The 974,908-nt window shown below is 37.1% G+C and overlaps 17 protein-coding genes and 1 long non-coding RNA gene across 24 annotated transcripts; 15 read left to right on the forward strand and 3 right to left on the reverse strand.

Annotated features, from left to right (window-relative positions):
• The first annotated feature begins 2,882 nt into the window (after positions 1-2,882).
• Positions 2,883-6,729, forward strand: LOC141390342 (circadian clock-controlled protein daywake-like). The gene is made up of 3 exons (XM_073963256.1): positions 2,883-3,017; positions 5,825-6,305; positions 6,376-6,729. Exons 1-3 carry the CDS (start codon positions 2,957-2,959, stop codon positions 6,572-6,574), a joined length of 741 nt encoding a protein of 246 aa, XP_073819357.1. The 5' UTR covers positions 2,883-2,956; the 3' UTR covers positions 6,575-6,729.
• Positions 6,730-32,261: 25,532 nt separating this feature from the next.
• Positions 32,262-112,380, forward strand: Dhc93AB (Dynein heavy chain at 93AB). 3 transcript variants are annotated; one of them, XM_073966627.1, is made up of 28 exons: positions 32,262-32,389; positions 43,984-44,876; positions 44,936-45,147; positions 45,208-45,449; positions 46,574-46,856; positions 53,044-53,309; positions 53,373-53,824; positions 54,342-55,912; positions 56,145-56,417; positions 71,237-71,266; positions 71,807-73,795; positions 74,882-75,594; positions 75,659-76,011; positions 76,075-76,898; positions 81,549-82,067; positions 82,133-83,482; positions 84,406-84,575; positions 84,637-84,940; positions 85,055-85,248; positions 85,321-85,690; positions 85,748-85,888; positions 85,961-86,131; positions 88,224-88,540; positions 88,597-89,011; positions 89,075-90,076; positions 90,153-90,301; positions 102,843-102,975; positions 112,034-112,380. In XM_073966627.1, the coding sequence occupies exons 2-28, from the start codon at positions 44,003-44,005 to the stop codon at positions 112,193-112,195; spliced, it is 13,479 nt and encodes a 4,492-aa protein (XP_073822728.1). In that variant the 5' UTR covers positions 32,262-32,389; positions 43,984-44,002; the 3' UTR covers positions 112,196-112,380. The 3 variants fall into 3 exon arrangements, with proteins under 3 accessions (XP_073822728.1, XP_073822747.1, XP_073822738.1); XM_073966637.1 differs by lacking the exon at positions 32,262-32,389 and adding an exon at positions 33,047-33,072; XM_073966646.1 differs by lacking the exon at positions 71,237-71,266.
• Positions 101,995-157,325, reverse strand: LOC141393568 (uncharacterized). Its single transcript, XR_012410123.1, has 3 exons — positions 157,228-157,325; positions 102,177-102,242; positions 101,995-102,109 (listed from the first exon to the last, which is right to left on the reverse strand). It is a non-coding gene; the product is annotated as an uncharacterized lncRNA (long non-coding RNA).
• On the forward strand, positions 121,018-141,551 carry peg (pegasus). The gene is made up of 3 exons (XM_073966545.1): positions 121,018-122,226; positions 140,634-140,810; positions 140,884-141,551. The coding sequence occupies exons 1-3, from the start codon at positions 122,199-122,201 to the stop codon at positions 140,916-140,918; spliced, it is 240 nt and encodes a 79-aa protein (XP_073822646.1). The 5' UTR covers positions 121,018-122,198; the 3' UTR covers positions 140,919-141,551.
• An 8,452-nt stretch (positions 157,326-165,777) lies between the features above and the next one.
• On the forward strand, positions 165,778-179,255 carry LOC141393527 (odorant receptor 2a-like). The gene is made up of 3 exons (XM_073966587.1): positions 165,778-166,646; positions 176,133-176,499; positions 176,787-179,255. The coding sequence occupies exons 1-3, from the start codon at positions 165,862-165,864 to the stop codon at positions 176,835-176,837; spliced, it is 1,203 nt and encodes a 400-aa protein (XP_073822688.1). The 5' UTR covers positions 165,778-165,861; the 3' UTR covers positions 176,838-179,255.
• A 19,086-nt stretch (positions 179,256-198,341) lies between these two features.
• On the forward strand, positions 198,342-205,680 carry LOC141393535 (protein takeout-like). The gene is made up of 4 exons (XM_073966597.1): positions 198,342-199,163; positions 199,336-199,576; positions 204,793-205,038; positions 205,103-205,680. The coding sequence occupies exons 1-4, from the start codon at positions 199,094-199,096 to the stop codon at positions 205,299-205,301; spliced, it is 756 nt and encodes a 251-aa protein (XP_073822698.1). The 5' UTR covers positions 198,342-199,093; the 3' UTR covers positions 205,302-205,680.
• Positions 205,681-248,788: 43,108 nt separating this feature from the next.
• Positions 248,789-255,161, forward strand: LOC141393539 (protein takeout-like). The gene is made up of 4 exons (XM_073966613.1): positions 248,789-248,949; positions 254,221-254,455; positions 254,580-254,719; positions 254,801-255,161. Exons 1-4 carry the CDS (start codon positions 248,883-248,885, stop codon positions 255,103-255,105), a joined length of 747 nt encoding a protein of 248 aa, XP_073822714.1. The 5' UTR covers positions 248,789-248,882; the 3' UTR covers positions 255,106-255,161.
• Positions 255,162-280,085: 24,924 nt separating this feature from the next.
• Positions 280,086-290,960, forward strand: LOC141393555 (protein takeout-like). Its single transcript, XM_073966658.1, has 5 exons — positions 280,086-280,268; positions 289,943-290,026; positions 290,132-290,282; positions 290,361-290,500; positions 290,580-290,960. Exons 1-5 carry the CDS (start codon positions 280,187-280,189, stop codon positions 290,876-290,878), a joined length of 756 nt encoding a protein of 251 aa, XP_073822759.1. The 5' UTR covers positions 280,086-280,186; the 3' UTR covers positions 290,879-290,960.
• Positions 290,961-301,794: 10,834 nt separating this feature from the next.
• On the forward strand, positions 301,795-319,005 carry LOC141393563 (protein takeout-like). The gene is made up of 5 exons (XM_073966672.1): positions 301,795-301,955; positions 317,976-318,059; positions 318,173-318,323; positions 318,391-318,530; positions 318,615-319,005. The coding sequence occupies exons 1-5, from the start codon at positions 301,889-301,891 to the stop codon at positions 318,917-318,919; spliced, it is 747 nt and encodes a 248-aa protein (XP_073822773.1). The 5' UTR covers positions 301,795-301,888; the 3' UTR covers positions 318,920-319,005.
• Positions 319,006-327,325: 8,320 nt separating this feature from the next.
• Positions 327,326-336,886, forward strand: LOC141393596 (protein takeout-like). The gene is made up of 5 exons (XM_073966793.1): positions 327,326-327,492; positions 332,386-332,469; positions 332,528-332,678; positions 336,302-336,441; positions 336,502-336,886. Exons 1-5 carry the CDS (start codon positions 327,423-327,425, stop codon positions 336,801-336,803), a joined length of 747 nt encoding a protein of 248 aa, XP_073822894.1. The 5' UTR covers positions 327,326-327,422; the 3' UTR covers positions 336,804-336,886.
• A 6,926-nt stretch (positions 336,887-343,812) lies between these two features.
• LOC141390343 (protein takeout-like) lies at positions 343,813-345,168 on the forward strand. Its single transcript, XM_073963257.1, has 4 exons — positions 343,813-344,025; positions 344,358-344,592; positions 344,650-344,789; positions 344,862-345,168. The coding sequence occupies exons 1-4, from the start codon at positions 343,965-343,967 to the stop codon at positions 345,158-345,160; spliced, it is 735 nt and encodes a 244-aa protein (XP_073819358.1). The 5' UTR covers positions 343,813-343,964; the 3' UTR covers positions 345,161-345,168.
• An 8,354-nt stretch (positions 345,169-353,522) lies between these two features.
• Positions 353,523-354,729, forward strand: LOC141390344 (protein takeout-like). Its single transcript, XM_073963258.1, has 4 exons — positions 353,523-353,799; positions 353,860-354,094; positions 354,161-354,300; positions 354,363-354,729. The coding sequence occupies exons 1-4, from the start codon at positions 353,739-353,741 to the stop codon at positions 354,659-354,661; spliced, it is 735 nt and encodes a 244-aa protein (XP_073819359.1). The 5' UTR covers positions 353,523-353,738; the 3' UTR covers positions 354,662-354,729.
• An 11,019-nt stretch (positions 354,730-365,748) lies between these two features.
• Positions 365,749-366,968, forward strand: LOC141391518 (protein takeout-like). Its single transcript, XM_073964396.1, has 4 exons — positions 365,749-365,865; positions 365,927-366,149; positions 366,461-366,600; positions 366,670-366,968. Exons 1-4 carry the CDS (start codon positions 365,805-365,807, stop codon positions 366,966-366,968), a joined length of 723 nt encoding a protein of 240 aa, XP_073820497.1. The 5' UTR covers positions 365,749-365,804.
• A 16,919-nt stretch (positions 366,969-383,887) lies between these two features.
• Positions 383,888-409,500, forward strand: LOC141391528 (uncharacterized). The gene is made up of 9 exons (XM_073964404.1): positions 383,888-384,029; positions 384,093-384,327; positions 384,394-384,533; positions 386,374-386,671; positions 405,826-405,877; positions 407,842-408,109; positions 408,173-408,407; positions 408,528-408,661; positions 408,735-409,500. The coding sequence occupies exons 1-9, from the start codon at positions 383,972-383,974 to the stop codon at positions 409,034-409,036; spliced, it is 1,722 nt and encodes a 573-aa protein (XP_073820505.1). The 5' UTR covers positions 383,888-383,971; the 3' UTR covers positions 409,037-409,500.
• LOC141393604 (uncharacterized) lies at positions 404,866-406,716 on the reverse strand. Its single transcript, XM_073966805.1, has 2 exons — positions 405,316-406,716; positions 404,866-405,241 (listed from the first exon to the last, which is right to left on the reverse strand). The coding sequence occupies exons 1-2, from the start codon at positions 406,414-406,416 to the stop codon at positions 405,233-405,235; spliced, it is 1,110 nt and encodes a 369-aa protein (XP_073822906.1). The 5' UTR covers positions 406,417-406,716; the 3' UTR covers positions 404,866-405,232.
• A 4,997-nt stretch (positions 409,501-414,497) lies between the features above and the next one.
• On the reverse strand, positions 414,498-418,991 carry bam (bag of marbles). Its single transcript, XM_073963259.1, has 4 exons — positions 418,897-418,991; positions 418,198-418,837; positions 417,748-418,127; positions 414,498-415,077 (listed from the first exon to the last, which is right to left on the reverse strand). Exons 2-4 carry the CDS (start codon positions 418,827-418,829, stop codon positions 414,638-414,640), a joined length of 1,452 nt encoding a protein of 483 aa, XP_073819360.1. The 5' UTR covers positions 418,830-418,837; positions 418,897-418,991; the 3' UTR covers positions 414,498-414,637.
• Positions 418,992-435,205: 16,214 nt separating this feature from the next.
• On the forward strand, positions 435,206-436,332 carry RpS27 (ribosomal protein S27). The gene is made up of 3 exons (XM_073963260.1): positions 435,206-435,344; positions 435,903-436,122; positions 436,195-436,332. The coding sequence occupies exons 1-3, from the start codon at positions 435,339-435,341 to the stop codon at positions 436,221-436,223; spliced, it is 255 nt and encodes an 84-aa protein (XP_073819361.1). The 5' UTR covers positions 435,206-435,338; the 3' UTR covers positions 436,224-436,332.
• Positions 436,333-451,907: 15,575 nt separating this feature from the next.
• Teh1 (tipE homolog 1 phospholipid transfer protein) lies at positions 451,908-959,494 on the forward strand. 5 transcript variants are annotated; one of them, XM_073967243.1, is made up of 4 exons: positions 451,908-452,035; positions 452,106-452,167; positions 581,472-584,992; positions 957,212-959,494. In XM_073967243.1, the coding sequence occupies exons 3-4, from the start codon at positions 584,223-584,225 to the stop codon at positions 957,279-957,281; spliced, it is 840 nt and encodes a 279-aa protein (XP_073823344.1). In that variant the 5' UTR covers positions 451,908-452,035; positions 452,106-452,167; positions 581,472-584,222; the 3' UTR covers positions 957,282-959,494. The 5 variants fall into 5 exon arrangements, 4 of the variants coding, with proteins under 4 accessions (XP_073823344.1, XP_073823336.1, XP_073823352.1 ...); XM_073967251.1 differs by lacking the exons at positions 451,908-452,035; positions 452,106-452,167 and adding exons at positions 519,912-520,372; positions 552,922-553,088; XR_012410187.1 differs by lacking the exon at positions 581,472-584,992 and having other exon boundaries at positions 452,106-452,162; positions 957,212-957,739.
• Positions 959,495-974,908: the final 15,414 nt, after the last annotated feature.

A 974,908-nucleotide genomic window follows, 5' to 3' on the forward strand; every position in this document is an offset into this window, starting at 1 on the left:
TCCTGTTCAGGTCCGTAAATAACAAATGTTTCAAATTTCCTTGAGTTTTGAACAGTTTGTTATTTCCAGACCTGAGCAGGGGGAAAAGTTAAAAATAATTCAATTGTTTGTAAATTTCAGCTTAAACAATCATTCCTAGAAACTTCATATGTTCTAAAAAGTTGTTCATTGAAATCTTAGGAAATATTATGGGCGACGCTGTTTTAGAGTTGTGTCAATAAACATGTAAGAAAAGCGTTAAGTTCGGTCGGGCCGAACTTTTTATACCCTCCACCACAAATTTCAGCCATTTTGGTGGATTAATGTGGCCACAACCTTCAAAATACCGAAATTCGGAAGGTACCGTTCTATGGGGCTATATGATGGCGTGGACTTATACCTACGAATTTCTGGGGGAAAGTTTTATACGCCTAAAGAAGACTAAATACCAAATTTCAGCCATCTCGGTGTGATAATGAGGCTAAAACGTTCAAAATATCGAAAATCGGGAGATATTGTATTATGGGGGCTATATCAACACGTGGACCTATATAAACATTTTATGGTAGAAATGTTTCTTAGCCTCTGGAAACACAAAATACAAAGTTACAACCGATTCTTTGGTCAAATGGGTCTAATACATTCAAAATATATTAAAATGACGCGTACTTTATAAGGGGCCTTATGTAGGGCCTATACCAAAACGTGGACCTATATAACCCAACTTTGGTAGGAATGTTTTCTGGCCTCTGAAGACACAAAATACCAAATTACAACCAATTCTGTGGTCAAATGGGTCTAATACATTCAAAATATATTAAAATGACGCGTACTTTATATGGGGCCTTATATGGGGGCTATACCAAAACGTGGACCTATATAACCCAACTTTGGTAGGAATATTTTTTGGCCTCTGGAGACACAAAGTACCAAATTACAACCAATTCGGTGGTAAAATGGGCCAAATATCTTAAAAATTCCTTAAAACGACGGCGCGTCACGCGTCATTTTGTATGGGGGCTATACGAAAGCGTGGACCTACATAGCCCGCTTTCAATACCAAAAGTCCTACGTAAATATAACATATTTTCCCAAAATTTCATCAACCTACGTCAATCCGTTCGGACGCTAGAGTGATTTCCACAGACGGACAGACGGACGGACATGGCTATATCGATGTAGAATTGCACGCTGATCAAGAATATATATACTTTGTGGGGTCTACAATGATTATTTCGAGTAGTTACAAACGTAGTGACAAACTTAATATACCCCCATCCTATGGTGGAGGGTATAAAAAGTCGGAGAACAAATTCTCAGAGAATGCTTGGTTTACATTCGGCGTCGTTTCGTGATTTCGTGCGGAATCAAGCAAAATTTATCATGATTTCGCATACAAAAATGAAATCATCTCATTTCGTGATTTCTGCGAAATCAACATCGAAATCACAGTACACATGTGGTCTGTTCCTTTACTTTTGAAAATGGTAAAAACGGCAAAAGTAGTAAAAGTTGCAAACTGCTTCCATATGAATTGTATTGTGTCTGAAGTAAAGGAACGCTTTTCGAGTAAAAAGTGGTAAAACTTGAAGATTCTTGAACGTAAAGGAACAGAGCTATGATATACAACCTTGCTTTTGCCTAAAAAAGTACCAAAAGTTGCAACACTTTTCACGTATCACAATAAACAAGGTAGATGTGCGAATTGCTGCAACAAAAAATGTTAGTATCAAAATTTGTAAACAAAGTGATAAAAATATTAAATTACTTTGTTAAAATGCTATTTTTCATTGTGTTCCCGTACTTTTTAATGGTAATATTAGAAAATAGGGCGAATTGTCAAAAATTGCTTCCCCATACAAATTTCTTAAAAAAGACGGGAACGGAAAAATGACGGAAATTGCAAAAACTCTAGCAGAAATGTCAAAATCAACGTATCAGCTATAATATTAGATACCAATTAACATATGAACATGCTTGCTGCTAGTTTTTACTAGGCCAAAGTTGTATGCTAGAAAACAGGAGAAGAGGGTGTTATTCGGCGCTATTTTTGTTTAAAGAAAAGTGCTAGTCTTGCTAGATTTCGGAGTACGGGAACGCATTTTTAGCACTAAACAGGAAAACTACTGCAAGTACTAATATTTTGCAGGTTCTGAGCACAACTTTTATCTACCAAAATTTATTATTATGATGTCTCAACGATAAAATCATTATTTATTTTTTTATTTGTTGGTACTATACACAATTAATAAGATATATAGATAATTTTACGATAATTTTCCAAATAAAGTTGTAAATTTCTATATTGTCGTACATTTTTGATGATTAATTCATATTACAACAACTTGCTTTTCTTGCTTGCTTTTCATGTTCGATCAGCTGCGCATATGCATCTACCTTGATCATTGTGATATGTTTGAAATCAACGAAATATAAGTATAAACACCGGGGTGTATTTCAGGATTTCGTGAAATCCAGTGGATTTTGGAGCGCAAGTGTAAACTTGGCAGAAAGCAGTATTTTTCGCATTGGGAACAGCGTTCATAATATTCATTAAACTGAACATTGGCAACACTTTTTGAACGCCATTCATAACATATTCATAATATAAAAAAAGTGTTGCCAATGTCCATACACAACACAAGAAAAACTAATTTTTCCTCTACGATATCAAAACAAAAAAAAAATTGTAAAAATTAGTACATTCTTGCAGTTCTGGAACAGACCAAATATATATGTATGTGTAAATTGTTTTTTTTCTCGGTGTAGTATTATATCATACAACGTTAAACAGAATTTAACTTAATACATTTTTAATTGATCTTTCTAGAATATATAATTTATTAAATGTAAATTTATCTCAAAGATTTCTATAAAAACGAATGCATATCTTAAGCACTTTTAAGTTTATATTGATCGGTAAACGGTTGAAGATAGCTGAGGAGATAATTCATAAACAAAATAGAAATTCCCTAAAATGTTATTTTATTTTACAATACTTTTGAGTTTAATAGTCGGTTCCTGTTTTGGAGATTTGCGTGAGTGAAGAAAATGCAATTTATTGCAAAGAATGTGACTCCTGAATCAAGGGTGACCAAGAAAAGTGTAGACCAATATGTCAATGTATTCAAACTATTGGCAACTTATGACAGTTTGTTCGTGAGCTTGTACCATGGTGGAATAAGAAGGTGTTACATCAAATCCATGGTGGAATAAGAAGGTGTTACATCAAATCATACAAAACGTCAAATTTGCTCACAATAATGCATTACTGTGAATTTCTTATTTACATTTTGTATGTGATTTTATTCACAATAATGCATTTTGACAACTGGTATGAAGATCAGCTGTTTTTGCCGCTGTACCTGTATTATTGTGCCATGGCTTGTACGCACGCAAGCTGCAACACAGTAACTAGTCAAAATACAGTTTGACAAGTAATTGTTTTCAAACTGAGAAAACGAACACTTTTCATGCATTAATTACTAAAAAATGACAAATAGTTGTGATAAAAATGTCGGGTTTTTTTTGCAAAAATTAGTTGGTCTACTTATTTAAGACCAAAATGAATGGATAAATAAAAAATTAACCCGCTTAGTTCAACAATAATAACCAAAAGAATAATTAACATGTAATGCAAGGTGCCAAGAAAATGTTTTCAAAATGTAATTGAGGTTCCAAAATACCCCATGTTTTCGGTAAATACTTAAAAATTATGACAGTTTATGAATTGTATTCTTAACAAGGATTAGTTGTTGTTGTAGTTGTCCCCACTAAGAGGGTTACCATATGGACCAAGGGGGTACCAGACCGTATTACATGTAAACGATGTCCTACAGGTCTCAAACCGGGAATATCTGAAAACTAAGACATTTTATGAGTATTTTTAGTTCACCAGGATGGACTTCCATCAATTACAATAAATATTGCCTACAGAATAGCTCGATCAGGAGGGTTGCCAAATCGACTAAAAAAGTACCAGGTCTTATTAACAGTAAAATGGACCAACTAGGCCCACAACCACAGCCTACAAGTGGTTCATTCAACTCAAAATTTATTAAGAGATAAGAATATTTTATGAAACAGACAAAAATAGCACATTTGGTGACTAATATTCCTTAGAAATTTGTGGGGTACAGATTTCTACAATTTTCGCAAATGCTAACTATGACCTACTGGAGACATTTCGTGTACTGTAAAGTAATACTGTGACAAAAATTTCTAAGTGACGGGGAAATAATGCTACAGTGTTACCATCAAAGCCAAAAAAACTTACGGGAATTCCTCAATCTGGCTGTTAATAGATAAAATTGGATGTCTATAGCAAGCTCAGTATAATTTAGCAATATCTTCCATATGCATTTCCAACCGACTTTTGTACTTCTTGGTTATATTTTGGTTTGTTTTAGTAAATATCCTTATCCCTAAATTAAATTTCAGTTAAATAAACCACTTTTAAGATCTAATTGTGGGCCTAGGAGGTCCAGTTTACTGTTATTAAGACCTGGTACATTTTTAGTCGATCTGGCAACCCTCCTGATCGAGTTCTGCTGTAGGTAATATTCATTGTAATTGATGTCATACCATATTGGTAAACCAAAATACTCATAAAACGTCTTAGTTTTTAGATATTCTCGGCTTGAGACCTATAGGACACTGTTTACATGCAATATGATCTGATACCCCCTTGGTCCATATGGTAACCCTCTTAGTGGGGATATCCCATGCCTAATATTGCTGATACTTGTTAGCAACTAATCCATGTTAAGAATGAAATTCATAAAATGTCATGATTTTTAAGCATTTACCGAAAACATGTGGTATTTTGGAACCTTAATTACATTTTGAAAACATTTTCTTGGCACCTTGCATTACATGTTAATTATTCTTTTGGTTATTATTGTTGAACTAAGCGGGTTAATTTTTTATGTATCCATTCAATTTGGTCTTCAACAAATCGACCAACTAATTTTTGCAAAAAACCCGACAATGTTATCACAACTATTTGTCATTTTTTAGTAATTAATGGATGAAAAGTGTTCGTTTTCTCAGTTTGAAAACAATTACTTGTCAAACTGTATTTGATATCTCGGGTCGTGTGTGTACATCATAGATGAACAAGATGAGCACTCGCCTTTACGTTTTCGTACGATTTGCCATACAAATGCTCTCTTCCTGTTCATCGTTGGCGTAAATTGACGAAAAACTTCGTCACCACCGTGATATGTTGTACGCTCCTGGTGAAAGGACTGTGTATGGCACAATAATACAGGTACAGCGGCAAAAACAGCTGATCTTCATACCAGTTGTCAAAATGCATTATTGTGAATAAAATCACATACAAAATGTAAACAAGCAATTCACAGTAATGCATTATTGTGAGCAAATTTGACGTTTAGTATGATTTGATGCAAGATCTATTTAACAGGTCACGTAAGTAGCACAAATACAACCCTGTTTTTGCCAAAAATTCTTCAATATGTCAAAACGTTTGTTTACGTTTTCATACAATTTATTCACAATAACAAAAAATTTGACAGATTGAAACCAATCATCTGGTCATTTTACGCCACCTTATTATTTCATCATGATTTGATGTAACACCTTCTTATTCCACCATTGGACTTGTGTTTATTAGAACTTGTATTTAATAAAACTTCAGATTCGCCAACATCATAAATCAGAAAAAAAAATTGTTGTGATCACTAAATAAGAATAAAAAGAATCAAAAGTTCACTACGAACTTTTACTTTTCAACACAAGAGTCGATTATTTAATACACTTCGATGTCGATACGCTTTTGGAATTACTTTATATTATTGTTTGTTCTGTTTCTTCTTTACAGCATCGGATGTTGAAAAATGTAAAGTAAACGATAACGAGTGTGTTGCCACCAAGATTATGGAAATCTTAAAGAAATTTCCCAATGGAAATTCAGACTTTGGTATGCCAAAGATATCGGCTATGCAACTGAAAAATGTTACCGTAGCTCGGGCCTCAGACAACTCTCCAATAAAATTAAATTTTCGATTTGAACAATTTATTGCAACGGGTCTAGAAAATTCCATAGTATTGAATACTAGCGGTTGGACAAAGACTCCCAAAAATCTTGAAGCCAACATCATCATACCGAAATTAGTTATAAATGGAGATTTTGAAACTGATGGGCGAATTTTACTTTTGTCATTGGAGGGTAAGGGCAAGGGATTCATCGAATTAACCGATTGTTATGCAAACATCAAGGGCAAGGTAGTATTGGAAAAACGAAGCGATGGTAAAAACTATTTGAAATTAACCAAACTAAAAGCTGTTATGCAGCCAAAGAAGTAAGTTCCGAGCAAATGAATGGGAAATGGAAACACATGAATTAATATAATCATTGCTAATTTATTCAAGGTTCTTTATGAAAATGGACAATTTGGTCAAAGGTAGCCAGGAGCTGACACAAACGCTTAACGATGTCTTGAATGATAATTGGATCGAAGTTTGGAACGAATTATCGGCTGGAATCAATGATGCCTTGTCCAAAATATTGTTACAATTAACCGTTGATGTTTTTAATAAACTCTCCTATGATGATTTCTTTGTGGAATAAATGCCAACTAACTCCTAAGATGGTTTCCAGCCGAAAAGTGTTCCAAAGAAGATATAGAGTTACAAACAAAAAAAAAAAAAAATAATAATTCAAATAAAGTTAGTTTAAAACACACACCAAAGCAAGTTAAATAAAACACTGTAAAAACGAAATAATGATGCGGACGTGCGTATTCTTTGTATAAAAGATCTTCTGTGTTGAAATGGTGCTTATTAGGACCATGTCCTGTATAAAGGAGGCTTCTAAGGACCCTCTCTTATAGAGATGGTGCTTCTACGGACCCTTTCTTTTAGAAAAGGTGCTTCTAAGGACCCTTTCTTTTAGAAAAGGTGCTTCTAAGGACCCTTTCTTATAGAAAGGGTGCTTCTAAGGGCCCTTCCTTATAGAAAGGGTGCTTCTAAGGACCCTTCCTTATAGAAAGGGTGCTTCTAAGGACCCTTCCTTATAAAAAAGGTGCTTCTAAGGACCCTTTCTTATAGAAAGGGTGCTTCTAAGGACCCTTTCTTATAGAAGAGGTGCTCCTAAGGACCCCTTCTTATAGAAAGGGTGCTTTTAAGGACCCTTTCTTATAGAAAGGGTGCTTCTAAGGACCCTTTCTTATAGAAATGGTGCTTTTAAGAACCCTTTCTTATAAAAAGGGTGCTTTTAAGGACCCTTTCTTATAGAAAGGGTGCTTTTAAGGACCCTTTCTTATAGAAAGGGTGCTTTTAAGGACCCTATCTTATAGAAATGGTTCTTCTAAGGACCCTTTCTTATAGAAAGGGTGCTTTTAAGGACCCTTTCTTATACAAAGGTTGCTTCTAAGGACCCTTTCTTATAGAAAGGGTGCTTCTAAGGACCCTTTCTTATAGAGAGGGTGATTCTAAGAACCCTTTCTTATAAAAAGGGTGCATCTAAGGATCCTTTCTTATAGAAAGGGTGCATCTAAGGATCCTTTCTTATAGAAAGGGTGCTTCTAAGGACCCTTTCTTATGGAAAGGGTGCTTCTAGTGACCCTTTCGTATAGAAAGGGTGCTTCTAAGGACCCTTTCTTATAGAAAGGGTGTTTCTAAGGACCCTTTCTTATAGAACGAGTGCTTCTAAGGACCCTTTCTTATAGAAAGGGTGCTTCTAAGGACCCTTTCTGTTAGAAAGGGTGTTTCTAAGGACCCTTTCTTATACAAAAGGTGCTTCTTATGACCCTTTTTTATAGAAAGGGTGCTTCTAAGGACCCTTTCTTATAGAAAGGGTGCTTCTAAGGACCCTTTCTTATAGAAAGGGTGCTTCTAAGGACCCTTTCTTATAGAAAGGGTGCTTCTAAGGACCCTTTCTTATAGAAAGGGTGCTTCTAAGGACCCTTTCTTATAGAAAGGGTGCTTTTTAGGACCCTTTCTTATAGAAAGGGTGCTTTTTAGGACCCTTTCTTATAGAAAGGGTGCTTTTTAGGACCCTTTCTTAAAGAAAGGGTGCTTTTAAGGACCCTTTCTTATAGAAAGGGTGCTTTTAAGGACCCTTTCTTATAGAAAGGGTGCTTTTAAGGACCCTTTCTTATAGAAAGGGTGCTTTTAAGGACCCTTTCTGTTAGAAAGGATGCTTCTAAGGACCCTTTCTCTTAGAAAGGGTGCTTCTAAGGACCCTTTCTCTTAGAAAGGGTGCTTCTAAGGACCCTTTCTTTTAGAAAGGGTGCTTCTAAGGACCCTTTCTTTTAGAAAGGGTGCTTCTTATAGAAAGGGTGCTTCTAAGGACCCTTTCTTATAGAAAGGGTGCTTCTAAGGACCCTTTCTTATAGAAAGGGTGCTTCTAAGGACCCTTTCTTATAGAAAGGGTGCTTCTAAGGACCCTTTCTTATAGAAAGGATGTTTCTATAGAAAGGGTGCTTCTAAGGACCTTTTCTTATAGAAAGGTTGCTTCTAAGGACCCTTTCTTATAGAAAGGTTGCTTCTAAGGACCATTACTTATAGAAAGGGTGCTTCTAAGGACGTTTTCATATATATAGAAAGGACCCTTTCATATATATAGAAAGGACCCTTTCTTATAGAAAGGACCCTTTCTTATAGAAAGGGTGCTTCTAAGGACCCTTTCTTATAGAAAGGACCCTTTCTTATAGAAAGGACCCTTTCTTATAGAGAAAGTGCTTTTTAGGACCCTAATAGATAGGGTGCTTCTTAGGACCCTTTCTCATAGACAAATACCAAAAATACCAATTATCTTCCTCTGTCGTATCTTCCTTACGAATGTATTTTATCACGCTTTTGAAAGTTTTCCGACACTGTTATCAGTCTGTTATTAATGATGGAAGAAATTTTGTAAAAATATATTTAAATAAAAACCGTGGAAATAGTAAATGTCAGTGGTTTGAAAACAATCAAAACAAACTAAACAAAATTCGTGAAAAATAATGCACCTATATTAACAAATTAAAGAAGAATTAAAAAAACCAGGCGTTAAACCACAAACCCATTATTATGCAATAATGTCGGTCTAACATGAAGACCACTGCCTACCGACCAACATTGATCAGGGGAAATCATTCAAGTGTTACTTCCATAGCAAACAACGGTAGCTGCGCCGCTCCCACTGGCCCCACTGGCAACATCGATGAAACCATTGAAAACATAAAACTGGTATTAGATTGCAACGGAAGCTCAAGTTCATTGTAAACCTGCGAACGGTAAACATGTCTAAGAAGTTGGTAATTGTTTTGCAAATATTAATCGGTATCATGCAACAATTGGACATGGTGCAAAGCATAATTGTGGAAAGGAATTTACACTCCTACTATCGTCTACCCATATCGGCTGTAAGGCGTACAAATGCGACCCAGGAATATTATATACTTCAGTGTCCGTACAGGTCCTCACTGCAGATACCCAAACCAAAGGATATGGATATTTGTGTAATTGCGGGAAGATATAAAGATGAGGAGAAGGATAAGGAGGAAAAAATTAAACCCGTTGTGGAATTGGGAAAATCAGCCAAAAAGCATGGAATGCACAACAAAGCGGAACACCGAAATCTCAAGGAACCGTCGCAGGAAGTGAAATGGATAAAAATCAAAAAAAGAAAACCCAAGAAAATTGTAATGCTGGTAAAGAAACCGTCGAAAAAGAAAGAATACTACAAACGTCCATCAACTGAAATAACCGAACAATATAAGGCTACTAATGTCCGGTTGTATTTGGATAATCCAGCATCAGCATCGGAGCCTAAAATTACAGTAAATGGTAAACCAGTGCAGGTACATGATTCCACGCCGTCTAGTTCATCAATGAAACCGAAAGTGCTAATGAAACCACAAACACCAAATAAAAAGCCCAGCTCAGAGGAAGTCGATTTCCTTGACTACGACTCTTCAGAATCAAGCGAAGAAGAGGAAGTGAGGCGGCGACCTATGGCGACAAGTCCTTTAAAATATTTGACAACAAAAAATGTTTTAAAGAAACTGCAATTGCACCATAAACCCAAACCGAATCGCAACATGGACAAATCCGAAAAATTCTATGCCCAATCGAAAAAATATAAAAAAGGCTTCAAAACGAAAGGCTACCAAAACATGTATCACCGTGATGAAATCTATCAGGATCACATTTTTTACGATGATCTACATGAGCGGGGGAAATTTGATATTCAAAAAAAGTCGAAAAAGAAATATTAAATAAAAATAAAAAAGTTTTTTTTTTTTTGCGATTGTGTGTTTAGGGATATGGGAATAATTTCTGTCAAAGCTGGAAACTCTCCTAGGCATGCAATCAGCACCAGTTTCTATTGTTAAGGGTTTATTTGTGGTAAGCGGTTTTTTGCACCGCACTTTGGGGAAGTATAGCTGTAGGCGTTCGCAGTTTACGGATATTAGAATATACAGCCAATTTATTAAATAATGGTGCATCAAATAAGTAATCACTAACAACTCAGCTGATCTGTGGGAGAGTGTCTCAGGAAAATACTGACGAGGCCAGTCTTTAGCGTCCCTAAAATATCCAATATTACGTTTATCTATGAGACGAAGCAAAGTACTAACAAAGTCTCCTTATGTACTCGGCTCCCGAAAACGTTTTAAGAACGATCACCTGTGAATCTGCACCAGGAATATCCGGGCTCGTTATTTAAGCAGATATTACTACTTTGCAAGAAGTGCGATGAAATGCAAAAACATGTCAAGTTGGAACTCAGTATTGTATGTAGTTGCCACACAATTAGACATGAGTTTGATTGTGTATTTGTCGTTAACAGGAGGCTTAAGATCTCGTCTTCAGATTATGAAATTTCGGATAAAAACACAATTTTTGGTGTAATTATCTAAAAATTTAGCCTCCACAGTGAAACATTCAACAATGGAGTTAGACTGAAGTCTTCACGTAATATAGGGCTACTGTGCAATCAGTACCAGCACTTAGCACACGAGAGGGGTATAGGGAGAAAAAGAGGGAGTAGAAATGTCAGATGTACAGATAACTTTCGAACAGATTAACCGATTTGATCTAAAATTTGACCCTCGTAATATTTTGTCAAAACATAAAAGCAGTTCGAAGATAGGCAATATCGGTTTACTCCCTCAGGTACCTCTCCCACAAAAATTCAATGTTCGCAAATATGGTGTTCACGATAACTCTCGAAGGGAGTAACCGAGTTGCTTCATATTTTGCATATCGTAATATTTCAATCAGACATAGATTAGTATCGAATAAGGACTATATCGGTTCACTTCTTCAGTATAAGGAGAAAAAGTGGGAGTAGAAAGGTCAGGTGTACAGTAGCCAGGTAACAGATAACTTTTGAACACATCAACCGATTCCGTCTAAAATTTGGCCCTCGTAATACGTTGTCAAAACATAGATTAAATTCGAAGTTTGGCAATATCGGTTCACTCCCTCGTGTACCTTCTCCACAAAAGATAAACAAATTTCGCAAAAATGGTGTTCACGATAACTCTAGAAGTGAGTAACCGATTTGGTCCATACTTTGCACATCGTAATATTTTTACCAGACATAGATTAGAATCGAATATGGACTATATCAGTCCACTTCGTATATTACCTCCCACACAAAATTTCGGAAAAATGTAGTTTAAGGCCTGCTTTCGAATCGCTATGATCTTTGATGTGACAACTTGAATTCCCTGCCCCCATTACGGTGGTACACCTTTTTTCTGGGGCAAGTCCATAGTCCACAGCCCGAAAGCAGTAAAAACTCCTATGGCACAATGAGTAGCGGCTGGAGCGCACGGTAACTCTCGAACGGATCAGCCGATTGGGTGCAAAATTTGGCCTTCGTAATATGTTGTCCAAACTTAGTTTAAGTATGAAGATGTGAATTATCGGTACGCACTTTCTGGTACCTCCCTCCCAAAAATTTCCACTAAAATAGTACACGCTGTACCTGTTGAACGGAGCAACCGTCCAAACTTGAGATCTCCTAATATTTTGTCCAATTTCTACTTCAGAAATGGTCTTCTCCTAAGAGTACCTCCCTCACAAAAATTCAGCATTTTTGTTTAACAGCAGTATGAGGTCTGTTCGAGGATCCTTTGGACATTATTACCGGTCCTGTTTACAGTGATATCATGTCTTTCATGGGCAAGTTCATGCTTCCTGACATAATGGTCCAAAAGCTCAAAATCCTACGGTCACCAACTGAAATGACTGGTGGGTGCCATATTCATCGAGAGGAATGACTCCCAAATAATACCCGCTTCTAAAAGGGACTATGTTGATCCACTTTTTCAGGTACCTCTTCCGCAACACTTTTGGGCTTTAATCCAAATTTGAATACCCTCAAAGCTGTAAAGAACCTCCCGCTATGGGCACCATTTGTACACGCAGAAAAATATATGTTAGAAATATGTTTGGATCCAAACAAATATTTGTTTGCAACATTTTGTAACATATCTCAATTTTATTGTTTTGGTTACCAACATATTTTTTATGTTAGAACATATTTTTTATGGGTGGAGAGAGGATTTTTGTCAAAGAGAGTAACAACAGGGCTCTCGCTGCTGCGGAATGCTGGTTTATAATAAAGAGCTGTGTGTATGATGTAATAGGAGACGCAGAAGCTTTGGTGGGGCTTTGTTGTTGTTACCAACGTTGCAAGCGAAGAGGTAAAGAAAAAAAATGATATTATGTTGTTCTTTTTTCTTCAATTTTCTAAATACAATCGTTGAGTAAAGACGTTAAAGTGAGTGAATAAATCAGTGTTTTATGTTTTCTTAAAGAAATGGTGCTTTTCAGTAAATTAAATGCCCAATACATTTTATAATTGAATCAGAAAGGTGAATGAAAATATTTTATTGGACAAGGATTTAATATTGATAATTACATCAACTTTGAGGAAAATGCATTTTATTTCATAACTAGGGAGAATCGTTCAACGATGTTTCTATATAATTTTTTTGAGTGCGTCTTTTTATAAATTATTTCATCCAGTTTTTCTTTTATTAAAGTCTGTTATGTATTTCTTTGGAATTTTTTATGTACCTATGTGTCTGTTGTTGCTTTTGCTTTTTTCTTTGCCTTTCAATAAACCACCACCATTTTTAAATGTGTGTAGTGTAGTGGTTTCAAGAAGTATTCAATTCTGCATGTGGGAAAAAAATTTGAAACTTTAGCTTCTCTCACGATAAGACCGCGAATTGGGTGTAATATAAGACCACGCTGAGTGTCCGGGTTCGATTCCTAGGCCAGGCAAAATCAAATTTTCAACGGTGATAAAATACCCATCAGTAGAATGTTGGCGAGATTTTCTGAGTATTTTAACCACGTCGTCTTAAGACACGTCGTTCGAACTCGGCAATAGACTGTAGTTCCCATATTATAGAGCTAGTATGAATCGAGGTGCACTGATTGATATGAAAGAAGTCGACCTTGTGCCTTCGGCAATGTGAGTGAGAACCTATTAAGTCAATGTGATATATAATATACGAGGAGAACTAGAAAAGTTTGCGGCCTAGGCAAGACGCCATTTGACATTTATTTTGGATAGTTTGGCAGTTTTTAGCCTAAACGTACTCAAGACAGTTTGACATACGATCATGTGTTGTGTTGTTTAAAGTGACTTGATCGAGACACCTCCAAAACATGGGTTTTAAACGCCTTTACAGCACCTTCTGGTGACGAAAATCGTTGACAACGCATTTTTTCTTGTACAGCGGATGGATGACCCATCAATTCCATGTTTTGTCCAGTCAAAAAGGCGTTGTTTTGAATCGATGCGTGGCGCACAATTATTCGTCGTGTCTGGGTCGTTTTTCGAATTTCTGAAGAGACTTCAGGCAAACAAATTGTAGTGCACCACTCAGAATTAACCGTTCTACCTTGCTCAAGCCATATAATTGCCAAATTTTCGGTTTTGCCGAAGAAACAGGCCACCATTTATTTAAAAATGGTTCTTCCATGAACAACTTTCGTTGGATTTGGCTCGCCTTCAAAGACCCACAAGATCGATTGCTGTTTTTTTCGGACTCATATGCATAAACGCAAGATTCATTGTTTGTGACGATCTCAGAAACGTCGTTGGAAGCACTGCGATCGTATTTATTCACAATTTCTTTGCGCCAATTGATAAGAGCCTTTTTTAGAACGATCTAACGTGAAACCCCCATTTTTTCGGCCAGGTGTTCCTGCAATATCAAATGTTAGTTGGTGGAAAAAATGCACAAGGAAGCCTCTATCTCACGGCGATCTTGCATAATCCGTTCACGCACGACTTTTTTTCTGACGCAACGGCCATTTCTTGCCGTCCCATACGACCTTCGTTTTTTAGCGAGTGTAGGCCACGATTGAATTCATTCAACCAATGTTTCATAGTGCTATAGGATGGTCCTTTATCGACATATAAAGATTTAATTTCATCGACGCACTCTTGCCGTGATTATCCACTCCAAAATTTGTGAAAAATAATCGGACGAAAATGTTCAAAAGTAAATTCCATTTTTTTGCAAAGTGATTTTTTCAGGTCACTGTAAACAACACAACACATAGTCGTATGAAAAACTGTCCTGAGTACGTTTAGGATAAAAACTGTCAAACTTTCCAAATAAATGTCAAATGGCGTCTGGCAAGGGCAGACATTTATCATGCAGCCTTCGTAATGTCGAATATCACAACTTTGGTGTTGAGAGAATTTCGAAAAAAAAATTGCCGGAAACGTTCAGCTATCCCAATTTGAGGAATTTTATTTCTCCTTCTGTAGGACAATAAATTTTGATCCGTGAAAAGCTTACACAGGGTAGTGGTGTACATTAGGACGGCAAAAAAAAAACGACATTTTTTTTTTGCTTTTCAAAATAGTCAGGCTTAATCCCATAATCGTTGTTTTAATATTTTATTAAAACAACTTTAATTTATTAGTGGGAAAAATTGGCGATGTTTACAAAGGGGTAAGGCAGGGAAAAATAATAAACAAGGGAACTGATGAGGATCTGTGGAGAGATCCGAAACTATAGTCTTTCCTGCCTTACCCCTTGGAAAACATCGCAATTTTTTTTTTCAAAACAAAAAAAAAAAAAAAAAATAAATAAATAAATATTTTTTGTATGGCTTTAGTTGACCTTTGGACTTAGTCTTCCTTCTTAATTTAGTTTGGCTTGAGGTCAGTGCAATAAAAACAATTTATAATTTGTGTTTTTATATCTTTTTAATTTTCCAATATTTCGATCGACGTCGTCGATCATCATCAGGGATTATACTTTAAAAAGAACAAGTAACAATCATTTTATAATTATAAAAACCTTTTATATTTTATGACAATAATTACATTTCTTTTTGTTCTCGAAAAACAGACTTTACTTCCACATCGATTCACAGGTATTTTCCAACTAAACTTTTTGGTGTTTTTCTACTATGTTTCTATAAATTTGTGCACAGTGTTCTGTGTCTGATTTAAAATTCATTCTCTTTTCAACTGGGACATTGATAATGTGAAGCATCTCTAACATATATCTTCGCTTATAATTGTTTTCTTGGGTTAAAATGTCAACATTTTTAAAATCAGGTGCATGTCCTGTTGTTGCACAGTGTGCGGCCAGTGCTGTTTTCTGTTCCAAAGGTTTGCCTTTAGCTTTCTGGTCAGATTTATGGGCGCTTAACCTAGTTTTTAGTTTTGATTTAGTTGTTCCAACATATACTTTTTGGCATATGTTGGACCCGTCACCATTGCATTTTATTTTGTATACGACGTTGGATTTGTCGTCTCGAGGAATTTTGGACTTCATTCTACTAAAAAGGTTGTTATTTGTGTTTGTACTTCTCAATGCCAATTGATATTGTTCTTTATTGTATAGGTTTGAGTTAGATAGTCTTTCAGAAAAACCAGGTATATAGGTTGAACGCTTATAAATTTTAGCTGGCTTTTGCTCAATGTTTTCCCTTCTTTTGTGTCTAACATGTCCGATAAGTTCCTCAACCGTACGTGTTGGAAAATCATTCATCTTTAGAATATTTTTGATTTTGATTATATTTTTGGTGTGAAATTTATCGTCACTGATATTTAGTACCCTTTGTATGAAATTGGTGGCCGTATTTATCTTAATTCTGCGTGGATGTTTAGAATGATAATTAATTAATCTACCTGAGGAAGTAGGCTTTTGGTACCAATCTACTAATAGTACGTTGTCTTGTCTTAGAACTACAGCATCAAGGTAAGGTATTTGGAGGTCTGATTCACATTCCATTGTAAATCGTATGTGTTTGTTGTACATATTTAGTGTCTTCAATGTGTTATCTATTTGATCCTTCTTTATTATGCAAAATAAGTCATCAACATATTTTGTTAATAACCTTGGTTTTACAGGTAACATTTTCATCGTTTCATCTAGTAACTCTTCCATCACGATATCAGCAATAATAGGGGAAATTGGTGAGCCCATTGGCATCCCTTTTAATTGCTCAAATATTCTGTCGTTGTTTACAAAGTACCTTGAGTCTTTTATGCATATTGTTAAAATTTCTATAAATAGATTCATGGGGATTTTAGTGTGTTCCTTGATAATATGCCACTTTTCTTTTATAGCGTTTATTGCCAAGTTCACAGGAATACTGGGAAACAAGGATATAACATCAAAGGATATTAGCATCTCACTATCGTCAATGTGTTGGTTGTTTATCCTCGATTTAAATTCCACAGCGTCTTTTATATTATAGTTAGATTCCATAGTTAGGCATTTTAGAATAGATGCCATGTATCTAGACAGCTCGTAGGTTGGTGAGTTCGTGAATGAACATATTGGGCGCAATGGGATCCCTTCTTTGTGGATTTTTGGTAATCCATATATTTTTGGGGGAACAGCAGTTCTTGTTAATAACCGATTTTTGTCCGTTTCAGAAATTACGTTTAGGTCGAATAATTTCATAACCATCCTGTTGTTCTTTTCCTGCAATCCTGTTGTAGGATCTTTTCTTAGCCGTCTATACGTACATATATCCACTAGAATTTGATTCATTTTTGCCTCATAGTCCGTTTTTAGCATCGCTACAGTTTTGCCTCCTTTGTCCGAATTTAGTATTAGTATTTCTTTATGTTGTTTTAAAAATTTGGTTGTTTGTCCTACTGCATCCAGTATGAATCGATCTCTTTTACTCATCGTTGTGTTTTTCATGTGATCATTCATGAGTGTAATAAAGTTTATTCTAGCTTTCTCTTGAGTTTCTTTGGTGTCCAATGTCTGAATTAACTCTTCTCCCTCAGCGATTACATTGAATAAGGGGAATGTCGTCTTTGTTGTTGGCAATGAGAATTTAGGCCCAAGCGAAAGCAGCCACTCAACATTCGTTGGTATATCAATGTTCGTAACGTTAACGAACCACTGTTCGATAGACGATAGTGAGATGCTAATATCCTTTGATGTTATATCCTTGTTTCCCAGTATTCCTGTGAACTTGGCAATAAACGCTATAAAAGAAAAGTGGCATATTATCAAGGAACACACTAAAATCCCCATGAATCTATTTATAGAAATTTTAACAATATGCATAAAAGACTCAAGGTACTTTGTAAACAACGACAGAATATTTGAGCAATTAAAAGGGATGCCAATGGGCTCACCAATTTCCCCTATTATTGCTGATATCGTGATGGAAGAGTTACTAGATGAAACGATGAAAATGTTACCTGTAAAACCAAGGTTATTAACAAAATATGTTGATGACTTATTTTGCATAATAAAGAAGGATCAAATAGATAACACATTGAAGACACTAAATATGTACAACAAACACATACGATTTACAATGGAATGTGAATCAGACCTCCAAATACCTTACCTTGATGCTGTAGTTCTAAGACAAGACAACGTACTATTAGTAGATTGGTACCAAAAGCCTACTTCCTCAGGTAGATTAATTAATTATCATTCTAAACATCCACGCAGAATTAAGATAAATACGGCCACCAATTTCATACAAAGGGTACTAAATATCAGTGACGATAAATTTCACACCAAAAATATAATCAAAATCAAAAATATTCTAAAGATGAATGATTTTCCAACACGTACGGTTGAGGAACTTATCGGACATGTTAGACACAAAAGAAGGGAAAACATTGAGCAAAAGCCAGCTAAAATTTATAAGCGTTCAACCTATATACCTGGTTTTTCTGAAAGACTATCTAACTCAAACCTATACAATAAAGAACAATATCAATTGGCATTGAGAAGTACAAACACAAATAACAACCTTTTTAGTAGAATGAAGTCCAAAATTCCTCGAGACGACAAATCCAACGTCGTATACAAAATAAAATGCAATGGTGACGGGTCCAACATATGCCAAAAAGTATATGTTGGAACAACTAAATCAAAACTAAAAACTAGGTTAAGCGCCCATAAATCTGACCAGAAAGCTAAAGGCAAACCTTTGGAACAGAAAACAGCACTGGCCGCACACTGTGCAACAACAGGACATGCACCTGATTTTAAAAATGTTGACATTTTAACCGAAGAAAACAATTATAAGCGAAGATATATGTTAGAGATGCTTCACATTATCAATGTCCCAGTTGAAAAGAGAATGAATTTTAAATCAGACACAGAACACTGTGCACAAATTTATAGAAACCTAGTAGAAAAACACCAAAAAGTTTAGTTGGAAAATACCTGTGAATCGATGTGGAAGTAAAGTCTGTTTTTCGAGAACAAAAAGAAATGTAATTATTGTCATAAAATATAAAAGGTTTTTATAATTATAAAATGATTGTTACTTGTTCTTTTTAAAGTATAATCCCTGATGATGATCGACGACGTCGATCGAAATATTGGAAAATAAAAAAGATATAAAAACACAAATTATAAATTGTTTTTATTGCACTGACCTCAAGCCAAACTAAATTAAGAAGGAAAAAAAAAAATAAATAAATAAATAAATAAATAAATAAATAAATAAATAAATAAATAAATAAATAAATAAATAAATAAATAAATAAATAAATAAATAAATAAATAAATAAATAAATAAATAAATAAATAAATAAATAAATAAATAAATAAATAAATAAATAAATAAATAAATAAATAAATAAATAAATAAATAAATAAATAAATAAATAAATAAATAAATAAATAAATAAATAAATAAATAAATAAATAAATAAATAAATAAATAAATAAATAAATAAATAAATAAATAAATAAATAAATAAATAAATAAATAAATAAATAAATAAATAAATAAATAAATAAATAAATAAATAAATAAATAAATAAATAAATAAATAAATAAATAAATAAATAAATAAATAAATAAATAAATAAATAAATAAATAAATAAATAAATAAATAAATAAATAAATAAATAAATAAATAAATAAATAAATAAATAAATAAATAAATAAATAAATAAATAAATAAATAAATAAATAAATAAATAAATAAATAAATAAATAAATAAATAAATAAATAAATAAATAAATAAATAAATAAATAAATAAATAAATAAATAAATAAATAAATAAATAAATAAATAAATAAATAAATAAATAAATAAATAAATAAATAAATAAATAAATAAATAAATAAATAAATAAATAAATAAATAAATAAATAAATAAATAAATAAATAAATAAATAAATAAATAAATAAATAAATAAATAAATAAATAAATAAATATAAAAACAAACAACAATTTTTTTTCTGCGCCGCCCTAGTGTACGCCCAGAAAAAAAATTAGGCCATACGTGATCAAACTGACCATATCCGTTGTTCATAGTGTATCAACACCGTTGGTGAACCCCAAATGATTCTATTCATTTTTGGATCCAAAGCATGTCATTTACATCAATGCTTTGACATGTCATTTTCACCAATGCTTTGGCATGTCATATCCACCAATGCTTTGGCATGTCATTTTCACCAACACTTTGCAATGACATTATCATACGACGAGAGTTTTAACAACGTTGGTTGTGATTTCGAGTCTCCGACAACATCAAGCCTATTCTAAATAATTAATCTTATATATTTAGAAAAATGTGTATAATTAAAAACTCAAAATTCAACTATATTGGATCGATGGAATGGGTTCAAATGCTGATGAAAAGATCTTATCTTTCACGACTTCCTTTACATGGGTTCAAATGCTTGAGAAGAAGATCGGATCTTTCACGACTTCCTTTGCATTGGTTCAAATGCTAATGAAAAGATCGGATCTTTCAAGACTTCGTTTGAACCAATGCAAAAGATGCCATGAAATCACGTCATCGCATGGAACCCCTTCCTTCAAATTTTGCTGGGTTGTCAACGGTTTCGAGAATTGATAACGTACCGTAATCAAAGGGAACAATATTATAAATTGAGCACGCATGAGCTCATATTTGTTGGTCAGATTTAAAAAAAATAGTAAAAACAAAAATTGAACACGCCTGTGCTCATGTTGACACCACATGGTGTTGATTTTGAATCGATTTTCCCCCTCTTTGTAGGTTATCACATAATTGGCCGGTTCCGACCACTTACTTCTTCAGTATGCAATGTTACACTAAAATATTCTGTGATTCCTCACCATTAAACTCTGATAAACTTCTTAATTATATCACATTTAATTGACATCAGTTCACTTCCTACCTCAATATCCAACATTTCTCTAACTTATTCAACAAAAACCCCTCAACAGGTTGGTGTCTGCTAAACGATTTGCAAAACTTTGTGCTAATATTGGCAGTCATTAGTTGTCAGTTGAGAATAACACAACTTTGTTGCCTGAGCAAATCAATTAAGAAACTATGAATTAAGCGGCAACATTGAATTGAAAGATTATCGTGCTAAATAGTTTATGAAACACTTAACTTCTTAGTGCGATAAATAATTACATCAAAACCGGCAATAATAACAAGAATAACGAAATGTTGGTAGACCACATTGGTGTTGACTAAGGTATGTTTGTTTCATGGGTAACTTTTGTTTTGGGTAAACAAGTTAGATGGATCAAGTGATTTTGCAATAGAAATTAGTTTGCAACACGCAATCTATATTAGATGGGGCAGAGAAGCAACATGCCAACCAGCTGGCAGAAGTTCATGTTCATGTAAATCAATGTTTTCAAAAATGTTTTTTGGAAGTTCGAATGAGTGTAAAGTGATGTGCTGAAAATAAACAAAATATGTAAATGTGATGGATAATTGAATAACCGATGTTAATTTGTGTTTTTGCCGGTGTTAGGTTTTGGAGTCGACGCTATTAGAAATAAACAAAATTACTCAACTGTTGATAATACACGAAGAAGAAGCAGTTCATTTACATTTCAATAAACGAAGCCAACGTTTTTTGATGTAGTCGCAAGTCTGAACAGCTGATTGTCGGAAATGTAATGTTTAGCACTATACCTAGGTGTATTAGTCCGGTCAAAATAGACATTGAAATAGCAAAAATTCCCACAAAACTGAATTTTGGTGGAGAGCTAGGGTTTGCCATTAGAAGCAACGTCCTAAAAGTCCCCATCGATCCCATGTGTGCAAAAAAAATTATTCGGGGTCAAAGGTCAAAATTTAAGGGTTTTTAGGTTTTCGGATTTATTTTTTGAAAACGGTTAATCTAATCAAAAAGTGACTACGGTAAATATTGTAGACAGAAAAATTATCTACAAGTTTGACCCTTACAATTTTTTTCTTAGAAGGAACCATTCTTGAGATATAGCTGTTCTAAAAAACACATGATTTTTATGCACTTATAAGGGAAATATGCACATATTCAGACGAACCGGCTAAAATAAGCGAAGTAATCGGGTCTGTCCCCCAAAAATATATATATTTTCTTGAAGAGCTATCTTCTAAAAAAATTCCAACAAAATCGGAGTCTGTTTAGTAGAGTTATTCAATGTTAGAGTCATTTTATGCAAAAATAGCCCATTTAACCCACATGTATAATCGAAAGCCCAACGGGAACGACCCCAACGAAAACTCTCCGATTTTTTTCAAGTTTTGTCCGAAAGTAGGGTTTGTTGCGCTGATTACGGAAATGTATAATTTTCAACGGTTGCGGATCCGGTTCGCCGGTTATTAGACCCGAAAGGCCAAATTTAAAAACCGGGTTAGACCCGGTTCTACTGAACCGATTACTGCAAAGTGGATATCGTTTGAAAGCTTACGGAAGTATCTAACACATAGTGTCGTTACTTTAACCGGTTCGCCTCATAATGTACTTACGCGGCTAATTTTTTATTTGACCTTTAGATCGAGATATCTCGAAAATGGTAAGTCTTTTTTAAGAATCCCAAGACAATTATTGAATCTACAACTTTTACTTTAGCGGGCTTTTGCTAAGTATTACCGTTTTTGAGAAAAATTAAAAAAAAACTGAATAATGCCTCCAAAAATGACCTCTGACCCCGAATAACTTGTTTTGCACACATGGGATCGATGGGGACTTTTAGGACGTTGCTTCTAATGGCCAACCCTAGCTCTCCACCAAAATTCAGCTTTGTGGGAATTTTTGCTATTTCCCCCTTATACGCATGTCTATTTTGACCGGACTATATATGTATTTGTGAACAATAAATTGGACCCCTCTTTAGACCTGTAATGGTGCTATATGTATATTTTTATACTACAATACTATAGTCGTACTAATAAAGGAGAATTTTGTAACATTTTTGAAACACCTGTTTTAATATTACACCAATATCTTCGCATTTTTAACAACATCTAAATTATCGTAAAAATTTTAAAATATTCTAAAAAATATTTATTTAAAAATTTAAATTTCTAAAAAAAATTGCGGGTAAAGCCGGTTAAAATGGAATGTTAACATGGTATACCAAAGAAACAAAATTACATGGGTTATGATATTCTCAACCCTTACCGAAAATAGAACCCCTATATGGAAACAATAACAAATTCCTCTTATTGTTTATTATCGTAAAGTTGGTATCGTAACCATGGTAGTCGGCAACTTGTTGCCTTTGCTATAAACAAATTCTGCCACACCTGTTACATACATTGAACTTGATTTGTTGTGTGACCCTCTTCGTGACTATATCGGCGAATTAAAAAAAAACACAATAAAGTTCGAAGTAAACAAACAAACTATAAACGAGCTGTTTGCCAAAAAAGATATGACACGCAGGACTTTAGTAAATAAACAATAACAACAGGATACGGGAAAACGGAAATGTTGTTAAGCAATGCAAAAGGTTTTTCTACTATGTATAACTGTTTAAACCTATCGTGATAAAAGTGGCAGAAATAATAGATAACGGATACGGAAATTGACTAAATAATTAAAATATATAGGTTAGAGTAAAGAAACACATGGTGAAGGAGAACAAGTAACAATTAAAAAAGTATCAGTCGGCTTTGCCGACAGAGATATACCCTCAGCCTGTATATATTGAAAAAAATTTTCCCAAAAAACGTATGTATTTGGGTTTTTTTAATTTTGGGAATTTGAACCGACAAAAATGTTCATTAGGATTAGAGTTCAAATGTTTTGCGGAGGAGATACTAAAAGGAATGGATCTACATTGATCATTATGGAAGTGGATCTCCAGGCACTACATATGGTGCCATAGGGGGTTTTTACACCCTTCGGGATGTTTGCTCAAGAAGTATGGACTTGCCCCTGAAAAAACGTTTACCGTGGTAATTGAGGCAGCGAATGCAAGTTGCTTCAACAAAAAATTAAAGTGATTCGATAGCAGGTCTTAAAGTGAACTTATCCAAAATTATGTGTGGGAGGTACCAGAAAGAGTGGACAAATCTAGACCATATTTGAACCTGATCTATATCTAGTAGATATATTAGGATGTGTAAAGTATGGACCAATTCGGCCATTCCCTTCAAGAGTTACAGTACGAACAAATTTTCCGAACATTTTTGAATTTTTGTGGGGGAGGTACCTGAAGGTGTGGACCGATATGGCTTATCTTCGAACTTAAACTAAGTTCGAACATAATATTACGAAGGCCAAAATTTGGACCGAATCGCTTGCGCTCCAACCATCTCACACGGTGTCATAGGGGTTTTTTGCGACTTTCAGTCTATTTTCTCAGGAAGTATGGACTTGCCCCTGATGAAACTTGTACCGTCGTATGGGGGACAGTGAATACAAGTTGCTAAAACAAAAATCAAAGCGATTCGCGAGCAGGTCCTTATCTTATCCGAAATTTTGTGTGGGAAGTACCCGAAGGAGTGGACCGATTGAGTCCATATTGGAACCTCATCTAAGTCTGGTAGACATTTCACGAGTTGCAAATTATGGGCCGAATCGGTTACTCCCTTTAAGAGATATCGTGCGCACAAATTTTCCGAACATTTTTGTACTTTTGTGGGGGAGGTACCGGAAGGAGTGGACCATCTTCGAACTTAAACTAAGTTTGGACAAAATATTACGAAAGCTAAATTTTGGACCTAATCGGTTCATCCGTTCCCTCCATCACCAGTTTTATTGAAGTAAAATGGAACATATAGTTTCCTTTTGTTTATGAAAATACAAAGCTCTTCCGCCGAATTGACTAAATTAATTGAAGAATATCGCTTTCTTTATAGTGAGACATCGATGTTTTGTATCCGAAATACCAAGTTACAGTTACTACAGTAGACTTATCCTTTAAAAGACTTCACATCGACTTCACATCATAGTACCTTGCAATCTGAGAACCCGCAATACCTCTTATCTGCAATTATATGTACACGCAGAAAAATATATGTTAGGAATATGTTTGGATCCAAACAAATATATGTTTGGGACTGGTTGCAAACAAATACATATATGTTTGCTACATTTTGTAACATATCTCAATTTTATTTTTTTGGGTACCAACATATTTTTTATGGGTGGAGAGAGGATTTTTGACAAAGAGCGTAACAGCAGAGCTCTCGCTAATTTCATAATAAAGAGCTATGTGTATGGTGTAATAGAAAACGTGGAAACGACGACGGGCGGGTGGAAAAGTTTGTTTTTGCTTTGGTGTGGTGTATGCGATTGCGGCCAATCACGTGTGTTCCGTTCTTTGTTGTTGTTGTTGCGATTCATTCAACAACAAGCCGTAATTTTTTTATACCCGCAGCATTTATGCTAACGAGGGTATATACACTTTCATACGGCAAAATATGCCTAATCGAAATAATGGTTTTAGACCCCATATATGTTTGGACGAAATGTATTTCAGAAAATTTGGAGTCGATTGAGCAATGTCCGTTCGTCTGTCTGGCTGGCTGGAGCGCACGATAACTCTCGAACGGATCAACAGATTCGGTCCAAAATTTGGATTTCGTAATATTTTGTGCAAACCTAATTTAAGTTCGAAGATGGGTTATATCGTTCCACTCCTTCCGGTACCTCCTCCACAAAAGTTCGAAAATGTTCGAAAAATTTGTGGCACGATAACTATTGAAGGGTGTAACCGATTTGGCCCATACTTTGCCCATCGTGAAATGTTTAACAGACTTAAATAAGGTTTTAATATGGACTCAATCGGTCCACTCCTGCGGGTACCTCCCACACAAAAAAAAGTTCAGTTTAGGGCCATCTCTCGAATCGCTTCGATTTTTGTTTTAGCAACTTGTATTCACTGCCCTCCATACGACGGTACAAGTTTCATCAGGGGCAAGTTCATACTACCTGAGAAAATAGCCTGAGAGTTGCAAAAAACCCCTATGACACCGTGTGAGGTGGTTGGAGTGCAAGATAACTCTCGAACGGATCTGCCAATTCGGTCCAAAATTTGGCCTTAGTAATATTTTGTCCAAACATAGTTTAAGTTTGAAGATAAGCCATATCGGTACACTCCTTCAGGTACCTCCCCCACAAAAGTTCAAAAATGTTCGTAAAAATTGTTCGTACGGTAACTCTTGAAGGGAGCGGCCGAATTGGTCTATACTTTACACATCCTAATATATCTACCAGATATAGATCAGGTTCAAATATGGACTATATTTGTCCACTCCATCAGGTATCTCCCACACAAAATTTCGGATAAGTTCACTTTAAGACCTGATATCGAATCACTTTGATTTTTGTTGAAACAACTTGCATTCGCTGCCTCAATTACGATGGTAAATTTTTTTAAGGGCAAGTCCATACTTTTTGAGTGAACAGCTCGAAAAGTTTAAAAACTCTCTATGGAACCATATGTAGGTTGGAGATCCACTTCCATAACGGTCAATGTCGATCCATTCCTTTTAGTATCTCCTCCGCAAAACTTTTGATCTTTAATCCTAATCAACATTTTTGTCGGTTCAAACGCCCAAAATTTTTAAAACCCCCTAAATACATACGTATTTTGGGAAAAAAATTTTCAATATTCACAGGCTGAGGGTATATATCTGTCGGCAAAGCCAACTGATACTTTTTTACTTGTTCTTTCTAAAAATGGAAAATTTGGAATTTTGTATGTATCTGTTATTGCTTTTGTGTTTGGTATTTCTATACATTTCAATAAAAGAAAAATAAGCACCATTTATAAATGTGTGTATGTCGGAGTAAGACAATGGGTCTCCGTGGGCGTAAATCTACACAGGTTGTGAGCGAGAGTAAATTAACGCTCACGGGAGACCCATTGTCTTATTATAGTGTATGTGTTTTTGTGGATTTTGGGTTTGTATTTGTATGTCATCTGAACAAATATTTGTTTGCACCCAAACATACATATATTTGTTTGCAGAACCCAAACATGTATTTTGTTTGGGACATATGTTAGAGAGACCCTTTTTCCACCGTGTATACCCATCTCGAAAAATTAAAACCAAATGTCAGTCATTTCGGTAGGATAATGACGGTAAAATCTCCAAAATACCGAAAATTGGGAGGTATCTTTTTATAGGGGCTATTTCAAAACGTGCACTTAAGCCGACAATTCTCTGCAGGAATGTTGTATATTCCCAAACTTTACCCATTTCTGTAGGATAATGCGGCTAAAACCTTGAAAATACCGAAAATCTGGAGGTACCTTTCTATGCCAACACGTAGAACTATATCGACAAATTTCTGGGAGAAAGTTTTGTAGACTCAGAGAAGACTAAATTCTAAATCTCAGGCATTTGTTATGATATAGCCACATTATTCTTCAAAGTACCGAAAATTAGGATGTATCGTTCTAAGGGGGCTATATCAAAACGTGCGAACTTTAGTGAAAAATTTGGGGGAAAGTTTTGTAGCCCCCAAAGAAGACGAAATACCAAATTTCAGCCATTTCATTGAGAATATGTGACTGAAGATTGACAAAATACCTAATATCGGGAGGTACCTTTCTGTTGGGGCTATATCAACACGTTGCCTATACTGACAAATTTCTGGGAGAAAGTTTGAATACAATATACCAAATTGCAGCCACTTCGGTGAGATAATGTGGCTAAAGCCTTCTAAATACTGAAAATCAGGAAGTATCGTTCTATGAGGGCCATATAAAAACGTGGACCTATACTTACAAATTTCTAAATACCAAATTTCAGCAATTTCGCTGAGATAGAGTGCCTAAAACCTTCAAAATGCCCAAAATCGGGAGATACCCTTTTATGGGAACTATAACGAAAAGCTTGACCTTTATTGACAAATTTTCGTAGCCCCAACGAAGACGAAATACCAAATTTCAGCCATTTCGGAGATAACTTGGCGAAAACCTTCAAAATACCGAAAATCGTGAGGTACCGTTATATGTGCGCTATATCAAAACATGAACCTATACTGACAAATCTCTGGGGAAAGTTACGTAGCCCCTTCTTTATCTAAATACCAAATTTTAGAAAGTATTGCAGCTCCAGATAAGACTAAATGCCAAATGCCATCCATTTCGAAAATCGGGAGGTGCCGTTCTATCGGGGATATATCAAAACGTGGATCTATCTAGTCCATTTTCTATACCAAACATTCTAGGAATAAAAGAAATTAAAAGCTCTATGTTAAATATTGCGAGCTATATCTTGATTTCAACAGACAGACGGACGGACAACAAGAAGATACATCTACTTTAAAGGGTCTCCGACGTATATTTCGATGTGTTACAAACGGAATGACAAATTTCATTATACCCTCCATATTATAGTGGAGGGCATTAAAATATATATTGAAAATAATAAGAAATTAATAATAACACTGTGCAACAACATGGAGCTCAAAGTTTGGGGGGTGGAAAATTTATTTTTGGAGATGAAAGCCCTTGGTTATTTTAACTTACTTTTAAGATGACGCGTCTGCTGTGAATTCACATTCGAAACTTTTTAATACTGAACCATGAACAACGTTTAATTTCTAAATACTTACTTACTTAGCTGGCCCATTACAGAACATTTGTTCCATAGACCGAACTAAGAAAAGATCTCCAATTCTCTCTGTTTTTCGCTTCGCTCTCTGGAATACCGCGCCTTGTCATTTCTTCATCAACTTGTTTGCGCCATCTATTATTTGGCCTGCCAATTCTGCGTGCACCGCCATGTGGCTCGAATTTATACGCCTTTTTAGCGGGTTCATCATCGCTCATTCTTATTATATGGCCTAGCCAACGCAATCGCTGCATCTCGATACGTTTAACTACATTGATGTCGTTGTACAGCAGATACAGCTCGTTGTTCATACGACGTCGAAATTCACCGTCAACGCAGATTGGTCCGTAGATCTTTGGAAGAATTTTTCTCTCAAACACGCCAAGCACTGCCTTATCAGCTTGTGCAAGTACCCAGGCTTCGGAACCATACATCAGCACGGTTAGTGTCAGTGTTTTGTAAAGCGTTATTTTTGTTTGAAGTGCTTAATTTCCTAATATTGTCAATAAAAAGGTGAGTTTTGCTATATGTTTTATAGTTGACCACAATCGACAACCTATTTGAAACGGATTTTAAGCTCTGCTTTGATTTGTGGATTAAATTTTTTGAGCAGACATTATAGAAACATAAATATTTTTCCATAACAATAAACATTTGAAAATATATTTTGCAATAACTAGATACCATAGACTACCATCACATTTGGTATTGAGAGTACGGGTATTGAGGTTCTGAGAGTAGGCTATGGTAAAAAGCATAAATATATATTGTTGCCGCAACTAGATATTTTGTGGGAAACAGAAAAAGTGGCACAAAATACATGGCTGATCCAACAATATACTTACTTACTTAGCTGGCCCATTACAGAACATTTGTTCCATAGACCGAACTAAGAAAAGATCTCCAATTCTCTCTGTTTAGTGCTTCGCTTTTTGGAATACCGCGCCTTGTCATCTCTTCATCCACTTGTTTGCGCCATCTATTCTTTGGCCTGCCAATTCTGCGTGCACCACAATGTGGCTCGAATTTATACGCCTTTTTAGCGGGTTCATCATCGCTCATTCTTATTATATGGCCTAGCCAACGCAATCGCTGCATCTCGATACGTTTATCTATTTTGATGTCGTTGTATAGCAGATACAGCTCGTGGTTCATACGACGTCGATATTTACCGTCAACGCAGATTGGTCCGTAGATGTTTCGAAGATTTTTTTTCTCAAACACGCCAAGCACTGCCTTATCTGCTTGCGCAAGTAGTCAGGCTTCGGAACAATACATCAGCACGGTAGTATCAGTGTTTTGTAAAGCGTTTTTTTTTTTTGTTTGACGAGTTGTGGCTTTGTTTTTAAAGTGCTTACTTAAGCGAAAGTAGCATCTGTTGGTCAATACAATTCTTCTTTTTATTTCACAACTGATGTCGTTTGTTGTGTTTACGGCGGTGCCGAGGTATACGAAGTCTTTTACTGCCTCAAAATTATAGGAACCAACTTCAACAGTTGGTCCGATCTCAATGGACGCATTGCGGGTCGACACCATCAACATGGTCTTCTCGCCGTTTACCGCCAGACCCACTTGAGCAGATTCTCCTTCGACCTTCATAAAGGTATCTTATTTTACTGATCGTCCCATGATGTCTATATCATCAGCATTTGCCATTAACCTGTGGCTATTGGTGTAGATTGTGCCACTTCTTTTGACGACTGCCTCTCGTATAACCTTTTCTAGAAGGATGTTGAAAAGATCACATGAAAGGCCGTCTCCTTGCCTGAAACCTCTTGTGGGACACAACTCTTCGGAGAGGTTCTTTCCTATTTTAACTGAAGATCTTGTGTCAGTTAGAGTCATTTTACAAAGCTGAATGAGCTTTGCGGGGATACCAAATTCAAATTCGAAGGCTGCTTTATAATCGACAAAAAGGTGGTATGTGTCGATCTGCATCTCTTGGGTCTTCTCCAGGAATTGCCGCAGGGTAAATATCTGGTCAATGGTGGACTTGCCAGGTCGTTCGCACAATATCCCTGACACTATCTTGTAGCCGATAGGGAGAAGACTTATGCCCCTATAGTTGGAGCATAAAGTCTTATCTCCTTTCTTATGGACGGGACACAGGATGCTCAGGTTCCAATCGTCGGGTACGCGTTCTTCCTGCCAGATGGAGCTAACTAGCTGATGCATACACCTTATCAGCGTGTCGCCTCCGGTTTTAAACAGTTCGGCTGGTAGGCCATCAGCTACTGCTGCCTTATTATTCTTCAGCCGGTTTATTGCTGTCTTTACCTCATCTTGGCCGGGTGGTATACATTCAATACCATCTTCTGGGATTTGTCGTCTTCGCTGCTATTGGATACTAACAGTTTTGAAAAATGTTCTTTCCATATCCTGAGTACACTATCTGTATCAGTTACCAAATTACCTTGCTGGTCTCTACAGGAGAATGTGCCTGTACCAAAACCATCAGTTTGATGCTTGACTCTTTGGTAGAATTTTCGGACTTCATTCTGGCTCCTGTACATCTCGATTTTTTCACACTCCCGCTTTTCCATCTCTCTCTTTTTCCTGCGGAAAAGACGTGTCTCCTCTCTCCTTTTCTCCCTGTATCTCTCTCGTGCGCTACGCGTTGCTACGGATTGTAAAGTAGCCCTATATGCCGCATTTTTCTCTTTGGTGTCATACCATGGATTCCTTGGTGGAGGTCTCTGGTATCCAAGTATGGATTTTGCGGCTGTTTGCATGGAGTGGGCAATGCTTTGCAATTGCGCTGATATGTTATCGGGATGAGGAGTGCTTTGATTAAGCAATTGGGCTAGTTGGGTGGAATATGCTGTGGCTATCTGTTGTGTTTGCAGCCTATCGATGTTCAACTTCCGCGTTGTGTCTGTTCGTGCTTTATTTGCAACGTTTAGACGGGTACGTACCTTTGCTGCAACAAGGCTGCGTCACCTTTAGGTGTTGTTGTGACGCCTTTCCCAATCCATCGTATTTCCTGTATGGCAGGAAGTCCCAATTTACATTAGGCAAGTTTACTTGCGGCATGTCTCAGTTTGTAGGAGAGACACGTAAGGGGAATGGAAGTGGAAAAAAATTGTTCGTACCAGAATTTTCAGGCAATTCCTTTTATATGTTTTGTTTTTGACATTATTTCCAATGTTTTGAAAACAAAACTTGCCGAAATAGAATTGTATGTATAAACGCAAGAGGCAAGTTTAAAAAAGAACGAGAAAAATTGCCGCAAGAAAAAGCTCCTAATGTAAATTGGGACTAATGTCGGCCTTGTACTTTTCAAGTACAAGTATAGTTTGGCAGAAGGCCATTTAAAGACTGTTTTTTATTTGGTTGGTTTAAATGTTATTTTCAATATTTGACTACGACAATCATCCTCAGGGATCTGAATTTATTTATGGAAGAGGGCGACTATTGTCTTTCTAATGTAAACGCCAACTAAAGTTTCTAATAATTGCATTTAATCTGTTATTCAACCACCGATGTATCAAAAATTCAATCGTTTTTTATCTCTCCTGAACAATTTTATTTTTTAAGATACGAAGTTGAGGAATTAATGCAACTTTACCACCAAGTCGCTAAAATTCCGAAAAACATTGTTAATTATCGAAATTATAAGCATTTTATAAAATGAGTTAGAGAATCGCACTACTGGATCCTAAAATAATAACTAACAACCTTAATATAGCAATCTTTGTTTATTATATAAATTTATGTATTGTCGTAACCTTGGTTTTCGGTAAACTTATTGTTCTTTCGAATATCACCTGCAACAACAGTTGCATGATTCGTGATTTGGTGTCGTCTACCAGCCATGAATGACACTCTTCGTGAGCGCATCAATAAAATAAATATAAAAAAGATTCAAATAAATAAATAAATAAATAAATAAATAAATAAATAAAGTATTTAAGCGACAAAGACCCAAACATATAAGCAGATACTTAGGTTGATGGACAGACAGACATGTATGACACGCAGGACTCTTCCTTATAAACAAATCAACAATAACAACAGGATACAGAGAAACGGAACTGTTGTTAAGAAATGCAAAAAGGTTTTCCTATCACAACTGTTTTAACATTTCGTGATAAAAGTCGCAATTCGAAAAGACAACGGAAACGGAAATTGACTAAATAAAACCAAAAAAAGTGAAGGTAAAGATAGTCATGGTGAAGTGAAAATATAGTATAATGAAGTGGAAATAAGTTATGTAATCTATGAAAAATTCATGAAAATCGCAAAATTTCTTAATAAAACGCATAAAATATAAAACGAGTTAAAGGAAATTAATAAGAAAAAATTATTTGTGGGGAAATGAGTGCAAATTGTTTATAATTTTAGTGTATTTTAACAGTTATGAAAAGATGTGACAAATAACGGAATGTTATGTAACAAGCGAAAAAAGTGAATGGATTATAAAATATTGAAAAGTTACTGAAATTTTATAAATATAAAGAATAAAGAAATGTATAAAAAAGTTGGAAATACTATTTTAAAATAAAATATGTAATAACAAAACTAAAAACAGATATATATGCCAAACAATTACGTAATGATAGCAAGATTTTATGTTTTTAATAAAATAAAGAAAAACGCAAATAAAATAAAAAATTTATAATAAAATAGTTTTCCAGAAGAAATGTTAACAAAAAATATTATTTTCGAAAATTCAACAAAGACAATATTATTTACAAAAATATTACGTAATGATAAAGAATTTGCAAGTTTGAATCAAAAAATGATAACAGAATTTATTCATCTTATTTTGGTTCTTTAATTTACTTAAATTCATTGCAAAAAAGTGTCACAATAGTTGATAATATCGATAAAACATTGTGTAATATATAACCAATATTATATAGAGTATAACAACAATACATAGTACATAGTAAAGGCTTCGGAGTGTTATGCAATAATATGAAAAATAAAAAAGCTTAAATAAAATGAATAGCCGTGACCTATAATATAATTTTATTTGCAATTTTTCCAATCTTTCCTTTGTATTATTTAAGAAAAATGACTTCTTGTATTTAATAAAATAAGTTTATTGTCATAACACATGCAGATATTAACATGTACATTGGGTTGTCCCAGGAAACAAAGTTGTTTGTTCCTTTCCGGTACACGCAGAGAAAAAATATGTTTGATCCGACAATATATGAAGACAACAATGTTTGTTGTATGGATACTCCCTGTAATATTGTCCCTGCAACAATACATTTTGACCTAGTTGACAATATTATACTAAAAACATTTTATTATGCTTTAGCTAAATAAACATACGTCAACACAAAGTGTTGGCCCAATCATTTCACTGTTATGTATGATCACATCAACAATATATACAGTTTGGATATCGTTTTTCAATTCGAGGGCTACTAGAAAAGTTTCTGGCCTATGCAACACTACATGTTGGGTTGAATTAACTCCTGAACCTTTTCGTACGGTTATGTTTCACAACTTTCGACGTGGATTACACTGTGCAACATTTTTAAGGTGATCTTGTGCAAACAATTCGAATTGATTATTTTTTGAAAGTACAGACCCAAAGGACAAGAAACCCTACTTGGGTTTTGTTGTGTCAGATCCAGATCGGATTTTATGGCCCCATCTAAACAGGGTTAAATATTGAGTTTTTAAAGAAATTCGGGGCTATATCTCTAAAACCACTGCAAATCTTCTTCTGACCTCTGAAGCAAATTTGTAGGATAGGACAAGAATAAAATATTTGTAGAAATATTCAACTCGAAAAACTACTTTTATTGCCTCAAATTGCAAAATATATGCAAAAATGCCACAATTTTAATACATTTCGCACCGTATCTCCAAAACCGTTCATTTTTTCTGAATATTTTCTTTGGAAAAATATTCCCTGGAATGTAATACACAACTCTTCAGAACATATCATTGTTGTAAAATGCCTCTACCCGTTGTTTTCAGAACATTTTTCAACGACGATTTAAAAAAAATGTCAATAATGTAGTGAAATCCGAAATGCGAGAATTAGCTGTTGGTGTGAACTGTGTTTGAAATACATGTTGTAAAAGATAGGGTGCAAAATACCGCTGAAACAACATGAAGTAAGCATTTTAGAGTTTCAGAATGTTCTAAAGAATTGTTGAGAACTTTATTTGGAAGATTTTTGCAACAGTTTACTTGGTTCAACTCCCAATAGCTTAGCCGATACTGACCAGAATTTCAGCAATTATGTAAAATTTTTTTTTATTTTATAGATTTTGATGCCCTAGATGGCGTTTTTCTTATGTGGTTTTTTCAAAAGATAAGTTCTACTAGTTTAGGGCTACAATATTGCTAAAGACAGCAAGGCCAAATTCCTATTCGTTTCTGAGATAAAGGCCTGATAAATGCAAAAAAGTGTGGATTTAACCCGGTTTAGATGAGGCCATAAAAACCGAACTGGATCTGACGGGACAAAACCCTACTAGGGTTTTTGTAGTCTAAATATTTACTTTCAAAAAATGCAGACTAGAAGTTGTTTGCATTTTCAGTGTTGCATAGTGTTATCACAACAAGAGTGCACCGCTAAAATGGTAGTCTTCTCTAAAAAATAATGTAGTTACAAAGGGATTTGACACTTCATTTTGGTAGCTAGGGGCGAAAAATATTCCTACAGAGAATTATTGGTATTTGTAAACGGAGGAAAAAACGCCTCTCTAACATATGTCCCAAACATATTTTGCAGCATACATATATTTGTTTGGAATCAGTCCCAAACATAACATATGTTTGGGCCCTGCAAACAAATTATATGTTTGGGTGCAAACAAATATTTGTTTGGGTGAACACAAACACAATCCCAAAAGCCAAAAAACAAGTAAAAAAGTATCAGTCTGCTTTGCCGACAGAGATATACCCTCAGCTTGTGTGGATTGAAATACTTTTTTCCAAAAAAAAACCTATGTTTTTAGGGGCGTTTTTTTAATTTTGGGCGTATGCATCGAAAAAAGTATGGAAAGGATTAAAGCTCAAAAATTTGCGGGGATATCGATAGATAGGGCAAGACAACTATTGGACAGATATGGCCCAAATTTGAACATAAACTAATTTTCGCCAATATTTAGAGATCCAAAGTTTGGACCAAATCGGTTGCTACGTCTATGAGAAATCACGCGTACCATTTTAGCGAATATTTTCGAACTTTTGTGGGGGACGTACCGCAAGGAGTGGACCTATAAGCACCACCTTCGAATTTCATCTAATATTGGAAGAAATATTACAATATCCAAAGTGTGGACGAACGCAGTATTCGGTTCGAGCTCTCCAGTCTGTTTTCTCAAGAAGTATGGACCTGCTCCTGAAAAACTTTTACTGCCGTAATTGGGGCAGCGAATGCAAGTTGCTTCAACAAAAATCAAAGTGATTCGAGAGCAGGTCTTAAAGTGAATTTTGTCCAAAGTTTTGTGTTAGATAGGCGAAGGAGTGGACCGATTGAGTTCATATTGGAACCTCATCTAAGTCTGGTAGAAATTTCACGATGTGCAAAGTATGAACCAAATTGATTACTTCCTTCAAGAGTTATCGTGCGCACAGATTTTCCGAACATTTCCGAACTTTTGTGGGGGAGGTACCGGAAAAAGTGGACCGATATAACCCATCTTCGAACATAAACTAAGTTTGGACAAAATACTACGAAAGCCAAATTTTGGATCGAATCGGTTGATCCGTTCGAGAGTTATCGTGCGCTCCAGCCAGACAGACGGACATTGCTAAATCAACTCCAAATTATCTGAAACACATTTCGTCCAAACATACTTGGGGAAAAAAAGAAAAAAAGCAAAAGCAACAACAGACACATACATGGGTACATAAAAATTTCCAAAGAAATACATAATAGACTTTAATAAAAGAAAAACAGAATGAAACAATTTATAAAAAGTCACACTTTTTAAAAGAAAAAATTATATAGAAATATCGTTGAACGCTTCTCCTTAGTTGTGAAATAAAACACATTTTCCTCAAAGTTGAAATCATCAGCGGGAAATCGGCATCTGGAATCAAATGATAATGTAATAAATAGGTACATCCATATTTCAAATATACATATGTATGTATATGAAAAATGTATTGATGTAATTACCACTATTAAATGCGATTTCTTCCTTGTCCAATAAAATATTTCCGTTCACCTTTGATTCAATTATAAAATGTATCGGACATTTAATTTACTAAAAAGCACCATTTCTTTAAGAAAAGACAGAACACTGATTTATTCACTCACTTTACCGTCTTTATTTAACGATTGTATTTAGACAACTGAAGAAAAAGGAACAACATAATTAATACCATTTTTCATTTCCTCTTCGCTTGCTACGTTGGTTAACAACAACACACATTCCGGAGACACGAGAGCCCTGATGTTACTCTCTTTGACAAAACTCTCTCTCCACCCATAAAAAATATGCTCTAACATAAACCAGTAAGAAAACGTTAAGTTCGCCCGGACCGAACTTTTTATACCCTCCACCAAAATTAAATTGAAAGAGAATGGAATAATTAGTTTCCTTTCATCTACGAAAGTACTTAGCTCCGCCTAATTACCAAATTTCAACCATTTTGGTAGGATAATGAAGCTAAAACCTTCGGGAGGTACCGTTCTATGGGGGCTATATGAAGGTGTGGACCTATATCAACAAATTTCAGGTGGAACGATTTGTTATATCCTCAACGAAGACGAATTACCAAATTTCAAGCATTTTGATGGGATAATGAAGCTTAAACCTTCAAAATACCGAATATGGGGAGGTACCGGACTATGGGGGCTATATGAAGGCGTGAACCTATACCAACAAATTTCAGGTGGAAAGTTCTATACACTCAACGATAACTAAATACCAAATTTCAGCCATTTTGGTGGATTAATGAAGCTAAAACCTTAAAAATACCGAAAATCGGGAGGTACCGTTCTATGGGGGCTATATCAAAACGTGGACCGATATATCCCATTTTCAATACCAACCATCCCGCAAGTAATAAAAATTTCTGTACCAAATATTGACTCTCTATCTTTAAAATTGCGAGCTGTTTCTTGATTTCAACAGACAGACGAACGGATGGACAGACGGACGGACATACTGACATGGTTAAATCGACATAGAATTTTATGCTGATCAATAATATATATACTTTATAGGGTCTCCGACGAATATTTCGATGTGTTACAAACGGAATGACAAATTTAATTACACCCTCCATATGGTGGAGGATATAAAAATATGTTGGTACCCAAACAAATAAAATTGAGATATGTTATAAAAAGTTGCAAACATATAATTGTTTGGGCACAAACAAATATTTGTTCGGATCCAAACATATTTCTAACATATATTTTTCTGCGTGTAGGTGAACGTTTCGATATAACCCCTATAGTGGTAACGACCAATTTTCTGTATTTTGAAGAATTCTAACAAATTATCCAATTGAAATGTTTTAAATTCCATTAAGGCTTTGTTAGGTGTACAAAACATTCTTTAAAAACAGACAGTATAGGTCCACGTTTTGATATAATTCCCAGAAGGTAGGAAATACTATCCAAATAGGTCCAGGTTTTATATTGCCCTCGTATAACCGTACATCACGATTTTATATATTTCTCGGGGTTTTTTACATTTTCGGACCGAAATTTCCGTAATTTGGTATTATGGGTTTTCAGAGGGTACATATATAACTTGATATTGTATGGATGTAACTTAATATTTCGGATTCTCAATGGGTAGAAAACATCAACATTGGTATTAAACTTTGTTTAAAATAAAATGATGTTCACCAGTTAACATATTCTGCACCTGCTAGGAATTAGTTTTACCGTGGCAAAAAAGCTTAGTACTTTCATAAACGAAAGCAAACAAATTGTTCAATTTTATTTCAATGCAAATTGTTATTTCTATTATGACCACTAAATGTATACTTATAGCTCAAAACATATATATTCCCTTATTAGAACTTTTAGGGTGAATTTATATTAAATATCACCACAGTTTTAATTTTTATTTTATCCGCTGCTGGGGGTTGACCATGCGAACTTCTGATTTGTACCTAATAAACTCTGTTACATGGGTACGAAATTTAGGGGCTTAACCGCTTACATGTACATCGTCCAGCAAACATTTCGAAGCCACATGAACAGTAAAAACCATTTCAATGTTATATAAACAACCTACTTTCTGCATTACCAGTAAGCTGAAAAATAATGGGTTATTTATAATGGGTTAGACAGAAACTCGTTTTATTACAAAATAAAACGAATTAAGCCCAGAAATTTCTGCATATTTTGCAAATCGTGCATATTTTGACATATTTGCATAAAATGAGCATATGCAAAACCATATGCAAAAATATATTCAAGGATTTGTGGTCTAAATATCCCACCGACATGGCTGAAATTTGGTTTTAAGTCTTCGTTAGTGGTATGAAACTTTACAACTGAAATTTGTCCGCATAGGTCCAGGTCTGCATATAGCCTCCATAGAACTCTACCTCCCGATTTCCGATATTTTGAAGGTTGTGGCCTCAACATCACACTAAATTAGTTGACATTTTGTATTAAGTCTTCGTTGGAAGTATAAAACTTTCCACCTGAAATTTGTCGGTGTAGGCCCACGCCTTCATATAGCCCCCAAAGGACGGTACGTCCCGATATTCGGTATTTTTAAGGTTGTGGCCTCAATATCCCACCTGAAATTTGTCTGTATAGGTCCACGTCTTTATATAGCCGCCACAGAACGGTACCTCCTGATTTTCGGTATTTTGAAGGTTGTGGCCTCAATATCCCACCGAAATGAAATGAAATTTGGCATTTTGTCTTCGTTGGGGGTATACAACTTTCCACCTGAAATTTGTCGGTATGGGTCCACGTATTCATATAGCTCCCATAGAACGGTACCTTCTGATTTTCGGTATTTTGAAGGTTGTGGCCTCAATATCCCTCCGAAATGACTGATATTTGGTATTAAGTCTTCGTTAGGGGTATAAAACGTTCCACCTGAAATTTCTCGATATAGGTCCACGTCTTCATATAGACCCCATAGAAGGGTAGATACCGATTTCCGGTATTTTGAAGGTTGTGGCCTCAATTGCTGAAAGTTGGTATTAAGTCTTTCTTGGGGGCAAAAAAACTTTCCACCTAAAATTTGTCGGTTTTGGTTAAGGCCTTCATATAGCCCCCATAGAACGATACCTCTCGATTTTCGGTATTTTGAAGGTTGTGGCTGTGGTTATACATTTCTCTATTTTATTGACTAGTCTGAAGAGAATTTTAAACTGAAAAATTGTACACACAAACATTTTTGTACCTATTATTGAAATATTTGTTGCATAAGAAAATATGTTAAATGCATAAATTTTGCATATCCAAAAATTTATGCATTTTGCATATGTCATATGTTTCAATTGCAATTTAATCAGAAGCTAAAAATATTTCCAGTCCCAAAATTTGACATGAATCGGTCCAAAAATAGGGGTTGCATAAAATTCCACTAAGTAGACACTTATCAAGTATTGGCGGAACACATGTAAGCTTTTAAAGAACCCTTTATGTTCGTACGCATACCCATCAAAAATTTGGGATCCACACATGAGTCGAATAACATATTACAAAGATATATAAACAAGATACTGTCTGCATTACTAGGAAGCTGAAAAATAACGGTTTGTTTCTAAAAAATTTACAAGTCAAAACTACTTACTTTAAATAACCCTTAATTTTAATAGTTCGTAGTACACAGAAAAAAATATTTCAAGAATTTTCACATATTTTCGTTCGTGATGTAGTTTTTTTATACTGTATAAGATACATGTGCAGTTTCTTATATCCATCCTAATGTCACTATTTTTTTTCCATGCCACTATTTACCCCTACATTCCCATTATTTGCTCTCATATTTCCTCCCTTGTTTGGTAAATGCTCTCAACTTTTTCTATTTTTCTTTTGAATGTTTTCATCGTCTCACCATCACATTGACACTGTGTCAACAAACCACAACAAAACACAACCTGACTGAAATACACCTAAAGGTGATTTTTCCTCCCCGCCATCGTCTCACCATCACATTTAGACTATATCCACAAACCTCAACAACACACAACCTGACTGAAATACAACTAAACGCCTTACGCTAAACTACCACCGCCGTAACAACTGACAAAGCAAACAACTACAGAGCGTTTGGTGTCGAAAAAACAAAATGATTGGCTGTACGATATAGTTCGCATCTAAAATTTTTTTAATTTATTTAATATAAAGGCAACATCTAATATCTCAACCTAGTGCTGATGCTGACTCAACATGAATGTACATATGGTTCATATTGTTCTGCTATGCTCACAAGACGATAACAACTACAGTACAAATCATTAGAAGAAACGGTAAATTACAATAATAGAAAATAAAAGCATTATGAAAAGCAGCAAAATTTGTCTTTGGTTGGTTGGTGGTTGTTAGTTAATAAAAAACAAAACCACTCGCCAAAATAGTTTAGGACTATATCTTCCAAACCGTTAGGTACATTTTTGTGTTTGACTGTATCCTTAATTTTTGGGCGCTTGCGTATCTTTTGACCAGAGTCGGAGAAAAAAGTATAAAAATTGGATATTTTTAAAAGATTTTTGCTATTTTTACCATTAAGAACCGTTCATAGATATTTGGCATGTTCCAGAAAGTTGTTTATTGATGCCTTTGCTACACTATTGTGGTTGATTGTTTTCTTGAATTTTTAACGGTTTAGTTTAGTATTAGGAGCAGAAACCGAAAAAAGAGCATAAGAATCGCAATTGTTTTGCTATTTTGACCATAAAGATCCGTTTCTACAGAGTTCGTATATTCTAGCAAGATGTTTATTGAGAACTGAGGTACATTTATGTAGTTGGTTGTTTGATTCAAATTTGATCGGTTTGATTGCTGTAAAACAAAACTTGAGAAAAAAATTTTAAAAGGAATTTGACCATGGCGATTTGATGGATTATATGTGTTCACAATTTTTGTTCTTTAAAACAAGAGCTACAACTTTCCCTCTGAGTTAAATTCAAATTTCCTAACGGTTTGGAAGACATAGTCCTGACTAAATAACCCTTTCTACATCAAAGCCTCAAACCTTTGGAGGCCTATAACCGCGAAAGTTGATGAGATACGAAAAAACGGCGAGACACGTGTCCTCTCTTTTTTGGTCTTCTATCACGCTGCGGTGTCACAATGTGGTTAATAATTTTCGTGTTGCACAGTGTAATGGTCCGAATAGAATTTTTTTTTGTATTTTTTGCTGTTTTATCAGCTGTCTAATAAAAATATAAAAGAATTTTGCACAGTGGGCTTGGATTGAATTTTTGCGATTTAAAATGTGAAATCAATTTTTATCAATGATTGTACTCTTCGATTATCTTGAAATTTTTTTGTATTAATCTACGATTAATTACAAAAATTCTAAGACCTATTTGGTAGTGGGATTCGAATGATTACTATTTTTTCTTAATAGTTTAAAATTTTTAAATAAAATTTTTCTTTTATATCTGTGAGAAACATTTGTGTTTGGCTACAAATCAGAAGTTCATATGTTCAAATCAAAAAAAGGGAAAAAATAAAAATAAAATGTGGAGTGTGTTGAATTTGAACATAATCTCACCTCAAATGTTCTGAATATAGAACATATGTTTTTAGCTTATTTTTCAACTTCTAGTGGTTATAGAAATACTAGCTATTCAGTGCGTCATGCCCTTGTTAAAGTAATGGGTTAGTAAGTTGATTAGTAAGTAATTTTGACTACCAAAAAGTACTATAAAAACCCGTTATTTAATAATGATCTTGTTCTGAACAAATATTTCCTAAACCAAAATTGGTCGAGCGTTAAACTGACACACTCTGTGCCACCCTTACTCAGTACTACTTAGTAATGACAAACTAAAGCTGAAAACACATCCAACGTTTGAGTAAAGTTTTGTGTTGGGCGTTGAGAAAAAAAAACAACAACAACAGGGCGACGCCGATACCAAAGCCCAGCGTTGATCTGTTTGCCGGCATATATTTCAAATGAATTTGAATTTTTCGGCATCATGCCCAACAGTGTAAAAACGGCCAAAACGACCCAAACGTTGGATGTGTTTTCAGCTTAAGTGATTTTGCCTTATAACATTACAATATAACCCATTATTTCTTAACCCATTGGTAGTACATTATTTTGTATTGGATTATTTGACTCATGTGGATCCCAAATTGTAGGTTCAAATGGACCCAAAAGATGTTGTTGAAACTAAAGCTGTGTCTGGTTACCCTAAAATTTGTAACAATTTGTGCCAATTGTTGCTGGAAGTCGTCTGTTAACACAAAAAACCAGCAAAAGAGAGCGATTCGAGAGAGACATTTTGACAGTTCTTTCACTGAGAGCTTGCAAATTCTTGCTGGACAAATTTCTTCTAGCAAGCACTTGCAAGCTCTTCTTCTTCTTGAAAACAATCAATCAGCCGTTTTTAGTTTTTTGTTGATTTATGTTTGTGAACATTAAAAACAATTTTATTGTGGAAATAACATAGTCTAATTGTATTGTTTTATGGAGAATAAATTTCTAATGTGGAAAAATACTTTTTTGTTTCATTTTCTTTTTTATTTTTAATAAAATACAACGTGTTTGCTTCCTTTGTTGGCCGGCAAATTGTTCTGTTTTGGCAAGTCAGCTGATTGCTTGCTGGTTTTTGCTGGGAAGGTGTCTGTTTACTTTTTACAATTTTCTAGCAAAAGAGAATAAAAACCCCTTACTCTCTGAGAAAGTTCTTGCTGGACAATTCTTGCTGGCAAAAATTTTAATGTAATTTAAAGTCTGTCTGGTTACTTTCCCAGCAAGAATTGTCCAGCAAGAACTTTCTCAGAGAGTAAGGGGTTTTTATTCTCTTTTGCTAGAAAATTGTAAAAACAAACAATTTTCTAGCAAAAGAGAATAAAAACCCCTTACTCTCTGAGAAAGTTCTTGCTGGACAATTCTTGCTGGGAAAGTAACCAGACAGACTTTAAATTACATTAAAATTTTTGCACGGTGTAATCGGCGATTTTGAAACAATATTTGGATGACTAGGATGTCTTGGATTTTAATAATATTTACAGGCCTATCATGACGCTCTCAATGATCGATTGCTTTATTAAACTGCCGCTACTGCCGTTGTTGCTTAGTGAAATAAACAGTTTCACCGCCCTCGCCAAGCAGCATTTCATTGGAAAGTCACGCCAATGTTCGTAACTTCTTGCCTCGTAACCTTGGTGTTGGCAAACTTGTTGTCTTCAACATAAAACAATATCACCTACACCAGTTGCATGTTTCGAAATTTAGTGCCGTCTAGCGATTGTGACAGTTTTCGTGAGCGCATCAATAAACTATAAATTATGATTTGTACGATATGCAGATACAAACAGACATTCAAAAAGGTTCATAGGCAGAAAACTACGGCATGCAGGATGGTACGAATAATAAAACAATAAGAACACGATATTGGAAAACGAAGAGAATTGCCAAGTAATGTAAAAAGGTGCCACTATTATAACTGCTAAAACCTTTCGTGATAAAAGTCGAAATGTTAAAAGATAACGGAAACGGATATTGATTAAATAAAATAAGTTTAGATAAAGAAATGTAAATATTAGATGGAAATATAACACAGTAAAGAAAATGGAAAAAATCAGTTATTCGATTAATGGAAAATAAAAAGATAAACAATAATTTTAATTTTTATTTTAATTTCCTTCACTTTTATGTAGCCCCCTATTTTCTTACAAAATGGATGGACCTTCGACCAGTGCCGAAGCAGCGGCTGCTGGCAATGGTCCCGATCCACGTCTAGAGTTGATGGGATCCTTTGTTATCAAATCTCTCAAATTAAAACCCGAAAAATGGACACGTGTTATCACCGTCGAAGAGACCAAGGGAATTATAAAGGAATTCCTGGATCGACCCACACCTGTAGTGCTAATCATAATTCTAACACAATCTGCACAGCTATTGCCCTCGACCACATTTCCACTGACACAGTTAAAAAGTAAAGGCGTTTATTTTATTAAAAAGCACCCGGAACCAATACCACGAGAGGATTGTAACAACTTTATAATATGTGGAGATTTGGCCACCAGGACAATCGATCAACTATCCGCCCTGGTGGAGGAAGTGTTGGTGCCTTTATTATCGAATGAAATCAATTACAAGAAATGGCCATTTATGGTGGCTCAGGATGTACAGAAGCATGTGCACAGTTTAAAAAGTACTGTACATCAAGTTAAGGGCCAAGTAAGTGGTGAGACTATACTCGCCATGCCGGTAGGAGTTGAAAAGATTGTCAAGGCAGCCAATGCGATAAGCGAAAATCCTCAATTACAAATTGATTTATATCTGAAAAGTGCCATAGAGGGTGTTGTCATCAAATGGGCCACCCAGGTGCATGAAGTGATAAAAGAGAATCCGGCAAATGCATTTTTGAATGGCCAAAATCCAACACCAACTGTGGAATTTACTTTTTGGAATAATCGTTTGAAAAATCTCTCCTTTATATTTGATCAGTTGCGTAATGAGCGCATACGAGCTATGGCCCTGGTATTGGAGCATTCACGTAGCGCCTATTTCCCCTGCTTTCAAACACTCTTTAAAAATGTAGTTACAGGTAGGTGGTAAGGTTAAATTATCAAAAATATATTAAATACAATTCCCCTGAAATTCCAGCACTTGCCGAAGCCAAGGATATTACCATGTATTTGAATCCTCTAAAGAAATGTGTGCAACAATTGGAGGAAATGGACTTTGCCGAATGTAAACCCTTGTTAATTCCTTTAATGCATGTAGTCTGCACCATCTGGGGTAATTCCCGTTACTATAATCACTCGTCGAAAATAACTATACTACTTAGACAGATTTGCAACTTGATAATACATCAGGTAAGCCGGGAATGTTGTTCTTTGTTGGGAAATATCACTCTCTGACTCTTTTTGTTTTAGGCCAAACGCTTTTTGGACCCCTCTTCAATATTCCACAGCGACATTGATGAAGCCATGCAACGCCTGACATTGTCCATCGAAATTTTGAAATTCTTTCGTGCTCTCTTTGATCACTACAAGGAAAGAATTGCCGATTATTTTAAAGAGCCCGAAGAGAGGCCACCGATTCACTGGACTTTTCATCCTAATTCAGTTTTCAAACGCTATAATGCCTTTCTCGAGCGTTTGACAACTATACAATGGTGAGTATTTTGTTATTATACTGAAGTATTCCGACAACTCGCAACGACAGATATTTTGTATGAATTATCGAAGTTGTAAAGGAAAAATAAATATGTTAAAGAGAAGGTTATTTGTTACAAATAATTGAGGTTTTTGGCCTATTGATTAACAAATGATCGGGATTCTACTGTAGGATACACTACATGAACATATTTTCCATTTCAGAGCTGGATATTTGATTAAGAGCAAGAACGTGAGTTTTCTTTAAAAAATATGATTGGCGCCCAACGTGTCATCGTAACATATCCAGCTCTGAGTGTCAAATTTAAATCCAGGGTTTAAAATGCTAACGCCATATTAGCAAAAGCACCGAATATTTGCAGCTTTGCCTGCTAAAATTTCTTCGAAATATGTTTAGCAACAATGAACAACGGCAACATGTAGCAACAAATTTCACAAAAATATTGCTAGCGATGCTGATGCTATTTGATATTGTTGCTTTAATAAAAAAGCATCAGACACACATACTCATATTTTGCAGCACACATGATCAACACATATCAGAAAAGAGAATAAGCAACAACGTTTCATCGGCTTAGCCATGTTTTCAGCAAACAATTGTTTTTGAGATCAGGGTTACCAGAGTAATGCATTAAAAGTCACGATATAATTAATTCCACTTTTTCGTTCAAAAGACATGTGAATTTTTGGCGAAGCCGTTCAAAATATATTTTTTTTATTTTTAAACAATAATAATTAGAATTCTTTAGGTTCTACCATATGATGGGAGCATTTTGACATTAAATGACATCTTTTTTATTACTGCGTTGGCAACTCTAATGACAAAAAAACACCCTCTCTGGCTAATTCGGTGCGACGAATGGTCAGCCGACTGCTAAATATGTAGCGTGGTTGTCGATTATGCATAACGAAAAAAAGATTAGGCGTAAAAAACGAAATAAGCAAAAATGTACAAAAATAAATATGCGTTCGGTTGCTCATTTAGCCGTGTGTGTGAATATTGTGTAGCAGTTGAAGTGTACAGCTAATGCTAATGTTTTTAGATGCTGGCTTTTAAACCCTGTTTAAATCCAATGCCTTTCTATATAATATTTATTTATGGTTAAATTTTTTTGCATCACAGGTTCTTCTTCACAGTGATTGAATTCTTGAAGTTGGAGAAAGTTGAAATCGGTGGTCTACGCGGTCGCCAACTGAGTACACGCATTACGGCCGTTTATGTTGAGTTCAATCAATACTTTACGGCCTTCGCATCGAAAAGTTATGATGTTTTAGATCCTGATGATCTTGAGTTCGATGTGGATTTTGAAAATTTTCAAATGCGTATACTAGAGTTGGACATGAAATTGGCAGCGATACTGTGTCAGGCATTCGACGATTGTTACAATTTGGAGAGTATATTTAAGGTAAGTTGGACAAAATAAAGAAAAATATTATGCCAACAATGTGGAGCTGCTGAAGACCGTTAAAAGGTCATCTGAATATAGAAGGCCCTTAAGGGACCAAGAAGACCGTGAAGATTTCTCTCCAGTTGTATTCCATGCAAATAATACCCACAAAAGATCTCCTATAAATAATTCTGTCAAGATTCCGTATAGAGAAGATCTTCAATGGGTCTACCATGCATACAGGAAACATAAAGATGCCTTCCATGTTTGGAATACTGTGAAGAGTTCATAGAGTTCTCCCAAAAGGTCTTCCATGTATAGAAGACCCTTCAGAAGAAGATCTTCTGGATATATAATGATTCTCAAAATGTCTACTGTATTTCGTGTATCGAAGACTTTCAAGAGGTCTACCATATATAGCAGGCATTCAACGGATCTCCTGAGGTCTTGTATATACTTACTTACTTAGCTGGATCATTACAGAACATTTGTTCCATAGTCCGAACTAAGAAAAGATCTCCAATTATCTCTGTTTAGTGCTTCGCTTTCTGGAATGAGAGAAGTCTCCCTTGTCCCGTATGGGATGTTGTGGAACAATGTTTTTTTTCTGGAATACCGCGCCTTGTCATCTCTTCATCCAATTGTTTGCGCCAACTATTCTTTGGCATGCCAATTCTGCGTGCACCGCCATGTGGCTCGAATTTATACGCCTTTTTAGCGGGTTCATCATCACTCATTCTTAGTATATGGCCTAGCCAACGCAATCGCTGCATCTCGATAAGTTTAACTATATTGATGTCGTTGTATAGCAGATACAGTGGTTCATACGACGTCGATATTCACCGTCAACGCAGATTTGTCCGTGGATCTTTCGAAGAATTTTTCTCTCAAACACGCCAAACACTGCCTTATCTGCTTGCGCAAGTACCCAGGCTTCGGAACCATACATCAGCAATTGTAGTATCAGTGTTTTGTAAAGCCTTATTTTTGTTTGACGAGTTGTGGCTTTTTTTTAAACTGCTTACTTAAGCCAAAGTAGCATATGTTGGCCAATACAATTCTTCTTTTTATTTCACAACTGATGTCGTTTGTTGTGTTTTCGGCGGTGCCGAGGTATACGAAGTCCTTTACTACCTCAAAATTATAGAAACCAACTTTAACAGTTGGTCTGATCCCAATGGACGCATTGCGCGTCGACACCATCAACTTGGTCTTCTCGCCGTTTACCGCTAGACCCAATTTAGCAGATTCTCCTTCGACCTTCATAAAGGTATCGGTTACTTGTTTTACTGATCGTCCCATGATGTCTATGTCATCAGCATAAGCAAGTAACATGTAGCTATTGGTGTAGATTGTGCCACTTCTTTTGACGTTTGCCTCTCGTATAACCTTTTCTAGCAGGATGTTGAAAAGATCACACGAAAGTCTGTCTCCTTGCCTGAAACATCTTTTGGTACAAAACTCATCGGAGAGGTTATTTCCTATTTTAACTGAAGATCTTGTGTCAGTCAGAGTCATTTTACAAAGCCGAATGAGCTTTGCGGGGATACCAAATTCAGACATGGCTTGGAATACCTTTAAACGTAACGGGCTGTCGAAGGCTGCTTTATAATTAGACAGCGGAATCCTATGCAAATGCATATATGGCTAGGATGGTCGTTTTATTACAAAATAAAAAGAATTAGGCCCAGAAATTTTTGCATATTTTGCATATTCTGCATATCGTGCATATTTTGACATATTTGTACATATCTGCATAAAATGAGCATATGCAAAAATATATTCAAGGATTTGTGGTCTAAATATCCCACCAAAGTGGCTGAAATTTGGTATTAAGTCTTCGTTAGGGGTATGCAACTTTACAACTGAAATCTGTCCGCATAGGTCCACATCTTCATACAGCCCCCATAGACGGTACCTACCGATATTCGGTATTTTGAAAGTTGTAGCCTCAATATCCCACCGAAATGACTGAAAATTGGTATTTAGTCTTCGTATAAAACACTCCACCTGAAATTTGTCGGCATAGGTCCACGTCTTCATATAGCCCCCATAGAATGAGACCTCCCGATTTTCGGTATTTTGAAGGCTGTGGCCTCAATATCCCTCCGAAATGGCTGCCATTTGGTATTAAGTCTTCCTTGGGGGTATAAAACTTTCCACTTGAAATTTCTCGATATAGGTCCACGTCTTCATATAGCCCCCATAGAATGGTACCTCCCGATTTTCGGTATTTTGGAGGATGTGGCCTCAATATCCCTCCGAAATGACTGAAATTTGGCATTTTGTCTTCGGATTTCTGGTATTTTGAAAGTTTTGCCCTCAATATCCCTCCGAAATTGCTGAAATTTGGTATTAAGTCTTCGTTAGGGGTATAAAACTTTCCACCTGAAATTTATCGGTATGGGTCAACGTCTTCATATACCGATTTTAGGTATTTTAAAGGTTGTGGCCTCAATATCCCACCGAAATGACTGAAATTTTGCATTTTGTCTTCGATTTGGGCTTCATATAGCCCCCATAGAACGGTACCTCCCGATTTTCGGAATTTTGAAGGTTGTGACCTCAATATCCCTCCGAAATGGCTTACATTTGGTATTAAGTCTTCCTTGGGGTTAAACAACTTTCTACCTAAAATTTGTCGGTTTAGGTTCAGGCCTTCAGGTAGCCCCCATAGAGCGATACCTCCCGATTTGCTGTATTTTGAAGGTTGTGGCTGTGGTTATACATTTCTCTATTTTATTGACTTGTCTGAAGAGAATTGTACACACAAACATTTTTGTACCTATTATTGAAATATTTGTTGCATAAGAATATATGTAAAATGCATAAATTTTGCATATGCAAAAATTTATGCATTTTGCATAATTTTGCATATGTCATATGTTTCGATTGCAATGTAATCAGAAGCCAAAAATATGTCCAGTCTCAAAATTTGACAAGAATTGGACCAAAAATAGGGGTTGCATAAAATTCCGCTGTCTATTTATAATCAACAAAAAGGTTGTAGGTGTCGATCTGCATCTCTTGGGTCTTCTCCAGAATTTGCCGCAGGGTAAATATCTGGTCAATGATGGATTTGCCAGATCTAAAGCCGAATTGGACTTGGCCGAAGGGAAGACTTATGCCCCTATAGTTGGATCATAAAGCCTTATCTCCTTTCTTATGGACGGGACACAGGATGCTCAGGTTCCAATCGTCGGTTACGCGTTCTTCCTGCCAGATGGAGCTAACTAGCTGATGCATACACCCTATCAGCGTGTCTCCTCCGGTTTTAAACAGCTCGGCTTTTAGGCCATCAGCTCCTGCACCCTTATTATTCTTCAGCCGGTTTGTTGCTGTCTTTACCTCATCTTTGCCGGGTGGTATATATTCAATACCATCTTCTGGGATTGGATCTGTGGTATCTTCGTCGACTTCGCTACTATTGGATACCAACAGTTTGGAAAAATCCTTAGCACACTATCTGTATCAGTTACCAGATTACCTTGCTGGTCTCTACAGGAGGATGTGCCAGTTCCAAAGCCATCAGTTTGAAGATTCACTCTTTGGTAGAATTGTTGGACTTCATTCTGTCTCCTGTACATCTCGATTTTTTCACACCCCCGCCTTTCCATTAGCCTTATATGTCGCATTTTTCTCTTCGGTAGCAGCACGACACTCCTGGTCATACCATGAATTCCTTGGTGGAGTTCCCTGGTATCCAAGTATGGATTTTGCGGCTGTTTGCATGGAGTGGGCAATATTTTGCCATTGTGCTGATATGTTATCGGGACGAGGAGTGCTTTCATTAAGCAATTGGGCTAGTTGAGTGGAATATGCTGTGGCTATCTGTTGTGTTTGCAGCTTTCCGATGTCTAACTTTCGTGTTGTGTCTGTTTGCACATTGTTTGCTACGTTTAATCTGGTACGTACCTTTGCTGCAACAAGGTAGTGGTCTGAGTCTATGTTTGCACCTCGGACACGCTTGATGCATATCTTCCATCTATCACAACGTGATCAATTTGATTTCTTGTTCTTTGATCTGTCATTAGCCAGGTGCGCTTATGAATATCGAGATGCTTAAATCTGGTACTGCTAACTACCATGTTTCTTGCAGCTGCAAAGTCTATCAGCCTCATACGATTGTCAGATGTTTCACTGTGGAGACTGAATTTCGCGACTGTTGGGCCAAAGATATTCTCCTTTCCTATTTTAGCATTAAAATCGCCTAGAATGATTTTAATGCACTGGCCAGGGTAGTCATACGTTTCTTCTATGCGTTCGTACCATTGCACAGTGTCCGATTTTCCAAAAAACCTGGCCAAAAATCGAAAAAAAAATTATCAATTTACACTAAAAAGGGTCAGATATTGTTTATAGGATCCCAGTGCGTGTAGTTATGAAAAAATATATACATTTCTTGTTTAATAAGTGGGTATAAAAGCAGGTCGAAGTGACCCTATTTGGAATATTTTTTCTTTTCAATATTTAAGTTGTTTTTTATAAATCTATGATAATATGCAAAATAAAAAACGGTTATTAAATATTTTCTTTTTGTAATTGTAATGAAAGGTATGTGAAACGTATTTAAGATGTTCAGTGTCGCCAATGAATTGTGCGTTCTTTAATAATTGATGTCCGTACTTGCTAATTTTTTTTCAAGATCAATTTTCACAATATATTATGAAAATAGTTGTGAGTAAGATCGAGTTGGGCCGTGTAATTTACCATTTCATAAAAAAGGAAGGGTTTTTTACCAATTTCCATCGAAACATCCTGCACATATTTGCACTTTTTGTTTTTATGTAATATTTTGTCTTGCAGGTATGTACAGATTTTCTTTCATTCAGAATATAGTATAGGGTCACTTTCTGGCGTTTGGGTATAATTTGGAGTTTTGGCATATTCTAAGACCTATAGTAAAATTTTATGGCGAACAAATTTCTAGAATATTTTGGTCTGATCCGATCACATTTCATAGGAGATTTTAAAGATTTGTGGAAAAAGGGACCAAAAGGACCCCTTTTATGACTCGCACGAGGGTTAATTTTTTTAAGAAAAATATTCCTCGCATTCTTGTCAGTATAGTTACCAAAGACATTATCCACATAAAGTGCAAGGAATCCAAGTGATCTTAACTCAAATATTTCCAAAACTGTGGAAATTGTGGAAGCTTGCAACCCTATTTTAGTTTCTTGGTTTTTTGGCAAAATTGATACCGATATTTTCTTGGTATGTAATGCAAATAGAGATTTCTTTTATTTGGTAACTTATAGTGAAATTTAGCAGAGAACATTTTTGTCTTTGACGGCATTCTTCTAAAATGATGCTTTGTATGACAATTTTGCCAAAACTCACATGAAGTACGCCCTTAACCCTAAAATGTGTTTATAATTTTGCATATTTCTGGAGTTTAGGTAAGGTATAGAGTTTTGGTGTATTCTAGTACCCATATTAAAAATTGATGGCGAACAAATTTGTAGAATATTTTGTTCCGATAAGATCACTTTTTATAGGAGGAGGGACCAAAAAGACCCCTTAGATGACCGCCTGAGGGTTAAATAATATCAAAAATGTAATCAGCGGCCGGAAAAACATAAGGACCAAAGGTTAGGTCAAAATCTATTCATTTTTAGAGTTTTGGCCAGGTTTTTCGGAAAATCGGACACTGTGCATTGGTCTGTTCCTCCTTGTTTTCAGTGGGAGCATGAGCGCAAATAAAGCTGATGTTGAAGACTTTTGCTTTTAAGCGAACTGCAGTGAGTCTTTCATTCACTGGGGTGAAGCTGGAGACTAGATGTTTTAACCTCCGACATGCTTTGTATCATGGCAGCTATAATACAATGCGTCACATTCACTACCTTTAACGGGTTATAAAGGCAGCTACCCCAGGTGACACCACGGGGAGGTCAGTGTCCACTTGAGATGAGAGAGGGACCAAGATAAATCCTGGACTTTGCCATGTTAAAGTCGGTCAAGACCCTTCCTTGGTATCTTTCATCCCCTACGTCACCCAAGGTGTCACTAATAAGTTAAAATTCTATGTTGGGCGCCAATAACCATTTCGCATGGGGTTTCAATTTTTTCTTATGACCAGCCTTATAATTGCGCTTATTCTCTTTTAGTGTTGACTCAGTCAACTTCACTGTCATATCTAGCATCAAGGATGGTCTGACTTTAAGCTCGACTAATCTCGATTCTCTCTCTCTCTCTTGTATATTAGCTTATAAACATTGTTGGAAGTGTATTGGAGAGACCCAAAATCAAGGAACAGTTTACCCAGAAATATACCGAAATTGTGCGCATGCTGGATGAAGAATTGACAGTGTGTGAAGATATCTATGACAAACAAATGTTTATGCGTTATGATAATTTGACACTCTATCCAGAATATAATTGTCCACCTGCGGCAGCGTTTATACGCTGGTGTGGTCAATTGGAGCGAAGGATAACCATACCCATGAAACAATTTCAAGCTCTGCAACATGAGTGAGTAAATATAATTTAGTGCTGTAAGGACCTATATCCTGATATGTCTTCTATTCCTTTTAGAATTACCAAATCTGAACAATCCTTGGACATAATTAAACGTTATGAACGTCTGCTGTTGAAAATCGGTGCCAGCCGTTCATATGTCTTTGAGGAATGGACGGAGAAACTAAATGAACAAATCGAAACTAATTTGGACAAATCGCTGATCAAACGTGATCCCACTACAAATCTGCTAATACTCAATTTTAGTGCTGAACTATTCTGCATACTTCGTGAGGTACATTACCTTAAACAAATGGAAGTTGAAGGTGTACCACAGGTCGCTTTAGATTTCGCTGATAAAGGTGATGTCTTCCGCACGTATACATTGAATTTGGAGAAAACCATTGACTGGTACAATGCCATTCAAGAGAATAGTTCGACGGTGGAATTGAAAATGATTGAGAAAGAAATTCGTCAAATTGATGATTTGGTAGAAGTTGGCATAAATGAGTTAGTGTGGAATTCGGAAGGTGAGTATAAAGGAAATCTTTTTGTTGCATGGGATTTAAATAAATAATGCAAGACGGTGGATGATGAGAACCAAGGTCGGATCAGATTTTGAGATAACTTCAATATGGAAATTTGGCCGATTTCAGGGGATTTGAGGGTTTGCAGGATTCGTTTTTAATCACTGCAATGAAAATGGTCTCTCGAAATATTAAAAATAACCCAAATATATAATCAACAAGTCAATAGAATTAAATTCGAATAATGAAAACATTGGGCGCCAAATGTGTACTTTGAAGTCCACTTCTCTTTACTAAAGTTGATGACCAGAAGAGCGATTCTGAAATTAGTTTACAACAAAATTACCTAAAAACAATTAAAGATCATTTCTGCTGGTATTTGCATTAAAAGTTCAAAGTTCGCTGCTGTGTCATTATCAAATACTTATAATATAAGCTCTAAACGTTGGGCGCCAAATTTATTTTAATTGAATTTTTTAATAAATTATTTAAAATTTCTCCCTATTGCAACCTTTTTTAGACATTCTCACCTATCTCAATAAGCTGCGACAACCTGTTGCCGCTCTTCAAAATCGCATGGATCACACGCAGGGAAATCTCAAACAAATTCGTGACATTATGTCTGTGTGGGTGAGACAACCGTTGTTCGAACGACGTGATGGCAAAAAAGATTCTGTGCTGTGTATTGACGAACGTCCAGATCGTACCGGCAAACGTTATGCTGAAATTCAAGAAGCCTCAGAAAAAATTCATCAGCTGTTACACGATAATATGATACAATTTGATATGCAGGATAAGCAGACGGATGAAATGTGGCTGAACTATGTAGACTTTGTCGATAACATTGTCTATGAGTATTTGTTGAAAACCGTGGGCGTGAGCGTTGGTTATATTGTGGAAAATATGGATCCGGAAAATAATTACGCACCGCTCTTTGAGGCCCGCCTTGAGTTGGTTGAACCAAATATGGTATTTGTACCCTCTTTGAATCCCGCCGACAGTATGGGTTTCAATAACATGCTAATCGAATTGGTGCGTGACATTTTGAAAATGGGCACCCTGGTGAAGCGGCTAAAGAAAAATGTCAAAGAAAATTACGGCGATATGATCAAGGCCAATCAGGACATCATCGATATGCGTAGGGAAATTTTGAATGGTGTGGACTTGGTAATGGAGGAGGCGGCCATGTTTTGTCGGCAATTCGAAAGATATTCGTATTTGTGGTTGGACGATCGCCATGAGTGTATGGAATATTTTTTGGAGTATGGTCGCATACTCGATGCCGATGAGATCGAATTGGTCATGCTGAATGATCCGGCAGCTCCCAAGCCTAGTCCACCCACCATCGAGGCCTTTCGCGAACAAATCGACAACTACGAAAGTCTCTACAATGAAATTGAAGATATTGCACCCTTTCAAGTATTCAGCTCCTGGTTTCAAGTCGATGTGCGTCCCTTCAGACAGGCTTTGCTGAATACTGTGTGCAAGTGGGGCAACATGTTCAAGACTCATCTGGTCACGACAGTGACCTCAAATCTAATGGATTTGAGTAATTTTATTCGCAAAGCGGATGAAGGTCTGTTGCAGACGGTCAAAGAGGGCGATTACGAGGGTTTGGTTAGCATTATGGCTTACCTGATGCAGGTGAAAGAACGTGCCGTAAAGACAGATGAAATGTTCGAACCAATGCAGGAGACCATACAGCTGCTGAAATATTACGACATGGATATACCGGAAGAGGTGAATGTTCTGCTACAAGAATTACCCGAACAATGGGCCAATACCAAGAAAATTGCCAGTACGGTTAAGCAGCAAGTATCACCGCTACAAGCCACCGAAGTGGTAAGCATTCGCAATAAGGTGGCCGCCTTTGAAATTTATATGCTGCAGTTTCGTGATACCTTCAAACACTACGACTTCTTTCGCTATGATTGTGCCCAGCCGTATCAGTTATGTGATCGCATCAATGATGACATGTATCGCCTGGAATGTGAAATGGCTGAAATCCAAGAGTCAGGTGGTCTGTTTGAGGTTAATATACCGGAATTTAAGCTATTGAAACAATGTCGCAAGGAATTGCGTATGCTGAAGGTAAGTTGGGGGGTTTTATTTGTGCCCTAAAATGTAAATGGACATTTTGTGGAGATTTGTTTTTTGAGATATCTAAGGGTCCTTTAATGGGTTTTTGCTTTGCATTTTTGAAAGCCAAGTTTTTGAATTTTGTCATAAAAGAAGGCTCAAGTATTGCATGCTGCCCTTTTTCTGCCATATAACGGTTTTTTATAATACATATTTCCATACTTCTTACCTTATAAATATTTAGCAATTGTGGGATTATGTTTTCATAGTCCAAACCTGCATTGAAGATTGGAAGACAACACCCTGGCGCAAGGTGGACGTTGAAAACATGGACATCGAGTGTAAGAAATTTGCCAAAGATATACGTCTCCTGGACAAGGAAATGCGCACATGGGATACTTTCATCAATCTGGAAGCGACCGTAAAGAATATGTTAACATCACTGAGAGCTGTGGGTGAACTACAAAATCCTGCAATTAGAGAACGTCATTGGAATCAACTGATGAACTCAACAAAGGTTACTTTGATTTATTTATTATTTTTTCAATATTTAATGCGAATTTTCAATGAAATGAAATTGGTTACTGTAAATATGTGTTGAAAAACATTTGAAATTCGCAAATTTGTAAATATTAACATTAATTATTTAATATATTTTTAGTTTTAATGTTTATCATTTAAGTTGTAGTAAACAAATATGGTGTCATTTCTGAATTGAATTTTTATACTCAATTATTAGACGTGAAGACTTTACATGTCAAAGGTTCACGAAAACCAGATCCAAATCGGTTCCTTTGACGACAGAAAGATAACTTCAATGGCAATTTTAAATCCACTTAAAGTGTGTCACAGTGGATGTGTATTGGAACCCGTTTTCAAATAATCGCTCAAGATCCATAGAAAAATTATTTGAGTTGTCAGAAAAGGAATTACACTTTTAAATCAATCTTAAATTAACAGCGTCTAAAGGGAGGCATCAATTATAATCACTGGTGCAACGAAGAGCTTTCCACATCCTTTCCTAAATGTGTTAATGGATCTCCACCAGTAGAGATGCAGTAGTGCAGAAATTGACATCTGAGAGTGCACTTCGCCTGAAGAAGCTAAATTTATGATACTGTTCCCAATATAGGCTGCGAGCAGGCATCTACACTGTAGATTCTACAGCAATACCCTTAACCTGTGAAAAGTGTGGTGTCTTTCAAGCCGAAATCTTAGCAATCAAAAATGCTGCAGAAATGAAATACAATAGGATAGCCAGGCGGCCTTAGAGCATTTAAATTTGTGTATGTATATTATACCGCCAAGGAATAGATGTGCCCTGCATTATATGCCTAATATAAATTCGCTTTTGGAAGATAATAACCGTCTGGTGCTAGGCGATTTTAATGCTCATCATGAGCTTTGGCCATACATTAACGCTGTGACACCGGTCTGATAAATGACGTGTCCTCTCAACCTGTAATTTCTCTTGGCTCAGACCATCTCCCTATCATCGTCTATGTTTACAGACCGATTACATAACCTCTGGCCACCATGAACTATGGAAAAGCTGATTGGCAAGCGTTCAGATTTATGTATCAATCATCACTTCAGAGATCTGTTTATTCTCTATCGCCGGATAGCTGAAACAATTTTCCGGACATCATCAGCCGCTTGTTACATACCTGGTGTGCGAATATCGGAAATTAGACCAAATTATGTTATGAGTTTCGCCATACGAACCCTGAAGACCCAAGGATTAGGGAACATACTCTTGAAGTCAACAAGCAAGTAGGCGATTACACCACCTGAAGCAATGCGACATTTATACAGGATCACTTTCGAATCAGGGAAAGATGAATGATAAAACGGTTGTTATTTCAACGGCGTGACAATGTCAGCACCGAAGCGGTGCGCGTGTTATATCCACCGGCAATTAATAGAATAACCCTACCCAGCAAAAATTTGGTAAGCACATGTCATTACTTCATGCATTACAGAGTAATGAGTGTGTAATGAGCACATTATCAGGCAGTACATATATAATGGTTTACACATAACTAATTACTACCTTACTTACTACTTACTAAGTAATGAGTACCGTGGCACAGAGATAGCGTGTTCGACTACAAATCCTAGGGCTGTGTGTTCAAAGCTCACCGTTGTTGTTGTTGTAACAGTGTTTGTTATTATGTTTGTATGTTCGTTCTTCTGTTCAATCTGGCTCTGGGTCTATCTCCAGTTCCAGGAAAGTGGCTGCTTCGATGTGATGTAACCACAGATCCACTGGAGTTAGATGAGTAGGTTTGGCTGGGCAGTTGAAAAGGTGTTTTGTGTCGTGCGGGCCCATGCCACATACTGGGCAGATGTCTTGCACGGCGCGGTCGATTTCCGCCCAATAAAAATTTAGGCTACTGCAATATCCCGAGCGTAGTTGAGCCAAAACTACTCTAGTTTGCCGTGGCAGCTGACGCTCCTCAGCTGCAATAGATCGGGGATGTATTTCAAGGACTTTATTCACACTATAATTGCTTAAGGCCTTGGCAACTGCATCCGTGTGAATACTATTTAAACCTGCTTGATACGCTTGTTGATCGAGGGGTTCTCTCCTGTATTATTGGACCTCTGCCTCTAGAGCATGTACTGCAACGAAAGCATTTCATTGTGTTGCTTTACTGGAAGAATCTTTGCCTCCTCAGGTAGATGGTCCACTGAAGATTCGGGGAGGCATCCTGCTGCTGTTCTCAGGGCGGCATTCTGGCAAGTTTGAATCTTTTTCCAATTCGTATCACATAATCTCGGGAACCAGACTGGCGCCGCATAGCTTACCACAGACCGACCTATCGCGTTATATGTGGTCAACAAGGTTTCTTTATCTGCACCCCAAGTGCTGCCGGATAGGGACTTGAGGACCTTGTTCCTACTTTTCAGTTTGTCGCAGATAGCTGTGGCGTGCGCGCACGACGTGAAAGTAGTGTCGAATGTGACCACTAAAATTTTGGGGCAGTTTGTGGTCGGAATTCTGCTACCGTCGACCACGACATTCAATTCTCTTCCAAACTGGGCTGTCCATGTGGAGAACAGAGTGGCTGTTGATTTTGTGGCGGAAATCTGCATATTCCTCGAATGGAAAAAGGTGGTAAAATCGGTTAAATAGTTGTTCAGTCTTTCACAGATGTCATCAAGATAGGTACCCGACGCCAGGATCGTGCAATCATCCGCATACATTACGATCTCGATGCCGCCTGGAGGGGGCGGAATACAGGAGATGTAGAGGTTCAACAGTTCCGGAGATATCACCCCACCTTGGGGAACTCCCTGTTTCACTCTACGGGGTTTAGACTTCTTGTTCCTGAATTCCACGTATGACTGGCGTCCACACATATAATTGACTACCCAACGTTTCAAGCTTGGCCGGAGGGTTGTCTGCTCAATGTCCTCAAACAGCGTGGAGTGCCTGACTGTATCAAAGGCTTTTGATAAGTCAAGCGCCACCATCACTGTTCTATCGCACGGCAGTATCTGGTTGAGTCGTGCTGTGCTGCTTACGGAATCCATGCTGGTGATCGGTAACTTGATAGCTGTTCTGATACTGGTGAGGACTAAGGCCTGAAGGGTCTTTGCTACGATTCACTTTTGCTGGCATCCTTGCCAGGCTTCCGTAGTGGGACCACCCTGCCCATTTTCCAGACTACGGGAACAATGAGGGTAGATAGCGACAAGTTGATAACTTTAGTGAGATACTCCACTCCCGGCTCATCCAACTGCTTCAGCATTACCATGGAGACTCCATCAGGTTCCAACGCTTTGGATGATTTAGTGTTCCTGATGGCATTGGCAACATCATCATTTTAAACTGTGGTGGTTCCTCCTCAGCAGGAAGAGATCTGATGCGACTTAAAACTCTTCTCTTCGCCCTGTCACTCTCGTGGTGCTCAACAAACTGTCGATTGAAATAACTTGCGCACCTCTTCGGGTCAGTCAACGTAACGTCGCCAAACGTCACTGAGGTCCTATCTTCCCTTCTTCCAGGGTTCGAGAGTGACTTAACCGTTGCCCACAATTCACCTATACCGGCTCCAATGTTGCAACTCTTCAGATGATTTAACCACTTGTTCCGCTTATGCTCGCCGACCAGCCTGTTAACTTCCAGTGTCAGTTCCCTGTCTCTGGGGTCATTGGGGTTGGTTCGGCGAAGCTCATCACGCTCATTTGCTAATCCCGTCGCCTCTGCTGTGAAGTGTGGTCTTACTTTGGGTATTCGACCAGCAGGGATATGGCGAGCGGCTGCAGCAGTGATAATGTCTCGGAACGTCCTTTCCGCTACCCGAACATCAGAAGGATTGGGCAGGTCTCTGAAGCGGTGATTGATGAACTCTCTGAAACCCGGCCAATCAGCTTTCTTATGATTGACGAATGTGCGGCGTTCAGAGGTAATGAAATCGGGTGGTCTGCTAATGGAGACAATTATGGGGAGATGGTCTGATCCAATGGAAATGACGGGTTGCCAGGTAACGTCATTTATCAGACAGGTGACACGATGGTTATGTCTGGGGAGCTGTGACGCTCTCCTCTAATTCTGGTAGGTAGAGCTGTCAATCTGCTCAGCCAGCGCTGTACCACTCTGGTCGTTTCCGATGGCCGAATGCCACATCTCATGATGCGCATTAAAGTCCCCCAGGACCAGACGATTATGACCTTCCAAAAGCGGGCTAATGTTAGGCACGTAATCTGAGATACAGCTATTTCTCGGCGGGATGTATACGTTCAGCAACTCTATCTCGACAGTTCCACACCTGACTGCTACCCCCATACACTCCATGTACGGGTCATTAGAGACAGGCTCAAGCGAGATATGTCTGTGTTGGACAGACTGGTGCTGTGTTCAAAACCAGCGATAATCTCTGGATCAACGAGCCTATCAGGACAGGACTGAATAGCATTCACACTTATGCAATTGCGCATTCAGTATAAAGCTACAGTTCAAATGCTGTAGTCGGGGATCACCCTCATCCATCGCAGCTAAAAAACGCCAGCAGCCAATGTAAATACGAGAGGCCTCAATTCATATGGGGACCGAATTAGTGACATTATCCCGAACACATGTCCCGCATGAGGATTGGGACCGCACGACCCTTTGCATTTGCTTAAGTGCCCACTTAATGTCACTCACCGGTCTCCTGATTCTTTATATACGGGCTGACTTCCGAAACGTCAGTTGCTTTGTATTCGTGCATGAAACAAGGGGTTCTTAGATAGAGTAATTTTATGAAATTGCAGTAGTGGGGAACTCGATGTAAGAACCCCTAGTTTCATGCACGAATAAAAAGCAACTGACGTTTCGGAAGTCAACCACGCTGTCAGTCCATGTTGCAGAATTTTATGAATCTGGACAAATGGGGAGGAACTAAAATTGTCGACTACTGCAGGCTAGCCGAAGATGAAGAAGAAACAAAGGCAATCGAGAAACATATTGAATCATTGGTCTCTGTACTTCCATTATTTCCATCATTTGAGCCGATGATATTTCGGCCAGTGTGACGACCTAATTTGACTTTGAAGCTGGGGTAGGTTGAGTGGGTCACAAGAATTTATTTGTTATAGGGCATAAGAGAGAGAGGAAAGACACACAGTTAATTTTTCTTTGAAACGCTATAAACAATCCTTCATTTATTATTAAAAAATATACTTTACACAACACTGTATTGAGCATTATTATGACGATGAATAGTTGGCAGAGGTTTGCACCGATGGGGGTTGATGGCAGATTAGCGCTGCTAAGCTTTGGCTCGGTAGCGGCCCGATGATTGCTGACGGTAAAATAGTTTGCGACGGCTTGGGCACGGTAGCGGCCCGATGAATGTTGATGGCAGGATATTTGACACGGAGCGGCCCGATGAATGTTGATGGCAGAATAGTTGGCGACCGCTTCGGCAGAGCAGAAGCCAGAGAACATTGACCTGGAACCACAGTTGTGTATATGTCGGAAGCCAAGGGCACGACAATCCCCCACTTGACTTCAAATACACACACTACACAAATAGGTCTAAAGTCAGGGGCAGGCAATCCACCACCTGACTCTAAACGCACACACAATACACAAATATGTCCAAAGCCAGGGGACGGCAATCCCCCTCCTGACTCTAAACCAGAATGCGGCACACAACAACAACAATTTGAGCAAACACTGTTGTCAGTGCATGGTTTTTCAATTAGTGAGTGGAGAGAGAAGCTCTCTTTGCTTGCTCGTGAGTAAAGAGGTGCCGCATTCTGTCGGTGAGGGCACGGTAATCCCCCACTTGACTCCAAACACATACACAAATATGTCTACAGCCAGGGGCACGGCAATCCCCTCCTGACTCTAAACACACACTCACGTTCCACCAAGGGCACGGCATATAACACAAACTAATTTTTGTTTCGCTGAGGGCATGGCAATCCCCCACTCAACAGACTAATGCTACACTACGTCCACGTTGGCCACGGGTATGGCAATCCCCCACATGACGCAACAGCCATCAACAGATGACTAGAGTTGTGTAGTTCCGGAACGAACTAGTTCCAAGGAACTATTGGAAATATATCCAGCTCTTGCGTTTATATAGTTCCTTTAGTTCATATAGTTCCTTTCGTTTTTCTGGTTCCTTCAATTTAACGCCTACGTCGATCTTAGGTTGTTGCTGTTTGTTCGCTGCAATTTATTTATTTTTATGTCAATTCATCCACCAAACCATGAAAACATTTCGGTCTCGGAACTATTTGGAACAAAGGAAACAAAAAGAGCGACGAAAGAGAAAGGTTCATTGAACTATTTCGGTCTCGGAAATATTTGGAACGAAAAGAACGATGAAAGAGAAAAATTCGTTGAACCATTTTGGTCTCGGAACTATTTGGAATGAAAGGAACGATGGAACTATGAAACTATATTAAGGAACTAGTTCCTTTTGGGAAAAGGAACTAGAAAAATCGATCCGCTCCGATAACTAAATTTCCCAACTCTACAGATGACTGTCCCGAGTGTCTGTTTGCCGCCTCCTTTTATACCTGTTGGCGGCAGGCCAGCACAGCAACACAACTGATTGTGCGATGACGTTTGGTAGTTCTGGTAATTGCCGCCAGGGTAACCGATGTTTTTTTGCTGTTGGTTAGTGCCTCCCATTGTCACTTGGTAATACATTTTTCCGTTAATTCAAATAATTTAAGTATTTTATTATTTCAATGGAAGTACGAAATAAATAAAATACTGATTGTAGTCAAAAACAAGTAAAAAAGTGTCAGTCGGCTTTGCCGACAGATGTATACCCTCAGCCAATGTGAAGTTAAACATTCACCTACGAACAGATCGAAGGTATTTAAGGTCTCTTCAGAATTTTGTGGCCCTTTTTGGACATTTGAAATTGCCGACAAAAATGTGGATTAGGAATTAACTGCACTAAGACATAAATGTTGAACTTTTCTGGGGGAGGTATCCTTAGGAAGGACCGAAATGGGCCATTTTAGAAGTTAAACTAAATTTTGACAAAATATTAGGAGATCCAAAGTTTGGACCAAATTGGTTGCACCACTCAACTGATATCGTCCTATCATTTTAGTGACATTTTTTAAATATTGGGGAGAAGTACAGGAAGTTGTGGACCGGTATTGCCCCATGAAACTAAGTTTGGATATAATATGACGAAGACCAAATGTTGGACCAAATCCGTTGAACAGTTCGGAAGTTATCGTGCTCTCCGACCGCCACATAAGGTCACATAGGGGTTTTTTTACACCTTTTGGGCTGTTTTCCCCAAAAAAATGGACTTGCCCCTGAAAAAACTTTTACCGTCGCAATTTAGGTAGCGCATGCAAGTCGCGTCAACAAAAATCAAAGTGATTCGAGTGCAGGTCCTAAAGTGAACTTATCCGGAATTTTGTGTGACACGTTTGGATATAATATGACGAAGACTATTTTCAACTTTTATTAAGCAAAAAATTACGTATGGGCGAGGGAAAGTGACAGTTGCTATGCATAAATACATATCGTCTGCTCCGTCGGAAAAAGTCGTAAGTCCACTTTTTTGAAAATCGCGTTTTTGTTACAGGATGATAGTACAAGTCGAAACACGTCGTATGATACAAAAAAAAAAAATGGTAGTATGTATGTCGCGTTTTTCTATACGTTTTGCCCTTGTCGGAAAAGGTCGTAAGTCCACAAAACGTACAAATTTGAGTACGAAAAGGTCATAAGTCCACAGGAAAATGTATACTTTAAAAGAATACCACAGCTAATGTAGTTCAGATACAATGTTTAGCGTCATCCATGGTTGGGGTACAATGTAAAGAACTAGCCTACACCTTTGGATGATAATGGGATGATATTTGGCGGAGCCTGTGGACCAAACTTTTGAACAAAAATGTGATAATTTCTATATTGAAACGAAAATTTACATTTGAAATCTTTTTTCCCCTATAAGCGAACTGATTATGAAAGATGGACTTCTGGCCTTTTTATTGATACAAATTAGGATGCTGTATGTGTTCAAATGCCTCATATATTGAAACATTTTTGAAAAAATCAAAATTTTTACTGTTTTTACTGTCGTATATCTTACTTAACTTTATCAACTGGTAATTTGTGGTTACTCTAGGGACATTTATTCATATAACGGGATTAGTTTGTATTCTGAATTCAATAAAGTAAACCTTCTAATGGACGGGTAAATGCAATGTTTATATTATTAAATGATTCTAAAAAAATAATTGATTGAAATATTATTAAAGTAAGAAGACATCATGGTTTTTGCTAACAAAGAGTACGATGAATTGGGAATGGAATTAGACGATGGTGTCATGGGTCTGGTTCCCTATGGTTTTCACAGTGATTCTGAAAGCTCTGATGATAAACTTCCTAAACCGCAATTTCAGTAAAATAATGTGGCTAACATTCAATATACCGAAATTCGGGAGGCACCGTTATATGGGGCTATATGAAGGCGTGGACCTATATAGACAAATTTATGGGAGAAAGTTTTATACCCCAAACGAAGAATAACTACTAAATTTCAGCCATTTCGGAGGAATATTGAAGTCACACTTTAAAAATACTGGAAATCGGGAATACCGTTCTATGGGGGCTATATGAAGGCGTGTACCAATACAAACAACATTTAAGGGGAAAGTTGTATACCCCCAACGAAAACTAAATACCAAATTTCAGTCATTTTGATGGGATAATGAAGCTAAAATCTTGAAAATACCAAACATCAGGAGGTACCGCTCTATGGGGGCCATTTCAAAACGTGGACCGATATACACCCTTTCCAATACCAAACATCCTAGAATAATAGAAACTTGTATACCAAATCACGAAGATCTATCTTAAAAATTGGGAGCTGTATCTTAATTTCAAAATACGGACAGACGGTCATGGTTATACCGACATAGAATTTTACTCTGATAAAGAATATATATACTTAATAGGGTCTTCGCTGAGTATATCGATATGTTACAAACTGAATGACAAATTTAAATATACCCTCCATATTATGGTGGAATGTATAAAACTCTTCAGAAATGTTGGTGTCGATATGCAATTTTAACATACCGCCAAATAACTGATGACTTGAGGCATGCCGACTGTGTCCACCTATAATGTAGCTTATATACCTGATGAAACTATAGCTATCGATATGTTGCCTTCAAATCTAAACACTTGCTTTCCAATAAGACCAAAGCTTCGTTATGCATAACATCTGCTATTTCTATTGATTTGTAGCATATTTAAGAAAGTGGGAGTGGTCGGGTCTTATTGCTAAAATATGTACCCAGGATTGGGGAAACGGAATCGTTCGTAAGTTTATATATAGCGCATTTAAAAAATAGGGCACAGGTGTAACCCGCTCCTCCGAAATTCAACAAAATATATAGCCTACTTCAACCAAGGGACATCTCTGTGCATAATCTGAAAATTACATGGAATAAGTACTTAGGGTCGGAGATTCAACAACCGTTGCCTCGCAAATAAATTTTTTTTACCTATACTTTCATAACTTTTGCAAAAAAGCGTTTTTTTAAATAGGGCCAGCCCTCGCCCCCTCCGAGATTCAAAAAATATAAAGTCTATTTTCACCTCGGTTGTTCCTTGTATATTATTTGAAATCAAATCGGTTCAGCCGTTTTTGAGTCTATGCGGAACATACAAACACACACATTGTCTTTTATATATAAGATTTCACCCAAAAGTTTTGGTCCATTAAACCCGCTAATAATTATCCGTCACCATGTTAAATTGCAAGCTTCGTCTCTGTCTTAAATTCAATTCATTCTTAAAATTTCGACCCGATCGGATTATTACTGCGATTTACAGGATAGCTACAAAGTCGGGTAAAAATTGTAAGTTTGGTCCATTTCACACCTTTCGATCATAACCAACATCTAATGGGGACACTTCTGGTCGGAACCCGACCTCTCCACGATCGTGAGTTTTATTACAATTGTTAATTGATGGACGGACGTACATAGCTAGATCGCTTTATCTTGTCAAGATATGAAAAAATGGCATGGGGAGGGGGTCTACGATGAATAATTCGCGATGTTGCACGAATATTGGACAAAACAAACTTATAATACCCTTTCCACATTGTCTTGTAAAGTATAAATATTTAAATTGTGGGAAAAGGTCGTAAGTCCCTACAAAAATACAAAACTGTACAAGGAAAAGGACGTAAGTCCAAAGACATCCGATTATCTCCCAAACGCGACGGTATTTTATCAAACAAAGTACAGACATTGAAGCGGAATAAATAAACGAAGAATACTGCCTTTATCACCATAATAAAATCTTTAATATAGAAAGCGCTGGAATGTTTTTTCTTCCTCCTGAACAATTTATTGAGAGGGACTTACGACCTTTTCCGACGGAGCAGACGATATATGTGTTTAAACAATCCTAACTGTTTGTACGAGTGGCCTAGTGTGTTTGGCTACAAATCAGAAGTTCGTGTGTTCAAAACCAGCAGTGGGCGAAAAAAAAACAAAAATGTTCTATTTCTAGAAAAATTGAGGTGAAATTATATTCAAATTTGAATATAATTTCACCTCAATTTTTCTAGAAATAGAACATATGCTTTTTAGCTTTTACGACTACCGGTATGTGGTTAAATTTATACTTAAAAACATATTTAAGGAAGTACTTCCTTTCTATGACATCCCCGTGTAAAAATAATGACTTTTACCCAGCAGAAAAACACTCTCTGTTGCTATTTCCCTGCGACGAATGGTCAGCCGACTGCTAAATATTTAGCTTGGTTGTAGATTATGCCTAACGAAAAAAAGAGTAGGCGTAGAAAACGAAATAAGCAAAAATGCACAAAAATAAATATGCGTTCGGTTGCTTATTTAGCCGTGTGTGTCAATATTGTGTAGCAGTTGAAGTGTACAGCTAATGCTAATGTTTTTAGATGCTGGCTTTTAAACCCTGTCCCGAACACATGCCCCGCATGACGATTGGGACCGCACGACCCGTTGCATTTGCTTAACTGCCCAGCTAATGGCACTCACCTGTATCCTGATTTTTTGTATACGGGCTGACTTCCGAAACGTAAATTGCCTTGTATTCGTGCATGAAACTAGGGGTTCTTAGATAGAGTAATTTTATGAAATTGCAGTAGTGGGGAACTCGATCTAAGAACCCCTAGTTTCATGCAAGAATACAAAGCAACTGACGTTTTCCCCAACCAAAGCTGTGATATTCGTCATTATAATTAAAATCGCAAAAATTAAAAGTTGGGTTTTATTTGCGACTATTGTGATATCTTCGTTGTTTGAACACGTACGAGAACCTACTTTCCATCATTAGAAAGGTGATATGTTCTACTTTCATTGTCAGGTTGTGCTTTTGGTATGCCCCTTATAGAAGCTGAGATATTTGCTTTGGAAAAAACGTTGTCTTTTTATCCAAATAAGTTTTTTGCCCATTACGACCCCTAAATATTATCCGACCATCACCAAAATCAATAGGGTTCTTCCCCTCCGGGACCCCCATCAACATCCAAAATTTCGACCTGTAGCGTGATTACAAGGTTTAGATGGACAGACGAACGGACGGACTTACATAGCCAGATCGACTCAACTCGTTGAGACATTCATTTTGGTATATATAAGTATGGGTCTACGATCATTATTTCGACGCGTTACAAACTTTTTGGCCAAAACCAACTTAGAATACCCTCCCCACATAGTGGTGTAGGGTATAAAAACAAAAATGTGGAGTGTTGAATTTGAATATAATTTCACCTCAATTTTTCTAAAAATAGAACATATGCTTTTTAGCTTTTTTTCGACTATCGGTATGTGGTTAAATATATACATATAAACATATTTAAGGAAGTACTTCCCTCCCTTGCCCCGTATGGGATGTTGTGGAACAATGTTTTTTATGTTTCCGTTCTATGACATCCCCGTGTAAAAATAATGACTTTTACGGTCAATTTGTAAGTAGTTACTACTGCCTAAATTTACCGAATAAAGTCATTACTTCATAATGACTTTTTTGCTGGGTAGATTGATATGCCGAAGAGGAGCCCTTTCAGCCGAGGAGGTACCATTACAATTTAGGACGAGCGATTTTGCTAATGTCGTCCGAAGCGCAAAAACATCCAAAGCACACGGAATCTCAATGACAATGCTTAAGCATCTAGGTGAAACCGGGGTTGAATGGTTTCTAATTGTCATAAACTGGCACACTGTTCACCACATGGACGGCTGAAATAAGGCCTCTTTTGATTCCGACCAAAAACAACGCCAAAATATTAGGTATACCGTTCGATAGCATGTTTCAGTCGTTCGCACAAGCCACATATATTTGTGACAAGATTGAAAGTGGGAATAAGGTCCTCAAGTCGCTGGCCAGTGACACTTGGTGTGCAGACAAAGAAAACTTATTGACCTCTTACAAAGTAATAGGCCGTGCTGTGGTAAGCTATGCTTCGCCAGCGTCGTATGCTAATGTTAGCGCTTCGCACTGGAGTAATGTTCAACCTGCCAGAATGCCGACCTAAGGACTGCAACATGGTGCCTCTTCATGACACCAGTGAACCATCCTCATGAGGAGGCTAATATTTTAACTGAGCATCAGCACAAAAATATGTTGTTAATGCAGAACCTGATTATCGCCGTGACATAATCTAGTATACAAGCTTCCCCAAGTCAGGAGCGATCTTCATGATCGAGACAGAGAGGACAAAAGGTACAAACGAGAACCTTATTCTGACCACAAACTACCCTAAATATTGGGTGTAGCGTTTGAGAGCAATTTTTGAGTTGTCCGCGCAAGCCATTGCTATTTGCGACAAGATCGCAAGTAGGAACAGGGTGCCCAAGTAGCTGGCCGGCAGCACATGGGTTGCTGACAAAGAAATCATGTTCACTTCTTACAAAGCAATAGGCCGGTCTATGGTAAGATATGCGGCGTATGTATATGTTAGCACTGCGCAGTGGAAGAATGTTAAAACCTGCCAGAATGCCGCAATGGGGACTGCAACTGGTTGCCTCCTCATGCAAGAAGTGGATTTACTTATGCATTAGCACAACACGATGGTATTGATGTACAACCTGCTAGGTTGTTATCGTCATGAGCATCTATCTCAGCTACAATCTAGTGCGCAGGCTTCCCCAATCCAGGCACGTAGGGAGAGATCTTCATTATCTACGGAGATGTCCAAATGTACAAACCAGATTCTCTGGATCAACGAGCCTATCAGGCAGGACTGAATAGCATTCACACTGATGCAGTTGCGCAGGCAGTGTAAAGGTACAGTTCGAGTGCTGTAGTCGGGGATCACCCTCATCCATCGCAGCTGAAAAACGCCAGCAGCCAATGTAAACACGAATTGATGACATTATCCCGAACACATGCCCCGCATGAGGATTGGGACCGCACGACTAGTTGCTTTTGCTTAACTGTCCTGCTAATGCCACGCTAATGCCGAAACGTCAGTTGCTTTGTATTCGTGCATGAAACTAGGGGTTGTTAGATAGAGTTATTTTATGAAATTGCAGTAGTGGGGAGTTCGATCTAAGAACCCCTAGTTTCATGCACAAATACAAAACAACTGACGTTTCGGAAGTCAGCCACGCAGTCAGTCCATGTTGCAGAATTCTGAATTCAGAATCTGGACAAATGAGGAGGAGCTAAAATTATCTACTACTGCAGGCTAACCGAAAATGAAGAAGAAAGAAAGGCAATCGACAAACAGATTGAATCTGTACTTCCATTATTTCCATCATTTGAGCCGAAGATATTTCAGCCAGGCAAAAGAATTAGTAATGATAGCCTTGGTAGATCATTAAATTCCGATGGTAATCTTCTTCGCATATAAACTAGTCGTTGAAATGTAAGTAAGTATGTAGATAAGACTTCGTCTATAGGACATTAGCAGCAACTCTCTTCCAGGTGATCCTGGAATCTCTATGATGAATAGTTTGTATAACACTGATTATTGAGCCTTTTAAGTCTTTGGGTCAAAACTGAATGTATGCATTTTGTATAAGATGACATTTTTAAGGCAAACAGCAATCGGTTTCATTTTATTTTTGAAATTATCTGCCACATATGTTAAGTTGGAAGCTAAGGCATGTCCTGATTTATGTTCGCACTGTCAGTCCTTCAGTATTTCCCCCCCTATTGATGACATGAGTGAAAAAATTAATATTATTTTCGAATGGGCGACTGGAGGGAAATTCGTTAATAACTTAAGTCCCGAAATCTTGAATTGCTTTCAATTCGTTTCACGGCCACATCAATGAGGTTGCTTAAGGTGAAGTCAACATTTCTTCGGTTTATATGTATTCAATAATATTTGAATTTGAATATGTTTTAATAGGTTTCCTATTTCAGCTTTTATTAAACAGAAGATTGCATATGGGCGTGTGAAAAGTGACAGTTGCTATGAATAAGTATGTAAAATGCAGACCATGTAAAAACCGCTTTAGTGCTCGTATTTATGTAAACTACAGTGAATTACCTCTTTATTTAGGAATCCATTTGATTAAAGTAAATGGGAAGTATTGTCATACATTGTGTTGTTAACAAATATGCCATAGTATGCGACACTCCCACTTTTCGATTCAGAAATAAACACCATCTATTTTTCACAACAATGCAATAGAATATCCTTAAAGCAAAGAAAACAAGGATATTAGCATGTATTTGCGTGATTGTAAATACACCAATACACTCTCTCTTTCTTTTAAGTCTTCCTTTCCCCTCAAAATTTACTCATCCATACAATTTTTTAGTTTTAAGTTTCCTTTTGTAAATATCCTTATCTGTACAGTTTCTCTCTTTCTTGTAAATATCAAACATACTTTTTACAGAGTTTAGCAGCGCTCCCCAAGGAGATAACCGTAAGTTTCTTCATTAAAACTCATTGTAAAATATCTCTTTTTTCTCTCTCTCTCTCGTTAATTGTGATGTCCTCACGTTGTTATCTTTCATACCCACATACATATCGCTCATTTACTCAAAGGGTGTCACATCTCAAAAAAAAAAAAAAAAAAAAAAAATAAGTTTCCCAACTTAAAAGTATTATTACATATTATTTTATGAGTAAAGTCACTCCTCTTTGAGCAAATGAGCGATTAGTAACATTTTTGTGTGTGCCTGTGTTTTGTATTTTTGTAAAACATTTTTTTCTTCATGTGGCATTGCACACTTACCTAGAAACTTGTACAGCACCAACCAGCAGCAAATGCCAAATTGCTCTGCATGATCCATTATTTTAGAATTTGCATGACATTTTTTTCAATCTTTCGCAATTTTGTCTCTCTCACTATCTCTGTGTGTGTGTGTGTGTAAATGTTTGATCACTCGAAATAGATGGAGTGATCGATTTCGTTTTGATTCAACCAAATTTACCCTTTTTGAATTCCATAATTCACATTCAGGTCAAATTCATAATGGACCATGATACAACATTAGCCGAACTGCTTGGCCTGAATCTGCACGAGTGCGAAGAAGAAGTCAAGAATATTGTAGACAAGGCCGTCAAGGAAATGTCTATGGAGAAAATTCTCAGAGATTTGAACACGACATGGTCTGCGATGGAATTCGATCATGAACTCCACCCACGCACTGGATGTAATCTCCTAAGAGCCTCGGAAGAACTCATAGAGACTCTCGAAGATAATCAAGTTTGTCTCCAAAATCTCATAACATCCAAGTACATCGCTCATTTCCTCGAAGAGGTCTCAGCGTGGCAGAATAAGCTGATGATCGCCGATCAGGTAATAACGGTTTGGTTCGAGGTGCAACGCACTTGGACACATCTCGAGAGTATCTTCATGAGTTCGGAAGATATTCGCAAACAGCTCCCAGTCGACTCGGATCGCTTCGATCGCATTGATACCGAATTTCGCATACTGATGGATGAAATGGCAAACTCCTCGAATGTCGTCACATCCACCAACCGACCCGGGTTGATTGAACGCTTGGAAAGTCTGCAAAAGGAGCTTACACTCTGTGAAAAGGCGCTGGCAGAGTATTTGGAAACAAAACGTTTGGCTTTTCCTCGTTTCTACTTTGTGTCGTCGGCGGACCTGCTGGACATACTGAGTAACGGTATCCAACCGGACATGGTGACGAAGCACTTGACAAAGCTTTTCGATTCGATTGCCCGCTTGAAGTTCAATCGCGATGAAAAGAATGAGGTTGACACGGCATCGGGTATGTATGCCAAAGACGGGGAATATGTGGAATTCCACGAAGTCACCAATATGCGAGGTCCCGTAGAAGTATGGCTTAATCGCATACAGGCAGCCATGCGAGTTTCATTGCGTCACTACATCGGTGATGCCGTGGTTGCCTATGAGGAAAAGCAACGTGAACAATGGTTATTCGATTATCCTGCCCAAGTATCGCTCTGTGGCTCACAGATCTGGTGGTCTACAGAAGTGAACATCGCATTTAGCCGCCTGGAAGAGGGTTACGATAATGCCATCAAGGATTATTACAAGAAACAGATCTCTCAGCTGAGTTTGCTCATCACTCTGCTACTGGGCGAACTCACGAAGGGAGATCGCCAAAAGATTATGACCATCTGCACAATAGACGTTCACTCCCGCGACGTCATAGCGAAAATTATTCAGGCCAAGTTAGATTCAGGTTCGGCTTTCATGTGGCAATCTCAGTTGCGACATCGTTACGATGATGCGGAGAAGGATTGTTTTGCCAATATTTGCGATGCTGAGTTCCGCTACAATCACGAGTATCTAGGTAATACGCCACGTCTAGTTATAACACCGTTAACAGATCGCTGTTACATTACACTGACGCAGAGTCTGCACTTGGTAATGGGTGGTGGTCCAGCGGGACCGGCAGGTACGGGTAAGACAGAGACCACCAAGGATTTGGGTCGGGCCATTGGTATTATGGTCTATGTATTTAATTGTTCGGAACAAATGGATTATCAATCGTGTGGTAACATCTATAAGGGTTTGGCCCAGACAGGGGCCTGGGGTTGTTTTGATGAATTCAATCGTATCACAGTCGAGGTGTTATCGGTGGTGGCGGTGCAGGTAAAGGCGGTCCAGGATGCCATACGTGATAAGAAGGAAACCTTTAATTTTATGGGGGAAATTATAACGTGTGTCCCCTCGGTGGGTATATTCATTACCATGAATCCAGGCTATGCAGGACGTACGGAGTTGCCGGAAAATCTAAAAGCTCTATTTCGTCCCTGTGCAATGGTGGTACCAGATTTTGAGCTGATTTGTGAAATTATGTTGGTTGCCGAAGGTTTTCAAGATGCTCGAGTTCTGGCCAGGAAGTTTATTACTCTCTATACGCTGTGTAAGGAGCTGTTGTCGAAGCAGGATCATTACGATTGGGGTTTGAGAGCGATTAAATCGGTGTTGGTCGTTGCTGGGTCATTGAAGGTAAGTTGAGAGTTTGTAAACAAATGTTGTGTATTTAAAACTAGTAAAAAATAAAAGTTAGGAGTTCCGGTATAGTAGTATGCTAAGTCGACTTAGCATGTTTTCAAGTTCTTTACATTTTTATATTTAACGTCCTTTAACTTAAATTCTGTCAAATATTGGTAATGATCGGACAATCCGAACAGAAGTTACAAACAAATATTTACTTAGCATAGTAATGAAGGTCAAAGAAATTTCCAAATTTTTAGAGCTTGTCCTGCAAATCTCGCTTTTCAGAATTAGCAAACTATTGTTTGGAGGTGTCGAACGTCCTTTAACTTAAATTCTGTCTAATTTTGGTAATGATGGGTCAATCCGAACAGAAGTTATAAACAAATATTGACTTAGAATAGTACTGAAGTTCAAAAAAATTTCCAAACTTTGAGAGCTTCTCCTGCAAAACTCACTTTTTAGACTTAGCATACTATTATTTGGAGGTGTCGATATGTACAAAAAAGTACCGTCCATTACGCGGTTTTAGCATAACCAAACCAAACCAAACTACGACTAATGGTCGACTACGAATAATAGTTGACTCCGACTTTCGAAAGCCGATTAAGAATAATCGGTTATACGGTTTTCGCACAGTCAATAGTCGACTACGATTTTTAGAGATTTTACGGCTAATAACCGATTAATCGATAAATCGAAATCGGTTTTACGTATCGCTATTTCTTAGGTGGCACTAGAGGTTCGGAATTTCCTACAATAACCACAAGCGGAGCACATAAAGTCCATCTTCAAACTTCAAACAGAATAGTCCACCTCCGAACTTGAAAAATTATATATTACGTTGTGCAAAGTTTGGACCAAATCGGTTACTTCTTGAGTTTTATTTCTACGCAGAGAACTTTTCAACCTCTGACCAGATCATGTATACCGCATTTTCCTCAGGAAAAATATCCTGAGCCCCAATGGATATGTTTCACTCTTTATAGTCAATATACTCTTCTATAGAAATCCATGATAAACTCTGACATTTTTCCCATAAACGAATTCTCTTCACTTATACACCATTTTCTTTTTCCACCATTCTCCCCCTTGCAGCGTGGTGATCCCGGTCGTCCTGAAGAAGAGGTACTCATGAGAGCTCTGCGTGACTTTAATATACCCAAAATTGTTACCGATGATATGCCCGTGTTTATGGGTCTAATTAGTGATCTCTTCCCAGCTCTGGATGTGCCGCGAAAACGTGATCAAGATTTTGAACGGACCGTAAAACAAGCTGCCTCCGATTTGCTACTGCAAACCGAAGATACATTCATACTGAAAGTTGTACAACTGGAGGAGCTACTGGAAGTAAGACATTCCGTTTTTATTGTTGGTAATGCTGGCACGGGTAAGACCCAAGTATGGAAGACCCTATTGCGCACCTACCAGAATATCAAACGGAAACCCATCTTCAACGATTTGAATCCCAAAGCGGTGACCAATGATGAGCTGTTTGGAATTATCAATCCCGCCACCAGGGAATGGAAGGATGGTTTGTTCTCGGTGATAATGAGAGATCAGGCAAACATAACGGGCGATCAACCCAGGTGGATTGTGCTCGATGGTGATATAGATCCCATGTGGATTGAGAGTTTGAATACCGTAATGGATGATAACAAAGTGTTGACTTTGGCCAGTAATGAGCGCATTGCGTTGACGCCTTCGATGCGTTTGCTCTTTGAGATTTCGAATCTGAGAACAGCCACTCCTGCAACGGTGTCAAGGGCGGGTATACTTTACATAAATCCCCAGGATTTGGGTTGGAATCCGTAAGTTGTCCATATTTAATTGGAATTGCTTTCCACAATTAATTACTTTATTGTGTGTTTTTAGCTATGTTACCAGCTGGGTAGAGACCCGTAAGATACCCTCGGAAAAATCCAATTTGGTAATGCTGTTCGACAAGTACATTCCCGCCTCGTTGGAGACCATACGCGTACGCTTCAAGAAAATCACACCCATTGCTGAAATGGCCCACATACAAATGCTGTGTCATCTGCTGGAATGCTTTTTGACCCCGGCTAACACACCAGCCGACTGTCCCAAAGAGTGGCACGAACTGTATTTTGTTTTTGCCTGCATTTGGGCATTCGGTTCGGCTATGTTCCAGGATCAAACCATTGACTATCGTGTGGAGTTTAGTAAATGGTGGGTTAATGAGTTTAAGACCGTGAAATTTCCACAAGGTGGGTTCGCTTAAGGAATTCCGCTTCCAAACATCTAATTAAAATTACCATTATCTTACCCAGGAGGCACTGTTTTCGATTATTATTTGGACACGGAAACCAAACAATTTCTCCCCTGGACTGAGAAAATACCAAAATTTGAATTGGATGGTGATTTACCTTTGCAGGCGGTACTGGTCCACACCTCCGAGTCAATACGCATAAGATTCTTTCTGGATTTGCTGATGGAAAAGAAACATCCGGTCATGTTGGTGGGCACAGCGGGATGTGGCAAAACTGTGCTAATCAATGAGAAATTAAATTCGTTATCGGAAAATTATGCCGTGGCCACGATACCCTTCAATTTCTACACCACATCGGAGATGTTACAGAAGATACTAGAAAAACCTCTGGAAAAGAAGGCAGGTCGTAATTACGGTCCACCGGGTAATAAGACACTGATATATTTCATTGATGACATGAATATGCCGGAAGTGGATTGTTATGGCACAGTGCAACCACACACCTTGATGCGTCAACATTTGGACTATGGTCATTGGTATGATCGCAACAAATTGACCCTAAAAGATATTCACAATTGTCAATATGTGGCCGCCATGAATCCCACTGCGGGTAGTTTTACCATAAATCCCCGCTTACAGAGACATTTTTGTGTGCTGGCTGTTAGTTTCCCTGGCACGGAATCAATAACAATGATGTACTCCTCGATTTTATCACACCATTTTGCCAATGCAGAGCAGAAATTCAATCCCGTGGTTATGAAAATGACTCCTAACATTGTGGCAGCAACCTTGGCTCTGCACAACAAGGCATCGCAGGTGTTTTTGCCAACAGCTATCAAGTCGCATTATATCTTCAATTTGAGGGATATCAGCAATGTTTTCCAGGTGAGTATAGAACGATAAAAATATGCCAAAAATATAAATGAATCGATCCTGCTGAGATCCAACAGTTGGCCTCATTCAGAATCATGCCCCTCCATACCCACCTTTCCCAGATACTAATCCTTTCCATTAGGTCGACGATATATCTGCTCATGCGGTGAAAGAGTGATGATGGTCCGGATTACTTCTTGTGGATGCAGTTTTACATCCGGTGATAATCTTCCTTCTTTCTAGACTTCGGTAGCACATAGTCCCCGTGCCAGCAGAATTCGAGCCTATGGTGTAGAATAATTCCAAACTATTTCATTCTTTCTTGAAGATCCTATTATTTTCTTACCAACTTTAATGGTTGTTATGTATATCCGGAAGCTCTTTGCTGTAGACTTCCGTTTCCCCTTAAAAACCACAACGTTAAAATTGACTCCCCACTTGTTAAAGTAATTATGAAGTGCATCCATATACGCATTCAGGCTTCTTTCCACTGTGTTCCCAAAGCGTTCTCGCACCGCCAATCATTCTTCACGTGGTCCGGGTATATCTCTGAAGAACAAGTTATAGATCAGACTGGTCCCAGTAGTAATTTTTGAGCATAATTTCTGAAAGAAAGGTTGTTTCAATAGACCCTTACTTTTAGAAAGGGTGCTTCTATAGACAAATTTTGAAATAAAGGGTGCTTCTACAGACCCTTTTTGAACAAAAGGTTGCTTCTACTGACCCTTTTTGAACAAAAGGTGCTTCAATAGACCTTACTTTCGGAAAGGGTGCTTCTATAGACCCTTTCTGAAAGAAATTGTGCTTTTATAAACTCTTTCTGAAAGAAAGGGTACTTTTATAGTCCCTTTCTGAAACAAAGGGTACTTTTATAGTCCCTTTCTGAAACAAAGGGTGCTTCTATCGACTCTTCTTTCGGAAATGGCGCTTCTCTTAGAGACTTTCTGAAAGGAAGAGTGCTTCTGTAGACCCTTTTTGAAAGAAAGGGTGCTTCTTCTGAAAGAAACGGTGTTTCTATAGACCCTTTCTGAAAGGAAGGGTGCTTCTGTAAACCCTTTTTGAAAGAAAGGGTGCTTCTTCTGAAAGAAAGGGTGCTTCTATAACCCTTTCAGAAAGAAAGGGTACTTCTATAGACCCCTTCAGAAAGAATGGGTGCTTCTATGGACCCTTTCAGAAAGAAAGGGTGCTTCTATAGCACCATTCTGAAGGAAAGGGTGCTTCTGTAGACCCTTTCAGAAAGAAAGGGTGCTTTTATAGCCCCGTTTTGAAAGAAAGGGTGCTTTTATAGCCACTTTCTGAAAGAAATGGTGCTTTTATAGCCACTTTCTGAAAGAAATGGTGATTTTATAAACTCTTTTTGAAAAAAAGGGTACCTTTATAGTCCCTTTCTGAAAGAAAGGGTACTTTTATAGTCCCTTTCTGAAAGAAGTGGTGCTTTTATAAACTCTTTCTGAAAGAAAGGGTACTTTTATAGTCCCTTTCTGAAAGAAAGGGTGCTTTTATAAACCCTTTCTGAAAGAAAGGGTACTTTTATAGTCCCTTTCTGAAAGAAAGGGTGCTATTATAGACCCGTTCTGAAAGAAAGGGTGCTCTTATAGACCCTTTCTGAAAGAAAGGGTGCTATTATAGACCCTTTCTGAAAGAAAGGGTGCTTTTACAGACACTTTCTGAAAGAAAGGGTGCTTTTATAGACCCTTTCTGAAAGAAAGGGTGCTCTTATAGACCCGTTCTGAAAGAAAGGGTGCTCTTATAGACCCTTTCTGAAAGAAAGGGTGCTATTATAGACCCTTTCTGAAAGAAAGGGTGCTCTTATAGACCCTTTCTGAAAGAAAGGGTGCTCTTATAGACCCTTTCTGAAAGAAAGGGTGCTTCTGTAGACCCTTTCAGAAAGAAAGGGTGCTTCTGTAGACCCTTTCAGAAAGAAAGGGTGCTTCTATAGAACCTTTCTGAAAGAAAGGGTGCTTCTATAGAACCTTTCTGAAAGAAAGGGTGCTTCTATAGAACCTTTCTGAAAGAAATGGTGCTCTTATAGACCCTTTCTAAAAGAAAGGGTGCTCTTATAGACCCTTTCTAAAAGAAAGGGTGCTCTTATAGACCCTTTCTGAAAGAAAGGGTGCTCTTATAGACCCTTTCTGAAAGAAAGGGTGCTTCTATAGACCCTTTCAGAAAGAAAGGGTGCTTCTATAGACCCTTTCAGAAAGAAAGGGTGCTTCTATAGACCCTTTCAGAAAGAAAGGGTGCTTCTGTAGACCCTTTCAGAAAGAAAGGGTGCTTTTATAGCCCCGTTCTGAAAGAAAGGGTGCTTTTATAGCCACTTTCTGAAAGAAATGGTGATTTTATAAACTCTTTTTGAAAAAAAGGGTACCTTTATAGTCCCTTTCTGAAAGAAAGGGTACTTTTATAGTCCCTTTCTGAAAGAAAGGGTACTTTTATAGTCCCTTTCTGAAAGAAAGGGTACTTTTATAGTCCCTTTCTGAAAGAAAGGGTGCTATTATAGACCCGTTCTGAAAGAAAGGGTGCTCTTATAGACCCTTTCTGAAAGAAAGGGTGCTATTATAGACCCTTTCAGAAAGAAAGGGTGCTTCTATAGACCCTTTCAGAAAGAAAGGGTGCTTCTATAGACCCTTTCAGAAAGAAAGGGTGCTTCTGTAGACCCTTTCAGAAAGAAAGGGCGCTTCTATAGAACCTTTCTGAAAGAAAGGGTGCTTCTATAGAACCTTTCTGAAAGAAATGGTGCTCTTATAGACCCTTTCTAAAAGAAAGGGTGCTCTTATAGACCCTTCCTGAAAGAAAGGGTGCTCTTATAGACCCTTTCTGAAAGAAAGGGTGCTTCTATAGACCCTTTCAGAAAGAAAGGGTGCTTCTATAGACCCTTTCAGAAAGAAAGGGTGCTTCTGTAGACCCTTTCAGAAAGAAAGGGTGCTTCTATAGAACCTTTCTGAAAGAAAGGGTGCTTCTATAGAACCTTTCTGAAAGAAAGGGTGCTTCTATAGAACCTTTCTGAAAGAAAGGGTGCTTCTATAGAACCTTTCTGAAAGAAAGGGTGCTTCTATAGAACCTTTCTGAAAGAAAGGGTGCTTCTATAGAACCTTTCTGAAAGAAAGGGTGCTTCTATAGAACCTTTCTGAAAGAAAGGGTGCTTCTATAGAACCTTTCTGAAAGAAAGGGTGCTTCTATAGAACCTTTCTGAAAGAAAGGGTGCTTCTATAGAACCTTTCTGAAAGAAAGGGTGCTTCTATAGAACCTTTCTGAAACAGACACTTTCTGAAAGAAAGGGTGCTTTTATAGACCCTTTCTGAAAGAAAGGGTGCTCTTATAGACCCGTTCTGAAAGAAAGGGTGCTCTTATAGACCCTTTCTGAAAGAAAGGGTGCTATTATAGACCCTTTCTGAAAGAAAGGGTGCTCTTATAGACCCTTTCTGAAAGAAAGGGTGCTTCTGTAGACCCTTTCAGAAAGAAAGGGTGCTTCTGTAGACCCTTTCAGAAAGAAAGGGTGCTTCTATAGAACCTTTCTGAAAGAAAGGGTGCTTCTATAGAACCTTTCTGAAAGAAATGGTGCTCTTATAGACCCTTTCTGAAAGAAAGGGTGCTCTTATAGACCCTTTCTGAAAGAAAGGGTGCTCTTATAGACCCTTTCTGAAAGAAAGGGTGCTTCCGTAGATCCTTTCTGAAAGAAAGGGTGCTTCCGTAGATCCTTTCTGAAAGAAAGGGTGCTCCTGTAGTACCGTTCCTTCACAAAAACTTACTACCGTGGGTAAAGTTTAACGATCGAAGCCAAACGATTGAATTTTGTATATAATGCTCATTCTACTATGCCGTATTGAAAGCTGTGGCGAAATCCAGGCATACCGCAATGGTCCCTTTCTCGTCTTAACACCTTCTGTTGCGTATGTGGAGAATGCTAAAATATTCGAAAAAAATCCCAATGGACGATAATAGTGAAGTCAGCCTATAGCATCGACGCAGAAGAGCATCAGCTCCAGGTTTCAGGATAAGTATCGAGAAATAGGTTAATGTTACGACAGTGGTTAAATAATAGAGTGACGTGCAACAAGGCTTCTTCGACGGATCCGACCATGTCTGGATCAACAAGCCCGTTGTCTTCCCATAGAGATTTATCACCTGTTGAAAATACATCTGCTTTTAGTTCGTTGCTAAATTCAACCATCGACGTGTGATTTTTCGATTCGTTCCACAGCAATGCTGATCTGTTTGAGAAACGATGTGTCCATCGTTGCTAGGGACTGGTGAATATCCTGCAAATGACTTCCCGTTATCCGAAAAAGCCAATACATCGTTGTTGTTGATTCCTTTGATGTGCTGCCGGAAGGATAGGGCCGCAACTCTCTTTACATTTGTAGGTTTTAGACTTTACCTCGATGTACCTCGACATTTTGTTCCGCATTTTCTCAAACATATTAATGAGTTGTCTCATTATAACGCTAAGGTTCCTGATGTCCGCTTTGTGGATTGAATCTTGCTCAGATCTTCGATGCATCGCAAGATGTTGGGTGGAAAATCTGCCAGGAAACTTCCTCGCCTCGGCTTTTCTAAAGACAAAGCACAGTCCAGACGTTCCTGCCATAAGTGTTGGCCCGAAGCTCGCAAAAATAATGAACAATTCTTACAATTTCACTCTCCTTTTATATTTTTCCTTTTCAGGGCCTACTATTCAGTTCAGCCGATTGTCTACCCATGCCCACGGATTTGATACGCTTGTGGCAACATGAAACACAAAGAGTCTATGCCGATAAGCTAACGGATGAAAAGGACATCGATAGCTTTACCAAAATGCAACACGATATAGTGAAGAAATCCTTTGAAGAAATTGACGAATCGGTGATATTTGATAAACCCAACATCTATTGTCATTTCGCTGGAGGAATTGGTGAACCTAAGTATATGCCAATACAGGCATGGACTGAGCTTCACAAACTCCTCCAGGAGGCAATGTCTTCATATAATGATTTGGTGGCGGCCATGAATTTGGTGTTATTCGAGGATGCCATGATGCATGTGTGTCGCATCAATAGAATATTGGAATCGCCAAGAGGAAGTGCTCTGTTAGTGGGGGTGGGCGGAAGTGGTAAACAATCATTGTCCCGGTTGGCGGCGTTTATATCCAGCTTGGAGGTGGTTCAGATACAATTGAAAAAGGGCTATGCCGTGAGTGATCTTAAGGTAAGTTTGCAAGGCTTTTGGAGGGAGATCTTGTCAACTATTTTTATTATTCATTTATTCCCTAGAGTGAATTCTCCGGCCTGTATCTGAAATCGGGTTTGAAAAATGTGGGCATTATGTTCCTCATGACCGATGCCCAAATACCCAGCGAAGACTTCTTGGTGTTAATCAATGATATGCTGTCCACGGGTGAAATCCCTGACCTCTTCCCCGATGATGAAATTGAAAACATTATTGCTGGGGTACGCAATGAGGTGAAAGGCGCTGGTTTGGTTGATACCCGAGAAAATTGCTGGAAATTCTTTATAGATAGGGTACGCAAGCAACTGAAAATCGTTTTATGTTTTTCCCCTGTGGGTTCCACGCTGCGGGTGCGCTCCAGAAAATTCCCCTCCATTATCAACGCCACTTCCATAAATTGGTTCCATGAATGGCCCCAGGAAGCCCTGATTTCGGTGGCCATGAATTTCTTGTCCCAAAACGAAGTCTTGCCCGATCATCATCGTGATTCGGTGGCCAAATTTATGGCATATGTTCACACCTCGGTGAATGCAACCTCCAAGGTGTATCTGCAAAATGAACGGCGTTACAATTATACCACCCCCAAAAGTTATTTAGAACAAATTAGCCTGTATCTCAAGCTCCTAAATGGCAAGCATGAGGATTTACAAAGTAAAATTGTGCGTTTGGAGAATGGTTTGGAAAAGTTGCGTTCCACAGCGGTACAGGTGGCTGATTTAAAAGTAAAGTTGGCAGTCCAGGAAGTGGAATTGAAAGAGAAAAACGAAGCAGCCGATGCTTTGATTGAAATTGTGGGCATTGAAACGGAAAAGGTCCAGAGTGAAAAAGCCCTTGCCGATGAGGAGGAAATGAAGGTGGCCATTATTGCCGATGAGGTGTCAAAGAAACAAAAAGATTGCGAAGAAGATTTGCTGAAAGCCGAACCTGCCTTGGTAGCAGCCCAGGAAGCTTTGAACACATTGAATAAGGCCAATTTGACAGAACTGAAATCATTCGGCTCGCCACCCGGTGTGGTGACCAATGTTACAGCTGCTGTCATGGTTCTGTTGGCTCCTGGTGGTAAACTACCCAAAGATCGTTCATGGAAGGCGGCCAAAATTGCCATGGCCAAGGTGGACAGTTTTTTGGATGCTCTCATAACCTATGACAAGGAAAATATTCATCCGGAAATTATTAAAGCCATACAACCGTATTTAAAAGATCCAGAATTTGAACCGGAATTTGTTCGTTCCAAGTCGGGTGCTGCCGCTGGTCTCTGTGCCTGGGTTATAAATATTATTAAATTCTATGAGGTCTATTGCGATGTGGAACCGAAACGCAAGGCTTTGGCGGCAGCAAATGCTGAATTGGCAGCAGCCCAAGAGAAGTTGGCCGGCATCAAGAGGAAAGTTGCGGTAAGTTAGAAAACTCTCAATTCAATATTTTTAGGTTCAGGAAATACTTTTTTTGAGAAAAGAATGCATCACCTGATTTTCAATATACGAACAGCACAATTGGTTGATAACTTAAAGCCTCGACACATAAGAAGCATGGCATTCTTGCTTAAGTCATATCTGGTAAATGACTAAAGACCAAGTTCGACCTAATTCAAATGTGATTCTGAAATCTTTTTATTAGGTCGAACTTGGTCTTTAGTCATTTACCAGATATGACTTAAGCAAGAATGCTATGCTTCTTATGTGTCGAGGCATTTAAGGCCTGCGTACATAAGCTGCCTTGCCTGCTTACCTTGCTTACTTCTGATAAAAGAATAAAAAAGAAAAGGGCAGCCCAGTTCGAAATTTCCTCGGCCTTCTTTATTCTCTTATTTTTTTTATGTCTAAAATGAAGCAGGAAAGCAAGGCAATCAGGCAGAGCAGCTTATGTACGCAGGCCTTTAGGTCTAACAATAGCTCGTAAAATTACTTAGCATATTTCCATTTTTCTAAGTTTATGTGAATAAAACATACATAAGTTGCATCGGATATAAAGTATATTTTTACCCCCAGTTTTTGTAACTTATTTTTGTTCGTTCGTCTATATTCGTAATAATTTAGGCATTCATAGCTCAGCCCCCAGATGACATACACATCTAATTTTTAGTATACCCGTTCCATATATCGTGAAGGATTCCTCATTTAAAAATCAGCGCTCTACATTTGCGCTAAAGCGAGTAAATCGATCTACAAAATTTGACAATTCGTGTGAGAAGAATAAAAATTTTTACAAAAACTGGGGGTTAATACTAGGATTTTAACATTAAGTCAAAATTAATTCAAAACTTCTCCCAAAAATGAATCATTTGAAAAGGAGTCCTAATATTTTGTGTTCTTTCTAGAATTTGGAAGAACAATTGGCCAAGCTAACAGCTGATTTTGAACAGGCAACAGCTGATAAAGTGCGTTGCCAAAAGGAGGCCGATGCTACACAGGCAACGATTGCATTGGCAAATCGTTTGGTTGGTGGCTTAGCTAGTGAAAATGTTCGCTGGGCCGAGGCGGTCAACAAGTAAGTGAATTATTTCACTAATTATTGATATTGGCAATCGCTTACTGATTTTCTTCCGCAGTTTTGTTAAACAAGGCATCACCTTGCCAGGAGACATTCTGCTAATTACCGCCTTTATATCCTATGTGGGTTGTTTTACCAAACAATTTCGCATAGATTTAATGCAAAAAATGTGGACACCATTTTTGAAAAATTTGGATCCACCCATACCGACCACAGAGAATTTAGATCCTTTGTCGCTGCTAACTGATGACACCACAGTGGCTGTGTGGACCAATGAAGGTCTGCCATCGGATCGCATGAGTATTGAGAATGCCACAATTTTATCGAATTCTGAAAGATGGCCTCTAATGATTGATCCTCAGGTAAGTTGGAATAAACTGCCGAAGATATGAAGATATCTGATGAATTAGCTCGTCTCGAAAGAGAAAAATAACAAAATTAAAAATATCAAAGATTAATTGCAATTATTAAATTAGTTACAAGGTGTCAAATGGATCAAAGAAAAATACGGTGACTCCCTGACAGTTATACGCATGGGCCAGAGAAGTTATTTGGATACCATTGAAACAGCCATTAACAAGGGTCACACCGTGCTCATAGAGAATATAGATGAAAATTTGGATCCAGTATTGGATTCATTGTTGGGAAGGAATCTCATTAAGAAGGGAAAGTAAGTTGATAAGCAGCTTGAATATACATTCTCTTAATTTGATAATAATTTGTCCATTCCCTTCCCTTCCAGAGCCATCAAGATCGGTGACAAAGAAATCGAATACAATTCCAATTTCCGTTTAATATTACACACAAAACTAGCTAATCCTCACTATAAACCTGAAATGCAAGCACAAACCACTTTAATTAATTTCACCGTGACCCGTGATGGCTTGGAAGATCAACTTTTGGCCGAAGTTGTTAAGGCTGAGAGACCAGATTTAGAAGATTTAAAGGCCGAATTGACCAAGCAGCAGAATGACTTTAAAATAATGTTGAAAAAATTGGAAGATGACTTGCTGTCCAGGTTATCTTCGGCCGGTGAGAATATTTTAGGTGATACAGCCTTGGTGGAAAATTTAGAGACAACAAAGAGTACCGCTTCGGAAATTGAGCAAAAGGTAGGTGAACACTTTTAAACAAAATGCAAAGTGCTAATTTAATTTTATAAATTACAGGTTGCCGAAGCCAAAATCACCTCCAAAGAAATTGACAAGGCCCGAGAATATTACCGTCCTGCGGCAGCCAGAGCTAGCTTGCTATACTTTATACTTAATGAGTTGAATACCATCAATCCGATTTATCAATTTTCGCTAAAGGTAGGAAACATCTTTCAATTTTTACGAATGATTATAAAGTTAAAATTTTCGAATTTATTATTAATTTTCTAGGCTTTTAGTGTGGTCTTCCAAAAGGCCATAGCCAAAGCTGAGCCCGGGGATACACTAGATAAACGTGTAACCAATCTCATTGATTGTATAACTTACTCCGTGTTCCAATACACCAGCCGCGGACTGTTTGAGTGTGATAAATTAATATTTGCATCACAAATGACTTTCCAGGTGAGTAGAAAGACGAATTTCTTTCCCAACCCGTGTCCACAAGGCGTGGATAATGTATCTACTTTACGACAAAGCGTGGATAATGTATCTACTTTACCCACAAGGCGTGGATAATGTATCTACTTTACCCACAAGGCTTGGATAACGTATCTACTTTACCCACAAGGTGTGGATAATGTATCTACTTTACCCACAAGGCGTGGATAATGTATCTACTTTACCCACAAGTCGTGGATAATGTATCTAGTTTACCCACAAGGCTTGGATAATGTATCTACTTTACCCACAAGGCGTGGATAATGTATCTACTTTACCCACAAGGCGTGGATAATGTATCTACTTTACCCACAAGGAGTGGCTAATGTATCTACTTTACCCACAAGGCGTGGATAATGTATCTAATTTACCCACAAGGCGTGGACATGTATCTACTTTACCCACAAGTCGTGGATAATGTATCTACATTGCCCACAAGGCGTGGATAATGTATCTACTTTACCCACAAGGCGTGGATAATGTATCTACTTTACCCACAAGGCGTGGATAATGTATCTACTTTACCCACAAGGCGTGGATAATGTATCTACTTTACCCACAAGGCGTGGATAATGTATCTACTTTACCCACAAGGCGTGGATAATGTATCTACTTTACCCACAAGGCGTGGATAATGTATCTACTTTACCCACAAGGCGTGGATAATGTATCTACTTTACCCACAAGGCGTGGATAATGTATCTACTTTACCCACAAAGCGTCGATAATGTATCTACATTGTCCACAAGGCGTGGATAATGTATGTACTTTACCCACAAGGCGTGGATAATGTATCTACATTGCACACAAGGCGTGGATAATGGATCTACATTGCCCACAAGGCGTGGATAATGTATCTACATTGCCCGCAAGGCGTGGATAATGTATCTACTTTACCCAAAAGGCGTGGATAATGTATCTACATTGCCCGAAAGGCGTGGATAATGTATCTACTTTACCCACAAGGAGCGGATAATGTATCTACATTGTCCACAAGGAGTGGATAACGTATCTACATTGTCTACAAGACGTGGATAATGTATCTACAATGTCCACAAGGCGTGGATAATGAATGTACATTGTCCACAAGGCGTGGATAATGTATCTACATCGCCTACAAGGCGTGGATAATGTATCTACATTGTCCATAAGGCGTGGATAATGTGTCTACATTGGCCACAAGTCGTGGATAATGTATCTACATTGTCCACATGTCGTGGATAATGTATGTACATTGTCCACAAGGCGTGGATAATGTGTCTACATTGGCCACAAGGCGTGGATAATGTATCTACATTGTCCACAAGGCGTGGATAACGTATCTACACTGTCTACAAGGCGTGGATAATGTATCTACAATGTCCACAAGGCGTGGATAATGTATGTACATTGTCCACAAGGAGTGGATAACGTATCTACACTGTCTACAAGGCGTGGATAATGTATCTACAATGTCCACAAGGCGTGGATAATGTATGTACATTGTCCACAAGGCGTGGATAATGTATGTACATTGTCCACAAGGCGCGGATAATGTATCTACATTGTCCACAAGGAGTGGATAACGTATCTACATTGTCTACAAGACGTGGATAATGTATATACATTGTCCACAATGCGTGGATAATGTATGTACATTGTCCACAAGGCGTGGATAATGTATCTACATCGCCTACAAGGCGTGGATAATGTATCTACATTGTCCATAAGGCGTGGATAATGTGTCTACATTGGCCACAAGTCGTGGATAATATATCTACATTGTCCACATGTCGTGGATAATGTATCTACATTGGCCACAAGGCGTGAATAATGTATCTACATTGTCCACAAGACGTGGATAATGTGTCTACATTGGCCGCAAGGCGTGGATAATGTGTCTACATTGGCCACAAGGCTTGGATAATGTACCTACATTGTCCACAATGCGTGGGTAATGGATCTGGAACCTCCTGAGAGGTGATTAAATCTCTAGTTGGGGTTTTAATGTGACCGTGTTTACACCCAAAGAAGTTGCCTCAAACTTGATTTTTTATTTAATTTCTCTTTCTTTCAGATCTTATTAATGAGCGAAGAAATCACTTCTGCGGAACTGGACTTCCTACTCCGCTTCCCGATAAAACCACATGTTACTAGTCCGGTGGACTTTCTATCGAATCAATCGTGGGGCGGAATATGCAGTCTATCGTCCAAGGATGAGTTTCGTAATTTGGATCGTGACATAGAGACCTCATCGAAACGTTGGAAAAAGCTAGTAGAATCTGAATTGCCGGAGAAGGAGAAGTTTCCACAAGAATGGAAGAATAAAACAGCATTGCAAAGGTTATGCATGATTAGGGCCCTGAGACCGGATCGCATGACCTATGCTTTGGCGTAAGTGAAAAGTTTTTATACCAAATTTTCCATTGTTAACATTTTTTATTTCTCAGAGACTTCATTGAGGAAAAGTTGGGTTCGAAATATGTTGAAAATCGTGCCATGGAGTTTGCCAAATCCTTTGAAGAGGCTTCACCCTCCACACCGATTTTCTTTATACTCTCGCCCGGTGTGAATCCCCTCAAAGATGTTGAGGCGTTGGGCAATAAATTGGGTTTTACCATGGATTTGGGTAATTTCCACAATGTGTCTTTGGGTCAGGGCCAGGAAGCAATTGCCGAGGCTGCAATGGATATCGCGGCTAAAAATGGTCACTGGGTGGTATTGCAAAACATTCACTTGGTACGCAAATGGTTGCCCACACTAGAAAAGAAATTGGAATATTATGCAGAGGGATCACATGAAGATTATCGCATGTTTTTAAGTGCTGAACCGGCCTCAACTCCCTCGGCCCACATTATACCCCAGGTAAACATACATTTCGGTTGGTATATCGACTTTGAAAACAACAAAGTTTGAATTTTCTTTCAGGGCATTCTGGAATCTTCCATCAAAATCACCAATGAACCTCCCACAGGTATGTTGGCCAATCTCCACAAAGCTTTGGACAATTTCACCCAAGAGACCCTGGAGATGTCTAGCAAAGAAGCAGAATTCAAGGCTATACTTTTCTCCCTGTGCTATTTTCATGCCGTGGTGGCGGAACGTCGCAAGTTCGGGCCTCAGGGTTGGAATAAGGTCTACCCCTTCAATGTTGGAGATTTGAATATCAGTGTATCGGTATTGTATAATTATTTGGAGGCTAATGCTAAGGTACCATGGGAAGATTTGCGTTATCTGTTTGGCGAAATTATGTATGGCGGCCACATAACAGATGACTGGGATCGCAAGCTGTGTATCATGTATTTGGAGGAGTATATGCAGCCAGATTTGGTAGATGGTGAACTGTTTTTGGCTCCTGGTTTTCCTGCACCACCAAATACCGATTATCAAGGCTATCACAATTACATTGAGGAGAATATGCCGGCAGAATCTCCCTATTTATATGGCCTACATCCAAATGCTGAAATTGGTTTCTTGACGACTCGAGCGGAAAATGTTTTTCGCACAGTGTTTGAAATGCAGCCCCGAGATGCTGGTGCAGGTGGTGGTGCCACTGTGACCCGTGAAGATAAAGTCAAACAAATTGTTGATGAAATTATTGAAAAGTTACCGGAAGAGTTCAATATGGTTGAAATTATGAACAAAGTAGAGGAGAGGACTCCCTATGTCATTGTGGCCTTCCAAGAGTGCGAGCGCATGAACTATTTGACAAGTGAAATGAAGCGCAGCCTTAGAGAATTGGACTTAGGTTTGAAGGGTGAATTGACCACCACTTCAGATATGGAGGTATTGGAAAATGCCTTATTCTTAGACCAAGTACCACCATCATGGGCTGCTCGTGCATATCCCTCATTACTGGGTTTGAATAATTGGTTTATCGATTTGTGTTTGCGTTTACGTGAGCTGGAGACATGGTCCACAGATTTTGTGGTAAGCTATGCGAGAATATTCTTCTCATTTCCAAATTGAATACAATTTATTATTTTTTTTTTTTTGTTTTGCTTAGCTCCCCTCAGTAGTTTGGTTGGCTGGCTTTTTCAATCCGCAATCTTTGCTTACAGCCATTATGCAAAGTACAGCCCGGAAGAATGAGCTGCCATTGGACAAAATGTGTCTCGTCTGCGATGTGACCAAGAAACAAAAAGAAGACTTCACGTGAGTATTGAAATTTCAATTAATAAAATGGTTATTGAACGGAATGATCGATCGATCAGTCAGTCGCCTTATCGACACTGAAAGTGGCGACAAATCGTACACTTTCCCATTATATGAGTGGGTTTTTGTTGTTGTTTGTTGCTGAAAAAATTAACCATTGTATGTATGCATGTGAATGTATGTAAGAGCGTTTGTTTCGTTATTCAATTGACACTTCTACTTGGCCTTTTCCAGAGAAAATTATTAATTTCCTCTCCTTGCAGTTTGGCTTGTCTTTCTCTACGTGTTGCCTCTGCATCTGAGGTCATTCAAGTTATGACCGATAATTGATGGGTATTGAGAAAAATTCATTTCACTGTTTTTTTTTTATTTTTCAATTTTTTTTCGAACTTATAGCAGATTTAATTCATTTTTTAATTTAATCACTTCTTCTTTTTCATTTGCCTTTTGAAGACTTGGAATGCCTTTATACCACATAAAGGTGAAGGTGGTATATCCAAAAGTGTACATACCCAGGAAAACAAAAAAAAACCCATTACCATGGGGTACATCCCTCACAAAAAAAAAAAAATCCACGGCCGCGGGTTCTTCGAAACCGAATTGACCCGGAACAACATATGTCAATGTACATTTGTTTGTATTTGTATAGTTTATCGGTGTAAGGAGCATCATATTCCAGAATACCTGCTTCGGATTCTTTTCGTCCGTGGACTCTGAGGTAAGGTGGAGGACATATATGACTCCATTAGCCCGCTGTTAGAAGGTCATAACCGACTGCTCTCAGTTGGCTTTAATCCATCATAGGTAAGAACCAGAAGGGTATAGCGCTGGCTGAGTAAATTGATAAATCTACGTTTTGCACGATCAATATCAGAATTAGCAGAGAGTGCCATAGTTCGCCAACTGTAACCATCGTGTCATCTGGTCTGACAAATGACCTCACCCGTCGTTTTTCATAGGTCAAACCCATCTTCCTATAATCGTCTACATCAAGAAATCGTCTGACTTCATCACCTCTAAACACCGCACTTTCACCAGTCACCGTTTCTGAGAACTGTCTGGATGTTTAGATAACATATAGGTGGTTTCAGGAAATCACCACAGCTGCAGCCGCTCTCTATAAACCTGCTGGTCGAATACCCGAAGTGGGACCAAATTTCACAACGGAGGCGGCGAGAATAGCGATCAAGGTGATACGTTTCGTCGAGTCAACCCTAGTGATCCCACAGCTAGTTAGGTGACACTGGGCGGTAAGCACAAGCGGAACTTGTGGAAACATCATCTGAAGAGTTGGAACATAGCAACCGGAATTAGTGAATTGTCGGCAACGGTTAAGTCACTTTTGAAACATGGAAAGAAGGAAGATAGTACCTCAGTCAGTTACGCTGACTGATCCGAAGAGGTTCCCCAAGTTATTTTAATGAAAAATTTGCGGAGTGATATTGCGAAGAGTACTACGTCTCATTGCTCATATTGCTGCCGAGGAGGAACCACCATAATTTAAAATGGATGATATTGCAAATTCCATATAGAAGACTAATTCGTTTAAAGCGTTGGTCCCTGAAGGAATCTCTATGGTAATGTTGAAGTAGCTGGATGAGCGGTGAGTTGAGTATCTAACCAAAATTCTCAATCTGTCACTAGCAATCCACATCGAGCCTGAAGTCTGTAAAATGTGCAGGGTGGCCTCTCTATTGTAGACAGGCAAGGATGCCAACAAAAGTGAATCGTACAGACCGATTTAGTTTTTGTCGCCCGCAGCAAAGACTCTTGAGGTTTATAGCGTCAGAAATACCTATCCAGTTGCAGCACTTCAACAGCGTTACCCGCCATCTCCACACACATTAGTAGAGGACTCAATCAGAACAATCCGTTGGTAGCGCTCGACTGATTAAAGGCCTTTCATACTTAACATTGTTTGAGGACATCGAACAGACTATCCTCTGGCCAAGTGTCCGGATGCCAGTCGTACGTGAAATTTAGAAACAAGAAGTCGCAGCCGCGTAGAGTGAAATAGGGAGTTCTGTAAGTTGGGCTGATATCTCCAGAACTGTTTAATCTCCAGTACGGCATGTTCTCGTTGCAGTACTTGCTCGTGTATTACGTGAGAGTCATCATCCCATATATCACCATATGGTGGATTGGAATCCTCCAGGGAGGTGCCTATCAATCAGATTTGTATAGCATTCACACAGATACTGTTCGCAGATGCCATAAACCACTATCGTTTGAATGCGTTCCTCGAAATCCATCCCCATATCTATCTCAACTGATGAACGTCAGCTGCCACGAAAAACCAGAGTAGTTTTGGCTCAACTACAGCCGTCTAAATTTCATATAGGCAAGGATTGAAGATGCCGTGCAAAACAGCATGACACTCATCACCCCTTAAACTGACCTACCGAACCTTCTCAACTAACTTTAGTAGCTTTGTGGTTACAAATAATCGACCTGGAGATAAAGCCAGAGTTGGATTAAGCAGAACATTCAGTCATATCCTATGCAGTTACAACAACAAAGTGCAGGATTGTTTTGAAATTTTTACCGAGGGTACCCTTTGGGGTCCTGTTTAAAGCGATATAATTGTTTTCGTAGTTTGGGAATCATTCATTTCGTTAGATATTGTGTCCACCAGTCATTTCAGTTGGCCCCCGTACAACTTAGAGGTTTTGGACCACAATGTCAGGAAGCATGGACTTGGCCACGAAAAACATAATATCGCTGTAAGCAGGACCACACGAAGTTGCATCGGTAGAATTTTCCAAAGGATCTTGGAACAGATCCTAAACTGCACTTAAAAAAAAATTTTGAACTTTTGTGGGGGAACATACCCTAAGGAGAAGACCGATATCGACCATTTCTAAAGTAAAACTAAATTGCGACAAAATATTAGGAGATCCAAAGTTTGGACGGTTGCTCCGCTTCGTTTAACAGATATAGCGCGTGCTATTTTAGTAACATTTGACTAAGTTCAGAGGGGTGCGGGGGGTGAATTACCGAAATGTGCGCACCGACAGTGACCATCTTCAAATATAAATATTACTATGACCAAATTTTGGTCGGATCGGTAGATCCGTTCGATAGTTATCGTATGCTCAAACCACTACACATGGTGCCATATTGGATTTTTACAACGTTCTGGCTATTTTCTCAGGCAGTATGAACTTGCTCCTGATAAAATGTGTACCGTTTTTATGTAACTGGGACGCGCATTCGGATATTTCGAAAAACCAATTATAGGATTAAAGAACTCTCGATTTCGCATAATCTGATATGTATATTGAGTATGTAGCCCACACAGCAGCAGAGTAATCTACTGCCAAAGGCCAAAATATAGTGCGATATTTTTTCTAAAAAAACCTATTTTTTTGGTACAGTATTTACAATATCGTTTTGAGTGTGCTGGTACCCCGCGATATTTTAGTTTTTCGGCGGTCCGGATCATATAAATCATAGATCGTGAAAATCCATCCCCTAGAACGGCGAAAACAGCAACTGCAAAAACCGAAAAATGTGCGAAAAATGTTTTTAAAAATATCGCGGATTTAGTCGCATTTTCTGTAGATCTTTTTCTTGTCAATGGAAAAACTGACACATCATTCGCGGTTTTGCGAAAACAGCGGTTTAAAAAATTTAGTGGCATGTGAGCTGTATCCGATTTATCCCAAAAATAGTGTGTGATGCTACATCCATGGTTCTTGATGGATTTTATTGAAATATGTTTAGATCGATGTATTTTTCACGGTTGATAGTGAAATCGGATGCGCATAAAAAGGGTATGCACTTTGTGCAAATTATAAGCGTTATACAGTTTGTTGCACACTAAACTGCAGACGATGCTACATCTTAGCGGCCAAAATAAATCCTAGCAAATGTGTACAAATTAAAAAGAAGAATTCGCTGTGTTGGTAAACCGCATGCGCATCAAGTGGTTTTGAGGATTTCGCGATTTACACGCATTTCAAAATGAACATTACCCGATACAGTTTTATTTCAAGAGCATACCATATTAAAAGGAACCCAACATTTGAACGATACCCATATCTTCCGCTAGATGTTAGTGTGTATTCGAGAAGTGATTAGAATAAAAAATTTGATTTTTTGCGTGAAATTAAACTAAAATAGAAGAATAACTCCGACCTATTTTTCCTACATTTTTTCAACTAACTCACAAAATAAATTTTAATAAATATTTTCTCTTACAAAAATTTTATAAATTTCCTCAATATATTTTTTTGTTTTTGCTATAATATGAAAACCACTAAACGGATTTGTATAGTTTTGGTTTCATTTGAATCTTCGCGATGTATAGATTACGTACATACAAGTTGCAAAGTACCAATTTTTTAAACTCTTTCTCAATTTCCGCGAAAACTTAAAACTTTTTCATTAATGTTATGGGGCCTCAGTAATCATATATTACGTAGGGAGCCCCTAATTAAGAGAGTTTCTCAATATAATGATTAGAGTCTTTTAAAGATTTTTTTCTTTTTATCAGAATTGAAACCGCCATAACTTTTGCGCGCAACAACCAAAATTAGTATCTCGAACAGATTTAAGAATGGGATTTTTTTCCCAATCTATGTACCAAAAATCTTTCATGTAGCTTAAAAAAAATTTTTAATTTTTTTTATGGAAAACTAAAAAATTTTGTCTTTTCTTCATATACATATCCTCGTTAGCATAAATGCTGAGGGTATAAAATGAACGTACGGCGAAGTTCCCATAGTTATTTGTGTGGGACCAAAGGCGAATTTTCACGAAATCGCTGTACAGATTGTAAAAATCGGCTCGGAATTTAATATTATCTATATAGGGCCCAAGGAAACTTTGAGGCTACAGTGACACGTGTTAACATATTCCGATTGTGCTCAATCTTTGGCAATCTTAAAATCTAACTAAACACTATAGGGGCGTGCCGAACAAAAAAATCCGACATCAATTTTTAAAAATAATGAAAGGAGTAAATTAAATTTGGCCAAACTTCGACCATTGTAATATTTTTTCTCATAAGTGCAGTTTAATGGCTGTTCGAAGTATGTTTCCGCATTTTCATCGACGATAGTCTTTATTACAATGATATAGTTTTTCGTCGGCAAGTCCATGATTGTTTTTTTTTTTTTTGGAAAGCCAATACATTCTGAGATATGAGCCACGAAATGTTCCAATATTTGGAACACTTTTTCAAACACTATAATTTTGTTCTCCATAGTGCTAACGATCAGCCTTATTTTGAACGTAAATTCCTTGTCAGTTTTTTTCATTCTCTTCTTTTAGTTAAAACGCCAAAGAGACAAAACTCACGGCGCGAGTTCATATTAACTGTGGCCAAAAATAGTAGGAGTTATCGTAGTTGCCTCAATTTTAGTACACATACCTACTATTGACTTACAATCTACAGGACAAAAAATTGGGATGGCCGGTTGACGTTTTGATATAGACCCCATATAACCGTAGCTCCCGATTTTCGGTATTTTGAACGTTTTAGGCACAATGACCAACCGAAATTACACCAATTTGGTGGTTAGTCTTCGGCAGAGGTATAAAACATTCCATTACACGGTGCTCTTGAATCAAATTTAAATGGAAGGTGCTTACACCTGAGAAGATTTTGCGGATTCTGAAACTACAATGTTCATAGATGAGAAAAATTAAAAAACAAAAAAATCGCCGGAGCGCTTTTTAAATAAATCGCGATTCAAGTTGACATTTTTAGGGGTTGTTTAGGTTTTTGCGACTTTGCTTGGAAACTGCAAGTCCTATCAAAATCGGAATAAAGAAAATGTTGTTGCTATGAAAATTCTCTACAAGATTGACCTTAATGATATTTTCGTAGGATTTACAACTTTTGAGATATAGAAGTTGAAATTAGGACAATTCAAATTCAATTCAATTCTGTATCGTCTCCTTATAAAACAATGTAATGACTGCAATTTCCCAACTTAAACTAGGAAAATCATAAACGTCATTTTCTTTAGCTCCATTTCGATAGGACTTGCGGTTTCCAAGCAAAATCGTAAAACCTAAAAAACATCTACAAATGAGAATTTGACCGCGATTTATTTGAATTGAATTTTGAATTTTTCTTGTTTTTCTCATCTATGAACATTGCTGTTTCAGAATTCACAAAACTTCCCCTGTGTAAGCGGATTTCACTAAAAGTTAGTTAAGGCGCACCCTTCATGACATTATTTTATAAGGGGGCGATACAGTCAATGCATTGTCCCAATTTGAACTTCAATATCTCAAAAACGGTAAAACCTACGAAAATACCGTGAAGGTCAATCTTCTAGAGAATTTTCATAGCTACAACATTTTCTTCAGCAAAATCGTGAAAACCTAAACAACCTCTAAAAATGTCAACTTGAATCGCGATTTATTTAAAAAGCGCTTCGGCGATTTTTTTTTTATTTTTCTCATCTATGAACACTGTAGTTTCAGAATCCGCAAAAATTTCCCAGATCTAAGCACCTTCCATTTAAATTTGATTCAAAAGCACCGTGATTAAAGAATTGTGTAGGTGTAGGTCCACGTTTTGATATAGCCCCTATAGAACGGTACCTCCCGACTATCTGTATTTTGAAGATTATAGTCTCATTATTACACCGAAATTGCTGAAATTTGGTATTTAGTCTTCGTTGGGGGTATAATACATTCTCCTTGAAATTTGTCTACATAGGTCCACGCCTTCATATAGACCCCATAGGACGGTACCTCCCGACTTTCGGTATTTGGAAGGTTTAAGCATGATTATCACATCGAAATGGCTGAAAATGGGTATTAAGTCTTCGTTGGGGAGTTATAACTTTCCACCAGAAATTTGTTGGTATAGGTCCTCGTCTTCCTACAGCCCCCATACAACCGTGCCTCCTCATTTTCGGCATTTTGAATGTTGTGGCCTCAATTTCCACCCGAAATTACTGAAATTTGGTGTTTAGTCTTCATATTTTTTGTGAGCTTATTGAATACATCAAACTTTTGTCTTTATATACGAGATATTTAATTTAAAAACATTTTAAACGAAACATTAATATTCAAAAACCGTCCACTTGTTGTATAAAATCGAACTTTGACTTTCGCTGTTCACCATTTTTTTTAAAAAAATATATATTTTTAAAAGTCTCTCGTTTTAAAACAAGATTATCAGGTACTTAATAAGCCCACAAAAATATATGAAAATCGGGTTATTCGTTTGCGCGCTATAGCCAATACCGCAAAACCCTTTGTTAAAAAAGGGAGTAACCCCTGAGTGAGGTGGTCGCTGAAAAAGAGAAATAACATGTTCGTCTGCAAACCTCTGCAGCTGGAACCTTTATACGTTTGAAGTACTCACTTTTCACAACTCAAACAGCAAATAATATCGATATACACTTTTATTCAATTTCTTCCCCACTCCACTAATTTTAAAAGTTGGTTCACAAAATCGATTTACTAAGTACCACAGACTTGGGTAGCTGTAAACACCATATGATCACTATTTACTCCCAAACAAAATTAAATCTATGTTTATTACATCCAAAGCAATCTTAAAAATTTATTTGGTGCATAATACAAGTTATTAATTTAAGTAAAATAAGGACAACACACATTTCCAACAATTATCGGATTTGAACCTTCACATGGACAAAACTACTTGACAAACCAATACTATAATTAAAATTCCTTCAATGTTTATATTCTTATCAATAAATTTGTATTCCGTAGTACTTGATTTTGACCATTTTTGGCCATAGTCGTGACCAGCCGCGACGGGTTTACATTCAGAACATGTTTATTAGGGTAAACACTTTTTTACAACCTCATAGATACATTCTTGAGAAACACGGTTTGATATTTATAACTCTCAAGCTGTTCAGCGTCAAACTGCATGTTCTTTTTTCCAGATAAAGCGGGCTTGCAAACTTTTTTGTAGATACCCAGCAAAAAAACTCTCACTAAATAATGGATTTTTATAATACTTTCGGTAGTCGTAACTACTTAAAAACCCCCTACTAACTCTTTATTTTAACAAGGGCATTTCGCACTGAATTAGTAGTCATTCTATGACCACTAGAATAACTAGTTATTCTATGGCCAGTGGAAGTTGAAAAATAAGCTATAAGATAAAAAGAACAAGTAAAAAAGTATCAGTCGGCTTTGCCGACAGAGATATACCCTCAGCCTGTGTGGATTGAAATACTTTTTTCCCAAAAAAGCTTATATATTTAGGGGGGTTTTCAAAATTTTGTGCGTATGAACCGACAAAAATATGGATTGGATTAAAGTTCAAAAATTTGCGGGGGATATCGATAGATAGAGCTTTTGCACCATACTAGCCCACGAGAAACAAAATATCGCTGTAAACAGGGTCACTAGGAAAATATCCAAAGGATTTTCGAACGGACCCTTATCAAACAAAAATGTTGAACATTTGTGTGGTTGGCACCCTAAGGGCCATTATTACATGTGTTCTTTTACTATCTGATGGATTTGAAAAAGCAAAATAAACCAATTTGGAGGCATTAAAAATATAATATTTACATTAAATGTTAATGCCAAGAAGCTCCTCTTTGAAATTCAATCATCACTTATAACTTCAGGTTAACCGAGACGCTATAAATCTGTTCGGTAAATCCAAAATATAACAAAAGAAGACTTATAATAATGGGGGTAAGGCTTGTACAAAATATTTCGATATCCAAAGTATGGACCAAATAGGTTGCTCTGTTTGTGAGATATTGCGAATATTTTCGAACTTTTGTGGGGGAGGTACCGGAAGGAGTGGACCTATAAGCACCACCTTCGAATTTCATCTAATACTCGAAGAAATATTACGATATCTGAAGTGTGGACGAACGCAGTATTCGGTGCCATAGGGGTTTTTAACACCTTTCGTACAGTTTTCTCAAGAAGTATGAACTTGCCCCAGAAAAACTTTTACTGTAGTAATTGATCAAAGTTTGTCAAGAGCAGGTCTTAAAGTGAATTTATCCAAAATTTTGTGTGGGAGGTACCCGAAGGAGTGGGCAAATATAGTCCATATTCGAACCTGATCTATATATGGTAGATATATATATTAGGATGTGTAAAGCATGGACAAAAGCGGTCACTCCCATCAAGAATTATCGTGCGCAAAAATTTTCCGAACATTTTTAAACTTTTGTGGGGGAGGTACCTGAAGGAGTGGACCGATATGGCTTATCTTTAAACTTAAACTATATTTGCACATAATATTACGAAGACCACATTTTGGACCGAATCGATAGATACGTTCGAGAGTTATAGTACGTTCCAACAACTACACACGGTGTCATAGGGGACATGGACTTGCCCCCCCCCCCAACCCCCTGAAACATGTACCGTCGTATGGGGGCAGTGAATACAAGTTGCTACAACAAAAATCAAAGCGAGAAGGTCCTAAACTGAACTTTTGCGAAATTTTGTGTGAGAGGTACCCGAAGGAGTGGACCGATTGCGTCCATATTAGAACCTCATATAAGTCTGGTAGAAATTTCACGATGTGTAAAGTATGGACCAAATCGGTTACTCCCTTAAAGAGTAATCGTGCGCACAAAGTTTCCGAACATTTACGAACTTTTGTGGGGGAGGTACCGGAAGGAGTAAACCGATATAACCCATCTTCGAACTTAAACTAAGTTTGGACAAAATATTGCGAAAAGCAAATTTTGGACCGAGTCGGTTGATCCTTTCGAGAGTTATCGTGCGCTCCAGCCAGACAGACACACGGACGTACTTTGCTAAATCAACTCCAAATTGTGGCACATTTTGCCCGTATGAAAGTTATCATAAATGCGGAGGGTATACAAATATTTTCTATTTTTAGAACAGTTGAGGTGGAATTTGTTTTCAATTTCAACACACTTTCGCTCTTTGCCGGATATGAACACACGAACATCTGCTTTGTAACCGAACACACTATGCCACGCATACGAACATTAAGGGTTGTTTAAAAGCTTGCATGTGCTTACATGTGCACCACCAACTGTTCTTTGTGTTGTTAAAAAAAGTAACCGGCCGACGGTGAGCGTTTAACACACAACCCAAGGATTTGTTGTTGGAAGCACACGCTCTATGCCACCGTACTCATAACTTAGTAAGGAGAAAATATAACTAGTTATTTTTGCTTATATTACTTTGTAATGGGTTACATAATTACTAACGGATCCAAATTTTTGCTGGGTACCCTTGTGGATTCCTGAGAGATATGGTGTGGGGATTTTAATGTTCTCAGCGGAAAGTTGGTGGCACACCGTTCACATTTCTGGGAAGAGCTCAAAACAAAGCGTCTGCTAATGCCTGTTGGGTTATGCTTTTGGATGAGTTGGTGCTACATTCGGAACAATCAAGTGTCGATTAGTGGAAGGTATGGATACCAGCAGGTTTGCCGCTGGAGTAACCAATGCGGGCTTTATGAAAATACGCAAATCCCCGTTAAAACTTCCATTTGGGAGGGCTTTATAAAAATGTTCGAATATTACTTTTTTATGATTCATTAAACGACTGTCCCAATTTGTTGTTAGGTTATGTATGTGCGTATGTATATTCTAATCATTGCAAATAAACAACAATAATATTGATTTATGAAAATTCTTAAGAATTTTAATAAATCAAAATAAAATAAAACAAGTAAGAACAGACTATAGTCGGACGGGGCCGACCATGTGATACCCTATACCACTATCCCTGTGCACTAGCTTTCCGGGCTAGCTTTTGATAAATGATAACTTTTATTTAAATGTATACACAAAAGTTTTGATCAATTGAACCCGCTAAATATTATCCGATCATACCGTTGACTTGCACGCTACTTCTTCATCTCAAACCAAAACTACGTTTAAAATTTCGCGCCGATCGGACTATTATTGCGACCTACAGAGCGGCTACAAAATCGAGCAAAAATTTTGTTTTTGGTCCATTTCATCCCTTTAACATTTCACGATCATCGCCAAAAACTAATCAGTTCTATTCTGGTCCAAACCCGACCTCCATACTAAATTTCGTGACAATCGGTCCATAATTGCGGCCTCTAGCTTGATTACAATTTTTAATGGACGGACAGACGGACGGACGGACACACATCGCTAAATCGCTTTATCTCGTCGAGATATGAAGTTTGGTATACCACATGAGGGGTCTACGACGAATATTTCGCGGCGTTACATGAATTTTTGGGAAAACAAACTTATTATACCCTTTTCCACATTGTGGTATAGGGTATAATCAGTGCCGCAATAACAAATGTTGATCGCCATAGAGCAATTATAAAATAATAAATGTTGTTGTTTTTTTCTTTTTTCGAATAAGAAATAATAATCAAATATTGCAGTGAAATTTATTCAAATTTTCAACACGACTGATTACTACAATGACATCAACAAAAACAAGAAAAGAGCAAAATACAGTGACGACGACGTTGGGATGGCGACAATTGGCCGTTATCTTTGACGGATGGAGCGTCATCAATTTAGAACATTGGCTCCAGCCAATTATTACTTTGTGTCTGAAAATTGAAAACTTAACGCCAAAGCTATCATTAAATCGCATCGAAACGTGGCGTCCACGATCGTAAGTGGGATTTTTTCTCACGACAAATATTGAATGATTTTATTAAAGAGTTCTAGGCATAGTGATACGAAATAAAACAAAATATATAAAAATTACAAAAAATATTACTTACCATTAAGTACGATGGCTTTACATTGCAAACATAACGTTTTGTTGCAGAAGGCGAACTATGAATACATTTCTAACCACTCCGATCATGTTTCGTGATACCATCTTCATCTTGGTTCTTCTTCTGCATAATATCTGCAAAAATATAATACTAAAAGTTATGCATAAGACAATTTTGTTGCAGAAGGCGACCTATGAATACATTTCTAACCACTCCGATCATGTTTCGTGATACCATCTTCATCTTGGTTCTTCTTCTGCATAATATCTGCAAAAATATAATACTAAAAGTTATGCATAAGACAATTGTCAATTATTAATGTACATATTTAGATTCGATTAATTAATATTTTATGTCAGGTTTAAATAATTTTTTTTTAATCTGGTAAAAAGAAATCCTAGCTAATCAAAAACCCTATAACCAACATTAATCCTAGTGTTTTGCCTAGGTATGTGTTTATATATGTATATACATACACATACACACCTCATCTACCGTACCAGATAATATAAAAAATCACGTGTTTATGTTTAATCTCCTTTTCCAAACACTGTGCTTCGCTTTAAGTTTGCCGCCCCAGTGGCAACATCCCCACCTCCTCAATATTACAAAATTGTGACTTGTAATCATTAATCGATTGAACGTTGAAAGTTGTTAAATATTCTATTTTTAGAAATTAAATATTTAATTTGTAATTGCAAACAAACATCCATACATACAAACATATTTACATATCACCGCTGTATGAATGAAACTAAAACAGGCAGACAATCGTTTCATGTAATTACTGTTTATTTAGTTGAACAAAAAAATCGATAATTAATTTTGTCTACTACTGTTTTTTGTTTGTTTTGTTTTTAATTTTAGATCAGCGCCAAGAGAAGGCGCCTACATTCATGGAATATTTATGGAAGGCGCCAGATGGGACATACAGCAGGGTATAATTATGGAGTCGCGACTTAAAGAATTATATCCACCAATGCCGGTAATTAATATACGGGTAAGTTAGAAAGCAATTAAGCATTCAATACTTTGTAACAATTCTTAGAAATCCGATAAAAGCTAGCATGCCATGTAAGAGTAGTTTTATATTATCGCTTATTACACCGATAAACTAATCTCGATTTGCGACAGACTATGTCGCGAGTTAATATTAACTGGGGCCAACAATAGAAGGAGTTATCGTAGATGCATTCATTTTGGTACAGATACTTATTACTGACTTACAATCTCGAGGACAAAAAACTGGGATGGTCGGTCCACGTTTTGATGTAGCCCCCCATAGAACCGTACCTCACGATTCTCGGTATTTTGAAAGTTTTGCTCACAATGTCTAACCGAAATGACTGAAATTTGGTGTTTAGTCTTCGGCAGAGGCATGCAACATTCCAACAGAGAATTGTGGGGTTTAGGTCCACGTTTTGATATATCCCCCAGGGAACGGAACCTGCCGATTTTCGGTATTTTGAAGGTTTTAGCCTCATTATCACACCAAAGTTGCTGAAATTTGGTATTTAGTCTTCGTTGGAAGTATAAAACTTTCCTCTTGAAATTTGTCGGTCGGGCTATACGTCGGGCTAGGGCTGAAGGCGTGGATCTAGCCTTCATACAGCCCCATAGAACGGTACCTCCCGATTTTCGGTAATTTGAAGGTTTTAGCCTCATTATCACACCGCATTGGATGAAAATTGGTATTTAGTCTTCCTTGGGGGCATATAGCTTTCCACATGAAATCTGTCGGTGTAGGTCCTCGACTTCATATAGCTCCCATAGAACGGTACCTCCGGATTTCTGGTATTTTGAAGGTTATGGCCTCATTATCCCTCTTAAATGGTTGAAATTTGGTATCAAGTCTTCCTTGTGGGGTATACAACTTGTAACCTCAATATCCCTCCGAAATGTCTGAAATTTGGTATTAAGTCTTCTTTGGGGGTATAAAACTTTCCACTTGAAATTGGCTTGTGTAGGTCCACGTCTTCATATAGCCCCTATAGTACGGTACCTCCCAATTTCCGGTATTTTTAAGTTCGTGGTCTCAATATCCCGCCAAAATGGCTAAAATTTGGTGTTAAGTCTTCATTTGTCGGTATAGGTCAATGCCTTTATATAGCCCCCAATTTTAGGTATTTTGAAGCTTGTGGCCACAGTATCCACCCGAAATGACTGAAACTTGGTGTTCAGTCTTCATAATTTTTGTGGGTTTATTGAATACATCAAATTCTTGTCTTTAAAAATGAGAATTTTCCTTTGACAAGTACAAAAGTATCAGTCGACTTTGCCGACAGAGATATACCCTCAGCCTATGTGAACTGAAACTTTCATCTACGGACAGATCGCCCCGTTCAAGAGATGTCGCGCATACCTTTTTAGTGATATTGGGGGCGAAGTATCGGAAGTTGTGGACCGGTATTGCCCATCTTCGAAATAAATGTTGACAACATATCGTCGGTGTCATGCTTAAGTGTTCCATACGCCATTTTTGACTTTTTGAGATACAGGTGGTTTCTAGGGTTTTCCGGTATGCTCTTTCTGAATTTCTAGTCGGCTTTCTCCTATCTGCTCTAGTTTCCGAGATATCCACACCTCGACGGGAAAGCATAAAGTTTTTCAGTTATGAAATAAATATTTTAAAAACTTACAAGTTTAAAAACACATTTCAAAAATCAGAATTTCAATTTTCGATTTAGAAGTATTTAATTTATTGAGGCAAAGATGGAAAATTTTTTTTGTCACTTTGTTCCATTTGATTTACGATATTTCACATTTGTGTCATAAGTGCGGATATGGAACAAATCGACAAAAATTCTTTTTTTACACACACGGTGTCATAGGGGTTTTATGCAACTTTCAGGCTCTTTTCTCAGGAAGTATGGACTTGCCCCCCCCCCCCCCCTGAAACATGTACCGTCGTATGGGGGCAGTGAATACAAGTTGCTACAACAAAAATCAAAGCGGGAAGGTCCTAAACTGAACTTTTCCGAAATTTTGTGTGGGTGGTACCCGAAGGAATGGACCGATTGAGACCATATTGGAACCTCATCTAAGTCTGGTAGAAATTTCACGATGTGCAAAGTATGGACCAAATCGTTTACTTCCTTCAAGAGTTATCGTGCGCAAACATTTTTCGAACATTTCCGATTTTTTGTGGGGGAGGTACCGGATGGAGTGGACCGATATAACTAATCTTCGAGCTTAAACTAAGTTTGGACAAAATATTACGAAAGCCAAATTTTGGGCTAAATCGGTTCATCCGTTCGAGAGTCATCGTGCGCACCAGCCAGACAGACAGACGTTGCTAAATCGACTCCAAATTGTCTGAAACACATTTCGTCCAAACATACTTGGGGTCTAAAACCATTATTTCGATGAGGCACATTTTGCCCGTATGAAAGTGTATATACCCTCGTTAGCATAAATGCTGAGGGTATAAAAATATTTTTTAAGGACTTAGAAAGCGTGGATTTTTAAATAGTTGGGTATGTTCTGAGACACATTTCACCTCTCACTTCACGCTTCAAACACCCAATTGTTCACCCAATTTACTTCTATTTTTTGCGAATTTCTTGGGGCTAAGATTCATTAGGGTATTTAAAAAGAAGAGTACACCCTAGTCCATCCATAAAATACTCGACAAATAAGCGTAAATGTGGTGAACAAAATGCTTGAGGCGTAAAGTGAGAGATGAAGTGTGCCTCAGAACATACCTGAATATTTAGAAAACCTTGTTTTTTTAATGATGTTTTATTGACGAATATATTTAAAAACCTCCACAAATTGAATTTTTTTAAATATTACTAGCAAAGTGCCCGCTACTTCGTATGCGTTGAATATACAAAACAATATATAATATAGAATGGAAACATTTGTGTACTAATACGTACCACTTTAGTTCGATTTTCGTCACGCCTACACATCAAGAGCGATCCACATTTTTTGAGATATTTTAATTAAATACGGCCTAACCCAACAACCGCCATCCTCATTTCCAGCTCTATCTTTCCCCCAAAATCAATTATAGAACTATTTAGTACTTTACATGTAAATACATAAATACGAACCTCCTCCTATTATTTCAAAATTCCCTTTACACAATAACAAATTGTACCAAATCCTGTGCCATTTACAACTTTTCGTATATTTATGGCACATATTTCTTAAATCGGACGTTATAAGCAAATGATAACAGTAATCTTAATTCCAAATCTCACGAATCCAGATATATCCGTTCATCCAATACAAAATTGTACCTTACATGGAACCATTTCGTACCCCTAAGTGTACCTAATTCCACATTTTAGGATTCGAGCGAAATTATAGCGCAAATCCTAATTGTACAAAATGTAGTACTTTTTGTAAGCATAAGTACGCATTTCCAAAACTAAGTACGCATTTCCAAAACTAACCCCAACAGTAATATTAACTCCAAAATTCAAGATTCCAGCTCTAACCGTTCGCTCAAATCCAAGTTGCACCAAATTTAGTACCGTTTAGTACTTTTCATACATATAAGTACGAATTTCCAAAACTTCCTCAATCCTACACCCCAACAGTAATCTTAATTCCAAACTTCAAGATTCCAGCTCTAGCCGTTCACTCAAATTCAAATTGTACCAAATTTAGTACTTTTCGTACTCATAAGTACGAATTTCACAGACTACTTCCATATCTCAATCCTACACTCCAACAGTAATCTTCATTCCAAATTTCTTGATTCCAACTCTATCCGTTCGCTCAAATCCAAATTGTACCAAATTTAGTACTATTTCGTACTTTTCCTACCCATAACTAAAAATTTCCAAAATTTTATCAATCCTACAATTCAACAGGTATTTTAATTCCAAACTTGAAGATGGCAGCTGCATCAGATCACCGAAATCCAAATTGTACCAAATTTAGTACCATTTAGTACTTTTCGTACACATAAGTACAAATTTTCAAAACAACCTCAGTGCTATGTTCAAACAATAAGCTTAATTCCGAATTTCAGAATTCCAGATACATCCGATAACTCAAATCCAAATTTGGTACCATTTAGTACTATTCGTATCCAAAGTACGAACTTCCAAACCTACCTCTATCAACACTCCAACAGCAATTTTAATTCCGAATTTCACGATTCCAAATGTATCCCATCATTGAAATCTAAGTTGTACCAAATTTAGTACCATTTAGTACTTTTCCTACCCATAACTAAAAATTTCCAAAACTTTATCAATCCTACACTCCAATAGTACTCCTTATTCCAAATCTCGGAATTTCAGCTATATACGTTCACCCAAATCCAAATTTGGTACTATTTAGTAATATTCGTACCCAAGAGTACGAATATCCACAACTACCTCAATCCTACACGCCAACAGTAATCTTAATTCCAAATTTCAGAATTACAGCTGCATCAGATCACCGTAATACAAATTGTACCAAATTTAGTACCATTTAGTACTTTTTGTTCCCATGGGTCCGAATTTCCAAACCTACCTCTATCCAACACTCCAAAAGTAATCTTAATTTCGAATTTCAGGAGTCCAAATGTATCTGTTCACCCAAATCCAAATTGTACCAAATTTGGTATCATTTAGTACTTTTCGTTGCCATAAGTACGAATTTCCAAAAGTATCCCAATCCCACACTCCAATAGTAATCTTAATTCCAAATTTCACTATTCCAGCTCTATCCGATCACTTAAATTCATATTGTACCATTTGGTACTTTTCGTACCCAAAAGTACGAATTTCCAAAATACCTCTATCCTACACCCCGACTGTAATCCTTATTCTAAATTTCAGGATTCCAGCTCCATCCGTTCCCCCAAATCTAAATTGTACCTTACTTGGAACTATTTAGTACCTTTCGTACCCATATGTACGAATTTCGAAAACTACCTCTATATCTCAAACCTACGCTCCAACAGTAATAGTAATTCCAAATTTCAGAATTCCAACTTTATCGGTTCGCTCAAATTCAAATTGTACCATTCGTACACATGAGTATACATTTTCAAAACCACCTCCTTATATCAACTCATCTTCTAAACCTTGATTTTCATTCCAAATTTCAAGATTTTAGCTCTATCCGTTCACGTAATACCAAATAGTACTAAATTTAGTAACTTTTAGTACTTTTCGTACACTTATAGTTCGAATTCTAAAAACCATTTGGTACACCTTTCTAGCTCTCCATCAGTGACCCTCATTCCAAATTTCAGAATTCTAGCTCTTCGCGTTTGCCTAATACAAAGGGTACCATATTTAGTACCTTCTAGTACTTTTAGTACAGTTAGAATTTTCAAAAATCCAGCCTTATCTGACACCTTCGGACCAGGAGTGACCCTCACCCAAAATTTCAAGATTCTAGCTTTAGCCGTTTAGTCTGGGCGTTGATTATCAGTCAGTCAGTCAGTGAGTCATCATTACTGAATTCTTTTATAAGTATAGATTTTCAAGGACCTCCAGAAAGTGGCGTTATTAAAGAATATTTTCTCAAGGAGCTAGAAAGAGTGATTCCCAGCAAAATGTTCGATGCCAAGGATGCTATTGAATCATGGGTGCAAGTGATCTGGCATGTCATCTTTTTAGCATTTTCACTCATGAATTTTATATGAGCGTGACCATCATAAGATGACATTCATTTTCGGATCCTAAGCATGTCATTTTGACCAATGCTTTGACATGTAATTTTCACCAACCCTTTGGCATGACATTTTCATGTCTTGTTAGGAAAATGGAAAATTCTGTATTGAAATATGATTTTCATGACAAACCAAACTCTTCTTTATTAATTCAAATTAATTCATGAAATAACTAGAACTAATTTATCAGCATAAAGTTTACACCCAAAATTTCAATTTAATCACCGCCGCTGCACCGCAACAGAGTTTACTTCGTCCACTCTCAGCCACTGATTTTGTTTCATCTTACAAAAGCTTTTCTATTATCTTCTCACCACCAGTTCAGATTTCAACATGGACTCCAACAGCACTCCTTTAAGAATTTCTCATTTAATTTGTAATTTTGTAATTTTATAACAACAATTTTGGAAATGTATACTCTTTTGTTTTGATTTCGCTACATGTAGGGATGTACAAATCGACTTGTTTGTTTATAGTGATGCGTACAAATGATTCAAATGCTGATGAAAAGATCGGATCTTTCACGACTTCCTTTGAACCAATGCAAAATATGCCATGAAATCACGTCATCGCATAGAACCCCTTCCTTCAAATTTTGCTGTTTTTTTTATACCCTCCACCATAGGAGGGGGGTATATTAAGTTTGTCACTACGTTTGTAACTACTCGAAATAATCATTGTAGACCCCACAAAGTATATATATTCTTGATCAGCGTGCAATTCTACATCGATATAGCCATGTCCGTCCGTCTGTCCGTCTGTCCGTCTGTGGAAATCACTCTAGCGTCCGAACGGATTGACGTAGGTTGATGAAATTTTGGAAAAATATGTTATTTTTACGTAGGACTTTTGGTATTGAAAGCGGGCTATGTAGGTCCACGCTTTCGTATAGCCCCCATACAAAATGACGCGTGACGCGTCGTCGTTTTAAGGAATTTTTAAGATATTTGGCCCATTTTACCACCGAATTGGTTGTAATTTGGTACTTTGTGTCTCCAGAGGCCAAAAAATATTCCTACCAATGTTGGGTTATATAGGTCCACGTTTTGGTATAGCCCCCATATAAGGCCCCATATAAAGTACGCGTCATTTTAATATATTTTGAATGTAGTAGACCCATTTGACCACAGAATTGGTTGTAATTTGGTATTTTGTGTCTTCAGAGGCCAGAAAACATTCCTACCAAAGTTGGGTTATATAGGTCCACGTTTTGGTATAGGCCCTACATAAGGCCCCTTATAAAGTACGCGTCATTTTAATATATTTTGAATGTATTAGACCCATTTGACCGAAGAATCGGTTGTAACTTTGTATTTTGTGTTTCCAGAGGCTAAGAAACATTTCTACCATAAAATGTTTATATAGGTCCACGTGTTGATATAGCCCCCATAATACAATATCTCCCGATTTTTGATATTTTGAACGTTTTAGCCTCATTATCACACCGAGATGGTTTAGTCTTCTTTAGGCGTATAAAACTTTCCCCCAGAAATTTTTAGGTATAGGTCCACGCCATCATATAGCCCCATAGAACGGTACCTTTCGAATTTCGGTATTTTGAAGGTTGTGGCCACATTAATCCACCGAAATGGCTGAAATTTGTGGTGGAGGGTATAAAAAGTTCGGCACGACCGAACTTAACGCTTTTCTTACTTGTTAAGATTATTTTAAGGACCTCCATAAAGTGGATTTTTTAAAAATATTTTCATAATAATATTTTTTTATTAAAGGGTTGTGGCCACTTACAAATTGTACAAAATCGAATTTTTTATTGGCTAATTTTAAAGTACAGGTTGAAAAGAATATGCAAACATTTCGAGTCGATCGGACAAAAATTAGCTGGGATATGAGCGTTAGAAAGAGAAAATTCATTGTGATTTGTATGTAACATCGAAGTTTGAAATGCGGTTTTCTCAAAATGACATTTTGGAATGCGGTACCATAGACTAATTAAGCAGAGACAACGAACGCTCTCATTTTTCATTTCCTACCAGATATTGCACGAAACGATTTGGGGCTAGTCCTCTGACTCAAGCCAGACTGGGGCTAGTCAAATGACTCAACTTCGAAAACAATTTATTTGTTTTTCTACCAATTAGGGTCTTTGTTTGCAAACTTCGCCACTTTAAAATGTACTTTACATATGAAATTAACTATGCCACTCTTTTTGATAGGCATATAGTTCTTAAATGTTAATATTTTTAGGAGTTTTCGTTTGAGTGAAACAAGTAGCTGTCACTCAAACCAAAAACATGCGTAAACGACATCACTTTCACCGCAGATAAATGGTGAGAGCCATTCTTTGTCTCTACATTAATTAGTCTATGGCGGTACCCACTGTAGCTCGAAAACGGATGATTCGATCTTCATATGTTTTTGTGGGATTATTATACATGGATTTTTGGCGAAAAGCTATAAGTTTTTTAGTTAAAATCGAAATTTTGACTTTGACAGTTAATATTTTTTAAATGGTTACTTCTAATTCCGTGTCGCTTAAGTACAAGATTATTAGGTTCTTAATGATCCCGCAAAAACATATGCTGATCGTTTCATTCGTTTTCGAGGTACAGTGGGCACCGCAAAATGCATTAGTAAAAATAATGTTTCGTAGGCGGCCATTTGTCAGAACACTGTGCAATATTTTTCAACAAAAAAATTCCGAAATTAGCTCAAGGTGTGATCTATCTATCAGATGAAAATAAAGTCTTCTGAAAAAATTTGGTAGATTTTTAAGAAAACTTTATTTTCATCTGATAGATCATACCTTGAGCTAATTTCGGAGTGGCCAAAACACCTTAAAGTATATTTGTTCAAGGGCCTCCACAAAGTGGATTTTTTAAGAATAATTTTTAAGGGCCTTTACAAAGTGGATTAGTGATATTTCGCTGAGGCACATTTTGCAGCGTATCAAAGTGTATATACGCTCGCTAGCCTAAAAATTGAGGGTATACAAATAATAAGGGAAAGTCAATTATGAATTAGATTTTGTCTAACATTTTGTCGATTTTTATTCTTTAATGTCTATTGCATTTATTTGCTTATTTTGTCGTCTATATTCCCTAATAAATAAAACTCCTACCATACTGAAGAAATTAACACAAACATAAAATGGCACCAAAAATTCCCATTTGAATTGCATGTATTCAAATCCATGAAATACTGAATTCAATTATATCGGTTATTCAAGAATCCAACAGAATCAGATTCAAAAAACAAGCAATCTATAGTTTGCACTAACACTTAATATTTAAAATTTCAAAAAAAAAGTTGTTTAAAAATTCATTTATGCTGGCGTCGCACTGACTTCACGTGTCACTTCGTTTGTCACTCTATGTAATTTATGCATCACATACATACATACATATGTATTTGTGTATGTAGATATATTTGTCAATGATATTTTAAATTTGTTCTTTCTTTTCATTTCTAGGCCATTACCCAAGACAAGCAGGATTTACGCAACATGTACGAATGTCCCGTCTACAAGACACGGACCCGAGGTCCCACCTATGTGTGGACATTTAATTTGAAAACCAAAGATAAACCAGGAAAATGGACACTGGCCGGAGTGGCATTATTGTTACAAACATAAATTGACAACAAATGTTGTCTTCTTCTTCTTTTTCTTCCTTCTCTCGTTAGTATTATTCACATAGATTAGTTTTAAAAAAATTTTGTTGGCACATTGTAGAGAAAATGTATTTAAAAAAAAAATTTAATTTTTTGCAATTCCTAATCAAAATGTTGCCTTAGGGCAAATACACTACAACGGAACATGAGATTAAAATGATTTGATTTTCTTAACGGTAAGTGTTCTTCTTTTTTGCAAACAATTAACATTCTTTGAGTGGGGTGAAAATTATTTGGAAAAAAAAACTTTCTGATGTGATTTGAATTTTTTGGTTTGCACGTGTTGAGTATTAAATGGGTTTAAATGCGAAATGCTTAATGTTTCTTTACCCCACAGAGTTTGATAATCCTTAATAATGGTATATGAGAGTGGGTCACCAAATGTAACTGGTGTGTATATCAATTTTATATAGGTATACATGCCAATTATAATAAAGATATTTTGAAACTTTTTGAGGTTAAGTATCGTCTTACTTGTTGTCATATTTGAATAAAAGGAAAAATGGCAAAATGAAGCAACAGAAGCTTTCAATACCAGGCATTTTCCTACGTATATTGTCTTTTCTATTTTTATGGTGTATCTTTTCCTTTCCTTACTTTTTTGTCGAACATTATAATTTATTTAAAAACTTTCAGTTGATATGTTTCCATTCGTAGCTTCAAATAAATGAAACTGGTAAAGACAAACCTATTTCAGTTTATTTGAATTTCGAATATCTTTTCTTCTTGCCATTATTGTTTCCAATGTACTTACTTACTTAGCTGGCCCATTACAGAACATTTGTTCCATAGCCCGAACTAAGAAAAGATCTCCAATTCTCTCTGTTTATCGCTTCGCTTTCTGGAATTCCGCGCCTTGTCATCTCTTCATCCACTTGTTTGCGCCATCTATTCTTTGACCTGCCAATTCTGCGTGCACCGCCATGTGGCATGTATTCATACGCCTTTTTAGCGGGTTCATTCATCATCGCTCATTCTTATGATATGGCCTAGCCAACGCAATCGTTGCATCTCGATACGTTTAACTATATTCATGTCTTTGTATAGTTGATATAGATCGTGGTTCATACGACGTCGATATTGACGCAGATCGGTCCGTAGATCTTTCGAAGAATTTTTCTCTCAAACACGCCAAGCACTGCCTTATCTGCTTGCACAAATACCCAGGCTTCGGAACCATACATCAGCATCAGCATTGTTTGACGATTGTGGCTTTGTTTTTAAAGTGCTTACTTAAGCCAAAGTAGCATCTGTTGGCCAATACAATTCTTCTTTTTATTTCACAACTGATGTCGTTTGTTGTGTTTACGGCGGTGCCGAGGTATACGAAGTATTTTACTACCTCAAAATTATAGGAACCAACTTCAACAGTTGGTCCGATCTCAATGGACGCATTCCGCGTCGACACCATCAGCTTGGTCTTCTCGCCGTTTACCGCCAGACCCACTTTCGCAGATTCTGCTTAGAAGGTCTAAGGTAAAGGTATCAGTTACTTCCTTTACTGATAGTCCCATGATGTCTATGTCATCAGCATAAGCAAGTAACATGTGGCTATCGGTGTAAGTTGTGCCATTTCTTTTGACATTTGCATCTCGTATTACCTTTTCCAGCAAAATGTTGAAAGGCTGTCTCCTTGTCTGAAACCTCTTTTGGTACTGAACTGTTCGGAGAGTTGCTTTCCAATTTTGACTGAGGACCTAGTATCAGTTAAAGTCATCTTACAAAGCCGGACGAGCTTTGCGGGGATACCAAATTCAGACATTGCGTGGAATACCTTTGATCGGAGGGGACTGTCGAATGCTGCTTTATAATCGACAAAAAGGTGAAATGTGTCGATCTGCATCTCTTGTGTCTTCTCCAGGATTTGCCGCAGGGTAAATATCTGGTCAATGGTGGACTTGCCAGGTCTAAAGCCACATTGGTATGGTCCAATTATTTCGTTGACCATTGGCTTTAGTCGTTCGCACAATATCCCTCACACTATCTTATAGGCATTAGGGAGAAGATTTATGCCCTTATAGTTGGAGCATACAGTCTTGTCTTCTTTCATGTGGACGGGACATAGGATACTCAGGTTCCAATCGTCGGGTACGCGTTCTTCCTGCAAGATGGTGCTAACTAGCTGATGCATACACCTTATCAGTGCGTCGCCTCCGGTTTTAAACAGCTCGGCTGGTAAGCCATCAGCTCCTGCTGCTTTATTATTCTTCAGCCGGTTGATTGCTGTTTTTACCTCATTTTCGCCGGGTGGTATACATTCTATACCATCTTCTGGGATTGGATCTGTGGTATCATCGTCTTACTATTGGATACCAGCAGATTAGAGAAATGTTCCTTCCATATCCTGAGCACGCTATCTGTATCAGTTACCAGATTACCTTGCCGGTCTCTACAGGAGGATGTGCCTGTACCAAAGCCATCAGTTTGATGTTTCACTCTTTGGTAGAATTTTCGGACTTCATTCTTGCTCCTGTACATCTCGATTTTTTCACACTCCTGCTTTTCCATTTCTCTCTTTTTCTTGCGGAAAAGACGTTTCTCTTCTCTCCTTTTCTCCCGATATCTCTCTCGTGCGCTACGCATTGTAAAGTTGCTGTACATGCCGCATTTTTTCTTCGGTAGCAGCACGACACTCCTGGTCATACCACGAATTCGTTTGTGGAGGTCTCTGGTATCCAAGTATAAATTTGGCGGCTGTTTGCATGGAGTGGCAGCAATAGGGCTAGTTGAGTGGAGCATGCTGTGACTATCTGTTGTGTTTGCAGCCTATCGATGTCCAACTTCCGCGTTGTGTCTGTTCGTGCTTTATTTGCAACGTTTAGACGGGTACGTACCTTTGCTGCAAGAAGGTAGTGGTCCGAAGCAATGTTTGCGCCTCGGAACGATCGTTCATCCAACACGCTCGATGAATGTCATTCATCTATTACAACATGATCAATTTGATTACTTGTTCCATGATCAGGAGACAGCCAGGTGCCCTTATGAATATCGAGTCTATCAGCCTCATACCATTGTCAGATGTTTCATTGTGGAGACTGAATTTTCCGACTGTTGGGCCAAATATATTTTCCTTTCCAATTTTGGCATTAAAATCGCCTAGAATAATTTTAATGTCATGGGCAGGGCAACGGTTATATGTTTCTTCCAAGCGCTCGAAAAATATATCTTTGGTCTGTTCGTCCTTTTCTTCAGTGGGAGCATGAGCGCAAATAAAGCTGTTGTTGAAGAATTTAGCTTTTATTTGAATTGCAGCAAGTCTTTCATTCAAATCCGCAACCAAACTTATGGTTTACGTCATGGCAGCTATAATACAGTGCGTCACCTTTAGGTGTTGTTGTGACACCTCTCACAATCCATCGTATTTCCTGTATGGCAGTAATATCGGTCTTGTACTTTTCAAGTACGTCTGCTAATGCGAAGACTGCACCTTCTCTATAAAGAGTGCGAACATTCCAGGTATAGATTCACAGATCATGGTCCTTAAAACGTTTGCGGGGTTCGTCAACTTTAGAGGGGTTTGTTTTTCGTTTCTTTCATTTTTTCATAGGGGAGGGTTACTAACCCGACGCCCAAACCCAAGTTTTTAACGTTCTTATGGGTGAACGCGCGGCACATGTTAGCTCACTACCTTTAACGGGTGTTAAAGGCTGTTCCCCAGGTGACACAACGGGGAGGTCAGTGTCCACTTGAGATGAAAGAGGGACCAAGATAAATCCTGGGCTTTGCCATGTTAAAACCGGTCAGGACCGTTCCTTGGTATCTTCCATCCCCTACGTCTAATGTAACCCACTCTAATAATCATTCAATTACTTAAAATGAAAATAATTAAATTTAATCTTTAGTTTTTTTTCGCACCGAGTTCTACAAGTTCATTACGCGTTTTATACTAACAACAAATACATCAATCACCACCAAATAACACCAACTGATAACGCGAATAGCTAACCAACCACAAAAAAAAAAATGCGTGCGTATGCCGAATCCCAGAGAATTATACAGACGTTCTGACGGAACCTGACCAAGCAAAAGCAGGCCACCACATGTGGCATAAAATCGACAAAAAATGTTATTTCGTAGTTTAGAATTCAAATAAGAGCATTGTTGTTATTGATGTGATATTTTTTACCCAGATTCGATTTCAATTGTTTAGATTTGAAATTTAATTTAAAATGACGGCATAATTGACCAATCACAATGCCCACTGTGTGTGTGTTATGAGATGACTGACATGCATTAGCCATCATCCAGATAATGATTATTTTATTAAAAAACACTGTGTGTGTTTTTTTTTTATTTTAAATAAAGTGAAATTTGAAAATATTTTAATTGTAGGTTTGTATTGCTAGTAGCCGCTGTTTAGTTGATAAGAACTATGTTGTGTTAATCTTTTTTATTGAATAGTAAAGAAATTCGTATTTTAGAATGGTAAACTGAATTAGAAAGTGGAACCTGTTATTCGTAATGAGAGAACATATTTGTAATATGAAGAAAGCAGATAGTTTTAGAATCGAAAATAAACCATATCCGACCACGTTCGGTCCCCATACAAAAGTTCCGCCCACTATTTTGGCATTTTTAAGCAAATTCTCCAACAGAATTGACGCAATAACTAAAAAAATCTTTCAAATGAATATTACCCATATAGATTTACGTGTTGGTGTATCCCAAACATTTCAACTAAATATCTCACGACGGCCAGTTCTATGCACGGTATTAACCCAGAGGAATCTTTGACCAGGTGCCGTCACATGAACAATATTTATGTGTTTGTGTTAGTGTTTTTTCTCACCATGGGAGCGGCAATATATTATATATACAGGATTGCTTGCTCCTTGTCGGGATCATCGGATACTTTTGAAAAAGTGGTTTTTGATTTCCCTTATTTTTGCTGTATTGACGCTGCTCCTCAGCAAAACTTTTCAGTTTTTTTACGTGTCCCTGCAGTATGTCAGACCACCTTTCTATCATTATCTTCGTTAACCGACCATTCGACTTCATAACCCCGGATCGCCGTATTTCCTCAACCATGAAACAACTGATTGGTAAAAGTACAGAGAACTTACCAATCACGCTTCTGTAGAGCTTCATCAGTTGTGATTATGTCGCTGAGAGAATTTTCCGGGACATCATCACAGCTGGCGAAGCTCTTACATACCTAATTGGCGAATACCACAGGAATGAGAGATATCTCCCTTGCCCCTTCGGATATGTTTGTGGGGTCATATGTATCACAGCTGCAGTCGCTCTTACATACCTGCTGGTCGAATACGCGAAGTTATACAAAATTTCCCTGCAGAAGCGAAGGGACCAGAAAATAAGCGTGATGAACTTCTTAAACCCTGAACAAAAAGTGTAAGGGGACTTTAACAGGCTTGTAGGCGAGCATAAACGCAAAAGGTGACTAGAACACCTGAAGCAATGCAATATTGGTACAAGATTGACTAAATTGTGGGTTAAATCACTCTCGAATCCGGGAAAGAAGAATGTTTTATCATCCTGTTACTTTCACCGACCCAGAAGTGACAGATCTGAACACAGTTGCTCATATTATTTTAACCGGCAGTTTAAAGAACTCATGTTGAGTGATATGGCGGATTTTGCCACTTCGTATAAGAACACTCTCAACCGAGAAGGTAGCACCACAATTTACCATGATCGGTGTTGCGAAACGCGAACCATCCAAAGTGTTGGACGCCACACGGAACCTCAATGGCGATACTTAAGCAACTGGATGAAACCGGAGTTGAGTATTTGACAATTTATTGTTAGCCACCCGTATTGTACTGAAGCCTGGAAAGTTAGCGACGTAATCCGCTACTGAACCGAGGCAAGGAACGAAAGCGAATCGACCGGGCAGATTTACCTCTTGTCACCAGTAGGGAATATTCTAGCTTCACTATTCCTTTGGAAAATACACAATACCACAACAGCATTACACGAACAGACATGGTGGCTCTTCATCTATAGAATGACTTCGATACCGTCAACCATGTCAAGCTATTCGAGGACATAGGGAAGACTTTCATTCAACCGTGTTTGAAATGTTGGATAATCAACTATAGGAGTGGACAGCAGTTGTCTGTGGAATTCACAAATAAGAAGTGGAAGACCTGTAGAGATCGTCGATGGCATATGTGATAGGTTATATGTCTGAATACCTCACCATTTGGATGACTGAAATGAGGATCTTCTTGAAGATATTGGGTGTAACGTTCGGTAGTATTTTTAATGAGCCTGTGCAAGCCACTTTTATTTACGACGAGGTCGGATGTAGGAACAAGGTCCTTGAGTCACTGAGCGACAGCACATGGGGTGCTTATAAATACCCTTTTTTACTTCTTATGAAGCAAAAGGCCAGCAAACCAAATGTAGGATGTCCGATACGTCTGTATAATGTCGGAATAACCTTCCGAAAAAAATACCGATTTCTATTTGATTTTCATAAGGGATTTTTTCACCTATTTTGTTCAGATTTCGTTTCGAATTCGGCGAGAAATATCGGAAACACATTTAAAATTCGGACCGACATCCAAAATGCGTTTCTTGGAAATCTATGGGTCGCCAGTATCGTATTGAAATGTTAAGACTATCGCCGTGAAAATCCGTGCCACAATCTTGTGGACACAGGTACGTCAGGAGAGATCTTCATGATCTAGAGAGAGGTCCAAAGGTACAAACGGTAACCTCAAGATCAATGCGGCTATCAGGCATGCTTAAATAGCATCCATAGTGTTGCAGTTGCACATACAGTTCCTAGGTATAGTGCGAAAGCCATACTCGGAGGCCACCATGATTTTTGCACAATTAAGCGTCGGACGGTGCAGCCGCCTGAATTATCGGGATCGAATTGACATCTGTTTAACTGCCCAGCTAAACTCATACATCTGCCCCCCGATTATTTACGGACGGAGCCTGCCCAAGTTTCAGATTTCTTGAACCGGCACCACACGCAGAAAAAAAATTATGATTGATCCAACAATATTCGAAGAGCAAAATATGTATTGTAAAGATATTGTTAGATTCCGCAGGTAGTATTGTGAGTCCAACAATCGTTACTGTCATACCCAACAATAGTTTTTGTCTGCTGGACAATATTATTCTCTTTTCTTCGACAATTTTATTCTCTTCTATCGGTATTCGATGTCGTGGTGAAAAAACAATTTTGGTGAGTTTTGTTTGTATGAGTTCCTCTGATATTTTTTCTTCTTATTTCTCATTCTTCTTTGTGTTTTAATAGTTGAGTTATACCACAAATCTGAGAAGTGTTTTTGGTCGTAATTTGAGTTTTCTTTTCATATTTGTTGTGGTTTTATGGTATTCCCTATGTTCGGGTTGTTGTTTGGAGGATGAACACAATGGAGTGTTAAGTTCCTTCATTCAATTTGTTGTCTTAGTAGTTAGACCTGGCAAAACCTGGCCATGTATAGTTTTTGTCAATGCTCATAATATTATACGTGACATTTAAACCAAAGTTATGTGGAAAGTGTATATGAGAATTATATACTATCAAATCAAAAATTTAAGTAACAGGTTTTCTGGGTTGACAATAGTTTTTGTAAAAATTCTAGATTATGATAGTTCTTACCATAGGTATTGTCAATGATTTTTACAATATTGAGGAATTTCGCAAGTTGTTTTTGTTTTGTATGTTTGGAGCAAACGATGGTATTTTTGGATTTGAAATTGCAATGCTTGAACAAAACCCATGACTTGTTGGAATAAAAATAGATATTGTTGTTCCAACAAAAGGGGAAAATATTTCTTCTCTGCGTGCAGATAACAGAAAAAATATACGAATGAACATATTTGCTTTGCTTCAACAACAACAACTGGACTTCTATGAGGAGACCTTTTAAATTTATACGCGAAGAGCTACTGCTTTATTCAAATTCTTCTGATCTTCTATAAGAAGACTTTTGACTTCTTGCATTTTTCTAGGAGGAAATAGATTGGCCTTCCAGGAAAGACCTTTTGAAGCACTAGTTCCTGAATGTGAAGACCAACTGGCTTTCTACATGCTTCTTGTTGAGAAGACCTACTGGTATTCTATAAGAAATCCGGCTGTTCATCAATGAGTCGTCTTGTTGTCGATTTGGCTATATCATGGCACGGATGGTTATGTTTGGGTTGCATAATAACATTCGAATATTTGAACGAAATTTTCCCAAATATAAATTAAAATGCTCAGTTTGTGTTAATATTCAATTTTCTTATTAAATCTACGAATGGATTTTCCTTTTGCGTATCATAAGAATAATTGGCAATTCCCCTTCGGAAAACCCCATCCTTAGACAAGCATCTATCTACCTGTGCCTACTTAAAATCCAGATGTTGGTTTCCAGCAGGGAAATATTTTGTGTTTGATTGGAAATTTGGCATTCTTAAATTGATTGCTCAGACGACTCTTAAGTACATCAATGTTTGTAGTTGTAATTAGTTCGGCTAGTTGTAGAGCAGAACATTGCCAATTTCTTTCTTCGCCTCATTTGCGGCAATTATTCGAGTCACTCTTATAAAAACTCCATGACAGATTTATCAAGAATTCTTACACCACTCATTGAATTCTTAAAAATTTACCACAGACATTTACCACACCACAACACAACGAAATCTATGGAAACATGAATGGATTAGCATACCTACGAATCGCTTTTCATTTTCCCCAGTGGAAAGTCACGATTTTAGACATCTTGTGTGGCAAAAATCCATACATTATTCATGAAAAATGCCGGTTGTGATCGTATCGTGGTGGTAAACAGCAGATCGGCTTCTCGCCGACAGAACAGAGTTGGTGTAAGACGACTATAAAACCGGCAACCACTCCATAGGCGCTCGTAATTCGTTGACAGAAATTTAAACCGCTTTGTGGCTGTTATATGAGAAGTCCTTAAAATTCCCGAAGGTGATCTCATTGATAATCAATTCCAAAAAAAAAAAAAATTGCAAAGAAGAAAAACAACTGAAGAAAACCATAACGTTTGTCGGTCCATCGCTAACTTATGGATGTGAATTCAAAGTTGTTTCTAACTGAATTTTAAACAAATTCCATTGCTCTACGTGTCTACGTCAAGCTGTGCCTGTGAGGATATTAACTCAAACTGTGTATCTTTGGAAAAGTTTAACATTCACCGCCAACACCTTCACTACCTACCTACCTATCCAGAAACTACGAAACTTGTGGCGGTCATCATCAATCGATTGAACTTTCTACACACAATCTGCAAGCATCTTCCACGGTGTCCATAAGAACTCTGGGACTTGCTGATGCTTATCCCCATTTCGCATGGCGACGAAAGCAACAACAAAAATCCACAATTTTCAAGTAGTTTCGCTGCTTTCGTTTATGTAGCCGGACTGGCTGTTGGGTTCGTGGTTGCCACCATTAGTACCACTACAGCAACAGGAACACACACACACACCCATCCACAGAAAGTGTTCTCTTGCGGCAGGCAACGTCGATCGATTGTCGTATCATTCAACAACCAGAGTCAGTCAGTTGTCGGCTTTTTGGTTTGTATCGATTCGATCAGTTTGCAATTTGCTGTGATTCGTGTACGTTTTATGATTCGGAAAGATTTCGCGCAAGACTTGAAACATTTTTTATTCAAGAATAAGACAGATATTTTTGTGAATATTTCTCGAGATTTATGAATGAATTTGGTGAAATAAAAAAAATTATTTTAATTATCACTAAAAACACAACATTGAAACAATTTAAAATCACTCAAAGAGTGTAAAAGCAGAAAGAACAAAAGCAAAAAAGAAATTTATAATAACCAAGATTAAGAAGTGCAGTGTTAAAAGAAGTGATCCCAGTGCTTAATTATCGTTTTTGACCCATATTCTGTGGATTAAAAACTTTTCTTTGGATTAACAAGGAAATAAAAGCGGAACAGGGGACCTCCACCATTTGGATTATCTATATTTAATTTTTGGATTACTGTGTTATCTCCAGAGGCATAAACATGAAACTATTTCCTCTATTCTTGGCAAGTAAGTATTGAATGTTTTAGGAAGTAATGTTTCAAGACTAAAATGTTATGTTGAATTTAAAAATATATTTTTGCCAGACAATCTAAGGTCTGGATTTATGTTAGGCAATCGTAGGTAACTCAATCTTCAGTTTGTAAAGTGCATAAGAAAATTATAAATAAATAAATTGCAGCAAGTAAAATCGCCAATCGTAAATCAGGACATTCAAGGTGCTTTAAAAAAATGGGAAATATAATCTGCAGACCCCAACTCAATTTCAGAGAGGATAATACATTAATTCATTATGGCGATAATGAGTTGAAATGTGGTTAAATGTAAATATTAAGCAATAAATTAATACTTTTTTAGTTTAGGGGAAAGTGATAAGATAAAGGAACTCTTCCAAATCCGTTAAATTAAATAAAATATTCCAAAAGTTTGGACTAAATGATTGAAAATTTGGTAGTGACTTTCTTTAGCAATGTCTGTATTTGGTCGCTCATAAACAACTGACTGTTTTTTTTTTTTGGTTACCGACAGAAATCGGTAAAATTAAATCACAAAATTATAAACGAAGAGTATCAGGGCAATCATGAATATTTCCCTCGGAATTATTCAGCACTGAAAAGAATTTAAAAGGTGAAGTTCTTAAAAACTCAATATTTTAAAACGTAGAATCACCTAATTTTGGAAAATTCTTGCCTGATCGACAAAAATATTCCCTTTTTGGACATAAATACGGAAATAAAAAATTGTGAAAGTGGGGAAAGGGAACCAATTCCGCAGGGAATTTTTATTCATGATTGAATAAAGGTTGACATCACTGTTGCTATCGGTAGATCTTAGCGACTACTTTATTTCTGACGCTATGTTACCGAAAAAATTCGGTAATATAAAAAGTGTGTGTAATTCTGTCGTTAACTAGTTACAGAATCGACCTACTGGATATGTTTTTTTCGTGTCTAATATGTACGTTAAACCTTCAGCTTAATGCTAGATGTCGTACTTTGTCCAACACGTCGCACAATGGTACAGAATTCCAGTTTCCTGGCCTAAACCTCAGTTTTTATCATCACCGATTTAATTTACATTTCGAATTCAACAGTAAACATATTAAAACTAAGGAAACAAAAATTTAGGCCAAAATATTGGAAGGTGTGGGCGTGGCGTGACCGAAAATACATCTATTTTTTCTATTTAAGAAAATACGTAATTTTTGCAAATTTTTGGAAAAAGAAATATCTCGGAAAATACATATATGGAAAAATGTCTAAAATCGTCTTTTCCATTCCAAAAAAATCCGAAAAAAAAATTAATGCTACATCAATGATTTTTAGATTAAGAAAAAAATCGTCATTCCAAATCTGTTTTCGTTACCAACTTTGATCGTTGCGCGCAAAAGATTTGACCGTTTTAATTATGATAATTAGAAAAAAATTCTAAAAAAATCGCGGCTTAATATGGTTAGCTGTTATATCCTATTATCGTTAACTGAATTCGTAACCTTGGCGATGATGAAAAAAAATCGAAAAGTCTCAAGGGATTCGCGAAAAAACAAATTTGTTAAATAATTTCACATATTTACAATCGAATGACGTTTGTAAATTTTTAAGTAAAAAACAGTTTTTTTTTTTAAATTACGCACAAAAATTTCGGGTTTGGGCGTAGATTACTGTGATCCTATTAAGGCTACACGCTCATGTTATACATTAAAAACGCGAAATCGCCAGTACTAAAATCGAATAATATGCTTTTAGATAAACCCAGCTGCGCTTCCCGATTAAAGCAAAAATTCAAAAGGGGCATGTGACCTTCCCCGCATATTGACACTTAAATACGCGAAATCTCTGAGATTTTTAGACGTATTGGTATTTATTTCAATGGTAAATGTGGTCTGTATCATTATTGGCTGTTTTAAAAGTAGAAATTCGCGATCGCGTCCGGTTTCTAAAAATTTTATAATTACAGATGAGAGCCCTAAATTTAGTAAGTGGGACTACAACAACGATGTGAGCATAGATTTCAATGATTAGAAGAACTCGATAAGGACCATAGTTTTTAATACAGTAAAGTCACGATAATTCCAACTTTCGTTTAAAAGTTTTTATCAATATCTTTGTCATTGCGTTTATAACACATCGAAATATTGGTCTGAGACCCTACAAAGTATGTGTATTCTTGATAAGCATAAAATGCTAAGTCGATATAACCTGTTCGTCTGTTGAAATCAATATGCGCTCGCAATATATATGTAGGATAGAGCTTTATAATTCACGGTGCTCTTGAATCAAATTTAAATGGAAGGTGCTTACACCTGGGAAGTTTTTGCGGATTCTGAAACTACAATGTTCATAGATGAGAAAAATCAAAAAACAAAAAAAAAAAAAAATCGCCGGAGTGCTTTTTAAATAAATCGCGATTCAAGTTGACATTTTTAGGGGTTGTTTAGGTTATTGCGATTTTGCTTGGAAACCGCAAATCCTATCGAAATGGGACTAAAGAAAATGTTGTAGCTATGAAAATTCCCTACAAGATCGACCTTTATGGTATTTTCGTAGTTCTTACCATTTTTGAGATATAGAAGTTCAAATTGGGACAATGCACAGACTGTATGACCCCCCTTATAAAACAATGTCATGAAGGGTGCGCCTTAACTAACTTTTGATGAAAACTGCTTACACAGGGAAAGTTTTTGTGAATTCTGAAACAGCAGTGTTCATAGATGAGAAAAATCAAAAAACAAGAAAAAATCGCTGTAGGGATTTTTAAATATATCTCGGTCAAAATTCACATTTTTTAGGTGTTTTTTAGGTTTTCACGATTTTGCTTGGAAACCGCAAGTCCAATCGAAATGGAGCTAAAGAAAATGTTGTAGCTGTAAAAATTCTCTACACGATTGACGTTTATGATTTGTTCTCAGGCTGTACCATTTTTGAGATAAAGAAGCTCAGTTTACATTTTTAGGTTTTTTTGTTAGGGTTTCGCGATTTAGCTTATAGCTGTGAAAATTCTCTACAAGACTGGCTTATTTAATTTTTCCTAGGTTGTTAAATTTTTTTTATATATATAAGTTTAAGTTGGGAAATTGCAGTCATGACATTGTATTATAAGGAGACGATACACAATTGAATTTAAATTGATTTGTCCCAATTTCAACTTCTATATCTCAAAAGTTGTAAAACCTACGAAAATATCATTAAGGTCAATCTTGTAGAGAATTTTGATAGCTACAACATTTTCTTTTTTCCCATTTTGATAGGACTTGCGGTTTCCAAGCAAAATCGCAATAACCTAAACAACCCCTGAAAATGTCAACTTGAATCGCGATTTATTTAAAAAGCGCTCTGGCGATTTTTTTTTTTGTTTTTTGATTTTTCACATCTATGAACATAGTATTTTTAGAATCTGCAAAAACTTCCCAGGTGTAAGCACCTTCCAATTAGATTTGATTCAAGAGCACCGTGAATTTCGTTCAGAAGTTTATATTACTCTTAAGATGCTCGGTATTGAAAATAGACCTCGTCACTCCCTTTTACGACTCCGCCTTATGTGAGTTATAGTACGTTTATATATAACTGGATTTAATAAATCCACTGGATTTCCAATGTAAAACTCATTGTGTATACGTCAAATAAATCCTCATGAAGAACTTTAACCTGGAACAAGCTCTAATGGTGTTATTTTGATAAAAAAGAGGCTGTTTCTTGGTATTTCGGGTTCTTAATGAATAGAAAACTTCCACAAACACAACGATTAATATATGTTCATTTTGACGATACCTCCCGATTTAACGTGTTTTGATTTTGGTATTCCGTATTCTCCTTGGGTAAAAACATCGAGACATTTTATGAATTATTTAAAATTTCTGTCTTAAATCTAAAGATATCACTGTATGAGGGTTATGCCAAAACGTGGATTTTTTAATTTTTTACTTGTTTCGAAAATTCATCTGAAAATTAAATTCAAAATAAATAAAATCTTTAGGTATCGAAACTTGGGCCTTTTTGAAATAGAAAACCTTTTTTTTAGGGATTCTTTTCCAAACTAAAAAGTTTTGTAGGCAGGTTTTGCACCTGCTAAAAACCAGGAATGCTAAATAAGATTGATAAATACCTAACTAAGGTTTACACGGAGAACCCAAACAACGGACCAGCAACGCGGACCGGGTCAGCTAGTATAAAATATGAAATCCTTCTTTTTAGTGCAAAACTTAACCCAGCAAAAATTCGGATCCGTAAGTCATTATGTAAGCCATTACAAAGTAATGTAAACACAAATAACTATTTAAATTACTCCTTATTAAGTTATGAGTACGGTGGCACAGAGCTAGTGTGTCCGACTACAAATCAGAGTGTTGTGTGTTCAACGCTCACCGCCGGCCGTGTACTTTTTGTTAAAAAAGCAATGAACACTTGGTGGTGCACATGTAAACATTGAAACAACCATCAATGTTCGTGTGCGTGGCCTAGTATGTAGTGTGTTCGGCTACAAAGCAGAAGTTCGTGTGTTCAAATCCAGTAAGGGGCGAAATAAAATAAAAATATGACGTGTGTTGAAATTGAAAACAAATTCCACCTAAACTGTTCCAAAAATAAAAAGATTTTTTTGATCATATAACTTCCCAGCAAAAAGTTTGCCTCCAAAGAGGCAGTTAAATGATATGTACAAGTGATCTGGAAGTGCATCAAATTATGCATTTTCACTCATGATCTTTACAAGAGCGTGACTACTGAAAGAGGCACTCCATTGCACTGTATTTTAACTGACCCTTTGGCACTGCATTTTAACTGACCCTCTGGCACTGCATTTTAACTAACGCTTTGGCATTGCATTTTAACTAACCCTTTGGGGTAGAATAGGAGGCAGTCCAAAGCACGTGTTTTGATACAGGCATTCTGCGGAAATTGTGCAAGCAATTACAAAATATGCCAGAACAAATAAAATGCATTTATTATTTGTGTAAAACAAAAATATTAAGAACTTTATTACATTAACAAAAATTATGAAAATTCTCCATTAAATTCAATCGCAAACATGTGTGTTTCCTCCGCTCTCCATTTGTTCCAAGCTTAACTGTTTTTGCTTCATTTGCTAAATGGATTGTCTTCCCATCACCAGTTAAGATTTCGACATGTACTCCAACAGCACTCCATTCGGAAATTTTCTTCTCCTGAGTTACCGGAAAAATGTTCACAAATTAAATATTATTTAGTTTGTTTTAACAAATGTTTGGAAAAGTTAACACGCTTATCTCTTATTGGAAAATGTATGCCGCTGCCTGTAGAGATGTACAAACTGATTTATGTACTTTTGGACTGCATCCGGATGCTGTTAAATTGTGAGGAATTGGAGTGCCTTTTTCACGACTCCGCTGAACTGCATCCGGATGTTGTTAAAATGTGACAAGTGGATGTGATTCTTTGGATTGCATCCAAATGCGGTTATAATGTGAGGACTGGAGTGCCTTTTTCACGACTCCGGTTGAACTGCATCAAAACATGCCGTGACAGAACTAGTCCACATTGCACTACTTCCAATTTATTTTGCTGGGTTATTTTTCAACTTCCAGTGGCCGTAGAATAACTAGTTATTATAGTGGTCATAGAACAACTAGTAATTCATTGCAACATGCCCTTGATAAAATAATGGGTTAGTAGAGGGATTTGTAAGTAGTTATGGCTGCCAAAAATCTCTTACAAAACCCACTATTTTGGGTGGATTTTTTTTTTGCTGGGAAACAACATTCGAAAGTTCGATTTTCGCTTTAATTTTCTCAGGAACCACTTGATCGAATATTTATTGAAAGAAGTTTAAGATGTTACCTGAAAGAAGTTTTAGATGTTATAGTGGGAACATAGATTTTCGTTTGTACCAACAAATATTCATCATTATTGGTCTTGGTCTTATTTCGTTAAGACCAAATTGAATTACTCCTTTAGATATGTACCTTCCTTGCACTATTTGTTTTTTAATCCAGTTTAAAACCGTTTCTTTTATAGCTTTGAATTGTATATGTCAGTCGTCATTGACTCATAACTCATTTTTTGAGTTACCGACAAAGATCGGTAAAATTAAAACACAAAATTGTGAATGAAAACTTCCTGAGATATGAGCAGCGAATTTACCTTAAAACCCTACAGCGCACATAGAGGAAATGTATGTCAAAGGTTGATTAAAACTCTTAAATACTGTATGCAAAACTCATATTCGAACACCCTTCAAAACTGAGTAAAATCGGTATTTATGGCATGCTTTAATTAATTGGATAGAGCATATTTAAGAATAATTTACCTGAAACAAAGACTTATTTTAATTAGTTCCATCATTTACGGTAGATGGCGTTCAGAGTCGAGACAAAATTCATATTCGAACACCTTAAGGCACTACATTTTTGCAATTTTTGAAGTATTTTTCTGGGTAAAGTTCGACATTTTTGTACTTGACATAAAATGTACAGAAACATAAAATTCAGTAAAGTTAACGTTCGAATTTTTTTTAAAAAATTAAATTGTTTATAAATATACTAACTTTTCTACAAAACTAAGCAATATTGTTCAAGAAATAAATTTGAGTGGTACATTTTGGATGGACATTGCTAATAATAGCTAATCTAAGCTGTTCTATGACAAAATAAGTGGTCCTTATTAAAAATAAATGGTGCTAGCTCCTTAGAATTTAAGCCTGTCTAAGCTTATGACAGGACTTTACTCATTTATACGTATGAAAATTAACACGTATCCTTCACTAAGTTGTTTAAAATTTATTATAATATTAGTGTACAATTCAAAAATTCATTCTACAACAATAATTATGGATAATTGCAACGAAAAAATTGTTTTTAAAGTCGTAATATCGGCAGACTAGAACTTAATTTTTAGGTAGGTAATGAAATGGGGTAATCTCCACAAAAACGATTGATTTATCTGAAAGGTAGCTCATTGGTTATAGAAAATTAAAAAAAATAAACATTAATGTTTGATATGCATGAAAAAATGGCGAAAAAAGTCGTGGATCACAGGCAGAGCGAATAAGTTTTGTTTAGATCGCATTTCGACATTTAAATAGGATTCAACTAGTGATTTTCCATAATTATTGCAGTGACGTTAATTTCGGAGTCCTTCTCAAATATTCAAAACCGATTTTGCCCACTTAGTGAAGGATACGTGTTCATTTTCACACGTATAAATGAGAAATGTCCTGCCATAAGCCTAGACAGGCTTAAATTCTAAGGAGTTAGCACCATTTATTTTTAATAAGGACAACGTATTTTGTCATAGAACGACTAAGATTATCTATTATTAGCAATATCCATCCAAAATTTGCCATTAATATTCATTCCTTGAACAATATTGCTCAGTTTTGTAGAAAATTTAATTTATTTGTAAACAATTTAATTTTTTAAGAAATGCATTATATCTGCCATAAATACCGATTTTACTCATTTTTGAAGGGTGTTCGAATATGAGTTTTGCATACTGTAGCTCATTTGTAGTCCGATTGACATAAAATTTGGTACACATCATATTTTCCATCTAAAGACTAACTTTACAGAAAATAGCGAAAATTGGTCCAGGGCCCTATTCCACGAAACAACTTATCAACTTTTCATTTTGCACTTATCAATATTTTTGACAATGCTCAAAGTTAAGTGTTCCACAGAACCATTATTTTTTGATAAGTGATAAGTTGTTAATTATAAAGTGAGTTTGCTTACTTTTCAAAATAATGTAGCTCTTTTTTTGATTTCTGTTCCACAAACGTTATTTCTGCTAAGTGAAAAGTTGTAACGGCAAAGCGTATTTTGCTAAGATTTTGCAAAAAAAATTTGCTCTTTCGTTCCACAGAAAACTCTGCATTTTGATTTTGCAGATCAAATTTTGATAAATTTGCCATAAATTTGCGAGGTAAACGTTCTCTTTGCCAATGTACATTGTTAAAGCGAGATTTTGTTCGGAAATACTGAAAACACGGTTATGACAAGAAATTGTAAAGATTTTTCCGAACTTCTACCCTCTGAATCAACCATCCTACTTCGAACTCTCACTATCCGAAATTCCACCCTACGAACAACCCCATTCCGAACTTCCACCCTGCGAACAACCTCACAAATCGATGTTTCTCGATTTTACATTTAGACTAAACTCTATTTGAGAGACTATTTTTATTTATTACTATACCCTCCACCATAATATTTCATTTGTAACTCATCGAAATAATCATTTTATATTTTATATTTATATTTTTGATCAGCGTAAAATTCTAAGTTGATTCAACCACATCCGTCCGTCTGTTGTAATCACGCTATCTTCCGAACGAGTTGAGATAGGGGGATGAAATGCTGTTCACACGTGTCTTAAATCAAGTTGGAAGTTGAGCTTTGTTATAGCCCCCATATAGCAGTGCCGTCGATTTCAGCTATTTTAAGGCTTTTAGCTACATTTTCAGAACGAATTAGTCTTAATATGCTTCCAAAACTTACCGACATAGGCCCATCTTTTATTTTAGCCCCCCATATACCGCCCTATTTCAGCTAATTTGTGGTTATTAGCTACATTTCCAGGCCGAATTAGGTATAATTCAGTCAATCACCAAGAAACGTCTCCACAAAAAATTATGGATATAGGTCTACGTTTTTTTATAGCCTCCATATAGCAGTACCGTCCGATTTCAGCTATTTTAAGGTTTTTAGATACATTTCTAGAACGAATTAGTTATAAATTGACAAGTAACTTCTCTACTTTGTGGAGAAAGAAAACTAATTACTCTATGCCGAACATAACGCTTTTTACTTGTTTGATTTCGCTTAATTTTATTGTATTTTATTTTATTTGTATTTCCCTTCATTTTATTTTAGATTATTTTATTTCACTTAATTTTATTTTACTTTATTTTATTTATTTTTTAACTTTAATTTTATTTTATTTCACTTCTTTTATATTGTTTTATTTTTTTATTTTATTTTATTTTACTTCATTTGATTTATTTTGATCTTATTTTAATTTATTTCGTTTAATTATTATTTAATCTTTATTAAAATTATTTTATTTTATTTTTATTTCATATTAGTTCTTTTTGTTTTATTTTATTTTAATTTATTTTATTTTATTTTATTTTATTTTATTTTATTTTATTTTATTTTATTTTATTTTATTTTATTTTATTTTATTTTATTTTATTTTATTTTATTTTATTTTATTTTATTTTATTTTATTTTACTTTATTTCATTTTATTTTACTTTATTTCACTTAATTTTATTTTATTTTATTTCACTTTATTTTATTTTGTTTTATTTTAATTTATTTTATTCTATTTTATTTTACTTCATTTTATTTTATTTGATCTTATTTTACTTTATTTTAATTTAATTTCATTTATTTCGTTTAATTTTATTTTATTTTATATTATTTTATTTTAGTTTGTTTCATTTTATTTCAGTTTAATTTAATTTATTTAATTTTATTTTATTTTACGCTCGCCTCAATTTTACATGTCTTATTTATTATTGCCAAGTAAAAAATAATGCAAAGATGATAAAACGTTCTGTGGAACAAATATCATTCACACTTTGCAAGAGAACTGAGAGACTTACCAATATGGCGGAAAAATTGAGCAAGAGAGCACAACAACTGTGCTAAAAGAACAGTGATAGACAAATTTGCTAAGTGCAAGGGAAATTGAAAAGTAATTTTGTGGAACAAAAAAAGGTTATCACTTTTCAAAATAACTACTTTTTGATAAATGCAAAATGAAAAGCGATAAGTTGTTTCGAGGAATAGGGCCCAGGTTAGGATATAGCGTTTGATACGACTGCAGGAGCGTGAATTAAAATCACATTTACAGTTGGGGACATCGGATGCCAGGGGTACAAATAACATACATAGAATTTGAAAATTCTAATTTCATTTGAATAAAATTTATTTTTTGCTGTTTATTTGGTTAAAGTTTACTCTTTCACGTAAAACATTTCCAAAAAAATAAAAAGTTCTGGAGAACGCTGAAACCAAAATCTTTTTATATTTTGAAAAGTGTCATGCCTAAACTTTTTAAAATTTTGTCATAAGTTGAGAAAAACATGCGCAATTGTTTATGTTTGAATGAAACGACGGGGAAGTAGACTTTTCCAACTTTTCATTTTGACTTATCTTAAAAATTATCATATAAAATATGAATGAAAGAGCAGATGTAGCACCGCTGCTAAAGAGTAAAGTTGCAAAAATAATTTGAAATTTTGAAATGCTTATCTTGATCGCAGTCTATGCAAAAACAACAAATTTTGAATAATATATATTTCGCGAAAATATTGTCACATTCATATTCACCCAATTTCTTAGTATTCGAAAATGTACTTTTTTGCTTTTATCATGGCTGAGTTCAATCGACTATGGCGTTGGATTAGTTAACCTCAGAAAGTTGCGGATGGTAATAGCGAATGGAGAAAAGTGTAGGATTGCTGATTACCAACAGTTTGTTTTTAAAAATGCGATTTCTATACTAAGAGTTTTGGGGCGGTTAACAAGAGAGAGTTAAAACAAAGAAAAAGTTAAAAATAATTGGAATGGCGTTAACTATGTTTGGCCGCGCCGAACTTTTTATATCCTCCATCACGAGTTATATTGAAGTAAAATGGAACAACAAAACATGGCATCCAAAATTGGAGAAGTAATGCAAAAGATTGGTGCGTTTGGAAATCTATTCATTTTAAATGAAAACTTTTATAAAGGAAATAAATGCCAAATGAAAAAAAAAAAAAAAATAAAGAAAATATTTTTCGTTTCAAATTTTCATCCTTTCAATCCTGCCCCAGGAAGATATTCAGGGCAATTATGAATATTTCCCTCGGAATTTTCTGCACGGAAAATAATTTTATAAAGTGAAAATCAAAACTATTAAAATCACTTAACTATGAAATATTCCCGCCGAAGCGGCGAAAATACTAACTTTTTAGACATGAATATGGAAATAAAAATTTGGGGAAAGAGAACAAATTCCGCGCGGAATTTTTATTCATGATTGCCCTGATTACACTGTGAACACAAATTTGGGGCAGAGATAATTCCTTTTGGAGATGAAAGCCCTTGGTGAGTATATTAAGAACCCCGAAGGACAGATCCGCCGTGAGTCGAACTTTCGCGTTATGGCGTGATAAAGTTTTTGTTACAGACACTGTAAGCCATCAGGAAATAGCGTTAAATCTTTTTTCACTGTTGCTTTATTTTATTTTTGAGATGACATGTCTTCATAAATTTAGCTGCAAAAATGCTAAAATGGCCACACTGTCACCATGGCCTTTCTTCCCCAAGAGAAAGTTTCCGTGCCCCAGACTTTCACCTCCATTTTGTTGCACAGTGTTATAAGTTGGTTTTGGCCAAAAAGTTTGTAACACATCGGAATAATGGTCGTAGACCTATACTTATATATACCAAAATTAATGTATCGACGAGCTAAGTCCATCGTCACGAAATTTTGGGGGCTGATGGGGGTTCCGGAGGAGAAGAAGCCTATTGATTTTGGTGATGGTCGGATAATATTCAGGCCTCCGAATGGGCAAAATCTTATTTGGAGAAAAAGTCAACGTCTTATTACAAAGCGAATATAATATCTCCGCTTCTATAAATTATTAATTTGGAATATTCTATAAAGCAAAACCTGGCAATGAAGAAGAATATATCACGTTACAACCATGTAAACTAGGTGGTTTATGTTGGTCAAACAACGGAGATATCGTTAATCCAACACAAGTTTTAATTTTTGCAATTTTAATTGTAATGACGAAAACCACAGCTTTGGTTGGGGACATTCCAAATGCAAAGTAGAAAATTACGCCTTTACAACGATGCAAGGTGGGTTAGAGTAGGTGGTCAAACAACGGAAATATCGCAATAGTCGGTTATACATCCCATTTTTCCATTTTCTTTGTAATCACGCTACAGGTCGCAATTTTGATCGAATTGTCACAAAAATGTTGGTGGTTAATGGGGGTCCCAGAGAGGAATGATCACATTGAGTTTGGTGGTAGTCAGATAATATTCCCTAAAAGAAATGTTTACCAGTGAAAAGCTTATGTTGTTGGTGTTGTTGTTGTTATAACAGTGTTTGTTATTATGTTTGTATGTTCGTTCTTCTGTTCAATCTGGCTCTGGGTCTATCTCCAGTTCCAGGAAAGTGGCTGCTTCGATGGGATGTAACCACAGATCCACTGGAGTTAGATGAGTAGGTTTGGCTGGACAGTTGAAAAGGTGATTTGTGTCGTGCGGGACACATGCCACATACTGGGCAGATGTCTTGTACGGCGCGGTCGATTTCCGCCCAATAAGAATTTAGGCGACTGCAATATCCCGAGCGTAGTTGAGCCAAAACTACTCTAGTTTATCGTGGCAGCTGACGCTCTTCAGCTGCAATAGATGGGGGATGTATTTCGATGACTTTATTCACACTATAATTGCTTAAGGCCTTGGCAACTGCATCCGTGTGAATAATATTTAAACCTGCTTGATATGTCTGTTGATCTAGGGGTTCTCTCCTGTATCGTTGGACCTCTCCCTCTAGAGCATGGATATCCTTCCTGATCTGCATGTATGTGTCGGGCCTACCCACAAGATGGTGATTGGGATGGCTCACACGGTAACATCCAAGCAGGTACTACAACGAAAGCATCTCATTGTGTTACTTTACTGGAAGAATCTTTGCCTCCTCATGTAGATGGTCCACTAAAAGATTTAAGGAGGCACCATGTTGCTGTTCTCAGGGCGGCATTCTGGCAAGTTTGAATCTTTTTCCAATTCGTATCACATAATCTCGGGGACCAGACTGGCGCCGCATAGCATACCACAGACCGACCTATCGCGTTATATGTGGTCAACAAGGTTTATTTATCTGCACCCCAAGTGCTGCCGGCCAGGGACTTGAGGACCTTGTTCCTACTTTTCAGTTTGTCGCAGATAGCTGTGGCGTGCGCGCACGACGAGAAAGTAGTGTCGAATGTGACCCCTAAAATTTTGGGGCAGTTTCTGGTCGAAATTCTGCTACCGTCGACCACGACATTCAATTCTCTTCCAAACTGCGCTGTCCATGAGGTGAACAGAGTACATATTCCTCGAATGGAAAAAGGTGGTAAAATCGGTTTAATAGTTGTTCAGTCTCTCACAGATGTCATCAGGATAGATACCAGACGCCAGGATTGTGCAATCATCCGCATACGTTACGATCACGATGCCGTCTGGAGTGGGCGGAATACAGGAGAGGTAGAGGTTAAACAGTTGCGGAGATATCACCCCACCTTGGGGAACTCCCTGTTTCACTCTACGGAGTTTGGACTTCTTGCTCCTGAATTCCACGTACGACTGGCGTCCACACATATAATTGACTATCCAACGTTTCAAGCTTGGTTGGAGGGTTGTCTGCTCAATGTCCTCAAAGAGCGTGGAGTGCCTGACTGAATCAAAGGCGTTTAATACGTCAAGCGCCACCATAACTGTTCTATCGCACGGCCGTCTCTGGTTGAGTCCTTGACAAATATGTGTGGTAATGGCGTGCAGCGCAGTTGTCGTGCTGTGCTGCTTACGGAATCCATGTTGATGATCGGCAACTTGATAGCTGTTTCTGATACTGGGGAGGACTAAGGTCTCAAGGGTCTTTGCTACGGGCGACAAAAGCGAAATCGGTCTGTACGATTCACTTTTGCTGGCATCCTTGCCGGGCTTCCGTAGTGGGACCACCCTGCCCATTTTCCAGACTTCGGGAACAATGAAGGTGGATAGCGACAAGTTGAGAACTTTAGTGAGTTACTCCACTCCCGGCTCATCCAGCTGCTTCAGCATTACCATGGAGATTCCATCAGGGCCCAACGCTTTGGATGATTTAGCGTTCCTGATGGCATTGGCAACATCATCCATTGTAAACTGTGGTGGTTCCTCCTCGGCAGGAAAAGATCTGATGCGACGCAATACTCTTCTCTTCGCCCTGTCACTCTCGGGGTGCTCGACAAACTGTCGATTGAAATAACTTACGCACCTCTTCGGGTCAGTCAACGTAACGTCGCCAAACGTGACAGAGGTCCTATCTTCCCTTCTTCTAGGGTTCGAGAGTGACTTAACCGTTGCCCACAATTCACCTATACCGGTTCCAATGTTGCAACTCTTCAGATGATTTAACCACTTGTTCCGCTTATGCTCGCCGACAAGCCTGTTAACTTCCAGTGTCAGCTCCCTGACTCTGGGGTCATTGGGGTTGGTTCGGCGAAGCTCATCACGCTCATCTGCTAATCCCGTCGCCTCTGTTGGGAAGTTTGGTCTTACTTCGGGTATTCGACCAGCAGGGATATGGCGAGCGGCTGCAGCAGTGATGATGTCGCGGAAAGGATTCCGCTATCCGAACATCAGAAGGATTGGGCAGTTCTCTGAAGCGGTGATTGGTGAACTCTCTGAAACCCGGCCAATCAGCTTTCCCATGATTGACGAATGTGCGGCGTTCAGAGGTAATGAAATCGGGTGGTCTGCTAATGGAGACAATTATGGGGAGATGGTCTGATCCAAGGGAAATGACGGGTTGCCAGATAACGTCATTTGTCAGACCAGGTGACACGATGGTTATGTCTGGCGATCTGTGATACTCTCCTCTAATTCTGGTAGGGGCGTCCTCATTGACCGTGCAAAACGTAGAGCTGTCAATGCTCAGCCAGCGCTGTACCTCTCTGGTCTGAAATGTCCAAAGACGTAACCCTCATAGGCTTACGTTGAGGGTCACGTCTTTGGGCATTTCAGGTGACGATTTGTACATCGTAATCTTTCTTCCAAATATACATCAAATTGGAATATGGGTTATATAGGTACACTTCTTCCGCTACACCTCCCCCACAAAACTTAAAACATGTAGGATTTTTTAAAATTTTATGGAATTGTTAATCAAATGCAAATAAAAGGACAGATACAATTATAGGCATTTTGTCAATTTGTCATTCGAATATATAGATAAATACATTTTCATAAACATTTTCCCTTAGATCATTCATTATTTTTTTCAAATCAGATCATCTCTCAATTAGTCATACAGAAAAGATCCACTTTGTATGCAAATCTTCTACAATTTTAACTATTTTATATTACAATTTAAAACAACAACAAAACATTGTAATTATCAAATGATGGGAATACTAATTGTCGAATGAAATTAGATAACCGATAATCAGTGTCGACATTTAAATGCAGCCGAGACCAATGTTGATGATGGAATTCATCTCCATGGAACTCATTGCCGCCACTAGGTCTGGTCTTGTCTGGTTTGTTTGCATTTCAGTCGTAAAAGATATGCGTCATTAAAAATTGTTGTGTGATGTTTTTTTTTTTCAAAAGTGCAATATTAAATATTCATAACAGCTCCTCTGAGCATTATACGACCGAGCGAGTTGAATGCATGGCAAATAGGATTCTGAAGCAGTGCAAATGCACTTGTATTTTGTGATATGGATCACGTGAGAGTGTGTGTGTGCGTGTTTTCAGTTACTCAATAGTCATAAAAATCCAATGAAATTTGCATGTTTATTCTACGAATTATTCTATCGTTATTCAATAATGGGTGTGTTTGGGAATGTTTTTAAAAATTTCACTTCAACCAAAATAATAAAACCATCATTTCACACACACACAGACAGAGATTTTCTTTTCAAGTGTGTTCATCTTCTCTGACGGCAGAATTTTTTAAAAAAAAAAAAAATAAACTCTTCTTGCAAACTGTGTTATCAGGAAATTATTCATTGATGATGATTTCATTGCCTATTTGGCGATTAGAAACAATTTGCGTAAATTCACAAGTATTCTATGTATGTATGTACAGATGCTTGTATAAACATACATATTTCGTATGATTTGCTGAAACATTACTTTGCTTCTTTCTTTTCTTTTTTTTCAAATAGAGGTCGGCCAATGAACTTTAAAATTCGCATAGTAAAATGCCAATGGAAAATTTTGAAATGTTTTAAAACCTTGACGATTTTTTTTTTTTTGCAAAAATCGTGTGTAGATTGGAATCAGTTGTTGTATAATGCAACAATGTGTGTTTGTTGGTAGTTAAATAATTTAGTTTGTCATTCAAAATTCTTTGGGTGATGAAATCCTTTAGATAGTATATTCAGAGTCTCAATTTCTTGATCAATTTCTTGAGTTAATGGCGTAATGATTTTTTCGATTTTCCTCCGAAAATGCGCTGAACCGGCAAAAGTATGGGTATGATTAAAGCTCAAAAATTTGCGGGGATAAAGATAAGTAGAGCTTTTTTATCACACTAGCCTACGAAAAACATAATATCGCTGTAAACAGGGCCACTAGGTAAACCTTCGGTAAAAATGTCCAAAGGATCCTCGAACATACCCTTAACCATAAGGATTGGACAGATAGGGCCCAAATTTGAACTAAACTAAGTTTCGACAATATTTAGAGATACAAAGTTTGGACCAAATCGGTTGCTATGTCTAATATTCGAAGAAATATTATAATATCAAAAGTGTGGACGAACGCAGTATTCGGTTCGAGCTCTCCACCCACTACATATGGTGCAATAGGGGGTTTTTACAACTTTCGGGCTGTTTCCTCAAGAAGTATGGACATGCCCCTGAAAAAACTTTTACTGTCGTAATTGAGGCAGCGAATGCAAGGTGCTTCAACAAAAATCACAATGATTCGAGAGCAGGTCTTAAAGTGAACTTAACCGAAAATTTGTGTGGGAGGTTCCAAAAGGAGAGGACAAATATAGTCCATATTCGAACCTGATCTATATCTGGTAGATATATTAGGATGTGTAAAGTATGGACCAAACCCAACACTCTCTTCAAGAGTTATCGTGCGCACAATTTTTCCCCACATTTTGGAACTTTTGTGGGGGAGGAATCTGAAAGAGTGGACCGATATGGCTTATCTTCGAACTTAAACTTAGTTTGGACAAAATATTAAGAATTCAATAAACTCACAAAAATATATGAAGACTGAACACCAAATTTCTGTAATTTTAGGTGGATAATGTTGCTAAAATCTTAAAAACCCGAAAATAGGGCGGTACCGTTCAACGGGGGTTATATCAAAACGTGAACCAATACCAACAATTCTCTGTAAAAATATTTCGCAAGACCTGGCGAAGACTAAATACCAAATATCAGCTACATTGGTTGTTTAATGTGGTTAAAACCTTGAAAATACCGAAAATCGGGCGATACCGTTCTATTGGAGCTATATCAAAACGTGAACCTATGTACATAATTTTTATCAGAAAAGTTTTTTGGTCCATTGGGAACACTCCATGTAAAATTTCGGCGTATTTGGGCGTGAAACATATTTAAAATCTTCAAAATTCCGAAAATCGGGAGGTACCGTTACATGGGGTCTATATCAAAACGTGGACCTATGTCCATAAATTTTATCGGAAAAGTTTTTTGTAAAGTGAAAACCCCGCATCTCAAAGTTCAACCAATTTGGTTGATAAGTTTAGCTAAAATATTCAAAATACCGAAACAATTAGAAGTACCGTTGCATGGGGACTATCCCAAAACGTGGACCGACCTTCCCAATTTTTTGCTCTCGACATTGTGAGTGAACTATAAGATTTATACCAAAATTCATCTGCCAACGCCAACTCCTTTTATATTTGGCCACCTTTGCAGCGTTTTTTTGAGGTTATGCGCCATTATCTCAGGAACTATGGACTTGCCCTCGAAAAAAATTACAATGACGTAACGGGGGCCGCAAGAACATTCTGTTACAAAAAATTTCACAACGATTCGTGTGGTGTCACTAAACTGCAGTTATTTCAAATTTTGTGTGGGAGGTACCTGAAGGTGTGGACCGATATAATCCATATTCGAACCTGATGTATGCCTAGAGGTAGTATTACCATATGCAAAGTTTGGTTCAATTCGGTTTCTCCCTTCGAGAGTTATCGTGCGCACAAGTTTTGCGACATTTTTTTGCATTTGTGGGGGAGATACCTGACCTATATGGCCCATCTTCGAACTTAAATCAAATCAGGACAAAATATTTCGATACCCAAAATTTGAACCGAATCGATTGATCCGTTCGAGAGTTATCGTGCGCACCAGCCAGCATGACAGACAGACGGACGGAAATTGCTAGATATACTCAAAATTGTCTGAAACGGATATAGTACAAACATACTTGGTGTCTAAAACCATTATTTCGATGAGGCACATTTTTGGTCGTAGCAAAGTGTATATACCCTCTTTAGCCTAAAGGCTGAGGGTATAAAAACGCGTTTTTCGAACCGGGTTCAAATACACGATTATTCTTATCTTTCTTTTGGGTTCTTAATAAATTTACCAAAGGTTTACATTCTCAAAATGAATTATCCAATTTTTGTTTTAAATTTTTAGTGATATATTTTTTTTCAGTATTATATTTTTCAATAAATGTTTCTCTTTCTTTTGCAGTGGCCATTTTCATTGTTTCCTTCGTGCACTCAGCTCCAGCACCCGGAGATTCGGAATGTGAGTTCAATTGCGATCTGCAGGACTATAAACCGGTGTGCGGTACAGACGATAGTGGCGATACCAAAACTTTCAACAATATGTGTATAATTAAGACAGAAAATTGTTTGCGAAAGACCTGTAAGTCTTTATTCTTCACACTTTTTTATTATGTTCGAAAGAATTTTCTAACTATATTTTTATTCTTTTACAGCATATCAGAAAACTGGCGACGGTGATTGTCCTTAGAAGAAAATGTTGACCCAATACTTTACTTCTTAATTTCATACTTTAAATATTTCGAAATAAAAAATTACCATAATTCTATTTACTATTTCTAATATTAATTATTTAGATTTAAGATCAGTCAATCAATCAATAATCACTGTAATTATTTGTATGTATATCTTTGTATTTCTTTAATTTTCATTGCGTAAATCATTTTTTTTTAATATTTTCACAGTCCAATTAGAGCTAGAATAACACACACATCTGTCATGTCTAATAGTTTTAACACTAAAAAATAAAACACATTTAATTTAATACAGCACCTCAAAATTACTATAGGACCCACCACAACACAATCGCCACCAACACCACCAAAACCACCAATTGAAATACATACATAAAACATTATTCTTATAACAAATCCGAATTTCAGAAAAATCAAAACCATTAAAAAAATTATGATGATGAATTTGATTTATCTAAAAAAATGTCTTCAATTTGTACGATGATGATGGTATTGTGTGATATTTTTAAGAGAAAACAAACAAAATAATAAAAACAATTAAAATTTCATTTATTTTATAACATTTTGTGTAACTCATAATAAGCTATTGTATACAAATGAAAATTTAAATAAAAAACAAACAAAACAAATTCTTCAGGTTTCTAAACTTTTTTAATTGAATTATTCAGATATCAGTACATAATAAAAAAAACGGTACACCCAAATTCACATGCACCTTCTTTTATTTTCATGGACTTGAATATAACATAAATGTAACACAATTACAGCATACTTTTAGGAGCTCCATGAACAAATATCAGTTGCTATAAATTGGCTCATGGAAGTATGTTGTCGAATATTACATATTAATATTTAATATTAACTAAATATCTGTTTACAACTATTTTAGCTGGAGCACGTTTATCCATTCACGGCACATGACCTAGCCAGCATTTTTTTGTGTAATTTAAAACGACTTTTTTCTCAGCAATACTCATTGTCTGCCTAAAAATACAAATGCTTCTAAGCCATTGAACAATACAACAGTGTTTCATATATGTATATATATTTAATTTATTTTGTATATATGTTAGACCTGGGAGTATGCTCCCACAATCTGTCAAACACATAATCTAAGATGGCATGAAAATTAAAATCGGAGCACTACTGAACATGAGATAAGTTTAGCTGTGCTGCTTACGGAATCCATGCTGATGATCAGCATCTTGATAGCTATTTCTAACGCTGGGGAGGACCAAGGCCTCAAGGGCCTTTGTTACAGCTTTTTTAAAGATTTTTAGGAGCAACTAAAAAAACAATAAGCGTGGATTTGTTTAAAGATTTTTAGAAGCAACCAAATGGGAAATAAGCGTAGATTTTTATAGTAACCAAAAATGACAATAGGCGTGAATTTTTTAAAGATTTTTAGGGGCAACCATAGAAGACAATAGGCGTGTTTTTTTTAAGATTTTTAGGGGCAACCATAGAAGACAATAGGCGTGTTTTTTTAAAGATTTTTAGAGTTACCAAATAGGCGTGGATTTTTTAAAGATTTTTAGGAGTTACCAAAAAGGACAATAGGCGTGGATTTTTTAAAGATTTTTAGGAGTTACCAAAAAGGACAATAGGCGTGGATTTTTTAAAGATTTTTAGGAGTTACCAAAAAGGACAATAGGCGTGGATTTTTTAAAGATTTTTAGGAGTTACCAAAAAGGACAATAGGCGTGGATTTTTTAAAGATTTTTAGGAGTTACCAAAAAGGACAATAGGCGTGGATTTTTTAAAGATTTTTAGGAGTTACCAAAAAGGACAATAGGCGTGGATTTTTTAAAGATTTTTAGGAGTTACCAAAAAGGACAATAGGCGTGGATTTTTTAAAGATTTTTAGGAGTTACCAAAAAGGACAATAGGCGTGGATTTTTTAAAGATTTTTAGGAGTTACCAAAAAGGACAATAGGCGTGGATTTTTTAAAGATTTTTAGGAGTTACCAAAAAGGACAATAGGCGTGGATTTTTTAAAGATTTTTAGGAGTTACCAAAAAGGACAATAGGCGTGGATTTTTTAAAGATTTTTAGGAGTTACCAAAAAGGACAATAGGCGTGGATTTTTTAAAGATTTTTAGGAGTTACCAAAAAGGACAATAGGCGTGGATTTTTTAAAGATTTTTAGGAGTTACCAAAAAGGACAATAGGCGTGGATTTTTTAAAGATTTTTAGGAGTTACCAAAAAGGACAATAGGCGTGGATTTTTTAAAGATTTTTAGGAGTTACCAAAAAGGACAATAGGCGTGGATTTTTTAAAGATTTTTAGGAGTTACCAAAAAGGACAATAGGCGTGGATTTTTTAAAGATTTTTAGGAGTTACCAAAAAGGACAATAGGCGTGGATTTTTTAAAGATTTTTAGGAGTTACCAAAAAGGACAATAGGCGTGGATTTTTTAAAGATTTTTAGGAGTTACCAAAAAGGACAATAGGCGTGGATTTTTTAAAGATTTTTAGGAGTTACCAAAAAGGACAATAGGCGTGGATTTTTTAAAGATTTTTAGGAGTTACCAAAAAGGACAATAGGCGTGGATTTTTTAAAGATTTTTAGGAGTTACCAAAAAGGACAATAGGCGTGGATTTTTTAAAGATTTTTAGGAGTTACCAAAAAGGACAATAGGCGTGGATTTTTTAAAGATTTTTAGGAGTTACCAAAAAGGACAATAGGCGTGGATTTTTTAAAGATTTTTAGGAGTTACCAAAAAGGACAATAGGCGTGGATTTTTTAAAGATTTTTAGGAGTTACCAAAAAGGACAATAGGCGTGGATTTTTTAAAGATTTTTAGGAGTTACCAAAAAGGACAATAGGCGTGGATTTTTTAAAGATTTTTAGGAGTTACCAAAAAGGACAATAGGCGTGGATTTTTTAAAGATTTTTAGGAGTTACCAAAAAGGACAATAGGCGTGGATTTTTTAAAGATTTTTAGGAGTTACCAAAAAGGACAATAGGCGTGGATTTTTTAAAGATTTTTAGGAGTTACCAAAAAGGACAATAGGCGTGGATTTTTTAAAGATTTTTAGGAGTTACCAAAAAGGACAATAGGCGTGGATTTTTTAAAGATTTTTAGGAGTTACCAAAAAGGACAATAGGCGTGGATTTTTTAAAGATTTTTAGGAGTTACCAAAAAGGACAATAGGCGTGGATTTTTTAAAGATTTTTAGGAGTTACCAAAAAGGACAATAGGCGTGGATTTTTTAAAGATTTTTAGGAGTTACCAAAAAGGACAATAGGCGTGGATTTTTTAAAGATTTTTAGGAGTTACCAAAAAGGACAATAGGCGTGGATTTTTTAAAGATTTTTAGGAGTTACCAAAAAGGACAATAGGCGTGGATTTTTTAAAGATTTTTAGGAGTTACCAAAAAGGACAATAGGCGTGGATTTTTTAAAGATTTTTAGGAGTTACCAAAAAGGACAATAGGCGTGGATTTTTTAAAGATTTTTAGGAGTTACCAAAAAGGACAATAGGCGTGGATTTTTTAAAGATTTTTAGGAGTTACCAAAAAGGACAATAGGCGTGGATTTTTTAAAGATTTTTAGGAGTTACCAAAAAGGACAATAGGCGTGGATTTTTTAAAGATTTTTAGGAGTTACCAAAAAGGACAATAGGCGTGGATTTTTTAAAGATTTTTAGGAGTTACCAAAAAGGACAATAGGCGTGGATTTTTTAAAGATTTTTAGGAGTTACCAAAAAGGACAATAGGCGTGGATTTTTTAAAGATTTTTAGGAGTTACCAAAAAGGACAATAGGCGTGGATTTTTTAAAGATTTTTAGGAGTTACCAAAAAGGACAATAGGCGTGGATTTTTTAAAGATTTTTAGGAGTTACCAAAAAGGACAATAGGCGTGGATTTTTTAAAGATTTTTAGGAGTTACCAAAAAGGACAATAGGCGTGGATTTTTTAAAGATTTTTAGGAGTTACCAAAAAGGACAATAGGCGTGGATTTTTTAAAGATTTTTAGGAGTTACCAAAAAGGACAATAGGCGTGGATTTTTTAAAGATTTTTAGGAGTTACCAAAAAGGACAATAGGCGTGGATTTTTTAAAGATTTTTAGGAGTTACCAAAAAGGACAATAGGCGTGGATTTTTTAAAGATTTTTAGGAGTTACCAAAAAGGACAATAGGCGTGGATTTTTTAAAGATTTTTAGGAGTTACCAAAAAGGACAATAGGCGTGGATTTTTTAAAGATTTTTAGGAGTTACCAAAAAGGACAATAGGCGTGGATTTTTTAAAGATTTTTAGGAGTTACCAAAAAGGACAATAGGCGTGGATTTTTTAAAGATTTTTAGGAGTTACCAAAAAGGACAATAGGCGTGGATTTTTTAAAGATTTTTAGGAGTTACCAAAAAGGACAATAGGCGTGGATTTTTTAAAGATTTTTAGGAGTTACCAAAAAGGACAATAGGCGTGGATTTTTTAAAGATTTTTAGGAGTTACCAAAAAGGACAATAGGCGTGGATTTTTTAAAGATTTTTAGGAGTTACCAAAAAGGACAATAGGCGTGGATTTTTTAAAGATTTTTAGGAGTTACCAAAAAGGACAATAGGCGTGGATTTTTTAAAGATTTTTAGGAGTTACCAAAAAGGACAATAGGCGTGGATTTTTTAAAGATTTTTAGGAGTTACCAAAAAGGACAATAGGCGTGGATTTTTTAAAGATTTTTAGGAGTTACCAAAAAGGACAATAGGCGTGGATTTTTTAAAGATTTTTAGGAGTTACCAAAAAGGACAATAGGCGTGGATTTTTTAAAGATTTTTAGGAGTTACCAAAAAGGACAATAGGCGTGGATTTTTTAAAGATTTTTAGGAGTTACCAAAAAGGACAATAGGCGTGGATTTTTTAAAGATTTTTAGGAGTTACCAAAAAGGACAATAGGCGTGGATTTTTTAAAGATTTTTAGGAGTTACCAAAAAGGACAATAGGCGTGGATTTTTTAAAGATTTTTAGGAGTTACCAAAAAGGACAATAGGCGTGGATTTTTTAAAGATTTTTAGGAGTTACCAAAAAGGACAATAGGCGTGGATTTTTTAAAGATTTTTAGGAGTTACCAAAAAGGACAATAGGCGTGGATTTTTTAAAGATTTTTAGGAGTTACCAAAAAGGACAATAGGCGTGGATTTTTTAAAGATTTTTAGGAGTTACCAAAAAGGACAATAGGCGTGGATTTTTTAAAGATTTTTAGGAGTTACCAAAAAGGACAATAGGCGTGGATTTTTTAAAGATTTTTAGGAGTTACCAAAAAGGACAATAGGCGTGGATTTTTTAAAGATTTTTAGGAGTTACCAAAAAGGACAATAGGCGTGGATTTTTTAAAGATTTTTAGGAGTTACCAAAAAGGACAATAGGCGTGGATTTTTTAAAGATTTTTAGGAGTTACCAAAAAGGACAATAGGCGTGGATTTTTTAAAGATTTTTAGGAGTTACCAAAAAGGACAATAGGCGTGGATTTTTTAAAGATTTTTAGGAGTTACCAAAAAGGACAATAGGCGTGGATTTTTTAAAGATTTTTAGGAGTTACCAAAAAGGACAATAGGCGTGGATTTTTTAAAGATTTTTAGGAGTTACCAAAAAGGACAATAGGCGTGGATTTTTTAAAGATTTTTAGGAGTTACCAAAAAGGACAATAGGCGTGGATTTTTTAAAGATTTTTAGGAGTTACCAAAAAGGACAATAGGCGTGGATTTTTTAAAGATTTTTAGGAGTTACCAAAAAGGACAATAGGCGTGGATTTTTTAAAGATTTTTAGGAGTTACCAAAAAGGACAATAGGCGTGGATTTTTTAAAGATTTTTAGGAGTTACCAAAAAGGACAATAGGCGTGGATTTTTTAAAGATTTTTAGGAGTTACCAAAAAGGACAATAGGCGTGGATTTTTTAAAGATTTTTAGGAGTTACCAAAAAGGACAATAGGCGTGGATTTTTTAAAGATTTTTAGGAGTTACCAAAAAGGACAATAGGCGTGGATTTTTTAAAGATTTTTAGGAGTTACCAAAAAGGACAATAGGCGTGGATTTTTTAAAGATTTTTAGGAGTTACCAAAAAGGACAATAGGCGTGGATTTTTTAAAGATTTTTAGGAGTTACCAAAAAGGACAATAGGCGTGGATTTTTTAAAGATTTTTAGGAGTTACCAAAAAGGACAATAGGCGTGGATTTTTTAAAGATTTTTAGGAGTTACCAAAAAGGACAATAGGCGTGGATTTTTTAAAGATTTTTAGGAGTTACCAAAAAGGACAATAGGCGTGGATTTTTTAAAGATTTTTAGGAGTTACCAAAAAGGACAATAGGCGTGGATTTTTTAAAGATTTTTAGGAGTTACCAAAAAGGACAATAGGCGTGGATTTTTTAAAGATTTTTAGGAGTTACCAAAAAGGACAATAGGCGTGGATTTTTTAAAGATTTTTAGGAGTTACCAAAAAGGACAATAGGCGTGGATTTTTTAAAGATTTTTAGGAGTTACCAAAAAGGACAATAGGCGTGGATTTTTTAAAGATTTTTAGGAGTTACCAAAAAGGACAATAGGCGTGGATTTTTTAAAGATTTTTAGGAGTTACCAAAAAGGACAATAGGCGTGGATTTTTTAAAGATTTTTAGGAGTTACCAAAAAGGACAATAGGCGTGGATTTTTTAAATATGTTTAGGAGTTACCAAAAAGGACAATAGGCGTGGATTTTTTAAAGATTTTTAGGAGTTACCAAAAAGGACAATAGGCGTGTTTTTTTAAAGATTTTTAGGAGTTACCAAAAAGGACAATAGGCGTGGATTTTTTAAAGATTTTTAGGAGTTACCAAAAAGGACAATAGGCGTGGATTTTTTAAAGATTTTTAGGAGTTACCAAAAAGGACAATAGGCGTGGATTTTTTAAAGATTTTTAGGAGTTACCAAAAAGGACAATAGGCGTGGATTTTTTAAAGATTTTTAGGAGTTACCAAAAAGGACAATAGGCGTGGATTTTTTAAAGATTTTTAGGAGTTACCAAAAAGGACAATAGGCGTGGATTTTTTAAAGATTTTTAGGAGTTACCAAAAAGGACAATAGGCGTGGATTTTTTAAAGATTTTTAGGAGTTACCAAAAAGGACAATAGGCGTGGATTTTTTAAAGATTTTTAGGAGTTACCAAAAAGGACAATAGGCGTGGATTTTTTAAAGATTTTTAGGAGTTACCAAAAAGGACAATAGGCGTGGATTTTTTAAAGATTTTTAGGAGTTACCAAAAAGGACAATAGGCGTGGATTTTTTAAAGATTTTTAGGAGTTACCAAAAAGGACAATAGGCGTGGATTTTTTAAAGATTTTTAGGAGTTACCAAAAAGGACAATAGGCGTGGATTTTTTAAAGATTTTTAGGAGTTACCAAAAAGGACAATAGGCGTGGATTTTTTAAAGATTTTTAGGAGTTACCAAAAAGGACAATAGGCGTGGATTTTTTAAAGATTTTTAGGAGTTACCAAAAAGGACAATAGGCGTGGATTTTTTAAAGATTTTTAGGAGTTACCAAAAAGGACAATAGGCGTGGATTTTTTAAAGATTTTTAGGAGTTACCAAAAAGGACAATAGGCGTGGATTTTTTAAAGATTTTTAGGAGTTACCAAAAAGGACAATAGGCGTGGATTTTTTAAAGATTTTTAGGAGTTACCAAAAAGGACTATAGGCGTGGATTTTTTAAAGATTTTTAGGGGCAACTAAAGAAGACAATAGGCGTGGTTTTTTTAAAGATTTTAGGGGCAACCAAAGAAGACAATAGGCGTGGTTTTTTTAAAGATTTTTAGGGGCAACTAAAGAAGACAATAGGCGTGGTTTTTGAAATACTTATTACAAAAGATTTTAGGGGCAACCAAAGAAGACAATAGGCGTGGTTTTTTTTAAAGATTTTTAGGGGCAACTAAAGAAGACAATAGGCGTGGTTTTTTTAAAGATTTTAGGGGCAACCAAAGAAGACAATAGGCGTGGTTTTTTTAAAGATTTTTAGGGGCAACTAAAGAAGACAATAGGCGTGGTTTTTGAAATACTTATTACAAAAGATTTTAGGGGTAACCAAAGAAGACAATAGGCGTGGTTTTTTTAAAGATTTTTAGGAGTTACCAAAAAGGACAATAGGCGTGGATTTTTTAAAGATTTTTAGGAGTTACCAAAAAGGACAAAGGCGTGGATTTTTTAAAGATTTTTAGGAGTTACCAAAAAGGACAATAGGCGTGGATTTTTTAAAGATTTTTAGGGGCAACGAAAGAAGACAGTAGGCGTGGTTTTTTTTTAAAGATTTTTAGGGGCAACGAAAGAAGACAATAGGCGTGGTTTTTTTAAAGATTTTTAGGGGCAACCAAAGAAGACAATAGGCGTGGTTTTTTTAAAGATTTTTAGGGGCAACCAAAGAAGACAATAGGCGTGGTTTTTTTTAAAGATTTTTAGGGGCAACCAAAGAAGACAATAGGCGTGGTTTTTTAAAGATTTTTAGGGGCAACCAAAGAAGACAATAGGCGTGGTTTTTTTAAAGATTTTTAGGGGCAACCAAAGAAGACAATAGGCGTGTTTTTTTAAAGATTTTTAGGGGCAACCAAAGAAGACAATAGGCGTGGTTTTTTTAAAGATTTTTAGGGGCAACGAAAGAAGACAGTAGGCGTGTTTTTTTTAAAGATTTTTAGGGGCAACGAAAGAAGGCAGTAGGCGTGTTTTTTTTAAAGATTTTTAGGGGCAACGAAAGAAGACAGTAGGCGTGTTTTTTTTAAAGATTTTTAGGGGCAACCAAAGAAGACAATAGGCGTGGTTTTTTTAAAGATTTTTAGGGGCAACCAAAGAAGACAATAGGCGTGGTTTTTTTAAAGATTTTTAGGGGCAACCAAAGAAGACAATAGGCGTGTTTTTTTAAAGATTTTTAGGGGCAACCAAAGAAGACAATAGGCGTGGTTTTTTTTAAAGATTTTTAGGGGCAACCAAAGAAGACAATAGGCGTGGTTTTTTTAAAGATTTTTAGGGGCAACCAAAGAAGACAATAGGCGTGGTTTTTTTAAAGATTTTTAGGGGCAACCAAAGAAGACAATAGGCGTGGTTTTTTTAAAGATTTTTAGGGGCAACCAAAGAAGACAATAAGCGTGGTATTTTTAAAGATTTTTAGGGGCAACCAAAGAAGACAATAGGCGTGGTTTTTTTAAAGATTTTTAGGGGCAACCAAAGAAGACAATAGGCGTGGTTTTTTTAAAGATTTTTAGGGGCAACCAAAGAAGACAATAGGCGTGGTTTTTTTAAAGATTTTTAGGGGCAACCAAAGAAGACAATAGGCGTGGTTTTTTTAAAGATTTTTAGGGGCAACCAAAGAAGACAATAGGCGTGGTTTTTTTAAAGATTTTTAGGGGCAACCAAAGAAGACAATAGGCGTGGTTTTTTTAAAGATTTTTAGGGGCAACCAAAGAAGACAATAGGCGTGGTTTTTTTAAAGATTTTTAGGGGCAACCAAAGAAGACAATAGGCGTGGTTTTTTTAAAGATTTTTAGGGGCAACCAAAGAAGACAATAGGCGTGGTTTTTTTAAAGATTTTTAGGGGCAACCAAAGAAGACAATAGGCGTGGTTTTTTTAAAGATTTTTAGGGGCAACCAAAGAAGACAATAGGCGTGGTTTTTTTAAAGATTTTTAGGGGCAACCAAAGAAGACAATAGGCGTGGTTTTTTTAAAGATTTTTAGGGGCAACCAAAGAAGACAATAGGCGTGGTTTTTTTAAAGATTTTTAGGGGCAACCAAAGAAGACAATAGGCGTGGTTTTTTTAAAGATTTTTAGGGGCAACCAAAGAAGACAATAGGCGTGGTTTTTTTAAAGATTTTTAGGGGCAACCAAAGAAGACAATAGGCGTGGTTTTTTTAAAGATTTTTAGGGGCAACCAAAGAAGACAATAGGCGTGGTTTTTTTAAAGATTTTTAGGGGCAACCAAAGAAGACAATAGGCGTGGTTTTTTTAAAGATTTTTAGGGGCAACCAAAGAAGACAATAGGCGTGGTTTTTTTAAAGATTTTTAGGGGCAACCAAAGAAGACAATAGGCGTGGTTTTTTTAAAGATTTTTAGGGGCAACCAAAGAAGACAATAGGCGTGGTTTTTTTAAAGATTTTTAGGGGCAACCAAAGAAGACAATAGGCGTGGTTTTTTTAAAGATTTTTAGGGGCAACCAAAGAAGACAATAGGCGTGGTTTTTTTAAAGATTTTTAGGGGCAACCAAAGAAGACAATAGGCGTGGTTTTTTTAAAGATTTTTAGGGGCAACCAAAGAAGACAATAGGCGTGGTTTTTTTAAAGATTTTTAGGGGCAACCAAAGAAGACAATAGGCGTGGTTTTTTTAAAGATTTTTAGGGGCAACCAAAGAAGACAATAGGCGTGGTTTTTTTAAAGATTTTTAGGGGCAACCAAAGAAGACAATAGGCGTGGTTTTTTTAAAGATTTTTAGGGGCAACCAAAGAAGACAATAGGCGTGGTTTTTTTAAAGATTTTTAGGGGCAACCAAAGAAGACAATAGGCGTGGTTTTTTTAAAGATTTTTAGGGGCAACCAAAGAAGACAATAGGCGTGGTTTTTTTAAAGATTTTTAGGGGCAACCAAAGAAGACAATAGGCGTGGTTTTTTTAAAGATTTTTAGGGGCAACCAAAGAAGACAATAGGCGTGGTTTTTTTAAAGATTTTTAGGGGCAACCAAAGAAGACAATAGGCGTGGTTTTTTTAAAGATTTTTAGGGGCAACCAAAGAAGACAATAGGCGTGGTTTTTTTAAAGATTTTTAGGGGCAACCAAAGAAGACAATAGGCGTGGTTTTTTTAAAGATTTTTAGGGGCAACCAAAGAAGACAATAGGCGTGGTTTTTTTAAAGATTTTTAGGGGCAACCAAAGAAGACAATAGGCGTGGTTTTTTTAAAGATTTTTAGGGGCAACCAAAGAAGACAATAGGCGTGGTTTTTTTAAAGATTTTTAGGGGCAACCAAAGAAGACAATAGGCGTGGTTTTTTTAAAGATTTTTAGGGGCAACCAAAGAAGACAATAGGCGTGGTTTTTTTAAAGATTTTTAGGGGCAACCAAAGAAGACAATAGGCGTGGTTTTTTTAAAGATTTTTAGGGGCAACCAAAGAAGACAATAGGCGTGGTTTTTTTAAAGATTTTTAGGGGCAACCAAAGAAGACAATAGGCGTGGTTTTTTTAAAGATTTTTAGGGGCAACCAAAGAAGACAATAGGCGTGGTTTTTTTAAAGATTTTTAGGGGCAACCAAAGAAGACAATAGGCGTGGTTTTTTTAAAGATTTTTAGGGGCAACCAAAGAAGACAATAGGCGTGGTTTTTTTAAAGATTTTTAGGGGCAACCAAAGAAGACAATAGGCGTGGTTTTTTTAAAGATTTTTAGGGGCAACCAAAGAAGACAATAGGCGTGGTTTTTTTAAAGATTTTTAGGGGCAACCAAAGAAGACAATAGGCGTGGTTTTTTTAAAGATTTTTAGGGGCAACCAAAGAAGACAATAGGCGTGGTTTTTTTAAAGATTTTTAGGAGTTACCAAAAAGGATTTTTTAATGATTTTTAGGAGTTACCAAAAAGGACAATAGGTGTGGATTTTTAAAGATTTTTAGGAGTTACCAAAAAGGACAATAGGCGTGGATTTTTTAAAGATTTTTAGGGGCAACCATAGAAGACAATAGGCGTGGTTTTTTTAAAGATTTTTAGGGGCAACCAAAGAAGACAATAGGCGTGGTTTTTTTAAAGATTTTTAGGGGCAACCAAAGAAGACAATAGGCGTGGTTTTTTTAAAGATTTTTAGGGGCAACCAAAGAAGACAATAGGCGTGGTTTTTTTAAAGATTTTTAGGGGCAACCAAAGAAGACAATAGGCGTGGTTTTTTTAAAGATTTTTAGGGGCAACCAAAGAAGACAATAGGCGTGGTTTTTTTAAAGATTTTTAGGGGCAACCAAAGAAGACAATAGGCGTGGTTTTTTTAAAGATTTTTAGGGGCAACCAAAGAAGACAATAGGCGTGGTTTTTTTAAAGATTTTTAGGGGCAACCAAAGAAGACAATAGGCGTGGTTTTTTTAAAGATTTTTAGGGGCAACCAAAGAAGACAATAGGCGTGGTTTTTTTAAAGATTTTTAGGGGCAACCAAAGAAGACAATAGGCGTGGTTTTTTAAAGATTTTTAGGGGCAACCAAAGAAGACAATAGGCGTGGTTTTTTTAAAGATTTTTAGGGGCAACCAAAGAAGACAATAGGCGTGGTTTTTTTAAAGATTTTTAGGGGCAACCAAAGAAGACAATAGGCGTGGATTTTGTAAAGATTTTTAGGGGCAACCATAGAAGGCAATAGGCGTGGTTTTTTTGTAAAGATTTTTAGGGGCAACCATAGAAGACAATATGCGTGGATTTTGTAAAGATTTTTAGGGGCAACCATAGAAGACAATAGGCGTGGTTTTTTTGTAAAGATTTTTAGGGGCAACCATAGAAGACAATATGCGTGGATTTTGTAAAGATTTTTAGGTGCAACCATAGAAGACAATAGGCGTAGTTTTTTTGTAAAGATTTTTAGGGGCAACCATAGAAGACAATAGGCGTGGATTTTGTAAAGATTTTTAGGGGCAACCATAGAAGACAATAGGCGTGGTTTTTTTGTAAAGATTTTTAGGGGCAACCATAGAAGACAATAGGCGTGGATTTTGTAAAGATTTTTAGGGGCAACCATAGAAGACAATAGGCGTGGTTTTTTTGTAAAGATTTTTAGGGGCAACCATAGAAGACAATAGGCCTGGTGTTTTTAAAGATTTTTAGGGGCAACCATAGAAGACAATAGGCGTGGTGTTTTTAAAGATTTTTAGGGGCAACCATAGAAGACAATAGGCGTGGTGTTTTTAAAGATTTTTAGGAGTTGCCAAAAAGGGCAATAGCCTGTGCAAATTGAAACACTTTTTTCACAAAAAAACTTAGGTATTTAGGGGGTTTCAAAATTTTGGTCGTATGAACCGACAAAAATGTTGATTAGGATTAAAGTTCACAAATTTTGCGGAAAATGTACTTAAAGGAATGGACCGACATAGACCATGGGGGTGCCATAGGGGGTTTTTACACCCTTCGGGCTATTTTCTCAAGAAGTATTGACTTGCCCTGAAACAACTTTTACCATCGTAATTGAGGCAGCGAATGTAAGTTGCTTCAACAAAAATCAAAGTGATTCAATAGCAGGTCTTAAAGTGAACTTATCCAAAATTTTGTGTGGAAGGTACGGGATGGAGTGGACAAATATAGTCCATATTCGAACCTGATCTATACCTGGTAGATATTATGAGAATGTGTAAAGCATGGACCAAATCGGTCACTCCCATAAAGAGCACAATTTTTCCGAATATTTTTTAACTTTTGTGGGGTAGGTACCTGAAGGAGTGGACCGATATGGCTTATCTACGAACTTAAAGTAAGTTTGGAAACAATATTACGAAGGCCAAATTTTGGCCGGAATCGAAATTTCCGTTCGAGAATTATCTTGCGCTTCCACCCATAAACATGGTGTCATAGGGTTTGTTTTTCAACGTTCAGGCTATTTTTTCAGGAAGTATGGACTTGCCTCTGAAGAAACTTGTACCTTCGTATAGGGGACAGTGAATACACGTTGTTACAACAAAAACCAAGGCGATTCGAGAGCAGGTCTTAAACTGAACTTTTCCGAAATTTTGTGTGGGAGGTACTCGAAGGAGTTTACCAATTGAGTCCATATTGGAACCTCATCTAAGTCTGGTAGAAATTTCATAATGTGCAACGTATGGACCAAATCGGTTATTCCCTTCAAGAAGTATCGTACGCACAAATTTTCCGAACATTTTCGAACTTTTGTGGGGGAGGTACCGGAAGGAGTGGACCGATATAATCCATCTTTGAACTTGACATAATATTACGAAAGCCAAATTTTGGACCGAATCGGCAGATCCGTTCGAGAGTTATCTTGCGCTCCATCCACTACACACGGTGTCATAGGGTTTTTTGTAACTTTCAGGCTATTTGCTCAGGAAGTATGGACTTGCCCCTAATGAAACTTATAGCGTCGTATAGAGGACAGCGAATTCAACTTGCGTAAACAAAAATCAAAGCGATTCGAGACCAGGTCCTAAACTGAACTTTTCCGAAATTTTGTGTGGGAGTTACGCGAAGGATCGATCCACGATTGAGTCCATATTGGAACGTCATCTAAGTTTGGTAGAAGTTACACGATGTGCAAAGTGTGGACCAAATCGGTTATTCCCTACAAGAGTTATCGTGCGCACAAGTTTTGCCACAATTTTTGAACATTTGTGGGGGAGGTACCTAAGGGAGTGGACCTATATGACCCATCTTCGAACTTAAATTGAATCTGGACAAAATATTTCGATACCCAAAATTTGAACCGAATCGATTGATCCGTTCGAGAGTTATTGTGCGCACCAGCCTGCCAGACAGACAGACAGACGGACATTGCTAGATCTACTCAAAATTGTCTAAAACCATTATTTCGATGAGGCACATTTTTGGTCGTATCAAAGTGTAAATACCCTCTTTAGCCTAAAGGCTGAGGGTATAAAAATGCTTTTTGATAAGTGCAAAGTGAAAAGCGATAAGTTGTTTCGTGGAATAGGGCCCAGGTGACACGATGGTTATGTCTGGTGAACTGTGACACTCTCTTCTAATTATAGTAGGGGCGTACTTATTGACCTAGCAAAACGTAGAGCTATCAGTCTGCTCAACCAGCGCTTTACCCTAGAGCTGGCAAACTATCGATATTCCCAACATTTGATATTTTCGATATTTCGTTTCAAAAAATCTATTGCTATCGATATGGTCGTTAATTTGTCACCAATATTAATTTGAAAATGGCGGAAATGTGTTTTGCTTTTGTTTAATAAAAATATACAAAAATACATTTTACTTTCCGAAAAATTTTTACGCATGACTACGGACTTACTTTCTCACATCCACAAAATTGAAAAGCCGCGACATTTCTATTTATTTCAATAAATTTTAGATTTGGGGTATTTCCCATAATATCGATAGGCAAAACTACTTATCGATATTGAATTTTTCAAAAAAAAAAAATCGATATTATCTATAGTGCCATCGATTTTTTGCCAGCTCTACAGTACCCCACTGGTTGTTTCCGAGGACCGAATGCCACAACTCATGATGCACATTAAAGCCCCCCAAGACCAAACGGTTACGACCTACCAAAAGTGGTCTAATGCTAGGCTTGTAACCTGAAATACAATCCCACGGCAGCGAGTTCTATGTACCGGATTGACCCGGAACCACACGACATCCATGTTCCGGCCAGCGGCTGCCACCTCAGTGTACATATGTTTGTATTTGTAGCGTTCAGTTCATGTTTGTGAAGACCATTTGTGTTGTAAGAGATTTTAATGATATTTCTAAATACTAGTTTTTATGGCTTTGATAAAAAAAACCATAAATATTTGATGTTGTTACTTTCGATTAACATTAACACATCGGTTAAATATGCATTAGGAGATATATTAAAACCGTTTGCTGTATCACTATTTGGTCGCAATTAAATTAAACTAATGAAAAATTATGAAAAAACATGACTATTATATCTTTACTATAAATTAAACCTGTTGGTAATCTGACTCATTGAGCCGCTTAAAACAGTTACAAAGTAGAAAACCGAATTCGACAACGTAATTACTAGGGCTCTATTTGTCAATTTAGATTTTTATGGAAATAATATAAAAAATTACAGTTCTCTAGAACCGGTTTGTTGAGAAAATTTTGAGACTAGTCTTAAATTAATTTATTTATATTTTAACAAATTGGTTAATGTTGCTGATTATCGTCGTACGTAATGGAAAGAAATATGTGTTGCTGGCGCCAGAGAAAAAAACGAGATTTACGAAAACAATTTGTTGGATATAATGTATTATATGTATATGTATTCAAATGGGTAATAAAACTTTCATGATCATGATGATGAATAAAAAAGAAATAATTAAAACAAAGAAAGTTACTATGTTTCGTTTATAAATGCGCTAAAAATATGTATTTATAATGCGCTAAAATATTTATATACTTATTGAGGCTAAGAGAAAAATTATTTTCTACTTTTTTATTGCATTTATTTATAAAATACTGTAGCTTTGTTTTTTTTAATTATTTGTTTATTATTTTTAGTAAATACATTTTTTGCATATACATACATGTATTAGTCAGCTGCAACTATGTCAAAATGAGTTACTCCTCATACAACAAAGCAAGTTAAATAAGACACTGTAAAAATACATAAAATTTTCCAAAAACAAAACGAACGTACCTGTGACACAATATTATAACATACTGCTTTTGATTTCATTATTTTCGTTTTACATATTACTAAATTCTTGGGAGATCAATAATAAAGGCTGCATGCGTAATAAATATCGGACTGAAAGAGAAAACATTTAATATTACATCTGATTTATCACTGTAATAAAAATTTACTAAAATATGAGACGGCATTGTAACTTAACCGCTCTAATAAACTTACATGTTTGAATGTATTTATGTATATTTATGATATGTAAATATTTTATAAATTTCACTAACTAAAATTAAATTATTGGCATGGCGCCGTATAAAATATTATAAACATAAAGAAATTTGTCATCCACAAATTCTTTGCATATTTTTTGTCTGGATTGTCTGTTTCAAATGTTTAGAAACAAAAGAAGCCATTGAACTTGTAAATAAATGTAAATACGAGTATTCGAACTGGTTTTGTGAGGCATCCAATATTTCATTAAGGCACGCGATTATAATGCTACTTGTTCTACCATGCTATGCTTAACGGGGTGAAGATATTATTATAAATTGGTCTGGTATACAACAATAATAGGTGTGTTCGTTTACTCAAGAATTTGTAACAAATTTAATGGACTTTAAGTGTCAAATTTTTTTCAGATGTTGATAATTAGGATGCCAACCAATTAAGATCATTGTTGATGTGCAGGGTTGAATAAATCATTCGTCTATGGAACTAAAAAATAATACGATAGTAACGTAGGTAAATGCGGCGGAACAACGAAAGTAAGGAGCACGCTTAACAGAATTTAGTCTGAGATATTAGCGAAGCTAATTCCGGCGAAAAATGATAATCCTAAAGCTTAATAGTGCGACAGGTGCATTTTTTATTGATGTGTGTTTTTCCATTGGCTACCTCTTAGGTACGAAACCACACAGAAACCATATTTATTATTAAATGCCCTATGAAGCAAAACATTAAATTTGTCACATACATATGTATATCTAATAAACCAAGTTGTGTAAAGCTAACAAAACTTCTGGAAGACTACGAGCGGTGTAGAAAACAAAACAAAATGTTGATTCATTGAAAGAACTAACCGATATAACCAAGGTAAATAAAACGTAACGTGCAAAGAGGAAAATAACATTTACAAACTTGAAAGACCGTGTTCGTTATTTTAGGGGCAAATCTATTGAAGCCATCCACGCATCCAAGCAAAAAAGTATAATGGAAGCGACTGTGTCCAAGCTTATCAGCTCAGCACAGATTCATTCGGTACAGATAGTCCTTGGGAGGGTGACAATGCATCATCAACGAGCAAAAAGAAACATATCCCAACAGGCATTGTCATACGCTTTGTTATGAGCTCAAAGCTGTCGACCCAAAAATGGCATTTAAATCCCAACCCCATGTCAGTCAAGAATACATAAGGCTATCTACAGGGGAGCTGCTCGTGAAAATGAGAACTTGGTAAACACGATTTATCGAAGGAAGTGGAACATTCACTGTGACGGCAAACACTTTGAGGGCTTCAAATATCAGACCGAGGTCCAAAAGAGTGAATCAATAGAAATGCTGCGCTCAACCCTGCGTTTACAAATGCCAGTATTGGCAAGACAATAGCAAAAATACAAACCTTTTTCACAAATACATTTATAAATTTTTAAATATGTATAGAGAAAAGTATGAATGTATTGGTGAAAATGGTTCGTAACTTTGCTATTGTCTTGCCAATACTGTATGTGTGTAAAAGCCTAGTTTAGGATGGCAAAAAATAACAGAAGGACTCCAGAATGAAAAAGAAAGAAAGCCAGAAGGGGCCTTCGGTGCTTTGGTGGCGTGTATGCGTCAAACACATGTGTTCCATGTTTTGTTGTTGTTAACAATCGTAGCAAGCGAAGAGTAAAAAAATGTATGAATTATCTTGTCCTTTTTTCTTCAGTATTTTAAATGCTATCGTAAAGTAAAGACGGTAAAGTGAGTGAATAAATCAGTGTTATGTGTTTTCTTAAAGAAATGGTGCTTTTTAGTAAATTAAATGCCCAATACATTTTATAATTGAATCGAAAAGGTGAATGGAATTATTTTATTGGACAAAGAAGAAATCGCATTTAATATTGGTAATTACATACATACATATGTATATTTAAAATATGGTACATCCATATTTATTTATTACATTACATAATCATTTGATTTCAGATGCCGATTCCCCGCTGATGATTTCAACTATGAGGACAATTTGTTTTATTTCACAACAAAGGAGATGCGTTCAACTACGTTTCTATATATTTTTTCTTTTTAAAAGTGTGACTATTTACAATTTATTTCAATCAGTTTTTCTTTTATTAAATTGTGTTATGTATTTCTTTGGAATTTTGTATGTACCTGTGTGTTTGTTGTTCTTTTGCCTTCCAATAAACAACCTCAACATTTGTGTGTATACTATAGAGATAGCCAGTGAGTTCTTACTGAGAGCAAGTGAGCACACATTTTAAAGTGTTTTACATTGAATTTTACGCTACCTTGCTCTTAGTAAGCGCTCACTGGTGCATGTGTTTGTTTTTTTTGTGCCTTTTGGGTTTGTATTTTTTGCACCCAAACATAAAATTGTTTCCACCCAAACATAAAATTGTTTGCACCCAAACATAAATATCTTTGCATCCAAACATATATTTGTTTCCACCCAAACATATATTTGTTTGCAGACCCAAACATATATTATGTTTGGGACTGTTGCAAACATATATATGTTTGCTGCGAAATATGTTTGGGACATATGTTAGAGAGGCCGATTTTTTTTTGCGTGTGGGGTGAAGCTGGAGACCAGATGTTTTAACCTCCGACCAACTACAAATCCGCAACCAAACTCATGCTTTACGTCATGGCAGCTATAATACTAACCGATATAACCAAGGTAAATAAAACGTAATGTGCAAAGAGGAAAATAACCTCTGCAAACTTCAAAGACCGCATTCGTTACTTTAGCAGCAAATCTACTGATGCCATCCACGCATCCAAGCGAAAGAGGATAATGGAAGCGACTGTGTTCACGCTTATCAGCTCAGCACAGATTCATTCGGCCGTAGTATAGATAGTCCCTGGGAGGGTGACAATGCATCATCAACGAGCAAAAAGAAACATATCCCAACAGGCATTTTCATACGCTTTGTTATGACCCAAAATCAGCAACGGTGTGCCACCAGCTGTCCGCTGAGGTCATTGAAATCCCAACCCCATGTCAGTCAAGAATACATATGGCTATCTACAGGGGAGCTGCTCGTGAAAATGAGAACTTGGTAAACACGATTTATCGAATGAAGTGGAACATTCACTGTGACGGCAAACACTTTGAGGGCTTCAAATATCAGACGGAGGTCCAAAAGAGTTAATTAATAGAATTGAAGTTGGCTGCACTCAAATTAAAGGATGAAAAATAAGGGCAGAAGGACTCCAGAATGTGGTAGATGTGTTCAACCAGTGGAGATCAATTGTGATGACTGTCGCCGGTGCAACAGACGTGAGTATCAGCTAAATAAAAGCGATAACAGAGAAGCCACTCCACAGGTGATTTGTCTGATGAGCCGCTACCAAGGGCGAAACAGGTCACATAATGGTGGATGTGTGAGTTCGAATCTTCGGCTTTACTTTTCACATGCAAAAAATCATCGGTTATTAAGCTCGACTCCAACGAGAATTTAATTGAAAAGCATTGTAGTTTGGCTGCACCAAATGTTCACAGAAAAAGGTCACCCCACACCAGCGTACATAAAAATACTTAAATAGCATTTCCAATCGTTTCGTTTCGTATTTTCCATAGGAACAATACAAAACGAAACATAACCCACGCTGGCGGAGTTCGCTGTTTAGTTTCGTTTTGTTTACATTCGTGAGTGCGAACAAAACGAAAATCGAAAAGTACTCAACTCCACAAGAGCAGATAGAAAACTAAATAGTACTAAACACATGTGAATAAATCAAAAACGTTTGGTGGTTGATAAAATATTCACTGTGGTATGTTGATGTTAGTTTATAGGGTTGTTAAGCAATCACATGTGTGTGTGCCTGAGTGTGTCATTGACCATAACGGACGGCAAACGTTTCCCAAAAATTCTTTTTGTTTCGGTGGTGAATGAAGCAACACGGCAAAGCATAGCCGAAGTTACATTTCAGCAATCGTACGGTTGCCATCTTTTTACAATGAAAAGTTTGCGGTTTTGTTTTGGTTATGAGAATGAAACGATTCAGAGAAGCTGAAAAGTTTGTGGCTTTGTGTGATTGGTACGGGAATCGTTTTGTTTGTTTACATTCATTGCCCCACACCCAAGTTCTGCAGTATGTGCTGGATCTCGTTTTTTGCGTTCTCATGGAAGATGAGCTCCATGAGTCGACTAAATCAACAAACAGCGAGTACTTCTTAGTGCAGGATTTGATAAGCCTGTAAAACAGAGGTAAGAGAAACAGGCATTTGAAGAGACGACATAAAATTTTCCTTCCATCACTTCACTGAGAGAGTAAACTCCCTTTTGTAACTTTTAAACAGATCTAAAAAATCTGTAATGCACGCTAGAACTCTCGTGCCATTCTAGTTGTTCATGCGTTTATTCTTATTCCTGAAACCCGGATCAAGGCCAACTGGAAAAAAGTAGAATCTTGAGATTCTTTCTCTACAATGACAACGTGAATATGTAACATCCACGTGTGTTTGATAATGGAGTGGTAAGCACGTCCGTCTTGCACTCAGAAGGTCAGCGGTTCAACCCGGACCAATACACGCAGAAAAATATATGTTAGAAATATGATTGGATCCAAACAAATATTTGTTTGGGACTGGTTGCAAACAAATATATGTTTGGATCAAAATATATATTTGTTTGTGTCCAAACAAATAACATACCTCAATTTTATTTGTTTGGGTACCAACATATTTTTTATGTTAGAACATATTTTTTATGGGTGGAGAGAGGATGTTTGTCAAAGAGAGTAACAACAGTGCTCTCGCGGCTGCGGAATGCTGTTTTATAATAAAGAGCTGTGTGTATGTTATAATAGAAGACGTAGAAGCGAAGAAGGGGGCTTTGGTGCTGTGTTTCTTGTTTTGTTGTTGTTAACCATCGTAGCAAGCGAAGAGGAAAAGAAAAAATGGTATGAATTATTTTGTTCTTTTTTCTTTAGTTTTTTCTTTAAATACCACGTAGAGTAAAGACGATAAAGTGAGTAAATAAATCAGTGTTTTCTTAAAGAAATTGTGTTTTTTAGTAAATTAAATTCCCAATACATTTTTTAGTAGAATCGAAAAGTTTATTGGACAAAGCAGAAATAGCATTTAATATTGGTAATTACATACATACATATGTATATTTGTATATATATTTGAAATGTATATTTGAAATATGGTACATCCATATTTATTTATTACATTACAAAATCATTTGATTCCAGATGCCGATTCCCCGCTGATGATTTCAAGTTTGAGGAAAATGTGTTTTATTTCACAACTAAGGAGAAGCGTTCAACGATGTTTCTATATATATTTTTTTCTTTTTAAAAATGTGATTACAAATTATTTCATTGAGTTTTTCTTTTATTAAAGTGTGTAATGTATTTCTTTGGAATTTTGTATGTACCTATGTGTCTGTTGTTGCTTTGCCTTTCAATAAACAACCACCATTTATAAACGTGTGTATATAATGGAAATGGTCAGTGAGCGTTTACTGAGAGCAAGTGAGCATACATTTCAATGTGTTTTACATTGAAATTTACGCTCCCTTGCTCTCAGTAACCGCCCACTTGTGCATGTGTTTGTTTTTTTTGTGGCTTTTGGATTTGTATTTGTTTGCACCCAAACATATGTTATATTTGGGACGGCTTGCAAACATATATATGTATGTTTGCTGCAAAATATATTTGGGACATATTTTAGAGAGGCCTTTTTTCTGTGTGTAGTTCTGTAACTCATTATACCTTCAGCATTTAAACTAACGAGGGTATATATGTACACTTTCTTACGGGCAAAATGTGCCTCGCCGAAATAATGGTTTTAGACCCCAAGTTGAACGAAATCCGTTTCAGACAATTTGGAGTTGATTTAGCCATGTCCGTCCGTCCGTCTGTCTGTCTGGTTGGTATAACTCTCGAACGGACCAACCGATACGGTCCAGAATTTGGCTATCGTATTGAGTTACCGACGAATGCCGCTGAAATTAAAATGCTTGTGATTTCGGTAAATAACGATATTATAGCAACAAATAAAAAGTAGTCGTAAAGTTCTACCGATAGCAACAGTGTTGTCAACTTTTATTTTAACTTTTCATTCATAATTTTGCGTTTTAATGTTAACGATTTTTGTCAGTAACTCAAAAATGAGTTAGAAAATCGCTCTACTGCTCTCGAATAGCTTTGATTTTTGTTGTAGCAACTTGCTTCACTGCCCCCCATTTGGTCCATACTTACACATCCTAATATATCTACTAGATATAGGTCAGGTTCGAATATGGACTATATTTGTCCATTCCTTCGGGCACCTCCCACACAAAATTTCGGATAAGTTCATTTTAAAACCTGCTCTCGAATCACTTTGACGGTAAAAGTTTTCTCTAGAACTGATCAAACGACTTGGTCCAAATTTTGGCCTTCGTCATATTTTTTCCAAACTTAGATTCAGTTCGAAGATGAGCAATACCTGTCCACAACTTCCGGTACTTCCCCCAATATTTAAAAAAATATAACTTAAATAGTATGCACGATATCTCTTGAACGGAGCAACCATTTTGGTCCAAACTTTAGATCTACTATTTCTCCAAATTTAGTTTAACATCTAAAATGGCCCATATCGGTCCTCCCTTAGGGTACCTCCCCCATAAAATTTCAAGATTTGTGTCTAAGTGCAGTTTAGGGTCTGCTCGAAGATCCTTTGGAAACGTATACCGATGCTGTTCGTTGTGGTCCTGTTTGCAGCAATATTATGTTTTCCCTGGACAAGTCCATACCTCCTGGCATACTGGTCCAAAAGTTAAACCATGAACCGATATCTATCGAAAAGTCACGCCTCTCAAAATTAGATCCACTTCCATAATGAACTTTGTCGGTCCATTCCTTTAGTTACCTTAATCCTAGTCCATATTTTTGTCAGTATTTTCTAATGACGAAAAATTGCCACAAAATACTGAAAAGACCCTAAACACATTCGATCTGTAGATGAAAGTTTCAATTCACATAGGCTGAGGGTATATCTCTGTCGGCAAATCCGACTGATACTTTTTTATTTGTTTTTTTTTTTCTTTTTTAGTTCGGTAAAATTGTCCTTCGGATGTTGTAATTTCACATGCGCATACATATTCGAAAGCTTGGGCTCAATTCTAGATCTACTTACAGTGACTTTAAAAATTGCCCAAAAATAACAATTTTTAAATCGTTTTGTGCGTGAACTTTTTTTTTATATGTAACATTTTAAATAATATTAAATCAAAACTCATTAAAATATCATAGACCCTAGTAGACTTTTATTGAACTGTAGGTACATTTGGTAGAAAATTTACGATGTGGAAATTTTCGGCCGAAACGGATTTCGCGCTCATCAACCGGCATGGTTTATAGAGCTTTTGGGAAATTACATTCGGAAATGGGTTCCACCGTGGTGCAATGGTATGCACAGCCGCCTTGCCCGTTGATGGTCGTGAGTTTTATTCCCCGGCCAGGCAATACCCCTCAGTAATGTTGGCGACATTTCCTGAGTATTTCAGCCATGTAAAACTTCTTTACAATGTGGTGTCTTAAGACACGCCGTTCGGACTCGGCAATAAACAGTAGGTCCCATATCATTCAGTTAATATGAATCGGGGTTCACTGATTGATATGAGAGAAGTCTTCCTTGTCCCGTGTGGTATGTTTGTGGAACAATTATGATATATTCGGAAATGTGGAATTGCTCTCGAAAAACAAATTACCTTCGTAATAGGGGTCGCGAGCAGTATGCTGTAGAAATATCAAAATTTCCGACACAGGTATTTAAACTGCACCTTTGTTAAATTATGCGTAGGAGGTACCCGAAGGAGTGAACCATTATAGTTGATGTTCTACCCTGATCTAAATGTGGACATAATATTACGGGGCCAAATTTTGAACCAAGTCGGTTGATCTGTTCTAGAGTTATCGTGTGCTTCAGCTAGCTGGCTGATCATAAAACTTAAGAATTTTTTATACGAAGGAAGGTCTTATATGATACCTTAAAGCACAGTTCGTGTGAAAATGCATCTGCGAATTAAAATCTTTCCATGCAGATACATATATAGGTATTTGAAGGGTGGGTTAATTTCCCTTACCAAATAGAGAAACCCCCAACATTAGAACCTTCTTTGGACAAACTTTCAATAGTTGTCAAAAATAACTACATGGGAAAATATTCAATGACGCATATGATGTTTTCCAGCTGATAAGTCACACTTCAGCAGCGGTATTATATTAAATACCAATTAAGCTTTAAAATTGTTATGCAAATATTGTGTTTGCAAAATTGAAAACAAATTAAAACTTTTTTCGAAACGACCAACAAAATTACCACAACTACCTTCAACGGGAAGACAATTCCAAGTTCTTGCAAACGCAATCAAATGGATATCACTCATTGTCGAACCTAACGTCTTGCAAACAAGTCGATGAGAAACAATGGCCAACGCTGTAACCAATTTTGAAACTCACTCTAGCCTCGACACCAATGTGGCATTTCGTTATCATTGGAAAGTGTGGCGTTGGACAGGCATCAAACCACCCCACAACATAAATCCCCAGTTATATAAACTTTACGCCATCGTCGTGAATATTTTGGCCACCTTCCTGTTTCCTCTCTCGTTAATAGTCAATGTTTTTTTGACCAAAACTCTGCAGGAATTGTGTGAAAATCTAACAATTACCATCAGCGATTTTCAGTCAAACCTAAAATTCATTAACGTTTATTTGGTGCGCCGTCAATTGGATCGCATCAGAAGCATTCTAAGGAAATTGGACAGGCGTGTTCAAAGTGAAGAAGAGTTTGCGGTTTTAAAATCAGCCATATCTACGGCAGAATCGTCATTTTTGATATTTTTCCGTCTCTATTCGTTTGGCACAACACTGAGTGTTGTAAAAGTCCTGCTGGCTGAAAGTCGTTCTTTATTATTTCCCGCCTGGTTCGGTGTGAATTGGGTGGATAATTTGAGTACCTATATGGGGGTGATTATTTATCAATTCTTTGCTTTGGTTGTTCAGGCCTTGCAAAATGTTGCCAGTGATTCATATCCACCAGCGTATTTGGTTATTTTATCAGCTCACATGAGGGCGTTGGAAATTCGCGTCAAAGCCGTGGGCCAATTCAAGGATGAAATGCAGCAACCAATGTCTTTGACACCAGAGGAACAGAGGAAATGTTTAAGGGAATTTAATGAATGCATTAAGGATTATTTGAATATTTTAAAGTAAGTAATGGACATGTTTTGTTTTATATTTTTTGATGGAAAAAACATAGATCAACCATTGGAATATTTACACGTAGAGAAACAAGTAAAAAAGTGTCAGTCGGCTTTGCCGGCAGATATGTATATGGCGAAAACCAAAAATCCATTGCAATTCCATTTGAAAAAAATTAAAAAAAAATTTTTGCGAGCACATCTACATTTTTTGGCACAGAGGTTAAGAAAAAAATTCTGGTTTCAAATCTGTTCGCGTTCACAAAATTGGACGATGCGCCCAAAAGTTATATATATTTGTTGATATGAGAAAATGTGTGCATAAATCGTTAACAGCATTCCATATCTATTCATAGATGTTTAAATAGTTATTAAATTTATTATTATTTTCGCGGAAAATTAACAAATAATAAAAAAATTTGAAGTAAATTCAAATTATCCTGTCCCAGAGTTCGTACAAACCCTCAAAAAATAAATTAAAAAAATATATGCGGAATCTGGACAATGCGTAGAAAAATATGATACCAAATGTATAGAGATTGGGTACATAAATTGCATATTATAGCAACAACAAAAGAGAAAAACTTATTGTTGGAAAATATTGTTGCAAATATATTTTTTGGTTTGATTCGAAAAATTAGAAAAAAAAATTTTTGGGAGTTCATCAACTATTTCGCTAAAATCCCATACAATAATTAATGTGTACTGCTAAAACTTCGTCAAGAAATATGGTTTACCATCGTGAAAGCTGTTTGGCTTACTGTTATAACTTATAAGTATAGGAAAATAAAGAGTAATATTGAAATTACAATCATTAAAAAAAAAAAAAATGTTGATGCGCATCCGTTTTTGGATACAGCGAATCAATCTTTTTCAATATTTATGCATATTTCGATGTTACACTCAGCGGTCAAAGTGTGCCGCCAGTTGCATCACACAATGCAATAAACCTTAAAGTGGATGAACATCGCGCAATTTGCATACGATTTTGATGCGCATCCGGTTTCAGTAGCACCCATCAAAAATTCGTCTTGAATGCCTCCACATTCTATTTTTGGTAAAAAAAAACCATATTACTCGCGAATCTGTGCAATTTATGACACGCGTTTTCGCAAATATTATAATCGCGTATAAAGGATTCCATTTACGTAAAAAAAATTAAAGAAAATCGCGGATTTGTCAAAATAAATTTTTGCTGATTTGCTATTTTCAGGGTATCTATATCCGCGGTTTTAGTGGATGGATTCGATCGCGGATGGGCTCATTAAATCCGTCGCGTAAAAAAAACTAAATTCACGCGGGGTACAAAGAAATTGAATGGCACTTGTAAATATTAAACGCAAAAAATAGGTTTTTTTTAAAAAAAATCACGCATTAAATATTGGCCTTTAGACTCCAATTACTAGGATGCTGTAAGGAGCACACTCATGAGATATGCATTAAACGACGTAAAATCACGAGTTCTATTATCCTATTATGAGTTTTGAATATTATCTTGTTGCGCGTCCGAATTATTAAAACAATTCAAAAAACCCCGAAATTCCGGCTTCAAAATGTTAGCATCAATTTTAGATGGATGCAGTGGATATATCGAAAAATGATACACTAGTATCATATTGCCTATGAAGTATTCTTTGAGTCATTCTTTGGGCATATGTCTATAAAATAAAAGGTTAAGCCAGAAATTGGAAGGGAGCATAAGAAACTTGTTGGCTTCAACCCATTTTTACCTATTTTTCTACATTGATGCCAACACAGCTTCCACGTAAATTAATTTTAATGGTCGACCTTATGGGATTCCTCCTAAAACACTTGATTTTAAAGAATTTCAATCACATTACATAGAATATGTTAACAGTTCACCAATTTTGAATGGGTGAAACTCGGATTCATCGATTGTAAAACATTTTTGGTTTTCGCCATATCTCTGTCGGCAAATCCGACTGATACTTTTTTACTTGTTTTTTTTTTCTTGTCTTTTTTGGTTCGGTAAAATTGCCCTTCGGATGTTGTAATTTCACATGTACATAGTTTGTGATTCGAAAGCTTGGGTTCAATTACACTTTGCAACATTTTTTAGGTGATCTTGTGCAAACAATTCGAACTGACGATTTTTTGAAAGTACAGACCCAAAATAACAAAAACCCTGGTTGGGTTTTGTTGTGTCAGATCCAGCTCGGATTTTATAGCCCCATGTACACATGGTTAAATATTGAGTTTTTAAAGAAATTCGGGGCTATATCTCTGAAACCAATGCGAATCTTCTTCTGACCTCTGAAGCAAATTTGTAGATAAGGACACGAATAAAATACTTGGAGAAGTAATGAACTCGAAAAATACACTTATTGCCTCAAATTTTAAAATATATGCAAAAATTCCACAATTTTTATACATTTCGCACCGTACCTCCAAAACCGTTAATTTTCTCTGAATATTTTCTTTTGGAAAAATATTCCCTGGAATGTAATACACAACTCTTCAGAACATGTCATTGTTGTAAAATGCCTCTAGCACGTTGTTTTCAGTACATTTTTCAACGACGATTTAATAAAAATGTCAATAACGCACAGTACGAAATATGAGCAATTTAGCGGAACTTTACTAATAACTTTTAAAGTGAAGGGCGTAGATTTCTAAAATTTTGCAAAAATGTTTCTTATATTAGTGGATATTGTGGGGCTCAACTTGGGCCACATAGGTCCGCGGTTTCCCGTAGCGTTCATGTAACGGCGGCTGTCGTTTTTACGTTTTACATTTATGTTTCAATCGATTTTGCTGCAAATTGATGTATTGAGTTTTCAGCTTATAGAAAACTTTTATACAAAATATTTGCAAAATATAGGTTCGCGTTTTGGTATAGGCCCCAATGAACGATAGCGGTTGATGGGACATATTTTAAATGTTACAGACACATTTTCCAACGTATTTGGTTGTATTTTGGCATTTTATGTTCTTCGTAGATAGAAAACCTCTGTGCGAAATATTAACATCGTAGGTACGCGTGTTTGGTATAGCCCCCATATGACGGGTTCCCTCATATTAGGTATTTTAAATGCTGAAGACAAAAATTGCAACAGATTTTGATGCAAATGTAAATTTTAAGATGTTAGCGAATAAAAATCCTCCTCACATAAAAGCTGTCAACATACGGGGGCGGTTCGGAAACTTCTTAGCCTATCAATGAAAGAGAATAGTTAGTTTTTCAAAAATATTTTTATTTTTCAATATAATCTCCTGAAACTTCAATACACTTAGTCCAACGCTTTTCTAGCAATTCTATCCCTTGATTAAAATAGTTTTCCTCAAGGTCTTCAAAATAGTGGTTTACAACTGTAATTGCATCTTCATTTGAGGTAAAACGCTTGCCAGCAAGGATTTTTTTTAGATTTGGGAACAAGTAAAAGTCACTGGGAGCTAAATCAGGAGAATAAGGTGGGTGGTCAAGCAACTCGTACTTTAATTTGTTGATTTTAGCCATTGTTAAAACACTCTTGTGCGCTGGTGCGTTGTCTTGATGAACAATTATTTTTTTGTGATGTAAGCCAGGACGATTTTCTCGAATTTGTACATTTAATTGATCCAAAAAGGTTGCAATAGAACTCTGAATTTATTTACCCTTTTGCAGATAGTCAATCAATAAAATACCTTTGAAGTCCCAAAAAACCGTTGATATAACCTTACCAGCCGATTGAATTGTTTTTGCCTTCTTTGGGGCACTTCCTCCAGCTTCAATCCATTGTTTGCATTGTTCTTTTGTCTCTGGAGTATAGTGGTGGATCCATGTCTCATCAACAGTTATGAAACGACGCTTAAAATCCATTTTATTTCGCTTAAAACGATCCAAACAAGCTTGAGAAATGTTCATTCTTATGCGTTTTTGATCGACTGTTAACAAATGCGGCACCCATCTTGCAGAAAGCTTTTTCATCTGTAGTTCTTCATGCAAAATTAAATGGACTCGATCATTTGAGATGCCCATGATATTAGCAATTTCACGCACTTTTATTCGTCGATCATTTAATACCATATCATGCCAAAGTGCATTTGTGCAATTTCTGTTGTTGTTGCTGTTTTTGGACGTCCACTACGTGGTTCATCTTCAATGCTTGTACGACCACGTTTAAATTCAGCAACCCAATTTTTACTGTTGCATATGAAGGAGCACTTTCACCTAACACATTCACCATATCATTATGAATTTCTTGTCCCGATAAACCTTTTTTATGTAAATATTTAATGTCAGCAGGCATTTCTAAGTTTTCCATTGTAAAAAAATTGCGGATGCGTCTTTTTTGAACACCTGTTTCTATATGAAGGAGTTGCCAGATCGAAAATTTAACATGTGTTCATAACAGAGATGGAAGTTTCCAAAACACTTAACTTTTTTCTGTTTATACCGCGCTTTTTGTACTAGGCTAAGAAGTTTCCGAACTGCCCTCGTAGGGTATAAAAACTTGAATTTCTCCGAAGACTGCACGTTACCGCATCTGCTTTATGGCTTTGTGAACAGAGGAGACCCCAATCTTCAGATCATATATATCTTAAAACGTGAATGTACGGGAATCACTTTTGAAATATCCACGGAAAATAAAAAAAGATATTTTGAAAACTTCAAAAAAGCACTTCTTTCCGATTAAGATTGCACGAAAACATTAAGAGTTTCTGCTTTTTTTAAGAGTAAAATATTATAATAGTTTTGTAAAATATTAAGAAAAATAGATCATGGCATACTGACTTACCATTTGTCCGCGCCACGCTATTTTTTTAATGAACCCAAATTATATTTTTTAGAAAAAAAAATTATGAAGCAAAAGTGCAACTTTAAGTGAATTTTTAAGTCGTTTCGCGGAGTAAATCGCCAAACTGAGTATGGGTCATTAGCTAACGAATTCAATTAAAATTTAATTAATTTTATGTACTTTCAAAATTCCTTAAAGTTCCACTAAACTTCCCATATTTCGCACTGTGTAACGTAGTGAAATCCAAAATGCGAGAATAAACTGTTGTTGTGAACTGTGTTTGAAATACGTGTTGTAAAAGATATGATGCAAAATACCGCTGAAACAACATAAAGTAAGCATTTTAGAGTTTCAGAATATTCTAAAGAATTGTTGGGAACTTTATTTGGAAGATTTTTGCAAAAGGTTACTTGGTGCAACTCCCAATAGTTTAGCCGATACTGACCAGAATTTCAGCAATTATGTAAAATTTTCTATATTTTATAGATTCTGATGCCCTACACGCAGAGAAAAAATATTTTTCGCTTTTGTTGGAACAAAAATATTTGTTTTGGTTCCAAAAATGTATTTGTTTTGTTCAAACATTGTAATCCGAATCCAAAAATACCATCTTTTGTTTCAAACATAGAAAACAAAAACAACTTTCGAATTTCCGCAATATTGTAAAAATCGTTAACAATACCGATTGTAGGAACTATCATAATCTAATTTTGTTTACAAAAAGTATTGTCAACCCAGAAAACCTGCCCAGAAATTTTTGATTTGAGTGTATATACTTCTCATATACACTTTTCACATGACTTGGATATAAATGTCGCGTATAATATTGCAATCATTGATGAACACAATACATGGTTTGCTACATTGGCTGACAACAAAGACAAACAAAACGCCACAAGCACACACCACAACATAAGGAATAATTAAACACCATAGCAAACTCCGGTATAACACCAAACCTCAAATCACAATGAAGATAGAAGAATGAAACAAAACAGAAACAAATAAAAACAAGAGTCTCATTGTTGGTATACATACACACAAAAAGAAAGATAAAGGCATCATGTCATACAAACAAAACTCACCATAGTTGTTTTTTCAACACGGCATCGAATAGCGAGAGAAGGAAAAAAAAAAATTGTCGAAGAAAAGAGAGAACTATTGTCCAGTTGACAAAAACTATTTCTGGATTTAACAAAACCCAATTGTTGGAATCACAATACTACATTTGGAATTTAACAATACCTTTACAATACATATTTTGCTCTTCGAATATTGTTGGATCAATCATATTTTTTTCTCTGCGTGTAGATGGAGTTTTTCTTATGTGTTTTTTATTCAAAAGATAAGTTCTTCTAGTTTAGCGCTACAATATTGCTGAAGACAGCAAGGTCAAATTCCTATTCGTTTCTGAGACAAAGGCCTGATAAGTGCAAAAAAGTGTAGATTTAGCCCGGTTTAGATGAGGCCATAAAATCCGAACTGGATCTGACAGGACAAACTCCTGCTAGGGTTTTTGTAGTCTAAATATGTACTTTCAAAAAATGCATACCAGAAGTTGTTTGCATTTTCAGTGTTGCATAGTGTTATAGATCTATTTACAGTGACTTCAAAATTGCCCAAAAATAACAATTTTTAAATCATTTTGTGCGTGAAGTTTTTTTAATATGTAAGATTTTATATAATATTAAATCAAAACTCATTAAATATCATAGCCCCTAATAGACTTTTATTGAACTGGATGTACGTTTGCTAGAAAATTTACGATGTGGAAATTTTCGGCCGAAACGGATATCGCGCTTATTAACCGGCATGGTTTATAGAGCTTTTGGTAAATTACCCGCCTTGCCTGCTGATGGTCGTGGGTTCGATTCCCCGGCCAGGCAATACCCCTCAGTAATGTTGGCGACATTTCCTGAGTATTTCAGCCATGTAAAACTTCTCTACAAGTGGGGTCTTAAGACACGCCTTTCGGACTCGGCAATAAACAGTAGGTCCCATATCATTGAGTTAATATGAATCGGGGTTCACTGATTGATATGAGAGAAGTCTCTCTTGTCCCGTGTTGGGATGTTTGTGGAACAATCATTATATATTCGGAAATATGGAATTGCTCTCGGAAAAAATTACCTTTATAATAGAGGTCGCGAGCACAGTATGCTGTAGAAATATCAAAATATCCGACACAGGTATTTAAACTGCACCTTTGTTAAATTATGTGCAGGAGGTGTACCCGAAGGAGTGAACCAGTATAGTTCATGTTCTAACCTGATCTAAATTTGGACAAAATATTACGAGGGCAAAATTTTGAAACAAATTGGTTGATCTGTTCGAGAGTTATCGTGCGCTTCAGCTAGCTAATCAGAAAAATTAAGAATTGTTAATACGAAGGAAGGTCTTATAAGGTACCTTAAAGCACAGTTCGTATGAAAATGCATCTGCGAATTGAAATATTTCCATGCAGATACATAGATATATAGATATTTGAAGGGTGGGTTAATCTCCGCTGTAACCAACTTTGAAACTCACTCTAGCCTCGACACCAATGTGGCATTTCGTTATCATTGGAAAGTGTGGCTTTGGACTGGCATCAAACCTACTCGCAGTATAAATCCCCAGTTATATAAACTTTACGCCATCGTCGTGAATATTTTGGCCACCTTCCTGTTTCCTCTCTCGTTAATAGTCAATGTTTTTTTGACAAAAACTCTGCAGGAATTGTGTGAAAATCTAACAATTACCATCTGCGATTTTCAGTCAAATCTAAAATTCATTAACGTTTATTTGGTGCGCCGTCAATTGGATCGAATCAGAAGCATTCTTAGGAAATTGGATAGGCGTGTTCAAAGTGAAGAAGAGTTTGCAGTTTTAAAATCAGCCATATCTACGGCAGAATCGTCATTTTTGATATTTTTCCGTCTCTATTCGTTTGGCACAACATTGAGTGTTGTAAAAGTCCTGCTGGCTGAAAGTCGTTCTTTATTATTTCCCGCCTGGTTCGGTGTGAATTGGGTGGATAATTTGAGTACTTATATGGGGGTGATTATTTATCAATTCTTTGCTTTGGTTGTTCAGGCATTGCAAAATGTTGCCAGTGATTCATATCCACCAGCGTATTTGGTTATTTTATCAGCTCACATGCGAGCGTTGGAAATTCGCGTCAAAGCCGTAGGCCAATTCAAGGATGAAATGCAGCAACCACTGTCTTTGACACCAGAAGAACAGAGGAAATGTTTAAGGGAATTTAATGAATGCATTAAGGATTATTTGAATATTTTAAAGTAAGTAATGGACATGTTTTGTTTTATATTTTGATGAAAAAAACCAAAGATTTTTTTTTGAAAATGTTTGATTCAAGTTTGTTATCGATCGAACAAAAATTTTCTACAATAACATAAGTTTGGTTGCAATTCGAACGAAATTGAATTTAAATCGTCTTATACCCTAGACAGACGTGCATTATCCACATTATTAATACACAAAATCAAACTGAATTTACCCTGCGTTTACACATGACGGGACAGTTTAGTACATGTACTGATTGTCAAAAACTTGCCTGTGTGACGTAGGCGTCCAGACAACTGCAAAAACAGTTGTAAAATTATAAATGAAAATCTTCGATTTATTTTTGTGAAAGAAACTGTCTGTGAAAAAAATGATGGACAGCTGGAAGACAGCCGACAAATGTATGTATGTGTTAGTAAATCAGAGTTGTATTTGAAGACAAATTGTCTGGCGTAAACGACTAGTAAGGTATTTCAATATGACAATACTGAAAAAGAGAGCCCATATTCATGTAAGAGAGAGAGAGCATATTCATGCTCTGAGACACAATTTACATTTCAAACAACAACAGAACAGTTGTTTACCAGCAATCAGCTGTTTCGTAAATGCAAAGACTGTCGTCTGTAAGGGTAAAATGAAATGCATTTCTTAATGCAAACTAACTGTGCCGTCTGTCTAGGGTATTAGAGAAACAGGCCTTAAAAATTGAAATACACGTAGAGAATAAATATGGTCATATTTCGGGAGTAACTTGTAACTATAATAGTAATACATATTGTTGTCTGAAACCATATAATGCACTCCGATTTCAAATATATGTAACTATGCCAAAAATATATATTGTTGCTGCAACCATATATTATGTATAAAACATAATATCCCAGCAAAATGTTCGATGCCAAAGTAGCCATTTAATCATGGGTGCAAGTGATCTGGCATGTCATCTTTTTAGCATCTTCATCGATGAATTTTATATGAGCGGGGACCCCCAAAAGATGCTATTCATTTCTGGATCCAAAGCATGTCATTTACACCAATGCTTTGGCATGTCATTTCCCCCAAAGCTTTGGCATGTAATTTTCACCAACCCTTTGCAACGACATTATCATTACGACGAGAGTTTTAACAACGTTGGTTGTGATTTCGAGTCTCTGACAACATCAAGCCTATTGTAAATAATTAATCTTATATAGTTAGAAAAATGTGTATAAATAAAAACGCAAAATTCATCTCTATTGGATCGATGGAATGGGTTCAAATGCTGATGAAAAGATCGGATCTTTCTATGCAAAAGATGCCATGAAATCACGTCATGGCATGGAACCCCTTCCTTAAAATTTTGCTGGGATGTATCTCTCAATTATATTTAGTGTTTTAACATAAATTTCTCAAAATATGATTGCAGTGACCATATACTTTATCTCTGTGTAAATTCAATCTATCTTTCAAAATGTTACTCCTCTTTTTTCAGACTACACTCCATCATACAGCGAATAATTTCGAAAGCCTGTTTGGCACAGTTTGCCTGCTCTGCATTGGTACAATGCACTGTGGGTTTGCATTTTTTGTATGTCGTTGATGCTGCCAATTATGAGGCTCAATTAATGTCCATCATCTTTTTTGTTGCCGTGACATTGGAAGCTTTTGTAATTTGTTATTTTGGCCACATGATGAGTTTGCAAAGCTCGAATTTGACGTATGCCTTCTACTCGTGCGGTTGGTTGGCTCAATCACCGGAATTTAAACGAAATCTTATCATCACGTTGATGCGCACCCAGAGGACATCGACCATACGTGCTGGCTCATATATTCCCGTGGATTTGCCGACATTTGTTATGGTAGGTAATTTGAAATGTCAATGGTTTTGAACTCATAAATGGGGCTTCAGTGAAGTGATAAAAACAATGAAAAAAATTTACTGCCCATATAATCTAGGAGTGTAATTTCCATTAAGGAATTTGTTATTATAGAAGGGTGTAAAAGGTCTCTACTTTATATTGCATTCGACGGCAAAAGTTTATAACATAATTTTAATTAAACTGCAAGCTCAATTTCCAGTTGTTCGAATTATTTTTAAGTGTTTTTTTGTCATTCTTAAGTGTGTATTATTTCAATTTCATTTCAGCTCATGAAGTATGCCTATTCGGTTTTCACTCTACTTATACGTTTCAAATAAGATGAATTTTCAAAGAAGATGACGTATCCTAAATTACGATTATTAAATATAACAGTATTCATTTTACACAGTAGTAGTAGTTTGCACATGAAGTTTACTAGTAGATTTTTCTCTGAATATGCAAAAACAAAAACAATATAACATACTATTAAGGCCAACTTCCGAATCGTCAGATGGCTTGCTTGAGCTTCGTCAAAATATTTCAGTTGCACACTTCATCGAAAATGTAACTAAATCAGAATTAAAAATTATACATGTTTGTTGTTTACCTGCGTTCAAAATGTGTGATTGCGACGTTTTGACGTACATAGCTTAGCATTTGTTAGGTATTATGACGTTGTGAAATACAATACTTAAGACATTTTCAGACATTTACAAAGCATCTGACAATACGGAATTCAGTCTAAGAGTTTATTCTTACACAATTATTTTTTCTCAATAAAGATCTTAAAATTCTCCACTACTAAACCAAAGTGGAAAATTGGTATTGGTACTTAAAACAACAATTATTTTAAAGTGGGAAGTAGTTAAAATTGGTTTACTTTCGGGAAAGACAGTGAAGACTATAGTTTCGTTTATGGCCACAAATCAAAAAGCTATCGAAAGTACAGTTCTGAAACAGACCATATATGTATTGTTGATGAGAACTTCCAAACTATTAAAGGAACCAGTGAAATGACTGGTCGAAGGAACAAATATATTACTGGCCAAAATCTTTAAATTCTGGAATTGATAATACATATTCATTTTAGTGTATTGTCTCTATGAAGAAAAAACTATTTTTGTGGAGACAATATTGCATACTGAATCTGATAATATCTTTACCATACATATTACTTACTTAGTTGGCACTCTACAAAAGAAAAGATTTGCATTCCTCGCGCTCTTCGATCTTGCGTTCCACTTGTTTACTCCATCGAAGAATTGGCCTTCTAATTCCGCGTGTACCGCCATGCCCGCTCATTCTTATGACATGGCCTAGCCAACGCAGTCATTGTATCTCTATACGTTTAAGTACTCTGATATCTTTGTATAGCCGATACCGCTCATGGTTCATACGAAGTCGATATTCACCGCCTACGAAGAATTTTTCTCTCAAACACACCAAGCACACCCTTTTCTACATGCGCAAGTACCCAGCCTTTGGGAGCATGGGTAGTATCAGTATTATGTAAAGTGAAATTTTTGTTTGACGAGATGTGGCTTTGTTTTTAACCCACATAAAGCTACTGGTCGTTTAAACGCCACAAAAAATGGCCCAATTATTTCGTTGACCACACACAGAAAAAAAGCCAACCCGAAAATTTTGATTAAAAGCTTTATCACTATATTTTTGTCGAATGGCGATAAAATATTACGAATATATTAAGAAAATGTTTATCAAACATGAAAATGTTACTACTAAGCGATCGATAAACGAATTCAAACAAATAATTTATCGAAATTTGTTTATGGTTATTAATGAATTTCTGTTGTTAAAATGGTTTTCAACGTTTTCGCATGTTCTCGCTCTCAAGAGCGGGAGAAAAACCCGTTTTACGGCATAGGGAGAGAGAGCGCTACAACAATGTGCTGTGTTTTTTCTTGAGATGTGAGTGTCGTTGCTATGTATATTTCAAAGCATGGTGATGGAATTTTTGCGGCATGGAGGGATGGTGCGTTTGTGTGGCATTTGGCTTGTTTATTTATTTGTGCTCGGGGAAGGCTTGTTACTGTTTTAAGTTTGTTACTGTTTTTTTTTGTTGCTGACTTTTATGAACCTAACAAACGAAGAGTAAAGAAAAAAACGGTACGAGTTCTCATGTTTTTTTCTGTTTGGTGGTTAAGAAAGGCAGATAACATTTTTTAACCATCAGTTTGGTTTATTTTGGTAGTTTCTTTAAAGCAGTCGTTGTATGTGGATCGGTAGTGCAAAAATAAATCTGTGTATGTGTGTTTTCTTAAAGTAAAGATGCTTTTCAAGTAAATTAAATTAAATAAAATTAAACACATTTTATAATTGAATTCACGAATATGAAAAAGGATAATAAGAATATTTTATTGGACAAAAACAACCGCATGTGATATTGGTAATAACATCAAAACATTTTATACAATATTTGAAATATGTATGGATGTACTATTTCTCACATTACAGATACCCATTTTCCGCTGATAATTTTCAATGTGGTAGAAGAACGTGTTTTATTTCACAACGAGAAGCGTTCAACGATGTTCCCTGTATTTTATATTTAAAAGTTATTTATTTGTTTTGTTGTATTAAAATTAAAGTGTGACACTAAATAATTATTTACTTCTGTTATTAATTATTCCATTCCGTTTTTCTTCCTTTCATCTGTTATTTTTTTTTGTACCTATGCGTCTGTTGTTGTTTTTGTACTTGGTATTTCATTTAAATAAATAACCACCATTTATAAATGTGTGTATGTATCTTTTTTTGTGGCTTTTGGGTTTGTATTTAACAAAAAAAAAAAAAAACAACAAACTATGAATATTTTTTATCGATTGGAAAAAATGCATTCAACAATTTTTTAATCAAGAAAATATTTTGTTTATATCAAGCAAAATGTGGAATATTATGATAAATATTTTTGTCAATATGTGAAATATTTTATCAGTTTAAAAATAATAATTTAATAATTGTTCCACAAACATTCCATATGGGACAAGGGAGACTCCTCTCATACCAATGAGTGCACCCCGATTCATATTAGCTCAATGATAAGGGACCTACTGTTTATTGCCGAGTCCGAACGGCGTGTCCTAAGACACCACTTGTAGAGAAATTTTACATGGCTGAAATACTCAAGAAATGTCGTCAATATTACTGAGGGGTATTTTGCCACCGTTGAAATTTTTGATGTTGCCTGGCCGGGGAATCGAACCCACGACCTTTAGTGTGCAAGGCGGTGTGCATACCATTGCACCACGGTGGCACCCTAAAAATAAAAAATCAATAAATATTTCAATCTATATTACAAATTTATTTTATCAACCTGTATTTTTACTTTGTGATCGAATAATTTTATCGAATTTTGACAATATGAAAAATTTTTTATTGCCGGAAAATCGATAAATTTTTGATTAAATATTTGAATTTTTTTATCAAATGGCTACAATTTTTTTCTGTGTAAACCATCGGCTCCTGGTGCCGTATTATCCTTCAGCCTGTTTATCTTGCCCGGGCGGTACACATTCAATACCATCTTGTATTATTGGATTTGTGGTATCTTCGACGTCTTTGCTACAATTGGATACCAACAGTTTGAAAAAATTCTCTTTCCATATCCTGAGCACACTATCTGCATCTGTTGCTGGTCTCTGCAGGAGGATGTTCCGGTACCAAAGCCATCAGTTTTATGTTCGTTCCTCTCTTTGGTAGAATGTTCGGAATCCATTCTGGCTTCTGTACATCTAGATTTTTTCACAGTCCCACTTTACATCGTAATATTTCTACCAGGCATAGAACAAATTCGAATATATAGTCCATATGATTTTTGTTGTAACAACTTGAAATCACTGCCCTCCATACGACGGTACAAGTTTCATAGGGGGCAAGTCCATACTTCCTGAGAAAATAGCCTGAAAGGTACAAAAACCCTATAACACCGTGTGTAGTGGTTGGACCGCAGAATAACTCTCGAACGGAGCTGCCGATTCGGTCCAAAATGTGGCCTTCGTAATATTTTGTGCAAGGTTAGTTTAAGTTCGAAGCCATATCGGTCCACTCCTTCAGGTACCTCCCCACAAAAGTTCAAAGATGTTCGGAAAATTGTGAGCAAGATAACTCTTGATGGGAGTGATCGATTTGGTCCATACTTTACACTTCCTAATATATCTATATAATCGCTTCAAAACATTCCAAATTTTTCGCGGTTCTTAAGGGGAAAAGCTTCACAAACATGACCAATTTTGTAGAAAAAATGGATTTCAAAATGAGAAAAAATAGTTATATTCTAAGCAAATTTATGAAACAAAGGACTATTATTAACGCCTTAACTTAAGTTGAGTCATTTATTAAATTGTCTAAGCTTCATTTTTCTAGTTATGAAAATTCCTCTAAATTGCTAGGGTTGCCAAATATTTTGGTTATAATATTGGTCAAAATTAAAATATTTAATATAAATGTATGGATTTCCTTAAAGTTTTAGTTACTTTCCACAAATTCGCACAAATGGCCACTAGTACCAAATTATAGCCCAGCGCCTGTAGATTTCAAAACTGTATAGACTTTTTGCGGAAATGTGCGGTTTTGGCAGTTATGACCAAAAGTTTAACTCCTTTTTTTAAATTATTTGTATTATCCTTTCTTATATTTATGTTTAATATAATGTTTTTGTACTATTAGAGATTTCTATTGTCATGGTAACTTAGAGCCGCATTGAAAACTCGTGAAAGAAAAAGACAAAGTTTTGGACGTGTTCGCTTCAACAAATAATTTTTCTTTTTTGGGACACCCTAATGTTGGGCCACGCCAAGACGTGGAGATTTTCCCTGCACTGAGGACTAAAAATACATTATTACAAGTATATCTGCAGAAAAAGGTGATTAAAGCTGATAAAGTACCGAAAAAGTGTGGCAACCCTATATGGAGGCTGTAGTCAAAAGTGAACCGATAAAAAATTTTTTTATAAGGTGGTGTTCTGAACTCTGAGTTCATTACACTATGCAACACTGAAAATGCAAACAACTTCTAGTCTGCATTTTTTAAAAGTGCATATTTAGACTACAAAAACCCTAGTAGTGTTTTGTCCTGTCAGATCCAGTTCGGATTTTATGGCCTCATCTAAACCGGGCTAAATCTACACTTTTTGCATTTATCAGGCCTTTATCTCAGAAACGAATAGGAATTTGGCCTTGCTGTATTTAGCAATATTGTAGCCCTAAACTAGTAGAACTTATCTTTTTAAAAAAACACATAAGAAAAACTCCATCTAGGGCATCAAAAATCTATAAATATAGAAAATTTTACATAATTGCAGAAATTCTGGTCAGTATATTGGGAGTTGAACCAAGTAACCTTTTGCAAAAATCTTCCAAATAAAGTTTTCAACAATTCTTTAGAACATTCTGAAACTCTAAAATGTTTACTTCATGTTGTTTCAGTGGTATTTTGCATCATATCTTTTACAACACGTATTTCAAACACAGTTCACAACAACAGTTTATTCTCGCATTTCGGATTTCACCACATTATTGACATTTTTATTAAATCGTCGTTGAAAGATTTACTAAAACCAACGGCATAGAGGCATTTTACAACAATGACATGTTCAGACGAGTTGTGTATTACATTCCAGGGAATATTTTTCCAACAGATACGGTGCGAAATGTATAAAAATTGTGGAATTTTTGCATATATTTTGAAATTTCAGACAATAAATGTAGTTTTTCGAGTTCATTATTTCTTCAAATATTTTATTCTTTTCCTTATCTACAAATTTGCTTCAGAGATCAGAAGAAGATTCGCAATGGTTTCAGAGATATAAAAACTCAATATTTAACCATGTTTAGATGGGGCCATAAAATCCGAGCTGGATCTGACTCAACAAAACCCAACTAGAGTTTCTTGTCGTTTTGGTCTGTACTTTCAAAAAATCCTCAGTTCGAATTGTTTGCACAAGATCACCTTAAAAATGTTGCACAGTGTTATTAAAACCTATTCGGTTAGAATATTTGGTTGACATATGCCCAAATAAATCGATATATAAATCACATGGGCAGTAAACTAAATCATGGACCAATACTGACAATTTTTCGTGGGGATCCTTACTATGCAATAATAACTCCTGGTACCGGATTACAGCAAATTTGGTTGAACAATGTCTTGGTAACAGTAAAATACTTAAATTTAAGAAATCTTGGACGTAGGACTGCAATATTTTTGTTAGAGTGTTTTTTGGCCACGAGGACCCATTGATAAAAATTTCAGTTCGATACGTTATCTAGAAGTATTTTTGTCACACCTTCACATGTAAGTGCCACCACTGTGCTATGGCACCATATGTAGTGGCTGGAGAGCTCGAACCGAATACTGCGTTCGTCCACACTTTGGATATTGAAATATTTCTTCGAATATTAAATGAAATTCGAAGGTGGTGCTTGTAGGTCCACTCCTTCCGGTACCTCCCCCATAAAAGTTCGGAAATATTCGCTAAAATGGTACGCGCAATTTCTCATAGACGTAGCAACCGATTTGGACCAAACTATGGATCTCTAAATATTGTCGAAATGTAGTTTATGTTCAAATTTGGGCCCTATCTGTCCAATCCTTGTGGTACCACCCACACAAATAATCAACATTTTTGTGTGGTTAAGGGTCTGTTCCAGCATCCTTTGGACATTTTTACCGAAGGTTTTCCTAGTGGCCGCGTTTACAGTGATATTATGTTTTTCGTAGGCTAGTGTGATAAAAAAGCTCTATCTATCAATATCCCAACAAATTTTTGAGCTTTAACCCTATCCATACTTTTGTCGGTTCATACGTCCAACATTTTGAAAACCCCCCTAAATACATAAGTTTTTTTGGGAAACAAGTATTTATATCCACACAGACTGAGGGTATATCTCTGTCGGCAAAGCCGACTGATACTTTTTTACTTGTTAAAATCTAAAAGCTTTTCGACGACTTTCATAGACAATTTTCAATTTTTTTTAAGTCGTTTGCAGACTTTTGCTGTATGGTGTATGTTATAAACAATGAAACTTCAAATCATGATTTTAAATTTAAAACGTCATTAAAATATCATAATATGGACATATGAGTATGTATGTATATACATATGTAGTTTATGCTTTGCTCTGCTTTAATTATTGGTTTGATTCCATTGTGTGGGGTTTAAGGTGTTTTATATTCGACAAAGCTTTAATATTTTGCATTGTTATTTTTGCAAAGCCAATTTGTCTGACCATAGGTGTTGTTGTGTTTTTTTAGCGTGATTATTAATGGCTTAACAGCTGTTGTGTTTGAACGTTAATAACAACAGCATTTGGTAGTATTATTTACTCTTTTTTGCCATTTGAAAACAAACATAATAATCAGGTTGGGCAGCAAAAAAAGAAAGAAAACAAAGCAAAAAAAATGTGTAGAAATAGATTTAAATGATCAGGAAAGATTTGACAAAAATCAATTGGTAATCAATTTATTATTATTACCGCCAGCGAGCGACATGAGTTCCGACTGCTTTAAGTGACGTTGAACCGGAAGAATATATTTGAAATGGTTTAGCAGACAGACGTACACGCTTTGCCAGCTGTCATTTGATGTTTGGTAGATATTAGAATTGTGTCGAATGAATATTTTAATCAACTTAAATGACATTCCCGTTATTAGATAATAATTTCGATAATGTCTACTATTTTAATTTTCTTCTCTCTTCATTGATTTGATTGGCCAAAAATGACAGATGATAAAATATTTCCTTATTAAAATTGCTGTTAATCGGAATTCCACGCACCTAATAATTTGTGTGAATTTGAATATTAATTGAAAAATGGCAATTTTGTTTTGTATCGAATTACTTTTCGTAGAATCAAAACTATGAAACCAGTTACTCAAACCACAAGCCAAACACGTGCCTCTACACTTATCTCCATGAGAACTTTGAACTGCTACTTAACGCAAAGAAGGCATTAAGTGTTTTTTCTATTCAAAATTTCACTTTCACGAAATGAAAAGAAACAAAAATATTGTCATGTAATGACGATTTTAGAACTGTTTATTGCCCCTTGGCTAGGTATTAACTTGGCTTTGAGCTTTCAAAACATGAGTCAGTGTTTTTGGTATTTTTGAAGTTTGATCAATAACAACATCTAGACAAAAGTAAATATTGTCGATTGGATGTTCAGTTTATTTAGCAAATTCTTTGTACCCTACCTTATTATTGTATCTAAATTATGGTACAAGAGGATTAGGCAGGCGTTTGTAACAAATATGGATTTTTGTTTTTCGGAATGAACCAGAGGTATCATGAGCATACCTAGAAAAATTAATCCGAAGGGAAAGGATGCTTATCAGCCTGTATCTGGCTGGATTATAAAGAAAAACCATAAGGATTAATCGGATGGATCACTTTGTTTCATAAAGACTATAAATAAATTGCGGTTCGTGGTCTGCGAATAACCGTCCTACATAGGTAGCCACAGCGACTACCTTTGTAAAGACAGATTTTCTGTTGCAATGGCTCTTGAAGACTAAGGGCACTACATGTACATGTGTTTGCATTTGTTTCGTTTTTCTGTGCTGGGAGCGGCATATCCCGGAATGTCTGCTCCGGATTCTTTTGGTCCGTGTCGGGACGGAGGAAAACACAGGACCAATATATTTGTGCTCGGTTTGTCACATTCGCATCTTCACCCATATCCAATCTTCGGTGAGATGCAATAGATGTCAGGAGTGGGTGCATTTAAGGGGTTGCTCTGGACTTGCCCAGGCGAGGGTCTACGATTGGGACTATGTCGCTGCATGATGCGCGAACACCGCCCTCAGTGTGTCGTCGTCGTCAGACTACGAAACTCCTTCGTCGTCGGATTATGAAACTCCCCCGCAGTCCCCCAAACAGCAGCCGCACGCGCAGGATTCAACACCAGCCGTTGTTGTTCCAATCCCAGAAAATGCATCCTTTTTGCAATTTAATTGCAATGGGCTCCGAGGTAAGATCGATGAAATAGTGGACTTTATGAATCGGAAGAAGATCAAGGTCGCGGCGGTGCAGGAAACCATGCTGAACGACCACAGCTCAGTACGTTGTGATGGTTACAACGTAATAAGGAAGAATCGCACCAGATGTGGAGGTGGGGGATTAGCTTTCCTTTTGCACCAGTCTGTTCAATACAGACCTATCTCGCTTGAGCCTGCCTCTAATGACCCGTACATGGAATGTATGGGGGTAGCAGTCAGGTGTGGAACTGCCGAGATAGAGTTGCTGAACGTATACATCCCGCCGAGAAATAGCTGTATCTGATATTATTAGCTGACATTAGCCCGCTTTTGGAAGGTCATAATCGTCTGGTCCTGGGGGACTTTAATGCGCATCATAAGATGTGGCATTCGGCCCTCGGAAACGACCAGAGAGGTATATCGCTGGCTGAGCAGATTGATAGCTCTACGTTTTGCTCGGTCAATGAGGACGCCCCTACCAGAATTAGAGGCGCGTGTCACAGTTCGCCAGACATAACCATCATGTCACCTAGTCTGACAAACGACTTCACCTCGCATCCCGTCATTTCCCTTGGATCAGACCATCTCCCCATAATTTTCTCCATCAGCAGATTTCATCACCTCTGAACGCCTCACATTCGTCAATCATGGAAAAGCTGATTGGCCGAGTTACGGAGAGTTCACCAAGCACCGTTTCAGAGAATTACCCAATCCTTCTGATGTTCGGGTAGCGGAAAGAACGTTCCGAGACATCATCAATGCTGCAGCCGCTCGCCATATACCTGCTGGTCGAATACCCGAAGTAAGACCAAATTTCCCAGCGGAGGCGACGGGATTAGCAAATGAGTGTGATGAGCTTCGTCGAACCAACCCCGACGACTCCAGAGTCAGGGAGCTGACACTGGAAGTTAACAGGCTGATCGGCGAACCTAAGCGGAACAAGTGGTTAAATCATCTGAAGAGTTGCAACATTGGAGCCGGTATAAGTAAATTGTGGACAACGGTTAAGTCACTCTCGAACCCCGGAAGGAGGGATGACCGGACCTCAGTCACGTTTGGCGACGTTACGTTGACTGACCCGAAGAGGTGTGCAAGTTACTTCAATCGACTGTTTGTCGAGCACCCCGAGAGTGACAGGGCGAAGAGAAGAGTGTTACGTCGCATTAGATCCCTTCCTGCCGAGGATGAACCACCACAGTTTATAGTGGATGATGTTGCGAATGCCTTCAGGAACGCTACATCATCCAAAGCGTGGGGCCCTGACGGAATTTCCATGGTAATGTTGAAACAGCTGGATGAGCCGGGAGTGGAGTATCTCACTAAAGTTCTCAACCTGTCGCTAGCCACCCTTATTGTTCCCGAAGTCTGGAAATGGGCAGGATGGTCCCGCTACTGAAGCCAGGCAAGGATGCCAGCAAAGGTGAATAGTACAGGCCGATTTCGCTTTTGTCACCTGTAGCGAAGACCCTTGAGGCCTTAGTCCTCCCCAGAATTAGAAATAGCTATCAAGTTGCCGATCATCAGCATGGATTCCGTTAGCAGCACAGCACGACAACAGCGCTGCACACCATCTCCACACATATTTGTCGAGGACTCAACCAGGAGCGGCCGTGTGATAGAACAGTGATGGTGGCGATTGACTTATCAAAAGCCTTTGATACTGTCAAGCACTCCACGCTGTTCGAGGACATCGAGCAGACAACCCTCCGGCCAAGTCTGAAACGTTGGATAATCAACTATATGTGTGGTCGCCAGTCGTATGTGGAATTCAGAACGGATGACATCTGTGAGAGACTGAATTCCTATTTAACCGATCTTACCACCTCTTTCCACGCGAGGAATATATCCGCCACTAAATCGACGGCCACTCTGTTCACCACATGGACGCCGCAGTATAGAAGAGAGTTGAATATCAGGGTCGATGGTAGCGGAATTCCAACCACAAACTGCCCCAAAATTCTAGGGGTTACATTCGACACCACTTTCACGTCGTCCGCGCATACCACAGCTATCTGTGATAAACTGAAATGTAGGAACAGGGTCTTCAAGTACCTAGCCGGCAGCACTTGGGGTGCTGCTGGGGTGGAGCAGTTGGGCTCCAAACAGCCCCGAACTAGTGACCTCCACCAACTCAACCAGCGGAACAACAACACAGGATCACAAACAATTAACATGCTGTCCTCACGGACTGCACAATGGGCCCACAGGGACCGCGGCAACGGACAACACAACATAAACAATTAACGAGGCCAGCCTCACGAGTGACTGGCACGACATCCACACCAAACCACGACGCTGCACCAACTCCACCAACTCTCCTCCAACACCCACACACCCAGAGATGAGTATGTGGAGGGATTACCTCCACTAAGTCTAGACCTTCTACTATCAAACACTTGACGCGCAAAACTACTTAAACCACTAAGGGTCGGGGTGTGTCGAAGTGCCCTACTGAAATCCCACACCGGCCCTCCATACGTGATACACATATTGACTAAATCTCTAATGTCATCATAGTACCGGCATTCCGTCAGTATAAGCCTCCAGTCCTCAGTTATCCCACAGCCATAGAAATCTTTCCCGGATATGCCTCTTGCATGCCAGACTGTATTTAGAGAGCCATGGACCGTCAGTAAGAATTCCAGACTCATTCTAAAGCCGAAGTCTGGGCGGTCCAGTACGAACGTAACGTCACGAATAAATTCGTATGTCACCCTCCCTTTGACATTGTTCGTCCACCTAGTCCGCCAGTGATCAGCAGCACGCTCCCGAACATCCGAACATCCGCCTAACATCTCCATCCTCCAAATCAGAAGGCCAGAGCCAATGATCCTTAGACAGCTGCAAGCCAGGCTCCAACCTATACAGAACAGGCCTACATCTCGCTTACAGATCTAAAGGTAGGCCACCATGTAACACCTGCATTGCGTCCGTGGACACAGTGCGACACACCGGCAGACATGCTAACATGACCACATGACCAGGCCCCCACGACGTTCCAGGTCGACACGAGTCTCCCCTTCGGTCATGATAAGCAGGTCATGTGCATACGCACAGATCCTGAATGTGGCCGCTAACTCCCGCAACAGAGAGTCCATCATGAGGTTCCAAATAAATGGACCACAGATGGACCCCTGTGGGCAGCCGCGTCCACATCTGCCCAGACCGTCTCATTGGCTCCCACGACACAAGCCATTCTTCCACTAAAAAAAAAACTCGACCAGAGAGCAAACTCCCGACACCTAATCTCAGACAGCTTAGCGAGCACGCTATCCCACGAAAGGAAGGAAGACTCTAGCACTTTTCCAAGTAGGGGGTGGAGGCTTATTCCCCGATACGAGCGAGGATTACTTCTCACCCGATCAGGCGACTTAAAGAGCACCACGACGCGAGCTTGTTTCTACGCACGCGGGAAGTACCCCTGGACACTAGTAGGGGTACTACTGAATGTAACATACCTTGCAGTCTTAGTTCACACCAACAAAGCCTTGCTGCAGGGTGTGTTTTTGCATAGCGTTAACTGTTTGTTTATAATTCAAATTATAAATTCACCCTGGACCTGTTTATTCCTATTCCTTTTGCTAATTTGTATGTATGAAGGTGTTCATTAGTATTATTATCATAATCATCAATTTTATGATGATGATCATCATCTACATAAACATGGAACAATGCTTATGTTGTTGTCAGATGACGTTGATCACATCGATATTCTCCGATAAAGATCTAGAATATTGTCTATAGGCAGCCAAACAACCTACTATTCCATCCACCCATTCATCCATCTTTCCATATGCACAATATCGCTGTGGTGGTCAGTCGGTACGTTGGTTGGTTGCTATAAACATTTTTTATCGCCTATAATAAGAACCAACTTATAAATGTATTTATGAGCGAAGCTAATGGATGAAGAAAGATTGTATAAAGATTTCGTTGGTTTTGTTGTTGTTATTTCTGATTTTGCCAACATTAACGCAGCGAACAGGTATTTTTTTTTCTCAGTTGTCTGTTATTCATTTTTGCCTATAAAAGTTCTCCAATTTTTTTCTGCACAAACAAACGCAATGGGAAAAATTCTAATCGGGTTTTGACGAATTTGTTGATCACTACAGAAATCGATGATAGACCATAGTATGGAGGGTATATTAAGTTTTGTAATAATCATTTGCGACCCTATAAAGTAAAGCTTCGTTCCAGAACTAAAAAGTTTTTACAATTTTTACCACTTTTACACATTTTACCCCAAAAACCGTTCCGGTAACAAAAAAGTTGTAAAATGTTTACTTCTCTTTAAACAAAAACGGCGCTGAATGACGCTCTCTTTAAAAACTTTTTTCACGACAAATTTGTGCGTGTAAAAAATAGTAACATGGTTGCCGGCGTCTCATTGGCTAATACGCCGACTTTGACATTTGTTCCAGTCTTTTCCATTTTTCCGTTCCCGAATTATTTCAAAAAACTTTTGCGTGAGAACAATGTTTTTACAGTTCTCCCTTTTACAAGTTTTTCTAATAAAAAATACGGGAACTGAGCTTATGTATATATTCTTGATCAGAGTAAAATTCTGAGTCGATCTTTGTATGTCCGTCCGTATGTTGTAATCACTCTAGCATCATAAAAATGGATATAGGAGACTGAAATTTTGGGAAGATGCGTCTTTTGTTTGCAGGCATCAAGTTCGATGATGGGCTATACCGGTCCACGTTTTGGTATAGCCCCTATATAACGGTACCGCCCGATTTTAGGTGTTTTGATGTTCTTAGTCACATTTAGGGATTCTAGTGATCTTATATTTTTATAACATTATGGACAGAGGTTCATGTTTTGATATAGCCCCCACATAACGGTACCTCCTGATTTTCAGTATTTTGAGGATTGTGGCTACAATTTTAAATGGAACTAGTTGTGAATTGACATTTGAAGTTCCCAGTGGTCACGGAACTTCTCCAAAAAACATACGTATATGTTTCGGTATAGCCTCCATATAAAAGTACCTGCGGATTTTCATACGTCCACGTTTGGGTATAGCCCGCATATAAAGGTACCTCCCGATTTTCGGTATTTTGAGAATCTTAGCTACATTGTTTAATGGAACTACCCGTAATTTGGCATTTGCGATTCCCTGCAGTCACAAAACTTTCCACAAAAAATGTTCACTTTAATATAGCCTTCATATAAAAAATGTACCATCTGATTGAACACATTTTTTTAGATTAGATAATTTAATTTAAGACTGGAAAGGAAAATAATTATTCCATTTTATATAAGAATATTTTATGGTGGAGGTTAAAAAGGCCGAACTTAACGATTTTTTTACTTGTTATATCTTCAGCTTTAGGTTATACGCTTTGATTCCACTTTCTTCTATGGGTCGATGACCATTTGAATTATATTTTCAGTTGTTCTTCAAGAGGTCTTATATGGTAAGGAGTACATGTAATTTGACCGCTACATTGCATAATAAACACCATTACCACATAATTTCAAAACTATCTTATAACTAGCAGTAGTACTGAAATTTAAACTTTAATGCCCAATCTGGAAGTTATGTCCCGGCATAGTTCCCAATCACGACGGATAAAATATTATTTTCATAGTCAATTTTGTCATCCTTATTCGATTTATATATGAACGGCGACATCCTAATAAAGGGTGACTTAAATGCCAAACACTCTTCTTGTATTGGAAATAAATGGTAGGGCCTTGGTTCTATATCTGGCAGACTGCCTCAATTTTGAAATCGTAGCGCCAGCTGGTCCACGATCCCAATGGCACGAGCGGTTCTTTCATTGATGTTTTATACCAGGTATACCCCAGGTATAGAGGAATAACTTCAGGGCAGGAATAAGGCTTGCTTTTGCAGAATTTTTTGGTTGGTAATCTAGAAGTTGATTTTTAAAATACCACTGATGCTTGGCTTCCAAAACTGAAATCAATTGGCTCTATTCAAAAGGTAAGCAGAATCCTCTGTACTCCCAATTCCCTGCACCAAGAGTTGACATTCGAAACCAAGACCTCACAAGCCATGATTCGATACGAATATTCAGGGTTTCCTAGAGGTAATCAAAATAGATAATAGAAAACGGCTGCTGGGCTTGCCTCCAAGGACCCAATTGGTTACCTAACTGACTCAGATGGCGAATCCATCTACAGCGATGCATTAATGGCTGAAGCTTTGGCAGACCATCTGAAGCGTGTGCTCGATCGACCATTCCTTCCAAAGTTCAGTTAATCGGATGGTTCTTTAATTGGCAGTTGTTGTAGCAACGCATGGGTGACGTAGGGGATGGAAGATACCAAGGAACGGTCCTGACCGGTTTTAACATTGCAAAGCCCAGGATTTATCTTGGTCCCTCTTTCATCCCAAGTGGACACTGACCTCCCCGTGGTGTCACCTGGGGAACTGCCTTTAACACCCGTTAAAGGTAGTGAGCTAACATGTGCCGCGCGTTCACCCATAAGAACGTTAAAAACTTGGGTTTGGGCGTCGGGTTAGTAACCCTCCCCTAGAAAAAACAGCCTACTATGAAAAAACGAAAGAAAAGAAAAACAAACCCCTCTAAAGTTGACGAACCCCGCAAACGTTTTAAGGACCATGATCTGCGAATCTGCACCTGGAATGTTCGCACTCTTTATAGAGAAGGTGCAGTCTTCGCATTGGCAGACGTACTTGAAAAGTACAAGACCGATATTACTGCCATACAGGAAATACGATGGATTGGGAAAGGCGTCACAACAACACCTAAAGGTGACGCAGTGTATTATAGCTGCCATGACGTAAAGCATGAGTTTGGTTGTGGATTCGTAGTTAGTCGGAGACTAAAACATCTGGTATCCAGCTTCACTCCAGTGAATGAAAGACTTGCTGCAATTCGAATAAAAGCTAAATTCTTCAACATCAGCTTTATCTGCGCTCATGCTCCCACTGAAGAAAAGGATGAACAGACCAAAGATATATTTTACGAGCGCTTAGAAGAAACATATGACCGTTGCCCTGCCCATGACATTAAAATCATTCTAGGCGATTTTAATGCCAAAATTGGAAAGGAGAATATCTTTGGCCCAACAGTCGGGAAATTCAGTCTCCACAGTGAAACATCTGACAATGGTATGAGACTGATAGACTTTGCAGCTGCAAAAAACATGGTAGTTAGCAGTACCAGATTTAATCATCTCGATATTCATAAGGGCACCTGGCTGTCTCCAGATCAGAAAACAAGAAACCAAATTGATCATGTTGTGATAGATGGAAGACATTCATCGACCGTGTTGGATGTACGATCGTTCCGAGGCGCAAACATTGATTCGGACCACTACCTTGTTGCAGCAAAGGTACGCACCCGCTTAAACGTAGCAAACAAAGTACGAACAGACACAACACGAAAGTTAGACATCGGTAAGCTGCAATCACAACAGATAGCCACAGCATATTCCACTCAACTAGCCCAATTGCTTAATCAAAGCCCTCCTCATCCCGATAACATATCAATGCAATGGCAAAGCATTGCCCACTCCATGCAAACAGCCGCAAAATCCATACTTGGATACCAGAGACCTCCACCAAGGAATCCATGGTATGATGAGGAGTGTCGTGCTGCCACCGAAGAGAAAAATGCGGCATATAAGGCTACTTTACAATCCGTAGCAACGCGTAGCGCACGAGAGAGATACAGGGAGAAAAGGAGAGAGGAGAAACGTCTTTTCCGCAGGAAAAAGAGAGAGATGGAAAAGCGGGAGTGTGAAAAAATCGAGATGTACAGGAGCCAGAATGAAGTCCGAAAATTCTACCAAAGAGTCAAGCATCAAACTGATGGCTTTGGTACAGGCACATCCTCCTGTAGAGACCAGCAAGGTAATTTGGTAACTGATACAGATAGTGTACTCAGGATATGGAAAGAACATTTTTCAAATCTGTTGGTATCCAATAGCAGTGAAGACGACGAAGATACCACAGTCCCAATCCCAGAAGATGGTATTGAATGTATACCGCCCAGCCAAGATGAGGTAAAGACAGCAATAAATCGGCTGAAGAATAATAAGGCAGCAGGGGCCGATGGCTTACCAGCCGAGCTGTTCAAAACCGGAGGCGACACGCTGATAAGGTGTATTCATCAGCTAGTTAGCACCATCTGGCAGGAAGAACGAGTACCCGACGATTGGAACCTGAGTATCCTGTGCCCCGTCCACAAGAAGGGAGATAAGACTGTATGCTCTAACTATAGGGGCATAAGTCTACTCCCTATTGCCTACAAGATCGTGTCAGGGATATTGTGCGAACGACTAAAGCCAATGGTCAACGAGATTATTGGACCATACCAATGCGGCTTTAGACCTGGCAAGTCCACCATTGACCAGATATTTACCCTGCGGCAAATCCTGGAGAAGACCCAAGAGATGCAGATCGACACCTACCACCTTTTTGTCGATTATAAAGCAGCCTTCGACAGTCCGCTGCGCTCAAAGGTATTCCAAGCCATGTCTGAATTTGGTATTCCCGCAAAGCTCATCCGGCTTTGTAAAATGACTTTAACTGACACGAGGTCCTCAGTTAAAATAGGAAAGAACCTCTCCGAAGAGTTTGGTACCAAAAGAGGTTTCAGACAAGGAGACAGCCTTTCGTGTGACCTCTTCAACATCCTGCTAGAAAAGGTTATACGAGAGGCAAACGTCAAAAGAAGTGGCACAATCTACACCAACAGTCACATGTTACTTGCTTATGCTGATGATATAGACATCATGGGTCGATCAGTAAAAGAAGTAACTGATACCTTTATAAAGGTCGAAGGAGAATCTGCTAAAGTGGGTCTGGCGGTAAACGGTGAGAAGACCAAGTTGATGGTGTCGACGCGCAATGCGTCCATTGAGCTCGGACCGACTGTGGAAGTTGGTTCCTATAATATTGAGGTAGTAAAAGACTTCGTCTACCTCGGCACCTCCGTCAACACAACAAACGACATCAGTTGTGAAATAAAAAGAAGAATTGTATTGGCCAACAGATGCTACTTTGGATTAAGTAAGCAGTTTAAAAACAAAGCCACATCTCGTCAAACAAAAATAACGCTCTACAAAACACTGATACTACCCGTGCTGATGTATGGCTCCGAAGCCTGGGTACTTGCGCAAGCAGACATGGCAGTGCTTGGTGTGTTTGAGAGAAAAATTCTTCGAAAGATCTACGGACCAATCTGCGTTGACGGTGAATATCGACGTCGCATGAACCACGAGCTGTATCTGCTATACAACGACATGAATATTGTTAAACGTATCGAGATGCAGCGATTGCGTTGGCTAGGCCATATCATAAGAATGAGCGATGATGAACCAGCTAAAAAGGCGTATGAATACATGCCACATGGCGGTGCACGCAGAATTGGCAGGCCAAGGAATAGATGGCGCAAACAAGTGGATGATGAGATGACAAGGCGCGGTATTCCAGTGTGCAAAGCAACAAATAGAGAGGAATGGAGATCTCTTCTTAGTTCGGCCTATAGAACAAATGTTCTGTAATGGGCCAGCTAAGTAAGTAAGTAAGTAGCAACGCATATACGTGCGTTCGTGTATTATTTCAGTAATCAGGTTCGGGTTCCTCTGTATCCACACTCATAAACTCTGTAAGCTGGACTGATTGCGTCCATAAAGAATCAGGAGGCAGATGAATCGTGTGGTCCCAATCCATGTGTTGGATATTGTGGCATCAATTCGAGCCTACTAAGAATTGATGCGGCTGCATCGTCAGGATCATAACTGGGCTAAAACCACCCGTGCTTGCCTTGGCAACTGGCGTTCTTCTGCTACTGCATGCGCAACCGTCTCAGGGTGAATGCTATCCAAGCATGCCTGATAGGCTCATTGGTCTAGAGGTTCTCCTTTATACCTTTGGACCTCTCTCTCTCTATTATGAATATCTCTCCTAACGTGTAAGGGTGGGGGATGCCTGTCTATTAAATCGTGACAGGGATGCTCACGGTGATAACACCCTGCTAATGCATCGGCACCCTGTTGCAGTCCTCAGGTCGGCATTCTGGCAGGTTTAAATATTCTTCCACTGCATAGCGCTAACATTTGCATACCACGCGGGCTATCGCTTTGTAAGAGGCCAACAAGGTTTTTTTTTTTTGTCAGCATGATGAGCTCATTCCTACTTCTGATCTTATCGCAAATAGCTCTGGCTTGTGCGACGACTTAAACATGCTATCGAACGTTACACCCAACATTTTGGGGTAGTTATTGGTCGGAATCCCTACACCATCGACCAATATGTTCAGTGGGAGCCTCATTTCAGCCATCCAAGTAGTAAACAGTGTGGCAGTGGATTTAGCGGCTTGTATTTTCATATTCCTCAGATGGAAGAACTGCACTAGGTCAGCTATGTAGACATTTAATCTATAACATATGTCATCGACGATAGGACCCGACGCCAGGATCGTAAAATCATCCGCAAACATTACGATATCTATACCGTCTGGAGTGTGTGGAATTTCAGAAAGGTAGAGGCTAAACATTTCCGGAGGTATTTCCCTGCCTTGGAGAACTCCCTGTTTCACTCCACGGGTTCGGCCTTCTTGTTTCTGAATTCCACAAACGACTGGCGTCCGCAAATATAGTTGATTATACAACGTTTCAAACATGGCTTGAGATTAGTCTTCTCTATATCCTCGAACAGCTTAGCATGGTTGACGGTATCGAAAGCCTTCGATAGTTCAAGTGCCATCAGGACCCGACGCCTGGGTCGTACAATCTTCAGCAAACATTACGATCTCTATACCGTCTGGAGGGTGTGGAATTTCAGAAAGGTAGAGGTTAAACAGTTCCGGAGATATCACCCCTCCTTGGGGAACTCCCTGTTTCACTATACGGTGTTTGGACTTCTTGTTTCTGAATTCCACAAACGACTGGCGTCCGCACATATAGTTGATTACCTCACCTTTCAAACATGGCGTTTCGAACAGCTTAGCATGATTGACGGTATCGAAAGCCTTCGATAGGTCAAGTGCCATCATAACTGTTCGGCCGCACGGCCTGCTCTGGTTCAGTCCTCTACTGATAGATGTGGATACGGCGTCTGGAAAACAGTTTCTCATTGTGGGGGGAGTAGTGCCTCCAGGATATTTGCTACTGGAAACATTAGTGAAATCGGCCGATATGATTCACCTCTGCTGGCCACGCGGGACCACCCTGCCAACTTTCCAGACTTCTGGTACAATATGGGTGGCTAACGATAGGTTAAGGGCACTTGTTAAATACTCAACTCTTGGTTCATCCAGTTGATTAAGCATTACCATAGATATTCGGTGTGGGCTCAACGCTTTGGATGATTTCGCGTTTCGGATGGCAACTACAACATCGCCCATCGTAAGTTCGTGTGGTAACTCCTTGGTTTGGAGGGCTCTTCTTATCCGACGTAGCACACTCTTCACCCTATCATTCTAGGGGTGCTCTATGAATTGCACACCTCTGTAGGTCAGTTACAGTCACCCTGTAGAGAGTAACGGCGGTTCCGTCATCCTTCTTTCCCGGATTCATGAGCGATTTTACCGTTGCCCACAATTTACTTAATCCTGTACTAATTTTGCATTGCTTCAGGTGATCTAGCCGATTTTCCCGCTTATACTCACCTACTAGCCTGCTGACTTCAAGAGTAAGCTCTCTAACTCTTGGGTCTTCAGAGTACCACGAAGCTCATCACCTTCATTTGCTAGTCCCGTCCTTTCTGCTGGGAAATTTGGTCTTATTACGGATAGTCCACCAGCAGGTTTGTAGCGAGCGGCTGCTGCATGATGTCCGGGAAGGTTCTCTCAGCTAAATTCTCTGAACCGTTGGCGATCAGCTTTCCTATGCTTCAGGAAAGAACAGCGTTCAGAAGTTATGAAGTCGGCTGGTCTATTTACGGAGACGATGATAGGAAGGTGGTCTGCGCCAAGAGAAATGACGGGTTGTCAGTATACGTCACTTATTAGACCTGGTGCCACAATGGTGAAATCTGGCGAACTGTGGCAATCTCCTCTAATCCTCATAGAAGCGTCTGCATTCACCGTTCAAAACCTGGAGCTATCAATTTGCTCAGCCCATATTAAGCAGCTTTACCTCGGCAATACCACACTATACTGCTACCCCCACACATTCCATGACTTGACTTTTTCCGAATTTTGTGTGGGAGATACCCGCAGGAGTGAACCGATATAGTCCATATTCGAACCCGATATCTATCTAGAAGGTATAATACGATGTGCCATGTTCCCTTCGTTAGTTAACATTCACACTATTTTACAGGAAAAATTTTTAACTTTAGTGGGCCATCTTCGAGCTGGAACAAAGTTTGGCCAAAATATTAGGAAGTGTAAATTTTGGTTCGAATCATTTTGTCTGAAAGGAATTTCATCCAAACATACTTTTTGATGAGGCACACATTTATTTGGTCGTATCAAAGTGTATATTCCCTCGATAGCCTAAAGGATGAGGGTATAAAAAACAAGCCTAATGTTGGCGATATTTCCTGAGTATTTCAGCCACGTAAAACTTCTCTAAAACTGGTGTTCTATGACAGGCCTTTTGGATTCGGTTATAAATTGGGGTGTACTCACTGATATGAGAGAAGGCTCCCTTGTCCCCTCTGGAATGTTTGTAGGAAGATACATTCATTAATACATTTTAAAAATAAAAATCATGTAACAAACGCTTTACCCAACTAACAATACCACCCCTTCATCAAGCAGCTAAAGGGCTCAAAAGAATATAAAAAATAATTATAATTAATTTAAGCACAAAAAAATAAAAAATATATATATGAATAAAACGAAATATTGGCGATTTTAAACGTTGGTGAGAACCAAAGCCCAAAATGGCTCAGTGGAAGTTTTGCCAATCCAGTAAGTTAACGACGTGATGCGATGCGTTGTCGTCATAACTGCTGCTGGTGGTGATGTCTACGTCGACTACGTCGCTGATGATTGTTGTTGTTTTGGTTGGTTAATTTAGCCAAAAATTCGAAATAAAGAACGTTTTATTCTAGACAAGTAGAAAATAGCTTGGAGAGGGGGTTGATTGGTCAGTTTTATTGGCCGCATTCGATTAACGGCCGAATGTAAAGAAAACACAACACAGAACAAATATCAGAAGAAGCAGAAGAAGCAGGGAGGCAGGCGGATAAATGGACATACAGACGACAACAATGAAGGCTTTATAAATGCTAGTGAAGTTCTGAAAAATTAATTCAGTTTAACATTGGCATTGGTTCAGACATTTTGCAAAAAATCGACCGCCCTCCCACCAAAGAAATTAAAAGAGGGCAAACAAAACTGGCGGAACTAGACGGATACCAAAAAATTTAAAAACTCCTTTTAAAGAAAAATTCAACTTACATTTTGTGAAACGTAGACGTAGTGTTCTCCAGTTTAAGAAATAATCAAAATTCTAAAAATAACCGTTCCTAAAAAGTGATGCTTGTAGTGAACCAATAAAAAATTAAAAAAAGAACATTCCAAAAAAGGCTAAACTAAACAAAAAAGAAGAAGAATAACAAAAATTCGCATACCAAACAAAAGTTTGTTAGTGTTACGTTACCTTTCAAAGATTTAAAGTAAAATAAAAAACAACAAACATGCGTGCCTTTATGTTAGCTTTGGGCCTAATGGCTGTCTCGATTCCCTTTAACAAAGCCGCACCATTTCGTAAGTATTCCATGGCTGCCAGTCTCCACAAACTGTCAAACTCAATTTGACTTTAGATTTTAAGATTTTAAGGAAGGCTTTAAACATACCTTCCCCACTCATATGTAGATGCCTTCGCCTGTGAGTGTGTGTGTCCATATTAACTTTTGTCTTGTTTTTTGTTTCTTCAAAGCTCCCGAAATTAAACGCTGCCATCCCGGTGAAACAGACTGCATTGTACGCACCTCTAATGAATTGTTAAAAACGTATGCCCGCAAAGGATTCGCCGCTGCCTTCTTTCCCGTTGTCGAACCGTTCCATTTGAAAAGGATCGAACTATCAGATGGCCGCAGTGCTTCTTCGTTAGCTTTGAAATTGTCACTTCGTGATGTTGATGTGATGGGTTTATCTGGCGTGAAATTCAATCGTGCTGTGTAAGTTGAAAGAAACATAAAAAAGTGCCGCCAATAACACAAATTATTATTGACAGCGGGATTTGTTGAAAGATGTTGCAAAGTTAAAAAAAAATATATTTTATGTTTGGGATAAGATGAGATGAGATTTTTCGTGGAATTCAAATTTGAATAACTTAGCCAAGCATAACGCCTAATATTCTATTTGAAATTCATGTTTTGTGACATATTTAATTTAACATTCTGGGAAATGATGGATTATCAGTTCGAGAGTGAATATATGATGTAGGGATCATTTTTACAATGACCTCTCCGAAGAACTTTTGTTATAATTTTAGATAATTTTGGGTCGATTTAACCCTGTCCATTCGTCTGTCTGTCACAACCAATTTGCACCTAGTAATATCTTGAAAAACTTAGATCAAGTCCGAATATGGGCCATATCGGTTCATTCCTCCCGCAAAAATGAAAATGTTTCGCTAAAACGGTTTGCTGACGGTAACTTTCGAAGGGAGTAGCCGATTTGGACCAAACTTTACACATCATAAGAATATGGACTGTATAGGTGTTTTCTCCTACCTTCCACAAAAAATTTCCAAAATGTTAATAAAATACAGGCAGTCCTCTCGCACTTATCACAACATTATAACTTTTTTCATGAGAACGTTACCAAAAATGTTTGGCTTTTGTCAATTTGTTGCTATAGCCCCATACCAGATTTCACGTATTTTGGCTTAAGCACTTTTTCCGCTTGTCAGGTTTTCTTTCGACAGGAAATGTCCTCTCATAATATTGTTATTGGTTATAACCAACCGCATATATAACCAAAATTAGACAAAAAACATCTCGACTGTATAGTCAGTTTACTGTCAGTCCATAGAAGAAAGTCTCAATTTCTAGCCGAAGGTCTAACTCATAAGAAACTGTGATTGTAGGTTGAATGGCTCATAATTATCCGTTTTTCGATTATGTATTATATTAACAGAACGGAATTAGCTGAAAAGTTTTGATTAAAAATCAACATATTTTATATACGTCGGGACAAAGATATGGATATGCTTTTCTTTATGTCGCATCCTGAAGATATATCTCTGTTGATAAAGCCGATTGATATGTTTATATCTAACGATGGTATGTCCCAGTGATATGACGGTTTTAGACGCCAAGTATGTTTGGGCTTGATCAGTTTCAGACAATTTGGAGTCATTTTAGCCATGTCCAGCTTTTACATATGTAGATAAGGTTCGAATACGGCCTATATAGGTCGGTTTAAGCTAACTTTGATACGAATCGCTATATCAAGACGTGGACCGATACAGCCATTTTTAATATCAAACATCCTAGGAGTAAGAGAAACATCTGCCCCAAATTACAAAGATATATCTTAAAAATTGCGAGCTGTATCTTGTTTTCAACAGACAGACGGACATCGTCATATCGACTTAGAATTTTATGCTGATCAAGAATATGTATACATTGTAGGGTTTCCGACCACTATTTCGATGTGTTACAAACGGAATGACAATTTTAATTATACCTTCCATATTACGGTGGAGATAATCGGTGTAGACTCCAATTATGTTTGGACGAAATCAATTTCAGACAATTGGGAGTCGGTTTAGCCATGTCCGTCCGTCTATCTATTTGGCGGTTTGGAGTGTACGATAACTCTCGAACGGAGTAACCGGTTGGTTCCAAATTTTGCACATCCTAATATTTTCAACAAACTTAGTTTAAGTCCGACGATCGTCCCTATCGGCCACTTCTTCGGTTACCTCCCGCACGAAAGCTAAAAAATGTTCACTAAAATTTGTCCAAATGGATGGAATATGCACTATATCGGTACCTGTACCTCCCACACTAAATTTCCTATTACGACGGTACAGTTTTATCGGTGCAAGTCTGTACTTCCTGAAATAATTGAAAAAACGCTGTAAAACCGATCAGCACCAATTTAAATTACTGCGGAGGACGATGACTTACGAAATGAGTAACCGATGTCTTCCAAGCCCCCTATTCAGTAACTTTTTAACAACTTTACTCATTGTTTATTTTACAACAATTTCATTTGTTTTGTAATTGTTACAAAAACAAAAGAAATTTTAACAACTTTTTAGTCGATAAAAGTTACAGAATAGGTCTACAAGTGTACTTTAACCTCCCTTACAAAAGATTAACGGGTGCCACCGTGGTGCAATGGTATGCACGCCCGCCTTGCACGCAGAAGGTCGGGGGTTCGATTCACCGGCCAAGCAACATCAAAAATTTTTCAACGGTGGCAAAATACCCCTCAGTAATGTTGGCGACATTTCCTAAGTATTTCAGCCTTGAAAAACTTCTCCATAAGTGGTGTCTTAAGACACGCCGTTCGGACTCGGCGATAAACAGTAGGTCCCATATCATTGAGCTAAATATGAATCGGGGTGCACTCATTGATATGAGAGAAGTCTCCCTTGTCCCGTATGGGATGTTGTGGAACAATGTTTTTTTTTTTTTTTGTTTACAAAAGATTAACATTTCGTTTAATTGCAATTTAAGGGCTGTCTAAAGACAGTTTTGAAAGTTTTACTGGTGATCCTGTTTTCAGTGATGCTATGTTTTTGTGGGCATCTTCATGCTTCCTCACAGCTCCAAATACTACGGCGACCAACATTCCCAAAATTAGTTCCACTTTCAAAGTGGACTATGTTGGTTCATTCCTTCAGGTACATTATCTGCTAAATTTCAACACTTTTGCGCTTTAATCCGAATCAAATTTATAAGCAAAAGGTAAGCATTCTAAGAACCCCCTAAATACATATTTTTCTGGGGTAAATGATTCAATTCGATCTGTTCATTAAGTCTCAATTCACACAGCCTGAGTATATACATATACATATGTGCCGGCAAAGCCGACTGATACGTTCTTCCGTGGTTTACCTGTATTTTGGCCTTTGGGGGTAGAAAAGGCTAATTTTCGATGTTTTTATTTTCGTTCACGTTTTAGGATATAAGCTATTTTAAATGTCTTAACCAAATTTTTGAATTTGCAGTGATTTTGGATTACAAGTTCTCACTGCATTGAAATACTTCTTATACAAATGTTTTATTACGGCTGTATCTTTTTTTGTTAAGTCCTCATATAATTGTCCCACCGATTTGTTATGCCCTCAGCATTTATGCTAACGAGGGTATATACACATTCATACGGGCAAAATGTGCCTCATCGAAATAATGGTTTTAGACCCCAAGTATGTATTCACGGTTTCAACTTGTATTCATCAGGGGCAAAACTATACGTCCTGATAAAATAACCTGAAAGGTTTTAAAACCCCCTACGGCACCCTGTGTAGTGGTTGGAACGCAATATAACTCTCGAAAGGATCTGCCGATTTGATCCAAAATTTGGCCTTCATAATATTTTGTCCAAACTCAGTTTAAGTACGAAGATAAGCCATATGGGTTCACTCCCTCTGGTACCTCCCCCAAAAAAGATCAAAAATGTTCGGAAAAATTGTGCGCACGATAATTCATGAAGGGATTGACCGATTTGGTCCATACTTTACACCTGCTAATATATATAACAGATATAGATCAGGTTCGAATATTGACTATATTTGTACACTCCACACCTTCGGGTACTTCCCACACAAAACTTCGGATAAGTTCACTTTAAGACCTGCTCTCGAATCACTTCGATTTTTGTTGCAGCAACTTGTATTCGCCAACCATATTACGACAGTAAAAGCTTTTTCAGGGGCAAATCCATACTTCTTGAGAAAACAGCACGAAAGGCATAAAAAACCCTATGGCACCATATGTATGGGCTGGAGAGCACGAACTGATCAACCGATTTGGTCCAAATTTTGGCCTTCGTCATATTTTGTCCAAACTTAGTTTCAGTTCGGAGATAGGCAATATCGGTTCACAAATTCCGGTACTTCCCCCAATATGTGAAAAAATGTCACTAAAATGCTATGCACGATACCTCTTGGACGGGCTGAGGGTATATCTCTGTCGCCAAAGCCGACTGATGCTTTTTTACTTGTTGAAGTCTTTTTCTATATCACGTCACTCTAGTGTCTTGTCTAGGAATCATTTTCTCAATACATTTAATAAATAATAAAATAATACATTTAATTTAAAGTAGTTTTTGAAAGATTTTCGAAAAAGGGCCAACAAGACCCCTTTGGTGAATCGCATGAGGGTTAACATTTTCAACAAAAATATTCCCCACGTCCTTCTCTGTAAAGTTACCAAAGACACTATACATATACCTAAAATGCAAGGATTCCAACATATCTTAAATCGAATATTTCGAAAAAAAACTAGAAATGGCCGGAACTTGCCCCGCCTACTTTGGTTACTTTCCGATGTAAACGTTAAAAACGCCGAAACGCGTGTCTCATATTTTTAGCTCTACTTTCATAATCTACTCAGTTTTCCTTGTCATTTTTTTTGTCACACAGTGTTTTTTTGGTTCAGTTCGCCTGCCATTTGGTATAAAAGCCAGATAGGTGAAAACGTTAGTATCTCCCTAACAAATGTTTACATAGTCGACCCCGTCCCGACTGTAGCCTTTTCTCACTTGTTTTCCTTTTTTTGTGTAATCCTCATATAATTGCCACACAGATTTGTTGAATTTTTACTGGTTATCACATATTTATAAACTGGTTTTTTGGCGGGCTGAGCCGATCTGACTGTGCGTGTTCGTCAGCCCATCTAAATCTTGCTACTACTATTTACTGAAAAAAGTCATTACATGGTAATGACTTATTTTGCTAAGCTACTCCCATTTTAATATATATTTTTTGTATCGCAAATATTTAACCTGGTAATCAAGATAATCGTGTGCTAAGCTATCCAAAATACACAAAGTTATACCAATTCCATTTGTGGGCTTTTATTGTAATTCATTTTTTATTGACATTTTTAAATATTAGACGTTACTCGTTACTACTAGCGGATGTTGCAGGGCTAGTTCCTCGAGTTCTTTATAGGACCATAGTTTTAAAGTAATCGATGTACATTTACCAGAAGTGTAGGGTGATTTAGGTCAATGTGTGTGGGGAAATAAGGATCAAGTTAAAGAAGACTGATACTTTTTAACTTCATTTTATATAGCTAATAACTGTCTACAAATTATCGACCGAAAATCTTTTCCGCGTCTCCTATACAAACAATCCCTAACTCTTTATTTTCTAATGAACCTTAAAGCCTAATATTTTGTCTAACATATTTTCAAAAATTCTTTACAGTGGCTTTACACCAGATCCAGCCACAAGTAAATTCGAATTGTATGGTGACCTTGGCAAGATGACCATTCGCAGCAAATACAATGCTGATGGACGCATTTTGATTCTGCCCATTCAAGGTGATGGTGATGCTGATATTGGTTTTGAGAAAATTAAGTTCTCCTGCAAGTTCAAGCCCTCTGTACACCCCAAGAATGGTAAAACCTATTTGGCTGTAGACAAGCTTAAAGTATTGCTTGAACCACAAAGGTATGGCAACATTTTTTTATTTGTTTAAGAATATAATTTAATTTTTCTATTGTCTTCCCCCTAGAATGACCATGAAGCTGACAAATCTCTTCAATGGTGATCAAGCCCTGGGCAACCACATGAATCAATTTTTAAATGAAAATTGGAATGATGTATGGTTGGAATTGCAACCAGCCGTTCAGAATACCATTTCAAGTATTATCAGAAATATTTTGGATACAATGTTTAAGGAGTTTGCCTATCAAGATTTTCTGGAGTTTTAATCTCCTCCTCCTAGAGACAACATTAGCTTTTAGGTATTTAGTTTTAAGAAGCACTTTTTACATTATGTACACACGTCAAATTGCATTTGTTTGTGGTTATGTCATTAGTTTAAAATTCATTCATTCGTTCATTTGCTCATTCGTTCTTTCATTTACTCATTAATTCCTCATTTGGAAGTGTTTTTTTTTCTTTGTATCCGACCTCTTTAGTTTTAGAAATAAAAAAAAAGAATTTCCGGATTTGGTAGCATTAAAAATGCGGAAATTTGATGTTCATTTATAAATATGTAGTTCATAAGAAGTCAGTCATAAATACATTCATGTTTAAATATAAATTCACAAAATAAAATAAAGTAACCAAATTCAATCAAAAAATAAATACGAAATTAGATTGACTTTTGAATACAAAATCAGGTTGTTGCTATCTATCACACGCATGCCCCACCTCCAAAAAGTGAATTAATGAAATATTGGCTATACAAATGAACATGTCATAAAGCGTCATAAAAATAATGAAAATGTTATGGCTAGGAATACTCTATTAGAGCCAAAAAAAAAAAAAAAATAATAATAATAATAAAAATAAAAATAAAAAATAACAAGTTGACTAAGTGCTGACTATATTTTGGCATTGGAATTGAGAATTCGGTAACGGTAGCAGCATGGTGCATTAGTTCTGAATCTAGTGCTGTTTAATACCGAAATTTTCTGGCGTCTCGAAGTCTATCTGCCTACCCAGCAAAAATTCGCATCCGTTAGTCATTATTAGACAGCGGAATTTTATGCAACCCCTATTTTTGGTCCGATTCATGTCAAATTTTGGGACTGGGCATATTTTTGGCTTCTGATTACATTGCAATCGAAACATATGACATATTCAAAAATATGCAAAATGCATAAATTTTTGCATATGCAAAATTTATGCATTTTACATATTTTCTTATGCAACAAATATTTCAATAATAGGTACAAAAATGTTTGTGTGTACAATTTTTCTGTTTAAAATTCTCTTCAGACAATTCAATCAAATAGAGAAATGTATAACCACAGCCACAACCTTCAAAATACCGAAAATCGGGAGGTATCGTTCTATGGGGGCTATATGAAGGCCTGAACCTAAACCGACAATATTTAGGTGGAAAGTTTTTTACCTCCAAGGAAGACTTAGTACCAAATTTCAGCCATTTCGGAAGGATACTGAGGGCACCACCTTCAAAATACCAGAAATCCGGAGGTACCGTTCTATGGGGGCTATATGAAGACGTGGACCTATACCGACAAATTTCAGGTGGAAAGTTTTATACCCACAACGAAGACTTAATATCAAATTTCAGCTATTTCGGAGGGATATTGATGGCACAACCTGCAAAATACCAGAAATCCGCAGTTACCGTTCTATGGTTGCTATATGAAGACGTGGACCTATACTGACAAATTTGAGGTGGAATATTTTATACCCACAACTAAAACAAAATTTCAAATTTCAGTCATTTCGGTGGGACATTGAGGCCACAACCTTCAAAATACCGAAAATCGGGAGGTACTATGTATGGGTATATGAAGACGTGGGGGCTATATGAAGACGTGGACCTATACCGACAAATTTCAGGTGGAAAGTTTTATACTCCCAACGAAGACTTTATCCAAAATGTCAGCCATTTAAGTGTGATGTTGAGGCCACAACCTACAAAATATCGGAAATCGGGAGGTACCGTTATATGCGGGCTATATGAAGACGTGGACCCATGCGGACAAATTTCAGGTGTAAAGTTTCATACCCCTAACGAAGACTTAGTACCACATTTTAGCCATTTCGGTGGGATTTTTAGACCACAAGTCCTTGTATATATTTTTACATATGCTCATTTTATGCAAATATGTAAAAATATGTCAAAATATGCACGATATGCAAAATATGCAAACATTTCTGGGCCTAATTCGTTTTATTTTGTGATAAAACGAGTTTCTGTCTAATCAGATTTTCTCTACGACCATCCTAACCATATATGCATTTGCATAGGATTCCGCTGTCTAGTAATGGCATCAGTTGAGCACGGCTGGACCGATTTCGATAATTCTTTTTGTAAAATGTTCACCATAACCCGACTTAGGTTTTATGCAAAGAAAATTTGACCACGCCAACTTTTTCAATTTTCAATTTTTATCATTTCTACAAAAACTACTGAACCGCTTTTCTTGAAATTGTCAGGGAATGTACAGGGATGGCCCCCGAAAAAGGCTACATATTTTGTTAAATTCCAGAGGGGGCGTGGTGCCTCTCCTATTGCGATATTTTTAAAAAAAAAGCGCTATATTTGCAAAAATTACTCATGTATCGGTTTAACAATTTACGGATTAATCTACAATCTAGGTACTTCTTTGAGGGCTAAACACCCGACCACGCCTGTTTTTTGAATATGTAATATTCATTCCATTACTACTCCCAGCAAAAAAAGTCATTACCAAGTAATGACTTTATTCAGTAAATTTTGGCAGTTGTAACTACTTACTAATTGACCGTAAAAGTCATTATTTTTACATGGGGATGTCATAGGAAGGAAGTACTTCCTTAAATGTGTACACAAAGTACATATTTAACCACTTACCCGTAGTCGAAAAGGACGCTAAAAACATATGTTCTATTTTTAGATCAATTGAGGTGAAAATATATTCAAATTCAACACTGCACACTTTTTGCTTTTTGTTTTTTCCTTTTCTTTTATTTCGGTTCCTTCTAGTTTCGAACACACGAACTTCTGATTTGTAGTCAAATACACTACACACTAGGCCACTCGTACAAATAGTAAGGGTTGTTTAAAAACATTCATGTACATCAACATTTCTTCGTAATTTTGTCAACAAAAAACTCAATGCTGACGGTGAGCTTTGAACACACAAACCTAGGATTTGTAGTCAGACACACTAGCCCTGTGCCACCGTACTTATTCCTTTGTAAGTAAGTAGTAAGTAAGGATGTAACTAGTTATATGTTAACTGTTATATATGTACTGTCTGATAATGCGGAGGGTAATGAGTACTCATTACCTGGTAATGCAGAAAGTAATGACATGTGCCTACCAAATTTTTGCTGGGCTGTACCGAATTGCCTCAAATTTGCAGCAAAAGCTGAATGTTTGCCGTTGTTATATATAATATAATTGTTCCACAAACATCCCAGATGGGACAAGGGAGACTTCTCTCATATCAATGAGTGCACCCCGATTCATGTTAGCTCAATGATATGGGACCTACAGTTTATCGCCGAGTCCGAACGGCGTGTCTTACGACACCACTTGTAGAGAAGTTTTACATGGCTGAAATACTCAGGAAATGTCGCCAACATTACTGAGGGGTATTTTGCCACCGTTGAAAATAGTTTGATGTTGCTTGGTCGGGGAATCGAACCCACGACCTTCAGCGTGCACCACGGTGGCACCCATTATGTATGTATATTTGATGAATTTCAGAGGAGATGGGGTACCTTCCCTACGGCTTTCTTTTAAACGCTGTATGTATAAGCCAAACTTATGATTATATCGGTTTCAGCATAAATTTGCGGAGGCAATGTTGTTGTGAGTGCCCTAGGTACATATTTGGAGCTAAAATACCGGAACACGGCCACTTTTTTAAATATGTTATATCTTGAAAAATTTTGACAACGCCCACTCTTTTCAATACATTACTACTGAACCTAATTTCATGCAATGTTCAGAAAATGTTCATGCCCAAAATGCTATATATTTTTAGACTAGGGTTTTGGGTAAGGAAATCCCGCACCGCGAATTCCCGGGAATTCTCGCTTTTAGGGTTTCGGGATTTTCCCCGCAAACAAAATTATATTTCCCGGGAAATCGGAAAATATCATTTTACATTTATCGCAAATAATATTGAATGAATGACTAAACTATGCCCCTCACTGTTATATCATAGAATCAGAAATCGATTAGATTTTACAGAATCAATAAATTACAAAAGATTTGAAAATAACTTTAATCTACAAAAGTGTTTTCAGGGAAAAAGTTATAAGAGCCGCACCAAAAACATGGACTGTAACGACGGATTTTTATTCTGTTCCTTATAAGTGCGAAAGAATATTTTCTATTTCAAAGTCCCATTTGTATACCCTCAGTCATTGGGCTAAAGAGGGTCCGGCTGGCTGGTGCGCACGATAACTCTCGAACAAAGGTATTGATCAGGTCAAAAATATGGCATTCGAGATTTTTTCAAACTTAGTTTGAGTTCGAAGATGGACCACATCAGTGGTCCACTACTTCCGGTACCTTCCCACAAAAGTTCAACAGTTATCACTAAAATGGTGCGTTTCGTATACAACTCTCGAAGGGAGTAACCGAATCGGTCATAATTTTGCATATGGTAATATTAGTTCCAGGCATAGAACGGGTTCCATTCGGAAAAGGTGAAGTTTAGGAGATTCTCTCGGATCGATTTGAAATTCTTTTTAGCAGTTTGTCTTTACGGCACCCTTTACGACGGTACACATTTTTTAGGGGGCAAGTCCGCACTTCCTGAGATAATGTCTGAAAAGCTCCAGGAAACCTTGACGGCAATACCTAAAATGGAAAATTGGAAAGATAACTCCCGCAGGAAGTCTCTAATTGGTCCAAATTTTGCACATTCTATTATTTCATCTAGTCATGTATCAGGTTGGAATATAGACTATATCGGCCCAGCCCTTCGGGTACTTCCAACACAAAATTTTGGAAAAGTGCAGTTTATCAGCTCATCTCAAATCGTTTTGAAATTCTTTCCAAAAAGTTCTACTTGAAGGCCGAGTTACGACGGCGTAACTTTGTTTGGGAGGTAAAGGCCCAAAATCTCAGAAAAAGCCTGCCGGTACCAACTACATAGGGTAGGTAGTACGTACGATAACCGTCGAAGGGAGAAATATCCCACACTCTCTCTTATAAATGTTTGGCAACATGTTTTGTATGCGACCCTAGTTAAAACGGTACACATTTTTCGGGGCAAATCCATACATCCTAAGAAATTAGTTCTAAAGCTCAAAAAGCCCCTAGAAACGTCAGAAGTATTGTTGTATTGATCCAATCTCTTATTTTTAAATTTCCCGGGAATGGCGATTTTATGATTCCCGTTTCCCGGGAATGATAATAACCGGGAAAACCCAAAACCCTATTGTAGACGAATTTTAGAGGGCCTATTGTTATATAATCGCTATATTTGATAAACTTATGAGTGCATCGGCATGCTAATTAATTTTCAAGACAACGGTGGTTGCGCCCTCGATCAAGAAAAACGATATATTTACAAATTTCCTTAAACGGTGAGATTCAACGGAAAATATTTTGTAAGAATATTTTACACGCAGTGAGAACACGGAATGCAAAATTACAACCAAGTCGGTTGAAAAATATTGCCATGATATTGAAAATACCTTAAATCGGGAGGTACGGTTATATGGGGACTATATCGTGCACATACATATGTCCATAATTTTGGTGGAAATGTAGTGTGTTCTACTACAAAGGAAAAGTTGTATTCAAATCCAGCAAAGAGCGAAATAAAATTAAAATACGAAGTGTGGCGAAATTGAAAACAAATTCCACCTCAACTGTTCTAAAAATAGAAAATATTTTATTTACCTTATAGCTTATTTTTCAACTTTCAGTGGCCATTGAATAACTAGTAATTCAGTGTGGCATGCCCTTGTTAAAATAATGGATTAGTAGGGGGTTTTGTAAGGTGTTACGACTACCAAAAAGTACTATAAAACCCCATTATTTAGTAAGGGTTTTTGCTGGTAGATATATGCCTTTTCCGCACAAACAACGATCCATCAGTGCGTAAACCCGACCATCTTTGTAAAGTGTGTGAATCTTGCTGTGGTCATTCTAATGCTCCAGATTTCAAATGAATTTTCCAAATTTCATAAGTTTAAATGCTATAACATTACTTGACTCATAACGCTTTGTGACAATAATATGAACAAGTATGCATATAGTAGCCCCTTACGTTGTCCTGTTGTGTATTTCCAACCTCCATCAACCTTCAAATATCTCGACTGAAAGCCTGCCTGTAATTCCTTTTGTATTACAACTTTTTCTGTTTTTAATTTCTCCAACGTTTTCGATAATTACCTCCCGTACTCACTCCACTGATTAAATGACGTATTTGACGAAAGCACTTGTTTAAGAAGCCAATGTAAATTAGGGTTTTGTTAATAATTTAATGTTTATTTATTTAACGGAGCAGTAAACATTTAGCCAGAATTATTAATAAGTTATGCAAAAAAAATTTGCACATTTGTCTATACATAAACAACAGAATTAGCAATTTGAAATATTTCGCATATAAAAACAAAACATCCAGACATAATTAACACAAATATAAACTGGTTTAACTTTAAACCATTTTTTATGGTTATTTTCAATCTTTTTGTTTAACATATTCACAACGTTACAAATGTTTGCGAGAAACGCAACATAACCCCACAGCCGCTATAGTGATGTCATAGAGTGCCTGCCATCGACTGTTGGTGGCGGTCGTGATCAATAATTGAATTCTAATATATTTCGAATATTCAAATTTTCAGACACGCTCGCATTATTTTTGTTTTCAAAACATTTCTTTTCCGTTTAACTGGTCATCGCAAAGCCGGCATTAGGGTCTGGTTTTGCGTTTTGTTATTATGCACGGTTCGTTGTTTGAATAATCAATCAATGGAAGAAGTGACCAAAATATAAACAATTTCACACATTTACTACGAACATACATACATACAAATAAACAAAATATGTGCACATTATTACCATCTAGATAAAATAATAATAAAATTGTATGTAACTTATAGGGTGCCTCGTACTTCGTAGACATACTACGAGTATGTATAACATTATTGTACATTAGGGTCTCCATCAAAAAAAATTGTTTTCATATGATATAAAAATCCTTACAAAATAATGGGTTTTTATAGAGCTTTTTGGTAGTGCTAACTACTTACAAAACCCACTACTAACCCATTATTTTAACAAGGGCATGTCGCACTGTACAACTAGTTATTCTATAACCACTAGAATAACTAGTTATTGTATGATCACTAGAAGTTGAAAAATAGCTAAAAAACATATGTTACGTTTCTTGAAAAGTTGAGGTGGAATTCGTATTCAATTTCAACACACTTCATATTTATACCCTCCACCATATGGAGGGTATAATTAAATTTGTCATTCCGTTTGTAACACATCGAAATATTCGTCGGAGACCCTATAAAGTATATATATTATTGATCAGCATAAAATTCTATGTCTATGTCCGTCCGTCTGTCTGTTGAAATCAAGATACAGCTCGCAATTTTAAAGATAGAGAGCCAAAATTTGGTACAGAAGTTTTGTATTACTTGCAGGATGGTTGGTATTGAAATTGGGATATATCGGTCCACGTTTTGATATAGCCCCCTAGAACGGTACCTCCCGATTTTCGGTATTTTTAAGGTTTTAGCTTCATTATCCTACCAAAATGGCTGAAATTTGGTACGTAGGGTATAGGGTAGGGGTATAAAACTTTCCCCCAGAATTTTGTCGGTATCGGTCCACACCTTCATATAGCCCCCATAGAACGGAACCTCCCGATTTTCGGTATTTTTAAGGTTTTAGCTTCATTATCCTACCAAAATGGCTGAAATTTGGTACGTAGTCTTCTTTAGGGGTATAAAACTTTCACCCAGAACTTTGTCGGTATCGGTCCATGCCTTCATATAGCCCCCATAGAACGGTACCTCCCGATTTTCGGTATTTTGAACATTGTGGCCTCAATATTCCACCGAAATGGCTGAAATTTGGTATTTAGACTTTGTTGGGGGTACTCAAACTTCCCCTTTAAATTTGTCGGTATAGGTCCACGCCTTCATATAGCCCCCATGGAAAGGTACCTCCCGATTCTTCGTATTTTAAAGGTTGTGTCTTCAATATTCCACCAAAATGGCTGAAATTTGGTATTTAGTCTCAATGTGATATAAAACTTTTCGCCAGAAATATGTCTGTACAGGTCCATGCTTTCATATAGCACAATTTCTGACTAAAATTCGTCGGTATAGGTCCACGTTTCGATATAGCCAGCATAGAAAGGTACCTTCCGATTTTCGTAGTACTGAAGATTGTGACGTCAATATCCAACCGAAATGGCTGAAATTCGTTATTTCGTTATAGAGTTATAAAATATTCCAGAAGAGTATTATCAGTATAGGTCCACGTCTTCCTATATCCCCATAGAAGCGTACTTCTTGATTTTCGGTATTTTTTTAAGTTTTAGCCACACTCTCTTACCGAAATATAGGAAATTTGGTATTTAGTCTTCTTTGAGCCTAAAAACTTTCCGTCAGACATTTGTCGGTATAGATCGACGTTTTGAAATAGCCCCCATAGAATGGTGCCTCACACTGTTTTAACGAAATTGCTGAAATTTAGTATTAAGTCTTCTTCATACACGAAAGGAAACTAATTATTCCATTTTACTTCAAAACAACTTGTGGTGGAGGGTATAACAAGTTCGGCAAGTTATGTCGCTCTCTGCTGGACTTGGTCATGCGAACTTCTAATTCGTAGCCGCGAACACTGTACTCTGTGCAACGCATACGAACATTAAGGGTTGTTTAAACGCTTACATGTGCACCACAAACTGTTTTTTTATATTAAAACAAAAAAAATCTCGGGTGCCGAAGGTGCGGTTTGAACACTCAACCCTAAGATTTGTAGTCTAACACACACGCTCTGTGTCGCCGTACTCATTACTTAATAAGTAGTGAAGTAAGTAGTTTTAGCTTGTTACATTACTTTGTAATGGGTTACATAATGACTAACGGATCCGAATTGTTGCTGGGTACCAAAATATTATGGAATGTATGGGTTAGCAGTCAGGTGTGGAACTGCCGAGGTAGAGTTGCTGAACATATACATCCCGCCGATAATTAGCTGTACTGCAGGTTATTGGTCCAATATTAGACCGCTTTTGGAAGGTCATAACCATCTGGTCTTGGAGGACTTTATTGCTCATCATAAGTTAGTCAGACAAATTATGTCACCTGGCAATCCGACTTTTCTCTTGGATCAGATCATCTCCCCATAATTGTCTCCATCAGCAGACCGTCCGGTTTCATCGCCTCTAAACGCCGCACTTTCATCAATCATAAGAAAAGTTTCAGAAAGTTCACTAATCTTTCCAACCCTTCTGATGTTCGGAAAGCATAAAGGACGTTCCGAGACATCATCGCTGCTGCAGCCGCTCGCCACATACCTGTCGGTCGCATACCCGAAGAGAGACCAAAATTTAACAAACGAGCGTGATGAGCTTCATCATGCCAACTCCAGTGACCCCAGAGTCAGGGTGCTGACACTGGAAGTTAACAGGTTGGTCGGTGAGCACAATCGGACCAAGTGGTTAAGTCGTGCGATGATTTGCAACATTGGAGCAGGGTGGCTATTCTGTAACTTTTTAACAACTTTACTCATTGTTAATTTTACAATAATTTAATTTGTTTGTATTGTAGTTGTTACAAAAACAAAAGAAATTTTAACAACTTTTCAATTGATAAAAATTACAGAATTCCTATACAGGAATAAGTAAAGTGCTGGCGACGGCTAAGTCACACTCGAACCCTGGAAAGAAGGAAGATAGGACCTCAGTCACGTTTGGTGACGTTACACTGATTGATCCTTAGAGGTGCGCATGTTATTTCAATCGACATTTTGTCGAGCACCCCGGTAGTGATAAGGCGAATATAAGAGTACTAAGTCGCATTAGATCTCTTGCTGCCGAGGATGAACCACCACAATTTACAATGGATGATGTTGCGAATGTCATCAGAAAAGCTAAATCATCGAAAGCGTTGGGCCCTGATGGAATCTCCATGCTAATGATGGAACAGCAGGATGTGCAGGAAATCGAGTATCTCACTAAAGTTCTCAACCTGTTGCTAGCCACCGACGTCTGCAAAATAGGCAGAGAGCTCCAGCTACTGAATTCCGGGCAAGAATGCCAGCAAATGTGAATCATATAGACCGATTTCGCTTTTGTCGCCCGTTGCAAAGACCCTTGACGCTTTTGTCCTCCCCAGCGTCAGAAATAGCTGATTAGTTTCCGATCATCAGTATGGGGTCCGTAAGCAGCACAGCACGACAACAGCGAGGCACGCCATCTCCACACATATTAATCGCGGACTCAACCAGAGCACGTCGAGTGATACAACAGTGATGGTGGCGCTTCATTTATCAAAAGCCTTTGATACTGTCAGGCACTCCAAGCTGTTTGAGGACATTGAACAGACAACCCTACCGCCAAGCTTGAAATATTGGATAATCAATTACATGTGTGGACGACAGTCATACGTCCAATTCAGTAACAAGAAGTCCAAGAACCGTAAAGTTCCCCAAGGTGGGTTGTTTAACCTCTACGTAACGTACGAGGATGACTGTACGTTCCTGGCATCAGGTATCTTCCCTGATGTCATTTGTGAAAGCCTCAACTCCTGTTTGACTGTTTTTACCACATTTTTCGCACGAGAAATATGCAAATAACCGGTACTAAATCTACGACCACTCTGTTCACCACATGGACGGCAGAGGTGAAAACAAAGTTCAATGTCATGGTCGATGGCAGCAGAATTCCGACCACAAACTAAACTAAAAACTGAGAACTGCAACAGGTTACCTCTTTATGCCTTCAGAGGCCCATCTACATGAGGAGACAAAGATTATTCCGGTACAGCAACATAATGGCATGCTTTCGTTCCAGTACTTGCTCGGGTGTTACCGTGAAAGCCATCCAGTCACAATATGGGGGATATGACACCCCCAGACATGTCAGGTGGGATATTCATGATCTAGAAAGAGAGGTCCAACGTTACAAGATATAACGCCTAGATCAACAAGCATATCAAGCAGGTTTAAATAGCATTCACGCGGATGCTGTCGCAAGTGCCATAAAAAACTACGGCGTGAATGCGGTCCTCGTAGAACATCCCCCATTTATCGCAGCTGAGGAGCGTCAGCTGTCACGACAAACCCGAGTAGTTTTGACTCAGCTATGCTCGGGATGCACTGTGGTCGAACTTGTATGGGAAGAGCGGCCAAAAATACTTCCTGTGCAGATATCAATAAGAAAATTTCAGTAAAGATAGGTTTAGCAACACAAATGAAAAAAAGCAAAAAAATCAACATAAGTCCAACATTAGGTACTCCCGATACTCCATTGTGTAAGAAAACCTTCTTGCGAAAAAAATTTTGAATTGGTTCCACGTTTTGATAGGATCCCCATATAATAGTACCGCCCGATTTTCGAAATTTTCAAGGTTTTATATAAATTATTAATTCGAAATGGCCGAAACGCCACTTAGTCTTTCCAGGAGGTAGACTTACTCCAGAAACTTGTCGATTAATTAAGGTACACTCTTTGATGTTGTCCCCATAAATCGTTACCGCCCAATATTCAATATTTTTAGGGTTCTAGCCATAATAACCAATTGAATTTTCGAAATTTTACATTGAGGATCACATTTTGACGTATCCTTTATATAACTGAACCGCACAATGTCTCTTCTATATATTTAAAAAGCTGAAATGTGTCACCTGCACATTTGAAAAAATGACAAAAACACACTGAAAGTTATCCTTAGTATTTTGGGAACAAGTTCCAAAGATGCGGAAAGATGCAGCTGATATTTTGAAAATAGAATCTGTTCTCAAAGACTACAGTAAGAACTAATCCATAACAAATTTATTTTAGAGACATTTAACATGTTAGGAGTAGATATGAACACATTTGGTACCAAAAATAGGACTTTAATTTTTTTTAATTTTGGCTAATGGGATGGTGCAGCCGTATGAATTCTTATAGACACATTCCTAGAACTGGAGATAGACCCAGAGTCGGATCGAGCAGGAAAACGAGCATACAAACATATCAAATCGTGTTACAACAACAACTACTTATCCTCACAGATTGAAAATACAGACACGTTCTGGTGTCCTTTGTTTGAGCTTTTCCATCTTTCAATTTGAGCGCAGCCAATTTAATTTCTATAAATTCATTCTTGCAGACCACGGTCTGATATTCAATGCTCCCAAGGTATTTGTTGTGAAAGTCCATGCTCCAATACTCCAAATGAAGCGTTATTACCAAGTACTCCTTCGCCCGAGCAGCTTCCTGGCATATAGCCTTTTGGATTCCTGACTGGCATGGGATTGGGATTTCAATACCCTCAGCGGAAATCTGGTGGCACGCCATTGCTGGTTTGTGGGAAGACAGCTTTGGGCTTATAATAAAGCGTTATGCAATTCCCTTTGGATTATGCTTCCTTTTTCAAGTTGATGCTGCATTGCCATGTCCCAAGGACTATCTGTACTTCTGTCGAATGAACTCGGTACAATCAGTACTGCGATTCTCTAACTCATTTTTTGAGTTACCGACAATAATCGGTAATATTAAAAAGCAAAATTATAAATTAAAAGTAAAAATAAAAGCTGACAACATTGTTGCTATCTGTAGGGTTTAGCGACAACTTTCATTTGCTTGTTAACTTACCGAAAATTTTATTTAGTTACCGAAATTATAAGGATTTTAATTTTACCGATTTTTATCGGTAACTCGAAAAATGAGTTACAGATTTCCACTACATGTGTCGCTAAGCTAAAAAGCTTGAACACAGTTTCCAATGTCCTCTTTCGCTTGCCGCTGGAGTAACCAATGCGGCCATTGCTCTCAATTAGCCGTTTTCAGAGGATCAACCCCTCTTTACACATCCATTCACACTTTCCTTTTCTATACCATAAAACAACCCGCAGATAAATTCGGTAGAGTATTCTGATTTGTATTTACAAAGAACGCATTTCCAGCGTTATTAAGTTCCCCACATAATGATATACGGTACGTTTCGCCATTACTTAAGCGGCTATCTTATCCAATAAAAGCTGGGATAAAAAAAGAAAACAAAAATGTCGTTATATTGTGGTGTGATGATCTTTTACTGGCATCCCTGAACAAATTTTCAAATACACCAAAGTTTAACATACTTCTAGGCTTGAGCTCAGTTTTCAAAAAAATACTTTATACTCAAGCTTATTCTAAGCTTTCAAGTTTGTGAACATTAGTTCGTATCATGAATAAATATGTTATAGACATTTGTCATATATATTGGAAAGATGTTCTTGTATTATCAGCAAGATTTGAAATCAAAGCGATTCGAAGCTATTATTGTCTGACTCAGTCCATTATTAATTTTTAAAGTTATTTTCCTTCGATAAACAATTTCCTTACCGATTATCTACGAGGACCACAATATGAGATGGTACTATAAGTTGCTTTCGTCTCAAAACATTTGTAACACATCGAAACTTTTACTTAGATCCACCTTTATATATACCAAAATCAATGTCTACAGGAGCTGTATCGATTTGGTTATATACCTTGTCATACAAGACGGAATCACGAAATGGTTGGTAGAGATATGAGTCCCTGAGAGGGAGAAAGAAGCCTATTGGTAATGATCTTTACACTGATGTAAATTAACCTAGCGTCGGGGTTTAAATAACACTGATATCGCAACAGTCCCTAAAGCATTTTTGGATTTCCACTTTCTGGAATTTTAATTGTAACATTAATTTTTACGTATTTAATGTAAGCACAACATTGCAAATCCTTTTTGTAAAAATGTTTGTTTTATAAAATAACTATTGCTGGTGCCACGGGTGCCACCGTGGTGCAATGGTATGCACGCCCGCCTTGCACGCTAAAGGTCGTGGGTTCGATTCCCCGGCCAGGCAACATCAAACATTTTTCAGCGGTGGAAAAATACCCCTCAGTAATGTTGGCGACATTTCCTGAGTATTTCAGCCATGTAAAACTTCTCTACAAAGTGGTGTCTTAAGACACGCCGTTCGGACTCGGCGATAAACAGTAGATCCCATATCATTGAGCTTAATATGAATCGGGGTGCACTCATTGATATGAGAGAAGTCTCTCTTGTCCCTTCAGGGATGTTTGTGGAACAATTATATATTATTGCTGTGATATATTTATATATTTTGTAGATACCCCTGAAGATGCAATTTAAAAATTGCGAAATATTGGGAAAATAAAATAAAAAAACAACAATATAGACCTCAAGCTCAAAAAAAAAAAACAATACTCGTATCATTTAAAAACTAATTGTAATGATATTTCATTTGTACCAACTATCAGGAAATGGCTATTGTCGGGTGGGCCGACCATTTAATACCCTACATCACAGTGATTTTAGTGAAGTAAATGCAAGGTAAAATTCTTGAGTTCTGCGCCAGTCTCAGACAATAACCTTAAGATGGCCCCCTTTGCACTATGGCAAGGTTTATCAGACCTAACGAATCTACACACAAAATGTTATCAAATTTGGTCCAGCCGTTTCAGAGGAGTTCTACTTAGAACATCATGGCAGATCTGATGAATTATTTATTTATATGTAGATATATATAGCTGAACCGATCAGAACCAACATTTTCCGAACGTGATTCTAAATTGAACAGGATTTACCATATCATATTTTAAAGCGCTCGGATACAAATTGTGACCTTTTTGCGGCTTAAATATTAAATCGCATAAAATAGGATGAAACATATATGTATATGAAAGCTATATCTACATATGTATATCAGACAGAATCCTACCAAATTTTGCAGATGTGTTTTTATGTTCATTATAAACATTTGTTTGCATCAAAATCCTGTCATTGGGCCCATAGCGTTTTGTAAGTTAGTTTTTTTAGGAAACTTGAGTTATATTTATTTTACACAAGATGCTTTATGAAAACTTTTTTAAGTTTTTGTGAAAAATTTCAACAGAAATCCCGATAAAGATAAGCATCCGTTACATCGAACGCGGTGGTTTCCAGTAAGGTGTTCATCTTGACTCTTAGTCTTAAGGCGAACGATCTCCTTTTTCAAACACTGTCATTTATATTGTGATATTCAATCAGGATACGAAAATATAACATAAAGAGTTGAACGTTCACCGCACAGTGGTGCAGAATCGCTTTTCCTGGTCAAAACTCTGTAACTTTTAAAATAGAGATATTTTCATAATTTTTTTTTTTGTTAAGCTATCAAATTCGGTTAAGTAGTTGCAGAGGAATTCAAGGTCAAAGATAAAATTTTGATTTTTTTTATATTTTGCATCAAAATATGAATGTTTTTTTTTAATTTTTCATATGTATGTTCCAATCTATTAAAAATAGCCAAACGTCAATAAACAAACCATAAAACACAGAAAAAATAAAAAAAGTAAACAAATTTTTCAAATTTTTTTCCAAAAATTTAAAATTTTTTAAAAAATTAAGAAAAATGCTCCTTGGTTTTTAATAAAGCTGATATAAAAAGTCATTTATGTAAAAAAAATATTTTGTAAAAAAGCTATAATTCATATCAGAAAAATAAATTTAAAAAAGTGTTCAACAGACGGAATGAGACGGGTACAAAAGTATATAAGGGCTGAAAGAGGACACTCTCATGCATAATTCTGTGAAAACGAAACTGTTTTGGCGCTGTTTCCTAAATGTTATAGTCCACTAAAGTTGGAATTTGATTAAAATTTAGTACCTGAGGAAAAATGAAATGGCTCACTTCGTGTCAACGCTATGGTAATTTATTAAAACGATTCTTACAGACAACAACCCTACCTACCTACCAAAAACCAATGAATACAATATCTGTTATAGTTTCAAAGAAATATCTATTTCTTTTTCCAGAAATGTACAAAAACTACGTATTTTCCTAAATTGGGGAAAAATTGTAGTCTTTAGGAGCGGCCACGCCCACACCTTCCAATATATTTACCTAATTTGTTGGTTTCCTTAGTTTCAATATATTTACTATCAAATCCCACACATAAATTAAAGATCTATGACAACAAAAAATGGGGATTTTGACCATGAAAATCGATTCCTGGACCACTGCGCACCGTACAGCCGAGATCACATACAAATTCAATGTTTTGAGGCAAGTTTTTTTTTTTTAAATTTTTTGTGGAAATTTTCAATCGAAATAGTGGGAATTTATACATCATTGTAAAGATAATTATCCACTCTTTAGTAATAAGGCAATTTCACTAAAAAAAGGTTGCCCAAAAATTGACATTTTTAAAATTTTGAAACCTATTGATGAGACGACTCCTCGATCTCATCACAAGTGCACCCAAGAGAACTGGAAAAAAAGAAATGAAACCGCCGCGAGATGTTACTTGCCTCGTGGTTGTAGAGAGACTCATTTTTTTTTACTACTTTATTACAAAAATACCTTACATCTCTACCCAGCAAACCAAAATCGGAATAAACATCCGAATTCGGACCGAATTCGATCCGAAAGTCGGAAAAAACATCCGAGTTCGGATGCGAATTCGGTCCGAATTCTGACCGAAAGTCATATGGCGTGGTTGACGTGTTCTCTGACCGAAATTCGGATGAAAATCGGAAGTTTTTGCAGACTTTCGGACCGAATTCGGTCCGAATTCTGATGAACTGTCGTATGAATTTCTGATTTATTAAACGACGTTCGGACAGATATCGGTCCGAATTCGGAAGAAAAATCTTATGAAATTCGGAAGTTTTGGACGACTTTCGGACCGAATACGGTCCGAAGTCTGATGAACTATTGTATGAATTTCTGATTTATTTACCGCCGTTCGCACAGAATTTGTTTTTATTATTTAAAAGTGTAAAATGTACACAGTTAATTCATGAAAACTTAAAATCCTTAAATTTAAATGTTTGTTCACCTACTATAAACATATGAAGCCTGTTTATATTATAGGGTAAGTGCACCTAATGTCGGCATGTAGCAGTAGTCGGCACCTTTTGAATTTCAACTCAAATAACTGAAAATTAAGAAAACAAAATAGGAAAATAATCTTACAAATACTTTAACAATATTGTCAGCTAACTTTATATAAAATTTCATTGAGCTAGGACCAATTGTTATATCGAAATTTAAGTTTTTGTCAGTGAAGGGTTTTCACCACAACCGAAAATGCATGTTTCTTAAGAAAAAAATTGTGGAGATGTTAACCTTATAAGCTCTGTAATTATATTAAAATGAAGAAATTTTCCACAACATTTTTGTTATATAGCTAGAGAACAGTTAAAAGAATACTATAGAAAAAGAAATTTTTAAAAAATATTTATAATTGTGCAATTTTTGCTGATGCCGACATTAGGGACCAAAAAATATAAAATTTGCCTGAAGTCGGCTTGGGGTTATAAACATTGGGTTTTATCCATTACTTTTAGCTAAAAATTATAAAAAAATATTAAACAAATACTTTAAAGGCTAATTAATAAAAAATTGTTTCAATTTGAAAGGAACTTTAGCGATTTGAAGCAATATTAGCGATGATTTGAAGTACGTACTTTGTGGGGTGCCGACAACTGGGTAATAGATGCCGACTATTGGTACAAAATAATTTCTTTTAAACAATATGTTTAAATTTCCTTATTTTATGAAGTAAAATCAATAGAAATGTATATGATAAACTAGAAATGTATAAATAACTAATGTTTATGCTATTGTTCTTTCAAAAATTTTAGAAAAAATATAAAGTATCCATTATTTCTTTATTTAAATATGACATGCCGACTACTGGATCATATCATGCCGACTATTGGGTTATGGTGCCGACTACTGGTGAAAAAGCAGTATTTCACAAACATTGTAATTTTTGCATGTTGAATAGAAATAATCAAAAAAATTGTTTATATAATCTAAAACTACACAAAATAACGAATCATAACAACTTAAATTCAAGTTGATTGGATATTTAGACTCGGAATTACATACGGCTAAAGATACGAGAATCCTTAAAGTGCCGACTACTGGTGCACTTACCCTAGATTTTTGCAAGGTTAACCTTCTCTATGAGGACTTATTTGACCTAACGGAATTGATATTCGAAACCCAGTGGTTTTCTTAAATCCGTACGTCCCCACCAGCAGTGGGAACAACAAATTTATCAACAGGATCTGTGAAATATGTAAAACCATTTTATTAATATATGAAAAAATACATGTCTTCACATACAAAAGTTGATATACATGAAAGTATAAAGAAACTTAACTTTGGCAATATTTATAAAACATATGACTTTCCACGAAATGGCGTTGAAGTTTGACGAAAAAATATTTACTTTCATTAACTTTATAAAAATAAACAAATGTGTATACAACGGTTCACTATGAATGATCATTAAACACTATCATGCATCAACACGCATAACAAAAATAAACTAAATTTGTTCTCCGTCACAGAAATTAAAACCCGAGCACTCATTTTTTCGTTCGCACTTCATCGGCACATCAAGAAATACACACAATTTGCCCAACATGTGCGAGCGCAACATGTACAATTCTTTTCTCTCTGCTTATTTACAATGAATATAGCCAAAGCAGCACAGGAGAAAAAATAAGAAAAATCCCTTCAGAGAGAGAGAGAGAGAGAGAGGGAAAAAGTTCGTCAGACTAATCGGATAGAGTTCGGACCGAATTCGGTCAGACGTGTCGGAAAAAACTTCCGACTTTGAGCAGACGTGTCGGACGTCCGACATTGTGTTTGCTGGGTAATCACTAAACAATACACATGCACTTATTTACTAATGCACGATGTGCCTAAAGGTACTATATGCACTCCACGCAGTGTGTGCGTTGAGGGGGATAAGGAACATAGATATTTTATTACCGACCCTTTCTATTTATGGCCGACAGCTGTTATGTGTAAAGATAGATTAATAGCACATTGGTGGGTTGACTGAAATCTACCTGACACCCTTAAAAACAATTCTACAAAATTGTCCACCTATATTAACCCCTTAGCTATTTCATAAAATTAATATATTGACAATTGCAACTGCTTTTTTCATGCAAATTTTTGGGATTTACATTCTTCAGTAGTTGTCTTCTAACGGTATAAAATGTGTTTTTGGTATCACCAGAGTTCGAAAATAAACAGTACACGAACATAGTGTACCGCTCCGAGAACAGTATCACTAAAATATTTTTAGCGTTAGTGTTCCGGAACACAAACACTAAAAAATATTTTAGTGATACTGTTCCGGAGCACAACGAAAAACGTAGTGTACCACATTTTGGTACACTAAAAACGTTGGGTACCGCAGTCGGAACACTAAAAATCGTAGTGCTCCGCAGTCGGAGCACTAAAAATCGTAGTGCTCCGCAGTCGGAACACTAAAAATCGTAGTGCTCCACAGTCGGAACACTAAAAATCGTAGTGTTCCGCAGTCGGAGCACTAAAAAATCGTAGTGTACCACATGTCGGAACACTAAAAAATAACGTAATGATAATGTACCACACACGAGTTTATTATGATTTGGGAGGAAAATTAAATATTTATAATTTTTGAATTAAGTACAAATTACGACATAAAAACACAGATACACCTGTTATATCCATGTATGTATACATATTAATTAATAACGTTGGGAACTTAAGTAGAAAATATGACAAACTTTAATTCTGTTCTTGTACAATGGCGCACTAAAAATTGTAGTGTTCTGACTGTGTATACATAGAAAATACCACAAAGGAGTTTATTATGATTGGTGAGGAAAATTAAATATTTTATAATTTTTTTTAATAAATACAAATTAAGAAATAAACTATAATAGAACACGTGAAAAACGTCTGATTTGATTTTTGGAGAATGGATCAATAAAAATCGTAGTGTTCGGCTGCGGAGCACTAAAAATCGTAGTGTTCCGACTGCCGGATCTCTAAAAATCGAAGCAATGGATCAATAAAAATCGTAGTGTTCGGCTGCGGAGCACTAAAAATCGTAGTGTTCCGACTGCCGGATCTCTAAAAATCGAAACAAAGGATCAATAAAAATCGTAGTGTTCGGCTGCGGAGCACTAAAAATCGTAGTGTTCCGACTGCCGGATCACTAAAAATTTTAGTGTTCCGCATGCCGGATCTCTAAAAATCGAAACAAAGGATCAATAAAAATCGTAGTGTTCGGCTGCGGAGCACTAAAAATTGTAGTGTTCCGACTGCCGGATCACTAAAAATTTTAGTGTTCCGACTGCCGGATCTCTAAAAATAGAAACAAAGGATCAATAAAAATCGTAGTGTTCGGCTGCGGAGCACTAAAAATCGTAGTGCTCCGACTGCCGGATCACTAAAAATTTTAGTGTTCCGACTGCCGGATCTCTAAAAATCGAAACAATGGATCAATAAAAATCGTAGTGTTCCGACTGCCGGATCTCTAAAAATCGAAACAAAGGATCAATAAAAATCGTAGTGTTCGGCTGCGGAGCACTAAAAATCGTAGTGTTCCGACTGCCGGATCTCTAAAAATCGAAGCAATGGATCAATAAAAATCGTAGTGTTCGGCTGCGGAGCACTAAAAATCGTAGTGTTCCGACTGCCGGATCTCTAAAAATCGAAACAAAGGATCAATAAAAATCGTAGTGTTCGGCTGCGGAGCACTAAAAATCGTAGTGTTCCGACTGCCGGATCACTAAAAATTTTAGTGTTCCGCATGCCGGATCTCTAAAAATCGAAACAAAGGATCAATAAAAATCGTAGTGTTCGGCTGCGGAGCACTAAAAATTGTAGTGTTCCGACTGCCGGATCACTAAAAATTTTAGTGTTCCGACTGCCGGATCTCTAAAAATAGAAACAAAGGATCAATAAAAATCGTAGTGTTCGGCTGCGGAGCACTAAAAATCGTAGTGCTCCGACTGCCGGATCACTAAAAATTTTAGTGTTCCGACTGCCGGATCTCTAAAAATCGAAACAATGGATCAATAAAAATCGTAGTGTTCCGACTGCCGGATCTCTAAAAATCGAAACAAAGGATCAATAAAAATCGTAGTGTTCGGCTGCGGAGCACTAAAAATCGTAGTGCTCCGACTGCCGGATCACTAAAAATTGTAGTGTTCCGACTGCCGGATCTCTAAAAATCGAAACAAAGGATCAATAAAAATCGTAGTGTTCGGCTGCGGAGCACTAAAAATCGTAGTGTTCCGACTGCCGGATCACTAAAAATTTTAGTGTTCCGACTGCCGGATCTCTAAAAATCGAAACAAAGGATCAATAAAAATCGTAGTGTTCGGCTGCGGAGCACTAAAAATTGTAGTGTTCCGACTGCCGGATCACTAAAAATTTTAGTGTTCCGACTGCCGGATCTCTAAAAATCGAAACAAAGGATCAATAAAAATCGTAGTGTTCGGCTGCGGAGCACTAAAAATCGTAGTGCTCCGACTGCCGGATCACTAAAAATTGTAGTGTTCCGACTGCCGGATCTCTAAAAATCGAAACAAAGGATCAATAAAAATCGTAGTGTTCGGCTGCGGAGCACTAAAAATCGTAGTGTTCCGACTGCCGGATCACTAAAAATTTTAGTGTTCCGACTGCCGGATCTCTAAAAATCGAAACAAAGGATCAATAAAAATCGTAGTGTTCGGCTGCAGAGCACTAAAAATCGTAGTGTTCCGACTGCCGGATCACTAAAAATTTTAGTGTTCCGACTGCCGGATCTCTAAAAATCTAAACAAAGGATCAATAAAAATCGTAGTGTTCGGTTGCGGAGCACTAAAAATCGTAGTGTTCCACGAGCCGCAACACTTAACAAATAACGTAAAGGTAATGAACCACACATATGGTTCTTATGATCTGTGTGGAAATGTTAGATTTTTTGATAGGCATTTTACATGTAAATGTGTCCAAAATTTAGTGGCATAATAATGTTCATTTTTGTTTTCATAATAACACTATCTTGTTATGAATACAAAAATAAACATAATTATGTCGGGTTTTTATATAACACATAGCAAAGTTGCCTGCTACTTTGTGGTACCAATAAAAATATCTAAAATATATAAATATTTCATCTAAAAACAAGATTTCTGTGCGGTGGAAAAATCCTTTTGGAGATGAAAGCCCTTAGTGAGTATATTAAGAATCCAAAAGGAAATTTTCCCCATAGGTCAAGTTTCTGAGATATCGCGCGATGAATTTTTTGAATTTTCGCCTATGATGCTTGAGAAAATAGCTTTATATCTCTGTTTGCCGTTATTGTAGCTTCGTTTTGAGATTACATGTCTTCAGTCAAATCGAATGGCGAATCTTTTTGTAGAACATTTCATTCTTCTAACTCAATTACTTTCATATCCTTTTCGTCCTTTCTTTCTTGAACCGTAGTAAAAGTACCACAAGATGAGATTTTACAGCATCCAAATATTCCACAAAAATATTGCTCAGAGAATTTTAGGTAAGGTTCTCATTGACAACTAATCGATATTGTCACGTTTTCATTGTCCTTTTTGACATTTACCTGGTTTTTGTTCAGAAAAACCTATGTTTTGTTTTTCTGTATATTCGTTATTTGTTATGTATTGGTAAGTAGACATACCTATTGGTTATCGCTTATATTGACATCTGGGATGTATCTGAAATATTTACCATGTATAGCTCCCGATATGCTGAACACGTTAATGACAAATTTTCTTGGAGAATAGATCCGGTTATATAATATTTTGAACCGGATATAGCGATATAAAACCCGGATTTTGTACCGATTTTAAGTAACCGAATAAGCTTATATGTATACCATTAGAAAGCTAATAAAATTGCCAATCAGGGAAAATAATTTTTTTGACAGCATCTTACCTAAGTTCGGTGCTAAAACAAAAAACCCGTATTCTTGAACCGTTTATAAGGAAAAATATCACTGCGCGTAAATATGAAGATAAAAGCTTGGTGGGTGAAATATTCTTTTTGCCGATGAAAGTCGATTAAGTTAATATTATGAACCCTGAAGGACAGTATTGCCATAGGTCAAACTTCTGAGTTATAGTGAAATGCAATTTATGTTACGGGTTTATTGTCGTGCTTTTAAAGTTCATCAAGAATGTATGCAGCACGCCATAACTCAGAAGTTTGACCTATGGCAATACTGTCCTTCCGGGTTTATAATATTAACTTAATCGACTTTCATCGGCAAAAAGAATATTTCACCCACCAAGCTTTTATCTTCATATTTACGCGCAGTGATATTTTTCCTTATAAACGGTTCAAGAATACGGGTTTTTTGTTTTAGCACCGAACTTAGGTAAGATGCTGTCAAAAAAATTATTTTCCCTGATTGGCAATTTTATTAGCTTTCTAATGGTATACATATAAGCTTATTCGGTTACTTAAAATCGGTACAAAATCCGGGTTTTATATCGCTATATCCGGTTCAAAATATTATATAACCGGATCTATTCTCCAAGAAAATTTGTCATTAACGTGTTCAGCATATCGGGAGCTATACATGGTAAATATTTCAGATACATCCCAGATGTCAATATAAGCGATAACCAATAGGTATGTCTACTTACCAATACATAACAAATAACGAATATACAGAAAAACAAAACATAGGTTTTTCTGAACAAAAACCAGGTAAATGTCAAAAAGGACAATGAAAACGTGACAATATCGATTAGTTGTCAATGAGAACCTTACCTAAAATTCTCTGAGCAATATTTTTGTGGAATATTTGGATGCTGTAAAATCTCATCTTGTGGTACTTTTACTACGGTTCAAGAAAGAAAGGACGAAAAGGATATGAAAGGAATTGAGTTAGAAGAATGAAATGTTCTACAAAAAGATTCGCCATTCGATTTGACTGAAGACATGTAATCTCAAAACGAAGCTACAATAACGGCAAACAGAGATATAAAGCTATTTTCTCAAGCATCATAGGCGAAAATTCAAAAAATTCATCGCGCGATATCTCAGAAACTTGACCTATGGGGAAAATTTCCTTTTGGGTTCTTAATATACTCACTAAGGGCTTTCATCTCCAAAAGGAATTTTCCACCGCACAGAAATCTTGTTTTTAGATGAAATATTTATATATTTTAGATATTTTTATTGGTACCACAAAGTAGCAGGCAACTTTACTATGTGTTATATAAAAACCCGACATAATTATGTTTATTTTTGTATTCATAACAAGATAGTGTTATTATGAAAACAAAAATGAACATTATTATGCCACTAAATTTTGAACACATTTACATGTAAAATGCCTATCAAAAAATCTAACATTTCCACACAGATCATAAGAACCATATGTGTGGTTCATTACCTTTACGTTATTTGTTAAGTGTTGCGGCTCGTGGAACACTACGATTTTTAGTGCTCCGCAGCCGAACACTACGATTTTTATTGATCCTTTGTTTCGATTTTTAGAGATCCGGCAGTCGGAACACTAAAATTTTTAGTGATCCGGCAGTCGGAACACTACGATTTTTAGTGCTCCGCAGCCGAACACTACGATTTTTATTGATCCATTGTTTCGATTTTTAGTGCTCCGCAGCCGAACACTACGATTTTTATTGATCCTTTGTTTCGATTTTTAGAGATCCGGCAGTCGGAACACTAAAATTTTTAGTGATCCGGCAGTCGGAACACTACGATTTTTAGTGCTCCGCAGCCGAACACTACGATTTTTATTGATCCATTGTTTCGATTTTTAGTGCTCCGCAGCCGAACACTACGATTTTTATTGATCCTTTGTTTCGATTTTTAGAGATCCGGCAGTCGGAGTACTAAAATTTTTAGTGCTCCGCAGTCGGAGCACTACGATTTTTAGTGTTCCGGCAGTCGGAACACTAAAATTTTTAGTGCTCCGCAGTCGGAACACTACGATTTTTAGTGCTCCGCAGTCGGAGCACTACGATTTTTAGTGCTCCGGCATGCGGTACACTACGATTATCGTTGTGTTCCGGTACAGTATCACTAAAATATTTTTTAGTGTTTGTGCTCCGGAGCGGTACACTATCGTAGTGTACCTATCCACCTTGGTACGGTACAGAACGGTACGGTACGATATTATAGTGTTTATTTTCGAACACTGGGTATCACAAAAGGTAAAGAAGATATCACAAAAAATACTTACCATAATTATTTTTCCCAATACCCTGAAAACACAAAATCGCGTGCGTCCGCTATCAAACCAATGACACAACTGCCAACTTTTGGGAGATGATAAACCTTCATTAAACTCACAATTTTGCTTTTAACGGATTTTTTCTAGCACTTGTAATTTGGGAGAAAATCGGCGCTGGCGTAGTCGCCCCATGTTACCATATTTGAAAATTGGAAACAATTTTTGAATACCATTCATAAATTGAATGAATTATTTTTTTCTGTGCATTATAAAGTTTGAAATTTCGGTTAACTGAAAAACGTTTTGTTTGGAAACCCAGAATTTTTAGACACCCTAATGCTGTTGTTCCTCGATGAGAAGAGATGAAATGAATTTTTGATTAAGTATAATTCCCATATCAGGCGCAATTATATGTTTTATAATAGAGTTTAATAATAGAGTTATCAAAAGAAAACATTTTTAAAAAATCGAAGTAAAATTATGGGCATTGGGATGGTGGATATATTATGAGGGTTGCACAGTAAATTTCTGGTCTAATAATGAAAACGCGAACATTTACCATCAAAACTAGTTTTATTGTTTGCTTAAGTAGTCTCCAGCATGATTTATACTCTTTTTCATGCGCACAAACCAATTGTTGAAACACGAGTGAATTCATTAAACCGGTTTTCGCTATAGGATGGTGCTTATCGCCATACAAAAAATTTATTTCATCGATGCACTCTTGCCGTCATAATCCACGTCGAAAGTTGTGAACAATGATCGGACGAAAATGTTCACAAGTAAATTCCATTTTTTTTCGCAAAGTGTTTTTTTCAAAACAACACAACACATGGAAGGAGTGAATTTGACCTCGGCATTTTGAACCTTGGAGATGAAGAGCTACAACTTTGCCTCCAAAAGAAAATCAAAATGCTTAAAGGTTTGGACAAAATGATCCCTCAATCGGTAGGTACATTTCTATATAGGCTATATAAAAACCAAGACCTGTACTGACAGTTTCTTGGGGGAAAGTTTTGTGGCCCCAAAGAAGACAAAATACCTAATATTAGTCAAATTAACTAAAATTGCCTATGGGCAAATGGACAAATTTAATGCAGACAGTTTTATACCACCAACGAAGACTAAATACCAAATTTCAGCCATTTCGGTTCGATATTGAGGCCACAATCCTAAAAATACCGAAAATCGGGAGGTACCATTTTATGGGGGCTAAATGAAAACGTGGACATACATATTTTGATAATCCTCTTCTGAATTATTTTATACCCCCATCCAAGTCTTCCTACCAAATTTCATCCATTTTGATGTAATACTGATGCTGAAACCATCAAAATACCGAAAATGGGGAGGAACCGTTATATGCGGGGATATACGATAGAGCTGGCAAAAAATCGATGACAATATCGATAGTATCGATTATTTTTTAAAAATTCAATATCGACAGATAGTTTTTTCTATCGATATTATCGGATTAAAAATCCCTAACCTAAAATTTATTGAAAAAATTAGAAATTACGCAGCTTTTCGGTTGCGTGGATGTGAAAAAGTAAGTCCGTTGTCACAGGTGCAAATTTTTCGGAAAAGTAAATTGTATTTTTGTGTCATTTTGCTAAATAAAAGTAATTATTTTTTCCTTTATATTTATATATTCTGTACTTGTACAAAATGTCAACAAAAGTATAGACTTTTCAGCCAACTTATTTCTAAATTAATGATGATGACAAATTAACGATAATATCGATAGTTACCGATTTTTTGAAATAAAATATTGAAAATATCTAATGTTGGGAATATCGATAGTTTGCCAGCTCTACTATATGAATACGTGGACCTATACCAAAAAATTGCTGATGTAAGGTCTTAGACCCAAAAAGACTAAATACCAAATTTCAGTCATTTCTGTGGGTTATTTAGGTCACAATCACCGAAATACCGAAAATCGGGAATTGCCGTTCCATGGGGGCTATACCAAAAAGGTGGACATATACTGAAAAATCTCTGGGGGAAAGTTTCGTAGCCCCAAAGAAGACTAAGTTCGAAATTACAGCCATGAGATAATGTTGCGGAAACCTTCAAAATACCGAAAATCGGGAGGTACAGTTGCATGGGGGCTATATCAAAACGTGGACCGAAATATCCCATTTTCAATGCCAAACATCCTAATAGTAATAGAAATTATAAATAGTAATACAAATTATAAAGCTCTATCTTAAATATTGTGAGTTGCTGGGACGTACGCAGGGTGTTTTCAACTTTTGGTACAACGTGTTATCAATTCAATTCTTTCTTAAGAAATTTGCTCAAGAAGAACAGCGACACATCCACACCTTCAAATATTTTGATCTTATTTCAATCTTAAGGCCAGATCAGAATCAATCATCGATTGCTTTGCTTGCTTCCCTAAATTATAAAGGAATGCCAGAGCCTCTTTGCAAATCCGCCTGCGTTCTCCTTTAGGAGGCTCTGGAATTCCTTTATAATTTGACATTTGGGAAGCAAGCAAAGCAAGCGACGATTGATTCTGTTTCTACCTTTAGTTTTAATATGTTCGATTATGCCAAAATGACAACGCCAGTGAAATCGAAATCTTAATATCGGTGCGGTTGGTTCGGATGTCTATTTTAATTTCGGTTTATGGGACAACTTGTTCGTTCTATAATGTAATGTTGACAAGTTAATATTGTAACAGATATTTAAATATTTTACCCCGGAAGATTATGGAAATGTTGGCATTTAAAAACAGAATTTGTTTATTTTTTTAACACATTAAACTGACAGAGATATCAAATTAGGTTTACGAATAATCAACATGCTCATCCATACGACACAAGACGTAATGTCAATCTTATAACGATTAAGAAGTTCAAATCTTAAGTTCAAGATCAGGTTTGAGAATGTTTATTAATCGGTTAATATGTTTTTGTTTGTTTTATAATCTCGGTGTGGACAAACTATGTTAAAAAAAAAACACACATAAAAATTCTCACGTGCTTGTGAGGCAACAACAACATCTACATCATATGTATGTTAACAAAGGAACTGTCTGTCAGCATCGTCTAAATCAGTAGCAGCTGCTAGCTACTAACTACTATTACTTAGCGCGAATCATTACACTGAGCAACAAAATTCAATTTTTTTTTTTCAAAATGATGGGAAAAACTGAGCAGATTATGAAAGTAGGGCTAAAAATATGAGACACGTGTGTCGGCGTTTTTCACATTGACATCGGAGAGTAACCAATGTAGGCGGAGCAAGTTTCGCCCATTTCTTGTTTTTGCGAAATATTCGATTTAAGATATCTTGGAATCCGTGCATTTTAGACATATAGTGACTGTGGCAAATATAAAGACAAGAGTATGGGGAATATTTGTATGAAAAATTTTAATCCTCATGTTGTTCATTAAAAGGGCCTTTTCGGTCGTTTTTTCGAAAATCGTACAAAATCTTTTCTTTTTTAGATATTCCTGGCTATTAGAATAGATTTACGGATTTGGTGTATTCTGAGACCTACAATCAAATTTTATGACGAACAACTTTGTAGAATATTTTGATTTGATATGATCACATTTTAATTGAGATTTTGAACGATTTTCGAAAAAAGGACCGAAAAGACCCTCTTAATGAAAAACATGAGGGTTAAAATTTTTAATACAAATATTCCCTATACTCTTGTCTTTAAACTTGCCACAGACACTATATGCCTAAAACGCACGGATTCCAAGATATCTTAAATCGTATATTTCGGAAAAACAAGAAATGGGCCGAACTTGCCCCGCCTACTTTGGTTACTTTCCGATGTCAAGCTGAAAAACGCCGATACACGTGTCTCATATTTTTAGCTCTTTTTTCATAATCTGGTCAGTTTTTCCCATCATAATTTTTTTCGTAGCACAGTGTTATTAGCTTCTGCTGATTTGTTTAACAGTCAAAAGTTGATTGCATTTAAAGTGTCAACTGTCACCATAGTACTAGTGTCACTTTATTAGTTCTAAAAAATAGAATAATTCGTTTGTTGTTGTGGATGACTTCATCATCGTAATTCCACAAAAAAGAGTAACAATTAAGAATGAAACATTAAACAGAGTTCACATTTTAAACATTACGCTTTTACGACACTACGTGCTGATGCTTCAAACTTTTATAACGCCAAACAAACAGTGTTGCAAAACTGAAATTTTTTTAAAGTCTCTAAATAAAGTTTGTAAGTTAATAAGAGGATATTGAAAGGTATGTTTGTTGATAATAACGGTTAATAACGAGTTATAAAACAAAACTCAGAAATCTGTTATATGGTTGACCTCGCCCACGTTAACAACTATTTCACTTATCAAATGGTTAATTTTCTTTAATACATATAATATTAAACCGTCAATGGGATTAAGTTCGAATTTCCGGAAAAATATAAAATAAGAAATGGTATCCCAAATTGAAAAACCAACACTACTCTTTTTGAAAAGTCTTCTTACAAAATATTGTTATAAAGGTCGACGTTTTGAACGCCGTTGCTATAGTTAACAAATAATGGGATAGGAATAAAAATACAAAAAATATATATTTTTAATCGAAAATCAATGTTTTGACCCTTAGTAATGGGAAAAGTATTTTTGGCATACTTTTTTTAAGCTCTAAGATTTTTCCCAGATTGTTGTCAAGAAAACTGTACCCGAAGCTGTGGACCCTATTGGAAGTTGACATACATTTGGAAGAAATGTTTCGGCAAAATCGAATATTTAATTTGTAAGTTATTATGCGCATCAGTCATTTACGGGTTTTTAGAGCTTTTGGTCCGAAGGAGTTTTGTCAGTTCAACTACCCGGTCGCGTCCCCACCGGCGTTTAAGCATTAAACGACAAAAATCACAAGTTTGGATCATCTGCCTCTGAAAACTTTCAAGTTCAAGTGGAAGCAGAACAAGTGTTATTAAAATTATGATTTAGGGCCTAAATAACCCACTAACGGCTTGTTCTAGTGATCTGATCTGCCGAATCACAACTCATCGTCATTTTATATAAGCCCCAACATAAAGGAAAAAAGGAAGGAGGATACAGGAATGCTTTGGGAACGCTTAATCTTGACCCAGTCGTCAAAAACTTGGAGCTACTGGGAGAATCTGACAGCAATAGCAAAATAAATACAACCGTTGGGAAAATCCTCACTAAAGAGAATGTCCACAAGATGGTGTATGAATGACCGAGAGTATGGCAAATCTCACAACGGAAAGGAAACAGTTGCCTGGGGCTCAACGACGGAAGTTCTATAAGAACTAGTCGTGGCTAAATAAAAACCAGTAAGGAAAGGATCATATTCGGGCGGGGTCGAATTCGGAATGTCTATCCAATTTTGTGTTTGTTGCGTCAACTAAAAGAAATGGGCAAACATCTCCAAAATGTCCTATATCCAAATCTGATTCGTTTTCAAAATTCTTTGACGAACATATTTCTAGTCGCCGAATACCTACAATCAGGGGAAAATATGTATGGGACTATATCCAGATTTGAACCGATTTCAAAATAATTTGGCAAACTTATTTCTAGATCGAATTCCGCCAAACATTTCAAATTTCATCAAAATCGGACATATATAGCGTGATTGGTGGTGCACCAAATACTTAAAATCGGGCGAAAATATTTGTTGGAGCTATATCAAAATCGAAATCCGATTTCAATATAACTTGGCAAACTCATTTCTAGACCAATTTCCGAAACACGTTTCAAATTTCATCAAAATCGAACAGGATTTGCGTGTTTGGTGAACCCAAAGACCTCAAATCGGGTGAAAATATCTATGGGAGCTATATCCGGATTACTGGTATCGGTACCGGGAGTATTTCCGCGAGTAGAAAAAAGAAATCGAGTATACTTCATTTTTACTCGTCACTAGCGAAGCTTATTTCAGACTTGCTCGTTTTTACTCGCGAGTGAAAAATGTTTGCGAGTACGAGTACTTGAAGAGTACGAGTTTTGCAAGAAAAAACGAGTGGGAGTGAAAATGCTCGAAATAGAGTACGAGTTTACTAGTGAGTAAAATCGAGTGAAACAAGCAAAAAAGTATCAGTCGGCTTTGCCGACAGAGATATACTCTCAGCCTGTGCAAATTGAAACACTTTTTTCATAAAAAATCTACGTATTTAGGGGGTTTCAAAACTTTGGTCGTATGAACTGACAAAAATTTTGATTAGGATTAAAGTTCAAAAATGTTGCGGAAAGGTACTTAAAGGAATGGACCGACATAGACCAAGGGGGTGCCATAGGGGGTTTTTACACCCTTCGGGCTGTTTTCTCAAGAAGTATGGACTTGCCCCTGAAACAACTTTTACCACCGTAATTGAGGCAGCAAATGTAAGTTGCTTCATCAAAAATCAAAGTGATTCAAAAGCAGGTCTTAAAGTGAACTTATCCAAAATTTTGTGTGGGAGGTACGGTATTCCTACTCGAATATACTCTTCGAGCAAACTAGTACTCTATTTCGAATATTTTAACTCCCACTCTAATTTTTAAACCCCGAGTACTCGCGAGTGCTCCCAAATAAAACAATAGAGTGGAGAGTAAACTCCTTTTAAAACTCGCACTCTTCGAGTACTCCCACTCGCAGGTTCTTTTATTCGCGAGTAAAAACGAGCAAATTGGAGCTCTGATTGAAGTAGCTTTGGAAAGTGGTACTTATATGTATTAAATGTACTAAAGTGTACTAAATTTGGTACTATTTGTATTTGATTGAACGAATTCTAAAATTTGGAAATAAAATTACTGTTGGAGTATAGGATTGAGGTAGTATTGGAAATTCGTACTTATTGCGTACGAAAATTACTAAATGGTACTTATTTGGTTTTGGGTCCACGGATAGAGCTGGGATCCTGAAATTTAGTATAACGATTACTGATTGAGTATAGAATTGAGATAGTTTTTTGAATTTCGTGCTTATGTGTACGAAAAGTACTAAATGATACTACATTTGCAACAATTTGGATTTGGGTGAACGGATAGAGCTGGAAATTTGGAATTAAGATTACTGTTGGAGTGTAGTATTGAGGTATGGAGCTATGTTTGTACTTAGTACTATTTGGATTTGATTGAACGGCTAGAGATTGAATTCTCAAATTTGGAAATAAGTTTGAGATAGTTTTGGAAATTCGTACTTATTGTGCAGGAAAAGTACTAAAGGTTCTAAATTTGGTACAATTTGGATTTTGGTAAATGGATAGAGCTTGAAATGTGAAATTTGGAATTATGATTACCGTTGCTTGGAGGATTGAAAAATCTCGGAAATTCGTACTTATGTATAAAAAAGTACTAAATGGTACTAAATTTGGTGAGCTCGAAAATCCCGAAATATAGAATAAAGAATACTGTTGGAGTGGATGATTGAGATAATTATTTAAATTCGTACTTTCGTACGAACAGTATTAAATGGTACCAAATTTGATATATGAATAAATGTGGAATTCTGAAATTTGGTATTAAGTCGCTGTTGGTGTGTAGGGTTGAGATATGGATGTGGTTGAAGATATACCATAAGTGAACAAAAATTATTAAATGCTACAAAATTTCGTTCAAATTGTTCAGATAAAGCTGTAAATGAGTATCGCGGTTGGGATATAGTTTTGGTTATAGCGATGTAATTTTTGAAACTTATACATATTATAAGTATTAAATTTGATACCGTTTTGATGTTGCATAAATGGATATAGCTGGAATTCCGAATTTTTTTATTAGGGTCTATGTTTGTGTTCAGATGAGGAGTTTTTGAAATGCTTACAAATTCAGCTACAAAGTAGAGGGCATTTTGCTAGTCGATAAATACATATTGTCAATAGTAATATTATTAACCTGAAGAAAGAGAAGAATGCAGTAAATAGAACTCGTATTTCTATGAGATGTCTGTAAATAGTACAGTCAAGATGGATTTAAATGAAACCCTAACGGAAGTAAGTCTTAATATAAGGCAATTGTATATATTTCAAATAAAAGTTTTCCATAATGAACTTGTTTTTCTCCTGCCAATACAATTCTGTCATACTAGCAAAATGCCCGCTACTTTGTATGCAGAAAAGGAATAATATACAAATAAATAATATTTGATATGAAAATGGTGAACACTGAAAATTTTGATGTACCTCAGTGCTCTTGAAGCTACTTTAAATGGAAGGTGCACCTGTGAAATTTTTGGGGATTCTGAAACTAACATGTTCATAGATGAGAAAAATTAAAAAAGCAAATCGTTAAAACCTAACAAAAAAGCTAAAAATGTGACCTGAACCTCAAAAATGGTAAAACGTATGAACAAATCATAACGGTCAATCCTCTAGAGAATTTTCACAGTTACAACATTTTCTTTAGCCCCACTTCGATAGGACTTGCGGTTTCCAAGCAAAAACGCGAAAACCTAAAATAAAACTAAAAATTTGAATTTTAAGCGCAATTTATTTAAAAATTCCTCCAGCGAGTTTTTCATATTTTCGGATTTTTCTCAACATTGCTATTTCAAAATCCACAAAAACTTCTCAGGTGTAAACGGTTTTCACTTAAAGTTATGGTAGAGTTACATTAGGCAAATATTTGCTCCAGCGACCGGCAGTGTGCGCTTACTGAGAGCAAGTTAGCATAAATTCAATGTATTATTAACACTCACTTGGTCTCAGTAAGCGCACAATGCTGGTCGCTGGAGCAAATATTTGCCTAATGTGACCTTACCTTTAGTTAAGGCGCACCATGTATGAACTTGTTTTATAAGGTTGTAACGTGACCATTACATTTATTTCTTTTCCTTAAAAATATTTTATTTTGTGGTTAACCCACCTCATTATATGTCCCACCTTAATGTGCATATTTCTACGAGTCCCGCTATCTACGAATTTACCATTGGTCAATACATACTCTGCAATTTTCATAAAATACCCTCAGTCAAAACCCTCCTTGTAATGGAATTATTTCACTCCAATGCACATAATTATGATTATTTCTAAAGTGTGGAAAGTAATTCTCATTCACTTCGCATTGCCCCCCGAATGAGTACTCCAGGTTTTGACACCAGAAGTTGTGAAGTGCCGGAGTTAACCGAAGATATACGAAGTTGACGTGTGGCAGTGTCCGCAGTCGCCTGGTACCCAACACAACCGAAGCTTCCTGCGATTCGATACACTGCGATTCGTTCGCTTCCGCGACTCGTTCGCTTCCGCGATTCGTTCGCTTCCGCGACTCGTTCGCTTCCCTCTAAATACGATCGTCTTCTCGTTCCAGGCTGACTAAACCGAAGGGCCCCAACGAGTCCCTTCAACCCGACTACCACAGCCGAATCCAAAGCCGAGTATCATCAACCCGAAGACATCAACCCGAGTCGCTTCAACACGACTACGCTAAGCCGAGTATCATCAACCCAATACATCAGCCCGAGTCCCTTCAACCCGACTACCACAGCCGAATCCAAAGCCGAGTATCATCAACCCGAAGACATCAGCCCGAGTCGCTTCCACACGACTACCCTAAGCCGAGTATCATCAACCCGAAGACATCAGCCCGAGTCGCTTCAACACGACTATGCTAATCCGAGTATCATCAACCCGAAGACATCAGCCCGAGTAGCTTCAACACGACTACATCAAGCCGAATAACATCAACCCGAGTCGCTTCAACACGACTACAAAAACCTAGAATACAACAAGCCGAGTCGTTGGGAACGAGTACTACAGCCGAGCACGCCAACCCCTGCCACCAGCGCTACAACTACAACTTTACCAACAGCACTCTTTCTCGCGTCGCCCGAAGACGCTTGACTACGAGTCCACAGTAAGATTCCCCCCAGCTGAGACGAATAACCATCATACATAATTGCATATTTCACATAAATATCCACATGTTAATCATTGATTAAGCACCAAGGGGTGATAATAAAGAATTGAATTGTCATCACTCGTGTTTATACCCTCAGCCTTTAGGCTAAAAAGGGTATTTACACTTTGATACGACCAAAAATGTGCCTCATCGAAATAATGGTTTTAGGCCCCAAGTATGTTTGTACGATATCCGTTTCAGACAATTTTGAGTAGATCTAGCAATGTCCGTCCGTCTGTCTGTCTGTCTGTCTGTCTGGCAGGCTGGTGCGCACGATAACTCTCGAACGGATCAATCGATTCGGTTCAAATTGTGGGTATCGAAATATTTTGTCCAGATTCGATTTAAGTTCGAAGATGGGCCATATAGGTCCACCACTTCAGGTACCTCCCCCACAAATGTTCAAAAATTGTCGCAAAACTTGTGCGCACGATAACTCTTGTAGGGAATAACCGATTTGGTCCATACTTTGCACATCATGTAATTTCTACCAAACTTAGATGAGGTTCCAATATGGACTCAATCGGTCCACTCCTTCGGGTACCTCCCACACAAAATGTCGGAAAAGTTCAGTTTAGGACCTGGTCTCGAATCGCTTTGATGTTTGTTTACGCAAGTTGTATTCGCTGTCCTCTATACGACGCTGTAAGTTTCATTAGGGGCAAGTCCATACATCCTGAGAAAATAGCCTGAACGTTACAAAAAACCCTATGACACCGTGTGTAGTGGTTGGAGCGCAAGATAACTTTCGAACGGATCTGCCGATTCGGTCCAAAATTTGGCTTTCGTAATATTTTGTCCAAACTTAGTTTAAGTTCGAAGATGGTTTATATCGGTCCACTCCTTCCGGTACCTCCCCCACAAAAGTTCGAAAATGTTGGGAACATTTGTGCGTACGATAATTCTTGAAGGAAGTAACCGATTTGGTCCATACTTTGCACGTTATGAAATTTCTACCAGACATAGATGAGGTTCCAATATGGACTCAATCGGTAAACTCCTTCGAGTACCTCCCACACAAAATTTAGGAAAAGTTCAGTTTAGGACCTGCTCTCGAATTGCTTTGGTTTTTGTTGTAACATCTTGTATTCACTGTCCCCTATACGAAGGTACAAGTTTCCTCAGGGGCAAGTCCATACTTCCTGAGAAAATAGCCTGAAAGTTGAAAAACAAACCCTATGACACCATGTTTATGGCTGGAAGCGCAAGATAATTCTCGTACGGATATGCCGATTCCGGCCAAAATTTGGCCTTCGTTATATTGTTTCCAAACTTAGTTTAAGTCCGTAGATAAGCCATATCGGTCCACTAATTCAGGTACCTACCCCACAAATGTTCAAAAATGTTCGGAAAAATTGTGCACACGATAACTCTTGATGGGAGTGACCGATTTGGTCCATACTTTACACATTCTCATAATATCTACCAGATACAGATCAGGTTCGAATATGGACTATATTTGTCCACTCCATCCGGTACCTCCCACACAAAATTTTGGATAAGTTCACTTTAAGACCTGCTATTGAATCACTTTGATTTTTTGTTGAAGCAACTTATATTCGCTGCCTCAATTACGATGGTAAAAGTTGTTTCAGGGGCAAGTCCATACCTCTTGAGAAAACAGCCCGAAGTCCATACCTCTTGAGAAAACAGCCCAAAGGGTGTAAAAACCCCCTATGGCACCCTCATGGTCTATGTCGGTCCATTCCTTTAAGTACCTTTTCCGCAAAATTTTTGAGCTTTAATCATAATCAACATTTTTGTCGGTTCATACGACCATACGACCCTATATACATAAGTTTTTTTGTGAAAAAAGTGTTTCAATTTGCACAGGCTGAGGGTATATCTCAGTCGGCAAAGGCGACTGATACTTTTTTACTTGTTTTATTACTAAATTTATTTTTTTATTATTAAAATGTATTATTAAAAATATAAAATTTGATAAAATATCAAAGGTTTTATATAAAACTAGCAAAATGCCCGCTACTTCGTATGCGGAAAGGGAATAATATGCAAATAAACAATATTGCATATGAAAATGGTGGACACTGAAATTTTTGATGAACTAATACCTATTTTAATTTCTTTTAAGTACTGCTCATATACCTTAAGTTCGAATTTCCAAAAAATACCTATTTTAAATTCCAGTCCATGTTTTATTAGAACGGTACGGGCATTTTGAAGATTTTATTCACATTTTCCAACCGAAGTATCTGTAATTTCGGCATTTGTGATACCAACATGTAGAAAACCTGTAGTCACTTACTTAATGCGCACGCTTTGTTTGACATGGCCCCTATATAACAGTAATTTTTTACTCATTTTAATTTAGCCCCTTTTGTTCACAGGGGATAACATATCTTCTTGTAAAACAATAGTCGCATAGATCTACGTTTTCAAATGAACTTTTTAAAACGTTCAGAATAAAAAAGAAATAATGTTTGCACACATAAGAACGAATTTCCAAAATCTGTCCCAATCCTCCGCGCAAAAGTAATCATAATTCCAAATTTCACGATACTTTTCGTACACATAAATACGAATTTCCAAAACTACCTCAATCCTGTACTCAAACAGTAATTATTATTACATATTCTAGGTTCCCAGCTCTATCTGTTCACACTAATCCGAATTGTACAAAATTTATTACCCCTTAGAACTTTTCGTACACATAAGTACAATTTTCCAAAACTATTTCCATAACTAAATCCTACCCTACAACAGTAATCGTAATTCCAAATTTCCGGTTTGCAGCTCTATCCGTTCACCCAAATCCAAATTGTACTAAATTTAGAACAGTTTAGTACTTTTCGAATACATAAATACGAATTTCCAAAACTACCACAATTCTATACTCTAACAGTAATCCCTATTCCAAATTTTAGGATTCCGCCTCTATCCATTAATCCAAATCCAATTTATACCAAATTTAGTACACTTTATTACTTTTCGTATACATAAGCACGAATTTGCAAAGCTACCTACATAACTCAATCCTGCACTTCAACAGTAATCCTAATTCCAAATTTCAGGTTTCCAGCTCTATCCGTTCACCCAAATCCAAATTGTAGCAAATTTAGAACAGTTTAGTTCTTTTTGTACACATAAGTACACATTTTCAAAACTACCACAATCCTATACTTCAACAGTAATCACTACTCCAAATTTTAGGATTCCGACTCCATCCATTTATCCTAATCTAAATTGTACCAAATTTAGTACTATTTAGTACTTTTCGTACACATAAGTACGAATTTCCAAAGCTACATACCTCAATAATCCACATTTCAGGTTTGCAGCTCTATCTGTTTACGTAACTCCAAGCTGTATCAAATTTAGTACCATTTAGTACTTTTCATGGACATAAGTACGAATTTACAAAACTACACCCATATCTCATTCTTACACTTTAACAATAATCATAGTTCCAAATTTCTGGTTTCCAGCTATATCCGTTCATCCAAATCCAAATTGTACTGAATTTAGTACCATTTTAAACTTTCCATACACATGAGTACTAATTTCCAAAACCATTTCCTTTTATAAACACCACTTGCCAATCTTGATTTCCATACCAAATTCCAAGTTTCCAAGCTAAATCCCTTCAAAATATACAATTGGTACTACATTTAGTACTTTTCGTATACTTACAGGTCGAATTTTAAAAAACCCTTTCGTACATCTTTCTAACTCTCCATCAGTTACCCTCATTCCAAATTTCAGAATTCTAGCTCTTCCCCTTTGTCTAATACAAAGGGTACCATATTTAGTACCTTTTAGTACTTTTCGTACCTTTCTAGGTCGAATTTTCAAAAACCCAGCCTTATCTCACTCCTACACAGCGACAGCAATCCACAGTCAAAATTTCAGCTTTCTAGCTTCAGCGGTTTCGTCTGGGCGATGATATGTCACTCACTCACTCAGTAACTCAGTCACTCACTCACTAAACTCTTTTATATGTATAGATTATTACTTCCTTTTATAAACACTACTTCCCAACCTTCATTTACAACCCAAATCCAAGTTGTACTAAATATAGTACTTTTCGTTCACATAATATACGAATTTCCAAACCTATCTCAATTCTACACTCCAACAGTAATCTTTATTTCAAATTTCAGGTGTCGAACTTTATCCGTTCACCCAAATCCAAGTTGTACTAAATTTAGTACCATTTAGTACTTTTCGTACACATAATTACGAATTTCCAAAACTACCCCCATATCTCAATCCTATACTCCGTCAGTAATCTTAATTCCAAATTTCAGGTTTCCAGCTATTTCCGTTAACCCAAATCCAAGTTGTACAAAATTTAGTACCATTTAGTACTTTTCATACACACACATATGTACGAATTTCCAAACCTATCTCAATCCTATACTCCAACAGTAATCTTAATTCCAAATTTCAGGTTTCGAACTCTATCCGTTAACCCAAATCCAAGTTGTACTAAATTTAATACCATTTAGTACTTTCCGTACACATAAGTACGAATTTCCAAAACCACCCCCATATCTCAATCCTATACTCCGTCAGTAATCTTAGTTCCAAATTTCAGGTTTCCAGCTCTATCCTTTCACCCAAATCCAAATTGTACTAAATTTAGTACCATTTAGTACTTTTCGTACACATGAGTATGAATTTCCTAAACCATTTCCTTTTATAAACACCACTTCCCAACCTTCATTTACATACCAAATTCAAAGTTTCTAGCTAAATCCGTTCAAAATATACAACTGGTACTAAATTTTGTAACTTTTAGACATTTTCGTACACTTAGAGGTCGAATTTCCAAAAACCCTTTGGTACATCTTTCTAACTCTCCATCAGTTACCCTCATTCCAAATTTCAGAATTCTAGCTCTTCCCGTTTGCCTAATACAAATGGTACCATATTTAGTACCTTTTAGTACTTTTCGTACCCTTCTAGGTCGAATTTCCAAAAACCCAGCCTTATCTCACGTGTACACACCAACAGCAACGTACAGTCAAAATTTCAGCTTTCTAGCTTCAGTGGTTTCGTCTGGGCGATGATATGCCAGTCAGTCACTCACTCACTCACTCACTCAGTCATCACTAAGCTCTTTTATATATATAGATTCGATATTTTCTTTGTCTTAATTTGTAGCATTAGGCTGGTTTTAACTCAAAGGGAACAAATCGATGTCGGATTTTTTGTTAGATTTTGAGATTGCCAAAGTTTGGGCACAATTGGAATATCTTAACACGTGCTACTGGGGCCTCGAAGTTATGAAAACCTCGATTTTTTGGCTATTTGAGGACTTCGGCGACCCATATTTGTGGAACGGTTAAAGCTATTTGCCCGTATTAGGCATTAAATTAAATTAGGCCATTCTATTCATTTTATGTTAAAAACAAAATACATAAATACTACTAAATTCGAGATAATAAGCCAATGTCCCGAAAAACTTGACTAGTTACTCCTTGGAATGGAATCTATTAAAAAAAACATTTTCTAACATTTTTTTCAATTTTTGGAATGAACACGTCTTTTAAATTTTATTCTAATTTAAATTTATTCAAACGTCAGACATCGTGTGGTTTTGAAGCTATCTGTGTACAACCAACTACTTGGAGAACGCATTGTTTTAGTTGTTCGTCCTTTGTAATTAATTGGTTGTAATCTGTGATGAGCTCAACTCCTCGCTCTGCTATGTCGTTCGAAACTTTCAAGTTGTTTACCATCCTTTGCGCCTCCTGGAAATTCGTAGTTAATTATGCCAGGTAGACCTTTTTCTAGGAAATTCGGCAGTTGCTCTTTTGTAAGTTTGGATTGAATATTTCTGGAGCAATTTCCATCTTTGCTTTGTTAAGATTTTTGTCGGCTGTCGGATCAAACAATGCCAGGTCAACAAGTTCAGGACTAAGATAGCACAGATTACACTATGAACACACATATTAGGGCAGAGATAATTTCTTTTGGAGATGAAATGCATTGGTTAGTATATAAAGAACCCCGAAGGACAGATCCGCCGTGAGTCGAACTTCCGCGTTATGGCGTGATGAAGTTTTTGCTAGAGACCCTGTAAGCCATCAGGAATTAGCGTTATATCTTTGTTCGCTGTTGATTTAGCTTATTTTTAAGATGAAATGTCTTCAGTCAAATCGATTGCGGATTATTTTCGTAGAGCACTTCGACCTTCTAACTCGCTTCCTTCAATGTCCTTTTCGTCCTTTATTTTAAGAACCGCTATAAAAGTACCACAAGATGTCGTTTTTCAGCTTCGAAATGTTCTGCAAAAATGTCGCTCAGAAAATTTTAGGTGTGGCTCTCATTGACAACTAATCGATTTTGTCATCGATTTTTGCATATGCAAATATGGAACAAACTTCAAAATATAACCCTGTTATTGAATTCAGTTTTCTTTGAAACGAATTTTGGTCCAATCAGAATCTTCGTTTATTTATTATTAAAAAATATTCAAATATGCAAAATCCGATGTTTAGTCATGACTAGACAGCGGAAGTTTATGCAACCATTATTTTTGGTCCGATTCATGTCAAACTTTGGGACTGGGCATATTTCTGTCTTCTGATTAAATTGCAATCGAAATATATGACATATGCAAAATTATGCAAAATGCAAAAATTTTTGCATATGTGAAATTTATGCATTTTACATATTTTCTTATGCAACAAATATTTCAATAATGTTTGTATGTAAAATTTTTCTGTTTAAAATTCTTTTCGGACAAGTTAATAAAATACAGAAATGTATAACCACAGCATCAACCTTCAAAATACCGAAAATCGGGAGGTATCGTTCTATGGGGGCTATATGAAGGCCTGAATTTAAACCGAAAAATTTTAGGTGGAAAATTGTTTACCCCAAAGGAAGACTTAATACCAAATTTCAGCCATTTTGGTGGGATATTGAGGCCACAAACTTCAAAATACCGAAATCGGGAGGTATCGTACTATGGGGGCTATATGAAGATGAGGTCCTATACCGACAAATTTCAAGTGGAAACTTTTATAACGCCAAGGAAGACTTAATACCAAATTTCACCCATTTCGGAGGGATATTGAGGCCACAACCTTCAAAATACCAGAAATCCGGAGGTGCCGTGCTATGGGGGATATATGAAGACGTGGACCTATACCGACAAATTTCAGGTGGAAAGTTTTATACCCCCAACGAAGACTAAACACCAAATTTCAGTCATTTCGGTGAGATATTGAGGCTACAACTTTCAAAATACCGAAAATAGGGAGGTACCGTTCTATGAGGGGCTATATGAAGACGTGGACCTATACCGACAAATTTCAGGTGGAAAGTTTTATACCCCCAAGGAAGACTTAATTCCAAATTTCAGCCATTTCGGAGGGATATTGAGGCCATAACCTTCAAAATACCAGAAAGCCGGAGGTACCGTTCTATGGGGGCTATATGAAGACGTGGACCTATATCGAGAAATTTCAGGTGGAAAGTTTTATACCCCAAACGAAGACTAAATACCAAATTACAGTCATTTCGGTGCGATATTGAGGCTACAACTTTCAAAATATCGAAAATAGGGAGGTACCGTTCCATGGGGGCTATATGAAGACGTGGACCTATACTGATAAATTTCAGGTGGAAAGTTTTATACTCGCAACGAAGACTTTATACAAAATGCCAACCATTTAAGTGTGATGTTGAGGCCACAAACTGAGGGTACCGTTCTATGGGGGCTATATGAAGACGTGGACCCATGCGGACAAATTTCAGGTGTAAAGTAACATACCCCTAACGAAGACTTAATACCACATTTCGGTCATTTCGGTGGGATTTTTAAACCACAAATCCGTGTACATATTTTTGCATATGGTTTGGGATATGTTAATTTTATGCAAATATGTAAAAATATGCACGATATGCAAAATATGCAAACATTTCTGGGCCTAATTCGTTTTATTTTGTGATAAAACGAGTTTCTGTCTAATCAGATTTTCTCTACGACCATCCTAATCATATATGCATTTGCATAGGATTCCGCTGTCTAGTCATCACAAACTCCATATTTACATTAGGCAATTTTCCTTGCGGCAATTGTCAGTTTTTCGGTGAGAGAGGGTGTTGTGAGGCAAAGGGTTACCATATGCCCCCACCTTCCTCTCCATCAAACTGACAATTGCCGAAAGGAAAATTTCCAAATGTAAATATGGACTAAGCTCTTTTATATATTTAAATATTTTTAATTCTCAAAACAAATGCATCTAAACAAATGCACGAGGCATATATTGTAAAACTAAATAGAACCGGGTATGCTAATTATTTTCAGTAGCACATCTTTAAAAATCTGATTAAGACCAAAAAATGCCCAAACCTGATCAAATTAAATAAACAAAAAAATTTTAATTAATTGGTTGTTAGTACGTCTATTAACATTTTAACGATTTTTTGTCTGGCAATTAAAACTGTTTAATATTATTTCAAAGATATTTAGATGTAAAAAAAATATTAAATAATTTTAAGCAACCACAAAACTATAATCTTACAATTATAACATTTACAACTTCCCCGCTCTCAAATACACACATACGCTTACTTGTACATACATACACACATACATATGTATTATGTACATACTTGTCTCTCCATAGAAGAAGAACAACACAATAATTGAATCAACATATTAGCAGCGTTGTAGGCAAATCTTAACCAAATCCAGTTTGCAATTGATTCTACTATATAAAGCTGAGATGTTTGTTTCCAATTAGCAGTCGTTCTCATTAGTGTTCTAATAAAAGTCGAACAAATTTGATACAAAAACAAAAGAAAAAAACAGAAATTAACAAAAAAAATGTTCCGTTTCCAATTAAGTTTTTTCGTGGCGCTAGTCGTCTGCCTAAGTGTAAATGCCAAATTTCGTAAGTTTCGGAAGTGAATTCTAAATATGGAAAACTTTTAAAATATTAGTGTAAACTGAAAATATTTTAACATTTTTAAACAAGTATTTTGTTAAAATTTAGTTAAAAAATTAACGAAAAAATAGAAAAAATAAAGCAAGAGAAAAAAACAAACATCCTTTTGATAAACTTATTTAAAATATGGATTTTTAAATGGACAAAAATGTGGATAGAATCGTGCAAACAAACATTCCAATTACAAAAAAGTCTCCATTAAAAAAATTCTCAAAAAGAAATCAAAAAATCACTGGAATCCTTCTGTGAAAACTTTTAGTATTTTAATTATTTTTTTTTTGTAAAGCAGTCGTTTAAAATGAAAATAAATGGATTTATGCATATTGCCCCAGCAACAATTTGGGAGCCTCATGAACCGAGTAACCCATTACAAAGTAATGTAAACAAGCTAATTTCTGCATTACCAGTAGGCTGGGAAAAAATTATTTCTTAAAAGTTTAGTAGAAGGGAATCTTTATAGACGATCTGAAGGGAGTCTTTATAGACGAGCTGAAGGGAGACTTTATAGACGAGCTGAAGGGAGACTTTATAGACGAGCTGAAGGGAGTCCTTATAGACGAGCTGAAGGGAGACTTTATAGACGAGCTGAAGGGAAACATTATAGACGAGCTGAAGGGAGTCTTTATAGAAGAGCTGAAGGGAGAGTTTATAGACGAGCTAAAGGGAGTCCTTATAGACGAGCTGAAGGGAGACTTTATAGACGAGCTGAAGGGAAACATTATAGACGAGCTGAAGGGAGTCTTTATAGAAGAGCTGAAGGGAGAGTTTATAGACGAGCTGAAGGGAGTCGTTATAGACGAGCTGAAGGGAGTCGTTATAGACGAGCTGAAGGGAGTCTTTATAGACGAGCTGAAGGGAGACTTTATAGACGAGCTGAAGGGAGACTTTATAGACGAGCTGAAGGGAGACATTATAGACGAGCTGAAGGGAATCCTTATAGACGAGCTGAAGGGAGAGTTTATAGACGAGCTGAAGGGAGTCTTTATAAACAAGCTGAAGGGAGTCTTTATAGACGAGCTGACGGAAGTCTTTATAGACGAGCTGAAGGGAGTCTTTATAGACGAGCTGAAGGGAGTCCTTATAAACAAGTTGAAGGGAGTCATTATGGACGAGCTGACTGAAGTCTTTATAGACGAGCTGAAAGGAGTCTTTATAGACGAGCTGAAGGGAGACATTATAGACGAGCTGAAGAGAGTCTTTATAGAAGAGCTGAAGGGAGAGTTTATAGACGAGCTGAAGGGAGTCGTTATAGACGAGCTGAAGGGAGTCGTTATAGACGAGCTGAAGGGAGTCTTTATAGACGAGCTGAAGGGAGACTTTATAGACGAGCTGAAGGGAGACTTTATAGACGAGCTGAAGGGAGACATTATAGACGAGCTGAAGGGAATCCTTATAGACGAGCTGAAGGGAATCCTTATAGACGAGCTGAAGGGAGAGTTTATAGACGAGCTGAAGGGAGTCTTTATAAACAAGCTGAAGGGAGTCTTTATAGACGAGCTGACGGAAGTCTTTATAGACGAGCTGAAGGGAGTCTTTATAGACGAGCTGAAGGGAGTCCTTATAAACAAGTTGAAGGGAGTCATTATGGACGAGCTGACTGAAGTCTTTATAGACGAGCTGAAAGGAGTCTTTATAGACGAGCTGAAGGGAGACATTATAGACGAGCTGAAGAGAGTCTTTATAGAAGAGCTGAAGGGAGAGTTTATAGACGAGCTGAAGGGAGTCGTTATAGACGAGCTGAAGGGAGTCTTTATAGACGAGCTGAAGGGAGACTTTATAGACGAGCTGAAGGGAGACTTTATAGACGAGCTGAAGGGAGACATTATAGACGAGCTGAAGGGAATCCTTATAGACGAGCTGAAGGGAATCCTTATAGACGAGCTGAAGGGAGAGTTTATAGACGAGCTGAAGGGAGTCTTTATAAACAAGCTGAAGGGAGTCTTTATAGACGAGCTGACGGAAGTCTTTATAGACGAGCTGAAGGGAGTCTTTATAGACGAGCTGAAGGGAGTCCTTATAAACAAGTTGAAGGGAGTCATTATGGACGAGCTGACTGAAGTCTTTATAGACGAGCTGAAAGGAGTCTTTATAGACGAGCTGAAGGGAGACATTATAGACGAGCTGAAAAGAGTCTTTATAGAAGAGCTGAAGGGAGAGTTTATAGACGAGCTGAAGGGAGTCGTTATAGACGAGCTGAAGGGAGTCTTTATAGACGAGCTGAAGGGAGACTTTATAGACGAGCTGAAGGGAGACTTTATAGACGAGCTGAAGGGAGACTTTATAGACGAGCTGAATGGAGACTTTATAGACGAGCTGAAGGGAGTCGTTATAGACGAGCTGAAGGGAGACTTTATAGACGAGCTGAAGAAAGACTTTATAAACGAGCTGAAGGGAGACTTTATAGACGAGCTGAAGGGAGTCGTTATAGACGAGCTGAAGGGAGACTTTATAGATGAGCTGAATGGAGACTTTATAGACGAGCTGAAGGGAGTCGTTATAGACGAGCTGAAGGAAGACTTTATAGACGAGCTGAAGAGAGACTTTATAGACGAGCTGAATGGAGACTTTATAGACGAGCTGAAGGGAGTCTTTATAGACGAGCTGAAGGGAGACTTTATAGACGAGCTGAAGAGAGACTTTATAGACGAGCTGAAGGGAGAATTTATAGACGAGCTGAAGGGAGACTTTATAGACGAGCTGAAGGGAGACATTATAGACGAGCTGAAGGGAGTCTTTATAGACGAGCTGAAGGGAGAGTTTATAGACGAGCTGAAGGGAGTCCTTATAAACAAGATGAAGGGAGTCTTTATGGACGAGCTGACGGAAGTCTTTATAGACTAGCTGAAAGGAGTCTTTCTAGACGAGCTGAAGGGAGTCTTTATAGACGAGCTGAAGGGAGTCTTTATAGACGAGCTGAAGGGAGTCCTTATAAACAATCTGAAGGGAGTCTTTATGGACGAGCTGACGGAAGTCTTTATAGACGAGCTGAAAGGAGTCTTTATAGACGAGCTGAAGGGAGTCTTTATAGACGAGCTGAAGGGAGTCGTTATAGACGAGCTGTAGGGAGTCTTTATAGACGAGCTGAAGGGAGACTTTATAGACGAGCTGAAGGGAGACTTTATAGACGAGCTGTAGGGAGTCTTTATAGACGAGCTGAAGGGAGACTTTATAGACGAGCTGAAGGGAGTCTTTTTAGACGAGCTGAAGGGAGTCTTTATAGACGAGCTGAAGGGAGTCTTTATAGACGAGCTGAAGGGAGTCCTTATAGACGATCTGAAGAGAGTCAATATACGAGCGAGTCTTTATAGTGGAGCTGAAGGGAGTCTTTATAGAGGAGCTGAAGGGAGTCTTTATAGACGAGCTGAAAAGAGTATTTATGGACGAGCTAAAAAGAGTCTTTATGGACGAGCTGAAGACAGTCTTAATCGACGAGCTAAAAGAAGTCTTGATAGACAATCTGAAGAGATCCTCTATGGACGAGCTGAACAGAGTTTTTATGGACGAGCTGAAGGTGTCTTTATTGACCAGCCGAATGGAATTTTTATAGACGAGCTGAAGGGAGGTTTTATTGACGAACTGATGCGAGTCTTCATAGACGAGATGAAGAGTGTTTTTATAGACAAGCTAAAGGTAGGATTTTTAGATGAGCTGAAGGGAGTCTTTATAAACGACCTGATAGGAGTCCTTATAGAGTTGAAGGGCGTCTTTATAGATGATCGAACTGAAGGGAGTCTTAATAGACGAAGTGAAAAAGTGTTTTTTGGACGAGTTGATAAGAGTCAAGCGCAAGGGATTCTATAAAGACGATCAGAAGCGAGTTGGATAGACGACGAATTGAAAGGGGTCTTGATAGACTAGCTGAAGGGAGTCTTTAGAATGGAGTATTTTTAGGCGAGCTAAAGGGAGTCTTTATAGAAGAACTGAAGCCAGTGTTTTTTTTTTTTTGACGAGCTGAAAGAAGTCAAGCTCAAGGGTTTATAGACGAGCTGAAGGGAGTTTTGATAGACGATCAGCAGCGTGTTTGAAAGACGAACAGAAGCGAGTCTGTATGGACAAGTTGAAGGGATTGTTAATAGACAAGCTGAAAAGAGCCTTTATGGACGAGCTAAAAAGAGTCTTTATGGACGAGCTGAAGGCAGTCTTTATCGACAAGCTAAAAGTAGTTTTCATAGACAAACTGAAGAGATTCTTTATAGACGAGCTGAAGGGAGAATTTATAGAGGAGCTGAAGTTTACCGGAGCACGTTCTGGTACTCCAAAAGAAAAGATTTTGTAGAATTCCTTCTGGTTTTTTTTTTTATAATAGACCGTTTGGTCTTCTATAAGAAGAAGATCATAGACGAACTGAGGGGAGTCTTTATAGACGTGATGTATAGGAGTAAAAATATAGAGGAGCTGGTACGCACTCTTTACAGTGTAAGAGAAATAAATGGAGCCTGTACAGACGAGTTGCCAGGAAATTTGTAGACATAATCTGAAAATAAATCACAATACACAAAATTAAAGGAAGTATCTATGGATGAACTGAAGTGGAGTTTCTATATCTATTAAGAAATCTTTCTGTTCGACTACAAAGTCACCCTTGCTGCTGGTCTATGCAGACTTTTCTTATAGAAGACTACAAAGTCAGATGAACTGAAGTAGAGTCTCTATGGACGATTTGAGAGGGAGTCTGTGCCGACAAGCGATACATTATAAAAGCAATAACAAATGTTTACCCCGTACTTTTCATACGGAGACTTCACGTTTATCAATGAATGTAACCGATTCTAATTTATTCTAACTCGTCGTAGTTTGAAACAATGTTTGCCTTTCCGTAACCTCTGTTGAATATCAAAACAATAAAACACACCATCAAAACAGATTATAACTATTATAAATTGAAATGTATCGGAGAAAAGTTCACACACACTAAATAAATTAAAACATTAATTCAATAGAAAAAACTGTTGTTACTTTTTTCGCTTTCATTGAAACTGGATTTATTTTATTTTTATGTGAAATCACAGCTTTAATTATTGCGAAGTAATGGCTTTGATAAACTGGATTTTTATGGCATAAATTAATTGAGTTTCTAGTTTACAATTTGTTGGAACAACTGAATCCTGAATAGAATACAAAATGTTTTAAATATATTATCTGACTGAATTAAATTGCAGTTTTTGCAACTCAATTAGAAATGAGCTAATCAAGAGAAATTCTTCTTTTTAATTGCAGCCGATGAACCCAAACCTTGTCCATTTGGTGACACTGATTGCATCGCCAAGGCAGCGGAATATTTTCTAAAACAAAAGAACCAAGGTGATGGATCCATTAATCTAATTGCCATTGACCCCTTGGTTATTAAAGAAATAAGCATTAAACAGGGTGCGGAGAGCCCCGTCAATATCGATCTGCAGTTTATCAACAACAAACTGACGGGTTTGAAAAATGCCAATGTAGTCAAAATTAAGTGAGTACTTTATTGCCATTTTAAAGTTTAATATTATTTTTTAAATTTTCAATTGCTTATAATTTTCGGAAGTCTATTCCATGCTTGCTAAAATAATCCCTCAAAAATTATTTCGCTATTACAGGGGCTTTGGCAATGATATGACACAGAAACATGAAATTCATCTTTTAGTTCCCGAAATTGAATTGGCCGGCAATTACAAGGTGAATGGTCGTATTCTGGTTTTGCCCATTACTGGTACCGGTACCAACAGCATCAAACTAAGTAAGTAATAAAAGTCAAAGTCGTTATTGTGCTTACTTTGTAATGAAAATGTATGAATCCCTCCCTCCTTCCCTCCTTTAGAAAATGTTGCTGTTAAAATGCAATTTGCCGGTGTACCAATGGAAAAAGACGGCAAAGTTTTTATGAATCTTGACAAATTCCGCATGGATTTGGAACCAGCAGGAATCCATTTTAAAATTGATAATCTATTCAATGGCGATGAGGCTTTGGGTAACAACATGAATTTGTTTTTGAATGAAAATTGGAAGGAAATTTATGGTGAATTGCGTGGCTCCATTACATCAGCCTTTGGTAAAGTTTTCCAGGCTGTCATTGGTCATGTTTTTAAGAAATATCCTTATGTAGAATTATTTGCTGCACAATAAAATGTGATACTCGTAATTAGTTTTAAGAAATAAATACCTAAGTATTTTATAAGAAAGATTTTTTTTTTAGGAAAGTTAAGATGATTCTGTAACAGTGGGAAGGATAAATGTGGGGACATGGAAGAAGAGCTGAAGGGAGTTTTTGTAGACTACATCAATAAAGTTTTATAGATGATCTGAAGGGAGTTTTATAGACCAGCTGGAGGGGATCTTTGTAGAGGCGCTGGAGAGAGTCTTTATAGACGAGCTGGATGGGGTCTTTATAGTCGAGCTGAAGGGAGTCTTTATAGACGTGCTGAAGGGGGTGTTTTTAGACTAGCTGAAGGGAGTTTTTATAGACAAGCTGAAGGAATTCCTTGTAGACAAGCTGAAGGGAGTCTTTATAGACAAGCTGAAGGGAGTTTTTATAGACAAGCTGAAGGGATTCCTTGTAGACAAGCTGAAGGGAGTTTTTATATACAAGCCGAAGGGATTTTTTATAGACAAGCTGAAGGGAGTCTTTATAGACGAGCTGAAAGGAGTCTTTATAGACAAGCTGAGATTCTTTATAGACGAGCTGAAGGTAGTCTTTATAGACGACCTGAAGGGAGTTTTTATAGACAAGCTGAAGGGATTCTTTATAGACAAGCTGAAGGGAGTCTTTATAGACGAGCTGAAGGGAGTCTTTATAGACAAGCTGAGATTCTTTATAGACGAGCTGAAGGTAGTATTTATAGACGACCTGAAGGGAGTTTTTTTAGACAAGCTGAAGGGATTCTTTATAGACAAGCTGAAGGGAGTCTTTATAGACGAGCTGAGGGGAGTCTTTATAGACTAGCTGAAGGGATTCTTTATAGACGAGCTGAAGGGAGTCTTTATAGACGAGCTGAAGGGAGTTTTTATAGACTAGCTGAAGGGATTCCTTGTAGACAAGCTGAAGGGAGTCTTTATAGACTAGCTTAAGGAAGGTTTTATAGACAAGCTGAAGGGATTCTTTATAGACAAGCTGAAGAGAGTCTTTATAGACGAGCTGAAGGTAGTCTTTATAGACGAGCTGATGGGAGTCTTTATAGACGAGCTGAAGGGGGTCTTTATAGACGAGCTAAAGGGAGTCTTTATAGACAAGCTGAAGGGAGTCTATATAGACAAGCTGAAGGGAGTCTATATAGACGAGCTGAAGGGAGTCTTTATAGACAAACTGAAGGGAGTCTTTATAGACAAACTGAAGGGAGTCTTTATAGACAAGCTGAAGGGAGTCTATATAGACGAGCTGAAGGGAGTCTTTATAGACGAGCTGTAGGGAGTCTTTATAGACGAGCTGTAGGGAGTCTTTATAGACGAGCTGTAGGTAGTCTTTATAGACGAGCTGAAGGGAGTCTCTATAGACGAGCTGAATGGAGGCTTTATAGACGAGCTGAAGGGAGTCTCTATAGACGAGCTGAGGGAGGCTTTATAGACAAGCTGAAGGGAGTCTTTATAGACGAGCTGAAGGGAGGCTTTATAGACAAGCTGAAGGGACGAGCTGGAGCTGAAGGGAGTCTTTATAGACGAGCTGAATGGAGTCTTTATAGATGAGCTGAAGGGAGTCTTTATAGACGAGCTGAAGGGAGTCTTTATAGACGAGCTGAAGGGAGTCTTTATAGACGAGCTGAAGGGAGTCTTTATAGACGAGCTGAAGGGAGCCTTTATAGACGAGCTGAAGGGAGTCTTTATAGACGAGCTGAAGGGAGTCTTTATAGACGAGCTGAAGGGAGTCTTTATAGACGATCTGAAGGAAGTCTTTATAGGCGAGCTGAAGTGAGTCTTTATAGGCGAGCTGAAGCTATGCCAAGAGTCTGATAACAAACACAATTACTGATGACATTTTCATGAAGGTAATGGTTAAAGAATCTGCCTATGATGTTTGGCAAGCTCTGCACAAGCAATTTGAAGCAACTTCCAAATATCTGTTATTCAAGATGTGCACCGAGCTATTTTCTTTTGAAAGTTTATGAAATGAACTTAATGCTGGATTGGTAATAAAAGGAGAAAATGAGGTACCAGAATTGCTCCTGATATGCAAGATTTTACACGTATTACCAAAATCATTTGAAATGTTCAAATCAAGTTGAATGATGCTGACACGAGATGAAGATAAGTCATTAGATGAACTTCTTATGCAGCTGTGTTTATTTGAAAGAAATTTTAAGAAATCTCAAGGCACTAATTTGGAAAAATAGGAAGCTTTAAAAATGAAAGGATAAACCGAAATTTGTCACTACGGCCAGAAAAGGGGGCATTGGATTAAAGATTGCAGAAAGTGGGTAGCAGATGGAAAGCCAAGTAAGCCAAAACCATCGGATACACCTCACTCAAATGTTACTCTCTTTGTCAAATGAAGTTAATTTGAGTTTATCTACCAGTGATTGGTGGATTGATTGATAATGGTGCAACTAGGCACGTCACAAATTCAAAGGAACTTTGGTACGGAAAGAAACCGAGAATCAAACAACTACGAATAGGGTGACAAAAACCGGTTTTTCCAAACAAAACGCTTTTCGGTTAACCGAAATTTTCTTTTTTTCCAGAAACCGGTTTTCGGTTTTCAAAAATTTTCAAAACCGGTTACCGGTTTAAACTGGTTTTGTAAAACAGGTGCAAAATTGCTCATAATTGATAAATATTTGATTCAAAATGTGCGGAAAGGGGTAAATTAAGTATAACGACTTCGTTATTATATAATTATCTCATAATATAGCTGTTATTTGACATTCAACATCGAAGTGGGGACAGCAAAATTAAGACTGTGCTCTAAGAAAAGTAAAACCTCTTACATATATAAAATTGTGTACCAAAAGAATTAAGTTTACATTTTATTAAGTCTGGATTCTCCCTCATGCGTTGAGAACCTCAAATTATCGTGCCGGAATCAAGCATGTATTTTAATCGATACCCTTTACAACCTAAAATTCGACAAGTTCTTTGCTTACTGTACTAATTCAAAAACGTATGAGTAACGTCATTCAAACTACATTGTGATATTACGTATACGCAGTTGTTTCATAGATCGTTCAGTTGAACTAGATTAACACAATTATACATTTTACACAAAATATTTTTCAAATTTAAAGGTATCTGACATTTACAACTTGGCCCGTTCCTTGTGTTAGTTAAGTTTAGTTTACTTTCAAGAATACAATTTTAATTTTATATTAAAAATATTATTATTATTTTAAAACCGGTTAACCGACACAAATAACCGGTTTTTTCGGTTAACCAAAAATGACGTTTTTGGCAAAAACCGGTTTCGGTTTTGTACCTCAAAACCGGTTAACCGGATAATAAATTATTATTTGAACAAAATGTTATGTTCACGTTCCTAGTCAACGTCGGAAGAAGATGGACAAGAAGGCAATAATCGGGTTTCTTGTTGGTTATGACGGCGATGAGAGATATCGTGTCTACATTAAAGAGCGAAATATGGCAGAAGTATCAGGAGATGTTATATTTTCAGAAAAAATCAATGGTTGTCCTAATGAAGAAGTTGAAAAAGACGATATAGTAAAACAGCAAAACGAAGAGAACTCCAGTAGTATTCAAGATCCACAGGGAGATGAAATATCAATACGCATTCGTCCGCATGACAACCAATCAGATTATGGCCAAGATGCTTAACCCCAGAAAGAATTCAAGAAGAAGCGGTGCAAGATGCCAAACCGCAAGAAGTGGATAGTGAAACTCAAGACCAATATTCAATAAGTGACTCAGAAGATTTTGATGGCTTTGATGACACATGTGATAATATCGATGTAAAACGGTTAAGAAATCGAACAATTATTATTTCAACTTGTATCACCGATGAGTTTGTAATGATGTCACATGATTTCGTTAACCAGAGCCGCCAGTAAGCTATTCAGAAGCTGTTGAAAGTGCTGAGAGAATTAATTGGATACAAGCAATGAAATCGCAGATGAGTTCATTGATTGAGAACAAGACATGCGTACTCTCAAAACTACCGAACGGAGCAAAGGCACTCCCTTCAAAACGGGTTTATCGAATAAAAAGTAAAATAGGTATCAGTCGGCTTTGCGGACAGAGATATACCCTCAGCCTGTGTGGATTGGAATACTTTTTTCCCAAAAAATAACTTATGTATTTAGGGGGGTTTTAAAATATAGGGCATATGCACCGACAAAAGTATGTGGGATATCGATAGAAAGGGCTTTTTCATCTAGCCTACGAAAAACATAATATCGCTGTAAACAGAGCCACTAGGAAAACCCTTAAAATTTCCCAAGGAGCCACGAACCACACAAAAATGTTGAACATTTGTATGGGTGTTACCACAAGGATTGGAACATAAACTAAGTTTCGACAATATTTAGAGATCCAAAGTTTGGACCAAATCGGTTGCTACGTCTATGAGATATCGTGCGTACCATTTTAGCGAATATTTTCGAACTTTTGTGGGGAAGGTACCGGAAGGAGTGGACCTATAAGCACCACCTTCGGATTTCATCTAATATTTGAAAAAAATATTACAATATCCACAGTATGGACGGACGCAGTATTCGGTATGAGCCCTCCAGCCACTACATATGGTGCCACAGGGGTTTTTTTTATAACTTTCGCGCTGTTTTCTCAAGAAGTATGGACTTGCCCCTGAAAAAGCTGTTACTGCCGCAATTGAGGCAGCGACTGCAAGTTGATTCAACAAAAATCAAAGTGATTCGAGAGCAGGTCTTAAAGTGAATTTATCCAAAATTTTGCGTGGAGGGAACCCGAAGGAGTGGACAATTATTATAGAAATTCTAACTTGATCTATATCTGCTAGATATTTTAGGATGTGTAAAGTATGGACCAAATCGGTCACTCCCATCAAGACCCAGCAAAATTTGAAGGAAGGGGTTCCATGTGATGACGTGATTTCATGGCATCTTTTGGATTGGTTCAAACGAAGTTGTGAAAGATCCGATCTTTTCATTAGCATTTAAACCAATGCAAAGAGAGTCGTGAAAGATCCGATCTTTTCATCAGTATTTGAACCCATGCAAAGGAAGTCGTGAAAGATCCGATCTTTTCATCAGCATTTGAACCCATTCCATCGATCCAATAGAGATGAATTTTGTGTTTTTATTTATACACATTTTTCTAAATATATAAGATTAATTATTTACAATAGGTTTGATGTTGTCGGAGACTCGAAATCGCAACCAACGTTGTTAAAACTCTCGTCGTAATGATAATGTGATTGCAAAGGGTTGGTAAAAATGGCATCCCAAAGCATTGGTGAAAATGACATGTCAAAGCATTGGTATAAATGACATGCTTTGGATCCCAAAATGAATAGCATCTTTTGGGGTCCAAGCTCATATAAAATACATCGATGAAGATGCTAAAAAGATTACATGCCAGATAACTTGCACCCATGATTGAATGGCATCTTTGGCATCGAACATTTTGCTGGGGAGTTATCGTGCGCACAATTTTCCCGAACATTTTTGAACTTTTGTGGGGGAGGTACCGGAAGGAGTGGACCGATATGGCTTATTTTCGAACTTATACTAAGTTTCCACAAAATATTACAAAGACCTAATTGTGGACCGAATCGACAGATCCGATCCAGAGTTGTCTTGTGCTCCAACCAATACCCAAGGTGTCATAGGGTTGTACCTTTCAGGCTATTTTCTCAGGAAGTATGGACTTGCCCCTTATACCGTTATATGGGGGGCAGTGAATACAAGTTGCTACAACAAAAATCAAAGCGATTCGTGAACAGGTCCTAAACTGAACTTTTCCGAAATTTTGCATGGGAGGTACTTGAAGGAGTGGACCGATTGAGTCGATATTGGAACCTCATCTAAGTCTGGTAGAGATTTCACGTTGTGTAAAGTATGGACCAAATCGGTTACTTCCATCAAGAGTTATCGTGCGAACAAATTTTCCGAACATTTTCGAAATTTTGTAGCGGAGGTACCGGAATGAGTGGACCGGTACAGCCCATCTTCGAACTTAAACTAAGTTTGCAAAGTATTACGAATGCCAAATCGGTTGATCCATTCGAGAGTTATCGTGCGCTCCAGCCAGCCAGACGGAAGGACATTGCTAAATCAACTCCAAATTGTGTTTTTTGTGAAAAGAATATACAAATATTAAACTAAAACTATTTCATGTAGTTTTTATGTGTACAGTTGTTTTATGTGAATTTTTTATGTTGTATCCCAACATCATGGACGTACATAGGGGATGACTCAACGGCAAAATATTAAGGTAAGTTATTGTTTAGCAAACAAGTTAATTTGTTAACAAATTGTTTATTCTTTCAATTTTACTTAAATATGACAAAGTCCAATGGTATCATTAATGTATGTAGTTAAAACTAATTGCAATAAAATGAATTAAACATACATATTTAGCATTGACTTAATTTTTATTCATTACGTAAGTATGAAATGACTTCATACATAAATGAAATCGTACGTTACATCAATGAAATGTATCATTGATTGGGCACCAACGTAAGGCATCATTGCATTCATGAACGTATTTCATTACATTAATGAAAGTATTTCATTGTATTAATGAAAAAGTTTCATTGCTTTAAAGAAACGTTGCATTGCATTAATGAAGAAGTTTCATTGCATCAATGAAGAAGTTTCATTGCATCAATGAACAAATTCGTTAATTTTACCTCAATGAAACTTTATTCGTTTATTCAATGAAGCTCTACGTTGGTTTAAAATCAATGGCAAATTTCATTGATGGTACGTAAGATTTCGTTCCTATTATGAAGTTTTTTCTTTCAATGAAGTGAAGCCACAAAAGAAGTTTTATGGCTTAAACTGCTTTTCAAGGATTTAAGCAATTACAATTGTATTTCAGTTATAAAAATTGAAAATTGAATTTCAAAAGCGAACAAATCAGATTGATCTTAAACACTTCTCCTTGGGAGAAAAGGTCATCTCTGCACCTCACGTGTATCGAACACACCTAAAGCTGTTCTGCAACACACTTTACACCCAATTTTGGTGAATTCGACATATTGTGATTTTTTTGGTGAGAGCCGGCTGTATTCTTGATTTTTATACAAACAACGAAAAGTAACCGCCAAAAAAAGCTTTAAGAGTAAACATTAATATGTTCTTTAAATGTATGCAAAAATTCAATCCACAAAAATAACAAATTCGGGTAAAAAATCAATTTTTCTTGAAATGTCACAATCCAACTTTAAATTTGTAGGCACAAGTTTTGTTTACGTTTGTATACACACAAAACAAACACAAATAAATTTGATAGTTTTACACACATGAAAGTCAGAAACACCCCAGCAAACCAAAATCGGAAGAAATGTGAAACGTCCGAGTTCGGATCCGAATTCGGTCCGAACTCTGACCGAAAGTCATATGGCGTGGTTGACGTGTTCTCTGACCGAAATTCGGATGTTTTAGCCGACTTTCGTACCGAATTCGGTCCGAACTCTGATGAACTATCGTATAAATTTCTTATTTATTTACCGACTTTCGGACAGATATCGCTCTGAATTCGGAAGTAAAATCTTATGAAATTCGAAGGTGTTTGCCGACTTTCGGACCGAATTTGCTCCGAAGTCAGATGAACTATCGTATGATCTTCTGTTTACCAGCATTCGACCAGAATTTGTTTTTATTATTAAAAGATGTTGAAAATACACAGTTAGTTCATGAAATATCCAAATCCTACAAAAGTTTATATACTATAAACATATTAAAGGTGGAAAAACAAACTGTGGAGAAGAACAAATTAGTCAACACGATCTGTGAAATATGTAGAACAATTGTTATTAATATATGAAAAAATACATGTCTTCACATGAAAAAAATGTTGATACACATAAAAGTGTTAAGAAACTTAACTTTGGTCATATACAAATATAAAACATATGACTTTCCACGGAATAGTGTTGAAGTTTGTACGAAGAAAATCTTTACTTTCATTAACTTCATAAAAATAAAGAAATATGTATGCAACCGATCACTATGAATAACATTTAAACTCTATCATGCATCAACAAGCATAACAAAAATAAACCAAATTTGTTCTCCTTTACACAAATTAAAACCCGAGCACTCAATGTTTCGTTCGTACTTCATCAACGTCGGCACATCAACAATTACACATTTACAATGTGCGAGAGCGAAACATGTACAATTCTTTTCTCTCTGCTTATTTACACTTAATTTTGCCAAAGCAGCACAAGGGAAAATAGAAAAATTCCCTTCAGAGAGAGAGAGAGAGAGAGGACGGTAAAAAGTTCGTCAGACTAGTCGGACAGAGTTCGGACCGAAGTCGAAGTGAGCAGACGCGTCGGACGTCCGACATTGTGTTTGCTGGGACCTTGGTGGTGCGCGGTGAGGTGTGTGTAATGTGTATCGAATACACGGTGAATCCCAGAACATGCCTGATTAATTTATTAAACAATTAATAACACTGTGATACAAAAGTGGACAAAATTTTGCAGGATTTCTGATGCACAAATTCGGTTTTGTGGGAGTCACTTCGGGTTTTGTCACGGGTTTGGGACACTTCGGGTTTTGATTTTATAACGGTAAATGTAGTGAAAAATGGGCTTTCTTGGATTTTCAAATTTAAACGGACATTACTTCTTTTTTCCACAACCGATTTGCACACTCTGTTTTTCATTATAAAGGGGAGAATAATGTCTTTCGAACAAGCCATAGAGCACAAGGAAAAACATTTTACTGTTTTTTAATGCGTTTTTGTCACACTTAAACCACTATTAATTAGCCGTTTGTTAACCAATTTTAAATTTTAAATCTATGGCTTGTTCGAAAGGCATTACTCTCCCCTTTATAATGAAAACAAGTGAGCCAAGACTATAGTCGGGTCGGGGCCGACTATGTGATACCCTACACCACTACCCCTGTTCATAAGCTTTTGACTAATAAAATTCAAAATATTATAATTGGGATAGCTTAGCGCCTTTGCTCTGAATGTCTTCATTAACACAGGTCAATTTTTTTTGAAACACATTTAAGTGCATCGACAGTACAACCCAAATAAAAAATGCAAAAGTGGGATGTATGCCAACCATCAATAGGCTTCTTTCTCTGTTAGACCCCCATCAACCCCCAAAATTTCGTGAGGATCCGATCAAAATTTCGTAGTGTGATTGCACAAAAATGGAAAAAGGGATGCATTACCGACTATTGCGATATCTCTGTTGTTTGACCACCTATGACAACCTACTTCACATCGTTGTAAAGGTGATATTTTCTACTTTCCTTGCCAGGTTTTGCTTTTGATATACCTCCTACAGAAGGGAGATATTAACTTTGAAATAAAACGTTGGTATTTTTTCCAAATATTTTTTTTGTCACATTCCGACCCCTAAATAATATCCGACGATTATCAAAAATTAAAAGGTTTTTTCCTCTGCGGGACCCCCAATAACACCCAAAATTTCGTGACGATCCAATTAAAATTGCGACCTGTAGCGTGATTTCCAAAAAAGTGGAAAAATGGGATGTATTACCGACTATTGCGATATCTCCGTTATTTGGATACCTACGCCAACCTGCTTTACATCATTGTAATGATGGAATTTTTTACTTTTATTGTCAGATTCTGCTTTTGAAAAAGCTGTGATATTCGTCATTATTATTAAAATCGCAAAAATAAAAAGTTGGGTTCTATTAGCGGCTATTGCGATATCTTCGTTGTTTGATCACCTACGAGAACCTACTTTACATCATTAGAAAGGTGATATTTTCTACTTTCATTGTATCATTGTCAGTATCGGCTAAACTATTGGGAGTTGAACCAAGTAACCTTTTGCAAAAATCTTCCAAATAAAGTTCTCAATAATTCTTTAGAACATTCTGAAACTCTAAAATGCTTACTTCATGTTTTTTTCAGCGCTATTTCGCATCATATCTTTTACAAGACGTATTTCAAACACAGTTCACAACAACAGTTTATTCTCGCATTTTGGATTTCACTACGTTATTGACATTTTTATTAATTCGTCGTTGAAAAATGTACTGAAAACAACGGTATAGAGGCATTTTACAACAATGACATGTTCTGAAGAGGGAATATTTTTCCAAAAGAAAATATTCAGAAAAAATTAACGGTTTTGGAGATACGGTGCGAAATATATAAAAATTGTGGAATTTTTGCATATATTTTAAAATTTGAGGATATAAATGTAGTTTTTCGAGTTCATTATTTCTCCAAATATTTTATTCTTGTCCTTATCTACAAATTTGCTTCAGAGGTCAGAAGAAGATTCGCATTGGTTTCAGAGATATAGCCCCAAATTTCTTTAAAAACTCAATATTTAACCATGTTTAGATGGGACCATAAAATCCGAGGTGGATCTGACACAACAAAACCCAACTAGGGTTTCTTGTCGTTTGGGTCTGTACTTTCAAATAATCCTCAGTTCGAATTGTTTGCACAAGATCACCTTAAAAATGTTGCACAGTGTTATTTTACGAGATTTTTTAAATGTTTCTGATGAATTCGCATTTAAACGAATTCATGGGTAACGTTTATTCTTGAGCTCTGGTCGTCATAAAATTGGGAAGAGTTCTTTGTTTCAAAACAAAGAACTAAGAGAACTGATGAGTCCAATTGGCGTTGGACGAAACTAGTATTCTTTGCCTTTCCCGAAATTAAATCAATTTTAACTACATCCACTTTAAATAAAACTTGTTGTTTTAAAAATTTAAAAACAACAAAACCCCAGATTAAGCTGAAATTATTTTACAACAATAAAATAATACACATCTCAACAAAAACTGCCAAAAGTGATTTTGAAGAATTATGTTTGATGAAGAACTCTAAATACAGTACATATTAATTGGTTAAACGCATATTTCAACACTCTCCCTTGTTTAATTAATTAATCGAGCATGTTCTGGGATTCACCGTGTTTTCGGTACACATTACACACACACTTCACCGCTCGCTAAAATTGTTCAACAATAATTAAAATTTATTGTCTTCAAATTAAAATGAATGTATTCATTAGAATATGATCGGCAATAATGTATTACACTATGCGTCACGAAATAGAAGAACAAAAAATATAAGAGACGTGTTTCGCCGTTTTTCTCTATCTCATCAACTTTCGCAGTTATAGGCCTCCAAAGGTTTAGGGCTTTGATCTAAAAAGGAAGCATTTTATCAGGATTATATGTTCTAAATCGTTAAGAAATTTGATATAATCTCAGAGGCAAATTCGTAGCTTTTCTCATAAAGATTAAAAATTGGGAACATTTAAAATCCATCAAACTTCATCTTCAAGGTCAAAATCGTCAAGGTAAAATTTCTTTAAACATTTTTTCTCGGGTTTTGGTCTACAGATATGAAACATGGTTGAAGCAAACAACCAACTACAAAAATGTACCTTAGATCTCAATAAACATCTTTCTAGAACATACGAACTTCGTATAAACGGTTCTTAAAGGTCAAAATACAAAAGCATATTCCATTTTTATCCTTTTTTCTCTATTTCTGGTCCATAGATACTAAACCATTCAAAATTATAAAAAACAATTAACTACAGTTATGTAGCAAAGATATCAGTAAACAACTTTCTGAAAAACATATACTGTCTGCGACACGTTCTTAAAAGTCAAAATTGCAAAATACTTTAGAGAATATTAGATTTTTATACTTTTTTCATTGATTCTGGTCCATATATTCCAAAATCTTCAAAATTCGAGAATACAGGTCCGTTAATTACAAACCTTTCAAATTTGTTTTAGTTTTGAACAGTTTGTTATTTCCAGACCTAAGCAGGGGAAAACGTTAACAATAATTTAATTATTTCTGAATTTCAGCATAAAGAATCATTCCTAGAATGTTCATTGTTCTAGAAAGTTGTTTATTGAAGTCTTAGAGAGTCTTTATAGATGAGCTGAATAGAGACCATATAAATGAGCTTAAGGGAGGTTTTTCAGACGATCTGAATGGAGCCTTTATAGACGAGCTGTAGGGAGTTCCTTTTTTTAATAAAATACTTTTTCAACATTATTAATTTCAATAAAATATTCCAATCTAATACAGACAAGCTGCAAGGGAGTCTTTATAGACGAGTTGAAGGGAGTCCTTATAGACGAGCTGAAGAGAGTTTTTTTTAGATGAGCTGAAGGGAGTCTTTATAGATGAGCTGAAGGGAATCCGTATAGACGAGCTGAAGTCTGTATAGACGAGGTGAAGGGAGTCTTTTTAGACGAGGTGAAGGGAGTCGTTTTAGACGAGCTGAAGGGAGTCTTTTTAGACGAGCTGAAGGGAGTCTTTTTAGACGAGCTGAAGGGAGTCTTTTTAGACGAGCTGATGGGAGTCTTTATAGACGAGCGGAAGGGAGTCTTTATAGACAAGCTGAAGGCAGTCTTTATAGACGAGTTGAAGGGAATCTTTGTAGACCAGCTTAAGGAAGTCTTTTCAGGCGATCTTTATGGAGGTTTTATGATGGTATCGTATGGAACAGCTTCCATCAAATTTTGCTGAGAAGTCTTTGAATGGGTGCTAAAGTGTGTCTTTATAAATGACCGGAACAAAGTGTTCAAGAAGAGCTAAGAGAGTCTACAGCTATATAGAAGCGTAAAAACGATTAGGCGATTTAAATTACATTTTTAAGAATGTACCGAAGCTAGTTTTATAGCCCAATAGAGAAAATCCAAAGAAAAGCCTTTTTACAAAAAAATATTCAACTGCTTTTCAGCGACTAAGTCTAAACACGCGCAGCAATGTTTTATATTGTTGAATTAAAAATGGGTAAGTGATTAATCTGTATTGTACATGTGTATATTGTTCCTTAATTTCTGACATTCTGAGATAAGGAATAATCACATTACACGGTGATTTGTCAATTATATGTCGAATTTCTAAACACCGATAATAAATAACAAAATTTTCCAATTAACTTTGATTCTATAGAATTTAATTTATTCAATAATCCCTTTTCTTTGTCGTACGACAACTTCTGGGCCGGGGCTGGCAACCTTAACAAGATAACCGCGATAAATGACAGTAATGTAAATGCAATCTGTAAATGTAAATAGGATTGATGATAAGCTATTAACACTTTACACGAAACATGAATATGACAAATTATCATTGAATGTGGAAGGTAAACAAAACGAAGGAGTAAAAACAGATTATGAAGACATGGAATATATATTTCCATATTACCTTTGTTATAACTAAATATGTTTATTAGGGTGATGACTTTTCGACTTTGTTCTCAAAAAATATTTTCTGTTGCACGAATAACAACGAAGTGGAAATTGAAAACAGAGGCTGCATTCGTTAGTTAAGCGGCAAACAGGCAGATGCCAATACAAACCACCCCAAGCGAAAGAGGACAATGTAAGCGACAGTGTCCAGGCTTACCAGCTAAGCAATACCTGTTTGTTTCGAAAAAAAAACAATAGGCTGCCATAATTTGTCACAACTTTGAACGTGGATTTTCACAACAAGAGTACATCGATGAACTTGTATCTTTGTATGGAGATGAAGCCCCATTCAATAGCTCTATGAACAAGTAAGAAAGTATCAGTCTGCTGAGCCGACAAATACTTCTGACGTCTTAAGGGGTTTTTGAGTTTATGGGTCAATTTCTCAGGACATGTGAATATGTGGATTTGCCCCTGAAAAAAAAATTTAAAAACGATCTCAGAACAAAATCTCAGACGAGTACTTAAACTGCACTCTTTTTAAACTTTGTGTGGGAGGTACCCGAAAGAGTCGTGCGATGTAGTCAATATTCGGACATAATTCGAGACTTGAAGATATAATACGATGTACGACGTTTGGACCAAATCGGTTTCGAGGGTTATCTTACGTAATACTACGTAATTTAGTTGATATCGGCAGGCTTTTTGGAGATTTTGGGCCATTATCTCAGGTAGTATGGACTTGCCCCCCAACCAAATTGCACCGTCGTAACAACAATTTCAAAACGATACGACATGAGTTGTTAAACTTTCCCAAATTTTGTGTGGGAGGTACCCGAAGGACGGGACCGATATAGTCCATATTCCAAACTAATACATGACTAGATGAAATAATATGATGTGATGTGTTTGGATTAATCAGAAACCACCTGCGAGAGTTATCATGCGAATTTGTCATTTTAGTTGGGCCGTCAAGGTTTTTTATTGGAGAATTTCACCATCGTAAAGGGGGCCGCAAGGACAATCTGAAGAGAAAAAAAATCAAAACGATCCGAAAGGAGCTCTTAAACTTCACTTGTTCCGAATTTTGTGTGGGAGGTGCCCAAAGGAGTGGACCGATTGCCCGAAAGTAATATTTCCAGATGCAAAGTTATGACCAATTCGGTTACTCCCCTCGAGAGTTTTAGCGAAAAATTTTGAAGTTTTGTGGGGAAGTACCACAATCACCATTTTCGAACTTAAACTAAGTTTGGACAACATATTACATTTTGGACCCGAAAACGGCTATTGTGCCAAAGAACATTGATGTCGTGCGTTATTGATAACTGATAATGCAAGATCGTCATGTGATATACATATCATGAGATATTGCATGAACACCTCGCCATAAAAAATGGTTTGTTTCGTTGTATCCTGCACAATTTGACAATCGGAGCAAATAAATTTTGAAAACATAAGATTGCGGTGCTTGGATTATGTTTCTATGCATATGATCCCGAAACAAAACAGTAATCGACGTGTGGGTCTTCGAAGATGAGCCAAATCCAATGAAAGTTGTCCGTGGTAGATGGACTTCGAAGCAAACGGTCGGCTGTTTCTTCGGCAAAACTGGTCATGTGGCAAATGTTGCGCAAAGTAGGACCCCCTAGTCTGAGTGGTACACCACAATTTGTTGCTTAAAGACTTCGAGGAATTCGTGAAACGAACAACATAACGCGAATTCTCACACATCGGCTTAAGCCAGAGCCTTTTTGACCGGCCAACACGTGGAATTGATGGGTAATACGTATACAGCCCTGACTTGGCCAATGACTTATTTTTATTCCCGCACATCAAGACAAAATGCGTGATCAAAGATTTTCGATTTCCAGAAAATGCTGTTGAGGTGTTTCAATCGGTGTGGAAAAAGTCCTTCGACAATTGGTTTCAGTGCATGTAAAGCAATAAAACCATTTCTGATGATAAATATTCGCATTTTCATTATTAGGTCAGAAATATATATAATAGTCCTTCTATTTGTGGTTCTAGAGCTTGTGTTCAATTATATAGCCGCTTACACACGGTTCTCATGAACCAACTTTAAATGAAACGAGCTTACACCTGGGAAGTTTTTGGGGATTCTGAAGATACAACAAAAAATCGCCGGAGAGCTTTTTAAATAAAGTCCACATTTTTAGGGTTTTTTGGTTTTCACGATTTTGCTTGGAAACCGCAAGTCCTATCGGAATCGGAATGGAGAAAATATTGTGGCTGAGAAAATTCTCTACAAGATTGACCTTTATGATATTTTCTTAGTTTTTTACCATTTTTATACCCTCAGCATTTATGCTAACGTTCATATGGGCAAAATGTGCCTCATCTCAATAATGGTTATAGACTCCAAGCATGCTTGGACGAAATGTGTTTCAGACAATTTGGAGTTGATTTAGCCATGTCCGTCCGTCTGTCTGTCTGGCTGGCTGGAGCGCACGATAACTCTCAAACGTATCAACCGATTCGGTCCAAAATTTAGCTTTCGTAATATTTTGTCCAAACTTCGTTTAAGTTCGAAGATGGGTTATATCGGTCCACTACTTCCGGTACCTCCCACATAAAAGGTCGAAAATGTTCGGGAAATTTGTGCGTACGATAACTCTTGAAGGGAGTAACCGACTTGGTCCATACTTAGCACATCGTGAAATTTCTACCAGACTTAGATGACATTGACTCAATCGGTCCACTCCTTCGGGTACCTCCCACACAAAATTTCGGAAAAGTTCAGGACCTGCTCTCGAATCGCTTTGATTTTTGATGTAGCAACTTGTATTCAATGCCCCCTATACGATGGTACATGTTTCAGCAGGGGCAAGTCCATACTTCCTGAGAAAATATCCTGAAACGTGCAAACAACCCCTATAACACCGTGTATAGTGGATGGAGCGCAAGGTAACTCTCGAACGGACCTGCCGATTCAGTCCAAAATTACGCCTTCGTAATATTTTGTGCAAACTTAGTTTAAGTTCGAAGATAAGCCATATCGGTATACTGCTTCAGGTACCTCCCCACAAAAGTCCAAAAATGTTCGGAAAAATTGTGCGCACGATAACTCTTGATGGGAATGACGGAATTGGTCCATACTTTATAACCATAATATATCTAGCAGATATAGGTCAGGATCCAATATGGACTCTATTGATCCATTCCTTCGGGTACCTCCCACACAAAATTTTGTATAAATTCACTTTAAGACCTGCTCTCGAATCACTTTGATTTTTGTTGAAGCAACTCGCATTCGCCGCCTCAATTACGACAGTAAGGGCAAGTCCATAATTCAGGAGAAAACAGCCCGAAAGTTGTAAAAAACGCCTATGTCACCATATGTAGTGGCTGGAGAGCTCGAACCGAATACTGCGTTCGTCCTCACTTTGGCTACCGTAATATTTCTTTGAATATTAGATGAAATTCGAAAAGAATTAGGTCCACTCCTTCCGGTACCTTCCCCACAGAAGTTCGAAAATATTCGCTAAAATGGTACGCGCGATTTCTCATAGACGTAGCAACAGATTTGCTACAAACTTTGGATCTCTAAATGTTGTGGAAACTTAGGTTATGTTCAAATTTAGGCCCTATCTTTCCAATTCTTGGGGTACCACCTACACAAATGTTCAAAATTTGTGTGTGGTTATGGGTCTGTCCGAGGATCCTTTGGACATTTTTACTGAAGGTTTTTCTAGTGGCTCTGTTTACAGCGATATTATGTTTTTCGTAGGCTAGTATGGTAAAAAAGCCCGATCTATCGATATCCTCGCAAATTTTTGAGCTTTAATCATATCCATATTTGTGTCGATTCATACGCTTAAAATTTCGAAAACCCTCCCGAATACATAAGTTTTTTTTTGGAAAAACATTATTTCAATCCACACAGGCTGAAGGTATATCTCAGTCGGCAAAGCCGACTGATACTTTTTTATTTGTTGAGATATATACCCAGCAAAAATACTCATTACAAATTGGCCTACTTTCTCTTTATTTTAACACGGGCATGTCATAGGGAGTAAGTACTTGTTTTTTGGCACTTAAAAGTAAATACATAAGTACTTAAATAAGTAGTTACGACTTGAAGTAACCAGGGAGTAACTACTTATTTATCTACTTTTTAGTGGCCAAAAAATAAGTACTTACTCCCTATGACATGCCCGTGTTAAAATAATGAGAAAGTAGGCCAATTTGTAATGAGTATTTTTGCTGGGTAAGTTCAAATTGGGACAATGCACTGACTGTATCGCCTCTTTATAAAACAAACGAATGACTTGGTCTTTCAGAGATTTGACCTTCCCTTGGGGCGTCAATTGGCTCATATTCATATGCCTTTCTGGCGGGGGCATCTTTATACAACCTTTATATAACCAGCCAACGCAATCGTTTTTCACTATTTTTTCGATATCATAAAGAAAAAATTGTGGTACAGCTCGTGGTTCATACGACCGGGTCTCATTTATAATTCACTTTAATATCCACAAAAAGAAAATGGTTTCCAAACACACAATATATTTTTCTTTTGTTTTATAACAATTTGCAGAGTTTTTTTAATTAAAATAAATAAACTTTTGCCTTTATAGATCACTTTTGGTTCTCAAAAAAAAAAAAAAATAAATAAATAAAAATAAAAAATTGACATGTTTATTTGCACATTAAAGTTGTTTTCAATTTGCACAAACATAAATCACCGAATAATTTAAATCAGCTGATTTATTGTTGAAGGAAGAAGAAGAAGAAATTTGCAAACTCTCAGTAAAAGAATGGTCAAAATGTCTCTTTCAAATCGCTCTCTTTTGCTGGACTTTTGTGATTACAGAATACTTCCAGCAACAATTGGTACAAATTGTTACAAATTTTATGGTAACCAGATAAACCTAATAAAAACTACTTTCACCCAAAACATTCTTTTTTGGAACCATCGTACCGCTTTGCACTTAGGAGATCGATTCCCAGGCCAGGCAACATCAAATGTTCAACGATGGCAAAATACCCCTCAGTGTAATAATGGCCACATTTCCTGAGTAATTCAGCAATGTAAACCTTCTCTACAAAGTGGTGTCTTAAGATACGCCGTTCGGACTCGGCGATAAGCAGTAGGTCGCATGCCATTGAGTGAAGTCTCCCTTGTCCATTCTGGGATGTTTGTGGAACAATTATATTATTACACTATGCAACACTGAAAATGCAAACATCTTATAATGTGAATTTTTTGAAAGTACATATTGAGACTACAAAAACCCTAGTAGGGTTTTGTCCTGTCAGATCCAGTTCGGATTTTATGGCCTCATCTAAACCGGACTAAAACTACAGTTTTTTGCATTTATCGGGCCTTTATTTGAGAAACGGTTTATAATTTGGCCCTGCTGTCTTCGGCAATATTGTACTCCTAAACTAGTAGAACTCAGCAATTGTTCAGAACATTCTGAAACTCTAAAATGCTTATTTCATGCTGTTTCAGCGGTATTTTGCATCATATCTTTTACAACACGTATTTCAAACACAGTTCACACCAACAGTTTATTCTCGCATTTCGGATATCTTTAAATTTGCTTCAGAGGTCAGAAGAAGATTCGCATTGGTTTCAGAGATATAGCCCCGAATTTCTTTAAAAACTCAATATTTAACCATGTTTAGATGGGGCCATAAAATCCGAGCTGGATCTGACACAACAAAACCCAACTAAGGTTTATTGTCGTTTGGGTCTGTACTTTCAAAAAATCCTCAGTTCGAATTGTTTGCACAAGATCACCTTAAAAATGTTGCACGGTGTTATTATAAGGTGTCTTTCCTAGCGATAGTTTTCTAATTCCCCTGTCTGACTGAGTCCTTTTTCAGGAAAATATACACACACCCCCTTACTTTTAAGATTCCCTAAAATACAGACAATTATTTCTTGGTGTTTCACAGGGTTAATAATGTTCTTCTTTCGTTCTTTTTAAACAAAGTAATTTGAACTTATAATAAAAATATATGATATTTTATTACCTCATAAAAATTATTAATACATCAAATCGGAAGTCAATGTTCTCTAATAGTAATCTGTAATTTATGCATTTGAATAGGAAACCAGCGGAATAGTCGCTGTACTTGGACTGAAAAGCAAACAAAAAAAAAAAACACAACAATTGTCATTTATAACTATTTTAAATTAAGAGATACAAAATCTATAAATTCTACATCTAGAAAAGCCTTTCTAACAGTTTACTAACAACTTCTGATTAGTTCGGGTTGTCTCTTGAAAAGAAAAGTCAACAACAACGTCAACACCAATTAAAAAACAACAACAATAATGCGTTTCCGTAATTCTGTTAATTGTTTATTTTTAATGTCACTGATGGTGACATTGTGTGCAGTTGCCAATGGCGGATTTCGTAAGTGAATCTATGAAGAAAAGCAATCGGAATATAATAATGGAATACAAAGTAAATGAACGAACAAGGATCGGATCCTTTTAACAATGAATAAAGGTGCCGCGAGAAATCAAACCGTAAAACTTAAGTTTTTGTGAATATGGTGCTCAATAACGTGTTTAAAAAAGAAAAGTTCCCCCGATTTAACGAGGCCCCATATTGGATATATCCTGAAGAAAAAAAGTTCAAACAATGTTCTTTACTTATAATGTGCAAATTCCCCCCCACTCCTTAAAGACATTATTGGGGTCAACTCTATAAAAATTAAAACATAGGTGGACGTATATTCCAAAGTGCAATATGGAATTGTCCAACCATAAAATGACATCAGAAGCATTTCTTTACTGCTTGATACAAATTTATTTAGTTTCCTTAGTAGACGATTTTAAATTAAAGATGAGATTGAGCAAATTTCCGTAAAATATTTAATAATCGGTTATATAAGTTGTAAAAAGTATATTTATTTATTCCCGCTTCCGTCGATTTCAAGATAGAATTTTTATTCAATAATTTACAATAGAAGCGAAATTAAATTGTATATTGTGTTAATTAATTTATTTTTGTTTTATATTTTCACCCGTCTGTTTTGTATTTTTTTTATCATCTAACATCTTGATCAGTTTAATTACGGCGGTTTTTATGTGACCTCAAAGGTTCTCCAGTAAACAACCCTTAGGTGTTAACGTTAGAGTTTTTTTTTCACTTTTTGAATCAAAGCAATTCTCGTAGCAATTTTCGGTAAATTTTTGTAGGAATTCAGTGCGATTTCGAAATAAGACCGAATTTCGTTCTAACTCAGAAACTTTGAATGCAGAGTTAATAAATGTATTAAAAGGATAGTGAAATATGAATTTATAAGACAGATATAGAAAAGTCAAAAATAATCTTGTTAGAGCGAACAAGTAAAGAAAGTATCAGTCAGCTGTGCTGACGGAGACACACCATCAGCCACTGATGGTGTGTAAAAAAAAAACACACCACATTTTCTTTAGTCCCATTTCGATCCTGAAAACCTAAAATAAACCTAAAAATGTGAACTTCAACCGCGATTTATTTGAAACCCCTTCAGCGATTTTTTCTTGTTTTAAGATTTTTCTCATCTATGAACATTGCTGTTTCACAATCCGCCAAAACTTTCCAGGTTTAAGCGGTTTTCACTTAACGTTAGTTAAGGTGCACCATGCATGACATTGTTTTATAAGGAGGAGTCAGTACATTTGTCCCAATTTGAACTTTTATATGTCAAACAAGTGAGCAAAGGTTATAGTCGGGACGGGGCCGACCATGTGATACCCTACACCACTACCCCTGTGCATAAGCTTTTCACTGGTAAACATTTCTTTTAGGGAATATAATCCGACTACCACCAAATATAATATGCCACTTTCTCTCTGGGACCCCCATAAGCAACCAAAATTTCGTGACCATCCGATCAAAATTACGACCTGTAGCTTGATTGCAAAAAATGGAAGAATTGGATGCATTACCGACTATTGTGGTATCTCCCTTGTTTGACCACCTTCGCCAACCTGCTTTACACCAATGTAAAGGTAATATTTTCTTCTTCCATTGACAGTCTTTGCCGTTGGAATACCCCTACTAGAAGCCGATATATTCACAAAGAATAAAACTTTGAATTTGTCTCCAAATGAGTTTTTCCCCATTTCTACCCCTAAATATTATCCGACTATAACCAAAATCAATAGGCATCTTCATCTGTGAGACCCCCATTAACCCTCAAATTTTCATGACAATCCGATCAAAATTGCGACCTGTAGCGTGATTTCGAAAAAAATAGAAAAATGGGATGTATTACCGACTATTGCGATATCTCCGTTATTCGGTTACCTACGCCGACCTAGTTTGCATCATTGTAAAGACGGGATCTTCTACTTTCATAGTCAGACTTTGCTTTTGGAAAATTTTCAACCAAAGCTGTGATATTCGTCAATATAATTAAAATCGCAAAAATGAAAATTGGGGTTTTATTTGCAATTTTGTGATATCTTCGTTGTTTGATCACCTACGAGCACCTATTTTACATCATTAGAAAGGTGATATTTTCTGCTTTCATTGTCAGGTTTTGCTTTTGGTATACTCCATATAGAAGCTGAGATATTTGCTTTGGAAAAAAACGTTGTCATTTTATCCACCTAAGTTTTTTGCCCTTTCCGACCCCTAAATATTATCCGACCATCACCAAAATCAATAGGCTTCTTCCCCTCCGGGACCCCCATCAACATCCAAAATTTCGTGACGATCCGATCAAAATTGCGACCTGTAGCGTGATTACAAGGCTTAGATGGACAGACGGACGGACGGACTGACGGACGGACACACATAGCCAGATCGACTCAGCTCGTCGAGACATTCATTTTGGTATATATAAGTATGGGTCTACGACCATTATTTCGATGCGTTACAAACTTTTTGGCCAAAACCAACTTATAATACCCTCCCCACATAGTGGTGTAGGGTATAAAAATGGTAAAACCTACGAAAATACCATTAAGGCCAATCTTTTAGAGAATTTTCACAGCTACAACATTTCCTTCAATCCCATTTCGATAGGGCTTGCGATTTCCAAAATCGTGAAAACCTCTAAAAATGTGCACTTTTGCCGCGATTTATTTGAAAATCCCTCCGGCGATTTTTTTGTTTTTCGATTTTTCTCTTTTATGAACATTGTAGTTTCAGAATCTGAAAAAACTTCATTTAAAACAAGTAAAAAAGTATCAGTCGGCTATGCTGACAGAGATATACCCTCAGCCTGTATAAATTGAAGCAATTTTTTTCCAAACCGACAAAAATGTTGATTAGGATTAAAGATAAAAAGTTTTGATGAGGAGATATTAAAAGGAATGGATCTACATTGACCATTATGGAGGTGGATCTACAGCCACTACATATGGTGCCATAGGTGCCGTTCGAGAGTTATCGTGCGCTCCAGCCAGACAGACGGACGGACATTGCTCAATCGACTCCAAATTGTCTGAAACACATTTCGTCCAAACATACTTGGGGTCTAAAACCATTATTTCGATGAGGCACATTTTGCCCGTATGAAAGTGTATATTAGGGATATAACTTTTTGCACTTTTTGCAAATATCGAAAATACCACCACATAGCCGTGTAGAGCATGAAAAACTATTACGAAATAAGGTGTAATTTTTTCTCTATCGCGAAAAAAGTTTCCGCACCAAATGCATTGAAATTCAGTAATGCATTTTTTAATTTTATCTGTTATAACAACATGTTTGCTTTTCATTAAAATTTTTATTTTTTTGTAATCTAATTTAAAATCTTTATCAAAGCGTTCTGGACCAATTTGTTCTCAAATCGCGCGATTTCGGAGCATTTTAGGAATTTTTGACACTATTGCAATTATTGTTTTTTCTTTATAAACTCGTGAATTTTATGTTTATATTTATTGTACCTATCGGACAAGAGAATATGGTGTCATTTGCAACAAATTCGCGAAAGTTACAGACAGTTTTTAATGACTTTGCCTGTGAGAATTGTATTTTTTTCTATAAATAATTATTCAAACAAAGCAAATTTAAAATTATAAGTAGAAAAAATATCAAAAGGGTTTTAGTAATTACAGTCGGCGCGGAAACTTTTTTCACCGAATCGATCTTAGAAACGCGTTTTCATTATTAGGACAAAATTCCCCACGTGGTACTGGTGTTGTATTTTTGTAAAAAACATATACGATTCTCACAGGCAAAGTCAACAAAAACAGCCTGTAACTTTCGCGACTTCGTTGCAAATGACCCCATATTCTTTTGTCCGGTAGCTACAAAAAATATAAACATAAAATTCACGAGTTTATAAAGAAAAAGCAAAAATTGCAATAGTATCAAAAGTTCCTAATATGCTCCGAAATGGCGCGATTTGAGAACAAATTGGTCCAGAACGCTTTGATAATGATCTTAAATTAGATTACAAAAAAATAAAAATTTTAATTAAAAGCAAATATGTTGTCATAACAGCTAAAATTAAAAAATGCATTACTGAACTTCAATGCATTTGGTGCGGAAACTTTTTTCGCGATAGAGAAAAATTGACGCCGTATTTCATAATAGTTTTCCATGCTCTACACGGCTATGTGGTGGTATTTTTTTGGTTATAGCCCTAATGTACATATTGAGACTACAAAAACCCTAGTAGGGTTTTGTCCTGTCAGATCCAGTTCGGATTTTATGGCCCTATCTAAACCGGACTAAAACTACAGTTTTTTGCATTTATCGGGCCTTTATCTGAGAAACGGTTTATAATTTGGCCCTGCTGTCTTCGGCAATATTGTACTTCTAAACTAGTAGAACTCAGCAATTGTTCAGAACATTCTGAAACTTTAAAATGCTTACTTCATGCTGTTTCAGCGGTATTTTGCATCATATCTTTTACAACACGTATTTCAAACACAGTTCACACCAACAGTTTATTCTCGCATTTCGGATTTCACTACATTATTGACATTTTTATTAAATCGTCGTTGAAAAATGTACTGAAAACAACAGCATAGAGACATTTTGCAACAATGACGTTCTGAAGATGTTCTGAAGAGTTGTGTACTATATTCTAGGGAATATTTTTCCAAAAGAAAGTATTCAGAAAAAATTAACGGTTTTGGAGATACGGTGCGAAATGTATAAAAATTGTGGAATTTTTGCATATCTTTTGAAATTTGAGGCAATAAATGCAGTTTTTCGAGTTCATTATTAATCCAAATATTTTATTTTTGTCCTTATCTTTAAATTTGCTTCAGAGGTCAGAAGAAGATTCGCATTGGTTTCAGAGATATAGCCCCGAATTTCTTTAAAAACTCAATATTTAACCATGTTTAGATGGGGCCATAAAATCCGAGCTGGATCTGACACAACAAAACCCAACTAAGGTTTATTGTCGTTTGGGTCTGTACTTTCAAAAAATCCTCAGTTCGAATTGTTTGCACAAGATCACCTTAAAAATGTTGCACAGTGTTATTATAAGGTGTCTTTCCTAGCGATAGTTTTCTAATTCCCCTGTCTGACTGAGTCCTTTTTCAGGAAAATATACACACACCCCCTTACTTTTAAGATTCCCTAAAATACAGACAATTATTTCTTGGTGTTTCACAGGGCTAATAATTTTTTTCTTTCGTTCTTATTAAACAATGTAATTTGAACTTATAATAAAAATGTATGATATTTTATTACCTCATAAAAATTATTAATACATCAAATCGGAAGTCAATGTTCTCTAATAGTAATCTGTAATTTATGCATTTGAACAGGAAACCAGCGGAATAGTCGCTGTACTTGGACTGAAAAGCAAACAAAAAAAAAAAAAACACAACAATTGTCATTTATAACTATTTTAAATTAAGAGATACAAAATCTATAAATTCTACATCTAGAAAAGCCTTTCTAACAGTTTACTAACAACTTCTGATTAGTTCGGGTTGTCTCTTGAAAAGAAAAGTCAACAACAACGTCAACACCAATTAAAAAACAACAACAATAATGCGTTTCCGTAATTCTGTTAATTGTTTATTTTTAATGTCACTGATGGTGACATTGTGTGCAGTTGCCAATGGCGGATTTCGTAAGTGAATCTATGAAGAAAAGCTATCGGAATATAATAATGATATACAAAGTAAATGAACGAACAAGGATCAGATCCTTTTAACAGTCAACAAAAGTGCCGCGAGAAATCAAACCGCAAAACTTAAGTTTTTGTGAATATGGTGTTCAATAATGTGTTTAAAAAAGAAAAGTTCACCCGATTTAACGAAGCCTCATATTGGAAATATCCTGAAGAGAAAAAAATTCATTGGGTCATTGGGGTCAACTCTATAAAAATTAAAACTTAATTGGACATATATTCCAAAGTGCAAATATAAAATTTTTTAACCTTAAAATGATATCAGAAGCATTTCTATACTGCATGATACAAATTTCTTTAATTCCCTTAGTAGACGATTTTAAATTAAAGATGAGATTGAGAAAATTCCATAAAGTATTAAATAACACTGTGAACCGAAATTTTGGGGGGTGGAAAATTCCTTTTGGGGATGAAAGCTCTTGGTGAGTATATACAGAACCCAGAAGGACAGATCCGCGGTGAGTCGAACTTTTGAGATATGGCGTGATGAATATTTTGCTGGAGACCCTATAAGCCCTCAGATATTAGCGTTATATCTTTGTCCGCTGTTGTCTTAGCTTATTTTTGAGATCACATTTCTTCAGCCAAATCAAGTGAGGATTATTTTCGTAGAGTATTTTGACCTTCTACCTCGCTTCCTTCAATGTCCTTTCAGTCCTTTATTTTAAGAGCCGCTATAAAAGTACCAAAAGATGACGTTTTTCATCTTCGAAATGTTCTGCAAAAATGTCGCTCAGAAAGCCTTTCTAACAGACAAAATCGATTAGTTGTCAATGACAGCCGTACCTACAATTTTCTGAGCGACATTTTTGCAGAACATTTCGAAGCTGAAAAACGTCATCTTGTGGTACTTTTATAGCGGCTCTTAAAATAAAGGACGAAAAGGACATTGAAGGAAGCGAGTAGAAGGTCAAAATGCTCTACGAAAATAATCCTCACTTGATTTGGCTGAAGAAATGTGATCTCAAAAATAAGCTAAGACAACAGCGGACAAAGATATAACGCTAATATCTGCGGTCTTATAGGGTCTCCAGCAAAATATTCATCACGCCATATCTCAAAAGTTCGACTCACGGCGGATCTGTCCTTCTGGGTTCTGTATATACTTACCAAGAGCTTTCATCCCCAAAAGGAATTTTCCACCCCCCAGACTTTGAGCTCCATTTTGTTGCACAGTGTAATCGGTTATATCAGTTGTAAAAAGTATATTTATTTCTTCCCGCTTCCGTCGACTTTAAGGAAGAATTTTTATTCAATAATTTACGCTTGACGGGAAATTAAATTGTATGTTGTGTTAATTTATTTATTTTGTTTTATATTTTCTCCCGTCTGTTTTGTTTTTTTTTTTTTTTTTTATCATCTAACATCTTGAATTACGGCGATTTTTTGTGACCTCAACGTTTCTCCAGTAATTCTCAGATTCCTTCGAATTCGGAACAACCTTTAGGTGTTGACGTTAGAGTTTTCACTTCCGGTAGCAGTTTTCGGTAAATTTTCTTAGGAATTCAGTGCGATTTCGAAATAAGACCGAATTTTGTTATAACTCAGAAAGTTTGAGTGCAGAGTTTATAAATGAATTAAAAGGATAGTGAAATATGAAATTAGAGCCAACAAGTAAGAAAGTATCAGTCAGCTGTGCTGACGGAGACATACTCTCAGCCACTGAACAAACAAAAAAAAACCAAACACAATAGTTATGCCGTATATTTAATACGAGTATATGTATATATTTCAGGCTATACCAAATCATTGACATATACCAAACATTTTTAGTAGCCAAACTTCTTCATAAAGTACTCGAAATATTAAATTCCGTTAAACTAAGTTTGAGACGAATTTTTTAAAAAGTTTTAGAGTTATCTTGCACAATAACCATTTTAGTATGTGCCGGCAGGGTTTTGGAGCTTTTAGGCCATTATCTTGACTTACTCCGGAAAAAATGTACCGTTGTTAATGAGGCCGCTCGAACAGCCTACTGAAAAAAGAATCAAAACGGCGCGAGAGGAGCTCTGAAACTTCATTTTATCCGAATTTTGTGTGGAAGGTACCCGAAGGAGTGGACCGATATAATCCATATCCCAACCTGATACATGACTGGATGAAATAATACGATGTGCGTAGTCTGCACCAATCAGAAACTCCCTGCAAGAATAATCTTGCGGATCTTGTGGATTTACCTCTTAAAGGGAGCCGCAATGAAGGAATAATACGATGTGCAAAGTTTGGAACAACTCGATTGTTCCCTTCTAGATTTATCGTTCACACCATTTTACAGAAACATTTTGAACCGTTGTGGGGGTGGTACCCGAAAGAGTGGACCGATATGGCCCATCTTCGAACTTAAGGGGTTATCCCTAGTTGTACTGGCCAAAAAAACTCAATTTTCATAATTTTTTCTGAGAAAACTACCAATATTTTTAGGTAAATCTTTTATTCCTATGGAGGAGCACATCTTAAACTACCTTTTTAATTTTTGTTGTTGAAAAATATTGCACAGTTTTGTGGTAAATGGCTACCTGTGAAACCCATTTTTTGTAAAAGCGTTTTGCTGTGCCAAAGCTTGCTCGAAAACGAATGGGCCGATCTTCATATATTTTGGTGCGCGCTTTAAGAAACTAATAATCTTGTCTTTAAGCGAGACAGAAATATCAAAAATCTATTTTAACAAAAATAGTGAAAATTTCGATTTTAACGAAGAAAATGGACGGATTTTTGCCCAAAAATCGGCACAAAAATATTAAAAAAAAAAACTGTCTCGCTTAAAGGTTTTATGTATTTAATGAGCTCATCAAAATATACGAAGATCGGTCTATCCGTTTTCGAGCTATCGTTGGCACCGACTTCAAAAATGGCATTTCGGGAAAAACGAGTTCTAAGTTTTTATTTCGGTTTACATGAATAAAAAATTTATTTTTGGTAAAATTACAAGGAGTCATCTATTCCTGGTCCATACAATATCTCTTCCGACGACGATGCAGCTTGTAAAATCGAAAGTTGGTGTTGCCTTCGCAACATTCTTCCTTCACGAGTGCACTCGACCGCACGTCTCTCTGCCAGTGCAATTCGTGCTTGGTCGATTTTTTAGCATATTCGTGTGTGTTTTGTCCACAGCTCACTTCGGTCGAGCTCAAATAAAATAACAATGATTTTGTACCTTCGTTAAAAAGACAAATCGCAATGTAAGCAATGTAAGCTGCTAAATTTACAATGAGTGCTCCACTTGAAAGGTTTTGGGGCAAATTTTCCAAATAAGTTGTTTGAAGCTTTCGTTGCTATTTTTATTGAAGCCGCCGACGCATCTTTACTTAGATCGTTGTATATAGGTCTAATATCATCCAAAACATTTGATCGTGTATGAAATCCTCTTTTCATGCCCGAGCCCGTTGATATGAACACCACGAGTCTTCACCAGTTGGACATCCTTCGTGACGTGGATTTGTATCGCTTGAACTGTAATGATCAAATGTCGTCCATATTGCCTCATGCATGCATCGTGAATTGAATTCGAACGGAGTCGAATTGCAAGTCCTAGTATGCAGTGAGCTTTTCAAGCAATTTCCCCGTCAACATTCCTTTGCCTCCAAGCTTTTTGTTACATTTTACTAAACTTCGAAGTCGGGACCCCATACGCTTTTGGACGTGTCCGATTCATTCCTTCTTTACGACTTCTACCTCGTCATATGGATTAGAATTTAATAAGCCAGTGTACGTCTTCGAGTCTCCGTCTCCAATATAGTAATGGTACAGGACATTAGTATATTTGGCTATTGAGCGTTTGAAGATTTCTATAATAGAGTTCACCTCCATTTTTCCCGAAGAGCCTTCATGATTTGCACTGCAATTGTCTTTGTGTGTGTTCGTACCATTCTTCGTATTCCGCATCGCTCAGTTTATGTTTCCACGATTCACACATTTTACAATAAGCACTTTTTACCACAATAGCAATAACTTTTCGACTGTAGTATCCTAGGACAGTTGTAACTCCAAACAACGACGAAAATCCTCGCTTCCTCCATGATCCATCTCTGGATACTGTTAATTTCGAAATGTCGTCGAACGATATATTGGGAGTATTTTCAATTTCTTCTCGTACGATATTCAACATCCGGATCACGATTAACCGTCACATCAACATTAGTTAGCAGTTTCTTGGCAGAGGTACCGCAGTTTTCAGCTTGCGATTCGAATTATGCAAAAAGAAGTGGTATAATAAACCAATAAAGTACGCCTAAACCACTACGGGTTCTCCACTTTGAAAGGTCATATCTCAGCCAATTTTGCTCTGATCGACTTGAAAATGTTTGCGGCACACTCTATACTACCTGTACTAAAAAATAAGCGAATACTTTTTTTTCGGTTTTTTGAAATTGACAAGTAGGGATAACCCCTTAAACTAAGTTTGGACAAAATATTACGCTATACAAAATTTGGTTCAAATCATTTGATTCATTCGAGAGTTATCGTGCGCCAGACAGACAGACGGCTAAATCGACTTCAAATTGTCTGATACGAATTTCGTCCAAACATACTCTGGGTCAAAAACCGTTATTTCGATTAGGCACATTTTTGGTCGTATCAAAGTGTATATACCCTTTCTAGCCTAAAGGCTGAGGGTATAAAAAAGGATAAAATAGTGTCGCAAGGTTTAATTAAATAAATGGGCCATGTCATAGCGCCTTACGCGAAACCTCTGATCGATACATCTCTTTGTCGACTACAGGACTGCATTCCACAGATCTATTCAATGAAAATAGCTGCTACAGCCCGATACCCTCTTTGATCTACATACCGAAAATGCAGCAAACAAAAATGCCTAATTTGATTCTGGTCTGAGTGAGGAGAGTAACTTTTTTGTGGATGGGTATAGGATATTAAACTTCCAATCATATGGTCTAAGTTCCTCTCATCATATGGTGCTAACTAGCTGATTCATACACTTTATAACAGTGTACATACACTTTATCATCAAAAATGGTTTAATTGTTTTTTTTTTTTAAGTATTCTCTAGCATGATTTATACACTTTTTCATGCATTCAAACCAATTGTTGAAGCACTTTTTCCACTCAGATTAAGACATCTCCAAAACGTGGTTTTTGAACGCTTCAACAGCATCTTCTGGCTACAGAAATCGTTGACAACACCTTTTTTTCTGGATGTGTGGGAATAAAGGGAAATGAAGTCATTGGGTTTCGTGCCAAGGCTGTACGGCGGATGACCCAATAATTCATCGTTCTCTCAGGTTAAAAAGGCGCTGCACAGTGGATCCACCCATTGGCCAAAAATAAAAAAATGAATGTCAAAATTTTGGTACAACATCTGGCAACTCTGAAAGCTATAACATGGACCTTTTTAAAAATATATTAAGTTTTGTTTCATTCGAACGCGATCTTCTTAAGAATAGCTTCAAAAGTCGGAACATTTGACTAATATTTTTTGTTGTGAGTACAACCTATGTTTTAAGTGCAAGTAAATATATTCAAAATATCGCGAAACTAATACGTATATCAAAATATTATAGTGGATTTTGAAGGAGGAGGTAATAGCTCAATTTTCATTAAAAAATAGTGTTTTAGCGTGTTGTGGAATTCTAGTTAGCTGCATATTTCCTTAGTGTATTTTGTAATGCTAATTCGATCATATACTTAAAATTGACATAAGGTTTTAGTCATGATGCCCACCAGTGCCCACCTCGGGAATAATTTTCCAAAGTAGGTCATGGGTTTAAGATTATTCAGTATTAAAATCAGCTGCCATCTAGTGCCAGACTATAAATGGTGGGCCGCTGACTAAAGCTGCCCTAGAATAGGGTTTCTATGGATATATTGGCGTATAACTCTGTTATCTGACCACGTACATTAACATAATTGGTATCAGTGGCAAGATGAAGAAATCTTCTTCCATATTTGTCTTACGTTAGCGGTAAGTGCCTTCCAGGAAGAACGCTATAAGATCTATATTAAAAATTTTACCAATTTTAAGACAAAATTTTTTTTTTTTTAATCCGCTAAATTGTTTGGATTTTATGTTGTTTTGGAGATTGTTTTGTTTCCCCAAGCCTATTTTTGCATCATAAGATAATCGCGACCTCTGTCCATGTCATTTTGTATTAACAGCATAAAACAATTCTTACCGTATACCCCCTCCAGAGGGGAGAATGTTACGCTCGTGGTTTCTTAAAACACTCTTCGCAGCAGCACAAAGCTATAACCAGCGCATTAGCTTGATACTTACACGGGAAATATTTTTGGCCACTTTCTCCATACAAGTGGATCCACTGTGCGCTGGTTTAAATCGATGTGTGAGAGCTCACATTGTCATGGTGTACAATGATTCGTCTTCTCCTGTTCGTTTTTTAAAAATCTCAAGAGCCTTTTATTTATTTATTTTTTTTTTTTTTTTTTTGAGCGATTGTCCAATTTTGCTGGATCTAACGAGAAAACCCAATTTTTGCGGCCAGTTGTTCATCCAATATCAAATGTTATTTGGTGGAAGAAATGTCCCTGGATGTCTCTATCACACAGTATATAACAAGGCAATCTTGCATTATCCGTTCTTTCACAGCTTAATTTTTTCTGGCACAACGACCGTTTTTGGACGACCCTCACCACCTTCGTTTTTAGCGAGTGTCGGCCATAATTAAATTCATTTAACCAGTTTTTCATAGTGCTTTAGGATGGTCCTTTATTGACATACAAAATTTAATTTGATCGATGAACTCTTGACGTGATTATCCACGTTGAATGTTGTGAGCAATCAAATTTCACTTTTTTGCAAATTGATTTTTTTAAGACACTGTAAGCAACACAACACATAGTCGTATGTCAAACAGTCGTACAGTCCATAGTCGTATGTCCTGAGAACGTTAAGGCTAAAAACTGACAAACATTCAAAAAAGAAATGTCAAATGTTGTTTGGCATCACGCGATATTGTTTACGCCAGAAAGCTATTGTGTAGCCATTGTAGTTTTTCAAAAACTTCAGCGCAGAATAATTGACTACTGAACCCAATGATCCGAACATGAAAAAAACGAATAAAGAGATTTTACACAACCTGTGCTGCACGCAGAAAAAATGGCCTCTCTAACATATGTCCCAAACATATTTTGCAAACATATTTGTTTTCAAGCAGTCACACAATATAGTTTGAACTTTTCTCCAACATGATTGTGGTCTGAGTGGATATTTGCTTCTCGAATCGATCGTACGTCAAACACCCTTGATAATGACCAGAAGACAGTCAGTGCCTTTACATATTTCGAGTTGTTTACATCTGAAGCTGCTAACTACATATTTTTTAAGTGAAGCCCATTAACTTATTCCGTTGTCATATGATGATTAACAGTGGAACCTTAATATACTGACCCTTAATAATTATACCCTCGGGTACCTACCACACAAACTTAGGTTTAAGATTCATTTTAATAGCTCATCTCGCATCGCTTTGAATTTTTATCAGCAGGTTCTCCTTGCGGTCCCTTTACGACGGTAAAACGTCCATACTTCCTGCGTTGAGAGGCCTAAAAGCTCCAAGAAACTCTGACGTCACCAACTAAAATATTAAATCCGCAAGATAACTGTCGCAGGGAGTTTCTGATTGGTCCAAACTTTGCACATCGTATTATTTCATCCAGTCATGTATCAGGTTGGAATTTGGACTATATCGGTCAAATCCTTCGGGTACCCCCCACACAAAATACGGAAAAAGTGATGTTTAAGAACTCCTCTCGGATCTATTTGAAATTTTTCAGCATGTTGTCCTGGCGGCCCCTTTACGGCGGCACAATTTTTTCTTGAGCAAGTCCATACTTCCTGCGGTAGGGCCTAAAAGCTCCAAGAAACCCTGACGGCACCAACTAAAATGGGAAATCCACAAGATAACTCTCGCAGGGAGTTTCTGATTGGTTCAAACTTTGCACTTCGTATTATTTCATCCAGTCATGTATGAGGTTGGAATTTGGACTACGAGTATATCGGTTCCATCCTTCGGGTACCTCCCACGCAAAATTCTCGGATCTATTTGAAAATGTTCAGCAGGTTGTCCTTGCGGCCCATTTACGGCGGTATAATTTTTTCATGAGCAAGCCCACTCCTTCGCGTATTTCCATACAAAATTAAGAATGAAAAAGAAAGTTTAGGAGCTCCTCTCAGATCGTTTTGAAATTTTTTCCAAAAAGTTCTTCTGGCGAGTCCTGTTACGACGGCGCAATTTTTTCTGGTCCTGGCAAGTCCATCCTCGAAGTGAGAAATCGATTTGGTCCGAACTTTGTACATCGTATTATTTCTTACAATCTCAAATTATGTCCAAATATTAGCAACATCGGATCACTCTTTCGGGTACCTCCCGAACAAAGTTTGCAGTTTAAGGACTCGTCTGGGATCTTTTTCAAATTTTTGGCAACATGTAGTGTATGCGGCCCACAGTGGTTCAGAATCGTCAAACAATGTAACAATGTAACCTTTGAACAGATATTTTCATAACTTTTGTTCGACAGATAACATAGTCAGCTTTCCGATGCATTAAAAACATTCGAATTCGGTTTAGTAGTTGAAGAGTAAATCGCAATTTGAGTTGTTTTTTTTTCATATTTTGAGACAATTTAAAAAATAATGAAAAAATTTAAATTTTTTCCAAATTAAAAAAAAATATATTCCTTGGGTTTTCATATAACTCTTCTAAAAATTCATATATTAACAAATTTCCATTTGTGTAAAAAAGCTATAATTTATATGAGAAACGGTATGGAAAAAACACAAATTTGTACCCATGCAATTTCAAAAAATTAAAAAAATGTTAAACGGACTGGGTACAGAAGTATATGTATATGGGCTGATTATTCCAAGCTGTTCCCTAAAAGTTCTAGTCACCAAAAGTTGGAATTTTACTAAAATTGGTACCTGAGGAAAAATAAAATAGCTCACTTCATGTAAAGACAACAATCCTACCTACCAAACAAAAAAACAATGAACACAATATCTGTTATAGTTCCCAAGAAATAGCTATTTCTTTCTCCAAAAATTTGAGACAAACAATTGGTCGTATTTAAGGGCGCGCCGCCACGCCCTCATCTTCCAATATTTTGACCTATTTTTTGGTTTCCTTAGTTACAATATGTTGACTATCGAATCCCATATAGAAATTAACAATCCGTGACGACAGGTGTTTGGGCAGGAAAATCTATTCCTGAACCCTATTTTAGACGGTATAATTTTTTCGGGGACAAATCCATACATCCTTAGAAATTGTCCCCAAAACTCAAAGAACCTCCATAGACGCCAGAAGTGTGTTTTGTATTTGCTTCTTTTCTTTAGATCCGAGGCTCACCTGACTGATACTTTCTTAATTGTTTCATTTTTTTCATTTCTCCTGTCCATTCCTTCCTTTTCTTCCCAACTTCTCTCGTGTGCTATTTGAGTCCAAAAAGTATTGGTATTCTAAATCTCAGATGATTTGACCTTGACTTGGAATAGGCTTTTCTGATATTTCTCAATCTACACTCCATGGCCGTCATTTAAGCACATAAATGTTATAAAAATTGTATATGCATTAAATTATGACAATTATTGTTTTCAATTTATTGTTAATAATTTATTATTATTTTTTTCAATATTCCAGCTGATGATCCAAAACCTTGCAAACATGGAGATGAAAAGTGTATTGGAAAAATTATTGAATTTCTTGCAAAGGAAAAATTTGCAGGTAAGCTGCAGGGATAACACACACATAATCACTTAAAGCTGGTTCTACTGAAATTAAAATAGTAGTATAAATTGTATAGATAATTAAATTTTATTTGTTTTTTAGGTGATGACAGTTTAAATTTGAGTGCCATTGACCCCATACCAGTTAAGAAATTGCACATCAAGCAAGGCAGCGATAGTCCCGTCAACATCGATTTATTGTTCACCAACAATGTGGGTATTGGTCTGAAAACGGCCAAATTTATAAAAGCAAAGTAAGTGGAGAAGAAGAAGTTTGGAGAAATTTCTAAATTGATTTATATTTATTGTTAATAACGAATTTTGATTTCAAGGGGCTTTGGCAAAGATTTAAAAACAAAACATGAAATTGTGTTCAAGACCGACATAATGGCATTGCAGGGGGACTACAAGATTTCGGGCAAAGTTTTGGTATTACCCATACGTGGTGAGGGTAAAAGCAAAATCACAATGTGTAAGTTTGTCAAGAAGATATACAACAAATTACAAATTATTTTATGGGTACTAATTGTTGGGTGTTTTGTTTTTTTCAGTTGAACCTTTGATAACAATTAAGTGGGTTGGGACACCAGTTGAGAAAAACGGCGAGACCTATATGAAAATGGAAAAATTCGCCGTTGATCTGGAGCCAAAAGATTTCAAATTTGAGTTGGATAATCTTTTCAACGACAAGACTCTCAGTGATAATATGAATAAATTACTAAACGATAATTGGAAAGAAATTTATCCTGAAATACGTGTCGCCTTGACTCAGGGTTTGGCCACGATTGCCCACAAGGTGATTCAGGGTGTTTTCGATAAGTATCCCTATGACAAATTATTTAGTCAATGAATTCATTAAAAAAAAATAGTTTTTAATCTGTTGTAAACTATGAAAATGGAATAAATAGCAAATGAGATAGAATATAAAAAAATGTGCAATGGGAACGTTTAATATAATTTTTATCAAAAGTGAAACATGGTTGTCTAGTATATATCACGTTTTGGGCCATAATAAATATTATATATTTTATATTTTCGATTTTGGAACCACATCTCACTACTAATCATTGATGTCAACGCCTGCACGTTGTCGTAACAACAGATAATAACGAATCGAAATGAGAGCTATGTCAGCCGTTGTTTAACAACGGAACATTACTCTCCCATGAATTGTCTCTCAATTACTTTGTACATCAATACTAATAATACGACATCCAGGCATGATTTAAAATTCCTGGCCTACAACTTTAATACATGTCCTGAAGATCAAGCATCCTGATGACATCTGTGAGAGACTGAACAACTATTTAACCGATCTTACCACTATTTTCCATTCGAGGAATATGCAGATTTCCGACACAAAATCTACAGCCACACTGTTCATGTGGTGACAGCGCAGTTTGGATGTGAGTTGAATGTCGTGGTCGACGGTAGCAGAATTCCGACCACAAACTGCTCTAAAATTTTAGGGGTCACATTCGACACAATATTCGCGTCGTGCGCACATGCCACAGCTATCTGCGACAAGCTGGAAAGTAGGAACAAGGTCATCAAGTCCCTAGCCCTGATGACATCTGTGAGAGACTGAACAACTATTTAACCGATCTTACCACCTTTTTCCATTCGAGGAATATGCAGATTTCCGCCACAAAATCTACAGCCACTCTGTTCACCACATGGACAGCGCAGTTTGGACGTGAGTTGAATGTCGCGGTCGACGGTAGCAGAATTCCAACCACAAACTGCCCTAAAATTTTAGGGGTCACATTCAACACTACATTCACGTCGTGCGCACACGCCACAGCTATCTGCGACAAGCTGAAAAGTAGGAACAAGGTCCTCAAGTCCCTAGCCGGCAGCACTTGGGGTGCAGATAAAGAAACATTGTTGACCACATATAACGCGATAGGTCGGTCTGTGGTAAGCTATGCGGCGCCAGTCTGGTCCCCGAGATTATGTGATACGAATTGGAAAAAGATTCAAACTTGCCAGAATGCCGCCCTGAGAACAGCAACAGGGTGCCTCCTCAAATCTTCAGTGGACCATCTACATGAGGAGGCAAAGATTCTTCCAGTAAAGCAACACAATGAGATGCTTTCGTTGCAGTACCTGCTTGGATGTTACCGTGTGAGCCATCGCAATCACCATCTTGTGGGTAGGTAGAGGTTCAACAATACAGGAGAGAACCCCTAGATCAACAAGCATATCAAGCAGGTGAATAGCATTCACACGGACGCAGCTACCAAGGCCTTAAGCAATTATAGTGTGAATAAAGTAATCGGAGTACATCCCCCCATCTATCGCAGCAGAGGAGCGTCAGCCGCCACGACAAACTACAGTAGTTTTGGTTCAACCACGCTCGGAAGATTACAGTCGCCTAAATTCTTATTGGGAGGAAATCGATCGCGCCGTGCAAGACATCTTCCCAGTATACGGCATGGGCCCGCACGACACAGAACACCTTTTCAACTGCCGCGCCAAACCTACCCATCTAACTCCAGTGGATCTGTGGCTACATCCCATCGAAGCAGCCATTTTTCTGAAACTGAAGATAGACGTCAACCAAGTTGTTGGCCAAACTTATTCAAAATTTGGCATCCTTTGGATAGCTCATGCGTTTACTCCTCTTCACATACGACGACTACTCGCAAAAACTTTTCTGGCACACGGCTTAATATATGGTAGAGAGTTGTTTGCTAACTGTGGCTCAGTAATCCGACGAAAGTTAAATGTGGCTTTCAACAGTATCATACGTTATGTGTACGTCATGAGAAGATATGACCATATTTCACTTTTTCTAATTTACTCTATGGCTTTAGTTTTAATTCCCACATCAACATAAAAGCTTTAGTATTTGTGCATAAAATTATCTACAAACAAAGGCCAAAATACCTATTTGAAAAACTTAGTTTCTCTAATAGAGGCAGACAATTTTTCCCTTTTAGACGTCGCACAGTGGTTCAGAATCGTTTTTTCCTGATCAAAATTCTGTAACTTTTGAACGGATAGAGATATCTTTTTTTCTTTTTTACAGATAACACAATCAGCTCAGATGAATTACAAGCGGTCAAATTCGGTCTGGTAGGTGCAGAGAAACTCAAGGTAAAAGTTAAACATTTGAGTTTTTTATACTATTTTTCATGAAAATATCAGTGTTTTTGTGTTTTTAGGGGATGGAAGATACCAAGGAACGGTCCTGACCGGCTTTAACATGGCAAAGCCCTGGATTTATCTTGGTCCCTCTTTCATCTCAAGTGGACACTGACTTTAAAACCCGTTAAAGGTAGTGAGCTAACATGTGCCGCGCGTTCACCCATAAGAACGTTAAAAACTTGGGTTTGGGCGTCGGGTTAGTAACCCTCCCCTAGAAAAAACAGCCTACTATGAAAAAACGAAAGAAAAGAAAAACAAACCCCTCTAAAGTTGACGAACCCCGCAAACGTTTTAAGGACCATGATCTACGAATCTGCACCTGGAATGTTCGCACTCTTTATAGAGAAGGTGCAGTTCACGCATTGGCAGATGTACTTGAAAAGTACAAGGCCGACATTACTGCCATACAGGAAATACGATGGATTGGGAAAGGCGTCACAACAACACCTAAAGGAGACGCACTGTATTATAGCTGCCATGACACAAAGCATGAGTTTGGTTGCGGATTTGTAGTTGGTCGGAGATTAAAGCATCTTGTATCCAGCTTCAACCCAGTAAATGAAAGACTCGCTGCAAATCGATTAAAAGCAAAATTCTTCAACATCAGCTTCAATTGTGCTCATGCTCCCACTGAAGGACGAACAGATTAAAGATATATTTTTCGAGCGCTTAGAATAAACTTATGACAGGCACAGCACGGAAGTTGGACATCGGTAAGCTGCATTCACAACAGATAGCCACAGCATATTCCACTCAACTAGCCCAATTGCTTAATCAAAGCACTCCTCATCCCGATAACATATCAGCGCAATGGCAAAGCATTGCCCACTCCATGCAAACAGCCGCAAAATCCATACTTGGATACCAGAGACCTACACCAAGGAATCCATGGTATGATCAGGAATATAGGGCTACTTTACAATTAGTAGCAACGCGTAGCGCACGAGAGAGATATCGGGAGAAAATGAGAGAGGAGAACGTCTTTTCCGCAGGAAAAAGAAAGAGATGGAAAAGCGGAAGTGTGAACCAATCGAGATGTACAGGAGACAGAATGAAGTCCGAAAATTCTACTAAAGAGAGAAACATCAAACTGATGGCTTTGGTACAGGCACATCCTCCTGTAGAGACCAGCAAGGTAATTTGGTAACTGATACAGATAGTGTGCTCAGGATATTGAAAGAACATTTCTCCAAACTGTTGGTATCCGATAGTAGCGAAGACGGCGAAGATACCACAGATCCAATCCCAGAAGATGGTATTGAATGTATAGCTAAACAGGAGGCGACACGCTGATAAGGTGTATTTATCAGCTAGTTAGCGCCATCTGGCAGGAAGAACGAGTACCCGACGATGGTCCACAAGAAGGAGATAGGACTGTATGCTCTGACTATAGGGGCATAAGTCTTCTACGTATTGCCTGCAAGATAGTGTCAGTGATAATGTGCGAACGACTGGTTAATGAAATAACTGGGCCATACAAATGCGGCTTTAGACCTGGCAAATCCACCATTGACCAGATATTTACCCTGCGGCAAATCCTAGAGAAGACCCAAGAGATGCAGATCGACACATAACAAAGCCGCCTTCGATAGCCCCCTACGTTCAAAGGTATTCCAAGCGATGTCTGAATTTGGTATCCCTGCAAAGCTCATCGGGCTTTGTAAAATGACTTTAACTGACACGAGGTCCTCAGTTAAAATAGGAAAGAACCTCTTCGAAGAGTTTGGTACCAAAAGAGATTTCAGACAAGGAAACAGCCTTTCGTGTGACCTACTCAACATTTTGCTGGAAAAGGTTATACGAGAGACAAACGTCAAAAGAAGTGGCACAATCTACACCAATAGTCACATGTTACTTGCTTATGCTGATGATATAGACATCATGGGCCGATCAGTAAAAGAAGTAACTGATACCTTTATGAAGGTCGAAGGAGAATCTGCTAAAGTGGGTCTGGCGGTAAACGGTGAGAAGACCAAGTTGATGGTGCCGACGCGCAATGCGTCCATTGAGCTCGGACCGACTGTGGAAGTTAGTTCCTATAATATTGAGGTAGTAAAATACTTCGTCTACCTCGGCACATCCGTAAACACAACAAACGACATCAGTTGTGAAATAAAAAGAAGAATTGTATTGGCCAACAGATGCTACTTTGGTTTAAGTAAGCAGTTTAAAAACAAAGGCACATCTCGTCAAACAAAAATAACGCTCTACAAAACACTGATACTACCCGTGCTGATGTATGGCTCCGAAGCCTGGGTACTTGCGCAAGCAGATATGGTAGTGCTTGGTGTGTTTGAGAGAAATTCTTCGAAAGATCTACGGACCAATCTGCGTTGACGGTGAATACCGACGTCGCATGAACCACGAGCTGTATCTGCTATACAACGACATCAGTGTATATAAACGTATCGAGATGCAGCGATTGCGTTGGCTAGGCCATATCATAAGAATGAGCGATGATGAACCCGCTAAAAAGGCGTATAAACACGGACCGCTTGGCGGTGCACGCAGAATTGGCAGGCCAAGGAATAGATGGCGAAAACAAGTGGATGATGAGATGAAAAGGCGCGGTATTCCAGAGTGCGAAGCAACAAATAGAGAGAATTGGAGATCTTTTCTTAGTTCGGTGTATGGAACAAATGTTCTGTAATGGGCCAGCTAAGTAAGTAAGTATATTCTGAGAGCAAAACAGGGTAAAAATATGGAAAATATATATTGTTCAATCAACCATATATTTTTGTAATCTTATGTTGTTTGTCACAAAATACATGGTTGCTGCAACAATATATGTTTTTTCATATTTTGTTCTCAAAATATAGTCGTATAAAAATTCTTTCTCTGTGAGTAGGCATCATAGTTTATACTGTTTCGTCTGTCATCAGTCAGTCATTTAATCAATGATTAAGGAAATATTCTCTTAACTCTGTATAAATTGCTCATGTCAATCAATACCAGTGCTTGCATGAAAATATAAACCATTTTTATTGAGAATGTTTATTACAGAAGCTAAGATGTAAACTAGCTTTGGTTATTTAAAGATTATTGTAATTATTTTCATTAAATGAATAAAACCAACTAAACAAACAATAATTTTTACTAAATTACATCCATTACATTGAACATTTTTAATTATTCAAAATTATTATCATTAACAAGATTATCGTTAGATATGCTGGACTTTTTTCTAACAGATTAAAAAACGAGATCAAATTGCGAATAGAAATTAGCTTACGATTACGATTTAAGCTCAATTCAAGAGAGAAACAGAGAACATGTTCATAGAAAAATTGATTTTCTTTTATTGGCTCTGTTCCAGAACATGCAAAATTTAATAAACTAGCAGAACATGCACTTCACTGTAAACAAAATTGCGCTGAATGACACTCTCTTTTAAAACTTTTTACTAGGGGGATGACATTTTGACTTTTTTTCTCAAAATTTCAAATATTTCCTGTAGCAGTAACGAATGAAATTTTGCCTATTAATTACACGAAAAAAATTAACCATATTCTGACACTGCAACGTGATAGAAGACAAAAAATAACAAGACACGTGTCCCGGCGTTTTTCCCTCCTATTTCGACTTTCGCGGTTATGGGCCCCCAAATACCTGAGACCTTGATGACTAAAGGGATCACTTTGTCAGGCTCATATTTTCTACACCGCTAATAATTTTGGTTTACTCGTGGAAGCAAAGTTGTAGCTCTCATCTTAAAGAATAATAATTGTGAACACATAAAATCCATTCAACCTCATCTTCAAGTTCAAAATCGTTAAGGTGAAAATTCCGTTATAATATTTTCTCGGATTTTGGTATACAGTTAGCAAACCGATCAACATTAAATCAAACAACCAAACATAGAGCTACCAATCTGTTCTTATCCCATTACAGAACATTTGTTCCATAGGCCGAACTAAGAAAAGATCTCCATTTCTCTCTATTTGTTGCTTCGTACTCTGGAATACCGCGCCTTTTCATCTCATAATCCACTTGTTGGCGCCATCTATTCCTTGGTCTGCCAATTCTGCGTGCACCGCCAAGCGGTCCGTATTAATACGCCTTTTTAGCGGGTTCACCGTTGCTCATTCTTATGATATGGCCTAGCCAACGCAATCGCTGCATCTCGATACGTTTAACAGTATTGATGTCGTTGTATAGCAGATACAGCTCGTGGTTCATGCGACGTCGATATTCACCGTCAACGCAGATTGGTCCGTAGATCTTTCGAAGAATTTTTCTCTCAAACACACCAAGCACTGCCATGTCTGCTTGCGCAAGTACCCAGGCTTCGGAGCCATACATCAGCACGGGTAGTATCAGTGTTTTGTAGAGCGTTATTTTTGTTTGACGAGATGTGGCTTTGTTTTTAAACTGCTTACTTAAACCAAAGTAGCATCTGTTGGCCAATACAATTCTTCTTTTTATTTCACAACTGATGTCGTTTGTTGTGTTTACGGAGGTAGACGAAGTCTTTTACTACCTCAATATTATAGGAACCAACTTCCACAGTCGGTCCGAGCTCAATGGACGCATTGCGTGTCGACACCATCAACTTGGTCTTCTCACCGTTTACCGCCAGACCCACTTTCGCAGATTCTGCTTCGACCTTCCTAAAGGTATCAGTTACTTCCTTTACTGATCGTCCCATGATGTCTATGTCATCAGCATAAGCAAGTAACATGTGATTATTGGTGTAGATTGTGCCACTTCTTTTGACGTGTGCCTCTCGTATAACTTTTTCCAGCAGGATGTTGAAGAGATCAAACGAAAGGCTGTCTCCTTGTCTGAAACCTCTTTTGGTACCAAACTCTTCGGAGAGGTTCTTTCCTATTTTAACTGAGGACCCCGTGTCAGTTAAAGTAATTTTACAAAGCCGGATGAGCTTTGCGGGGATACCAAATGCAGACATGGCTTGGAATACCTTTGAACGCAGCGGGCTGTCGAAGGCTGCTTTACAATCGACAAAACGGTGGTAGGTGTAGATCTGCATCTCTTGGGTCTTCTCCAGGATTTGCCGCAGGGTAAATATCTGGTCAATGGTGGACTTGCCAGGTCTAAAGCCGATTGGTATGGTCCAATTATCCCGTTGACCATAGGCTTTAGTCGTTCGCACAATATCCCTGACACGATCTTGTAGGCAGTAGGGAGTAGACTTATGGCCCTATAGTTAGAGCATAAAGTCTTATTATTCTTCAGCCGATTTATTGCTGTCTTTACCTCATCTTGGCTGGGCGGTATACATTCAATACCATCTTCTGGGATTGGGACTGTGGTATCTTCGTCGTCTTCGCTGCTATTGGATACTAACAGTTTTGAAAAATGTTCTTTCCATATCCTGAGTACACTATCAGTATCAGTTACCAATTTACCTTGCTGGTCTCTACAGGAGCATGTGCCTGTACCAAAGCCATCATCTTGATGCTTGACTCTTTGGTAGAATTTTCGGACTTCATTCTGGCTCCTGTACGTCTCGATTTTTTTCACACTCCCGCTTTTCCATCTCTCTCTTTTTCCTGCGGAAAAGACGTTTCTCCTCTCTCCTTTTCTCCCTGTATCCCTCTCGTGCGCTACGCGTTGCTACGGATTGTAAAGTAGCCCTATATGCCGAATTTTTCACTTCGGTGGCAGCACGACACTCCTGATCATACCATGGATTCCTTGGTGGAGGTATCTGGTATCCAAGTATGGATTTTCCGGCTGTTTGCATGAAGTGGGCAATACTTTGCCATTGCGCTGATATGTTATCGGGATGAGGAGTGCTTTGATTAAGCAATTGGGCTAGTTGAGTGGAATATGCTGTGGCTATCTGTTGTGATTGCAGCTTACCGATGTCTGACTTTCGTGTTGTGTCTGCTCGTACTTTGTTTGCTACGTTTAAGCGGGTGCGTGCCTTTGCTGCAACAAGGTAGTGGTCCGAATCAATGTTTGCGCCTCGGAACGATCGTACATCCAACACGCTCGATGAATGTCTTCTATCACAACATGATCAATTTGATTTCTTGTCTTCTGATCTGGAGACAGCCCTTATGAATATCGAGATGATTAAATCTGGTACTGCTAACTACCATGTTTTTTGCAGCTGCAAAGTCTATCAGACTCATACCATTGTCAGATGCTTCACTGTGGAAACTGAATTTCCCGACTGTTTCCCGACTGATGTTGAAGAATTTAGCTTTTATTCGAATTGCAGCAAGCCTTTCATTCACTGTGGTGAAGCTGGATACCAGGTGTTTTAGTCTCCGACTAACTACGAATCCGCAACCAAACTCATGCTTTACGTCATGACAGCTATAATACAGTGCGTCACCTTTAGTTGTTGTTGTGACGCCTTTCCCAATCCATCGTATTTCCTGTATGGCAGTAATATCGGCCTTGTACTTTTCAAGTACGTCTGCCAATGCGAAGACTGCACCTTCTCTATAAAGAGTGCGAACATTCCAGGTGCAGATTCGCAGATCATGGGCCTTAAAACGTTTGCGGGGTTCGTCAACTTTAGAGGGGGTTGTTTTTCTTTTCTTTCATTTTTTCATAGTAGGCTGTTTTTTCTAGGGGAGGGTTACTAACCCGACGCCCAAACCCAAGTTTTTAACGTTCTTATGGGAGAACGCGCGGCACATGTTAGCTCACTACCTTTAACGGGTGTTAAAGTATGTAGTATGGTAAAACTTCTCTCAATTGCTACTGACATAATTTCCTTTTTAAATAGTTTTATGAAATCAGGAGGATTTTGTGGATACTTCGGCATTGGTTGGCCCTTAGTCCTTCTCAAATGTATTATTACGCTTACATTCTTACTACTTCTCTATACTTTATAAAATTTTTCTTAATTATAAATTTTAAAATTATGCAAAGAGATAATTTTGAAATTAACAAAAAATCTTTGGGAGTTATTTTCCCTTTTTTTTGGACATAACTCCAAACAAATTTTGGGAGTTATGTCCGGGGCGGGTTGGGGGTGGATTTGTTATGTCCGGGCACACGCATCTTCCATGTAGATAGAGTCAATACCTTTGGATGGTTTAGCGTCCCTGATGACATGGGGTGCTAGACAAACTGTCAATTAAAACAACTTCCACACATCTTCGGATCAGTAAGCGTAACGTCGCTAAACGCGACTTTCTTCTTTCCACAGTTCGAGAGCGACTTAACCATTGCCAACAATTCACTTATTGCGACTCCAATGTTGCAGCTCTTTAGATGATTTAGCCACTTGTTTCGCTTGTGCTCACCGACCTACCTTTTAACTGAGAGCAAGTGAGCACACATTTCAATGAATTATTTACGCTTCCTTGCTCTCAGTAAGCGCACACTGCCGGTCGCTGGAGCAAATATTTGCCTAATGTGACCATACCTTTATACAATTAGTGCCACAGGAAGAACAGCCTCTGACTGAGGTTCATCGTCTCCAATGACAAAATGTTTCTTGTGGGTTTGATGATCAAATCTATGTAATGTAACTTGCATGTAGTTCTAAGGTTTGTGTTAAATTATAGATCCGCCTATAGTGACTTAACAAATTGCCCAAAAATATCAATAACAATTTTAATATAATTTTGTGCGTGATGTTTTTTATCGAATCACCTTATATGTAAGATTTTAACTAATCTTAAATAGAAACTTGTCAAATATATTAGAATGAATATGGGTTTGTGAAAAAGTCATCACCCTAATTTTTACACGACAAATTTGACAGAACAAAAACTATAACACATATTTGCTGGATAGTCGATTGCAACTTTTATGTTAGAGTTCTTGCAATTTTTACCATTTTTCCGTTACCGTACTTTCTAAACAATTTTTTATGTAGAAGCAATTCTTTTAGATTCATCCTTTGCTAGTTTTACTCTATTATAAAAGTACTGGAACGGAACTGTTAAAGAGGAATATCGACCTAACGGGCATCATTTAACCGGCGTCTTCAATTACCCGGTTACGAGATGTTCTCAATGAACTTTGCAACATTGAACATGTAAACGAATAACCTGTTTAACAAAAAATAACAAAGAGGTTATCCCGTACACTAGTCTTCAATTGTTTAAACAAATTTCGAATATGTTATTGTACATATGTCATCGGCTGATGAAGATTCATAAAAATAGTCTTAATTTTATATCAAAATGTGTTGATGTTTGTTTCTGTGGGTAAGATCCCATTACAAAATAATGTAAACAAGCTACCTTTTGAATTACCAGTAAAAAATTTACATGGCAAAACTACTTATTATACACATTACTAAATAGTGAATACGATGGCACAGAACGTATGTGTGAATAGTCGGCTAACAGTCGGCACAGTGTGTAGTGTGTTTAGCTACAAATCAGAAGTTTGCATGTTCAACTCCGACAGAATGTTAAAAAAATGTGGATTGTGGTGATATTGCGCAAATGTTTCTTTTTTAGCAAATTTGTGGACTTTTGGAGGTCATAGAATAACTTCTTATTTCGGGTGATATGCCTCTGATAAAATAAGGGATTAGTAGTATAATTTGTAAGTAGTTAGGTTAACAAAAAGGAAATGCAGTTCTTTATTTCTATTTTTGTATACCTGTGTCATTGTTATTACACAATTTGATGGATTAGCTTTTTTTTTTTTTTAAATGGACCAATGCGATATCATATAAAAAGAAAGTGTCTTACTGCAACTTGGTATAGTTTAGAAAAAATTTAATATTCAACAGAACGTCTTATCCTTGAAGCGCAAAAAAAACATGACGGTTAAACTGACTATTATATTTGTTGCAGTGTTTATTTGCGGCGGAATAAAGTGTGATTTCCGTAAGTGTAACGCGATTCTTCTAAACTGATAGTGTTGTGGCTGCAAAAAAGGGGTCAACGATATTTCTAACAGACCTTCTGAAGGAGGAAAATAATAAAAGTACATATTATAAGAGTGATCACTATAAAATATATTTTAAGAAAAATTCAAAACGCTGTCGATTTATGCGAGAACCGACGGGATTCCTTAAGCACTGCGAAGCCGTAAACGAATAGGCTAAACGGCAATTTGCAAGAAACACGAAACTCCATATTACCAATTCGGTTGTAAAATGGTGATTAAGTGAAAGTTATACTCCAAACGATGATCTACATTGAGAAGGTCCTTTAAAATATACGTATGAATAATCGATCCGAAAGTGAAAAATTACTACAATATTTGTTTTTAAATGTGACTAAAATATCGGTTATTCTGTATACAGACTGAGCTGCCAAAACAAGTTCGCACTTATCATTAGTGTTTTTAGTTGTCAAAAGAAGTTGCTCTTAAGCATCATATTCAGTCCCACCTTTCATGAGATGGATCCGCAAAGCTTTTGGACACAACATTATCGAACAAGTAAAAAAGTATCAGTCGGCTTTGCCGACAGAGGAGTACCCTTAGCCAATGTGAATTGAAACTTTCATCTACGGACAGATCGAATGAATTTAGGGTCTTTTCAGAATCTTGTGGCCCTTTTTGGACATTTGAACTTGCCGACAAATATGTGGATTAAGATTAAAATTCAAAAGTGTTGCGGAGAAGATACTTGAAAGAATGGACCGACATAGCTAATTATGGAAATGGATCTTATTTTGGGAGTCATATCTTTTCGATAGATATCGCTCCCACTAGTCATTTTTTGGGTCAACCAGTGGACCAGTATGCCAGGAAGCATGGACTTGTCCACGGAAAACATAATATCGCTGTAAACAGGAAAACGAAGAACAGCATCGGTATACATTTTCGAACAGACCCTAAACTTCACTTAGACACAAATGTTGAACTTTTGTGGGGGAGGTACCCTAAGGAGAAAACCGAAATGGACCATTTTAGAAGTTGAACTAAATTTGGAAACATATTAGGAGATCCAAAGGTTGGACCAAATTGGTTGCCCCGCTCAAGAGATATCGTGACATTTTTTAAATATTGGGGGGAAGTACCGGAACTTGTGGACCGGCATTATCCATCTTCGAACTGAATCTAAGTTTGGACAAAATATGACAAAGGCCAAATTTTGGACCAAATCGGTTGATCAGTTCGTGGTCTCTAGCCACTACATATGGTGTCACAGGGGCCTTTTACACCTTTCGCGCTGTTTTCTCAAGAAGTATGGACTTGTCCCTGAAAAAACTTTCTGTCGTAATAAAGGTAGCGATTGCAAATTGCTTCAACAAAAATCAAAGTGATTCGAGAGCAGGGATAAAAGTGAACTTATCCGAAATTTTGTGTGGGAGATACCCGAAGGAGTGGAAAAATATAGTCCATATTCGAGCCTGGTCTATAGATATCTTGTAGATATATTAGGGTGTGTAGAGTATGGACCAAATTGGTCACTCTCTTCAAGAGTTATCATGCGCACAATTTTTCCGAATATTTTTGTTTTGTGGGGGAGGTACCTAAAGAAGAGGACCGATATGGCTTATCTTAGAAATTAAACTAAGTTTGGACAAAATATAACGGAGGCCAAGTTTTGGACCCAATCGGCAGATCCGTTCGAGAGTTATCTCGCGCTCCAGCCACTACCCAAGGTATAGGCACAAATTTTCCGAACATTTTGGACAGAATCGGTTGATCCGTTCTAGATTTATCGTGCGCTCCAGCCAGACAGACAGACGGACGGACATGGCTAAATCGACTCAAAATGGGGTCTAAAAGCATTATTTCGATGAAGCACATTTTGCCGGTATAAAAGTGTATACACCCTCGTCAGCATAAAGGCTGGGTTTTTGGAAATTTGAACTAGAACGAAAAGTACTAAAGGTACTAAATATGGTACCATTTGTATTTGGCGAACAGGTACAGCAAGAGTTCTGAAATTTGGAATGAGGATCCCTGATAGAGAGTAGGATAGATGTACTAAAGGGTTTGTGGATATTCGAAATATAAGTGTACGAAAAGTACTAAAATGTACTAAATTTGGTACCAATTCGTATTTTGAGAACAGATAAAGCTTAAATTTTGAGTGAGAATCAAGGATAAAAAGTACGGTTGACATAAGGAGGTGGTTTTTGGAAAGGTGTACACATGTGTACGAAAAGTACTAAATGGTATTATATTTGGTACAATTAGGGTTTGGGCGAATCCTGAAAATTGGAATTAAGGCTACTGTTGAAGGGGTGTAGAATAGGGTTATGACTTTTTTACAACCTCAAATCCCTGTATCATAGCGTGATGAGTTTTGCCATAAGATTACATAAAATCATAATTATAAGGTGATTCGGCGAAAAAACCTCAGGCACAAAATCATTTTAAAAATTGAATTTATCAAAATTATGGACAATTTTTTGAAGTCAGTGTAAGCAGATATACAATTGAAAATAAACTTTAGAGTCACATGAGATAATTAAACTGACATGACATTTATTTCTCACTAATTTTCTGCAATTCTGAGAATCGTAAAAATGTCGTAAACGCTTTTATTTAAAGATATAATTTTTTAACAAAAAACAAAAAATTAAAAAATTTTTCAAAGTGGTTTATGCATAACCTTTTCAATATTTGAATGAAATAAACATTATTATAGTTATTAGTAGGCTTATATTTATTCATTCGTGCAACAAAAAGTAATTTTTTAAAAAAAAAAAATTTTTTCATCTCATACATTTTTTTCAAAAAATTATATTTTTAAAATCGATTTGTGCGTGAACTTTTTTTATATTTCAATGGAATAAACGATAGCGTAGTGATTATTAGGCAAAAGTTCATTCATCCCTGCTACAGGAAATCATTTTTGAGAAAAAAAGTCAAAAAGTCATAACCCTAGTGTAGAATGGAAGTAGTTTTGAAAATTCGTCCTTATGGGTATAAAAATACTAAATGGTACTAAATTTAGTACAATTAAGATGTGGGTAAACGGATTGAACTGGAATCCTGAAATTTGGAATTAAGATTGCTGTTGGAGTATAGGATTGAAGTAGTTTTGGAAATTCGTACTTTTGGTTGCGAAAATACTAAATTTGGTACAGTTTGAATTTTGGGTGAACGGATAAAGCTGGGATCCTGAAATTTGGAATTAAGGCTACTGTTGTAGTATAGAATGGAAGTAGTTGTGAAAATTCGTACTTATGGGTAGAAAAAGTAATAAATGGTACTAAATTTGGTACAATTAGAATTTGGGCGAACGAATAAAGCTGGAATCGTGAAGATACTTACTTACTTAACCCATTACAGAACATTTGTTCCATAGGCCGAACTAAGACAAGATCTCCATTCCTCTCTATTTGTTGCTTCGCACTCTGGAATACCGCGCCTTTTCATCTCATCATCCACTTGTTTGCGCCATCTATTCCTTGGCCTGCCAATTCTGCGTGCACCGCCAAGCGGTCCGTATTTATACGCCTTTTTAGCGGGTTCATCATCGCTCATTCTTATGATATGGCCTAGCCAATGCAATCGTTGCATCTCGATACGTTTAACAATATTGATGTCGTTGTATAGCAGATACAGCTCGTGGTTCATGCGACGTCGATATTCACCATCAACGCAGATTGGTCCGTAGATCTTTCGAAGAATTTTTCTCTCAAACACACCAAGCACTGCCATGTCTGCTTGCGCAAGTACCCAGGAACTGCTTACTTAAGCCAAAGTAGCATCTGTTGGCAAATACAATTTACAACTCATGTCGTTTGTTGTGTTTACGGAGGTGCCGAGGTAGACGAAGTCTTTTACTACCTCAATATTATAGGAACCAACTTCCACAGTCGGTCCGTTCTCACCGTTTACCGCCAGACCCACTTTAGCAGATTCTCCTTCGACCTTCATAAAGGTATCGGCTACTTCTTTTACTGATTGTCCCATGATGTGGCTATTGGTGTAGATTATGCCACTTCTTTTGACGTTTGCCTCTCGTATAACCTTTTCCAGCAGGATGCTGAAGAGATCACACGAAAGGCTGTCTCCTTGTCTGAAACCTCTTTTGGTACCAAACTCTTCGGAGAGGTTCTTTCCTATTTTAACTGAGGACCTCGTGTCAGTTAAAGTCATTTTACAAAGCCGGATGAGCTTTGCGGGGATACCAAATTCAGACATGGCTTGGAATACATTAGAACATAGCGGGCTGTCGAAGGCTGCTTTATAATCGACAAAAAGGTGGTAGGTGTCGATCTGCATCTCTTGGGTCTTCTCCAGGATTTGCCGCAGGGTAAATATCTGGTCAATGGTGGATTTGCCAGGTCTAAAGGCGCATTGGTATGGTCTAATTATCTCGGTCCAATTATAGGCTTTAGTCGTTCGTACAATATCCCTGACACGATCTTGTAGGCAATAGGGTGTAGACTTATGCCCCTATAGTTAGAGCATACAGTCTTATCTCCCTTCTTGTGGACGGGGCGCAGGATACTCAGGTTCCAATCGTCGGGTACTCGTTCTTCCTGCCAGATGGTGCTAACTAGCTGATGAATACACCTTATCAGCGTGTCGTTTTGAACAGCTCGGCTGGTAAGCCTTCGGCTCCTGCTGCCTTATTATTCTTCAGCCGATTTATTGCTGTCTTTACCTCATCTTGGCAATACCATCTTCTGGGATTGGGACTGTGGTATCTTCGTCGTCTTCGCTGCTATTGGATACCAACAGATTTGAAAAATGTTCTTTCCATATCCTGAGCACGCTATCTATATCAGTTACCAAATTACCTTGCTGGTCTCTACAGGAGGATGTGCCTGTACCAAAGCCATCAGTTTGATGCTTGACTCTGTGGTAGAATTTTCGGACTTCATTCTGGCTCCTGTAAATTTCGATTTTTTCACACTCCCGCTTTTCCATCTCTCTCTTTGTCCTGCGGAAAAAACGTTTCTCCTCTCTCCTTTTCTCCCTGATGTATCTCTCTCGTGCGTTACGCGTTGCTACGGATTGTAAAGTAGCTCTATATGCCGCATTTTTCTCTTCGGTGGCAGCACGACACTCCTGATCATACCATGGATTCCTTGGTGGAGGTCTCTGGTATCCAAGTATGGATTTTGCGGCTGTTTGCATGGAGTGGGCAATTCTTTGCCATTGCGCTGATATGTTATCGGGATGAGGAGTCATTTGATTAAGCAATTGGGCTAGTTGAGTGGAATATGCTGTGGATATCTGTTGTGATTGCAGCTTACCGATGTTTAACTTTCGTGTTGTGTCTGTTCGTACTTTGTTTGCTACGTTTAAGCGGGTGCGTACCTTTGCTGCAACAAGGTGGTGGTCCGGATCAATGTTTGGGCCTCGAAACGATCGTACATCCAACACGCTCGATGAATGTCTTCAACCTATCACAACATGATCAATTTGATTTCTTGTTTTCTGATCTGGAGACAGCATGAATATCGAGATGATTAAATCTGGTACTGCTAACTACGGTGTTTTTGCAGCTGCAAAGTCTATCAGCCTCATACCATTGTCAGATGTTTCACTGTGGAGACGGAATTTCCCGACTGTTGGGCCAAAGATATTCTCATTTCCAATTTTGGCATTAAAATCGCCTAAAATGATTTTAATGTCATGGACAGGGCAACGGTCATAAGTTTCTTCTAAGCGCTCGTAAAATATATATTTGGTCTGTTCGTCCTTTTCTTCAGTGGGAGCATGAGCGCAAATAAAGCTGATGTTGAAGAATTTAGCTTTTATTCGAATTGCAGCAAGTCTTTCATTCACTGGGGTGAAGCTTGATACCAGATGTTTTAGCCTCCGACTAACTACGAATCCGCAACCAAACTCATGCTTTACGTCATGGCAGCTATAATACAGTGCGTCACCTTTAGGTGTTGTTGTGACGCCTTTCCCAATCTATCTTACTTCCTGTAAGGCAGTAATATCGGCCTTGTACTTTTCAAGTACGTCTGCCAATGCGAAGACTGCAGCTTCTCTATAAAGAGTGGGAACATTCCAGGTGCAGATTCGCAGATCATGGTCCTTAAGACGTTTGCGGGGTTCGTCAAAATTAGAGGGGTTTGTTTTTCTTTTCTTTCGTTTTTTCATAGTAGGCTGTTATTTTCTAGGGGAGGGTTCTTATGGGTGAACGCGCGGCACATGTTAGCTCACTACCTTTAACGGGTGTTAAAGGTAGTTCCCCAGGTGACACCACGGGGAGGTCAGTGTCCACTTGGGATGAAAGAGGGACCAAGATAAATCCTGGGCTTTGCCATGTTAAAACCGGTCAGGACCGTTGCTTGGTATCTTCCATCCCCTACGTCATCCAATCGTGAAGATAAACAATTTTAATTTTAATTATAAGGTGATTCGATAAAAGAGGCTCACGCCAATGTAATTTGAACATTTTTTCTATGTCAGCTTTTTTGACAAGCTATTGAAGTCACTATGAGTAGATATATAACTTAACAAGTAAAAAAGTATCAGTCGGCTTTGACGACAGAGATATACCCTCAGCCTGTGTATATTGAAACATGGTTTCCCCAAAACACGTATGTATTTAGGGGGTTTTGAAATGTTGGTCGTTTGAACCGACAAAAATGTTGATTCGGATTAAAGATCAAAAGTTTTGCGGAGGAGATACTAAAAGGAATGGATCGACATTGACCATTATGGAAGTGGATCTCCTGCCACTGCATATGGTGCCTATGGGGTTTTTACACCCTTCGGGCTGTTTTCTCAAGAAGTATGGACTTGCCCCTGAAAAAAACTTTTACCATCGTAATTGAGGCAGCTAATGCAAGTCGCTCCAACAAAAATACAAGTGATTCGATATCAGGTCTTAAAGTGAACTTATCCGAAATTTTGTGTGGGAGGTACCGGATGGAGTAAACAAATATAGTCCATATTTGAACCTGATCTATATCAGGAAGATATATTAGGATGTGTAAAGTATGGACCAATTCGACCACTCCCTTCAAGAGTTATCGTACGAACAATTTTTCCGAACATTTTTGAACTTTTGTGGGGGAGGTACCTGAAGCAGTGGACCGATATGGCTTATCTTCGAACTTAAACTATGTTTGGACAAAATATTACGAAGGTCAAAATTTGAACCGAATCGGTTGATTCGTTCGAGAGTTATCGTGCGCTCCAGCCAGCCGGCCAGCCAACCAGACGGACATGGCTAAATCGACTCCAAATTGTCTGAAACACATTTCGTCCAAACATACTTGGGGTCTAAAACCATTATTTCGATGAGGCACATTTTGCCCGTATGAAAATGTATATACCCTCGTTAGCATAAATGCTGAGGGTATAAAAAAAGTTTTGGAGTACGGATAGATAAGTCGATTTTCGATTAAACGACTTTTTGTTGTCTAAAGTCTAAAAGTCCTGGTCAACTTTTGTTTGGAGTGAAAATCGCATGATCGATTTTCTAGTTTGTCCATAGATTATTGACTTGGCGGCTTTACAATTTCAAAATAAAACTCCAAAATTGACGAATAGCCGAAAGTCGAGATTTTAGAAAACTGAAAAAAATCGAAACCTAAAAATCAGATTTTTAGTTTTAGACTAAAATCGAAAAGTCGAAAAATCGATTATTGCCACTACCTGTCCCTATTTTGGAGCCACTCTACATAACCAAAATAGCATGCACGTTTGTTTCGCGCTAAACTTATCATCATCTCTTTGCATATATATAATTTTATATCATATATAATTTTACTTGATATATCATATCAATTAAAGGTTGTTTGTGCGGGAGCTTTTTCAATATTTATATGGAGTAAAAGTTATTTTAGCCAATAATAGGCAAAACGCCATTCTTTCGTGCAACAGGAAATAATTTTTTGAGAAAAAAATTTAATTTCATAGTATTTTTTCAAAACATATATTTTTTTAAAGTGGTTTGTGCGTGGCCTTTTTTAATACTTAAATGGAATGAACGTTATTAATAGCCAAAAGTTCATTCCCTCTCGCTACAGGAAATCACTTTTCAGAAAAAAGGTCAAAAATGCATAACCCTAATGGACATTCCGCTTAAAAAATAGGTTGAAAAATGTTGAAATTGTTTTTGTGTAATATAATCCATATTCGAACTCTTCGACAGCTATCGGGCGCCTCATTTTTACGAAAATATTTTAACCTTTGTTGAGTTAACCGATATGGCCCATCTTCGAACTTAAACTATGTTTGGACAAAATATTAAGAAATCCGAAGTTTGAAACAAATCGTTTGATTCGTTGAGAGTTAATGTGCGCACCAGCCAACCAGACATGCAGACGGACGGACAGCATGTTAAGTTGACTCCGAATTTAAACATACTTGGCGTGCAAAACCATTATTTCGATGATAATCAGATTTCGGAGGAAACATTTATTGCCTCAGCATTTAATAAGCAAAATAAATATTTACCAAAATTCATAATAGCTGGTCTAGCTAGCGCCCAGAAGAGTTTGTACCACATTGATATATAGATTGTGATACAATGTTATAACATTTTGTCTTTCCCCTGAATTTTGAGCTGTAGTGAGAAATTGTGCAATCGTGAGGACATGATGATCAAAATTGTGGGTATATGTTTATTGCAAGAGTCCTGGAAGATAGGATTTCTTTCAGAGCCACTACTCTCATTACACCCTTGTTTGCCGTGATTTATGCCTACTTTTGTGAATAGTCTGTCTGTACTGACGAATTAAAATGTGTTGATCAATTTTACAAATATGTATGTATATAAATCTTTACTTCAAGAAAAAGTAGTTAATTGGTTGTTTCGACAGCTGCCATATTTGTATCAATTCATTCATTAAAGTGGAATTTATTTGTTATTTTACTGATTTAATAATTTATTTGCTTTTTTGTGTTGCAAAATACTTGAAATAATTTATCGCTACCTTAACCTTTAACCTTTGCCGTAATTTCAGCTATAATTTTACAACACTTCATGTTACACTTGCGAATTCTAAAAGTTGACCCTATTACATTCAAACTAATCACTGTTATTTGAAAATACTTTAGAGTTTCAACAACATTTAGTGTCATGATTATCAACTAATTTTCAAATTAATTGGAACAACGAAATGCCCACTACAAATGCTCATACATACCTGACCTGAAATTTACGTCATTGTGATTTGACAGGTAGTAAAGGGTAACTGAAAATATAAAAAAAATAATATATTAAAGTTATTTTTTGGACTCACATTGACAGTTTTGTTGAGATGTATATTACTTTATTATTGTAAGGTAATTCCAGCTTAATCACAATTTTTGTGTCGTTTTTAAATTAAAAAAAAACACATTTTTTAAAGTGGGATGCAGTTGACGTTGATTTAATATCGGCTACGAGAATTTTTAGATTGTTCTGTTGAATTCGCATTTAAACGAATTCATCGGTCACATTTATTCTTGAGCTTGTATCGTCATAAAATTGGGAAAAGGTTCTTTGTTTCAATAAATGGAACTAAGAGAACTGATGAGTCCAAGTGGCGTTGGACGAAACTAGTCTTCTCTGCCTTTCCCGAAATTAAAGCAATGTTAACTGCGTCCCACTTTAAACAGTTTGTTGTTTTTCTTTTTTAATTCAAAAACAACAATAATAACTGATATTAAGATTCATCACTTTACAATAATAAATATATTAAAGTTCTACTAAATACACAATTGATTCATAATGAAAAAATAATTCTACTCTGGTGTAAAATTGTGCGCTACAACTTTTTATACATAAATCATATATTTGTGTGGTAAAATAAATTATATACAGTTAATAAATTGATGCTATGTATATCGTCGGGGTAATGCTTAAATGTTCCAAACTTGAGAAAATATTTATATTTTTTACTAAATTTATTAGTAATAGTATATAGCTGACTAGAGAAAATAGTATATGTTGACTAAATTAATTGGTAGTAGTATATAGAACACTGTGGTGCAATGCCATGCACACCTGTCTTGCACTCTTGCCAGGCAACATCAAACATTTTTCAACGGTGTCAAAATACCCCTCAGTAATCTTGGTGACATTTCCTGAATATTTCAGCCATCTAGAACTTCTCTACAAGTGGTGTCTTAGACACACCGTTCGGACTCGGTGATAAACAGTAGGTCCCATATCATTGAGCTAATATGAAACGGCGGGGTGCACTCATTGTTATGAGAGAAGTCTCCCTTTTACCTTCTGGGATGTTTGTGGAACAATAGAACATCTTTGCCAAAAGTTAGAGTAACATCTGTTGAAATAAAACAGTTGTAGACAGGGTTTAAAATGCTAACGCCATATTAGCAAAGGCATCGAAAATGTGCAGCTTTGGTTGCTAAAATTTCTTCGAAATAGGTTTAGCAACAATGTACAACGGCAACATGTAGCAAAACATTTCACAAAAATATTGCTTGCGAAGCTAATGCTATTCGATATTGTTGCTATAATAAAACAGCACCGCAAAAGCATACACATATTTTGCAGCACACATGGGGCCTAATTATGTGATTCGATTCGATCGATAATTTTTGCAACAATGTACAACGGCAACATGTAGCAAAACATTTCACAAAAATATTGCTTGCGAAGCTAATGCTATTCGATATTGTTGCTATAACAAAACAGTACCGCACATGCATACTCATATTTTGCAGCACACATGGGGCCTAATTATGTGATTCGTTTCGATCGAGAATTTGCTCGTGAATAAGTTTTGGACACGATGCAAAAACTGCATGATAAGACTCGATTGAAATCGTTCAAGCAATGTTATCGATTGTTTCGACTATGGAAACCTATATGTTCTTCAAGAAAATTTATTAAGGTAGCCGTCAATAATATGTTTATTTTAAAACAGAAAATAAAAAACAAAGTTATGAATGAACAAATAGGAGAAGCATTAAGTTCGGTCGGGCCGAACTTTTTATACCCTCCACCACAAATTTCAGCCATTTCGGTGGATTAATGTGTCCACAACCTTCAAAATACCGAAAATCGGAAGGAAGGTAGAGTTCTATGGGGGCAATATGATGGCGTGGACCTATACCTACAAATTTCTGGGGGAAAGTTTTATACCCCCAACGAAGACTAAATACCAAATTTCAGGCATCTCGGTGTGATAATGAGGCCAAAACCTTCAAAATACCGAAAATCAGGAGATATCGTCCTATGGGGTAGAGCTGGCAAAAAATCGGTGGCACTATCAATAATATCGATTATTATTTAAAAATTCAATATTGATAGATAGTTTTGCCTATCGATATTATCGGAATAAAAACCCCTAACTTGAAATCCATTGAAATAAATAGAAATTTCGCTGCTTTTCGGTTATTTGTGTGTAAGAAAGTAAGTCCGTAGTCACACGTACACACTTTTCGGTAAAATAAAATGTATTTTCTACAAATTTTATAAAATAAAAGCGGTTGTTTATTCATCTTTACATTTCTGTGAACTACTTTTGCATAATTTCAAGAAAATCATTGACAGTTCCGCCATTTTCATCCCCAAATTAATGGCGATATCGATAGCAATCGATATTTTAAAACATTATATCGAAAATATCTAGTATTGGGAATATCGATGGTTTGCCAGCTCTACTATGGAGGACCTATATAAACATTTTATGGTAGAAATGTTTCTTAGCCTCTGAAAACACAAAATACAAAGTTACAATCGATTCTGTTTTCAAATGGGACTAATACATTCAAAATATATTAAAATGACGCTTACTTTATATGGGGCGTTACCAAAACGTTGAACTATATAAATTCACTTTGGTAGTAATGTTTTTTGGCCTCTGGAGACACAAAATACCAAAATTTCTTAAAACGACGACGCGTCACTCGTCATTTTGTATGGGGGCTATACGAAAGCGTGGACCTACATAGCCCGCTTTCAATACCAAAAGTCCTACGTACAAATAAAAGATTTTCCCAAAATATCATCCACCTACGTCAATCCGCTCGGACGCTAGAGTGATTTCCACAGACGGACGGACATGGCTATATCGATGTAGAATTGCACGCTGATCAATAATATATATAGTTTGTGGGGTCTACAATGATTATTTCGAGTAGTTACAAACGGAATGACAAACTTAATATACCCCCATCCTATGGTGGAGGGTATAAAAAATGTATATATTTGTGAAATTTGTTGAACAATACATTGAATAATGATTTCGGAATGAAGTAGTGCTAAGAAAATAAATTATATTGAAAACATAGACGAAGGAATACTCAATTTTGCGCCGTCAAGCTACTCAAACACGAAAACTCAAAAAAGTTCGAAGACGATTTTTGGGGAAAATGGCAATATTTTTATGCATATTTTTGTCTGAGGATATTGTTCCCATCAAAAACTAACCCCAAGTTGCCTTTTGCCAGAACAAAATATTTATTAACTTGTATTTTTTGGCATTTTATTTTGAGTTGCTTTTTCAGCATACTCAATTCGAACATACTCGGTGAGAGCATTCCGTCGTCTATCTTTTCATTAGTCTATGTCATTAGTCCACTGTTGGGCAGAAATGCTCGGCCTCATACACAAAAGTGTAAAAAATACATGAGTCTCTCGCAATTTGCCCACCATTGCATTAGTCTATGCTTTAGCCTTTCTGAGAGAGCCTTACCTTTGGCCATAGACTAATGAAAAGATAGACGACGGAATGCTCTCACCGAGTATGTTCATTAGTCTATGCTTTGGCAAACAACGGCGGATGAGATCTTTAAAATGTATTCTCTTAAATATTGTTCACCAGGGTTGCCCATTGTAAGGCATTAAAAATCAGAATTCCACTTCTATTTCTTAGCCCAATAACAAATTTATTGCCCTATATAACTTTTCGCACACTAATTATATAACTCCAGCTTCATTGCTACACCCAACACCAAATTTTGTACCATTTTAAACTTTTCGTATTTCTAACACGACCTGAATAACTCAGCCCTCAGCGACCTCCATACCTTATTTCAGAATTTGTATGTATGTATTTCGAAAACTCCTTATCTAAACACCAACACAGATCCTAATATAAAAATTCGAAATTCCAGCTATATCCCTTCATGTAACACCAAAACGTTATCAATTTCAGTACTTATAATAGGTGTAAATTTCAAAAATTACAACCCTATATCCAAAACTATATCCCAACCGCGATACTCATTTGCAGCGTTCATACGTTCTCCCAAAACCAATTATAGTAGTATTTAGTACTTTTCGTATACGTCAACCGATATCCTTAAACCGAATTTCATAATTTCAGCTCTACCTTTACCTTTAATAACAATTTAAACAAAATTCTGTGCGATTTAGTAACTTCCGTTCACTTATGGTACGTATATCCACAACCAAATCCATATATCAACCCAACACCAACACTAATACCAAATTTCCAAATTCCACCTCTATTTCTATACCAAATTTAGTACCATTTAATACTTTTAGTACTAAAGTACGAATTTCAAAAACTATCTCAATCCTCCACTCCAACAGTAATCTTAATTCTATATTTCAGCATTTTAGCTTGCGCCACATCCAAACTGTAACAAATTTAGTACCGTTTATTATTACTTTTTTACACAACAGTAATCTTATTTCCAAATTTCAGAATCCCTTCAATGAAATCCAAATAGTACCAAATTTAGTACCTCTTAAATGCGAATTTCCAAAAATACCTCCATATCTCAATTCCACACTCCAACATTAATCTATATTCAAATGTGAGGATTTCAACTCCATCCGTTCTACAAAACCAAAATCGTACCAAATTTAGAACCATTTAGTACTTTTGGTACACATAAGAACGAATTTCCAAAACCATAATTATATCTCAATCCTAGATCTCAATAGTAATCTTAATTCGAAATTTCAGGTTTCCAGCTCTATCCCAAATCCAAATTGTACCATATTTAGTACCATTTAGTACTTTTCGTACACGATAATCTAATTTCCAAAGCTACCTCCATATCTCAATCCTACACTTCAACAGTAATCCTAATTCCAAATTTCAGGATTTCATCTCTATCCGTTCATCCAAATCTCAATTGTACCAAATTTAGTACCGTTTAGTATTTTTCGTATACATAAGTACGAATTACAAAGACTACCTCAATCCTATCTCCAACAATAATCATTATTCCAAATTTCAGGATTCCACCTCCATCCATTTATTCAAATCTTACTTACTTACTTAGTTGGCCCATTACAGAACATTTGTTTCATAGACCGAACTAAGAAAAGATCTCCATTCCTCTCTGTTTTTCGCTTGACTTTTTGGAATACCGCGCCTTTCCATTTCTTCATCCACTTGTATGCTCCATCGAAGCTTAGGCCTGCCGATTCTGCGTGCACCGCCATGTGGCATGTATTCATACGCCTTTTTAGCGGGTTCATCATCGCTCATTCTCATGATATGGCCTAGCCAACGCAATCGTTGCATCTTGATACGTTTAACTATATTCATGTCTTTGTATAGCAGATAAAGCTCGTGGTTCCTATGACATCGATATTCATTGTCAACGCAGATTGGTCCGTAGATCTTTCGAAAAATGTTCTCTCAAACACGCCAAGCACTGCCTTATCTGCTTGCGCAAGTACCCAGGCTTAGGAACCACACATCAGCACGGGTAGTATCAGTGTTTTGTAAAGCGTTATTTTTGTTTGACGAGATGTGGCTTTGTTTTTAAATTGCTTACTTAAACCATAGTAGCATCTGTTGGCCAATACAATTCTTCTTCTTATTTCACAACTGATGTTGTTTGTTGTGGTTATGGCAGTGCCGAGGTAGACGAAGTCTTTAACTACCTCAAAATTGTAGGTACCAACTTCCACAGTTCGACCGAGCTCTATGGACGCTTTGCGCGTCGACACCATCAATTTGGCCATTTCGCCGTTTACCGCCAGACCCACTTTCGCAGATTCTGCTTCGACCTTCCTAAAGGTATCAGTTACTTCCTTTACGGATCGTCCCATGATGTCTATGTCATCAGCATAGGCAAGTAACATGTGGCTATTGGTGTAAATGTGCCATTTCTTTTCACATTTGCATCTCGTATTACCTTTTCCAGCAAAATGTTGAATAGGTCACACGAAAGGATGTCTCCTTGTCTGAAACCTCTGTTGGTACACAATTCTTCGGAGAGGTTCTTTCCAATGTTAACTGAGGACCTAGTATCAGTTAAAGTCATCTTACAAAGCCGCATGAGCTTTGCGGGGATACCAAATTCAGACATTGCATGGAATACCTTTGATCGGAGGGGACTGTCGAATGCTGCTTTATAATCGACAAAAAGGTGAAATGTGTCGATCTGCATCTCTTGGGTCTTCTCTAGGATTTGCCGCAGGGTAAATATCTGGTCAATGGTGGACTTGCCAGGTCTAAAGTCACATTGGTATGATCCAATTATTTCGTTGACCATTGGCTTTAGTCGTTCGCACAATATCCCTGACACTATTATTCAAATCTTAATTGTACCAAATTTAGTGCACATAAGTACACGATTTCGTACACATAAGTACACGATTCCAAAACCACTCCATATCTCAATCGTCCACTCCAACAGTAATCTTAATTCCAAGTTTCAGGATTTCACCTATGCCCATTCCCCCAACTCCAAATTGTATCAAATTTAGTACTTTTCGTACACATGAGTACGAATTTCTAAAACCATTTCCTTTCGTAAACACCACTTCCCAACCTTGATTTTCATACCAAATTCCAAGATTCTAGCTATAGCCGTTCAAAATATACAATTGGTACTAAATTTTATAACTTTTAGTACTTTTCGTACAGTTATAGGTCGAATTTCGAAAAACCCTTTGGTACACCTTTCTAACTTTCCATCAGTGACCCTCATTCCAAACATTTTTCTATGATCTACCTTAGCTAATTAAATGATAAAGGAAGAATATGCTTAAAGGCAAACCTTCTGCCACAAAGCTTAAGATTATATGTAACGAACTTTAAAATTCGAAAATTTTTCTTGTCTTTCAGCGGAAGATCCCAAACCTTGCAAATATGGCGATAGCGAGTGCATTGGAAAACTATTTGATTACTTTATGAAAGAAAAACACGAAGGTAAGCAATACCTTAAAAGTATTTTCTTTTTCTGACAGCCTAATGTGTACGGAAAGAATGGCTTTAAAGTTTAAAAATATCTGTTTTAATTATAAAAAATGTTTTTCCCACAGGCGATACAAATTATAATTTAGAATCAGTCGATCCACTAAACTTCGGTATAGTGCATATTAGTCGTGGTAGCGACAGTCCAGTCAATATTAACTGTGAAATGGCAAATGCAGTGGGTTATGGCATCAAAACTTTAAGATTTGAAAGAATGAAGTAAGAACATCCCATGGATACCTTTTTTAAAAATATTTTAATAACATTCACTTATGACACTTTAAAGGGGTTTTGGTAAGGAGATTGCCGGAAAGCATGAGATTTCAGGTAATGCCGATTATCTTGAATTGAAGGGAGATTATAATATCACTGGCAGTGTATTGATTTTACCCATTAAAGGAACGGGTAAATTTTCCATTTATATGGGTAAGATTTGTTTTTTTTTTATTAAGCAAACAAATAATAACTTTTATCATTTCATATTTATTTATTGTTTTTTTTTTTATTTAGATAAACCAATTGTTCGTCTCGGCTGGACTGGTGCGCCATATGAAAAAGATGGCGCCACCTATATGAAAGTTCAAAAATTCTACGTTATTTTGGAGCCCAAGAATATGAGGTTTTCCTTTGAAAACCTCTATAACAGCAAGGAATTGAGTGATAACATGAACAAATTTTTAACCGAAAATTGGATGGACATATATCCGGAGGTAAAAGCACCCCTGTTCCATGATGTTAGCATTGTTGCTGGGAAAATTGTGAATAGGCTCTTTGCCAAGTACCCATATGAAAAGTATTTTATCGATACAAATTAAGCACAGGAGAATGTAACAAATTATATGATTCTTTAATAAATTTAAATGTTGCAATAGCCGCCGAAAAGAGGGGCAAGTACTAAAAATGATTTGATTATATTTGCATGACGCAGGATATTTACAATGAGAATTGAGGTATATAGGGATTTCCGGGTGAAATCGGACACATTTGCAAAAAATGGTTTTTGACTAAAGGTTCCAGGGATGCCTCGTCTTTAAGTAGTTGAATTCAGTAAAAACTATATGCAAAGAAATACTCGTAACTTCTTTAATATCACTGTGTGTAATTTCTTTTAAAATTTTGTCTCAAGTTTTGTTATACAGCTATCAAACCGATCAACTTTGAAGCAAACAACCAACTACAAAAATGTACCTCAGATCTCAATAAACATCTTTCTAGAATATACGAACTCTGTAGAAACGAATCTTAATGGTCAAAATAGAAAAACAATTGCGATTTTTATCCTCTTTTCTCGGCTTCTGCTCCATAGATACTAAACCGCTCAAAATTCAAGAAAACAATCTACCACAATAATGTAGCAAAGTAATCAATAAAGAACTTTCTGGAATATGCGAAATGTCTATGAACGGTTCTTAATAGTAAAAATAACAAAAATCTTTTGAAAATATCCAATTTTTATACTTTTTTCTCCGACTTTGGTCCAAAGATACGCAATCGCCCAAAAATTAAGGATACAGTGAACCACAAAAATGTACCTATACAAATGAATGACTAAGTTTACTCCAATCACATTAAGCAAAATATAATAAAACTTAAAAACTTCATATCATGTATAATTCGGAAAAAATGGAGGTTGAAAAAAATTTTGCTCTGGCATACGTTGGTGTACATTGCTATATACATATGTATAAGATTACATGTAACGGGGACGACACCAACGTATGCCAGAAGGTATATGTTGGTACGACAAAAACCAAACTCAAAACTAGACTATCCGGACACAAGTCGGATGAAAAAACTGACAAGCCATTAGAAGAAAAAACAGCATTAGCTGCCCATTGTGTCTTAACTGGACATAAACCAAACTTTAAAAATGCTAAAGCAGCATCTGTTGGGCAATATAATTCTGCTGATGTTGTTTGTTGTGTTTACGGCGGTGCCGAGGTGGACGAAGTCCTTTACTACCTCAAAATTGTAGGAACCAACGTCCACAGTTGGTCCGAGCTCTATGGACGCCTTGCGGGTCGACACCATCAACTTGGTTTTCTCGCCGTTTACCGCCAGATCCACTTTAACAGATTCCCTTCCAAAGGTAACAATTACTTCCTTTACCGATCGACCCATGATGTCAATGTCGTCGCACTTCATTTGACCTTCGCATCTTTTCCAACAGGATGTTGAAGACATCACAAGACAGGCCGTCTTCTTTCTGAACTTAACTGAGGACCGAGTATCAGTTAATGTCAACTTACAAAGCCGAATGAGCTTTGAGGGGATACCAAAATCAGACATGGCTTGGAATATCTTTGAAAATATGGTAGGTGTAGATCTAAATATCTGGTCAATGGTGGATTTGCCGTCTAAAGCCGCACTGATAGGGTCCAATTATTTCATTGACCATAGGCAATATGCTAGATACTATATTATATGCAATAGGCAGCAGACTTGTGGGCCTGTTATTGCAACACACAGTTTTATCTCCCTTCTTGTGGACTGGGTGTAGAATGATCACGTAACAATCGTGGTGTATGTGTTCTTCCTTGCAGATGGTGATAACTAGCTGATACATACACCTTCTTATCAGCGTGTCGCCTACGGTTTTGAACAACTCGGCTGACTCATGGGCAGGGCAACGGTCATACGTTTCTTCCAAGCACTCGTAAAATATATCTTTGGTCTGTTCGTCCTTGTCTTCAGTGGGAGCATGAGCGCAATTGAAGCAGATGTTGAAGAATTTAGCTTTTATCCGTATTGTGGCAAGTCTTTCATTCACTGTGGTGAAGCTGGAGACCAAATGTTTTAACCTACGACCAAACTCGTGCTTTGTGCACGGTGCGCCTTAACTAACTTTAAATGAAAGGTGCTTACACCTCGGAAGTTTTTGCGGATTCTGAAACTACAAAACAAGTAAGAAAGGCTTTAAGTTCGGCCGGGCCAAACTTGTTATACCTTCCACCACGCGTTATATTGAAGTAAAATTAGTTTCCTTTTGTTTATGAAGAAGACTAATTACCAAATTTCAGGAAATTTCGTCGATCCATACCGACAAATTCCTGCGAAATGTTTTTAGACTCAAGAAGACTAATTACCAAATTTCCGATATTTCGGTAAGATAATGTGGCTAAAACCTAAAAAATTCCAAAAATTAAGAGGTATGCTTCTATGGGGGATAAAGGAATACGTGGATATACATATACTAATAATTCTTTTCAAGAATACTTTATAACCCCCTGGAAGACTAAATAACAAAAATCAGTCATTTCGGTGGGATATTGACATCACAACCTTAAGAATTACGAAAAGCGGGAGGTACCGTTCTATGGGGCTACATAAAGGCAAGGACGTATACCGACAAATTTCATATGGAATATTTTATACCCCAAATGAAAGACTAAACACCAAATTTCAGCGAATTCGGTGGAAAATTGGGGAAACAACCTTCAAAATACCGAAAATCGAGATTTACCGTTCTATGGGGCTATAGAAAGACGTGGACCTATACCCACAAATTTCATGTGGGAAGTTTCATACTTCAAATGAAGACTAAATACCAAATTTTAGCCATTTCGGAGGAATATTCAGGTCACAACCTTTAATATCGGTAGGTACCGTTCTATGGGAGCTATATGAAGGCGTCAGTCATTTCGGTGTGATAATGAAGCTAAAACCGTAAAAATACCGAAAATCGGGTTTTGCCGTTATATAGGGGCTATATCAAAACGTGGACCGATATAGCCCATTTGCAATGCCAAACATCCTAGGAGTAATAGAAACTTCTATACCAAATTACAAAGCTCTATCTTTAAAATTGCGGGCTGTATCTTGATTTCAACAGCCGGACGGACAGACGGACATGGTTATATCGACTTAGAATTTTACCCTGATCAAGAATATATATACTTTATAGGGTCTCCGATAAATATTTCGATGTGTTACAAACGGAATGACGCTTCATATTATGGTGGAGGGTATAAAAACAAAAAAATCGCCGGAGGGAATTTTAAATAAATCGCGGTCAAAGTTCACAAGTCCCATCGGCATCGGCACTAAAGAAAATGTTGTAGCAGTGAGAATTCTTTTTTTTAACCCATTTCGAAAAAACCTCCTGAAAATGTGAACTTCGACCGCAATTTATTTAAAAATCCCTCTAGCATTTTTTTTTGTTGATCTTTGTTTTTGGATTTTTCTCATATATGAACATTTTGTCTGCAAAAACTTTCATAGTGTCCGCAAAAACTTTCATTTAAAGTTAGTTAAGGTGCACCGTACATGACATTGTTTTATAAGGAGGCGATACAGTCAGTGCATTGTCCCAATTTGAACTTCTATATCTCAAAAATTGTAAAACCTACGAAAATATCGAAAGTGTCAGTCTTGTAGAGAATTTTCACTGCTACAACATTTAATTTAGTCCCATTTCGAAAGGACTTGCGGTTTCCAAGCAAAATCGTGAAAACCTAAAAAACCCCTAAATATGTGAACTTTGACCACGATTTATTTAAAAAGCGCTTCGGCGATTTTTTTTTGTTTGTTTTTTTTTATTTTTCTCATCTATGAATAATGTAGTTTGCAGATCCGCAAAAACCTCGCAGGTGTAAGCACCTTTCATTTAAAATTAGTTAAGGCGCACTATGTGTGTCTTGGCAGCTATAATACAGTGTGACGCCTTTTTCAATCCATCCCAGCAAAAAAAGTCCTCCGAAAATCATGGGTTTTGTAGGGGATTTTTGGCAGCCGTAACTAATCACAAACCCACTTTCTTCCCCATTATTTTTACAAGGGCATGTCGCACTCAGTTTCTAGTTATTTTATGACCACTAGAATAACTAGTTATTCTGTGGCCACTAGAAGTTGAAAAGTAAGGTGAAAAAAATTCTATTTTTAGAACAGTTAATGTAGAAAATTTGTTTTTTAATTTTATCACACTTCTTACTTTTATTTTACTTTATTTTATTTCGCTGTCTGCCCGAATTGAACCCACGAACCCTCTGATTTCTAGCTAAAGACACTATACACTGTGCCACGCACACGAATATTAAGGATTGCTTAAGAACGGACACACACACTGCACCACCGTCCTCATTACTTAGTGAGGAGTAAAGTAATTAGGTTTCCCTTGTACATTTTTTAAGAAGTAACCCATTACTTTTCAGATTACTTGTAATGCGAAAAGAAGCTTGTTTACATTACTTTGTAATGGGTTACGTAATGACTAACGGATCCGAATTTTTGCTGGGATCGTATTTCCTGTTTGGCAATAATATCGACCTTGTATTTTTCAAGTACATCTGCCAGTGCGTAAACTGCACCTTCTTTATAAAATATGCGAACATTCCAAGTGCAGATTCGCAGATCATGGGGCTTGAAACGTTTGGAGGGGTCGTCAACTTTAAGAGGGTTTTGTTTCTTTATAGTATGTTGCATTTGCATGGATGGGTTACTAGCCCAACGCCCAACCCATGTCTTTCACGTTCATATGGGTGAACGTGCATGTTAGCTCACTACCTTTAACGGGTGTTAAAGGCAGCTCCCCAGCTGACATTACGGGGAGTTCAGTGTTCACTTGAGAAGAGAGAGGGACCAAGATAAATCCTTGGCTTTGCCATGTTAAAGCCGGTCATGGCCGTTCCTTGGTATCTTTCATCTTCTACGTCACCAATTGAATATCCGATTGGCCTTGAAACTTTACACATATTTAACATTCTTCCAAATGAATACCCAACAAAAAAAATCCTCCCAAAATCATGGGTTTTGTAAGGAATTTTTGGCAGCCGTAACTACTCGCAAACCCCCTTTCTTCCCCATTATTTTTACAAGGGCATGTCGCACTCAGTTTGTAGTTATTTTATGATCACTAGAATAACTAGTTATTCTGTGGCCACTAGAAGTTGAAAAGTAAGGTGAAAAAATTCTATTTTTAGAACAGTTGATGTAGAGATTTTTTTAATTTCATCACACTTCTTACTTTTATTTTATTTTATTTTATTTTATTTCGCTCGCTGTGCGAGTTAAACACACGAACCCTCTGATTTCATGCCAAAGACACTACATACTATGCCACGCACACGAACATTAAGGGTTGCTTAAGAACTTAAATGTGCAGTGCACATGTGCACCACGAACTGTTATTTTTTAATTAAAAAAACTCGCGTGCCGACAATGAGCGTTGAAAACACAACCCTAGGATGTATAGTCGGACACACATTCACTGTGCCACCGTCCTCATTACTTAGTGAGGAGCAAAGTAAGTAGGTTAGCCTTGTATTTTTTTAAGAAGTATCCCATTACTTTTCAGATTACTTGTAATGCGAAAAGAAGCATGTTTACATTACTTTGTAATGGGTTACGTAATGACTAATGGATCCGAATTTTTGCTGGGTATAAACTTGTTCGATTAAAATTAAATACACATATTCTCTTAAGAGCTGTTCGAGCATAGTTTTGAAATTATTACGGGAGATACTCCTTGTGTTGACAGAATTATGTTTGGTTTACATTCGGCGTCTTTTCGTGATTTCGAAGGCGTTTCGTGATTTCGCGCGGAATCAAGCAAAATTTATCATGATTTCGCATACAAAAATGAAATCATCTCATTTCGTGATTTCAGCGAAATCAACATCGAAATCACAGTACACATGATATACAACCCTGTTTGTGACTGAAAAAGTACCAAAAGTTGCAACACTTTTCACTTATCACAATAAACAAGGTAGATGGTCAATTGCTGCAACAAAAAATTTTGGAATCAAAATTTTTAAACAATGTGAAAAAAATATTAGATTACTTTGATACAATGCTGTTTTTCATTGCGTTCTCGTACTTTTTTAATGGTAATGTTAGAAAAAAGAGCGAAGTGCCTAAAATTGCTTCCCCATACAAATTTTTTAAAAAATACGGGAACGAAAAAATGACGGAAATTGCAAAAACGTATCAGCTATCGTATTTAGATGATAATGAACATGTTGCTAGTTTCTACTATGCCAAAATTGTATGGCAGAAAACAGGAGAATAGGGTGTTATTCGGCGCTATTTTTGTTTAAAGAGAATTGTAAGTCTTGCTAGACTTCGGAGTACGGGAACGGGTTCTATACACAATTAATACGATATATAGATAGTGCTACGATAATTTTCGAAATAAAGTTGTAAAGTTCTATATTTTTGATGACTAATTCAATTTGTAACAACTTGTTTTGAAAATTCATGTTCGATCAGCTGTTCGTATGCATCTACCTTGATCATTGTGATATGTATGAATTCAACAAAAAAATAAGTATAAACACCGGGATGTATTTCAGGAATTCGTGAAATCCAGTGGATTTTAGAGCGCAAGTGTAAACTTGGCATTAGATCAACTTCCAAAACACTTTTGCACTTTAATATAGATCAAATTTATCAGCAAAATGTGTGTATTTACTCGGAAGTCCACAATCGTTAAGAAAAAAGACCCAAAAAGCACTGGAATTCTGAAGACCCCTAAGTACATAATTTTTGAATTAAAGGGTTTTGGTTGTGTTAGCCGGAATGAATGAAAGTCCCAATTCACACAGGCTGAGGATATCTTTGAGTCGGCAAAGCTGACTAACACTTTTTTACTGATACTTTTTTATAGTGGAAACTTCGTTCATCGTGAGGACAGGATGACTCAAAATTGAAGATACGTTATGTTGAATTCATGAAAGAATCCTTGAAGATACAATTACCGTGAGAGCCACTTCTCACATTACGACTTTTAGTAGAGATATATGACTATTTATGTGTATAGTCCGCTTGTATTGAAGAATTAAACCGTGGCAAATTATATTTCAACTTCAACAAACAGTAAAAAGTAGCAAACTATCGATATCGTTCTGATAGCTGTCATATTCGAATTAATTCATTCATTTATGTATAATTTATATTCTTCTTCACTGATTTAATAATTTATTTGTTTTTTTTTTTTGCAAAATGTTTGCCGTAATTTCAACTATTATTTTACAACACTTCATGTTACAATTGCGAAGCTGACCCTGTTACATTCAAACTAATCACTGTTATTTGAAAATAGTTTAAAGTTTCAACTACTTGTTAGTATCGTGATTATCAACTAATTTTCCAATTAATTGGAACAACGAAATGACCAATACAAATGCACATACACACCTTTGTTCATGACGTCATTTTTTGATTTGACGGGTAGTAGCCAGTACCTGAAAATATAAAAAATATAAATATATTAAAGTACTTCTATGTAAACAATTGATTCAGAATGAAAAAAATTCTGGTGTAAAATTGTGCGCTACGACTTGTAATGGGAATTCTCGATATTTTGGCTACGGGGTTTTCCCGGGAAACATAATCATATTTCCTGGGAAATCGGGAAATATATATTTACATTTAATCTATATTAGGCAATTTTCCTTGCGGCAATTGTCAGTTTAAAGGAGAGGGAGGTGAGGCATATGGTAACTCTTTCACTCTCAACAACCTCTCTCATCAACAAACAGACAATTGCCGCAAGGAAAATTTCCTAATGTAAATATGGACTTATCACAACTGATATTGAATGAATTATGATGAAATGGCAAGAGACTTGGAAAGAAGTTAAATCCACAAAGTTTTTTTTTAGGAAAAATAGGTAATCAGAGCTATCCTTATAAAAAATCAAATTTCGTTCGTTGGCAATTGCATCAGTTGGGAACGGCTGGATCGTTTTGGATAATTATTATTATTTTTTTTTTTTTTTTAAATGTTCGTCATAGCCGAAATTGGGTTTTTAAAAAATTTGGCCACGCCCACATTTTAAAATATGTTACATCTACAAAACTACTGAACCGATTTCCCTATAATTTACAGGGAATGTATTTTCTTGAATTTCGAAAAGCCCCGCATTTTCCCTTTGCCATATTAAAAAAAAACCATATCTTTATGAATAAAAATCAAATGCCGTTATAACCCAACTTAGGTTTTTATAGAAAGAAAATTTTGCTTTTCGACAACAAACATACTGCAGAAGTTTGGTGTTTTTTCGGCATCCGTAATTTCGCCGTCCTCTTCGGTGGGTGTATAACACTGGTGGTGGCCAATTCCAGATACTGACCTGAAATTACGAAACAATTGAACAATCAAACTTCAATTTCAATGGATTATAACTGTCTATTTTGTATTGACACGAATATATTCGTCAATTAAAACTTTTTAAACGTTTCAGTTGGACACCTATCAAGTAAAACATGCAGGAAGATGGTATTCTATGAAAATATAAATAGCCTAAGCTGAACAAAACCTACAGTTTATTTATTATTCGAAGATAATAGAAAAGGCAACAAAGTAAAGCTAGCGAACATGGATAAACTGTTCACAATTTTATTTTTTATAATAAGTGTTTTTATTGTTTGTATCCTGGGTGAATTTCGTAAGTGTGAAAAAGTGAAAAGGATTAAGTTATGGTCTGATTAGATCGACCTAAGATTATTGTTTTGATTTTTGTACAATTTACCGTTATTTGTATTATAAAATATACTTTTGTTGTATTAAATATTGTGTATTAGCCAGAAGAAATAAAACTCTATACTTTGAATTTCATAAAAATCATTCCTTACCCTAAAACCCGAGATTTATGGGGTGTATGTAAACTTTTGTCCCTGACGTATGTAAATGTCATCGAATGACTTTTTTAATTATTTTCCCGTTAGAGTCAAGCGTAGTGACCGATGATTTTTTGCAAGTGAAAAAGGAAAGCCATCTATTCGAACCCACACATCCATCATGTTGTGACATGTTTCGCTGTTGGTAGCAGCTCATCAGACATATCGGCTTCTCTGTGATCGAACTTTTCATTTCTCACAGGCAAGTTGTTTTTTACAGTCATTTAAACTGTACGACTTTAAACGCTTTTTTAGTGATTTTTTAGCGCAGCCTTCGGAAGCTATGAGTTTGGCTTTGAACGCTAACACGCCGTGACAACACTTTTTCATATATTTTTCAAGGACGTGGATTCAAACCCCCGCCTGGCTCAAGGTGATTTTTATTTATTTGAATGTTTGTTTATTGGGGCGAAAATCATTTTAATATTAATTTTTAATTAATTTCTCGTTAGAGTCGAACTTAATGACCGATGATTTTTTGCAAGTGAAAAAGGAAACCTGACGATTCGAACCCACGCAACCACCATTGTGTGACATGTTTCGTTGTTGATAGCAGCTCAAAATTTAAAAATTTTACGACAATGCCAAATGTTCTCCACTAATAAATTCGTTGTTTTAAAATACATATTAAAACAACAACAATGGGATTAGGCCAGACTAATTTGAAAAAAATAATAATAATAATAATAATAAATAAATAGATCATAATGTAATTTTAAAATCTATATATATAAAAGAACTTAGTGATAAGTGAGTGAGTGAGTGACATGTATATCATCGCCCAGACGAAACCGCTGAAGCTAGAAAGCTGAAATTTTGACTGTGGGTTGCTGTCGGTGTGTAGGGGTGAGATAAGGCTGGGTTTTTGGAAATTCGACCTAGAAGGGTACGAAAAGTACTAAAAGGTACTGAATATGGTTCCCGTTTTTATGGGGCAAACGGGAAGAGCTAGAATTCTGAAATTTGGAATGAGGATAACTGATGGAGAGTTAAAAAGATGTACCAAAGGGTTTTTGGAAATGCGACCTATAAGTGTACGAAAAGTTACTAAATTTGGTATCAATTGCATATTTTGAGCGGATATAGCTACAATCTTCATATTTGGTATGGGAATCAAGGTCGGAAAGTAGTGTTGATATAAGGAAATGATTTTGGAAGTTCGTACTTATGTTTAGAGTAGTACTAAATTTGGTACAATTTGGATTTGGGTGAACGGATAGAGCTGAAAACCTGAAATTTGGAATTTAGATTACCGTTGAAGCGTACGATTGAGATATGGGTGTAGTTTTGGAAATTCATACTTATGTGTACGAAAAGTACAAATGGTACCAAATTTGGTACAATTTGGATTTAGATAGACATGGAAACCTGAATTTTGGAATTAAGATTACTGATGGAGTGAAGGAGTGAGGTAGTTTTGGAAATTCTTACTTATGGGTACGAAAAGTTTAAACGATACTAAATATGGTACCCTTTGTATTAGGCAAACGGGAAGAGCTAGAATTCTGAAATTTGGAATCAGGGTAACTGATGGAGAGCTAGAAAGATGTACCAAAGGGTTTTTGGAAATTAGACCTCTATGTGTACGAAAAGTACTAAATTTAGTACCAATTGTATATTTTGAACGGATTTAGCTAGAAACTTGGAATTTGGTATGGAAATAAAGGTTGGGAGTGGTGTTTATAAAAGGAAATGGTTTGTGAAGTTTGTACTCATGTGTACAAAAAGTACTAAATGGTACTAAATTAAGTACAATTTGGATTTGGACGAAATGACAGAGCTGGAAACCTGAAATTTGGAATTAAGATTACTGACGAAGTATAGGATTGGGGGTAGTTTTTGAAATTCGTACTTATGTGTACGACAAGTTCTAAATGCTACTAAATTTTGTACAACTTGGATTTGGGTGAGCGGATAGGGCTGGAAAATTGAAATTTGGAATTAAGATAACTGTTGAAGTGTACGATTGATATATGGGGTAGTTTTAGTACTAATGTTTACGAAAAGTACTAAATGGTACTAAATTTGGTACAATTTGGATTTGGGTGAAAGGATAGAGCTAGAAACCTGAAATTTGGAATTAAGATTACTGACGGAGTATAGGATTGCGATATGGCGGTAGTTTTCGAAATTCGTAATTATGGGTACAGAAAGTACTAAATGGTACTATGTTTGGTACATTTTGGATTTGGGTGAACAGATAGAGCTGGAATCCTGAAATTTATAATTAAGATTACTTATGGAGTGTAGGATTGAGGTAGTTTTGGAAACTCGTACTTATGGGTACGGAAAATACTAAATTTGGTACAATTTAGAGTTTGGTGAACGGATAGCGCTGGAATCCTAACATTTGAAATTAAGACTGCTGCTGGAGTGTAGGTTTGAGGTGGTTTTAGAAATTCGTACTTATGAGTACGAAGTACTAAATGGTATTAAATTTGGTTCAATTTGGATTTGGGAGAACGGAGAGAGCTGGAATCCTGAAATTAAGATTACTGTAGGAGTGTAGGACTGAGATAGATTTGGAAGTTCGTACTTATGGTTATGAAAAGTACTATATGGTATAATCTAGATTTGGGTGGACGGATAGAGGTGGAATCCTGAAATTCGGAATTACTGTTGGAAATAGTTATTAAAATACATACTTTCATACGAAAAGTATTAATGGTATTATGATAGAGGTGGAATTCGGAAATTTGGTATTATAGTCGCTGTTGGTTTGTAGGGTTGAGATATGGATGTGGTTGTGGATATACGTACAATAAGTGTTCGAAAATTACTAAATGACACAGAATTTGGTTCATATTGTTATTGTGTTTTCAAATGTACTTTCTAAGGGCCAACCCTATTTCAAATTGAAATACATGTATTTTGTTTTTGTATTTTTAACCGCACACGAAACACGCAGAGTTATAGGTATGGCCTTGAAACGTTCAGAATAAAAAAAAACAATTTTGTTCAAAAGATACGTTTGACTTTTTAATTTCAGTACATAATTTAGAAACCGAATTCGTGTTAACCTTTCCAACAAATTGTTTTTATTTTTGTTATCTATTCTGAACGTTATAGTAAGTTCATTTGAAAAAGTAGATCTATGCGCCTAATGTTTTACAAGAAGGTTTTTACACTCTGGGAATAAAAAAGCCTAAACTAAAATGTCTCAAAAATTAACTGTTATATAGGGTAACATCTTTTGAATGTCACAAATTTCAAAATTAGGTTTGAAAATGTGGATAAAATTTTCAAAGTGCCCATACTGTTCAAATAAAACATGGACTGTTTTTTTTTTTTTTTAAATCTGAACAAAATGTGTACGAGTAGTACTTGAAAGAAATTAAGTATCATTTGAAATAGGTATTGGTACATCAAAATTGTCAGTGTTCACCATATTAAATATTGTTTATTTGTATATTATTCCTATTCCGCATACGAAGTAGCGGACATTTTAATAGTTGCATTATAAATATTTAAAGTTTTAACGCACTTTTGGTTTAAATTTTAAAATAATCAATTGTTTTTAAATCGAGAATATTAAAATGTTGTCGGTGCTTATGGTTTGGCCGACATTTGTTAAAATTATGTCTGTTCCAAAACCTACAAAAATCTACAACATTTTTTATGATATCGAAAAAATAGTACAAATTAGTAGATTGTTGAACCCAACATACCAGAGCTACCGAAAACGATAACGTTTTCAAATGAATTTAAAATGATTCATTCGTCGCTCAGTTTGTGGCAGGAAAACCTTCGACTTCGAATACCGTTAATTATTATTAGCAAATGAATTGACCATAGTTTTTACGATATGGAAATGGAACAAAAACATAAATTTTAAAATTGCATTTTAATTATTTAAAGCGATAATCCTATCCACAACGCTTTTGAATCTAAAAGATGTGAAATTGTGAAATTTTCTTGATCAAAAATGTTAACATATTAGGTCTGTTTGATAACCCAAAAGTTTCTTCAAACTTTTACAGAATGCTGTTCGATAACAAACTCGTTCGGTAAAAGAGAAATGAGAAGTAGTTGCAAGAACTTGCAAATACTTTTTACTTGCGAAATTATCGAACAGACCTATTAAGTTGTTTACATTGAACAGCTAATTAAAAGTCAGCTGGCCAATCTTACAAATTTTTACCGGACAAATTTTCCCAACAAAAAAGTTCTCAGTCACAGAATTGTCAAAAAATCTCTCTCACCCCGCTCTCTTTTACTGGACAATTTTGTTACCGAACAGCATTCAGTAAAAATTTGTACGAATTTGTACAAATATTGGGGTTTCGTACAAACCCATTATTTGAAAAATGCTAATTATTTTTAAAACAAAAAAATTCAAAGTAAATAATTTTTCTCGAAACAATTTTTCTTGTGAAGAAAAATGTTAAAAAATGATTTCATTTTCGAAACTTGTGGCGAACATTCGAAAAATATCAGCAACTGGTAAGGTGGGCAGTTCTGGAATTGACGTTGTTGTATTGATTTTTTTGTTTTCGGGCCCTTGCTTTAGTTGTAATGATTTGTATTATTACAAATTATTGGATTATCAAACACATGGCTTGTATTGTATTATAAAATATTGCATACTTTAGGGCGTTCACTTACAAAACACGATGTCTCCAATAAAATAAAATAAAATAAATAAAATTATTTGTTTGCAGCTAATGATCCCCAACCCTGCAAATTCGGCGATACTGAATGCATTGGAAAACTTATCGACTATTTGATGAGTGAGAAATATGACGGTAGTTTAAATAAAATTTCCCCCAAAAAAGGTGATAATAAAAACAAAAATAATTACAGGTGACGATTCCCTTAATTTGAAACAAATTGATCCATTATTTTTGAAAAAAGTTCGAATTCATCAAGCCGAAGATAGTCCTGTAAATGTTGATTTAATATTGACGAATAACTCCTTATATGGCTGGAAAACTGCTAAAATTCAAAAGGTCAAGTAAGTAAAAAATAAAAACGAGTAAAAAAGTATCAGTCGGCTTTGTCGACAGAGATATACCCTCAGCCTATGTGAATTGAAACTTTCACCTACGGTCAGATCAAATGTATTTATGGTATTTTCATTATTTTGTGGCCTTTCTTGGATATTTGGATTAGGATTAAAGTTCAAAAGTGTTGCAGAGGAGGTACTTAAAGGAATGGACCGACATAGTCCATTATGGAACTGGATCTTTTTTTTTTGGGATATATCGCCCACTAGTCATTTCAGTGGGTCATCGTATAACTTATGGACCAGTATACCAGGAAGCATGGACTTGTCCACGGAAAATATAATACCGTTGTAAGCAGGGCAACAACGAACAGCATCGGCATACATTTCCAAAGGATCTTCTAACAAACCTTAAACTGCACTTAAACACAAATGTTGAACTTTTGTGGAGGAGGTTCCCTAAGGTACCTCCATTTTAGAAGTTAATCTAAATTTGGACAAAATATTAGGAGATCCAAAATTTGGACCAAATTTGTTCAAGAGATATCGCGCATACCATTTAAATGACATTTTTAAATATTCGGGGGAACTACCGGAAGTTGTGGGCCGGTATTGCCTATCTTCGAACTGAAAGTATGACAAAATATCAGGAAGGCCAAATTTTGGACCAAATCGGTTAGTTCGAGAGTTATCGTGCTATCCAGCCACTACATATGGCGCCATAGGATTTTTTACAGCTTTCGGGCTGTTTTCTCAAGAAGAATGGACTTGCCCCTAAAAAAACTTTTGCCGTCGTAATTGAGGCAGCGAATGCAAGTTGCTTCAAAAAAATCAAAGTGATTCGAGAACAGGTCTTTAAGTGAACTTATCCGTAATTTTGTGTGAAAGATACCCGAAAGAGTGGACAAACATAATCCATATTTGAACCTGATCTATATTTGGTAGATATATTAGGATATGTAAAGTATGGACTAAATCGGTTACTCCCTTTAAGAGTTATGGTGCGCACAAATTTTCCGAACATTTTCTAACTTTTGTGGGGGAGGTACCGGAAGGAGTGGACCGATATAACCCATCTTCGAACTTAAACTAAGTTTGGACTAAATATTACGAAAGCCAAATTTTGGACAAAACGGTTCACCCGTTTGAGAGTTATCGTGCGCACCAGGCAGCCAGACAGACAGACGGACGGACATAAATCGACCCCAAATTGTCTGAAATACATTTCGTCCAAACATACTTGGGGCCTAAAATCATTAAATCATAATGAGGCACATTTTGCCCGTATGAAAGTGTATATACCCTCGTTAGCATAAATGCTGAGGGTATCGTTAAAAAAAATCTACTTGAGCCATCAAAATATGGTTTAAAAATCGGGCAGAAAGTGCGTAGATTGCTGATTTAGATTTTAAAATATATTATTCTGATTTGAATATAGTAGAACCGAAGTGTGACCAAACTTTCCACGGGATTAGCAAATGAACGTCTTGAGCTTCGTCATGCCAACCCGAGTGACCCCAAGGTCAGGGAGACACTGGAAGTTAACAGGTTGATCGGTGAGCATAAGCGAAACAAATGCTTAAATCATCTGAAGAGTTGCAACAATGGAGCCGGAATAAGTAAGTGTAAGCAACGGTTAAGTCACTCTCGAACCCTGGAAAGAAGGAAAATAGGACCTAAATCACGTTTGGTCCCTTGAGATGCGTAAGTTATATGAATCGACCTGGATTAACCGGACGAAGAAAAGAGTACTGTGTTACAGCAGATCTCTTTCTGCCGAGTATGAACCACCAAAATGTTTCGAATGTCATCAGCTGAAACAACATGCGGCGCCAGTGTTATCCGCAAATATAAGTGCAGTTAGCGCGATGGAAAAATACTCAAACCTGTCAGAATGCCGCCCTGAAAACTGAAACATGGTGCCTCCTCATGTCTTCAGTGGGCCATCTAAATGAGGAGACGAAAATTCTTCAAGTATAGCAACACAATGACATGCTCTCGTACTTGCTCGGGTGTTAACGTGAAGGACATCCTACCCAGCTAACAATTTTTTCCGAGGGCTCTGATTTCCGATTTTTTCTGAGATTTTCTGAATATTTTTTTTAGAAATTTGCCGATTTCTCTAGTATTTTCTTAGAAATTGGACCGATTTTCTATAAGTTTTTTTTTTAAAGAATCTCTGCACATTTTCTGAAGAATCTTAAGAATCGTCATTCCGAATTCGTTCCGATTTCTAACCGATTTTCTAAGGGATTTCTTTTTCGGTTGTTGTCGAAAAATAAAATGACTAGTCATAAAATTCGCATATACAATTTTAACATTTTTTTAATATAAATGCGAAATTATAATAATTCTAGCTAGTGTTGATAGCTTCGATATACTTCTGCACATTGTTCTACTATTAATCACAAAATGATGACAACAGGCTAAATCAATAGAAAGTTTTACATTAGAATCTTCCATAAATAGCACATTAAAAGAAAATTGTCTCTGAGTGAGGTTTGTTCTGAACAGCACGACACGTGTTGTGTCAATATCAAAGGTGTCAGAGTCAGAGTTGTTTCCGATTTTTTTCAGAAAATCTGAATTTTCTTCGAATTTCTTTCTGAATTCGGACCGATTTTCATTATAAAATCTAAAATTTTCACCGAATTTTCCAGAATTTTCTTCCGAATTCGAACCGAATTCTGTCAGAAAATCTAATTTTTTCTCTGAATTTTTCAAGAATTTTACCGAATTCGGACCGATTTCGTCGCGAAACTCTAATATTTTTTAAGAATTTTATTAGAAAATTCTTTCCGAATTCGGTGACCACGTCCATACAACTTTCGTACCGAATTCGATACGAATTCCGCATCAGAATCGGATATTTTTTCAGAAATTCTGTCCGAATTCGAAGCGAGTTCGGAAACAAATTTTTGCTGGGTAGTTACCCCACACACACACAGTCAGAATGGATCTTCATGACCTAGAAAGAGATGTCCAAAGTTACAGGAAAAAACAACCCGAGAAAAACGAGCCTATCAAGGATGTCAATCGTGTCCATATGGTTCTCGGTAAACATCATCCATCTATCGCACCTGAGCCACGACAAACCAGAGTGGTTTTGGCTCAACTAAGCTCGGGTTGGTGCAGTCGTCTAAATTCCTATAGGCAAGTATAGATCACACCGCGCAAAACATCTTCCCAGCATGGGGCACATCGCCGCACTATTCACTGCACGTTTTCAACTGCCTTGCAAAACCTATTCAAGTAAGTCCAGTAGCTCAGCGACTTACAAACATATAATAAATATACTGTTACAACAATTTATCCTCACAGAGTGAACACATCTAACAACTTCTGGAGTCCTTCTGCGATTGTTTAAACTATGCCACCTTCCAATTTGAGAGCAACCAACCTAATTTCTATAGATTCATTCTTGAGGACCACGGTCTGATATTCAAAGCTCTTAAGGTGTTTTTGAGAAAATGCATTACCCTATTATACAATCGAAGGCTTTCTTTTCTAGAACGTCGGTAAAACTTTCTGTACTTTCTGTTGGTTGGCGAAGACCTAGGTCCAACTCTTTGCTCATGCTAAATATTATTTTGTGATATTTTTAAGTAATTCAAATATTATTTTTCTTCCAGAGGTTTTAACAAAGACATGACCAAAAAGAATCAACTTATCTTCAAAGTTGATTACTTAACTTTGGTCGGTGACTATTCCATAGATGGCAAGATTTTAATATTACCCATAAAGGGAAGTGGACAAAGCAATATTACCATGAGTAAGCAGATATATTTAACCAACAATAAATACCCATTAACCCGCTTTGGTTCTTTTGCAGTTGATGTTACCTTACAAATGGATTTTGTTGGTACACCCATGGAGAAGGATGGTGAGACCTATATGACCATTAGAGAGATGCAAATGGATGCTGAACCAAAACAAATAATCTACAAAGTTGACAATCTATTCAATGGCGACAAAACTCTGGGAGATAATATGAATTTATTTTTAAATGAAAACTGGCCGGATATTTATCAGGAAGTGAAGGAGTCGTTGGCAAAGGGTTTCAGTGAAATTTATGCCGATGTTATAAATCAAGTTTTAAGCAAATATCCGTATGAGAAATTTTTCGCAGAGTAAAAAAAAATACTTTTTGTAAAAAGAAACGAAATAGGGTGTTATTGTGTACTTAAATATAATCGCTAAACATTTTTGTAAGCATTTTTATTTGTTGTTTTATTAAAGTTGTACTAAAAGTACAAAAATGTAAACAATGTAAAAATCACTGTAAAAATCAAATGCTAATTACACTGTACAACACAAAAAAAAAATTACAAGATAATTCGGTCCTAACATCCATGGTTTTGACATGGTCCTAAATACTCTAATGATGGCAGCTACTCCTGCTCTGATAAAATTGACTGAATTAACCCTAGGAACTGACATACATCTGTGTATCATGAGGCAGCATAACAAATTTACTTAGGATATGGCTAGTTACTTCGATTTCAAGGGTTAATTCAGTCAATTTTATCAGAGCAGGAGTAGCTGCCATCATTAGAGTATTTAGGACCATGTCAAAACCATGGATGTTAGGACTCGTATGTCAGATATATATTCACTGGACAATAGCCGTAGACTATCCCCGCATTTTCACATACAATATCAGGAACCTATGACTTATCCTGATGACGTTATTTTAGTTTATAGTCTTAAAATACGTAATTTTTCAAAGTCCGATCTGGGTTATCAATATTTTACCTATATACAGCTGTGTTCAAAATAATAGGAGTGCTCATTCACACCAAGGGAATGGTAGAATAAACATGGTTAAACTTACCCATTTTGGTTTATTTTGAACGCAACTGTATATTCACAATAGATATTTCAAAAACAGTTGGGATCGAGCACACATAATCTTCTGAAAGAATTTATTATGAAAAACATCAATAAAATATATTTTGTGACCGCAGATAATGAAAATGTGAATAAAAACGGTAGAATATGGTCCTAAATCATATATAAAAAGCTAAAGCTTCTGGAGACGTTAAATATTATAGCTACAAATTTCTTTTGTTCAGAGACTCATAATAAAATTTAATTTGGATCATTTCTTCTTTTGGCACAACCCCCAAAAAGTGAGGTATTTTAGGAGATATTGGCTCAGTATGGAATACATTTTAATTAAGAGTCTAAAATTGTAACAAATAATTTCTACCTATAATATCTAATTTTGTAACGTCATTTTCTTAACAAAGTATTTTACCTAGATATCTAGTTTGTTCTGGGACTTACAATGAAATTTTGTGTAGAATATTTCTTCTTTTAACACGTTTCGTCTAGATCTAAATTTCATGTTATTTTCATGCATCAACTCGAAAAAAGAACAAAACAAATTTATTCAAAAAATATTTGGGTGTTTTGTTGGCAAACTTGATGTATATATTTTCTTGATATATATTGCAAATACATATTTTATTTATTCAGAGACTTATATTGAAATTTGATGGAAATTATTTTTGTCTTTGACGTCTTCCATCTAGAATGAAGTTTTGTTGGACAAAACTTAATAAACTCAGATAAAGTACAACATTAACCCTAAAACGTGATTTTACTTTTGGCAGATTCCTGGCGTTTAGGTACGATTTAGGTTTTGGTGTTTTCGGGGACCTATAGTAAAATTTTATGACAAATAATTTTGTAGAATATTTTGATCTGATACGATCACATTTTGAAGGAGTTTTTAAACGTTTTTGAAAAAAGGGACCAAAAAGACCCCTTTGGTGACTCCCATGAGGGTTAATTTTTTTCATAAAAAGATGCCCCGCATTGTTGTCAGTAATATTGCCAAAGACACTTTATACCTAAAATGCAAGTATTCCAAGGAATCTAATGTCGAATATTTCGAAACCTGTAGAAATGGGTGGAACTTGCCACGCCTATTTAGGTTACTTCACGACGTAAACTTTCAAAACGCCGATACACGTGTCTTCTTTTTTTCGGTCCTCTTTCATAATATGTGCGGGGTTTCTTGTAATTTTAAAAAAAGTTCGATTTTGTTGTACAGTGTTATAAATCGCAATAATTACAATAATAACACAATAAATTATTGATATTTTCATATATTCCCGATTTTAACGCCTCAGAATATTGTTGCGTCAGTAGACCAGATTAGCAATAAAAATTTTATTTCATTTCAATTACAGATTAGACTGTTTTTCCTATATTAGTATACGCGTAGCAATAAAACAAGTTATTTTTTTATTTTTGTAATGTTAATAATATCCCTTCGAAAGAGATCGGGTTCATTAAAATTATTTTTTAATTAATTTTTATAACTTAAAATTGTGCAAAATATTCCGTTAATTTGAAACATCTTTAATGTCTGAGAATCTTATACAACTGTTTCTTCTTCTTTTTCTAGTGAAAAAGCCCCTATAAATTGTTGATTTTTTGTTAAATTAAGTATGTGAATTTGTGCTATAATAGCAGATATTTGAGTACAGACACTAACTTTCCGTTATGCTATTCCATTCATTGACCTCTAATTTCAAAAAATCGACAAAAAATATGGGCTTAAATTGAAGTGCAGCTAGTATAGACTATGCAGCAACAAAATTTAAGTCGACCGGAGCAAAATTGGCTCAGTTCAAAGTGAAGAACCCGTTGTGCTTTGTGTGTGTGGAATCGCAACTTTAAACGCAATGACACTTTTGAAGTCGGTGCCAACGATAGCTCGAAGACGAATAGACTGATCTTTATATATTTCGGCGAACTTATTAAATACATAAAAATCTTGTCTTTAGACGAGACAGCTATTCTTTAAATTTTGTACAAAAAAGGTCAATCTTGTACCTTAAAATCGAAAATTTTGTCATTGACAGTTCCCAAGTTTTTCAAAATAGTTTTTTAAAGTTCTGTTTAGCTTAAAGACAAGATTATATAAGACTTAAAATTCCCACAAAAATATACTGTTACGAATGTAACTGTTTGGTTTAAGTTAATTTAGTTTAAATTTCGTTAATTTAAAAATTTGAATTGTAACGTAAAGTTTTCTATTACGTAGTTACTTTATTTAAGCAACAACAACTACCATGTAGAATTCTCTTCATCATTCTAGTTCTTACTTTACCTTTCATGAATGTGCTTTTGTTTGTTTTGCCATAATCATGCAATTATCGTTTAGTTTGCTACTTCTTTATTTCTTGCATTTGTTTGTTGTTGTAATTACGTCATTAGTGTGCTTGTCCACTTGTATTGATCTTCGCCCATGTATGTGAGTCTGGTTGTTCGCTTAGTGCGAACAACAAATATATTTGGTTTGAAGCCCAAAAGTGTTGCGGATGATAAAGGAATGGACCGACATAGTCCATTTTGGAAGTGGATCTTATATTGGAAGTCACCCCTTTTGATAGATATTGTGCTCTCCAGTCATTTCAGTTGGTCTGAAGGAATTGACTTTCCCACGAAAAACATATTACCGAACGTTTTTCCAGCTTTCGGGCTATTTTCTCAGGAAGTATGGACTTGCACCTGAAAAAACAGTTACCGTCGTAATGGCAGCGAATAAATGTTGTTACAACAAATATCAAAGCGATTCGATAGCAGGTCTTAAAAGCTACCTGAAGTAGTGGACCAATATGGCTTATCTTCCAACTTAAACTAAGTTTGGACAAAATATAACGAAGGCCAAATTTTGGACCAAATCGGCAGATCTGTTCGAGAGTTATCGTGCGCTCTAACCACTACACTTGGTGCCATAGGGGTTTCTTACAACTTCGAATTCACTCATTATATGGAATGAATTCAAATGAACTCATAAAAATGTTAATCACCAATTTCTAATTGGAAATAAAATAATTCGAAGAAAATTAAAACATTAAAAAGTTAAAAAGTTTCAGTTCGATTGGTCAACTGCAATTGTGTTAAAATGAGTTACTAGATTTGGACTAAACGGACACCAAAGCAAGTTAAATAAAACACTGTAAAAATCGTTAAGTTCGGCGGGACCGAACATTCTATTTTCCTTTCCTATCCTAAATTTTAGGTGCAAAAAATTTAAATTATCTCATCTAATCTAATCTAAACAAGTAAAAAAGTGTCAGTCGGCTTTGCCGACAGATATATACCCTCAGCCAATGTGAAGCAAAACTTGTCCGATCGAATGTATTTAATGCCTCTTCAGAATTTTGTGGCCCTTTTTGGACATTTGAACTTGCCGCAAAAATGTGGATTAGGAATTAACTGCACTAAGACACAAATGTTGAACTTTTATAAGGCAGGTACCCTTAGGGAGGACCGATAGGGCCATTTTAAAAGTTAAACTAAATTTTGTAAAATATTCCAAATATCCAAATTTTGGACCAAATTGGTTGCCTCATTCAAGTGATATCATCCTAGCATTTTAGTGAAATTTTTTAAATATTGGGGAGAAGTACCGAAAGTTGTGGACCGGTATTGCCCATGAAACTAACTGGATATAATATGACGAAGACCAAATGTTGGACGAAATCGGTTGAACAGTTCGACCGCCACATATGGTGACATAGGGGTTTTTAACACCTTTCGGGTTGTTTTCCCAAGAAAACTGTTACCGTCGTAATGGAGGTATCGAATGCAAATCGCTTCAACAAAAATCAAAGTCATCCGAGAGCAGGTCTTAAAGTGAACTTATCCGAAATTTTGTGTGAGAGGCACCAGAAGGAGTAGACAAATATAGTCCATTTTCGAACCTGATCTATATCTGGTAGATATATTAGGATGTGCAAAGTATAGATTACATCGGTCACTCCCTTCAAGAGTTAGTGCGCAAAATTTTTCGGAACAATTTTGAAGTTTTGTGGGGGAGGTACCTGAAGGAGTGGACCGATATAGCCCATCCTCGAATTTAAACTATGTTTTTAATAAAATATTACGAAGGCCAAATTTTGGACCGAATCGACAGATCCGTTCAATAGTTATCTTGCGCTCCAACCACTACACAAGGCGTCATAGGGGCTTTTTGCAACTTTCCGGGCATTTTCTCAGGAAGTATCGACTTGCCCCTGATGAAACTTGTACTGTTGTGTGGTGGGAAGTGAATACAAGTTGTTGCAACAAAAATCAAACCGATTCGAGAGCAGGTCCTAAACTGAGCTTATCCGAAATTTTGTGTGGGAGGTACCCGAAGGAGTGGGCCGATTGAGTCCATATTGGAACCTTATCTAAGTCTGGTAGAAATTTAACGATGTGCAAAGTATGGACCAAATCGGTTACTCCCTTCAAGAGTTATCATGCCCCCAAATTTTCCGAACATTTTGGAACTTTTGTGGGGGAGGTACCGGAAGGAGTGGACCGATATAGCTCATCTTCGAACTTAAGCTAAGTTTGGACAAAATATTACGAAAGCCAAAATTTGAACCGAATCGGTTCATCCGTTCGAGAGTTATTGTGCGCACCAGCCAGCCAGATAGACGGACGGACATTGCTAAATCAACTCCAAATTGTCTGAAACACATTTCGTCGAAACATACTTGGGGTCTAAAACCATTATTTCGATGAGGCACATTTTGCCAGTATGGAAGTGTATATACCCTTTCTAGCCTGAAGGCTGAGGGTATAAAAATGTGTGAAATATACCACCTACACAGAAAAAAAATTTTTCGATTTTCCGGCGATAAAAAATTTGTCATATTGACGAAATTCGATAAAATTATTTGATCACAAAGTAAAAATACAACTGATAAAATATTTCACATATTGAAAAAAATATTTTTCAAAATATTCCAAATTTTGTATCAGCATTCAGTGGTTGTTAGAATGACTACCAATAAACATTAGGGTTATAACTTTTTTGCAATTGTTGCAAATATCAGAAATACCACCGCATAGCCGCGTAGAGCACGAAAAACTACTATGAAATACGGTGTCATTTTGTCTCTATCGCGCAAAAAGTTTCCGCACCAAATTCATTGAAGTTCAGTAATGCGTTATTTAATTCTATTTGTTAAAGTGACATATACCCTTTCCGTAATAACTTATTAATAGTTTTAATCTAAATTAAACCCAATATCGAACCATTCTCGACCAATTTGGCTCTTGGGTTTGTATTTAACAAAAAACAACAAATTAATTGTAAATATGAACATTTTCTTATCGATTGAAAAAATGTATTCCACAATTTTTTTTCAGCGAGAAAATATTTTGTTTTTTATCAAGCACAATGTGGAATATTTTGATAAATATTTTTGGCAATATGTGAAATATTTTATCAGTTGTATTTTTATTTGTGATCAAATAATTTTATCGAATTTTGCCAATATGACAATTTGTTATCGCCGAAAAATCGATAAATTGTTCATTAAATCTTTGAATTTTTTTATCAAATGGCTAAAAAATACCGAAAATCGGGAGATACCATTATATGGGGGCTATACCAAAACATGAGCCTATGTTGACGATTTTTACTGAAGTATCGTGACCACTGAGAGCCTCAAATGTCAAATTGCAGCTAGTTCAGTTAAAATTTTTAACTAAAATCCTCAAAATACCGAAAATCTAGAGAAACCGTTATATGGGGGCTACACCTAAACAGAGACCTATGTTCGCAGCTAGTTCGAATAAAAATAGTAGCTAAAACCTTCAAAATACCGAAAATCGGGAGTTACCGCTATATTGGGGCTATACCTAAACATGGACCTACATATGTTGACATAGCCAGATCGGTTAATAATTGTAGCTGAAACCCTCAAAATACCGAAAATCGGGAGGTACCGTTATATGGGAGCTATACTAAAAAAAATTGGACGATATGGCCCATCCTCAAACTTGACCTGCCTATGGAAAAAATATAGTCGGGTACAAAAATTTAGCCCTATAGCTAGATTTTTGAGGACGCTAGAGTGATTACAACAGACGGACATGCCTAGATCGACTCATAATTTTATCCTGATCAAGAATATCGCAAATGGTTATTTCAATGTGCTACAAACGGAAAAACAAACTTAATATACCCTCCATACAATGGTGGAGGATACGATATGGAATTACATTTATAAAATATGTAGGTCTTATACCTATACAAAAATCTAAATTAAACAAATTAACCAATTTATTCGAAATTGGGTTTCGCAATTTTAAATAGCAACAAAAGTATCAATTACAATACATTTGGCATGTTTGATGTCATTTACCTTCCTAACTCGTTTTCTCAATTTACAGATATGACGTTTCAAATATTCTAAAAAGAAATTTTGGTATAAAAAGCAAACAACGTCTTGGCTTTGTTGTAGTAAAGTCAGAGTTTCAGAGAAAGCCGTGAAAATGAAATTTACAACATTTATTTGCGGCATTTTTATTTTTGCGGCGGTAAAGGCCGAATATCGTAAGTAAAATATATGGATATATTTAAAACAAACAAAAGACAATAACAATAAAAAAGAAATACAATAAATTAAATATATACATTGAGTGATGGTATTAGATTGAGTTATCTGCAAAAACACCCCCTGTTCATCAGTAACATTTAAATACGTGCTACGAACTCTCAATCGGGACGCATGTGTACACATAGCCGAATAACTTCGTGACCCATGCAATGTTAACGATCATCCATGATCGTAATTATATTAGGGAAAATAAATTTTGTAATGTTCATTATTTTAAAAATATTTTCTAACAAAACAAACATTTTTTGTAATTTTTCTTTGTCTTCAGCTGCCGATTTCCCAAAATGTAAAAACGGTGATAGTACCTGTCTCAAGAATGCTGCCAATGAAGTGGTGAAAAAATTTTATACCGGTAAACGTGAGGTGAATTTAGTTTCTTTCGATCCATTGCGTATTAAAATTTTCGAATTGGAAAGGAATCCCTCAAGTCCAGTTAATGTTGGTTTCAAATTTACCAATGTCGAATTGCTTGGCCTCAAGAACATGCAGGTCACCTTATTTGAGTAAGTTCCAAAACAAACATTTCCAAAAGACAGAGATTACAACAAAATTGATTTTAGTGGTCTAAATGCCGACATGAAGGGCCGCAATCACTTTGAGGCAACTGTACCTGAGGTTACACTAAAGGGTGACTATGATTTGGAAGGTAATGTTCTGGTGCTACCCATTGTTGGTAAAGGAAAATCTGAAATTAAGATGCGTAAGTGAGAGTTTTATTTTGTGTTAATCTTAAGAGAGACTCACAACGAACAACATCACAATTTTTCCACAGAGAATATCCAAATCAAATACAGCTTCGAATTTGCACCCTACGAAAAGAATGGCCAGACTTATGTCAAAATTGAACGTGTTAAATTGGAACTCATTCCCGGTAAAGCTCATTTCTATTTCGGTAATTTATTCAATGGAGACGAAGCGTTGGGGGCTAGCACGAATATGTTTATTAACGAGAACTCAGCCGATATTACCAAGGAAATATTACCGAGCATTACCAAATCGTTAAGTTTGCTGATACAACAATTGATAAATGGTTTCTATCAGCATAGACCATATGCTGAACTTTTTGCGTGATGCGTAAAATGTTGGTGTAAAGTACATATATACATATGTACAAGTATCTATGTATGTGAAATTGTTATAAATACAATAGTAAACAAATCTTATATTGATAGTAGTTTTATTGCGAAATTATTTTTCCGGGGGACAGACAAGGTTATGCAACATGTATTTTATGTATTAAAATGCAGTCGCAAATTACTATTGGCGTTGCAATTTTTTAAAATATCGAAGGGAACTGATGAGATCCAGTGGCGTGGATCGAAACTATAGTATTCCCTGCCTTACCCCTTGGCGAACAATGCCAAATCTTTTCCACTAATAAACTAGTTGTTTTAAAATATTAAAACAACAACAATGGGATTAAGCCAGACTATTTTGAAAAAACAAAATTGAAAAAACAAGGTCCGAACAAAAAATAACATTTTTAATATTTTGAAATCCTAGATACATTTTTCCCGTCACCTCTGATGGGAAATTTGGTCTAATTTCGGAAATTCGGTTAGCAGTTATGTTGCGAACGGTTTCGGGTGTGACGATGTCCCGAAGGTCTGAGGGGCAGCTCTCTGAAGCGGTGATTGTTTAATTCTCTGAACCCTTGCCAATTAGCTTTTCCATAGTTCAGAAAGTTACTGCGGTCGGGTGTTCTGTTAACGGAGACGATTATGAAAATATGGTCTGAGGCAAGAAAATGACGGGTTGCCAGGATACGTCATTTATCAGACCGGACGCCACAATGCTGATGTCTGCCTAGTTGTGACAATCTTCCCTTATCTTCGAATGAACATCTTCGTTCACAATTTGCTCGGCCAGCGCTATAGCTCTCTGGTCATCGCCTAGAACGGAATGCTAAAGGATTGATGCACCAGACGGACTGTAAAAATATAAATATGAATATGATGCCTCAGCATTCAACAGACAGCCGCAGCTCGCCTGGGTACAAAATAAGGACAGAGACCAATACGTCTATACAATTTGAGTGTTTGTAAGACACACCGAACGTCTACACCAAGTGAGTGGTTGTGAGCCACTATTTTCATTTGAATAACTGTGACAATACATTCGAATTCTTAACCTGTTCTATTGCAATTCATAATTCTTATCAACTACATCGGCGCTCTAAAAATACAAACAATTAATAATTGAAGAATTTTCTCACATGCATGTGCCATTAAAAGGGTCATAAAATCTTAAGTGCTACTCAGCAGCAGCGCACATAAAACAAACAAGTGATAATAGCTACAACTGAGTGTGGGATCTTCAAGTCTTATCTTCAATGATAAGTCCTCCTTCACCGCCTCTTCAACGATCCTTCCCCAAAATGTTGTAACCATCACATTGCGTTACAAGCTACAGGTGAGGTGTTTCCTGGATCGCGGCGACTATGACATATGCCGATTCATTAATTCTACAGTTTCGCTGACTTTGTTGCGGATATCGTTGCAGGAATGATGCATTTCCTGGGCGCTGAATAACACCATGCTGCGGGTGTTGTTATTGTTGGAGAGATTGAGATTGGGTGTTTCGTATTTGGACAACGAAGTTTAAGACAGTTTTGGAGATCTTTTTGGCGCAGCAGATAGCAGCATAACTCCTTTCGCATTAGTACTGGAGCTAAGACTACAGCAGTCAGCTAAGACTAGAGCATCATTCCCTACATCTAGCTCACCGATGTTAACATATAGTCGATGCGAATCTGACAACCGGTACATAGAACCCGCAGCCGTGGAATGGACGAAATCCGTTTCAGACAATTTGAAGTCTTGAACGGATCAACCGATTTGGTCCTCGTTACATTTTGCCCACATTGGCCACTCCTTCCGATACTTTTCCCACAAAATATCAAAAATTCTCGCTAAAATGGTGCACACGGTAACTCTCGAACAATTTGACGATGTGAAAAGTGTGAACCAAATCGGTTACTCCCTTCCGAACATTTTTGAATTTTGTAAGGAAATGTACCTGAACTATTTGAACTTAAACTAAATTGTCAAAAATATTACGAGATAACATTTTTCCGTTCGAGAGTTATCGCGCGCTCCAGCCAGCCAGACAGACAGACGGACGGACATTGCTCAATTGACTCCAAATTGTCTGAAACGGATTTCGTCCAAACATACAAGAGGTCTAAAACCTTTATTTCGATGAGGTAATTTTTTTTTGGCCGCATGAAAGTGTATTTACACTCGTTAGTCTAAATACTGAGGTTATAACTAGTTTATAGTATTAACACGCAAGACTCGGACCAATTGTGGACGTTGAAAATTACAAATTCGCAGTAGTTACTGACTTTATTTACATCGGCATCGCCATAAATAAAACCAAAATCAGTTTTGAAATAAAGGAACGAATAATATTGGCCAACAGATGCTGCTTTTAAAGCAAGATCACTACTCGTCATACAAAAATTGTACTCTACCATACACACTGATACTACCCGTCCATGTGTATGGAATCGAAAAGACGCACAGAAGTTTAGAATCGTTTTTTCCTGTCAAAACTCTGTAACTTTGGACCGGATAGAGATATTTTTATAATTTTTTGTTCGATAGATAACATAATAAGCTTTCCGATACATTAAAAGAATTCGAATTCGGTATAGTAGTTGCAGAGGAATTCAAGGACAAAGTTAACAAGTTAAAAATCGTTAAGTTCGGCCGGGCCGAACATTTTATACCCTCGACCATAAAATAGTATTTAATAAAATTAAATAATTAGTTTCCTTTCACAATTTTAGATGGAACAATTTTTCAACCATGGATAGCCCAAATGCCTAAATTATGTAATCTAATCTAAAAATGTGTTCAGCCAGGTGAAAGGTAAAACCTACAGGGCTATATCAAAGTCTCGACCTATCTTTACAATTGTTGACGGAAAAGTTTTATAACTGCAGGGAACCTCAAAACACAAATGACGGGTAATTCCGTAAAACAATGTAGCTAAGACCCTCAAAATACCAAAACATGGACCTACATTGACGATTTTTAGTGAAGAAGTTTCGTGACCACTGAAAATTTAAATGTTAAATTACAGCTAGTTCGGTTAAAAATTTTAGCTGAAATTCTCAAAATACTGAAAATCGGGAGGTACCCTTATATGGGGGCAATACCAAAACATGGACCTATATTGACGATTTTTGTCGGAGAAGTTTTGTGAACACTCAGAACCTCAAATGTCAAATTAGAGATAGTTTGGATAAAAACTGTAACTAAAATCCTCAAAATATCGAAAATCAGGAGGTACCGTTATATGGGGGCTATACCAATACCTAGACCTATGTTGACGATTTTTATTGGAGAAGTTTCGAGAACACTCGGAACCGCAAATGTCAAATTACAGCTAGTTCAGTTAAAAATTGTAGCTAAAACCCTCAAAATATCGAAAATTTGGAGGTACCGTTATATGGGGGCATTACCAAAACATTGACCTATATTGACGATTTTTGGCGGAGAAGTTTCGTGAACACTCAGAATCTCCAATGTTAAATGACAGCTAGTTCGGTTAAAAGTTTCAGCTAAAGTCCTCACAATACCGAAAATCGGGAGGTACCGTATATGGATGGGGGCTATACCAAAATGTACACCTATGTTGACCATTTTTACTGGAGAAGTTTCGTGAACACACAGAACCTCAGATGGCAAATTGCAGATAGTTCTGTTAAAAAGGTTTGCTAAAATCCTCAAAATACTGAAAATCAGGAGGTACCGTTATATGGGGGCTATACCAAAACATGGACCTATACCCATCATTTTTGGAATATAAGTTTGATGATCACTAGGAACCCTAAATGTCAAATTATAGCTAATTCGGTTTGAAAATGTGAATACAAACGTCAAAATACCTGAAATCGGGCAGTACTGTTATATGGGGGCTATACCAAAACGTGGATCTTGTCCTGCCTGCAAACAAAAGATGCATCTTCCCAAAATTTTAGCGTCCTATCTCCATTTTTGTGGATGCTCGAGTGATTACCACAGACGGACGGACGGATATGCATAGATCGACTCAGAATTTTACCCTTATCAGGAATATATCGTCACCATAAATGCCAATAGTTGTAACTAACAAACTAATAACTTTACAGGTGAAGCAAAAAACGTTATAAAATGAAAAACTGTTTTATGGAATATCAATCTTATGTAGGCGAGTATATGGTATATTATCAATCATACACAAATGGGAGTAAGTAATGACACCAAAACCGCGAAAACGCTTGGTTTAGATCCGTCATTACAACAAAATTACTTTTCTTGAACAGGATCGTTATTTTTTAACGTAGAAGTTTGAAATTTTATATGAGCATGTATTTTAGTCTTATGTATTAGATTCAATCATAATACTAATTTTGACTTTTTTGGAGATACGACTTCGGTCATTTATGGTGACGATATATACTTTATTGGGTCACAAATGATCATTTCAATGCGTTACAAACGGAAAAACTATTTTAATATACCCACCATACTATGGTGAATTTGAGTTTTTTCATATTTTACATCAAAATAAGAGTGTTTTTGAGAAACAAAAAATATAAAAAAAATTAAAAAAACAATGTTTTTCCAAAATTAAACAAATACTCCTTCGATTTACATAAACCTCATATAACTCTTATAAAAATTCATATATTAAAAATATTTTGTTTTTAACAAGCTATAATTTATATGGGAAACGGTATGGATAAAAAACACACATTTTAACCATGTAATTTAAAAAAAATTTAAAAACTGTACTTTTACAAAAGTTTAAATGGGCTCAAAGCGGACACACTCAGATATCTTAATGCGAAAACAAAACGTTGTTCCATATTGTTCCCTAAAAGTTCTAGTCCACTAAAGTTGGAATTTCACTAAAAATTAGTACCTGTGGAAAAATAAAATAGCTCACTTCGTGTAAACGATACGGTATTTTATTGAAACGGTTCTTAATGATAACAACCCTACATACTTACTAACTTACTTAGCTGGCCCATTACAGAACATTTGTTCCATAAGCCGAATTATGAAAAGATCTCCAATTCTCTCTGTTTACTGCTTCGCTTTCTGGAATACCATTTGTTTGCTTAGGCCTGCCAATTCTGCGTGCCTTTTTAGCGATTCATCGTCGCTCATTCTTATGATATGGCCTAGCCAACGCAATCGTTGCATCTCGATATGTTTGACAATATTGATGTCGTTGTATAGCAGATTCAGCTCGTAGTTCATGCGACGTCGATATTCACCGTCAACGCAGATCGGTCCGTAGATCTTTCGAAGAATTTTTCTCTCAAACACACCAAGCACTGCCTTGTCTGCTTGCGCAAGTACCCAGGCTTCTGAACCATACATCAGCATCAACAGTTGTCCCGATCTCTATGGACGCAATGCTCGACGACACCATTAACTTTGTCTTCTCAATGTCATCGGCATAAACAAGTAACATATGGCTGTTTGTATATATTGTGCCACTTCTTTTCACCTTCGCATCTCATATAACCTTTTCCAGCAGAATGTTGAAAAGATCACACGAGAGGCCATCACCTTGTCTGAAACCTCTTTTGGTACCAAACTCTTAGGAGAGATTCTTTCCTATTTTAACTGACGATCGAGTATCAGTTAATGTCATTCTACAAAGCCGGATGAGCTTTGCAGGGGTACCAAATTCAGACATGGCTTGGAATACCTTTGAACGTAGGGGGTATCGAAGGCTGCTTTGTAATCAACAAAAAGGTGGTAAGTGACGATCTGCATCTCTTGGGTCTTTTCCAGGATTTGCCGCAGGGAAAATATCTGGTCAATGGTGGATTCGCCAGGTCTAAAGCCGCATTGGTATGGCCCAATAATCTCGTTGACCATAGGCTTTAGTCGTTCGCACATTATCCCTGACACTATCTTTTAGGTAATAGGCAGAAGACTTATGCCCCTATAGTTAGAGCATACAGTCTTATCTCCTATCTTGTGGACAGGGGACAGGATGCTCAGGTTCCAATCGTCTGGTACTCGTTCTTCCTGCCAGATAGTGCTAACTAGCTGATGAATACACCTTATCAGGGTGTCACCTACGGTATTAACAGCTCGATCGGTAAGCCATCGGCTCCTGCTGTCTTATTATTCTTCAGTCGACTTATTGCTGTCTTTACCTCATCTTGGCTGGGCGGTATACATTCAATACCATTTTCTGGGATTGAATCTTTGATATCTTAGCCGTCTTCGCTACTATAGGATACCAACAGTTTGGAGAAATGTTCTTTGCATATCCTGAGCGCACTATCTGTATCAGTTACCAAATTACCTTGCTGGTGCCTGTACCAAAGCCATCAATTTTATGTTTCACTCTTTGGTAGAACTTTCGGACTTCATTCTGGCTCCTGTACATCTCGATTTTTTCACACTTCCGTCTTTCCATTTTTCTCTTTTTCCTGCGGAAAAGACGTTTTTCCTCACTCTTTTTCTCCCGATACTTCTCTCGTGCGCTACGCGTTGCTACTGATTATAGAGTAGCCCTATATGCCGCATTTTTCTCTTCGATAACAGCACGATACTCCTGGTCATACCATGGATTCCTTGGTGGAGGTCTCTGGTATCCAAGTATGGATTTTGCGGCTGTTTGCATGGAGTGGGCAATATTTTGCCATTGTGCTGATATGTTATCGGACGAGGAGTGCTTTCATTAAGCAATTGGGCTAATTGAGTGGAATATGCTGTGGCTATCTGTTGTGTTTGCAGGTTACCGATGTCCAACTTCCGCGTTGTATCTGTTCGTGCTTTATTTGCAACGTTTAGAAGGGTACGTACCTTTGCTGCAACAAGGTAGTGGTCCGAATCTATGTTTGCTCCTCGGAACGATCGTACATCCAACACGCTTGATGCATGTCTTCCATCTATCACAACATGATCAATTCGATTACTTGTTCTTTGATCTGCAGACAGCCAGGTGACTTTATGAATATCGAGATGCTTAAATCTGGTACTGCTAACTACCATGTTTTTTGCAGCTGCAAAATCTATCAGCCTCATACCATTGTCAGATGTTTCACTGTGGAGACTGAATTTCCCGACTGTTGGGCCAAAGATATTCTCCTTTCCAATTTTGGCATTAAAATCGCCTAGAATGATTTTAATGTCATGGGCAGGGCAACGGTCATATGTTTCTTCTAAGCGCTCGTAAAATATATCTTTGGTATGTTCGTCCTTGTCTTCAGTGGGAGCATGAGCGCAAATAAAGCTGTTGTTGAAGAATTTAGCTTTTATTTGAATTTCAGCAAGTCTTTCATTCACTGGGGTGAAGCTGGATACGAGATGTTTTAGTCTCCGACTAACTACGAATCCGCAACCAAACTCATGCTTTGTGTCATGGCAGCTATAATACAGTGCGTCACCTTTAGGTGTTGTTGTGACGCCTTTCCCAATCCATCGTATTTCCTGTATGGCAGTAATGTCAGCCTTGTAATTTTCAAGTACATCTGCCAATGCGTAAACTGCACCTTCTCTATAAAGAGTGCAAACATTCTAGGTGCAGATTTGCAGATCATGGTCCTTAAAACGTTTGCGGAGTTCGTCAACTTAAGAGGGGTTTGTTTTTCTTTTCTTTCGTTTTTTCATAGTAGGCTGCTTTTTCTAGGGGAGGGTTCTTATGGGTGAACGAGCGGCACATGTTAGCTCACTACCTTTAACGGGTATTTAAGGCAACTCCCCGGGTGACACCAAGGGGAGGTCGGTGTCCACTTGAGATGAAAGAGGAACCAAGATAAATCCTGGGCTTTGCCATGTTAAAGCCGGCCAGGACCGTTCCTTGGTATCTTCCATCCCCTACGTCACCCAACAATCCTACATACCTAACAAAAAAACATTGAACACAATATCTCTTATAGTTTCCAACAAATAGCTATTTCTTTCTCCAGAAATTTGCAAAAATGACGTATTTTCCAAAATTGGAAAAAAATTGTCATCTTTAGGAGCACGTCGAATACCATATAGAAATCGAAATACGATTCCTGAACCACTGTACCACGTTTAGAAAATATTTGAAACGATTCGAAGTTTAAACCAATTTGATAACGTTCTGCTGAAACACACACTCCCGTCAATTTTTATGCCAAAAAATGTAAGGCAATAATTTAGATCACCTGATAATATAAATTGTGTAAATCTCTTCCTGAAGCACTTATTTCAAAAATTAAACTCTGCCTTATATTCTACAAACCAAGCAATTTGGCATGTAGTTCGCTGCCCGTGTTGACAACATGCAGGCAATTAAAATAAAATAAACGAATGTTGCTCGTGTTGGAATATGACTTATGACACATGAGGAGCTGGTGATGTATTACGCTTAAGCAGAGAGATTAGCAAGTGGCATCGAACAACTTTTGTTGCTGGTTGACTGCATGTAACATTTACAAGTTGTAGTTATTAGTCGTTGCCTTTGTCATATTGTCCAGCCATGTAGGAAGGGTTGTGTCTTGTAGATAGTTATGTGTATGACAATGTATTTTTAATAAAGAACACAAGTAGAAGGAACAAAAACTTTCATATTTAAAATTATATAAAAATTGTAATGTTTCAAAATAAGACTACAGTTGAAGTTAAACTAAAGAGGCGTTAAGTTCAAATTATTCGCTATGAATTTCCTTACACTTCTTGGGTTCTTAACTATTTTAGTTGCGGCACAGAGCGAGTTTCGTAAGTGATTGCTTGTAGTAATATCCAATGCTATTCCGAATTTAAATCATATATTTTTAGCTCCCAATTTTCCCAAATGTAAAAATGCCAATGAAACGTGTATTATCAAGGCCACCAATGAAGTAATACAAAAATACTATGGAGGTCTGCCACAAATAAATTTGGCACAATTCGACCCATTGCATATAAAGAAAATGACCCTAAAAAGAAATCCCAACAGTCCTGTAAATGTTGAAGTTAAATTAAGTGATTTGGAATTGGAGGGATTGAAAACATTGCAAATTTCACAATTTCAGTAAGTTTGGAAATATTTAAAACTTCTTTTTAATAATTATATGTTATTTAATAATTTCCCTAACAGAGGATTTAAATCCGATATGAGCGGACGTAACTCCCTAACTGGAACAATTGATCACTTGAATTTTAAGGGTCATTACATTATCGATGGAAAGGTAATGATATTGCCCATCAAGGGTGAAGGTACCTTGACATTTAGATGCAGTAAGTAATACCAATAATATATAATAATACTTTGTTTATAAACCTTTTTTTCAATCCTCTAGAAAATCTCCGTTTCAAATATGCCTTCGATTTAAAGCCATTGAAAAGAAATGCTCTCACCTATGCAGCTTTGGAACATGTCAAGTTGGAAGTTGAACCGGAACATGTTGAATTCCACTTTGATTCGCTGTTTGATGGCGACAAAGCCTTGACAGCGAGCACCAATGAATTCATCAATGCCAATTGGAAGGAATTGTATCGTGAGGTACAGGCAGATATGTCAAAGTCCATAAGTTTGATTGTGAAATCTTTAATGAATACATTTTTCACCAAATATCCTTATTCCGATTATTTTCTGTAAATAAAAAAATAGAAAAATTTTAATAATTTTTGTAAATAAAGAAAGTTATTGTATTTTCGACCGACTAATAATCCATTATTTTAACAAAGGCGTGTCCCCTAAAAATACGCGTACATCCCTGATTCCACCAATTCTCCGCAACAAAGACAGCGAAATTGCAGACTTTAACTTATCATGACCATTTGGAATCCGTCCTGCTCAATGAGCAGAAAAGTACAGTGCTGGCCAAGCATAGCATGCATGGTGAATGGAGGGGCTCCTACGAGAATAAGAGATAGATTGCCACTGCTCACATGACATCTCCACTGTGACACCTGATCTGATAAATGACATGCCCTGGCAACCCGTCATTTCTCTTGACTCAGACCGCTGTACTTTTCTCAAAACCACGAAAAAGCTGACTGGCAAGGGTTCAGAGATATTACCAATCACAGCTTCAGAGAGCTTTCATTTTCAGGCGACGGGATTAGCAAAGGAGCGTGATGAGCTTCGTCGTACGAACCCAGAAAACCCAAGAGCTTACTCTTAAAGTCAGCAGGATAGTAGACTAGATAAGAGGAAAAATTAGAAAGACCGTCACCATAGGGTGACGTAGGGGATGAGAGATACCAAGGAACGGTCCTGACCGGCTTTAACATGGCAAAGTCCAGGATTTATCTTGGTCCCTCTCTCATCCCAAGTGGACACTGACCTCCCCGTGGTGTCACCTGGGGAACTGCCTTTAACACCCGTTAATGGTAGTTAAAAAATGTTAAAAACTTGGGTTTGGGCGTCGGGTTAGTAACCCTCCCCTAGAAAAAGCAGCCTACTATGGAAAAACAAAAGAAAAGAAAAACAAATCCCTCTAAAGTTGACGACCCCCGCAAACGTTTTAAGGACCATGATCTGCGAATCTGCACCTGGAATGTTCGCACTCTTTATAGAGAAGGTGCAATTTACGCATTGTCAGATGTACTTGAAAAGTACAAGGCCGACATTACTGCCATACAGGAAATACGATGGAATGGGAAAGGCGTCACAACAACACCTAAAGATGTCGCACTTTATTATAGCTGCCCTGACATAAAGCATGAGTTTGTTGCAGATTTGTAGTTGGTCGGAGGTTAAAACACCTGGTCTCCAGCTTCACACCCGTGAATGAAAGACTTGCTACAATTCGAATAAAAGCAAAATTCTTCAACATCAGCGTGTTGGATGTGCGCTCCTTCCGAGGAGCAAAAAAGACTCGCACCACTACCTAATTGCAGCAAAGGTACGCACCCGGTTAAACGTAGCAAACAAAGTACCACCAGGCACAACACGAAAGTTAGACCTCGGTAAGCTGCAATCACAACAGATAGCCACAGCATATTCCACTCAACTAGCCAAATTGCTTAATCAAAGCCCTCCTCATCCCGATAACATATCAGCGCAATGGCAAAGTATTGCCCACTCCATGCAAACAGTCGCAAAATCCGTACTTGATTACCAGAGACCTCCACCAAGGAATTCACGGTATGACCAGGAGTGTCGTGCTGCTACCGAAGAGAAAAATGCGGCATACAGGACTACTTTACAATCCGTAGCAACGCGTAGCGCACGAGAGAGGTATCGGGAGAAAAGGAGAGAGGAGAAACGTCTTTTTTTGGAAAAGCGGGAGTGTGAAAAAATCGAGATTTACAGGAGCCAGAATGAAGTCTACCAAAGAGTGAAGCATCAAACTGATGGCTTTGGTACAGGCACCTCCTCCTGTAGAGACCAGCAAGGTAATTTGGTAACTGATGCAGATAGTGTGCTCAGGATATGGAAAGAGCATTTTTCAAACCTGTTGGCATCCAGCGAAGACGACGAAGATACCACAGATCCAATCCCAGAAGATGGTATTGAATGTATACCGCCCAGCCAAGATGAGGTAAAGACAGCAATAAACCGGCTGAAGAATAATAAGGCAGCTGAAGCCGATGGCTTACCAGGCGGGCGACACGCTGATAAGGTGTATTCATCAGCTAGTTAGCACCATCTGGCAGGAAGAACGAGTACCCGACGATTGGAACCTGAGTATACTGTGCCCCGTCCATAAGAAAGAAGATAAGACTACTTACTACGAGTATAGGGCATAAGTGTACTCCCGATTGCCTACAAGATCGTGTCAGGGATATTGTGCGAACGACTAAAGCCTATGGTCAACGAGATAATTGGGCCATACCAATTCGGCTTTAGACCTGGCAAATCCACCATTGACCAGATATTTACCCTGCGACAAATCCTGGAGAAGACCCAAGAGATGCAGATCTTTTTGTCGATTATAAAACAGCCTTCGACAGCCCAATTTGGTATCCCCGCAAAGCTCATTCGGCTTTGTAAAATGACTTTAACTGACACGAGATCCTCAGTTAAAATTGGAAAGAATCTCTCCGAAGAGTTTGGTACCAAAAGAGGTTTCAGGCAAGGAGACAGCCTTTCGTGTGATCTCTTCAACATCCTGCTGGAAAAGGTTATACGAGAGGCAAACGTCAAAAGAAGTGGCACAATGTACACCAATAGTCGAATGTTACTTGCTTATGCTGATGATATAGACATCATGGGCCGATCAGTAAAAGAAGTAACTGATACCTTTATGAAGGTCGAAGGAGAATCTGCAAAAGTGGGTCTGGTGGTAAACGGTAAGAACACCATGTTGATGGTGTCGACGCGCAATGTGTCCATTGAGCTCGGAACAACTGTGAAAGTTGGTTCCTATAATATTGAGGTAGTAAAATACCTTGTCTACCTCGGCACCGCCGTAAACACAACAAACGACATCAGTTGTGAAATAAAAAGAAGAATTATATTGGCCAACAGATGCTAGTTTGGTTTAAGTAAGCAGTTAAAAAACAAAGCCACATCTCGTCAAACAAAAATAACGATCTACAAAACACTGATACTACCCGTGCTGATATATGGCTCCGAAGCCTGCTTGGTGTGTTAGAGAGAAAAATTCTTCGAAAGATCTATGGACCAATCTGCGTTGACGGTGAATATCGACGTCGTATGAACCACGAGCTGTATCAGCTATACAACGACATCAGTGTAGATAAACGTATCGAGATGCAACGATTGCGTTGGCGAGGCCATATCATAAGAATGAGCGATGATGAACCCGCTAAAAAGGGGTATAAATATGAACCGCTTGGCGGTGAACGCAGAATTGGCAGGCCAAAGAATAGATGGCGCAAACAAGTGGATGAAGAGATGACAAGGCGCGGTATTCCAGAAAGAGAAACAATAGACAGAGAGAAATGCGTATCTTTTCTTAGTTCGAGCTATAGAACAAATGTTCTGTAATGAACTTTTCCTAAATTTAGTTTGGGAGATACCCGAAGGTGTAAACCCATAGAGTCCATATTGAAACCTCATCTAAGTCTGGTAGAAATTTCAGGATGTGCAAAGTATGGACTAAATCGGTTACTCCCTTCAAGAGTTATCGTGCGCACAAATTGTCACAACATTTTCGAACTTTTGTGGGGGAGGTACCCGAAGGAGTGACTCATAGGGCCCATCTTCGAACTAAAACTAAGTTTAAGCAAAATATTACAATGCCCAAAATTTGCTTCGAATCGGGTGATCCGTTCGAGAGTTATCGTGCGCACCCGCCTGCCAGACATACGGACAGACGGACGGACATTGCTAAATTGACTCCAAATTTTCTGAAACGGGTCTATAGCCCTTGTTAGCATAAATGCTTATGTTATAAAAATATATCTTAAAATTGTGAATATATTTACAGGGATATTTGTCATCCGCTAATACTCAACCAAAGAAAAATTAACCCAATATTCAAGAAATTACATCTTCTTTCTTAACTTTTATTATTTTTTGTCATATGCTAAGGTTATATTTTTGTTAAAAATCCCACTAATATTTTCTGCCTTGCTCTGTTGCTGATTCATCCTCTATTGGCCATTTTCTATTAGCACTTATGAAATATTCACTAAAATCGGTATTAAAGTAGCGCTGCTAAACTATTTTATAAACTCTCAAATTCTTATCATCACTTAATCGTTCTCTAGATTAACATAACCACACTGACAGACTGATTCGGATTAGCCGTCAATGTATCTAAAGAACATCACAGAACGCCACATAAACTGTTTGTCGATTGCCGCCGTCATAACAATAAATAGTGAAAACATCGAACAACTGGTTCCGGTGATTTGCTCTAAAAATAAAGAATACAATTATGGCACAAGCCATAAATATTAAAATGTCAGTCAATCAATTAAAGTCTTTCTTACTCGAAACCTGTTTCTGATCAAAATTTTAAGAAGCTCAAGCCTTCTTTTTAAGTTTTATTCAGTCAATTTTTTTGCGGACATACAGATAACGGGATGACTGGCACAATTAATTTTGAGAAAGCATACTCAACACTTGGAACCTCAGCATATTATTTCCACAGACAAAAGAAAGAAGACGCTATGAGTCACCATACTTTTGATATTGATTTTACATGAAGTCATGTTGTTTTTTTAATGCACCTACAAACGTTCTCATGACCTTGACTTTGAAATTCATTAAATAATATAATAGATGTTCTTGACCAATATATCATATACATATATTAAGTTTGTCATTCCGTTTGTCGAAATATCGAAATATTCCTCGGAGACCCAATAAAGTATATAACCATGTCCGTCCGTCTCTTGAAATCAAGATACAACTCGCAATATTTAATATAGAGATTTTAATTTGGTACAAAAGTTTGGTATTGAAAATGGACTCTGTCTGTTCACATTTTGATACAACTCCCATACAACGGCACCACCCTATTTTCGATATTTTGAAAGTTTGATACCAAAATTTTTGAAATTTGGTATTTAGTCTATGTTGGGGCTATAAAAATCTACCCCAGAAATTTGTCAGTGCAGGTCCACGTTCTCATATAGCCCCCACAGAACGGTACCACCCGATTTTCTGCATTTTAAAGGTTTTAGGTACCCTAAGGAGTGGAACAATATGGCCCATTTTCGAACTTTTGCTAAGTTTGGACAAAATAGTATTAGGAGATCCAAAATCTGGACCAAATCGGTTGTTTCATTTGAGAGAATATTTTTGAACTTTTGTGGGGTAGGTACCGAAAGGAAAATATTAAGATATGCAATGTTGGGTCCATTGCAGAGTGGTCGTGCACCATCGGTTCGAAGAAGTGGACCGATATGGCCCATCGACAGCCAAAATTTTTCACCGAAGCAGACAGACGGACGGATATGGCTAAACCGACTCGAAATTGTCTGAAACGGATTTCGTCCAAACATACTTTGGGTCTAAAAACCATTATTTCGATTAGACACATTTTCGTATCAATATCAGAAAGGGTCTATAAAAGCACCCTTTCTTTTAGAAAGGGTCTATAAAAGCACCCTTTCTTTTAGAAAGGGTCTATAAAAGCACACTTTCTTTTAGAAAGGGTCTATAAAAGCACCCTTTCTTTTAGAAAGGGTCTATAAAAGCACCCTTTCTTTTAGAAAGGGTCTATAAAAGCACCCTTTCTTTTAGAAAGGGTCTATAAAAGCACCCTTTCTTTTAGAAAGGGTCTATAAAAGCACCCTTTCTTTTAGAAAGGGTCTATAAAAGCACCCTTTCTTTTAGAAAGGGTCTATAGAAGCACCCTTTCTTTTAGAAAGGGTTTATAAAAGCACCCTTTCTTTTAGAAAGGGTCTATAAAAGCACCCTTTCTTTTAGAAAGGGTCTATAAAAGCACCTTTTCTTTTAGAAAGGGTCTATAAAAGCACCCTTTCTTTTAGAAAGGGTCTATAAAAGCACCCTTTCTTTTAGAAAGGGTCTATAAAAGCACCCTTTCTTTTAGAAAGGGTCTATAAAAGCACCCTTTCTTTTAGAAAGGGTCTATAGAAGCACCCTTTCTTTTAGAAAGGGTTTATAAAAGCACCCTTTCTTTTAGAAAGGGTCTATAAAAGCACCCTTTCTTTTAGAAAGGGTCTATAAAAGCACCTTTTCTTTTAGAAAGGGTCTATAAAAGCACCCTTTCTTTTAGAAAGGGTCTATAAAAGCACCCTTTCTTTTAGAAAGGGTCTATAAAAGCACCCTTTCTTTTAGAAAGGGTCTATAGAAGCACCCTTTCTTTTAGAAAGGGTTTATAAAAGCACCCTTTCTTTTAGAAAGGGTCTATAAAAGCACCCTTTCTTTTAGAAAGGGTCTATAAAAGCACCCTTTCTTTTAGAAAGGGTTTATAAAAGCATCCTTTCTTTCAGAAGGGTTCTATAAAAGCACCCTTTCTTTTAGAAAGGGTCTATAAAAGCACCCTTTCATTTAGAAAGGGTTCTATAAAAGCACCCTTTCTTTTAGAAAGGGTCTATAAAAGCACCTTTTCTTTTAGAAAGGGTCTATAAAAGCACCCTTTCTTTTAGAAAGGGTCTATAAAAGCACCCTTTCTTTTAGAAAGGGTCTATAGAAGCACCCTTTCTTTTAGAAAGGGTTTATAAAAGCACCCTTTCTTTTAGAAAGGGTCTATAAAAGCACCCTTTCTTTTAGAAAGGGTCTATAAAAGCACCCTTTCTTTTAGAAAGGGTCTATAAAAGCACCCTTTCTTTTAGAAAGGGTTTATAAAAGCATCCTTTCTTTCAGAAGGGTTCTATAAAAGCACCCTTTCTTTTAGAAAGGGTCTATAAAAGCACCCTTTCATTTAGAAAGGGTTCTATAAAAGCACCCTTTCTTTTAGAAAGGGTCTATAAAAGCACCCTTTCATTTAGAAAGGGTCTATAAAAGCACCCTTTCATTTAGAAAGGGTCTATAAAAGCACCCTTTCTTTTAGAAAGGGTCTATAAAAGCACCCTTTCTTTTAGAAAGGGTGTATAAAAGCACCCTTTCTTTTAGAAAGGGTGTATAAAAGCACCCTTTCTTTTAGAAAGGGTGTATAAAAGCACCCTTTCTTTCAGAAAGGGTCTATAAAAGCACCCTTTCTTTTAGAAAGGGTCTATAAAAGCACCCTTTCTTTTAGAAAGGGTCTATAAAAGCACCCTTTCTTTTAGAAAGGGTCTATAGAAGCACCCTTTCTTTTAGAAAGGGTCTATAAAAGCACCCTTTCTTTTAGAAAGGGTCTATAAAAGCACCCTTTCTTTTAGAAAGGGTCTATGAAAGCACCCTTTCATTTAGAAAGGGTCTATAAAAGCACCCTTTCTTTTAGAAAGGGTCTATAAAAGCACCCTTTCTTTTAGAAAGGGTGTATAAAAGCACCCTTTCTTTCAGAAAGGGTCTATCCTTTCTTTTAGAAAGGGTCTATAAAAGCACCCTTTCTTTTAGAAAGGGTCTATAAAAGCACCCTTTCTTTTAGAAAGGGTCTATAAAAGCACCCTTTCTTTTAGAAAGGGTCTATAAAAGCACCCTTTCTTTTAGAAAGGGTCTATAAAAGCACCCTTTCTTTTAGAAAGGGTCTATAAAAGCACCCTTTCTTTTAGAAAGGGTCTATAAAAGCACCCTTTCTTTTAGAAAGGGTCTATAGAAGCACCCTTTCTTTTAGAAAGGGTCTATAGAAGCACCCTTTCTTTCAGAAAGGGCGTATAAAAGCACCCTTTCTTTCAGAAAGGGTCTATAAAAGCACCCTTTCTTTCAGAAAGAGTCTATAAAAGCACACTTTCTTTCAGAAAGGGTTAATAAAAGCACCCTTTCTTTCAGAAAGGGTTAATAAAAGCACCCTTTCTTTCAGAAAGGGTCTATAAAAGCACCCTTTCTTTCAGAAAGGGTCTATAAAAGCACACTTTCTTTCAGAAAGAGTTAATAAAAGCACCCTTTCTTTCAAAAAGGGTCTATAAAAGCACACTTTCTTTCAAAAAAGGTCTATAAAAGCACCCTTTCTTTCATAAAGGGTCTATAAAAGCACCCTTTCTTTCAGAAAGGATCTATAGAAGCACCTTTTCTTTCAGAAAGGGTATATAAAAGCACACTTTCTTTCAGAAAGGGTTAATAAAAGCACCCTTTCTTTCAGAAAGGGTCTATAAAAGCACCCTTTCTTTCAAAAATGGTCTATAAAAGCACCCTTTCTTTGAGAAAAGGTCTATAAAAGCACCCTTTCTTTCAGAAAAGGTCTATAAAAGCACCTTTTCTTTAATAAAGGGCCTATAAAAGCACCCTTTCTTTCAGAAAGGGTCTATAAAAGCACCCTTTCTTTCATAAAGGGCATATAAAAGCACCCTTTCTTTCAGAAAGGGTCTATAGAAGCACCCTTTCTTTCAAAAGAAAAGCATCCTTTCTTTCAGAAAGGGTCTATAAAAGCATCCTTTCTTTCAGAAAGGGTCTATAGAAGCATTCTTTCTTTCAGAAAGGGTCTATAAAACCACCCTTTCTTTTAGAAAAGGTCTATAAAACCAGAAAAGAAAGAAGCACCCTTTCTTTCAGAAAAGGTCTATAAAACCAGAAAAGAAAGAAGCACCCTTTCTTTCAGAAAGGGTCTACAAAAGCACCCTTTCTTTCAGAAAGGGTCTACAAAAGCACCCTTTCTTTCAGAACTGGTCTATAAAAGCACCTTTTCTTTCAGAACTGGTCTATAAAAGCACCCTTTCTTTCAGAAAGGGTCTATAAAAGCACCCTTTCTTTCAGAAAGGGTCTACAAAAGCACCCTTTCTTTCAGAACGGGTCTATAAAAGCACCTTTTCTTTCAGAAAAGGTCTATAAAAGCACCCTTTCTTTCAGAAAGGGTCTATAAAAGCACCCTTTCTTTCAGAAAGGATCTATAGAAGCACCTTTTCTTTCAGAAAGGGTATATAAAAGCACACTTTCTTTCAGAAAGGGTTAATAAAAGCACCCTTTCTTTCAGAAAGGGTTAATAAAAGCACCCTTTCTTTCAGAAAGGGTCTATAAAAGCACCCTTTCTTTCAGAAAAGGTCTATAAAAGCACCCTTTCTTTCAGAAAAGGTCTATAAAAGCACCCTTTCTTTCAGAAAAGGTCTATAAAAGCACACTTTCTTTCAGAAAAGGTCTATAAAAGCACCCTTTCTTTCATAAAGGGCCTATAAAAGCACCCTTTCTTTCATAAAGGGCCTATAAAAGCACCCTTTCTTTCAGAAAGGGTCTATAAAAGCACCCTTTCTTTCATAAAGGGCATATAAAAGCACCCTTTCTTTCAGAAAGGGTCTATAGAAGCACCCTTTCTTTCAAAAGAAAAGCATCCTTTCTTTCAGAAAGGGTCTATAAAAGCATCCTTTCTTTCAGAAAGGGTCTATAGAAGCATTCTTTCCTTCAGAAAAGGTATATAAATCACCCTTTCTTTTAGAAAAGGTCTATAAATCACTCTTTCTTTCAGAAAAGGTCTATAAATCACCCTTTCTTTCAGAAAAGGTCTATAAATCACCCTTTCTTTCAGAAAAGGTCTATAGAAGCACCTTTCTTTGAGAAAGGTCTATAGAAGCACCCTTTCTTTGAGAAAGGTCTATGAAAGCACCCTTTCCTTCAGAAACTTTCTTCCAGAATGTGTCTACAGAAGCACCCTTTCTTTCAGAAAAGGTCTATTATATTCACTAAAATCGGTATAAAAGCAGAGCTGATAAACTATTTTATAAAAATTGCATTTCTTGCTCTCACATAGTCTCTTCCAGATTATCATTAACACAGTGACTGACTAAATTGAATTAGCCACTAATTCGTCTTAACAGTACAACTAAACGTCAAATCGATAAAAACAAACAAATATTGTCGCTTTCCGCCGTTATATCAACAGTTAGTGAAATATCGCAGCTACTGGTTCGGTAGATTACTATAAAAATAAAGAAACCAATTATCGCACAAGTCATAAATAATAAAATTGCATTTACTTGGTATGTCGTCAATCAATTAAAACCTTTCTTTATCGAAACCTGATTTTTGGACGAAATAAAAATAAATTTTAAATGTTTTGTATAGGAACCACCAAGCAATGTCAGAATGGAGTAAAATACAACAACAAATAAAATCAGAAAGTTATGGAAATTCATACTTCAAATTCCTCAACATAGTCCAGTCAAAATAGACACTGAAATAGCAAAAAAGCTGAATTTTGGTGGAGAGCTAGGGTTTGCCATTAGAAGCGATGTCCTAAAAGTCCCCATCAAACCCATGTGTGCCAAAACAGTTATTCAGGGTCAAATGTAAAAATTTAGGGATTTTTTTAGATTTTCGGATTTTTCTTGAAAACAGTGGGTCTAATCAAAAAGTGACTAGGGCAAATATTGTAGACAGAAAAATTCTCTGCAAGTTTGGTCTTTATAATTTTTTCCGAGAAGGAACTATTCTTGAGATATAGCGGTTCTAAACAACACATAATGTATATGTACTTATAAGGGAAATACACACATATTCAGGTGAAACGGCTAAAATAAACAGAGTAACCAGGTCTGACCCCCCCAAAAAATATATAAAAATATAAATATATGCCAGATTTAAAACCTGGTTAGACCGAATTTTACTGAACCGATTACTGAAAAGTGGGTATGGTTTGGAAGCTAACGATATCTCAAGAATGCTAACTCCTATTGCAAAGTCATACAGATCATTCTTGTAAACAATTTTAAGCCTACAACTTTTACTTTAACGTTTTTGAGAAAATCAAGAAAACTGAATAAGGCCTCCAAAAAATGACCTTTGACCCCGATTAAGTTCATTTGCACACATGGAATCGATGGGGACTTTTAGGACGTTAATTACAATGGCAAACCTTAGCTTTCCGCCAAAGTTCAGCTTTGTGGGAATTTTTGCTATTTCCCCCTTAAACGTATGCCAATTTTGACTGGACTAATAAAGGACATAACCCATGATGTTATGAGTCAGCTTTAGAGAAAGGGCCATAATTTTACCTTACTTGTCTTGAGGAATAATTAAAAAAATGGGCTAATCAATAACTCCTCCTTTTGTGATTGCAAACATTTAAGGCTTTGAAATTCAATTAAATAATAAGAAAGATGTTCTGATCCAATTATTTTTTTGATCCACTGTATTTTCAAACAATTAAGATTTATACCTATCCTAATATCTACAGTTCTGAATACACATACATTTAACACATTCATTTAAACAGGTTTTCGGACGTCAAAACTAAATTTAATTTCAATGAGATTTTAATTATTTATATAAATTTGCCAGACATGAAAGAAATTTGTGCAGTTTCAATTTTTAGTTTTGAAAAGAAGTTAGTACATCCGGAGCTATGAAGATTTTTTGTATTATTATTGGTATTCTTGCCGTGAATGGGGTCTATGGAGAAATTCGTAAGTACTTTGTGGCAACATTACATTGATTATTTTTATTAAAAAAAAATATTTTTTTTAGCAAAATGTAAATATGAGGATGAAGCCTGTTTCATAACAGCTGCACACCACGTTCTGGAAAATCACCCTGGTGGTCTGCCAGAGGTTAATTTGTTAGCAATTGATCCATTCCCTTTGAAGACCTTCAATCTGCAAAGAAATCCCTCAAGTCCAGTTAATGTTGAGCTCAAACTAACAGATGCCACCATGGACGGCCTTAAAGGTTTAAAATTTTCAACATTTAAGTAAGTAAATCGCACATATCTTAGACATACATATTTACACATATATATTCTACTAGCGGACCCGGCGAACTTCGTCTCGCTATTAAGGAATAAAATTTCATACAAAAACTCAATTTTCGATTTTTCCAATTTTCCGACTTTTCCAGAGGGATTTTCCAAAATTTTCTTCCGTAAAGACCTTCTCCTCGAAAATGCGAATAACTGACAAAAAAATTTTACAGAAATCGGCCTAGCCGTTCTCATTTTATGAATTACTATACATTTTTTACACCATTTTTATATATATAGATATTTATGTTTTATATTTTAAGAGCCTTTGCGGCGGATTTAAGTGGCCGCAATAGCATAACTGCCACCCTTCCATCATTGATCATTAAAGGCAAATACACGCTTGATGGAAATGTACTTGTACTACCCATAAAGGGTAATGGAAATGCAGAAATCAAATTCAGTAAGTTTTTATTATTTATCCATGGCACACAAAACGTTGATTTATTTATGGTTTCTTTCTATTCTTTAGTAAATTTAAAAGTCAGTTATTCGTTTGATTTGAAAAAAGTCGTAAAGGATGGTCAAACTTTTGTCGCCGTGGAACATGTCAAAATGCAATTAGAGCCGGAAAATGTTCAATTTCAATTTGATGGCTTATTTGATGGTGATGCATCTTTGCAGAAGACAACCAATGACTTCATTAATTCAAATTGGAAGGAAATATATCAGGAATTGCAGACAGGTATAACGAAACCCATTAGTTTGGTTATTAAAGCCTACATTAACAAATTCCTGGAGCACAAACCATATGCCGATCATTTCCAATAAATGAATGAAGACATTTTTCTCCAGAATGTTATTTTTTTGTTGTTATAGTGGCAAGATAATCGATAAGTGTTAGTGTTAGATTATCGTAAAGTGTTAGAGACCACTAATAACCTAAAATACTAAATTATAATAACGTTGAAATACCAAATTGTGGACTATTGTTGAAAAAAAAAAACAGAAGACATATGAAAAGTGTTATCACGATGTGTTAGCGTTCCGAGCCAAACTCATAACTTCCGAAGGCTGCGCTAAAAAGCGTTTTTCGTGGAAGCCATATAGGAATGGGGAAAAAGCATATCACTACAAAAAACACACATTGCATGTGAGAAATGAAAAGTTCGACTACAGAGCCGCCGATATGTCTGATGAGCTGCTACCAACAGCGAAACCAGATCACATAATAGTGGTTGTGTTGCTTCGAATATTCGGCTTTCGTTTTTCACTTGCAAAAAACATCCGATCATTAAGCTCGACTTCAATGGGAAATTAATTAAAAAAGTTAAATGTTCAACTGAATTTTAGGAAGGTTTGGAAAATTCAATTTTGACATGAAAACATTTTCTAATGGTCTACCGATGTTGTGATCTAATTTTGAGGCATTTTTTCGGTCAAATTTCAATTTATTTATTGATCTTTCGTCATTTGTTCATAAACCGCATTTGTTCTGAAATCAACTCATTTTTTGAGTTACCGACAAAAATCGGTATAATTAAAATGCTTATAATTTCGGTAATTAACGATGTTCGTCGATAGGTTAGCGACAAATAAAGAGTCGTCGTAAAGTTGTACCGATAGGAAGATTGTTGTCAACTTTTGTTTGAACTTTTCATTCATAATTTTGCGTTTTAATTTTACCGACTTTTGTCGGTAACTCAAAAAATGAGTTAGAGAATCCCACTACAGTAGTGGGACAAAGGTGATTATTTGTGATTTTTTTATTAAATTGAGCTATCATGACCTAGGGGAAGATATTTTGAACAATAACAAGTAAAAACATGTTAAGCCGGGCCGAACTTTTCATACCCTCCACCATAAAATATTGTGAACTAAAATTGAATGAATTGTGTGGGTACCTAAAAATGTCAGATAATGTACCTAAAATGTCTTCATTCGGGCGGCACTTCTATATGGTGCGTTGAAAATTTTGGGTGGAGGATCTTTGTGATAACTGGGAACCACAAGTCGGTCTGAAAATGCAGCTAAAAACTTCAAAATACCGGAAATCGGGGGGTACTATTATATGGGGGCTATAACAAAACGTGGACCGATATAGCCCATCATCGAACTTGACCTGCCTGCAAACAAAATACGCATTTTCCCCAAATTTAAGCGTCCTATCACCATTTTTGTTGATTGATTACCACAGACGGACGGACATGCATTGATCGGCTCTGAATTTTACCCTGATCAAGAATATTTATACTTTATAGGGCCGCAAATGAGTATTTCAATGCGTTACAAACGGAATAACAAACTTAATATACCCTCCATACTATGGTGGAGGGTACAAAAAGGTATTAGTCGGCAGAGATATCGGCCTTTTTGTAGAAAATTTACTTATGTTGAAACTGAGGTATGGGGTATTGTAATATACCATAACTTTTGAACGCATATAGGTAAAATAAACTGTTTTAGCACGATTCACCGATGGATTTCTTAAAATTATAATTTAAACGGAAGCTGTGGTCATATTAATGTAAAAAAATAGGAAAAATCGTTGAAGGAAACGAGTTTTTTAAGTCAATTTTCAATTAGTGGCTTTACAATACAATGTAGGGTATAATGTTTAAAGAAGAAGTTAAAGAATACACTTCAGAGATGAAGTTTCTAATGTATGATTTTTTAATATAACCACTGCATCAATCTCAAACGGATGCTGACATTTTGAAGACTGAAAAATTGGGTTGTTTGAATTTTTGCTCTAATCGGGACGCGCAACTGTACTCGTTTAAAAACTGATTACGAACAGCAGAATTCCGACCACAAACTGCCCTAAAATTTTAGGGGTCACATTCGACACTACATTCACGTCGTGCGCACACGCCACAGCTATCTGCGACAAGTTGAAAAGTAGGAACAAGGTCCTCAAGTCCCTGGCCGGCAGCACTTGGGGTGCAGATAAAGAAACCTTGTTGACCACATATAACGCGATAGGTCGGTCTGTGGTAAGCTATGCGGCTCCAGTCTGGTCCCCGAGATTGTGTGATTCGAACTGGAAAAAGATTCAAACTTGCCAAAATGCAGCCCTGAGAACAGCGACAGGGTGCCTCCTCAAATCTTCAGTGGACCATCTACATGAGGAGGCAAAAATTCTTCCTGTAAAGCAACACAATGAGATGCTTTCGTTGCAGTACCTGCTTGGATGTTATCGTGTGAGCCATCCCAATCACCATCTTGTGGGTAGGCCCGGCCCATTCAGGGAGATCAGGAAGGATATCCATGCTCTAGAGGGAGAGGTCCAACGATACAGGAGAGAACCCCTAGATCAACAAGCATATCAAGCAGGATTGAATAGCATTCACACGGACGCAGTTGCCAAGGCCTTAAGCAATTATAGTGTGAATAAAGTACTTGGAGTACATCCTCCATCTATCGCAGCTGAGGAGCGTCAGCTGCCACGACAAACTAGAGTAGTTTTGGCCCAACTACGCTCGGGATATTGCAGTCGCCTAAATTCTTATTGGGCGGAAATCGATCGCACCGTGCAAAACATCTGCCCAGTATGCGGCATGGGCCCGCACGACACACAACACCTTTTTAACTGCCCCGCCAAACCTACCCATCTAACTCCAATGGATCTATGGCTACATCCCATCGAAGCAGCCACTTTTCTTGAACTGGAGATAGACCCAGAGCCAGATTGAACAGAGGAACGAACAAATAAACATAACAAAAACACTGTTACAACAACAATAAAAACTGATTATGAGATTGTAGTACTCACGATTACACATTTTTTGATGTATAACTCGGGCGTGTAGCCTTCAAAGGTTCACAACAATCTCAGCTTAAAGTCGAAATTTTTGTGGGTAAATTTTTATAAAAAAACCTGTTTTTTGATTCAAAATTTGCAACTGCCATTAAATTGTCGGTGAAACCCGCGTGAACTTAGTTTTTTTTACATTCTGAATCTAATAAGCCATGATGCGTCTAAATCCGTCCACTAGATCGGCGGATATGATACCCCTCAAATTTCGAAAATCTGCAAAAAATGTTTTTGAAAATTGCGCGCATTGAAACGCGTTTTGGAAGTTTAATTTTTACTGAAATAAATAGAGCTATATACCTGTTTAAAATGTGCGAAAACATGTATTTCAAAACTATCGCTAATCCGGAGATACAATTGATTTTTTCTAAAAATTAAGTGCGATGCTACATCCACGGTTCTTGATGGATCGCAATGAAACGACATCAAATGATGTATTTTTTAAAGGTTATCATCGAAATCGGATGCGCATAAAATGTAAATGAACTTCGTGGAAATTATGACCATTTTACTGTTTTCTGCACCCTTATATGCAACAGATGCTACATCGTGGCCGCCAAATAGAATTTCACAAACTGTACATCAAATAAAAGGGATTGATTAGCTATATTGGAAAATCGGATGCGCATCATGTCATTTTCACTATTACGCGGTTTATATGCGTTTCAAATGTTGTAATATTCAATATAACATTATTTTAATGTAATGCCACAATTGGTATTCCTTGTGATTTAATATAATGTTCTAAAAATATTCGCCAATAGGAAAACTATTAGCGAAAAATTTGTTGCAACGGAATATCTTCATTATTGCGTGAAATTTGGACGAAAATGACGAAGAACTCAAACATTTTTTCTTCAACCTTTCCTATAAAACCATAAATAAATAAAATTAAAATAACATGATTTTTATTTTTTTCGTCATACTTTCTTTGAGTTTTTGCAAATAACATGAATACTGTAGCTCCAAAATTCACGACTTAGGTTTCATTTTATTCCTCACAATGTCTGGATGCTGCTATAATTTTTTTATATAATTTTTTGTAAGTATCAGCGCTATTGTTTCAAAAATATGTTTGTAAATACTTGAAATTATTTAACAAATTTAATTTTTCGCGAATCCATTGAGACTTTTCAAATTTATTTTTGCATCATCGAAAAGGGTACGAATTCAGTTAACGATAATAGATATAACAGCTTGCTATATTAAGCCGCGATTTTTTTAGAATTTTTTCTAATTAGCATAATTAAAACGGTCATATCTTTTGCGCACAACGATCAAAGTTGGTAACGAAAACAGATTTGGAATGACGATTTTTTTCTTAATCTATGTACCAAAAATCATTGATGTAGTATCAAACATTTTTTTTTTTTGATTTTTTTGATTTTTTTGAATTGGAAAAGACGATTTTAGACATTTTTGCTGATATACTTTATAGGGTATCCGTGGAATATTTTGATGTGTTACAAATGGAATGGCAAATTTAATTATACCCTGTAAGCAATCACAAGAAGTACCTTCGTAAAAAAATTTCCAAAGGACCCACAAACGGACAGACTTAAAACTACACATAAATGTTGAACTTTATGATGAGGTATCCTAATAACTTAAGCTAAGTTGGGACAAAATATTACGAGATCCAAAGTTTGGGCCCAATTTGTAGCTCCGTTTAAGACATATAGCGCGTAGCACTATAGCGAATATTTTTGAATTTTTGTGGAGGTGGTACAGGTTTGACCGATAAACACCATCTTCGAACTTTTCCAAAATTCAACGAAATATTAGGATATGCAAAGTTTGGACTAACGCAGTATCCAGTTAAAAAATTGTCGTGCACACCAGCCATTGCACAAAGTGGTCGTTTTCTCACGAAGTATGTACATATTTGCCCCTGAAAAACAATTATACCGTCGTAATATGGGTCCAAAATACAACGTGTTGCACAAACAATTAAAACGATTCGAGAGGAGGTCTAAAACTTCACTTTTCCCAAATTTTGTGTGGGAAGTAACCGAAGGAGTGGACCGATATAGTCCATATTCGAAATTAATTTATGTCTGGTAGAAATATTACGATGTGCAAAGTATATAGCAAACCGATTAACCCCTTTGAGAGTTATGGTGCGCACCACTTCAGCGAAAAAGTTTTAACTTTTGTGGAGGAGGTACCCGAAGGAGTGGACCGGTAAATATTAAGGTCAGCCATGTAATGTTTCTCCACGATTGGGATACAAATAAGAATCCGTATCAGTGAAATCGGGATGCATTTTTGCAGTTTAATTTTCCAATTCAATTAAAATTCGACTTTCGATTTTATTCCAGACAACTATAAACGGCTTCGTGGCCATTTTTAGGGATTTTTTAATAGTTTTAAATTTTAAATAATATGTGATTTCTAACCAAAATTATCTAAATAGATTATATTTTATAATTGAAAATATATTCGAAAATGTCGCAGATAAGGGGCCTCCCTTGTAAGTCCCGGCCCACACTAGATTAATTTCAATGAAATTTTGACATGAAACTTTGCATTTTTTGGGAAAAAATCATAATTTCAAGAAACTAATGTACACGGTTTCATGTGTTCTGCAATTTTGCTTTGTTGCAATATTCGTATGAAACAAACATACCGTTTTATTTTACATTTTCTTTTACTTTCATGTAAAAATTTCAGTGAAATTACTTTTAGTGTGGCCCGGGACTAATAGAAAATTCTAAAGACGTTGACTGATACTTCCAGCGGTAGATTAAAGGCCCGTATGAAAAAGATAAAAGTAGTGCATATCTTTAGGCGCATTATATTTTTATAATGTTGATATTAAAAGCACACAGACTTAGTGCTCAGTGTGCCGGTAAGAGATGATGTTGTAAGGAAGAGAGTTCCAATAAGCCCCACCTCCCTCTCCAACAAACAGAAAATTGCAGCAAGCTAATTTGTTCAATAATACGTATCGCATTACACAATTCTATTATCAGGAGTGAGTAAAGCATCCTTATAAAAAACTTCCTTCTATGAAAGACCAATGAAAAAATAAACTTGACAGCCACCGAATGTACTTGCAAAGTACAATGCATCACGATTATTCGATTAAATCTAGCGAATAAAGTACGAACAGACACAACAACATCCGACAACAACAGCATATTCCACTGCAACTGCTTTATGAAAGCACTCCTCGTTCCATGCGAACATCCATTCTTGAATACCAGAGGCCTCCACCAAGGACGAAGAGTGTCGTGCTGCTATAGAGGAGAAGAAGAATGATGGCTTTGGTTTAGGCACAAACTAGTACGATAAAGGATACAGATAGTGTGCTCAGGACATGGAAAGAACATTTTTCGTTTGATATCTTCAAAAGTTACGTGATTCAAACGTTAAAAGAAGTAACTGATAACTTTAAATAAAAAAGAATCAGTCGGCTTTGTCGACAGAGATATACAATCAGTCTATGACATAATGAAATACGTTACAGTTGTAATAAGTACTGCGAGAACTATTCGAACTATCAAACACCTAAGCCTAAATGTTTGAACTTTTGTGCGAGGTATCGGAAGTAGTAGACATATAGTCCATCTTCGAATTTGATGAAAGCTTGGAAGACTAATAACGATATTCAAAATTGGACCAAATCAATCGGGTATGTGATGAAAACCGAATCGATTCGATTTGCAGAATCGAAATGCTATATAATGGGAGTGCCGTTGATGATATATATAGTTTTGCTTCGCAAACGCCCCTTATTTGAATAATATTTTTAAAATCCATTTTCAATTTCATTAAAATATTCACTAAAATTATAGATATACGATTTCGATTTATGGCAAAACGAGTCGAATCGTTTTCCATCACATACACGAATGTCTCCCTTTAAGAGCCATAGTTGGGGCCGAAGGGTTTTTACAACTGCAAGGGCTGCTCGATAACTTTCTGGGTTAGGCAATATTGAGTATTGTCAGGCGCCATTTGGCATTTTTTGGAAAGATTGGCATGTTTTAGCCTAAACGTACTCAGGACAGTTTGACATACGACCATTTGTTGTGTTGTTTACAGTGACTCAAAAATCACTTTGCACAAAAATGGAATTTACATTTTCGTCCAATCATTTTTCACAACTTTCGACGTGGATAATGATAATGGACTATGACAAACTGGTTCAATGAATTCAATCGTGGCCAACACTCGTTAAAAAACGAAAGTCGTGAGGGTCGTCCAAAAACGGCCGTTGTGCCAGAAAAAATTAAGCCGTGCGTGAACGGATAATCCAAGATCGCACTGTTAAATACCGCGAGATAAAGGCATCCTTGGACATTTCTTCCACCAACTAAAATTTGATATTGCATGAACACCTGGCAGCAAAAATTGATTTTTATCGCTGGATCCAGCAAAATTGGTCAATCGCTCAAAAATGGCTCTTGTGGATTTGTGCAAAGAAATTGTGAACAAAAACGATCGCGGTACTTCAAACGACATTTATAAGATCGTCACAGACGGCGAATCTTGGATCTATGCTTAGGAACAAAAAGGAATCGACCGTTTGGGTCTTCGAAAGCGAGCCAAATCCAACGAAATTTGTTCATGGAAGAAGACCTTCGAAGCAAATAGTCGCATGTTTCTTCGGCAAAACTGACCAAGTGGCGACTATAAGGCTTCAGAAAGGTAGAACAGTTAATTCTGAGTGGTACACCACAATTTGTTTGCCTGAAGTCTCCTATGCGAATAAGGAGAGGTAGTAGAAACAAGTAAAAAAGTATCAGTCGGCTTTGCCGACAGAGATATACCCTCAGCCTGTGTGGATTGAAATACTTAAAAAAAAACTTATATGTTTAGGGGGCTTTCAACATTTTGGGCATATGAACCGACAAAAATATGGATAGGATTAAAGCTCAAAAATTTGCGGGGATACCGATAGATAGGGCTTTTTTACCATACTAGCGTACGAAAAATATAATATCGTTGTAAACACTAGGAAAACCTTCGGAAAAAATGTCCAAAGGATCCTCGAACAGATCCTTAACCACACAAAAATGTTTAAAATTTGTGTGGGTGGTATCCCAAGGATTGGACAGATAGGGCCCAAATTTGAACATAAACTAAGTTTCGACAATATTTAGAGATCCAAAATGTGGACCAAATCGGTTGCTACGTCTATGAGATATCGCGCGTACCATTATAGCGAATATCTTCGAACTTTTGTGGTGGAGGTACCGGAAGGAATGGGCCTATAAGCACCACCTTCGAATTTCATCTAATATTAGAAGAACACAGTATTCGGTTCGAGCTCTCCAGCCAGTACATATGGTGCCATAGCGGTTTTTTTACAACTTTCGGGCTGTTTTCTCTAGAAGTATGGACTTGCCCCTGAAAAAACTTTTACTATCGCAATTGAGGCAGCGAATGCAAGTTGCTTCAACAAAAATCAAAATGATTCGATGGCAGGCCTTTAAGTGAATTTATCCAAAATTTTGTGTGAGAGGTACCCGAAGCAGTGGACAAATATAGTCCATATTCGAACCTTATCTTTATCTGGTAGATATATTAAGATGTGTAAAGTATGGACCAAATTGGTCACTCCCATCAAGAGTTAGCGTGCGCACACTTTTTCCGAACATTTTTGAACTTTTGTGGGGGAGGCACCTGAAGGAGTGGACCGATATGGCTTATCTTCTAACTTAAACTAAGCTTGCCCCAAATATTAAGAAGGCCAAATTTTGGACCGAATCGTCATATCCGTTCGAGAGTTATCTTGCGATCCAACCACTACACACGGTGTCATAGGGTTTTTTTGTACCTTTTGGGCTATTTTCTCAGGAAGTATGGACTTGCCCCTGATGAAACTTGTACCGTCGAATGGTGGGCAGTGAATACAAGTTGCTACAACAAAAATCAAAGCGATTCGAGAGCAGGTCCTAAACTGAACTTTTCCGAAATTTTGTGTGGGAGGTACCCGAAGGAGTAGACCGATTGAGTCCATATTGGAACCTCATCTAAGTCTGGTAGAAATTTTACGATGTACAAAATATGGACCAAATCGGTTACTCCCTTCAAGAGTTATCGTGCGCACAAATTTTCCGAACTTTTGTGGGGGAGGTACCAGAAGGAGTGGACCGATATAAGACATCTTCGAACTTAAACGTTTGGACAAAAGAAACTTTTGGACAAAATATTATGAAAGCCAAATTTTGGACCGAATCGGTTGATTCGTTCGAGAGTTATCGTGCGCTCCAGCCACACAGACAGACGGACGGACATGGCTAAATCAACTCCAAATTGTCTGAAACACATTTTGTCCAAACATACTTGGGGTCTAAAACCATTATTTCGATGAGGAACATTTTGACCGTATGAAAGTGTATATATCCTCGTTATTTTAAATGCTGAAGGTATAATGAGTTACAAAACTACACACAGAAAAAAAGGCCTCTCTAACATATGTCCCAAATATATTTTGCAGCAAACATATATTTGTTTGCAAGCAGTCCCAAACATAACATATGTTTGGGTCCTATGTATATATATGTTTGGGAGCAAACAAATACAAATCCAAAAGCCACAAAAAAAACAAACACATGCACAAGTGGGCGGTTACTGAGAGCAAGGGAGCGTAAATTTCAATGTAAAACACATTGAAATGTATGCTCACTAGGGTTATGACTTTTTTTACAACCTCATATCCCTGTATCATAGCGTGATGAGTTTTGCCATAAGATTACATAAAATCATAATTATAAGGTGATTCGGTGAAAAAACGTCACGCACAAAATGATTTTAAAATTTGAATTTATCAAAATTATGGACAATTTTTTGAAGTCACTGTAAGCAGATATACAATTGAAAATAAACTTTAGAGTCACATGAGATAATTAAACTGACATAACATTTATTTCTCACTAATTTTCTTCAATTCTGAGAATCGTAAAAATGTCGTAAACGCTTTTATTTAAAGATATAATTCTTTAACAAACAACAAAAAATTTAAAATTTTTTGCAAAGTGTTTTGTGCATGACCTTTTTCAATATTTGAATGAAATAAACATTATTATAGTTATTAGTAGGCTTATATTTATTCATTCGTGCAACAAAAAATAATTTTTGAAAAAAATTTTTTTTTCATTTCATAAATTTTTTCAAAAAATTATATTTTTAAAATCGATTTGTGCGTGAACTTTTTTTATATTTCAATGGAATAAACGATAGCGTAGTGATTATTAGGCAAAAGTTCATTCATCCCTGCTACAGGAAATCATTTTTGAGAAAAAATGTCAAAAAGTCATAACCCTAATGCTCACTTGCTCTCGGTAAGCGCTCACTGGCCATTTCTATTATATACACACATTTATAAATGGTGGTTGTTTATTGAAAGGCAAAGCAACAACAGACACATAGGTACATACAAAACTCGAAAGAAATACATAACACACTTTAATAAAAGAAAAACTGAATGAAATAATTTGTAAATAGTCACAATTTTAAAAAGAAAAAATATATAGAAACTTCGTTGAACGCTTCTCGTTAGCATAAATGCTGTGGGTATAAAGAGCAAAACTCTCTCCTACAATCCGAACTAGGCGAATAAGGCTCCTGGAAGAAGTGCAGAGAAGTTATCCCCATTGAGCTCGAAAGAGCGGCCAATTAGCTTGGGTAACTGGAATGCTGCGGAAGCGGAGGCAATGTATCGAACGCATACATTGTGAAATTAAAATCACACTTCACAAAAGATTGATATTGGTCCCGTTGTGGTTGCCAGAAGAAAATTCTCTAAGGCATTTTTTGGTTAACGACAAAAATCGCTAAAATTAAAACGCAAAATTATGAATGAAATGTACAAATGAAAGTTGACAACACTGTTGCTATCGGTAGTACCATGGCACAATTACAAGGTAGATGCATCAGCAAACAACTACAACAAAAACGAGTTCAGTACTGTGAAATGTCAAAAATGTTTTCCAAAAATAAAGCGATTCACAAATTTTTTTTCAAAAAAATTTTGTTAGGCAGTTATTAATAAACACAATATAACAAAAATCCGTCAAAAGTTCAACGTTTTTCTTTTAAATTTTTGTTTTTTAATTTTGTGTTTTCAATTACAACAACTTTTTTGACAGCTCACAGTACATCAGCTGGGCTGACGCGGATACCTGTATGATTGTGCCATGGGTAGTACCTAGTGACTACTTTATTTTGGTTGCTACATTACCGAGAAACTTCGTTAATTAACGAAATTATAAGCATTTTAATTTTACCGATTGTTGTCGATAACCCATGGTAGAACAATATAAGGTAACAGCAATGACATGTAACCTCTTCCAAGTCTGAACAACGTGGTGCACACTATAACATCTCTTATAGAAGCGGTACAATATTTTGTAATATGTGTGATATTTTGTTAAATTTGAAAAAAAATAAACCCCTAATAAACATGTGCCTTTTGATTTCAAAAACAAAAGACTAAACAGCTTCACATTTTCAATAAATTTCCAGCGATCCCAAAGATTTTTGCAAGAATACTACCTTCTTCGAGAAATTATCCATTTAGTGGAATGATATGGAATCATTCAAATTGAAAATGAAACGAATTTTCATTGATGTTTTTCAAAATATTTAATGAAATGTGAAAAAATATTAGTTTTTCTTCTTCTTTATTTGCAAAACCTGTATTCGGGTGTTTGCGATCATACAATTATGTTTTACATTGTTAACAATTTAATTATATTTTTATTCCATTATAGATAGGTTTCGATTCTTGGTTGCATTCAGGAGGCTTCTTTCGTCTCGCATTCCCGCCCATTCTTGAATATTTCTTATCCATGATGTTTCTTTTCTGTCTCTTGGTCTTCTTAATTCTATTGTGGTTTGGATAATGGCTTGGAGGAGCTTATATAAGTTTTAGTTAGTTTTTACATTCCAATAATTCATAGACATTTCCTTCTTTTGTTTACATATACCGGTGACACTAAAATAACAAACAAAACCAATTTTCTATGTGGTTGTTGTTGAGTTGTATTTGTTGTAATATTTACTTTACCTTATATTTGTACTACCATGTCGATAACCAACAAATGAGTTAGAGCATCCCACTACTGATAAAGTGAATATGACACTTATAAATGAATATACACCGTTGATAGAAAACTTCTTTGTTCTATTACCGATTAATTTGTTTTAATACAATTTGTCAAAAGTTGAATAAACTGTATTATCTACGAAACAAAAATTCCCTTCAGATAATGTCCAAATTTTTGGTAAAACTTTTAAAAATTCTTGAAAGAATATGTGTGTTCGTTTACTCAAAATTTGTACGAATTGTTACTGGATGTTGTTCGTTTACTCTACAGTACAGTGCAAAAGACCTTAGCCGATTACAAGAAGTTACTGAACTTGTACAAATTCGTACAAATTGTTGAATAAACGAACACACCTAATATTGTGCAAAAATTCTTTTCATTTTTAAGAAAGCGGAAAATGTGTTTATTTTTTCTGGATTTGATGCAACAAACAAATCAACAACTAAAGAATTCCCAAAGATCCAGTTATTTCGAGACTTTTTATTATTTTATTAGTACAGTTTTTTTTTTCTTTTTCGATCCATAACATGCTCTAATCATCACAAAAAACAATAACCAAAAATCAATTAAGTAAGTTGATTAATTAATCTCAAGTCTCAAGTTTTGTTAATAGACATATATTGTTTTTATTTCAGTTTTTTTTCATCTTTTTAATATAGAATTAAAAGCTAATAAAAACAATGTGTACAATAGACTGGTTTAAACTCAAAGGGAAAAAAATCGATGTCGGATTTTGTGAGGCGGTACATCCCTAAATTGTTTAGTTTTTGTTAGATTTTAATGCTAGGTTTACATTTACGAAATCCACTCGATTTCAACTGTCAATTCCATTGCTCAAACGTCAAATGAAATCAAATGAAACCATTGGATTTCATTTGACGTTCAACCAATGGAATTGACTGTTGAAATCGAGTGGATTTCGTAAATGTAAACCAAGCATAAGTTTGCCAAAGTTTGAGCACAATTGGAATATGTTAACACGTGCGACTGGGGCCTCGAAAATTGCGTAGTAATTTGTATGGGGCCAAAGGTGAATTTTCACGAAATTGCTTTAAAGGTCGTAATTATTGTCCAATCGATGAGAAAATTTTACCAGTTCCTTTCTGTGTATAAACAAGTAGTCCTACAAAAAATTATGAAAATCTACGTGATTTTAATATACGGCTATATTATAGGGCCCCAATTGGCAAAATATACTATTGGAGCAATAATTTTACCCGATGTACATACTTTTTTTGGAATTTTTTTTTTCAAAAATTTGTAAAATTTTCTCATCGATTGGACAATAAATGTTGCCTTTAGGTCAATTTCGTGAAAATTCAACTTTGTCCCCATACAAGTTACTATGGAAACTTTGAGGCTCCAGCGGCACGTGTTAACATATTCCAATTGTGCTCAAACTTTGGCAATCCCAAAATCTAATAAAACTTAACACTTGAGGGAGGTGCAGCCTAAAAAATTTCGAAATTGATTTTTTAAAACCACTCTAGTGTACAACGACCAATATAACTTAAACCTGTTAGACGTTTTGGTAATTACGGTAGGTTTTTTTCTTCATCAACGTTAAAAGACTTGACTAATGACACAAAGACAGATAGAAAAACGAGATAGCTTTACTTCAAAAAAAAAATTGAAAAAATATCAAAATAAGTCAAAATTAAAACAAACCACGGTGCTCTTGAATCAAATTTAAATGGAAGGTGCTTACACTTGGGAAGTTTTTGCGGATTCTGAAACTACAATGTTCACGATTTTGCTTAGAAACCGCAAGTCCTATCAAAATGAGACTGAAGAAAATGTTGTAGCTATGAAAATTCTCTACAAGATTGACCTTTACGGTATTGTCGTAGGTTTTAAAATTTTTGATATATTGAAGTTCAAATTGGGACAATGCACTGACACGGTGCTCTTGAAACAATTTTAAATGGAAGGTGCTTACACCTTGGAAGTTTTTGCGGATTCTGAAAGTACAATGTTCATAGATGAGAAAAATCAAAAAACAAAAAAAATCGCCGGAGCGCTTTTTAAATAAATCGCGACTCAAGTTGACATTTTTCGGGGTTGTTTAGGTTTTCACGATTTTAATTAGAAACTGCAAGTCCTATCAAGATAGTACTAAGGAAAATGTTGTAGCTATGAAAATTTTCTACAAGATCAACCTTTACGGTATATTCGTAGTTTTTACCATTTTTGAAATATAGAAGTTCAAATTGGGACAATGCACGGACTGTATCGCCCCCTTATAAAACAATGTCATGAAGGGTGCGCCGTAACTGACTTTTGATGGAAACCGATTACACAGGGAAAAGTTTTTGTGAATTCTGAAACAGCAGTGTTCATAGATGAGAAAAATCCAAAAACAATAAAAAATCGCTGTAGGGATTTTTAAATAAATCGCGGACAAAATTCACATTTTTAGGGGTTTTTTAGGTTTTCACGATTTTGCTTGGAAACCGCAAGTCCAATCGAAATGGAGCTAAAGAAAATGTTGTAGCTGTGAAAATTCTCTACAGGATTGACGTTTATGATTTGTTCTCAGGCTGTACCATTTTTGAGATAAAGAAGCTCATTTTACATTTTTAGGTTTTTTTGTTAGGGTTTCGAGATTTTGCTTGAATACGGCAAGTCTTATCGGCATGGGACCTGAGAAAATCTTATAACTGTGAAAATTCTTTATGTAATTATGTAATTTTTCCTAGGTTGTACCATTTTGTTAGATATATAAGTTTAAGTTGGGAAATTGCAGTCATGACATTGTTTTATAAGGAGACGATACAGAATTGAATTGAATTTGAATTGTCACAATTTCAACTTCTATATCTCAAAAGTTGTAAAACTTACGAAAATATCATTAAGGTCAATCTTGTAGAGAATTTTGATAGCTACAACATTTTCTTTATTCCCATTTTGATAGGGCTGGCGGTTTCTAAGCAAAATCGCAAAAACCTAAACAACCCCTAAAAATGTCAGCTTGAATCGCGATTTATTTAAAAAGCGCTCCGGCGATTTTTTTATACCCTCAGCATTTATGCTAACGAGGGTATATACACTTTCATACGGGCAAAATGTGCCTCATCGAAATAATGGTTTTAGACCCCAAGTATGTTTGGACGAAATGTGTTTCAGACAATTTGGAGTCGATTGAGCAATGTCCGTCCGTCTGTCTGTCTGGTTGGCTGGTGCGCACGATAACTCTCGAATGGATGAACCGATTCGGTCCAAAATTTGGCTTTCGTAATATTTTGTCCAAACTTAGTTTAAGTTCGAAGATGGGCCATATCGGTCTTCACCTTCAGGTACCGCCCCCACAAAAGTTGGAAAATGTTCGGAAAATTTGTGCGCACGATAACTCTTGAAGGGAGTAACCAATTTGGTCCATACTTTGCACACCGTGAAATGTGTACCAGACTTAAATAAGGTTTCAATATGGACTCAATCGGTCCACTCCCAAACAAAATTTCAGGAAAGTTCAGTTTAGTGCCTGCTTTCGAATCGCTTTGATTTTTGTTGTAGCAACCTATATTCAATGCCCTCCATACGACGGTACAAGTTTCATCAGGGGCAAGTCCATACTTCCTGAGAAAATAGCCTTAAGGGTGCAAAAAACCCCTATGACACCGTGTGTAGTGGTTGGAGCGTAAGATAACTCTCGAACGGATCTGCCGTTTCGGTCCAAAATGTGGCCTTCGTAGTATTTTGTACAAACTTAGTTAAAGTTCGAAGATAAGCCATATCGGTCTACTTCTTCAAGTAACACCCCCCACACAAAAGTTCAAAAATGTTCGGAAAAATTGTGCGTACGATAACTCTTGTTGGGAGTGACAGACTTGGTCCATACTTTACACATCCTAATATATCTACCAGGTATAGGTCAGGTTCAAATATGGAATTTGTCCACTCCGTCGGGTACCTCCCACACACATTTTTGGATAAATTCACTTTAAGACCTGCTCTCGGATCACTTTGATTTTTGTTGAAGCAATTTGCATTCGCGGCCTCAATTACGACAGTAAAAGTTTTTCAAGGGCAAGTCCATACTTCTTGAGAAAAAAGCCCGAAAGTTGTAAAAACCCCCTATGGCACCATATGTAGTCACTGGAGATCTCGAACCGAATACTTCGTTCGTCCACACTTTGGATATCGTAATATTTCTTCGAATATTAGATGAAATTCGAAGGTGGAAGGAGTGGACCTTCCGATAACTCCCCCACAAAAGTTCGAAAATATTCGCTAAAATGGTACTCTAAATATTTTCGAAACTCAGTTTAAAAAAAAACCCTATCTATCGATATCCCCGCAATTTTTTGCGCTTTAGTCCTATCCGTATTGTTTTGAAAACCCCCCTAAATACGAAAGTTTTTTTGAAAGAAAAAAGTATTTCAATCCACACAAGCTGAGGGTATATCTCAGTCGGCAATGTCGACTGATACTTTCTTACTTGTTGTTTTTTGATTTTTCTCATCTATGAACATTGTAGTTTCAGAATCCTCAAAAACTTCCCAGGTGTAAGCACCTTCCATTTAAATTTGATTCAAGAGCACCGTGAAACCTGACTATTATTGAAGAATAGTAATCTAATACTTATACCCCCTGCGATGCTATTTGAATTCTGGAGATACATTTCAAATGTGTGTTTATGTGTCGAAAGTTGTCAACTATAACGCTCGGTCCAACTTGATTAATCAATAACATTTATATCCCAGGCAGATATTAAAAAATCACATTGCTACCTACCCCAATATACACTGGATGCAATTAGAAATATTCTGCTATTCTCAAACCTGTTTCCAAAAACACACAACCAAATTTTATTTCAAACTTGAACCCTTTGTAAACTCATCTATTTCATTAGAACAATTAAAATTAGGTATATAAATTAGGAGGCGTTTTCGAAACATTTGCAATTGCAATTGTAACTCTTGACACTGGCACAACATCATCTGCATTCAAAAGCCATGAAATTTTGTGTGGTTTTTTGTGTTCTACTTTTAAACGGAGTCTTCGGAGCATATCGTAAGTAAACAGACTTTCCTGATGATCCTTTAAAACAAACATAAATTATTGTTGATTTTTTAGCCCCAGATTTTCCAAAGTGTAAAAATGCCGATGAACCCTGTTTAATAAAGGCTGCCAATGATATTGTGGCAAAATACCCTGGTGGTCTGCCAGACGTCAATTTGTTACCAATTGATCCATTCCATGTTAAAACTTTTAATGTGCCAAGAAATCCCTCAAGTCCTGTCAGTGTTGATATAAAACTACAGGATGTCACTTTGTCGGGATTTAAGGGAATGCGATTTGAAAAATTCCAGTAAGTAAATGACTGAAGAATTATGGATCGAACTCAATTTTACAAGAGTTATTTAATATTTTTTAGAGGTCTTACAGCTGATATGAGTGGCCGCACTACCTTAGCTGGTGTTATTCCATCATTGACTATTAAAGGGAAACACATGCTCGAAGGCAACGTACTTATATTACCCATTAAGGGCAACGGAAACTGTGAAATCATATGCAGTAAGTCCATCCTCAATGAACTATTTACTAATCTAGTTATACCCTCAGCCTTTAGGCTAAAGAGGGTATTTACACTTTGATACGACCAAAAATGTGCCTCATCGAAATAATGGTTTTAGACCCCAAGTATGTTTGTACGATATCCGTTTCAGACAATTTTGAGTATATCTAGCAATGTCCGTCCGTCTGTCTGTCTGTCCGTCTGTCTGTCTGTCTGGCTGGCTGGTGCGCACGATAACTCTCGAACGGATCAATCGATTCGGTTTAAATTTTGGGTACCGAAATATTTTGTCCAGATTCGATTTAAGTTCGAAGATGAGCCATATAGGTCCACTCCTTCAGGTACCTCCCCCACAAATGTTCAAAAATTTTCGGAAATTTTGTGCGCACGATAACTCTTGTAGGAAATAACCGATTTGGTCCATACTTTGCACATCGTGTAACTTCTACCAAACTTAGATGAGGTTCCAATATGGACTCAATCGGTCCACTCCTTCGGGTACCTCCCACACAAAATTTCGGAAAAGTTCAGTTTAGGACCTGGTCTAGAATCGCTTTGATTTTTGTTTACGCAAGTTGTATTCGCTGTCCTCTATACGACGCTGTAAGTTTCATTAGGGGCAAGTCCATACTTCCTGAGAAATTAGTCTGAAAGTTACAAAAAACCCTATGACAACGTGTGTAGTGGTTGGAGTGCAAGATATCTCTCGAACGGATCTGCCGATTCGGTCCAACATTTGGCTTTCGTAATATTTTGTCCAAAATTAGTTCAATTTCAAAGATGGATTATATCGGTCCACTCCTTCCGGTACCTCCCCCACAAAAGTTCGAAAATGTTCGGAAAATTTGTGCGTACGATAACTCTTGAAGGGAGTAACCGATTTGGTCCATACTTTGAACATTATGAAATTTCTACCAGACTTAGGTGAGGTTCCAATATGGACTCAATCGGTAAACTCCTTCGAGTACCTCCCACACAAAATTTCGGAAAAGTTCAGTTTAGGACCTGCCCTCGAATCGCCTTGGCTTTTGTTGTAACATCTTGTATTCGCTGTCTCCTATACGAAGGTACAACTTTCCTCAGGGGCAAGTCCATACTTCCTGAAGAAATAGCCTGAAAGTTGAAAAACAAACCCTATGACACCATGTTTATGGGTGGAAGCGCAAGATAATTCTCGAACGGAAATGCCGATTCCGGCCAAAATTTGGCCTTCGTAATGTTGTTTCCAAACTTACTTTAAGGTCGTAGATAAGCCATATCGGTCCACTCCTTCAGGTACCTATCCCACAAAAGTTCAAAAATATTCGGATAACTCTTGATGGGAGTGACCGATTTGGTCCATACTTTACACATTCTCATAATATCTACCAGATATAGATCAGGTTCGAATATGGACTATATTTGTCCACCATCCTGTACCTCCCACACAAAATTTTGGATAAGTTCACTTTAAGACCTGCTATTGAATCACTTTGATTTTTGTTGAAGCAACTTACATTCGCTGCCTCAATTACGATGGTAAAAGTTGTTTCAGGGGCAAGTCCATACTTCTTGAGGGAACAGCCCGAAGGGTGTAAATACCCCCTATGGCACCCCATGGTCTATGTCGGTCCATTCCGTTAAGTGCCTTTTCCGCAAAATTTTTGAACTTTAATCCTAATCAACATTTTGGTCGGTTCATACGACTAAAATTTTGAAACCCCCTAAATACATAAGTTTTTTGTGAAAAAAGTGTTTCAATTTGCACAGGCTGAGGGTATATCTCTGTCGGCAAAGCCGACTGATACTTTTTTACTTGTTTTATTACAAGATGTGTGTTTTTTTTTTGTTGTCCTATAGAAAATATCAAGTACAACTATTCATTTGATTTGAAAAAAGTTGAAAAGAATGGTAAAATCTATGCCGCCCCAGAACATGTCAAACTAGTATTGGAACCCGAACATGTACAATTTGTCTTTGATCGTATAGTCGAGGGTGATGCATCTTTGCAGAAATCAGCGAACGAATTCCTTAATTCCAATTGGATGGAGATATTCAATGAAATCCAACCAGGTTTATCGAAAACTATAAGTTTGGTTCTAAAATCCTATATAACAAAATTCTTTGATTACGAAGAATATAATAAATTGTATTTGCCGTAAATGAAACAAAGTAAAAATGTTATTGAATAAATTAACAATAAATAAACAGAAGACAAGAAGTCAAAGAACATTTATGGTAGAGTTTAAAGTTCAGAGTTTAAAGTGACAGGTTCAACGTTACAAGTATTTACCTCAAGTGGACACCGTCGACACCGGGTATCATGTGGGAAGCTACTTTCAATATCCTCAATAGAATGTAAGTGCGTTGACTAGTAAAAATAATGATCACCAAATATTTTAGGGACCATGGCCTGTGAAACAATTATCTTTAGAGACCCCAATGACGGCTATATTTGGAAAGTAGTAAAAGGCATAATTAATTGTTTTACAGAAAGTGCCCCGAAACGCAAAATGCATAATAAAACAAGTAAAAAAAAATATCAGTCGGCTTTGCCGACAGAGATATAACCTCAGCCTGTGTGGATTGAAATACTTTTTTTCCCAAAAAAAAAAAAAAACCAGTAAGGAAAGGATCAAAGTCGGGCGGGGCCGACTATATAATACCCTACACCAATGTGAATATGTAAAATATAAATCGGAGCTATATCCAGATCTTAACCGATTTTGATATAATTTTGCACATTTATTTCCAGACCGAATTCAGTCACACATTCCAAATATCATTGAAATCGGACTTATATATCGTGTTTGGAGCTGAAAATACACGAAATCGGCCGAAAATATATATGGGTGCTATATCCAAATCTGAACCGATTTCGATATAATTTGGCACATTTATTTCTAGACTGAATTCGGTCACACATTCCAAATTTCATCGAAATCGGAAATATATAGCGTGTTTGGTACAGAAAATACGTGAAATCGGCCGAAAATATATATGGGAGCTATATCCAAATCGGAACCGATTTCGATATAATTTCGCACACTTATTTCTAGACCGAATTCAGTCAAACATTCCAAATTTCACCAAAATCGGACGTATATAGCGTGTTTGGTGCAGCAAATACGTGAAATCGGGCGAACATATATATGGGAGCTATATCCAAATCTGAACCGATTTCGATATAATTTGCCTCAATTTAAGTGGCGAAATTTCGTGGCCACTGGGAACCACATATGTAAAATTTCAGCTAGTTCAAGCAAAAAATGTGGCTAAGATCCCTAAAATACCTTAAATCGGGAGGTACCGTTATATGGGGACTATACCGAACCGTGGACCTATCTTGACAATTTTTAGTGGAGCAATTTCGCGGCCATTGAGAACCTCAAATGTAAAATTTCATCTAGTTTGGGCAAAAAATGTGGCGAAGATCCATAAAATACCTTAAATCGGGAGGTATCGTTATATGGGGACTATACCGAACCGTGGACCTATCTTGACAATTTTTAGTGGAGCAATTCCGCGGCCATTGAAAACCTCAAATGTAAAATTTCAGCTGGTTTGGGCAACAAATGCGGCTAAGATCCTTAAAATACCTTAAATCGGGAGGTACCGTTATATGGGGGCTATACCAAAACTTGGACCGATATAGCCCATCTTCGAACTTGATCTTCCGACGGCTAAAAAAATGGTATTCCCCAATTTTCAGCGAAATCGGTCAACAAATGCGACCTGTATGTTGCGAACGGACGGACGGACGGACGGACGGACATGCATAAATCGACTCAGAAAGTGATTCTATGTATATCCCTAGAAGGAACTATGGGTCTATCTCGCTTCCTTTTGTATGTTACATACAACGAATTTATCCAAGATTTTGTGTGGGAGGTACCCGAAGGGGTGGGCAAATATAGTCCATATTCGAACCTGATCTATATCTGGTAGATATTTTAGGATGTGTAAAGTATGGACCAAATCGCTCACTCCCATCAAGAGTTATCGTGTGCACAATTTTTCCGAACATTTTTGAACTTTTGTGGGGGAGGTACCTGAAGGAGTGAAACGATATGACTTATCTTCGAACTTAAACTAAGTTTGCACAGAATATTACAAAGACCATATTGTGGACCGAATCGGCAGATCCGTTCGAGAGTTATCTTGCGCTCGAACCACTACACACGGTGACATAGGTCTTTTTTGTACCTTTCAGGCTATTTTCTCAGAAATTATGGACTTGCCACTGATGAAGATTATACCGTTACATGGGGGGCAGTGGATGCAAGTTGCTGCAACAAAAATCAAAGCTATTCTTGAACAGGCCCTAAACTGAACTTTACCGAAATTTTGTGTGGGAAGTACCCGAAGGAGTGGACCGATTGAGTCGCGACATTGTCAGTGAACTATAAGTATTTATACCAAAATTCATCTGACAACGCCAACTCCTTTTATATTTGGCCACCGTTTATTTGAACTCGCGACATAGTGCAGCGTTTTTTTTTTTTTTTTTGAGGTTATGCGCCATTATATCGGAAACTATGGACTTGCCCTCGAAAAAAATTACAATGACGTAACGGGGGCTGCACGAACATCCTGTTACAAAAAATTTCATAACGATTCGTGAGGTGTCACTAAACTGCACTTATTTCAAATTTTGTGTGGGAGGTACCTGAAGCAGTGGACCGATATAATCCATATTCGAACCTGATATATGCCTAGAGGTAGCATTACCATATGCAAAGTTTGGTTCAATTCGGTTACTCCCTTCGAGAGTTATCGTGCGCACATGCTTTGCGACAATTTTTGAACATTTGTGGGGGAGGTACCTGAAGGAGTGGTCTTATATGGCCCATCTTCGAACTTAAATCAAATCTGGACAAAATATTTCGATTCCCAAAATTTGAACCGAATCGATTGATCCGTTCGAGAGTTATTGTGCGCACCAGCCAAACAGACAGACAGACGGACGGACATTGCTAGCTAGATCTACTCAAAATTGTCTGAAACGGATATCGTACAAACATACTTGGGGTCTAAAACCATTATTTCGGTGAGGCACATTTTTGGTCGTATCAAAGTGTAAATACCTAAGCCTAAAGGCTGAGGGTATAAACACAATAGTGAGCGCCATTATGTTATGTATGGTAGGTATGCGACATGCGTTCTCTAAAAATGTCGTCTCCAGATTCACAACATCATATCAAACACTGATTAGTAGACAGCGGAATCCTATGCAAATGCATATATGGTTAGGATACACAGTGGCCAAATTTCCGAAAAACCTGGCCAAAAACCAAAAAACAAATTGTATCAATTTAAACTAAATAGTGTCAAATATTGTTTATAGGGTCCCACTGCTTGTAGTTATGAAAAAATATGTATATACGTTTCGTGTTTAGAAAGTGGCTATAAAAGCAGGTCAAAGTGACCCCATTTTGAAGTTTTATTCTTTCTCAAATATTTAAGTTGTTTATTAAAATGTTATAATATCCAAACTAAACAACCGTTTTTAATTTTTTTGTAATCGTAATGAAAGGTATGTTTCAAAATTTAAAGTGTTCAGTGCCGCCAATGAATTGCGCTTTTTTTTAATAATGATGTCCGTCCTTGTTGATTTTTTCAAGGTCAATTTTACACAACAAATTATGAAAATAGTTGTAAGATCAAGTTGGGCCGTGTTCCTTATCATTTCATAAAAAGTGAAGAGTGTTTTACCAATTTCCATCGGAACATCCTGCACATATTTGCACTTTTCGTTTTTATGTGTTATTTTGTCTTGCAGGTACATATGTATATGTATACATATTTTCGTTGATTCAGAATATCAGAATATAGAATTTCTAGAATATTTTGATCTGATAGGATCACATCTTATAAGAGATTTTAAAGATTTGTGGAAAAAAGGACTCACACGAAAGGTTAATTTTTTTAAGAAAAATATTCCTCGTATACTTATCAGTAAAGTTGTCAAAGACACCATATTCCTAAAGTGCAAGGATTCCCACTAATCTTAACCAAAATATTTTCAAAACTGTAGAAATGGTAGAAGCTTGCACCCCTTTTTTAGTTCCTTGTTTTTTTTTTTTTTTTTTTTTTTTTGCACAATTGATACCGACATTTCCTTGATATGTAATGCAAATAGAGATTTCCTTTTTTGGAGACTTATAGTGAAATTTAGCCGAGAACATATTTGTCCTTGACGTCATTCTTCTAAAATGATGTTTTGTATGTCAATCCTGCCAAAACTCACATGATGTACGATTTAACCCTAAAATGTTTTTTTTTCATTTTGCATATTTTTAGAGTTTAGGTAAGATGTAGAGTTTTGGTGTATTCTAGGACCCATAGTAAAAATTGATGGCGAACATATTTGTAGAATATTTTGATCTGATACGATCACATTTTATAGGATAAGGGACCAAAAAGACCCCTTTAATGACCGTCAGAGGGTTAAAAATATGAAACATGAAATCAGCGACCTGAAAAACATAAGAATCCAAGGTTAGGTCTAAATCCATTAATTTTTAGAGTTTTGACCAGGTTTCCCGTAAAATTGGCCACTGTGGGATGGTCGTAGAGAATATCTAAATAGACAGAAACTCGTTTTATCACAAAATAAAACGAAATAGGCACAGAAATGTTTGCATATTTTCACATACTCGTATTTGCATAAAATGAAAATATGCGAAACATTATGCAAAAATGTACAAGGATTTGTGGTCTAAATATATCCCACCGAAATGGCTGAAATTTAGTATTAAGTCTTCGTTAGGGATATGAAACTTTACACCTGAAATTTATCAGTATAGGTCCACGTCTTCATATAGCCCCCATAGAGCGGTACCTACCTATTTTCTGTATTTTGAAGGTTGTGGCCTCAATATCCCGCCGAAATGGCTGAAATTTGTCATTAAGTCTTCCTTGGCGGGTAAAAAACTTTCCACCCAAAATTTGTAGGTTTAGGGGTCGATTATCGATAGCAATAATCGTTGAGTGACATTGTTAGTTGCCAAAATTACTTTCAACTGAAGTTGCGAATCTCAGTTGACGAACGGTTTTTTATCAGCAACCACCTATTTTCTGTTGCAGTGAACATTTTCGAAGAAACAAGAAGTAAAATAGAAAGGAAAAAATTTTTCTTAACAATTTTTGATTCATTCATCAAAAATATGTTGAAAATAACGACAAAACAACAGTTTGAGATATTAATTGATAAATTGAGTGCAAATCCATTGTGCACATGTGTTCCATCTATACACCCGATTTCGGGAATTTCGTTTTTGAATAAAAATAATTATACCCTACACCTATAAGTTGGTTTTGCCCAAAAAGTTTGTAACGCATCGAAATAATGGTCGTAGACCCATACTTATATATACCAAAATGAATGTCTCGACGAGCTGAGTCAATCTGGCTATGTGTGTCCGTCCGTCAGTCCGTCCGTCTGTCCATCTAAACCTTGTAATCACGCTACAGGTCGCAATTTTGATCGGATCGTCACGAAATTTTTGGTGTTGATGAGGGTCCCGGAGGGGAAGAAGCCTATTGATTTTGGTGATGGTCGGATAATATTTAGGGGCCGTAATGTTCAAAAAACTTATTTGGATAAAAAGACAACGTTTTTTCCAAAGCGAATATCTCAGCTTCTATATGGGGTATACCAAAAGCAAATGAAAGTAGAAAATATCACCTTTCTAATGATGTAAAGTAAGTTCTCGTAGGTGATCAAACAACGAAGATATCACAATAGTAGCAAATAAAACCCAAATTTTCATTTATGCGATTTTTATTATAATGACGAATATCACAGCTTTGGTTGGCGACTTTCCAAAAGCAAAGCCTGATTATGAAAGTAAAAATCCCATCTTTACAATGATGCAAACTAGGTCGGCGTAGGTGACCTACTAACGGAGATATCGCAATAGTCGGTAATACATCCCATTTTTCCATTTTTTTGGAAATCACGCTACAGGTTGCAATTTTGATCGGATCGTCACGAAATTTCAAAGGTTAGTGGTGGTTTCACAGGAGAAGAAGCCTATTGATTTTAATCATGGTCGGATAATATTTAGGGGTCGGAATGAGCAAAAAATTTATTTGGAGAAAAAGTCAACATTTTATTCCAAAGCAAATATCTCTGAGTCTATAAGGGGTATACAAAAAGCAAAACCTGGCGATGAAAGTAGAAAATATCACCTTTACATCGATGTAACGTAGGTTGTCGTAGGTGGTCAAACAACGAAGATATCGCATTAGTCGCTAATAGAACCCAACTTTTCATTTTTGCGACTTTAATAATAATGACGGATATCATACCTTTGGTTGGGGACCTTCTAAAAGCAAAGCCTGACTAAGAAAGTAGAAAATCGCATATTTAAAATTATGCAAAGTAAGTTGGCGTAGGTGGTCAAATAATAGAGATATCGCAATAGTCGGTAATGCATCCCTTTTTTCCACTTTTTCTGCAATCACACTACAGGTCGGAATTTTGATCGGATCATCACGAAATTTTTTCACAGAGATAGATACCTATTGATATTGGTGATGCCGATAGCAATCAAATATAAAATTCAATATTAATTATTTTGGTTCAGTTCGCCTTAAGTCATTTGGTATAAAAACCAGATAGGTGAAAACTTTCGTATCTCACTAAAAGAAATGTTTTCGAGTGAAAAGATTATGCACAGTGGTAGTGGTGTAGGGTATCACATAGTCGGCCCCGTACCGACTATAACCTTTTCTCACTTGTTTTTTATTTTGTCTTTTTTCCTATTCCGTCAACTTCGAAACGATCCAATTTTGGCGCAATTTGTCCTCTATCAAGTGGACAACTTCCTTCAATACGTTCGACAATGTAGATTGAGCCATGCAATTGTAATCATTGCCATGGGACTCTTGGAAACTTCCCTCCGTAAAAAATCTCAACGCGGCGCCGCACACGTTTAAAAGTCATCCTTTAACGTTTCCACAATGTTAACTACGGCATCCTTTGGCAATCGAAAATATGCCTTAAACCTAAAATAATTTACTGATTATACAGATCTTACAATGCAGATGACAATTCTAATGGATTCGACTTGTCCCTCAAATTTCTTCTAATAGATACAATAATGTCCTGTACATTTTCTTCATCATCAGAATATAATTCCACTGAACTTATCATTTTAAAAACAGTTTTTTTTGCGAATTGTATGTTTTCGATAGAATGTAGAGTTCACAAGTTAAAAAGAAACACTGATCGATAACACGTTTATCGACCACCCAGTTGGGTTGACATCAATAATACAAGGTTTCATTTCACTCGTGCTAGCAATTGACAACGCAACTCAAGTTTGAGGCAATGCAGAATCGACCCCTTAGGTTCAGCCCTTCATATAGCCCCCATAGAACGATACCTCCCCATTTTCGGTATTTTGAAGGTTATAGCTGTGGTTATACATATCGCTAATTTATTTCACTTGTCTGAAGAGAATTTTAAACAGAAAAATTGTACACACAAACATTTTTGTTCCTATTATTGAAATATTTGTTGCATAAGAAAATATGTAAAATGCATAAATTTTGCATATGCACATATTATTTTTTGAATATGCAAAATTTGTACGTTTTGCATAATTTTGCATATGTCATATGTTGCGATTGCAATTTAATCAGAAGCCAGTACCAGAATTAGGCATAAATCGGACCAAAAATAGGATTCGCATAAAATTCCGCTGTCTACTGATGAGAGACAGTACAGATAAAAGCTAAACATCTTTAGCTATGCCATGCTGCTCTGGAAGCATAACTTCACTAAAGTCAAGGACAATCAGATCAAAGCGCGCCTACCACAAAAGACTGATGTCCTGTGCATGAAAATCATGTTCAATTTTAATGTCAAAAAATAAGGAGAATATGGCTGACTTCCGAATTAGGCATTCTTAGATCGAGTTCCCCACTGCTGCAATCTCATAAAAATTACACTGTGCACCGCAGCGTGCTAGAAGACCAAAAAAGAGAGGACACGTGTCTCTCCGTTTTTTCGTGTCTCATCAAATTTCGCGGTTATAGGCCTCCAAAGGTTTGAGGCTTTGATGTAAAAAGGGTCATTTAGTCAGGACTATATCTTCCAAACCGTTAGGAAATTTGAATTTATCTTAGAGGCAAAGTTGTAGCTCTTGTCTTAAAGAACAAAAATTGTGAACACATATGTATAATCCATCAAACTTCATCTGCAAGGCCAAAATCGGCATGGTCAAACTTTTTTTAAAATTTGTTCTCAAGTTTTGTTATTCAGCCAACAAACCGATAAAATTTGAAGCAAACAACCAACTACAAAAATGTACCTCAGATCTCAATAAACACCTTTCTAGAATATACGAACTCTGTACAGAGGGTTCTTAAAGGTCAAAATAGTAAAGCAAATGTGATTTGTATCCTGTTTTCTCTGGTTCTGGTCCACAGATACTAAACCGTTCAATATTCAAGAAAACAAACAACTACAATAATGTAGCAAAGATATCAACAAACATATTTCTGGAACATGCGAAATGTCTATGTACGGTTCGAAAGTTAGTTTTCCATCACACTGTGGAGTCAGAATATGGTTAATAAAACATTACTCAAAAAATTACACACAGTGTTACTCTAGTATGGAACTCGATTTAAGAACGCCTAATTTCATTAGATTTGTTTCATGACAAAGCAAAACAAAATTGCTTATACAATGGTATTTAATAGTATTCCTATTTTAGAAGTAGGCAATAAAAACATACACTCCACGTCAGTAGAATAGAACACCTAAATTTCTGTTAATGTGAGGTTATTTGTCCCGAAGCGAATGAATCTACGTTTTTAATCTTGTAGAGACTTAAAGCCTATGTAGAGACTTAAAGCCTATGATGTCATCAGGATAGAACAGTCATTTTATTTTAGCGAATTGTGGAGATATTAACGCCGAATTTTCTTTCAGTCGATAAGGCGGGGCTTTCTAATCATTTTTCACCAATAAAACCATATAAATAATTCCGCGGACGCCGAAATAACAGCGTAAACGGGTTTAAATTGACAGATAATTGAAACATCTCGGAATATCAATAAGAGTCGCGCAGTTATGTCATGTTTCTTCACAATAAGATAGAATATGACACAGACAACCTCGACGGATACATTCGAGTGCTGCGGATGCTGAAAAGAGGGAACATTTTCACAATAAGTATGAAAAACGTCAAAATTTCTTATAAAAACCTTTATTTTTTGTTCAATAAAATGATTTTTCCGCGAACAAGTCTGCCGTATAAAGGTTTGGACATGTCCTCCACATTTAGAGGAAGATAATCTGATATGAAAACATCCGCTATTTTAATACACTGAGGGAAATTTTAGCACATTTTTTAAATTGAAAACACCCTTTGGACTTTGAATTTTATATGTGTTCTTATTACGGTGTCCGCGACTGTTCTCAACAGTGTTATGTTTCAATATAAATGGACCAGGTTATGCTCTCCATACCGGATTTTACGATTTAGTAGTTTTTTTAACTGAACTCTCGTGTTAAAGCCCTGTTTTCGCGGGAAAACACAGTCATGGAAATTGAGGTTTTAGGTTGCGTAAGTTGCTTTTAAAAAGTACTACAATTTCGCTCAGTGTATTAAAATAGCGGTTGTTTTCATATCAGATTATCTTCCTCTAAATGTGGAGCACATGTCCAAACCTTTAAACGGCAGACTTGTTCGCGGAAAAATCATTTTATTGAACAAAAAATAAAGGTTTTTATAAGAAATTTTGACGTTTTTCATACTTATTGTGAAAATGTTCCATCTTTTCAGCATCCGCAGCACTCGAATGTATCCGTCGAGGTTGTCTGTGTCATATTCTATCTTATTGTAATGAAACATGACATAACTGCGCGACTCTTATTGATATTCCGAAATGTTTCAATTATCTGTCAATTTAAACCCGTTTACGCTGTTATTTCGGCGTCCGCGGAATTATTTATATGGTTTTATTGGTGAAAAGTGATTAGAAAGCCCCGCTATATCGACTGAAAGAAAATTCGGCGTTAATATCTCCACAATTCGCGAAAATAAAATGACTGTTCTATCCTGATGACCGAAAATAAATGCCTATTTTTCAGAGTACTATCATAAAAATGATCAGAAAATCATTTCGAGAAAAGCTAGAAACATAATTTTTTCTGTGGTTGATACGGAAAATCATAGGCTTTAAATCCCTACAAGATTAAAAACGTAGATTCATTCGCTTCGGGATAAATAAGCTAACATTAACAGAAATTTGGGTGTTCTATTCTACTGACGTGGAGTGTATGTCAGCTACTTAAAAAGCAGACTTTCCCAGCAAAATTAAATGAAAGTGGTTTCATGTGAAATCATGATTTTAAAGGTTCTTTTGCATGAGTTTAAATGAGTCTAATAGGAAAGCGATGCAAGTTGTTAACTATTACAGAAGGTGTTGCTAGCAAATCATTATATAAATATTAATGTCACATTATTATTATTCTATAATTAATTACTCAAATATTATCTTAATCACATACATTTCAAAAGATAAAAATTACGGAGAAAAAGTCTAAGTGTGTAAATAAAAAGGGTAACATTAAAAAGCAGTATAGGAATAGAATATTACTATTGACAAAACAGGTTAGAATTACAGTTATAGTACGTTTATATATAACCTGATTTTGCAAACCCACTGGGTTTCAAATGTCAATTTCATTGCTTATATTTCAAACAAATCCTCATAAAGAAGGTTAAACCTTTAAAAAGCTATAATATAAACATGGCCTTATACAAGCAATTTGCTAGGATAGGATTTGTTTTAGGATTTTCACCCTAATAACTCATCCAAACTGGTTAATATGTAATTCAAGGATAATTGTACATTATTATCCTGGGGTTACTAAAACTATAGTTTTTGTTATAAAATGCCAACAAATATGCTTTTTTTGGGGCATTAACGGAAAATAAGGCCTAAAGCACATTATTTGGGATTATATTAATACTTCGGCCCCTTAAAGGGCTTTCGGCGGGGGTAAAGCATGAAATTAGTAGAATACACTATAAACTAACCAATACGAGAAGGCGCGTTTAATAACGTGAAACTTGAATCAATTCACTCTGCTCTAGAATCTCTAGGTGTCCCCTCAATTCTAATAAATTGGATCGATAGAATGCTTGATAGTAGGCTAATCAATTCAAGCTTAGGAAGTCGGTCACCAGAGGAACGCCACAGGGAGGAGTTTTATCACCCCTGCTGTGGCTTCTGGTGCTGAACGGGATACTTACGGAGTTCGACAAGCTAAAAACCCAAGATGGTTGCGTATGCGGATGACGTAGTCATTTTAATTAGCGGGAAATTCTTATCTACGCTGTCTGAACTTATAAAGCTCTCACGTTGGGCCCACCATAATGGACTTGGTGTGAACCCAACGAAGACAGAGCTGGTACTCTTCACCAGGAAGAGAAAGATTGCTGATTTCGTTCCACCAACTCTAGATGGTGTGCAATTAAGCCTCTCTAAGGAAGCAAAGTATCTCGGTGTGGTCCTCGACCACAAGCTTTGTTGGAAGAGGAATACCGAGGAGCGAACAAAGAGAGGTTTAATCTATATATATAAAAGAGTAGTGAGGTGAGTGACTGACTGACTGATTGACTGACTGATTCATCAGCGCCCAGACGAAACCGCTGAAGCTAGAAAGTTGAAATTTTGGGTGTAGGTTGCTGTTGGTGTGTAGGGGTGAGATAAGGCTGGGTTTTTGGAAATTCGACCTAGAAGTACTAAAAGGTACTAAATATGGTACCCTTTGTATTAGGCAAACGGTAAGAGCTAGAATTCTAAAATTTGGAATGAGGGTAACTGATGGAGAGCTAGAAAGATGTACCAAAGGGTTTTTGGAAATTCGAACTATAAGTGTACGAAAAGTACAAAAGGGTACTAAATTTAGTACAATTGAGATTTGGGTGAACAGATAGAGGAGGAATCCTGAAGTTTGGAATGAAGGTCACTGATGAAGAGTAACGATGAAAGGTTTTTGGAAATTCGAACTATAAGGGTACGAAAAGTACTAAATGGTACTAAATTTAGTACAATTTGGATTTGGGTGAACGGATAGTGCTGAATATTTGGAATAAGGGTCACTGATAAAGAGTAAGAAAGGTGTACCAAAGGTCGAAAAGTCCTAAATGGTAGTGAGTTTAGTATGATTTGGATTTGGGTGAAGATACAGCTGGAATCGTGAAACTTGGAATTACGATTACTGTTAGAATGTAGAATTGAGATATGGAGGTAACTTTAAAAATCATACTAATGTTCACGAAGCAGTAATAAATGGTACTTAATTCGATACAATTTGTATTTGCGTCAACAGATTACTGTTGCAGTGTAGGATTGCGGTTACTTTGGAAATTCGTACTTATGAAAAAGTGCTAAATGAAAGTACATTGGCTATAATTTGGATTTAGGTGAACGAAAGAACTGAGTTATGCAAGTAGTTTCTGGAAAGTCGTGTACGATAAGTGGTAAATGGTACAAAATTTGGTCCTTTTGTGAATTGCGGTCGGGATATATGTTGAGTATAAGGAAGTAAGCTTTGAAACGTTTAATTATGTGTACGAAAAGTTTGGTAACATGTTGGTACCAAAACCATTTTGGTATTGTGTAAACGGTTAAAGTGAGAAATACCTACTATAGGTGAAAGAAAAGTACTAAATGGTACTAAATTTGGTGTTGGGTGTAGGAACAAAGCTTGGATTATATAATTTGGACAAAAAATACGAAATGGAAAAATATTTGTTATGAAGATCACTCTGAACTTTAAGATAAAGTTCGGAGTTGGGTTGGAAAATGTGCATAAAATCTTCAAAATACTCTAAGGCTTCAAAATACCTCTTCTAATAAAAGTGGATTGAAGTAGACATTTTTTAAATTAAGCTTTTATATTCTCTGAGTATACAAGGTCCAAATGTAAAGAAAATTGGACAGTATAGATTTGTTCTATTTTTAAAAAACACTTAGTCGAGGGGTACCGTTATATTTTACGAACCTATACGGGTTCTTGGCGAAACCGCTGAAGCTAGAACCTTGAATTGTGAATGTGCGTTATTGTTGTTGTGAAGGGGTGAGATAAAGTTTAGTGTTTGGAAATTCTTATTGGGAGGGAATGCTGTGTAAGTGAAGGAGTAAAACCAAAAGTCAAGTCTGAAATTTGCAATATGAGTCGCTGTTGGTGTATGTCTGTGATATGAGGTCGTAGTTTTGGAAATCCGAAATAAAAAATATGGTAGCTGTGTAGGGATGCGATACGGCAGATATGTTTTTTTGGAATTAAAAGAATTAAATTGATTAAATGTTGGCATTAAAAATGGGTTTTAATACAACAGAACCGTCAGTGTTCACCACTTCCACATTAAATATTGTTCATATAGATTTTATTCCCTTTCCGCATACGAAGTAGCGGGCATTTGCTAGTTGCACTATATTCTTGCAAGAATACCATAGGTAAGAGCTGGGGTCTCAAACCACATGTAATACACTGGCTGTATAGGACTGTGGTTTGTCCTATCCTGACCTATGGTTGTCTTGTTTGGTGGCACGCACTCAGCAATAAATCAAACCTCTCTAGGCTAAGTAGTGTGCAACGTGCCGCGTCAATTCTTATTACTGGAGCTATTAAGAGCACACCCCAGGCGGCGCTGAATGCTGTTTTAAATATCCAACCTCTGGACATTTTGGTACAGTATCAGGACTCCAGGTGTGCCTTGAGGCTTAGGGAACTTGACATGTGGCGTTGCTCATTGCTTGGCCATGCAAACGTTCTACAGCGGTTGTGTAGTCAGCTAGTGCTTGGAAACAGAGGGGGTGAGACCGACTACATTTTACCAACTCTTGACTTCACTATACCTGACGTTTTACTACCCAATAGGGATGAATGGGTTCAGTGCAGACCAATTCCGGATAGCCTATCTATCTTCACTGATGGGTGGAAGATGGAAGATGGCACTGGTGCTGGTGTGTACTCTGATGAACTGAACATTAGGTACTCGTTTAAACTTAATGACAACTGTAGTGTTTTCCAGGCAGAGGTCTTTGCAATATTGAAGGCCCTAGAGGCACTAGTGGGAAGGACGGACTTAGCAAACAGGGCAGTCACTATATATGTTGACAGCCAGTCAGCGCTAAAAGCAGTAGGGTCTTTCACTATAAAGTCTAGGATCGTTCGAGATTGTAGGTCTATCTTGAAAACCTGTGATATGTCAGTAAGATTTTGTTGAGTACCTGGTCACTGTGTTGTTGAGGGAAATGAGATTGTGGATGAACTGGCGAGGCGGGGCATCACAATCAACCAACATGCAAATGGAGGTTGGTGTGAAACCTCCGCTTTGTCATTTCATAGACAAACTCACCAGGTTCTACGTTGAGAAAACCAAAAGAACTTGGCTAGATGCTCCTGGATGTCGGGTTGCAAAGTCAATCTGGCCGGTAATCTCGGCTCGTAGAACTGTTTCCCTTCTCTCGTTGTGCAAGTCGGAGATCAGAGTTGTGGTTGGGATCATCACTGGTCACTGCAACATTAGATCTATGACTTGTAAATGGGATAACAGCGGCAGTGACTACTGTAGGCTGTGTGAGGACGTGGAGGAGACGGAGACAATTGAACATCTTCTCTGTCTGTGTCCCAGATTGCGTGCCAAAAGGCACAGGCTTTTTGGCGTTCACATGGCGGAATCCCTGTCTTACTTCTCCTCTTCCGACCCTACAGCCTTACTAACATACTGCAGAGGCCTCAAATGGCTATGGGCGGGTTAAATTAAGTATATTAGTTATTTGAACACGTCTTGTCTTTTCAACGATCGCACAATGAATGGCGTCTCTTTATTTTCTCTACATCAACTTAGCCTAGCGTACATTGTTTTATCTCATCTTATCTATTGTATTTATCTGAGTCTTATGCAACTATGTGTTAAAATACAACTATGCGTGTAAATACGACTGTGTGTTTCATTAAATATATTGGGTGTGTTCCTTATTCTACTACATCTCGGCCAGCCTGACGGCTGTGACCGCCCCGGTCACACAGGGGTTAACTTAATTAATCAATGGTAATGTATCAAATATCAAACAACAACAAAATATGTACAACACTTAACCTAAACTATATACAACTAGATACAACTATATACACTACGGGCCAGAGCAGCCCTGGGCCTCGTCATCTGGGTCATTTGCCTTCCATAGCCTCATGTTACAGGCTTCTATCACCCCATCATAAGGAATCTGGGTGATTTGACAGTTTTCTATGTCTCGGACCACATAGCGGTCATTCGGTAAAACTTTCCACACGGTATATGGCCCTTTGAACTTGGGGATAAGCTTCTTATTTACTCCTATCGCAGTGTCCACATTTTTAATAACTACGAAATCCCCTACGTTAAAAGTGTTCACCTTATGTCCCTTTTCTTCTGATCTCTGCTCATTATATCTTTGCACTCTTGCTATGGCAGCCTCTGCCTTGTCTCTAATCTCCTTAATACCCCCCCCGGGGTCCAAAAAGTTCTCTTCTAGGTATTCAGACAGTTTATCTACTATTTGCCCTCTTTGGTTTACCCCAAACAAAACTCTACTAGGAGTGTCTCCTATTGACCGGTTAACCGTATTGTTGAATGCAAATTCTATCTTACTGAGCTGTTTTACCCAATCTGCGTGTGCTACAGGTTCGCTGAGTTTTGCTAGCATTCCTACCAAAGTCCTATTGACCCGCTCAACCTGTCCATTCGCCTGAGGCGAGTGCACTGCAACCTTTATATGATCTATATTCTTTTCCTGTAAAAAGTTAGCAAATTCTTTCGATGTAAAACAGCTCCCTCTATCTGTTATACACCTAACCGGCCTACTATAATAGTCGAAATACTTCAATAGTGCCGCCGTTACTTCCTTGGTGCTTGTCGTAAGAACTGGGTAAAGCCGAACAAATTTTGTGAAAGCGTCAATTACGACCAGAATATGCTTTCTCTTCGACTGAAGCGCTGGTAATGGGCCCAAATGATCCAGGTGGATAGTGTGAAACGGTCGAGGTTCTTTCGGGATACTGTGCAATGCCCTTGCGTTTGGTTTATGGGGGGCCGAATACATAACGCACTTTAAACAAGTCTTCTTATGTTTGTCTATTTTATCTTTCATTTCTGGGAACCAATAGTGATTTTTCATTTTCAAATAGCATTTTTCTACCCCTAAATGTCCTAAATTCTCATGTATAGTTCTGATCACTTCAGTTTCCATGTCCTTCGGGACGAAAAATCGCAATGTATCGTTGATCTTCTTGTATACCACCCCATTTACCATATCGTACCCATTTACGGTTCCCTGTTCTAACTTCGATTTCAATTCACATATTTCCTTATCTCTAGCCTGCGCCGCACATAATTGGAAATCTATATCTTCCGCTTCAATTGTTGCTACTACCTTATTATTATTGTCTTCTTGCTCAACTCGAGACAAGGCATCTACGTGGGCCATTTTTTCTCCCGGTCTGTGCACTATGGTGTAGTTATAGTTTTCCAATTCTAGTGCCCATCGCGCAATCCGGCTATTAATGTTTCGTTTCGCCAAAGTCAAAGCTAGTGAATTACAGTCCGTCATTATTTTAAACTTAATCCCTTCCAGATACGCTCTAAACCTCCTTAGGGAGTAGATAATTGCCAAAGTTTCCAATTCGAAACTATGGTATCTCGTCTCAGCGTCTGTTGTCCTTTTGGAAAAATAGGCTACTGGATGGAAAACGCCATCATCCTGCTTCTGTAACAGTATCGACCCGAATCCCATTGCACTCGCATCGCAGTGCAGTTCTGTTTCCCTACTCGGATTATAAATCGCCAGGATCGGGCTTGATGTCAAACTTTGCTTCAATGTCTCAAAAGCTTCTTTACGTTCATCCGTTATTTCATATTTAACCCCATCCTTTGTTAACTCATACAGTGGTTTGGCTATTAGGGAAAATCCCTTCACAAATTTCCTAAAATATGAACATAAACCGAGAAAAGCCTGCATTTCTTTTATGTTCTTCGGCATCGGGTAACGCCCGATCGCTTCTACGTGGCTATCCGATGGCTCGATACCTTTTCGCGACACCTTATATCCCAAGTATTCGATTTCCCCATAGGCGAATTTACACTTTTCGATTTTAATTTTTAATCCATACATGGCTAACCGGTCCATTACCTTTCCCACTAAACACATGTGTTCCTCTAACGTCTTTGAAGCTATCACGATATCGTCCATATAGATAACTATTTCGTTTCTCTTCAGAAAATCTTGAAAAATTCCGGCTATAAATCTTTGAAAAACTGCCGGTCCGTTTTTTAACCCGAATGGCAATCGCAAGAACTCATACTGTCCGTTCGGTACCACGAAGGATGTGTATTTCACCGAATCCTCCTCTAACCTCACATGGTAAAACCCTGACTTTAGGTCCATTATGGTGAACCACGACTTTCCCTCGAGATACTCCAAGCAGTCCTCGATAAGTGGGAGGGGGTAGTTGTCCCTGACTATAATTTTATTGAGGGCCCTATAGTCCACACACATCCGAACCTCACCACTTTTCTTCTTGGTCAGTACAATGGGTGAAGCGTACGGAGAATTACTGGGCCGTATGATTCCCTTTTCCAACAAATCGGCTATGATTTTCCCCACCTCTTGTTTTTCTGCGAACGATAACCTCCTAGGTGAACAGTAGGTCGCATTTCCTGACGTCACTAGAATGGATGCCTTAAAATCAAATGTCTTCGGCTCACTTTCGAGTTTCCCGAAATAATTTTCCCGAATCAGTTTTTTCAACCTAAATCTGTCATCCACGCTCAATCTCGGGTTGACATCCCATTTTCCCTCAATGTCATCAGTCTCCACGTTGCCTACTACTCGTAGATGACTGGGATTTTTCTCGCTTTCTATCTCCTCGATTATGCATGAACCTTCCTCATCTCTAAATCCATCGTCACATTCTTGCACTTCATTGATTATTTTCTCAAAATAACTGTGTTCGTTTCTTTCTCCCTTCTTATCATGCTCTTCAGTTCGTATAGGGTTGGTTTCCCATGTCTGTTCATCGCTCTCAACTACTTGTAAACATTTACTCTCTATTCTCTCTCTTGCGCATGCTTCTTCTTCTTTACTATCCATTTCTACTTTACCAACGGTTATTTTTTCAAATTTAGGTTTTTCGATTTCTCCCATTTCCTTACCCTGGCTTGGGGTCTTTGCAGGGTTACCCCCTTCCTCCTGCACCCCATTTTGTATACCCACCTTTCCTTTCTTCCCTTGTTGCCCTTTATCCGTAGAAAGAACATCGCACATACCAGGTTTCATTTTTTCATTTATTTGCAGCCCTGGTTTTAATTCAGGTTTAGGGTCTGCCTTAAAAAACAAATTAATACATTTTTTCCCGAGTTTATCACACACTTCAACTGGGTTCGGGCTCCCATTCTTTAAACACAAAACAATATTAAATAACTTTAAAAAATCACGCCCAAGCACCAAGGTGCATGGGGCACTATCAGGTAATATAATAAAATTCATTTTCTTCTTAACGCCTCCAAATTCTAAGAACACTAAGATTTGTCCACATATTTTTATTTTTCTGCCGTCTAATCCCTTAAATTTGGACACTCTCTTCTTCTTCATCCTAATTTGTGGGGATACGGACCGAATCACTGTCTGGTTAATAAAGCTACATGGGCTACCGGTGTCGAGTAAGGAAGAGACAAAATAACAATTAGACCCAGTCACACTAGGACCCAAAGCTACTCTTACCTGTATATCCCAGTCGACCTCGTCCTGGTCTGGAACCGCTGCTACTGCACGTAGGGGGCAATGGATTCTTAGGTGCCCCATCTTGCCACACTTGAAGCAGGCCCCTGTTTGCCGCTTCTCCGCTCTGCAACTTGTCGCGTAATGACCCAATTTCTGGCAATTGAAACAGCGGACCTCCGCTAGCGCCTGGTCCACCTGACTATTCTTCAGCTGCTTCTGCTTCCGCTCCACCACCATCTTCTCGTACTTCGGTATCAGGGCCTTAAACTCCGCCACTGTGTTCACATTAAAAAATATCGATGCTGCTACCGATCTCTCTTGCATGCCATCCACTATATATTCCACCAATTCTGCTTCTTGGATTGGTGCCCCATCAGCCAGCTCTTGCATGATTAGGACATAGTGGTGCAAGTTTTCCCCTGCTCTATCCCACTTCCGGGCATCAAGTTTTCGGAGTATCTCTTTTGCTCCGACTGTTTTTTGGAACTCAACTTCCAACTCCTTTTTCAGGCTCAACCAGCTGTTTGCCTTAGTGCGTCGTAAGAAAAGCGCAGCGCTACCTGTTAACATTCGTCGAGCGTAGATGAACTTTTCCGCCTCAGTGCACTTTATCACATCTGTGATTCTGTCAAATTCTTGCACCCATTTAGAAATGGTATAGGCATCGTCCCCAGAAAATTTTGGCATCGCCCCTTCCACGTCAGCGAATGTGGCTACACTTTTCTTCATTTCCTTCTTTTCCTCCAAAGCACTTATTTCTTTTTTCAACTGCAAGATTCGGAGCTGTCTTGCCAACTGCTCTTCAATGTTGTCGGTTTCGTTTTGTGTTGTTTGTGCATGCTTTGATTTGTCTGTTACTGCTGGCATGCTTGCTGGTTGCTGTGTCTCTACTAGCACTACGTCATCGGCCTGTTGTTGTTGCCCTTCTTGTTGCGATGGTGGTGGGCCTTCAGCTTGTGCTTGTTGTAATGGTGGTATCGACGATGATGATGATGCCCCCACAACTTCTCTCAGTAACTCACGTAATTGTTGAATGGTCGCTGTTTCTGGAAAATTTATTCCTGCCTGCTTTAGCTGGGCCATTAGATTTTCGCGTACCATTTTTCTATTGCGTAGTTGTTTCACACACACACGCACACAGTTCTTTTTAATTTTTCGTTTTTTCTTTCTGTTCGCCTCACAGCGTAATTAAATTTTTTGGTTTCCTCAGTTCTTCAGTCTTGTTTTTTCTTCAGTTTTTTGATTTGTTTTCTTTAATTTAATTTAAGTAAAACAATTTTGATTCTTTGTTGGCACGAATTTTACAAGTCTTTTCTTTGAATTTTAATTTCACAATTGCGTGGTGTTTCGTCCACACCTGAGCTGAACACGTCTTGTCTTTTCAACGATCGCACAATGAATGGCGTCTCTTTATTTTCTCTACATCAACTTAGCCTAGCGTACATTGTTTTATCTCATCTTATCTATTGTATTTATCTGAGTCTTATGCAACTATGTGTTAAAATACAACTATGCGTGTAAATACGACTGTGTGTTTCATTAAATATATTGGGTGTGTTCCTTATTCTACTACATATTCTACCTTCAAATTATCATGTTTTCCTCTCCTTCACACTCTTATTACCTTTTCTACTTCTCCCCTCCCTGTCTCTTCACTTTCTATCTATTTTCTCCTATCCAAAACTAATCTCCTCTCCTTAGCTTTTTTGTCAATCCATCACCAGTATTAATCATCACCACAACGGATCTGCAACTACTTACTTCACCTACAACCATCACCTACAACCGTCAGCTACATACCAACTTTCAACACTACTCAAACCCAGGATGATCACAATGGACCACAAGGTCTCCGAGTGGAGTGGCTGCTACCTACAGCAGCTGCGCATCCTATAACCTAACCTAACCAATACGAGCTATTCTTGCATAAAAATGTGCATCAATTAACCTTAAAGTTGATTTTACTACTAATGTCCCTGGCAGGCTAATATTGGCAATTTTTAGAAAAGTGGGTTGTACTTCCCCACATCTGGTTAATCTCAGTACGTTTTGACATCACTCGATAGTGATTCTAGCAATACCTTATATGCAAAATATATTTCATCAAAATATATATTTTTTTTTAGATGTAATCGAGTAATCTATAAAACTGAATTTATTGTCCCTAACTAGCTGTCCGCCACTGTATATTATCAACATATTATAAAATAGATAAGCATTAATATAGAATTTTCAAAAATATCATCGGTACAACCAATATTTTCTTTTTTATGCCATAGCTACTCGAATATTAGATGAAATTCGAAAGCGGTGCTTATAGGTCCACTCCTTCCGGTACCTACCCCACAAAAGTTCGAAAATATTCGCTAAAATGGTACACACGATTTCGTCCAAACAAACTTGACCGCTAAAACCATTATTTCGATGAGGCGCATTTTTAATCGTATCAAGGTGTAAATACCCTCTTTAGCCTAAAGGCTGAGGGTATAAAATTAATCATTCCAATTCAAATGCGTGAAGGAATAGCTTGCAAATAGCACTCCGCCAGATATTCAATTTTTACTACAGCCATTTATTAATAATAAATTAACACCGCAAATTAAAACTATTGTTAATGCATTGATAAATACATTATACACCTCGGAGCAAAATTTTACGCAATCAACAACTAATATAAAAATCAAAGCAACAGATAATGTAACCATTTCAAAGTTAGCAGTTCAAACAAACAGAATGAATCTCATAATTTTCTGTATACTTGTTGTAATATTTCCGATTGTCTTGACAGAATTTCGTAAGTGTCAAATCAAATTGTTTATTAAGGAAAAATGCAACAACTAACGTTATCTTGAATTAGCTTCTAATATCACAAAATGTCACTTTGCCGACAATGAGTGTTTTAAGAAAACTGCACAAGAAGTCGTCGATAAATATTATTCAGGAATACCCGAAATCAATTTACAAGAATTTGACCCGTTGCAAGCTGATGACTTTACGCTGAAAACAAATCCTGCCAGTGCAATTAAAATTGAAATTTCGTATAAAAATGTTACATTTCTTGGTATGAAATCCATGAAAATATTATCCATAAAGTGAGTATGTGAATTTTATTATTAAAATAAATTATTCGAATGAAGTCTAGACAATTTATTAGAGGCAATTATAAATTTAATATGGCATGTGTGATCATTCTGTTTGTCATCTAATTACAGCGGCAGCAAAACAAACGATCATTTTGACTTCGATGCAATAATACCAGAGCTAATACAACTGGCCGATTATAAAATAAATGGCAATATTCTTATACTGCCAATTGTTGGATCTGGGCAATCGAAAATTGTCGCAAGTAAGTTCCTTTACTCATAACTCTTGCTATTTGAATGCCAAATTTAATGCTCTTGTCCTTATATTCCCTTTAGAAAATGTCTATTTCAAATATTCTTTCGATATGAAACCAATAGAAAAGAATGGTGAAATCTATGCCAAATTGGACCATACCAAATTATTTATTGAAATGGAACATGTTCAATTTAATTTCGAAAATCTGTTCAATGGCGAGAAAACTCTTGGTGAAACAATGAACAATCTAATGAATGACAATTGGAAAGATGTCTCGGATGAACTTAAAATACCATTTTCGAAAATGTTTAGTGCATTGGTGAAATCAAGATTGGAAGCTGTCTTTAGTAAATATCCAATTGACGAATATTTTCTCCACTAAAATATAGTTCATCTTATATTGTTGTTTTTATGCGAAACAAGTAAAAAAGTATCAGTCGGCTTTGCCGATAGAGATATACCCTCAGCCTGTGTGGATTGAAATACTTTTTTCCCAAAAAAAAAACCTATGTATTTGGGTGGGTTTTCAAAATTTTGGGTGTATGAACCGACAAAAATATGGATAGGATTAAAGCTAGGGTGTCCAAAACCGAAACCGGTTAACCGGTTACCCGGTTTTGAGTTACAAAACCGAAACCGGTTTTCGCCAAAAACGTCATTTTCGGTTAACCGAAAAAACCGGTTATTTGTGTCGGTTAACCGGTTTTAAAAAATTAGTAATATTTTAAATATTTCATTACAATTGTATTCTTAAAAGTAAGCTAAACTTAACTAACACCAGGTACGGCAAAGTTTAAAATGTCAGATATCTTTAAATCTTAATAAAAAATAATTTTAAAAAAATAAGTTTCAGTGTTTTATTTAGAAATGCACTTAAAACTAAAAAATAATTTGTCGCTTAGCCTCAATATATACATTCTTTCTCATGATAGAATCTTTCAAATAAAACGCTTGCATTTAAATTATAAATGATGGCAAAATTAAACGGCAAGCGTTTTATTTGAGAGATTCTATCATGAGAAAGAATGTATATATTGAGGCTAAGCGACAAATTATTTTTTAGTTTTAAGTGCATTTCTAAATAAAACACTGAAACTTATTTTTTTTAAATTATTTTTTATTTTTAACTTTTTAGTAAATACATTTTTTGACCACTGAGATCCCCAAATGCCGAATTACAGTTCATTTGAGCAGAAAATGTAGATTAAAATGCTTGAAATTGGGTGGTACAGTTATATGGATGCTATATTAAACCTTGACCTTCGTCCTCCGTCCAATCCAATTTTTAGTGGGGAAGTTCCTAGACTATTGAGAACTCCAAATGCCAAGTTACAGCAAATTCGGGCTAAAAATGAAGACAAAATCCTCAAAATACCAGAAGTCGGGTGGTACCGTTATATGGAGGCTATAGGAAAAAATGGACCCATATTGGTTTTGGTTTCATATTCATGTATTGTCATCTAAATCTGAAAAATGTGCAAAGTGTTAGTTCGATTGGTCAGCTGCAACCGTGCTAAAAATCAGTTACCAGATTTTAAAAGGGGGTCAAGTTAGACACCGTAAAAACACTTTAAGAATGGTCCAATATTAGTTTTGATTTCATATTCATGTATTGTCATCCAAATCTGAAAAGTGTGCAAAGTTTAAGTACGATTGGTCACCTGCAACTGCGTGAAAAACGAGTTACCAGATTTGAAAAGCAAAATACCGGAAATCGGGTGGTACCGTTATATGGGGGCTATAGGAAACAATGGAACCATATTTGTTTTGGTTTCATATTCATGTATTGTCATCTAAATCTGAAAAGTGTGCAAAGTTATAGTTCGATTGGTCAACTGCAACCGTCTTAAAAATCAGTTACCAGATTTGAAAAGGGGGTCAAGTTAGACACCGTAAAAACACTGTAAGAATGGACCAATATTAGTTTTGATTTCATATTCATGTATTGTCATCCAAGTCTAAAATGTGTGCAAATTTTAAGTTCGATTGGTAAACTGCAATTATGTGAAAAATGAGTTACCAGATTTGAAAAGCAAATTAGATAAAACACTGTAAAACAGTGCAAAAATGGACCAATATTGGTTTTGATTTCATATTCGTGCATTGTCATCCAAATCTGAGAAGTGTGCAAAGTTTTAGTTCGATTGGTCAACTGCAACCGTGTTAAAAATGAGTTACCAGATTTGAACTAAACACACACCAGGCAAGTTAAATAAAACACTGTAAAAATATTTTGTGTAAAATGTAGAGTTGTGCCAATTTAGTTCACTACGCAGTTCCAATGGTACACACCATTTGCATGAAAAATCTGCGTATACGTGATATCACACGTTAGTTTGTATGAAGTTACTCATACATTTTGGAACTAATACAGTGCACTAGGAACTAGAGCTATAGTAGCTACAATTTAAAACGAGTGGTTGGTCCAACTTAGTCATTATTCAAATGACCGCCGAATTTTCAGGCATTTGACGATAATTTCAGGTTGGCAAAGCAAGACGAAGAAGCCGAACTTAATAAAATGTAAACGTAATTCTCTTAGTACACAATTTTTTGTAAGGGCATTTACTATCCTTATGGCAGAATTTCGGTCTTAATTTTGCTGTCCCCACTTCGAGGTTTATTGTCAAATAACAAGGACATTATGAGATAATTATTATATAATAACGAAGTCGTTATACTTAATTTACCCCTTGTCGTACATTTTTAATCAAATATATATCAATTATGAGCAAATTTGTACCTATTTAACAAAACCGGTTTAAACCGATTAACCGGTTTTGAAAATTTTTGAAAACCGAAAACCGGTTTTTGAAAAAATTAAAAATTTCGGTTAACCGAAAACCGTTTTGTTTGGAAAAACCGGTTTTTTGGACACCCTAATTAAAGCGCAACAATTTGCGGGAATATCGACAGATAGGGATTTTTTACCATACTAGCCTACGAAAAACATAATATCGCTATAAACAGGAAGGATCCTCGAACAGACCCCTACCCACACAAAAATGTTGAACATTTGTGTGGGTGGTACCCCAAGGATCGGAGAGATAGGGCTCAAATTTGAATATAAATTTAGTTTCGACAATATTTAGAGATCCAAAGTTTAGACCAAATCGGTTGCTACTTCTATAAGATATCGCGTGTACCATTTAAGCGAATATTTTCGAATTTTTGTGGGGGAGGTACCGGAAGGAGTGGACCTATAAGTACCACCTTCGAATTTCATCTAATATTCGAAGAAATATTACGATATCCAAGGTGTGGACGAACGTAGTATTCTGTTGGAGCTCTCCAGTCACTACATATGGCGCCATAGGGGCTTTTTACAATTTTCTGGCTGTTTTCTCAAGAAGTATGCACTTGCCCCTGAAAAACGTTTACTGTCGTAATGGAGGCTGCGAATGCAAGTTGCTTCAACAAAAATCAAAGTGATTCGAGAGCAGGTCTTAAAGTGAATTTATCCAAAAATTTGTGTGGGAGGTACCCGAAGAAGTGGCCAAATATAGTCTATATTCGAACCTAACCTATATCTGGTAGATATATTAGAATGTGTAAAGTATGGACCAAAACGGTGTCTCCCATCAAGAGTTATCGTGCGCACAATTTGTCCGAACATTTTTGAACCTTTGAGGGGGAGGTACCTGAAGGTGTGGACCGATATGGCTTATCTTCGAACTTAAACTAAGGTTGCACAAAATATTACTAAGGCCAAATTTTGGACCGAATCTGCAGATTCTTCCTAGAGTTATGTTGCGCTCCAACCACCTCACACGGTGTCATAGAGATTTTTGCACCTTTCAGGCTATTTTCTCGGGAAGTATGGACATGCCCCTGATGAAACTTGTACCGTCGTATGGGGGGCACTGTATACAAGTTGCTACAACAAAAATCAAAGTGATTCGAGAGGTGGCCCTAAACTGAACTTTTCCGAAATTTTGTGTGGGAGGTACCCGAAGGAGTGGACCGATTGAGTCCATATTGAAACCTTATCTAAGTCTGGTACACATTTTACGATGGGCAAAGTATGGACCAAATCGGTTACTCCCTTCAAGAGTTATCGGGGGTTATCATGAACGGCAGCAATTCCCCGTGAATTTTTTCACTTTCTCCCTTAAGTTGCAACGGCGGAAAGACGAAACTCACGGGGAAATTTCATTCATGATAACCCCCATCGTTTGCACAAATTTTCCGAACATTTTCGAACTTTTGTGGGAAAGGTACCGGAAGGAGTGGACCGATATAACCCATCTTTGAACTTAAACTAATTTTGGACAAAATAGTACGAAAGCCAAATTTTGGACTAAATCGGTTCATCCGTTCGAGAGTTATCGTGCGCACCAGCCAGCCAGACAGACGGACGGACATTGCTAAATCGACTCCAAATTATCTGAAACACATTTCGTCCAAACATACTTTGGGTCTAAAACCATTATTTCGATGAGGCACATTTTGCCCGTATAAAAAAGGTATATACCATCGTTAGCATTAATGCTGAGGGTATAAAAGTGTAATGTTACGACCTTAAAAAAATGTATAAGAAAAGAAATTCTCAACTTTCAGTGGATTTCAATTTTATTTCGTCAAAAACAAACCATTTCATAACATGTACATTGATATAAATAATAATATTAATATATTAAAACGAAGAATTATATAAATGTATGATATAAATTAAAATAATTCAAATAAGTAAAAATTCAGTTGGGAAAGAAGACAATTCAAGCAATTCAAGAAGTCCATTGAATATTTTTTTTTTCAAATTAATTAATTATTGTATAAAATTATGAAATACTTAGATACATATTGAAGATTCGTTTTCAAATATGTGCTGAGGGGATTAGAAAATCTGTGTGCAACCAGTAATAATTATAATAAATGTTTAAAAAGGCCATTTGCAGCCAAAAAAATTAATCAAAAATGTAATTTTAAAACATTTCGTATATTAGTTTATATAAGCTATGCAGTTTTTCTGCAATTTTTGTTATTAAATAGGGCTAATATTTTAACCACAAACTCTCATGCCATTTTGACATTAGAAAAGAATAACAAAAATAGTTTATAATCACGCATTTGTATATCCTTCTCCATTTTAAGAAAAATATCTATGCGGACTCAACAAAAAATCACATATTTAAAATTTATACAAAGGTTTGTAAGTGGAATTGTGAAACAAATTAAACAAAGAATTCAAATAAGACATATAAGAATTAAATTAAAAATACTTATAAACATAGGACAACTGGGTACAATGTTTAAAAAAAACTAATAAACAAATGCAACAGTCAAAACAAAAAGGATGTATAATTATTGCGGTACAAAAAAATTTCCACAAAAATAATTACAGAAAATAATTTTATAAATTATTTTAAATAATAATTGTAAAAAAGTAAGAATTTAAAATGAAAATGTAAGAAAATCTACAAAAAGTAAATTATATAAATACGTTTAAATAATATTTACAAATGATTAAAAATGAATAAAAATAAAAAATAATTTCATAAATTATTTTAAACAAGTATTGTAAAATAGTAAGAATTTAAAATGAAAATGTAAAAAATCTACAAAAAGTAAATTATATAAATACTTTTAAATAATATTTACAAATTATTAAAAATGAATAAAAATAAAAAATAATTACAGAAAAATAATTTCATAAATTATTTTAAACAAATATTGTAAAATAGTAAGAATTTAAAGTAAAAATTTAAAAAAAAAACTACAAAAAGTAAATTATATAAATACGTTTAAATAATATTTACAAATTATTATAAATGAATGCAAATTATACAAAACAAACTTATTTACAATTTTAAAATTAATAAAAAAATAACAAGTCTAAAAATATTATTAATAATTAAAAAACTTGAAACAAGTAAAATTAAAATAACTTAAATCTATATAAAAAACTTAAATCTATATATAAAAACCAAAAAAAGGAGAACGTGTCACATATCCACTTGTATTTTGCAATATAAACTCCTTTTTAACCAATATAAAACACAGGTTGACGAGCATGTGTTGTGGTGGGAGTGCAACATTTGCTTAAACATTCAGCACCAATAGCAGTGGTAGTAGTCACACTATGATTCACACCAACAACTTTTGATAGTTCGGCATTAGTGGAATTATTGGAGGTGGTGATTGTTGTAAAAGAATTTGTTTGAATATCAGAAGAATCAGCGGATACGTTTGCAGAAGATTGTTGTTCACAAAGCTTTAGTATTTCATTGATAACACCAATTTCCGTTTGATTTTCAAATGTGGTATCAGTTGACGACTTAGTTGCTGCTTTCGTATTTTTTGCTCCCATGCCACGTCCATATTTTTTAGCAATATACCAATCACAGGCAACGACACGTAAATTTACTTCACGTATCTGATGATTCATTTCTTCCATTATTTTTTCCAAATGTTCAGCATGCACTATAATGAAAATTACAATGAACTTAAAATGCCCACAACACAGCAATTTTTCGAACAACAGTTTTAGTAGTTTTTGGAGCGAGATAACCAACACTGCCATTGTAAAATAATTACAAAAAGCTGTGCTAATTTTGAAAAACGTTAGGAAAAGTTTCATTAAAAAAATTAAATATTTTGTATAGGCCAAGTGTCTACGATCCCTGCATAGACAAGAGAAATAAATGACACCCCTATAGTACCCAATATTATTACTATCGTTAACCCATACGAATGAAAATAATTGGATAATTGCGGTAACACACCATTATAGAAATGCCAAAGGAGAAAAATTGCCTGATAGGCGCGTGACAGCAGAAAATTTGTTAGTGTGCGGCTTTGTTTCAAACATCTCGAAGTACGGACGACTGTCGCCGAATCAAGCAACCAGAATTTAGATTGGTTATGTTGTGATAGACAGAGGCCTTTGCATCTGTTACTGTTTTAATGTGCAGCAAAGGTGAGATCTGTAACAAAGCGAAAACAGAATGGCGAAAATCTGAAAACGCACCATATAAGAGAATCATACATCTACCCCCTCGCGCAAGAAGCGTATCAGTCAGGATTGTATAGCATTACAGATGCAGTCGCTTACGACACGATCTGAACTTCGTTACCTAGAGAGACACAATGGAGAAATGTGCAAATATCCCAAAATATAATATGAACGACTTTAGGTGCAAAAAAATCCTAATTCAACATCCTGCAGCAATTTCAGACAGTGGTTGGCACATTCTGGCACTACTTCAAGGACTCAAACAGAACAAACCGTGTGATAGGACTTATCGAAAGCCTTTAAGTACTCCACGCTGTTTGAGGACACAGGCAGACTACCCTCCGGCCAAGTTTGAAACGTTGAATAATCAATAATAATAATCACGAAGTCGAATCCCCGTAGAGTAAAACAGAGAGTTTCCCAAGGTGGTGTGTTATCTCCTTGGAATCGGGTACCTTTTCGGATGTCATTTGTTATAAGCTCGATCCTACCACCTCTTTCCGCTCGAGGAATATGAAAAAAATCTGTAACTGAGTCAACGGCACCCTGTTCACCACATGGAGTGTGGAGAAGATGAACAGAGTTGAATGACCTGGTGGATTGTAGTAGAATTCCGACCACTAACTATCCCAACAGTATGTTCACGCAGTTCGCCGATTCCCTAGTTATCTGCGGCGAGCTGAGATAGAGGAACAAAGTCTACAAATTCCTAGCCGGCAGCACTTAAGATTCAGACAAAGAAACCTTATTTACCACATATAACGCAATTGATCGATCTGCGGTAAGCTATTCGTCTATTCGATCCTCAAACATACGTGCAACGCGGTAGAACAGCATTAAAATCCATCATAACGCCGCCCTGAGAACTGCAACAGGATGCCAACTCATGTCATCTGCATGAGAGTCATCCCAATCACCGTATGGTGGATAGAATTTCACCACCCAGACATGTTAGGAGCGATCTTCATGATCTCGAAAGAGAGGTCCAACGATATGAGAGTGAAATCCCTAGATCAGCAATCCTATCAAGCAGGGTTGGATGACAATCACACTGATGCAACTATTTCGCGAATGCGGTCCTGGGAATACAGCCCCCATCTATTGCAGCAAACCAGAGCAGTTTTGGCTAAACGCCCATCTAACTTCCTATAGGGCAAGGATTAATAAGACTGTGAAAAACATCTGCCCATAAGCGGTACAGACCTGCACGACACACACCGCATCTTTTCAACTGATCTATAAAACCTACTCAATTAACTCCAGTAGCTTTGTAGTTACCTGGGGAGAGCTGAATGTTACAGCCGTTACAACAACAGCAACATTCAGTTACAGCAACAACATTCCGTCAAAACAACAACAGAATTCTACTCTACATCTTATACCACGAACAAACACATACTTGTTGAGGAGACGGCCCCTGGCCAAAGATTTCTACGAGTCAATCCGGTGCATAGAACCGGCCGCCCTGGAATTGCTCAACTTATCCACTTCCACTTGTTTGAATAATACACTCCGATAAAACCCATGTTAAGATCAGAAGTGCCATCCAGTATAGGAATTCTGTAACTTTTATCGATTCGAAAGTTGTTAAAATTTCTTTTGTTATTGTAACAACTACAAAACAAACAAATGAAATTGTTGTAAAATAAACAATGAGTAAAGTTGTTAAAAAGTTACAGAATAGGCCCCCAGGACAAACCTACAATGAGTACCTACATGAAGTGTGGAACAAATATGACTCTTACAACTACAAAAAAGAATTGAATTCCCAGCACTAAAAGTACCTTGTGTAAATCAAGACTTATGATGTTGTTGTAGCAACATGAAACCTACGTAAAAGCATAGGTTTGATGCCGGGTTGGGTCAATCCGGTACGTTAGAACCCGCTGCCGTGGGATTGCAAGACTTATGGTCCGTTTCTCTAAAACAATTCGATTCCAATTACTATCAAACTGTTGATATTATGGAATGTTTCTTTAAATTAAAACAAAAATTAATCAAGTATTTTAAATTATCGAAGTAATTATTCAAACAAACTTCGTTTCGAATTGTCTTAAGAGGCTCGGACCATTCAAATACTAAAATTTTCCTTTTTCATATTTTCTAAATCATTCAATTTTTTTTTAAATAGCACTTACCTCTTATATTTTCATTGAGAAATTGACCGCGTTTGTGTTTCAGCTCGATAAACTTATACATTTCAAATTGGGCCAACATTTGGCGAAGTTTGATGACATGCAACTCGCACTCGGCATTTAAATTCTGATCATACATTATATTAGCGGTCATCAAGCGTTTCATGCCATAGAGAAATGTTGCAACTTGAGTTGTGGCATGCTTCACCTGACACTGGACTGACATAGTGCAAGGCAAGACAATTTTTGGTAATGGTGCAAATGTTGGTACATAGACACTTTCATTTGCCAAAGAAGATTCCGCATGTGGTGGCTGTTCTCCCAAAGCAATGTGTAAATCACGAAATAGACTAAACAGCCGTAGTACTGGGTTTGGTTCTTTACTGTAATTGGAAATACACAACGGCAGAATTAAAGAAATTATATTAGAATTAAATATAAATTGACACTTACCCATCCTTAGTAATACCCAATACGGATAGATCTATAACAACGTTTTTATAATCACAAGGTATTGCTGGATTTTTTGTCATTAAACCATGTTTGGAATTTGATTTAGAAAATGATTTTTTGTATGACCCACCAATTGAACTTTGAGAGCTATTTACAGTATCTGTGGCTCCTAGAGATAGGAGAGATGGCGATTGTATTTGTTTAGCTTGTGGTCTCAAATAAGAAGGTGCAGTTCCACCATAATGAATTGCTCTTGCATATGGACTATTAAAATTGGAGGAGTAAGTAGTGTATGGATAAGAACTTGGAACATTGTTATCTGTATGGAATTGATGCTGTTGTTCGTATGTTCTAATGGGATACTGTGTCGTGTTAAGAATAGGACGATACTGATTGGTTGTCATGTATGGAATTTGATAATTGTTCAATGCTTGTGGTGTGGACAAAATGGGAGGGCATCCAACAATATTATTTGGATGTTGACCAGTAATTTGTAGATTTTTTGGTGGACGTGGATAAGCACCACCATAATCTTTCTCATTTGTGACCACCAAATCGTTTAACTCCTTTGAAATTAGTTCCATATTTATTTGCAGAGCATCTTTTTGGACAGAGTTATTATTGGAATACATTTCTTGGTCTGCCAGAAATAGGAATATTTGTAAAGAGTGTTTGAGGAGCAAAACTAATTTTACTTACAATATGCCACCGACTTGTGTTTCTTCCAGAGGACAACGTTAAATTAAAAAGTTCTTCTGACAGTTTATCTCACCGTTTTTCAATTTCAAATGAATTTTTGTGTTTTTGATTTGGCAACTTCAACACACATTAGAGTTGCCAACTTACGTGGTGCAGAATTAGTGGACAAGTATTGTAAAAGTGTTTATTATTACAGACTAATTAAACACAAACACCATGCAACATGTCGAATTGCAGCAAACGTTATATCAATAAATCGTACAATCATATAGCCCGTTTAGACTATACCCTTATACGATGATTAAGGGCATTATCTCGATTTAAGTGCTTAATCCACCCAAATCCACCCTGATTTACCATACAAAATTAAATCAACTCAAAACTTGGATTTGTTTTAAATCAAATGTTAAATCGAAATATTTTGATATACAACACTGCTTTTTGCTCCTAAAAATGCAACTATTGCAGTCGGTACCAATATTGGCAACTATGTTCATATGTCGTTTATTTACTAGGGTTATGACTTTTTGACCTTTTTGTCTCAAAAATGATTTCCTGTAGCGAGAGTGAATGAACTTTTGACTATGAATGCAACAAATAACAACGTTCATTCCATTTAAATATTGAAAAAGGTCCCGCACAAACCACATTCAATTTATGTGATACATAGAATAATATATAATATATGATATAAAATTATATGTATGTAATAATATGACGACAAAATTTATGAAAAAAAGCTATGTCATTCTGGATATGTCGTGTGGCTTTAACGATTGTTTTGAGTTATTTATGTGCTTAAAGTGACTCCAAAATTTTTCAAAAAGCTCATCTATAAAAACTTTAAAAGCTTTTTGTGCATGAGCTTTTTTCTATCGAATCACTTTGTAATTAAGATTTTATCTAATCTTATGCAAAAGCTCATCAAAATATGACACAGGGATATGAGGTTGTAAAAAAGTCATAACCCTATTATTTACATTTTTCAAATAACGGTAAACACAAACAAACAAAAACAAACAGGAGCGGAAAATTAGAAAAAAATATTAAATAAAAATAAAATTAATGTAGCTTTAATTTAATATAAATCGTAAACAACATATTTAATAGCAATTTGTCAGATTATTTTGTGTAGTATTCCATTCCATTTTTAATTTACAAGCAATTCTTTTTGCAAATTCGCGTATGTATACGTAAACAAAGAACAGCTGACAGGCATCTTATATCATTTTAGACTAGTCTAAACAACTAGGATTTGAAAGTTGGATTTAGAAATCGAGTCGATTTAAAATGACTAGTCTAAATGGGCTAATATACCCCGTTTGCATTTAACCGAATTTAATACCCCTTGTGTTTCAAATGTAAATTTCATAGCGCAAACGCCAAATAAATCTTTGAAGAAGTTTAACACGACAAAAGCGCTAAAGGCCAATCAATCGTCGCTTGCTTTGCTTGCTTCCCAAATGTCAAATTATAAAGGAACGCCAAAGCCTCTTAAAGGAGGAAGCAGGCGGATTTGCAAAGAGGCTCTGGCATTCCTTTATAATTTGACATTTGGGGAAGTAAGTAAAGCACGCGACGATTGATTCTGTTCTGGCCTTAATGCAAACGCCATTATACAGTCAAGCCCTAAACACATCCAACTTTTTGGTCTGTTCCTTTACTTTTGAAAGTGGTAAAACCGGCAAAAGTAGCAAAAGTTGTAAACTGCTCCCATACGAATTGTATGGTGTCTGAAGTAAAGGAACGCTTTTCGAGTAAAAAGTTGTAAAACTTGAAGATTCTTGCACGTAAAGGAACAGAGCTTTTGTTTTGAAGTTTTGTGTCGTCCGTCATCGTCGATTTAAGTTGGGCGTTGGTAACACACATAAAACATTTGATAACTCTAAAGCTACTCAGTAGTCACACGCGCAAAATTTGCGACGAAACTTTCCCATTATTTTGGCGTTCATAGATCGAGTTCCCCAGTACAGCATTTTCATAAAATTACTTTATGTTTGGTTTACATTCGGCGTCTTTTCGTGATTTCGAAGGCGTTTCGTGATTTCGCGCGAAATCAAGCAAAAATTATCATGATTTCGCATACAAAAATGAAACCATCTCATTTCGTGATTTCAGCGAAATCAACATCGAAATCACAGTACACATGATATACAACCCTGTTTGTGACTGAAAAAGTACCAAAAGTTGCAACACTTTTCACGTATCACAATAAACAAGGTAGATGGTCAATTGCTGCTACAAAAAATTTTAGAATCAAAATTTTTAAACAATGTGAAAAAATATTAGATTACTTTGTTACAATGCTTTTTTTTATTGCGTTCTCGTACTTTTTTAATGGTAATGTTAGAAAAAAGAGCAAAATGTCTAAAATTGCCCCCCATACAAATTTCTTAAAAAATACGGGAACGAAAAAATGACGGAAATTGCAAAAACTGCAGCAAATCAACGTATCAGATATCGTATTTAGATGATAATGAACATGTTGCTAGTTTCTACTATGCCAAAATTGTATGGCAGAAAACAGGAGAATAGGATGTTATTCGGCGCTATTTTCGTTTAAAGAGAAGTGTAAGTCTTGCTAGACTTCGGAGTACGGGAACGGGTTCTATACACAATTAATACGATATATAGATAGTTTTACGATAATTTTCGAAATAAAGTTGTAAAGTTCTATATTGTCGTATATTTTTGATGACTAATTCAATTTGCAACAACTTGTTTTGAAAATGCATGTTCGATCAGCTGCGCGTATGCATCTACCTTGATCATTGTGATATGTATGAAATCAACAAAAAAATAAGTGTAAACACCGGGATGTATTTCAGGATTTCGTGAAATCCAGTGGATTTTAGAGCGCAAGTGTAAACTTGGCATTAGTATGGAACTCGATCTGTGAACGCCAAAATAATGGGAAAGTTTCGCAGCAAATTTTGCGCGTGTGACTACTGAGCTACACACTGAAACTTTAATACGAAACTTTCCCATTATTTTGGCGTTTATAGATCGAGTTCCATAATAAAGTGATTTTATGAATTTACTGCATTGGGAAACTCGACGTAAGAACGCCAAAATAATGGGAAAGTTTCGTATGAAAGTTTCAGCGTGTGGCTTTAGAGTTACGCAGTCGTCAGCCATATGTTTTATGTAAACAATAACATATGTTCGGCGCTGAACATTTAAGAAATGTAAAAATATAATATAAATCCTCCCTCAAACATTATTATATACTTTTTATTACAAAATGAGAAGCAAATAAAGAAAAAAACAAGAATAACTTTAAAAATGAGTCAAAAAATGTTTACCAATGACAGGACAGTTGACTTCATGTATTGATTGTCAAAATCCCACAACTTACCTGTGTGACGTAGGCGTCCCGACAACTGCAAAAACAGTTGTAAAATTATGAATGAAAACCATCGATTTCCTTTTGTTTTCCGTTCACATATTTTGTTTTTGTTCATGTTCTTTTGTTTTCAACACATTTCAATTATTATCTCACATATTTTCACAAAATATAAAAACAAATGTTAACCCCACTGTCTGTGAAAAACTGATGGACAGCTGGGAGACAGCCGACAAATGTATGACTGTGTTAGTAAATCAGAGTTGTATTTGAAACCAAACTGGCTAGTGTAAATGCCTAGTTAACCAAAAACAAAAAAAAAACGAAGAAAATGAGTACAGAAAATGCAAAAGTGAGATATTTTAGCAAAATAAATAGTGTTTGTTAGGTTGTTTTACATTATGTTGTTTACATTTAGAAGACTAAAAGTAGTATGGAAAATGCGAAACATAAAGAAAACGATATGGATAAAAAGTTGTGTCAGAACATACGAGATTGATGCTCATGGTAGAACAAGAAAAGGTAGCAGCAATACCCAGCTGACTGAACTGGGCTGTAGTGTTAGTGTCAAATTCCATACGACATTTTATATATTCATTTCTATGTTCGATGTATATTATGGATATATATTTTTGGAAGAACAAATTTATTCATCTGGAAAAAAAACTATTTCCCATAAAGACTCCTTCATATCATTGACATCTAATCTCCTCCAGGTTCGAACGACATGCCGCACGCTAAAACTCCGATTATAGAGGCGGTACAATATTTTTTAATATTTGTGGTATTTTGTAAAACTTGAAAAGAATAAAGCCCTAATAAACATGTGTTTTTTTGTTTTCAAAAGCAAACGATTGAAACAGCTTCTCTTTTTTCAATGAATTACCGGCGACCCCAAACATTTTTGCAAGAATTCTAGTTTCTGCGAGAAATTATGCATTTAGTGGAATGATGTGGAAACATTCAAATTGAAAATCTAACGAGCTTTCATTCATGTTTTTCAAAATATTCAATCAAATGTGAAAAAATATTAGTTTTTTTAATTCAAATAATTTATAGACATTTCCTTATTTTGTTTACATATATTTTGACACTAACGTTTACAAACAAAAACAAATTTCTATGTGGTTGTTGTTGAGTTGTATTTGTTGTAGTATTAACTTTACCTGGTTTGTTCTACCATGATTGATGCTGGTGTAATATAGCCTTTAAGAGTCAAAAGGAAGTTCACACCTAGTGACTATATTACACCATATGTTTTTCACGTGTATGACATCAGCTGGTCTGTATATTAGTGTGACTACATACATGTAAAAAAGCATATGGTGTATTGTAGCCATAACATTTTAGTTTACATTTCATTATTTCACTGATATAATTATATCATATATATGAAATATAAAATATAGGTATTTTTTATATTTTTAGGTGAATTAAAATCCAGAAAATATTAGGACTTCAAAAGTTAAAAGAAAGTTAACACCATAGAAAAACGTAATAATTTGTTTATTTCTTTAACATGGTATGGCTTTCATTCGGCATTTGAACTTCTTTTCATCACTTTCGAGTGATTCCCATCATTAAAAGTTTTGTGGGCATTTTTCAATTTTTAGTTTTTTTTATGGTTATATTACGCCAGCATCAATCTCGCATTTTCTGACACTTCCTTTTATCCATACCGCATCACGTGTATGACATCAGCTGGTCTGTATATTAGTGTGACTACATACATGTAAAAAAGCATATGGTGTATTGTAGCCATAACATTTTAGTTTACATTTCATTATTTCACTGATATAATTATATCATATATATGAAATATAAAATATAGGTATTTTTTATATTTTTAGGTGAATTAAAATCCAGAAAATATTAGGACTTCAAAAGTTAAAAGAAAGTTAACACCATAGAAAAACGTAATAATTTGTTTATTTCTTTAACATGGTATGGCTTTCATTCGGCATTTGAACTTCTTTTCATCACTTTCGAGTGATTCCCATCATTAAAAGTTTTGTGGGCATTTTTCAATTTTTAGTTTTTTTTATGGTTATATTACGCCAGCATCAATCTCGCATTTTCTGACACTTCCTTTTATCCATACCGCATTCATTATGTTTTTCATTTTTGAATATACAGACGACGGATTACTCAATTTTGCCGCGGTCAAGTCACTCAAACCCGAAAACTCATGGTTTAATAAGAAAGGTTAGCCAAAGCTCTATGTCAAATTAAATTTTTTCATTCGAGTATGCCTAAAACTTCAAAACAATATAAACAAACTGTGTATGTATGTCTGGTGTTTGGATAATATGCCAAACAATTTTAAAAACAATCGAATTCAATGATTTTTAAAATTGTTTTAGACCATTTGTATTCAAGAAATTGGTGAGATTTGCATTGAAACAATCAGTTTATCATATTCACAACTCGATTATGTGGAGAAAACTTAACTCTTCATTCATTTTTCGCGTTTTTTATAAAATGCTCTAGAATGCATTGTAAACAAACCCACTTGTTGTTTTTATTTTGAAGTTTTAGGAATTCAAGAAAAACAAGGGTTCTATAGATTTTTTTCATTTAAATCTACCTCTTTACTTATACCATGCGAAAACACAAAAAAGTTCGAAGACGATTTTTTGGGGAAAATTTCAATATTTTCTTCGATATTTTTATCTGAGGATATAGTTCCCATCAAAAAGTAAAGGCCTAGACACATAAGAAGCATAGCATTCTTGCTGAAGTTATATCTGATAAAAAACTAAAAACCAAGTTCGACCTAACACAAATATTTCCGAATCACATTTGAATTAGGTCGAACTTTACCAGATATGACTTAAGCAAGATTGCCATGCTTCTTATGTGTCAAGGCCTTAACCCACACTTAGCCCATTAGAAGCCGGCAACCGCGTTCCTATATTTTACTCGCCCAAATTTGTCGTGTAAAAAGTTTTTAAAGATAACGCTTTTCATCGCCATTTGTGATAGCCACATATATTGGCTATTATTCCATTTTTACGTATTTTCTATTTCTGCGTCATAATTTTGATAATTTTGCATTTCTTCAAAGAAAATAAAATGTAAACAAATGTCCGTCCACTATACAGTGTTGGTTAACGTAATTTTTTTTGTTGTCATAAAATTAAAATACGTTCCATGACCCATACGAACAGTAGTACGTTTACACATGCGTATATTAGTATGTTTATATTTAGCCCTATTTACATGTGACTTTGATTAACAAAACTATTTTTTTTAATTGGTATCATGCTAATAGAGGTCGAAGCAAATGTCAAACGTAATGTGATGGTAAATTAATTGCTTTAAAACATAAACAAATTTCCGACAGCTTGATGGAGTTTAAGTTAATGTTGTATCATGTAACTACTTATGGCCTAAAGGTTTTGTTACGATGAAAGAATTAAATTTCTTAATGCTGTGATCTTTACGTAGCCTGTCGAATATATCTTCGTCCGCACAATGACCAAAAATGGAATGTGTTAAATCTATAACAACATTTGTGCCATTAACAAAACCAAACATCAAAATTCATTCACAATAACGCATTTCTGTGAATTGCTTATATACTTTTTATGTGTGATTTTATTCACAATAGTGCATTTTGACAACTAGCGTGTGGTACCTGTATTATCACGCCATGGTCTGCACCATTACAATTTGATAGCAGGTTTACATTGGACATTTGATTTTTGGTTGGTTTGATTTTGATTGGTTGGTTGATGATAGATCTATACTCAATATAGCCCAGCTCATAATATTAATAATAAAGATAGTATTAGCAACATGTTTACACTCTGTTTAACTTTTGGAAATCATATCCATGTGTGAATATAAAGTCATAATAATATTCTGCGGAGTTGTAAATATTTAGAACAAATATTTCAATTCTAAATTATGAAAAAAAGGTAATCGAAAGTGAAACTTATTTATTTCTTTTGATTTATTACCTATAAAGTTAAACGACAGTTCGACTTTGGGCTTCGTCAAATCACTTAAAAATTAGACTTATATATCTCTAGTCAAAAATTAGGTTCCACCAGAGTCGCAATTTGATCGATGATGACAGTATATTCTGAATTCAAAATGTCACCCTGTACGTACACCACGTTTGATCAGCCATTTCCTTCAATCAGTGAACAAGACAAGTCGCAGTAAATTTTCTATCACTATCTCTGAGATTAAGTTGAGGTTAATTTTTGAAACTAAGAGCGACATTAACTTTTTAAAATATTATATACTATCACATTGTGAACGTGGTGCACGAAGAAATTATTTAATAAAGACGATAAAATCGTCATAATTTTCATTATAATTAATTACCAAACATCATCCTGGGTAAGCAATGCTCCTACAATATTCCATGTCATATTTCATGTAAGGTAATTATTTTTTTTATATTTCTCGTTAAGAATATTGTGGTTTCAATCTTATGAACATTATAGTAGGATTGACCACAATATTCCATAAGGTAAACGTAACATCACCATTGAAATTAAATTTGTGGTCCAAAATACGATGTATAGATGGTGATACCAAAATGCCACATGAGACATCTAGTTATCAATACAATTACCAACCACATTACTTTGAGGGAGCTTTCTTATAAAAAAAATCACACATCTTGAACAAGAACCGAACAAAACCAGAAGGAAAAGTTACCAATCTATCATAAAATTTGATACCACAATATGCCGCCAGGGTACAAAGATGAAATGAGTGAGTACAGAAAAGCACGACAACAATATTTATTGTTATAATTATAACACATAAGTTTCCCCCAAAAACGTATTGAAACACAAAGAAAAAGTCATTTATTAAATATACAAAAAAAACTTAAAATTTTTATCTCCAAACCTGCAAGGGAAAGTATCTATTTTACGTAATCAATCATTCCTAGACACGTGGTCTAGTTTTCTTTCACATAACCTTTCAATTTATAGCTCTGTTCCAGAACTAAAAAGTTTTTACAATTTTTACCACTTTTACACATTTTGCGTTCCCGTACACAAAATTTATATGAAAATCGTTTACGACTTTTACAACTTTTACGACTTTTACCACTTTTTAAAGTACGGGAACAGGCCATATACTAAAATTAACTTGCAAAGATATTTGGAAATTCAATTAACTAACTAGAGCATATTTTTAGGCTCAAACGTTTTATTTTTATAAATGGTGTTATATTTACACCAAAAAGATAATCACTGTAATTCATATGTAAAAAAAAAACCTAAATTCTATAGATAATTTGTAAATAAATATAAAAAAATATTGATAGTTTTATAGTTCAATAAGGAAATAGATAAATAACAATAATGAATTGGGTATATAAATAACATAATAACTACAGAAATAACTAAGGTTATAATAATATAAATCGAACTATAAAAATATGAATATGATATTATATTTTTTTCTGTTTAAACCTAAATTAGAATGTCACTAAAAAAAAAATGTGAAATACATGAAACTATATAAATAATTATACATTATACATAAGAAATTGATTATACAATATAAAATATTATCATAAAAAATATATATAAACATTATACTTGATATAATAGTTAGTATTAAATTTGTAATGGATTGCATATAAAATATTTAAAAATGATTAAATATAGAAATTCATATATAAAGTCCTGAAAATTAAATTTAATGTTTAAAAAAATGATTGAGTAAATTCCTAAAATGGTCTGAATAGGCATCGTATAGTTGATTTACATTTATGGGGTATTTCTTATTGATAATTTTGGCGCCAGAAATACCAAGGATGGCTGTAAAGTCATAAGGGGCGGGTAGCCAAATGAGGTAAAATCATCTCAACCTCATCAGATGGAAATCTGTCGTGTAGACATTTTGATCAAAAAAGGCAAGAAGGTTTGTATTTAGATGACATATGTTTTCCATCTTTACTATTGTTTTCTTTTTATTCACAAATTTAAAAATCCGTTAGAGAATTTCATTCAGGTACAAAAAAAATGTTATATGTACAGTCGATGCAGAAACAGAACCTACCCATTCCGGCGAGCTAAGCCGCAGCCAGACCATCTAGTACCTCATCTGCACGAATGACTATTACACATTTTTGTTTAAAGAGAAGTGAACATTTTACTACTTTTCAGTGTACGTAAACGTTCTGTGGTAAAAAATGTTTAAAAGTGGTAAAAATTGTAAAAAAAAACTTTTTAGTTCTAGAATACAACTACTATTTATTTTGCAAAAATGTCTCAATTTTTCATTTTCTGTGCACATTTTCTTCGTATTTTGCCTAACTTGTTTTCTACCGACAATTTATTTACCAACTGCACACGAAAATGCATAAAGGCTATATTACACCAGCATCAATCTCGTATGTTCTGGAACTTCTTCTTATCCATACCGAGTTCTTTATGTTTCGCATTTTCCATACTACTTTTAGTTTTTTCGTACATTTTCGTCTGACATACCCTATAAATGTATACAACATAATGTAAGTCCTTATGGGTACTGTACACGATATGTATTTTACATATGGGTTGTCACTTTGCGTATACATTTTGTATATAAAAATGACAACCCATATGTAAAATACATATCGTGTAAAGTACCCATTAGTCCCAATTTACATTAGGCGAGTTTACTTGCGGCAATTGTCAGTTTGATGGAGAGAAAGGTGAGGTATATGGTAACCCTTTGCCTCTCAACACCCTCTCTCTCCATCAAACTGACAATTGCCGCAAGTAAACTCGCCTAATATAAATTGGGACATACTTACATTAGGCAATTTTCATTGCGGCAATTGTCAGTTTGTCGGTGAGGAGGGTGCTGAGAGGCAAAGGGTTACCATATTCCTCACCTGTCTCTCCTTCAAACTGGCAATTGCCGCAAGGAAAATTGCCTAATATAAATATGGTATTTTGCTAGGTTTACATTTACGAAGTCCACTCCATTTCAACTGTCAATTCCATTGCTTAAACGTCAAATGAAGTCCAATTAGTGGGATTTGTTTTTTATTCTACCTTTGCTTATTTATTTGTATGTTTAAGACTTTATATTAATGGGCTATAACGTCATCTCGTTTATCAATGAAAATTAAGATTATTTATTCCATTTTCGTATCTACGTTTCGTTGGTATTTTCCAACATCTTCAGGGATAAGTATTTTATTGAATATATAATCTTTCGTCAAATTTTACATTTATATTGTCAAGTGAATGTTATTTAATTACACTACAACCAAATTAAAAAATAAATGCAAAAATAATCCGAATAAAAATATAACTTCGTTCCCGTACTTTTTAATAGTAAAACTCACACACAAGTTTTTTGAAATAGTTCGGGAACGGAAAAATGGAAAATACGTCAAAAAACTGGAACAAATGTCAAAGTCGGCGTATGAGCCAATCAGACGCCGGCAACCATGTTACCATGGTAGAATAAAGTATAGGTAGGCCAGGTATGAAAATCACTGAGAAATGCCACCCTGCAGCCATGGCTTAAAACGTCAAATGGCACGGTACAATAATAATGGTAGATGTACCAGCATAGCTATCCCGTATTACAAAAACATATGGAACTTAGAGCTTCACTTTTTATATGCTAAAAGTGCCATATAGTGTAAAAACATTTCTTTAGCTAGGCTCCAGAATATTCCTGTTGGAAAAGTGTTCCAAAAATAGCAAAAGTTCTTCCCAAACTTATGACAGTGAAAAAATGTCATTCACCTATTTGACAAGTTTGGCTAATCTGACATCGTGATTGCTGGTATCCGATTTGCAGATAAATGCCAGCGGAATTTGTAAAAAAATTGTAATTTTTACATTCCCGTACTTTTGGAACAAATTGAAATTAATATCAATATTTGATAAATTGTTCATTCGTAAGTTTTGCTAAAAAATCAACAATTTTATTTTGCCACGCGAATACACGTTTTTTGTCATTGTTTTCAATTTTAAGATATAGTGTTACAGCAGAAGGTTTTTGTTGGAACAATTCATCGATACATCTACCTTTATGATTGCATAATGTCAAAAACGGTACAAAATGTCAACCCTGCTTTTGACAGATTAGGCCATAAAAAGAAAAAAATTGTAATCAGCTGTTAGCTGTGGCCTACCTTTACTTTATTTTACTCGCCCATTTTTGTTTAAAGAGAAGTGAACATTTTACAACTTTTTTGTGTACGGGAACGCTTTTTGGAGTAAAATGTGTAAAAGTCGTAAAAATTTTAAAAACTTTTTAGTTCTGGAACACAGCTTATGTAAATATCACAATTTTCTTTAATACTAGTAATCACAGAGAATAGAATACGACTCATTTGACGTATACGAAAAGGAATTGACAGTTTAAATCCACCCGATTTCGTAAATGTAATATAACTAACCTAACAAACGCTATTTATTTTGCTAAAATGTCTCACTTTTACATTTTCTGCACTCATTGTCTTAGTTTTTTTTTTTTTTGGTTAAATTGTCTTCTTCCATCAATCTTTTACCAACTGCCAAGGCATATTTATCAAGTTAGATGCATCAGCCAACAACTACAATAAAAACCAGTTCAGTACTGTGAAATGTCAAAAATGTTTTCCAAAAATAAAACGATTCACACAATTTTTCAACAAAATTTCATTAGACAGGTATTAATAAACGCATTATTACACAATTCTGTCAAAAATTCAAAATTTTTTATTTAAAGTTTTTTTTTTTTAAATTTTGACAGTTCACAGTACATAAGCTGATGCGGGTACCTGTTTGATTGTGTCATGCCAACTGCACACGAAACTACATAACTGAATAGGGAAGGTGAGAACACAATGAGAAATTCATGCTTCTCCAAGCCTCAATTTCTGTAAAAGAATAAAGAAATCCAAAATCGCGTTTGAATTAGGTAGTACTTAGCCTTTATAACGTGGTAAAAGTTGTAAAAGTCGTAAACGATTTTCATATAAATGTTGTGTACGGGAACGCAAAATGTGTAAAAGTGGTAAAAATTGTAAAAATGTTTAGTTCTGGAACAGAGCTTATAAAAAAATATGAATGAACATTTTAGCGGTGGGAATAATTGCTCTGTTCCAGAACCTGCAAGAAGCTACTAATTTTTACTACGATAACATTTTTCCCTTTATGTTATCGGAAAAAATAGTAAAAATTAGTACATTCTTGCAGTTCTGGGACAGACCTAATGTATACGTAATCAAACATTACGAAGTCTCCTATATATGTATGTTCAGGGGGTGCACGACAGTAGCAAGGTTTGGATAAATGGCATTCAGGCCGGATTTAATAAACCGGCTGGGTTTCAAATGTTAATTCTAGAGCAAACGTCAAATAAATCTTCATAAAGAAGGTTAACCCGGCAAAAAGCCCTAGTGCAAACGCCGTTTAAGAACAATATCTTCCACTCATATTAACGCGGTACTAAATATCCTAGTATAGATGAATGGGGCAAATACCCTATATGGACAGGGATCTGAAGCGCTCGGTCATATTTATGAATAAAATGTAGCTATATTTTACTCCTATAGACAAATGATCACTAATTATAGTTTTCAGATCTCAAATCCATTAGGTACTTACAGAAAAAGTTTTTACAGAAGAGAATTTTCGCCAATTTCTTAATAAAAACTAACAAATTTAACAACCCTGATGTTTTTACAGAACGTTAAATAGAGGTCAATTTTATTCCAATATTACCCGAAAGCGATACCACGTGTCCTAAAGCTGGGTACACATAGTCAGTTTTGAATGACAGATTTTTTGTTGCTTGCTAGTGTGGCCGTTCATTTTTGTCATTCATCATGCAACCGCAAAATGTTTTGTGGTTGCTGGACGGTTTGACAGTTATCGATAATTGCGAAATATCGACATTCAAAACTGACAATGTGTACCCAGCTTAAGGGGAAAAATCACTGATTTTCAACAAAGCACTTATCGATTTATTTATCGCCAATAAAATTTGGAAAATCGTCAAAAATCGTCAACTAGGTTTGGTTACCGCTCAATGAGAATTTTCTGCTTATAGTTATAACAATGAGACAGGCTACATAAGATATATAACTCACATCAGTATAGCTAACTTAATCTCACTTAAATACCGCCAAAAAAGCATTCACCAGGTGAGACTTTCCCCTATGGCTATCGAGTTTGCAGCTAGGTAAATACACTGCCAGTTTTGAATGACATCTTTCTCAAATATCGCCTGATTGACCGTCCATGTCCTTCGGTCCCGACTGACTAACTGACTTTTTAAGAGACGATTTTCATCCATTAACAATCCTAAATGATATAATTCGAATGTGAGGAAAAAAGCTCAAACTAGCTGTATTCCATTTATGTACCTAAATATGTCTGGAAATTTCTAAAAACATTAAAAAAGCTCATAAAATCGAGTTTGCAACACTGTTTTCTTTAAATTATTTCATTAAATTTTCGTTAAAATATAGTTATCCTGTTTTATTTCAGGCAATTGTGGCTAACGTGAAAAATCGTCATTTCAGGGCATAAAATAGTCATTTTCCAATTTTGGGCCAAAAAAAAACCTCAAAATGACGATAAATCGTCAAATCGAAAACCCTGGTTAAAATGCCGAATGAAAGCCATACCGATGCTAAGTTTACATTTACGAAATCCACTCGATTTCAACTGTCAAATCCATAGCTCAAACGTCAAATGAAATCTCATCTGGATTTCTCTTTCTGAATTTCTAGTCGGTTTTCTCCTATCTGCTCTAGTTTCCGAGATATCCACGCCTCGACGGAAAATCATAAACTTTTTTCAGTTAGGAAATTAATATTTTAAAAACTTACAAGTTTAAAAACATATTTCAAAAATCAGAATTTTAATTTTCGATTTAGAAGTATTTAATTTATTGAGGCAAATATGCAAAATTTTTTTGTCACTTTGTTCCATGTGATTTACAATATTTCGCATTTGTGTCATAAGTGCGGATATGGAACAAATCGACAAAAATTCTTTTTTTAAAAAAATCTCTATAACTTGTATATTCCAACACATATTCCTCTAAATTTTTGCAAATATGTTCTATATACTATTATAAATATTTCAAGTCAAAAATATAAATATTTGCTTCAGTCAGCTCCACACTGTTGTGACGCAAAGCATTAAAATGCGATTATCTCGAAACGGGCAAATGGCGTATGGAACACTTAAGCATGACACCGACGACAAGCAGCCTTGCCTGATTGCTTTGCTTTCATGCTTCATTTCTGACATACAAAAATAAAAGAATAAAGAAGGCCGAGCAAATTTCGAACTGGGTTGTCCTTTTCTTGTTTAATTCTTTTATCAGAAGCAAGCAAGGCAATTAGGCGAGGCAGCTTATTTACCTAGACCTTTAAGGTAGAAACACAATGACTTTTGTTGCTTGCTTCAAGCTCAATTTCATGTAAATGAACAAAGGCCAGGTACTACCTAATACAAATTCTATCCTGGATTTCTTTATTCTTATACAGAAATCGAGGCTTGGATAAGCATGAATTTCTCATTGTGTTCGCACCTTTAAGGTTAGCAAAAACAAAATATGTGAACGGAAAACAAAAAGAATTCATTCATAATTTTAGAACTGTTTTTGCAGTTATCTGGACGCCTACGTCACACAGGCAAGTTTTGGGTTTTTGACAATCAATACATGTACTCAACTGTCCTGTCATGTTTAAACGCAGGGTTACGTGTTATTTCGTATGGCTTGTCGGTCGCATAGATTTTTAGGCTCAGTTTCATGTAAAAGACTAAAGGCAAAGTACTACCTAATTCAAATTAACTAGGCAGCATTCGAATTAGGTAGTACTTGGCCTTTATTCTTCTACATGAAATTGAGCGTGAAGCAATCAACAAAGTTCAATGTATTTTAATCTTTAAGGTAGAAACACAATGAAATACGCCGCTTTTTTCACGCTCAGTTTCAAGTAAATGATTAAAGGACTAGTACTACCTAGTTCAAATTCTTCCGAATTCATTTGAATTAGGTAGTACTTAGTGTTTAATCTTTTACATGAAACTGAGCGTGAAAAAGCGGCGTATTTCATTGTGTTTCTACCTTTAGTTTCGAAGGTGTTTAGATGAACAGAAAATGATTTTTTTCCGTTTCGGAAGCCAAAGAAACCGTTCGGTCGAAATACAGATAACATTTCAAGGAAAAAATGCAAAATTATTTTTTATGGTTTAATTATTTCTATTTCTAGTTTCACTATTATGTCCTAAGTCCCGGTCAACACTAGAGTGAATTTCATTAAAAAATTTCATGAAATTAGGTGTTCTTAGGTTGAATTCCCCACTACAGAAATTTCACGATTTTACACTTCTATGGAAGTCGATCTATAGACGCATAATTTCACGTCAACATTTCAATGAAATTACTCTAGTGTGGCCCGGGACTAAAGGTGTGAACAGAATGAAACACGCCGCTTTTTTCACGCTCAATTTTAAGTAAATGAATAAAGGCCAAGTACTACCTAATTCAAATGCTGCCTAATTCATTTGAATTAGGTAGTACTTTGCCTTTAGTCGTTTACATTAAACTGAGCGTGATAAAGCGGCGTATTTCATTGTGTTTCTACCTTGAGAGATACTGTTCCGAATTTCGTTTATTTTAAACACTTTCATTTCCATACCTGTTGTAAACCACTGTTCGATTGACGTATCGTGGTAAATAAATTAGCAAATGTCACGAAATTCATTACTCCACACAGCAATCTGGTAGCATGGTTAACATTTCACAATTTTGTCAAGAGGGTGATTCAAAAACTTCGATAAAATATTCCTCTATAAACTTTATAAAAATAAGTTATTTTTCGCGAAAGATAATATTAAAATTGCAAGAAAAATATATTCATTACGATTTTTTCATTATAAACTAAAATTAAAGTCAATTAAATACAGTAAAGATTGTTTTTTTAAGAGCACAAAATTAATTTTATTCAAATCACCCTATTGTTCGATGAAAATACAACCCTAAATGCTATTGCTTGGTAGATGGCAGTAGTGTGTTTCGTGGTGAAATTACAATACATATAAACCACATCTAACTTCGCTCGCCCATAATCTACTTCCTTTTCCGTGTTAGCTGTGAAAGAATAAACATGCCGGTGGGTGAAAATTTTCAGAAAAATGCCTTAAAATAAACGAAAAAATTGCAAAACTGTCCGGAAAATGTGCACAAATTGTTCGCAAATCATGGCGCTGTATGAAAAGCATGGAAAAACTGTTTAAAAGTGGTGGAAAGTGCAAAAATTTAATAAAATTGTGTTTGCTTGTGGTGTCGTGCATGAGACGAGTAAAAGAGAGGGAATAACTAACATACACATGGCATTTTTTTGTGCGAGAAGCGAAATGTCATCGAATTACCTATAACATGGCTATGATAAGTGATAATTTACAGAGAAACTTTCAAGATGTTGTGAAATAATCCAACAAAAAAACCTAAATGGTGTTGAAAACAAAAATCATGAATGAGAAAATTACAACTGGTATTGTTAAAGTGGATAAACAACTGTCAGACATAACCTCCCTACTGCCACTCCTCCCATAGAATGGACAAAGTTTTGCAATTTTTTCCGTTTGTGTCAAATGTTTTAAAGCCTGGAATACATTGATCCCAAGTGATGGTTGGTGGTGACTAATGTTAACCATTTGTTGTTTTGCAGCTAGCCAAAGATTTGTTACACCCTTTGCCCGCTCAAGAGAAGCGTAAACACAAGCTGAAGCGCTTGGTGCAACACCCCAACTCCTACTTCATGGATGTTAAATGCCCCGGCTGCTACAGAATCACAACTGTCTTCAGCCACGCTCAAGGCGTTGTTGTATGTGCGGGATGTGCTACTATCTTGTGCCAGCCAACCGGTGGTCGCGCTAAGCTCACAGAAGGTAAGTTTCCATTCTTTTCAAAACATGTGAATCTATAATTCTAAGATTGTTGTTTTTGTTTTCCAATTGCAGGTTGCTCTTTCAGAAGGAAGCCTCAATAAATGTGACGTTTTAGTTTCTTTGCTGCCTCCATTGAATTTTTTCAATTTATAATTTTTTAACATCCAGATCATAAATCAATAAAAGCCTTTTCATTGTGAAAAGTTTAAATGAGATGTGAACCCCAAATTGATTGGAACAATTTTAAAACATGCATGGACTGGAACTATGCTCTGGTGTGTATAGGTGCTGTTTATTGTTTTTCTCAAATCAAAAGGAGGATATAATGCAACATAATGTAAATTTGAAAACTATGCTTTTATATTAATACAGACAGAAACTTAAAGGTAACTTTTTTCGTGTTTAATTAAGGAGGATTTAAAGGAGCGTGGTTTATACATCGTTGGATGTTGATGGAGATTTCTATGTGAACCAGGTCATCTAGGTGACATAAAGGAGGGAATATTATAGGAATTGCTTAAGGCTTAATGTTGCAAGCGAATGACCATTTTAGCCTAGTTTTTCCTGGAGAACAAAATTTTAATGAAAAGTGGTTGATATACAATATTTGGAAACTATTGATTGAATGCTTAAAAAGCAACATTTTATAATCAAGTTTATACGTATCAATCTATAATTCTCCTAAAGGATTTGAATAAGTTAAAATATCATTTTTTTAAAAGAAAATACGATTCGTATTTTAAAAAAGCAAATGCAAACTTAGAGTTTATTTTATCACGTGCAGGCCACGTCTCCCTGATCACGACATGTATATTTCCCGAGATATACATCCGATAAATAACGCCTTAGCCGAGTTATATATTCGCCCCTAGTAGAAAGTCTTAAATATCGACAGAAGGCCGGCAAATTTAGTCGATGTCGAGTTTTGCATTAATCGATAGAAAGTCTTAAATTGCGGCTAAAAGGAGGTATGGTTTGAGCCAGCAAATACAACTTGAACTTATAAATAGGCGAGAATCAAAACCAGTTTCCCAAACAATGATAAAAAATTTGCTTTAGGTCGAGTTTATTCGTATCTTATAACTATAATCAGGCTCCCGGAATTGTTTACAGTAACTTAATTGTCGACTAATTTAGGGCCGAATCGAATCATGTTGTTATGTTTACTTCAGATAGCACTTGATATCAACGATGTGTTTTCTTACTGAAACTCATACTTCCCGAAATATGGACATCCAAAATTGTTTCAGATAGTGTGTCATTTCTACACTAATTAAGTCGATATTCGATCAAAAAAGTATCAGTCGGCTTTGCCGACAGGGATATACCCTCAGCCTATGTGAATTGAAACGTTCATCTTCGGTCAGATCGAATGTATTTATGGCTTTTCATTAGTTTGTGCCCATTTTTTGGACATTTGAACTTGCCGGCGAAAATATGGATTAGGATTAAAGTTCAATAGGGTTGCCGGGGATATACTTAAAGGAATGGACCGACCTAGTCCATTATGGAAGTGGATCTTATTTTGGGAATCATATCTTTTCGATTGATATCGCGCCTACTAGTCATTTCAGTGAGTCATCGTATAACTTTTGGACCAGTATGTCAGGAAGCATGGACTTGTCCACGGAAAACATAATACCGCTGTGAGCAGGACAACAACGAACAGCATCGGTATATATTTCCAAAGGATCTTCGAACAGATCTTAAACTGCACTTAGACCATTGATGCTCAAAATAAAAAAGAGAGAAAAGTAGTGAGAGAATCACAAGAAAGTTTGTATCAGCATACAGTGGTTGCTAGACCTGTGACCAGTAAACATGTGGCGGGTGTGTGCGGTTTTGTTCAGTGTCCCCACTAAAATTATGCGTATATCCATGCACATGTTTACTTGTCGGCTGCTCAACGACGACTGATTGTTATTCTCACATACGTTAACGTATATGGATGATCTTGGCTGACTTAGACATAAATGTTGAACTTTTGTGGAGGAGGTACCCTAAGTTACCTCCATTTCAGAAGTAAAACTAAATTTTGACAAAATATTAGGAGATTAAAAAGATGTCGTGCATACCATTTAATTGGCTTTTTTAAATATTCGGGGAAAGTACCGGAAGTTGTGGACCGGTATTGCCTATCTTCGAACCGACAGTATGATAAAATATGAGGAAGGCCACATTTTGGACCAAATCGGTTAATTTGAGAGTTATCGTGCTCTCCAGCCCGTACATATGGTGCCATAGGGGTTTTTTACACCTTTCAGGCGGTTTTCTCAAGAAGTATGGACTTGTCCCTGAAAAAACTTTTACCGTTGTAATTGAGGCAGCGAATGCAAGTTGCTTCAAGAAAAATCAAAGCGATTCGAGAGCAGGTCTTAAAGTATATACGAACCTGATCTATGTCTGGTAGATATATTAGGATGTGAAAAGTATGGACAAAATCGGTCACTCCCTTCAAGAGTTATCGTGCCAACAATTTTTCCGAACATTTTTGAACTTTTGTGTGGGAGGTACCTGAAGGAGTGGACCGATATTGTTTATGTTCGAACTTAAACTATGTTTGGACAAAACATTACGAAGGCCAAATGTTGGACAAAATCGGTTGATCCGTTCGAGAGTTATCTTGCGCTCCAACCCCTACACACGGTGTCATAGGGGTTTTTTGCATCTTTCAAGTTATTTTCTCAGGAAGTATGGACTTGCCCCTAATGAGACACGTACTGTCGTAAGCGTGCCAGTGAATGCAAGTTGTAAAAACAAAAATCAAAGACCTGCGCTCTAGGTCCTAAACTGAGCTTTTCCGAAATTTTGTGTGGGAGGTACCCGAAGGAGTGGATCGATTAAGTCCATACTAAAACCTGATCTAAGTCTGGTAGACATTTCACGATGTGCAAAGTATGGACCAAATTGGATACTCATTTCAAGAGTTATAGTGAGGTACCGAAAGAAGTGGACCGATATAACCCATCTTTGAACTTAAACTAAGTTTGGACAAAATATTACGAAAGCCAAATTTTGGACCACATCGGTTCATCCGTTCGAGAGTTATCGTGCGCACCAGCCAGACAGACGGACGGACATGGCTAAATCAACTCCAAATTGTCGCCAAACATACTTGGGGTCTAAAACCATTGTTTCGAAGAGGCACATTTTGTCCGTATGAAAGTGTATATACCCTCGTTAGCATAAATGCTGAGGGTATAAAATATTATCCCACAGCGGGGATAATATGTGATATTAGGTATACGCAGTTTGTTCATACAACCGACGGGTGTCCATTGAACTAGATAGTGAACTTCAATTTGCATCAATTGGCATTACTCTATTCTACGTAGGTTTCTACTCTATTCTACGTAAAATACAACAACTGCATTGTACTCACGACACCAAGTACCCTTTCGCTAAAGATATAAAAATGGGGGTTCTGCCATAAACTAGAATAGCTCCATCGCATATTCTTACATTTTGAAGGACTCGTAATGGTTGCAAAAGAGTCCACTACGTGGCAAAAAAAAAATTCCCTGGAATGAGGCGTTTAAATTACAAAATCAAGAAAGAAAAGAGAAGAATGTATACGAAAATATCAGAAAAATAATGAAAGCCGTGCCACAAAAATTCACTGAATCATCCCAGGGCAATATACGCGAAAATTTTCCCTATTCTGTAATTTGTTACAAAGAAGCTGCATTTTGGTAGGTATAGACTATAGTAGGTATGGGAATTTTGGAACTTTTCGGGCCATTGTCCTGGGAAATATGACCTTCACAAGCCTTATATATTCAGACCACAAATACAATCGGCTGTAAAATAGGGCTGACTTCCGTATCGTCATTTGCTTTGTGTTGTTTAAACTTCGTCAAAATATTTCAGTTGCACACTCATGCATTGTTCCTCGAAAATGCAACTAAATGCATCAGAAATAAAAATGCGTATTTTTGGCGTTTCGAAACACGTAGCTACGGCGTTGTTAAGTACTACGGCGTTAAGAAACATAGTACCTACACATATTTGCAGTCATTTGTCAAGCAACTGACGATACGGAAGTCAGCCTAGATGTGGATTTTGAACTTTGATTAGGAACAGAAGAAGTGGACCTGCATTTTTAAATGGGTTTCCCAAACAACAAAAATATAATGTGGAATTTCAGTTACTTGTGCTAAATAAAACTAAGTCCATATATACATTAGGCAAAATCATTATTTTTGTGAGACACATTTTCATCGTATCAAAATGTATATCAAGCTTTTTGTAGAAAATTAACTTACGTTGAAACTGAGGTATGGGGTATTGTAACTCGCGATCAGTTTTACTATACCATAACTTTTGACCGCATTTCGGCAAAATAAACTGTTTTAGCCCGATTCACCGAGGGGTTTCTTTAAATAATAATTTGAGCGGAAGCTGTGGTCGTACTAATGTAAAAAAATCGGAAAAAATCGTTGAAATAAACGAGTTTCATTATGTTATTTTCCAATTAGTGGTTTTACAACACAATGTAGAGCTTAATGCTCAAAGGAGAAGTTAAAGAGCACACTTCAGAGTTGAAGTTTCCAATGTATGATTTTTTAATATATCCACTGTATCTACCTCAAACGGATGCTGACATTTTGAAACCTTAAAAATGGGGTTTTTTGAATTTTTGCTCTAATCGGGACGCGCAGCTGGATTTCCCTAAAAGCTTATTATTGGATTGTAGTACTCGCGATTTCGCATTTTTTAATGTATAACATGAGGTTGTAGCCCTCACAGAATCACAGTAATCTGCGCCTAAACACGAAATTTTTGTGCGTAAATTTTTCTCAAAAACCTATTTTTTTGGTTTAAAAGTTACAAACGTCATTCAATTTCCGTGGAAACCCGCGTAAATTTAGTTTTTTTACGTTCTGAATCTAACAAGCCACGACGCGTAAAAATCTACCCACTAGATCGGCGGATATGATACCCCTCAAATTTCGAAAATTTGCAAAAAATTATTTTGAAAATATCGCATATTAAAACGCGTTTTGGATGTGTCAGTTCTACTTAAATAAATAGATCGATACGCGTGTTTAAACTGCGCGAAAACAGATATTTAAAAACTCTCGTAAATCCAGAGATATAATAGATTTTTTCTAAAAATTGAGTGCGATGCTACATCCACGGTTCTTGATGGATCGCATTGAAACGGCATAGAAGGATGTATTTTTCAATGGTGATTATTGAAATCGGATGCGCATAAAATGTAAACGAACTTCGCGGAAATTATGACCATTTTACTGTATTTTGCACCCTTAAATGCAGCAGATGCTACATCGTGGACGCCAAATAGAATTTGACAAACTGTACATCAAATAAAACGGATTGATTCGCTGTGTTGGAAAATCGGATGCGCATCATGTCATTTTCATAATTACGCGGTTTATATGCATCTCAAATGTTGTAATATTCAATATAACATTATTTTAACGTTATGCCACAATTGGAATTCCTTGTGATTTAATATAAGGTTCTAATAATATTATCCAATAGGAAAACTATAAGCGAAAAATTTGTTACAACGGAATATCATCATTATTGCGTGAAATTTGACGAAAATGCCAAAGAACTCAAACATTTTTTCTCCAACTTTTCCTATAAAACCATAAAAAAATAAAATTAGAATAATATGATTGTAATTTTTTTTTTGCATCATCGCAAAGGTTACGAATTCAGTTAACGATAATAGGATATAACAGCTAACTATATTAAGCCGCGATTTTTTTAGAATTTTTTCTAATTATCATAATTAAAACGGTCATATCTTTTGCGCGCAACGATCAAAGTTAGTAACGAAAACAGATTTGGAATGCTGACTTTTTTCTTAATCTATGTACCAAAAATCATTGATGTAGTATCAACAAATTTTTTTGATTTTTTTGAAATGGAAAAGACAATTTTATACATTTTTCCTGATATATATAAATCGGATTTTCCGACAGAAACAGTTCCGACACGGTGTAAAATAAACTAACCTTTTGTAGTTAAATAAATTCAAAATTCGGTGTTATTGTCTGGGAAAAATGTATCACAAGGACTATCTCCAGTAAAAAATCAAAATGAAGATAGTTTTAACACTTAAACACAAGGAATAGGTGGGGTAAAACATTCAAAACAATGCACAGTGTCAAATTTTACGAAAAATTTGGCCAAACTCTAAAAATGAATGGATTTTGACCTAGCCTTGGGTTCTTATGTTTTTCGGTTCGCTGGTTTCATATTTTTTAACCCTCAGGCGGTCATTAAAGGGGCCCTTTTGGTCCGCCAATGAAGGAACCAAAGCAAGCAAAAATGTTGTATTTTATTAAAAATAAAAAGAAAATGACATAAAAAAGGAGTTTTTCCACTTTGCAACATTGTTTTCCTATTTCCACAATATAATTGTTTTTAATTTTCACAAGCATAAATCAACGAAAAATTAAAAACAGATTATTGATTGTTTTCAGAAAGAGGAGCTGCAAATGGTTGCTATATGCTAGATGTCTCTCTCGAATCGAATCGCTCTCTTTTGCTGATCTTTAACTGGTATTAATCGAACAATTTTGAACTTTTGTGGGGAGGTACCAGGAGTTGTCAATATCTAATACTGGCTGCTTTTCTTAATTAATTAAAAAATAAACAATTTCTAAAGAAGGAATACCCATTCAGGTCGGAGTTACCACATGTAGTGGTAACGGTCCAAATTAAATTCAAAATTTTCAAGAACATCCTTAGTTCGGAAACTATTTAAACGGAGCAAGAGAAGAAATAAATTACTCTCCCAAGGAAAAGTGTTAACTACAGGTAGATCTTTTCGTCCTGATTACAAAAACATAAAGTTCTTTGGAAAATAGTTATAATTTTATTTATCTGTTTGGTCCTACATGTCCCGTCCGAAGAACGGCTGGTCGGAAAAAATGTAAAATTTAAAAGAAAATGTGGGACTTCTTTCCTTTAGGTCCACCTAGTGGAAAAATTCCGCATTTTCAACACAGGTAGTCCTTTCTGTCCTAATTTCAACTGTGTATAACTTTTGTTCCGGAACACAGGTACACATCCCGAGACATTGACCTCGAAAGTACCGCAAAAACACTAACTTGGACCTAATTTAAACGTATTTACTAAACTCAAATCGTATGGCATTCTTGTTATTATAGGTAAGTATTTTTCTGTCAGGTGCAGCTAAAGGAAAGACAAGCCGAACTTCATATTTTTGTAATAAAAAACAGATTTGTCCATTATCTGGGAGAGTATTCAATATGTTTCAATTAAAAAACAGGAACAAATTGAATACTCTACCAGCTGACGGAAAAAATCTATTTTTTTTTTTAAATTGTAAGTTTTTTCTAAGTAGCAGGCCTTCGGCCGGGGATTTAAGACTTTCTCCTATGGACAGGAGCCAATTTAGGGCACGAAAACAACATTTTTTTAATTTAAATTTTTTTCTTACTTTAACAAGGGAATTTTCGGAACTTCAGGGGCCCATATCTCGGGAAGTATGGACTTCCCCCCAACAAACTTTACATTTTTGTAATCAGGACGTAAAGATTTTTCCGCCAGCTGGTAGAGTATTCTATTTATGCCAAAAAACATTGTCGGTTTGGTAGGGATCAAAAGGACTACTTAGATAAAAATGTCAAACCTTCCCTCGAATAGTCCTTTAATTGCACAAAAATTGGAATAATTTATGGGGAGGTAAATGAAACTTTGATCTAGAAATTTTCAAGTGTAGTCCAAAGGATTATTCATCTTTGTTGTTGTACCTGAAACCTAGTTAACTCGTAGTATGTGTATCTCTCCGAGGTATGACCATACTTACATTACCAATGAGGAGGTTTAAATTCAACATTACGAGACAAAACAATAACAATACAACAACAATAATTATTATGCCGGGCATACACTATGGGCATGCACGACAGCATTTGTAATAGTATTAGTAAATTTTGAAGTTTTTGTCAATGTATTTGGGAGTAGTTTTGGCAGGATTGAAATCAAAATAGTTTTGATTTTGTAAATGAACCCCTTTCAATCCGATGAATTTTGTTTATTTTCCAAGTAACCAACAAATAATTTTTCAAAACAACAAATATTATTTGTGAGGAAATTAAACATTTGAAAAACTTCAACCCAAAATCGAGTTCTGGAGGAAAATTCATCATTTTTGCAATATGGATTGAAGGAATGCCACACACTATTCAATCACACACTTACACAAGGGTTCATCGGTTGCTGTCCTGCATGCCCATAGTGTATGCCCGGCATTACCATGGATAAGTTAAAATAAGATATGTAGTTACAGTTTGACAAGTAATTGTTTTCAAACTGAGAAAACGAACACTTTTCATGCATTAATTACTAAAAAATGACAAATAGTTGTGATAAAAATGTCGGGTTTTTTGCAAAAATTAGTTGGTCGACATTTTTAAGTCCAAAATGAATGGATAAATAAAAAAATAACCCGCTTAGTTCAACAATAATAACCAAAAGAATAATTAACATGTAATGCAAGGTGCCAAGAAAATGTTTTCAAAATGTAATTGAGGTTCCAAAATATCCCATTTTTTGGTAAATACTTAAACATCATGACATTTTATGAATTTTATTTTTAACAAGGAATAGTTGCTAACAGGTATCAACAATATTAGGCATGGAATTCCCCACTAAGAGGGTTACCATATGGACCAAGGGGGTACCAGATCGTATTACATGTAAACGATGTCCTATAGGTCTCAAACCGGGAATATCTGAAAACTAAGACATTTTATGAGTATTTTTAGTTCACCAGGATGGACTTCCATCAATTACAATAAATATTACCTACGGAATAGCTCGATCAGGATGGTTGCCAGATCGACTAAAATAGTACCAGTAGTGCGATTCTCTAACTCATTTTTGGAGTTACCGACAATTGTCGGTAAAATTAAAATGCTTATAATTTCGGTAATTACCGATGTTTTTCGGTAAGTTAGCGACGAATAAAAAGTAATCGTAAAGTTCTACCGATAGTAAGAGTGTTGTCAACTTTTATTTGAACTTTTCATTCATAATTTTGCGTTTTAATTTTATCGATTTTTGTCGGTAACTCAAAAAATGTGTTAGAGAATCGCACTACAGGTCTTATTAACAGTAAAAGGGACCAACTAGGCCCACAACCACAGCCTACAAGTGGTTCATTCAACTCAAAATTTATTAAGAGATAAGAATATTTCATGAAACAGTCGAAAATAGCACATTTGGAGACCAATATTCTTTAGAAATTTGTGGGGTACTGATTTCTACAATTTTCGCAAATGCTTACCTACTGGAGATATTTTGTGTACTGTGAAGTAATACTGTGACAACAATTTCTAAGTGACGGGGAAATAATGCTACAGTGTTACCATGGTATACCATCAAAGCCAAAAAACTTACGGGAATTCCTCAATCTGGCTGTTAATAGATAAAATTGGATGTCTATAGCAAGCTCAGTATAATTTAGCAATATCTTCCATATGCATTTCTAACCGATTTTTGTACTTCTTGGTTATATATTGGATTGTTTTAGTGAATATCCTTATCCCTAAATTAAATTTCAGTTAAATAAACCACTTTTTAGATCTAATTGTGGGCCTAGGAGGTCCAGTTTACTGTTATTAAGACCTGGTACATTATTTGTCGATCTGGCAACCCTCCTGATCGAGTTCTGCTGTAGGTAATATTCATTGTAATTGATGTCATACTATCTTGGTAAACCAAAATACTCATAAAACGTCTTAGTTTTTAGATATTCCCGGCTTGAGACCTATAGGACATTGTTTACATGCAATATGATCTGATACCCCCTTGGTCCATATGGTAACCCTCTTAGTGGGGATATCCCATGCCTAATATTGTTGATACTTGTTAGCAACTAATCCTTGTTAAGAATGAAATTCATAAAATGTCATGATTTTTAAGCATTTACCGAAAACATGGGGTATTTTGCAACCTTAATTACATATTGAAAACATTTTCTTGGCACCTTGCATTACATGTTAATTATTCTTTTGGTTATTATTGTTGAACTAAGCGGGTTCATTTTTTATTTATTCGTTCAATTTGGTCTTAAATAAGTCGACCAACTAATTTTTGCAAAAAACCCGACATTTTTATCAAACTATTTGTAATTTTTTAGTAATTAATGCATGAATAGTGTTCGTTTTCTCAGTTTGACAACAATTACTTGTCAAACTGTTGGCCTGTTCCCGTACTTTATAAAGTGGTAAAAGTCGTAAAAGTTGTAAAAGTCGTAAACGATTTTCATATAAATTTTGTGTACGGGAACGCAAAATGTGTAAAAGTGGTAAAAATTGTAAAAACTTTTTAGTTCTGGAACAGAGCTTGAATGTACTTTAAAGACTCACCAACGACGTGTCCATGAATTTTTTCCTTATTAACGTCAGGGAGACACCTCCTTGGCACAATCTTTAGAAATGGAGGGTGTTGTAATCCACCCACAGTCTGTTATATGTACAGTGACACAGAAAAGTATACATACACCCTACAAAAATGCAGTTTTGGCTAAATCGTTGGGTTTTTTACAGCAACAACTGCACTGTGTGGCTCTTTGGTGACAAAATAACCATAATTACAAAAATGTATTTTAATCTAATGCGTATATTTAATACAATTGAAGAAATTCAATTTTCACAACACAGAAAAGTATACATACACCCCAAGGAAATACGAGTACTTACTTACTTACTTAGCTGGCCCATTACAGAACATTTGTTCTATAGGCCGAACTAAGAAGAGATCTCCATTCCTCTCTATTTGTTGCTTTGCTCTCTGGAATACCGCGCCTTGTCATCTCATCATCCACTTGTTTGCGCCATCTATTCCTTGGCCTGCCAATTCTGCGTGCACCGCCATGTGGCATGTATTCATACGCCTTTTTAGTGGGTTCATCATCGCTCATTCTTTTGATATGGCCTAGCCAACGCAATCGCTGCATCTCGATACGTTTAACAATATTGATGTCGTTGTATAGCAGATACAGCTCGTGGTTCATGCGACGTCGATATTCACCGTCAACGCAGATTGGTCCGTAGATCTTTCGAAGAATTTTTCTCTCAAACACACCAAGCACTGCCATGTCTGCTTGCGCAAGTACCCAGGCTTCGGAGCCATACATCAGCACGGGTAGTATCAGTGTTTTGTAGAGCGTTATTTTTGTTTGACGAGATGTGGCTTTGTTTTTAAACTGCTTACTTAATCCAAAGTAGCATCTGTTGGCCAATACAATTCTTCTTTTTATTTCACAACTGATGTCGTTTGTTGTGTTGACGGAGGTGCCGAGGTAGACGAAGTCTTTTACTACCTCAATATTATAGGAACCAACTTCCACAGTCGGTCCGAGCTCAATGGACGCATTGCGCGTCGACACCATCAACTTGGTCTTCTCACCGTTTACCGCCAGACCCACTTTAGCAGATTCTCCTTCGACTTTTATAAAGGTATCAGTTACTTCTTTTACTGATCGACCCATGATGTCTATATCATCAGCATAAGCAAGTAACATGTGACTATTGGTGTAGATTGTGCCACTTCTTTTGACGTTTGCCTCTCGTATAACCTTTTCTAGCAGGATGTTGAAGAGGTCACACGAAAGGCTGTCTCCTTGTCTGAAACCTCTTTTGGTACCAAACTCTTCGGAGAGGTTCTTTCCTATTTTAACTGAGGACCTCGTGTCAGTTAAAGTCATTTTACAAAGCCGGATGAGCTTTGCGGGAATACCAAATTCAGACATGGCTTGGAATACCTTTGAGCGCAGCGGACTGTCGAAGGCTGCTTTATAATCGACAAAAAGGTGGTAGGTGTCGATCTGCATCTCTTGGGTCTTCTCCAGGATTTGCCGCAGGGTAAATATCTGGTCAATGGTGGACTTGCCAGGTCTAAAGCCGCATTGGTATGGTCCAATAATCTCGTTGACCATTGGCTTTAGTCGTTCGCACAATATCCCTGACACGATCTTGTAGGCAATAGGGAGTAGACTTATGCCCCTATAGTTAGAGCATACAGTCTTATCTCCCTTCTTGTGGACGGGGCACAGGATACTCAGGTTCCAATCGTCGGGTACTCGTTCTTCCTGCCAGATGGTGCTAACTAGCTGATGAATACACCTTATCAGCGTGTCGCCTCCGGTTTTGAACAGCTCGGCTGGTAAGCCATCGGCCCCTGCTGCCTTATTATTCTTCAGCCGATTTATTGCTGTCTTTACCTCATCTTGGCTGGGCGGTATACATTCAATACCATCTTCTGGGATTGGGACTGTGGTATCTTCGTCGTCTTCGCTGCTATTGGATACCAACAGATTTGAAAAATGTTCTTTCCATATCCTGAGTACACTATCTGTATCAGTTACCAAATTACCTTGCTGGTCTCTACAGGAGGATGTGCCTGTACCAAAGCCATCAGTTTGATGCTTGACTCTTTGGTAGAATTTTCGGACTTCATTCTGGCTCCTGTACATCTCGATTTTTTCACACTCCCGCTTTTCCATCTCTCTCTTTTTCCTGCGGAAAAGACGTTTCTCCTCTCTCCTTTTCTCCCTGTATCTCTCTCGTGCGCTACGCGTTGCTACGGATTGTAAAGTAGCCTTATATGCCGCATTTTTCTCTTCGGTGGCAGCACGACACTCCTCATCATACCATGGATTCCTTGGTGGAGGTCTCTGGTATCCAAGTATGGATTTTGCGGCTGTTTGCATGGAGTGGGCAATGCTTTGCCATTGCGCTGATATGTTATCGGGATGAGGAGGGCTTTGATTAAGCAATTGGGCTAGTTGAGTGGAATATGCTGTGGCTATCTGTTGTGATTGCAGCTTACCGATGTCTAACTTTCGTGTTGTGTCTGTTCGTACTTTGTTTGCTACGTTTAAGCGGGTGCGTACCTTTGCTGCAACAAGGTAGTGGTCCGAATCAATGTTTGCGCCTCGGAACGATCGTACATCCAACACGCTCGATGAATGTCTTCCATCTATCACAACATGATCAATTTGGTTTCTTGTTTTCTGATCTGGAGACAGCCAGGTGCCCTTATGAATATCGAGATGATTAAATCTGGTACTGCTAACTACCATGTTTTTTGCAGCTGCAAAGTCTATCAGTCTCATACCATTGTCAGATGTTTCACTGTGGAGACTGAATTTCCCGACTGTTGGGCCAAAGATATTCTCCTTTCCAATTTTGGCATTAAAATCGCCTAGAATGATTTTAATGTCATGGGCAGGGCAACGGTCATATGTTTCTTCTAAGCGCTCGTAAAATATATCTTTGGTCTGTTCATCCTTTTCTTCAGTGGGAGCATGAGCGCAAATAAAGCTGATGTTGAAGAATTTAGCTTTTATTCGAATTGCAGCAAGTCTTTCATTCACTGGAGTGAAGCTGGATACAAGATGTTTTAGTCTCCGACTAACTACGAATCCACAACCAAACTCATGCTTTACGTCATGGCAGCTATAATACAGTGCGTCACCTTTAGGTGTTGTTATGACGCCTTTCCCAATCCATCGTATTTCCTGTATGGCAGTAATATCGGTCTTGTACTTTTCAAGTACGTCTGCCAATGCGAAGACTGCACCTTCTCTATAAAGAGTGCGAACATTCCAGGTGCAGATTCGCAGATCATGGTCCTTAAAACGTTTGCGGGGTTCGTCAACTTTAGAGGGGTTTGTTTTTCTTTTCTTTCGTTTTTTCATAGTAGGCTGTTTTTTCTAGGGGAGGGTTACTAACCCGACGCCCAAACCCAAGTTTTTAACGTTCTTATGGGTGAACGCGCGGCACATGTTAGCTCACTACCTTTAACGGGTGTTAAAGGCAGTTCCCCAGGTGACACCACGGGGAGGTCAGTGTCCACTTGGGATGAAAGAGGGACCAAGATAAATCCTGGGCTTTGCCATGTTAAAACCGGTCAGGACCGTTCCTTGGTATCTTCCATCCCCTACGTCACCCAAGGAAATACGAGTATTATCGTAAAATTAATGGAATTAGTAGCAAAATTTATACATTTTTTTAGTTTTGGCGAATGTCTCTGGCTGTCTAAGATATATTTTAGAGAAAAGAAAATAATTTTTGGGGGTCAAATGCGGTTATTTAGGGTCAAATTTCTTATATACCTCGTTAAAGCGCACCCTTGCTTAATTTTTTGCGTTTTTAACTATTGTACTTCATGAAAAGCACAAAATTCGTATCAGATGGCAAATCTGGAGACCCTAGAAGGCTTTGATGTTGTTTTTGTGCGAAATATACCTTCCTGAACGTCGATAAACGCACGTTTTCCCCCAGAAGTGAATAGATTCCGCGGAATTCTTGGTGCAAATTGCATATAGATGGACTTGAATTGCCTTGTAATATTGTCGGATACAATCCTTGGGCATCAATCGACTCAAAAATGTACAATTATACGAAACGTTTCGCGCCTATAGTAACGGTAATGATCATAATACGAAAACGACGTTGTTCACAGTACAAATTTCATGCTTTTTTGGTAGTGCTTATATTTTGTTGCTTTAGGAGCTTTGGGAACAGGTTTGTAACAAAATATGTCACATTTCTTATTCAATTAATGTCCAAGAATTGTATCCGACAATTATTACAAGGCAATTCAAGGCCATCTATATGTAATTTGCACCAAGAATTCCGCGGAATCTATTCACTTCCTGAGGAATCTGAGGAAAAACGTGCGTTTATCGACGTTCAGGAAGGTATATTTCGCACAAAAACAACTTCAAAGCCTTCTGGGGTCTCCAGATTTTCCATCTGATACGAATTTTGTGCTTTTTATAAAGTACAATAGCTAAAAACGCAAAAAATTAAGCAAGGGTCAGCTTTAACGAGGTATATAAGAAATTTGACCCTAAATAACCGCATTTGACCCCCAAAAATTATTTTCTTTTCTCTAAAATATATCTCAGACACCTATAGACATTCGCCAAAACTAAAAAATGTATAAATTTTGCTACTAATTCCATAAATTTTACGATAATACTCGTATTTCCTTGGGGTGTATGTATACTTTTCTGTGTTGTGAAAATTGAATTTCTTTAATTGTATTAAATATACGTATTAGATTAAAATAACTTTGTGTAATTATGGTTATTTTGTCACCAAGGAGCCACACAGTGCAGTTGTTGCTGTAAAAAACCCAACGATTTAGCCAAAATTGCATTTTTGTGGGGTGTATGTATACTTTTCTGTGTCACTGTATGTACTTATTTGAGAAATATTTTAAAAGCACATAACATTTTATCTTCATTCATCTTGTTTAGACCTGTCCGCCACAAAAACGACGCATATCTCACTTTGCACAAAACACGTATTCACAACACGAAAATATAGGAAATTCTCAGCAGAAAGCACTGGTTAGTTTAAAAATTTTCACACATCACATTTTTTCTTCATTGATCTTGCTTAGACTTGTCCGTTTTGCACAAAAAACGTATTTACAACACGAAAATATAGCAAGCTGAAAACAATATCAATTGAAAACTTGAAATTAATTATTTTCGAATTACATAAATAACAATAATTGTTCCTCCAAGTAAATCGATTAACTTTCGCGTAAGCGTCAACTCCTATAAATCATAAAGTCTAATGTTTCCTTAAGGCAAAACAAAAATGTTCCACAAAAAAACAACCTTGTATTGAGTTGCAATTTCTTGCCGGGAAATTTTTGCTGTTGACATGGAATGTCAATATACATTTCCATTTTAAATTCAGATTTTATATTAAAAATGTGTTTTAAAGAAAAAAGAACGGAATATTTGTCCAATAAAAAGGGCCTTAAAAGTGTGTGAAAGTTCATAACAAACATTGCAATATTATATAAATAAAATAAATAAATGACGGAGGTCTATAGCTGTATTCCCGCAATTTGTCTGTTAAAACGTCTGGAAATGGTATGCTACTGATTGTTTCCGTTCGATTTTGTAGATACACGATTACCTATATGAAATACTTATTTTACAGATTGAGTATGGGATCGCAATTTTAAACAATCTATTCCATGTATGGTGGGCAAGTAAGGTATGGTAAGTACATAAAATTGTTTATTCAGCTAGTTAAAATCAGGATGCGGAGTAGGAGTCTACATTAAGGAGCTATAACCAACAATATTAGTGGGAGATTTGGGGTCCTTTCCGAAGTCCGAGTAAAACATTGACTTAAAAATGGAAACCTCAGCTTGATTACAGGAATCTAAGAGAATAGATCGACACGTCTCGACACAAAATTTGCTTTCGAAGACTAATTTTTGAAGTGGGATTTAATAACAGGTGTTGGTCTATGTCCATAGATCCATGTCAAACAACTTATCCCTTATAATTTTTTATCCCAACTACAATTTTATGCTTTTAAATGGGTTTGGAGAAGACCCAAAGAAATGTGATTAAGTTCTGAGAGAACTGTTATGCTTTATATTTCGGGAAGTATGGACTACCAATTGAATGAATGTATATTTTTTAATCAGGGCTGCTTATATAAAAGTGTAAATAATTTGCCTGTAGCTCCTTCAGCCAGGTTTCACAAAATATACAAAAACTTTACTTTGAGTGATTAAGTGTTGGAAATCTGCAGGAGAAACCCTGAAGCCCATGTCAAGATTGGAACTCACTTCTATCTCCTTCTATAAATCGAAACCAAACCAAAAGTTTGAATCTAAGCATTTGGAACCTCCAGCACAAAAGGCCAGGTAAAGATGTCACATTCCCATTAAAATGTGAACAACTAAATGTTTATATATGCACATGTTAAGGTAGTCCCGGTCCATACTAGAGTGATCTCATTGAAAACAAGTAAAAAAGTGTCAGTCGGCTTTGCCGACAGATATATACCCTCAGCCAATGTGAAGTGAAACTTTCACCTACGGACAGATCGAATGTATTTAAGGTCTCTTCAGAATTGTGTGGCCCTTTTTGGACATTTGAACTTGCCGACAAAAATTTGGATTAGGAATTAACTGCCCTAAGACACAAATGTTGAACTTTTGTAGCGCAGGTACCCTTAGGGAGGACCGATATAGGCCATTTTAGGAGTTAAACTACATTTTGCTAAAAATATTAGGAGATCCAAAGTTTGGACCAAATTGGTTGCCTCATTCAAGTGATATCGTCCTAGCATTTTATTGACATTTTTTAAATATTGGGGAGAAGTAACGAAAGTGGACCGGTATTGCCCATGAAACTAAGTTTGGATATAATATGACGAAGACCAAATGTTGGACCAAATCGGTTGAACATTTCGAGAGTTATCGTGCTCTCCGACCTCCCATATGGTGACATAGGGTTTTTTTACACCTTTCGGGCTGTTTAACCAAGAAATATGGACTTGCCCCTGAAAAAACTTTTACCGTCGTAATGGAGGTAGCGAATGAAAATCGCTTCAACAAAAATCAAAGTGATTCGGGAGCAGGTCTTAAAGTGAACTTATCCGAAATTTTGTGTGAGAGGTACCAGAAGGAGTAGACAAATATAGTCCATATTCGAACCTGATCTATATCTGGTAGATATATTAGGATGTGTAAAGTATGGACCAACTCGCTAATTCGGCCACTCCCTTCAAGAGTTACCGCACGAAAAAAATTTTCCGACCATTTTTGAACTTTTGTGGGGGAGGTACCTGAAGGAGTGGACCGATATAGCTTATCTTCGAACGTAAACTATGTTTGGACAAAATATTACTAAGGCCAAATTATGGACGGAATCGACAGATCCATTCGAGAGTTATCTTGCGCTCCAACCACCTCACACGGTGTTATAGGTTTTTTTTTTAACTTTGGGGCTATTTTCTCAGGAAGTGTGAACTTGCCCCTGATGAAACTTGTACCGTGGTACAGGAGGCTGTGAATACAAGTTGCTAAAACAAAAATCAAATCGATTCGAGAGCAGGTGCTAAACTGAACCTATCCCAAATTTTGTGTGGGAGGTACCCGAAGGAGTGGAACGATTGAGTCCATATTAAAAACTCATCTAAGTGCGGTAGACATTTCACGATTTGCAAATTATGGACCAAATCGGTTACTACCTTCAAGAGTTATCGTACGTTCAAATTTTCCGAACATTTCCGAACTTTTGTGGGGGAGGTACCGGAAGGAGTGGACCAATATAACCCATCTTCGAACTTAAACTAAGTTTGGACAAAATATTACGAAAGCCAACATTTGGATCGAATCGATTGATCCGTTCGAGAGTTATCGTGCGCTCCAGCCAGCCAGACAGACAGACGGACGGACATTGCTCAATCGACTCCAAATTGTCTGAAACACATTTCGTCCAAACATACTTGGGGTCTAAAACCATTATTTCGATGAGGCACATTTTGTCCGTATGAAAGTGTATATACCCTCGTTAGCATAAATGCTGAGGGTATAAAAAATGTCATAAAATTAGGTGTTCTTAGATGGAGTTTCCCACTACAGCAATTTCATGATATTACTTTACTATGAAATTCGATCCGGGATCATAGTAAAGCGATATCATGAAATTGCTCTAGTGGGGAACTAGATCTAAGAACTCCTAACTTCATGACATTTTTTCAATGTAATCACTCTTTTGAGGACCGGAAGGTATGGACAATATCAATGCAATTTAGACCTTAAAATTCCACCAATGACAAAAACGGAAGCATTGAGCCAATATCTCGGTAACATTTCATGAAGAAAAGGTTGCTGAATTTTCTACGTCTGCACAGTCTTTAATTAAGAAGTCGAAATGACTTCATCAAGCCTTTCAGTAAGGGAGAATGAGCATCGTCACTGAAATTCTTAGATAAGAGCCTGTGAACTTTAATTATGCGTAATTCAATCAATATGTTGCGGATAGTGCAGGAAAAGATCGATAGCAAAGTTAAGTATGGGACTATTTATTCGAAATTATGGAATAGTGCGTATATCTAATAATAATTTTATTGATGTTTGCTGCTGTAGGGTATTTAAGGATATTCAGTCCACCGTTGTTGAGAAGGCGAGACGGGTATTGTTGTAAGAGGCGCATCCTTCTAAAATATGTTGAACTGGGCAGATATCATTACAATTTGGACATTTGTTGTCTACATTTTGTTCAATAGGTGTTGATGTATAGCTATACTATGTCCCATCCGAAGGCGTGAAAATATGCCCATTTTATTTTATTGAACGTTGGTAGGTTATACAGGTTGTATAGTGCTGGGATTGACTTGATTGTAGTGGATATGATTAAACAACAGTTGATAGGAGGAGCTTATAATTATAAGTTTAATTAAAGATAGTGATGTGAACGCTTCAACTCAATCCTATAAATTCTGTTAAACAAATACGTTTTTCATATGCATCGCTTACATGTGATAATGACTACAGAAAGCTTCGGAAAACAAATCCGATCGCTGTTAAGTACGAATAAACATACCAATATTATCGATCAGAGACACATATACATAGGCAGGGGGTATGTTCCAAATATTACCTTATAATATATGATGACAAAACTCTGTCCAGAATATTTTTCTATTCCCATAAAAATGGAAATCACATTCATTTAATTCCCTTCCTTAAAAAAAACATAAAACAAGGTACAAGTGTCCTTATGATTTTGTGTTTGTTTTTATGTATATTGTAATATAAAATTTTATTTAGTATAGAAATCCAGTTAAATTTCATAGTTATTTGTGTTCTATATTTGTTGCAGTTTTTTTTTGTGTGGACAATGCATACGAAGTCGTTAGCATTGGTGATGCTGATGAGGATAATGCAAAGAAAGATTGTCGTAATCGTTTATCGGGTTATATAGAGGGAGGGTGCATGATAATATATGGATATTATAAGAACATTTTGGTCATTTGCCAATATCCGGTTTTTGGTCTGTTGCATTTTTAGTCCATTCTTGCGTCGTAAAAGAAACTACAACTTAGTTTGGGAATGTGAGCATTGGTCTGTGTAAACAGCTAGCGGGTGGTTTACAACAAAATATGTATTTATGTATGTATATAAAATAAGAAGGGATGGTATTAGGGATACATTTATTGAGTCAATAATATCTATTTTCGAAAGTAATATATACTATTTTTTATTCATGTATTTATTTTGGAATTGAAGTCATATTATAAATGAAACAATATCCCATTACATGAAATCTATTCCATTCCATAGATGTATTTAATCACTGCTAGAAAAATAAATCACTATTGTAAATGCTTTTGTAATCATGTTTCTTTGCATTTTAAATATTCAAATATATCCACGATAATATAATATAGATAAACATACATAATTTAATTATTATAAAATATTTGCTTTTAGAATCTTGATAAAAATAGATTTAAAAACTATAAACTTCAAATTCTAAAAATTAATTTATACATACATATATATTTATTTACAGCATATTTTGTTTGTACATATAGATCACAATACTTTCACTAGTGTCGAAAAAAATAAAAAAAAGAAAGAAAACTCAAGACGTTAAAAGCAGAAAACTTCATTGCCAACAACTAAAAAAATGCAGTGGGATACATCCTGCTCGACATAGAAGAAAAGGAACAGCAAACTCCCACAGTGTTTTTGTATGAAGTCTTCCATGAAAATGGCAATGAGACGACGTTATGCTATGCCAGCAAAAACAAGTTATAACTGCTAAGTGTTTGTAGTTGACGGCAATGTTCTATTTGCTGAGTATACAAAAACTCGAAATGCAAGTATATCGACCCATACACCCACAATCCTCCAAGACAAACGGAAAACCAAGAGAAAAGAGGGAAATAATGTGGGGATACCCTGCCAGCAATTAGAAGTGAGTTTCGCACTCCCTCGCCTAAGAGGTCACTCCGGAGACACGCCAAGGAAGATCGTTGGTGAATTACACAAACATTTTCTATAGCCTTATTGTGATTACGTTTTATCGCGTATGCCGACACTTCGGAGTGACTTCCAAGGCGATTGTTTACATTTATTTAATGATTCAACACATTTGATCAAATATAGAACATTTTCTATCTGATGATTATATGAGGCGGTGGTGCAATGGTAAGCATACTCGCATTGCACTCTGAAGGTCCGGGTTCGCTTCCCAAGTCAAGCAACAAAACATCACATTTTTAAAATGACAAAATTAATGTAGGCGGAAATTGAAAAGACTAATTTCTCCAAAATAGAAGAAAAATAAAGAAAAAATAGACGAAAATAAAAAAAATAAATAAAAATAAAAAATTAAATTAAAATAAAAAGAAAAAAATATTTTTTTAATTTCTAGAACTATCGCGGAAATGATCTTCAAGAAGTTCGCTGGAGTGACTTCCAAGACGACACGCCGGCGTGGTTCATTTCTTCATAACGGAGGTGACTTCAGGGTGACTTCTGCGACTATCGCCGCGACTGTTTTCATCGACCTGGGCGACACGCCGAAGTCACTTCTGCGATAGTTTTTGCTTGCAGGGTACTATTGCATGGTCTTGTAATCGTATTGCAATAATATTTAGTTTTCTAACTCACCCATACACTTACATATGTCTATACATATAATATTTCTTTTTTCAAATTCGAAAAATTGCATTCAATTAAATTTGGATTATTAGGAAAGTATTTCATAATTTTGTTAAACGAGAATACCAATGACTAAAGTGGAATGGAGCCTACATCCTAAAAACATGAACCAAATTTGGATTATTATTATGGCCGACACTACTATATATCCATTTTAGCAGATATGTAGGTTATGGTAGATTAAAGGGCGCATAGCTGTGGTAGTAGATAACTACTTCACTCTTATTGTGCACAGAAGGAAGATATTACAGGATTTTAAGAAATATAAAGAGTGTAGATGTGTTATTCATGTAATTTGGTGCTGTAGTTCTTTCTCGCTGCAGTCATCTCAGTCTCTTGGGGAGGAGAAGCAGACTTGTTGGCTCGGCAAAAAGTTGCCAGAGATTGGATCGTGTGTTCATCCATTTTTCGCAGTTCTCTGGTCATGAGTAATGGAGACCGATATAATCCGCTGTATTCTGAACGAAAATTCGCCATGAGTTTTGTCGTTCCGCCATTTTAAGTTTAAGGCGAGAGAATTAATGGGGAATTTACGCTCAAAATAACCCTCAATAAGTGCTTGATTGTCTCTCTTGCTGCTTCATCTTCGCATAACCTGCAGTAGTCAGCAATTTCATATTTTTTTCATTTGCATGACATAGATCTTATACTACCGCGAGCCATAATTATTCCTACCGTTAGTGTTATGTCGGACTTCATTCATTGTTCTAACTGTCGCATGAAATGGCTTGATCGAATTGACGATCGCAACATCAGCTGACTTCCATCCGGGATGCGCCATTTCCTCCGCTATTTAATTTCCTTTGATGTTGCAATGACCCGGGATTCAACATAAAATTACGATTGATTTTAGGGCCTCCAAAGTGTTCTTGCAAGCTAAAACCGCCGCAGACATGATGATCTACGTAGATAGTCACCGGTCTAACAAAGTGGTCTGACGGTAGTTAAAAAAGCCCATGTTTCGTGGTCTGATGGTCGTTTAAAAAAATTCTTAAAAAATCCACGAATGGTGGTCTGATGGTCGTTTAAAAAAAAATCTTAAAAAAAACGCCTATGGTCTAATGGTCGTTGAAAAAAATTCTTTAAAACCACGCCTGCGGGTCTGATGGTCGTTGAAAATTTAATCTTTAGAAAATCCACATTTTGTGGTCAGATGGACGTTTCGTGGTCTGAAAAAATTGTTTAATATCCAAGTTTCATGGCCTGATAGCCGTTAAAAAATTTTTTAAAAAATTAGAGTTTGGTGATCTGATGATCGTTGAAAAAAAAAATCGTTAAAAATCCACGTTTGGTGATCTCATGATTATTGAAAAAAAAAATTCTTTAAAAAAATCCACGATTGGTGGTCTGATGGTCGTTGAAAAATTCTTTAAAAAATCTACTCTTGGTGATGGCCGTCGATCTCTTTTTAAATCCATGTTTGTTGGTTTTTGGTCATTGAACAAGTAAAAAAGTATCAGTCGGCTTTGTCGACAGAGATATACCCTCAGTCTGTGCGGATTGAAGTAATTTTTCTCAAAAAAAAAAAAAAAAAAAAAAAATATGTATTTAGGGGGGTTTTCAAAATTGTGGGCGTATGAACCGACAAAAGTATGGATAGGATTAAAGATCAAAAATTTGGGGCGATATTGATAGATAGAGCTTTTTTATCACACTAGTCTACGAAAAACATAATATCGCTGTAAACGGGACCACTAGGAAAACCTTCAGTAAAAATTCCATAAGTAACCTCAAACCACACAAAAATGTTGAACATTGTATGAGTGGTACCACAAGGATTCTACAGATATGGCCCAAATTTGAACATAAACTAAGTTTCCACATATTTAGAAAACCAAAGTTCGGACTAAATCGGTTGCTACGTCTATGAGAAATCGTACGTAACATTTTAGCAAATATTTTCGAACTTTTGTGGGGGAGGTACCGGAAGAAGTGAACCTATAAGCACCACCTTCGCATTTCATCCAATATTCGATGAAATACAACAATATCCAAAGTGTAGACGAACGCAGTATTCGGTTCGAGCCCTCCAGCCACTACATAACGTGCCATAGGGGTTTTTTTTACAATATTCAGGCTGTTTTCTCAAGAAGTATGGACTTGCCCCTGAAAAAACTTTTTCTGTCGTAATTGGAGTAGCGAATGCATGTTGCTTCAACAAAAATTGAAGTGATTCGAGAGCAGATCTTAAAGTGAATTTATCCAAAATTTTGTGTGGGAGGTAACCGAAGGAGTGAAGAAATATAGTCCTTATATGAACCTGATCTATATCTGCTAGATATTTTAGGATGTGTAAAGATAGACCAAATCGGTCACTCCCATCAAAAGTTATCGTGCGCACAATTTTTCGGAAAATTTTTTTAACTTTTGCTAAGTTTGCACAAAATATTACGAAGACCAAATTGTGGACCGAATCGGCAGATCCGTTCGAGAGTTATCTTGCGCTCCAACCACTAACGGACGGACATGGCTAAATCAACTCCAAATTGTCTGAAACACATCAGGATTTAAAAACCCCAACTCCTAAAATATTTGGAGGTTGGGGTTTAAAAACCCCAACTCGTGGATTTAAAAACCCCAACTCGTGGAATTTTTGGAGGTTGAGGTTTAAAAACCCCAAACTCGTGAAATTTTTGGAAGTTGGGATTTAAAAACCCCAACTCGTGGAATTTTTGGAGGTTGGGGTTTAAAAACCCCAACTCGTGGAATTTTTGGAAGTTGGGATTTAAGAACCCCAACTCCTGGAATTTTTGGAGGTTGGGGTTTAAAAACCCCAACTCGTGGAATTTTTGGAGGTTGGGGTTTAAAAACCCCAACTCGTGAAATTTTTGGAGGTTGGGGTTTAAAAACCCCAACTCGTGGAATTTTTGGAAGCTGGGATTTAAAAACCCCAACTCGTGGAATTTTTGGAATTTGGGATTTAAAAACCCCAACTCGTGGAATTTTTGGAATTTGGGATTTAAAAACACCAACTCGTGAAATTTTTGGAGGTTGGGGTTTAAAAACCCCAACTCGTGGAATTTTTGGAAGCTGGGATTTAAAAACCCCAACTCGTGGAATTTTTGGAAGTTGGGATTTAAAAACCCCAACTCGTGGAATTTTTGGAGGTTGGGGTTTAAAAACCCCAACTCGTGGAATTTTTGGAAGCTGGGATTTAAAAACCCCAACTCGTGGAATTTTTGGAATTTGGGATTTAAAAACCCCAACTCGTGAAATTTTTGGAGGTTGGGGTTTAAAAACCCCAAATCGTGGAATTTTTGGAGGTTGGGGTTTAAAAACCCCAACTCGTGGAATTTTTGGAAGTTGGGATTTAAAAACCCCAACTCGTGAAATTTTTGGAGGTTCGGATTTAAAAACCCCAACTCGTGGAATTTTTGGAAGTTGGGATTTAAAAACCCCAACTCGTGAAATTTTTGGAGGTTGGGGTTTAAAAACCCCAACTCGTGGAATTTTTGAAAGCTGGGATTTAAAAACCCTAACTCATGAAATTTTTGGAGGTTGGGGTTTAAAAACCCCAATTCGTGAATTTTTTGGAAGTTGGGGTTTAAAAACTCCAACTCGTGAAATTTTCGGAGGTTGGGGTTTAAAAACCCCAACTCGTGAAATTTTTGGAGGTTGGGGTTTAAAAACCCCAACTCGTGGAATTTTTGGAAGTTGGGATTTAAAAACCCCAACTCGTGAAATTTTTGGAGGTTGGGGTTTAAAAACCCCAATTCGTGAATTTTTTGGAAGTTGGGGTTTAAAAACTCCAACTCGTGAAATTTTCGGAGGTTGGGGTTTAAAAACTCCAACTCGTGAAATTTTTGGAAGTTGGGATTTATAAACCCCAGCTCGTGAAATTTTTTGAAGTTGGGATTTAGAGACCCCAACTCGTGAAATTTTTGGAAGTTGGGATCCATAAACCCCAACTCGTGAAATTTTTGGAGGTTGGGATTTATAAACCCCAGCTCGTGAAATTTTTGGAGGTTGGGGTTTAAAAACCCCAACTCGTGAAATTTTTGGAGGTTGGGGTTTAAAAACCCCAACTCGTGGAATTTTTGGAGGTTGGGGTTTAAAAACCCAACTCGTGAAATTTTCGGAGGTTGGGGTTTAAAAACCCCAACTCGTGAAATTTTCGGAGGTTGGATTTTAAAAACCCCAACTCGTGAAATTTTCGGAGGTTGGATTTTAAAAACCCCAACTCGTGAAATTTTTTGAAGTTGGGTTTTAGAGACCCCAACTCGTGAAATTTTTGGAAGTTGGGGTTTAAAAACTCCACTTCGTGAAATTTTCGGAAGTTGGGGTTTAAAAAACCCAACTCGTGAAATTTTTGGAAGTTGGGGTTTAAAAACTCCAACTCGTGAAATTTTTGGAGGTTGGGGTTTAAAAACCCCAACTCGTGGAATTTTTGGAGGTTGGGGTTTAAAAACCCCAGCTCGTGAAATTTTTGGAGGTTGGGATTTATAAACCCCAGCTCGTGAAATTTTTGGAGGTTGGGGTTTAAAAACCCCAACTCGTGAAATTTTTAGAAGTTGGGGTTTAAAAACCTCAACGCGTGAAATTTTTTGAAGTTGGGGTTTAGAGACCCCAACTCGTGAAATTTTTAGAAGTTGGGGTTTAGAGACCCCAACTCGTGAAATTTTTTGAAGTTGGGGTTTAGAGACCCCAACTCGTGAAATTTTTTGAAGTTGGGGTTTAGAGACCCCAACTCGTGAAATTTTTGGAGGTTGGGATTTAAAAACCCCAACTCGTGGAATTTTTGGAGGTTGGGGTTTAAAAACCCAAACTCGTGAAATTTTTAGAAGTTGGGGTTTAAAAAACCCAACTCGTGAAATTTTTGGAAGTTGGGGTTTAAAAACTCCAACTCGTGAAATTTTTGGATGTTGGGGTTTAAAAACCCCAACTCGTGGAATTTTTGGAGGTTGGGGTTTAAAAACCCCAGCTCGTGGAATTTTTGGAGGTTGGGATTTATAAACCCCAGCTCGTGAAATTTTTGGAGGTTGGGGTTTAAAAACCCCAACTCGTGAAATTTTTAGAAGTTGGGGTTTAAAAACCTCAACGCGTGAAATTTTTTGAAGTTGGGGTTTAGAGACCCCAACTCGTGAAATTTTTGGAGGTTGGGGTTTAAAAACCCCAACTCGTGGAATTTTTGGAGGTTGGGGTTTAAAAACCCCAACTCGTGGAATTTTTGGAGGTTGGGGTTTAAAAACCCCAACTCGTGGAATTTTTGGAGGTTGGGGTTTAAATACCCCAACTCGTGGAATTTTTGGAGTTTGGGGTTTAAAAACCCCAACTCGTGGAATTTTTGGAGGTTGGGGTTTAAAAACCCCAACTCGTGGAATTTTTGGAGGTTGGGGTTTAGAGACCCCAACTCGTGAAATTTTTGGAGGTTGGGGTTTAAAAACCCCAACTCGTGGAATTTTTGGAGGTTGGGGTTTAAAAACCCAACTCGTGGAATTTTTGGAGGTTGGGGTTTAAAAACCCCAACTCGTGGAATTTTTGGAAGTTGGGATTTAAAAACCCCAACTCGTGAAATTTTTGGAAGTTGGGGTTTAAAAACCTCAACGCGTGAAATTTTTTGAAGTTGGGGTTTAGAGACCCCAACTCGTGAAATTTTTGGAGGTTGGGATTTAAAAACCCCAACTCGTGGAATTTTTGGAGGTTGGGGTTTAAAAACCCAACTCGTGGAATTTTTGGAAGTTGGGGTTTAAAAACCCAACTCGTGGAATTTTTGGAAGTTGGGGTTTAAAAACCCAACTCGTGGAATTTTTAGAAGTTGGGGTTTAAAAACCTCAACGCGTGAAATTTTTTGAAGTTGGGGTTTAGAGACCCCAACTCGTGAAATTTTTAGAAGTTGGGGTTTAGAGACCCCAACTCGTGAAATTTTTTGAAGTTGGGGTTTAGAGACCCCAACTCGTGAAATTTTTTGAAGTTGGGGTTTAGAGACCCCAACTCGTGAAATTTTTGGAGGTTGGGATTTAAAAACCCCAACTCGTGGAATTTTTGGAGGTTGGGGTTTAAAAACCCAACTCGTGGAATTTTTAGAAGTTGGGGTTTAAAAACCTCAACGCGTGAAATTTTTTGAAGTTGGGGTTTAGAGACCCCAACTCGTGAAATTTTTAGAAGTTGGGGTTTAGAGACCCCAACTCGTGAAATTTTTAGAAGTTGGGGTTTAAAAACCCCAACTCGTGAAATTTTTGGAGGTTGGGATTTAAAAACCCCAACTCGTGAAATTTTTGGAGGTTGGGGTTTAAAAACCCCAACTCGTGGAATTTTTGGAGGTTGGGGTTTAAAACCCCAACTCGTGGAATTTTTGGAGGTTGGGGTTTAAAACCCCAACTCGTGGGATTTTTGGAGGTTGGGGTTTTAAAACCCCAACTCGTGGAATTTTTGGAAGTTGGGATTTAAAAACCCCAACTCGTGAAATTTTTGGAAGTTGGGATTTAAAAACCCGAACTCGTGAAATTTTTGGAGGTTGGGGTTTTAAAACCCCAACTCGTGGAATTTTTGGAAGTTGGGATTTAAAAACCCCAACTCGTGAAATTTTTGGAAGTTGGGATTTAAAAACCCGAACTCGTGAAATTTTTGGAGGTTGGGGTTTAAAAACCCCAACTCGTGGAATTTTTGGAGGTTGGGGTTTAAAAACCCAACTCGTGGAATTTTTGGAGGTTGGGGTTTAAAAACCCCAACTCGTGAAATTTTTAGAAGTTGGGGTTTAGAGACCCCAACTCGTGAAATTTTTTGAAGTTGGGGTTTAGAGACCCCAACTCGTGAAATTTTTTGAAGTTGGGGTTTAGAGACCCCAACTCGTGAAATTTTTGGAGGTTGGGATTTAAAAACCCCAACTCGTGGAATTTTTGGAGGTTGGGGTTTAAAAACCCAACTCGTGGAATTTTTAGAAGTTGGGGTTTAAAAACCTCAACGCGTGAAATTTTTTGAAGTTGGGGTTTAGAGACCCCAACTCGTGGAATTTTTAGAAGTTGGGGTTTAAAAACCCCAACTCTTGAAATTTTTGGAGGTTGGGGTTTAAAAACCCTAACTCGTGGAATTTTTGGAGGTTGGGGTTTAAAAACCCCAACTCGTGGAATTTTTAGAAGTTGGGGTTTGAAAACCCCAACTCTTGAAATTTTTGGAGGTTGGGGTTTAAAAACCCCAACTCGTGGAATTTTTGGAGGTTGGGGTTTAAAAACCCAAACTCGTGGAATTTTTGGAGGTTGGGGTTTAAAAACTCAAACTCGTGGAATTTTTGGAGGTTGGGGTTTAAAAACCCCAACTCGTGGAATTTTTAGAAGTTGGGGTTTGAAAACCCCAACTCTTGAAATTTTTGGAGGTTGGGGTTTAAAAACCCCAACTCGTGGAATTTTTGGAGGTTGGGGTTTAAAAACCCAAACTAGTGGAATTTTTGGAGGTTGGGGTTTAAAAACCCCAACTCGTGGAATTTTTGGAGGTTGGGGTTTAAAAACCCAAACTCGTGGAATTTTTGGAGGTTGTGGTTTAATAACCCCAACTCGTGGAATTTTTGGAGGTTAGGGTTTAAAAACCCCAACTCGTGGAATTTTTGGAAGTTGGGATTTAAAAACCCCAACTCGTGAAATTTTTGGAGGTTGGGGTTTAAAAACCCCAACTCGTGGAATTTTTGGAGGTTGGGGTTTAAAACCCCAACTCGTGGAATTTTTGGAGGTTGGGGTTTAAAACCCCAACTCGTGGAATTTTTGGAGGTTGGGGTTTAAAAACCCCAACTCGTGGAATTTTTGGAAGTTGGGATTTAAAAACCCCAACTCGTGAAATTTTTGGAAGGAAGGGATTCAAAAACCCGAACTCGTGAAATTTTTGGAGGTTGGGGTTTAAAAACCCCAACTCGTGGAATTTTTAGAAGTTGGGATTTAAAAACCCCAACTCGTGAAATTTTTGGAGGTTGGGGTTTAAAAACCCCAACTCGTGGAATTTTTGGAGGTTGGGGTTTAAAAACCCAACTCGTGGAATTTTTGGAGGTTGGGGTTTAAAAACCCCAACTCGTGGAATTTTTGGAGGTTGGGGTTTAAAAACCCCAACTCGTGAAATTTTTAGAGGTTGGGGTTTAAAACCCCAACTCGTGGAATTTTTGGAGGTTGGGGTTTAAAACCCCAACTCGTGGAATTTTTGGAGGTTGGGGTTTAAAAACCCCAACTCGTGAAATTTTTGGAGGTTGGGGTTTAAAAACCCCAACTCGTGGAATTTTGGGAGGTTGGGGTTTAAAACCCCAACTCGTGGAATTTTTGGAGGTTGGGGTTTAAAACCCCAACTCGTGGAATTTTTGGAGGTTGGGGTTTTAAAACCCCAACTCGTGGAATTTTTGGAAGTTGGGATTTAAAAACCCCAACTCGTGAAATTTTTGGAAGTTGGGATTTAAAAACCCGAACTCGTGGAATTTTTGGAAGTTGGGATTTAAAAACCCCAACTCGTGAAATTTTTGGAAGTTGGGATTTAAAAACCCCAACTCGTGAAATTTTTGGAGGTTGGGGTTTAATAACCCCAACTCGTGGAATTTTTGGAGGTTGGGGTTTAAATACCTAAACTCGTGGAATTTTTGGAGGTTGGGGTTTAAATACCTAAACTCGTGGAATTTTTGGAGGTTGGGGTTTAAAAACCCCAACTCGTGGAATTTTTGGAAGTTGGGATTTAAAAACCCCAACTAGTGGAATTTTTGGAGGTTGGGGTTTAAAAACCCCAACTCGTGGAATTTTTGGAAGTTGGGGTTTAAAAACCCCAACTCGTGAAATTTTCGGAGGTTGGGGTTTAAATACCCCAACTCGTGGAATTTTTGGAGGTTGGGGTTTAAAAACCCCAACTCGTGGAATTTTTGGAGGTTGGGGTTTAAAAACCCCAACTCGTGGAATTTTTGGAGGTTGGGGTTTAAAAACCCCAACTCGTGAAATTTTTAGAGGTTGGGGTTTAAAAACCCCAACTCGTGGAATTTTTGGAGGTTGGGGTTTAAAAACCCCAACTCGTGAAATTTTCGGAGGTTGGGGTTTAAATACCCCAACTCGTGGAATTTTTGGAGGTTGGGGTTTAAAAACCCCAACTCGTGAAATTTTTAGAGGTTGGGGTTTAAAAACCCCAACTCGTGGAATTTTTGGAGGTTGGGGTTTAAAAACCCCAACTCGTGAAATTTTTAGAGGTTGGGGTTTAAAAACCCCAACTCGTGGAATTTTTGGAAGTTGGGATTTAAAAACCCCAACTCGTGAAATTTTTGGAGGTTGGGGTTTAAAAACCCCAACTCGTGGAATTTTTGGAGGTTGGGATTTATAAACCCCAACTGGTGAAATTTTTGGAAGTTGGAATTTATAAACCCCAACTGGTGAAATTTTTGGAAGTTGGAATTTATAAACCCCAACTCGTGAAATTTTTGGAGGTTGGGGTTTAAAAACCCCAACTCGTGAAATTTTTTGAAGTTGGGATTTAGAGACCCCAACTCGTGAAATTTTTGGAAGTTGGAATTTATAAACCCCAACTCGTGAAATTTTTGGAGGTTGGGGTTTAAAAACCCCAACTCGTGAAATTTTTTGAAGTTGGGATTTAGAGACCCCAACTCGTGAAATTTTTGGAGGTTGGGGTTTAGAGACCCCAACTCGTGAAATTTTTGGAGGTTGGGGTTTAAAAACCCCAACTCGTGAAATTTTTTGAAGTTGGGATTTAGAGACCCCAACTCGTGAAATTTTTGGAAGTTGGGGTATAAAAACTCCACTTCGTGAAATTTTTGGAGGTTGGGGTTTAAAAACCCCAACTCGTGGAATTTTTGGAGGTTAGGGTTTAAAAACCCCAACTCGTGGAATTTTTGGAGGTTGGGGTTTAAAAACCCCAACTCGTGGAATTTTTGGAGGTTGGGGTTTAAAAACCCCAACTCGTGGAATTTTTAGAAGTTGGGGTTTAAAAACCCCAACTCTTGAAATTTTTGGAGGTTGGGGTTTAAAAACCCCAACTCGTGGAATTTTTGGAGGTTGGGGTTTAAAAACCCCAACTCTTGAAATTTTTGGAGGTTGGGGTTTAAAAACCCCAACTCGTGGAATTTTTAGAAGTTGGGGTTTGAAAACCCCAACTCTTGAAATTTTTGGAGGTTGGGGTTTAAAAACCCCAACTCGTGAAATTTTTTGAAGTTGGGATTTAGAGACCCCAACTCGTGAAATTTTTGGAAGTTGGGGTATAAAAACTCCACTTCGTGAAATTTTTGGAGGTTGGGGTTTAAAAACCCCAACTCGTGGAATTTTTGGAGGTTGGGGTTTAAAAACCCCAACTCGTGGAATTTTTGGAGGTTGGGGTTTAAAAACCCCAACTCGTGGAATTTTTGGAGGTTGGGGTTTAAAAACCCAAACTCGTGGAATTTTTGGAGGTTGGGGTTTAAAAACCCCAACTCGTGGAATTTTTGGAGGTTGGGGTTTAAAAACCCCAACTCGTGGAATTTTTAGAAGTTGGGGTTTGAAAACCCCAACTCGTGGAATTTTTGGAGGTTGGGGTTTAAAAACCCAAACTCGTGGAATTTTTGGAGGTTGGGGTTTAAAAACTCAAACTCGTGGAATTTTTGGAGGTTGGGGTTTAAAAACCCCAACTCGTGGAATTTTTAGAAGTTGGGGTTTAAAAACCCCAACTCTTGAAATTTTTGGAGGTTGGGGTTTAAAAACCCTAACTCGTGGAATTTTTGGAGGTTGGGGTTTAAAAACCCCAACTCGTGGAATTTTTAGAAGTTGGGGTTTAAAAACCCCAACTCTTGAAATTTTTGGAGGTTGGGGTTTAAAAACCCTAACTCGTGGAATTTTTGGAGGTTGGGGTTTAAAAACCCCAACTCGTGGAATTTTTAGAAGTTGGGGTTTGAAAACCCCAACTCTTGAAATTTTTGGAGGTTGGGGTTTAAAAACCCCAACTCGTGGAATTTTTGGAGGTTGGGGTTTAAAAACCCAAACTCGTGGAATTTTTGGAGGTTGGGGTTTAAAAACTCAAACTCGTGGAATTTTTGGAGGTTGGGGTTTAAAAACCCCAACTCGTGGAATTTTTAGAAGTTGGGGTTTGAAAACCCCAACTCTTGAAATTTTTGGAGGTTGGGGTTTAAAAACCCCAACTCGTGGAATTTTTGGAGGTTGGGGTTTAAAAACCCAAACTAGTGGAATTTTTGGAGGTTGGGGTTTAAAAACCCCAACTCGTGGAATTTTTGGAGGTTGGGGTTTAAAAACCCAAACTCGTGGAATTTTTGGAGGTTGGGGTTTAAAAACCCCAACTCGTGGAATTTTTGGAGGTTGGGGTTTAAAAACCCCAACTCGTGGAATTTTTAGAAGTTGGGGTTTGAAAACCCCAACTCTTGAAATTTTTGGAGGTTGGGGTTTAAAAACCCCAACTCGTGGAATTTTTGGAGGTTGGGGTTTAAAAACCCCAACTCGTGGAATTTTTAGAAGTTGGGGTTTGAAAACCCCAACTCTTGAAATTTTTGGAGGTTGGGGTTTAAAAACCCCAACTCGTGAAATTTTTGGAGGTTGGGGTTTAAAAACCCCAACTCGTGAAATTTTTTGAAGTTGGGATTTAGACACCCCAACTCGTGAAATTTTTGGAAGTTGGAATTTATAAACCCCAACTCGTGAAATTTTTGGAGGTTGGGGTTTAAAAACCCCAACTCGTGAAATTTTTTGAAGTTGGGATTTAGAGACCCCAACTCGTGAAATTTTTGGAAGTTGGGGTATAAAAACTCCACTTCGTGAAATTTTTGGAGGTTGGGGTTTAAGAACCCCAACTCGTGGAATTTTTGGAGGTTGGGGTTTAAAAACCCCAACTCGTGGAATTTTTGGAGGTTGGGGTTTAAAAACCCCAACTCTTGAAATTTTTGGAGGTTGGGGTTTAAAAACCCCAACTCGTGGAATTTTTGGAGGTTGGGGTTTAAAAACCCCAACTCTTGAAATTTTTGGAGGTTGGGGTTTAAAAACCCCAACTCGTGGAATTTTTGGAGGTTGGGGTTTAAAAACCCCAACTCTTGAAATTTTTGGAGGTTGGGGTTTAAAAACCCCAACTCGTGGAATTTTTAGAAGTTGGGGTTTGAAAACCCCAACTCTTGAAATTTTTGGAGGTTGGGGTTTAAAAACCCCAACTCGTGGAATTTTTGGAGGTTGGGGTTTAAAAACCCAAACTCGTGGAATTTTTGGAGGTTGGGGTTTAAAAACCCCAACTCGTAGAATTTTTGGAGGTTGGGGTTTAAAAACCCCAACTCGTGGAATTTTTGGAGGTTGGGGTTTAAAAACCCAAACTCGTGGAATTTTTGGAGGTTGGGGTTTAAAAACCCCAACTCGTGGAATTTTTAGAAGTTGGGGTTTGAAAACCCCAACTCTTGAAATTTTTGGAGGTTGGGGTTTAAAAACCCCAACTCGTGGAATTTTTGGAGGTTGGGGTTTAAAAACCCCAACTCGTGGAATTTTTAGAAGTTGGGGTTTAAAAACCCCAACTCTTGAAATTTTTGGAGGTTGGGGTTTAAAAACCCCAACTCGTGGAATTTTTGGAGGTTGGGGTTTAAAAACCCAAACTCGTGGAATTTTTGGAGGTTGGGGTTTAAAAACCCCAACTCGTGGAATTTTTAGAAGTTGGGGTTTGAAAACCCCAACTCTTGAAATTTTTGGAAGTTGGGATTAAAAAACCCCCACCCGTGGAATTTTTCGAAGTTGGGATTTATAAACCTCAGCTCGTGAAATTTTTGGAGGTTGGGGTTTAAAAACCCCAAATCGTGGAATTTTTGGAGGTTGGGATTTAAAACCCCCAACTCGTGGAATTTTTGGAGGTTGGGGTTTAAAAACCCCAACTCGTGGAATTTTTTGAAGTTGGGATTTAGAGACCCCAACTCTTGAAATTTTTGGAGGTTGGGGTTTAAAAACCCCAACTCGTGGAATTTTTGGAGGTTGGGGTTTAAAAACCCAAACTCGTGGAATTTTTGGAGGTTGGGGTTTAAAAACCCCAACTCGTGGAATTTTTGGAGGTTGGGGTTTAAAAACCCAAACTCGTGGAATTTTTGGAGGTTGGGGTTTAAAAACCCCAACTCGTGGAATTTTTAGAAGTTGGGGTTTGAAAACCCCAACTCTTGAAATTTTTGGAGGTTGGGGTTTAAAAACCCCAACTCGTGGAATTTTTGGAGGTTGGGGTTTAAAAACCCAAACTCGTGGAATTTTTGGAGGTTGGGGTTTAAAAACCCCAACTCGTGGAATTTTTGGAGGTTGGGGTTTAAAAACCCAAACTCGTGGAATTTTTGGAGGTTGGGGTTTAAAAACCCCAACTCGTGGAATTTTTAGAAGTTGGGGTTTGAAAACCCCAACTCTTGAAATTTTTGGAAGTTGGGATTAAAAAACCCCCACCCGTGGAATTTTTCGAAGTTGGGATTTATAAACCTCAGCTCGTGAAATTTTTGGAGGTTGGGGTTTAAAAACCCCAAATCGTGGAATTTTTGGAGGTTGGGATTTAAAACCCCCAACTCGTGGAATTTTTGGAGGTTGGGGTTTAAAAACCCCAACTCGTGGAATTTTTGGAGGTTGGGGTTTAAAAACCCCAACTCGTGGAATTTTTTGAAGTTGGGATTTAGAGACCCCAACTCGTGAAATTTTTGGAAGTTGGGGTATAAAAACTCCACTTCGTGAAATTTTTGGAGGTTGGGGTACAAAAACCGCAACTCGTGGAATTTTTGGAGGTTGGGGTTTAAAAAACCCAACTCGTGGAATTTTTGGAGGTTGGGGTTTAAAACCCCAACTCGTGAAATTTTTGGAAGTTGGGATTTAAAAACCCCAACTCGTGGAATTTTTGGAAGTTGGGATTTAAAAACCCCCACCCGTGGAATTTTTCGAAGTTGGGATTTAAAAACCCCAACTCGTGGAATTTTTGGAAGTTGGGATTTAAAAACCCCAACTCGTGGAATTTTTGGAAGTTGGGATTAACAAACCCCAACTCGTGGAATTTTTGGAGGTTGGGGCTTAAAAACCCCCACCCGTGGAATTTTTGGAAGTTGGGATTTAAAAACCCCAACTTGTGAAATTTTTTGAAGTTGGGATTTAGAGACCCCAACTCGTGAAATTTTTGGAAGTTGGGGTATAAAAACTCCACTTCGTGAAATTTTTGGAGGTTGGGGTACAAAAACCGCAACTCGTGGAATTTTTGGAGGTTGGGGTTTAAAAACCCCAGCTCGTGGAATTTTTGGAGGTTGGGGTTTAAAAACCCCAACTCGTGGAATTTTTGGAAGTTGGGATTTATAAACCCCAGCTCGTGAAATTTTTGGAGGTTGGGGTTTAAAAATCCCAACTCTTGGAATTTTTGGAGGTTGGGGTTTAAAACCCCCAACTCGTGGAATTTTTGGAGGTTGGGGTATAAAAACCCCAACTCGTGGAATTTTTGGAGGTTGGGGTTTAAAACCCCCAACTCGTGGAATTTTTGGAGGTTGGGGTATAAAAACCCCAACTCGTGGAATTTTTGGAGGTTGGGATTTAGAGACCCCAACTCGTGAAATTTTTGGAAGTTAGGGTATAAAAACTCCACTTCGTGAAATTTTTGGAGGTTGGGGTATAAAAACCCCAACTCGTGGAATTTTTGGAGGTTGGGGTATAAAAACCCCAACTCGTGGAATTTTTGGAGGTTGGGGTTTAAAAACCCCAACTCGTGGAATTTTTGGAAGTTGGGATTTAAAAACCCCAACTCGTGGAATTTTTGGAAGTTGGGGTTTAAAACCCCAACTCGTGAAATTTTTGGAAGTTGGGATTTAAAAACCCCAACTCGTGGAATTTTTGGAAGTTGGGGTTTAGAGACCCCAACTCGTGAAATTTTTGGAAGTTGGGGTATAAAAACCCCAACTCGTGGAATTTTTGGAAGTTGGGGTATAAAAACCCCAACTCGTGGAATTTTTGGAGGTTGGGGTTTAAAAACCCCAACTCGTGGAATTTTTGGAAGTTGGGATTTAGAGACCCCAACTCGTGAAATTTTTGGAAGTTGGGGTATAAAAACCCCAACTCGTGGAATTTTTGGAGGTTGGGGTTTAAATACCCCAACTCGTGGAATTTTTGGAGGTTGGGGTTTAAAAACCCCAACTCGTGGAATTTTTGGAAGTTGGGATTAACAAACCCCAACTCGTAAAATTTTTGGATTTTTTTGGATAAAATTTTATAAACCCCAGCTCGTGAAATTTTTGGAGGTTGGGGTTTAAAAACCCCAACTCGTGAAATTTTTAGAATTGGGGTTTAAAAACCTCAACGCGTGAAATTTTTTGAAGTTGGGGTTTAAAAACCCCAACTCGTGGAATTTTTGGAAGTTGGGGTTTAAAAACCCCAACTCGTGGAATTTTTGGAAGTTGGGATTTAAAAACCCCAACTCGTGAAATTTTTGGAAGTTGGGGTATAAAAACCCCAACTCGTGGACTTTTTGGAGGTTGGGGTTTAAAAACCCCAACTCGTGGAATTTTTGGAGGTTGGGGTTTAAAAACCCCAACTCGTGGAATTTTTGGAAGTTGGGATTTAAAAACCCCAACTCGTGAAATTTTTGGAAGTTGGGGTATAAAAACCCCAACTCGTGGACTTTTTGGAGGTTGGGGTTTAAAAACCCCAACTCGTGGAATTTTTGGAGGTTGGGGTTTAAAAACCCCAACTCGTGGAATTTTTGGAAGTTGGGATTAACAAACCCCAACTCGTAAAATTTTTGGATTTTTTTGGATAAAATTTTATAAACCCCAGCTCGTGAAATTTTTGGAGGTTGTGGTTTAAAAACCCCAACTCGTGAAATTTTTAGAATTGGGGTTTAAAAACCTCAACTCGTGAAATTTTTTGAAGTTGGGTTTTAGAGACCCCAACTCGTGAAATTTTTGGAAGTTGGTTTAAAAACCCCAACTCGTGGAATTTTTGGAGGTTGGGGGTTAAAAACCCCAACTCGTGAAATTTTTGGAGGTGGAATTTTTGGAGGTTGGGGTTAAAAAACCCCAATTCGTGAATTTTTTGGAAGTTGGGGTTTAAAAACCCCAATTCGTGAAATTTTCGGAAGTTGGGATTTATAAACCCCAGCTCGTGAAATTTTTTGAAGTTGGGGTTTAGAGACCCCAACTCGTGAAATTTTTGGAGGGTGGGGTTTAAAAACCCTAACTCGTGAAATTTTTGGAGGTTGGGGTTTAAAAACCCCAACTCGTGGAATTTTTGGAGGTTGGGGTTTAAAAACCCCAATTCGTGAAATTTTCGGAGGTTGGGGTTTAAAAACTCCAACTCGTGAAATTTTTGGAAGTTGGGGTTTAAAAACTCCAACTCGTGAAATTTTCGGAGGTTGGGGTTTAAAAACTCCAACTCGTGAAATTTTTGGAAGTTGGGATTTAAAAACCCCATCTCGTGAAATTTTCGGAGGTTGGGGTTTAAAAACCCCAACTCGTGAAATTTTTGGAGGTTGGGGTTTAAAAACCCCAACTCGTGAAATTTTTTTAGGTTGGGGTTTAAAAACCCCAAATCGTGGAATTTTTGGAAGCTGGGGTTTAAAAACCCCAACTCGTGGAATTTTTGGAATCTGGGGTTTAAAAACCCCAACTCGTGAAATTTTTGGACGTTGGGGTTTAAAAACCCCAACTCGTGAAATTTTCGGAGGTTGGGGTTTAAAAACCCCAAATCGTGGAATTTTTGGAAGCTGGGGTTTAAAAACCCCAACTCGTGGAATTTTTTGAAAGTGGGATTTAAAAACCCCAACTCGTGAAATTTTTGGAAGCTGGGATTTAAAAACCCTATCTCGTGAAATTTTTGGAGGTTGGGGTTTAAAAACCCCAACTCGTGGAATTTTTGGAAGTTGGGGTTTAAAAACTCCAACTCGTGAAATTTTTGGAAGTTGGGATTTAAAAACCCCAACTCGTGAAATTTTCGGAGGTTGGGGTTTAAAAACTCCAACTTGTGAAATTTTTGGAAGTTGGGGTTTAAAAACTCCAACTCGTGAAATTTTCGGAGGTTGGATTTTAAAAACCCCAACTCGTGAAATTTTTAGAAGTTGGGGTTTAAAAGCCCCAACTAGCGAAATTTTTTGAAGTTGGGGTTTAGAAACCCCAACTCGTGAAATTTTTGGAAGTTGGGATTTAAAAACCCCAACTAGTGAAATTTTCAGAAGTTGGGGTTTAAAAACCCCAATTCGTGAAATTTTTGGAGGTTGGGGTTTAAAAACACCAACTCGTGAAATTTTCAATTCGTGAATTTTTTGGAAGTTGGGGTTTAAAAACCCCAACTCGTGGAATTTTTTGAAGTTGGGATTTAAAAACCCCAACTCGTGAAATTTTTGAAAGCTGGGATTTAAAAACCCCAACTCGTGAAATTTTCGGAGGTTGGGGTTTAAAAACCCCAACTCGTGGAATTTTTGGAATCTGGGGTTTAAAAACCCCAACTCGTGGAATTTTTTGAAAGTGGGATTTAAAAACCCCAACTCGTGGAATTTTTTGAAGTTGGGGTTTAAAAACTCCAACTTGTGAAATTTTTGGAAGTTGGGATTTAAAAACCCCAACTCGTGAAATTTTCGGAGGTTGGGGTTTAAAAACTCCAACTCGTGGAATTTTTGGAATCTGGGATTTAAAAAGCCCAACTCGTGAAATTTTTGGAGGTTGGGGTTTAAAAACCCCAACTCGTGAAATTTTCGGAGGTTGGGGTTTAAAAACCCCAACTCGTGAAATTTTCAGAGGTTGGGGTTTAAAAACCCCAAATCGTGGAATTTTCTGAAAGTGGGATTTAAAAACCCCAACTCGTGAAATTTTTGGAAGCTGGGAGTTAAAAACCCTATCTCGTGAAATTTTTGGAGGTTGGGGTTTAAAAACCCCAACTCGTGGAATTTTTGGAAGTTGGGGTTTAAAAACTCCAACTCGTGAAATTTTTGGAAGTTGGGGTTTAAAAACTCCAACTTGTGAAATTTTTGGAAGTTGGGGTTTAAAAACCCCAACTCGTGAAATTTTCGGAGGTTGGGGTTTAAAAACTCCAACTTGTGAAATTTTTGGAAGTTGGGGTTTAAAAACTCCAACTCGTGAAATTTTCGGAGGTTGGATTTTAAAAACCCCAACTCGTGAAATTTTTAGAAGTTGGGGTTTAAAAGCCCCAACTAGCGAAATTTTTTGAAGTTGGGGTTTAGAGACCCCAACTCGTGAAATTTTTGGAAGTTGGGATTTAAAAACCCCAACTAGTGAAATTTTTGGAGGTTGGGGTTTAAAAACCCCTTGAAATTTTTAGAAGTTGGGGTTTAAAAACTCCAACTCGTGAAATTTTTTGGAGGTTGGGATTTTTAAACCCCGTGAAATTTTTAGATGTTGGGGTTTAAAAACTCCAACTCGTGAAATTTTCTGAATTTGGGGTTTAAAAACCCCAACCCGTGAAATTTTTTGAAGTTGGGGTTTAACAAATAAAAAATTATCAGTCGGCTTTGCCGACAGAGATATACCCTCAGCCTATGCGGATTGAAATACTTTTTTCCAAAAAAATTTATGTATGTTTTCAAAATTTTGGGCGAAAAAAATACGGATAGGAATAAAGCTCAAAAATTTGCGGGGATATCGATAGATAGGACTTTTTTACCATACTACCCTACGAAAAACATAATATCGCTGTAAACAGGGCCACTAGGAAAACCTTCGGAAAAAAATGCCCAAAGGATCCTTGAACAGACACTTAACCACACAATAATGTTGAACATTTGTGTGGTTACCCCAAGGATTGGACAGATAGGGACCAAATTTGAACATAAACTAAGTTTTGAAAATATTTAGAGATCCAAAGTTTGGACTTAATCGATTGCTACGTCTATGAAATATCGCGAGTACCATTTTAGCGAATATTTTCGAACTTTTATTGGTGAGGTACCGCAAGGAGTGGAAGCACCAACTTCGAATTTCATCTAATATTTAAAAAAATATTACAATATCCAAAGTGTGGACGAAAGCAGTATTCGGTTCGAGCTTTCCAGCCATAGGGGTTTCTTTAAAATTTTCCGGCTGTTTTCTCTAGAAGTATGGACTTTCCCCTGAAAAAAAAAAACGTTGCTTCAACAAAAATCAAAGTGATTCGAAAGCAGGTCTTAAAATGAATTTATCCAAAATATTGTGTTGAAAGTACCCGAAAGAGTGGACAAATATTGTCCATATTCGAACCTGATCTATATCTGGTAGATATATTAACATGTGTAAGGTATGGACTAAATCGGTCACTCCCATCAAGAGTTATCGTGCGCACAATTTTTCCGAACATTTTTAATTTTTGTGGGGGAGGTGGGAGGGGAGTGGACCTATATGGCTTATCTTCGAAACAAACTAAGTTTGCAAAAAATATTACGAAGGCGTCATTTTGGACCAAATCGGCAGATCCGTTAGAGAGTTATCTTGCGCTCCAATCACTACACACTGTGTCATAGGGTTTTTTTTGCAACTTTCAGGCTATTTTCTCAAGAAGTATGGACTTGCCCCTGATAAAACATGTACCGTCGTATGGGGGGCAGTGAATACAAGTTGCTACAACAAAAATCAAATCGATTCGAGAGCAGGTCCTAAACTGAACTTTTCCGAAATTTTGTGCGGGAGGTACCCGAAGGAGTGGCGCGATTGAGTCCACATTGGAAATTCGACTAAGTCTGGTAGACATTTCACGATGTGCAGAGCATGGACCAAATCGGTTACTCCCTTCAAGAGTTATCGTGCGCACAAATTTTCCCAACATTTTCGAACTTTTGTAGGGGAGGTACCGGAAGGAGTGGACTGATATAACCCATCTTCGAACTTAAACTAAGTTTAGACAAAATATTACGAAAGACAAATTTTGAGCCAAATCGGCTGATCCGCTCGAGAGTTATCGTGCGCACCAGCCAGCCAGACAGACGGACGGACATTGCTAAATCGACTCCAAATTGTCTGAAACACATTTCGTCCAAACATACTTGGGGTCTAAAATCATTATTTCGATGAGGCACATTTTGCTCGTATGAAATTGTATATACCCTCGTTAGCATAAATGCTGATGGTATAAAAAATTCTTTAAAAGTCCACGTTTGTTGTTCTCATGGTCGTTAAAAAGTTAATATTTAAAAAATCCGCGGTTGATGGTCGGTTACAAGTTAATCCTTAAAAAATCCACTTTTTGGTGGTCTAATGATCGTTGAAAAGTTAATCATTTAAAACAATTCTTTCAAACATCCACGATTGTTAATCTAATAGTAGTTGACAAAAAATTCTTTGAAAAATACAAAATTCGTAGTTTGATGGTCTTTGAAAAAATTCTTTAAAAAATCCACGTTTCGTGGTCTGATGGTCGTTGAAAAAAAACTTTGTCTGGCTTAATCCCATTGTTGTAGTTTTATTATTTTAAAACAACTAATTTATTAGTGGAAAAAGGTTGACATTGTTCGCCAAGGGGTAAGGCAAGGAAGACTAGTTTCGATCCACGCCACTGGATCTCATCAGTTCCCTTGTTTCTTTTTTGTGGATATTCTCCACCGAAGTTATTTTTCAATAACTTCTTCAACAAGAAACTTTTTATACCAGACGACACATAGCAGTTCGTCTTCTCTTGTTCGTTTTTCGAATTTCTCAGAAGACTTCTGGCAAACAAAATGTAGTGTACCACTCAGAATTAACCGTCCTATATTTCTGAAGCCGTATAGTCACCACACGGCCAATTTTGCCGAAGAAACATGCGACCATTTGCTTCGAAGTGCTTTTTACATGAACAAATTTCTTTGGGTTTGGATCGATTTCGAAGACCTAAACGGTCGATTCCTGTTTTTTTCAGGCTCTTAAGCATAGATTTAAGATTCGTCATCTGTGACTATCTTATATACGTCGTTTGAAGAACAACGATCGTTTTAATTAACAATTTCTTTGCACCAATCCACAAGAGTCTCTTTTCGAACGATTGTCCAATTTTGCCGGTGTTCATGCGATATCGAATGTTAGGTGGTGGATGCCTCTATCTCACGGCCTCTATCTCCCGGCCGTTCACGCACGGCTTAATTTTTTTCTGGCACAGCGGCCGATTGTAGCCGACCCTCATGACCTCAGTTTTTTGTCTAGTGTTGTTGTTGTAACAGTGTTTTATTATTATGTTTGTATGTTCGTTCTCCTGTTCAATCTGGCTCTGGGTCCATCTCCAGTTCCAGGAAGCTGGCAACTTCGATGGGATGTAACCACAGATCCACTGGAGTCTGATGAGTAGGCTTGGCGGGGCAGTTGAATAGGTGCTTAGTGTCGTGCGGGCCCATGTCGCATACTGGGCAGATGTCTTGCACGGTGCGATCGATTCCCGCCCAATAGGGATTTAGGCGACTGCAATAATTGAGGCGAGCGTAATTGAGCTAAAACTACTCTGGTTTGTCGTGGCAGCTGACGCTCCTCAGCTGGAATAGATGGGGCATGTATTTCGAGGACTTTATTCACACTATATTTGCTTATGGAATACTATTTAAACCTGCTTGATATGCCTGTTGGTCTAGGGGTTCCATCCTATATTGTTTGACCTCCGTCTCTAGAGCATGAATATCCTTCTTGATATGCCTGAATGTGTCGGGCCTAGCCAGCAGATGGTGATTGGGATAGCTCTCACGGTAACACCCAAGCAAGTACTGCAACGATAGCATCTCATTATGTTGTCGTACTGGAAGAATCTTTGCCTCCTCATGTACATGGTCCACTGTAGATTTTAGGAGGCATCATGTTGGTGTTCTCAGGGCGGCGTTCTGACAAATTTGAATCTTATCCCACTGCATGTCACATAAATTCGGGGACCAAACTGGCGCCGCATAGCTTACCACAGACCGACCTATCGCTTTATACGTGGTCAACAAGGGTTCTTTATCTGCACCCCAAGTACTGTCGGCTAGGGACTTGAGGACCTTGTTCCTACATTTCAGTTTATCGCAGATAGCTGTGGCATGCGCGGACGACGTGAAAGTGGTGTCGAATGTGACCCCTAGAATTTTGGGGCAGTTTGTGGTCGGAATTCTGCTACCATCGACCCTGATATTCAACTCTCTTCTATACTGCGCCGTCCATGTGGTAAACAGAGTGGCCGTCGTGGCGGATATCTGCATATTCCTCGCGTGGAAAAAGGTGGTAAGATCGGTTAAATAGGAGTTCAGTCTCTCACAGATGTCATCAGGGTAGGTACCTGACGCCAGGATCGTACAATCATCCGCATACGTTACGATCTCAATGCCGTCTGGAGGGGGCGGAGTACAGAAAAGGTAGAGGTTAAACAGTTCCGGAGATATCACCCCTCTTTGGGGAACTCCCTGTTTCACTCTACGGTGCTTGGATTTCTTGTTCCTGAATTCCACATACGACTGGCGACCACACATATAGTTGATTATCCAACGTTTCAGACTTGGCCGGAGGGTTTTCTGCTCGATGTCCTCGAACAGCGTGGTATGCTTGACAGTATCAAAGGCTTTTGATAAGTCAAGCGCCACCATCACTGTTCTATCACACGGCCGCTCCTGGTTGAGTCCTCGACAAATATGTGTGGAGATGGCGTGCAGCGCTGTTGTCGTGTTGTGCTGCTTACGGAATCCATGCTGATGATCGGCAACTTGATAGCTATTTCTAATGCTGGGGAGGACTAAGGCCTCAAGGGCCTTCGCTACAGGTGACAAAAGTGAAATCGGCCTGTACGATTCACCTTTGCTGGCATCCTTGCCTGGCTTCAGTAGCGGGACCACCCTGCCCATTTTCCAGACTACGGGAACAATAAGGGTGGCTAGCGACAGGTTGAGAACTTTAGTGAGATACTCAACTCCCGACTCATCCAGCTGTTTCAACATTACCATGGAAATTCCTTCAGGGCCCAAGGCTTTGGATGATTTAGCGTTCCTGATGGCATTCGCAACATCATCCATTGTAAACTGTGGTGGTTCATCCTCGGCAGGAAGAGGTCTAATGCGACGTAAAACTCTTCTTTTCGCCCTGTCACTCTCGGGGTGCTCGACAAACAGTCGACTGAAGTAACTTGCACACCTCTTCGGGTCAGTCAACGTAACGTCGCCAAACGTGACTGAGGTCCTGTCATCCCTCCTTCCGGGGTTCGAGAATGACTTAGCCGGCTCCAATGTTGCAACTCTTCAGATGATTTAAACACTTGTTATTCTTATGTTGGCCGACCAGCCTGTTAACTTCCAGTGTCAGCTCCCTGACTCTGGGTTCGTCGGGGTTGGTTCGACGAAGCTCATCACGCTCATTTGCTAATCCCGTCGCCTCTGCTGGGAAATTTGGTCTTACTTCGGGTATTCGACCATCGGGTATGATGTCTCGGAACGTCCTTTACGCTACCCGAATCAGAAGGATTGGGCAATTCTCTGAAGCGGTGATTGGTGAACTCTCTGAAACTCGGTCAATCAGCTTTCCCATGATTGGCGAATGTGCGGCGTTCAGAGGTGATGAAATCGGGTGGTCTGCTGATGGAGACAATCTCATGATGCGCATTAAAGTCCCCCAGGACCAGACGATTATGACCTTCCAAAAGCGGGCTAATGTCAGGCTTATAACCTGAGATACAGCTATTTCTCGGCGGGATGTATACGTTCAGCAACTCTATCTCGGCAGTTCCATACCTGACTGCTACCCCCATACATTCCATGTACGGGTCATTAGAGGCAGGCTCAAGCGAGATAGGTCTATATTAAACAGACTGGTGCAAAAGGAAAGCTAATCCCCACCTCCACATCTGGTGCGATCCTTCCTTATTACGTTGTAACCTTCACAACGTACTGAGCTGTGGTCGTTCAGCATGGTTTCCTGCACTGCCGCGAACTTGATCTTCTTTCGACTCATAAAGTCCACTATTTCATCGATCTTACCTCGGAGCCCATTGCAATTAAATTGCAAAAAGGATGCATTTTCTGGGATTGGAACAACAACGGCTGGTGTTAAATGCTGCGCATGCGGTTGCTGTTGGGGGGACTGCGGGGGAGTTTCGTAATCCGACGACGAAGCAGTTTCGTAATCTGACGACGACGACTTACTGGGGGCTGTGTTCGCGCAGCATGCAGCAACATAGTCCCCATCGTAGTCCCTCGCGTGGGCAAGTCCAGAGCAACCCCTTAAATGCACATCTATTGCATCTCACCGAAGATTGGATATGGGTGAAGATGCGGATGTGACAAACCGAGCACAAATATATCGGTCCTGGGCTTTCCTCCGTCCCGGCACGGACCAAAACAATCCGGAGCAGACATTCCTAGATATGCCGCTCCCAGCACAGAAAAACGAAACAGTCTAGTGTAGGTCACGATTGAATTCACTAAACCAGTTTTTCATAGAGCTGTAGGATGGTCCTTTATCAACATACATTATCCATGTCGAAAGTTGTAAAAAATGATCGGACGAAAACCTTCACAAGCAAATTCAATTTTTTTTGTGATTTTTATACCCTCAGCCTTTAGGCTAAAGAGGGTATATATACTTTGATACGATGAAAATGTGCCTCATCGAAATAATGGTTTTAGACCCCAAGTATGTTTGGACGAAATGTGTTTCAGACAATTTGGAGTCGATCTAGCCATGTCCGTCCGTCTGTCTGTCTGTCCTGCTGGCTGGAGCGCACGATAACTCTCGAACGGATGAACCGATTCGGTTCAAATTTTGGCTTTCGTAATATTTTGCCCAAACTTAGTTTAAGTTCGAAGATGAGCTACATCGGTCCACTGCTTCCGGTACCTCCCCCACAAAAGTTCGGAAATGTTCGGAAAGTTTGTGCGCACTATAACTCTTGAAGGGAGTGACCGATTTGGTCCATACTTTGTATAGCGTAAACTTTCTACTTTCTTGAGTGATATGAGGTTCAAATATGGACTCAATCGGTCCACCCCTTCGGGTACCTCCCACACAAAATTTCGGAAAAGTTCAGTTTAGGACCTGCTCTCGAATCGCTTTGATTTTTGTTGTAGCAACTTGTTTTCACTGCCCCCCATACAACGGTACAAGTTTCATCAGGGGCAAGTCCACACTTCCTGAGAAACTAGCTTTAAAGGTGCAAAAAACCCCTATTACACCGTGTGTAGATAACTCTCGAACGGATCTACTGAGTCGGTCCAAAATGTGGCCTTAATAATATTTTGTGCTAACTTAGTTTAAGTTCGAAGATAAGCCATATCTGTCCACACTTTTAGGTACCTCCACCAAAAAAGTTCAAAAATGTTCGGAAAAATTGTTCGCACGATAACTCTGGATGGGAGTGAGTGATTTGGTCCATACTTTACACATCCTAATATATTTACCAGATATAGATCAGGTTCGAATATGGACTATATTTGTTTTGTTCAGTCCTTCGGCTACCTCCCTCACAAAATTTTGGATAAATTCACTTTAAGACCTGTTCTCGAATCATTTTGATTTTTGTTGACGCATCTTGCATTCTCTGTCTCAATTACGACAGTAAACGTTTTTTCAGGGGCAAGTCTATACTTCTTGAGAAAACAGCCCGAAAGGTGTAAAAACCCCCATGGCACCAAGTGTAGTGGCTGAATACTGCGTTCGTCCACACTTTGGATATAGTAATATTTCTTCGAATATTAGATGAAATTCGATGGTAGCTTATAGGTCCACTGCTTCCGGTACTTCTCCCACAAATGTTTGAAAATATTTGCTTTTCGTAGGCTAGTATGGTACAAAAGGCCTATCTATCGATATCCCCCGCAAATTTTTGAGCTTTAATCCAATCCATATTTCTGTCGGTTCATACGCCCATACATTTCTTTTTTTTTTTTTTTTTTTTTTTTTTTTTTTTTTTGGAAAAAACGTATTTCAATCCACACAGGCTGAGGGTATATCTCTGTCGCCAAAACCGACCGATACTATTTTACTTGTTTGAAGTCACTGTAAACAACATAACACAAGGTCGTATGACAAACTGCCCTGAGTACGTATGGGCTAAAAATTGTCAAACTGTCCAAAAAATTCAAATGGCGCCTGGCAACACGCGGTGTTGCCAGATAGTTTTCGTGCAGCCCTCATAAGATCACTTAAAAACCTGACCCTGTTTCTAAGATCCAGCAGCCATTCTAAGGGTTTCAATAGAAAGGAAGGTAGAGGCTGATCGGTTTACGGTCTTTGGGAAGTGTATGACTTGACTTCCCAGCTTTGGGGAGCCAGAATGAGGGATAGACACAGACAAGCTCCGAAAATGTGTTTCAGATCTGGGATCAATATCTCCGACGCACTATGTAGCATTGCAGGAATGATACCGTCTGCACTGGATGATTTAAAGGGTTTGAAACTGCTTATGGAAGGTAGGTGCTACATGCCCATGCTACTTTTGGGCAACTTATGATCTCCTCAATGACTCACTTTACCAGTAGAAAAGTGGTTACTGGCTAGGAGGACTACATTTTTTCAGTCCGGAGTTTGTCGATGTACAGTTTTTCCGTTTGATTGAAGATTTGCAAAATCTTTCGACCACAAGACCGGCTGACATCTACCTGGGTGAGTAAGGCGGTCTCATAGCTATCAACAAGAACCATTGTTACACTCTGCTATCAACCCCGATGGCTGTTGAAGGGTAATGTGAATACCCTTGCTTGGAGTTTACTACATAGTTCAGTAAATTTGTTCCTAACGGTTTACTACTTCGAGATCCTTTATTGCTTTAAAGGCTACCATTATAAATACCATCCTAAACAAAATTGGATCATTTTTGTTTTGCAAATATATTCAAATTCCTCTCACGCCTAAAAATGACAGCACAACTGCTGCTGCTTGTAAACTTGCACCTGATTTTGAGTGCTGCTCCTACACCAGTTAACCTTTGTGGTTGTCAGGTTTCTGACCTACTGACACAAATGTGCAATGCAATGTCTCGCATCTATTCCGCAAGGGTGTTGTCCCATTCATATTCATTTTCCTCTTTGTTTGCAATAATGTAAATAGTTTTTGTCTTTGGTTTTTGTTGTGGTGTATCTGTCGTAAGATGAGGAGGAGACACAATGTCTAAGAGAGGGAGGTACATGCTGGCTGGCATATTGTTTTATGATTGTGTGCGGTTGCAGAAAAGCGGAGCTGGCTGGCTGGCATGTGTTAGATTGAACAATTGTGTGGAGTTGAATAAATGTCAATAAATTTGAAAGCCACTTCCGTTTCCGTTTCCGCCATTACCCGCAGCAAAGAAAGCAAGCAGTATGGTGGTTTGCTGTTTCTATTCATTCACTTATCGATTTAATGACCACAAATTTTCCTTAATTTCACAAAAAAAGAAAAACATGCTGACAAACATAGTTATGAATGTTTCCTGTGAGTAGTGGTTTTTTGCAAGAAATTACGGTAGGAATATACATACATACATGGGTTTGTCTGTTTTGTTGCTTACTACTTTACTACTCCTTGCATACATTTGTCTTACTGTCTGCCCGTCTATCATACCTATGTATGTATGCTCATATGTGTTCGTTTTTGATGTTCATGTTCCACGTATTGTAAACATAAAGTAAAATGTCTTTACAAGCTGTTGCAATGGATAGATATGTATATGGTTATCGGCACATATCCATAGTCAGTCATGTGCATGACAATTGTAGCTATATCTGTAAGTATGAAGATTTGTTCATTCCCTGCAAGCAAAAACTATCGCGGAAGTGACTTAGGCGTGTCGCCCAGGGCGATGAAAACAGTCGCGGCGATAGTCGCAGAAGTCACCCTGAAGTGACCTCCGTTGTGAAGAAAAGAACCACGCCGGCGTGTCGTCTTGGAAGTCACTCCAGCGACACTTCTAGAAGATCATTTCCGCGATAGTTCTAGAAATTAAAAAAAAATCTATTTATTTTTTTAATTTTTTATTTATTTTTTTATTTTTCTTCTCTTTTAGAGAAATTATTCTTGCAAATTTAATTTTGTCATTTTAAAAATGTGATGTTTTGTTGCCTGACTTGGGAAGCGAACCCGGACCTTCAGAGTGCAAAGCGAGCATGCTTACCACTGCACCACCGCCTCATATAATTATCAGATAGCAAATTGTCTATATTTGTTAAATGTGTTGAATCATTGAATAAATGTAAACAATCGCCTTGGAAGTCACTCAGAAGTCACTCCGAAGTGTCGGCATACGCGATAAAACGTAATCACAATAAGGCTATAGAAATTGTTTGTGTAATTCACCAACGATCTTCCTTGGCGTGTCTCCGGAGTGCCCTCTTAGGCGAGGGAGTGCAAAACTCTCTTCCAATTGCTGGCAGGGTTATTAATAAAAAGTTACATACATACATGTACATGTAATTTACCATGTCAATATTATTTGTATACGTGGGTTTGTGTGTGAATTGTTAATCATCAAAAATGCTTTTGATATTACCCTTTAATGTATAGATGTATGAGTATTCATTTATAAGTAGTGCAGTGCAGACTAGTTCTTTCACGACATGTTTTGATAAAGTTCTAGCGGAGTCGTGAAAAAGGCAGTCCATTTCTCACATTTTATGCGCACTCGCGATCCAACGAATCACATCCATTTCTCACATTTTATCTGCATCCGGATGCATTTCAAACGGAGTCGTGAAAAGGCACTCCGTTCGTTACATTTTATTAGCAGTTTATTAGCAGAGAGGGTGACGTAGGGGATGAATGATACCAAGCAACGGTCTTGACCGGCTTTAACATGGCAAAGCCCAGAATTTATCTTGGTCCCTCTATCAAGTGGACACTGACCTCCCCGTGGTGTCACCTGGGGAACTGCCTTTAACAGCCGTTAAAGGTAGTGAGCTAACATGTGCCGCGCGTTCACCCATAAGAACGTTAAAAACTTGGGTTTGGGCGTCGGGTTAGTAACCCTCCCCTAGAAAAAACATCCTACTATGAAAAAACGAAAGAAAAGAAAAACAAACATCTCTAAAGTTGACGAACCCCGCAAACGTTTTAAGGACCATGATCTGCGAATCTGCACCTGGAATGTTCGCACTCTTTATAGAGAAGGTGCAGTCTTCGCATTGGCAGACGTACTTGAAAAGTACAAGGCCGATATTACTGCCATACAGGAAATACGATGGATTGGGAAAGGCGTCACAACAACACCTAAAGGTGGCACACTGTATTATAGCTGCCATGACGTAAAGCATGAGTTTGGTTGCGGATTCGTAGTTAGTCGGAGACTAAAACATCTGGTATCCAGCTTCACCCCAGTGAATGAAAGACTTGTTGCAATTCGAATAAAAGCTAAATTCTTCAACATCAGCTTTATTTGTGCTCATGCTCCCACTGAAGAAAAGGACGAACAGACCAAAGATATATTTTACGAGCGCTTAGAAGAAACATATGACCATTGCCCTGTCCATGACATTAAAATCATTCTAGGCGATTTTAATGCCAAAATTGGAAAGGAGAATATCTTTGGCCCAACAGTCGGAAAATTCAGTCTCCACAGTGAAACATCTGACAATGGTATGAGGCTGAAAGACTTTGCAGCTGCAAAAAACATGGTAGTTAGCAGTACCAGATTTAATCATCTCGATATTCATAAGGGCACCTGGCTGTCTCCAGATCAAAGAACAAGTAATCAAATTGATCATGTTGTAATAGATGGAAGGCATTCATCCAGCGTGTTGGATGTACGATCGTTCCGAGGCGCAAACATTGATTCGGACCACTACCTTGTTGCAGCAAAGGTACGTACCCGTCTAAACGTTGCAAATAAAGCACGAACAGACTCAACGCGGAAGTTGGACATCGATAGGCTGCAAACACAACAGATAGCCACAGCATATTCCACTCAACATAACATAACATAACATAACAACACAATGGCTACATATTGCCCACTCCATGCAAACAGCCGCAAAATCCACACTTGGATTCCAGATACCTCCACAAAGGAATTCATGGTATGACCAGGAGTGTCGTGCTGCTACCGAAGAGAAAAATGCGGCATATAGGGCTACTTTACAATCAGTAGCAACGCGTAGCGCGCGAGAGAGATATCGGGAGAAAAGGAGAGGAGAGAAACGTCTTTTCCGCAAGAAAAAGAGAGAAATGGAAAAGCGGGAGTGTGAAAAAATCGAGATGTACAGGAGCCAGAATGAAGTCCGAAAATTCTACCAAAGAGTGAAACATCAAACAGATGGCTTTGGTACAGGCACATCCTCCTGTAGAGACCAGCAAGGTAATCTGGTAACATATACAGATAGCGTGCTCAGGATATGGAAAGAACATTTCTCCAATCTGCTGGTATCCAATAGTAGCGAAGACGATGATACCACAGATCCAATCCCAGAAGATGGTATAGAATGTATACCGCCCGGCCAAGATGAGGTAAAAACAGAAATCAACCGGCTGAAGAATAATAAAGCAGCAGGTGCCGATGGCTTACCAGCCGAGCTGTTTAAAACCGGAGGCGACGCGCTGATAAGGTGTATGCATCAGCTAGTTAGCACCATCTGGCAGGAAGAACGCGTACCCGACGATTGGAACCTGAGCATCCTATGTCCCGTCCACAAGAAAGGAGATAAGACTGTATGCTCAAACTATAGGGGCATAAGTCTTCTCCCTATTGCCTATAAGATAGTGTCAGGGATATTGTGCGAACCATACCAATGTGGCTTTAGACCTGGCAAGTCCACCATTGACCAGATATTTACCCTGCGGCAAATCCTAGAGAAGACCCAAGAGATGCAGATCGACATATTTCACCTTTTTGTCGATTATAAAGCAGCATTCGACAGTCCCCTCCGATCAAAGGTATTCCACGCAATGTCTGAATTTGGCATCCCCGCAAAGCTCATCCGGCTTTGTAAGATGACTTTAACTGATACTAGGTCCTCAGTTAAAATTGGAAAGAACCTCTCCGAAGAATTTTGTACCAAAAGAGGTTTCAGACAAGGAGACAGCCTTCGTGTGACTTATTCAACATTTTGCTGGAAAAGGTAATACGAGATGCAAATGTCAAAAGAAATGGCACAATTTACACCAATAGCCACATGTTACTTGCCTATGCTGATGACATAGACATCATGGGACGATCAGTAAAGGAAGTAACTGATACCTTTAGGAAGGTCGAAGCAGAATCTGCGAAAGTGGGTCTGGCGGTAGACGGCGAAAAGACCAAATTGATGGTGTCGACACAACACAACAAACAACATCAGTTGTGAAATAAGAAGAAGAATTGTATTGGCCATCAGATGCTACTATGGTCTAAGTAAGCAATTTAAAAACAAAGCCACATCTCGTCAAACAAAAATAACACTATACAAAACGCTGATACTACCCGTGCTTATGTATGGCTCCGAAGCATGGGTACTTGCGCAAGCAGCTAAGGCAGTACTTGGTGTGTTTGAGAGGAAAATTCTTCGAAAGATCTACGGGCCGATTTGCGTTGACGGTGAATATCGACGTCGTATGAACCACGAGCTATATAAGCTATACAAAGACATGAATATAGTTAAACGTATCGAGATGCAACGATTGCGTTGGCTGGGCCATATCATGAGAATGAGCGATGATGAACCCGCTAAAAAGGCGTATGAATACATGCCACATGGCGGTGCACGCAGAATCGGCAGGCCTAAGCTTCGATGGAGCAAACAAGTGGATGAAGAAATGGAAAGGCGCGGTATTCCAAAAAGTCAAGCGAAAAACAGAGAGGAATGGAGATCTTTTCTTAGTTCGGTCTATGGAACAAATGTTCTGTAACGGGCCAACTAAGTAAGTAAGTAAGTAAGTTATTAGCAGAGATCCCTACAAGTACATATGTAAGTCAGTTTGTACATTCCTACAAGCGCACCGGTATCAATTCTTCCAAAAGCGTGTTAACATTTCCAAAATTTAAAATAATTTTCGAACATTTTTGTGGTAATTTCTGAAAAGAAATCTATATCAGGTGAGGATCGTCAGCTGCCACGAACGGTGCGCCTTAACAACTTTAAATAATAACCGCTAAAAATGTGAACTTTTACCGCGATTTATTTAAAAAGCGCTACGGCGATTTTTTGTTTTTTGATTTTTTCTTATCTATGAACATAGTTTTAGAATCCACAAAAACTCTCCTTTAAGTTGGTTCAAGCGTATATTAATATTTTGGTTTACACATACAATAAATTCTTTTTTATTTATTCTGAGATATTTTGGAATGGCTTGCATTTTTATTTCATCTTTGAACTGCATAAAACCACATTCCGAAAAGTGCCTTTAAACTTTATCCAAAGCACTGCATCAAAAACACGTGCTTTGGATGCAAATTGGACTGCATCCTATTCTACACTAAAGGGTTAGTTAAAAATGCGATTCCAAAGGGTTAGTTAAAATGCAATGTCAAAGGGTTCGTTAAAATGCAGTAGTCACGCTATTTTAAAAATCATGAGTGAAAATGCATAATTTGATGCCCTACCAAAGACAAACTTTTTGCTGGGTGTATATAAATACATATGTATGTGTATGTGCTGATAAATTTATGTAGCATATTGTTACGGAATTAGATTTAACTAATGTCCGTGTAGACGTTGTTTTATTCCCCGATACGATTTGTACCAAATAAAACAGGGTTCGTTTTAGATTACGTTTCTACAATGCTTTATTTACTTTATTACACTTATTCAGAACCGACTTTAATTACAAAGCACACAGCAAGTCTCTAGTTAGCACGCAGCAATTCTTTTTCCGATCTGTTCAGTTCAACGCTCAAAACACAACTCCTCCATGTTGCCATTCGTAACTCTATTTATACCCAAAATCTCCTTGGTCTAGAAATATCTAGAAATATGGCAACAACTCGAATCTGTGCAGCGAACACACAGACTCACATTCGCACTAAGCGAACATCCATACTCACATACATACAAGCACCGTAATGACGTAACTACAACAACAAACAACTACACGAAATACAAGAAGTAGGAACTAAACGATAATTACATTATTGTTGCAAAACAAAACAAACAAAAGAACATTAACAAAAGGTAATGTAACGACTAGAATGATGAAGAGAGTTCTACATGGTAGTTGTTGTTGCTTAAATAAAGTAACTGCGTAATAAAAACTTGACGTTACAATTCAAATTTTTAAATTAACGGAAATTAAACTAAACTAACTTAAACCTATCAGTTACATTCGTAACAATATGTTGGAAATTTGTCAGTTGTCCTGTGTAATTGTTATTGATATAGTTGATGGGGTTATTGGTCATATGCAGGATGTAGGATTTTTCTTTAACTTGGATTCTTAAACCGCGGGCTGCCAGGCGCCATTTGATTTTTTTTGGAAAGTCTGACAGTTTTTAGCTTAGACGTAGGACAGTTTGTCATACGACCATGTGATATGTTGTTTACTTACTTAGCTGGCCCATTACAGAATATTTGTTCAATAGGCCGTACTAAGAAAAGATCTCCAATTCTCTCTATTTGTTACTTCGCACTCTGGAATACTGCGCCTTTTCATCTCTTCATCCACTTGTTTGCGCCATCTATTTCTTGGCCTGCCAATTCTGCGTGCACCGCCAAGCGGTTCGTATTTATACGCCCATTCTTATGATATGACCTAGCCAACGCAATCGCTGCATCTAGATACGTTTAACAATATTGATGTCGTTGTATAGCAGATACAGCTGGTGGTTCATGCGACGTCGATATTCACCGTCAACACAGATTGGTCTGTAGATCTTTCGAAGAATTTTTCTCTCAAACACACCAAGCACTACCATGTCTGCTTGCGCAAGTACCCAGGCTTCGGAGCCATACATCAGCAAGGGTAGTATCAGTGTTTTGTAGAGCGTTATTTTTGTTTGACGAGATGTGGCTTTGTTTTTAAACTGCTTACTTAAACCAAAGTAGCATCTGTTGGCCAATACAATTCTTCTTTTTATTTCACAACTGATGTCATTTGTTGTGTTTACGGAGGTGCCGAGGTAGACGAAGTCTTTTACTACCTCAAAATTATAGGACCCAACTTTCACAGTTGGTCCGATCTCAATGGACGCATTGCGCGTCGACACCATCAACTTGGTCTTCTCGCCGTTTGCCGCCAGACCCACTTTAGCAGATTACCCTTCGACCTTCATAAAGGTATTGGTTACTTCTTTTACTGATCGTCCCATGATGTCTATATCATCAGCATAAACATGTAACATGTGGCTATTGGTGTAGATTGTGCCAGTTCTTCTTCTTTCGTATAACCTTTTCTATTTTGCAAAGATCACACGAAAGGCTGTCTCCTTGCCTGAAACCTCTTTTGGTACAAAACTCTTCAGAGAGGTTCATTCCTATTTTAACTGAACATCTAGTGTCAGTTAGAGTCATTTTACAAAGCCGAATGAGCTTTGCGAGGATACCAAATTCAGACATGGCTTGGAATACCTTTGAACGTAGATCTGCATCTCTTGGATCTTCTCCAGGAATTTTCGCAGGGTAAATATCTGGTCAATGGTGGACTTGCCAGGTCTAAAGCCGCATTGGTATGGTCCAATTATCTCGTTGACCACAGGCTTTAGTCGTTCGCACAATATCCCTGACACGATCTTGTAGGCAATAGGGAGTAGACTTATGCCCCTATAGTTAGATCATACAGTCTTATCTCCTTTCTTGTGGACGGGACACTGGATACTCAGGTTCCAATCGTCGGGTACTCGTTCTTCCTGCCAGATGGTGCTAACTAGCAGATGAATACGCCTTATCAGCTTTTCGCCTCCGGTTTTGAACAGCTCGGCTGGTAAGCCATCGGCTCCTGCTGCCTGATTATTCTTCAGCCGATTTATTGCTGTCTTTACCTCATCTTGGATGGGCGGTATACATTCAATACCATCGTCGAATTCGCTGCTATTATCTGCATCAGTTACCAAATTACCTTGCTGGTCTCTACAGGAGGATGTGCCTGTACCAGCATAATATATCTTTGGTCATTTCGTCCTTGTCTTCAGTGGGAGCATGAGCGCAAATAAAGCTGATGTTGAAGAAGTTTGCTTTTATTCGAATTGTAGCAAGTCTTTCATTCACTGGTGTGAAGCTGGAGACCAAATGTTTAACCTCCGACCAACTACAAATGTTGTTTACAGTGACTTGAAAAAATCACGTTGCAAAACAAAGTTTTATTTATGTTTGCGGAGGCAATAAAAGAAAAAAACCAAAAAGAAAACAAAGCAACAGCAGTATCAATTTCGTTATAATAAAAATAATTAATCCTTTATTTAAGAAATATTGTTCGTATAAACAATATCTGTACCTTTTGTTTACAAAGTTGTTGTGTGGACGAAAATCCAATAGTGGACGAAAATCCAAGTTATTACTTCAATCGACGAAAATCGAATGACCACTCTTTATTTAGCCAAAGAGAGAATAAAAAACAAACGATGGACACTGCAAAGTGGCGCCAATTTTTAGTACATTCTCATTAGAATTTGACATCTTTCACTTTGTGCGAAAACACAAAGTTGCACTTCTGCTAAATGGTCAAGTTCTAACGGAAGAAATGAAACATCATAATTTGAAAAGAGAATGAAACTATTCGTAATTAAACATTGCCGGCCACCTTGAAATATCCAGCGATGTTTCAACTTAATTTCTAGTTCTTTAGTTATGAGTACATATTTTACATTAAACGGCGGAACCGTCAATAGTGAGCATTTTAGCAGTTTCTTTCTTTTTTGTACATTTCTTATAATATAAATGGCTCGGAAAGCCCATGTGGTCCGGAGGACCCATGCCAATTTCCATTGGCGCTACATCCACTACTACTTAGTACCGAAGCGTTGTTCAACCTCCCGGATAGGAGCGATTCGATACAATAACATTTTTTTGTAACTGAAAGAAACGAAAAGTTGTTAAATCTCCCGGATAGGAGCCTCTTCGTTCTATTTCGCCAGAAGGGCGCTACCGACCAGCTAAATTAAAATCAAAAACGAAGAATTGTTAAATATCCCGGATAGGAAAGTCTTCGTTTTATTTCGCCTGAAGGGCGCTATCGACCAGCAAGTTCTAAACTCCCGAATAGGAGCCACTACTAAGAATCTGCTTCCAACTACATGTGGTTTATAAATATTCGTACATTTTTTCTCGTCAGACTAGTAATAGCTGAGAGTAGGTTGTCTTATACAATTTTTCTACTATATGAAAAAAGAAAGAAACCAATTTATGTTCATCACGAACAATTCATTTTAATTAGAATGATTAACTAATTTCTTCGTCGTCCTACAACACCGTGTTACATTTGCACGAATTGAAGACCACGGTTAACGCCCGAAAAAACGTTTTATATTAAACGACTCATTTACACGAAGTGCGAGAATTGTCCGATCAGAAGAACCACGAAATCGTCCATTTGAATATCGTGTACCCATAACAACTGTATGTCCTTTTGAATATTTCATTCAAATACTATTCCACCTCTAGGAGATAGTATTGGTATAACAGCATGAATGTTTTCAGTTGTAAAATTGGTAAACGACAGACAAGGAGATTCAAGATTATGTTGAAGAAGATTTGTAGCAAAGTACTTTGACGTAGTCAATAACACTAAATTCAAAAAACGGCGAATGCTTCACATAAACGTCTGAGAAAATTAATTCAAATATTTCTTTTCCTATAAGAATTGCATTTCGAACTTTTATTTTCCTCATGATTTGCATATCTCACTACTGCAGAATATACTCTTATACTTGGAGAAAGTGGACCAGTAATGATCCAACCGAAAACTGTATTTTGAGCAACCAAAGAACCCAAAATATTAAACTTAATTCCTTGTAAAAGAATTTGTGGATATAGATCAGCACCAATTAGAATATCTACTGGCCTACAGTCGAATAACTGTGGGTCCGCCAAACGAATATTTGGAAGACACGAATATAATCCCTTACCAATGGGAGTCGAAGGCAAATTTCCTGAAATGCTAGGAACTACCAATGCATTAAGCTTTATGCGAAACATTTCATCGCTTGTGGAACCAATATCGAATGAACAGCACTTGTTGGATCTAGCGGAAATAGTTTGGTCAACCCCTGAAATAGTTGCCGCGGTTGATGTGGTAGAAATACCAATTTTTTGTTGTAACTCCTCAGTAATGAAGGAGGCTTCTGATGCAGGGTCAATAAGGGCACGAACTGGGTGTGAAACTCCCTGGTGAACAATATTTACCATAGCCGTTCCTAATACGACTTTCCTATTTTCTGCAACGTGGAACACTTGCCTATTTGTTGAAAAGGTACCAGACGAAGAAGAAGAGAGGTCTGGGCTTTGAACTGATACATTTTGCGATACTTTAGGGGTACTTAAATAAGAATTTGACGAAGTCGATTTAGGAGAACCCATATGAAAGGAATTTTCACGATGTAACAGCGTGTGATGTCGCCTGTTACATCTTGAACAGTTATGGTTACTTAGACATTTATGTACTTCATGACCTGTAGCTAGACAATTCATACAACAATGATGACGTCGAAGTGCCGAAAAGCGACTATCGATCGAGCATTTTAAGAATTTGGGACAGAATCTTAAGGGATGAACTAACTTAGGGCACATAATACAAAATCGACCTGAAGAGGCGGATGAGCAAATGGAAAGACTCCGTTTGGAAAACTTGCTTTCATGTTTATTATTGGATTCAATTCCCCTAATGTCACGAAGACACGTAAGTGTCTGAATTCTTTCTGTAAGAAAGGAATCTAAATCTTTCCATGAAGATAGGACCGATTTATTTTGAACATTTTGTTCCCACAATTGAACAGTGTTTGTGGGTAATCTTTGTATGCAACTGAAAACAAGAATCGGATCCCAATCGTTGGTCGAAACATCATAAATTTCCATAGCAGAAATGCAACTATTTATACCCTGCTGTAATTGTTTCAATCCTGAACATGATTCTATATCAAGGACCGGAAGGTCGAACAATAACTTTAATTGGTTATTCACCAGAATTCGTACATTGTCGTACGTCTCCTTCAAAGCATTCCAAGCCAAATTAAAACTCCTATTCGTCAAAGGGAATTTTGAAACAATATCTTTCGCTTCGCCACTAGTTTTCTTCAATAAGTGACATAGCCTTTCTATGTCACTCATGCGCTTGTTGTCAATAAACAATGCAGAAAAAAGATCCCTAAACTTAGGCCAGGAAAGAAAATCGCCATTGAAAATGTCAATATCACATGGTGGAAGGTTTAAACTATGGAAAACAATATCACTGTATGAAGCGGATACTTCAGCTGATGATCTAGTTATATTCAAACCTTCAGGAACAGAAAATTTTTTGCCAGAAGTAGGAGAAGAATTCATCGACCTAGCTCTATGTTCATCAATTTTCCGATTGATCATTGCAATTGTATTTATATACGCCTTGAAAGCTACCTGATATTTACACTCTGCTGATGTAATGTCATTGGGATCAGGTTTATCAGCAGTATTTAGGAAATTAAGACATTCGTCAAACATCTCTTTTACTTTTTTCCACATTACTTTCAATTCGGCTGCCTGAGCTTCAAGAATATAGATATCCAGATCTTCATCTCGGAGAGAAGTGAAGTTGGAATCAAACGTAATGAGAGCATCTGTAGCTCTGATGAATCTGTCTAGAGGAGTAACCGACATAACGATGAAAATCGAAATAAAATTTGAATGAAATTGAAAAATGTCCTTTCTAAAATGGACCAAAACAACCTGACTTGAAGAAGTAGTTCACAATGCACGAAAATGCTATAATATATTAACTTGTCAACTAAAGTTTATCAAGCCAACGTCGGAAATCAGTGTTGATTTTTCTTAAAATCTGCCAAATTCTAAGTGGTTGTAAAATTTGTATCGAAAAATACACTCTTTTTTATCTTAATGTACCGAAAAATACAATAAAAAGAACAAAATTGACAAGAAACGTAAAATTTTTATTTTTCCCTGTGTACTGAAAGCCTTCAAAATTTCTCTCAGTGCACTAAATTTCGGATATGTGTATCGAATAATACACAAACAAATTATTTCTGAATTGAAAACCAAATGAAAAACCACAAACTTTCCAAAAATTTCAAAAATGGACGAAAATCCTAAAACGTTCAATAATGTTGACCTATTGTAGGGTGCACGGACTGTAAGATGCACATTAATTACCAACGATAACAAGAAAAACAATTATTTTGTAAAAAATAATCGAAAAGAAATTTCATTAAAATATTCCGAATGAATAATAAAACTTTTCACGCACCCCTCGTATATTTACCTTTTGGCGCGGACCTCGTATATTAATAACACGTGTGTGTGTATATCGATCGAACGATCAACAGAACAGATGACTGCAGTGATGGGTATTTGTTGTTACAACTCAACGGATAGTGGCTAGTAGAGTTGTTAGTGTTTTTTCTTCTTTCTTTATTTCTTTTATTTGACAATTTGAATATGCATTGAAGAAACACTAACAACGATATGAATTTTTTTCTCGAATAGAAAATAATGCCAACAAATACGAATCACTGCACTCTTTAATTAGTTTGAGTACCCGAAAAAGAAATGTAGATATTCTTGGAGAGAACAACAACAACTATAACGTCGCGACGGCGTTGTAGGGCGAATGTTAGCAATAAATTAAAGACCTTATTATATTTATTGGAGAACAAAAATTACACTCGCGAATGCTCACTTATTTGACGGTACTCACCTTACTTAAAATAATGAAGTTGTTGATGACAATTAATATGAGGAATGATGATGGTTATTTATGACTTTGTTGGTAGCTGACGGAGTCAGAGCGCCTTTGTAAAACAACGAAAAAACCAATTGCTGTTGCTTCCCAAGTGAAGAGAATCCGAATTTCCTTTTGCTGGAAGCAATGTATTCGGCTCGATTGGACCAATGTTTGCGGAGGCAATAAAAGAAAAAAACCAAAAAGAAAACAAAGCAACAGCAGTATCAATTTCGTTATAATAAAAATAATTAATCCTTTATTTAAGAAATATTGTTCGTATAAACAATATCTGTACCTTTTGTTTACAAAGTTGTTGTGTGGACGAAAATCCAATAGTGGACGAAAATCCAAGTTATTACTTCAATCGACGAAAATCGAATGACCACTCTTTATTTAGCCAAAGAGAGAATAAAAAACAAACGATGGACACTGCAAAGTGGCGCCAATTTTTAGTACATTCTCATTAGAATTTGACATCTTTCACTTTGTGCGAAAACACAAAGTTGCACTTCTGCTAAATGGTCAAGTTCTAACGGAAGAAATGAAACATCATAATTTGAAAAGAGAATGAAACTATTCGTAATTAAACAATTTACTTGTGAACATTTTTGTCCGATCATTTTTCACAACTTTCGACGTGGATAATCACAGAAACAGTGCATAGATCAAATTAAATCTTTGTACGTTGATAAAGGGCCATCATATAGCACTATGAAAAACTGGTTTAATAAATTCAAAGGGGCCGACACTCGCAAAAGAAACGAAGGTCGTGAGGGTAGCCCAAAATCGGTCGTTGTGCCAGAAACGAATTAAGCCGTGCATGAACGGATAATGCAAAATCGCCATGTTTTATACCGTGAGATAGAGGCATCATTGGGCATTTCTTCCACAAACTAACATTTGATATTGCATGAACACCTGGCAGCAAAAATGGATTTTTCTCGTTAGATCCAGCAAAGTAGGGCAATCGCTCAGAAAAGGCTCTTGTGGATTGGTGCAAGGAAATTGTGAATAAAAACGATCGCGGTGCTTCAAACGCCTTCGCCAAAGCTGACAGTGTGGCGACTACACGGCTTCAGGAATGTAGGACGGTGTAGGAGTGGTACACAACAATTTGTTTGCCGAAGTTTCCTGAGAAATTCGAAAAATGATCAAGAGAAAACGAATCATTCTGCATTATGACAATGCGACCTTTCACACATCAAATCAAACCAGCGCACAGTGGTCCAAATCAATGATCTAGCGGCGCGAAGTTAATAACTTAGAAACGAATGGAGATATCTTTCTGAAATTTTGCACAAACGTAGTATGTGTCCGTGGGTAATAATGGACTAAATATGAACAACATCGGCTAATATTTTGGTAGAGCCCCCATATAACGGTACCTCCTGATATTCGATATTTTGAGGATTTAAGCCACCATTTCCTTCCAAATTAGTTGTAATTTGGCACCGGAACAAAATATTCGTAATTTTGGTGGTGGGCTAGGGTTTGTCATTAGAAGCAATGTCCTAAAAGTTCCCATCAATCCCATGTGTGCAAAAACGTTATTCGGGATCAAAGGTCAAAATGTATGGATTTTTTAGGTTTTCGGATTTTTTCTTGAAAACATTGTATCTAATCAAAAAGTGACTAAAGCAAATATTGTAGACAGAAGAATTCTCTACAAGTTTGGTCTTTATAATTTTTTCTTAGACTTAACCATTCTTGAGATATAGCGGTTCTATAAACCACATCATTTGGGAAATTGCAGTCTTGACATTGTTTTATAAGAAGGCGATGCGGTCAGTACATTGTCCCAATTTGAACTTCTATATCTCAAAAATAGTAAAACCTACGAAAATATGATAAAGTTCAATCATATAGAGAATTTTCACTGCTACAACATTTTCTTTAGTTCCATTTTGAAAGGGTTTGCGGCCCAGAAAATCGTGTAAACTTAAAAAAAACCCTGAAAATGTGAAATTTGACCGCGTTTTTTTTTAAATCACTCCGGCGAACTTCTATATCTCAAAAATAGTAAAACCTACGAAAATATCATAAAGGTCAATCTTATAGAGAATTTTCACTGCTACAACATTTTCTTTAGTTCCATTTTGATAGGGTTTGCGGCCCAGCAAAATCGTGTAAACCTAAAAAAACCCTGAAAATGTGAACTTTGACCGCGATTTTTTTAAAAATCACTGCGGCGATTTTTTCGTTTTTTGATTTTTCTCATCTATGAACATTGCAGTTTCTGAATTCGCAAAATTTTCCATTTAAAGTTGTTTCAAGAGCACCGTGCACAGTGGATCCACCCATTGGCCAAAAATAAAAAAATGAATGTCAAAATTTTCGTACAACTTCTGACAACTCTGACAGTTATGACATGGACCTTTTTCAAAATATATTAGTTATTGTTTCATTCGAACGCGATCTTCTTTAAAATAGCTTCAAAAGTCGGAACATTTGAATAATATTTTTTGGTGTGAGTACAACCTATGTTTTAAGTGCAAATAAATATATTCAAAATATCGCGAAACTAATACGTATAGCAAAATGTTATAGTGGATTTTGAAGGGGGAGGTAATAGCTTAATTTTCATTAAAAAAAGTGTTTTAGCGTGTTGTGGAATTCTAGTTAGCTGCATATTTTCTTAGTGCATTTTGTAATGCCAATTTGATCATATACTTAAATTTGACCTAAGGTTTTAGTCATGATGCCCACCAGTGCCCACCTCGGGAATAATTTTCCAAAGTAGGTCTTTGGTTTAAGATTATTCAGTATTAAAATCAGCTGCCATCTAGTGCCAGACTATAAATGGTGGGTCGCTGACTAAAGCTGCCCTAGAATAGGGTTTCTATGGATGTAGATGTCTCTGTTATCTGACCACGTACATTAACATACATAATTGGCATCAGTGGCAAGATGAAGAAATCTTCTTCCAAATTTGCTTTACTTTGGCGGTACGTGCCTTCCAGGAAGAACGCTATAAGATCTATATTAAACATTTTACCAATTTTCAGACAAAAATTTTGATTTTTTATCCGCTAAATTGGTTGGATTTTATGTTGTTTTGGAGCTTGTTTTTTCCCAAGCCTATTTTTTCATCATAAGATAATCGGGACCTTTTTTCATGTCATTTTGTATTAACAGCATAAAACAATTCTTACCGTATACCCCCTCCAGAGGGGAAAGGGGGGAGAATGTTACGCTCGTGGTTTCTTAAAACACTCTTCGGAGCAGCTGTAACCGTCGCATTGGCTGGATTTTTACACTCTAAATGTTTTTGGCCACTTTCTCCATACAAGTGGATCCACTGTGCCGTGGTGTAATCGAAAGCCCATCGGGAACGATCCTAACGAAAACTCTCCGATTTTTTGGAAATTTTGTCAATTTTGTTGCGCTAATTACGGAAATGTATAATTATCATAATTATTTTTAATTTTCATGGGCGGCGGTTCCTGTTCGCCGCTTATTTGACCCGAAAGGCCAGATTTAAAACCGCGTTAGACCCGTTTTAACTGAACCGATTACCGCAAAGTGAGTATCGTTTGAAAGCTTACCTAAAGCGGGGTACACACGATCCGTTATGACTGTTGATTTTTCAGAAATATCGATAAATAAATAAAATAAATGTTTTGGTTGCCTGATGACTGACAAAAATTAACGGCCAGACTGGCAAGCAGCCGATTATTTGAGCGAAACTGACAGTCGAAACTGATCGTGTGTATCCCACTTAACACATGGCGTTGTTATTTTAACCGGTGCGCCTATTGATGTTCTTACGAGGCTTACTTCTTCACATGTGTAATTTGACACTTAGTAGTCGATTTCTGATAGGTCTTACCGTTTTTGAGAAAAATCAAAAAAACTGAATAATGCCACTAAAAAATTACATTTGACCATGAATAACTTCGTTAGTACACATGGGGTCGATGGGGACTTTTAAGACGTTACTTCTAATGGCAAACCTTAGCTTTCCACTAAAATTCAGCTTTGTGGGAATTTTTGCTATTTCCCCTATGTGTATATCTATTTTGACTGGACTACTCATCGAATTCTGTAAGTTGAACAAAATCGACACAGTTACCTGTCAATGAGTTGTTGGAATTTATTTAAAACTCCCTTTTGCGCGTGACATTCGCTGTTTTGTTTTAGTATTGTTATTGTTGAAGTTTCATTCTCGTACGATTGTTTCGAAAAAAAAATATTTCCCATGAAGATTTCTTCATATCAAGGACATGTAACCTCCTCCAAGTCCGAACGACGTGACGCACTCTAAATATGTGTGGTATTTTGTTAAATTTGAAAAAAATAAAGCCCTAATAAATTTGATTTCAAAAACAAAATACTGAAATAGCTTGAATGAATTTCCAGCGATTTCAAACATTTTTGTAAAAATTCTACTTTCTACGAGAAATTACCCATTTAGTGGAATGATATGGTAACATTCAAATTGAAAATGTAACGAATTTTCATTGATGGTTTTTAAAATATTTAATGAAATGTGAAAAAATATTATTTTTTTTTTAAATTCGAATAATTTATAGACATTTCCTTGTTTTGTTTACATATACCGGTGACACTAACATTACAAACAAAAACAATTTTCTGGGTGCTTGTTGTTGGGTGCAAGTCAAATTTCCTGAACCCTGGGGCCATCAAATAAAGTGACTGCTGACCAATATGACGGCTTTCGGTTCTATGTACCATTATCCCATTATCATGGGAGCGACAATATATCCTGGAATGGCTGTTTCGCACTCTTTTGTTGTGTGCCGGCATAGATAAGGACCGCATCCAGGACAACTGTGGCAGGATTTATGGTGCTTCTTCAACTTTCGCCTCGATCCATCATCGTCGTCGTAATACTAAGCACCCCCGCAGTTTCTCTAAAGTAAATAACGCAACACCCCATACTCTATCCTGTTCGGCGCACCCTAAATGCCTCATTCCTGCAATTCAATTGCAGAGATCCCTACAAGATTGTAGTATTTATGAGTCGGAGAAACATCATAGGCGCTGCGACACAGGAAGATAACCGTCACCTGTAGCTTGCAGAGTTGCGGTGATTACAACGTTTTGCGAAAGGATCGTACAAGAAGCGCAGGAGGGGAATTTGCCTTCCTTATATCCCACTCTGTCCAGTACTTTAGTGTTCCATACATGAATTTATGGGGGTTTGGAAGTGTAGAGGTAGAACTGTTTAATATGCACATACTGTCGAGGAATAGCTGTGCTTTGCGTTGTATAAAGGGCCATATCGGTCCACTCCTTTGGGTACCTCCCCCACAACAGTTCAAGATTTTCGCTAAAGTGGTGTGAACGATAACTCTCGAAGACAGTCAACGATTTGATCCTTACTTTCCACATCGTAATATTTCCACGAGACATACATAGATCAAGTTCGAATATGGACTATATTGGTCAACTCGTTCGAGTACTTCCCACACAAAATTTCGGAAAAAACAGTTCAAGCCCCCTCTCTATTCGTACTGATTTTTCTTGGAATAGACTGCACTCAAGGTCTCTATTATGATGGAGCAAATTTTTTTGAGTGGCAAGTCGACACTTCTTGAGAAGGTGAGCCCAAAGCTTTAAAAACACCTGCGGCCAGCAAGTGTACTGGCTGGTCCAAACTTTGGTCCAAAGTGGAACCTTTCGGTCCACTGCCTGGGGTACTATCACACAAATGTTCAACATTTTTGTTTGAGGGTCTGTTTATGCATCCTTTGGAAATTTTTACCGAAGGTACTCCTATTGTCCCTTTTTACTGCGATATGTTTTTCGTGGGTATAAATTATATGGTGACCAACTGAAATGACTGGTGGGCGCGATATTTATAGAGAGGAATGACCCCAAAATGGACCATGTCGGTCTATTCCTTTAGGTACCTCCCCCGCAAAACTTTTGATCTTTAATACAAATCCATTGTTTTGTCGGCAAGTTCATATGCCCAAAATTCTGAAAACCTCCTAAATACATACGTTTTTTTGGAAAAGAAGTATTTCAATTCACACAGGCTGAGGGTATATCCCTGTCGGCAAAGCCGACTAATACTTTTCAATTCGAATCACTCTTGGATCCGGGATAGAAAGCCTTTACTTACTTTCAAACCTCCAGTTTATAGAACAGTCGGAAGGCGAGTATCCTACGCCGATATCATCCAAAGCGCAATATCATCAGAAGCGTTGGGTCCACAAGGAATTTCAATGGCAATGCTTAAGAATTCTCATGCGTCCTCAGGTAAATTATAGAGTTTTGTTGTATCAGGAACATTTTTGTAGAAAATATAAATCTGCCAGAACTAATTTTAAAAGATGTTTTTAGACCGTTTTGGAAAATGAACCAAAAACCTCGGGTTAAAAAATTCCACAAAAGTATTTCTTGTAGTGTTTTTTGTCAGAAATAATTCGGAAGAATTACAAATGCAAGTACTACATGGATTCTTCATAATCCTTACAATTTTTCTGTGATTTGAAAAAAAAAACTCAATTTCGTTTACTTTTTCTTTTTACCAACATTCCATCTACCATCCTTCACATCCCTTTCGTTAACCACATCTAATTGAATCATTGGCATGTAATGGTGTTACACATTTGGTTAGTTTTTGTTTGTCCTTTATTCCAGACTTGTGTATTCTGTCAACATAACCTAAAGTCAGCAATCCTTTTGATCTCTAATACGATTTTGCTAAAATTGTTTTGAGGCCTTTGCATAGTCCAAAGTTATTGGATATCCATTAAAAAGTTTCCACTTCATGTAACCCACAAAGCAGAGAGGAAACGATAACATTCTAAGAATATGTTTGTTAAAACTTTTCATGTGTGCTGTATTTGTTTTATGAATTTGTTACTTATTTTTCGTGAAATACAAATTTAAATATTGACGCTATAAATTTTTGATTTAAATTTGGAATCTCTATGAAAATATGTATATCGTTATCTGAAATTTGAATTTAGGCATTCAGTTATGAAAAGCATTAGTTTGTCTTTTATATTCAAGGTTGAATGAATTTTGATCCATATATAAAGTTATCCTTTATATACATATTTAGTTGAAATTACAAAGGAATAACGTCTAACTTTTATTACATAGAGGAGGTTAAATAAATCAAATTACCGATCAATCCACTTGTTCTAAGCTGATTCTTATATGCATGGTTTACTTTGCAGTATATCGGTACAGAGTTTTTTATACCCTCCACCATAGGATGGGGGTATATTAAGTTTGTCACTACGTTTGTAACTACTCGAAATAATCATTGTAGACCCCACAAAGTATATATATTCTTGATCAGCGTGCAATTCTACATCGATATAGCCATGTCCGTCCGTCTGTCTGTCTGTCCGTCTGTCCGTCTGTGGAAATCACTCTAGCGTCCGAACGGATTGACGTAGGTTGATGAAATTTTGGGAAAATATGTTATATTTACGTAGGACTTTTGGTATTGAAAGCGGGCTATGTAGGTCCACGCTTTCGTATAGCCCTCATACAAAATAACGCGTGACGCGTCGTCGTTTTAAGGAATTTTTAAGATATTTGGCCCATTTTACCACCGAATTGGTTGTAATTTGGTACTTTGTGTCTCCAGAGGCCAAAAAATATTCCTACCAAAGTTGGGTTATATAGGTCCACGTTTTGGTATAGCCCCCATATAAGGCCCCATATAAAGTACGCGTCATTTTAATATATTTTGAATGTATTAGACCCATTTGACCACAGAATTGGTTGTAATTTGGTATTTTGTGTCTTCAGAAGCCGGAAAACATTTCTACCAATGTTGGGTTATATAGGTCCACGTTTTGGTATAGTCCCCACATAAGACCCCTTATAAAGTACGCGTCATTTTAATATATTTTGAATGTATTAGACCCATTTGACCAAAGAATCGGTTGTAACTTTGTAGTTTGTGTTTCCAGAGGCTAAGAAACATTTCTACCATAAAATGTATATATAGGTCCACGTGTTGATATAGCCCCCATAATACAATATCTCCCGATTTTCGATATTTTGAACGTTTTAGCCTCATTATCACACCGATATGGCTGAAATTTGGTATTTAGTCTTCTTTAGGCGTATAAAACTTTCCACCAGAAATTTGTAGGTATAGGTCCACGCCATCATATAGCCCCCATAGAACGGTACCTTCCGAATTTCGGTATTTTGAAGGTAGTGGCCACATTAATCCACCGAAATGGCTGAAATTTGTGGTGGAGGGTATAAAAAGTTCGGCCCGACCGAACTTAACGCTTTTCTTACTTGTTTCATTTACTCAAAGAGTGGCATAACTCAAAAAATGCGTTTTCTGAGTTAGCAAATTTCTATTTTTTCTACGACTTCTACTTTATCTTGTGTCAAATTTGCAAGCTGACATCTCTGAAACTCGACGAGTTACAGCTCATTTACTACGAGTTACCAATAATTCAACACACAAGTTTTTCGAGGTTATGAAACAAATCATCATGATTGATCTTGCACAGAAATATAGCACTGATATCTAGCTAGCTGTCTGCAAAATATGGTCCATGTAGTGCTTTTAGTTTTTGTGGAATAATGTTTTTAAGTTGGGAAGTCAAAATTCAATCGCCAACTTAAAACGAGTTTTTCTCGAAACTTGATTTTTTGAAATGTGTCACTTTTTGAGTAAATGAGCGATATGTATTTACAAGCATATATACATAAAGCAAATACGAGTTTCTGGGTGTTAGTCTATGAAATAGAATCCATGTACATGGGGTGTTTGTATTTGTCTAAGCAATTTGTTGCTTGTCAAATGCAGTTGACTTTTAGTTGTATTTCTGAAAAAGAAAAACAACAAAAAAGAACTTGGAAAAATAAGTGAATGAAAGAAGAAAAATGAAGTTTTTCAATCATTTCTCTTCTATTTCTGTTCGTTATTTAACTATGTTGTTGCTGTTGTCCTTCGACCTACAACCTTCTTCATCCATTCCAAAGCAGTCTGGTGGGAGCATGACATTGATATTGGAGTAATCGTTTATACTTTAGCATTTGCGGTTTATGTGCTCGAAAGGATTTCATTTAATGAAACGCTTTACGAATGCCCAACAACGAATTGGGGGAGGGGGTTTATTGAAATAATTGTAATCATTTGGCAGCATCTGCAGCACGTCTAATGGTAATGCATCTTTTCACTCGTGTCCACAATGGGATTTTTCTGTTGAAAGAAAATTCCGTTTGCAATGGTTTTGTTAAAAATTTAATAAAACATGGTTTTCAGGTTTCACGATGTGGTTTATTTGAAGTGTTAAAAGTAGATTAAATACAGCATGTTATAAAATAGTGTTAATTAAATAAAATTTAAGTGTCAATGGGAGAGAAAAGTGAAATGATCGATGCAATCTCATTTATTCTAGTTGTTGCTCTATTTACTCCCTTACACGGATTAATATATAGCTAATCAATATCTATGATAAGAATTGTAATTCAAAACATTATTTATTTTAAAATATTATTTAAGATTATATAACTTTTTACATATAAGGTAATTCAAGGTGATCCTTATGTATATATCCTTATGTATATATTTTGGAGCAATTAATTTCTATAAATTCATTCTTGAAGATCACGTTCTAATATTCCAAGCTCTCCAGGTGATTGTCGTTAAAGTGCAAGCTTCACATCTCAAGATAAAGCATTCTTACCAAGTACCTCATTACCCGAGCAGTTTGCTTGTACATAACCTTGTGGATTCCTGACTGATATGAGGTTGGGATTTCCATGCTCTCAACAGAAAGCTGATGGTAAACCAGGAATCAAAATCTATTCATTTAAATAAATTAAAATCATAAAATAATCATAAATGTACATAAAACGAATTGAAGTATATTTATGTGTATGCATGCATGGTTGTATATAAATGTGTGTGTGTAAACAACATAAACTGAAATCCATGCAATGGACATGTCAGTAACCTTCACATTTGGCAACGATAACAAAAACAATACATATTAATCTTTGATAACCTACTCTACCCTACAAACATTCACACATTCTTAGAAACAACAAATACATTTTACAATACAATCAAACAAATAAATAAACGAAGTACATAGACTACGACATTGGAAAAACATAAGCCAATATTTTGTATATACTTAGGAGGAACACTTCTATGTACAACCATAGACCAAACAAGTGTTTATATAAAATGCCACCGAATAATTTATTCGGCTATACAGCCAAACAACATCTGAACGAAACCGTATAAATGGGTTAGAGGATGATAAGAAATATTAAATTTCTTTTTCTCGGTATTTAACTCCGGAATTTAGGACTTTTTGTTGTTATTTTACTTACTAAAGGAGCCTTCTATAGATACAGACCTTCTAAATAAAAGAAAATAGAAGAACCCCTGAAGGCGCCCTCTGTAAATAGTAGACCTTCTAAGGGAGTCTTCTGAAGAAAGAAGACATCCTTCAATATATATATAAGAGCCTTTTATATACAAAACCTCCTATAGATACAAGACATACTAAAGGCGCATTTTATAGATAAAATACCTTCTATAGAAAAGGACCTCCTAAACGGGTATTTTATAGACAAGGTCTTATATAGCTAGAATAACTCCTAAAAGCATTTTCTAAACAGAAGAAATCTCCTAACAGGATCTTTTACAGATAGAAAACCTCCTAAAGGGGTCTCTTGTATATATAGAAGACCACCTTCAGGTGTCTTCTGTAGAATGGACTCATCCTAAAGGGGTCTTCTAAGTATATAATATCTCCTATAAGGGTCTTCTATATATAGAAACCCTTCTGAAGGGGTCTTCTATAGATAGAAAACCTCCTAAGGGGGTCTTCTATAGATAGAAGTCCTCCTTAAGGGGTCTTATATAAATAGAAGACCTCCTAAAGGTGCCTTCTATAGATAGAAGACCTCCTATAGGGGTATTCTATAGATAGAAGACCTCCTATAGGGGTCTTCTATAGATAGAAGACCTCCTATAGGGGTATTCTATAGATAGAAGACCTCCTATAGGGGTATTCTATAGATAGAAGACCTCCTATAGGGGTCTTCTATAGACAGAAGACCTCCTAAAGGGGTCTTCTATAGATAGAAGACCTCCTAAAGGGGTCGTCTATAGATAGAAGACCTCCTATAGGGATTTTCTATAGATAGAGGACCTCCTAAAGGGGTATTCTATAGATAGAAGACCTCCTATAGGCGTCTTCTATAGATAGAAGTCCTGCTAAAACGGTCTTCTATAGATAGAAGACCTCCTAAAGGAGTATTCTATAGATAGAAGATCTCCCAAAGAAGACCTCTTAAAGGGATGTACTATAGATAGGTGACCTCCTAATAGGGTCTTCTATAGATAGAATACCTCCTAAAGTGGTCTCCTATAGATAAAAGACCTCCTAAAGGGGTCTTCTTTTGATGGAAGACATCCTAAAGGGGTCTTCTATAGATAGAAGACCTCCTAAAGTGGTCTCCTATAGATAAAAGACCTCCTAAAGGGGTCTTCTTTAGATGGAAGACATCCTAAAGGGGTCTTCTATAGATAGAAGACCTCCTAAAGTGGTATCCTATTGATAAAATACCTGCCATAGGGGTCTTTCATAGACAGAAGGCCTCTTAAAGTGCTCTATAGATAAAAGACCCCCTAAAGGGGTATTCTATAGATAGAAGACCTCCTAAAGCGGTCTTCTAAAGATAGAAGACCTCTTAAGGGGGTTTTATATAGATAGAAGCCCTCCTAAAGGGGGTCTTCTATAGATAGAAGCCCTCCTAAAGGGGTCTTCTATAGATAGAAGACCTCCTAGAGGGGTCTTCTAAAGATGGAAGACCTCCTAAAGGACCTCCTAAAGGGGTCTTCTATAGATGGGTCTTCTATAGATAGAAGACCTCTTAAAGGGATCTTCTATAGATAGAACACCTCTGAAAGGGGTCTTCTATAGATAGAACACCTTCTAAAGAGGTCTTCTATAGATAGAAGACCTACTAAAGTGGTATCCTATTGATAAAATACCTGCCAAAGGGGGTAAAGGGGTCTTCTAAAGATAGAAGACCTCTTAAGGGGGTATTATATAGATAGAAGCCCTCCTAAAGGGGGTCTTCTATAGATAGAAGACATACTATAGGGTCTTCCATAGATAGAAGACTTCCTAAAGGGGTCTTCTATAGAAAGAAGACCTCCTATAGAGATCTACTATAGATAGAGGACCTCCTAAAGGGGTATTCTATAGATAGAAGACCTCCTATAGGGGTCTTCTATAGATAGAAGTCCTGCTAAAACGGTCTTCTATAGATAGAAGACCTCCTAAAGGGGTATTTTATAGATAGAAGATCTCCCAAAGAAGACCTCTTAAAGGGATGTACTATAGATAGGTGACCTCCTAATGGGGTCTTCTATAGATAGAATACCTCCTAATGTGGTCTCCTATAGATAAAAGACCTCCTAAAGGGGTCTTCTTTAGATGGAAGACATCCTAAAGGGGTCTTCTATAGATAGAAGACCTCCTAAAGTGGTATCCTATTGATAAAATACCTGCCAAAGGGGGTAAAGGGGTCTTCTAAAGATAGAAGACCTCTTAAGGGGGTATTATATAGATAGAAGCCCTCCTAAAGGGGGTCTTCTATAGATAGAAGCCCTCCTAAAGGGGTCTTCTATAGATAGAAGACCTCCTAGAGTGGTCTTCTATAGATAGAAGACCTTTTAGAGGGGTCTTCTAAAGATGGAAGACCTCCTAAAGGGGTCTTCTAAAAATAGAAGACCTCCTAAAGGGGTCTTCTATAGATAGAAGACCTCCTAAAGGGGTCTTCTATAGATGGGTCTTCTATAGATAGAAGACCTCTTAAAGGGGTCTTCTATAGATAGAACACCTCTGAAAGGGGTCTTCTATAGATAGAACACCTTGTAATGTCACCCTGTCAGGAGAGCGGTCCGTTTTCTTAAGTGAACTTTGGTGAACCCTGGACAGCTGATTTATGAAGATTCTAGTCAAGTAGGCAACCCTTAAGCATTCCACATGATCATGGAGGAAAAGAGTTTTTTGTTGTTCGAGGAGAGTCAGTCTTGAAGTATCATTAATCGAAGTAAGCTCGAAAAGTATACATTTTACGGTGGTGACTATAAATAAAATTTACCGGTTATCTGAATCGAAACATTTAACTAGAAGCTGGTTGTGAAAGGTTTCTCGGACAGTATTGTTTATTTGATAACTAAAAGTGATCGTGCATAGATATTATTAACACTCAATCAGTTGCACAGCCTGAACCTTTGTGTTAATTCTTCTCGATTTAATAAACTTTCCTGGAACTAATGTACCGGTCTTTTGTGCAAGAATCATCTTATGTCACCAAGAAACCCTAGATATTCGGGTATTGCAAATCGGGGGTGCTATTACGATCCAGTCCCGAGCCGGTAGGAGTATGTTAACTCGCCAGACCTCGGGAACTCATATTAGGCAGTAGCCTGAATTCCTATACCTAGATTACGGCACGCTAGTACAGTCAACATCACACAGTACAGTCTACCTTCATCAGAGAATCCAGCACAGTTAGCCTACTGCAGTACCGCCCATTGCCATGAGTATATTCAACGTGTGTTAGTACAGTCAACATCTCACAGACAGTCTACATTCATAAGAGAATTCAAATTCAGCACAGCAGTACCGTCCACTTCTTTAAGCATATTTTAAAACAAGTCTTAATTTTTTACGAACCACCCTTTAAAACAGTTACAAAAACTATTTAAAATTATGGAAGCAAATGTATGTGATATTACACAAGAAAACATCATGACTGATGATGATCATTTGTCATATAACTTAAGGGCACCTAAACGTGATCGTGAGAGTTTTGTGCAACGCGCTTTCGGAAACGCTGCGAAAACTCCCAGAATGTCAGACTCTCCCCTCAGAATGATGCAGATACTTGATAACCGCATTACAAAGCTAAGCGATAAATTGGTATGCGAATTTAAAGGGATGCTGGTGGAGACTGAAAACCGTATTATTGCCGGGATTGAGCAAAAATTATCGGAGCTAAAAAACAATTTGGATGATATTCACACACGTGTATCTTACCTCGAAAAAGTTGTTGATGATTTACATCAAACCAAGTCTGAAGTGGATGATCTTCGCATACAACTCCTGAGACAAGAAAATGCATATGTAGCATGTGAAATAAGGGTTAATGGTGTGCCTTTCCATAATGATGAAAACTTGTTCAATCTTTTTTCCAGTATATGCAGTTCTATGAATATAGTAGAACCTCGCATTAAAGCTATACATCGTCTCCAAAACAAAAATAATACGAAGAAGGTTAATTCGCCAGATGGTGTCATTATAATCAAATTCATGTCGCCGTACGATAAGAACTTCTTTTTAAAGTCTGTTTCTGCATACAAAAAGATACACAACAACAAACTTATATTGAGTTCAATAGGATTTAGTTCTTCTTCACAATATTATATACACGAAAACCTCTCCAATACTAATTACCAATTCTTCCAAGAAGCGGTCCACCTCAAAAAGAAAGGAATTGTCAAGGCTGCATATACTTTTCGGGGCCTTGTCTATATTAAACGCGTTGACAGTAATGATCCAATATGCGTTTTTCATCAAAAGGTTATCGATGAGTTTCGGAATCTGGAAGTCCCTAGCCCAAATTCTAATACTCAAAGGCAGACGTACAATATACAACACCAGTGAAAATGTCTCAAAGAATATCTCAAATCTTTTTTTCAAAAATTTATATTTTAAAAATGTTATTTATACCTTTTCTTCAATTCTAACAGGGACCTTTTTTGTAAAACGCATTGCTGATGTCATAATTTTGAACCTATTGATTAATCTCAATGACACAAAGGACTAGTGTTAGTCGAGATTCCAAAGACGTAACTCGGGATTTACTACGAATTTTAGTAAATCAAAAAAAAGGCTTGAAAATTTGCCATATAAATTCACAAAGCTTAATGAACAAAGTCGATGAGTTCAAATATATTTTTGAGGACTCGAATGTTGATTTGATATGCATATCAGAAACTTGGCTAAGTTCGTCTATACCCAATAACTTGATTAATCTAGACGGTTATAACGTTTTCAGATCTGATAGGGAACGTCGTGGAGGTGGTGTTGCCATTTATGCTAAGAATACCTTAAATGTAAAATTCCTTAGAAAATCTAATCTTGGAGATCAGATCGAATATGTGTTCGTTGAACTCCTATCTAACTCTAAAAAGATTCTAATTGGATGTTTTTATAGGCCCAACAATACAATAGATTTAAATCAAATAACCAACATTTTAGAGGACATAACATTGGGATATAATGATGTTATCATAGCCGGAGATTTCAATTCGAATATTCTGTTAGATTCACATTTAACTGACAATATGTTAACTCTGGGGCTCTACACCGCAAATAATTGTAACCCTACACATTTTACTCCTACTGTTAACACTCTTTTAGATTTGTTCTTCGTAAATAATACATCAAACATAATGCTATATGATCAACTATCTGCATCATGCTTTTCGAAACATGATCTGATCTATCTAACATACAATTTTGTCATATCAGAGCAAGTGGAAACGTTTTCATATCGTGATTACAAAAGAATAAATCTTTCGTATCTAGATAATCAGATTAACTTAGTAAATTGGCAGGAAATATATAACCTCGTTACCATTGATGAGAAGTTGAGTTTTCTTCAGGATAACATCTTACATATTTACGATACTATAGTACCTATAAAAGAGAAATTACATAGACCAAACAGTAAACCCTGGTTTAACACCAACATTAAAACTCTTATTAGAAATAGAGATTTGGCATACAATAGGTGGAAACGCTTTAAAACTCCAGAACTTCATGAAGTTTTTCGCGTAGCAAGAAATAATGTTAATAAACTTATAAATGCTTCAAAAGTGCAATATTATTCATCTAAATTCAGCTCCGCATTAGACTCTAAAAGCAAATGGAAGCTCATAAGGGAAATTGGAGGATCAAAGTCTAAGCCCACTACACAATACCACGGGGACATTAATGCGTTAAACGAATCTTTTGTCAATATGCCAACTATCAGTGCAGATCATACCTTCTATGAAAGCAATAATGGCCCAACAGGCAATATGCAATCTTATGGAATTTTTGAGTTTAGATGTGTATCGCTGGATGAGGTCTTACAAAGTTTCATGTCCGTAAAGTCAAATGCTGTTGGTCTTGATAATATTGACCCAAAATTTATTAAATTAACTCTTCCTTACCTCCTTCCATATTTTACACATTTATTCAATGCAATCCTAACCTCCAGTACGTATCCAACTATTTGGAAACATTCTAAAATAATTCCAATTCCTAAATCTGCTCATGAATATCGTCCGATTTCAATTTTATGCTATCTGTCCAAAGTCTTCGAGAAAATTATACATAAACAAATATCCGAATACATTCACAATAATTCCTTGCTATCTGATAGGCAATCCGGTTTCCGAGCAGATCATAGTTGTGTGAGTGCTTTAGTTGAAGTTGCAGAATCAATTAGAACTGAAATCGATGTCAATAATGTTGGTCTGCTAGTTCTTCTTGATCATTCTAAGGCATTTGACTCCGTTGATCACACTAACCTATGTATGAAGCTCAAAACTTTTTTTAATTTCACAAACACAGCTATAGATCTAATAGCTTCCTATTTAAGAAATCGTTTACAGTCGGTGTATGTTGGAAATACAATATCAAATCCACTAATATTATCCAAAGGAGTTCCACAGGGATCTATTATTGGCCCACTCCTTTTTTCATTATACTCGAACGATCTTCCCAATCAAATATCTAACAGTCAAATTGCTATGTATGCGGATGATGTTCAATTATTTGTTAGCGGTCCGGTGGATAATATCAGTGAATGTGTTACCAAACTGAATCATGACCTCTCGTGTGTTTATAAGTGGGCAACTGCGAATGGTTTATTTCTAAATCCGAAAAAATCTAAATGTCTCGTTATTCACAAAAATAAAAAATTTAGTATTCGCGGTCTGGATGTCGTTATAAATGAACAAAAAATTGATATAGTTTCTCAAGCCAAAAATTTGGGCGTCATTTTTAATAGGTCATTGACATGGTCCGATCATGTAAACACAGCAGTCGGACAAACATATGCAAAGCTACGCGCATTATGGATAACACATTCCTATACTCCATTCTATATACGAATTATCTTAGCAAAAACATTTCTGATTCCCGGGCTTATGTATGGTTGTGAAATTTTTTCAAATTGCGACTCGATAACCCAACATAAATTAAACGTAGCATTTAATGACATCATTCGGTATGTTTACGGTATTAAACGAAATCAACATATTTCTCACTATGCAATTTCTCTATACGGTTGTAATTTTAATACCCTACTTAGAATTCGATCGTTGATATTGTTGCATAAAATCATTGTGAGGCGCACACCCAAATATCTCTATAATAGACTTAGTTTTTCCCGATCTAGAAGGGGTAGAAAGCTTGTTCCCCTCAGACGACGGAGTTTAGTTTCTGAATGGCAGTTTTTCACTAGTACAATACGCCTTTGGAATACTCTTCCGAACGCAATTCAAAACATCAGCAATCCGTTAGTTTTTAAAAATAGGCTTTTCACGCATTTTTCTTAACTAATTATTTTTGCAATACTTAATTGTTTAATTGTTTATTTTTTACATTTTTGTTCACTTAATCTTTTTATTATTTTTTAACATATATATCTTGTTAAAATTTACGAACAACATTTTCAACTTTTTTCATCCAAACACTCTACTTGCCAGTTCCTATTCACAGATGCTTCAAAAAATAGCAACACTACCTCATATGCTGTTGTAAATTCTAAAGGAGAAATTCTTTCTGTTAAAACTCTGGTAGATTTTGCATCAATTTTTACTGCCGAAGCCGCTGGGATTTTAGAAGCCATTAACATAGCAGATTCCTCCAAACTTGAAACTATAATCTTCTCTGACAGCTTATCCGTCCTAAAAGCAGTGTCCAGTATAACCAACAACAAATGGGCTTCAATAAACAAAATTCGTGACATGCTTACCGATAACAATAATATAAAGCTTTACTGGATACCGGGTCACGTCGGTATTAAAGGAAACGAATTTGCCGACAAAGCTGCTAAATATGCATGCTCAGCGCCTGTGGTGGTCGATAACATAATCGAAAAAATCGATTTGAAAACATATATAAAATATGAACTTAAGGAAAGAGCTAAACACGAGCATTTGTTATTTAACCACACCCACTACAACCAAGTCAATCCCAACAATATAAAACCTTTATACCCTACCAATGTCCATAAAAATCAAATTCGGCTATTTTCACGTCTTCGGATGGGACATACCTTCGCCACCCATCAACACCTGTTAAACAAGGAAGTGGACAATAAATGTCCAAAATGTAAAAATATCTTCACAGTTCAACATATTTTGGAATCATGTACCTGTTTCAACAATGCCCGCCTCGTATACCTCAACAACGATGGACTAAATATCCTGAAATGCCCCTCAGCTGCAAACATCAATAAGATATATAACTACATAAAGCAAATTAAAATAACTTTATAACATAATTTTAAGTTTAAATTTTGTTACCAGTTTTAGCTGATGGCCATTGTAGCCAATGCTATTTCCTTTCTTATTAACATTGTATTTACTACAATGTTATTATTATAATAAATAAATAAATAAATAAATATCTTGTTACTTTATTTTTTTTTCTTTTCTTTTTTAATCAAACAAATTGTTTTAAAACGGATATTTTTTATATTTATAAACCTGCACTGTAATTATAAGATGTATATCTTGTTGTGTAGGCATTCACTAAATAAATAAATAAATAAATAAATAAATTATGTTCGTTAGTACAGTCAACCCTCATGTATAGTGTGCTACCAGGTCTTTTGGAATAAAAGTTCAGCAAAGCATAGCCCGGAAAAGCCATAAGAAACTAAGAGTGCCTGGTTTCCCCGATACTTCATCACAAGCTAAGGATTACATACCTACAGATAAGTCATTTTGTTTAATGTAACCTAAACTATATATATGTATAAAAACCTTTTTATAACTAATATTATTTATATCTCCTTATAAGTAATTTCTTAGTTGAATTTCAATTTTGCGCAATATATGTTTGTCCAAAGTCTTTATCACTTATATACATATTTTTTTTTAAATGTAAAGTAATTGTCTCAAAAGTGCAGGGCTACATTTTTATGAAGCGTACTGTGCCAGTAGCACGACAGCGACCTATATCGAGCTCGACGATAGGATATTAATTTGCATGCCGCTCTCATTTTGGGACAAGAACTACTTACTTGTCTTATATTAGTACTTTTGTTTCATTTCTTACGATTTTCTAAAACTACTGTAACAATAATTTAAGAGATTCGATATTATATTATAGTTGAGTTCTGAATTAAACGAAACATAGTCATGTGGTTTAATTAAACAAAGCAGGCAGAAGCGAAGGTAAGCCATGACATTTATGGGAGCCTATCCAAGATTAAACGGAGAAGGCTCATAGGGGATTGAATTCAATGGTTCATCCAATGGGTGGGGTAAAAGGGGTCCAATAACATCCGGATTCCTAAACATCGCTACTTCCTACAAACATATCCACGACCATCAACAATAGTGGTACTTCAACTTTTATATAATGTGGTTGTATTTTCCTTCCTATTATCGTATTGCTAAGAACGCCACGACGACCGAGAGCTAAGCCGATGAAAAATCATAGTACCACAAGTCAGTACGGTAAAAGATGATGCACGTGTTCAAATTACAGCTTCGAACTCACACAACCCTCGCCAAACATTATAACCTTCTAAAGAGGTCTTCTATAGATAGAAGACCTACTAAAGGGGTCTTCTATATATAGAAGACCTACTAAAAGTGTCTTCTATATATAGAAGATCACCTATAGGGGTATTCTATAGATAGAAGTCCTGCTTAAAAGGTCTTCTATAGATAGAAGACCTCCTAAAGGGGTCTTCTATAAATAGAAGTCATACTATATGGTCTTCCATAGATAGAAGACTTCCTAAAGGGGTCTTCTATAGAAAGAAGACCTCCTATAGAGATCTTCTATAGATAGAGGACCTCCTAAAGTGGTATTCTATAGATAGAAGACCTCCTATAGGGGCCTTCTATAGATAGAAGTCCTGCTAAAACGGTTTTCTATAGATAGAAGACCTCCTAAAGGGTATTCTATCGATATAAGATCTCCCAAAGAAGACCTCTTAAAGGGGTGTACTATAGATAGGTGACCTCCTAATGGGGTCTTCTATAGATAGAATACCTCCTAAATGGGTATTTTACAGATAGAAGATATATAGGCCTCCTAAAGGGGTCTCCCATAGATAGAAGACCTCCTAAAGTGATCTCCTGTAGATAAAAGACCTCCTAAAGGGGTCTTCTTTAGATGGAAGACATCCTAAAGGGGTCTTCTATAGATAGAAGACCTCCTAAAGTGGTATCCTATTGATAAAATACCTGCTAAAGGGGTCTTTCATAGACAGAAGACCTCCTAAAGTGCTCTATAGATAAAAGACCCCCTAAAGGGGTATTCTATAGATAGAAGCCCTCCTAAAGGGGGTCTTCTGCAGATAGAAGCCCTCCTAAAGTGGGTCTTCTATAGATAGAAGCCCTCCTAAAGGGGGTCTTCTATAGATAGAAGCCCTCCTAAAGGGGGTCTTCTATAGATAGAAGCCCTCCTAAAGGGGGTCTTCTATAGATAGAAGCCCTCCTAGTGGGGGTCTTCTATAGATAGAAGAGGGGTCTTCTATAGGTAGAAGACCTCCTATAGGGGTCTTCAATAAATAGAAGTCCTCCTAAAGGGGTCTTCTACAGGTAGAACACCTCCTTAAGGGGGTCTTCTACAGATAGAAGACCTCCTGAAGGGGTCTTCTATAGATAGAAGACCTTTTAAAGGGGTCTTCTATAGATAGAAGACCTTTTAAAGGGGTCTTCTATAGATAGAATACCTCATAAAGGGGTCTTCTTCAGATAGAAGACCTCCTAAAAGGGTCTTCTATAGATAGAATAATAATAATAATTATTATAGAAGACCTTTGAAAGGGACCTCCTAAAGGGGTATTATATAGATAGAAGCCCTCCTAAAGGGGGTCTTCAATAGATAGAAGCCCTCCTAAAGGGGTCTTCTATAGATAGAAGACCTCCTAAAGGGGTCTTCTAAAGATAGAAGACCTCCTAAAGGGGTCTTCTATATATAGAAGAACTCCTAAAGGGGTCTTCTTTAGATGGAAGACATCCTAAAGGGGTCTTCTATAGAAAGAAGAGCTCCTAAAGGGGTATTCTATAGAAAGAAGACCTTCTAAAGGGGTCTTCTGTAGATAGAATACATCCTAAAGGGGTCTTCTATAGATGGAAGACCTGCTAAAGTGGTCTTCTATAGACAGAAGGCCTCCAAAAGCGCTCTTCTATAGATAGAAGACCTCTTATAGGGGTATTCTATAGAAAGAAGACATCCTAAAGTTTTCTTCTACAGATAGAAGGCCTCCAAAAGCGCCCTTCTATAGATAGAAGACCTCCTGAAGGGGTATTCTGTAGATAGTAGACCTCCTAAAGGGGTCTTCTATAGACGGAAGACCTCCTAAAGTTGTCTCCTATAGATAAAATACCTCCTAAATGGGTCTTCCGTAGATAGAAGACCTTCTAAAGGGGTCTTCTATAGACAGAAGTCCTCTTAAAGGGGTCTCATAAATGGAGGTCTCTTATAATGTTGATAGAAGACCCTCTAAAGGGATCTTCTATAGATATAAGACTTTCTAAAGGGAAATTCTATAAAATGCGTGATCTTAAAATAAATGACCCCTTAAATGGTATTCTATAGAAAGAAGACCCATTGAAGTTGCCTTATATAGATAATAGACGTTCTGAAGAAGACCTCTTGAGTTATTACTCTATGAAAAGTAGACATCCCAAAGGTCAAAGGCAAAATACAGCACTGAGATGAGATTTAGGATTAGTCTGTAATATTCGGTCGTACTTCTTTCAAACACACATACACTTAAACACTAACATAAATACATACATAAATAAAAAGAAAAAGTAACGGCAGACATTAGAGATTTTTCGTTTCATAGACACACACATACACACCAACAATATGATGGTTAAGTTTCAAAAAAAAAAGTTTAATTGCAAAAGGGAGCGGTTTTTTGTTTAGTTTAAGGATTAAAAGGCAACAAAAACAAGCACCCACAACAGTACCAGCAGCAGCAACAACAACAGCTGTGAATAAAATTCACACACTCTCGTGAGAAAACGAAAGGAAAACTGTTGAGTTTTGTGAAAAAAAAACTTTCAACTCAAGAGTATGTGGTTGGAGCAGTGCTGGAGAAAGAGAGATGTCCTGAGAATAGCTGAGTAAGAAAGAGTTGTTGCGGAGGACACTAAAGAGAGTAAAATACATACAACTAAAACGTTTCAGTGTCAATGAATTGTTTGTGTGGAGAAACACTTTAACTCCAATTACGAAAAAATAAAACAAGAAACTCATTGAGCACCACAGGCTTGAGGTTGAGGATGGCAATGTTTAACTGTCGCTTTCATTTTCCACATTAAGTTGTCGCTGTTGTTGTCAGAGTAAACACAACAGCACTCGTTGGCAATACAATAGGGAGACCCTCAAATGAATGACTGACTGCCTGGCTGGTTGGCTGGCTGAGTTAGCGAGTGAGTGATTGAGTATGCGAGTGTTTGTTTGTTCGTTGCTCCTTCGCTTATGGATAGATAGCTTGGTGTGTGAACTTTGTTTTTGTGCGGACAAAAGTGAAATTCGGTTAAGAGGTTATATTCAGGACTTTAATGGCACAATCAAAGGAATGCCATGTTTAGTTTTGGTTTAAACGTTAGACAGACACGAAAGGATAATACGTGCGTCGCGTAACGTGTCAATAGTCCTTTTTCCTCTCAAAACAACAACAAAAAAAACAAATAAAAAAGTAAAGAAAAAAAATCTACACCCAACAAATTCACTCACCAGGATATGTTCGTTCGTCCGTTCACTTAACTTAAAGCCAAATGCGAAAGTAAAAAGTGCAAAAAATGAAAGAAATTATATAGAAATGTCAAATGAAATGATTAATAACAAATACGGAGAAATATGAAGTGATTTGAAAAAATTCCAACGAAAAAATTGAAGAAGAAAAATTAAAGCCGAAAATAAATGTCAAGAAAAAGTAATAAATTATTTTAAATAAAAATAAGAAAATTTGAAATTATTTTTAAAGAAAAGTTACATAAAAAAATAAATTAAGAATGTTTTGTTTGAAACAACAATAAAATTGATGAAATCATTAAACAAAAAAAAAACATATTTGAAATTACCCACCAACAAAACGTTGACATTACCAGGGCCCTGGGGGAATTATGTTCATAATTCCCATTTAGATTCCTTTGAAATTCCACAAAAACTAATTACAATGCCACAATGGAGTTACCTGCTGCTGTTGCCAGTGACGCTTTGGGGGGTTATTTCTTTTTTTTTCGTTTTCAAATTAAAACTCAAAACTAAACCATACGACGTAATCTTAACTAATTTTGCTAATGAACTTGACATAAAAGTTGTCTGTCAGTGAGTGTGGAATGGAAGTGTGTGTGTGTGTTTTGGGAAAAACACATTGCATGCCGCCCATCATACCTTTCTCCATACAAACAACTCTCTGTCGGCAACACCCATATGTGTGTGGAGATTCGTGCAAAAAACATTCAAACATTCCATTCAAAACCAACGATGGAACGAAAGAAAGAAAAGTTATATCAAGAGTAATAATAAAATTAAAACGAACGACAACAACAACAAAAGAAGCATAATAACAACAACTATAACAATTCGCAAACACCAATACACAGCCCTACAAACATTTGTTCAACAACCCATTAGAATGTTGTTTCCCAACATTTTGTAACGCTACCCACCCACCATCACCGCTTTACATGGTTCATGGATGGCTTCTTCTTCTTCTCTATCATTATTGCTTTTGTTGGATTTTATTTGAGGTGTATTTCCATGAATCTCTCTATGTGTATGGGTGTGTGTGTGTGTGGGCAGAGTTCATAATCATCATCATCATCGGGGCTCATTGCCGCTACGGCGTCTATGACGACGACGCTTGTACTTTTAGTATGACTTGTTCAGAAACAAAAAAAAAAAAAAAAAAACGAGAGAAAAATAGAAAACAAATCGACGAGTCTGATTATTTGCAAAAATCAAATACAAAAATACACACACACTCACAAATCTATGTACATTCACACCCACACACAAGTAACTATAGTTAGCCTAGTAAGGCACAGTGTCTGATATTGATTGGAAGAAATTGGGGCTAATTATGGGAGTAATTTTAAAATTTCAATTATTTACTTGGTACAAAAGATTAGTTGGTTTAACTGAAAGGTTTAGTAATGTAGTAAAATTACAATAATTCGGACAATTTATTACGAACTATAGAGGTTTACAATTTGACGAGGTTGCAAGCGTAAGGAAACGTATTCAAGTGACCAACAGTTTGTTACGAATGATCGCAATTTTCAAATTATTGTGATTTAAATTATCGGAATTCTACTGTATCTTAAATTTCATACATGCATGAAAAACGTACCACAGGGCAAAGAAGGAATGTCATGTTATGTTGATCCACCTTTGTTTACAATTCAAACTATACATAGTTCGAGAAGTCATCCTCATCCGGGCCGAACTTTTAATGTTTATTTTAAATCAAGAGTTAACGTTACATGAAGGCCAAATTTGTAACCTTAAATTACACTGTGCTACATCAAAATTATGCAGGTGTTTTGATTAGAGTTGTGCCAATCTACTTCAATTAAACGATCTAGTTCACCATGCAGTTCCAATCGATCGAATCGTTTACATGAATAAACTACGAAACCACTCATACATTTTTGAACTAGGGCAGTGGAAATTTTTCTTGCAACAGGTTGTACTCGAGGCTCTTCTTACGGAGCACTATAGGTCTTCGATCTTGAAATATTTTTGGTCCACTCCCTAAAGTACCTCCCTCACAAAATTTCAATATTTTTGACTGGTGGGTGCGATATCTACCAAAAGGACAGACTCCCAAAATATGATCCAGCTCTCAAACGGATAATGCGTACGTCCTCCATAAACCTTTGAAATTTAATCCAAATTCATACTTCCAGAAAGGCCACAAAATTCTGAAAATTACCTAAAACATAATTTTAGGAAAAATATTTTGGTTGTATTCTTTATTCGATCTGCCAATAGATTATAGTTTCAATTCACACAGGCTGAGGGTATATTTCTCTTGGCAAAGCCGACTGACACTTTTTATACCCTCAGCATTTATGCTAACGAGGGTATATACACTTTCATACGGGCAAAATGTGCCTCATCGAAATAATGGTTTTAGACCCCAAGTATGATTGGACGAAATGTGTTTCAGACCATTAGGAGTTGGTTTAGCAATGTCCATCTGTCTGTCTGTCTCGCTGGCTGGAGCGCACGATAAAACTCTCACGGATCAACCGATTCGGTCCAAAATTTGGCTTTCGTAATATTTTGTCCAAACTTAGTTAAAGTTGGAAAATGGGCCATATTGGCCTACTCCTTCAGGTACCTCCCCCACAAAAGTTCGAAAATGTTCGGAAAATTTGTGCGCGCGATAACTCTTGAAGGGAATAACCAATTTGGTCCATACTTTGTGTACCACACTTAGATGAGGTTCCAATATGGACTCAATCGGTAAACTGCTTCGAGTACCTCCCACACAAAATTTCGGAAAAGTTCAGTTTAGGGCCTGCTCTCAAATCGCTTTGATTTTTGTTGTAGCAACTTATATTCACTGCCCCCCATACGACGGTACAAGTTTCATCAGGGGCAAGTCCATACTTCCTGAGAAAATGGCCTGAAAGGTTCAAAAAACCCAATGTGACACCATGTATAGTGATTGGAGCGTAAGATCCAAAATGTGGCCTTCGTAATATTTTGCGGAAACTTAGTTTAAGTCAGAAGATAAGCCACTCCACTCCTTCAGGTACCCCCGCCCACAAAAGTTCCAAAATGTTCGGAAAAATTGTGCGTACGATAACTCTTCATGGGAGTGACAGATTTGGTCCATACTTTACACATTCTAATTTATCTACCAGGTATAGGTCAGGTTCGAATATGGACTATATTTGTCCACTCCGACGGGTACCTCCCACACACATTTTTGGATAAATTCACTTTAAGGGTACCACCCCCACAAAAGTCGACACTTTTTCTCAAAAATTATGCGCACGATAACTCTCGAAGGGACTAACCGATATGGTTTATACTTTGCACACCGCAATATTTCTACCAGGCATAGATCAAGTTCGAATATTGAGTATATGGGTTCACTCCTTCGGGTACCTCCCACACAAAATTTCGAAAAAGTGCAGTTTAAGACCTCCTCTCGAATCCTTTGGATTTTTGTAGTAACAACTTGTATTCGCTGCCTCCTTTACGACGGTGCAAGTTTTTTTCAAGGGCAAGTCCATACTTCCAGAGAAAATGGACTGGAACCTGTAAAAACCCGCTATGGCACCACGTGTTGTGAATGGAGCGCGCGGTAACTCTCGATTGGATAAACCGATTCGATCCAAAATTTGGCAATCGTAATATTTTGCCCAAAGTTAAATCGAATTCTAACATGGGCCTTATAGGTCCACTTCTTTGAAGACCTTCCCCACAAAAGTTAAAAAAAAAAAAACTAAAATAGTGCACACGATAACTCTCGAATGCATTAGCCGATTTGGTCCACACTTTGGACATCGTAATATTTCTACGAGACATAGATCAGGTTAGAATATGGACTACATATTTATGTATGTCAACTGCTACGGATACCTCCCAGAAAAGTGCAGGTTAGCACATTCTGTCGAATGTGTGTAGTAGCGAACGCACGACAACTCCCGAACGGAATACTGCGTTGGTCCACACATTGCATATCGTAATATTTCTTCGAATATTAGATGAAATTCGAATATGGTGCTTATAGGCCCACTCCTTCCGGTACCTCCCCCACAAAAGTTCGAAAATATTCGCTAAAATGGTAAGCACAGTACCTCATAAACGGAGCAAACGGATTTGGTCTAAACTTTGGATCTCGAAATATTTTGTCCAAACTTAGTTTGTGTTCAAAAGTGGTCCCTATCGGTCTATTTCTTAGCGTACCACCCACACAAATGATCAACATTTTTGTTGTGCTGTTAAGGGTCTGTTCATACGCCCAAAATTCTGAAGACCCCCTACAAATACATACGTTTTTGGGAAAAAGGTGTTTCAATTCACAGAGGCTGAGGGTACAAAGCCGACTGATACGTTTTTACTTGTTTATTTATTATACCCTCAGCCTTTAGGCTATGAAGTGTATATACACTTTCATACGGGCAAAATGTGCCTCATCGAAATAATGGTTTTAGACCCCAAGTATGTTTGGACGAAATGTGTTTCAGACAATTTGGAGTCGATTGAGCAATGTCCGTCCGTCCGTCTGTCTGTCTGGCTGGCTGGCTGGAGCGCACGATAACTCTCGAAGGGATGAACCGATTCGGTTCAAATTTTGGCTTTCGTAATATTTTGTCCAAACTTAGTTTAAGTTCGAAGATGAGCTATATCGGTCCACTCCTTCCGGTACCTCCCCCACAAAAGTTCGAAAATGTTCGGAAAATTTGTACGCACGATAACTCTTGAAGGGTGTAACCGATTTGGTCCATACTTTGCCCATCGTGGAGCGTGTACCAGACTTAGATCAGGTTTTAATATGGACTCAATCGGTCCACTCCGTCGGGTACCTCCCACACAAAATTTTGGAAAAGTTCAGTTTAGGAACATCTCTCGAATCGCTTTGATTTTTGCTTCAGCAACTTGTATTCACTGCCCTCCATACGACAGTATAAGTTTCATCAAGGGCAAGTCCATACTTCCTGAGAAAATAGCCTGAAAGTGGCAAAAACCCCTATGACACCGTGTGAGGAGGTTGGAGGGCAAAATAACTCTCGAACAGGTCTGCCGATTCGGTCCAAAGTTTGGCCTTAGTAATATTTTGTCCAAACATAGTTTAAGTTCGAAGATAAGCCATATCGGTCCACTCCTTCAGGTACCTCCCCCACAAAAGTTCAAAAATGTTCGGAAAAATTGTGCGTACGATAACTCTTGAAGAGAGTGGCCGAATTGGTCCATACTTTACACATCCTAATATATCTACCAGATATAAATCAGATTCAAATATGGACTATATTTGTCCACTCCATCCGGTACCTCCCACTCAAAATTTCGGATACATGTTCACTTTAAGACCTGCTTTCGAATCACTTTGATTTTTGTTGAAGCAACTTGCATTGCTGCCTCAATTGCGATGGTAAAAGTTGTTTCAGGGGCAAGTTCATACTTCTTGAGGTAACATCCCTGAAGTTCTAAAAAACCCCTATGGTACCATATGTAGTGGCTGGAGATCCATTCTTTTTAGTATCTCCTCCGCAAAACTTTTGATATTAAATCCTAATCAACATTTTTGTCAGTTCAAACGCCCAAAATTCTTAAAACTCCCTAAATACATGCGTTTTTTGGAAAAAAATTGTTTCAATATACACAGGCTGAGGGTATATCTCGGTCGGCAAAGCCGACTGATACTTTTTTACTTGTTACTTATTTATTTTATTACTTATTATTATGTTTTACGGGAATAACTTTTTGCGCATGGATTTCTACTATTTTTTAATGGGCAGACACCGGAGCGCATTATTAATATTACTTAGACAGTAGTATTAATAATACGCTATGATACTTTCCGTTAAAATTTGCAAACGATCCTTGAACAGCCCCTAAGCTGGACTTGATGTACGCTTGAAAGAAATGTTACGTTGAAAGTTTACGTTGTTCATTTGCATTAAATTAGACGGGGAAAGAGTATTTTTTATTATTGTGTGTTTTTCTCGAAAGAGATTTTGCACAGAAACCGCATTAATGAGCTCTCATTCTTTAAAGCAGGGTCGACTATCTGTATGCTAAGGGCGCCCACAGAGTTGTTTTGCATTTGCTATTCTCTCTCATTCACAGTGTACGTGTGCAAAAACGATCATTTGGTTGTTGTTTATTCACCTATATATACACTTGCTTTAGTTTGATGGAATTCTCTTGGGCGACGCTGCTTTAAAGTCATATACTAAGCTCGAACCCCTATGCTGCAAAACATTGAACTTTTCGCATATGGCGGATCAACAAATTTTTGCAAAACTGACAGAACTTCTGGAAGAGTACGAGTGATGCAGAAAAAAACAAAATGTCGATTCATTGAAGGAACTTTTTGGTGTCGTCAAGGTAAAAGGCGAATGGATGTGTAAAGTGGAAAACAACTTCCACAAACTGCAAATCGGTTACTCCAACAGCAAACCTGCTGGTGCCAACACCATTTACCCATACAAGTGAATAAGAACAATTGCAGTTGTTGTGTTCACACTAACGACACCTGATTGTCCCGAAAGTAGCACAAATGCAAATGTAGCACCAACGAATAAAAGGAACCTAAACACGGTACTCTTGAACCAAATTTTAATGGATGGTGCTTACACCTGGGAAGTCCATAGATGAGAAAATAAAAAAAAACTAAAAAAATCGCCGGAGCGAAAACCTAAAAAACCCTTTAAAATGTCAACTTGAATCGCGATTTATTTAAAAAGCGCTCCGGCGAGTTTTTTGTTGTTTGATTTTTCTCATCTTTGAACTAGGCTATCAGCAAGGAAACAGCTCGGGTAAAGAAGTACTTGGTAAAAACACTTCATCTGGAGAAGTGGATTTTGTAATTTAACGACAAACACCTTCTAGAGCTTTAAATATCAGTCATCAAATATTCGAAGAAAAAGTAGAAAAGTATCAGTCGCTTTGCTGAAAAAGATATATCCTCAGCCTTTGCAAATTGAATCTTTCATCAATGGACATATCGAATACCGGGTACACAACCAAAATCATTTTCCCCAAATATTATGTATTGAGGGGATTTTCAGATTTTTGTGTACCTTTGTGAAGTTATGAATTTGCCGACAAAAATATGGATTTGAATTAAAGCTCAAAAGTGTAACGGGGATGGTATCTTACTTTGCAAGTCATTCCTTTCGATAGATAGCGCGCCCACCAGTCATTACAGATTGTCACTGTATTATTTAGCGCTGATTTGGACAATTATATGAGGAAGTCCACGAAAAATATAAAATCGCTGTAAATATGACCACAAAGAGTAGCTTCGATAACAATTTCCAAAGGATGCTCGAACAGACCTTAAACTGCACTTAAACAAAAATGTTTAACTTTTTTATTTTTATTTTTTTGGCTTATTAAGGCGAGGTCATTTATAGTGATATTTATTTAATTAATTCTCTTTCGAGTTCAACTGTTTAAACCTAAGAGATACATTGAAAAATTAGGAGTCTACCGAAGTCCAACTCATCCAACCATTATGCTACGTTTCACGGGTGGTTAGGCCGATCTTCAGCCACATTAGGATGTTGTTTTTGTGGCAGACGAAGGCAAAGCTTGGTAACTAGTGTATATACGCAATTCATATGCGAAATTATGTCAGTTAATTAAAACTCCAAACTTTTCCTATAGTCCTGCTTGGTAATCCCATGAACTTTTGTGAATGAAACACCCTAAAACTATGTTTAAAAAAAAAAAACAAATATTTCGAAACCAAAATTTGGATCAAATCGGTTGATCCGTTTACGAGATGTCGTGTGTACCATCAGCGAATATTTTCGATCTTTTGGAAGAGAAGGCACCGGAAGCATTTTACCTATAAGTACCATCTTCGAAGAAATATTATGTTATGCAAAGTTTGGATTAGCGCAGTATCCAGTTCGACAGTTTTCGTGCGCACCAGCCTCTATACACACATGCCATAGGGGGTTTTTCAGCTCTCGGGTCATTTTCTCAGGAAGAATGGACTGCCCCTCAGAAAAGGTAATAAGGACTTCGAGTACAACCTGTTGCAAATCAACCTGTTGAAAAATCAAAATGATTCGAGAGGAGGTCTTATACTGCACTTAAATCGATCGATTCGTTCAAGAGTTATATATACGGATATGATTAAATCATCTTCAAATTGTCTAAAACGGAAACCATTATTTCGATGAAGCTCACTTTGGCCGTGTGAAAGTTTAAATACAGTTTGTCAAGGAATTATATTCATAGTGGAATTTTTTAAACAAAAAAAAAATACTTTTTTTATAAAGGAATTACAACAACAATCGTATTGATAAATGTCGGAATTTTTGCACACACCCTTTTGCCTACCTGTTTATTTTAAAATGATGACAATAATTAGTGAAATCGACCAAAAACTACAACAACAAAAACGAAAATATCATAGTACCTCCTTTTATGGCGTCAAACAAATGTTTTCAAACTCAATTGATGCATAATAAAATCGCGGTTTCACGTGATTTTTTTCAATAAGGACTTTTTATTCAAATTATGGTATGTAACCTTTACCTCTAATGATATTCAGTCGTTAATTCAGTATCGGAAGTGTAAAAAAGAATACCTTTTAGGTCTCAAGCCTGGAATATCTGAAAAACTATGTCTTCTTATTAGAGTTTTAGTTATCTAATATGGACCACTATCAATAATAATAAGTATTAGCAACAGAATAACTCGATAAGGAGGGTTGCCATATTGAGTAAAAAAGTACCAGTTTATTTATATTAACAATAAACAAGATCATTTAGCTCTATAACCAGGGACCAATAGTAATGTTAGAAGGTCAATATTCCTTAGGAATACATGAGGTAATTATGTCGATTATTTTCAAACATTTTTACCACTAGCTATTCGACACATTTCGGGTACAAAGCATATTTTTCATGCGTCGGGAAAATATTCCTGCAGTATTATCATACAATGTCCATAGATGAGAAAATGTCCACAGATGAGCAAAATCGACGGTGTGATTTTTAAATAAATCGCGATTGACATTTTTAGGGTTTTTAGGTTTTCACGATTTTGCTTGGAAACCGCAAGTCCTATCGAAATGGGACGAAAGAAAATGTAGTAGCTAAGAAAATTTTCTACAATATTAACCCTCATGATAATTTCGTAGATTTTACCGTTATTGAGATATAGAAGTTCAAATTGAGACAATGCATTGACTGTATCGCTACCTTATAAAACAGTGTCATACATGCTGCGCCTTAACTAACTTTAAGTGAAAACCGCTTACACCTGGGAAGTTTTTGCGGATTTGAAACAACAATGTTCATAGGTGAGAAAAATCCAAAAACAAGAATATATCACTGGAGGAATTTTTAAATAAATCGCGGTCGAAGTTCACATTTTTAGGTTTTTTTTAGGTTTTCACGATTTTGCTTGGAAACCGTCCTATCAACATGATACTAAAGCAAATGTTGTAGCAGTAAAAATTCTGTAGAAGATTAATACAATCTATATATATATATAAAAGAGTAGTGAGGTGAGTGACTGACTGACTGACTGATTGACTGACTGATTCATCAGCGCCCAGACGAAACCGCTGAAGCTAGAAAGTTGAAATTTTGGGTGTAGGTTGCTGTTGGTGTGTAGGGGTGAGATAAGGCTGGGTTTTTCGAAATTCGACCTAGAAGTGTACGAAAAGTACTAAAAGGTACTAAATATGGTACCCTTTGTATTAGGCAAACGGTAAGAGCTAGAATTCTGAAATTTGGAATGAGGGTAACTGATGGAGAGCTAGAAAGATGTACCAAAGGGTTTTTGGAAGTTCGAACTATAAGTGTACGAAAAGTACAAAAGGGTACTAAATTTAGTACAATTGAGATTTGGGTGAACATATAGAGCAGGAATCCTGAAATTCGGAATGAAGGTCACTGATGAAGAGTAACGATGAAAGGTTTTTGGAAATTCCAACAATAAGTGTACGAAAAGTACTAAATGGTACTAAATTTAGTACAATTTGGATTTGTGTGAACGGATAGAGCTGGAATACAGGCATTTGGAATGTGGGTCACTGATGAAGAGTAATAATGAAAGGTTTTTGGAAATTCGAACTGTAAGGGTACGAAAAGTACTAAATGGTACTAAATTTAGTACAATTTTGATTTGGATGAAAGATTGAGCTGGAAGACAGACACTTGGAATGAGGGTCACTGATGAAAAGTAACAATAAAAGGTTATTGTAAATTCGAACTATAAAGGTACGAAAAGTACTAAATGGTACTAAATTTAGTACAATTTGGGTTTGGGTGAACGAATAGAGCTGGAATCCTGAAATTTGGAATGAAGGTCACTGATGGAGAGTAAACAAAGAAGGTTTTTGGAAATTCGAACCATAAGTGCACGCAAAGTATTAAATGGTACTAAATTTAGTACAATTCGGATTTGGGTGAACGGATAGAGCTGGAATCCTGAAATTTGGAATGAGGATCACTGATGAAGAGTAAAAATGAAAGGTTTTTGGAATTCGAACTATAAGTATACGAAAAGTAATAAATGGTACTAAATTTAGTACAATTTGGGTTTGGGTGAACGAATAGAGCTGGAATCATGAAATTGGGAATGAAGGTCACTGATGAAGAGTAAAAAAGAAAGGTTGTTGGAAATTCGAATTACAAGGGTACGAAAAGTACTAAATGGTACTAAATTTAGTACAATTTTGATTTGAGTGAACGGATTGAGCTGGAATACAGACATTTGGAATGGGGGTCACTGATGAAGAGTAACAATGAAAGGTTTTTGGAAGTTCGAACTATAATGGTACGAAAAGTACTAAATGGTACTAAATTTAGTACAATTTGGATTTGGGTGAACGGATGGAGCTAGAATCCTGAAATTTTAAATTAGGGTCACTGGTGGAGAGTAACAAAGAAATGTTTTTAGAAATTAGAACTAAAAGTGCACGAAAAGTACTAAATGGTACTAAATTTAGTACAATTTGGATTTGGGTGAACGGATAGAGCTGGAATCCTGATATTTGGAATGAGGATCACTGATGAAGAGTAAAAATGAAAGGTTTTTGGAAGTCGAACTATAAGTGTACGAAAAGTAATAAATGGTAGTAAATTTAGTACAATTTGGGTTTGGGTGAACGGATAGAGCTGGAATCTTGAAATTTTGAATGAAGGTCACTGATGGAGAGTTAAAAAGAAAGGTTTTTGGAAATTCGAATTATAATTATACGAAAAATACTAAATGGTACTAAATATAATACAATTTGGGTATGGGTTAACGAATAGGGCCGGAATCCTGAAATTTGGAATGGGGGTCACTGATGAAGAGTAAGAAAGATGTACCAAAGGTCGAAAAGTCCTAAATGGTAGTGAGTTTAGTATGATTTGGATTTGAAGAGCTGGAATCCTGAAATTTGGAATTAAGATTACTGTTGGGATATAGAATTGAGATATGGAGGTAGCTTTGGAAAATCGTACTAATGTGCACGAAGTAGTACTAAATGGTACGAAATTCGCTATAATTTGTATTTGCGTGAACAGATTATTGTTGGAGTGTAGGATTGAGGTAGTTTTGGAAATTCGTACTTATGGAAAATTGCTAAATGGAACTACATTGGCTATAATTTGGGTTTAGGTGAACGGATAGAGCTGAGATATGAAAGTACATTTCGGAAAATCGTGTACGAAAAGTGCTAAATGGTACAAAATTTGGTACCTTTTGGTATTTTCTATATGGTTTAGAATTTTGTACAATTTGTGATTTTGTAAAGGGTACAACTGGAATTTTGAAATTCGGTATTAGATTAGCAGTTGGTGTTTAGAGTGGAGGTAGGGAGTAGGTTTTGAAAATTCGTACTTATTTATACAAAAACTACTAAATAGTCCTCAAATGGGTTTCAGGGGAACTGGAAAACTGAATTGGGGTTAGGATATATGTTGAATATAAGGAAGTAATTTTTGAAACGTTTACCTATGTGTAGGAAAAGTTGGGTAACATGTTGATACCAAAACCATTTTAAATAGTTAAGGTACTAAATTTGGTGTTGGGTGTAGGAAACAAAGCTGGGATTATATAATTTAAAAATACGAAATTTGTACAAAAAATACGAAATTGAAAAATATTTGTTATGAAGATCGCTCTAAAGTTTGAGACAAAGTTCTGAGTTTGAAAAATTGTACTGAATATTGCCCCATTGATTTGATGTTAACGCCAAGGAGTTTCTACATAATGTACTGAAATAAAGTAGTCAAACGTAAAGCATCTTTTCAAAAAATGTTTTTTGTTCTGACCGCTTTGGTACAATTTTGTTAACTAGAAGGTATTTACCACTGATATTAAAAAATCCTAAATTGAAATGCCTTCAAAAAATTTTCCGTTATATACTGTTGACATATCGGTGCACATTAATTACAATTTTTTGTAAAGAATTTTTCTAACCTTTCATGCCACAAATTCCGAATTTCGGTTGGAAAATGTGCAGAAGATCTTCAAATACTCTAAATCTTCAAAATATCTCTTCTAATAAACGTGGATTGAAGTGGAGATTTTTAAATTAAACTTCTATATCGTCTGAGTATTCAAGGTCCAAATTTAAAGAAAATTGGACAATATACATTTGATCTTCTTTAAAAATACACTAAGTCAAGAGGTACCGTTATATGGGAATATACGAAAACGTGGCCGAAAATTTAACGGACCTATTCGGGTTCTGGGCGAAACCGCTGAAGCCAGAACCTTGAATTGTGAATGTGCGTGATTTTTTTTGTGAAGGGGTGAGATAAAGTTTAGTGTTTGGAAATTCGTACTGGAAGAGAAGGCTGTGTTAGTGAAGGGGTAAACCCAGGAGTCAAATCTGAAATTTGCAATATGATACGTATTTTTGGAAATTCGAAATAAAAAATATGGTAGCTGTGTAGGGAGGCGATACGGCAATTTTTTTTTTAAATTCTGACTACAATCGAAAAAATATTGGTAATAAAAATAGGTCTTAGTACAACAGAATCTCCAGTATTCACCATTCCCGTATTAAATATTGTTTATATATATTTCGTTTCCTTTCCGCATACGAAGTAGCGGGCATTTGCTAGTCTATTATAAAATCAGTATAAACTGCCAATATCTTACATACCCGTTTCTCAAGGATTTGTCAACTTTTGTGTAGCATTGTTGTGTCCGGCTTGAGACCTAAAGAGCATTGTTTACCTCAAGTGGGACCTGATACTTCTTTGAACCATATGATAACCCTATTAATGGGGCTATTATAGGGCTTACCCTGTTGATATTTGAGAGTAGTTGATTCCCATTAACAATAAAACACATACAATGTCACTATTTTCAAATATTTACCGAAAATACGGGGTATTGTTGAATATCAATTGAATTTTGAAAACATTTGCTAGACACGTCACGTTACATCTGGGGTAAGTCCATAATTCCTGAGCAAATAGCCTGAAAGTTGCAAAAAAAAAACACTATGACACCGTGTGTAGTGGTTGGAGCGAAAGAAAACTCTTGAACGAATCTGCCGATTCGGTCCAAAATTTGGCCTTCGTAATATTTTGTCCAAACTTAGTATAAGTTCGAAGATAAGCCATATCAATGCACTCCTTCTGGTATCTCCCCCACAAAAGTTCAAAAATGTTCGGAAAAAATTGTGCGCACGTTAACACTCGAAGGGGGTGACCGATTTGGTCCATATTTTACACATCCTAATATATCTAACATATTTATATCGGGTTTGAATATGGACTATATTTGTCCACTCCTTCGGGTACCTCCCACACTTTAAGACCTGTTCTCGAAGCACTTTGATTTCTGTTGAAGCAACTTGCATTCGCTGCCTCAATTACGACGGTAAATTCTTTTTCAGGGGCAAGTTCATACTTTGTGAGAAAACAGCCCAAAAGGTGTCCAAACTAAGTTTCAGTTCGAAGATAGGCAACAACTCCCTGTACTTACATCCCTCCAATATTTAGAAAATGTCACTAAAATGGTATGCACGATATCCCTTGAACGGGGCAACCAAATTGGTCCAAACGTTGGATCTCCTAATATTTTGTCCAAATTTAGTTTAACATTTAAAATTCCGATATCGATCTTATCTGTGTGTGCCGATATCGATCTTATCTGTGTGCTGTGTTCGTCTGTTTGTCTGATTGGTTCGTTTGCACCAGAACTTTCGAACCGATTAACTAATTTGGTCCCAAATTTACACCTCGTAATGCCAAGTTTACACTTGCGCTCCAAAATCCACTGGATTTGACGAAATCCTGAAATACACCCTGGTGTTTACACTTATTTTTATTGTTGATTTCAAACATATTACAATAATCAAGGTAGATGCATATGCGCAGCTGATTGAACATGAATTTTCAAACAAGTGGTTGTAAATTGAATTAGTCATCAAAAATATAGAAGAACTTTACAACTTTATTTAGAAAAATATCTATATATCGTATTAATTGTGCATAGTACTAACAAATGAAAAAATAAAAAATGACTATCTTTGAGACATCATAATAAAAAATTTTGGTAAATAAAAGTTGTGTTCAGAACCTGCAAAATAATACTACTTGCAGGAGTTTTCCCGTGTAGTGCTAAACATGCGAACCCGTACTCCGAAACTTAGCAAAACTTGCACTTCTCTTTAAAAAATAGCGCCGATTAACACCCTCTTCTCCTGTTTTCTGCCATACAATTTGGCCTAGTAGAAACTAGCAGCATGTTCATTGACATCTAAATACGATAGCTGATACGTTGATTTTGACATTTTACTGGAGTTTTTGCAATTTACGTCATTTTTCAATTCCCGTATTTTTTAAGAAATTTTAATTTTTGACAATTCGCTCTTTTTTTCTAACATTACTATTAAAAAAGTACAGGAACATAATGAAAATTAGCATTGTAACAAAGTAACTTTATATTTTTTTCACATTGTTTGTTTTGTTTTAGTTGAAGATTCAATCATATGATTGCTAAGTCTGGAGTTTCCCCCATTGGCTTAACTTCATCACTTTCCTCTTTGCAGAGAAAAATGTTTACAAAACGCACTGACAGCTTGCAAAATTTTCTGATCGCTACCAATATCATGATTTCATCCCGGCGAAGGGAATTATCAATTGGCTTTTCAGTTTTTGAAATGATGATTTTTTAGTGAAAACCTGAACTCTTTAAGCATCGAGTATTCTCATGTTAATGAGAATGATGCTCACTTTTCGGCTTTCCCAAAAAACACCAGAACAAAATATTTGCAAGCTGACAGCACGATTCAACTAAGAAATCATCGATTTCTGTTAAGTTGAAATAACATCAACACAGTTACCTGTGAGTATGTCGTTGGAATTTTATTTACAAAATTCCGTTTTGCGCGTGCCTTCGCTGTTTTTTGTTTGTTTTGTTTTAGTTGAAGATTCAATCATATGATTGCTAAGTCTGGAGTTTCCCCCATTGGCTTAACTTCATCACTTTCCTCTTTTTCACATTGTTTACAAAATTTTGGTACTAAAATTTTTTGTTGCAACAATTGACCATCTACTTTGTTAATTGTGATACGTGAAAAGTGTTGCAACTTTTGGTACTTTTTTAGGCAAAAACAGGGTTGTATATCATGTGTACTGTGATTTCGATGTTGATTTCGCTGAAATCGCGAAATCAGATGATTCCATTTTTGTATGCGAAATCGTGATAAATTTTGCATGATTCCGCGCGAAATCACGAAACGCCTTCGAAATCACGAAATGACGAAATGACCAAACACAAGTTTTTGTGCAAGCTTAGATTAAGTTCGAAAATGAGCCAGCCATATCGATCCAATACTTCGAATACTAAAGATTTTTCGGTCCATTCTATCGGGTACCCAAACACAAAATTGCATTTTTTTCGCAAAATTGGAGTTCAATTATTTTATAACCGCTCTTAATAAGCCCATAAAAATATTGATCTATTAGTACTAGACTCTTTTACCGACTACAACAAATTATTTCAAAAAAAGGCGTTTAAAATATTAAACACAATGAATTTTCTTTTTAATTCCCATATCTGAGTCAATTTTGTTCCGATCGATTTGCAATTTTCAGGACATATTCTACTGCTACTTATACTTCAAAACAAATGATTTTTCGGATTGTTATGACATTTGTGTCGCAAGAAATCCTTGCGGTTCTGTTAACCAAATTCATATAAAGATCAAGTATAGGTTGTCGCCGTATACCCGTTAGGGTAACTCTCATACAAACGTTAAAAACTGCACATAGATGCAATATCTTAAATCGCATTGAACGTTTTACCACATGTAGTACTCCCGGTCCTGATTACAAAAGAATTTTCCTAAAAAAATATACCACAACCGGCAGTACAACCTATTTCCTACTTAGTTCTATGTGCTCCCATTACATGCGCCTTCTTCGTAAAATTATTGTTTAAATTCCAATAGATTTCTTCAGCAAACAGTCCAACTGTGTGTTTTTTTTTTTTTTCATTTCAGCAAGGAAGCCTTGTCATTTTGATTGTTGCTGTTGTTGTTGTGTGGCAACCGTGAGCAGGCTAGGTGCAAGTGAACTTGTGCATATGTGTGTGTGTGTATGTTTGTATTTGTAATTGTGTCTTTTTGATGATTTGTTATTGCTTTCAGCGTGATGACAATCATGATGCCAATGTTCATGACGATGACTACGAAGACGACGAACAAGATGATGATGTGGATGTTGACGATGACACGGCAACGACAGTGTTGCCGCTGTTAATGTTGACGTTTACGTCAACAGCAGCATCATCATCATCAATAGGAATAGCTTCTTTGTTGTTTTTAGACTTTACTTTGCTCTAAGGCAGATTTCTTTGAAAATAATTTGAACAACGGACGTCTTGAAGCCAGCATAGAGTCTGTGTCGCCTGGGTGTGTGCGTGCGTGTTTGTTTTTTCCTTTATGCCATACGACAACAACAAACGAAGAAAGAAAATATTAGAAGGAAATAGGCAACAACAAAAAAACGGAATACAACGGAGACTCATGGACTCATTCGTTGAGTACCACACACACACACACTCAAACATTTGTGTATATCTCCATCAAAAGAAAAAAACAAAATATGGGCAACTACGAATAGGATAAGCAAGTAATTTGCTTGAATGGATCCCACACTGTTTCTTGTTCGTCATCTCACAGCAAAATTCTCAAAGACATAGACTGTCTTTTTTCGGTCGGCTTTGTGAATCCACGCGACATTGAATCAATGGGTTCCTTTGCCTTGGATGTTGTTTTCTTTGTTTTTCTCTGTTGGATAGCTTTTTTCCTTGGTATTTCTTTTAATTCCTCGAAATTGTTTGTTTGTAGACGTGAGTCTATATACTTGTGTATTTGAGTTGGTGTCTGTAAATGAATGTGAGTCGTGTTTTTGCTGTTATTGTTGTTTTCCTTGTGCAATGGATGTAGGGTGTATGTGGAGTTTGTTCTTCGTAATCAAAGAAGACTACAAAACATGATAAACTTTCATATGTTCTTCAAATCCATACAATAGCATGGATGGTATAAGCGTCATGTTTGACGAGAGGTGAATTCGTCCTTAACAACTCACTTGGACCAAATTCAATATTTCATCATCAAAAAGGATACTATTTATTTTGTTTAGGGAGTTACTGAGGTAGTTGTGGTTGTTAGCTATCTCAACAATTTTTTGCCCAGTTTTCCAAAGTTTACTCGGTGAATTGCGCGTTGACATCCTTGAGAGGAAAGATCGCACCAGAAGTGGATTTGTAGGATAAGCATTTCTTACCTACCAATCTAAAACAGTCTAGGCTAGAGTTGGGCAATCTCGTTCAATTGAACTATCCGGGGATCACTATCTCGTTCAATGGACACCGGTAATTTCTTTGACAAAACTGCGTATACATACTTAATTTCACACGATGGTTTTTATTATGTTACTCATTCGTCTTTGAACGAGGGCAGTGATCCGGATCGTTCAATTAAACGAGATTGCCCAACTCTAGTCTAGGCTCTACCAACCCACGCAGGGTTTAACCCATACATCCCACCTATAAATAGCTGTAGTGCTAGTGATATTGGCCCAGCATTAGTCCGTTATTAGAAGACTAAAATGGGATGTCAATGCGAATCATCCGCTGTGTGGTTCCGTCCTTTGTAACAACCAGATAATTATCGTGGTCTGAAGCTGACGTCACCAGACAAACTCCCAATTTATTTGAGTTAGATCATTTCCCTATTATCGTCTCCATCCGCAAAAAGCCCTGAGAAATCCAACTTCCCATATTTCAGAGAGTTTTCCAATCACCGGCAAGTACATCAATAAAGGGAAGGCAAGAGTATTGCACTGCAAAAGACCTCCTTCGAGCCAGGTAGCACCACCACAGTTTACGACAGATGATATGGCAAATCTCATCCGAAACACTGAAACGTTTATAGTGGGCCAGGAGTTAATATCCATGGTAATGCTGAAACCACCCTCATCGTTTCCGAAGAGTAGAAAAAGGACAAGTTGTTCCCGCTACAGAAGCCAGGCAAAGATGTCCGGAAACTTTAATCGTACATAATAGGGGCAAAGACTCATTTCCAGCATTAGATATGGCTATCCAGCTGCCTATCAGCATGGAATACTTGATCAGAACATAGGTTGCGTCTATAGATGCTTCAGAGGACCCTCTCCGAAAGAAATTGTACTTCTATAGACCCTTTCTGAAAGAAAGAGTGCTTCAATGGACTCTTTCTGAAAGAAAGGGTGCTTGAATGGATCCTTACTGCAAGAAAGGGTGTTTTAATGGACCCTTTCTGAAAGAAAGAGTGCTTCAATGGACCCTTTCCTTCTGTGAAGGAAAAGGTTCTTCAATGGACCCTTTCTCAAGAAAGGGTTGCTTCAGTGGACCCTTGCTGAAGGAAAGGGTGCTTCTATAGAACCTTTCTTAAAGAAAGAGCGCTTCTATAGACCCTTTTTCGAAGAAAGGGTGCTTCTATAGACCCTTCTGAAAGAAAGGCTGCTTCAATAGACCCTTTCTGAAAGAAAGGATGTTTTAATGGATCCTTTCTTAAAGAAAGGGTGTTTCAATGGACCCTTTCTGAAAGATAGTGTGCTTCAACGGACCCTTTCTGAAGGAAAGGGTTCTTCTATTGGCCCTTTCTCAAGGAAAGGGAGCTTCATTGGATCCTTTCTGAAAGAAAGGGTGTTTTAATGGATCCTTTCTTAAAGAAAGGGTGTTTCAATGGACCCTTTCTGAAAGATAGCGTGCTTCAACGGACCCTTTCTGAAGGAAAGGGTTCTTCAATGGGCCCTTTCTCAAGGAAAGGGTGCTTCAATGGATCCTTTCTGAAAGAAAGGGTGTTTCAATGGACCCTTTCTGAAAGAAAGAATGCTTTAATGGACTCTTTCTGAAAGAAAGTGTTGTTCAATACATCCTTTCTGAAAGAAAGTGTGCTTCAATGGACCCTTTCTCAAGGAAAGGCTGCTTAAATGGACCCTTATTGAAGGAAAGGGTGCTTAAATGGACCCTTTCTGAAATATAGCGTGCTTCAATGGACCCTTTCTAAAGGAAAGGTTGCTTCAATGGATCCTTACTGAAAAAATTATGTTTCAATGGACCTTTTCTGAAAGAATGGGTGCTTCAATGGGACCTTTCTGAAAGAAAGAGTGCCTCAATGGACACTTTCTGAAAGAAAGGAGCTTTGTGGACCCTTTCTCAAGGAAAGGAAAATGGATCCTTACTGAAAGAAAGGGCGCTTCTATAGATCCTTTCAGAAGGAAAGGGTGCTTCTATAGACCCTTTCTGAAAGAAAGAGTGCCTTAATAGACCCTTTTTGAAAGAAAAGGTGCTTCTATAGACCTTTTTTGAAAGAAAGGGTACTTCTATAGACCCTTTCTGAAAGAAAGGGTACTTCTATAGACCCTTTCTGAAAGAAATAGTGCTTCTAGAGGCCCTTTCCAAAAGAAAGGGTGCTTCTATAGACCCTTTCAGAAAGAAAGGGTGCTTCTATAGACCCTTTCAGAAAGAAAGGGTGCTTCTATAGACCCTTTCAGAAAGAAAGGGTGCTTCTATAGACCCTTTCAGAAAGAAAGGGTGCTTCTATAAACCCTTTCAGAAAGAAAGGGTGCTTCTATAGACCCTTTCAGAAAGAAAGGGTGCTTCTATAGACCCTTCAGAAAGAAAGGGTGCTTCTATAGACACTTTCAGAAAGAAAGGGTGCTTCTATAGACCCTTTCAGAAAGAAAGGGTGCTTCTATAGACCCTTTCAGAAAGAAAGGGTGCTTCTATAGACCCTTTCAGAAAGAAAGGGTGCTTCTATAGACCCTTTCAGAAAGAAAGGGTGCTTCTATAGACCCTTTCAGAAAGAAAGGGTGCTTCTATAGACCCTTTCAGAAAGAAAGGGTGCTTCTATAGACCCTTCAGAAAGAAAGGGTGCTTCTATAGACACTTTCAGAAAGAAAGGGTGCTTCTATAGACCCTTTCAGAAAGAAAGGGTGCTTCTATAGACCCTTTCAGAAAGAAAGGGTGCTTCTATAGACCCTTTCAGAAAGAAAGGGTGCTTCTATAGACCCTTTCAGAAAGAAAGGGTGCTTCTATAGACCCTTCAGAAAGAAAGGGTGCTTCTATAGACACTTTCAGAAAGAAAGGGTGCTTCTATAGACCCTTTCAGAAAGAAAGGGTGCTTCTATAGACCCTTTCAGAAAGAAAGGGTGCTTCTATAGACCCTTTCAGAAAGAAAGGGTGCTTCTATAGACCCTTCAGAAAGAAAGGGTGCTTCTATAGACACTTTCAGAAAGAAAGGGTGCTTCTATAGACCCTTTCAGAAAGAAAGGGTGCTTCTATAGACCCTTTCAGAAAGAAAGGGTGCTTCTATAGACCCTTTCAGAAAGAAAGGGTGCTTCTATAGACCCTTTCAGAAAGAAAGGGTGCTTCTATAGACCCTTTCAGAAAGAAAGGGTGCTTCTATAGACCCTTTCAGAAAGAAAGGGTGCTTCTATAGACCCTTTCAGAAAAAAAGGGTGCTTCTATAGACCCTTTCAGAAAGAAAGGGTGCTTCTATAGACCCTTTCAGAAAGAAAGGGTGCTTCTATAGACCCTTTCTGAAAGAAGGGGTGCTTCTGTAGACCCTTTCAGAAAGAAAGGGTGCTTCTATAGACCCTTTCAGAAAGAAAGGGTGCTTCTATAGACCCTTTCTGAAAGAAGGGGTGCTTCTGTAGACCCTTTCAGAAAGAAAGGGTGCTTCTATAGACCCTTTCAGAAAGAAAGGGTGCTTCTATAGACCCTTTCAGAAAGAAAGGGTGCTTCTATAGACCCTTTCAGAAAGAAAGGGTGCTTCTATAGACCATTTCAGAAAGAAAGGGTGCTTCTATAGACCATTTCAGAAAGAAAGGGTGCTTCTATAGACCCTTTCAGAAAGGAAGGGTGCTTCTATAGACCCTTTTTGAAAGAAAGGGTGCTTCTATAGACCCTTTTTGAAAGAAAGGGTGCTTCTATAGACCCTTTTTGAAAGAAAATGTGCTTCTATAGACCCTTTTTAAAAGAAAAGGTGCTTCTATAGACCCTTTTTGAAATAAAAGGTGCTTCTATAGACCCTTTTTGAAAGAAAAGGTGCTTCTATAGACCCTTTTTGAAAGAAAAGGTGCTTCTATAGACCCTTTTTGAAAGAAAGGGTGCTTCTATAAACCCTTTCAGAAAGAAAGGGTGCTTCTATAGACCCTTTCAGAAAGAAAGGGTGCTTCTATAGACCCTTTCAGAAAGAAAGGGTGCTTCTATAGACCCTTTCAGAAAGAAAAGGTGCTTCTATAGACCCTTTCAGAAAGAAAGGGTGCTTCTATAGACCCTTTCAGAAAGAAAGGGTGCTTCTATAGACCCTTTCAGAAAGGAAGGGTGCTTCTATAGACCCTTTTTGAAAGAAAGGGTGCTTCTATAGACCCTTTTTGAAAGAAAATGTGCTTCTATAGACCCTTTTTGAAAGAAAAGGTGCTTCTATAGACCCTTTTTGAAAGAAAAGGTGCTTTTATAGACCCTTTTTGAAAGAAAAGGTGCTTCTATAGACCCTTTCTGAAAGAAAGGGCGCCTTAATAGACTATTTCTGAAAGAAAGGGTGCCTTAATAGACTCGTTCTGAAAGAAAGGACGCCTTAATAGACCCTTTGTGAATGAAAGGGCGCCTTAATAGACCCTTTGTGAATGAAAGGGCGCCTTAATAGACCCTTTGTGAATGAAAGGGCGCCTTAATAGACCCTTTCTGAAAGAAAGGGTGCCTTAATAGACCCGTTTTGCAAGAAAGGGCGCCTTAATAGACCTTTTCTGAAAGAAAGGGTGCTTCTATAGACCCTTTCTGAAAGAAGGATTGCTTTTATAGACCCTTTTTGAAAGAAAAGGTGCTTCTGTAGACCCTTTTTGAAAGAAAAAGTGATTCTATAGACCCTTTTTGAAAGAAAGGGTGCTTCTATAGACCCTTTCTCAAAGAAAGGGTGCCTTAATAGACCCTTTGTGAATGAAAGGGTGCCTTAATATACCCTTTTTGAAAGAAAAGGTGCTTCTATAGACCCTTTCTGAAAGAATGGGTGCTCTTGTAGACCCTTTTTGAAAGAAAAGGTTCTTCTATAGACCCTTTTTGAAAGAAAGGGTGCTTCTATAGACCCTTTCTGAAAGAAAGGGTGCCTTAATAGACCCTTTGTGAATGAAAGGGTGCCTTAATAGACTTTTTCTGAAAGAAGGGGTGCTTCTATAAACCCTTTCTGATAGAAAGAGTGATTCGATACGCCGTTTTTGAAAGAATGGGTGCTTTTATGGGCACTATCTAAAAGAAAGGGTGCCTTAGTAGACTCTTGCTGAATGAAAAGGTTCCTTAATAGACCCTTTCTGAAAGAAAGGGTGCTTTTATAGACCCTTTTTAAAAGAAAATGTGCTATTATAGACCCTTTTTTTAAAGAAAGTGTGCTTCTATAGACCCTTACTGCTTCTATAGACCATCTTGTTTATACCATCTCTTACTCAAAGAGAACCACCAATCTTGAATAGTTGATCTTATAGCCCAAAGAATTAAAAAAAATCTTAAAAAAACCTAGGATCTTCTATACCGCTTTTGTTAACGTCTACAATGGTCGACCAAAACGAATAGATAGTCTTTCACAAATTTTGTTTTTCTATTTTACTTGAGTCGTGTTTTTTTCTTGCCAATCCAAAACATGGTGTTGAAAAATTGTTGTTGGTTTTTTTCTTGACGTTTTCTTTGACTATTTTCTTTCATTTTCTCTCGTTGTGCTTTTTGTCTGTTTATGTGTACAACAACGTTTTTGTTATTTGTTTTCGTTTCGTTTCTTCTTTGCTTGATGTCCTTTGTGAGGGTGTTTTCTAGCTTTTTTTTTGCTTTTGGTCAGTGGGTGAGTGTGCGGTGCGATGCGTTCATAAAATGTGTACTTTGTGGTGCTGATTTGAGGAATGTCTTCAACCTATGAATGTATCTGTGCCACCGTGTGTGTGCGTGAGTGAATGTCGTCTGAGCCTATTTTTCCTGCAATTAATTGGTCGTATTTTGTGTTTGCTATTCATAAAACTTAAAAAACAGACGAGGAGATTCCCAATGCTTTTTTGTCGTAACAAAATTGGCTCATAAAACATATGAACTAACATATGCCGTTACAAGCCACTCACACTGTGGCAAATTACTGACTATTATGGTGTTGTTGGCCCGGCACACACTGAGACCACACATCCCTTCCTACCATGTTTGCGTCACTTGTTTTCTTTGTTCTTGGCGTTTTCTGTTTTGTGAGTTGTTCACTTCTCTCATTGGGGGAATTCGAATACAAATAAACATTAATCATACGTCTGGCAAAGGAATTGTTTGTTTATCTACTCCTTTGCTCCTGGGAATCTATGACTTTTGGCTTGGCAGGGAAAAAACAAGCTTCGATGTGGAGTAGCAACTAGCTGCTGGAAGCCTGTGTGGTAGATAGTAACAAATTAAGCAATATGGCAGGAGCGGTAATAAAAGCAACAACAAAATAGTTGAAGGTGTCATTCCTAAGTTCGGAACAAATGAGCAGCTCTATTTTTCCTGCCATTCACAAAAGAAAGACAATTAATTTTCACTTTGGAGTGGATTAATTTCTTTTATTTAGAATAAACGGTGGGGCGGGAAAGAGCCATGTGTTTTATTTATTTTTTGTCTTGGTTCCGCTGGAATAGTTGTGGGGACTTAAAAGGTAAATTAATGTTTCAGTTCAGATTGTGATGTAAGGATTTTATAATCTACTCTATACAATTAATCTGTAGACATGAATTAGGAATATTAGAGGGGTTAAACGGCTGTTTGGCAAAGAGAGAATGGGATAAAAGAAGTAAGTGAATATTATTCATCTTCAATGAAGCGAAAGGACAGAGTATAAACCTGAATAGTTTTAAGTTCGAAGAAGCGCAAATATTTTGGATTAAATAACATTAAACGTGGATTTTCAAAAATTGTTTCTTAAGGACTATCAAAACGTGGATTTTTTAAAAAATGAAAACATTATTTTTTATCGGCTATCAATACGTGGATTTTTTAAAAATTATTTTTCCCAGGACTATCAAAACGTGGATTTTTTAAAAGTTATTTTTCCCAGGACTATCAAAACGTGGATTTTTTAAAAATTATTTTTCCCAGGACTATCAAAACTTGGATTTTTTAAAAATTATTTTTCCCAGGACTATCAAAACGTAGATTTTTTAAAAATTATTTTTCCCAGGACTATCAAAACGTGGATTTTTTAAAAATTATTTTTCCCAGGACTATCAAAACGTAGATTTTTTAAAAATTATTTTTTCCAGGACTATCAAAACGTGGATTTTTTAAAAATTATTTTTCCCAGGACTATCAAAACGTGGATTTTTTAAAAATTATTTTTCCCAGGACTATCAAAACGTGGATTTTGTAAAAATTATTTTTCCCAGGACTATCAAAACGTGGATTTTTTAAAAATTATTTTTCCCAGGACTATCAAAACGTGGATTTTTAAAAATTATTTTTCCTAGGACTATCAAAACGTGGATTTTTTAAAAATTATTTTTCCTAAAACTATCAAAACGTGGATTTTTTAAAAATTATTTTTCCTAAAACTATCAAAACGTGGATTTTTTAAAAATTATTTTTCCTAAAACTATCAAAACGTGGATTTTTTAAAAATTATTTTTCCTAAAACTATCAAAACGTGGATTTTTTAAAAATTATTTTTCCTAAAACTATCAAAACGTGGATTTTTTAAAAATTATTTTTCCTAAAACTATCAAAACGTGGATTTTTTAAAAATTATTTTTCCTAAAACTATCAAAACGTGGATTTTTTAAAAATTATTTTCCTAAAACTATCAAAACGTGGATTTTTTATTAAAATTAAAATTAAAATTATTTTTCCCAAAACTATCAAAACGTGGATTTTTTAAAAATTATTTTTCCTAAAACTATCAAAACGTGGATTCTTTAAAAATTATTTTTCCTAAAACTATCATAAGGTGGATTTTTTAAAAATTATTTTTCCTTAAACTATCAAAACGTGGATTTTTTAAGAATTATTTTTCCTAAAACTATCAAAACGTGGATTTTTTAAAAATTATTTTTCCTAAAACTATCAAAACGTGGATTTTTTAAAAATTATTTTTCCTAAAACTATGCAAAAGGTGGATTTTTTAAAAATTATTTTTCCTAAAACTGTCAAAACGTGGATTTTTTTAAAAATTATTTTTCCTAAAACTATCAAAACGTGGATTTTTTAAAAATTATTTTTCCTAAAACTATCAAAACGTGGATTTTTTAATAATTATTTTTCCTAAAACTATCAAAACGTGGATTTTTTAAAAATTATTTTTCCTAAAACTATCAAAACGTGGATTTTTTAAAAATTATTTTTCCTAAAACTATCAAAACGTGGATTTTTTAAAAATTATTTTTCCTAAAACTATCATAAGGTGGATTTTTTAAAAATTATTTTTCCTAAAACTATCATAAGGTGGATTTTTTAAAAATTATTTTTCCTAAAACTATCATAAGGTGGATTTTTTAAAAATTATTTTTCCCAGGACTATCAAAACTTGGATTTTTTTAAAAATTATTTTCCTAAAACTATGGATTCCTAAAACGTGGATTTTTCAAAAATTAGTTTTCCTAAAACTATCAAAACGTGGATTTTTTAAAAATTATTTTTCCCAGGACTATCAAAACGTGGATTTTTTAAAAATTATTTTTCCTAAAACTATCAAGACGTGGATTTTTTAAAAATTATTTTTCCCAAAACTATCAATACGTGGATTTTTTAAAAATTATTTTTCCTAAAACTATCAAAACGTGGATTCTTTAAAAATTATTTTTCCTAAAACTATCATAAGGTGGATTTTTTAAAAATTATTTTTCCTTAAACTATCAAAACGTGGATTTTTTAAGAATTATTTTTCCTAAAACTATCAAAACGTGGATTTTTTAAAAATTATTTTTCCTAAAACTATCAAAACGTGGATTTTTTAAAAATTATTTTTCCTGAAACTATCAAAACGTGGATTTTTTTAAAAATTATTTTTCCTTAAACTATCAAAACGTGGATTTTTTAAAAATTATTTTTCCTAAAACTATCAAAACGTGGATTTTTTAAAAATTATTTTTTTTAAAACTATCAAAACGTGGATTTTTCAAAAATTATTTTTCCTAAAACTATCAAAACTTGGATTTTTTAAAAATTATTTTTCCTTAAACTATCAAAACGTGGATTTTTTAAAAATTATTTTTCCTAAAACTATCAAAACTTGGATTTTTTAAAAATTATTTTTCCTAAAACTATCAAAACGTGGATTTTTTAAAAATTATTTTTCCTAAAACTATCAAAACGTGGATTTTTTAATAATTATTTTTCCTAAAACTATCAAAACGTGGATTTTTTAATAATTATTTTTCCTAAAACTATCAAAACGTGGATTTTTTTAATAATTATTTTTCCTAAAACTATCAAAACGTGGATTTTTTTAATAATTATTTTTCCTAAAACTATCAAAACGTGGATTTTTTAAAAATTATTTTTCCTAAAACTATCAAAACGTGGATTTTTTAAAAATTATTTTTCCTAAAACTATGCAAAAGATGGATTTTTTAAAAATTATTTTTCCTAAAACTGTCAAAACGTGGATTTTTTTAAAAATTATTTTTCCTAAAACTATCAAAACGTGGATTTTTTAAAAATTATTTTTCCTAAAACTATCAAAACGTGGATTTTTTAATAATTATTTTTCCTAAAACTATCAAAACGTGGATTTTTTAAAAATTATTTTTCCTAAAACTATCAAAACGTGGATTTTTTAAAAATTATTTTTCCTAAAACTATCAAAACGTGGATTTTTTAAAAATTATTTTTCCTAAAACTATCATAAGGTGGATTTTTTAAAAATTATTTTTCCTAAAACTATCATAAGGTGGATTTTTTAAAAATTATTTTTCCCAGGACTATCAAAACTTGGATTTTTTTAAAAATTATTTTCCTAAAACTATGGATTCCTAAAACGTGGATTTTTCAAAAATTAGTTTTCCTAAAACTATCAAAACGTGGATTTTTTAAAAATTATTTTTCCCAGGACTATCAAAACGTGGATTTTTTAAAAATTATTTTTCCTAAAACTATCAAGACGTGGATTTTTTAAAAATTATTTTTCCCAAAACTATCAATACGTGGATTTTTTAAAAATTATTTTTCCTAAAACTATCAAAACGTGGATTCTTTAAAAATTATTTTTCCTAAAACTATCATAAGGTGGATTTTTTAAAAATTATTTTTCCTTAAACTATCAAAACGTGGATTTTTTAAGAATTATTTTTCCTAAAACTATCAAAACGTGGATTTTTTAAAAATTATTTTTCCTAAAACTATCAAAACGTGGATTTTTTAAAAATTATTTTTCCTGAAACTATCAAAACGTGGATTTTTTTAAAAATTATTTTTCCTTAAACTATCAAAACGTGGATTTTTTAAAAATTATTTTTCCTAAAACTATCAAAACGTGGATTTTTTAAAAATTATTTTTTTTAAAACTATCAAAACGTGGATTTTTCAAAAATTATTTTTCCTAAAACTATCAAAACTTGGATTTTTTAAAAATTATTTTTCCTTAAACTATCAAAACGTGGATTTTTTAAAAATTATTTTTCCTAAAACTATCAAAACTTGGATTTTTTAAAAATTATTTTTCCTAAAACTATCAAAACGTGGATTTTTTAAAAATTATTTTTCCTAAAACTATCAAAACGTGGATTTTTTAATAATTATTTTTCCTAAAACTATCAAAACGTGGATTTTTTAATAATTATTTTTCCTAAAACTATCAAAACGTGGATTTTTTTAATAATTATTTTTCCTAAAACTATCAAAACGTGGATTTTTTAATAATTATTTTTCCTAAAACTATCAAAACGTGGATTTTTTAATAATTATTTTTCCTAAAACTTTCAAAACGTGGATTTTTTAAAAATTATTTTTCCTAAAACTATCAAAACGTAGATTTTTTAAAAATTATTTTTCCTAAAACTATCAAAACGTGGATTTTTTAAAAATTATTTTTCCTAAAACTATCAAAACGTGGATTTTTTAATAATCATTTTTCCTAAAACTATCAAAACGTGGATTTTTTAAAAATTATTTTTCCTAAAACTATCAAAACGTGGATTTTTTAAAAATTATTTTTCCTAAAACTATCATAAGGTGGATTTTTTAAAAATTATTTTTCCCAGGACTATCAAAACTTGGATTTTTTTAAAAATTATTTTCCTAAAACTATGGATTCCTAAAACGTGGATTTTTCAAAAATTATTTTTCCTAAAACTATCAAAACGTGGATTTTTTAAAAATTATTTTTCCCAAAACTATCAAAACGTGGATTCTTTAAAAATTATTTTTCCTAAAACTATCAAAACGTGGATTTTTTAAAAATTATTTTTCCTAAAACTATCAAGACGTGGATTTTTTAAAAATTATTTTTCCCAAAACTATCAAAACGTGAATTTTTTAAAAATTATTTTTCCTAAAACTATCAAAACGTGGATTCTTTAAAAATTATTTTTCCTAAAACTATCATAAGGTGGATTTTTTAAAAATTATTTTTCCTTAAACTATCAAAACGTGGATTTTTTAAGAATTATTTTTCCTAAAACTATCAAAACGTGGATTTTTTAAAAATTATTTTTCCTAAAACTATCAAAACGTGGATTTTTTAAAAATTATTTTTCCTAAAACTATGCAAAAGGTGGATTTTTTAAAAATTATTTTTCCTAAAACTGTCAAAACGTGGATTTTTTTAAAAATTATTATTTTTTTATTATTTTTCCTAAAACTATCAAAACGTGGATTTTTTTTTAAATTATTTTTCCTAAAACTATCAGAACGTGGATTTTTTAAAAATTATTTTTCCTAAAACTATCAAAACGTGGATTTTTTAAAAATTATTTTTCCCAGGACTATCAAAAACTGGATTTTTTAAAAATTATTTTTCCTTAAACTATCAAAACGTGGATTTTTTAAAAATTATTTTTCCCAGGACTATCAAAAACTGGATTTTTTAAAAATTATTTTTCCTTAAACTATCAAAACGTGGATTTTTTAAAAATTATTTTTCCTTAAACTATCAAAACGTGGATTTTTTAAAAATTATTTTTCCTAAAACTATCAAAACGTGGATTTTTTAAAAATTATTTTTCCTGAAACTATCAAAACGTGGATTTTTTTAAAAATTATTTTTCCTAAAACTATCAAAACGTGGATTTTTTAAAAATTATTTTTCCTAATACTATCAAAACGTGGATTTTTTAAAAAATTATTTTTCCTAAAACTATCAAAACTTGGATTTTTTAAAAATTATTTTTCCTTAAACTATCAAAACGTGGATTTTTTTTAAAAATTATTTTTCCTAAAACTATCAAAACGTGGATTTTTTAAAAATTATTTTTCCTAAAACTATCAAAACATGGATTTTTTAAAAATTATTTTTCCTAAAACTATCAAAACGTGGATTTTTTAAAAATTATTTTTCCTAAAACTATCAAAACATGGATTTTTTAAAAATTATTTTTCCTAAAACTATCAAAACGTGGATTTTTTAAAAATTATTTTTCCTAAAACTATCAAAACGTGGATTTTTTAAAAATTATTTTTCCAAGGACTATCAAAACGTGGATTTTTTAAAAATTATTTTTCTTGGAACTATCAAAACGTGGATTTTTTAAAAATTATTTTTCTTGGAACTATCAAAACGTGGATTTTTTAAAAATTATTTTTCTTGGAACTATCAAAACGTGGATTTTTTAAAAATTATTTTTCTTGGAACTATCAAAACGTGGATTTTTTAAAAATTATTTTTCTTGGAACTATCAAAACGTGGATTTTTTAAAAATTATTTTTCTTGGAACTATCAAAACGTGGATTTTTTAAAAATTATTTTTCTTGGAACTATCAAAACGTGGATTTTTTAAAAATTATTTTTCTTGGAACTATCAAAACGTGGATTTTTTAAAAATTATTTTTCTTGGAACTATCAAAACGTGGATTTTTTAAAAATTATTTTTCTTGGAACTATCAAAACGTGGATTTTTTAAAAATTATTTTTCTTGGAACTATCAAAACGTGGATTTTTTAAAAATTATTTTTCTTGGAACTATCAAAACGTGGATTTTTTAAAAATTATTTTTCTTGGAACTATCAAAACGTGGATTTTTTAAAAATTATTTTTCTTGGAACTATCAAAACGTGGATTTTTTAAAAATTATTTTTCTTGGAACTATCAAAACGTGGATTTTTTAAAAATTATTTTTCTTGGAACTATCAAAACGTGGATTTTTTAAAAATTATTTTTCTTGGAACTATCAAAACGTGGATTTTTTAAAAATTATTTTTCTTGGAACTATCAAAACGTGGATTTTTTAAAAATTATTTTTCTTGGAACTATCAAAACGTGGATTTTTTAAAAATTATTTTTCTTGGAACTATCAAAACGTGGATTTTTTAAAAATTATTTTTCTTGGAACTATCAAAACGTGGATTTTTTAAAAATTATTTTTCTTGGAACTATCAAAACGTGGATTTTTTAAAAATTATTTTTCTTGGAACTATCAAAACGTGGATTTTTTAAAAATTATTTTTCTTGGAACTATCAAAACGTGGATTTTTTAAAAATTATTTTTCTTGGAACTATCAAAACGTGGATTTTTTAAAAATTATTTTTCTTGGAACTATCAAAACGTGGATTTTTTAAAAATTATTTTTCTTGGAACTATCAAAACGTGGATTTTTTAAAAATTATTTTTCGTGGAACTATCAAAACGTGGATTTTTTAAAAATTATTTTTCTTGGAACAGTCAAAACGTGGATTTTTTAAGAATTATTTTTCTTGGAACTATCAAAACGTGGATTTTTTAAAAATTATTTTTCTTGGAACTATCAAAACGTGGATTTTTTTAAATTATTTTTCTTGGAACTATCAAAACGTGGATTTTTTTAAATTATTTTTCTTGGAACTATCAAAACGTGGATTTTTTAAAAATTATTTTTCCCAGGACTATCAAAACGTGGATTTTTTAAAAATTATTTTCCCAGGACTATCAAAACGTGGATTTTTTAAAAATTATTTTTCCCAGGACTATCAAAACGTGGATTTTTTAAAAATTATTTTTCCTAAAACTATCAATACGTGGATTTTTTAAAAATTATTTTTCCTAAAACTATCAAAACGTGGATTTTTTAAAAATTATTTTTCCTAAAACTATCAAAACGTGGATTTTTTAAAAATTATTTTTCCTAAAACTATCAAAACGTGGATTTTTTAAAAATTATTTTTCCTAAAACTATCAAAACGTGGATTTTTTAAAAATTATTTTTCCTAAAACTATCAAAACGTGGATTTTTTAAAAATTATTTTTCCTAAAACTTTCAAAACGTGGATTTTTTAAAAATTATTTTTCCTAAAACTTTCAAAACGTGGATTTTTTAAAAATTATTTTTCCTAAAACTTTCAAAACGTGGATTTTTTAAAGATTATTTTTCCTAAAACTTTCAAAACGTGGATTTTTTAAAAATTATTTTTCCTAAAACTATCAAAACATGGATTTTTTAAAAATTATTTTTCCTAAAACTATCAAAACGTGGATTTTTTTAAAAATTATTTTTCTTAAAACTATCAAAACGTGGATTTTTTAAAAATTATTTTTCCTAAAACTATCAAAACGTGGATTTTTTAAAAATTATTTTTCCTAAAACTATCAAAACGTGGATTTTTTAAAAATTATTTTTCCAAGGACTATCAAAACGTGGATTTTTTAAAAATTATTTTTCTTGGAACTATCAAAACGTGGATTTTTTAAAAATTATTTTTCTTGGAACTATCAAAACGTGGATTTTTTAAGAATTTTTTGCACATTGAACTGCACTCTATTCTCATGTACACCAAAACGTAAAATTTCTCCCCTTTCATTTTGCATACGCACCGAATAACCGAACTCTTGGTTTTGTAATTTCAATTCATTTTTGTAATTTCAATTCATTGTCACGGTACTTGTACGATTTCTTCAAATATTTATTTTGATTTCGTCGTATTTAAAGTTTTTAAAAAAGTTTAATAATTTTTAATTACTAAAAACAAAGACAACCAGAAACTTTTCAATGATTATTGTGGCCTTCACCTACCACCTCACCATTGCCATTTTGTCATCGTTCCACAGTTGCAGGTCACCACATGTACACACGTACCTGCTTTTACACAGAACAATTCGTGTATTCGTGTTTTAATTAAATTTAGTTTTAATGAAAGATCTTTTTTAGTTTTGCAGTTTAGTTGTTGTCGTTGTTGCGGTTTTAGTTACCGCCACCACCACCACCGCCATCATCATCATCAGCAGCTAACATCATCACTGCTGTTGAATTGTTTTTGATGTGTGTTTTGTGAGTAGTTTTTGCGGCAAAATTCAATATTAAATGTTAGCATGCAAGTGAGTCATTTTTATTGCCAAATGTTGTAATTTTTACCGGTTTTTGTATATGTGAAAGTTGTTGTTTTTGAGTTTTTTTGTGGGTTTTAACTTTTATTTGAAACATTTGTCAAATGAAAAATTAAATTAATTTCTATTTTCGTTGTTGTTAAATGTGTGTTGAGAAAAATTGTGGAGGAAATTACAGGATTTAACGTTAAGCGGATAATGTGGTAAAGAAATAAGGTGTCATACAGTCCACCTTACTTGAAAAGATCGAATAACTGAAATTTGTTTTGTAGTAAAAATGCTTAGATTCTTAATAATCGCTTCGCTTTGCCGATAACAATTAATTTAAATTAAAACAAATTCTGTGGTTTATTTAAAGTTTAGTAAAGTGAAGTGGATGAAAGACCTTTCGAAAATAGTTTGACACAACTTTTAAAGAAGTTTTTAAAGGGAGGTTACTTAGAAAATATTCCTCGAATTTAGTTGAGGTGTTTATCGACAGTATGCATGCAAACCCAGCATTATTTGGCCATTGCCGCCTTCATTCAATTGTCGTCTTATGAAACCGCCAACATTTAACGGTACTCCAACATACTTGGGGCAACATTCGAAGACCAGCAGTTTTTCTTTCTTCGCTTCTTTGATCATTTAATAACTTAATATTCGTTGTCGCATTACCTCTTAATAATTTATATTTTTAAAAAAATATATTTTTTCCTTATGGCAGTGACCTTTCAGTCCGGCCGAGGTTACTATAAAATATTTCTATTTTTAAAGTCATTCTTTGCTGTTGTCCAAACCACCTACTTGCTTGTTAATTTATTAGTTTACATATTAATAACTTTGTTTCTAAATTCCAAGAACTTTTTTGGCCGAACACTTATTAAACATTTTATTTTACGGTTGACATATTTTTGCATTTTACTAACCCTCCATTCATACATGCATTTACATACTCCCGCAAACCCCCACCCACACACACACGCATACGTAATTCGGCAACTTGTTTTAATTTCAATTTCAAAGGAGAAAGTGTAAAACGGTTTCAATTATTGCTATAAAATGCAAATTCAGTTTATAATTGTTTCTATAAACGATATGGCCCGCCTATATCTGGCCTATGGCCCATGTCCTACGTCTAATGTGTGGCCTATGATTATTTTTAATTTCTTTCTTTACGACTTGCCTTGTTATTGTTGGCTGCAGTAAAAAAAGGCTCTATAACTTATAAAATTATTTGCATTTGTGCACTTATATGTAAATGTGTGTAGGTGAACATGTTGTGGGATTTGTATTGTCAATGTGGTAGTGGAATAATGGATAAAGACTAGAGTGCAATTTCTTGCTTTTTATTTTTAAAATAAATTTAAAAAAGAAGAAAAAATCCATATAAAATAGCATATTAAATAAAGTAATGAGATCATATCCAGCCTCACACAAATGCACGGGAAACACGGGAACATTTTTTCGGCTTTGCATTTTTTGTATTTATGTTTTGTGTGTGGGTATGTAGTGGATTCTGTCACTTCTCTTTTCTTGTTGTGATTTGTATGAGTTGTAAATAGTGTTGCCATTGTAGATTTTGTTACCATACCAAGCAACGGTCATGAGACCCAAATATGCTGATTTGGATTGATTTGCTGGCTTTCATTTCCTTAATATTTCAGTAGAGAAGATGCAGTTCTGCAGGCTGTCATCTATGTTTGCCCAATAGAAATTGAGGCGACGAAGTAAAAACAAGAGTAGGTTTGTCGAGGCAACTAACGTTCTTCTGCTACAGTAGATGGGTGTTGTAATCCGAAGACGGCATTCCCACGATATACAGTGATTCAAAATCGTTTTTACCCGGTCAAAGCTCTGCAATTTTTGAACGGATAGAGATATGTTCATGATTTTTTGTCCGACAAATAACACAATCAGCTTTCCGATGCATTAAAATCATTCAAATTCGTTCTAGTTCTTGCAGAGGAAATCAAGGTCAAAGTTAAAATGTTGAGTTTTGTTTCATATTTTGCATCAAAATGTGAGGGTTTTTGAGTTTTTCATATGTTTTAACTACATATTAGACAAGCAAAAAAGAATCAGTCGGCTTTGTCGACAGAGATATACACTCACCCCCATTATTATAAGTCTTCTTTTGTTATAGTTTGGATTTACCGAACAGATTTATAGCGTTCCGGTTAACTTAAAGTTAAAAGTGACGATTGAAATTCAAGGAGGAGCTTCTCAAAAAACTTTCAATGTAAAAATTCTATTTTTAATGCCTCCAAATTGGTTTATTTTGACTTTTGAAATCCATCAGATAGTAAAAGAACACATATAATGATGGCCCTCAGCCTGTGTGAATTGAAACACTTTTTCTCACAAATCTTCTGTATTTAGGAGGTTTTCATAATTTTGGGCGTATGAACTTTTGGTATTCATTTCTCTCGATAGGACCATTATATCAGGAAACATAGAGTTGCCCCCAAACAGGGCTACTAGGAGTACCTTCGGTAAACATTTCCAAAGGATTCTCGCACAGAATCCTAACCGCACTTAAACAAAAATGTGTGGGTGGTACCCTAAGGAATGGACCGATAGGGCTCACTTTTGAGCATAAATCGGTTGTTCCGTTTATGAGATATTGCGCTTACCATTTTAGGGAATATTTTCGAACTTATGTGGGGAGGTATCGGAAGGAGTGGACCTATAAGAACCATCTTCGAATTTCATCTAATATTCGAAGAAATTTTACGATATGCAAAGAGTGGAGCAACACAGAATGTCCTGCACACCAGCCACTACACATACTGGCCATAGGGGATTTTTTTTACAGTTTTCGGATAATTTTGTCAAGAAGTATGGACTTGCCACTGAAAAAGCTTGTACCATCGTAATAGGGACATTGAGTGCAACCTGTTGCAAGAAAAATCAAAACAATTCGAGAGAAGGACCTAACCTGCACTTTTCCGAAATTTGGTGTGGGAGGTATCCGATGGAGTTGACATATATAGCCCATATTCTAACCGGATCTATGTCTCGTAGTAATATTACTATGTGCATACTATGGATCAAAGCGGTTACTGCCTTCGGTAGTTATCCGTGCGCACCATTTCAGCGAAATACAATAACCAAATTTTGGATAGTATCGGTTTATCCGTTCGAGAGTTGCTGCGCGCTCCATCTACGACATTACGGGTTTTTACAGCTTTTATGTAATTTTCTCAGGAAGTATGGACATGCCCCTAAAAAAACTTGAACCGTAGTAATGGGGGCAGCGAATACAAGTTGCTTTAAAAAAAAAATTAAAAGGATTCGAGAGGAGGTTTTAAACTGCACTTTTCCGAAATTTTGTGTGTGATATACCCGAAGTAGTGAACCGATATAGTCCATATTCAAACTTTATCTATGTCTGGTAGAAATATTACAATGTGCAAAGTATGGACCAAATCGGCTTGTCCCTTCGAGAGTTATCGTGCGCATAATTTTTGCGAACAAAATTGAACTTTTGTGGTGGAGGTACCCGAGGGAATGGTCGAACTTAAATTTAGTTTGGACAAACTATTACGAAAGCCAATTTTGGACCAAATCAGTTAATCCGTTCGAGAGTTATCGTGCGCACCAGCCAGACAGACGAACGGACATTGCTAAATCGACTCCAAATTGTCTGAAACGGATTTCGTCCAAACATACTTGGGGTCTAAAACCGTTATTTCGATGAGGCACATTTTGGCCGTGTGAAAGTGTATATACCCTCGATAGCATAAATGCTGAGGGTATAAAAAGGTCAAACACCAATAGAGTTGGGTAATCTAGTTCCTAGTTTCTTGTACTAGTTTCAAAACGTATGAGTAACATCATAAAATGCAACGTGTGTGTTAAGTATACGCAGTTTGTTCAAAGAAAAAATGTGTGCCATAGGAACTGCGAAGTGAAGTAAATAGTTCCATAGAGTTCCTTTGGCACAACAGGACCACTAGGTAAAAATTTGCAAGGGATCTTCGCACAGACCCTTAATCGGGTTGCTCTGTTTATGAGATATCGAGCGTACTATTTTAGCTAATATTTTCGAATTTTTGTAGGGGAGGTACCGGAAAGAGTGGACCTACAATTTCATCAAATATTCGAATAAATATTAAGATATGCAAAGTGTGGATCAACTCAGTACTTGATTCGAGAATTGTCGTGCTCTCCAGCCACTACATGGTGCCATAGAGGGGTTTTACACTTTTTGGGCTGTTTTCTCAAGAAGTATGGACTTGCCCCTGAAAAAACTTTTTCCTTCGCAATTGAGGCAGCGAATGAAAGTTGCTTCAATAAAAATCAAAGTGATTCCAGAGCAGTTCTTAAAGTGAACTTATCCAAAATTTTGTGTGGGAGGTACCCGAAGGAGTGGACAAATGTAGTCCATTTTCGAACCTGATATATATTTGGTAGATATATTGGGATGTGTAAAGTATGGCCCAAATCGGTCACTACCATGAAGAGTTATCATGCGCACAATTTTTCCAAACATTTTCGACCTCTGATGTACCCGGAGTGGACTGATATGGCTTATCTTCGAACTTAAACTAAGTTTGGACAATTTATTACGAAGGCCAAATTTTGGACCGAATCGGCAGATCCGTTCAAGAGTTATCTTGTGCTCCAACTCTACAGACGGTGTCATAGGGGTTTGTTGCACCTTTCAGGTTTTTTTCTCAGGAAGTATGGACTTGCCCCTGATGAAACTTGTACTGTCGTGTAGAGGACAGTGAATAGAAGTTGCTACAACAAAAATCAAAGCGATTCAAGAGCAGGTCCGAAGCTGAACTTTTCCGAAATTTTGTGTGGGAGTTACCCGAAGGAGTGGACGGATTGGGTCCATATTGGAACCTCATCTAAGTTAAATCGGTTACTTTCTTCAAGAGTTATCGTGCGCAGAAATTTTCCGAACATTTTTGAGCTTTTGGTGCCGGAAGGAGTGGACCGATATAACCCATCTCCGAACTTAAACTAAGTTTGGACAAAATATTACGAAAGCCAAATTTTGGACCGAATCGGTTGATCCGTTCGAGAGTTATCGTGCGCTCCAGCCAGACAGACAGACAGACAGACGGACGGACATGGCTAAATCGACTCCACATTGTCTGAAACATATTTCGTCCAAAAATAATTGGGGTCTAAAAACATTATTTCGATGAGGCACATTTTGCTATCATACGGGTATATACCCTAGTTAGCATAAATGCTGAGGGTATAAAAAATGTATAAAAGGTATAATTTAATGCGAAACTTAAAAAAGTGTTAAACGGACGGAACTGGGCGATCATCATTTTGTGAAAACGGAACTTTGTTCCAAGCTGTTCCCTAAAAGTTCTTGTCCACTAAAGTTGGAATTTCACTAAAATTTAGTACCTGAGGAAAATAAAATAGCTCACTTCGTGTAAAACTACGGTAATTTATTGAAACGGTTCTTAAAGACAAAGAAACCTACCTACCTAACAACAAAACAATGAACACAATATCTGTTATAGTTTCCGGCAAATAGCTATTTATTTCTCCAGAAATTTGCAAAAATGACGGCAACAAATTGTCGTCTTTGGGTGTAAGCCACGCCCAAACCTTCGAATATTTTGAACTAATTTTTTGGTTTCCTCAGTTTAAATATGTTTACTATCGAATCCCATATGGAAATTGATAATCGGTAACGACAAAAATTGGGGTTTTGGTCAGGAAAATCGATTTCTGAACCACAATGCGATAGTTGTTTATAACTTAAGGGGTTGCCCCTAGTTGTGCAGGCCATCAAAATAAGCCAATAATATTTTTTCGATTTTTTGAAAGTGACAAGTAGAGGTAACCCCTTAAGGAATTGCATCAGTGGTAAGGTACTCATCTCTTGGTACATCGAGAAGCTTTATCATAATCAGTGTATTGAATTATTTTGCTTTTCTAAAAATTTGCGACATCATCCATTGTAGACTGTGTAGTTACCTCCTTGGCAGACAAAAAATGGTTTGCAACGTAAGACTGTTTTCATTGCCCTGTCTTTCTTCGGACCAGTCATCGTGACCTCGCCTAATTTGAATGAAGTCCTATAATTTCCCTTCTTCATTATGTAGAGTATATTAATTCCGATTTCAAAGTGGCAACATTTCAGATCAACCCGTTGTTAATTCATTGACTTAGAGGATTTAATTTCCCTGACTCAGAGATCATTAGGGACGATTCGAAGAAGTTAATCACGCTCATTCGCTTATCCCGCCGTATCTACAGGAAAATTAATGGCCGTTTTATTTTCGCCCATAAAGTATATGGCGAACGGCTTCAGCTGTGATGATAACCAGGAAATCCGAAAACCGAACACCAGAAGACTTGGTTGTGTTTTTGCAGCGGTGACTTATAAACTTTTCAGCCTGTTGTATTCCTCAAGATTCAGTCGGTGGGTTTACTGATAGAGACGATAATAGGGAGATGGTCTGACGCATGTGAAATGACGGATTGTTAGGTGATACGATGGATGTGTCTGGCTTACTGTGTCACTCTCCACTAATTCTGGTGTGGGTGCTTTATTCGCGGTCAAAAACTTTTTTGTTATTATTTTTATTCGCTTATATACATAATAAATATATTTAGTGTATCATTCCGAGTGGAGTTCTAGCTACTGCTGTTTCGTTAAACATTTACTTTGAGATTTGTGGCTGATTAGGCCACAGTATCCGATCCAAGTGCCAACGGCATTTAGGCATGCATGTGCAAAGTCATTTGAGTTTCAGCTGCGAGCCTACTTACCTTAGACGCTGCACCAGGTTACTCAGATGACCGCCTTCTCACAATAGCTGCCTTCACTTCTTACTATTCCCAGGTGAATAACAATCAGAGAGCTTTTCGCACCAAATTGCACCTTTATGAATAACCCCATCCTCATAATCTTGTGGCTGTAAATTTGCTCTGTCAGCTCTGCACCACGCTAGTCATTTACCAGGACGAAATTCCACAATTTTCGATGTGTATTCAAGCCACTTGGAACCTCTGAAAAGCGAGGTAATGAAATCGCGATTCAAGTTGACATTTTTAAGTGTTTTTTATTTTTTTGCGATTTTGCTTGCAAATCGCAAGTCCAATCGAAATGGGACTAAAGAAAATGTTGTTGCAGTGAAAATTCTCTACAAGATTTACTTTTATGATATTTTCGTATTTTTACGGTTATTGAGATATTGAAGTTGAAATTAGGACAATGGACTGACAGTATCGCCGCCTTATAGTACAATGTTATGCACAGTGCACCTTAACTAACTTTAAATGTAAAGAAAATGTTGTAACAGTGAAAATTCTCTACAAGATTGGCATTTTGATATTTTCCTAGGTTTTACCATTTTTGAGATATGGAGGTTCAGATTAGACTTTCAGATTTTTTCTTAGGTCTTCAGGATTTAGTTTGAAAACTGCAAATCTTTTCGAAAAGGGATTAAAGAATATGTTGTAGCTGTGAAGATTCTTTACAAGATTGGCTTTCGTAATTTTTTCCTAAGTTGTACCATTTTTGAAATATATAAGTTAAAGTTGGGAAATTGCAGTCGTGACATTTTTTATAAGGAGGTGATACAGTCAATCCATTGTCCCAATTTTAACTTTTATAACTCAATAACGGTAAGAACTACGAAGATATCATAAAAGTCAATATTGTAGAGAATTTTCATAGCTACAGCATTTTCTTTAGTTCCATTTCTATAGGACTTGCGGTTCCCAAGCAAAATTGTGAAAACCTAAAAACCATTGAAAATGACAACTTGAATCGCGATTTATTTAAAAAGCGCTCAGTCGATTTTTTGTTTTTTTTTTATTTTTTTCATCGATGAACATTGTAGTTTCTGAATCCGCAAAAACTTCCCAGGTGTAAGCACCTTCCATTTAAAATTGGTTCAAGAGCACCATGGCTTAAATCTCAAAAATTCTGATCCACATATCGGAAGTCTATCAATCCCATTCTGTAATTTTCTGGCAGCTGGGTCAAATATTCTCATTTCCAATATTAGTCCGGTCAAAATAGACATTGAAATAGCAAAAATTCCCACAGAGCTGATTTTTGGTGTAGAGCTAGGGTTTGCCATTAGAAGCATTGTCCTAAAAGTCCCCATCGATTTTTTGAAAACGGTTGATCTAATGAAAAAGCGACTAAAGTAAATATTGTAGACAGGAAAATTATCTACAAGTTTGACCTTAATAATTTTTTCCTAGATGGAACCATTCTTGCGATATAGCTGTTCTAAAAAACACATGATTTTTATGCACTTATAAGGGAAATATGCACATATTCAGACGAACCGGCTAAAATAAGCGAAGTAATCGGGTTTGTCCCCCAAAAAATATATATTTTATTGAAGAGCGAAATTATAGCTATCTTCTAAAAAAATCCAACAAAATCGGAGCGTGTTTAGTAGAGTTATTCAATGTTAGAGTCATTCTATGCAAAAATAGCCCATTTAACCCACATGTAAATTCGATAGCCTCTGCGATTTTTTCAAGTTTTGTCCGAAGGTAGGGTTTGTTGCGCTGATTACGGAAATGTATAATTTTCAACGGTTGCGGATCCGGTTCGCCGGTTATTCGACCAGAAAGGCCAAATTTAAAAGTCGGTTTAGACCCGGTTCTACTGAACCGATTACTGCAAAGTGGATATCGTTTGAAAGCTTACGGAAGTATCTAACACATAGTGTCGTTACTTTAACCGGTTCGCCTCATAATGTACTTACGCGGCTAATTTTTTATTTGACCTTTAGATCGCGTTTTTGAGAAAAATTAAAAAAACTGAATAATGCCTCCAAAAATGACCTTTGACCCCGAATAACTTGTTTTGCACACATGGGATCGATGGGGACTATTAGGACGTTGTTTCTAATGACTAACCCTAGCTCTCCACCAAAATTCAGCTTTGTGGGAATTTTTGCTATTTCCCCCTTATACGCATGTTTATTTTGACCGGACTATATTGGCTAGAAAAGAATTGTTCTAGCGCCTTGTGTATCTTTGATCTCTGTTTGATGTTAAATAATTCGGATTTTATCTGTGCAGATGTCTCAGCCTCTGTCGCAAAATCCATGTTTTGTTTCTTGTTGGAGCGCCTTGTAATAACTAAGCGGTGATATCGGTAAATTAAGCTTTCTCTGTAAAGAAAACCGGCAGATATATAATTTTTCCAGTAGAAATATTCCGACCAAAATTAATATTTGCTTCAAATCCCTCAAAACCTGCATCACTAATGTTCTACCCTAGACATGCATAGCTGTTACTCTCTTACTCTTCCTTTACATTTATATAGCCGTCATTATTGGAATGAGGTGTTCTGTTGAAGGTGTGCGTGAGTCAGTGTTTTTTGCCATTGTCTTTGCTCATTGAATATGTAAAGAAGGTGTTTATATGTCTGTGGCTGTATAATCCATTCATATAATTATAATGAAGACAGTGGAGGAGATTCCTGATTAAAGCCACGTTAAAAAATACAAAATATTAATAAAAAATAAAAAGTTGAAACACAAACCATTTTTTTATTTTTCTCTCATTTTCGAAAGCTTAATTAATTTCTGTTTTCGTAGTAGTAATTACTTATAGTATTTGGTATCTTCAACACAGCTTGGAGCCAACGGAAAGACATTTTTTCCGCTTTTAATGCGTTTTTCACACTTCCAACACTTAAACTTAGCCATTTGTTAATACATTTTAAAAATATTCGAATTGTTTGGAAGATAAGTTTCGACCCTTCTGAAGAAAAAAACAAAAATTGAAGAAATCCGTTGTTTAAAGTTGAAAATCTAAGAAATCATGTTTTTCTCTAATTTTATAGTTATAAAATCACTTTATGAAGTGACTCAAAAAACAAATGTGTTCCATGGACTCCAACAAAACGGAATTGGTTACATTTTGGTCTAGCACAGTTTTACAAATGAAAAATTATCATTAGGCTCAACTCGATTCTTTGATTTTGATAAAAAATATATTTAATTTTCTGGGCAATAATAAAATCCTTCTTCACTCATTAAATTTTGAATAATTATATAAATTAGAAATTGGTTGCCACTGTGCCAAAAGGGAATTGCAAAACACACATACCCACACACATGTGTACATTATACACACATAATAAATAATATAAATATGTTCGTAAATACATATGTATGTACGTATGTATGAGTATTTTTAAACTATGACACATGTGGAATGACGATAAAATTGTTTGTCAGGTATGTGTGTTTGTCGCTGTTGCCGCCTCGACTCGGCCGCCGACGTCTGTCGACGACATTCATGTGCGTGTTACACCCACATGTTAAACACCATAAACTTGATGGCATTATAACAGTCCTGTGTATCTAATGAGCAAAAAACAAAAACACAGCAATAAGCAAGCAAACCACAACTCGGCTAAAAACAAACGATGTAGCGGCAAAAAAAAAAAATAAGCAAAACAAAGAATAATGGAAAAACATAAAAAATAAATACAAATAGAAAAACTAGAAAGAATAACAGAAAAAAAGAAATTAAATAAATAAATGACTTTGTTGTGAAGAGTGACTAGCGGGTTTTGTTGCTGTTGGGGTTGGAGGGGACTGACTAGCTGGTTGACCAACATCTCAAAGTCACGCAATCTAATTCCAATAGACCGAAAACCAATGCCAACATCAACAGAATAACCACAGCTTGAAAAAAGGAAAACCAACTCCCAAAAGCTACAAGCACCCACAAACAAACACACACACATATACCAACCGCACAACATTACAATTATCCTCAAATACTACCAGCAAACACAACAACAATAACAACATTATTTCAACATAAATGCCAAGTGGTGTGGGCTGGTAACATTAGCCAAAAAATTCGAACTTGCCGGCAAAAATGTGGATTAGGAATTAACTGCACAAGACACAAATGATGAACTTTTATGGGGAGATGCCCTTAGGGAGGGCCGATATGGGCCATTTTAGAAGTTAGACTAAATTTTGACAAAATATTAGAAGATCTAAAGTTCGGACCAAATTGTTTGCCCCATTCAAGTGATATATCGTCGTAGCATTTTAGTGACATTTTTTAAATATTGGGGAGAAGTACCGGAAGTTGTGGACCGGAATTGCCCCATGAAACTAAGTTTGGATATAATATGATGAAGACCAAATGTTGGACCAAAGCGGTTGAACAGTTCGAGAGTTATCGTGCTCTCCGACCGCCATATATGGTGACATAGGGGTTTTTTACACCTTTCGGGCTGTTTTCGCAAGAAATATGGTCTTGCCCTGAAAAAACTTTTACAGTCGTAATGGAGGTAGAGAATGCAAATCGCTTCAACAAAAATCAAAATTAAATTAATTAAATCTCACAAATAATGGCCTTCGCCCCTAAAAAGGCAAAAACTTTAAAAAAAAAAAAAAAAAAAAAAAAAAAAAAAAAAAATCAAAGTGATTCGATAGCAGGTCTTAAAGTGAACTTATACGAAATTTTGTGTGAGAGGTACTAGAAGGAGTAGACAAATATAGTCCATATTCGAACCTGATCTATATCTGGTAGATATATTAGGATGTGCAAAGTATGGATTACATCGGTCACTCCCTTCAAGAGTTATCGTGCGCACAATTTTTCCGAACATTTTTGAACTTTTGTAGGGGAGGTACCGGAAGGAGTTCACCGATATGGCTTATCTTCGAATTTAAACTATGTTTGGACAAACTATTACGAAGGCAAAATTTTGGACCGAATCGGCAGATCCGTTCGAGAGTTATCTTGCGCTCCAACCTCTACATACGGTGTCATAGGGGCCTTTTGCAACTTTCAGGCTATTTTCTCAGGAAGTATAGACTTGCCCCTGATGAAACTTGTACAGTGAATACAAGATGTTACAACAAAAACCAAGGCGATTCGAGAGCAGGTCCTAAACTGAACTTTTCCGAAATTTTGTGTGGGAGGTACTCGAAGGAGTTTACCGATTGAGTCCATATTGAAACCTCATCTATGTCTGGTAGAAATTTCATAATGTGCAAAGTATGGACCAAATCGGTTACTCCCTTCAAGAGTTATCGTACGCACAAATTTTCCGAACATTTTCGAACTTTTGTGGGGGAGGTACCGGAAGGAGTGGACCGATATAATCTATCTTTGAACTTGAACTAAGTTTGGACAAAATATTACGAAAGCCAAATTTTGGAACGAATCGGCAGATCCGTTCTAGAGTTATCTTGCGCTCCAACCACTACACACGGTGTCATAGGGGTTTTTGTAACTTTCAGGCTATTTTCTCAGGAAGTGTGGACTTGCCCCTAATGAAACTTACAGCGTCGTAAAGAGGACAGCGAATACAACTTGCGTAAACAAAAATCAAAGCGATTCGAGACCAGGTCCTAAATTGAACTTATCCGAAATTTTGTGTGGGACGTACCCGAAGGAGTGGACCGATTGAGTCCATATTCGAACCTCATCTAAGTTTGGTAGAAATTACACGATGATCAAAGTATGGACCAAATCGGTTATTTCCTACAAGAGTTATCGTGCGCACAAGTTTTGCGACAATTTTTGAACATTTGTGGGGGAGGTACCTGAAGGAGTGGACCTATATTTCCCATCTTCGAACTTAAATCGAATCTGGACAAAATATCTCGATACCCAAAATTTGAACCGAATCGATTGATCCGTTCGAGAGTTATCGTGCGCACCAGCCAGCCAGACAGACGGACAGACAGACAGACAGACAGACAGACGGACGGACGGACATTGCTAGATCTACTCAAAATTGTCTGAAACGGATATCGTACAAACATACTTGGGGTCTAAAACCATTATTTCGATGAGGCACATTTTTGGTCGTATCAAAGTGTAAATACCCTCTTTAGCCTAAAGGCTGAGGGTATAAAAATCTCGTTAGGGAAAATGTTCCAATCGGAATTTTGAGGCAAATGCATATACAATATTTTTTTTCGATACTGATTGGACCGGAAGAATTAAAATATGCGCCGGGGAGGGTTTTAAACTCTGGCAAAACAACATTAAAATTTTCAGTGGCGTGTGAACATCTCGGCGTAATATTTAAGGCAATGTAAAAAATAATAATATACAGTGTCAAACCCAATTTAGTAGATCCTTTTCCGACTTTTACGAAGATCTCTGTAACTTCTTGCAACGTTCGACCCTTCATATTATCGAACACAACTGATATTTTGCCCACATTTCAATACATTAGCAAGATTTTCTAATAATCACTAATCACAAGGTGGGATGTTCTAAACAGAAACTTATGAATTTCGGAGTACAGACATGACTTGAGGCAGCTTTGGACGTTTGGTACTGTTGAAACATCCTTATAGTCAACAAGACGATAAGAGCGCTGTTATATACCAAAATTATTCAGTGGTTCTTATGTACTAATTCGATTTTGTGGGAAGACGAACATACATTTGGTATTTTGGTCACTTCATAATACGGTAAATGTAGAGAAAATCGGAGATTTTTAACTGTTCAACTTTTTTTCGAACTGAATTTATAAAATTAACTTTTACCGGTTATCAAATGGCTGGCAAATAGTAAAAATATTTTCTATTACGAAAAAAATTGAGAAAACTTCTGAAAGTAGTAAAGAACAACAAAATTAGTTAATGATAAATGAGATAAGCAATTTTTTGTGTGTTTAACTTTTTGTTTTATTTATATTATTTATTTCTTAACATTCGAATATGAAAGCGTATGATTGATATTATAATAATTAATAAGACGAATACGCACTGGGGTTCCAAAGTAAAGAAACACTAACTATTAAAAAAACAAAAAGTTAAAACACAAAAATTGTAAGCGACAATCAACGATCAAAAGGAAGCATAACAAAAGGCATCAATCTATAGATGACTCTTTTTAGGGTAACTGCTCTCTAAAAAAACCCATTTGGGGGATTTGTATCTATAGAAGACCCCATTAAGGGCACTTCTATCTGTAAAAGAATCCTTTAGGAGTACTTCTTATTTGGGTAATACGGACGCGCTTTTGTGGTAGAATGGTGAATTACGTCGAGTTGAACATTAGATGTGGGCTTTTCTTGGACTTAGAATAGGACGACTTCTAACTATAGAAGACATGTGTAAGGGAGACTTATATTTATAGAAGTCCCGTTTAGGGGACTTACATATATAGGGGGACTTCTATCTATGGAAGACCCCTTTATGGGGACTTCTACTTCACTATTTAGGGAAACTTCTGTGAATAGAAAACTCTTTAGGGGGACTTCTATGTATAGTAGACCCATTTAGGGGGATTTCTGTGAATAGAAAACTCTTTAGGAGGACTTCTATGTATATTAGACCCCTTTAGGGAGACTTCTATGTTTAGAAGACCCCTTTAAGGGGACTTCTATGTATAGAAGATCCCTTTAGGGGGACTTCTATGTGTAGAAGACCTTTTTAGGGGGACTTCTATGTATAGAAGACCCCTTTAGGCGGACTTTTATGTATAGAAGACTCCTTTAGGGGGACTTCTATGTATAGAAGACCCCTTTAGGCGGACTTTTATGTATAGAAGACCCCTTTAGGGGGACTTTTATGTATAGAAGACTCCTTTAGGGGGACTTCTATGTATAGAAGACCCCTTTAGGGGGACTTCTATGTATAGAAGACCCCTTTAGGGCGATTGCTATGTATAGAAGACCCCTTTAGGGCGACTTCTATGTATAGAAGACCCCTTTAGGGCGACTTCTATGTATAGAAGACCCCTTTAAGTCGACTTCTATATATAGAAGACCCCTTAAGGGGGAGTTCTATCTATAGAAGACACCTTTAGGGGGGCTTCTTTCTATAAAATACCCCTTTAGTGTGATTTCTATAGGTAGTAGAACCCTTTACTGAAACTTCTATGTATAGAAGACCCCTTTAGGGGGACTTCTATCTATAGAAGACCCCTTAATCGGACTTCTATCTATAGAAGACCCCTTAATCGGACTTCTATCTATAGAAGACCCCTTGTTCGGACCGCCATCTATAGAAGACCCCTTTAGTGGGAGTTCTATCTATAGAAGACTCCTTTAGGGGACTTCTATCTATAAAAGACCCCTTCAGGGGGACTTCTATCTATAGAAGGCCCCTTTAGGGGGACAGAAGACAACTTCAGGGGGACTTTCTTGTATAGAAGACACCTTTAAGGGGATTTCTGTTTATAAAATACCCCTTTAGGGTGATTTCTATAGGTAGAAGAACACTTTACTGAGACTTATAGGTATAGGAGACACCTTTAGGGGAACTTCTATGTATATTAGACCCCTTTAGGAGGACTTCTATCTATAGCATATGCCTTTAGGGGGACTTATATCTATAGAAGACCCCTTTAGGGGGACTTCTATATATACAAGACCCCTTTAGGAGGACTTATATCTATAGAAGACCCATTTTGGGGGACTTATATCTATAGAAGACCCCTTTAGGAGGACTTCTATCTATAGAAGACCCCTTTTGGGGGACTTATATCTATAGAAGACCCCTTTAGGAGGACTTCTATCTATAGAAGACCCCTTTAGGGGACTTCTATCTATAGAAGACCCCTTTAGGGGGACTTATATCTATAGAAGACCCCTTTAGGGGGACTTCTATCTATAGCAGACCCCTTTAGGGGGACTTCTATCTATAGAAGACACCTTAAGGGGGACTTCTATCTATAGAAGACCCCTTTAGGGGACTTCTATCTATAGAAGACCCCTTTAGGGGGACTTCTATCTATAGAAGACCTCTTTAGGGGGACTTCTATCTATAGAAGACCCCTTTAGTGGGACTTCTATGTATAGAAGGCCCCTTTAGTGGGACTTCTATGTATAGAAGACCCCTTTAGGGGGACTTCTATCTATAGAAGATCCCTTTAGGGGGACTTCTATCTATAGAAGATCCCTTTAGGGGGACTTCTATCTATAGAAAACCCCTTTAGGGGGATTTCTATCTATAGAAGACCACTTTAGGGGGATTTCTATCTATAGCAGACCTCTTTAGGGGGACTTCTATCTATAGAAGACACCTTAAGGGGGACTTCTATCTATAGAAGACCCCTTTAGGGGGATCTATAGAAGAGCCCTTTGGGGGGATTTCTATCTATAGCAGACCCCTTTAGGGGGACTTCTATCTATAGAAGACACCTTTAGGGGGACTTCTATCTATAGAAGACCCCTTTAGGGGGACTTCTATCTATAGAAGACCCCTTTAGGGGGACTACTATATATAGAAGACCCCTTTAGGGGGGCTTCTATCTATAGAAGACCCCTTTAGGGGGACTTCTATCTATAGAAGACCTCTTTAGGGGACTTCTATCTATAGAATACCCCTTTAGTGGGACTTCTATGTATAGAAGACCCCTTTAGGGGAACTTCTATCTATAGAAGACCCATTTAGGGGGACTTCTATCTATAGAAGACCCCTATAGGGGGTTTCTATCTATAGAAGACACCTTTAGGGGGACTATCTATAGAAGACCCCTTTAGGGGGACTTCTATGTATAGGAGAGCCCTTTAGGGGTAGTCCTATATATAGAAGACACCTTTAGGGGGACTTCTATGTATAGAAGATCCATTAAGGGGGATTTCTATGTATAGGAGATCCCTTTAGGGGGATTTCTATGTATAGGAGACCCATTTAGGTGGACTTCTATGTATAGAAGTCCCTTTTAGTGGGACTTCTATGTTTAGAAGAACCCTTCTATCTATAGAAGAACCCTTTAGGGGGACTTCTATGTATAGAAGACACTTTTAGGGGCACTTCTTTCTATAGAATACCCCTTTAGGGTGATTTTTATAGGTAGAATAACTCTTTACTGAAACGTATATGTATAGAAGATACTTTCAGTGGGACTTCTATGTATAGAATACCATTTTAGGGAGCTTCTATGAATAGAAGACTCTTTAGGGGGACTTCTATCTATAGAAGACCCTTTAGGCGGACTTCTATCTATAGAAGACCCCTTCATGGGGACTTTCTTGTATAGAAGACACCTTTAGGGGGAATTCAGTCAATAAAAGATCCTTTAGGGTTACTTCTATGTGTAGACGACCCTAGAAGGAAGACATCAATCTACAGAAGACCCTTTTAAAGGGACTTCTGTCTATAGAAACCCCTTAAAGGGGACTTCTGTTCATAGACAGTCCCCTTTTAGGGGACTTCTGTCTATAGAATACCCCTTTGAGATGACTACTGTCTATAGAAGACCACTTTAAGGGTATTTTTATCTATAGAAAACGCTTGTAGGGGACTTCTATCAATAAAAGACCCCTGGGAGGCCCTTTTGTAGAATTTTATGGGAAATTATGGTCAATTGAAAGCAGCCTTCAGCAATGGTAAAGTGTGGATTGAAGAGACAGGCGGCTGCAGACTTTGCAGTGCAGAGACGTTATGAAGTTTTTCTTCTGTCACTTCACTGAGAGGAGTGCGATCCATTTTGCAAAGTTTAAGTAGATCCTAACATCTGCAATGAATGATGTAATTCTCGTGCTAGTATAGCCCTACTTGCGTTTATACGGATGCCTGAAACCCGAGACAGGTTGCGTAAAATCTGTTCATTAATTTCTTACCATGAAGAAAGCAATACTGTGAGCGTGCGATTAAGGTTGTGCAAGTCTTATACAACTCCTTCCGCAAAAAAAGACAACCTCTCACTGAGATTAATCCGCTCCAATGACAACGTGAATTCTTAACTTTCTTGGGCGTTTGATGATCCTGGTAATGTTACATGTCGTCACCTGAAATGCCCAAAGACGTAACCCTCAAAGGGTTACGTTGAAGGATACGTTTTTGGGCATTTCAGGTGGCGATATGAACATATATGTATGTGCCCCTCATACCAATTGCGGATATTATTCGAATGTTCGGCACAACTTTCGAAAACGATATCACATTCGAAGAATTGGCAAATGTTTTTCGTGTGTACACAAGCACGTTGTTCTTTTGTTCGTCAAAAGTTTAAAAACGATATCGTTTTCGAACATTTGACGAATGTTTTTTCTTCACAAGAAAAATTGTTTCGAGAAACATTTTTTACTTTGAAAATTTGTTTGTTTCAAAAAAAAAAAAAAAAAAAAAATATATATATATATATATATATTGTTTGTAAAAAATTCCCATTTGCTTTTTTTAAATAATTTCGATATAAATGCTACGTATAATATAGACAATAAGTGTTGATAAAGACAACATATGGGTAGGTTGCCAAACACAAGACAACAATGTTTATCAACAGTTAAATATCGAGTTGCAAATATAAAGAAATAAAAACGGAAAAGGTACATAACAAAAACATCAAGAAACTCCACAAAAAGTGTTTTTAGCCACTATCGTAAAAACTATCATCTTTCATTCGCTAATAATATTATTAACGATATTCGAATTCGAAGGATTTCCTGCCACAAACTGAGCGACGAATGAATCGTTTTCAATTCGTTCTCGTGTGTCGTTTTCGAACAAAATATCAGCAAAACTATCGAAAAACATTCGAAAACGAATCGTTTGCGATAGCAATGGTATGGGGGGTGGTTCTGAAGCTTGTGTTCTATAATATATGTTTGCAGTGGTTTCTAAAATTGCCCAAAAATATAAATAAACATTTTAAAATTATTTTGTGCGTAAGGTTTTTTATCGAATCACCTTATATGTAAGATTTTATGTAATATTAAATAAAAACTTATCTAAACTCGAATCAACTGTAGTCCCTTCTGACTGTGCCATGCCGTTGGAATCTATATCACAATTTGATGATTGTGATGATCAGGCAGATGTGGTGTCAGGAGGAACTGTTTTGTGAGCAACATGTTATATTGCCTAACTGACAGAATCCCCGTCTCTTTCTGCAGTTGGTCCACATATTTTGCTTACTTTTCAACCCTTCACTTTGCGCTTAGGTGTTCCAGGATATTTTTTGATGTGCAGCTAGAGTTGTGCCAATCTAGTTCAATTGAAAGATAAAGTTCACTATACAGTACCAATCGATCAAATCGTTGGTTTAAAATCACACATACTTTTAAGAATTGGGACAGTGAAATATTTACACAACTCGATATACACACATCTACCCAACTTACACATCTACTGGTCCTACCATTGTCGCCCCTTCAGCATTAACAAAACTAACTTTAAACGAATGGTCGTAAAGGACTAAGCTAAGGCATATAGTTTCTTCATATAGTTTCTTCAAATAATAATTATTTGATTTATTCAATTTAATACGTTTTAGTAACTACATATAAGGATTTTCCTTTTAATGTCACATCCCAGCAAAATTTATTTGAAGTTGTTATTTGTGAAGTAGTGATTGAATAGCTTTTTTTGAAGCAGTCCACGCAGAGTCATGAAAAATGCAGTCCGTTCTTCACATTTTGACAATGTCCGATTTGAATCCATTTCATAAAATTTTCACATTTTAAAAATTTCAAAATTTTGCAAAAAAAAAACTTAAAAAGACAAAGAACATAATTTGTTTCTTGTTAATTATAATAATATCAATATGTTTGCATCCATAAAAAGTAATTTGTATACAAAAAATAATAAAAGTGATTTCGAACTACATCTTTGTTTGTAGCCAAAGAAGTAGTTGAATCATATGTTGTTGTGATTTATTCACTACAAAGAACTATTGCAAAATGTGTGCTTAAGAAGTAAATTAGACAGTATCTTCACTGCACCATGCCCTTGAAAAAATCATGACTTCTTTCACATAAAAAGATGTAGTCCGGAATCACTTGCACTCATGATTTAACTACTTCTTTGGCTACAAACATTTTGCTGGGATAGTTTTACTTCTAAATAAGTTATAATGGTCATTATGTCGTATACGCTGTGACAACACGTATACGTTACGTATGACTTATGCAGAACACTATGCAGCAATGTTATATTTTTCTTAGAAATAATATTTTTTTATTCTTTCGTTTTATTGAATAAACAATCTGCAACAATCTGCCGAATCTATTTAAGGTGTGTCCAAAATTTGTATACAAATATCCACCACATTTTCGCATTTCAATATTTAATTGCGATATATATAGTTTTGTTAACTATAATAATTTGAAATTAAATTATTTATAAAAGCCATATTTCATAGAACAGAAAAAAAGAATACTCTGCTTTTGTTGGCCGCCCTTTTTATAACTTGCAAAATAACAACAAAACCAAAAACAAACTAGCTGCAAAAAATGAACAACAAAAACAAAACGAGGAAGAAAAGTTCATAAATAATAAATTCCACCCACTCACTAGTCATTTTTTTAAGGTTACAGTCAGTCAATATAAGGGCAAATAACATGTAATAAACAACAGTGTGTGAGTATGTGTGTGTTTGTGTGAGTATACGAGTAGTAAACGAGAGAAACAAAACCAAAGAAAAACAACCAAGAATCTAAATGAGATTTTATCTACATTGAGCAAGGGCATGGTGACCATAAGGAGTGCTGGCGATTGAGAGAGAACATATATACTCAAGGGAATATCCTTGTATTTTTGAAAAGAGATAATCGGAATACTACAGAGAAATACAACTAATTCAAAGTGAGAGAACTTTACATAGAAATGCGATATAAAAAGAGCATAGAATGGCCTGATTATTTTTCGGCCTCTGTTCGTACTAACCTACATCAACAAAATTACAAAATGGGTCTACGGTCATGCTCTCCATACAATGTTAAATACACATTTACACCTTCATGTATTGTTGTGTTTTATTTTTGTACTCAATGAAATTTCCGTTGCTTTCTTTATATTCATTGTTGTGTATATTAGTTTCATATGTTTGGAATGAAAGAAACAACGAATAGCCACAAAATGAGAGTTTTCTTGTTTAAATGTGGGTAGTTTGTTTTTTTCTATCCTCTCGAAAATATGCCCTTCACCATGTGTAGAGTGGTGCAATGTTTATGAATGAAAATAACACAGCAGGGAAAACATTGCAAAATTCTTGACTTATTAATGATGCAAATAAACCAGTTGGGCATTTTTTGTGGTTTAGGAAAGGGGTGGAGGAAGTGTAAATTTTAGTTGATATGTGGTGTGAGAAAAATGTTATAAATACATATAATGCATTAGGCTGTTTAAGAAATAAGAATTTCACACAGGAGAAGGTATTGTAGATAGTGTGGAGGATGAAAATGCAATAAATACTATATAATTGACAAATGGAGGGTTTGAAATTATACATTTTTGTGGTGAAAATAAAATCAAGAAAATTTATTTTGAATTAAAACTTTTAATGGATACAAACAATCATTTTTTTGTGTTGCCTTATTAAGGCGAAGGTCATTTTTTACACCCTCAGCCTTTAGGCTAAAGACGGTGTTTACACTTTGATACGACCAATAATGTGCCTAATCGAAATAATGGTTTTAGACCCCAAGTATGTTTGTACGATATCCGTTTCAGACAATTTTGGGTAGATCTAGCAATGTCCGTCCGTCTGTCTGTCTGTCTGTCCGTCTGTCTGGCTGGCTGGTGCGCACGATAACTCTCGAACGGATCAATCGATTCGGTTCAAATTTTGGGTATCGATATATTTTTTCCAGATTCGATTTAATTTCGAAGATGGGCCATAAAGGTCCACTCCTTCAGGTACCTCCCCCACAAATGTTCAAAAATTGTCGCAAAACTTTTGCGCACGATAACTCTTGTAGGGAATAACCGGTTTGATCCATACTTTAGATGAGGTTCCAATATGGACTCAATCGGTAAACTCCTTCGAGTACCTCCCACACAAAATTTCGGAAAAGTTCAGTTTAGGACCTGCTCTCGAATCGCCTTGGTTTTTGTTGTAACATCTTGTATTCACTGTCCCCTATACGAAGGTACAAGTTTCATCAGGGCAAGTCCATACTTCCTGAAAAAATAGTCTGAAAGTTAAAAAAACCCTATGACACCATGTTTATGAGTGGAAGCGCAAGATAATTCTCGAACGGATATGCCGATTCCGGCCAAGATTTGGCCTTCGTAATATTGTTTCCAAACTTAGTTTAAGTTCGTAGATAAGTCATATCGGTCCACTCCTTCAGGTACCTACCCCACAAATGTTCAAAAATATTCAGAAAAATTTTGCGCACTCTTGATGGGAGTGGCCGATTTGGTCCATACTTTGCACATCGTGTAATTTCTACAAAACTTAGATTAGGTTCCAATATGTACTCAATCGGTCAACTCCTTCGGGTACCTCCCACACAAAATTTGGGAAAAGTTCAGTTTAGGACCTGGTCTCGAATCGTTTTGATTTTTGTTTACGCAAGTTGTATTCGTTGTCCTCTATACGACGCTGTAAGTTTCATTAGGGGCAAGTCCATACTTCCTGAGAAAATAGCCTGAAAGTTACAAAAAACCCTCTGACACCGTGTGTAGTGGTTGGAGCGCAATATAACTCTCGAACGGATCTGTCGATTCGGTCCAAAATGAGGCTTTCGTAATATTTTGTCCAAACTTAGTTCAAGTTCAAAGATGGATTATATCGGTCCACTCCTTCCGGTACCTCCCCCACAAAAGTTCGAAAATGTTCGGAAAATTTGTGTGTACGATAACTCTTAAAGGGAGTAACCGATTTGGTCCATACTTTGCACATTATGAAATTTCTACTAGACTTAGATGAGGTTCCAATATGGACTCAATCGGTAAACTCCTTCGAGTACCTCCCACACAAAATTTCGGAAAAGTTCAGTTTAGGACCTGCTCTCGAATCGCCTTGGTTTTTGTTGTAACATCTTGTATTCACTGTCCCCTATACGAAGGTACAAGTTTCATCAGGGCAAGTCCATACTTCCTGAAAAAATAGTCTGAAAGTTAAAAAACAAACCCTATGACACCATGTTTATGGGTGGAAGCGCAAGATAATTCTCGAACGGATATGCCGATTCCGGCCAAAATTTGGCCTTCGTAGATAAGCCATATCTGTCCACTCCTTCAGGTACCTACCCCACAAAAGTTCAAAAATATTCGGAAAAATTGTGCGCACGATAACTCTTGATGGGAGTGACCGATGTGGTCCATACTTTACACATTCTCATAATATATACCAGATATAGATCATGTTCGAATATGGACTATATTTGTCCGCTCCATCCCGTACCTCCCACAAAAAATTTCGGATAAGTTCACTTTAAGACCTGCTATTGAATCACTTTGATTTTTGTTGAAGCAACTTACATTCGCTGCCTCAATTACGATGGTAAAAGTTGTTTCAGGGGCAAGTCCATACTTCTTGAGAAAACAGCCCGAAGGGTGTAAAAATCCCCTATGGCACCCCCATGGTCTATGTCGGTCCATTCCTTTAAGTACCTTTTATGCAAAATTTTTGAACTTTAATCCTAATCAACATTTTTGTCGGTTCATTCGACCAAAATTTTGAAACCCCCTAAATACATAAGTCGGCAAAGCCGACTGATACTTTTTTACTTGTTTTTTGTGAAAAAAGTGTTTCAATGTGCACAGACTGAGGGTATATATCTGTCGGCAAAGCCGACTGATACTTTTTGACTTGTTTAGAGTGATATTTGAATTTATTCTCCTTCGAGTTGAGCTATTTTGACCTAAGAGGTACATTGAAAAATTAGGAATCCACCGAAGCCCCACACATTCAACCACTATGCTACGTTTCTCGGGTGGTTAGACCGATCATCAGGCATATTGAAATAAATAATTAGAATATACAAATTTCGAATGATTTGTGATATAAATGCTAGTTTCCAAGCTTAGCCTTCGTCCACTCACTAAAAACACCATTCAATATGCCTGATGATCGGTCTAACCACCCGAGAAACGTAGCATAGTGGTAAATTAATCACGGTCAAAGTTCACATTTTTAGTGTTTTTATAGATTTTCGCGATTTTGCTGGGAAATCGCAAGCTCTATCAAAGTGGAACTAAAGAATATGTTGTAGCAGTGAAAATTCTCTTGTTTTGTCCTTTATGCCTAGGAACAAATCATAATGATCAATCATCTAGAGAATTCTCACAACTACAACATTTCTTCTAACACCATTTCGATAGGACTTGCGGTTTCCAAGCAAAATCTCGAAAACCAAAAATAAATTTCAAAATAAGAGCTTAGACCGTGATTTATTTAAAACTCCCTCCAGTGATTTTTTTCTTGTTATACCCTCAGCAGTTATGCTAACGAATGTATATACACTTTCATACGGGCAAAATGTGCCTCATCGAAATAATGGTTTTAGACCCCAAGTATGTTTGGACGAAATGTGTTTCAGACAATTTGGAGTTGATTTAGCCATGTCCGTCCGTCTGTCTTGCTGGTGCGCACGATAACACTCGAACGGAGCAACCGATTCGGTTCAAAATTTGGCCTTCGTAATATTTTGCCCAAACTTAGTTAAAGTTCGAAGATGGGTTATATCGGTCCATTCCTTCCGGTACCTCCCCCACAAAAGTTCGAAAATGTTCGGAACATTTGTGCGCACGATAACTCTTGATGGGAGTAACCGATTTGGCCCACACTTTGTACATCGCGAAAGTTCTACTAGACTTAGGTGAGGTTTAAATATGGACTCAATCGGTCCACTCTTTCGGGTACCTCCCACACAAAATTTCGGAAAAGTTCAGTTTAGGTCCTGCTCTCGAATCGCTTTGATTTTTGTTGTAGCAACTTGTATTCGCTGTCCCCCATACGACGGTACAAGTTTCATAAGGGGCAAGTCCATACTTCATTGCCTGAAAGGTGCAAAAAAAACCCTATGACACAGTGTGTAGTGGTTGGAGCGCAAGATAAATCTCGAACGGATCTGCCAATCCAATCCAAAATTTGGCCTTCGTAATATTTTGTCCAAACATAGTTTAAGCTCGAAGATAAACCATGTCGGTCCACTCCTTCAGGTACCTCCGTCACAAAAATTTAAAAATCTTTGGAAAAAATATGCGCACGATAACATCCCAATATATCTACCAGATATAGATCAGGTTCGAATATGGACTATATTTGTGCGCTCCTTTGGGTACCTCCCACACAAAATTTCGGATAAGTTCTCTTTAAGACCTGCTCTCGAATCACTTTGATTTCTGTTGAAGCGATTTGCATTCGCTACCTCCATTACGACGGTAAAAGTTTTTTCAGGAGCATGTCCATATTTCTTGGGAAAACATCCCGAAAGTTGTAAAAAGCTCTATGTCACCATATGTGGCTCTCGAACTGTTCTACCGATTTGGTGAAACATTTGATCTTCGTCATATTTTATCCAAACTTCCGGTACTTCTCCCCAATATTTAAAAAATTTCACTAAAATGTTAGGATGATATCACTTGAATGGTGCGACCAATTTGGTCCAAACTTTGAATCTCCTAATATTTTGTCAAAATTTAGTTTAACTTCTGAAATGGCCCATATAGGTCCTCCCTAAGGGTACCTCCCCACAAATTAATTAATTCCTAATCCACATTTTTGTCGGCAAGTTCAAATGTTGAAAAAGGGCCACAAAATTCTGAAGATACGCTAAATACATTCAATCTGTCCGTAGATGAAAGTTTCAATTCACATTGGCTGAGGGTATACATCTGTCGGCAAAACCGACTGACACTTTTTTTACTTGTTTTTTTTTTTTTTTTTTTTTTTAATGTTTCTCATCTATAAACATTGCTATTTCAGAATCCACAAAAACTCGACATGTGCAAGCGGTTTTCATTGAAACTTAGTTAAGGTGCACCCTACATGGCATTGTTTTATAAGGAGGCAATACAGTCAGTACATTGTTCCAATTTGAATTTCTATATCTCAAAAATGGTAAAAACTACTAAAATACCATTGAAGACAATTTTTAGTGGGACATTGGGGAATTTTCACTGTTAAGGTGTGAACAGAATGAAATACGCCGCTTTTTTCATGGTCAATTTCATGTAAAAGATTAAAGGCCAAGTACTACCTAATTCAAATGCTGCCTAATTCATTTGAAGTAGGTAGTATTTGGCTTTTAGTCTTTTGCATGAAACTGAGCGTGAACAAGTAAAAAAGTATCAGTCGGCGTTGCCGACAGAGATATACCCTCAGCCTGTGTATATTGAAAAAAATTTTTCATAAAATACGTGTGTTTTTAGGGGGTTTTAAAAATTTTGGGCATTTGAGCCAACAAAAATGTTGATTAGGTTTAAAGATCAAGAGTTTTGCGGAGGAGATACTAAAAGGAATGGATCGACATTGACCGTTATGGAAGTGGATCTGCAGCCACAACATATGGTGCCATAGGGGGCTTTTACACTGTACGGGCTGTTTGCTCAAGAAGTATGGACTTGCCCCTAAAAACTTTTACCATCGTAAAAGAGGCAGCGGATGCAAGTTGCTTCAACAAAAATCAAAGTGATTCGATATTAGGTCATAAAGTGAATTTATCCGAAATTTTGTGTGGGAGGTACCGGATGGAGTGGACAAATATAGTCCATATTTGAACCTGATCTATATCTGGTAGATATATTAGGATGTGTAAAGTATAGACCAATTCGGCCACTCCGTTCAAGAGTTACTGTACGAACAATTTTTCCGAACATTTTTGAACTTTTGTGGGGGAGGTACCTGAAGGAGTGGACCAATAGGGCTTATCTTCAAACTTAAACTATGTTTGGACAAAATATTACTAAGGCCATATTTTGGACCGAATCGGCAGATCCGTTCGAGATTTCCAACCACCTCACACGGTGTCATAGGGGTTTTTTGCAACTTTCAGGCTATTTTCTCAGGAAGTGTGGACTTGCCCCTGATGAAACTTGTACCGTCGTATGGAGGGCAGTGAATACAAGTTGCTAAAACAAAAATCATAGCGATTCGAGAGATGGCCCTAAACTGAACTTTTCCGAAATTTTGTGTGGGAGGTACCCGAAGCAGTGGACCTATTGAGACCATATTGGAACCTCATATTACTCTGGTAGAAAGTTTACGCTGTACAAAGTATGGACCAAATCGGTCACTCCCTTCAAGAGTTATCGTGCGCACAAACTTTCCGAACATTTTTGAACTTTTGTGTGGGAGGTACCGGAAGGAGTGGACCGATGTAGGTCATCTTCGAACTTAAACTAAGTTTGGGCTAAATATTACGAAAGCCAAAATTTGAACCGAATCGGTTCATCCGTTCGAGAGTTATCGTGCGCTCCAGCCAGCAGGACAGACAGACAGACAGACGGACAGACAGACGGACGGACATGGCTAGATCGACTCAAAATTGTCTGAAACACATTTCGTCCAAACATACTTGGGGTCTAAAACCATTATTTCGATGAGGCACATTTTCATCGTATCAAAGTGTATATACCCTCCTTAGCCTAAAGGCTGAGGGTATAAAAAGCATCGTATTTCATTGTGTTTCTACCTTTAGATATTTTTTTCTTATCTTATTTCGATAGAGCTTGCGGTTTCCAAGCAAAATCGTGAAAACGTAAAAAAGTCCTAAAAATGTGAACTTTGACCGCGATTTATTTGAAAATCTCTCCGGGGATTTGTTTTTTGATTTTTCTCATCTACGAATATTGTAGTTTCAGAATCCGCGAAAACTTTCCAGGTGTAAGCACCTCTTATTTCAAATTAGTTAAGGCGCACCGTAATACTTTTTTACTTGTTATTTAAATAGATTCAATTAAATACTTTCATAGTACTTTTTATCCCAACCTACTTTTTATCCCAACCTAATACCTATTAGGTCGTATACGTTACGTCAATTCTTATACGCAGCACTATTAAAAATCTAAATTAAATTTTTTAAATCTGAATTAATTGAAGGCATTTGCTTGACGACGAAATATGCACTTTATGAGGACTTACGCATTCAACTTAACTTTTGTATTCGGATAAAAACTTGGTGTTTAATATTAAAGAATCTGTCAATTTACAAGTAGTCCTAAGACCATAATTACACACACGACAAAACACTATTAGTCAGAATTTTATAGGATCTGTCGTTAAAAATATAATTAATGACCATGCATATTTTTTTATAAAGAATCTTGGAACGTAAAAAAACCTCCAGGCTAAAATCAAAGTCATTTAAGATTAATTTTAAAATTGTTCTATTTACTTCGTGGAAAATTTGTTGAACTATATCTGAATGAAATATTTTCATTGAAATTTTTCTAACTGCACAATTTTACTATTGTGATATTGCAAAATTGTTAGCTGTTGTAATTCTTAAAAACCGTAGATCAAAATATGCATATTTTCCATTAATAAAAATAACAAAAGCTAACTTGTGGCAATGGTCAATAATATGTTTGAAAATAAGTGTAATGATTTCTGAACTAATCCTTCGAAAAAATTTAAAAAAAAAATATATATTTTTAATTTAAATATTTATTTGCAGAATTTTTAAACTTGATTAAACAATTAAATCAAACAACATTATTGTCTCATTTCTCCGTTAGCTCTTGTACATTTTAATGCTTTTGAATACTTTTAAACTACCATTTCATAACCTCCTTCTTCGTCTTCTATTTTCAGATATAATTTGCTAAACAGTGAACCGTAATATATCCCAAAGCAAAACGAGAAGCTAAACACAATTTTTCTTATTCGAATTTTACCTGTGACATTTGCAAAAGAAAACCAACCAACATCACAACAATTACAAAGTGTCATCATCTTGAGTGTGCAAAAAATAGTCATTCGAAAATGTAAACAAACAAAAAAAAACCCCAAAGTCTCTCTCATTTTTTTTCGAAATCAGCTGTGTGTGAAGAAGTGAAGTGAAATAAGAGCAAAAAACAAACAACAACAAAAAACATAAACAAATCTTTCATTGTCAGTAGGCCATTATTACAAGTGCAAAAAACATATGCCAGCAATAAAGAATTCAAGAGTAAGAATAAAATGTAAAAGAAAACAAAGAGAAAATCTGCGCTGTAAAACATCAAACACACACAAAATAATCACAACAAAAATATCAGCTGTTTGTTGAAGAAAAGAAAAACATTGTCATGAAATTAACTCTTAAACTCAACATCCATTAAAAAATACTCTTCTATAAAACTCGCGTTCGCTCTCCCTCTTTGTCCCCAAAATGTTCTCAACTCGCCGTTTGCCATACAACAGTTAACAAATTATAACTCAAAGAGTTTGTGGCGATGTATGATGTCAAACTCTCAATTTCTCCTTATCTAAATCCATCTCATCTCAGCAGTATATGAGCAGGCGCCTAAAACCACAGAGAGTAACGTTTCCACCTCATCGTCATTATCATCACAGTCAGCAGCTGAAGCAGGAACGACAACAAATACTAATGCTCTGTGACAGGATAACGATTACTTTCGAACTCAGTGCGGGTGTGTTTGTTAGTTAGCGCCTGAGCAAGCCCGTCAGCCAGCCAGCTAGCAGCAAGTGATACCGTTATGTGCTGTGAATGTCACCACTACAACTACTATCCCCGAAATTACTCTGTGTTCTGTTCCCATTCTGTCACCATCTATCGGGCGTTGTGTTTGTGTCTCTCGCAGCTCTCGTTTTACGGTGGTCCAAGATAGGCATTTATGTAGCTACCAGCCAGCCGTGAATGCGACAACGTGTTCGTGTGTGTGTGTGTTTGTGCCTAAGTGTTTACATGGAATGCCCAGTTGTAGGGATACCATTTTGATGAGAGTGCATTTCCGTTTTTCCAATGTAACAGAGCAGTCGTTTGCTTAAACGGTTGCAGTCAACGTAAGCGTCCATATTTGATTGTTCCGTCGCTCGTTCGGTCTGTCGTTCGCTCGTTCGTTTGTTAGTCAATGTGTTCTTATCCTAGTGCAATGTTGTGATTTAATTTTATTGTTGTTATTCTACTTGGCATACCGAGAAGAAGACGAAGAATAAACAAAAAATCCCGAAAGAGAATACAAGCAAAGTGAAAGAAAAATATTGCCACACAAACATAAGAAAATATTCCCTCCCACTCACTCTTACTGTTGTTCAAGCTGCCCTTTTTCGCGACAATTGAGGATAGTTTTATTTTCATTTTCTCGAAATTTAAAAGCAAAACAAAACAACTTTAAATTATTTACCTTGACCAATCATCAAGCAATAATCACTCCTCCCCCAATGCATTGGATTGAGAGGCCAACAACATCAAAATCCTAAGATTCGACCCAAAAGAGAATTTGACGAAAGAGGACGAGGTGATTCTCGGTAGTTTTCTTTTTTGTTTTCCAAATTCTCAACAACACTGGCAACATACAATCCTCAAAAGTTAGCAAACACGACGACGTCGTTTGCGTCTCTGACGCTACGGCTGCCACTGCTGCTCAGCGTATTGTTCCCCGTGCAGCCGGCAGCACAAACGTCGTCGTCGTCACCCCAGCCAGCGCATCGGCATCGGAACACTCGGAGAGTCCGAGTAGCAACACCAACACCAGCATCATTCAGACTTCGGCAGCCATACACAAACATAACAGTAACGACGACGACAACAACATCAGCAGCACGCCCACTCCCACTCCCACCACTATCAACTACGACACCATTGTACCCACCTGCAATACAGCAGCAACATCAAGTTCCGTTTCAGTCTCGGCAACTACAGCAACACCGAAACCCTCCATCTCAACCAGCCGCCCCTCTGAACCGCCGCCAACAGCAGCAACAAAAGCATCTAAAAATAAGAGAACCACAAGATTTGCCACTGAAAATCGAAACGTTAGCGACGAGAATAACATTACACCCCTGGAACCCATCGTCGTCACCTGCTCACCCACACCAGCAGCAACTGCCAGCAACAACGCCGCCATTGCCTCCTCAGCCAGTTTTACAGGTTCCAAAAGTGGTTCGACCACCAAACGTTCCTCAACGTGTACATCTGTTACATCTCCTAGCCAGCAACAGAGCACTGTTATCCATCAACAGAGCTACAACACCCCCACAACAGAGGCTGTGTGTATCCTGGGAGGCGGTGGCGGCGTAGGCTCACTTCCGAAATCAGTCACTGCATCGTATTTGCGCTGTAAAACGTGTGAAGATTTGAGACCACAACAACAAAAGTATTCAAATTATTCTGTGAGTGGTGTTGGTGGTGCAACAACAGGAAGAGGTGGAAAATCATCGGCATTTGCTGCAACCAACAACACGTCTACGTGCCGAGAGTGTGCTGTTGCTGCAGCTGCAGTGTCGACATCATCCTCGTCGGCTGCTCTTGCTGCCGCCGCCCGCGGCGCTGGTGTTGGTGCTGCTGCTGGAGACTATCAACATCATCAAAATAATCGCCCTGTGTGCACGGACAATAATATGAGGAGTGGCAGTTCGGAATTACTACTCGAGCAGCAACAACAAGAGTTACGGTTACGTAAACTACGAGAACTGGCTCCGAAAAAGAAAAATGGTAACCGGCGCTTTCGTTCGTGGCGCGAACGTCTTAGCTTTTATGCTACCTCCACACTCGCCTTCTTCTCGGTGACCGCTGGTGCCTCGCTACTGTTCCTCGTACCCCTCTATGTCGATCCGGCGATATCGACACTCAGTCACGATTTCATCGAGAATCCCACGCTCTGCACAACATCGCGCCGCGAAGATCTCGTCGGTATATTCAACTGCTCGTGGAGCTCGTGCCGCGAGGGCTGCACCTCCGATCTATACAAGTGTGTTCATATCTATGTGACGTTTATCGAAGATAATATCACAATACCCGAAAACATGACCGACTATACAAATTACACAGCCGATTGGACGCAATCGGAGGAGGCAACACTGCTCGTCAATATCAAGGGCTGTGGCTATCCGCCCACGGTGACGTGTAAAACGTTTAATGCATTTTACGGTGTCGAGGGCGCCATCTATCCGTGCTACTATTCGCGTAAGAATAAAACCGTTGTCCTCACATCGTACAGTCACGACGACCAGGTCCATGTGATTGTGCATTTTTTTGCCGTGCCATTTGTGATAACACTGATCTCATCGATAGCTTTGTGCATAATGCACTGTGACTGCCGCTGTAAAAAGGATCGTAGTCATCGGCGTAATCGGCCGCAGTGTCGAAGGCCACGTATTGATAATTTAAGGTAAGTTGACAGAGATGTTTTGATTATATTTGGATTTTACATTGGGGGTTAAGGATAATTGTTTGTTTTAGGAACTTATCAAAGAGTGACAGATGTTCCAAATTTGTCGTGTAAAACGTTTTTAAAGAGAGCGTCATTCAGCGCCATTTTTGTTTAAAGAGAAGTGAACATTTTACCACTATTTTGTGTACGGGAATGCTTTTTCGGGTAAAATGTGTAAAAGTGGTAAAAATTGTAAAAACTTTTTAGTTCTGGAACAAATCTATGGTGGTCTTTACTAATAGTGCACTTAGAAATGATTTGTGTTATTACGGAATTATTTGGTGTAAATAATGTCATTTTTTTGGTCAACGAGCCATTTCTTTCCGTCTGTCCAACAGTTCTGCATAGTTCGAATGAAGAAAAAACAAATACGAGAGCATAAGTTGGCGCTGCTTAAAATACACTTAATACATGATAACGAAATTATAAAACCGTCTATTGGTTATCAAACTAAAAATAAGTTTAAAAATATTTTTTTTTCCATAAAAAATCGTTATTTATGGAATTATTTTGTTCGGAAATATCGTCCCCTTATATAGGACAATATACAGTGGCGCTCAAAATAATAGGATAAAATAGTTTATTTTGATTCTTGAGCAATGTTTAAGCCAGTTCCCCTTAGCTCTTTATGTAATGATCGGCCAAAAATGCGTATATATAAGGCATTCATTCCTCGACCAAATAATATTTTAAAGTCCTCAGGATGTAAGCTTTGTGCACAAACAATTTCGCTTCTATTCTATTCAAAAAAAAAAAAAAATTAAATCGTGATCACTTGAAATGCAATTGTACACCATTCTCTGATAGGCAGGCTTTGACTACATGAGGTTTGGTATACACCGTACTATATTTTTATACCCTCAGCACTTATGCTAACGAGGGTATATACACTTTCATACGGGCAAAATTTGCCTTATCGAAATAATGGTTTTAGACCCCAAGTATGTTTGGACGAAATCCGTTTCCGTTGATTTAGCCATGTCCGTCTGTCTGTCGGATCAACCGATTCGGTCCAAAATTTGGCTTTCGTAATATTATGTCCAAACTTGGTTTAAGTTCGGAGATGGGTTATATCGGTCCACTCCTTCCGGTACCTTCCCCACAAAAGAAATGTTCGGAACATTTGTGCGCACGATAACTCTTGAAGAAATTAACCGATTTGGTCCATACTTTGCACATCGTGAAATTTCTGCCAGACGTAGATGATTTTCCAATATGGACTCAATCGGTAAACTCCTTCGAGTACCTACCACACAAAATTTCGGAAAAGTTCAGTTTAGGACCTGCTCTCAATCGCCTTGGTTTTTGTTGTAACATCTTGTATTCACTGTCCCCTATACGAAGGTACAAGTTTCCTCAGGGGCAAGTCAATACTTCCTGAAAAAATAGCCTGAAAGTTGAAAAACAAAACCTATGACACCATGTTTATGGGTGGAAGCGCAAAATAATTCTCGAACAGAAATGCAGATTCCGGCCAAAATTTGGCCTTCGTAATGTTGTGTCCAAACTTACTTTAAGTTCGTAGATAAGCCATATCGGCCCACTCCTTCAGGTTCCTACCCCACAAAAGTTCAAACATATTCGGAGAAATTGTGCGCACGATAACTCTTGATGGGAGTAACCGATTTGGTCCATACTTTACACATTCTCATAATATCTACCAGATATAGATCAGGTTCGAATATGGACTATATTTGTCCACTCCATCCCGTACCTTCCACACAAAATTTTGGATAAGTTCACTTTAAGACCTGCTATTGAATCACTGTGATTTTTGTTGAAGCAACTTACATTCGCTGCCTCAATTACGATGGTAAAAGTTGTTTCAGGGGCAAGTCCATACTTCTTGAGAAAACAGCCCGAAGGGTGTAATAACCCCCTATGGCACCCCCATGGTCTATGTCGGTCCATTCCTTTAAGTACCTTTTCAGCAAAATTGTTGAACTTTAATCCTAATCAACATTTTTGTCGGTTCATTTTGAAGCCCCCTAAATACATAAGTTTTTTGTGAAAAAAGTGTTTCAATTTTCACAGGCTGAGGGTATATCTCTGTCGGCAAAGCCGACTGATACTTTTTTACTTGTTTCTTTCACACTTCTATTTTTTTGAACAAAAAAATTTGAAGACGATTTAAAACGTTGGTGTAAATAGCAACTAATTTAAAACAAATTGCCACATTTCTGTTAATGAATTAACACTTGGGATGTTAACAATTTTAAACAAATACAAAATAGGCCATAATGGAGAAGTGTGACCATGTTGATTTGACAATTTCCTCAGTGTGCATGGGCACTCCTATTATTTTGAACACACACGCAGAGAAGAGATATTGTAGGAGCAATCATATTTTAAGAGCAAATTAGTGTATTTTAAAAATCTGAAAATACGTATTGTTGTTTCAACCATATACTTTGTGTTAGGAACCTTAATGGCACAAAATATATTGTTGGACCAACAATATATGGTAAAAATCAAAATTCCTTTGCAATTCTATTTGAAAAAATTTAAGTTTTTTGCATGCACGTCTACAATTTTTGGTACAGAGCTTAAGGAAAAAATTCTGGTTTGAAATCTGTCCGATGCGCGCAAAAGTTATAGCGATTTTTATTCTCATACAAAGAAAAATATTTAAAAATCTCTTATTTGTTATTATGAGAAAATGTATACATAAGCATTCCATATGTTTAAATATTTACTAAGTTTATTATTATTTTCGCGGAAAGTCAACAAATAATAAACAAATATTAAAGTAAATCACACAAATAACACGTACCATAAAAACCAGGAAAACATCTTATTTGGGTCATATAATGAGAAATGAAAAATATAAGCTCCACCAAGCCATTATTCAAAGCAATATCGAAGGAAGAAGACCCAGAGAAAGAAGAGAAACAACATGGATTAACAACATTAAAGAATGGACGGGTCTAAACGAAGAATGACGTCTCTTGAACGCCGCCAGAAACTGAAAACTTTCGATAATTGAATAAAAAATGTCATTTAATTGTATAATAATATTAACAATTTATTAAGTTAATTAAAATAACATAAATTGTAATTATATGATCGCTAACATCCGAATACGGATTGGCAAGTAAAGAAGAAGAAAGTAAACCCAAATTATCCTGTCCTAAAGCCATAGAAAATAAATTAAAAAATATCTGAGGAATCTAGACAATGCGTAGAAAAATATGAAACCAAATTTATTAAGATTGGGTACATTAATTGCATATTATAGAAACAATAAAAGAGAAAAACTTTTTGTTAGACAATATTTTTGCAAATTATTTTTTGGTTTGATTCGAAAAATTAGAAAAAAATTTTTGGGAGTTCTCCAACTATTTCGCAAAATCCCATACGATAATTAATGTACTCTACTAAAACTTCATCAAGAAATATGGTTTACCATCGCAAAAGCTTAGTTGCTTACTGTGATAAATTATAAGGATAGGAAATTAAGAGTAATATTGAATTTACAATCATTCAAAAAATATGAAAATTAAAAAGCCTGTAATTCGCGAATTAGTTAAAATCAGTTGATGCGCATCCGTTGTGGGATACAGCGAATCAATCTCTTTCAATACCTATGCATATTTCGATGTTTCAGTCTGCGGCCATTGTGTGCCGTCAGTTGCATCTCACAATGCCAAAAACCTTAAAGTGGGTAAAAGTCCCGCATTGTGCATACGATTTTGATGCGCATCCGGTGTCATTAGCGCCCATCAAAAATACGTCAATATACATCCATTTCAAATAGATTCTTTAAGAACCGCGGATGTGCCTCCACACTCTATTTTGCGTAAAAAAACCCATATTACTCGCGTATTTCTGTAGTTTATGACACGCGTTTTCGCAAATATTATAATCGCGTATAAAGGATTCCATTCGTGCAAAAAATTTTAAAGAAAATCGCGGCTTAGTATGGGAATTTGTCAATATATATTTTTGCTGATTTTCCTATTTTCAAGGTATCTATATCCGCGGTTTAGGTGTTTGGATTCGATCGCGGAGGGGCTCATTAGATCCGTCGCGTAAAAAAACTAAATTCACGCGGGGTTCAAAGGAAATTGAATGACAGTAATATTACACGCACAAAATAGGGTTTTAAAGAAAATTCACGCATCAAATTTTGGCCTTTAGACTCCAATTACTAGGATAATGTAAGGAGCACACTCTTGAGATATACATTAAATGGGTGAAACTCGGATTCATCGATTGTAAAACATTTTTGGTTTTTACAGATTTTTAAAATACACTATTTTGTTCTTAGAATATGGTTGCTCCTACAATATCTTTTTTCTGCGTGCAGCTGTACATTTCTCAAAAAATGTCCCTATGTTTATTCCTTAGTCCCAATTTACATTGGGCGAGTTTACTTGCGGCAATTGTCATTTTGTAGGAGAGAGATGTGAGGCATATGGTAACCCTTTTGCCTCTCAGCACCCTCTTCACCTACAAACTGACAATTGCCGCAAGTAAACTCGCCTAATGTAAATTGGGACATAGGGTAAAAAATTCAAATTACATTATACTATGCACCACTGAAAATGCAAACAATTTCTAGTATGCATTTTTTAAAAGTTCATATTGAGACTACAAGAACCCTAGTTGGATTTTGTCCTTTCAGATCCAGTTCGGATTTTATGGCATCATCTAAACGAATAGGAGTTTGGCCTTGCTGTCTTTAGCAATATTGTTGCTCTTAACTAGTAGAAACTAGAAACTAGTAGAACTTATCGATAAAATATAGATAATTTTACATAATTTCAAGAAATATGGTCGGTATCAGCGAAACTATAGAAAGTTGAACCAAGTAACCTTTTGCAAAAATCTTCCAAATAATGTTCTCCAAAATTCTTGAAGCCATTTTGAAACTCTAAGATGCTTATTACATGTCGTTTCAGTGGCACTTTGTATGATATCTCTTACAACACGTATTTCAAACACTATTCACACGAGCATTTTTTTCGCATTTTGGATTTCACCGTATTATTGACATATGTATATATTCATTAAATTGATGGCAACCCAACTGTTCTGAGGTAAAAATTGCTATATACCACATACGTAACATAGGTCTGTAGCGATTTTTACCCCAAAACAGTTGAAATCCCTGCTAGAACAGTGGTTTTTGTACGTAAGAAATCACCACAAGTTGCGGGAAAACCACCACATTGGCATCCATGATTTAATTGTCGTTGAAACAATGCGATAGCGAATATTTTTCCAAAAAAAAAGCATTAACAGTTTTGCAGATATGTTGCGAAATGAAAAAATTATGGAATTTTTAGATATATTCTAAAATTTTAGACAATAAATCATGCTAGAACAAAATAAGGTAACAGCAATACCCAACTGATTGAACTGGGCTGTGATGTTAGTGTCAAATTCCATACGACATTTTATATTTTTATTTCTTTTTCGATGTATATTAGGGGCGGCATATGTATATATTTTGACGAAAAAAATATATCATTCAGAAAAAAACTATTTCCCGTAAAGATTTGTTCATATCAATGATATGTATGTAAACTGTTCCATGTCCGAACAACATGCCGCACACCATAAAACCGCTTATAGAGGCGGTAGAACATTTATTAATGTGCGTGGTATTTTGATAAATTTGAAAAAAAATAAGGCCCAAATAAACATGTGCTTTTTGATTTCAAAAACAAAAGTTTGAAACAGCTTCTCATTTTTCAATGAATTTTTAGCGACCCCAAACATTTTTGCAAGAATTATACTTTCTGTGAGAAATTATCCATTTAGTGGAATGATATGGATACTTTCAAATTGAAAATGTAACGAATTTTTATTCATGTTTTTCAAAATATTCAAACAAATTTGAAAAAAATATTAGTTTTATTAATTCCGATAATTTATAGACATTTCCTTGTTTTGCTTACATGTACCGGTTGAGTTGTATTTGTTTTAGTATTTACTCTACCTTCTTTGTTCTACCATGACAATAAATGAAATTTTTCGAGTTCATTATTTCTCCAAATATATTATTCTTGTCCTTATTTACAAATTTGCTTCCGCGGCCAGAAAAAGATTCGAATTGCTTTTAGAGATATAGCCCCGAATTGCTTTAAAAAGTCAATATTTAACCATGTTTAGATGGGGCCATAAAATCTATGCTGAATCTGACACAACAAAACCCAATTAGGTTTTTTGTCTTTGGGTCTGTACTTTGAAAAATAAAATGTTACACAGTGTTATTGACGTGGTAGATATATCAGAAAAATAAATGACAGGATTCCGGGAAATTATACGTTCTATGATTTTTTTTTAAATTTTCTCGACATATATCCCGGCAATATTTTGAAGGAATGTTTTATACCCCTAACTAAATACCTTAAAAATACCGTAAATCGTTCGGTACCATTCGGTGAGACCGATAACAGCAATTCTCTGTAGGACTTATTTTGAACATTAGGGAAGACTAAATACAAACTTTTAGCCATTTAAAATAAAATACCGAAAATCGGGTGGTACAATTTTATAGGGACTATATAAAAAAAGTGAACCCATATTAACTTCCGTAATAAATTACGTGGCTGTTGTCCACTATCATATGAAAAAATGATCTTCTAACTAGATTTGAGCGGTTTCGGAAGATAGAGGGTAGATTTACATTTCGCATTTCAAATTTTTTTTTTAACGCGTTTACCCTGATGGTGTTGAGATGTCGTTTCCCAAGAACTGGTTCTAAGATTGCCTATGCTTACCGTGGTCTGTCATTCTATGGTATAGGGTTTTATACCCGTTAACTCTAATCCCTGCCTGCCCTGGTACCTATATAATTTGCTCCGAGCCGTGTTGAGAGTTCGTGATTGTAATTGATTCTTTATTTCAGTGTCTTGGCTGTTATAGCTTTCCTTGCATCGAGGTAACCCTAACCGAGTTCACACACCCTGTTCAAAATACTTTGATTTTGTATTGATTTGGTCATTGAAGATAAGAGTTGAAGATCCCACATGCAGCGGTAGCTGCTATCGCTAAATGTTTGTGTATGCACTACTTCGTAGTTGTTGCACATAAGATTTACCACATTTTTATGGGAACCTTCTTCAATGATCAAATGTTTGTGTTTATTTTAGTGATAAGAATTGTAAAAGAAAGTGTAGGTTAAGAAACCTAATGTAATGTAGCTATTAAACAAAATTTTATGTAAATAAATTTATTACATTAAAACCACTCACTTGGTGCAGACGTTCGGAGTGCCTTACAACCACTCAATTGGTAAAGACGGTCGGGTATTTCTTCCTCATTTTTTATACAGACGAGCTGCGGCTGTCTGGTTTTGGAAGCATCTTTCATTTATTTAATTTACACATCCAATAACCACTCGGAAATCACCTAGAAGGGCCGTGTTTTCAACCCGCAAACAGAGAGCGATGTTGGTCTCCGGTTCTTCAATAAAAAGTCCCAGCCCCGTTCTTCCCCTAGCATTCACTCTGTATAACAGCAGGTACTAAAAGGCCTTAGTACCATGTCTCTCTCTCTCTGTTCGATATGAATGTTTAAAACAAGTTTACTGCACTTCTTCGGGTATCCGGTCTGCCACTCGAATGACCGTGGTCTCGTTTGCTCCACTGACCCATCGTTTTGAGTCTTATGGTAGCGATGATCACTTCGTACCTTACCTGAACTTCTACCATTTTTTATACCCTCAGCCTTTAGGCTAGAAAGGGTATATACACTTTCATACGGGAAAAATGTGCCTCATCGAAATAATGGTTTTAGACCCCAAGTATGTTTGGACGAAATGTGTTTCAGACAATTTGGAGTTTATTCAGCAATGTCCGTCCGTCTGTCTGTCTGGCTGGCTGGTGCACACGATAACTCTCGAACGGATAACCCGATTCGATTCAATTTTGGCTTTCGTAATATATTGTCCAAACTTAGTTTAAGTTCGAAGATGAGCTACATATATCGGTCCACTCCTTCCGGTACCTCCCCCACAAAAGCTCCAAAATGTTCGGAAATTTGTGGGCATGATAACTCTTGAAGGGAGTAACCGATTGGGTCCATACTTTGCACATTGTGAAACTTCTACCAGACTTAGACGAGGTTCTAATATGGACTCAATCGGCCCATCCTTCGGGTACGTCCCACACAAAATTTCGGATAAGTTCAGTTTAGGACCTGCTCTCGAATCGCTTTGATTTTTGTTGCAACAACTTATATTCACTTCCCTCCATACGACGGTACAAGTTTCATCAGGGGCAAGTCCATACTTCCTGAGAAAATGACCGGAAATTTGCAAAAAGCCCCTACGACACCTTGTGTAGTGGTTGGAGCGCAAGATAACTCTCGATCGGATCTGTCGATTCGGTCCAAAATTTGGCTTTCGTAATATTTTATCAAAACATAGTTTAAATTCGAAGATGGGCTATATAGGTCCACTCCTTCAGATACCTCCCCCACAAAACTTCAAAAATGTTCGGAAAAACTTTGCGCACGATAACTCTTGAAGGGAGTGACCGATGTAATCTATACTTTGCACATCCTAATATATCTACTAGTTATAGATCAGGTTCGAATATGGACTATATTTGTCTACTCCTTCTGGTACCTCTCACCCAAAATTTCGGAAGAGTTCATTTTAAACCTGCTCTCGGATCGATTTGATTTTTGTTGAAGCGATTTGCATTCTCTACCTCCATTACGACGGTAAAAGTTTTTTCAGGGGCAAGTCCATATTTCATGGGAAAACAGTCCGAAAGGTGTAAAAACCCCTATGTCATTATATGTGGCGGTCGGAAAGCGCGATAACTCTCGAACTGTTCAACCGATTTGGTCCAACATTTGGTCTTCGTCATATTATATTCAAACTTAGTTTCATGGGCAATGCCGGTCCACAACTTTCGGTACTTCTCCCCAATATTTAAAAAAATGTCACTAAAATGCTAGGAACTTTGGATCTCCTAACATTTTACCAAAATTTAGTTTATCTCCTAGATCTATCGGTCCTCCCTAAGGCTACCTGCTCTACCAAAGTTCAACATTTGTGTCTTAGTGCAGTTAATTCCTAATCCACATTTTTTTGTTAGTCATTAAGAGCTACAGATCAGAGAAATGCAATTTGCCACTCATGAGCCACTTGTTAAAAAACAAGCTTACATATTGATTGCCACCCAAAAAACAAGTTCTTTTAAAATGCATACTCATAGACACTTTGCCATGTCGTTTTACGCACTCGGTAACATTTTATACCTTACCTTCTTACTCATGGCACAACAAGTAACAATTGTCACTCAATCGATTGTCGTATGCTCTCTGAGAGATAGAGTGACACAAGTGGCTCAAACACTTGTATGATAATGAGTTTGCCCAGGCAACAAGTAACATCCCCCAATGTAAAGCATAAACAAATCCACGCACAATATTACAAACAAAAGAAAACACGTACCCACGTACAAAAACACACACATACAAAGGCACACAATACACACTCCTCATACTTTTCACCCACATTCTTCATGAGTTTGTTGTGTCACTCACCTACGATCAAGAGAGCACTTGTGAGTTTTGCACAAAAGTCAATATTCGTTTTACACTCATTCCAATCTCTTTTGCTCAAGCAACGGCCAAAACATCATCAAATGCTTTTTGTTGTGTGGTAAAAATACTCGAGTGGCAAACACACACGCTATTAAAATGCTCGAGAACCAAAAACATTTGTGCGTACCTAAGTGGCTCGCTTTTGCCTGTGGCTTATTGAAGATCTCTGCTAAAGATAGTTCTTCAAAATTTTCAGCGCGGAACAACTGACTACTGAACCAATGAATAAGAATAAATGAACAGATTTTACACAACCTTCATCAGAATAAACCACTGCTACGATTTGTTCGATTTTACTGCAAGTGGGAGTGCTCAAAGAGTACGAGCTTTAGAAGAATTTTACTTGCCATCCCTTTGTTTTACTATCGCATTTACTTATAGTCCTTGAACAGATTGTAAATAATGATTCAAAAAAAGTAATCCCTTTCTTTTATGTGGCAGTGCTTGCGAGTACCCCTTGCTGCCAAATAAAAGGGTGAGTTCGAAATGTAATAAGCGTTTGCGCTAAGAAATCGAAGGGAAAACGTGTGTAGTAATGGAAAACGATTGCAAATTGGCGAAATGATTCGATGCACTTGTTTTTCATTCTTTTCGTTTGGCAGCTCTGAATTGAGAAAATACCCAAGAGTAGAATCTGCTCGATTTCGAACGAATTTTACTCCCACTAAAAAAAGCAACGCATATTCGCTCTTTTAGGAGTACTTCCGAATTCAAGCGAGTTTAACTCTCTATTAGAATTCGAGAAATCATTTCAGAGATCTGGAATGCTAGATAGAGCTAGGATGGCACGATAGTTCCAGCGTGCACTGTAGATGTATGTGATCTGCATTTACTTTACAAAAGGGAGCTCACTCCTTTCAGTAAAATGGAGGATAATAAATATCAAGTTGTCTCTGCCGCCTGTTTCCTTAATCTCAGTTTTACCATTGGTGAAGACGACTTTAAATTGAGCATAATTGCCCATCAAATCGTACACAAAGAAGTACTAGATTGTGTGGTCTGATCTTTCTCTTCGAACATTTGCTGCAGTAGAACTAAACGTATGTCATTTAGCTGGTGTTTATGCTTGGAGTCCATCTGCTATTGGTTGAGCTTTCCCATATTTCAATTTGAGCGAGGCCAGCTTATAGAAATATAGAAAAAATAGATTCATTCTGAGAACCACAGTCTGATAGTCAAAGATCTCAAGGTGTTTGTCGTCAAAGTTCATTCTCCACTTCTCCAGATAAAGCATGGTTACCAAGTACACTTCCACTCAAACAGCCTCCTGTAGATAACGTTGCAGATTCCTGACTAACATTGGGTTGGGATTTCAATGCCGGCCTTTATCTTAACGAATGTGGACTCCATATATTTGCCAGGGGTCGAAATGGTAAGTTTTGAGCCAAATTTGATACATTATACTTTCAAAAGTTCAAATTTTGCCAATTGAGCCCCCCCTTCCCCCCAAAATAGAATCGTGAGGCATTTCTGACTACCTCCCTGGTTCCAAGCAGACATTTTAGTTGGTCACCGTAGGATTTTTTAGAGCTTTTGGAAGCATGGACTTGCCTGGATATAATTTTGGAAAAGTGTTACATTTGTAAGTAATCGTGACCATCAGTAATTTTAGTTTTTGCTGGCAGGGGTCTTTTAGCGCTTTTGAAACGTTATCTCAGGATGTATGGACTTTTTCCCGAAAAAAAATTTACATAGATCAGATTTTAATATGAAGTATATCGGTCCATTTCTTTGGGTACTCCCGATGTTTAACTCTATTTGAAATACTTATTGTTCTAGTCAGGGAAACATTTTGATCGAAAAATCCCACTTTCGCTTTCATAATTAAAAAATGTATATTCACTAGGAAAACGAAAGTAGGACTATATCCTCTTGGTCTAGTCAGCTTGTAAGCGATTTTTAGAGCCGCCTCGGTTCTTTACAAAGTAGATTTTGATTCTTTTCTCTCAGAAATACATATTATACTTACTTACTTAGCTGGCACATTACAGAACATTTGTTCCATAGACCGAACTAAGACAAGATCTCCAATTCTCTCTGTTTCGTGTTTCGCTTTTTGGAATACCGTGCCTTGTCATCTCTTCATCCACTTGTTTGCGCCATCTCTTCTTTAGCCTGCCAATTCTGCGTGCACCGCCATGTGGCTCAAATTTATACGCCTTTTTAGCGGGTTCATCATCGCTCATTCTTATGATATGGCCTAGCCAATGCAATCGCTGCATCTCGATACGTTTAACTATATTGATGTCGTTGTATAGCAGATACAGCTCGTGGTTCATACGACGTTGATATTCACCGTCAACGCAGATCGGTCCGTAGATCTTTCGAAGAATTTTTCTATCAAATACACCAAGCACTGCCATGTCTGCTTGCGCAAGTACCCAGGCTTCGGAACCATACATCAGCACGGGTAGTATCAGTGTTTTGTAAAGCGTTATTTTTGTTAGACGAGTTGTGGCTTTAATTTTGAAGTGCTTACTTATGCCAAAGTAGCATCTGTTGGCCCATACAATTCTTCTTCTTATTTCACAACTGATGTCGCTTGTTGTGTTTACGGCGGTGCCGAGGTATACGAAGTCTTTTACTACCTCAAAATTATAGGAACCAACTTCAACAGTTGGTCCGATCTCAATGGACGCATTGCGTGTCGACGCCGTCAACATGGTCTTCTCGCCGTTTACCGCCAGACCCACTTTAGCAGATTCTCCTTCGACCTTCATAAAGGTATTGGTTACTTATTTTACTGATCGTCCCATGATGTCTATATCATCAGCATAAGCAAGTAACATGTGGCTATTGGTGTAGATTGTGCCACTTCTTTTGACGTTTGCCTCTCGTATAACCTTTTCAGGGAGGATGTTGAAAAGATTATACGAAAGGCTGTCTCCTTGCCTGAAACCTCATTTGGTACAAAAAAGAGGTTCTTTTCTATCTTAACTGAAGATCTTGTGTCAATTAGAGTCATTTTACAAAGCCGAATGAGCTTTGCGGGGATACCAAATTCAGACATTGCTTAGAATACCTTTGAACGTAGGGGGCTGTCGAAGGCTGCTTTATAATGGACAAAAAGGGTCTTCTCCAGGATTTGCCGCAGGGTAAATATTTGGTCAATGGTGGACTTGCCAGGTCTAAAGCCGCATTGGTATGGCCCAATTATCTCGTTGACCATAGGCTTTAGTCGTTCGCACAATATCCCTGACACGATCTTGTAGGCAATCGGGAGTAGACTTATGCCCCTATAGTTGGAGTATAAAGTCGTATCTCCTTTCTTATGGACGCGACACAGGATGCTCAGGTTCCAATCGTCGGGTACGCGTTCTTGCTGCCATATGGAGCTAACTAGCTGATGCATACACCTTATCAGCGTGTCGCCTCCGGTTTCAAACAGCTCGGCTGGTAGACCATCAGCTCCTGCTGCCTTATTATTCTTCAGTCAGTTTATTGTTATCTTTACCTCATCTTGGCCGGGTGGTATACATTCAATACCATCTTCTGGGATTGGATCTGTGGTATCTTCGTCGACTTCGCTACTATTGGATACTAACAGTTTGGAAAAATTATATTTCCATATCCTTAGCACACTATCTGTATCAGTTACCAGATTACCTTGCTGGTCTCTACAGGAGGATGTGCCAGTTCCAAAGCCATCAGTTTGATGTTTCACTCTTTGGTAGAATTTTCGGACTTCATTCTGTCTTCTGTACATCTCGATTTGTTCACACTCCCGCTTTTCCATCTCTCTCTTTTTCCTGCGGAAAAGACGTTTCTCCTCTCTCCTTTTCTCCCGATATCTCTCGTGCGCTACGCGTTGCTACGGATTGTAAAGTAGCCCTATATGCCGCATATTTCTCTTCGGTAGCAGCACGACACTCCTGGTCATACCATGGATTCCTTGGTGGAGGTCCCTGGTATCCAAGTACTGATTTTGCGGCTGTTTGCATGGAGTGGGTCATGTTTTGCCATTGTCCTGATATGTTATCGGGACGAGGAGTGCTTTGATTAAGCAGCTGGGCCAGTTGAGTGGAATATGCTGTGGCTATCTGTTGCGATTGCAGTGTTGTATCTGTTCGTACTTTGTTTGCTACGTTTAATCTGGTACGTACCTTTGCTGCAACAAAGTAGTGGTCCGAGTCTATGTTTGCACCTCGGAACGATCGTACATCCAACACGCTTGATGCATGTCTTCCATCTATCACAACGTGATCAATTTGATTTCTTGTTCTTTGATCAGGCGACAGCCAGGTGCCCTTATGAATATCGAGATGCTTAAATCTGGTACTGCTAACTATCCTACCATGTTTCTTGCAGCTGCAAAGTCTATCAGCCTCATACCATCGTCAGATGTTGCACTATGGAGTCTGAATTTCCCGACTGTTGGGCCAAAGATATTCTCCTTTCCAATTTTGGCATTAAAATCGCCTAGAATGATTTTAATGTCATGGGCAGGGCAATGGCCATAAGTTTCTTCTAAGCGCTCGTAAAAAATATCTTTGGTCTGTTCGTCCTTGTCTTCAGTGGGAGCATGAAAGCAAATGCTTTTAATCGAATTGCAGCGAGTTTTTCAATCACTGGGGTGAAGCTGGAGACCAGATGTTTTAATTTCCGACCAACTACAAATCCGCAATAAGTAATTTTCTTCTACTGTTATATCAATGCAATCAGTATCTAATAAATGTGTGTGTGTGTGTTCGTTGTGCAATAATTTCAATAACAAAAATCATATCAATCTGTCACTGACAGAAATTCACATGTCAAAAATACATATATGTGTACATACGCTCAGCCTTAATCATTATCATTGTGGACAAATAAAATGTTCAATTGTCAAAAGATCTCTTCTGATTCCAGTTGATGGTTAATCAGTTGCATTCGCATAACATATGACGATGATGCCCGATGACATTTCAAAATTTGAAATTTTAAATTAACACAACATATCCATAACGTTTTTAATGGTAAAGACCCTCTTTACAAAATATTTAAACTGCTTGCAGAGTGTGAGTGAGGCTCCGCCTGCATTTGACAGAACAAGTGAAAGAAGAAAAAATAATCAGAAAAAAAGAATATGTGATTGATATAGATTTATTTTATTTGCTCTAAATGTGTCACACAACTGCAATCAACACTTTTACACACACACACACACACACACACACACACTCATCACAATTCGCAGCACTGCCAGCCTGCCTGCAGCTATAGCAGACATTTATCATCTGACAATGTGTTGCTTCGAATTGTGGGTTAGTCGGTTGGTTGGCTGGTTGGTTCACTGACTTGCAGCTTGGCTGGCTGGCTCAGGGTGGTTGGTTGGTAAATTTATCTAATGTTGATGAAAATCAATCAGAACATTCAATTTTCGTATTGATTGGATTTAAAATTAAATTGTCATTTTGTTGTTGTTGTTTATCTGCCTGATTGTTGTTGTTGCGGTTCTTGTTGCCAACCATTGTTCCATTCCCCACAGATTCAACAAATTCATTTAAACTATTTTCTGTGACAATATTCTTTTCTATTTTTTTCTTGGTTTTTGGTTACAAAGACTTTGTGCCTATCTCTACATTCTACTACTCTACATTTTGTTATTATACTTTCTCCATTCGTTCGTTCTGCTACGCATTCGAAACATAACAAAAGGCATTGCAAAAAAGGAGAAAACGAACCACTATCACTAACTTAATTGAATTTTAGTTTGTATGGCTAAGTGAGTCTATATAAATATGTGTGTGTGTGTTATTTTTTGCATACGTGCGTGTGTGTTTTGAAAACTTCCTAAGTGTGTTTACCAACAAAACCACAAAATGAAATTTTTATCTAAATATTTAAGCTTAGAAAGTACCACATTTCTCGCTCTCTTAGCTTCCATTACATTCAAATGTAAAGTGCTTCAAGTACGCAAATATTGAAAATGTGTAAAAGGAAATATTTCAAAATAGATTTCAGTTAGAAATTATACAAACATCAGTGTTTAGAAGAAGTTAAAGTTAAAACGTTTATGAAAAAAATTAGTTAAAAATCCACGCTTATTCGTCTGATGGTCCTTGAAAAATATTCCTTAAAAATCCACGCTTGTTGGTCTGATGGTCCTTGAAAAAATATTCCTTAAAAATCCACGCTTATTCGTCTGATGGTCCTTGAAAAATATTCCTTAAAAATCCACGCTTGTTGGTCTGATGGTCCTTGAAAAAATATTCCTTAAAAATCCACGCTTGTTCGTCTGATGGTCCTTGAAAAATATTCCTTAAAAATCCACGCTTGTTGGTCTGATGGTCCTTGAAAAAATATTCCTTAAAAATCCACGCTTGTTGGTCTGATGGTCCTTGAAAAAACATTCCTTAAAAATCCACGCTTGTTGGTCTGATGGCCCTTGAAAAAACATTCCTTAAAAATCCACGCTTGTTGGTCTGATGGTCCTTGAAAAAATATTCCTTAAAAATCCACGCTTGTTGGTCTGATGGTCCTTGAAGAAAATATTCCTTAAAAATCCACGCTTGTTGGTCTGATGGTCCTTGAAGAAAAGTATTCCTTAAAAATCCACGCTTGTTGGTCTGATGGTCCTTGAGAAAATATTCCTTAAAAGTATTCGCTTGTTGGTCTGATGGTCCTTGAAAAAATATTCCTTAAGAATCCAAGCTTTTAGGTCTGATGGTCCTTGAAAAAATATTCCTTAAAAATTCACGCTTGTTGGTCTGATGGTCCTTGAAAAAATATTCCTTAAGAATCCAAGCTTTTTGGTCTGATGGTCCTTGAAAAAATATCCCTTAAAAATCCACGCTTGTTGGTCTGATGGTCCTTGAAAAAATATTCCTTAAAAATCCACGCTTGTTGGTCTGATGGCCCTTGAAAAAACATTCCTTAAAAATCCACGCTTGTTGGTCTGATGGTCCTTGAAGAAAATATTCCTTAAAAATCCACGCTTGTTGGTCTGATGGTCCTTGAAGAAAAGTATTCCTTAAAAATCCACGCTTGTTGGTCTGATGGTCCTTGAGAAAATATTCCTTAAAAGTATTCGCTTGTTGGTCTGATGGTCCTTGAAAAAATATTCCTTAAGAATCCAAGCTTTTAGGTCTGATGGTCCTTGAAAAAATATTCCTTAAAAATTCACGCTTGTTGGTCTGATGGTCCTTGAAAAAATATTCCTTAAGAATCCAAGCTTTTTGGTCTGATTGTCCTTGAAAAAATATCCCTTAAAAATCCACGCTTGTTGGTCTGATGCTCCTTGAAAAAATATTCCTTAAAAATCCACGCTTGTTGGTCTGATGGTCCCTGAAAAAATATTCCTTCAAATCCACGCTTGTTGGTCTGATGGTCCTTGAAAAAATATTCCTTAAAAATCCACGCTTGTTGGTCTGATGGTCCTTGAAAAAATATTCCTTAAAAATCCACGCTTGTTGGTCTGATGGTCCTTGAAAAAATATTCCTTAAAAATCCACGCTTGTTGGCCTGATGGTCCTTGAAAAAATATTCCTAAAAATCCACGCTTGTTGGTCTGATGGTCCTTGAAAAAATATTCCTTAAAAATCCACGCTGGTTGGGCTAATGGTAGTTGAAAAAATATTCCTTAAAAATCCACGCTTGTTGGTCTGATGGTCCTTGAAAAAATATTCCTGAAAAATCCACGCTGGTTGGGCTAATGGTAGTTGAAAAAATATTCCTTAAAAATCCACGCTTGTTGGTCTGATGGTGCTTGAAAAAATATTCCTTAAAAATCCACGCTTGTTGGTCTGATGGTGCTTGAAAAAATATTCCTTAAAAATCCACGCTTGTTGGTTTGATGGTCCTTAAAAAAATATTCATTAAAAATCCACGCTTGTTGGTCTGATGGTCCTTGAAAATATATTCCTTAAAAATCCACGCTTGTTGGTCTGATGGTCCTTGAAAAAATATTCCTTGAAAATCCACGCTTGTTGGTCTGATGGTCCTTGAAAAAATATTCCTTGAAAATCCACGCTTGTTGGTCTGATGGTCCTTGAAAAATTATTCCTTAAAAATGCACGATTGTTGTCTGATGTTTTTTAAAAAAATATTGAAAAACAAATATTTTTTAAAAATCCACGCTTGTTGGTCTGATGTTTCTTTGAAAAAATATTCCTTAAAAATCCACGCTTGTTGGTCTGATGTTTCTTTGAAAAAATATTCCTTAAAAATCCACGCTTGTTGGTCTGATGTTTCTTTGAAAAAATATTCCTTAAAAATCCACGCTTGTTGGTCTGATGTTTCTTTGAAAAAATATTCCTTAAAAATCCACGCTTGTTGGTCTGATGTTTCTTTGAAAAAATATTCCTTAAAAATCCACGCTTGTTGGTCTGATGTTTCTTTGAAAAAATATTCCTTAAAAATCCACGCTTGTTGGTCTGATGTTTCTTTGACAAAAATATTCCTTAAAAATCCACGCTTGTTGGTCTGATGTTTCTTTGAAAAAATATTCCTTAAAAATCCACGCTTGTTGGTCTGATGTTTCTTTGAAAAAATATTCCTTAAAAATCCACGCTTGTTGGTCTGATGTTTCTTTGAAAAAATATTCCTTAAAAATCCACGCTTGTTGGTCTGATGTTTCTTTGAAAAAATATTCCTTAAAAATCCACGCTTGTTGGTCTGATGTTTCTTTGAAAATATATTCCTTAAAAATCCACGCTTGTTGGTCTGATGTTTCTTTGAAAAAATATTCCTTAAAAATCCACGCTTGTTGGTCTGATGTTTCTTTGAAAAAATATTCCTTAAAAATCCACGCTTGTTGGTCTGATGTTTCTTTGAAAAAATATTCCTTAAAAATCCACGCTTGTTGGTCTGATGTTTCTTTGAAAAAATATTCCTTAAAAATCCACGCTTGTTGGTCTGATGTTTCTTTGAAAAAATATTCCTTAAAAATCCACGCTTGTTGGTCTGATGTTTCTTTGAAAAAATATTCCTTAAAAATCCACGCTTGTTGGTCTGATGTTCTTTGAAAAAATATTCCTTAAAAATCCACGCTTGTTGGTCTGATGTTTCTTTGAAAAAATATTCCTTAAAAATCCACGCTTGTTGGTCTGATGTTTCTTTGAAAAAATATTCCTTAAAAATCCACGCTTGTTGGTCTGATGTTTCTTTGAAAAAATATTCCTTAAAAATCCACGCTTGTTGGTCTGATGTTTCTTTGAAAAAATATTCCTTAAAAATCCACGCTTGTTGGTCTGATGTTTCTTTGAAAAAATATTCCTTAAAAATCCACGCTTGTTGGTCTGATGTTTCTTTGAAAAAATATTCCTTAAAAATCCACGCTTGTTGGTCTGATGTTTCTTTGAAAAAATATTCCTTAAAAATCCACGCTTGTTGGTCTGATGTTTCTTTGAAAAAATATTCCTTAAAAATCCACGCTTGTTGGTCTGATGTTTCTTTGAAAAAATATTCCTTAAAAATCCACGCTTGTTGGTCTGATGTTTCTTTGAAAAAATATTCCTTAAAAATCCACGCTTGTTGGTCTGATGTTTCTTTGAAAAAATATTCCTTAAAAATCCACGCTTGTTGGTCTGATGTTTCTTTGAAAAAATATTCCTTAAAAATCCACGCTTGTTGGTCTGATGTTTCTTTGAAAAAATATTCCTTAAAAATCCACGCTTGTTGGTCTGATGTTTCTTTGAAAAAATATTCCTTAAAAATCCACGCTTGTTGGTCTGATGTTTCTTTGAAAAAATATTCCTTAAAAATCCACGCTTGTTGGTCTGATGTTTCTTTGAAAAAATATTCCTTAAAAATCCACGCTTGTTGGTCTGATGTTTCTTTGAAAAAATATTCCTTAAAAATCCACGCTTGTTGGTCTGATGTTTCTTTGAAAAAATATTCCTTGAAAATCCACGCTTGTTGGTCTGATGTTTCTTTGAAAAAATATTCCTTAAAAATCCACGCTTGTTGGTCTGATGTTTCTTTGAAAAAATATTCCTTAAAAATCCACGCTTGTTGGTCTGATGTTTCTTTGAAAAAATATTCCTTAAAAATCCACGCTTGTTGGTCTGATGTTTCTTTGAAAAAATATTCCTTAAAAATCCACGCTTGTTGGTCTGATGTTTCTTTGAAAAAATATTCCTTAAAAATCCACGCTTGTTGGTCTGATGTTTCTTTGAAAAAATATTCCTTAAAAATCCACGCTTGTTGGTCTGATGTTTCTTTGAAAAAATATTCCTTAAAAATCCACGCTTGTTGGTCTGATGTTTCTTTGAAAAAATATTCCTTAAAAATCCACGCTTGTTGGTCTGATGTTTCTTTGAAAAAATATTCCTTAAAAATCCACGCTTGTTGGTCTGATGTTTCTTTGAAAAAATATTCCTTAAAAATCCACGCTTGTTGGTCTGATGTTTCTTTGAAAAAATATTCCTTAAAAATCCACGCTTGTTGGTCTGATGTTTCTTTGAAAAAATATTCCTTAAAAATCCACGCTTGTTGGTCTGATGTTTCTTTGAAAAAATATTCCTTAAAAATCCACGCTTGTTGGTCTGATGTTTCTTTGAAAAAATATTCCTTAAAAATCCACGCTTGTTGGTCTGATGTTTCTTTGAAAAAATATTCCTTAAAAATCCACGCTTGTTGGTCTGATGTTTCTTTGAAAAAATATTCCTTAAAAATCCACGCTTGTTGGTCTGATGTTTCTTTGAAAAAATATTCCTTAAAAATCCACGCTTGTTGGTCTGATGTTTCTTTGAAAAAATATTCCTTAAAAATCCACGCTTGTTGGTCTGATGTTTCTTTGAAAAAATATTCCTTAAAAATCCACGCTTGTTGGTCTGATGTTTCTTTGAAAAAATATTCCTTAAAAATCCACGCTTGTTGGTCTGATGTTTCTTTGAAAAAATATTCCTTAAAAATCCACGCTTGTTGGTCTGATGTTTCTTTGAAAAAATATTCCTTAAAAATCCACGCTTGTTGGTCTGATGTTTCTTTGAAAAAAATATTCCTTAAAAATCCACGCTTGTTGGTCTGATGTTTCTTTGAAAAAATATTCCTTAAAAATCCACGCTTGTTGGTCTGATGTTTCTTTGAAAAAATATTCCTTAAAAATCCACGCTTGTTGGTCTGATGTTTCTTTGAAAAAATATTCCTTAAAAATCCACGCTTGTTGGTCTGATGTTTCTTTGAAAAAATATTCCTTAAAAATCCACGCTTGTTGGTCTGATGTTTCTTTGAAAAAATATTCCTTAAAAATCCACGCTTGTTGGTCTGATGTTTCTTTGAAAAAATATTCCTTAAAAATCCATGCTTGTTGGTCTGATGTTTCTTTGAAAAAATATTCCTTAAAAATCCACGCTTGTTGGTCGGATGTTTCTTTGAAAAAATATTCCTTAAAAATCCACGCTTGTTGGTCTGATGTTTCTTTGAAAAAATATTCCTTAAAAATCCACGCTTGTTGGTCTGATGTTTCTTTGAAAAAATATTCCTTAAAAATCCACGCTTGTTGGTCGGATGTTTCTTTGAAAAAATATTCCTTAAAAATCCACGCTTGTTGGTCTGATGTTTCTTTGAAAAAATATTCCTTAAAAATCCACGCTTGTTGGTCGGATGTTTCTTTGAAAAAATATTCCTTAAAAATCCACGCTTGTTGGTCTGATGTTTCTTTGAAAAAATATTCCTTAAAAATCCACGCTTGTTGGTCTGATGTTTCTTTGAAAAAATATTCCTTAAAAATCCACGCTTGTTGGTCGGATGTTTCTTTGAAAAAATATTCCTTAAAAATCCACGCTTGTTGGTCTGATGTTTCTTTGAAAAAATATTCCTTAAAAATCCACGCTTGTTGGTCTGATGTTTCTTTGAAAAAATATTCCTTAAAAATCCACGCTTGTTGGTCTGATGTTTCTTTGAAAAAATATTCCTTAAAAATCCACGCTTGTTGGTCGGATGTTTCTTTGAAAAAATATTCCTTAAAAATCCACGCTTGTTGGTCTGATGTTTCTTTGAAAAAATATTCCTTAAAAATCCACGCTTGTTGGTCTGATGGTCCTTGAAAAAATATTCCTTAAAAATCCACGCTTGTTGGTCTGATGGTCCTTGAAACAATATTCCTTAAAAATCCAGGCTTGTTTGTCTGATGGTCCTTGAAAAATATTCCGTAAAAATCCACGCTTGTTGGTCTGATGGTCCTTGAAAAAATATTCCTTAAAAATCCACGCTTGTTGGTCTGATGGTCCTTGAAAAATATTCCTTAAAAATCCACGCTTGTTGGTCTGATGGTCATTGAAAAAATATTCCTTAAAAAGCCACACATGTTGGTCTGATAGTCCTTGAAAAAATATTCCTTAAAATCCACGCTTATTGGTTTGATGGTGCTTAAAAAAATATTACTTAAAAATTCACACTTCTTGGTCCCATGGTCCTTGAAAAAATATTCCTTAAAAATCCACGCTTGTTGTTATGATGGGCCTTGAAAAATATTCCTTAAAAATCCAAGCTTGGTCCTTGAAAAAATATTCCTTAAAAATCCACGCTTGTTGTTATGATGGGCCCTGAAAAATATTCCTTAAAAATCCACGCTTGTTGTTATGATGGGCCTTGAAAAATATTCCTTAAAAATCCAAGCTTGTTGTTATGATGGGCCTTGAAAAATATTCCTTAAAAATCCACGCTTGTTGGTCTGATGGTCCTTGAAAAAATATTCCTTAAAAATCCACGCTTGTTGTTATGAAGGGTCTTGAAAAATATTCCTTAAAAATCTACGCTTGTTGTTATGATGGGCCTTGAAAAATATTCCTTAAAAATCCACGCTTGTTGTTATGATGGGCCTTAAAAAATATTCCTTAAAAATCCAAGCTTGTTGGTCTGATGGTCCTTGAAAAAATATTCCTTAAAAATCCACGCTTGTTGTTATGATGGGCCCTGAAAAATATTCTTAAAAAATCCACGCTTGTTGGTCTGATCGTCCTTGCAAAAATATTCCTTAAAAATCCACGCTTGTTGGTCTGATGGTCCTTGCAAAAATATTCCTTAAAAACCCACGCTTGTTGGTCTGATGGTCTTTGAAAAAATATTCTTTAAAAATCCACGCTTGTTGGTCTAATGGTCCTTGAAAAGATACTCCTTAAAAATCCACGATTGTTGTTCTGATGGTCCTTGAAAAAAGTATTCCTTAAAAATCCATGTGAATTTAGTAGTCTCTCTGCAGGCAGCAAAATATTATTTTCAATTGCAAATTATTCCCCAGTACAGAGTTATCAATAAAATCATTAGCAGACATGCTCGTACATCAACATCATTGTCATCATCAGCTGCATAAACATGAAAAATATCAGCAGCATCAACATCAGTTTGAGATGCAAATATTGAATTTTAATAAATTTCTTGTTCGTAAAATTGACAAATAAAATTTATGCGTACATATACATACATATTTATGTACATAGCGTTCACTGTATAAAATATAAATTAAAGTTCAGTAGATAATTATAGAAAAATGTGTTTTTTATTGGGTTGTTATTTTCAGGTGTCACAAAAAAAGCTATTGCGAATACAGTGGCTGTTCTTTTACTTTAAAAGTATAATAACTTTAGCAGTTTTATTGATCGTCTTCTAAAGAAATATATCGCTCTCTATAAAATACTTATGGATACCTCTAAAAAAGTTCATCATCATAAAATTTAAAATTCCTCCATGACTCTTAGGAACGCCTGCCTATTGCATCTTCATTGCAACACAAGACGTTTTATTCTTATTACACAGTTTTTGCAATTATTTTGTTCCAACTAAAATGAAATCTAATTTCTTTAGTTGCTGCTGTCTGGCTGCCTGCGTTGCACTTCACTTCAAGGCGACAAAAGAAACACTCATTTGCAAGTGTTTAATCTTCACCATCTCGTTCTTGAACATAACTTTAAACGATGACGACGACAGCATTTAGTGTTATCTACTCATCAGCATCAACAGCTCAACAGCAATAACATGTTGGTGCGCTGCTGCTGTCGTCCTGTTCGTTTGGCATAATCATCAGCATTGCTAGTCTCATAATCGTTTCTTGTCACCATCACCACCACCAAGAAGTGTTCTTAATTTTCTCCGGCCCAGTCTTTGTTATCTTAATATTCTTTGTCATTGTCCTCAACACCACCTAGTCAACTCAATAGCAGCTATCCTCATAACATTGGATGCAATAGCAGGAAAAAAGACAAAACTAAAAGAATGGCAAAGGAGATTGACTTTGCTCTTACACTTTCTCTCTGTCTATCTCTCTACCCTTTTATTTTGCTCATACAACTTGCCTGCCCGTTGCTGGAGCTGCTAATGAAATTTTTGCATTAAAGCCAATGCAATTTTTAACGTGTTCTTTACCGTGTCCTTGCCATTGTTTAGCTTTTCTCTTCGAACAACCTCTTCTCATTTAACAAAAAGTGCAACGCAATGGTGGTGGCCAAGGGGAACAGCAGCAGTCATACAAAAAAGAAGCTTCTGATGTTTAGATAGGTTAAATGTGTTTATATTATTGTTGGCTTTCTGTTAGCCATTGGATATGGAACCCTGGTAACAGAACAATTACGCTTCTTGGAAATGTTGGCAAAAAATTGAAAATTTTACGTCAAAGAAAATAACTTCTTAGGAGATTTTTTGGAAAGTATGCGTATTGGTACATGTGCAGACTGAAGCTAGAAATTTGCTAGGTGGGTTACTGTTTGTGTACGGGTTCGATAAGACTGGGTTTTTCGAATTACGAACTTGAAGGGTGCGAAAAGTACCAAAAGGTACAAAATTCAACAGAAATGTTTAAACATTTGGCATTTAGTCTCCGTTCTGTTGGAGCTATAAACTATTTCTGCACACAATTATCGCTATAGACCCACATATATATTTCTTTTATAGAGCATTACCCCCGCGATTTTAGGAATTTTTAAAGTTTTAGCTGCATTAGACAACATAAATGAATAAAATTTGGTTTCACTATATGGTGGTGGAGGGTATAAAATGTTCGGTCCCGCCGCTTTCACTTGTTTTCAGTTAAAATCTCACATAACATATCCTCGGGTAGATAGCTACATACATACCTGCTGGGCGAATACCTGAAGTAAGACAACATTTCCCAACAGAGGCGATGCACAGTGGTTCCGCCCGTGGACAAAAATCGAAAAATTGATGGCGACAAATTTGACTGCGATTGAAATAAATATTCTCTAAACATATCGAATTTTTAACTTCCAGCATTATTTTTGTAAATTTACAGCGGTTATATGGCAAGTTAAGTCGAAGATGTTGTGATTTGTATGTGAGGCCTTAAAATCGAAAATACATTCGCAAAGCATTCGTAAGTTATGAGTAAAATTATAAAAAATTGGAGAGGAGAATGTGCAATTATCAAAATGAAACTTATAGGTGATGGCATTGACAATGTTTTTACGATAAAACAAATTCATAATTCGTTTTCTAGCTTCATTGAAAATAATTTATTTATAAATGACATTTTCTGCTATTTTTAATATAATTACTATTAATTTATGTTGAGTTTTACTAATGTTGTGAGCGTTTGTGAGTCTCGATTTTTTTTAAATGCAGGGGATAGTCTCTAGTTTACGATTAAAAAAGTCCATCTGGCCCCATCTGCCACCCGCTAAGTTATTCCTCTTATACCACGCCTGTAAAATCGTCAAAATTCCAAAAATCGGGAGGTACGTTTATATAGCAGCTATACCTAAACATGGAATTATACTGAACATTTTTTGCAAGGTGGTATTTTGCTCACTCCGAACTCATAATGCAAAATTGCAGCCAAATTGGTTGGAAAATGTGGGTAAAATCGTAAAAATTTCAAAAATCGGGGGGTACGTTTATATGGGGGCTATACCTAAACGTAGACCGATATTGACCATTTTTTGGATGGAGGTATTTGGTTGGTTGTCAAAATATCGAAAATTTGGGGTTACATTTACATGGGAGCTATACCTTAACGTGGGCCTATATTGAATATTTTCTGCACTTACTTACTTAGATGGCTTTTATACTAAACAGAACGTCTTGTTCCATAAGCCGAACTAAGAATAGATTTCCAAACGCACCGATCTTTTGCCTTACTTCTCCAATTTTGGACGCCATGTTTTGTGATATCTTCTTCAACTTGGTCTTTCCATCGGAGTTTTGGCCTTCCCTTGGGGCGTATACCGTCGAGTGGCTCGTATTCAAATGCCTTTTTGACGGGGGCATCTTTATCCATCCTGCTGACATGGCCAAACCAACGCAATCGTTGTAGTTCGATGCGTTTTACTATATCGATGTCGGTCGGCTGGTATAGCTCGTAGTTCATACGACGTCGGTATTCACCTTCAACGCATATTGGTCCATAAATTTTTCGAAGAAATTTTCTCTCAAACACGCCAAGTTCTGCCTCATCTGCTTTCGCAAGTACCCATGCTTCAGATCCATACAAAAGAACGGGTAGTATCAGTGTCCGGTAAAGTGTAAGTTTTGTTTGACGAGAGGTGGTTTTGCTTTTAAACTGTTTATTTAGACCAAAGTAGCATCTGTTGGCCAATATTATTCTTCTCTTTATATCAAGGCTTATATTGTTGGTTTTATTTATGGCGGTGCCGAGGTAGATGAAGTCATTTACTATCTCAAATTTATAATTATCAACATCCACAGTTGGTCCGAGTCTACTGGACGACTTGCGTGTTGATAGCATAAACTTCGTCTTATCGCCGTTGACTGCCAGACCCACTTTGGCAGACTCTTTTTAAATTTTTGCAAAGGTGGCTGTTACGGCTCGCGCTGATCTACCTATTAAGTCTATGTCATCTGCGTATGCAAGCAACATTACATCTTTATTGTATATCGCGCTGTTTTTGTCTCTGGCCGTATATATGTATATTCGCATCTCGTATGACCTTTACCAGTAGGATATTAAATAGGTCACACGATAGACTGTCACCTTGTCTGAAACCTCGTTTTGTGTTGAAAGGCTCGGAGAGGTTCTTTCCTATTTTAACCGCTGATCTTGTGTCAGCCAATGTTATCCTGCATAGTCGAATTAGTTTTGCAGGGATGCCAAACTCAGACATGGCTTGAAACACCTTTGCTCTAATTGGGCTGTCGAACGCGGCCTTATAGTCGACGAATAGGTGGTATGTGTCGATTTGTCTTTCGTGGGTCTTCTCCAATATTTGGCGCAGTGTGAAGATTTGGTCAATTGTCGACTTACCAGGTCTAAAACCGCATTGGTATGACCCGATTATTTCATTGACCATAGGTTTTAACCGTTCACACAGTATGCTCGACAACACTTTATATGCGATGGGAAGGAGACTTATACCTCGGTAATTTGCACAAACCGTTTTGTCTCCTTTCTTATGTACGGGACATAGTATGCTGAGGTTCCAATCGTTGGGTATGCATTCTTTCTGCCAAATTTCGCAAATTAGTTGATGCATACTCCTTACCTGCATTTCGCCACCAGTCTTTAACAATTCGGCGGGAAGTCCATCAGCTCCTGCTACCTTATTGTTTTTCAGCCGATTAATGACTGTCGTAATCTCGCTTTGGCTAGGTGGTAGATATTCAACATTGTCATTTACGATTGGTTCTGGGGTATCTTCATCGCCATCCATATTCGATACCAAAGCTTCATAAAGTGCTCCTTCCAGATCCTGAGTACGCTATCTGTATCAGTTACCAGATTCCCTTGGTCATCTTTGCAGGAGAATGTGCCTGCACCATATCCTTCAGTCTGGTGTTTTACACTCTGGTTAACTTTTTCGGACTTCATTCTGACTCCTGAACATCTCGAGTTTTTCACGCTCACGTTTTTCTTGCTCCTTCTTTTTTCCTCTGAAAATACGCTTTTCCTCTCTCCTCTTCTCCCGATAAGTTTCTTTAGTTCTTCGTGTTGCAACTGAATGCAGTGTTGCTCTATATGCCGCGTTCTTTTCTTCTGTAGCTTTACGACACTCCTGATCGTACCATACATTTTTAGGTGGAGATTTTTGGTACCCAAGTATGGTTTTTGCGGCAGTCTGAAGGGAGTGGGCTATTCTTTGCCAACGTGCTTCTACAATATTGGGACAAGCAGTGCTGTTTTCCAGCATGCGAGTCAGTTGAGCGGAGTAGGCTTGTGCTGTCTGTTGTGTTTGCAGCTTCTCGACATCCAGCTTCCGTCCTGTGTTAGATCTCACTTTTGCCGCAACATTAAGACGAGTGCGTACCTTGGCTGCCACAAGGAAATGGTCCGAATCGATGTTCGCACCTCGAATCGATCGGACATCTAACACACTGGACGAGTGTCTTCCATCTATCAAAACATGATCAATCTGATTTTTTTTTTATTTTTATTTGAAAATTTTGCCTATTAGGCGAAGGTCATTTTTTTTATTAATTTTTTAATTAATTTCTCGTTATAGACGAGCTTACTGACCAAGATGCTTTTTTGAAAAAGGAAAGCCGACGATATGAACCCACACAATCACCACTGTGTGACATGCATGTTTCGCCTTTGGTTTAGGAAGGCTCCTCAGACACATCGACTTTTTTTGTTTTCCCATCCGGGGATATCCACGTAGCCTTGTGTATGTCGAGGTGTGGGAATCTGGTGCTGCTCACTACCATGTTCTTTGCCGCTGCAAAATCAATCAGCCTCATTCCGTTGTCGGATGTTACCTCATGAAGACAGAATTTGCCGACCGTGGGACCGAATATATTTTCCCTTCCAATTTTAGCATTAAATATTTTCTGCAAGGAGGTAGTTTATTCACTCAGAACTCAAAATGCAAAATAACATCCAAATCGGTTGGTAAATTTGGCCAAAATCGTCAAAATACCAAAAATAGGGCGGTACCTTTCTATGGGAGCTGTACCCAAATATGGACCTACAGCCACTAAAAATGGTTTTCTATATTTTTGGCTTGTTATAAACCTACGTGTAAAATTTGGAGGCGGTAGCTCGATTAGAACTATTTTTGGCACTCTTTTCCATACAACTGGGACCACTGTGCGATGGGGCCAGCAAAAGAGTGTGATGAGATTCGTCGTTCGAACCTTGAAGAGCCAAGAGTTAGGTCAAGTCAACAGTCTAGTAGACGAACATGAAAAAGTGGCTAGACTACTTGGAGCAATGCAGGATCTAGTAAATTGTGGGCAACGACTAAATCACACTCGAATTCGGGAAATAAGGATGATAAAAGGGCTATTAAGGCCTGGGTACATAAGCAGCCTTGCCTGCTAGTCTTGCTTTCCTTCATTTCTGACATAATAGAAATAAAAGAATAAAGAAGGCCGAGAAAATTTCGAACTGAGTTGCCCTTTTCATTTGTATTCTTATGTACCAAGGCCTTCATTTTCAACGGTGTGACAGATACGAAGAGGTTTGCTTGTTATTTTAACCGGCAACTTGTAAAGCACCGCGAGAGTAGTGAGGCGATGAGGAGCTTGATACTCCATATGAGAGCCTTCTCAGCCTGAGAGGTAACACCACAATTTACAATGAACCATGTTGCAGATGTTGCCCGAAACACTGATTCTCAATGGTAAACCCTAACCAAATGGATAAACCCGGAGTTAAATACTTGATAAGTGTACTCCATCTATCGTTAGCCACCCATACCAATGGTGGTTCCGCTACTGAAGTCAGGCAAGGATGCCAGCAGAAGCGAATTGTACAGGTAGATCTCCCTATTGAAGACAGTAGCGAAGATTCTAGAGGCATTTTTCTTTCACATACACCTTCCCAACATTGGCATGGAATCTGCAAAATACAAAGTACCACAATAGCAGTACACGACATATCCATAGCATATTTAGAATCTGGACACAGATAACTGAAAAAATATACGGACGAAGATATTTGCTTTGCTACAACAACAACAACAACTGATCAGCACTATTACTTACGAATTCAGTAACCGATTTCGGGTACCTTCCCCATTGTACCTAAATTTTGGTTTGAATCGAGTGATCCGTTCGAGAGTTATCGTGCTCAACAGCCTGACAGACGGACAGATAGACGGAAATGGCTAATTCGACTCTAAATTGGCTGAAACGAATTTCGTCCAAACATGTTTGGTGTCTAACACCTTTATTTCGATGAGGCACATTGGAAGGTGTGGACGTGGTGTGCTCCTAAAGACGACAAATTTTTCCTAATTTTGGAAAATACGTAATTTTTGCAAATTTCTGGAGAGAGAAATTGCTATTTCTGAAATATATACGATATTATAAAAGATATTGTGTTCATTGTTTTTTTTTATACCCTCAGCCTTTAGGCTAAAGAGGGTATATACACTCTGATATGATGAAAATGTGCCTCAACGAAATAATGGTTTTAGACCCCAAGTATGTTTGGACGAAATGTGTTTAAGACAATTTGGAGTCGATCTAGCCATGTCCGTCTGTCTGTCCTGCTGGCTGGAGCGCACGATAGCTCTCGAACGGATGAACCGATTCGGTTCAAATGTTGGCTTTCGTAGAGATGGTATTTACCGGGTATTTACCCGGTAAATACCCACATGGTGGGTAAATACCGGGTAAATACCCATTTGTGGGTATTTATTTGGGTATTTACTATATTGAATCGCTAATACAAAATCTTAGACCCAATTTCTGGGTTTAGGTTATGAAATCGATTCAAAATGGATAGTTTTATAATACTTTAAACAAGTGGGTAAATACTTGGGTAAATACCCGAGTATTTACCCAAGTGTTGGGTAAAAACTCATTAACTGCCAAACTACTTGACGTAAGCTGACAAAATTTGGCTCAAATCTTACTTATATCAAGAGAATATCTAGCACTGAAAATGGGGTCTCTGGGTCCATGTTCTGATATAGCCCCCATATATCCGTACCTCCCGACTTAAGGTATTTTTTGACTATTAGCCTCATTGTACAACCATATTGGCTGAAATTTGGCATAGTGAGTTCTCAATATGTAGAAAATATCCTTGCAAAAATTTGTCAACATGGGTCCACGTTTTCAAATAGCCCCCATATAGGGGTACCCCGATTTCGAGTATTTACCCAAGTGTTGGGTAAAAACTCATTAACTGCCAAACAACTGGACGTAAGCTGACAAAATTTGGCTCAAATCTTACTTATATCAAGAGAATATCTAGCATTGAAAATGGGGTCTCTGGGTCCATGTTTTGATATAGCCCCCATATAACCGTACCTCCCGATTTAAGGCATTTTTTGTCTATTTGCATCATTGTACAATCATAGTTGCTGAATTTTGGCACAGTGAGTTCTCAATATGTAGAAAATATCCTTGCAAAAATTTGTCAACATAGGTCCACGTTTTATAATAGCCCCCATATAAGGGTACCCCGATTTTGAGTATTTACCCAAATGTTGGGTAAAAACTCTTTAAATGCCGAACCATTTGACGTAGGCTGACAAAATTTGGCTCAAATCTTTCTTATATCAAAAGAACTTCTGGTACTGAACATGGGGTCTCTGGGTCCATGTTTTGGTATAGCCCCCATATAGCCGTACCTCTCGATTTAAGGTATTTTTCATCTGTTAGATACATTTTATAACAAAATTGGCCGTAATTTGGCGCAGTGAGTCCTGAATGAGTATAATATATCCTTGCAAAAATTTGTCAACGTAGGTCCACGTTTTCTTGTAGCCCCCATATAAGGGTACTCCGATTTCGAGTATTTACCCAAATGTTGGGTAAAAACTCTTTAAATGTCGAACCACTTGACGTGGGCTGACGAAATTTGGCTCAAATCTTTCTTATATCAATAGTATTAAACGTATTGAAAATGGAGTCCTTGGGTCCATGTTTTGATATAGCCCCCGTATAGCCGTACCTCCCGATTTACGGTATTTTTTACCTATTAGCCAAATTTTATTACCAAATTGGCTGTAATTTGGCACAGTGAGTCCTAAATGAGTATATAATATCCTTGCAAACATTTGTCAACGTAGGTCCACGATTTCTTACAGCCCCCATATAAGGGTACCCCGATTTCAGGTATTTACCCAAATATAGGGTAAAAACTATTTATCATCCGAAACAATTGACGTAGGGTTGCAAAAATTGGACTGAAATGTCTGTTTTATCAAATAACTTCTGGTACTGAAAATGGGATCTTTAGGTCCACGTTTTGATATAGCCCCCATATAACCGTACCTCCCGATTTCAGAAACCCATATAGGGGCTACTAGAAAACGTGGACTTACGTCGACAATTTTTTGCAAGGATATTTTATACATATTGGGAACTCAATGTACCAAATTACAGTCAGTATGATTGTAAAATGTGGCTAATAGGTGAAAAATACTTTAAATCGGGAGGTACGGCTCTATGGGGGCTATACCAAAACATGGACCCAGGGACTCCATTTTCAATACCTTTAATACTATTGATATAAGAAATTTGTGAGCCAAATTTTGTCAGCCTACATCAGGTGGTTCGGCAGATAAAGAGTTTTTACCCAACATTTGGGTAAATACTCAAAATTGGGGTACCCTTATATGGGGGCTATTAGAAAACGTGGACCCAGAGACCCCATGTTCAGTCAGAAGTTCTTTTGACATAAGAAAGATTTATGCCTAGTTTTGTCAGCCTACGTCAAGTGGTTCGGCAGTTAAAGAGTTTTTACCCAACATTTGGGTAAATACTCAAAATCGGGGTACCATTATATAGGGGCTATGCCAAATTTCAGCCACTATGATTGTACAATGAGGCAAATAGACAAAAAATACCTTAAATCGGGAGGTACGGTTATATGGGGGCTATATCAAAACATGGGCCCAGAGACCCCATTTTCAATGCTAGATATTCTCTTGATATAAGTAAGATTTGAGCCAAATTTTGTCAGCCTACGTCAAGTGGTTCCGCAGTTAATGAGTTTTTACCCAACACTTGGGTAAATACTCGGGTATTTACCCAAGTATTTACCCACTTGTTTAAAGTATTGTAAAACTATCCATTTTGAATCGATTTCATAACATAAACCCAGAAATAGGGTCTACGATGTTGTATTAGCGATTCAATATAGTAAATACCTAAATAAATACCCACAAATGGGTATTTACCCAATTCACCCAATTTACCGGGTATTTACCCATTGGGTATTTACCCACTGTCCATCTCTAGGCTTTCGTAATATTTTGCCCATACTTAGTTTAAGTTCGAAGATGGGCTATATCGGTCCACTCCTTCCGGTACCTGCCACACAGTTCGAAAATGTTTGGAAAATTTGGGCGCACGATAACTCTTGAAGGGAGTTACCGATTTGGTCCATACTTTGAACATCCCGAAATGTGTACCAGACTTAGATAAGGTTTCAATACGGACTCAATCGGTCCACTCCTTCGGTTATCTCCCACACATAATTTCGGAAAAGTTCAGTTTAGGTCCATCTCTCGAATCGCTTTGATTTTTGTTTTAGCAACTTGTATTCACTGTCCCCCAAACTGTCGCCCAAACTTAGTTACTTACTTACCTCCCCCACAAAAGTTCAACAAATGTATGTGTCTAAGCGCAGTGGGTAGGGTCTGTTCGAAGATCCTTTGGGAATATATACCGATGTTGTTCGTTGTGGTCCTGTTTTCACCGATATTATGTTTTCCGTGGACGAGTCCATAATTCCTGGCATACTGCTCCAAAAGTTATACCATTACCCACTGAAATGACTAGTGGACGCGATATCTATCGAAAAGATATTTGGGAGTCACTTATGTACATAATGAACTATGTCGGTCCATTCCTTAAAGTACCTCCTGGGCAACACTTTTGAACTTTAATCTTAATCTACATTTTTGTCGGCAAGTTCAAATGTCTAAAAAGGGTCGCAAAATTCTGTAAAGACCCTAAATACACTTGATTTATCCGCAGATGAAGGTTTCAATTCACACAGGCTGTGTCCAAACTTAGTTCGAATATGCGCCATATCGATCCACTCCTTTAGGTACCTCCCCCAAAAAAATTCAAAACTTTTTGCTAAATGGTGCGCACGATATCTACGATATTTTGCACATCGTAATATTTTTGCGTACCTTCGATAAAGTTCGAATATGTACTATATCGGTCCGTACCTTAGGGTACCTCCCCCACAAAAGTACAACAATTTTGTTTAGGTGCAGTTTAGGATCTGTTTGAAGATCCTTTAGAAATGTATACCGAATGTACTCCTTATGGTCCTGTTTACAGCGATATTAGGTGTTTATTGGGAAAGTTCATGCTTCCTGACATTGTAGTCCAAAAGCTCTAAATTCTACGGTGACCCAAAATAAGATGCACTTCCAAAATGGACTATGTCGGCCCATTGCTTCATACTTTTTAAATCTGCGTAGCAGGTATTAGATTTGATATTGTCAATAGATGAAAGTTTCAATTCACACAAGCTTGCTCAACTGCTGAGGGTATGTCTCTGTCGGCAAAGCGAACTGATATTGTTTGCTTGTTCTTTTTTTAATTTTTTGTATTGGCTTCTTTATTAGTGTTTGACCTTTTTTAATAAATTTTAACGTTTGAATAACTCAAAAACACAACAAAATATGAAAATAAATCTATTCATAAACATCTAAACACTTGAAACATCCAAACCTTTTTTGTCATCTACAAAACACCACCACTCCCGTTATTGTTTTCTTGCACTGTCAGGCTCAGGTTATTTAATTTTCGGCAAAGCCGATTGCTTTATTTATTAGTTTTGTGTAACACCAGCTTCGCACCAGTCCTTGAATGAGTGGTACCAACCTGTTGCAGTTATTTCGAATAAGTGGCTCTAATGTCCTCTTTATCTAATAAAACATCTCAGTATTTTCAATTTGGACTCTTTGCATTTCTCTCCGTGTACCAGCCATCTCCATACATACTTCTATGTTGTAGCAGAGTTACGCTTGCCGTAATGTCACCTTGGCGTATGAGTGCCATAATTATTACGATGACTGACTGATATTAACCATACGCCACAATTACAGTCCGATAAATGTTACGACTGAGGTAGACTGTCTGAATGCTATGTTGCGCAAGGGACAGCACACTTTGGGCCGGTCATAAACTTCATCATCAAAACTCATGCCATGAAACTGTCATAATTTTGGTTTTATTACTTTTGACAGGTTGCATATCAAGTGGTAGTTGTGTTGTAGCAGTTGTTGTAGTAGTGGTGGTGGTAGAAGACCACAATCATTTGTGGGTAGGTTGTACGTAAGTAGGTACGAACAGGTTTTATTCACACACACACACTCACACACTCGTCCTACTGTGATTTGTTGTTATGGCATGAAATGAAATAACCGATTTTTAAGTTATTCAAAATTGTGGTTTTACAAATTAACAGTGTGGTGTTTAGGTGGTGGTGGGGTTGCTTGCAAATCTGTGTGTGTGAATTTTACAAAATTAAATTATGGAAATTGTTAACAAGCCAGTATTATAGCCACCCAGGGAGAATGAAAGAGTAGAGGACGACTTGGGTGTATGTGTGGATTTGTCATAAATATTTAGAGAATTTTCAATGGAGATCATAAATACATGAAAAAGTATGTGCGAGTGTGTGTTTTGGAGAGTGAGTCTATAGTTGAGTTTTCACTATTAGTTTTAGCTTACCTTGACTTACACCTTTAGTTTGTTTGGGGCCCAACTTGTGAATGCCATGAAGTTTGTGTTGCCTGTTAAGGTCTATTGACATGTAACTAAATTTATGTACAATATGAATGGGGTTATTGTGTGTGTGTGTGTGTGTCCATGGGTGTGTGTGGTTTTATTTATGTGGTGGCAACACATTCATTTTTAATGAATAACTTTCTCTAACCCCATAAAATTATAACTGTTTATACCTCAACAAACAAGCAGAACTTATGAAAAATTATAGACATGTGTTCTATTACTTTTACACCTCGTTGTACAGATACACATACCTATGCAGACACATTGTTTGTATGTTTAAATAGTGTTTTAAACATTAATTCTACCAACAGTCAGCCATAATAATTCCATAGAAGGTACACACATAAATACCCACATGTGATTGTGGCCTGTCAGAAGTTTTTCTCTAACCGCATTGAAATGTTTGAACCCCAGATGTTTGTGAATGGAATTGTGTTTGGTAGTACTTGGAAATTTAATGAAATATTTCCTCGTAATAAATCAGTATGTGGATGTCCTTGGAGAAATAAAAGTTTCAGGATATACAATTTTGAATTGATTACAAATAAAAGTTCCAGTTAGGCCGTGTCATTACTATCACCAGGTTCTAGGGTATCTTAAAAATGATTAGCAGGGTTCATTCTTTTGTTAGCATTAAAACAAAAATCGCTCCATTAAAAAAAATAATTTTTGATTACTACTCCAAATTAAGAAAAAAATTTATTAACATGTCTATATTGAAAAATTTAAATAATTATGATGTATACAAAATGTCTTCGTCGAATAACGTAGTATGGTAAAAAATCTCTGAACTGCTACTGACATAATTTCGTTTTCATATAATTTTATGAAATCAGGAGGATTTTGTGGATACTTCAGCATTGGTTGGCACATAGACCTTTTCAAATGTATAATTCCTCTTACATTCTAACTTCTACTCTATAATTTATAAAAATTTTTTATAATCATTAATTTCAAAACTTACTTACTTAGTTGGCCCATTACAGAACATTTGTTCCATAGACCGAACTAAGAAAAGATCTCCATTCCTCTCTGTTTTTCGCTTGACTTTTTGGAATACCGCGCCTTTCCATTTCTTCATCCACTTGTTTGCTCCATCGAAGCTTAGGCCTGCCGATTCTGCGTGCACCGCCATGTGGCATGTATTCATACGCCTTTTTAGCGGGTTCATCATCGCTCATTCTCATGATATGGCCTAGCCAACGCAATCGTTGCATCTCGATACGTTTAACTATATTCATGTCTTTGTATAGCTTATATAGCTCGTGGTTCATACGACGTCGATATTCACCGTCAACGCAAATCGGCCCGTAGATCTTTCGAAGAATTTTCCTCTCAAACACACCAAGCACTGCCTTATCTGCTTGCGCAAGTACCCATGCTTCGGAGCCATACATTAGCACGGGTAGTATCAGCGTTTTGTATAGTGTTATTTTTATTTGACGAGATGTGGCTTTGCTTACTTAGACCATAGTAGCATCTGTTGGGCAATACAATTCTTCTTCTTATTTCACAACTGATGTTGTTTGTTGTGTTTATGGCAGTGCCGAGGTAGACGAAGTCTTTAACTACCTCAAAATTGTAGGTACCAACTTCCACAGTTGGTCCGAGCTCTATGGACGCTTTGCGCGTCGACACCATCAATTTGGTCTTTTCGCCGTTTACCGCCAGACCCACTTTCGCAGATTCTGCTTCGACCTTCCTAAAGGTATCAGTTACTTCCTTTGCTGATCGTCCCATGATGTCTATGTCATCAGCATAGGCAAGTAACATGTGGCTATTGGTGTAAATTGTGCCATTTCTTTTCACATTTGCATCTCGTATTACCTTTTCCAGCAAAATGTTGAATAGGTCACACGAAAGGCTGTCTCCTTGTCTGAAACCTCTTTTGGTACAAAATTCTTCGGAGAGGTTCTTTCCAATTTTAACTGAGGACATAGTATCAGTTAAAGTCATCTTACAAAGCCGGATGAGCTTTGCGGGGATACCAAATTCAGACATTGCGTGGAATACCTTTGATCGGAGGGCACTGTCGAATGCTGCTTTATAATCGACAAAAAGGTGAAATATGTCGATCTGCATCACTTGGGTCTTCTCTAGGATTTGCCGCAGGGTAAATATCTGGTCAATTGTGGACTTGCCAGGTCTAAAGCCACATTGGTATGGTCCAATTATTTCGTTGATCATTGGCTTTAGTCGTTCGCACAATATCCCTGACACTATCTTATAGGCGATAGGGAGAAGACTTATGCCCCAATAGTTTGAGCATACAGTCTTATCTCCTTTCTTGTGGACGGGACATAGGATGCTCAGGTTCCAATCGTCGGGTACGCGTTCTTCCTGCCAGATGGTGCTAACTAGCTGATGCATACACCTTATCAGCGCGTCGCCTCCGGTTTTAAACAGCTCGGCTGGTAAGTCATCGGCTCCTGCTGCTTTATTATTCTTCAGCCGGTTGATTGCTGTTTTTACCTCATCTTAGCCGGGCGGTATACATTCTATACCATCTTCTGGGATTGGATCTGTGGTATCATCGTCTTCGCTACTATTGGATACCAGCAGATTGGAGAAATGTTCCTTCCATATCCTGAGCACGCTATCTGTATCTGTTACCAGATTACCTTGCTGGTCTCTACAGGAGGATGTGCCTGTACCAAAGCCATCTGTTTGATGTTTCACTCTTTGGTAGAATTTTCGGACTTCATTCTGTCTCCTGTACATCTCGATTTTTTCACACTCCCGCTTTTCCATTTCTCTCTTTTTCTTGCGGAAAAGCCGTTTCTCTTCTCTTCTTTTCTCCCGATATCTATCTCGCGCGCTACGCGTTGCTACTGATTGTAAAGTAGCTCTATATGCCGCATTTTTCTCTTCGGTAGCAGCACGACACTCCTGGTCATACCATGAATTCCTTTGTGGAGGTCTCTGGAATCCAAGTATGGATTTTGCGGCTGTTTGCATGGAGTGGGCAATATGTTGCCATTGTGTTGTTATGTTATGGGGACAACATTAAGCAATTGGGCTAGTTGAGTGGAATATGCTGTGGCTATCTGTTGTGTTTGCAGCCTATCGATGTCCAACTTCCGCGTTGAGTCTGTTCGTGCTTTATTTGCAACGTTTAGACGGGTACGTACCTTTGCTGCAACAAGGTAGTAGAGTTGGGCAATCTCGTTCAATTGAACGATCCGGATCACTGTCCTCGTTCAAAAACGAATGAGTAACATCATAAAAACCAACGTTTGAAATTAAGTATACGCAGTTTTGTCAAAGAAATTACCGGTGTCCATTGAACGAGATTGTGATCCGGGTCGTTCAATTGAACGAGATTGCCCAACTCTACAAGGTAGTGGTCCGAATCAATGTTTGCGCCTCGGAACGATCGTACATCCAACACGCTGGATGAATGTCTTCCATCTATTATAACATGATCAATTTGATTACTTGTTCTTTGATCTGAAGACAGCCAGGTGCCCTTATGAATATCGAGATGATTAAATCTGGTACTGATAACTACCATGTTTTTTGCAGCTGCAAAGTCTATCAGCCTCATACCATTGTCAGATGTTTCATTGTGGAGACTGAATTTCCCGACTGTTGGGCCAAAGATATTCTCCTTTCCAATTTTGGCATTAAAATCGCCTAGAATGATTTTAATGTCATGGGCAGGGCAACGGTCATATGTTTCTTCTAAGCGCTCGTAAAATATATCTTTGGTCTGTTCGTCCTTTTCTTCAGTGGGAGCAGGAACGCAAATAAAGCTGATGTTGAAGAATTTAGCTTTTATTCGAATTGCAGCAAGTCTTTCATTCACTGGGGTGAAGCTGGATATCAGATGTTTTAGTCTCCGACTAACTACGAATCCGCAACCAAACTCATGCTTTACGTCATGGCAGCTATAATACTGTGCGTCACCTTTAGGTGTTGTTGTGACGCCTTTCCCAATCCATCGTATTTCCTGTATGGCAGTAATATCGGCCTTGTACTTTTCAAGTACGTCTGCCAATGCGAAGACTGCACCTTCTCTATAAAGAGTGCGAACACTCCAGGTGCAGATTCGCAGATCATGGTCCTTAAAACGTTTGCGGGGTTCGTCAACTTTAGAGGGGTTTGTTTTTCGTTTCTTTCGTTTTTTCATAGTAGGATGTTTTTTCTAGGGGAGGGTTACTAACCCGACGCCCAAACCCAAATTTTTAACGTTCTTAGCTCACTACCTTTAACGGGTGTTAAAGGCAGTTCCCCAGGTGACACCACGGGGATGTCAGTGTCCACTTGAGATGAAAGAGGGACCAAGATAAATCCTGGGCTTTGCCATGTTAAAGCCGGTCAAGACCGTTGCTTGGTATCATTCATCCCCTACGTCACCCACTAAGTAAATAAATAATTTTGAAATTAAGAAAAAAATCGTTATGTCCGCAATTTTGGGAGTTATGTCCGGGCACCCGTATCAACGTGTATATATCACCTTTAGCCTAAAAGCTGAGTGTATAATTAGCAAACACAAACGACTATTACCAACATATTTGAGGTTAATAATTATTGGTAAGGAATAGTGAGTGTCAACGTGGTGCAATGGCATGCTCACCCACCTTACACGCTGAAGGTCGTGGGTTCGATTTCCCGATCAGAGAACATCAAATTTTCAATGGTGGCAAAATACCCTTCAGTAATGTTGGCGACATTTTTTGAGTATTTCAGCCATGTGAAACTTCTCATAAACAGTAGGTCCCACATCTTTGAGCTAATATGAATCGGTATGGAATGTTTGTGGAACAATTATATATAAGTAGTAGAGGAAGGCTTCAAGGAATCCCTACAAAATTTTTTTCGTGCGAACTTCACACTATGTTCAAGACGACTCTAGAAGCCCGGACACTGTAGAATTTGTATATTTATCCATTGTCATTTATTCTAGAACAGGTGACCAATAAAATAAGTGGTATATTTTAGAGTAGGCGACCTATATGGTTCTTTATCCAGGTGACACAATCGAATCGACTTTTTTTGTGTTTTACTAAAAAGGCTAACAATTCTCCCATTGGTATATCCTTCTGATCCACTACCACTAAATATAACATAACTCCAATTTCTAAAGAGTTAAATTTCACACAAATCGAAAAAATTAATAGCTTTATGAACGCTCCACGTCAAAAAAGAGAGACCACAAAAAACAGGCATTCGTGACAAAAAAAGTAACTTCCATACTTTATGGTTAGCTAATTTCTTTATATATAAGGTCATCATTTTGATTAAAAGATCCCATAAAGTAGACACCAATATAGTACCCCAACTCTACCACCAACACCGCAAAAGCAAGAACAATATGACTAGTCAACTAAAAGGAAGAACATCAGCAAAACCCTCTACACAATTAGTAGCCAATAATTCGCCCCATGGATGAATGACTGAAATGTCTGACTGGCTGAGCGAATGAATGAATGAAGAGCCCATATCAAAGATCTATAAAAAATACAACAATAACAAAGCACGGCGCAATCAATACACCAAACACGATACAACAATAAACTGAACATGACAACATCGTCATACACGATGACTACACGCTATAGAGGTGGACGTACGGAGGGTCGAACAGACAGACGACAACGAGCAAAGGCCATGAGCACCATTATTCTTGGTAGGGGTGGCAGTGGTAGCAGGCATTGTTGGTGTTGGTCACCGACCACAAACATAAACAAACTCGACCAACATGGACTGGGGAAATCAAACTAACGTTTCACCGTGTTTTGGGTCAGGTGTCGGGGAGTTGAGTGTGGTCTGGTGTGTGAGTGTGTGTGCGCCCCGTTGGAATATTGCATTTAAAACTTAACGCTTGGTTATGACCTTTGTGCTTAGTCATCATCATTGACATCGTCACGATTGACACACACTCACATACACCAATACAAGAACACAAAGATACAATCACATCATTCGACCAGTCTATGGAAAATCGAATAAATCCACAAAGAGAACGATAGCGATGGGTGTGTGTTTTGTCAGAGGCAAGTGGGTGGGAGTAATTTTAAAGAACAGATTGCAAATTTAAAAAAGGTCACTTATTTTAGAACAAGTGAACCAAAGGTGCTTATTCTGGATCAGGTGACCAATAGGGTCACTTATTCTAGAACAGGTGATCAATTGGCTCACTCATTTTAGACAAAGGGACCATTAGGGGGTCAATAATTTTAGAAAAACCAATGTGGTCACTTATACTAATGCAAGTGACCATTAGGGCCACACATTCCTGACCAGGTGACCAATATTGTTACTTATTCTGGAACAAGTGACTTATTTACGGACCTGGTGACCAATATGATCACTTTTTCTACACCAGATGACTAATATTGTCAATCATTCTACAACAGGTAACCAATATGCTCACTTCTTCTTTAGCATGTGCCAATACGATTCTAGAGCAAGTGACCAATATGAATACTTATTTAGGAGCAGGTGACCAATATGGTGAATTATTTTAGAACAGGTGACCCTTAGGACAGGTGACCAATATGGTCACTTATTGGAGACAAGATGACCAATGTGGTCACTTATTCTAGAACAGGTGGCCCCTAGGGTCACATATTCTTGACCAAGTGACTTATTATCACTTATTTAAGAACAGATGACCAAAAATTTCACTATGTTTGACCAATGACCAATATGCTCACCTATTCTACACCAGATAAACATTACGATATTTTCTATTTATTTACACTTATTCTAGACAAAGTGACCAATATGGTGACTTATTTAAGAACTGGTGGGCAATGTGGCCACTTACTCTAAGCCTGGTGACTAATCTGGGCCAAGTGGGCCGCAGATGAGTGGCCTCATTCAACACCATGTGACCCATAAGGTCACTAATTCTAAAACAGGTGACCTATATGGTAACTTATAAAAGAACCGATGACCTAATGGTCGCTTAGTCGCGACCAGGTGTTCAATATGACCACCCATTCTACACAAGGTGACCAATATATACACTTATTCAAGAACATGTACCAAATATGGCGATTTTTTCTAGAGAAGGTGACCAATATGATCACAGATACTAATATGGTTGTTGTTGTAACAATGTCTTTATTATATGTTTGTAAGTTCGCTTCCTGCTTATCTGGGCAGGGCAGTTAAAAAGGTGAAGTGTGTCGTGCGGGAATGTGCCGCTTGCTGGACATGTACTTTGGATGGTGTCATCGATCCTCGCCCTATAGGAATTCAGACGGCTGCACTATCCCAAGCGTAGTTGAGCCAAAACTACTCTGGTTTGTCATAGCAGCTAATGCTCCTCAGCTGCGATAGATGGGAGATGTTCTCCGAGGACGGCATTCACGTGGTAGTTATTTATGAAATTTACGACAGCATCCGTGGGAATGCTATTTAAATCTGCTTGATAGGCTTGTTGATGTAGGGGTTCTCTCTTGAAACGTTGGACATCTCTTTCTACATCATGAAGATCCCTGCTCACATGTCTGGACGGTGATTAGGATAGCTCTCACTGTAACACCCGAGCAAGTACTGCACTGAAAGCATGCCATCGTGTTGCTGTACTGGAAGAATTTTTGTCTCCTCGTGTAGATGGTCCATTGAAGGCGCAAGGATGCACTCTGTTGCAGTTCTTAGAGCGGCACTTATATTCGCGGACCAAACTGGCGCCACATAGCTTACCACAGACGGACCTATCGCGTTGTATGTGGTCAACCATGTTTTTTTTATATGCACCCCAAGTGCTGCCGGCTAGGGACTTGAGGGCATTGTTTCTACACCTCAGCTTTTCGCAGATAGCTGTCGCATGAGCGGGCCATATGAGCATGCTGTCGAATGTGACCTCTAGAGTTTTGGGGTAGTTTGTGGTCGGAATTCTGCTACCATTTACCATGACATTCAATTCTGTTCGCACCTCTGCCATCCATGTGGTGAACAGAGTGGCCGTAGATTTAGTGGCGGATATTTGCATCTTTCTTGGACTTCTTGTTCCTGAATTTCACGTATGACTGGCGCCCATACCTATAATTGATGATCTAACAATTCAAACATGGTCGGAGGGTTGTCTGTTCAATGTCCTCTAAGAGCGTGGAGTGTTTGGCAGTATCAAAGGCTTTCGATAAATCAAGTGCCATCATCACTGTTCTATCACCCGGCTTGTTTTGGGTAAGACCTCGACTAATATGTGTAGATATGGCGTGCAGCGCTGTTGTCGTGCCGTGCTGCTTACGGAATCCATGCTGCTGATCGGCAACGGGGTAGCTATTTCTGACGCTGGGGTGGACTAAAGCCTCAAGGCCTTTGCTACGGGCGACAAATGCGAAATCGGCCTATACGATTCACCGTTGCTAATATCCTTGCCTGGCTTCAGTTGCGGAACCACCCTGCCCATTTTCCAGACTTCGGGATCGATGCGGGTGGCTAGCGACAGGATGAGAACTTTAATGAGATACTCGACTTCCGGCACACCCAGCTGTCTCAGTATGCGACGTAGTACTCTTCTCTTCGCCCTGTCACACCCGGGGTGATCGACAAATTGTCGTTTGAAATAATTTGCGGATCAGTCGGTGTAACGTCGCCAAACGTGAATGAGGTCCTATCTTTCTTTGTTTTAGGATTCAATGGTGATTTAACCGTTGCCCACAATTCACTTATTCTGGCTCCAATGTTCAAATGATTTGTACACTTGATTCGCCTATGATCTCCGACCAACACGTTCGCCTATGATCTCCGACCAACATGTTCACTGGCGTTGGTACGACGAAGCTTATCACGCTCGATTAGCAAGTGACAGTTGCCTCTGCTGAGAAGTTCTGTCTCACTTCGGCTATTTGACCAGCAGGTATATGAAAAGCGGATGCAGCAGCGATGATGTCTCGGAACGTCCTTTCTGTTAGCCGAACATCAGAAGGGTTGGACAGATCTCTAAAGCGGTGATTAGTTAACTCTCTTTAGAAATGATGAAATCAGGCGGTCTGCTGATGTAGACAGTATGGGGACATGGTCTGATCCAAGAGAAACGATGATTATGTACTGTGAACTGTGACACTATCCAATAATTCTAGTAGGGCATCCTCATTAACCGTGCAAAACGTAAAGCCAACAAAATGCTCACCCGGCACTATACCCCATTGGTCATATCCGTGAACCGAATGCCACAGCTCATGATGACCATTAAAGTTCCCCAAGACCAGACGGTTATGACCTTCTAAAAGCGGCCTAACGTTCGTCTAATAACTTGGAGTATTGCTTTTTGTCGGTGGGATGTATATATTCAGTAATTCTAACTCGGCAGTTCCACACAGCCGATGGAACCCCATACATTTCATGTACGGGTCATTAGATCCAGGCTCAAGCGAGATAGGTCTGTATTGAGTAAGCTGGTGCAATATGAAAGCTAGTGCCCCATTTCGACTTCTGATGCGATCCTTCCTCAGTGCGTTGTAACCATTACAAAAAAACGATACAAATACAAGCATGTGTACACTGTGGCAGCTGCTTGCCGGAACACTGATGTTGTTTGGTTCCGGTTCAATCCGGTAGGAAAGAACCTACTGCCGTGGTGTTTAGACTAATATGTAATGTAGAACAGGTAACCAATGTGGTCACCTATTCCTGACCAGGTAATCTATATGGTTACTTAATTTAGAAAAGGTGGCCAATATAGTTACTTGTTTTCGAAAAGATGACCTATATGGTCACTTAATCTAGAACAGTTGTTTTAAAAGTAACTTATTAGATAACCGAAATGGTCACTTATTTCGGAGCAGAGCACGAAAATTTCTCTTATTTTAAAGAAGTGAACAAATGGGTCTATTATTCTAATGGCTACTCATTCCAGAACTGATGTTCAATAAGTAAAAAAGTATCTGTCAGCTGTGCTGACAGAAATATACCCTTAGCCTCGGACCTAAACATAATACTTCTGAAGTCTATAGGGATTTATCGGGTTTTTGGGCCAATTTCTCCGGAAGTATGAACTTGTCCCCGAAAACTGTACTGCCGTAACTACGGCCGCGTATCCCAGACGAGTCCTTACACTGCACTCTTTCCAAAGTTTGTGTGGGAGGTATCTGAAAGTGTGGTCCGATGTTGTCAATATTCGGACATAATTCGAAGCTGTAAGAAATAATACGATTTACAACGTTTGGACCAAATCGGATTCTTCCTTCCTTACTTACTACCCAGTTTAGTTGATTACTGCAATTTTTTTTTTGAGATTTTGGTCCATTATCTCAGGAAGTATTGACATCCCCGAAAAAACAATTCGCCGACGTAACAGACGCATTATAAATGACTTGGTGAAATAATACCGATCAGACCGATCAGAAACTCCTCGCGAGAGTCATCTTGCGGATTCGCCATTTTAGTTGGTGCCGTCGAAGTTTCTTGGATCTTTTAGGCCATTATCTCAGCATATACGGACTTGACACCGAAATAATTGTATCGTCATCAAGGGGGCCGCAAAGACAACCTGCTGAAAAAGTCAAACGATCCGAGAGCTCTTAAACTTCATTTTTGTGGGCAGGTCCCGGAAGGAGTTGGCCGACATGTTCGAACTTAAAATAAGTTTGGACAAAGTATTACGAATATTTGGGTCCGACATTTTTTGAAAACTTAGCAAAGTCAACGTATGACTTATCAAAAATGAGGGTTCTGTGGAACGCAAAAATTTGCGAATTGTCAATATTGCTAAGTGCAAAATGAAAAGTTGATAAGTTATTTCGTGGAATAGAGCCCTGGTGTAATGACCAACTTACTAAAAATATTTAGATCAACACGGTTGAGACAAACTCCGTCTCTTTTAGTTGTTACAGTTTCGTAAATTAGATACTCTATTTTCGATGTCTAAATTGTTACTGATCTTTTTAATTGTGGAGTGATTTCTATAAAAAAGTTTCGGCATGTATGTTGTAAAACATATTGAGAATAACACTTTAAAATATTGGACTAACGTTTAACATATTCCCCCATATAACCCTAGCCTTTTTCTCCCTCATTTGTCACCTTTTTTCAAATATCCTTTGGTTTGGAATCGAATAGGCTAGGCGGCCACCACGACAAAAGATAAATGACCGTAAAGCACGTTTTCCCATTTTAGCTGTCATTAGTTAAATTATTTAAATTTAGCGCGTTTCATGTTGAAGCAACCTCGGCGGAATCGTGTGTTAATAATATCAAGTGAGGGGTCACACCGGCCGACAATGGATGGCCGGACATTTGACAAGACGCAAAAGTTTTAAAAATTAGAGGAATGAGTGCATTCACATTTGTGTTAGTCAATGTGACAATGTGTAACAAATGATGGTTAGAATATTCTAGTGATGCCACAGCGTGGAACAATTTCAAACAAGCAAAGACAAGAGAGAATTTCGGCCATGATACATTTTAAATGACTACTTCATTAGAGGTATTAAAAGTTAAATGGTTTGGTTGATGTGATGATACCACCTAGCACCGATCATGGCCACCCGACCAATGACATAGGTGTTGAAATCATCACCACCCCCGCCCCCACCAACACACAAGCATTTACATGACTACATTTTATTGGCATTCTCTTATACTTCTGTACGACGAGGTCATTTAAGAATGAGGTTACCTTTCTTCCTCTCACTTTCGTCTTCTCTCAAAACGTGTAACTTAGAAGATGTCGTGCATCCTTTAAGTGTAAATGTAAGTGTGGCAAGTGTTCGGGTGTGTGTCTGTGTGTGTTGGTAATTTGTAAGATTGGCCCTGGCTAAGGTGCCATTTTGAAGTGAACTTTGCCTCTGTTAACAAACAATGCAAACAACGCCACTTAGTGTGGAACATAATTGAACGTCATTATTATGGCTTGTCTTTTTGATGGTATTGGCCATTTGTTGTAGTCATCGTCGTTATGGTGGGGAAGAGAAGACCCTTGTGGGGAGGAGTGTAGATTGCGTTTGTGAGTTCATGTTAGTTATTGTTGAGTGGTGATGTGTAACATTCATTGTCATCGGGGAGAGCTTGTTGCTCTGTGTGAGTATGTGTGTGTAGGTAGAACAAGACCATGTGATTTGCCTTAACTAAATGGATTAACAGATAGACCAAACATTTAATAGAGTGACAAAAAAAAAACACCTTTGCCTTTTTTATTTGGGCAATTTGTAGAATTTTTGAAGAGAGAATAGGATTTGTTTTTAGGTTTCTTTTCGTAAAATCTTTTATGATGATGATACATTTGGTGTTTCACATTACGAAACTAACTTAACCGTATTGCGTTTTGAACCTAATTTGGTTTAACTATTCATCATTAGTTCAAATCATTTTTACAAGGCGCAGTTGGGAAAATGATGTGACACAAGCTTAAAGACATTCATAAATTAACTGCCTTTATTTACTCTGGACAAGAATTTTTAGTCCCAATTAACATTAGGCAATTTTGCGACAATATCAGTTTGTAGATAATGGAGGGTGTTGAGAGGTTAAAAGTTCATAATAACCTCACATCTCTCTCTCTCTCTCTTTAAAAAAAAAATAAATAATAATAAATAATTAGATAAAAAATAAAAATAAATAAATACATACATAAATAAACAAATAAAAATAGAATATTTGGACCCACTGCTCCTGTTTGCCATTAGGGTTATACCACCATAACCTGAGGTATTTTAGAACCTGTTCGTATGTTGTGTTCACCAAAAGTTGTTGGAAATATTACGTAAATGATTTGGTAACAACTAACCTTATTACTTGGTCAATTTATCTATTTGCTTGCTTTTAATGCAGCACCTAACTGATTCTATTGACCATTTCCAAAGGAAAGGGTGCTTTGACCCTTTCTGGAAGAAAGTTTGCTTCTATTTACCCTTTCTGAATGAAACGGTTCTTCTATTGACCCTTTATGAAAGAAAGGGTGCTTGTATTGACCCTTTCTGAAAGAATGGATGCTTTTATTGACCCTTTTTTAAATAAAGGTTGCTTCTATTGACTCTTTCTGAAAGAAAGGATGCTTCTATTGACCCTTTCTGGATAAAAGGGTGCTTCTATTGACCCTTTCTGAAAGAAGCATCCTTTCTTTTAATGCAGCACCTAACTGATTCTATTGACCATTTCCAAAGGAAAGGGTGCTTTGACCCTTTCTGGAAGAAAGTTTGCTTCTATTTACCCTTTCTGAATGAAACGGTTCTTCTATTGACCCTTTATGAAAGAAAGGGTGCTTGTATTGACCCTTTCTGAAAGAATGGATGCTTTTATTGACCCTTTTTTAAATAAAGGTTGCTTCTATTGACCCTTTCTGAATAAAAGGGTGCTTCTATTGACCCTTTCTGAAAGAAAGGGTGCTTCTATTGACCCTTTCTGAAAGAAAGAAGCACCCTTTCTTTGACCCTTTCTGAAAGACAGGGTGCTTATATTGACCTGCTTCTTTTGACCCTTTCTGAAAGAAAGGATGCTTCTATTGACCCTTTCTGAATAAAAGGGTGCTTCTATTGACCCTTTCTGAAAGAAAGGGTGCCTCTATTGACCTTTCTGAAAGAAAGGGTGCTTCTATTGACCCTTTCTGAAAGAAAGGGTGCTTCTATTGACCCTTTCTGAAAGAAAGGGTGCTTCTATTGACCCTTTCTGAAAGAAAGGGTGCTTCTATTGACCCTTTCTGAAAGAAAGGGTGCTTCTATTGACCCTTTCTGAAAGAAAGGGTGCTTCTATTGACCCTTTCTGAAAGGAAGGGTGCTTCTATTGACCCTTTCTGAAAGAAAGGGTGCTTCTATTGACCCTTTCTGAAAGAAAGGGTGCTTCTATTGACCCTTTCTGAAAGAAAGGGTGCTTGTATTGACCCTTTCTGAAAGAAAGGGTGCTTCTATTGACCTGCTTCTTTTGACCCTTTCTGAATAAAAGGGTGCTTCTATTGACCCTTTCTGAAAGAAAGGGTGCTTCTATTGACCCTTTCTGAATAAAAGGGTGCTTCTATTGACCCTTTCTGAAAGAAAGGGTGCTTCTATTGACCGTTTCTAAAAGAAAGGGTGCTTCTATTGACCCTTTCTGAAAGAAAGGGTGCTTCTATTGACCCTTTCTGAAAGACAGGGTGATTCTATTGACCTGCTTCTATTGACTCTTTCTGAAAGACAGGGTGCTTATATTGACCTGCTTCTTTTGACCCTTTCTGAATAAAAGGGTGCTTCTATTGATCCTTTCTGAAAGAAAGGGTGCTTCTATTGACCCTTTCTGAATAAAAGGGTGCTTCTATTGACCCTTTCTGAAAGAAAGGGTGCTTCTATTGACCGTTTCTAAAAGAAAGGGTGCTTCTATTGACCCTTTCTGAAAGAAAGGGTGCTTCTATTGACCCTTTCTGAAAGACAGGGTGATTCTATTGACCTGCTTCTTTTGACCCTTTCTGAAAGACAGGGTGCTTCTATTGACCTGCTTCTTTTGACCCTTTCTGAAAGAAAGGGTGCTTCTATTGACCTGCTTCTTTTGACCCTTTCTGAAAGACAGGGTGCTTCTATTGACCTGCTTCTTTTGACCCTTTCTGAAAGAAAGGGTGCTTCTATTGACCCTTTCTGAAAGAAAGGGTGCTTCTATTGACCCTTTCTGAATAAAAGGGTGCTTCTATTGACCGTTTCTAAAAGAAAGGGTGCTTCTATTGACCCTTTCTAAAAGAAAGGGGGCTTCTATTGACCCTTTCTAAAAGAAAGGGGGCTTATATTGACCCTTTCTAAAAGAATGGGGGCTTATATTGACCCTTTCTGAAAGACAGGGTGCTTCTATTGACCTGCTTCTGTTGACCCATTCTGAAAGAAAGGATGCTTCTATTGACCCTTTCTGAATAAAAGGGCTTCTTTTGACCCTTTCTGAAAGAAAGGATGCTTCTATTGACCCTTTCTGAATAAAAGGGTGCTTCTATTGACCGTTTCTAAAAGAAAGGGTGCTTCTATTGACCCTTTCTGAATAAAAGGGTGCTTCTATTGACCGTTTCTAAAAGAAAGGGTGCTTCTATTGACCCTTTCTGAAAGACAGGGTGCTTCTATTGACCTGCTTCTTTTGACCCATTCTGAAAGAAAGGATGCTCCTAATGACCCTTTCTGAATAAAAGGGTGCTTCTTTTGACCCTTTCTGAAAGAAAGGATGCTTCTATTGACCCTTTCTGAATAAAAGGGTGCTTCTATTGACCCTTTCTGAATTTAAGGGTGATTCTATTGACCCTTTCTGAAAGACAGGGTGCTTCTATTGATCTGCTTCTTTTCAGATGGGGAGCTCATGCCTCATACTCATATTATGTGATACCAATATTCACGATTTCCGCTCAGCGATACGTACGTGTTCCGGTAGTAGCATGAACCCATTTGACAGCAATACATATAGTCCATGGGAAGATTACAATGCAGCAACAATGAGCAAAATGGAGCATAACCCAACAGGTATTGCAAGACGGTTTGTTATAAACTCAAATCTGTCGTCCTGCAATGCAGCATCGAAGTGCCACCAGCTTTCCCTTGAGGGCATTGAAATCCCAACCCATGTCATTCAGGGATCCACAGGGCTATCACAAGAAAGCTGCTTGGATGAAAGAGTACTTTGCACCTCTTCATTTTGTAATTATATGCAGACATCTGTTGTACATCTTAAAATTCTTTCGAAACGTACATTAAGTTCGAAGATGACTATATCCCTTATATGTATATACGCAGTGTAAGCGCTGTTCGAAGATTTTTACGAAGGTAGTCCTTGTGATTGAGGCTACTTCTGGCATATTTGTGTTGCTATGGGAAGCCAATACCTTCTGAGATATTCATTCTCAAATGTTCGAATATATAGAACCACTCCTTCATAGACATCTCTCACAGAAGTTTCTAGTAGTTGTTGTAGCCTTTGTTACAATGCTATAATTTTATTCTCCATACTTCTCCCATCATAGAGAGAGACTTTTCTATGAAATGTTAGAATTATGCTTTCTTTTTATGTAGACTGTGTTGGTTGGTCTGTTGGTGGAATAGTTAAGCCTACTGTTTACATTATCTACTCCATAACGTCCCAAAAGTTTACACTGACAATTTCTAAAAACAAAACATTTTTAAAATTTGGAACCTGTTCATAGTATACTTAATTACACCACTCCCGTTTTCGCATTGATTAGGCATAGAGACTGATTTGTTCTTGTTTTCATCAGATTCTCATTTCGGATTATAAGCGCACAACCTGAGGTATTTGGAAACTTGGCTTATATTATGTTTATAAACACTTGTTGCAAATACTACATATGTGTATTATAAAATTTGACCCTCATCCTTTAGTTGTCAACTCTATATATTTGCTTGCCTTTAAAAGAACAACCATCTGTTCTTGTTTCATATTTTTATATAGTGATGCATTGAATGCCCTCAACAGTTATCAGCTGTCATAATTCATAATCCAATCTTAGTGCATTTACAAGTTTATAAAAACGGCATTCATCTTTCCATCTTTCAATTCACATAGAATAGAAATGCATTCAATTAGTAGTAGCATCATTTTCTTTCTCTCCTTACCTCTTTCCAAATGGCCCTTCATTTAGGCTCGTGAGTATTTCATGCAGCTGCAAATAAATTGAAATTCTATCCGATATTGAGATGTTGTGTTGCATCAGTGTTTATTTACCTCCCTAAGAGATTTGTTGTGTTCAGCGTGTAGATTGTCGTGGAGTACTTTAAGTAGTTGCCAACTGCACTAGAACCACACGCACGAACTATGCCTGCCGATTTGTAAGGGGATAACAACAATATGAACCATATGTCCCTTGACTGGAAATTTGACGTGTATTTTGTAATGCCATCATCCTTCAAATGTTGAAATCGATGCAGCCATACAAATGAATTGATCACACAACTAAGTATGTCGAATGAACTACAGCTGGAATGGAATGATTCGACAAATGGCAATGGGAGATGATTATGATGACGATGTTGATGACTGGCTGTGTCTGTTGGCCTACCAATATCGGATTAAATGACAACAACAATAACATCGGCAACAACCATTAGATATGTATGCACACCCATACATACATATGTATGTACTTATTCGCCATCATCATTCTTTGCAAATACATACAACTGAACAACAGCAATACCCGCAGCAGCATATCTGAGTCATTAGCGTACAAATAATAGCTCGTCAATATCTATGCCAAACAAATGGCCGACCCATAGACGTGACATTATTCCTATCGTCATCACTAATCATCAGTGTTTTTTTTTTTTTTGGATTTTGAGGTTTAGTTTAGTTGACATATGCAAATAAGTTACCAAAAGTTCATCTGAAACTATGATCTTGTTTAAAATAGGATTTAAAATTATGCATTGGAAGTTGTTAACATTTTTCATTCTTGTTTTTAAAATAAAGATTGTAAAATTCCCAAATAAAAACCTGTCACGTTTCAGTTTCAGAATTTTGTTGCAAAAATTGTTATTTTCTACAAAAAGAATTTTACAAAAATTTATAAAAATCGGGCCAGATTTTAATATTGCACGTATTAATTTTGTTATGAAATAACGATTTTAGAACCCTCATATGTTACCCTAAACATATTTCAGACAATTCGTAGTCGATCTAGCATTATCCACCTATTTATATATCTGACTCTCGAAGGGATTCACCGATTTGGTCCTATATTTGCGTATCGTAATATTTCCCTCAAAATTAAATCAAGTTTAGAGATGAATTACATCGGAACAAACATTCTGGTACCTGCTCTACAAAAGTTCAACATTTTCGCTTAAGTTCAGTTTAACCCAACAACGTCGTTTTTGTATATGACGGTGTCAACTTCAGACTTTGTGAGGGCTAGTAGAAGTTCAGCAACAGACGCATTGCAGCGATACAGGTTAATCTGCATTATGTGAAGCGGTTGGTGCTTGCGTTTTTTTACTACTAAAATGCAGTTTGTTCTTACTAGTCAATAAATACTCCTGCCCTTGTGTGTCTATTAGGGTTATGACTTTTTGACATTTTTTCTTAAAAATGATTTCTTGTAGTGAGAATGAATGAACTTTTGCCTATTAATGTCTAAAATAACGTTAAATCCATTTTATTATAATAAAACTACTTTGAAAAAAAATTGAAAAAATACAATGAAACGATTTTTTTCTCAAAAAAGAATTTCCTGTTTCACGAATGAATGACATATTAAGCTGGGTACACATAGTCAGTTTTAAATGACAGCTTTGTTGGTGATTGCTGGTGTTGGTTTTTGTCATGCATCATGCAACCACAAAATATTTTGTGGTTGCTGGACGGTTGGACAGTTATCGATAATTGCAAAAAATCGTCATTCAAAACTGACAATGTGTACTGTACTTTAATGTCGAACATAACTTTTATTTCATTTAAATATTGAAAACGGTCCCGCACAAACCACTTTTAATTTGTATGATATATGAAATAATGTTATATATAATATAAATTATATATATTTAATAATATGAGGATAAAATTAGTGAGAAACAAACGGTTATGTCATTTTGGCTATGTCGTGGGCCCCTATACCTTAATTTCAGATAAATATCGGCTTACAACGACTTCAAATAATGTTCCAAAATTCTAAAAAAATAAAAACTTTAAAAGCTTTTTGTGCGGACGTTTTTTTGATCGAATTACTTTGTTATTAAGTACAGGGATACGAGGTTGTAAAAAAGTCATAACCCTAGTGTCTTTTGATACTCTGACGACAATACCCCCATTCTCCGGACTGCGACTAAGAAGTTTCCAAGAGCTAGTCTGGAGATTGGGATTCTGCCTACGGTCCACAGGAGAGGTGTCTCCCATACTGACAATACACTTCTATAGGGAATCACACACACTGACAGTCCCTATTCGGCACCCCTTCCCAGAGTTCACTAAGGATTCCATGTTTTCGCAACAGATGATGCCTCTATAGGGGCAACACTACTCAACTGCGTGTATTTTGAAGGTTCCCCATCGACCGAGAACGCAGTGCCACGTAGACGATATTCATTTAGAAGCCAACGATTGTCGCTGATTATGGATTAGATCTATCGATGACTGCTACTGGAAGTTCATCTGGTACCATCGCCCTACTTGTCTTCTTTTTAGCGCCGCTATTTGTGAGAGGAATTCCATGATACACCTTATGGTTCAAGTGCGCTTAGGAGCTTGCATTGGCTGTGGTGTTTTTCCTGCTCTCCTATGTTGGTAGCAGGCTGAGGAAGTAGATGGTTTGCAGTCCAGGTTCGGGTTGGGTCTCTTGCCTTGGGTGTTGTTCCTCTGTTGACTTAACTTTCTTCCCCGTGCTCTTCGCTGAATAAAGGTTGGTTTTGGTAGGGGTATAGGTACAGAGGGTGCCAACGTGGTGCAATGGTATGCATATACGCCGTTGGTTCGAATCCCCGGCCAGGCAACATTAAACATTTTTCAACGGTGGCAAAATGTTGGCGACCTTTCTTAAGTATTTCAGCCATGAAAAACTTCTCTACAAGTGGTGTCTAAGGACACGCCGTTCGGACTCGGCGACAAGCTGTAGGTCCCATACATTGAGCTAATATGAATCGGGGTGCACTCATTAATATGAGAGGAGTCTCCCTTGTCCTTTCTGGGATGTTTCTGGAACAATTATTATTATATTATATAGGTACAGAGACTTGTACCCGGTCAGAGCTCCCAACATTCTGCACTCTTCTTTTTATCTGGGCTTGATTTATCTATTTTGAATTCTGCTCCTTCGACTTTAAGGTATGTTCTGTCTGTGCAGTGAGTGGGTGGGTGAAGAGGTGAGCCGTTCGCGGGGCGCTGAGTCAAATTGTCCCTTGCGATAGAATAGTGATGATGGCGCTTGACTTACAGCCCTTGATACTGTCAGGCACTCCACGCTGTTTGAGGACATTGAACCGCCACTCTGTTCACCACATGAACGGCGCAGGTGGGAAGAGAGTTGAATGTCGTGGTCGATGGTAGCAGAATTTCGACCACAAACTGCCCCAAAATTCTAGAGGTTACATTCGACAGCACATTCCCATCGTCCTCGCATGCCACAGCTATGTACGACAAACTGAAAAGTAGGAACAAGTTTCAGCTAGGGACTGGCAGCACACTTGGGGTGCAGATAAAGAAACTTTGTTGACCACATACAACGCGATAGGCCGGTCTGTGGTTAGCTATGTGCCGCCTGTTTGCTCTGCGAGTTTATTTTATACACAGTGACTTGTCAGAATACCGCCCTGAGAACAGCAACAGGGTGCCTCTTCATGTCTTCAGTGGACTACCTAAATGAGGAGGCAAAGATTCTTCCAGTAAAGCAACACAATGAGATGCTTTCGTTTAGGTACTTGCTTATGTGTTACCGTGATATCCATCCCAATCACCATCTGGTGGGTAGGCCCGACACACCAAGAAGGGTCTCTACGTTTTAGAGAGCCAGGTCCAGCGATACGTGAGAGAACCCCTAGATCAACAATCAATTTTGATCTCTATCAAAGGTGCAATGCCGAACCAATAGCAATCATCATAAACTTGTGAAAATGGAAGTGGACAGTTAGAGAAAAATGTAGAAAAAATGGAGGCCTAAAACTCCTGGAAAAGAAGTCTTGTGAATGAGTTAGAATCCGCCAGAAAATCATGGGGCGAAATAAAAACAATAGCAAATGACAGATCATACCGAAGAATGTTTGTGGAGGACCTATGCTCCTCAAGGAGCAGTTTATCGGCAACTACAGGCCCTAGAACGACTGTGTTATTGGATTTGTTGTCAGATAAACTCAGATACCTTGAATATACAGACTCATCTTATTTTTGACGGACTGGAAATAGAATCATAGATTCCAATTCACGGATGTGAGTTACTCTTGCCTAGCTGACGAAAAGCCTTATCAGCATGTATCCTACTTTCTTGATAACCTCGGCAGGTTATACCCCATCATTTAAATCTTCTCTATGAGTGGCACGGTGCGCCTTAACTAAATTTAAATGAAAGGTGATTACACCTTGGAAGTTTTTGCGGATTCTAAAACTACAATGTTCATAGATGAGAAAAATTAAAAAAACAAAAAAAAAAATCGCGGTCGAAGTTTACATTTTTAGGGGTTTTTATGTTTTTTACTGTTTTACTTGGAAACCGCAAGTCCTACCGTAATGGGACTAAAGGAAATGTTGTAGCAGTGAAAAGTCTCTAGAAGATCACCTTAATGGTGTTTTCGTAGGTTTTGCCATTTTTGAGGTATATAAGTTCAAATTGGGACAATGCACAGACTGTATCGCCTCCTTATAAAACAATGTCATGCACGATGACCCTTAACTAACTTTAAGTGAAAACCGCTTACACGTGGGAAGTTTTTGTTGATTTTGAAACAGCAATGTTCATAGATGAAAAAAATCCAAAAAATAAGAAAAAATCGTTAGAGGGATTTTTAAAAAAATCGTGGTCAAAAATCCCATTTTTTGGTTTATTTTAGGTTTTCAGGATTTTGCTTGGAAACGGCAAGTCCTGGCAAAATGGGACTAAAGAAAAAATTGTAGAGGGTTTTCACTGCTACAACATTTCTATGAGTGGTGTCGGCTGTTTTTATCATAAAGTTCGGACTTCGAGAAAAGAAGTTGTTCCTATATCATTTAACTAAAAGTCTTCCTTCAGCCTTCTGATGTTTATGGAAATATGTATAATGACTTTTCAAATAATTTCCCTACTTCGTAAGCCATTTCAATTGGCTAAACCATTTCGGTATTCATTTCAATGCTTCAATCCAATTTTTATGCATGAGCCAATCATTTGTTATCTTGGCCCAAATTGTATTCATAAATATTTTATTGACACATTTATTGCGTGACAAAAATATTCGTGTAGGCCAATGATGGCCATGATGGCAACGATGGTGAATTGGCTAAAAATAAAACTAAAAACGATCAGTTATCCCATTCACAAACATTGTTCATTGCAATTAATGAAAACTATTTGGTTTTAGTATGGAAATGGTCATCAACACACTTGAAGAAATTATCTCAAAAAATGAAATCGCAATCTACACAAAAAAAAAAATATTTTCTTATAAATTTACACAAAGGAACAATGGAGAATCTATAATAGGAAATGTTTTAGGACTTAAATGGATTATATTAAACGAAACAATCAGTCTCATAATCTGATAGAACACCTCAAGGTTCCTTCAAAAATATTTAAAAATAAGTTTTTAACGAACATTCTACAAGTAAAGGGTGCAAATTTCGCTTAAATCATAGAGTGTAACCCGACTGTTATTGTTAAGTCCGTACGGGACCACATCACTTGTAGATTAATTTTACATGATTGAAATACTGAGAAAATTTCAGGGGTTTAACTATCTTCGAAATTCTAGCCATTGTAGCAAAATGCCACCCTGTTTTTCAATACAATTGCAAATTCTTTCTTGCAGTGTGCCTTAAACGCCATAATTATTTATGTTGAGCGCTGAGCACCGTTCATTCATACCATCGAATCCTTTTATGACAACATCAACAAAAATATAAACGTTTTGCTAAATTACAATTTTCTCGTTTGTTTGTATTTCTGTTGTTGTTTTATGTTTTTGTTTTTATTGCAACAACATCGATTTTCTATCGGAAAACCCTTCCGTTTGGTCACTTATTTCCGCCTTGTTTTGAAGCTGTTGTTTTTCTGTTCTGCTGTTTCCATGCATGCTTGTGTTACTTTTTGTAGGGAGGCTTCAATATTCCGTTATTTTATTTCCGTTTTGGACGATTTGTGTTAAAATAGTCACATGTGTGCGTGTGTGTATTTGTGTAATGTAAACAAGTATTTTTAGTTTTTTTTTGTTTTTGGTTTTATCGGTTGGTTGTATTGCCATTCAAAGGCTAGATTGGCTTTTTTGTATTGGCCATCATCTGTCTCCACTTCCCCCCACCCCTTCTCCTTTGTTCGTCCATAAAATATTCCCAATGAATTTTACGAAAATGAAATTTTCGATAGTGTCCATTAGGTGATTGAACAAAAACATATTGATATGTCATACATGTGAGTGTGTATGTGTGCGGGTGTGTGAACTTATGGGCCTGCATTGGCATTCACACATAACACGACCAATTGTTGTTAAAGGAACCATAAAAACCTGTTTAATATGGAAATATTTAATGAAAGCCATAAACATTTGACACCTCTTGCATAGAAAGTGGCCACTTTTGTGGCAGAGTTTTATAGAGAAACGAATTTTTTATGCAAAGGATCAAAATGAAAAAAATCGGATTAAAGCCATCATATATTCTTTAAAAAATCTGAAATTATTGGTAGTATTTCTAGAAAAAAGCAAGAGGACAGACACTTAAGGTAATATAAAAAATTTGTCATCACTGGATTTGAAAAGTGGCTTTTGCCTAGTTGATGATACCATGAATAAAAAATCTGTGATAAAAAAATATCTCATGTTGCATAAGCCATATTCGTCTTATGAGAAAAATATTCCTTTGGAAGCTATCTAATTAAGTTAAAAAATAAGCCCATATAATAGTCCAGTCTACTGTGCATTGGTTTTCTGGGCTACTCCAAGTAGCACGACGTTGTAAGGTTGTTGTGGTAATAGCGGTGTATGATGTGTTTGTTTTTCGACTATTTCCATGGACTGCAAGCGCAAAAATTCCGGAAAGACAAGGCCCTAGGTTGACATTGATGGAAAAAAGGCTTCAAAAATATTTTATATATGTTAGTTTGTAATAATGGTCGTATAAATAGAGGTTATCAAAACTCGACCTATGTCTACCTAATCACATCTGTAGTGCGATTCTCTAACTCACTTTTTGAGTAACCCACAATTGTCGGTAAAATTAAAATGCTTATAATTTCGGTAATTTCCGATGTTTTTCGGTAAGTTAGCGATGAATAAAAAGCAGTCGTAAAGTTCTACCGATATCAAGAGTGTTGTCAACTTCTATTTGAACTTTTCATACATAATTTTGCGTGTTAATTTTACCGATTTTTATCGGTAACTCAAAAAATGTGTTAGAGAATCGCACTAATGATATGCCTGATAAGCAAACCACCAGCGAAGCGATCGTAGTATATTTTCTGGACTTCGCAAGATATCACTTTTTCAATGAAGAATCTTTAGGTCATGACCGCTCAATTAATTCAATTGATTCTGAAATAAGTAAGAAGGTATCAGTCAGCTTTGCCGACAGACATACACCCCCAGCCTCGGATAAAGAAAAAAACAAACACAATACTTCAGACGTCTATAGGAGTTTTTGGGGCAATTTCTCAGGAAGTGTGGATTTGCTTTCGAAAAAATTTTAAGGTCTTAGCTAGGCAACAAGTTGCAAAAAAAAATTAAAAACGATCCCGGACGAGTAGTTAAACTGCACTCTTTCCTGAGGTACCCGAAATAGTGGAAGTCAATATTTGGACATAATTCGAGGCTGTATGAAATAATATGATGTAGAACGTTTGGACCAAATCGTGATCTCCATTCCAAGGCTATCCTACATACCACCCAGTTTAGTTGGTGCCGGTAGGCTTCTTTTTGAGATTATCTCAGGAAGTATGGACTTGCCCCCAAACAAAATTTCGCCATCGTAACCAGGGTTTCGGAGTCGAGGCATTTTTGGCTCGAATCCGACTCCAGGCCAGTTTTTTTCACGACTCCGGCTCCGACTTTGGAGTTGATTTAGCCATGTCCGTCTGTCTGTCTGGCTGGCTGGAGCGCACGATAACTCCTAAACGGATCAACCGATTCGGTCCAATATTTGGCTTTGTCAAAACTTATTTTAAGTTCGAAGATGGGTTATATCGGTCCACTCCTTCGGGTACCTTCCCCACAAAAGTTCGAAAATGTTTGGAAAATTTGTGCGCACGATAAGTCTGGAAGGGAGTAATCGATTTGGTCCATACTTTGCGAATCGTGAAATTTCTACCAGACTTAGATGAGGTAGCAATATGTGCTCAATCGGTCTACTCTTTCGGGTACCACCCACACAAAATTTCGGAAAAGTTCAGTTTACGAACTGCCCTCGAATCGCTTTAATTTTTGTTGTAGCAACTTGTATTCACTGCAATACTACCTATTTTGTCCAACCTTAGTTTAAGTTGGAAGATAAACCATATCGGTCCACTACTTCAGGTACCTCCCCCACAGAAGTCCAAAAAAGTTCGGAAAAATTGTGAGCACGATAACTCTAGATGGGAGTGTTCGATTTGATCTATACTTCACACATCCTAATATACATATCTGCCAGATATAGATCAGGTTCGAATATGGACTATATTTATCCAATCCTTCGGGTACCTACCATACAAAATATTGGATAAATTCACTTTAAGATCTGATCTCGAATCACTTTGATTTTAATTAATTAATTGGATTAATCGAGCTAATATGGCCTAAGGAGTTTTGTATTGAAAAATGAATTCTAGCGAAATACCACACACTCAACCATTACGCTACGATCGTTTCGCCTGGTGGTTTAAGCCAGGCTCATCAGGCGTATTTGAATGCTAATGGCTAGAAGACAAAGGCTGATTTTGATAACTTCTATTTATACAAACATTTTTACAATTTTGTAATTATGAAGTATTTATGGAAGTCTTTTTTCTTTATCAAGTCACCCTAGTGTCTTGTCTAGGAATCATTTTCTCAATACATACACATATACAATCGAAGGGGGGTTTCCTTCATGAATTGTAATGCCTTCAGTTTTTTGAAGTTTTGGATATCATGTCGACTAGTTTTGTTGATATGATACATTGGCATCATGTCGACTAGTTTTGTTGACATGATTTTTATTGAAGGAACTTGCATTCGCTGCCTCAATTACGACAGTAAACGTTTTTTCAGGGACAAGTCCATACTTCTTGAAAAACACAGCCCGAAAGTTGTAAAAAAACCTATGTATTGGCTGGAGAGCTCGAACCGAATGGCGTACGTCCTCACTTTGGATATCTTAATATTTCTTCGAATATTAGATGAAATTCGAAGGTGGTGCTAATGGTCCACTCCTTCCGGTACCTCCCCCACAAAAGTTCGAAAATATTCTCTAAAATGGTACGCGCGATATCTCATAGACATAGCAACCGATTTGGTCCAAACTTTGGATCTCTAAATATTGTCGAAACTTAGTTTATGTTCAAATTTGGGCCCTATCTGTCCAATCCTTAGGGTACCACCCACACAAATGTCCAACATTTTTGTGTGGTTTAGGGTCTGTTCGAGGATCCTTTGGACATTTTACCGAAGGTTTTCCTGGTGGTCCTGTTTACAGCGATATTATGTTTTACGTAGTCTAAAAAAGTAAAAAAGTCCTATCTATCGATATCCCTGCAAATTTTTGATCTTTAGTCCCATCCATATTTTTGTCGGTTCATACGCCCAAATTTTTTAAAACATACGTTTTTTTGGAAAAAAAAAGTATTTAAATCCACACATGCTGAGGGTATATCCCTGTCGGCAAAGCCGACTGATACTTTTTTACTTGTTTCAGGCGTTTTTGAAGGTAAATCCAAAAATCTTTACGTCATAACCCTGAAATAATATACATATAATAATACTCAATAATATATGTATAATATACTCAATATTGGCTTTCATCCCTAAATTGAATTTTTCACCCCTAGACCTTGATTTCCATTTAGTTCCATAGTGTAATCAATAGGATATCCGAAGAGACCACAATGTCTTTCGACGGAGTCCAACAAGTCCTTTAGTAGAAGACAAGGATTATTTCTCACAAAAGACAAGATAAACAAGTAAAAAAGTATCAGTCGGCTTTGCCCACAGAGATATACCCTCAGCCTGTGTATAATGAAACAATTTTTTCCCAAAATGCGTTTTAAAAATTTTGGGCGTTTGATCCGACAAAAAATTTTGATTAGGATTAAAGATCAATAGTTTTGAGGAGGAGCTACTAAAAGGAATGGATCGACATTGACCATTATGAAAGTGGATCTCCAGCCACTTCATATGGTGCCTAAGGGGTTTTTACACCCTTCGGGCTGTTTGCTCAGAAAGTATGGACTTGCCCCTGAAAAAACGTTTACCATCGTAATTGAGGCAGCGAATGCATGTTGCTTCAACAAAAATCAAAGTGATTCGATATCAGGTCTTAAAGTGAACTTATCCGAAATTTTGTGTGGGAGGTACCGGATGGAGTGGACAAATATAGTCCATATTTGAACCTGATCTATATCTGGTAGATATATTAGGATGTGTAAAGTATAGACCAATTTGGCCACTCCCTTCAAGAATTACCGTACGAAAAAATTTTCGGAAAATTTTTCAACTTTTGTGGGGGAGGTACCTGCAGGAGTGGACCGATATGGCTTATCTTCAAACTTAAACTATGTTTGGACAAAATATTACTAACGCCAAATTTTGGACCGAATCGGCAGATCCGTTCGAGAGTTATCTTGCGCTCCAACCACCTCACACGGTGTCATAGGGGTTTTTTGCAACTGTCAGGCTGTTTTCTCAGGAAGTATGGACTTGCCCCTGATGAAACTTGTACCGTCGTATGGAGGGCAGTGAATACGAGAGATGGCCCTAAACTGAACTTTTCCGAATTTTTGTGTGGGAGGTACCCGAAGGAGTGGACCGATTGAGTCCATATTGAAACCTTATCTAAGTCTGGTACACATTTCACGATGGGCAAAGTATGGACCAAATCGGTTACTCCCTTCAAGAGTTATCGTGCGCACAAATTTTCCGAATATTTTCGAACTTTTGTGGGGAAGGTACCGGAAGGAGTGGACCGATATAGCCCATCTTCGAACATAAACTAAGTTTGGGCAAAATATTACGAAAGCCAAAATTTGACCCGAATCGGTTCATCCGTTCGAGAGTTATCGTGCGCTCCAGCCAGAAAGAAAGTTTACACCTCACAAAATGTTTTTAATAGCATAATTACACCGGTATAGGGATATAATACGTATAAAATATAAATACAGTTTTTTTAAGTGTTTAGTGGTGAATTAAAATCCAGAAAATATTAGGCCTTACATAAGCTTAATTATGAAATAAATGAAGATTGATAAAATAACCCAACATTTTAAGAGTCAAAAGAAAGTTTACACTCTTGCCAAAAGTAAAACATTTTCTTAATTCTTTAGCTTGACATGCCTTTATTTGGGCTTTTTACCTTATTTTGATCCTATTCGAGTGTCTAAATAATAAATTAACCTGTATTTTGGTGAAATCCATTGATAAACTCCCCATTGGACCCGTAGTATTGGTTTCGGGCTGTTTTGGCAAAAAATTGGGCTTTATTTAACTTTCTTTCGAATTTTTTGGTAAACACTCAATGGATTTGAGGTTGAGAGAATACAATGAGTGATCCTAGATGCATGGGAGTAAAATATAGCAATATGTTATTCATAAATATGGGCGAAGCCTTAATAGCCCTGCCCAAATGTCAGACCCCCCTTTGATATAAGCCCCATTTCAGTTCACTAGGATCTGTAATCTCGTGTCAATACGAGTATCTGATATTGTTCTTGTATCCTTGAACACATACAAACTATTTCTTTGAACAACGTTTCTGTCAGGGACCCGATGAACATATATAAGACACTCCATCAAGTGTGATTCTGTATACAATATTTTCACCGTTGAAAGCTTCGTTCACATTTTTCGAAAGTTGCGGCATATTTTGCGACCAAATATGTGAAAATGGTTATGACAATAGAAAAATACATTTTCCCAAACTATATTTGGTGAAAAATGTCCAACCCTGTGGAAAGTTATGAACAAATCTTTTAACGGTGAAAATGTTGTATACAGAATCAAACTTGATGGAGTGTCTTATATATGTTCATCGGGTACCTGATATCAGCGGGGTTCAAAGAAATAGTTTATATGGGTTCAAAGTTACGAGTACAATATCATATGCTCATATTGACACGAGATTAATGACCCTAGTGAACTCAAATAAGGCCTATGCCAAAGGGGGATCTGACATTTGGGCTGAGATATGAAGGCTTCACCCATATTTTTGAATAACATGTTGCTATATTTTACTCCCGTGCATCAAGGATCACTCATTGTATTCTCTAAACCTCAAATCCATTGAGTGTTTACCAAAAAAATTCGAAAGAAAGTTAAACAAAGCCCTATTTTTTGCCAAAACAGCCCGAAACCAATACTACGGGTCCAATGGGGGGATTATCACCGGATTTCAACAAAATACAAGTTAATTTATTATTTAGACACTCAAATAGGATCAAAATAAGGTAAAAAGCCAAAATGGAGGCATGTTAATCTAAAGAATTAAAAAACTGCCCTACTTTTGGCAAGAGTGTAAACTTTCTTTTGACTCTTAAAATGTTGGGTTATTTTTATCAATCTTCATTTATTTCATAATTAAGCTTATGCAAGGCCTAATATTTTCCCGATTTTAATTCACCACTAAACACTTAAAAAACTGTATTTATGTTTTATATTTATTCTATCCCTATACCGGTGTAATTATGCTATTAACAACATTTTGTAATGTGTAAACTTTCTTTTGACTCTGACTGTATATAGAAGACGTAAAATGTTCAATTATAACAAGATTTACGATACAACTTTACTTTTGCTTGCAAAAAATTGAAGGATCAATTGGACCAAAACCTATTTTCCACATGAATTTTGTACTCAAAATAGAGTTGAAAAAGTCTAGACTTCAAAGGATAGTAAATATCCTGTGAATCGTCCTCTAACTACCGTTCGCTTGTATGTTTTCTTATTATATTTCTATAGTGAATAATAAGAAGCAAAATTGCTCGACTCTGACTCCGAAACCCTGGTCGTAACAGGGCCCGCAAGGCGAACTTTTTGGAAAAAATTTCAAAATAATCCGAGACGAGCTGTTCACTTTTCCCACATTTTTTTTTGTATTTTCCCGAAGGACTGGACCGATATAGTCCATATTCCAACCTGATACATGACTAGATAAAATAATTCGATGTGCAAAGTTTGGACAAATCAGAAACTCCGTGCTAGAGCTATCTCGAGGATTAAATGGTGCCATAAAGGTTTCTTGTAGATTTTAGACCATTATCTCAGAAAAAATTGTACCGTTGTAAAGGGGGCCGCAAGGACTACCTGCTGAAAAAAAAAAAACGAATTTTGTGTGGGAGGTACCGGAAAGAGTGGAGCGATATAGTCCATTTTCGAAGCCAATCTGTGCCTTGAAGTAATATTACCATATGCAAAGTTATGACCAATTCGGATGCGCCCTTCGAGAGTTATCATGCGCACCATTTCAGCGAAAAATCGGAAAGATTGGACCGATAGGGCCCATCTTCGAAATTGAACTAAGTTTGGACAAAATATTACGGCAAGCGGACGGACACAGCCAAATCAACTGAAACTAATTTTGTTCAAATATATCCATTATTTCGATGACAAACATTTAGGGCGTATCAAAGTGTATATAGGGTATAGCCTAAAGGCTGCGGGTATTAAAAGCTGGGTAGGTTTGGTTGGGCATCTGGGATCACAGTAGAGTTGTGCCAAAGGAACTATATGGAACTATCTCGTTCACTTCGCAGTTCCAATGGCCCACATTTTTTCCCTCGAACAAAATGCGTATACTTAATACCACATGTTACATTTCATGATGTTACTCATACGTTGTGGAACTAGTACAAGGAACTAGGAACTAGATTACCCAACTCTAGATCACAGTGGGTAATTTTTTTCCAGTGAAAGTTCTTTAAAATCCTCAGCGCGGAACAATTGACTTCTGAACCAGTAATCAGCCCATGAGTAAGAAATTAATGAATAGATTTCACGCATCCTGTTCTGGGTTTTAGGTATGTATGTGAATAAACGCAAGAAGAACTAGAAAGTAAAAGACCTCCAGCGTGCATTGCTGATGTTTGGGAAAAGCTTAAAAATAAAAAAAGGGATCTCACTCCTCTCAATGAAGTGACGGAAAAGAAGCTTAATGTAATCACTGCTGCCGCCTGTTAACTTAATATCGGTTTTACCATTGGTGGAGGCTTGAGCGTAATTGCTCATCAAATTTTGCACAAAGAAGTAGTCTATGTTTGGTGATTTAGTCGACCCATAGAGCTCAACTTCCATGACAACGCGAACATGATGCTGAACTTGGGTATGGGGTGACCTTTCTCTTCGAACATTTACTGCAGTCGAACTACAGCGCCTGCCATTTATCTTATATTCACGCTTGTTTTATTGGCAAACATCATCACAATCGATCCTCACAGGATGAACTCATGTAACACATTCTGCAATCCTTCTGCGATTGTTTGAGCTCTTCTATCCTTCAATTTGAGCGAAGCCAATATAATTTTTATAGATTCATGCTGTCTGATGTTCGAAGCTCTCAAGGTGTGTGCGGTCAAAGTGCATTCTCCACTTCACCTGATAAAGCGTGTTTAACAAGTACTCCTTTATTCTAGCAGTTTCCTTGTAGATAACTTTGTGGATGCCCTCAGCGGAAAGGTGTTGGCAAAAGTGTGCTTTGCTGGTCGAAGGATTAGATCTTAAAATAAATCGCCATGAAATGTCTGGTGGGTTATACTTTTTTTTGCTCGTTGATGCAGCATTAGGTATTGATGAGCCGGTTAGCGCAGACACAGTCACTTCCTTGTCCTCTTTCCCTTGAATGGTTGTCTGCTATTGGCACCGGCAGGTTTGCCGCAGGAGTAACCTATGCCGCCTTTGTCATCAATTTGCAGTTTGTAGATCTCTTTGTTTCTTTGCACATCAATTCGCATTTGACCTCGGTGATGCCAAACAATTCATTCAATGAATTAACCATTGGCCATTTCATAAAGAATTATTGCAAATCTTATTTTGTATTTTATAAGATGTGCCCAGTCTTCCAATCTGTGTTAAAACCTACACATAATTGTCCATGTATGTTCCCTTTCTAGGGTCATTAATTTTCCCCATGTCTTATTTTAGGCAAATGCCATTTCACCTTTTAGTTTCTTTTCAAATTGTAGGTAGTATTTCATCGCATATTCACTCACTATACAGACCATTTACTTCTTCAACATGCATGATTGGAATGCAGATGGATTGATACACACACACCCACACACATATATGTATGGATGGACACGTTGTGGTGTTGTTACCGCTGCTGACCAACTCAAAGTTGTTGTGTGGGTAGCATTTAATTGCTCTACAAACATTTCTTCACTGATTTATTGCAACAGCCAGCCTGGCTCATGTTTGGTATGACATGGCCGTATAGGGCCTGGTCTTGCTGCCTGGCCGGCAATCGTTTCTACTGGACACTAAATCGCCAGGGCACCAAAAAAAAAGAACAACTCTAGCAAAGGTGTGCCCATATGGACTGGACACCTTTACGGCTCTTTTGTATCATCATGTTTTAGTAGGACTTGGCAACATTCTGTTGTCCACTACCAATTTACCACCATTGTGGACTACTGGACGGCATCCACATGTATTCTTCATGATGTGTTTCCAAATTCTTTCGTGTTCATTGTAATTTTGTAATTACAGTGTTATGTGTTTCTGTTTTTTGTTCTTTCTTTCTTTCTTAGTTATGAGGTGGAAAATGAACACAACAATCAGAACACCTCGTATAATGACGATTATAATTGTGAGGGCGGTAATGTTTTTGCTGTTCTATTCTGCTTTCCTTGATAGTCACGTTTTTATGACCTTTCATTTTTTTCGGAGGTTTTTGTTTTCATTTCTTTTTGTGCTGGCATTAGGCTGAAGTGATTTTAAACTATGATTGATGGATTTTTCGTCTCATAAAGAAAAATATTTTGGATTTCTTCCAAAAAATTTAAATATTTTGAATTGAAATTAGAAATGCTAAAGAAACCTCTGTTGGAAAGCAGAGCTATTTCAATATTTCTGGCTATTATGGGATATTAAAAATTCATATTTCTTTTCAATTTTATAAAGAGGTTATAAGTAATTATTTTTTTGTTTGACCTTATGATGTAAGGTTTTGAAATGAAATAGCAACTGGAGGTATTGTATCTATAGATGGACTACGGTAAAATATTTATAGACCTACAAAATCGTGCGACATTTTTAAAGCTCTGCTGAAGAAGGTTGTACAAGATGCGAATGTCAATGTAAATGATGTACAAAAGATACACATTTTATTCACTAATGTGCCATCATAAGCCAGTAAAATAACATCATGGGAGGGAATCTGCTGGCGAAAAATTGGGCAAGAATCAGATAAACTGAATAGTGGGTATAAACACAAAATGTTCAGTAGGTTCTCATTTATATTAGAAATTGATAATGAAGTTTTTTGAGTTTTTAGGGTTTTTTAGTTTTTTGAGTTTTTAGGTCAATATCTTAGGAAGTATGGATTTGCCCGCAAAAATTTTACCGTCTTGACACAAAACATTTTGCCAAAAATTTTAAAACGATCCCGGACGAGTCATTAACCTACACACTAAACTTTGTGTTGGAGGTAACCGTGAGAGTGGTCCGATGTTGTTGATATTCTTGACTGTAAGAAATAATACGATGTACAACGTTTGGACCAAATCGCTTCCTCCCTTCGATAGTTATTATATGTACAACCCAATTTAGTTGGTACTTTTTTCGGAGATTTTGGGCCATTATCTCAGGAAGTATGTACTTCTCCCCGAAATTGCGCCGTCGTAATAGTGCGGGCCCTAGAAGAATTTTTTTGCCTGGAATTAATATTATGCACAGTTATGACCAATTCGGTAGCTCCCTTCGAGAGTTATCGTCCGCACCGAATTCGAATTTAAACAAAGTTTGGACAAAATATTACGATGCCCGAAATTTTAACCTAATCGATAGATCCGTTCGAGAGTTATCGTGCAAGGCGGGTGTGCATACCATTGCACCACGGTGGCACACTGTCTAAAACCATTATTTCGATGAGGCACTCTCGTTAGACTAAAGGCTCAAGGTATAACAACTATAATACAGTGCGTCACCTTTAGGTCACGCCTTGTACTTTACCAGTCCTCTATAAAAAATCCGAACATGCCAAGTGCAGATCCGCAAACCATATTTTCGAAAGTTTGTAACGTGACAAAATCTTCACGTACATAATTCAACAACAACTACCTTTACCATACCGAACCAGCCATTCAATAGGCAGTAGTCACTACATTACATCTGTTTACATGTTGTGTTCTAAGATGTAACCCAACGGAGAATTCAATTCCAGTGTAGTTTCGCCGTTACAATTTTAACGCACACTGTGAATTATTCTCATTTACTCTGTACTCCAGGCCACTAAAGTATTTCAGTTTTACTTGAGAATGGTGAGCTTACTACTGCAGGGAGTTTGCTACACGGGCTGGAACAAAAGGTTGCTCTAAGTCCGCCAACTTAAGCCTCGGTGCCTAGTGTTGGGAATACTTTTTGAGAGCTACCCATTAAGTTGTGGTGGCTGATACATACACAGGGCCTTCGGGTCAGCTGTTCCACTGGGCCTTCGGGTCAGCAGTTCCACAGGACCTTCGGGTCAGCTGTTCCACAGGGCCTTCGGGTCAGCTGTTCCACTGGGCCTTCGGGTCAGCAGTTCCACAGGACCTTCGGGTCAGCTGTTCCACTGGGCCTTCGGGTCAGCAGTTCCACAGGACCTTCGGGTCAGCTGTTCCACTGGGCCTTCGGGTCAGCAGTTCCACAGGGCCTTCGGGTCAGCTGTTCCACTGGGCCTTCGGGTCAGCAGTTCCACAGGGCCTTCGGGTCAGCTGTTCCACTGGGCCTTCGGGTCAGCAGTTCCACAGGGCCTTCGGGTCAGCTGTTCCACAGGGCATTCGTGCCAGCTGTTCCACAGGGCATTCGTGCCAGCTGTTCCACAGGGCCTTCGGGTCAGCTGTTCCGTACTCAGTAGCGCATGGTAGATACTAGATCGTAGCCTAGACTAACTCCCGAACATCAACAGCCGAGCGCCGGAGCCGACATTCATCGTACTCCCGAACATCAACATCCGACTGCCGAGCCCATCGTGTTGCCGAACATCACCAACCGAACACCGAACCCGTTGAATTCCAGAACACCAGCAGCCGACTGCCGAACACACCGCTATCCCGAACATCCACAGCCGAGCTCCGAAGCCGACACCCATCGTATTCCCGAACATCAACAGCCGAGCTCCGAAGCCGACATCCATCGTATTCACGAACGTCATCAGCCGAGCTCCGAAGCCGACAATCCATCGTATTCCCGAACATCAACAGCCGAACACCGAATTCATCGTCTTCCCGATCATCTACAGCCGAACACCGAATACATCGTCATCCCGATCATCTGTAGTCGAACACCGAATTTATCGTCTTCCCGATCATCTATAGCCGAACACCGAATTCATCGTCTTCCCGATCATCTACAGCCGAACACCGAATACATCGTCATCCCGATCATCTGTAGTCGAACACCGAATTTATCGTCTTCCCGATCATCTACAGCCGAACACCGAATACATCGTCATCCCGATCATCTATAGCCGAACACCGAATTCATCGTCTTCCCGATCATCTACAGCCGAACACCGAATACATCGTCATCCCGATCATCTGTAGTCGAACACCGAATTTATCGTCTTCCCGATCATCTACAGCCGAACACCGAATACATCGTCATCCCGATCATCTGTAGCCGAACACCGAATTTATCGTCTTCCCGATCATCTATAGCCGAACACCGAATTCCTCGTCTTCCCGATCATCTACAGCCGAACACCGAATACATCGTCATCCCGATCATCTGTAGCCGAACACCAAACACAAACAACACCGTTTCCCTCGTAGAAGAAGCCGATAACTCAACACGAGCTCCTCAGCTGCCAAATCCCAGCGAGTCTGCATAATCCAACGCCAACTATTAATCTAAATATATATACCATTGAATTCATTCTTATCGTATTTGAACACAAGTAGATTGTAAATTAGTATTTATTCAATAAATCCCCGATTTAGCCCCCAGGAAAGGGAGAATACTAGTCTTCTCATTTCGTAAGGTTTAGTGGGTCCTAATGGAGACCCCGGACGCGACTGAGCTTACCCCAGCCGACGACAAAACCACGTTACAAATGGCGCCCGAGCAGGGACTCGATTCGAAATCGCACTGCGGAAAACCCGAAACCACCGCCAACGACGACGAGTCGAGTCACAGATGCGATAAGAAGTTAAAAGAAGAATCATTGGATTGGATTTATTTCCTGAGGAAGGAGCAGCTCGTAGAGCAGTGTCAGGTGGCAGCAATACCGACGGAAGGTTTAACAGTCGGGTACTTGAGGAAGCAGTTGGCAGAACTAGTGCGGAAGAAGCGGCAGGAGACCTGCACCAAAAATTTTCTTTGGGAGTTAGAAAACGAATTGAATGCCGAGGAGAGAACTGTGGTCACAAAGGATTGCTTGACCGTGCCAGAAGCTGCCTCCCGACGAGAGACGTGCGATTCCGAAACCATAAATATTGTGCAGCGCTGGAACCTGAAATACGCTGGCGAAGGTAACTTGGTGGAGTTCCTAGAAAGGCTTGAGGAATTGGCCGAGTGCTACAGAGTACCCCACGACCGTTTAATTTCCACCCTGCCCATCATCCTCGAGAATAACGCCTTGAAGTGGTACAGGGTGAAGAGGAACGATATTGTGTCTTGGAGCACTTTCCGAGGGGAAGCCGAGAAGTTCTTTTTGTCGAAGCGACATCTGGCACAATTAGAGCATTGCTTCTACAACCGCCGGCAAGATTACCAAGAAAAGGCGAAAGACTTTATCCTGCAGATGCTGACCATGGCGAAACAACACCCCACCCTCCGTGATATGGTTCACCTCGACCGAATCTACGATGGTCTCCGCCCTGAATATCGCCACTACATTCGTCGATGTGATTTCCAGACCTTGGACGAACTCATGTCACTCACGGACGACTTCGAGCTCTTAAAAATGGATGAAACTCGTGCCAAACATCCACATACCTCACACATGCTTTCTCATCGAGCCGAAAGTTATCAACGATCAACGCATTGCTGGCGATGCAAACAAAAAGGTCACACTCGTTTTCAATGCAGGGCCAGTGGGAAGATCTTTTGTTCGTATTGTGGCAAGGAGGATATACTGACAAGGAACTGTCAATGCCGGGAAGATACGAACGTCGAAGTCGCCAGGGACAGGGACCGGGGTCACTTCTTCTATAGCCCAAAGAGCCGACCGTATCACAACAAGTTCAGAGAACAGATGACTTCATTACAACCAAGCCAACAATTAACATGTACATCGGAAAACCGAACATCGATGAAACCAGCCGCCAACCAATCGACGGGCAAAGAATCTGCCACAAGCCGTCAATACACTAGCAGATGTTCAACTGGCCGTCTCGTCACCGAAGCACTGACATCATCCAACCATCGATCACCATCGATTGCAAACGAAGAACCCACAACAGGAGGATCTAATACCGTCTCGTTCAATGCAAGCGAACATCCGGCCATATCACAGAGAACAGAGGTGGTACCCTTTGAGGCTACACCTATTAACGAAAGTCACTGCCAAAAACTGGAAAAGAAGCAAAAACCAAAGCCAAAATTTAGAAGGAAGAAGAAATCTGAATTTTGATTCCAGTATTTCTTTGGTATACGAAGTATCCCTTTCCGATGTGGGGGGGAGATGTAACGTGACAAAATCTTCACGTACATAATTCAACAACAACTACCTTTACCATACCGAACCAGCCATTCAATAGGCAGTAGTCACTACATTACATCTGTTTACATGTTGTGTTCTAAGATGTAACCCAACGGAGAATTCAATTCCAGTGTAGTTTCGCCGTTACAATTTTAACGCACACTGTGAATTATTCTCATTTACTCTGTACTCCAGGCCACTAAAGTATTTCAGTTTTACTTGAGAATGGTGAGCTTACTACTGCAGGGAGTTTGCTACACGGGCTGGAACAAAAGGTTGCTCTAAGTCCGCCAACTTAAGCCTCGGTGCCTAGTGTTGGGAATACTTTTTGAGAGCTACCCATTAAGTTGTGGTGGCTGATACATACACAGGGCCTTCGGGTCAGCTGTTCCACTGGGCCTTCGGGTCAGCAGTTCCACAGGACCTTCGGGTCAGCTGTTCCACAGGGCCTTCGGGTCAGCTGTTCCACTGGGCCTTCGGGTCAGCAGTTCCACAGGACCTTCGGGTCAGCTGTTCCACTGGGCCTTCGGGTCAGCAGTTCCACAGGACCTTCGGGTCAGCTGTTCCACTGGGCCTTCGGGTCAGCAGTTCCACAGGGCCTTCGGGTCAGCTGTTCCACTGGGCCTTCGGGTCAGCAGTTCCACAGGGCCTTCGGGTCAGCTGTTCCACTGGGCCTTCGGGTCAGCAGTTCCACAGGGCCTTCGGGTCAGCTGTTCCACAGGGCATTCGTGCCAGCTGTTCCACAGGGCATTCGTGCCAGCTGTTCCACAGGGCCTTCGGGTCAGCTGTTCCGTACTCAGTAGCGCATGGTAGATACTAGATCGTAGCCTAGACTAACTCCCGAACATCAACAGCCGAGCGCCGGAGCCGACATTCATCGTACTCCCGAACATCAACATCCGACTGCCGAGCCCATCGTGTTGCCGAACATCACCAACCGAACACCGAACCCGTTGAATTCCAGAACACCAGCAGCCGACTGCCGAACACACCGCTATCCCGAACATCCACAGCCGAGCTCCGAAGCCGACACCCATCGTATTCCCGAACATCAACAGCCGAGCTCCGAAGCCGACATCCATCGTATTCACGAACGTCATCAGCCGAGCTCCGAAGCCGACAATCCATCGTATTCCCGAACATCAACAGCCGAACACCGAATTCATCGTCTTCCCGATCATCTACAGCCGAACACCGAATACATCGTCATCCCGATCATCTGTAGTCGAACACCGAATTTATCGTCTTCCCGATCATCTATAGCCGAACACCGAATTCATCGTCTTCCCGATCATCTACAGCCGAACACCGAATACATCGTCATCCCGATCATCTGTAGTCGAACACCGAATTTATCGTCTTCCCGATCATCTACAGCCGAACACCGAATACATCGTCATCCCGATCATCTATAGCCGAACACCGAATTCATCGTCTTCCCGATCATCTACAGCCGAACACCGAATACATCGTCATCCCGATCATCTGTAGTCGAACACCGAATTTATCGTCTTCCCGATCATCTACAGCCGAACACCGAATACATCGTCATCCCGATCATCTGTAGCCGAACACCGAATTTATCGTCTTCCCGATCATCTATAGCCGAACACCGAATTCCTCGTCTTCCCGATCATCTACAGCCGAACACCGAATACATCGTCATCCCGATCATCTGTAGCCGAACACCAAACACAAACAACACCGTTTCCCTCGTAGAAGAAGCCGATAACTCAACACGAGCTCCTCAGCTGCCAAATCCCAGCGAGTCTGCATAATCCAACGCCAACTATTAATCTAAATATATATACCATTGAATTCATTCTTATCGTATTTGAACACAAGTAGATTGTAAATTAGTATTTATTCAATAAATCCCCGATTTAGCCCCCAGGAAAGGGAGAATACTAGTCTTCTCATTTCGTAAGGTTTAGTGGGTCCTAATGGAGACCCCGGACGCGACTGAGCTTACCCCAGCCGACGACAAAACCACGTTACAAGTTGTCAACTTTAGAGGGGTTTATTATACCCTCAGCATTTATGTTAACGAGGGTTTATACACTTTCATACGGCCAAAATGTACCTCATCGAAATAATGGTTTTAGACCCCAAGTATATTTGGACGATGTCAGACAATTTGGAGTTGATTTAGCCATGTCCGTCCGTCTGTCTGGCTGGAGCGCACGATAACTCTCTAACGGATCAACCTATTCGACTCAAAACTTTTCGCCAAAATGGTGCGCACGTCAAATTTCTACCAGATATAGATGAGCTTCGAATGTGGACTATTCGGTCCAAAATTTAGCCTTCGTAATATTTCTACTATACGAAGATGAGTCAAAGATTCCAAACTTTTCGCTAAAATTGACCGATTTGGTCCAAACATGGAAATTCTGTACATTTTGTCCAAATGTAGTTTAACTTTGAAAATGTCCATATCAGTCTTTCCTCAGGGTACCTCCCCATCATAATTTCAACATTTTTCATTAAGTGCAGTGTAGGATCTGTTTGAAGATCCTTTGGAAAATTATACCTATCCTACTCTTTGTAGCCCTACTCATAGTGGTCCGATGCTACTCATAGTGGCCCAAGAGCTAAGTTATATGGCGACCAAGAGAAATTACTGCCAAAATAAGATCCACTTCCAAAATGGACTATGAAGTCGAGGGGGTTTTACATGATTCTCGCCATGACGGCGCTAACCATGGTGCACCATTGCACCGGGGTCACGATAAAATGCGTCGGCCAGCGCCCCTTTTGAATTACCCAGAGAACTCTTAGTGGTAGCTCCCCACAGAGTCCCCAAGTCTATCCCTCAGGTACCAATTCGAAGATCCACAATTATGGGCTTCACTTCCCTCTTGGTAAGGGGTTGAGGACTATCTTACACCTCTGCTGCTCTATGGGTCGCAGCACTCGGTTGATAATGCAACTCCACATCGAGCCGAAGCTCAACCCGCGATTTGGGTCCAAATCACAACCACCGCGTTGCAAGCAATAGTTGCCTCTCTATAGTCAGGCTAGATCAACAGATCTTGGGGCGGTACCAGATAGTCTCCGGTCAGACTTCGTAGTCGAAACTACTAGCAGTTTTTGTTCCATACAACACGAGACTGGTCACCCAAAGTGAGAAAGAGTTTAGGCACGATCGGGGAATGGGAAGAGTGCAATACAAGTGCTACACTGATGTAGCAGTCTAGTCACCACGTTTACATGGACGTGGCTTTCTCACTGCGAGGAGCGAGGCCCATTCACCTGTTCCGCTCTGAACCTGGCGAAAGGCAACCGATTATGTTTGAAAGTGCCTCCGACAAGATCTAAAAGATCTGTAATGGCATGGTGGAGAGTTGAGATTCCCCATTATTTCATACCACCTGCAGTACCAGAAAAATTACCTCTGGTCAGATCTCATAACCGAGTTACTTCCATTTTCGGTCAAATGCGACCAGGGGACTGGTAACCCCCCGTGGCATTATACGCGGTTAAGCCTACAAAGCCCCAACACAACAACATAAAAACAACACCTACGACAACACCTGCACTAACGCTCTGGGACGGCGGAACGCCCTATTTGCAAAGTCCCCAAGACTAGCACGAGTAGAGCTAGTGGAGAGCACATGACTCACATCCCATTGGCCATCAACTGTGGTGACACCCGGGACTCTGGACTCTGAAGTCCTCATAATAAGGTCACTCACACAACACATGCAGTCAGTCTTCGACTGGAGCCCCACAACTGCACGATGAAGTGCCAGAAAGGTTTCTACTATGCAAAAATGCATGGAGAGACCCATGCCCAGTAAACAAGAATCCCAGATGAAGACCGAAACCAAAATCGGGATTCGTCATGGCAAAAGTAGCATCCGGGATAAATCTAAATATTACTCGCCCATTCTCGCACTCGTTCCATCTAGATTGCCATTTAGATGTTACGAGATCACGCAGCCGCGCCTTGCGATTCAAGGCACCCAAGCTCTGCACACCTTCTACTGCCCAATCAGTGGGAACAATCGGCAAACCTCTCTTGGCTAAAAATGACACGTTTGCACGTATCACTTCCAGGTCAAGAGGAGAAACACCCAACAACACCTGCATAGCCTCAGTGGACACTGTGCGGCATACAGGGAGACAAGTCAGCATCATAATGTGCTGCGCATCATAATACCCTGTAACTGCAGTGTGCCATATGGGGGGCCCATACGTTGCACAGGCAACAAGCAGACCACCATATACCACCCGCAACGCACGTCCACTCAGACCCCAATCTGAGCGCAAAACGCGACGTACAGGACTAACAACACTGCAAATTTTCTCTTTGAGCCGATCTAAGTGAGTGATGAAATTCATCCTCACACCCATTGTGATGCCTAAATACCTCACTTCAGTCTTTTACGAGAGACCTCGACCATCGAAGACGACGCTCGGATGTCGAATGCCTGACAATCTAAACTTGAGTAGCATTGTCAGACTCTTCTCTCCAGCGACATGGACACCAACCCTGGTACTCCAAGTGCCAACAATAGACATCATTCTGGAGCCCAACTGTTCTATCTCAGAACTAGATTGAGCCTCAGCCAGAATGAGCAAATCGTCCATCATTAGGTTCCAAATAAATGGACTACAAATGAACCCCTGAGGACAACCCCGAACAACATCAATGGAAACTCTATTGTTTGCACAAATAGAGCAAGCCAACCGATCTGAGAAATAGCTTTGCCAAAGCTTAATCTCCTGGAAGAAGACTGATGGCGCGATAAGATCGAGGATTACTCCTGACCTTATCTGGCGACTTCTAGAGGACAATCACTTTAGCAGATTTCCACTCACGTGGAAACAAACCCATACTCACACATTTACATAGCAAAGCCTCTAGGAAATCCCGAATGGCCCTCCAGATGCTTTTTACTAACGCTACAGCCTCATCAATCTCATATCTTTCCAGATCTGGTGCAACAGGCAACCCCTCCTGTGGAGGAGGTACCTCCTGCTCCGTCCTCGGGAAGAATGAGGACATCAGGACATAAACACAGTCACTCCACGTAGTCAGAACTCTATCACCTACTTTGATGCCAGAAACATCAAGTCGACCACAAGGGTCATCACGGTTTCTTTCCAAAAAAAAATTTGCCACTGACAATCCTTTGCGGATGCCATCATCTCCTGGTACTCATTCAAGCATTGCCTATAAGCTGCTGAATGAACTCCAACATTATTAGCGTTCCGTCATTTGGCTGGTTGGAATTTCTTCCGGAGGCGCCTAACTACTTTCCGCTTCTGACTCAAAGTTATATTCCACCATGACAGTTTCCTAGAACTTCTTCGGCTGTACCTCTCAAACAATGAGTCATTGACACTAGAAATAGTGTCAGTCAGAAACCACACTTGCTCATCCACTGAAAGAGAAATCATGCAACGAAACTACACCAAAGGCATCGCTAAGTTGCTGGGCATATAACGCCCAATAAAAATTAGACGTACGCCAACGAGTAGAAGGATCTACGAAGTCTACTACCTCATCATATGAGATCTCAATTCGGATCAGATTGTGATCACTGATCCCAAGATCTTCACTGACGCTCCATGAGAAACGATACCATGGAGAGGTCAGAGTCCACTTGAGATATAAGAGGGACAAAAAATTTTGTTGGCTTTGCCGTGTTATTTTATATCAATCAGGGTTCGAAGTGATTCATAGAACTAAAAAAAATGTTTGCTGATTTATGCCAAACCTCAAACACACGAGTTTAAACTCACCGAGTTCTCAAGATGTCAATATGAAATTTTGATGCACTATGGAATAGAAAAAGTTTATTTTCTGAGTTATGACACTTTTTTGTGTAAATAGCCTGCAATTGCTCCCAATAAGCCAAGTGTAATAAAATTTCTTTAAGGACTTTGAACAAGCTCTTTGGGTCGTCCTATATCCTCTAGCTGTTAGTTACATATCTCCCTTGACATCAAATCTTCCCTTTCCTTATCCTTAAAAGTTAATAAAAAATTCCCCTCAACAAAAGTCCAAATACTGCATTAAAACAACATTTAGCAAAAGTCCTTCAATTTAAGTTTGGGGGAATAAAAAGTCATCACTGCTTATCGAAAAACATATTTACAAATGCTTATGCGGTCATGTTCATGCTTTGAGGGGTATAAGAAAGCAAGCCACTACCACTGCAATACATCAGTGTCATTAAATTTGAAGTTCGATTGGTTCGTTGATTGACTGTTCTCTTTTTTCCTCCATAATTGTGCTTCAATGATTTTGCAGCAAATTGGATTTCATTTTTCTACAAGTCAAAGCAGCAACCTCATCACCATCAGCAGCAGCTGCAACAACAACAGCAACAGTACCACCAGTAGCATATGCTTGTAAGGACGAACCCCTCAACAATATAACATCAGCTATTCATAGATGCATATATAAATCCTTATATAAATGTATGGTAAAACAGTGGAACCACAATACAATGCCAATTTGAAATTAAAGAAATATTTTTAGGCTAACAAGGCTGGCTGTCGGTATAGCCAGCAACAATTCATCCATATAACAAATTTGAATTATATGTGCAGAACTTTTTTTACCTTATCTCACAAAAATTAAATCGTGGTATAGGTTACAAGCAAATCTTTGTTAATCTTCTACAAAATCTAGTCAGTGGCTGTAAATAAGGACTCACGGTGCCAGTGTTTTACTTTATTTTGTCCCTATTTTTAATATAAGTGTTACGTTTATAAAACTATTCAACCTTTATATGAATATATGTGCATACATTAGGGTGTCCAACCCTCCAAATGTTTTCGAAATACCAAATATGCTTCTTCGATAGAATGGTTTAAGACCCGAAGTATGTTTGGAGGAAGTCCGTTTCACACAATTTGGAGTCGATTCAGCTCCGTCCTTCAAAATGTTGGATCTGGTAATATGTTGTCTGAAGTTAATTTAACTTTGAAGATGGGCCATATCGATCGCCTTCTTCAGGTACCTCCCAAATAAAATGTTATTTTTTCTCTCAAAAGTGCAGTTTAAAGACATTAATTTGTGTTGATTACACTGTGCTACAGTGAAAATTTGCAGGGGTTCTGATGAATAAATTCGGTATTGTCCGTTGTGGAAAGAAGAAGTTTTGTCCGTTTTAACTTGAAAATCCAAGAAACCCCGTTTGTCCCTACATTTACCGTTATAAAATCAAAAAACGAAGTGACCCAAAGAAACCGAAGGTATTTTCGTCGTCCATGGACTCCCATCAGAACCCCTGCAAAAAAATTTTGTCAACTTTTGTAGCACAGTGTTATTTTTTGCCGCCCCTTTTACGACGATACAAATTTTTTTCGGGAGCAAGTCCATACTTCCTGAGATAAGGACACTTAAGCTCTAAAAAACACAGTCGGCACTAAAATATAAAATGTATTGGCCTAGTTTTAGATATCTGTCCAACCCTTCAGATGTTCGGGTTGCAGAGTGGAAGTTCAGAGACATCATCAATGATGCAGCCACTCGCTATATATCTCCTGTCGAATATCCGAAATAAGACCAAATTCCGCAGCAGAAGCGCTGGGATTAGCATCGTCAAGCCATCTTCAGTGGCCTCAGAGTCAGGGAGCTGACACAGAAAGTTAACATGTTGGTCGGAGATCATAAGCGTACCAATGGCTAAATTATCTTAAGAGTTGCAACATTGGAGCCAGAATAGGTGAATTGTGGGCAACGGCTAAGTCTCTCTCGAACCCTTGGAAGAAGAAAGAAAGAAATGCACAAGTTATTTAAATCGACAGTTTGTCGAGCTCCCCTGTAGTGACAGGTCGTAGAGAAGAGTACTACGTTCCATTAGATCTCTTTTGCCAAGGAGGAACCACCACAAATTATAATGGATGAGGTGGCGTAGGCCTTCAGGAACTCTAACTCGTCCAAAACGTTGAGCCCTGACGGAATCTTCATGGTAATGCTCAAACAGCTGGATGAGCCGGAAGTTGAATATCTCAACAAATTTCCCAAGCTTGTCGCTAGCCACCACCATCGCGACTAAAGTCTGGAAAATGTGCTCGGTGTCCCGCTACTGTAGCTTTTAGCTTTTGTCGCCTGCAGCAAAGATTTTTGAGTAAGAAACGTCCGCCGTTCATCAGCAAGGCTTCCATAAACAGTACTGCACGACAACAGCGCTACACCCCATCTCCACACACACATTATTTTAGGACTCAACCAGAGAAAGTCGTTTATGGAACAGTCATTGTGGCGCTCGACTTAACAAAAACGTTTAATATTGTCAAGCACTCCCCACTGTTTAAGGACATTGTGAAAAGGGAGTTCAGCAAGGTGGGGTGATATCTCCAGGAAATGTATAAGGCCCAGAAGACATTGAGATTGTATGCGGATGATTGTGCGATCTTGGCGTCAGGTACATTCTCTGATGTCATTTGCGAAAGGCTGAACTCCTATTTGACTACTATCCGCAACTAAATCCATGGTCACTTTGTTCACCACATGGACTACAGAGGTGAGCAATGAGTTTAATGCCATGGTCGATGGTAGCAGAATTCCGACTACAAGATTCTAGGTGTTAGTTTCGGTCCTCAAATTCCTAGGCAGCAGGAAAAGACACCTTGTTGACCACATATAACGCGATAGGTCGGTCTGTTGTGTGGTCCGCGAACATAAGCGCGATGGAAAAATGTTCTAACCGGTCAGAATACCGCCCGGAGAACTGCAACAGGTTGCCTCCTTATGTCTTCAGTGGACCATCTAAATAAGGAGACTCAGATTCTTGCAGTACAGCAATAAAATGGCATGCTCTCTTTGCAGTACTTAGTCGGGTGTTACAGTGAGAGCCATTTAAATCACCATATGGTGGATAGGACCCCCCAACCAGGTATGGTAGGGAGGATTTCTAGATGCAGATGCCCTAAACAACTATCTTTCGAATGTGGTCCTCCTGCCACGACAACTTGGCTCAGCCGCGTGCCCAGCATTTTGCACCGGAAATAGAATAGAAATCCTCGTTTATAGGTCGAAGGTTGGTTGAAAAATACTTTTTTAAGAAGTCCACGTTTATAGGTCGGAGTTTGGCTGAAAAATATTTTTAAAGAAATCCACGTTTATAGGTCGGAGGTTGGTAGACAAATATTTTTTTTAAGAAATCCACGATTATAGTCCGAAGGTTTGTTGAAAAATATTTGTACAAAAAGTCCACGTTTATAGGTCGAAGGTTGGCTGAACATATTTTTTAAGAAGTCCACGTTTATAGGTCGGAGTTTGAAAAATATGTTTTTAAGAAGTCCACGTTTATAGGTCGGAGGTTGGTTGAAAATATTTTTTTAAGAAGTCGAAGGTAGGTTGAGTTATGTTTTTTAAGAAGTCCACGTTTGTTGGTCGGTGGTTGATTGAAGTCCACGTTTATAAGAGTAAGGTGGGTTGAATAATATTTTTTAAGAATTCCATGTCGAAGGTTTGTTGAAAAATATTTGTTTAAGAAGTCCACGTTTATAAGTCGGATGTTGGTTGAAAACATTTTTAAAAAAGTCCATGTTTGTAGGTCGGAGGTTTGTTGAAAAATATTTTTTTTAAGAAGTCCACGTTTATAGGTTGAAGGTGGGTTGAATAATATTTTTTTTAAGAAGTCCACGTTTATACGTCTGAGGTTTGTAGAAAAATAGTATATTTAAGAAGTCCAGGTTTATAGGTCGTTGGTTCGCTGAAAAAAAATTTTTTTTTGAAATTTCTGTAGACAGAAGGCCCTTACAAGGTCTATGGAAGACCCTTACAATGTTTTCTTTACAAGATCTTCAGGTCTTCTATAGATAGAGGATCTTTAAAAGGTCTTCTAAAGACAGACTTCCGCCTTTCTATGAATACCTTATCTTCTTATATGAAGTCTTTCTGGTCTTCCTAAATACCCTCTGGAATTCTATAAAGACCTTATGATCCTTTATAGACCTTCCGGCCTTCTATGAAGACCTTATGGCTTTCTATGAAGATCTTCTGATCTTTTAATTAACTTCCGACCCTTCTGTCCCTCTGCGAATATTTTCAGCTCTTCACAAATACGATCTGTCCTTCTATGAAAACATCTGGCATTCTATGAAGACTTTTTGATCCTTAAAATACCTTTTATGAAGACACCCCGACCTTCTTTAAAGACCCTTTTGGGTCTTAAAGATTTTTTACCCTTCTCAGAAGACCTTCTACCCTTCTATGAAGACATTCTGTATTTTTAAAGACTTTCTGGTCTTCTTAAAGTCCATCTGGCCTTCTATGAATACCGTCTGGTGTTCTTAGTGTCCTCTTGGCCTTCTATGAAGACCATCTGACTTTCGTGAAGACCTTCTGATCTTTTAAAGACCTTCGTATGTTAAGACCCTCTGAACCGTAAAGACCTTCAGACCTTCTGTTCCTCTTTGAAGACTTTCTTGCCTTCTTAAAGACCTTCTGTTCTTATATAAATACCTTGTTCCCTTCTATGAAGACTTTCTGGTCTTCTGAAAGGCCTTCTGTACTTCTATAAAGACTTTTTGGTCCTCTTAAAGGTCCTCTAGCCTTCTATGAAGACTTGTTGGTCTTCCTAAAGACCTTCTGTCGTTCTATGAAGACTTTCTGCTTTTCTCAAAGACCCCCTGGCATTCTCTAAACACCTTCCGGTCTTCTATGAAGACTTTCTGGTCTTTTTAAATAACTTAAAGATTTTCCGCCCTTCCCTGGGCTTCTATAAAGACGTTTTGATATTTTATAGACCTTTGGGCCTTCTGTGAAGATCTTCCGGCTTTCTATGAATACCTTCTGATATTTTAAAGATCTTCCGGCCTTCAATAAAAACAATTTGACATTCTTTAATGACCCAATAGCCTTCTTAAAAATTTTCTTCCTTCTATGCAGACTTTCTGACTTTCGTGAAGACCTTCTGATCTTTTAAAGACATTCGGGCCTTCTTATAAGACCCTCTGAACTTCAACAAAGACGCAATAGCCATCTTCCACCCTTCCATGAAGGCCTACTGTTCTTCTTTGAAGACTTTCTTGTCATATTAAAGACCTTCTGTTCTTCTATGAAGACCTTGTGCCCGTCTATAAACACTTTATTTTCTTCTAAAGACCTTGTGTTCTTCTATGAGGACTTTTTGGTTCTTTTAAAGACACTCTGAAGTCTGAAGACTTTTTGGTCTTTTTAAATAACTTAACGATTTTCCGTCCTTTTCTGGCTTTCTTTAAAGACCTTTTGATGATAGACCTTCCGACCTTCTCTGAAGATCTTCCGGCTTTCTATGAATACCTTATGATCTTCTACAGACTTTCGGGCCTTCCATGACCAGTTAAAACCCTTCGGACATTTTATGAAGACCCTCTGTCCTTCTTAAAGGCCTTCCGACCTTCTATGCAGGACTTCTGTCCTTCAATGAAGTTTTTCTGGTCTTCCTAAAGACAATCTTTCCTTTTATGAAGACTTTCTGGTATTCTTAAACACCCTCGGGCCTTCTATAAAGATCTTCTGAAACATTGAAGCCCTTAAGGGCTTCTATGAAGACCTTTTGATCTTTAAAAGATCTTTGGGCCTTCCATGAAAACATTCTGATATTTTATACCATCAATAAAGACCCTTTTCAACTGCCCTGCCAAACCTATTCAAATACGGGAGCGTTGTGGTTACAACTTATCGAATCAGTCACATTTCTAGAACAGGAGATAGACCCAGAGTCAGATTAACTTGCAAAGATATCTTATGATGTTACAACAACAACAATTACTAAAATGTACTCCTTGTGGTCCTGGTTACAATAATGTAATCTGTCTCCCATAATCCAAAGCTCTAAAAAATCCTACCGATACCGAGTAAATTGGCTGGTTGGTACGTACGGTGATTATCGAAAGGAATGACTTCCTAAATTAGATCCAGTTCCAAATAGGGACTAATCGGTTATATTAGCAAAACGTGCGTATTTATACGGAACGTCCACATTTGTTAAGATAATAAATGGACCACTTGGCACATGCTACTGTTACCGCTAGCCACATAATATTTCGTATTTAGAGTTTTTGGAAAACATTTAAAAATGTTTATGCTTTTTTGGGACACCCTAAAGTACATACAAACATGTGTGCTATGTGCGAGTGTGTTTCTGACAGCATTTTATATATGCACATAAATTGAATACAGAATTTGGTTCTATCTTAAAATTTGTCTCTTCAGATCAAAACAATCAAATTGTGCTTGACATGCATGCATGCAGTCAGTCAGTCACTAAAGCTTTGCTAGCTAGGCCGCCATGTACAAAATACGAGGAAATACTAGGCTATGGTGGGGTGTGGTATACATATGGTTGGTCAAAGGATAACGAATAACAATAATAACACACTGACAGCCAGCCAAACAGACAGAAAGACAACCAACAACTACTAAAAGTACTAACGAGAAAAAGCTAAAAAAAATCATCGTCTGTAGCAAACTAAGGACGTGCCTGTCACACTTGTGTTTTTTGCCGTGTGAGGCGTGTTAAAGTGAGTTAGTCAGTGTGTGAGTGAGTGGCCAAGTTACTCAATAACCGAATCTGAATTCTTAGTTTAGGATAAGAGGTACTCAACACACACACACATGCACACTTGCCTTGCAATGACACTATAAGCACACTACAAACATTCAACCCAATCTACTCTCTGCAATGGCAAATAGTTTCTGCATCCGTAGCAGCAGCTCAAAAAAAGAAGAAAAACAAAACACAGTATATTTTGAGCAAATGCTGTCGGCCTGCATCTAAACATTTTCAACGAAAGCTATTTCAAATATGCCTAGGCGTGTGTATGTATGTTTGAGTAGTGATAAGTGATTGTGGTGTAAATGTGAGTGTTGTGCTGGCAAACACATAAAACAAATAAGGAAAAAAAAACAATAAAAAAACAGACTTTCGTAACAAACTATGAGAGCCATACTCAAAATGCATCATTGTTGCCAGTCTTTGTTTAAAGTCCTACAAGAGAAAAAAAAAACAAAACACAAAAAATGCAGCGCAAATATGAAAATGTAAAAATATACAAAATATTGTTGAGCTGTTTATTTGAATAATAAAATCAAAATTGTTATTGTTGTTGTTGCTGCTGCTGAATTATTCAATTTGTTTGTTGTTTATAAAGGTTTTCATGTTCATTCATTTAATTTTGATGGTAATTGCACAACAGAGAAATTCTATTATGGACTTTGCTTTAGCTTGTTGGCTAGCCGTTGCCTGTCTTGTCAGTCAACCACACAGACAATCACTACATATGAGATTGTTATGCAAAAAATGGATTTAAGGAGGGATGGGACTAAGTTGTAATAAAAAAGTGGATTTGCTGAGAGACATGTAACGATGACTTTGGAACAATATTTAAAATTAAATTCAATAGTTAATATATCAAAAAAATGGACAAACATTGATCAATTTTAACAAGTAAGAACGGCGTTAATTTCGGCCAGGCCGAACTTGTTATACCCTCCACCACGAGTTGTATTGCAGTAAAATTGAACAATTAGTTTTTTTCGTTTAAACTGTGCAACACGAAAATAATTAACCATATTCTGATAGAATACCAAATATGAAAAGACACGTGTCTCGCCGTTTTTTCTCTATCTCATAAACTTTCGCGGTTATAGACCTCCAAAGGTTTGAGGCTTTGATGAAGAAAGGGTCATTTAGTCAGGACTATATCTTCCAAACCGTTAGGAAATTTGAATATATCTCGGAGGCAAAGTTGTTGCTCTTGTCTTAAAGAACAAAAATTGTGAACACATATAATGCATCTGCAAGGTCAAAATCGCCATGGTCAAATTTCTTTTAAAATTGTTTCTCAAGTTTTGTTATACAGCTTTCAAACCGATCAAATTTGAAGCAAACAACCAACTACAAAAATGTACCTCAGATCTCAATAAACATCTTTCTAGAATATACGAACTCTGTAGAAACGGATATTAATGGTCAAAATAACAAAACAATTGCGATTTTTGCCCTCTTTTCTCGGCTTCTGCTCCATAGATACTAAACCGTTCAAAATTCAAGAAAACAATCAACCACAATAGTGTAGCAAAGGCATCAATAAACAACTTTCTGGAATATGCGAAATGTCTAGGAACGGTTCTTAATGGTGAAAATAGCAAAAATCTTTTGAAAATATCCAATTTTTTCTCCGACTCTGGTTCAAAGATACGCAAGCGCCCAAAAATTAAGGATACCGTCAACCAAAAACATGTACCTAAGATTTCAATAAACAACTTTTTAGAACATATGAAGATTCTAGGAATGATATATTGAAACGTGTACCTATTCCGACGAATTTCAATCGGATATCCAACGTGGATTATATACCAAATTTCAGCCATTTTGGTGGATTGTTGGGGCCACAAACTTCAAAATGCAGAAAATCGTGAGGTAGCTTTTTGGGGGTGGCTACATGAAGGCGTGGTCACGTGCCGACAAATTTCTGGGGGAAAGTTGTATACCCCCAACGCTCACTAAATACCTAATTTCAGCCATTTTCAAAATACCGAATATTGAGAGGTACCATTCTATGAGAGCTATATGAAAGAGTGGAGCTATACCGAAAAATTTAGGAGGGAAAGTTGAATAACTCTAACAGAGACTAAATACCAAATTTCAGCCATTTCGATGGGTCATTGTGGCCACAACCTTCAGAATACCTGAAATCGGGAGGTACCGTTCTATGGGGGCTATATTAAGGCGTGGACCTGTACGGACAAATTTCTGCCTGAAAGTTTTATATGCCAAATAGCAGCCATTTCGATGGGTTAATGTGGCTACAACCTTCAAAATACCGAGGTACCGTTCTATGGGGGCTATATAAATGCGTGGACCTGTACCGACAAACTTCTGGGGCAAAGGTTTGTACCCACAACGAAGACTACATCAAAACGTGGACTGATATAGCCCATTTGCAATATCAAACATCCTAGGAGTAGTAGAAACTTCTATAACAAATTACAAAGCTCTGTCTTCAAAATTGCGAGCTGTATATTGATTTCAACAGACGGGGGGACAGGCGGACTTGGTTAGATCGACTTTTTTACCCTGATCAAGAATAGTGTCAATTTCTCAGAAAGCACGGACTTGCCCCCAGAAAAATGTACCCTAGTAACTATGGCATCATACACAAAATGTTGCCAACAATTTAAAAACCGTCAAAGGCGAGTCCTTAAATCGCACTCTTTTTAATTTCTGTATGGCAGGTACCTGAAAGAGTGGTCCGAAATAGTCGATATTCGAACGTAATTCGATGTTGTAAGAAATAATACGATGTACAACGTTCGGACCAAATCGCTTTCTCCCTTTGAGGGTTATTTTACGTTGTAACCAATATAGTTTCTTTTGGAAATTTTGGGCCGACTGATTCCGCCTTCGTAACAGGGCTCGCAAGAAGAATTTTTTGGAAAAATCTCAAAACTATCCATGATGTACTGCACTGCTCCCAAATTTTCTGTGGGAGGTACCCGAAGAATGGAACCGATATAGTCCATATTCTACATGACTGGATGAAATAAAACGATGTGCAAAATTTGGACCAATCAGAAACTCCCTGTGAAAGTTATCTTGCGGATTTGCCATTTTAGTTGGTGCCGTTCTTGTCCGCAAGGACAATCTGCTGAAAAATATTCTAAACTATCCGAGAGGAGCTCTTAAACTTCACTTTTTCAGAATTTTGTGGGGGAGTTCATAAACAAAACGATGCACAGTTTTGCCGCTTCCATATAAAAGTGAACAAAAAAAGAAGGCGTTGACCAAGGTTGATGAATTTTTGCACAAGTACTTACAAGGAAACAGGAATGAACCTAGGTCAACGGTAAAACTGAAGAGGGGCCTGAGGAAACATTCCAAGCTAAATTTAAAGGCTATTCATCAAAAATTGATCGAATTATAGCAAAATCGGGGAAGATATATTTGGGGCTTTATCCAAATCTGAACCGATTTTTGCGAAAATCGGTGAAACTACTCAGCGGCCTGAGAAAATATCACATATTAAAATTTGAAGGCAATTCGATTAAAATTGACCGAGTTATAGCAAAATCGGGGAAAGATATACATATATTGGGGCTATATCCAATCTAAAAGTCGGTGTAGCTACTCAGGGGCCTAAGAAAATAACTCATACTAAACTTCACTATTCGATCAAAATTGACCGAGTTATACCAAAATCGGGAAAAGATATAAATGGGGGCTATATCCAAATCTCAGAAGGTTGCAGGGATTGGCAGAATGTTTTTTTTTCACATTTCGCTTCGGAAGAGATGTCCAATTAACGAACAAAAAAGGAAAAAAAGAATTATGAAAATATCTCTATCCGTTCAAAAGTTACAGAGTTTTGACCAGAAAAAAAAGCGGATCCTCTGTGCGGCGTTTGAAGCACCGCAATCGAATTTATTCACAATATTTTTGCACCAATCGACAAGCGTCTTTTTTTTTGAGCTGGGATTGTATAATTGTACTGTATCTAAGGAGAAACCCCCATTTTTGGGCCAAGTGTTCATGCAATATTAAATGTTAGTTGGCGGAAGAAATGCCAAAAGGATGCCCCTTATCTCACTGTATGGCGATCTTGCATAATCCATTCACAGATGGCTTAATTTTTTACTGGCACAACAGCTGTTTTTGGACGACCTTCGTTTTTTAGCGAGTGTCAGTTTTCATAGTGCTACGAGATGATGGTCCTTTATCGACATACAAAGGTATGATTTCATCGATGCACTCTTGCCACTCGAAAATTGTGAAAAAAGTGTCACTGTAAACAATACAACACATGGACGTATGTCAATTTGTCCTGAATACGTTTAAGCTAAACACTGTCAAACTTTCCAAAAGAATAAAAATAAAATAAAAACAAAATTGGAATGGTCTATACTAGAGTTGGGTAATCTAGATTCTAGTTCCTTGTGCTAGTTCCAAAACGTATTAGTAACATCATGAAATATAACGTGTGAAGTTAAGTATACGCAGTTTGTTCAATAAAGAAATGTATGCCATTGGAACTGCGAAGTGAACTAGATAGTTCCATATAGTTCCTTTGGTACAACTCTAGTCTATAGGTTATTACGTGCCGCACTCTCTTTGATGTGATTTGGCAGAATTTGCATCATTACTATGAGGATCTCAGCCAGAAAAATCCATATTGCTCCTGTCATCCTGAAACGGACGGATCTTTGATTCTGTGTTGTTTACTTTTCCAATATTGGCCACCACCCTAAGGTGGTGTAGAGATATAATACCATTTTGGGTGTAAGGTCTTAACGGCGTCCAAACATTTTGTGACATGGTTGCGTGAGTACAATGTTCCATATTATGTTTAAATGACAGTTATCAGTGTAAAATAACGCCTAACTATTAGAAGTTAAAGAGGTATTGGTCCTGGTAGACTGCAGATTGCATATTTTTGTAGTGAACAACACCGTCACAGTTTTCCCTGAATTCACCCCTAAGCCCTGTTTGTGGTCTAAGTATCCATTTTTTAGTTCCACTCTTGTCGTGGCGAAGTCGGCTGTGATAAACTGGGGACATAAAAAAGTGATGGTGATGGTGTTTAAAAATTAGACACGATCTAGGCTTACCATTGTCCTTCACGAACACGGACTTATAACCTCGGGCTACTGTATGGTGACTATGTCTAGATACTCCTCAGTCAGAAGGATTCACAATTTATCTGATGCGACTCTCGAGTACCCCTCTAGCTGCATATTTTCCAGCAAGTTTTCGGCATCGTCGACTTCATGTACGTCGTACTATCCACTCGGGCCCGACGGGCGCAGGATCTTTATTTTGGCTTCACTTATTGCAAAGAACAGCTTGTTTTTCGATCTCTGGCCTCTGTTATTGAGAGAACTAAATTCATTATGTTGTGGTTGTGGCTCAGTGGCGATTACGGATCGCTCGGTCATTATAACATCTTTGTTTATTTTCCCCAGACGTTTCAGCAAGTTGGGACCGTCGCACAATGGTTCAGGAATCGATTTTCCTGGCCAATAATCAAAATTTTGTTATGTCTAAGATATTTAATTTCTATATGGGATTCGATAGTAAACATATTGAAACTAAGGAAACCAAAAAATTAGGCCCAAATATTGGAAGGTGTGGGCGTGGCGTGCCCCTAAAGACGAGCATTTTCCCCATTTTTGGGAAATACGTAATTTTTGCAAATTTCTGGAGAAAGACGAAGCTATTTCTCTTAAACTATAACAGTTATTGTGTTCATTGTTTTTTTATAAGGTAGGCAGGATTGGCCTTTAAAAATCGTTTTAGTAAATTACCGTAGCGTTTACACAACATGATCTATTTTATTTTTCCTCGGGTACTAATTTTATGAAATTCCAAATTTAGTGGACTAGAACTTTTGTGGAACAACATGAAACAAAGTTCCGATTTCACAGAAAGATGCCCAAAAATCTCCTCTTCCAGCCTATACATACTTTTCTACCCGTCCCACAGTGCGAAATATGAGCACTTTAGTGGAACTTTACTCAAATTTTGAAGTACGTACAAATCATGATATTCATATGAAAATCCATAGGTATGTATCCCACCATAAATACCTCATACTTAATTTTGGAATATTCCCCGCGAAACAACCAGAAATGAACGTAAAAGTTGAGCTTTTTATTCGTTATTTTTTATTTATAAATAGCACATCGATTTACTTAAGTTAATAAAGCGATAGTAACAAAAGGTAATCCAGTAGGCTATGACTCTTTCTTGTTGTATTTTGTTGTATTTTGGAGGAAATTGTGATTTTTTGGTGTTTACAGAATTGCAAAATATGACTTAGTTTTTGTGTTATTCGTCCGCAAAAAAATTGCTTTTTAATAAGTTCTTGAGAAAAATATATATATATTCTTTGGAAGATTTCTTTATACCCAGCGTGGACCAGCGTACTAAATTTTATATCATTTGAAAGGTAGGAACTTCCTCTATCGGAAAATTAAAAAATTAGCTGCGATTATTTGCGATTCTTAGTAATATGCCATGATTTTCAGTATGACCCCGAAAATATCATATAACAGTATTTTTCAAAGGTGGAGAGAAGAACCGACATTGGAAGCTATTGTTGGTTCTAACAAATGATGCTGTTAGTAGTTTGAAAACTACTCTTGCTGTTGTAATTGATACTATAAAGAAAAAATGGAAGAAATGTTGTCGAAATTTGACTTTTTTAGCAATAAAAATGCTAAATGGCTTGGATGTAACGTTAAATTCTCGAACGCGGTAAATGATGGATTTCTTAGTAGTACAAATGCATGCAAACCTATAAAAGAATTTAAAAATTGTCATCCAAAAGTTCAAACCAGAAAAGTAAAACACATTGTGCAGACAACTAGCTACGAGGAGTTAGCTAAAGCAACTTCTACAAGCCTATACCAATCAGGAAAACGAAACTCTGCAGCTTTAGTAAGGGAGCTAGCATTTGCTTCTCCAGAAAGGGGCAACTCAATAAAAAAGACTCGGAAATCTTTATCAAAATGTTCACCAAAATTAACACCAGACGAGGCTCTGGCGCTACTCATCGATGCCAACTTATCATCAAACCAATATAACACTGTTAGAGATCAAGCTGAAAATCACGGTTGCACTTTGTATCCACCGTATTATTTAGTAAGGGAGGCAAAGCGGTTATGCTATCCTATGGACATTACTGTAACAGAAGTTTCAGCTGAAGTATCAGTCCAGTCCCTTCTAGACCATACTGTTGCGAGGCTATGTTCAGGGCTAGAACACATTCTTTGTTCTTTATCAGACGTTAATAAAGTAAATATTATCGTAAAATGGGGTTGTTATGGGTCAGAACAAATTAACTATCGCCAAAAGTTAACGGACACACAAAATTCCGATGACAGTATGTTCAGTTTATCAATGGTACCAATCCAATTATGCGCCCTAAATGATAATGGAGAAAGCCACGCAGTAATTTGGAAGAATCCTGCTCCTTCATCTACACGATATTGTCGACCAATAAAGTTTATGTTTGCTAAGGAAACAATCAGTGTAATTACCTCAGAGGTAAACAAAGTGAAAACACAAATAAATCAACTTAATCCTACCACTATACTTGTTGATGGTAAGGCTTTCCAAGTTACAGCAAACATGATATTCTGTATGATAGACGGTAAAGTTGCAAATGCGATTTCGGGATGTACATCTTCACAAACGTGCTATTTATGTGGATCTAAGCCAAGCGAAATGAACAACATAAGCAAAATATGTCAAAAAACTATAAATGAATCCCATTTATCCCTTGGACTATCACCCCTCCATGCATGGATACGATTTTTTGAATGTATGTATATTGCATACATATATCATACAAGCAGGATATTCAGACATGGCAAGCTCGAGGAATTGAAAATAAAAACAAAGTTGCAGAGAGGAAAAAATATATTCGACGAAGGTTTAAGGAGGATTTTGGCTTGCTTATAGATTTCCCAAAGCAGCAGACCGGAAACACTAATAATGGCAATACTGCGAGAATATTTTTAGAAATGCAGAAAAGTCTTCAGAAATTACGGGAGTTAATTTGCAATTGATGCAGCATTTTCATGTCATATTACAATGTAAATATAAATAGCGGTCGTAAAATTAATCCCGAAAAATTCGAAGAATACGCCAAAGAAACACTTAACATATATGTTAAAGAATATTACTGGTAGCCAATGCCTGTGACTGTACATAAAGTACTGTGCCATGGAAGGGATATCATAAACTACTGCATTCTTCCATTCGGAGAATTTTCTGAAGAAGCCCAGGAAGCAAGAAATAAAGACAGTAGAAAATATCGCGAACTTTTTTCAAGAAAACTTCGCGAATTGATACAAATATGGACTTATTTCATCGACTCTTGATTTCATCGGATCCTCACATCACAAGTCTTCGTAAATCACCTAAATCGAATCATAGTGAAATTACACCAGATATCTTACAATTGTTGGACTCATTTGCAGAGACGCATAATAATAACATATCTTCAAACGAAGGCAGCCAATTAGGTATTGAGTAGAGATATTGTATGTTATTTGAATGGTTCCACAACAAAAATAAATACCTATAAAATATGTAAAATGTAACATGTAATTTTTTTAACTGAAGGTGGAAAATGTTGAAGTACACCGCCAAACGTTGAAAATAATTATCTAAATCTTTTAAACTACCGCAAATTTGGTGGCTACATCAAAATTAAAACCTAAGTTAATAATATTTGAATAAAATAATACATAATTTGTTGTTGACTTTTACTCCCTACTAAATGTGTTTTGGAGAGATGCTGAACTTAAAAGTGATGTCGAAAAATTGTTGGGAAGATGTTTTCATGTTTTCCATTATATAGAACGTTCTAAACAACATTTTCTACTGATATATATATATGTATATACATCTGTAGAAAATGTTGTTTAGAACGTTCTTTATACCTCAAATTTGTGTGTCCGTCATATCTGGGCGCACCGGAATGTGGTTCCACGTCCATAATATTTTACACAGAAGTTTTCTATCCACTATCGACATAAAATGCTTAAGTGCATTTATATACATAAGAAAAAAGTGACTGAAACCTTGAAAATATGGCATATGGGGGGCTGCTCTTCAATGGGGGCTAAACCAAAACGCGAACAGATATTGACAATATTTTGTACACATGTTCCCCGTACACTGAAACCCCAATATACCAATTTGCAGCAATATCGGTTGAAAAATGAACCAAATATCTAAAAATGGTAACCACCGATACATGGTGGCTATAGGAAACCGCGGAGCTATGTGGTCCATATTTATCCACATACGACCCACAAATATAAGAAACATTTTTGGAAAATTTTAGTAACCTACGTCCTTTGCATCAAAAGTTATGAGTAAAGTTCCACTAAAGTGCCCATATTTCGCACTGTGCGTCCCGTTCCGTCCGTTTAACACTTTTTTCAATTTATTGAAATTACATGGGTAAGAATGTGTGTTTTTCTATACTGTTTCCATATGAATTACAGTTTTTTGACACAAATTACAACTTTTTTGAGTATATGAGTTTTTATACGAGTTATATAAGTTTTATTAAAACCCAAGGAGAATTTTTTTTAATTTTTGAAAAAAATTAAATTTTTTGGTAAAAATTTTTTGTACAAATTTTTGAAAAAAAAATTTCGACATTTTTTCGATTTTTTTTTTTAGTTTTTTTGGTAATTATTTTGTTTTTTTGTTGGTGTTTGACCATCTTTAATACATAGTAAGATATAAAAACCACAAAAACACTCATATTTTGAGAAAAATAGTTAAAAAACTCAAAAGTTTAACTTTGACCTTGAATTTCTCTGCAACTACCAGACCGAACTTGACCGCTTATTATTCGTCTGAAAGCTGATTGTGTTATCTGTTTAATAAAAGAAGAATTATGAACATATCTCTATCCGTTCAAAAGTTACAGAATTTTGACCAGGAAAAAACGATTCTGAACCACTGTGCGTCGTACACTATGTATATTGGGCAACCAAATTTTGGCACCAGGTCTCGTTGGGATTTCCTGGCCCTGTATCAACCTCAGGCTAGTCTTCTAATCAAATTGTTTTTTGAATATGATTGCCTTCCAAAGAAATCCCTTACAATCGTCCCCATTTTAGATTACATCCAAAAGGCCGTCTGTGCAAAATACATGCAAAATTAGGAATTCACATCTAAAACAAGTGTAAAATTCATAAATTAATTTTCAACCAAATTTTTACTCACCTCTATCAGTTTTAATACCCATTTTCATTAAATTTATGGCAGAATATTTACTCTGCTTTAGTTGAACAAACAAACCAAAAAATCAAGTAGAAAATCTTTTCTTTTTTTGAAATAAAAATGAGGTTAGTTATAAAGAAACAAATATCGACCCTTTTTTCTTCTTTCCGACAGCAAATATGTCAAAATCTACCAACAGTGGTAGCAAGAACAACAGCAAAAACAGCAACAACAACATATGTCTATGACATTGTTTATCTTTATCTTTGCTAAATAAATAAAATCAAAATTTCCTTCCTCCTTCGCATGGCCTTCCATCCGGCCATATCCTTTTTTTAAAGATTATTTTGATGTTTATCGAAAACTGCCTATTTATTCTAACACCCTTTTTTATGGGGGTCGGTTGTCTATTTACGTGGGAATCCAACTTCGGCCATTGAAAGCAACACCCAAAACGTAACTTTCTCAAGAGAGCGAACAAGAAGACGAGGCAAGAAATCGTTGAATTATTTATGTGGGAAGTGTAGATGGACAGGCGGACGGACAGACATTGTCGGACGACATATACAAGAAAAAGATTGCCAAATTTATTGCACTACAAGCCAACACAACCAAGGTGTAGGAGGAGGGGAAGAAGAAGAAGCCGCCACTATGGTCACCATTTTACATGGATGGAGGCACATGCAATGCCAATGGATGGCCAAAAATTCCTTTTTTTCGATACATTGGCCAAATACAAGATTTTGTTGCTGATGGTGGAAGAAGAAATAAAATAAAGAAATTTCCTAAACGGAAATAAACGGGGGAGATTTGTTTCAAATTTATAGGGCATTAAACAGGCATCAGCAGTTGGGGGCAATTATGGAGCACAGGTGAAGATAAAATGTATTTCAGTAGTAAATCGAAAGTAAAAACGCTTGACCGCCTAGCCCGCTCCGAACCTGTTTCTTCCTATAGAAGACTACATGGTCTTCTATAGAAGACCACAAAACCTTCTTATAGGATACCTCATGACCTTCTTGTAGAAAACAATTATGTCTTCCTCTAGACCAGAAGGTCTTCCTATGAAAAATCACATGGAAGTTTTAATATTGAAAACCACAAAATCTTTCTGTAGAATACCACGAAGTCATTCTATAGAAGAACACAAGGTTTTCTTATAGAAGATTACAAAGGTCTTTATTAAGAAGACCACAAAGTCCTCCTATAGAAACCCATAATGTATGCCTATAGAAGACTACAAGGTCTTCCTATACAAGACAAAATGTCATCTTTTAGAAGACCACAAGTTCTTCCTGTAGAAGTCAAAAGGTCTCCTTGTAGAAAACTACAAGGTCTTCCTTTGGAAGACAGAAAGGTCTTCTTACCGAAAACAAAACAGACCAAAGGTCTTCCTATAGAAGTCCAAAGATCTTCCTATAGAAGACCAAAGGTCTTCCTATAGAAGACCAAAGGTCTTCCTATAGAAGACCAAAGGTCTTCCTATAGAAGACCAAAGGTCTTCCTATAGAAGGCCAAAGGTCTTCCTATAGAAGACCAAAGGTCTTCCTATAGAAGACCAAAGGTCTTTCTATAGAAGACCAAACGTCTTCCCATAGATGACCAAAGGTCTTCCTATATAATACCACAAATTCTTCTTTCAGAAAGGGTCTTCAGAAGCACCTTTTCTTTCCGAAAGTGTCTTCAGAAGCAAACTATCTTTCCAAAAGTGTCTTCAGAAGCACCTTTCTGTCAGAAATAGTCCTCAGAAGCACCCTTTCCTTCAGAAAGGGTCTATAGAAACACCACTTTTTAAAAAGGGTATTTCTTTCAAAAAGGGTCTATAGAAGCAGCATCTCTTTAAGAAAGGGTCTATAGAAGCAGCATCTCTTTCAGAAAGGGTCTATAGAAGCAGCATCTCTTTCAGAAAGGGTCTATAGAAGCACCCTTTCTTTAGGAAAGGGTCTATAGAAGCACCCTTTCTTTAGGAAAGGGTCTATAGAAGCACCCTTTCTTTAGGAAAGGGTCTATAGAAGCACCCTTTCTTTAGGAAAGGGTCTATAGAAGCACCCTTTCTTTAGGAAAGGGTCTATAGAAGCACCCTTTCTTTAGGAAAGGGTCTATAGAAGCACCCTTTCTTTAGGAAAGGGTCTATAGAAGCACCCTTTCTTTAGGAAAGGGTCTATAGAAGCACCCTTTCTTTAGGAAAGGGTCTATAGAAGCACCCTTTCTTTAGGAAAGGGTCTATAGAAGCACCCTTTCTTTAGGAAAGGGTCTATAGAAGCACCCTTTCTTTAGGAAAGGGTCTATAGAAGCACCCTTTCTTTAGGAAAGGGTCTATAGAAGCACCCTTTCTTTAGGAAAGGGTCTATAGAAGCACCCTTTCTTTAGGAAAGGGTCTATAGAAGCACCCTTTCTTTAGGAAAGGGTCTATAGAAGCACCCTTTCTTTAGGAAAGGGTCTATAGAAGCACCCTTTCTTTAGGAAAGGGTCTATAGAAGCACCCTTTCTTTAGGAAAGGGTCTATAGAAGCACCCTTTCTTTAGGAAAGGGTCTATAGAAGCACCCTTTCTTTAGGAAAGGGTCTATAGAAGCACCCTTTCTTTAGGAAAGGGTCTATAGAAGCACCCTTTCTTTAGGAAAGGGTCTATAGAAGCACCCTTTCTTTAGGAAAGGGTCTATAGAAGCACCCTTTCTTTAGGAAAGGGTCTATAGAAGCACCCTTTCTTTAGGAAAGGGTCTATAGAAGCACCCTTTCTTTAGGAAAGGGTCTATAGAAGCACCCTTTCTTTAGGAAAGGGTCTATAGAAGCACCCTTTCTTTAGGAAAGGGTCTATAGAAGCACCCTTTCTTTAGGAAAGGGTCTATAGAAGCACCCTTTCTTTAGGAAAGGGTCTATAGAAGCACCCTTTCTTTAGGAAAGGGTCTATAGAAGCACCCTTTCTTTAGGAAAGGGTCTATAGAAGCACCCTTTCTTTAGGAAAGGGTCTATAGAAGCACCCTTTCTTTAGGAAAGGGTCTATAGAAGCACCCTTTCTTTAGGAAAGGGTATATAGAAGCACCCTTTCTTTAGGAAAGGGTCTATAGAAGCACCCTTTCTTTAGGAAAGGGTCTATAGAAGCTCCCTTTCTTTAGGAAAGGGTCTATAGAAGCACCCTTTCTTTAGGAAAGGGTCTATAGAAGCACCCTTTCTTTAGGAAAGGGTCTATAGAAGCACCCTTTCTTTAGGAGAGGGTCTATAGAAGCACCCTTTCTTTAGGAAAGAGTCTATAGAAGCACCCTTTCTTTAGGAAAGGGTCTATAGAAGCACCCTTTCTTTAGGAAAGGGTCTATAGAAGCACCCTTTCTTTAGGAAAGGGTCTATAGAAGCACCCTTTCTTTAGGAAAGGGTCTATAGAAGCACCCTTTCTTTAGGAAAGGGTCTATAGAAGCACCCTTTCTTTAGGAAAGGGTCTATAGAAGCACCCTTTCTTTAGGAAAGGGTCTATAGAAGCACCCTTTCTTTAGGAAAGGGTCTATAGAAGCACCCTTTCTTTAGGAAAGGGTCTATAGAAGCACCCTTTCTTTAGGAAAGGGTCTATAGAAGCACCCTTTCTTTAGGAAAGGGTCTATAGAAGCACCCTTTCTTTAGGAAAGGGTCTATAGAAGCACCCTTTCTTTAGGAAAGGGTCTATAGAAGCACCCTTTCTTTAGGAAAGGGTCTATAGAAGCACCCTTTCTTTAGGAAAGGGTCTATAGAAGCACCCTTTATTTCAGAAGGGTCTATAGAAGCACCCTTTCTTTCAGAATGGTCTATAGAAGCACCCTTTATTTCAGAAGGGTCTATAGAAGCACCCTTTATTTCAGAAAGGGTCTATAGAAACACACTTTTTTAAAAAGGGTATTTTTTCAAAAAAGTTCTAAAGAAGCAGCCTTTCTTTCAGAAAGGTTCTATAGAAGCAGCCTTTCTTTCAGAAAAGTTCTATAGAAGCAACCTTTCTTTCAGGAAGGGTCTATAGAAGCAATCTTTGTTTAGAAAAGGGTCTATAGAAGCAGCCTTTCTTTTAGAAATGGTCTACAGAAGCACCCTTTCTTTCAGAAGGGTCTATAGAAGCACCCTCCCTTTCAGAAGGGTCTATAGAAGCACCCTCCCTTTCGAAGGGTCTATAGAAGCACCCTTTCTTTCAGAAGGGTCTAAAGAAGCAGCCTTTCTTTCAGAAAGGGTCTATAGAAGCACCCTTCCTTTCACAAAGGGTCTATAGAAGCAACCTTTCTTTAGGAAAGGGTCTAAAGGCAGCCTTTCATTCAGAAAGGATCTACAGAAGCAGCCTTTCTTTCAGAAATTGTCTATCGAAGCACCTTTTCTTTCAGAAAGGGTCAATAGAAACGCTTTTTGTTTAAAAATGGTCTTTCTTTCAGAAAGGGTCTATAGAAGCACCATCTCTCAGAAAGGATCTATAGAAGCAGCCTTTCTTTTAGAAAGGTCTTACAGAAAGGGTCTATGTTTAGGAAAGGGTCTATAGAAGCAGCATTTCTTTCAGAAAGGGTCTTTAGAAACAGCATTTCTTTCAGAAAGGGTCTATAGAAGCAAACTTTCTTTAGTAAAGGGTCTAAAGAAGCAACCTTTCTTTCAGAAAGGGTCTACAGAAGCACCCCTTCTTTCAGAAGTGTCTATAGAAGCAACCTTTCTTTCAGAAAGGGTCTGAAGAAGGCAAAAGGTCGTCTTGTAGAAGGCCAAAAGATCTTCTTGTAGAATAACACACGGTCTTCTTGTAGGATACCACAAGGCTTTCCTATAGAAGACCGCAAGGTTTTCTTATAGTATACAAAAGGTCTTCTTATAGGGTACAACTACGACTTCATATAGAACACCACAAAATATTCTTTTAGAAGACCACAAGTACCACAGAATCTTTCTGTATAATGATGACCGCATGGATTACCACAAAGTCTTTTCATAGAAGACCGGTAGGTTATTCTAACGGGGACCTCATAGTCCTCCAATAGAAGACCGGCAGACCTTCTATATAAGACTCTAATGTCTTCCAATCGACGACTTCAATGTCTTCTTATGGAATGGCTTGTTATAGAAAACCACAAGGTCCTTTAGGTTGACACGATGGACCTCTTCATTAAACTGCTGCTATCTAAAATTCCACAAGTGTCCGATTCTTAACAAACTAACTCAATGTTATGTGTCCATAACCATAAGTGTGAATTTTATATTAAATACATCGACAATAACTACAACACCAACAACAAAGATGCAAAAAAAGTAACAACGCTAGAAGTAGTAGTTGCTTGTTCTCGTTTTTGTTGCGGCAGTGTTTCCAACAGCAAAAAAGCCAAACCAAATAGAAAAACATTTGTTTTGAAAAGCGAGAAATACACGAACATAAAACATTTGTCTTCTTTAACATCCATCTGCCGGACAGACGGACATGTCCATGGTGTTGTGCACGCTTGCTCCTCTCCTCTGTAGTTTCTTTCCACATATTCGATGCTCTAGTGGAACTTGGCACCAGGGAAATCCTTAAACTTTTTGACGGTTGAGCAGCAGGGACGTGGTGTCGTGTCCGTTTGCTGTTGCCGTTTCTTCTTCGAAAAAAATTTTTTTCGGTTGTGTTGTAATCTTTTGTTGTTGTTGCTGTTGTATGTTTTTTCTCTTCGTTTTTATTTTTGGTGTTTTTCGTTTTGTTTAGGTTTCCGGAAAAATGGAATTGAAGAGGAAAAATCCCGCAAGGAAATGTACAAAATTAAAATGAAGTACAACTAAGAAATGAAAAACTAAATCGAATAAATTAATGTTTAGGAAAGAAAATAACATATTGAAATGTGATATACATTTAACGAACAGATTTAAACAATTGCAAAATATTTGTGTGCCAATAATGAGATTTGGGAATTCTTAGTTATGGACGAAAACGGTATAAGTAATTAACACTAGTAAAACTTTATGCTGTAATATACGGGTTTCAGGATGCTAGGTCGCAGGTAACCGTAGTAGGAGTGAGAGACCTTTTGTGGGAGGTATATATATTGTGAGGTGCGGGGAAGAAGGACACCAAGTAACGGTCCTGATTGGCTTTAACATGGCAAAGATTAGGATTTATCTTGGTTCCTCTTTCATCTCAAGTGGACACTGACCTCCCCGTGGTGTCACTTGGGGAGCTGCCTTTAACACCTGTTAAAGGTAGTGAGGTAACATGTGGCGCGCGTTCACCCATAAGAACTTTAAAAACTTGGGTTTGGGCGTCGTGTTAGTAAGCCTCCCCAAAAAAGCAGCTCACAATAAAAAAACAAAAGAAAGGAAAAACAATTCTCTCTAAAGTTGACGACCCCCGCAAGCGTTTTAAGGATCATGATCTTCGAATCTGCACCTGGAATGTTCGCACTCTTTATAAAGAAGTCGGAGGTAAAAACATCTGGTCTCCAGTTTCACCCCAATGAATGAAAGACTTGCTACAATACAAATAAAAGCAACCGAAGACAAGGACAAAGAAACCATATTCTTGGCGATTTTAATGCCAAAATTGGAAAGGAAAATGTCTTTCGCCCAACAGTCGGGAAATTTAGTCTCCACAGTGAAACATCTGACAATGGAATGAGACTGATAGACATAACAGCGACAAAAAACATGGTAGGTAGCAGTACCAGATTTCAGCATCTCTATATTTATAAGGACACCTTCCAGTCTCCAGAACAAAGAACAAGAAATCAAATTGATCACGTTGTGATAGACATTCATCGAGCGTGTTGGATGTACCATCGTTCCGAGGAGCAAACATAGATTCGGACCACTACCTTGTGGCAACAAAGGTACGTACCCGTCTAAACGTTGCAAATAAAGCACGAGGAAACACAACGCGGAAGTTGGACATTGATAGGCTGCAAACACAACAGATAGCCACAGCATATTCCACTCAACTAGCCCGATTGCTTAATCAAAACACTCCTCATCCCGATAACATATCAGCGCAGTGGCAAATCATTGCCCACTCCATGCAGACAGTCGCAAAATCCATACTTGGATACCAGAGACCTTCACCAAGGAATCCATGGTATGATCAGGAGTGTCGTGCTGCCACAATCCGTAGCAACGCGTAGCGCACGAGAGAGATACAGGGAGAAAAGTAGAGAGGAGAAACGTCTTTTCCGCAGGAAAAAGAGAGAGATGGAAAAGCAGGAGTGCGAAAAAATCGAGATGTACAGGAGCCAGAATGAAGTCCGAAAATTCTACCAAAGAGTAAAGCATCAAACTGATGGCTTTGGTACAGGCACATCCTCCTGTAGAGACCAGCAAGGTAATTTGGTAACTGATACAGATAGTGTACTCAGGATATGGAAAGAATATTTTTCAAAACTGTTGTTATCCAATAGCAGCGAAGACGACGAAGATACCACAGTCCCAATCCCAGAAGATGGTATTGAATGTATACCGCCCAGCCAAGATGAGGTAAAGACAGCAATAAATCCGCTGAAGAATAATAAGGCAGCAGGAGCCGATGGCTTACCAGCCGAACTGTTCAAAACCGGAGGCGAGACGCTGATAAGGTGTATGCATCAGCTAGTTAGCACCATCTGGCAGGAAGAACGAGTACCCGACGATTGGAACCTAAGTATCCTGTGCCCCGTCCACAAGAAGGCAGATAAGACTGTATGCTCTAACTATAGGGGCATAAGTCTACTTCCTATTGCCTACAAGATCGTGTCAGGGATATTGTGCGAACGACTAAAGCCTATGGTCAACGAGATAATTGGACCATACCAAAGCGGCTTTAGACCTGTCAAGTCCACCATTGATTAGATATTTACCTGCGGCAAATCCTGGAGAAGACCCAAGAGATGCAGATCGACACCTACCACCTTTTTGTCGATTATAAAGCAAGCCATGTCTGAATTTGGCTTTGCAAAATGACTTTAACTGACACGAGGTCCTCAGTTAAAATAGGAAAGAACCTTTCCGAACAGTTTTGTACCAAAAGAGGTTTCAGACAAGGAGACAGCCTTTCGTGTGATCTCTTTAACATCCTGCTGGAAAAGGTTATACGAGAGGCAAACGTCAAAAGAAGTGGCACGATCTACACCAATATTCACATGTTACTTGCTTATGCTGATGATATAGACATCATAGGCCGATCAGTAAAAAAAGTAACTGATACCTTTATGAAGGTCGAAGGAGAATCTGCTAAGTGGGTCTGGCGGTTAACGGTGAGAAGACCAAGTTGATGGTGTCGACACGCAATGCGTCCATTGAGCTCGAACCGACTGTGGAAGTTGGTTCCTATAATATTGAGGTAGTAAAAGACTTCGTCTACCTCGGCACCTCCGTACACACAACAAACAACATCAGTTGTGAAAAAAAAGAAGAATTGTATTGGCCAACAGATGCTACTTTGATGCTACTAACGCTCTACAAAACACTGATACTACCCGTGCTGATGTATGGCTCCGAAGCCTGGGTACTTGCGCAAGCAGACATGACAGTGCTTGGTGTGTTTGAGAGAAAAATTCTTTGAAAGATCTACGGACCAATCTGCGTTGACGGTGAATATCGACGTCGCATGAACCACGAGCTGTATCTGTTGTACAACGACATCAATATTGTTAAAAGTATCGAGATGCAGCGATTGCGTTGGCTAGGCCATATCATAAGAATGTGTATAAACACGCTAAAAAGGTGTATAAACACGGACCGCTTGGCGGTGCACGCAGAATTGGCAGGCCAAGGAATAGATGGCGCAAACAAGTGGATGATGAGATGAAAAGGCGCGGTATTCCAGAAAGCGAAGCAACAAATAGAGAGAATTGGACATCTTTTCTTAGTTCGGACTATAGAACAAATGTTCTGTAATGGGCCAGCTAAGTAAGTAAGTATCTCAAAAACGGTAAAACCAAAAATAAGTACAAAAATATCATAAAAGTCAATCTTGTAGAGAGTTTTCACTGCGACAACATTTTCTTTAGTCCCTTTTCTATAGGACTTGTGGTTTCCACGCAAAAATCGTGAAAACCTTACAAACCGCGATTTTTTTAAGAAGATCAGTTCAAATCTCTAAGAACCCCTCTCCGACATCAACTAAAATTGCTGATGATCGCAGTAAATTATCGAATTGTTAGCCGTAAACTTTACGCATCGTAAAAATTCTTCCAAGCAAACATCAAGTTCCAAGAAGGTCTATAGTGCAAAACATCTTCGGGTGCCTCCCTTACAAAACTTAAAGAAATTCGCTGAAGTACAGTTCAAGGACTGTCGGTTTCAGACAATTTGGAGTTGATTTAGCCATGTCCGTCCGGCTGTCTATCTATCTGTCTGTCTGGCTGGTGGCTTTCGTAATATTTTGTCCAAACTTAGTTTAAATTCAAAGATGGTTTATATCGGTCCACCCCTTCCGGTACCTCCCCCACTGAAGTTCGAAAATGTTCGGAAAATTTGTGCGCACGATAACTATTGAAGGGAGTAACCGAATTGGTCCATACATTACACATCACGAAATTACTATCAGACTTAGATGAGGTTCCAAAATGGACTGAATCGGTCCACTCCTTCGGTTACCTCCCCAACAAAATTTCGGAAAAGTTCAGTTTAGGGCCTGCTATCGAATTGTTTTGGTTTTTGTTGCAGCAACTTATCACTGCCCCCTGTACCACGGTACAAGTTTCATCAGGGGCAAGTCCATACTTCCTGGTTGCCTGAAATGTGCAAAAAAACCCTATAACACCGTGTGTAGTGGTTGGAGCGCAGTATAACTCTCGAACGGATATGCCGATTTGGTCCAAAAGTTGGCCTTTGTAATATTTTGTCCAAACTTAGTTTAAGTTCGAAGATAAGCCATCCACTCCTTCAGGTACCTCCCCCACAAAAGTTCAAAAATGTCCGAAAACATTGTGCGCACGATAACTCTTGAAGGGATTGACCGATTTGGTCCAAACTTTACACGTCCTAATATATCTACCAGATATAGATCAGGTTCGAATATGGACTATATTTGTACACTCCTTCGGGTACCTCCCACACAAAACTTCGGATAAGTTCACTTTAGGACCTGCTCTCGAATCACTTTGATTTTTGTTGAAGCGACTTGCATTCGCTGACTCAATAACGACGGTAATTTTTTTTCAGGGCAAGTCCACACTTCTTAAGAAAACAGCCCAAAAGCTGTAAAAACCCTATGGTACGTAACCCTAGAGCACGTAACTCTCGAACTGGTCAACCGATTTGGTCCAAAATTTGGCCATCGTCATATTTTGCCCAAACTTAGTTTCAGTTCGAAGATGGGCAATACCAGTCCACAACTTCCGGAACTTCCCCCAATATTTTAAAAAAATGTTACTAAAAAGGTATGAAGGACATATGTATGTATATTGAACGGGGCAACCAATTTGGTGCAAACTTGGATCTCCTAATATTTTGTCCAAATTGGGTTTAACTTCTAAAATGAACAATATCGGTCCTCTCCTTAGGGTACCTCCCCCACAAAAGTTAAACATTTGTGTTTAAGTGCAATTTAGGGTCGCTTCGAAGATGCTTTGACGTTCGTTGCGGTCCTGTTTACAGCGATATTATGTTTTCCGTGGACAAGTTCGGGCTTCCTGGCATACAGGTCCAAAAGTTTTGCAATGACCCACTGAAATGACTAGTGGGCGCGGCGCGATAACTATCGAAAAGATATGACTCCCAAAAGAAAAGATCCTCTTCCATAATGGACTAAGTCGGTCCATTCCTTCAAGTGCCTCCTCCTTTTGAACTTTAATCCTAATCTAAATTTTTGTCGGCAATTTCAAAAGTCCAAAAAGGGTCACGAAATGCTGAAAAGACCTTAAAAACATTCGATCTGTCCGTAGAAGAAAGTTTCAATTCCCAAAGCTGAGTGTATATCTCTGTCGGCAAAGCCGACTGATACTTTTTTACTTGTTTTGGTTTGAGAAATTTTTGATTCAATTGTGTTTTCATTCAAACAAAAAATGCCAATTACAGGAGTTTTGCAGTAATTCTAACTATTTTAGTTTCGAATCGTCTTAGAGAAATAGGCCATTAGACTTTGTTAATCGGATCTGTCAGTGGAAGAATTGGGTCCACAGTTAATAGTTCCTGCCCCACAAACGTCTACAAAAATTATCCTCAATTACACTGTGCAACGTTTTCAAGGTAATTTTGAGAACAAGAAGAAAATATTTGGAAAATAAATACACAAGAATAACCTCATTTATTGCCTTAAATTTTATAACATATCTAACAATACCGTAATTTGTATATCTTTCGCAGGGTATGTCCAAAACGGTTATATTTTTCTTAATGTTAATTTTGGAAAAATATTCGCTGGATTGTAATTCACAACTCTTTAGAACATGTAATTGTTGTAAAATGCATCTATCGCGTTGTTTCTAGTATATTCTTCAACGACAATTTTAAATATATAGATGAAATATAAAATAAAAATGAGAAGAAACAGCCTGTGTGAACGTTGTTTAAAATATGTTTTTTTCAGGTTTTATGGTTTCAGAATGTTCTTTAGAATTGCTGAGCACATTATTGGACAATTTTTGCGAAAGGTTACTTGGTTCATCTCTCAATAGTTTGGCTGTTACTGACCAAAATTCCAGAAATTATGTAAACTTTCCTATATTTTATCAATTTTGATGAACTAGGTGCGGTTTTTCCTAGTTCGTCTATTCGACACTTACAGTCTACTACTTTAGGACTACAAAAATGCGGAAGACCGCAAAGCAAAATTCTTATTAGTTGCTGAGATAGAGCCCGGATAAATGAAAAAAGGGTCATTTAGCCCAATATAGATGAGGCAATAAAATCCAAACCCGATCTAAAAACAGAAAACCCAACTAGGAGTTTTGAAGACTCAATATGTACTTTCAGAAAATGCCCACTAGAAGTTGTTTGCATTTTCAGTGTTGCACAGTGTAATTATAACACTGGTCAACACGACTTTTGTTTCAACCGAAGTTGTTGTTGTTTCTAAATGAAATCGGCGAGCTATTTTCAAATCTAGTCACGGTTTTTCTCCATCAGCTCTTGTTCTTGAGATATAGCTCAAAATCGGTTTTTACTAGTTTTACCCAGAATTTCGTTATTTTCGGATACAAACAAATATTTTTTTGCGGGTTTTTCGACACTAATATATTAAGAAGATGTTATACGCTCGATACAAAACGTTTTTTGAAATAATTATGGCGAATATATATCAAAAAATATCGAAAATATACGATGAATTTTGTAAAAATTGCATATTTTGAGTACTTTAAGCTGTAATTACGTCATCGGGGGAAGTCATAGGAACTTCATATGGCATTCCGGATATGCTCAGGGTGTCTACTATATAGTCCTGTATTCAAATATATGATATAAAGTTCATAGCAACCACGATTTGCCCATAACCTAAAAATCGTCATGCAGACTGCCATTGAAAAATAAATGGCATATTTGGTAATAATATCACAGGTAAATGATTTCCCTTTAGCAGTCTTCATGAAGATTTTTAGGTTATGGGCGAATCGTGGGCGCTATGAACTTTATATTATATATATGAATACAGGACTATATAGTAGACACCCTGAGCATATCCGGAATGCCATATAAAGTTCCTATGACTTCCCCCGATGACGTAATTACAGCTTAAAGTACTCAAAATATGCAATTTTTACAAAATTCATCGTATGTTTTCGATATTTTTTTAATATATTCGCCATAATTATTTCAAAAAACGTTTTGTATCGAGCGTATAACATCTTCTTAATATATTAGTGTCGAAAAACCCGCAAAAAAATATTTGTTTGTATCCGAAAATAACGAAATTCTGGGTAAAACTAGTAAAAACCGATTTTGAGCTATATCTCAAGAACAAGAGCTGATGGAGAAAAACCGTGACTAGATTTGAAAATAGCTCGCCGATTTCATTTAGAAACAACAACAACTTCGGTTGAAACATTCAACTTTTTCAATTTTGTTGAGCAGTGTAATCAATATATTCTCTAGATGTAAATAGAATAAAATTGTATGTATGACACAGGACTAGTATATATATATGTCGGCAAAGTCGACTAATATTTTTTATTTTTATTTTTTTGTTTTATAATTTTATAGTATGTAGCAAATATAATCTCAAAACATTCCTAATTGCTCGCGTAGGTTACGATATTTGACTTTGGAGCTTCCTTATCCTTTATTCCAGTACCACACCTTGTTATATTAGCCCCCTCATACCTTTCCTCTTTTATTTCAATTGCATAAAAAAATCATTACATTTATTCTCTTTTCTTTTGCCTTATAATAATCTCAAGTCAAAGTGAAGATCAAGGTAAGGCGTAGGCTTTGCCATGATCCACATAGAAAACGTATTCAAATTGAAGAACAAGACAAAAAAATTAACATTCATTTGCATTCTGGTCATGGTCAAAACATTTGTTTTCTGCTTCTTCTTCCTCTTCTTACCTTCATAGATAAGTTTGTATAATTTCTGTTTTGTTGTTGCTTTGTAATATATTGTTACATTTTTTTTACTTTCTTGGGTTTGGGGTCTTTTGTGCCCCTCTACTCACCCAATTATGTATGACGGTGCACGTTCGGCTTATTAAAATGCCATAAGCAAGTGGTTGCCGCACTAAGAATGTAGATGAACAAACTGCCGATGTTTCTGCCGGCTGAAAAAAAAAATCGTCAGGATACAAAGCCCACGAATATGGGGGGTAATGGTGATGTTTGTGTATCTGACTGTGGTGGCATAAAAATCTATAACGAACACGTATTAGGTTTTAGAGCAAAAATTCTATACAATTTATTTCAAAATATGTTAAATAAATAATAAATTTTATAAAGTAAAGAAAACAAAAGAGCAACAAAAAAAGTAAATAAAGCAAACTGTTCTAGATTGTTTCCCAGCCACAATAGGGTGGAGTTGTTTGGTAGAGAATTACTTATTTCTAAACTCACAGGAACTCGTAGGTTACTTCTTTAAGAGACAAAGAGCAACTTGTCATAGAATTGCCTTTTAATTGTCTCAAATGTGACATAACAACTGTTGGGAGGTATCCTAATATACTCGGCCGTAGTATATGTGTACTGAGGTATACATTTATGTTAACTTTATTTACATTTGTTCTTTCGCACACACTCGCACACAAAAAACATTTGTACGTTTTTTATTTTTTGGTACACATCCATATATAAATATGCAAATATGTATATGATGTTATAATAAAAAATAATATTAGCATATTTTTGTAGTATTAAAAAGAATTCAAAAATATTACAAAAAAAAGAACACAAAGCATTTTTATATAAAAAATAAGGTTATAACAAAAACTTAAATAAAGGAATGTAACCAAAGAGAAGAGTAACAAAAATGAGCCTTTATATGAGCCTTTTCAGAAGAAAATTCGAAGTACAATTTGTAAATCTGAAACTAGTATATATGTACATTCTTCTTCTTCTTTGTTTGCGTATCCGGTATTCGGATGTAAAGCGATCATACAATATTATTTACAAATTTTAAAATATATTTCAAATATAGACATTATCCAATTGTAGGTAAGCTCCCGATTTTTAGCAGCATTTAATAAGTTGGTTTCATCCCTGTATCCCGTCCAGTCTTGAATGTTTTTTAGCCAGTATACCTCTCTCCTGCCTCTGTTTCGGTTTCCTTCCAGTTTGCTTTTTATAATGTTTTGCAGGTATTTGTGTTTTTCGTTTCTCATAAGGTGACCCAAGTACGAAATTTTTCGGGATTTTATAGTATGCAGGAGTTGTCTGTCATTGTTATTTCTTCTCAGAACTTTCTGGTGGGTTGTTGTGTGCAGTATAGGGTATTTTCGATTTTCTTTTCATCTGCACATTTGATTGTCCAGGTTTCGACTGCATATAATAGCACAGACTAAAGGTAGCATTTCATAAATCTTATATTTGTTGACAGGCTTACATCGTGATTTGTTAATACTGTTTATATTTAAAAAAGGTGTTTCTGGCCATCTCCACTCGACGTTATAATATACGCCCTTGTCTTACACCTTTAGATATGGAGACTTCGTCTGTTACTTCGCCGTTTATTTCAAGTCTCGCAGTCTGATTCCAATGTAAACTTTGTATACATCTGATTTCCTTTTCTTCTATTCTAATATCTTTCAGTATGCTAATCAGTTTATCATGTTGGACAGTGTCGAATGCCTTCTCCTAGTCTATAAAACATATGAAGACATCTTTGTGAATATCCCTACATTTTTGTATAAGCACTTATAGAGATAATAGTGCTTCCCGGGTACCCATTCCTTTCTTGAACCCAAATTGAGATTCTCCCATAGCAATTTCACATTTACGGTATATTCTCGTATGTATTACTCGAAGAAAGATTTTTAATATATGGCACATGAGACGAATTAATCTGTATTCACAGCATCTTTTCGCATTTGATTTTTTTGGTATCGGTATAAAGGTAGAATTTAGCCATTCGTTTGGGTATTACCATGTATCATATACATAATTAAAAAGGCAAACAATCAACAAAACATTATCTCCATCTATGAGTTTCAGAAGTTCAGGGTGAATTTCGGCAGGTCCAGTTGATCTCTTATCCTTCAATGATAATATCGCGTATTCTACTTCAGATTTTGTGATTGGGGTTCAAGATAAGTTAGCATTTACGTCGTGTTGGTATATTGAGCGTCGATCATCGGTAAATAGCTGTTCAATATACTTCTTTCATGTATTCTTTATGTGTGCTGACTCAAAAATTGGTTGATTGTTATCATCCATGAGCAATGTTGAATTTTTTGTCTTATATGCCCCAGCGGTATTTTTCAGTAAGTTAAAATCGTCGTGTATTTGTTGCAAATGTTCAATCTCTTGGCATTTTTGATTGAGCATAGAATTTTTGGCAGCTCTGGTTGCTGAGCGAATCTTTTTATTGATCTTCCAGTAGCGTTCGTATTTAACATTTTTATATTTTCTTCGTTCCTCTCGAAGTTCCATTATCTCGTTGGTCATCCATTCCTCTTGGGTTCTTCTTGTTTGGTTTCCAATGTAGTATTGCATCCTTCACGTTGCTCCATATATTATCTGCATCATTTGCATCGATATTTTCAAGTTTGTTATTTATTTGTTCCTTAATTTCGTTTCTGGCTGTAGTATTTTTGAGTATTTCAGTGTTTATTTTACGTGATTTTTCTTTTTCGTTTTTTGGATTTGAGCTAGTTTTATTCTAATATTGGACATCAAGAGATTATGACAGCAGACGGCACATCCGCTCCTGGGTACGTCGAACATTTGGTCACACTCGTCCTACATCTGTTGTTGATCATTATGTAATCTATTTGATTTCTTACGACATTTATTCCATTATCTAAAGGTGACTTCCATGTGTATAATTGTCTGCGATGTAATCGGAATATTGTGTTGGTTATGGTCATATTAAATTCTTGGCAGAATTGTATTAATCTGTCTCCTCTTTCATTTCTGTCACCAAGCCCATATATTCCGGTTACACCTTTTACTTCTTCATTGGCCACTTTGGCGTTGAAATCGCCATGAATTATTGTTATTTCATGTGATTTCGTCATTTTTAGTAGTTCACTTATTTCTTCATAAAAAGTTTAATCTCATCTCTGTTTCCATCAAATGTAGGGGCATATACTTTGATAATATTTAAGATAAGGGGCTTTGCTGAGATTTTTATCATCATAGACCTTTCAGACATTGGGAAAGATCCAATCACACCGTCTGCAATGCCTTTTTTACCCTCAGCATTTATGCTAACGAGGGTATATGAGTCAATATCAAAAAAAATTAGTTTCCATGAAGCCAAGGTTTGCGCTATTATAATACGCGAACTATTGCAATTTACCAGTAACTATGACCATGGCTAGATCAATTCAAGTGTTTTTGAACAAATCTCAAAAATTTGGCAAAATAATTTAATTTGCGTGGAAGTTATGACATCGTAAATGAATAAAAATAGGAAAAAAACGTTGAAGCTAACGAGGTTTTTTACGTTACTATTTGATTGCTGATAAAACTGTTCAAATGACGGACATATGTCCAAAGTAAAAGTAGAAGAATACAAAATAAAGATTACACTTCTAATGTATCACTTTTCGAAATTTCCACTGCTTCCACCTTTTATGGATGCTGACATTTTGAAGCTGGATTTTAGGTGTTTTTCGTATTTTTAATTTAACTGGAACGCGCATTCGAGTATTTCAAAAAACAGCTAATAGGATTAAATTACTCGCAATTACGCATAATTTGATATGTATATTGGCTATGTAGCCCACACAGCAGCAGAGTAATCTACTGCCAAAGGCCAAAATTTAGTACGATATTTTTTCTAAAAAACATATTTTTTGGGTGCAGTATTTACAATATCCTTTTGAGTGTGCTGGTACCCCGCGATATTTTAGTTTTTCGGCGGTCCGAATCATATAAATCATAGATCGTGAAAATCCATCCCCTATAACGGCGAAAACAGTTACTGCAAAAACCGAAAAATGTGCGAAAAATGTTTTTGAAAATATCGCGGATTTAGTCGCATTTTCTGTGGATCGTTTTCTTGTCAATGAAAAAACTGACACATCACTTGCGGTTTTGCGAAAACAGCGGTTAAAAAAATTTAGTGGCATGGGACCTGTATCCGATTTATCCCAAAAATAGTGTGTGATGCTACATCCACGGTTCTTGATGGATTTGATCGAAATAGGATTAGATCGATGTATTTTTCCACGGTTGGTAGTGAAATCGGATGCGCATAAAAAGTGTATGCACTTGTGCAAATTATAAGCGTTATACAGATTGTTGCACACTAAACTGCAGATGACGCTACATCTTAGCGGCCAAAGTAAATCCTGGAGAATGTGTACAAATTAAAAGAAAAGAATTCGCCGTATTGATAAACCGCATGCGCATCAAGCGATTTTGAGGATTTCGCGATTTACACGCACTTCAAATGATACAGTTTTATTTGAAGATTACACCGCATTCAAAGGAACCCAACATTTATTTGAACGTTACCCATATCTTCCGCTAGATGTTAGCGTGTACTCGAGAAGTAATTAGAATAAAAAACGTGATTTTTTGCGTGAAATTTAACTGAAATAGAAGAATAACTCTGACTTAATTTTCTTACATTTCAACTAACTCACAAAAAAATTTGAAAAATATTTTCTCTTACAAAAATTTTATAACTTCCCTCAATATATTTTTTTTTGTTTTTGCTAAAATGTGCAAACCGCTAAACAGATTTCTATATTTTTGGTTCCATTTGAATCGTCGAGATGTTTAGATTACGTACATATTTTTAAAATATTTTTCCGATGCATAAACAGCTTAAATTTTAATAAAACAAGTTGCAAGCAAGCTTTTTTTAATTCTTTCTTAATTTCCGCAAAAATTTACAACTTTGTCACTAATGTTATGGGACCTCAGTAATCATATAGTACGTAGGAAGCCCTTAATTAACAATGTTTCGCAATATAATGAGTAGCGTTGTTTTAAGATTTATTTCTTATTATCAGAATTAAAACCGCCATAACTTTTGCACGCAACAACCAAAATTAGTATCTCGAACAGATTTGAGAATCGGAATTTTTTCCCAATCTATATACCAAAAATCTTTCATGTAGCTTAAATTTTTTTTTTTAATTTTTTTTTATGGAAAACTAAAAAATTTTGATATTTCCTCATATACATTTTCATACGGGCAAAATGTGCCTCATCGTAATAATGGTTTTAGACCCCAAGTATGTTTGGACGAAATGTGTTTCAGTCAATTTGGAGTCGATTGAGCAATGTCCGTCTGTCTGGCTAGCTGGAGCGCACGATAACTCTCTCAACCGATTCGATCCAAAATTTGGCTTTCCCCCACAAAAGTTTGAAAATGTTCGGAAAATTTGTACGTACGATAACTCTGGAAGGGAGTAACCGATTTGGTCCATACTTTGCAAATCGTGAAATGTCTACCAGACTTAGATCAGGTTCAAATATGGACTCAATCGGTCCACTCCTTCTGGTACCTCCCACACAAAATTTGGGATAACTTCAGTTTAGTACCTTCTCGCGAATCGGTTTGATTTTTGTTTTAGCAACTTGTATTCACTGCCCCCCATACGACGGTACAAGTTTCATCAGGGGCAAGTCCACACTTCCTGAAAAAATAGCCTGAAAGCTGCAAAAAAACCCTATGATAACTCTCGAACAGATCTGCGGATTCGATCCAAAATATGGTCTTAGTAATATTTTGTGCAAACATAGTTTAAGTTCAAAGTTAAGCCATATCGGTCCACTCCTTCAGGTACCTCCCCCACAAAAGTTCAAAAATATTCGGAAAAATTGTTCGTACGGTAACTCTTGAAGGGAGTGGCCGAATTGGTCTATACTTCAGGTTCAAATATGGACTATATTTGTCCACTCCATCCGGCACCTCCCACACAAAATTTCGGATAAGTTCACTTTAGGACCTGCAATCAAATCACTTTGATTTTTGTTGAAGCAACTTGCATTCGCTGCCTCAATTACGATTGTAAATTTTTTTTCAGGGGCAAGTCCATACTTCTTGTGCAAACAGCCCGAAGAGTGTAAAAACCCCCGATGACACCATATGTAGTGGCTGGAGATCGATTTTCAAAATGGTCAATGCCGATCCATTACTTTTAGTATCTCCTCCGCAAAACTTTTGATCTTTAATCCTAATCAACATTTTTGTCGGTTCATACATCCAAAATTTGTAAAGCCCCCTAAATACATAAGTTTTTTGGAATATTATTTTTCAATATACACTGGTGGAGGATTTACACTTCCGCTCACTTGAATAGAACCCACCTGAAATTTTTTTCAATTTTTTTCCGAATTATACAAAATATGAAGTTTTTAAGTTATATTATATTTTGCTTCATGTGTTTGGAGTAAACGTAGTCATTCATTTGCATTCAAATCCAATTTGTATAAGAATTATGCAAGAAAACAAAATAAAGCCAAAAATTGAAGTAAAAAAAATTGGCTCATTTGAATTTGAACCCCCTTTTAAAACATGGGAATACAGAATGATTGTATTAAAATATCGATGCATATTCACTCTATATTGAAAAGGAATTACTTTCAGCAATATTCAGTAAAAGTATATCCCTCCTGATTAAGGATACACCCGTATATCCTGCTTTGGCAAGTATTCTTTAAATAATCAGGTGTAATGCCTATCAAAGCTTGCTTTTTTCTTTCAACAAATTTATTTTTGGAAGCGTACTGTCTCCTTTAGTCCTATATTTTACGCATAAGTCATTCCCATACATTTTAGAGAATGTTTACCACTGTAAAATATGACGGCCCCTCCAGGATATCCGTATTTCTTTTCAAAAGTTTAAGTTTTGATGATTCGATGTGTACAAAAGTTTATAAAATCGGGATGAAATTACCACTCGGGTTATCCGAAAATGCTTCTCATTGTCGTGCGCATTTAAGGCGAAAGAAATTGACGCACGAAAACTCATTAAGGGAGTAACCGATTTGGTCCATACTTTGCTCATCGTGAAATGCGTTCCAGACTTAGATAAGGTTTCAATATCGACTCAATCGGTCCACTCTTTCGGGTACCTACCACACAAAATTTCGGAAAAGTTCAGTTTAGGACCAGCTCACGAATCGCTTTGATTTTTGTTGTAACATTGTTTATTCACTGCCCTCCATACGACGGTAAAAGTTTTTTTAGGGGCAAGTCCATACTTCTTGAGAAAACAGCGTGAGCTTTAATCCTATCTGTACTTTTGTCGGTGCATACTGCCAACATTTTGAAAACCCCCCTAAATACATAAGTTTTTTTTTGGGAAAAAAGTACTTCAATCCACAGGCTGAGGGTATATCTCTGTCGGCAAAGCCGACTGATACTTTTTTACTTGTTTCGTCAACAAATCTGCATGTTAGTCATGTTATTACCCCCAACCCTCGTTTTTATCGTTATTATGCGTGTACGCGCGGCACATGTTAGCTCACTACCTTTAACGGGCGTTAAAGACAGCTCCAGGTGATACCATGAGGAGGTCAGTGTCCATTTGAGATTAAAGAGGGGCCGATATAAGTCCTGGGCTTTGCCATGTTAAAGCCGGTCAGGACCTTGGTTGCTTGGTATCTTCTACTTTAAGTCACCCGATACTATTTTTTTTAGTATCTGTTCTTTTCCCAATCCTTTTTTAAAGTATCTGTTCTTTTCCCATGACGTTGACGGAGTCTGTGCAAGTTGAAAATATCCCACGAAAGGATCCCTCCTTGTCCGAAACCTCATTTATTATTGAATTGTGCGGAGATACTCAAAAAAGGTTAATAAGCTTTGCTTCTCTTAACATAAGGTGAAGATCTGGCCTAATTTGGATTTTCCAGGACTAAACCGCATTGATATGAGCCAATAATTTTCGTGATCGTAGGCTTTTGTTGTCCACACAGTACACTGGATAAGATGAAGAAAAGACTTATGTCCCGAAATTTTAACTTACATATCTCCTATTTTGCGGAATGTGCAGTCTGCCCTGCAATATGATTCTTTGTCTTATTCGATCTATTTTGAGGCAAGTTTTTTCATATTGTTTCTGCGTTAATTTTCTTATTTGAACCAGCTGATTAATGTTTTGTTAAGTTTAATTTCTAACGAGTAAAGTAAACAAATCGATTTGGCATAATAGAGATGTTTCAGCTTCTGCTTCAAACACTTTTTGTTGATGTTTTAGCAACAACATTTTAGAATAATCCTCTTATGGAAATTCGGCAGATGCCCTTCTATATAAAAAATCAGATGCACACAACATTTATTTCGAAATCCATCTACAATATCCCATACTCGTACATGTTGTGACAGTTTATTATGACATAGCCTTAGTCAGGCTCTTCTTTATTTTATAAACAATACAAATGTTGTTCTTGTCGTTGGCGTGTTTTTTTGCTAGTCGGTATATTTGCGTTTCGTTTTATACTTTTCTGCATCATCGCCTTTGTTAGCGTTGTTGATGTTATTGCTGTTCTTGTTGTTTTTCTTGTTGTTGTTATCCTTATTGCGTTTGTTAATACAAATACATTTTGCACATAATAAAACTGTCAAATACACTTAAAGAATAACTTAAACACATACACCCACACACACCCACCTATACTCCAATACACACACACACATTGAATAACTTAAGGACATCAAGAAATACTTAAAGATTAAACTATTGTTGTTGTTGCTTGCCACAAGAAAAGAAAATAAAATACAAAAAAACCTTGCAAACGATTTTCATTTGACGTCGGTTGGTTGGCTGGCTGCATGGCTCTGCCATTTCTACAGTCAAATCTTCTTTCTGTGTGTTGGCGTTTTTTATTCTCTTTCGGTTTTCGTTTTCATTTTCATATTCTGGACGTTTTAATGTTTTATTATAAATGTTTCTTTGGTCTGTGTTGGTTGGTCACCCTCTCTCTCCCTAGCTGTGCTTACCTTTCAGCTTGTCTTTAGAAAACCGTAAAATTGGAAAATGTTGTCTTCAGGCTTAATGCTTTTATTGTGTTTCACGTTGATGCGCATAAGTGGGGGAATGGAGGGATTAAGGTGGCAGTGAAGTGAAGTGTGGCACGGCATGTAAATGTTGTCTAAATGATGCTTTCCTTTCTTTAATTCATTTGTGTATTTTATTTCGGAAAACTGTGTTATAAGCAGAAGAGAAACAAACTTAAGCAAAAAATCATAAATGCAAATGTTGGAGACGTGTATTATCGGTTGGTTTTTCAGAATTGTAGTTCTTCTATGCAAGAGTAGAGTGCGGTATTTGGGAACATTTGTATTTTATGGAAATCCAACTATTTTTATAAAATTTTCATGATAGGCTCATCCTACACTCAAATAAAATATACGACGAAAAGTCGTGCAATGTGAGAAGTTGAGAGATTTAGTCTACATCAGAGTGATCTTTATACAAAAAATTTAGTTTCTCCGGACCCTTTCATATAGAAAGTGTGTGTTCTAACGACCCTTTCATAGAGAAAGGGTGCTTCTAAGGTCCCTTTCTTACAGAAAGAGTGTTTCTAACGACCCTTTCATAGAGAAAGGGTGCTTCTAAGGTCCCTTTCTTACAGAAAGAGTGCTTCCAAGGAACCTTTTTTTACAGAAAGGGTGCTTTTAAGGACCCTATCTTACAGAAAGGGTGCTTTCAAGGACCATATCTTAGAGAAAGGGTGCTTTTAAGATCCCTATCTTACAGAAAGGATGCTTCTAAGGACCCTTTCTTATAGAAAAGGTGCTTCTAAGGACCCTTTCTTATAGAAAAGGTGCTTCTAAGAACCCTTTATTATAGAAAAGGTGCTTCTAAGAACCCTTTATTATAGAAAAGGTGCTTCTAAGAACCCTTTCTTATAGAAAGGGTGTTCGTACGGATTCTTTCTTAAGGACCCTTTCTTATAGAAAGGGTGCTTCTAGGACCCTTTCTTATAGAAAGAGTGCTTCTAGGACCTTTTCTTATAGAAATCATGCTTCTAAGAACCCTTTCTTATAGAGGGACCCTTTCTTATAGAAACGGTGCTTCTATGGGCCCTTTCTCAGAGAAATAATGCTTCTAAGGACCCTCTCTAATAGGAAGGCTTCTTCTAAGGAACCCTTTCTTGTAAAAAGGGTGCTTCTATGGACCCTTTCTTATAGAAAGGGTGCTTCTATGGACCCTCTCTTATAGAAACGGAGCTTCTAAAGACCCTTTCTTATCGAAAGGGTGCTTCTGGGGACCCTTTCTTATAGAAATGGTGCTTTTAAGGACCCTTTCTTCTAAAAAGGGTGCTTCTAAGGAACCTTTCTTATAGAAAGGGTGCTTCTATGGACAATTTCTTATGGAAGGGGTGCTTCTATGGACAATTTCTTATGGAAGGGGTGCTTCTAAGGACCCTTTCTTATAGAAAGGGTGCTTCTATGAACCCTTTCTTATAGAAAGGGAGCTTCTAAAGACCCTTCCTTATCGAAAGGGTGCTTCGAAGGACCATTTCTTATAGAAAGGGTGCTTCGAAGGACCATTTCTTATAGAAGGGGTGCTTCTAAGGACCCTTTCTTATAGAAAGGCTGCTTCTGGGGACCCTTTCTTATAGAAAGTTTGCTTCTGGGGAACCTTTCGTATAGAAAGGGTGCTTCTAAAGACCCTTTCTTATAGAAAGGTGCTTCTAAATACCCTTTCTTATAGAAAGGGTGCTTCTAAATACCCTTTCTTATAGAAAGGGTGCATCTAAAGACCCTTTCTTATAGAAAGGGTGCTTCTAAATACCCTTTCTTATAGAAAGGGTGCTTCTAATTACCCTTTCTTATAGAAAGGGTGCATCTAATTACCCTTTCTTATAGAAAGGGTGCTTCTAAACACCCTTTCTTATAGAAAGGGTGCTTCTAAAGACCCTTTCTTATAGAAAGGGTGCTTCTAAATACCCTTTCTTATAGAAAGGGTGCTTCAGAAGACCCTTTCTTATAGAAAGGGTGCTTCTAAATACCCTTTCTTATAGAAAGGGTGCTTCTAAATACCCTTTCTTATAGAAAGGGTGCTTCTAAATACCCTTTCTTATAGAAAGGGTGCTTCTAAATACCCTTTCTTATAGAAAGGGTGCTTCTAAATACCCTTTCTTATAGAAAGGGTGCTTCTAAATACCCTTTCTTATAGAAAGGGTGCTTCTAAATACCCTTTCTTATAGAAAGGGTGCTTCTAAATACCCTTTCTTATAGAAAGGGTGCTTCTAAATACCCTTTCTTATAGAAAGGGTGCTTCTAAATACCCTTTCTTATAGAAAGGGTGCTTCTAAATACCCTTTCTTATAGAAAGGGTGCTTCTAAATACCCTTTCTTATAGAAAGGGTGCTTCTAAATACCCTTTCTTATAGAAAGGGTGCTTCTAAATACCCTTTCTTATAGAAAGGGTGCTTCTAAATACCCTTTCTTATAGAAAGGGTGCTTCTAAATACCCTTTCTTATAGAAAGGGTGCTTCTAAATACCCTTTCTTATAGAAAGGGTGCTTCTAAATACCCTTTCTTATAGAAAGGGTGCTTCTAAATACCCTTTCTTATAGAAAGGGTGCTTCTAAATACCCTTTCTTATAGAAAGGGTGCTTCTAAATACCCTTTCTTATAGAAAGGGTGCTTCTAAATACCCTTTCTTATAGAAAGGGTGCTTCTAAATACCCTTTCTTATAGAAAGGGTGCTTCTAAATACCCTTTCTTATAGAAAGGGTGCTTCTAAATACCCTTTCTTATAGAAAGGGTGCTTCTAAATACCCTTTCTTATAGAAAGGGTGCTTCTAAATACCCTTTCTTATAGAAAGGGTGCTTCTAAATACCCTTTCTTATAGAAAGGGTGCTTCTAAATACCCTTTCTTATAGAAAGGGTGCTTCTAAATACCCTTTCTTATAGAAAGGGTGCTTCTAAATACCCTTTCTTATAGAAAGGGTGCTTCTAAATACCCTTTCTTATAGAAAGGGTGCTTCTAAATACCCTTTCTTATAGAAAGGGTGCTTCTAAATACCCTTTCTTATAGAAAGGGTGCTTCTAAATACCCTTTCTTATAGAAAGGGTGCTTCTAAATACCCTTTCTTATAGAAAGGGTGCTTCTAAATACCCTTTCTTATAGAAAGGTTGCTTCTAAATACCCTTTCTTATAGAAAGGGTGCTTCTTAAGACCCTTTCTTATAGAAAGGGTGCTTCTAAAGACCCTTTCTTATAGAAAGGGTGCTTCTAAATACCCTTTCTTATAGAAAGGGTGCTTCTAAATACCCTTTCTTATAGAAAGGGTGCTTCTAAAGACCCTTTCTTATAGAAAGGTTGCTTCTAAATACCCTTTCTTATAGAAAGGGTGCTTCTAAAGACCCTTTCTTATAGAAAGGGTGCTTCTTAAGACCCTTTCTTATAGAAAGGGTGCTTCTAAAGACCCTTTCTTATAGAAAGGGTGCTTCTAAAGACCCTTTCTTATAGAAAGGGTGCTTCTAAATACCCTTTCTTGTAGAAAGGGTGCTTCTAAAGACCCTTTCTTATAGAAAGGGTGCTTCTAAAGACCCTTTCTTATAGAAAGGGTGCTTCTAAAGACCCTTTCTTATAGAAAGGGTGCTTCTAAAGACCCTTTCTTATAGAAAGGGTGCTTCTAAAGACCCTTTCTTATAGAAAGGGTGCTTCTAAAGACCCTTTCTTATAGAAAGGGTGCTTCTAAATACCCTTTCTTATAGAAAGGGTGCTTCTAAAGACCCTTTCTTATAGAAAGGGTGCTTCTAAAGACCCTTTCTTATAGAAAGGGTGATTCTAAATACCCTTTCTAATAGAAAGGGTGCTTCTAAATACCCTTTCTTATAGAAAGGGTGCTTCTAAAGACCCTTTCTTATAGAAAGGGTGCTTCTAAATACCCTTTCTTATAGAAAGGGTGCTTCTAAAGACCCTTTCTTATAGAAAGGGTGCTTCTAAAGACCCTTTCTTATAGAAAGGGTGCTTCTAAAGACCCTTTCTTATAGAAAGGGTGATTCTAAATACCCTTTCTAATAGAAAGGGTGCTTCTAAATACCCTTTCTTGTAGAAAGGGTGCTTCTAAAGACCCTTTCTTATAGAAAGGGTGCTTCTAAAGACCCTGTCTTATAGAAAGGGTGCTTTTAAATATCCTTTCTTATAAATAGGGTGCTTCTAAAGATCCTTTCTTATAGAAAGGGTGCTTCTAAAGACCCTGTCTTATATAAAGGGTGCTTCTAAAGACCCTTTCTTATAGAAAGGGTGCTTCTAAAGACCCATTCTTATAGAAAGGGTGCTTCTAAAGACCCTGTCTTATAGAAAGGGTGCTTCTAAAGACCCTGTCTTATAGAAAGGGTGCTTCTAAGGACCCTTTCATATAGAAAGGGTGCTTCTAATGACAATTTCATATAGAAAGGGTGCTTCTAAAGGCCCGTTCTTTTAGAAAGGGTGCTTCTAAGGACCCTTTCATATAGAAAGGGTGCTTCTAATGACCTTTTCATATAGAAAGGGTGCTTCTAATGACCTTTTCATATAGAAAGGGTGCTTCTAAAGACCCGTTCTTTTAGAAAGGGTGTTTCTAAGGACCCTTTCTTATAGAAAGGGTGCTTCTAAGGACCCTTTCATATATAAAGGGTGCTCCTAAGGACCCTTTCATAGAGAAAGGGTGCTCCTAAGGACCCTTTCATAGAGAAAGGGTGCTTCTAACGACCCTTTCATAGAGAAAGGGTGCTTCTAACGACCCTTTCTTATAGGGCTTTTAAGGACCTTTTCGTAGAGAAAGAGTGCTTCTAAGGGCCCTTTACCACAGAAAGGGTGCTTATGGGACCCTTTCCTATAGAAAGGGTGCTTCTAAGGACCCTTTCATATAGAAAGGGTGCTCCTAAGGACCCTTTCATAGAGAAAGGGTGCTTCTAAGGACCCTTTCATATAGAAAGGGTGCTTCTAAGGACCCTTTCATATAGAAAGGGTGCTTCTAATGACCTTTTCATATAGAAAGGGTGCTTCTAAAGACCCGTTCTTTTAGAAAGGGTGCTTCTAAGGACCCTTTCTTATAGAAAGGTTGCTTCTAAGCACCCATTCATATAGAAAGGGTGCTTCTAAGGACCCTTTCATATATAAAGGGTGCTTCTAAGGACCCGTTCTTATAGAAAGGATGCTTCTAAGGGCCCTTTACCACAGAAAGGGTGCTTCTAAGGGCCCTTTACCACAGAAAGGGTTCTTATAGGGACCCTTTCCTATAGAAAGGGTGCTTCTAAGGATCCATATAGAAAGGGTGCTTCTAAGGACCCTTTTTGTAGATATTGTGTTTCTTGAGACTCTTTCTTATAGAAAGGGTGCTTCTAAGGACCCTTTCATATAGAAAGTGTGCTTCTAAGAACCCGTTTTTGTAGAAAGGGTGCTTCTAAGGACCCTTTCTTATAGAAAGGGTGCTTCTAAGGACTCATTCATATAGAAAGGGTGCTTCTAAGGACTCATTCATATAGAAAGGGTGCTTCTAAGGACCCTTTCTTATAGAAAGGGTGCTTCTAAGGACCCTTTCTTATAGAAAGGGTGCTTCTAAGGACCCTTTCTTAATGAGAGGATGCTTCTTTAGACCCTTTCTTAATGAAAGGATGTTTCTTAGAATCATTTCTTATGGATAGGATGCTTCTTAAGACCCATTCTTAATGAAAGGATGCTTCTTGAGAGCATTTCTTAAAGAAAGTATGCTTCTTAAGGCCCTTTCTTAATGAAAGGATGCTTGTTAGAATCATTTCTCTTATGGATAGGGTGCTTCTTAAGACCCTTTCTTAATGAAAGGATGCTTCTTAGAATCATTTCTCTCGCGGACTCTTTTCTTATGGATAGGGTGCTTATTAAGACCCTTTCCTAATGAAAGGATGCTTCTTAGAATCATTTCTTATGGATAGGGTGCTTATTAAGACCCTTTCTTAATGAATGTATGCTTCTTAGAATCATTTCTTATGGATAGGGTGCTTCTTAAGACCCTTTCTTAAGGAAATGGCTTTTCTTAAGACCCTTTGCTTCAAAGGCACTCTATTTTAAAAAGGGTGGTTCTCATGTCTCTTCCTTATAGAAATTGTGTTTTTAAGTATCTTTCTCATAGAAATTAAGCTTCTAAGGACTACTTCTTATAGAAAGAGCCTTGAATGCACCACTAAATTTCAAATCATTAAACACCCAACAAAATTTAAGTCACTTGTTTTGAGTTTTAAACGCCATGCTTGTTGTTGAATATTTGCTCAAATCGTCTTATTCTTTTTTTGCGCGTTCAAATTGTTTACATTGCTTGCATTCGAAGTATCCATAATGAATTCATACTGTCATAGTTTGTTCATCAGTGTGTTTTTAATCTTTTTCCATTTTTCCCCCACACGCTACTTCACTCTTCCATTCTGGCGTTTTTTCACAATGTTGAAATTTGTGCCTGCGAACTTTTGTTATCTTTGGTAATGTTTACTTTTTAACACTGGAGCTTGTTTCTTCATTTTTTGGGGGATTTCCGTTAGCTAGTATGTGTGCACACATAGACGGATGTGAGTGTGTCTGGGCGGTCCATGTGTGCAGGTTTTTCTTTTGTTATGTTTTATACATTGTTCAGTATGACTTCATAGACGCACATACATTTTCGATAAGTATTTTTTGGAACATAGGTGTGCTCTCATATGTGTAGAAGTGTGAGTGTGTGTGAATATATTTGTAGATGATTGCATACACTTCCTGTCAAAAAATCCATATCTTGTTCAAACAACTGAAACACTCGCTCGGCGAGCAAAACTCAAAGCAAACAAAAATCTAACACAGCCGGATGGATTTGCCTCGCCACGTTTTGTCTGCTGCTACCATGTGAGTTGTGTTCAAAATGCCACATAAATTAAGAAATTGACTTACTTTAAGAATGATTTCGTTTGTCGAGAAGAATGAGGTTGCATATCATTAAACTGAAATATCATATTATTGAATTAGAATGGACGTGTTAACATCTGAGAAGCTTTCTGGCGGATGAGATTTGATGATAATTATGACAATTTGGAGTCGACTAGTCATGACCGTCTGTCTTTCATGTTGGTTAACACTATTACCAACAACTCCTTCGGGTACATTTCTTACACAAGTTATAAATATTCGCTTTTGTGCAATTTGAAGGAAGTTCGAGGATCGTATTGACATTTTTACCGAAGGTAGTTCTGGTGATTCTGGTTAAAGCTATTATTTAGCGCAAAGCTCAAAAATCCAAAATCAATGGCTGGTGGGCGCGATTACTACCGAAAGGTGGGACTCTCTAGGTAGGCTATATCGGCCTATTCCTGCTTTCAGGAACATTTTCTTTCTTATAGAAAGTGTGCTTCATAAGACCCCTTGTTATTGAAAGGGTGCTTCATAAGACCCTTTGTTGTTGAAAGGGTGCTTCATAAGACCCTTTCTTATAGAAAGGGTACTTCTAAGGACCCTTTTTTATAGAAAGGGTGCTTCTAAGGACCCTTTTTTATAGAAAGGGTGCTTCTAAGGACCCTTTTTTATAGAAAGGGTGCTTCTAAGGACCCTATCTTATAGAAGAGTGCTTCTAAGGACCCTTTCTTATAGAAAGGGTGCTTCTAAGAACCCTTTCTTATAGAAAGGGTGCTTCTAAGGACCCTATCTTATAGAAAGGGTGCTTCTAAGGACCCTATCTTATAGAAGAGTGCTTCTAAGGACCCTTTCTAATAGAAAGGGAGCTTCTAAGGACCCTATCTTATAGAAGAGTGCTTCTAAGGACCCTTTCTTATAGAAAGGGTGCTTCTAAGAACCCTTTCTTATAGAAAGGGTGCTTCTAAGGACCCCATCTTATAGAAGAGTGCTTCTAAGGACCCTGTCTTATAGAAACGGTGCTTCTAAGGACCATTTCTCATAGAAAGGGTGCTTCTAAGGACCATTTCTTATAGAAAGGGTGCTTCTAAGGACCATTTCTCATAGAAAGGGTGCTTCTAAGGACCATTTCTCATAGAAAGGGTGCTTCTAAGGACCATTTCTCATAGAAAGGGTGCTTCTAAGGACCATTTCTCATAGAAAGGGTGCTTCTAAGGACCATTTCTCATAGAAAGGGTGCTTCTAAGGACCATTTCTCATAGAAAGGGTGCTTCTAAGGACCATTTCTCATAGAAAGGGTGCTTCTAAGGACCATTTCTCATAGAAAGGGTGCTTCTAAGGACCATTTCTCATAGAAAGGGTGCTTCTAAGGACCCTTTTTAGGGAAAGGGTGCTTCTAAGGACCTTTTCTTATAGTAAGGATGCTTCTAAAGACCCTATCTTATAGAAAGGGTGCTTCTAAAGACCTTTTCTTATAGTAAGGATGCTTCTAAGGACCCTTGCTTATATAAAGTGTGCTTCAAAAGTACCTTTCTTATAGAAAGTGTGCTTCTAAGGACACTTTCTTATAGAAAGGATGCTTCTAAGGACACTTTCTTATAGAAAGGGTGCTTCTAAGGACACTTTCTTATAGAAAGGGTGCTTCTAAGGACACTTTTTTATAGAAAGGGTGCTTCTAAGGACACTTTCTTATAGAAAGGGTGCTTTTAAGGCCCCTTTCTTATAGAAAGCGTCATTCTATGGACCCTTTCTTATGGAAAGGGTACTTCTAAGGGCTCTTTCTTATAGAAGGGGTACTTCTAAGGACCCTTTCTTATAGAAAGGGTGCTTCTAAGTACCCTTTCTTATAGAAAAGGTGATTCTATGGACCCTTTCGTATAGAAAGGATGCTTCTAAGGATCCTTTGTTATAGAAAGGGTGCTTCTAAGTACCCTTTCTTATAGAAAAGATACTTCTAAGGACCATTTCTTATAGAAAGGGTGCTTCTAAGGACCATTTCTTATAGAAAGGGTGCTTCTAAGGACCCTTTCTTATAGAAAGGGTGCTTCTAAGAACCCTTTCTTATAGAAAGGGTGCGTCTAATGACCCTTTCTTATAGAAAGGGTGCGTCTAATGACCCTTTCTTATAGAAAGGGTGCGTCTAATGACCCTTTCATATAGGGTGATTCTATGGGCCCTTTCTTATAAAAAGGGTGCTTCTATGGGCCCTTTCTTATAAAAAGGGTGCTTCTAAGTACCCTTTCTTATAGAAAGGTTGCTTCAAATGACCCTATCTTATAATAAGGTTGCTTCTAAGAACCCTTTGTTATAGAAAGGGTGTTTCTAGGGACCATTTCTCATTGAAAGGTTGCTTCTAAGGACCCTTTTTAGGGAAAGGGTGCTTCTAAGGACCTTTTCTTGTAGTAAGGATGCTTCTAAGGACCCTTTTGTTATAGAAAGGGTGTTTCCAAGGACCCTTTCTTATAGAAAGGGTGCTTCTAAGGAGCCTTTCTAATAGAAAGGGTGCTTCTAAGGACCATTTCTTATAGAAAGTGTGCTTCTAAGGACACTTTCTTATAGAAAGGATGCTTCTAAGGACACTTTCTTATAGAAAGGGTGCTTCTAAGGACACTTTCTTATAGAAAGGGTGCTTCTAAGGACACTTTCTTATAGAAAGGGTGCTTTTAAGGGCCCTTTCTTATAGAAAGGGTGCTTTTAAGGGCTCTTTCTTATAGAAGGGGTACTTCTAAGGACCCTTTCTTATAGAAAGGGTGCTTCTAAGGGCTCTTTCTTATAGAAGGGGTACTTCTAAGGACCCTTTCTTATAGAAAGGGTGCTTCTAAGTACCCTTTCTTATAGAAAATGTGATTCTATGGAACTTTTCGTATAGAAAGGATTCTTCTAAGGACCCTTTGTTATAGAAAGGGTGCTTCTAAGTACCCTTTCTTACAGAAAAGATACTTCTAAGGACCATTTCTTATAGAAAGGGTGCTTCTTAGGACCCTTCCTTATAGAAAGGGTGCTTCTAAGAACCCTTTCTTATAGAAAGGGTGCGTCTAATGACCCTTTCATATAGGGTGCTTCTATGGGCCCTTTCTTATAAAAAGAGTGCTTCTAAGTACCCTTTCTTATAGAAAGGTTGCTTCAAGGGCCCTATCTTATAATAAGGTTGCTTCTAAGGACTCTTTCTTAAGGACCCTTTCTTATAAAAGGGTGCTTCTAAGGTTACTTTTTTATTGAAAGGATGCTTGATACTGTCCTTGAGTTTTGTTATGATAGAATATGACTCTTATAGAAGTTTTGCAAACTATTATAAATATGGGTCCATTTCGTACATTCCACCGTTCTTTGCGATACACCTTTCTGCCATTGGACCAGGACATTTTGTATCATCTCGTATCTCTATCACCTAGAATATGCCCTGAAAAGGTTAATAGGACTTTTTCATATTCATCTTTATCTTGTTTTTGATATTCTTTTACTAATCTATGGCGAGTAATTTATCAAGGCAGCCCATTTTGCTCTCTCTTACATTATTTGTAGATAAAATAAAAATGAATAGCCATAAATACTTTGTTGCAAAGAATTTCCAATAGCACAATCCTTATCCTTATTGTGATAAAGTTTATTAAAACTTGAGGAATTTTTGGTTAAAGAAACGATTTTAGCTCAATTCCCCAGCAGCACATTGAAACGGCATGGTAACAGCTGTGTTCGAACAACAACAATAACGGCAACGAAAAAAACTTCACTGTCAGTTGCAATATTTTATTGGAAGATCGAACGAAATATTGAAAGGACATTAATGAAAGTGTATCCTTGACGAGGATTTTTGTTTCTTTGTTCCGGCTGTCCCGCCCCAACCAAGAGCGAAATGGATGAGAAAACAAACAAAACATACACAACAACCATCTTTCAATGTTTCATATTGTCAAGAACATTGAAATTATTGCCGTGAATGATGTAGCATTTCCCCCCTTGAGAGTGTGAGACAAGGCAAAGCAAGAAATCTGGCAATATTTCTTAAAGACAACTTTGATGCTCTACCTAGACAATACTACCTGTAACAAGAGAAAGAAACCATGAAAGAATGAAAGGAAATAAGCAAACAATGAGAATAAACGAATGATTTTAACAATAGAATAGAGGCAAAGCAAACACAGGAAAAACAACAACAACAATGACATTGATAATGATAGTATCTTATTGTAGATACGTTTTCCTTGTTGAAAGGTACACCAACAAAATATCCAAAGATATTGATTTGATGAAATCTATTGTTCAGATACATATTTCAAGGAGAGACAACAATGGAGGAGCCTTAGAAGCGTTACAAGATTTTAGCGATTGTTACAGCGAGAATAAATAAAAACGTTGTGCTGCTCTCCAAAAACGTGATATGCAAAAGACAACTAGCTGGCTTTGATTTGGTTTGAAAAATGACACACCTTTTCTTCATGTGACACACAATAAAAAGAAATGTGGGGGTGAAGGGTCTGAACTACCAATACATGGGAACTACAAAAAGCTCTGCTGGTGGCCATGTTACTGCGAAATAATAAAAATAAACTAGAAAAATAAAAATGGACAAAAGTCTATTGAAAAAAAAGAAACAACTACGGCCAAGTGACGTGCCTTGATTCTCACGTAATCTGTGCTATGTGTGTGTGTGTCATCATTAGCATGCCATTGTTACGATAGAAGATGGATATCTTTGTCACCATTATTTCAATGACATTTCAAAGATTGTCTCTGTACCGATGACAGAATAGTCTTATTACAACTATTGACAGTTTACTGCAGGGTCACATTGTACACATACACCCACACAAAATCATTCCCCCACTTTCGCCCCATTGCCCCTGCTCCCCTAGTGGTGTTTTTCTTTGATTTGCTTGTATGGGCAATAATGCTTGGTGACAGGACTACTACTAGCTCATGTTAATACCAATTTTATTTTGGACATAATGTGATGTCGTGTAGCCATACGTTATTTTAGTCTTAGTTGTGGGTGAAGAAGGGTCCTTTCTTAATAGTTATAGAAATGTTAATTTTATTAGTTTTATTCAACGAAACTTATTTAGGGGTTGTTGCAGCATTATGTTCTTTTGTCATAAACTACAATGGATTTTAGGTAGGGGGTATATCAACAGAGGTTAGTAACTTCGGCTAGTTTTATTAGCAAGTTAAATTAGTTCTCTTAGCATATTAAGTTAGCAGCTTAAGAATTTAAGTTTCTTGTTACCTTTATCTACTTTTACAGGTCGCAATATTTTTGTTTTGCAACATCCATTAATAAAAATATTTATTTTTTATTTCTTTCAGGTATGTTCTTAGAAGAATCTTCAGATCGTAAGTGTTAAGATGTATGGGCGAGTCTAATTTATTTGTGATACCCTATACGAGAGCTGGAAATTTACATAAATATTATATATGAAAACGGGAATGTTTGTCCTCAAAATTGTTTTATGGTTTTATTATTTAGTATTCTCCACTTTTTCCACTCGGATGGAGACAGCACTAAAACATAAATTTTGGACACTTCAACAGCATGTTATGGCGACGGTCAGCCACGCATTTTTTCTTGATGGAATAATAAGAAGTCATTGGCCATGTCAATGTTGTACGGCGAATGGTCCATCAATTCCACATTTTAGCCCGTCAAAAAGGTTTTGGTTTGATCCGTTGGTGTGTCAGAGCTCGCATTGTCATGGTGCACAATGATTCGTCTTCCCATCGAAGACTTCTGCAAACAAATTGTGGCGTTCCACCTAGAATTGACCGTCCTACATTGCATGGCCAGTTTTCTCAAGAAACATTCGATCATTTGCTTCGAAGTGCTTCTTCTATGGACAACTTTCGTTGGATTTGTCTCATCTTCAAAGGCCCAAGCTGTCGATTGTTGTTTTGTTTCCATGGGACGATCTTATAAACGTCATTCGAAGCACGGCGAAAGAATTCTTCCAAAATTCCTTTACACCAAACGACACGATGTGTAAGAAATTCCCAAGGATGCCTCTACCTCGGGGTATGTAACATGACGATCTTGCATTATCACTAGACAGTGGAATTTTATGCAGCCCCTATTTTTGGTCCGATTAATGTCAAATTTTGGGACTGGGCATATTTCTGGCTTCTGATTAAATTGCAATCGAAACATATAACATATGCAAAATTATGCAAAATGCATAAATTTTCTTATGCAACAAATGTTTCAATAATAGGTACAAACATGTTTGTGAGTACATTTTTCTGTTTAAAATTCTCTTCAGACAAGTCAATAAAATAGAGAAATGTATATCCGCAGCCATAACCTTAAAAATACCGAAAGTCGGAAGGTATCGTTCTATGGGGGCTATACGAAGGACTGTACCTATACCGACAAATTTCAGGTCGAAAGTTGTATGTCCCCAAGGAGGACTTAATACCAAATTTCAGCCATTTCGGAGGGATATTGGGGCCACAGCTTTCAAAATACCGAAAATCGGGAGGTACCGTTCTACGGGGCCTATTTGAAGACGTGGAATTATACCGAAAAATTTCAGGTCAAAAGTTTTATAACGCCAACGAGAAGACTAAATAGCAAATTACAGTCATTTCGGTGGGATATCGAGGCCACAACCTTCAAAATACCGAAAATCGGGAGGTACCGTTCTATGGGGGATATATGAAGACGTGGACTTATACCGACAAAGTTCAGGAAGAACATTTTATAGCCCAATCGAAGACTAATACCAAATTTCAGCCATTTCGGAGGGATATTGAGGCCACAACCTTAAAACTAACAAAAATCGTTAGGTACCGTTGTATGGGGGCTATTTGTAGACGTGGACCTATACGGACAAATTTCAGATGGAAAGTTTTATATCCCCAACGAAGACTAAGTACCAAAACTTTCAAAGTACCGAAAATCGGGTGGTACCGCTCAATGGGGGCTATATGAAGGCATGGACCTATACCGACAAATTTCATATGGAATGTTTAATATCCCCAATGAAGACCAAATACCAAATTTCAGCCATATCGGTGGATTATTGTGGCACAACCTTCAAAATATAATAATATACCTACAAATTGCAGGTGGAACGTTTTATACCCCGAAGACTTAATACAAACTTTCAGCCATTTCAGAGGGATATTGAGGCCATAATCTTCAAAATACCGAAAATCGGGAGGTACCGTTCTATGGGGGCTATATAATGGCGTGGACCTATACCGACAAATTTCAGGTGAAAAGTTTCATAGTCCAACGATGACTTAATACCAAATTTCAGCCATGTAGGTGGGATATTCAGGCTACAACTCCTTGTATATGGTTTTGCATATGCTCATTTTATGCAAATATGTAAAAATATGTCAAGATATGCAAAATATGCAAAAATTTCTGGGCCCAATTCGTTTAATTTTGTGATAAAACGAATTTCTGTCTAAGGAAATTTTCTCTACGACCATCCTAACCATATATGCGCATTTGCATAGGATTCCGCTGTCTAATTATCACTTCACGCACGGCATCAATATTCTCTGGCACAACGACAGTCGGCCACTATTGAATCCATTAAAGCAGTTTTCACAGTGCTAAAGGATGGCTTTTCATCGTCATATAAAGATTTAAGTTGATCGATGCACTTTTGTCCTGATAATAAACGTCGAAAGTTGTGGAAAATGTTCGCATAAAAATGTTCACAAGTTAATTCCATTTTTGTTGGGAAATTGATTTACAAGGCGCTGTGAACATCACACCTCAAACCGTATTTCAAACTTTCTAAAGGAAATGTCAGATGGCACCAGGACACACTTCGTGTAGCCAACAATAGCCCGATTGTCCTAAAGTCTATATCAAACTTGAAGACAATCGGGTTATTGTTGTCGGTTCGATGGTAATCAGTTTGATATAATCTGCTCGACGTTGAACGGGTAGATATGTATGTTCGGTATATATAAAATTGGGCTGACGCAACGATAATCATATTGTTATGTTCGGATCGAATGTAATCGGGTTATTGCTATCGGCTTGACGGTTGCCGGTGTTAATATGATCGGTTCGTTGGTAATCTGGCTGCTGATGTCGGCTCGTACGTAATCGGGTGTGTTGTTCGGCTCTGGAGTATTCTGATACTGTCCGAATAGAGTTCGGTTATGGGAGCTGGTTATATGACACGATAAGGCCCTGAGTATGCTTGGAACTGGGAGCTTGCTAAACCCATTGATCTGGTTAAGACTTGTAGCGCGTGTAGCCACCAGGAGTATACTAAGAGCTTGGAGCGTAAGAACTTGCTGACTAATTCCAGTTATCGAGACTGTGGCACACGTCTATTTTTCTCGTACTTTGTCGGTGAGGAAACCCAGAATTTATATTCTGATAGTAACACGAAGCGAATGAGAATTATTTCTCCAGTGGTTCAGAATCGTTTTTTCCTGGTCAAAACTCTATAACGTTTGAACGGATAAAAATATTTTCACATTCAGATTTCTGAAACATTAAAAACGATCAAATTCGGTCTACACCTTTTCAGATGTAATTCGTAACATTTTAGTTGTAATTCGAGAATTCTATATGTAAATCGTAGCATTTTATTTGTTATTCGAGAATTCCATTTGCAATTCGAATTTATCCATTTGTAATTCGAATTATTCCATTTGTAATTCGAATAATTTCATTTGTAATTCGAATTATTCCATTTTAGTTCGAAACATTTCATTTGTAATTCGAATTTGTTTGTTTTAAATTTCAAATAGAATAATTCGAATTACAAATAGAATAATACGAATTTCAAATGGAATAATTCGAATTACAAATGGAATAATTCGAATTTCAAATAAAATTATTTGAGTTACAAATGGAATAATTCGAATAACAAATGTAATACTCGAATTACAAGTGGAATAATTCGAATTACTAATGGAATTCTCGAATTAAATGAAATGTTGATTGAAATACTTTTTTCCCAAAAAATAAACTTATGTATTTAGGGGGGTTTTAAAAATTTTGGGCGTACGAACCGACAAAAATATGGATAGGATTAAAGCTCAAAAATTTGCGGGGATCGATAGATAGAGCTTTTTATCACACTAGCCTACGAAAAACATAATACCGCTGTAAACAGGGCCACTAGGAAAACCTTCGCTAAAAATGTCCAAAGGATCCTCGAACAGACCCTTAACCACACAAAAATGTTGAACATTTGTGTGGGTGGTACCACAAGGATTGGGCAGATAGTGTCCAATTTTGAACATAAACTACGTTTCGACAATATTTAGAGATTTTTCAAATAAAATTATTTGAGTTACAAATGGAATAATTCGAATAACAAATGTAATACTCGAATTACAAGTGGAATAATTCGAATTACTAATGGAATTCTCGAATTAAATGAAATGTTGATTGAAATACTTTTTTCCCAAAAAATAAACTTATGTATTTAGGGGGGTTTTAAAAATTTTGGGCGTACGAACCGACAAAAATATGGATAGGATTAAAGCTCAAAAATTTGCGGGGATCGATAGATAGAGCTTTTTATCACACTAGCCTACGAAAAACATAATACCGCTGTAAACAGGGCCACTAGGAAAACCTTCGCTAAAAATGTCCAAAGGATCCTCGAACAGACCCTTAACCACACAAAAATGTTGAACATTTGTGTGGGTGGTACCACAAGGATTGGGCAGATAGTGTCCAATTTTGAACATAAACTACGTTTCGACAATATTTAGAGATTCAAAGTTTGGACCAAATTGGTTGCTACATCTATGAGAAATCGCGCGCACCATTTTAGCGAATATTTTGGAACTTTTGTGGGGGAGGTACCGAAAAGAGTGGACCTATAAGCACTACCTTCGAATTTCATATAATATTCTAAGAAATATTACAATATCAAAAGTGTGGACTAGAGCAGTATTCGCTTCGACCTCTCCAGCCACTACATATGGTGCCATAGGTTTTTTTACAACTTTTGGGCTGTTTTCCCAAGAAGTATGGACTTGCCCTGAAAAAATTTTTACTGTCGTAGTTGAGGCAGCTAATACAAGTTGCTTCAACAGAAACTAAAGTGATTTGAGAGCAGGTCTTAACGTGAATTTATCCAAAATTTTGTGTGGGAGGTACCCGAAGAACTGGACAAATATAGTCCATATTTGAATCTGATCTATATCTGGTAGATATATTAGGTAAAGTATGGACCAAATCGGTAAATCCATCAAGAGTTATCGTGCGCAATTTTTTCGAACATTGTTGAACTTTTGTGGGGGAGGTACCCGCAGGAGTGGACCAATATGGCTTATCTTCGAACTTTAACTAAGTTTGCACAAAATATTACGAAGGCCACATTTTGGACCGAATCGGCAGATCCGTTCGAGAGTTATCTTGCGCGCCAATCACTACACACGGTGTCATATGGTTTTTTTTTATACCTTTCAGGCTATTTTCTCAGGCAGTATGGACTTGCCCCTTATGAAACTTATACCGTCGTATGAGGGGCAGTGAATACAAGTTGTCACAACAAAAATCAAAGCTATTCGAGACCAGGTCCTAAACTGAACTTCTCCGAAATTTCGTGTGGGGGGTACCCGAAGGAGTGAACTGATTGAGTCAATATTGGAACCTCATCTAAGTATGGTAGAAATTTCACGATGTGCAAAGTATGGACCAAACCGGTTACTTCCTTCAAGAAGAAGAGGCACATTTTGCACGTATGAAAGTGTATATACCCTCGTTAGCATTAATGCTGAGGGTATAGTTAATAATCGGTGACGAAAAAATTTGGAGTTTGTCCAAGAAAATCGATTTCTGAACCATTGTGCGTCCAACCTAAGTATATGCTCTACGACGGTTAAAAAATGTACATACACTTTGTTCGATACGACCAAAAATGTGTCTCATCGAATAGGTTTGTACGAAGTCCATTTTAGACCACTTGTTTTCGATTAAATCTGGCCCTCCATCTGTCTGTTGGTATATTTGGCTGGCTGGTGAGCACGCCAAATCTCTAGCGGATCTACCGATTTAGCCCAAACTTTGCACTTCGTAAGATTTTTTTGGACTTCACAATATTTTTTTTCAGACATATATCAGATTTGAATATGTCAACAACAAAATTTTAAAAATTTTCACAAATGCAGCGTTTAAGGAGATGTCTCGGATAGGTGTCTTAGCGGCCCAAAGAACTGCCGGCTCAAACTAAAATGACTAATGAGAACAGAACTTATGAACTGAGTGCAGTTTACATGCTGCTTGAGGATCGTTTTGAAATTCTCACAGAAGTTACTTCCTTTGATCCTTTTTTATAGCGATATAATATTTGTTTTTGGCAAGTCCGTTCTTCCTAACATAATGGTCAGAAAGCTCTAAACATTCAACTATGACCAACTAAAGTTTCAGGTGGTCACGATAACTAACGAAAGTAGTGAACGGCTTTGGTGCAACCTTTGCATATCGTAATATTTCTAACAACCTCAATCAAGTTCAAAGTTGGACTATATGGGACTAATCCTTCCGGTATCTCCTTCACAAAAAATGTCCCTTAAGTTCACTTTAAAAATTGTTTCAGTTTGAAGATGGTTTTGAAATTTTTACGAAGTTCTTGTGATTCTGATTACAACAATATATTTATATTTTCTTGTAAGCTAGTGCTAAATTCTTGACGTTATGACGGAGCAAAAGATCTAAAAGAAGTCTGTGGTGACCAACTAATATAGCTGGTTAGCACGATAACTATAGAAAGGAATGACTTAAAATATTAGATCCAGTTCGTCCAGCGCAAAATGACGTTATATTATGTTTTTGTTTTTTGGTTTAGTTTGTGTTGGTTAGTGGTAAAATCAGACCCAGAAAATCCCAAAAATGTCAAAAACTTCTCCTGTCGCCTACGACAAGACTATTTCTGTTTACAATTGTGGATCTGTCGACAGATCATTTAGGTGAATGTTGTTGATAGTTGAAAACCTACAAATTGCCTTGTGGGCCATATCTGGTTAGATGGCAAACGACCTAAAAGTAGTCTAAAATCATTGAACGAATAACTCGGACGTTTTCTCGTTATGGAGCATCTATGTGTCTCCTTTGGAAAAAGCTTGCCATTAGAAACCAGTAAGGAAAGGATCAAAGTCGTGCGGGGTCGACTATATGATACCCTAAACCACTGTGAATATGTAAAATATATATGGGAGATATATAAATCTGAGTTGATTTCGATATAATATGGAACACACATTCCGTCACACATTTCAAATTTCATCAAAATCGGACGTATATAGCGTGTTTGGTGCGGCGAATACGTGAAATCGGCCGAAAATATATATGGTAGCTATATCCAAATCTTAACTGATTTTCACCAAAAGCAATAGCGTTCTTCCTATGGCTAAATAATGATATTCTCCAATTTTCAATTGAATCGGACAACAAATGCCACCTGTACGTTGCTAACGGACGGACGGAAATGCATAAATCAATTCAGAAAGTGATTCTATGTATATGCCAAGGAGGAACTATGGGTCTATCTCGTTTCCTTTTGTATGTTACATACAAATGCACAAAAACATAATACCCCTTGCCACAGTGCACAGTGGTGGCACTTACATGGGAAGGTGTGACAAAAATACTTCTGAATAATATATCGAACTGAAATTGTTATGAATGGGTCATAGTGGCCTAAAAACACTCTAAGTAAAATATTGGGGTCCTAGTTCCAGAATTTCGCGTGGTTGCCATGTAATGAATCATTCTGAATTAAGTATTTTACTGTTACCAACACATTTTCAACTGAATTTGCTGTAATCCGGTCCCAAGAGTATTTATTGCATAGTAAACCTCCCTGCGAAAAATTGTCAGTATTGGTCTATTATTTGGTATGCTCCCTGTATGATTTTTATATCGATTTATTTAGGCAGATGTCAACCAAATATTCTAACAGAATATGTTCTTAAAATGAACTCAGACTTCAGAACACCATCTTATAAATAAATGTCATATCGGTCCACTTTTGACCACAGCCTCCATATAGGGTTACCATCCTTTTCTTGGTACTTTATAAGATTTAACCACATTTGTCTGCAGAATTACTTATAATAATGTATTTTTGGTTCTCAGTGCGGGGAAAATCTCCACTTTTTAGCGTGGTCCAACAAAAGGGTGTCCCAAAAATAAAATAAGTTATTTGTTAAATCTTTTTTCATTCGCGAGTTGTCATTACAGCTCTAAGTTACCATGACCATAGAAATCGCTAATAGCACAAAAAACATTATATTGAAACTAAATGTATGAAAGGATAATAAAATTACTTAAAAATATTCCAAAAAATATAAATTCAGCACCTAAAAACCTAGTTAAACTTTTGGGCATAACTGCCAAAACCTCAAATTTCCGCAAAAAGTCTATAACGTTTTGAAATCTACAGGCGCAAGGCTTTAATTTGGTAACTTAAAGTAACTTAAACTTTAAGGAAATCCATACGTCTATATTAAATATTTTCATTTTGACCGATATTATAACCAAAATATATGACAGCCCTTGCACTCTAGAGGAATATTCATAACTAGAAAAATGAAGCCAGGGCAATTTACTAAAGGATTCAATTTAAGTTTAGGCGTTAATAATAGTCCTTTGTTTCAAAAATTCGCTTAGAATATAACCATTTTTCCTCATTTTTAAATACAATTTTTTCTTCAAAATGTGTCATGTTTGTGAGGCTATTTTCCTTAAGAACCGCGAAAAATGGAAAAAATAAGTTGAGTTTCGAAAAATTTGGAATGTTTTGAAGCGATTTGCATTTTTAATTTTTTAAAACTATGTAATGAATCTTTTGATTTTTGTCGTTGGGCGCATCAACTGTGCAGTGTGGTGTAGGGTATAAAAAAGAAACAACAATTTTCTTCATCACAGACCCCTCCTAGGCACAGCTGAGATTGCTTTTTTCGGCGTTCTGTGTTACCAACAGTGACGGACACGACACATTCTGTCTCGTACATCAACGATGTCGTCATCACAACAGTCTGTGTAGGCGATTGCCCTGATAATGATGCCTTTGAACCCATCGGCCTAATAGCTCATAGAACGCCTACTAACATGTTGTGGGTTATTTGAGAGTTTCAGGGCCAAAGTTTCCGGCCCGCCAGTTGTGATCATAAGAAATAACGTTGATACTTGCAGAGGCATGGCTCATAACACTGTGAACCGAAATTTTGGGGGGTGGAAAATTCCTATTGGAGATGAAAGCCCTTGGTGAGTATATACAGAACCCCGAAGGACAGATTCGCCGTGAGTCGATCTTTCGCGATATGGCGTGATGAAGTTTTTGCTAGAGACCCTGTAAGCCATCAGGAATTAGCGTTATATCTTTGTCCACTGTTGCTTTAGCTTATTTTTGATATGACATGTCTTCAGTCAAATCGAATGAGGATTATTTTCGTAGAGCATTTCGACCTTCTAACTCGCTTCCTTCAATGTCCTTTCCGCCCTTTATTTTAAGAGCCGCTATAAAAGTACCACAAAATGAAGTTTTTCAACTTCGAAATGTTCAGAAAAAATGTCGGCCAGAAAATTTTAAGTACGGCTCTCATTGACAACAAATCGATGTTATCGCGTTTTCGTGGTCGTTTTGTGCATTTACCCCTGTTTGCTCAAAAAAAAAACTGTGTTTTGTGTTTTTGTATGTTCTGTAACGAATATACAAAAAACAAAATATAGTTTTTTTCTGAACAAAAACAGGGTAAATGCACAAAGCGACCACGAAAACTCGACATAATCGATTTGTTGTCAAGGAGAGCCGTACCTAATATTTTCTGGCCGACATTTTTGCAGAACATTTCGAAGCTGAAAAACGTCATCTTGTGGTACTTTTATAGCGGCTCTTACAATAAAGGACGAAAAGGACATTGAAGGAAGCGAGTTAGAAGGTCGAAGTGCTCTACGAAAATAATCCTCATTCGATTTGACTGAAGACATGTCATATCAAAAATAAGCTAAAGCAACAGTGGACAAAGATATAACGCTAATTCCTGATGGCTTACAGGGTCTCTAGCAAAAACTTCATCACGCCATATCGCGAAAGATCGACTCACGGCGAATCTGTCCTTCGGGGTTCTGTATATACTCACCAAGGGCTTTCATCTCCAATAGGAATTTTCCACCCACCAGACTTTGAGCTCCATTTTGTTGCACAGTGTAATTAACCTTAAACTCGATGTGGTCCCCCTCAATGAGGAGTCCGCAATTGCCTTCAATCGGTTTGGATACAATAATCCTTCGATTGAGTTGACCCCCCTAGATAATAAGGTTGAATTTCCCCATATTGATGAGTTTTAGTCCGATCTCCCACTTTATATGTCTTTTTATTGTTATTTACCCGAATCTTTTCTATTTGCCCGCCTGTGGTGGGGGGGAAGAATTTGTCGTTCTATTCAGTTCAGCGTCCCTTGAGATCGTTGCTCGTGATGGTCTCTTAACGTCCATGTCTCCATAAATCTTAGAAACATTGCCAGTTATTTTCCTTAATTATACTAATGGGTTATTACTACTTCTCTCTTCCAAATACTAATATATCCATCTTCGTGCAAGATGTTCTCAACCTAAACCGTTTCATTCTAAGTTCCTCAGTCCACTTAGATGTGTATTGAATGTTCTTTTCATTCAATGTTTATTAATAAATCATAGAGATTTGAATATATGTACCTATAAAGTGCGCTTTAATTGAGTGTTTATTAAAGCCACTCCATCGCTGGCAACATTAATTGATTTATTCATGCTTCGGCGGATGAGGTTTTACCGCAAAAAAAAAAAAAAAAAAACAAATACAATTATACTTGAAACTGATGTGAAGAATACTTGCCAGTCATTGTTGCCTTAAACAAATAAAGAACAAATCTTTTATTAGCTTTCTAATTTAGCTACAGGTAAAATAGCTGGCACACCATACATATGGGGGAGGGCAAGTTCAATATGCAATATTTATATTGACTATTTCCCATACCCCTCCGACACACATATGTACATGTGAACTTTTGATGTTAGGAAAAAAGTCATGGGATGGAAAATCCTTTAAAACGAAAATTCCATATCAAACGGGATCTACTTGGCGAGTTCATATATAAAACGAGTAAAAAAGAAGCACTCGGGTTTGCTAGCAGCTAAATACCCTCAGCCAATGGTTGTACATACTTGGGGTCCAGAATTCTCTGGATTTTTAGACTTTTCGAATTTGATCTAAAAATAAATATCCACATTTCGGACTGGCGGTTATTTCAGTTGTCTTGAAATTCGATTTTTTCATAACCGCAGTTTCTTCTGAAACTGTAAAACCGCCAAGTCAACAATCTATGGGAAAACTCGAAAATCACTCACAAGATAGTCGATTATGCGATTTTCCCTCCAGACAACAGTCGACTACGAGTTTTAGACTTTTGCCTGCTAAAAGTCTATTAATCTATTAATTTAATATCGACTTACCAATCCCCACCCAGCAAAATGTTTGATGCCAAAGATGTCATTCAATCATGGTGAAAGTGATCTAGCATGTCATCTTTTTAGCATCTTCATCGATGAATTTTATATGAGCGTGGACTCCAAAAGATGATATTCATTTTTGGATCCAAAGCATGTCTTTTCCACCAATGCTTTGACATGCCATTTTCACCAATGCTTTGGCATTTCATTTCCACCAATGCTTTGGCATGTCATATTCACCAACCTTTAGTAATGACATCACCATTACGATGAGAGTTTTAACAACGTTGGTTCTGATTTCGAGGACACATTTGTAAATACATAGTCTTATATATTTAGAAAAATGTGTATAAATAAAAACACAAAATTTATCTCTATTGGATTTATGGATTGGGTTCAAATACTGATGAAAAGACCGGATCTTTCACGACTTCCTTTGCATGGGTTCAAATGTTGATGAAAACATCGGATCTTTCACGACTTCCTTTGCGTTGGTTCAAATGCTAATGAAAATGTCGGATCTTTCACGACTTCGTTTAAACCAATGCAAAATATGCCATGAAATCACGTCATCGCATGGAACCCCTTCCTTCAAATTTTGCTGGGCTAGTATATATACTCGTTAACCTAAAGGATGAATCACCCTACAGGTGATTTTCCTCTTATTCTGCTTTTGTCTCTGTAAAAAATTAACTCTATAATGTTTAAATGGCCATCTGTGTTGGTTAAGGTAAATCATTTTTTATAAATGACCGTATTAAAAAAATCTACCTACCTATGTATAATATTATATAATTACGTGCGTTCATTGACCCGACATAAAATCTCAACACTTGATTCCTGTAAACTTGTGGTCATTTGCACTTCAGGGACTAGCGCACGCACAAAGTTGCTGTTTACTCACCGCCTTCATTGTGTGTTGCGTGTTAAATATTCCAAAGGAAATAAGAATTTTGTAGTGAAAATAGAATTTTGTAACAAAATCATCGTCATTATTATTCATAGCCAATTTTAAAGTTTAAACAACACAAGAAATTGCCGCTTACTCCCTCTGTCGGGCTTTTGAATTCTTAGAAATGTCTTTACTTTTTAATTTATTTTAAAATTTAATTTCCTTTTTCTACCAACAAACTCTATGGAATTACCCATATGTAAATAGAAAGCAGTTAAGAACAGTTCTCGGAACAGCTAAAGGCAATATTCCAACATCCATACATACATGTGTACTCACACATTTACACCAAGCAACTTGTGGTGGCCAAGTGTAGAAACCTTGCACAGCAGACAGCAGCGAACCCTAGAAACAACGCCTCAAATGAAGCGTGTAATGTGCAAAATTGTTTGTGTGTGTGTGTGAGGGGATGGATGGTTGGTTGGTTCTTGTTTGGTTTCCTGCTCTAGTGTGTTGGGTTTCTTCTTCCTTTGTTGTGTTTTCTGTTTCCCCCCTTGCTTCGCTTGCAAAGGGGTTTTGCAACAGTGCCGCTTTACTAATGCACATGAACGAATGATTTTGTGTGGGAGTGTGCCACGTTACATTTGTTGTAAGTGGTTTTGTGGCAGTGTGATAGTGCGAAATTACCTCCAAGGAACAAATGTCCTAGATTGTGATGATAGTCTTCATGGATTTCAATTTAGTCTGTTCTTCCTCCCAAGTTTCAACAGCAAATGTCATTGCATTGCTTGGTGTGTGTATGTGTTTGAGGGGAAAGAAGAGCAAAGACTTTTCGAAGAGATTTCCTTTAAAAACTATTTGTATTACATTTGCAATTTTCATAGAGTAAATGTATGGAAGTTAGGGGTTTAGCAAACAAGGCTAACAATAATGTGGTAAGTTACTAATATCGAGGGACCATTATGAAGTCGATTTTGGGAATATTTTGAGGACCTTTAGACTTGGTGAATTTTTAGGAATTCTTACCTCAGATATTTTCTATAGAAATCTCCTTCCAAGGGACCTTTTGTAGATAGAAGCCACTTTCAAAGGAACTTCTGTAGAAAGAAGCTCCTTCCAAGGGGCCTTATATAGACAGAAGCCCCTCTCAAGGGACCTTCTATAGATAGGATCCCCTTTCAAGGGGCCTTCTATAGATAGAAGCCCCTTTCATGGGGCCTTCTATAGAAAGAAGTCCCTTTCAAGGGGCCTTCTATAGATAGAAGCCCCCTTCATGGTGCCTTCTACAGATAGAAGGCCCTTTCAAGGGCCCTTCTAAAGATAGAAGCCCCTTTCAAGGGTCCTTCTATAGATAGAAGCACCTTCCAAGGGGCCTTCTATAGATAGAAGCACCTTTCAAGGGGCCTTTTATAGATAGAAGCACCTTTCAAGGGGCCTTCTATAGATAGAAGGCTCTTTCAAGGGGCCCTCTGTAGATAGAAGCCCCTTTCATGGGGCCTTCTATAGAAAGAAGTCCCTTTTAAGGGGCCTTCTATAGATAGAAGCCCCCTTCATGGTGCCTTCTACAGATAGAAGGCCCTTTCAAGGGCCCTTCTAAAGATAGAAGCCCCTTTCGAGGGACCTTCTATAGATAGAAGCCCCTTTCAAGAGGTCTTCTTTAGATAGAAGCCCCTTTGAAGGGGCCTTCTGTAGATAGAAGCCTCTTCCAAGGGTCCTTCTATAGATAGAAGCACCTTTCAAGGGGCCTTCTATAGATAGAAGCACCTTTCAAGGGGCCTTCTATAGATATAAGGCCCTTTTAATGTGCCTTCTATAGATAGAAGACACTTTCAAGGGGCCTTCTGTAGATAGAAGCCGCTTTCAAAGGGCCTTCTGTAGATAGAAGCTGCTTTCAAGGGGCATTCTATAGATAGAAGCCCCTTTCAAGGGACCTTCTGTGGATAGAAGCCCCTTTCAAGGGGCCTTCTATAGATAGAAGCTCCTTTCAAGGGGCCTTCTATAGATAGAAGCCCCTTTCAAGGGGCCTTCTATAGATAGAAGCCCCTTTCAAGGGGCCTTCTATAGATAGAAGCTTCTTTCAAGAGGCCTTCTATAGATAGAAGCCCCTTTCAAGGGGCCTTCTATAGATAGAAGCCCCTTTCAAGGGGCCTTCTATAGATAGAAGCCCCTTTCAAGGGGCCTTCTATAGATAGAAGCCCCTTTAAAGGGACCTTCTATAGATAGAAGCCCCTTTCAAGGGGCCTTCTATAGATAGAAGCCACTTTCAAGGGGCCTTCTATAGGCAGAAGCCCCTTTCAAGGGACCTTCTATAGATAGAAGCCCTTTTCAAGGGTCCTTCTATGGATAGAAGCCCCTTTCAAGGGTCCTTCTATGGATAGAAGCCCCTTTCAAGGGGCCTTCTATAGATAGAAGCCCCTTTCAATGGGCCTTCTTTAGATAGAAGCCCCTTTTCAAGGGGCCTACTATAGATAGAAGCCCCTTTCATGGGGCCTTCTATAGATACAAGTCCCTTTCAAGGGGCGTTCTATAGATAGAAGTCCCTTTCAAGGGGCCTTCTATGGATAGAAGCCCCTTTCAAGGGGCCTTCTGTGGATAGAAGCCCCTTTCAAGGGGCCTTCTGTGGATAGAAGCCCTTTTCAAGGGTCCTTCTATGGATAAAAGCCCCTTTCAAGGGGCCTTCTATAGATAGAAGCCCCTTTCAAGGGGCCTTCTTTAGATCGAAGCCCTTTTCAAGGGTCCTTCTATGGATAGAAGCCCCTTTCAAGGGGCCTTCTATAGATAGAAGCCCCTTTCAATGGGCCTTCTTTAGATAGAAGCCCCTTTTCAAGGGGCCTACTATAGATAGAAGCCCCTTTCATGGGGCTTTCTATAGATAAAAGTCCCTTTCAAGGGGTTTTTTATGGATAGAAGCCCCTTTCAAGGGGCCTCCTATAGATAAAAGGACTTTCTATAGATAGAAACCCCTTTCAAGGGGCCTTCTATAGATAGAAACCCCTTTCAAGAGGCTTTCTATAGATAAAAGCCCCTTTCAAGCCCCTTTCAAGGGGCTTTCTCTAGATAGAAGCCCCTTTCAAGGGGCCTTCTATGGATAGAAGCCCCTTTCAAGGGGCCTTCTATGGATAGAAGCCCCTTTCAAGGGGCCTTCTGTGGATAGAAGCCCCTTTCAAGGGGCCTTCTGTGGATAGAAGCCGCTTTCAAGGGGCCTTCTGTGGATAGAAGCCCCTTTCAAGGGTCCTTCTATGGATAGAAGCCCCTTTCAAGGGGTCTTCTATAGATAGAAGCCCCTATTCAAGGACCTCTCTATAAATATAAGCCCATTTCAAGGGACCTTTTATAGATAGAAACCCCTTTCAAATTGGCCTTCTATAGAAAGAAGCCGCTTTCAAGGGGCCTTCTATAGATAGAAGCCCCTGTTCAAGGAGCTCTCTATAAATAGAAGCCCATTTCAAGGGAGATTCTATAGATAGAAACCACTTTCAAATTGGCCTTCTATAGAAAGAAGCCGCTTTCAAGGGGCCTTGTATAGATAGAAGCCCCTTTCAAGCGACCTTCTATAGATATATTGGAAAAGTATTAGGGAAAGGCAGTGCTGCGATCGCAAATCGATTCAAACCAACGCATTTTTGAGCGAACAGGACGTGGAATTGATGGGTCATCCGCCATACAGCCCTAACTTGGCACCCAATGACTTCTTTTTATTACCGCATATCAAGAAAAAAGGCGTGGTCATAGATTTTCGACGCCAAAAGATGCTGCTGACGCGTTTTAAACCCATGTGTTTCAACAATTGGTTTGAGAGCATGAAAAAGTGTATAAGTCATGCTGGAAAGCAATTAACCCATTTTTGATGGCAAATATTAAGGTTGTCATTATTAGGTCAGAAATGCATATAGTATCCCTCGTGTTATTTTTGACCAGGTGTACTACGTTTTCGTCACATTTTCTGACAAGCCAATCCTGATACCCAATATTAAAATTTCAAAACGAAAAGTGACCTTAAACTGCTTGAAAGCGCAGAGGTACATGTAGAAATGGGCCGACATAGCCTACCTTGGAAGTGGATCTAATTTTAGCAGTCATTTCTTTCGATTATTATCGTGCCCACCAGCTATCAAAACTATTCTACATCATCCCTCCTTCTGCTCATAAGCGCGAAGTACGAATGTGTTGTCTGATACATACCCTCTTGGAACATATTGTAGGTTTGGAAGAAATTTTACGATGTGCAAAGTTTCATTCTAGTTGGTTCCGACATGGTTTTTGGAGCTTTTATGGCATTTTCTCAGGAAAAAATGTTGCGTAAAAAATGGACCGCGTAACAATCTGCAGCAGAAAAATTCATAACGATCCGAGTCGGAACACAAAAACCTCCTTGGCATATATTTACATTAACATTTATTTATTGTTTTGCCATTGCCTGTGTTTGTGGGTGGTTGTATAGATCTTAGGACAGTTCGAAGAAAAATAGGTAAAAATAGGTACATACATATTTTGAGTTTCGGAGATTCCTTTGTGTTTTTAGTCTTGCTCCGAGAACCGAGACTGTCTGTCTTTTCATAGAAGACCACTTGATGAATAATGACATCTTGTAGTCTTCATAGAATATAGCAATGTTTCTTCTAAAGCATCGTTAACTTATGGGTAATTTCTGGAAGACATAACAATTTGAATCTCACGAAGCATTTGCTTTAAAAGATAAACATATCAATTCCATTTCATCTATTCTTTAATCTCTTTTAATAACAGAGCCGACTTTTCTAAACTTTTGTTTTCATTCTTATTCGGCTTTATGTTAAATTGCAGAGGAGGATTTCCATATAAAAAACAACAACAACACTTTTCCACGCACACACAACATAAGCCGGCCTACAGCCACAACTTCCCCACCCCTCTTCTTCAATCGATAACAAAAAACGCAACAATAATTAATGGGAGTTCAAAAGTCAGTAGTCCTCGTTTTATTTGTCCTTCCTTCGAATAAACGCCTACACAGACTTTTAACCTTTAAGTAGTTTTTCTTGTCGCATTGAAATGATAATGGGCCTATGCTATCCTCCCCCGCCATCCACTTAGCCTAATGCAAATACCCATATGTATAAAAGCAAACGATGTTAGTAACAGCAACAGCAACAACAACCAAAGTTAGCCATAAAAATAAAAATCAATTTTATAACATAAAATCTCATCAGTCTCATTATCTCGCATCGTTGCAGCTGGGAAATCAGCATTGTTGTTGGTGGTTTCTTTCTTTGTCTTTTGTTTTGTTGAAACAAAAAGCCGCTGTTGATTGTCGACCACCAACCAAAGGAACACCAACGCGTGTGTGTGTATGTGCCCATTCGGGTTTTGTCTGTTAACCTTTATTTTGGTTATAACCCCAATATTCACTGAGATATACACACTAATGTGTGCATATATGGGTTATTTCCGTTCATATGAGATAAAATGTTGATAGGCCTTTAATTTTCGGTTTCTTCTAAATAGCAGATGGCAGGGTTTCTTCTATACCCAGAAACTAACTAGAGCTTCTTATCGAAAAGCACCAGGGTATTTTATACAATAGAAGGAGGTGTACTAATAAAATAACACACACTCTCCTAATATAAGATCAATTGATCCTATTACTGAAGTCCACTTGCTCTTTTTATACGGGACCAATCGGTATTTGTATAGAAGAGCAATTTATCTTATCATCGAACACCCTCTGTTTTCTCACTGGAGGCCACTAGGTCTCCTCCTATAGAAGAATACTCTTTCTTTTCATAGAAAGAGACGGAATTTCTTATAGAAGACCACTCGGTCTTCTCACAGAAGACCTCTCGTTCTCCTATAGGAGAATATTCGACCTTTTGATAGAAGAATATACAATTTCAATAGAAGACCGCTTTATTTTGGAGGACCAATCGGTCTTCCTATAGAATAGAAGAATACTCGGTCATTTCATAGCAGAAGACAGAATTTCTTATAGAAGACCAATCGGTCTTCTTATAGAAGACCACTCACTCGGCCTTCTTATACAAGACCACTCGGCCTTCTTATAGAAGACCACTCGGTCATCTTAAAGAATTCTTTTTATAGAGAACAAATCGGTTCTTGGTGTCCTAATAGAAGACCATTCTGTCTTCATGTAGAAGATAACTCGGCCTTCCTATAGAAACCCACTCGGTCTTCCTATAGAAGACCACTCGGTCTTCCTACAAAAGACCACTCGGTCTTTTACAAAGGATCAATCGGGCTTCTTATAGAAAACCACTTAACCTTATTACAGAAGACCACTCGGACTTCTTAAAGATGGTCATTCGGTCTTTTTGTAGAGGACAAAACCAGTTCTTGGTTTCCTAATAGAAGACTAGTCGGTCTTCCTATTGAAGACCATTCGGTCCTCTTATGGAAGGCCACTCTCTCTTCTTATAGAAGAGCAATCGGTCCTTGGTCTCCAAAAGAAAACCAATCGGTCCTCCTACAGAAGACTAGTCGGTATTTTTACAGAAGACCACCAGGGCTTCCTATAGAAGACCACTCGGTCCTCCTATAGAAGACGAGTCGGTCTTTCTATAGAAGACCAAGTCGGTCTTTCTACACAAGACCACTGGGCCTTCCTGTAGAAGACCAGTCGGCCTTACCATAGATTACGACTATGTCTTTTCATAGAAGACCACTTTGTCTTCTCACAGAAGATCGCTTAGTCTTGTCATAGAAGACCACTGGGTCTTCCTATAGAAGACCACTCAGTCTTCCTATACAAGACCTGTCGGTCTTCTACAGAAAACTACCCGGTCTTTCCACAGAAGACGACTCTATAGAAGACCAGTCGGTCTTTCTATAGAAGACCAAGTCGGTCTTCCTACACAAGGCCACTGGGCCTTCCTGTAGAAGACCAGTCGGCCTTACCACAGAAGACGACTCTGTCTTTTCATAGAAGACCACTTTTTCTTCTCATAGAATATCGCTTGGTCTTGTCAGAGAAGACCACTGTGTCTTCCTGTAGAAGATCATTCGGCCACTCGTTTTTCATATTGAAGATCAGCCGGTCTTCCTATAGAGGACCACTCTGTCTTCCTATAGAAGGCCATTCGGTTCTTTTGTAGAAGACAGCTCGGTCTTCTTAGACAAGACCATTCGGAGCTTTTATAGAGAACCTATTGGTCTTTCTTTAAAAGAATACTCGGTCTTCTTATGGTAGATGACTTTGTCTTCTTATAGAATACCACTCCGTCTTCTCAGACCACTCCATTTTCTCGGTCTTCTTATAGAAGACCATTTGGAGCTTTTATAGGAGGCCTGTTGGTCTTTCTTTATCTCGATCTTCCTACAGAAGAATACTCGGTATTCTTTTGGAAGATCATTTTTTTCTTATAGAGGACCACTCGGTCTTTTCGACCTTCCTACTACTCCGTCTTCCTAAAGAAGAGCAATCGGTCTTTTTATAGACGACCACTCTGCCTATAGAAGACAAATGATATTTGTACAGAGTTCTAACAGAAGACATCTCGCCCTTCTTATAGAAGTACTCTCGGCCTTTCTATAGAAGAACTTCTTATAGAACACCACTCGCACTTCTTACAGAAGACCCCTTGTAGAAGACCTTTATGACATCTTACAGAAAACCTCGTTCATAAAAGACCTTTCATTATCTATAAGAAGACATTTCGGTCTTGTCATAGAAGACGAGAGTTCTTCTATAAGAAGACAGAGTAATTTTCTCAGAAGACCGAGAGACTCAGATGCCCCTGAACACCATGTAAAAAGACTGAGCTGCCTTCTGTAAGAAGGGCATTCGATCTTCCATTAAAAGACCGAGTGGGCTTCTATAAAAAGAGTGGTATTCCAAAAGAAGACCGAGTGGTCTCTATTAGACCACCGATTATTCGTCTATAAGTGTTTTTTAGGAGACTGAGTAATATTAAAAAAAAAATGTGATGACGAGAAGAGCAGTGGTCCTCAATAAGAAGAACAGCTGATCTTCCATAAGAATGTCGATTGGTATTCCCGAGAAGACCGAGTAGTATTTTATAAGAAGACCGACTAGTCTCTATTAGAGGACTGAGTGGCCTTCTATCGGATGAACGAGATGTATTCTATAAGAAGACTAAGTAATCTTCTCAAAAGACGGAGAGGATTTCTATAATTAGACCGACATGTCTTCTATAGAATACCACTCTATATTTCTATAGAAAACCACTCTGCCTTTCTTTAGAAGTTCACTCTGTTTTCTTATAGAATACCTCTCTGTCTTTCTATAGAAGACGTTTCGGTTTTATTATAGAAATCCTCTCAGTCTTCTTAGAAGATTACTCTGCCTTCTTATAGACGACCTCTCGTTCATTTGATAGGAGGCCGTTCGGTCCTATAATAGAGACTACTCGATCTTCTTATTGAAGACCATTTGGTCTTCTTATGAAAGTGGTATCGATCTTCTCGGGATTCCTATAGTATACCAATCGACCTTCTTATGGAAGATCAGGAATATTGCATCCCTTCTTACAAAAGGCAGCTCAGTCTTTCTACATGGTGTTCAGAGACATCTGAGTCTTGTTCTGAAAGAATACTACATTGTATTATAGGGAACTACAGTGTCTACTATTTTCCTCGTAGATGGCCATCTGAAAATATCTGTTCCTGTAGAATTCTAATTTTCTCCCCTTTTTTTCGTCTGAAACGCCTCATATATCCACCACCATTCCAACATATACCATTTTTACGCTAGTGTTTGCGGACTTTTTGTCGCATTTGAAGCTGGTTAGTTGGCGTGCATGTGTGCACAAGTTTAAATGTCGGTTGGCTTAGACCGAGAGACAGAGAGATACTTGATATCTTCTCAGGATTTGTTGCAACAGCTTCATAGCATTTCCGCTTTAATATGTTCTTTCGTCTTTTTTTCTTCTTTTCATTTTGTTTAACATTTATTTCTGGTATTTGCCGTCACAAAATTTTTGCGTTTAGTTCTGTCTCTGCTTTGTGTTGGTTGTATTGTATAACAGATTGTTTGTTTGTCTCTCTTCTCTCTCTGTTTGTGTCTGTGTTATCTTTTTAACTTTGATGTTGATTTTATAGCTTTTAACCCAAAGCAGTGTCATTTCTGCGGCAGTGTAAAATATTTTTCAAGTTGATGTTTGCTGTCGTCCGTCTCACATTCGTTGTCATCGTCAGTCTTTTGTTCTATTTTTAAGTTTTGACAAACAAGGCTGCTTCATTCATTCGCTCAGTCAGTCACTCGTCTTTTTCTTGTTTTTATTAAATTTGCCATAATTTTTCATATCTTTTGCATCCTTTTGACAAGAATGTATAGCTGTGTGTGTGCGGATAAATTTGTTTTTAATATTTCAAATATGAAAACAATTGTTGAAAACCAAAAGATGTTTATTTTTAGTGACAGCTTTTGGCGGAGTAATTTTTGTTAATTGTAAAATCGGTAAAATAGGATTGTGCCACCAATTTGGGGCACAGTTATCCATTGAAAAATTCAAATTTAGAGTCAAAAATCGAGAACTGTTGTGTGAAAATATGTGTGAATGTTGCAAAAATACCATTACTTCCCTTTTCCCCGCATTGCTTGAGGCTAAATGTGTGAAATGTTTTTGTATAAAGCACAATTCGCAGGTATATTTGTGTAGCATCCAAATGACACTCAAGATCTATTTATCGTTATCTACTCAAAAAAGGAAAGTAAAGGGCGTATGATTCGTAAACGAGGTTAAATTGAACTTGAAGATAGATTTCTAGCAACAACTACAAAAGGTAAATCTCCGTCCTCGTAAGCATTTTGAAATTCAACATCTAGAAAAATTTCCCAAAACCAACAGTGTATGTGCGAATCACACCAATATTCAAGTTTTATTCGGATGCACGTTCAGTTTCCTTTCACACATTTTTCCTCTTAATATCTCACATTTGTGTGTCGGTGTGTTTACACGCACATACTTGCTATGCGATTTTTTGTTTATTTTTCGCATACACACACTCATCACAAGTTCAAGTAGATGTGTCTGTGTTATGAACCCATAACCCTGTTAGCGTATATTTGGTTAACATCCACAAGTGCCGACAATCCACATTTCTGTTTCGTTTTATTTTTTGTTTGTTTCATTTTTGGTGGCCAACAACTGTAACAACAACAACGACAACCAAATGCCAAAGGTGGTAACAACCAATAAACCAAACAGTCCAAACGGAAGCTGGCTGGCTAGCTGTCTCGCTGGCTACTGGATGGCTGGATGGCAAACTGTTTCAACAACTACAACAACGATAACAACAGCGACGACAACATGAGATCTGTAGACTCAGAATTTTAAAAACCACATAAAATGTGGTTTGAACTATGCGTACCGGCGGCTGGTATTATTTTCAGCGCCCGCCACTACCACCAGCAGCATTGCCTCATTGCCATTATTTTTGGCTTTCTCTTTTAAGCCTGGTTCATTTATAGTCGTGGTTTACTTTCGCAGTTTGCTGTATGTGAATAAATGTGGACGATGTATAATCGTGGTATCCGTATAATGAGCACTAATGCACAGTGGCATATTAAATAAAATATAAAAAATAGACATTTATACGGAAACTTTTTCTTCTGAAAAGCTAATGGTCTAGTCATAGATCTTGTCTATTCGGTCTTCTAATAGAACTGTAGATTAGAGTTGTGCCAACTGTACTATATCACGGTGCTCTTGAATCAAATTTAAATGGAAGGTGCTTACACCTGGGAAGTTTTTGCGGATTCTGAAACTACAATGTTCATAGACGAGAAAAATCAAAAAACAAAAAAAATCGCCGGAACGCTTTTTTAATAAATCGCTATTCAAGTTGACATTTTTAGGGGTTGTTTAGGTTTTTGCGATTTTGCTTGGAAACCGCAAGCCCTATCAAAATTGGAATAAGGAAAATGTTGTAGCTATCAAAATTCTCTACGAGATTGATCTTAATGATATTTTCGTAGGTTTTACAACTTTTGAGATATATAAGTTGAAATTGGGACAAATTAAATTCAATTCTATATCGTCTCCTTATAAAGCAATGTCATGACTGCAATTTCCCAACATAAACTTTTACATCAAAAAAAATGGTACAACCTAGGAAAAATTACATAAGCCAGTGTTGTAGAGAATTTTCACAGCTATAAGATTATCTCAGGTCTTATGCCAATAAGACTTGCCGTATTCAAGCAAAATCGCGAAACCCTAAAAAAAAACCGAAAAATGTAAACTGAGCTTCTTTATCTCAAAAATGGTACATTTTTAGCTCCATTTTCTTTAGCTCCATTACGATTGGACTTGCGGTTTCCAAGTAAAATCGTGAAAACCTAAAAAACACCTAAAAATGTAAATTTTGACCGCGATTTGTTTAAAAATCCCTACAGCGAATTTTTCTTGTTTTTGGATTTTTCTCATCTATGAACATTGCTGTTTCAGAATTCACAAAAATTTCCCCTGTGTAAGAGGTTTTCATTAAAAGTTAGTTAAGGTGCACCATTCATGGCATTGTTTTATAAGGGGGCGATACAGTCAGTGCATTGTCCCAATTTGAACTTCAATATCTCAAAAATTTTAAAACCTACGAAAAAGCCGTGAAGGTCAATCTTGTAGAGAATTTTCTTAGCTATAACATTTTCTTCAGTCTTATTTTGATAGGACTTGCGGTTTCTTAACAAAATCGTGAAAATATAAACAACCCCTAAAAATGTCAACTTGAATCGCGATTTATTTAAAAACCCTTCCGGCGATTTTTTTTGTTTTTTGATTTTTCTCATCTATGAGCGTTGGAGTTTCAGAATCCGCAAAAACTTCCCGTATCTGTACACATTTCTTCTCTACATTTTTTCTTTGAACAAACTGCGTATACTTAATATCACACGTTACATTTCATGATGTTACTCATACGTTTTGGAACTAGTACAAGGAACTAGATTACGCAAACTCTACTGTAGATATCAAAGACTGGTGGATCTTTCTTAAGTTTAGATCTGCATATTCATTGAAGAATATTTTAAAGAGCTAAGGTTTATCACGGAAATCTTATAATCTTGTCACAGAATAACCTCCCATAGATTATGATGATGGTCATAAAGGAGCAAAATGTCTTTTCACAGAAGATCAGAAGGTTTTCTCATAGCACAGTAGAAGATCTTCTCATAGATGAATAGAAGGTCTTCTCAGAGAGGACCATAAAGACATCTCATAGAGTAATATAAGGTCTTCTCAAAGAAGAAGAATAGAAAGTCTTCTCATAGAAAACCAGAAAGTCTTCTCATAGAAGAGCAAAAATTCTTAGAAAATCCGAAAGTATTTTTAATGAAGACAAGAAGAAGTTTTCATCGAAGACCATAGAGTCTTCTCTTAGAAGACCAGAAGTCATTCTCGTAGGACACCCAAAGGTCTCCTTATATAAAACCGGAAGGGGTTCTCATAGAAGACCAGAAGGTCTTCTCATCGAAAACCAAAAATGTTTCCTCATAGAAGACCAGAAGGTTTTCCCATAGATGATCTGAAAGATGACCAGATGGTATTCTCATAGAAGGCATTCTGAGAGAAGACCTAAAAGTCTTCTTAATGAAGGGGTATTTATAGACGAGCTGAATGGAGTCTTTATAGACGAGGTGAAGGGAGTCTTTATAGACGAGCTGAAGGGAGTCTTTACAGACGAGCTGATGGGAGTCTTTATAGACGAGCTGAAGGGAATCTTTATAGACAATTTGAAGGGAGACTTTATAGACGAGCTGAATGGAGTCTTTATAGACGAGCTGAAGGGAGTCTTTATAGACGAGCTGAAGGGAGTCTTTATGGACGAGCTTGAGGGAGTCTTTATAGACGAGCTTAAGGGAGTCTTTATAGACGAGCTTAAGGGAGTCTTTATAGACGAGCTGAAGGTAGTCTTTATAGACGAACTTAAGGGAGTCTTTATAGACCAGCTGAAGGGAGACTTTATAGACGAGCTGAAGGGAGTCTTTATAGATGACCTGAAGTGAGTTTTTATAGACGAGCTGAAGGGAGTCTTTATAGACGAACTGAAGGGAGTCTTTATAGACGAACTGAAGGGAGTCTTTATAGACGAGCTGAAAGGAGTCTTTTTAGACGAGCTGAAGGTAGACTTTGTAGACGAACTGAAGGGAGTCTTTATAGACGAGCTGAAGGGAGTCTTAATAGACGAGCTGAAGGGAGTCTTTATAGACGAGCTGAAGGGAGTCTTTATAGACGAGCTGAAGGGAGTCTTTATAGACGAGCTGAAAGGAGTCTTTATAGACGAGCTGACGGAAGTCTTTATAGACCAGCTGAAGGGAGTCTTTATAGACGAGCTGAAGGGAGTCTTTATAGACGAGCTGACGGAAGTCTTTATAGACCAGCTGAAGGGATTATTTTTAGACGAGCTGACGAAAGTTTTTATAGACGAGCTGAAGGGAGTCTGTATATACGAGCTGAAGGGAATCTTTATAGACGAGCTGCAGCGAGTCTTTATAGACGAGCTGAAGGGAGTCTTTATAGACGAGCTGAAGGGAGTCTTTATAGACGAGCTGAAAGGAGTCTTTATAGACGAGCTGAAGGGAGTCTTTATAGACGAGCTGAAGGGGGTCTTTATAGACGAACTGAAGGGAGTCTTTATAGACGAACTGAAGGGAGTCTTTATAGACGAACTGAAGGGAGTCTTTATAGACGAGCTGAAGGGAGTCTTTATAGACGATTTGAAGGGAGTCTTTATAGACGAGCTGAAGGGAGTCTTTTTAGACAAGCTGAAGGGAGACTTTGTAGACGAACTGAAGGGAGTCTTTATAGACGAACTGAAGGGAGACTTTATAGACGAGCTGAAGGGAGTCTTTATAGACGAGCTGAAGGGAGTCTTTATAGACGAGCTGAAGGGAGTCTTTATAGACGAGCTGAAGGGAGTATTTATAGACCAGCTGAAGGGAGTCTTTATAGACCAGCTGAAGGGAGTCTTTATAGACCAGCTGAAGGGAGTCTTTATAGACCAGCTGAAGGGAGTCTTTATAGACGAGCTGAAGGGAGTCTTTATAGACGAGCTGAAGGGAGTCTTTATAGACGAGCTGAAGGGAGTCTTTATAGACGAGCTGAAGGGAGTCTTTATAGACGAGCTGAAGGGAGTCTTTATAGACAAGCTGAAGGGTCTTTATGGAACAGCTAAAGGGACTCTTTGTAGACGAGCTGAAAGTAGTCTGAAGGGAGTTTTTATAGACGATCTGTAGGGAGTCTTAATAGACGAGCTAAAGTGAATCTTTGAAGGGAGTTTTAGAGACAAGCTAAAGGTAGTCTTTACAGATGAGCTGAAGGGAGTCTTTATGTACGAGCTGAAGTGAATCTTTATAGACGAGATGAAGAGAGTCTTCATAGACGAGCAGAAGGGAATCTTTATAGACGAGTTGAATGCAGTCTTTATAGATGAGCTGAAGGGAGTCTTTATAGACGAGCTGAAGGGAGTCTATATAGACGGACTGAAGGGAGTCTTTATAGACGAGCTGACGGAAGTCTTTATAGACTTGCTGGAGGGGGGTCTTTATAGACGAATTGAAGGGGAGTCTTTTTAGACGATATGAAGGGTTGAAGTGAGTATTTATAGACGAGCTGAAGACAGTCTTTATATATGAGCTGAACTGAGTCTTTATAGACGAGCTGAATTGAGTCTTTATAGACGAACTGAAGGGAGTCTTTATTGACCAGCTGAAGGGAGTCTTTATAGACGAGCTGAAGTGAGCCTTTATAGACGAGCTGAAGTGAGCCTTTATAAACGAGCTTGATTGAGTCATTATAGACGATCTGAAGGGAGTATTTATAGACGAGCTTGAGTGAGTCATCATAAAAGAGCTTAGGGGAATCTTTGTCGACGAGCTGAAGGGAGTATTTATAGACGAGCCGAAGGGAGTCTTTATATACGAGATTGAGGGAGTCTTTATAGACGAGCTGAAGGGATTCTTTATAGACGAGCTGAAGGGAGTCTTTATAGACGAGCTAAAGTGGGTCTTTATAGAAGAGCTGAAGTGAGTCTTTATAGACGAGCTGAAGTGAGCCTTTATAGACGAGCTGAAGGGAGTCTTTATAAACGAACTGAAGAGAGACTTTATAGACTGGCTGAAGTGAGTCTTTATAGACGAGCTGAAGTGGGTTGAGATTGAGGGAGTCTTTATAGACGAGCTTAAGGGAGTCGTTATAGACGAGCTTAAGAGAGTCTTTATAGACGAGCTTAAGAGAGTCTTTATAGACGAGCTTAAGAGAGTCTTTATAGACGAGCTTAAGGGAATCTTTATTGACGAGCTTAAGGGAGTCTTTATAGGCGAGCTGAAGGGTGTCTTTATAGATGAGCTGAAGTGAATCTTTATAGACTAGCTGGAGGGAGTCTTTATAGACGAACTGAAGGGGAGTCTTTTTAGACGATATGAAGGGCTGAAGTGAGTATTTATAGACAAGCTGAAGACAGTCTTTATAGATGAACTGAACTGAGTCTTTATAGACGAGCTGGAGGGAGTCTTTATAGACGAACTGATGGGGAGTCTTTTTAGACGAGCTGATGTGAGTCTTTATAGACGAGCTGAAGGGAGTCTTTATAGACGAGCTGAAGGGAGTCTTTATAGACGAGCTGAAGGGAGTCTTTATAGACGAGCTGAAGGGAGTCTTTATAGACGAGCTGAAGGGAGTCTTTATAGACGAGCTGAAGGGAGTCTGTATAGAGGAGCTGAAGGGAGTCTTTATAGACGAGCTGAAGGGAGTCTTTATAGACGGACTGAAGGGAGTCTTTATAGACGAGCTGAAGGGAATCTTTGTAGACGAGCTGAAGGAAGTCTTTATAGGCAAGCTGAAGGGATTATTTTTAGACGAGCTGACGGAAGTTTTTATAGACGAGCTGAAGGGAGTCTTTATAGACCAGCTGAAGGGAGTCTTTACAGACCAGCTGAAGGGAGTCTTTATAGACGAGCTGAAGGGAGTCTTTATAGACGAGCTGAAGGGGGTCTTTATAGACGAGCTGAAGGGAGTCTATATGGAACAGCTGAAGGGAGTCTTTATAGACGAGCTGACGGAAGTCTTTATAGACGAGCTGAAGGGAGTCTATATACGGGGAAGTCTTTATAGAGGAGCTGAAGGGAGTCTTTATAGACGAGCTGAAGGGAGTCTTTATAGACCAGCTGAACGGAGTCTTTATAGACGAGCTGACGGAAGTCTTTGTAGACGAGCTTAAAGGAGTCTTTATAGACGAGCTGAAGGGAGTCTATATACGAGGGAGTCTTTATAGAGGAGCTGAAGGGAGTCTTTATAGATGAGCTGAAGGGAGTCTTTATAGACGAGCTGAAGGGAGTCTTTATAGACGAGCTGAAGGGAGTTTTTATAGACGAGCTGAAGGGAGTCTTTATAGACGAGCTGAAGGGAGTCTTTATAGACGAGCTGAAGGGAGTTATTATAGACGAGCTGAAGGGAGTCTTTATAGACGAGCTGAAGGGAGTCTTTATAGACGAGCTGAAGGGAGTTTTTATAGACGAACTGAAGGGAGTCTTTATAGACGAGTTGAAGGGAGTCTTTATAGACGAGCTGAAGGGAGTCTTTATAGACGAGCTGAAGGGAGTCTTTATAGACGAGCTGAAGGGAGTCTTTATAGACGAGCTGAAGGGAGTTTTTATAGACGAGCTGAATGGAGTCTTTATAAACGAACTAAAGGGAGACTTTATGGACGAGCTGAAGGGAGTCTTTATAGACAAGCTGTAGGGAGTCTTTTTAGACGGGCTGAAGGGATTATTTATCGACGAGCTGAAGGGAGTCTTTATAGACGAGCTGAAGGGAGTCTTTATAGACAAGCCGAAGGGATTCTTTATAGACGAGCTGAAGTGAGTCTTTATAGACGAGCTGGAGTGGGTCTTTATAGGCGAGCTGGAGTGGGTCTTTATAGACGAGCTGGAGTGGGTCTTTATAGACGAGCTGAAGGGAGTCTCTATAGACGAGCTGAAAGGAGTCTCTATAGACGAGCTGAAGGGAGTCTCTATAGGCGAGCTGAAGGGAGTCTCTATAGGCGAGCTGAAGGGAGTCTCTATAGACGAGCTGAAGGGAGTCTCTATAGACGAGTTGAAGAGAGTCTTTGAAGGATTTTTTATAGTCGAGCTGAAGTGAGTTTTTATAGGCGAGCTGAAGAGATTCTTTAAGTCGATTTGAGTTAGATCTTTTTAACCAGGTGACCTTTCATAGTCAACAAGATGCTTTCTTATCGAAAATATTTTCAAAGAATATCTAGAGGTCTTTTCCAAAGAGACCAGAATAGATCCTCATAGAAAACTTGACGGTTTTCCTATAAATGATGGGAAAGTCTTCCCCTTTTTGAAAGGGGAATTACCTATATACAGAAAAGCAACCATTTGTTTTCCAAGACTGTATTGTTTCAGCAGTAAAACTACCTTCTATAGGGCTCCTTTAAGTCATGTTATTAAATACGAACAACCCAAATATTCGGTTATTTGGTGTTAATAGCATAGTTAATGCCTTTTGTTTTAATTTTAAGGTAATTAAAATTAGAATTACATTAACGCTTGTTTATTTGTTAATAAAATATTTAAAATTTCAAATGTCGTGACAAATAAAATTGATTTACATGTCTGTCCAATAAGACTGAAGTGTAAATATCCCCTCTTATTAAATTCTTCGTCAACAAAGAAACGTGTGACAATTCACACTCTTCCTTTTATGATTCTTTCTTCGTCCTCCTTTTTTATTTCTGTGGAAAAATTGTTTTTTTATTGTCCAAAAGGATTTTTCTTTTTAAAAAACTGTTTTCCTGGAGATGTTGAAATGCTGGCATACCAGGTGATGTCCCTTAACGTTCACATTAATTTAGCCATTAACTGTGGAATTTTTAATTCCTTCCTTGAATTTGTTTGAGATTTATTTCTTTTGTTTTTATGCACATTTATTATTGTGTTCTGTGTGTATGAGTGTGTGCGTGCATGGAGAATTGTCTTTTGTTTTACGCATTTGTTTCCTTCCGTACACATAACTTGTGCTCCTCATTGTTGTTTTTTTTGTCGTTTTTTGGTAAAGGTAACAGCATTGTTGTATTGCCTGAAATAAATTGTAAGCATTTGGCCAAAAACATTTCAGCACTTTTTCTCTCTAAGCTTTTGATTGTATTTGCATAGGGAAGTACTGGCGTGTGTGTGTTTGTGTTTATTTACCTAAATACAATTGTGTGCAAATGTAATTCTCTCTTATTGTTGTAGTTTTTATGAGTGTTGTTTTCGGTTTCGTTGGTTGGTTGTTGGCCTGACTGACTGCCACCTCACTGCCTTCCTCAGTCATCCTCCCCCTCTTGCTTTGTGCCTCAAATGCTTAAACAATAAAATATTGTTTACAATGTTTTTAACACGCTTTTTCTAACCGTTCCAGTGCAGTGCGAATTACTTGGCCCATTGTTTTTCGAGTTGGGTGTATGTGTAAGTGTTTGTGTGTTTGTGCGGAGCCAGTAAGTGTACCATTGTTTGTTCTCAGTCATCAGTTTGTGTGATTCCGGTGGGGACTTTCACTTTTTGTTGTTGTGGTTGCATTTCAACCGTGCCGTTGTAAAGTAAAACGCTTAATTTTATTCTTCCAACTAAACTAAACCAACGGAAGGAAAGCAAAGGCAAGACAGTGCTTTTAACAATAAATTCTATGCATTCAGTACCAAGAGGAAACAAATTTGGAAAAAAAGAAATAAGTTGTTTTTAACATTATGTTAATGCTTTAATTTATTGTGGAAACAATGGAATAACTGAATTTTTGAAGGGAAAAGAAAATTACTTAATTAGAATTATTTTGACAGAAATAAAGTGAATAAAGGACGACATTATAATTTGTTTAATTAAATCATGCTAGACAGGGATTCGTAATAAATGGAATCATTTAAGACAATCTGAAGGAAGTATTTATTGGCGAGCGAAGGAAGTCTTTATGGGCGAGCCGAAGGGAGTCTTCATAGACGAGCTGATAGGAGTCTCTATAGACGAACTGAAGGGAGTCTGTAGAGGCGAGCCGAAGAGAGCCTTTAGAGACGAGCCGAAAGGAGCATTTAGAGATGAGCCGAAGGGAGTCCTTATAGACTAGTTGAAAGGAGTCTTTATAGTCGAGCGAAGGGAGTCTTTATAGGCGAGCGAAGGGAGTCTTTATAGGCGAGCGAAGGGAGTCTTAATAGACGAGTTGAAGGGAGTCTTTTTAGACGAGCGCAGGGAGTTTTTATAGACGAGCGAAGGGAATCTTTATAGACGAGCGAAGGGAGACTTTATAGACGAGCGCACGGAGTTTTTATAGACGAGCGAAGGGACTTTTTATAGACGAGCGAAGGGAGTCTTTATAGGCGAGCGAAGGGAGTCTTTATAGGCGAGCGAAGGGAGACTTTATAGGCGAGCGAAGGGAGACTTTATAGACGGGCGAAGGGAGTCTTTATAGACGAGCGAAGGGAGTCGTTATAGGCGAACTAAAGGCAGTCTTTATAGACTAGCAGGAGGGAGTCTTTATAGACGAGCTGAAGGGAGTCTTTATAGACGAGCTGAAAGGAGTCTTTATAGACGAGCTGAAAGGAGTCTTTATAGACGAACTGAAGGGAGTCTTTTTAGGCGAGCTGAAGGGGGTCTTTATAGAAGAGCCAAGCGAGTCTTTATAGACCAGCCGAAGGGAGTTTTTCAGTTCAGAGCTGAAGGGATTATATACATATAGACGAACTGAAGCGGGTCTATATAGACGAGCTGAAGGGAGACTTTGTATCCGAACTGAAGGTAGTCTTTATAGACGAGCTGAAGGGAGTCTTTAGAGACGAGCTGAAGGGAGTCTTTATAGGCGAACTGAAGGGAATGTTTATAGACGAGCTGAAGGGAGTCTTTAGAGACGAGCCGAAGGGAGTCTTTAGAGATGAGCTGAAGGGAGTCTTTAGAGATGAGCCGAAGGGAGTCTTCATAGACGAGCTGGAGGGAGTCTTTATAGACGAGCTGAAGGGAGTCTTTAGAGATGAGCCGAAGGGAGTCTTCATAGACGAGCTGAAGGGAGTCTTTATAGACTAGCTGGAGGGAGTCTTTATAGACGAGCTTAAGGGAGTCTTTATAGACGAACTGAAGGGAGTCTTTACAGACGAACTGAAGGGAGTCTTTATAGACGAGCTTAAGGGAGTCTTTATAGACGAGCTTAAGGGAGTCTTTATAGACGAGCTGAAGGGAGTCTTTATAGACGAGCTTAAGGGAGTCTTTATAGACGAGCTGAAGGGAGTCTTTATAGACGAACTGAAGGGAGTCTTTATACACGAGCTGAAGGGAGTATTTATAGATGAACTGAAGGGAGTTTTTATAGATGAACTGAAGGGAGTCTTTATAGACGAGCTTAAGGGAATATTTATAGACGAGCGGAGGGAGTCTTTATAGGCGAGCGGAGGGAGTCTTTATAGACGAGCTTAAGGGAGTCTTTATAGACGAGCTTAATTGAGTCTTTATAGACGAACGAAGGGAGGCTTTATGGCCGACCGAAGGGAGTCTTTATAGACGAGCGAAGGGAGTCTTTATAGACGAGCGAAGGGAGTCTTTATAGACGAGCGAAGGGAGTCTTTATAGACGAGCGAAGGGAGTCTTTATAGACGAGCGAAGGGAGTCTTTATAGACGAGCGAAGGGAGTCTTTATAGACGAGCGAAGGGAGTCTTTATAGACGAGCGAAGGGAGTCTTTATAGACGAGCGAAGGGAGTCTTTATAGACGAGCGAAGGGAGTCTTTATAGACGAGCGAAGGGAGACTTTATAGGCTAGCTAAGGGAGACTTTATAGACGGGCGAAGGGAGTCTTTATAGACGAGCTTAAGGGAGTCTTTATAGACGAACTGAAGGGAGTCTTTATACACGAGCTGAAGGGAGTATTTATAGATGAACTGAAGGGAGTTTTTATAGATGAACTGAAGGGAGTCTTTATAGACGAGCTTAAGGGAATATTTATAGACGAGCGGAGGGAGTCTTTATAGGCGAGCGGAGGGAGTCTTTATAGACGAGCTTAAGGGAGTCTTTATAGACGAGCTTAATTGAGTCTTTATAGACGAACGAAGGGAGCCTTTATGGCCGACCGAAGGGAGTCTTTATAGACGAGCGAAGGGAGTCTTTATAGACGAGCGAAGGGAGTCTTTATAGACGAGCGAAGGGAGTCTTTATAGACGAGCGAAGGGAGTCTTTATAGACGAGCGAAGGGAGTCTTTATAGACGAGCGAAGGGAGTCTTTATAGACGAGCGAAGGGAGTCTTTATAGACGAGCGAAGGGAGTCTTTATAGACGAGCGAAGGGAGACTTTATAGGCGAGCTAAGGGAGACTTTATAGACGGGCGAAGGGAGTCTTTATAGACGAGCGAAGGGAGTCTTTATAGACGAGCGAAGGGAGTCTTTATTGGCGAGCGAAGGGAGTCTTAATAGACGAGTTGAAGGGAGTCTTTTTAGACGAGCGCAGGGAGTTTTTATAGACGAGCGAAGGGAGACTTTATAGACGAGCGAAGGGAGACTTTATAGACGAGCGCAGGGAGTTTTTATAGACGAGCGAAGGGACTTTTTATAGACGAGCGAAGGGAGTCTTTATAGGCGAGCGAAGGGAGTCTTTATAGGCGAGCGAAGGGAGACTTTATAGACGAGCGAAGAGTGTCTTTATAGACGAGCGAAGTGAGTCTTTATATATAGGAGCGGAGGGGGTCTTTTTAGACCAGCGAAGGGAGTCTTTATAGACGAGCGATGGGAGTCTTTATACACGAGCGAAGAGAGTCTTTATAGACGAGCGAAGGGAGTCTTTATAGACGAGCGAAGAGAGTCTTTATAGACGAGCACAGAAAGTCTTTATAGACTAGCTGGAGGGAGTCTTTATAGACGAGCGAAGGGAGTCTTTATAGACGAGCTGAAGGGAGTCTTTATAGACGAGCTGATGGGAGTCTTTATAGACGAGCTGATGGGAGTCTTTATAGACGAGCTGATGGGAGTCTTTGTAGACGAGCTGAAGGGAGTATTTATAGACGAGCTGAAGGAGGTCTTTATAGACGTGCGAATGGAGTCTTTATAGACGAGCGAAGAGAGTCTTTATAGACGAGCGAAGGGAGTCTTTATAGACGAGCGAAGGGATTCTTTGTAGACGAGCGATGGGAGTCTTTATAGATGAGCTGAAGGGAGTCTTTATAGACGAGGCGAAGGGAGTCTTTATAGACGAACCGAAGGAAGTCTTTATAGACGAGTCGAAGGGAGTCTTTACAGACGAGCGAAGGGAGTCTTTATAGACGAGCGAAGGGAGTCTTTATAGACAAGCGAAGGGAGTCTTTATAGACGAGCGAAGGGAGTCTTTATAGACGAGCGAAGGGAATCTTTATAGACGAGCGAAGGGAGTCTTTATAGACGAGCAAAGGGAGTCTTTATAGACGAGCAAAGGGAGTCTTTATAGACGAGCAAAGGGAGTCTTTATAGACGAGCGAAGGGAGTCTTTATAGACGAGCGAAGGGAGTCTTTATAGACGAGGGAAGGGAGTCTTTTTAGACGAGCTGAAGGAAGTCTTTATAGGAGAACTGAAGGCAGCGAAGGGAATCTTTATAGACGAGCGAAGGGAGTCTTTATAGACGAGCAAAGGGAGTCTTTATAGACGAGCAAAGGGAGTCTTTAAAGACGAGGGAAGGGAGTCTTTTTAGACGAGCTGAAGGGAGTCTTTATAGGCGAACTGAAGGCAGTCTTTATAGACGAGCTGAAGGGAGTCTTTTTAGGCGAGCTGAAGGGAGTTTTTGTAGACGAACTGAGGGAATCTTTATAGACGAACTGAAGGGAGACTTTTTAGGCGAGCAGAAGGGAGTCTTTTTAGACAAACTGAAGGGAGACGAAGTGAGCGAACTGAAGGGGGTCTTATAGACGAGCTGAAATGAGGCTTTATAGCGAGCTGAAGTAAGTATTTATAGACGAACTGAAGGGGGTCTATATAGACTAGCTGAAGGGAGTTTTTATTAGTGCTGGTTGGAGCGCAAGAAAATTCTCGAATGGATCTGCCGGTTCGGTCCAAAATATAGCCTTCGTAATATTTTGTCCAAATTTCGTTTAAGTTCGATGATAAGCAATATCGGTCCACTCCTTCAGCTACCTCCCCCAGAATATATCAAAAATTTTCGGGAAAATTGTGCGCACGATAACTCTTGAAGGGAGCGACCGATTTGGTCCATACTTTACACATTCTAATATATCTACCAGATATAGATCAGGTTTGAATATGGACTATATTTGTCCACTCCTTCGGTTACCTCCCACACAAAATTTGGGATAAGTTCACTTTAATACCTGCTTTCGAATCACTTTGATTTTTGTTGAACTTGCATACCCTGACTCAATTGCGACGGTAAAAGTGTATTCAGGACCAAGTCCATACTTCTTGAGAAAACAGCCCGAAAGGTGTAAAAACCCCCTATGACACTATATATAGTGGCTGGAGAGCACATTTACTCTCCAACTGATCAACCGATTTAGTCCAAAATTTGGCTTTCGTCATATTTTGTCCACCGTGGTGCAATGGTATGCACACCCGCCTTGCACGCAGAAGGTCGTGGGTTCGATTCCCCGGCCAGGCAACATCAAGCATTTTTCAACGTTGGCAAAATAACCCTCAGTAATGTTGGCGACATTTCCTGAGTATTTCAGCCTTGTAAAACTTCTTTACAAGTGGTGCCTTAGACACGCCGCACAATGGTTCAGGAATCGATTTTCCTGGCCAAAAATCAAAATTGTGTTTTGCCAAAGATATTTAATTCCTATATGGGATTCGATAGTAAACATATTGAAACTAAGGAAACCAAAAAATTAGGCCCAAATATTGGAAGGTGTGGGCGTGGCGTGCCCCTAAAAACGAGCATTTTCCCCATTTTTGGGAAATACGTAATTTTTGCAAATTTCTGGAGAAAGACGAAGCTATTTCTCTGAAACTATAACAGTTATTGTGTTCATTGTTCTTTTATAAGGTTGGTAGGATTGTGGCCTTTAAAAATCGTTTTAGTATATTACCGTAGCGTTTACACAACATGATCTATTTTATTTTTCCTCGGGTACTAAATTTTATGAAATTCCAAATTTAGTGGACTAGAACTTTTGTGGAACAACATGGAACAAAGTTCTGTTTTCACAGAAAGATGCCCGAAAGTCTCCTCTTCCAGCCCACATATACTTTTGTACCCGGCCCGTTCCGTCCGTTTAACACTTTTTTCAATTTATTAAAATTACATGTGTAAAAATATGTGTTTTTCTATACTGTTTCCATATGAATTACAGTTTTTTGACACAAATTAAAACTTTTTTGAGTATATGAGTTTTTATACGAGTTATATAAGTTTTATTAAAAGCCAAGGAGATTTTTTTTAGTTTTTGAAAAAATTTAAATTTTTTTGGTAAATTTTTTTTTTACAAATTTTTGAAAAAAAAATTTTCGACATTTTTTCGAATTTTTTTTTAGTTTTTTGGTAATTATTTTGTTTATTTGTTGGTGTTTGACCATTTTTAATACATAGGAAGATATAAAAACCACAAAAACACTCATATTTTGATGAAAAATAGTTACAAAACTCAAAAATTTAAATTTGACCTTGAATTTCTCTGCAACTACTAGACCGAACTTGACCGGTTATAATTCGTCTGAAAGCTGATTGTGTTATCTGTCTAACAAAAAAAGAATTATGGATATATCTCTATCCGTTCAAAAGTTACAGAATTTTGACCAGGAAAAAACGATTCTGAATCACTGTGCGCCGTTCGGACTCGGCGATAAACTGTAGGTCCCATATCATTAAGCTAATATGAATCGAGGTGCACTCATTGATATGAGAGAAGTCTCTCTTGTCCCTTATGGGATGTTTGTGGAACAATTATACATATTTTGTCCAAACTTATTTTCAATTCGATGAAGTACAATAACGGTCTACAAATTCCGGTACTTCCCTCCAATATTTAAAAAAATATCACTAAAATGGTATGCACGATATCTCGTATACTGGGCAACCAATTTGGTCGAAACTTTGGATCTCCTAATATTTTGTCCAAATTTAATTTAACTTCTAAAATGGTCCATTTCGGTCCAACCTTTGTGTCTAAGTGCATTGAATACCGGGGCTGTTCGCTGTGATCCTGTTTACAGCGATATTATGTTTTCCGTACTTAATTTCATGCTTCCTGGCATACTAGTCCAAAGGTTATACGATGACCCACTGAAAAGACTAGTGGACGCGATATCTATCGATACAGTATTTTCTTTATCTTTTGACAACATCCGGTATGCATACATATCATCGAATTAACTTTTGTATAAAATATTTATGATTTCTTTACAAAAAGACTTCTAAAAAACTCAGAAACATCAAAAGAAATGTTTCTTTACTCACTTCCATAGAATAATGTAAAAGACTTGATCAGGATGCCAAATAGACAGCATACTCGCTGCACCATGCCCTTGTAAAAGTCATAACTTCTTTCACGCAAATAGATGTTGTCCAGGATCACTTTTTGGCTACACACCTTTTGCTGGATATACATACATATTCCCATTTATTCGTACTTCGTGGCGTATGATCAATGTATGACAAAAGTGAATGTGTGTGCTGCGTATACGCCACCTTAGATTAGTAATCTTACCCCCTGGCAAACAAAAATCTCCTTCTGGCTAACAATATCTGTCATTACGAAATATAAATTAAAATAGTTTCTCAAAATATTCATATTTAAGAAATGATTTTTGTTGAAAAAAATAACTAAAACTTTTTCACTGTTGGGATTTATTAGTTATATGCTTTGTTTTTGTTGTAAAACCATGAAGACAAAAACAAAACTCTTGTTAAAACTTTATTTATTCCACAGAGGGTAACGAGATTCTTGACTGTTGAGTTGAGTTGTTCTCTTTGGTAACATGCAATTCAATGGAATTGGATGCCTTTACTTTTGGCTCGCTTGTTGTGTAACATGATGAGGAGTGAAACAGTAACAACAACAGCAGCAGCTGCGGCAACGGTAAAGGCATCTCGCCTGAACTCGCTGAACTGGAACACGAACAAAAGAAAATAACAAAACATGTTTGCTAATTTCCCAACTTCCGTTAACACATCGCTTCACATACTTACATATTTATTTTGTGTCGTTATTCACATGTGTATGTATGTCGGTATGGATGCTTGTTATGCGAATTTCTTTACCAAGAATAAAAAAAATCGACTTTTCTATGCAAAACAATAACTGCAGAAGTACCTCTGCTCAGTTTAGAATAACCATGTTGCAAAAATATATTCTGACATTTATATGATTTCGGTTTTTTATTGGAATTTTCGCAAATATTCAAAGAACCACAAAGGAACAACAATTGCAATTACTTTATATTGTCATATGAGGTAGCAGTTGTTTTCAACTTTCGTTTGTGCGAACTGCGTTTTCTATGAATACAGAAATGGAAAATTATTTGAAAAATAATGGGGTTTGTATCGAAACTTGTAGTTTTTTGATATTTATTATTTTAAATTTATAGCGCAAAGGATTATTCGAAACTACCTAAACTACTACCCAACTGCAAAATATATAAAACAGTGATTCAAAGGCCGCAAAGAATAGCTTAATAGAAATCGGCGTAACATAAAAATCTATAATAAGAAGAACACATTTTAATGTTCTTAAATAAACTCAGGAGAAGTAATGTTTGCTAAATTTATTTCACTTACCGTTCTTTATTTGAACTTGTTCCTTTCATTATTGTAGTTCAAAATCTTTCAAAATTCCTTCAATTTGAAGTAATATGTTTTCCACTTAAATTTTTTCAAAACTTCTGCTCAATTCTATTTGAAAAAGTATCCTTTACAATCTACCCACATAAATACCGCAAAATTTACGCAGTTTTGTGGCAATTTCCCTGAATTGAAAGGGTGGCCCGCACACAAACACCAACACACACTCACCTTCTCACATAGCCTACAATAAATCACTCTCGCTCGCAATACAATGTAAATCCTTCCACAACCGCCAGCAAATAAATTCTTTCGTGCGAAACAATTTGCAATGTTTTTAATTCATCCCCTTCAGTATTTTTTGCACGTTGTTGTTGGTGCTATACGAAAAATAAAAACATGTTCTTGCTCAGTGTGTGTGTGCACTTTGCAACAGCTTGGGGGCATATTTTTCGGCTTGTAACACTTTAATATTTGTATATTACTTAAAATGCTTTACAATCCGGTGGTGGCACAGTGGGGTGCAGAGTAGAAGCGGAAGTGAAGTAAATTACCCACGATGTTGAATTATTACCCACGTTGTGGATAAAGTGCTTATCCACGTTGTGGATAAAGTGTTTATCAACGTTGTGGATAAAGTGTTTACCACGTCTTGGGTAAAGCAGTTATCCACGTTGTTGATGAAATATTTATCCACGTTGTGGATGAAATATTTATCCACGTTGCGGATAAAATATTTATTCACGTTGTGAATAAAGTGTTTATCCACGTTGTGGGTAAATCAGATATCCACGTTGTGGATAAAATATTTATCCACGTTGTGGATAAAATATTTATCCACGTTGTGGGTGAAATATTTATCCACGTTGCGGATAAAATATTTATCCACGTTGTGGATAAAATATTTATCCACGTTGTGGATAAAGTATTTATCCACGTTGTGGATAAAGTATTTATCCACGTTGTGGATAAAATATTTATCCACGTTGTGGATAAAATATTTATCCACGTTGGATAAATTATTTATCCACGTTGGATAAATTATTTATCCACGTTATCACGCTATCCACGTTGTGTATAAATTGTTTATCCATGTCTTGGGTAAAGTAGCTATCCAAGTTGTGCATAAAATATTTGTCCACGTTGTGGATAAACTGTTTATCCACGTGGGGGGTAAAGTGTTTATTCACGTTGGGGGTATAGTATTTATCCACGTTGTGGATAAAGTATTTATCCACGTTGTGAATAAAGTATTTATCCACGTTGTGGATAAAGTATTTATCCACGTTGTGGATAAACCATTTATCCACGTTGTGGATAAAGTATTTATCCACGTTGTGAATAAAGTATTTATCCACGTTGTGGATAAAGTATTTATCCACGTTGTGGATAAACCATTTATCCACGTTGTGGATAAACCATTTATCCACGTTGTGGATAAACCATTTATCCACGTTGTGGATAAACCATTTATCCACGTTGTGGATAAACCATTTATCCACGTTGTGGATAAACCATTTATCCACGCTGTGGATAAACCATTTATCCACGTTGTGTATAAACCATTTATCCACGCTGTGGATAAACCATTTATCCACGTTGTGTATAAACCATTTATCCACGTTGTGGATAAACCATTTATCCACGTTGTGGATAAACCATTTATCCACGTTGTGGATAAACCATTTATCCACGTTGTGGATAAAGTTTTTATCCATGTTGTGGATAAAGTGTTTATACACATTGTGGATAAAGTGTTTATCCACGTTGTGGATAAAGTGTTTATCTACCTTGAGGATAAAGGGTTTATCCATGTTGTGGATAACGTGTTTATTACTATTGTGGATAAAATATTATCCACGCTACGGACAAAATATTTATCCACGTTGTGGATAAAGTGTTTATCCACGTTGTGGATAAAGTGTTTATCCACGTTGTGGATATACTATCCATGTTGTGGATAAAGTACCCACGTTGTGGATAAATTATCCACGTCATGGATAAAGTACCCACGTTGTGGATAAACTATCCACGTCATGGATAAAGTACCCACGTTGTGGATAAAGTATTTATCCACGTTGTGGATAAAGTATTTATCCACGTTGTGGATAAAGTATTTATCCACGTTGTGGATAAAGTATTTATCCACGTTGTGGATAAAGTATTTATCCACGTTGTGGATAAAGTATTAATCCACGTTGTGGATAAAGTATTTATCCACGTTGTGGATAAAGTATTTATCCACGTTGTGGATAAAGTATTTATCCACGTTGTGGATAAAGTATTTATCCACGTTGTGAATAAAGTATTTATCCACGTTGTGGCTAAAATATTTATCCACGTTGTTTCTTAAGTATTTATCCACGTTGTGGATAAAGTCTTTATCGACGTTGTGGAGAAAGTATTTATCTTCGTTGTGGATAAAGTATTTATCCACGTTGTGGACAAAGTATTTATCCACGTTGTGGATAAAATATTTATCCATGTTATTGATAAAGTAGTTATCCATGTTATGGATAAAGTATTTATCCACAGTATGGATAAAGTATTTATCTATCACGTTATGGATAAAGTATTTATCTATGTTGTGAATAAAATATTTATCCCAGTTGTGGATAAAATATTTATCCACGTTGTTGATAAAGTATTTATCCACTTTGTGGATAAAGTATTTATCCACTTTGTGGATAAAGTATTTATCCACTTGGTGGATAAAGTATTTATTCACATGCTGGATAAAGTATTTATCCACTTGGTGGATAAAGAATTTACCCACTTGGTGGATAAAGTATTTATCCTCGTTGTGGATAAAGTATTTATCCTCGTTGTGGATAAAGTATTTATCCACGTTGTGGATAAAGTATTTGTCCATGTTATTGATTAAGTATTTATCCACGTTATGGATAAAGTATTTATCCACGTTATGGATAAAGTATTTATCCACGTTATGGATAAAGTATTTATCCACGTTATGGATAAAGTATTTATCCACGTTGTGGCTAAAATATTTATCCACGTTGTGGGTAAAGTATTTATCCACGTTATGGATAAAGTATTTATCCACTTTGTGGATAAAGTATTTATCCACTTGGTGGATAAAGTATTTATTCACATGCTGGATAAAGTATTTATCCACTTGGTGGATAAAGAATTTACCCACTTGGTGGATAAAGTATTTATCCTCGTTGTGGATAAAGTATTTATCCTCGTTGTGGATAAAGTATTTATCCACGTTGTGGATAAAGTATTTATCCACGTTGTGGATAAAGTATTTGTCCATGTTATTGATTAAGTATTTATCCACGTTATGGATAAAGTATTTATCCACGTTATGGATAAAGTATTTATCCACGTTGTGGCTAAAATATTTATCCACGTTGTGGGTAAAGTATTTATCCACGTTATGGATAAAGTATTTATCCACGTTATGGATAAAGTATTTATCTACGTTGTGAATAAAATATTTATCCCAGTTGTGGTTAAAATATTTAGCCACGTTGTTGATAAAGTGTTTATCCACTTTGTGGATAAAGTATTTATCCACTTGGTGGACAAAGTATTTATTCACCTGCTGGATAAAGTATTTATCCACTTGGTGGATAAAGTATTTATCCACTTGGTGGATAAAGTATTTATTCACATGCTGGATAAAGTATTTATCCATCGCGTTATGGATAAAGTATTTATCCCCGTAATGGATAAAGTATTTATCTACGTTGTGAATAAAATATTTATCCCAGTTGTGGATAAAATATTTAGCCATGTTGTTGATAATGTGTTTATCCACTTTGTGGATAAAGTATTTATCCACTTGGTGGATAAAGTATTTATTCACATGCTGGAAAAAGTATTTATCCACTTGGTGGATAAAGAATTTACCCACTTGGTGGATAAAGTATTTAGCCACGTAGTGGATAAAGTATTTATACTCGTTGTGGATAAAGTATTTATCCATGTTATGGATAAAGTAATTATCCACGTTATGGATTAAATATTTATCCACTTGGTGGATAAAGTATTTATTCACATGGTGGATAAAGTATTTATCCACGTTGTGGATAAATTATTTATCCACGTTGTGGATAAATTATTTATCCACGTTGTTTCTAAAGTATTTATTCACGTTGTGGATAAAGTATTTATCCACTTTGTGGATAAAGTATTTATCCACTTTGTGGATAAAGCATTTATCCACTTTGTGGATAAAGTATTTATCCACTTGGTGGATAAAGTATTTATTCACATGGTGGATAAAGTATTTATCCACTTGGTGGATAAAGTATTTATCCACGTTGTGGATAAAGTATTTATCCACGTTGCGGATAAAGTATTTATCCACTTTGTGGATAAAGTATTTATCCGCTTTGTGGATAAAGTATTTATCCACTTGGTGGATAAAGTATTTATTCACACGGTGGATAAAGTATTTATACACTTTGTGGATAAAGTATTTATACACTTTGTGGATAAAGTATTTATCCACGTTGTGGATAAAGTATTTATCCACTAGGTGGATAAAGTATTTATCCACTAGGTGGATAAAGTATTTATCCACGTTGTGGATAATTTTTTTCTCCATGTTGTGGATAAAGTATTTATCCGTGTTGTGGATAAATTATTTATTCACGTTGCATAAATTATTTATCCACGTTATGGATAAAGTATTTATTTATGTCTGGGATAAAGTACCTATCCACGTTGTGTATAAATTGTTTATCCATGTCTTGGGTAAAGCAGTTATCCACGTTGTGGATGAAATATTTATCCACGTTGCGGATAAAATATTTATCCTCGTTGTGGATATAATATTATCCACCTTATGGGCAACATATTTATTTACGTTGTGGATAAAGTGTTTATCCACGTTATGGATATACTATTCACGTTGTGGATAAATAATCCACGCCTTGGATAAAGTACCCACGTTGTCGATAAATTATCTACGTCTTGGATAAAGTGCCCACGTTGTCGATAAAGTATTTATCCACGTTTTGGATAAATTATTTATCCACGTTGTGGATAAATTTTTTCTCCATGTTGTGGATAAAGTATTTATCAGTGTTGTGGATAAATTATTTATTCACTTTGGGGATAAAATATTTATCAACGTTAGATATATTATTTATCCACGTCTTGGATAAAGTACCTATCCACATTGTGTATAAATTATTTATCCATGTCTTGGGTAAAGGAGCTATCCAAGTTGTGCATAAAATATTTATCCACGTCGTGGATAAAGTGTTTGTCCACGTTGTGGAAAATTGTTTATCCACGTTGTGAATAAAGTGTTTATCCACGTTGTGGATATACCATTCACGCTGTGGATAAAGTACCCACGTTGTGGATAAAGTACCCACGTTGTGGATAAAGTAAATATTTATCCACGTTGTGGATAAAGTAAGTATTTATCCACTTTGGATAAATTTTTTTGTCCACGTTATGAATAAGGTATTTATTCACGTTATCACGCTCTCCATGTTGTGTATAAATTGTTTATCCATGTCTTGGGTAAAGTAGCTATCCAAGTTGTGCATAAAATATTTATCCACGTCGTGGATAAAGTGCTTGTCCACGTTGTGGATAAAGTGTTTATCCACGTCTTGGGTAAAGCAGGTAAAGCAGCTATCCACATTGTCGATGAAATATTTGTCCACGTTGTGGATAAATTATTTCTCCATGTTGAGGATAAAGTATATCCGTGTTGTGGATAAATTATTTCTCCATGTTCTGGATAAAGTGTTTATCCACGTTGTGGATAAAGTGTTTATCCACGTTGTGAATGAATTGTTAACCACGTTGTGGATAAATTGTTTATCCACGTGGTGCATAAATTGTTAATCCACTTTGTGGTTTACATGTTTATCCACGCGGTTGGTAAAATGTTATCCACGTCGTGAATAAAGTGTTTGACCACGTTGTTGATAAGCTATTTATTTATGTTGTGGCTAAAGTATTTAACCATGTTGTGGATAAATATTTATCCACATTGTGGATAATGTACTTATCCACATTCTATCCATATTGTAGATAATCTATCCTCGTGGTGGATAAACTACCCACATTATGGATAAATTATTCACTTTGTGGAAAAAATATATACATTGGAAATATACTATTCACAATATAGGGGTTCTATTCGTTTTGTGGATAAACATGCATGCAATGGATGTTTTTCATTTTTAAGATTTTATGGGTTCTAACTCGGTCCATTACCAAAATTATGCCCTTAAATATCAACCCTGGTGTAGATATTTAGCAAAATTGTAGTTCTCTTTGCTTGTTAGATTCATTCGACATTTAACCTTTTTCATTATTTGCACACGCTCTGTTCCCAAAAGAGTTAAACAAACCAACTCAAGCATTTCCAGCCGAGCATGTGTTTTTACTTTACAAAAATTTAAAATAAAACAGGCCCTATGTCTCGCTCCTTGTTACCTTGAGAGTGATTTACGACGGAAATTGTGGCTCTTAATTTGTTAAATCCCTATGACATACACACACATCCACTCACACTACAATACACCACAAATGTACGAATTTTGGAAAGTTCAACGTATGGCTGGCTGACTACAGCGATGGGCGTTGGATGTGGGTGTCGGTGTGAGAATATAAGTAGGAATCCTTGCAAGGACTAAGAAAATGAAAAACGAAAAAAAAAAAACAAATTATTTTGAAAACATTATTGTCGTGTATTTTGTTTGCTGTTGAAAATAAATAATTGTGGCACGAGTCTTCAACGTCGAGTGGAATGAAACTTTTTTGCTTTGGGGATTTTCCCTTTAGATGTGTGTGTGCAGTGAGCAAGAGCCTGTTTATTTTAAGTAATTTATTTAATTAAATCTGATTATTTTTTTCTGTTTCGAACAATGCCAGCAGTTAGACAACACAACAAGGGCTTGGAAAAACGAAATCATAATTTTGTGTGATCCATCTCCTCCCTCCACACTTGAATAACTCTTAAAAAATCACACTCAAGTTGTTTAGTCTATAATTACTTTTTGTGTGATTTGTAATAATTCTTTTGTTTTTATGGTCTGTTCTGTTGTGTTTTGTTTTTCTTTTTTAATCTTGTTTTGTTGATTCTTCCTCCACAATTCCACTCTTTAATTAAAACCATGGGATTACGCTACAAACAACTATCGTAACTGCATTATTATTGTCCATGTGTGTCTGTGAGTGTGTTTCGCTTCATGATCCATGCCATGCCATGTCAGGATAACTGCAGTAAAGGACATTGCATTCAAAAGCTCACAACAATCCATAATGTTTTAATTAATTTCATTCGTCTGCAATTTCATGTTGTCATTCTGCTGTTGCATTGTCAGAGTCACTCAGCTAACGGAAATATGTCACTGAGTATTAAAGTACGAGAGGGGGTGCGAAGGGAAGTACAGCATGAAAAAAATGATGCAATTAATTGAACATTGTCTATTCTCAGAGCATTGATTTGTTGTTTTTGTTATGTTGAAAACTTGTTAATTGTCAATAAATTGATTATGTGTTCTTTGTTCGTGAGAATTGATTTTGATTTATTGGCATTTAAAGAAGATAAATAAATATTTATTACTAGCAAAGTGCCCGCTACTTCGTAAGCGGAAACTATATAAAAACAAATAAAAAATATATAATAAGAAAATGGTGTGCATTGAACATTTTTTTGTACTAAATACTAAGCACTGTTCGTATCACTTTAGTCGGATATTCTAAAAAACCAGCCGCATCTCACGCCAAAACCTCAACAGCGTGCCACATTTTTTGAGGCATTTTAATAAAGGTGTCCTCAGAAGGTAAAACATTCATGTAAAAGTTTTTGTAGCATAGGTCTACTTTTCCGAATAAAATTACTAATCCGGTCAGAATAAAGAAACAATTTTGTTGAAAAGATAGAACCGAAGACGGTTCACATAAAACCAATGGTAGAATACCAGACCAAAACCCAGGACCTTAACTCAAATTTTACAGCTTCAGCCCTACTTATTCGCCCACTACCTACGGATATTACATGTATAAGCATAGCATACAGTGCCCGAAATAAACATAGGTTCACATGTAAATTTGTAATTTTTTCATAATTCAGATGACTTTTATAGGATTTTATAATTTTGTATTTTGGAGTTGGGCATTCCCCATGATGTCAATATATCAGTTATTTGGTTTTGCGACAAAATAAAAATTAAAAAAAAAAATTTTCCTTATTTTAGGTGCGAAATAATGATAGGTTCAGGGAAAATTGTGCGGATTTACACCTATAAATTTGAGGAAAACTTTTTACAAATCGTTGTTTTTTTAGATCGCCGATGTCCAACGAGTAATTTAGTTTAGATGTTGCCCGCGAATTATTTTCAAAATGCAGATTTGTTCAACACTTTAAAGCAGTTTTTAAGAAACAAATTTTTAACGTGGGAGAGGGGGTGAATCTGTTGTTGTCAGAGGCAAGGATCATTTCAGATTGCATGAAAAGAGTATCAATCAAAAAACTAAATCCAGTTTTGTAAAAAGTTTCATAAATTGGTCGCAAATTCAACGTCAAAAAAGACTGGAGGGTTCTCCAATGCCACTTTGACGGCAAGAATCGCTTATTTTTCCCATTTATTGCAGTTTAAATAATGTTGCATCTCAAAACAACAGTGAACTTGATCTTCAGGTATCGAAACTGCGACGTAAACAAACGTTAGTAAGCTCGAATCGACCTAGGAAGAATACAAAAATTGCCAAGGAAAATATATAAATACATAAGTATGAATTTCTGAAACCTCCTCTTAATATTAGTAAATTCCTACCCCTTTACCAATAATGACTCCAAGAACATATTTTAGAATTCCACCTGTGTTCCCAATACCAAAATTGGACCGATTTAGTACTTTTCGAACATTTATGGTACGTATTTCTTAAACCACTTCCATATACCAACATTACACAACAACACTCACCCTGACTGCAACAAACAAAACAAAAGAAAAAACAACAGTATTCAGACCTGTCCCTACACCCAATACCAAATTGGGTATACTTATGGTACGTGTTGGACAGCATATCTCAACCCTACGCTGACATTAGCACCAAATAACCAGTAGTCTTAATTTAAATTCCAGCTAGAATTCTAGCTCTATTCGTTCGTCCAATGCCAAATTGTATCAAACTTAGTACCACTTAGCACTCTTTGTATCCATAAGATTTTCCAAACCTACTACCTCAATCCTTCACTTCAACAATAGTCTTAATTCCATATCTCAGGATTGCTGCTCTATCTGTTCACCCAAATCAAAATTTCCAAACTTCCTCCGTCCGACACTCCATCAGTAATCTTAATTCCACATTTCAGAATTCCTGCTCTACCCGTTCAACCAAATCCAAATTTTACCAAATTTAGTGCCATTTAGTACACATAAGTTGGAATTTCCAAAACTACCTCTATCCTACACTCTAACAGTAATCTCAATTCCAAATTTCAGGATTCCAGCTCTATTTCTTCACCCACACCCAAATTGTACTAAATTTAGTACCATTTAGTACAAAACTTAATCTTGATTCCAAATTTCAGGATTCCAACTCTTCCCGTTCACCCAAAATCAAATTTTACCACATTTAGTACCATTTAGCACTTTTCGTACCCATAATTACGAATTTCCAAAACTACCTCAATCCTTTACTTCAATAGTCATCCTAATTCCAAATTTCAAGATTCCAGCTCTATCCGATCGCCCAAATCCAAATCGTACCAAATTTAGTACCATTTAGTACTTTTCGTACACATAAGTTCGAATTTCCAAAACTCTCTCGATCCTACACTCTCTACCCGTTCGCCTAAATCCAAATTGTACCAAATTTTGTACTATTTAGTACTTTTCGTACACATAAGTACTAATTTCCAAAACTACCTCCATATCTTAAACCTACACTCCAACAGTAATCTTAATTCCAATTTTTAGGATTCCAGCTCTATCCGTTCATCCAAATTAAATTTGTACCAAATTTAGTACCATTTAGTACTTTTCGTACAGACTTTTAAAACCACCTCTTATATCAGCCCTACTTCCCTTTCTTGATTCTCATTTCATATTTGCAGATTCCAGCTCTATCCGTTCACATAATACAAAATAGTACCAAGTTTAGTACATTTTAGTACTTTTCGTACATTTCAATTTCGAATTTCTAAAAACCCTGTGGTACATCTATCATACACTCAATTAGTGACTATCGTTCCAAATTTTAGAATTTAGGATCTAGCTCTTCCCGTTTGCCTAACTCAAAAGGTACCATATTTAGTACTTTTCGTACTGTTCTAGTTCGATTTTCCAAAAACAACAATCTGACAACTTCGGATCAAGACTGACTCTCACCCAAAATTTCAAGATTCTAGCTACAGCCGTTTGGTCTGGGCGTTGATGAATCATTAAGTCAGTCAGTCAATCACTTTACTCTTTTATTAATATAGATATGGAGGACAACATTTATTCTCGGATATCCTAATTGTGTTCCAAATGTAGTTTTCATATTTGATGCAATGTTTAATATTTTCTAAAATATTATTATAAGGTAATTCAGTTTAATCTCAGTTTTTAAAAACAACAAGTTTTTTTAAAAGTGGGATGCAGTTAACATTGATTTGATGTCGGGAAAGGCAGAGAAGACTAGTTTCGCTCAAGAATAAATGTGACGGATAATTCGTTTGAATGAGAATTCAACATATAAAAACTCCCGTAGCCGCATATGTAAACCAAATAACTACTTCTCACTGATATGCGTCTCAACGTTGCACATTGGTCGCAAATTTGAATTCTTTGGCCAAAAGTAAATTTTTTGACATTCTTCTTTTGAGTTTTGTTCTTCGCAACAACAAAATCAAAGATTGTTTATTCGAATTTTGCATTTCCCGTAACGAGAAGGAGTAAAAGTAGAGATTTGTTTACACATGTGTTATTAATCGAGTTGAGAGCGCTGTATTTTGTGATAATTTGTGGGTTATAAAATCGCAATAGGAAAAATGTAAAACTTAAATATGGAGAACGAATGTAAATAGATTAATTTTCCAAAAACAACAAAAGAAAAATTCGGTCTAAGAACAAAGTTATCAACATATTTCTGAAACCCTCTTAAATTCTTACAATTTTTTGATGGAAAAATTGTTCTGTACCGAAATTATTTTGATCGCTAGTGGTCGATGTTAGAAAAAAATAAAAATTACTTTGATGTGCATACTTTAGATCAATTCAAGGTGCAATTCGTTGCAATAAATGATGCACAATTTTTTCAGGCTACATCGAATTCCGAAATATTTCATATTCTGCTGGTACAAATTTAATTCTAAGAAACACAATTTTGAACCGATTTTCCTACAAACTTGGTATTTTTATTTACTTACTTATTTAGCTGGCCCATTACAGAACATTTGTTCCATAGACCGAACTAAGAAAAGATCTCCAATCCTCTGTTTTTCGCTTCGCTTTTTGGGATGCCGCGCCTTTTCATTTCTTCATCCACTTGTATGCTCCATCGAAGCTTAGGCCTCCCGATTCTGCGTGCACCGCCATGTGGCATGTATTCATACGCCTTTTTAACGGGTTCATCATCTTTCATTCTTATGATATGGCCTAGCCAGCGCAATCGTTGCATCTCGATACGTTTAACTATATTCATGTCTTTGTATAGCTGATATAGCTCGTGGTTCATACGACGTCGATATTCACCGTCAACGCAAATCGGCCCGTAGATCTTTCGAAGAATTTTCCTCTCAAGCACACCAAGCACTGGCTTATCTGCTTGCGCAAGTACCCTTGCTTCGGAGCCATACATTAGCACGGGCAGTATCAGCGTTTTGTATAGTATTATTTTTGTTTGACGAGATGTGGCTTTGTTTTTAAATTGCTTATATAAACCATAGTGGCATCTGTTGGCCAATACAATTCTTCTTATTTCACAACTGATGTTGTTTGTTGTGTTTATGGCAGTGCCGAGGTAGACGAAGTCTTTAACTACCTCAAAATTATAGGTACCAACTTCCACAGTTGGTCCGAGCTCTATGGACGCTTTGCGCTTCTTCGACCTTCCTAAAGGTATCAGTTACTTCCTTTACTGATCGTCCTATGATGTCTATGTCATCAACACAAGCAAGTAACATGTGACTATTGGTGTAGATCGTGCCATTTCTTTTGACATTTGCATCTCGTATTACCTTTTCCAGCAAAATGTTGAATAGGTCACACGAAATGTTGTTTCCTTGTATGAAACCTCTTTTGGTACTAAACTGTTCGGAGAGGTTCTTTCCTATTTTAACTGATGATCTAGTGTCAGTTAAAGTCATCTTACGAAGCCGGATGAGCTTTGCGGGGATACCAAATTCAGACACTGCATGGAATACCTTTGATCGGAAGGGACTGTCGAAAGCTGCTTTATAATCGACAAAAAGGTGATATGTGTCAAACTGCATCTCTTGGGTCTTTTCAAGGATTTGCAGCAGGGTAAATATCTGGTCAATGGTGGACTTGCAAGGTCTAAAGCCACATTGGTATGGTCCAATTATTTCGTTGACCATTGGCTTTAGTCGTTCGCACAATATCCCTGACACTATCTTATAGGCAATAGGGAGAAGACTTATGCCCCTATGGTTGGAGCATACGATCTTATCTCCTTTCTTGTGGACGGGACACAGGATGCTCAGGTTCCAATCGTCGGGTACGCGTTCTTCCTGCCAGAAGGTGCTAACTAGCTGATGCATACACCTTATCAGCGCGTCCCCTCCGGTTTTAAACAGCTCGGCCGGTAAGCCATCGGCTCCTGCTGCTTTATTATTCTTCAGCCGGTTGATTGCTGTTTTACCTCATCCTAGCCCGGTGGTATACATTCTATACCATCTTCTGGGATTGGATCTGTGGTATCATCATCTTCGCTACTATTGGATACCAGCAGATTGGAAAAATGCTTCTTCCATATCCTGAGCACGCTATCTGTATCTGTTATCAGATTACCTTGCTGGTCTCTACAGGAGGATGTGCCAGTTCCAAAGCCATCAGTTTGATGTTTCACACTTTGGTAGAAATTTCGGACTTCATTCTGACTCCTGTACATCTCGATTTTTTCACACTCCAGCTTTTCCATTTCCCTCTTTTTCTTGCAGAAAAGACGTTTCTCTTCTCTCCTTTTCTCCCGATATCACTCTCGTGCGTTGCTAATGATTGTAAAGTAGCTCTATATGCCGCATTTTTCTCATCGGTAGCAGCACGACACTCCTGGTCATACCATGAATTCCTTTGTGGAGGTCTCTGGTATCCAAGTACTGATTTTGCGGCTGCTTGCATCGAGTGATCAATGTTTTGCCTATATGCTGATAGGTTATCGAGACGAAGAGTGCTTTGATTAAGCAGTTTGGCCAGTTGAGTGGAATATGCTGTGGCCATCTGTTGTGATTGCAGCTTACCGATGTCCAACTTCCGTGTTGTGTCTGTCCGCTCTTTGTTTGCTACGTTTAATCTGGTACGTACCTTTGCTGCAAAAAGGTAGTGGTCCGAGTCTATGTTTGCACCTCGGAACGATTGTACATCCAACACGCTTGATGCATGTCTTCCATCTATCACAACGTCATCAATTTGATTTCTTGTTCTTTCATCTGGTGCTTAAATCTGGTACTGCTAACTACCATGTTTCTTGCAGCTGCAAAGTCTATCAACCTCATACCATTGTCAGATGTTTCACTGTGGAGACTGTGGTCAGTTCGTCCTTGTCTTCAATGGAAGCATGAGCGCAAATAAAGCTGATGTTAAAGAATTTAGCTTTTATTCGAATAGCAGCAAGTCTTTCATTCACTGGGGTGAAGCTGGATACAAGATGTTTTAGTCTTAGACTAACTACGAATCCACAACCAAACTCATGCTTTACGTCATGGCAGCTATAATACATTGCGTCACCTTTAGGTGTTGTTGTGACGCCTTTCCCAATCCATCGTATTTCCTGTATGGCAGTAATATCGGCCTTATACTTTTCAAGTACGTTTGCCAATGCGAAGACTGCACCTTCTCTATAAAGAGTGCGAACATTTCAGGTGCAGATTCGCAGATCATGGGTTCCTCAACTTTAGAGGGGTTTGTTTTTTTCTTTTTTATTTTGAGATTCCATAGAATATTCCAACCAAAAATTTCGGCATAGGTCCCCGTTGGGTTATAGCCCCCATATAAGGGTACTCCCAATTTAAGATATTTTAGCCATATTTGTAAGCCGATTTAGCTGTAATTTTGGATTTTGATTTCTTAGAAGATGTTAACCCTTCACACCAAAAATTATAAACATAGGTCGAATTTTTAGTTTAGACCCCATTAATGTATTTTAATGGTGTTTTTGGAAATTTAGGGTGAAGATAATTCTGATTTAATATTTTGTGACAGTAATTATAAATAAAACTAAATATGAAAAAGGAGTCCAATAGTTTTGACCAGAAATTGGATTTCAGACCAGTGTTCGTTGTTGAGAATCAACATAACAATTTGATGGTTTGTTGTAATGCAACAACAACCTATCGTGCAAAGTGCTGTGTGTGTATACTTTCACTTTGGCAGGTTTGTTGAAATATGTATAATTTTATTATTTTCTAAAATATTTATTAATATAAATATTGTTCAAAATAGTGAGTTTTATTTTACATTACCTCATTTTATCTTTTTTCACTTATGCTATTTTCGTTTTCTTATCATACTTCGCCCGTTACATGCCTGACCCACTGAGATGTCTTAAAATGCCATCTGTCCACTTCGATTGAAGGTTACTACAATTCCAATTAAGCGGACAGTTATCTGTGTTCTGTTTTTCAATTATTCGCCAATGAAAAATCAAGTTAGTGGTAATTGTAATGCGAAATAAGATGGATAAAATGGAAAATGACAATAACAACTACCAACAATAGCAGCAGCATGTAAAATACAGGAAGAACAGTGATAATATTCTAGAACAGTAGGGGGAATATGAAATGAAAATTATGCATACACAACTGACTGATATAATTTCAAACTCAGAAAATATGTAGTTTAAACTATATGAATATAAATTTAACGGTGATTAATATTAGAGTTGTGTAGTTCCGGAACAAATTAGTTCCAAGGAACTGCAGTCGACCTTCTATATAACGTAGAAAAATTTCGTTAAGATCATGTAGTTCCTGTGATGCATATAGTTCCTTTCATTCGTATAGTTCATCTCCTTATTTTTATTCCCCTAGAAACAACTAAAAAGATCGATCCACTCTGGCAACTGGATTGCCTAACTGTAATAAATATACCCTTCATCGTATTGCAGGCGACATTCCCTGGCTATTTAGCCAATTAAGACTTCTCTACAAGTTCACAAGGTAAACCATTTGGTCAAAACGTTTTCAAAATATTTCTTCGAAACCTTTCCAAAAGTTCAACATTTTCTCTTGAGTGCAGTCCATCGGTCGTGATTTTTGTTTTAATTTGTAGTCCTGTTTGCTTATATTTCGTTCATACGCAAGTCCTCGGTAATCAAGTGGTTGATATGGGCTCTAAGTTAATCGGCTCGGATCAACTTAGTCTGGTAAGTATTCGGCTCGTAAGTATTCGTGTTGAATTTGTAACGTAACAACATTATCACGTACATAATACAACTGCACACAATTACGACTGCCAAGAGGGCCCCTCCCCCTACAGTTATACGACAACTGTCATTCAATAAGGAACACACACTACATTGTTACTAGCCTACCCGGCCTGATTGGGAAATGTTGGTCAAAGGAGATTGATATTCCAGTGCAATTTTACAACCGTAGTCTTTATTATTTATGGGGAATAATTCTCATTTACTTTATTCCTCGGGTCACCAATATTATATATACGAATTCTTTAGCAACAACTTAATTAGTCGTCTAAACAAGCAAAAATGCAATGAATCATAACGAAATCCGCCAATCCGTAGTGCAACGGTACGCAGAAGGTCGTTGGTTCGATTCCCCGGCTAGGCAACATCAAATTTTCAACGGTGGCAAAATACCCCTCAGGAATGTAGGCGACATTTCCTGAGTATTTCAGCCATGTAAAACTTCTCTACAAGTGGTGTCGTAGGACACGCAGTTTTCGGTTTCAGTGAGCTAATATGAATCGGGGTGCACTCATTGATATGAGGGAAGACTCCCTTGTCCCGTATGGGAACAATGTTTTTGTTATATTACATAAAGATCGTGGTAGATCTACTATAAAAGCATAACTTTCTCTGGGACGATCTTCATATATCATCAATAAAGTCGGCACTTGCGAGGGCGCACCATTGGCGATTTAATCAATAAAAACCCAATTTAACTCCTAGAAAGTGAGAATACGAGTATTTTCATTCTGTAAGTTTTAGTGGGCCCTTATAGAGACCTTGGATGCGACTAATCTTACCCCAGCCGACGACAAATCCATGTTAAAATTTCACCTCCAGAGTATCCACCGTGATGTCGGTTCATAGTTAATCGGGTTAATACGGTTCGGGTTGGTTCATAGTTAATTCGGTTTCATGTCGGAGTTAATTGGCTCGTAAGTAATGGGGTTGCTGTCGGGATAAAATTCGGTTAGTAGCGTTAATCCGCTTGCTTTGAGGTAGGAGCTAGCTATGAACTTAGAGCAAGGTAAGCACAGAGGGCTTGCTAAGTGCTTGGAGGGTGTTAAGCCATGAAAGCTTGAAAATAACTTGGAGCGTGCTAAAAACGGAGTCAAAAACTTGACTAACGAGTATAAGTTAATGACTTTCAAGTAGTCGTTTAGCCAATTTGAATACACTGTGATAAGGAAGCCCTGAAATCCCTTACGCACTGATTTCAGTCGAATTTGAGTTGGCGGGAAAATATTGAAATTTGAGTTCTAACTATTTTTCAAAATAGAAAGATTGAAAAGTCGAGTTTTGATTTTCTCACCAACTATTTTTTAGGCCACGTTTTGCAACAGGGCCCTTTTTGACAACCACATTTATCCAAAAAATTCATAGAGTCGATGACGAAACCAATTTCGCTCGACTTTCAGATAATTTCTCAAAACCGATAGATCGAAAAGTCTATTTCACTTCCACATTCTCGAGTACGAACTCGGTACTATATATGTATGTATTAGTACCATGCTATGAGAGTTATTTCTCGCATAAATGCCTCCAAGTTAAATATATCAAAATTATAGGAATCATTGATGGCAATTGTGGACCACATATCAAGTAGAGGACCTAAGGTCTGGAAGATATTTATGCGGGTTTGTGGTAGGATGTATAGGAAATGTATGAAACTGTAGTCGTAACTACTTCCAAATCAACTTACTAACCGACTATTTTGCCAAAGAAATGTTGCACTTTATTTATTTTATTTTTCACTTACTAACTTACTTAGTTGGCCTTTTACACAACATTTGTTCCAATTGAGAAAAGATTTCCATTCGTATCTGTTTGTTGTTTTGCTTTTAGGAATACCGCGTTTTTCGATCTCGTCTTCCACTTGTTTGCTCAATCAAAGCCTTGACCTGTCAGCTCTGCCTGTACCGCCATGTGGCCTGCATTTATACGCCTTTTTAGGGGGTTCGTCATCGCGCATTCTTCCCACATGGCCTAGCCAACACAATCGTTGTATCTCGATATGTTTAACTATACTGAGGTTCATACGACGCTCGTGACAGATTGGCCGTAGATCTTTCCAAGAATTTTTCTCTTAAACACACCCAACACTGCTTTATCTACTTGCGCCAGATCCCATGCTTCTGAACAATACATTAGCAGGGGTAGTATCAATGTTTTGTAAAGCGTAATTTTTGTTTGGCGTGATGTGGATTTGCTTCTTAACTGCTTTAAACTTAAGCCATACAGATGCTACGGCCAATACAATTCTGCTTATTTCACAACTGATATTGTTTGGTGTGTTTATGGCTATGCCGAGGAAGACGATGTCTTTTACTACCTAAAAATTATAGGAACCAACCTCCAATGTTGGTCTGAGCTCTATGGACGCCCGTCGATACCATAAACTTGGTCTTCTCGCCGTTTACCGCCAGACTCAATATAACAGAATTTCCTTCAGTTGCTTCTTTTACTGATAGGCCCCATGATGTCTATACGAAGGCAGCACAGTCAATGTGACATTTCTTTCAACATCTGCATCTTGTATAACCTTTTCCAGCAGAATGTTGAACAAGTCACTCGAATGGCTGTGTCCTTCTCTGAAACCTCTTTTAGTTTAATACCAAGAGAGGACAGGTATTTTCTATTTTAACTTAGGACCGAGTTTCAGTTAATGTAATTTTACAAAGCCGAATGCGCTGTGCGGTGATACCAAATTCAGGCCTGGCTTGTAATACCTTTGAATGTAGGGGCCTGTCGAAGTTTGGTAAAAAAAGGTGGTAGGTGTCCAGCAGCATCTCTTGGGTCTTTTCCAAGATTTGATGCAGGCTAAATATCTGGTTAATGGTGAATTTACGAGGTTTAAATCCGCATTGGTATGGCCGAATTATTTGGTTGACCATACGAATTAGTCGTTCGCACAATAATCCTGACGCTTACTTATAAGAAATAGGTAGTCGACGTATGCCCCTCCAGTTAGAGCGCACAGTCTTATCTCCCTTCTTGTGGACGGGACCCTGTATGCTCAGGTTCCAATAATCGGGTACGCCTTCTTCCTGCCAGATGGTGCTAATTAGCTGATGCATACTCCTTATCAGCGTGCCGTCTCCAGATTTGAACAGCCCATCTGGTATGCCATCGCTTTCTGCTGCCTTCTTATTCTTTAGCCAGTTTATTGCTGACTTTACCTAATTTTGGTCGGGCCGTATACATGCGATACCATCTTCTGGGATTGGATCTGTGGTACCTTCGTCGTCTTTGAGAGTATTGGAGAAAACCTTCTAAAGGTTGTTTGGTATTTTTCATCTTCTCCCTCACCGAGTCAGTTGTTTTTCACTAGAACTTAAAAAATAATCTAAAACTATATGTTCTATTTTTATAATAGCAGAGGTGAATTTATGTTCAATTTCAAGGCACTCCACATTTTTATTTTGATATCCTCTGAATTTGGACATGCGAACTTCTGATTTGAAAATAGTTTTTAAGCGCTAACAAAAAAATGTTAGCCGACTGTAATCGTTGAACATGCAATTCTCGATTTAGTAGTCGGGCACACACGCTCTGTGTCACCATACACATTACTTAGTGAATAAAGTGAGAAGCTTTGCCTTGTATTTTTTAAGAAATAACCTATTTTTTTAAGTTTACAGGTAATGCAGAAAATAGCTTGATTCCATAACTTTGTAATGGGTTATTCGGTCTTTTTTACTGGGAATGTAAAGGTTACCACTGCCTAGTTATTCTTCCACGTCTCTAGAAAGAATTACATTATTATTGTCCTATTGACAATTCGCGGAAAGGGCTTCACATAGTACTTGCAGACACATTTAAACCCGACCAGTGTTGCCGCTCGAAAAATTTTTTTCGGCCCAAAATTTTCCTAAAAACGGCCCAAAACGACCTAAAACGGCCCAACATTAAAAATTAAAACAAAAAAATATATTTCTCATAGATACCTTTTATTACTTTTAGAAAACTCGAAAAAAATATTGTCTATTTCTACGTAAAGGTAGTATGTCGCAAAAAATTGTCTGAGATATAATGATTGGAAGGCAACAATTTATTGTGATTTGAATGTGGCATATAAAATTTAAGTCCGTGTTTCTCGAAACAGGGTTTTTGAAGTCGGTGCCAACGATAGCTCTAAAACGAATTGACCGATATTCATATGACCTTATTATATTATTCATGTGAGCTAATTAAATACAAAAAACGCTTGCCTTTAAGCGAGACAGATTAAAACAAGTAAAAAAGTGTCAGTCGGCTTTGCCGACAGATATATACCCTCATCCAATGTGAAGTGAAACTTTCACCTACGGACAGATCGAATGTATTTAAGGTCTCTTCAGAATTTTGTGGCCCTTTTTGGACATTTGAACTTGCCGACAAAAATGTGGATTAGGAATTAACTGCACTAAGACACAAATGTTGAACCTTTGTGGGGGAGGGAGGTACCCTTAGAGAGGACCGATATGGGCCATTTTAGAAGTTAAAAAAAATTTTGACAATATATATATATATATATATATATAAGTTTGGACCAAATTGGTTGCCCCATGCAAGTGATATCGTCCTAGCATTTTAGTGACATTTTTTTAAATATTGGGGGGAAGTACCTGAAGTTGTGGACCGGTATTGTCCCATGAAACTAAGTTTGGATATAATATGACGAAGACTAATTGTTGGACCAAATCGGTTGAACAGTTCGAGAATTATCGTGCTCTCCGACAGCCACATTTGGTAACATAGGGATTTTTTACATCTTTCGGGTTGTTTTCCTAAGAAATATGGACTTGCCCCTGAAAAAACTTTTACCGTTGTAATGGAGGAAGCGAATGCAAATCGCTTCAACAAAAATCAAAGTGATTCGAGAGCAGGTCTTAAAGCGAACTTATCCGAAATTTTGTGTGAGAGGTACCAGAAGGAGTAGACAAATATAGTCCATATTCGAACCTGATCTACATATATTTGGTAGATATATTAGGATGTGCAAGTATGGATTACATTGAAGGGAGTGCCCTTCAAGAGTTATCGTGCGCACAATTTTTCCGAACATTTTTGAACTTTTGTGGGGGAGGTACCTGAAGGAGTGGCTGACATGGTTTATCTTCGAACTTAAACTATGTTTGGACAAAATATTACGAAGGCCAAATTTTGGACCGAATTGGCAGATCCGTTCGAGATTTATCTTGCGCTCCAACCACTACACACGGTGTCATCGGGGTTTTTTTGCACCTTTCAGCCTATTTTATCAGGAAGTATGGACTTGCCCTTATGAAACTTGTACCGCCGTATGGGGGACAGCGAATACAAGTTGCTACAACAAAAATCAAAGTGATTCGAGAGCAGGTCCTAAACTGAACTTTTCCGACATTTTGTGTGGGAGGTACCCGAAGGTGTGGTGCGATTGAGTCCATATTTAAACTTCATCTAAGTCTGGTAGAACTTTCACGATGTACAAAGTGTGCTCCAAATCGGTTACTCCCTTCAAGAGTTATCGTGCGCACAAATTTTTCGAACTTTTGTGGGGGAGGTACCGGAAGGAGTGCACCGATATAACCCATCTTCGAACTTAAACTAAGTTTGGGCAAAATATTACGAAAGCCAAATTTTGAACCGAATCGGTTGCTCCGTTCGAGAGTTATCGTGTGCACCAGCCAGACAGACAGACGGACGGACATTGCTAAATCAACTCAAAATTGTCTGAAACAAATTTCGTCCAAACCAACTTGGGGTCTAAAACCATTATTTCGATGAGGCACATTTTGCCCGTATGAAAGTGTATATACCATCGTTAGCATAAATGCTGAGGGTATAAAAACCTCTAGCTTGGCATGATTCCGTTGCCACCAAATTATTATGAACTTTGTTTATTTATGAACACAATGTATGAATCTCTACCTAATACTTAGGTATCATGAAAAATATATTCAAAACCCGGGTAACTAGACGTTAAAAGTGACAATTAAGTTTTAATGTGAAACTTATATTTTTAATGCAACCAAATTGCTTTATTTTACGTTTCCAAATCCACCCAATAGTAAAAGTAAGCATGTAATAATAGCCCAAAGACTAATATTTGATATTGTATAAAATATTGTTTAAAATTATTAGCATGAAAACGCCCAAAATGGATTTGGGCCGCCCATCGGCCCAAAATTAAAAATTATTTTTTATTCGGCCCAAATTTGGGCCGAAATGCCCAAAACGGCAACACTGAACCCGACTGTAATCGAAACATTACTTATTCGAATAAAGTTATTAAAATGTTGATTTCACAAGCCAAGCTGCTTAACGTAGCACAACAAAAGATGTCTGTCTATACAGAGTTGTTCGAAAGATAAACAAACAAACAAATAACAACAGTTTTATTGCATGAAGACATAATCCACTTTTGTTGATTTTATGGACTTTGATGATGGCTCTGCAAAATTATTGGCAATCCTGATTCTGTCTGTCCACAGGACAATAACAATTGAAATGTTAACATTTAAAATGTGTACACATATTTACTATTTAAACTGTTAATGATTAATGACAGTGAAATTAATTCACGATATGCATACTTTTGTGCAACGGAATATTCATGGATATTTAATTAACTGCAGCGCAAAGCGTTTAATACAAACCTATAAACAATTTTGCAACGATAAAAAGCAAATTGCAAGGGAATTTGTTTTGTGAATACGTATAATGTAAATATGTTTGGTTGTAGTTTTGAACTTCTTAACTCATTACAATTCGATGTAAAGTTTTCTGTTTATTGTTTGAAGATTCAATCTCATGTGATTGCTTAAGTCTGGAGTATTTCCCCAATGGCTTAACTTCATTATTACTCGCTATTACAGAGAGTAATGCTTTTCAAAACGAACTGACAGTGTTTCAAAATTTTACTGATCGCTACCAATATCATGGTTTCATCCCGGCGAAGGAAATTATCAATTGGCTTTTCAGTTTTTGTAGATTAAAGTATAATTCTAATAACTGTTTTCCTACATATTCACTTATTTTATTTTATTAAAAATAATAAAATAAGTTTGCAATTACAAAATTGATTTAGGCCCCCTTATATAAGGTTTAATAACGTTTTTAATTTGTCCCATTTCCAATCCAATCCATGTCAATATTGATTTTACTAATTAAGCTAAAATGTGGTATCTGAAAATTATCATCTGGTCAGTGTTTGTCAAAGGAGTTATTATTTTTATGTTTACCAAATGCCTTTCGGGTATTAGCAAATTAGTTTGTTTGATTTAGTTTTATGGAAATAAATTTGGTGAACATGTTTAGTAAATAAATAGGCATTATGTAATAGACTAAAATAAATTAATTAATATTTGGTTTTCGAAAGTAAATATAGATATTATAAAATAATGTATTATTTTGTCGTTAGTTGTTTGTTGTTGTTAATTAGAAAATTCACCAATGCAATGCATGTTTAATTGTGAATGTATTTGAATAAATCAGAACAAGTAAAAAATAGTCGGCTGTGCCGACAGCGATAAACCCTCAGCTTAAGACTGTACAAAAAATAGATTCCTAATTTTAAAAGTAAATATAATTTCGTAGGTGATAAAAGATGTTTTCGAAGATTCCAGCGTTTCCAACATAAACAATCCTTAAACAGGCTTTTAACTGCTCTTAAGCGGAAATTTAATTTTTTGCCAGGTAGGTATTGTAAGGTGGTGTCCGAAACAGTTCATCTTCGAAGTAACATCGTTAACAATTCACAAGGCCGTTATCGTATGAAGTACGAGGGCAGTTCGGAAACTTCTTAGGCTAGTACAAAAATCGCGGTATAACCAGAAAAAAGTTTAGTGTTTTGGAAACTTCCATCTATGTTATGAACACATGTTAAATTTTGTTTCGATCTGGCAACTCCTTCATATAGAAACAGGTGTTCAAAAAAGACGCATACGCAATTTTTTTACAATGGAAAAATTAGAAATGCGTGCTGTTATTAAATATTTACATAAAAAAGGTTTATCGGGACAAGAAATTCATAATGATATGGTGAATGTGTTAGGCGAAAGTGCTCCTTCATATGCAACAGAAAAAAATTGGGTTGCTGAATTTAAACGTGGTCGTACAAGCATTGAAGATGAACCACGTAGTGGACGTCCAAAAACAGCAACAACAACAGAAATTGTAGCCAAAGTGCATGATATCGTATTAAATGATCGACGAATAAAAGTGCGTGAAATTGCTAATATCATGGGCATCTCAAATGATCGAGTCCATTTAATTTTGCATGAAGAACTACAGATGAAAAAACTTTCTGCAAGATGGGTGCCGCATTTGTTAACAGTCGATCAAAAACGCATAAGAATGAACATTTCTCAAGCTTGTTTGGATCGTTTTAAGCGAAATAAAATGGATTTTAAGCGTCGTTTGGCAACGGTTTTTTGGGACTTCAAAGGTATTTTATTGATTGACTATCTGCAAAAGGGTAAAACAATAAATTCAGAGTACTATTGCAACCTTTTGGATCAATTAAATGTACAAATTCGAGAAAAACGTCCTGGCTTACAACACAAAAAAATAATTTTTCATCAAGACAACGCACCAGCGCACAAGAGTTTTTTAACAATGGCTAAAATCAACGAATTAAAGTACGAGTTGCTTGACCACCCACCTATTCTCCTGATTTAGCTCCCAGTGACATTTACTTGTTCCCAAATCTAAAAAATATCCTTGCTGCCAAGCGTTTTACCTTAAATGAAGATGCAAATACAGTTGTAAACCACTATTTTGAAGACCTTGAGGAAAACTATTTTAATCAAGGGATAGAATTGCTAGAAAAGCGTTGGACTAAGTGTATTGAAGTTTCAGGAGATTATATTGAAAAATAATAATATTTTTTGAAAAACTAACTATTCTCTTTCATTGATAGGCTAAGAAGTTTCCGAACCGCCCTCGTAAGTGCCGATACATTTGGCTGATGCCTGATTTTTTGCGTCATTCTCGTTGCCTTGTGTATGGGTCCAGATGAGACGGAAGTTGAAGAATTTATCTCTCTCTAATTGGAAATGTACCTCTCAACCACTAGAGTGAATCTTGATATTATAACCTTCACCTAATTACAATTCCAGAGCTAAAGTAATGTCGCACTTTGTTAAAGGCGGTAATATTGTCCTCGCACTTTTTCTATATCGCGTTACATCTGCTTTTGCGTATACAACAGCTTTTCTGCAATGAGTTAGGGCATTCCAGTTGCACATTGTAATATTTCTTCTACAAGAACAGTTTTTTCGGGAGAGTCAATACTCTCTGAGATAATGACCCAAAAGCTCCGAAAACCCCTGCGACACAAACTAAACTGACTGCGAGCACAATAATATACAACTTGAATATCCGATTTGGCCGAAACTTTGTACATTGTAAAATATATTCCAAACGTACATCAAGTTCTAAGAGGTTCTAAATCGGACAGCACTTTCTGGCACCTCACTCTCGAAAGTTCTAAATTCGTGGGAAAGTCCATAATTCCTGACATAATGACTGAAAAGCGTATAAAATCATACGATGACCAACACTTTTGCGTTCAATCTAGATTACGGCATCTTCTCCGATCGTGTTGATATAGCGGGTAGTCGTTGCTAGGGATTCAATACTTCCTGAGATATGGTTCCTAAGTGGCCCAATATTTAGGGCCAATCGTTCATACTCTTCTTTCACAAAAGTTCTTAGAAGTCTTTATGGTCTGGGTTAAAACGTCATAATTTTATTCTTGTCTCTCGGTAATGGCAAGATTATTCAAAGAATCAAGTTATATTCTTGTAATGTGAGAAGGATGGTGTTGATTGGCTCTATCGGATTAATAATTAGGCCCCCCAAACGACCAAAAATTTTTGCTGCAAACTTCCAAAAATGATATTTACTTTTAAAATACAAAATATATGCAATTTTATACAATTTAATTTAATTTATTTATGACAAAAGTATTAATTTCTTTTGCGAGTATTTTAAATGAAAACAAATTTATTTATTATCCATAATTTTTTTTATTTAAATACGCAACATATACGACTAATAGGCTTTTCAATCTTTTTCAAATATAAATCTCATTAAATATTTATAATAAATGTGTTTTACATTTGCTACTCAAATTGCAAAAGCCAATCAAATTAAAAAATAAAATTGTGCAATTTTATAACAACAATTGTATGAATGATTTGTTGTTCCATCATCGATTTGTTTGTTTGTTTGCCTATTTGTTTACGTACAATGTTTGCTGGCAATTTTGCTCAAATATCCATTTGATATTTGTATTAATTTCATAATATCGAGAGAATAACTTAGATTCGGCTGAATGGGGAAAATTATGACATCCAATTTAAATTCTTTGCATTTATTAAATTGCCATAGAATCATTGAGACATTGATACTAATAAATATACACACATACATAAGTATGTGCATATGTATGTACATGTGTATTATTTTAGCCTAAAGCAGTGGTCGGAAAAGTGTTTAAAATAATTTCAAATTGGAAGACCTAATAAAGGGTAAAACACACAAACAAAGTGATATTTTACTGTGAAAACGGACATTTGTGGAAACGCTATGGTAAATTATTGAAACTGTCCTTAAAGACAACAATTCTACCTACCTAACAAAAAACAATGAAAACAATATTTGTTATAGTTTTTGAGAAATAGCTATTTCTTTCTTCAGAAATTTGCAAAAATGACGTATTTTCGATAATTGCGAAAAAATTTTCGTTTTTAGGAGAACGGCACACCTTTCAATATTTTTACCTAATTTATTGGTTTCCTTAGTTACTTACTATGGTGACAAAATTACTATGATGACAAAATGAAAAAATTGGGGTTTTGGCCAGGCAAATCGATTCCTTAACCACTGTGCGACATTAGCAACATTACCTATATCGGTTTATGTACTGTTTAAAATGCATTATTTTCATTTAATTATTATCACCCTTTGACACCATTAGTCCGAACCCTCTGTGTTTCATTGACCACAAGAGCATACCACCGAGTATCTGTGAGGATTAAATAAATATGTATAGAATATTTGATCAGCCACAAGATTTTCATTAGACACTCAACACTATACAAGATAGTTGAATAAAAGTAGATGTAAACTGGTAGATATTTATGTATAAATAAACATACATGAAACGACACATGTATGTACAGTTAGGAAAATAAATGCTTGCAAGCGATGATTTTTATACCCTCAGCCTTTAGGCTAGAAAGGGTATATACACTTTCATACGGGCAAAATGTGCCTCATCGAAATAATGGTTTTAGACCCCAAGTATGTTTGGACGAAATGTGTTTCAGACAATTTGGAGTCCGTCCGTCTGTCTGGCTGGTGCGCACGCTAACTCTCGAACGGATGAACCCATTCGGTCCAAATTTTGGCTTTCGTAATATTTTGTCCAAACTTAGTTTAAGTTCGAAGATGAGCTATATCGGTCCACTCCTTCCGGTACCTCCCCCACAAAAGTTCCAAAATGTTCGGAAACTTTGTGCGCACGATAACTCTTGAAGGGAGTAACCGATTTGGTCCATACTTTGCACATCGTGATACTTCTACCAGACTTAGATGAGGTTCCAATATGGACTCAATCGGCCCACAACTTCGGGTACCTCCCACACAAAATTTCGGAAAAGTTCAGTTTAGGACCTGTTCACGAATCGCTTTGATTTTTGTTGTAGCAACTTGTATTCACTGCCCCCATATAACGGTATAAGTTTCATCAGGGGCAAGTACATACTTCCCGAGAAAATAGCCTGAAAGGAGCAAAAAACCATATGACACCGTGTGTAGTGGTTGGAGCGCAAAATAACTCTCGAACGGATCTGCCGATTCGGTCCACAATTTGGTCTTCGTAATATTTTGTCCAAACTTAGTTTAAGTTCGAAGATAAGCCATATCGGTCCACTCCTTCAGATACCTCCCCCACTAAAGTTCAACAATGTTCGGAAAAATTGTGCGCACGATAACTCTTGATGGGAGTGACCGATTTGGCCCACACATTACACATCCTAATATATCTACCAGATATAGATCAGGTTCCAATATGGACTGTATTTGTCCACTCCTTAGGGTACCCCCCACACAAATTTTTGGATAAATTCACTTTAAGACCTGCTCTCGGATCACTTTGATTTTTGTTAAAGCAACTTGCATTCGCTGCCTCAATTACGACAGTAAATGGTTTTTCTGGGGTAAGTCCATACATGAGAAAACACCCGAAAGTTGTAATAAAAACCTCTATGGCCCCATATGTAGGGACTGGAGAGCTCGAACCGAATACTACGTTCGTGCACACTTTGGATATCGTAATATTTCTTCGAATATTAGATAAAATTCGAAGGTGGTACTTATAGGTCCATTCCTTCTGGTACCTCCTCCACAAAAGTTCGAAAATATTCGCTAAAACGGTACGCGCGATATCTCATAGACGTAACAACCCAGCAAAAATTTGGATCCGGTAGTCATTACGTAACCCTTTACAAAGTAATGTAAACAAGCTTCTTTTCGCATTACAAGTAATCTGAAAAGTAATGGGTTACTTCTTAAAAAATTTACAAGGTAAACCTACTTACTTTACTCCTCACTAAGTAATGACGACGGTGGCACAGTGAGTGTGTGTCCGACTATAAATCCAAGGGTTGTGTGTTCAACGCTCACTGTCGGCACGCGAGGTTTTTTAATCAAAAAATAACAGTTCGTGGTGCACATGTATACTGCACATTTAAGTTCGTAAGCAACCCGTAATATTCGTGTGCGTGGCATAGTGTGTAGTGTCTTTGACTAGAAATCGAGGGTTCGTGGGTTCAATTCGGGCAGACAGCGAAATAAATTAAAGTAAGATGTGTGATGAAATCAAAAACAAATTCTCTACATCAACTGTCTAAAAAAAGAATTTTTTTCACCTTACTTTTCAACTTCTAGTGGCCACAGAATGACTAGTTATTCTAGTGGTCATAAAATAACTACAAACTTAGTGCGACATGCCCTTGTAAAAATAATGGGGAAGAAAGGGGATTTGAGAGTAGTTACGGCTGCCAAAAATCCCTTACGAAACCCATGATTTTGGGAGGACTTTTTTTGCTGGGAACCGATTTTGTCCAAACTTTGGATTTCTAAATATTGTCGAAATTTAGTTTATGTTTAAATTTGGGCCCTATCTGTCCGATCCTTGGGATACCACCCACACAAATGTTCAACATTTTTGTGTAGTTAAGGGTCTGTTCCAGAATTATTCCTGTTTATGTTTTTTGTAGGCTAGTATGGTAAAAAAGCCCTATCTATCGATATCCCCGCAAACTTTTGCGCTTTAATCCTATCCATATTCTTGTCGGTTCATTCGGCCAACAGTTTGAAAACCCCTTCTAAATACATACCTTGTTTTTTTGGGAAAAAATATTTCAATCGACACAGGCTGAGGGTATCCCTGTCGAGTATCCCTGTTTGTATAAATCGATTTCAATGCAACAAAAAGTGGCCATAAATCACAACAATCAAGTCTACTTGACTTTTAGTTTGCAAAAATTTCGCTGTAAACAGGACCACAAAAAGGTGATGTCCGATACTGACCTTCTTGGAACATGATGCAAGTTTGGAAAAACTTGTACGATTTGGAAAGTTTCTGTCAAACCACATGATTAATTCTTAAGTTATCGTGCTAATCAGTTCTTGTTATTGTTATAGAAACCACACATAAGTAATTGGGAGGCGATGAGTGGGTTAAGCTAGATGCAGCATATCGTTAGGTCCCTATTCACATATAGGTCATTTGTTGGCCATCGTACTGTCAATTCGGCCCCATTATGAAATGAGGGCTGCATCGTCCGGATTTAAATTGTCTTTATTGTTTGTCTTGGCAGCTAATATTATTTTGCAACGATGGATGGGTGGTGTTGTCTGTGAGAATGGCATTCACATTATACCATTGAACTGTGAGTGCAACTGCATCAGTGTGAATGTCATCCAAGCCTGCCTGAGATCTCTTCTGACGTGCCTGTGGTGGGAAGCCTTCCCAAAAGATTGTAGTAAGGATATTCACAGCGATAACTCCCTAGCATGCAGAGCATCGACAACACGAGATGTTGATGCTGATGCATCCACAAAATTTTCACCACCACTGGTGTCTAGAGAAGGAGGTGTCAAGTCCTCAGGTCGGTATTCTAGCAGGTTTAAATATTCTTCCATTGCGTAACGCTAACATTTGCATATCACACTGGCGCCGTATAGCTAACCACAAATCGACCTTTTGCTTTATAAGTGGTAAATAAGGTTTCTTTGTCACAATCTAAGTTCTGCCGTCCATCTACTTGAGGATCAGGTTTGTACTTGTGACCTTGTCATAAATAGCTGTGGCTTGCGAGCCATTAAGTGCCCAGTAGAAAAAATCCTTACTAACTAATTTGTTTTTATAGTACTTTTTCGTAGTTACAAAACCCCCTACTAATCCATTATTTTAACAAGGTCATGTCGCACTGAATTACTAGTTATTCTATGACCACTAGAATAACTAGTTATTCTGCGGCCACTAGAAGTTAAACAATAAGCTTAAAAAATTCTATTTTTAGAACAGCAGTTGAATTAGAATTTGTTTTCAATTTCAACAGACTTCATATTTTTATTTTGTTTCGCTCTCTGCTGGATTTAATCATGCGAAATTCAGATTAGTAGTAGGATACACTGGCACAGTGTGTCCAAGCGTACGAACATTAAGGGTTGCGTATGCACCACCATGTGTGGTGCCGACGGTGAGCGTTGAACACGCAACCCTAGGATTTGTAGTCACGCCACTGTGCACCGTAATCATAAAATAGTAAGAAGTTATATAGTTGTTATTTTTGTATATATTACTTTATAATGGGTTACATAATGACTAACTGATCCGATTTTTGCTGGGTTATCGGATTGAGGACAGCATCGACCAATATGTCCAATGATACCCTAATTTCAGCCGTCTAGGTGGTGAACTGTATGGCAGTAGATTTAGCGCAGTATGTATTGATATACCTCAGATGGAAGAACAGCACTAACTCAGCTATCCAGATATTTAAATTAGTATAGGTACCCATCCTACCGATAAATTGAGGACACTTGTAAAATACTCCGGGTTCATCCTATTTATTTATTGAAATACCGAGTGGACCCAACGCTTCGGATAAATTTTTGTTCTAGATGCAACATCGCTCATCATAATTTGTAGTGATACCTCCTCGGCTGAGAGGCATCTTATACGAGGGGAACTAGAAAACTTTCTGGCCAAGGCAACACACAGTGTCGCCAGGAGTCATTTGACTTTTTTTTTGGAAAGTTTGGCAGTTTTTAGCCTAAGCGTACTCAGGACAGTTTGACATACGACCATGTGTTGGCCTGCTTACAGTGACTTGAAAAAAATCACTTTGCAAAAAAAAAATGGAATTTACTTGTGAACATTTTCGTCCGATCATTTTTCACAACTTTCGACTTGGATAATCACGTTCGATAGTTTTTAGCCTAAGCGTACTCAGGACAGTTTGAAAAACGACCATGTGTTGGGTTGTTTACAGTGACTTGAAAAAATCACTTTGCAAAAAAAAAATGGAATTTACTTGTGAACATTTTCGTTCGATAATTTTTCACAACTTTCGACGTAAATAATCACGGCGAGAGTGCATTGATCAAATGAAATCTTTGTATGTCGATAAAGGACCATCCTATAGGACTATGAAAAGCTGGTTCAATGAATTCAATCGTGGCGGACACTCGCTAAAAAATTAAGGTCGTGGGGGTCGTGCAAAAACAGTCGTTGGACCAGAAAAAAAATGAGCCGGGCCTGGGTGCAAGGTCGCCATTTTATGTACCGTGGCATAGAGGAACCCTTAGGCATTTCTTACACCAACTCACATTTGATATTGCATGAACACCTGGCCGAAAAATTGATTTTTCTCGTTATATCCGGCAAATTTGGACAATCCTTCAAAAAAATGTAGATTGGTGCAAAAAAATTGTGAATAAAAACAATCGCGGTGTTTCAAACGTCATTTAGAAGATCGTCACAGATGACGAATCTTGGATCTATGGTTAGAAGCCCGAAACAAATCAAGAATCGACCGTTTGGGTATTCGATAGCGATCCAAATCCAACGAAAGTTGTTTATGGAAGAAGACCTTCGAAGCAAATGGTCGCCTGTTTCTTCGGCAAAACTGACCGTGTGGCGACTATACGACTTGAAAAATATAGGAGGTTAATTCTGAGTGTTACACTACAATTTGTTTGCCTGAAGCCTCCCGAGAAATTAGAAAAAAGACATCGATTCAAATAGGCGCCTGTTTGACCGGACAAAATGTGGAATTGATGGGTCAGCCCTCACTGGGGATCCAATGACTTCATCTGTTTCCAGCACATCAAGAAAACAGGTGTGGTCAACGATTTTTGTCACCAAAAGATAATGCAAAAATGTTCAAAAACCATGTTTTGGAGGTGTCTCAATCCAGCCACTGTAAACAACCCAACACATGGTCGTATGTTAAACTGTCCTTAGACTAAAAACTGTCAAGCTTTCCTAGAGATTTCAAATGACTCCTGGCGACATCGCGTGTTGCCGAGGCCACAAAGTTTTCTAATTGTCGGTTAAAATAACACATTTACGAATCTTTACCGGATTCGAGAGTTATTTAACCATTGCCAACAATTTACTTAATTCTGTAACAATGTTGCGTTACTTCAGGTGGTCTAGTCACTTTTTTCTACTACTACTACTAGGGTTCGTACAACAAAGATCATCACCCTCATTTGTCACGCTAGTTCAGTTACCTATGCAGTTATGTAGCGAGCTGCGTCCTGTCGCAGCAACCGGAGAATCTGAGGGATTGGACAGCTCTCTGAAGCGTTGATTGGTAAATTCTCTGAAACCTACCCAATCTGCTGTTCCATGGTTCATAAAGGTACGGCGGTCAGAGATTTTGAAGTCAGGTGACCTGATAACGTAGGCGATGATAGGACAGTTGTCCGAGCCAACCGAAATGAGGAGGTTACACCAGAAGACGTCATATATCAGACGAATTGTAATAATGATGATGCCAGGCGAGCTGTGTCAATTTCCTCTTGTCCTCGTAGGAGCGTCGTCGTTCATCCTGCAAAATGTGGATAAACCAATTTGCTCGGTCAGTGCTGTACCACTCATAGCATTATCTACGACGGAATGTAAAAGCTCATGATGAGCATTTATGTGTTTTTGTTAGTGTTCATTAATTTTAGTAGGCGCCGGCACAATTTTCTAGAGTTTTTTGAATATGACATTCCGACACTTTTTTATTTAATTTGCTAGATGAAGATGATGTTAAAGGTGGGCACACAAACTTTAAATGAAAGGCGCTTACACCTAGCAGGTTTTTGCGGATTCTGGACCTACAATGTTCATAGAAGAGAAAAATCGAAAAACAAAAAGCGAAATCCTGAAAACCTATAATAAACCTAAAAATGTGCGATTTTTTCCTGTTTTTGGATTTTTCTGATCTGTAAACATTGCTGTTTCAGAATCCACAAAAACTTTCCAGGTGGAAGCGGTTTTCACTTAAAGTTAGTTAAGGTGCGCCCAGCATGGCATTGTTTTATAAGGAGGCGATAGAGTCAGTACATTGTCCCAATTTGAACTTCTATATCTCAAAAATGGTAAAACCTACAAAAATACCGTTAAGGTCAATATTGTATAGAATTTTCTCTAATCCCATTTCGATAGGGCTTGCAGTTTGCAAGCAAAATCGTGAAAACCTAAAATAACCCAAAAAATGTGAACTTTGCCCCCTATTTACTTGAAAAACCCTCCGGCGATTTTTTTTTTGTTTTTTCTCATTTATGACCATTATTGTTTCAAAAACTTCCCAGGTGTAAACACTTTTCATTTGAAATTAGCTAAGGCGCGCCGTGATTTTATTTTAAGTTGTGTAACATAGTTTTTCCAATATTTAGTTGTCTAACTGTATGTATTCATGTATGATAGCTGTTAATAACAATGGCTTTTCGGTTTCAAATTGTGTTGAAATATTAATTTTGAAATTACTAAAACTTTTGGTCAAGAAATATGAATTTACACAAACATAAATGTGGTTTTCACACATACATACCCACACAGTACATGTGTCACTTCATTTGTTAGTTTAGAGAGACGGACAGTTGGATTTACATATAGAATTACATCCACACACACTTTGTAATGTGGCTTAAAGTGTGTATTCATTATTACAAAATATGCTTCTTAATGTTATTTGGAAATGATAAGTCTTTGTCGATGATTGGAACATTTTAAGAAGATTATTTAGTTCAAGGCGTTTTTGAGAGAAATTAATTTGTCGAAGAGCTTCAATTTGTCCGAAACATAATGCCCATGTGGCAACATAATGTCTGCTTGTTCGTTTTATAAATCTTTAATTAACACCACTAAAGAAGATTGGTATAATTAAAATAAAAGCCAAAATTTGTATTACATCGAAATTATTGTATGTTTGTATTGTATAAATATGTATTCGAACTTATATTAATTTGTTTTCCCTTTTTGCAGGTATGTACAGGATGTTTCGAATATATTACAAAGCACCAATTGGTAAGCGAACTTGGATTAATAATAGTATCGACATTTACTTAGAGCCTTTTTATGAATTTCGAAATGAAAATGTATTCGAATGAAAAACACCCATGCATTTAGATTGGGATTCTACCCGGTATTTACCCAAAACATGGGTAAATACCAGGTAAATTCCCGATAAATTTATTTTTTGGGTGTTTATTTGAGTAATTTAAATTTGATTTTTAAATCAAAGATTTTCTTTCTCTGTTAGACTGAAAATCAAAAAGAATACCAGCGTTTAAAGTACGCGGACTAAACTTTTTATATGTCAAATCGGTCGTTGGAGCTGCTTGTGCGAAAAAGTTAACGAAGAATGCAAGAATTATAGCTTTGTCGAGGAGGACTTAAATCTCAAGATTATCCACTGAAATCGTGGGTTAATCCATCTGATATATGATAAAGTTTGGATCTCGATCCAGCATTTATGTTTTTCTGTATGGAGAACTACAACTAACCGCTCTAAAAACTCTCAAATATCAAAATTATGCTGTCACAATATATGAGAGATTTACCAAAATATCTAAAAAAGCGTAAAAAGGGTATTCATAGTCGGTTAAAATTTGCTAAAACACTGAGTTTTCCCATCTAATTGGATGATTTTAGTTTCTGTTGTTTATACCCACATATTGGGTAAATACCATTTTAATGGGAATTTACCATTTGGGTATTTACCCATATCCCATCTGTACCCATATCCTTGGTGAGTGTACTAAGAACCCAAAAGGAAATTTTCACCATAGGTCAAGTTTCCTTGATATTGCGTGATTAATGGTTTAATTTTGGCCCCTTAATTTGTGATACAATAGCTTTATATCTCTCTAAAGCGTTATTGTAGCTTCATTTTGACATTACATGTAGAATATTTCATCCCTCTAACTCAATTCCTTTCATGTCCTTTTCGTCCTTTATTTTTTGAACCGTAGTAAAAGTACCACAAGATGAGATTTTACAGCACCCAAATATTCTACAAAAATGTTGTTTAAACGATTTTAGGTACGGTTCTCATTGATGACCAATCGACATTTCCCCGTTTTCATGGTCCTTTTTGACATTTTACCGGTTTTTGTTCAGAAAACTATGTTTTGTTTTTATGTATATTCGTTATTGGTCTGTGTTGCTTCTGAAATACTTACCATAAATACTTACGTTAATAACAAATTTTATTGGAGGAAAGATCCGGTTATCTAAATTTTTGAACTGGATATTCTGATACTAAAACCGATTTTGGAACCGATTTTAAGTAACCGATTAACCGTATATGTATATCATTAGAAAGCTAAGCAATCAAATTACAGCAGAGAGATATAAAGCTATTTTATCACAAATTAAGGGGCCAAAATTAAACCATTAACCCAATATCTCCGAAACTTGACCTATGGTAAAAATTTCCTTTTGGGTTCTTAGTACACACACCAAGGGCTTTCATATCCAAAAGAAAATTTCCACCCACTGACTTTGAGTCCCATTTTGTAGCACAGTGTCGTTTTTCGATATTTTCCAAAAAATGTGCACATTCTCGTGGCCATAACTACCTGAAGGGGCGTTCCAATGCTTTAGCGATGTACTAGAGAGTTCTTTATTATTGTCTTGGCTATAATTGTTGTCTTTGTGTTGGATCGAAAATCTCAATGGTTTGGTTGTTATATGCCAAAATATCCAAAAATCCTTGAAAAAAACTTCAAGTCAAAATCCGGGGGCTCGATTTTCACCGTATACATATGGTCTAGTTGACTTCTTTGCTCAGTACAATCCCAAGAATCAGAAACCCCAGGCGCCCGTGATGATGTTCAAATCGCCCCACTCTAACCCTCAGCCTTTGTGAATTGAAACTTTCATCTACGGACAGGTCGAATGTATTTAGGGTCTTTTCTGAATTTTTTACCCTTTTTGGATTGTTTTTTCAAGAAGTATTGACGTGCACTTTTACCATCGTAATTGAGGCAGCGAATGCAAGTTTCTTCAACAAAATTCAAAGTGATTCGAGAGCAGGTCGTAAAGTGACTTATCCGAAATTTTGGTTGGGGGGTACCCGAAGGAGTGGACAATTATTCGAACCTGATCTATATCTGCTAGATATATTACTTACTTACTTAGCTGGCCCATTACAGAACATTTGTTCCACAGACCAAACTAAGAAAAGATCTCCAATTGTCTCTGTTTCGTGCTTCGCTTTTTGGAATACCGCGCCTTGCATCTCTTCATCCACTTGTTGGTGCCATCTATTCTTTGGCCTGCCAATTCTGTGTGCACCGTCATGTGGCTCGAATTTATACGCCTTTTTAGCGGGTTCATCATCGCTCATTCTTATTATATGGCCTAGCCAACGCAATCGCTGCATCTCGATACGTTTAACTATATTGATGTCGTTGTATAGCAGATACAGCTCGTGGTTCCTGCGAGGTCGATATTCACCGTCAACACCAAGCACTGTCGTGCCTGCGTGCGCAAGTACCCAGGCTTCGGAGCCATACATCAGCACGGGTAGTATCAGTGTTTTGTAAAGCGTTATTTTTGACGAGTTGTGGCTTTATTTTTGAAGTGCTTACTTATGCCAAAGTAGCATCTGTTGGCCAATACAATTCTTCTTTTTATTTCACAACTGATGTCGTTTGTTGTGTTTACGTAGGTGCCAAGGTATACGAAGTCTTTTACTACCTCAAAATTATAGGAACCAACTGCAACAGTTGGTCCGATCTCAATGGACGCATTGTGCGTCGACACCATCAACTTGGTCTTCTCGCCGTTTACCGCCAGACGCACTTTGGCAGATTCTACTTCGACCTTCATAAAGGTATCGGTTACTTCTTTTACTGATCGTCCCATGATGTCTGTATCATCAGCATAAGCAAGTAACATGTACATATTGGTGTAGATTGTGCCACTTCTTTTGACGTTTGCCTCTCGTATAACCTCTTCTAGCAGGATGTTAAAAAGATCACACGAAAGGTTGTCTCCTTGCCTGAAACCTCTTTTGGTACAAAACTCTTCGGAGAGGTTCTTTCCTATTTTAACTGAAGATCTTGTGTCAGATAGAGTCATTTTACAAAGCCGAATGAGTTTTGCGGGGATACCAAATTCAGACATGGCTTGGAATACCTTTGAACGTAGCGGGTTGTCGAAGGCTGCTTCATAACGGACAAAAAGGTGGTAGGCGTCGATCTGCATCTCTCGGGTCTTCTCCAGGATTTTCCGCAGGGTAAATATCTGGTCAATGGTGGACTTGCCAGGTCTAAAGCAAACCCGTTCGTGGGTATTGATTTGGTTACGAAGTTTTTCGGCAAATCACACACACGCGACCCGAACGCAAAGTAAGAGAGCAAATGTTTTGATTTTTTTACTTCAGTTTTGTACTGAATGTCATGCAAGCAGGTTGATGCCGCTTTATTTGTTTTTTTGGGTACACTGAAAAGATTTTGCAGTTGTACAGCAAATATGTGGAGGGAAGAATTTGAAAATGATTTTTTGTTAATGACGCAGAATGCCTCGTCTGCAATGCAACAATAAAAATGTACATATATCCATCTTACCTTAGGCGTCATTATAATACGCATACAAAATATCATTTAATGACGGGAAATGTGCGAAAAAAATAATATGAGTTGATAATTTTCACTGTGCGGTTGAAATCGATGTTGTTTAACAATTTTTATTTTTTTATCTAAATTTACCCGAATTTCGTTAATTTTATTTTATTATATTTAAGTTAAGACCCTAATGTACAAATATAAAAAGAACGAAATCGCAATCATTAATCAACTCTTAGCAATCGCAGTTTTAATAAAAGAAACTGAAGTGGATACTTTTGACTGTGATTCACTGCATATTATTTTTAATTTTAGTCATACAAAGCGAACGCGCCAACAATATATTTTTTCTATTTGAAAATTTTGCCTTTTTAGGCGAAGATCATTTTTAGTATTAATTTTTTTTAATTTATTAATCGAGCTTTTTTATGATCTATAATGCAAATGAAAAAGGAAAGCCAACGATTCGAACCCACACACCCACCACTATGTTTGGCTCTGAACGCTAACACGCCGTGACAACTTTTTTCCTGTGTTTTTCATTTCATACTCAATATGAAAATCATCACCCTGTTCTGTTCTGTCAGTGTAATTTTACCCACACATAAACAATTTAAGCGCTCGCTCTTCTTGGTCGGCTATGGTCTAAAGCCGCATTGGTATGGTCCAATTATTTCGTTGATCATGTGCTTTAGTCGTTCGCACAACATCCCTGGCACTATCTTGTAGGAGATAGGAAGAAGACAACTATAGTTGGAGCATACAGTCTTATCTCCCTTCTTGTGGACGGGACACAGGATGCTAAGGTTCCAATCGTCGGGTACACGTTCCTCCTGCCAGATGGAGCTAACTGGCTGATGCATACACCTTATCAGCGTGTCGCCTCCGGTTTTAAACAGCTCAGCTGGTAGGCCATCATCTCCTGCTGCCTTATTATTCTTCAGCCGGTTTATTGATGTATTTACCTCATCTTGGCCGGGTGGTATACATTCAATACTATCTTCTGGGATTGGATCTGTCTACTTGGATCGTCTACTTCGCTACTATTGGATACCAACGGTTTGGAAAAGTGCTCTTTCCATATCATTAGCACACTATCTGTATCAGTTACCAGATTACCTTGCTGGTCTCTACAGGAGGATGTGAAAGTTCTAAAGCCATCAGTTTGATGTTTCACTCTTTGGTAGAATTTTCGTACTTCATTCTGTCTCCTGTACATCTCGATTTGCTCACACTCCCGCTTTTCCATCTCTCTCTTTTCCCTGCGGAAAAGACGTTCCTCCTCTCCTTTTCTCCCGATACCTCTCTCGTGCGCTACGCGTTGCTACTGATTGTAAAGTAGCCGCATTTTTCTTTTCGGTCGCAGCACGACACTCCTTGTCATACCATGGATTCCTTGGTGGAGCTCTCTGGTATCCAAGTACTGATTTTGCGGCTGTTTGCATGGAGTGGGTAATGTTTTGCCATTGTCCTGATATATTATCGGGACGAGGAGTGCTTTGATTAAGAAGTTGGGCCAGTTGTGATTGCAGCTTACCGATGTCCAACTTCCGTGTTGTGTCTGTTCGCACTTCGATTGCTACGTTTAGTCTGGTACGTACCTTTGCTGCAACAAGGTAGTGGTCCGAGTCTATATTTGCACCTCGGAACGATCGTACATCCAACAGGTTGATGCATGTCTATCACAACGTGATTAATTTGATTTCTTGTTCTCTGATCTGGCGACAGCCAGGTGCCCTTATGAATATCGAGATGCTTAAATCCGGTACTGCTAACTACCATGTTTCTTGCAGCTGCAAAGTCTATCAGCCTCATACCATTGTCAGATGTTTCACAGTAGAGACTGAATTTCCCGACTGTTGGGTCAAAGATATTCTCCTTTCCAATTTTGGCTTTAAAATCGCCTAGTATAATTTTAATGTCATGGGCGGGACAACAGTCATAAGTTTCTTCTAAGCGCTCGTAAAATATATCTTTGGTCTGTTCGTGAAGAAGACAACAGTGGGAGCATGAGCGAAAATAAAGCTGATGTTGAAGAATTTAGCTTTTATTCGAATTGCAGCGAGTCTTTCATTCACTGGGGTGAAGCTGGAGACCAGATGTTTTAACCTCCGACCAACTACAAAACCGCAACCAAACTCATGTTTTGTGTCATGGCAGCTATAATACAGTGCGTCGCCATTAAGTGTTGTTGTGACGCCTTTCCCGTTCCATCGTATTTCCTGTATAGCAGTAATGTCGGCCTTGTACTTTTCAAGTACATCTGCCAATGCGTAAACTGCACCTTCCCTATAAAGAGTGCGAACATTGCAGGTGCAGATCCGCAGATCATGGTCCTTAAAACATTTGCGGGGTTCGTCAACTTTAGAGGGGGTTGTTTTTCTTTTCTTTCGTTTTTTCATAGTAGGCTGTTTTTTCTAGGGTAGTGTTTCCAACCCGACGCCCAAACCCAAGTGTTTAACGTTCTTATGGGTGAACGCGCGGCACATGTTAGCTCACTACCTTTAACGGGTGTTAAAGGCAGTTCCCCAGGTGACACCACGGGGAGGTCAGTGTCCACTTGAGATGAAAGAGGGACCAAGACAAATCCTGGGCTTTGCAATGTTAAAGTCGGTCTGGACCGTTCCTTGGTATCTTCCATCCCCAACGTCACCCGGTAGATATATTAGGTTATTAGGATGTGTAAAGTGTGGAAAAAATCGGTCACTCCCTTCAAGAGTTATCGTGCGCACAACTTTTCCGAAAATGTTTGAACTTTTGTGGGGGAGGTACCTGAAGGAGTGGACCAATTTTCCGAACTTAAACTAAGTTTGAACAAATTATTACGAAGGCCAAATTTTGGACCGAATTGGAGGATCCGTTCGAGAGTTATCATATGGGTTTTTTTAACTTTCAGGCTATTTTCTCAGGAAGTATGGACATGCCCCTGATGAAACTTGTACCATCATATGGGGGGTAGTGAATACAAGTTGTTACAACAAAAATCAAAGCGATTCGAGAGCAGGTCCTAAAGTGAACATTTCCGAAATTTTGTGAGGGAGTTACCTGAAGGAGTGGACCGATTAAGTCTATATTGAAACCTCATTTAAGTCTGGTAGAAATTTAACGATGTGAAAAGTATGGATCAAATCGGTTACTCCCTTCAAGAGTTATCGTGCGCACAAATTTTCCGAACATTTTCTAACTTTTGTGGGGGAGGTACCGGAAGAAGTGGACCGATATAACCCATCTTTGGTCTTAAAGTAAGTTTCGACAAAATATTACGCAAGCCAAATTTTGGACAGGATCGGTTGATCCGTTCGATAGTTATCGTGCGCTTCAGCCAGACAGACATGGCTAAATCAACTTCAAATTGTCTGAAACGGATTTCGTCCAAACATACTTGGGGACTAAAATCATTATTTCGATGCCCGTATGAAAGTGTATATGAGGAAAAGTCAAAATTTTTTAGTTTCCATGAAGCCAAGGTTTGCACTATTATAATACGCGAACTATTGTAGTTTACCAGTAACTATGACTATTGCTGGATTAATTTAGATGTTTTTGTACAAAGCTCAAAAATTTAGCAAAAAAATTTAAATTACGTGGTAGTTACGACCGCGTAAAGGAAAAAACATAGGTAAAAAATGTTGAAGCTAAACAGGTTTTTTACATTGCTATTCGATTTCTGATTAAACCATTCAAATGACGGACATCTGTCCAAAGTAAAAGTAGGAGAATACAAAATGAAGATTACACTTCTAATGTATCACTTTCCAAAATTTCCACTGCATCCACCTTTTATGGATGCTGACATTTTGAAGCCGGATTTCAGGTGTTTTTTGTATTTTTTATGTAACTGGGACGCGCATTCGGATATTTCGAAAAATCAATTATAGGATTAAAGAACTCGCGATTTCGCATAATCTGATATGTATATTGAGTATGTAGCCCACACAGCAGCAGAGTAATCTACTGCCAAAGGCCAAAATTTAGTGTGATATTTTTTCTAAAAAACCTATTTTTTGGGTACAGTATTTACAATATCGTTTTTAGTGTGCTGGTACCCCGCGATATTTTAGTTTTTCGACGATCCGGATCATATGAATCACAGATCGTAAAAATCCATCTACTAGAACGGCGGAAATGGCTACTGCAAAAATTGAAAAATTTGCAAAAAATGTTTTTCAAAATATCGCTGACTAATTCGCGTTTTATGTGGATCGTTTCCATTTCAATGAAGAAAGTGAATCATCACTCGCGTTTGTGCGAAAACAGCGGTTTGAAAAATTTAGTGGCATGGGAGCTGTATCCGATTTATCCAAAAAATACTGTGTGATGCTACATCCACGGTTCTTGATGGATTTTATTGAAATATGTTTAGATCGATGTATTTTTTCACGGTTGATAGCGAAATCGGATGCGCATAAAAAGTGTATGCACTTTGTGCAAATTATAAGCATTATACAGTTTTTTGCACACTAAACTGTAGACGATGCTACATCGTACCCGCCAAAATAAATCTTGTTAAATGTATTCAAAGGAAAAGAAAACAATTCGTTGTATCGGGAAACCGCATGCGCATCACCTGATTTTGAGGATTTCGCGATTTTCATGCATTTCGAAATATAGAGTTGTATTTCAAGACTATTCTCCCATTTAAAGGAACCCAAAATTTATTTGAACGTTGCCCATATCTTCATTTAGATGTTAGCGTGTACTCGAGAAGTAATTAGAATAAAAAATGTGATTTTTTGTGTGAAATTTGACTAAAATAGGAGAATAACTCCGACCTAATTTTACTACATTTTCTTCAACCACCTCCCAAAACAAATTTGAAAAAAAAATTTCTCTTACAAAAATTTTATAAATTTCCACAATATATTTTTTGTTTTTGCTATAATATGCAAACCGCTAAACAGATTTGTATATTTTTGGTTTCATTTGAATCTTTGCGATGTTTAGATTACGTACATATTTTTTTAAATATTTTTAGAATGGATAAACAGCTTGAATTTATTAAAACAAATTGCAGACTACAATTTTTTTCAATTCTTTCTTAATTTCCGCGGAAATTTACAGCTTCTTCACTAATGCTATGGGACCTCAGTAATCATATAGTACGTAGGAAGCCCTTATTTAACAATGTTTCGCAATATAATGATTAGAGTCTTTTAAAGATTTTTTTCTTTTTATCAGAATTGAAACCGCCATAACTTTTGCGCGCAACAACCAAAATTAGCATCTCGAACAGATTTAAGAATGGGATTTTTTTTCTCAATCTATGTACCAAAAATCTTTCATGTAGCTTAAAAAAATTTTTTTAATTTTTTTTTATGGAAAACTAAAAAATTTTGTCTTTTCTTCATATACCCTCGTTAGCATAAATGCTGAGGGTATAAAATCATAATGTAGAATTTTGCCAATGCCCCATAAATTTTATAGAATCACTTCAATTACTTAGCATTTTACATCCTTCCCAATTTCATAAAATTAGCCTTCTATCTTCAAAATTATTGCTACCTATTGTTTGGCCTTTTTACTGTTTTCCTTAATATGACCTACAAAGTACGTTTTGACCTGAAAAAGTTTTTATATTTTTTCTCCATATTTTTCTTTTGTTTTCTTTTATCTCATGTCGTTTTTCCTTTCCGTTTTCTTTCTTACCATAATATAATGTAATCTTCGAGAGATTCCTTACAAAAACGACAAAAAAACTTGCCGGCACTTTTAGTCAGGTGTGGGTGGGCGGTCGGTTGTCTTGTTAGATAATCGTTAGTGTTAAAACTCTATTGGCCAAGCGAATTGGAGAAGAGTTTTACTGACATTTTTGGCCTCGAACCTCAGGTGTGAGAAAATCAATTTTCCTAACAAAAACAATAACACGAACACGGCTATTTACACTAACAAGCAGTCTCTGCAACAAAAAAAAAAATGCAACAACAAATACTCGTCGATTCAGTTAAATAAAAAGGCAGGATATAAGGACTATAGGACTATTTGTTGTTGTTCTATTTTTGTTTTGTTATATTCATTTTAACTTCCAACTTTTCTTTTTTCCTTTGTTTCTTGCTTCCTGCAATCATCACCATTACTTGCCACACCTACAAAAACATACCCGACCACAAAAGAAAAATATATTGTTAGTTTGGCTTTCGAAGTATGCGAGTGTATGTGTGTGTGTGTGAGTATATGGGATTTGTTTGTGTAGCGGTGCGACTCAATGTGTCGTTGACCAATTTGTTTTATTTACTGTGGTCAGCCAATTCTGACAGAGTCAACCATGGGGACGGTGGTATATCAAGTGCAAATTTTTAATAAAATTTTAATTCAAAATCTAAATTATTAAACAATGTCACCCTAGCCTATAGCAGGAGGGATAGATATAGATAAATGTCCTTAATTGTATAAAGAACATTCCAATTTCGTAATTGACACTATAAATTTTGGTTGTTTTCGCAATAGGTATCATATACGGCGGATTCAAAAATTGAGTTACAGATGAAGAAATTCAAATTAGAAACGGAAATACGAATTACAAATGAAAAAAATTCAAAATTTCTATTGAAACTCTCAAATTACAAATAAAATAATTCGAAATTCAATTGGAATTCTCAAATTACAAGTGAAATGTCTCGAATTTCAAATCAAATTACAGCTGAAATTCTGTATGTTTTACAACTTTCGAAACATTCCAGTTGTAACTCGTAACATTATAATTGTAATTCGATTATTCCATTTGTAATTCGAAACAATTTAATTCTTATTCGATTATTCCATTTGCAATTCGAATTATTCCATTTGTAATTCTAATTATTCCATTTGTAATTCGAATTATTGTATTTGTAATTCGAATTACAAATTAATTGGAATTATTCCATTTGAAATTCGTATTATTTTATTTATAATTCGAATTACAAATATAATAATTACAAATTGAATAATTCGAATAGCAAATGGATAAATTCGAATTACAAATGGAATAATTCGAATTCCAAATGGAATAATTCGAACTACAAATGGATAAATTCGACTTACAAATGGATACATTCGAATTACAAATGGAATAATTCGAATTACAATTGAAATGTTACGAATTACATATGGAATTCTCGAATTACATCTGAAAAAGGTGTAATTCAATGAAATACGATAATGATTGGGGTGATCGGGAATGATTATGTTGATTGATGTTTCAGCGGTGACGATGTTCGTTAATGACGAACTGCGTTGATGATCGGATTTTACGATTTAACGATGATTGGGAACGTGTTGATTGCTGATCATTCGGTTGACGACGATATGATTGAATTCGGAAACTCGGTCGACGACGGTCGTGAACATGGCTGATGATAAAAGGGGATGACTGTATGATGGAGTTCCGGAACTACGGTAATCGGTGAGAGTTGTCGATGAACGGGAGCATCGAAGCTGGTTAATTCCACGATTTAGTGATGATCGGGAACGTGTCGATTGATGATTTCGGGAGCTCGGCCGATGACGATCGGGTACGACGATGTAGTAACTAGTTAACGCTACTATACTGACAGTTACTGCCACGATCTCGTAAAAAACTAATACATGTCACTATAAACAGGGAACCGACGTTCCTGTGAGGGATAGACTACCGAAGTATCTGTGTGGGATTGAAACTCGAAGCTTCTGCGAGCGGCAGAAAACCGAAGTCTCTGTATAGGACAGAAAGTCGAAGTTGCTGTGAAGGACAGAAGAACGAAGTCTCTGTGTTGGACGGAAAGCCGACGCTTCCGTATGAGACAGGAAACCGAAGTCTCTGTGTGGGACATTAAACAAGAATTCACTTTGTGCATTTTATCAATGGAACAGCTAATATGGGTAGTCCTTTCCAAAAATTATCAACACTCCACCTTGGTGGATAGCCAGGCCCCAGCAGTAACAAGCTGACTTCAACGAAAAAAAAAACTGAAATACTTAAGGCTCAGCTGATATGAAGTGACTGAGAATTATTCTGCATTGATTACAGCAAGCGGGTAACTTTAATGCATGACCGGGTAGATGGAGGTGCTTTTGAGTGCATCCTGATTCACTGCCACTATGATGGTAGGGGAAGACCGTAGTTGTTGTTACATTTGTAAAGTAACAAAATATTGCCACACTTCATTGCCCATATCTCAGGAAATGTTATCTTAATCTCCTTCTCATTCATTCTTCATTTCATTAGCGCTATGCAGCACGCTGGTGCCACATAGCTTACCACAGATCGGCCATTGCTTTATAAGACGTTAACAAGTTTCGTTTCATGTTTCTACTTGCGATTTTGTCGCAAATATAAGCGGCTTGCGCGAACGACTTAAACATGCTTTTTGATGCTTCAGTGGGTCCAGAGCCAGAATAGCTGTCGAATCGCATTTTCGGGAATCCATGCTGCAACTGGGAAACTGCTTCTCATCATGGGAATGATTAGACTCTCCAGAATCTTTGCTACGGGCGACATGATGGAGATCAGCCTGTACGATTCGCCTATACTAACATAAGTAGCATGATTTTAGTAGCGGTACCACCCTGCCAACTTTCCGGGTGCCTGGTACAATATAGATAGCTAACGACGACTGAGAGAGATCTTATATTTTATCTGATGCATTGCTTTAGGTGGTCTAGCAACTTCTTCCGCTTATGTTCGCCTACTATCCTGTTGACTTCAAGAGTAAGTTATCCAACTCTTGGTTCTTCGGAGTTCGTAAGACAAAGCTTATCACGCTCATTTACCAGTTCTTACTCCTTTGCGGGAAAATCTATGTTATTTTAGGTATTCAACCAGTAGGTATGTAAGGACCGGCTGCAGCCGTGTTCCGGAGTATAGCTACCCGACGATCTGTGGGAATGGGCAGCCTCTGAAGGGGAAATTGGTAAATTCCTTGAGCCCTTGCCACTCGGCCTTTCCATGGATCAGAAAAGTTATGAAATCGGGTGGTCTGCTAACGAAGACGATAATTGAGATACGTTATTTATCACACTTTGTATCACAAGCTGGCAAGTTATGTCAAACACATGTTATTCTCATAGGAGCATCTTCGTTCATTGTGCAAAATGTGGAGATATATATTTTATCGTTCAGCACTGTACCACTCTGACCATTGCCTAGACCGGAATGCCAAAACTCATTATGAACATAAAAGTCCACCAGCACCACACGGCTATTGGCCTCCAAACCGAACTAATGTCGGGCGTATAACGCAGTACACAACTATTCATCGGCGTTATGTTTAAAAACAAACATTGTTACACAGCATCCCATACGGGACAAGGAGACTTCTCTCATATCAATGAGTGCACCCCGATTCATATTTCGCTCAATGATATGGGACCTACTGTTTATCGCCTAGTCCGAACGGCGTGTCTTAAGACACCACTTGTGGAGAAGTTTTTCAAGGCTGAAATATTCAGGAAATGTCGACAACATTACTAAGGGGTATTTTGCCACCGTTGAAAAATGTTTGACGTTGCCTGGCCGGGGAATCGAACCACCGTGCAAGGCGGGAGTGCATACCATTGCACCACGGTGGCACCCGTTATGTTTACATTAGGCAATTCTACCTCGGCAGTCACTAGAGTCAAGCTCAAACGAGATAGGTCTATACTGGACTCTACAATTTGGCTGACTTTGCTGCGGAGACCATTGCAATTGAATTGCAGGAAGGATGGATTTTTGTATTCCAACTGCGAATTATCCGTGGACGAAGTTGGAAACACGCTGGGAGATGATCTTAATCTGCAGCAAGCATCAACATAATTCATAATTCAGCAGTAGTCCTGGAGGTGGCTAAGAACAGAGTATCGTCGGGAGTGCACCCATTCCCAAAATCCATTACATCTCACATGTGGGTTTTTAGTGGGTCCGTATTGTTGTTTTATGTACGTGATCACTTTTTTAAAACTTCCTGTACCTTAATGAAAGTTTGGAAGAAATATAACGATTTGCGAAGTTTCTGCCAATTCTTATATTCAATTCCTAAGTTATCGTCTTCGAAAAAATGCATATCATTTAATCAGGACCACAAAGACTAACTTCGGCTGGAAAAATTTTTGAACTTTTGTGAAGAAGTGAAGCGATATAAACACGGTATTTGATCGAAGATTCCTCCTAATGAATCCTCTGCATAGAACCAGCCGTGGTGGGTGGACCATCTTCATAAGCAGACGAAGATTTTACCGGTGCATCAGCACAGCAAGATGTTGCGATAATCTTGTAAACAGGCTTTCCCTACCCAGACACGTCAGGAGAAATTTTCAAGATCTAGAGCGAAAGTCCAAAGGTACGAACGGGCACCTGTAGACCAACGAACCTATGAGTCGGGTTTGGATAACATTCACACTGATGCAGTTGCAGAGGTAGTGAATACCGTACCCTCAACCATCGCAACAGAAGATCGCCATCTACCAAGACAAACATGTCTGCTTTTAGCCCAATAAAGATTCGGACAATGTAGTCGCTTCAGCTTGTATTGGGCCCGAATTGAAGGCGCGAAAATAAAACACATTCCTTGCATCTGGACTGAAACCGCACGATACTCTGCATCGGCTAAATTGTCCAACTAAACTCATTCACCTGTCTTCCCATTTTTTTATGGACGCAGCCAGTCCAATTTGCAGAATTGTTGAATCTGGGCTCAAAGAAATCTTATAACTGACAACGATATATAAATGAACATATTTACGTTGCAACAACAACCCTTATAATCTACTTTCGAACTTAATCTAAGTTTTGAAGAAATATTGCCAAATAATTTGTTTTATAAAATAAGAAAAACTGTTTGTCCTCAAGTGACCTCGCGCCTCTGAATATTTTGATTGTTGTCTTAGTTTTTATACGTTTACTATCGAATCCCATCAATATTTTGAAAATCAGTAATGAAGGACTAGGCTTGTAAACTCCAATTCTGAATTACTGTGCGCCAATAGTATTTCATTGGCTTTTCAAGGCATTTTTTATGCAACAGCGGGTTAGTAATCTGAGTCAGCAACTTAGATTTTTATCTTTGTTTGGTGGTGTATATTTAGCCCACAAGAGTATAGCTTTGTTCCTTTACTTTTTAATGGTAAAAGTGGTAAAGAGAAAACTGTCAAAATTGCTCTCTCATGACCAATTTTACCAGAAAACTAGAGGAACGGAAAAATGGTAGATCTGGTAACAATGTCAAAAGGAAACATAGAATTCTAATTTTCTTGTTTTATTCACTGTTTTTAATTTTGTTTTGTCTTTGTTCGCTTTTTCTTTTGTTTTTGTTAACGTTTTCTTCATTGCCAAATAATTGTCAAACAAATGTCGAAAAATCACTTCTACCATTTTTTACCCGAAGAAATTTGTCTGGTAACCGGTGGTAGAAGAGAACGGCATTCTTGTTCCCACTCTCTCTCTCTCTCTCTTGCTTACAGTTTTACCCCTTTTTGGGGTTAAGGCAATGCCGACTTTTGCGATAACTCCGTTGTTTGACCACCTACTTTGCAACAATGTAAAGGAAATCTTATCTTCTTCCATTGACGGACTTATACGTCTACTAGAAGCTGAGATATTCTCATATCATAATAAAACGTTGAATGTTCTCCATATAAGTTTTTTGCCTAATCCGGCCCCTTAATATTATCCGACCATCACCAAAATCAATTGTATATTTCCAAAGTGAGGACAGTTGAGGACCGTTGCTAGGCATCAAACATTCCATGCGCCACCTATTTATTGCCTATAAATAATAAAAACAATAATTGTTAAATTAAATTCCACTTAAAATTTATACCAACATAACCCAATGTGCGAACTAAATATTAGCCTTTCCATTTCATATATTTGCCTTGATTTTTGCTTGTTAACGATGTCCATATTCAGAGAGGGTCTTGTTTTTGTTTTCTTTTATTTGTCCCATTTTGTGTGTTTTCATGTGGAGAACAACTGAGTTTAATATATTTTTAAAACAAAACTTTGCTTGGTTGTGTTTTTAAGTTATTTTTTGAATGGTTTCCATTGTTAAATACATGCAGCAGCTTACCATGCTGTTGTTATGTTGTATTTGTGGTGGATAACGGGATAACTGAGGCATAAATGTATTTTTTAAAAGTTTTTCATGGAGCTCTGTTTTTTTTTTGTCGCACACATGTTTGTTGTCTTTATTTCCAGTTTCCTCTTCTTTTTCTTGTATGTTGCCGTTTCCTTATTTCATTTCTTCCTTTAGCATTCCTCCTCATTTAATTTGTCATTTTGAGGATAATATTTTTATGAGCGGTAACATATTTTTTATGACAGTTTGCCGTTTTAATTTGGCTGATTTATGTGTTGGGCCTGCATACGATTTCTTCTTCTTCTCCTGGGAGAATAAGAAAAACACAAATATGTAACAAGGAGTAGAAGAGAAAAACAAATGCCAACAACTCTTGAGAATTGTAATTTAAACGACCACTGGGTTTTGTTAAACTTCAGAAACACGTGGCTGCTAAAAGTGTGCTAATAAAAATAAACTTTGTTATGATGGGACTGAAGCTGATGTTGACAAGGGGGTGACGACGTGCGTGTGTGGGCGTCATCGGCAATTGTTTATTAAAAGATTGTTACAGGCAACAAAGATGCCATATAATTTCTGTTGTTTTGTTTTTAATCATAAGGTGTTGGCTTAGTTTTGCCGAAGCTCAGAAGAAAATTGGCAAATAATGCTCAAGTTGAGGACATAAAAAAGTTATTGTTATAGTTTATGTTAATATTAACAGGGTTTCGCTCATCTGTTGGGGACATATTTTGCAACTAGTGTCACCTCCACATAATGTTTGATAATAAATTACAAGCGACCTTTTCATTTTGTTTTATGGGATGAAAGAATTTAACCTCACATTCTCATTTGCTTTGGAAGTAACAACATATTTTCCAAAATTACATGCAAAGATCACAAAGAAATTCAAAGGAGAAATTGTATGAGTAGCTTACATAGGTTTTGTTACCACAAATGCCACATTTTGTATTAATTTAAAGGTCAGGTGGTTTAGTTTCATTATCAAGTTCTCTCTTTGGAATATTTCCAACAGAAGCAGAAATACATATCTGGCATGGAATACGAAAAATTTGAATTTTTTGAGTGGACAAATATTGTCCATATTCGAACCCGATCTATATCTTGCAGAATGGATCTCCAGCCACTATATATGGTACCATAGGGGGTTTTTACACCCTTTGGGCTGTTTGCTTTTACCATCGCAATTGAGGCAGCGATTGCAATTTGCTTCAACAAAAATCAAAGTGATTCCATATCAGGTCTTAAAGTGAACTTACCCGAAATTTTGCGTGAGAGGTACCCGAAGGAGTGGGCAAATATAGTCCGTAATCGAACCTGATCTATGTCTGGTACGTATATTAGGATATGTAAAGTATGGACCAAATCGGTCTCTCCCATCAAGAGTTATCGTGCGCACAATTTTTCGGAACATGTTTGAACTTTTGTGGGGGAGGTATCTGAAGGTGTGGACCATTATGGTTCATCTTCGAACTTAAACTAAGTTTGGACACAATATTACTAATGCCAAATTTTGGACCGAATCGGCAGATCCGCTCGAGAGTTATTTTGCGCTCCAACCACTACACACGGTTTCATAGGAGTTTTTTTGCACCTTCCAGGCTATTTTCTCAGTAAGTATGGACTTGCCCCCGATGAAACTTGTAGCGTCGTATGGGAGGCGGTTAATACAAGTTGTTACAACAAAAATCAAAGCGATTCGAGAGAAGGTCCTAAACTGAACTTTTTCGAAATTGTGTGTGGGAGGTACCCGAAGGAGTGGACCGATTGAGTCCATATTGGAACCTCATATAAGCCTGGTAGAAGTTTCACGATGTGCAAAGCATGGACCAAATCGGTTACTCCCTTCAAGAGTTATCGTGCGCACAAATTTTCCGAATATTTTCGAACTTTTGTGGGGGAGGTACCGGAAGGGGTGGATCGATATAACCCATCTTCGAACTTAAACTAAGTTTGGACAAAATATTACGAAAGCCAAATTTTGGACCAAATCGGTTCATCCATTCGAGAGTTATCGTACGCTCCAGCCAGCTAGACAGACGGACGGACATGGCTAAATCAACTCCAAATTGTCTGAAACGGATTTCGTCCAAACATACTTGGGGTCTAAACATGGGACACCTACAAAGCAGATGTTCGACAGTCTCTATCTCCTCCGCATCTTCACATAGTCTGCAGTAGTCAATGCCACTGTCGTCCCATTTTGAAGTTAGGGACCTCACTCTGCGGCGACCTGTTATAAGTCCCACCGCGATTTTCATCCCTAACTTATCAAGTGAGAGAAGGGAAGCCGTTCTTCGACGAGAAACCACAGGCCAGATTACCTTGGATACCCTACAATCAGGTTCCAATAGCCATCTTTGATGTGATTTCTCACTGAAGATCTCCCGAAGTTTGCCGATGTAGTGGCACATCGGTGGCCGGACGGTTTCATCAACTGATAAGTCGATAGACCTAGAGCCACCTCGACCCAGTTCATCTGCCACCTCGTTTCCCATGATGTTGCTATGACCCGGAACCCAACATAGCTTTACGATATCGTGTATATCCTGCGGAGAGCTCTGCAGGAATAGCTCTTGAATTTATGGTCCGTGACTTGAGAGCCTTGAGGGCCGCTTGACTATCGACATGTATAGACACCGGTCCTATAAGACTGCCTTCAAGCCATTTCACCAATTCAGCCGCTTTCTTGAGAGCAAGAATCTCTGCCTGAAAAACACTACAATTATCGTCAAGCTTATATGAGTTTTTAATTAGTGGATTCTCGCAGTAGACGCCAGCGCCAGTACCTTTTTCCATTTTGGACCCGTCTATGTAAATTGCCAGACCGTCCAGAGGAGATATGCACTCAGCCCATGCGTCTCTGCTTGGGAAGATAACAGTTAAGGAGTCAAACTTGAATGAGGTAGGCATATAATCGCTTACGCAGCCATTGTCACCTAACTCAAGTCGACTATCAACTAGTTTTAGGACATTCGAGTGTCCAAATGTGAACCACGCAAACACCCTGACTCCCGGAGTCTAAAAGAAGTTATCGCCGCCTGAAACTGGATTAGGATGTCCAGAGATTGGAAATCCAGGATGACGTTTAAAGCAGCTTGAGGACTGATTTTAATCGATCCGGGAATCAGCAGTGACGCGGTTCTTTGTACGCTCGATAATTTAGAAAGTAACGCTTTGTTCCCAAGAGCTTGCCACCAGACCAGTCCACCATAGGTAAGTATGTTCAGGACCACGGTTACATACAGCCAGTTTATTATCTGTGGTCTCAATTCCCAGCTTTTCCCAATGGAGTTCTTACAGGAATAGAGTGCCATGAGGCCTTTCTTCGTTCGCTCCTCTACATTAGGTACTTACTTAGCTTCCGTAGAACGTTCCAGGCACACCCCCTCCAGGACTGGAGGCTCGAAATTGGGAATTTTGCGTTTCTTAGTGAATCGTACAAGCTCTGTTTTTTTCGGGTTTACTCCCAGACCGTTGTTCTGGGCCCAGTTTGCAAGCTGTACTAAGGCTATTTGCATGAGCCTCAGAAAGTGTTGGCAGGAATTTGTCACTTATCAGCACAACCACATCATCAGCGTAAGCAACCACCTTGATCTTCAGCCGGTCGAAGCACACAAGTATTTCATTTATTACCAGAAGCCATAGCAGGGGTGAGAGAACTCCTCTCTGCGGAGTGCCTCTGTTAACAGATTTCCTCACGGAACTCTCTCCTATGCATGAGTTGACGAATCTACCCTTCAGCATTTCATCAATTCATTCCACAAGGATAGAGGAATTGCTGTGTTGCCGAGAGCATTGTGGATTGATTCAAGCTTCACGTTATTGAAAGCCCCCTCTAAATCGAGAAAGGCCGCCAGCGTGAAGCCTGAATTTTCCATATGCTTCTCAACATGCCCGACCACCTCATGCAAGGCAGTCTCCACGGATTTTCCTTTAGTGTAGGCATGTTGTGATTTGCTGATGTTAATGGGGTTTAATTGTGTTCTAATTTCAAGATCCATTAACATTTCTAATGTTTTTAAGATAAAGGACGAAAGACTAATTGGTCTGTAGTTTTTTGGTAGAGTACGACTTGGCTTCCCCCCGACCAGGTATGTACAATAACAATAAACAAGCCTTGAACATTTCTACCAGGATTGATAGCGCCGGCTCAGCCACATTCTGTAGCATTGCCGGTATTATACCATCCGGTCCCGGTGATTTATAAGGCTGAAAACTGTTGATCGCCCACCAAATTTTTGTGTGATTAGTTATTCTGTCAATCAGCTGTTCATCTTCGACAGTTCGGACTCGACTGTGAATTGCTGTTGGCAAGGCTCCGTCGAAGTCAACACAACCGGGGAAATGAACCCCTGACAGCAGATCCAAAGTCTCTAGACCGGAGTTAGTCCAGGAACCATCGCTCCCTTTGATACTACCTATGGATTTTGGGTCCTTAGATAGTAACCCCTTCTATCGACTCGCTGAAACTAACCCAAGAACTTCGCTTAGCTTTGAATTAAAAACTTTTGTGATGAAAAATAAATTGAACTAAAAATTATCTGTAAAAATTAATAGTAAACATATACATATGTATTTATTTAATTCGCCTTAGTATTGCCATTGCAGGATCAAACGAGAAAATGAGTGTGAAGAAGAATCAGAAAATTGACACAAACATTATTTGCGTGTCTAAATTGCAAAGAAATTTTAAAAGAAATTGTAAAGAAAATTTGCCATTCCTGTTTGAATGTTTAAACACGGACTTACTAAATATCTCTTTTTATGTTTTACCAAATAATGACATAAACAGTTTCTCTTCAAATTATATCAATTCAGAATTTTTAAGATTAAAGCAGTTTTAATTTTGGTTGCATTTATGGACCCTTGTTGCTGTTCAGCTACCCACTCACATAAACCACCACACAATTTGTGGCAAGCATTATTTTCTGCAACATTTATTTCAAAAAAAATTAATGAACTTCATTATTGCTAATTAGCTTGGCGTTTTGAATATTTCAGCGTAGTGGCCCGACGCTGGCACACACCCCTTAACTTGACTCCATTAAACAAAATTTCAAGCAATTTCCTACAAATGCCATGACCGCCAAAATGGGCAAAAAATCCGAGGAAAAGAAATTGTGAATACATATTTTTGAAAAATTCTCTATTAAGAACGAGTAGAAGAAGAAGCAGAACTAGTAGAAAAGGAAAAAGGCAATAAAACTACTTAATGGCTCATAATTTATGCACAATGGTCCGCCAAACATACAAGCTAACATTAAGTGGCAAACTCTCTAACGCAGCAATATAGAAGGCAGTTAGCAAAGACTCAAGAAGCCATACAACCATAACTGAATCTTAACCAAAAATGAAACTAAATTTAAACAAAAGTTCATAGAAAAGGCTTCCCCTCTTCAGAGATTTTTTTCTTTTCATTATTTTGGAAGTTTGTGTTGTATGTTTTTTTTCTGATTTTGTGTGGTTTACCATTTACCAGTGGTTTCTTGAGGAGAATGCTTTGGGGAGAAGGTGAAGGGGTGGAGTGAGTATAGGGTGTGAGCATATTGTATACACAATAAACTCGCATAATGGCAACAATAACGAAAATGTCAATTTAACAATTTGTTGGTACATTGAGTTCATGAAAACGGCTCATAAATATGATTTAAATGCCAACCAAATGAATTCCCAATTGAATTGCAGTACAATATTTATGTAATGAGATGAAGTTATAGATGCATATTGTGGAAATCATATTTGGTATGGAGCGGAAGCATATTTGAAAGCAATTAGAATATAAGGAGCGAAGATTTTTAAGAAATATTTACTATAAAAGCTAAAATGGTAAATGATTTAAAAAACATTTTCAGGAATATTATTTCAGTGTTTATCAGGTGCAAAACAATCGACTTGTTATGGATATTTTCCAGGGACTATTATATTTTCCTTCGTTCGATGCACTACCAAACGTCTGTTTTTTTAAAAAATATTAAATTCATATTTGTTTTCAATCACAATCAATTCTTCAACAATAATAGGAGTTTAGTAGTAATTCAAACGAATTTGAATTCGATACGATATAAAATGAGTCTCATCGAAAAAGTGTCCTTTGTCCAAAATGTTTCAGGCTTGTGCGCAAAATCGGATTAACTAATTTGGTAATATTTTCGTAATATTTTGTCCAAATTTAGATTAAGTTCGAAGAGGTAGGCAGCAACTAAACATGAAAAATAAAAAAAAAGTCACCGGAGCTCTTCTTAAATAAATCGCGATTCAAGTTGACATTTTAAGGGATTTTTAGGTTTTCACGATTTTGCTTGGAAACCGCAAGTCATATCGAAATCGAACTAAAAAAATGTTGTAGCTATGAAAATTCTCTATAAGATTGATCTTTATGATGATTTCGTAGGTTTTACCTTTATTGAGATATAGAAGTTCAAATTGCTACAATACATTGACTGTATCGCTTCCTTATAAAACAATGTCATACATCGTGCGCCTTAACTAACTTTTAGTGAAAACCGCTTACACCTTGGAAGTTTTTGCGGATTTTGAAACAGCAAAATTCATAGGTGCGAAAAATCCAAAAACATGAAAAAATCGCTGGAGGGATTTTTAAATAAATCGCGGTCAAAATTCACAATTTTAGGTTTATTTAGGTTTTTTTTGGAAACCGCAAGTCCTATCGAAATGGGAGTAAAGAAAATGTTGTAGCTGGAAAAAGTCTCTAGAGGATTGACCGTTATGATTTGTTATTGGGTTTTACAATTTTTGAGATATAGATGTTCACGTCACAGTTTTAGCATCTTTGTTAGGGTTTTGACGATTTACTTGAAAACGTAAACTCTTATCGAAATGGGACTGGAGAGAATCTTTTAGCTGCGAAAATTCTCTACAAGATTGGCTTTCGTAATTTTGTCCTAGGCTGTTCCATTTTTGAGATATATAAGTTTAAGTTGGGAAATTGCAGTCATGGCATTGTTTTATATGGAGGCGATACAGTCAATCCATTGTCCAAATTTGAACTTCTATATCTCAAACACGGTAAAAACTACGAAGATATAATAAAAACCAATCTTATAGAGAATTTTAATGGCTACAATATTTTCTTTAGTCTCATTTCTAAAGGGATTGCGGTTTCTAAGCAAACAAACACCCTTAAAAATGTCAACTTGAATCGCGATTTACTTAAAAAGCGCTCCGTCGATTTTTTTATTTTTCTCATCTATGAACATTGTAGTTTCAGAATTCGCAAAAACTTCCCAGGTGGAAGCACCTTCCATTTAAATTTGGTTCAAGTGCACCGTGTAAAGTGAATGCCAATGGGGCTGCCGTTCCTTTACATCCTCGGGTAGCTGAAGTATTTTTCCGGGAAATCATCACATTTGTAGCTGCTATATACCTGCTGGCCGAATACACAAAATTGGACCACATTTTCCAGCAGAGCAAATGAGTGAAGAGCTTCGTCGTACGAACCCTGAGGACCCAATAGTTTGGGAACTTACTGTTGAGGTCTAAAGGGACAAGAAAGACTTCTTTAATATCAATAAGTGCACCCCGATTGATATTAGGTCAATGATATGGGACCCACTTTTTTATAGCCGAGTCTGAATGGCGCGTCTTACGATATTCTTATAGAGAAGTTTTATATGGCTTAGAACATTACGCCGATAGCTTTTTCTCTACAGTGGTAGTAACAGATGCGATGTGGTACCCGTGTTTTTTTAATCAGCAGTTTGAAGAGTACCGCCGATAGTGATAGGGCGAAGAGGAGGAGTGTGCTAAGCCAAGGAGATGGCACCCCAAACATGAAGTCATCCAAAGGGATCAACGCTTTGAACTCGGAGTTGAGTATTTGAAAATTGTCCTAAATTTATCGTTAACCAACCAGAAGTTTGGAAAGTTGGCTGGATGGTACCGCTAGTAAATCCAGCGTAGTAGCGAAGATTCTACAGCCTTTTCCGATGTAATTCGAATCATTTTAGTTGGAACACGAATTATTATACCCTCAGAGGGTATTTACACTTTGATACGACCAAAAATGTGCCTCATCGAAATAATGGTTTTAGACCCCAAGTATGTTTGTACGATATCCGTTTCAGACAATTTTGAGTAGATCTAGCAATGTCCGTCCGTCTGGCAGGCTGGTGCGCACGATAACTCTCGCACGATAACTATTTTAGGGAATAACCGATTTGGTCCATACTTTGCACATCGTGTAATTTCTACCAAACTTAGATGAGGTTCCAATATGGACTCAATCGGTCCACTCCTTCGGGTATCTCCCCCACAAAATTTCGGAAAAGTTCAGTTTAGCACCTGGTCTCGAATCACTTTGATTTTTGTTTACGCAAGTTGTATTCGCTGTGCTCTATACGACGCTGTAAGTTTCATTAGGGGCAAGTCCATAATTCCTGAGAAAATAGCCTGAAAGTTACAAAAAACGCTATAACACCGTGTGTAGTGGTTGGAGCGCAAGATAACTCTCGAACGGATCTGCCGATTCGGTCCAAAATTTGGCTTTCGTAATATTTTGTCCAAACTTAGTTCAAGTCCAAAGATGGATTATATCGGTCCACTCCTTCCGGTACCTCCCCCACAAAAGTTCGAAAATGTTTGGAAAATTTGTGCGTACGATAACTCTTGAAGGGAGTAACCGATTTGGTCTATACTTTGCACATTATGAAATTTCTACCAGACTTAGATGAGGTTCCAATATGAACTCAATCGGTAAACTCCTTCGTGTACCTCCCACACAAAATTTCGGAAAAGTTCAGTTTAGGACCTGCTCTCGAATCGCCTTGGTTTTTGTTGTAACATCTTGTATTCACTGTCCCCTATACGAAGGTACAAGTTTCCTCAGGGGGCAAGTCCATACTTCCTGAAAAAATAGCCTGAAAGTTGAAAAACAAACCCTATGACTGGAAGCGCCAGATAATTCTCGAACGGAAATGCCGATTCCAAAATTTGGCCTTCGTAATATTGTTTCCAAACTTACTTTTAGTTCGTAGGTAAGTCATATCGGACCACTCCTTCAGGTACCTATCCCACAAAAGTTCAAAAATATTCGGAAAAATAACTCTTGATGGGAGTGACCGATTTGGTCCAAACTTTACACATTTTCATAATATCTACCAGATATAGATCAGGTTCGAATGTGGACTATATTTGTCCACTTCATTCCGTACCTCCCACACAAAATTTTGGATAAGTTCACTTTAAGACCTGCTATTGAGTCACTTTGATTTTTGTTGAAGCAACTTAGATTCGCTGCCTCAAGTACGATGGTAAAAGTTGTTTCAGGGGCAAGTTCATACCATTGAGAAAACAGCCCGAAGGGTGTAAAAACCCCCTATGGCACTCCCATGGTCTATGTCGGTCCATTCCTTTAAGTACAAATAAAATAATTCGAATTACAAATTAAATAATTCGAATTACAAATGGAATATTTCGAATTACAAATGGAATATTTCGAATTACAAATGGAATATTTCGAATTACAAATGGAATATTTCGAATTACAAATGAAATAATTTTAATTACAAATAGAATAATTCGAATTTCAAATGGAATAATTCGAATTGCAAATGAAATAATTCGAATTACAAATGGAATTCTCGAATAACAATTAAATGGTTGCGAATTACAAATGGAATGTTTCGAATTACATCTGAAAAAGGTGTGCAATAATTCGAATCACAAATAGAAAAGTTCGAATTTCAAATGGAATAATTCGAATTACAAATGGAATAATTCGAATTACAAATGGAGTAATTCGAATTACAAATGGAATAATTCGAATTACAATTAAAATGTTTCGAATTACAACTGGAATGTTTCGAATTACATGTGAAAAGGGTGTAGAGGCAATAATTCTATCCTGATGAGAAGTTGTTTCCAAGTTGCCCAACATCAACATGGATTCTAGAAAAAGGCATAGTTCAACAACATCATTATACGCCATATCCACACACAAATCAATCAAGGACTAAACCAGAACAGGCGGTAAGACCGAACAGTCGTGGTGGCTCTTGACCTAAAGAAGGCCTTCCATACCGTAATCCATGCCAAGTTGTTCGCGGATATAGAGAAGACTTCCCTCCAGCAGTGTTTGGAACGTTAGATCCTCAACTATATGTTTAAACTCCAGTTGTTTGTGGAATTCAGAATTACGAAGTCGAAGGCCAGTGGGAGTTCCACAAGGCGGGGTGATACCTCCGAAACGGTTAAGCTCTAAATTCTATACCCTATAGATGACATAGATATAGAAATATACAATCTGATAATTCCACGATCTTGGTTTCGAGTCCTGCCATTCGTTTGTGGAATTCATATATAAGACCTCGAAGACCCATAGATTGAAACAGGGAGTTCCTCAAGGTGGCGTGATATGTGTTTAACCTCTACCTTTCTGAAATTGCTCACTAGGCGTATAGATATTAATTGTACGATCGGATGATTGTACTATCTTGATGGCTAAATTTCTATATAGCTGACATAGTACAGATGTTCCACCTAAGAAATATGAACATATGCGCCGATAAATCAACTACCATACTGTTCACTACCTGGACGACTGAAATAAGGCTTCCCTGAACATATTGATCGTTGGCGTCTTGATACCGAAACTAACTACATCCAAGATATTAGGTGTAACGTCCGTTGTTTAAGTCGTCCGTGCAAGCCACAGGTACTTGCGAAAAGATCAGAACTAAGTGTCAAAATTTTCAAAACTGCCAGAATGCTGCTCTGAGGACGGGATGCTTCCTCATGACACTTGTGGACCATCTTTATGAGGAGGCGAAGATTTTACCAGTGAATCAGTAGAACAAGATTCTATATCTGCTTAGGTGTTATCGTCTCGAGCATCCCTGATACAATTTGGTGGACAGGACAGATCATGAGAGAGAGGTCCATAGGTACAAACGTGAACCTCCAGATCAACGGATCTATCAGGCAGTCTTGGATAGCATTGGCAATTACAAAAATATACAGTTGAAGGAGAAAAGAGGCTATCCCCTACCCATAGCAGAAGAAGAACGTCAGTTGCCAAAACCAACATAAGTGATTTTTAACCCAATTAAGAAGCGGACGATGCAGCCGCTTAAATTCGTATTAGGCTCAAACGACAGAACGTTGCCAAAAAAAGTTCACAATTTTCACTTAATAGCACCTTAAGGACTGCCCAAGGATCGTTTTGAAATTGTTATTAAATGTACTGCTCATGGCCCCGTTTACATCGACATAATGTTTTTCGCGGGAAGTCCATGCTTCCTGACATAATTATTAAAAAGATCGAACAAATCTTACAGAAACTAACTAAAATGGCTGGTGGACATGATAACTATAGAAAGGAGTGACTCATGGGTGTAGCCTGGAATTCTTTTGGTCGTTCTAGGGGCGCTAATGCTTGTTTTTTCGTAATATTTATAATTTTTTACATACACATGAACTGTTTTGTAGGATCTAGATGGGGCAGCTGCCCCACCCTAGCTATTCCTGGCTACGCCCATGGAGTGACTGACATGCACACCGCGTCATTTATCATCATGTCTTAATATGCACTATATAGAGAAAACTCCCTCACAAAAGTTTGAAATTTCCGCTTAATTGCAATTTAAGGAATGTTCGAGTATCTTTTTGAAATTATAACCGTAGGTACTCCATGAGGTCCTGTTTACTGCGTGGGCAGACATAATGACCCAAAAGTTCTAAAAACTCCTACGGTCACGATAATCGAAAGGAGTGGCTAACATTGGACCAAAATTTGCATATCCTAATATTGCCCAAAAAATTAAACCCAATTCCAAGATTGACTATATCAGACAATTCCTTCCGCTACTTTCCTAACAAAAGTTCATATTTTTCGCTTCAGTGCCGTTAAAGGCCTGCTCGAGGATTGCTTTTAAATGTTCATCGAAGGTAGCACTTGACACAATTGTCCGAATGCTATAAAAATCATACGGTGGCTAACTAAAAAGGTTATTAGGCATGATAACCGTCGAAAGAAATGTCTCCTACAACAAAGTCCACGTTTTCCTCCAATTTAGGCCACTTTTCGGATCGGTTTAAAATTTTAATAGCGGATCGTTATATTACATTTTTGTAGTGAAAGGCAATAATTCCTGAGGTTTGGGCCCCGAAGTGCAACAAAATTTAAGGTCACTCCTTCATCCACCTCTTTCGCTAAAGTTTTTAGTAGTATTTGTTACAACGCTATAATTGTATTTTTCCCTCGATAAGGACCCAAGTGGTACGATAACCCCGCAATATAAGGAGCGTTGTTCTTTTTCTTGGTGTAGACTGTGTTGATTGGATCTGTTAGTGCAATAAGGTCAATTGTTTATAAAACCTTCTCCACAAACGCCTAAATATTTACGAAAAAATTTCCAAAGCTTATTTTCCAACCTACGTAAATGTCTTACTTTTAAAATGTAAAGATGTAGGTCCATCATTCCGGTTTTTTGTGTATTCTGTCATAGGTTCTTCTTCTATTTTTTATATTTTTATGTCGAAATCGTGGAATTTGTTAACATATTTTTACGAACTATCAATAATATATTGCACGGTGGTGCAATGGTAGGTACACCCGTATTGCAAGTTAAATGCCCAAGTTCGATTCCTGGTCCTGGCAATATCACATTTTCAACGGTGGCGTCTAAAGCCACACCGTTCGGACACGGCGATAAACTGCAGACCCCATACCATTGAGATAATATGGAAGTGCACTCATTCATATGATAGAAATCTCCCTTGTCCTTCTGCGATGTTTGTGGACCGCTTATATTATCAATATTTTTTCAACTATTAGATTTATTATATTTACCATATTTTTTTTTTCAAAATATCTTTATGGTTCGCTAAAAGTCTTTAGAGATGAAACTTTGTGTTTTTGTATTTTATCAACTCTCCCCCATTTTCCATCCCATGAAATCGCATTTTGTTTGGTAAATCTGACTGACAGTAAAATTGTTATGAAACTAATTTCGAATGTAAGTCGCTTACAAAGCTGCCCTCACAAACAAACAAACAAACCTCATAAATATTTCAAATTCCTTTCCCCGCCCTTTGTGTAACAGAGTCCTCCTCGCACACACACATAAAATCTTAGAATCTAACAAACCAACGAAACGACCGACCAACAATAAAACCAAACCCAGTAAATTCGCGTAATGTTTCCATGAAACGAACTACCACCAGCCCGGCAATCACCTCCCAAACAAAATAATAGTGTTTCGTTTTATTCTCTGCCATTCGCGATATATTTACTTGTGATATTTGTGTTTATGTTAACTTAGAATACACTACAGTGGCGGGGCATATTATAGAGACATCAAAATGCAATTTATAAGAGAGACATTTTTAGTTGGATTTAGATTTTATGTATTTGTGTAGGATTTAGATTTTATATCCCTGCGGGACTTTTCTTAACCGGTTTACAAAATAGTTAGTTATAAATGCATTATTCTACAACTAACTACAAATTGGTTGAAAAGTCATCTATAGATCAACCAGATTGCAAAAATGGACAACTGACTATCTCTGCACTACTTTTCAACTAGTTATCAACCAGTTTTAAAATAGTCGGTTACAAAGCAATTTTTCTACAACGAACTATAAATTATTTGAAAAATCATCCAGAAATAAACCAGTTGAAAGCGTTGAATGTTCAATAGTGTATTTTCGGCGCAAATAATTCTCATATACACTTTCGTAATTATTTCGATAAAAATGCAAAATACAATTATACAAGGTAGTTTTCATAGACTCGACATACCAAAAGAGTAACAACAATGAAACTTAACTGAGAAACAACTGTTGTCAAAAAAGTCAAAGATAAAAGCAAAAGAGAGAGTTAAAAGAAATAAAAAATTAATAAAATATAATAAATAAAAAAATATATTTTTCAATCTCTTTCAGACAAAAAAAAACATTTTTAGACTGACATCAACAGGACGCGTCAAAGCGTGGCAAAGTACCGTTACCGCGTGGGAAAAGTACCGTTATCAAGAATAAAAATTTAAATTCTTAATATTTCGTAGAGTAGATCTTTTCATTACCACCTTGGCTATCGGTTTCCGTTAATTGGACATCTCTTTCGAAGCGAAATGTGTAAAATCTTTCTGCCCATCCCTGCAAAACTTTCATATGGGCAAAACGTGCCTCATCGAAATGATGGTTTTAGACCCCAAGTATGTTTGGACGAAATCCGTTTCAGACAATTTGGAGTTGAATTAGCCATGTCCGTCCGTCTGTCGGTCTGGCTGAAGCGCACGATAACTCTCGAACGGATCAATCGATTCCAAAATTTGGCTTTCGTAATTTTTTGTCTAAACTTAATATGGACTCAATCAGTCCACGCCTTCGGGTACCTTCCTCAAAAAATTTCGGAAGGGTTCAGATTAGGATCTGCTCTCAATTCGCTTTGATTTATGTTGTAATAACTTGTATTCACTGCTTGAATTACGACGGCACAAGTTGCATGAGGGGCAAGTCCATACCTCCTGAGAAAATAGCCTGAAAGTTGCAAAAAAAACCCTATGATACCGTATGTAGTGGTTACAGCGCAAGATAACTCTCGAACGAATCTGCCGATTTGGTCCAAAATTTGGCCTTCGTAATATTTTGTCCAAACATATTTCAAGTTCGCGGATTAGTCATATCGGTCCACTCCTCCTTGTACCGCCGATAACTCTAAAACGGAGTAACCGATAACATACTATGCACATCCTGAAATTTCTACAAGCCATAGATGAGGTTCCAATATGGACCCTATCGGTCCACTCCTTCGGGTACCTCCCCCTCAAAATATCGTAAAAGTTCAGTTTAGGACCTGCTCTCGAATAGCTTTGAGTTTTACTGTAGCAACTTGTATTCTCTGCCCCCATTACGACGGCTCAAGTTTTATCAGGTTAACGTTCATACTTCCTAAAAAAATATCCCGAAAGGTGTAAAAAGCCCCTATGGCACCATGTATAGTGGTTGGAGCTCAGGATAACTAACGAACGGATCTGCCGATTCCGTCCAAAATTTGGCCTCCTTCATTATTTGTTCAAACTTTGTTTCAGTTCGAAGATGGGCAATACCGGCCCGCAACTTTAGGTACCCCATATTTGAAAATTGTAGCTAAAATGGTATGCACAATATCTCTTGACCGGGGCAACCAATTTGGTCCAAACTTTGGATCTCCTAATATTTTGTCCATATTTGGTTTAACTTCAAAAATGGCCCATATCGGTCCTCTCCTTAGGGTACCTCTCCCAGAAAAGTTATACATCGTTCGATGATCCTTTGGAAATGTAGACCGAAGCCGTTCGTTGTGTTTATGTTTCCGTGGACAAGTCCATGCTCCCTCGCATACTGGTCCAGAAGTTATACAATGACCCACTGAAATTACTAAATACAAGGTCCACTTCCATAATTAAAAGATCGTAGAATGCTTCAATTTAAAATGCATAAATGCAAAGTTGCAATGTTGTACGTAAAAATAGGGGCTCCAAATGACGAACATTGTCTAGCAACAACAACATCTAATATGTCTGATGATGTTAACCTAATCAGCAGACAGCGGAATCCTATGCAAATGCATATATGGTTAGGATGGTCGTACAGAAAATCTGATTATACAGAAACTCGTTTTATCACAAAATAAAACGAATTAGGCCCAGTCATTTTTTCATATTTTGCATATCGTGCATATTTGACATATTTTTACATATTTGCATAAAATGAGCATATGCATCGGACTATAAAACGTTTGACCTGAAATTGGTCCCCATAGGTCCACGTCTACATATAGCCCCCATAGAACGGTACCTCCTGATTTTCTGTATTTTGAAGGTTATGGCCTTAATATCCCACCGAAATGTGAGAAATTTGGTATTTTGTCTTCGTTGGGGGTATAAAACTTTCCACTTTAAACTTGTCTGTATAGGTCCACGTCTTCATGTAGCCCCCATAGAACTGTACCTCCGGATTTCTGGTATTTTGAAAGTTATGGCTTCAATATCCCACCGAAATGACTGAAATTTGGTATTTAGACTTCGTGGGGGGTGTAAAACTTTCCACCTGAAATTTGTCTGTATAGGTCCACGTCTTCATATAGCCCCCATAGAACGGTACCTCCTGATTTTCTGAAGGTTGTGGCTCAGTATCCCACCGAAATTACTGAAATTTGGTATTTAGACTTTGGTATTTAAACTTTCCCCCTGGTGTTAAACTTTCGGTATGGGTGCACGTCTTTATATAGGCCCCATAGAACGGTACCGCCCTATTTTTCGTATTTTGAAAGTTGTGGCCTCAATATCCTTCCGAAATGGCTAACATTTGGTATTAAGTCCTCCTTTGGGGTATAAAGCATTCCACCAGAAACTTGTCGGTATTGGTCCAGCTCTTCATATAGCCCTCATAGAACGATACCTCCCGACTTCCGGTATATTGAAGGTCATGTCTGTGGATATATGTACATTTGTTTATTTTATTGACTTCTCTGAAGAGAATTTTAAACAGAAAAATTTTACACACAAACATTTTTGTGCCTATAATTGAAATATTTGTTGCATAAGAAAATATGTAGAATGCATAAATTTTTCATAAGCAAATGTTTATGCATTTTTCATAATTTTCGTATGTTTCGATTGCAATTTAATCAGAAGACAAAAATATACCCAGCCCCAAAGTTTGACATAAATCGGACCAAAAATAGGGGTTGCATTAAAAATCAGTTAACGAAACGATCGTCGCATAGCGCTTGATGTGTGTAGGGCTTCGCTGGATATCATATTTCCAATATAATTTCCTTAGGTCATACAGCTCGATTAATAATTAAATTAATATATGGGGAATTTATCCAAATCTGAAGCGATATGGACCAAAGTTTAAATTTTTTATTCCTATGCTCTCAGAAGTACTTGTGCAAAAATTCATCAACCTAGGGTGACTCCTTCTATTTTTGTCTACTGTGCGGCGTACGGACTCGGCAATAAAATGCAGTCCCATATCATTGAGCCAATATTAATCGGCGTGCATTCATTGAGATGAGAGCTGGTTCCCTTGTCCCTTCATACATTCGTACATATGCATGTATATAACATTTCGGTGAATACAAATGTCTTTATTCGAGCTCAACGTGCTGCCCTCTTTGATATGAAGAGAAATATCTATCTGTCTCTTCAGGGATGTTTATTGTAAAAAGCAGATTTTGTTCTCGATTTGTTTATTAAAGGTTTTCCATCATATATACAATTTTTCCCATATTTAGAAAGTATTTCATCTTAAAATCCTTCCATCTACAATCCTGACCCGTTATAATTTCTTGCCCAGATACTGTTTTTACCACACATGTGACTGAAGAAAGGCATTTACTGTGCCATTTGTTTTCGGAGAGCTTTTGTAGCTTTGCTTATCACAAACTAACAACAGAAAATGTTTCAATGTTATTGCCTCTCACTCGCTCACTCCCTCTCTCGCTGTTACTATATCATTCCTTCTACTCGCTTTCCCTCAAACCGCAATACAAATAAACAAATAGCCAGCCAACTGTCTTCCATGGAAATATACGAATGGCCAGAGCTTAACATACAAAATATATGTGGCAATTTACAAGGACTACAAAATAGTGTGTGGGAGTGAGCGTGTATTGATGTAAGCATGTGTGATTTGGAATCTGTTCTAAGCACTAAAGCTCTTTACTGTCGTCATTGCTTTAAACTATCAACAACAACAGTAACAACAACAATGACAGCAGTGGCAATTGCCAAGCAAAGACATTGCCACCACAACTACGCAATTTTCCATTTCTGGCGCTTGCAAAGAATTGCGAATAACGAATGAGTGAAGGAAATGTTTGTCGGTGTGTTTGTCAGCTGGAATGGTAGAATTTTTTTAGTTTTCGCCATTTTTCACAATGGTTTTTTATTTCGTTGTGATAACGTTTTTGGCCTAGCAGAGCTGTTCTATTAGGCAACCAACCAACCAGCCAGCCCCTTAGCCAGCTTTGTCAGCTGGCTTTGTTGCTGTTGTCTGTTTGGAACTAAATAAATACCTTTATTTACATATTCGAGGGTAAGTTGAACCTCCAATATCATCAAGCCGGATACAAATAAGTCCCATGGACAAACAGCCCGGATATAGACAAGCTTTAAAATATTCATTTGCCGTTAAACTATTTGATTTCCTCTGTGATGGTTTTGTTGTTGTAGTTGTTGCCGCAACAACAGCAACTGTTGTAAAATCCCTTGAATATTAAAGCAAAAGTCGCGAGGCACAACAAAAGCAAAGAAAAATCAATAATCATCGTAAAATAGGGCAATTTGTTTTTATGTTCTTTAAAATAGACTTTGTTTGTTGTTTTCATTATATAATTTTGATAAAGTCTAAAATTGTTTGGCATACGCTTAGCTATTTTAATATTTATTAATAATTTGTTTTATTAATGAGTTTCACTTTTTTCTGACTATTTCCAGGTATGGGTAGCTGTTTTATTTATTTATTAATAATGTTTGTGCGAAAAGGTAATTTTTTGAAACAATTTATAGAACCGAAGCAAAATATGTTAAACGATTCTTTATCGTTTACACATCAATACAAAAACTCAATTAATAACATTTAATAAATTTAAGGAACAAATTCTAAAGGAATGACTTAAAAAATAAGAAAGATTACAGAAGTCCTTCCATGTAAAGAAAGTCTTCTATCTTAAGGCGACATCGAATCGATAAATCGATGAAATATACATATTTGAAATGGAATGTACATATTTAAGTCCTATTGAAGTTGTGGTAGTACATACATTCATATAAGTATACAAATCCTTTGGATTTAATTGAAAGATTTGTTTGTGTGTTTACAGTACTACGCAATTTTTATTAGTTGATTACTTTATTGATTCAATACTGAGTTGCAGTACTAAACGCCTTTTTTGACGGCGCCATCCTCCTTTTGTCAATCCGACTCAAATATGACGGGGTTAAATTCCCAGAACATATATCACATTTTCAGCGTAATGTAGGCGAAATTTTTCTGATTATTTCAGCCATGTAAAAATATGTTGTTAAGAAACTCCGTCCGAACGGAGTAGGTCCCCTTGGGCATTTTTGTGGGAACATACACAGAAAAAACAATTATTCAATTTATTAATAGTGTTCACAAATTGTTTCCAGTGTTCAGATTTTTGCATTTTATGAACCTTATTCATAAAGCAATAAATACTGATTTCTTTTTTGAATGAAACATAAACATGGAATATATGTCTATTCTATTTTGCAAAATATGAACCAATTCATTCATTTCAAAATACTTTTCTTTATAGCAAGAAAAAGTGTACTTATTTTTTTTATTTTGTATTTATTGTTCTTTAAACGTTTCTTTTAATGATTTTTCCAAATGATCTATCTATTTTGTAACGCAGAACAATGTAAACCATATGTACATACGCATCGGGTCCATCAGCACTAGCTTGAGTTATTAGATGTTGCATTTATATTAAACAAATAAAAAATTGTATATGCGAACTATATGTGATTGACATAATGATTGTTTTCCGATAACAAACGACATCTATACGTGTTTGGTTTGCTAGTGTGGTAGTGGTGGTTTTTTTTAGCGTAAAGCGTTTAGCTTTATTTCAATCAGGTTCTTGTGTTTGTTGATACAGAGTCAATGTGCAAGTCGATACGATGGAGGGGCGCGGTGCTCCTGAATCTAATTTAAATGGAAGGTACTTACACTTGGGAAGTTTTGGCGGATTCTGAAACTACAATTTTCATAGATGAGAAAAATAAAAAAAAAAAACGCAGGAGCGCTTTTTAAATAAATCGCGATTCAAGTTGACATTTTTAGGGCTTGTTTAGGTTTTTGCGATTTTGCTTGGAAACCGCCAGTCCCATCAAACCGCCAGTCCCATCATCATAAAAAAATGTTGTAGCTATCAAAATTCTCTACAAGATTGACCCTAATGATACTATCGTAGGTTTTACAACTTTTGAGATATAGAAGTTGAAATAATTCAAATTCAATTCTGTATCGTCTCCTTATAAAACAATGTCATGACTGCAATTTCCCAACTTAAACTTATATATCTAAAAAAAATGGTACAACCTAGGAAAAATTACATAAGCCAGTCTTGTAGAGAATTGTCACAGCTATAAGATTTTCTCACGTCCCGTGCCGATAAGACTTGTCGTATTCAAGCAAAATCGCGAAACCCTAACAAAAAAAAAAAAAAAAAATGTAAACTGAGCTTCTTTATCTCGAAAATGGTACAGCCTAAGAACAAATCATAAACGTCAATCCTGTAGAGAATTTTCACAGCTACAACATTTTCTTTAGCTCCATTTCGATTGGACTTGCGGTTTCCAAGCAAAATCGTGAAAACCTAAAAAACACCTAAAAATTTGAATTTTGACTGCGATTTATTTCAAAATCCCTACAGCGATTTTTTCTTGTTTTTGGATTTTTTCTCATCTATGAACATTGCTGTTTCAGAATTCACAAAAACTTCCCCTGTGTAATCGGTTTTCATTAAAAGTTGGTTAAGGGGCACCCTTCACGACATTGTTTTATAAGGGGGCGATACACTCAGTGCATTGTCCCAATTTGAACATTCAATATCTTAAAAATGGTAAAACCTACGAAAATACCGTAAAGGTCAATCTTGTAGAGAATTTTCATAGCTACAACATTTTCTTCAGTCTCATTTTAATAGGACTTGCGGCTTCTAAGCAAAATTGTGAAAACCTAAACAACCCCTAAAAATGATGTCAACTTGAATCGAGATTTATTTAAAAAGCGCTCCGGCGTTTTTTTTTTTTGTGTTTTGATTTTTCTCATCTATGAACATTGTAGTTTCAGAATCCGCAAAAACTTCCCAGGTGTAAGCACCTTCCATTTAAATTTGATTCAAGAGCACAAAAAAACAATATAAAACGAACCACACATCTCTATAGGCAAAGCACAAAACCGGGTTTTGCATGAAAACAGTATTTCTCTCTCTCTCTCTCGAAAGAGAAATAGTCAAAAAAACAGAGAACAAATAATGGAGAAAGTAGGAGAAACCAGAAAAATTATTTTTGTATTTTAGAAAATCATTCATACCTTTGAAACAATAGAAATTTGTACATGAATACAAAAATTTGTCCATTCACTGTAAAAGATGTGCATTCAAATTATGAAAACTTTTTAGAGAAAAAAATTAACTTTTGTTGTGGAGTTGCTGGAGAGAATGGGCCGATATGGACCATCTTCGTACTATATAGAGAGTTGTCGTGCACTCCTGCCAGATTGGCAGACGGACAGGGGTGAATCAACACCAAATTATCTAAAAAGATTTCGTTTAATTACAAATTATTATTATTTAGAATTTTATCTTATAAAAGTGTACTCGTATGTACCCTCGATAGCCTAAAGGCTTAGGGTATAAACATTGCGAGGTGATATAATTTTGTCCTTCCCTATGGCTAGTTGGTGCGAACGGTAACTCTTGGAGGCAAACTCAGAATAAGAATAGGCATGGAATGAACTATGTCGGTACACTGCGACATGTACCTCCTCAACTAAATTTCAAAACAAATTGATTATGTGCAGTTTAAGAGCTGTTTGGAATATTCACCGAAGGTACTGCTTGTGTTCCTGATTATAATCATATAAATTTTCTTCGTGGACCGTTCCATACATTCTGGTCCAAAAGCTCAAAAATGATTAATGAAAGTATTGGAAACTCGATTTTTCAAAACATTGCAAATGTTAATATTTCTTCAAAAATAACATGCAAAACATACTCGCCTCCACCACAAAAAAAAATAAAATTTTTAAATGCAGTTTTGGGACAATTCGAGAATAGTTTTGGAATTTTTATGGTAGGTAGTCCTTGTGGTCCTGATCGCAATGATATGATTTTGTTCGTGGACGAGCCTATACCTCCTAAGACAATGGCCCAAAAACGATATATTTTTCGTGGGTATGTCCATATTTCCAAGATACGGGCCACGAAATCTTAAACGGCGCTTTGCTTTAAAAAGGTAAGGAAATTAAGACAGATAGACAGACAGCCGTTGGGCCTATCTACTCCAAAAAAATTTTTTACTGTATATGATCCCTGTGGTCACCGTGGTGCAATGGTAAGCACATCCGCTTTGCACTCTGTATGCCCGGGTTTGATTCCCAGGCCGGGCAAAAACATCATACTTTCCAACGGTGGCAAAATACCCCTCAGCGGAATGTAGGCGACATTTCCTGGGTATACCAGCCATGTAAAACAAGTGGTGTCTTAAGACACGCGTTCGGACTCGGCGATAAAAAGTAGGCCCCATATCATTGAGCTAATATGAATCAGTGTGCATTTATTGATATGTGAGAAGTCTTCCAGGTTTCTTCGGGGATGTGTATGGAACATATGTATGTATGATCCCTGTGATCTTTATAATGTTATTCTCCATACTTCCCTAGATAATGTACCGAAAGTTACAAAACACACCGCCCGTGTTCTTGTAATAAATGAAGATTTGAAGATTTTATTCGTGTAGGCTGGAATGGAAGCCTAGTCTTAGTTCAGCCTTTGGATAAATGTATGTAAAAAAGTGGGGATTGGATATGTCAGCGAAAAAATAAGGTTCACAGCTTCCGTACCAAATTTTGCCCCTAAAAAAATTATAATCGAATTTTTTTGGTTTTGAAAACTAGTAATAATTGTCGTCCTACCAGAAGCTTTCAAAACTTATTTTACACCTCACCTACAAAACTGTTACATCTCACCTACAAAAATGTTATTAAATTGAAATATTTGGTATCCTGTTCATAGAACATTTAGGTCCTCTTGTTATTCGCAAGTATGACAGATCTTTCATTATATTTACATATTTTGGATCCAAGATTCTTCCACGATATTTATTATTGGACGATGGTTTTATAATCCACTTACGCCGAACAGTGGTTCAGAATCGTTTTTCCTGGTCAAAACTCTTGAAAGGGTAGAGATAATTTATTTTATTATTATTATTATTTTTTTTTTTTTTTTTTTTTTTTTTTTGAAAGATAACCTAATCAGCTTTCCGAGTGTTTTAGAGTTTTTCTAACTATTTAATGCCTTGTTCAGACTGACGGTAATTCGTTCTCTATTCGTTGTTCGACCCCAAATAACGATATAATTACTTCATTTCCCATACAAAATTTTGAGAACGAACAACGATTTGTGTACATTGTTCAATTTAAATTACTCTCAGAACGACGATAAAATATGTCCCATCTCTAACAAATGAGAGAATTTATCGAAATAAATTAATTATGACAGGAAAAAAATAAAATTTAAAATTTATTAAAAGCCCAAACATTTGTAGAAAAACAGCAGAAAATGAATGAAAAGTAAACGGTTTAACGACTAGTATACATTCAATTCATAGCAAATTTTCTCTTTTCTTTTATTCCAGTAGCATTTCTTGTCTATAGTTTCAAATTCGCGTACAAATTTAGAAACAAAAATCGAATGCCTGCCAGAATGTCTGTATACCAAAAAGTTATTGTGGCAGGTCTCTCTCTCTCGATAATTTTGAAAATAGAAAAATTAAAAAATGTCCTGAAAACACCAAAATTTTGAGAAAAAATAGAAAAGATGAATGAAAATAATATAATTAAATATTAAACAGATATCTGAAAGAAGGACAAATAGTTTTTGTCCCAATTTACATTAGGCGAGTTTACTTGCGGCAATTGTCAGTTTGTGGGTGAGAGAGGGTGTTGAGAGGCAAAGGGTTACCATATACCTCACCTCTCTCTCCATCAAACTGACTATTGCCGCAAGTAAACTCGCCTAATGTAAAGTGGGACTTTCAGTTCATATCAATTAATTTTACTCGCCTTTTGGACGGAACTTTCTTTAAAATCAGTAAATAAAAAGTATTAAAAAAATGTGAATCATGTTGCTATGAATTGTGTACCATGTCGTATGAACGGGTTAATTCGTGTACATAATTATGAGAGCGAACAACGTGATTCAAATGCTGGTATGAACATGGCATAAAAAGGGTCAAGCACCAATTAACAAACCATAAAATACAACAAATTAAAAACAATTTTAAATTTAATTTATTGAAATACAAAATCTGTTATAGTTTCCCAGAAATCGCTATTTGCTTTCGTCCACATTTTGAAGACCTGGACAAGGTGCTATAGTCATATATCGTCACCATAAATGCCCGAAGACGTAACCCGCATGAAAATCGAAATTCGTTTTTTTATGGAATCTGATACATAAAGCTAAAATAGATGCTCTGGCAAAATTTCAAGCTTCTACTTTAAAAAATAAGGATTCTATTTAAGAAGTGGCTTTTCAGAAAATGGGATAAAATTACAGATGTTGTTGTTATGACGGATCCCAAAACCAAGCGTTTTCCCGGTTTTCGTTTCATTACGTATTCCCTTCGTACATGATTGATAATACTCCAAATACTCGCCATAACAAGATTGATATTCTATAAAACCGTTTTTCATTTTATAACGTTTTTTGCTTTTCCTGTATAGTTTTGATTTTGTGGCTTACGTCTTCGGGCATTTATGGTGACGATATGTTTTGAAATTCTTTTGAATGACATCCTTCTGTATGTAGAATTACCAATATGATTTTTTTTAATTTGAGTACAAATAAAAAATAAATTATATTTCGTAATCCAAGTTACGTATCGTTTTTAAGAATTTTTGAGGTTTTCAATTTAGCATATAGTAAAACTGCCCACGGTGTGCCTTAACCAAATTTAAATGGAAGGAGCTTACACCTGGGATGTTTTTGCAGATTCTGAAACTACAATGCTCATGGATGAGAAATATCAAGAAACAAAACAAGAAAAGCGTTAAGTTCGGTCGGGCCGAACTTTTTATACCCTCCACCACAACTTTCAGCCATTTCGGTGGATTAATGTGGCTACAACCTTCAAAATACCGAAATTCGGAAGGTACCGTTCTATTGGGGCTATATGATGGCGTGGACCTATACCTACAAATTTCTGGGGGAAGACTAAATACCAAATTTCAGCCATATCGGTGTGATAATGAGGCTAAAACGTTCAAAATATCGAAAATCGGGAGATATTGTATTATGGGGGGCTATATCAACATTAGCCTCTGGAAACACAAAATACAAAGTTACAACCGATTCTTCGGTCAAATGGGTCTAATACATTCAAAATATATTCAAATGACGCGTACTTTATAAGGGGCCTTATGTGGGGGCTATACCAAAACGTGGACCTATATAACCCAACTTTGGTAGGAATGTTTTCTGGCCTCTGAAGACACAAAATACCAAATTACAACCAATTCTGTGGTCAAATGGGTCTAATACATTCAAAATATATTAAAATGACGCGTACTTTATATGGGGCCTTATATGGGGGCTATACAAAACGTGGACCTATATAACCCAACTTTGGTAGGAATATTTTTTGGCCTCTGGAGACACAAAGTGCCAAATTACAACCAATTCGGTGGTAAAATGGGCCAAATATCTTAAAAATTCCTTAAAACGACGACGCGTCACGCGTCATTTTGTATGGAGGCTATACGAAAGCGTGGACCTACATAGCCCGCTTTCAATACCAAAAGTCCTACGTAAAAATAACATATTTTCCCAAAATTTCATCAACCTACGTCAATCCGTTCGGACGCTAGAGTGATTTCCACAGACGGACGGACATGGCTATATCGATGTAGAATTGCACGCTGATCAAGAATATATATACTTTGTAGGGTCTACAATGATTATTTCGAGTAGTTACAAACGTAGTGACAAACTTAATATACCCCCATCCTATGGTGGAGGGTATAAAAATCGCCGGAGGGATTTTCAAATAAATCGCGATTTAAGTTCACGTTTGTAGAGGTTCTTTAGGTTTTCACGACTTTGCTTGAATACCGCTAGTCCTATGTTAATGGGCCTAAAGAAAATGTTGTAGCTGTGAAAATTCTCCACAAGATTGGCCTCTATGAAATTTTCGTATGTTTTACCATTTTTGAGATATAGAAGTTCAAATTGAGACAATGCACCTCCTTATAAAACAATATCATGCTCAGTGCGCCTCAACTAACTTTTGATGAAAACCGCTTACACATGGGAAGATTTCGCGGATTCTGTAACAGTAATGTTCATAGATAAGAAAAATAAAAAGAACAGAAAAAATCGCCGGAGGGATTTTTAAATAAATCGCGATCAAAATTCAAAATTTTAGGGTTTTTTAGGTTTTCACGATTTTGCTTGGAAACGGCAAGTCGTATCGAAATGAGTCTAAAGAAAATGTTGTAGCTGTGGAAATTCTCTACAAGACTGACCTTTAGGTCGTAGGTTTTACCATATTTGAGATATAGAGGTTCTGTTCAAATTTTTAGGTTTTTATCTTAAGTCTTCAAGATTTTGGTTGGAAACCGCAAGTCATATCAAAATGGGACTAAAGAAAATGTTGATGCTGTGAAAATTCTTTACAAGATTGGATGATTTATTTTTTCCTAGGTTGTACCATTTTCAAGATATATAAGTTTAATTTGGGGAATTGCAGTAATGAGTCAGTGCATTGTCTCAATTTGAACTTCTATATCTCAAAAACGGTACAGCCTACGAAAATATCATAAATGACAATCATGTGGAGGATTTTCACAGCTACAAATTTTTTTTCAGGCCCATTTACATAGGACTCGCAGTTTCCAAGCAAAATCGTGAAAACCTAAAGAACTCCATAAAACGTGAACTTAAATCGCGATTTATTTGAAAATCCCTCCGGCGATTTTTTTTTGTTTCTTGATATTTCTCATCTATGAGCATTGTAGTTTCAGAATCTGCAAAAGCTTCCCAGGTGTAAGCACCTTCCATTTAAAATTAGTTAAGGCGCACCGTGTGCCTCTTTATTTAACTTTTATTCTTCCTCTTATTTTTCTTATGGAAAACAATTATTACAAATTATGAAAGTTACCATCAAAAAATATCCGCTAATGTGATACTTAAAGAGTCTTTTATTATTATTTCTTTACAACATTTTTGGTGGGTTAGGTACTTATTCTTACATTTCAAGTTTTGCAAACAGAAATGAAGAAAAAAACTTCAAGTCATTTTCAAAACATGAAGCAATTAATTTTGACTTGGATTGGGTGTTCTTTCGTTTTTCGTTGCTCATTCCTGTAATTACAGCGAATTTTCTATTTCACTGCTTCACATAAGCGCATGTTGTAGAAAAGGAAAACACAAAAAATAGCATCAAATGTTAACCCCCACCAACTGAAAACAACAACAACAAAAACTGTTCTGTTCAGGGTTTGCTACAAATGGCCGTAATTCAAAAGGTGGTTTATGTTCAGAGTTAAGCCACATCTACTGAATAACTTAATACTGAAAAGTCATGATCACTTGTAGAGTCAATCGATTGTCCAGACTAGAAAAATAACTGCCAATATTTGACGAACTTTATTTTGAAGCTCTACTTTATTGGATTAGTAATTGTATTTTTCTTAGGCTATCAAAATGTTGCTAGTTTTACATATGCGTGTCAAATAAATGTAGGATTTCGGAATATGGAAAATGCTTACAATATTATTTTAGTTTAGCTGTTGTTGTAGAGCAAAAATATTGTCCCCACTTACCTCCATTTTCAAAATTCCAATTGCACCCACCATTCATTTAAAGGACAAACTTAAAAGGCAAAATTAAATACAATTATGCGCTTTTATGTTTCACTGACCTCCCCCAACTTCTCCGCTGCCTTATCGTTTTTGTTGCCATTTACTTTGTAAAATTGTTTTTTTTTTTACTTTTTTGTTTTGCTTTAAGTTCTCTTCTTCGGAATATGTATTGTTTTTTGGTTTTTATCGCTGAGATGCTGATGGTAGACACACACCCCTATGAAATTACATGGAAGCAGGTTGGAGGTTAAACAGAAATTCTAAGGGTAAAGACTTCTTACGGATGGCTGACATTTAACAACCGATTGTTCACGAATCGTTTTTCGGTGGGGAGATGGCATTGTGTAGCACAAACCACAAAATCCACAAGCAGTCGTTATTTTGTAGTGGGTAGTAAGTTCATTTTTTTATGTTTGTTTTGTTGTTGTATTGTTTAATGTCTACGAACCACTAGCTATGGTTACTCCTTGAATAACAACTACCAACCATTGCCACTGTCATTGCCTTCCATTCGTCCATAGTATCACGTACAATTTGCTAATAATGTGAGGCAGATGGGAACTGATGGAGGGATTTACATATATCCTTCACCGTGGAATCGGAGGTAATTTGAAGATTTTTTCCACTCTAGAAATGTCTTAAAGTACGTAATTAGACCTCTATAAATGCAGGTTAAACTAATTTGTAAGGACTTAGCAATGGTTATGATTTTAAGGTATATTTTTAACTTTAAAGTGACGAGGAACATTGACAAAATAATATCGACGGTGCTGTATAAAAGACAAAATCCTATGGTCATTGAAATGAATGGTCCACATCAAAGTGCCTTCAGATCTGAATTTAGCCATCACCTGGAGATCACTCAAGAGAAGAATGTCGAAGTAGATTTCGACAACCCCCAACAGTCAACGTTTCAAGCCCATGTTTGGTAACCCCTAAAGCTCGTATGCCTTCACAAGATGACATTAAATGATACGCAACTAAAATAGGACAGAACTTCTCCAAACAGTTCAAAGTCAAACCAGGTTTTTAACACATATTTTCATAAGTGAAAACAGGAAGAACCAGGCCATCAATGTCGACACAATCTTTAACCCATTTCGTACTTATATATATATAATTGTTCCACAAACATCCCATAAGGGACAAGGGAGACTTCTCTCATATTAATGAGGGCACCCCGATTCATATTAGCTCAATGATATGGGACCTACCGTTTATTGCCGAGTCCGAACGGCGTGTCTAAGACACCACTTTTGTAGAGAAGTTTTACATGGCTGAAATACTCAGGAAATATCGCCAACATTACTGAGGGGTGTTTTGCCACCGTTAAAAAGTGTTTGATGTTGCCTGGCCGGGGAATCGAACCCACGACCTTCAGAGTGCAAGGCGGGTGTGCATTAGGGATATAACTTTTTGCACTTTTTTGCAAATATCAAAAATACCACCACATAGCCGTGTAGAGTATGCAAAACTATTATGAAAAACGGTGTCATTTTTTCTCTATCGCGAAAAAAGTTTCCGCACCAAATGCATTGAAGTTCAGTAATGCATTTTTTAAATATATCTGTTATAACAACATATTTGCTTTTCTTTAAAATTTTTATTTTTTTGTAATCTAATTTATTATCATTATCAAACCGTTCTGGACCAATTTGTTCTCAAATCGCGCCATTTCGGAGCATATTAAGAATTTTTGACACTATTGCAATTTTTGGTTTTTCTTTATAAACTCGTGAATTTTATGTTTATATTTTTTGTACCTATCAGACAAGAGAATATGGGGTCATTTGCAACGAATTCGCGAAAGTTACAGGCTGTTTTTGTTGACTTTGCCTGTAAGAATCGTATTTATTTTCTAAAAATATTTTTCAAACAAAGCAAATTTAAAATTTTAAGTAGAAAAAATATCAAAAGTGTTTTAGTAATCACAGTCGGTGCGGAAACTTTTTTCACCGAATCGATCTTAGAAACGCGTTTTCATTATTAGCACAAAATTCCCCACATGGTACTGGTGTTGTATTTTTGTAGAAAACAAATACGATTCTCACAGGCAAAGTCAACAAAAACAGCCTGTAACTTTCGCGAATTCGTTGCAAATGACTCCATATTCTCTTGTCCGATAGGTACAAAAAATATAAACATAAAATTCACGAGTTTATAAAGAAAAACCAAAAATTGCAATAGTGTCAAAAATTCCTAATATGCTCCGAAATGGCGCGATTTGAGAACAAATTGGTCCAGAATGGTTTGACAAAAAAATAAAAATTTTAAAGAAAAGCAAATATGTTGTTATAACAGATATATTTAAAAAATGCATTACTGAACTTCAATGCATTTGGTGCGGAAACTTTTTTCGCGATAGAGAAAAAATGACACCGTTTTTCATAATAGTTTTCCATGCTCTACACGGCTATGTGGTGGTATTTTTTTGGTTATAGCCCTAGTGTGCATACCATTGCACCACGGTACTTGGTGTTTGATTTTTCGAACAGTAAAATCACTTTAAAACAAGTAAAAAATTATCAGTCGCCTTTCCCGACAGAGATATACCCTCACCCTATGTGAATGGGTGCCACCGTGGTGCAATGGTATGCACACCCGCCTTGCACGCTGAAGGTCGTGGGTTCGATTCCCCGGCCAGTCAACATCAAAATTTTCAACGGTGGCAAAATACCCCTCAGTAATGTTGGCGACATTTCCGCGAATTACCCCCACTTTTTTAAAAAAAAAACGATACGTCACCGATTCCGTGCAGTTAGACGCAATTTGATTGTTGACTTGATACGTATTTATATTTGGGCGCCCAAATTATATCAAATTTTGCATTACGCATATATTTTTATTTTAAGTTGTGTAGTGAAGTGAAAGTGATAGTGATTCCTATAGCTCAAGTAAGCTTCTATTAAATAAATAATAGTTTTATCTTTAATTTTTAACTTTCGTTATATTTTTCGGTAGTTACCCTCTTTTTCACAGAAAAAAATTTAATTTTTTTTAATTTCAAAAGCAATTTTGCTATGGATCAGGATTCGTCCGGGTCATATTTTTTTGGTTATTAAATACATTACACATTCAGCTTTTCTATAAAGAAAACAATAGCCGCCGAATCCCGCCTATTTCTTAAATACAGCAGTTCAAAGTATTTTGTTAAAAAAAATTAAAAAAACATTTTTTTTATTTTATGTTTTTTGTTAACAATGGAGATACCTAGTTCGTCGGGGGTGAAAATAGTGACCCGTAAATGTCTGTTTGAGCAAATGCAACTACAAAATTTATCAAGTTACGATGAGAAATTGGAGTTTTTAGAAAACCACTTGCTATTGTCTTGCGGAGACACTGTGGAAAGAAAAAAGAACCTTAAGCATAAATTTTCCTACATCAAACACGAATTTAAAAGGAGATGGCTAAAAGCTCATAAATTTGAAGACGTTTTTATGAAAAACAAGCAGAAGTGGCTGGAAGGCACTTTTGAAATACCAGTGCATTCGCTTAATCAACCAGGTCGTCCGAGCAAATCATTTTCGGATTCGAGTGAACGAAGCAAGAGAAGAAAAACTGAGGAAATTCGATCAAATGTTGATGATGAAATGATTATACATGCCGCACAAGTCGTATTGCAAACGAATGGAAAAAGAACTGCCTCAAAATTGCTCAAAGAAATAGGAAAATCATCAACAAAGGCTAGTAAATATAAAAAAGCTTATTCCAAGACCAATGAAACAATTGCGCCTTTGATCCCGTTCCAAGCACTCAAAAAGTTCGTAGAAGCTGATCTAACAAAACGACAATATGAAATAATAAGGGCAACTAACCCAAATCATTACCCTTGTTACGACCTTTTGTTGAAAGCAAAACAAGAATGCTACCCACCAAAGACGGCATTGCGAGTAACGGCTACCAGCGCAGAAATTAATTTACAATGCCTAATGGATCATACTATTCAACAGTTATCAATCTACCTGGAAGAAGTGTTATCAACCCTTAACGAAATTGAAAGAAATTCATTAACGACGCGTCGTATGGGGGGTATAAAACCATTATTTCGATGAGGCACATTTTGCCGTATGAAAGTCTATATACCCTCGTTAGCATATATGCTGAGGGTATAAACATTAAATTTAAAAAGCAACCATGAGGAATTATTGGCAAAATATATAACCGTTTCACAAAATACAAGTGCTATTTTACATATATACAGTCTGTCGCAAAAATTAGTATACACCGTTGAAACCAAAATGTATTAGGGATAAATATCACTATAACTTATTGAAAACAACAAACAATTAGTTTTATTTGATAGACAAGAAGGTTGTCTTTCGTAATAACAATTAAAAGTGCGCAATATTTGCATACATTAGCAAATGTACGGTTCGAATCCCAAAAAGACCAAAATTTATGTCGCAAAAGTTAGTATACAACGGAGAATCCTCGTGGAACTGTGTAAAAAATTCTTGATATTTTTGAACAAAATGAAGCTAAATCAGTACTTAAGATCATAAAGAATATATTAATTGGTTTTAATGGCAGTTATAGTACTTATAGTGACAAGTCCAACGTACACTGGATCGTAAAATCCACAAAAATTGGTCATCTACAAATACAACAACTGTAGCGGCAAAATTCCGAGTGCTATGTCCTGTTTATGAATTCTAAAGCCATGAAATGCTCAGAAAAGCTCTAAAATTTCAATTTGGGGTGATCTTGATCGAGTTTCGACTTGTCCTGTTTGAAAAAACGGAAATTTCTTGAAGGAAATCCATACTTTTGAGGCCATTGTCCTTTTGAAACATGTAATAATCCTTAATCCTTACACATAAGGACTTTCCTTTTGAGTCAATTTTCTCACAAATGTTGCCCCTTTTCATATTCCCACCAAAAGTAAATAGTAGGAGAACCTCAAGGTCCGTTGTAAGCCTTACAGTTATACTGTCCTACCGTCCTTTCAGCAGAAGCGGATATGCTTCTCGTATCCCTAGTGTATAATTTACTACTAATGTCTAATGAACTACTTCTAACTGATCCATTTAGTTGTATTTTGGTCCTAAGTGAAGCGAACACAGCTTTTCAGAACGTTTTTGCACAATCCATGCGTTATAACAGCAGAGAAAGCTCTGTATTAAAATTTTAAATTAGCTATCATATCCTTCTGTGGTGGTGGAGTATCACTGTAGAGCTTACACCAGAACTTGAGGTTCTCCTACTATTTATTTTTGGTGGGAATATGAAAAGGGGCAACATTTGTGAGAAAATTGACTCAAAAGGAAAGTCCTTATGTGTAAGGATTAAGGATTATTACATGTTTCAAAAGGACAATGGCCTCAAAAGTATGGATTTCCTTCAAGAAATTTCCGTTTTTTCAAACAGGACAAGTCGAAACTCGATCAAGATCACCCCAAATTGAAACTTTAGAGCTTTTCTGAGCATTTCATGGCTTTAGAATTCATAAACAGGACATAACACTCGGAATTTTGCCGCTACAGTTGTTGTATTTGTAGATGACCAATTTTTGTGGATTTTACGATCCAGTGTACGTTGGACTTGTCACTATAAGTACTATAACTGCCATTAAAACCAATTAATATACTCTTTATGATCTTAAGTACTGATTTAGCTTCATTTTGTTCAAAAATATCAAGAATTTTTTACACAGTTCCACGAGGATTCTCCGTTGTATACTAACTTTTGCGACATAAATTTTGGTATTTTTGGGATTCGAACCGTACATTTGCTAATGTATGCAAATATTGCACACTTTTAATTGTTGATACGGAAGACAACCTTCTTGTCTATCAAATAAAACTAATTGTTTGTTGTTTTCAAGAAGTTATAGTGATATTTATCTTTAATACATTTTGGTTTCAACGGTGTATACTAACTTTTGCGACAGACTGTATGTGCATAGTTGACTGTTCGAAATTTCGAACACTGGTTCATATCCTACATGTCAGCGGGTATATCAAAATTAGGGGGAAAAGTTATTATAACCCCACAGCACACTAAATACTAAATTTCAGCCTTTTCTGTAGGATAGTACGGCTAAAATCGTGAAAACCTCTAATATCGGGAGGTACCGCTACACTGAGGCTATATAAAACATAGACCAGTGCTGACAGATTTCTGGAGGAAAGTTTAGTAGCCCAAAAGAAGACTAAATAAATATTAAATTACAACTGTTTCTGTATGATTGTGCAGCTAAATCCTTGAAAATCACCGAAAATCGGGTGGTACCGTTCTTTGGGGGGTAATCCAAAACGTGAACCAGTACTGACACATTTCCGGGGAAAAGTTTTGCAGGCACAAATATGACTCAATACATTCTTCGACCATTAGTTCATTTAAAAATGATAAAATAAGTCAATAAAACAGCAAATCAATCAATTATTTTACTTTTACACATATAGGCTAAGCGCCAGTGTTCGAAATTTCCAAAAACCATTTTCCAGGAAAACGAAAAATCGGAATTTTTTGAGTAGATTTTTGACATCAATGTGTCCTAATGTGTATTTTTTTCTTAAGAAATAAATAAAAAAGTTGTCTCGGGACGAAAATGGTTAAAGATAAAACACCTCTAAAATCAAAAAAAAAATATTAGTCGGCTTTGCCGACAGAGATATACCCCAAAAATTATGAATTAAAGAGGGTTTCAGAATTTTGTGGTCCTTTTTAGGTATTACATCTTGCCGGCAAAATTGTGGATTAGGTTTATGGCTTAAAAGTGTTGCGGAGGAGGTACATGAAGAAAATGATAGACATACTCCATTTTGGAAGTGGATGTTATTTTGGGAACCATTTCTTTTCTATATATTTTGCGCCCTCTAGTCATTTCAGTTGTACACCGTATAACTTAAAGCGTTTGGACCACTATGTCAGGAAGCATGGACTTGCCCACGAAAAACATAATATCTCTGTAAACAGGACCACAACGAGTAGCGTCGGTATAAATTTCCAAATGATCTTCGAACACTTGAACAATCATGTTGAACTTTTGTGGAGGAGGTACACTAAGGAGGAGACCGATATAGGTAATTTTCGAATATGGACATAATATTAGGAGATCCAAAGTTTGGACCAAATCACTTGCTTCCTTTAACAGATATAGCGTGTATAATTTAAGTGATTTTTTTTTAATTTTTAGGTGGAGGAACCGGAAGTTGTTGTCGATGTTGCCCATCTTCGAACTTATACTAAGTTTGGACAAATTAATATGAAGGCCAAATTTTGCACCAAATCGGTTCATCCGTTCGAGATTTATAAGATGGGCATTGCTAAATCGACTCCAAATTGTCTGAAACGAATTTCATCCAAACGTACTTGGGGTCTAAATTTATTTTGATGAGGCACATTTTTCTTATAGGAAAGTGTATATACCCTCGTTAGCATAAATGCTGAAGATATAAAAAAACATAGAGTCACCGCTCAATACCCCTCAGCCTTTAGGTTAGGGTAAATCACTTTGATACGATCAAAAATGAGCGGTTCAGACAATTTAAACCACTTCGTCTATTTGTATGTCGGTCTATCTGGATGGTGCGCGCGATATCTTTCGAATAGATCAACTGATTTGATCCTAACTTTGCCAATCGTCATATTTTATACAAACTTAGGTCAAGTTAGAATATGGGCCATGTTGATCCACTCTTCCCCCCCTGCCAGACAAAAAGCAGTAATGGGATTCTGTAACTCATTTTTACAGCTAACGACAAAAATCGGTAAAATTAAAACGCAAAATTATGAATGAACAGATTTAATTAAAGGTGACAGCACTCTTGTTATCGGTAGGCCTTCACGACTTCTACATTTGTCTTGCCGAAAAAATCGTTGAAAAATGAGTTACAGAATTCCACTAAAGGTTTGAATATGGCCTGTATCGGTCCACTCCTTCGGGTACCTCGGTCCACATCTTTGGGAACCTTGCAGACAACATTTCAAGAATTTGCGGAAAATTGTAGTTTTAGACCTGCCCTCCAGTAGAGGAATTCTGTAACTCATTTTTGAGTTACCGACAAATATCGGTAAAATTAAAATGCTTATAATTTCGGTAATTAACGAAAATTTTCGGTAATTTAACAAACAAAATTAAGGTGTTACTAAATCCTACCGATAGCAACAGTGCTGTCAACTTTTATTTATACTTTTCATTTATAATTTTGCGTTTTAATGTTACCGATTTTTGTCGGTAACTCAAAAAATGAGTTACACAATTCCACTACAGGTTTTCCTCGGGACCTCTATTACGACAGTACAAGTTTTTTCAGGAGCAAGTCTAAACTTCCTAAAAAATGACCCGAAAGTTGTAAACAAACAGTGCGACCACCATGTGTAGAAGCTGCTGTGCAAGACAACTTTCGAATCGGATATTGCGTTGGTCCAAACATCATGATATTTCTGCGAATTTTAGAAAAAGGTTGAAGGTTGCTTATCGGTCCACCCCTTACGGTAACTCGAAGTTCAACAATTTTAAGTAAAATGATACGCGGAACCACCGATTTGATCCAAACTTTGGATCTCGAAATATTTTGACTAAACAAATAACCAGTTTCTTTAAGACGATTCGAATTCAAATTCGTTTGAATTACTAACAAACTCATGTTATTGTATAAAAATTTTGTTTGATTGAAAGCAGAAATGAATCAAATATTTTTCAAAAAACACAAATTTGGTAGTAGTAGTTCGAACGAACTTGAATTTGAATCGCCTTAGTGAAACAGGCCATTAGTTTAAGATCGAAAATGGACCATATCGGTCCACTCTTTAGGGTACCTCCCTCACAAAAGTTCATCATTTTTACTTAAATGCAGTTTAAGATCTTTTCGAGTATCCTTTGTAAATGTTACCGAACGTACTCCTTGCGCTCCTGTTTATAGCGATAGTATGTTTTCCCTGGCAAGTCCATTCTTCCTGATATAATGATCAGAAAGCTTTTAATTATATGATGACCACCTGAAACGACTAGTGGACGTGATATCTACCGAAAGGAATGACTACCAAAATAACACCCACTTCAAGAATGGCTTGCATCGGTCCATTCCTTCAGGTACCTCTTTCTCATCATCTTCGGAGCTTTAATCCTGTAATATATTAAAACACAACGGAGATTCTTTCTTATATTTTATTTAATCTGCACACGTGATCAGCAAAAATCCAAGTGAACGATCAACGATGTGCCAAAACTGGTGGAGGGCATATTTAGACAGAATACATAATGACTACATACATACATATGTATAAAATACATTATCTATTGAATGCATTGCATTCTCTTATGTGCTCTAATTCTATTCTGTCAAAAAGGAATAGATTAAACTAAATAGTTGTTATTGTAATAATAACTGGCATGGGGAGAGATACATATAATGTTGTTGCTAATTGAGAGGAACACTTATTCCACATCAATGTTAAATAGATTTATGTTAATTTACAGTGTAGGCAAAAATAATACATACACTTCAAATCCAAATTTATATTTTTGTCGGCAGGTTCATATGACCATGCATATTTTTTAGGGAAAAAAGGAGTTTAAACTCACACAGGCTAGGGGTGCATATGTATATCTCTGTCGGACAAAACTTGGAAATAATCGATGTAAATTTATAAAAAAAATCCTTGATTTTCCGATTATCTTTATAATAAATGTTTACCCGTGAAAATCTTTTGCACAAACCTCAGCTAAGGTAGAGGTGTCGTCGGACCCGTCCCAACTATAGGCTTTGCACAATTAATATAATTGTAGGCTGATACTTTTTTACTTATTTGACCTAAAAAACGATTTTTACTATGAATCGTCATTCGATAAATCGTTTTCGAAGGCTTTCAATAATCCTTTTTCTACTTAAATTTCTTCTACGACATGTTTCTGATTCCATGATTTCAACTAAATCGATCGTAGTCCTTATGTTTAAATCTTTTTATCGATTTCCACATTTACCTTCATTTAACTTATTATATAAATCCGAACAACTAATATTAGTTTTTGTATTTACAATTTTAGAAGAAAATTTCTATAAACTGCAATATATGTATGTCCTTCCAACATTTAAACCAAAAACAAAATCATTGAACATTGAAACAAAAAATCACTATAATTTGACCATTAAAATTCAATACGTACTTCGGCTGGATACGTGTAAATGGGAGTTCTCCACAAAAAACCTCGAACACACTCATACACACATCCAAATAGAACAAAAAAATACAAGGGAAGAAAAAAGTTTTCCATAGGAAAACTTGTATTTAGCCTGGCTGAATATGGTTTTCCATAGGAAAACTTGTATTTAGCCTGGCTGAATATGGTTTTCCATAGGAAAACTTGTATTTAGCCTGGCTGAATATGGTTTTCCATAGGAAAACTTGTATTTAGCCTGGCTGAATATGGTTTTCCATAGGAAAACTTGTATTCAGCCTGGCTGAATATGGTTTTCCATAGGAAAACTTGTATTCAGCCTGGCTGAATATGGTTTTCCATAGGAAAACTTGTATTCAGCCTGGCTGAATATGGTTTTCCATAGGAAAACTTGTATTCAGCCTGGCTGAATATGGTTTTCCATAGGAAAACTTGTATTCAGCCTGGCTGAATATGGTTTTCCATAGGAAAACTTGTATTCAGCCTGGCTGAATATGGTTTTCCATAGGAAAACTTGTATTCAGCCTGGCTGAATATGGTTTTCCATAGGAAAACTTGTATTCAGCCTGGCTGAATATGGTTTTCCATAGGAAAACTTGTATTCAGCCTGGCTGAATATGGTTTTCCATAGGAAAACTTGTATTCAGCCTGGCTGAATATGGTTTTCCATAGGAAAACTTGTATTCAGCCTGGCTGAATATGGTTTTCCATAGGAAAACTTGTATTCAGCCTGGCTGAATATGGTTTTCCATAGGAAAACTTGTATTCAGCCTGGCTGAATATGGTTTTCCATAGGAAAACTTGTATTCAGCCTGGCTGAATATGGTTTTCCATAGGAAAACTTGTATTCAGCCTGGCTGAATATGGTTTTCCATAGGAAAACTTGTATTCAGCCTGGCTGAATATGGTTTTCCATAGGAAAACTTGTATTCAGCCTGGCTGAATATGGTTTTCCATAGGAAAACTTGAATTCTGCCTGGCTGAATATGGTTTTCCATAGGAAAACTTGTATTCTGCCTGGCTGAATATGGTTTTCCAAAGGAAAACTTGTATTCAGCCTGGCTGAATATGGTTTTCTATAGGAAAACTTGTATTCAGCCTGGCTGAATATGGTTTTCCATAGGAAAACTTGTATTCAGCCTGGCTGAATATGGTTTTCCATAGGAAAACTTTCGTTAAGCCTGGCTGAGTATGGTTTTCCACACGAAAACTTTCATTCAGCCTGGCTGAATATGGTTTTCCACAGGAAAACTTTCATTAGGCCTGGCTGAATATGGTTTTCCATAGGAAAACTTGTATTCAGCCTGGCTGAATATGGTTTTCCATAGGAAAACTTGTATTCAGCCTGGCTGAATATGGTTTTCCATAGGAAAACTTGTATTCAGCCTGGCTGAATATGGTTTTCCATAGGAAAACTTGTATTCAGCCTGGCTGAATATGGTTTTCCTTAGGAAAACTTGTATTCAGCCTGGCTGAATATGGTTTTCCATAGGAAAACTTGTATTCAGCCTGGCTGAATATGGTTTTCCATAGGAAAACTTGTATTCAGCCTGGCTGAATATGGTTTTCCATAGGAAAACTTGTATTCAGCCTGGCTGAATATGGTTTTCCATAGAAAAACTTTCGTTAAGCCTGGCTGAGTATGGTTTTCCACACGAAAACTTTCATTCAGCCTGGCTGAATATGGTTTTCCACACGAAAACTTTCATTCAGCCTGGCTGAATATGGTGTTCCACAGGAAAACTTTCATTCAGCCTGGCTGAATATGGTTTTCCATAGGAAAACTTGTATTCAGCCTGGCTGAATATGGTTTACCATAGGAAAACTTGTATTCAGCCTGGCTGAATATGGATTTCTATGGGAAAACTTGAATTTAGCCTGGCTGAATATGATTTTCTATGGGAAAACTTAAATCAATCCTGGTTGAATATGATTTTCCCCTTTGTCTTTTAAAGAATATTTTTGGGAAATAATTTGTATACGTTATAACTACTAGCCGTTCGATGAAGTATCAATCTACTGTGGGAGAGGGACTGATTATTGAAATAAGTATGAGAAGAGACTACGTAATCTTATTATATGATTTGTGATTGTCTATTAAAATGTTGTTTATTCTGTTTAATACTTATAATCAAATCTTAAATACCCCAAATAAATATACAATATATCCTTTGGAAACATAATAAACACTGTAGCCTTGATGTTCTTCAAACAACAAAAAGTCTGTTGGACAAACATTGAAGACATTGGCTATTTTGTAATGGAAAGCAGTTATTAAATTAGTAGTAATAGCAATTATGGTTTCTTGACATAGTTTCTTTCTCTTCTCATTATCTCTTGCGGCGTATATTTAATGTTGTAAAATATCAAATATTCATCATACGACCCATCCTCTTCCTCTCTCAATCGGTTATAAAATATTCATATCTTTCATGTACTGCAAAAACTAACCTTGAATGTAAGATATTTGTTTTTGTACATTATTAATTTTCCATTGGAAAAACAGCTCCATACATCCCCAAAAACCCAACCCAAAAATGTTTACTCTAGAAACTAATCTTTCTTTGGCATATCTCTTTCTTCACCTCCTTTCACCACTACTTTCACACTAATCTGTCAGAAACAGCTTGTGCATAATTTCCCGACATATCTGTGTGGAATCATTTGCAGGCAAAATTTGGCATTATCAGCAAGAAATGGCAAAAAAGAAAGAAACATGAATAGACGAAGGAAGAAGAGGGAGACCAAAAAACTACGGGCCAAGAACAAACATTCATTTCATTGAACAAGAAAACGATTTTTATGAAATCCACAAAGTAAACATCCGAATCAACATAAACGAGAACACTTTCTCAAAGCTGTCGCTCGGTTGGGAACCAAAAATTTCAGCAACGCCAACGCTAGAAATCCATATCAAATCCCTCACAATTCATTTGCTGTACTTATGTGCTATCAACAAAAGTGCTTTGTTGCCTCAATACTTAAAGTCTTCACCACCTCTCGCCACCTCCCCGAAGACACTTAACAGCAACTGCTGTGCTGTATTTGCTGGAAAAGAACAACAAAACCTGAAATGTTTTTCAAAGAACCAAAAATTCAAACAGAAAATTGCTGAATGTTGGATGGTAAACGGTGTGAGGGAAGTGAAATTGTCGAGCTTAGCATAATTCGCAAGAACAAAACAAATGCTAAAATGTTGTTTGCTGCAAAGACAAAGACAGTTTTAAACAGCTAAAATGGGCTAATAAACGAATCAAGCAACCATCCAAGTAAGCAGCCCGCCGCCACAAACACAAAAGAAGTCAACAACTACTTGCACTACAAACGCATCACAAAGGAAATCGAGCAAGGAGGAGGCTATTCTCAAGCCTTGTGTGTACCCAAGCTTTTGAAATATTTGCATAGCAAATTTATGGCACAGAAGACGAATAGCAATTACCATCTCAAACTGTGATTAGTGTAAACTAGTCAAACAAGAGTTTGTTCTGTTCGTCAAAAAGTGAAAGCAAAGCATTTTAAAAAATTTGCACCACAAAAGAAAAGGGCAGGTCATTAAAGTGGGGCATGTGGAATATAAAGAATGTATGTGATCTCATATTTAGTCAATGTATCCTCAAAATTAATGGCTGAATATGGTTTTCCATAGGAAAACTTCTATTCAGCCTGGCTGAATATGGTTTTCCATAGGAAAACTTCTATTCAGCCTGGCTGAATATGGTTTTCCATAGGAAAACTTCTATTCAGCCTGGCTGAATATGGTTTTCCATAGGAAACCTTCTATTCAGCCTGGCTGAATATGGTTTTCCATAGGAAACCTTCTATTCAGCCTGGCTGAATATGGTTTTCCATAGGAAAACTTCTATTTAGCCTGGCTGAATATGGTTTTCCATAGGAAAACTTCTATTCAGCCTGGCTGAATATGGTTTTCCATAGGAAAACTTCTATTTAGCCTGGCTGAATATGGTTTTCCATAGGAAAACTTGTATTTAGCCTGGCTGAATATGGTTTTCCATAGGAAAACTTCTATTCAGCCTGGCTGAATATGGTTTTCCATAGGAAAACTTGTATTCAGCCTGGCTGAATATGGTTTTCCATAGGAAAACTTGTATTCAGCCTGGCTGAATATGGTTTTCCATAGGAAAACTTGTATTCAGCCTGGCTGAATATGGTTTTCCATAGGAAAACTTGTATTCAGCCTGGCTGAATATGGTTTTCCATAGGAAAACTTGTATTCAGCCTGGCTGAATATGGTTTTCCATAGGAAAACTTGTATTCAGCCTGGCTGAATATGGTTTTCCATAGGAAAACTTGTATTCAGCCTGGCTGAATATGGTTTTCCATAGGAAAACTTGTATTTAGCCTGGCTGAATATGGTTTTCCATAGGAAAACTTGTATTCAGCCTGGCTGAATATGGTTTTCCATAGGAAAACTTGTATTCAGCCTGGCTGAATATGGTTTTCCATAGGAAAACTTGTATTCAGCCTGGCTGAATATGGTTTTCCATAGGAAAACTTGTATTCAGCCTGGCTGAATATGATTTTTTATAGGAAAACTTCTATTTAGGATGGCTGAATATGGTTTTCCATGGGAAAACATTCATTCAGCTTGGTTGAGTATAGTTTTCCATAGGAAAACGTTCATTCAGCCTGGCTCATCACAGCAGATGATAACCAGCTCTAATGGAAATCAATACTTTTAGAAATCACGCCTCTAAACAATAACCATTTTGTACATATGTATGTACGTATATAAGCTTCAATTTGTTGCTCGTATTAGCCTCATCTAAGCTGTGGTAAAATCCCGGCAAAGATAATTGTTAATAATCTCTTGAGAGTTCGCGAAACTCATTTTAATTTTTTAAAACGAAATAGATTTTTTATTTTAATTTCTTCCACCTTTCTTTTCTACATCCACACACAAAATAGGAATTGAAACAAAACAAACAAAAAGTGAAAGAAGTAGACCGCTTAAAAGGACTTAATCCACTTGCAAAACACTTCGCATAACAAATGTTGCCTAGCATTTGGGCAAACAGTGAAGAGTTGTTGAAAGAAAAGAAAGAAACAAAATAAGAAGCCCCTAATGCTACAATGGCAACGATAACAACAACAAGAGCTTTAGCAATAAAACTAACATCTACAACAAAGCGTTTCTACAACAAATAGACGAAGAAGTAGAATTACAAAAAGGCATTGTTGAAATGAGTTAAAAAATACGAAAAAAGAAGAAACGAGAAATACCCAGGACAACAGCTATGAAGAGCACCAACGAACGCTAGCCACATTTTTCTGCTATCCACCACTTCGTCCTCAGCTATTTCTAAGGCGAAAACAACAAAATAATGGAACCGAAAAACGGAAGAGGGCCATTAATTATGAATGCATTCATTTAAATTAAGAATCTCTTTGGCGAAACACGAAAAGAAAATAAGTCTTAGTTCGTCTTCTTCCACTAGGTTTTGCATGTTGAACGATTTTTGTCATTGGAAGGGCGGACGGACAGACGGACGTTGGTTGTGGTGTAGTGCATTGGATTACGGAACCGACACCAGCATTGCATTATGTGGGCCACACAAAATTCCATTATGATTCATAAGAAACTAAATTTTAATGAATTCTTAATGGGATGAATGCCACAAACACTGCGACATTCATCCATCCGCACGCCTACATCATCTGTGTGCTTAGTTTGCTGGCGGATGGAGACCTCCGCAACACTCACATACACCAAGATACACCAATGTCAACATAACGGACAATTTGTCACGTCAAAGAATGTGTCTTCGCGGAAAAAAGAACGAAAAGTTACAAATGTTGGGGGTACAAAATTTGTCAAGTGACTCGGGCGTTTTTTGTTGTTTTCGTTTTTCTTTCGAGCCGTTTTGTTTTTGTGCGAAACACGTGAGGGATTTGCTTTGGGGAAGTTTCATTTCTTTCTTGGGGGCGGTGTGGATGAGTTTAATTTAATTGAAACTATTCTTGGAATTTTTAAGCAGGCATAAGACAGATTTTCGAAAGGATTATTTGATGATTTAAGGCAATGCAGGGCCGATGGTAACCTTGAGATAATACACGTAGAAAAAAGACAAAAGAGAACAGTTTTTGAGAAAAAAATGAAAAATGTTTGTTGAGACAAAATCCTCCTTGGTAACTGAAATTTCTTAGTTTTTATGAAAATGTCCAAGAGGCCGAAAAAAATTGTTAGGAACCAAGAGCCCAGTTGTTTCTTTCTTACACCCCGAGACAAACTAATTATACCCTCACTCATTATCGAAACACTGGTTTTGGACCCCAAGAATATTTGGACGGATGCCGTTTTGGACAATTGAAAAACAATTTAGCCCTCTGTCTGTATAGTGGTTACGCATGATAAATTTCGATCGTATCTACCCATTTGGTATATGCACCGGATTGACTCGGAGGAATCTTCGACCTGGGGCCGTTACCTCAACAATTATGTTCGTATATTTTTTACCATGGGAGCGGCGATATATCCCGAAATAGCTGCCCCGAACTCTATTGCTCCGTACAAAGAAGAATAGAGAGGAATATGTGGCCATAGATACGATCCGTTTGCCAGATCCACATCCACCACTTGTCAACGTCGGTGAGATGTAATGGATAAAGGAGGCTGGGTGCACTTCCGAAACTGTTTTGGTATTAGCTGACTTCAAGACTACTGCGTTAGGAATTCTTTTGTTGTTTGCTGTGCCAGAACATCTCCCAGAGTGTCTCAAACTTCATCTTCAAATTTATCATAGTCGTCGGAATACGAGACACCTCAACACTGTCCCCAAACACAGCACCTGCCACCACATGTTGCTGTTCTGTGCCCCGGAATTGCAACGGTAACCGACACAAAATCAGCAAAATTGAAAATTTTATGAGTCGGAGAAACATCACGATTACCGCATAACGAACTTTGCATGCAGAGTTGCGAGGGTTCCAAAGTTTTGCAGCAGGATCGCACAAGATGCGGATGCGGAGGAGTTTACATCCTTATACACCAGTTTGTGAAGTACAGACCTACCACCCTTGTAAAATATGGGGCTGCCGAGGTAGAGTTGACGTGTGCTTCTAAGAGATTCAATACTTATCATGAGCCGAGCCATGTCGTCCTAGGCAATGATCAATTGGGGTACAGCTCTGGCTGAGCAGCTTAATAACTCCACATTTTGCATGGTGAACGATGACGATCCTCCGAGAATAAAAGGATATTGCCACAGAGCGCCAGTGGCACTCGGTCTGATAAATGACGTGGCACACCGTCATTGTCCTTCCTATCATTACCTCCGTCAAAAGATCACCCGGCTTCATAACCTGTGACCATCGTACTTTTCTGAACCATGACAAAGTTGATTGGAAAGGGATCAGGAAATTTTCCAATTACCGCTTCAGACAGATGCCCATTTCCCCAGATCATTACCTCCGTCAAAAGATCACCCGGCTTCATAACCTGTGACCATCGTACTTTTCTGAACCATGACAAAGTTGATTGGAAAGGGATCAGGAAATTTTCCAATTACCGCTTCAGACAGATGCCCATTTCCCCAGATCCTGGGGTAAGTGAGGGAATTTTTCCGGCTATCACAACATCTCCTGCCGCTCGCAACATGTCTGTAGGTCGAATAACCGAAATTAGAGTAAATTTTCCAGCAAAGGCGGCGAGAAGCCTCGTCATACGAACCCTGAAGATTCAATAGTTGCTGATGAATCCTAGGAGAATAAGATGAGATTTCAACAGCTGGCCAGACACCACAATTGTGGCATCCGATCTAATAAATAACATGTCATGGTAACCCCTCATTTTCCTTCCATTAAATCCGTGAATAGACCACCCGACTTCATAACCTCTTGTCTCCGTACTTTTCTGAACCATTGCAAAGCAGTTTGTCAAGGGTTCAGAGAATGTACCAAACTAGGGATAGGTAAGTCGACTTTCGGTTAATCGATTAATCGAGTTTTTTCAGTCAAAAATCTAAAAATCGTAGTCGAATTTTTCCTGGAGGGAAAATCGCATAGTCGATTACCTTGTGATCGATTTTCAAGTTTGCCTATAGATTGTGGACTTGGCGGTTTTACACTTTTGGCGGTTTTACATTTTCTAAAGAAAACTCAAAAATCAACGAATAGTCGATTATAATCGATTTTCTGCGGTTATGAAAAAGTCGAAAGTCGAGTTTTAAGACAACCGAAATAATCGCAAGACCGAAAAATCGCATTTTTAGTTTTAGACCAAAATCGAAAAGTCGAAAAATCGATTATTCCTTTCCATTACCTATACCTATACCAAACACCGCTTTAGAGAGCGCTGCCCATTTCCTCAGATCCTCGGGTAACTGCTCGCCACATATCTGCTGATAGAATATCCGAAATTAGACTAAATTTTCCGTGGTGAGTTTCGTCCTAGGAATCCTTAAGAATCCATGAGTTTGGGAACTTATTCTTGAAGTCAACAGGCTAGTAGAGTAGAAGGCTAGTGAGCATAAGCGGAAAAAATTCTGAGCAAAGGTTACATCACTGTCGACTTCGGGAAAGGCGGATGATAAAACTTCTGTTACTTTCAACGGCGTGACAGATCCGAAAATATGCACGTCTTATATTTACCGGCAATTTGCACGGTTATAACCGATATGACGTTATAAACGATGACGTTATAAGCGAATTCGACTGTATTTTAAAATTCTTAAAATATGTATTGTTGGCGCAACAATATATTTTGTGTCATCATGTTCCCTAATAAAAAATATATGGTTGAAACAACAATATATATTTTCAGATTTGTAAAATACACTGTTTTGTTCTTAGAATATGATTGTTCTAACAATATCTCTTCTCTGTGTGTGTAGAGCACACCGAGAGTGACTAGGCGAAGAGCAACGTGATACGCAGTATAAGAACCCCCTCTGCCGAGTAGGTACTACACCTGAAACATCTGAAATATTGCAGATGTCATCCGTAACGCGAAACAATCCAAAGATTTGGACCCACACAAAATCTCAATGGTAATACTTAAGCAACTGGATGAACCCGGAGTTGAGTATTCGACAAGTTTCCTTAATTTGTCAAGCTTATTGTACAATATAGGTGCCTAATATATTGTAGAAGAAGCTTGGAAGGTTAGCAGTGTGGAAGGTTAGCAAGACAAGGAAGCCAGCAGAGGCGAATCGTACAGGTCGATTTCCTTCCTTACGCCAGTAGTCAAAAGTCTGGATGTTTTACTCCTCCCCTATGCAGTTGGGTTCCGTAAGTAGTTCAGCACCACAACAGCGCTGTACGCCTTCTACCCAGCAAACCAATCGTATCGACATCGTAACGAAATCGGAACAAAATTCGGACGCTACGTCCGATGTCGGATCCGAAATCGTAACAATATCTTAACGAAAGTTGTATTTAGTGGTTAACATAATTTCGGAACGAAATGTCGGAGCGACATCGGATCGATTTCGTAACGAAATCTGAAGAAAATCCTTTGGAAATTTGGAAAGGAAATTTCTTTCTGACATTCGCTTCGAAATCGGTACAAAATCTGAACTATTTGCACTCCGAAAAATCGTTTAGAAATCGGAACGAAATCTGAACGATGTTGCTTCCGAAATCGTTCAGACGTGTCGGATATCCAACATTTGGTTTGCTGGGTAAATACATATTAGTCGGGGACTCAACCAGAACAAGATATGTGATAGGACGTGTTGGTGCAGCTCTAGACATTTGATACGCCTTTGATTCTGTGAAGCACTCCACACGGTTTCAGGACGTTGAGCAGACTACCCTCCGGCCAAGTTATATGTGTGGGCGGCCGTCGTTTGTGGAATTCAGAAACAAAAAGGCGAAGACCCTTAGAGTGAGACAGGTAATTCCCCAAGGCGGGGAAATATCTCTGGAACTGTTTATCCTCAACCTTTCTGAAATTCCACTCTCTCTAGACGCCAGAGATCGTAATTTATGTGGATGATTGTACGATCTTAGGGCCGGGTCCTATCGTCAATGACATACATATGTGATAAGGTAAATGTCTACTCAGCTTACTTAGTGCACTTCTTCCATCTGAGGAATATGGAAATCAGAGCTCCGACTACTCGCTCGAATTCCACTCGCAAGTGAAACTCTTCTCGAATTCGAGCAAGTTGAGGGAGGAACCTTGCCCCCTCCCCAACACCGAACAAAAACGTATCCCACCCCCAAATAAGCTTGCCCCACAACCACCAAAAATATTGCACCCAAAAAAATTTCCACCTCCCCCCAAATTTTCACTCGCGACTGAATCGGAGCTCTGATGGAAATCTCTGCCGCTAAATCCACTGCCACATTGCTCACTAGCTGGAGGGCTGAAATTAGGTTCTACCTGGCAGATTGAGACCACTAACTATTCCAAGATATTGCATATTGCATTCTATAACGTGTTTAAGTCGTCCAAGCAAGCCATAGCTATTTGCGACAAGATTGGAAGTAGGAACAAGGTTCTTAAGTGGCTGGTCGGCAGAACTTGGGTGCTGACGTAGAAACATTGTTGACCTCTCCTAAATCAAAACGCCGTTCTGATATATACTATGCAGCGCCAGTGTGGTATGCACATGTTAGCGAATGCAGCGGAATGGCATTTAAACCTGCCAGAATACCGCACTGATGACACCTGTGGAACATCTTCAGGAGAAGACGTAAAATCTTCGTCTCCTCCGGTGCATTAACACAACATGATGTTATCGCTGTATGTTCGGGTGTTACAGGCCTACCCCAGGCCGTCAGGAGATATGGAGGTCCGTCCATAGATACAAACGATAACCTCTTGATCAACGACCCTATCGGGGTCAAGTTTATTTTTACAGTTATTATTATTTTTACAGTTATTATAGTTTTACAAATATAACATAAAATTGTTACAAGAAGGAATGTCATTCTAAAATAATTCTCATATATTAATTCCTTAAAATCTTGACACGTTTTAATTTAATAAAAACGAATTTAAAAGATTTTCCATTTTGTTATGTAAAATTTAGCTCACGTAAAATGCTTGGGAAAACAGCTGTTTCCTTAGATTGTACTGCAAACGATGTTGATATTGAATATTACATTATTTTGGCTTAGTTTGCCAAATCTGGTTTCTTTTTTATCTCCACTCTCCATAATGTTGCGAGTCTTGTTAAAAAAAAAAAAAAAAAAAAAAAAAAAAAAAACTAAATGTTCTCCTAAATAGAAACACCAACAATAACAACAGCAACACTCTTTAACTGAACACAAAACGATTTCAAATGAATACCTACCCAATGGAATTACAGAATTCTCATCATCATCATCGTCGTCGTCATTGTCGGGTACTCAATCATTTTGCTTAAATCCTATAACCAATGGTTGGTTGTAGCCTATTGGTCTGCTGCATACAAACAACAATAATGTTGGTCGGTGCATTGCTTGCCTGCCTGCCTCTAGTAGTCGTCCATCGAGTTGTTACATCCGCTTAAGCTATTTCAATGATGTTGTTATCGTTGTTGTTGCTGTTTTTTTGCTTGGCTAAATCGAGTCGAGTGCAGTTGGCCAAGTCATAAATGTTTTGTAATTGTTGTTGTTGTTGGCTGGCGATTTGCAGTTGGTGTAGCCAATGTTGCAACTGCAAGTGATGTTGCCACATCTGTTGTTGATGCTTTCAATGTTGTAAACAACAATGTTTTGCTTGCTGTTGTTGTTTTCGTTTTGTTTTCATTCTTTTGTAGGGGAAATGCCTGCTGCATTTTACAGCCTGAGATGCTTTAAACTGTAAACAAATTCTGCTGATAAGCCTTGAATGGAGAAAGAATGCACACAGTTTTTCAACAAAACAACAATTTTTGCAAGCTTTTAAAGCTAAGATGTTTTTATTAAATTTATGTATTTTTGAGAAGGATTTAATGTGGCATGAGGTAATCGACATGTCATTAGGTCTTTGAATTTTTGAATTACGATTTCCACACGATTTGGTACTGACTTGTTCTCCAAAAATGATCGGCATTTTAATTTGTCTTCCAAGTTCTTAATCTCTGTATTTATGGTGGCAGAAGCTTATCGGGTCCTAGTTGGATTTCTTTAGGGAAAGTAGGAATGTGGTAGGGATTGGCCAGATTTTCTTGGAAACTTGCGGCTGGGTTCGTTGTGTCAAATCTGGCTAGCTTTATTTCAATATCAGTGTTATAACTTCCACATGAAGCGGCACAGAGGTGGCTTGATCGTACAATATCGAAGGACTCCAAACTGCGACTCCTCATTTTATCCACTATTTTGTTTCCTACGATTGTAGAGTTTCTGAAACGTTCTTGCAATCCGAAACTGCAGCAGATTTGATACAGTAGGACCTCAGTTATTTAAAGACCGCATGACTATCGGCATAGATAGTCGACGGTCCAACTACGTTCCTTTTCATATTGCTTATCAGTTCTGCAGCTTTTTATACATAAATTACAATTTTCGGTCAACTTATATTGGTGTCATAAGTTGAGGGTACCTCTGTAACCCTTTCTCAAATTCCAGTTTTCATCTTAGACCCACCGGTATAAAACTTTATACCGTCTAGAGGTGGGGATTTGTAGGTGATATATAACCACTAAGGTGGTTTTAACTCAAAAGGAAAAAAATCCTAAAAAAAATCCGACACCGATATTTTAAAACCACCCTAATAATCACTGATTTCCCCCGAGGACATTGGTTGTTGCAAACATATTCGTTCGCATGTCTTTTTCAGGTATCTAATTCTGGTTTCTCTGTGTCCAGATTCAATAATTCTGCAACCTGGACTAACTGCGTTCGCAAAGACTCAGGAGATAAATGAGTGGGGTTTGCTAGGCAGCTAAACAAATGCGGTATGTGGTGTGGTCCCAATCCACATGCAGGACGTATGTATGTGGGGTATCGTGCTATACATTCAACGTCCAATACGAATTGCGGCAGCTGCATCGTTCGGATCTTAACTGGACATAAGCCATTCGTGTTTGCCGTGGCGTTTTTCTGTTGCAATGTATATGGAATTGGTATCCGAGAAGGGCATTCACCCTGTATCTGTGAACCGACTGGGCAACTGCACCAGCGTCAAAGCTTTTCAGGCCTTCCTGATGACTCGATGATCTAGGGCAGAATCAGGCATACAAACATAGACCTCTTGGACAACTCTCTCTTTCCAGACCTTGAAGATCTCTCGTGACGTCTCCTTGTTTAGAAGCCTGGTCACAAGATTGTGGCTGGGATGCTCACGACGGTAACACCCAATCAGAATCTTATTGGGCTGACTCATTTTCTCCTCATGAGGATGGTCCACCGTTGCCATGCAGTCGTCCAAGCAACATTCTGCATGTACGAATATTTTTCAACACAAACAACGCTAACATTAGCATACCACGTTGGCGCCGCATAGCTTACCTCAGACCGGCTTATTGCTTTATAAGAGCTTAACAAAGTTTTTTGTCAGCACACCAAATGCTGCCCCTCAGCTACTTGAGAACCTTGTTCCCACTTCTGACCTTATCGCAGATATGTAGCTGTGGCTTGCGCGAATACCAGATCGTTCGTGTATTACTTCAGTTATCAGCTTCTGGTTACACTGTATCCAGATTCAAAAATTCTGCAACTTGAACTGGTTGCACCCATAAAGAATACGGAGAACGGTGAGTGGGGTTAACTGCGTAGCTAAACAAATGCAGCGTGTCGCGGGGTCCAAATCCACATGCCGGCCATGTGTTGGGTATCGTGGCATCTATTCAGGAACAATACGAATTGAGGCAGCTACATCGTCCGGATCTTAACTGTGCTAACACCTCTCATTTTTGCCTTGACTGCTGGAGTTCTTCCGCTGCGATGGATGGGGGTGGTCCCCAAGTACGGCATTCACACGTTATCTCTGTACTACCTGTGCGACTGCATCAGTGTGAATGCTACCCAAGCTTGCCTGATAGACTCGTTGATCGGGAGGTTCTCCTTTGTACCTTTGGACCTCTCTCTAAGTCATGAAGCTATTTCCTGACGTGCCTGGGTTGGGGGAACATGTCCTTTAAATCATGACAAGCATGCTCACAGCGATAACACTCAAGAAGGTACTGCATCCACAACATCCTGTTGTGCTGATGCACAGGAAAAACTTTGGTCTCCTTATAAAGATAGTCCACTGGTGTCATGAGGAGGCACCCTGTTGCAGTCTCCAGGGCGGCATTCTGGCAGGTTTGAATATTCTTCCTCTGACTTCTTATATCTGAACAACATATCATCCAACGTTTCAAACACGGGTGTCCTCCAGTTTAGCACGGTTGACGACGGTATCGATGGGTCAAGAGCTGTTCGGTCGCACGGCCTGTTCTGGTTCAGTCCTCGACTGATATGTGTGGATATGGTGTGTAGTGCTATTGTGGTACTGTGCATTTCCGGAATCTATGGCGATGTTGGGCAACTAAGGAAATAGCTTCTCATCATGGGGGGAGCAATGTCTCTTCGCTAAAAGGAGCGAATCGGCCTGAACGCTTCGCCTCTGCTGGCATTCTTGCCTGCCTTCAGTAGGAGTACCACCCTGCAAACTTTCCAGGCCTCAGACACAATATAGTTAGGTGGCTAACGACATTGGAGGACACTTTTCAAATACTCAATCCTGGGTTCATCCAATTCCTAAAGCAATTCCATAAAAATTCCGAGTAGGCCCAACGCATTCGATAATTTAATGTTTCGGATGACAACTTTAATAGCTACGGTGTAAATTGTGGTGGTATTTCCTTAGCTGATAGGGCTTATAGACGCCGTATCATACTCCTATCAGTATCAGGGTGCTCTTTAAATTGCCTGTTAAAATAACACGCTCACCTATTCGGATCTCCCTCTGTACCGCTGTTTACAGTGCTATGCATTGCTTCAGGTGGTCTATCAACTTTTTCCGCTTATCTCTTCTACAAGCCTGTTGACTTTCAGAGTAAGTTCCCTAACACTGGGGTCTTCAGGGTTCGTACGACGATGCTCACCATGCTCAGTTGCTAGTTTCGCCGCGTATGCTACTGAATTTAATCTAGCAGTAAATAGGTAGCGAGCGGCTAGGGAAATGATGTCCCGGAGAATTATCTCATCTACCCAAAGATATGAGGAAATAGGCGGCAAGCGGTGATTGGTAAATTCTGTGAATCCTTGCCGATCAGTTTTGCCATGGTTCAGAAAATTACGGTAGTTTAGAGGTTATGAAGTCAGTGGTCTTTGAACGGAGATGAGATAAGAAGGCAAGTGACGGGTTACCAGGATACGTTTCAGAAAAGTACGGTGGTCAGAGGTTATTGTTATATACCTAGAAGCATAGGTTTGACCCAGCAGCCACTGGCCGAAAGGCTATGGTTTCGGGTCAATCCGGTACGAAAGAACCCGCTGGAATTGGGTGGTCAGAGATTATGAAGGCGTGTGATATTTTAACGCTGATAATGACATTAAGAGAAATTACGGGTTTGCAGGACACACGGGGTGTTGTCTGGCGAGCTGTGGCGATCTTCTGTTATCATCGTAGGAGCGTCTTCCTTCACCGTGCAAAATGTGGAGCTATTAAGTTGCTCAGCCATCGTTGTACCCCTCTGGTCAATGCCTAGGACAAAATTCCAAAGCTCATGATGAGCATTAACACCATTAGCACCACGAGGCAACTCTACCTCGGCATTCCCACACTTAACTGGAAAGTTTGGTGTATAAGGAGGTAAGTCCTCCTCATCCCCATCTTTTACGATCCTTCCGAAATACGTTGTAACATTCGCAACGTTGCAAGGTGACGGTGAGCTTTGTTTCCTGGATCGTGGCGACCAATGTTTATCCGAGTCCAATTACGCTGACTTTTTTTGCGGAGACAGTCAAAATTTAATCGCAGTAAAGATGCATTTCCTGGACGCTGTTCAACAACATGTGTTGTTAGATGCTGCGTTTGTTGTTGTTGGGGAGGCTGCGTGGGTGTCTCGTGGTCCGACGACGACGATGAATCAACCGAGGAAGGTGGAGACACGCTGGAAGATGTTCTGTTGTAGCAAGGAGCAACATAGCTCCTATCACAGGCTAAGACTGGCGCAGCATCAGAAGTGCACTCATTACATGCATTCATCATATTTCACCGATATTGCCATGCGGTGGATGCGGATCCGGCAAACGAAACAGATCCATGGTAGAGATTCTTCTCTATCCCGACACGGACCAAAAGAGCTCGGAGCAGGAATTCCGGGATATTCGCTTTATTCCAAGTTCATCAGCTAATGTGTGGACCGAATCTTATCTGTGAAGAGTCCGGACATTCGGGCTGCAGATGCGGTGATCATTGACCATATAAAGTTTGACAGGTTTGTCAATATGGGAGCTTCATCGCCTTTTCAGGTTTTTCATATGAAAAGTCTGTGTTCAGTGGAAGAATTACTAACAAATCATATCCATTAATCATTGGCCACTCTATGCATTTCCCAGAACAATTGGTTTCCTCCAAACCTCCTTTTAATTTCAATAATGCCACACGTTTACCATTTTTACGAACCGTTTTGTGTGGTCATTTTTGTTCGCCCAACTCATTTTAGCAATTTGTATAATTTTCTTGCATTTCAAATGCTTGTAGCTCTGAATTATAACGAACCATTATTATGGTTTGATAATAACTTCAAAGAATACCCTGAGGCCGCCAGCAGCTTACAAATTTCCCATTTAGAATTCATTAAAGAGTTTCTTAGCATTATTTGCTTCTTTTGTTGCCCTTGGTATTTGTTTTTGTAGCCATGGTACATGTTAAGGACAATATTCAATTATAACTGGCATCACTATTATTGCACACTTCAGCACCTTCATCATCACCCACTAGCCGTTTTCTTTATTGTTACTGTTGTTGTCACACTAACATCTTCTGCTGTGTACTTCATAACCAACTCCCACAATGCTTAATAAGTGTGGGAGAGAGTAATGCAAACATTATTCAGGCTCTAATGCAAAAGGAACTTCTTGTTCGTCGGTGGTACTGCTTCAGTCATTCTTCGCATTCAGGCCATTCGCTCACTTACTCATTCAGTCTCATTCATTCATTATTTGCTGCTGCTGAATTTAAGTCATTTTAATGAAATCCTTTTTAAGGTCCTTTCATTTGCTACTTTGTGCCATGCTTTGCTGGCTGCCATTCATTGCTGGCAAACCATTCAACACTATAGGTGGTCGGTTCTCTGCTGCTACTCCAGTGTTTGGTGAAGCTGTTGTTTGCTTTGCAATATTGCCTGCCGCTGTTGGTTCCAAGCAATTCTGGCCCTACCACATGGCTTCGCACATGGCAGCAGCACCATGCACCATGTTTATGAATACTTCAACAGTTACGGCGGCAACAGATGAAGTCTTAACAACACAACCATGCTGGTCATCAACGTAATCCTCTTCTTGCTGCTAATGCTAATGCTGATGTCGATGTTGTTGTTATTGTTGCTACTGCTCATTTATTAGGTTCCATTGTGACAATAGTTGATTGCTGTGTGACTGGAATAACACAGACACAAAAGGTTGCTATATATTCATCTTCCTCTTTGTTTGCTTTCTCTTTTCCCCTGACTCTGTGCAAATGATCGAAAGGATTTCAAGGATTTGTTATTGCCATTGTAAGCAGTTGCCGGAATGTAGTGAAAGTTCATTGCTGTCGTTTGGCTGTCATTGTCACTGTGTCAGTAGCGGGCCTCTTTTCGGGTCTCGGCTCATTTATTCTCTCGTTCGTTATTTTGTTTGACTGACTTGACTGACTGTATTAAGTTTATTTAAAAAAACAATTTTTCATCTAAATGCTTCCGTTTCCTAGTGTCCTAGTGCTGCGGAATGATTTTTGTGATGATTCTGCCACTGCATTTTCTTTGCAATTCCTCTCCATGAATAGAAACAGTTTGTCGTCGTCGTCGAAGTGGTACCAGTAGTCGGTCGTCCTTCATTCGGAATAGAATTTTTGCAAATGAATGACATGTTCTTTGTTCGTGATTTCTGGTTAGCATCCGTTCGTTTCTTTCTGTTTGTTCTCCTTTCCTCTGCCATTGGTCACAACTGTGTGTCAACAAGGACTGTGAATGGAAAATTTATGAGTCAGTTATACGGCATTTTGTGAAAATAAAAGCCCCAAGTTCGGGCTGTAATTCAATGTTTAATGCTACTACAATTTTATTTGTAATTATATCCGGCTGGATGACAGGTGTAGGACATGAATAGAAATGCAAACGGATTGTCGATAGCAAAAACAAAGTATTTAATATATATGTTGGTCAAGGAGATACATTAGAGACAAATATTTTCCACAAGATGACAAAATTGAATGCTTAGGATAAAGGAACACTTTAATATTGGAATAGCCACACAGGCTTGAGTATGCTTCCCTATCGGCAAGAAGGCTTAGAATAACTTTAAATTTACCGCTGTTATAGTTCAGCAGTCCTAGTATATTGGTATCTCCCAAAAACGTCTAAAGAAAATATATGTCGGTCGTTTTATCGACATGGTAAAATAATAAAATGCGTATAAAATAGTCCAATAAAGGAAAGTTCTTTATCGTACCGGTTTTTCCCGCAATAACTAATTTCGTAGGTGGTTTGATTTTTGTTGGACAGACTCAACACTGCCTATGTCAAGAAAATTTTATGTTGGTTGGTTGCAGTAGGTTTTATTTCGGATACGTTGACTTTTATCTTGGGAAATAGGCATTTCCACAAAATTTGGCTTCGTGTTTATAGGATTTTGAAAACTTCATGAGGCCTTGTGTCGTAAAGAAGCCCATCATACTTATCCGAATAAACATAAACATTTATTTGTGCAGCATAATGACGACTACCTACATCAAAAAAAGTACATGAACAGACCTTAACCTGCAGATAGGGGGAATAGTTTGAACTTTTGTGATAGATGCATAAAAAGGAAATATTACAAAATGAATAAAGATCCGTTTTTGGCTTCTTTAAAGATTTTTAAGGCAAAACTACTAACTTGCCGGATGTTGTGAATTCAACCTCCACCGTCGACAAGCAAAGAGGGCCGAATAAGAATGCGGAGTGTGTTTTAGCTTATTTATCGACTTATTACTTCCTCCTCACGGTGCTCTTGAATCAGATTTAAATGGAAGGTGCTTACACCTGGGAAGTTTTTTCTGAGACTGCAATGTTCATACTTGAGAAAAATCAAAAAACAAAAAAAAAAATCCCCGGAGCGATTTTTAAATAAATCGCGATTCGTGTTGAAATTTTTAAGGGTTTTTTAGGTTTTCAAGTCTTGTCGAAACGGGACTAAAGAAAATGTTGTAGCTATGAAAATTCCCTACATGATTGGCTTTCATGATATCTTCGTAGATTTTACCGTTATTGAGATGTAGAAGTTCAAATTAGGACTATGGATTGACTGTATCGCCTCCTTATATTATAATGTTATACACAGTGCACCTTAAGTAACTTTAAATGAAAACCGCTTACACCAGGGAAGTTTTTGCGGATTCTGAAACAGCAATGTTTATAGATGAGACAAATTCAAAAACAAGAAAAAAACGCCTGATGGATTTTTTAATAAATATAGATCAATGTTCACAAATTTTGTTTTTTTCAGGTTTTCACGATTTTGCTTGGAAACCGCAAGTTCTATTGAAATGGGAATAAAGATAATGTTGTAGCAGTGAAATCCTGTACAAGATTGACTAATTGATATTTTCCTATGTTTTACCATTTTTGAGATATAGAGGTTCGGATCAAACTTTCAGGATTTAAGATTTAGCTTGGAAACTGCAAATCCTTTCGAAATGGGACTAAAAAATATGTTGTAGCTGTGAAAATTCGTAATTTTTTCTAGGTTGTACAATTTTTGAGATATGTAAGTTTAATTTGGGAAATTGCAGTCATGACATTGTTTTATAAGGAGGCGATACAGTCAAGCCATTCTCCTAATTTGAACTTCTATATCTCAATAACGGTAAAAACTACGAAGATATCATAAAAGTCGATCTTTTAGAGAATTTTCGTGGCTAGAACATTGTCTTCAGTCCCATTCCGATAGGACTTGCGGTTCCAAACAAAATCGTGAAAACCTAAAAAACCCTTAAAATGTCAACTTGAATCGCGATTTATTTAAAAAGCGCTCCGCCGATTTTTTGTTTTTTGATGTTTCTCATCTCTGGACATTGTAGTTTCGGAATCCGCAAAAACTTTCCAGGTGTAAGCACTTTCCATTTAAATCTGGTTCAAGAGCACCGTGCCCTCTGAGCCGTTCTCTTCACCCAACGAGTTTCATTCATTCTTTCTACTTATTGGACCGCAGAGGTCGTCTACTGTCCTGTAGAAATGCATGCTTATACTAACCCATTTAAGATCCCAAAGCTCTGCATTAAGCAACCGATGGCCTCTGATATATTAACCCCCTGAGCGTAATGAGGTGTTGTAGTGAAGCATTGAAGACTTCTGTAGTGCGATTCTCTAACTCATTTTTTGACTTAACGACAAATGTCGGTACAATTAAGACGCAAAATTATGAATGAAAAGTTCAAATAAAAGTTGACACACTCTTGCTATCGGTATAACTTTTCGACTACTTTCTTTTGATGGCTAACTTACCGAAAAATATCGTTAATTACCAAATTTATAATCATTTTAATGTTACCGACATTTGTCGGTAACTCAAAAATGTGTTAGAGAATCGCACTACATTCAATACCTACTACTGATCTACCATTTGAGGACTTCTACTATTATGTAGAACAACTCCCATAGAGGACCTCAAAGGGCTTTTATTAATCCATTGTATACTTCGAGGATCTCGTAGTAATATTTGAGGTCTTTTAGGGACCTATATTCAAATAAAACCATTAGTCATTACCATCCAACCGAAAGAAGACAATGGAAGCGACTGTTTCCACGCTTACCACCTCAGCAATACCTGAGTACTCCGGACTCATCGGACATCAGTACATATAGTCCTTGGAAGGATGATAATACTGCATCTATGAGCAAAATCTACAGACATTGCAAGACGCCTTGTTACAATCTTAAAACTGGCCTCCCATAAAGCAGCAACAATGTGCCACCAGTTTTTCTCAACCCCACATCAGTCAAGAATCCACAAGTTAATCTACCATGAAGCTGCTCGGATGAAGGAGTACTTGGTAGCCCGCTTTATCTGGAGACGTAGAGAATGCACTTTGACGACAAACACATTGAGTGCTTGAATATAAGACCGTGTTCCTCAAGAATGGGTGTTCCTGCGAATATGCACCTTGAATGTCCGGACTCTTTACAGAGAAGGTGCGGTTTAGGCACTGGCGAATGTACTTGCAAAGTACAGTGCCAATATTACTGCCATACATGAAATACGATGGATTGGGAAAGGCATCACAACAACATCTAAAGTTGTCGCACTGATATAAATCATGAATTTGGTTGCGCGTTTATAGTTAGTCAGATGTTAAAACATCTGGTCTCTAGCTTCACTCCTGTGGATGAAAAACTTGCCGTAAAAACTTATCCGTAATGCCTCCGGTCCCGACCATTACGAATAATTGAGGTCCGACTGTATTTATTTTGAGGAAAATCCTGGAAAAATCCCAAGATGTGCTGCTCGACACCTACCCCCTTTTAGTCGACTACAAGGCAGCCTTCGACAACCCCCTACGTTCAAAGGTATTACAAGACATGTCTGATTTTGGTATTCCCTCAAAACTCATTCGGCTCATTTGTAAGATGACATTAACTGATACTCGGTCCTTAGTTAAAATAGTCTATATCTACATTAGGCAATTTTCCTTGATGCAATTGTCAGTTTGATGGAGAGAGAGGTGAGGCATATGGTAACCCTTTGCCTCTCAACATTCTCTCTCGCTGATAAACTGACAATTGCCGCAAGGAAAATTGCCTAATGTAGAATCTACATTGTAGATATGGACATAGGAAAGCACTTCTCCGAAAAGTTTACAGCCAGGTCAGGCAATGTGCGCTTACTGAGAGCAAGTGAGCGAAAACTTCAATGTAAAATGCATTGAAATGTATGCTCACTTGCTCTCAGTAAGCGCACATTGCCTATCCATGGTTTACAGGCAAAAGAGCTTTCAGACAAGGAGACGGCCTGCCGTGTGATCATTTCTACATCCTATTGTAAAAGGTTATACGAGATGCGAAGGTCAAAGGAAGTGGAACAATATATGGTAAATAACAAAAATGTTTTGCAATCGATGAATCCGCGTTTCACCCTTTCAGAATTCGCGAACTGTTAACATATTCTATAAAGTATGACTACAATTCTTTAAAATGAAGTGTTTTAGGAGGGATCCCATAATGTAGACCATTAAATTTAATTTGCGTGGATGGTGTGTTGGCATCAATGTAGAAAAATGGGTAAAAATCGGTTGAAGCCAACAAGTTTTTTATGTTCCCATGCGATTTCTGGCTTAACCTTACATTTTATAGACCTATTCCCAAAGAATGAATCACAGAATACTCCATGGGCAATAAGATAGCAGTGTATGATTTTTCGATATATCCGCTGCATCCACCTAAAATTGATGCTGACATTTTGAAGCCGGAATTTCGGTTTTTTTTAATAATTCGGACGCGCAAGAAGATAATATTCCAAACTCATAACACGATTATAGAACTCGTGATTTTACGTCGTTTGGTGCATATCTCATGAGTGTGCTCCTTACAGCATCCTAGTAATTGGAGTCGAAAGGCCAAAATTTCATTCGTGCATTTTCTTACAAAATATATTTTTTGCGTGTAAAATTTACAACTGTCATTAAATTTCCTTTGAAACCCGCGTTAATTTAGTTTCTTTACGCGACGGTTCTAATGAAGCCTTCCGCGATCGAATTCATCTACCAAAACCGCGGATATACATACCTTGAAAATTGGAAAAATCAGCAAAAAATATTTTGACAAATCCGCGTACTAAACCGCGATTTTCTTTAATTTTTTTTACATAAATGGAATCCTTTACTCACGATTATAATATTTGCGAAAACACGTGTCATAAAAAACAGAGATACGCAAGTAATATGGGTCTTTCGCCAAAAATTGAATGTGGAGGCACATCCGCGGTTTTTGAAGAATTTATTTGAAACAGGTGTATATTGACGTATTTTTGATGGGCGGTGATGAAAACGGATGCGCATCAAAATCGTATGCACATTGCGCGACTTTTACCAACTTTAAGGTTTTTTGCAGTGTATGATGCAACTGGCGGCACACAATGACATCGAAATATGCATAAATATTGAAAGAGATTGATTCGCTTTATCCAAAATCGGATGCCCATCAACCGACTTTAACTAATTCGCGAATTACAGGCTTTTTAATTTTCATATCTTTTAAATGGTAGTAATTTCAATATTACTCTTAATTTCCTATCCTTATAAGTTATCACAGTAAGCAGTTAAGCTTTCACGATGGTAAACCATATATTTTGATAAAGTTTTATCAGAATACTTTAATTTATGTATTAGATTTTAGCGAAATACTTGGATAACTCTCAAATATTTTTTTTTCTAATTTTTCGAAACAAACCAAAAAATATATTTGTAACAATATTTTCCAACAATGAGTTGTTTCTCTTTTGTTGTTGTTATAATATGCAATTTATAAAGCCAATGTTTATAATTTTGGTTTCACATTTTTTACGCGTTGTCTAGATTCTGTACGTATTTTTAATTTAGTTTTTAGAGGTTTATAGGGACTCTGAGTTAGTATAATTTAAATTTATTGCCAGATTTTTTTAATTTTTTTGATTTTCCGCGAAAATAAAAACACATTTTGGAAATTTTGGTGCATCTACGGGTGGATATCAAATGCTGTTACTGATATATGCTTACATTTTCTCAATACAAAAAATAAGAAATTTTAAAATATTTTTTCTTTATAAGAGGATAAAAACCGCTATAACTTTTGCGCGCATCGTGAACGCGAGCAGATTTGAAACCAGATTTTTTTAACTCTACACCAAAAATCGTAGATGTGCTCGCGAAAATTTTTTTTTAATTTTTATACCCTACACCACAATGTGGGGAGGGTATTATAAGTTGGTTTTGGCCAAAAAGTTTGTAACGCATCGAAATAATGGTATTAGACCCATACTTATATATATCAAAATGAATGTCTCGACGAGCTGAGTCGATCTGGCTATGTGTGTCCGTCCGTCAGTCCGTCCGTCCGTCCGTCTGTCCGTCTGTCCGTCTGTCCATCTAAACCTTGTAATCACGCTACAGGCCGCAATTTTGATCGGATCGTCACGAAATTTTGGATGTTGATGGGGGTCCCGGAGGGGAAGAAGCCTATTGATGTTGGTGATGGTCGGATAATATTTAGGGGTCGGAAAGGGCAAAAAACTTAGGTGGATAAAAAGACAACGTTTTTTTCCAAAGCCAATATCTCAGCTCCTATATAGGGTATACCAAAAGCAAAACCTGACGATGAAAGCAGAAAATATCACCTTTCTAATGATGTAAAGTAGGTGCTCGTAGGTGATCAAACAACGAAGATATCGCAATAGTAGCAAATAAAACCCCAATTTTCATTTTTGCGATTTTAATTATATTGACAAATATCACTGCTTTGGTTGAAAATTTTCCAAAAGCAAAGCCTGACTATGAAAGTAGAAGATCCCGTCTTTAAAATGATGCAAACTAGGTGGGCGTAGTTAACCAAATAACGGAGATATCCCAATAGTCGGTAATACATCCCATTTTTCTATTTTTTGGAAATCACGCTAGAGGTCGCAATATTGATCGGATCGTCACGAAAATTTCAGGGTTAATGGGGGTCTCATAGATGAAGAAGCATATTGATTTTGGTGATGGTCGGATAATATTTAGGGGTCGGAATGAGCAAACACTTATTTGGAGAAAAGTCAACATTTTATTTCAAAGCCAATATCTCTGTTTCTTTAAGAGGTATATCAAAAGCAAGACCTGGAAAGGAAAGTAGAAAATATCACCTTTACAACGATGTAAAGTAGGTTGTCGTAGGTGGTCAAATAGCAGATATATGGCAATAGTCGATAATGCATCCCATTTTCCGAGTATTTTGTAATCACGCTACAGGTCGAAATTTTGATCGGATCATCACGAAATTTTGGGGGTTAATGGGGGTCCCAAAGGGAAAGAAGCCTATTGATTTTGATGATGGTCGGATAATATTCAGGGGTAGGAATGGGCAAACACTTATTTGAGAAAAGGTCAACGTTTTATTTCAAAGCCGATATCTCTGTTTCTTTAAGAGGTATATCAAAAGCAAAACCTGGCAAGGAAAGTAGAAAACATCACCTTTCCAGCGATGTAAATTAGGTTGTCGTAGGTGGTCAAATAGCAGAGATATAGCAATAGTCGATAATGCATCCCATTTTCCGATTATTTTGTAATCACGCCACAGGTTGCAATTTTGATCGGATCGTCACGAAATTTTAGGGGTTAATGGGGGTCCCAGAGAGAAAGAGGCATATTATTTTTGGTGGTAGTCGGATTATATTCCCTAAAAGAAATGTTTACCAGTGAAAACCTTATGCACAGGGGTAGTGGTGTAGGGTATCACATGGTCGGCCCCGTCCCGACTATAGCCTTTGCTCACTTGTTTTCAAATGGAATTGCAAAAGAATTTTGTTATTTGCCATATGCAAACGGCCATATGTTACTTGCTTATGCCGACGACATTGTCATCATGGGCCGATCGGTAAAATAATTCCGTTTGAAAGATAGATCCAAGAAGCATCCAAGTCTCAAGAAATACAAAGGTCAGCTTTGTAAAATCCATTACATGTCCATATGTGAGCAAATATCTCATGACCCATAAGATCTACAGTCAAATGATGGTATTGACGAGTAATACGTCCATAGATCTCGCACCAACTGTGAATGTTGGTACCTGCAATTTTGAGGTAGTAAAAGACTTTGTCAACCTTCGTCAACAAACAACATCAGTTGTGAAATAAGATGAATAATAGTGTTGGCCAACAGATGCTACTTTAAGCTTTTTTTTTTTTTTTTAATTCCTTGGCAACATTTATTTAACAATTATAAAACACATTCATATGTACATTTGAACATTGCATGTATAATTTTTTGTTAAAAATATGCCGTTCCTACACGGAACATAGGGCGGAAACTAGTTCGTTCCAACGTTGTCTATCTTGGGCAATTCTTCGTATTTCTGGCCATGTGCCGAAGTTCTTGCTTTCTGCCTGAATTGTTCGTATCCATGTCATCTTGGGACGTCCTCTGCGCCTTGTACCCTGGGGATTCCATTCGAAGGCCATTTTATTTAGATCAGTGTCATCTTTTCTGAGTGTATGGCCTATCCATCTCCATTTTCGCCTTTTTATTTCCCTTTCTATAGGTTCTGATGACGTGAGTTGCAGAAGGTCTGCATTGGATATTATGGTCGGCCAGAAAATATTGCATATTCTTCGTAAGCATTTGTTTATAAATACCTGCAGAGCTTGATTAATGGTTTTGGTCACCTTCCAAGTTTCGCAACCGTAAAGTAGTATTGGTTTGATGCTCGTGTTGAATAGACGCAGCTTGGTACTTCTGCTTATGTTGCGGGATGACCATATTTTCCTCATGTTGTGGAAAGCAATTCTAGCTTTATTAATACGGCTTTGTACGTCCTTCGTGATTATGCTCCCCAAATAACAGAAGCTGTCGACGTCATCCACGACAGTGGGTGTGCTGTCCACCATTACAATCAAAGGGGAAGTGTTTTGAGTTTCTAGGCGCATGAGTTTGGTCTTCTTCATGTTAATTTTGAGACCTATCGTTTTTGCATTTTGTAATAGCTGTTCCAATTTAGCTCTGGTTCCTGCGATGGAATGACTCATGAAACAAATGTCATCAGCATAATCAAGGTCGCTTAGCTTTTCATGTGGACGCCATTGTATGCCATCTTCGATTTCTGAATTTGTTTTGCGCAGGACATTATCAAGCACAAGTATAAATAGAAGTGGGGATAAGACGCATCCCTGGCGGACGCCGTTGCGAATGGTAAAGTTTCTGCTAGTTTTTTGTTTAAATCGCACGCTACATTCTGCATTTGTGTAGAGCTCACGGATAATATCAATGATTTTATTAGGGAGCCCATATTCAGTTAGGGTATCCCATATTGCGTCTCTATTGAGATTATCGAATGCCCGTTCAAAGTCCACAAATAGTAGATATAAAGGTGACCTGAATTCTACGGACTGTTCCACAACGATTCGGAGTGTGTTTATATGGTCAGTGCATGATCTCTGTGGTCGGAAACCGTTTTGTTCGCGCCTCAATTGTGGGTTTAATACTGGTGTGATTCGGTCAAGTATTATAAAGGCTAGAACCTTTTGGATGGTGTTTAGGAGAGTGATTCCCCTCCAGTTTCCGCATGAGCTTAGATCTCCTTTTTTGGAATTGTGATAATGACACCTTCTTTCCATTTCGATGGTATATTGTTAGTACTCCATGCTTCGCTAACGATGGGTTGTAATATGGGCGTTAACACATCTGCGGCGTATTTGAAAAGTTCCGGGGGTAGATTATCAGGTCCTGCGGCTTTATGACTTTTGAGTTTTGAAATTGCGCTGGATATTTCCTCATTCGTTGGTGGTGCCACATTTATGTTGTGCGGCGGGCTGTTTCGGGATTGTTCCGTTGGCTGGTATTGGACAGTACTGTTATCATCGGCGTCTTTATAAAATTCGGTCCAACGTGTAAGTTGATGCTCAATTGTTGTAAGAGGGAGTCCGTTCTTGTCTTTAAGGGGCGGTATGTTTGGCATTTTGTTTGTGATTTGTTTTATTGCAGTATAAACTCCTCTCAGATTGTTACGTCGAGCAAAGATTTCAGCATCTGCTGCCACTCCGTTTATGAAATTATTTTTGTCTTCCTTTGCAAATTGCTTGACTTGTTTTTCAGCTTCCGTATATTGTTGCTTTTTGGTAAGTTTTTCTGCAGATTTTTTTGTGTTTATTAGATCCTTTTTAAGTGCTCTCCTTCGTTCGATGGCTTCCCATGTTCTAGGGCTAATCCATGGCTTTTTTTCCCTATTCTTTAGTCCAATCGTTTTCTCTGCTGCTATCCTACAGGCGTGGGTGACATCTTCTAACGTATGGGGGTGGTTGTGTTTTAAAAGTTCATTGTTTAGACATGAAACATAATTATGGCGCATTTCGCCATTCTCCAGACCCTCTATATTTAGTTTAGTGTTACGTTTCCTCTGGGATTCAATAGCAGATGGTCGTAATCGTATTTGTGCTACTAATAAGTTGTGGTCACTGAAGATGTCGGCATCTCTGCGTGTTCTCACATCCAAGAGTGAATTATGGTACCTTCTACTGATTAGTATATGGTCAATTTGGTTTCTTGTACTGCCATTTGGTGATTCCCACGTGTACTTATGTATTCTTTTGTGCGGAAACCTTGTACCGCCTATGAAGAGGTCATTGTTGGCGCATAGTTCAACCAGTCGCTTACCGTTATCGTTTCTATCTGAAGGTAGCGCGTGTTTTCCCATAATATGCTGTAGGTTTGTGTTATCATTTCCGACTTTGGCATTGAAGTCACCTAAAATCATTAGTATATCACCTTTGGGAGTGTTTGCAATTGCACCTTCAAGTTCTCGATAAAAGTCATCTTTTATTTCTTCGTCATCTGGCTCCGTTGGGGCGTAGCATTGCATAATGGTGAAATTTCTAAACTTGGTTTTAAATCTTGATGTGATAATGCGATCTGAGATAGGGTTGTAACCTAGGAGTGCATTCTTTGCACTACGAGATATAAGAAATCCTACTCCGTTCCGTCTGGTGTCTTGGGTGCCACTGTATATGAAGTAGTATCCAGAATGCGTCCACATGTCTCCTGTTCTAAGCCACCGTGTTTCTGAGAGTCCTAGAATATCAATTTTGTACCTGTCCATTTCTTTGCAAACTTGTTCAAGTCTCGATGCATCCGAAAGTGAACGAACGTTCCATGTTCCAATCATATTCCTTTTTCGAAAGCTAAAAGTCGTCATCGTTGTATTCCGTTGGTTTGTTATTCTTGTTTCCGTTTCTTGGGTAAGTTGGTTTTACGACCGGGCTACCAACCCTGAGCAACCCCATTTACGTCAGTGGGATACGTACTGGTGATTTCGTAATCTTCAGGCATCCAGTCTCACCTTATCAATCACATTTCTATAGCGGACCGCTTGCTTCAAGACCGACGTTCGCTCGTAACCGCTCCTAAGATGGAGAACAGACGTTACGTGGGTTATTGGAGATGCTAATGTAAGACGGCATCTACTCGTCTTGTCAGTGTTACCACCCGCTGATTGTCCGGGACTGCTTATTTGTGTTTCACTTATTCGCAGCTAACCTTCATATCTGAAGGTTTTTCACTATCCGCAACCTGTGACCCGTCCGGTAGCCTTCAGCTCGGCTTCCACGTAACACCCATAAAATTCCGTGGCTTAGCTTAGTAAACAGTTAAAGACTAAAACCAACTCTCTACAAAACACTGATACTACCTGGGCTAATGTATGGTTTCGAAGCATGGGTACTTGCGCAAGCAGATAAGGCAGTGCTTGCTGTGTTTGAGAGGAAAATTCTTCGAAAGATCTACGGGCCCATATGCCTTGACGGTGAATATCGATATTCACCGTCAAGGAATATGGGCCCGTAGATCTTTCGAAGAATTTTCTTCTCGAACACATCAAGCACTGCCTTATCTTTTTTTAGTTTGATTTATATTATGTCAATTTCAATTCCAATTTATTTATAACAGTTACCTAGCCCATAGGGCCATGAGCGGTCACCTAAATAAAAGTAAGTAAGACTATATAACCGTATTTAAAGGTTTTAGTTCTTATATGTTTTTAGGCATATTTTCCAACCGAACTAACTGTAATTTGACATATGAAGATTATTGGTAAAGGTCTCCTAAATACTTCCTAAAATGGCTAAAATTCCGAAACTACGCCAAATAAATAACTTTTGGACAAAGAGGATTTTGGTTGTGTAATCGGTATTAAATCAGTCTAAATTTATAGCCGCAAGTCTGCCTGTGATCGGAAACTGTAATCGAAGGTTTAAATTTTTAAATAAAACAATTTACATACGTTAGAAATAAAATATTTGGGTTGCTTCTTTCTTCTTTATGTCACAGGTTGGGGGTATATCTCTGTTGCAAAGCCAACAGATATTTTGTTACTTGTGTAGGGAGAAAAGGAGAGAGGAGAAACGTCTTTTTCCGCAGGAAAAATAGAGAGATGGAAAAGCGGTAGTGTGAAAAAATCGATATGTACAGGAGCCAGAATGGAGTCCGAAAATTCTACGAAAGAGTCAAGCATCAAACTGATGGCTTTGGTACAGGCACATCCTCCTGTAGCGACCAGCAAGGTAATTTGGTAACTGATACAGATAGTGTACTCAGGATTTGGAAAGAACATTTTTCAAAACTGTTGGTATCCAATAGCAGCGAAGACGACGAAGATACCACAGTCCCAATCCCAGAAGATGGTATTGAATGTATACCGCGCAGCCAAGGTGAGGCAAAGACAGCAATAAATCGGTTGAAGAATAATAAGGCAGCAGTAGCCGATGGCTTGCTAGCCGAGCTGTCCAAAACCGGAGGCGATATGCTTATAAGGTGTATTCATCAGCTAGTTAGCACCATCTTGCAGGAAGAACGAGTACCCGACGATTGGAACCTGAGTATCCTGTGCCCCGTCCACAAGAAGGGAGATAAGACTGTATGCTCTAACTACAGGGGCATAATTTTACTCCCTATTGCCTACAAGATCGTGTCAGGGATATTGTGCGAACGACTAAAGCCTGTGGTCAACGAGATAATTGGACCATACCAATGCGGCTTTAAACCTGGCAAGTCCACCATTGACCAGATATTTACCCTGTGGCAAATCCTGGAGCAGACCCAAGAGATGCAGATCGACACCTACCACCTTTTTGTCGATTATAAATCAGCCTTCGACAGCCCGCTGCGTTCAAAGGTATTCCAAGCCATGTCTGAATTTGGTATCCCCGCAAAGCTCATCCGGCTTTGTAAAATGACTTTAACTGACACGAGGTCCTCAGTTAAAATAGGAAAGAACCTCTCCGAAGAGTTTGGTACCAAACGAGGTTTTAGACAAGGAGACAGCCTTTCGTGTGATCTCTTCAACATCCTGCTGGAAAAGGTTATACGAGAGGCAAACGTCAAAAGAACTGGCACAATCTACACCAACAGTCACATGTTACTTGCTTATGCTGATGATATAGACATCATGGGTCGATCAGTAAAAGAAGTAACTGATACCCTTATGAAGGTCGAAGGAGAATCTGCTAAAGTGGGTCTGGCGGTAAACGGTGAGAAGTCCATGTTGATGGTGTCGACGCGCAATGCGTCCATTGAGCTCGGACCGACTGTGGAAGTTGGTTCCTATAATATTGAGGTAGTAAAAGACTTCGTCTACCTCGGCACCTCCGTAAACACAACAAACGACATCAGTAGTGAAATAAAAAGAAGAATTGTATTGGCCAACAGATACTACTATGGTTTTAGTAAAAACAAAGCCACATCCCGTCAAACAAAAATAACGCTTTACAAAACACTGATACTACCCGTGCTGATGTATGGCTCCGAAGCCTGGGTACTTGCGCAAGCAGACATGGCAGTGTTTGAGAGAAAAATTTTTCGAAAGATCTACGGACCACTCTGCGTTGACGGTGAATATCGACGTCGCATGAACCACGAGCTGTATCTGCTATACAACGACATCAATATTGTTAAACGTATCGAGATGGAGCGATTGCGTTGGCTAGGCCATATCATAAGAATGAGCGATGATGAACCCGCTAAAAAGGCGTATAAAAACGGACCGCTTGGCGGTGCACGCAGAATTGGCAGGCCAAGGAATAGATGGCGCAAACAAGTGGATGATGAGATCAAAAGGCGCGGTATTCCAGAGTGCGAAGCAACAAATAGAGAGAAATGGAGAACTTTTCTTAGTTCGGCCTATGGAACAAATGTTCTGTAATGGGCCAGCTAAGTAAGTAAGTGTGTTGTGTATATTTGCATTGGTTCCACGTATGACATTATTCAGATTGATGTTAAATACCCCACGAAATAGAACGTCTGCCATTAATTCATTATTATTGTGTCTCCCTTTAATCTATTATGCATAGTTAAATCAATTTGCATGAATCCGAAACTCAAAGATTGAAGCATCTAATTTGGCTGTTGAATGTCAACAAAAATTTGGAAGGTGTTGTTTTTAATTTTCCTTACTTCTGTTGTCCCATTATTCTTCAGTCTATTCACTGCTGTCCTATCTACAATGTCACATATTTTAAACTTATTAAAATGTCCTTGCATTAGTTTTCAGATTTCTTTTCCCATCTTGTCTTGTGTATCATCTTGTAAAAATTTTGTGGACTTTCTGCCTCCTGCACACCTCAGTTTGCTAGTGTTTTTATTCTTTCATGTTTTTCTTAGGAAAATGCATTTCCCTCAGATTGTTTCTTTAAGCACAAAAATCCCTTCGTCCCATTAATGTTACCACCACCAAGCCACGAAACAAATCATGGCTATGTAAATTTTCCAAAATCACATAATTTATTTATTTCTTTGGAACATCTGCACCCATAAGTCTAGATTCTTAACTACTCCTTTAACTGTTCTGTCCAATTAATTTCACACGAAAAACAAAAATAATTTACAATGCATTACCATCAACTTGTCTAATTTATTAGGCAATTAAGAATGCACAGTCAAATTAAACTCTGTCCTGGTCATTTTTTACAGCATAGTCATAGTCATAGCGTGTTTTTTTCTTTCGTTCTTTGTTTTTGGGATTTTCTTCTCTACATATTTTACGATTATACAAATATCTAACCACAAATGTTTAAATAAAATCTTTAGCAATAAAAATTCATAAGGATTTATGTAAACGAATGACAATGTTCTCTACTCGAATTGAAAAAAAGAAACGTATAGAAATTTATGAATCCTCATATGTTTGTGTGTTTCTGTGTGTGTGTGCTAGGACAATTGCATATTACAACATTGTTGTAGTCCGAACAATGTCTCGTCCTTAGAAATGGAAGAATGAAAAAAAGACTATAGCAAAGCAAAACCAGAGCAATGAAATATGAAACAATGCTATAAAAAATGATTTTGAAATTGTATAGAATATGTACACACACACATACATACGTACACATGCCCACAAAGTATAAGAGGACTTGAGGATGAAACTATTAAAAGTGCATGCCTTTGCAGATAGATACAACAGATGTATTATATTGGACAATAGTACACCGTTTCCACGATAAATGGGGGAAAGATGAATATAATAAAAATATCAGTGTGAACAACTTAAAAAATCAAAATATATTTTCTTTAAATGAAAAAATCTATTATTCATAAAAGTATTACAATTTAGAAATGTTGAAATTTGAGATGTCTGCTAGGTGGTGTAATCGAAACTTCGGCTACGTCACATATGCAAGCGGTGGTTAAATCTTTTGGCGTAATGTTGTCTACACTTCCTGAGTAGTTCAGTCTTATCTCTTTAAGCACAACAAGGAAGCCTTTCAACTCTTTGAAATAAGCAAAGTTCCCCATTGTATTTTGAGAGATGTTTAAGGGAAATGTTTTTAGTTATCTTCTTCTTCCATTCAATTTATTGCAAATTTTCCCCCAATCTTTTGCCTATACAAATATTCTTTTTTGAAAGAAATACAAGTTTCAATACTATCTCCCTTCCACTTGGAAATGGTGTTATTTGAACAAGGTTCATTGGGAAACGAACACAATATTTAGTAGTTTTCCTCTTTCAGTTCTACGTAGTTTTTTTCTTCGTTGTTCGTGGTTCTCCTCTTAAAAAATGAATTGTGCAGCAGAAAAAAAAAATAATAAAAGATTGCTTATAATAGACTTCCGCAAAATATGATGTCGAAATTTGTTGTTGTTGCCTAGTCTTTTAGTGTACATAGTCCTTTTGTCGTTCGCTTAGTTTTGTTTTTTTTTTCTTCTCATTTCTCTTGTCATAAAATATGAAATTATTATTAGTTTTTTTGACCAAAATGATGTTCAACTTAACTTTTGCTGAACAAAACAATTTTATTTTTAAACAGCAGTATTAAGATTAATACAAGATCACGATGACTTTATTGGTCACTCGAGGAGGAGAGTTTAAGAGATTCGAATAAATTTTTAATCTATTATATACATTGTTCCTAAATCCGAGACGTAACATTTACTAGTCAATGGACATTCAACAAGGAGGAAAACATAAGAAAACATTTTTTATGGTCAGGAAACCAGTTTCGAAATTAGATAACATGAAATATGTATGTATGTTAAGAAGCGTCCTTTTTCAGTTGACATATTCAAAGAATAAGAATTGAGTCCCAGAACTCGAATTTTAAGCTTTGGCAATTTGATCATCCCACCTTTTACCACGGAGAACTAATACGCACAAATCGCATCGCCTTTAGAACAGTTGCAGGCGTCTAGAGCGTTGGACGTAAATTGTAGTGTCTTTCAAACCGAAATATTTGCATTCAAAACGGCGGTAGAACTCATAAACAATAGAAAAAGAAACATCGATGGGCCTGTCTTTTTGTATCTACAGTATAGTCTCGATAATCCGGACACACGGCAATTTTTTTACCTCAATTATCCTGAAACTCATTCATTTTCTTCAACACTGTGCTATTTCTGTTATTTTTATTGTTTGCATTTGTAATTTGGTCTTTTTATTGATAAAAAAAAGAAATTTTATGCAAAATTAATTCGTTGTGACCAAAAATGATTTCCATCAAATTTCAAATTTTTTCAAAAAGATGGGAAAAGACGAGCAGATGATGAAAGTACGTGAGGCACGTGCATCGGCGTTTTTAAAGTTCATGTCGGAATGTAACCAAAGTAGGCGGGACAAATTCCGCCCATTTCTATTTTTTTTTTCGAAATGTTCGAGTTAAGATATCTTGGAATCCTCGCATTTTAGGTATATAGTGTCTTTGGCAACTTTACTGAGGAGGATATTCGGAATATTTTTGTTAAAAGTTTTAACCCTCATGCGGTTCATCAAAAGGGTCTTTTTGGTTGTTTTTTCGAAAATCCTTCAAAAACTCCTTTAAAATGTGATCATATCAAATTCAAATATTCTACAAAATTATTCGATATAAAATTTTAATATAGGTCTCAGAACACACCAAATCTATAAATATTGTCTAATCGCCAGGAATCTCTAAAAATGAAAAACTCGTTTTAGGGTTAAAGTCGGACTTTATCTGAGATTCAAAACTGTCCCACAAAACATAAATTTAGAGAGATGACATCAAAGACAAAAATATTCTTCGTCAGATTTCACTATGTAACCCAAAGAAATGAAATGTCTATTTACATTATATATCATGAAAATATCAGTATCAAATTTGCTGAAAAAGACATAAAAATATTTCCGAATTTTTTTGATGTAAAATTTTTCCGTCTTTTTCGATTTGATGCATGAAAGTAATATGAAAATTGGTTCTAGGTGAAAAGTGTCAAAAAAAGAAAAATTCTACACAAAATTCCACTATGAGTTTCAGAATAAACCATATATCTCGGTATACTATTTCCATAAGAAAATTAGATTACAAATTTTTATATTTTAGGATGAAATTATTTGTTTTAATTTTGTACTATTAATTTTACATAATTCCGTGCTGGATCAAAATCTCACAAAATCCTTCAGTTTTTGGGGATATTGTTAAAAAAAGAAATGTTCCAAATCAAATTTCACTATGAGTCTCTGAGTAAAAAGAAATCTGTAACGATAAAATACGAGTATAACATTCTTATCAGCCCTTATTTTTGACAAACTTTTCTAGTTCGTATTAGATCTATGTTCCTTTCAGCAATATCCTTTTCTATTTTTTCCAATAAGCACTACAGTATGATCACAATGGACCATATGTTATCCGAGTGAAGTAGTGTCAGCTGTTCCACTGTTTGGGTAATAGTAGTATATGGTAGAAAATAGACCGATACCTTAATCTAACACCCGAGCAACGAATCCATCGTGTCAACAGCCCAACGTCGAATCCATCGTATTCACGAAAGCCAAATCCCCGTGCATCAACAGGCAAACGCCAAATCCATATTGTTCCCGATCAACTACAGCCGAACATCGAATACATTGTGCCCCGATCATCCTCATCCGAACACCGAATCCATCGTGTCCCCGAACGTCTATCATCGATCATCCACAACCGATAATTTCGTAGGGTATAGTGGGTACTTTTGGAGACCGTGGTCAAAATGTGCCTCATCGAAATAATGGTTTTAGACCCCAAGTATGTTTGGACGAAATCCGTTTCAAACAATTTCGAGTCGTTTTAGCAATGTCCGTCTGTCTGGCTGGCTGGTGCGCACGATAACTCTCGAACGTATGAACCGATTTGTCCAAAATTTGGCCTTCGTAATATTTTGTCCAAACTGAGTTTAAGTTCGATAATGGGCCATATAGGTCAACTCCTTCAGGTACCTCCCCCACAAAAGTTTGAAAATGTAGGGAAAAATTGTGCGAACGATAACTCTTAACCGATTTGGTCCACACATCGTGAAATTTCTACCAGACATAGGTGAGATTCGAATATGAACTCTATCGGTCCACTCCTTCGGGTACCTCCCACACAAAATTTCGGAAAAGTTCAGTTTAGGACCTACTCTCGAATCGCTTTGATTTTTGTTGTAACAACTTATATTAGCTGCCCCCATTACGGCAGAACAAGTTTTATATGGGGCAAGTCCATACTATCCGAGAAAATAGCCCGAAGTTGTAAAAATCTCCATGGCGTCAAGTGCAGTGGTTGAAGCGCACGATAACTCTCTAACGGATCAACCGATTGGTTCACAATTTGGCTTTAGTAATATTTGGTCCAAACTTAGTTTAAGTTCGATGATGGGCCATATCGGTCAACTCCTTCAGGTACCTCCGCCACAAAAGTTCAAAATTGTTCGCAAAAATTATGCGCACGATAACTCTCGAAGGGACTAACCGATTTGGTCCATACTTTGCACATCGTAATATTTCTACATACATCAAGTTCAAATATACCTCCCACACAAAATTTCGGAAAAGTGCAGATTTAGACCTCCTCTCGAATCGTTTTGATTTTTGTTGTATCATTTTGTATTCACAGCCCCCATTACAACGGTATACGTTTTTTTCAGTGGCAAGTCAATACTTCCTGAAATAATGGCCCGAAAGCTCTAAAAATCCGCAATGGCAACATGTGCAGTGGCTGAAGCGCACGATGACTCTCTAACGGATAAACCGATTATGTCCAGAATTTGGCAGTTGCAATACTTTGTCCAAAATCCGTAACCGTAGATTCGATATTGCCAATAGATGGACGTTTCAATTTACACTGGCTGAGGGTATATATCTGTCGGTAAAGCCGACTGATACTTTTTTATTTGTTTTCATTACACCCTCGCTCAGCCTTTAGACTTAAGAAGGTATACACACTTTCAATTTAGGAAAATGTGCCTCATCGAAATAATGGTTTTAGAACCCAAGTATGTTTGACGAAACACGTTTCAGATTTAGCAATTTGTATCTGTCTTGCTGGCTGGAGCGTACGATAACTATCGAACGGGTCAACCGATTCTGTTAATAGTCGTAATATTTTGCACAAACATACATCAAGTTTGAAAATGGGACATATCGGCCCACACCTTATGATGCGCACGATAACCCTTGAAGGGAGTAACTGATTTTGCCCATAGTTTGAACATCGTAATATTTGTACCATACATAGATCACGTTCGAATATGGACTATATCAGTTCACTCCTTCGGATACTTCCCACAAAAATTTCGGAAAAATGTTGTTTAAGACCTGCTCTAGAATAGTGTTGATTTTTACACCCTACATAAGGGGTATTATGTCTTTGTGTATTAGTTTGTAACATGCAAAAGGAAACGAGATAGACCCATAGTTCCTTTTAGGGATATACATAGAATCACTTTCTGAGTCGATTTACGCATGTCCGTCCGTCTGTCCATGTATTTTTGTAAACAAAGTACTGGTCGCATTTATTGTCCGATTCGCATGAAAATTGGGGAAGATAGTTTTTTTGGCCAAACGACGAACGTTATTTTGGTAAAAATCGGTTCAGATTTGGATATAGCCCCCATATATATCTTCGCCCGATTTAAGACATTTGGTGCACGAAACACGCTATATATGTCCGATTTCAATGAAATATGGAATGTGCGACAGAATTTAGTCTAGAAATAAGTGTGCCAAATTATATAGAAATCGGTTCAGATTTGGATATAGCCCCCATATATACAATTTTCGCCCGAAACACGCTATATATGTCCGATTTCAATTATATTTGGAATGTGCGACGGTATTTAGTCTAGAAATAAGTGTGCCAAATTAAATAGAAATCGGTTCAAATTTCGATATAGCTCCCATATATATTCTCGGCCGATTTTAGGTATTTGATGCACGAAACGCGCTATATATGTCCGATTTCAATAAAGTTGGGAATATTTGCCGGGCCTAGAAATAAATGTGCCAAATTATATCGAAATCGGTTCAGATTTGGATATAGCTCCCATGTATATTTTCGACCGATTTGAGGTATTTGATGCACGAAACATGCTATATATGTCTAATTTTGATGAAATTTTGACTATGTGACGGAATTTGGTCTACAAATAAATGTGAAAAATTATATCGAAATCTGTTCTGATTTGCATTTAGCTCCCATATATATTTTAGATATTCACAGTGGTGTAGGGTATTATATAGTCGGCCCCGCCCGACTTTGAACCATTCCTTACTGTTTTTTTTTTTTTTTTTTTTTTTTTGCAATAGGTTGTTCTCAGGTCGCCATTTACGACGGTATAAAAACCCCTTTGGCCACCATGTGTAGTGACTGATGTGCACGGCAACTCTCAAAAACTGGATACTGGGTTGTTTCAAATTTTGCATATCGTAAACTTTCAGCGAAGCTTAGATAAAAATCGAAGATCCTTACAACAGTATCTCCCGATACGAAACTGATCCATCTCCATGTTTTACCTCCCTCGCAAATCTTCAACATTATTTGTTTAAGTGCTGTTTAAAGTCTGTTCGAGGATCCTTTTTATTAAATTTTTAACTAAACTACTCCTTGTGATTCTGTTCAAAGCACAGATATAATGCTTTTTGTGGTCATGTCCAAGCTTCCTGACATAATGGTCTAAAAACACTAAATTATACGTGACTAACTAAAATGCCCACCGTCATGGTGATATCTATCGAAAGAAATGACTCTTGACTTACGATTTAGTTCTAAAGTGCACTATGTCGATGCATTCCTTAAAGTGGCTCCTCCGCAACACTTTTAAGCTTTAATCCAAATCCAGCCGCGAGCACAATCTTCTGCAAAAAATTTCATGCCGATCCGACAAGAGCCACTAAACGGCACTTGTGCCAAAAATTTTGAAAAAAATTATGGAAGTACTGGGAGAAGTGGACCGATAGACTGAAAGAAATATTACGACGAGCAAAGTTTGGACCCAATCGGTTATTCGCTTCGAGAGTTATCGTCCGTACCATTTAAGCGAATAATTTTAAACCTTTGCGGGGGAGGTACTCAATGGAGTAGACCGATATGGACCATCTTCGAACTTTATCTAAGTTTGGACAAGAGAGAACAAACCAAACTTTGCGCTCCAGCCACCCGGACAGACAGACAAACATACGGACGGACATAGCTAAATAGACTTTAAATTGTCTAAAACGGATTTCTCCATTATTTCGATGAGGCACATGTTCATCATATCAATGTGTATATGGCAAATAACAAAATTCCTTTGCAATTCCATTTGAAACAAATTAAAAAAAATTTCGCGACCACATCTACGTTTTTTAGTATAGAGTTAAAGGAAAAAAATCTGGTTTCAAATCTGCTCGCGTTCACGAAATTGGCCTATGCGCGCAAAAGTTATAGCGGTTTTTATCCTCTTATAAAGAAAAAATATTTTAAAATTTCTTATTTTTTGTATTGAGAAAATGTAAGCATATATCAGTAAAAGCATTTGATATCCATCCGTAGATGCACCAAAATTTCCAAAAAGTGTTTTTATTTTCGCAGAAAATATTGTTACAAACAGTGTTTGAATTTGCTACTAGTTTTTCACAGCACAGCACAAGGTCTATGCTGGCGCTGTGAAAGTGACGCAGCATAGCACATAGCCACAGCATCAAAAATAAAAACGAGTGCTATTGCTATGCTGTGCTGTTTTCAAAATCAAAAACGAATGCTGTTGCTATGCTGTGCTGCGAACATAAAAGTAGCACAGCACATGGTCTATGCTGTGCTTCTGAAATCTTCACAGCACATAGCATAGCATAGTCATCAAAATCAAAAACAAATGCTGTTGCTATGCTGTGCTGTTTTCAAAAACAAATACGAAAACTGTTGCTGTGCTATGCTACGAACATAAAAGTAGCATAGCACATAGCATAGTCATGAAATCGAAAAACTATTGCTGTGCTCTGCTGTGCTGTAAACATTTCTACATAGCATAGCATAATTAATGTTAACCCAGCAAAATCACTAACCCCCGTTATTATAAATAAGCTTTCTTTGGTTATAGTTTGGATTTTTCGATCAGATTTTTTAGCGTTCCGGTTAAAATAATATTAAAATGTGAAAATTATATTTTTAATGTCTTCAAATTCGTTTATTTTGCGTTTTCAAATACAGCCAATAGTAAAAGAAAACTTATAATAATGGCCCTATGAGTTGTTCAGTGCTGTTTATTGCTTACAAGGTACATACATGACACTTTTTTGATCGATTGGATAATAAATGTGGTCTATAGAGTGATTTTCTGAACATTCGCCTTTGGCCCTATAAAATGGGGACCAATTTTAATTTTAATTTGTATTGGCGAATTTCCACTTTACAGATCACATTTATTGTCCAATCGATGAAAGCAGTTTACATGTTGCTAAACAAGTAATCCCACAAAAATTTTTGAAAATCGGCTCAGATTTTAATTTTGGCTATATAAAGGGCCCATGGAAACTTTGAGGCACCAGTGGCACGTATTAACATACTCCGATTGAGCTCAAACTCTGTCAATCTTAATTTTTAACAAAACTAAACGTTTTAGGAGACTGCCGCATAAAAATTGGACATCGATTTTTAAAACCACTCTAGTACATATATTAAAACAGGTACAAGTGGCAATAACATGCATTTAGAAACTCGAAGTTCGCTTCCATAAGCCATAGACGCCACTAGCGAGAATTTTATTAAATTTATGAAATTAGGCGTTCTTAGATCGAATTCTCCACTACATCAATTTCACGATTTTACTCTACTGTGGAACTTGATCTAGAAACACAAAATATTATTAAGTTGTTTAAGGAAATGAAATGCTAGTGTGGTTCCCGATTAAATAAATTAGTTTCAAGAAACTATTGTTACTATATTTATACCCCCAGCCTTTAGGCTAAAGAGGGTATTTACACTTAGATACGACCAAAATGTGCCTCGTCGAAATAATGGTTTTAGACCCCAAGTATGTTTGTACGATATCCGTTTCAGACAATTTTGAGTAGATCTAGCAATGTCCGTCCGTCTGTCTGTCGGTCTGTCTGGCTGGCTGGTGCGCACGATAAGTCTCGAACGGATCAATCGATTCGGTTTAAATTTTGGCTATCGAAATATTTTGTCAAGATTTGATTTAAGTTCGAAGATGGGCCATATAGGTCCACTCCTTCAGGTACCTCCCCCACAAATGTTCAAAAATTGTGCGCACGATAACTCTCGAAGGGAGTAACCGAATTGAACCGAACTTTGCATATGGTAATACTACCTCTAGGCATACATCAGGTTCGAATATGGATTATATCGGGCCACTCCTTCAAGTACCTCCCACACAAAATTTGAAATAAGTGCAGTTTAGTGACACCTCACGAATCGTTGTGAAATTTTTTGTAACAGGCCTCTTTTACGTCATTGTAATTTTTTTAGAGGGCAAGTCCATAGTTCCCGAGATAATGGCGCATAACCTCAAAAAACGCTGCACTATGTCGCGAGTTCGAATAAACGGTGGCCAAATATAAAAGGAGTTGGCGTCAGATGAATTTTGGCATACATACTTATAGTTCACTGACAATGTTGAGTCTCAATCGGTCCACTCCTTCGGGTACTTCCCACACAAAATTTCGGTAAAGTTCAGTTTAGGGCCTGTTCAAGAATCGCTTTGATTTCTGTTGTAGCAACTTGCATCCATTGCCCCTCATATAACGGTATAATCTTCATCAGGGCCAAGTCCATACTTCCTGAGAAAAGTCCACAATTTGGTCTTTGTAATATTTTGTGCAAACTTAGTTTAAGTTCGAAGATAAGTCATATCGTTTCACTCCTTCAGGTACCTCCCCCACAAAATTTAAAAAATGTTCGGAAAAATTGTGGACACGATAACTCTTGATGGGAGTTACCGATTTGGTTCATACTTTACACATCCTAAAATATCTACCAGATATAGATCAGGTTCGAATATGGACTATATTTGTCCACCCATTCGTGTACCTCCCACACAAAATTGTGGATAAATTCACTTTAAGACCTGCTCTCGAATCTCGAATTTTTAATTAAAAGACAATAAAAAGACTATAATAAATAAACACTTTGATTTTTGTTAAAGCAACTTGCATTAGCTGTTTCAATAACGACAGTAAAAGTTTTTTCAGGGGCAAGTCCATACTTCTTGAGAAAAGAGCCCGAAAGTTGTAAAAAACCTCTATGGCACCATATGTAGTGCCTGGAAGGCTCGAACCGAATATATTACCGAATATAGCTATATTATGTTTTTCGCAGGCTAGTGTGATAATCCTATCCATACTTTTGTCGGTGCATACGGCCAACATTTTGAAACCCCCCTAAATACATAAGTTTTTTTTTTTGGGAAAAAAAGTATTTCTATCCATACAGGATGAGGGTATATCTCTGTCGGCAAGGCCGACTGATACTTTTTTACTTGTTTTATAATCATTTGTGTCAAAGTTGTTATATTTTAGCGGTCTATCGAAATGTTTTTATATTTGTCCTAAGAATAGTTTTAGAACGATCAATTATTCAATATTTTCTTTGATATTTTGTTATCTATAACAACAATTATTTAGTTGCAGAACATACAGGAATGTTTGGGCTTTTTACAGTAGACCAATAATAATAATCAGCAAATAGTCATGGGGTTTCTTTCCTTATTTCTCAAATTTTTCATTCAGGTAAGAGATTCGTAACAATTTGACATAAAAGATTTTTTGGTACTTTAAAAAATTATATATTACTGTTTTGTCAAATAATAGACATAGTAGTGTGTTAAAAATATCGAAAAGTACATTTAGTCATGGTTTCACAGGTCAATAGCAAATTCTGTTACATTTAAAATACATACATACTTCTTTGCCATCAAACATTTTTCTGGGTTATGTTTGATGCTATGCTGTTGACGTTGTTCATAGCACAGTACAGCAATAGTTTTCGTTTTTGTTTTCTTGTCTGCGGCTGTTTACTATGCTGTTAAAATGTCTGCATCACAGCATAGCAACAGCATTCGTTTTTGATTTTGATGACTATGCTATGCTATGTGCTGTGAAGATTTCAGAAGCACAGCATAGACCATGTGCTATGCTACTTTTATGTTCGCAGCACAGCATAGCAACAGCATTTGTTTTTGATTTTGATGACTATGCTATGCTATGTGCTGTGAAGATTTCAGAAGCACAGCATAGACCATGTGCTGTGCTACTTTTATGTTCGCAGCATAGCACAGCAACAGTTTTCGATTTTGTTTTTGAAAACAGCACAGCATAGCAATAGCATATTTTTAGTGATTTCAGTGCTGTGCTGGTAGCAAATTCAAACACTGGTTACAAATATATTTTTTGGTTTGTTTCGAAAAATTAGAAAAAATATTTGAGAGTTATCGAAATATTTCGCTAAAATCTAATACATAAATTAAAGTATTCTGCTAAAACTTTATCAAAATATATGGTTTACCACCGTGAAAGCTTAACTGCTTACTGTGATTACTTATAAGGATGGGAAATTAAGAGTAATATTGAAATTACTATCATTTAAAAGATATGAAAATTAAAAAGCCTGTAACTCGCGAATTAGTTAAAGTCGGTTGGTGCGCATCCGATTTTGGATAAAGCAAATCAATCTCTTTCAATATTTATGCATATTTCGATGTTTCACTCAGCGGCCGTTGTGTGCCGCCAGTTGCATCATGCACTGCAAAAAACCTTAAAGTTGGTAAAAGTCGCGCATCCGGTTTCATCAGCGCCCATCAAAAATACGTCAATATACACCTATTTCAAATAGATTCTTCAAAAACCGCGGATGTGCCTCCACATTCAATTTTTGGCGAAATACCCATATTACTCGCTTATCTCTGTTTTTTTTTTTATGACACGTGTTTTCGCAAATATTATAATCGCGAGTAAAGGATTCCATTTATGTAAAGAATTTTAAAGAAAATCGCGGTTTAGTACGCCGATTTGTCAAAATATATTTTTGCTGATTTTCCGATTTTCAAGGTATCTATATCCGCGGTTTTAGTAGATGAATTCGATTGCGGAAGGCTTCATTAGAACCGTCGCGTAAAAAAACTAAATTCACGCGGGATTCAAAGGAAATTGAAGGACAGTTGTACATTTTACACACAAAAAATATGTTTTTTAAGAAAATTCACGCATGAAATTTTGGCCTTTTGACTGCAATTACTAGGATGCTGTAAGGAGCACACTCATGAGATAATCGTGTTATGAGTTTGGAATATTATCTACTTGCGCGTCCGGATTATTAAAAAAATTCAAAAAACCCCGAAATTCCGGCTTCAAAATGTCAGCATCAATTTTAGGTGGATGTAGTGGATATATCGAAAAATCATACACTGCTATCTTATTGGCCATGGAGTATTCTGTGATTCATTCTTTGGGAATAGGTCTATAAAATGAAAGGTTAAGCCAGAAATCGCATGGTAACATAAAACAACTTGTTGGCTTCAACCCATTTTTACCCATTTTTCTACATTGATGCCAACACAGCTTCAACGTAAATTAATTTTAATGGTCGACCTTATGGCATTCCACCTAAAACACTTCATTTTAAAGAATCGTAGTCATACTTTATAGAATATGTTAAAAGTTTGCGAATTCTGAAAGGGTGAAACTCGGATTCATCGATTGCAAAACATTTTTGTTATTTACCATATACTGTCTTTAGTCTAAAGGCTGACTTGAAATTTCCTCACTCCAAATCATTACCGAGAAATTTTTACACTTACTGATCTGAGAAATTTTTTCTGTACTTCTCACAGCTTACTTTCTTTTCTTGTTTTTTTTTTATATTATGGCCTAACGTTATCCCATTTCTTATTAATTGTTGTCCTATTAGGACGAGGGTCAATTGTTGGGCATTTCTCATGTTTACTAATTCATTGCTAAAATGAGCACATCAAATTAACTCAATCCACAATTAATGTTCGGTAAATTAAATCTACTTTTAGCAACCTACTACACTATTTTCCCAAAATATGACTCTTTGACTCTTAACTAAACATCTTCTCTGAGGAAAAAACATTTACTTTGACATTTCATATGAGTTGAGATTTTTTTTGGCTTAGGCCTTTAGCATTTTGTCCGTCCCAGGAATGGTTTTTGTTTGCCAAAGGACACCTTTCTTTTAGCCTACCATCAAATGAATATTTAATAACTCTCTTTTGCTGTCAGTCAGTCTTTGTTTACAGTAACCGTTGCTGCTCTGGGGACAATCTCAAAATGTAAGGGGTAAAGTGTGAAAATGTTGTTAGTGTACTTCATGGTCGGCCGGTAGGTTGGTTGGTTGTTTTCTCTCACCTGCAGGTCTACACACGTACATAGGTCATGGAACAAACAATCAAACATCACATTTTCATAAGTATCCTGTAATGCTATTTAAACTGTCATTTAATTTGCCATACGAAACTTATTTGGCTACCAAGCAGAAGCGTGTGCATCTGTCCAATATTATGGGGAAAGACTGCATGCGAACAGACCGAAAGGTAATGTGAGAGTTTTTAATTCAATTTTATGGAGATATTTTGAAGTGTGACCATCAGAGCGGGCTAGCCGAAGTGGCATATTGCAGATTCTGTCATTTAACTTTCATTTAGGCATCCATTTCTTTATGGGGTTTGGGCAATTTTTGTTTACCCTTATCTGTTTTTTTTTTTTGTGGTATTTTCAATTTTTTTTTTCTAGAAAAATAAAACGTCAGTGTGAGTTGGAAAAGAATGACTAGGAGTCCTTTGTAAAACTCATTTTTAAACATTTCACATTTTTTGCCCCTTCACCCCAATATCCTAGATGACCATATTTGTTTTTTGTTTGTTTTTGAAATAGAAATGTGTGTTTGTCTTTTGAAACAAATATATATTTGAGCGTTAGAGTGGAAAACTTTTTTACAATCTCACCCTGCCAGTTTTTGTTTTTGCTGGTCATCATCACCAACATTTACAATAAAAACCAGAAAAAGAGAAAGAAACACTTTTTTAATTAAATAAAACTGACAATAATACCCATTGCCATATAAAAGCCATGTTAGCTGCATTTCAGTTTTGGTCAACATTTAATTGACAAGTCTGTTATACGGAGAAGAAGGACATTGTGGAAAAATTGAAAAAGTGAAAAATTGACATTGGGATTTAAGAAAAAATGATAAAAATGTAAATTGAAGAATCAGCTTAGGTATGATGAGAGAATGGCAAGAGGTGTGATGCTATTGAGAAAGCCCAAGAAATCTTTATTACGTACTGACTTTGGATTATTGTCAGTCAAGATGTACAAACCCAACAAAATGTGTCTCCCATGAACTTTGCAGATATCTGGACATTAACTAACATACCTTAAATTATCTATATTTCTTCTTAAATTTAAAATCTACTTCGTATTTGTCCCGACTATCGTTGTTAAGTTTTGTTACGATTTAAACGAATACGTTATTGTATTGCCAAACTTTGTAAAAAAGAACTATTTCATATCAACACATGTGCTCGGTAGTCAGTCATCTATGTGAAAAACAAACTTACTTCATCGAAAAAAGTTCTGAACGAAATGAAAAAAAAAATCTCTTCAAACATCGGGAAAAAACTTGGTAACATTTTTTTTCAAAAACCAACAAAAAGTAACGGAAGCAAAAATCAAAACAACGCAAAAAACAGCACTGAACAACTTTTAATAGACTCTGGACAGTGATGAATGAGGCTTCTGCGTGTTCTGTGCATGCGGAATGCGGGTGTGAAAAAACTAACATTTTTCAGTAATGACAAAAAAGTGTTAACCGACCAGAAGGTACCTTTTTACGAATTCATGTCATAATAATTGGACATTTTTTGTATCAATATTCAAGTTGGATGAGCAGGATAAAAACAGTAGAAGAAAATTTACTACAAATATTCCACAGCAAGGCTCAGATTTTTCTAGATCACTCCCTAATAATTTAATTCTACCTAATTTTTGGCACAAAAATCCCCAACATTTCTGTGGCATATAATTCAATATCACATTTGAAACTGGCTGATACAATCATGAACTAAACGTGGGAATGCCTTGCTAAACTTCTATGAGAACCATTAGTCAAAATACAGCCAAATCGTCAGGAAAATTTTGCTTCACTTTGTTATTTACACTTGGCTCACTCACACATGGAACCCTGAATTCGGTTGTTTAAGCAACCACATTCTGGTTTGGTTCATCTGTATCCAGATTCAAAAATGCTGCAAACTGAACTGGCTGCGACCATAAAGAATCAGGAGACAGGAGAGCGGGATTTAGCTGAGCAGCTAAACAAATGCAGCGGCAGCATCTTCCGGGTCTTAACTGGGCTAACACCACTCGTGTTTGCCTTAATATCTGGCGTTCTTTAGCTTCGATGGATGAGGGATAGTTCCTTTATACTGCCTGCGGAACTGCATCAGTGTGAATGCTATTTAAGCCTACCTGATCTAGAGGTCCTCGTTGATCTAGAGGTTCTCGCTTGAACCTTTGGATCTCACTTTCCAGATCATGAAAATTTCTACTGACGTACCGAGGGGGAAGCCTGTCCAGTAGATCGCAGAGAGATGCTCACGGGGGTAACACGCAAACACAAACATCGACAACATCTTGTTGTAATGATACACCTATAAAATGTTCATCTCCTCTTGAAGATGGTTCTCTGGTGTCATAAGGAGGCACCTCTGCTGCGACATCTTGGCATGTTTAAATATTCATTGACTCCGCTGACATTTGTATACCACCTAATGCCGCATATCTTACTATAAACCGGTATTTTGTTACTTTGTAAAAGGTCAACATGGTTTCTTTGTCAGCACCCCTACTTCTGAGTTTGTGGCAAATAGCTGCGGCATGCGCGAACGGCGTAAACGTGCTATCGAACATTACATCTACTATCATGGGTTAGTTAGTGGTCGGAATCTGGACGCCATCGACGAATACCCATCTCATTCCAGCCGTTCAGGTGGTGAATGGTGTGGCTGTGGATTTAGCGGCGTATATTTGCAGATTCCTCGGATGAAAACAACTGCTCTAAATCAGCTATGTAGACATTTAACCTATCGCCGTGTCACCGACGATAGGACCCAATGCCAAGATCGTACCGTTATCCACACAGATTACGATTCCTATACCGTCTGGAGGGTGTGGAATTTGGCAAAGATAGAGATTAAACAGTTTCGGACATATCACCCCGCCTTGGACAACTCCGTGTTACACGGACTTAGACTTCTTATTTGACTCCGTCCACATACATATTTGTGTATACAAACATGGCTGGAAGGAAGTCTTCTATATGTCCTCGATCGAAGGCTTTCGATAGGCCAATACCCACCATAACTGTTCGGTCGCACGGACTGTTCTTTTTTAGTCGTGGTGCCGTGCATTTTCCGGAACCCATGCTGATGTTGGAAGATCGGCATGTTCGATTCGCCTCTACTAGCATCCTTGCATTGCTTCAATAGTGCTTCCAGGGTGGCTGACAATAAATTTAGGATACTTGCTAAATATTCAACTCCATTGATATTCCGCCTGAACCCAACGCTTTGGATGATTTCGCGTTTCGAATGACATCTACATCATCGCTCACCATAAATTGAAGTGGTACCTCCTCAGCTGAGGGGGCTCTTATACGGCGTAGCACACTCCTCTTCGCCCTATTGGTGTTTAAAATAACAAGCCAACATCTTTGGATCTATCACTGTCACGCCATAGAAAGTAACAGCCTTCTTTTTCGGATACAAGACTTATTTAACCGTTGTCCACAATTGTTTGCTTTGTTGCATTGCTTCAGGTGGTCTAGCCACTTTTTCCGCTTATGCTCGCCTAATAGCCTGTTGACTTCAAGAGTAATGTCCGCAACTCTTTGGTCTTTAGGATTCGTACGACAAAGCACATCACGCTCATTTGCTTGTCCTGAAGGATCTGCAGGGAAATTTAGTATAATATCCTATAGTCGAGCAGCGAGCGGCTGCAGTTGTGATAATGTTCCGAAAAATGTTCGCAGTTACCTGATGATCTAAGTGAATGGGCAGCTGTCTAAAGAGTGGATTGTTGAATTTCCTGAACTTTTTTAATTACTTGAATTAATCGAGCTAACATGACCTAAGGAGTTTCCAATCAGCTTGTTCATGGTTCTGAAGTCTGGTGGTCTCTTAACGGAGACGATAACAGGAGGATGGTCTGGGCCAAGCGAAATAAAGGGTTGCCAGGACATGTCATTTTTTAGACCTGGGGATGGATTCTTTTTCTATGTAAATTTGAAATGACAAATATTTCCATTTTTAAGGTTTTGCCTTTTTAGGGGCGAAGGCCATTATTTGTGAGCTTTTAATTAATTTAATTAATCGAGCTTTATTGGCCTAAGGAGATTACATTGAAAAATTGATATCTAGCGAAGTCCTACACACACACTTAGGCCATAAAGCTTAATTAATTAAAATCCCACAAATAATTACCTTCGCCCCTAAAAAGGCAAAAACTTAAAAATAAAAATTCAGCTGATCCCGGCTGGGATTCGAACCTGGGTCGTCGCCAACTAACAGACAATGTTGCCGACGTCTTAGCGTTCTGAACTATAATCCACTTAAATCTTTCGATGTGGAAGACATATACAGTCTACGATGAAAAAAAAACCATTGGCTGTAATAAGAATGTAATATTGAAAAATTGATTTCTGGAATAGAAGGGGTACAAATGAGTCGTCTTTAGAAATAAAAAGCTTCAATTTGAAATTCACAAATGCAAATTTGCAATCTTGGATGTATAAATAGGGGCTCCAAATGGCGAATATTATCTAGCAACAACAACATCTAATATGCCTGAGGATGTTAGCCTAACCAGCTAACGAAACGACCGTCGCATAGCGGTTGATGTGTTTGTAGGACTTCGCTAGATATCAATTTTTCAATGTAATCTCCTTAGGCCATAAAGCTCGATTAATTAAAGAAAAATATTTCCTTTATATTTTTTTCATTTGTCTCCTTTATACAAGTTTTCATTTCACATTTTCATATAAACAGAATTGAGCCCCAGGAGCCACAATTTTGATGTTTGGCGAGCTGTAGCAATCTCCTCTTAATTATGTAGGAGCGTGTTCGTTCGCCGTGACCAATATTGAACTATAAATTTGCCAGACCAACGCCTGTACGCCCCATTACGGTCATTACCTAGGATGGATTCTGAAACCTCATGAAAAGCATTGAAATCCCCTAGCACAAGCCGGTTATTGTCTTACAAAAGCGAACTACTATCAGACATATGCTACCGTCGACCATGACATTTAAGCAGGAATAAGGTCCTCAAGTCCCTAGCCGGCAGCACTTGGGGTGCAGATAAAGAAACCTTGTTGACCACATATAACGCGATCGGTCGGTCTGTGGTAAGCTATGCGGTTCCAGTTTGGTCCCCCCAGCCATTTTCCTGGAACTGGAGATAGATCAAGAGCCAGATTGAACTGAAGAACGAACATACAAACATAATAATAAACACTGTTACAACAACACCAACTATCAGACATATGATGTAGGACACAACTATTTATCGGTGGTTTTTACACATTAAGCAACTCCACCTCGGCAGTCCCACACTTTACTGATACCATTCTATGTATGGGTCAATAAGGTCAAACTCTTGCAAGATAACGAGATAACGTTGCAAGCTACATGTGACGGTGAGCCTTGTTTCCTGGATCGCAACTACCATGATGTTTCTCCTACTCACCAATTTCGCTGAATTCGTTGCGGAATCCGTTGCAATTTAACAGAAGGAGACCGGAGACCACAACATGTGTTGTAAGATGCTGCGGTTGTTTTTGTTAGGGAAACTGAGGGGGTTATTGCCCTCTATTAGCGATCTAATATCAGGCATAAATGCAGAGCAGTCCTACACATTCACTAGAGTCATGCTCCAACGAAATACGTCTGTACTGGACACAATGGCGTATAAGGAAGGCAATTCCTCCGCTTCCTGTACGATCCTTCCACAAAACATTGTAACCATCATAACGTTGCAAGCTACATGTGACGGTAAGCTTTGTTTCCAGGATCCCAACTACCATGAAATTTATTCGACTAATAACGTCACCAATTTCGCTGCGTTTGTTGAGAAGACCGTTGCAATTTAATAGCAGGAACTATGCATTCCCTGAGACAGCAACATGTGGTGTAAGATGATGCATTTGTTGTTGATGGGGAGACTATGGGGGTGTCCTGCATTGCAACGACGACGATGAGTCCGACAACGAAGTTGAAGACACGCTAAGAGATGTTCAGTAGCAGCATGCAGTAACAACTCCTATCGCAATACTCCTGGAGACGCCTAATGTCAGAGCAACCTTGGAAGTGTACCCATTCCCTACATCCATTACACCTCACCGATGTTGACATGTGGTGAATGCGGATCTGGCAAACTGAACAAATAAATGGGCTGGGTTTCTTCTCTGTCTCGGCATGAACCAAAAAGATATATTGCCTCTCCCAGGGAGAAAAAAATACACCAACCCATAATTGTTGATTCCTCCGAGTCAATTCCGTACATGGAACTGGCTGCCATGAGAATGAATGGAATCTCCTCATTCATTTAAGTTGGTGTCGGCAAAGTTTTTGAAGCTTTTGGGCTATTATCTCTGGAAAGTATTAGCTTGTCCGCGAAAAATATTGTATTGACGTAATGGACACTTCGTAGGCAATCAGTACCAAAAAAAATGAAAAAAATCGGAGCGCTCGTTCCAAACCGCACTTTTGAGGCAAATTTTGAAATTGTGTATCGGTGTGCTGGAAAGGGAGGACCGATATTTTATCTATTTGAACCTGACTTTGTTTGGTAGAAATATGGACCAAATCGCTTACTTCCATCGAATATTATCGTGCAAAAATGTTTTAACCCAGATATGCCAAATGTCCTACATATAGGACACACAAAATTATTGTTTTCATGACATGCCAGCTTTATTAAAGAACAGTTTTTATTGCTGACCTCAACGATATAGCTAGAAATACATCTCGACACCATTTCGGAGATGCCCAATACACAAAATCAAGCCTTGGGCATATCTGGGTTAATTTTCGGGAGGTACTTAAAGGTATGGTATGTCACATCTTCGAAATTTATCATGGCAAAGTTTGGACAAAATCGTTTGATCTTTTCGAGAGTTATCATGTACACCAACCAGGCCGACAGGCAGATGGACAGGGCTAAATCGACTCCAAGTTGTCCAAACCTATTTGGTTCTATAAAAGCGATTAAAACTGCATACTATATACCCAGATAACATTCCGGCTTTGCAAGACCAATGCTATAAGCGATATCAACTAATCTACTACAAAACTACATACTTCAAATATCCAATGTTTTCCTCTTAAGCCCTACGAACTCTTCTATATATTCAAAATTTACGCGTTGTATATTTTCTGGCTTTTACTGTCATTACTTTCAAACCCCATCTAACATCTGGTAGCATATTCAAATTTATGATTTGATATAGTCAGTTGTACTTCAGAATTCATAATAACATTGAAAAGTATGGTAAGTTATTGCCTTCATTTGTCTTACTTTACTCCCCTTAGAAACAATCATAGCGCTATTGCTGGTGCTGTTGTTTGGCATTTTCACTATTCTCCAAAAAAAGTTTTCGAAAAAATAGGAACTCATTAGTTCTGTTTCCGTTTGGTAAACAAGCCATTAGCTTAACTGAGAAACTGGCTTTAATCAGCTTCGTTTGTTATGTTAGAGTAAGATAGACAGGAAGGCCAATGGACAGACAAAAACAGACAGCACAGTCAGCCAACTAGCCAGACATTTAACTCAGCCCCTTTCATTTTGTTTCTGCTTTCCTCGCTGAACAACACCAACACTTGATTAAACGCCACACCACAGCTGGCATTTCACCCCCCATTATTTGCAATTTATGTGGACTTTCAAGTGCGTTTCACTCACCACCCTCTCCACATTCACAACGAGAGGTATTCACTTACTAATGAACTTTGAAGTACATTTTCCAAAAAAAAAGTCAAGTCAAGTGCTTTTTTCGATGCTGACCCCAGGTTGTACATATCGGCAATAATTGCAGTAAAGTGCTGACTAACTTTCGCACTCCCCCATACAATATTTGTAAAAGACCATCACCAATGTCAAGTGGAAAAATGGTCGACTGCGACTGACTATTGACTGCTTACAACAGTGGCATAAAACCGCAATGGTGTTGGTTGCAATTAATTTAGTTTTTTCTTAAGAAGTGTTGTGGGGCTCCTGCTGCACATAAATGCTACCTACTATTATCTTCCTTTGCTATGCAAATACGCGGTGTGCAAAGAAAGAAAAAAAAATAATTAAAATTTAATTGTTTGTCATTTATAATGCAGGCCTCCTTTCTCCTCTACTCTCTGGCATGTCCCCTGTTTGAGTTGTATGAGAAACACGAAGTTTTAGTTATATTTGCATTATTCAGATGAGTATCACTTACAAAATTATGGCGACACTTTGTTTTCATTTCCTTTGATGAGCTGTCGTCTTTTTTTGCTTTGTTATATAAGCGTTTGTTAAACGGTTGGCCAAGTTTCTTTTGTGCTCATGAATTATTACGGGTCAAGTTTTGTGACGGAGGGGGAATTATAGTTATGATGAACTGTTTAATGCTACATCTTAAGTGTACATGTAACACAATGAAACCGTAAACAAATATTAACCTAGCAATCGTTTTTAGGGCCATGATCTACAAATATTTCCCTGGAATAACCTACCTTGAAATTGACGATTTGGTGGTTATTCTTGAAATATACTGGGCCGATATTATCGTCGTACTGTAATTGAATGGGGAAGTAAACTCCGCCAATGCTGGTCCCAAGCCCGAATGACAAGTCAGAAGGGGTCAAGGCAATGGGTTGATATCCATCCCTTGGAAAAAAACCTACTACCATGAAAAACAAGGGCAAAGAAAAACAAGCCCCTCCAACGTTGACAACCTTCGCAAATGATTTAAGGACAATGATCTGTGAATCTGCACCTGTAATGTTCGGAATCTTTACAGAGAAGGTGCAGTTTACGAACTGACAGATGACTTGCTAAGTAAAAACCAGATATTACTGCCATACAGGAACTACGATGGATTGACAAAGGTGTCACAACAACACCTATAGGTGACACAATGTATTATAGCTACCCTGATACAAGTATGGTTGCGAATTTGAAATTAGTCGTAGGTTAAAACAGCCAATTTTACCCAGGTGGATAAAAGACTACAATAAAAGGCTACAATTCGGATAAAAACATCAAATGTTTCACATCAGTTTTATTTGCGCCCATGCCCCCACCTAAGACGAGGGCGAGCAGACCAAGTGCTTAGAACAAATATATGACGGGTGTACTGCCCATGATATTAAAATTTTTCTAGGCGGATAATGCCAAAATTGGAAAGGAGAGTATCTTTGGTTCAACAGTCTGAAATGTGACTGCTACACTTCGCAGCGGCAAAAACTGGTAGTTAGCAGTACCAGATTTAAGCATCTCGACTTTCATAAGGCCACCTAACTGTGGCCAAATCAAAAAACAAGAAACCAAATTGATGACTTTATGATAGATGAAAGACATTAACGGAGAGTGTTGGATGTACGATCGTTCCGAGGGACAAACATCGACTCGGATCACTACCTTGTTGCCGCAATGGTACCCGATTAAACGTTGCAAACAAAATGCGAATAGGCACAACATGGACGTTGGACATCGGTAAGCTGCAGTCACAACATATAGCCGCAGCATATTCCATTCAACTCGCCTAATTGCTTAACGATCCGATTACATGTCTGCACATTTGCAAAGTATTGTCCAATTCATGCAAACTTCCGGAAAATCTATACTCGGACACCAGGAACCTCCACCACGGATCCCATGGAATGGGAGTGTCGTGCTTCTATCGAATAGAAGAAGGGCTGCTTTACAATCAGTAACAATCGTTGCACATGAGAGAGAGGTGAAACGCTTTTTCCGCAGGAGAAAGAGAGAATTGTAAAGGCGGGAAAGTATGAACAAAAATCGAGATGTACTGGTGGACCCACAATGACGTCAGAAAAATTCTACCAAAGAGTGAAACATAAAACAGATGGCTTTGGTACAGGCACATCCTTCCGTAGAGACCAGCAAGGTAATTTAGTAACTGATACAGATAGTGTGTTTCCAAATTTTGGTATCTAATACTAGCGAAGACACGACCATATGTAACGTGACAATAGCTTTGTTCCCGTACTTTTTAATAGTAAAACTTGTAAAAGAGAAAAAGAGAGACAAATTGTTCTCACACAAAAGTTTTTTAAAAAGTTCGGGAACGCAAAAATGGAAAAAACGTCAAAAAGCTGGAACAAATGTCAAAGTCAGCGTACCAAACAATCAGACGCCGGCAACCATGTTACTATTTTTTACACGCTCAAATTTGTCGAGTAAAAAGTTTTTAAAGAGAGTGTCATTCAGCGCCATTTTTGTTTAAAGAGAAGTGAACATTTTACAACTTTTTTGTGTACGGGAATAGGTTTTCAGGTAAAATGTGTAAAAGTCGTAAAAATTGTAAAAACTTTTAAGTTCTGGAACAAACCTAATATGATCACGTACATAACACAACAACTTCTACCAAGAAACCCCGCTCCACCAACACGCCACACACTCGTAAATTTAGTTGCAATGTATTTTGCAACCATCGTAGTCAGTGCTTAGGGCGAATAATTCGCATTCACTTCATGCTTCGAGTCACTCATATATTTCAAAGTTGGTTGCTATTGGGGAGCTGGCTGCTGCAGGGAGTTAGCTACACGGGTTGGAACTAAAGGCTGTTCTAAATCCGCCAACGTAAACCTTGGTGTTACCGAATTGGGGATACTTTTTGGAAGCTACCCATTATATTGTGGTGGCTAATAAATTGCACTGGACCTTCGGGTGTTTCAGTTCTGCAGGTCATTCGGGTCATCTGTTCCATTCGGCACTGTATCTTCGGGTTTTTGAGTTCTACAAGGCCTTCGGGTCAACTGTTCCATTGTTTGGGTAATAGTATTACATTGTAGAAACTAAACCGTAGCTCTAGACCAAAGACAGAATAGTGAGGGCGCCCATTGATGGAAATTCTTGGGCGACGCTGCCCTAGGCTAACACCCGAGTGACAACTCAATCTTGTCACCACCCGAACGCCGTTCCCATCGTGTTGCCGAACTCAGATACCCGAGCATCAACACCCGAACGCCGTATTCATCGTGTTCCCGATCATCTGCAGCCAAAAACCGAATACATCATCTTCCCGATTATCTACAGGCGAACACCGAATACATCGTCTTCCTGATCATCTGCAGCCGAACACCGAATACATCGTCTTCCCGATCATCTACAGCCGAAAACCGAATACATCGTCTTCCCGATCATCTGCAGCCGAAAGCCGAATACATCGTCTTTCCGATCATCTGCAGCCGAACACCGAATACATCGTCTTCCCGATCATCTGCAGCCGAACCCTGAATACATCGTCTTCCCGATCAACTGCAGCCGCACACCGAATACATCGTCTTTCCGATCATCTACAGCCGAACACAGAATACATCGTCTTCCCGATCATCTGCAGCCGAACACCGAATACATCGTCTTCCCGATCATCTGCAGCCGAACCCTGAATACATCGTCTTCCCGATCATCTACAGCCGAACACAGAATACATCGTCTACCCGATCATCTACAGCCGAACACCGAATACATCGTCTTCCCGATCATCTACAGCCGAACACAGAATATATCATCTTCCCGACCATCTGCAACCGAACATCGAATACATCGTCTTCCCGATCATCTACAGCCGAACACAGAATACATCGTCTTCCCGATTCTCTACAGGCGAACACCGAATACATCGTCTTCCCGATCATCTGCAGCCGAACATCGAATACATTATCTTCCCGATTATGTACAGGCGAACACCGAATACATCGTCTTCCTGATCATCTGCAGCCGATTACCGAATACATCGTCTTCCCGATCATCTGCATCCAAACACCGATTACACCGTCTTCCCGATCCTCTAAAGCCAAACACCGAATACATCGTCCTACTGACCATCTGCAGCCGATCATCGAATACATCGTCTTCCCGATCATCTACAGCCGAACACAGAATACATCGTGTTCCCGAAGATTCACACCCGAACGCAGATAACACCGTTTTCCTAGAAGAAGAACCCGCTAATACAACACGAGCTCTTCAGCTGCCAAACGCCAGCGAGTCTGCATAATCCTCACGCCAACTATTAATCCAAATATATACCCATTGAATTCATTCTTATCGCATTTAGATTGTAAATTAGTAGTAGATTGTAAATTAGTATTTAATCAATAAATCCCCATTTAGCCCCCCAGGAAAAGGAGAACACCAGTCTTTTCATTTTGTAAGGTTTAGTGGGTCCTTATGCAGACCCTGGACGCGACTGAACTTACCCCAACCGACGAGAAAATCACGTTACACATATCTCTAGACCCAATCCCAAAGACGGTATTGGGTCTAGGGTATACAGCTCGACCAAGATGAGGTAAGAACAGACGATTGAGTCCTGAGTATCGTGTGCCCCGCTCACAAGAAATGAGATAAGACTGTGTGCTCAAACTATCGAGGCATAAGTTTACTTCCTATTGTGAAGGACTGATGCGTATGATCAACGACCTGGCAGATGAATAGTCTTCAAATTTAACATGGGACGTTTCCCCAGGCCCCTGCTCAGTTTTACCGATTTTGATTTGATATCGCAAAAATCGGTACCGATTTGGATATAGCCTCCATATATATCTTTCACCGATTTTGGTATAAATCGGTCAATTTTTGAAAAATAACCTTCAAATTTAACATGGGATGTTTTCTTAGGCCTTTGCCTTCATAAGTACTTGTGCAAACATTCACCAACCCAGGTCAACGGTAAAACTGAACAGGGGCCTGAGGAATCCCATGTTAAATTTGAAGGCTATTTATCAAAAATTGAACGAATTATAGCAAAATCGGGGAAAGATATATATAGGGGCTATATCCAATCTGAACCGATTTTTGCTAAAATCCGTGAAACTACTTAGGAGCCTTAGAGTACATCACATATTAAATTTGAAGGCTTTTCGATTAAAATTGACCAAGTTATAGCAAAATCGGGGAAAGATATATACATATATATAGGGTCTATATCTAAATCGGAACCGATTGTTGTCAAAATCGGTGTAGCTACTCAGGGACCTAAGAAAATAACACATACTAAATTTGAAGGCTATTCGATCAAAATTGAACGAGTTGTAGCAAAATCGGGAAAAGATATATATGGGAGCTATATAAAATCAGAACGGATGTATCTCAGAAGGTTGCAGGGATGGGCAGAATGTTTTTACACATTTTGATTTGGAAGAGATGTGCAATTAAAGGAAGACAGGAGACAATGTGGCAATAGGTGGCAATCAAAATATCTGCTCTACTAAATATTAAGAATTTTGAATTTTTTTATCAAATTTAAATTTTGATTTCTTGATAACGGCACATTGCCCATGTGCAGTTAATGTCAGCTTTTTGTACTAAAATGTTATATTTATAGCCCACTCATCAAACGCCCATCCAAAACTTTTAGTATTATCAACAAATTTTTCAGAAAATTTTATTTTAAATGTCGTCTAATTTTCATATGATTATCGCCTTAGATTACCTGGGAAATATTTTTCATATTTAAAGAGCTATAACTTCATTATGGATGCACATATCGACAAAATTCTTTCAGATTCCTTGTGTTTACTGTAAAAAATATAAACATATGTAAAAGTTAACATCACATTTTTTGATTTTTGTCCACGCGGCAACACTGTGCGACATTGCCACCATAAGTCGATCAGCAAACCAAGTAGCAGATACCTTTGAAAAGTTGCTAATATGGATCTCGCAGTAAATGGCGACTAGACCAAGAACTCGGACCAGCTGTTGAAGTTGGTACCTACAATTTTGAGATAGGTAAAGACTTCGTCTACCTCGGCACTGCCATAAACACAACAAAAAACTTCAGTTGTCCAATAAGATTAAGAATAGTATTGGCCAACAGATGCTACTTTGGTACCTAGTTAAAAAGCACAGCGACATCTCCTCACACTTAAATCACACATTACTAAACACTGATACTACCCGTATTAATGTATGGGTGCGCAAGCAGATAAGGCAGTGCTTGGTGCATTTGAGAGGAAAATAGGTACCCGAAGGAGTGGAGTCATCTAAGTAGTAGAGTCATCTAAGTGGTAGAAATTTCGCGATGTGCAAAGTATGGATCAACTCGGAAGGAGTGGACCGAACAAGATATTACGAGGGCACAATTTTGGATCGAAACGGCAGATCCGTTAGACAGTTATCTTGTGATCCAACCACTACACACGGTGTCATAGGGGATTTGTTTGCACCTTTAAGCTATTTTCTCAGGAAGAATGGACTTGCCCCTGATGAAACTTGTACCGGTGTATGGCGTGCAATAAATACATGTTGTTACCACAAAAATCAAAGCGATTCGAGAGCAGGTCCTAAACTGAACTTTTTCGAAATTTTGTGAGGAAGGTACCCGAATGAGTAGACCGATTGAGTCCATGTTGGAATCTCATCTAAGTCTGGTATAAATTTCACGATGTGCAAAGTATGGATCAAATCGGCCACTCCTTCACAAGTTATCGTCCGCACAAATTTTCAGAACATATTCGAACTTTTGTGTGGGAGGTACCGGAAGGAGTGGACCGATAAAACCCGCCTTCGAATTTAAACATCTTACATTTAGCGTTCAAATCGACCATTGAACCATGGTGCCACCCATCATATAATAAAAATTTTAGATTTTTGCTAGGTAGTGTGATGATCGTAGGTCCGATTCGACGGAAAAGCATTGACCTATGTATATCACCACCTGACTCAACTTAACCAATTGTTTCATGAAAGCACTTCTTACTCCGACAAAATATCAGCACAGTAGTCAAGTATCGCCTACTACATTTGAACTGTCGCACAATCTCTAGCAGAGTCTTCTGTCAAAGAATTAGTATTAACACGTAATACCCCAGCAAACCAATCGTACGGAAATCGGAACAAAATTCGGACGATACGTCCGATATCTGATCCGAAATCGTAACGATATCTTAACGAAAGTTGTGTGAAGTGGTTAACATAATTTCGGAACGAAATGTCGGATCGACATCGGATCGATTTCGGTCCGATTTCGTAACGAAATCTGAAGAAAATCCTTGGGGAATTCGGAAAGGAAATTTCTTTCCGACATTCGTTCCGAAATCGTAACGAAATCGGTACAAAATCTGAACTATTTCCTCTCCGAAAAATCGTTTAGAAATCGGAACGAAATCTGAACGACTTTGCTTCCGAAATTGTTCAGACATGTCGGACATCAGACATTTGGTTTGCTGGGACTCGAAGAACTATGTATCTGAATAAATGATTGAAGGAGAAATGATCTGTTTTAACCCGAGTCGATTGAAGGAGAAATGAGCTGTTTTAATCCGAGTCGAGACGCTGCACAGTAGACACAGTCGTATGTATGGAAAATATCGGCCTAAATTATTTCCAGTAAAGATATCAACATACAATTTTCGCCACATTATTTTAGTGGGGTAAGAACAATAAAACAAAATAGATGTGGGCGCTCCATTTTTAGATATAGATCTATATAACTTACCTCCTTTATTCGACTTATTTTGGGTGCTTCGTTACGATTCTTTCTTCACATTAAAAAAACACCACGTGAATGGATTTTTGAAACTTTCGGAAAAATAACTTAAATTAACTTTAAATTAACGGCTCATTTTTGTGTGTGAGGTGTACCGACGAATTCATCGAAATATGAAATATGTATTGCAAAATCTCGGAAACTATATCTCAAGAAGTATTGAGCAGGCATAATCCATATTGTAACTTGATCCAAGTTTAGGAGTCACTCCTTTCGATAGTGACCGTGTCCACCAGTCATTTTAGTTGGTCACCTTTGTTTCTTTAGAGCTTTCCTGCCATTATCTAAGTCCCATTCGGGACCAGTGAATATCGGTGTTGTATGAATCATGTGCCGTGCTATTATTCATTATACTCGTAAGTTCGACTTATAGCAGAAATATTCAGCTAGCTTCCTGTGTATCTAATACAAGTGATCGCTTGGCATATTTTCCTTGAGACGGAAAATTGTTGTTCCACATAAAAAGGCGATGTTATTTATAATCAAATGCATAAATATTAACATGGTAATAATGCCAAAACCCAAACAGGAAATATTTATTTATAACCCACCCCCCGCCCCGCTGAAAATTTCCATTTAGAATATAAAAAACGAATAATAATAAAAAAAGACTCGCACATAAAATCAAAACAGAATTTTTTTATAGCCATTCTTTTATCAATTTTTTAATATTCCTGTTTTTGTTGTGGTTGTGCAACATTTTAATGGCATAGAACCTCATACCATATAACTGCCCTCTCCCGCTGTCTCTCTTCAAATACCCTCAGCTAAGTGGTGCACATGTTGCAGAAACTTAAAAAAAACCAAGAACCCCCCATAAAATGACATCGACATTTGCAAATAAACTTGGACACTAAACCACATTACGCACTTTTATTGTCTCCCAGGCCAACAATGAATGTCAGGATGAATGACTGGAGATTTGGTTCTTCTATGCAAAGGGTCATAAAAACACACACACGCACTCACACACACAGAGAGACCGCCTCAGCAGACCAATTACATTCATTAAAAAGGAAAAAAGAAAAAAATGCGAATATAGACAGCTATAACTTTGGTAATAACAAGTCATGAGAAACAACAATTTTGGACTGGGTCATATGGAAGGAGGGGAGGGGGGACAATCAGACGCAAACAAAAGCAATAATGCACAAATGAATATACTTGCATCACATAAAGAAGCGTCCAAACAATGACAATACAAAAGGTCTACAGAAGGACAATGAAACGAACATTATCATCATCAGCAGCAGCAACAATAACAACAACAAAGCGAAACTGTATTGCATAGACAATAGCAATAAAAATGACAAAAACCATAACAATAATAAACAATTAAATGTGTAAAACATGGAAATTAAATAAAAACAATACAATTTCAAAATTGTTTGGTCATTTTTTTGTGAAAGAAGAGCGTTGTGAAAGTTGTGGTGTTTTTGAATTGATATTTAACCTAACAATAAGCACTAAACGTTGTAACTGTTCACTGCGGAAGGCGATATTTGTCAACAGGGGTCTTCCAGCAGGGCATCTGATGATGTCCCTGGAGTGCCCAATTTTGACAGGATTGGTGGCCAGGGCGAATGCTCGTCATTAATCATGATTAGAGCTAGGCCATGCTATGCTGACGTTGGGCGCTTCCATTGCACTGCTGCAAGAGCCTTACTGTAGGGATGGCTGTGTGAGGGGATTGCCCGGGGGTATGCGGATCTTTACGGACCAGAATTGTGACTCTGCTCTGTGGGAGCAGTGACCTTGACTGTACTGTTCTTTTATGTAGCCAATGGGGGGTTTGTCTGTCCGTTGAATGGGCGGGGGAAAGGTGTTGTTGGCTAGCATCTATTGTAGATTTAGCTTGCCCCTGGAGCCTTATCTTGGGTATATAGATACGGTACTACTTCTTGAGAGTAGTTGTCCGCTAATCCTAGGTTTAGACGCGAATGCAACCTCCTCTTTGTGGTTCTCGAAGATGACCAGCAACACATCTGGCCATCAGAACCGCACAAGAGGAGATTTGCTAAGTGAATGGGTGTTAGCGAGGGTCCTGGTGGTTTTAAATGAGCCCTCGGATCTGTATACCTTTAATGGTCCATCCAGTGTAAGCGACATTGACGTGACGGTTGCAAATGGGGCAGCAATTACGGCTTACCAGTTTAGTTGGCAGATTAGTGAAGACTGGGGTATTAGTGACCATAGGCTCATTGAGATTATGGTCACGCCACGGGGACGGACGAGGGCGACTGAGCGTTTCCGGGGTTGGATGGAACGAGACGTGAATTGGGACCATTATGCGAACTGTGTCAGGGAGGCAGCTATGCCATTAGCGGACTTCAGGGAACTGACGTTAGATGACCAGGTCAACAAGTTGAATGAGTGGATGAGAAGCGTCAATGACGTACTCCTTGGTAGACGCCGTCAGGTGAAACCAAGTAATGTCAAATTGTGAACCCGTGAGCTGGGTCTGATGCAGGGGAAATTGCGCTCCTGAGGAAGCGTTTCCAAAAGGCAAGGCGAACTAATGCAGAATATCTGGCTCAGCGTAAGGCTGAGTTCCTTGCTGCTCTTAGGACGTACAAGGATGAGCTATCTAGGAGGAAAGAAGACGATTGGAGGAGATTTATACTGGACAATAGGGATGATCCCTGGGGAAAGGTATACCGTGTGTGCCGACACGGTGGGTCTAAGCGTCAGGTTGACCTTGGCTCCACGTCGACGGCCTCGGGGTGGGCGGGAAACGTAGGGATTTTGCTGGGGTATTTCTTCCCAAGATCGGAGACTCATTCACCTCCCCCGCTTGTGAGGGAGTTGGGTGAGCCTCCGGACTTGGAGCGTAATAAAGTTGCGGACAGTATCTGCCGGATTAGGAGTAGTAGCCAGGTATCGACGGCATGACCGGAAGGATGTATAAAGCCCTCTGGAAGGTCATGCCTGAGTATATTGAGTCCGTTCTTGGTGGTTGCATTAACCAGGGGTACTTCCCGCGTGCGTGGAAGGAAGCTCGCATCGTGGTGCTCCTTAAGTCGCCTGATCGGGTAAGGAGTAATCCTCGCTCGTATCGGGGCATAAGCCTTCTCTCAGTGCTTGGACAAGTGCTGGAGAGGATTATGGTGACAAGGCTTGGGGAGTGCCGCGGCATGAGTCCTTCACCGCATCAGTTCGGCTTTGTCGAGGGTAGAGGTACAGTGGACGCGTGGATGCATGTGCAAAACAGTCTGAGCGGGTCAAATGCCAAATATGTCTTGGGCATATTTGTTGACTTTAAGGAAGGGTGCATTTGACATCCTTTCATGGGATAGCGTGCTCGCTAAGCTGTCTGAGATGAGGTGCCGGGAGTTTGTTCTCTGGTCGAGTTATTTCAGTGGACGAAGGGCTTGTGTCGTGGGAGCCAATGAGACGGTCTGGACAGATGTGGAGCGAGGCTGCCCTCAGGGGTCTATCTGTGGTCCATTTATTTGGAACCTCATGATGGATTCTGCTGCGGGAGTTAGCGGCCACTTTCAAGATCTGTGCGTATGCTGATGATCTCCTCATCATGATCGAAGGTGAGTTGTCGAACTGGAACGTCGTGCTGAGGAGGCCATGGGCATCGTGGGGGTCTGGAGTGACCGAGTGGGTGTTGAGGAGTCAAAGGAGAAGACTGAGCTAATGCTGCTGAAAGGCAGATTAGCGCACAGTCGACCTTCCCACGTTCGATTTGGTGACCACGGCATACGGTATGTCAAGCAGGTTAAATACCTTGGGATAACGATGACCGAGAGAATGAATTTAATTTGATCGCTTGAAGAACAAGTTAACTGCTGTAGCTGGTATGGTTAGAAGGGTCTTGCGGACCGACTGGGGTTTGAGCAGACATTCCGTGCGCACCATATATGGTGGACTCTTTGTTGCCTGTGCAACATATGGGTCGCCTGTATGGTGTGCTGCAGCAGAATCTGTTGTTGGGCGTAGGAAGCTCTTGTCGTGTGAACGAGTGGTCATGTTAGCATGTCTGCCAGTGTGTCGCACTGTGTCCACGGACGCAATGCAGGTGCTACTTGGCGCCCTGCCCTTTGACCTGGAAACGAGATGTAGGACTGTTTTGTACAAGCTGAAGCGTGGCTTGCAACTGTCTGAGGATGATTGGCTCGGGCCTTCTGATCTGGTGGATGGGGATGTTAGGCGGCGCAGTGCAATCCTTCGGGAGCGTGCTGCTGTTAGGTGGACGGACAGTGACAAAGGGAGGGTGACGTACGAATTTATTCGTGACGCAACGTTCGTACTGGACCGCCCAAATTTCGGCTTTAGCATGAGTCTGTGATTCTTACTGACGGGACGTGGCTCTCTAAATGCATTTTTATATGCAAGAGGCCTGTCCAAGAAAGATTTATGTGGGTGTGGGATGACTGAGGACTGGAGGCATATACTGACGGAATGTCCTTGACTATGATGACATTAGAGATTTAGTCAATATGGGTATAACGTATGAAGGGGCGGGGTGGGATTTCAGTAGGGCACTTGGAGACAGTCGGACCTTTAGTTGTTTAAGTAGGTATTCACGTGAAGTGTTTGAAAGGAGAAGGACTAGACTTAGTGGAGGTAATTCCTCCGCATAGTCACATCTACAGTTGGGGCGTGTTGGTGTTTGAGGAGAGTTGGAGGAGTTGGTGTTGGTGCGGCGTCGTTTTTACTGGTGTGGATGTCGTGCCAACCATCCGTGAGGGTGGTTTCGTCCATTGTTTGTGTTGTGTTGTCCGTTGCCGCGGTCCCTGTGGGCCCATTGTGCAGTCCGTGAGGACAGCATGTTAATTGTTTGTGGTCCTGTGTTGTATGTTTATCCGTTGGCTTGCATGGAGGATGACTGTTTGGAGTCCAACTGGTAGTCGTCATTGGCCACGAAGCCTGACCGGAGGCTATATTCTGGTACCGCGGGTGCCAGGTGCCCCCAGATCCTCGAATCTGGCCTGGCAGTTGGTGTTGGCCCCCTTGTGGGAGCAGCGCGGTGGCTGTGGTTTGGACCCAAATCGCGGGTAGAGTTTCGGCTCTAATGTGGAGTTGCATATCAACCGAGTGTCTGACCCATTGAAAGGCAGGAGTTTAGATAGGCTCCGCTCCTAACCAAGGTGGCGATCACGTCCAAATACGTGTGAGCGAATTGGTACTCGTACTTTCCGTGCGGGGGCGTTGGTAGACCCATTGTATTCACCCGGTGTTAAGAGCACTGTGGGGTAGGCCGTATGGCAGGTACCCACATTAAGCACCACGACGTATTTGTCAACAATAATTTTTTATTTATTTTTACAACTTCAGCATTGTGGCTTACTTACTTAGTTGGCCCTATACAGAACATTTCTCCTATAACAAGAACTAAGATGTACATTCCTCTCTATTTGTTGGTTTACTTTTCCAATTTAGAATATCGCGTCTTCCACTTGTTTACTCAATCGGAATAAGTCTCCTTGTTTGAAACCTCTCTGTAAGCCGAATGTGCTTTGCGGGGACACCAAATTCAAACATGGCTTGGAATACCTTTGAAAGTAGGGGGTGTTCGAAAGCTGCTTTATAATCGACAAAAAGATGGTAGATGTCGATCTGCATCTCATGAGTGTTCTCCAAGATTTGCGCAGGGTAAATATCTTGTTAATGGTGGACTTGCCAGGTTCTTTGCTTTTTTATTGCTTTTTTATTGTAAAATGTTTCTATGGGGGTGGGTTAATAAACCGACGCCCAACCAACGTTTTTACCGTTCATATAGGTGAACGTGCGGCAGGCACTACGTTTAACTGGTGCTAAAGGCAGTTCCCCAGGTGACGCCACGGGGAAAGCAGTGTCCTTGACATGAAAGAGGCACCAACAAAATCCTTTTGGGGTTGTTGCTTGGTATCTTTCATTCCCTACGTCACCATTTTTTTACAGTCTTGGACTGAGGTTATATCCTGTAGGGAAAGCCGACAGATTCCTTTTTAACAGCTTTAATTTTTTATCAGCAAAAAATTAACTTTGCTTATTCTTTTCTGGTAACTCCCAATAACGGTGCTTCCGAGTCCAAGGTAAAAAACCTTTCTCGCTTACAAGAAGTTTTTAAACAATTTGTACCTGAAATAAAACAACAAAATATTAGGCTACATAATAGCGACGGGCGTACCATACTAAGACATACATTGAAATACATTGTTGTAATTCGGCAGTTTTAATTAACCCAATCCCTACGGGAAATTTTTAGAAAAAAATTTAAGATTTCTCTTTATCGAGCTATTATCGCATGATGTGGCAATGGAATGACCGAAACACAAGAGACAAATAGACAGCGGGATTCCGTTACAGTTAGAAAAATACTAATATTAGTCAATTTGTGGATTTGTTATTCTGTAGAGCAAACGACTACAAACTTTACAATTGGAACCATATGGTACCATCGCAGGGATTGCGATAAACGACATTATAGTCGGATAACATGTCTGTGATATGTGTTAATTTGCTTTCCGATTTAGTTATTCCGTTTTCCCCTTTTTCTTATATAAACCCAAAAAATAATTGAGAATTTCTTTCCGTATATTTTCAGGTATGTTTTAAGAAAATATTTTTGTATATTTATCTTTTGTTAACTATGTTGGTAAGTTCATTAGACTTCTTAATATACTTTTTTCTGAAACACAAGATTTTTTCCGAAAACTTTTACAGTTAACTTTGTTGTTGGACAACAAATGTTTCTCTCTGTCACTCTATAAAACTGCAACAATTCAATAGTTTGCAATGAACTTTCCAAAGATGCAATCAAGCATTAAATTTAACGCAACAAAGCAAAGCTGAAGCCATAACAAACAAACAAATAAACATTTATCGTAGATTTGCAGTATTATATAATTTAAATTCAATAAAATAATCGGTATTTCAATGGATCAAAAAATACGAAAAAATATAAACCGCAATAATAGTTTAATACTCTAACTAATCTCGGCATTGCAAAAGGCAACAATGGCCATTGTTGTTTATCCCGTCATCATTGCGTATGATGTGTTGTCATACATATATCAGTTTCAATTGAAGCCATGAATGGTGGTGGTATGACCACAAAATTGGCAACCGAAAAAAAAAATAAAATACTCCCACTAGTCGCGTAGATTGGCCGGCCTTCTTTTTGTCCAAACGCACATATTTTCCACTGAATTTCAAATGACTAACAGAATTCTAGCAGTGGAAGCAACAGACGGCTAGTCAGTTTCAATCAACTTCGCACAAAACACATGTAAATGAAATGACAGTTTAGCCATGGCTGCTAAGAATAGCAGCAACTGCCTTGCCAAAACAAAAATACCATGGCCTAGAATATCTTCATCATGATAGTGACATTTTTTCGTATTTTTTTTTTTGTATGTTATTTTTTTATACGAGCCCTGTGTCAAATTCAATTGTAACAGCTCTTAATGGAGTGCTGTAACGTGGCCTTTGGGTAAAATTTGTCAAATCATAAAAGCGTTTGAGCACAAAAAGGGCTCAAAATGAATTTGAGGAAATTACATACATATGAATGTGTATAAAATATGGTAATTAAGTTGTTTAAACGAAATTAACACATCGCACAGTGCGAAATTTGGACAGTTTAGTATAACTTTAAGGGATTATCAAAGAAATTAAATTAATTAAACTTTTATTGAATTCGTTAGCTAAGTACTCCACTGCAAATGGTCCATACTCAGTTTGCCGATTTACTCCACGAAATGACTAAAAAATGCACTTAAAGTTGCACTTTTGTTTAATATTTTTTTTTTTTTTTTTGTAAGAAATGTATTTTTGATTCATTAAAAAAATGGAGTGGCGCGGACAAATGGTAAGTCAGTATGCCATGATTTATTTTTCTTAATATTTTACAAAATAATTATGATATTTTACACTTAAAAAAAATCCAAAAAACCCTTATTGTTTTCGTGCAATTTTAGTCGGAAAGAAGTGATTTTTTGAAGTTTTCAAAATTTAAATTTTTTATTTTCCGTGGTCATTTCAAAAGTGAATTACGTACATTCACGTGTTAAGATATATATAATCTGAAAGATTGGATTCTCCTCTGTTCGCAAAGCTATAAAACTGCTGCGGTATTCAAGATTTTCTAAAAAGACTTCGGGAATTTCATTCAGTTGCATTTTCCAAAAGTGGAAGGTAAACGCGACAATGAACGCCATTGTTGACTGTGTTTTGAAGAAATGGACTCAATAATGCTAACAGTGATAATTTCTGTAAAATTAAGAAACCTCTCGCAATTTTTCATAGTTTTGACCTCTAAATGTTGGTGATTTACATATAGTGCAACATTTTTAGATGCTGCGGTACAAATACCACAATACGTTAAAAATTGTAATGCAGTGCAGACCTGAACTTGATCTGAAAGACATTATTAACAAAATTAATGGTACAGACCTGCTGAATGGACCAATAAACATTATAGATACAAATGAAAACAAAAAATATTGACATTTTACTCTTTAATAGATGTGTAGGGTTGTGGGGCTTCACCCAGAAGTGGACCTATGTTGACAGCTTTTGTGTGAGGAAGTTTTTTTATTCGCTGACATCTTAAAATTTACATTTGCATCAAAATCGGCTGCAATTTTTTTCTTACCCTTTAAAATACCCAATATGAGGGAACCCGGCATGTGGGGCTATTCCAAAACGCGAACCTATATTGAAAATATTTTGTACATAAATTTTCTATCCGCTGAAAACTCAATATATCAGTTTGCATCAAAATCGATTGAAAAATGAATGTAAAACGTAAAAACGGCAGCAATCGTTACATGACCGCTACAGGAAACCGCGGGTCTATGTGGCCGAATTCGAGTCCAACACTGTCCACTAATATAAGAAACATTTGCGCAAAATTTTAGGAATCTACACCTTTTCCTTTAAAAGTTATTAGTAAAGTTCCGCTAAAGTGTTCATATTTTGCACTGTGCATCGGTAGGAAATGTTAAACATACTCCAAATGTTGATAGACTACAGTCAGACTTCTTTATAGCGAATCGTTTAATAGAACACCAATATGTATTTCCATACAAAGCAGTCTGTTTATATTTATACCCTCAGCCTTTAGGCTATGAAGGGTATATACACTTTCATACGGGCAAAATGTGCCTCATCGAAATAATGGTTTTAGACCCCAAGTATGTTTGGACGAAATGTGTTTCAGACAATTTGGAGTCGATTGAGCAATGTCCGTCCGTCTGTCTGTCTGTCTGGCTGGCTGGAGCGCACGATAACTCTCGAAGGGATGAACCGATTCGGTTCAAATTTTGGCTTTCGTAATATTTTGTCCAAACTTAGTTTAAGTTCGAAGATGAGCTATATCGGTCCACTCCTTCCGGTACCTCCCCCACAAAAGTTCGAAAATGTTCGGAAAATTTGTACGCACGATAACACTTGAAGGGTGTAACCGATTTCGTCCATACTTTGCCCATTGTGGAGCGTGTACCAGACTTAGATCAGGTTTTAATATGGACTCAATCGGTCCACTCCGTCGGGTACCTCCCACACAACATTTTGGAAAAGTTCAGTTTAGGAACATCTCTAGAATCGCTTTGATTTTTTGCTTTAGCAACTTGTATTCACTGCCCTCCATACGACGGTATAAATTTCATCAGGGGCAAGTCCATACTTCCTGAGAAAATAGCCTGAAAGTTGCAAAAAACCCCTATGACACCGTGTGAGAGGGTTGGAGGGCAAAATAACTCTGGAACAGGTCTGCCGATTCGGTCCAAAGTTTGGCCTTAGTAATATTTTGTCCAAACATAGTTTAAGTTCGAAGATAAACCATATCGGTCCACTCCTTCAGGTACCTCCCCCACAAAAGTTCAAAAATGTTCGGAAAAATTGTGCGTACGATAACTCTTGAAGAGAGTGGCCGAATTGGTCCATACTTTACACATCCTAATATATCTACCAGATATAGATCAGGTTCAAATATGGACTATATTTGTCCACTCCATCCGGTACCTCCCACTCAAAATTTCGGATACATGTTCACTTTAAGACCTGCTTTCGAATCACTTTGATTTTTGTTGAAGCAACTTGCATTCGCTGCCTCAATTGCGATGGTAAAAGTTGTTTCAGGGGCAAGTCCATACTTCTTGAGCAAACATCCCTGAAGTTCTAAAAAACCCCTATGGTACCATATATAGTGGCTGGAGATCCATTCTTTTTGGTATCTCCTCCGCAAAACTTTTGATATTAAATCCTAATCAACATTTTTCTCAGTTCAAACGCCCAAAATTCTTAAAACTCCCTAAATACATGCGTTTTTTGGAAAAAAATTGTTTCAATATACACAGGCTGAGGGTATATCTCTGTCGGCAAAGCCGACTGATACTTTTTTACTTGTTTTCTTTAAAACATCGTAATTTTTCGTATCCAGAAGCTACGTAATAGAGAAGTTCGACAGTATCTCAAGAGGCTAATTAACAAGTATAGCTCTTCCTCAACTATGTCGGACACTTCACATAGTTTTTGTTGTAAATTCTTGTAGATTTGTAGATCTCATTTTAAGATTTTTTACTCAAAGGGTTAAATTTTCCCAAATTCCCAATAGACCATTTTAACCCCATTTAAAACAGCCCCTTCTCTTTAATGGTACTTGATTTATCGTGAACGTTGACATTGATGAGACCATTAAATTTGCTTTTTACAGTGTTTTATTTTTTGTTTTCTTTTTAAACATTTTTATGCCATTTGCTATAAACGTCAGACACGTAGTGGAATACGTTTTTATATAACCAGGAAATTATTTGTAGAACATATGTGTATGCTTATATATTCAATATAATAATCATAATATTTGAAGAATATACATATCGCTCATTATTCAAAGCGTGACACCTCTCAATATATCCAATTTAAAGAAAAACGCATTTTAAGTTGGCGATTGAAATTTGACATCCCAACGTAAAAGGATTATTACACAAAAAATAAAATAGGTACTTGCAGGATCAAGCATGATTTGAAGTCTTTAAGTGCTTCAAAAACACAAAAAACATTTTTGTTGAATTATACCAAACTCGTAGTAAATGAGCTTAACACGATAAGTTTTAGCGATATCAACATGAAAATTTGACACTAGATAAAATAGAAGTCGTAGAAAAAATAGAAATATAGAAAACGCATTTTTTAATTATGCCACTCTTGGAGTAAATAAGCGATATGTAAATTCGGCATAAGGTTATAATCATATTATCAAAAAACAAGTGAGCAAAGGCTATAGTCGGGACGGGGCCTAACATGTGGTACCCTACACCACTACCCCTGTGCATTAGCTTTTCACTGGTAAACATTTATTTTAGGGAATATTATCCGACTACCACCAAACATAATAATGGGACCCCCATAAGCAATAAGAATAAGAATAACCCTACTAGAAGCCGATATATTCACAAAGAATAAAACTTTGAATTTGTCTCCACATGAGCTTTTCCCCATTCCGACCCCTAAATATTATCCGACCATCATCAAAATCAATAGGCTTCTTCCTCTGTGGGACCCCCATGAACCTCCAAAATTTCGTGAAGATCCGATCAAAATTGCGACCTGTAGCGCGATTTCGAAAAAAAAATTGAAAAATGGGATGTATTACCGATTATTGCTATATCTCCGTTATTTGGCCACCTACGCCAACCTACTTTGCATCATTGTAAAGGTGGGATATTCTACTTTCATAGTCAGGCTTTGCTTTTGGAAGCTCACCATCCAGAGCTCACCATCAATAGGCTCTTTCCCCTCCGGGATTCTCATCAACACCCAAAATTTGCTGACGAACGGATCATAATTGCGACCTGTAGCGTGATTACAAGGTTTAGATGGACAGACGGACGGACGGACACACATAGCCAGATCGACTCAGCTCGTCGAGACATTCATTTTGGTATATATAAGTATGGGTCTACGACCATTATTTCGATGCGTTACAAACTTTTTGGCCAAAACCAACTTATAATACCCTCTCCACATAGTGGTGTAGGGTATAAAAACAAGTAAAAAAGTGTCAGATATATACCCTCAGCCTGTGTGGATTGAAATACTTTTTTCCCAAAAAAAAAAAAAAAAAAATTATGTATTTAGGGGAGTTTTCAAAATTTTCGGCGTATGAACCAACAAAAGTATGGATAGGATTAAAGTTCAAACATTTGCGGGGATATCGATAGATAGAGTTTTTTGTCACAATAGCTTACGAAAAACATAATATCGCTGTAAACAGGGCCACTAGGAAAATCTTCGGTAAAAATGTCCAAAGGATCCACGAACAGACCGTCTACCATACAAAAATGTTGAACAATTGTGTGAGTGGTACCACAAGGATTGGACAGCTAGGGCCCAAATTTGAATATAAACTAAGTTTCGACAATATTTAGAGATCCAAAGTTTGGACCAAATCGCTTGCTACGTCTATGAGAAATCGCGCGTACCATTTTATTGAATATTTTCGAGCTTTTGTGGGAGAGGTACCGGAAGGAGTGCACCTGTTTGTGTAGAGCGATGGGGGGAAGAAAGATAAAATAAAACAAGCGGTATCAGTTCTTTTAATAATAAATAAATTTGCTGGTTTATTGAATTCTGTGTAACTTTGTATATCTTTTCAACAATAAGTATACCTTTTTTCTATGATGCTTAGTGGCGTCAGAGGCCTTGATGGTTGCAATGACAAAAGACAAGTGAACGCTGAGGTTCTGAGTGATCGCTGAGGATCTCATGTCTTTTACTAATACAGTTACATTTAATTTAAGTGAGAGTTAAAGGTACAAGTGTAACAAGGTGAGCAAACCTACAACAACCACTGCCCAGCGGCGATCCGCACACTACAATATCCGTCAAGGGAGGTGTAGAGGAGATGCCAGTGCGCCAATCAGCATCCGTGATTGATCGAGCTAGGGAAGTTGAGGGACAAAGTATCTAACTTATACATTTGCCGCCCACCTTGATACATATAGGTGTGTATCAACAAAGCAAGCTATAAATAAAGATTAATGTACAAATTGGAATACAATACATAATAAAGCAAGGACGTAAGTTCAGTTGATATGTGAGCATTTTATTATTTCATTTCAAATTCAAGTTATGCTAAAAACAATTATAAAAGAAGACATATTACAGATTTTCTGGACCCGTAATAATCCAACCAAATGACGTATACTGAGCCGTAGGAAGACCCGGTTGTATCATCATGCGAGAAGTAATGATTTTATAATAAATTTCTGGACCTAGACTATTGCTATTGGTTCAGAACGATCGAAGGTAGGGTCCGCTAGTTCCAGGCCAACAAATGATTCGCGAATAGACAGGGGTGCAGACATGGAAGGTGTTACACCGTGGGTTATGTTCGCGACCCTAGCCGTTACAAAATGCCAAACGGATCAAGTATAGCCCTTATTGGCATTGTATTTTTCGGCAGACACAAACGAACGACTACTGTGGGGGTTAGCATTATGCGGCGACATACAGGTATAACTGAAGATGGCAAAACATTAGCTGGTGGTACCGGAAAGATACCTCGAGGTACGACCGATGCCGAAGATTTAGGTTCCGCGCTGGAGGGGTAGTGGGATTTTGCCTTCTTTGACAAGTATAACATGGTATGATGCTTATTTTTACAATAGCTACACCTAAAGGAAACTGGACAATTAGCATGGACGGGACGTAAAACATTGTAGCAATAATGGTGGTACGCGACAGCTTTTAAACGTTTCTCTATTGAATTTTTTTTTTTTTTTTAATGTTCGACATTTATAAATTGGAGGGGCATGGAAACATAACCTACATGGGATTGGTTTGGAACTACTTGCCGTTACTCCAGAAAGAATCTGAACTACAACAAGAGGGCGCAAGAACAAGCAACGATTTTTCAAACTAGGTCTGGTTTTATAGGAGCGCTAGAGAGGGGCAAACAGAAAATTTGAGCTAAGTCGAGATGAGGGAGGCTTTTCTAAAACGCGTATTTCCAGTTCTCACCAACTACTTTGCGCTTTCTAGTCTGGAGAAGGGTCTTGTTGAGACTGTCTTCATCCCCAAAATGCAAAGTTGTGGTAAATACTTGCAGAGGGGTGCAGGGGATGGGACCAGAAAGTATCCAACCGAATACAGTATTTTGTGCCAAAAGAGAACCCACGATGTTTTGTTGTACTCCAGGTAACAATATTTGCGGATATAAATCCGCACCCAACAGCATATCCACAGGACGGCAATCAAAGACGTTTGGATCAGCCAAACGAAGACTATGCAAAGTACGACCAAAAGCAGGGTCAACAGCAAAGGAAGGAAGATTACCAGAGATCTTGGGGAGAACAAAAGCATCAGTTTTCAATAAAACGGAGGAACTCAACGGAGAACCTATACAAATACGACAGTTTTTTCTGGAGATGACTGAGGACGAACCATTTACACCAGAAATGTTCGCAAGGGTGGAACGAGTTGACAATTGTAATCTATTTTGTAGGTGCTCAGTTATAAAGGTAGCCTCAGACGCAGGGTCAATGAGGGCTCGAACTGGGTAAGAATTTCCTTTGTGTACGATATTAACAATAGCAGTACCAAGCAGAACGTTAGCATTCTGAGACGTGTGATAAACCTGACGGGTTACTACAGTCGGATTAGCACCAGTGGAGGTAGAAGCAACATTATCTAAGAGAGAATTTGGTGGAGTTCTAGGGGCTGGAGACGGAGGCGTCACATTTGACGTTATACTACTAGTAGAGGCCGATCTTGTGGGTTTATGCATGAGAGTGTGATGCTTTTCATGACATACATAGCAGCGATGTGTACTGGGACAGCTACCAATCGAATGACCTCTTGACAAACAATTAAAACACAGGCCTTGCTTTTTAACAATGGAAAGTTTTTGCTCGAAAGTTAACTTTTTAAAACGGGGACAAGAATAGAGCGCATGATTTTCAAGGGAGCAGACAACACAACGATGTTTGAAATGTGATTTTATAGTATCAGACGAAGTTTTCGCCAAATGTGCCTTAACGTTGCGCTTATTAGGGGACTTAGAAGAATCTATACCTTTTATGTCACGCAAACAGGCAAGCGTCTGAATTCTTTCCGTGAGGAAGGAATCGAGCTGAGACCATGACGATAAGGACGACTTATCCGTGAGACTCTGTTCCCAGAGAGTCACTGTAAGCTTTGGCAGACGCTGAATACAAATAAAAACAAGAATAGGATCCCAGTGATCCGTAACAATGTCATAAACTGACATGGCAGACAAACAACCGTTTATGCCCCTTTGCAAAGATTTTAAACCTGAACTCGTTTCACTAGTTAAAGACGGAAGATCGAATAAAATCCTTAAATGACTATTTACAAGGATTCTTTTATTGTCATAAGTATCCTTGAGGGCTTTCCAAGCAAGAGCAAAACTTCTATGTGTGAGCGGAAACTTAGAGACGACTTCCCTAGCCTCACCTTTAGTTTTTTGAACTAAGTGACACAGTTTCTCAATGTCACTTAGCCCAGAATTGTTTATAACCATGGCTGAAAAAAGGTCACGGAATGTAGGCCACGACAAGAAATCACCGTGAAACTCATCAATATCACACGGAGGTAATTTGAGATTGTGCATAGTGTTAGAAACATATGGAGGCAAACTCCAGTTAGATATCGAAATATTTGCAGGACTCTGAATATCAAGCTGTGCATTGTTAGATAGAGGAGGCAAATTCAAACTATGGCTAGAAATATTTCCCGAATTAGAATTACCGGGCAGCCTATTTGATCTATCGGACACCCTAGTCTCCATATTACGACTGGTTTGTGCTGGGGTATTGTGAGGGGTACTACTGTGCATTACAGTTGGAGTGGAAGGAGAAGATTTCACCGACTTTAAGTTCTCTAGTTTTTCATTTATTTCAGACAAACAAATGACATATTTTTCGCAGGTACTTTCATACTTGCCGTCAACAGAAGATATTTCTTCTGAAGAAGCACCCTCTTCAGTCATTAAATGATCGATATACTTATCGTATGCATCGGAAGCCTTACTCCACAAATTCTGTAGTTCGGTCTTTCGAACATCAAGATTGAAAATCGTATGATTTTCCGCTTTAATAGCACTGAAGGATGTTGTAAATTTCTCTACCTTGTCAGAAGCACGGATAAATTGGATTAAATTGATGTTCACCATTTTCCAAGTATGAATTTTAAAACCAACTGCGAAAAGACTTATTTAAAGTGGAACCAACTGACGTGAAAATCAAGGTTTTACTAGAAAAACCCCACTATAGAATGGAGACCGAAACAAATCACAAAGGAAAACAGATCAAAAAATCTAAGATCACAAAGCAAACTAATTTGGTGGAAAGAAGAATAAAAAACTTCCCGAAAATTAGCAAAAGAAATCACAAATTTTTAATTTAGTGGACTTTTTTTCCTCTAATTGAGTGAATATTGAACAAATGTTAAATAAGATGTTAAATAAATAGTCAAATAATAATTGAAAAAAGTAATTAAATGGTTGCTATTTATCAAAATATTCAAAAAGCACAAAAAAGATCAAATGAATACAAAAAAAAACTTAATTTTTCGTTATGTACCGGGTGTAGGGTGCACGAATTTTCGGCCGACAATAATATTTATTAACGCAAAAAAGGTTTTGTGTAAACGCGTACTACAGATTTTCTCCAAAAAATAATAGCCAACTTTAAGAAAAAATGACCAAAATATCTATATTTTCTCATAAAATAACAAGATAAATAATGTAGATAATATGCCGACTGTAGGGTGAATTTAATTAAAAAATCCAAAAAAGGTTTTGCTTAAAAATTTTTTCCAAAGAAAAATCAAAAAAAAATATTTGAAAATTTTTAATTAAAAAAATCACAATTTTTATTCGACCCACTGTGCCGTGGTGAATAACGAATACGACACAAAAGGGAAAAGGCAACACACAAGTAGTGGGGGTATGTGTGTATGTAAATACCTCGCTACAAACAGACCAACGACAACGACCAAGCAAGCAGTGAGAGCTGGAGAGGCAAATATTGTTGGTATGTTTATAAGGGCATAGACTGACGCTATTAAAATAAAAAAAGGCGCGTATTCTTGTTGTTATATTTCTTACCGAATATAAGAAATAAAAAGGGCTCGTATTGTAATTGTTTTTGCAATTAACCGACAAACAAGTGAGAGATGGAGAGTTAAATATATTGTTGGTATGCTTGTGGCCTATTTAGAAAAAAGGGCACACGGATTGTTATATTATTTTCGGTGAGAAGAAAACGAAAATAATACGAATATTTTTTGACTGCAAAAACGATCACTCGGCAATGAGCACAATGTGTGGGGAATATTAAATATGCAAAAGAAAAAATAAGCACACTACAGCGGCAGATTATTTTAATGAAGAAATATTTTTTTTGTGTGGCAAAAATTAATAAATAGCACAAATTTATAAGGGAATTCGATTATTTCGCGACAAAATGGAAAATAATGCGAACACGGCTCGATTTCAAAGGAATTTAAATCGAATTATAGACAAAATTAAATTATAGTGGACTGTATGTTCAACGATACCGCGTAATAGGGTGACAATAAGGCGACCAGTATTGCGGAGCAATAAAAACACAACACTTTTCAATTTGTTTTTTAAAGATTTTGCACTATATGCTCACAATAACAAAATGCACTGAACTTACGTACCTTATTTCTTGATGTTGATGGATATGAGAAGATGAGATGATGCAATTTATGAGGGGGGATGTGTTGTGGATGATGATTCCTTTTGCAAAAAATAGAAAAAACAGCAATTAATATCCAGGCAAACTTCACTAGAATCGCAGATCCGGCTCGATGCGACCAAATGTTTGTGTAGAGCGATGGGGGGAAGAAAGATAAAATAAAACAAGCGGTATCAGTTCTTTTAATAATAAATAAATTTGCTGGTTTATTGAATTCTGTGTAACTTTGTATATCTTTTCAACAATAAGTATACCTTTTTTCTATGATGCTTAGTGGCGTCAGAGGCCTTGATGGTTGCAATGACAAAAGACAAGTGAACGCTGAGGTTCTGAGTGATCGCTGAGGATCTCATGTCTTTTACTAATACAGTTACATTTAATTTAAGTGAGAGTTAAAGGTACAAGTGTAACAAGGTGAGCAAACCTACAACAACCACTGCCCAGCGGCGATCCGCACACTACAATATCCGTCAAGGGAGGTGTAGAGGAGATGCCAGTGCGCCAATCAGCATCCGTGATTGATCGAGCTAGGGAAGTTGAGGGACAAAGTGTCTAACTTATACAGCACCTATAAGCCTAAACTTCGAACTTCATCTAATATTCGAAAAAATATTACAATATCCAAAGTGTGGACGAACGCAGTATTCGGTTCGAGCTCTCCAGCCACTCCATACGACGCCATAGGGGGTTTTAACAACTTTCGGGATGTTTTCTCAAGAAGTATGGACTAGCCCCTGAAAAAACTTTTACTGCCGTAATTGAGGTAGCGAATGGAAGTTGCTTCAACAAAAATCAAAGTGATTCGAGAGCAGGTCTTAAAGTGAATTTATCCATATTCGAACCTGATCTATATCTGGTATTTTAGGATGTGTAAAGTGTGGACCAAATCGGTCACTCCCATCAAGAGTTTTGTGCGCACAATTTTTCCGAACATTTTTGAACTTTTGTGGGGAGGTACTTGAAGGAATGGACCGATATGGCTTATGTTTGAACTTAAACTAAGTTTGACAAAATATTACGCAGGCCAAATTTTGAACCGAGCCTACAGATCCGTTCAAGAGTTATCTTGCGCTCCAACCACTAAACACGGTCTTAAAGAGTTTTTTTTTGCAATTTTCAGGCTATTTGCTCAGGAAGTATGGACTTGCCCCAGATGAAACTTGTACCGTCGTATGAGGGCGGTGAAAACAAGTTGTAAAACGAAAATCAAAACGATTCGAGAGCAGGTCCTAAACTGAACTTTTCCGAACTTTTGTGTGGGAGGCAGGGACGTACGCAGGATTTCATTTCGGGGGGGGCACAACTTGACCAAAAATCATGAAAAATTCAAATGTTGTGTAGCGTTACGTAAAGCTATTTTAAGGGGTTATGGCCACTTATAAGCATGAGAAAAAGCCATTTTTATGCATTTTTTATAAAAAATCTATTAAACCTTAAGTTACATTCTATTTCTTTTTTTTTTTTTTGTTTTTTTTTTTTGAAAAATCTTACATTCAAATGCCCGCTTATAAAGCACTGTTTTTACTAAAGCAGTTTGCGGTACCCACTGTAGTTTGAAAAAGAATAAACCGATCAGCATATATTTTTGTGGGATCATTACGAACCTAATAATCTTGTCCATTATCGAAAAGGAAATAAAAAAATCAATTTTTAAAAATTTTGAACAGTTAAAATCAAAATTTCGATTTTAACAAAAACAAAACACTGTACAAAATTGATATTTTTTCTGACTCCGTCAGCAGTTTTTTTTAAAGACTCTCTCGGTTAAGCATATGATTTATGTGTACAATAGTCCCACAAAAACATACAAAGTGCCACTTCGAGGAAAAGACGTTTTTAGTTGCTATGCTACATACAAAACACAATAAATGTTTCCCTTGCCCCGGTCCACACTAGAGTGATTTCATTGAAAAAATTGCATGAAATTATGCGTCTCTAGATCGACCTCCATAGTAGAGTAAAATCATAAAATTGCTGTAGTTGGGAATTCGATTTAAGAACACCTAATTTCATGAAATTTTTTAATGAAATTCCCGCTAGTGTGGACCGGGACCTTCGAAAGCTCATATCTAGGTAAATTTTTGTCCGATGGACTGGGAATTTTGGCACATATTCTATTCTATATTCTATTCTATATTCTATTCTATATTTTATATGAAATAATGGTACAAAGTATATCGAGCCCTTCCCGCGAAAATGACGTAAGCGACATTTTTTCGATTTTCGTTTTTTTACGGAAATCTATGAAGAATATTCCAACACACCATCTCCCAAATTTTTAGAACTCAACCATGTACCGTTACGAAATTAGAGCAAAAACAATTTTGATGTAAGCGCCATTTTTGCTTTTTGTATACATTTGTTTGTGACAGCGAATTGTCGCTTACATCAAATTGCACATTTACATACCATGTCGTTATTCAACTATATTACAAGAAATACGTTTTAATCTTATAATTCTTCGAATAAATACTTGCTATAAAATTAGTGTGCTTTGTTTTTAAATTGTAGATAAGAATTACTCAAAAAATGATTTGTTTCAAATAATTTTTTTTATGTAACCGCCACTTCTCAAAGTAAAAGCCTGATTATGTGACAGCGAAAAAGATGTAAGCGACACAAACTACCGTTATATTGAAGATATTCCACAATTTTTTTATTTTTTCAGTAAATACCGGCAATTTTCAGGCAATTCCTTTTATATTTTTCGTTTTTGACATTATATTCATTGTTTTGAAAACAGAATTGCCTGTATAAACGCAAGAGGCAAGTTTAAAAGAGAACGAGAAAAATTGCCGCAAGAAAAATCGTTTAATGTAAATTGGGACTAAGGCAATGTCGCCATGAAAAATTTATTGAAGTATATTGAAGTTTTTAATAATATAGGTCCACGTTATGGTTTATCGCAGAATTTTACAACAACAAAGAATTGCCGTTGTCTTTGCTATAGCAAGACTTTCACTATTTCGATGATCTTAGCCTAATTTTTAAGAATATCGGCTGTCGTTGTCGTTGATATGTTTCCAAATGAAAACATTAAGACAAATTTAACAGTTTTTGAGATATGGTGCGAAATGTATACAAATTATGGAATTTTTAGATATATTATACATTTTTTTTTTCATTTCTCCAAATATTTTATTTTGGCCCTTATCTACAAATTTGCTGCAAAGGTCAGAAGAAGATTTGCATTGGTTTCAGAGATATAGCGACGAGTTGTTTAAAAAGTCTATATTTAACAATGTTTAGATGGGGCCATAAAATCCAAGCTGTATCTGACTCAACAAAACGGAACTAGGGCTTTTGTACTTTGGGTTTGTACTTTCAAAAAATCCTCACTTCAAATTATTTGCACAAGATTACCTTAAAAATGGTGCACAGTGTTATTTAGCGAAAGATATAGATTCTGATACCAGGATTATTTTTACTTTTAATATTATGTTACAAAATAAGCGTTATAATTTGTTTTCTTAATTGTACGATTAGAAGTTTTTGGACTCGATGACAAACACTTTGATGGACTTAGTTCTATATAGTTTTGACAAATAACAATCGATCCTTATTGAACCCCACATAATTATTCACTAATAATTATTTGAGAGACACTCCTCTCGATAGTTACCGCGCCCATAAGCTTTTTAGTTGGCAATCGTAGTATTTAGAGCTTTGTCAGGAAGCATAAACTTGTCCACGAAAAATAGGATATCGCTGTAAACAAGACTACAAAATGTCCAAAAAATCATCGAACAGTCTTTAAACTGCAGTTATGTTAGACTTGTATAAGAGACCTGAAGATGTTGTCCAAACATATTCTCTTGGACCTTGATGTACTTTTGGAAGTAATCTTTCGAACCATATTAGGTTCGATTTTAGACCGAATCGGTTAGTCCCTTCGACCATTTTAGTGAACATTTTTGAACATTTATGGCGGAGGTACCGATATGACTTAAATTTAATTTGGACAAAACATTACGAGATCCATAACTTGGACCGAGGGTTATCATAAGTTCCAACCTGCCAGACAAACAGAGATACAGGCGGACGGTGGTAAGTACTTCCATCTTGACTGAAACGAATATCGTCCAAACATATGTATGTGAAGTCTTAAATCATTATTTTGATGAAATCTATACGATACAATTCTAGTGTATATAATCTCGTAATCTAAAGTCTGAGGTTACTATTATACTTCGGTAATGATAAGTAAAAATCAAGTGACGCACAAAAATTCATTTGTCTTCATTATTTTCTCATACTGTTCAGCAGCAAATTTGTCTAAAACAGAATAACAAAAATTTTGCGATGGCAGTAAAACAAATTTGTTATTGGCTTTCAATATGTAGTCCACGAAGGGCCGACCCTTCATACATTTTATTCAATAGATTTTTTTTATATACATCCATTCCCATAATACTGAACTCGTTATTTTTGTTATAACCGAATGAGTTTTAAGCCTCGAGAGCTCTATACAGTTGGAATAAATAATAGACATGGGGTATATTCATTAAGGAATTAGCATTTGATAGTGGTATGATATGACATGAAGAAGTAATTCAGATTTTATTGGAAGTTTCTCTCACAAACAGCTTACAAACAAAATTTTTTAAAATATTTTCTTACAAAACTTGTTAATGATGTACATTTTCTGTTCAGAAACTTAGGAAAATATAAGTTTTAATTTGAAATCTTCAAATATACAAACATTTTTATGAGAAAAAAATATAATAACTAGTTACAGTAGCTTAAAACATTTTGTTCGACCAAACCATTTCGGGGGGGGCCCGGGCCCCCCGTGCCCCCCCCCTGCGTACGTCCCTGGTGGGAGGTACCCGAAGAAGTGGACCGATTGAGACCATATTGGAATCTCATCTATGTTTGGTAGAAATTTCACGATGTGTAAAGTATGGACCAAATCGGTTACTCCCTTCAAGAGTTATCGTGCACACAAATTTTCGAACTATTGTGGGGGAGATACCGGAAGGAGTGGACCGATATAACCCATCTTCAAACTTAAACTAAGTTTGAACAAAATATTACGTAATCCACATTTTAAACCGAATCGGTTGATCCGTTCGAGCCAGCCAGACGGACGGACATTGCTAAATCAACTCCAAATTGTCTGAAACACATTTCGTCCAAACATACTTGGGGTCTAAAACCATTATTTCGATGAGGCACATTTTGCCCGTATGAAAGTGTATATACCCTCCTTAGCATAAATGCTGAGGATATAAAAACCATCTTAGCTTAGGCTAGGTATTTCTTTAACTGCTCTAAGTGCAATATTTTGAGCTTTTTAGTTTATTGTACTTTCGGGGCTATGGAGAACAGTTCATGCCTTAAACTGGATTAAAGGCCGAAACTTCAAGAAATATTTGGATGTTCAAAGATTGAACCAAAACGGATACTCCCCTTCAAGAATTAGCGTGCACATCTCCCTCACCTCATCGATCACTTTTTCAGTGGTTGTCAAATCCAAATATATGTGGCCAACTTTCTGAGCATTTCATCCCTATTAACATTATACATTTCTATACTTCTCTTTTCGGAGAAGTAAAATCGGATTTCGGAATTCAATATATCTTTTTTAATTTTTCATGTTGGCATTTTTAAAAGAAATATCTTTTCAAGAAATGTTTTCATTATCTTTTTAAAACCGTCTGGTAACACTTCCCTTTTGATTATTCCGATTCCATTCATACGTTCGGCCACACATATGTGAAATTTCATTTCACTGCCGTTGGCAGAAAGGAACGAACAATGGCAATTTATTATAAAACGAAAAAAAAACACAATGTTAAAAAACTATAAAAATTTATTCGTTTTATGCGCATTTTATTAAACGAATGAACGAAAACCCAAACTCAAAGACATTGCAAAAGGGAAATAAATTGAAAAACGTGACTAACGATTTAAATGGCAACATAAAAAATATGTTGATTATTATATCCTTTGCAGGCTGCTGGCAGTGGGGAAGCAACCATTTGTCTGTACGTGGGATGCGATTGTTGTTGTTGTTATTGGAAACAGTGGGTCTACTGACAGACATGAAGCTAAAGTTGTTTTGTGTGTATATGGAGTGTGTGAAAAGGGTTTCCCTCCAAGTTATTACAAAATGATTGAATAGAGAATCAAATCTCATCATATGATATTTATTTAGTTTCATTATTACTTTATGATGAGAAAGAGAGTAGGCTTTTGTTTGTTTCTATGCCTGGGGATATGGTATTGTGTAACGTCGATTTATTTTCTTCTTTTTTCATTTTACAATTTATTTTTTACTAAAGCTATGAAATATATACAAATTTACGTATTCAATATTAATTGTTGACCTTTTGGTAATCAATTTTTATTTTCGCCCCATAAATTCAGCTGAGGATATTATGTACAATATTATTAATTAAATAATTTTTTAAATTATCCACACACTTAATAAATAATTATAATCGTTATTAATTTAAACGATCCACACTTCCACCTTGACACATATATCTACCCAGCAAACCAAATGTAGGATGTTCGACACGTCTGAACAATTTCGGAAGCAAAGTCGTTCAGATTTCGTTCCAAATTCTAAACGATTTTTTGGAGGGGAAATAGTTTAGATTTTGTACCGAAAAGAAATTTCCTTTCCGAATTTCCAAAGGATTTTCTTCAGATTTCGTTACGAAATCGGAACGAAATCGATCCGATGTCGCTCCGACATTTCGTTCCAAAATTATGTCAACCGATTTCAGATCAGATATCGGACGTATCGTCCGAATTTTGTTCCGATTTCCTTAAGATGTCGGTACGATTGGTTTGCTGGGTATGTACATTACTATTTTGTTGGTGGGAATGTCGTTTTCATAGAAATCCACATGAATAAAGAACAACAACGATTACCTCCAGAAACTATAGAGCGAAACTACGTGCAGTTTTTATTACCGGAAATCACCAATACAAATTAAATGCTCAATTGTGAAAATATGTAAACAACACCACCACAACCAACGTCAGGATAATAATAATTTTATAATAATTATCAGCGGAAGGTGTTCATATTCTCATAGTAATGTAAACTATATACGTATTTATATTAGTGTGTAATGAAATCGAGAAGATTTCGGCACAATGGCTTAAAATTGAGAAAGGGGATCTTTTCCACAAACAAATAAAGATGTACCGAAGTCGGAATGAGGTCTAAAAATCCTGCTAAATAGTAAAACATCAAACCGATTAATTTGATCCAATCTCACCCTTCTTTAGAAACGAATAAAGATGGAACGAATTCATCCGATATTTAACATATCACGACTGTCCTCAAAAAAGATAGTAGGACTTATACCCTAGACAGACGGCAGCGTTAATTTGCATTAACTGCCTTAATTCAAATTAATTCGTGCATTATCCACATTCTTACTGCACAAAATCAAAGGAAATTTAAACTGAATTTAGATATTTCAATATGGCAATGCTGTAAAAGAGAGCCCATATTCATGTAGAAGAGAGAGCATATTCATGCTTTGAGACACAATTTGCATTGAAAATCAATTGTCTTTTGTCAAATTTCCATGTTTAAGAAAATAAAAAAGGAAAACAAATCAGACATTTTCGCGTTTCTTTCAAATAAGTAGTGGTCTTCCTCAAATAGAATAGCAGCTAATCGTTTTTCAAGCCTTCTATCAAACCTATTTTTAAATTTTTTATTTTCACAGGCATTTCATTACCCACCATACCAATTCTATCGAAAATAATATCTTCTTCAAATGCTCCTTTAGCGTTTTGCGACATTTTTTTCATATTAAATGGATTCAAAAATATCGCAAATAAATTTTATTTATTTTTGCATTATCGTGGTGAAAAGATCAAAGGTAGAAAGTGTATTTGTTTCGCATATTTTGGCGAACTTTTGTAAAGTTTTATGAAATGGTCTGCTGGGTACAAACAAACAACACAAACAGCTGTTTCATAAATGCAGAAACTATCGTATGTCAGGGTAAAAAGTTAATTCAAATTATGGAATTTTTAATGCAAATTAACTCTGCCGTCTGTTTAGGGTATTATGTTCCAATTATGAATTTTATGAACGACTAAGGATTGATCAATGAAATAATGGAGTCATATCAATGGAGTTGGAGGGTCAAATCCAGAGGAAAACTCCAAGAAAGCAGTTTGATACTTTCAATATTTTTGTTGACTATAAGGCTGCCCTCTACAGGTATCCCCGAACTTGCATACGATTTTGGGTAATTGTATTAACTGACTCTCGATTTTCTGTTAAAATAGAAAAGAATATCAACGAACAGTTTAGTACAAAACGAGTCTTCAGACCAGAAGACCAGCATGTGGTGTAATTAACTGCAGAACCTGCTGGAGAAGGATATTGGAGATGCAAGTTGAAATCTTGACTTAATGTACGCCATAAATAAATCAATTTTAAAAAAGGCGAAAAAATCATTTACTAAAATCAAAGGGTTTCCGGAACTTTTGGGTTATTTTCCCGCAAAGTATGTAATAAGAACAATCTGTCATAGAAAATGTAAAGCGTCCAGCGAGCAGTTCTTAAATTACATTTTAGCAAAATGTTAAAGCTTTGTGGGGAAGGTACCAGAAAGTGTATACTGATAAGGTAAGGACACATTAAGCAAAGATTTGCTCAAGCGTCAGGCAGTGTACAGTACTGAGAGCAAGTGGGCATAAATTTCAATTCGTTATTTACGCTCACTTGCTCTCAACAAGCGCACACTGCCTGTCCCTGGAGCAAATATTTACCTAATGTGACCTTACCTTAAGACTAGAATAACAATTGAAAAACGTATAAGTCAGATATACCCTCAGACTGTGAAATTTGAAATACGCATCTACGTACAGATGGAATTCCGGATACACAACTAAAATCATATTCTCAAAAATTATGTACTTAGGGAGTTTTCAGAATTTTGTGGTCATTTAGGGTATAAACTCAGTCTTTAGGGTAGAAAGGGTATATCACCAATATTTTTGAAAATTTAACATAGCTGAAGCCAAGGTTTACCCTTTTAGAACACGCGACTTGTGATTGTATATTATACAAATTAAATGTTTATGGATAAAATGAAATGTTTTTGGACGTGGCAAAAAATATTGGCCTCAAAAGTTAATTTGCGTGGAAGCTGTGGCTATATTTATGTTAAAAAATGGGTAAAAATGGGTTGAAGCCAACGTGTCTTTTTTTGTTTTCTCTCGATTTGTGAGTAAACCACACTTCTCACGATTTTCCAGTCAAAGTAAAAGTAGAAGCCAACTAAATAAGGATAATCTCACTAATGTATAACTTTTCAAAATTTCATCAGCGTCTACCAATAAATGACGCTGACATTTTGAAGCCAAATTTACAGTGTTTTTTGACATTTTCTTCTAGTCGCGTTCCGCAAACAGATTTTTCAAAAAGGCTTTAATAGGATTATAGTACTTGCGATTCTGAGCTTTTTGATACGTATATCGTGAATGTAGCATCCACAGCTTCACAGAAATATGTATCGAAATGACGAAATTTTGTGTGAATATTTTTCTAAAAATCATATTATTCGGGCCTAATTTTTACAATTGTCATTCGATTTACTCGTACTTGATTGCACATTTTAGTTTTTTACGTTCCGGATCTAATAAATCATTCTCCGTGAAAATCCATCCACTAAAACGCGAGTTACAAGAAAATCCAAAGTAGAAAAATCACCTAAAATTGTTTTTGGAAATATCGCGTATTTTATCGCGTTTTCTGCGGTTCGTTTCCACTGCAATGAAACAACTAATACAGCATCTTTGTTTTAGCGGAAACAGAGATTTGAAAACTTCACTGATAAGGGAGCTACATTCATTTTATCCCAAAAAATAGTGTGTGATGCTACATCCACGGTTCTTCGTTGACCGCCTTGAAATAGATATATATCGATGTAGATTTTTATGGTGGACACTGAAATCGGATGCGGACAAAAAGCATACGCACTCCGCGCAAGTTAGCGACGTTATATAGGTTTTTAGGCACTAAGATGCAGCCGATGCTACATCTTAGCCTCCAAATTAAATTTCGAAAACTATATTCAAATTAAAAGATACGGTATTACTGTACATGAAAATCATATGCGGACAAACTGATTTTGATAATTACGCGATTTACACGTATTTAAAAATGCATATAAATAAAAATGGGTTATTTGACCTCTATTTCCATTTCAGAAGCTTTGACATATATCCCCATCAACCCAATTAGCTTCCCTAATGGGAAAGCTTTAATATGAATGTCAATAAAGCAAAATCCGTCTATTTTGTTGGGAGATTTAAGCAAAATGAAGGAAGTATTCCTATAAATTTTTACAATATTTTCTACTACATAATGCATGTGAAAAATATTTTTTTAAACAAAAAATTATTTTTTTGACCGAAATATGTGTTTATTTTGGATGTAACATCCAAACTATAACACCAATCTGTATGATTGTAGTCTCATTTGATTTGCCGTGAAGTTTGGATCCACAACAATTTTTTTTTTTAATTTTATGACCACTAAATGGGCCTTAATTTTGAAAAAAGTAGACTTATATTCAATAATTTATCAATTTTTTGTACATTCCGCGAATTCTATGTAACATTTTGCAGGTATTATGCAATCTACTCGCTGAAGTAACTTCGAGAGAACTTTTTTGTAACAATTGTGCTCATTAAAATAATTAGCGTTTTTATAATATTTTCTTTCTTAAAAAGCGAAATAAAAGCGCCATAACTTTTGTCCGCAACAACCAAAAATTGGCTCGCGACCAGATTCGTACTCGGAATTTTTTTCTTAACCTACATATCAAAAATCGTTGATGTAGCGCGAAAAAAATTTATCCTTTTTTTCTGAAATGGAATATGAAATAATTGACAATATTCCTGATATACACTTTCATACGGGCAAAATGTGCCTCACCGAAATAATGGTTTTAGATCCTAAGTATGTTTGGACGAAATGTGTTTCAGACAATTTGGAGTTGATTTAGGAAAGTCCGTCTGTCTGTCTGTCTGGCTGGCTGGTGCGCACGATAACTCTCGAACGGATGGACCGATTCGGTTCCAATTTTGGCTTTCGTAATATTTTGACCAAACTTAGTTTATGTTCGGTCCACTCCTTCCGGCACCTCCCCCACAAAAGTTCCAAAATGTTCGGAAAATTGGGGGGCACGATAACTCTTGAAGGGAGTAACCGATTTGGTCCGTACTTTGCACATCGTGAAATTTCTACCAGACTTAGATGAGGTTCAAATATGGACTCAATCGGCACACTCCTTCGGGAACCTCCCACACAAAATTTCGGATAAGTTCAGTTTAGGACCTGTTCTCGGATCGCTTTAATTTTTGTTGCAACAACTTGTATTCACTTCCTCCCATACGACGGTACAAGTTTCATCAGGGGCATGTCCATACTACCCGAGAAAATGGCCGGAAACGTGCAAAAAGCGCCTATGACCGATGTAATCCATACTTTGCACATCCTAATATATCTACCAGGTATAGATCTGGTTCGAATATGGACTATATTTGTCTACTCCTTCTGATACCTCTCACACAAAATTTCGGATAAGTTCACTTTAAGACTTGCTCTCGAATCACTTTGATTTTTGTTGAAGCGATTTGCATTCGCTACCTCCATTACGGCGGTAAAAGTTATTTCAGGGGCATGTCCATATTTCTTGGGAAAACAGCCCGAAATGTGTAAAAAACCCCTACATATATCACCATATGTGGCTGTCGGAGAACACGATAACTCTCGAACTGTAATATATCTACCAGATATAGATCAGGTTCGAATATGGGCTATATTTGTCGACTCCTTTTGGTACCTCCCACACAAAATTTCGGAAAAGTTTTTTCAGGGGCAGGTCCATATTTCTTGGGAAAACAGCCCGGAAAGTGTAAAAACCCTTATGTCACCATATGTAGCGGCCACGATAACTGTCGAACAGTTCTACCGATTTGGTCCAACATTTGGTCTTCGTCATATTATATCCAAACTAAGTTTCATGGGCAATAACGGTCAACAACTTTCGATACTTCTTCCCAATATTTTAAAAATGTACCTTCCGTAAAAATTTCCAACGGATTCTCAAACAGAGAGAGAGAGAACAACTTTTTGCAAAAAAAAAAAAAAAAAAAATCAAAACGATTTGAGGGGAGGTCATAAACTGCACTTTTCGGAAAATTTGTATGGGAGGTACCCAAAGGAGGGGAACGACATGGTATACGTTGGAGGTGAATCTTATTTGGACTGTTATGCTTGAAGGCATGGACTTGCCTACCAAAACATAAAACATAATATCGCTTTAAAAAAGTCCACAAGGAGTAGCTTCGGTAAAAATTTCCAAAGGATCCTCGAACAGACCTTAAACTGCAGTTAAATAAAAATTTTGAACTTTTTTGAGGGAGGTACCCTAGGGAGTGGGTCAATATGGTCCATTTTCGAACTTCAATTAAGTTTGGAGAAAATATTACCAAATCCAAAATTTGGACCAAATCGATTAAATAGATATGCCGATAAGCACCGTGTTCAGACTAAATCTAAGTTTTGCAGTCATTATTTTATGCACAGTTCGAAATTAGTCATACGCACCTACACATGGTGGCCGTAGGATTTTTACAGCCTTCAGACCAGGAAATATGGACTTGCCCCTAATTAGTACCGTTGTAATAAGGGACCCGAGAACAACGTTTTGCAAATAAAATTAACCCATCAATCTTGAACCAACTATAAATGGAAGGTGCTTATACCTGGGAAGTTTTTGCGGATTTTGAAACTACAATGTTCATAGATGAGAAAAATCAAAAAACCAAAAAATTGCCGGAGCGCTTTTTTAATAAATCACATTTTAGTTTTTTTTTAGATGTTCACGATTCTGTGAAAATTATCTATAATAATTATAATTGTTCCACAAACATCCCTTACGGGACAAGGGAGACTTCTCTCATATCAATGAGTGCACCCCGATTCATATTAGCTCAATGATATGGGACCTACTGTTTATCGCCAAGTCCGAACGGCGAGTCTTAAGACACCACTTTGTAGAGAAGTTTTACATGGCTGAAATACTCAGGAAATGTCGCCAACATTACTGAGGAGTATTCTCTATAAGATTGGTTTTCGTTATTTTTTTCTAGGTTGTACCATTTTTGAGCTATATAAGTTTAAGTCGGGAAATTGCAGTCATGACCTTGTTTTATTAGGAGATAATACCGTCAGTAAATTGTCAAAATTTAAACTTCTATAGCTCAAAAATGGTAAAACCATTTAAAGTTGGTTCAAGAGCACCGTGCTAAGGGTATACAAATTACGATGCGCAAAGTTTGGACAGTGTCGCGTAATCATTCGAAAGTTAACGCTCTCACCAGTTGTTGTTGTAGCAACGCAAATGTGTTCATTCATATATATTTTTCAGTTATCTGATTCCGGTTGCTCGGTGTCAGGATTCAAAAGTTCTGCAACCTTCACCTGCGCCCATAAAGAATCGAGAGACAGATACGTAGTGGTAATAGATTTAATAGCTCGAGAGACAGATGCAGCTCATCGCGTAGTCCCAATCCCCCCACAGGGCATGTGATGGATATCGTGCTATCAATTCGGACCCAATACGAATTGTGGAGCTGTATTGTCCGGATCCCAAATGAGCTGCTTCTTCTGCTGTGATGGATGGGTGGGGGCCTCCGAGTACGGCATTCACACTATAAATCTGAACTGCCTGTGCAACTGCATCCGTGTGAATGCTATCGACGGCTGCCTCATAGGTTCGTTGATCTAGAGGTTCTCTTTTGCACCTTTGGTCTTCTCTGGTACACTAGTGTCATGAAGAGGCACGATATTGCATTCCTCAGGACGATATTCTGTCCGATTTGACTATTCCTCTACCGCGTAGCGCTAATGTTTGCTAACTACCCCAAATGCCGCCGGCCAACGACGCATGGTGGTTCAGAAATGGATTTTCCTGGCCAAAAATCAAAGTTTTGTTTTGTCAAAGATATTTAATTTCTATATGGGATTCGATAGTAAACATACTAAAACTAAGGAAACCAAAAAATTAGGTCAAAATATTAGAAGGTGTGGGCGTGGGGCGCCCCTAAAGACCAACACTTTTCCCATTTTTGGGAAATACGTAATTTTTGCAAATTTCTGCAGAATGTAATAGCTATTTCTCGGAAACTATAACAGATATATTGTTCAGTAGTGTTTACACAACATGAGTTATTTTATTTTTCCTCAGGTACTAAATTTTATGAAATTCCAATTTTAGTGAACTAGAACTTTTGTGGAACAAGATGGAACAATGTTCTGTTTTCACAAAAAGATGCCTGAGATTCTTCTCTTTCAGTCCATATATACCACCGTGCGTTTAACACTTTATAAATTTATTGAAATTACATGGGTAAAAATGTGTGTTTTTCCATACCGTTCCCAAAATTTTTTACACAACTGGATTTTTTTTTGAGTATATGATTTTTTATACGAGTTATATAAGTTTTTTGAAATCCCAAGGAGTATTTTTATAGTTGTTGAAAAAATTAAAATCTTTTGAAAATTTAAATTTAAAATTTGAACATCTTTATTATATAGGAAGATATAAAAAACACAAAAACACTCATATTTTGATGAAAAATAATAAAAACCTCACAAGTTTAACGTTGACCTTGAATCTCTCTGCAACTACCCAGCCGAATTTGACTGCTTATCATTCATCTGAAAGCAGATGTCTGTCCAGCAAAAAAATTAAAATATGTCTATACGTTAAAAAGTTACAGCATTTTGACCAGAAAAAAAACGATTGTGAACTACTGTGCGTCGTAAGGACCTTGTTCCTACTTCCGATCTGACTTAAACGTGCTTTCGAACGTTATACACAATAGCTTGGGGTAGTTGGTGGCCGGAATTAGGACACCATTGGTCACAATTCCAGAATCTTCGACCAGGGCCGCCACATCAATAATTATGTGCTTATGAGTTCGTGCTCACGAACCATATTAATTAGAGGCTGCAAGTATGCAAACAAATACAAACATAAAAGCCACAACAAAAAACAAACACATGCACCAGTGGGCACTTACTGAGAGCAAGGGAGCGTAAATTTCAATGCAAAACACATTTAAACGTATGCTCACCTACTCTCAGTAAGCGCTCACTGGCTATTGCTAACATATACACACATTTGTAAATGGTGGTGGTTTATTGAAATGCATAGAAATACCGAACAAAAGCAACAACAGACACATAGGTACATAAAAAAATTCTAAAGAAATACATAAAGGACTTTAATAAAAAAACTGAATGAAATAATTTATAAAGCGTCGCACTTTTAAAACGAAAAAATTATATAGAAACATCGTTGAGCGCTTCTCCTTAGTTGTGAAATTAAACACAATTTCCTCCAAGTTGAAATCATCTGCGTACATCCATATTTCAAATATACATATGTATGCATGTATCTATGTATGTATGTACATATGTATGTATGTATGTAATATTGATATAATTACCAATATTAAATGTGATTTCTTCCTTGTCCAATAGTTTCAACGAGAGCCCTGTTGTCACTCTCTTTAACAAAAATCCTCTCTCTACCCATAAAAAAATATGTTGTAACCAAACAAATAAAATTGAGATATGTTACAAAATGTTGCAACCATATAGTTGTTTGGACAAATTATGTTTGGATCCAAACATATATTTGTTTGCAACCAGTCCCAAACAAATATTTGTTTGGATCCCAACATATTTCTAACATATATTTTTCTGCGTATATAGCTTTAGAGTCATGCTTTAGGGAAGTTTAGACATCCCACGGAAAAAAGTTGTAATCAAGAACACAAGGACTGCATGAGGCAAAAAGAGCACACTCATTAACCAGAAGGAATTGACCAATATTCGAAATTAAGTTGAATTTGGAGGATAATTAATTTAAAAGACTCCAACCCGACGGAAATGGTTTTAAACGGATAATATTTGGGGTCCACAACCGCTATTATTCATAGGGTTTTCATTTTATTGTTTTCACAGACATCCCATGAAACACTTCTCTCACGTCTATAAGTGCACCCCGATTCATATTAGCTCAATAATATGGGACCAACTGTTTATTGGCGTACCCCAAAAGGCGTGTCCTATGACACAACTTGTAGAGAAGTTTTTCATGGCTGAAATAGTCAAGAAATGTAGCCAACATTATACCGAGGGTTTTTTCACCACCGTTGAACATGTGATATTGCCTGACCTGGGAATAGACGCCGGACATTTATACCATTACACCACAGTGGTACCAAAGTCATAAGGCTAAGGTTATAAATTGAATCATTAATCATGAAAAACCAGAATAGGTTTCCTGATAATCCTCAGGCAGGTGACTTACACGAATTCCTTTCTATTTCCCATAAGAAACGGTCTTAAAAATATGTTTTTTTTTTATTTTAATTTTTTTCAATTACACTATGCAACATTTTCAAGGTAACTTTGTGCAAACAACTATTACTGCGGATTTTATGAAAGTACAGACCCAACCATATTGGGTTTTGTGTTGCTAGATCGGGTTTAGATTTTATGGCCTCAACTAAACATGGCTAAATATTGACTTTTTAGAGCAAATCGAGGAAATATCTCTGAAGCTAATCCGAATCCTGTTTAAACCTCTGAAACAAATTTGTAGATAAGAGCATGAAGAAAATATTTTGAGAAATAATTACCTCTAACGACTGTATTTGTTGTCTGAAAATGCATAAAATATCTACAAATTCCTCCTAATATATCCACATTTCGCACCATGTCCCCAAAACTGTTATATTTATACCCTCAGCATTTACGCTAATGAGGGTATATACACTTTCATACGGGCAAAATGTGCCTCATCGAAATAATGGTTTTAGACCCCAAGTATGTTTGGTCAAAATGTGTTTCAGACAATTTGGAGTCGATTGAGCAATGTCCGTCTGTCTGGCTGGCTGGAGCGCACGATAACTCTCGAACGGATGAACCGATTCGGTTCAAATTTTGGTTCTCGTAATATTTTGCCCAAACTTAGTTTAAGTTCGAAGATGGGCTATATCGGTCCACTCCTTCCGGTACCTCCCCCACAAAAGTTCGGAAATGTTCGGAAAATTTGTGCGCGCGATAACTCTGGTCCATACTTTACACATCCTAAAATATCTACCAGATATAGATCAGTTTTAAATATTGGCTCTATGTGTCCACTCCATCCGGTACCTCCCACACAAAATTTCGTTTAAGTTCACTTTAAGACCTGATATGGAATCACTTTGATTTTTGTTGAAGCAACTTGCATTCGCTGCCTTAATTACGATGGTAAAATTTTTTTCAGGGGCAAGTCCATACTTCTTGAGCAAACAGCCCGAAGGGTGCAAAAACCCCCTATGGCACCATATGTAGTAGCTGGAGATATATTCTTTTTAGTATCTCCTCCGCAAAACTTTTGATCTTTTATCATAATCAACATTTTTGTCGGTTCAAACGCCCAAAATTTTTAAAACCCCCTAAATACATAAGTTTTTTGAAAAAAAATTGTTCAAGAAACACAGGCTGAGGGTATATCTCTGTCGGCAAAGCCGACTAATACTTTTTTACTTGTTTTCGTTAACTTTTCTTTAAAAGAAATATGCGCTGAAATGTAATTCACAACTTTTCAAAACATTCCATTCTTGTTAAATGCCTCTGCCACGCAATTTCTAAAGAAATTTGAAATTTTCAAAGGAAATTTGATAAATATATGAACAATGCATTGAAATACCAAATATTAAAATAAACAAGTTTTGTGAACATTGTTTGAAAAATGGTTTTTAGAAAGTATGATATGGAATAGAGCCTAAACAACACGAAATAAGTATTTTAGAGTTTCAGAATGTACTGGAAAATTACTGAGCATATTGTTTGGAAAATTTTTGCGAATGGTTACTTGGTTCAACTCCCAATAGTTTAGCTGATATTGACCATAATTCCAGAAATTATGTAAAAGTTCATATATTTTATCGATTTTGATGCGCTAGATGCAGTTTTGCCTAGTTCTTTTGTTTGACACGTAAATTCTTCTACTTTAGGGCTACAATATTGCTGAAGACCGCGAAGTAAAATTTTTATTAGTTTCTGAGATAAAGCCCCGATCAGTGAAAAAAGGATAGTTGTAGCCCGGATTAGATGAGTCTATAAAATCCAAACCCGATCTAACAACACGAAACCCAATTAGGATTTTTGTAGTCTCTGTATGCACTTTGAGAAAATGCCCATTAGAAGTTTGCATTTTCAGTGTTGCACAGTGTTATTTTACTTTTCACCCTAATATCCTGTCACACGTTCTTTTTTAAGTTCAAGCTTTTCATTATTTTTTCATAATTAAAATAAAAATCTATCGGAAAATCACTTTACACAAAGCACCAAGTCTCGTATGACACGTTCACTGCAACGAGCGGATATTAATAAACGGAAATTTCAATACCAATGGCCACAAGGTAGACGCTGCATCTCTGACTGGTTAAATGTGGTTTCTGTGGGCATTGAAACCAACACAGCACTGCATAACACAGCAACACGGTTCAATATTTTCAATTTAAATAAATTATCAGTTAAATTTATGTGTGCAAGAATTAAAAATTTATTTGAAGAATCAATTGGGATTAATATGTTCTCACAGCATATGGAAGGTCGTGGTATCGAAACTCCGACAAGACAACCGCATGTTTATCAGCTGTTGTTCGGCACCTCACGGTGTTGATGTTTACATTTGAACCAGGTAAAAGCTTTCTTTAAATGCTGTCATAATATCATCAACACGTCGTTTACGGAAAGAATAACGTCCTACATCATAAATGATAAAAAAGAAGAAGAGAATACTCTTTTATATGAAGATGGTTTAGCTGTACCATATTCATGGGAAACATTGGTATAGACATTGCATCGTTGATCTTCCAACACAAAATGGTTTCAACAAGCAACAATAATCCTATTACAGACATATGTACGTAAATCGTACCTTAAAATAAGTCTATTTTACCGAGTAATTAGTTTTTATGAACCAATTTTTCATTGTTTTTCTACAAATATGTGCTAAATATGCCATTCATTCCATTCATAAAGACTCATAGAAAATAACCCAATTTCACGTGAACTCTGTCGTTGTTACCACCCTCATTTCATTCTCGGTTAAGAGGTTGTTTACACTATCTATCAATGTCATATGACACGAAAAAAATCGTTCCATATCTACCCACGGAGGCAATGTGGAGACGTAGTTTTTTTACATTTTTGCTGGTGTGGACCCACAGGGTGAATGGCGTAAGGAAAATCTCCAATATTGCACATATTAGCGAATATATAACAATGAAAAATTCCATGTCATATGACATTTACATATAGTGTAAGCTACCCTTAATGAAACAAAACCAATTATTTCCTCCACCTTACTACCACTTTCCCTTTCATTGCTAAATTAGTTCATTTATTCGCAACGTAACACAAAGAAGTTGTTTTTGTTCGTTTTGGACAAATATTGTTGGCCTTTATGTGACAAGTTCAATACGAAAATGTCTCACTGACAAAAGTCCCCCCAAAAAAAACTTCAAATCAAACGAAACCTAAATCAAACAGAAATACAAACCTAGCGATTTTTTTCCTCCGGTAACACAACAACTGACCGTCAGAACACAATTTCATGTCCTTTCTTTGTATTGCAGTTGACATGCCTTCAACAGTTTTTGATTGATTAATTTCTAAATACAAAAACACAGTCATTTGCTAGAAATCGGTTAATTTATAGTTGTGGTGGTTGGTAGTAGTGGTACATATGAGCAATGTTTGGAAATATGTAACCTGGGGAGAACTATAAGAAACATGGGGACTTTTGGGTGGAAATAAAGAAAGCTTGTGTGTCTCACATAGGCTTAATGTTTATAAACAAAAAATAATAATTGAAACGCCCAAAAGAACTTTTCGCCTTCGAATGCTTCTTCGAAGACACCAAAGCCAATTCTTCACAAAGTTGACGTCATCAGAATGTTTTAGCAGAGGGGACAGAGAAAGATGATTTTGAATATACATCATGGATCACCTGTAGAATTTTAATTTAAAACGATTAAAAAAGAATCGAGAGATAGGCAGTTAAAAATATACAAAGTATCGTTTGGTCCCGGTCCACATGCAGGGATCTACATATATATGTATGTACGTTTATACGTTTGAACATCTCTCTAGATCATGACGCACAGAGTTCGTATGTTCTACGAAGTTGTTTATTGAGATCTAAGGTACAATTTTGTAGTTAATTGTTTGCTTCAATTTTGATTGGTTTGATATCTGTAGATCAAAATTCGAGTAAAAATTATAACGGAAATTTGACTTTGACAATTTTGACCTTGAAGATGAGGTTGATGGATTTTATGTGTTCACAATTATTATTATTTACAACGAGAACTAAAACTTTGCTTCCAGTAGTGAATCCAAATTCTTAGCGGTTTATGGGATATAGTCATATAGAGTCCTATAACCGCGAAAGTTGATGAGATAGGGAAAAACGCTGCGGTGTCAGAATATGGGTAATAATTTTCATGTCGCATAGTGTTATGTTTTGGAAAGCAAGTGAACCGTACCAGACGGTCCAAAATTTGGACCAAATTGGTTACTCCGTTTAAGAGATGGCATGCGCCCCAGCCAGAGATGCAGACTGGGCTAAATGACTGCAGATTGTCTGACCCGGATTTCGTCCAAACTTATATGAAGTCTAAAATCATTATTTTGATTAGGGACATTTGAGGGTAAAATTATACAAATACTATAGGAAAAAATCAAGCTCAACAATTAATTTTTCTTCATTATTTTCAAACTGTGCCTGTGTACAATAAATAGTTACAAAAGGGGCTGAAAAATATGAAGCAATTTTAAAATCAAATAATAATAAATTGCCAATGTCGACAGAAATAGAAAAGATACGTATTTTTTACGGAAGTTCATTGAAATATTTCATTAATCTGTTTTTGAAAGTCTGCTGAGAAACTGCAAACGTTTTTATATTAGGAGGCAACGAGTTCCACAATCTACCAATTCGGGTAGAAAAGGATTTATAGCGAATACTTGTGGAAAAGAGATTTATTTCTATCTGAGATTTTCTAGAAGACAATAAAACGGGCATCAAATTTAAAAAGGAACAGAGGCATCGGATTTCAAGAAACCGATCAAATGAAAACCCAAAAACCGAAGGGAAAACTGTGAGTAATTATTTCTGCAACGTCTGCCATACAAAAATTGTAATATTTTTCGAAAGCAGGTCATAACTTTGTTTATATTATTCCTGGTGGTACAACAAATTTGACGAAATAAATTTCTAATTAGTTTTCGAGTTATAGCCAACAAAGAAGTAATCCAAAGTGACATAAAGATGTAATTCAGAAAAATTTGAAAATTTGAAACAAAAAATTTGAAAGCTTCAAACAAAAAATTTGAAAATGTTACTTACAAAACTTGTAAATGAAGCACGTTTTTAGTACATACTTCAAAACTATATTTCATTTAAAATCGCAAAAAAATATTTATATTTACAAAAATGTAATAATTTGGTTAGTAGCTCAGAGCTCAGCAATTTTTTTTCGACCAAACCATTTCGGTATTGATTTGTCAAGTAGTTTTCTCCATGTAAAGGTTCAAATCCGATAATTGTTGGAAATATGTATTTTTGTAATTATTTTACAAATAATTAATAACTTGTATTATGGTCCAATATTTTAATATTTAAAGTAATTTATAAACATGGATTTAATTTTGTTTGGAAGTAAGTGGTGACCATATGGTGGTTACAGCTACCCAAGTCTGTGGTACTCGTAATTAGTACATCGATTTTGTGAACCAAATTTTAGAATTAGTGGATTGGGAAAAAATTGTATAAAAGTGTATATTGATATTATTTGCTGTTTAAGTTGTGAAAAGTGAGCACTTCAAACGTATAAACGTTCCAGCTGCAGACGTTTGCAGACGAACATGTTATTTCGCTTTTTTAGTGACTACCACTCAGGGATTACCCCCTTTTTTAACAAAGCGTTTTAGGGTATTGGCTATTGCGCGAACACTAATGAACCGATCATCATATATTTTTGTGGGCTTTTTAAGTATGTAATAATCTTGCTTTAAAACGAGAGAATTTTACAAATATCAAATTTTTAAAAAAAATTGGGAATAGCGAAAATCAAAATTCGATTTTTTACAAAAAAAATTGCGGTTTTTGAACATCAAATGGTCAAAAAAGTTTTTAAAGGAAAATTGTTATATTTAAAGACAAGAGTTTGATGTATTCAATAAGCTCACAAAAAATATGAAGACAACACCAAATTTCAGTAATTTCGGGTGGATATTGAGGCCACAACCTCAAATTTCCGAAAATGGGAAGGTACGGTTCCATGGGGGCTATATGAAGACTAGGTCCTATACAGACAGATTTTGGGTAGAAAGTTATAACCCCCCAAAGAAGACTAAATACCAATTTTAAGCCATTTTGCCGTCCTATGGGGGCTATATTAAGGTGTGGACCTATACCGACAAATTTCAAGGTGAAAGTTTTATACCTCCAACGAAGACTAACCCCCAGTTTATGTATTTCGAAACGAAAATGTGTGCGCATGAAACACACCCAAACTTTAGTTTTTGAAATATTATTGCCTTTGCTTTTACTTCAAAACAAAAAACAAATTTGAAAAACACACTCAAATTTGGTAGTCTTTCTTGCGCATTCATTTTCTTATCGACATACATGAACAGGCTGTAAATACCAAATTTCAGCAATTTCTTTGTAATAATGAGGCTAATATATTCAAAGTACCGATAATCGGGAGATACCGATCTATGGGGACTACATCAAAACGTGGACCTACACTCACAATTCTTTGTTGGAATGTTTCGTACCTCTGCCGAAGACTAACCACCAAATTTCGGTTGGAAAATATCAATAGAAAATTTGAAGGCTATTCGATTAAAATTGCCCGAGTTATATCAAAATCGGTCTATATCCAAATCTGAACCAATTTTTGGTGAAAATCGGTTTAGCTATTCAGGGGTCTAAGAAAATAACACAAATGAAATTTGAAGGCTATTCGATCAAACTTGAACGAGTTGTAGCAAAATCGGAAAAAGTATATATGTATATTGGAGCTATATCCAAATCTGAACCGATATGGACCAAATTTGATATTTTTCATTTCTGTCTCCTCATAACTACTTGTGCAAAAATTCATTAACCTTGATCAACGCCTTCTATTTTTGTCCACTTTTGTATGGAAGCGGCAACACTGTGAGGCGTGCCGTTGCAGTCCTCAGGGCGCAATTCTAGCAGGTTTGAACATTTTTTCAGACCATCCTATTGCCTAATACAAAGTCAACAACGTTTCTTTCTCAGCAATCCAAGTGCTGCAGTCAGTGATTTGAGAACATTGATTCTACTTCTGTTCTTATCGCAAATAGCAGTGGCAAGCGCAGACGATTAAACATCGAACATCATACCCAATTGTGGTAGTTATTGGTCGGAATCAGAGCAACATCGACCAAAATTCTAAAGGAGAGCTTCATTTTAACCGTCCAACAGTGTGGGATTAGTTGTAGCGACAGAAATAATTCGTCGACGATAATACTTGACACCAGGATCGAATAATCATTGTGGAATATCACCAAGGCAGAGTTTAAAAAGTTTCGGATACTCGACTTTGGTGAACGGCCCTTCGACTTCTTATTTCTGAATTCCACAACCAACTGTCGTCTACACATATACTTAATTATCTAACATTTCAAACACAGCTGGAGGGAAGTACTCTCTATATTCTCCAACAGCTTAGCATGATTGACGACATCGAAGGTTTTCTGTAGGGAAACAGTTACCACGACGATTCGGTCGCATATATCGTGTAATGCTGTAGGTTTTTTATACCATCAGCATTTATGCTAACGAGGGTATATACACTTTCATACGGGCAAAATGTGCCTCATCGAAATAATGGGTTTAAACCCCAAGTATGTTTGGACGAAATGTCTTTCAGACAACTTGGAGTCGATTGAGCAATGTCCGTCCGTCTGTCTGGCTGGCTGGAGCGCTCGAACGGATCAACTTAATTTAAGTTCGAAGATGGTCTATATCGGCCACTCCTTCCGGTACCTCCCTCACAAACGTTCGAAAATGTTCGGAAAATGTGTGTGCACGATAACTCTAGAAGGAAGTAACCGATTTGGCCCATACTTTGCACATCGTGAAATTTCTACTAAACTTAGATAAGGTTCCAAAATGGACTCAATCGGTCCACTTCTTCGGGTACCTCCCACACAAAATTTCGGATAAGTTCAGACTAGGACCTGCTCTCGAATATCTTTGATTTTTGTTGCAACAACTTGTATTCATTGCCCTCCATACGACGATGGAGCGCAAGACAACTTTCGAACGGATCTCCCGATCTCCCCTTTGGCCTTCGTAATATTTTGTCCAAACATAGTTTAAATTCGAAGATAAGCCATTTCGGTCCACTCCTTCAGGTACCTCCCCCACAAAAGTTCAAAAATGTTCGGAAAAATTGTGCGCACGATAACTCTTGAAGGGAGTGACCTATGTAATCCATACCTTGCACATCCTAATATATCTACCAGATATATATCAGGTTCGAATATGGACTATATTTGTGTACTCCTTCTGGTACCTCTCACACACAATTTCGGATAAGTTCACTTTAAGGCCTGCTCTTAAATATCTTTAATTTTTGTTGAAGCTATTTACATTCGCAACCTCCATTACGACGGTAAAAGTTTTTTCAGGGGCAAGTCCATATTTTTTAGGAAAGCAGCCCGAAAGATGTAAAAAATCCCTATGTCGCCATATGTGGCTGTCGGAGAGCACGATAACTCTCGAACTGTTCAACCGATTTGGTCCAACATTAGGTCTTCGTCATATTATATCCAAACTTAGTTTCATGGGGCAATACAGGTCCACAACTTCCGGTACGTCTCCCCAATATTTAAAAAATGCCACTAAAATGCTAGAACGATATCACTTGAATGGGGCAACCAATTTGGTCCAAACTTTGGATCTCCTAATATTTTGTCAAAAAACAAAAAAAAAATGGCCCATATCGGTCCTCCCTAAAGGTACCTCCCCCACAAAGGTTTAACATTAATGTCTTAGTGCAGTTAATTCTTAATCCATAATTGTCGATAAGTTCGAATGTCCAAAAAGGGTCATAAAGAAAGAAAACTTGTTAAATACTCCACCCCGTGTTCATCCAGTTGCTTAAGCATAACCATTGATATTCCATGTGGGTCCATCGCTTCGGATGATTTCGCATTTTGAATGACATCTGCACGATCGCTCATCGTAAATTACACTGTGCAACATTTTTAAGGTGATCTTGTGCAAACAATTCGAACTGAGGATTTTTTGAAAGTACAGACCCAAACGACAAGAAACCCTAGTTTGGTTTTGTTGTGTCAGATCCAGCACTCATTTTATGGCCCCATCTAAACATGGTTAAATATTGAGTTTTTAAAGAAATTCGGGGCTATATCTCTGAAACCAATGCGAATCTTCTTCTGACCTCTGAAGCAAATCTGTAGATAATGACAAGAATAAAATACTTGGAGAAATAATGATCTCGAAAAACTACATTTATTGCCTCAAATTTCAAAATATATGCAAAAATTTCACAATTTTTATACATTTCGCACCACATCTCCAAAACCGTTAATTTTTTCTGAATATTTTATTTTAGAAAAATATTCCCTGGAATGTAATACACAACTCTTCAGAAAATGTCATTGTTGTAAAATGCCTCTATGCCGTTGTTTTCAGTACATTTTTCAACGACGATTTAATAAAAATGCCAATAATGTTGTGAAATCCGAAATGCGAGAATAAACTGTTGGTGTGAACTGTGTTTGAAATACATACGTGTTGTAAAAGATATGATGAAAAATACCGCTGAAAAAACATGAAGTAAGCATTTTAGAGTTTCAGAATGTTCTAAAGAATTGTTGAGAAATTTATTTGGAAGATTTTTTCAAAAAGTTACTTGGTTCAACTCCCAATAGTTTAGCCGATACTGACCAGAATTTCAGCAATTATGTAAAATTTTCTATATTTTATAGATTTTGATGCCCTAGATGGAGTTTTTCTTCTGTGTTTTTTTCAAAAGATAAGTTCTACTAGTTTAGGGCTACAATATTGCTAAAGACAGCGAGGCCAAATTCCTATTCGTTTCTGAGATAAAGGCCTGGTAAATGCAAAAAAGGGTAGAATTAGCCCGGTTTAGATGAGGCCATAAAATCCGAACTGGATCTGACAGGACAAAACCCTACTAGGGTTTTTATAGTCTAAATATGTACTTTCAAAAAATGCATACTAGAAGTTGTTTGCATTTTCAGTGTTGCATAGTGTTATGGTTGTTCCTCCTCGTTGCCCTATCATTCACGGAGTACTCTATAAAATACCAGTGAAATATCAAGCTAACGTCTTCTGATCTGTCACTGTCAATGCATTGAAAATAACATCCGTCTTTTCTGAATTCGAGAGTGAATTAAGCCTTGCCCACAATTTACTCAATCCTATAGCAATGCCACTGTTACTCCGTTGAAAGTAACAGTCATCCTATCATCCTTCTTTCCCGGATTCGACAATTATGTACCAATATCAGGTGGTCTAGTGACATTTCCGATTATGCTCCCCTATAGCCTGCTGACTAAAAGAGTAAGTTTCCAAGAATTAGTCTTTAGGGTTCGTACGATGAAGATCATCACGCGCATTTGCTAGTGCCGTCACCTCTGCTGGGTAATTTGGTATAATATCAGATATTCGACCAGCATGCATGAAGCAAGCGGAAAATTATTTCGGCTATCCGAGGATCTAAGGGAATGCACAGCTCTCTGAAGTGGTGATTGATAAATTCTCTTGCCAATTAGCTTTCTCTTGAATCAGAAAAGTACGCTTATGAAGTCGACTTATCTGTCAACTGAGACTTTCATGGTCAATTGAAATGGCAGATCAGACAATGGTAATGTCGCTTTGTGGTTATCATCGTGCAAAAATGTGGAGGTATCAATTTGCTCGGCCAGAGCTAAACCTCTTTGGTTATTACCACCAATTAAAATGACTGATAGCCAAACCAAAAGTGTTTCGGTCAGCAGCTGCCAACCCAGCATCATGTACTACAACAACAACAACTGATAGCACGATTTCCTACGAAGTTCTCCCGGATACCAGTCCCGCTTTCAGTTTGGGTTCCAACTGGTAGTAGTCTTTCTTCTACGACAACGCACCAGAGACTTAATTCTGCAACCACGGGTACCGACAGAGCTCCTCGTCTTTGATCCGAACCTGGACCGGTAGTAGGTGCGGCCCTTCGTTGAGTATTGTTGTAGCTGTGGTTGCCCAGGATTGCGGAAAGAGTTTTGACTGGAATGGGGTAGCATTGTCTGCTGGCTATCAACGCCATAAGAACACATGAGTTTAAGATGGTGCTCTGCGCCTAACCAAGGTGGTGAATAGGGCCAAACACTTGAACACAATTGGTATCTCACTGCGGCGTAAGTGGCATTGGTTGGTCGCCTGTAATAAACCCGGTGCTGAGAACACCAAGAAGGTCAATATCGGACAACACATTCGGGTACCTCTCTCACAAAAGTTCAAAATTTTAGCTTAAGTAGAGTTTAAAAGCTTCTCAAGGAATGTTTACCGTCCAAAAGCTCTTTAAAATCATACGGTGACCTATAAAAACTAAAATGTCTGATAGGCACGATAACTACTGAAAGGAATAACGGACAATAGACCCACTTATATCAAGTTCGAAGATGGACTATATCGGTCAACTTATTCATTTAACTCCCACAGAAGATTTGGTCAATTGTCGACTTACCAGTTCTAAAACCGCATTGGTATGACCCAATTATATCATTGACCATGGGTTTTAAATCTTCACACAGTCTGCTCGACAGCACTTTGTATGCGATGGGTAGGAGACTTATGCCTCTGTAATTTGCAAAAACTATATTGTCTCCTTTCTTGTGTACGGGACATAGTAGGCTGAGGTTCCAATCGTTGGGTATGCTTTCTTCCTGTCAAATTTCGCAAATTAACTGATGCATGCTCCTAATCAGCATTTCGCCACCGGTCTTGAACAGTTCGGCGGAAAGTCCATCAATTCCTGCTGCCTTATTGTTTTTCAGCCGATTAATAGCTGTCGTAACCTCTCTTTGGCTAGGTGGTAAACATTGCGCGTTGTCATTTACGATTGGTTCTGGGGTATCTTCATCGCAACATATATTCGATACCAAGAGCTTCATAAAGAGCTCCTTCCACATCCTCAGTACGCTATCTGTATCAGTTACCAGATTCCCTTGGTCATCTTTGCAGGACCATATCCTGCAGTCTGGTGTTTTACACTCTGGTAACATTTTCGGACTTCATTCTGACTCCTAAACATCTCGCGTTTCTCACGCTCACGTTTTTCTTGATCCTTCTGTTTTTTCTTGAGAATACGCTTCTCCTCTTCTCCCGATAAGTTTCTTTCGCGCTTTGTGTTGCTACTGCATGCAGCGTTCCTCTGTATGCCGCTTCCTTCTGTTCTGTAGCCTTACACTCCTGATCGTACCATACATTTTTAGGTGGAGGGTTTGGTACCCAAGTATAGATTTTGCGGCAGTCTGAAGGAAGTGGGCTATTTGCCACTGCGCTTCTGCATTATCGGGACAAGGAGTGTTGTCTTCCAGCATACGGGTCAGTTGAGCGGAGTAAGCTTGTGCTGTCTGTGGTGTTTGCAGCTTTTCGACATCCAGCTTCCGTCCTGTGTTACATCGCAGTTTTGCCGCAACATTAAGACGAGTGCGTACCTTGGCTGCTTCAAGGAAGTGGTCCGAATCGATGTTCACACCTCGAATCGATCGGACATCTAACACACTGGACGAGTGTCTTCCGTCTATCACAACATGATCAATTTGGTTTTTTGTTTTCCCGTCTGAGGATATCCAAGTAGCCTTGTGAATGTTGAAGTGTTGGAACCTGGTGCTGCTCACTACCATGTTCTTTGCCGCAGCAAAATCGATCAGCCGCATTCCGTTGTCGGATGTTACAGCTACAAACCACAATGATGTCTGTCTGTCCTGGAACCTACGATATCTCTCAAACGGATCAACCGACTTGGTTTAAATTGGAAGAGGGGTCATATCAGAACGGTAACTTCGGTTTTTTTAGGTGTTTTGAAGAGAGTGTTGTCTGTTATTCGACTTTTTTTCTTTTCTCAAAAATTTATAGATTAGTCAAGCTGGAGGTGTAAGCGTGTGATTTAAACCCCAGCTTGACTAATCTATCAAATTTTAAGGTATTTTGAAAATCACATTTTCCATCCTGTAAAATCACAATTTTGCTGTAAATTGAAATTTCGAACCAAAAGTCCGCTTACCAAAAATTATTGGAATAGGTGAATGTGTTTGTTGTTGGAGCCCTCATATTTTAAAATCAATATATTTTATATACGTCAGAAGTGAACGATTCGTTTTGGAACTTCAGCTTACAAAATTTACTGATAAGTTATTACTTTTTTTCTCGTAAATGACTTGCAGGTCGAACATCTATTCCATAATCGTTAACCATGTGGTTTATCTATTCAAAAATGTCATATATTCCATGTATTGTCCCATATATACACACATATATTACGATATATTCGCTTGAAATGCTGTACACATAAAAACACTTTATAGGTGGCAAAAGTGGGAGGTTTGTGAGCCAAATATTGGTTGGGTAATTTCATACTAATTTTTTGTAATGGTGGGAGGAAATAATTCAACCTAAGCAGATAGAGAGAGGAAGAGGCAGAATGGTAAAATGACTTTTATTGTTTGTACTCTTTAATTGCTTTCTATTGTTTTTCTGGTGGTTTCTTCTTCGTTATCCTGCTATAGAATATAATCTTGGCATATATATAAAATCTCACTGCACACACACATACAACAAGTTATTGAAAATGTGAGAGGGAGAGACAAAAATATATATTTCACATACATACAAACCTATTCACACATAAAAGAAACAATAAAAGCGTAACAAAGTGTGTAGTGGAAATTGAATGCATATCCTTTGTGTTTTGTTGTAATTGTATGTGGTGTAAATGTGTGATTGATTATGTATTTGTATATACATAATTTATATATTGATTTGATAGATTGAACAAAGTAAATAGTTGTTTTTGGTTTTGCTTTGAAAGGGCAAATATTTGTCATAATTAAAAATTAATGGAATTATTTACACCTTTTCGGGGTGATTTTGTGAAAATATTTAATGTTTCGTGTTAAAGTTGTGTGTTTGAATAAATCAATTAACAATTACTATATAAATAAATATAAAGCCCAAAGAAGTGAGTGCTTTGTTTTAGGGGAAGCAAATTATTATTTAAAACACCTCTATATAATTTGTGCCACTGCCCCTTTGGGTCACTTAGGTAATCTATCACAATTTTTTTGCTGACGATTTGAAGCTTTTTCCTGTCTTATGAACATTGGCGTGTATGGCTTCTCTTGTTCCGTGATTTGATTGAATTTCCGTTTGGATTGTGTTTGATTTTGTTCTTGGACAAGTCTAAACAAACAGTCAAACCGAATTAACCCAGCCCGTGGATGACGGCTCGAATGCCAACGTTTTTGATGATGTTGCTATTTTGTGCCGCAACGCATGCCAACACACAAAAATTGTATAAGATTTCATGATGATGGTATAATAGGGTGGGGAGGAAAAAAAATAAAAAAATAAACATTATCAGATGTTGTGTCAATCTTGAAATTATTTAGACCCTCATACTTATGTTTTAGATAATTTTACATATGAAAGGTGATTTGATTTCAGAGAAATTTCAGTGAATTATGGATTAAATTTGAAGGTAAAAATTGTATATATTTTTTTCATTACTCCCTATTGCACTGAAAAAAACAGTGCCGTTTTTTTCTAGCCAAACCAAAAACATTTCACTTAATCAAAATGAAATGCGGCCTTAACACAATGTATGGTTTTGGTCACGTGTAGCAAATCAATGGAAATGCATTCAAATTCAACGGTTATTTGTACGGCTGTTTTTGTTTTGTTTGCTCATATCAGAAATTGGGGCATCTGGTCATTCATCGCCAACAATGTGTTGCATGATTTCCCATCTGAACACAGCCAAATTGTTTTGTAGAAATGTAAACATATCCATGAGTTGGTTGATGTGTTTTCTTTTTTGATTTACCGGTCATCAATTAATATTTTGTGTTGCAGGTAGTTTGGTTTTTGGTCCTTTTAAAGCCGAAGGCTAGGCGTTTTTAGTCATGTCATGGTCGACGGCTATGATAAAAGATTGATCTGATCAGTGTTCATTTTGAAGTCATTTAACATACCCATTGTTGTTCCTTCCCCTGCAATAAAGATGACATGGTTCTTGTTTCTGCTGTAAATTGTGTAGTAGAGCTGGCAAACTATCGATAGTCGAACTAACGTTTTGATCAATGTCGTAAAGCTTTGTTTATAACGCACTTAGAAGCAATTATGTTTTAAAGAATTCGCCACTCTTTTTGGTGGCCGACGTAACCTTTGTTTTACGACAGCAATTAAAACGATAGTCGGGATATCAATAATTTGCCAGATTTATTACAGTTACGTCCTTGTTTTCCCAATATTGAAGATAGTCGTTTTCGAAACATGGAATATCCTGATTTTAGTCTTAAGACATACCAGCCAACAACTGTTGGAGGAGGAGTACACCGCTGGCCGAGAGGATTGATATCTCCACATTTTGCACGGTGTGAGAAGACGCTCTTAGGAGGACAAGAGAAAATTACCACAGCTCACCACATACACATTGCCATTGTGAACCCTATCTAATAAAAAACGTTTCGAGACAAAACGTCATTCCCCTTGGCCCAGACCATCTTCGAGGATTAAGTAAATTGAGGGCAACAGTAGAATCACTCTCGAAACCGGGAAAGAAGCATGATAGAACGGCTGTTACTTTCAACAGAGTTACCATGTCAGATCCAAAGAGGCGGGCGAAGTGGAGCATAATACGCAATATATAAGCGCATTTAGCCGAGGAGGTACGACCACAATTTACGACGAGCGAAGTTGCAGATGTAATCCGAAACACGAAATCAGCCAAAGCGTTTGGCCCACGCGGAATCCCATTGGTCATGTTTAAGCCTCTGGATGAACCCGGATTTATGTTCCTGGGCAACAGTGCGCAATCTATCCTCAATTATGGAAGCATGGAAAGTTAACAGGGTGGTCCCGCTACTGAAGTCTGACAGGATGCCTGTAGAGGCGAATATTATAGGCCGATCTTACTCCTGTCACCTGTACCGAAGATTCTAGAGGCACCTCCCAATGACAGGAAGCAGTTTCCTAGTTGCCAAAAATCAACATGAATTCCGGAAAATGCACAGCACCACAACAACATTACGCGCCATATCCACACATATCAGTCGAGGACTGAACCAGAACTGGCCGTGCGATCGAACAGTCATAGTGGCTCTAGACCTATCGAAGGCTTTCCATATCGTCAACCAGTCAAGCTGTTCGAGACAATGAAAAGACTTCCTTGTAGCTGTGTTTGAAACATTGTCAATTACAAGTGTGGACGCCAAACAATTGCGGAATTCAAATAGAAGAAGTCGGAGAAACGTATAGTGAAGAAGGGAGCTACCAAAGGCAGGGTAATATCTCCGAAGCTGTTAAGCCTCTACATTTCAGAAATTCCCCACCCATCAGACGGCATAGAGATCGTAATGTATGGGGTCCTATCGTCGATTACATATGTGATAGGTTAAATATCTACATAGCACACTTATTGCAGTTCTTCCATCTGAGGAATACAAAAAATATATCTACCGCTAAGTCCACTGTCACACTGTTCATGACCTGGATGGCTGAAATGAGGCTTCCCCGAACATATTGGTCGATGGTGGTGATTAACGTCCTCACAACTATTTGCAATAAAATCAGAAGTAGGAACAAGGTCTTCATCACCTGTGGTGTTGGCAAGGAAAACCTGTTGACCTATAATAAGTTATGAGGCGCCAGTGGACAGCACAGAAGAATATTCAAATCTGCCTCATCATGACCAGTGGACCATCTTTATGAGAAGACGTAGATGCATATCGTTTGGATAGGCTTCAGTATCCGATTTGACAGAAACATTACACATCGTAAAATTTCTTTCAAAAGTACATAATGTTCTAACGAGACCTATATCGGACATATGTATCTTCGAGTAGCTCAGTCACCGAAGTTGAACATTTTTGCTTAGGTGCTGTTAATGGGCTGCTCGAGGATAGTTTTGAAATTTTTACCGAAATTATTCCTTTTGATCTGGTTTACAGCAATTTAGTTTGTTTCATGAGCAAGCCGATGCTTCCAGACATAGAGGTCCAATTTGTTAAAAAAAATCCTACCTTGACCGACTTAAATGGCTGGTGGTTTCTATAATCGAATAATTGAAAGAAGTGACTGACATTGGACTAACATATGTATATCGAACTTCCGTCACAAAATTTCAAAATTTGTGTTAAGAGCAGCTTATCATCGGAAATGGTATATTTTATTCTGATTAGGGCGGTATCATTTTTTGTGGGCAAGTCCGTTTATAATGCAAAAATCCTAAGGTAATCAAAGATTATTTGACTGTTTGGGACGATAACTATCGGAAGGAATGACTCTTAAAATAGATCCAGTTCCAAGATAGACTATGTATGGCATGTGCATTTTTTATACCCTCAGCATTTATGCTAACGAGGGTACATACACTTTCATGCCTCATCGAAATAATAGTTTTAGACCCCAAGTATGTTTGGACGAAATGTGTTTCAGACAATTTGGAGTCGATTTAGCAATGTCCGTCCGTCTGTCTGGCTGGTGCACACGATAACTCTCGAACGGATGTACCAATTTGGTCAAAAATTTGGCGTTAGTAATATTTTATCCAAACTTAGTTTAAGTTCGGAGATGAGCCACATCGGTCCACTCCTTCCGATACCTCCCCCACAAAAGTTCGAAAATGTTCCGAAAAATTGTACGCGCGATAACTCTTGGAGCGAGTAGCCGATTCGGTCCATGCTTTGCACATCGTGAAATTTTCACCAGACACTCCTTCGGATACCTCCCACACAACATTTTGGAAATGTTCAGTTTAGGACCGGCTTCCGAATCGCTTTGATTTTTGTTGTAACAACTTGTATTCCCTGCCCCCATTACGACGGTGCAAGTTTTATCAGGGGCAAGTCCATACTTCCCGAGAAAATAGTTCGAAAGGTTAAAAAAAATCCTAGGCACCTTGTGTAGTGGTTGGAGCGCACGATAACTCTCGAACGGATCAGCCGATTTGGTCTTAAACTTGGCGTTCATAATATTTTGTCCATAATATTTGGGGTGCCACCGTGGTGCAATGGTATGCACACCCGCCTTGCACGCTGAAGGTCGTGGGTTCGATTCCCCGGTCAGTCAACATCAAAACACTTTTCAACGGTGGCAAAATAACCCTCAGTAATGTTGGCGACATTTTCTGAGTATTTCAGCCTTGTACAACTTCTCTACAAGTGGTGTAGACACGCCGCACGGTGGTCGAAAGCACTGATCTAGCGGCGCAAAATCAATAACTTGCAAACGAATTGAGATACGTCACTGAAATTTAGCACAAACTCAATTTGTACCTGTGGGTAATAATGGGCCAAATATGAACAATATCGGCTGATGTTTTGGTATAGCCCCCATATAACGGTACCTTAATATTTTGAAGATTTAAGCCACAATTTCGTAGCAAATTAGCTGTTATTTGTTACCTAGGGTTCTTAGTGGTCACAAAATATTGTCACCAAAAATTATGGACATAGCTGTACGTTCTGATATAGCCCCCATTTAACCGTATCTCCCAATTTAAGGTATTTTGAATATCATGACCACATTTTTAAACCAACTTGGCTGTAATTTTGCATTCAGTGTTCTCACTGCGTATAAAATCTTCTTACAAAACATTTTCAACACAGATTTATGTTTCGATGTAGCCCCTTTTATGGTAGCCCCGATTCGTTGAATTTTTAGTTATGTTATCCCATATTTAACAACATATTTAGCTATAATATAGTATTACAGTGTCTCCGGGGGTAGAACTCCTCCTTGCAAATATTTCTCAAGATAGGTTCCTATTTTGATTTAGCTCCCATACAAATGCATAGCCAAATTTGTATGAATTTCATGCAAAAACCCCTTATTTTAAAAGTGCAGTCATCAAAAGATTTGCAAATATTTGCAGCCCTAATATAGTTATTCCGTATCTAGAGAGTCCAATTTCACTCCCCAAAAAATAATCGAACCTAAGTTCGGCCAAGTTTACAAGATGCACTCTATGGAACAAGCGCGTACAACCCATAAAACACTAACAAATTGAATTTTTTGAAAATTTATTACTATATAACTAAGTACCTCCAAACCCCAAACTAATTTTTATAATTTAAATCACACCCTCTGATATTAATTAAAAATAAATCTAGTCCAGTTTCGTTACGAATTTATTTACCATTTAAACAAATATGAAGTTAATTTTTTGCAACAATTTTTTAAAATCTGATGCCTAATAGGCAAAGTTTTCAAATAAAAACTCTTGTATTTGATAGTGAATAACTGAGGGAATATTTACAACAAAAATGAAAAACAAAATCTTTGTCTGCAAAGTGTCTGTAATCGATACAATGGAAAATATTTCGCAATTTTATAGTTCGATTTTTTGACTTTCGCGCCGCTAGATCAGTGGTTTCGACCAGTGTGCGCCGTTCGGACTCGGCGATAAACATTGATATGAGAAAAGTCTCACCTGTCCCGCCAGGGATGTTTGTGGAACAATTATTATATTAATATTTTGTCCATATCGTTCACTCCTTCAGGTACCTCCCCCACAAAAGTTTGAAAATGTTCGGAAAAATTGTGCGCACCAAAATTCTTGAAGGGATTCACATTTTGGTCCATTCTTTTTGTATCGTAATATATCTACGGGACATAGATCAGCTTCGAACATGGACTATATAAGTCCACTCCTTCGAGTACTTTCGACACAAAATTTGTGAAGAGTGCAGTTTAAGGCTTGCTCTCAAATCGTTTTGATTCTTTTTGTAACAACATGTATTCCCTGCCTCCATTACGACAGTACACGTTTTTTCAGGGGAAAGTCCATACTTCCTGAGAAAATAGTCCAAAAGGTTAAAATGTCCCTATGGCACCATGTGGACTTCGAATCCCTTTGGTTTTTGATGTAACAACTTACATTTGCTTTCCCCATTACGACGGTATATGTTTTTTCAGGGGCATGTACTTACTTCTTGAGATAATGGCCCAAAAGAACAAAAAAACCTGCCGGCCCCAATTAAACTGGGTAGTGCGTAAGATAACCTTCGAAAGTTGTAACCGATTTGGTCCAAACGTTGTACATCGTATTATATATACGTCAGAAGTATTGTGTGTTATTTTCTTTCCATGAGGTCCGAGGCTGAGTGTATATCTCTGTCGGCCAAGCCGACTGATACTTTTTTACTTGTTTTATTGTTGATTAGGTTTGTCAGTGGAAAAAGTAGGCACACTGTTTCTTATACCTATCCCATGAACCCCTAAACATTTACGCTGAAAGCTTCCAAAACTTCTCTTGACAACTACGAAAATGCTATTTTAATATTTAAAATTTAGGGTCTATTCTTAGTTCCGCCACGGGCGGAGGGTATATCTCCCTTCGGCAAAGCTGACTGATACTATTGTACATCTTTGTTGTAATTTTTCTGTAACGATTTTAAAACAGTGATTCAGGATTTTCATCTGTCATCACTTACTTCTGAAATATGTATGAAACTCAATAGAAAATGTATTCGAAATAAGTTAGTGAGATGTGCTCCCTAGTATCCTTATGTTATCCCGTATCCTTCTCCCTTTTTTATTTTCTATTGCTGTTTGGGAAAATGAATTGTTTAAATGCTCTTATTTAAATATTAAAAAGTCGTTTTATACAAAATTCTATAACAAATGTATTCACACCCACTCTCACTCACACAACATTATAAAAGTAACCTAATAATATCCAAAATTTACCAAATTTGCTAAATCCAATATCATCACCTATTGTTATTTAATATCTCATCTTCGTTTAATTCTATTTGCAGTGATACATCAATATCAACCCGTGTGGATATGCTGACGCCGGCCATTGAAGTCTATAAACCACCGCTCTGACATAAGGATGACACGGTGGAGAGCAATTTAGGTAATCCATCGACAAGTAGTGATTTTTAGCAAAAGCTAATAACGACCCGTGTCGAGCTTAATAATGCAGTCTATATGCAAACAACAACAGCAACAACAAGGACATCAACAACATCAACACCCACAACGGTTATACATGTAACAACAACATTGCCCCAGACAACAGCCACAACAACTACTACAACTACAGCATTAGTGACAAATGTAACTACAACTAAAACATCCACAGTAACAACAACAGCGACTACTACGACGACGACAACAACTACTAGTTCTACTACTACTACTACGGATAATCTATTTGTTCTTCCATCATAGTGTCAATCAAACGATAAACAACAACAAAAACACATAACGAAATAATAACAACAACAGCAACAACCACACTCTACAAAACGAATTAAAACTAGAAAAAAAAACTGAAAAAAGGGAAAACCACAAAACTCATGAAAGCCCAGAACCAGAACAACAACAACAAAAAACAGCTACAATATTAAGTAAGGTAACAGAGAGTAACAACAATAACAATGCCCAAAACGAAATCAACTGAATATAAATACCAACAATAACAACAAAACCAACAAACATTCACATATATATAATATATATTAAGTTCATAAATATATATACTCGTACATATGTATTTCGTGGAACAATAAGAGAATACGAGAAAAAATGCCAGACCCATTGTTGGAAGGGATTCTATGGTAAACACACAAACACACAATATGAATGGAACTGCATGGTCAACTATTTAGGAAACCAAATTATAATAAAATCTCCCTCTCCCCCAATAATTTTCTACAACAATATGTAAATGCCACACACATACTCCCCCAAATACATAGATACAAAAACGTATATTTTATAAATGAAAATATCGACCATACTGAACCGCAAACAAAACACACCTTTAATCTGTTACAAAAGCCTAAACGATACAAAAAAAAAAGAAACATCTACACAAAATATATACACATACAGTAAATATGTAATACCCGATTTACATAAATAGAAAGGACAATAGAACTGATAACCCAACATAATAATCCATGAAAATGTATATATTTTTATTTTTAAATACCGAAAAAAGAACGGATAAACAAAATTTACAAAAATCGTCCTACCAAAAAACACGAATGTGCAGTTTTAATTTAGCTAACAAATTTATTGGCAAGTGATAATAATTTTAATTGACTTACTGAGGCTATTGTTTATTAGTATTTAGTTAGTATTGGATTTTGGTATAAATTGACAGAAATATTTGAAGTTTTGTTTTGCTAATTTTCGAAGTTATAGCAAATAAAATTTGCAATAATCGGTTAGTCCCAATTTACATTGGGCGAGTTTACTTTCGGCAATTTTCATTTTGTAGGAGAGAGAGGTGAGACATATGGTAACTAGAGTTGTGTAGTTCCGGAACGAACTAGTTCCAAGGAACTATTCCGGACAAGGAACTATTGGAACTATATCCGGCTCTTTCATTTATATAGTTCCTTTAGTTCATATAGTTCCAGCCGTGCATATAATTCCTTTCATTTATATAATTCATTTTCTTTCTTCGATCTTTCACCTTTGGTTCCTTCATCATTCAGATGCGGCCACATTGTTAAATAAATGTAAATTACATCCTCGTTACATTGCTGCAATTTATTTATTTTTGTGTCAATTCATCCACCAAAAAATGAAAACAAAAAGAAAGAGAAAGATGCGTTAAACTACTTCATTCTCGGAACTATTTGGAATTAAGGAAATAAAAAGAACATGGAACGAGAAAGATGCATTGAACTATAACGGTCCCGGAACTATTTGGAATGAAGGAAATAAAAAGAACATGGAACGAGAAAGATGCATTGAACTATATCGCTCTCGGAACTATTTGGAACTATGGAACTATATTAAGGAACTAGTTCCTTTTGACAAAAGGAACTAGAAAGATCGATCCGCTCCAGGAACTATATTGCCCAACTCTAATGGTAACCCTTTGCCTCTCAGAACCCTCTCTCACCTACAAACTGACAATTGCCGCAAGTAAACTCGCCTAATGTAAATTGGGACTTATTATCGGTAATTTTGTTGTCGACTACCTTGTAGGAAGCCTGTTGTCAAGTGTCGCCATGTCAACACTTGTTTTCATTGTTTAAACGCTGCCTACAATGAAGAAATTAAACATTTTAATAAAATCAAAATGGAATTTAATGTCATATTGGGACATTTATGAACTTAGGCCGAAAATGGATGGCAATTGCCATTGACACCCAAAAATGTATTTTGTTCTATTTATTTTTGAAATAAGTAAGTGTTGTAATAGTGTCCCCAAGTGACCCCGTGTGACCGGAAGGTGCTTGAACATACAAATAAAAAAATGTAAAAAGTCTTAAGTTCGGTCGGGGCCGAACATTTTATATATGTATACCCTCCACAATGAAATATTGTGGACAAAATTTAATAAATTGGAAGTTTTCTGACCGCTTGGACCGAAAATTTAAATGAAAACTTCAAAATACTTAAAATAGGGTCGTGTGGTTATACACTACGTTTCATGTCAATAGCACATTTCAAATTGCTTTTTGTTGCTTCAGTTTAGTCGATATCCGTGGAATAACCTCGGGAAAGTTTATATATCTTGGTTTGTATTTTTATGAAGTATCCTTCAACAAAAGGTTTGGCTTCGACAACGTATCGTTATATATTTTTTTTTTTAATTTCTCTCAAAAAGCCCAACATTTGTACGGTTTAAAGTGTTTCATCGGAATATCACATTCTTTAATAACTTGAGTAAAAATGCAAATTTTGAATGCTGCTGTTACGATTCTTTAATATTGAAATAAATAAAAGCTATTTCAAGTTTAAAACGCTAAAATTGGTCGAACTCTGACTTTAATACCGGGGAAATAAGACCTTATGAAAGATGTGGACTTTAATTGTCTATAATACATACGCTAAAAATTTGGCATAAAATTACAGTTTCTTCTTAGTTTTATAAAAAAACTAAAGAAAAACGATGGAATGAAGAGAGACGCAAAATAAACTTGAAAGTCAGCTGAAAATTGGGTATTTTTGATCGAGAAATTTCAAATTCCTGCGACTCCTATTCCATAATACGAGTCAATGTTGGCATTAAGATAAGTTTATCATTAAAATATCAGGTGATTGCTGTTGCTCTGGGTCTGAGCCAACATACTATAAAGAAAAAACGGTATGCTTCCTATACACAGAAAGAAAATAGGTGGAATACGTCCACAATTTTAGGTGGAGACGTTTTTAAACACACAGGAAACCCCAAATACCAAGTAACAGATTATTGGGTCAGAAGACTTCACAATACTTGAAATCGAGTGGTACCCGACGCACAGTTGTTCAGAATCGTTTTTCCTGGTCAAAACTCAGTAACTTTTGAACGGATAGAGATTTCATAACTGTTTTCGACAAATAACCTCACACTGTGCAACATTTTTAAGGCAATCTTGTGCAAACAATTTGAGCTGAGGATTTTTTGAAAGTACAGACCAAAACGACAAAAACCCTAGTTGGGTTTTGTTGTGTCAGATTCAACTTGGATTTTTAAACATGGTTAAATATGGGTTATATCTCTGAAACCTATGTGAATCTTTATCTGACCTCTGAAGCAAATTTGTAGATAAGGGCAAAAGTAAAATATTTGCAGAAATATTGAACTCAAAAAACTACATTTATTGCCTCAAATTTTATAATATATCGAAAATTTCCATAATTTGTATACATTTCGCACCATATCTCCAAAACCGCTAATTATACCCTCAGCATTTATGCTAACGAGGGTATATACACTTTCATACGGGCAAAATGTGTCTCATCGAAATAATGGTTTTAGACCCCTAGTTATGTTTGGACAGAATCCGTTTCAGACAATTTGGAGGTGATTTAGCCATGTCTGTCCGTCTGTCTGTCCGTCTGTCTGTCTGGCTGGCTGGAGTGCACGATAACTCTCGAACGAATTAACCGATTCGTTCCAAAATTTGGATTTCGTAATGTTTTGTCCAAACTTAGTTTAAGTTCGAAGAAAGTTCGGAAATTTTGTGCGAACGATAATTCTTGAAGGGAGTAACCGTGAAGTTTCTACCAAACATAGATGAGGTTCCAATATGGACTCAATCGTCCACTCCTTCGAGTACCTCCCGCACAAAATTTCGGAAAAGTTCAGTTTAGGACCTGCTCTCGAATCGCTTTGATTTTTTTTTGTAGCAACTTGTATTCACTGCCCCCATACGACGGTACAAGTTTCATCCGGGGCAAGTTCTCTCTCTCGAACGGATCAACCGAAATTAGGCCTTCCTAATAGTTTGTAATCGGTCCACTCCTTCAGGTACCTCCCCCACAAAAGTTCAAAAATGTTCGGAAAAATTCTTCGGATAGATCAGGACTATATTTCTCCACTCCTTCCGGTACCTCCCACACAAAATTTCGGATAAGTTCACTTTAAGACCTACTCTCGAATCACTTTGATTTTTGTTTAAGCAACTTGCATTCGCTGCCTCAATTACGACGGTAAACGTTTTTCAGGGGCAAGTCCATACTTCTTGAGAATACAGCGCGAAAGGTGTAAAAACCCCTATGGTGCTTAACTTCTAAAATGGCCCATATCCGTCCTCTGCTTAGGGTACCTCCCCCACAAAAGATCAATATTTGTGCCTATGTGCAGTTTAGGGTCAGTTCGAAGATCCAAGTCCATGCTTCCTAGCATACTGGTCTAAAATTATACGGTGGCCCACTGAAATGACTAGTGGACGCGATATCTATCGAAAAGACATGAATCCGAAAATAATATCCTCTTCCATAATGGACTGACATACCTCCTCCGCAAGTACCTAATCGTAATCCACTTTTTTGTCGGCAAGTTCAAATGTCCAAAAAGGACCAACAAATTCTATATTTTATTGGAACCTACTTAGCTAACAAAAAGTAGGGGCTGTCAAGGGCTTGGGTCTTCTCTAGGTTTTGCCGCAGGGTATATGTATATCTGCTCAATTGTGAACTTGCCAGATCTAAAGCCGAATTGCTACGTTCGTTCACTTTTAGCTTTAGTCGTTCGGACAATGTCCGTGACACTATATTGTGGGCAACAGGGAGAAGACTTATGGCCCTGTAGTTAGAGCATACTGTCGTATATATTTTTCATGATTTTGAGGTTCCAATCGCCGGGTACGCGTTCATCCTAATTAGGCCATCTGCTCCTGCTGCCTTATTATTCTGCAGCCGATTTATTGCTGTCTTGACCACTTCTTCCGTATCCCAAGCTCACTATCTGTAGTAGTTACCAAATTACCTTGCTGGTCTCTGCAGCAGGATGTACCTGTACCTAACATCCGTGTTGTGTCTGTTTGTACTTTATTTGGTACGTTTAATCGCTTACGTAAATTTTCTGCAACAAGGTGGTGTTGCTCTTCCGAACGATCGTACATTCAGCACTCACGATGAATGTCTTCCATCTATCACAACGTGATCAGTTTGAATTCTTGTTGTTTGATCTTCTTGTTTTTGCTAACTACCATGTTTTTTGCCGCTGCCTCAGATTTTTCACTGTGGAGACTGAATTTTTCGACTGTTGGGTGAAAGATATTATCCTTTCAAATTTTGGCATTAAAATCTCCTAGAATAATTTTAATGCCATGTGCAGGCCAACGGTCATATCGAGCCCTTCCCGCGAAAAAGGTGTAAGCGACAAAAAGCTAATTTTACAGGAGACGGTTTTTATTGAATAACTTTTGATATAACCAAAATTGTTTATTCAAATTTGGTATAGTTCTGTTATTAAATCCTATTTACTGAAAAAATAAAAATATTGTGGAATATCTTCAATATAACGGTAGTTTGAGTTGCTTACACCTTTTTCGCTGCCACGCAATCAGGCTTATACTTTGAGAAGTGGCGGTTACATCAAAAAAAATTATTTGAAACAAATCCTTTTTAGAGTAATTCTTATCTACAATTTAAAAACAAAGCACACTAATTTTATAGCAAGTATTTATTCGAAGAATTATAAGATTAAAACGTATTTCTTGTAATATAGTTGAATAACGACAAGGTATGTAAATGTGCAATTTGATGTAAGCGACAATTCGCTGTCACAAACAAATGTACACAAAAAGCAAAAATGGCGCTTACATCAAACTTGTTTTTGCTCTAATTTCGTAACGGTACATGGCTGAGTTCTAAAAATTTGGGAGATGGTGTGTTGGAATATTCTTCATAGATTCCCGTAAAAAAACGAAAATCGAAAAAAATGTCGCTTACATCTTTTTCGCGGGAAGGGCTCGATATAGTACGTCACACAGTGTTGCCGGTTCCATACAAATGTGGACAAAAATAGAAGGCGTTGACCTAGGTTGATGAATATTTGCACAAGTACTTATGAGGGCACAGGAATGAAAAATATCAACTTTGGTCCATATCGGTTCAGATTTGGATATAGACCCCATATATATCTTTCCCCGATTTTGCTATAACTCAATTTTAATCGAATAGCCTTCAAATTTAATGTGTGATATTTTTTAGGCTCCTGAGTAGTTATACCGATTTTCGTAAAAATCGGTTCAGGTTTGGATATAGCATGGGACGTTACCCCAGGCCACTGTTCAGTTTTACTGATTTTGATTTAATTTGGATTAGCCTTCATATATATCATTCACCGATTTTGGTATAAATCGGTCAATTTTTGAAAAATATCTTTCAAATTTAACATGGGATTTTTTCTTAGGCCTGCGCCCTCATAAGTACTTGTGCAAATATGTGTATGAATGTTTGTTTGTTAAATTTGAAGGCTATTCATCAAAAATTGAGCGAATTATAGGCAAATCGGGGAAAGATATATATAGGGGCTATATCTAAATCTGAAACAACAAAAAAAAAAACCAAAAACAATGTTCCACAACATCCCCATACGGGACAAGGGAGACTTCTCTCATATCAATGAGTGCACCCCGATTCATATTTAGCTCAATGATATGGGACCTACTGTTTATCGCCGAGTCCGAACGGCGTGTCTTAAGACACCACTTGTGAGAAGTTTTTCAAGGCTGAAATACTCAGGAAATGTCGCCAACATTACTGTGGGGTATTTTGCCACCGTTGAAAAATGTTTTATGTTGCCTGGCCGGGGAATCGAACCCCTGGCCTTCTGCGTGCAAGGCGGGCGTGCATACCATTGCACCACAATGGCACCCATCTGAACCCATTGTTGTAAAAATCGGCGTAGCTACTCAGGGGCCTAAGAAAATAACACATACTAAATTTGAAGGCTATTCGATCAAAATTGAACGAATTGTATCAAAATCGGTTAAAGATATATATGGGGGCTATATAAAATTTGAACCGATATATATCAGAAGGTTGCAGGGATGGGCAAAATGTTTTTACACATTTTGATTTGGAAGAGATGTCCAATTAACGGAAAACAGGAGCCAAGGTGGCAATAGGTGGCAATCAACAAACTTCCAATAAACAATACATTCGATAAAAATGTGACTAAAATCTTCCAAAAACAATTTTAAATTAGGTGATACCCCTAAATGGGAGCTATACCAAAAAGGGGAAATGTCCCCTTCTTTGCAACGGCTGTTTTGTACCTGTTATAATGTTGTGTACCCCTAGCGAAGACTAATTGCAAAATTTATTTTATTTTGGTTGAATAATGTGACAAAAACTTTCCGTCGAATATTTCGATGTGTTAACAGAATGACAATATAATGGTGGAGGGTATAAAAAGAACCTTCGGAATTTTTTATTCTTTTGGTAACCGCTAAACAGATGATGTTGATTTGCCGAGAGCACTTCAGCCAATTAAAACATTAAAATAAAAATAAAAATCATCGTTCTTTTATTTTAAAATAAATATACCGCTTGGATATTTTTACTTAGAAATCCTTGGGATAGATTACGTTTGGAAGCCAGACATGGCCCGTTGTGAGATCTAATCTGATCTGAAGGGAAAGAAAGAACAGTGTTCTTGCGTTTCATCTCCTCTTTCATCTGAACATCACGAACATTTTCGAGATACAAAAGGGACTTTATCATTGAAATTGGTCCAGTCTTATTTTGCTTCCCTTCCTAAAAAGTGCGAAATTTCAAATGTGGATGAAAGAAGGAATAAACGCCACGTGTCTCCAGTTTTGTCCAAAGTCACGCACTTTTTGGTGGACTCCCAAAAATTTGCGTTTCGGTGTAACTTTTTCATTTATTCATCATAATTTTCTCAGGCTTATTCTCTCAGAACAAGTTGTAGCTTTCTCATAAAAAAAATAATTTTTAAGACAAAAATCACTCGATCTCCAACGTGACTGACGGTTCACGTATATAATCCAGACCAGGAGCTGGATTCTTGTTCTATGAAAATATGAAATTAAAAATATTTTCTTTATTAAATTTTTCATTTCACATTTTTATAGAAACAGTATTGAGCCCCAGTACTGTGACTCTGTAACTCATTTTGCCGTTACTGACAAAAATCGGTAAACATTTTCCGTTGTTGGCGTTTTTTATTGTTGGACTGCAGAATTTTACATCTTTGTGTTTATTTCAGCTTGAGTCCATATTTTGTTGTAATTCATTTGTTTGAATAACAACAAGATATTTTAAATTTCATATCCACTTTAAAATATTTTGTTGTTATTCAAACAATTGAATTACAACAAAATATGGACTCAAGCTGGAATAAACACAAAGATGTAAACATTTTCCTTCAAATACTTTATTGTACATATATGCTATTCTGCCTGATTCGAAGAGGTGAATATTTATTACAGTAATACGAATTACCAAAATCGAATACTACTTCATTACTTGATGTTTTTCAAGACTACGCAAGTTTTTACAATTTTTATTTTATTACTTTCATTTTTTTCAAATCAAAGTTTCCTGTCTTAAGTATGACCCACAACAACACACAGTGCCATCAAATATATTAGAATTTAAAGAAAACAAACCAAACTAAATAATTTCCAAGATTCATAAGCGATTACAGAACCAAAGACATGACAGAATCCCGAAACTCGTATAACTGTAGTAGGCAATAAAGAGTGGTTGCGTGTAAAACATTGTTAATATTAAGAAACCCTACAGATAAGTTATCATCCAAATGGCATATTCAGAGGTATAGGGTGTTCGAAATTTCAATACGCCTCGAAAATTCACACAACGGAACGCCTCAAAATCTCCTTTTAGAAACTAAGACCAATTATCCCACAAAAAACATCAAAAAGAGGGGTTTCTTCTTGCCGTAATAGAGATGATAAAAACGACACACATTTAAAAAATAACCTGATTAACAAAGAAACAACAAGAACAACATTAGCAAACAAAATATTTAAATTAAAACAAAAAAAACCTAAACAAATTTAGTCTAAATAATATTAACAAATTAGTTTAGTAATAATATTTGTATGAAATGAAAACTTCAAAATATATAAAAACGAAAAATAAGAAGTAAAACAAAAAAAAAATCAAATTCAAAACCCAACAACCTAAACATAAAATGCAATGAAGAATAATTTTTGTACTGCTGAACAATTTAGATAAATATTTAGAAAAGGAATAAATGAATTAAATAAAAAAGTAACAATGAATTATGTAATTAAGTGTAATTTATACATATTTGTAGTTATAAACAAACGTACATACATACATTTGAAGAAACCTAGAAACCATTATCATCATCACAATCATGTGTTATTTTTTTTTTTTCAATTTAGATAAAATATTCATCAAAAGAATGCCAAGTTCATTTTTTTTTTTTTTTTTTTTTGGAAATTCAATTAAATTCGAAAATTGGTTGACAACAAATTTTGATTGATGGGACTGAAAGGCTATGATTTTGTTCTCATATTCAAATTTAATTTTCTGAATATTTAACAATATTTAACAGTACAAATCCTCACAGGTTGTCGGCATCTTGCAAAATTACGGGACAATTTTGCATAAAGTCAGATGAAATACCACTTTAACCATAAAACCAGCTTTTAATTTTTAGATACGTTTAGGTAAACTTTAAAGTTTTGATGTGTTATGAGATTTACAGAAAAGTTGTATACAAATTTTGTAGAATATTATGATCGGATACGATGATGTCAAACGACATTGAAACAAGTAAAAAAGTGTCAGTCGGCTTTACCGACAGAGATATACCCTCAGCCAATGTGAAGTGAAACATTCATCTACGGACAGATCAAATATATATAGAGTGTCTCTTCAGAATTTTGTGGCCCTTTTTGAACATTTAAACTTGTCGACAAAAATGTGGATTGGGAATTAACTTCACAAAGACACAAATGTTGAACTTTTGTGGGGGAAGTACCCTTAGGGAGGACCTACATGGGCCATTTTAGAAGTTAAACAAAATTTTAAAAAAATATTAGGAGATCCAAGTTGGACCGAAATAGTTGCCCCATTCAAGTGATATCGTCCTAGCATTTTAGTGACATTTTTTAAATATTGGGGAGAAGTACCGGAAGTTGTGGGCCGGTATTGCCCCGTGAATCTTAGTTTGGATAAAATATGACGAAGACCAAATGTTGGACCAAATCGGTAGAACTGTTCGACAGTTATCGTGGCCGCTACATATGGTGACATAAGGGTTTTTACACTTTCTGGGCTGTTTTCCCAAGAAATATGGACCTGCCCCTGAAAAAACTTTTACCGTCGTAATGCAGGTAGCGAATGCAAATCGGTTCAACAAAAATCAAAGCAGGTCATAAAGTGAACTTATCCGAAATTTTGTGTGGGAGGTACCAAAAGGAGTCGACAAATATAGCCCATATTCGAACCTGATCTATATCTGGTAGATATATTACGATGTGTAAAGTATGGACCAATTCGGCTACTCCCTTCAAGAGTTAACGTACGAACAATTTTTCCGAACATTTTTGAAATTTTGTGAGGGAGGTACCTGAAGGAGTGGACCGATATGGTTTAACTTCGAACTTAAAGTATGTTTGGACAAAATATTACGAAGGCCAAATTTTATACCGAATCGGCATATCCGTTCGAGAGTTATCTTGCGCTCGGACCACTACAAACGGTGTCATGAGGTTTTTTTGCAACTTTCAGGTTATTTTCTCAGGAAGTATGGACTTGCCACTGATGAAACTCGTACCGTCGTATGGAGGGCCGTGAATACCAGTTTTTAAAGCAAAAAATAGAGGCGATTCGAGACCAGGTCCTAAACTGAAATTATCCGAAATTTTGTGTGGGAGGTACCCGAAAGAGTGGACCGCTTAGGTCCATATTGGAACCTAATTGGTAGAAATTTATCGATGTGCAAAGTATGGACCAAATCGGTTACTCCTTTCAAGAGTTATCGTGGCCACAGATTTTCCGAACATTTTCGAACTTTTATGGGGGAGGTACCGGAAGGAGTGGACCGATATAACGCAGCTTCGAACTTAAACTAAGTTTGGACAAATATTGCGAAAACCAAATTTTGGACCAAATCGGTTCATCGATTCGAGAGTTATCGTACGCACCAGCCAGACAGACAGACGGACGGACATTGCTAAATCGACTCCAAATTGTCTGAAACACATTTCGTCCAAACATACTTGGGGTCTAAAACAATTATTTCGATGAGGCACATTTTGCCCGTATCAAAGTGTATATACCCTCGTTAGCATAAATGCTGAGGGTATAAAAAGGGACCAACAAAACCCCTTTAATGACTCACACATGGCTCAATCTTTCTAACAAAATTATTCCTCCTATTGTTGTTGTAGCAACGCAAATGTGTGTATGTATATGATCTTAATTGTGCAAAATCCACTCGTGTTTGCCTTGGCAGCTGGCGTTCTTCTGTTGTAATGGATGGAAGGTGGTCTCCGAGTGCGGCATTCACACTGTTTATTTGTACTGCCTACGCAAATGCATCAGTGTGAATGCTATCCAAGCCTGTCTCTAGGCTCGTTTCTCTAGAAATTCTAGATTATAACTTGGGTTCTCTCTCCAGATCGTCTCCTTACGTGCCTGGGTGGGGAAAGCCTGTCCACTAGATCGTGTAAGGGATGCTGCGTCGATGTACCTATAAAACCTGCGTAACATTTCATTTGTAATTCTAGAATTCCATTTGTAATTCGAATTATTCTATTTGTAATTCGAATTATTCTATTGGTAATTCGAATTATTCAATTTGAAATTCGAATTATTCCATTTGAAATTCAAATTATTCCATTTGTATTTCGAATTATTCCATTTGTAATTCGAATTATTTTATTTTAAATACAAATTATTCCATTTGTATTTCGAATTATTCCATTTGTAATTCGAATTATTTTATTTTAAATACAAATAAAATGATTCGAATTACAAATGGAATAATTTGAAATTTAAATAAAATAATTCGAATTAAAAATGAAATAATTCGAATTACAAATAGAATAATTCGAATTCCAATTATAAATTAAATGTTACGAATTATAAAAAAATTCTCGAAATACAATTGAAATAGTTCGAATTACATCTGAAAAAGGTGTAGTGGCAAGATTGAATATTCTTCCACCGTGTAGCGCTAACATTTGCATGCCGCACTAATGCCGCATAGCTAACCACATACCATCATATAGCTTTATAAGAGGTCAACAAGGTTTCTTTTTCAGCACCCCAAGTGCTGCTGGCCAGCGACATGAAGACCTTGTTCCTACTAGGGATAGGTAAATCGACTTTCGATTAATCGACTTTTTGCAGTCAAAAGTCTTAAAATCCTAGTCGACTTTTGTCAGGAGGGAAAATCGCATAATCGATTATCTTGTGATCTATTTTCGAGCTTGCCCATAGATGGTTGACTTGGCGGTTTTACAGTTTCAAAAGAAAACATGAAAACCGACGAAGAATCGATTTGCTGCAATTATGAAAAAGTCGAAAGTCGAATTTTAGGACAAGAGAAATAATCGCTAGACCGAAAAATTGCATTTTTAGTTTAAGACAAAAATCGAAAAATCGATTATTGCTTTCCATTACCAATCCCTAGTTCCTACTTCTGATCTTATCGCACATTAGACATGCTATCGAACGTTACACCTATAATTATGGGGTAGTCTGTGACCGGAATCTTGTCAATATCAAGGTTAGGTTAGGTTAAAGGACGCGCAGCTGTCGTGTTTGACAGCCACTCCACTCGGAGACCTTATGGTTCATTGTGTTCATCCTATAGTGTGGGTTGGAGAAAAGAAAAGAAATAAATTGCATAGAAGGTATCGAGGGAAGAAGTAACAATAATTAAGCAATTTAGAATAATTAAGTAAGTGCTATGGATTGAAAGACAATTGAGAAATTATTTTAGAAAGGAGAGCGAGTGAGGAAGTTTTGCCATATTAAGGTGCTGTAATTCGTTCATGTTGAAGCCACTTCAGACCCTTGGCGAGAAGAAGCAGTGTTGTCGGCTCGGCTTGGCAGAATGTTGTCAGAGATGATATTGAATGTTCACCCATTGTTTGAATTCTCCTGGTCCTGAGCATTGGACAACGGCATAATAAGTGCTCAATCGTCTCTGTTTCTTCTTCATCTTCGCATAATCTGCAGTAGTCCGTGGAGTCATCTCTATCCCATTTGCAGGTCATTGATCTTATTCTGCAGTGTCCCGTGATTACTCCAACTCTAGAGAGTAGAGAAGTGGTCTTCCGTTTGGAGAGGTTGGGCCAGATTGCCTTTGATACCTTACAACCAGGTTCGTTGTTCCAAATCTAACCAGCCTTCTCCCTGTATACTTGTTCTAGGAGCCGCATGAACTGACATTTCGATGTCGTTTGACTCAGATCCGCGACGCGTCAGTTCATCCGCTGTTTCATTTCCATCGATGTCGCAATGCCCCGGGACCCAGCACAAGGTAACGATTTATCTTAGGGCCTCCAAAATTTTCCTGCAGTGCAAGACCGCAGCAGACTTGATTGAATGGGATCAAAGTGATTTTAGGGCCGCTTTGACTATCCACATAGATAGTCACCGGTCCAGCTATGTCCCCTTCCATGTTTTTTTATCAACTCTGCTGCTTTCGTGACCGCAAAGATTTCGGCTTGGAAGACGCTACAATTTTCGCTTAGCTTGTACGAAATCCGTATGTTGAGGGTATCGCTGTAGACGCCCGCTCCTGTTCCCCTTTCCATCTTAGAGCCATCGGTATAAACCTCCCCAGCAAAATAAATTGGAAGTAGTGCAATGTGGACTAGTTCTGTCACGGCATGTTTTGATGCAGTTGAAACGGAGTCGTGAAAAAGGCACTCCAGTCCTCACATTTTAACTGCATTTGGATGCAATCCAAAGAATCACATCCACTTGTCACATTTTAACAACATCCGGATGCAGTTCAGCGGAGTCGTGAAAAAGGCACTCCAATTCCTCACAATTTAACAGCATCCGGATGCAGTCCAAACGGAGTCGTGAAAAAGGCACTCCGTTCGCTACATATTATTAGCAGTTGTTAGAGATCCCTACATTACATAAATCAGTTTGTACATCTCTACAGGCAGCGACATAAATTTTCCAATAAGAGATAAGCGTGTTAATATTTTCAAACATTTGTTAATACAAACTGAATAATATTTCATGTGTGAAAATTTTTCCGGTAACTCAAGAGAAGAAAATTTCCGAATGGAGTGCTGTTGGAGTACATGTCGAAATCTTAACTGGTGATGGGAAGACAACCCATTTAGCAAATGAAACAAAAACTGTTCAGCTTGGAACAAATGGAGAGCGGAGGAAACACGCATGTTTGCGATTGAATTCAATGGAGAATTTTCATAATTTGTGTTAATGTAATAAAGTTCTTAATATTTTTGTTTTACACAAATAATGCATTTTATTTGTTCTGACATATTTTGTATTGGCTTGCACAATTTCCGCGGAATGCCTGTATCAAAACACGTGCTTTGGACTGCCTCCTATTCTACCCCAAAGGATTAGTTAAAATGCAATGCCAAAGGGTCAGTTAAAATGCAGTGCCAGAGGGTCAGTTAAAATGCAGTGCCAAAGGGTCAGTTAAAATGCAGTGCAATGGAGTGCCTCTTTCCGTAGTCACGCTCTTGTAAAAATCATGAGTGAAAATGCATAATTTGATGCACTTCCAGATCACTTGTACATATCATTTAACTGCCTCTTTGCAAACTTATTGCTGGGTCTATACCGGGTAGAGGTGGGGAGTTGTGGGTCCAGGCTTCTCTGTCAGGTATGCGAACTTATCAACCAATATGTTCTTGGGAAGCCTCATTTCAGCAGTCCAGTTTGTGAAGAGTGTGACAATGGATTTAGTGGCGCATATTTTTATATTTCTCAGATGGAAGAACTTCACTGCACTCTATGTCGTCTGGAGGGTGTGAAATTTCAGAAAGAAAGAAAGAGGTTTAACACTGCCGGAGAGCCGGTTTCAATCAACTGTTCTTGCTTGGACTTGTTGTTTCTGAATTTCTCTATCGTCTGGCGTCCGCTGATTTTCCAACGTTTTAAACACGTCGAGGGGGGAAGTCTGCTCTATATCCTCGACATGGTTGACGGTATCGAAAGCCCTGGACAGGTCAATAACCAGCATAACTGTTCGTCGCCGCGGTTATGGTACTGTGTATTTTTCTGAAATCTATACCAATGTTGGGCAACTGGTAAACTGCTTCTCATAATGGGGAGGAGTAGTGCCACTAGAATCTCTGGCATCCTTTTATCGGTAGCGAGACCACCCTGCCAACTTTCCAGGCCTCTGGGTTGCTAACGATAGATTGAGGACACTTGTTAAATACTCAACTCCGGGTTCATGCAGTTGCTTAAGCATTACCATTGAGATTCTGTGAGGGCCTAACGTTATAGATGATTTCGCGTTTCGGGTGAAATCTGAAAGATCGCTCATCGTAAATTGTGGTCGTGCCTCCTCGGCTGAGAGGGTTTTTTACTACTGCCGGTTAAAATAACACGCACAATTGTTCGCATCTGTTAATGACACGCAATCGAATGTAACAACCTTTCTGTTTCCTAGATTCGAAAGTGATTTAAGTTGCATTAGGTGGTCTGGCCGCTTGTTCCGTTATGATCGCATATATGCCTGTTGACTTCGAGAGTAAATTCCCTTAATCTTGGGTCTTTAGGGTTCATTTGCTAGTCCCGTCGCCTCTGCTGGGAAAGTTGGTCCGACTTGGAGTATTTGACCAGCAAGTACATATTTAGCGAGCGGCTGTGAATGTTGGGGAATGGGCAGCTCTCTGAAGCGGTGATTGGTTAATTCTCTGAAACTTTACTAATTATCTTTTCCATGGTTCGGAGAAGTATGGCGGCCAGAGATTATGAAATCGGGTTACCAGAACACATAATTTATCATATGTGGCACACTAACTTTTGAACGATCAACCGATTCGGTCTTAAATTTGGCTTTCGTAATATTTTGTCCAAACATAGTTCGAAGATGGACATCGGTCCACTCCTTCCGGTACCTCCCCACTACAGTTCAAAAATATTTGCTGAAATGGTGCGCACGACACCTCTTAAACGGAGCAACCGATTTGGTTCAAAACTAGGATCTCATAATTTGTCTAAAATAAGTTTAAGTTCGAAAATGGGTCATATCGGTCCATACCTTAGGGTACCTCCCTCACAGGTTGTTTCTGGTACCACCGTAACACTATTGAGCTTTAATCCAAATCCATATTTTTTCGGCAAAGTCATACGTGCAAATATATAATTTTTAGAGAAATGATCTTTGTTATATAGCCTGTTTTTGATCTGTTCATAGATGAACTTTTCTATTTACATAGGCTGATGGTACATAATTGTCGGCAAAGCCGACTGATAATTTCTTACTTCTTTTAGCTCCACTTTCATAATTTTCCTAGTTATCCTCGCCATTGTTGTTTGTGACGAACAACGTAATTAGATGAACAATGGAAATACATATTATTAAATATATTTCCTCTGTTTTACATCAATTAAATTGGTCAACCATTTTCCGCCTTTACTTTTCCAACTAATTACCAAATCCAACATTTAAAATTAAATATGCATGAAACATTTAATAAATTAAGAAAAAAAAATTAACAAAAACAGTCCATCCTTTGTAAAAAAAAATAATCATAACGACAACAAAACATTTATGGTTAGCAAATGGAAAACTAAAATTAACAAAAAGAACAAGAAGAAAAAAATGTTGCACACAAACAAAGCATTAATTATACTTAACAATAATTGTCATAATCATCATCATCATTGCTATTGTCATCAGAACAAAAACAAACCGCAACAACAACCAAAAAAATGGAAATAAAAACAAAAAAAAAAACAGAAAACATTGCCATCAGCATGAACTTAATTGAACAATTAATTAAACAAAAAAAATGGATTAACACATCACAAAAAACAAAAACCAACTAATATTTACACAATTAAAGCCTGGCGAATTAAAATTGTATAAAACATACATAACAAACCATTCAATTCAAATTCATTGTTAAAGTTATGACGTTTTTTGTGTTTTTTGTTTGAAATAATTTTAAATTAAATTGTTAAATAAATTAATTCATTATTTAGTTAATTTTTTATATATATATAAAAAGCGATATATTTAAGCTTATTAAGCAAATAAAAATTAAACAAAAAACATTTAAAACTAT

Source organism: Musca autumnalis, unplaced genomic scaffold (assembly GCF_047663935.1).
Source record: "Musca autumnalis isolate F117 unplaced genomic scaffold, ASM4766393v1 scaffold_1, whole genome shotgun sequence".
Lineage (NCBI taxonomy): Eukaryota > Metazoa > Arthropoda > Insecta > Diptera > Muscidae > Musca > Musca autumnalis.

Excerpts from the sequence above, each read along its gene's own strand:
- LOC141393563 (XM_073966672.1), top strand. The coding sequence starts at position 301,889 with ATGACGGTTAAACTGACTATTATATTTGTTGCAGTGTTTATTTGCGGC. Across the intron at positions 301,956-317,975 it reads CGGAATAAAGTGTGATTTCC|CGGAAGATCCCAAACCTTGC; the intron begins GTAAGTGTAACG and ends CTTGTCTTTCAG. Across the intron at positions 318,324-318,390 it reads TTAAGATTTGAAAGAATGAA|GGGTTTTGGTAAGGAGATTG; the intron begins GTAAGAACATCC and ends GACACTTTAAAG.
- LOC141390342 (XM_073963256.1), top strand. The coding sequence starts at position 2,957 with ATGTTATTTTATTTTACAATACTTTTGAGTTTAATAGTCGGTTCCTGT. Across the intron at positions 3,018-5,824 it reads TTCCTGTTTTGGAGATTTGC|CATCGGATGTTGAAAAATGT; the intron begins GTGAGTGAAGAA and ends TCTTCTTTACAG. Across the intron at positions 6,306-6,375 it reads GCTGTTATGCAGCCAAAGAA|GTTCTTTATGAAAATGGACA; the intron begins GTAAGTTCCGAG and ends AATTTATTCAAG.
- Dhc93AB (XM_073966627.1), top strand. The coding sequence starts at position 44,003 with ATGGATGGACCTTCGACCAGTGCCGAAGCAGCGGCTGCTGGCAATGGT. Across the intron at positions 82,068-82,132 it reads ATGCCGTGAGTGATCTTAAG|AGTGAATTCTCCGGCCTGTA; the intron begins GTAAGTTTGCAA and ends TTTATTCCCTAG. Across the intron at positions 83,483-84,405 it reads GCATCAAGAGGAAAGTTGCG|AATTTGGAAGAACAATTGGC; the intron begins GTAAGTTAGAAA and ends TGTTCTTTCTAG.
- LOC141391518 (XM_073964396.1), top strand. The coding sequence starts at position 365,805 with ATGAAGATTTTTTGTATTATTATTGGTATTCTTGCCGTGAATGGGGTC. Across the intron at positions 366,150-366,460 it reads TTAAAATTTTCAACATTTAA|AGCCTTTGCGGCGGATTTAA; the intron begins GTAAGTAAATCG and ends TTATATTTTAAG. Across the intron at positions 366,601-366,669 it reads AAATGCAGAAATCAAATTCA|TAAATTTAAAAGTCAGTTAT; the intron begins GTAAGTTTTTAT and ends TCTATTCTTTAG.
- LOC141393535 (XM_073966597.1), top strand. The coding sequence starts at position 199,094 with ATGCGTGCCTTTATGTTAGCTTTGGGCCTAATGGCTGTCTCGATTCCC. Across the intron at positions 199,577-204,792 it reads GTGAAATTCAATCGTGCTGT|TGGCTTTACACCAGATCCAG; the intron begins GTAAGTTGAAAG and ends AATTCTTTACAG. Across the intron at positions 205,039-205,102 it reads GTATTGCTTGAACCACAAAG|AATGACCATGAAGCTGACAA; the intron begins GTATGGCAACAT and ends TCTTCCCCCTAG.
- LOC141393527 (XM_073966587.1), top strand. The coding sequence starts at position 165,862 with ATGGCCAACGCTGTAACCAATTTTGAAACTCACTCTAGCCTCGACACC. Across the intron at positions 166,647-176,132 it reads GATTATTTGAATATTTTAAA|ACTACACTCCATCATACAGC; the intron begins GTAAGTAATGGA and ends CTCTTTTTTCAG. Across the intron at positions 176,500-176,786 it reads ATTTGCCGACATTTGTTATG|CTCATGAAGTATGCCTATTC; the intron begins GTAGGTAATTTG and ends ATTTCATTTCAG.
- LOC141393596 (XM_073966793.1), top strand. The coding sequence starts at position 327,423 with ATGGATAAACTGTTCACAATTTTATTTTTTATAATAAGTGTTTTTATT. Across the intron at positions 332,470-332,527 it reads GATGAGTGAGAAATATGACG|GTGACGATTCCCTTAATTTG; the intron begins GTAGTTTAAATA and ends AAATAATTACAG. Across the intron at positions 332,679-336,301 it reads GCTAAAATTCAAAAGGTCAA|AGGTTTTAACAAAGACATGA; the intron begins GTAAGTAAAAAA and ends TTTTTCTTCCAG.
- LOC141393555 (XM_073966658.1), top strand. The coding sequence starts at position 280,187 with ATGCGTTTCCGTAATTCTGTTAATTGTTTATTTTTAATGTCACTGATG. Across the intron at positions 280,269-289,942 it reads AGTTGCCAATGGCGGATTTC|CTGATGATCCAAAACCTTGC; the intron begins GTAAGTGAATCT and ends TCAATATTCCAG. Across the intron at positions 290,027-290,131 it reads TGCAAAGGAAAAATTTGCAG|GTGATGACAGTTTAAATTTG; the intron begins GTAAGCTGCAGG and ends TTTGTTTTTTAG.
- LOC141391528 (XM_073964404.1), top strand. The coding sequence starts at position 383,972 with ATGAAATTTTGTGTGGTTTTTTGTGTTCTACTTTTAAACGGAGTCTTC. Across the intron at positions 386,672-405,825 it reads TATAATAAATTGTATTTGCC|GCTCAACCAGCTGTTTGCCT; the intron begins GTAAATGAAACA and ends CTCCTTTTTCAG. Across the intron at positions 405,878-407,841 it reads AGAAAAGCGCAGCGCTACCT|CTTGCAAATAGCACTCCGCC; the intron begins GTTAACATTCGT and ends GTGAAGGAATAG.
- LOC141390344 (XM_073963258.1), top strand. The coding sequence starts at position 353,739 with ATGAATTTCCTTACACTTCTTGGGTTCTTAACTATTTTAGTTGCGGCA. Across the intron at positions 354,095-354,160 it reads TTGCAAATTTCACAATTTCA|AGGATTTAAATCCGATATGA; the intron begins GTAAGTTTGGAA and ends TTTCCCTAACAG. Across the intron at positions 354,301-354,362 it reads TACCTTGACATTTAGATGCA|AAAATCTCCGTTTCAAATAT; the intron begins GTAAGTAATACC and ends TCAATCCTCTAG.
- LOC141393539 (XM_073966613.1), top strand. The coding sequence starts at position 248,883 with ATGTTCCGTTTCCAATTAAGTTTTTTCGTGGCGCTAGTCGTCTGCCTA. Across the intron at positions 254,456-254,579 it reads GCCAATGTAGTCAAAATTAA|GGGCTTTGGCAATGATATGA; the intron begins GTGAGTACTTTA and ends TCGCTATTACAG. Across the intron at positions 254,720-254,800 it reads TACCAACAGCATCAAACTAA|AAAATGTTGCTGTTAAAATG; the intron begins GTAAGTAATAAA and ends TCCCTCCTTTAG.
- LOC141390343 (XM_073963257.1), top strand. The coding sequence starts at position 343,965 with ATGAAATTTACAACATTTATTTGCGGCATTTTTATTTTTGCGGCGGTA. Across the intron at positions 344,026-344,357 it reads GGCGGTAAAGGCCGAATATC|CTGCCGATTTCCCAAAATGT; the intron begins GTAAGTAAAATA and ends CTTTGTCTTCAG. Across the intron at positions 344,790-344,861 it reads AAAATCTGAAATTAAGATGC|AGAATATCCAAATCAAATAC; the intron begins GTAAGTGAGAGT and ends ATTTTTCCACAG.
- LOC141393604 (XM_073966805.1), bottom strand. The coding sequence starts at position 406,416 with ATGGTACGCGAAAATCTAATGGCCCAGCTAAAGCAGGCAGGAATAAAT.
- peg (XM_073966545.1), top strand. The coding sequence starts at position 122,199 with ATGAAACTATTTCCTCTATTCTTGGCAA. Across the intron at positions 122,227-140,633 it reads ATTTCCTCTATTCTTGGCAA|TGGCCATTTTCATTGTTTCC; the intron begins GTAAGTATTGAA and ends TTTCTTTTGCAG. Across the intron at positions 140,811-140,883 it reads AAATTGTTTGCGAAAGACCT|CATATCAGAAAACTGGCGAC; the intron begins GTAAGTCTTTAT and ends ATTCTTTTACAG.
- RpS27 (XM_073963260.1), top strand. Across the intron at positions 436,123-436,194 it reads TCGCGCTAAGCTCACAGAAG|GTTGCTCTTTCAGAAGGAAG; the intron begins GTAAGTTTCCAT and ends TTCCAATTGCAG.
- Teh1 (XM_073967243.1), top strand. The coding sequence starts at position 584,223 with ATGAGGAGTGGCAGTTCGGAATTACTACTCGAGCAGCAACAACAAGAG. Across the intron at positions 584,993-957,211 it reads CCACGTATTGATAATTTAAG|TGATACATCAATATCAACCC; the intron begins GTAAGTTGACAG and ends TTCTATTTGCAG.
- bam (XM_073963259.1), bottom strand. The coding sequence starts at position 418,829 with ATGTATTCCAATAATAACTCTGTCCAAAAAGATGCTCTGCAAATAAAT. Across the intron at positions 418,128-418,197 it reads TTGGGTATTACTAAGGATGG|TAAAGAACCAAACCCAGTAC; the intron begins GTAAGTGTCAAT and ends TTCCAATTACAG. Across the intron at positions 415,078-417,747 it reads TCTCAATGAAAATATAAGAG|TGCATGCTGAACATTTGGAA; the intron begins GTAAGTGCTATT and ends TTTTCATTATAG.